Source organism: Elephas maximus, chromosome 4 (genome assembly GCF_024166365.1).
Source record: "Elephas maximus indicus isolate mEleMax1 chromosome 4, mEleMax1 primary haplotype, whole genome shotgun sequence".
Classification (NCBI taxonomy): Eukaryota; Metazoa; Chordata; class Mammalia; order Proboscidea; family Elephantidae; genus Elephas; species Elephas maximus.
The window spans coordinates 174,986,403-176,139,835 of record NC_064822.1 but is presented as its reverse complement, the minus strand read 5'-3'; the positions used below and the strand labels follow the sequence as shown (position 1 = coordinate 176,139,835).

Here is a 1,153,433-nt window from a genome sequence, read left to right as displayed (position 1 = left end):
AGAAATTAAAAGACACATTGCATTGGGCAAATTTGCCCCAAAAGACCTCTTTGAAGTGTTGAAAAGCAAAGATGTCACCTTGAGGGCTGAGGTGTTTCCGACCCAAGCCATGGTATTTCCAATTGCATCATATGCACGCAAGAGCTGGACAATGAATAAGAAAGACTGAAGAAGAATTGACACCTTCGAATTGTGGTGTTGGCTCTCACTTTTGGTGTGCATCAAAGTCGGCTACGGGGTTTTAAAAAAATACAAATGTGAGGTCCATATTCAAGACATCCTGAATCAGAATCTTCAGGTGTGGGGCCTGGGCATCTATATATTCTTTTAATTGATACACATGATTATTGCACACACCCTGGTTAAAATAATAATACTAGTACCACCGAGGTAGTAACAGGGTCAGTCGAAAAGAGGAAGACTCTCAACGAAATGGATTGACGCAGTGGCTACAACAATGCGCTCAAGCATAACAACTATTGTGAGGATGGCACAGGACTGGGAAGTATTTCGTTCTATGGTACATAGGGTCATTACAAGTCAGAACCGACTCGATGGCACCTAACAACAACAACAACGACGTTTTCAAGGTTCATCCAGGTTGTAGCAAGTATTATAACTTTATTTCTCTTTATGGCTGAATAAAATTCCCTTGTATGTAACTAGAGTTATTGTGTCTCAATGGTTAAGGGCTCGGTTGTTAACCAAAATGTTGGCAGTTTGAATCCACCAAGTGCTCCTTGGAAACCCTGTGGGGAAGATCTACTCTACCCTATAGGGTCGCTATGAGTCAGAATCAACTCGATGTATACTGGTAGAGTGTATGTAATTTCTGATAATGAAGAACTTCTGCTATTTTGATATTTGTTTCATCTGTGTCTTATGTATTTTTTGTCCCTCTTGTGGTTTCCTTTGTATTTACCCTGCTTGGGGTTCACAGAGCTTCTTTGATCTGTATAGTTGATTTTTTTAACCAAACTATGAGTTGATCAGTAAGTTGATGTCCTTTTACCAAAATCAGTAAGACACTATAGACATTTTCTTGCTTATTATGGTTGGTAGCAATTCAGGTCTGAGTTCACACTGCTTGGCTAGTATTTCTTCAAATACATTTCTGTCTCATCCTCTTTCTTACCTCTTTTTGCGAATCCAGTAGATGTATGTTAGACTTTTCTAATTTGCCTATAGGGTCCTATGCTCTGTTTCTTTTCTTTCGATCTTGTTCTCTCTCTTCCTCTGATTGGATGATTCCTGTAGATTTATTTTAAAGTCTACTGATTCTTGCTTTTATCGTGTCCATTTTGCTATTAATTCAATTGAAGGAAAAGTGTTGTCCACTGCCTTTGAGTTGGCCCCCAACTCATGGTGACTCCATGCACAATGGAATGAAACACAGTTCAGTCCATTCCATCCAACTGTTGTGATCCATAGGGTTTTCATCGGTTAATTTTAAGATCAGCAGAACCCTCTTTCTAGTCTATGTCAGTCTGGAAGTTCAACTAAAGCCTGTTCAGCATGACAGCAACATGCAAGCCTCCAATGACAGACAGGTGGTTGCTGTACATGAGATGCATTGGCTGGGTCTCCCGCATGGAAGGTGCAAATTCTACCATATTGAAAAGTACCAAAATTTCATTGTTTTTTATTGTTTTTATCTGTTGAAATTTCATCATTTTACCCATTATAATCATATTTCCTTTACCTAATTCAATATAAGCAGACTTGTTGGTGCAAGAGTTAAGCACTTGGCTGCTAAAGAAAAGTTGGCAGTTCGAACTCACCCAACAACTCTGTGGGAGAAAGACTTGTGATCTGCCCACATAAAGATTACATCCTTGAAAACCTCATGGGGCAGACTTACTCTGTCATGTGGGGTCACTATGAGTTGAAATACACTCAATGGCACCTAACAACAATAACAATGATTCGACACAATTATAACAGCAGTTTTGAAGTCATTGTCTGATATTTAGCTTCTGTAGGTTTTCTTTTCCCACAACAATAGGTCATATTTTCCTGTCACTTTGTATGTTGAGAAAGCCCTAGACATTGTGAATGGTACATCATGGAGACCGGATTCTGTTCTACCTATCTACAGAGTGTTTATAGATTGGTTTTAGCAGACATTTAACTTGCTTAGACTCACACTGAAGACATATTCTAGCTTGCAGTGGTTAGTAACTCAGATCTAAGTACACACTGCTTTCTGAAAACTCACTCATGTTGGTTGCTTCCCCAGTTATGACTTCAGTTCGAGTTTATCTGCTTTTGTTCACTATACAGAGCCATCAGGTAGTTGTGCTTATGTATTTTGTCCAGAGTACATAGGCATTCTGTTTAGGAGCTTCTGTTTATAGGAGGTTATTCCTCTATTATAGAAGTGATCAAATAAAACCATAATTAATCTGTAAGATGTTTCTGGTAACCTGAAGCAGGTACATATTGTACCACTCCCTGAAGGACACCTAAATAAAGAAAATAAAAGAGGAAGAGTTAATTAATTACCTTATTAACTCCTTAGCAAGTGTAGAAAACGTAGTTGATAAATTTGTCAGGCAGGGAAGTCAAAATTTCAAAGCAAGGAGTTGTCTGGAGATTTTAGGAGCAAGCAAGTGAAAAAGTCCCTGGTTCATGAATCAGAATATACACAATCTTTATAGACTTAGGCTTAGCAATAAATTGTCAGTCAAAATCATTTCGTCAATCTGGCCATGATTTCCTTTTCAGTACAATTACGCAGGTAGAATATAGAAGCGTGGGAGTATGACCCACACGGTTAGGCTCGAGAATAGGCCAGAGAAGAAGAAACAAATCAAAGTTCATCTGCTTCAGAGACCCAGCTTTGGCCATTAGCCGTACATAGTGAAAGCTGTGAGAATGAGTGGACAGAAGTTTCCAACATTGAATGCCAACTTTCCCTAATACCTTAGAGTTAAAATATAACCCAGCCATCAGCATCAGGAGAGACCAAAAATCCAAACATTTAGAACAATAGACTGAATAATCTCTTTGGCCCCAAACCTTGAAAATCAAGCGGGTAGGAGAGGACAAGGACAGCTGAAGAAACACTCAGAAAAAGACCTTCTATCCCTACTTCCTGATGCTTGAGGAAAGACTAAGAGTTCTCTCTGTGGGATTCTTGGGTAAGTTTATACATTAATGACTATCATAATGAAATAAACCAGGTATCTGAGTTCAGCAATCTTTTCAAACTATTTCCTTCTGCAATCCAGTTTATGTCTATACCAACCTCAGGAGACAATTTCACCATAATACTGGACAAAGAAATAGGTTTTGTTTCAGCTTTGTCAATGGATTTTGAAGCAGAAAGTGTAGTAACAGAAGCCAAATCAGGGCCAACATTCATATCCCCTTTATATAAACAACTCCATATTATAAAAATTCTCATAGAAGTTCTATGCCATGAATAAAGTAGAGGGCAGATAGTGCAAAAAGTCATTATATTTTCTTTTGGAGAATGTATTAAATTTTAATACTGTAATGCCTGTAGTTCATACCAACCTTCTGTGTCCTGCACTGCAGAACACATTAATATATCCTGATTTTCTTTGTGCTTTTCTATATCTGCCTCTGCTTCTCTCTTTCTCTCCTCAGTTGGGATCTGCTGTGACTTTCTCTGTGTTTGACGGCTTTTTCCTTTGATTCCCTTTTCTGTCTCTCATTTGTCTTCTACATTCTCTGTACTGTTTCCTGCCCAGTCTCTTCTTGAACTCCCTCATTTTTTAACTGAGAATTATATGAAAATAAAGAACTTTTTAAAATAGAATATGTTGTGCTCAATGATTTAATTTGGAATTTTCAGAAATTATTTGAAAAGCAAAGTTCTATTTTTTATCTCTTCATTAATCCTCCACTGTCTTCTCTCTTTTCTTTTCCTCATTGCAACCCACAGAGTATTTTGTGGTGATAAAGACACATACACACATACACATACACACACACACACCACAGAATAAAATCGTGAATCGAGAAATATAAAAAGAGATAATATGAAATCTAAGACAAAAGGGATAATCAGAACGCATTTTTTTTTCACCCACAGGCATTGCAGTGGTTTCTTAAAAAAAAAAAAACCAAACCAAACCCACTGCCGTCGAGTCGATTCCGACTCATAGAGACCCTATAGGACAGAGTAGAACTGCCCCATAGTTTCCAAGGAGCGCCTGGTGGATTCGAACTGCTGATCTTTCGGTTAGCAGCCATAGCACTTAACCACTACGCCACCCGGGTTTCCAGTGGTTTCTTACGGCTGCTATATCAAAGTATTACAAACTGGGGGGCTTATAAGAACCAGAAATTTTTTGTGTCATAGTAATCTTTAGTTATCTACTGTTGCCATAATAGAATTACCACAAGTGGGTGGCTTTAAGAAACAGCAATTTATTCTCTCACAGTCTAGGAAGAAAGAAGTCTGAATTCAGGGCACAAGCTGCAGAGGAAGTCTTTCTGTCTCTGTCAGCTCTGGAGGAAGGTCTTTTTCATCAGTCTTCCCCTGGTTTAGGAGGTTCTCAGTGCAGGAACCCCTGGTCAAAAGTACACATTCTACTCCTGGTGCTTCTTTCTTGGTGGTATAAGGTCCCCTTGTCTCTCTGCTGGCTTCTCTCTTTTATATCTCAAAAGAAATTGGCATAAGACATGACCTAATCTTGTAGATTCAGTCCCACCTCATGAAAATTACTGCCTCTAATCCCATCTCATTAACATCATAAACGTAGGATTTACAACACAGGAAAATCACATCAGCGACAAAATGCTGCAAAATCACACAATACTGGGAATCATGGCCTAACCAAGTTGACACATATTTTGGGGGCACATAATTTAATCCTTGACAATAGTCCTAGAACCTAAGAGCCCTAAATCAGGCTGTCAGTCATGTTGATTCCTCCTGAGGACTCTGGGGCAGAATCTCTTGCAGCCCTTTCTCCTGGCTTCTGGAGATGGCCAGTGATCCTGGACCTTCACTGGCTTGTAGATGCCTCGCTCCAGTTTCTGCCTCTCTCATCACACGTCTATCTCCTCTCTGATTCTGTTTCTTCTCCTCTTTTATAAGGACAGCATTCATATTGGCTTGGGACCCACCCTCCTCCAGTATGACCTCATGTTAACCTAACTGATGTCATCTTCAAAGACGCTATTTCCAAGCAATTTCACACTCACAGGTACAGGGGTTCAGACTTCAGCTTATCTTTTTGGGGGACACAATTCAATTCACAACAGGCATCTACACAATTTTCAAAGTTCAGTTGAAAAATCTGATTCATGATTTCTAGAGGAAAAAAACAAAGGTCAGGGTAAGGCATGGCCACTTATATACTTAAAAAAAAAAACTTCCCCTTAAAAGAAAATGTCAATTCCTTGAGGGACTTATACTTACGTAAAAGTAAATAAATAAAATGCACCCAGGAGTTTTGATCTTCCAAGTGAAGTAATTAACCACTTTCTCAGTAACGTTTCTATAGAAAATTCCGTGCTGGATTTCAAATAATAGGTAATTATCGTGAGCCCTCCACTCTCCATACATACTGAGAAGCCCTGGTAGAACAATGGTTAAGTGTTTGGCTGCTAACTGAAAGGTTAGAGTTTTGAACCCACCCAGCAGCTCTGTGGGAGAAAGACCTGGTGATCTGCTCCCAGAAAGACTATAACCAAACTCATTGCCGTGGAGCCTATTCCAACTCATAGTGACCCTACAGGACAGAGTAGAACTGCCCCATAGAGTTTTCAAGTTTAAATCTTTACAGAATCAGATTATCACATCTTTCTCCTACAGAACTGCTCATGCATTTGAATTACTGACCTTTCAGTTAGCAGCGGAACGCTTAAGCAGTGCACCGCCAGGGCTCTGCAATAAGAACAGCAAATAATTATTGGGACTATTCCTTGTACCTAGAAGGCGTTCTAGACACTTTACTCAATATTTCTCTAATCCTTCCAAAAAACTCTCTTAATTAGTAGCTACAATACCCTATTTAATAAATGGGGAAAGTTAAGCTCTGAGAGACTAAGCAACTTGTCTAAAGTTATATAAATAAGTGAGATTTTTCCAACTCCTTTCAGTAGGCCATGCACTGTATTTACCAGTTTATTAATAATGACCACACCATTTTGAAAAGAAATTTGGTTTATAAAAGTCTGTAATTATTAGCATTTTATTAAAAAAAAAAAAACCTTGAATTTTTACAGTGTTAAAAAATAAAATTTCGACCCTAATAATTGTCTTAGTAATGGAGATATTAGGGTGACCAAGGGACACTCTGCAAGAACAACGACTTCTTCATTGGTAATACTTTCCTTCAACAGCATAAATGGCGACTAAACACTGGGACCTTGCCAGATGAAATACACAGGAATCAAATCGACTACATCTGTGGAAAGAGACAATGGAAAAGCTCAATAACATCAGTCAGAACAAGGCCAGGGGCTGACTGCAGAGCAGACCATCAATTGCTCATATGAAAGTTCAAGTTGAAACTGAAGAAAAGTAGAACAAGTCCACGAGAGCCAAAGCACAATCTTGAGTATATCCCACCGGGATTTAAAGACCATCTCAAAAATAGATTTGACACAATGAACACTAATAACCAAAGACCAGAGGAGTTGTGGAATGTCCTCAAGGATATCATACATGAAGAAAGTAAAAGGTCATTAAAAAAACAGGAAGAGAAAGAAAAGACCTATATGCATGTCAGAAGAGACTCTGAAACTTACTCTTGCTGAATCAAATGGAAGAAATGATGAGGTAAAAGAGTTGAATAGAAGACTTCAAAGCGTGGCTCGAAAAGACAAAGTGAAGTATTATAATAACATGTGAAAGGCCCAGAGTTAGAAAACCAAAAGGGAAGAACACACTTGGCATTTCTCAAGCTGGAAGAACTGAAGAAAAAATTCAAGCCTTCAGTCGCAATACTGAAGGATTCTACGGGGAAAATATTAAATGACACAGGAAGCGTCAAAAGAAGATGGAAGGAATACACAGAGTTACTATACCAAAAAGAATTGTTTGACATTCAACCACTTCAGGAGGTAGTATATGATCAGGAACCAATGGTACTGAAGGAAAGGTCCAAGCTGCACTGAAGGCATTAGCAAAAAACTAGACTCCAGGAATTGACAGAATACCAGTTGAGATGTTTCAACAAACCGTTGCAGCACTGGAATCGCTCACTCATATACGCCAAGAAATTTGGAAGATGGATACCTGGCCAATTGACTGGAAGAGATCCATATTTATGCCTATTCTAAAGAAAGGCGATCCAACCTAAATTCAGAAATTATCAAACAATATCATTAATATCACACACAAGTAAAATTTTGCTGAATATCTTTCAAAAGCAGCTGCAGCAGTGCATCGACAGGGAACTGTCTGAAATTCAAGCCAGATTCAGAAGTGGACATGGCACCAGGAATATCATTGCTGATGTCAGACCAGTCCTGACTGGAAGCAGAGAATATCAGAAAGATGTTGTTTACCTGCATTTTATTGAGTATGCAAAGGCATTCGACTGTGTGAATTATAACAAATTATGTATAACATTGCAAAGAATGGGGATTCCAGAACACTTAATTGTACTCATGAGGAACCTGTGCATATCAAGAGGCAGTCGTTTCAACAGAAGAATGAGATACTGCATGGTTTAAAGTCAGGAAAGGTGTGCATCAGTGTTGTTTCCTTTCACCATACTTAATCTGTATGTTGAGCAAATAATCCAAGAAGCTGGACTATATGAAGAAGAATGGGGTGTCAGATTTGGTGGAATACTCATTAACAGTCTGCATTATGCAGATGACACAACCTTACTTGTTGAAGGTGAAAAAGACTTGAAGCACTTGCTGATGAAGAACAAAGACTACAGCCTTCAGTATGGATTACACTTCAACATAAAGAAAACAAAACTCCTGAGAACTGGACCAATAAGCAACATCATGACGAAGGGAGAAAAGATTTCATTTTACTTGGATCCACAATCAACACCCATGAAAGGGGCTGTTGAGAAACTAAATGACACATTGCATTGGGCAAATCTGCTGCAAAAGATCTCTTTAAAGTGTTGAAAAGCACCTTGAAGACTATGGTGGACCTGACCCAAGCCACGGTGTTTTCAATCACCTCATATGCATGTGAAAGCTGGACAACGAATAAGGAAGACCAAAGAGGAACCAATGCCTTTGAATTATGATGTTGGAGAAGAATATTGAATATACCCATGGACTGCCAAAAGAAGGAATAAATTGGTCTTTGAAGAAGTACAGCCAGAATGCTCACTGGAAGCAAGAATGGCAAGACTACATCTCAGGTACTTTGGACATGTTATCAGGAGGGATCAGCCCCTGGAGAAGAACATCATACTTGGTAAAGTAGAGGGTCACTGAAAAAGAGGAAGACACTTAAAGAGATGGATTGACACGGTGGCTGCAACAATGGGTTTAAGCATAATAACGATCATAAGGATGGGACAGGACCGGGCAGTGTTTCCTTCTGTTGTATGTAGGGTTTCTGTGAGTTGGAGCCGGCTGTACAGCACTTAACTACAAGAGACATTGATTCCAAATACAAATCCCTAAGAAAAGTAGAAAAAAAACTGTGTTCATTCATACATTCATCATGCGAGAAACTTTTATTTAGCATCTTTTATTTCTAAGGGCAATAGTAGATTAACGTAGAGTAAGATAAGGATATAATAACTGCACAATAAATGCTTGTTGCACCAAAAGTCTCTTCTGTCCTTAGGTAGCTAATGGTCTGTTCCACGAAGGGGACAGATGTATAATTTGATATGTCCAACTCTATAGATAATACTGAAGAATGTCTACATGACTGACTTTAAGGAGATTAAGGAAGATTTTCCAGAATGAGTGAAGTCAGAACTTGGTTTTGAAGAATAATTAGGAAAATGACTAGGTGTATAATAAATGAGTTTTTTTTAAGACTGTTATCCATGTTATCACTTAATTGAGCCCATGCTTTAATGTGTGGACTCCAAGTGCCTTATCATCATAAAGACAAGAAACTTAGACAACTTGTTTAAATATGGACACTGAGCAGTAGCAGGAGTCCCTGCATCCATCAGAGATAAACATTATGGGTGAGTAGCAACTTGGTTCTCATTATGTCTCATCTAGAGAGCAGCTGGGGCAGACTTTGATAACCTGGGATGATTATTCTCTTTCCTAATTCTTCTCTGGCCCGGTTAGAGCACTGATACTTGGGGTGTTTCATGGACCTGTTGACCAATAACTGTTTACTTCTTGGGATGCTTAGGGTTTGCTTCCCTTTGACAGAGTAAGAAATGTTTCCCTTGTGAGCCATGGTATTCACATCCAGTCTCTGTGAACCTGTATTCACAACTCTTTTACTTTAGGTTGCTGGAATTGGGCCCTGCCTGTGCTAGCAGCCCTAGATGGTTTGGGGTCTATAAGAAGTCCTCAGTCCTGTAAAGAAGGACCCCCAGGACCTCCAAGTCCTAGAGGTCTGCCTGGCATAAAAGGTAAGACTATTTCACGTGCTCTATTTACCTCATTTGTTTGATTCTCTTTTAAAGAAATTTTTACAGGCTCAGTGAAATATCCAGGTGGCCCTGATGGCCAACAACTGCTGGAACAAGTCATTCCATGGGAATAATGGTTAGAGAGTCTGATTTTCAAGTCTGATGGCACCTGAATTACCTGGGAGCTATTAAATCAGATGCCAAGACACATCCCATCCTTACTGAGGCAGAGCTTTAGGGATAGATTCGAGGTATCTATATGTTTAAACTGCCCTCCAGGTGATTTTGAATGAGTCATAATTCCAGCTTTGGTTGATTCATTACACATTTTACAAGGGTCAAGGAGACACACACATATGCACACACATGTCATGCAGCATAAATGTAAAAAAGTGTTTAGTGAGAGAATTCTTCAGACAAATGAGTCAGGAGAATGTATTGTCCCTCTGTGTTATTACCATTCTGTTGAGAAGGGTGTCAGCCTTGGCTATCCTTGAAGCATCAAGGAAAATATTCCAGTAGAGGGGCCTCACTCCCATAAATCTGTATAAAATTACAGGGAATTTTAGAAAGAGAGAAGAAATAGTTATCTGTGTAACAAAGAAGGCTACTTGGCTAGGGGAATAACAGTATTAAACTTGAGCTAAGCTAGAATTCCCATCCCAGTGTTGCATCTATCATTCAGAGAACCCATATTTTTCCAATGAGTAAACTCAGTTCTGCTCAGCCAAGTCATCAAAATAGGAAAGGTAAAGAGCCTCCAGGACTATCCACCAGGCTGTCCAAGAGAATGATGTCCTTTCCTAAATAGTTTACCTAGATTTCTCGTGTTCCTCTAAACCCTCTTTATCTCACATGGCTTAAGGACATAGTAACAGCACAACTCGACTAAGGCAAAGTCATAGAAGCTTCCTAGACATGCCCAAACACCTTGAGGGACTGAGTTACTGACGCTGAGGGCTGGAAACCATGGTCTCAGGGTACATCTAGGTCAATTGGCATAACATAGTTCATAGAGAAAATATTCCACATCTTAATTTGGAGAGTAGCATCTGGAGTCTTAAAAGCTCACAAGTGACCACCTGATATATATCTTTGGCCCCATCCCATCTGGAGCAAAGCAGAATGAAGAAAACCAAAGACACAGGGAAAATACTAGTCCAAAGGGCTAATGGACCACATGAATCACAGCCTCAACCATCCTGAGCCCAGAAGAACTGGATTGTGTTTAGCTAACACACAGGCCACTCTGACAAGGATCAAAAGAGAGAGTCCCAGACAGAGCAGGAGAAGAATGTAGAACAAAACTTGAATTCACCAAAAAAAAAAAGGCCAGACTTATTGGTCTGACAGAGACTGGAGGAACGCCTGATATTATGGCCCCCAGACACCCCACTAATTCCAAGCTGAAGCCACTCCTGAAGTCCATCTTTCAGCCAAAGATTAGACAGGCCTATAAAACAAACAGTAACACATCTGAGGAACGTGGTTCTTAGTTCAATCAAGTGTATGAGACCAAATGGGCAACACCTGCCCAAAAACAAAGACGAGAAGACAGGAAGGGACAAGAAAACTAGAGGAATGGACATGGGGAACCCAGGGTGTACAGGGAGTGCTGACACGTTATAGGGATTGCAACCAATGTTACAAAACAATTTGTGTATAAATTTCCAAATGAGAAACTAATTTTCACTGTAAACTTTCACCTAAAGCATGATTAAAAAAAAAAAAGAAAGGGAAAGAGAAAGACAAAGACAGTTGAGATCTAGCACATTTACACACAGTGGAAATATTGGTCAAAATACTTACCTGTCCCATGACTCAGTTCCCTCACTTCTAAAATGGTAGGTAATAATGCCTTTTACTCGTATTTCACTTACCAGTTACCAGTTGCTGCCAAGTTCATTCCAGTGCATGGCAAACCCACGTGTGTCAGAGTAGAACTGTGCTCGATAGGGTTTCCAATGGTTGATTTGGGTGGTGGTCAAGAACATTCTTGTTTAGTGGGCTTCATGTTGAATAAGGTCCATGGGTGAGCCTAAGGAACACATGGCCAGGTTCAAGAATCCCTGCCTTTGGGATCATGTTGTTGTGAAGTTTTCAAAGTGTTTCAGTTGTAGGTGGATAGTTATTTAGAGCCAAAGAGAGATATCCAGGTCCTTAATCCATGAGAATCCATCCATAATATCAGTGTGCCCCCAGAATACAGGTACTGTGCATGGGTTGGCATATGGTGCTGACAAAGTAAGCACAGACATGATCGTGCCACCTGTTGGGATGCACCTGCTTGGGTGCTAGAAAGTTCATCTGCAGGGTTTGTAGAAGCGTCAGGATTCCAAGTGGTGCCGTGGTTAAAGCACTAAGTTGCTAACTGAAATGTTGGCTGTTCATACCCAGCAGCCGCTCATTGGAGAAAGACATGGCAGTCTGCTTCTGTAAACACTACAGGCTTGGAAACCCTATGGCAAAGGGTTTGATTCATTTGGTAGAATGGCCAGGTAAGCCTGTGTTGCTGTGATGGTAGAAGCTATGCCACTGGTATTTCAAATACCCATGGTGAACAGGTTTCAGTGGAGCTTCCCAACAAAGACAGGGGGAAAGGCCTGGTGATTCACTTCTGAAAATTAGCCAATGAAAGCCTTATGGATCACAAGAGGACACTGTCCTACTTACTTCCTTTGGATGTATCATCAGTTGTTGAAGGAGAACATCATGCTTGGTGAAATAGAGGGCCAGTAAGGATTAGGGAGGGAGATCCTTGATGAGACTGATTGGCACAATAACCAAATGATGGAACTGAACCTGCTGGTGATCATGAGGACGATGCAGAACCGGGTAACATTTCATTCTGTTGCCATGAGTTGAAGTCGACTCAATGGCAGCCATCTACCTGTTTAAGTTCTTCTTTAGTTCTGACTGCATATACTTCCTTGATTAGTATATTCTTTCCCATCATCATATCCCAGTCTTCACCTTTAAATCTGTGTTTTAAGTAAGGGAAACCTGTGGGCATGTTGTGAAGTAAGTTTGAAAGAGCAATTCATGAATTTATTCAAGAATTCATTTAGCAAACTCTTACAAACTGCCAACTCTATGCCAGACACTGTGTGGGGTGCTTGAGAAACACTATGGATGAAACCGCAGGCTCACAGTCCATCAGGAAACAGACATTTAGAGAGGGATTATATTCACCATGGAAAGGACTGTGATACAATTAAGCACAATGTCCTGCTGCCACCACGGCACAAAGGAGAGAATATTACTGATACGGGAGAAGCAAGAAGCACTTCCCAGGAGAGATGCTGTTTCAGTTCAGCCTTGAATTGGAAGGAGAAGTACATTGAGCATAAATGTATGATTTCAAGGTCACCTCATTCTGCCTTCTGTTTGTTTTGGAGTCTAGGATACCGCGGTTCCCCTGGAATGCAAGGGCCAAGAGGAGAAGAAGGAGGTGTTGAGAAGTGTCCATTCCCATCAATTTCTTCCTTTGCAGTGAAGCTGCGTGAACCTCTCCCGGTGCCCTTCCAGCCCATTGTCTTTGCAGAAGCCCTTTATAACCCTCAGAATCATTTCAATCTGTCCACTGGAATATTCACCTGCACCATCCCTGGTGTCTACAACTTTGGCTTTGACATCGAGCTATTTCAGGGATCTGTGAATGTGGGTCTCATGAGGAATAGCATAGAGATCAGGGATAAGCAAGCAGAGGCCAAAGATGGCTATGAGCATGCTGCAGGAAATGCTGTCTTGCAGCTGAAGGAGGGAGACAGGGTCTGGCTGGAGTCTAAAGCAGAACCTAAAAAAGGAAGTACTCAAACTGTGTTCTTTGGGTATTTATAAAAACTGAGACGGGTGAAGAGTAACAGCACTCTTTTCGTTTTCAAGAAGTTCTGATTTTAAGAGCAAATCTTGCTTTCCCTTTTATCAACATAAATCCTCCAGCAGCATTGGGTAATGGGCATTGCATAAAATTAAGATGTACCTAGGTGACCAAAGTTAATATAATACTGACAGTATGGGTTGGAATCGACTTGATGGCAACAGGTTTGGTTTGGTTGGTTTGTACCAGACTTAGGGGAAGTAACCTTCTCTGGAAATCAAAGCTGGAGAGGAATATGCCCAACTAGTTTGATGGCTGAGGCAACAGGAAATCTCCACTCATTTTCTTGACTACATCTGAAATTTCTGCTTAAACATCAAAAACCCTATTTCAAACTCCTCTCTCCCCGCTTTGATAATTAAGGATACAGCTGGAAAAGCAAATGCTCCCCAGAAGAGGTAGCATGTTTACTTAAATCACACTAAAGTGTGACTGGCCACCACGGAATCCTAACCCTAGCATCCATTATGATCACCTGTAGGTTTCTGTTGCTTAACACTCTTTAGACCTTAATAATTACACATTACATTTTCTACTTCTTAATTCCTTCTACCAAATCACAACTTCTTAAAAAACTAGCACTTTCAATCTTAATATACTCAATCTTCTGTCCTCTCTTATAACTAGTGATAGTTAAGGGGCACTATTTTGCCTGATGAGATGTAAGAAAGGGAAAAGACTGAATTATATTAACTTTTTTTTCATGTTTAGGTCCTTTGGTCTCTGCCATTCTTCCTCTTTGCTCCCTTGTACTCAGGTGAAATGCCTGCAGCTGTAGCAGCCATCTTGTAACCATGAGGAGTCACATTCTAACGATGGTGGGAGGAGGGTAGAGGCAGGCCAGGTACTTGGAGGCTTCCTCAAAAAAGCTGCACACAGCTTAGACTATCTATCTCCAGGCTTCTTGTTACAAGAAAAAAAAAAAAAATCTGTCTTTGGTTAAACCACTGTGGTCAGGTTTCTTTTATCTGCAGCTAAACATACTATAGCTGCTACATACTGTTTTTAGTTTTTCCTCTGAACAGAGATGATGATGATGATTACACGATTTTGGTCAATGGAAAATACTAGCAATGGTAGGAGAAGAGGTTGGGATACTGAAATATCATAGTTTCTGTTAGTTCTTCTATGCAGCTTCCGAAAGAGAGTGATCTGTTATTTACACAGTGAATATTGTCCAGGCTACACATGTATTCTCACTGCTGAATTTTTTTAACCCAATTTTTTTTATTATTAGACTCAAAAATATGCAATAATTCTGCTAAATTTTTGTAAATTCTAAATGCTTGTTCTAATCTATGCACTTACATTGTCATGGATGAATTATAAGTGGATCTCAGCTAGCACCAACGCACAGACTACATACATTGCCTTAGAATGTCAGAGCAGCATGAACTACATAATGTAACTTTTTGTTAGTTTTCTTGGAATGTCTAAATCTTTATTGCAATGTCCAGGTTTGGTGAGTAGAGTTCTATTTTTTTTTATTTTTTAAGTCCTTTTTTATTGTTGTAAAAATATAGACAGCACATTTGCCAATTCAATGTTTTTCACATGTAAGATCCAATAAAACCAAATTACATTAATCGTGTTGTGCAGCCATTACCAATATCTATTATCAATTTTTAAAATTTAAAACAGTTATAAATGTTAATTATAAGAATATGAACATAGATAACCTCAGTAGGATAAACAGTAAGCTTGCACGGGCTGTTTCCTGGATTGTTATCTGAGGCACTTTTGTCCCTTTTGAAAAATGTCTTGAGGGCCCCGATGTCAAAACTTAAGATAAGCGCAAGTCTTTTTGTCCTGTGCTGTGACAATCTCCCAACCTCATCCATGCTCAACTACCCTAACTGTGGATCTGGGACATGGCTGGGATCAATATTCCTTTCCTCTGTGAACAGGTGGGAAACTGCTGGAATAGTTCTTGCCCCCTCTCTTCTTTTCTGACCATCTCACCACTGTGGTTGTTGTCGTTGTCGAATCAGTTCCAACTTGTAGCAACCCTATGTGCAACAGAGCGTAATGCTGCCTGGTCCTATGCCATCCTCACAATTGTTGCTATGCTTGAGGCCATTGTTGCAACCACTGTGTCAATCCATCTCATTGAGGGTCTTCCTCTTTTTCACTGACCCTCTACATTACCAAACATGATGTCCTTCTCCAGGGACTGGTCCCTCCTGATAACAGGTCCAAAGTATGTGAGAGGAAGCCTTGCCGTGCTTTTTTCTAAGGAGCACTCTGGCTGTACTTCCAAAACAGATTTGTTCATTCTTCTGGCAGTCCACGTTATATTCAACTCTCTTTGCCAACGCCATAATTTAAAGGCATCAGTTCTTCTTCGGTCTTCTTTATTCATTGTCCAGCTTTTGCATGCATATGAGGTGATTGAAAACACCATGGCTTGGGTCAAGTGCACCTTAGTCTTTAAAGTGACATCTTTGCTTTTTAACACTTTGAAGAGATGGGTTGACAGAGTGGCTGCAATGATGGGTTCAAGCATGACAACTATTGTGAGGATGGCACAGGACTGGGCAGTATTTCCTTCTGTTGTACATAGGGTTGCTATGAGTCAGGACTGACTGAACAGCACCTAATAGTAATAATAGTGAAACAGTGTCTCTCAGGAAGGTCTGCAGTGGGTTTTTGTTTAAATATTGAATGTGGTGTATATAATAGCTTTGTTTGCACATGGAGTCACTTTGGCAGTTCTCAAAAAACAGATAATGTCCCACTCATTAACATTGCCATTATTGTGTCTATCTCTACGCTTATATAGCTACATTTGTATTTATAATATATATATTAAAATATATATATATTTTATTTATCCTAAGGAAATGTTTAATGCATATGAAGTACTAGTACTATAACAATGCTTTATGTTTGTTATCCCTATTAATCTTTTCAATAAACCTATAAGTTCTATCATTATTTCCATTATATAGATGAGATAACTGAGACCCAGGAGTCCCTGGGTGGTACAAAATGGTTAATGTACTCAGTTGCTAACCAAAAGTCTACCCAGAGGTACCTCAGAAGAATGGCCTAGTGATCTACTTCCAAAAAATCAGCTACTAAAAGCCCTATGGAGCACAGTTGTACTTTTACATACATGGGGCCACCATGAGTTGGAATTGGCTAGACGACAACTGGTTTTACTGGTTTTAACTGAGGCTCAGTGGAGAACCAGGATTGAACCCAGTTCTAATCCAGAACATGATTTGACATGTTGCCTCTGCTTCATTGTGATACCCAATTTCTATTCAAACAAAATGACAGAGATCTATGATCACACAAAGTAGAGATTCCAGTGAGCAAAGAAACCCTTATGTTGATTTTGCCATGATGTGTATATCTCTGACTATAGTTATATATCTTAACTCAGTTACTGTATCAGTCAAAACTGAAACAGAGTTCATGTGCTAATGATTTATTTAGGCTTCAATCTCAGGGTAGCAGGAGGGAAGGGAAGAGTAAGGAAAAGAAAGAGTGGAAGAAAATAAATATAGCTCATCACCTGGCTGGTTATAACCTCATGAGAAAACACAACCCATTGTTCTGTCACTTGGGACATCTTCAGAGGGGCTACATGGAACCATTGTACTTCCTTACAGTTCACTGAGGAAATGTCTTTATTTTTTTGGCTCCATTGTATCTACTATCTCACATTGGCCTAAGAACACCCTAAGCATTAACTGCCCTGCACTCCTAGATGCAGTCTAATTTGTTCCATGACCTTGCTCAACTGTTCAAGTCATTTTTCACTGCCTAGGATTTCAGAGTCTAGCTGATCCTTGTACTCCTTGTCCATAACAAGTGGACTACCAATTGTGCAGCTCACAGCTCTGACCACTTCAAGGATTTTCTTTCATCACTGCCCTTCCAGGTCTCTCTGAATAGAGTTACAACCCTTTACCATTTCATTTCCAGTGGTGTCAACATAGAGCTCCAATCCATCTGTGAGATAGGACTGAGTCTTTTCCCTCACTGTCAGTTGTTTGAAGGAGTCCCCTGACCCACACGAGGCAATAGGTGTGAGTTGAAGGAGAGAAGACACAGAAATAGGTGACAGAAGTCTAAGTGTCTTATTTTTTTTTTATGCTAGTGATGCTAAATCTTGCATAAACAACTTCTGTTATCTAACAGATTGCAGCTGTGTTTTTGAGTACTCCTAATGTGGTAGATCAAATAACATCCAGGTCATAATGACCAAGTCAGGCTGATAACTGAAATGATGCCTCATTATCAAACACTCAGACTCTATAGTAAGACCCAGAATCACTAGGATCCAGTAACTGATTTTCAATGGTAAAATAGTTCACTAGCAGGGAAGATATGACTTTCCTTTATAACTGAAGGAACTTTCACCATGGCTCACTTACTGGGGCTTGCTAGGGAATATACAGCATCTTTATCCACCATAGATTCCTTAAGAACAGTTAGAGCTGTTTGATCATATGCCTCAATATATAGGTCAGCTTGCACAAATGCCTTTTTTTTTTTTTTTTTTTAGAGCTCCATTTTGCTCTTATAAGGAGTCCTTGCGTCCCAACAGTTAGGTTCTCAGCTGCTAACCAAAAAGTCAGCAGTTTGAATCCACCAGCCACTCCATGGGAGAAAGATGTGGCAGTCTGTTTCTGTAAATATTACAGCCTTGGAGAATGAAGAAAACCAAAGACACAAGGGAAAGATTAGTCCAGAGGACTAATGGACCACAACTGCCACAGCTTCCACCAGACTGAGTCCAGCACATCAAGATGGTCCCCCGCTACCACCACTGACTGCTTTGGTAGGGATCACAATACAGGGTCCTGGACAGAGCTGGAAAAAAAAAAAAACATAGAACAAAATTCTAACTTACAAAAAAAGACTGGACTTACTGGTCTGACAGAGACCGGAGAAACCAAGAGAATATGGCCCCTGGAGACTCTAATAGCTCAGTAATGAAGTCACTCCCCAGGTTCACCCTTCCGCCAAATATTAGACAGGCCCATAAAACAAAACAAGACTAAATGGGCACATTAGCCCAGGAGCAAGGACGAGAAATCACGAGGGGACAAGAAAGCTGGTAATGTGGAACCCAAGGTTGAGAAGGGGAGAGTGTTGAGAGATTGTGGGGTCGGCAACCAATGTCACAAAACAGTATGTGTATTAATTGCTTAATGAGAAACTAGTTTGCTCTGTAAACCTTCACCTAAAGTACAGAAAAAAAATTTTTTTAAAGAAAAAGAAGAAGACCCTCAGCAAGATGGATTGACATAGTGGCTGCAACAATGGGCTCAAGCATAGCAAGGATTGTGAGGATGGCATGGTAGTGGCCCATGTTTTGTTCTGTTGTACATATGGTTACTATAAATTGGAACCGTCTTGACACTACCTAACAAGAACAACAGCGTGGGTCTTTGGCTTGTGGTTGCATCACTCAATCTCCGCCTCCATCCTCATAAATAGCACTTTTGACCTGGGGGAAAACTTTATGACCATAAATTCTATCCAGCAAATGTGTCCTAGTCTGCTACAAGGTGTGAGACTAGGCAGGACAGTGTTTGGGGGGTGGCTTGTGTTATGGATTGAATTTTGCCCAACGAAAATATGTGTTGTAAATCCTAATCCCTTACCTGTGGATGTAATCCCATTTGGGAATAGAGTTTTCTTTCTTATGTTAATGAAATGTATCAGTGTAGAATGTGCCTTAAACCAATCGTTTTTTGAGATATAAAAGGAGCTCATTTGGCACAGAGAAGCAAACAGGGACAAATGGGGGAAGATTGATGCCATGTGCTGATGGCCAAAGAGCAAAGGAAAGAAGCTGAAAAGATATGATTTTCCCCCAGACCCAACAGAGAGACAGCCTTGTCCTAGAGCTGGTGCCCTGCATTCAAACTTCTAGTCTTCTGAACTGTGAGAAGCTAAATTTCTGTTACAGCACACTAGGCAACTAAGCTTGCCTGACTGCCCCTTTTCCAGAGAGACATGGAGCCATTTTAGGCACAACCTGTGATCGTTTCTATTTGCTGGAACATTCTGCCATGAATAGAGCAGGAGGGTGGGAGCAGGCAGGGAGGTGGGGCAGGCATTTTTCAATTCAGCTGGAAATAGGTGCCAATTACTTATTATTGGCAGTAAACCAATGACAAAAAAGAAAGCGCAGTTTATACCAGGGGTCTCCAAGCTTTCTCATTTTCACTCAATCAGTAATAAATAATTTGAACACAAACCTCATAATGTGCATGTTTGTTTATAAATTGCATTAATATATTTCTATCAATTACTGTATTAAATATTAGTAAGGTGTGAAAAAAAAAGATTACACCTTGGAAACCCTATGGGGCAGCTCTACTCTGTCCTATAAAAAAAAAATAGGATTGGTAAAAGTCAGAATTGACTTGAAGGCAATGGGTTTTGGGTTTGTTCTTGGCCCACTCAAAAACTGCTAGCTTTCTGTATCTTCTGATGAAATGAGCAGAGCAATATTCTGGAATACAATATGTACTTCCTCCAATATCAAAAGTGATCACCAAACCGTGTGTCTCTTTCTCCATAATAAGAAGTGTGAGGTGAAACTGCTTTAGAAGGAATGCTCAGCGTCTTCCAGATCATGAAAACCTAAAAATTTCAATGACGGCAGGCCCTTAAAACTTTATGAAAGCCAGGCTCCAAGATAACTCCCTATGAGTTCCGCCTTCTGATTTATTCATGCTCTTGTGTAATACACTCCTTTATTGTATCAAAGTTGGTCTGTGTACCCAATACAATAAAGCAGAGGTGATATGTCACTTCCATGTTAGGTCATAAAAAAAAGTTTGGCCTTTGCTTCTCTTTCTTTCTCATCACTTGTTCTGGGGAAGCCAGTTGCCATGTTGTAGGGTCACAAGGCAGCACTATGGAGAGGTCCACATAGCAAAGAACTGAGGTCTTTTGCTAAGAGCCAGTGAGGAACATATTGATGTCATCAAAGATTTCATTTTAATTGGCTCCACAATCAATGCCCATGGAAACAGCAGTCAAGAAATCAAACGGCATATTGCATCGGGCAAATCTGTTGCAAAAGATCCCTTTAAAGTGTTGAAAAGCCAAGATGTCACTTTGAGGATTAAGGTGTGTCTGACTCAAATTACAGTATTTTCAATCACCTCATATGCGTGTGAAAGCTGGACTACGAGTTAGGAGGACCAGAGAAGAACTGACGCCTTTGAATTATGGTGTTGGTGAGGAACATTTAATATACTGTAGACTGCATGAAGAATAAATATCTCTGTCTTGGAATAAGTACAACCAGAGTGCTCCTTGGAAACTAGGTTGGCAAGACTTTGTCTCAAGTACTTTGGATGTGTTATCAGGGTGGACCAGTCCCTGGAGAAGGACATCATGCTTGGTAAGGCAGAGGGTTATCGAAAAAGTGGAAGACCCTCAACAAGATGGATTGACACAGTGGCTGCAACAATGGGCTCAAGAATGGCAAAGATTGTGAGGATGGCACAGGACTGGTCAGTGTTTCATTCTGTTGCACATAGGGTCACTCCGAGTTGGAAATGCTTTAACAGCACCTAACAACAACAGCATGGTAATTCTATGTTTAACTTTTCAAGGAACCACCAAACTGTTTTCCACAGTGGCTGTACTATTTTACAGGACTACAAGCAATGGATCAGGTTTCCACTTATCCACATCCTCACCAACATCTGTTGCTTTCTGCTTTTTTAATCATAGCCATCCTAGTGGGTGTGAAGTGATATCTCATTGTGGTTTTGTTTCGCATTTCTCTAATGACTAATGACATTTCTAGTGCTTCAACATTATTATAATTGGACAACTATCCACCTCTGTATGTAAGGTTGGTTCTGATTTATAACAGTTCTTTTCTACCTGTTTTCACCACGTCCACATATATGGACACATACAAATTTTATCACAGTTCTAAAAACATAAGAGGATGCCAATAATTTGTAGCTGAACAATCAAATATAAATTGTATTAACATTTACTGTTTCAGCATTAGTGTTAAACTCACACTGGCCTGCTGGGAATTGTTCAACTACTTAATCTCCTAGTACAGTGCGTTTTGTTGTTGTTAGAGTCCGACTCGTGGTGATTCCATGTGTGCAGAGTAGAACTGCTCCATAAGGTTTTCAAGACCGTGACCTTTCAGAAGCAGATCTCCAGGCCTATCTTCTAAGGTGCCTCTAGGTAGGTTCGAACCACCAACCTTTCAGTTAGTAGTTAAGCACTTAACTATTAGCACCACCCAGGTCTCCTGGTACAGGGAGAGGAAGAAAACATTCTATTCTTCGAGTCAGACTCTCTTGAGGAAGGGACAAATGCTCCTTCTCCGCAGTTAACTTTCATAGAGCACAAATCCGAAGAAAGTAGTTTGAAGATTTCCTTTTTCATGTTCTCCTGAGTTCATTTTGGACTCCGTCCAGATCCTGTCCCCCCTCACCAGCTCTAAGAGAGCAGTCGCTGAAACATGTCCATAGCTAGTCTTGGCCTCAGCTTCTTCCTCTATGACTTGGGCACCATTCTTCATAAACTCCACCTTCACAACATGCTGGAACATTTTGGTTTCAAAGCCAAACTGGTAGATGTCAGGGAAGGCAGAGGTGAAGACCCCAGTGGCCAGATCAAAGTGGCCTTGAAGGTTGTGCAGGGCTTCTTTGAAAACAATGGGCTGGGAAGAGTTCACTCAACTTCATGGCAAAGGAGGATTTTTGTGGGGATGGACACTTTCCAATGTTTCCTGGTAACCCCTTTGGCCCTGGAAATCCCAGTAAACCAGGCTCTCCTAAATTGCAAAATATACACGAGGTGAAATGCAGTGATTCTGAGTTGATCCTTTTCACACTCAGTGGGTTCCTATACCATCCCACCTCCATCCCTCCCAACTCTACTCATCCGTCAAGACTCAGCTCAAATATCGTCTTTTTCTTATCTACTTCAGACTGAGAATTCTTCTTTCTCCTCTGAGTTATAACAACATATGTGCTAACATTTATCACAATCTGTGTCACAGGAATTTTGAAATCTCACTTTAATTCTGAATTTGCTCTCTTTGACTATGGGTTATTTGAGGCAAGAGGTATGAAGTTTACATCTAGAATTTAGAGGGCAAATTTTAACATTGAATTGACACTCCATATGTGTTTTTTGAATGAATAATTAAAAGAATAAATGAAGGAGTAAATAGCCTTTCAAATATATTTAGTACCCATGAATTTTTATTTATTAAAGCATTATAACTTCAGGGCAATTCTCATTAGAAGTTGACATATACTGGAAAGATTAAAGTTCTTAGCAAGAGAGCCAGGCAATTTTTATTACATATATGTGCTTGAGCCCTGGCGACACAGTCATTAAGAACTGTCTCTCTCTGTATATATATATATATATATATATACACACACAGAGCGTATGTGTGTGTATATATATACATATGTATATACACATGTGTATAAACATACCAAAAACCCATTGCCATTGAGTCAATTCCGACTCATAGTGACCCTATAGGACAGAGTAGAACTGCCCATAGGGTTTCTAGGAGCAGCTGGTGCATTTGAACCTCCGTTGTTTTGGTTAGCATCCAAGCTCTTAACCACTTTTCAGTGAAGGTTTACATAGCAATTCAGGCTCCCATTCAACAATTTCTACACAAATTACTTAGTGACATTGTTTGCATTCTTTACAATGAGTGAACTTTCTCATTATTTCCATTCTGGTTTTTCCTTTTCTATCAATCTTGTTTTCATGCCCCCTCACTTTCTCATCTTTTTTTTTTTTTTTTTTTTACAGTAGTTGTTGACTGCTTGGTCTCATATAGATGATTTTTTAAAGGAGCACTGTACTAAGGGGTGATATTCTTTATTTTGTAAGCCAGTCTCTAATTTAGCTAAAAGGGACTGATTTCCATTCAAGATTTAAAGAGTATCTCAGAGCAATTAGTCTCAGGGAGTACTCCAGTCTCAAACAGTCCAGTAAGTTTGTTTTTTAAGAATTTGAGGTTCTGTTGCACATTTTTCTACCGTTGTATCAGGGTCCATCTATTGTGGACCTCATAATTGGTAGTGGTAGCTTGGAACCATCTAATTCTTCCCGTCTCAGGATAAATGAGGGGAATTTTCATCTTAAACATCCAGAGGAAAAATTATATTCCAGGGAAAGTTTGGGAAAATGCTGTCTTAGCACTCTATTTGGTCATCATTTCAAAGGAATTTAGGTGACAGAGAATGTGGGATCCATTTTTAATGGCAGAATTCCTTAAACTACTGAATTTGGTCATTTCTTCATATGAACTAGGAATAATTTTATTTTTCAAACAATGATTATATTACCTGTGTATGTTATAAAGCTCCAAAAATGAGTACATATAACCCAAGATAAAACAAATTTTTGAACTAAGCATGATTTGCTATTTCTGACTGGACTCATTATAGTATTTGTTGGTTGAATGTTCCTTTTTTCATCTGTTCATGTTCATCAGCAGATAAGCATGAACAATACTCAAGGTATAAAGTCAAAGTTATTCAGTGAAACACTGGTGAAATGAGTTTCTTTGTTTAGCCTTTTGCCTTGGTTTTGTGAAAGAGAGAGAGGAGGAAAGCAGCTTGTGAGATTTTTTTCCCTGGTTCCTGAGGAGTCATTATAGTCGCCCTTGTTACAGTTATCCAAGAAGAAGCCAGTCCCTGCCGGTAATAGCTGTATTATGTAAACAGATGGAGCTACTTGCAAAGGTATTGGTCAGTTTAGTTCAGTGAGGGGATTTGTCAGTTATTATGTGAATAAAAAAAACATAAAATCTGCTCAGTTGGATTGAACCACTTGCCTATATAAGCAGCCATTTGACAGAGGTTAAGGGGCATCTCATTACCACCAAGAAGAGCCTGGGACAGACCAAGTCCTTTGGACCTGGAGTGCCTGTGCTGAGAACCTACCAGACCCAGGAGACAGAGAGATCTGTAACACTGGAGTGATGGAGTGGGGTGCCTCAGCACTTGTCAGTGGATGTAAAGGGGCTTGCTGACCTATGGAGCAAAAGAGTTTAGGGCCTTCAGGCAGGAGGGTTGCTGGCAGAGTGGGTGGCCTTCAGGCACTTGTTGGTGGAAATAAAATTCTGTAACACTTGCCAGAGCAGGGCAGAGGCCAAGCCCAAGTGGGAGCAGAGGTCAGGCAGGGCAGACGCTAGGCCCAAGTGGGAGCAGAAGCCAGGCCCAAACCAGGGTAGGGGCCAGGCTAAGAGCAAGGGCCTGGTCATCACAGCCGAAAAGAAGCTGTCCTGGTCAAAGAGTTAATCCTGATCCCATGTTAATTCCCTAATAAACCATGTAATTGTGAGTACGGTCTGTGAGTTCTGTGTGGCCACTGCAACAAATTATTGAACCCAGCAGAGAAGTAGGGAGTGCCATGGGGAGGACGGCTGGTGTCAGAAATGGTAAAAGGGTTGAGCAGTGGAAGCATGTCTGATCTCTACCTCGTAGGAATCAGCTTTGTGCTGGTGCTGATTCTCATTCTCCCTGAAGTTAGACAAGGTTCGACACTATTGCTACTGCATTAAAAAAAAAAAAAAAAAAATTACAAACTCTAAATTTGAAAAAAAAAAAAATTCAGAAAATTAACTTTTTCTAGAATTTGAGAAAAGGTCATTATTTGATTTAGCATTAATTGCCTATTTTTCATTGGCTCATCAATTGAAATCCTCTGAATGAGGCATCTTTATTCACTGTCCTCTTTAAAAAAATCAGCTCTGAGCTGGTGAAGTGACTCGCTCAAACTCAAACAGCCGGATAGTTATAGCTTTCAGTGTCCCTTTATTGCCAGCCCAATACCTTTTCAGTTATATCACTCTGTCTCTCATTTTTGTAGGCTCTAGATTATTATTCCTGTTTCTGTATACATAATGCCAGGGTAAGCCTGAAAGATGCTATGCTATTATTCAGAAAGAAACCGTACAATGCCTTGCTTGAGGTCAGTCATTTTTGTTTGTTCAACACTCAAGGACACATCAAAGGTGACTGAGATGGGATCCAAGGGTATTCGTTCCCCAAAATGTGAGTTTTAAAAGTCAAAGTATCAAAATGTTGAAATAAAGTAAAAATGCCCAGACACTTTATATGGCATTGATGTTCTCAAGCTCTACTTAACTCTCTAATTGTATCATCAGAGAATTTGTTCAAAAATATTTATTTTAGGAATGGATTCATCTCGAAGTAGAAAAATAGATAATGCTATTCCTCTGTGCCCTTGATTAAAAATAAAACATTCAAAAGCAATATGCACACATACGTAGTTTTAAGTATCAGGAAGTCAGTATTGTAACACCCAATGTAATAAAATACTTCTGTTTGGTCTACCTGAGGGCTCCACAGATATTTCAGTTACGAAGTTTTTTTTTAGCTTGCTAATTCCGAACTTCAGGATTTTTTCCTAATGCTGGTCCTGCAACCTATTAAGGAAGTCATTTTGGGAAAATCACTTTATGATTTTCAGGTTTCCTACCCAATAAACTCATTAACAACCTGCGTTATGCAGATGATATAACCTTCCTTGCTGAAAGTGAAGAGGACTTGAAGCACTTACTAATAAAGATCAAACATTACAGCCTTCAGTATGGATTACACCTCAACGTAAAGAAAACAAAACCCCTCACAACTGGACCAATAGAAACATTATGATAAACGGAGAAAAGATTGAAGTTGTCAAGGATTTCATTTACTTAGATCTCTCTTAAGTGTTAAATCTGCTGCAAAAGTTCTCTTTAAAGTGTTAAAAAAGCAAAGATGTCACCTTGAAGACTAAGGTGTCCCTGACCGAAGCCATATTTTCAATAGCCTCATATGCATGCAAAAGCTGGACAATGAATAAGGAAGGCTGAAGAAGAATTGATGTCTTCGAATTGTGTTGGCGAAGAATATTGAATATACCATGGACTGCCAAAAGAATGAACAAATGTATCTTGGAAAAAGTACAACCAGAATGCTCCTTAGAAGCAAAGATGGCGAGGCTACATCTCACATACTTCGGACTTGTAATCAGGAGGGATCAGTCCTTGGAGAAGGACTTCCTGCTTGGTAAAGTAGAGGGTCAGTGAAAAAGAGGAAGACCGTCAACGAGACGAACTGAAACAGTGGCTGCAACAATGGGCTCAAGCATAAAAACGATCATGAGGATGGTGCAGGACCTGGCAGTTTTTCATTCTGTTGTACATGGGGTGGCTATGAGTTGGAACTGACTCAACAACACCTAACAACAACAACATAATAAACAACCATAAGAAGTCAACAAATCATTTGAAAGAGTTCATAAACTGAAATGTACAACCTCTAATACTGGATAATAGTATTAGATTGGATAATAATAAATGGAAACCCTGGTTATATTAGATTGGACGACTCGATGGCACTGGGTTGGGTTTTTTAATACTAAATAATAGTATTTCCCATTCAATAGATCAAAAGACTGAGGTTTAGAAAAACTAAGTCATTTGGCTAATATCGCACTGATGTGGAATCTATAAACATTTATTATCATTACTTTCAGTACAAGAAATTCTCCACTGGAGGAGGAAAATAGTTCCAGATGTAATAAAACAATTCTTTTGGTTAGATCAGTCTGAGATGCACATAGGTATTTTCACCAAATTTATAGATGATGAACATAGGTTGCATTCTCTCCTCTTTATAACTCATCAGAAATGTGAAGTATTACATGAGGCAGCACATGTGGACTGCCTAGGGGAGTCTCTGGAGCACACTGTTATTGTTGTTGTTGGGTGCCGCCCAGTCATTTCCAATTCACAGTGACCCTATGCACAACAGAATGAAACACTCCCCAATCCTGCGTCATCCTTACAGTTGTTGCTATGCTTAAGGCCATTGTTGCAGCCACTGTGTCAATCTATCTCATTGAGGGTCTTCCTCTTTTTTGCTGGCCCCCCACTTTACCAAGCATGATGTCTTTCTCGAGGGATCAGGTCTCTGGGTGGTACAAACTGGTTTCTCTCTGCTGCAAAGTTGGCAGTTCGAGCAGACCGAATGGCACCATAGAAGAAGGACCTGGCAATCTGCTTCATAAAGATTACAGCAGCCAAGAAAACCCTATGGTACTCAGTTCTACTCTGTAACACATGGGGTTGTTATGAATCATGGCAATCAGTTTATTGGTATTATATATTCATACCTTTGCCATGGTTGCATGGTGTGTAGAGTTACTTCCAGCTCTTGGACTTTAGGATTTGACGTGAAGCTTGCTCTGTACAATAAGATGTTAGTAGACACGATACAAATAGAGGCTTGAAATATGTTTGTATTGTTGAGTTTGCCTTCTTGTGTTCTAGTGGTCTCTTTGAAGAGGCAATTCTCTCTAGGTAACTGCTGTTGCTTCCCTCAAAGTGAATCCTACATTGAGACACAGGGAACAGAACTGAGCCAAACCCACAGACTTAGGTAAGGTACCTAAACCTTACCTAAGCACAGCCTAGACCAGTAAAGATGCGGTTGACCTGCAAACCGGTGAACAGAACAAATGCTTGTTTTTTAGGCCACTAAGTTATTTTATTTTATTTTTTTTAAGTTATGGGGCGCTGGATTGTATCAATAGCTGACCAACACTTTAGATCCAAATACTAAGTTCAATTTTAAAGTCTATGTAAATGCCCACAGTCAAAACATTATAACTTTTTCTTTGGTCTTAATTTTCTAATTTATTTTCATTTTTTCTGTTTCAAGTTTTTATCCAGGTTTGTCCTTTTCTATTTCATTATTGTATTCATTTAGTCAACTCAAATCCCTATATTATGATTGGCATGCTTTTAATTTATAGAAAGAAAGAATATGTAAACCGGCCACACTTTTTAAGATATGTGAAATTTGGTAATTTGGTAATATGTATTCTCCAATTTTTGTTTTCTTTGTTTAAAATACCATTGCCTATCTGAGGTCCTTTTCATTTCCATAGAACTTTTAGAACTGGCTTGACTTATATATTGATAAGATTGCATTGAATTTACAGATCAATTTCTGATGAAATTGACATTTTATTAGTATAGAATCTTACAATTCTGAAACATGGTATAATTCTCTCAAGCCCCTAAAGTTATCCCATTACAGCCACTGTTTAACATCCAGAATTTTATCATCGAAATCAGGTCCAGGTGTCGATGAACCTCTTTATGTGCAATTCCTTAAGATCAGCTCCTTGAATACAGCTTCTCTTGACCTGTGAAACTAAAGAGACAAACTACTGGCCGCTCACCGAACACTCAACATACAATGACAGCGCAGGCATAGAATAACTGCTACAGACATTCCTATTTAAAATGAGACAAACCGAGACATAGCGGAAATACTAGAGCATGGCAATACCAAATCCAGCCAGATTTGGTCTTGATTAGTTCTTGATTAGGTCTCTATAGCTCTCTACTCCATTTCTAGGACCTCTGAGTCATCTTCCTTTCATGACAGATAGCCAGGTTTATAACTGAGTAACTCTCTTAATCTACTTTCCTCTACAGAATCTGGGAGTCTAAAAGCCTAATTCCCTATTTTCTAAAATAATTTGTTTAAAATTGGCATTATTTTCCCTTAAACAGTAGTTAAGTTTACCATTGAAGCCATCTGAATTTGGAGATTTTTTTTCATGAAAAAATTTTCAGTTATGGATATTAACTTCTTTAACAGAATATAACTTTTGGATTTTCTATTTCTTATTTTTCACTTTGGTAATTTTTTTTTTACTTCCAGAAATTGGTGCATTTTATATAAATTGTCACATCGTTAGAATGAAATTCTTTACTAGCCTCTTATAAATTAATTTTTTCCTCATTTTGGTAAACTGTATTTTTCTCTTCTTTCTTGGCCAGTTTCACTAGGTATTTATAAATTTCGTATTTGTTTTTCTTTTTCTCTGGTACCCATTTGTTTCCTATTTCATTTATTTCTTCTCTTAATTTTATTATTTCTTTCTCCTACTTTCCATGGATTTACTTTATTTTTTATTGCTTATTATCTGGAACCTTAGGTAACTGATTTTAATAACTTTATTATTTCTAATGTATGAATTTAAAACTATAAATTTTTATCTAAGTATTGTAGTTCTATTATCATTGAGTTCAAAATATTTCTAATTTCCATTTCCTTTCTTAAATACAGATTATTTAGAAGAGTGTTGTTTAATTTCCAAACATGTGTATATTTTCTAGTTATTATTTTATAATTACTTCAAGTTTGTTTCCATTGTAGTCAGAGAACATCCCGTATATAATGTTAATTCTTTGAAATTTATTGACAACTACTTTAAGACCCAGCATATGGTCTATTTTGATGAAAGTTCCACGTGTACTTGGAAGTATATTCTCTATTTGATGGATATAGTATTCTATAATTATCAACTAGCTTAAGTTAGTTTATAGTTTTGTTCATATATTCTTTCTTATTATTAATTTTTGTTCATTTGTTATTAGTTTTTGAGGGAGTAATTTTAAAGTTTCCAACCACAATTTTGGATTTGTCTATTCCCCTTTTATTTCTGCCAGTTTTTGCATTATGTATATTGAGTCTTTTATACTAGATACATGTATAGACTTTAGTGTCTTCCTGCTTAGCTGACCCTTTTAACACTATGATGTTGTTTGTTGCTGTCAGTTGACTGCAATACATAGTGGTGATCTTATGTACAACAGAACAAAGTGTTTCAAGTTCTGCACCATCTTCACAGTCATTGGTATGCCTGAGTCCATTGTTGAGGCCACTGTGTACTTTGAGTGCCTTCTAACATAGGGGGTTCATCTTCCAGCACTATACTGGAAAATATTCTGTTGTGAGCTATAAGATTTTCATTGACCAATTTTCTGAAGTAGATTGCCAGATATTTCTTGCTAGTTTGTCTTGTTTGGAAGCTCTGCTAAAACCTAGCCACCATAGGTGACCATGCTGAATCTGAAATATGAGTGGCATAGCTTTCAGCATTGTAGCAACACACAAGTCATCATAGTATGACAAGCTGACAGATGGGTAGTGGTGACATGATAGTCCTTCTATATATCTGGGAACAATCCTTTTCTTAAGCTCTAGGCTGTTTTCTATCAATATAGTCACACCAGCTTTCTTAAGGTTTATCTTTGCATAACATCTCTTTATTCATTTTTAGTGTCAATTTTCTGTCTGATTATTTAAGTGTGTCTACTTTACATAGTGCATGAATCTAGGAAAATTGAAAGTCATGAAAAATGAAATGCATAAGCATTGATATCCTAGGCATTCATTAGCTGAAATTCACTGGTATTGGCCATTTTTAATTGAACAATCATATGGTCCACTATGTTGGGAATGACAAATTGAAAAGGAATGACGTTGCATTTGTCATCAAAAAGAACATTTCAAGATCTATTCTCAAGTACAACTCTATCAGTGATAGGATACTATTCATACCCTTACAAGGAAAACCAATCAACAAGACTAATTCAAATTTACACACTAACCAAAGATGAAGAAATTGAAGATGTGTACAGATTTCTGTAGTTCAAAATTGATCCAAAATGCAATGAAGATGCATTGATAATTACTGGTAATTGGAATGCAAAAGTTGGAAACAAAGAAGAAGGATCAGTAGTTGGAAAATATGGCCTTGGTGATAAAAATGATGTTGGAGATCACATGGCAGAATTTTGCAAGACCAATGACTTATTCATTGCAAATACCTTTTTTCACAGCATAAAAGGTGACTATATATGTGGACCTCACTGGATGGAATACACAGGAATCAAATAGACTACATCTTTGGAAAGAGATGATGCAGAAGCTCAATATCATCAGTCAGAACAAGGCCAGGGACCGACTGTGGGACAGACCATCAATTGTTCATATGCAAGTTCAAGTTCAAGCTGAAGAAAATTAAAATAAGTCCACAAGGCCAAAGTAGAACCTTGAGTATATCCCACCTGAATTTACAGACCATCTCAGGAATAAATTTGATGCATCGAACACTAATAAACAAAGACCAGATAAATTGTGGTATGACATCAAGAACATTATACACGAAGAAAGCAAGAGCTCATCAAAAAGACAGGAAAGAAAGAAAAGGCCAAAATGTATGTCAGAAGAGACCCTGAAACTTGCTCTCCAACATAGAGTAGCTGAAGCAAAAGGAAGAAATGATGAAGTAAAAGAGCTGAACAGAAGATTTCAAAGGGTTGCTTGAGAAGACAAAATAAAGTATTATAATGAAATGTGCAAAGTTAGGAAACCAAAAGGGAAGAACATGCTTGGCATTTCTCAAGCTGAAAGAACTGAAGAAAAAAATCCAAGCCTCGAGTTGCAATACTGAAGGATTCTATGGACAAAATACTGAACAATGCAAGAAGTACCAAAAGTAGATAGAAAGAATACAGAGTCACTGCACCAAAAAGAATTGGTTGACTTTCAACCATTTCAGAACCGATAGTACTGAAGGAAGACGTCCAAGCTGCACTGAAGGCATTAGCAAAAAAGAAAAAAAAAGTCTTCAGGAATGAATGGAAAACCAGTTGAGATGTTTCAACAAATGCATGCAGCACTGGAGGTGCCCACAAGTCTATGCCAAGAAATTTGGAAGACAGCTTCCTGGACAACCAACTGGAAGAGATCCATATTTATGCCCATTCCAAAGAAACAAGATCCAACAGAATGCGGAAATCATAAAACAATACCATAAATACCACATGCAAGTAAAATTTTGCTGAAGATAATTAAAAAACAGTTGCAGCAGTACATTGACAGGGAACTACCAGAAATTCAAGCCAGATTCAGAAGAGGACATGGAATGAGGAATATAATTGCTGATGTCAGATAGATCTTGGCTAAAATCAGAGAATACAGAAGGATGTTTACCTGTGTTTTATTGACTATGTAAAGGCATTCAACTGTGTGGATCATAACAAGTTATGGATAACTTTGAGGAGAATGGGAATTCCAGAACACCTAATTGTGCTCATGAGGAACATGTACACAGACCTAGAGGAAGTCGTCCAAACAGAACAAGGGAATACTGTGTGGTTTAAAGTCAGGAAAAGTGTGCATCAGGATTGTATCCTTTCACCATACTTATTCAATCTGTATCCAGAGCAAATAATTCAAGACACTGGAGTATATGAAGAAGTATGGGGCATCAGGTGTGGAGGAAGACTCATTAACAACCTGCGTTACGTAGATGACACAACCTTGCTTGCTGAAAGTGAAAAGGGCTTAAAGCACTTACTGATGAAGATCAAAGACCACAGCCTTCAGTATAGCTTGCACCTCAACATAAAGAAAACAAAAATCCTCACAACTGGACCAATAATAAACAGAGAAAAGATTCAAGTTGTCAAAGATTTTATTTTACTTGGATCCACAATCAACGCCCATGGAAGCAACAGTGAAGAAATCAAAGGATGTGTTGCATTGGGCCAATATGCTGCAAAAGAGCTCTTTTTCAAGAGCAAAAATGTTACTTTGAGGACTAAAGTGTGCCTCACCCAAGCCATGATATTGCAATCAGCACGTATGCATGTGAAAGCTGGACAGTGGATAAGGAAGAACAAAGTAGAATTGCTGCCTTCGAATTATGGCATTAATGAAGAATATTGAATATACACTGTACTGCCAGAAAAACACACAAATTTGTCTTGGAAGAAGTACAGCCAGGATGTTCCATAGAAGCAAGGATGGCAAGACTTGGTTCCACGTATTTTGGACATGTTATCAGGAGGGACCAGTCCCTGGAGAAAGACATTATGCTTCGTAAAGTAGAGGGTCAGCAAAAGAGAGGAAGATCCTCAAAGAAATGGATTGATACAGTGGCTGCAATGATGGGCTTCAAGCATAGCAATGATTATGAGGATGGCGCAGGACTGAGCAACATTTTGTTCTGTTGTACATGGGGTCGCTATGAGTCAGAACAGGCTCAACTGCACCTAACAACTTTATATGGCATATAGTTATTTTTTAAATTAAATCTGATAATCTTCATTAATGTACTTATAGATATGTTCAGGCTCATGTCTACTCTTTTTATTTTTGTTTCTTATTTCTCTCTGTTCTCTATACCTCTTCTCGCTTTCCTCTGGGTTGTTATATTCTATTTTTCTCCTATATTAGTATTTTATGTTATATTTTTGTGATAACACTAATAATTACATTACCTATTCTTACATTATTGCAGTTTTCCTTTAAGCAATACTTTCAACACTTCCGGAAGAATAAAACAATCTTACAGTAGTTTAAGTGCATTTATCTACAAGGAAAAAAAAAAAAACTCACTGCGGTCAAGTCAATTCCAGCTCTTAGCGACCTGTATTATCTGCACTGCCATCCTTTTAAGGAGCCCTGGTGGTATAATGGATAAGCACCTTGCTGCTAACAGAAAGATTGGCAGTTTTTACCCACCCAGCAGCTCCACAGGAGAAAGGGTCTGGCGATATGCTCACATAAATATTAAAAAAAGAAACCCAGTGCCATCCTGTTGATTCCACTTGGAAATCCTATGTGACACTTCTACTGCCTGATAGGATCACTATGAGTCATAATGGACTCAACAGTACACAAAACAGCAACAATCCATCCTTTTGCCATTGTTATCATGTATTTTATTTGACATGGGCTATAAAACTTCAGAGGTATTGCTATTTTTACAATCAAAATTTCTTCTAAAATAGTCTTCTATATCTGACCTTTCTGATCCTTTTTAAATTTTTTTTCCTGAATATTATGCTCTCCTGCAGATCATTTCCCTTTAGTTTATCTTATTTTTTTTTAATTAATTTACATAATGCCAGGTAGCTGACAACAAATTCTCTTAGCTTTTGTTTGTCTGAGAATGTCTATTTTGCCTTTATTATTGGTAACATAGAATTGTAGGCTGTCAGAATTTTTTTTGTTGCTGTTATTTTTTTATTTTGGCACTTCAAATACATCTCTGCATTTTTTCCTTGTTTTCAAAGTTTCTGTTCAAATAATAGCTGTCATTGACTATTTCTTCTGCTGTGAGCAGTATGCTCTTAAGCCTCACAATAAGCTCTTAATTACATGTATTGTGTTCTTTATAGTTGTAGCATGCCCATACTTTTTTTGCTTAAAAAAGTTATACGTTAAAACTTTCATCTTTTCATCCATTTTGTCTATCTTTTACTCTAGTTTCTTTAACATACTAATAATAATTATTTTATATCCCTTATCCGGGGGCCCTGGTAGCACAGTGGTTAAGTGTTTGGCTGCTAACCAAAAGGTCGACAGTTCAAATCCACCAGGCTTTCCTTGGAAACCCTATGGGGCAGTTCTACTCTGTTCTGTAGGGTTACTATGACCCAGGATCGACTCAAGGGCAATGGGTTTTTTTATCCCTTATAGAAAAACACATATATGTATGTCATGTGTGGGTAGGTTTCAATAATCTGTAATTTTTTCTTGATTATCATTCACCTTTTCCTACTGCTTCATGTCTCATATATATATTTTTTATAGCATACCTATACTATAAAATAATTCTGCAGGCTCCAGATGCTATTTCCAGCAGAGAAGGTGTTCACTTTGTACCATTAGGCAGAAATGGTGAGATGCTAACTAAACCAAACCTGTTGCCATGGTGTCGATTCTGACTCATAGCCACCCTATAGGACAAAATAGAACTCCCCATAGGGTTTCCAGGGAGTGGCTGGTGGATTCAAACTGCTGACATTTTTGGTTAGCAGCTGAGCTCTTAACCACTGCACCACCAGGGCTCTGAGGTGCTAACTACTTCAGTCCAATCCGGGATTGAGTGGGATCATTCCAATTGTTTCTTCCCTCTTCCTTACACGTGGCTCTATGGGATTTTGATTTTAGCTTGTGGGGGTTCTCCTTCCTCAGCCCTAAAAGAGTTCAGCTCTGCCTGCTGAATATTTTAAGATTTACTTTATAAATTTGCTACCCTACGTGACCTCAAAATCTGACAAATGATTTAAAGGAAAAATGACTGTTTATTTTTTTCTTTTTTTTTTTTATTGAGTTGGTCTTTTCTAGTTAGCTAGCATTTGTCCCTTAAACTTCTCAAAGTTGCAGAGAATTTTACTCTGCCCTTTAGCTGTTCACACTTCCATTGCTTAGCCTACCACACACAGCCTTAGAAAGCAACAAATATCTATGGGGAAAACCAGCTTGGTACTCTTCAGTTATCCAATGCATCCCACATGTAACTGCAAAAAACCTTGGCTTCTCTTTTCCCCAGAGAATTTCTCTGCTCTGCCAACTAAATTATCGATCTACATTCAGATGTAAAAATCACCCTGGAGAAGAAAATGGTAGATTCAGAAGGGCCAGTCTCCTCTGGAATTTCAGTTTATTCAGTCATTTTTTTGTTTCTACGAAATATGATTTTTAAATAATTTAAGAAGTCTTTCCATTTATTGACGTGGGAGAGTTGGGCTTTAGTGACTTATGATATCATGCATTGGAGTAGAAGAATCTTCTTCATTTTTAAATAATATCATACATACTTTATAGATTTTTTTTAAGTGGGTAGTACATGAAGAAAAATCATTAGCACCTTACCTTATATATGCGAGAAATTCAATTGTTTATCTACATACAGAGTTTTATAGGGTAAGAGAGACATTTCCTATTTTCTAGAATTGCTAATTACGTATCTGGAGCCCATAGCTTAAAGACCTTGAATTCAAAAGAAATAACGATTCTATAAGGAGCCTGGAAGCCCTGGTGGCGTAGTGGTTAAGTGCTACGGCTGCTAACCAAAGGGTCAGCAGTTCGAATCTGCCAGGCACTCCTTGGAAACTCTATGGGGCAGTTTGACTCTGTCCTATAGCGTCGCCAGGAGTAGGAATCGACTCAACAGAACTGGGTTTGGTTTTTTGGTTATAAGGAACCCTGGTAGTGCAGTGATTAAGTTCTTAGCTGCTAACCAAACGGTCAGCAGTTAGGACCCACCAGCTGCTCCATGTGGGGAAAAGTCTGGCAGTCTCCTTCCATAAAGATTACAGCCTTGGAAACCTTATGGGGTAGTTCTACTCTGTCCTTTGAGTCACTTTGAGTGAGCTGTGGGTCACTTTGAGTTGGAATTGACCCCACAGAAATGGATTTTTATTTTGTTTTGTTTTTAGAGATTCTATAGCATGAGATTTACTTCTGTGAAGGCCAGTGTTCCTGGAGGGAGGGACAGGGCACTAGGCTTTTTCCTTATAACTAAGGTGAGGGGGAAACATGGAAAATTTTTGTGAAGTATGTCGATTTCTACAATAATGGAGACCATAATCTAATTGCCATCTGTACAATTCTGAACAGAATTGCTACAAAACTCACTCTGGGGCTACTAGTGTGTTGGGAAGAATACTAGGGAGAAATGATGGTATAACGTGTCAGACAGAGAAGGCAACCTTATATATATCATATATAATCACATCATTTTTGAAATCTCCCTGGGTGGTGCAAGTGGTTAAGTGCTCAACTACTAGCTGAAATGTTGGTGGTTTGAACCTATCCAAAGGTGTCTTCAAAGACAGACCTGGCAATGGGCTTCCAACAGGTCACAGCCTTGAGAACTCTATGGTGCAGTTCTACTCTGCACACATGGAGTCACCGTGAGCCAGAATCAATTGGATGGCAACTAACAACAACAACAAAATAATAGTGATAATAATAATAATAGCAATAACAATAATAATAATAATCACAAACCCTTATTGTGAGCTTACTATGTACCAGGCTTTGCATGACTATTTTCTTAATAATGCAGTGATGCTATGGTGTGGGTTACCATTTGTCATGGATTGAATTGTGTTCCCCAAAAATATGTGTATCAATTTGGCTAGGCCATGATTCCCAGTATTGTGTGATTGTCCACCATTTTGTCATCTGATTGTCCACCATTTTGTCATCTGATTGTCCTATGTGTTGTAAACCCTACATTTATGATGTTAATAAGGTGGGATAGGTGGCAGTTATGTTAAAGAGGTAGGACTCAATCTATAAGGTTAGTTGTGTCTTGAGCCAATCTCTTTTGAGATATAAAAGAGAAAGGCAAGCAGAGAGATAGGGGAACCTCATACCACCAAGAAAGCAGAGCCAGGAGCAGAGTACATCCTTCGGACCCGGGACTGCTGTGCAGAGAAGCTCCTAGTCCAGGGTAAGATTGGTGAAAAAGACCTTCCTCCAGAGTGGTCAGAGTGAGAAAGTCTTGCCCTGGAGCTGACGCCTTAAATTTAGACTTCTAGCCTACTAGACTGTGAGAAAATAAATTTCTCTTTGATAAAGCCATCCACTTGTGGTATTTCTCTGTTAGAGCAGCACTAGATGACTAAGACACTATTATTATCCACATTTTACATAAAATGAAACTCAAGAAAAAAGAGATCTGGTAACTTGTCCAGAATTCTTAAATTCTGCATTCTTAAGTTATATAACTTTCTAAAAACTTGGAAAAATGGAACCTGTCAATGCCCACAATACTGGATCAGGGGACTGTATTGTGAAGAGGATTGGAGAACGGCACGTGTGGTGTGGCCTGTCTCAGTGTCAGTCAGTTCATGGACAGTAGAGGAATGGGGTGTGAGTTAGTCACAATATGAAGTAGAACCTGGAACAAGAATATCTTTGAGTCAGATATTACACTGTCAATTTAGTTGGAGTTGTCAGTATTAAATTTTACTAATTTAATTCATGAGAAAATTATAGATTTAGATGAAAAATAGATTTCATTAAATGTACCACTCACTTCTCAAGGACTAGGTTAAACAGGACACAGTTAATGGCAGCTTTGGATAAACAAAAACAAGATAGTATAACATAGTGGCTTGAAAATGTGGACCCCAGAGTTAAAACCCAAGTTCCAAACCATAGAGGTAAATTCTGAATAAGTCACTAAACCTCCCTTTTCCCCAGTTTCATTTTATGTAAAATGAGGACCATCATAGTAACGCACACCATAGGGTCGTTGTGTTATTAAATAACATAATCATGCAAAGCCCAGTACATAGTAAGCTCACAATGAGGGTTAGCTATTATTATTGTTATTGCTATTATTATTATAACTATTATTTCTTTGTAAGTCAATAAATTGAGAGTTCTCAAATGATGTGGTTATATGTAAGAAATATTTGCATACTCCTTGCTTAAGCTTTTGTCTGAATAACTAGCTCTAAAATAAAGTATATCTATTTCTTTAGTGCTATGGTAAATTATTCTACATGTTATGGGAATGAAAAAATTAAAAACCAAAATAAAAATTAAACCCATTGCTGTCAAGTCAATTCGTACTTATAGCGACCCTATAGGACAGACTAGAACTGCCCCATAGGTTTTCCTAGGAGTACCTGGTGGATTTGAACTGCTGACCTTTTGGTTAGCAGCCAAAGCTCTTAACCACTATACCACCAGGGTTTCCAAAAGAATTAAAAGTGTATTCAAAACCTCTGGAAAGAATCAGGCTGTGTAACAAAGTGACAAAGTTTTATACTGCTGTCCTTGGTGGCATAGTGGTTAAGTGCTGCTAACCAAAGGGTCGGCAGTTCGAATCCGCCAGGTGCTCCTTGGAAACTCTATGGGGTGGTTCTACTCCGTCCTATAGGGTCACTATGAGTCAGAATCGACTCGAGGGCACTGGGTTTTTGGGTCCTTATAGGATCCTTACCTGTAACTCCCACGAAGAAAACTCTTCCTTTTTCCCCAGGCTTCCCGACTTGAGGAGAGAAACTTGGATAACTGTGGACCTTCTTAATGTCCCTGTTCCCATCTCATGAGCTTCATTTTCAAAAATTTAGGTGAGCTGATGTGATTAATTGATTTCACTAAATGTTTGATGTGTTACCTCTTCTTAGGTCAATGGCCTGATTAATTTTTAACCAGAGAGTATTTAGGGCAATGACATTCAAACTGGGGCACTTCTAACACACGCCTCTGGCAGAGAGTTCTGGGCTGAAGACCAGGATATGAATTGTTGAATCAGGCAGACTTTGTCTTGGTTTCTCCCTGTTTTATAGCCACATTTCAATCATCCAAGAAGACTGACTGCAATGCAGCACAAGGGAACTCTTTGTGGCTATGGACATGTTATGTATCATGCCATTGAGTTGATTCTGACTCATGATGACCCCATGTTTTACAAAGTGGAACTATTCCATAGGGTTTTCTTGGCTGTACTCTTCACAGAAACAGATCACCAGGCCTTTCTACCACGGCACTGCTGGGTGGATTTGAACCTTAAGCCTTTAGGTTAATAGTTGAGCGCAATCCATTTGCAGCACCCAGGGACCAGTAGTGATGGTTACTCAACTGTAAACAGTTGTCAAAATTCTTCAAAATATGCACTTAAAGTTGCTACATTTTATTTTATGTAAATTATTTACCAAAAATAAGGGAAAGGGTAGAAATTGTTTTTCCCTCTTTTTAAGTGTAAGGAAATGAGCTCCATGGGGCACAGAGTTTGGTCTGATTCTTATCCCCAGATACTGCTAGACACAGTAGTCTGATGCACGTTTTGTGCCTGAAGACTTTAACAAATCAGAGACTCTGGTTGACCAGCTGCTTCTATAGTAGAACAAAGAGATTTGCTGGGTAAGTTATAGTGTACCCTGCCAACATTTGACACAAGAAATAATGTGATTGTTTTCTGTGGACAATAAACACACCATGCAAGAGAGAACCAACCTAGGGTTTTCTACATAGTTGAAAATATCTCAGCAGAAAGAATTTTTCAGATGGTTAGTAAGACAGGCAACCAGGTATAGGGAATAGGTTCACTAACTCTGAAATAAATGGAAGTTATGGTGCCCATTAATGGAATTTTTCTGAAGAATCCAAGAAATGCACAAAAAGAAAAGAGTGAGCTTTAAATATCCCAGAGGGTGCCCAAGGAAAATCCAAAACCAAAAACCAAACCCACTGCCACCAAGTCAATTTCAGACACATAGCTACCCTATAGAACAGAGTATAACTGCTCCATAGGGTTTCCAATGCTGTAGTCTTTACAGAAGCAGATCATCACCTCTTTCTCCCTTGCAACAGCTGGTGTGTTCCAACCACCAATCTTTTGGTTAGCAGCAAAATGTTTAACCACTGCACCACCAAGGATCCTAAAGAAAGACCACCAGTGACAAATTCAGTGTAGTAAGACTTCTTTCCTCCTAACCCCATTCATTGTTGGTATAGCATAATACTATCTAGTGAGTGAGAGAGAAAGAAGAAAATTATTATTTGGTTAAACAGAGAAGAAACCAATGCACACCCCTTTCTATTTTCCTGTTTCCATCTGTACATGGTATTTACAAAGCTGGACAAATCTCGGGAAGAGTCAGATCTTAAATTTTAAATGATATTCAGGATTTTTTGTTAACTATGCGTTTTTTGGGGGGACCATATTGACTAGATGACTTTGAATTCCTGATGGGTCATAAGAAAAGACTTAATCTGAGAAAGAAAGGAATAAGTAGTCCACATAGAACATAGAGAGGAGCCCTGGTGGCAGTGGTTAAGAGCTCGGCTGGTAACCAAAAGGTCACAGTTCAAATCCACCAGCAGCTGTTTGGAAACCCTATGGGGCAGTTATACTCTTTCCTATAGGGTCGCTATGAATTGGAATCGACTTGACGGCACTGGGTTTGGTTTATTTTTTATAGGGTCACTATAAATCGGAATTGGGTATGGGTACAGAACATAGAACTGAGTCCTCAATCGAGAAAAAGGAAGTCAAAAACTAAAGTTGTTTGATTTACTAAAGTTTCAAAATGTTTCTTTATGACTCATCTTAAGCATTCAAATTTTCACAAGATTTTTAGATTCCACTTGCACATTTCCACTGTCCCCCAAAAAACCTACTGGAAATTTGATGGTACTAATTTTAAAGACTGATTTTCTGAAAATTGACATCTTTGTGAAATTAAATTGTCTAAACCATGACAGACATGATATTGTTCAATAATATCTGCCTTCGGTTGGATCACCTTTCTTGGGAATAGGCATAAATACGAATCTCTTCCAGTCAGTTGGCCAGGAAGCTGTTTTCCATATTTCTTGGCATAGACAAGTGAGTGCTTTCAGCACTTCATCCATTTGTTGAAACATCTCAATTGATATTCCATCAGTTCCTGGAGGCTTGTTTTTCGCCAAAGCCTTCAGTGCATCTTGGACTTCTTCCTTCAGTACCATTGGTTCCTGATCATATGCTACCTCTTGAAACGGCTGAACATCAACTAATCCTTTTTGGTATAATGACTCTGTGTATCCCTTCCATCTTGTTTTGATGCTTCCTATGTCTTTTAATATTTTCCCCATAGAATCCTTCACTATTGAAATTCGAGGCTTGAATTTTTTCTTCAGTTCTTTCAGCTTGAGAAACGCCAAGTATGTTCTTCCCTTTTGGTTTTCTATCTACAGCTCTTTGCACATGTCATTATAATATGTTCCTTTGTCTTCTCGAGCCACCCTTTGAAATCTTCGGTTCTTTTACTTCATCTTTTCTTCCTTTTGCTTTAGCTGCTCAAAGGGTCTTCCTGCTTGGCAGCCTCAGTCCATTGGCTATGGACCAGCTCTGGCAGACAGCATCCCAACTTTACCACCACACCCTCACCAAAGAGGCATTGGGGCAGGAGTCATCTTACTAGTTTTTGTTCAAGTTCAATTTTTGTCCAAGTTTTTTTCACATTCAATAACCCTCAGACCCCAGCAGGTCATAAAATCTTCAATTTCTTCATTTTTGGCATTTGTAGTTGATGCATACATTTGAATAATGGTCGTATTTCCTGTCCCCCCCCCCGCATCGGGCGTTCTCATTCAGCCCAGAGGTAATACAAGTGCTCCTTACATTTAATAATTTTATATTCATTATCATAATCTTTAATCTCTTTCATTTTCTACCCACTTTTTTAAAAAATAAACTTTTATTTTAGAATAGTTTTACATGTACAAAAAATGTAAAGGTAGTACAGGGAGTTCCCATACATCTGCACCCAGCTTCCCTTATTATTAACATCTTAAAGTGGTACATTTGTCACAACTAATGAACTAATATTAATACATTATTATTAACTAACATCTGTTTTATATGACTAGGGAAGAGCTGCCTCTTCACATTAGAGTCAAGACTCCATTTGCAGGTGTAGCATGATGCAAAATAGAAGTAACAGCTGCAAATATCCATTAGTAATAGAAACATGGAATGTACAAAGTATGAGTCAATGAAAATTGGAAGTTGTCAAAAATTAAATGGAACATTTGAAGATTGATGCTCTAAGTGTTAATCTGAAGTCAACTGGTATCGGCCACTTTGAATCCCACAATCATATGATTTACTATGCCAGGAACAGCAAATTTAAAAGGAACAGCATTGCATTCATCATCAAAAAGCACATCTTCAGGGCAGAGCCAACACGGTGCTATAGACTGAAGCACCATACCATCTCTCCACAGCAAAGACCTGAAAAACTAAGTAAAAGAGTGACAAACATCAATCCTGGAACCGTAAGAGTCAAACGGAGAGATAAAGAACTCAACCAGCCACATTAGGGTATAAGAAACACAGAGAACAGAGATCGAAGGAGAGATACGAGCGGAGGTCCATGGATTCGAAATCTTGGACTCCTGTCAGAGATCAGCAGACAGGGAGTATTGGAAAGTAGATTCACGGAGCTCCCAGCAGGAGACAGAGCACCCGGTAACCAGCGATACATGTTTTCCCAACCCCTCACCCTTCCTACTTCTACTCCACCTCTGCTGCTTCCCAGCAGGCTGATCTGCCACTTTCCAGAGGGCCAAGCGACCTTGGCCCGGGAGGTGCCAGCTCCAGGCTAACCAGATTTGCTCTACCAACATCAGCCAGCTCTTTCAGTGGCATTTCTTTGTTGCTGATATTGCTCTTTTCGGCTTCTTTTGGTTTCTTCCCTGTCTTTCACCTCCTGCCCCTCCTTTCTCTCCAACACCTGCCTCTGTGTGCCATCTTTGCTTCTTCTTGGCAGGCTGTGAAGCACTGCTTAGCTGGGGAACTGCATCCCAGTCCTCACCACCACATTGGTAGGATCATTGGGGACTTTGTTTTCTTTTTGTTTGTTTGTTTGCATTCTCTTTTTTTTTTTAATTAACTTTTATTAAGCTTCAAGTGAACATTTACAATTCCAATCAGTCTGTCACATGTAAGTTTACATGTATCTTACTCCCTTCTCCCACTTGCTCTCCCCCTATTGAGTCAGCCCTTTCAGTCTCTCGTTTCGTGCCAATTTTGCCGTCTTCCCTCTCTATCTTCCCATCCCCCCTCCAGTCAAGAGTTGCCAACACACTCTCCAGTGTCCACCTGATTTAATTAGCTCTCTCTTCATCAGCATCTCTCTCACCCTCGCTGACCAATCCCTTTCATGTCTGATGAGTTGTCTTCGGTGATCGTTCCTGTCCTGTGCCAACAGAAGGTCTGGGGAGCATTGCCACCGGGATTCCTCTAGTCGCAGTCAGACCATTAGGTATGGTCTTTTTATGAGAATTTGGGGTCTGTATCCCACTGATGTCCTGCTCCCTTAGGAGTTCTCTGTTGTGCTCCCTGACAGGGCAGTCATCGATTGTGGCCAGGCACCAACTAGTTCTTCTGGTCTCAGGATGATGTAGGTCTCTGGTTCATGTGGCCCTTTCTGTCTCTTGGGTTCTTAGTTGTTGTGTGACCTTGGTGTTCTTCCTTTTCCTTTGCTCCAGGTGGGTTGAGACCAACTGATGTATCTTAGATGGCCGCTTGTTAGCATTTAGGACCCCAGACGCCACATTTCAAAGTGGGATGCAGAATGTTTTCATAATAGAATTATTTTGCCAATTGACTTAGAAGTCCCCTCAAACCATGTTCCCCAGACCCCAGCCCCTGCTCCACTGACCTTTGAAGCATTCATTTTATCCCGGAAACCTCTTTGCTTTTAGTCCAGTCCAATTGGGCTGACCTTCTTGTATTGAGTGTTGTCTTTCCCCTCACCCAAAGCAGTTCTTATCTACTGATTAATCAGTAAAAAACCCTCTCCCTCCCTCCCTCCCTCCCCGCCTTGTAACCACAAAAGTATGTGTTCTCAGTTTTTTCTATTTCTCAAGATCTTATAATAGTGGTCTTATACAATATTTGTCCTTTTGCCTCTGACTCATTTCGCTCAGCATAATGCCTTCCAGGTTCCTCCATGTTATGAAATGTTTCAGAGATTCGTCACTGTTCTTTATCGATGCGTAGTATTCCATTGTGTGAATATACCACAATTTATTTACCCATTCATCCGTTGACGGACACCTTGGTTGCTTCCAACTTTTTGCTATTGTAAACAGAGCTGCAATAAACATGGGTGTGCATATATCTGTTTGTGTGAAGGCTCTTGTATCTCTAGGGTATATTCCGAGGAGTGGGATTTCTGGGTTGTATGGTAGTTCTATTTCTAACTGTTTAAGATAACGCCAGATGGATTTCCAAAGTGGTTGTACCATTTTACATTCCCACCAGCAGTGTATGAGAGTTCCAATCTCTCCACAGCCTCTCCAACATTTATTATTTTGTATTTTTTGGATTAATGCCAGTCTAGTTTTTTTTTTTTTAGTTGGTGTGAGATGGAATCTCATCGTAGTTTTAATTTGCATTTCTCTAATGGCTAATGATCGGGAGCATTTTCTCATGTATCTGTTGGCTGCCTGAATATCTTCTTTAGTGAAATGTGTGTTCATATCCTTTGCCCACTTCTTGATTGGGTTGTTTGTCTTTTTGTGGTTGAGTTTTGACAGAATCATGTAGGTTTTAGAGATCAGGCGCTGGTCTGAGATGTCATCGCTGAATATTCTTTCCCAGTCTGTAGGTGGTCTTTTTACTCTTTTGGTGAAGTCTTTAGATGAGCATAGGTGTTTGATTTTTAGGAGCTCCCAGTTATCTGGTTTCTCTTCATCATTTTTGGTAATGTTTTGTATTCTGTTTATGCCTTGTATTAGGGGCTCCTAGGGTTGTCCCTATTTTTTCTTCCATGATCTTTATCGTTTTAGTCTTTATGTTTAGGTCTTTGATCCACTTGGAGTTAGTTTTTGTGCATGGTGTGAGGTATGGGTCCTGTTTCATTCTTTTGCAAATGGATATCCAGTTATGCCAGCACCATTTGTTAAAAAGACTATCATTTCCCCAATTGACTGACACTGGTCCTTTGTCAAATATCAGCTGCTCATACATGGATGGATTTATATCTGGGTTCTCAATTCTGTTCCATTGGTCTATGTGCCTGTTGTTGTACCAGTACCAGGCTGTTTTGACTACTGTAGCTGTATAATAGGTTCTGAAATCAGGTAGACTGAGGCCTCCCACTTTCTTCTTCTTTTTCAGCAATGCTTTGCTTATCCAGGGGTTCTTTCCCTTCCATATGAAATTGGTGATTTGTTTCTCTATCCCCTTAAAATATGACACTGGAATTTGGATCGGGAGTGCGTTATATGTATAGATGGCTTTTGGTAGAATAGACATTTTTACTATGTTAAGTCTTCCTATCCATGAGCAGGGTATGTTTTTCCACTTAAGTATGTCCTTTTGAATTTCTTGTAGTAGAGCTTTGTAGTTTTCTTTGTATAGGTCTTTTACATCCTTGGTAAGATTTATTCCTAAGTATCTTATCTTCTTGGGGGCTACTGTGAATGGTATTGATTTGGTTATTTCCTCTTCGGTGTTCTTTTTGTTGATGTAGAGGAATCCAAGTGATTTTTGTATGTTTATTTTATAACCTGAGACTCTTCCAAACTCTTCTATTAGTTTCAGTAGTTTTCTGGAGGATTCCTTAGGGTTTTCCATGTATACGATCATGTCATCTGCAAATAGTGATAGCTTTACTTCCTCCTTGCCAATCTGGATACCCTTTATTTCTTTGTCTAGCCTAATTGCCCTGGCTAGGACTTCAAGTATGATGTTGAATAAGAGCGGTGATAAAGGGCATCCTTGTCTGGTTCCCGTTCTCAAGGGAAATGCTTTCAGGTTCTCTCCATTTAGAGTGATATTGGCTGTTGGCTTTGCATAGATGCCCTTTATTATGTTGAGGAATTTTCCTTCAATTCCTATTTTGGTAAGAGTTTTTATCATAAATGGGTGTTGAACTTTGTGAAATGCCTTTTCTGCATCTATTGATAAGATCATGTGGTTTTTATCTTTTGTTTTATTTACGTGATGGATTACATTAATGGTTTTTCTGATATTAAACCAGCCTAGCATACCTGGTATAAATCCCACTTGATCAGGGTGAATTATTTTTTTGATGTGTTGTTGGATTCAATTGGCTAGAATTTTGTTGAGGATTTTTGCATCTATGTTTATGAGGGATATAGGTCTAAAATTTTCTTTTTTTGTAATGTCTTTACCTGGTTTTGGTATCAGGGAGATAGTAGCTTCATAGAATGAGTTGGGTAGTCTTCCGTCTTTTTCTATGCTTTGAAATACCTTCAGTAGTAGTGGTGTTAAGTCTTCTCTGAAGGTTTGGTAGAACTCTGCAGTGAAGCCGTCTGGGCCAGGGCTTTTTTTTGTTGGAAGTTTTTTGATTACCGTTTCAATCTCTTCTTTTGTTATGGGTCTATTTAGTTGTTCTACTTCTGAATGTGTTAGTTTAGGTAGTGTTTTTCCAAGAATTTATCCATTTCTTCTAGGTTTTCAAATTTGTTAGAATACAATTTTTCGTAGTAATCTGAAATGATTCTTTTAATTTCATTTGGCTCTGTTGTGATGTGGTCCTTCTCTTTTCTTATTCGGGTTACTTGTTTCCTTTCCTGTTTTTCTTTAGTCAGTCTAGCTAATGGTTTATCAATTTTGTTAATTTTTTCAAAGAACCAGCTTTTGGCTTTGTTAATTCTTTCAATTGTTTTTCTGTTCTCTACTTCATTTAGTTCAGCTCTAATTTTTATTATTTGTTTTCTTCCGGTGCCTGATGGATTCTTTTGTTGCTCACTTTCTATTTGTTCAAGTTGTCGGGACAGTTCTCTGATTTTGGCTCTTTCTTCTTTTTGTATGTGTGCATTTATCGATCTAAATTGGCCTCTGAGCACTGCTTTTGCTGTGTCGCAGAGGTTTTGATAGGAAGTATTTTCATTCTTGTTGCTTTCTAAGAATTTCCTTATTCCCTCCTTGATGTCTTCTATAACCCAGTCTTTTTTCAGGAGGGTATTGTTCATTTTCCAAGTATTTGATTTCTTTTCCCTAGTTTTTCTGTTATTGATTTCTAGTTTCATTGCCTTGTAATATTTCGATGTTTTGGACTCTGTAAAGATGCTTTGTAATATTTCGATGTTTTGGACTCTGTAAAGATTTGTTTTATGACCTAATATGTGGTCTATTCTAGAGAATGTTCCATGTGCGCTAGAAAAAAAAGTATATTTTGCAGCAGTTGGGTGGAGAGTTCTGTATAAGTCAATGAGGTCAAGTTGGTTGATTGTTGTAATTAGATCTTCCGTGTCTCTATTGAGCTTCTTACTGGATGTCCTGTCCTTCTCCGAAAGTGGTGTGTTGAAGTCTCCTACTATAAATGTGGTGGTGTCTATCTCACTTTTCAATTCTGTTAAAATTTGATTTATGTATCTTGCAGCCCTGTCATTGGGTGCATAAATATTTAATATGGTTATGTCTTCCTGATCAATTGTCCCTTTTATCATTATATAGTGTCCTTCTTTATCCTTTGTGGTGGATTTAAGTCTAAAGTCTATTTTGTCAGAAATTAATATTGCTACTCCTTTTTTGCTTATTGTTTGCTTGATATATTTTTTTCCATCCTATGAGTTTTAGTTTGTTTGTGTCTCTAAGTCTAAGGTGTGTCTCTTGTAGGCAGCATATAGATGGATCGTGTTTCTTTATCCAGTCTGTGACTCTCTGTCTCTTTATTGGTGCATTTAGTCCATTTACATTCAGCGTAATTATAGATAAATAAGTTTTTAGTGCTGTCATTTTGATGCCTTTTCATGTGTGTTGTTGGCCATTTCATTTTTCCACATAGTTTTTTGTGCTGAGACGTTTTTCTTAGTAGATTGTGAAATCTTCATTTTCATAATGTTTAACTTTATGTTAGTTGAGTCGTTACGTTTTTCTTGGCTTTTTTCTTGAGTTATGGAGTTGATATTCCTTTTTGTGGTTACCTTATTATTTACCCCTATTTTTCTAAGTAAAAACCTAACTTGTATCGTTCTATATCGCCTCGTATCACTCTCCATCTGGCAGTTCAATGCCTCCTATATTTATTCCCTCTTTTTGATTATTGTGATCTTTTATCAATTGATTTCCATGATTCCCTGTTATGTGTATTATTTTGTTTATTTATTTATTTTTTAGAATTAATCTTAGTTTGTTTGTTTTTGTGCTTTCCCTATTTGAGTTGATATCAGGACGTTCTGTTTTGTGACCTTGTATTGTGCTGGTACCCGATATTATTGGTCATCTGACCAATCTCCTTTAGCATTTCTTGTAGCCGTGGTTTGGTTTTTGCAAATTCTCTAAACTTGTGTTTATCTGTAAATATCTTAATTTCTCCTTCATATTTCAGAGAGAGTTTTGCTGGATATATGATCCTTGGTTGGCAGTTTTTCTCCTTCAGTGCTCTGTATACGTCGTCCCATTGCCTTCTTGCCTGCATGGTTTCTGCTGAGTAGTCTGAACTTATTCTTATTGATTCTCCCTTGAAGGAAACCTTTCTTTTCTCCCTGGCTGCTTTTAAAATTTTCTGTTTATCTTTGGTTTTGGCAAGTTTGATGATAATATGTCTTGGTGTTTTTCTTTTTGGATCAATCTTAAATGGGGTTCAATGAGCATCTTGGATAGATATCCTTTCGTCTTTCATGATGTCAGGGAAGTTTTGTGTCAGGAGTTCTTCGACTATTTTCTCTGTGTTTTCTGTCCCCCCTCCCTGTTCTGGGACTCCAATCACTCGCAAGTTATCCTTCTTGATAGAGTCCCACATGATTCTTAGGGTTTCTTCATTTTTTTTAATTCTTTTATCTGATTTTTTTTCAGCTATGTTGGTGTTGATTCCCTGGTCCTCCAGAAGTCCCAGTCTACATTCTAATTGCTCGAGTCTGCTCCTCTGACTTCCTATTGCGTTGTCTAATTCTGTAATTTTATTGTTAATCTTTTGGATTTCTACATGCTGTCTCTCTATGGATTCTTGCAACTTATTAATTTTTCCCCTATGTTCTTGAATAATCTTTTTGAGTTCTTCGACAGTTTTATCAGTGTGTTCCTTGGCTTTTTCTGCAGTTAGCCTAATTTCATTTGTGATGTCTTGAAGCATTCTGTAAATTAGTTTTTTATATTCTGTATCTGATAATTCCAGGATTGTATCTTCATTTGGGAAAGATTTTGATTCTTTTGTTTGGGGGGTTGGAGAAGCTGTCATGGTCTGCTTCTTTATGTGGTTTGATATGGACTGCTGTCTCCGAGCCATCACTGGGAAACTCGTTTTTCCAGAAAATCCGCTAAAAAAAAATGCAGTCAGATCCCTATCAGAGTTCTCCCTCTGGCTCAGGCTTTTCGGATGTTAATGGAGCCGCCTGGGGAGGGTGGGGGAGGGATCAGAGAGCTAGGAGTGTAGCACCTCAGAATACAGCCAGAGTTGTTTGTCTTACTTGGAATGACTCTTATATCTGAGATTTCCATGGGGCGCATCGCCTATATGTACTGGGTGTGTGGAGATTGCCCCCCGGGGGGTCTGGTCCACTGGCGTCACGGTCAGATCCTCCGCTGTCAGCCCCACCCCCAAGGTTAAGGCTCCCCTACTGGGACGGTGCACTCCCATCTCCAAAATCCGTCGCTGCCTCCCGGGGGCTCCCCGTCCCTCCAGCCGCATGGCACGCAGCTCCCGTGAACCGGGTGTGACTGCACGTCCTGGCTGGGTCGCCGATCTCCCCGCTCCAAGACCTGCCACTGCCTCCTGGTGACTTCTCCCTCCGGCGCGCCACGCCGCTCCGCAAACTGGGTGGGCGCCTCCCGCTCGAACGACTGGACCCCTCCCCCGGGGTCAATTCAGGGAAATGTAGGTGGTCCCCGCGCTCACGCCCTGCCCGCGCCGCCAAACTCCCGGCGGGACGGCTCCCCGGCTGGGACGCTGCTCTCCCCTTGCCAAGACCAGTCACTGCCTCCCGGGGACTTCTCCCTCCAGCTGCGCTGCCACACCGCCTGTGCCAACCAGCTGGGCTCGCTCCCGGGATGAGTTCGGGGGTAGGGCTGGGCCCCTTGTCTGTGCCGTCTGCCCCCCTGGGCTCTGCCCCAACTCGAGCTCCAAAGTTCACCTGCCTGGTGCGCTGGCTCCTGGCTCTGAAAACAATCGCTGTCTCCCCGTATTTGTTCGTTCTCCGTCTCTAAATCTGTGTTTGTTGTTCAGAGTTCGTAGATTGTTATGTATGTGATCGATTCACTTGTTTTTCCGAGTCTTTGTTGCAAGAGGGATCCGCGGTAGCGTCCACCTAGTCCGCCATCTTGGCCCCGCCTCTCGCATTCTCTTTCTTTTTATCTTTTTATTTTTCTTCATTTCTCAGTTTCTCATCTCTTTCCACTTACCCACTTTACCTGTCTCCTGAATATCTGGTGCTGTGTATCATCTCCACCCCTTTTAGCTGGGTTGTGCTGCGTAGATTGGGAGCCACTTCCCCGGTCTTCACAGCTGCACCAGTGGGATCCTTGGGGGCATTTAAAATAATCAATCAATTAATTAATTTATCTTTATTTTTACTTTTTTCCTTTTTGTTTTTCTTCATTTCTCGGTTTCTCATTTTTCCACTCCAACAGCAGGCTCCCTCAGCACTTTTTTTTTTTTTTTGGTTCATGTTTCTTTTTCCTCTCTCTGTTCTTTCCCATACCCAACTTAGCTCCACACATCACAACCTCCTCCCTCCCCCTTCCTCCAGCACATCTGCACTGTGTGCCAAACATTGCACCCCTTTAGCTGCACAGGCATGGCCTACCGGAACCTGCCTTGCACTGACCCCTGACCCACCTTGTTGGCCCCAGTATGTGCCACAAACAACCCATTCTAGCCCCTCCCCTTCAGCTTGACCTGCCCTGCTGCACCATAGCTGAGCAACTGGCCCTGCTCATTGAACAAGGAGTGAAATATATTGTACCCACAGATAAGCAAACAACAAAAAATGCACAGCCTGCCTGCTCAGACATAACCAAATAAAACAAAAAACAGGAAGAAACAAACAAATCCATCAATAAATGAAGAAAATAACCACCAAAGACAGCAGACAATATCAAAACATACAAAAAAAGGACAAGATGGTTCCAGAAAGCATTCAAAATAAAATACCAGATGACTTTCCAGTAGAAGAAAAGGCACTAGAACTACCTGATAGGGAATTCAAATCTCTAATATTCAGAACTATCATAGAGTTGAAGCAAAAAACAGACAAAAAAAATGAGGAAACATAGACAAATTCATGGAAAAGGCAGAAAAATTCATGGAAAATACAGACCAGAAAAATGGAAGAATTCAGGAAAATAACATAGGAACAAAATGCCAAAATAAATTCACAACCAGAACTCATACAAAAACAACAATTAGAAATCCAAAAGATAAACAATAAGATTTCAGAAATCAACAGTGTCATAGAAAGGCTAAGGAGCAGGTATGAAACAGTAGAAGACAGGATCAGCAAAACTGAAGACAAACACTTGGATACAACTTTGAGGAAAAATCAGAAAAAAAGAACCAAGAAAAATGAAGAAACTCCAAGAATGATGTGGGATACAATCAAAAGCAAAAACTTGCGAGTGATCAGAGTTCCAGAACAGGGGGAGAAAACGGAAAACACAGAGAGGATATCTGAAGAAGTGCTGACAGAAAGTTCTCTAATATTATGAAAGATGAAAAGGTGACCATCCAAGAAGCTCAACGAACCCCATTTAGAGTAGACCCCAAAGGGAATCATGAAGGCATATCATAGTCACATAATCATAATCATTAAAAAGACAGGAAAGGAGGAAAAGACTAAAATGGATGACAGAAGAAACTTTGAAACTTGCACTTGAATGCAGAGTAGCTAAAGTGAACAGAAATGATGAAGAAAAGAGTTAAACAAGATTTCAAAGGGCAGCTCAAGAAGACAACACAAAGTATTACAATGAAATGTGCAAAGACCTGGAGTTACAAAACCAAAGGGAAAGTACATAATTGGCATTTCTCAAGTTGAAAGAACTAAAGAGAAAATTCAAACTTCAAGTCACAATATTTGATGGATTCTATGGGCAAAATATTGAACGACCCAAGAAGTATCTAAAGAAGGTGGAAGGAATACACAGTCACTGTACCAAAAAGAATTGTTTGATATTCAGCTATTTCTGGAAGTAGTATATGATCAAGAATCACTCGTGCTGAAGGAAGAAGTTAGCAAAAAACAAGGCATTCACAAAAAACAAGTCTCCAGGAATCAATGGAATACCAATTGAGATGCTTCAACAAACTGATGTAACACTAGACGTGCTCACTCAGCTACGTCAAGAAATTTGGAAGACGGCTACCTGATAGATTGACTACAAGAGATCATTCCAAAGAAAGGCAATCAAATGGAATGCAGATATTATCAAAATGTATCATTAATATCACCAAAAACCAAACCAAACCTATTGTTCTATAGTTGATTCCAACTCATAGCTACCCTATAGAACAGAATAGAACTGCCCTGTATGGCTTCCAAAGAGTGGCTGGTGGATTCGAACTGCTGACATTTTCATTAGTAGCCAAGCTCTTAACCACCGTGCAACCAGGGCTCCCATTAATATCACATGCTAGCAAAATTTTTTTCTGAAGAAAATTAAAAAATGGCTGTAGCTCTACATTAACAGCTGCCAGAGTTCAAGCCAGATTCAGAAAAGGACATGAATGGGGGATATCATTGCTATTGTTAGATGGATGTTGGCCAAAAACAGAGAATGCCAGAATATTTGACGGTGTGCATAACAAACCGTGTATAACATTATGAAGAATGGGAATCCTGAGTAATTAATTGTATTCATATAGAGCCTGCATATGGATCAAGAGGCAGTCTTTTGGTCAGAACAAGGGAGTATTACGTTGCTTAAAATTGGAAAAGGTGTGCAGCAGTATCCTTCACCATACTTATTCAATCTATACGTTAAACAAATAATCTGAGATGCTGGACTATATCAAGAATGTGGCATCAGAATTGGAGGAAGACTCATTAATACCTTCAATATGCAGATGACACAACCTTGCTTGCCAAAAGTAAAGATGACTTGAAGCACTTACTGATGAAGGTAAAAGACTGCAGCCTTCAGTATGGATTATACCTGAATATGAAGACAATGAAAACCCTCAGAAATGAATGAACAAACAACAGCATGATAAATGCAGAAAAAAATTGAAATTGTCAATGATTTTATTTTATCTGAATCAATAATCAATGTCCATGGGAGCAGCAGTCAAGAAATCAAAAATGTATTGTGCAAGTATGCTGGAAAAGACCTCTTTAAAATTTTAGAAAGCAAAGATGTCACTTTGATGACTAATGTGCACTTGACCAAGCCATGGTCTTTTTAATCACCTCATATGCAGTGAAAGCTGGACAATGAAAAAGAAAGACTGAAGAAGAGTTGATGCATTTGAATCATGATATTGGTGAAGAATATTGAATATACTGTGGACTACCAGAAAAACAGCAACAACAAAAATCAGTCATATAAGAAATACAGCCAGGATGCTCCTTAGAAGCGAGAATGGTGAGACTTCATCTTGCTTAGTTTGGACACATCATTAGGAAAGACCAATCACTAGAAAAGATCTTTATAATGTTTAATAAAATAGACAGTTACCAAAAACAAGGGAAACCTTCAATGAGATGGATTGACACAACAGCCACAACAATGGGCTCAAACATACCGATAATCACAATGATGGCACAGGGCCAGGCAATGTTTTGTTCTCTTATACATGAAGTTTCCATGAGTCTGAGCCAACTCAGTGGCAACTGACAACAACGTTATGTCCCACTGATGTATTGCATATCCCTCTGCCAATACCACACTGCCTTGATCCCTGTAGTAATATAGTAAGTCTTAAAAATACATAGAGCAAAAAATCATATGGTCATATCAATTGATGAAGAAAAAGCATTGGACAAAATCTAACACCCATTCATGATTAAAACTTTCAGCAAACTAGGAGTAAAACGGAACTTCCTCAACCACTTGATACAGAACACCTACAAAAAACCTACAGTAACATCATACTTAACATAAAACTATATGCTCCTGCCTAAGATGGGGAACAAGACAAGGATGTCCCCTCTCATTGAAGCTATTCAATATCGTACTGGAAGTCCTAGTGTCTTAATAACTTAGTGCTGCTGTAACAGAAATACCATGAGTGGCTTTAAAGAACAGAAATTTATTTTCTCACAGGTCTAGATGATGAAAGTCCCAATCAAAATCTCAGTTGTGTCTATTCCTTCCTTGTTGATAGCCCCGAGTGTTCTTTAGTTCTTTGTTTTTTGATTATGAACAATCTTCACATGACATCTGTGTTCCCCTGAGTGTGTCTCTCTGTCTATTCTGGTCTTTTTATAACTCGGGATATAAAATATTTGCCAGATATATGATTTGCAAATATTTTCTCCCATTCTGTAGACAGTCTTTTCACTCTCTTGATAATGTCCTTTGATGCACAAAAGTTTTTAATTTTGTTGAAGTCCAATTTATCTATTTTTTTCTTGTCGTTATTCATGCTTTTAGTGTCATTCCCTTGTCTAATTTTAATAGCATAACTCTCTTCTCTCTATTTTTTTTAGCCTTACTTGAAGAGTTCTAATAGGGCTTTATTTGGGATTATTTGTTTAGGTTAGGGGTCAGCAAAGTTTTTATGTAAGAGGCACAGATAAAAATATTTTTGGCTTACATAAACAAATAATAATACTTGTAGCTCAATCATGTATATGAGACTAAATGGGCACACCAGCCCAGGAGCAAGGACAAGAAGGAGGAGGGTACAGAAAAGTTGGACAAATGGGGAACCTAAGGTTGAGAAAGGGGTACTGACATGTCACAGGGTTGGCAAATAATGTCACAAAACAGTATGTGTATTAATTGTTTAATGAGAAACTGATTTACTCTGTAAACCTTCATCTAAAGCACTATTTTTAAAAAAAGCAAATAAAAAGAAAAAAATATTTTGGGCTTAACCAAAAGGTTGGCAGTTCAAATCCACCCAGCTGCACTGTAGAAGAAAGGCCTGGAGATCTACGTCTACAATATTACAGCCACTGAAAACTGTATGGAGTATAGTGCTACTCTGACACGCACAAGGTTGCCATTGGTTGGAATTGACTTGACAGCAACGGGTTTTGGGCCAAGAGGCAAAATTGTGGATATTATGTAGATACTTACATAAGAAGAGAGAAAACAAATTTCTATATTTTTAATTGATGAAATTAAATATGTAAATATATAATTTAGTATAGATTTTTGTAATACAGGTCTATGAATAAGAAGAGTGTTTTTTGGAGGGATAACTTATTGTTCAGTTGTGTTTCAAAGTTAGTGTTCCCTGTCATCAAAGTGATCGCGAATATTTATCTGTAGAAATCATTCTTAGCTTACGGGCTAGAAAATGGGTGGTGGACCAGAGCTGGCTCATAGTCTGTAATTTTCCAAACCCTGGTTTAGAGAACTTAGCATAATAATAAACAAACCAAATATCACTTTCTGAATATTTAGCTTCTTTTGTCATCTAAGACCATTATATATCATTCTTCGTATAAAATTTCATTTTTAGGGAAGAAAAAAGCGGGCTTTTAACCAGTTGTTAAAGATACGATAGACAAACACAGAGGATTGTCCTTCCGAGTGGAGAGTCAAGAGACAAATGCATTCTCAATCCTTAGGTCTCAAACACAAAGAGGTATCAGAATCTTTAAGAAACAGAAACCAACAAAAAACACTAACAACTAGATTTTCTGTTTTCTACTCTTCACCAAGATTCCTTTTACCTGCCCTCCAAAACATACCGTCATTGGATGGTGACACTGTAAAATAAAATAAAACAGATTCCTATGCTGCTACCAAGGAGCTTTGGTGGTGCAATGTTAAGTGTTCAGCTACTACCCGAAAGGTTGGCAGTTCGAACCCACCCAGCAGCTCCATGGGAGGAAGACCTGGCAATCTGCTTTTGTAAAGATTACAGCCAAAAAAACCTTATGGGGCAGTTCTACTCTGTCACATGGGGTTGCTGTGAGTTGGAATCAACTCAACGGCACCCAACAACATGCTACTACTAAAAAAGAGAAAAGCAATCAGCTGTAGGCAATTCAGAAACACCATCATTAAGGATTAGAGAGTTAGCATTCAAGTACCGAAGAGTTCAGTCACCACTCTCCAGATCTGTCATAGAGGCTAAGTGAAGGTGTGGCTGGGACCTGAGCTTCTGCATCTTAATGAGTTTCACATTCTGGCTGCACATTTTTGCTGACACCAATCATAGGACTTGAGTATGCATAACTCATTGGAACTCCCAGAAATAAAGTGTTGGAGAATAACTCAGAGTGCTTTGTCATTTACAGCACACCTGTCTGTCGGTTTGTCATATTGCTTGTGTGTTGCTATGATGCTAGAAGCTGTGCTACTGGTATTTCAGGTACCAGCAGGGTCACCCATGTTGGACAGATTTCAGCAGAGCTTCCAGATGAAGACAGACTAGGAAGAAAGGATTGACAATGCATTTCTGAAAATTAGCCAATGAAAGCCTACGGAGCACAATAGAATATCGTCCAATATAGTGCTGGAAGATGAGTTTCTTAGTTTGAAAGGCAATCAAAATACATGGGTGGCCACAAAAATGGACTCAAGCATACCTATGATTATGAAAATGGTACAGGACTGGGCAATATTTTGTTCTGTTGTACATGGGATTCCCATGAGTCGGAGACAACTTGACAGTGACTAACAACAATAACAGTTTACTCATATACAAGGGAGAGGAGTCATTAGACCTTGGTCATCAAATAAAAGTAAAAATTAGATTTATTATAGAGGAAGGTGGAGAAATGTCAGATATTATGGAACTAGCAGGCTTGCTTTCTTTTGGGGGAAGAGTTGATGGGCCAGACAGAGGTCCGATTGTGCATTTGACTTTGAAGCAAGTTGACTGGCTCATAGGGAAAATTATTGTGGTTGTTCATGGGCTCTATGGAAAGACTTGAGAGTTTATCAGTGGAGCTTATGTGTGAGACTCTTTTAGTGTAAATACCTGCCAGTGTCCATTCCTAGAATCTAACTTATTTAAACTAGCATTGTATCATTCCCCTCATCAGAATATCTTAGAAATAATCATGACAGCAGTAGGGGTCTTGCTACTCCACAAAATAACTAATCAAATTCCTAGAGTCATCAATTTATAATTCTTTTTCCCAAAGGAAGTTTCCTGCAGGTAGAAATGTGTTCCCTGCAAGTCTTTCTCCAAGTGTGGACCAGCGAGAAGATTGTGCTGTGTGTCCAGGAGGGAAGGGAGAGAGGTGTGCCTTTGGGAGATGTGTGGACAACCAGGCACTGAGTTGATTCTGATTCATGACGACCCCATGCGTGTCAGAGTAGAACTGTGCTCTGTAGCTTTCTCAATGGCCAATTTGTCAGAAGTACATCACCAGGCCTTTCTTCTGAGGTGCCTCTGGTTGGGCTCAAATGTCCAACCTTTTGGTTAGCAGATGACTAAGGGGATAGTAAGCCTCGAAAAAAGTGAAAAGTGGAGTGTTTAGGCCCTGCAGGCATGAACGTCAAGAGGGAAGACTACTTTGTACTTAGGCTCACCCCATGATATCTCACTCCAAATACATCTTGGAAAGGCAAAACAGGAGCCTCGAAGGAACCATGTACCTTGGAAAAATGATGGTTGCATTGGCAGTAACCTGGCTGATAGAAGGTTTTCCCTACTGTCTTGGTGCTGTGAAAAACTTCAGGACATTTTCACAACTCTGGGTTAGGGATTACCAAGATTGAATTATTTACCTTTCTAGACATTTTGGGACACAGAGGTGAAATTAATTGACTAAATAAAACAAGAAAATGTAACATTGTACCTAAAAAGTCATGTCTGGCGTGTGCCTGCTAATTTAGTTTTCCTCTCTGTTGCCTAGGATCTAGCTGTAACCTACATCAAGATACAAACTCTTAGCAGGGGTTTCCACTCAACCAGAAGCTCTCTCTCCAAGCAGAATTTTAGGGCCCACATGAGAAGATGATGAAATGTTTCCTCATTCCATTATATATAATGTTTTGCTTAACCCTTATTTGATTAAGGAAATTTCAGGCTATCGTCAATTATATATGTCCATGGTGCAAGGTAAATTACTGTTATTATTATTATCTCGATGGCATCTTATACCAGAGATGACAACTGTTCAACATCTCTGCTTGCAAAAATAACCTGGAAGTGTAACCAGAGACACAAGTCATTTACAGGTTCTGGGTTGCTTACTGAGCGTTTACAGCCCAAGGGAGGGTCAGCCGGTTTTACTCTTCTTTTTGATAACCATTGCTATGCCATTTGGCCTTGGGCTTTATACAATGGTGGTTTATAAGAAAGGACCTAGAGACTATTCACTTTTTAAAAATTTTTATTAATTCAGAGCACAGTTAATAAAAGCACACATTAATTCCCTCTCAGAATCCATTTTTAATTCGCTTCATTATACATGTCTATTAGGATGCTTCTTTTAAAAGTCTAATTTTCTTTTGCAGGGTAGGGGCATACTATATGGAAGAAATTTAAAAAGGAAACGATCCCGGTGAAGTGACTTGATCCAGTGAGCACTGAACAAGTGGTGTTTTGAAAGTTAGACTGGATTTACAAATTTGAGCAGCCTGCTTTAGGCTTTATTCATTGGGAAAAGAGAAGGAAAACGAAAGCTATCATTTATTGAATATCTGCTGTGTGCTAGAAGCTGTGCTAAACTATACTCACCTACATTAATCCACATCGCGCAGTCCTGTGAGGCATATGTGACTTTCTCTAATTTTCCAGATGTGGAAACTGGGCTTGAGAGTACAAAGATAATTTGCTCAGGGTCACATAGTAGAAAATAATGGAATGAGAATTTGAATCCAGTTGTATTTTCACTCTAAACCTTATAGTTTTCCCAGTATTTGGAGGAATTTGGGATAGTAAAAGAAAAAAAGAATTTGGGGAACTTTAGTAAATACATTTTACTAGAGGTCCTATAGGAGTATACCGGAATGATTCAGACCAGAATTCAGAAGGACCTTAAAGAGATTATTCACTTCAGAGTTGTAGTGACTATGTTCAATGTTCAGCCTCCCCTGCCCCAATTGTAGTGACTGTGTTCAATGTTGAGCCTCCCCTGCCCCCAATTGTAGTGACTGTGTTCAATGTTGAGCCTCCCCTGCCCCCAATTGTAGTGACTGTGTTCAATGTTGAGCCTCCCCTGCCCCCAATTGTAGTGACTATGTTCAATGTTGAGCCTCCCCTGTCCCCAATCCAGAAGGATCTTATAATTTTATATCCTTGTAAAAACATCTACTTCCTATAAATTTGTAGATATTTAAGGAGACATTTGAGTTAGACCTTAGGGGATGGATGAGTCCACCAAAAGTCAGCGACATAAGAATTCCCAACAGAAGGAACAAACTAAGGGTAACGGAAGAGTATATAGCATTCTATTATGTTGTTTGCTTTGAATAAAAAATTATATATAGTGTAGATATTTTTTATAAGATTATATAGGGATTAGAAGAGATGACAGGCATGCTAAAATAATAGCTAATGTTCATTAAACCCTGCATTTTTTACATTCATTAGCCCATTTAAGTGTGTGGCACATATTGGAATTTAAATTAATGTTGGTTTCCCCCTGCACGTTATTCCCGTTGGAAAGAGTCTTCAGTTCTAGGCTTCTGTTTTGCATTTGGCTTCCTGTCCAATAAATTGTTTGTGATGATCCTAATCTACGGATAGACGCAAAGAGAAAGGATTCAGGAAGACGTCAGAGGGAAACAAGATGGCTTCTTTACTTGGGCTTCGTGTATACCAATGCTGTTAGTTGCCATTGAGCCAACTGGGAAGTATCAATACCTCCTCCATTAATAAATACACCTACTGGAAGAGAAATATGAAAATGACCTAGAATCTGTGATCTGTAATACTACTCGCCCCGAGATCCAGGGCCAGCCATGACAGGTGCCCTAAATCCACCTTGTGGTTAAATATTAACCAGCTATTGTCTCAGAGTGAACAAGGGGTAAACATTGAAGAGGAAATTTTGTACCACTCAGCAAGGTCTTGCTAGGGTGAAGCAGCAACAAGGGTGGGAAGAAATCTGAGAGAAGCCCACCCGCCAAAGGATAGAGACTTTTGGCTTGAGGATGGCTGGTAGGAGACTGATGCAGGTTGTGGGTGGGGTTCAAGCAGTTCCAAGAGGGTGGATGGAGAGCATCACCTCCATTAATTGGGGTATGAAATATCCAAAAGGGATGTTTTTTCCACTATCCTCTGGGGCTACTGCTCTGGGGGAGAAAACAAACATATAGAGGAAATGCTATTCAGCTCAAGTCTGTTTCTTGTGGGTTGCTGAGCCACAAGGATTGATTGGGAACAGAAAAGGAAAAGCCAAGGGCAGGGAGCTTGGAAAAATGACAAGTCAGGGACATTGGAAAACAATTAATTACCTGATTAAAAACATCTATGGTTAAGAACACTCATTCTTAACTCAGAAAATTCTGGATTAAAATCCAGTCTCAGACTCTATTTAGCAGCCTAGTTGGGAATAAGTAAGCTCACCTCTTTGAATCTCAAACTACTAATCTGTAAAACAGAACAGGAACCTTACCTTGCACAAGTATAATGAGCATTTAATAAGATGGTGTCTCTAGTATAATTTCTTCTGCATAATGAACACTAAATATACCCAAACCCAGTGCTTAATAATCTATTATTTAGTAATTAACATTATCAAATGTTTTCTATATGTCGTCGACTCAAAGGTGGATGAAAAGTAAGGTTGGCAGTCAGGGTGCAGAAGCACTTTTAAATGAGTAATGACTGCTGTATCATAAGTGATAATGTAGTTAACACACTGCTAGCTAAAGTCCAGAGAGTTTAACTTGCTCAATTTTGTGAGTAAGGGCATGGTATTGGTATGATATTGGAATCCAGTGTGTCTGATTCTGGAGTTTGTACAATTTCCCCAGACCAGGCTGAAATTCTACCTAACCAGTCTTCACGTAAAAACAAAACAAACAACAACAACAAAAAACTGCTCTCTGTTTCCTTAACATAGGTGTTTGGACATTAGTCAATGTTATCCTAATAGCAACTGTCGTCTTTGAGGAGGGAGGATGTGTTGGACCTCCAGGATTTCCAGGAATTCCAGGACTTCCAGGTCTGAAAGGGGTGCCTGGGGGGTAGTAGGTAAGAAATAGATTTCTTCTGCCTCTTAAATAAGAGGCAAATGCACACCCCCGCCCCCTTGTTTGTTTGTTTGTTTGTTTTTTTTGCAGATGCCATAGACCTCATAGACTCAGCAGCGTGACGCATTAAGGATGGACAGAATCTGGGAAAAAATGACCAGCTACAGGATTAGGTCCCAAGGCAGAGAAACCAGTAGCCAAAATCACACCTTCACAGGGGTCAAGGGAGAGTGACCTAGTTTTAGTACCAGGGGCCTTCAGTCCGTGCAGGTGAGTCATCGTGGGAGCAGGTGTTACATAGAGTTAGTATTGCAAGTCTGGGTAGACTGTCTAATCAACAGCAAGGAAAGGGGGATTATAAACTTAGTAGGGCACTATGTGCCACATTAGAAGGATTGAATTTGACCTGGAAATCTGGACCCAAACCAGATATTATGAGAAGATGACATTAAGTGAGAATCTCAGTGTGGCAGCAAGGTTACCCAGGGCTTCCTCACATCTAAGTGAGACTGGATCAAGAGGGGGCTCTCAGGAGAGCTCACAATTCAATTCTGTGTGGTCTCTCGTGGGGCCATTTTTGTCAGTCAATAGCCATTATTTTGATAATCCAAAGATTTTCTGGCCCCCAGGATTAGACACTCAGGTCTTTTTATTTATTATCTCCAGGAAGACTAGAGTCATTAACAAAACTTGATATTCTTGTTGTTAGTTTCCATCGAGTCAGTTCTGACTCAAGGAGACCCCACATGTGCAGAGTAAAATTGCTCCATCGGATTTTCAAGGCTGTCTTTTGAAGACACTCAGGTCCTCCAGGTGGGTTTGAACCACCAATCTTTTGGCTAGTAGTCCAGTGCTTAACTGTTTCACCACATAGGGACTTTTAACAGAAATTAGCCTTACTCAAATCAGGGTGAAATAATATATAACATCAGTGCCATTACTATAGTATAAAGAAACATTTCTCTAAAGTATCTCAGGAAGTATAGAGTCTTATTGAGATGCTAGAAGTCAAGGGAAATTATAATAATTTATAATTATATGTTAAGAGCTTAACATTTGACAGACACTACTAAGTACTTATATGAACTGTCTCATTAAAACTTCAAATAATCATATGAGAAGTCACTATTATTATCCCCCATTTTTTGATGAGGAAACAGAGCCTTAGAAAGGTTCATTGGTTTAGCAAGATCACACAACTGGTCACTTCATAGATGTGACTTGTAACCAGTTACATCATACGCCAAAGACCAATCTTTTAAAAACAAAATAGGTACTTTCATAGATGATTAGAGTATCACCTTCTTATCGGCTGCTATGATCTTCTTACTGACTCTTCTCCATTCTTTCAAGGGATCTCAGGTTGACCAGGATCGCCAGAAATTCCAGGACCAACTGTAAAATGCCCATGCAACACAATGTCAGCCTTCACCGTGAAGCTCAGTGGCAAGCTGCCTTCACCTGCTAAGCCTGTCACCTACACAGAGGTGTTGTACAATGACCAGAGGCACCTGCAGGAAGATACAGGGGTCTTCACCTGCATGGTACCAGGCAATTATCATTTCCATTTTGATGCGGAGCTACAACACTGCATGGTGAAGGTTTGAATGATGAGGAACAAGACACAAGTCTTGGAAAAGCATCAGGTCTCTGCAAAGGGGTACAGGAATCTCTCTGGCACATTGACCCTAACACTGACCTTTAGGTGAGAAGGTGTGGCTAGAAGCAGAAGTAGAACCTGAGCAACCAGACCAAGCCACTGTGACCATCTATTTCTCAGGTTTCCTGACATAGTTGTGGCCCTATATTACAAAGACAAGCCCATTATGATTCCGTGGCCTTAAATATATGAATGAATGAAAAAGTATATAAATAACACTATCTTGACATCTTGGGCTTTATTTCCCTCAATATTTTGGAATTTTGGGAAATAGATTCTATGTTTACATGAAGGAACAGGTAGATTGGGCCACAGAGGAGCTTGGCCTTAGTATTTTATTCTAAAAATCAATAAATTATTTCACTAAAAAATCACCCTTCTTATAGCTACCAATCATGGTCATTCTTTTTGTGATTGTCCCCAGACCTGTATTACTGACTGGAAACCCTTGCAAACCCAAATGGCTGTATTCTTAGTGTAAGAACAAATAAGAACTAAATCTTTTTCCTTTCAAATGGAGTTGCCTAGGGCTACCAAAAGCTGCAGACACAGGGAAGGCTCCGCCCCTAAAGCCTTAGGAGACAGCATGGCTCTGCTAACAGCCTGAATTCAGACTCTCCAGAACTGTGAGAATAAATTTTTGTTGTTTTAAGGAGAAAAATGGCAGGAATTATTCCCTTGGTTTATAAACGGATCAGAAGAAAAGAATATTTTTAAAAATCCCAGAAATATTACAGATACTGGTTGCTGTTGTTAGCTGCTGTTAAGTCAGCCCCTGCTCATGGCAACCTCATGCACAATGGAATAAAATGCTGCCTGGTTCGGTTCTAAGAAGGCAGGAAGGGTCAGGAAAGTTGGACGAATGGAAATGGGGAGCCCAAGGTCAAAAGGGGAAAGTGTTGATACATTGTGGGGTTGGCAACCAATATCAGAAAACAATATGTGTATTCATTATCTAATGAGAAACTAATTTGTTCTGTAAATTTTCACCTAAAGTACAATAAAAACAAAAATCCTGTCTGGTCTTGCACCATCCCCAGGGTCAGTTTCAGATCAAACTGCTGCGATTCATAGGGTCTTCACTGGCTGATTTTCAGAAGTAGAGACCAGACCTTTCTTCCTAACCTGTCTTAGTCTAGAAGTTCCTTTGTAACCTGTTCAGCAACATGGCAATACACAAGCCTTCACTGACAGCAGAGGGGTGACTGCACATGAGGTGCATTGCCCTGGAGTCAAACCCAGGTCTCCCGCATGGAAGGTAAGAATTCTACCACTGAACCACCGATATCTTTTGCGTTACTGGTACACACACTGAATTGAAGTCTCAGACCATGAACTTAGATTAACATGGTTCCACATTGGTGCCTGGAAGAAATAAATTAGAAGTCTCTCTATAGGAACAGACTCAAATAGTAACTACGAGTAATTTCTATAAAATTTTTTCCGTGGCAGCAAATAGTATACAATCGAAGCTAAACAAATTGACAAGAAAAATAACCATGAGTGATCCACCTGAATAGATAGTATAACCAGATTCACACAGCATTCTATATTGGGCTTCTGTTTACCTTTAGGATGTGAAAGAATGACAAATATCTTTACCCCCATGCTTAACATTAGAAAATAAATAGCAGAAATACGCTGAACAAATAATTAAAGAAGCTGGGCTATATGAAGAAGAACACAGACTCAGGATTGGAAGAAGACGCATTAACAACCTGTGATATGTAGATGACACAACCTTGCTTGACGAAAGTGAAGAAAACTTGTAGCACTTGCTAATGTAGATCAAAGACTACAGCCTTTAGTACGGATTACACCTCAATTTGAAGAAAACAAAAGTCCTCACAACTAGACTAATAAGCAACATAATGATAAACAGAGAAAATATTGAAGTAGTCAACGACTTCATTTTACCTGGATCCACAATCAATGCTTGTGGAAGCAGCAGTCAGGAAATAAAACAACATATTGCATTGGCCAAATCTGCTACAAAAGACCTCTTTAAAGTGTTAAAAGCAAAGATGTCACTTTGAGGACTATGGTGCGCCTGACCCAAGCAATGGTATTTTCAATTGCCTTGTATGCATGTAAAAGCTGGACATGAATAAGGAAAACTGAAGAAGAATTGAAACTTTTGAAATATGGTGTTGGTGAAGAATATTGAATATATTGCCAGAAGAACCAACAAATGTGTCTTGGAAGAAGTACAGCCAGAATGCTCCTTAGAAGGGTAGATGGGGAGACTTTATCTCACATACTTTGGACATGTTATCAGGAGGGACCAGTTTCTGGAGAAGGACATCATGTTTGGTAAAGTAGAGGGTCACCAAAAAAGAGGAAGACCCACAACAAGATGAACTGACACAGTGGCTGCAACAATGGTCTCACACATAACAATGATTGTGAGGATGGCGCGGGACTGGGCACTGTTTAGTTGCATTGTCCATACAGTCACTATGAATTGAAACTGATTCGATGGCACCTAACAACAACAACAAGAGAGAAAATCACATGACCATTTAAAAGACTGAATAAAAGAATTTGATAAAAATAATTTAAACTTATTCATGACCAAAAAAAAAAAAAAAAACTCTTAGAAAATAAAGACTGGAAGAAACAGCTTGAACAATGGTAAATTCTAGAAAATAGAGAAAACCCAAAAACCAAATCCAGTGTCATCAACTCAATTCCGACTTATAGTGACCTTATAGGACAGAGTTGAACTGCCCCATAGGGTTTACAAGGAGCATCTCGTGGATTCGAACTGCGACCTTTTTGGTTAGCAGCCAAGCTTCACACCATTGTACCACCAGGGCTCCAGAAAATAGAACCATGGGGGTTAATGCCATATTAATTTAGACCAAAAAAAAAAAAAAAGAATGCAATCTTAATTTGTTTTAAAAAAGACAACAATGAAGTTTAAGGCATAAAGTTTACACAATTTCATCAGAAAAAAGCGCAGGGATTCTGATTAAGAGGTAGAGACCAGGTATCTGTAAATGCCATTGATGTGGAAGATATAGGAGAAGAAAAACTTGGGAGTCAGTAACTGGTTCCTAAAAAGAAGGCAATGTGTCATGGAGGAAATAAAAATGGACTGAGTCAGGAAATCTACTTTCATTGCCATCACTGACCTGCCTCTAACAAGTCCACTTAGGCGAGTCTCTTCCATTTTTGTGAGCTTGAGTTTCTGTTTCGTTGTTAGCTGCCATCAAGTAGACTCCCGGCTCATGGCGACCCTACGCACAACAGAACAAAATGCTGCTTAGTTCTGTGCCATCCCCATGATGGGTTGCAGATTAGACTTTTCTGATCCACAGGGTTTTCATTAGTTGATTTTTGGGAAGTAGATAGCCAGGCCTTTCTTCCTAGTCAGTCTTAGTCTAGAAGCTCCACTGAAATTTGTTCAGCATTATAGCAACATGCAAGACTCCAACATCCAGTGGGTGGTGGTTGCATGTGAAGTGCATTGGCCAAGGATTGAACCCAGGTCTCCCAAATGGAAGGCAAGAATTCTATCACTGAACCACCAATACCCTCTTCAAAACATCTAATTGCCAACTGTAGAAAGCAGATGCCCAGATGGTAGGTGACCAGAGATAAATGTCAGGAACTTCCATGGAGGAGGCCAAGGTGACCCACCTGGGATTGGAGTTTCCAAACTGGATATCTAAGAGGGAGCTCCTGTTCAGGAAATTCTCTTAGCCCTGCACTGACTCTTCAACCAGAAAATCTCTTCACTTCCCAGTTTTATATACTCTAGTGTCTTCATAAGAAGCCCTGGTGTTGCAAACAGTTAAGTACTGGGCTGCTAACCAAAAGGTTGGTGGTTTGAACCCACCCAGCGACCCTGTGGGAGAAAGACCTGGTGATCTTCTTCTGTAAAGAGTGCAGCCTAGAGAACAAGACAGGGCAGTTCTACTTTGTCACATGGAGTCACTATGAATTGAAGTAAACTCTATGACACCTAACAGCAACACCAGTGTCCTCATGAGACCATTGATCTAAATGGTAATGATCAGAAGTAGGTAAACAGGTGCACTGGTTTGTGTGTCAATAATCACTCCTGGATTTAAAAACTAACAGACTTTAAACTCAGATAATAATAACAAGCTCAGATAGACAACTATTTGGAGCACATTTTTGATCAAATCATCCCACTTTAGTCCTTGAAAGATCATGGGAATAAGAGAAATTATATCAGTTGTTGTTGTTAGGTGGCATCAAGTTGGTTCCAACTCATAGGTACCCTATGTACAATAGAACGAAATACTGCCCAGTCCTGTGCCATCCTCACAATCATTGTTATGCTCGAGCCCATTGTTGCAGTCACTGTGTTGATCTATCTCATCGAGGGTCTTCCTCTTTTTCCATGACCTCTACTCTACCAAGCATGATGTTGTTCTCCAGGGACTGGTCCCTCCTGATAACATGTCCGAAGGATGTGAAAGGAAGTCTCGCCATCCTCGCTTCTAATGAGCATTCTGGCTGTGCTTCTTCCAAGACAGATTTGTTGGTTCTTCTGGCAGTCCATGCTATATTCAATATTCTTTACCAACACCATAATTCAAAGGCATCAATTTTTCTTCAGTCTTCCTTATTCATTGTCCAGCTTTCACATGCATATGAGGTGATTGAAAAGACCATGGCTTGGGTCAGGTGCACCTTCGTCCTTAAAGTGACTTCTTTGCTTTTTAACAGTTTAAAGAGGTCTTTTGCAGCAGATTCGTCCAGTGCAATGCATCCTTAAATTTCTTGACTGCTGCTTCTGTGTGTGTTTATTGTGGATCCAATAAAATGAAATCCTTGACAACTTCAATCTTTTCTCTGTTTATCATGATGCGGCTTATTGGTCCTGTTGTGAGGATTTTTGTTTTCTTTATGCTGAGGTGTAATCCATACTGAAGGCTGTACTCTTTGATCTTCATCAGTAAATTCTTCAAGTAATCTTCACTTTCAGCAAGCAAAGTTGTGTCATCTGCATATCGCAGGTTGATAGTGAGTCTTCTTCCAATCCTGATGCCCTGTTCTTCTTCATATAGTCCAGCTTCTTGAGTTATTTGCTTAGCATACAGGTAGAATAAATATGGTGGAAGGATGCAATCCTTCCTTCTGATGCTTCCTGGATTTTTATGGATAAAATATCCATTGTCAGATTTTCCAACACCATAAACAGAAAACTCAATACTTCCTAAACAATGATCCCTCTACCTCCTCCCTCTCATCCCTGGTAGCCACAATTAAACTTTGATTTCTATACATTTCTTGCCTCTTCTAGACATTTCTTGTAAGTGGTATCATACAATATTTGTCCCTTTTTGTCTGAATTATTTCACTCAGCATAATGTTTTCAGAATTCTTCCATGTTGTAGCATGCGTCAGGATTTCATTTCTTTTTAGGGCTGAGTAGTATTCCATTGCATGTATGTACCACATTTTGTTTATCCATTCATTTGTTGATGTACATGTAGGCTGTTTCCACTTTCTGGCTATTGTGAATAGTGCTGCAATGAATATTGGTGTATAGGTATCTGTTTGCACTACTGCTTTCAAGTCTCTTCTTGGGGATGTAAGTAGGAGTGGAATTGCTGGGCCATATGGTAGTTTTATGTTTAGCTTCAGCTGGGATTTTACAAGAGAAGTTTTCTTCAAATGAAGGGACTACCTACAATGATTTGGGAACCAGCAATTGATGTTCAGGAAGCCTTCACTACTCCTAAGTCCTAAGGAGCAGGGGGGTGGGGAACGTTATGTTATTGTGCTTTGGAGCTGGAGTCATGAAAGGGTGGTCTCCTGGCAGCAGCTGTGGTCATAACAAGACTTGGATATGGCCAACTGCCTGTGCAGAAGGAAGTGGGAGTGGGAGGGGGAACACACACAAATCTTGATCTTCCCCTTCCCTCAAATCAATTACCGATTTATTGGCTGAACCCAACTAGAAGCTTGAGGCACAGGGTCCAGGATACTACAGTATGTAGAGCCAAGAATCCTAGAAAATGCATGGGGGAAAAGGAAAATAATTAGCATATGTTTTATTCTCTATTACAGTTTATTATTTGAAAGTCTCTCCACAACCCTCAAGGGTTGGGAGCATATAATCAGTTTTGTGGTTCCTTCTAAGCACCTAGCACTGAATCATATATAAAACCAAAAACAAAAAACCATTGCCATCGAGTCTATTCTGACTCATAGCAACCCTATAAAATGTAGTAGAACTGCCCCATACAGTTTCCAAAGAGTGGCCAGTGGATTCCAATTGCTGATCATTTGGTTAGCAGCCGAGCTCTTAACCACTGTACCACCACAGCTCCGAATCATGTATAGAGCATAGTTTTAGTGTATGTGTGGTGAATTGAAGTGACGAGAGGCTCTAAGAAAGACTGGACCAACAACTCAGAACACCAACAATGTCAGCATCTGGTCGTTCTTGCTGCTTCAACTTGTTTCTAATATCTAGGTTCAACGTTTATTGTATGGATGGTTAAATAAGTTAAGTTTTTAGAATTTGGGGGAATGGATTTTAAGCCATGTAAAAGAAACTTTTGTTTTTATTATACTAAATTGTATTGGGAATATTTCTGTTAAAAACTTGCTTTAAAAAGATTTTGTGCTAAGATCTGAAATGTGATTTGAGGCCAAGGGGTAGATTATTCTGTATGTTTCTATGATGCTTTCAAATCCCATAAGGTAGAAGTCACTATTATGTTTTCAAAAATACATACATATAATCATTCATAATATGAACTTAGAAATGTGTTTTCCTTTGTGAGGCTCTCCAACGTTAGCCATACATCATTAGAAACCAGTAAGTCATTAGAAAGTTATTTATAAAACTTCTGAATTTAGCCATAGAAGCATGTGAAGAATGTAGTAAACAACGCTTAAGTTGACTCTGACCCAGCATGCTGTGATAAAAGAAGACATAACATAGCTAAACAGTTCATCTTTGTAAACTATCCTTCAGACATAAGTCTAAACAACCTCCCTAATCTCTACAGGGTCGATATGGGTAGGAATCAAGACTCACCAACAATGGTTTGGAATTTCTAACCTTGAAGAAAAATGTGACATTCAGCTAATCTCTAACCTTGGAGAAAAGACAACATACTAGTCTTTGTTGTCACACTAGCCCTTATCATGTGAGGCCACCAGTGAGAATTTCACATATAAATCCTGAATTCCTGCTCACTCACAGAGATAAGGGAGAGGCAACAGGATCCTTATTTAGTCTCTTACTCTCTCTGAAGACAGTGGCCCTGCTGAGACTCTGCTCATCGCCGCCAACCTCAGACCCTATCTACATGGAACCTCTGAAGAGTTCAAGCCATGGTCTAGTCTTCCTCTTGAGACTTCTCATAAAAGGTAAAAGCCTTAAGTCTCAAGATTTGGACTCTAACCATTGAACTAACATTGTGATTGTAATTGTTAATTCCGATTCATCGGTTCTAAATGAATGTTGTGAGGTCTTACTTGCATGCCTTGTCGTGACTACCTTGCAATAAACTAAATGAGTTTATGCATGACAAACCTGAGTATCTCTCTAATGATTCTCTAAGATAAAATTCTACACACAATTAACAAACATGAATTTGGGCTTTTATAACTATTCCTACTCTGCTCTACCATCTCTTCAAGGAGGGACATTTTCTTCTTCCTTAGTCTTCCATGATGCTTGGAAGCTATTGGTTAGACAGGATGGTCCAATTAAATAACTAGGAAAAGAAAAAAAATTGCCATGCTGACTGGGAAAAAAAAACACAGATGTGTATGGCTTCCTTACAGGTCCACACTGGTGAAGTCCCACCATATTTGTCTTAAATGATGACCCAAGTCTGTACTAATAATTGATAACAGCATTATATGACTTTGTTATGTGTTATGAACTGAATTGTATCCCCCCAAAATATGTTGAAACCCTAATCCCTATGCCTGTGGATGTAATTCCATTTGGATATAGGGCTTTCCTTTCTTACATTAATGAGACCATATCAGATCTCCAGCACCTTGGGTCAAGACTGTGGGGCTGTCCAAAGCTGAGGGGGTAGGGTGCCATGCCCAAGGGCCAGGAGAATGGATCCACCCAGTGCAGAAGGTCTGGGGTCACTACTCAAGTGGACTGGAAAAATGAGGCTGCCCAAAGCCAAGGGAGCTGATTTGCCATCCCAGTGGACCTAGATGGTGGGGCTGACTCCTAGGGCTGAGGGGTCTCCACCCAGAATCCAGACAGCATGGCCAACAACAAGAATTGGGAGGGCAGAGACATTGCCCAGATGATCCCAGAGAACAGAGGATTATTTTCAAGGATTGAGAACTAATGAAATCTGCTCTGCTGGGTTGTGAACTTGCTTGGTGCCTGTGATTCTTCCCACTTGGAATGGAAATGTCCACCTTGTGCCTGTTCAACCATTATACTTTGGAAGCACATGACTTGTACTCTAGGTTTCACAGGTTCACAGACAGCAAGTTTGTCCCAAGATGGAACACACCCAGAGTCATGATCCAGAGCTGTATGATGATCCAGAAGATGAAGTTTTGAACTTAGAGTTGATTTAAGCCTTTTGGGATGATGTGACAGGATGAATGCATTTTTGCTTGGGGAAGGACATGCATTTTGATAGACCAAGAGGTCGAATGTATGGATTAAACTGTGTTCCCCCCAAATATGTGTTGTGAATCCTAACCCTTATATATGTGGATGTAATTCCATTTGGGAATAGGGTTTTCTTTGTTACTTTAGTGAGGTTATATCAGTATAGGGTGTGTCTTAAGTCAATCACTTTCGAGATGTAGAAGTTGGAGATTAGGCACAGAAGCAACCAAGCATGAATGGGGGAAAGAGATGTCACCTAGAGATCTCCAAGGAATAATGGGATGAAAGTTACAGAAGCTGAGACAAGGATTTTCCCCCAGAACAAACAGAGAGCTGGTGCCCTGAATTTGGACTTTTAGCTTCCTAAACTGTGAGAAAATGAATTTCTGTTTCTTAAAACCACCTACTTGTAGTATGTCCATTATAGCAGCTCTAAGAAACTAAGGTATACATCAAGTGAAAAATATTCACAACTTAGTGTGTTTTTAAGCTAATTTTTTACATCTCTCAAAAATATTTGCTTTTCTAGCTATATAATAAATTGTCAAATTGAGGTGATGTTAGGAGCTATTATTAAGACTTTTTCCCCCCCTCAGGAGAATTTTCAGACATAATCAAAAAAAGGAATGGGACACTTCCCCAGTATCAAATAGTGGGCTGCTTCCAATTGGCTCTGACATATCTACCCCTCCTTTCTATTCCTAGGATATGGTAAAATACTGGAAATGTATTTTGTGATGGTTAAGATTGTGTGTCAACTTGGCTGGGCCATGATTCCCACTGTTTATATGTGATCATCCCCATGACGGGATCTGCTGTGAGTAGCCAGTTAGTTGAAAGGGAGTTTTCTTGGGCTTGTGGCCTGCATCCGAATATAAGTGGACCTTCTGTCTTTTGCCCTCTCTGGATCCTGCAGCTGCCTCCTGTTCATCTGACCTCCAGTTCTTGGGACTTGAGCTAGCAGCTTATTAGCTGATCTTGGGATTCATTGATATTTACAGCCTGTGAACAAAAGCCCTACTCTCTGACCTGCCAATCTTGGGTTTGCCAGCCCCTGCAGTTATGTGAATCAGGAGAAGCCTCTATCCTGATCCACAGATTTGGGACATGCCAGCGTCTACAATCCCAAGAACCATTTCCTTGGTATAAATCTCTCTCTACATATATTTATGTACTTTTCTGGTTTTGTTTCTCTTAAGCACCCAGCTTCTCTTAAGAACCCAGCTTAAGACATATTTTAACAAGGAATTGTTTAACAATTCATAAATTCATAATCTTTATTGCTTTTAGAGTTAGATTCACATTGGTCAATCGGGCTATTCTTAATGTTACTCATTATGCAGGAGAGAGGAGGAAATGTTTTTGCTTTGATAGTTAGACTCACTTGAGAAATTTAAGTGCACTGTTACTCCCTAGCCAGTAAAATTTCCATAGAGTAAATACCCGAAGAATGTACTTTGAATCAATCCTTTCCCAGCCTGTGCTGTGTCTAGCTTGGATTCCAGCCAGACCTTGTCTCCTATCTTCAGTTGCAAGATGGCAGTTTCAGAAACATGCCTATAACTGTTGGTGGCCCTGGCTTCCTTCTCAAGAACTTAGATGCCATTCTTCATGAGCCCCACTCTCACAGGATGCTGGAACAGCTCAATGTCAAAGCCAAAGTGGTACACACCAGGGTTTATGCAGGAGAATATCCCTGTGGTTATATTGAAGTGATTCTGATGGTTATGTAGCATGCCATTGAAGACAATGGGCTGGGAGGGGCCTGGAAGGGGATCACTCAGCTTCACTGCAAAGGCAGATTTTGGTGGGAAAAACACTTATCAATGTCTCCAGGAACCCCTGGTATACCCATTTGTCCTGGAGGGCCTTGGGGTCCTAAACACCAAGGTAACAAAAGGAAGAAAAAGGTGATTTGAAGTTTTTGCATTTCACAGCCCATGAATATCTTTCCACTTTATATCTTTCTACCAACTTTCACTTGCCGTTCCATGATAATCTTAAGCATCGTTATTCCCAGGAAGTCTTTCTTGCCTTGTCCAGACTTAGTAAATTTCTTCCTCTCGCCATGGTAATAGCAGAATCCAGTGTTGACTCTGATCATAGCATTTTCCACACTGAATAGTAATCTCTCCTATAAGTACCTGTTTTGTTCACTAGACAATGAGCTGGGCTGGTGTCTTACTTGAATTGTTTTCTAAAGTGCCACCACACAGTGTCCGGCATAAAGTTGGTACTCGTCGTATATTTCCTAAAGCAATAACTGAATGAATAACTGCCTCAATTGCTCTTTCAAACTTATTTTATATGTATGATCGTATGTTTTTATTATCATAAACACAGCAAATAAGGACTACTCTTGGGAAACACTAAACATGAAAATTCAGGAATCGTATCATATTAGAGACAAAAGGTTTACAGCAATGTTTCTCCCACTGGACTGTGCATTAGAATTGTACATCGACTTGGTATATAATACAGTGACTTGGCTAATAATGCAATAATGAAGGAACCTTCTGAATTAGAATTTCTGGGGGATGAATTCAGAAATTTACATATTTAATAAAGGTCTATGGATGATTCTGATGAATAGCCAGATTTACTGTTCATTGATGAAGGATCAGATTGGTGAGTTGTTTTTAGTGTTTTGCAAAGAACATTTTGATCAAGCCAATTAGAGTTAACAGGACTTACTGAGAGAAAAACTGTTTCCAAACAACAACAAAAAAATGAAACCTGTTGTCATCAAGTTGATTTTGACTCATAGAGACCCTATAGAACAGGGTAGAACTACATCACAGGGTTTCCAAGGACCAGTTGGTAGATTCAAACTGTTGATCTTTCAGTTAGCAGTTGAGCTTTTAACCACTGTGCCACCAGGACCGCATTTATGAAGAGGGAGCACCCAAACTGAGGAAGCTTGAGTTTACACAATTACAATGCCTTTTTAAAGTTTAAATGAGTAAGTATTTTGTCCTTTGCTTTGACTGGCTCATCACTTCTAACTTTCTTTTTGTTTTGGGAAAGCTGGTCACTGAATGCTAAGCTGGTTTATCTTGATTGAATGAGGGTTGCTAACTCATGCTAATTCATGCTGATAAGTAACACTTGCTGAAGTTTTTTATTCTGTTTCTTATAAATGGCCTTGTGACTAATTTTTGCTTGGTTGTTGGCCAGAGACCCATTTTAACTCTTGCCTATATAAAAAAATTCTAACAGTGAGATATAGATGGCAGAGCAAATTCCCAGGACTAAGGGGAGATCTCCTAATGCCTTATTCTCAGTTGTTTTTCATGATACCACTCTGCCCCTGGATTTGCAGGAGACTCATCACTGCTTCGGTGTTAACTACCCAGTCAAAGTGACTCCAGTCACACTGGAATGTGATATTAATACGCTGGGTAAGCACAGACTAACTATGCCACTTTCAGAGTGTACCATTTTAAATGCTATTTGAACTATCATCTAGATTTTAAATTAGCCACATAAACACCAAGTGGTGGCTTCTTCAGGATCCATCCCTGACATTCTTCAAGGGTAAAACCTTCCTTTCCATCTATCTTAAGGTCCTAGGGACTTACCTGTGCTTGGGAATGAGAATCAGTAGTCAGTTTTCTCCAAAAATTTCTTGTCTTGGTTATTACTGACTCCTGGGTGTTTTCACTGGCTTTATGAGTATTTCAATAAAAGAGAAACAAGAAGTGACCCATGCAAGCTGAAGTAAAATATTTTCTTACCTCGAGGGCCAGGTACTCCTACTATACCTGGGAGTCCTTGGGGTCCTGGGAATCCTCGAGAATCACAGGGTGTTGAAGTTTCTGGAGAATTGACATTAGCCAGGACTGATACAACAGACAGAACTAAAATCCAGGCATCTAGAGCAAGGAGTCAAGGGACAATAATTGTTGTAAGCTACAAGATGGTGCTGTTCTTTTTGAGGGATTATGTTTCCAACATTGTCAAAGGGAGGAAAATTCTCACAATCCCAAGAAATAAGAGGTTGATCATATCAACACCTTCACCCCATTTTCCTTATTGATGGGGCACAATCAGGACCAATGTGATCTATAACCCATTGCCATCGAGTTGACTCCAACACAGCAGAACTGCCCCATAGGGTTTCCAAGCAGTGGCTGGTGGATTCAAACTGCTGACCTTTTGGTTAGCGGCCAAGCTCTTAACCACTGTACCACCAGGGCTCCATGTGGTCTATAGTTTCCTTCTATTTGATGTTAATATAGCTCACTGAAACCTGACCTTCTATTGGCTGAGAGCTTTTCTCTGGGGCACTCAGGCTTCCTGTCTCTTTGAGGAAATACTCTAAGTGGTCTTATCTTTATGATGCAAGCTTCAAACCCAACCCATTGCCACTGAGTTGATTCTAACTCATAGTGACCCTATAGGACAGAGTAGAATCTGCCCCACAGGATTTCCAAGGCTGTAATCTTTACAGAAGCAGGCTGCCAGGTTTGCTCAAAAACAAGCCAACTGGGAGTTTACTTACTACTCATCACTTGTTAGACTTTTCCTTCATATCTGCATGGTAAACCTGAACTTTCTCAAAGGCAGTGATGCACACTCTCTTCTGCATTGCTGCTCCATCTACTTCCCATGATGCATTAATTACATTCAATCAATTGCTGTTGAGTCCATTCCAACTCATGGCAACCCCATGTGGATCAGAGTGGAACTGTGCTTCATAGGGTTTTCAATGGCTGATTTTTTGGAAATAGATTGCCAGGCCTTTTTTCCAAGGTGACTGTGGGTGGACTCGAACCTAAAACCTTTCAGTTAGCAGCTGATTGCGAGTTACATTACCCATTGAAAAGCCTGTTGCTGTCAAGATGATTCCAACTCATAGCAACCCTATAGGACATAGTAGAACTGCCTCATAGGGTTTCCAAGGAGTGGCTGGTGGATTTGAACTGCTGACCTTTTGGCTAGCAGTCAAGCTCTTAACCTTTGCACCACCAGGGCTCTGAATTACATTAGAGTGTGATAAAATCATATAATATCTATCTAGAGTAGTGTAGTAGATGCTACCTTCTTCGTTGGGTGGCTGTGAGTCTTCAAGAAGATGATGTATGAAAAGGGCTTGGCACCATGTCTGGCACACAGGGTGCATTCCTTAAACATACATTACTGCACCTTTCATCTTCCTTATCTTACTATGCTGATTTCCAAACAGGGAAATATTTACTACCAAAAGTGTTCACGATTGCTGGCATGTTGACCCCCAGGCCTCTGTCAAAGTAATTTTCAGATGGACATGAAAAAATATCTGGAGTCTCTAGACTTGTCTTTCTGATATCTCTAATCTCATTTTTGTGACAACTCCATGAAATGGGGAAGAGCTTGGTATTCTATTCATCCTTGCAAAGAAGGGATAACAGAAACCCAGCAAGAGACAGTGGCTGGATTTCCCCAAGTGTGGTCAGTTTCTTGAGAAGCCAGCAAGCATACTTTAACGGACTTCCAGGTGACTTAGACTTTCATCCAACAGTATTGGGGGAATCTGAGTCAAAATGGATAACCCTCCTTTCTTCCAGCTATTCATAAAACTGTGCTTTCCATAGTGTTTCAATGGGTGATTTTTTCTCAGAAGTAGATCACCAGGCTTTTCTTCCAAGGAGCCTCTGGGTGAGCTCAAACCACCAACCTCTTGGTTAATAGCCAAGCATGTTAACCATTTGTATAACCCAGGGACTTCCTAGGAATCTCAGGTCCAAGTTTTCAGGTAAAATTTAAAATTGATATAGATACCAAAGGTAGCACAGCCACATTTTAACCTGACTATGTATCTCGGGCTTTTTTTGTTATTTGTCTTTTTATTTTCTTCATTTTTAGTTCTGCTGGCTAATATTGATCTAATGTATTATATAATTACACATAAAGTACATCAAATACTCCATGCAAAAGGTGAGAGGTAGGGAGTGAGAAACAGCAGGTAGTAAATAAATATGTGAATGAAAAATGAAAAAATCTTTTTCAAAGACTAGGAACTTCAAATTGAAATTAGTATGTACAACAAGCTTTATAGAAATTCAATTTTAATTCCATATTATAACTAGTTAAACAGTGAAGGAAGTAGACAATCTTCAAGAGACAACGAGAAGCCTGTGGGGAAAGACAGATATAGAACAGACTGAAAAGGAAATCAAAGAGGAGGAAGTGACACAGGGAGAATCACAGCAACACCCAGAGGGGTATAGAGAATGAGTGGCCGAGGCAGAGACAGATACAAAGAGAGGCCCAGAGGCTCTGCAGGTATTCGGATGTGGGCACTGATTACAGCGATCAGAGTATCAATGTTGGGTTGTGTATATCACAGCAATAACATAGAATAGACATTCCATAGTCAAATGTATGTAAATTTTGCAGTATCTGACCTTCTGCTTTATTTATGTCATAATGTGCCTTTCACTGATTTGCCTAATTTGGAGTTAATTGCATTTTGATGACAAACTTTTGCCTACATTTAACTTCCATTTCCACCCCTTTGTCTGCCATATTTGATTGGAAAGGCTATAATGGAATCTATCATTTTGTCCAGTATTATGGAGAAATTACCTGTCAGTATCATTCTGATAATAAAATGAATCGCAAGTGATAGCAAGAGGCAGCGTTTTTTAAAGTTCTCTGTATCAGTATATGGAATCCAGTCTTCATCAGCCACTACTGATCACACTTACCTACAATTCCCATGGATATGACTCTTGCCCCTTCCCCAGGCATCCTGACACTCAGATGGCAGTTTTTATAATGACTATGTCTTCAGTTGTTCAGTTCCTCCCTCTCCTGCTTCTCTTTCAGAGATTGGGTGAGGGTGGTATAATAAAATCAATTTTTCTTAATATTTAATTTTTTACTCTCATCCAAGGCAAATGGCCTGGTTGGTTTTTAGCCAGAGCAATGTTGTGCCAGCTGATGTTCAAACAGAGGCTCTGCCTGCTATTTGTTCATTCGTTTTAAACTTTTCCTGCCTTATTTTGGAATAACTAATTGTTTTTTTAATGATTGTATTTTATCTCCGCTATCAGTTCCTTATCTGTACCTCTTTGTTGCAGCATTTTTTTGTAATGTTAACTGTATACATCTTTAATTTATCACAGTGTAATTACAAATAACACTAAACCACATCACGGTGTATAAAACTTTAAAGCAACATGCTTTCAATTCTCTCCTCCCATTCTTTGAGATATTTTTGTCATATATTTTATAGCTTCGTGTTCTTTATATCTCATATCTTGTTATTTTTTCTGTTGGCAATAATTAACCTTTTAAAGTCATCAAATGAGAAACTTTTCCACAAATTTCCGATCTTAAAAGTGGATTCTTCCCAGAGCCTCCTGGTAAGAACTCCAAAGTTGACACCATGATTTCAGCTTTGTGAAACCCAAAGCAAAAGAACCAGTGAAGCCAACCAGGACTTTTGACCTAAGTTGTTATTGTTAGGTGTTGTTGAGTCAATTTCAGCTTATAGTGACCCCATGCAACAGAGCAGAACTGCCCCATAGGGTTTTCTTGGCTGTAATCTTTATGGAGCAGGTCTCCAGATCTTTCTCCTGCAGAACCACTGGGTGGGTTTGAACCACCAACTTTTCAGTTAGCAGCTGAGCACTTAACTGTTTACCCTGAACTATGAAATAACAGATTTGTGACCTTTTACGTTGCTAAGTTTGTGGTAATTTGTTAGAGCAGTAATAAAAATGAATAAAGATCTAAATGAATATTTTTAAACTACACAACTTTTAGAAGAAAGTTTAGGAGATACTCTTTGTGATCTAGGGTTAGGCAAAGAGTTTTTTGACATGATACCAAAAGCATGACTGATAAATATATATGTAATATATATATATATATACAGCTTTGTCAAAATTAAAAACCTTTGTCCTGTCAAAAACTTTTAAAAGGATGAAAAGACAGTCACAGAGTGGGAGAAAATATTTGCAAATTACATACCTGAGAATATATTTGTTTTAAAAGGCTCTGTAAATTTAACAGTAAGAAAATAAAAAACCCCATTTATAAAAACAGCATGAAAGTTGTGTCTGACCTTCTCCAACCCCACAAGGAGGAAGGAGAACCAATATCAACAGTATAAGGCTGACTCCCTTGAGGCAGAGGCCAGACAAGTCTCTTCTCTCCATCATCTTTACTAATTCTGACACCTACCGGCCTTCGGCACTCTTTTCTGCTGTGTTGGATAATTCATTGCAATGGCCACACAAAAATCACAGACGATACTCAGAGTTATGGGGTTTATTAGGGAGATACCAGTTTACAATTCAGGCTCAGGAAAAATCAGGACACAGCTTTTCCATCAGGATAGCCTCTTCATAGCCAGGTTCACAGACATGCTTCTCCCTGGCCCTAGGCCTCTGCCCAAAGGCTGCTGGATCTCTGCTGCCAAGTCCTGTCATCTTCAGGGTTACAGCTCACTCCCTGTTTCAGACTCCTGGTTCTAAGAGATTGTCTACATGCTTTCTGCTCCTGGCTGTTTTCCTTGGTAGTGGTGGTATCTTCCCCTTTCCCACCTCTGGGATGGCTCATTTCAAGCCCAACAGGATGGTAAAGCTGACCAATCCCTTTGGTGGACCACAATTACCCTATCACACAGCCCTGCCCAATCATTTGTGGGGGAGTTACAAGACCATGGCTAGAAAGGCCACACACAAAAGTAATCTATCACATCACACCATTAGAAAATGGGCAAAAGACCTGAATGAACTCTTCACCAAAGAGGAGGTACAGAGGGTAAATAAACACATGACAATATAATCAATACCATTAGCCAATAGAGAAATGAAAATTACAGTACTGTGACATTTACTAAAACAGTTAAAATAAAAATACTGACAATACCAAGTGATGGCAAGAATGTAAAGCAATTGGAAGAATCAAATATTGCTGGAGGGAAGATAAAATGGTACAGTCACTTTAGAAAATAGCTTGGAAAATTTTATAAAGTGAAACATATGCTTACCATATGACCCAGCAATCTCACTTCTGGGCATTTATCCTAAAGAAATGAAAACTTACCTTCCCGTAAAAACTTGTACATAAATGTTCACAGCAGTTTTATTCCCAAACTGGAAACAACCCAAATGGCCTTCAGTAGTGAATAAACAAACTGTGGTACATCATATAATGGAATACTACTGAGCAAAATAAGAAATAAATTATTGACACACACAGCAGCTTGGATGGATCTTAAATTTATTATATTGAATGAAAATCACATACTATATGATTCCATTTATATGACAGTCTCAGAGTGAGCATTCTGGCCGTACTTCTTCCAAGAAAGGGCTGTTCCTTCTGACAGTCCATGGTCTATTCACTATTCTTCGTGAACACCGTAGTTTGAAGGCATCAATTCTTCTTTATTCATTGTACAGCTTTCACATGCATATCAGGTAATTGAAAAATACCATGGTGTAAAAAGTCAGGTGCACCTCAGTCTGTAAAGTGACATCTTTGCTCTTTAACACTTTCAAGAGGTCTTTTGCAGATTTGTTCAGTGCAATATGTGATTTGATTTCTTGACTGCTGCTTCCATGGGCATTGATTGTAGATTCAAGCAAAATGAAATCCTTGACAGCTTCAGTATTTTCTTCACTGTCATGAATTTTTTAATTATTTATTTAAGGAGAGAGGTGCTCACAGCCCCCAGGGACTGAGCCACAGAAAGAAGGCCCAGTGTTAAATTTTCCAGGGCTGAGAACCTTGTCCTGAGTCTCCTCTGGCCCCTGCCCTGTCCCCAGGATCTGGCTCTGTTGGCTGCTCTCTCAGTCCACCTTCCTTTGCCCTCTGGTGCCTGTGGGCCTAAGATGGGGCAGGCCCAGGGCAGGGTAGAAGGCCTGGAGATGGGCAAGGCCCAGGCCCAGCCTCTGCGGGTACAGATACATGAGGCCCAGCTCCATGGGGCCACAGCAGATGGTGCCCAGCGTGCACAGATCTTACATGGAGGGGGGTGTGAAGAAGCCACTAGGAACACAGACGGCTCCTTGGGAGGTGCCAGGCCCCACAGCCGCACCACAGCTGCTCCATGGCCAGCTTTAGGGCCCCACCAGGATGACAGAAGTGAACTCAGGACATTCTCATTTTTATTATTGTCATGTTCTCCCCCACCCCTTTTTGCACTACAATCTAAGCTGACTGACCTATTGCCAGTGGGCACAGATTCTCCTGATCAAAGTGGCAAGAGAAGCATACTTTGTGTAAACCTCTTTAGCAGTAGATACACCAGGCAATTTATCTACCTACTTCTGTTGCAGAAAGAAAATAACTAGAAGGACAGCTTGGCTGGAAGGTTGGGTCGGGGTGGGAGGTGGCGATGATTATTAAACTACAGAAATTACCTCACCTCTATTTTGAGCCCTCTGGTCCTCAATAAACAGCGCTGGTGGTGTAGTGGTTAAGAGCTCAACTGCTAACCAAAAGGTTGGCAGTTCAAATCCACCAGCTGCTCCTTGGAAATCAACCCTATGGGGCAGTTCTACTTTGTTCTATAGGGTCGCTATGAGTCAGAATTCACTCTCTGGCAATGGGTTTAGGCTTGGTTTGGCCCTTGCTAAAGCAGCTGTGGTGGCAAAGTGGTTAAGCCCTCGGCCAGAAGGTCAGAAGTTGGAACCCACCAGCCAATCTGTGGAAGAAAAATGTGGCAGTCTGCTTCCATAAAGATTTACAGCCTTAGAAACCCTATGGGGCAGTTCTATTCTGTCCTGTAGGGTCACTGTGAGTCGGAATTGACTGGACAGCAAGGGGTTTGGTTTGGTTGGTTTGAGCCCTGCTACCATGACCTAACCAGTTATGCTTTGGGGAAATCATCTGATGCAGGCATTGGTCTGAATTTAAGCAAATTTATTACCTCTCCCGGAGATGTTTATTTCCATATTCATGTCCTTAATTTCCAAAGCAGGTTTGAGCGAAGTTTTTGTCTCTTGGAAAAAAAAAAAAACAAAACCTTAATAAAGTAACAGAATGGGGTTTTCCTCAGCACTCAACAGAAGATTGGTCGGGTAGCTTCTTACCTAACTTTGATTTTCTTTTTTTTTCCTACACGATTTTGCAACCCAAGATCTGGAAAACATACTTGAATTTGTTGAATTACAAATAAGAGATTGTTGACAAATTAATGAACCCTTAGTCTTTATTGGTTTTAGTGGTCAGTGTCAAATTCCTTTTGCTCAACTTTGTAAACTATTCATCATTTAGTGGTACTAGTGGAAATATTTGAGATAAGATGAGTAGAAAGTTTTATTTTTCACCTTAAATTCATAGCTCTTTGAGGAAGAAAAGCATGTTGTCATACCCAGCCTGAATTTCCACTGAGCAAAAATCCATAGAACACAGTTTGAGTGGTTCCTTTCTCAGATTCTGTTTTGTCCAGCTTAGATTCCAGCCAGACCTTATCCCCTTTCTGCAGCTGCAAGATGGAACTTCCTGAGACTTGCTCATAACTGTCCTTGGCCTCTGCTTGTTTGTCCCTCACCTGGATGCCATTCCTTATGAGCCCCACCTTGACAGCATTCTCAAACAGTGCAACGTCAAAGCCAAAGTTGTATATACCAGGTTTGACGCAGGTGAATACTCCAGTGGCCAGGTCAAAGTGGCCCTGATGGTTGTACAGAGCCTCCTGGAAGACAATGGGGTTGGAGGGCTCGGGAAAGGGCCCACTCAGCTTTACAGAAAAGGCAGATTGTGGTAGAGATGGACACTTCTCAATATCTCCAGGTAACCCAGGTTTTCCTTCTGGTCCTGGTGTACCTAGGGGTCCTAGGTTCCGAGATAAACAAAAGGAAGAATGATAGCATTTTAAGTTTTTGCTTTTCATGGTACACGGATTTCTCCTTCCTCCCTGCTCTTCTGCTCCTTCCAGTTACCTTCACCTCACTCTCCATAGCTCAGCTTAAGCATCACTACTTCCAAGAAGTCTCTTCTATCTACTCCAGACTTGGAAAAGCTCTATCTCTTTGCCATGGAATGCCACATCTGTTAATTTACTTTTACCATAACCAGAAACAATACCAGAAATAATTGTAACCCTTCCCTTAAATGACTGTCTCCTTGTCTAGATTGGGAGCCAAGGTTGAACTCAATTTTGTTTCTAAATGTCATGCTCAGTGTCAATGATAAAATTAGCATTCAGTGCATGTTTAATGAATGAATAATTAAATGAATAAATACACAAATTGCTCTTTAAATATGCATAGCAACATCTTTTCTTTCTCAAAAGGCTGAGAATTAAGGATCCCTGATGGCATAGCGGTTAACGAGGCAGTTCTACTCTGTCTTATACGGTCGCTATGTGTCGGAATCGACTTGATGGCAGTGGGTTTGGTTTTGGGTTTCTTACTGAGAGATAGTTATCCAGAAGAATCCAGGGGTCATGTTATGCCAGAACTTAATGGAAGCTTTGAGCAGTGGGGACCAACCCTGCCTGATTATTAGAATCACTTGTGGAGCTGCCCTCCCCTCCCCTCACTTCCCAATTGTTCAGGGCCAAACCATACTGTGGCCTTTTAGTGCCAGAATCTTTGTATGGACACTAGGAGCCTGCATGTTTACCATGTCCATGGGTTATTTTGATGCTTACCCAGGTTTGAAACCCACTACCTTAGAGGTTCAGCACAGATATTCTGAACTGATGGGATCTTCATCTGCACCTAGCCCAACATACCTCTCTGCAGGATAGCAAGAGAACAGGAGGCTAGTGTATCTGTTGACCCATATCCCTGAAGCATTACTAGGTACAGCAACCTTCCCACCTACACAGTGTGGGATTAACGTGAGTGCTTTACACAGCATGCATGTAAAGCAACCAGAGCTGTAGTTAGAAGTCTCAACTTGGACAGTACATCAAATGTGTCTAAAGAACTGTTTTTAATGTTCAGATTTCTTGGGAGTCAGAAGCTGTCACAGCAGGTGAATCTGATGACTCTTCAAAGTTGAGAAAAAGAGCCCATGGTCGTTTTCATTTGCCTCTGTGATTCTCATCAGGTCACTGGGAAGATTTCACTGAATCTGTGAACATTTTAATCAATGAGGAATTTTGGAAGGATATTAGAGAGAAAGAAAAAAAGAGGATTTTTCACCTCCTTGACCACGTAGCTCTTGAGGACCTATGGGCTCTGGAGGTCCTGGGGGTCCCCAAGGTTCACAAGGTGGAGGGTCTCCTGTAGACATGGCATCAGCTACAAGTAATGGGATAGATAGGACCAAAATTCAGAAACCTAAAATGGAAGAAAAATGGATAAATTTTCAAACAGGTTGGGAATGGATGAGCAGCTCTTAAAGGTATTGTACTACCAACTTTATCAAGGAGCAACAGATTTTCACAATTCTAAAAAATCAGTATTATTTTGGTCTTTAGTTCCAACAAATGCCACAGGTACCGATGCTGTGACTCATCCACAGATAGTTAGGAGGGACTTTGAGTTGATATGCCTTCACACTGGGTACAACAAAGTCCCAGGAAATTGACTCATCAATCCTATTTGAAACCAATGATTCTCTCAAACTCATGCAAACATTAGGTGGACCCAGGGTCTCCTTCCATCTGCTTAACAGCTATATTTATGTATTTAATATTTTTATTGTACTTTAGATGAAGGTTTACAGAACAAACTAGTTTCTCATTAAACAGTTAGTACACATATTGTTTTATGACATTGGTTAACAACCCCACAACATGTCAACACTCTCCCTTCTCAACCTTGGGTTCCCTCTTACCAGGTTTCCTGTCCCCTCCCACCCTCTAGTCCTTACCCCAGGGCTAGTGTGCCCCTTTAGTCTCATTTTGTTTTATGGGCCTGTCTACTCTTTGGCTGAAGGGCAAACCTCAGGAGTGACTTCTTTATTGAGCTGAAGGGGTGTCCAGGGGCCATACTCTCAGGGTTTCTCCAGACTCTGTCAGGCCAGCAAGTCTGGTTTTTCTTTTTGAGTTAGAATTTTGTTCCATATTTTTTTCCAGCTCTGTCTGGGACCCTCTATTGTGATTCCTGTCAGAGTAGTCAGTGGTGGTAGCCAGGTACCATCTAGTCGTACTGGACTCAGTCTGGTGGAGACCACTAACAGCTATATTTAAATATTTGGTTTGAATAGTCTTGTTCCTTCAATGATTAACTACCTACTTTGCCCATGTCTTATTCTATGTTGAGTCTTAATGCTATATCTCTATCTCTATGGCTTTGGAACACAGATGTATGATGGTGAATGAATCAAGACATATAAAACACTGAATTAGCCAGTGGGTGGGTTATCCCTATTTTTATACACTTACAATAATATATAAATTCATGTAAACCCCGTATAAAATAGTGCAGATTTAGGAGAAAACAGAGAGAAATAAAAGACAGTGGATAGGGAAAAAAGAAGCAAACAATTCTATTGATTTTTAAATATGGATTAGGAATTTCAACATTAACAATTAATAACAATAGATACAATCAAGAACCCATTGCCATCGAGTTGATTCTGACTCATAATGACCCTATATAATTTTTTATACTTTAGTTTCATATTATAATCTGCTCAGTAGTATGAGAGATAACAGCAATTGGAAGTAATAATGAGCAGGGATATCAAGAAGGAAATAGGACAAGAAAGGTAACCAAGGGACAGAAAATAGAATCAAAGGAAATAAACAGTAAACCCAGGGACAGTCACAGTGAAACACATCTGGAGATGAGATCAAACCATAGAAAAACAAGCAGAGATAGATATAAAGAAGAATAAAGAGGCTAAGAATATTTTAATAAGTATAGCAATGTAACTGGTTCACTTAGATTATGAGCATTATAGTTTTAAAATTTAATAGATAACTGAAAATCAAATATAATGAATTTTGTTATTGTCTCCTTTTTCTTTATGTCATAATGACCTTGATTAATTTGGATGATTTGGCATTAATTCTGTATGGAAGGCAAAGGTCTTGGCACCCTAGCTGGCTTCCACTTTTACTATTCCCTTCTATCTGCAATATCCAAGTGGAAAGTTTGAAAAAATGGCTTTCTTTTTGTTCTGGATTATGGAAAATTGCTTCTGGGGTTATTCTAATAAAAAAAAATTACATTCAGGGAGAAGACAGTTCTTTGGAAAGTCTTGTATACCAACTAATAAAATGGATTTATTTCATTATGATGTTGTTTTTGTTAGGTGCCGTTAAGTAGGTTCCGACTCACAGCTACACTATGTACAACAGAACGAAACACTCCCAGTCCAGCATCATCCTCACAATCCTTGTTATGCTTGAGCCCATTGTTGCAGCCACTGGGTCAATCCGTCTTGTTGAGGGTCTTCCTCTTTTTTGTTGACCTTCTACTTTCCCGAGTGTGATGTCTTTCCCTAGGTACGGTCCCTCCTGATAACATGTCCAAAGTACGTGAGATGAAGTCTCACCATCTTCTCTTCCAATGAACACTCTGGTTATATTTCTTCCAAGACAGACTTGTTTGATCTTCTGGCAGTCCACAGTGTATTCAATATTCTTTGCCAACACCATAATTCAAAGGCATCAATTCTCCTCCAGTCTTCCTTATTCATTGTCCAACTTCTACATACATATGAAGAAACTGAATATGCCATGGCTTAGGTAAAGAGTACGTTAGTCCCCAAAATGATATCTTTGCTTTTCAACACCTTAAAGATGTCTTTTGCCTCAGATTTGCCCAATGTAATGCATCATTTGATTTCTCGACTGCTACGACCATGGGCTTTAATAGTGGATCCAAGTAAAATGAAATACTTGACAACTTCAATCTTTTCTCCACTTATCATGATGTTGCTTATTGGTACAGTTGTGAGGAGTTTTTTTTTTTTTTTTTGAGGCGGAATCCATACTGAAGACTGTAGCCTTTGATTTTCATCAGTAAGTGCTTCAAGTCCTCTTCATTTTCAGCAAGCAAGGTTGTATCATTTGCATATCACAGGATGTTAATAAGTCTTCCACCAATCCTGATGCCCTGTTCTTCTTCATGTACTCCAGATTCTTGAATTATATGCTCAGCATACAGATTGAATAATTATGGTAAAAGGATAAGCCCCTGACCCACAACCTTTCCTGATTTTAAACCACTAAGTATCCCCTTGTGTTTGAACACTGCCTCTTGGTCTATGTTTAGGTTCCACATGAGCACAAATGAGTGTTCTGGAATTCCCATTCTTTGCAATGTTATCCATAATTTGTTATGATCCACATAGTTGAATGCCTTTGCATAGTCAATAAAACACAGGTAAACTTCTTTCTAGTATTTCCTGGTTTCAGCCAAGATCATTTATGATAGACATTACTTACCTGCAATGCCCATGGAGACAACTCTTCCTCTTTTCCCAGGAATTGAAGTTTTTTCAGTGTTCATCTTCCTACCTGCGTTATCCCTGTCTTATCAACTTGGTTTTTGAAGCATTGGGGTAGGTGTTTTAATAAATTTATTTTTCTCAATATTTACTTTTCTGGTGTCAGGGTTAGTTTTTAACCAGAGTAGTTAAACATTCAAATATGTCCAGGGAATTTCAAATTCAAGCTAAAATACTTATGTCCACCCACTCTGGCAGCAAACTCTTATGATAATGGCCAACCCTAGACTTCTTCAGGTGATGAACTTTGTTTTGTTGTTACCTTACCTGGTCCTTTCTTCAACATAACCCTGGAACACATATGTTGTCCCTTCCAGGACAACTGAAATATGAGAGCTGGAATATACCACATTTCATCTAGTCTAAATCCGTAATTTTATAGATTAGAAAACTGAGGCCCAGAGACAGGAAATGACTTAGTTTGTCAAATCAGAGATAAATAGAGGGCAATAAACATTTGTATTCTAATTCAGAGCCAAGGAAAGCAGAACTCTTCTGCTTCTCTCCTGTACTATCATTGTTTTCTGGAAACTTTTTACATTTCTGCAACAATCCCTGTACTGACATCTTTGCTTGTGCTAGCTAGAATATCTGCGCTTGCCAGGGTGAACTTAAGTTAACCAAAATTAAATTAATTAAGAATGAGACATTGGAAACGGCTAAGGGAAGAGTTGTCAAGTCCTCTCCTCAAAAAGCAGCAATAAAACCAGACAAAACAGCCAAAACAAATATTTAAATACTTTGGAAAATGACCAGATTGTACAACAATTTGAGAAGCATTTATTGAAGAAACTCTACGGAGTCTCGGTAATAACAGTGGGAATTTGGTATGTTCATCTGGGGCTGCTCCCATCCATTTTCCCAGCTCCACGTGTTGTTGTTGTTGTTGTTAGGTGCCGTCGAGTCAGTTCTGACTCGTAGTGACCCTATGCACAACAGAACGAAACGCTGCCTGGTCCTGAGCCATCCTTACAATCGTTATGCTTGAGCTCATTGTTGCAGCCACTGTGTCAACCCACCTCGTTGGGGGTCTTCCTCTTTTCCGCTGACCCTGTACTCTGCCAAGCATGATGTCCTTCTCCAGGGACTGATCCCTCCTGACAACATGTCCAAAGCATGTAAGATGCAGTCTCACCATCCTTGCCTCTAAGGAGCATTCTGGCTGTACTTCTTGTAAGGCAGATTTGTTCGTTCTTTTGGCAGTCCCTGATATACTCAATATTCTTCGCCAACACCACAATTCAAAGGTGTCAATTCTTCTTCGGTCCACGTACAGAAGGAATTCTTGGGTGGCACAAATGGTTAAGTGTTGGACTACTCACAGAAAGGCTGGCAGTATAAACCCTCTCAAAGGCACATAGGAAGAAAGTCCTCGTGATCTGCCTCATGGAATTTGGTTCCTTGGTTTTAATGATTAGGGTCTTGGTTTCATGGGACATCCCAGTTCATTGGCCTGATAGCATGTTTAGTGATTCTGTTCTGCCTCCTAGTTCATTGTGTAGGGCCTAGAGTTTTAAAAGCTTGCAAGCAGCCATCCCAGCCTCTACAATTGCTCTCTAAATAGAAAAGCGGTGTCAGGAATACGAGGAACAACTGGGATGTGTGGCTAATGGCCTCTATGAACAGCTGCCTCCTTTGTCATGAGACCAGAAGAAATGAATGGTGCCTGGCTACCATTACTGAACATTTTGGTCAAAGATTCTATAAAGAATCCTGATCAAGTAGGGAAAAATGCAGAATTTCAAATTTTCATGAAATCCAAACTTTCTGGAGACATGGAGGCTGGATATACCCCCAAAATTATTGCCCTGGCATAAGCTTTAAACATTAATCCAAAAATATACCCTCAATTCTTCTTAAAAACAAACAATAACTAGTTAACTAGTTTATATGTTATAGAATTCCATGTTAAGTTCCATTATACTGTAATGCAATTTTTGCTTGCCTCCTTTCACCCGACTCAGGAATTTGGGTAAGGGAGTATTTAACTTGCCTGTGTATCATGACCTAGCAAAATATCTGTTCTTTAGTAAAGAAAATATCTGTTCTTAGTCCATGATTGCTTGTTGGTGTTTTAATTATGTCCAGACCCTGAAACTTCCATATAAAAGGCTCAATTAAAATCAAAGAAGTAAAAATATGGAAACAACCTAAATGCCCATTAACAGATGAATGGATAAACAAACTATGGTACATACACACAATGGAATACTATGCAACATTGAAGAATAATGATGAATCTGTGAAACATCTCACAACCTGAATGTATCTGGAGGGCATTATGCTGAATGAAATAAGTCAATCACGAAAGGACAAATACTATGAAAAGTCATGAAAAGGTTTACACACAAAAAGAAACAATCTTTGATGGTTACCAGAGAGAGGAGGAATGGGGATAGAAAAACACTAAACAGACAATAGATAATTTATAAAGAAAATGTCCTACATTCTACTTTGGTGAGTAAAGTCTGGGGTCTTAAAAGCTTGTGAGCGGCCATCTAGGATACTCCACTGTTCCTACCCCCTCTGGAGCAAGTAAGAATGAAGAAAACCAAAGACACAAGGAAAAGATTAGTTGAAAGGACTAATGGACTGCAACTATCACAGCCTCCACCAGACTAAATCCAGTACAACTAGATGGTGCCCAGCTACTACCATCAACTGCTCTGACAGAGATCACAAAAGAGGGTCCCGAACAGAGCTGGGAAGTAAATGTTGAATAAAATTTTAACTCACAAAAAAAGACCAGGCTTACTGGTCTGACAGAGCCTGGAGAAAGCCCAAGGCTATGGCCCTGGACATCCTTTTAACTCAGTACTGAAGTCACTCTTGAGGTTCACACTTCAGCCAAAGATTAGACAGGCCCATAAAACAAAACAAGACTAAATGGGTACACCAGCTCAGGGGCAAGGACGAGAAGGCAAGAGGGGATAGGAAAGCTGGTAAGGGGGAACCCAAGGTCGAGAAAGGGTTGGCAATCAATGTCACAAAACAATATGTATATTAAATTGTTTAATGAGAAACTAATTTGCTTTGTAAACCTCCATCTAAAGTACAGTAAAAAAAGAAATGAAAAAGGCAAAAAAAATAATAATAATAAATAATAATAAAAAGACGCAAAGAACAAAGACAATACATAGGAAACAGTTACAAATATGGTAGATATTTATCCAACTACATCAATAAGCACTTTAAATGTAAATAGTCTAAATAAGCTAATTAAAAGATAGAGACTATCAGAGTGAATAAAAAATAAATCTCAACTTGTGGTGCAGTGGTTAAAGAGATTGACTGCTAACCAAAAGGTCAGCAGTTCAAAACCACAAGCAGCTGCATGGGAGAATGATGTGGCAATCTGCTTCCATGGATATTTACAGCCTTGGAAACCCTATGGTGTTGCTATAGGTCAGAATTGGCTAGACAGCAGTGGGTTTCTTTCTTTTTTTTTTTTAATACATTGTCTATAAGAAACTTACTTTAACTATAAAAACACAGATTAAAAGTGATGGGAAAAGATATACTATGTTAACTAATGAAAAGAAAACTGGAGTAGTTATATTAATTTCAGATCAAGGAAAACTATCAGGAATAGAGGGAGCATTACATAAAGAGGTCGATTCTCTGAGAAAACATAACAATCTTTTATTCACCTAACAACAGAGGGTCAAAATACATGAGACTCTCTGATAAAGGTCTCAGATAAACTTTATCTGAGTTTGAACTCAGAAACTGATAAAACAACAAGGAGAAATAATCAAATCCACTATTATAGTTGGATATTTCAACACCCTTTTATTAGTAATTGACACATAGAGTAGGCAGAAGATCAGTAAGAATATAGTGGAACTGAAAAGCACCATCAATCAACTGAATCTCATTGACAGTTATAGAATACTTCACCCAACAACAGTAGAATATACATCCTTCTCAAGCTCAAGGAATATTCACCAAGACAGGCCATATTCTGGGTTATAAAAGATACCTTAAAAAAAAAAAAAAACTTCGCTGTTGAACAATTCCAACTCATTGTGACCCTACAGGACAGAGTAGAACTGCCCCAAGGGTTTCCAAGGCTGTTACCTTTACAGAAGCAGACTTCCACATCTTTCTCCTGTGGAGTAGGCTAGTGGCTTTGAACCACTAATCTTTTGGTTAGCAGATGAGCACTTAACCACTGTGCCACCTGGGCATCTTCAAAAAGACACTTCAATAAATTTAAAAGAATAGAAATCATACAAAGTATGCTCTGAGATTACAATGGAATTAAACTAGAAATCAAAAAAAGAAAACAGCTAGAAAATCCCCAGATATTTGGAGCAACACATTTCTAAATAACACATGAATGAAAGAAGTCTTAAGAGAAATTAAAAAATATTTTGAACTGAATGAAAATGAAAATGCAACTTATCAAAATTTGTAAGATGCAGCAAAAGCAGTCCTTAGAGGGAAATGTATAACATTTAATGAATATATTAGTTTGGTATACTGAATTACTATAATATGGCTCTTTTAGCCACAGTCTTGTTACGCCCACAAAATGACAGGGTAGACCATGCAAATAAGGTGCTTGTGGCCCACCAAGGGGATTGGGCAGTCTTCCAATATGCGAATGAAGTGCACGGAACACTTGCAGGGGTGGGACCATCCAAATAAGGAATGCGGAATACTAACAAGGGGATTGGTCAGTTTTGCTATCCTGTGAGGCTTAAAATGAGCCAATCCTAGAGGCTGTCACCAGGCACTTGACAGAGCTAGGCTCACCGATCCATGGAGCAAGAAAGCTGAGCACCTTTGAGCCAAGGCTTACTGGTGGAGTGGGGTGCCTCTGGGCACTTATTGGCAGAGTTAAAGTGCTTTCTAACACTTGTCCAAGCAGGACAGAGGCCAGGCTGAGGGCCAAGGGGTTGAAGGGCTAAGGAGAGGAGAGATGAGAGGCCTGCCTGTGGGCGTGGCCAAGAAATGTTCTGACCAAAGAACTGTGTCCTGAGTTATTCCTAATCCTAAATGATAACCTGTTACTTCACTAATAAACTCCATAACTGTGAGTATAGTCTGTGAGCTCTGTGTGGTCATTGCAATGAATTACCATACCCAGCAGAAGAGTAGGAAGTACCACAGGAGGGACATGGAACCAGGGATATCATTGCTGATGTCAGATGGATCCAGGCTGAAAGCAGAGAATACCAGAAGGATGTTTACCTGTGTTTTATTGATCATGCAAAGGCATTCAACTGTGTGGATCATAACAAATTACGGATAACATTGGGAAGAATGGGAATTCCAGAACACTTAATTGTGCTCTTGAGGAACCTTTACATAGATCAAGGGGCAGTTGTTAGGACAGAACAAGGGGATACTGAGTGGTTTAAAGTCAGGAAAGGTGTGTGTCAGGGTTGTATCCTTTCACCATACTATTCAATCTGTATACTGAGCAAATAATCCGAGAAGCTGGACTATATGAAGAAGAACGACATCAGGATTGGCGGAAGACTTGTAACAACCTGCATTATGCAGATGACATAACCTTGCTTGCTGAAAGTGAAAAGAACTTGAAACACTTACTAATGAAGATCGAAGACCACAGCCTTCGGTATGAATTGAACATTTACATAAAGAAAACAAAACTTCTCACAACTGGACCAATAAGCAACATCATGATAAAAAGGGAAAAGATTGAAGTTGTCGAGGATTTCATTTTACTTGGATCTACAATCACCACTCATGGAAGCAGAAGTCAAGAAATCAAAAGACACATTGCATTGGGCAAATCTGCTACAAAGGACCTCTTTTAAAGTGTTGAAAAGTAAAGATGTCACCTTGAAGACTAAGGTGTGCCTGACCCAAGCTATGGTGTTTTAAATCGCCTCATATGCATGTAAAAGCTGGAATAAGGAAGACTGAAGAAGAATTGACACCTTTGAATTGTGGTATTGGCGAAGAATACTGTATACACCATGGACTGCCAAAAGAAAGAACAAGTCTGTCTTTGAAGAAGTACAACCAGAATGCTCCTTAGAAGCAAGGATGGCGAGACTGCGTCTTACATACCATGGACACATTGTCAGGAGGGATCTGTCCCTGGAGAAAGGCATCATGTTTGGCAAAGTACAGGGTCAGCAGAAAAGAGGAAGACCTTTAACGAGGTGGATTGACACAGTGGCTACAACAATGGGCTCAGGCATAACAATGATGTAAGAATGGCGCAGGACAAGGCAGTGTTTCGTTCTGTTGTGCATAGGGTCACTATGAGTCGGAACTGGCTCGACGGCACCTAACAACAAGAACAACAAGAACAGGACATTGAAACTACTCTGCATTATACTGTCATGGTGGATACAGGGCATTATGCATTTGTCAAAACCCATAGAACTGTAAAACACAAAGAATGAATGCTGTTCTTAAAGTTTGGACTTGAGTTAATAATAATGTATTAATAATGGTTGATCAGTTGTAACAAATGTACTGCTCCAATGCAAGATGTTAATAATAGGGGAAATTGTGTGCTGGGTGCAGAATAGGTACATAGGAAATCTCTGTACTTTCTCCACAATTTTTCTGTAAACCTCAAATTGCTTTAAAAAAATAAGGTCTATTAAAAAAAAGAAGTCAATTTGGTGAGTGGAGTATTTCTCAAATTGGATATTTGGGGAATTATCACCAAATAATCACAGGCCTTTTTACTTCCAGAATATTGCCCAAATGGGGAGGGAATGGATGTGCTATGTAACCTGAGCAGTCCCTTCTCTAGCCCTCTGCTCTTCCTGCTGGCACCTCTCACTGGAGTCAGGGCGTAAGGATGCTGCCATTTATAAAGGCCGGTTTCCCAAAGCACAAGGTAGGGCAGAAAATGGCAGAGAGTGGACCAGGGGGAAACAGAAATGAGTACATGTTTTGTCCACTCTCACAACAAACATATTTTTATGTGTATACTTGATATACATATAAATATATATGATTATAGATTGCATAAAATTTGCATTATACTATACACAATGTACAATATAAATTATATTTTAATTTATAATATACGTTATATAATAATAAAAATGTAGGTTATATGTTTATATGTTCACTGGACATTGAATCATACATGATTCCAACTATATAACATTAAAAAAAATTTTTTTTATTGTTGTTGAGAATATACACAGATGAACATACACCAGTTCAACAGTTTCTTCATGTACGTTTCAGTGACATCGATTACATTCTTCAAGTTGTGCAACCTTTCTCACCCTCCTTTTCTGAGTTGTTCTTTCCTCGTTAACATAATCCCACTGCCCCCCTAAGGTTCCTATCTAATTTTTCAAGTTGCTGTTGTCAATTTGATCCCATGTAGATAGTTCTTAAAACAGCATAATGCTCAAGGCAGACATTTTTTATTAAACTATTGTTTGGTTTTCAGAAGACTTCAGAGGATATTTGTGGTTTGGGGTTTAAAGATTATCTCAGGGCAATAATTGCAAGGGTTTGTCCAGCTTCCATGGCCCCAGAAAATCTGGATTCCATAAATTTTTGAAATTCTGTTCTACATTTTCCCCTTTTGATCCGGATTCTTTACAGAATCTTTGGTCAAAAATGTTCAGTAATGGTACCTGGCCCCCATCCAGTTCTTCTGGTCTCATAACAAAGGAGGCAGTTATTCACGGAGGCAATTTACCCACACATTGAATTCCCTCCTCTTATTCCTGACTCACCTTCTTCCTCTGTTGTTCCAGGCAGACAGAGACCAATTGTTGTGGCTTGGATGGCCACTTGCAAGGTTTTAAGGCCCCAGGCACAACACAACGAACTAAGAGGTAGAGCAGAAACACCAAACACATTAGTAGGCCAAGGAACTGTCCCATGAAACCATGACCCTAAACCTCCAAACCAAGGAACCAATCCCAAAAAAAGGAGGTGGTTTATTGTACATAGCCTCCACAGCTATTCTTTTTCCTTTTCTTTCTTTTTTGTTATATAGATTCTTTGTATAAATGATATAATTATAGTAATAGAAAACACATCAATTGTTGCCAGGAATTAGGGATGGAGGAAGGTGTGACTACAGGGGTAGGATGAGCAAGTTTCTTCTGGATGATGAAACAGTTCTTTATCTTAATTGTGGTGGTGGTCACACACATCTGTACAGCCAGCAAAGCCCTATGGGGCAGTTTTACTCTGTCTTATGGGGTTGCCACTAGTAGAAATCGACTGGATGGCACCAAACAACAACATACATGTGATGCATTTTCATAAAACTCTAAAACAAAACCAAAAGAGGAATAAAAATATGAGTGGACTTAAAAACTGTGAAATCTGAATAATGTCTGTAGGTTCTACTGATGTCAACTTCTTGGTCCCCCCGCCCCCCGCCCCCAGGGTTGTTAAGTTTTGGAATCAACTGCAATGTTTTTTTGTTTTTGTTTTTAATATTTTTATTATTATACTTTAGATGAAGGTTTACAGAACAAACTAGCTTCTCATTAAACGGTTAGTCTACATATTATTTTGTAACATTTGTTACAAACCCCATGACATGTCAACACTCTCCCTTCTCAGTACCTTATTACCAGATTTCCCGTCTCCTCCTGCCTTCTAGTCCTTGCCCCTGGGCTGGTGTGCCCCTTTAATCTCATTTTGTTTTATGGATCTGTCTCATCTCTGGCTGAAGGGTGAGCCTCAGGAGTGACTTCATTATTGAGCTAAAAGAGTCTCCGGGCGCCAAATTCTCGGGTTTTCTCCAGTCTCTGTCAGACCAGTAAGTCTGGTCTTTTTTTGTGAGTTAGAATTTTGTTCTACATTTTTTCTCCAGCTCTGTCCGGGATCCTCTATTGTGATCTTTGTCAGAGCAATTGGTGGTGGTAACCAGGCACCACCTAGTTCTAACTGGACTCACTATGGTGAAGACTGTGGTAGTTGTGGCCCATTAGTCCTTTGGACTAATCTTCCCTGTGTGTCTTTGTTTTTTTTTCATTCTCCCTTGATCCCAATGGGGTGAGACCAGTGGAGTGTCTTAGCTTAAAATCTCACAAGCTTTTAAGACCCCAAACGCTACTCACCAAAGTAGAATGTAGCACAGTTTCTTTATAAACTATAGCTAGATGTCCCCTGAGACCATGGTCCCCACAGGCCTCAGCTCACTAATTCGGTCCCTCAGGAAGATTAGGGTCGCTATGAGTTGGAATCGACTCGACAGCACTGCGTTTTGTAGGGAGTTTGGATGTGTCTATGGAGCTTAACATGGCCTTGCCTTGTACAAGATGTGCTGGTTTACCCAGTATTGTGTGCTGCCTTACCCTTCACCAAAGTTACCACTTACCTATTGTCTAGTTAGCGTTTTTCCATTCCTACCCCTCCCCTCCCTCGTTACCATCAAAGATTGTTTCTTTTTGTGTATAAGCTTTTTCATGAGTTTTTATAGTACTGGTCTCATACAATATTTGTCCTTTTGTGATTGACTTATTTCACTCAGCATAATGCCCTCCAGATTCATCCATGTCGTGAGATGCTTTGCAGATTCATCATTGTTCTTTATCATTGCGTAGTACTCCATTGTATGTATGTACCATAGTTTATCTATTTATCTGTTGATAGGCATCTAGGTTGTTTCCATCTTTTTGCTCTTGTGAACAATGCTGCAATGAACATGGGTGTGCATATATCTATTCGTGTGACGGCTCTTATTTCTCTAGGATATATTCCTAGGAATGAGATTGCTGGATCAAATAGTATTTCTATTTCTAATTTTCTAAGGAAGTACCATATCATTTTCCAAAATGGTTTTACCATTTTGCATTCCTACCAGCAGTGCATAAGAGTTCCAATCTCCCAGCGGCTTCTCCAACATTTGTTATTTTCTGTTTTTTTGATTTGTGTCCTTAACGCCAGGTGAGATGGTATTTCATTGTGGTTTTGATTTGCATTTCTCTAATACCTAGTGATCGTGAGCATTTCCTCATGTGTCTGTTAGCTGCCTGAATGTCTTCTTTGGTGAAGTGTCTTTCCATTTCCTTTGCCCATTTTTTAAGTGTATAATTTGTTTTTTTGTTGTAGAGGTGTTGGATTTTCCTGTAGGTTTTAGAGATTAGATCTTTGTTGGATTTGCCACAGCCACATTTTTTTCCCCGGTCTGTAGGTTCTCTTTTTACTCTTTTTGGTGAAGTCTTTTGATGAGCATAAGCATTTAATTTTTAGAAGAGCCCAGTTATCTAGCTTCTGTAGTTTGTGTATTGTTAGTTATCGTTTGTCTCGTGTTAATGCCATGTATTAGGACCTTTAGTGTCAATCCTATTTTTTTCTTCTATGATCTTTATAGTTTTTGGTTTTATATTTAGATCTTTGATCTATTTTGAGTTAATTTTTGTGTATGGTGTGGGGTATGGGTCCTGTTTCCTTTTTTTTTTTTTTGCAGATGGACATCCAGTTTTGTCAACACCATTTGTTAAAAGGACTAACTTTTCCCAATTTGATGGCCTTTGCATCCTTTTGAAGATCAGGTGACCATAGGAGAATGGATTTACATCTGGGCTCTCAATTCTGTTCCATTGGCCAATGTATCTGTCCTTGTACCAGTACCAGGCTGTTTTGACTACTGTCGCTGTATAGTAAGTTCTGAGGTCAGGCAGTGGGAGTCCTCCTACTTTATTCTTCTTCAGTAATGCTTTACTTATCTAGGGCCTCTTTCCTTTCCATATAAAGCTAATGTTGTTGGTATTTGAATCGGGATTGCATTGTCTTTGTAGATAGCTTTTGGTAAAATTCTCATAGCGACGCTATAGGGTTGCTATGAGTTGGAATCAACTCCACAGCAGTGGGTTTGGTTTTTTGGGTTTGGTAAAATTGTCATTTTCACAATGTTGAGTCTACCTATCCATGAGCATGGTAGGTTTTTCCATTCATATAGTTCTCTTTTGGTTTCTTACTGTACTGTTTTGTAGTTTTCTTTGTATAGGTCTTCTACACTCCTGGTTAGATTTATTCCTAAGTATCGTATTTTTTTTATAAAGGAAAAATGATTTCCTTTTCACCATTCCTTCTATTGGTGTATACAAATTCAACTGATATTTGTATGTTTATCTTGTATCCTGACACTCTGCTGAATCTTTCTATTAGTTCCAGTAGTTTTCTTGTGGGGTCTTTTGGGTTTTCTATGTACAGTACCATATCATCTGCAAATAGGGACAGTTTTACTTCTTCCTTATTAATTTGGATGCCCTTTATTTCTTTTTCTTGCCTTATTGCTCTAGCTAGGACTTCTAGCACAATGTTAAATGGGAGTGGTGATAAAGGGCATACTTGTCTTGTTCCTTTTCTCAAGGGGAATGTTTTCAGCCTCTTTCCATTAAGGATGATGTTGGCTGTTGTTTTTATATAAAAAAAAAAAAAAAAAAAAAGATGCCCTTTATTATGTTGAGGAATTTCCCTTCTATACCTATTTTTATTCAGAGTTTTTATCAGGAATAGGTGTTGGACTTTGTCGAATGCCTTTTCCATGTTGAATGAGATGATCATGTGATTCTTTTATTTATGTGGTGGATGACGTTGATTGATTTTCTAATTCCTTGCGTACCTGTTGTGAATTCCCCTTGGTTGTGGTGTATTATTTTTGTGATATGATGCTGAATTCTATTGGCTAGAATTTGGTTGACAATTTTTGCATCTATATTCATGAGAGATATTGGTCTGTAATTATCTTTTTTTGTGGTGTCTTTGCCTGGTGTTGGTTATCAGGGTTATGCTGGCTTCATAGAATGAATTTGGAAATATCCCTTCCTTTTCTATATTCTGAAATAGTTTGAGTAGTACTCGTGTAAGCTCTTCTCTTAATGTTTGGTATAATTCTCCAGTGAAGCCATCTGGGCCAGGGCTTTTTTGTTTTGTTTTTAAATTACCTTTTCAATCTCTTCTCTTGTTATGGGTCTGTTCAGATTTTCAGCATTATTTTGTGTTAGTTTCCATTTTCCTGTTTTTGATCACTGTACCATATGGTTAAGTACCCTATGGTAATATATAAGATGTTATCATTGCGGGAAGCTGAGTAAAAGCTACATGGGAACTCTACTATTTTTGCAACTTCAATGTTATTTTAAAACTATTTCAAAATAAAAAGTTAAAAAAAATCATAGTTCATTTGCTAAGAGGACAAATGATGGCTAAATGGATGAAAGGGTTTCAGGTTGAATTTCAACTAACACAGTTATCTTCTTGTTAAAATCTAACTAGGCCATTAGTCCCAGGTTAGGAGAGGCCAGAAAAGCAAATATTCAGTGAAATCAAATTGTCAAACCATTTACCTCAACACTTTGAAAATCAGCAAATGAGACAGGAACAGGAGCGATGAAGAAGCAGTTATCAGAAAACTTTTCATCCATAAGTCATGATGCTTCTGGAAATTGAAGAAGCTCTCCCTAGAAGATTTGCAAGTAAGTGTACTGTTTAAAAACTAACCCATTGCTGTTGAATCGATTCCAACTCATAGAGACCCTATAGGACAGAGTACAAATGCCCCATAGGGTTTCCAAGGCTATAATCTTTATGGGGGCAGTCTGCCACATCTTCTTCCCACAGAGCAATTGGTGGTTCAAACTACACAACAGCTAGCAGCCAAGTGCTTAAGCACTGCACCACCAGGGCTCTTTGCTTAAAGACTAAAAAAAAAAAAAAAAAGACTAGAAGAACTAAATACACTTCTTGTATTAGAAGGGAATCCCTAGGTGGTGCAAATGGTTAAGTGCTTGACTACTAGCTGAAAGGGCAGCAGTTCCAACCTGCCCAGAGGAGCCTGGGAAGACTGGGCTGGTGATCTGCTTCAGAAAGGTCACAGCCTGGAAAACTCCATGGAGCACAGTTGTACTCTGCACACATAGGATCTACATGAAGTTGGAATTGCGTCTACAGCATCTGACCACAACAGTAGTAGAAGAGCTGCTATCTCCTCTTTTCTCCTGCTAAGGCTCTGTTTTCTCTGTCTGTCACTGTTTATTTCTCCTCCCAGTGTATGCCACTGTGGCTGTCTCTGTGTTTGGCTATTTTTCTTTTCCAATGGCTTTTTTCTGATTTCCTTTATTCCTATTCCTCCATGTTCTCTTACTGTCTCCTGTCAATTCGTTCCCTAACATCCATAACTATTTAAACCCCCATAATATTGTATTAAGGTCCCTGGGTGGCACAAACGGTTTACATTCATCTACCAACAGAAAGGAACCCTGGTGGCACAGTGGTTAAGAGCTTGGCTGCAAACCAAAAGGTTGGCAGTTCAATTCCACCAGCTGCTCCTTGGAAACTCTATAGGGAAGTTCTACTCTGTCCTATAGGGTCGCTATGAGTCGGAATCGACTCGATTACAACAGGTATTCTTTTTTTTCTCTTCTTTCTTTTTTTCTTTTACTAATAGAAAGGTTGGCAGTTCGAACCCACCCAGCTGCACTGTAGAAGAAAGGCCTGGTGATCTGCTTCTATAAAGATTACAGCCAAGGCGGGGCCAAGATGGCAGACTAGGTGGACGCTACCGCGGATCCCTCTTGCAACAAAGACTCGGAAAAACAAGTGAATCGATCACATACATAACAATCTACGAACTCTGAACAACAAACACAGACTTAGAGACGGAAAACGAACAAATACGGGCAGACAGCGATCGTTTTCAGAACTAGGAGCCAGCGTACCAGGCAGGTGACCTTCAGAGCCCGATCTGGGGCAGAGCCCAGGGAGGCAGACCACACAGACAAGGGGCCCAGCCCTACCCCCCCGAACCCATCCCGGGAGGGAGTCTAGCTGGTTGGCGCGGGCGGCGTAGCGGCACAGCCGGAGGGAGAAGCACCCGGGAGGCAGTGACTGATCTTGGAGCAGGGAGAGCAGCGTCCCAGCTGGGAAGCCGTCCCGCTGGGAGTTTGGAGGGAAGCGGGCGTGGCGCGAGCATGGGGATCAGCTATATTTCCCTAAAGCGACCCCGGGGCGGGGCCCACACGTTCGTGCGGGGGACGCCCACCCAGTTCGCGCGTGCGGTGCGACACATCGGAGGGAGAAGTCCCCGGGAGGAAGTGACTCGTCTTGGAGTGGGGAGAGCAGCATCCCAGCCGGGGAGCCGTCCCGGTGGGATTTTGGCGAAAGTGGGTGGGGTGTGAGCGCGGGGATCAGTTATATTCCCCTGAATTGACCCAGGGGGTGGGCCCACCTGGTCGTGCAGGTGAGGCCCACCCAGTTCGCGTGTGCGGCGTGGCGCACTGGAGGGAGAAGTCCCTGGGAGGAAGTGACTGGTCTCAGAGCGGGGAAAGCAGCATCCCAGCCGGGGAGCCGTCCCGCTGGGATTTGGGCGCACAAGGGCGGGGCGTGAGCGCGGGGTCTAATTATATTCCCCTGAATAGACCCCGGGGGCGAGCCCAGCCGTTAGTGCGGGAGATGCCCACCCAGTTCGCGCGAGCGGTGCGGCGCACCGGAGGGAGAAGTCCCCGGGAGGAAGTGACTGGTCTCGGACTGGGGAGAGTAGCGTCCCAGCCGGGGAGCCGTCCTGCCGGGATTTTGGTGGACGGGGGCGGAGCGTGAACGCGGGGATCAGCTCTACATTCTGTGGTGCTACACTCCTAGCTCTCTGATCCCTCCCCCACCCTCCCCAGGCGGCTCCATTAACATCCAAATACCCTGAGACAGAGGGAGAATTCAGATAGGGATCTGAATGCATTTTTTTTTAGCTGATTACCTGGAAAATCTAGTTTCTCAGTGTTGGCTCAGAGACAGCAGTCCATATCAAACACATAAAGAAACAGACCATGACAGCTTCTCCAACCCCCCAAACAAAAGAATCAAAATCTTTCCCAAATGAAGATACAATCCTGGAATTATCAGATACAGAATATAAAAAACTAATTTACAGAATGCTTCAAGATATCACAAATGAAATTAGGATAACTGCAGAAAAAGCCAAGGAACACACTGATAAAACTGTTGAAGAACTCAAAAAGATTATTCAAGAACATAGTGGAAAAATTAATAAGTTGCAAGAATCCATAGAGAGACAGCATGTACAAATCCAAAAGATTAACAATAAAATTACAGAATTAGACAACGCAATAGGAAGTCAGAGGAGTAGACTCGAGCAATGAGAATGTAGACTGGGACTTCTGGAGGACCAGGGAATTAACACCAACATAGCTGAAAAAAAATCAGATAAAAGAATTTAAAAAAATGAAGAAACCCTAAGAATCATGTGGGACGCTATCAAGAAGGATAACTTGCGTGTGATTGGAGTCCCAGAACAGGGAGGGGGGACAGAAAACACAGAGAAAATAGTGGAAGAACTCCTGACACAAAACTTTCCTGACATCATGAAAGACGAAAGGATATCTATCCAAGATGCTCATCGAACCCCATTTAAGATTGATCCAAAAAGAAAAACACCAAGACATATTATCATCAAACTTGCCAAAACCAAAGATAAACAGAAAATTTTAAAAGCAGCCAGGGAGAAAAGAAAGGTTTCCTTCAAGGGAGAATCAATAAGTTCAGACTACTCAGCAGAAACCATGCAGGCAAGGAGGGAATGGGATGACGTATACAGAGCACTGAAGGAGAAAAACTGCCAACCAAGGATCATATATCCAGCAAAACTCTCTCTGAAATATGAAGGAGAAATTAAGATATTTACAGATAAACACAAGTTTAGAGAATTTGCAAAAACTAAACCAAGACTGCAAAAAATGCTAAAGGAGATTGTTTGGCCTGATAACCAATAATATCAGGTACCAGCACAATACAAGGTCACAAAACAGAACGTCCTGATATCAACGCAACTCAAATAGGGAAAGCACAAAAACAAACAAATTAAGATTAATTCTAAAAAATAAATAAATAAACAAAATAATACACATAACATGAAATCATGGAAATCAATAGATAAACGATCACAATAATCAAAAAGAGGGACTAAATATAGGAGGCATTGAACTGCCAGATGGAGAGTGATACAAGGTGATATAGAACAATACAAGTTAGGTTTTTACTTAGAAAAATAGGGGTAAATAATAAGGTAACCTCAAAAAGGAATATCAATTACATAACTCAAGAAAAAAGCCAAGAAAAACGTAACGACTCAACAAACATAAAGTTAAACATTATGAAAATGAGGATCTCACAATCTACTAAGAAAAACGTCTCAGCACAAAAAAGCATGAGGAAAAATGAAATGGCCAACAACACACATGAAAAGCCATCAAAATGACAGCACTAAAAACTTATTTATCTATAATTACGCTGAATGTAAATGGACTAAATGCACCAATAAAGAGACAGAGAGTCATGGACTGGATAAAGAAACACGATCCATCTATATGCTGCCTACAAGAGACACACCTTAGACTTAGAGACACAAACAAACTAAAACTCAAAGGATGGAAAAAAATATATCAAGCAAACAATAAGCAAAAAAGAAGAGGAGTAGCAATATTAATTTCTGACAAAATAGACTTTAGACTTAAATCCACCACAAAGGATAAAGAAGGACACTATATAATGATAAAAGGGACAATTGATCAGGAAGACATAACCATATTAAATATTTATGCACCCAATGACAGGGCTGCAAGATACATAAATCAAATTTTAACAGAATTGAAAAGTGAGATAGACACCTCCACATTTATAGTAGGAGACTTCAACACACCACTTTCGGACAAGGACAGAACATCCAGTAAGAAGCTCAATAGAGACACGGAAGACCTGCTTACAACAGTCAACCAACTTGACCTCATTGACTTATACAGAACTCTCCACCCAACTGCTGCAAAATACACTTTCTTTTCTAGCACACATGGAACATTCTCTAGAATAGACCACATATTAGGTCATAAAACAAATCTTTGCAGAGTCCAAAACATCGAAATATTACAAAGCATCTTCTCAGACCACAAGGCAATGAAGCTAGAAATCAATAACAGAAAAACTAGGGAAAAGAAATCAAATACTTGGAAAATGAACAATACCCTCCTGAAAAAAGACTGGGTTATAGACGACATCAAGGAGGGAATAAGGAAATTCTTAGAAAGCAATGAGAATGAAAATACTTCCTATCAAAACCTCTGGGACACAGCAAAAGCAGTGCTCAGAGGCCAAATTATATCGATAAATGCACACATACAAAAAGAAGAAAGAGCCAAAATCAGAGAACTGTCCCGACAACTTGAACAAATAGAACGTGAGCAACAAAAGAATCCATCAGGCACCAGAAGAAAACAAATAATAAAAATTAGAGCTGAACTAAATAGAGAACAGAAAAACAATTGAAAGAATTAACAAAGCCAAAAGCTGGTTCTTTGAAAAAATTAACAAAATTGATAAACCATTGGCTAGACTGACTAAAGAAAAACAGGAAAGGAAACAAATAACCTGAATAAGAAACGAGAAGGACCACATCACAACAGAGCCAAATAAAATTAAAAGAATCATTTCAGATTAGTATGAAAAATTGTACTCTAACAAATTTGAAAACCTAGAAGAAATGGATAAATTCTTGGAAAAATACTACCTACCTAAACTAACACATTCAGAAGTAGAACAACTAAATAGACCCATAACAAAAAAAGAGATTGAAACGGTAATCAAAAAACTTCCAACAAAAAAAAGTCCTGGCCCAGACGGCTTCACTGTAGAGTTCTACCAAACCTTCAGAGAAGACTTAACACCATTACTACTGAAGGAATTTCAAAGCATAGAAAAAGAAGGAATATTACCCAACTCATTCTATGAAGCTACCATCTCCCTGATACCAAAACCAGGTAAAGACATTACAAAAAAAGAAAATTTTAGACCTATATCCCTCATGAACATAGATGCAAAAATCCTCAACAAAATTCTAGCCAATAGAATCCAACAACACATCAAAAAAATAATTCACCCTAATCAAGTGGGATTTATACCAGGTATGCAAGGCTGGTTTAATATCAGAAAAACCATTAATGTAATCCATCACGTAAATAAAACAAAAGATAAAAACCACATGATCTTATCAATAGATGCAGAAAAGGCATTTCACAAAGTTCAACACCCATTTATGATAAAAACTCTTACCAAAATAGGAATTGAAGGAAAATTCCTCAACATAATAAAGGGCATCTATGCAAAGCCAACAGCCAATATCACTCTAAATGGAGAGAACCTGAAAGCATTTCCCTTGAGAACGGGAACCAGACAAGGATGCCCTTTATCACCGCTCTTATTCAACATCGTACTTGAAGTCCTAGCCAGGGCAATTAGGCTAGACAAAGAAATAAAGGGTATCCAGATTGGCAAGGAGGAAGTAAAGCTATCACTATTTGCAGATGACATGATCGTATACATGGAAAACCCTAAGGAATCCTCCAGAAAACTACTGAAACTAATAGAAGAGTTTGGCAGAGTCTCAGGTTATAAAATAAACATACAAAAATCACTTGGATTCCTCTACATCAACAAAAAGAACACCGAAGTGGAAATAACCAAATCAATACCATTCACAGTAGCCCCCAAGAAGATAAAATACTTAGGAATAAATCTTACCAAGGATGTAAAAGACCTATACAAAGAAAACTATAACACTCTGCTACAAGAAATTCTAAAGGACATACTTAAGTGGAAAAACATACCCTGCTCATGGATAGGAAGACTTAACATAGTAAAAATGTCTATTCTACCAAAAGCCATCTATACATATAACGCACTTCCGATCCAAATACCAATGTCATATTTTAAGGGGATAGAGAAACAAATCACTAATTTCATATGGAAGGGAAAGAACCCCCGGATAAGCAAAGCACTACTGAAAAAGAAGAAGAAAGTGGGAGGCCTCACTCTACCTGATTTCAGAACCTATTATACAGCCACAGTAGTCAAAACAGCCTGGTACTGGTACAACAACAGGCACATAGACCAATGGAACAGAATTGAGAACCCAGATGTAAATCCATCCACATATGAGCAGCTGATATTTGACAAAGGACCAGTGTCAGTCAATTGGGGAAATGATAGTCTTTTTAACAAATCGTGCTGGCATAACTGGATATCCATTTGCAAAAGAATGAAACAGGACCCATACCTCACACCATGCACAAAAACTAACTTCAAGTGGATCAAAGACATAAACATAAAGACTAAAACGATAAAGATCATGGAAGAAAAAATAGGGACAACCCTAGGAGCCCTAATTCAGGGCATAAACAGAATACAAAACATTACCAAAAATGATGAAGAGAAACCCGATAACTGGGAGCTCCTAAAAATCAAACACCTATGCTCATCTAAAGACTTCACCAAAAGAGTAAAAACACCACCTACAGATTGGGAAAGAATTTTCAGCTATGACATCTCCGACCAGCGCCTGATCTCTAAAATCTACATGATTCTGTCAAAACTCAACCACAAAAAGACAAACAACCCAATCAAGAAGTGGGCAAAGGATATGAACACACATTTCACTAAAGAAGATATTCAGGCAGCCAACAGATACATGAGAAAATGCTCCCGATCATTAGCCATTAGAGAAATGCAAATTAAAACTACGATGAGATTCCATCTCACACCAACTAAAAAAAAAAAAACTAGACTGGCATTAATCCAAAAAATACAAAATAATAAATGTTGGAGAGGCTGCGGAGAGATTGGAACTCTCATACACTGCTGGTGGGATTGTAAAATGGTACAACCACTTTGGAAATCCATCTGGCGTTATCTTAAACAGTTAGAAATAGAACTACCATACAACCCAGAAATCCCACTCCTCGGAATATACCCTAGAGATACAAGAGCCTTCACATAAACAGATATATGCACACCCATGTTTATTGCAGCTCTGTTTGCAATAGCAAAAAGCTGGAAGCAACCAAGATGTCCATCAACGGATGAATGGGTAAATAAATTGTGGTATATTAACACAATGGAATACTACGCATCGATAAAGAACAGTGACGAATCTCTGAAACATTTCATAACATGGAGGAACCTGGAAGGCATTATGCTGAGCGAAATGAGTCAGTTGCAAAAGGACAAATAGTGTATAAGACCACTATTATAAGATCTTGAGAAATAGAAAAAACGGAGAAGAACACATACTTTTGTGGTTACAAAGGGGGGAGGGAGGGAGGGAGGGAGAGGGTTTTTTATTGATCAATCAGTAGATAAGAACTGCTTTGGGTGAAGGGAAAGACAACACTCAATACAAGGAAGGTCAGCCTAATTGGACTGGACTAAAAGCAAAGAGGTTTCTGGGATAAAATGAAAGCTTCAAAGGTCAGCGGAGCAGGGGCTGGGGTCTGGGGAACTTGGTTGGAGGGAACTTCTAAGTCAATGGGCAAAATAATTCTATTATGAAAACATTCTGCATCCCACTTTGAATTGTGGCACCTGGGGTCCTAAATGCCAACAAGCGGCCATCTAAGATACATCAATTGGTCTCAACCCACGTGGAGCAAAGGCAAAGGAAGAACACCAAGGTCACACGACAACTAAGAACCCAAGAGACAGAAAGGGCCACACGAACCAGAGACCTACATTATCCTGAGACCAGAAGAACTAGTTGGTGCCCGGCCACAATCGATGTCTGCCCTGTCAGGGAGCACAACAGACAACTCCTGAGGGAGCAGGAGACCAGTGGGATACAGACCCCAATTTTTCATAAAAAAGACCATATCTAATGGTATGACTGCGACTAGAGGAATCCCAGAGACAATGCTCCCCAGAACTTCTGATGGCACAGGACAGGAACCATCCCCGAAGACAACTCATCAGGCATGAAAAGGACTGGTCAGTGGAGGGGGAGAGAGATGCTGATGAAGAGTGAGCTAATTAAATCAGGTGGACACTGGAGAGTGTGTTGGCAACTCTTGACTGGAGGGGGGATGGGAAGATAGAGAGAGAGAGGGAAGATGGCAAAATTGGCACGAAACGAGAGACTGTAAGGGCTGACTCAATAGGGGGAGAGCAAGTGGGAGAAGGGAGTAAGATGTATGTAAACCTACATGTGACAGACTGATTGGAATGGTAAATGTTCACTTGAAGCTTAATAAAAATTAATTAAAAAAAAAAAAAAAAAGAACACACACACACACAAAAAAAGATTACAGCCAAGAAAACACTATGGAGCTCTGTTCTACTCTGTAACTCATGGGTTTTCCATGAGTTAGAATTGACTCAATGGAAACAAGTTTTTAATATTGAATTAAAGGCTATTTATTTATTTTTAGTACTTTTGTACTTAATGATTTAATTTGGAAGTTGTTTTTATAAAGCAAAGGATTTTTTTTTTTTTTTTTGCATTTTTCTATCTAATAACCTTACTCTTCTATGGTTTAACACACAGCACACAAATTAAAATTCATTCCAGAGAGATTCTTTCTGGCCGTGGTGCAACCACAGGTTCTTCTTCTAGTCCTTCCATGATGTGGCCAATCTCCAAAGTAGTATACTCCATTGCTCCTTTAATCTAAACTCTGGTTCTTGCCACACCACTTCCATATTGCCCTGGGAAAACAAAATTGTTCCTCCCCTATAATATATATGGCAGGATACACTTTTAAGATAACAACTTATTGGTTTCTATAATATCTCTTTTATGCTCTGGCTTTTTAAGGGGAAGGTGGAAACCAAAAACTCTTCCAAGATACTTTCCCACTGGCTTTATTTCCAAAAGACAAATGCCACTGAAGAAATTACTATATATATGTATATATATATATATATATATTTTTTTTTCTGGAGAGAGAGGAAAGAGTTTGTCTTTGAGGAAACTGTTAACAAACAGGAACTGCTTATTCATATAAAAAAAAAATTGGGGGGGGAGTCTGTGGAGAGAGAAATTTTTAGATCTTGCAGGGAGAGGGAACAATTCCCTAAGCCTGGGAATGTATCAAGAGAATGTAGAGAAAGAGTATGCTGGGTTAAAGATACACAAATTCTCAGATGCCATTCATAGAAAGGTTGGGTGTCTTCCCTCATACTTGAATCTGGGAAGACTCTAGATTGGTAAACAGATAAATATAGAAATTATGCCATGCCAGTGTCCAGGCCCAGGCTTCGTGAGGCGCTAACTTTTACTTCCTGCCTCTTTGAATATTTTACGACTCAGAGCTGCTAATAATGTCACTACTCTGAGATTGCTATGTTGTAAGAAAGTCCAAGCTAACCATGTGGAAAAGCTGGGTCGGGGCAGAGAGAGGGAGAGAGAGGAATGTCCCCAAAATTGCCTATACCAAAAAAAAAAAAAAAAACCAAACCCACTGCCGTCAAGTTGATTCTGACTCATAGCCATCCTATAGGACAGAGTAGAACTGCTCGATAGAGTTTCCAAGGAGTGCCTGGTGGATTCGAACTACTGACCTCTTGTTTAGCAGCCGTAGCACTTAACCACTACGCCACCGAATAAGCCTTATGGCTAAATCTTAATCCTATCAGGAACACAGTTTAGACTGAAGGTTGTTGTTGATGTTGTTAGGTGCCATCAAGTTGGTTCCAACTCACAGTGACCCTATGTACAACAGAACGAAACACTGCCTTGTTCTGTGCCGTGCTCACAATCATTGTTACGTGTCAGCCCATTGTTGCAGCCACTGTGTCAATCCATCTTATTGAGGGTCTTCCTCTCATTTGCCAACCCTCTATTTTACCAAGCATGATGTTGTTCTCCAGGGACTGGTCCCTCCTGATAACATTCCGAAGTATGTGAGACATAGTCTCTCCATCTTACATTCTAAGGAGCATTCTTGTTGTAGTTTTTCCAATACAGATTTGTTTGTTCTTTTGGCAGTCCGTGGCATATTCAATAGCCTTCTCTAACACTGCAATTCAAAGGCGTCAATTCTTCGATCTTCCTTATCCATGGTCCAGCTTTCGCATGCATATGAAGCTACTGAAAACACCATAGATTGGATCAGACACACCTTAGTCTTCAAGGTGACATCTTTGTTTTCCAACACCTTAAACAGGTCTTTTTTTCTGCAGACTTGCCCAATGGAATGAGTCTTTTGATTTCTTAACTGCTGCTTCCATGGGTGTGGATTGTAGATCCAAATTAAATGAAATCCTTGACAACTTCAATCTTTTCTCTGTTTATCTTGACGCTGCTTATTGGTCCAGTTGTGAGGATTTTTGTTTTCTTTACGTTGAAATGTAATCCATGCTAAAGGCTGTGTAGTCTTCGATCGTTATCAATAAATGCTTCAAGTCCTCTTCGCTTTCAGCAAGCAAGGTTGTGTCATCTGCATAACGAAGGCTATTAATAAGTCTTCCTCCAGTTCTGATGCTCCATTTTTCTTCATATAGTCCAGTTTCTCGGATTATTTATTCAGTACACAGATGGAATAAATATGGTAAAAGGATACAACCCTGACGCACAATTTTCCTGACTTTAAAACACGCCGTATCCCCTTGTTCTGTTCAAATGACTGCCTCTTGATCTATGTACAGGTTCCACAGCAGCACAATTAAATGTTCTGGAATTCCAATTCTTTGTGATGTTATCCATGATTTGTTACAATCCACACAGCCAAATGCCTTTGCATAGTCAATAAAACCAGGTAAACATCTTTCTGGTACTCTCTACCTTCAGCCAGGATCTATTTGACCTCACCAATGACAACCCTGTTTTCACGTCCTCTTCTGAATCTGGCCTGAATTTCTAGCAGCTCTCTGTTGATATACAGCTGCAGCCTCTTTTGAATGGTCTTCAGCAAAATTTTACTTTTGTGTGATATTAATGATATTGTTTGATAATTTCTGCATTTGGTTAGACCACCCTTCCTGGGAATAAGAACAAATATGGACCGCTTCCAGTCAGTTAGCCAGTAGCTGTCTTCCAAATTTCTTGGCATAAACAAGTGAGCATTTCCAGTGCTGCATTCTTTTGGTGAAACATTTCAATTGGTATTCCATCAATTCCTGGAGCTTTGTTTTTGCCAATGTCTTAAGTGCAGTTTGGACTTCTTCCTTCAGCTCCATCGGTTCCCAATCATATGCTACCTCCTGAAATGGTTGAATGTTGACTAATTCTTTTTGGTACAATGACTGTATATTCCTTCCATTTTCTTTCAATACTTCCTGTGTCCTTTAATATTTTGCCCGTAGAATCCTTCACTATTGCAACTCAAGACTTGAATTTTTTCTTCAGTTCTTTCAGCTTGAGAAATGCTGAGTGTGTTCTTCCCTCTTGGTTTTCTATCTCTAGTTCTTGGCACATACCATTATAGTACTTTACTTCATCTTCCCGAGCTGCCCTTTGAAATCTTCTGTTCAGTTCTCTTACTTCATCATTTCTTCCTTTTGCTTTAGCTACTTGATGTTCAAGAGCAAGTTTTAGAGTCTCTTCTGACATCCATTTGAGTCTTTTCTTTCTTGCCTTTTTAATGACCTCTTGCTTTCTTCATGTATAATGCCCTTGATGTCATTCCACTACTGATCTGGTCTTCAGTCACTGGTTTTCCAAAATTATATCATGCAATCTCTGTCATCGTTTCTGTCACCAAGATCATATTTTCCAACTATTGATCCTCCTTTGTTTTCAACTTTCACATTCCAGTCACCAGTAATTATCAATGCATCCTGATTGCATGTTCGATCAATTTCAGACTGCATAAATTGGTAAAAATCTTCAATATCTTCATCTTTGGCCTTAGTGGTTGGTGAATAAAGTTAAATAATAATCACATTAACTGGTCTTTCCTGTAGGTGTACAGATATTATTCTATCACTGACAGCATTGTGCTTCAGGACGGATCTTGAAATGTTCTTTTTGCCATTCCTTTTCAAGTTGTCATCACCGGCATAGTAGACCATATGATTGTCTCATTCAATATGGTCCATACCAGTCTATTTCAGCTCACTAATGCCTAGGATATCAATGCATGAATCTAGGAAAGTTGGAAATCGCCAAAAATGAAATGGAACACATAAACATTGATATCCTAGGCATTAGTGAGCTGAAATGGGCTGGTATTGGCCATTTTGAATATGACAATTATATGGTCTAAGATGTCAGAAATGGTAAACTGAAGAGGAATGCCATCACATCCATCATCAAAAAGAACATTTCAGAGGAGGCAGGGCCAAGATGGCGGACTAGGTAGATGCTACCTCGGATCCCTCTTGCAACAAAGACTCGGAAAAACAAGTGAATCGATCATAGACATAACAATCTACGAACCCTGAACAACAAACACAGATTTAGAGACGGAGAACGAACAAACACGGGGAAGCAGCGACTGTTTTCGGAGCCTGGAGCCAGCGTCCCAGCCAGCGGACTTTCTGAAAAAACAAGTTTCCCAGCGATGGCTCGGAGACAGCAGTCCATATCAAACCACATAAAGAAGCATACCATGACAGCTTCTACAACCCCCCAAACAAAAGAGCCAAAATCTTTCCCAAATGAAGATACAATCCTGGAATTATCAGACACAGAATATAAAAAACTAATTTACAGAATGCTTCAAGACATCAGAAACGAAAAAAGGCAAACTGCAGAAAAAGCCAAGGAACACACTGATAAAACAGTTGAAGAACTCAAAATGATTATTCAAGAACATAGTGGAAAAATTAATAAGTTGCAAGAATCCATAGAGAGACAGCATATAGAAATCCAAAAGATTAACAATAAAATTACAGAATTAGACAACGCAATAGGAAGTCAGAGGAGCAGACTCGAGCAATGAGAATGCAGACTGGGACATCTGGAGGACCAGGGAATTAACACCAACATAGCTGAAAAAAAATCAGATAAAAGAATTGAAAAAAAATCAGATAAAAGAATTAAAAAAAATGAAGAAACCCTAAGAATCATGTGGGACTCTATCAAGAAGGATAACTTGCGTGTGATTGGAGTCCCAGAACAGGGAGGGAGGACAGAAAACACAGAGAAAATAGTTGAAGATCTCCTGACAGAAAACTTCCCTGACATCATGAAAGACGAAAGGATATCTATCCAAGAGGCTCATCGAACCCCATTTAAGATTGATCCAAAAAGAAAAACACCAAGACATATTATCATCAAACTTGCCAAAACCAAAGATAAACAGAAAATTTTAAAAGCAGCCAGGGAGAAAAGAAAGGTCTCCTTCAAGGGAGAATCAATAAGAATAAGTTCAGACTACTCAGCAGAAACCACGCAGGCAAGAAGGGAATGCGACGACATATACAGAGCACTGAAGGAGAAAAACTGCCAACCAAGGATCATATATCCAGGAAAACTCTCTCTGAAATATGAAGGTGAAAATAAGATATTTACAGATAAAGACAAGCTAAGAGAATTCGCAAAAACCAAACCAAAAAAAAAAAAAAAACCAAAGCTACAAGAAATACTAAAGGATATTGTTGGGTCAGAAAACCAATAATATCAGATACCAGCACAACACAAGCTTACAAAACAGGACATCCTGATATCAACTCAAATGGGGAAATCACAAAAACAAATTAAGATTAATAAAAAAAAATGCTCATAACAGGGAATCACTGAAGTCAATATGTAAAAGATCACAATAATCAAAAGAGGGACTAAATACAGGTGGCATAGAACTGCCATATGGAGAGTGATACAAGGTGATATAGAACAATACAAGTTAGGTTTTTACTTAGAAAAATAGGGGTAAATATTAAGGTAACCACAAAGAGGTATAACAATTCCATAACTCAAGATAAAAGCCAAGAAAAACGTAACGACTCAACAAACATAAAGTCAAACACTACGAAAATGAGGATCTCACAATTTACTAAGAAAAACGTCTCAGCACAAAAAAGTATGTGGAAAAATGAAATTGTCAACAACACACATAAAAAGGCATCAAAATGACAACACTAAACACTTTTTTATCTATAATTACGCTGAATGTAAGTGGACTAAATGCACCAATAAAGAGACAGAGAGTCTCGGACTGGATAAAGAAACACGATCCGTCTATATGCTGCCTACAAGAGACACACCTTAGACTTAGAGACACAAACAAACTAAAACTCAAAGGATGGAAAAAAATATATCAAGCAAACAATAAGCAAAAAAGAAGAGGAGTAGCAATATTAATTTCTGACAAAATAGACCTTAGACTTAAATCCACCACAAAGGATAAAGAAGGACACTACATAATGATAAAAGGGACAATTGATCAGGAAGACATAACCATATTAAATATTTACGCACCCAATGACAGGGCTGCAAGATACATAAATCAAATTTTAACAGAACTGAAAAGTGAGATAGACACCTCCACAATTATAGTAGGAGACTTCAACACACCACTTTCGGAGAAGGACAGGACATCCAGTAAGAAGCTCGATAGAGACACGGAAGACCTAATTACAACAATCAACCAAACTTGACCTCATTGCCTTATACAGAACTCTCCACCCAACTGCTGCAAATTATACTTTTTTTTCTAGCGCATATGGAACATCCTCTAGAATAGACCACATATTAGGTCATAAAACAAACCTTTGCAGAGTCCAAAACATCGAAATATTACAAAGCATCTTCTCAGACCACAAGGCAATAAAAGTAGAAATCAATAACAGAAAAACTAGGGAAAAGAAATCAAATACTTGGAAAATGAACAATACCCTCCTGAAAAAAGACTGGGTTATAGACGACATCAAGGAGGGAATAAGGAAATTCATAGAATGCAACGAGAATGAAAATACTTCCTATCAAAACCTCTGGGACACAGCAAAAGCAGTGCTCAGAGGCCAATTTAGATCGATAAATGCACACATACAAAAAGAAGAAAGAGCCAAAATCAGAGAACTGTCCCGACAACTTTAACAAATAGAAAGTGAGCAACAAAAGAATCCATCAGGCACCAGAAGAAAACAAATAATAAAAATTAGAGCTGAACTAAATGAATTAGAGAACAGAAAAACAATTGAAAGAATTAACAAAGCCAAAAGCTGGTTCTTTGAAAAAATTAACAAAATTGATAAACCTTTGGCTAGACTGACTAAAGAAATACAGGAAAGGAAACAAACAACCCGAATAAGAAACGAGAAGGGCCACATCACAACAGACCCAACTGAAGTTAAAAGAATCATATCAGATTATTACGAAAAATTGTACTCTTACAAATTTGCAAACCTAGAAGAAATGGATGAATTCCTGGAAAAATACTACCTACCTAAACTAACACATTCAGAAGTAGAACAACTAAATAGACCCATAACAAAAAAAGAGATTGAAATGGTAGTCAAAAAACTCCCAACAAAAAAAAGCCCTGGCCCGGACGGCTTCACCGCAGAATTCTACCAAACTTTCAGAGAAGAGTTAACACCACTACTACTAAAGGTATTTTAAAGCATAGAAAATGACGGAATACTACCCAACTCATTCTATGAAGCCACCACCTCCCTGATACCAAAACCAGGTAAAGACATTACAAAAAAAGAAAATTACAGACCTATATCCCTCATGAACATAGATGCAAAAATCCTCAACAAAATTCTAGCCAATAGAATCCAACAACATATCAAAAAAATAATTCACCCTGATCAAGTGGGATTTATACCAGGTATGCAAGGCTGGTTTAATATCAGAAAAACCATTAATGTAATCCACCACATAAATAAAACAAAAGACAAAAACCACATGATCTTATCAATCGATGCAGAAAGGGCATTTGACAAAGTCCAACACCCATTTATGATAAAAACTCTCACCAAAACAGGAATTGAAGGAAAATTCCTCAACATAATAAAGGGCATCTATGCAAAGCCAACAGCCAATATCACTCCAAATGGAGAGAACCTGAAAGCATTTCCCTTGAGAACGGGAAACAGACAAGGATGCCCTTTATCACCGCTCTTATTCAACATCGTACTTGAAGTCCTAGCCAGGGCAATTAGGCTAGACAAAGAAATAAAGGGTATCCAGATTGGCAAGGAGGAAGTAAAGCTATCACTATTTGCAGATGACATGATCGTATACACAGAAAACCCTAAGGAATCCTCCAGAAAACTACTGAAACTAATAGAAGAGTTTGGCAGAGTCTCAGGTTATAAGATAAACGTACAAAAATCACTTGGATTCCTCTACATCAACAAAAAGAACATCGAAGAGGAAATAACCAAATCAATACCATTCACAGTAGTCCCCAGGAAGATAAAATACTTAGGAATAAATCTTACCAAGGATGTAAAAGACCTATACAAAGAAAACTACAAAGCTCTACTACAAGAAATTCAAAAGGACATACTTAAGTGGAAAAACATACCTTGCTCATGGATAGGAAGATTTAACATAGTAAAAATGTCTATTCTAGCAAAAGCCATCTATACATACAATGCACTTCCGATCCAAACACCAATGTCATATTTTAAGGGGATAGAGAAACAAATTACCAACTTCATATGGAAGGGAAAGAAGCCTCGGATAAGCAAAGCATTACTGAAAAAGAAGAAAGTTGGAGGCCTCACTCTACCTGATTTCAGAACCTATTATACAGCCACAGTAGTCAAAACAGCCTGGTATTGGTAGAACAACAGGCACATAGACCAGTGGAACAGAATTGAGAACCCAGATATAAATCCATCCACATATGAGCGGCTGATATTTGACAAAGGCCCAGTGTCAGTTAATTGGGGAAAAGATAGTCTTCTTAATAAATGGTGCTGGCATAACTGGATATCCATTTGCAAAAAAATGAAACAGGACCCATACCTCACACCAAGCACAAAAACTAACTCCAAGTGGATCAAAGACCTAAACATAAAGACTAAAACGATAAAGATCATGGAAGAAAAAATAGGGACAACCCTAGGAGCCCTAATTCAGGGCATAAACAGAATACAAAACATTACCAAAAATGACGAAGAGAAACCAGATAACTGGGAGGTCCTAAAAATCAAACACTTATGCTCATCTAAAGACTTCACCAAAAGGGTAAAAAGACCACCTACAGACTGGGAAAGAATTTTCAGCTATGACATCTCCGACCAGCGCCTGATCTCTAAAACCTACATGATTCTGTCAAAACTCAACCACAAAAAGACAAACAACCCAATCAAGAAGTGGGCAAAGGATATGAACACACACTTCACTAAAGAAGATATTCAGGCAGCTAACAGATACATGAGAAAATGCTCTCGATCATTAGCCATTAGAGAAATGCAAATTAAAACTACGATGAGATTCCATCTCACTCCACCAAGGCTGGCATTAATCCAAAAAACACAAAATAATAAATGTTGGAGAGGCTGCGGAGAGATTGGAACTCTTATACACTGCTGGTGGGATTGTAAAATGGTACAACCACTTTGGAAATCCATCTGGCGTTATCTTAAACAGTTAGAAATAGAACTACCATAAAAAAAAAAAAACCCAGAAATCCCACTCCTCGGAATATACCCTAGAGATACAAGAGCCTTCACATAAACAGATATATGCACACCCATGTTTATTGCAGCTCTGTTTGCAATAGCAAAAAGCTGGAAGCAACCAAGGTGTCCATCAACAGATGAATGGTTAAATAACTTGTGGTATATTAACACAATGGAATACTACGCATCGATAAAGAACAGTGACGAATCTCTGAAACATTTCATAACATGGAGGAACCTGGAAGGCATTATGCTGAGCGAAATGAGTCAGTTGCAAAAGGACAAATATTTTATAAGACCACTATTATAAGATCTTGAGAAATAGTATAAACGGAGAAGAACACATACTTTTGTGGTTACGAAGAGGGGAGGGAGGGAGGGAGGGAGAGGGTTACTGATTAATTAGTAGATAAGAACTGCTTTAGGTGAAGGGAAGGACAACACTCAATACATAGAAGGTCTGCTCAATTGGACTGGACCAAAAGCAAAGAAGTTTCCGGGATAAAATGAATGCTTCAAAGGTCAGCGGAGCAAGGGCGGGGGTTTGGGAACCATGGTTTAAGGGGACTTCTAAGTCAATTGGCAAAATAATTCTATTATGAAAACATTCTGCGTCCCACTTTGAAATGTGGCGTCTGGGGTCTTAAATGCTAACAAGCTGCCATCTAAGATGCAACAATTGGTCTCAATCCACCTGGAGCAAAGCAGAATGAAGAACACCAAGGTCACACGACAACTAAGAGCCCAAGAGACAGAAAGGGCCACATGAACCAGAGACCTACATCATCCTGAGACCAGAAGAACTAGTTGGTGCCCAGCCACAACTGATGACTGCCCTGACAGGGAGCACAACAGAGAACCCCTGAGGGAGCAGGAGATCAGTGGGATGCAGACCCCAAATTCTCACAAAAAGAGCATACTTAATGGCCTGACTGTGACTAGAGGAATCCCGGCGGTCATGGTCCCCAAACCTTCTGTTGGCACAGGACAGGAACCATCCCCAAAGACAACTCATCAGACATGAAAGGGACTGGACAGAGGGTAGGAGAGAGATGCTGATGAAGAGTGAGCTAATTATATCAGGTGGACACTTGAGACAGTGTTGGACATCTCCTGTCTGGAGGGGGGATCGGAGGATAGAGAGAGTTGGAAGCTGGCAAAATTGTCACGAAAGGAGAGACTGGAAGGGTTGACTCATTAGGGGGAGAGCAAGTGGGAGTAAGGAGTAAGATGTATATAAACTTATATGTGACAGACTGACTTGATTTGTAAACGTTCACTTGAAGCTCAATAAAAGTTAATAAAAAAAAAGAACATTTCAAAATTTATCTTGAAGTACAACGCTGTCAGTGATAGGATAATGTCCGTATTTCTGCAAGAAAGACCAGTATCTTAGTCATCTAGTGTTGCTCCAACAGAAATACCACAAGTGGATGGCTTTAACAAAGAGAAGTTTATTCTCTCACAGTGCAGTAGCCTAGAAGTCCAAATTCAGAGCACTGGCTCCAGGGGAAGTCTTTCTCTCTGTCGGCTCTGGAGGAAAGTCCTTATCATCAGTTTTCCCTTGGTATGGGAGCATCTCACTGCAGGAACCTCAGGTCCAAAGGACGTGCTCTGCTCCTGGCACTGTTTTCTTGGTGGTATGAGTTCCCCAACTCTCTGCTTGCTTCCCTTTCCTTTTATCTCTTGTAAGATAAAAGGTGGTACAGGCCACACCCCAGGGCAACTCCCTTTACATTGGATCAGGGATGTGACCTTAGTAAAGATGTTACAATCCCACCCTAATCCTAAAATTATATGAAATTACAATCACAAAATGGAAGATAACTACACAATACTGAGAATCTTGCCCCAGCTAAATTGATACACACATTTTGGGGGGGACATAATTCAATCTACAACACCCAGTTAATAAGACTGCTATTCAAATATATGCTCCAACCACTAAAGCCAAAGATGAAGAAATTGAAGATTTTTACCAACTTATACAGTCTGAAATTGATTGAACATGCAATCAGGATGCATTGATAATAACTGGCGACTGGAATGTGAAAGTTGGAAACAAAGGAGGATCAGTAATTGGAAAATATGATCTTGGTTACAGAAATAATGACAGAGATTGCATGATATAATTTTGGAAGACCAATGACTTCTTCACTGAAAATACCTTTTTTCAACAACATAAACTATACACCTGGACCTCACCAGATGGAATACACAGGAATCAAATTGACTACATCTGTGGAAAGAGACAATGGAGAAGCTCAATATCATCAGTCAGAACAAGGCCAGTGGGTGACTGCAGAACAGACCATCAATTGCTCACATGGGAGTTCCAACTGAAGCTGAAGAAAATTAGAAAAAGTCCACGAGAGCCAACGTACAATCTTGAGTATATCCCACCTGAATTTAGAGACCATCTCGAGAATAGGTTTGACATGTTGAACAGTATTGACTGAAGACCAGATCAGTAGTGGAATGGCATCAAGGGCATCATACGTGAAGAAAGCAAGAGGTCGTTAAAAAGGTAAGAAAGAAAGAAAAGACTCAAATGGATGTCAGAAGAGACTCTAAAACTTGCTCTTGAACGTCAAGTAGCTAAAGCAAAAGGAAGAAATGATGAACTAAGAGAATTGAACAGAGATTTCAAAGGGCAGCTCTAGAAGACAAAGTAAGGTATTATAATGACATGTGCAAAGAACTAGAGATAGAAAACCAAAAGGGAAGAACACACTCAGCATTTCTCAAGCTGAAAGAGCTGAAGAAAAAATTCAAGCCTTGAGATGCAATAGTGAAGGATTCTATGGGCAAAATACTAAATGACACAGGAAGCATCGAAAGAAGATGGAAGGAATACACACAGTCGCTGTACCAAAAAGAATTAGTTTACATTCATTCATGTCAGGAGATAGCATATAATCAAGAACCAACAGTACTGAAGGAAGAACTCCAAGCTGCACTGAAGACATTGGAGAAAAACAAGGCTGCAGGAATTGATGGAATACCAATTGAGATGTTTCAACAAACGGATGCAAAACTGGAAGTGCTCACTCATTTATGCCAAGAAATTTGGAAGACAGCCACCTAAACAACCAACTAGAAGAGATCCTTATTTATGCCTATTCCAAAGAAAGGTGATGCAACGGAATGCGGAAGTTATCAAACAATATCGTTAATATCACACTCAAGTAAAATCTTGCTGAAAATCATTCAAAAGCAGTTGCAACAGTACATTGACACGAAACTGCCAGAAGTTCAAGCCAGATTCAGAAGAGAACATGGAACAAGGGGTATCACTGATGATGTCAAATGGAACATAGATGAAAGCAGAGAACACCAGAAAGATATTTACCTGTGTATTATTGACTATGCAAAGGCATCTGATGTTTGGATCATAATGAATTATAGATAACATTCCGAGGAATGGGAATTCCCGAACACTTATTTGTGCTCATAAGGAACCTGTACATAGATCAAGAGGCCATCATTCGAACAGAACAAGGGGATACTTCGTGGTTTAAAGTCAGGAAAGGCGTGCTTCAGGGTTGTATCCTTTCACCATACTTATTTAGTTTGTATGCTGAGCAAATAATTCGAGAAGCTAGACTGTATGCAGAAGAAGAGGTCATTAGGATTGGAGGAAGACTTATTAACAACCTGCATTATGCAGATGACACAACCTTGCTTGCTGAAAGTGAAGAGGACTCGAAGCACTTACTGATGAAGATCAAAGACCACAGCCTTCATATGGATTACACATCAACATAAAGAAAACAAAAACCCTCACAACTGGACCAATAAGCAACATCATGGTAAAAAAAAGAAAAGATTGAAATTGTCAAGTATTTCATTTTACTTGGATCCACAATCAACAGCCATGAAAGCAGCAGTCAAGAAATCAAAAGACACATTCCTGTGAGCAAATCTGCTGCAAAAGACCTTTTTAAAGTGTTGAAAACGAAAGATGTCACCTTGAAGACAAAGGTGTGCATGACCCAAACCATGGTGTTTTCAATTGCTTCATATGCATGTGAAAGCTGGACAGTATATAAGGAAGACCAAAAAAGAATTGACAGCTTTGACTTGTGGTATTGGCGAAGAATAATGAACATACCATGAACTGCCAAAAGAAGGAACAAATTTGTCTTGGAAGTGCAGCCAGAATGTTTCTTAGAAGCAAAGATGGCAAGATTTCATCTCACATACTTTGGATATGTTATCAGGAGCAATCAGTCCCTTGAGAAAGACATCACGCTTGTTATAGTAGAGGGTCAGAAAAAAGGAGGAAGACCCTCAACAAGACGGACTGACACAGTGGGCAAAACAATGAGCTCAAGCATAACGATTGTGAGGATGGTGCAGGACTGGGCAGTGTTTCATTCTATTATTCATAGGGTTGCTATGAGTTGGAACTGACTCTGCAGCACCTAACAACAACAACAACAACAACAGTATTACATTTTAAGAAGTTAATTCATACCATATAATAAATTCTTCCTTGGATGAGGCCACGTAGGGCCTTGTTATGAATTGAATTAAAATTGCATTCCCCAAAAAGCATGTTGAAGTCTTAACCCCTGTACCTGTGAATATAACATTGTTTGAAAATAGTCTTTCTTTGAAAATTATCCTTTAATGAGATCATACCAAACTGTGTGGGCCCTAATCCCTTCTGAGTGGTAATTTATAAAAGGGGAGAATAGATGTGAAGACAGAGTCTCACAGAGTGAAAATACCATGTGAAGATGCATCTACAAGCCAAGGAATGCCCAGAGACACCTGGAGCTTTCAGAGCCTGAAAGGGACAAGGAAGGATCTTCCCCAGAGCAGAAGGAAATCACATGGCCCTGTTAATGCCTTGAATCAGACTCCTAGACTCTAGAACTGTGAGAGGATAAACTTATGTTCTTTAAAGCCACCCACTTTTTGGTATTTTGTTATGGCAGCCCTAGGAAACCGAGACAAGCCTCAAGCTTCAGGTTCAAGTCTTAGATGATTCAAGCACTGCCACATCAAGATCATTGCACCCCCAAAAAGACGATGTTTTGCATGAGAATGACTGGTGGAGGCTTAACAGGATATGAGAAGGTATCGTCACTTGTCCGGACACTCGGGAACAGGTGGAGCAGGTGGAGGGTCCCTAATCAAGGACGGAAGACCCTAAAGGTTTCAACCCCTTGGGATTTATGCTGTTGTAGGAAAGGAGAAACACTGGAGTGAATGGCACTAGGCTCCTTGTCATAAGTTACCATACTACTGTTTGCTTCAGGAAGAAAAAGGAAATGCCAAGGGTGAGAGTTTGAGGAAGTAAGAAGGCAGGGACACAGGAGTGTTATTCATTCATTCGTTTGTTCATTCATTCACTCACTCATTCATTCAAAGATAGTACAGTACATGACAACCCATTAAAGGCTGTTTCGGTCTTGTTCTTAGAAAGCTTTTTCCTGCTTTCTTATACCTTTTTTTTATACCCAAAGATTCCGCTTTTGATTCTTTGCCCTTGATATGCCCAGTCAACTGAAGAAAGCTGTCCCTTCTCTCTTAGAGTTCCCTTCTTTGATTTATACACATTTCTTCCAGATTTCCCTGGCTCTTGCTACAGACAAAGGGTATGTCCACCTCTGCCTCTTACTAGAGATCTGGCTTTAGGTAAGTTAGATGACCTCTCTGCACCTCAAATTGTTCATCTGTAAACTGCTGATGAGGCCCTTGCCTTCATGTGGCTGTAATGAGTATTTTACGAGCTCATCTATCATAGCACCCTACTCATTTTAGACCTTTAATATATGATTTATCATAATGATTTAAAAAAATGATTATAAATCACTTAATTCAATAAACATGTACCCAGTAATAACCAGGTACAGAAGGATAACTAAATACAAATATCCACAGCACAGTGTACAGCAACTCTTTTGAATCAGTAGGTGAAGGAGCCCTGGTGGCAGTGGTTAAGCTCTTGGCTGCTAACCGACAGGTTGGCAGTTTGAATCCATCAGCTGCTCTACAGAAGAAAAGACCTGGCGATCTGCTCCCCAAAAAATTACAGCCTAGGAAACTCTTTGGAACAGCTCTACTCTTTCCTATAGGGCCACTATGAGTCAGAATCAACTTGAAAGCACACAACAACAACACAATATAATGAGTGCTATGGCAAATAAACAAAGATCGAAGAAGAATTGATGCCTTTGAATTACGGTTTTGATGAAGAATGTTGAATATATCATGGACTGCCTGAAGAAGGAACAAATCTGTTTTGGAGGAAGCACAACCAGAATGCTCCTTAGAAGCAAGAATGGTAAGACTGCATTTCAAGTACTTTGGACATATTATCTGGAGGTACCAGTCCCTGGAGGAGAACATCATGTTTGGTAAAGTGGAGGGTCAGTAAAAAAGAGGAAGACTTTCAACAAAATGGATTGACACAGTGGCTGCAACAATGGGTTCAAACATAGTAGATTGTGAGGATGGTGCAGGACCTGGCAGAGTTTCATTCTGTTGTACATAGAATGGCTATGAGTTGGAACCAACTCAATGGCACCTAACAACAAAGACAACAATGACAAAGGGACCAAAGGAATTACAGAAGTTCAGAAAGGTTGATTCACCAAATCAATCAGCAAACTGGCATTTGAACTTGACGCATTTGTTTTAAAGTCAATGAAGGATCTTTTCCCAGTACAGGCTGGCTCCAAAAACAACTCCTGTTGGTTTTCCTGTTCTAGGTGTCTGGATATTGGCCATATCTGTTTTAACAACTGTGGCCATTGAGCAGGCAGAATGTACTGGGCTTCGAGGGCCTCCAGGACCCCAGGGAGAGAGGGGGCCCCCTGGTGCACAAGGTAAGAAATCTTTTTCTTATGCCTTGAATGTACCCTCTCCTTTTCTTCATTGGTTGGAAATGCCATCATCATCATGGGCTTAGAATCTGCGGAAAATGATCATCTTCAGAGTAATTATCAGCCTATATCACAGATTCAGTGGCAAAAAGAAAATTCATCACTGGACCCAGAATTTTCCAAATAAGGAGTCTGATTCACAGACAAAGGAACTGGTAGGTGGGGCTCTGAAACACAGTTAATACTTGAATGACAGAATTCTAGGTCTGGGCCATCCATTAAGTTTGCAGCAAGGAAAAGAGTGTAGGACAGAGAATGCTCCTAGAGGAACAGAATCTAACCACATAAAAAGAGCCAGTACTAGATTATCAGTGGTCTGGCTCTCAGGGAGCACACTGGTATGGCAACAAGTTTCAACCTTGTCCCCTCCCACTGGTAATTAAGCCCTGCAGGTGTCCTGCTTCCCTTTTAAGGTTGGCTCAGATGTGAATGGGGCTTGATGTATCTGCCTGCAGTTGAGTAAGGCTGGGCCAGACAGCCTGCTCAGAGAAGCTCGCACATTTTGTGAAGGCTTCCTTGATCCTAATATGATAGTCACTGGATATCCAAGTGGTATCCTCACTTTGATTCAAAGGGCTACCAACAAACAAATAAAAAGACAGTTGCTATTGGGTCAATTCTGCCTCGTGGTGACTCCATGTATGTCAGAGTAGAACTGTGTTCCACAGAGTTTTCAATGGCTGTGACCTTTCAGAAGCAGATTGCTAGGCTTTTCATCTGAGGTGCCTCTGGGTGGACTTGAATGTCCAACCTTTCAGTTAGTAGCCAAGTGCTTAACCATTTATGCCTCCCAGGGACCCCTCAAAGGGATATAGGTTTACCAAACTCTAGTCTCACTTATGCTAGAGTAAAAGACCAAGTCTCGTGGATTCAAAATCTTTAAGAAATCTATTATCATTAAATACATTTTATATTCATCCAAGTCAGGGGAAAATGAATGAGGTTATATGACTTTGCTGTTATATTTTTCTTAACTTTTAAAAGGAACACAGAGCCTAATCTCAAAGTGAGAGGCCAATAGAAATAAAGTAATAAAAAAAAATTTTTTTTTTTTTTAGTATTTGCTTGTATATATTTAGGGTTGCTATTTTTTTATCTTTCAGTACACTATGGTAAGTACTTTTCCTGGATTATGTCTTTGAAACCTCACAATACTCCTGTGAGAAAATACTATACTTCTTCTTTTTTGTAATTAAGGAAACAGAAACCTAGAAAGCCTACAAAATGGACTAAGGTCACACAGCTAGAATGTGATGAGAGTTATACCCACTTGATTTATAAACCTAAAACTTATGTTCTTATAAATGATGGTGTATCAACAAAGCAATATTTCCTTACAATTAATCCACAACAGGGAGATGGTACTGGATTGATGCTCTGACTACTACTTGGTATGTTTGGAGCAAAACAGAATAATCTTTGGGTAGAAGTGGGAATTTATTAGGAAATCAGAGGAACTTGGGTAAACAATGCAAAGCCCCAGGATTCAGAGAAAGAAGTCAATAATTTATGACCATTTGGGTTCAGAAATAGTCATAGTTCAAACCAAGTATAAGAGTGGTCAGGATACGTGATCCAGGGCAAGGTAAGTATATGGATCAAAGTGTGGTGGGAATAAAAAATGGAGCAGGTATTGTCTTCCAAGCTAGGTTGTTTTGAGGACCCTGCTAAAGGAGGAGAAAACTGAAGCTGATGTTGTTGTTGTTAGTTGCCACGATGTAGTATCTGATTCATGTGTGTGTGTGTGTGTGTTAGGTGCCCTCAAGTCCGTTCTGACTCATAGCAACCCTACGTACAATGGAACAAAACCCTGCCTGGTTCTGTGCAATCTTCTCAATTATTGCTATGTTAGAGCCCATTTTTGCACTGTGTCAATATATCATCTTGAGGATCTTCCTCTTTTTCACTGACCCTCTAATTTACCACACATCAATGTCCTTCTCTAGGGACTGGTCCCTCCTGATAGCATGTCCAGATACGTGAGATGAAGTCTCACCATCCTTGCTTCTAAGGAACATTCTGGCTATACTTCTTCCAAAACAGATTTGTTCCTTCTTCTGGCAGTCTGTGGTATATTCAGTATTCAGTGTTCTATACTTCTTCCAAAACAGATTTGTTCCTTCTTCTGGCAGTCTGTGGTATATTCAGTATTCAGTGTTCTATACTTCTTCCAAAACAGATTTGTTCCTTCTTCTGGCAGTCTGTGGTATATTCAGTATTCTTCACCAACACCAAATTCAAAGGCACCAATTCTTCGTCTTCCTATTCATTGTCCAACTTTCGCATACATATGACGAGATTGAAAATACCATGGCTTAGGTCAGGGGCACCTTAGTCCTTAAAGTGACATGTTTGCTTTTTAAGACTTTCAAGAGATCTTTTGCAGCAGATTTGCCCAATGCAATACATCGTTTGATTTCTTGACTTCTGCTTCCATGGGCATTGATTGTGGATCCAAGTAAAATGAAATTTCTGACAACTTCAATCTTTTCTCCATTTCTCATGATGTTGCTTATTGGTCCAGTTGTGAGGATTTTTGTTTTCTTTATGCTGAGGTGTAATTCATACCGAAGGCTGTAGCCTTCGATCTTCATCAGCAAGCAAGATTGTGTCATCTACAAATCTCAGATTGTTAATGAGTCTTCCTCCAATCTTGATATCTCATTTCTTCACAATATAGTGCAGCTTCTCTGATTATTTGCTCAGCATAAAAAAAAAAAAATTTTTTTTCAGCATATAGTTGAATAAATATGGTAAAAAGATACAACACTGACACATACATTTCCTGACTTAAACCACGCAGTATCCTTTTGTTCTGTTCAAATGACAGCCTCTTTATCTGAGTACAGGTTCCTCATGAGCACAATTAAGTGTTGTGGAATTTTCATTCTTTGTACCACCATATATAATTTGTTATGGTCCACACAGTTGAATGCCTCTGCATAGTCAATATAACATAGGTAAACATCTTTCTGGTATTCTCTGCTTTCAGCCAAGACTCATCTGACATCAGCAAAGACATCTCTGGTTCTACATCCTCTTCTGAATCCAGCTTGAATTTCTGGCAGTTCCCTGTTGATGTACTGCTGCAGCCGCTTTTGAATGATCTTCAATAAAGTTTGACTTGTGTGTGACATTAATGACATTGTTCAATCATTTCTGCATTCTGTTGAATCACCTTTCTTTGGAATGAGTGCAAATATGGATCTCTTCCGGTTGGTTGGCCAGGTAGCTGTCTTCCAAATTCCTTGACATAGACGAGTGGGCACCTCCAGTGCTGCATCCATTCATTGAAACATTTCAATTGGTATTCCATCAATTCCTGGGGCCTTGTTTTTCATCAGTGTCTTCAGTGCAGACCGGACTTCTTCCTTCAGTACTATCAGTTCCTGATCATATGCTACCTCCTGAAACGATTGAACGCTGACTAATTATTTTTGGTAGAGGGACTCTTTGTATGCCTTCCACCTTCTTTTAATGCTTCCTGTGTTGTTCAGTATTTTGCCCATATAATCCTTCACTATCACAACTCCAGGCTTGAATTTTTTCTCCAGTTCTTTCAGCTTTAGAAATGCTGAACTTGTTCTTCCCTTCTTGTTTTCCAACTCTAGGTCTTTGCACATTTCATTATAATACTTTACTTTTTCTTTCCAGCTGCTTTTTGAAATCTTCTGTTCAGCTCCTTTACATCATTTCTTCCTTTTGCTTTGGCTATTCTACATTCAAGAGCAAGTTTCAGAGTCTCTTCTGACATCCACTTTGGTCTTTTTTTTCTTTATCTTTTTTTTTTTTTTTTACTCTTTTCTCTTTATTGTACTTTAGGTGAATGTTTACAGAACAAACTAGTTTCTCATTAAACAGTTAGTACACACCCATTGTTTTATGACATCGGTTAACAACCCCATGGCATGTCAACATTCTCCCTTCTTGACCTTGGGTTCCCTTTTACCAGCTTTCCTTTTCCCTCTTGCCTTCTAGTCCTTGCCCCTGGGCTGGTGTTTCCCCTTTTAGTCTTGTTTTGTTTTATGGATCTGTCTAATCTTTGGCTGGAGGATGAACCTAGGGGGTGACTTCATTACTGAGCTAAAAGGGTCTCTGGGGGCCATACTCTTGGGGCTTCTCCAGTTTCTGTCAGATCAGTAAGGTTAGAATTTTATTCTACACTTTCCTCCAGCTCTGTCTGGGACCCTCTCTTGTGATCCTTGTCAGAGCAGTCAGTGGTGGTAGCCAGGCACCATCTAGTTGTACTGGACTCAGTCTGGTGGAGGCCAAATGACCTTTTGCTTTCTTCATGTATGATGCCCTTGATTTCATTCCACAACTTGTCTGGTTTCAGTTATAAGTGTTCAATCCATTAAATCTATTCTTGGTACAGTCTCTAAGTTCAGGTGGAATGTACTTAAGGTCCTATTTTGCCTCTCATGGAATTGCTTTTATTTTCTTCAGCTTCAGCTTGAACTAGCATGTGAGCAGTTGATGGTCTGTTCTGCAGTTGGCCCCTGGCCTTGTTCTGACTGATGATATCGAGCTTCTCTATTGTCTCTTTCCACAGATGTAGTCAGTTTGATTCCTGTGTATTTCATCTGGTGAGGTCCACATGTATGACGCCATTCATGTTGTTAAAAAAAAGTATTTGCAATGAGGAGGTTGTTGTTCTTATAAAATTCTATCATGTGATCTCTGGTGTCGTTTCTATCACCAAGGCCATATTTTCCAACTACTGATCCTTCTTCTTTGTTTCCAATTTTCATATTCCAATCACCAGTAATTATCAATGCATGTTCAATCAATTTCAAACTGCATAAGCTGATAAACGTCTTCAGTTTCTTCATCTTTGGCTTCAGTGGTTGGTGCATAAATTTGAATAATAGCTGTACTAACTGGTCTTCCTTGTAGGTGTATGGGTATTATTCTGTCACTGATGGCGTTCTAGTTCTTGAAATGTTCTTTTTGATGATGGATGCAATGGTATTCCTCTTCAATTTGCCATTCCTAGCATCTTAGACCATATAATTGTCCAATTCAAAATGGCCAATACCAATCCATTTCAGCTCCCTAATGCCTAGGATATTGATCTTTATGCATTCCATTTCATTTTGACCACTGCCAAATTTCCTATATTCATACTTTGTACATTCCATGTTCCAATTATTAACGGATGTCTGCAGCTGTTTCTTCTCATTTTGAGTTGTTCCACATCAGCAGATGAAGGTCCTGAAAGCTCTACTCTATCTACGTCATTAAAGTCAACTTTATTTTGAGGAGGCAGCTCTTCCTACTCATAGTTTGAGTGTTTTCCATCCAGAAGGGGTCGTCTTCTTGTGCTATATCAGACAATGTGTCACTGCTATTCATAAGGTGTTTGGTGGCCAGTTTTTTCAGAAGTAGACTGTGAGGTCCTTCTTCCTAGTCTGTCTTAGTCTGGAAGCTCTGCTGAAACCTATCCACCATGGGTGACCCTGCTAGTATTTGAAATACCAGCGGCATAGATTCCAGCATCACAGCAACATGCAAACCACCACAGTATGACAAACTGACAGATGAGTGGTGGTGACTCACGTCAATAGCTAGAAAAGAACATCACATTTAGTAAAGTAGAAAATCAGCAAAAAAGGAGGGAAACCCTCAATGAGATGGATTGACACAATAGCCTCAATGATGGACTCAAACATAGCAACAATCACAAAGATGATGCAGGACTAGATAATGTTTCATTCTGTTATACATAAAGTCTACATGAGTTAGAGAGAGAGAGACTCATGTAGACAGAATGAAACACTGTCCAGTCTTGCATCATGATCGTTGCTATGTTTGAGTCCATTGTTGAGGCTATTGTGTCAATCCATCTCATTGCAGGATTCCTCATTATTGCTGATCCTCTTCTTTACCAAACATGATGTCCTATTTTAGCTATTGGTCTTTCCTGGTGATGTGTCCAAAGTAAGTGAGCCAAAGTCTCACCATCCTTGCTTCTAAGAAGCATTCTGGTTGTATTACTTCTAAGACTGATTTCTTTTTAAGACTGATTCTTCTGGCTTATTGTTGTCATTAGGTGCTGTCAAGTCAGTTCTAACTCATAGCAACACTGTGTACAACAGAATGAAACACTGCCCGGTCCTGTGCCATCCTCATGATCATTGTTACGTTTGAGCCCACGGTTGCAACCACTGTATCAATCCATCTTCTTAAGGGTCTTCCTCTCTTTCGTTGATCCGCTACTTTGTCAAGCATAATGTCCTTCCCCAGGGACAGTCCTTCCTGATTACGTGTCCAAAGTACACGAGGTGAAGTTTTGCCATCATCTCTTCCAAGGAGCACTCTGGTTGTACTTCTTCCAAGACAGACTTGTTCATTCTTCTGGCAGTCCATGGTATATTCAGTATTCTTTGCCAACACCATAATTCAAATGCATCATTTCTTCCTCTGTCATTTTTTTTCATTGTGCAATTTTCACATGCATATGAGGCAAGTGAAAACACCATGGCTTGGGTCAGGCTGATATTAGAACCCCAGATATTAGGATCCTGAAAGAACAAACTGGAGAGTTGTGTGTCTCAAAGCTAGCTTGTAAAGTTCCAAAGCCAAAAAATGAAATGAGTCTGAGTGGCTAAATGGACCCACTGAGATGCAGTTTCTCATTTGTTGTTCTCTATTCTTCCCAGGGTCTTATGGGGTCATGGGTTTACAAGGACCTACAGGAGAACCAGGCACAACAACCTACTGCCCCTAACCCCAAAAGAAAAAGCTCAGCCTTCACTGTGAAGTTCATTGGAAATCTTCCTCCTGCTTCCAAGCCCATCATTTTCACAGAGGTCCTCGTTCAATGCCCAAAGGGACTTAAAGGAAATCACAGGAATCTTCATCTGCAGGGTGCCTGGAAATTACTATTTCACCTTTGATGTTGTGCTTTATCACTGCAAGGTGGAGGTTTGGCTGATGAGAAACCACACACAAGTCTCACAGAAGCGTCAGGTCTTTCAGACCCTGTTACTGAGCTTGGGGGAAAAGGTATGGCTGGAAGCAGAAGTTGAAACTGAGGAGCCAAACCAAGCAGAAGTTACCATCTATTTCTCAGGTTTTTTGACAGACTTCTGAAATTCTGGGCCCATGCAGAATAAGGACAATCCATGTGTGGTTGTATAGCTTGGGAAGGAATGAAGATATATTATACCTCTTGATGTACTTGACTTGATTTCTCTCAAAATTCCGAGAGAGGAAAAAAATCCTCTATACAATATGTGTATAAAGGTATTCCTGGTCATGCTGGAAATGGCCTTAGAAGACCATATCAGAAGTCAAGAAACTGACACATGGGAAGATCACTCTCCTCATAGAATTCAAGGCTGTTTTTTCTTCTCGGACCCCAAATCCCAAAGTCTAGTTCCAGCTCATTCATCTCAGCAAATCATACAATGGTTTCTCTTTCCACCTGTACTTCATTGAGAGTTCGATTGTGTGCCTGGAAGCCATTTAAAACACATTCCTCCAAACAAGGAGTTATATCAATACATGGCCTATGGATGTCTAGTATATATATATGGCAAGGATCTCAATTGCTTAAACCTTTAAAAATGTATTTAAAAAATTGTGTGTAGATGCTTAAGTGCATTTTTCTGGGGAAGGATCTATAACTTTCATCAGATTATCAAGGATCTCTGGGACCAAAAAAATGATTAAAACAACTGTTCCATATATTTCCCCTTCTGCAATTCATACTACAGGCTGGGTCAAGATGCACATACCAACTGATGGGAGCTACAGTAAATACATTATCTTGCCTGATAAATATAAAGATTCTTCATAGCGCAAAAGGTTAAGTGCTTAGCTGCTAACAAAGTTACGTAGTTCAAACCCACCAATGACTCCATGGGAGAAAAGAGCTGGTGATCCGTTCCCATAAAGATTTCAGCCTAGAAAACCCTATGGGGCAGTTCTACTCTGTCCTATAGGGTCTCCTTGAATCAGAACCAATTTGACGGCACACAAGAACAACCTGATAAATGTAGACTAGTTTGGACCAATGCTCCTGCTGACAACAAGCAAAAAATACTGGATAATACATGGTATTAGTTAAAGTAACAATTGCTACCAAACAAAAAAACCAAACGAGTTACCATTGAATTGATTCTGACTCCTGGCAACCCCATGACCCTGGGTAATGCAAATGGTTAAGTGTTCAACTACTAACCAAAAGGTTGGTCGTTCAAGCCCACGCAGAAGCCTCATAAGAAAGCCTGGTGATCTGCTTCTGAAAGGTCACTGCCTAAAAAACCCTAAGGAGCACATTTCTACTCTGCAACACATGGTGTCACCATCAGTTGGAGCAATGGCTACTGTAACAATGGCTGTTGTTGTTGCGAGCCATCGAGTCTATTCCAACTCATAGCAACTCTATATGAAAGAGTAGAACTGTCCCATAGGGTAGTGGAAAAATGGTGTGTGGGTGGCATCTGACCTCCTCTAACTTCACGAGAGGAAAAGAGAATCAAGATCAATAGCCCAAGGCTGACTCCTAAGAGGCGGAGGTCAGACATGCCTCCTGTCTCCACCATCTTTACCAGTTCTGACACCAGTGGTTCCTCCCATGGCACTCTCTACTTCTCTGCTGGGTTTGATAATTCATTGCAATGGACACACAGAATTCACAGACAATAGTCATGATTATGGGGTTTATTAGGCAAGTTACAGGTTACAATTCAGGTTCAGGAACGCTCAGGATACAGTTCTTCCATCAGGACAGCCTCTGCCCCGCTGTGCTTGCAGACACAAGTTTCCCTGGCCCTCTGCCTCTTCCCAAAGACATTCAGCTTTCTTGCTCCACGGGTTAGGAAGCCCACTGAGTAGTTTCTCTTGCCGGTCTCTCCTGTCACTGCTTCTTGCCGTCTTCAGGGTTATAGATCACTCACTCTCTCTTTCCTGGGTCCAGAAACTTCTCAGTGCAGGGATCCTGGGTCCAAAGGATTCACTCTCCACTCCTGGCTGTTCTTCCTTGGTGGTGGTGGGGTTCTCTCTCTCCCTCCTCTGGGGTGGCTCATTTCAAGCCCAGCTGGATAGTAAAACAAACCAATCCCTTTGAAAAGCCACAACTACCCTATCTGCACAGTCCCACCCAATCACTTGGGTGGAAGTTAGAAGACCATGGCAAGAAAAGCCACACAAAATTGATCCATTGCACCAAAGGTAGGATTACTATGAGTCAAAATTGACTTGACAGCAATGAGTTTGGGTTTTTTGGGAATCTTTATGGAAGCAGACTGCCACATCTTTCTCCAGTGGAGTAGCTGGTGAGTTCGAACCGCCAACCTTTTGGTTAGTAGCCAAGCGCTTAAACATTGTGTCACCAGGGCTCCTTTATAACAATGGCTACTATAACAGATAAAGCCAATGGCCAGCATTTAAAACAAAGGAAATTTATTCATGGCTCATTTACAAGGGTAAGTCAGAAAGTATTGTCACTAGGATTTCAGATCATACATGCACAGGTTTATTCCAAACAAAACGTGTTTAAATACGTTTCTGTGATCAGTGGATGGCTGCAGACAAGTTCTTTCAGTAAACACTTGTCTTAGTCTCTTTAGGGTGCCTTCCAAAAAAAGGATATTTTTGTCCCATGGAAAAAAATGATTTTGAGGTCAGGGCTAACTAACAACAAATTTTTAACAAAACTCAAGTGGACATCTTCCCAAATCATTGAACCTTTGCAACAAGTTCATGGGAATGCTGCCCCACATAAAGCAACAGTTTTTTGTTTGGTTCAAACATTTTAAGGATGGTCAGAAAGACCTCAAAGATAAGCCAAGAGAGGGAAGATCACTCAGAAGATTATGTCTACTGTTTTGTGGATTCCAAAGGGTTAATCTTGATAGATTTTCTCAAAGAACACAGGACGATCATGGGGGCTAATTATGAAGAAGTTTTAAGAAAATTGAAAACTGCGTTAGTGAGAAGAAGGCCAGGAAGGTTGTACTGAAGAATTTTTTCCATCACAACTATGCACCCGCCCATCCTTCAAGAGTAGTAAAGGCTGTCCTATGAGAATTTCATTGAGAAACCTTACCCTATCCACGCTACAGCCCTGATCTTGCCCCTTCGGGCTTCAATTTTGTTCCCAAAACTCAAAGAATGTTTAAAAGGAACATGATGAGAGTCCCTCAAGGATGCCAAAACTGCCATTTTAATGTGATGTAAATTGAAGAATGCAGAATTCTTTAAGGGCCAGAGAGATGGAAACCCCACCTTCAGAAGTGTATAGACCTAGTTGGAGGATACGTCAAGAAACAGTAGCTTCACATTTTGATATTTTTGTTTAATAAAGTTTTCTGTAATTTTATAGCAACACTTTCTGACTTACCCTTGTATATTCAACATGGGTGTTCTTGGTTAGAGGGTGAATCTCTTCCTAGCAAGGATTTAAATGTCCATGCTGCTTCCATCTTTTGGCCCTTCCAAGTCCTCAACTTAAAGCTTTTAAGATTTCTGAACTTGGCAGAACTAAGTCAGCAGAAAGAGAAGGAACGTGGAAGTCCATATTGGGAAGTTTTGGTGCAATGCCTGGAAATGGAATATGTCACTCATTCTATCACTTGAATTCAGGCACATGACCATGTCGACCTGCAAGGAAGCCTGAGCAAGATAGTCTCGCCAGCTAGGGGTGGAAACCACTTTTGATAAACAGCAAGCCAGTCTCTATCACAATATATGTAAAAAGCAAAAACAAATAAACATGTTAAAGACTTTGAAACACTGACATGATTTTGAAGAACTGACAAGCCAAATTCTGAGGACAAGGCTAAATCCTGAATGTAAGCCGGGTATGAGGACACGGAAACTACTTTTATCCATTTGGCATTCTCTAATTTTATCAAGCTTGTGTTCCTATTCTCCTTTTTTAGGGAACAAGGACAGAAATCAAGTCCAGGGCCCACAAAATTGAGAAACTTTATGTCCTGTCTACATTTTGAGGGGCCCCCAAAATGTACCCTTAAGATAAGAATAAACTAAAAATAAATCCTCTCATTCAAATCCAGAAGGTTAATTTTCACATGAATGATGAAATAGATGAAGAAATTTATATATATATATATATATGAAATTATGGTCACAGTAAAACCTACACTGAGATGTTTTATTACAAATATGCAAATTGAGATGGGCTAGAGAATCACAGATGACAATTTATTTAAAATGATTACAATTATGAATTCAATTGTATTCCCAAAAAGATATGTGAAAGTCCTCGCCCCTGTACCTGTAAATATAACTCTGTTTGGAAATAGAAGTTTTCTTTTGTTATGTTAATGAGGTCATTATCAGAGTAGGGTAGGTCCTAAACTTAATCACTTTTGACTGACTTTTTATAAAAGCGCAGAATAAACATGGACACACACACACAGGAGTAAGACAGATGCCATATAAGGGCCCATCTACAAGTAAAGGATCACCAAGGATTTGCAGCAGACACCAGAAACTAGGGGAGAGGCCTAAAGAAGGAATCAGCAGAGTTGAGACCCTGATTTGGAGTTTTAGCCTCCAGAACTGTGAGAAAATAAATTTCTATTCTTAAAAGCCACCCACTTGTGGTGATTTTTGTTAGGGCAGCACTAGGAAACTAAGACAATCAGACTTTGGAACTATGAGCCTAGTGGAAGAAAATGACAAGACTCTCTGAAGGAATGCTCCTTCATTTGGGGTCTCAAAAATTGCCTACATGTAATTTTTTTTTTTTCTGGCACACAGTTTAACATTCACAGAAATATGTCACCAGCAGTGCAAACCAGTTACAAGGAACAGATAGCCACAAGCCCCTGCACAAACATCAGAAATTAGAGTTATTATACATACTATAAAACAATCATGCTTACTAAGAAATTAAAGACAATCTTGCAAATACCTGCTCAGAAGATTATAAGTGAGAGCCAATATGAAGAAGAGCCAAATAGAATGTCTAGTAACAAAAACAAATAGCCAGGAAAAAAAAAAGAAGAAGAAATTGAATGGATTTGTTTTGCAAAAAAGTATAAACAGCAGATGAGAAAATAACTAACTGGAAAACATATTAAAGCTAAATAAAAATAGCTCCCAGTCTAGAATTCTGTATTTTAAAAATATGTATTTCAAGAATAAAGATATCCACCAAAATAGGTTAAATATGAAAGACAGACAATACCAAGTACTGGTGGTTGTGTGGAGAAACTGGAATTCTTATACATTGTTGGTGACTCTCCAAATTTATACAACCAATTCTGAAAACTCTTTGGTAATATCTAATAAAATTGGACATATATATATCTTTTAATACAGCAATTCAACTTCAAGTTAAATACCTAAAAATGCACATATACCTTCACCAAGAGAAATGTACAAAAAGGCTTATTTCACCATTATTGCTAATAACCTAAAACTGTAATCAGCACCAAAGTCCATTAATAAAATGCTGGAGTTATAAATTCAGGTACATTTGCGCGATAGAACGCTATACAGCTTTGGGACTAAATTACCTAAAACTACATAAAAGAACATAATGTTGAGAGAAAAAACAGATACAAAAAGTATATACTGTATGAATACTTTTTATATAAATTATTTAGAAATTAAAAACACAATCTTTGGTGTCAGAAGTCAGGGTGGTTGTTCTCTTTGTAGGGAGTTTAGATGGGAAGGGAAAATATAGGTGGCCACTCATCTGGGTACTGGTTTCATAAACCAAAAAAACCTGTTGCTGTCAAGTTGATTCCAACTGATAGTGATCCTATAGGACAGAGTAGAACTGCCCCATAGGGCTTCCAAGGAGCAGCTGGTGGATTCAAACTGCCAACCTTTTGACCAGCTGCCAAGCTCTTAACCACTGTGCTACCAGGTCTCCACTGGTTACATGCAAAAAAAAAAAAAACAAAAACAAACCCATCGCCGTCAAGTCTATTCCAACTGATGGTAAACCTATAGGACAGAGTAGAACTGCCCCATAGAGTTTCCAAGGAGCATCTGGTGGATTCAAACTGCGACCTTTCGGTGAGCAGCCATAACCCTTAACCACTATGCTACCAGGGTTTCATAAAAAAAAAAAAAAAAATTAGGTGTGTATAATTCACTGTACTTTTCAATTTTAATTTAGGAGGTTTTTCCAATATATATTGAACTTCAATAAAAAATATTTTATTTAAAAATGAGTAAAATAATGATTAAAAATAGAAAACAATTAAAACAAAATAAAGACATTTTCAAACAAACTAAACAGAGTTTATACCCAGGAGATTTGCATAAACTGAAATCTGAAAGGAGATACTTGAGAAAAATATGAGGTTTAAGATAAAAGAGGCAATGAAAAGAAAAGAAATTGACTAATATGTGAAAATGTAAAACAGCATTAGTAAATGCAATAAAATAATATTTAGGGGGATTAAAAACAGAAGGTAACTAAAATTCAGGAAAATGATAGCATTTAAATAAGGAAGAGATTAATAGAATTTGTTTTAAATTGCTTTTAATATCTCAGAAAAAGTAAAGATGCTTTTTAATAAAGTAAGTGTGCATTATTAATTTTCATGTAACCACTAAAAGAATAAAGAATGTATAACTATAAAACATAAGCATAAGGAATAATTTTTTAAAACTCATTCAAGTAGTCAAGGGGCAAAATAGAAATAGAAAAAAAACTGGCCAAATAGAAAGCATGAATTTAAATGTTACATTGTGTTATGGATTGAATTGTGTCCCCCCAAATATAAAGTCAAAAGTATTTCTATTCACCAGGAACAATTGGAAAGGTTCACCATGTCCAGCCTGACTCCCTGCTTCAACTCTCTCCTGCACCTAGAATGGAATTGTTACCTGGAATCACCCAGTGGTGAGTTTAAGGATCTGTGTAGGGTGACTCTTCAAACCAGGTTTTTTTTTTTTTCCTTATTATTAAATTTTTTTTTTAATAATTTTTATTGTGCTTGAAGTGAAAGTTTACAAACAAGTCAGTTTCTCACATATAAACTTATATACACCTTACTACATACTCCCATTTACTCTCCCCCAATCTTTTTTCTAATGAGTCAGCCCACTCCTTCCTTCCAGCCTCTCCTTTCGTGACCATTTTGCCAGTTGCTAACCCCCTCTACCCTTCCATCTCCTCTCTAGACAGGAGATGCCAACGCATCTCAAGTGTCCACCTGATACAAGTAGCTCACTCCTCATCAGCATTTCTCTCCAACCCATTGTCCAGTCCAATCCATGTCTGATGAGTTGTCTTCTGGAATGGTTCCTGTCCTGGGCCAACAGAAGGTTTGGGGACCATGACCCCTGGGATTCTTCTAGTCTCAGTCAGGCCATTAAGTCTGGTCTTTTTATGAGAATTTGGGGTCTGCAACCCACTGTTCTCCTGCTCCCTCAGGGGTTCTCTGTTGTGCTCCCTGTCAGGGCAGTCATTGGTTGTGGCTGGGCACTCAAACCAGGTTTTAAATGCTACAGAATCCAGTCATTCCTCTGTGAGTCTTTCGTTGTACTGACCATTCCAACATTGGACTAGAGCTGGCATGTGAACTGGTCAAAATGAAAGGAATTCTGTGATTCATTTCTCAAGAACTCTAAAGGACAAATCTAAACAGACAGGAGGTTTCATAGCTGAAACCTTTTGAAGGGCAATGCTAAGTCCGAAGGGATGGTAGAAATTGAGTGGCAGTATTGAAATCATATTAGCAATGATAATGATAATATTAACACTGTTGTTGTTAGTTGCCATCAAGTTGATTCTGACTCATGGCGACCCCACATGTGTCAAAGTAGAACTGTGTTCCATAGGGTTTTCAAGGCTGTAACTTTTTGGAAGCAGACAGCCAGGCCTATCTATGTATACCCAAAAGGTCGGCTGTTGGAATCCACCAGGTGCTCCTTGGAAACTCTATGGGGCAGTCCTACTCTGTCCTACAGGGTTGCTCGGAGTTGGAATCGACTCGATGGCAATGGGTTCAGTTTGGTTAATACCAAGGCCCAAACAGAACTTTTGAATAGAAGGACACTGAACTTTCCAAACTGTAAATTATTTGTTCATAAATAACAGCACCAATGTGGCACCAGTAATCCAGTCTAGACTTGGTGACACCAGCCAAGTTCAGTTCCTCTTTATGTCCTTTCCTATAGCAAGAGGTGAAGAGAAGATTCGGACTACACATGTGCTCTCGATCCTCTATAAGCATATGTTTGGACCAGAAGACGCACATTTCACAAGACTAACAATGTCCTCTCACATACACATTGGCTCACCAAGCCCATCACCATGGGAAAAACAGGTCTCCTTCCCCTGCAGACCATATGTAGCAGTTCACTGCTGCATGTGGTGTGGACATTGAAGTGGACATTGAAAATTCCAAAATGCAGGCAGTCCTCAGGTTAGGAACTTCAGTCTTACGAACTATGACAACTTGCCCTTTCATGTTGTGTAAATTTGCCCTCACTTTGAAAAGACTGAACAGACCCCTACTCAACCCCTACTCACAACAAATTCTTCCTCACAATCACCTTCTCTTGCTGCATATACAGCTTTCAAATCATTGAAAAGTTTCCAGCCTTTTACACTAAACTGATTGCTGTTGATTCCGACTCCGAGTGACCCTATAGGACAGAGCTGAACTGCCCCAGTACAGTTTCCAAGGCGTGGCTGGTGGATTTGAACAGTCAACCTTTTGGTTAGCAGCCAAGTTCTTTAACCACTGTGCCACCAGGGCTCTCTTGCACTAAAGTAAGGCTAAATAATAACTGTATGCACCTATCCAGCTTACCTACAAATTCTTAAAAACACAGTTAGGAACGGTTCTCATTCGTAACCTGGGAACTGCCTGTCCAATACCTAAAATTACAAAGTCATGAATGTGTTCATCAGTACACTGGGCAGAGCAGAAGAACACAAACGGCGTTAAAAGGCTAAACAGAATTAAACTGTTGTGGGGTTCTGGCATTCCAGAAGTATTAAGTTAAAGTAGATTGACTAAAACTAACAAGCTAATAAGGAAAAACACAGACTAACGACAAATATTTGATTAATCGAGAGGGAAATATGAAAAAGGGATAACCGAGAACAGATGGGATAAATAAAAATCCAATAGTAAAATGATGAAAATTAATCATATTAGTAATTACATTAAATTGATCTTAAAGTACCAAACTTGCCATACTGCATTTTAAAAATACAGGTATATACTGCTTACAGGAAACATACTTTAAATATAAGGACATCCAGTAAACCCCAGTGCCGTCGAGTCGATTCCGACTCATAGCGACCCTCAGAGGAAAGTTAAATGCAAAAGAAGGGGATAAATTTTGTCATGCAAATATTCACCAAACTCCCTCTGTTGTCTCTAGAGGGTGCTCAGAATCCACTGATCCAAATACAAGCAGCTTCTGGGCATAAAGTGAAGGACATTGAAGAACCAGAGAAGGAATAAGGCAAAGAGGGTGCAGAGAGAGCTACAAAACGACAGAATACAGACAAAAATCCCCTTCCCTTCATCATACATGGAATGGACTGGGCAATGGGTTGGAGAGAAATGCTGATGAGGAGTGAGCTACTTGTATCAGGTGGACGCTTGAGACTGTGTAGGCATCTCCTGTCTGGAGGGGAGATGGGAGGGTAAAGAAGGTTAGCAACTGGCAAAAGGGTCACGAAAGGAGAGACTGGAAGGAGGGAGCGGGCTGACTCATTAGGGGGAGAGTAAATGGGAGTATGCAGTAAGGTGTATATAAGTTTATATGTTAGAGACTGACCTGATTTGTAAACTTTCACTTAAAGCACAGTAAAAATTATTAAAAAAAAAAAAAAAATCCCCTTCCCTTTAGGAAAAGAATTGTTGACTGTGGCTTCTCTGACTTGCTGATCACAGTATTTCAATCAACATTTGGTTTGCCCTTGACCCAACAAATATCTTTAGAGACAGAACTGATCTGGGCATTCCACAATGCCAAGCACCAAGGGGTAACAGTATACAAGAATGGAATAAATATAAACCAGTTGCCATTGAGTCTATCCCAACTCACGGCAACCCTATGTGTGTCAGTGTAGAACTGCACTCCTTAGGGTTTTCAATGGCTGATTTTTTGGAAGTAGACCATCAGGACTCTCTTCGGAGGTGCCTCTGTGTAGATTCAAACTTCCAACCTTTCGATTGGCAGCTGAGTGCGATAACCATTTGCACCACCCACAGACTCCAGGATAAATATAATTACCACCAAACGTACATCAATTTTGTGTGTTATTCTGTTCAAAATGTTTTACACGCACAGTATACTTCATCCTCGCAGCAACTCTACAGAATAAGGATTAATACACTCATTTTACACAGATGTGGAAATTGAGTCTCAGAGAAGGCGAATACCCATTGCCATTGAGTCAAGTCCCACTCATAACAACAGTATACCCAAACCCACTGCTGTCGAGTCGATTCCGACTCTATAGGACCTTGAAAAGGTGAATTGCCTGCTGCAAAGGAACACAGTTTTTGGTATTGAAACAGATTTCAAATGCCTAATTTTTCCACTATACCACCCTGGCCTCTTTTCAGGGCCTCAGGAAGTCCATAATTTAGTTCAGTAAGCAATAATTTATACACATAAACTAAAATTGCAATGTGTGACATAAATTTTAAAATGTAACATGTGGCATTTTATAAAATAGGGAAATTTCACAGCTAAACGTGACCCCAGAGGTCATCCAGTTCAAAACATAAATCAGTGGGTGATCCTTCACCGCGTGTTCAAAAGGGGCTCTCCAGTTTTTGCTTGCTTCATTTGCTTGAATGCCTCAAATGACAGGAAACCCCCTCCTTCATAAATATCCTTTCACCGATGAACTGCTCTGACTTCCATAAAGTTCTTCTGTGTATGACCCCAAGTCTGATGCCCTGAAACTTCCGTGCCCTAAAGCCATCCTTCGCAGCCACACAGCACGTGACTATTCTTCATTTTACACATCAGCTCTTCCTGCATTGCATGCCCATTAAGCTGGCCCTCCCTCTAGGATTTCTTATTTGCAGGCAAAAAAATAAAAATAAAAAAATTCCAAAGTCCTTCATTACTATCTAATATGAAATAGGTTTCAGGTTTACCTTCCTTACTCTGTTACACACTCCTAAAGATTAGTATCAAGAATGAGTAAATCGCCTCTTGGTCACACTATAAAAAGCTTATGTACCATCCACTTTCTCAGACACTCCTCTATAATGAGTTAATTGCATCTTTCTCTAAACCACTCTTCTTTCCAAAGCTATAATGGCATGCAAGATTCTTAGCTGCGATTATGTGTTCATATCTGGAATTCCAGAACACTTAATTATGCTCGTAAGGATCCTTTACATGGATCAAGAGGCAGTTGTTCAGACAGAACAAGGGGATACTGATTGGCTTAAAGTCAGGAAAGGTGTGTATCGGGGTTGTATCCTTTCCCCATACCTATTCAGTTTGCATGCTGAGCAAATAATCCGAGAAGCTGGACTATATGAAGAAGAACGGGGCATCAGGATTGGAGGAAGACTCATTAACAACCTGCTTTATGCAGATGACACAACTTTGCTTGCTGAAAGTGAAGAGGACTTGAAGCACTTACTAATGATGATCAAAGACCACAGCCTTCAGTATGGATTACACCTCAACATAAAGAAAACAAAAACCCTCACAACTGGACCAATGAGCAACATCATGATAAATGGAGAAAAGATTGAAGTTGTCAAGGATTTCATTTTACTTGGATCTACAATCAACAGCCACAGAAGCAGCAGTCAAGAAATCTAACGACGCATTGCACTGGGTTAATCTGCTGCAAAGGACCTCTTTAAAGTGTTGAAAAGCAAAGGTGTCACCTTGAGGACTAAGGTGCACCTGACCCAAGCCATGGTATTTTCAATCGCATCATATGCATGTGAAAGCTGGACAATGAATAAGGAAGACCGAAGAAGAATTGACTCCTTTGAATTGTGGTGTTGGCAAAGAATATTGAATATACCATGGACTGCCAAAAGAACGAACAGATCTGTCTTGGAGGAAGTACAACCAGAATGCTCCTTAGAAGCAAGGATGGTGAGACTGCGTCTTACATACTTTGGACATGTTATCAGGAGGGATCAGCTCCTGGAGAAGGACATCATGCTTGGCAAAGAACAGGATCAGTGGAAAAGAGGAAGACCCCCAAAGAGATGAATTGACACAGTGGCTGCAACAGTGAGCTCAAGCATAGCAACGATTGTAAGGATGGCTCAGGACCGGGCAGTGTTTTGTTCTGTAGTGCATAGGGTCGCTATGAGTCGGAACTGACTCAATGGCACCTAATGACAACAACAATATCTGTCTCTTTAACAAGAATTTGAAGGCAAGGGCTGTACTAATCTTTGCAGCCCTAACACAGTGCCTGGAATATATTGGATCCTCAATAAATGTTTCTGTTCCCTGGTGGTGTAGTGGTTAAGTGCTGCGGCTGCTAACCAAAGGGTTGGCAGTTCGAATTTGCCAGGTGCTCCTTGGAAACTCTGTGGGGCAGTTCTACCCTGTCGCTATGAGTCGGAATCAACCCAACGGCACTGGGTTTGTTTGTTTGTTTTGTTCCCATGGCAGAGATTTTGTCTATTTTGTTCACTGGCATGTATCTCTGTTGTTGCTGTTAGGTGTCAAGTCAATTTCGACTCATAGCAACCTCGTGTGACAGAGTAGAACTGCCCCCAGGGTTTTCATGGTTAAGCACCTGGCAGCTAACCAAAAGGTTCGAACCCACCAATGGCTCCATGGGAGAAAAGACCTGGCTATCTGCTCCTGTAAAGATTTCAGTCTAGGAAACCCTATGGGGCAGTTCTACTCTGTCACATGGGGTCACTATGAGTTGGAATTGACTTTACATCACACAACAACAACAGCAATCTTTACAGAAGCAGATTGTCAGGTCTTTCTACTTATGGCCAAACTGGGTGGGTTTGAACCACCAGCTTTCAGTTAGCAGTTGAGTGGTTAACCATTTGCACCACTAGGGCTCCTTAGAGTCTGGTTTAGTTTTCAAGAAATATTTGTTGAGTGAATGCATGAATGAATCAACCTAGTGTTTCAGGTAAAACATTAATCCACACATTCATTTAAGTAATATTTATTGAGCATATACTGTGTCTTGCAGTACTCTATTCAAAATAATTCTATAAATGTAGCTTAAAGTGTTGTTTCATTATTTTAATGGTTCAACATGCTCTAACAGTCTAGGCTGCTTACAATAAAGGCAAGACCTTAACCTTTTTACAAAGACTCTGCTATTAAGCTATCCTTCTCTTTTAACTATATACAGTTTTCAGAGATCTAGAGGCAATGTCAGATTTAATTCTATTACAATTCAAATCTGTTCCTTTCTGTCCTTCATGTCAGGCTATCAATAGTTCGGTGAATCCTGATTCTATTATCCATTCCATTTGTTCTTCCTCTCAGCTATGGTTGATCCTCAGATTTGATTAGAGGCCCATCAATGCTCTCATATGAAACACTGATAAAAATGTTGAGCCAGACAAGACCAAAGCCAGAACTCCTTAATCAAGACCATTCTTGCACGTTGACATCAATCTATTAGTCAGCATTCTCAGGATACAGCCAATCAGTTATGATTCCACTTAGCAGTAATAACGTCAATATTTTGTCATTTATTCACGAAGACATAATGAGATTCTGGTAAATGTCACACTAAAATTCATATGCCCTGTCTCTAGCAATCTCCTCAGTCACTTATTTATTATGAAAAAATAAATAAGGTAAGTTTGGTATGACATATTCTCAGTAAACCTCTGATGCTTTTTGTGATTACTGTTTTATTTTCCAAGTCTTCATGTACCATCTTTTTGGTATTCTCATCTAGAAACTCTCCCAGAATTTCCATCCAGCTTGTCAACCTATAATTCATGACTTTTATCTTCCTCCTCTATTTGAGAATGGAGATGTTTCCCTGTATTCTGACCTTACCTGGTATTCTCAATGCCTGAAAGATCCCCAAAGCTGTTCAAACAAATTAAGCTCCATTCAGACTCATACATGTCAAGAAACAAATAGGGATAGTTACAATATCTATGACCAAATAGGAAACCCTGTGGCGTAGTGGTTAAGAAAACTACAGCTGCCAACCAAAAGGTCAGCAGTTCAAATCCACCAGGTGCTCCTTGGAAACCTTATGGGGCAGTTCTACTCTGTCCTATAGGGTCGCTATGAGTTGGAATTGACTTGACCGCAACAAGTTTCTTTTTTTTTTCTAGTTTATGACCAAACACAGTGTATGTGTTGTTTTTCCAACCTCCCTTACTTTGAGGATATGTGCCAAATAATCTGTTAGCAACTCATTGCCACTCCTCCCTTCATGCTCTTCACTACACCATAGGGGCCAGAAGCCTGTGAATGTGAAATACATACCAAAGAATCCTTGACAACTAGAGTCTGCCAGTGACAGAAATTTGCACATGTTTTGGAAAACCAGAAATAAATAGAGAGATAAAGACAGAGGCAGAGGTAAAGAGAGAGAGAGAGAGATGGATGGAAAGATGGATTGAAGAATTAATGGATGAAATTTCAAATTTTCATGGAATCCAGATTTTCTGGAGTCATTGAGGCTAGATGAACCCCTGAAACTATTGGCCTGAGATAATCTTTAAACAATAAACCAAAAATATCCTCTGAAGTCTTCTTTAAAAAAAAAATACCAGAAAACCAAACCCATTGCTGTCAAGTCAATTTCCCAGCAGAACTGCCCCACAGGGTTTCCAAGGCTGTAATCTTTACAGAAGCAGACTGTCCCACCCTTCTCTGCAGAGCAGCTGGTGGGTTCAAACCTCCAATCTTTCAGTTACCAGCTGAGCACTTTAACCACTGTGCCACCACAGATCTTTAACCAAACAATAGTTTAGCTTAATTAGTAAAGAAAGTCTGCCTTGAACATTGTGCTCTTTTAAAGAACTATTTATATGAGATCTAATCATGTTAATGGAGAAGGAACAATCTGGAAAAGGAGGGTGAAAATCGTTGCACAACTTGAAGAATGTAATCAATGTCACTCAATTGTACATTAGAAATTGTTGAATTGGTGTGTTTTGCTGTGTATATTTTCAACAACAAAAATTTTTAAATTAATTATAAAAAAAGTCAACGGGGGGATGGTTGGATAGCTAGCTAGTTAACTACCTAAATAGATAGATAATCACTACTCCTTTGTAAAGAGAAAGAAAATATGTAGGATTTGGCAGATGTGAGATTTTGAATAGCCTCTAGGTATTTCCCTGGGAATCACCCACTCCGGTACTGAAGATTTCTGTAGTGACCGCCAGCGGTTTCCCGAAACCCTCCACTTTCCTGATTTCTTAAAAACTAGCAGAGTAACTGAAAACTAGCTGCACCCTTCCCCGATTTTTTCTCCTCTGGCCTTAGTGTAGTCTTATAAGGATCTAATTCCCTATATTAAATCTCTTGTTGTTGTTGTTAGCTGTTGTTGAGTTTCCTTCAACTCATGGTGACCCCGCGTATGTCAGAGTAGAATTGTGCTCTGTAGGGCTTTCGATGGCTGATTTTTCAGAAGTAGATTGCCAGGCCTTTCTTCTGAAGTGCCTCTGGGTGAACTTCGGCCTCCAAACTTTCTGTTAGCAGCCAGGCATGTTAACTAGTTGCACCACCCATACACTTATTATATGACTTGGCTTGGCTGGGTGATTTGGAGGAGGGTTTAAGGAAGCAGGGCTTTGCTCTGGATAGGAGGCTGCTAGGAAGCAGGGATTGTTCTATGCTTGGGTATCTTAATAAATCTTTTTTTTTTTTTTTTTTATGGGAGGAGCTATAATTGGAAAAGAAGTAGCAGTTGCTCATATTAGCCAGTATGCTGAGTCATCTTTGTGGTCTTGTTTTTATCTTGATCCATAATGGTACACAGTGGCTTTGTCTGACATTGGTATTCAACAAAACTGTTCATGTTCAACAGGAGAACACCAAGGTCTAGCTGTATTAAGCTGGTTCATAGCAATACCAAGACCTAGCTGCTAGATGTCATAGATTGCTTTTCTCTTTCTTAACGTGCACTCAACAAGTGTTTATTGAACACCTACTATATGTCACCTTGAAGACTAAGGTGCATCTGACCAAAGCCGTGGTGTTTTCAGTTGCCTCATATGCAAGAATTGGCGCCTTTGAATTATGGCGATGGTGAAGAATATTGGATATATCATGGACTGCCAAAAGAACAAACAAATCTGTCTTGGAGGAAGTACGGCCAGAATGTTCCTTAGGAGCAAGGATGGTGAGACTACATTTCACATACTTTGGACATGTTATCAGGAGGGATCAGTCCCTGGAGAAGAACATTATGCTTGGCAAAGTCGAGGGTCATTGAAAAAAAGGAAGCCCCTCAATGCGATGGATTGACACACATGGCCGCCACAATAGGCCCGAGCATAACAACAATTGTGAAGATGACCCTGAAGGGGGCAAAAGGCTCTGTCTAGAACGTCTCTCATTCTCATTCTTTAGGTCTTTGTCCATATGTTACCTCCTTAATGGATTCTTTGCCTAACCACCTTTCTTAAAGTGGCCTCTTTGGTTACTCTCTAACTGACAGACATGCTATTTAATTTCTTCATTCACAGAACTTAATCAAATCTGAAATTATCTTTTGAATTTTATTTGTGTACTATTCTCTGTCTTCGTCATAGAATACAAATCTCTTAAAGCACTTGGCATATAGTTGCTGTTGTTGTTAGGTGCTTCGAGTCAGTTCTGACTCATAGTGACCCTATGTGCAATAGAAGGAAACACTGCCCTGTCCTGAGCCATCTTCACAATCATTGTTATGCTTGAGCCCACTGTTGTTGCAGCCACTGTGTCAATTCATCTCATTGAGGGTCTTTCTGCTTTTAGATGGCCCTCTACTTTAAAACGAAACCCTGGTGGTGTAGTGGTTAAGTGCTACGGCTGCTAACCAAAAGGTCGGCAGTTCAAATCCACCAGGCGCTCCTTGGAAACTCTATGGGGGAGTCCTACTCTGCCCTATAGGATCACTATGAGTTGGGATCAACTCAACAACAATGGGTTGGTTGGTTGGTTGGTTGGTTGGTTGGTTGGTTGGTTGGTTGGTTGGTTGGTTGGTTGGTTGGTTGGTTGGTTGGTTGGTTGGTTGGTTGGTTGGTTGGTCTACTTTACAAAGCATGATGTCCTTCTCCAGGGACTGATCCCTCCTGATTACATGTCCAAAGTGTGTGAGACATAATCTCACCATCCTTGCTTCTAAGGAGCATTATGGCTGTATTTCTTCCAAGATGGATTTCTTTATTCTTTTGGCAGTCCACAGTATATTCAATATTCTTTCCCAACACCATAATTCAAAGGCATCAATTCTTTTCTGGTCTTCCTTATTCATTGTCCAGCTTTCGCATGCATATACGGTGACTGAAAACACCATGGCTTGTGTCAGGTGCACCTTAGTTGAAAGTGACATCTTTGCTTTTCAACACTTTAAAGAGGTCTTTTGCAGCAGATTTGCCCAATGCAATGTGCCTTTTGATTTCTTGACTGCTGCTTCAATGGATGTTGATTGATTCAAATTTCTGACCTTTTGGTTAGCAGCCGAACTCTTAACCACTACTCCAACCAGGTTTTTTGTCCCTCACCTGGGCCCCCTTAACTGGCTTTCTGAGACGCTAGGGATGAGATGGCTCAGAGAGTACAGCACCAGAGGAAGAAGTGGCTGAGGATAAATATTGGGGACATTCACATCAGTGAAGAAAGACATAATAGAAAAAGTAAATGAGAGAGGTCAGAGAGTTTGGAGGAGAACCAGGAGAAAGCTACTTCATTTATCCTCCTTCCAGAAAAATGCCAGAATTATCAGACATCCTATCTCTTGCTCTTCTGCCCTTTGGAGTCCCCTTCAGCAGACAGCTAATTTCTTTAGAATGTTAAATACTTCACCAATTGGTGTAAACAGCCCCAGCGTGCACATCCAACACCTATCATGCAGGCTAAACTATTAATACGGAGGAGAAGGGGAACAGCAAAGAGAAAATCAAGTCTAATTCAATTTTTTCCCCCAAGAAAAGTATGTCAGTATAGAGTGCTGTGTCTTATTAGCCTCTGGAGGCATCTCCATCCAAGAGAATTAGCTTCTTTTCTTGGAAACAGCACTAGCAGCCTAAACACCTCCTATAATGAGATCTTTGTTGCCTCAATTATTTCTAGCATGGCTATCGCTAATTCAAGTGTTAAGAGTTTAAGGCAAATAAGAGGAAGGTGGGTGCACTTATTCTGATTGTCAGTTTCTTGATCTAAAACAATGGGTATAATACTAGCTCTCAGGGTTGTTAAGAGAATTAAATGACAGAATGTCAAGTTCTTCCAGTGGTCCTGGCATATAACCCATTGCTGTCAAGAAGATTCCGACTCATACAGAAACCAAACCTGTTGCCATAGAGTTGATTCCAACTCTTAGTGAACCTACAGGGCAGAGTAAAACAGTCTCATTGGGTTTCCAAGGAGTGGCTGGTGGATTCAAAGTGCCGACCTTTTGGTTAGCAGCTGAGGTCTCAACCACTGTGCCATGAGGGTTCCTAGTTAATTAACAGGTAGCTATTTTTTTTATTACTAGAAAACTAGATACATGAACTCCTTGGAATATTTTTTATTTTTCTATCTTTAGCACTTAGTATTTGCCTTCATGAAACTTTTTTGGGTGCAAGATCATACACAAATAGCCAAGTGAAATATAAAATGTGACAAATGGAGGTAAATCCTATGGACAAAAACTAAGGTGGGGAAGGTGCATAACAGGAGGATTGTAATTTAAAATAGGAAGGCAGGCAAGGCTCGTTGCCAGTGAACATGTTTCCTGTTACTCACAGCTGAGGGCATCCTTTGGGCTATAGAAGTTGCCTCTTATGGCTTGGTGGTTGTCATGGAGGAGCTTGTAGTTGGTAGGGAATACAGTCAGGTAATGAGACGATGATATTTTGTACGTGTGTGCTACTGTAGGAGAATGCATAGGCTGCTAAAGAAGCAGAAAGGTGTGCCAGGCAGGCAATGAGGTTGACTAGATCCCTGAATGCCTTCTGTGCTATGATGCCTTGCCTCCTTTAATGCTGGCTCCAAGCCAGCCATTTAACATTCAACACTTTCTACATGTACAGTTCAGTGACACTGGTTACATTTTTTGCATTATGTCACTATTCTCGCTATCTCTACCCATATTTTATCACCAGCGTCAACTTAGACCCTCTGTCCCCTAAACTTCTCTACTGTGTTTTAGAGTTGCTGTTGTCAATTTGATCTTATGTAGATAATATAGATAATTCTTTAAAAGAGTATATGGCTCAAGGCGAACATTCTTTACTAGTTGAGCTCAACTGTTGTTTAAAGATGACTTCATGGGGTAGTTTCTGTTCAAGACTTAAAGATTATCTCAGGGCGATAGATTCAGGGGTACTCCCAGTCACAACTGGCCCAAAGACTGGACTCTTTTAATAAGACTTTACAAAGAGTTATTGAATCATAGGGAAATAAACACAAGGGAACAATAAATCTAGGATTTGTGTTATCCAATGTGGTAGCCACTAGCTGCTTTGCTGCAACCATTCCAAAATGCTTCCTGAATTTATCAGGCTCTTTCATACTTCCCAGCATTTGCATGTGCCCTCCCTCTGCCTGTAACTCCCTTTTCCCCTTCCCCACTTGTTCTTCAAGTCCCTCTGTGGCCCAAGCAGTTTGTGCTCAACTACTAACCCAAGTACTAATCTAAAGTTTGGTGTTTCAAACCCACCCAGCAACACTGTGAAAGAAAGGCCTGGTAATTTGCTTCCATAAAGATTACAACCAAGACAACTGTGTGGAGCAGTTCTACTCTGTCACACATGGAGTTGCTATGAGTTGGAATCAACTCCATGGCAACATATTTGAGTTTTTGCCCTGGTGGTGCAGTGGTTAAGTGCTTGGCTGCTAACTGAAAGGTTAGTGGTTTGAATCCACCAGCTGCTCTGCAAGAGAAAGTTGTGGGAGTCTGCTTCTGTAAAGATTACAGCCTTGGCTACCCTATGGGGCAGTTCTACTCTGTCCCATAGGATTGCTATGGGTCAGAATTGACTCGACAGCAATGGGTTTATTCTTCAAGACCCAGCCCAGGGCCAGTGGGGTCACTAGGGTTGGTGTCAGCCAGTGCAGTAACTCATGGTATCACCCCACCCCCTGGCCATGGATCTCCTCTAGTACCAGACCATACAGAATCCTTAGTAATGTTTTTTGTACTAATGTTACTTGTAAATTGATATTCTCATATATCACTCCTTCTTTTCCTTTAATGACTACTTCATTCTCTAAAAAGTAATTGATATGGGTTCACAAATACTAATTACCACAATATTGTAGCTAAAACACCAGGAAATTTGACAAAATCAGTGACTATAAAAACATTGGCAGGAACAAAAACAACAGTAAATTGGCATAGGGTCACTATGAGTCAGAATTGACTCGACAGCAACAGGTTTGGTTTTTTTAGCCTTGTATGTATGTTGATGCATGTAAACTGGGTTTATGAAAAATGTTTTTGTTGTTATAACTAACTACGTGGATATTTTTATACACAGTCATTTTGGTGTCACCCCCTCTGACAGTGTCACCTGATGCAGTCAGCACCCCCCGTACCCATCTAGTGATGCCACTGCCCAGAGCTCAGCCCCTGCACCACTTCCCCCCTTTCCCAATCTCAGGAAGATTTCATAGCTTGTAAATGGAAGCTGAGACTCCACCAGCCTTGCTTTCTATGATTACACTTCAACAAAGGAAAAACATTCTTTGCTAAGTCAACAATCAAGCTTGAATTCATTCCTTTGCTTAATTCTCATTTCCAAATGGCAGGTGTTCTTAAAATGAGTCATGGCACAACTTGGTCAGGTGGGCAGCCCCCATTCTGTAGGAATCCTTTGAATTGGATTTCTCAAGCAGCTGGGGCTGCAAGGGGCTGCTTGAGGTCCCCTAGGAGAACTAGGGCACCCTAGGCTCTTCCCACAGGACCCTTGATGGTGTTCTCTTTTCCTCCTCCAGAATTGTGGGGGCTAAAATAAGCTCAAAGGCTGAGAAAGGAGTGAGTCAGAACCTTCAGAATGGAGCAATCACTGCAAGGCTGCTGCTTGTAAGAAACACCCCCAGTGAGCCTGAGCTGTTTATGCCAAGAGCTGTAAATCTGAAAAATGCACTTTCCCAAGACAGGTTGGGAGCAGGCTCCCCTTCCTGCAGATGGGATGGTGCTTCATAGGGTGGAAACTTTCCATGCCAGTATAAGAGGAGGGGCACCTGTGCCTTTGAGCAGGAAGAGCTTGGTGACAATGGAGAAGGAGCCTGGGCTGAAAGCCAGGTGACTTGAGGCTTAGTCCCAGTTTTATTGCTTACCAAAACCAAAAAAACCCAACCCACTGCCTTAGAGTAGATTCCAACTCACAGCAACCCTATAGACCAGAGTAGAACTGCCAGCTATGTCAAATTAGGTATGTTTCTTAGCATCAATGGGATTCCCTTTTCCCAGTTACAAAATGAAAACAGGAGCCGAGATGATTTCCAAGTTTCTCTCTGGTTCTGGCATTCTTATGGCTTATCTGAGCAACCTTCCCCCCACCCCCCTGCCCCAGGTGCTAGGTCTCCAAGTTCACTCTCAGCCCCTCCCTGGAAAGGTGGAGAAAGGCATTCCAACATTGCCTATAGCAGCTGTTCCTCAATTTGGCAAGGCTCAATGAGCACCCACTGATAGGATGCCTATGCTATGCCAGGCATCTGTGAAATGTCTGGGGATACAGAGATGAAAGCTTCTGGTCCTTTCAAAAACTCATTCCCCAGCATAGTGAGGGTATGGATGGAAGATGTGGACAAGAAAAATGGCCAGCAACACAGATCCCTTTGCAACACCCTGGGTGAATGGTACAGACAAGAGCTCACCATGAGGACTAGACCACAGTAGCCTGATAGTTAGGAAAGGCCACCCCAGGGAGATGGGTTTCAGCTGGGAGTTTCATTTTGTTACTAGATATTCCCCCTCAGTGAAAAGTTTTATTGAGACAAAGGTCAGTATGAAAAGAACAATCAAACCAAACCCATTGCTGTTGAGTCAATTTCGACTCATTGTGTGACCCTGTGGGACAGAGTAGAACTTCCCCAATAGGGTTTCCAAGGAGTGGCTAGTGGATTCGAACTGCTAAGCTTTTGGTTGGCAGCTGTAGCTCTTAACCACTGTGCTACCAGGGCTCCATAAAATGACCAGAGAGGTCAAAATTTGTTTTCTTCAAATGGCTTAGCATTTCAATATCCACACAGTTTTCCCTAGACAGTGAGAATAATTTAGGACTGGTGATCATCCCCAGAGTCTCCCCATAATTCGGAGATGACTCATTCATACACAGTGATGGGGTGACTCAGCTGAGAACACTTCCAGTGCCAAGATTAAGGAATTGAAAAAATTCTAAAAATTATGATAATATTTATGCTTTTTATCTCATAGCTGTACAACTGTCAGCACTTCCAAAATGTTCTTCAATCTTTTGAAAATATGTATGGCATTTGCATTTTAAACTACATTTAGAAACAAATATTAATTTTTAATCACATACTTTAATACTTAAAATCTCATGAGGCTTCATTAAATTTTATGGTTTTTCACAATCCTGAATTTTTTTGGCTTCAACATTTTGAAGTTTTAAAAATAAAATAAGGAAAGTTTAAGATAATATCAGACATACGACCATTACCCATTGCCGTTGAGTTGATTCCAACTTGTAGCGACCCTATAGGACTGAGTAGAACTTCCCCATAGGGTTTACAAGGCTGTAATCCTTAAGGAAGCAGATTTCCACATCTTTCTCCCACAGGGCAGCTGGTGGGTTGGAACCACTGACCTTTCGTTTAGCAGCTGAGTGCTGAACCACATACAGAAGACTGACCTATACACACACACAGCCTGGGTAAGCTGGCTGTGAGCTGGTGCATGGTGGGGAGGGTAGGATGAGGGGTGGGAGGGAATCAGGGAAGAAGGTGGACTTTTCCTTAGGGGTCAGGGAAACTAACAGAGATATATGAGTGCGTCAATTTTGTATCAGAGAAAGCTCCCTCACACAGTAGGGTGGAAGCTTTGGGCTTATTTAGAAATCTTTCATCGTTACATGTGGCAAATAATAACAATAATCACTAATATTTGTAGAATCTGCTCAGAACTGTACATGCATTGTCCTTTAATTACCACAAAAATCCTCTAAGGTTTATATTATTATTACCGGAAGGCAGTAGAATATAATTATTATGAATGCATGTTCTGATGCTAAATAAACTATGTGTTAAGATTCCAGCTCCACACTTACCTGTTGTTGTTAAGTCAAGTTGGCCCCTGGCTCATGGCAACCCCATGAACAAAGGAATAAAGTGCTGCCTGATCCTGCTCCATCCCCACGATCAGTTGCAGGTTGGACCATTGTGGTTCTTCATTGACTGTATTTTGGAAGTAGATCACCAGGCCTTTCTTCCTAGTCCATCTTAGCCTGGAAGCGCCACTGAAACCTTTTCAGCATCATAGCAACACACAAGCCTCCGCTGACAGATGGATGGTGGCTACGCACAAGGTACATCTGCCAGAAATCCAGCCTGGATCTCCCTCACGGAAGGTGGGAATTCTACCACTGAACCACCAGTGCTCCCATATTTCTAAAAGTGTAAGTTTAGGCAAGTAACTCAGCTTTTCCATGCCTCAATTTTCTTACCTTTATAATGAGAGGAAACCCCGGTGGCATAGTGGTTAAGAGCTACGGCGGCTAACCAAAAGGTCGGCAGTTTGAATACACCAGGCGCTCCTTGGAAACTCTATGGGGCTGTTCTACTCTGTCCTATAGGGTCACTACGAGTCGGAATCTACTTGACAGCAGTGGGTTTGCTTTGGTTTTTTGGTTTTATAATGGATGATAAAAATGCCAAGGTCATGGGGTTGTGGCAAAAATAAAGGGCGATTCTTTCTATACGGTGTTTAGAATAACAACTCTTTTGACACAGGGTGTTTAATAAGTATTACCTTCTATTGGCCCATTTCTCAGGGAAGGAAGCTGAGGCTTGGAGAGGAAGAGTCACGTTTCCAATATTACACAGATAGTAAGCTGAAAATTCTGTATTCAAACCCAGGAATGCTACAAATTCTGGATTTAACCCCAGGAATTCTAATCACAAGTTCTTCACCACTGTCTTAGTTACTTAGTGCTGCCACAACACAAATACCAATCAGTGGATAGCTTTAAAGAACAAGATTTTATTGTCTCACAGTGTCGGAGGCTAGACATCCAAACCAGGGCATCAGCTCTGACGGAGGGTCTTTCCTTGTTGGTAGACCCAGGCGTTCTTTGGCTTGTAGAGGAATCTTCACAGAACATCTATCTTCCCCCTATGTGTGTGTGTGTCTGTTTTTCCTTTTATAAGAGACTACTCAGAAAGGATTAGTTTTAGGACCCACCCTAATCTGGCATGATGACATTAACTCAACAAAAGAAAAACCCTTTTCCCAGCAAGGTCACATTCACAAGTAAAATTCACAAGTACCAAAAATAAAATTTAAAAACCTGTTTCTGTAGATTCCAACTCATAGTGACCCTATAGCACAGAGTAGAACTGTCCCATATGGCTTCCAAGGAGCATCTGGTGGATTCAAACTGCTGACCTTTTTGGTTAGCAGAAAAGCTCTTAACCGCTGCATCACCAGGACTCTGTTCTTCACAAGTACAGGGGTTAGGAATTCAACATCTTTTGAGTGGGACACAATTCAATCCAAGCCAGGTTTGTTTGGTCAAGTGTGGGTCTTTCTCTTAAGCTCTTGTAAAGTTTTGGTCAGCTTCACTGTGTTCCAAGAATGTTCTTAAATCACCTTCCCCAAAAGTCCAGTCTGAGAAGTATGAGGTATTGTTAATCTGTTTGGTTGTTGCTACCTTCAGGAACCTGATTAATTAATGAATGGATTAATCAAATGTTTATTCCTTTATTGAGCCGTTACTAAGTGTCAAGCACAGTTTTTACTATTTCACGTAAATTATCTCAGGCACCCTCCACCGCCAAATGTGTGTTACTATTCCCATTTTATAAGTTAGAAAATTGATTCTCAGAAGAGTTGAGTAACTAGCCCAGACCACACAATTATTGTTGATTTCCCAACACCCACTCCACAGCATCTTCAGGGGCAGTGCCTGATCAGTCTGAGCTAATCATGGAGATCACACCCCAATTTTCTGTGAGAAAACCCAGGTCTAAGCCAATTTGTGCACAGCACTCTGTTGGCCACTGGGGTCAATTCATAAATGATCATAAAACCCAATTTGAACCAGCTGGCACTCCTGCAAAAATTTCCCTCACTCTCCAGAGGATGCTTCAACAGCAGACAGATTTACCCTCTGTTATGGATTGAACTGTGTCCCTCCTCCAAATATGGGTTGAAATCCTAATTATTGTACCAGTACATATGACCCTGTTTGAAAATAGGGGTTTCTTTTGTTATGTGAATTAAGTCATACCAGAACAGGGTGGATCCTAAACCTAATCACCTCTGAGTTAGAAAAAGAGCAGAATAGATACAGCGACACACACAGGGGGAAGACAGATGCCAAGGAACACCAAGGAATCCAAAGGATTGCCAGAAGACACCAGAAACCAGGAGAGAGGCTCACAGAAGGATTGACATGGCTGAGACCCTGATTTGGCCTCCAGAACTGTGAGAAAATAAATTTTGTTATGGCAGCACTAGGTAACTAATACACCTCTGACATTGTTGTGTGTGAATTTGAGGCCTGGTGGTGTCACACCCATCTTACTACTAGCCTGAGGGTAGCACTGATACACGGCAGAGGGTATGGCCAGGAAAGAATCACTGGAACCACTGATTAAGCCAATCCTGAAGCTTCCAGTTATATGGGCCAACACATGTCCTTCTTGTTCGAATCAGTCTGAGTAGGGATTTCTGCACTGCCACCAAGGTGGAGAGGTCACATCCAAACTGGGACAACATACCAATCCATGCCTTCTTTCAGTGCCCGACTGCAGACATGGGTTTTCCACTGATGTTGTTTACAATCTGGCAGGAAGCTTTTGGCATTCTGCTATAGTAACAGATTTGATCACCAATCACAATGCCAAAGGGATGGTGGTTTGAGTCATTGTTTATCTGTTGGCCTGATTCATCCATAATAAATGTGTATTGCTTAGATAATACGAACAGCAAAAGGGAAAATTCCACATGAAGCAGAGATAAACAAAATAGCTCTGCTAAAAAAGAAGGCTTACATAAAGATCAAGTTGTATGATACACATTTAACATGTTTAAAAAAAAAGTTAAACTGGACAGGGTCAAGGCACTGAGCCTTTTGTCACACCATGAGACATACCTATACTCTTTGAGGTCTACTATTTAATCAGGAGGAGCAGGTTGCAGCTATTATCAAACCTCTCTGATTTTCCCAATCAATAGAAGACCTAACATAAAAACACCCTAAGACAATTTCTGAGGGCAATGGGTCCAGCTAGTAAGAGAGGTCCTACAACTTCATGTGATTATCATGACAGTAAAAGCCACAGAGGAGACCTGTCACCCACTGGAAAGTTGCCATCATACTTCTGCTGCTTTCTTTTCTTATTTCAGAGCTGGTAAGTTTGTGTTGGAGCTCTCAAAATATTTTCCTAGACCCTTGGAAAACTTGGAGGCTCCAGAAACTGTTATCATAGAGTCAAATGACTAAAACAGCCCTGGTGAATAAGAGGAGACCTGGTGGTGCAGTGGTTAAGTGTTCAGCTGCTAACCAAAAGGTCAGCAGTTTAAATCCACCAGCCACTCGCTGGAAACCTTATGGAGCAGTTCTACTGTGTCTTTATAGGGTCGTCGCTATGAGTCAGAATTGACTCAACAGCAACAGATTTTTTTTTTTTTTTTTTTTTTTTAGTGAAAGAGAAGAACAGTTGAGAGCATCTGCTTGGCTAGTAGGCAAGGGGGCAGATAGAGTCATCTCTGTTTTCCCAGGTTTTGCTCAGTACCTGGCATGTGGTGGGCATCCAGTACTTGTGAGCAGATTCCTGTTACTGCTGAGATAGGAAGGGAGGCTGCAGTCACATGAGTGTTTGCCTTTTAGACAAATCAGGTGGAGAGATTTAGGCCAAAACCTGTGGACACAAGGGGGCCATGCTACACAATTTTTTTCTTGTATTTGTTTTTCTAGGTATAGGGCAGCTGGCAACATAACTAACTTAAAAATTTTTTTTCCTATGTGCCTGACACTGTGCTGATTAGTCCTGTTTACACATAATGATCTCAATAAAACCACAAAAACTCTAAGAGGTAAGTACAACCTTTGTTATATTTTACAGATAAGGATGGACCTACGTCATTGTTATTGTTGGGTGCCATTGAGTCAATTCCAACTCATAGCCACTCTACGCACAACGGAACGAAACACTGCCTGGTCCTGCATCATCCTCACAATCAGTGTTATGCTTGAGCTCATTGTTGTAGCCACTGTGTCAATCCATCTCCTTGAAGGTCTTCCTCTCCTTCGCTGACCCTCTACTTTACCAAGCATGATATCCTTCTCCAGGGACTGGTCCCTCCTGCTAACGTCTCCAAGTATATGAGATGAAGTCTCCCCATCCTCGCTTCTAAAAAGCATTCTGGCTGTACTTCTTCCAAGACAGATTTATTCGTTCTTTTGGCAGTCCATGATATATTCAATATTCTTTGCCAACATCATAATTCAAATGCATCAATTCGTCTTCGGTCTTCCTTATTCGTTGTCTGACTTCCGCATGCATATGAGGCAATTGAAAACACCATAGTTTGGGTCAGGCACGCCTTAGTCCTTAAAGTGGTATCTTCGCTTTTTAACACTTTAAAGAAGTCTTTTGCAGCAGACTTTCCCAATGCAATACACTGTCTGATTTTTTGACTACTGCTTTCATGGGTGTTGATGGTGGATCCAAGTAAAAAGAAATCCTTGACAACTTCAATCTTTTCTTCATTTATCATGATGTCGCTTATTAGTCCAGTTGTGAGGATTTTGTTTTCTTTAAGTTGATGTGTAATCTTTACTGAAGGCTGTAGTCCTTGATCTTCATCAGTAAGTGCTTCAAGTCCTCTTCACTTTCAGCAAGCAAGGTTGTGTCATCTAAATAATTCAGGTAGTTAATGAATCTTCCTCTAACTCTGATGCCCCCTTCTTCTTCATATAGCCCACCTTCTTGGACTATTTGCTCAGAATACAAATTGAATAAGTATGGTAAAAGCATACAACATTGACACACAACTTTCCTGCCTTTAAACCATGTAGTATCCCCTTGTTCTGTTTGAACGACTGCCTCTTGGTCTAAGTACAGGTTCCTCATGAGCACAATTATTTTGGAATATCATTCTTCAAAATGTTATTCATAATTTGTTATGACCCACACAGTTGAATGCTTTTGCATAGTAAATAAAACACAGGTAAGCATCTTTCTGGTATTCTCTGCTTTTAGTCAGGATCCATCTGACATCAGCAATGATATCCCTCATTCCAAGTCCTCTTCTGAATCTGGCTTGAATTTCTGGCAGTTCCCTGTCAATGTATTCCTACAACTGCCTTTAAATGATCTTCAGAAAAATTTTACTTGTGTGTGATATTAATGATATTGTTTGATAATTTCTAGATTCTGTTGGATCACCTTTCTTTGGAATGGGCATAAATATGGATCTCTTCCAGTCAGTTGGCCAGGTAGCTTCTTCCAAGTTTCTCGGCATAGATGAGTGAGCACCTCCAGTGCTGCAACCATTTGTTGAAATATCTCAGTTGGTATTGCATCAATTCCTAGAGCCTTGTTTCACGATCAGGATTTCTCAAGCTGAAAGAACTGAAGAAAAAATTCAAGCCTCAATTTGCTATAGTGAAAGATTCTATGGACAAAATACTGAGTGACACAGGAAGCATCAAAAGAAGGTGGAAGGAACACACCAAACCATTGTACCAAAAAAAAATTGTTTGACATTTCAGGAGGTAGCATATGATCAGGAACCAATGGTTCTGAAGAAAAAAGTCCAAGCTGCACTGAAGACATTGGCAAAAAAAGGACGGACCTATAAACAATATAATAATAAACGAAGAAGAATTTGAATTTGTCAATGATTTCATTTTGCTGGAATCAACAATCAACGTCAAGAAATTGAACCACGTATTACATTGGGCAAATCTGTTGCAAAAGACCTCTGTAAAGTTTTAAAAAGCAAAGATGTTGCTTTGATGACTAGCGTGGGCCTGACCAAAGCCATGGTCTTTTCAGTTTCCTCATGTACATGTGAAAGCTAGACAATGAAAAATGAAGACCAAAAAAGAATTGATGCATTCAAATTGTGCTGGCGAAGAATATTGAACATACCGTGGTCTGTCAGAAGAACAAACAAATTAGTCTTTGAAAAATACAATGAGGTTGTTCCTTAGAAGCGAGGGTGGTTAGGCTTCAGCTCACTTACTTTGGACATGTCATCAGGAAAGACCAATTGCTATAAAAGTACATGTTTGGTAGAGGGCTAGGGAAAACAAGAGAAATCCTAAATGAGATTGGCTGATACAATAGCTGTAACGATTGACTCAAACATACCAAGGATCATTTAGATGGTGCACCAAAACTTGTTGCTGTCAAGTAAATTCCAACTCATAATTACCCTATAGGACAGAGTAGAGCTGCCTCATAGGGTTTCCAAGGAGCAGCTGGTGGATTCGAACTACTGACCTTTCAACTGGTAGCCAAGTTCTTAACCACTGTGCCACCAGGGCTCAGAGCTGGGCAGTGTTTTGTTCTGATGTACATAAGGTTGCCAGGAGGAGCCAACTTGAGGGCAACAACAACAATACAGCAGATAAGGAAATTGAACCTGGATAAGTAAAGGGACATGAACAAAGTCACACTGCAGAGCAGGAACTCAAACAGCTTTGTCAGATGCCAAGGATCCAGCCTTCCCTAGAGTTTTCAAGTGAGGGGGTGAGTGCTACGTCTAGGGGGTAGAGAGGTAGAGAATCCTTTGAAGTTGATTTCTGGAACTTTGGCTTCTTGTGGTCGCTGCATCCTTTTTGCTCTCCTGCAAGAGTCCTTTCTGAGCCTCTGACTCCCCAGAGCTGATCCCAGGTGCCCCTTCATTGCTAAGGACCATCATCTGGCTGGGCTTTGCCAAGGGCACTAATAAAACAGCTTCTGTGATGACAACCATGCAAAAGTAGACAAGGAAAAGACTGATTCGGAAGGCAGAAACCCACTCTCCAGCTGGAGCCAAACTCCTGACCTTCCTATGCACAAAGGCATCAGCTTTCTTTTCTCCTATTGATTAGATCAATTTCAGCCTCATAAACAGTCCCTCCCTATAGCCACATTTACCTGCTGTTGTTTTTAATCTCAACAAAGTCATAGCAACAAAGCTCAGAGGAAACATCAGTGTCTGGAATCAGATAGGTGTGTGTTTACATCCCAATTCTGCCACTTGATAATAGAACGCTGCAATTCTCAGCTGTTCACTTGAGGTCAACTTCCTCTTCTGTAGTGGGCTGGGGATGAATTAAATGATGCACAGAAACCCTACAAATGCATTTAATTATGTAAGAATTTGTGTGCTTTTGGAGGAAGTATGAGGCAGAAACACAACAGAGATGCATTAATTTTCTCCCAGGGATGAGGATGGAAGGTAGGGAAGAGTGTTCCAGCTGAAGGAACAGACATGTAAGGTGTAGGTGAGACAGGGTTAACTGTGCTGGCAGAACAAAAGAACTGTTAAAAGATTACCATCCAGAAGTTGGGTAAACAGGAACCACATCCTGTCAACATCAGATAAGGTTGAAACAACCCGTAAATTAGTATCTTCTTCTTAGTGTTTTTCTAGTCCCTTGCCCCTTTACTGGCTCCCGCATGTGCAGAAGAATAAAGTATGACCGCTGTTTAACCTTCCTTAGATGGTTGGGTATATTTAACCTGGAGCCCTGGAAGCAGAGTCATTAAGAACTTGGCTGCTAACCAAAAGGTCAGCAGTTTGAATCCATCAGCAGCTCCTTGGAAATCATATGAGGCAGTTCTACTCTGAAGATGGTGATGTAGTGCCAAAGATCAGTGCGCTTGCGCTATAGCCCATACTAAGTGATGCCAAGGGCTGCCGAGAGGACTCCATCTTGAATATCTGCAGGTTCCATCTTGGATTCCAGATGCCGCGCAGCCTAATTAACATGCACCATCATTCTGAGAAATACCCGCCCCTTGAAAGAAGGCCATTAAATAGTCATTACTCTATTGTCTCCACCGAACCCATATAAGCCCTAGCCTTGCTCCCCTTTTCAAGTCAGCCTTTTGGAGTGGCTTACTCCCCCGTTGACTCCTTTTGCTTGACTCAAGCAAAATAAAGCTTGCTGAAGATAAAGTTTGTCTTTCCCGTGTATTCTTACTTGGGAAAGGACAAGGACTCTTTGTGTCAGATTGGCAATTGGTAACACAGGGACAAATGAAATCCAATAGAACTAGATCATAAAATATGGAAAAGGGATTATGGGGAGATAAAATGAGGCTGGAGAGCTCAGGGTAGCCCAGAAAGTTTATGACCATATAACAACTTAGCACATTATCATAAGAGAAATGAGGAGCTACTAAAGGGTTTTAATCAAGGGAGTAACATGACTTATTTGTATTATTTACATTTTACACTTAAAGACTACTGAGGCTAAGAAAGGAGAAGTGATTTGCCCAGAGTATTTGTTCTATTGCTCATAGAACATAGTTTTATGACTTGCTAGTCTACAACTTTGGGAAAGTTATTTAACTTCTCTAAGCCTCATTCCCCCTTCCCCTTGCCTGCCAATTCCCCGGTTGTTTATGGAGACTAATAACCTAGCCACCCTGGTGGAGCTGGGTTTCAAAGCCTGGCAGTTGACCGTAGTGCATTCAGATACAGAAGCCACACTCTGGTTCAAAACCTCATTCTGCAACTTACTAACTTTATGTCTTTGGGCAAGTCACATAATGGTGTGCCTCAGTTCTGTAAAATGGGAATATTAATAATATCTAGGGGTTGTTGTGAACTGTGGGGCAGTTCTACCCTGGCCTGTAGGGTGGCTATGAGTCAGAATTGACTCATCGGCAGTGGGTGGGTAGGTGTTGTTGTGAGGATTAAATTAGCTAATACACGTTAAGGGATTAGACCAGTATCTGGTATATAGTGAATGCTAGTTGATGTTAATATTATTGGTAGGAATAGTGTTACTATTTGATTTTGCTAAGATATTAGTACTTATGCCGGCAAAGTTCATTAAAGGGGAAAAAATGGGTTTTTAAGGGCAGGCAGATTTATTCTGAGGATCAAAGTAGCTAATACATGTAAAACACTCAGAAAGTGCCTGGAAAGTAAGAACTTATGTCCGTGTTTAGCTGTTATTATCTACAAATTTCAGAGCATAAGCTCTTACTGCTATTTTCTACTTTTTCACACTACATTATTGTGTCTAAAATCTCATCATCAGTTTCATGGGTATCCTTCTGTACTTTTCAAACAACCATACTCACCTGTTTCTGTTTTATTTTCATTCTTAAATGTAGGTAAAAAAACAAACTAAAAAAAGACCCAAAAAACCACTACCTTTGAGATGATTTTACCTCATAACAACCCTATAGGACAGAGTAGCCCTACCGCACAGGGTTTCCAAGGCTATAAAACTTTATGGAAGCAGACTGCCACATCTTTCTCCCATGGAGTGGCTGGTGGGTTCAAACCACCAACCTTTCAGTTAGCAGCTGAGTGCTTTAGCCACTGTGCTACCAGGGCTCCTAGGTTAAACATAAAACCAAAACCCCATTGTTGTTGAGTCAATTTCAACACATAGCAACTCTACAGGACAGAGTAGAACTGCCTCATATGATTTCCAAGGAGCTGCAAATGGATTCAAACTGCTGACCTTTTGGTTAGCAGCCAAGTTCTTAATGACTATGCTTCTAGGGCTCCAGGCTAAATATACCCAACCCAATGCCACTGAGTCAATTACTACTCATAGCGATCCTATAAGACAGAGTAGAACTAAACCAAAACCAAAACCAAACCAAACCCATTGTCATTGAGTCAATTCCTACTCATAGTGACCCTATAGGACAGAGTAGAACTGCCCCACACGGTATCCAAAGAGGGGCTGGTGGATTTGAACTGCTGACCTTTTGGTTAGCAGCCAAACACTTAACCACTGTACCACCAGGGCTCCAGAGCAGAGCTGTTGTTGTCATTGTCATTTGATGCTGTCAAGTCAGTTCTGACTCATAGTGACCCTATATACCACAGAGCAAAACACTGTCCAGGCCTTCAACATGCTCACGATCCTTGTTATGCTTAAGCCCATTGTTGCAGCCACTGGGTCAGTCCATCTTGTTGAGGGTCTTATTCTTTTTCACTGACCCTGTCCTTCTCCAGGGACTGATTCCTCCTGATAACATGTCCAAAGTATGTAAGATGCAGTCTTACCATCCTTGCTTCTAAGGAGCTTTCTGGTTGTACTTCTTCCAAGACAGATCTGTTCGTTCTTTTGACAGTCCATGGTATATTCAATATTCTTCACCAACACCACAATTCAAAGGTGTCAGACTGAGTTTTGGCTGCATGATGCATGGCCATAGACCATTTCACCTCTCCAAGCCTCTCCTTTCTCATTATAAAAAAAGTGAAGATGCAAATAAAAGTACCTGATCTGCTTATGTGGTAGCCATAGAACTGCACCTCTAGGATCTCCTTCAAGAGAGAATCTACCCCCAGGAGTACAGTGAGATGCAGGAGTGGGTTGCAGCACCTTTGAGATCCACAAGCTCTTTCCAGGCAGCTCTCAGCAATGGGAGGAGGTTCTAGGGCCTGCTCATTGCTGCCCAGGTCCTCTACAGGCAATGTTCATGCTGTAGGTCCCAGCTGAGGCTGGCAAAGACTTTTTTAGAGCTGCTGTGTGGTTGGGGGCTCTTCCTCCGTAGCTCTTCCTTCCTTCCTTCTCTGTTCTCACTCCCCTTTCACAGATGTCAGGCCTGCACTGAGACCTCAGGTCTCTCTCTGCTTACTCCTGGTCCCTCTCCCTCATGGTTCGCAAGTGTAATCAACACAAAATCACTTGCACTTCTAGCTCCATTTTGGCATCTGCCTCCCAGAAGACTCAAAGTGACACAGTTTACCTCTGAAGGTTGTTATGGCAAAAACAAAAAAGACATTGTTATGGATTGAATTGCGTCCTTAAAAACATCTGTTGTAAATCCTAAGCCCCTATACCTGTGGACATAATGCCATTTGGGAATAAGACTTTCTTTGTTATATTAATGAGACCATATCAGTGTAGGGTGTATATCAAGCCAATCACCTTTGAGATATAAAAAGAGCAGATTAAGAACAGAGAAGAAAGCACAAATGGAGGGGGAGATACATGCCACAAAGAGATCACAAAGGATTAGAGGAACAAAAGTTAAAAAGAGACAAGGGCCTTCTCCCTGAGCCCACAGAGAGGGAGAGAGAGAGGACCTCCCCTTTACTGCCCCCCACAGTCGGCTCCCTGAATTCAGACTTCTAGCCTCTTAAACTATAAGAAAATAAATTCCCATTAGTTAAAGTCACCCACTTGTGATAGATATTTCTGTTATCGCAACACTGAGAGACTAAGACAGACAAAATCTACTTGTAAAACTGAAATGCAATATACACAGAGGACAGAATCATAATTATAACTCATTGAGGAAAAAAAGACATTGATCAGCTGAGTATTTGGGATCATTATTACAATCCCTGCCAGAGCAGGAGGAGCACTGAATAATTCTCAGTTCCTGTCCCGGATTTGCCATTTGTTAAATGTACCAAGAAGCCCTGGTGGCACAGTGGTTAAGAGCCTGGCTGCTAACCAAAAGATCAGCAGTTTGAATCCACTGGCCACTCTGCGGGAGAAAGAGGTGGCAGCTTGCTTCTGTAAAGATTTACAGCCTTGGAAACCCTATGGGGCAGTTCTGTTCTGTCCTATTGAGTGGCGATGAGTCAGAATCAGCTCAACAGCATACAGCAACAACAAATATGATGCAAACAAAGACTGAAAAGCAACTGAACATTAGTACTTGCTCCTGTGGCTGTTGGGAACTCTGTAGCAATGGCTAAGTGAATAAGCCAGGTGAGTCTGCTGCAGACATATGGCCCAATCACTTTCATAACTCCAGCTAGCAGCCAGCACCAGCTGTCAGGCACGTGCGGCATTCTGACACAGCCAGTCCCCAGGTGACTCGCCAGCTGACTGGACTGCGTAAGTGATCCCAAGCAAGACGAGCAGAAGCCCTGCCCAGGGGTCTCACCTCAAACTGCCAGCCTACAGAAACATGAGCTAATAAGTTAATTGTTATTTTAAACCACTGAGTATTGAGATGGTTGTTACACAGCAAAAACTAACTTGCTGTGTTAGCTGGAGAAAGCCACGTAACCTCAAGGCACCGCTCGGTGGGTTCAGCCTGTCAACCTTGAAATTAGTAGTCTAGTGCAAACTGTTTGGACCACCCAGGGACCTCATCTCTAGTCCTCAGATTCTTTATAAATAAAATGGGGATAGAATCTGCATCTTGCCTCACAGGACCGTTGTGAGGGTCAGTTGAAATACGATTTTAAAATCCTGTCGTAAGTTGAACGCAATTTATAAGCCTGACACTTACTTCAACATATTTAATTAACGTACATATTCAGCACTGTTTCAGGATGGCTTCTCAGAGTATCTCTGCAAAATGTACCTGGTCTTAGACTAAATGTTCCCAGAAGTCATGGCCAGTTTTTGGTGATTTGCTCAGTAATGCACCTAGTCTAAACAAACAGACCCCTTATAAGTGAATATGGTACTAATGACAAGATTTAGGATGCGTGAGGTTCCTGGGCTCCAAGGCATAACTGAATCTTGGGGACTGTCAACAATAAAAGCGAGATCTAACATTTTTCAGAATCCCAAGGAATTTTTTAAAAAGAAAACCTACGGAAGTCAAATGTAGACAATGACTTTAAAACTACTGTTATACAGATATACGCACACCCATGTTTATTGCAGCTCTGTTTACAATAGCAAAAAGTTGGAAGCAACCAAGGTGTCCGTCAACGGATGAATGGGTAAATAAATTGTGGTATATTCACACAATGGAATACTACGCATCGATAAAGAACAGTGACGAATCTCTGAAACATTTCATAACATGGAGGAACCTGGAAGGCATTATGCTGAGCGAAATGAGTCAGAGGCAAAAGGACAAATACTGTATAAGACCACTATTATAAGATCTTGAGAAATAGTAAACCTGAGAAGAACACATACTTTTGTGGTTACGAGGGGGGGAGGGAGGGAGGGTGGGAGAGGGTTTTTTTATTGATTAATCAGTAGATAAGAACTGCTTTAGGTGAAGGGAAAGACAACACTCAATACATGGAAGGTCAGCTCAATTGGACTGGACCAAAAGCAAAGAAGTTTCCGGGATAAAATGAATGCTTCAAAGCTCAGCGGAGCAAGCGCGGGGGTCTGGGGAACATGGTTTGCGGGGACTTCTAAGTCAATTGGCAAAATAATTCTATTATGAAATCATTCTGCATCCCACTTTGAAATGTGGCGTCTGGGGTCTTAAATGCTAACAAGCAGCCATCTAAGATGCAGCAATTGGTCTCAACCCACCTGGAGCAAAGGAAAATGAAGAACACCAAGCCCACATGACAACTAAGAGCCCAAGAGACAGAAAGGGCCACATGAACCAGAGACCTACATCATCCTGAGACCAGAAGAACTAGTTGGTGCCCGGCCACAATCGATGACTGCCCTGACAGGGAGCTCAGCAGAGGACCCCTGAGGGAGCAGGAGAGCAGTGGGATGCAGACCCCAAATTCTCATAAGAAGACCAAACTTAATGGTCTGACTGAGACTGGAGGAATCCCGGCGGTCATGCTCTCCAGACCTTCTGTTGACACAGGACAGGAACCATCCCTGAAGACAACTCATCAGACATGAAAGGGACTGGTCAGCGGGTGGGAGAGAGACGCTGATGAAGAGTGAGCTAATTATATCAGGTGTACACTTGAGATTGTGTTGGCAACTCTTGTCTGGAGGGGGGATGGGAGGATAGAGAGAGAGGGAAGCCGGCAAAATTGTCAAGAAAGGAGAGACTGAAAGGGCTGACTCAAGACGGGGAGAGTAAGTGGGAGTAGGGAGTGAGATGTATGTAAACTTATATGTGACAGACTGATTGGATTTGTAAACGTTCACTTGAAGCTTAATAAAAGTTATTATAAAAAAAAAAAAAAAAAAAAAGCAAAACCATCAAAAAAAAGCACAAAAATTGCAAACACACAGCATTAAATAGACGACAAAAAGTATACTTGTTTACAATATAAGAGTTGAAACATGAAGATAGAGTGTCACCTTGTTCGACTTTAGCTGGGAATGTGTGGGTCCGGTCATTCAAAAATTTCTCTGTTCTGCTTAGGTCCATGAATGTGAAAGTGCTATGAGTACTGATTTGGGGGTTACAAATAAATTTTAGAAAAAAAAAAAAAAAAAAAAAAAAAAACTACCAAGAGCCACAAAGCAACTACCAATAGTCAAGTACTTTTCAACCTCTGCTTGCATCATATTTGCTACTGTCTAATTGGTCAATGGAAGCCCTGGTGGCACAGTAGTTAAAGCACTTGGCTGCTACCTGAAAGGTTGGCGGTTCAAACCCACCAGCTGCTCTGTGGGAAAAAATGTGGTAGCTTGCTTCTGTAAAGATTTACAGCCTTGGAAACCCCATAGGGCAGTTCTACTCCATCCTAAATGTCACTATGAGTCGGAACTGACTCGACGGAAGTAGGCTTGGTTTGGTTTTGGAAATGGTCAGTGCAAGCCACAAGGTCAAGGTTATAGTCAAGGAGTAAAGAAACAGCCTTCTTCTCTCAATGGGAGGAACTGTCAGGTCATCTTGCAAAGGGTAATAATACAGGGATAGGAAGAATGTATGTCAAAATAAATTTTGAATACTAAATAATAATTAGCCTAAAATTACTTCCACATTCCCTACCTCAGCATATTATTCCAATTTTTATGAGTGGAGAAATAGGACAGAACAAGGGTGGGGAGGTGGGGACTTGTTGCAAAAGAGCCTAGAGACTTACTCTGTGTTTAAATGCAGACAGTAAAATCCCTACAGCTGTTGAGTGGGAGCAGGATCTGGTGATCCTAGGGGAGTTGGGGTCCCAGCTGGACTCTCACACTCCTGAACTCACTGCCAGGAAGGTCCTGAATTAGTCATGAGCACTCCAGGATCAGGCACACTGTGAAGTCTATTTAAAGCAAAAGGACGCAAGCTGAGCTGAGGATGGCATAGGGTACACATGGGCTGGCACGTGAGACACATCATAAAGAGGAAATGATGGTCAAAGTGTCATAGGTGCTAGGTGTAACCTCCTAACATAGATGGAGGCTATCAGTGAATATACGTATGCTGGGATAACTTATCCTTCTTTTCACTTCTTTCATTTATTCCTTCATCATTTAATGAGCATTTTAACCCATTGCTATTGAGCCAATTCTGACTCACAGTGACCCTACTGGACAAAGCAGAACTGCCCCATAGGGTTTCCAAGTCTATAGTATTCATGGACGCAGACTGTCACATCTTTTTCCCACGGTGTGGCTAGTGGGTTTCAACTGCTGAACTTTCAGTTAGCAGCCAAGCACTTTAACTACTGTGCAGCCAGTGCTCATTTGAGCATTTTTTTAAAAAATAAATAAATTTTCAATTAGCACAGGCAGTGACAATACACAAACGTATAAAACCTAGTGTTGTGGGTTGAATTGTGCCCCCCCAAAAATACTCTGAAATCCTAACTCCCAGTACCTATGAATGTAAACATATTTGGAAATAGGGTCTTTGTGGATATAGTCAAGTAAAGATGAGGTCATATTGGATAAGGCTGAGCCCTAACCCAGTTACTTGTTTCTTTATAAGAGAAAGAAGAGGAAAATATGGACACAGGGAAGAATGTCAGGTGACTACAGAGGCAGAGATTGAGTGATGCAGATGCAAGCCAAGGAATGTCAAGGATTTCCAGCAACCACCGGAAGGTAGGGAGAGGCAAGGAAGGATCTTCCCAAAGGGCTTTCAGAGGAAGTATGTCCCTGCTGACACTATCACTTTTCACTTCTAATCCCTAGAACTGTGAGAGAATACATTTCTGTTGTTTTAAGTCACCCAGTTTGTGGTACAGCCACCCTAGGAAATGTATATGCCTAGTCTTTGCACTCACACTCTAGTGGAGGACATAGATGCATGAAGATGAACACATAACTAAAAAGAACATGACAATAATACTGCAACGGAGAGATGCTGAATGCACACAGGAGAGTGAGTAATAAACTCTTCCTGAAGGAACCAGTGCACCGCATATATGAGGTGATATTTGCGTAGGGTTTTGATGAATGGATGAGAGTTCATTAGGCAGAAAAACAGTGGGGAAGGCCATTTCAGACAGAGTTGACAACAAGTGAAGGACTGGACTCGAGTGGTGTCTTCAGGGGATGGCAAATCATTTTGAAAGACTGGAGCTAAGAGTGGGCTAGACGGGAGGTTGAGAAGTTCAGCTGAGGCTGCAGGGTGAATGTATAGGGCCCTGGCGGCAGCACTGAGGACCGTGGCATGATCAGATCACAAATAGAAAGAACTGGAGTTGACGCTAGGCCTCCCTGGGTGCTTCAAATAGTTAAGCACTCGCCTATGAACTAAAAAAGGTCCCTGGGTGGTGCAAATGGTTTGCACTTGGCTGCTAATCTAAATGTTGGTGATTTGAACCCACCCAGTGGCACCATGGAAGAAAGGACTGGCAATCTGCTTCTGTAAAGATTACAGCCAAGAAAACCCTATGGGGTAGTTCCACTTTGTAACACATGGGGTCGCCATGAGTTGGAATCAACTCCATGGCAACTTGTTTGGTTTTTTGTTGGTTTGTTTTGGTTTGGAGTTGCGATCGGAGGCAGGGCACTGGTTAGGAGATTGCTTAGCATAATAATCCATGCAAGAGATCAGAAGCACTAAAAATAAACCAGGACAGTGGTAAAGAGGGTTTCATTTGGCAAAATAAGCAATCTGATGGGTCTCCTCGATTATCCTTATAATGGCCCAGATGAGCCAAGCCAATTTCCCCAACACCTCATCTCCCATATCAGAATGTCTACAACCCTCAGGGACAGTGTTTTCTCTCATCCCAGTAAAAGTCATATTCATTGCACAGCTGTGTCTGTGATACTCTGAGATAGCTAGAAAGTCCTAGCTAACATATTTAGCCCATAGTACAGAGTCTTCTCTCTTGGATTTAGAATGAACCTGCAACCAGAGCTCAGTTAGGTTATTCCACTGGCAGCTCCCCACATTCCTTTCTCTGCTTCACCATTTGAATGACTTCCAGAACCATCATTATAGCCCCTGAGGAGCTAGACTTCATCCCAATAAAATTTTTCTCCTGTTTTTTATTAATTTGTTGAAGAAAACAGGGGGAAAAAAAAAAAAAAACTATGAGCTCTATAAAGGCCTGGCAATTTGCTCCCATAAAGACTACAGTCAAGAAAATTCTAGGGCAGTTCTACCATATCACATGGAGTTGCTATGAGTCAGAACTGACTTGACGGCACCCAGCAACAAGAAAGCTCTATATATCTCTTATTGAGGAATTAGAAGAAGAGTATAAAGAATATTTCTGTTAGAGGCTCAGGAGGCTGGATTTTGTGGGATTTGGCTCTGGAAATAAAAGGATACAGTGAATAGAGAGAGGTAAACAATGTCAAAGGCACAGAGGAGATAAGGAAATTCACTTTGACTGAGCCTTTGCTAGGCAAAAGTGTCAAGCCACTAAACCACAACTCTCCATGGTTTGCATTATTGACTTCACTTCACAGATATAGAAACAAAGATTCAAAGAGAGACTGCCTCTTCAGAGTTAGACAATATTTAACCGGATTTGACTCCATGCCTAGATGATTCCAAAGTCTTTCCCCTTCACTACACAATTGGCTGGAACCTGGCCCAGACCAAGGATGGGGATGGCTCTGATTTGGTCTTTCTGGCCAGACCATGTCTGGGTTCCCTTCAAAGTCAAATACACAGACCTGGAGCAGGTCCAGAGGGAAGGCGGCAGGATGCTGACTACATCTGTCATATAAGAAATGGTAGAAGGAACCGGAGTTGATCAGCTTGGGGAAGAGAACACTCTAGGGATATGTCAGCCGTCTCCAAATATTTGAAGGGCTTTCAGGAGGAAGGGAGATTAGACGAATTCTGAAAGGCCTCCAGGGGTAAAAGTAAAAATGATGGATGGCAGTGACAAGCAAACAGATTTCAGCTCTTCCACCAGGCAGAACTAGAAAGTTGGGTGACTTTGGGAAGAGAGGTTCCTGTCACCAGAGTGTCTAAATCAGGCAAGCTGACTATTTGGTAGGAATGCTTTGGAAGAAATTCAAGGATTGATGGGCAATACAGAACTTGATTCCCTTACAGAATGCTTATGGCAGCTCCAAAAAAAAAAAAAAAAACGAACACGTTGCCTTCAAGTCAATTCCGACTCATAGCGACCCTATAGGACAGAGAGAACACGGAAGCAGACTGCCACATCTGTCTTCTGCGGAGTGGCTGGTAAGTTCACACTGCCGGCCTTTCAGTTAGCAGCCAAGCACTTAAACACTACGCTACCAAGAGAATCTAATTGTGTGGTCTACTTGGACTGCCAGTACCCAACTGTGACTTGAAATAATAATGCCATTACTGGCTGTCTTAGTTTCTTAGTGCTGCCGTAATAGAAATACCACCAAGTGGGTGGCTTTAATGAAAATAAACTTATTTTATCACAGTTTAGAAGGCTAGAAGTCTGAATTGAGGGTGCTGGCTCTAGGAGACGTCTCTCTCTGTCTGCTCTGGGGAAAAATCCTTGTCTCAGCTTCTCTAACGTTCTTCTCAGTATTCTTGGAGAGTGTGGCATCTATCTTTCCCCCATTCATGCTAATCTCTGTGCCTAATCTGCTTTTTATATCTCAAAAGTAGTTAGAGTTAAGACATACCCTCCACTGATATGGCCTGATTAACATAACACGGAAAACCCTATTCCCAAATAGGATGACTTCAACAGGTATAAGGGTTAAGATTTACAGCACATATTTTGGGGGACACAATTCAGTCCCCAACAGTGATCTTAACATATGGCCCCATGAGTACATTCTGTGACCCTAAATAACTTTAAACCAGTTGCTGTCTAGTTGATTCCAACTCATATCAACCACATGTGTGTCTGAGTAGAACTGTGTTCCATAGGGTTTTCAATGACTGAATTTTTGGAAGTAGATCACAAGGCCTTTCTTCCAAGGCAGCGCTGGGTGGACTTGAACATCCAACTTTTTGGTTAGCAGCTGAGCATGTTAATCGTTTGCCCCACCCAACTTTACTCAAAGTAAAAGCCATAGTCTTTACAATGGCTTTAAGGCCCTACATGATACGGCACCACCTCTATCACTCCGCTCTAGACACACAGGTCTTTCCACTCCCACCTTAGGGTCCTTCCAGTGGCTGTTCCCTTTTCCAGACACTATCCACCCAAATAACTCCGTGGTTATTTCCCTGACTGCCTTAAAGTACAAATGACACATTTGCCTAAATGCCACATTCTCCATGTGACCTCTGAGAATTCTGTTTAAAATTGTTATCTACCTCTACACCCCACACCTCCAATCCCATTTTTTCTGCTCTATTACTTTCATAGTATTTATAATTTTATAACATACAGAACAATTTGCTTATTTATCAAGCTTATTTTTTACTGCCCATCTCCCTCAACTAGAATGTAAGCTCCATGAGGGCAGGAATTTTTGATCATTTTGTTCACATTTAAGTCCCAACTGCTTAAATGTCCCTGACACAAAGGAATATTTGTTGAATTAATGAATAAATAAATGAGATTTCCTTTTATCCACATTTCCCTTCTTAAGCGTTTCTTTGGCAAGCCTAAGTAAAGAAACAGAAACCACCTAGCATGACAAAAACCAAAAACACCAGTTGCCACCAAGTCGACTCTGATTCATGGAGACCCTGTGTATGTCAGAGTAGGACTGTGCTCCATACGGTTGTCAACGGCTGACTTTTGGAAGCAGATCACCAGACCTTTCTTCTAAGGCACCTCTGGGTGGATTTGAACCTTCAACCATTCAGTTAACAGCTGAGCACACTAGCCACTTGCACTACCCAGAGACTCCAACACATCTAATTCAGCTCTGATAGATGGTGAATGTCAGCAAAAATATTTGTTCAACAGTTACTCCATTCTGAAGAAAATGAAAGACTTATTGTTTCCTCAGAAGTACTGAGTGACACAAACAGTTAAGCACTGGACTACCAGCCAAAAGGTTGGTGGTTCGAACCCACTCAGAGGCACCTAGAAAGATAGTCCTGGTAGTCTGCTTCTGAAAGGTCACAGCCTTGAAAACCCTATGGAGTAGTTCTACTCTGACACACGTTGGAATCAACTCAACGGCAATTAACAACAAATTGTCTTCTCCAGTGATGACCTGGATCTTTATAAATCATGATTTCCTAGGTTGGAACCAGGCTGCTGTGAGGAAGACAAGAGAGGTTAAAAAAAAAAAAAAAAAAAGATGACCAAGGGACAAATGCGCAGAGAGATCATAAAAAGAGGGAAAATTCTAGAAGCTCATCCACAGTGGACTCAGCACAGATGAGGACAATAACTAATCATTTAACTTAATTATGAGAACCTAATATGGGCAATGGCTCGGGTCGGGCACACCTTACTCCTGAAAGTGACACCTTTGCTTTTCAACACTTGAAAGAGGTCTTTTGCAGCAGATTTGCCCAGTGCAATATGTCATTTGATTTCTTGACTGCTGCTTCCATGGACGTTGATTGTGGACCCATGTAAAATGAAATCCTTGACAACTTCAATCTTTTCTCTGTTTATCATGATGTTGCTTATTGGTTCATTGTAAAGATTTTTGTTTTCTTCATGATGACATGTAATCAATCCATTGTGAAAGCTGTAATCTTTGATCTTCATCAGTAAGTGCTTCAGGTCCTCTTCACTTTCAGCAAGCAAGGTTGTGCCATCTGCATACTGCAGGTCATTAATGGGTCTTCCTCCAATCCTGAAGCTGTGTTAGTTTTCATATAGTCCAGCTTCTCAGACCAAAGAGTTTATTATGCCTTTGAATTACAGTGTTGGCAAAGAGTATTTAATATCCCATGGACTACCAAAAGGATGAACAAATCTGTCTTGGAAGAAGTACAGCCAGAATGCTACTTAGAAGAGTGGATGGCGAGACTTCATCTCATATACTTTTCACATGTTATCATGAGGAACCAGTCCCTGGAGAATGACATCATGCTTAGTAAAGTAGGTCAATGAAAGAGAGGAAGACCCTTAATGAGATGGATTGACACAGTGGCTACAACGATGGGTTCAAGCATAGCAATGATTGTGAGGATGGCACAGGACCAGGCGGTGTTTCATTCCGTTGTACGTAGGGTCAGTATGAGTTGGAACCAACTTGACAGCACCTTACAACAACAACAAATATATGCCAGGCATTCTTTTAAACACTTTATAAGGATAAGAGTCCCTGGGTTGTGCGAATGGTTAACACGCTCAGCTGTTAATCTAAAGGTTGGAGGTTCAACCCCACCCAGAGGCAACCTGAAAGAAGGGTCTGGCGATCTACTTCCAAGAAAACAGTCAATGAAAACCCCATGGAACAAGTTCTACTCTGACACACATGGGGTCGCCATGAGTTGGAATTGGCTTGATGACCACTGGTACTGGTATGGATTATCTTTTTTTTTTTTTTTTTAATCAGCCTGATGACATAGATGTTTCATTTTGTTGTATATAGGGTCACCATGAGTCAGAATCGACTTGATGGCACCTAACAACAACACGAGATAGATGCGGCCCTGGTGGCACAGTACCATTATTATTCCCATTTTACAGATGAGAAAAGTAAGACATGATGAGTTCATCAATGAGCCTAAAGTCATAGAACTTCTACGTGGTAGAGTAGTGATTTAAAGCCAGGCAGTCTGGCTCCCCAGACTGTACTCTTAACAATTAAGCTCTGCTGCCTGGAAAACAATAAAGGAGAATCATGTACCAACCTCTGGACTCTGTGCATTTTTGTGATTGGTTAATAATAAGACATCCTCTCTAGTACTTACTGTGCCTGAACTTACTCTGCTAGTAACATGGGCTTCCTAGCTACAAAACAGCCATCTTGCTTCATATGACACTGGCAACTTCTGAATGGTATGGCATTCAGCCAGAGACAGATTTCCCACTGGCACGGACAAGATAAAAACACTAATGATTTGGACAGTGTTTTAAAACTTACACATAGAAATATTTCTACTGGATACTCACAACAAATTATGTGTGGTATTTTAAGCAGCTTCTTTTAAAGAGCTAATGAGCCATGGAGTTAAGACTCCAGCCCCAGACATTTGGTCCAAGGTCCAATGGTTTTCTCCATCACAGCATGCTGTCTTCGTCTACAGAAGGTTGTCTATAGCACCCCACCTGTAGATTCCCACCAGTCTAGTAAAAACTACATGTTGTCTTTGTGCCATTGATCTTAGAGTAGAGAGGAGTTGAAAATGGTGCAACTATGCTTATGTCTTCCAGGATTCAAATGCAAAGTTGGGGAATAATATATGACTGCATTTATTTGTTCAACAGGAGCAGTGGTGGCTCCATGGTAGAATTCTTGCCTTCACGAGGGAGACCCAGGTTCAATTCCCAGCAAATGCACCTCATGAGCAGCCAACACCTATCTGTCAGTGGAGGCTTGCATGTTGCTATGATGCTGAAGAGGTTTCCACAGAGCTTCCAGACTAAGGTGGACGAGGAAGAAAATCCTATGGATCACAATGGTCTGATCCATGAGCAATCATAGGGATGACGCAGGACTGGCAACATTTCATTCAGTTGTGCGTGGGCTTGCCATGACTCAGCGGCCAACCAGATGGTAGCTAACAACGTTTGTTCAAGAGGCATTTTTTTTTTGAGTGTATACTATGTATCTGGCCAGTGCTGTCCATTACAGTAGCCACTGGCCACGTGTGCCTATCGAGCATTTGAAATACGACTGGTACAACTGAGGAACTGAATTTTTATTTTATTTATTTTGTTGTTGTGAGGAATTAAATTTTTTATTTTATTTAATTTTTAGTAATTTAAATCTAAATTGAAGAATGGAAACAATGTAAGATGTTTTCCTACTAAACACAACTTTATTATTTTGTTCAAACTATATTTCACTTTGAAGGAGCCCTGGTTGCACAGTGGTTAAACACTCTATTACTAACCAAAAGGAGAATCATGTAGTAGGCTCTAGATTCTGTGGATTTTTGTGATTGGTTAATAATAAGATAACTCATCAGCTGTTTCCTAGGAGAAAGGTGTGGTAGTCTGCTTCTGTTAAGATTCACAGCCTTGGAAACCCTATGGGGCCGTTCTACTCTGTCCTATGAGGTTATTATGAGTTGGAACTGACTCGATGGTGATGGATTTTTAGAAAATATTTCACTTTAGCCTTTCCATTGTGTCTTACTGTGGTATAGTAATGCACTGGTTGGCTACATGTATTGTTTCCAGTATATACCAGTTGGTGTCAATGGATTGATTCAGTTTGAATGATTCTTTTTTATGTACCAATGTAACAATGTAATCTGTTGCTTTGAATATCTTTTACACACATTACCAGTTACTGTGATAATTATGAAAATCTTAATTGGGAATTAAATTGAAGTACTTGCTACCCTTTAAATTTTAGTACAATTAAATTATTTTTCTAGTGTAAACAATTAGTATGGGCAAATTTTTGGATTTAAAATGAAGGCAGGCTACTGATGCAGAACTGATGGAGATGCAGAAGCAAATACTATGAGCAGGATAATAAAGAAAACAAGAGATCGGAAGAAAGTATATTATAAATTTTACAATGAATGGCAGTTATAGTTTGCTGCAGCAGAACACAATAAAGAAGCTCTTCCATTGTTTTGTGGGAAAAAAATTAAGATAATAGGCATATTAAGAGACATTTTCAACAAACAGTGAATTTAATAAGAAGTTCCTTCTCAACAGTCAAAAAAAAAATTGACAAAATTCGTCACTGTCTTAGTCACCTAGTGCTGCTATAACAGAAATACCACAAGCGGATGGCTTTAACAAAGAGAAGTTTATTCTCTCACAGTCCAGTAGGCTAGAAGTCCAAATTCAGGGCGCCGGCTCCAGGGGAAGCCTTTCTCCGTCTGTTGGTTCTGGAGGAAGGTCCTTGCCATCAGTCTTCCCTTGGTCAAGAAGCTTCTCTGCACAGAAACCTCAGGTCCAAAGGACTCGCTCTGCTCCTGGCACTGCTTTCTTGGTGGTATGAGGTCCCCATATCTCTCTGCTCGCTTCTCTCTTTTATATCTCAAAAGAGATTGGCTTACAACACTATCTAATCTGATAGGTCTCATCAATGTAACTGCCACTAATCCATCTTATTACATCATAATGATAGGACTTACAACATATAGGGGAATCTCATCAAACAACAAAATAAATGGTGGACAATCACATAATACTGGGAATCATGGCCTAACCAAGTTGACACAAATTTTGGGGGAATACAATTTGATCCATGACAGTTACCTAAATCAGAATTGAATATCAATCAAAAAAATGTAATGATTTTTAACAGAACCTGAGCTTGTAATTTTGGCCAGCTATAACATGGCTTAAATTCTTGTGCACATACACACACACAGAAAGACAGCCATTCTTAGACAGTAAACTAGATCATTTCACTTATGGGAACTTTGTTAGAAAATGATGAGGAAAAATGATATTCTACAAAAAGTGGAAGATCTTTAACTAAGGCACCAAACAATTCCCCATAAAATATAAGACCTTTCTAACAATATAAAAAATCAATTAATTCAAAATTTGAAAATTGCAAGTACTTTTCTTTAGCTTTAAATGAGTTCGGAAATATAAGAGACACTGCCCAATTAATACTTTGGATACTTGTTGTCTCAAAAGATGGTGCTCCGGCTATGTTAGATAACAACCACCACCACCATCACAACAATAAATTTCTAGCACTTACAATAACCAAAACCCAAATCCACTGCTGTTCAGTCTATTCTGACTCATAGTGACCCAATAGGGCACAGCAGAATTGCTCCATAGGGTTTCCAAGACTGTAATCTTTATGAGGAAACCCTGGTGGCATAGTGGTTAAGAGCTATGGCTGCTAACCAAAAGGTTGGCAGTTCAAATCCACCAGACGTTCCTTGGAAACCCTATGGGGCAGTTCTACTCTGTCCTATGGGGTCACTATGAGTTGGAATTGACTTGACAGCAATGGGTTTAATCTTTATGGAAGCAGACTGCCGCATCTTTCTCTTGTGGAGCAGCTGGTGGGTTCGAAGCACCGACATTTTGGTTAGCAGCTAAGCATATTAACCACTGCACCACCAGGGCTCCTTCACTTCCCTGCTGGTGGAATTTTGCTTCCTTAGGGGTCTTCCTATCCAGGTATCTACAGAGATCTATAGAGCTTCATTGCAATACCACATGTTGCCATGAGGGGTCGCCATCTAACTAATGTGTTATTTATTCAAACCTTTTTTTTTTTTTTACCTATAAAGGAACCTACAATACAGCTTAGAGTCATTATCTCTAAATTATGCTGACTTAACCGGCTCAAAAAATTTCAGCAAGTGGAAAGCCAAGGGAGGCAAATCTATATCTTAAAAAATGATGAAGCCTAGTATAGCACATAAACAAAGACTTTGCAATCAGACCAATATGGGTTTTGATTTCCAACTCAGGCAATTACTTGCTGTGTGAAACTGGACAAAGTAACTCACCTCTCTGAACCTCAATCCTTAAAAAAGGGAGTAAAACAAACAGTGTTGAAGATTACAAGTGTTGTATTTCATGCTCTGTACTAAGGATAATAATACCAATGGTAAAATAAACAAAAAATGGTAGTTACCCTTAATGTTATCTTCTGCATAAAAGTATGCTATTATTGGTAGGTTTGTTGACGAGTTTTTGATTCATAGTGTCCCCATGTGACAGAGTAGAAATGCCCCATAGGGTTTTCTTGGCTGTAATCTTTACAGAAACAGATCACCGGGCCTTTCTCCTGTGCAGTCACTGGATGGATTCAATCTGCCAACCTTCCAGTTAGCTGCCATATGCTTAACCGTTTGTACCACCAGGACATAAGAGTATAAGGGGAAGGAAAATGGAGTGTGAGTGGTTTGTGAACTTGTCTCTTGCCAACTATTCCTCCTTTTTTGTTCAGGAAGAGCCTTCCAATCACTCTCATGCATGTGATTTTTTCAGACAAGGTAGTTTCTTTGCTCATTGCATTACAGGCCATTTCAAGGATGTGCATGGTGAGCGAAGAAGTAAATGTGTAATTGCTTAGGCTGCTGAGATCAGAAACCTCTCTCTGGAGGTCTTCCAGGCACTGGGAAATCAATATCAGCTGTCAAGCAGCCTCAAAGCTGATTACCTTGAAATGAATGGCCACACCTCTTTTCTGGGTCTCCATCCTCCTCTTGTTCAAAGGATGGGCTGCAGTACATCAGGTCACTAATTAAGAAAGACAATGATCCGCAAATGACTCCTTTGAGCAGAATACTAAACTGCTGGAAAAGTGTTGGAGCGCATCTGCTGGCATCCACACAGAGAGAGAACATGTGGATAGAGTTCATGCTGTCTTAATTGGCAGTGGTGTAGGGATTATATTTCACCACTCTGCTGGGAATAATAAAGGCTGATGTTATAATCAGTGTTGCAGTAGAGAAATGGAAACTTAGAATATGAGCTGCTCTGCTATTCAACTAGAACCACTGAAAGGGAAATAGATACTGCCACAGCTGGTTGGAAATACAGACCTTCACCTAGTAATAAAAATACCCCTGGCAGGGTGAAACTAGACCCTACACCTAATAACAATAACATCTCTAAATTGAAGCAGACCTCCATTCAACTTCCTGGTCTGTCATCTACTACCTGTTCGGCCTAAAGCATATTGCTTAGCCTGCCTGAATCTTGACTTCCTCACTTATAAAACGGGATTATGAAGAATACATTAAATACATAATTCATCATACCTGGCAAAGTTTCCAGAACAGAGAAAGCTTGCAAGCAATATCCATTTATTTCTCCTTTCCCTTTTCCTATGTATGGTTCAAGGTGTTTTTATATTTGTCAGAGCTTCCTAATCTGGTGTCTGGATGGGATAAGGGTTGAAGGCTATAAAACCACTGATACAGGCGGAGCCAAGATGGCGGACTAGGCAGACGCTACCTCGGATCCCTCTTACAACAAAGACACGGAAAAACAAGTGAATCGATCACATACATAACAATCTACGAACCCTGAACAACAAACACAGATTTAGAGACGGAGAACGAACTAATACGGGGAAGCAGCGATTGTTTCCAGAGCCTGGAGCCAGCATACCAGTCAGGTACGGCACAAGCACAGAGACCTGCTCCACCCCCCTGAACTAACCCCGGGAGGGGGACTAGCCGGTTCCACGGGCGGCGTGGGACGCAGCCGTTAGGAGAAGTCCCCGGGAGGCAGTGACTGATCTTGGAGCAGAAAGAGCAGCACCCGAGCCGGGGAACCGTCCCACAGGGATTTGGACTGCACGCAGGCGGCTTCATTAACATCTGAATAGCCTGAGCCAGAGGGAGAACTCTGATAGGGATCTGACTGCAGTTTTTTTTTAGCGGATTTTCTGGAAAAACTAGTTTCCCAGTGATGGCTCGGAGACAACAATCCATATCAAACCACTTAAAGAAGCAGACCGTGACAGCTTCTCCAACTCCCCAAACAAAAGAATCAAAATCTTTCCCAAATGAAGATACAATTTTGGAATTATCAGATACAGAATATAAAAAACTAATTTACAGAATGCTTAATGATATCACAAATGAAATTAGGATATCTGCAGAAAAAGCCAAGGAACACACTGATAAAACTGTTGAAGAACTCAAAAAGATTATTCAAGAACATACTGGAAAAATTAATAAGTTGCAAGAATCCATAGAGAGACAACATGTAGAAATCCAAAAGATTAACAATAAAATAACAGAATTAGACAACACACTAGGAAGTCAGAGGAGCAGACTCGAGCAATTAGAATGCAGACTGGGACATCTGGAGGACCAGGGAATCAACACCAACATAGCTGAAAAAAAATCAGATAAAAGAAATAAAAAAAATGAAGAAACCCTAAGAATTATGTGGGACTCTATCAAGAAGGATAACCTGCGGGTGATTGGAGTCCCAGAACAGGGAGGGGGGACAGAAAACACAGAGAAAATAGTTGAAGAACTTCTGACAGAAAACTTCCCTGACATCATGAAAAACGAAAGGATATCTATCCAAGATGCTCATCGAACCCCATTTAAGATTGATCCAAAAAGAAAAACACCAAGACATATTATCATCAAACTCACCAAAACCAAAGATAAACAGAAAATTTTAAAAGCAGCCAGGGAGAAAAGAAAGGTTTCCTTCAAGGGAGAATCAATAAGAATATGTTCTGACTACTCAGCAGAAACCATGCAGGCAAGAAGGGAATGGGACGACATATACAGAACACTGAAGGAGAAGAACTGCCAACCAAGGATCATATATCCAGCAAAACTCTCTCTGAAATATGAAGGCGAAATTAAGATATTTACAGACAAACACAAGTTTAGAGAATTTGCAAAAACCAAACCAAAGCTACAAGAAATACTAAAGGATATTGTTTGGTCAGAGAACCAATAATATCAGATATCAGCACAACACAAGGTCACAAAACAGAACGTCCTGATATCAACTCAAATAGGGAAATCACAAAAACAAACAAATTAAGATTAATTAAAAAAAAATACACATAACAGGGAATCATGGAAGTCAATAGGTAAAAGATCACAATAATCAAAAAGAGGGACTAAATACAGGAGGCATTGAACTGCCATATGGAGAGTGATACAAGGCGATATAGAACAATACAAGTTAGGTTTTTACTTAGAAAAATAGGGGTATATAATGAGGTAACCACAAAAAGGTATAACAACTCTATAACTCAAGACAAAAACCAAGAAAAACGTAACGACTCAACTAACATAAAGTCAAACACTATGAAAGTGAGGATCTCACAATTTACTAAGAAAAACGCCTCAGCACAAAAAAGTATGTGGAAAAATGAAATTGTCAACAACACACATAAAAAGGCATCAAAATGACAGCACTAAAAACTTATTTATCTATAATTACCCTGAATGTAAATGGACTAAATGCACCAATAAAGAGACAGAGAGTCACAGACTGGATAAAGAAACACGATCCATCTATATGCTGCCTACAAGAGACACACCTTAGACTTAGAGACACAAACAAACTAAAACTCAAAGGATGGAAAAAAGTATATCAAGCAAACAATAAGCAAAAAAGAAGAGGAGTAGCCATATTAATTTCTGACAAAATAGACTTTAGACTTAAATCCACCACAAAGGATAAAGAAGGACACTATATAATGATAAAAGGGACAATTGATCAGGAAGACATAACCATATTAAATATTTACGCACCCAATGACAGGGCTGCAAGATATATAAATCAAATTTTAACAGAACTGAAAAGCGAGATAGATACCTCCACAATTATAGTAGGAGACTTCAACACACCCCTTTCGGAGAAGGACAGGACATCCAGTAAGAAGCTCAACAGAGACACGGAAGATCTAATTACAACAATCAACCAACTTGACCTCATTGACTTATACAGAACTCTCCACCCAACTGCTGCAAAATATACTTTTTTTTCTAGCGCACATGGAACATTCTCTAGAATAGACCACATATTAGGTCATAAAACAAACCTTTGCAGAGTCCAAAACATCGAAATATTACAAAGCATCTTCTCAGACCACAAGGCAATAAAACTAGAGATCAATAACAGAAGAACGAGGGAAAAGAAATCAAATACTTGGAAAATGAACAATACCCTCCTGAAAAAAGACTGGGTTATAGAAGACATCAAGGAGGGAATAAGGAAATTCATAGACAGCAACGAGAATGAAAATACTTCCTATCAAAACCTCTGGGACACAGCAAAAGCAGTGCTCAGAGGTCAATTTATATCAATAAATGCACACATACAAAAAGAAGAAAGAGCCAAAATCAGAGAACTGTCCCTACAACTTGAACAAATAGAAAGTGAGCAACAAAAGAATCCATCAGGCACCAGAAGAAAACAAATAATAAAAATTAGAGCTGAACTAAATGAATTAGAGAACAGAAAAACAATTGAAAGAATTAACAAAGCCAAAAGCTGGTTCTTTGAAAAAATTAACAAAATTGATAAACCATTGGCTAGACTGACTAAAGAAATACAGGAAAGGAAACAAATAACCCGAATAAGAAATGAGAAGGACCACATCACAACAGAACCAAATGAAATTAAAAGAATCATTTCAGATTATTATGAAAAATTGTACTCTAACAAATTTGAAAACCTAGAAGAAATGGATGAATTCCTTGAAAAACACTACCTACCTAAACTAACACATTCAGAAGCAGAACAACTAAATAGACCCATAACAAAAAAAGAGATTGAAACGGTAATCAAAAAACTCCCAACAAAAAAAAGTCCTGGCCCGGACGGCTTCACTGCAGAGTTCTACCAAATTTTCAGAGAAGAGTTAACACCACTACTACTAAAGGTATTCCAAAGCATAGAAAATGACGGAATACTACCCAACTCATTCTATGAAGCCACCATCTCCCTGATACCAAAACCAGGTAAAGACATTACAAAAAAAGAAAATTATAGACCTATATCCCTCATGAACATTGATGCAAAAATCCTCAACAAAATTCTAGCCAATAGAATCCAACAACACATCAAAAAAATAATTCACCCTGATCAAGTGGGATTTATACCAGGTATGCAAGGCTGGTTTAATATCAGAAAAACCATTAATGTAATCCATCACATAAATAAAACAAAAGACAAAAACCACATGATCTTATCAATTGATGCAGAAAAGGCATTTGACAAAGTCCAACACCCATTTATGATAAAAACTCTTACCAAAATAGGAATTGAAGGAAAATTCCTCAACATAATAAAGGGCATCTATGCAAAGCCAACAGCCAATATCACTCTAAATGGAGAGAACCTGAAAGCATTTCCCTTGAGAACGGGAACCAGACAAGGATGCCCTTTATCACCGCTCTTATTCAACATCGTGTTGGAAGTCTTAGCCAGGGCAATCAGGCTAGACAAAGAAATAAAAGGTATCCGGATTGGCAAGGAAGAAGTAAAGTTATCACTATTTGCAGATGACATGATTATATACACAGAAAACCCTAAGGAATCCTCCAGAAAACTACTGAAACTAATAGAAGAGTTTGGCAGAGTCTCAGGTTATAAAATAAACATACAAAAATCACTTGGATTCCTCTACATCAACAAAAAGAACACCGAAGAGGAAATAACCAAATCAATACCATTCACGGTAGCCCCCAAGAAGATAAGATACTTAGGAATAAATCTTACCAAGGATGTAAAAGACCTATACAAAGAAAACTACAAAGCTCTACTACAAGAAATTCAAAAGGACATACTTAAGTGGAAAAACATACCTTGCTCATGGATAGGAAGACTTAACATAGTAAAAATGTCTATTCTACCAAAAGCCATCTATACATTTAACGCACTTCCGATCCAAATTCCAATGTCATATTTTAAGGGGATAGAGAAACAAATCACCAATTTCATATGGAAGGGAAAAAAGCCCCGGATAAGCAAAGCACTACTGAAAAAGAAGAAGAAAGTGGGAGGCCTCACCTTACCTGACTTCAGAACCTATTATACAGCCACAGTAGTCAAAACAGCCTGGTATTGGTACAACAACAGACACATAGACCAATGGAACAGAATTGAGAACCCAGACATAGATCCATCCACGTATGAGCAGCTGATATTTGACAAAGGACCAGTGTCAATTAACTGGGGAAAAGACAGCCTTTTTAACAAATGGTGCTGGCATAACTGGATATCCATTTGCAAAAAAATGAAACAGGACCCATACCTCACACCATGCACAAAAACTAACTCCAAGTGGATCAAAGACCTAAACATAAAGACTAAAACGATAAAGATCATGGAAGAAAAAATTGGGACAACCCTAGGAGCCCTAATACAAGGTATAAACAGAATACAAAACATTACCAAAAATGATGAAGAGAAACCAGATAACTGGGAGCTCCTAAAAATCAAACACCTATGCTCATCTAAAGACTTCACCAAAAGAGTAAAAAGACCACCTACAGATTGGGAAAGAATTTTCAGCTATGACATCTCCGACCAGCGCCTGATCTCTAAAATCTACATGATTCTGTCAAAACTCAACCACAAAAAGACAAACAACCCAATCAAGAAGTGGGCAAAGGATATGAACACACATTTCTCTAAAGAAGATATTCAGGCAGCCAACAGATACATGAGAAAATGCTCTCGATCATTAGCCATTAGAGAAATGCAAATTAAAACTACGATGAGATTCCATCTCACACCAGCAAGGCTGGCATTAATCCAAAAAACACAAAATAATAAATGTTGGAGAGGCTGCGGAGAGATTGGAACTCTCATACACTGCTGGTGGGAATGTAAAATGGTACAACCACTTTGGAAATCTATCTGGCGTTATCTTAAACAGTTAGAAATAGAACTACCATACAACCCAGAAATCCCACTCCTCGGAATATACCCTAGAGATACAAGAGCCTTCATACAAACAGATATATGCCCACCCATGTTTATTGCAGCTCTGTTTACAATAGCAAAAAGTTGGAAGCAACCAAGGTGTCCATCAACGGATGAATGGGTAAATAAATTGTGGTATATTCACACAATGGAATACTACGCATCGATAAAGAACAGTGACGAATCTCTGAAACATTTCATAACATGGAGGAACCTGGAAGGCATTATGCTGAGCGAAATGAGTCAGAGGCAAAAGGACAAATACTGTATAAGACCACTATTATAAGATCTTGAGAAATAGTAAACCTGAGAAGAACACATACTTTTGTGGTTACGAGGGGGGGAGGGAGGGAGGGTGGGAGAGGGTTTTTTTATTGATTAATCAGTAGATAAGAACTGCTTTAGGTGAAGGGAAAGACAACACTCAATACATGGAAGGTCAGCTCAATTGGACTGGACCAAAAGCAAAGAAGTTTCCGGGATAAAATGAATGCTTCAAAGCTCAGCGGAGCAAGCGCGGGGGTCTGGGGAACATGGTTTGCGGGGACTTCTAAGTCAATTGGCAAAATAATTCTATTATGAAATCATTCTGCATCCCACTTTGAAATGTGGCGTCTGGGGTCTTAAATGCTAACAAGCAGCCATCTAAGATGCAGCAATTGGTCTCAACCCACCTGGAGCAAAGGAAAATGAAGAACACCAAGCCCACATGACAACTAAGAGCCCAAGAGACAGAAAGGGCCACATGAACCAGAGACCTACATCATCCTGAGACCAGAAGAACTAGTTGGTGCCCGGCCACAATCGATGACTGCCCTGACAGGGAGCTCAGCAGAGGACCCCTGAGGGAGCAGGAGAGCAGTGGGATGCAGACCCCAAATTCTCATAAGAAGACCAAACTTAATGGTCTGACTGAGACTGGAGGAATCCCGGCGGTCATGCTCTCCAGACCTTCTGTTGACACAGGACAGGAACCATCCCTGAAGACAACTCATCAGACATGAAAGGGACTGGTCAGCGGGTGGGAGAGAGACGCTGATGAAGAGTGAGCTAATTATATCAGGTGTACACTTGAGATTGTGTTGGCAACTCTTGTCTGGAGGGGGGATGGGAGGATAGAGAGAGAGGGAAGCCGGCAAAATTGTCAAGAAAGGAGAGACTGAAAGGGCTGACTCAAGACGGGGAGAGTAAGTGGGAGTAGGGAGTGAGATGTATGTAAACTTATATGTGACAGACTGATTGGATTTGTAAACGTTCACTTGAAGCTTAATAAAAGTTATTATAAAAAAAAAAAAAAAAAAAAAAAAAAACCACTGATACCATATGCAAAATGTGTGAATGTGGTCTTTTCTGGTGACCACATCCATGGTTTTCACCAGATTCTCAAAGTGGTTTTTAATTCCAAAAATACTGACAAATCTTTATTTTATGATCTGGTCCCTGACTCTTTCTCCACCTTCATCACCTACCATTTTCCTCCTTGTTCACTGTGCTCCAGTCCCTCTAAAACCTCTCTATGCCTCAAAGATGCCAAGCTTATTTGTGCCACAGAGTTTTTTACTTAGATTCTCTCTGTCCCTAAATGTTCACGTGATAAACTCAGCTCAAATGTCACTTCCTGAGATAGTCTTCTCTGACCTCCCCATCTAAAGAGTTTCCCCTAGTCACTTTCTTTCATATTGCTGCATTTGATTGACCACAGAGCATTCATCCTTACCTTGTCACTGATTCCGTCACTTATTGTATTCTTTACCCAATTCCTTAGTTGAATGTACATCCCATAAGTGCATGGACTTAGTCTTACTCACGGCTGATTTCCAGCAATTAGTAGAGTCATCGGGACATAGCAGATATGCCAATTACTGCAAGAATAGATGAATGAATTGACGGATGGATGGATGAATGGATGGATGGATGGATGGCTAGCGACTTCGAAGAACATCTCTGTGAGGTGTGAAAGGATGTTCCTTCCCCCATTTTACACATGGGGAAACTGAAACTTGGACAGGTTCATGCCTTGGAAAAGGTATAAGTGCATAGTGGTTAAGAGCAGTCTCTGGAGCAGACCATCTGAGTTCAAATCCCAGCTCTGCCACTTAGAAAAAACTATATAACTTTGGGCAAGTTATTTAACCTCTCTATGTTTCAGTTTCTTCATCTGTAAAATATGGATAATATTAATATTTTATGAAAGTTACTGTATCTGTTCATCAATATCTGGTTCTTCCCCTTCCAGGCACATAAAATATCTCTTCCATCCCCACTTGAAGTTGGATGTGCCTAAGAAATGTGAGCCAAAATGACTATGCGTCATTTTCAGGTGGATGGGTTTAAGAGAAGGAGCCCTGGTGGTGCAGTGGTTAAGTGCTCAGCTGCGAACCAAAAGGTCAGCAGTTCAAACACATTAGCTGCTCTACAAGAGAAAGATGTGGCAATCTGCTTCCATAAAAATTTATACAGCCTTTGGAACCCTATGGGGCAGTTCTACTCTGTCCTACAGAGTCTCTACGAGTTGGCATTGACTCAACAGCAACGGAGGCTTTTAAAAGCCAATGTGTGATTTAACTTTTCCTTTTCCCTGACATGAAACCTGAAATGCTCTAGATGGAATTGGCTCCATTAGCCTTGGTTCTGGAGTGAAGACAGTGTAGAGAAGAGCCCTCACTGACCTACAATGGACACAGAGCAGAAGCAAGAAGCACAACGCTGAGATTAGGTGCTTGTAATCACAGCATAGCCTAGCTTATTCTAACACAAGTATCAACTCAGTGAGTTGATGAAAGTAATGTGTTTAGAACAGTGCCTAGCACATTTTTGTTATTGTTGCTGTAGGCTCTATGAAGTAAGCCTCCAACTCATGGCAACCCTATGCACAATGGAGCAAAATGCTACCCAGTCTTGCACCATCTCCATGACTGGTTGTGGATTGGGCTCTTGAGACCTACAGGGTTTTCACTGGCTAATTTTCAGAAGTAAATCACCAGCTTTCTTCCTAGTCTGTCTTAGTCTAGAGGCTCCACTGAAATCTGTTGAGCATCATAGCAACCTGCAAGCGACAAGTGACAGATGGGCAGTGGTTGTTCATGAGGTGCACTGGCCAGGAATAGAACCCAGGTCTCCCACATGGAATGATAGAATTCTACCACTGAACCACCGCAGCCTCAATTATGACCTTCAGAGTTCCTGGGTGGTGCAAACAACATACTCAGCTGCTAACTGAAAGGCTGGAAGTTCAAATCTACTCAGGATGCTCCTCAGAAGAAAGGTTTAGAGACCTACTTCTCAAAAACCAGCCACTGAAAACACCACGAAGCACAGTTCTACTCCGGCACAGACGACATCAATAGCCTGGCATACAGTAGGCACTGGTGATTACCCAACTAACTTCAGAGCTAGGACTGGAACCCAGGTTTCCTGGCTATGATTAGGGTGTGATTTTTCATTGCATTTTGTGGCTCCAAAACCTGCAAAAGTTCACTTAAGAGGAAGAGGAGAGGACCAGCAGAGGTCTTATCCCCACATGTCTGCTGCCTCTTGTTCTAAGAAGCCCAGACTTGGTGGGAAGAATACTCCGGAAGAGAAGTTCCTGAGCACACCATGAACAGGATCACACTGGCAGCTTTCGTGGGCCCTGCCAGACCAATGATGCCATTGTTGGGGGAGAAGGGCAGGGACCATTTTCATGGGTTTCTCCCTCAGCAAAGCATCCCTGTCCATCTGTTCTTCTCCTTCATGTTTTCCTGGGTCCAGAGCAAAACTGTAGTTTGGGAGGAAAGTTCTAGGCAACACTAATTGACTGGACTCTTCTCAGGGGAGTGGACAGCTCAAGGTGCTGCGGTTCCTTCACATTTGACAGGTAGATAAGGCCATTTTCTGCCAACCTGTGTAGCGGGGAAAGTGAAGTTTGGTATCTGTGTTGAACATTTAGAGAGGCTTGAAAGAAAATTATAGCATGTGGTCTAGCCTCATCTGTATTATCTCTAATCTAACAGGCAGTCATTCAACAGAACAAGGGGATACTGTGCGGTTTAAAATCAGGAAAGGTGTGTGTCAGGGGTGTATCATTTCACCATACTTATTTAATCTGTATGCTGAGCAAATAATCCGAGAAGCCAGACTATATGGAGAAGAACATGGCATCAGGATTGGAGGAAGACTCAGTAACAACCTACGCTTTCTTGCTGAAGTAAAAAGGACTTGAAGTACTTACTGATGAAGATCAAAGGCCACAGCCTTCAGTATGGATTACACATCAACATAAAGAAAACAAAAATCCTCACCACTGAACCAATAAGCAATATCATGATAAATGGAGAAAAGATTGAAGTTACCAAGGATTTCATTTTACTTGGATTTGTAATCGATGCTCATGGAAGCAGCAATCAAGAAATCAAACGACATATTGCATTGGACAAATCTGCTGCAAAAGACCTCTTTAAAGTGTGGAAAAGCGAGGGTGTCACTTTGAGGGCTAAGGTGTGCCTGACCCAGGCCATGGTATTTTTAGTTACCTCATATGCATGTGAAAGCTGGACAATAAATAAGGAAGACTGAAGAAAAATTGATGCCTTTGAATTACGGTGTTGGCAAAGAATATTGAGTATACCATGGACTGCCAGAAGAATGAATAAGTCTGTCTTGGAAGAGTGCTTCTTGAAAGGAAAGATGGCAAGACTTTGTCCCACATACTTTGAACATGTTATCAGGAGGGACCAGTCCCTGGAGAAGGACATCATGCTTGGTAAGGCAGAGGGCCAGGGAAAAAGAGAAAGACCCTTGACAAAATGGACTGACACAGTGGCTGCAACAATGGGCTCAAACCCAGCAACAATGGTACAGGATCAAGCAGCGTTTCGTTCTATTGTATGCACACAGGGTCGTTATGAGTTGGAACTGACTCAAAGGCACCTAAAAACAGCAACAACAGTGAAAATTAATATATAAAATAATAAGAATAAAAATGGGCAATAGCAGTGATAAATGTTTGTCTGTTAGTTTGCTATACTGTGATGGCTTGTGTGTTGCTGTGATGCTGAAGCTATGCCATTGGTATTTCAAATACCAGCAGGGTCACCCACATTGGACAGGTTTCAAGAGAGCTTCTATACTAAGGCAGACTAGGAAGAAAGGCCTGGTGATCTATATCTAAATATTAAAACCCAGCAAAATATTAGCCAATGAAAACTTTATGAATAGCAACTGTGAAGTGAAGGGTCAGAGAAAAACGAGGGAAGCCCTCAATGAGACAAATTGACAAGATAGCCACAACAATGGACTCAAACATATCAAAGATTATGAAGATGGTGTAGGGCCAGGCAACCTTTTGTTCTTTAATACATAAGGTTGCCATGAGTCAGAGTTGACACAATGACAACTAACAACAAACATTGAGAAATTAATAAGAACATAAAATAATAAGAATAAGAAGGGTAGTAACAGTGATAACTATTTTGAAGCATTTATAATATATTAAAAATATGATCAGGAACTGTTATGGATTGAACTATGTCCCCCCAGAAATGTGTGTATCAACTTGGTTAGGCCATAATTCCCAGTATTGTGTAGTTGTCCTCCACTTTGTGATTGTAATTTTATATTAGGAGGATGAGGGTGGGATTATAACACCACCCTTACTCAAGTCACCTCCCTGATCCAAGGTAAAGGGAAGTTCCCTGGGGTGTGGCCTGCACCACCCTTTATCTCTCAAGAGGTAAAAAGGAAAGGTAAGCAAGCAGAGAGTTGGGGACCTCATACCACCAAAAAAGCAGCACCAGGAGCAGAGCACGTCCTTTGGACCTGGGATCCCTGCACCTGAGGAGCTCCTTGACCATGGGAAGATTGAAGACAAGGACCTTCTTCCAGAGCCAACAGACAGAGAGCCTTCCCCTGGAGCCGATGCCCTGAATTTGGACTTGTAACCTACCAGACTGTGAGAAAATAAATTTCTCTTTGTTAAAGCCATCTGCTTGTGGTATTTCTGTTATGGCAGCATTAGATGACTAAGAGAATTTGGTACAGGGAATGGAGTGCTGCTCTAACAGATACCTAAAATGTGGAAGTGCTTTTGAAACGATGAATGGTTAGAGTTGCAGCAGCAGCAGACGACCAGCGCAGCCGAGAACCTGCAGCCGCAGAGAAGCAGCAGCAGAACCAGGAGACCAGAATGAGACGGCGCTGGAGTCAACCCACAGAGCGAGAAAGCTGAGTGCCTGTGCGCAGGAGGCTTCCTGGCAGAGTGGGGTGTCTCTGGGCACTTATGGGTGGAGCTAGGCTTGCCAACACATGGGGCCAGAGAGCTGAGTGCCTGTGTGCAGGAGGCTTCCTGGCAGAGTAGGCTACCTCTAGGCACTTATTGGTGGAGCTACTGAGCTTTGGAACACTTGCCTTAGCAGGGCTGATGCAGGCATGAGGCCTGAGGAGCTGAGAGGCCAAGAAACCAGGAAACAGGAGCTGAAGACACAATGAACACAAGAAGCTGGGCTGCCTCAGTCTCAAAAGGTATGGCCATGACCTCAGGGGTTTCAAAGGGTGGAGCCTTGGCCTCTGGTGTTTCTAAGGGTGGAGTTGCCACTCAGATGGACTAGGAGAATGGTGCTCCTAAAGCCGAGGGAGCAGCTTTGCTGTCCCAGTGGGCCTGGAAGGCAGAGCTGAAGCCCAGGGCCGAGGGGCCTCCAGTCAGAATCCGAGAATCCGGAGAGTGTGACCAATACCTAGAGGCTGGAGGCCAGGGTTATTGTGCAAATTGTCTCAGAGAACAGAGGATTATTTTCAAAGCTTTGAGAGCTAATGTAACATGTTCTGCTGACTTGCTTGGTGCCTGTTACGCCTTCTTTCCCTTCAGTTTTTCCCATTTGTAATGGAAAGGTCTAGCTTGTGCCTATTCTGCCATTGTACCCTTGGAAGCAGATAACTTAAATACTAGGTTTTACAGATGAAGAGAAACTTTGGATTTTGGACTTGGAATTAAGACTTTTGCTGTGATATGATGGGGTGAATATGTTTTGCTTGTTCCAAGGATGTGACTGGGGGGAGCAAATGGTGGAATGTCATGGATTGAATTATGTCCCCCCAAAAATGTGTGTATCAACTTGGTAAGGCCATGATTTCCAGTATTGTGTGGTTGTCCTCCATTTTGTGACTGCAATTTTGTTAAGAGGTTGAAGGTGCGATTATAACACCACCCTTACTCAAGTCACCTCCCTGATCCAAGGTAAAAGGGTGTGGCCTGCACCACCTTTTATCTCTTAAGAGGTAAAAAGGAAAGGGAAATAAGCAGACAGTTGGGGACCTCATACCACCAAGAAAGCAGCACCAGGAGCAGAGCGCTTCCTTTGTACCTGGGATCCCTGTGCCTGAGAGGCTCCTCGACAATGGGAAGATTGAAGACAAGGACCTTCTTCCAGAGCCAACAGAGAGAAAGCATTCCCCTGGAGCCAATGCCCTGAATTTGGACTTACAACCTCCTAGGCTGTAAGAAAATAAATTTCTCTTTGCTAAAGTCATCCTCTTGTGGTATTTCTGTTATGGCAGCACTAGATGACTAAGACAGGAACCAATGGTACTGAATGAAGAAGTCCAAGCTGCATTGAAGGCATTATCAAAAAACAAGGCTGCAGGAATTGATGGAATACCAATTGAGATGTTTCAACAAACAGATGCAGCACTGGAAGAGCTCACTCCTCTATGCCAAGACATTTGGAAGACAGATGCCTGGCCAACCAACTGGAAGACAAATCTATATTTATGCCTATTTCAAAAAAAGTGATCCAACAGAATGTGGAAATTATCGAACAAAATATCACATGCAAGTAAAATTTTGCTGAAGCTCATTCAAAAGTGGCTGCAGCAGTAGTATATTTACAGGAAACTGCCAGACATTCAAGGTGGATTCAGAAGAGGATGTGGAATGAGGGATACCATTGCTGATGTCAGATGGATCCTGGTTGAAAGCAGAGAATACCAGAAAGATGTTTACCTGTGTTTCATTGACTATGCAAAACCATTTGACTCTGTGAATCATAACAAATTACAGACAACATTGTGAAGAATGGAAATTCCCGAACACTTAATTGTGCTCAAGGGGAATCTATACATAGACCAAGAGGCAGTTGTTCAAACAGAACAAAGGGATACTGCATGGTTTAAAGTCAGGAAAGGCGTGTGTCAGGGTTGCATTCTTTCACCATACTTATTCAATCTGTATGCTGTGCAAATAATCTGAGAAGCTGGACTATATGAAGAAGAATGTGGCGCCAGGATTAGAGAAAGACTCATTAACAATCTTCAAAATGCAGATGACACAACCTCGCTTGAGAGTGAAGTGGACTTGAAGCACTTAATGATGAAGATCAAAGAGCATAGTCTTTGGTATGGATTACGCCTCAGCATAAAGAAAACAAAAATCCTCACAACTGGACCAATAAGCAACAAAACGATAAATGGAGAAAACATTGAAGTTGTCAAGGACTTCATTTTATTTGGATCCACAGTCAACACCCATGGAAGCAGCAGTCAAGAAATCAAAAGATGCATTCATTGCATTGGGCAAATCTGCTGCAAAAGACCTTTTGAAAGTGTTAAAAAACCAGGATGTCACCCTAAAGACCAAGGAGCACCTGACCCAAGTCATGGTGTTTTCATTCACCTCATATGCATGCAAAAGCTAGACAATGAATAAGGAAGACTGAAGAAGAATTGATGCCTTTGAATTGCGGTGTTGGTGAAGAATACTGAGTGCCAAAAGAATAAACAATCTGTCTTGGAAGGAGTACACCTAGAATGCTCCTTAGAAGCGAGGGTGATGAGACTTCGTCTCACATACTTTGGACATGTCATTAGGAGGGGCCAGTCCCTGGAAAAGGACATCAGCCTTGGTAAAATAAAAGGTCAGTGAAAAAGAGGAAGACCCTCAATGAGACGGATTGACACAGTGGCTGCAACAATGGGCTCTAGCATAAAGATGGAGAGGATGGCGCCGGACTGGGCAGTGTTTTGTTCTCTTGTACATAGGGTCGCTATGAGTGGGAATTGACTAGAGGGTACCTAACAACAACAACAACAGCAACAATAATGTATTAGGCTCTGGTGTATGTACTTTATGTACCTTAACCCTCACACAGCCTGTTTTGAGTTGAATTGTGTCCCCCCAAAATATGTGTTGTAAACCCTAACGTCTATACCTGAGGTTATAATCCCATCTAGGAATGGGGTTTCTTTGTTACGTTAATGAGATAGAATTAGCATGGAATGTGTCTTAAATCAACATCTCTTGAGATATAAAAAAGATTAAACAAGCAACTCAGCAAGCAGAAATGGGGGAAGAGAGATACCCAGCCATAAGATCACCCAAGAGCAAAAGAAAGAGACAAGGACCTTCCTCCAGAGCAGAAAGAGAAAGAAAACCTCTCCCTGGAGCCAGCACTCTCAATTCAGACTTCCAGCCCCCTAAACTGTGAGAAAACAAATTTGTTTGTTAAAGCCACCCACTTGTGATGTTGGTGTTATAACAATACTAGATACCTAAGAGATACCTAAGACTCAGCCCTATCTGAGAGTTACTAGTATTGCACATATGAGAAACTGAGGCACAAAGAAATGAAGAAACTTGCCATAGGTCACCAGCTAGAGCCAGGATTCAAATCCAGACAGACTGGCTCCAGTGTCTGACTACTAGTCACTTAATCACTAGGTTATGCTGTTTGTTACAGTGTTATAATTTGTTATATAGTTTCACACTCCCATGTCTTTGAACATGCTGCTTCTTTTTTAAAACTGAGATCAAGGGTTACCTCCTCTGTGGAGCTTGCCATGACCTCTCCTCTCACCCTCCCCATTGAGGCAGTCACTTCCACTTTTGTGACCCTTTCTGTTTTTACTACAACAATTTTCACAGTAAGGCATTTATTTGTTTAGCTACCCCTCACCCACACATGCCATGAGGACCTTAGGGGATTACGTCTTCATAATCTTAGCGTATAGTGTCAGCATTTGCTGTTGAGTCAATTCCGACTCATGGTGACCCCATGTGTGTCAGAGAATAACTGTGCTCCACAGGGTTTTCAGTGGCTAATTTTTTAAGAAGTGGATTGCTGGGTCTTTCTTCTGAGGCACCCCTAGGTGGACTCGAACCTCCAATCTTTTAGTTAGCATCTAAGCACATTAACCGTTTGTACCACCCAAGGACTCCTGGCCTATAGTAAGCACTCAATAAATTCAGCTGCTACCACCTGAGTCTCCTGGTACATTTCTCACTGAAGACACATTATAGCTATGCCTATCTGACTACTGAGAAAAGAACTCATACAAATGACAGCTTGGCAGACTGAGAGGTATAAAGCAATTTATCTGCAAGGCTGCTGTATTCTAGGTAATTTCATTCATAACCAGCAGCAATACGCACTGTGCTTAGCATTTTCCCCATTCAGATGGATGGAGGTAGAGCAGTTAACAGCAAAAAAAAAAAGAAAAGAAAAAAAGAAAACAACCCTGAGAAAATTGATTACTGCATTACCAGTTATTTTCTGGGACCATAATAATGAAGCTTTCATTACTTCTTTTTTTATGCCAGTCTCCCATTGCAAATTGAAAATTGTACACACAATTCAGACATCTCTAAAATGAAACCTAGTTTAGAAAAGAAACAGAAGGGGGAAAAAAAAAACAAAAAAAACAAACAATGGTGGGTAAACACATTCGCCCTGGTTGGACATGAACTACATATTATTACACTCAGTGTGAAAGTGGAATTTCAAGTATAGAATGTTAAGTATTCAACTTTAGACCACTGACCTAACTTAAAATGGATTATCAAAATTATTTTAATAACCAGATTAGAGGTGAACCAAAAATCATAACATGTTCTAATCTCTGCCAAGATTAACAAAGAAAACACACATATGATTAAGATCTGCATGCTATGGGGCTGGGTACCTGTGGCGCTTGGCGCCTCTGGGCACTTTTGCGGCGTGGGGCCCTCTCCTGTGGATTGAGACCCAGACCTACCTGGCCCCTGGCCCCGAGTGCAGCCTGCAAGGCGGGACCTAGCTGGAGAAGCTGGCAGAGGGTGTTGCTGAAGAGGGGCGCCCAGAGTCAAGCACAGCAGATCATACTGGTCCCAAGTCTGACATCGATATGCTGGTTTCACTTCTGAGGCAAAAAAAAAAAAAAAAATGCAAGAGATGTTTGTGTAATCAAGGTTCCTCCTGAGATGAAATACAAATTACTTTGTGATTGGGAGTGGAACGTCCACCCGACACTTACATCTCATGGCCTACATTGTGAAAATGTACAAATACCTGACGTATAAAAGTGACCCTCGTGTTAAGATAGGAGGGAAGGACACTGAAGACTGGCTCTGTGTGGATTTTGGCAACTTGGTGATTCATTTGATGCTTCCAGAAACCAGAGAAACCTGTGAATAAGAGAAATTATGGACCCTGTGTTCTTATGACGACCAGTTGGCGCAGAGAGTGCCTGAGACATTAAACCTGAAGACTTCATTCTTGGACTAGAAGACAACACTTCATCCCTGACTCCAGTGGAGTTCAAGTGTGAATAAAATCATAAGAACTGCTAAAAAAAAAAAAGATCTGTATGCTAATTGTTATATGTTTTATGGACTAATATTTAGGGAAGACTTTTAACATAAAAACTCCCTCTTTGAGGCTGCAAACTCTCTTTGAACCACTACCTTCTCTCCTACAGAAATGACCCCTTCCACATCCAGCCTTCTCCCCACAGTATAACTGGGGAATGTAAATATTGAGAAGCAGGAAAGTGTAGTATTTATAGGTCCAGATGTTGAATCTAGACTGCCTAGTTTTAAATCTTAGTTCTAAAATTACTATGTGACCCTGGGAAAGTTACTTAATCTGTCTGTGAGGTTCCTCACTTTTTAATGGAAATAATAACAATATCTAGATCATGGTAGTGTTATGAGGAATTAGTAAATTAACATGTCTGGCACATAATAGGAAACCCTGGTGGCGTAGTGGTTAAGAGCTATGGCTGCTAACCAAGAGGTCAGCAGTTCAAATCCACCACGTGCTCCTTGGAAATCCTATGGAGCAGTTCTACTCCATCCTATAGGGTCGCTATGAGTTGGAATTGACTCAACAGCAGTGGGTTTGGGTTGGCACGTAATAAACACTCAATAAATTTTAATAATAATCATCTACCTCGTGTCTATTATTGATAAATCTCTTTAACAAAAAGGAATGGAAAAGAGAAATAATATTAACAATAATTCATAGCACTTTCAACATTGCAGGTTCAGTTTTGAGAATTTTTGTACATTAACTCTTCCGATCCTCACAATAACCCTTTGAGGTAGTCCTGTTGGGTGGAAATAGAATGACATGTCTAGGGTGACACACATAGTGAGCAATTCAGCAAGGATATGAACGCTGGCAGTCTGATTCCAGAGACCTCACTCTCAGCCATTAAATCTATATTAATTTCTTTTGGGCATTATCACTAAATTTATTCACCATTTATTTTTTTTTTAATTCAATAGGCACCTATTCTGTGCCAAGTACAATTCCAGGCTCTTGAAATACAGTGTTAAAGAAGATACATGAAGCCTCCCTCTCAAATATCATATGTTGAAGCCCTGGTTAAGTGCTCGGCTGCTAAAGAGAAGGTGGGCAGTTTGAATCCACTAGCCACTCTGTTGTAGAGAAGACCTGGCAATCTGCTCTTGTAAAGATTACAGACTAGGACAGTTCTACTCTGTCCTATAGGGTCACTTTGAGTCAAAATTGACTCAGTGGCACACAACATTAGGTGTACTGGTGGAGCAATAGTTAAATGCTTGGCTGCTAATCGAAATGTGGTTGTTCAAAATCAACCCGTGGCTCCATGGCAGGAAGATATGGCAATCTGCTCCCATAAAGATAACAGCCTAAAAGCTCTATGGGTTGCTTCTACTCTGTCACCTGGGATCGCTATGAGTTGGAATCTACTCAATGGCATACAATAGGTGTCCTGTTTCTTTTAAACTTGTCCATGTTCATCTTGTTCATAGATATATGGCGAAATACTATTTACCAAGTCTATAAGTTCTTATGAAAACTAAATATTTGGTTGTGTTTCTTTTACCTTTCCTTCCCACCAAAATTGTCCCCATTTGGAATTCTAAGGGCTTCTACAATTCAGCATCAGGGACAGAGGACAGATTCCATTGGCACTGGGATCCCTGGAGATAATTTGGGGTGGGCAGTTGGAAATCACTGGGGGCTCTGCAGGAGAAAAGACCTGGTGATCTGCTCTGGTAAAGAGTATAGCCTAGGACACCCTGTGGAGGCAGTTCTATTCTGTCCAATAGAATCACTATGAGTCAGAATCAATTTGACGGCATGCAAAAATAGCAGCATATATCTGAAGTCTTCTTTTCACAGTTCTTGAAAATCTGATGCTTCATAGAAGACAGCATCCCTCCTGTTCAAATAGATCTTAGGAAGAATCTTAGATATTAGTGAACTCAATTCCCTGGAACAGAGTGGGAGATTTGTATGCACAAGGCCACACAGCTGAAACCTAGAACTAAGTTCCTAGAATGAATTTATTATTTGTCCCATCTCAAGTGTACTATACATACCATCAAGAAGAATTTTGTGTACTTTCAGGGACTGTGATAATCTCTTAAATAGGAATTGAGGAAGAAGTCAGATACTCTTTGATTTAAGCAAGCCAAGCTCCAGAAGAATCACTTATATAGCCAAGTATATTTCCTAATATATTTGAAAGGATGAGTTAAAAAGTAAATTTCAAGGTGAGTTAGAGTAGAAACAGACCCAAGTTACTAGCGCCCCTGCTTAGACACTGCATTTCTTTGACCTCATTGAGTACATTAGAATTTTTTCCGGCCAATCTATGCTTATTAGATTTGATACTGCCTAATTCTAACATCCCAAAGGAAGGTGACTCACTCGCAGTAAGCGTGTTATCAGTCTCTAAGGACATTTCTAATCTGGATAACATCATCTTGCCTGAAAGATACATTTTGGGCGGATAGTCCCCAGAGTTCATGAAAGGAAAACTTTCCATTTGCTGTGCTTTCCTAACCCCATTCAATTAAACCAGTTAGAACAGGCATCTTTAAAAAGGAAAGAATCTGATTCTATGACAGAATATAGAATTAGAAATTTAACCACTCAAGACCCCATTTATTATTACAGTCAGTACAAAGTTCTCCAAGAAAGTCTCTATTGATATAAATAAGGAAGACCATAAATCTTTCTCCTCAACATTAATTTAGATTCCACCACCTGCTCACTATGTAATTGTGGCAACTTATCAATATTCTCTGAGCTATGGCCACCTCATCCGTGTAAGGGAGAATGTTTGCTTATGGTTCTTCATTTGCTCATTGTGAGGAATACCTGGAGAATTTACCACCACGTGGTACGGAATAGTGGGAAGTAGAAGCAGAGGGAATGGGGTACAGGCGACTGACTCACCTAAAAAAAAAAAAAAAAAGGGAGCTGAAATACATTTTTTCTTTTTTTAGAAAAAGAATTAAGAAAATTTTCCTAAATAATGGCATAAGGATTTTCCTCGTTGTTGCCAATAAAATTGTTTAACTAAAAACCAAACCTATTGGCATTGAGTTGATTCCCACTCATATTGACTCTATAGGACAGAGTAGAACTACCCCATAGGGTTTTTAAGTTTGTAATCTTTATGAACAGAATACACAGGAATCTAATCTACTACATCTGTGGAAAGAGACAATGGAGAAGCTCATTATCATCAGTCAGAACAAGACCAGGAGCCAACTGCAGGACAGACCATCAATTGCTCATATGCAAGTTCAAGTTGAAACTGAAGAAAATTAGAACAAATTCACGAGAACCAAAGTACGACCTTGAGTGTATCCTTCCTGAATTTAGAGACCATCTCAAGAATAGATTTGATGCATTGAACATGAATGACCAGACACTAGACAATTTGTGGAATGACATCAAGGACATCATAGGTGAAGAAAGCAAGAGATCATAAAAAAAGACAGGAAAGAAAGAAAAGCCCTAAATGCATGTCAGAAGAGACTCTGAAACTTGCTCTTGAACATATAGTAGCTAAAGAAAAAGGAAGAAATGATGAACTAAAAGAGCTGAACAGAAGATTTCAAAGGGCGGCTTGAGACAACAAAGCAAAATATTATAATGATATGTGCAAAGACCTGGAGTGAGAAAATCAAAAGGGAAGAACACATGCGGCATTTCTAAAGCTGAAAGAATTGAAGAAAAAATTCAAGCATCGAGTTGCAATACTGAAGGATTCTACAGGGAAAATACTAAACGATGCAGGAAGCATTAAAAGAAGATGGAAGGAATTCACAGAATCACTGTACCAAAAAGAATTGGTCGATGTTCAACCACTTTAGGAGGCAGTATATGATCAGCAACCTATGGTACTGAAGGAAGAAGTCCAAGCTGCACTGAAGGCCTTGGCAACAAACAAGGCTCCAGGAATTAATAGAATACCAATTGAGATGTTTCGACAAACAGGTGCAGCGCTGGAAGTACTCACTCATCTATGTCAAGAAATTTGGACAACAGCTACCTGGCCAACTGACTGGAAGAGATCCATATTTCCAGCCGAATGCAGAAACTATCAAACAATATCATTAATACCACATGCAGATAAAATTTTGCTGAAGATCATCCAAAAGTGGTGGTAGTACATCAGTAGGGGGCTGCCAGAAATTCAAGGTGAGTGACTTTGGGCAAGTTACTTAATCTCTTAGTGTCTGAATTTCCTCATCAGTAAAATGGGAATAATAGCAATACCCATTGAATAAGAATGTTATTATAATTAAAAATATTAATAGGTAAATCACAACAGTGTCTGGCATATAATAAACAAGTTGCCATCAAGCTGACTCCAACTCATGGCGACCCCATGTGTGGCAGAGTAAAACTGTGCTCCAAAGGGTTTTCAGTGGTTGATTTTTCAGAATAGATTGCCAAACTTTTCTTCCGAGGTGCCTCTGGGTGGACTTCAACCTCCAACCTTTCAGTTAGCAGCCAAGGGTGTTAACTGTTCGCACCACCCAGGGACTCCTTATTGTGCTTATTGTGTAGCAATATCTCTTTTTTTATTGTTATTATTATTCACTTTTCTTAAGGCCATTCCTTGATCAGATGATGGCTCATATTGTAATCATAATTATTATGGATTGAATTGTGTCCCCCAAAAGATATGTTGAGGTCCTCACTCCTGGTATCTGTGAATGTGACCTTGTTTGGAAATAGGGTCTTTGAAGACATTATTAGCTACGGTAACATGAGGTCAAACTGGAGTAGCGTGGGTCCTAACCCAATCTAAGTGCCTACCTTATAAAACAGAATAGTCACAGGGGAAAGGGGGACATATGAAGATGCATCTATAAGCCAAGAAACACCTGCAGCTATTAGAAGCTGAAAAAGACAAGAAAGGATCTTCACATAAAGCAGACAGAGAGACCATGGCTCTGCCAACACCCTGAATTCAGACTGCAGCCTCCAGGATCATGAGAAAATAAATCTTGGTTGTGGTATTTTATTATGGCAGCCTTAGGAAGCTATTACATTGATTTGGGGGCGGGGGGAGGGTGGCTATCAAAGACATTTTACTCTAAGTTACAATGAAGTATGAGGATTGGAATTCTATGGAAGGGAAGGAAAGAATGAACAGTTCCCAGGGAAGGGGCAGGAGATCCTGGCTATAAAGGAGAAGAGGAATGGCAAAGGACACGTGAAATAAAGCCACGTGCTCTCCTCCTAACATTTAAAAATGCTAACCTAAACCGCAGCTGACTCAGCCAGCTCACCCTGTTTTCCTGTTGGCATCAGTCCAGAGAAGAGAAACACAGCATGAATCACCAGCGTGAGCAGATAATGGGCCTGGAAGAGCTTAGGGCAGGAAGGGAAGAGGGATCCAGGAAGGAAGCTTCTGGTTAGGAGAGATGAGAGGTCAGCATGCCCTCACACTGCTGTGGAGGGTTATAGGAATACAATTACAGTGGGTGTCTGCAGGATTGTGGTCTGGAATATGGAAGCTACCTCGCCAATATGCATGAAGGAGATGAGATTTATTAGCACATACATATTCCCAGCTTCCATTATTCTCTACCCACCCCACTGAAAAAATGTTTGTTTGTTTGTTTGTTTTTTTCACTTGTTCAGCCATTAGTGAAGTTTTAGCCTGGTATTTCACTTCTTGGAGTCCCTGGGTGGTGCAAACAGCAAAGCAGTCAGCTGCTAACCAAAAAGGTTGGTGGTTCGAGTCCACCCAGAGATGCCTCAGAAGAAAGGTCTGACGATCTACTTCTGAAAACTCAGCCATTGAAAATCCTACAGAGCACAGTTCTACTCTGACACACGTAGGGTCACCTTGAGTTGGAACTGACTGGGCGGAAACTGGTGGTAGTAATTCCAGTTCTTAGGATTTTGTGATGCAAATTCAGAAGTATATGAAGACGATAAATGGAGAGATTGGCCTAGAAATCCAAAGCAAAAGGAAAGGGGAAATAAAAATTAAAGCTGCAAGTGTCAGGTGTTGGTGAGAGTCTCAGGAGAGAGATTTCATGAGCGGAGGACTCTGGAGTTTTCACAGGGTGAGTGAGAATGGAAGGGAATATTAAGAAGGATTTTAGAAAGTTGTTCTGGATTATAAAATGGGTCCTCTTTAAAATTCTTCGAGAGATCTAGAAGTAGTTTTAAATACCATTACATTACTTTTGATTGCTAGATTGGACTTTTTAAAAATGACTTTATTCGGAGACTGGTTCAGTCAGGGTCTAGTAATCAGGGCTATAAAAGTGCAGACTGACCTTTAGAACACCAGCCCTACTCACAAAAGACACGGACTGGGTCATGCAAGCCACTTTATTTTACTAAAAAGTTGTTGGGAAAGACAGATGAGAAAACATCAGCAAAATTTAGGTTCATCACTAGGAATAAAACAAAACCCTCAGCCTTTTCCTGAGCACAAACAGGAGGCATTCCACCACCACCGCTGTCCCCTATGGGAAAAACAAGCCAGTCAATAGATGATCTGTTTAAATCAGATGACAGTTGAATGATGTTCTGATCATCATAGAAATTACCAACTCTAATGACAGGAAATGTATATCCCTTGAGATGGCTGCTGGAAAAATTGGTCTTCTCCATGACCCAGAAATGTCTGTACTAAGAACTGAGGGGAAGGAGTTGCATCTGGAATGGGGGCTAGCCCTGAGGCTCATAGACCAGTGTTTGCCAGCCAGGACTGGTCAACAGCCTTCGCAAACATAAGCTGGGTCAAAGAGTGGATAAGAAAGGATCTTGACACTATGAACTGTGGCTTGGAGTGGGGGAAGCTGGACTGCAACTTGCAGGCGAGACAGAGTGTCAAAGCCGGTGTCTTAGTTACCTAGTGCTTTTTTTTTTTTTTTTTTTTTTACTGTAACATAAATATCACAAGTGGGTGGCTTTAAAGAACAGAAATGTATTTCCTCAAAGTTCTGGAGGCTAAAAGTCCAAATCAGGGTCTCAGCCTTGTTAATTTCTTTCTTGTCTGTAGCCCCAGACATACTTTGGTTCCTTGGGTATTCCTTGTCATTCCTTTGTTCCTTGGTGATCCTCACCTGGCATTGGTCCTTCTTTGTGCATGTGCCTCTATGTTTAATCTGGTTTTTCATAACTCAGAAGTGATTAACTTTAGGACATACCCTACACTGAAACAAAGAAACCCTATTTCCAAACAGGGTCACATTCTCGGGTATAGGGGATTAGGATTCCAACACATATTTTAGGAGGACACAATTCAATTCATAACGCCTGGTTTAATGAGCAAAGGTCAGTATGCCCCTGCAAAGTCGTCAGTCACCTACTAGCCTCTGGGAAATATTTTTAGAAAGACACATTCCTGTACCTTATCTTTGGAGACCCTGATTCAGAAGATACCAGGTGTGGCTTGGGCATCACTATTTTGTCATGAGCTTCTCAGATTTTCTGGTGAAGTCTATCCACAAATGGAAATTTGAGAACTACCAGTTAGTCAACTACAACTATTCTCTCCCTGACCAACCAACCAAGAAAATGATTCCACTTGCTACAAACTAGCCAACCGGGGAATTGTTCTTTCCATGTCCCCAGTAAATTCTCCCCAGGGAAAATTGAAGAAAAGTCTCCCAGCGGCTCTTAAAAGACAATATTCGTTTGTTTTCAAATTTGCCTGTTTAAAGCAAAATACAGCTTTTAGGTATGCATAAACCCTTTGCCATGGAGTCAATTCCTACTCACAGCAATCCTACAGGACACAGTAGAACTGCCCCATAGAGTTTCCAAGGACAGCCTGGTGGATTCGAGCTGCTGACCTTTTGGTAACATAGTCTACATTAAAGGGGTTCCTGGGTGGTGCAGTCATTAAGAACTCAGGCTGCTAACGAAAGGTCGGCAGTTTGAATCCACCAGCCATTCCTTGGAAACCCTGTGGAGCAGTTCTGCTCTGTCCCATAGGGTCACTGTGAGCTGGAATTAACTTGACGCCAATGGTTAAGTGCTGGGCTACTAACTGAAAGGTCAGTGGTTCTAGTCTACCCAGAAGGTCTTCGGAAGAAGGGCCTGGCAATCTACTTCCAAAATGATCACAGCCATTGAAAATGCTATGGAGCACAGTGCTACTCTGAAATACACAGATTGTCATGAGTCTGAATCAACTCGGTGGCAACTGGTTGGAGTCTATCTTGAAAAGAAAATGTACTTTGCCCCTCATGTCTTCAAGTAAATCTTGAGAGGACTCAAGAGTGTTCCCCAGTAGGACCCCTGGACATCAGAAGATGCCAAGGTATTCATTTAAAATACAGATTCCCAGGCCCTGCCATATTTCTGATTCTTGCAAACTTCTGTCTTATTTAATGCTAGTCATTCAATAGTCCATAAACATGTATAAAGTACCTACTGAGTGCCCACTATTTTGCTAAGTGCATGAGAGCAGGGACTGCGTGTGTTTTGTTGAGCCTCAGTGTCTCGCACATGCCTGAAAACAATATCCATCCACTCAAAAAAAAAAGGGGGGGGCATTGAGTGCCTACTATGTGCCAGACTGAGCTAGGCACCAGAATACAAGGATTAATAAATGTGGTCACTACACAGAGGGGTTCAGAGACTAGTGAGAAAGACAGCCAAGGGGTCAATAAATTATAGCAACAAGACATGGGCTTTTACATTTAAAGACATTTCTTGCCTCCTGAATCCACCCTTCCCATAGGGATCTGAGAGATTATCCTAAAACACAAATTTAACAACTATATTGCTTAAAGTCCTTCAACAGTTCTCCAGAGCTTGTGACACCTTTTCCCAAAGACATAGATAGACATCTGGGGAGAAAGTTTTCCTAGTCAAATAACTTTGGAAGGCTTTGGGATAAATTCAGTAAAATGAATCAAGGTTCTTTAACGTGGGATATTTCGGAAATTGTATGATACCAATCATATTTTGGTATGCTCCATAAATCTCCAACAGGTGGGGTGAGGGTGGGGGTTAGTATTCAGCACTTTCTCATTGTGACTTAACTGTAGACTTTTTTTTGGCACATTTTGAAGGGTTAGTGTTTAGAGAACAGACTTTGGGAAATTCTGTCCAGCTGGATCATGACCAAGCTCCACATTATGCCTCAACAAACCACCACCTCCTCCATGGTCTCCTACCCAAGCCTCTGCTCCCCATTCTCTGCCTAGCACAACACTGAACTGCTTCTTATCTCCAATCCTTTGCTCATGCTGTTCCCTTCCTCTCTCATTGCATTCCTCCAACCCCTGCAACTTCTCCCAGTGTACACAGCATTTGCCTGGGGGACTCATATGTGTTCTTGAAGATTCAGTTCAGACATCACCTCTGATAGAAGCCTCATCTATACAGAAGCTTGTTCTCTATGTTCTCACGGTGCTCTCCCATGTCTCCTGCCCAGCACTTAGTGTGCTATCTTATCATGGTTCCACTAGTCCATAGGATCTTGGAGGAAAGGGGCCTTCACAAGGTATTGTTTATTTCTAACCTCCAACACCAGGGTTTCTCAACCTTGATACTATTGACAATTTGGACCAGATCATTCCTTGTTGGGGGAGGGATGGGAGGCTGTCCTGGACATTACAGGATGTTTAGCAGCATCCCTGGTGTTAGAAATCAAATTGTGTCTACCCAAACTTCATGCTGAAATCCTAACCCCTCTACCTGTAAATACGACCCTGTTTAGAAATAGGGTTTTCTTTTGTTATGTTTTTTTTTTTTTTTTTACCAGAGTGGGGTGGATCCTAAACCTAATCGCTTCTGAGTTATAAGAAGAGCAGATTAGACACAGAGACACACACAGGAGAAGAGAGACTCCAAGGAAAACCAAGGAACGCCAAGGAATGCCTGCAGACATCAGAAGCCAGGAGAGAGTTTTACAAAAGGAATTGGCACCACAGAGAACCTGATTTTGACTTTTAGCCTCTAGAATAATGAAAAAATAAGTTTCTGTTCTTTAAAACCACTCACCTGTGGTATTTCTGTTATGGCAGCACTAAGACACTTAGCCTCTACACACTAGATACCAGTAGCACTCCGTACTCCCCCCTCACGGGAAGAACCACAGATATCTAAAAACACTTCTCAGTGTCCCTGGAGGTACAGCTTTCACATGTATACCAGTCTACTGAAAATACCATGGCTTGGGTCGAGTGTACCTTAGTCCTTAAAGTGACCTCTTTCCTTTTTAACACTTGAAAAAGGTCTTTTGCAGCAGATCTGCCCAATGCAATATGTCGTTTGATTTCTTGACTGCTGCTTCCATGGGCGTTGATTGTGGATCCAAGTAAAATGAAATCCTTGACAATATCAATATTTTATGTTTTTCAATATGTTGCTTATTGGTTCAGTTGTGAGGATTTTTGTTTTCTTTATGTTGAGGTGTAATTCATATTGAAGGCTGTGGCCTTTGATCTTCATCAGTAAGTGCTTCAAGTCCTCTTCAATTTCAGCAAGCAAGGTTACGTCATCTGCATAACGCAGGTTGTTAATGAGTCTTCCTCCAATCCTGATGTCATGTTGTTTTTCCTACAGTGCAGCTTCTTAGATTATTTGCTCAGCATACAGATTAAATAAGTACAGTGAAAGGATAAAACCCTGTTGCACACCTTTCCTGATTTTAAACCATGCAGTATCCCTTTATTCTGTTAGAAGGACTGATTTCTTGGTCTAAGTACAGGTTCCTCATGAGCACAATTAAGTGTTCTGGAATTCCCATTCTTTGCAATGTTATCCATAATTTGTTATGACTCACAAAGTCGAATACCTTTGAACAGTCAATGAAACACAGATAAACATCTTTCTGGTATTCTCAACGAATAAGGAAGACTGAAGAAGAACTGATGCATCTGAATTATGGTGTTAGACTACCACAAGAATGAACAAACCTGTCTTGAAGCAGTACAGCCAAAATGCTCCTTAGAAGGGAGGATGGTGAGACTTCCTCTCACATACTTTGGACATGTTATCAGGAGGGACCAGTCCCTGGAGAAGGACATCGTGCTTGGTAAATTAAAGGGTCAGCAAAAAAGAGGACGGTCTTCAACAAGATGAATTGACATAGTGGCTGCAACATTGGGCTCAAACGTAGCAGTGATTGTGAGGATGGGATAGGGCTGGGCGCTGTTTTCTTCTGTTGTACATGGGGTCACTATGAATCAGAACCAACTCGAAATCACCTAATAACAACAACTAGAGGGACGAAATCTTCACTGGTTGAAAACTACTGTGCTATATTTAGCACAATGTCTAGTATTCATTGAACAAATCTTTATTGAACATGTATGATTTGCCAGGCACAGATAATACAACCGTGAGCAAAATACATACTGAAAAACCTTTTACTGTTATGTCTATTCTATCTCATGGTGACCTCATGTGTTACAGAGGAAAACTACTCCACAGGATTTTCTTGGCTATAATCTTTACAGAAGCAGGCCACCAGACCCTTCTTCCTTGGCATCACTGGGTGGGTTCAAACCACGCATCTTTAGATTAGCAGCCCAGGGCAAACCATTTACACCACGTGGAGCCTCTTCTTTTAAGATGCTGTTAATCTAGTTCCAGGGATTGAGAAGTAAAGAGATGCTATTAGGAATATAATAATAATCATAGTTGCATAAAGGCAGAGAGCCTAGCCTATTTTGTTCTTCTACAACAGTCCTGGTGCATATTAAATACTCAAATATTTATTGATGAATCATATTAGCAAAACATTATAGAGCACTTATTATGTGGCAGAAACTGTTCTACACAATTTACATATATTAATTTTTTTGGCTTTACAATGAGCCTGTAAGATTCCTTCATAATCTCCATTTCACAGATGAGCAAGATAATGCACAGAAATTTTAAGTAACTTGACAACGAGCGTGAAGCAAGTAGCCTGGTTCTAGAGCTCAAGCACTGGAGCCCCAAGAATTACCAAGAATGACCAATATTTATTGAACCTTCCTTTGTGAAAGGCATAACAACACAATAAGATATTCCTCTATTCTCATAACTGCCATCATCTTAAGAACTTGAAGCACACAAAGGCTAATAATCTGCATTCCTCTACTAGTATTAAGTGCAGGAGCTAAAATTTGTACTCCGTCTGATAGTAAGGCCTGTGCCCTTAACCAACCAGGCTATATTGCCTCAATTACAGGTGCCTACTAAATAAGGGGAAACCCTGGTGGCATAATGGTTAAGTGCTACAGCTGCTATCCATAAAGGTCAGCAGTTCAAATCCACCAGGCGCTCCTTGGAAACTTTATGGGGCAGTTTTTTTCTACTCTGTCCTATAGGGTCACTATGAGTCGGAATCAACTCAATGGCAATGGGTTATTTATGGGACTAAATAAGGGAGGCATGACTGAATGACGAATTGGCATCCAATTCTTTCTGCATCCTCACACTACCAAGCAGACAGCTGACACATAGACAGTGCCAGGGCATGGTTTTTGAAATAATGGCAATGAGGTTTAAGGGATGGGACTCTAGGTTAGGAATCAGGAGATATGAGTGGTCCTCCTGGCTCTGTCTCAGAGATCCCTTGTGAAATGAAGGCTTTACCCTCAATCAACAAGGCTTCCACTTAATCATCTATAAAATCAGGGGTTTCTGACATTCTGAGGTCTTTCTTCTAGTTCTAATGCTGATTCCCAGAAGCCACAGTCCCGATCTACCCAAAGAGCCCTCTTTGCATCTTGGAGGCCAATCAGGTAAAGCTCCTCCTCCAAGTGTCCTGATTGGTTTTTTCACCTCCTGATGCAGGTACTGTTTTGGTTGCCTGGCAACAAGGTGGTGGAGCCTGCCAGCTCCCAGAAGAGCAATGAATGAAGGAAAACTGGGAGCAGTGGCCACAGCTAGAGCAGCACACAGCAGAATTCAGAATCCACTTCTCCTGAATGTGCTCATACCATCCTGCTGACAGAGCAGCCTAATGGGGATATTTGGAGGAGAGAAGGGATTATCATTCTGGAGGTGGAAAAAAACCAATCTCGGGGGAAGAGGAGGAACTGAATCCCACCTGCCCATTCTGAGGTGACCCAATCACAGAAATCATAATAAGCACAGGTGTGTGTTCTAGTATCACCAAAAAGAGACATTCCTCTGCTCTCTTCCAGGTATGGAACAGCTGTTCCCTCTATTCAACCTACCTTTTTAAAATTTATTATTACTATGCTTTAGGTAAAAGTTTACAGAGCAGATTAGTTTCTCATTAAACAATTAATATCCACGTACCTTTAAATACACATCCCAGGCTCTGGATTACAGATCAGGTCATAAAAAGTGGCCCAACTGATGCCCATTATCAGCCTGAAAAACAGGGAGAACTCAAGTTCAGCAGGTAGGGAACCCTTTAGAAACATTAAGAGCGGTGTGTTTGAAATCACGTAGATCTGGGTTCAATTCCTGGCTCTGTCCTTTATAAAGTGTGTGAACTTGAGTAAGTTTCTTAGTTTCTCTAAGCCTCAGTTTAAGACCTATCTCAAAATGCCATTAAAAGGATTAAATAAGATAATGGAAGTTAAAAGTTCCAGAGATGATAATGCAGCAGAGATGAGAACCACTCCCTAGATGTTTTCATTGCCCGCCTCATTGGAGCTGGTCCTCTTTCTGCCTTGCCATGCTATTTCTTTCTGAGTTGTGGAGGCAGATGTGTTAGGACATTACCTTGAAAGTAACTCGATTAGCTAAAACCTTCTAGTGCCCTTGATCACAAAGGAACTCCCACTGATAGCTGCCTTCCTTTAAGGGGGACTCTAAGGACTTGTAGGCACATTCTTCTGGTTGCCATGATGATCCTTTGCAATGTCAGCAAAAATGCTCTGTGCTACCTAAAAGCATGTATGAAACTCCCTTAAGTCTTCAGCTCAGAATCTGCCTCAGCTCCAGACCTGGCCACATCACACCTGAGCCTTTACTTACAAATTCTAGAAAAGAGACTTGGATGTTAGGAAATTCTAAACACTCCCCTCATTTTACTAGGGCTCAGAGATGAAATAAATTGCCTCATGTTAAGGATACATTAGTATTTACAAATCTCCTTTTATTCTGTCCTTTATCACTTCCATCTTTCTGAAAGATTTGGTTTTTTTTTTTTTTTTAATTCAAATAAGAAACAGGTGAAATTGAAAAGGTCTCCTATCTGTACCTTTTTCATCAATGCTCTCTGGATAGAGTTCAAAGCCTTTTTATTCCTCCATTTGATAAAACTGAGCATTTTACTCCTCACAGACATGTCTGCATTTGTATACCCGGCCTATCAATCTTCAAACAAAGCACTTTGTTTTTAATTGTAGGGATTCTAGGCACCATTGATAAGGGTTGTTGTTAGTTTCCATTGAGTCAGCTCCAACTCACGGAGACCATGTGTATAACAGAACAAAACATTGCCCAATCCTGTGCCAACTTCATGTTCATTGGTATGATTGAATCCAGTTGATAAGTAAGTAGGGGGAAATATTTAAATGCCTTTCCTATGACCTTAAAATCTCACCATAGATGGGCAACTGAACAAACTCTACCCTTGGTAGAAAATATGGACAAGCCATAGCTGAGTGAAGGGGAAATTGAATTAGGACCTGGGTTCTAGTTAGAACTCCACTACTCACTAGCTATGTTATCTGACACCCAGCTGTGTGTGTTAAACAGGCATGGACTTTGTTATCACACAGACCTGGGTTTGAGTTCTTGCCTCCACCCTGTATTGTTATCCATGTGGCCTTGCACAAGCCTCATGTATAAAATGGTAATATCTCCTTAATAAGGTGGTCATACAGGTTGAATGGTTTCATATATACAAAGCACTTAGCACAGGGCCTGGTACATAAAAAGTGTTCAGTAAATGTTGTTGTTAGTTGCTATGGAGTCGATTCCAACGCCTGGTAGGCCCCATGTGTGCAGAGTAGAACTGCTCCACGGGGTTCTCAAGCTGTGACCTTTCAGAAATAAATTGTCAGGCCAGTCTTCTGAGAAGTCTCTGGGTAGGTTCTAAACATCGATTGAGGATTGAGTACTTAACCTTTTGTACCACCCAGGGACTCCTCCAGTTGGGTAAATAATAGCTATTATTGTTATAATCTATAAACCATAAATACTATCTATTCTGCTTACCTCACATGAATGTGTAGAGAAAATTTACTTTAGAATAAATTTATCTAAAAAGATTTTGCAGGCTACAAACTTTATGGACATGAGGGATCCTTTCTACTGCTGCTGTTGTTATTATATAGTAAAAAAGGAGATAATAAGGACTCATTGTCCTTTTTAGATGTGTTAAGATCTGGGTTCTCGTTTTCAAAAATAAATATTCTCTTTAGCCACCACCCCTAGCCCCTCTGGGGCAGGGTTTCTTACTGAGTGATGAGAAAACATGTATCCTATCTCAAGGTGTGAATCTAAATGTATGCAAATTCCCGCACTGAATTTTTCCCCTGGGAAAGAGTCCTATGTTGCAATGTGTTTCATTCCTTCCTGAATCCATCAAAATTCTTGGTTAAAAGCAACAGAAATAAATTGCACTGCTAACACAAGAAGGGAATTTAAAAGAGATGGGGGACTCACAAAATAAAATGGGGTGGCAGGCAGGGATGGTGTGAAGAACTAACCAGTTGTTGAGTTGATTTAGGCTCATGGTGGCCCCAAGTGTTGTAGAGTAGAACTGCACTCCATAGGGTTTTCATGGCTGCGACCTTTCAGAAGCAGGTGGCCTTTTCTCTGACGTGCCTCTGGATGGGTTTCAACCACCAACCTTTCGGTTAGTAACCCAGCAGTTAATGGTTTACTTCGCACAGGGACTCTGAATGAAGAACAGGGCTTGGGAAACTGGAGGAAATCAAGGAAGTTCTAGAGGTTGAACAACAAGATTGATGACCAAGCTCTAGCTGCTGCTCCAGCTTCTTCAGGACCTCATTCTATGGCTGCCACCATCTTATGTCCAATATCTCTCTCCCCACCTGGAAAGGCAAAGTCTCAGGACTGAGCATCTAATTTCCAACGTAGGTCACATCCCTTTCTCAAGGATTTTTGGAGATTTGGGGAGTGGGCAGTAATGAACCGTAGAAGTATCTGGCCCTGAGAATTACCAGCTTACCACACAATGAAAACTTCCCCCCAAAGAAATGTGGAGGTATGAATAGGAAGGAGAAAGAGTTAACGGACACCCAAAATACACAAATCTACTATGAAGCTACCTTTTCTCTGGCTCTCATTTTCCCGATAAAGAAACTAAAGTGTAGGGAGATTACTTAATGACAGTATTAGGTCTCCTGGCTTCCAACCCGGTGTTTGTTTTCCAACACCAAATCCAGTGATTTATAGAATCCTAAGCTGTTTTCCCAGCTTTACACAATATTTCAGGTGGGGGAGGGAGCGACAAGAGGGACTCTATGGAGAGCGATTATCAGTTTCCAAGCCCTTTCATTACACGAGCAAGGCTCATAGGAATAAATAAAGCTAGAATGTCCCTGACCTCCAATGCATGACTGGAGAATCTCATTACTGCAAAACCCTTGGTGATAGATATTGAGAACTGGCTTACAATACATTGAGTATAGAAACCATTATGCTCTTCTGCATCTAATTGACTTTTTTTTTCTTATTCATAAGGCAATGAAAAATAAATATTTTTTCCTACCATAATTTGCCTAGTTTCTCCTCTAAACCTGTATCCCACTCCTTGTTTCCTCTTTTCCTTGTTTAAATGAATATTATTAAGGCTTTTTGAATACACAGACCCAGACAAAAATACCCCTTCTTCTTTTTCCCCACAGAACTTTCCTGTGCATATCTGAAAACCAACAGCTTCCTTTTAAACTGTTATTATGATTAAACGGGTATCTATCTTCTACCCTTTCTCCCTTCTTATTTTTACCTCCACATTTCTTAGAGTTGGGAGGGATCTTAAGGGTCTCTGCTCTGACTCTCTCCTTTTACAAAGAGAAACTGAGGCTTATAAAGAATGTAGAAATAATAGAGGAAGGGGCTGCCAAATGACATCGGTGAGACTATGCCTGGTTTCTGAGTCGAAATTTCCTGGATTCTCTTATTTCCCACTATTGCCATCATCTGATTTAGACATAAACTGTGAGAAAGTTTCTTGAAGGGACCAAAGTAGTAGTTAAAAGGGCAAGTCTAGTCCATACATAGGTTTGATGTCATCCAACAGTCTTGGCTTACACAAGCTTTTAAAAAAAAATGAAACTTTTAAAATTAATTGCCAAGATTCAAATATCTGGAGATTTCCATAACAATCTGAATTTCTGCCCTTTAATAAAAATCACAACCTCTGTCAACTCTAGGTCCATATTCCCATTTGGCAACAATCAGTTGGAACTGAGTAACAACTTTCTCCTTAGGCAGGTGTGCACACCTGAGTTTGCCACAGTCCCCACCCCTCCCTGTCTATCACACTCTGCCAACTCCACTTGTAATAGTACTGCCTGGTCCCATCAGTATTATAATTTGTGATCTGTCTTAGTTACTAAGGTCAGAGATGCCAATTCACTTATTAAAGGTCATGCAGTAAGGGGAAGACATTGGTTGGAACAGAATCTTTCAATGACTCAGTCCTTGGTTCACCTCTCTTCCCATGCTACATACTTTCTTTAGGTGGGCTCATATAGTCTCAGGGCTGGGGAGCTCCAAAATGCATATTTCCAGCCCCAGATTCCCACCTGCACTCTAGACTTGTATACTCAATAACCAACTTTGGACAAGATGTTTAGTCATTCAGTCCTTCATTTTGAAATCTGTAATATTTTTCCACCATAAGGTTATTATGAGGATTAAACGAGTTAGTATGTATACAATGTGTTATATATGTAAAACAATATAAACAGAGCCTAGCACTATTGTTGTACCACCACTCATCTGTCAGTTTGTCCTACTGTGGTGGCTTGTGTAGTGCTGTGATGCTGGAAGCTATGCTACCAGTATTTCAAGCATCAGCAGGGCCATCCATGGCAGACAGGTTTCAGTGGAGTTCCCAGACTAAGACAGACTAGGAAGAAGGACCTAACAGTCTACTTCTGAAAAAATTGGCCAGTGAAAACCTTATGATAGCAGCAGAATATTGTCTGATATAGTGCCAGAAGATGGGCGTCTCAGGTTGGAAGGCACTCAAAATATGACAGGGGAAGAGCTGCCTCCTCAAAGTACAGTTGATATAGACAGAATCAAAGTTTCGGGGCCTTCATTTGCTGACATGGCATGACTCAAAATGAGAACAAACAGCTGCAAATATCCATTAATAATCAGAACATGGAATGTACAAACTATGAATCTAGGAAAATTGGAAGTCATCAAAAAATGAAATGAAACACATAAAGATTGGTATTCTAGGTATTAGTGAGCTGAAATGGACTGGTATTGGTCATATTAAATCAGATAATTATGTGGTCTACTATGCTAGGAATGACAAAATGAAGAGGAATGGCATCTCATTCATTGTCAAAAAGAACATTTTTAGATTTATCCTGAAGTACAACACTGTCAGTGATAGGATAGCATCCATATGTCTACAAAGAAGACCAATTAATATGACTATTATTCAAATTTATGCACCAACCACTAAGGCCAAAGATGAAGAAACTGAAGTTTTTACCAACTTCTTCTGCCCGAAATTGATCAAACATGCAACCAAGATCATTGATAATCACTGGTGATTGGAATGAGAAAGTTGGAAACAAAGAAGCATCAGTAGTTGGAAAATATGACCTTGGTGATAGAAATGATGCAAGACCAACAACTTCTTCAAAGCAAATATTTTTTTCAACAACATAACTAGCAACTATACACATGGATCTCACTGAATGGAATACACAGGAATTAAATGGACTATATCTGGAGAAAGATACAACGGAGACGCTTAATATCATCAGTCAGAACGAGGCCAGGGGCTGACAGCCGAACACACCATCAATTGCTCAGATGCAAGCTCAAGTTGGAACTGAAGAAAATTAAAACAAGTCTACCAGAGCCAAAGTACAATCTTGAGTATATCCCACCTGAATTTAGAGACCACCTCAAGGATAGATTTGATACATTGAACACTAATGACCAAAGACCAGACGAGTTGTAGGACAACATCAAGGACATCATACATAAAGAAAGTAAAACAGTCATCAAAAAGACAGGAAAGAAAGAAAAGAACAAAATGGATGTCAGAAGAGACTCTGAAACTTGCTCTTAGACACAAAATAACTAAAGCGAACGGAAGAAATGATGAAGTTAAGAGCTGAACAGAAGATTTCAAAGGGCAGCTCCAGAAGACAAAGTAAAATATAATGAAATGTGCAATGACCTGGAGTTAGAAAACCAAAGGGAAGAACATGTTCAGCACTTCTCAAGCTGAAAGAAATGAAGAAAAAAATTCAAGCCTCAAGTTGAAATACTGAAGGATTCTATGGACAAAACATTGAACGACGCAGAAAGCACCAAAAGAAGATGGAGGGAATACACGGAGTCATTGTACCAAAAAGATTTGGTCAATGTTCAACCATTTCAGGAGATAGCGTATGTTCAAGAACTGATGTTATTGAAGGAAAAAGTCCAAGCTGCACTGAATGCAGTGGCAAAAAACAAGGCTCCAGGAATTGACAGAATATCAATTGAGGTGTTTCAACAAATAGATGGAACACTGGAGGGGCTCGCTTGTCTACGCCAAGAAATTTGGAAGACAGCTACTTGGTCAACTGACTGGAAGAGATACACATTTGTGCTCATTCCAAAAAAGGTGATCCAACAGGATGCAGAAATTATCAAACAATACCATTAATATCACACACAAGTAAAATTTTGCTGATGATAATTAAAAAACAGTTGCAGCCGTACATTGATGGGGGAGTGTCAGAAATTCAACTGGATTCAGAAGAGGATGTGAAACGAGAGATACCACTGCTGATGTCAGGTGGATCTTGGTTGAAAGCAGAGAATACCAGAAAGATGTTTACCTAGGTTTTATTGACTATGCAAAGCACTTAACTGTGTGGATTTTAACAGATTATGGATAACATTGTGAAGAATGGGAATTCTAGAACACTTAATTGTGTTCATGAGGTACCTGTACATAGACCCAGAGGTAGTAGTTCAAACAGAACAAGGTGATACAGTATGGTTTAAAATCAGGAAAGATGTGCATCAATGTTGTGTCCTTTCACCATACTTATTCAATCTGTATGTGAGCAAATAATCTGAAAAGCTGGGCTATACCAAGAAGAACGTGGTATCAGGATTGGAGAAAGACTCATTCACAACATGCAATATTCAGACGACACAACCTTGCTTGGTGAAAGCAAAGAAGATTTAAAACACTTACTGATGAGGATCAAAGGCTAAAGCCTTCAGTATGGATTACACCTCAACATAAAGAAAACAAAAATCCTCACAACTGGACCAAGAAACATCATGATAAATGGTGAAAATATTGAAGTTGTAAAGGATTTTATTTTACTTGGACACACAATCAACGCCCATGGAATCAGCAGTCAAGAAATGAAAGGACATATCACATTGGGCAAATTTGTTGCAAAAGACCTCTTTCAAGTGTTAAAAAGCAAAGATGTCACTTTGAGGACTAAGGCATACCTGATCCAAGCCATGGTATTTTCAATTGCTTCATAAGCATATGAAAGCTGGACAAAGAATAAAGAAGACCTAAGAAGAATTGATGCCTTTGAATTATGGTGTTGGTGAAGAATATTGACTATACATACCATGGAAATTTTTTACCATGGACTGCCAGAAGAACAAACAAATCTGTCTTGGAAGAAGTACAGCCAGAGTGCTCCTTGGAAGTTAGGACAGTCAGGCTTTGTATTGCATACTCTGGACATGTTATCAGGAGGCATCAGTCTCTGGTGAAGGGCATCATGCTTGGTAAAGTAGAGGGTCAGTGAAAAAGAAGACCCTCAAGGTGATGAATTGACACAGTGGCTACAACAACAGACTCAAACATAGCAATGATTTTGAGGATTTCACAGGACTGGGCGCTGTTTCATTCTGTTGTACATGGGGTCACTATGAGTCAGAAACAACTCAACTGCACTTAACAACAACCAAACATTGTCTCTGATGTTGTTAGGTACCACAGAGCTGATTTTGACTCACAGCAACCCCATGTGGCAGAGTAGAACTGCCCCATAGGGTTTTATTGGTGGTAATCTTTAAGGAAGCAGATTGCCAGGTCTTTCTCCCAAAGAGTCACTGGATGGGTTTGACTCACCAACCTTTTGGTTACCAGCTGGTTAACCCTTTGTGCCACCAGGGCTCTTTGTTGTTGTAGTAGATTTTTTTTTTTTTTAGTAGTAATTGTTATCTCTATCAGGATGTCTAGCTAACGGGCATCTCAAATGTCTAACATGGAGTCCATGGTGCCCTCTGCCTCCAACCTCTTCCTCTCCAGTCTTCCCCACCTTGATAATGGCACCATTATCCCATTGGTGACTCAAACCAACTACCTAGGAGTCATTATTGATTCCTCTCATTTCCTCATCCTTTAAACCCAAACCATCATCAAGTTTTTTTCCATGCTACTTTCAAAATATATTTCAATCAGCCTACCTTTCCCTATCTCTGCTGCCCACACCCTGGCCTAAGCCACCATTACCTTTTGCCTGGATTTCTGTGATGGCCTCCTAACTGGCCTCCCAGCTTCCATTCTTTCACTTCTTAAATTCTCCACACAACAGTCAGAATGGTCTTTTAAAACTGTCATAGTGACCACTTAAAATGCTTCAGTGGCTTATTTTTGTCCTTATGACAAAACCGAAGCTTCTCACCTTGGCCTGTAAGGCTCTGGGTGGTTTAGTTCCATTTACATGTCTAATCTAGGTCATTTGCCTCTTGCTCCCTAAATTCCCGCCATCCCGGTTTCCAGTTTCAGCCTCAGAACCTGCGCATTTGCTGTTCCTCTGTCTGCAATGCTCTTCCTGCAGCCCCGGAAGCCCTTTTACCCTTAAAAGCCTTAAGTTAAATATCACCACGTCGTCATGAGACCTGAGAGCATCCTATTTCCAGTAGCCTTGCTCCCCCTTTCTTATTAATCAACGCCCCCCCGGCACTGTGCTTACAGCAATCTGACATTATCTTGCTCGTTTTTTACTTGCACATAACCTGCACACACACAACCATAGGAGAATTCCATAAGAGTGATAAGACTTGTCTCGTTCCCTGTCGCGTACCTGGTGCTGGTGCCTAGAACACCACCTGAGCCATCTGCGAACACAGCGACTGCCCAGTTTCTCCGAGGAGCCTCCTGAGGTCTAGGGAGGTCAGGTGACTTTCTCAGAGCTAGCTTCCAAGGACACTGCACTCTTGGCACTCCCGGAGGACCTTCTAGACACTCTTGGGGTGGAGAATTGTTACCTCACTTGGCTGCCTGAGCAGAGCGAGAGCTCGGAGTTATGAAGCAACTTTTCGCTGCAGGGGCCGAGGAGCCCAGGCGTGGGCGGGGCCTATCGGGAGGGCGGGGGGACGGGCCTTAGGGGCGGGGCCTCCGGGGCGGGGCCTCCGGGGCGGGGCCTCGCGGCCTCAGCCAATGGGGCGCCGCGGCGATGGCGTTGGCGCTCTGTGGGAGCCGAGCCGAGTTGCCTGCTTCTCCACAGAGCGGCGGACCGGCGGGCGCTCGGGCTGAGGCACCCAGGGGCGCCTGCTCCCTGGCGGCTCGCACGGTAAGCACCGCGCCGCAGCCGAGTAGACTTCGCGGGGTCTCTGGAAGCAGGAAGCCCCCACCGCAGCCGGCGGTGCTGGATGCGGACTCGCGGACCGGCCCGCTAGGAGCCGCCTCCCGGGCTTCTCCGCAGGCTTCCCCGCCCCGCTGCTGCTGCCGGTCCCCGGGCTGGCCCCACGACAGATAGCGCAGGGCTGGCGAGCCGGGGCTGCCCGCGGGGCCCGGGAGCCAGAGAGCCCGGCGCAGGGTGGTGTCGCCCAAGATCCTCTCTGCGGGGCGCGGGGCGCGGGGCGCGGGGCGCGGGGCGCGGGGCGCGGGGCGCGGGGCGCGGGGCGCGGGGCGCGGGGCGCGGGGCAGAGCCTGCGGGACCCGGGAGCCGCAGCGGCCGGACTTTGCGCTACCATCCCGCACCTGCCTTCGGGCTTCAGGCCGTCGTGACGCGTTGTCCTGGGGCTAGTGGTCTGATGTGTCATGCCATGTCCTATTCCGAGTCATCCTGGGGCGCGGGGGGAAATCTCAGGGAGGCTCCCCGGCCAGGCACTCGATAAGGCGCCTCGTGGATTCATGCAGCAATTATTGAGCTCCTGCTGTGTGTCGGGCGCTGTGTTAAACCCGAAGGACAGGAAGGAGATTAAGGGGTGTGTTGAAGTTCTTGGGGCTAAGAAGGACAGCTAGAGGAACAATTACAGAACATTGCAGGGGACAGCAGATGGAGAGGAGGGGATCACTGAGTGGAACTTGGAGGAGAAGGAGGATTTGCCAGGCTGAAAGCTGTGTGGTGGGAACGCATGGGGTTGAGGGGATAGCAGGAATTCCAGGTAGGTTTTCATGTGGGAAGCTAACCCGCTTCCTTCGAGATGATTCCGACTCATTGTGACCCTATAGGACTGAGTAGAACTACCCCATAGGGTTTCCAAGGGGCCGCTGATGAATTCCAACCGCCGACCTTTTGGTTAGCAGCGGAGAACTTACGCGCTGCACTAAAAAAGGGTGAAGGAACTGAAAAGTGCGGTGCCCCGACCTGGAACATGAGGTCATCCTGAAACTGATCTGCAGCTGATCTGTAGGACCGGGCATACTGTGGGCAGAAAACGAGCTGTGAACGTGGCAGGGGGGCTAGAGCATGCAGGAACCTTAAGTTGCAGCCTGAAGATACTTAGAATGTTGTCCCTAGTTGGCCCAGGGTTCTGGAAAAATTCTGCTCCGTGATCAGGTCACTCTGGTAGCTCTGTGGACCATAGAATGGAGGCCGGGGCATCAGGAGGCTGGTAAATTGGAGTTTTTATTATTATTATTTTAATCTGGGGCTTGGTGCAAACATTCTGGCCCCTTAAGGCAGCCCCCTGAGCCCAGGAGCCCTGTTTCCTGGCTTCTGGGCATGAATTAGGGTGGTGAGGGAGTGCTGTCCCTATGATGCTTGCTTCTGCAACCTTAAGTCATATTCATATTGTTTCTGGAGCCTGTAACCTCGATCTTGTCGTCAGAGGTGGTCCCTAGAGGATTGTGCAGTGGTGCCTCTGCCCCCCCCCCCACTCTGATCATCTGGCCCTCTCTGTGGCCGTCCCCACTCGTTGAGTTCCCCTTTCTGCCCACAGAGGCTGAGTCTTGGTACTTAGAGGCAGAGCTGTGTGTAAAGTGGTGTAATAGAGCAAAGGAAGTTCAGAGTGAAAGTCACACTAGCTATGTGCCTTGGGGACATTATCAACCTTTCTGAACTTTAGTTTTCTCATTTAAAAGGACATCATAATACTCATCTGCCCTAGGTCAGGTTCTCTGGAAAGAAACTGAGACTGAGCTTTGTGCACAGGAGGATTCTTGGGGAGCAGGATTAGGCAGAGGGAGAAGTTAACCTGTGATGCAGTTGCAAGAGAGGTCTCAACTGATCCCATGGGCTAAGGCGCCAGGTCTTTGGACCCCCACATTGACCAGCCAGTGGGTGCAGGGTGCCCCATGGAGGGGGTGTATGCTTGGGTGAGGCAGCTTCCTTCACCAGGGCAGTTCCTGAGCTGTGAGCAGCCAACACTTCTAGCAGCTGTGGGTGGGAAGTGAGGCGTGCCTAGGTCTTGGAGGGTGATCAAGAGGTGCTCTGTAGCATCCCTACACTGCCTCACAGGATGGGTGTGGGAAGTAAATGTGAGAACTGACACAAAGTGCTTCATACTGTGGCTAGTGCAGAGCAGGCACTTGAAAATGTTCATTCCTCTTGCCTTGATAGCCCTTGGCTGCATCTGAAAGTGGCTTTTGGAGTTTGAGTTAAGCAAATCAGCTTTTGTGAGGAAATAGGCGGTAATAATAATTGCCACAACTGCTACTGCTACACAGCATTGAGTACCTACTACATAGATATATTCTCTCCTAGTAGTCCAATAATGCTCCAAGTTAGGTAATTTTATTGTCGTTTTACAGTTAACCTAGTCTTTTCCAGAACCTGGAAACATAAAATAATAATAACAATCACAACTATGATTTTTACACTCTACAAGTGCTTTTATTGGTGGATTGATCAATTCATTTATTTATCCTGTTATTAATTCAGTCAATGTGTATTGAGTGTCTCCTGGATGGTAGACACTGTCCTAAGTCTGTTAGTCATAGGGGACACAGAGGCAGACATTGCATGTTTGATTCTTCACAAGCAAACATTGAAGGCTGGAACATAGCATCAGATAGCCATGATATGACAGATTAAGAGGCCCTTTGTCTATGACTCCTTCTCACCCTTCATTTTCAATACCACCCCTCAGAAAGGCCTTCTGGAACCACCTTGTGTAAAGTAGGTCCACCCCTCATAGCATTTGTTGATCCACTGTGTCTGCTTTTCTTTAGTTGGTCCTCCCACCAGACTGTAGGCTCCAGGGGATCATACATTGCTGCATCCCCAGAGCCCAGCACAGATTTTCTGAATGAAATAAATGAATGAAGTGGTGCTTAACAGGGTGGTCCAGGAAGGTTGATCTGAGGGGGTGAAATTTACAGCAAGGCTGAAGGGTGAGAAAGAACCAGCAATGCCAAGATCAGGCAAGAGCTTGTTCAAGGACCATGAGGTGGAGGACTGGAACCTATTGTGATTGGAGCACAATGGGCAAGTTGAGGAGAGTGGCCTTAGATGAGTTTGGAGAAGTAGATGGGGCCCTGGAGGCCATGCTGAGCTTGGACTTTATTCAAAGCGCAATGAGAAGTCATTGAAGGATTTTAAACATAGGAATAACTTGATATTATAGTATATATCTGTTCGTTTTCTGTCTTGCCTCTAGAAGAAGGATGCTCAATAAATATTGGTGAGGTGGTTTATATTTTTTTAAAAAGTTTCCACTAGCTGCCAGGTGAAAAATGAATTAGAGAGGAGAAAGAATGGAACCTGTCACTAGTTAGGAGTTAGGTATGTATATCTGAAGAAGATGCTGGTGCCTTGGGGTAGAGGATAGCAATAAAGTTAGGCAAAAGTAGGATGTGAGGTATATTTTGGAGGTAAAAGTAGGATCTGAAATATATTTTGGAGGTTTAAGACTGGGTGGATTGGAGTATCGTTCACACTGTAGAGGAGACTAGGTGAGGAGAAGGTTGTGGTTGTTTAGATGTCAGACAATGAAATGGATGAGATCTAGGGAGAATATAAGAGCAAAGCAGAGCCTGGATCATTCTTTAATTGATCCTCATAACAGCCCTAGGCAGATGCTCTTGTCCCCGTTTTCAAAAGAGGAAACTGAGACCCAAAGAAATGACTTGCCCAAGATCAGACAGTTTGTTCATGTGATCTCCTGGCTTGCAGTCCTTTGCGTTTCCCACTTCATTATGATGCCATTTAAAACTTCAGCAATGACCTTCCCACCCTCCTCCTGTTTCTGCTTCTCTATCTCCCTTCTTCCCTTCTCTTCCCTTCCCATCTTTTCTCTTCCCTTCTTCCCTCCCTTCCTTCTGAATTGTGATTGAGTACTCCCATGTGGTAGGCACTTTTCACTGGAGAAGGTGTGCATGACTTTAATCCTGTGGAATTTACCTAGTAAACAAACGACTGCAGGCAGCTAATACAGGGGACCTTAGGAACACAGAGCAGGCCCATCTATTCGAGGTTTGGGGGCAGAAGGAGGCTCCTAGAGGAAGTGACAGTTAAGCTGACACAGTAGAAGCAATGAGCCTGGAAAAGGGAATATTTGGGGCTCTAGGGGGTGATCCCTAAAATTTGTATTGGGAATTCACTATTCTTTTCATTTCTCAGATCTTCACAAGTTATTGGCATTTTCCAACTAATTAAGAGGTTCTGTGTTTTCTATAACCTTGGAGGCAGTAAGTAGACAAATGACTTGCTTTGATTTTAAGTGGGAACTTCAGGGGGATAGCAAGGTAGGGTAGAAACAACATTGCTTTCAAAGTCAGGCTTCATCTCTTGAGAAAGTGACCTACCCTTTCTGAGCCTCACTCTTTATACCTGTGAAATGGGGCCAATAATGCCCACTGCTCAGCATAGGAAATCAAAGAGATGATATAGTAAAACGCAAGAAGCCCAGATGGCACAATGATTAAACATGTGGCTGCTAACCGAAAGGTTGATTGTTCAAATCTACCCAGTGGCCTTGTGGGAGAAAGATCTGGTGATCTGCTCCTGTGAAGATTACAGCCTAGGAAACCCTGTGGGACAGTTCTACTCTATCACATGGGGTCACCATGAGTCGGAATCCACTCAACAGCACCCAGCAACAACATAGTAAAGAGCAGTGCACGTAATAAATACTCAGAAAAATGTTACCTCATTTCTTTTTGGAGAGGCAGAGTTTCTGAGTAGAGCAGTGACCCCCTACACTCTGTACACTAAATAAAAATAGTTATTCATGCTCCCCTCTGAAGGTCCTGCCTTAGATGGCTTGGAGTGGAACACAGCAATCTGTATGTTTAGAAAGCATCTCAGATGATTCTGACATAAGCAAGGTTCCAGCACCAGTGGTTTACCGAATACTTGAGTATTTGCTATGATGGACATGAAAGGGTTAAGCACCTAGAAGCAAGATTTTGCCTTCTAGGAATTATTAGCCAATGGCGGTCCTGATCGATGATGTAATGTCTCTGGCTGGGACTCCATTGGTTAAGTGTATTGTTTCTCTCTACAGCCGTGAGGAGCAGAGCTGAAGCCCAAGGGTTAATAATTCCGTGGTAGCAGACAGAGCTCTGTACATTTTTTTTTTTTTCTGTCCTCTTCTGCCAGGTGTGAGTGTGTAGCAGGGCCCAGCAGATTGTTGCCCTTCTCCTTCCAAAAAACAGCTGTACCATCCTACGCCACCCTCGCCTCCTTACTGCCTCCCAAGCAGAAGAGCACATGTCCCTGTAGTACTACAGAGGAGCAGGAGGAGGAGGGGGAGGAAGAGGAGGAGGAGGAAGAGAAGGACCCTTTAGGGAAGAGAGAGCCCTTTCAAAGTTCCACACTGCAGTCTGTCCTTGCCACAGGGACTGATACAGCCCTAGCTGCTCTGCCTACAGAGATCCCCTGGATGAACTGCTAAACTGCCACCTGCTTCCAAGCCTTGCTCAACCTGGAGGAATCCTCAGAACCAGGAGGTGAGGCCAAGGTTTTGAAGAGGGAGCGGGCACCATAGGGATGAGCCTTGTGCAGTAGGAGGAAACAGCTCTTAACTGACGGTCAGGCAAAGGCTCATTCCTACTGCTGTCCTGGCATGCTGTGTGGTCTTGGATAAGGGTGTCTCCCTCTCTGGGTCTGTTGTTCATGTGTATAATGTGAGGCTTGGGTTAGGGCCCTCTGAGTTCTGGGAGATAGTGGCTGAGGCGTGTGCTCACCAGGAGCTAAAAGCAAGCATGTCTTGGTATAGGTTTCCATCAGAAGCTTCCTGGAGATAAGAGCTTTTCTCTTGGAATCTGGAGTAGGAGGAGAGTGGGTCAGGTTAGTATTGTATCCCTGGAGACAACTACAACACTGGTCCCTCCTTGTATTGTCTGGGTCCCTTCTTCAGTACTCCAGCTCAGCCACATGGCACTTGGTAGACCCTGGGCTTCTCCAAAAACTCGTGAATGGTCTCAGGGGTTTTGATCATGTTTTCTGGGGGTGCTTTAGGTCCTTGACCCTTGAATTGTCAGTTTGCCTTGAGTTTGGCTGTCCCTTTCCTAGCTGTCCCAGGTTGGAGCTCTTAGGGGTGGGGAGGGGGAAACTTCTTTGTATTATGGGTAGCGCTGTTGTGATGTTTTCTTGTTTGTGTTTAATGAGGCATGGGTTATTGCCCCAGCTTCAGAGTTCTCACCTTGTCCAAAGAGGGTCCTAATGCAAGAATGGCTACCTTGAGGTATAAATTGAAAACAGTGGGAATGAGGGAGGAGGAGAGTAACTGGAAAGGCTGCTAGTGAGAAACTCTGGTTTAATAGTAATTCAAGGAAACCTGGCACTTCATAGACTTATTATGATGCAATGGAGTCCTGGTGGTACAATTGTTAAGTGCTTAGCTGCTAAACAAAAGGTCAGAGGTTCAGTTTGAACCCACCAGAGGCTCCTTGGGAGAAAAGACCTAGTGATCTACTCCCATAAAGATTACAGCCTAGGAAACTCTATGGGGCAGTTCAACTCTGTCATATAGGGTCACTGGGAGTGCTCACTTGTCTATGCCAAGAAATCTGGAAGACAGCTACCTGGCCAACCAACTGGAAGAGATCCATATTGTACCCATTCCAAAGAAAGGTGATCCAATCGAATGTGGAAATTATCAAACAATATCATTAATATCACACACAAGTAAAATTTTGCTGAGGATAATTCAAAAGCAGTTGCAAGGAACTGCCAGAAATTCAAGCTGGATTCAGAAGAAGATGCGAAACAAAAGATATCATTGCTGATGTCAGACAGATCTTGACTGAAAGCAGAGAATACCGGAAAGATGTTTACCTCTGTTTTATTGACTGTGCAGAGGCATTCAAGTGTGTGAATCATAACAAATTATGGATAACATTGGGAAGAATAGGTTTTCCAGAAAATTTAACTGTGCTCATGAGGAGACTGTACATAGACCACGAGGCAGTCATTTGAACAGAACAAGGAGACACTAACCCACAATCCACTGCCATCGAGTTGATTCTGACTCATAACGACCCTATAGGACAGAGTAGAACTGCCGCATAGAGTTTCTAAAGAGCATCTGGTCAATTTGAACTGCCGACTTTTTGGTTAGCAGCTCTAGCACTTAACCACTACGCCACCAATTTCCAAAGGGATACTGGTGTGGTTTAAAATCAGGAAAGGTGTGCATCAGGGTTGTACCCTTTCACCATACTTATTCTAGCTATATGCTGAGCAAGTAATTCGAGAAGCCAGATTGTATGAAGCAGAACATGGCATCAGAATTGGAGGAAGGCTCATTAACAACCTTCAATATGCAGATGACACAACCTTGCTTGCTGAAGGTGAAATGGACTTGAAGCACTCACTGATGAAGATCAAAGACTATAGCCTTCAGTGTGGATTACACCTCAACACAAATGAAACGAAAATCTTCACAACTGGACCAATAAGCAACATAATGATAAATGGAGAAAATATTGAAGTTTTTAAGGATTTCATTTTACTTGGCTCTACAATCAATGCTCATGGAAGCAGCAGTCAAGAAATCAAATGAATTATTACGTTAGGCAAATCTGCTGCAAAAGACCCCTTTAAAGTGTTAAAACCAAAGATGTCACCTTGAAGACTAAGGTGCACCTGACTCAAGCCATGTTATTTTCCATTTCTTCATATGCTGGGCAAGGAATAAAGAAGACTGTAGAAGAATTGGTGCATTTGAATTATGACGTTGTCAAAGAATATTTACTATACCATGGTTGGCTAGAAGAATGAACAAATATGTCTTGGAAGAAGTACAGCCAGAATGCTCCTTAGAAATGTAGATGGCAAAACTTCGTCTTATACACTTTGGACATGTTATCAGGAGAGACCAGTCTCTGGAGAAAGACATCATGCTTGATAAGGTAGAGGGTCAGCAAAAAGAGGAAGACCCACATCAAGATGGATTGACACAATGGCAGCAACAATGGGCTCAAACATAGCAACGATTGTGAGGATGGCACAGGACTGGGCAGCATTTTGTTCTGTTGTACCTAGGGTCACAATGAGTCAGAGCCAACTCAATGGCACCTAACAACAACAACAATCCAGTTTACTGTGTGTGAGTGTAGAGGATTAGCAGGTGCTTGGCCTGAAAGTGAACTTCCATTCATTCAGTTCAGGGCCCTTACTTTATAGATGAGAAATGCAGAGGTCCAGGGAAGGTAGGTGGCTTGTTCCATTTCACTATACCAGTTAGTGGATAGATGGCAGGAGGTGGAGACCAAGGCTCCTTGTCTTAGGCTTTTGAAATTATATTGCTATTAGTTAAAAACAGAACCTTCATTTGAGAACTTTGGGATGGTTTAACTTTAGTTATGCTCACCTCCAGGCCCTTTGCAGTGCCAACAGATTGGAGTAAGACTTACTGTGTACCTATGCTGCCCTTGGCATGTGTGGCTGTTGTCTGAGACATGAGAGGAGGGCGTTAGCAAACAGAGTCTGATACCTTGTCCACTTCCTTGAGGAGCTTCAGGATGGACATGTGTGTTTCATGAGGGGTCTAGTTCACAGGTCTGCAAGCTTTCCCAATTGATGGCAGACACCTTGGCTCTTTCACTCTGTGTGTGGTTGTTGTTGTTAGGTGCTGTCGAGGTGATTTCTACTCATAGTGTCTCTGTGTGACAGAGTAGAATTTCCCCATAGGTTTTTCTAGGCTGTAATCTTTACGGGAGGAGATCACCAGGTCTTTCTCCTGCAGAGCTGCTAGGTGGGTTCGAACTGGCAACCTTTGAGTTAGCAGCTGAGTGTTTAACTGTTACACCACCAGGGCTCCTTGTGTGTAGCTAGGGCCTGACTTGTAGTACTGTAAGAACACTTGCCACGTGACGTGTGGTCTCTGTTCTCTGTCTTCCCATCTATGCTTCATGTTTCCAGGGCGGACTCCTAAGGTGTTGAAGCAAATTAATTTATAGAGCTACCTAACTGGGAGGCGGGGAGAGGGGGGAGGTGTCAACATCTTGCATGTGGAGAGATATACATTCTGAAATTTTTTAAAAACACAAGTAATTATTTAAAAGTGCAGCACAGATATTTAACTTTTCTTGATCTTTCCTTAATGCTAACGAAGTATCATTCTGATGCCAGGCTTCAAATATTCAAATGACTATCATAGGAAGGAGGGATCATAATTACTCTGCAGGCCTGGAGGGCAAAGCTAGCAAGTGCTCTGGAAGTTGGAGGTGTCTGGACAGAGAGCAGATAGCAGATAGAGGAAAAGTGTGCTGATGGTGGGAGCTGTTCAGGGGCGTAGAGTCCACCTTCCATGGCACCTCTTGTTACTGGAAGTTCACGATAACCCCCAGGGATTTCTACCCTGGGAAGGAGTGACACTTGACAGCCTCTGACTTTCCTTCTCGATCTAAGACTTCTTGATTATTGATCAAGGAGAAAACGAGGAGAAGCCTTTAGCACAGCAGAGCTGCATCTTACCTATTCCTTCAGCCACAGTATGCAGTGAAAATCATTACCCTTGGAAATTACCATGGAAAATATTTTAATTCCCCAAAATATTGCATTACACGTGGTTTTTGTGTACGTAACCCTGAGCAGTAATTCCTATGCTAACCAGTGTGTGAAACACTGAGCTAGACCGAAAGAAATAGCAAAATGTAAGTGTATATGCAATCGTCTGGGTCTTCAAACCATTCTGTCTTTAAGGTAACTGTCAAATTTCTAGCTGAAATGGGGTATAATACAGGGTGCAGAATTCTCAGGTATTCTTGCTTGCTGGCAGGGTTTATGCCATTCCTCTTGGGTAAACAGCCTCTAATACTCTCATACATGTTAACAGTTTTTTTTTTTTTTTTTAATGATGATGAAAATTAAGTGAGATAATACGTATGGAACCCTCCAGCCCAGGAACTGTTACAGAGAAGGTTTTCCAGAAAGTAATCAGCATCATGCTTTAACAAAGTTGTCCATGCTGGTCTTTGAAAAGTTGTAGCAAAGAACTTGCCCACTGTGTCCAAGTTGGCATTTCCTCTTTGAGGCTGGCATTCCCTATTTAACTCCATTGGATGGTTGTCACTCTCATGTTCTTGAACATTGCTTCTGAAATCCAAAATGGGAAAAGAATGGGACTGGAAGCTAAATAAACCTGAATTCAAAGTGCCTACCACTGTGTGACATTGGGCATGTTACTTAACCTCTCTGTCTGGTTTTGTCGCTTGTGAAAGTGGACCAATAGAACCCACTTTGAGTGGTGAATGGGAGGACTAAATAATAACCTTTAAAGAGTGCCTGGAATATGTAGAGTAGGTGTTCTATGCATGCTAATTTATTCATTCTTCTTGGAAAGGCGTTAGAGAGGTGCTTTGGCTTTTTTAGTCTTACCTCAAATTTCTCTGCCCACATTATTAGCACTCTAGATAGTTTCCTACAAGCCCTCAGGAAACCTTATGTGGCATTGCTCTAAGAGTGCTGAGTGCGTGCAACCTTGCCCCCTCCTAGCTCACCCTAGTGCCAGTTATCTACACAAGCACCAGTATCTTAGTTATGTAGGGCTGGTGTAACAAAAGATACTGGAAGTGGATGGCTTTAAAGAACAGAAGGCTAGAAGTCCACACTTCAGTGTGCAGCTGTAAGGGGAAGTCCTTCTTTGTCTATTTCAGCCTCTACCGTAGTAGCTGCCAGCAATCCTTGGTATTCCTGGGCTTGTAGATATATCTGTCTCCATCATATGTCTTCCTCTTCCCCCTGTGCGTCTCTGTGTCTATTCTGGTGTTTTCATAACTCTGAAATGATTAGGTTTAGGACCCACACTATTCTGGAATGACCTCATTAACGTAACAGAAGAAATCCCTATTTTCAAATAGGGTCATATTTAGAGGTACAGGGGTTAAGATTTCAACACATATTTTGGGGGATACAGTTCAATCCGTAACAATTAGAAAGTTGTACTTAGAAGGGAGATGTTGAACTTAATCCATTTTTAAGGCACTAATAGCTGAATTAAATTTTCTGCTTTAAGGCGCTGTGGTAGTGCAGTGGTTAAGCACTCAGTTGCTAACCAAATGGTCAACAGTTTGAACCCACTAGCGACTCCTTGGAAGAAAGTTGTGGCAATCAGCTTTCTTAAAGATTATAGCCTTGGAAACCCTATGGAACAGTTCTGCTGTGTACTACAGGGTCACTAAGTCTGAATCAGCTTGCTGGGAACAGGTTTTTAAGGTTACTATGAGTCAGAATCCCTGGTAGCACAGTGGTTAAGAGCTATAGCTGCTAACCAAAAGGTCAGCAGTTCGAATCCACCAGGCGCTCCTTGGAAACCATATGGGGCAATTCTACTCTGTCCTATAGGGTCACTATGAGTTGGAATCGACTCGACGGCAGAGGGTTTGGTTTCTTTTTTTTGGTTTATGAGTCAGAATTGACTCAACAGCATTTTTTTTTTTTTAATTCAGGGCCAAATGATTTGAGGGGTTCTACAAAGGAATCTTTGAACCAAAATATGGGTTCAAGTTCAAAGTATTGGGAATTTTATCACCAGGAGTACCAGGGTGCCAGGGGTTAGGACTTTATATCTTTTTTTGGAAAAAAATTCAATCCATAACGCATGGTTTGACTTTTTTAATTGATTTTATTTTTTAAATTCACACAATAAAGTTGATTTTGTTTTGGTGTTCAGTTCTATGACTTTGAACACATGTATGGATTTATGAAACCATTACCACAATCAGGGTACCGAACAGTTCCATCACCCTGGAATGTTCATTTCAATGGTTTATTCATTCATCATTTTGACAAATATTTATGGGGTTCTTATCCCGTGATAGGCAGTGTTCTAGATGCTGGGGATATATCAATGAACAGTACCAAGATCCCTACCTTCATAGATCTTATATTCTAGTGGGGAATATAAAATAACCAAAAAACAAATATATAACATCAGTTAATGATGAATGTCATGAAGTGAAATGATGGTATAGGAAGATGCCATTATAAAAAAGTCAGTTAGAGGTCTCTCTGAGAAGTTATGCTTGAACAAGGGCATAAATGAAGTTTGGGAGTAGGTTTTGAAAATATCTTTGGAAAAGAGTTCTAGGTAGAAGCAACAGCAAGTGAACCTCAGGATAGATTGAGAGGCATGAGAAGGTAGAGTTAGAGATGATGTTACTAGAGAGGTACCTGAAGCCAGGTCCACTGGAGACTCATAGGCTGGGGAGAGAAGACTGCATTCTATTCTAAGTCAGAGGTTTCAAGCAAGGAGGCCATATGGTGTATTAGCTTCCTAGGGCTGCTGTAACAAAATAACATAAAAACAAATTTCCTGTCTCAAAGTTCTAGAAGCTAGTGGTCTAAATTCAGGGTGTCAGCAGGGCTATGTTCTCTCTGAATGCTCTAGAGAAAGATCCTTTCTTTTCTCTCCCAGCTTCTAGTAGCCCCAGGAGTTCCTTGGTTTGCAGCTGCCGCGTAACTCCATAGTCACATGGCCATCTTTCCTCTGTGTGTCTCTCTGTATCTCTTCTCTTTTATAAAGACATCGATCAGTTGGGATTAGAAAACAACCTACTCTGGTGTAATGTGGAACATTAGAGGGAGAAAGGAGTCCAGGATGACTCCAAAGCTGAGAAACCATATGGCAACACTGTGGGAATGCTAAGAGTTTAAATATCATTAGGACATGGTCTCTGCCCTCGAGTAGCTCACAGTCTGGTGAGGGGAGATTTACCATAAGCTGCAACATGACTTGGAGATCATACAGAAAGTATTAGGGGAGCACAAGTAAGAGAGAAAGTACAAAGTCTAAGGTTTGCAAGACTAGCTCTCCAGACAGCTGTTCTTAAACTTTAGTGTGTGTAAGAATTAATTGGGGAGGTTGTTAAAAATGCAGCTGTCTAGGAAAATGATACTGGTGAAGAACGAGCTTCTTGGATCAAGTAGACACATGAGACTATGTTGGCATCTCCTGTCTGGAGGGGAGATGAGAAGGCAGAGGGGGCCAGAAGCTACCCAAATGGACATGAGGAGAGAGAGTTGAGGGAAGGAGTGTGCTGTCTTATTAGGGGGAAAGCAGTTAGGAGTGTATAGCAAGGTGTATATAAATTTTTGTACGAGAGACTAACTTGATTTGTAAACTTTCACTTAAAGCACAATAAAAATTAATTAAAAAGAAATGCAGCTGTCTAGGCCCCTACCCCAGAAGTAGGAGGTCTGGGATTAGCAGGCACCACAAATAGTTCTATGTGGGTAGTTGATGGATCACATTATGAAAAATCCTTGGGGGAGCTGCAAAGACTTCACAGTAGAGGTGATGTTTTAGATGGGATTTCAGAATTGAGTAGTAATTCTGGTTTGGCGAAAGTTGGAAAAAGAAGAGCCAAGCAGAGGGAAAAGCAAGGAGGAAGGTTTGGAAGAATGATAGAGAATGGCTGGAGCCTAGAATATACGATGGTGGGTGAACATGATGATGATGACTGACCGAAGAGTACATGTGTGTTTTAGTGGTGGCATGGGAGTCACATGTCTTCATGTGCTCAGTGAGTCTACAGTGACTGAAGCAACTTCCCAGTCACTAAAGTGAGGGCCTGCCATGGTGAGACAGATGAGGCAATCTCAGAGCTAGGTGTACAGAGTTGCCATTGGGCTTTTAAAACCTCTTGTGGTGAAACACCTTTGAGGAAAGCTACCACTACACAGATTGAGGGGGGAGTTGTCACATGAGAGCTGGTAACTTCCAGAAATAGATGAGGCAGCTTCTGCACTGGGGTAGCCAGGGTTTGGGGTGTGGATCTGACTCCTGTACCAAAGTTGGACCTCAAAGCCAAGGATTTGGACTGGGCTTCCCACAGCACAGAGTACTACCTCTGGCCTGGACCAGCAGTGGGCTGATCTTCTGGGGATGGTGTGTGCAGAGGAATTCCCTGTGCCTAGAACCGCTTTGGGCCTTCCTTGAAGCTCTCAGACTCTGCATCTCCTTCTCCCATATCATCCTGCCTATTTTCCAAGGATGCCAGAGCCACCCTTCCTGTGGCATAACAACTAGTGTGCGAAGCATAGTCGAAAGCACTTTATGTGGATTAAATCATTTAATTCTCACCCTATGGATGAGCTAGAATTATGACCCCTACTTTATGATGAGCAAACTGACGCACAGAACGGTTAGTGACTGGCCTAAGGTCATACAGCTAGGAAATAAAAGAAATAAAAGCGCTGGAATCCTAGGTAGTTTTGACTTCAGAGCCCGTGCTCTTGGCTGCTCTGTGACACGAACCCTCCAGGAGTGTCTTCAGAGTACGGGAAGGAGGAGGAAGAGGAATAGCAGTAGTAGCAGCAGCTAACCAGCAACCAGTTGCTGCTGCGTCAATTCATGGCAGCCTCGTGTGTGTCAGAGTAGGACTGTGCTCCACGGGGTTTTCAGTGGCTGATTATTTGGAAGTAGATCACCTGGTCTTTCTTCTGAGGCACCTCTGAGTGGACTCAAACTTCTCACCTTTCAGTTAGCAGCTGAGTGTATTAACTGTTTGCATCACCCAGGACTCCAGCAGCAGTAGATAGCATACATATAAAACTTATTATCGACCAGTCACTATTTTATCTGTTATTTTTAGCATTATCCCATGTAGGAAATATTTCAATAATAAATTTTTATGTTATAAAGTTTTTTTTTTTCTTTTAGCCTTTGGAATTAAAACTTTATATTTTTACGCTTTTCTAGTTGGTAACAATATGATACGTATTTTGTGAGGTTTGAAAGGGCAACATGAAGTATTAAAATATCATGACGCCCTTAAGGTTGTGTTTGTATGTGGGACTGTTTGCCCTTACACCAAACAGCCCCAGCATTATGTTTTTAGAGTTCTTTACCCCGCATTCCCCTGCTTCTAGCAACTAGCATACTTGACTCCAGCAAAATTCCCTCTGATTTACCACGTCTGTTTGACTGAAATCAGGGAAGGCAAATGGCCAACTATGTATGCATTGTTTCCTGAGGAAGAATCAATAGTATCTGATTAAGGGGCTTTCCTTCTTTAAGGTTCAGAGGCAGGTCCTGTAGCCTGGTGGACCTAAAGGTCTTTAATTTTCTTTATTTCCAGGTTCTCAGTGGGTGGTTGAGATAGTGCAGGAGTGTGATGTGATCTGAGAGAGAATGTTTTGAACTTTCCTTTGGCACAAGGAGAGAGGGAGTTCTGGAGAGGCTTCCTGAGCAAGGTAATAGCTGAGCTGAGCTCTGAAAGATTAATGGGGTCCACTAGTCCAAAGGGGTAAGGCGAGGCTTAGAGAAGAATTAAAAAGGATGGCATTTCAGAAAGCAGAAGAGCATCAAAGGCATAAGACTGCATGGCAGGTTAGCGGATCAATGTCAGTATAATGTGCAAGGGCACCGTGAGGAGAGATGAAGTTGGAGACAAAGCCAGCATAGGCCAGGAAGGGGTTTCAGTGCTACAGGGAAGAGCTTGGACATCCACCAAGGAACAGCTGCCGTGTTTAACCAGCAGAATGACACGGTCAGTTCTGTGTTTTAGGAAACTGTCTCTGACAATCTATGACGTGGAAATGGATTTGAAGGTATTATTTATGCCTATTCTCAAGAAAGGTGATCCAACTGCATGCAGAAATTATAGAACAATATCATTAATATGACACAGAAGCAAAATTTTGCTGAAGATGATTCAAAAATGGCTGCAGCAGTGTATTGACAGAGAACTGCCAGAAATTCAGGCTGGTTTCAGAAGAGGACATGGAACCAGGGATATCATTGCTGATGTCAGATGGATCCTGGCTGAAAGCAGAGAATACCAGAAGGATGTTTACCTGTGTTTTATTGAGTATGCAAAGTCATTCGACTGTGTGGATCATAACAAATTATGGATAACATTGCGAAGAATGGGAATTCCAGAATACTTAATTGTGCTCATGAGGAACCTTTACATAGATCAAGAGATGTTTCTTCAGACAGAACAAGGGGATACTGATTGGTTTAAAGTCAGGAAAGGTGTGCATCAGGGTTGTATCCTTTCACCATACCTTTGTTCAATCTGTGTGCTGCGCAGATAATCCGAGAAGCTGGATTCTATGAAGAAGAATGCGGCATCAGGATTGCAGGAATACTCATTAACAACCTGCATTATGCAGATGACACAACCTTGCTTGCTGAAAGTGAAGAGGACTTGAAGCACTTACTAATGAAGATCAAAGACCACAGCCTTCAGTATGGCTTGCAACTCAATATAAAGAAAGCAAAAATCTTCGCAACTGAACCAATGAGCAACACCATGATAAATGGAGAAAAGATTGAAGTTGTCAAAGATTTCATTTTACTTGGATCCACAATCATGGGAGTAGCAGTCAAGAAATCAAAAGATGCATTTCATTGGGTAAATCTGCTGCAAAGGACCTCTTCAAGGTGTGGAAGTGCAAAGATGTCACCTTGAAGACTAAGGTGCGCCTGACCCAAGCCATGGTATTTTCAGTCTCATCATATGCATGTTAAAGCTGGACAATGAATAAGGAAGACCAAAGAAGAATTGATGCCTTTGAATTGTGGTATTGGCGAAGAATGTTGAATATACCATGGAGTGCCAGAAGAACGAACAAATCTGTCTTGGAAGAAGTACAACCAGAATGCCACTTAGAAGCAAGGATGGCAAGACTGCGTCTTACATACTTCGGACATGTTGTCAGGAGGGATCAGTCCCTGGAGAAGGACATCATGCTTGGCAAAGGAAGACCCTCAGCGAGGTGGATTGACACAGTGGCTGCAACAATGAGCTCAAGCATAACAACAATTGTAAGGATGGCTCAGGACCCGGCAGTGTTTTGTTCTGTTGTGCATGGGGTCGCTATGAGTCGGAACCGACTCGACGGCACCTAACAACAACAACAACAATTTTCTGAAGTAGGTCATAGGCTTTTTTTCTTCCTAGTCCATCTTAGTCTGGAAGTTCTGCTAAAATCTGTTCAGCATTGTAGCAGCATGCAAGCCTCCAATGGCAGAATGGTGATGCCCATGTGTGAGGTACATTGGTCAGGGATCAAACTTGTGTCTCCTACATGAAAGGTGAGAGTTCTACTACTGAACCACCACTACCTCTTAATGGGCTATAACCAAAAAATCCCCAAACCCGTTGTTGTCGAGTCTATTCCGACTCACAGCGACGCTATGGGACAGAGTAGAACTGTCCCCTAGCATTTCCAATGAGCGGCTGGTAGATTTGAACTACGGAACTTTTGGTTAGCAGAGGAGCTCTTAACCACTACGCTACCAGGGCTCCTGTGGGGCTATAAACAATCGTTGCTATCGAGTTGATTCCGAAATGTGGGGCTATAGAGAGGTGAATTTGATTTAATCCCTGTCCTCAAGAAGTTTACAATATGGGGACATCTAAGAAACCATCGATAACGCACAAGGTGGATTCACTCATTTCTTGGATTCACAGATATCTTTTGAGGGCCTACTATGAGCCAACCCCCTCTGGTCAGTGCTAGAGTTATGACAGTAAAAAAAAAAATGAACAAAAATTCTTGTCCTCATGGGGGTCACATTCAAGTTGGAGAGACACAGAAACAATAAACTATAAAAGTAAAACAGTGTGTTGGATGATGGTGGGTATCATAGAGGCAACTAAAGCAGGGAAGGGAGAAGAAATGTTGGTGGGAGGGCTGCAATGTTTTAAAAGGTGACACTTGAATAAAGAGCTAAAGGAGGTGAGGGAGTGGTATAATAAATACACAAATATAGCGGCTACAAATACAGAGCTGCGATGGAGGCATTGTAGCTTTGCACGTAGGCTTTAGAGTTAGGTAGACCTATGTTTGAATCCAAGGAGCCCTGGTGGTGTAATGGTTAAGCACTCGGCTGCTAAGTTTGGAGGTTTGAACCCAGCAGCCACTCCACAGGGGATAAGACATGGTGATCTGCTCCTGTAAAGATTACAGCCTTGGAAACACTATGAGGCAGTTCTACTCTGTCCTGTAGGGTAGCTACGAGTTGAAATTGGCTCAACGACCCGCAACAACAACAACAACATGCTTGAATCCTGGCTTTACTTCATAGCCGTTGCCATCAAGTTGATTCCAACTCATAGTGACGAAATAGGACAGAGTTGAACTGCCCCGCAGGGTTTCTAAGGCTATGAAGCTTCACAGAAGCAGACTGCCACATCTTTCTCCCACAGAGCAACTGGTGGATTTGAACCACTGACCTTTCAGTTAGCAGCCAAGTGTTTAACCACTGCACCACCACAGCTCCTTCTTTACCCCATACTGCCTGGTTAAACTTACGCCAGCATCTTGCTTTCTCAAACATCAGCTTCATTATCCATAAAATGAGTGGGTGACGCCTATCTCCCAGGATTGCTGAGAGGCTGGAAAGAGACCCTCCCTGCTTAGCACAGAGCCCGGCATATGGGGAGTGTTCACAAATGGGGCATATTGATGATGATGGTGATGGACCATCATGGGAGACTTTATGGAGAAGGTAGCCTGTGTCTTGAACCCTGGAGGTTTTGAAGCAGAATTTCCTGGCCAGGACTTTCTGTTCTGCAAATACAGGCTCCACAGAAGAGAGTCCGGGGGTCTTAGAGTGGAGAGGCAGAAGCCCCAGAACAGAGTACAGCTCTGGGGTGTCCTTCTGCAGCTCAGGGATCAGTTCATCAGCGGTTCATGGGGTACTACTTCAGCTGACAGAATATTGTCCAGTACAGTGCTGGAAAGTAGACCCCCAAGGTTGGAGGGCACCTGAAATACACAGTGGCCACAACAATGAACTGGAGCATACCAATGATCGTGAAGATGGTGCAGGACTGGGCAGCATTATAGTTCGTTGTACGTGGGGTCACCACGAGTCGGAGCCAACTAGAAGACAACTAACAATAGCAACCTCAGCTAAGCATGGCACAGCTTAGGGAGGGGAAAACTACTCACTCCTAGCCTGACTCCTTGTCAGATTCCTAACTTAATTTTCTATAAAGTGGGACAGCTGTCTGCCTGTGGCCAGGTCACAGCCCTACTGGATTCCTCAGCTCTGCCCACACAGTCTTGGCCACGTCATCAGTAAAGAAGGTGCAGCCGCATGCCGGAGGCTGGGTGAATCATGGGGCCCAGTGCCATGTTCTGTGACCCTCGGAGTTCTCAAAGGCCCTGACGTCTTGGTTTCCTCATATACTGAGATGGATTCTGCCCTGAGCAGGTCTAGACCCTCTGGGAAAGGATGTGAAAAGAGCTTTGTGTGATTGGTGTATGTTTTATTGTGTATATATTCACCACAAAAAAAAAAAAAGAGCTTTTTGTGATTAAAAAAATAACCAAAACCAAACCATTGGCCATCGAATAGATTCCAGCTCGTGGCAACCCCATGTAAGTCAGAGCAGAACAGTGCTCTACAGGGTTTTCAATGGCTGATTTTTTGGAAGTAGATCCCCAGGCCTTTCTGCTGAGGTGCTTCTAGGTGATCTCGAACCTCCAACCATTTGGTTAGCAGCTGAGTGCTTAAACATTTGCACCACCCAGGAATTCCCTTAAAAAATAAGCGAGATGAAAGAGAGCCCTCGGTGGGCTTGTAGGAGAGCAGTAAGTGCTGCAGAAACAACTGTTTTCTGCAGGGGCCGGAGGAGGCAGCGGCCTCAGTGGCTTCCACGCAGGGCTGTGAGGAAGCCCCTCCTTTCCTGCTGGCGGTGGGTTCCTTGGAGAGGGCAGCGCTCAGGAAAGAGCTGCTGGGGATCTGTGGAAATCTGACCTGGGATGTGGAAGCTCCGCCTCCCCCTGGCACTTCCCTCTGCCCGTCTGGGGCATGTCGTCAACCACTGGGTATCATAGCGCCTGGCCTGAGGGCCATCACTGCTGCTTGGCTAAAGCAGCTTTTGGTGGGGAGTCTGGGAGGCAGCCTGCCACTGCTGCGGGAGCCAGGAAGGGAATTGCTTGTGTATTCATTCAACCTGCTCCTTTTCCATTGTTTCATTTTCTCATTCTTTTGTTTTCCTTCTTTGTTCATTTCTTTATTCAGTTTCATGGTTTTATTCCTCCACTCCATTCTTTATCTTCTTTCCTTCCATCCTGATTTTCTTCTTTTTCTTTCTTTCCCTCCATCCTGATTTTCTTCTTTTTCTTTCTTTCCCTTTCTTTTTCTCTCTTCCTTCCTTTCACCTACTTGTTCATTATTTTCTCTTAAACGCATATTCCTGCTTAACTTAATCTGTTTTTAATCAGTTTTCTCAGTACCCTAGAGAGCTGAGTGTACCTGATGAGGAGGGCGCCTTCCTGCCCTCTGGGAGCTTAGTTACTGTGAGAAGAAGGGGGAGAAGAAGCAAGTAAGAAGTCCCTCTGAGGGCCAAGACTCTGGAGTCAGACCAACCTGGTCAGAATTCAGGGGCTTCCTCGCTGTGTTACCTTGGGCAGGTTACTTAGCCTTTCTGAGCTACTGGTGCTTCAGTCTCAAATAAGGATGATGGAGCCTTTTTCCTGGGATTGCTAGTGTAAGAGAGAGTGTGGGTAAAGTGCTTAGCCCAGTGCCTGGCATTGTGCAAGAATACAATAGTGTTGTTATTATGAATATAGTCTGACAGCTATTGTTAGAAATCAGAACAAAGGAAGGCCAAGAAATAGGCCACTTCTCTGGGTCTGATTCTTGCCCTTGAAAGTGAGGATCAAAGATATATATCTGAGTTCTTCTTGTCTGAACCCCTCATGTTACAAGTGAAGGATGAAGGCAGACAGGTGGTGGGGCAGGAAGTGCAAAGGCCCGGGGGCAGGGCAGTAGGGGAGGAGGAGGCAGGAATAACTTGCCTAGAGGGGTCAGCACCCAGAGTGTGGTGGGAGGAGCTCAGATTCTGAACCCAAACCATCTGGGCCAAATTCTGGCTCCACCACTGAATGACTGTGCTCTGGTTACTGGGCACATTACTCTGACTTTCTGTGCCTCATTTCCTCCCCATGTAAAGCAGGGACAATAACAGTATTACTGTTAGGACTAATCGATTTAGCATGTGAACAGGACTTAAAACAATGCCTAGGACATAGGAAGCAGTATGTAAACATTAGCTGCTGTTGTTATTGTTTAGCATCATCATCATCAAGGAGCCCTGGTGGCGCAATGTTTAAGCACTTGACTGCTAACAGAAGGGTTAGTGACATGAACCCACTAAGTCACTCTGTGAGAGAAAGACCTGGTGCTCTCCTTCCATAAAGACTACCGCTAGAAAACCCCATGGGGCAGTTCTACTCTGTCACGTAGGATCTCTGTTGTTAGATGACTCAACAATACCTAACAACAACAACAATCACCATCATCGTTATTGTTTGGGTCACAGAGCAAGCCAGTGGTGGTTGCCACCCAGCTGCCCAGTAGCATATAGGGTCACTATGAGTCGGAATCGACTCGACAGCAGTGGGTTTGGTTTTTCTGGTTTTTAGCCTTATGCACTCCTGCACCTTTGCATCAGTGGTGAGGCTGCCAGCTTCCCTAGCCTAGAAGAGGGCAATGCAGCTGAGCCTGTGCTTTTTCCGGAGTTTTCTGAGCCAGTGCCCAGACTCAGGCTCTCCAAGGTGAAAGGCACTGCGGAGGCTGCTACAGCATGCTGCCCAGAAGGTGCCAGGTTACCCAGGAGTGCCCTATTGCCGCATGGTGCCGCAGAAGAGAGAGGAGGGTGAGGCAGCGGGGGTGGCGTAACCTGGTACTGAGGCCCCAAGTACTGCGGTGTGGGAGGGCTGCATCTGGAGAAGGACTAGGCTGATCTGGAGGCAAACTTTGGCTCTGCTGCTTACCAGCACGATGTTCTGCAAGTTACTAAATGCCCGTGAGCCTCAGTTGCCTTGTCTGTAAAATGGGCTTAATTGTAGTCCCTACATCACAGGGTTGTGTGAGGATTAAGGAGATGGTGCATGTGCTTAGCTCAGGGCCTGAGTAAGCAGCCAGCACATGTGGCTATGATTATGTTGTCATTTAGGAGAAGAATGCTCCCTCCTGGACAGGGTAGAGTGAGTAACTGGCAAGTATGTAGTGATGTCCTGAGAACAGACATTTTGAATCTGGTAATTATTTTTTGTAGTTGTTGTTGAAAGTATCCACAGCAAAACAGACACCAGTTCAACCATCTCTACCTGTATAAATCAGTGACATTGATTACATTCGTCCAGTTGTGCAACCATTCTCCCCTTCCTTTTTTGAATTGTTCCTCCCCCACTGACGTGAACTCATTGCCCCCTAAGCTTCCTACCTGACCTTCCCAGTTGCTGTTGTCAGTTTGATCCCATATACATAGTTTTTCAACAGAGCACAATGTTCAAGGCAAACATTGTTTGTTTGTTTTTTAATTTTTATCGTGCTTTAAGTGAAAGTTTACAAATTGAGTCAGTCTGTCATACAAAAATTTATATACACCTTGCTATATTGCTCTCCCTGTAATGAGACAGCACATTCTTTCTCTCTACCCTCTACTTCCATGTCCATTCAGCCAGCTTCTATCCCCCTCTGCTTTTTCATCTCCATTCCAGACAGAAGCTGCTCACAAAGTCTCATGTGTCTACTCAATCCAAGAAGCTCACTCTTCACCAGCATCATTTTCTATCCTATAGTCCAGTCCAATCCCTGTCTGAAGAGTTGCTTTGGGGAATGGTTCCTGTCTTGGGCTAACAGAAGGTCTGGGACCATGACCTCCAGGGTCCTTCTAGTCTCAGTCAGACCATTAAGTCTGGTCTTCTAGAAGAATTTGAGGTCTGCATCCCACTGCTCTCCTGCTCCCTCAGGGGTTCTCTGTTGTGTTCCCTGTCAGGGCAGTTATCAGTTGTAGCCGGGCACCATCCAGTTCTTCTGCTCTCAGGCTAATGTAGTCTCTGATTTATGTGGCCCTTTCTGTCTCTTGGGCTCATAATTACCTTGTGTCTTTGGTATTCTTCATTCTCCTTTGCTCCAGGTGAGTTGAGACCAATAGATGCATCTTAGATGGCCGCTTGCTAGCGTTTAAGACCCCAGAAGCCACTCTCCAAAGTGGGATGCAGAATATTTTCTTAATAGATTTTATTATGCCATTTGACCTAGATGTCCCCTGAAACTATGGTCCCCAAACCCCCACCACTGCTACCCTGGCCTTCAAAGCATTCAGTTTATTCAGGAAACTTCTTTGCTTTTGGTTTAGTCCAGTTGTGCTGACCTCTCCTGTATTGTGTGTTGTCTTTCCCTTTACCTAAAATAGTTCTTGTCTACTATCTAATTCGTGAATACCCTTCTCCCTCCCTCCCTCCCCACCCCTCGTAACCATCAAAGAATATTTTCTTCTGTGTTTAAACTATTTCTTGAGATCTTATAATAGTGGTCTTATACAGTATTTTTCCTTTTGCTACTGACTAATTTCACTCAGCATAATGCCTTCCAGATTCCTCCATGTTATGGAAATGTTTCACAGATTCGTCATTGTTCTTTACTGATGCGTAGTATTCCATTGAATTGTGGTGTTGGCGAAGAATATTGAATATACCATGGACTGCCAAAAGAATGAACAAATCTGTCTTAGAAGAAGTACAACCCGAATGCTCCTTAGAAGCAAGGATGGCGAGACTGCGTCTTACATACTTTGGACATGTTGTCAGAAGGGATCGGTCCCTGGAGAGGGACATCATGCCTGGCAGAGTACAGGGTCAGCGGAAAAGAGAAAGACCCTCAACAAGGTTGGATTGACACAGTGGCTACAACAATGAGCTCAAGCATAACAACGATTGTAAGGATGGCTTAGGACCAGACAGTGCTTCGTTCTGTTGTGCATAGGGTCGCTATGAGTTGGAACCAACTCAATGGCACCTAAAAACAACAGTATTCCATTCTGTGAATATACCATAATTTATTTATCCATTCATCCGTCGATGGGCACCTTGGTTGCTTCCATGTTTTTGCTATTGTAAATAGTGCTGTAGTGAACATGAGTGTGCATATATCTGTTCATGTAAAGGCTCTTATTTCTCTAGGATATATGCCAAGGAGTGCAATTGCTGGATCATATGGTAGTTCTATTTCTAGCTTTTTAAGAAAGTGCCAAATCGATTTCCAAAGTGGTTGTGCCATTTTACATTCCCACTAGCAGTGTATAAGTGTTCCAGTCTCTCCAATATTTATTATTTTGTGTTTTTTGGATTAATGCCAGCCTTGTTGGAGTGAGATGGAATCTCGTAGTTTTGGTTTTCATTTCTCTAATGGCTAATGATCATGAGCATTTCCTCATGTATCAGTTGGCTACCTGAATGTCATCTTTAGTGAAGTGCTTGTTCATATCCTTTGCCCATTTTTTAATTGGGTTATTTGTCTTTTCGTAGTTGAGTTTTTGCAGTATCATGTAGATTTTAGAGATCAGGTGCTGATCAGAAATGTCATAGCTAAAAACTTTTTCCCAGTCTGTACGTAATCTTTTTACTCTTTTGGTGAAGTCTTTTGGACGAGCATAGGTGTTTGATTTTTAGGAGCTCCCAGTTACCTAGTTTCTCTTCTGCTGTTTGTGTATTGTTAGTAATGTTTTGTATACTGTTTATGCCATGTATTAGGGCTCCTAGCATTGTACCTATTTTTTCTCCCATGATCTTTATCATTTTAGATTTTATATTTAGGTCTTTGATCCATTTTGAGTTAGTTTTTGTGCATGGTGTGAGGTATGGGTCTTATTTCATTTTTTTTTTTGCAGATGGATATCCAGTTATGCCAGCACCATTTGTTAAAGAGACTGTCTTTTCCTCATTTAACTGACTTTGGGCCTTTGTCAAATATCAGCTGCTCATATGTGGATGGATTTATGTCTGGGTTCTCAATTCTGTTCCATTGGTCTATGTATCTATTGTTATACCAGTACCAGGCTCTTTTGACTACTGTGGCAGTATAATAAGTTCTAAAATTAGGTAGTGTGAGGCCTTCCACTTTTTTCTCCTTTTTCAGTAATGCTTTACTTATCCAGGTTCTCTTTCCCTTCCATATGAAGTTGGTGATTTTTTTCTCCATCTCATTAAAAAATGTCATTGGAATTTGGATCAGAATTAAATTGTATCTATTGATCGGGTTTTGTAGAATATACATTTTTACAACGTTAAGTCTTCCTATCCATGGGCAAGGTATTTTTTCTACTTGTGGAGGTCTATTTGGTTTCTTGCAGTAGTATCTTGTAGTTTTCTTTGTATAAGTCTTTTACATCTCGGGTAAGATTTATTCCTAAGTATTTTATCTTCTTGGGGGCTACTGTAAATGGTATTGATTTGGTAATTTCCTCTTTGATGTTCTTTTTGTTGGTGTAGAGGAATCCAACTGATTTTTGTATATTTATCTTGTATCCTGATACTCTGCTGCAAAGAAAATACTGCAGGATAATGGAAGGAGCATATGGTTTGCGGGCTGGTGGTTACATTCAATGGAGTGGTCAGGGAAGAACTCTGTGAGGAAGTGACATTTGAGGTGGAACCTGAATGACAAGGAAGCAGCAATGGGAAGAGTAAGGGAAGAGCATTTTGGGCAGAGGAAACAGCAGGTACAAAGACCCAGGGGTAGAGTGGTAGGGAATAAGGTTAACTAGTTTAAGGAATAGAAAGAAGGTTGGTTGAGATGTAGAATGGCAATGAAGGAGAAAGAGGGCTCAGATCACGAAGGCTCTGCAGGCCGAAAGTAGTTTGAATATTATCCAGAGAACAATGGGATCCCACGGAAGGGCTAGAACGGGGGTGGGAATGTGTGAAGCGTTCTCAGAGGGCAGTGAGTAGAGGCAAGGAGGCCAGAGAGGAGCTTCTGCCTTTCTCCAGCTGGGAGGCAATGTTGGCTTGGTAACCATGTTGTCGGAAAAAGTAAATGGATTCACAAGCTGTTTTGGAGATAAAACTTGTGAGAGCAAGATAAGGGGAGGAACCATTGAACATTCCTCCATTTTTAGCTTGGAAACAACGGAGTGGCTCTATTGACTGAGACTGGAAAGTGGGCAAAGGAGTTGTTTGAGGGTCAGGCAATCAGGAGTCCCATTTTGGACATAAGTTAAAAATGCCTGTTAGCTCTGCCTTCTCTGATTTCCAGGGTGAACTTGTTAAATTGCTCATTAGGCTGATGCAGCTGGCCACCTGAAGCAGGGCCAGGCTGGCCTGGCCATCTGCCCTGTCTGTCGCAGGTTAGGCAGGGGGTCATGGGCAGTTGAAGGTGATGAGATTGAACGCTGCCGCACTCGTGGCTTGGAACGCAGTAAGGATCTGCATGTGTGTCTCTGTGTCTGTCTGTCTCCTGCCTGCCAATAGCTTCACCCGGGTCTTCCAGGTGGCTGGTGCTTTCCTCTCATTTCAATCCCTTTCTTTGCTTCCTCTGGCACGTTGCAGGCCTGAGTGAGACTTCCCTAAGGGCCCCTTTGTCTCTAGGAAGGAGGTTACTTGTTTGGCTCCATGTGTTTTCTTATCTAACCCATGTCTGGTTCCCCTGTCTTGGCAATGCAAATGTCTCCCCTTGAGTCAGGATACCAGGCTCTGCCTGCTGACTTTTCCAAACCAACAAGTTCCAAGCAGGCTTTGTACCTTTCCCCCAACCCCACAGTGATGGTCATGTGTGCAGGGAGTACCAGGAACACAGAGCAGCTCACTTCATCGAAACTGGGTTGGTGAGGAGTAGTCAGGGAAGCCTCCCTGGAGGAGAAACTGACAAGCTGAGTGAGGATGAGTCAGAAGTAGCCAGCGGAAGAAAGGAGGAAGCATAGGGGAGGGCATGCCAGGCAGAGATAGCAGAGATGTGAAACAGTTGCATGGGTGGTCAGTTGCATGGGGAACAGAGAACTCTAAATATCTGTGTGTAACTTGAGCTAAATTTGAGGCACCCAAGAAGCCAGACTTCAAGCTCAGAGAGGCCCAAGGCATCATGACATGATGGAGAACCCACTGGTCCTGTCCTCAGACAGACCTGGGATTGATTCCTAATACTATGGAGGCACAATACAGCCTAGCGGTTAGGAGCATGCATGCTGGAGCCAGGTTGCCCGGGTTTGAATTGCAGCTCTCTGCCACTATTAGTAGTGTAACCTTGAGCCTCAGTGTCCACGTCTGTAAGTGGGAGTAATAATAGCATGCCTACTTCATCTGGCTGTTGGGAGGATGGGATGAGTTAATGTGTGTCAAATGCTTACAACAGTGCTTATAACTACAGCAGAGCTGTAACTACTATTAATTGGCTGAGTGGTCACGAGCAAATTACATATTGTTTCTGGGCCTCAGTTTCCTCATCTGTAAAATGGGGGTGATAGCCCTTCCTTGGTAGGCTTGTTGTGAGGGTTGGGGTTCATCTATGGCCAATCAGCAAATTACCTGACTCCTGACAGAGGCTTAGTAAATGGCATCTGACACCACCACCACTAAGACCATACCATCACCAAGACCACAACCATCACCATCACCATTGTCATCATTGTTATTATGCTTCCAAGGGGGCTGTTTCGGCACCTAGTCCCTGCTAGCTAGCTGCCTCCACCCCAGTAAGGATCAAGAATGTTGAGCCTGGAGCCCCTGGAGACCCTGGAGACTGGAAATTACCTACTGTAAATATGGACCATGGTTGCCCTGAAAAGACTACCTGCCTTTTCCTGAGCTGCAGTGATTCAAATGCTTTGTAGGCCTCACTGGCAGCCGAGCTCTCAGCCTTCCTGCATGCCATGTGAAAGGCCCTCTCTGAAGCTCTTGCAAATTAGCATTCCAAGCTGACTCCTGGGCCAGGCACTGAAAAGGAAGGAGCTATGGAAAGCACAGGAATATCCTGAGGCCATGCCACTATCGGCCCCCTCCACCATGTGGAATTTGACTGGACTTATTTTCTGTGCAGACTATGACCTGAGCCCATGTGCTGGGGAGGAAAGGCAGGCTCCTGGCATTACAGGTTGGGTGCCCTCTCTGCTTTTTCCCTGGCTGCTTCTGACCTGGCCTCCATTTTGGGAGGGCAACAGATAGATATTGTTGTTGTTGTTAGGTGCCCTTGAGTCAGTTCCGACTCTTAACAACTCTACGTGTAACAATGAAACACTGCCTGGTTGTGCACCATCCTCCACAATTGTTGTTATGCTGGAGCCCATTATTGCAGCCACTGTGTCAATCCATCTCATTCAGGGTCATCCTCTTTTTTGCTGACCCTCTACTTCACCAAGCATGATGTCCTTCTCCAGGGACTGATCCCTCCTGATAACATGTCCGAAGTATGTGAGACAAAGTCTTGCCATACTTGCTTCTAAGGAGCATTCTGGCTGTGCCTCTTCCAAGGCAGATTTGTTCATTCTTTCAGCAGTCCACATTATATTCAATATTCTTTGCCAACACCGTAATTCAAAGATGTCAATTCTTCCTTATTCATTGTCCAGCTTTCGCATGCATATGAGGAGATGGAAAACACCATGGCTTGGGTCAGATGCACCTTGTCTTCATGGCGACGTCTTTGCTTTTTTTTTTTTTTAACACTTTCAAGACGTCTTTTCAGCAAATTTGCCCAATGCAACATGTCCTTTGATTTCTTGACTGTAGCTTTCATGGGCTTTGATCATGGATCCAAGTAAAATGAAATTCTCGACAATTGAAATCTTTTCTCCATTTATCATGGTGTTGCTTATTGGTCCAGTTGTAAGGATTTTTATTTTCTTTATGTTGAGGTGTAGTCCATACTGAAGGCTGTGGTCTTTGATCTTCATCAGTGAGTACTTGAAGACCTCTTCACTTTCAGCAAGCAAGGCTGTATTTTCTGCATAACACAGTTGTTAATGAATCTTCCTCCAATCCTGATGCCGCATTCTCCTTCATGTAGTCCAGCTTCTCATTATTTTATCAGCATACAGATAGAATAAGTATGGTAAAAGGATACAATCCTGATGCACACTTTCACTGACCTTAAACCATGTAGTATCCCTTTGTTCTGTTTGAATGATTGCCTCTTGATCCGTGTACAGGCTCCTCATGAGCACAATTAAGTGTTCTGCATTTCCCATTCTTTGCAACATAATCCATAATTTTTTTAATGATCCACACAGTCGAATGCCCTTGCATAGTCAGTAAAACATAGGTAAGCATCTTTCTGGTATTCTTTGCTTTCAGCCAGAATCCATCTGACATCAGCAATGATATCCCTGGTTCCACGTCCTCTTCTAAATCCAGCTTGAATTTCTGGCAGTTCCATCTCAATATGCTGCTGCAGCCACTTTCGAATGATCTTCCGCAAAATTTTACTTATGTGTGATATTAATGATATTGTTTGATAATTTCTGCATTCGGTTGGATCACCTTTCTTGGAGATAGACATGAATATAGATCTCTTCCAGTCAGTTGGCTGGTAGCTGTCTTCCAGATTTCTTGGCGTAGACAAGTGAGTGCTTCCAGTGCTGCATCCGTTTATTGAAATATCTCAATTGGTATTCCACCAATTCCTGGATCCTTGTTTTTCGCCAACACCTTCATTGTAGCTTAGACATCTTTCTTCAGTACCATCGGTTCCCGATCAGATGCTACTTCCTGAAACTTTTGAACACCAACCAATTCTTTTTGGTATAGTGACTCTGTATATTCCTTCCATCTTCTCTTGATGCTTCCTATGTTGTTTAATATTTTCCTCGTAAAATCCTTCAATATTGCAACTCAAGACTTGAATTTTTTCTTCAGTTCTTTCAGCTTGAGAAATGCTGAGCGTTTTCTTCCCTTTTGGCTTTCTATCTCCAGGTCTTTGCACATGTCATCATAATACTTTGTCTTCTGGAGCAGCCCTTTGAAATCTTCTGTTGAGCTCTTTTACTTCCTCATTTCTTCCTTTTGCCTTAGCTTCTTGACGTTCAAGAGTAAGTTTCAGAGTCTCTTTTGGCATCCGTTTTGATCTTTTCTTTCTTTCCTGTCTTTTTAATGACCTCTTGCTTTCTTCATGAATGATATCCTTGATGTCATTCCACAACTGGCCTGGTCTTCTGTCATTAGTGTTCAACGGGTCAAACCTATTCATGAGATGGTCTCTAAATTCAGGTGGGATATGCTCAAGGTCATACTTTATCTCTCATGGACTTGTCCTAATTTTCTTCAGTTTCAACTTGAACTTGCATATAAGCAATTGGTGGTCTGTTCCACAGTCAGCCCTGGCCTTTTTCTGATTGATGATACTGAGCTTTTCCATTGTCTCTTTCCACAGATGTAGTCGATTTGATTCCTGTGTATTCCATCTGGCAAGGTTCATGTGTTTAGTCGCTGTTTATGTTGGTGAACAAAGGTATTTGCAATGAAGAAGTCCTTGGTCTTGCAAAATTCTGTCGTTAGATCTCTGGCATCGTTTCTACCACCAAGGCCATATTTTCCAACTACTGATGCTTCTTCGTTTCCAACTTTTCGCATTCCAATCACCAGTAATGATCAATGTACCCTGATTGCATGTTTGATCAGTTTCAGACTGCAGAAGCTGGTAAAAATCTTCAATTTCTTCATCTTTGGCCTTAGTGGTTGGTGTGTAAATTTGAATAATAGTCATATTAACTGGTTTTCCTTGTAGGTGTTATGGATATTTTCCTATCATTGACAGCATTTTACTTCGATAGATCTTGCAGTGTTCTTTTGCACAATAAATGTGACACCATTCCTCTTCAAGTTGTCATTCCCAGCATAGTAGACCATATGATTGCCTGATTCAAAATGGCCAATATCAATCCATTTCAGCTCACTAATGCCTAGGATATCGATCTTTATGTGTTCCATTTCATTTTTGACCATTTCCAAAAGTTTTTCTAGATTCGTACTTCCTATACTCTACGTTCCAATTATTAATGGGTATTTGCGGCTATTTCTTCTCATTTTGAATCATGCTACATCAGCAAACGAAGATCCTGAAAGCTTGACTCCATGCATGTCATTAAGGCTGACGCTACTTTGAGGAGGAAGCTCTTCCTCAGTCATCTTTTGAGTGCCTTCCAACCTGAGGGGCTCATCTTCCAGCAATGATATTTGAATACCGGTAGCGTAGCTTCCATAGCAACAGGCAAGCCCCCACAGTACGACAAACTTAGAGACACGTGGGGAAACAGATAGATAGATAAATATATAGGTGGATAGATACATAGATAGATAGATAGATAGCTGTTGTCAAGTCAACTCCAACTCATGGAGACTTTAGGAACAACAGAATGAAACATTACTTGGACCTGTGTTGTACTCACAGTCACCAACATGTCCATCGTGGCAACTGTGCTGATCTGTCTCACCAAGGGTTTCCCTCACCCTTGTTGGTGATTAATCCTTCCCAATGACAGGTCCAAAGCAAGCAAGTTGGACAATGTTCTGTTGTTATCCATAAAGGTTTCGTTGACTAATTTTTAGAAGTAGATCACGAGGCCTTTCTTCCTAGTCTGTCTTAGTTTGGAAGCTCCACTGAAACTTGTCTACTATGGGTGTCCGTGCTGGTATTTGAAATATCAGTGGCATAGCTTCCAGCATCATAGCAACACACAAGCTACCACGGCATGACAAACTGACAGAAGGGTGGTGGGTATGTATATATGTGTGTGTGTGTGTGTGCATATTCATATATGTATGGAGCACTTGTTGCACAGTGGTTAAGCAATATGGTGCTAGTCAAAAAGGTCAGCAGTTCAAATTCACCAGCCACTCCTTGGAAACCCTACAGGGTAGTTCTGTTCTGTCCTTTAGGGTTGCTATGGCTCAGAATTGACTCAGTACCAACAGGATACAAAAAAACCCAGTGCTGTCGAGTCAATTCCGACTCATAGCAGCCCTATAGGACAGAGTAGAACTGCCCCATAGAGTTTCCAAGGAGCGCCTGGAGAATTTGAATATATTTGTTAATGTTGTTAGGTGCCACAGAGTCAGTTCTGACTTATAACAACCCTGTGTACAAAAGAACAGAACATTGCCCAATCCTGCGCTATCCTCAGACGGTTGGTATGTCTGATCTCCTTGTTGCAACCACTGTGTTAATCTATCTTGTTGAGGGTCTTCCTTTTTTTCCCTCTCTCTCTACTTTTCCAAGCATGATGTCCTTCTCCAGGCACTGGTTGCTCCTAATAATATGTTCAAAGTATGTGAGATGAAGTCTCTCCATCCTCACTTTTAAGGAGCATTCTGACTGTACTTCTTCCAAGACAGATTTATTTGTTCTTCTGGCAGTCCGTGGTATATTCAATATTCTTCACCAACACCACGATTCAAAGGCGTCAACTCTTCTTCGGTCTTCCTTATTCATTGTCCGGAGAGGTTTTAGCAGCTGTTAATTACCCATACGCTGGCCCATAATGGAGAGGAAAAAAATCTTTCAGCATCATTGAGAGAAGAGGAGGATGGAAAGAGACAGAATTTATGAGTTTCTGTGTGTTTACATGGGAGAGGGGCTCACTAAAAAATGATATCAGATATTCTTCCTTGTATTTGTTTTCTGGGACTGCTGTCACAAATTATCACAAAACTGGGAGGCTTGAAATAATAGGGATTTATTTATTTCATGGTTCTGGAGGCTAGAAGTCTGAAATCAAAGTGTCAGGAGGGCCCTGGTCTCTCTGAAAGCTCTATGGAAGAATCCTATCCTTTCTTGCTTATTCTTAGCTTCTGGTGGTTGCCATCAGTCCTTGGTGTTCTTTGGCTTGTAGATGCACCACTCTAATGTCTGACTCCATATTCACATGGTTGTCTTCCCTCTGTGTATGTCTGTGTCTCTGTATCTTCTCCTTGTCTTGTAGGGCACCAGTCATATTGGACTTAGGGCTCATGCTAATCTAGTATAATCTAATCTTAACTAACCACAGCTGTAAAGATTCTATTTCCAAATAAAGTCACACGCATACCTGGGATTAGGACTATAGCGTATCTTTTGAGGGGGCACAATTCAACCCACAATGCTCCTCATTATTCCAATTTTGATTCAACTTAAGTTTATGTGTCAGGCACTGTGAAAGCTTTCCCTTATGTAGTCATATTTAGTCTTCACAAACATAAGGTGAAGGTAGTTTAATTTCATTCTTGCCATTTTTAAACAGGTTCACTCAACAAATATTTATTGAGCCTTTGTTATGTGCTAGCCCTCTCCTTGGTGCTTTGGATACATCAGTGAACAAATCAGAAAATTATTTCTGCTTTTGAGGGGCTTACTTTCTATCAGAGGAAGCAGAGAATCAACAATAAGGTAAATAAGTAATTTACATGGTTTAAAGAAGGTGAGGAACCCTGATGTATACTATGGAGAAAAATGGATTAGAGTGAATGGGATCGGAAGTACTAGATGGTGGCAATTTAACATAAGGTGACCTGGGGAGGCCTCATTGAGAAGGTGACGTTTGAGCAAAGACCTGAAGCAGGTGAGGAAGTGAGCCATGCAGGTACATGTAGAAAGGGCGCTCCAGGCAAAGGAGCAGTCAGTGCAATCCTGATGCTCAGGAAGTTCAATCATTGGAATTCATCTTCTTCCTTTATTCTCTAAGAATGTGCCAGGCTTTAAAAATTCTTTACCTAATGCACCATTGTGGGAGCATCCAGGTGTTAGCCTGTACATCACTCTGCCATCAACATTTGTAGAGCTCTTTAAAGATTAAGAAGCAATTTCATGCTGGGGTATTGGAACTGTTCTGTATCCTGGTTGTGGTGGTGGTTACATGAATGTGTTAAAACTCATAGAGCTATATACAAAAAAAAGTCTATTTTATTGTTTGTTAACTTAAAAATTAATAATTTGAAAATTTATTTAACACATTTTACTCTGATCCACTAAAAGACCTGTGGAGTAGGTAGGGTAGACATCGGAACTTCGTAGATGAGGATTCTGTGGTCTAGAACTTACTCAGCTACAATCCTGAGTAACTCCACAGCTTGTTAAATACAGTAATCTCTAAGTTGACACATTGCTTCCCAAACTAAAGCTAACCACAATGTTAGATTTTTTTTCTGGCAATGAAAAACACACACTGTCTAAAAATCAATCAGAATAATAAAAACAGCTAACAGGATTGTTCGCCATGTGCACGGCACTATTCCAGACACTTTACATGTATTACTCACTTAATTCTCATAAGAACTCTGTGAGATAGATAATATTATATCACCCCCCACTTTATATATAAGGAAAAAGGCACAGAGAAGCTAAGTAACTTTCCTATGGCCTTGTAGTTAATAAGTAGCAGAGCTGGGATTAGAACTCAGGAAGTCTTGTTCCAGGGTCCATGAGCTTAACCTGAGGCTTACTTCCTCTTTCTAGTTGTGTCCAGAAAGAGAGTGCTGAGGCTGTGGTGGTCCTTAGTCTGGGTTTGGGAGGGAGCTTGCACTTGAGGAGTCTCTTTTATGCAGGATCCGAGTTTGGTGTAGGTAACAAACCATAGAATGGAATTTGCAGGTCTTTTGCATGACCAAGTGCCCCCTTTGCTGTAATGTTGTTGTTAGGTGCCCTCCAGTTGATTCCCACTGATAGCGACCCTCTGTACTACAGAACGAAACACTGCCCGGTCCTGCACCATGCTCACAGTTGTTATGCTTGAGCCCATTGTTGCAGCCACTGTGTCAATCCACCTTGTTGAGGGTGTTTGCTGACCCTCACTTTACCAAGCATGATGTCCTTCTCCAGGGACTGATCCCTCCTGATAACATGCCCAAAGTATGTAAGATGTAGTCTTGCCATCCTTACTTCTAAGGAACATTCTGGTTGTACTTCTTCCAAGACAGATCTGTTTGTTCTTTTGGCAGTCTGTGGTATATACAATATTCTTTGCTAACATAATTCAAAGGTATCAATTCTTCTTTGGTCTTCCTTATTCGTGGTCCAGCTTTTTCAATTGCATATGATGTGATTGAAAATACCTCGGCTTGGGTCAGGTGCACCTTAGTCTTCAAGGTGACGTCTTTGCTTTTCAACACTTTAAAGAGGTCTTTCACAGCAAATTTGCCTAACACAATGCATCTTTTGATTTCTTGACTGCTGTTTCCATGTGTGTTGATTGTGGATCCAAGTAAAATGAAATCCTTGACAACTTCAGTCTTTTCTCCGTTTATCATGATGTTGCTTATTGGTCCAGTTGTGAGGATTTTTGTTTTCTTTAAATTGAGGTGTAATTCATACTGAAGGCTGTGGTCTTTGATCTTCATCAGTAAGTGCTTCAAGACCTCTTCACTTTCATCAAGCAAGGTTGTGTCATCTGCATAACGCAGGTTGTTCATGAGTCTTCCTCCAATCCTGATGCCCCATTCTTCTTCATACAGTCCAGCCTTTTGGATTATTTGCTCAGCATACAGATTGAATAGGTATGGTGAAGAGAGAGATACAACCTTGACACACACCTTTCCTGACTTTAAACCACACAGTATCCCCTCGTTCTGTTCTTGATCTATGTACAGGTTCCTCATGAACACAATGAAGAGTTCCGGAATTCCAGTCCTTTGCAATGTTATCCATAATTTGTTATGATCCACACAGTTGAATGCCTTAGCATAGTCAATGAAACACAGGTAAATATCTTTCTGGTATTCTCTGCTTTCAGTCAGGATCCATCTGACATCAGCAATGATACCCCTCATTCCACTTCCTCTTCTGAATCTGGCCTTGAATTTCTGGTAATTCCCTGTTAATGTACTGCTGCAGCCACTTTTGGATGATCTTCAGCAAAATATTACTTGGGTGTGATATTAATGATATTGTTTGATAATTTCTGCATTCAGTTGGATCATCTTTCTTGGGAATAGGCATAAGTATGGATCTTTTCTAGTCAGTTGGCCAGATAGCTGTCTGCCAAATTTTTTGACATAAACGAGTGAGCACTTCCAGTGCTGCATCTGTTTGTTGAAACACCTTAATTGATACTCCGTCAATTCCTGGAGCCTTGTTTTCCACCAGTGCCTTCAGGGCAGCTTGGACCTCTTCCTTCAGTACCTGATCACATGCTACCTCTTGAAATGGTTGAACGTCAACCAATTCTTTTTGGCATAGTGACTCTGTGTGTGTCTTCTATCTTCTTTTGATGCCTCCTGCATCATTAAATATTTTCCCCGTGGAATCCTTCACTATTGCAACTCAAGCCTTGAATTTTTTCTTCAGTTCTTTCAGCTTGAGAAATGCTAAGTGTGTTCTTCCCTTTTGGTTTTCTATCTCCACCTCTTTGCACATGTCATTATAATATGTTACTTTGTCTTCATATCAGCCCTTTGAAATCTTCTGTTCAGTTCTTTTACTTCATCATTTCTTCCTTTCGCTTTAGCTACACAACATTCAAGAGCAAGTTTCAGAGTCTCTTCTGACACCCATTTTAGTCTTTTCTTTCTTTCCTCTTTTTAGTGACCTCTTGTTTTCTTCATGGATGATGTCCTTGATGTCATTCCACAACTCATCTGGTCTTCAGTCATCAGTGTTCAGTGTGCCAAATCTATTCCTGAGAATTCTCTAAATTTAGATGGGATATACTCAAGGTCGTACTTTGGCTCTTGTGGACTTGTTCTAATTTTCTTCAATTTCAACTTGAAGTTTCATATGAGCAATTGATGTTCTGTTCTGCAGTCAGCCCTGGCCTTGTTCTGAATGATGATATTGAGCTTTTGCATTGTCTCTTTCCACAGATGTAGTCGATTTGATTCCTGTGTATTCCATCTGGCAAGGTCCACATGTATAGTCACTGTTTATGATGGTGAAAAACAGTATTTGCAGTGAAGGAGTAGTTGGTCTTGCAAATTTCTATCATGCAATCTCCAGCATCATTTCTATCACCAAGGCCATGTTTTCCAACTACCAATCCTCCTTCGTTTCCAACTTTTGCATTCCAATCACCAGTAATTATCAATGCATCCTGACTGCATGTTTGATCAATTTCAAACTGCAGAAGCTGGTAAAAATCTTCAGTTTCTTCATCTGTGGCCTTAGTGGTTGGTGGTCAGGGATGGCCTGGTGAATGGGGGAGGGGCCAATGGTAGTAGTCCACCCTGGTACAGGTAAGGAGGAATGTAATGGTGACCCAAATTCCATCATTAGAGTCACCTCACTGAGACTTGAAGACCAGGCAGGAGGATTGCTTTAAGGCCTTGTTCCTTATACTTACATCCTAGGATGTAAGTTTTAATAGGATGTGGTCATGTTGAGGTGGTAGGTGTTCTGGACTGGGCTTCCTACCTGGCCTACTTTTCAGACATTCTCTCTTGTACTTGAATTCCTCCTCTCCTGTGATTCTAGGCTTCTATAAGTTTGAGCCTCCAAGGACAAAGTCCTGCTAAAAGGTTTCACCTTGGTGGTGAGGTGCTGAGAAAGGCTGAAGTGAGGAGGATGGATATAGAAAGAGATTTAGGGTCCAGAGACAAACCTAATGACCTTCTCATTTTTCCTCGAATTGTATCTATGTGGACAGGCATGTTCCCATGGTGAACTGCTCTACTGAAACCATTGTAACATATTTTGCGGCTCTGGAGAAGGAAGTTAAATCTGAGAAATGTGGGGTTAAGGACTGTGGAGCCTGGGCTGAGGGCCTTTATGGACAAGGTGTCAGTTCCCCAGTCTCTGGGTATTAATAGCTCTAAATGGTGGTTGAGACCAGAGCTAGTAATTCTGCATCCTGGTGATATTGTAAATGGACCACTACTAACAATATTATATTATTATTATCTGTATGATCATTTACTGTTTCAAAGCACTTCCATGTATTCTTTCTTTCAATTTTCTCAATAGCCTAGTATGGATACATAAGAATAAGAGATGGTGATAAGTAGTAATATCAGCTGGCATATGTAGTGTATGACGTGCTAGGCATTACACTAGTGTGTTACATCTATCGTCTCATCCAGTCCTCATGTCAATTCTGTAAAGTCGCCACGATCTATTAGTCCCATTTTACAGATGAGGAAACCAAGACACAGAGTTTGAGTAAGCTGCCCCAAGTCTCACTATTAGGCAGAGCTGAGATTGGAACCATAGATCGCCTGTTTCTGAAGGCTATGTTCTCTTCTCCTGAAGGCTATATTCTCTTCTCCTAAGTTTCATTGCCTCCCTAGGTGTAAGCTGGGTAATGAAGGAAGGAGGGAATAAGATGCAATGAGCATTCCAGGCAGATATGGAGATCTGAAACAGTACGACTTACTGGAACTCCAAAACATTTTGCATGGCCACAGTAGCAAGGAAGGCATTGAAAAGAATAGCAATGACCAAATCATGAAGGTCTTTCTGTGATGGGATAAGTCCTTTATCCTGAAAGTTGTGGGAAGCCATGGTGAGACTTCAGTCTGGTTAGGAGTGTAGTTTAGAAAGCTTACACTGACTGCTGTATGGAGAATGGATTGAAGGTTGAGACTGGAGAAAGGGAGGCCATTGCAATAGGCCAGGGAAGCGATATCTAGTAGGCTGTGAACCAAGACTGTGGGAGGAATGATGGAGAGGATATTACAGGTGTTAGGGAGACAGAACTGACAGACCTGGTGACTGGGGGTCTGCAAACTTCAAGAGCAAAGCAAGAGACTCAGGTTTCTGGCTGAAGTGAGTGGATAAATAGTGGCACTGTTCCCAAAGGTGGGACACCCAGGTGCATAAACTCACCTGAGCACGGAAATGACTCTGGGGCATTTATGAAACACCTGAACGGAGGTGTCCAGTTTCCTCTCCAGGCTGGTCAGTTGCCCATCTTTTCACAAAGTACCTGGTTCCACTGTGGGGGCTGATCACATTCTTACAGAGCTCTTCCTGCTTTGATGCAAAGTCTGTGTCCCTATGATGTGCACCTTACTTCTGTCCTCTGGTTCCCACAAGTCTGACAACTCTCCAGTCTTTCTTTTCTTTCCTTCCCAATAAAGCCTTCCTTCATGCCGCACCCTCCAAGAAGTAAGCTTGCAAAGTTGCCTTATAAAATGCTTATTTGTTTGCTTTTTGTCCTCCCCCCTTCTGCCCCCTCCCCGCCCCTGTGTGGTCACTGGTAACTCCTGCCCTCTAGTGGCCGGTGGTGGAGCAGCACAGGACTGTGTATCCCACTGGCCCCTGGATTCTGTCCCAGAGCATCTTCTGCCCTTTATTCCTCATGACCTTTTTCATCAAACTCCCTGTCATCCCACCTTGTCCTGCCATTAAATTAAGTTTGTCTCTGAGGAAATATCCAATTTCCTAATAGCACAGGGAGGGAGTGACACATAGAACAGGAAGAGACCTTGGAAATCACATAATCCAGCTCTCTCCTTTCATACCTAGGACTGAAATGATTGCACTAGTCTCCTAGCTCATCTGCCTGCTCCCATGCACACCCCCGACAGTCTGTCTTCCACAGTGTGCATACAAAATAAATTATGTTTCTCTCTTGCTTGTGACCCTCCAATGACTTACCTACACTTTTAGATTAAAATCCAAATTATTTTCCGTATGACCCTTCATAATCTGGCCCCTTTTTACTTCTGAACCTTTTTTCTATAAAAAATCTCCTGCTTGCAAGGTGGGGCCAAGATGGCAGAATAGACAGATGCTTCTGGCGAGCCCTCTTACAACAAACACCCGAAAAAACAAGTGAAACGAGTATATTTATGACAAGCTAGGAGCACCGAACGTCAAAGGCAAATTTGAAAACGAACTGAGCTGCAGGGGGAGGAAGAGACGGTTCAGAAGTGGAGAGGAGTTACCTGACCTGAATGGCCGGGAGCCCTTGGGCACCATTCCCAGGATTGGCTGTGGTGGGCTGGTAATAGCATTTGGCTGGCCGCAGTTTCCTCAGGGAGAAGCAGCCAGCCAAATAGCCTACTCACCCCTCCAGAACCAGAGAAGAACGTTGCTCTTGGAAAAGCTAAGTACTTGTGTATATTTTACTGTGCCCCCCATCCCTAAGCCGGCTTCAGCGGCTGTTGATTTCCCTGGGCCTGAGATAGGTCCTGTTGAGCACCTAGAGCCATCCTCCTGGCCTGGGAGAAGGAATAAATTCACAATTAGGGGAAAAGATAATTTGCCAACTTCACTAACTGGGGGAGCTCAGGACAGAACTGGCTCCTGTCCAGGCATAAATGGCCAATGGACCTTGAGTACCTTTCCCCCCTGCATGGACTTGTGTGGGCCTATTCCAGGAGAATAGGCCCTTGTTGGCAGACTACAACTGTTTCAGCTGTGCGGTGGAGAGGTGGGTGTTAGACGTTTGACGCCGCTTTGCCTATCATACAGGGTCCTCACCCACATCAGGGGCCTAAGGACTCAGGTCCCCCAGCCACCCATGACAGGAGTCCAAGGAAAACTGGTACCTCCCAGTCCTTACAACCAAAAACATTGGGTGCCCATGGTCCATCTGCAAAACCCACCCACCTGTACGCTGTAGGGAAGAGGTGCATGCTTTCCTCAGAGACACATGGGGGATGATTCTCAGCCCCCTAACTTGTTCAGAGCGTGACCCCCTGCTGCAACTAGATACCGGTACCTACACCAATAACCCCTGCTCCTCTAAGACTATAGGACAGTCTAACCACACACTTGATGATCAGCTACTTGGATACCTGAGCTGAATTCATACAAGAAAAGTGAATGGACTCCTATACTGATATACCTGATAACAGCTCTAACCATCTGGGAATAGGACATCAGAGCTCCGAAGGTGAAAATAATCAAGCTAGCTCACTCAAGCAACCCATTTAGGCATATCAAAACAAAAGAAAGCAAGAAGCTACCATACAGTAAGCAAACATAAAATAAACTAATACAGTACCATACAGATGGCTCAGAGACAACCGTCAATATCAAGTCTCATAAAGAAACAGACCATGATCGCCTCAACAAGCTCTCAAAACAAAGAATTAAGGGATCTTCCAGATGAAACTGCCTTTGTGGAATTACTGGAGGCAGAATACAAAAGATTAATACACAGAACCCTTCAAGACATCAGGAAGGAAATCAGGCAATACGCAGAACAAGCCAAGGAACACACAGATAAAGCAGTTGAAGAAATTAAAAAGGTTATTCAGGAACATAATGAAAAATTTGATAAGCTGGAAAAATCCATAGACAGCAATCAGGAATTCAGAAGATTAACAATAAAATTACAGAATTAGACAACTCAATAGAAAGTCAGAGGAGCAGAATTGAGCAAGTGGAAGGCAGAAGTTATGAACTTGAAGATAAAGCACTTGGAACCAATATATTTGAAGAAAAAATGAAGAAACCTTAAGAATCATGTGGGGCTCTGTCAAGAGAAATAACCTATGAGTGATCAGAGTATCAGAACAGGGAGGGATAACAAAGTACAGAGAGAATTGTTGAAGGTTTTTTTGCAGAAAACTTCCCTGATATCATGAAAGATGAGAAGATATCTATCCAAGATGCTCATTGAACTCCACATAAGGTAGATTTTAAAAGAAAGTCACCAAGACATATTATAATCAAACTTGCCAAAACCAAAGATAAAGAGAGAATTTTAAGAACAGCTAGGGATAAACGAAAAGTCGCCTACAGAGGAAAGTCAATAAGAATAAGCTCGGACTACTTGGCAGAAACCATTCAGGCAAGAAGGCAAGGGGATGACTTATATAAAGCATTGATGGAAAAAAAATTGCCAGCAAAGAATCATATATCCAGCAAAACTGTCTCTCAAATATGAAGGTGGAATTAGGACATTTCCAGATAAACAGAAGTTTAGGGAATTCGTAAAAACCAAACCAAAACTACAAGAAATACTAAAGGGTGTTCTTTTGTTAGAAAATCAATAATATCAGATATCAACCCAAGACTAGAACACTGGGCAGAGCAATCAGATGTCAACCCAGACAGGGAATTCGCAAAAATATATCAAGATAAAAAAAAAAAAAAAACGCTCAAAACAGAGAAACAGCGATGTCATTATATAAAACAAGACAACATTAAAACAATAAAGAGGGACTAAGAAATGTAGTTATAGATCTTTCATATGGAGAGGAAGACAAGGTGATACAAAGAAATGAAAGTTAAATTTAAATTTAGAAAAATAGGGGTAGATATTAAGGTAACCACAAAGGAGACTAACTATCCTACACATCAAAATAAAATACAGGAAAAAAATAGAGAATTAGCAAAAACAAAATCAATAACAACAGATATGAGGAAAAGACACAATCAACCAACTTGACCTCATAGATATATACAGAACACTCCACCCAACAGCAGCCAAGTATACTTTCTTTTCTAGTGCACGTGGAACATCCTCTAGAATAGACCACATATTAGGTCATAAAGCAAGCCTTAGCAGAATCCAAAACATTGAAAAATTACAAAGCATCTTCTCTGACCGTAAGTCCATAAAAGTAGAAATCGATAACAGAAAAAGCAGGGAAAAGAAATCAAACACTTGGAAACTGAACAATACCCTGCTCAAAAAGACTGGATTATAGAAGACATTAAAGATGGAATAAAAAAGAATTCATAGGATTTTCTGCAAGAAACCAAAAGAGACCTACACAAGTGGAAAAACATACCTTGCTCATGGATTAAAAAAAAAAAAAAAAAACTTTGCTGAGTGCTATTACTATTATTTGAAATGTTTATTCATTTGCTGAAAATTAAACCTCATTGTTATATATATTTTTTGCATTTCCTTGATAGCCAGGAAGGTTGAATATGCATGTATTCTTTTGTTTGCTAGTGATATCATTTCCTGCCCAAATTACTGTTGGGGCTCCTTAGTTTCCCTGGACCTGCTGCTACACACAAGCTCTTTATATAGGGTGACCAACCCTCCTGGTTTGACCAGGATTGAGGGTGTTCCCAGGATGTGGAACTTTCAGGGCAGAAACTGGGGCAAGTTGGTCACCCTATCTTTATGGGATGAGTTCAGTATGTGTGCTCATGGATAGGAAGACTTAAATTGTAAAAATGTCTATTCTACCAAAAGTGATCTATAGATTTAATGCAATTCCGATCCAAATTCCAATGACGTTCTTTAATGAGATGGAGAAACAAATCACCAACTTCAATATGGAAGGGAAAGAGGCCCCGGATAAGCAAAGCATTACTGAAAAAGAAGAGCAAAGTGGGAGGCCTCACTCTACCTAATTTTAGAACCTATTATGCTGCCACAGTAGTCAAAACAGCCTGGTACTGGTACAACAATAGATACATAGACCAATGGAATAAAATTGAGAATCCAGACATGAATCCATCCACATACAAGCAGCTAATATTTGACAAAGGCCCAAAGTTAGTTAAATGGGGAAAAGACAGTCTTTTTAACAAATGGTGCTGGCATATCTGGATATCCATCTGCAAAAAAATGGAACAAGACCCATACCTCACACCATGCACAAAAACTAACTCAACATGGATCAAATACCTAAATATAAAATCTAAAATGATAAAGATCATGGAAGAAAAAATAGGGACGTTAAGAGCCCTAATACATGGCATAAGCAGTATACAAAACATTATAAATAATGTAGAAGAAAAACTAGGTAACTGGGAGCTCCTAAAAATCAAACACCTATGCTCATCCAAAGACTTCACCAAAAGAGTAAAAAGATTACCTACAGACTGGGAAAAAGTTTTTAGCTATGACATTTCTGATCAGTGCCTGATCTCTAAAACCTACGTGATACTGCACAAACTCAACTACAAAAAGACAAGTAACCCAATTAAAAAATGGGCAAAAGATATGAACAGACACTTCATTAAAGAGGACATTCAGGTAGCTAACAGATACATGGGAAATGCTCCCGATCATTAGCCAGTAGAGAAATGCAAATCAAAACAAAAAATCTCCTGCTTGCTCCCTGGTTGAGCTGACCTTCTATTCTTCAAGTGTGCCTAGCTCTTTCATACCTCAAGGGACAATATGGCCTTCAGGGGTGGGCTGCTGTCTCCCAGAACATAGTTTGCATCCTAACTCAGTGACCATTAAATGATGCTGTGTCCCCAGTAGGTAAAATTGTGAACTAATGGGTGGAATGGGAATGGCTTTGCTTGCCATTGCTCTCAGCAACCCACATCAGGAGCCTGTGCTTCCTGTCTCTTCAAATGGTTTGGAGGTTTTGTTTCCCAAAGAAGGAATGCTTCCACCAGAGGGCACCACAAGAATCCTAATGAACTTCAAGCTATACCTCATCACTTTGGACTCCTGGTGCAAAGAGATCAGCAGGCCAGGATACGAGCCACCATTCTGGCAGGGGTCATTGGCCCTAGTCATCAGGGAGAGATAGGGAGGCTGTTGCATATGGGCGTAGGGGGGGATGTCACAGGGAATCTGCACCTATGTGATGCAGTTGGCTATCTCTTGGTACTCTCTTTCAAAATTTTGATGGTAAATGAGCAAAATACAGAAGCTATGGCCTGATATTGCATGACACGCTCCTTAGGGATGAAGGTCTGAGTCACCCCACTCGGTAAGTCGTCTGGACCAGTAAAGATGTTAGCTAAAGGTGAGGGATCTAGCATGGGTGGTGGCTGAGAGGGATGATGATGAAAATATCTGCAGGAGTGAATGCTGGAGTTCATCCTACTATCATTCCTCTCACCTTTCCAGGAAGAGTCCCCAGGGAATACTGGAGGAGCTACTCCCAGAACTTTTTATGTGAAATCAGTGCAACCTAGCAGCCCATGGAATGGATTGTAGTAGACCTCATGCTGTGCTATCTGATATCCCCCTCCAGGACTTAAGCATGCATTTGCCTAGATGTCAGAATTGTTAGAGGTTGGCATTTCTCAGCCTGAGTCTCTCTGTGAGGTTTGCCCTCTGCCAAAGAAAGCCCCTTTCCTTAGGTCAGGCCTTCCCTGACAGCAAGCAGGCATCCAACAACTGGTTGATGTGAGAGAATAAAGAGCTGGCCTTCTTGCTGTGATTTGGTACAACTCTAATGATATGTCCCAGGCCCAAGCTCCCAATAAGATCAATTGAGGCCTCTGTTGAAATCGTAGTGCAGTTCAACTCCTCTCTCATCCCAGTTCTCCTTTTCATTCCAGTTGCTGTCGAGCCGACTCCAATCCATGGTGACTCCGTGTGTGTCAGTAGAATTGTACTCCATAGGTTTACCAAAGGCTGATTTTTCAGAAGTAGATCTCCAGGCCTTTCTTTGGAGGTGATTCTGGGTGGTTTGAACCTCCAACCTTTTGGTTAATGGCCGAGTGCATTAATCATTTACACCACCCAGGAACTTCTCTGCTGTTCATGTTGCCCAAAATTGTTAATCATTGGGAGCATTCTTCAATAAACTTTCTGCATAAAAATCACCATGGCAGAATCTGCTCACTGGGAAACCTGATTTACAACAATCTAATATTTATAAAACATTACAACCAACAACTGCAGAAGACATATTGTTTTCAAGTCCACATGGAACACTCATTCATAATAGACCATATTTTGAGCCATAAAATTAGTCTCAATGGATTTCAAACAATTAAAACTTAGGGACTATATTCAGTAATCACAAAGGAATTATATTAGGAGCAATAACAATAAAGTATCCAGAAGAACACTGAAATTTGGAAATTAAACACACTTTTAAATACACATGAGCCAAAAAAGAAATCACAAAGGAAATGAAAAATACTTTGAATTGAATGATAATGAAAATACAAGGTGTCAAAACTCTTGGGATGCAGCTAAAGCAGTGCTTAGAGAGAAAAGTATAGCTTTAAGTGCTTATATTAGAAAAAAAGAAAGGTTTAAAATTAATGATCTGTGATTCCATCTTAAGATTCTAGAAAAAGAAGAGCAAATTAATCCGTTAAACCCAAACCGAGAAGAAAGGAAATAATAAAGATAAAAGCAGAAATAAGCGAAATAGCAAACAAACAATAGAGGGAAAAAAAAATCCAAAACCTTGTTCTTTGAAAAGATTAATAAAATGTATCAATTCTTAGCAACATTGATCAACCAAAAAGAGAAAAATTATCAGTATTAGGGCTAGCAGGGGAAATCACTACAGATTCTACAGAAAATAAAAGGATAATAAAGAAATAGGATGACTAATTATATGTTAGTAAATTTTACGACTTAGATGAAATGGATAAATTGCTTGAAATCACATATTACCTAAACTGAAATAAGAAGAAACAGATAATGTAGATTCATAAAAGACATTGAATTCATTATTAAAGTCTTTCCCACAAAGAAAACATCAGCCCCAGATGAAATTCTACCAATAACTTAAGAAAAAAAAATTACACAAACTCTTTCAGAAAATAGATGAGGAAGAAACACTTCCTAACGTATTTTGTGAGGTCAACATTACCCTAATAACAAAACCTGGAAAGACATTACCAAACAAGAAAATTATAGACCAATATTCCTCATATACATGGACATAAAAATCTTCAACAAAATATTATCAGATTGAGTCCTGCAATATATATAAAACGGTAATTCACCATGACAAAGCAGGGTTCATCCCAGAAATGCAAGTTTGGATTAACGTTTGAAAATCAATCAATGTAACTTAGCACGTTAAGTGAATAAATTAGATAGATAAATACAGCTATGTAATCTTCTCAATATTGTTAGGTACTATTGTTTCTGACTCATAGCAACTCCATGCGCAACAAGACAAAATGCTGCCCAGTCCTGCACCATCCTCACAATTGTTTCTATGTTTGAGCCCATTGTTGCAGCCACTGTGTCAATCCATCTTGTTGAGGGTCTTGCTCTTTTTTGGTGAGCTTCTACTTTACCAAGCGTGATGTCTTCTTTCTCCAGGAATTGGTCCCTCCTGATAACATGCCCAAAGTAAGTGAGACAGAGTCTTACCATCCTTACTTCTCAATAGATTTAGAAAACCACTTGGAAAATTCAAAACCTATTCATGACAAAAATTCTCAGAGAACTAAGAATATAAGGGAATGGTGTCAATCTGATAAAGTGCATTTCCGAAAAATGTACAGCTAACACCTTACATCTTATTAGTGATTAAATATTGAACATTTTGTACCTAAGATTGGGAACAAGGTAAGGTGTCTGGTTTCATCAATTTCCATTCCATATTGGAGGGCCTAACTATTATAATTAGAGAAATAAAAAGCATTAGTATTGGAATTTCCAACTCATAGAGGTCCTATAGGACACAGTAGAACTTCCCCATAGGGTTTCCAAGTCTGTAAATCTTTACAGAAGCAGACTGCCATGTCTTTGTCCCACAGAGTGGGCTGGTGGGTTTGAACAACCAACCTTTCAGTTAGCAGCTAAGTGCTTCACCACTGAGCCACCAGGGCTCCTTATAAACAAGTACCGAAAAGAATAATTGAACTTAGCATGATTACAGGATAATTGGTCAATCAATACTAGCAGCAAGCAACTAGAAAATGAAATTTAGAAACCAGTATAATTTGGAATAATACCAAAAAGTTCAAAGAAATTGTTAGGAATAAATTTAAGAAAATATAAGACCTCTAGGTGTAGTGGTTAAGTGCTACAGCTGCTAACCAAAAGGTCAGCAATTCGAATCCACCAGGCACTCCTTGGAAACTCTATGGGGCAGTTCTACTCTGTCCTATAGAGTCGCTATGAGTCAGAATTGACTCGACAGCGGTGGGTTACGCTGAAAATCACAAACCATTTCTGAGAGAAACTGAAGAGGATTTAATAAATGAAGATCTCTATCATGTTCATGAAGTGGAAAACACAATATTGTTAAGATGTCAATTCTCAAACTGAGCTTTAGATTCTATAGTTACAATATCTCAACAGATTTTTTCATACAAATTGATTTTAAAGTACATATGAAAATACAACCTAGACTAAGCCAAAACAATCTTAGGAAAGAAAACCTAAGTTGGAAGACTCATTCTACCTGATTTTAAGACTTTTTATAAAGCCACAGTAATCAAGATGGTATTTGTTGTTGTTGTTAGTCTCACCATCCTCACTCCCAAGGAGCATTCAGGTTGTATTTCTTCCAAGACAGATTTGTTTGCTCTTCTAGCAGTCCACAGTATATTCCGTGTTCTTTGCCAACACCATAATTCAAAGGCATCAATTCTTCTTCAGTCTTCCTTATTCATTGTCCAGCTTTCGCACGGGTATGAGGAAATTGAAAATATCATGGCTTGGTTCAGGTGTACCTTAGTCCTCAAAGTGACATCTTTTCTTTCAATACTTTAAAGAGTTATTTTGCAGATTTGCTGGATGCAATACTTCGCTTCATTTCCTGACTGCTGGTTCCATGGGCGTTGGTTGTAAAGTAAAATGAAATTCTTGACAATATCAATCTTTTCTCCATTCATCATGATGTTGCTTATTGGTCCAGTTGTAAGGATTTTTCTTTATGTTGAGGTGTGATCCATACTGAAGGCTGTAGTCTCTGATCTTCATCAGTAAGTGCTCAAGTCTTCTTTGCTTTCAACAAGCAAGATTGTGTCATCTGCATATCACAGATTGTTCATGAGCCTTCCACCAATCCTGATGCTACTTTCTTCTTCGTATCATCCAGCTTCTTAGATTATTTGCTCAGCATACAGATTGAATAAGTATGGTGAAAGGGTGCAACCCTGACACACACTTTTCTTGATTTTAAAATATGTGGTATTCTCTTGTTCTATTTGAACTACTGCTTCTTGTTCTATGTACAGGTTCCACAAGAGCGCAAGTAAGTATTCTGGAATTCCCATTCTTTGCAATGTTATCCATAATTTTTAATGATCCACACAGTCGAATGCTTTGCATAGTCAATAAAACACAGGTAAACATCTTTCTGGTATTGTCTGCTTTCAGCCAAGATCCATTTGACATCAGCAATGATATATCTCTTTCTACATCTTCTTCTGAATCCAGCCTGAATTTCTGGCAGTTCCCTGTCAGTGATGTACTTGCTGGAACCACTTTTGAAGGACCTTCAGCAAAATTTTACTTGCGTGTGATATTAATGATATTGTTCAATAATTTCTGAATTCTGACGGATCACCTTTCTTTGGAATGGGCGCAAATATGAATCTCTTCCAGTTGGTTGGCCAGGTAGTTCTCTTCCAAATTTCTTGACATAGGTAAGTGAGCACCTCCAGCATTGCATCTGTTTGTTGAAACATGTCGACTGGTATTTCATCAATTCCTGGAGCCTTGTTTTTTACCAGTGCCGTCAGTGCAGTTTGGACTACTTCCTTCAGTGCCGTTGGTTCTTGATTACATGCTACCCCTGAAATGGTTAAATGTCGACCAGTTCTTTTTGATATAGTGACTACTCTGTGTATTCCTTCCATCTACTTTTTTTTTTTTAGTAATTTTTATTCCATCTACTTTTGATGCTTCCTATTTTGCCCATAGAATCTTTCAAAAATTGCAACTTGAGCCTTAAATTTTTTCTTTCAGCCTGAGAAGTGCCGAGTATGTTCTTCCCTTTTGGTTTTCTAACTCCAGGTGTTTACATTTCATTATGCTACTTTACTTTGTCTTTTTGAACTGCCCTTCTGTTCATCTCTTTTACTTCATCATTTCTTCCTTTTGCTTTAGCTACTCAATGTTCAAGAGCAAGTTTCACAGTCTTTTCTGATATCCATTTTGGCCTTTTCTTTCTTTCCTGTCTTTTTAATGACCTTTTGCTTTCTTTATGTATGATGTCCTTGATGTTTGCCAACACTTCGTCTGGTCTTTGGTCATTGGTGTTCAGTGAGTCAAATCTATTCTTGAGATGGCCTCCAAATTCAGGGGGGATATACTGAAGATCGTACTTTGGCTTCTATGGACTTGTTTTAATTTTCTTCAGCTTCAACTTGAACTTGCATCTGAGCAACTGATGGTCTGTTCTGCAGCTGGCACCTAGCCTTGTTCTGACTGATGATATTAAGCTTCTCCATTGTCTCTTTCCAAAGATGTAGTTGATCTTATTTCTGTATTTTCCATCTAGTAAGGTCCATGTGTATAGTTGCCTTTTTTGTTGTTGAAAAAAGGTATTTGCAATGAAGGATTCTTTGATCTTGTAAAATTCTGTCATGCAATCTCTGACATCATGTCTATCACCAACGCCATATTTTTCAACTACTGATCCTTCTTCTTTGTTTCCAACTTTCACATTCTAATCATCAGGAATTATTAGTGCATTTCGATTACATGTTTGATCAATTTCAACCCACAGAAGTTGGTAAAAATCTTCAATTTCCTCATCTTTGGCATTAGAGGTCGTTGTGTAAATTTGAGTAATAGTCATATTAACTGATCTTCCTTGTAGGCATATGGATATTATCCTATCACTGACAGCATTGTACTTTATGAGAGATTTTCAAATATTCTTCGTGATGATGAACATGACACCATTCCTCTTCAATTTGTCATTCCCCGGATAGTAGATCATATGATTGTTTGACCCAAAATGGCCAATACCAGTCCATTTCAGCTCATTAATGCCTAGGATATTGATCTTAATGCATTCCATTTCATTTTTGATGACTTCCAATTTTCCTAGATTCATACTTTGTACATTCCATGTTCTGATTATTAATGGATGTTTTCAATTGATTCTTCTCATTTTGAGTCATGCCACATCAGCAAATGAAGGTCCCAAAAGCTTGACTCTATCCATGTCATTAAGGTTGACTACTTTGAGGAGGCAGCTCTTCCCCAGTTGTATTTTGAGTGCCTTCCAATCTGAAGGGCTCATCTTCTGGCACTGTATCAGACAATATTCTGCTGCTATTCATACAGATTTCAGTGGCCAGTTTTCTCAGAAATAGACTGCCAGGTCCTTCTTCCTAGCCTGTCTTAGTCTAGAAGCTCCACTAAAACCTGTCCACCATGGGTGACTGCTGGTATTTTAAATACCGGTGGCAAAACTTCCATTATCACAACACACAAGCCACTATTGTATGACACACTGACAGACATGTGGTGGCAAGACAGCGTAAGGGTAGACAAATAGATCAATGGAGCATAACAGAGTCCAGAAATATGCCCATGCATATACAGCCCACTCTTGCCAACAAAGGTACCAAAGCAATTCAATGAGGAAAGAAAAATATTTTCATAAATGGTACTGGCAAATGGGATAAAACAGTGGGGAAAAAATGGACCTCATACTTTATCTCATACCTCACCTGAAAATCAGTTTTAGTTGGATCATAGACCTAAACACAAAAGCTAAAACCATTATGCTTCTATAAGAAAAAAAAAAAAAAACACCATAATGCTTCTGTAAGAAAGCTACCTCTATTTCAGGAAATAGCATCTGATCAAGAACTGATGGTATTGAAGGAAGTAGTCCAAGTTGCACTGAAGGCATTACTGAAAAACAAGGCTCCAGGAATTGACGGAATACCAACTGAAATGTTTCAACAAACAGGTGTAATGCTGGAATCCCTCACTTGTCTATGCCAAGAAATTTGGAAGACAACTACCTGGCCAACCTACTGGAAGAGATCCATAGATGTGCCTATTCCAAAGAAAGGTGATCTAACAGAATGTGGAAGTTATTGAACAATATGATTAATGTCACATGCAAGCAAAATTATGCTAAAGATCATTCAGAAACAGTTGCAGCAGTGCACTGACAGGGATCTGCTAGAAATTCAGGCCAAATTCAGAAGAGGACATGGAACAAGGAATATCATTGCTGGTGTCAGATGGATCTTGGCTGAAAGCAGAGAATGCCAGGAAGATATTTACCTGCATTTTCTAATGCAAAGACATTCAACTGTGTGGATCATAGTAAATTATGGATAACATTGCAAAGAGTGGAATCTCCAGAATGCTTAATTTTGCTCATGTGGAACCTGTGTATAGATCAAGTACACGACGGGGAATACTGCATGGTTTGGTATCAGGAAAGGTGTGCATCTAATTGTGTATTTTCACCATATTTATTCAATCTGTATGCTGCCCAAATAATCCAAGAAACTGGAGTATATGCAGAAGAATGTGGCATCAGGATTGGAGGAAGACTCATCAACAACCTGCAATATGCAAGTGACACAACCTTGCCTGCCGAAAGCAGAGGACTTGAAGCACTCACTGATGAACATCAAAGACTACAGCCTTCAGTATGGATTATACCTCAAAATAACCAAAACCCAAAACCAAACCCACTGCCTTCAAGTCGATTCTGACTCATAGCAACTCTACAGGACAGAGTAGAACTGCCCCGTAGGGTTTCCAAGGAGCACCTGGTGGATTCAAACTGCTGACCTTTTGGTAAGCAGCCATAGTTCTTAACCACTATGCCACAAGAGTTTCCATAAAGAAAACAAAAATCCTCACAAGCGGACCAATAAGCAACATCATGATAAACAGAAAAAATATTGATGTTTTCAAGGATTTCATTTTACTTGGATCTACAATAAACACTCATGAAAGCAACAGTCAGGAAATGAAACGACATATTGCATCAGGCAAATCTGCTGCAATAGACCTCATTAAAGCATTAAGAAGCAAAGATACCAGTTTAAGGACTAAGGTGCGCCTTACCCAAGCCATGGAATTTTCAGCTGCCTCATATACATGCAGAAACCCTGGTGGCGTAGTGGTTAAGTGCTACGGCTGCTAACCAAGAGTTTGGCAGTTAGAATCCGTCAGGTGCTCCTTGGAAACTCTGTGGGGCAGTTCTACTCCGTCCTATAGGGTCGCTATGAATTGCAATCGACTCGACGGCAGTGGGGTTTTTCATATACATGCGAAAGCTGGACAATGAATAAGGAAGCTGTCTTTTAGAAAAATTGATTCATTTGAATTTATGGTGTTGGTGAAAAATATTGAATATACCATGGAATGCCAGAAGAATGAACAAATTTGTCTTGGAACAAGTGCAGCCAGAATGCTCTTTAGAAGCAAAGATGGCTAGACTTCATCTCGTGTACTTTAGACATGTTATCAGTAGGGGCCAGTCCCTGGAGAAGGACATAGTGCTTGGTAGAGGGTCAGCGAAAAGGAGGAAATCCCTGGACAAGATGGATTGACACAGTGGCTGCAACAATGGGCTCAAAAGTAGGAAGGATTATGAGGATGGCACAAGACCAGGCAGCGTTTAGTTCTGTTGTACACAGAGTCGTTATGAGTCTGAATCGACTTGATGGCAGCTAACAACTACTAACAACAGCAACATAAGAAAATTAAATGTAACATCTTTGTGCTCTTGGTGTTGGCAAAGTTTTTTTAAGAACAGATCCAGAAAGCACTAACTATAAAAGAAAAATTTGGTAAATTGAACTTCATCCAAGTTAAAAACTCCTGTTTATCAAAGCATTTGGTTATGTATATATGTGATTTTATACATTTATATATAAATATGTATACATATGTGTATAACAAAAACTTACATATATATGTGTGTGTGTATATATATATATATATCTGAATATAAAATACACCCACTCCACTTATCAACATGGTTAGGTTTCAAAGACCAGGTCATTATGCAAAATCAGCGGTTATGTAAGAGTCAGGGGCTGGGCCCTGTGTTCAGTGCTGGTGGCCTCCCCCCCCCCCGCCCACTGCCCATCAGGCACCAGGGTGCATCTAGGGATGTGCATGTCATGGCAGGCCCCTCTTCCCCACCAAGCCTTCCCTATCTCTGCGGAACCCACAGGGGTTGGGGGTGGTGGTGTGGTGTGGTGTTGCACGCTGCCCACCACCTCTTCCTTCCCGCTATCTGCCCTGAGCAGGGACCCCACTAGGCCTTCGTCAGCCCTGGCCCTAGCCCCTTGTGGCCCTTCTCCCTCGGCCCTTCCCTCCTCCCCCCACTGACCTCCCTGACACCTTTAGGCCCTCCCAGCCTCCCCCGCCCACTTGCGTCTCGCATAGTCTGCTGTCACCCTGCACCTCTAGGGGGGAACCAAGACTTTGAGAAGGAATGAGAGAAGGCGTTCCCTGGCTGGTCAGGAACCCCTTTGGGGTGACCTGTGGAGGGTGCCCAGGCCCTGCCACAGTCTAGTGTGGGGCCCAGACCATTGGAGATGCCACCTAAGAATTTTTTCTCAAGTTGTTGAAATTCAAAACATTGTTATAATGAAATAGTTGATAAGTGAGTAGGTCTAATCCTAATAACAAAAATATGGAATTACGATCTTATCCTGTGTTATAAAAAATAATTTTTCTCATTGGGATATTTTGATCTCAAGTAAACAATTCACTTTTTGTAAGAGTTATTTTATTCTTCCAAGTGTCTGCTCACGAAGGAAATGAAAAGACATGTCACAGACTGGGAGAAAATATTCTCAATTCACATATCTGACAAAGGACTTGTTTCCAGAATGTACAAAGAACGCCTACAAATCAATCATAAAAGAATAAACAACCCACCTTTTAAAAATGATCAAAGAACTGAACAGACACTTCACAAAAGAAAATATATTAATAGCCGGGAAATCCAAGAAAGTTGTTCAGCATCATTTGTTATCAGACAAAAGTAAGTTAAAACTACAAGATACCATTTTACACCTACTAAATTGCTAAAGCAGCCCTGGTGGCACAGTGATTAAGTGCTCTGCTGCTAGCCAAAAGGTCAGTGGTTCAAACCCACCACCTGCTCTGGGGGAGAAAGATGTGCGAGTTGGCTTCCGTAAAGATTGTTGTTGTGTTTGTTGTCAGGTGCTGCCGAGTTGGTTCCAACTCTTAATGACCCTATGTACAACAGAACAAAACACGGCCTGGTCTGGCGCCATTTTCACAATTATTTTTATGCATGAGCCCATTGTTGCAACCACTGTATCAATCCATCTCATTGAGGATCTTCCTTTTGTTCACTGACCCTCTACTTTACCAGGCATGATGTCTTTCTCCAGGGACTCATCCCTCCTGATAACATGTCCAAAGTACATGAGACAAAGTCTTGCCATCCTTGCTTCCAAGGAGTACTCTGGCTATACTTCTTCCAAGACAGGCTTGTTTGTTTTTCTGGCAGTCCATGCTATATTCTATATTCTTCACCAACACCATAATTCAAAGACATCAATTCTTTGGACTTCCTTATTCATTATCCAGCTTTCACATGCATATGAGGCGGTTGAAGATACCATGGCTTGAGTCAGTCACACTTTAGTTCTCAAAGTGATATCTCTGGTTTTTAACACTTTAAAGAGGCCTTTTGCAGCAGATTTGCCCAATGCAATGAGATGTTTGAGTTCTTGACTGCTGCTTCCTTGGGTGCTGATTGTGGATCCAAGTAAAATGAAATCCTTGATAACATCAGTCTTTTCTCCATTTGTCATGATGTTGCTTATTGGTCCACTTGTGAGGATTTTTGTTTTATTTATGTTGAGGTACAAGTCACACTGAAAGCTGTAGTCTTTGATCTTCATCAGTAAGTGCTTCAAGTCCTCTTCACTTTCAGCATGCAAGATTGTCATCTGCATATCACAGGTTGTTAGTGAGTCTTCTTCCAATTCTGTTGCTGCATTCTTCATATAGTCCAGCTTCTCAGATTATTTGCTCAACATACGGGTTGAATAAATATGGTGAAAGGCTACAACCTTGATGCACAGGGTTGATTACAGCTTTGGAAACCCTGTGGGGTAGTCCTACTCTGTCCTATAGGATTGCTATGAGTTGGAGTAAACTCAATAGAAACAGGTTTTTTTTTTTTTTTTGTTGTTGTAGTTGTTGTTAGACTGGCTAAAATTAAAGAGATTGACAACACACAGTCACTTCAGAATAACTATTGATACATACAACATAGATGAGCCTCAAAACCATTGTATTGAGGAAAAGAAGCCATTCACAGAAGAGTACATGCTATGTGATTACATGTGTGTGAAGTCCAAGGACAGGTAAAATTAATATGTGATTAATATATGACCCAGAAGAGTTTTGCACAGAAAGGGGCACAAGAGAAACTTCTGGGGTGATAGAAATATAATAGATCTTATACCAGCATATACGCTTATCAAAAGTTGGAGAATTGTACACTTAAGATCTATCATTCCACTATTTAGGTCAATTAAAAAAAAAACAAAAAAACCATGGCCATCAAATCGATTCCAACTCATAGCAACCCTATAGGCTATAGGACAGAGTAGAACTGCCCCATAGGGTTTCCAAGAAGCAGCCAGTGAATTTGAATTGCAGACCTTTTCAGTTAGCAGCCAAGCTCTTAACCTGAGCCACCAGGGCTCAAATCCATGGTTTACATAATCATTTTTCTCAGTGAGGTATTTTGATCTCAAAAGAACAATTGGTTTTTTTTGTTTTTTTTTTTAACTTGTTTTATTCTGTTCAGAAAAGCAATAAACATGTATTCTAGAAAATCTGGCAAGCCTAGATAAGTAGAAAATAGAAGAAAAAACAAGGAATGCAATCACGTTACCCAAATATAATCACTGTTCACATTTTGATGTCTTTTCTTTCCAGAGTTACTTCAGTTCTACATGATTGTAGTCATTCTGTACATATAATTTTGTATCATGATTTTTCTTAAATTTAACATTATATTACTACAACCAAAAATTTTTAAAAACCCTTCTTAGGTACCCTTTTTAATAGCCACAAAATGATTTCATTTAGAGACTGTGCCTTGTTTGATTGAGATACTTTCCCGTGTTTTGCTAGTGTAAATAATGCTGTGATAAACATATTTGTTCATGAGGCTTTTTCTGTAACTCAGATTATTTCTTTGGGATAGAATTCCAGAAAATCAAAATTATAGGTTAAAAGGATGTGCATATTTTAAGCCAAACTGCTTTCCAACAGGATGTTACAATTTGCATGACCACCAGCAATAGGGCAGGAAAAGTGCCATAGCTGTTTGCCCTTGAAGGGGAGCAGGTCGTTTCCTCTAATGGATTCCTTGGCTTATTTCCAACAGGTACGAGAAAGCAGCTGAAGTGGACTTCTGGTGGTACAAGATTCCTCTGCCTCTTCAGGCCCCAAGTTCTATCAGCCCTTCTACCTGGCAGCCTGTGTTCAGGGCCTCACTAGACAGAGTGTGAGAAGGAACAAGCCATCTCCATCCACAGCCATGAATTTCCTCCGGCGGCGCCTGTCTGACAGCAGCTTCGTGGCCAACCTGCCTAATGGCTACATGACAGACCTGCAGCGCCCAGATAGCTCCACCAGCTCCCCTGCCTCCCCGGCCATGGAGAGAAGAGCCCAGCCCCTAGCCGCCTCTTTCTCTTCCCCAGGATCCAGCCTTTTTAGCTCCTTCTCCAGTGCTATGAAGCCGACCTCACAGGCTCCCTCAGGTTTGATGGAGCCTCCAGCTCCCTCCACACCTGTTGTTCAAAGGCCTAGGATCCTACTGGTGATTGATGATGCCCATACGGACTGGTAAGTATGAGTCTGCAGGTGCTTGTCCACTTTCTGGGATCAGAGATGAAGTAACTCACCTCTTGGGAAGAATAGAAGGGAAGAGCTATGAGAGGCTCAGGTGGTACCAGAGCCTGACTGGAGGGAGGGCAACGAATGTTTACTAAGTGTCTTCTGCGTGCCAGGTGCTGTAATGCCTACTTTGTGTTAGATCCCCTTCTTTTTTTTTTTTTAAATAATTTTTTATTGTGGTTAAAATACAAACAACACAACATTTGCCAATTCAACATTTTTCACACATACAATTTAATAAAAGCAATTGTATCAATCACGTTGGGTGTTGTTAGGTGTTTTCGAGTTGGCTCCAACTCATAGCAACTCTATGTACAGCAGAACAAAACACCGCCTGGTCCTGCACCATCCTCACAATCGTTGTTATGTTTGAGCCCATTGTTCTAACTACTGTGTCAACTCATTTCATCACGTGTCTTCCTCTTTTTCACTGACCCTCTACTTTACCAAGCATGATGTCCTTCTCCAGGGACTGGTCCCTCTTGATAACATGTTCAAAGTACATGAGATGAAGTCTTGCCATACTCACTTCCAAGGAGCACTCTGGTTGTATTTCTCCCAAGACAGATTTGTTCCTTCTTTGGGTATTCCATGGTATAGTCAATATTCTTCACCAACACCATAATTCAAAGGCAGCAGTTCTTCTTTGGTCATCCTTATTTGTTGCCCAGCTTTTGCATGCATATGAGACAATTGAAAATATCATGGCTTGGATCAGGCATATCTTAGTCTTCAAAGTGACATCTTTGCTTTTCAAAACTTTAGAGAGGTCTTTTGCAGCAGATTTGTCCAATACAATACATCGTTTGATTTCTTGACTGCTGCTTTCATGGGTGTTGATTGTGGATCCAAGTAAAATGAAATCTTTGACAATGTCATGTTAGGTAACCATCACCAATATCCATTGCCACATTTTTTATCCCCATAAACAAAAACTTAATGCTACCTAAACAATCATTTCCCCTTCCCTTATTCTTCCTGCCCTGGTAACCATTATTAAACTCTAATCTGTATACCTTTTCCTATTCTAGGCATTTCATACTAGTGAAATCCTACAGTATTTGTCCTTTGTGATTGACTAATTTCACTCAGCATAATGTTTTCAAGGTTCACCCATGTTGTGGCGTGTATCAGAACTTCATCTCTCTTTATAAAACCAAACCAAAACCTGTTGCTGTCGAGTCAATTCTGACTCATAGCGACCCTATAGGACAGAGTAGAACTGCCCTGTAGAGTTTCCAAGGAGTGCCTGGTGGATTCGAACTGCCGACCTTTTGGTTAGCAGACATAGCACTTAGCCACTACGCCACCAGGGTTTCCATTTCTCTTTATGGGAGAGTAATATTCCATTGTATGGATGTACCACATTCTGTTTAACCATTCATCTGTTGATGGGCATTTGGGTTGTTTCCACCTTTTGGATGTTGTGAATAGAGTCCCTTCTAAGAGCTTTACATTTACAGGTGTGCAATCCCTCACCTGCAACTCCAAAGTCCAGAAAGCTCTGAAAACTAGAAAATGTTTTGTTACCCGTTTGGTGGCAAAGTCTGATCGAAATTTAAGTGAGGCTGTGTTAGTCTTAATTAGACCATGGTGCTTATTCATAGATTTACTGCAAACATCGTAATGTGTTTGGTATGAGGTGTTGCCCAGACCCCACTGGAGGTAGAATGTAATACACCAGGTTACCTTTCTAAAAATGGAATAATTCTTAAATCCGAAACACATCTGGCAAGTGCTTAACCTTTTTCAGCCTCACCGCCCCCCCAAAATGGAGTTGCTACGAGGTTAAAAGAAACCAATTCAGGTCTATAGTCCTTACTTAAAACCTTTGGGATCAGAGTGCCCACGTTTGCATCCCAGCACTTCCATGCTGGGACCAGAGCCTGTCCTCCTAACCACAGAGGTGGGCGAAAATGGCTTGCCTTCCTGTACTCAGGCAAAGCCCACTAGATGGTAAGTTCTCCAGGGGCAGGGACCAGAAGTGTGTCAAGGTCATCACAGCAGGCGTTGTGTGGATAGTTACCGAGCACCTATTCAGTGCCAGGTACAGCCTAGATACTCAGGTATAGAACAAAATAAGTCCCTGCTCACATGGAGCTGTATAGTTGGGGAAGAGATCTCTGTAATGGGTTGAATTGTGTCCCTCCAAAATATGTGTTGGAATCCTAACCCCAATACTTGTGATTGTGATCTCATTTGGAAATAGGTTGTTCTTTGTTACATGGATGAGGCTAGATCAGTGTAGGGTGTGTCCTAAGCCTTATCACTTCTGAGTTATAAAAAGAGCAGAGTAGACACAGAGACAAGCACATACTGGAGAAGACTGACGCCTTGTGAGGATTGTCAAGAATCAAAGAAGGCTAGGGCTTCAGCAAGGAAGGAATTGACATGGCTGACAGTCTGATCTGGACTTTTAGCCTCCAGAACTGTGAGAAAATAGATTTCTGTTCTTTAAAAGCCATCCACTTGTGGTATTTCTGTTACAGCAGCACTAGGAAACCAAGGCAGTCTCTATCCTAAATTTTAGATAGAGAGATATGGTAAGTATTACCAGTCTAGCTGAAGACACAGAATTTGCACCCCTGGGAGGAAGCCCATATGTGGAGACAGGAAAGCCTGGGACAGGTGAGTGCCTTGATGGGAGCCAAAGCATTTCTGACAGTAGATCCATGGATAGCCACTGGGGTGGAGGAAAAGGTTGTGTGCATGTGTCTCCAAAGGCTGCCATATATAGTAACCCATTGCCAGTAGACTCATAGCAACCCTGTAGAACAGAGTAGGATTTCCAAGGAGCGGCTGGTGGATTCAAACTGCTGACCTTTTGGTTAGCAGCTGAGCTCTTATCCGCTGTGCTACCAGGGCTCCTGCCGTATAGTAGGCAACAGAATTTGTTAAATGAGTAAATGAATGCATCCAATTAACTGAGCATGCCAGATTGCCCTCTGTTATGCTAATATGCACCTGTACTCACATTCATTCTTTTAGAGGTTAAATTGAGGCTGTAGAAAGACAATAAATAATGGTTTGGGAATGGTTACACCTGTGCAATGCAGTGGGATCTATGAATAATTTATAATACATGTGCAATATAGAGTCAACATTAAAACATGTTTAGTAGGTTAAACCATCAGTCTCTTTCCTGATAAGAAATCACTTCAACTTAACCAAGATGGCCATGTGAATGGCCTCTGTTCTGATCCAGTGAGAATCATCTTCGGTGTTAAGGTGTCAGCTTCTGCTTGAATGCTTTTATTATGAAACCTTGCTTAGCTCTGTTCATACATTTATGTAAAGCGTGGTCTTTAGGTTCTGGGTTTAGGGATTAAGTTTTGCAGAGGTGTTGCTTCCAGCCATGCTTTTCTGTACAATGGTGTAGTTTTGTTCCACCTGGCTGCACCCTTGCTGTACTCTGTCTCCCTTTAACCCAGCCCTCAACCTTGACTGAGTTCTCTGCTGACTGTGTTATCACAGGCTCAACCAGGGTATGCTGGGGCTGTGGTGTCAGGAAGAGCATTTAAAAATCTATATGTCAAGAACGTTACTTCCTTCATGGAGATTGAGCAAGAAACAAATGGCAGTATGGTGTAATCATTAAGACTACAGACTGGAACTATGCTGTTTAGGCTCAAATGCCATTTCAAACTTACAGTCACTGTATGACCATTGGCAAGTTACCGCACCCAAATGGGAATAAAAATAGTACCAACCTCAAAGAGTTAATATGTGTAAATCAGGTTAACATCTGAGTGAATGTACGTAAAGTGCTTAGAAAATGTCCATTAGGCAGTAAGTGCTATTTAAGTGTGTATTATTATTGCAGACTATTGTGACCCTCCCTGTGTGATGTTAATTATCTTTTCACAGCAGCCCCTCCTGGGAATGCCTGTTTAGTCTCCTCATGCCCAATACTGGGCAGGCTGGGTTAGGATCTACCCTATTGTGCTAAGGTTTTCTATTGATTGCTCTCCCCTGTTAATTCCTGGGTGGTGAAGTTGGATCTCTTTCTCCCCAGTGCTCGTGTGGTATGTAATGTAGGGGCACACTGGACGAGGTTGCAATGCAATGAATGGCCTTGGCTAAGTATCATTGGAGTTTGAACTTTGGTCTTTAGTGTCTTGTAGAGTAACAGCTTTCACCAAAGCCCTTCTGCAACAAAGGTCTTTATAGTGACCTCAGAAAACAAAAAATGGGAAATTGGCTTCAAGCACTCAGGCTATAAACAGACCAAAATCCAAAGAAGTGCAATTTTCAAGTGCTTTTTGTACAAGTTTGACAAGTGCTGAATCATTGTGAGTAAGGGTCTTTCAACGTGCCCTTTCCGATCACTGGACCGTGTTTCTGTGAGTAAGTTACTGACAGGCTGTGATTGGGTAAAGTAAAGACAAAGAACTAAGATCATGATTGGGTGATCTGTTCTTGTTTTCTTTTACTAGACTTGATCTCTTGGCTCAGGGATCCTGGGTCTATCATATGATGTTTGTTTTTTGTTATGTGGGCTACTTATGGTATTGGGTAGATCTTTAACTCGCTTCCTTGTTAGTTTGTACATGTGTCCATAGTCCATTGAACTGATTAGAGTACTCTGTTCTGCCCTTTGATGTAAATTTTTATTGTTTGATGCTCTATAGATCCTGACAAACAAGTTGGTTTTTGTGCTTATGGCCTGCTGTGGTTAGGTTAACCCTTTATTAGTCTCTAATCCAAAAGAGGAAACCCTGGTGGCATAGTGGTTAAGTGCTACGGCTGCTTACCAAAGGGTCGTTAGTTCAAATCCTCGAGGCACTCATTAGAAACTCTATAGGGCAGTTCTACTCTGTCCTATAGGGTAGCTATGAGTCGGAATCGACTCAACGGCACTGGGTTTGGTTTTTGGTTTTGGTAATCCAAAAGAATGACCAATGTGAGAGTTTTAGGCAGTGCACACTGGTGGGAACGTCCTTGGCCAGAGGAGTTTCTCCCGGTATATTTCAAACACACCTCATTTAAATTAGGTCTTGAGTATGAAAATCTTTGGTTTACGGAGTTCTTCTTGCCCCTTGGTCATTAAAGTGGGGTGGAAGTGAGAATCTGAGTCTCATGATGGAAGTTGGCTTTCGTATTCATTGTTTGTGACAGAGGGGGGCTTCCTACCCACAGACACATCACCTTCTCATATAGACCCCATCCTAGGTTTCTCACAAATTTCCTAACTTCTCTGAACCTCAGTAAGTTTCCAACTTTCTCCAGGGTGATGCTGGCTGCCTTAAAAGCAAACCAGCTGCCCTTGAGTCAGTTCTGACTCATGGCAACCCTGTGTGTGTCAGAGTAGACCTGTGATCCATAGAGTTTTCAATGGCTGAGTTTTTGGAAGTAGATTGCCAGAGCTCTCTTCGAGGCATCTCTGAGTGGACCCACACCTCCAGTCTTTTGGTTATGAGCCTAACGTGTTAACCATTTTCACTACTCAAGAAAAAAAAAAAACAAAAACCCATTGTCCTTGGGTTGATTCCGACTCATAAGGACCCTACGTACACTACAGGACGGAGTGGAATTGCCTCACAGGATTTTCAAGGCTGTATAGAAGCAGATTGCCACATCTTTTCCCGGCAGAGCAGCTGGTGGGTTCAAACCACCCACCTTTCAGTTAGCAGCCAAGCGCTTAACCACTGTGCAACCAGGGCTCCTTTTGCATCACCCAAACAAAAAACCAAACCAAACCCCTCGCATGGGGTCGATTCCAACTCAGCAGCCCAGGGACTCCAAATATCCCTGCAGAATCCCTGAAGGGTGCCTATGCCCTGCTACCAGGAATAGCCAGCAGGTGGCGCTCCAGCCTCACAGTCCTAGGCAGCTTTGGCAGAGTCTGAGGCTGCCTCCAGGTCAGCCCTTTCCCCAGCCCCTCCTCCATTGTGCAACTGTCTCTGGAGAGGAAGAAGTTGTTAAAGGGGAGAAGCCAGCTCCCACAGTCCCATTCTTACCCCTTTGAGATGATAATGAGACGGGAGATGATCCACTGTCTGGACTGAGAGTGAACCCACCCTGGACAATGCTGCTTACTTTTCTATCCTCCTTAGCCCCAGACTCTTTGCTCTATCTTCCCATTCCTAGTCCAGGATCTTCCTGCAGAATCAGGTTTCCATATCGAGGAGGGATTGCAGGAAACTTCCCACACTTCCCCCCTTGCAGAGGCCAGCTTTCAGACTCAGAACCAGCGTGGGCCCTCAAAGGACAATCTGATACCTGAGGGGAAAGTCCCTTCATCTTCTGAGGAGAAATAAAAACCAATTGCCACAGAGTTGATTCCAATTTATGGCGACTCCATGTGTGTCAGAATAGAACTGTGCTGCACAGAATTTTCAGTGATTGATTTTTTGGAAGTACATTGCCAAGCCTGTCTCTGGAGGTATCTCTGGGTGGACTCGAACCGGTAACCTTTCAGTTAGTAGCTGAGTGTGTTCAACTTGGGACCACCCAGGTCCCTAAGCCACCTTTGCTGTGGAGAAGGACTCATGGCTGAGTATTTTAGGATATTACCACTTGTTGGCCCATGGGGGGTTGCTTTACCCCTAGAGGTGAACCTGGCTAGGGCAAGGATGGTTGGATAGCCTTGGGCCAGCCCCACCTAGAAGGTCTAAACTAAAGTTGATGCTGTCCTCCGGCATCAGGGGAGATCAGTCAGTCTTTTGAACAAGGGAAAGGAGAAATTAAAAAATGGATTTCAAGCTCAGCTTTCCCTAGCCCCACTGCCTTGCCACTAGTTCAAACACTCATCTCTTGATTAGAATTTTCTAGAAGCTTCACTGGTCTCTGGCCTCCAGTCTTGCACTCATATCTGGTCACCCTCCATGTTACCACCAGAGTATGATCTTTCCGAAGCACAAATATCATCAGTTTGCTACCCCCCACCCCCAGTCCCTTTTATGATCCTTTGGGTCACCTCATTGCCCTCAAATTAAAATTCAGAATCTTGAGCCTGTCTGTCTTCCTCTATTCTATCTCCACAGCCCCACTTCTTGCTTTGCTGTTTATTCCACAAGAATAGCTAACAACTTGTAGTTCTCAAATACACCTTTCTGCCTTAGCACTCTGTCCTTGCTACCAGAACACCCTCCCTATCTTGGTGCCTTGGCCAATTTCCATTCATTTGGAAAAACCTGCTTTTTACTTTCTCTGTGAAGCCTTCCCTGACACACCCCACCTTGCTAATAGTGCTACTTCCTTTGTGTAACTTGAAACATTTCGCTGTGCCATTGTGGCACGTAACACATTGTATAACCATTGTCGCCTAGATGCTTATCTCGTCCACAACAACATGGCAGGGTCTCTTTCTTCATAGCCCTGATGCTCAACACATGGTAAGTGTTCAGTTAACATATGCCATTACCCAGCCCCAGTCCCAGCAGGATGACCTTTCATGGGCATAAAGGAGTTCTGAAGGGTCCCTGGTGGTACAATGGTTAAGCGCTTGGTTGACCATTTGAACCCACCCAGCAGCTGCCATCAGCTTCCTTGAAGATTCCAACCTAGAAAATCCTATGGAGCAGTGCTACTCCGTCACATGGGGTCACCATGAGTCGAAAATCAATTCAACGGCACCCAACAACAACAACAAAGGAGTCCTGAATCTCTCCTTACCAAAGAGATCAGTAGTAGGAGAATACGGTTGAGGGATTCTGTTTTATTCACCTATGTATAAAATCTTATTTTCCAGGATGCTAGAGTAACTGTAAGGCTGCTATTTGAGATTGTTAAAAAAAAAAAAAGCAAAACAACTTTAATAATGTGCACAGAATATACCCGAGGCCCAGGTTTGATTTTCAAAATCAAAATATTTAACAACAACAAAAAAACACAGCCAGGTTAGGGTCTTTGTGCGCCTCAATCTCTCTTTCACCTACAAGTTCTCTGGAGCCTGGACAAGGTTGGGGAGGGGCTGGGAGGGTAGAAGCCTTAAGCATCGGCCTCACCAGTACCTCCAGTGGCCTACAGAGCCCTGGCTGTCCTATCCTCTTACCTCACTTGTGGCAGCGTTCCCAGAATGTCTGCAATTCCATTTCAACAATGATCTATTATTACCTTCCCTTTTATTCCTGGCACTTTCCTACGGTGTTTTTTTTTTTTTTTTTTTTTTTCTTCTTCTTTCTTTCTTTTATTTGTTGGGGAGGAACTGAAAGGGGTATCTTGATTTGAAACACCCCTCAGCTACCATCAGCCCAGCCTGGAGTATATCAGACTACACCTTACTGAATGATGGCTGGCTCAGAATACCCATTAATAAGCACCCTGTGCATTTCCAGATTCACAGAGTTATCACCCTGTATAGCAATTATCAGCATCCCCACCACTACCACCCCACCTACTCCTGGACCTTGTCTTTGTATCCCAGGGCCTAGAATAAAACAGACAGATAATAGGTGCTTAGGAGATGTTTGTTGACTGAATGAGTGATATGAGGGTGGTGGGATACTGGTAATGACAAGGTTTGGGGGGTATGACAGCAAAACCCAGGAATGACCTTGGAAGCATTCTTAAACCCTCTCATTCCCTCTAGCTTCATTCACAATCAAACAGGAAGTCACACTGACCACAGCAGGAGCATTTACACCACAGGAATTGGCAAACACTACAAATCAGAGCTTTTTAATTTACTTTTGTCTTTTTTGTTGTTGTTAATGAGAATATAGAACATACAGCAGAGCAAAGACCAGTTCAACAATTTCTACATGTACAATTAAGTGACGTTTATTATATTCTTCAAGTTGTGTAACCATTCTTACCCACCTTTTCCAAATTGTACTTCCCCTATTAACATAAACTCTCTGCTTCCAGTTTCCTGTCTAATCTCTTGAGTTGCTTTTGTCAGTTTGATCCCATATAGATAGTTCTTGAAAAAGCAAGATGTTCAACACAGACATTCTTCACTAATTAAACTAAACTATTATTGTTTGGTATAAAGAATACTTCAGGGGATAGAAGAATCCTGACTAAAAGAGGGGAAATGCAGAACAGAATTTCAGATTTTCATGGAACCCAGACTTTCTGCAGCCATTGAGGCTGGATGAACCCCCTGAAACTATTGCGCTGAGATAATCTTTAAACCTTAAACCAAATCAGAGCTATTATTTTCCCTAGAGAACCCGTTGCTAAGCATTTGCCAACATACCATTGCTCATTGGCAATTCCTGACTGGCCCTTGAGGGGGTCATTTCACAGGTGAGGAAGCAGAGTACCAAGAGACCATGGGCCAGCTCCAGGAAACAGAGCGTGAGAGAGGCCAGGCTGGGTCTTGAACTGGGCTGACTTCTTAGAAGGCATTTCTGACGGTCTCATGCCTTCTGCTGACCACTGCTAAAGGCTTCAGTGTTAGGGATGTGGTAAATACTGAAAAGTGTTGGTCAAATCAGTGAATGAAAAAACAAACTGTGGACTCATTGAGAATAAGGGTTGTGTCTTCATCACTGTCAAATGGTTAACATTTGTGCACTTTCCATGACATCCTTGTGCTAAATGGTTTTCATAAGGTCTTTAGCCCTCACACCAGCTGTGTGGGTACTATTACTATTTCTCACTTTATAATAAGGGAAATCGAGGCTCTGAGTCTAAATTCTAATAGTAAGTTAGAGTGGTCTCTGGCATCTGGCTCAGGCACCTGGCTGAAGGAGCCTGGGTGTCCTCACGCCTCGCTGCCATTCTTCCCACCCCGACCTGGGGTGCAGCCCCCTCCTGTGCTGTGTGTGTGAGGGTGGCTTGTGGAGCAGGGCCCTGGCGCCCCACACGTGTACACACACCCGACACACCCTCCGTCTGAGGGAACAGGGTGGCAGGACTCCATGTTACTGCATGGCCGCCAAGCACAGGATCCTGGTGACCTCACCCTCAGAGGAAAGCGCCCCACCTCGAGCCAGGCGGCCCCACCCTGCCAGAGCCCTCTGTGTGCCAGGGGGAAGGGGGGCTCTCTGTAGCCATCCAAACACTCGTGATCACAGGTTTGGAAATCAGACCCTTTATAGAAATTACCCTTGGACACGTGAAGAATGTTTTCCTCTTTTTAAAGCACAAAGGGAGCTCAATAAAGCAGGATCTTTTCTGTTCTCCTTCCCTATGTTTTGATATTAAATATGTGATTTCCTAACACATGTCAACATGCTTCCCCAGAGTGTGAGAATGGGAAAGAAGATCTAAAGTACAGAACTCGGGGCTGGCAGATTGGAGGACGGGCTGAAGTCCCAGTTCGGCCATGCACCAACTCGGAGGTCTCGGCCAAGCTGCTTTGCCTTCCTGAGTCCAATTTCCTCATCTGGAAAGTGGAGATCCTAACCCACTGCCTTCACCATTCCACTCACCTGGCTGGGATGCTAGGAGGCTCCGGTGAGAGCTCCTGGTTCCTCTCCCTCACGGGCATTTCTAAATGTGCAGTTGCATACTGGTTGCTTGCTTACCTGGTATTGGGTCCTGTCTACCTAGGTCTCCCTTATTTAACCACCGTATCCTCAGAGCTTCGCACAGCGCATGGCACAGAGTAAGGTAGAATCCATGAATGACTTAATTACCACATAGTGGATGTTATTGTTAAAAGCTGTTCTTATTAAGGGGAAGTTCAGGATTGAGGATGCCATTTGAAGGAGTCTTAGAAAACACTCAGCTGCCCTGGAAGTTGGGAACCCTTGGCAGGAGTACCTTGCCTCTCTAGGTTATTCCCCAGGACCCCGTCCTCCTTCTTGCCCAGATGATAACTCATAGGCTCCAGCCCCCACCCAGGGGTCGAACTGCTTCAGGCTGCTTTGACTGAAAGCAGGAGAACTGCAGGACACCTTGGCATGTCCCTTTACAGGGGGCCTGATTGGCCCCATAGTGACCAGGACACTCTGCTGCCCACTGTGCCATCTACAGGGGTGTACACTCCCACCTGTACAACAAAATGAAACATTGCTCGGTTCTGCATCATCCTCGTGATCACCGGCATGTTCAAGTCCATTGTTGTGGCTTTTGTGCCAACCTATCTCCCGAGAGTCTCCCTCGCCCTTGCTAGCCCTCTACTTCACCAAACATGTCTTCCTCCAGTGATTGATCCTTCCTGATGACATGTCCAAAGCAAGTGAGTCGGATGATATTCTGCTGTGATCTGTAAGTTTTTCATTGGCTAAATTTCAGAAGTAGATTGCCAGGTCTTTCTTAGTCTAGAAGTTCCGCTGAAACCTGTCCTCCATGGGTTACGCAGCTGGAACTTGAAGTAATGATGGCATAGCTTCTGGCATCACAGCAATGCACAAGCTACCACAATACTACAAACAGGCAAGTGATGGAACTTATGGGTAGGCTTGCCAGATTTAACAAATAGAAATACAGGGTGCCCCATTAATTTGCAAATGGTTGATTAGTACAAGCATACCCCATGCAATAGTTGGAACAGACTTATACTACAAAATTACTCATTGTTTCTCTGAAATTCAAATTCACTGGGCATCCTGTATTTTATCTGACAACCCTCCTTGTGGGGGCTGGCAGCGAGAGAAACTGCCTACCCCTGCTAATACCAGGCCAGTAAGACTCTGGTCTTGGAGCTTATTGACTTTCTGGTTAAGGAGCCAAACCAGGCCCCCCAGCTGGCCCCATTCTCTGCCTCTGATGAGGCCTGTCAATCACCAGAGGGAAGGGAGCAAAATGAAGTGGACAGTCCCAAGCCAGACTGACGGGTACTATGGGTGCTGGTCCCTGTTCTCCCTCGGAGTTATGTGACCTTGGGTAAGTCAGACCTCTAAATCTCACATTCCACAGCTGGAGGGCAGGGTAGTGGAATAGATTTCTTCAAGGTTGTAATGAAGATTAGAGATAATGGCATGGGTGGGGCTGGCACAGGCAGCCTGTTGTAATAGGCACTGAAATGGTAACCATTATGAAAAATTAATTGCAATTACTAATTGCTTGCGGGTATAATTGTGCTGGGAGCCAGGGGAAGGAAGCCACTTGGCATGCTTCTCAGTTCAGCTGGAGATCCTTGAGGGCTGCCTTCCAGAGGCCTTGCAAGGAAGGAGTGTCTAGATGCTGGAAGGCTGGCAAGACTCCGCACTAAGGATGAGACGGGGCACTGCGTCAGGCCCCCTCCTGGAGTTGGTTGAAGGACTTGAAGCTGGGACACACAGCTCTCTGTTTAGGACAATTGACTCAGAAGAACAAATCCTTATACCTCCCCCCACTGGGTCCCAGACTCCTAAGACTCCACTTGAACCAGGGCAGGCCCTGCCTGCTTCCTTTGGGGAATGTTGGGGTTGGGAGGATGGGGAAGGAAGGGCTTAATGAAAGGGGTTCTGTCACCTTCCCTCAAGCTTCATTCATCACTCACACACACCACCCAACACCATGGCTCTGGACTCATCCCTCTCCTCTGGCACCGGCCATGCCCCCTGGTCCTCCCCCTCCCTTCCCTTCCCCTGGCCCTGGGGACTGGGGGAGGGGAGGGCCTGGGCATTCCCTAGCAGCCTGCCTGGTCGCCTAGAGACAGCTCCGTTTTCCCAGGCCCGGCCCCTTTTATCAGGGAGACAATGTGGACACACAGTGAGGGCCTTGTGTGGCACCCAAGCCCCAAGCCCTTTGACTTGAGGAATTTTTCAAGTGCTGACCTCTCTCCGTGAGGTCTCCGTGCCATCCAATCCAGAAGCCTGATGCCCTTGCTGCTTCCTACCCTGCTCTTGGGGCGAGAGAAGGAGGGCGAGGAGAAAACAGCCAAAAGAAGAGCTGTTCCCTGACCAGTAGAGTCTTGGGGGAGAGCTTCTCCCTTGGAAACTGGAGCTAGAAAATCTGGGGGAAATGCCTTTGAGCAGAAGGGGGCGTGGGGAGGAATTTGATGGATGTGGTTTCTTCCTAATTTCTCTCTCTTCGCTCTTTCTAAGGAATGCCACCGATGCTTGTGGCATCCTGAGGGAGCCACTTCCCGCTCTGGGCCTCAGTTTCCCTGTGTGTAAAACACTGAAGGTAGACTAAGATCAAGGTCCCCAAAAGACTGGTCCCAAGACTGTTCCCATCAGAATGACATTTGGATTCCCACACCCGATCCAGTGCCTCCGTATTGGATAGAGTTCTTTGTTTGTAAGAAAAAGAAATAGACTTTGCCTGATGTTGGTAAAATAGAGATTTATTGAAAAATTGCAGGGAGGTTCACAGAATAAAAGGAAAATATGAATAACCAAGTCTCAGAAAGGTCAAGATCCAGGTTCCTCCAGGTGGTAAGAACTTGTGGGCAGTCTGATAAATCAGATTCTGTTTCCTTCCATCCTTGTGCCTCTCTGCTCAAAACTCAGATTCCCAAGGAAGAGTTCAGTTAGCCCAGCTTGGATTAACGTTCTGTTCCTTGTCCTGGAGAGACAGGACACTTTGTGACAGTCCCACCAAGACAGCATCCAAGGGAGAGATTTGGTGGCATCAATGTAAACACAGATGCAGGGGCAGATGAAAGAGAAATGGATGTGGGGCAGGCTAAACTGAGACATTCCCATGATGAGTTGGTTGAAGTCCTAACCCTGGTACCTATGAATGGGACCTTACTTTGAAACAGGGTCTTAGCAGATGTAATCAAGTTGAGGTGAGTTCATGCTGGTGTAGGGCAGGCCTTCATCCTATGTGGTTAGTGTCCTTATAAAAGAGGAGAAGAGACAGAGATTGCAAAGAGAGGGAAGACAGCCATGTAAAGGTGGAGGCAAAGATCAGAGTTAATGCTGTCACAAGCTCAGGAATGCCTGGGCCTACCAGAAGCTGTGAGACACAAGGAAGGATCTTTCCCTAGAGCCTTAGAGCTAGCATGGCCCTGCCAACACCCTGAATTTGGACTTGCAGTAATTAGAAATGTGCGAATCTGTTGTTGTAAGACACTTAGTTTGTGGTGCTTTGTCATGGCAGCCCTAGAAGTGCTGAATCAGAATATCTAAAGTGAAGCTCAGGGACCTGTATTTTTTTTTTTTTTTTTTTATAATAACTTTTATTAAGCTTCAAGTGAACGTTTACAAATCCAATCAGTCTGTCACATATAAGTTTACATACATCTCACTCCCTACTCCCACTTACTCTCCCCGTCTTGAGTCAGCCCTTTCAGTCTCTCCTTTCTTGACAATTTTGCCGGCTTCCCTCTCTCTCTATCCTCCCATCCCCCCTCCAGACAAGAGTTGCCAACACAATCTCAAGTGTACACCTGATATAATTAGCTCACTCTTCATCAGCGTCTCTCTCCCACCCGCTGACCAGTCCCTTTCATGTCTGATGAGTTGTCTTCAGGGATGGTTCCTGTCCTGTGTCAACAGAAGGTCTGGAGAGCATGACCGCCGGGATTCCTCCAGTCTCAGTCAGACCATTAAGTTTGGTCTTCTTATGAGAATTTGGGGTCTGCATCCCACTGCTCGCCTGCTCCCTCAGGGGTCCTCTGCTGAGCTCCCTGTCAGGGCAGTCATCGATTGTGGCCGGGCACCAACTAGTTCTTCTGGTCTCAGGATGATGTAGGTCTCTGGTTCATGTGGCCCTTTCTGTCTCTTGGGCTCTTAGTTGTCATGTGGGCTTGGTGTTCTTCATTTTCCTTTGCTCCAGGTGGGTTGAGACCAATTGATGCATCTTAGATGGCTGCTTGTTAGCATTTAAGACCCCAGACGCCACATTTCAAAGTGGGATGCAGAATGATTTCATAATAGAATTATTTTGCCAATTGACTTAGAAGTCCCCGCAAACCATGTTCCCCAGACCCCCGCACTTGCTCCGCTGAGCTTTGAAGCATTCATTTTATCCCGGAAACTTCTTTGCTTTTGGTCCAGTCCAATTGAGCTGACCTTCCATGTATTGAGTGTTGTCTTTCCCTTCACCTAAAGCAGTTCTTATCTACTGATTAATCAATAAAAAACCCTCTCCCACCCTCCCTCCCTCCCCCCCTCGTAACCACAAAAGTATGTGTTCTTCTCAGGTTTACTATTTCTCAAGATCTTATAATAGAGGTCTTATACAATATTTGTCCTTTTGCCTCTGACTCATTTCGCTCAGCATAATGCCTTCCAGGTTCCTCCATGTTATGAAATGTTTCAGAGATTCGTCACTGTTCTTTATCGATGCGTAGTATTCCATTGTGTGAATATACCACAATTTATTTACCCATTCATCCGTTGATGGACACCTTGGTTGCTTCCAACTTTTTGCTATTGTAAACAGAGCTGCAATAAACATGGGTGTGCATATATCTGTTTGTATGAAGGCTCTTGTATCTCTAGGGTATATTCCGAGGAGTGGGATTTCTGGGTTGTATGGTAGTTCTATTTCTAACTGTTTAAGATAACGCCAGATAGATTTCCAAAGTGGTTGTACCATTTTACATTCCCACCAGCAGTGTATGAGAGTTCCAATCTCTCCACAGCCTCTCCAACATTTATTCTTTTGTGTTTTTTGGATTAATGCCAGCCTTGCTGGTGTGAAATGGAATCTCATCGTAGTTTTAATTTGCATTTCTCTAATGGCTAATGATCGAGAGCATTTTCTCATGTATCTGTTGGCTGCCTGAATATCTTCTTTAGAGAAATGTGTGTTCATATCCTTTGCCCACTTCTTGATTGGGTTGTTTGTCTTTTTGTGGTTGAGTTTTGACAGAATCATGTAGATTTTAGAGATCAGGCGCTGGTCGGAGATGTCATAGCTGAAAATTCTTTCCCAATCTGTAGGTGGTCTTTTTACTCTTTTGGTGAAGTCTTTAGATGAGCATAGGTGTTTGATTTTTAGGAGCTCCCAGTTATCGGGTTTCTCTTCATCATTTTTGGTAATGTTTTGTATTCTGTTTATACCTTGTATTAGGGCTCCTAGGGTTGTCCCAATTTTTTCTTCCATGATCTTTATCGTTTTAGTCTTTATGTTTAGGTCTTTGATCCACTTGGAGTTAGTTTTTGTGCATGGTGTGAGGTATGGGTCCTGTTTCATTTTTTTGCAAATGGATATCCAGTTATGCCAGCACCATTTGTTAAAAAGGCTGTCTTTTCCCCAGTTAATTGACACTGGTCCTTTGTCAAATATCAGCTGCTCATACGTGGATGGATCTATGTCTGGGTTCTCAATTCTGTTCCATTGGTCTATGTGTCTGTTGTTGTACCAATACCAGGCTGTTTTGACTACTGTGGCTGTATAATAGGTTCTGAAGTCAGGTAAAGTGAGGCCTCCCACTTTCTTCTTCTTTTTCAGTAGTGCTTTGCTTATCCGAGGCTTCTTTCCCTTCCATATGAAATTGGTGATTTGTTTCTCTATCCCCTTAAAATATGACATTGGAATTTGGATCGGAAGTGCGTTAAATGTATAGATGGCTTTTGGTAGAATAGACATTTTTACTATGTTAAGTCTTCCTATCCATGAGCAAGGTATGTTTTTCCACTTAAGTATGTCCTTTTGAATTTCTTGTAGTAGAGCTTTGTAGTTTTCTTTGTATAGGTCTTTTACATCCTTGGTAAGATTTATTCCTAAGTATCTTATCTTCTTGGGGGCTACTGTGAATGGTATTGATTTGGTTATTTCCTCTTCGGTGTTCTTTTTGTTGATGTAGAGGAATCCAAGTGATTTTTGTATGTTTATTTTATAACCTGAGACTCTGCCAAACTCTTCTATTAGTTTCAGTAGTTTTCTGGAGGATTCCTTAGGGTTTTCTGTGTATATAATCATGTCATCTGCAAATAGTGATAACTTTACTTCTTCCTTGCCAATCCGGATACCTTTTATTTCTTTGTCTAGCCTGATTGCCCTGGCTAAGACTTCCAACACGATGTTGAATAAGAGCGGTGATAAAGGGCATCCTTGTCTGGTTCCCGTTCTCAAGGGAAATGCTTTCAGGTTCTCTCCATTTAGAGTGATATTGGCTGTTGGCTTTGCATAGATGCCCTTTATTATGTTGAGGAATTTTCCTTCAATTCCTATTTTGGTAAGAGTTTTTATCATGAATGGGTGTTGGACTTTGTCAAATGCCTTTTCTGCATCAATTGATAAGATCATGTGGTTTTTGTCTTTTGTTTTATTTATGTGATGGATTACATTAATGGTTTTTCTGATATTAAACCAGCCTTGCATACCTGGTATAAATCCCACTTGATCAGGGTGAATTATTTTTTTGATGTGTCGTTGGATTCTATTGGCTAGAATTTTGTTGAGGATTTTTGCATCAATGTTCATGAGGGATATAGGTCTATAATTTTCTTTTTTTGTAATGTCTTTACCTGGTTTTGGTATCAGGGAGATGGTGGCTTCATAGAATGAGTTGGGTAGTATTCCGTCATTTTCTATGCTTTGGAATACCTTTAGTAGTAGTGGTGTTAACTCTTCTCTGAAAATTTGGTAGAACTCTGCAGTGAAGCCGTCCGGGCCAGGACTTTTTTTTGTTGGGAGTTTTTTGATTACCGTTTCAATCTCTTTTTTTGTTATGGGTCTAATTAGTTGTTCTACTTCTGAATGTGTTAGTTTAGGTAGGTAGTGTTTTTCCAGGAATTCATCCATTTCTTCTAGGTTTTCAAATTTGTTAGAGTACAATTTTTCATAATAATCTGAAATGATTCTTTTAATTTCATTTGGTTCTGTTGTGATGTGGTCCTTCTCATTTCTTATTCGGGTTATTTGTTTCCTTTCCTGTATTTCTTTAGTCAGTCTAGCCAATGGTTTATCAATTTTGTTAATTTTTTCAAAGAACCAGCTTTTGGCTTTGTTAATTCTTTCGATTGTTTTTCTGTTCTCTAATTCATTTAGTTCAGCTCTAATTTTTATTATTTGTTTTCTTCTGGTGCCTGATGGATTCTTTTGTTGCTCACTTTCTATTTGTTCAAGTTGTAGGGACAGTTCTCTGATTTTGGCTCTTTCTTCTTTTTGTATGTGTGCATTTATTGATATAAATTGACCTCTGAGCACTGCTTTTGCTGTGTCCCAGAGGTTTTGATAGGAAGTATTTTCATTCTCGTTGCTTTCTATGAATTTCCTTATTCCCTCCTTGATGTCTTCTATAACCCAGTCTTTTTTCAGGAGGGTATTGTTCATTTCCCAAGTATTTGATTTCTTTTCCCTCGTTTTTCTGTTATTGATCTCTAGTTTTATTGCCTTGTGGTCTGAGAAGATGCTTTGTAATATTTCGATGTTTTGGACTCTGCAAAGGTTTGTTTTATGACCTAATATGTGGTCTATTCTAGAGAATGTTCCATGTGCGCTAGAAAAAAAAGTATATTTTGCAGCAGTTGGGTGGAGAGTTCTGTATAAGTCAATGAGGTCAAGTTGGTTGATTGTTGTAATTAGATCTTCCGTGTCTCTATTGAGCTTCTTACTGGATGTCCTGTCCTTCTCCGAAAGTGGTGTGTTGAAGTCTCCTACTATAATTGTGGAGGTATCTATCTTGCTTTTCAGTTCTGTTAAAATTTGATTTATATATCTTGCAGCCCTATCATTGGGTGCGTAAATATTTAATATGGTTATGTCTTCCTGATCAATTGTCCCTTTTATCATTATATAGTGTCCTTCTTTATCCTTTGTGGCGGATTTAAGTCTAAAGTCTATTTTGTCAGAAATTAATATTGCTACTCCTCTTCTTTTTTGCTTATTGTTTGCTTGATATACTTTTTTCCATCCTTTGAGTTTTAGTTTGTTTGTGTCTCTAAGTCTAAGGTGTGTCTCTTGTAGGCAGCATATAGATGGATCGTGTTTCTTTATCCAGTCTGTGACTCTCTGTCTCTTTATTGGTGCATTTAGTCCATTTACATTCAGGGTAATTATAGATAAATAAGTTTTTAGTGCTGTCATTTTGATGCCTTTTTATGTGTGTTGTTGACAATTTCATTTTTCCACATACTTTTTTGTGCTGAGGCGTTTTTCTTAGTAAATTGTGAGATCCTCACTTTCATAGTGTTTGACTTTATGTTAGTTGAGTCGTTACGTTTTTCTTGGTTTTTGTCTTGAGTTATAGAGTTGTTATACCTTTTTGTGGTTACCTCATTATATACCCCTATTTTTCTAAGTAAAAACCTAACTTGTATTGTTCTATATCGCCTTGTATCACTCTCCATATGGCAGTTCAATGCCTCCTGTATTTAGTCCCTCTTTTTGATTATTGTGATCTTTTACCTATTGACTTCCATGATTCCCTGTTATGTGTATTTTTTTTTTTAATTAATCTTAATTTGTTTGTTTTTGTGATTTCCCTATTTGAGTTGATATCAGGACGTTCTGTTTTGTGACCTTGTGTTGTGCTGATATCTGATATTATTGGTTCTCTGACCAAACAATATCCTTTAGTATTTCTTGTAGCTTTGGTTTGGTTTTTGCAAATTCTCTAAACTTGTGTTTGTCTGTAAATATCTTAATTTCGCCTTCATATTTCAGAGAGAGTTTTGCTGGATATATGATCCTTGGTTGGCAGTTTTTCTCCTTCAGTGTTCTGTATATGTGGTCCCATTCCCTTCTTGCCTGCATGGTTTCTGCTGAGTAGTCAGAACATATTCTTACTGATTCTCCCTTGAAGGAAACCTTTCTTTTCTCCCTGGCTGCTTTTAAAATTTTCTGTTTATCTTTGGTTTTGGTGAGTTTGATGATAATATGTCTTGGTGTTTTTCTTTTTGTATCAATCTTAAATGGGGTTCGATGAGCATCTTGGATAGATATCCTTTCGTCTTTCATGATGTCAGGGAAGTTTTCTGTCAGAAGTTCTTCAACTATTTTCTCTGTGTTTTCTGTCCCCCCTCCCTGTTCTGGGACTCCAATCACCCGCAGGTTATCCTTCTTGATAGAGTCCCACATAATTCTTAGGGTTTCTTCATTTTTTTAAATTCTTTTATCTGATTTTTTTTCAGCTATGTTGGTGTTGATTCCCTGGTCCTCCAGATGTCCCAGTCTGCATTCTAATTGCTCGAGTCTGCTCCTCTGACTTCCTAGTGTGTTGTCTAATTCTGTGATTTTATTGTTAATCTTTTGGATTTCTACATGTTGTCTCTCTATGGATTCTTGCAACTTATTAATTTTTCCAGTATGTTCTTGAATAATCTTTTTGAGTTCTTCAACAGTTTTATCAGTGTGTTCCTTGGCTTTTTCTGCAGATATCCTAATTTCATTTGTGATATCATTAAGCATTCTGTAAATTAGTTTTTTATATTCTGTATCTGATAATTCCAAAATTGTATCTTCATTTGGGAAAGATTTTGATTCTTTTGTTTGGGGGGTTGGAGAAGCTGTCATGGTCTGCTTCTTTAAGTGGTTTGATATGGATTGTTGTCTCCGAGCCATCACTGGGAAACTAGTTTTTCCAGAAAATCCGCTGCGTGCAGTCCAAATCCCTGCGGGACGGTTCCCTGGCTCGGATGGTGCTCTTTCTGCTCCAAGATCAGTCACTGCCTCCCAGGGACTTCTCCTAACGGCTGCGTCCCACGCCGCCCGTGGAACCGGCTAGTCCCCCTCCCGGGGTTAGTTCAGGGGGGTGGAGCAGGTCTCTGTGCTTGTGCCGTACCTGACTGGTACGCTGGCTCCAGGCTCTTGAAACAATCGCTGCTTCCCCGTATTAGTTCATTCTCCGTCTCTAAATCTGTGTTTGTTGTTCAGGGTTCGTAGATTGTTATGTATGTGATCGATTCACTTGTTTTTCCGTGTCTTTGTTGTAAGAGGGATCCGAGGTAGCGTCTGCCTAGTCCGCCATCTTGGCTCCGCCTCCTGTATTTTTTAAAATAATGTAGAACCAAGTTTGGAAACCACCAAGCTAGAGGACTTGTTACATGTGGCACCCAGTCAATAGAACGGGGACCAATGACAGGGAACGACTAGGAGACATATTTCAGTTCAATGTACAGAAAAAATTGTCTAAGTGGCAGAGCCATCCAAAGATCAAGTGGGCTACCTGGAGAGGGAGTGAGCTCCCCATCTCTTGCAGATGTTCAAGCCCAGCTTGGCCATTTGAGAGGAGTAACGCAGTAGGAGCTGAAACTGTAAAAGGATCAGGCTATAGACCCCCCAAAGGCATCTCAGAACCTGAAGCCTTGATTTCCTGTCTCTGACTTTTGTCTCAGATGCTTCTTACACCCTGCCTTGCTTTCCTCTGAGGAGCTGAGCTGTTTCATTTGTGAGTTTTGCCTCAGCCTCTGAAATGTAGCATTCATGCCCAGGACTCTGAGTGGCCTTCTTTTGAAGGAGTCCTTCAGATGCCACGGGCTTGCTTGAGCAATAGCTATGCCCAGGCTGGAGTCTACAGATGCCATCCCACCTGCGTTATAGCCCTGCCCTTGTGGAGGGTGGGCAGGTCTCTGGACAGATACCAGCCCTATTACAGAACGTATCTTCTCTGAGCCTCATCTGACAGCGAGGCTCCACTGCCTGTGGAAGCCTGCCTGGGACAGTTTCCCCACAGAAGGGAGACTGTGATGGCAGGAGGGGAGATGGTGTGTCCATTCTCCTCACCTCCCAAGCTTGCTCTTCAGGAGGGGCTGTTGTTGTGAGCTGCCATTGAGCCGGCCCCCTAGTCATGGTGACCCCATGCACAATGAAAATAAATGCTGCCCAGTCCTGTGCCATCTCCATGATCTGTTGCGGATCTGACCCTTGCAATCTATAGGGTTTTCATTGGCTGATTTTTGGAAGTAGATTACCAGGCCTTTTTTTCCTAGTCCATCTCAGCCTGGAAGCTCCACGGAAACTTGTTCAACATCTTAGCAACGTGCAAGCCTCCACTGACAGATGGCTGGGGGCTGCTCATACAGTGCATTAACTGGAATCAGAGTCAGGTCTCCAGCATGGAAGGTGAGAATTCTACTACTGGAACTACCACTGCAGGAGGGGTGAGAGGGTAGATTTCCTGAAGATTTGCACAGAGCTAATAGCCATCTTCAGAATGGGTTTAGCTAAATTAGGGGTTTCCTGTGCAGCTGTTCACAGCTGACAAGCCAGTCAGTGAGTAAAGGGGCAGACAGTAGGAAAAGGCACAGGCACTGACAATTATTTCTCTGCTATAAGGAAAAAACAGCACAAGCTCTATGACATGTGATATCTGTCGCTTGGTCTTGGTTTCAGAGAGACGACAGGGAGCAGTGGGGATTGTGGTGTGTGATTGAAAAGATACCCCTTTAAAGGCAGCAGCTGCAGGCCACTCAGCCAGTTTTTACCACACATGATGAAGGGCCTGGTGTTGCCAAGTGTCCTAGTTGTCTAGTGCTGCTGTAACAGAAATACCGCAAGTAGATGTCTTTAACAAACAGAAATTTATTCTCTCACAGTTTAGGAGACTAGAATTCCAAATTCAGGGTGCCAGTTTCAGGGGAAGGCTTTCTTTCTCTGTTGGCTCTGGAAGAAGGTCCTTTTTATCAGTCTTCCCCTGGTCTAGGAGCTTCTCTGCACAGGAACCCGAGGTCCAAAGGACAAGCTCTGCTCCTGGCTCTTCTTGCTTGCTAGTAATGAAGTCCCTCTCCTCTGCTGACTTCTCTCTTTTATATCTCAAAAGAGATTGACTCAAGACACAACTGAATCCTGTAGATTGAGTCCTACTCATTAACATAGCTGCCTCTAGTTCTGCCTCATTAACATCATAAAAAAACTTGTTGCTGTTGAGCCAATTTCAACTCATAGTGATAGTATAGAACAGAGTAGAACTGCCCCATAGCATTTCCAAGGGGTGGCTGGTGGATTTAAACTGCCAACCTTTTCGTTAGTAGCCAAACACTTAACCACTGCCCCACCAGGGCCCCGTTAATGTCATAGAGGTTAAGATTTACAACACATAAGATAATCACATCAGATCACAAGTTGGAGGACAGCCACACAATACTGGGAATCATAACTAGCCAAGTTGACACACATTTTGGGGGGACACAGTTCAATTTGTAACACCAAGGTTACTGATTTTCAAGGGAAGCTGGAAATTTGGATTTTTAAAATGAATCTTCTGATTCAAAATTTAAAGCATACAATTCAAGTCTAACGAAAGGGCTCCGAAGGAGAAAAATGTGGCAGTCTGCTTCTGTAAAGATTTACAGACTTGGAAACCCTGTGGGGTCACTATGAGTTGGAATTGACAAAACAGCAGTGGGAATTTTTTTTAGTTTTGTTTTTATGCCCTCCATGAGGTCTACCAGTTTGCAACCTCTGATAAAGAAGGAAGAAAGTAGGGTAAGTATATTGAGTCTAGTTCTGTTTCTGGGCCTGTCTCTCTGCTAGACTGTAAATGCCAGGATGACAAGGTGTCTGTTTTGTTCAGTGCAATTCCTAGGGTCTAGTGCAGTGCCTGCCATACAGCAGACCCTCGATGGATGGATGGATGGACGGACGGATGGATGGATGGGTGCATGGGTGCATGGATGGATGGATGGATGGATGGATGGATGGATGGATGGATGGATGGATGGATGGATGGATGGATGGATGGATGGATGGATGGATGGATGGATGGATGGATGGATGGATGGATGGATGGATGGATGGATGGATGGATGGATGGATGGATGGATGGATGGATGGATGGATGGATGGATGGATGGATGGATGGATGGATGGATGGATGGATGGATGGATGGATGGATGGATGGATGGATGGATGGATGGATGGATGGATGGATGGATGGATGGATGGATGGATGGATGGATACATGGATTGATGCATGGGTGGATAAATGAATGAATAGATAGTAAATGCACTCAACTTCTCCCTTCTATGACTTCTCACCTTGACAGACCCCACAACCCCTTTCTAACAACCAAAACAAACAAAAAACTCATTGCTATCTAGTCGATTCTGACTCATAGCAAACCTATAGGACTGAGGAGAACAGCCTCATAGGGTTTCCAAGAAGTAGCTGGTGGGTTTGAATTGCCGACCTTGTGGTTAGCAACTGAAGGCTTAACCACTGATAATAATAACAACAACAAGAAAATACTGCTGGTTGAATCGATTCTGACTCATACTATGCTGTAGGACAGAGTAGAACTGTCCCATAGGGTTTCTAAGGCTGTAAATCTTTACGGGAGCAGACCGCCACATCTTTCTCCAGCAGAGCAGCTGGTGAGTTTGAACTGTCAACCTTTCAGTTAGCAGCAAAGTGCTTTAACCACTACATCACCAGGGCTCCTGATCCCCTGTCTAAATCAGGCACTAAACATTCTTATGTACCCCCTTCACATCCCCCTTATACCATTGAAATCCCTTTTCAAGAATGATCAGATACTAGTCACTTGCACTTTGGTATGAATTACCTTTCAGTATATTGCCCTTCCCAGATAGGGCTCTTTGAGGATGCTCAGTAAATGTTTGCTGAGGGAATGCCTTTGCCTTCTAAACATTAACCCTCTTTGTGGAATGAAGGGTTGTGGACTTTCAAGTGCCCATGAAAATGAGGGTGACACTATTATATCTTAGGGGAAGAGAGGGACATGGGCTGGAAGATGACACTCTATCTAGCCCATCCTCTGCAGTCACAGTGAGTGGGTGGCTGATGACTTTGTTTACCCCAAAGGTCTTTTCTTGGGGAGGAAGGGGAGTTCCCAGGGAGCAGATGGGGCAGGCTTCCACAGTGCTCGGCATGAAACAGGCATTCCATTTAGAGCAAGGCAGATGCTGCTGCCTTCCTCCCTTGGGGAGAGGAAATGACCCTCACTTCCCCAGGGACACACCCAACTGACCTCGGCCCTCCACCCGTCCTGTTGGAGGACAGGCGAGAAAGAAACAAACATTAGCTAAGCACCTGCCAGATGTCAGGGGTATTATTTATGGAGTTTATACAGAAGATGCAGTAATGTCTTTATTTTTCCCTATGAGGAAACGGGATCATAAGGGTTGGCATTTGTTTGAGGCAGCATTAGGAGATCAATAACAGAGCCCAAACAGGACATTGGTGGTGCCTGCCCATTTCTGTTCCTAGGGAAGTAAAATTCTGCCCCAGTAGGTAGCCAGGAGACCTTCAAATCTGTGTCTTAGGACAACTTTGTGGATAGATCTTCTTATCCCCATTCCACAGATAAGGAAGCAGAGGCTGGTCTGAAACCAGGCAGCTAGACGGTACCAGAGATCCCAACCCAGGCCCCGGTATTCTGCTCCATGGCCATTGCTCGTTTTTCCTGCACATTTGGGGAAAAGCCCCAAGAAAATTCATCACTCTCTTGAGTCCCCCCAGTGTCTACCCAGCTCATTTGCTCTTGTCTGTGTCTTTCACACGCACACACACACACACACACATACGCACACATATCTAGACCCTGTCACCTTCATCTTTGTGGCCCTTGGTCCTGGCAAAGAATAGGTACCAAAAATCGGATGGATTAATGGATGAATTGGGCCACTTCATCAGGGAAGGTCCAGTACCCTTCGACTGGGTTGGGTACCCTCCTATGGGCTGACCTGGATCTTTGTGCTAATGCTCCCTGTGGCCATTGTCCATTTACCTGCCTCTTTCTCCCATTAGGTAATAAACCTGTGGAGGTCAAGAACTATGTTATCTTCAATATTTGTTTCCTTAGCATCTGCAAGCTCTGGCACATAGGAAGTGGCCAGTAAGTGTTAAATGTATGATCATGGCCCTGGCATAGTTTCATTCCATTGTGCATGGTATCGCCATGAGTTGGGGGCTGACTCAATGGCAGCTAACAACAACAACAACAAAGTGTCTTTCAAAGAAGCCTTCCCTGACCATGCTACCTAAGTAGAATTTCCCGTGTTCCCAGGCCCCTTATCCTCCGTCACTTTCGTATGTTTAATGTATTCATAGGTCTCACCATTTTTCAAAGCTGGTTCATTTTCTGTTTTTTTTTCACGGGCATGTAAGCCCCCAAAAGGCAGGGATTATGTCTGTTTTCCTCTACCCCCATGCCTGGTAAAGTGCCCAGTCCATACTAGGCTCAATAAATAGTGGTTAAATGAGGGAGTGAATAAATGATGTGAATTGTGGCCAGACCTACCCACAAAAATCTTCCCTATTACTGCTGGAGACCAAATGAGGGGACATTTGTCACATCTTGTGGTTTGGGGCCCTAGTAGGTTTTAGTTCCTTACCTGCCCAGATCCCTGTACAGGTACAAAAGGCCTGGTCACCCTCAAGGGGCCCCTACTCTTGCTAGCTAACTGAAGCAACCTAACTGCATGGAGGTACGGAGAGGCTGAGGTGCCCTGTTGGTGCAACAATTAAGTGCTTGGCTGCTAACTGAAAGGTTAGTGGTTTAAGCCAGCACAGCAGCTCCACAGGACAAAGACCTGATAATCTGCTTCCAGAAAGATTACAGCCTGGGAAACCCTGTGGGCTCTTAGTTCTATTCTGTCACATTGGGTTGCTATTAGTTGAAAATTGACTCAGTGATACCCAACAATACAGAGGGGCTGACCCATCAGTGGAGGAGCGCCACTGTCTGGCAGTGAGAAGGGGCCAGGAGGGTTAGCTATTCTTAGGCGTCAGTGATGGAGCTAGAATTGAACCTCATGACCCCATGCGTTCAAATCCTTTGCCTTTGCCACACCTCCATGCAACCTGCCAAGTAACTCTCCTTGTCTTTCTAAGGTGGAAAGCCCTGGGTGTATCTGCCCTCAGCAGTCTGATGTGTGGTCGTCTGGCTCCCCCAGCCCCATTCTGTCCAGGTCACAGATGAGAAACCACTGTGTTGCACAAGAAACATGTAAATTTCTTGCTGGAGCCAGATCCCTGTATTTCTCCTCACCCTTCCCAACAGCCACAGTCAGATTGTTGTATCGTGGTGGCTTGCACATTGCTGTGATGCTAGAAGCTATGCCACTAGTATTTTAAATAACAGGAGGGCCACCCACGTTGGACAGGCTTCAGTGGAGCTTCCAGACTAAGACAGACTAGGAAGAAAGGCCTGGTGATTTACTTCCAAAAATTAGCCCATCAAACGTTATGGATTACAACAAAACACTGTCCAACTTGTATGCTTTCAACATGTCATCAGGAGGATCAATCACTAGAGGAAGCCACCATGTTTGACGAAGTAGAGGGCCAGGGAGGGTGAGGGAGACCCTCGATGGGATGGATTGGCACAGTAGCTATGTTAATGGACCTGAATATGCTGGAGATTGTGAGGATGACACAGGACCAGGCAACATTTCATTCAGTTGTACATAAGGTCACCATGAGCTGGAGTCAATGGTACCTGCCAACAATAACCTCCCAACCTGTGGCAAGACAGCTGTGCCTGAGACAGATGTTCTGGATCCCACCTCCCTGGGAAGGGCATTGCCACAGCCTAAACACATTGACTGCGTGTCCCAGGTTGATTTGTTGAAAGTGCTCTGCTTGGACTCAGGTTGTTATGAATTGAATTATGTCCCCCAAAAAGTTATGTTGATGTCCTGATACCTGTACCTGTAATATGACCGTCTTTGGAAATAAGGATTTTCTTTTGTTATGTTAATGAGGTCATACTGGAATAGAGTGGGTCCTAAACCTAATCCTTTCAGTGTGGTGTCTTATAAAAAGAGCAGGATAGATACAGTGACACACACAGGGAGAAGACAGACGCCATGTGAGAAACCATCTACAAGCCAAGATATGCCAAGGAGTGCCTGGGGCTACTGACAAAAAAGGACCTTCTGCAACAGCCAATGCCCTGATTTGGGCTTCTAGCCTCCAAAACTGTGAGACAATAAACTTCTGTTCTGTAAAGCCAACCACTTTTTGGTCTTTTGTTAAGGCAGCCCTAGGTAACTAAGACACAGGGGGATCCTGTTTGTGCTCATTCTGCTCTCCTTTCTTCCCTGCTGAAGCCAAGAAAGAACTCAGTACCTGCTCCTCATACATGCCCCTCAAACACCACATCCTGCCTCCCCAAATTAGGGCTTTCCCGCCCCAGGCTGTGCCAGTTTTGTAATATTCTCCTTCCTGGTATCTCTGATGTGGCAATAAAATATGAGACCACCCACCGAGACAGAAGCTTCATGGAACTGGAAGCTCGCCCCCTCCCAAAGGCCAAGGACTTGCTTGATTGGCTGAGGTATTCAAAGCACCCACTATGAGAACAAACATATTAGGGCATTAGGGGAGGCAGTCGAATGGGAGACAAAGTCCCAGGGCACAGCGGGTTCATCTGTTTTGCCTGAGGTCAATCAGTCCGTCAGTTACAGGGGCAGCAACTCCAACCCCCAAGGTATCTAGAATTCCAGGCCATCCCTACCCTGCCCTCTGCCAGCCAGAACTGTTCAGAGGCAGCTCAGGCCTGAATGAGCCCCGGCAAGGAGGCAGCAGTCTGTGTGGCCCGTCAGGAGACAGACTTCTGACGCCCAGCCAGGCAGGGGGTGGACCGCCTGACCCTCAGCTTCAGCAGGAGTCTGTCTGCCAGGCCTTGAAGTGAACATTCCAGAGATGGGCAAAACAAGTCGTTCTTCCGATAAGGTGAGGCCTCGTCAAGACAGAGCCGCTTGGGTGGTACTGGTGTAGTGCAGAGTGCTCTGGGTTCTGGGTTAGACTCGAATCGAGGCTGCTGGTACTGCAGGTTGGACCGTGCACACACAATGACCCCACGTTGTAGTTGTAGAGGTTGAGGTATATATTTATTACAACAATGCACCAGTAGATGGCAGTAAAGCATCTTGAGGAAGGGATACCATATGGACTGTTCCAGTCAACAAATGTTTATTAAATGCAGCCCATGTGCCCTACGACCACTTTGTGCTGGATACTGAAGATACAGTGAGAATTGAGGTGCAATTTCTGGTTTCCAAGAGCTCACAAGCTAAATGTATGGGAGCAAGGAACGGACAAAGCAATGTGTAAATTACAACACAGTGTGCTAAGTGTTGTGATGGTTATAAGTCCAGCGCACTGTAAGAATCCCCAGGAGGGACAGCCAACCCAGCCTCTTTAGGAGGGTGCTGATAGAGTAGGGATCACCTGTGAAGATCTTGGAACATGAGAAAGAGATGGCCAGGCCAACTAGAGGTGGAAGGACTCTAGACAGAGAGAACAGCATGTGTTAAGGCTCAGAGGCAAAAGAATGTAGGATGTTGGATGTGTCCATGGGGCTGACAGCAAATTGGAGTAGGAATGGGACCACAGACCAGGAGATCATGAAGGGTCCTGGGGGTCTGGATTGAATCCCAAAGAACTCACCACTGCCACTTAGAGGTTGACATTGAAAAGAGATGCCTCCATTTGGAACATATGGGGAGTGTTCCCTTTTCTAATATGTCTCAGGGTTTACACAAAGGTCAATAGAAGGAGGGGAGATGTGTAAGGACTTGGAGGCCATGTATAACAATGTTGCCTATTTATTTTCATTGTCATCATCCATCACTTATTGCACCTAGGATCTAGGATATGATGGATCAAAGCAAGATGAATCATACTTCTGTTTTGTAATCCCCATGAGGATAAGATCATGTTTGGCTTCCCCACTACATGGCTCCTAGTAGGCACAGAGTAAGCATTCCCTAGATCTTTTTTGTGGCTTCTGTTTCAGGCCCCGTGCTACATACTTTGACAATTACTGTGTTCCAGGAATTGTTCTAAATGCTTTATGCAGCTTATCTCATTTAATCTTTGCAATGACCCTGTGAAGTAGCTGCTATTATTTTAATACCCATGTCATAGATTGAATTGTATTCCCCCAAAATATGTGTCAACTTGGCTAGGTCATGATTCCCAGTATTACGTGGTGGTCCTTCATTTTGTGATCCAATGTAATTTTCCTATGTTTTGTAAACCCTAACCTCTATGATGTTAATGAGGCAGAGTTAGAGGTAGTTATGTTAATGAGGCAGGACATAATACTACAGGATTAGATCGTATCTTGAGAGAATCTCTTCTGAGATATAAAAGAGAGAAGATAGCAGAGAGGGGAGGGACATCATTACCGCCAAGCAAGATTAGCCAGGAATGGAGCTCATCCTTTGGACCCAGGGTCCCTGTGCTGAGAAGCTCCTAGACCAGGGGAAGGTTAATGACAAGGACCTTCCCCCAGAGCCAACAGAGAGAGAAAGCCTTCCCCTGGAACTGGTGCCCTGAATTCAGATTTCTGGCCTTCTAAACTGTGAGAGAATAAATTTCTCTTTGTTAAAGCCATTCACATGTGGTATTTCTGTTACAGCAGCACTAGATAACTAAGAATTTGGTACTGGGAGTGGGGTGCTGCTCTAACAGTTACCTAAAATGTGGAAGCAGTTTTGGAATTGAGTAATGAGTAGAGGCTGGAAGAGTTTTTAAGTGCCTAATAGTAAAAGCCCAGATTGCATTGAAGAGACTGTTGGTAGAATTATGGTAGTCAAAGGCAATTCCGGTGAGGGCACAGAAGGAAGTAAGGAGAGCTATAACACTGGAGGTGGCACAGATGATGAGAAGCAGTGGCAAAGAAATGGTGGCAGCAGAGCCAAGAGACTGGCACAAGACAGCATGGGAACCAACCCGTGGAGTGAGAGCTGAGCACCTTTGGGCCAAAGCTTACTGGTGGAGTAGGGTGCCTCCAGGCACTTGTCGGTAGAGCTAGGCTTATGACCCATGGAGTGAGAAACCTGAGAGTCTTCGGGCTGAGAGGCCAAGGAACCAAGATGCAGAAGTTGAAGAGATAAGGAAGCAGAGCTTCCTCAGTCTCAAGGGGTGGAACCACGACCTCTGGAGTTTCAAAGGGTGGAACCACGGTTCTCAAAGGCTGAGGTCACAGCCTCCTAGGTTTCAAAGAGTCAGATCTTCATAAATTCAGTTCCGGAGTGTGGGGCTGCCATTCAGGAGTGCCTGGGTGACATGGTTGAATAGGTCACCCAAAGCTGAGGGGGCTGGGCTGCCATGACCAAATGGCAGAAGACCGGAGCCTGCTGGGGCAAAGGGGGTGGAATTCTTATTCAGTTGGACAAGGAGAGTGGGGCCACCTAAAGCCGAGGAAGCAGAGTGCCATCCCAGTGGGCCTGGAGGGTGAAGCTGAAGCCCAGGGCTGAGTGGTCTTCATCCAGAATTCAGACAGCATAACCAACACCCTGAGCCTGGAAGGCAGGGCCATTGCCTAGATGGTCTCAGAGAACAGAGGATTATTTTCAAGCCTTGAGAGCTAATGTAAATTGTTCTGCTGGGTTTCCGACATGTTTGGTGCCTGTTGTCCCTTTTTTCCTTCCAATTTTTCCCACTTGTAATGGAAATGTCTACCTTGTACCTGTTCCACCACTGTACTTTGGAAGCAGATAACTTGTATGAAGAGGAACTTTACCCTAGGATGGAATTTGGACTTGGGGTTAAGACTTTTGGGATGATATGGTGAAGTGAAAGTGTTTTGCATGTGGCAAAGACATGAATTTTGGGGGGCCAAAGGGTGGAATGTCATGAATTGTGTCCCCCCCCAAAATATGTGTCAACTTGGCTAGGCCATGATTCCCAGTATTGTGTGGTGGTCCTCCAATTTGTGATCTGATGTAATTTTCATATGTGTTGTAAATCCTAACCTCAAACCCTGACGGTGTAGTGGTTAAGAGCTACGGCTGCTAACCAAAAGATCAGCAGTTTGAATCCACCAGGTGCTCTTTGGAAACTGTATGGGGTAGTTCTGCTCTGTCCTATGAGTATGAGTTGGAAATGACTCTAGAGCAAAGGATTTTCAATGGGTATGATTTTAATGAGGCAGAATTACAGGTAGTTATGTTAATGAGGCAGGACATATCTACAGGATTAGGCTGTATCTTGAGAAAATCTCTTTTGAGATATAAAAGAGAAGAGAGCAGAAAGGGGAGAGACCTCATTACCACCAAGCAAGAAGAGCAAGGAGCACAGCTTATACTTTAGACTCAGGGTCCTGTGCTGATAAACTCCTAGACCAAGAGAAGATTGATGATAAGGACCTTCCCCCAGAGCCGACAGAGACAGAAAGCCTTTCCCTGGAGCTGGCACCCTAAATTCGAACTTCTAGCCTCCTAAACTGTGAGAGAATAAATTTCTGTTTATTAAAGCCATCCGCTTGCAGTATTTCTGTTATAACAGCACTGGATAACTAAGACATTTCACAGATGTGGAAACTGAGGCATATAGCAGTTGAGTGACTTACTCAAGGTTACAAAGGCAGTGCGTGGAGGAGCTGAGATTGTGTCCAAGCCATCTGGATCCTGAGAGCACCACACTCAGCTACCTCATTGCAAAGAGTATCACGTGAATTTCTTGCCACAATCTTGCCTTCTAGGTGTTATTATCACCACTTGGCAAGAAAGGAAGCTGAGACTTAGAGGAGTAAAGGACCTTGCCTTAGATGACATAATGAATAAAAAAAAAAAAATTTTTTTTAATGAGTAGAGAGCTAGAATTTTGACCTAAGTCTGTATGATTCTGAATTTGTCGGTTTTTTGTTTTTTTTTTTTCCAGTATACCAGTGATTTTGATTATTGGTTACCATCCTGACATCCCAGGCCCCAAACAAGACAGGCCCCTGCCTTGGGTCCTACCCTGGTCCTCACTACCTGTACCCCTCCTGACAGGTAGAGGGGTCACCAGGACCCTATAAATTGACCCCTTAGGCCATGCTCTGGTTACCCAGAGCCCTAGATTTTCCTGCTCAAATGGACCAGGGCCCAATTCCAGGGCCTGCATTGGCCAATTTCCTGGACCATCCTCCCAAGGGGTAGAAAATGGACAACTGTTTGTGGGGGTTGGTGAATCTTGGCCACGTGGGTTGACCTGTTCATGTACCTGCCCAAGAAGCCCCAGTGGTACAGAACAGAGAGGAGGAAGCGAGGAGAATAAGGGAAGATCGTAAGTTAGGGCTGGGGACCACAAATGGGCAATACCCATAATGCCCTGTTTTGGGGTGAAACTCTAAGAAATCTGAGAATTTTACATTCTGAGGCTTCCAGGTCATTATGAAGTTGTATTTGTCAAGGAAGGACAGACATGTTTTCTTTAAAACTTTATCACTTTTAAGTAGTTAGACACATGGTACACGGGCCTCTGTTTGTTCTTTTACCTCAGTCCTGACAAATATTAGGGGTGAGCCTGTGCTGGTGATTGGAGTTTGCCAACACCACCATTAAGGATTCATGATAAAATTCACAAAGTAAATGAAAAAGTTCCCTTTGTACAAGACTGGCTACACACATATTTTACAGAAGACCATCCTTAAGGGGATAAATAAGTAAATAAATAAAACCTTGCTTTTGAGTTACACTAACAGCTCCTGTCCCACTAAAGTCCTGCTTTGTTGACATCTAAACCTGTCAGCATTGTAGGAAAAAATGGCATTAATATGGAGCTCTCAGTCTGTAATTTGGGCAATCTTGGGAAGAGTGAATTTGGAAGCAGATAAGACTAAAGGTTGGTCAGAGAGTTTATGGAAAGAATTTTTTTCTTCACAAATGGAGGGTAGAAAAAAATAGTTGGCAACATCCATGTTGCATGGAGAATAGAAGGGGGAACTGAGAAGGAGGTTCCAGGAGCTTCCACCTAATGCAGTGCTTATGTGTAATTGGTAAGAACCCAGTCCCGTGGCCACACCTAGCTCCAAAAAAAAACCCAAAACCAAACCCGTTGCCACCAAGTCGATTCTGACTTAGCTGCAAGGGAGGATTAAACCAAAACAAAACCCACTGCCCTCAGGTCAAGCCTGACTCATAGAGACCCCGTAGGACAGAGTAGAACTGCCCTGTAGGGTTTCCAAGGTTGTAAAACTTTACGGAAGCAAACCGCCATATCTTCCTGCCGAAGAGCAGCTGGTGGCTTCGAACTGCTAAGCTTTTTGGTTAGCAGCTGAGTGCTTTAACCACTGCTCCACCACTGGTTAGGAAGGGTTAGGAAATCCCACTTCATGTGCCTATGTATAAACTGTCTTACTGTGGAAGAAGGAAAGGATGGATATTGGAGAACATAGAGCTGTCTCTGCCCCAGAGAAGGTTTATGGAAATTCCTACCACAATGCCCAGTGTACAAGTAACTAAGAACTATTCATTTCATTATACCAACAATCAAAAAAGCAAATGGAAACTTTGGTACTTTTGCTTTGTATATGGAAGGACATTTAAACTCAGGAGTATTCCAATTTTAGCTGCTATTTTTCAGGGTTGAGGAAAAGCACAGATTTGGAATTAGACAGCCTGGATTCCAGTCCCTTAAGCAAAGTATTTAATTTCTCTGGATTTCAGTTTCCTCATCTAGTGAGAGTTTAATAAGAAAGGCTATAGGTTAAAGCTTCTAGCACCATTTCTGGAATAGTACTCAATAGGTGTTTTTTCATTTGTCTCTTTATTCATTGATTCAACAGGTATTTATTGAGCTAAGCACTCTGCTCAGAGTTGGACATAGAATGATGAATGAGATAGATTATTCCTGACTTCAAGGAACTGTGTTATATAGTTTAGTGGGAGATAGGCATTAAACACAGTTACACAAATAACTAATTGTAGTTGTAGTCAGTACTATGAAAAAAAGTACAGTATGAAAAGAGGATCTCTATCAGAAGAGAGATGAAGGAGGCCAGGATTAGGATGATTATAGAGAAAAATTGACAAGTAGGTGGATTTGAGAAATAATTAGATTGTAGACTCAGCAGGGATAGGAAAGAAAGAACAGGTGCGTCTTAGTTTTCTGGTTCTGCCCTAACAGACATACCACAAGTGGATGACTTTAAAGAACAGAAGTTTATTTTCTCACAGTTCAAGAGGCTAGAAGTTCGAATTCAGGGCATATTTTTAGGGGTAAGTACTTCTTTGTCTATTTCAACTTCTAGTAGCTGCCAGTGATCCTTGGTGTCCGTGGGTTTGTAGATGCATCCATCCCCATCATCTGTTTTCCTCTTCCCTTTGTGTGTGTTTCTGTGTCTGTTCTGCTCTTTTTGTAACTCAGAAGTTTAGGAGCCACCCTACTCTGATATGACCTCATTAATATACCAAAAGAAAACTCCTCTTTCCAAACAGGGTTATATTTATAGGTACAGGGTTTAGAATTTGAATACATATTTTGGGAGGACACAGTTCAATCCATAACAAGGAGATGAGAATGATGCATAGGTTTCTGCTTTGAATGATGGGTCCCATTTACTGATATGGGGAAGACAGAGGCAGAGGTATAGGCAGTCAATGGAAGATGAATGGATGGACAAAGGGACAGATGAAGGACTGCTTCATTGGACAGATGAACAAATAGAGAAATGGGTGGATGGGTAGATCAATTTAACAAGTCCCTGATGGAGTATAACCAAAAAAAAAACCAAACCCGCTGCCGTCGAGTTGATTCCAACTCATAGCGACCCTACAGGACAGAGTAGTACTGCCCAATAGTTTCCAAGGAGGGCCTGGCGGATTTGAACTGGCGACCTCTTAGTTAGCAGCCATAGCACTTAACCACTACGCCACCAGGGTTTCCTGATGGAGTATATAGAGTATAAATCAATAAACTGGTTAATAATACTACACTACTTATTTATGTAACATTCTTTATCTCATCTAATCCTTAAAATAACCTTCAGAAATGTATAGCTCTAGTATTAATATCTTTATTTTACAAAGGGTAAAACTGAGACACAGGGAGGGTAGTCAAGTGACTTGGCAGAACCAGATCCAAATCTCTAAACTTCTCACCTGGTACCTTTTTCTCTCTACCACATACTACCTATAAATGAGAACATCAGCAGTCAAGGAGGGAGAGGGAAGATTGGGAATGTGTCTGGGTATGCACCTAGGGGTCAGACTTTGGGGAGAAGGAAAAAAAGAGTAATGATTCTGCATCCTTACTCAGTAGGTTTCTTCCTCTACTTCACAGGGCCAAATATTTCCATGGAAAGAAAGTGAATGGAGAGATTGAGATTCGAGTGGAACAGGTAGGTGGAAGCTGAGTCTTCATGCTATCACCCTGACCTTCTCTAGAGCCAGGACCATTTCCAGGAGCAACCATGGCTTCTGTCTTAAAGGGCCATCATAAGCTAAGATTACCAGAGAAATCCTGGCCCAGGGCTTCCTTGGCACATACCCAAGTGTCTGATCAAATTTCAGAATCATTTGGTCCAATGGTATTCAACCTTTTTGTTTTAGCAACAAAACCTTTCTTCAAAGGAAATCTCAAGTAGGAGCCCATTCTACAAAATAGAGATAAGTAGAGATGCTCTGATAGAAATAGGTATGAGGGGCTCCAAAGTCTGTCTGCTCTACCCTGTTCCACCTTCCCCTATGGCCCCTGAGGCGTCTTCTTGGGGCTAAGGATCATAGTTTGGGAGTCTAATAGGTTTGAATCCTAGCTCCCTCATTTCCTAGGTGTTGGGCAGTTGACTTTATCTCTCCATGCCTCGATTTTCTTGTATTGTTGTTGTTGGGATCAAGAGACTTAAAACCTCTAAAGAGATTAAAACCGTGAGTACTAGATCTTATTACTGCTGCTAGTATCAATATCTAGGACTGTCATTTTAAGGGGAAAGAAACAAGGACTTGCTCAAGACTACACAGCAAGTCAGTAGCAGAACTAGGACTAGAACTTATGGTCTTCTGACCCCAGGTCTCAGAATCCTCCTATTCATTCAGTGAACACTTATTGAGGACCTACTCTATGCCAAACTCTTGTCTAAGTCTTACTATAACATGTCAGAGCAAGGGCTCTGGAGTTAGACTCTATGTCAAATCCCAGTGTCACCCTTATTAACTGTGTGACCTTAGTTGAGCATACTTTAGCTCTCTGCAGCTCAATGTCCTCATTGGTACAATTATGATAATAATAGCATCAACTTCATAAGGTTACTTTGAGGAACAAATGAGTTAATCTATTAAAAAAAAAAGAACTTAGAACAGTGCCTAGCACATGGCAGGCACTTAGTAAATGTTACCTGTTTATCATCATCATTATCATCATCATCATCATCATCATCAAAGGCAGAGAGTTAATAACATAGACAGGGCCCTGCGATAAGATGAATTGAGAAGCTCTATTAAAAAAAATAAATAAAAATCGGTGGTTGTGAGTGCTTTTACACCAGCATTCTTTGAGCTTGATGTGTTGCAGGAACAGAAAGGCTTTCTGAGCATCAAACTGAGTTGGCTTAATATTAAAACGCCTACAGTGTGAATTTTAATTTGATCCTGTGGCTTTCAAGTCAACCCAGTGTCTCCTGGCTTTCCTTCCATGACAAAGAGAAGGTTATTTTTATTCATAACAAATATTTGCCAAGCATCTATGATGCCAGCTAGCTAATGTGTGGGGAATGAGGATGTAGAAGCAGAGGCTGTGTCCCAAAAACCTTGAAGGCTAGTAAGGAAGACAAGATAAGTCTTCACAGAACTCTAAAACAGGTGGGATCCAGGTAAGAAAGATCCAAGCTTAGCACTATGAAGGAATCATAAGTTGCTTCAAGGAGTGGGAAAGAATCTTATCAAGTGGAGATAATGGCATGAAGCGAATGCGAGATGGAAGTAGCATGAACAAAGGCAAGGAGACTGGGAAGTACAAGGTGTAGAATGGTGAGAAATACAGTTTGATTGAGTCCAAGACAGGACATGCCATCCTCCCTTGCCCCCAACCCACTCCACTCCCTCAGTTTCCCTTCTCAGTGAAGAGTACCACCATCTACCTTTCACTTTGGCCAGAAACCTGAGCAATCTCTTGGATGCTTCCTTCTACCCATGCCACTATACCCATTCAGCTACCAAATCCTGTTGATTCCATATCCCATATCTCCCTAGTCTGTGCACTTCTCTCCACCCCCACCATAAACTCTCACCCAATTTACAGCTGCCCAACTCCATTTTTCTCCACCTCCAATTTATCCTTCAGGTTGAAGCCAGAGGGATCTGTATAAAAAGCATATTGGATCCTTTAAAGCCTTAGCTTTAAAATCCCTTCCTCAGAGACTCCTTCTCTGAGCACCTCTACCCAGATCTAAATCTGGTAACAGGGTTATTCCCACTCATAGCACCCCAACTTTTCCTTCCTAACCCTGATTTGAGTTTTTAACCATATATTTAGAGATGGGACTATTTGGTCTTTTCTGCATGAGGGTAAGGGCCATGGCTCTTGGATCTCACCCTGTTAAGTAGCACAAGGCCTGGCACATAGTTGAACTAAAGCACATATTTGTGGAGTGAATAACTGATAGATTCCACAGATTCCAGGCTGCTTGTCAGTTTCCAAAGGTGATAAATCACTGCTCCTTCCTTTCTTCTGGGTTTTCCATAAACCATCGGGTAAATGCTCAGTTGCCAGCTGAGCTAGCCCTGCCTTATCCCATTTGTGGCAACCCCAAAGGCGTGTGTTATTTTTCCCCCTTTATCTCAGTGCTGCCCCTGGCCCAACTTGTGGGTACAAAATCTATGAGCAGGAACATCAGAGAGGATTGTCCTAAGAAAAAGTCACCCAGAAAATTTGGGGATAATCAGCCAATCCATGAAGGCTACAAACACCCTGGAGAATCTTGATTAGAGTTATCTTGACTTCCAGCCATCCCTCTCTAAAGAAGCTGAAGGTGAATTAGCTAGGAGACCAATTAGCAGGTCACTTGGCTATCTCTCCCCGGCTCCCACAAGACATGCCTTCCCAAGCCCATTTTGGAGTCTGAATCACTTGTCTTTGCCCATCCAGATCAATGGGTAGTTCACATAAGCAGCTCCCCAGGAATTTCCCGTGTCCTCTAGCACTTGGGAAAAATCTTAAGATGGAAGCCACCATTTATTCTGCACTAGACTCACATTTTGGGAACCTGTGTCCCAACTAAGTGCCAACTTAACCAGATAATTGCACTGTCTGGGTTTTGTTGTTCAGAGAGAAAGAGTTGGTTGTAGTTGGCCCAGATGAAGCCTCCGCCCCTTCTCCGTACCGCTTCCCCCCCTCCCTCGCCCCCCCCCCAGATGAAAAACTGCTTGCTTCAGCCCTTCTAGAGCCAGGAATTAAGAAACCCTGGAGAGGTCAGTGGGGAGAATTCCATCATTTTGCATTCCATTACCCAGAATGCCCTATTGGCTCTGCGGGGGCCTCACAGCAGAGTCATAGAAGGGTCTGGGAGGATCTGGCCAGGGTAGTTGGCATGTTAAGGTCTTCTATGTTTATCTTTGAGGCAAAAGGTCTTTTTCTCCACAGGCACAACTCACCCCTCTGTAGAACTAAGGAATGAGGTTGATGAATAGATTAATATTAAGTAGATTCACAGTTCTGAGAGACTTGTGGGCTAGGATTTAGTGGGACAGAGCTTCAGGCTTCTTTCTTCCTTAATAAAAAAAGTGGTGAAATTACTATGTCAATCTTTCCTTGGTGTTAATGGAGGTACCAAGGCATAAGGGACAATGCCTTGTTCCAGAAGATGGAGAGAAAGCAAGGTGTAGACTCTGAGTTTGAGGACTCCTAACCAGATGAAGGAAGCTAGATTAGCCTCAGATTTACATATGCCAATAAAAAAATGCCAATAACTCCCTTTAAAGGAGCCCTGATGGCACAATGGTTATGTGCTCGGCTACAAAACAAGAGGTTAGCAGTTTGAACCTATCCAGCAGCTCTGCAGGGGAAAGACCTGGTGATCTGCTTCCATAAAGATTACAGCCTAGAAAAATCTATGGGACAATTCTACTCTTATGGGGTTGCTATGAATTGAAAATAGACCAGCAGGCACTAAAAACAACAGATCTCGTTTAGTCCTTGTCATTGTGTGATAATGTAGTTCGGATAGGCTTAGGCAGTTGTATGTGGATCCCAGTGAAGGCTGTTGGTTAGAGGCCTGTTCACCTTCTTGCCCTTTATGTGTTTCCTCAACAAATGTCTTCTGGAAGCAATGGTGAGATTTTTCCCTTAAAATATTTTAAAGCCTGCATGTTTATATTTTCAAATACCTACTTCAGCTTTAATCCACAATTCTCCCTGAAGCATCCTTTCTTGGAATGGCCCTTAGCTGTAGATGCTGACCATAAAGATCCTGTGATATTTCAAGGTGCAATTTTCATCAAGATAGAGAAATAGAGATTGAATATTAATTCAATTCAGGTAACAGTTGAGCACCCTCAGTAGGAAATGACCGCCTGATAGAAATATACCTTAAGAGAAGCATCTGATGGCTCACCACAGGGCTCTGCTCTTGGCTTTGTTATACTCCAGTAGACCACCTTCTTAACAGTGATTTATGAAATTACATTTGTTGGTGACTTGAAGTTACAAAGGAGAGAGAATACATCTGATTAAATTTTATAAGATGAAGTTAAATGGGAATACAATATCAGGTCCTATTCAAAAACAGCTGCAGAGGAGCAGGATTGGGGATATCTAGCTTATGATCACATGAGAAAGTAAAAAAAAAAAAAAAGACAAGATTTGAGTTGAGCAAAGCTTAATATTTGTGGGAGGAAGTATGGTATGAAGGTTAAAACTGTGGGCTTTGGAATAAGATTGGAGATGGAATTCTTAACTCCACTGTTATCCTAGCTGTGTTGACCTTCTCAACATCTCTAAACATTAGATTCCTCGTCTGAAAAATAAAACCAAAAAAACCAAACCGGTTACCGTGGAGTCGATTCTGACTCATAGTGACCCTACAGGACAGAGTAGAACTGCCTCATAGGGTTTCCAAGGAGTGGCTGCTGGATTCAAACTGCTGACCTTTTAGTTAGTAGCCAAGCTCTCACCCACTGCACCACCAGGGCTCCCATCTGAAAAATAGGAATGATAATTTTCCCCCTCTAGAGTTATAATGTGGGTTAAATGAGTTAATAACGTGGGTTAAAATGAATTAATAATGTGGGTTAAATGAGTTAATGTAAATAAAATGTCCAGCACGGTTCCTGGCATGTAGTAGGAATTCAATAAATGGTAGTTATGGTTGTCATTCCCCCCAAACTTGGTACCACTTCAGGCTGAACTATCAAAGTGTAGCATCTAGACCCTAGAGAGGTGACGCTACCACACGCGCAAGCATGCACACTGCTAGTTAGAATCTAGTGAGAGATCCAATTGTAGCTTCACACTGTAAGGGGTAATACCAACCTGGAATGCCTTCTGAAAAGAATGATTGGAGTGAGAGGAGACTAGAAATCTATGACCCAAAAAGATCAGTTTAAGGAATTGGAGATGTTTCGCTTAGAGAAAAGAGAGGTCTTTGAAAGGATCCAGTTTATTCTTTGCCAATAACCACCATTTTAATGAGTAGTTGCCAAAGCCACTTGCTGTTGAGTGGAACCTGTTTCATAGGGATCCCTATGTGTCACAGTAGAACTGTGCTCCATAGGGTTTTCAAGGCTGTGAACTTCAGAAATGTATCACTAGGCCTTTCTTCCAAGGCACCTTTGGGTGGATTCAAGCCTTCAACCTTTTGGTTAGTAGCCAAATGCTTAACCATTTGCACCACCCAGTTGATAATAGTAATTAGTAATATTAGCTAATATATGTTGAGTTCTTACAGTATAGAACTAAATGCTTTTTAATCTTGAGATGAATGCTATTATTACCACCATCTTACGGGAGCTGAGGCTCAGAAAGAAAAAGTAGCTTGACCAAGGTCACCCAACTTAGGAGCCTATTTTTGAACCCTGACTTCAGAGCCCTCCTCTTACCCCACTGTATCTTTCTGCCAGTGTTGCAAAAATGTATTGGAGAAAGCACTTTACAAACATCTTAATTCAACCTCACAATAACCTATGAGATGGGTATTATGACTGTCCTCATTTGGCAGGTGAAGAAACTGAGGCTCAGAAAATTTCAACAACCACTGTAGGATGAGTGCTAGAGGAGAGATTTTAACCCAAGTTTCATCTGTGTGTGTGTTTACCCACCACCACGTATTGTTTCTCTGTGATTAGATTTCAGGCTAGTGGTCTAATTCTACGGAAAGATGAATTTCAACTTGGTATATCAAAAATTCTTAAGCAGTGCTGACTAAGAGATGAACGGACATGCCCCCTGGTAGGTAAGGAGCCACCTGCACAGGAAATGCCTCAGCAGAAACTGGATGGCTAATTTGGGAGTATTTCACAGGAAATTTATGTGCCCAGTAGATGATAAGCTTTATTATTTTTTCATATTTTCTTTTTTTTAGCAAAGGTAATATATTGAAAGAGTTAAAATTGAAAAGGCAAAAATATGATGAAAAGTCTCCAACCCTGCCCCCACCAACCTAGTTCTCTTCCATATAGTTAACCATTATCACTAGTTCCTTATGCAACTTTCCAGGGGGGTTTTAAGTGCGATAGGCAAGTACACATATATGTTTATTTTCCTTTGCTTTTAATAAATGTATTTAGTTAGAAAAACATAAACCACTCTTGATATTTCAAACAGAAGGGTATTTAATAAGGAGGACTGGTTGCAAAAGGGTTGAAAGGAGAAATCTTATTTCTCAGAACCACAACAATCCTCCATTCACTATTGTCACTACTACTGCTGCTACGTGAGCTGCCACTATTGCCACTGAACAGGAACCACAAGCCTACACTCCCAGTGAAGCTGCGGGAACGTCCATCAACCTGCTCCAACTGCTGTTGCCACTGGTGAAGTTTCTGTAGTTACCACCAAAAGCGGAATGGTTTCTACCTTCTTCCTGACTTCTACTCTTGCATGAATGCCTCCCACTGGTAGAAATTAACCAGAACCATGTTGGCAAAAGAATCTGGGAAATGTAGATTTTAGGCTGTCAGCCCCTGTAGTTCAGGACAGAATACAGAAGTGGGAGGTGCTGAGTGGCAATAGATAGTAACTGGCACAGTCCACCCCTTTAGCTGTCAACATGCACACATACCCTTCTGCTTATCTCTACTATCCTTCACCCTGATTTTTCACTTAACAATATGTCTTGGAGTTTATTCCATAAGAATACATGCAGAACTGCCTTGTTGTCAGTGGTTGCCTAGGGTGCTGTCATATGAATATACCATAATTTATTTTCCCTAATTTTACTGCTACAAAGCTAAGTCTGTGTCAGTTCAAAAATTTGTTAGTACATCTGTATGATTCATTTCTAGAAATAGAAGAGCTGATTCAAAGAGTATTGCATATAGTGGTTGCTATAACACACCTTGAGGAATGAAGGACTTTCTTCCAGCTGCTGGAAGTGCTGCAACATACAGCCCTGGGCTTTCAGCACTCCGTTGGAAGTGCCTCCAGTAAAGAGATCACCTTTTCCAAGGTCACATCTCTCCCTTGGTGCAGCTACATTCAATGACTGGACAACATGAGGTATAAAGATCTGGACCCTTCAGCCCAATTTGGCACATCTCTGAGGTCCATCCAGGGCCATCCCAGCTTCAGAGCTCTTTGTGGATTTGGTGGTGACCTCTACTGAGACTTCCCCTTCTACCCAATCCTGCGTCCTTCTCTCTCTGCTCTTCCACTGGTGGTGATTCCAAGAGCACTCCTTATGATGAACCTCCTGTGTGCTTAATCTCATCTCAGAGTCTGCTTCCCAGGAAACTTACCCTGTAAGAGTGCATTTATAATTTTGATATATATTGCCACATTATCCTTCTTAGAAGTTGTATGTTGTTGTTGTTAGGTGCCGTCAGGTCAATTAGTGACTCATTGTGACCCCATGAGACAGTGTAGAACTGCCTCATAGAGTTTTCTTGGCTGTAATCTTTACAGAAGCAGATCACCAAGTCTATCTCCTGCCAAGTGGCTGGGTGGGTTCAAACCATCAACCTTTTAGTTACCAGCTGAGTGCTTAACCATTGTGCCACCAGGGCTCCTTAGAGGTTGTATAGATGGTCTATAAAGACCCTTCTGGTCTGGGTTTCCAGGACTCTGAATAACCCAGGGGTTCTGGAGTCCTTCCTGCATGGAATGGTCCACTAGTTACAGTCCAAGCATTGACGCTGAACCCTGAAGTACTCCATAATTTGATCTTCCTATCTGACCTCCTTGTGTTTGAAAGTCACCAGAGCTTGGCGGTTCTCTGCAGAGCTGAGTCCGGCAGAGCCCTACCCACTCTGATCCACTAAGCCTTGCTTTGTTAACACAGTCCTACAAGATTTATTTGTTTGGCTTCGCTTACCCTGACCTCAGACGTTCTGTTTTGTATTATTTTTTAAAGCGTGCAGGTCTCCATGGAGGCATTTTTCTTTTCAAATCTAAGAACCAACTGGGGGAACAAAAAAAGCAGGTGGGATACTAGTGTGCATTAGCTGAAACATAACTCATTACCTCTGATATTTAGCCTCGAGAAAGAGAGGTCTTTGATAGAATCTGGTTTACTCTTTGCAAACGTCTTTTGGTTTTCTCTTTAACCATGGCATTGATTAATGTGGGCTCATATGCGTCCTCGGTCTACCTTTAGGTCAACAACTTAAGAAAACAATGGAGAAATGGAGAAACAATAACAATGGTGACAGTAGCAAAACTTTATTGAGCATTTACTCTACGCAAAGCACCATGTCAAGTGCTTTCTATGCATTAACTCATGTAATCCATACAATATGCCTGTTACTGAGGAAACTCAGGGTCAGATTGCTTAAACATACTGCCCAGGCAGGGTCACACAGCTAATAAAAGTGTAGCGAAGCTGGGATTTGATCCCACGTTTGGCTGACAGCAGGGTCCTAGTGCTCAAACCCAAAACCCACTGCCATCAAGTCAACTCGGACTCATAGCAACCTATAGGACAGAGTGGAACTGCCCAATAGAGTTTCCAAGGAGCACCTGGCAGATTCGAACTGCAGACCTCTTGGTTAGCAGCTGTAGCACTTAACCACTACACCACCAGGGTTTCCATTCTCAAGTAAAGTGGATCTATCAGAACATATGTTGGGTCTTGAATTTGTCTTCATAAAGCTCATTTGCCTTTCTTCTCTTAGCTCAAAAACCCATTTTCTTCCCATCAATTCTGACTTAAAGCAACCCTACAGGCAGAGTTGAACTGCCCCAATAGGGTTTCCAAGACTGTAGTCTTTACAGAAGCAGATTGCCAGGACTGCAGAGTGGCTGGGTAGATTCAAACCACCAGCCTCTCAGTTAGCAGTGAAGTACATAACTGTGCCACTAAAAAAAAAGGGCTCCTTTAAAGACTAGTGTTGTTGTTAGATGCCTTTGAGTTGATTTGACTCATAGCAACCCCATGTGACAGAGTAGAACTGCCCTATAGGGTTTCCTAGGCTGTAACCTTTAAAGAGAAGAGTCTTAGTAGCACAATGGTTAAGCCCTAGGCTACTAACTGAAAGGTCTGTGATTGGAACCCACCAGCCACTCTGCAGGAGAAAAATGTGGAAATATTTCAAATACCAGCAGGGCCACCCATGGTAGACAGGTTTCAGCAGAGCTTCCAGACTAAGACAGACTAGGGAGAAGGACCTGACAATCCTGACCCTGCTACATCCTAACTGGGTGAATTTGAACATGTAATTTAACCTCTCTGTGCCTATGTTTCCTCATCTATAAAATGAAGATAATAATGATAATACATACCTATCCGTATGTTATTTTCAGGTTGAAATAAATTATGGCATGTAGAAAGTGCTCAGTACGTATTAGCTACTCTTATGATCACCTTCACATCATTGAACACATATTACCTGAGTAGCTTTTAGATGCCAGTCTCTGAGATCATTCAGAGATGAACAGAATATAATCCATGCTCTAAAGAAGCTTGCAGTATAGTTGGGGGATAGCAAATATAGAAAGTTTATGTTTATGTATGTGTTTTTATTATTCACATATATGTCCAATAAATTCCCATTGGCATATGGCAATCAATTGGCACCTGGCATAAATTTCTAATGTTTCCTTGATAGCAGATAGCAGGTCCTGGCTCTGCATGAATGTTTGTTGAGTGAATGTGTGAGTGAGTGAATAACGTGGCATGGTCATACAAGGAAGGATAGACCAGAAAGAGAACTTGAAGATCATCTAATCCAGTTCCCTTGTTTAACAGCTAAGGAAACCAAGGACCAGAGAAGAGAAATGACTAGACCTAACACATGAAATTATTGTTGGATTCCAAACTGTGGAGAACCAAGGGCTCCCATCTCCTATGTCATTCCCGCTCCACTGCAGTACTGTGTCTGCCAATGCTGTCTTTTATCTTCCCCTTCTAAGAAGCAATTAATCTTTTCTAATGATTTTGTCGTTGTTGGATTTTGACTCATAGTTACCCATGTGAAAGATTAGAGCTTTCCTATAGGCTTTCCTAGTCTGTAATTTTTACAAGAGCAAATCACCAGGTCTTTTCTCCTGCAGAGGTGCTGGCTGGGTTCAAACCATCAACTTTTTTCTTAGTTGTCTAGTGCTGCTATAACAGAAATACCGCAAGGATGGCTTTAACAAACAGAAATTTATTCTCACACAGTTAGTTGCTGTTGTTGTTAGGTGTTGTCGAGTCAGTTCTGACTCATAGCAACCCTATGTACAACAGAATGAAACACTGCCTGGTCCTGCACCATCTTCACAGTTGTTAAATGTTTGAGCCCGTTGTTGCAGCCAGTGTGTCAGTCCATCTTGTCAAGAGTCCTCCTCTTTTTCGCTGACCCTCTACTTTACCAAGCATGATGTCCTTCTCCAGGGACTGGTACCTCCTGATAACACATTCAAGGTATGTTAGAAGTCTCGCCATCCGTGCTTCTAGTGAGCATTCTGGCTTCAAGTCCTTTTCACTTTCAGCAAGCAAGGTTGTGTCATCTGCATATTGCAGATTGTTAATGAGTCTTCCACCAATCCTGATGCCCCTATAGTCCAGCTTCTCAGATTATGTGCTCAGCATACAGATTGGGTAAGTATGGTGAAAGGATGCAACCCTGATGCACACCTTTCTTGATTTTAAACCATGTAGTATCCCCTTGCTCTCTAAACGGTTTCCTCTTAGTCTATGTACAGGTTCTGTATGAGCACAATTAAGTGCTGTGGAATTCCCATTCTTTCCAATATTATCCATAATTTGTTATGATCCACACAGTTGAATGCCTTTCCACAGTTAATAAAACACAGGTAAACATCTTTCTGGTATTCTCTGCTTTCAGCCAAAATTCATTTAACATCAGCAATGATGTCCCTTGTTCTATGTCCCCTTCTGTAACCGGCTTGAATTTCTGGTAGTTCCCTGTTGAAGTACTGTTGCAACCACTTTGGGGTGATCTTCAACAAAATTTTACATTCGTGTGATATCAATGATATTGTTCAATAATTTCTGCATTCTGTTTGATCACCTTTCTTTGGAATGGACACAGACATGGATCTTCCAGTTGGTTGGCCAGGGAGCTGTCTTCCAAATTTCTTAGCATAGACAAGTCAACACCTCTAGCACTGCATCCATTTACTGGGACATCTCAATTGGTATTCTCTCAATTCCTGGAGACTTGTTTTTCCCAAATGCCTTCAGTGCAGCTTGGGCTTCTTCCTTCAATACCATCAGTTCTTGATCATATGCTACCTCCTGAAATTGTTGAACATCGACCAATTCTTCTCACAGTTTAGGAAGTTAGAAGTCTGAATTCAGGGTGCCAGCTCCAGGGGAAGTCTTTCTCTCTCTGTCGGCTCTAGGGAAATATCCTTGTCATCAATCTTCCCCTGGTCTAGGAGCTTCTCAGTGCAGGGACCCTGGGTCCAAAGGAGGCACTCCGCTCCCAGTGCTTCTTTCTTGGTGACATGAATCCCTCTCCTCTCTGCTTGATTCACTCCTTTATATCTCAGAAGAGATTGACTCAAGATACAACCTAATCCTGTAGATCTTCCCCTGCCTCATTAGCATAAGTGCCTCTAATCCTGCCTCATTAACATCATAGAGGTTAGGATTTACAACACATAGGATAATCACATCAGGTTACCAAATGGTGGACAGCCACACAATACTGGGAATCATGGCCTAGCCATGTTGACATGCGTGCTTGGGGAACACAATTCAATCTGCAAAAACCTACCAGTGGTTTTAGTGACAACCAAATCAATATAATCATCTAGTCATGACATCAGTATTTGCCACATTTACCTGCAAGAGGCCTTCTTCTGGGCGGAGTCTAGGATGGAGTGTCAAACCATGCCAATGGTGAAAGGAGGGCTCCAGCCATTGAGGGCTGGGGGAATTGTAAGACCACGACTGGATGAGCCCCATTGATTCTAAACACAACAGGAACTGCTTTGCCAGTTGGCCGATCCTTTGACTCCAATTTGAGCCCTCCTCTAGAGTTTCCTTTGAAACTTTAATAGCCTGATTTGGCTCTATCACTCATTAGCACCTTTACAATGATAAGAAGGAAGGAGGGATTGGGATGAAAGCAAGTCCATCTTGTTGCACTCAGAGGCCCAGCTCATATTTCAAGAGCATTTAACTACCATGTTTGGGAATTTGCCCCTACTTGCTGCTAGTCCACTTCATCAACATGTGCCCCGTCTCTTGCTAGCATCACAGATAAATGGAACTCTGATGGAGATTCAGTAGAAGTTTTGAAAGAAAACAGATAATCCCTTTAGCTTCTTGAGGGTTGTGTAAGGAAAATAAATAGATCTCATCTTTTCTCTATTTTCTTCTTCATTCAAGAAACACTTACTGAGCACCTACTGTATATTCGGCCTTAATGTCAGAGCCTCCCACTCTCTAACTGTTCTCTGTCTAGTGGAAAGGTAGACATTTGGGGAGATGACTATAATACATCGTGATGAGTGTTGTCATAGAGATTTGTCCAAGGCATAATGGAGAGCAGAAACGGGTCACCGACCTTGCTTTGAAACATTCTTAGGAAAGGCTTTACAGAGAAGCTGATGTTCACCTGGAGTTTGGGGAAGAGAATTAGGTTAGCATCAGAGTAAGAACGGGTACATGTGCACATCAGGTCTTCTAGCTAAAGAGCATATTTCAAATCTCAGCTTGTCACATGTGGGAAAATGAGTAGAATGTAGAGCGCATCAGAAGGGGTGATAGGAGATGAAGTTGGGTGAATGATAGAGATTGGTCTTATTGAGTATGGGGTTTGCATGACAAGGTGTCTTAGTTACCATGTGCTGCCATAACAAAAATATCACAAGTGGGTGGTGTTAAAGAACAGAAATTTATTTTCTCACAGTTCTGGAGACTGAAAGTCCAAATAAGGGCGTCGGTGGTGTCTGTTCCTTCTGTGAGCCTCTCTCCTAGTTTTTTATAACTGCTGACAATCCTTCGTATACCTTTGCTTGTAGACGATCTTCACATGGTGTCCTGTCTTCCCTCTGTGTGTGTGTCCTGTGTGTATTCTGCTCTTTTTATAGGAAACAACTCAGAAAAGATTAGGTTTAAGACCCACCCTACTCTGGCATAACCTCATTCGCATAACAAAAGAAAAATCCCTATTTCCAAACAAGGTCACATTTACTGGTTCATGGGGTTGGGACTTCAACATAACTTTTGGGGGGACAAAATTCCATCCATAATATGATGTAAGCACTAGAAGTTTTGTCCTAAATGCAGTGGGAACATACTGGATGTTTTTAAGCCAAGGTACATATGCTGATAGGGGTTTTAGAAAATGGGCTGGGTAGGAATGGTGGCTGAGACTGGAGGCCAGGAAACAGCTCTGGACTTGGTGAAAAGACACCTTATGCTTAAATATCATGCTTGTGTATCATGTACATGGAAAGGGTTTCACAACTCTTAAGTGAATTCCCCAGTATACTTGTCACTGTTGTTCTTCTGCCATTTAAACCTCATTCTCATGCCTGTAACCTGGATTTGCAAATAGAAGAGATGACCTATTTACTTAAACCAGAAAAGATGGAACCAGACCCGCATGATGTGTTTGAGCTGGCACCACATAAAAGTAAGCCGCTGCCAGTCTCATCTTGCTCACCACCCTCATTCTGGTCGCTCACCCTGACCCATTTCACACACTACTTTTCCAGCTTGCTCTCAATCTCCCTGATCTCTAGCCTTGTGATTCCTTTATCTGCTTATGATCTCCACCTCTCCCTTACATCATTTCTCCTGCTTTGACCTTCACCTTTTTCTTGGTCACTGTTTGCACTTTCTGCCAGTTCTGCCATCTTCTTTACCACTTGAAATTTGGCCTGGTCCCTGGTGAGTAGAGCCCCCACTGGGCTCACCCAACCCTACCAGCAGCCCCTGCCTGATTATGCTAGCACACTGGATCCAAGATTTTACATTTCAGTAGGAATCAAGGGTTATTAATTAAGCCAGGGTGGAACCTATTATGAAACATCCAAGAAAGCTGGAAGGAGCCAAAGGGACTTCTGAACTCACAGCAGGGAAAAATGCCTTTTAATTGAATTGGATGACTTCACCACAAAAATCTGTCTGGCTGTTATGCTAAACTGGAAACTAATCTATTAGATTGTTTAAGGACTCTCCCAGCCCACCATGACCAGAGTCTCTTGAGAAGGGGAGTGGGGCTGACACATAAACAGGACTTAGGTATTATAATGGCTTCCTTTGGATCATACCCGGTCTGATTGCATTTTCTCATCCTTGGGAAAGAGGAGCTACTGACGTCTGAGAATGAGTTACAAGTTCTGCGTTGTCTATCTTTAATATCACATAGGAGCTTTTCTAAGGCACTCCTCACTTTAGAATAGAGTTCAACCTAAATTAGACCTGTCTTGTACCCTTTCTCTCAAGGGGTTTAGAGGGTGACAAGAGAGAGTTTACAATGACAGTGTTGTCATGTATATGACAGCTGTACAGGCTGTGCTCTGAAGGGATTAATGATAATAACCAGTGTCTAATCACATGATTATTACAAGTGCCAGGCACACGTTAAGCACTTTACATGGATTAGTTTATTTAATCCTCCTCACTACCCTATGAGGAGTAGGTACAATGATTTCCCCCGTTCTCCAGATAAAGAATCAAAGACTTCGAGAGACTGTGCAGCTTGCCCAAAGACACACAGCTTACAAGTGGAAGGGCTGGGATTCACCAAGAGTCTAACTCCAGAGTCTATGTTTACAGCTCTTAACCTTCATTTTATTTGAGACAGTGTATTCTAGAGAAGCGAAGATCTAAAGATTTAGTGATTTTCATCTCATGTGTAAAGGGCTGGCTTTTGAGTTAGAGTTGTTCCTTGAGGCTTAACCTCCTTCGCTTGGCACACTAAGTCCTCTGTGAGCTAGCCCCTGCCTACCTTTCAACCTCATCTCTTCCCATTGGCTTACTGGTTACTGACTGCCATTGAGTGGATGGTGACTAATGGCGACCCTGTGTCAGAGAAGAACTGAGCTCCATCAGATTTTCATGGCTGTGACCTTTCAGAGGTAGATCTCCAGGCCTTTCTTCTGAGGTGTCTCTGGGTGGACTTGAGCCTCCAACCTTTCGATTAGCTGCCTAGTGTTAACCATTTGTACCACTCAGGGACTCCTGCTGTTGCCTACCTTAGACTTTAGAGCTACCAATCACCCACCCAGTCCTAATGCCATCTTATATTCACACCTCCATCCCTTTGCTTATGTAAGTCTCTCATTCTGAGACACACTTTCCCTAATTTTGCTCTAAATTCTTCAAAATTTAGCTCAGGCATTATTTTTGTGCCGCTTCCCCTGCCCATCCCTTCAGACCAAGCTTGGTAAGGGGCCTCTCATCTATGCTCTCAGCACTCCACACATACTTCTACCGTTACACTTACGGTATTACTTTGAAACTACTAGTTCACTTGCCTGTCACTCTCTCCAGACTCTGGACTCGTTGAGAACACAGACAGAGTCTTCCTTCAGCCTACAGATAGCCACCGAGCGCCTATTATATGATAGGTACTGGGGCTACAAATGGTGGTCCCTACCTTGATGGAACGTAAATTCTAATGAGAGAGACAGATGTTAATCACATAACCTCTCACTCTCTCTTTCATGCTCCCTCATATACACACACACACAGATAATTACAATTGCTTTAAGAGCTGTGAAAGAAAGATATATGTTATGATAGCATGGGCGGGAGAGGGCTGGAGGCTAGCAGTGGGAACTTACTCAGGTATGTAATAGGTGCTCCAAGTACCCATACTTAAAAAAGAAACCAAACCAGTTGCCATGGACTCAGTTTGGACTCATGGCAACCCTGTGTGTGTCAGAGCAGAACTGTGCTCCATAGGATTTTTAATGCTGTTTTTTGGAAGTAGATTGCCAGATCTTTCTTCTGAGGTGCCTCTGGGTAGATTTGAACTGTCAAGCTTTTGGTTAGTTGCTGAGCACTTAACTGTTTGTGCTATCCAGGGCTTCTCTACAATGGACATACCTGCCCAAATGTCTGCATCATAAATGATATGGGGGAAAGCATTAGTTCAACATTAAATGATGCAGGTAAACAATGATAACATTGTAATACAGGTAAAATAATACTTAAGGTTAACACACAGTGAGCACAATGTGCTAGCCACCATCTAAGGAGTTTGCCTGTACTTATTTAATTCTCACCACAACCCCACAAAGTAAATACTGATAAAAGTGAAACTCATACAAAGTGTCCAACCCAAGGCCACACAGCTGAGCGGAGATGTGGAGCCAGACTTTTCCAGAGCTCATGCCACTGACCTCTGCATCTCACCATTACTTGAGCTCTTCTGTGGAACTGGGCTCATCAAGGGGCAGTTTCTTGCCCAAGGTCACTAGTTATAGTACAGCCAGACTCAGACTCCCACCCACCCTTGTCTCTTCACTTGCCAAGTCTAGCTTTGGCAGTTCCAAGAGGAAGAACTTGGCAATGATAAGAGGGCCACACCAGACATGAAACAGAACTGAGTGCCATCATGGGGCATTCAGGGCTGCATTTTGGGAGATCTGAGAATGCATTACCCGGAGGAAGACAGAAAATTAACTATTAAAAATTATTTATGTTCTTCTCATTGCTCCAATACTTTTCACATGTTACTATATTTAGTCCTTCACCAGCTCCTGAGGTATAAGTCTCATTATCAAGGAAATTGAGGCTTAGAGAGGTAAAATAGGTTTTTATGCAGCAGGTGGCCCTGGGTGGTTCAAATAGTTAGGCTCTCAGCTACTAACTGAAAGGTTGGCGGTTCAAATTCACCCAGAGGTGCCTTGGAAGAAAGGTTCAGCAATCTACTTGTGAAAAGATCACAGCCACTGAAAACACTATGGAGCACAGTTCCACTCTGACACTCACATGGGTTCACCATAAGTCAGAAACAACTGGTTTGGTTTTTTGGGGGTTTTTTTGCACTAAGTGGCAGAGTTGTGATTGGAGCCTATATCTGCCTGGCTCTCAGGTCCATGATTTTTCCCCTCACTCACCTGTTGCTTCCTCTGGCCTAAAACAACTTTTGAAATCTATTTTCTCAGAGACCACAGCCTCTTTGGTTTTTCTTACCTCCCATTATCTCTGTTGCCAGAACCTTCCTTTCCTCCCTAAGCAGCATCCCCGTGGTTCCCCTCTTGAGCGTGGGTGGGTTCTCAGTCTGTTTAAAATGGAACTGAACCAGGAGGCTCCCCATCCACCCACCTCAGGGCCTGCATTCTGTCCAGACAGGGAGGAGACAGGCAGGCCACCCCCTCCAGAGCTGCCAGGAAAAGCAAGGGGAAACAGAGGGGTTGAACCTTTCCCTTGCTGGGCCAGCCAAGTGCCAGGAACCCCAAACTTTGCATTCATTGGACAGAACCAAATTTTGATTACTCGCTTCAATTTGCTTATTCTTGTACAATTGCTCTGGTCTCTCTCTCTGGCTCCTTTTGCTCTCCATGGTTCAGGCTCCTCGATGTCTATGGGACCAAGGCCAAAGTCTGTAGGCAGCACCATGGCCCTTCCTAACCTGGCACCAGCCTAGCTTTCTCACCACCTCGCTTTTCATTTCCATGTTTAGTGGTCCCCATGAGAGTCTTCAGAGGAGCCAAATAATTAATTTAGATGGCTTCTTGTTTATGGTGGCTTTTCCCCAAGTTCTGCATCTCAATATCCAAAAATGTTATTCCTATTCAATGAGTATTTATTCATAGGTCTGTTTATCTGTCCATTAGTCTATCTCTCCATCCATACATCCATCTATCTCTCCATCTATTTATATATCTATCTGTTTATTCATTCACCCATTTCTCTAAAACCTCTCTCCATTCCCTTTATTATGGTTTCTTGTCAGTTCAGAACTAGGCTTTTTTCACCCTAAACACCTTCATGAAATCTAGTATTTACTAGTAACTCCTTTATATTAAGCACTTGCCATGTGTATGCCCCACCACGTGTCTGTCAGTGCTGTGGTGACTTGTGTGTTACTATGATGTTGAAAGCTATGCCACTGGAATTTCAAGTACCAGCAGGGTCATCCATGGTGGACAGGTTTCAGCAGAGCTTCCAGACGAGAAAGACTAAGAAGAAAGCCTTGGCAATGTACATCCAAAAATTAGCCAATGAAAACCCTACGGACCACAACAGAATATTGCCCAATACAGCTCTGGAAGATAAATCCCTAGGCTGGAAGGCACTCAAAGTACACAGCAGCTGCAACAATGGACTGGAGCATACCAACAACCATGAAGATGGCACAGGATCAGATGATGTTTCATTCTGTTGTACGTGGGGTTGCCATGAGTTGGACCCAACTGAATGGCAAATAACAGCAATAACATGTATATGCCAGACAGTCTGTCAAGATTTTATTATATATAACCCCATTTTATCCTGACAATGACCAAGTGAAGAAACCGAGGCTCAGAGAAGTCCAACAATGCAGCTAATAATTAGCCCAGCTTTGATTTGAATCCCTCTCTGTCTGGCTCCCAAATAGTCCGTGCTCTATAAAACTCTGTATCCTCCTAACTTCCACCATCAACTCATCACTCCTTCCTGAGAGACTCATCCCTACCACACTTACAGTCTGTGTGACCTCTGCTTTCTTTTTGTCCTATTTTAACTGCCTTTTGTATATCTTAGTGGGAAATTATATTAAGAACTTGAAAATAGAGACTTATTCTCACTGATTCTTGTATTACTCTAGAGTATTTTGCTTGTGTATAGAAAACTTTTGTTTTTCCTCTGAAGAAAGAGGACATATTTGCAGACAATTTGGTGTGATGGACAGAGCCTGTGCCTGGGATTTGATGGACAAAGGGTCAAATCCTGGCTCTGCCTCTTATTATCCAGGAGACTTTGAACACATGACTTAATATTCTGAACTTCATTTTCTTTAACTGCAAAATATAGATAGTAATATCGATACCACAATGTATCCATGGGTGATTTGGTGGTGTAGTGGTAGAATTCTCACCTTCCATGTAGAAGACCTTGGTTTAATTCTCAGCCAGTGCACCTCATGCGTAGCCACCACCCATCTGTCTGTGGAGGCTTGAGTGTTGCTATGATGCTGAACAGGTTTTAGTGGAACTTCCAGACTAAGGTGGACTAGAAAGAAAGGCCTGGTGATTCACATCTGAAAATCAGCCAGTGAAAGCTCTGTGGATCACAACAGTCCAATCCACGACTGATCAGGGGGATGGTGCAGGACTGGGCAATGCTTCGTTCCAGTGTGCATGAGGCCACCATCAGTTGGGGCCAACTCGAAGGCAACGAACAACACAATGGTTGGCACATTTTAAGGACTTGGTCCATTTTAATTAAATCTGAGGGAACTCTGGGTCTTGGTTGACTCATACGTAAAATGAGGAGCTGGCAGACACACGTGGATGTCCTACCTCCCAGCCCCCACCCTGGCAGACATCAACGCTCAATGAAAGCACACTTTCCAGCTGAGTTTCAGGGCAGCCTCATCTTTCTCCACAGAGCAACCACAAAACCCACTGGGTGACCCCAAAGGAACTTTTAGTTTTCACATTCTATGGGTTTGATCCGAACCTACTTAAAAAGGATGGTAAGTTATGGATAAGGTGGTTGGATCCTGGACAGATGAACTCAGTTGGCAAAAATATGATGGAAACAAAAGCAAAATTCACCAACAACAGAGTTCTGAATTCTTTTCTGGGCCTCTCTAACCTGGAGGTATCCACTAGAGCAACTATTTTCCAACTATACTATTTAAAGAGCCCTGGTATTCCACAAAGACGTCTTAGTTTGAAAACTATTACATATCTTTGGAAGAAGCTAGAAAGAGAGAGAGAGATACTAGAAGGAGATGCTAGAGGTTTCAATGGAGTTTCCAGACTAAGATGAACTATGAAGAAAGGCCTGGTGATCTACTTCCAAAAATCAGCCAATAAAAACCCGATGGATAACATGGTCCGATCTGCAGCTCATCATGGGGATGGCAGTGTTTTATTCCATTGTGCATGGAGTTGTTACAGGTTGTGGGCCAACTCAACAGCAGCTAACAACAGCAGTAAATTCATCCCTTTTTCTAGATCAGTGGTTCTCAATCAGGGGCGATTACATACCATAGGGACATTTGGCACAGACATTTTTGGTCATCACGACTGGAGGATTCTGCTGGCATCAAGCAGGCAGAGATCACAGGTGTTGCTAAACACCTTAACATGCACAGGACAGCCCCTGTAACAAAGAATTATCTGGTTCAAATGTCAACAGTGCCAAGGCCGAGAAACCGTATTCTAGATTAATCAAAGACCACGCCTTTTGTGCAGAAAGCCCTGTGGGGTCCTAAAGACAGGAGATAGTGATCCAGTTTATGACAGTGAAAGCTTTGCAGCCTGCTCCAGAATACTTTCACCTCCCCCTCCAAAGTTGCCAGTCATCACAGTAGCCTTGGGACAGAGGCAGGGCGGAGACCTTCTCCCCCATTTTTGAAGGCAAGGAAGCTTAAGCAGCAGTGTCTGTGAATTCCCCGAAGATCTCACAGCTAGGAAATGGCAGGAATGGAGCTGAAACCCAGATGGATCTGGCTCCATGCTCAGTGCTCTTTGGAACAGGACCCCACATCAGTAAATATGCCCCTGGCTTGGTACCCAGTATCCCAGCAGAGCCCAAGAGCTGGGCCCAGTCCTGAGAGGTGTTGGAGGAGTTGGGCCAAGCCTGTCTAACTCTAAAGCCTCACCACGCTGCTGGTTTTTAACAGTCTTTCAAGCAGAACTCTTTCGTTTTCATCTAAATCTTAGATAAAACCCAATATTTTAACCAATTTAAAAATACAAAGAACTTCTCTGATTGATGCATAGATGCAAGGCCCTGAACCCTTTGAGCCTGCAATAAAAGTGTCTGAGGCTGCTATTTAGACTGCCTGTGCAGAAGAAATAAGTCTCCCTCTGATTACCGGGACCTCCATTCCTGCTGCTCTGGTTGTCTCTGGCCCTGCCTTGTGTGGGGAGGAGCCTGTTGTTGTTGTTGTTAGTTGCCATTGTGTCAGCCCCAATTTATGGTGACCCCATGCACAACAGAACCAAACTCTGCCCAGTCACGCACCACTCCCATGATCAGTTGCAGATCAGACCTTTGGAATCATCAGACCTTTGGAATCCCCAGGGTTTTCATTGGCTGATTTTTGGAAGTAGATCACCAGGCCTTTCTTCCTAGGCCATCTCAGTCTGGAAGCTCTACTGAAAGCTGTTTAGCATTATGGCAACATGCAAGCCTCCACTGACAGATGAGTGGTGGTTGCTCATGAGTTGCATTAGCTGGGAATCAAACCCAGGTCTTCTGAATGGAAGGTGAAAATCCTACTATTGAATAACCACCGTCCCACTGGGAGGAGCCTTGTGCAGTGATAAGAGCAGAGGCCCTGGAGCTAGACCAATTGTGTTTACATACTCGATCTACCACCTCCCAGCTCTGTGACCATGAGAAATACATTTAATCTCATCATGCCTTGGTGCCCCATCTATATCTTTCCCTCTGCTGTCCAGTCGATTCTGACTCATAGTGACCCTATAGGACAGAGTAGAACTGCCCCATGGGGTTTCCAAAGAGCGACTGGTGGATTAGAACTGCCAACCTTTTTGTTAGCAGCTGTAGCTCACCACAGCTGTTAAACACTGCACCACCAGTAGGCATAACAATAATGGAACCAACCTTACAGAGTTTGTGCTCAACTATTAACCTAAAGGTTGGTGATTCAAATACACCTAGCAGCACTCTGGAAGAAAGGCTTGGCGATCTGCTTCTGTAAAGATTACAGCCAAGAAAATTCTATGGAGCAGTTCTACTTTGTAGCACATAGGGTCGCCATGAGTTGGAACCAAGTCAACGGCAACGAGTTTGGTTTACCTTTTGAGGTTATTGTCAGGGCTATTTGAGTTAATCCATGCAAACCCTGAGAACAATGCCTGGCACAAAATCTGCTCAAAAAATTATTGTAAATTACAATCCTAGTATAAATTTAATATATAATATTAAGTTATAAACACTCTGGAACAACTAATGCTACTTGTACTATTACCACATGTAGTACTATTACTACTGTTGCTGTTGTTAGGTGCCATGAGTCCATTTTTATAGGAGCAGATCTTTAGGTCTTTAGGTCTTTCTCTCATGGAGCCACTGGTTGGGTTCGAGCACCGCCGAACTCTTGGTTAGCAGTCGAGTATTTAACCACTGCACCACCAGAACCCATTGCCATCAAGTCAATTCCGATTCATATCGACCCTATAGGACAGAGTACAAATGTCCTATAAGTTTTCCAAGGCTGTAAATCTTTATGGAAGCAGACTGTTGGATCTTTCTCCGGTGGAGCGGCTGAGGGGTTCGAACTTCCGATCTTTTGGTTAGCAGCCAAGTGCTTAACCACTACACCACCAGGGCTCCCCCTTGCACCACCAGGGCTTCTATAATAGTAGTTCTACTTCTCCAGAGATGTCAACCACTGCTTCTCCTACTTTTGCTTCTGTTGCTGCTGCTTCTACTCCTCTTATTCCTACTGGGATAACCATTACCCCCCACCACTGGGTGTGGCTACCGTAAGTTAAAACAATGTATGCTGCATCCTTAGAGCCGAGCAGGCATGAAAGTGCAGAAGGTGACAGGAGTCCTCACTGCTAGGGCGCCCCTGCCACACTCATCCTGGTTCTCCCGTGTCCTGTTTGCGCTTCCCTTATCCCAGTTTAGGGACAGTTCTTTATGAAGTCCCCAGGCATGCGAGGCTGCTGTCAATAAGGTTGTGGATGTGATTCTACATTTAGGAGGTATCTTCTCTGAGCCTACAAGGTCGGATGTGACCCTCGACAGCTATTTGTTGACACTGCTTGTGGGAGTACCGTTGGAGTCAAGAATGCCTTTGATTCAGTAGCCCAGAGGGTCTGTGTTCTCCGTAGAATGTGAACAGGGAAGCCTCCCTGCTGTTTCTTCTTGGTATGAGGACACCCTGGCCCCAGGTGGGCCATTTTCCCCAACACTGCCCTTTGCCGTCCCCGTTTGGGGATTAACTTCAGGTTAGCACCGGGCCCTCTATAGGTCAGGCTGTCTTAGAACTGCTAAGGACGCTTGGGGCTTCTTATGTACAGTTTACTGACATTAGTTAAGTCACCATGTTGTTTAATTATCACCTTGTGAAGGGACAGTGAGGAAAACGAGCATCTGGGAAGAAGAGGAATTTAGCCTTTAGAACGTGCAACCCTGTTGAGGAAAAGGAATCGTGGAAACAACTCAGTTGCAAGGAGGGAAGTAGCCCTGGTCTCCCCATTTTTCTGAGCCCAGCCTTCGTTCTGAGAGATTTCACGGTGGACTTTTGGAGGGGTGATCAGTTCTTCCCAAGGTACCTGACAGGCTTGGAGCAAAACCCTGTGGGGACTTGCAAATCAACCTCAGGAAGAAAAATTAGCTGTGTCTTGTCTCAGAACTCCCAAAGCCTGCTCCAAAATAAACATATAAGCCATGCTGGTGAGGGAAGCATGGGCCGTTTCACTAATTCATTTTAGAAACTCCGTGTGTGCATTATTTTAAATAGGCGCCAGCACACGAGGCCCTTTTAACGAGATTGAAAACAGATGGGGCCTTGGGCTGTTCGGTAGCTCTCAGAAATGAACATGGGAAGTGCTAAGCCATCCTCAGTCCCCGCGACATTCATTCGCTTCTGGAAGCACAAGTCAGGCCCAGGTCTCTCATTCCCACAGAGCACATGTCTGCTTCCTGCTTCAGGTGTGTCAGCCAGGGGAAGGAAATACCTCCTTTCACTGCCTTTACCCGCGTTGGCATTTACTTAACCCTTTGGTAGCTTGGGAGAAAAGAGGGGCGTGCTCACCTTGGAGCCAGATGCTCCTGGAGTTGTTTGCGCCGGATTTAACTTTCTAATTGTAAGTATGATCACCCTCTAGTGCTCACATCTCTCCCAAGGCTCCCCATCTGATACAGATACAAGCCAACGTCCTTCCCGTGGACTCTGGGCCCTACCTGATGGGTCATCTCTGACCTTGGTCCTGCCCTGCCTTTCTTGCTCACTCTTATCCAGCCACAGTGGCATTCACGCTGCCTCTTACAATCGAGCACGCCCTGCCTCAAGGCCTTTGCTCTTGCTGTTGCCTTGTCTGGAACCTTTTCCCCCAGTTGTCCACACAGCTCACACTGTCACTTCACTCAGGCTCCTTACTCAAATGTCACTCCCCAGAGAGCTTTCCCTTGCCCCCACCACATCAGAAATGGCACCCCCACGCATCTTCTCACTCTCTGTCACCTTTCCTGCTTCATTTTTCTTTTTATTATGATAAACCCATACACGACAGAACATTTGACATTTCAACATACTTCACATGTACAGTTGAGTGACATTACTTGTGTCACCATGTTTTTTAATCGTCACCTTTATTCATTACCAGATTTTTTTCATCACCCTTAGCAGAAGCTCTGAGTCTCCTAAGCAATGAGTCCCACTTTTTCCCTCCCTCCTGCCCACCCCAGTAACCACTAATAAACTTTGGTCTGTATACACTTGCCTATTCTAGATATTTTGTATAAGTGGGATCATACACTATTCGTTTCTTTGTGACTGACTTATTTCACTCAGCATAATGTTTTCAAGGTCCGTCCACGTTGTAGCATGCATCATGACTTCATTACTAGCCCTTCCAAAACACTTGGTGCTGAGCCAGAGCAGCAATAGGAACAGCAAGGCCTCTGTGTCTAGGGTTCGAATTTGCCATGTTTCAGGAGGCCCCAGGGTGGAAGGGGCAGCTCCTCATCTCTGGGTGTGGGACTGTTCCCTGGACGTGCGTGTGGGATTAAACGAAGGGATGATGACACAGGTAGACAGCTGGAAGGCCATTCCAGAAAGAGAAGATGAGGATCCTCTTTGTGGGTAGCAGTGAGAACAGAAAAGGAAGGCAGACTGCCTTTATTCCTTCCTACAGCTCTGAACCATCACCTGACTGTCAGCTTGTCATACTGTGGTGGCTTGTGTGTTATTATGATGCTGGAAGCTATGCCACTAGTATTTCGAATACCAGCAGGGTCACGAGGGTGGACAGGTTTCAGCAGAGCTTTCAGACTAGGACAGACTAGGATGAAAGGCCTGGCAATCTACTTCTGAAAATGAGCCAGTGAAAACCCTATGGGACAAACAAATTGTTTGATACAGTGCTGGAAGATAAGCCTCCTAGATTGGAAGGCACTCAAAACACACAGTGGCCACAAAAATGGACTACAGCATACCAAGGATCACGAAGATGGCACAGGACTGGGCAACATTTCCTTCTGTTGTACATGGGGTCGCCATGAGTCAGAGCTGACTTAATAGCAACTAACAACTACAGTGATAACATAGCTCTGAAAATGGGTGGGCTTCCTTAAAATGAAAAAATAAAATTGTGTTGAAGTAGAATAGAACGTTTGAGTTCCTCAGGGTTGGGATGGATGAGATGTTTCTGTCATCACATCGTAATTTCCAATTTAAAAAAAAAAACTCTACAAAAATTAAATTATGTCAGCCCTGCTTAAACTCCTTCAATACCTTGCCTTGTTGTAGTCTGCAAGATCACGCTTGGTCCAGCCCCAACTCTCCATCTCCAAGCTCATCTCACCCCAAACAGTCTCCTCCCGGTCTTCGAGCCACAATGACCTTTTTTCAGTTCCTCAGCCACCTGGGATACAATTGAGCTTTACTGCCTAATAATGACTCGGCTTCCACATCCCAATTCCTGAGCACACAGAGCTCCAGAGAGCTATGGGGAGACTTCACACTTGGCTTGCTTAATCCTATAAGCACATTTTTCTGAACATTCAGTGGAATGGTGTTTAAACATGTGGAGCCTAGTTCTGCAATGATGAGAAATGCATTTCAGGGAGACATTAACCATCCCTCTTTTCTTGGTAGTTAAGCTGTGGTCTTGATATCTCCAAACATTTAAAATACCAGTGGCATCACAGCAATGTTCAAGCCACGACAGTAACAACAAATTGACAGATCATCAACCCTAGCCCTATGGATCACAACAGAGTACTTGTCCAATATAGTGCTGAAAGATGAGCCCCCTAGGCACTCGAAATATACAGTGCCTGCAACAATGGACTCAAGCACATCAATGATCGTGAAGATGGTGTGGGACCTGGCAACGTTTTGTTCTGTTGTACCTTACAGGTAGCAAAACGCTTTCCTAGATCTCTCAACTGATCCTGATAAAAACTCTGGAGATAGGGAGGGAAGAGGCCGTGGTTGTCTCACCACTCCATGTCCTTTGAGATCTGCCTATTCCTGCTCTTCTTCAATGAACATCCTTCCAGTATTCAGGAAATTACTAAAAACTCTCCCCACTCTTGCATCTTCACCTGGTGTAGAGGAAAGGACGATGATTCTTTGCTTTGATTCTCAAATGCTATTGATTCCTGTGGGAACAGATCTTTTGGGAACCCTGAGCAGGGAGGGATGATTGTCAGCAGAATTAGGGTGTGCCTGGGCCCTCTGGCTGCCAGCCACCAGAATCCCTCCTTAACAAATTAACAGATCTAGGCTTTTGGGGAACAAAACTTTGCCATTAATGCATTTCTTAAAAATCAAATGACCCATATACTGGTGATTTTTCTCAAATTTGACTCCTGAGTTCTTACGTCACTAAATGTGATGATGAGGAATCTTCATCACTATCTTCATTGATGATGGTGATCATGATGGTGGTGGTGATGAGGATGGTGGTGGTGCTAACATCTTACCATCTTAAACAGAATATATTCCCAAATCCTCACCATGATTTGGTCCATTGTCTCCTCACCAACCTAACCTCCTACTGCTCACCCCTCACTTACCCCGTTCCTACGACACTGGTCTCCTTGCTGTTCCTTGAATTCAGCAAGTGTGCTCCAGCCACAGGGCCTTTGCACTTGCTGTTCTCTCTGCCTGGGAAGCCATTATACCCCATAACAGTAGGGTTTGCTTTCTCACTTCGCTCATGTCATTGATCAAGTGCCACCTTCTCCTGACATCCTTATTTGACATAGCATTCACCTTCCCTTATTCTGTCCCTTCCCAAACCAAAACCCATTGCCATCAAGTTGATTCCAATTCATAATGACCCTATAGGACAGAATAGGACTGCCCCATAGGGTTTCCAGGGCTGTAAATCTTTACAGAAGCAGACTATCATATATTTCTCCCACGGAGTGGCTGCTGGGTTCAGTGAGATCTTTGACCTTTCAGTTAGCAGCCAAGTGCTTAACCACTGTGCCACTAGGGCTCCCTCTCTGTCCCCTTGCCAGGATTTATTTTTCCTCTCCTAACATGTATAGAATATAGGTTCCATGAGGACAGGGATTTTTGTCTATTGTTTTACTGCTGACTCATCAGCCTCTATCCTTGGTGTAGAAGCTGCTCAATAAGAATTTGTTACATGAAGGAATTAATAAATGAATCAGAGCCAGGCACACCTGAATTCACATCCTAGCTCTCTTGCTCACTAGCTTTGTAACCTTGGCCAGGTAATTTGCTCTCTCAGCCCCTCAGTTTTCTCATTGGTCCATGAGGATTCTAATAGCTGCCCACCTTATATTAAGCTGCCACCCGTCTGTCAGTTTGTCCTACTGTGGTGGTTTGAGTGTTGCTATGATGCCGGAAGCTATGCCACTGGTATTTCAAATACCAGCAAGATTACTCATGGTAGACAGGTTTTTGCAGAGCTTTCAGAATAAAACTAGGAAAGAAGGCCTAGTGATCTACTTCCAAAAATTAGCCAATGACCTTATGGACCATAATAAAACATTTCCCAACTCGCTGGCTTTGCACACGTCATCAGGAGGGATCAATCGCTGGAGGAGGACATCATTTTTGGCAAACAGAGGGCCAGCAAGGGCAAGTGAGATCCTTGGTGAGATGGATTGGTACAAAGGCAAAAACAACGGACTCAAACATGCTGGCAATAGTGAGAATGACACAGGACTGGGCAATGTTTCGTTTTGTTGTACATAAGGTCACCATGAGACAGAGCCTATGGCAGTTACCTGTGTTATATTAAGAGGTTATTGCGATGATCAAATTAAATAACATAACCTCAGTAGCTAACATTCATTACACACTTATTTTCACCCAGGCTGTGCTAAGGGCTTTGCAATTGATTAATTCATTTAATGCCCACAGGCACCCTATGAGGAAGGCACTGCTATACACTCATTTTACAGATGATGAGCCCAGGCACAGAGAAGCTAACTGACTTGCCTAAGTTGTACAGCAAATAAAAGGGTCGAGCTCAGATTCAGACTCATGTGGTCTGAGTCTAAAAACCATTATGCTGTGCTAAGCCCTGGGTAAACTGCAAATCACTGCTGTTGTTTTTTATAATGTGGTGAACGTCACCTAAGTTTGGATATTCCATTACTTGAATGTTTAGGAATGTAGGTTTTATCACTTTATTTTCCCTGTGTAGTTTTTATTTCGTTGTGGTGAAAATATACACAACAAAACATACAGTTATTCCACAATTTCTACACGTATAATTCAGTGACATTAATTATTTTCTTCAAGTTGTACAACCATTCTCACTATCCTTTTCCAAATTATTCTACCACCATCAATATACATTCAATTCACCCTAAGCAAAAGCTCCCTCTTTGCACCTCCTTCCCACCCCTGGTAACTATATTTCATTTCTATATTTTTATTATTTAAGGAGCCCTTGTGGCACAATCGTTAAGTACTTGCCTGCTAATCCAAATGTTGGTGGTTCAAATCCACCCAGCAGCTCTGCAGGAGAAGAGACCTGGCAATCTGTCCCATAGAGATTATAGCCTAAAAAACCCTATGGGGCAGTTTTACTGTCTCCTATATTGTTGCTTTGAGTCGGAATTGACTTGACAGAGCATAAAAACAACAACATATTTTTATTTATCCCGTGTAAGTGAGATCATGCAGTATTTGTCCTTTTGTGACTGACTTATTTCACTCAGTGTAATGTTTTCTAGGTTATTTTTCCTGTGTTTTTGTATTATTTTGAAATGTTTTTTATGTACTTGTCCCTGCCTGCTCTGGCACCAACACACATAACCTCAGTATTACACAGGCACATACAGGAATACTATGAATTTTTGATGGGCAGGCAGTGACTTTGCCTCTGCCCACAACAGCTGTATGCTCAACATGGCTAGCAAGCAGTTCTGCTGGGCAGCCCACCCTTACCCTGTGGCCCTGGCCTTCACTGAGATGCCAGGTGCTGCTCCTGAGCAAGACGTCCTCATCCTGGAAGGCTAAGGGAGTCGGCAGACTTTCAAAGCCTCCTTTGTCGTCAAGGTGAGTCTGAACCGGTGGAAAAGAGATGCCAGCCGAGGAAGTCACCAAGCCCACCAGGCCCTCAAAGCTAAAAACACTGCCCATGATGGGAAAGCAACAGGAAGCAATTCTTGCTGAAAGCAGGCCTCGGCCACCTGCTAGAAATCCTGCCCGCAGGGGCCAGTTGGCAGAGGCAGAGTGGTGCGTGAGGGGCAGGGGCCTTGCTGATGGATGTTGCAAACTGAAGTGGAGAATGCATGGAAGTTGGGAGGCCAGGGAGACCACATGCCTCACGGCAAAGCCCAAGACTGACCAAGGGGCCCTTTCATTGGCCCAGCTCTGCACATAAGTTACTAATAACTGAGAGTACGTGGTATGGTATGAAGGGTTTCAGCCTGGGGATCAGGCAGGCCTGGGTTTGGATCCCAGCTGATGTAATTACCAGGTATGCCTGTGGACAGAGTCACTCTGCCTCCCTAAGCCTCATCTTTGGCATCCACAAAATAGGCATTCATGCATTCAGTGTTATTTACTGAATACCTGCTGCGGTGCACCAGGCACCGTTTAGGTGCTAGGATAGAGTAGTAAACGAAACACAGAATCCCTGCCCCTGGAGCTTCTACTCTAGTGAGAGAGACGGACAATGAAATATTTAACTGAGATGGACATACATATGAGGATAAGGTCTATGAAAAAAGGTCTATGGAGTAAAGTAAAACAAGGAAATGGGGTGAAGAATAGAATAGATGTTTTGCAGGGAGGGTGCCTGTCTTAGGGTTCTCTACAGGAATAGAACGAGTGATAGATAGATCTAGATATATTTATAGAGAGAGAGATTCACTTCAGGAATTAGCTCACATGATTGTGGGGGCTGGCAAGTCCAAAACCCATAGGTCAGGCAGGAAAAAACGCAGAGTGGAGAGAGAGAGACAAACAGTTCTTCCAAAATATCTGTTTATAGTCTGGATGCAGAACACACCCTAAGAAAACTCCCTTTACAATGGTGGATTGATTACATTACGTGAAATTGCATTATGGAAAATAATTATATTGCATTACACTATGGAACAGCAACTAGACTAGTGTTCGGACAAACCACTGGGAACCTAACCTAGCCAGTTTATACATAAAACTAACCATCACTGAGCCTCCAGGGCAGCACTGAGCAGCGGTGTGAGCAGAGTGAGGGAGCCACCATGCTGCTGTCTCAGGAAAGTGCTTTGAAGGCTGAGGGCCTGGAGGCTGGAGCTTGTTCAGTATGTTTGAATGATGGAAGGAGGCCAGTGTGGCAATGACAGTGATCAGGAACTGGAGGGATCGGGGTGGTGCCGGTGATGTCAAGCAGTTAGAGCTAAATCATATAGTACTTTATAGGCTGTGTAAGGGCTTGGCTTTTGTACTATGACAATTACTATTGTTGATGTATTTTATCATTTCAATGGAACTCTTTGGCTGTGTGAGAACTTAAGAAGTGAGGAATATTACAATATATGCATAATGCTGATTTTTTAAAGGAATGTATCAATGACACAGTTTTATCCCCAATAGTAAACTTATCTATGTATTAGGGATTTAGATGGAATTTGGATAACCAGCTAGAGGACCCAGGAATGCTCAAATCCTACCTTGACAATCACCAACATCACCCCTACTCAAGGGTCTTATAATAGCTGAAAACACAAGAAGGAATTGTAAATAAGAGTCAAAGTACCATTATCAAAGTAGAAAATACCCACTATCCCCACTTCTGCCCCCTACTGCAAGGTTTTCTGCTAACAGTGGGTTTGAATCGCTAAGTTTAGGCTCCAGATCTCAGCAGTGCAGCCTCTTTCCTCCTCTAAATGAAAATCTCATTTGTGGATGTTATTGTTTACTCAATAGTTGCATGGTACGGCAAGGACACTTATGAAGAGAGCAGGGCATCTGGGCCTCCTGGGAATCTGAGGCTGTCTTGTGGGTTAGAAGAGAGGCTGCAGAGAGAAAGAAGAATGCCATGGTTGGCTTCTTTAAGGGCCATGGAATAGGAAAGAGCAAGTTAACTTGATGAGCACCCAGGCCAGCGGCATTCAGCCAGAGAGAAGCAGCATGTGGGAGCCAGAATCTCACATCACTGCATATCTTTGTAACCCAGTAATGACCCTTCCCACTAGTAAATGTAGTACTGTGATGTCCTGACCTACAGACTAACAGCTCCTCCATGTGAAGTTGAGTAAGAAATGTTAGAGAATGAGGCCACCCGGGGCCACCAGTCTAATCATGTTGTTGTTAATTGCTGTTGAGTTGATTCTCACTCATGGCGACCCCATGTGTGCATAGTAGAACTGCTCCATAAGGTTTTCAGGGCCATGACCTTTTAGAAGCAGATTGCCAGGCCTTTCTTCCAAGCACCTGGAGGGTGGTTGGGTTCAAACCACCAACCTTCTTGTTAGTTGTTCTAGCATTAGAAGAGGGACTGGAAGCTGCCCACCTTCTCCTATAAACTCAGTGTCTGTCTGTCTGTCTGCCTGTCTGTCTTTCTCTGTCGCTGTCTCTCTCTCTCTCTCCTCCAGTAAAATATATTGAGTGGCTAAGGCCATGGAGAGAGGCACACTCTAAGGGAATCCTGGTACAGTCTGGAACAGATAGGTCTTTGCTAACTGACAGGCATTTCCAGGATCTTATCAGCCGCACTTGCATTCCAGATGTCTTCCAGCAGTTCCTGAATAGGAACTCTGCACAACATCTCTTTATGTCAAAATCCTCCTTCTATAAGGTTTCACGGTCAAGGCTGATAGCTCCCACCTTCACATTCCTACACATTCTTGGTGTCTTGTATACATTCCAGTCAATCATCCAATCCGAAGTCCCAATTTCAGTTTCTTTCTCATTGATCTGTGAGCCTAATAGCATCCTTCAGCTTATTAACATAACGATGATTGCAATCACCATTTTCCGTTCTGTCATCAACATTATTATCATCGCAAATGCAATTATTATTAACTAAACATGCTTTCAGTAATATTATCTGCTTGGCTTCACATTCTTGCCAGGTTCCAGTGCCAGTAAGAATGCAGCCAGAGACCTTCAGGAATTTGAATATGCTCCATCTTTATTCCCTTGTGTGTGTGTGTATGTGTTCTTAGAGCTGGGCATGAGTTTAATTATAAACAGGTACTTACATCTCCTGATCTAGGGGACAGTGCAGGATATTTTGTTAGTGGTTATGACTCCAACACTATCCATCACCTATAATATAGCCTGGAACTTAGTAAGTGCTTCATAAATATTTGTTGTTAAATATATAATCACTCTTCCTCTGCAATCTTTAATGTTTTTCAATTGCCTATGTGTGGTAGTCGGAATGGCCCCCAAAGATGTCCATGCCGTAATCCCTGGAAACTGTGAATGTCACCTTACATGGCAAAAAGGACTTTACGTATGTAATTAAGATACAGGCCTTAAGACAGGAAGAGTATCCTGGATTCTTCAGGTGGGGCCCAGCTAATCATAAACCAAAAAAAAAAATTCATTGCCATTGAGTCAGTCTTGACTCATGGTGACCCCCATGTGTTGTAGAGTAGAACTGCACTCCATATGGTTTTTAAGGCTGTGACCTTTTGGAAGCAAATCACCAAGCCTTTCTTCCGAGGTACCTCTGAGTCAGTTTGAGCCCCAACAGTCCAGTTAGCAGTCAAGTGCTTAACTCTGTTTGCGGCATCCAGGGACTCCAGTCTGATCATGTTTTTGTTGTTGTTGTTAGTTGTCATCAGATTGATTCTGGCTCATGGGGACTCCATGTGTTGCACAATAGAACTGCTCCATAGGGTTTTCAGGGCCATGACCTTTTGGAAGCAGATCATCAGGCCTTTCTTCTGAACACCTCTGGGGGGCTTTGAACCACCAACCTTCTGGTTAGTAGTCAAGCACTTAAATGCCTGCACCACCAGGGACTCCAGTCTAATCACAGAAGCCCTTAAAGGCAGAGGACTTTCTCCAGTTTGGAGGCACAGGAGATATGGGAGAGGCGAAGTCAGAGAGTTTCTAAATGTGAGAAGGACTTGACGTGCTGTTGCTAGTTTGAAGATGAAGGGGGCGGTGTGAAAGGAATGCAGTTGTTACAGGTTGAATTTCATCCCCCCAAAAGATATGCTGAAGTCCATACCCCTATACCTGAATGTGACCTTGTTTGGTAATGGAGTTTTTCTTTTGTTATCAGTTAGGTTAACAAGGTCACACCAAAGTCGGGTGTGTCCAAATCTTCTGAGTTGTGTCTTATAAAAGGGGAGAACAGACACAGAAACAGTCACATATAGAGGTTAGACATCTTGTGAGAATTTTTCTACAAGCGAAGGAACATCAAGAAATGCCCAGGTTTACCAGAAGCAAAATGAGACAAGGAAGGATCTTCCCCTAGAGCCAACAGAGAAAGAGCATAGCCATGCCAATGCCCTGAATTCAGACTCCTAGCCTACAGAACTGTGAGATAATAAATTTCTGTTCTTTACAGCCAGCTACTTTGTGGTATTTTGTTATGGCAGCCTTAGGAAACTAAGACGGCAGGTAACCCTAAGGATATAAGAGGGCTCCCAGTTGACAGCCAGCAAGGAAGCAGGGATCTCAATACTTCAGCCACAAAGTACTGGATTCTACCAACAGCCCTAATAAACTTGGGAGTGGATTCTTCCCAGAGCATCTCTATTAGAGCACAGCTGGCTGACACCTTGATTTTGGCCTTGTGAAACCCAAAACATAGAAATCAGCTGAGCCAACCTGGACTTCTGCCCTACAGAATTATGAGATAATAAATTTGTACTATTTGAAGCCACTAAATTTGTGGTAATTTGTTATGGCAGCAGTGGAAGACTAATGCACTATAGAATGACATCCATGTTCCTTCACAGGTATTATAGGTTGAATTGTGTCCTCCCAAAAATGTGTAGTGAAATTCTTAACCCCATACCTGTAAATGTGATCCTGTTTGGAAATAGGGCTTTCTTTGTCATGTTGGAAACCCCGATGGCACAGTGGTTAAGAGCTAGGGCTGCTAACCAAAACGTCAGCAGTTCGAATCCACCAGGCCTTCCTTGGAAACCCTCTAGGGCAGTTCTACCCTGTACTGTAGGGTCACTATGAGTTGTAATTGACTCAACGGCAATGGGTTTGGTTTTTTGAGGAGGGAGGTTTGTCATGTTTGGAATCCCTAGGTAATGCACTCAACTACTAACTAACTGAAAGGTTGATGGTTCAAATCCACTCAGAGATGCCTTAGAAGAAAGGCCTGGTGATCTACTTCCAAAAGATCACAGCCATTGAAAACCTTATGGAACACAGGTATACTCTGACACACATGGAGTTACCATGAGTTGGAATCAGCTATAAGACAACTGGTTTTTGTTATGTTAATAAGGTCATATCAGAGTAGGGTGAGTCCCAAACCTAATCACTTCTGAGTTATATAAAGAGCAAAATAGAGACAGAGACATACACGGAGGGAAGAGGAAGACAGACAGTGGAGACAATCGTATGTACAAGCCCAGGAACAGCAAGGATTGCTGGCAGCTACGAGTAGCTGAACTAGACAAGGAAGGACCTCTCCCCATAGCCATACCCTGAATGTGGACTTTTGGCCTTCTGAACTGTGAGACAAAATAAATTTCTGTTCTTTAAAACCACCGCTTGTGATATTTCTGTTATGGCAGCAGTAAATAACTAAGACAACAGGAATTCAATACCCTCATGAATTGCTCTCCAACCCACCTTTCTAGTTCTGTCTTCTCTTATGTCCCTCCACTTTCTCCAGCTACAGATGAATCTCACCACCCATTGACCCCATAGCCCTGAGTTCTCATCTGTCATTTAGATTGGGCCTCCCCCTACTCTCTGCCTGGAAACACCTTCTTCATTGAGATGGTCCAGTGGGTCTGCCAATGGACAGTTTAAGAGGGCAAATTATTTAGCATGTGTGGTATCAGTGCATCTGTACATAACATAAAAACAATAGTTCACTGAACAAGTTTTTTTTTTTTTTCAAATATCTTCTGTGTACCAGGAGCTGGGTACAAAGCAGTTGAATGGTTTTCTAATAAAAAATATTATTGGTTGAAATTCCTTTTTCATAAGGTGTGCTGTGATAATAGATTTTCTTCCTTGGTGATAAATGGGGACTGCTGGCTGAGAAAGAGAGATATATAAAAATGAGAAGCACCATGCGGATAATAGATTCAATCTGTTACAACTGTTTTATTTTAAAGATGAGGAAAGTTAAAGTGGAAGAGAACGAGGGGGTTTCTTTAGGCCATGTACTGGGTTACTGTTAGATCCAAGATTTACATCTCTGGTCACCAGACTTCCAGGATAACCCCCTTTCCACTATTCCTTGATTCTTCTGTGTACATGTGTAAGAAATGTTTTACAAAAATAGGAAAACTCAGATAGTCTAGCACTCCCCAGTACCCACAGTTAGAAACCATTGCTGTCAAATGCGAAACCTCCCACAGCAGGTCTTAACAAGAGTGGCAAAATACAAAGAGCCCCAAATACACCCGATGTTATGAAAACACACTGTCTTTAACAGTCTCTAGAGGCAATATCTTCAAATTTATAATATGGATATTTTCCCTCTTAAAACAGAATCTTGACCATCAAAATTACATGAATCTTCCTTTATTTTCCAGATAAATACATTATGGCTTATTATTATTATTGTTTTATCAGTTAAAAATAACAGAAAGAAACTCTTTAAAATGTCCCTGCTGACAACTAAAAGGTAAAAATAATACAAATGAGATAGTGGACTCAAGCTTTCAACAAGGTTGAAAAGAAGTTAACATAATAGTGGATGTTTAGAATTGTGCTGAAACTCAAAATTTATTTATAGAGCAAAAAGAAATTTGTAGGGGTAGTGAGCATGGCAATAGAGGAATTGCAAAGGCACTATGCTTCCTATACCCGATGGCTCAGTATGGGTGATGAGCCAGAGCTGTGGAGAATTGCAGCTGAAGGGGCTGAGCTCAATTTTTTTTTCCTTTGTTACCTAAAAGAGAGATGGGGATTTCCTTCAAGGGTCCTTTGAGAGGCCTGGCTTCAAGGCCTGGTTGCATTCTGAAGCTGGGAAGAGTAGAATACAGCCTGTCCAGTCAATCATATCTCTAGGGAAATATCCAAGCAGTTTATTGAAGACAGAGCCTTGGAAGTTGTGTAGTTGTTCAATGTCTGTGTGTTTTGGAGTGGGTGAGTGGGAGGGTTTTTTATCTCATTGACAGGTTGAGGGGACAGAGGTGGTCATCCTACAGTGTCTTTGGACTTGTCCCTGCAGCCTGTTGTGGGTTGCTTCCCTCTTAAAATATTACACTAGCTAATGTCAAGACTCACTATAAAGCTACAGTAATTGAGACAACTTGAAACAGGCTCAAGGACAGATAAATAGATCAATAGAACAGAATAGGGAGTTTAGAAACAGACTAAAGAGCTCAGCTGCTAACAAAGAGGTCAACAGTTTGAATCCACCAGCTGCTCCTTGGAAACCCAAGGGGGCAGTTCTAGTCTGTCCTATAGGGTCGCTATGAGTTGGAATCAACTTGATGGCAGCAGGTTTCGTTTGGTTTTGACACATAAGTGAGAAAGAACGATCTTTTCAACACATGGAGCTAAAATAATGAATTAGCATATGAAAAAAAGGAATTTTAGCCCTACCTTATTTTTTTTTACATCATATGCAAAATTAATTCTAGATAGGTCACAGACCTAAATGTGAAATATAAAGCAATAAAGCTTCAAGGAGAAAACATATGCGTGTATCTACATACCTTGGGATAGGTAGGAATTTCTTCCACTAAACACAATTAAAAAAAAAAAAAAACACTAACTCTAAAAGAAACAAGTATTAAATTTTACTTTATCAAAATTAAAATAGACACATACACACACATATACATATACTTTTCATTCAAAAACACCATGGTACAAGCAAAATAACAAATAACAAGCCACGGAATGGGAGAAGATAAAAATGAATGTATCCAACAAAGAACTTATATCTAGAATATAACATACCTCTTACAAATTAATAAATATAAACAAAAATACAGATATACACAAAAGACTTGAACAGACGTTTCACCGAAGAGATTATCTAAATTGCTAAATAGCACATAAATGGTGCCCAAATTCATCAGAGAGATGCAAATTAAAGCCACCCCTACACATCCACGAAAACCAAACCCATTGCCATCAAGTGGATTCTGACTCATAGTGACTCTATAGGACAAAAAACTGCCCCATAGGGTCTCCAAGGCTATAAACCTTTAGGGAAGCAGACTAACACATCTTTCTCTCAAAGAGCAGCTTGTGAGTTTGAACTGCCAACCTTTGGGTCAGCAGCCGAGCGCTCCTTACACATCAGTGCTCCTTACGTACCCCCTACAATGGCTAAAATTTCAAAAAGGTCTGTCAATACCAAGTGTTAAAGAGGAGATAGAGCAACCACTTTGGCAAATTCTTTGGTGCAATCTTCCAAAGCCAAATATATGCTTACCCTATGGCCCAACAATTTCACTCCTAGGTATATACCCAAGAGAAATGAGTGTATATGTCCTCAAAAAGTGATATAAAAATCTGTATAGCAAAGGTTTTCATAATAGCCAAAGATTGGAAACAGCCTAAATGTCCATCATCAACTGAATGCATAAATTATTGTACATACAGAAAATGAAACATTAAACAGAACATATAAGAATGAGTTCGCAAACCACAGCAACACGGATGAGTCCCACAGACATAATGACCAGTGAAAGAAGGTAAATACCAAAGAATACATGTTGTGAGATTCTATTTATATGAAGTTCAGAAATAGGCATAATTAATCTATGGAAATAGAACACATCTGTCTTAGTTATCTAGTTCTGCCATAACAGAAATACCACAAGTGGATGGCTTTAACGAAGAGAAATTTATTTTCTCACAGTCTGGTAGGTTACAAATCCAAATTCAGGGCGTCGGCTCCTGGTGAAGGCTTTTTCTCTCTCTCTGTTGGCTCTGGAGGAAGGTCCTTATCCTCAACCTTCCGCTGGTCGAGGAGATTCTCAGGCGCAGGGACCTTGTGTCCAGAGGATGTGCTCTGCTCCTGGTGCTTTCTTGGTGGCATGAGGTTCCCAACTCTCTGCTTGCTTCTCTTTGACCTCTTGAGAGATAAAAGGTGGTACGGGCCACACGCCAGGGAAACTCCCTTCACCTTGGATCAGAGAGGCGACCTGAGTAAGGGTGGTGTTACAATCCCACCCTAATCCTCTCAACATAAAATTACAACCTAAAAATGAAGGACAACCACACGATACTGGAAATCATGGCCTAACCAAGTCGACACATATTTTTAGGAGAACACAATTCAATCCATGACAACATCAACCTGGTAACATCAGAGTGTGATGGTTGTTATCAGCTAGATAGAGGATGAGGAAGAGTTCAGGGATGCTGGAAATGTTCTGTATCTTAATCTGGGTGTTGATTATACAAGCATAAATGATAACTGTAAGTTTCAGATCTGTGCAGATCGTGGCATTTATTTTAGCTGTACCTGTCTTAGGTTGCGTTCCCTAGAGAAGCAAAACCCATATAGTCCATATACATATATAGAGAGAGACTTATCTCAAGGAAGTGGCTCATAGGGTTGTAGAGGCTGGTAAGTCCCAAGTACATTGGTTAGGCATGCCCTCTAGCCCAGGCCCTGTCTGTCCTCCTCTCCCCTGGGGAGAATTGCAAAAGTTAGCAGGAAGTCATGTCCATTGGTGAAAGGTGATGTGTGCAGGGGGTGGCTGGATCCCTGAGGCTCCTAACTCCCCAAGGAGCTGCCAGCATGGAGGGCGTAATGTGTTCTTGGCAGGCCGGCAGCAAGCCAGGACTCTGTAGGAAGACTGAGGAGGGGCTGGGACATGGCACCAAGCCTGGGATCCCGGAGACAGACTTGCGGCAGCGACCTCACTGCTGCTTGTAGGGCGACAGGCGGCGGATCTTGCTGCTGATACGGTTGGAGGAGAAGCTGGCGCGGCGCTTGGCCTTTGACTTGGGGCTCCGCTGGGCTGCCTCGGTGCCATTCATGCACAGGGCCTTGGGCAAGCCCTGGTTCTGACCGGCCTCCACCTCCAGGACCTGTCCAGGCATAGCGAAGTCCTGAGTATAGATGATGGCATCCTCAGTGTTGAAGAGGCCCTCCTTGTCAGCATCGCTGGCACAGCCATGCAGATCTTCCAGGTAGGGCACTACTGTCATGCTGCGCCACCTGTCCTCAGTGTCCGGGTGGGGAGGGATGGGCACCAGCCCCTCAGCCGGTGGGTGCCTCTTCCGAAACCAGACGTGCTGCCGGATCTGCTGGATGGAGAGCCTCCGGGCAGGATCGTACTCAAGCATCCTTCTCAGCAGGTGGGACAGCAGCGGGCCACAGTCGCCTGGAATCGTGTAGTCCCACTTCCTGATGTTCTGGAACAGCTGGTAGATGTTGTCCCCATCAAAAGGGTACAGGCCCGTGGTGATGATGTAAAGCGTGACCCCTGCCGACCAGATGTCCACCTTGAAGCCGGAGAAGGTGTCCAGGCCGTTCAAGATCTCCGGCGGCTGGAAGGCTGGCGAGCCCTGTCTGGTCTGGCACGTGTCATCCTCGGCAAACCGGTGCAGAGCCTCTGCCATGCCCAGGTCGGAGATCTTGAGCGTGCCGCCTGTGGTGAGCAGCAAGTTGCTGGGCTTGATGTCCTTGTGCACGATGCCCTGGCTGTGCAGGTACTCCAGCCCGTCGATGAGCTGGCAGAAGTACCCGTGAGCCTGGCACACAGGGAACCTCTTCTCTGGCACACTGTCCAGCATCTCCTGCAGGTCGCACGCGCAGTACTCCATCACCATATACGTCTTCTGCTTCTCCTTGTGCAGCACATCCACTAGCTGGATGACGTTCCTGTGCCGCAGCCGCCGCAAGAGCTGGATCTCCTTCTCCATGTTGGCGACCCCGTCGGGGATCCGCCGCAGCTTATTCTTCTTGACGATCTTGAGGGCGCGCCGGCACAGTGTGTCCAAGTCCAGCACCTCTTTCACCTTGCCGTAGGAGCCCTCCCCCAGCAGGTCCCCCAGCAGGTACTTGCCAAGGAGCTTGGCAGGCTTTTGAGGGCGCTGCTGGTCAATGACCTCAAAAGAGTCGTTGCGGTGGATGAAGGTGTCCATTCCCACAGACATCAGCTTGGCCTCAGTGACCATGCCCAGCTGCTGGGGGTGCACCACATGCATGCTGGACCTGTGGGGAGTCCTGCTGTCCTTCCTCTTGCCCCCAAAGTTAACACAAACCAACAACAGGGAGAGTGTGTCTTCAAAAAGAAGGGATTGTAGGCATTAGTCTGGAGGCTTCTGACTCATGTAACTGCAGGGGCCAACAAAGGCAAGATCGGCAGGCAATATGGCAGGCGGCTGGCTCAAAGTTGAAGAGAAGCCAAAGGTCAGACGGTGAGGAACCAAATGCAGGATCCACAGCAAGATTGAGCCTTGCTGGAACATCCCTTTATATACTGGAGGCAGGCCACACCCCTATGAAAATCCCCCTTTCAACTGATTGGCTCCTCATAGCAGATCTCATCATGGAGGTGATGGCGTTATATCAAATCTCCTCATGGGAGTGATTATATTATATTAGATCTCATTGTGGGGTGATTACATTATATTAGATCTCGTCATGGGGGTGATTACATTATTACATAATGGCCAAATTCACAACTGCCAAACCAGTGAGAATCATGGCTCAGCCAAGTTGACACACAACCTTAACCATCATAACCTCTTAATTTTTTTTTTTGTGCCATTGTTCTAGGGTCAGCAATATATATCTTTAATTTATCAGCATCTCACTTTTACTAATATTATGCCACTTCACATATAGTGTAAGAACCTTCCAAGAATATATCCCATTTCATTTCCATTCTTGGTGTTCCTGTTATTTTACATTTTGCATGCATAGATGTTATAAACTCCTATAATTTTGTGCTATTATTTTGTTTTAAACAGTTCTTTTTTCAGAAATTTTAAAACCGGGAAAAACATATTCTATATTTACCTGCGTATTTACCATACACAGAACTCTATTTCTTTGTGTAGCTACAAATTTCCATCTGGTATCATTTTCCTTCTGTCTGAAGAACTTCCTTTAATATTTCTTGGACTGACAGTGAATTCTCTCAACTTTTGTTTTCCTGAAAAACTCTTTATCGTATCTTCATTTTTAAAGAGAATTTTTGCTGTGTGTAAAATTCTAGATTGACAGGCATTCGTTTTTGTTTTTTCTTTCATACATTAAAGATCTTCCACTGTTTTCTGATCTGCTTCTGATTTTCTGAAAAAAGTCAGTTATCATTCATATCTTTGTTCCTCTTTATGTAATGGATAGTCTCCCTCCTGGCCCCTCGCCCCCACGGGCTGCTTTCACTGCTGTTTTTTTTAGTAAGCTGATTATTATATGTTGTGGTGTGGTTTCCCTTATGTTTCCTCTGCTTCGAATTCCTTTAATTCCTTGGGTCTGTGAGTTTACACTTTTCATCAAATGTGGAAAATTTTTGCTCATTTTTCTTTAAATATTTTTTATGCCCCTCCTCATTTTTCTTTAGGGACTTCAATTAAACATATATTTGACTATTGGGTATTATCCAACTTCATAAAATTCTGTTCTTTTTTTTTCAGTATTTTTGTCTTCTGTGCTTCATTTTGGATTGTTTCTATTGCTTTTTCTTGAAATTCACTGTATTTATTTTTACAGTATTTAATCTGTTGTTAATCCCATTTACCATAATTTTCGTTTCAGATATTTTACTTTTTATTTCTAGAAGTTCCCTTTGGGTGTTTTTTATATGTTTCATTTCTCTCCTTATCATGTTAATATTACCCTCTATATTCTTGAACATATGGAATACATATATAAGAGTTGTTCTATCTTCTATTTCTGATCTTCCCATCATCTTTCTCATTTATGGATCTGTTCCTATTGATTGATTTTTTTCCCTATCACAGATCATATTTTCCTAATTCTTTTCATACCTGGTAATTTATGATTCCATTGTCTCTTTCCACAGATATAGTCAATTTGATTTCTGTGTGTTCCATCTGGCGAGGTCCATATGTATAGTGACCGTTTATGTTGGTTAAAGAAGGTATTTGCAATGAAGAAGTCATTGGTCTTGCAAAATTCTATCATTCGATCTCTGGCATTGTTTCTGTCACCAAGGCCATATTTTCCAACTACTGATCCTTCTTCTTTGTTTCCAATTTTTGCATTCCAATCGCCAGTAATTATCAGTGCATCTTGATTGCATGTTCGATCAATTTCAGACTGTAGCAGCTAATAAAAATCTTCTATTTCTTCATCTTTGGCCCTAGAGGTTGGTGTGTAAATTTGAATAACAGTCATATTAACTGGTCTTCCTTGTAGGCGTATGGATATCATCCTATCACTGACAGCATTGTTCTTCAGGATAGATCTTGAAAAATGTTCTTTTTGACGATGAATGCAACACCATTCTTCTTCGAGTTGTCATTCCAAGCTAGTAGACTATATGATTGTCCGATTCAAAATGGCCAATACCAGTCCATTTCAGCTCCCTAATGCCTAGGATATCGATGTTTATGTGTTCCATTTCATTTTTGACAATTTCCAATTTTCCTAGATTCATACTTTGTACATTCCAGGTTCCGATTATTAACGGATGTTTGCAGCTATTCCTTCTCATTTTGAGTCATGCCACATCAGCAAATGAAGGTTCCGAAAGCTTTACTCCATCCACGTCATTAAGGTCGACTCTACTTTGAAGAGGCAGCTCTTTCCCAGTCATGTTTTGAGTGCCTTCCAACCTGGGGGGCTCATCTTCCAGCACTATATCAGACAATGTTCCACTGCTATTCATAAGGTTTCACTGGCTAATGCTTTTCAGAAGTAGACTGGTGGGTCCTTCTTCCTAGTCTGTCTTAGTCTGGAAGCTCAGCTGAAACCTGTCCTCTGTGGCTGACCCTGCTGGTATCTGAATACCGGTGGCATAGCTTCCAGCATCACAGCAACACTCAAGCCCCGACAGTATGACAAACTGACAGACACATCATCAGTCGGAACAAGGCCAGGGGCCAACTGTGGAACAAACCATCAATTGTTCACATGCAAGTTCAAGCTGAAACCGAGGAAAAACAGAGCAAGTCCACAAGAGCCAAAATATGACCTTGAGTATATCCCACCTCAAATTAGAGACCACCTGAAGAATAGATTTGACACATCGAACACTAGTGACCGCAGACAAGTTGTGGAATGACATCAAGGACATCATCCTTGAAGAAAGCAAGAGGTCACTGAAAAGACAGGAAAGAAAGAAAAGACCAAGATGGATGTCAGAGGAGACTCTGAAACTTACTCTTGAGCATCAAGCAGCTAAAGGGAAAGGAAGAATTGATGAAATAAAAGAACCGAACAGAAGATTTCAAAGGGCCTCTCAAGAAGACAAAGTATTATAATGACATGTGCAAAGAGCTGGAGATGGAAAACCAAAAGGGAAGAACACACTCGGCGTTTCTCAAGCTGAAAGAACTGAAGAAAAAATTCAAGCCTCGAGTTGCAATAGTGAAGGATTCCATGGGGAAAATATTAAATGACACAGGAAGCATCAAAAGAAGATGGAAGGAATACACAGAGTCATTATACCAAAAAGAACTAGTCGATGTTCAAACATTTCAAGAGGTGGCATACGATCAGGAACTGATGGTACTGAAGGAAGAAGTCCAAGCTGCTCTGAAGGCATTGGTGAAAAACAAGGCTCCAGGAATTGATGGAATATCAATTGAGATGTTTCAACAAACAGATGCAGCGCTGGAGGTGCTCACTTGTCTATGCCAAGAAATATGGAAGACAGCTTCCTGGCCAACTGACTGGAAGAGATCCATATTTATGCCTATTCCAAAGAAAGGTGATCCAACCAAATGTGGAAATTATAGAACAATATCCTTAATATCACACACAAGCAAAATTTTGCTGAAGATCATTCAAAAACGGCTGCAACAGTATATCCACAGGGAACTGCCAGAAATTCAGGCTGCTTTCAGAAGAGGATGTGGAACCAGGGATATCATTGCTGATGTCAGATGGATCCTAGATGAAAGCAGAGACTACCAGAAGGATGTTTACCTGTGTTTTATTGAGTATGCAAAGGCATTTGACTGTGTGGATCATAACAAATTATGGATAACATTGCGAAGAATGGGAATTCCAGAACACTTAATTGTGCTCATGAGGAACCTTTACATAGATCAAGAGGCAGCTGTTGGGACAGAACAAGGGGATACCAATTGGTTTAAAGTCAGGACAGGTGTGCGTCAGGGTTGTATTCTTTCACCATACCTATTTAATCTGTATGCTGAACAAATAACCCGAGAAGTTGGACTACATGAAGAAGAACGTGGCATCAGGATTGGAGGAAGACTCATTAACAACCTGCGTTATGCAAATGACACAGCCTTGCTTGCTGAAAGTGAAGAGGACTTGAAGCACTTGCTAACGAAGATCAAAGACCACAGCCTTCAGTATGGATTACACCTCAACATAAAGAAAACAAAAATCCTCACAACTGGACCAATAAGCCACATCATGATAAATGGAGAAAAGGTTGAAGTTGTCAAGGATTTCATTTCACTTGGATCCACAATCAACAGCCATGGAAGCAGCAGTCAAGAAATCAAAAGACACGCTGCAAAAGACCTCTTCAAAGTGTTGAAGAGCAAAGATGTTACCCTGAAGACTAAGATGTGCCTGACCCAAGCCATGGTATTTTCAATTGCATCATGTGCATGTGAAAGCTGGACAATGAATAAGGAAGACCGAAGAAGAGTTGATGCTTTTGAATTGTGGTGTTGGTGAAGAATATTGGATATACCATGGACTGCCAAAAGAAAGAACAAATCTGTCTTGGAAGAAGTCCGGCCAGAATGCTCCTTAGAGGCAAGGATGGTGAGACTGTGTCTTACATACTTTGGACATGTTGTCAGGAGGGATCAGTCCCTGGAGAAGGACATCATGCTTGGCAGAGTACAGGGTCAGCGGAAAAGAGGAAGTCCCTCAACAAGGTGGAATGACACAGTGGCTGCAACAATGAGCTCAAGCATAACAACAATTGTAAGGATGGCGCAGGACCGGGCAGTGTTGCGTTCTGTTGTGCATAGGGTTGGCACCTAACAACAACAATAACAACAATTTATGATTAAATGTTATAAGTTTTTCATTATGAATTTTACAGGTTGAGTGCTAGGTTTTGTTGTATTCTTTTAAATAGAGTTGTACTTTGTTCTGGCATGTGGTTAAGTTATCTGGAATAAGTATGATCCATTCAAGGTTTGAAGTTTTTTTCTTTGGGGTGGAGGAGGGGTAGTGGTAGTATATATCTAGATAGAGTGATCAATTGTCCTAGTTTGCCCAGGACTGAGGAAGTTCACGGGACTTAGAACTTTCAGTTTGAAACTGGGACTCAGGAGGTTTCTAGGAAGTGAGACTTACACCCACAGTCATTGGGCAGGTTTCTCTTATGCATGTACACATCAGTACTCAGCCAAAGACTTACAGATTTCCTTTAAGATCTTTTTCTGTGAATCTCCATCTTTTCCGGTACTCTGTACTGAAAATTCTAGACGATTTGCCTTCCCTGTACTGTAATCTCTGACTCCTCAGCTCAGTGAGGTCGCTGGGTTCTGTTTGCATTCTCCCATGTGCTCTACTGCCAGGAGACTGTCTCCAAGCAGTAAGCTGGGGTGATTGTAGAGAGGATTTTGTGTAGTCTTGCACTGCCTGTTGTCCAGTGCATGAAAATTTTATATAATTTGTCTGGTTTTCTATTAGTTTAAGATGGGGATGTAGATTTAGTTCCTGTTACTTTATTGTGGCCAAAAGCAAAAGTGCCTACTCTTTGTATTTTATACCAAAATATAATTTTTTCATATTTATGCAGGGGCAGATTATCCAATAGGCAAGGTAAGCACAGGGCTCACCTTGGTTACCAGATCATCTGTAGTGAACAATTTTACATTTTTTCAACACTTTAAAGATTCTGCTTTTAGGCATGGCTGGCATCTGTCTCTGTTCCCAACCCCACAGCAGGATCAGACCCTCTTTTCAAATTTACAATCCCTGACAGGGATGGATTACCCAGTAAGCAAGGTAAGCACAGGCTTACTTGTGCTTACTAACTAACTAATCTATAGTGAACAGTTTTAAAGATGTCATGAAACCCATGTATAATTGTTCCCTACAGATTAGTAAATGAGCACAGGTGGTGAAACCCATGTGAAATTGTTCAGTACAGATTATTAAGTAAGCACAAGTAAGCCCATGCTTATCTTGCTTACTGGGTAATCCATCCCTGTGTCTGTGTAATAATACTTGAATGAGTTGCTCTTTTTATGGTTACACCATTTTTGATTGTTTACTCTTACTGAGACAATGAAATATTTAAAAGTCACGGTATCTTAAACATGATGAGATTGAATATTAGACTTAATAACTATATCATTACCTTTATTTATTAACTTGAACTCATTAATAGGGCTCTTTTCTTTTCACCTTTCCTCCACATAATGAGGTCATTAATTAGTACAAGAGGCATGAGTACTTTGGATTACTTTAATGCCATCCGAGGACATGGCTAGGTGTTTGGTCATAATTCCTACTAAATGATTCCAAGGGAATAAATTTAAATCACCATGAAATGACATCTCCCTGTAATGTAAACTTGCTTTTATATTTAAATGGGTTATATTTGTTGTTGTTAATACTAGCTGCCCATAAGTCATCCCCCGACTTATGGTGAGCCCATGCACAATGGAACAAAACTCTGCCTGGTCCTGTGCCGTCCTCAGAATCCCTGTTATGCTTGAAGTTGCAGATTAGGTCATTGTGATTCATAGGGTTTTTATTGGCTAGTTTTCAGAAGTAGATCACCAGGCCTTTCTTCCTAGTCCAATTTAGTCTGGAAGCTCCGCTGAAACCTGTTCAGCATCATAAACCAAAACCAAACCTCCTGTTGCCATTGAGTCAATTCTGACTCATAATGACCCTATGTGACATAGTAAAAAAAACAAAAAACAAAACCTGTTGCCGTCGAGTTGATTCCGACTCATAGCGACCCTACAGGACAGAGTAGAACTGCCCCATAGTAAAACTGCTCCTAATATCATGGCACCATGCAATCCACCACTGACAGATGGATGTTGGCTGTGCGTGAGGTGTATCGGCCAGGAATCAAACCTGTGTCTCTTGCATGGAAGGTGAGAATTCTACCACTGTCTTAGGCTGGGTTCTCTAGAGAAGTAAAACCAGTAAAGCATTTAAATATATATATAGAGAGAGAAAGATTTATATCAAGGAAATGGCTCACATGATTGTAGAGGCTGGAACGTCCCAAGTTCTTGGGTCAGGATAGAGGCTTCTTCTGATTCACATAGCCAGAGGGGCTGGCAAACGCAAGATCAACAGGTCAGAGAGGAGGGCTCTTGCTCACAGGCTGTGAAGATCGATGAATCCCAAGATCTTTTGGTTAGTAGCCGTGTGCTTTAACCACTGTGCCACTAGGACTGCATGGGTTATTTTTAGGCCTCTAAAATTCCCAGATATAACCCACTGAATGCCTCATTCAGCTGTATGGTGGAGGCCATGGAGTGCAACACTTAAAAGCCCAGCCTGCAGAGCCAGACTACCTGGGTTTAAAGCCTGGCTCTTCTTCTGTGTTACACTGTGCAAGTTATTTAATCTCTGTCTGCCTCAGTTTTCTCATCTGAACAAGTGTGAGGATTAAATGGATGCATACATGTGCTTAGCCTACTATATGTAACTATATGTATGAATGCCTACTATATGAATATAGCGGTTAATTTTTATTCATTAAATCCAAAGAATTACCTTTTGATATCTAGTGTATATAAGGTGCATTTTGGAACTGTGCACTTTCTAGGGTGGTTATAATACAGAATCCCTATTCCCAGTGAGCATATACTGTGGCAAAAAAAAAAAAAAAAAAAAAAAAGCCCAAACCCATTGTTGCCAAGTCAATTGTAACTCATAGCAACCCTATAGGACAGAGTAGAACTTCCCCACAGGGTTTCCAAGGAGCAACTGGTGGATCCAACTTTTTGGTTAACAGCTGAGCTCTTAACCACTGCTCCACCAGGGCTCCGTATAATCTGGTAGGAGGCATATATTCCATACGACCCTGGACACAAGCAATAGGAACTCACTAAAACTTGCTTAAATAAAGAAATAAGAAGATGAACTTATTATAAGGATATAGAGGTATGTCACAGAATCCAGGGATTGTAGCTGGCTCATAAACATCAAGAGAACTCCCCATTTCTTGCCTCTGCTCCTCTTTGTATGACTGTGACTTTCTTCTCTCTTTCTCTCCCGTTGCACCGTGACTTTCTATGCTGCCCCAACCCCCAAGGCAGAAATAATGGTCCAGTAGCACCCAGGTTTGTGATTTGTCTTAGTTATCTAGTGCTGCTATAACAGAAATACCACAAGTAGGTGGCTTTAACAAATAGAAATTTATTTTCTCACTGTTTAGAAGGCTAGAAGTTCAAATTTAGGGTGCTAGTTCTAGGGGAAGATTTTCTGTCTGTTGGCTCTGAAGGAAAGTCCTTGTCTGCTCCTGGGCACTCCATTTATGGCTTGGCATGTATCTTCTCATCCCTGCTTCTTAGCTTGCTTATTTAATCTCTTTCATATCTCAGAAGAGATTGACTCAAGATACACCATACACTAATCCTGCCTTGTTAACATAACGAAGACAACCCATTCCTAAATGGGGTTGTAACCACAGGCATAGAGATTAGGGTTTACAACACATATTTTGGGGGGACACAATTCAATTCAATTCATAGTAGTATTACATATCCATCTGCCTAGAAAGAAACCAGGAGTCCTCAGGTAGTGCAAAAAGTTAATGCACTTGGCTGCTAACTGAAAGATTGGAGGTTTAAGTCAACTCAGAGGTACTTCAGAAGAAAGGTCTGACAATCTACTTCCAAAAAGTCAGCCATTGGACACCCTATGGAACACAGTTCTATTCTGACACAAATAGCGTTGCCATGAGTCAGAATCGACTTGATGGCAACTGGTTTTTTAAAAAGAAACTACATGTATCTCTCAGTTCCAATTTCAAATTCTCAGGGAAGGGCGTCTGATCCCTGCACCCTGAATCAGGTCTGTACTCCATCAACTGTGACAAGAAGGGACAGTATGTCAGTGCACAAACATGGTGCTACTGCTGCAACCTTATGGATGGAGAGAGGAGAGGAACCATTGGCACAAAAAGGGATACTGGGCAGATCACTTGAGGATGGGTCCATTACTAGACATAAGTAATCACATAGCTGTGATGCCATGCTCCTGCTTAGCATGAAGCTGAAGAACTCTAGAGAAAATATTGTATTAAACATCATTCACTATCTTACACTGGAGCTATAATTGCTTTTTCTTCCTTCGAGGAGGCAGAAATTTATAATGGTTAAAAGCATGAGCCCTTGAATCAGAGACATCTTTTATTAATTATGTAACCTTGGACATCTTCCCATACTTCTCTGAACCTCAGCTTACTCATTTTTCAGAAAGGGATATAACAATATTATCAACTTCCTAAGTTTGAGCTGCAGTTTAAATTTGTGTTTTGCACTTGTAAATACAAAATAAATGTTAGTGATTATTATCAGCATTATTAGCTAATGAATTATTTTTTGTTTTGCTTTCTCCTTCAGGCTGAATTCTCAGAGTTAAACCTAGCTGCCTATGTTACTGGGGGCTGTATGGTGGACATACAAGTCATGAGAAATGGAACCAAGGTTGTGAGGTAAGGAGGACTGAGACGCAGAAAACCTTCCTTTGAGTGGTATTGTATGGAGTGCCTCACATAGCAATCCTTCTATCTATCTACTGCCTGTGACCTAGCTGCTGCAGGACAAAGGCACCTTTCATAGACAGAATGGCTACTTTCAAAGAGTTCTGGGTGTGATTGTGATAGCAATGACTAAAAGCATAGATAATATGGGGAAGCAACAGTGATGTCCTGGAATGAACCCTGGTCTTGATAAGAAGAGACTTGGTTCCATTTCTGGCTTTGTGGCTCTGTTCTGGCATGTAATTTAGTCTCTCTTGCCCTCCATTTCTCAGCTGTAGCATGGTGATAGCAACACTGAAGTCAAGGGCTACTGAAGTTTTACGTAAACTTATATATGTGAAAGCACCCCACTAACTGTAAGTGCTGTGCAAATTCAAGGGTTTATCAGAATGAACTAAATTATATCTTCTTTTTCCAGCAATATGGCAAACTTAGCGTTTACAGAAATCTCTGTCAGTACATCCACCCTAAAAGTACTGAATGCGATAGCTGTAAAAAATCTGTTTATAATGTATGCTGAGCTAGAAAGGAAGTGAGGGAATTCCTCACCAGCCAGAAATGACAAAGAAGTATAAATCTGCAGTAGAGATAAATATGTGCACAAATACATTTCTACTTGGTTAAATACTGAGAGAGTGATATTGATTATGTTCTATAAAAGTTTACATGGAGAAGAGATAGGATTCAGATTTTGGAAAGTATGGAAAACAGGAAAAATATGGGGTGGAGACATTTTTTCTGAGCCTTGTCAAATGTTAGAATGTGGGCATCTGAAGTTGGGAATGGAAAATGATAACATATTGTAAGAGGATGAAAGAGCCTTTGAAAATGCAGATAGGCAAAAAAATAAAGAGTATATTTGGGAAATTATGGTAATTTAACTAATTCAGCCAGTTTCCAGTAATGGTGAGCTAGATTATTTGAACCAACTGTTCCACTGAAAACAACTTGAAAACTGGTCTTAAAAATAAATAATCTTAAAAGCCTTCAGAGAGCTGACACGGCAGTAAGGAATCACCAGGATAAAAATGATAGGAAAGTGGAAACCCAGAGAGATGAATGAGTACAAAAGCCACATTTTTTCTGTGATCATTTGCTAAGCCCAGCAAATTTTGAAAATTGGTTTTAATAGTCTAGCAGAAGCAAGAGATACAGAAGTAACTTCCAGGACCACTCAGCATGGGAATTAGTCAAGATTCTTCCTACAATAAGCTGACACCCCAAAGTTCTATACCTTAGGGTAAATATAATTTACTAGTGGACAAGCCATCACTAATAGTTGCATCTTGAATTGCAGTTTGAATAACCTAGAAATCTCAAGCTTTGATCTTAGTTAAAAATGACTTCCAACTGGTAGTGATGCCAGAGACCTACCATAAACAAAAGCAAATTCTATGTAGAGGAAGGCACTTTCATTCTATGATTCAAATCATTCTTCAAATAAGTTTTATGAACAAGGGCTAACACAGTCAGAGATAACTAGACACTGGCACTGTAAGAAGAGACGAGAGTAATAGATAACAGAAAACCCATTGCTGTTGAGTTGATTCCAATTCACAGAGACACTATAGGACAATGCAGAACTTCCCAATAGGGTTTCCAAGGCTGTAAGTCTTTACAGAAGCAGACTGCCACGTATTTCTCCAGCAGAGCACCTGGTGAGTTTGAACCAATGACCTTTTGGTTAGCAGTCAAGTGCTTTATCCACTGCACAACCAGGGCTCCTCAGTTAACAGAAAAAAATAAAGACATCAGATATTGGATTTATCAGACTCAAAGTCTTAAAAGAAAAGAAAAAATTATACTATATAAAGTTTGACAATATCTGCAGGGAATAGGAAGCTGTAAAAAGTGAAATAACTAATTAAAAAAAAAGAACTTCTAGAAATGAAAACTACAATAACCAAAATATTAGAAAGAAAGGAGCAGAGACAGTATTTGGAGAAATAATGACTGAGAATCTTCCAGAAGTGATAAAACACCAGAAGCTTGACAAATCTTAAGCAGGACAAATAAAAAGAATTCTACACCAAAGTGCAACAATGTAACTGCAGAAAACAAAAGAAAAACACCTTAAAACAAGCCAGAGGAGAAAAGGTAGATTACTTTTATTGGAGTAACAGACTGACAGTTGGCTTCCTGACAGTAACAGTGAAAAAAAAAAAAAATTTTTTTTTTGGATGCATTAAATGTAATGAAAGGAAATAATTACCAACCTAGAATTCTATTCTCGAAGAAACATATTTTATGAATAAGGCAAAATAAAAACATCTACAGACAAAGAGAAGACCCTCACTAAAGGAAATTATAAAGGATATGTTTTGGGCAAAAAGAAAATACCAGAAAAAGGTAGCTCTGGAAGAAGAAATGAAGCATAAAGGAAGAGGTAAATATCGATAAACATTACCTTCACAAAATAATAATAATAATGGTAATGTCTTACAGAATTTTTTTTTCTAATATGAAGGATTAAGATACATGACAATAAGTTTATAGGAGGTGAGGATAAATAGAATTAAGGTGTTCTGAGGCCTCTGGTGGCGTAGTGGTTAAGAGGTATGGCTGCTAACCAAAAGGCTGGCAGTTCAAATCCACCCAGGCGCTCCTTGGAAACCCTATGGGGCAGTTCTCCTCTGTCCTATAGGGTCACTATGAGTCAGAATTGACTCAATGGCAATGGGTTTTGGGAGGCCCCTGTATTGTCAGGCAGAAAAGTAAATGTATTAATAACAGGCTTTGAAAAGTTGAGGATGCATAAGGTAATTTCTAGGATAATTACTAAAAGAAAAAAATAGAATATAGTACTTTGAAACCAAAAGAAGGCAAAAAGTAGAGAAAAAGGAACATAAAGTGGCATAAATAACATAAAATAAGATGGTAAGTGTAAACCAAATGTATCAGCAGGGCTGAATCTCATTCTGAATTGCATGTGCAACAGTGCTGTTGTTGTTAGGTGCCATCGAGTTGGTTCCAACTCAGAGTGACCCTATGTACAACAGAATGAAACACGACCTGGTTCTCTACCATCCTCATCATTGTTATGCTTAAGCTCATTGTTGCAGCCACTTTGTCAATCCATCTCCTTGAGGGTCTTCCCCTTTTCCCCTAACCCCCTACTTTACCAAGCATGATATCCTTCTCCAGGGACTGATTCCTCCTGACAACATATGCAAAGTATGTGAAACATAGCCTCACCATACTTGCTTCTAAGGAGCATTCTGGTTGTATTCCTACCAAGACAGATTTGTTCGTTCTTTTGGCAGTCCATGGTATATTCCGTATTCTTCGCCAACACCACAACTCAAAAGCATCAATTCTTCTTCAGTCTTCCTTATTCATCATCCAGCTTTCACATGCATAGGAGGCAATTGACAATAGTATGGTTTGGGTGAGGTGCACCTTAGTCCTCAAGGTGACATCTTTGCTTTTGAACACTTTAAAGAAGTCTTTTGCAGCAGATTTGCCCAAAGCAATGCATCTTTTGATTTCTCGACTGCTGCTTCCATGACTGTTGATTGTGGATCCAAGTAAAATGAAATCCTCAACGACTTCAGTCTTTTCTCCTTTATCCTACTGTTGCTTATTGGCCCAGTTGTGAGGATTTTTGTTTTCTTTATGTTGGAGTATAATCCATACTGAAGGCTGTGGTCTTTGATCTTCATCAGCAAGAGTTTCAAGTCATCTTCACTTTCAGCAAGCAAGGTTGTGTTGTCTGCATAACACAGGTTGTTGATGAGTCTTCCTCCAATCCTGATGCCACATTCTTCTTCATATAGTCCAGTTCAAGATACAACTTAATTCTGTAGATTGTGTCCTGCCTCTTTAACATCTTAGAGGTTAGTGTTGACAACACATCAGATCACAAATTGGAGGACAACCACATAATACTAGGAATCATAGCCTAGCCAAGTTGAGACACATTTTTATGGGACACAATTTAATCCATAACACCATCTGTCCATTCAAAGCTGTGAATGCCTGAATTTCCCCTGAGTTGCCCCTCATGGTCACTTGTTGGAACTATAACCTCCCAAGAGTACCCTACTGCTACTACCAATTGCTGTGAAGTCAGTTCTGACTGATGGTGACCCCATGTGTGTCAGAGTAGAACTGTGATTCATAATGTTTTTAATGGTTAATTTTTTGGAATTAAATCACCAGACCTTTCTTCCGAGATACCTCTGGGAGGACTTGAACCACCAATTTTTGTTCAGCAACCTTTTGGTTTGTTAAGTATTTTTAGTATCACCAGGATATATCAATAATTCCATAAAATGTAAATGGACTAAATGCTCTAATTAAAAATCAAGATTGTCTGGCTAGATTTTAAAAACACAACTATATGTCATTCAAGGAAGCCATCTAAAAACATAAGAACATGGAAAGTTTGAATGTTCAAGGATGGAAAAACATTCCACTGTGACTACTAGGCAAAACAAATCTGATGTAGCTGTATTAATATTAAAAATAAAGTTCACCTTGAAAAGCGTTACTGGAGAAAAAAGAAAGTCACTTCATTATGATAAAGGCTTTATATTACAAAGAAGAGATAATGACTTTAAATTTATAAGCACCAAATAAAAATGCCTCAAAATATATACTTCAAAAATTGACAAAACTGCAAGTAGAAATAAACAATTCCGCCATCATAAATGGAGATTTTAGAATGACGCTAGGTATTCATTCATTTACTTCTTCAGCAACTTTATTTTGTACATGTTGTTGTTGTGTGCCATCGTGTCTATTCAAACTCAGAGCAACACTGTGTGACATATTAGAACTGCCCCATATGGTGCTGTCATCTTTACAGAAGCAGGTCACCAGGTCTTTGTCCCTTGGAGCCACTGGGTGGGTTCAAACTGCCAACCTTTTTGTTAGCAGCCAAGTGTTTAACCATTGCGCCATCAGAGCTTCTTCATAATTCATTTTGCACATGTTGTTGTTGTTGTTGTTATTGGGTGCCGTCAAGTCAGTTCCGACTCATAGCGACCCTATGCACAACAGAACATAACACTGCCCGGTCCAGCGTCATCCGTACAATGGTTGTTATGCTTGAGCTCATTGTTGCAGCCATTGTGTCAATCACTTCATTGAGGGTCTTCCTCTTTTCCACTGAATCTGTACTCTGTCAAACATGATGTCCTTCTCCAGGGACTGATCCCTCCTGACAACGTGTCCAAAGTATGTAAGACACAGTCTCGCCATCCTTGCTTCTAAGGAACATTCTGATTGTACTTCTTCCAAGACAAATTTGTTTATTTTTTTGGCAGTCCATGGTGTATTCAATATTCTTCACCGACACCACAATTCAAACGTGTCAATTCTTCTTCGGTCTTCGTTATTCATTCTCTAGCTTTCACATGCTTGTGATGTAATTGAAAATACCATGGCCTGGGTCAGGCGCACCTTAGTCTTCAAGGTGACATCTTTGCTTTTCAACACTTTAAAGAGGTCCTGTGCAGCAGATTTACCCAATGCAATGTCTTGTTTGATTTCTTGGCTGCTTGGCTGTTGATTGTGGATCCAGTTAAAATGAAATCCTTGACAACTTCAGTCTTATCTCCGTTTATCATGATGTTGCTCATTGGTCCAGTTGTGAGGATTTTTGTTTTCTTTATGTTGAGGTGCAATCCATACTGGAGGCTGTCATCTTTGATCTTCATTAGTAAGTGCTTCAAGTCCTCTTCACTTTCAGCAAGCAAGGTTGTGTCATCTGCATAATGCAGGTTGTTAACCAGTCTTCCTCCAATCCTGATGCCCCGTTCTTCATATAGTCCAGCTTCTCGGATTATTTGCCCAGCATACAGATTGAATAGGTCTGGTGAAAGGATACAACCCTGGCGAACACCCTTCCTGACTTTAAACCAATCGGTATCCCCTTGTCTGTCCGAACAACTGCCTCTTGGTCTATATAAAGGTTCCTCATGAGCACAATTAAGTGTTCTGGAATTCCCATTCTTTGCAGTGTTATCCATAGTTTGTTATGATCCACACAGTCAAATGCCTTTGCATACTCAATAAAACACAGGTAAACATCTTTCTGGTATGCTCTGCTTTCAACCAGGATCCATCTGACACCAGCAATGATATCCCTGGTTCTACGTCCTCTTCTGAAAGCAGCCTGAATTTCTGGCAGTTCCCTGTGGATATACTGCTGCAGCCGTTTTTGAATGATCTTCAACAAAATTTTACTTGCTTGTGATATTATTCCATAATTTCTGCATTTAGTTGGATCTCCTTTCTCGGGAATAGGCATAAATATGGATCTCTTCCAGTCAGTTGGCCAGGAAGCTGTCTTCCATATTTCTTGGCATAGACGAGTGTGCACCTCCAGTGCTACATCCGTTTGTTGAAACATCTCAATTGGTATTTCGTCCATTCCTGGAGCCTTGTTTTTCGCCAGTGCCTTCTTCCTTCAGTACCATCAGTTCCTGATCATATGCCATCTCTTGAAATGGTTGAACATCGACTAATTCTTTTTGGTACAATGACTCTGTGTATTCCTTCCACCTTCTTTTGATGCTTCCTGCATCATTTAATATTTTCTCCATAGAATCCTTCACTACTGCAACTCGAGACTTCAATTTTTTCTTTAGTTCTTTCAGCTTGAGAAATGCTGAATGTGTTCTTCACTTTTGGTTTTCCGTCTCCAGCTCTTTGCACATGTCATTATAATACATTACTTTGTCTTCTCCAGTGACCCTTCGAAATCATCAGCTCTTTTACTTCAACATTTCTTCCTTTTGCTTTAGCTGCTCGACGTTCATGAGCAAGTTTCGGAGTCTCCTCTGACATCTATCTTGGTCTTTTCTTTCTTTCCTGTCTTTTCAATGACCTCTTGCTTTCTTCATGTATGATGTCCTTGATGTCATCTCACAACTCATCTGGTCTTTGGTCACTAGTGTTCAATGAGTCAAATTTATTCTCGAGATGGTTTCTAAATTCAGGTGGGTTGTACTCAAGGTCATATTTTGGCTCTCGTGGACTTGTTCTGATTTTCTTCGGTTTCAGCTTGAACTTGCATATGAGCAGTTGATGGTCTATTCCACCGTCAGCCCCTGGTCTTTGTTCTGACTGATGATACTGAGCTTTGCCATCATCTCTTGCCACAGACATAGTCAATTTGATTCCTGTGTGTTCCCTTTGGCAAGGTCCATGTATATAGTCACCATTTATGTTGGTTAAAGAAGGTATTTGCAATGAAGAAGTCGTTGGCCTTGCAAAATTCTATCATTCAATCTCCGGCATTGTTTCTATCACCAAGGCCACGTTTTCCAACTACCAGTTCTTCTTCTTTGTTTCCAACTTTTGCATTCTAATCACCAGTGATTATCAATGCATCCTGATTGCATGTTTGATCAATTTCAGAATGCAGCGGCTAATAAAAATCTTCTATTTCTTCATCTTTGGCCTTAGTGGTTGGTGCGTAAATTTGAATAATAGTATTAACTGGTCTTCCCTTGTAGGTGTATGGATATTATGCTATCATTGACAGCATTGTACTTCAGGATATATCTTGAAATGCTCTTTTTGACGATGAATGCAACACCATTCCTCTTCAAGTTGTCATTCCCAGCATAGTAGACTATATGGTGATCTGATTCAAAATGGCCAATACCAGTCCATTTCAGCTCACTAATGCCTAGGATATCGATGTTTAAGCGTTCCATTTCATTTTTGACAATTTCAATTTTCCTAGATTCATACTTTGTACATTCCAAGTTCCGATTATTAATGGATGTTTGCAGCTCTTTCTTCTCATTTTGAGTTGTGCCACATCAGCAAATGAAGGTCCCAAAAGCTTTACTCCACCCACATCATTAAGGTCAACTCTACTTTTGAGGAGGTAGCTCTTCCCCAGTCGTCTTTTGAGTGCCTTTCAACCTGGGGGGCTCATCTTCCCTCACTATATCAGACAATGTTCTGCTGCTATTCATAAGGTTTTCACTGGCTAATGCTTTTCAGAAGTAGACTGGTGGGTCCTTCTTCCTAGTCTGTCTTAGTCTGGAAGCTCAGCTAAAACCTTCCTTCGTGGGTGACCCTCCTGGTGTCTGAATACCAGTGGCATAGCTTCCAGCATCACAGCAACATTCAAGCCCTAACAGTACGATGAACTGACAGACACCTGGGGGATTTTGCAAGAACTATAAAAAATCTAAAATGCTGTGATTGCAGAATTTATGCTCATATTTAGTATGTCTGTGCTTATGTCCTGCTTCCCTGTTTGGGGAAGGGATGGAATCTTCTTTTGTAATCTGCATAAACAAGAATATCTCCCCCAGTACTTTTCAACTTTAGCTGCAGACTAGAATCGCCTTGGGAGCTTTTTAAAAATCCTGATGCCCAGGCCATATCCTAGACCAATTACACTAGAACCCCTGCGGGTGGAGCCCAGGTATCAATACTTTTCAAAGCTGTCCAGGTGATTCCATGGGCAGCCAAGGAGGCAAACCTCCCCAGGCAGCTCTCACAGTGGTCTTGCACTGGGGGTGGGTCCACTGAAAGGCTGAGGACCCTACTGGAAACGGCTGAAAAAAAAAAAAAAAGAAAACCCAAGTCTTATTCTAGACCTGCCATCTTCTTCCTGAATTTACATATTTTTTGCAAAATAAATTTATAAAAATGTTGCAGCTATTTCTCAACCAGCTGATCTCCCAGCATTTAGAAATGGTAGGCTTTGAAAGCAGCGCTTCTCAACTTTTCATGTGCCTACACATCTTCTGGGAATCTTGTTGAAGTGCAAATTCTCATTCATTGGATCCCAATGGGGCCTGATAAAGGGAGCCCTGGACAGCTTAGCTGATAACCAAAAGGTCAGCAGTTCAAATCCACCAGCCGCTCTGTGAGAGAAAGATGTGGCATTCTGCTTACATAAAGATTTACAGCTTTGGAAACCCTGTGGGGCAGTTCTACTCTGCCCTATAGTGTTGCTATGAGTTGGAATTGAATCAATGGTGGTGGGTGGGTTTGGGGGCCTGAAAGTCTGAATTTCTAATGTGCTCCCAGGTAATCTTCATGCTTCCAGTCCTGCAGGCCTCAATTTGAGCAGCAGTGATGTTCACAAGCTCCCAGAGAATGCTGGTACAAGACCACAACTTGAGTAGCCATGGGTGCAAGGGCAGTGTCGATAAAGCCAAGCCCTGGGTTCAGGATTCCGTAGGGCTGTTGAGATTCATTCTATCCCCTGGTCCAGAATGGTGCTTACAGTCTCAGCTTGTTTTGTCAAGCCACAGGTTACAGGGACTTGTCGCACCCCACTGTACCAGCAGCAGGAGTGACTCCAAGGGGCACAGATCAGATTCCAAGAAAAGAGGCAGAAAAAGCCAAGTTGATCAGATCTAGCTTTTATCAGAGAACTTAGAGGACAGCTCCAAGATTCCTGTGATGGACAGCAACTGTGCTGACTCACCTAGTAGAGGTCCCCACACAGCAATGCGGGGTGGGGTTTTATAAACTTAGTGCTTAAACTCTAGGGAGCGTTCTACTGTGCCGTATAGTGTTCCTATGAGTCAGAATCAACTCGACGGCAATGGGTTTCGGGTTTTTTGTTTTGGTTTATGTGCAAGAATTTGTGCAGGGGATCCGGGAAAAAAAAGTGCCTGATCTATGATGGATGGGTTGTTTTTGTACTAGTTATGTGTTCCAATTGATGTTCCCATGCAGTCAGGTATTTTGGAGTGTTTTTTCTGGCTAGGTCACTGCTTAGGTACTCTGGTTCTCTCCTGGGATCCTTTGAGGGCAGGACCCATCTTGTACTGTTTATGGCCCTCACAGTCCACCTCTTCCTGTCCAGCTCGTACAATCTTGTGTGCCTCCCTCTTCTGTGATTTTCCCTGAGCCTGCATGGAAAGGGAGGTTAATGTCACTAGTGTCTTTAGTCCCAATTTGTGAAACATTATAAGCAATACCTACACCAACAGCAAAGGAAAGTATAACAAAACATCTCTCCAATAATTATACATAATAATCCAGAAATAATTATTTTCCCACGAGGTTCCCCACCAGGTTAACCGCCCCCCCCCCGATCTCAGCCCACCAAGTATCACCTCCTAGATGTTCAATTCTATCTGGTTGTGTTTGTAAACGTATAAGGAGTGATAATCATGCATGGCAAAGTAGAGGGTCATCGAAAAAGAGGAAGACCCTCGATGAGATGGACTGACACAATGGCTGTAACAATGGGCTCAAGCATTAACAACCATCATGAGGATGGTGTGGGATGGGGCATTGTTTTGTTCTGTTGTACATAGGGTCGCTATGAGCTGGAACCGACTCGATGGCACCTAACAACAACAACTAGGGAGTCTTTTAACTAAAGCTTCATTATCAGGAATATATACACAGCATTCAATTTTTAATAGGGCACGTGTGTCTCCTTGGGCCACGGGGATCATATGCAGGGCCATCCAATTTTGTTACACCTTCTGCATGGCTACAGTCTCTTTATTTAAGGCAGCCACTCTGTGTTCAGTGTTGTTCAAGGCCAAAGAGATAAATTTCTGTAAAGTCTCAGTCTTAGTCATAATATTAAAATTTCGGGAGTGCAGGGGAGAAGACGACTAGTTAAGCTTTTAGCAGAAAGAAATTTATTAGGTACATAAGTAGGACACTCATTATTTTCTATTAAAATATAACTGATACTATTTCCTCCTTTTGCTATTACTTCTGCAGCTTGTGGGGCTTTCCCTGGCTGTGTGTATTATATCTTGCACCCAAGGGGGTTACCATTTGGCAATGTTACTTACCAAAGTAGAGGGCAAGATCCATTGTATCACTGTATCCAGTGTCCCCTGTGGTATGGGTTGATGTTTGTCCCATTGCCACTTTTCTTCCAGTGTCATCCCAGTGAGAGACACGAGGATGGAGGTCAGGGAAGGGGAATCCTCCTACCTCATTGGTAGTAGGAATCCTACTCATTCCCTCAGGACCTACCATTGGATGCCTTCATTGATTGTCCCCTGTCCATGGGTGATGTTCACCGGTGGCTTCAGCTATAGTACCCAGCAGGTGGTGTCCAACTCTGGCATGAAGGGGCTGGCTCACTACCTAACTGCTCAAACAAGGATCACCCTCCCATACTGGAAGCTTTATTTAGTGCTCTTATAGCCTCAGGCAGAACCACCACCCAATAGCACAAGATAGGCAAGCCAGTCAGTGTTTTTATTTGCTCCTTAAGGAGATCATTTTTTCTTTCAGTTAAACCTGCCCCCTGAGTGTTATAATGTAGGTAAAGTGACAGTCTATCTTTGTTTCTCAGCCCATTGCTGCACAAGGGCCTCTAAAGTAAGACTCCTGATCACTGTTAATTTCTTTAAGAATACCATATATGGATATTAGTTTTTCCAGACCTGAAATGGTGGCAGTCTGATTGCCTCTTATAGTAGGGAAAACTTGGAGTAATCCCCTGTAGGTATCCACACATGTGAGGGAAAATTGATATCTCTTACTTAGGGAGGGGTCAATATAATCAATTTGCCAAATCTGTCAGGGACCCTCACCCCTTTTAATACACCTTGTCTTATCCGTCAGTGAAGCAGGTTGCTTGTGGCAACATACAGGACACTCCTCAATAGCCTATTCTACTTCTTTTCTGGTAATGGTGGGTCTTACTCCTTAAGCTAGTTTCCATGTATTTTGAAAACCTCCTTGTCCCCTCACATAACACAGCTATATCTAAATTATCAGTGGGAACAATATCCCTTACTGCTGTGAGGGTATCTACTTCTATATTACCCATTGGGGAATTCACTGTGTGTGATACACAGTCACTTTGTAAATTTCATATCCCACATATTCCTGTAACTCTTTGCAGAGGGGGCTAGGGGACAATTTACCACATTGGTACAAATAGGCATGCCATCTCACCAAGGTACTATTCTATGCCACAGCTGACCATGGCTTTGCTAAGTGGCCATCTATCCACCCCTTGATAAAGTATGCTGTTCTTAGTGAGAACTTCCGCTTGCCACAGTGCATTGCATACAGCCAAGAATTGTTTCCCATTAGAGTGTAGCATGTCTCACCCCTTTTACCAGAATCCTATAGGTCACCTCTGATTAATTTTTCTCTGCCACAAGGCCCAACGCATGCCACCTTCAGTAACTAACATCTAATTCAAAAGGTACTCCTTCGATGGCCTCTAATGCTTTGGTATGAACACAAGCATTTCTTATGAGGTTCCCCAATTGCAGATAGTCCCCCTTTTTATCAGCCTATACAGTGATCAAAGGCATTGTGCCAAGTGCAGGATAAAGGCTCTCCAATATCCTAATAACCTCACAAAAGCTTGTACATCTTTAACAATTGGGGACAGTGAAAGGCAGTGATTTTATCTATAACTATCGTGGGCAGACTCAGATTTTACCTGACCAGACGACTCCTGGAAATTTGATCATGTGCTCTGGGCCCTGAATTTTTTGTGAGTTTATAGCTCATCCTCACTCTTGGAGGTATTGTACTACTAGAATGATTGCTACCAGCAAAACACTCAAATCATTAGAGGTTAACATGATATCATTTACATAATGTTCCATATGTACACCCTCTGGTAAGGGGACAGCAGCTAAATCTTGAGCTACCATGACATGACAAATCGTAGAGCTATGCAAATATCCTTGGGCTAACACTTGGAAGGTCCATTGCCTTTCCACCCATGTGAAGACAAACATATCCTGAGCAGTCCAGCTAAGGGGAATATTGAAAAAGGCATTTGTTAAATGTAAAACTATATGATATTCCCCCAAGGATGTAGTCAGCCTCTCCAGAATAGTGGCTATGTTATGTACAACTGTGTGTATGGGAGGAGTAACTTTATTTAATTTTTGGTAATCTACTTTCATTTTCCATGTTTATAGACAGGCCATACTGGGCTACCGAAACCGCTTTGGGTCTGTCTAGTAATTAATATCTTTTCCAATTACATTATAGTTTGGGAGATTTCTGCCATTTAGCCCAACTCCAAAGAACTGGTTTTGTACTCCTAACCCACAAGCCAAGTGGAACTCCTCATTGTTTCCAGGGGTGCTCTGAGCAAGATGTCAATGCCCAGTATGTTTTCTGGAATAGGAGAAATGTAAACTCAAAAGGTGACCTGAAAATTGTGTGGATAACCTTTAATCAAAGTACATTCAGCTCTAGTGTTAACCAAAGACAGGACCTTTTGTTTGGCTGCTGGTCCCCCTAAATGGCCATATATTGAAAGGGACCTTGATCAGGACTTTACAGGAGAGGATGCAGGAGCTCCCCTCCTGGATGCTCCTCCAGCCCCTCCTCCTCTTCTAGGGGAGGAGCTGAGGGCTCTCCTGGTTCTCAGTTATCTTCCTCTTGTTCTGTTTTTCCAGTTAAGTCAGTAACCAACATGAAAGCCGTTGTTCTCATAGCCCTTTCCAGCTTTCCCTCTTCCTCAAGTTTTCTAACTGTTGTTTCTGTTTCTAACTGGGCCTTTGTCACTAAGCACACTACCCAGAGTAATGGCCATCCCACGCTGGCTACAGCGCACTGTTCATCCTTATTCAGGTTGTTGTGGTGGTAGTTAGGTGCCATCGAGTTGGTTCCAACTCATAACAACCCTATATACAACAGAATGAAACACTGCGTGGTCTTGCTCCATCCTCACAATCGTTGCTGTTTGAGCCCATTGCCGCAGCCACTGTGTCAATCCATCTCATTGATAGTCTTCTTCTTCTCTGACCTTCTACTTTACCAAGCATGATGTCCTTCTCCAGGGTCTTTTCCCTCCTGATAACATGTCCAAAGCATGTGAGACAAAGTCTCACCATCCTCACTTCTAAGGAACATTCTAGCTGTACTTCTTCCAAGACAGATTTGTTCATTCTTCTGGCAGTCCATGGTATGTTCAATATTCAGTTATTCAGGCTGGTTAGCTTTAATCTTTCTGTAACTTCCACCAGCTCTGTGGGGGCTTAGGAGTGTTCAACCCGTACTCCCTCGGTGGTCTACAAGCATCCAGCAGACTCACCACCAGTCCCCATATTGAAGCCTGGGACCATTCAGGGATTTCCCCCTGAAGATCCTCTAGTAACAGCCATCCCATGCAGGCTGCAGCATGGTGGCTATCCTTAATTATGCTGGTCGGTTTAAATCCTCCTATAACTTCTGCCAGCCCTGTGGAATTTTTGGAGCTTTCCTTACACTCGCTCAGCAGCCTGCAAGCATTGAGTAGACTCACCATCCATCCCCACATTGAAGCCTGTGGCCAACCAGGCATTTCTGCCTGAAGATCCTCTTTTCCTCTGCCCCCCCCTTTTTTTTTTTTTGAATTTTGCTCACAGAGCCATTTGTTGTATCCCACCACACCAGTGGTAGGAGTGGCTCCAAGGGGCACAGGTCAGATTCCCAAAAAAGAGACTGAAAAAGCCAGGTTGATCAGATCTAGCTTTTATTAGGGAACTTACAGACAGAGGTCGGTGCCAAGATTCCTACTACAGCAATGCACTGAGTCACCGTGGTAGAGGTCTACACATAGCAGTGCAGAGTGGGGGTTTATATACTTAGTGTTTATGTGTAAGGATACATACAGGGGACCCAGGAAAAAAACACATCTAATCAATGATGGATGGGGTTGTTTTTATACTAGTTAATAGGTTCCAACTGACGTTACCATGAAGTCAGGTGTTTGGTGTGTTTTTTCCTGGCCAAGTTGCTGCTCAGCCAGGTATTCTGGTTCATCCCCAGAGTCCTTTGCCGGCAGGATCCATCTTGTATTGTTCATGGCCCTCATGGTGCTGGACCTGCAAGCGAGTGCTCACAATCAGGCAGCCCCAGCCTGACTCACAGTGAGTCCTGCAGACTCTTCCTCAGGCATACAAGGTCTCAATAAGACCTAGCTGTGGCCTCCCAAAGCAGGAATGTTGAGCAGTGCTCTTGACTTGTACATCCTTCCAAAGACACAGAAGTGTTTCACTGAAAATACCCTTAAGCACTGCCAGGTGTACATTCTGAGGAAAGAGCCTTGCTCCTGTAGATTACCTGCAGGGAAGGTGAGCTGAAGCCCATTACTGGTTTTCTCCAGCATTCATTTCTTCTGCTTTGGGGAAGGGCATCTAGATATTCCGTTGTGGTGACCTCTCCCCAGCTTGCAGTCTGTATGGTATGTGGAGCTAAGGGCATGTGACCAGCCCTGGCCAATCAGAATACCACATGCTGACCCAAGCCAGGCCAAAGAGAAATCCATGGTGAGAATTGCTGGAATTCTTGGGTGAGAGGCACATGTTTTCCTCTAGGGTTGATGAGCTGATAGGATGGCCACCTGGAGCTGCTGGCAGCCACATCTCTTTCTCTTTGGAGGAAGGAGCTGCTGAGAAATGAGGCCAAGGCAAAGGAAAGCACAGCTGAGAGAGAGAGACAATGACCTGATGATGCTACTCAAGGCCCTGGATCCAGATTCAACCCCAAAATTGAGCCAGAAAATTCCCTTTTTGTTTCAGCCAGCTTTAATTGCACATACAAAATTCATGAATTTTTATTTATTTAACAAACCCTATAGCATTTCCTATGTGCTAGGCACTGCTCCAAGCACTTAACATGTATTAACTCATTTTATTCTTTCAGCAACTCTATGAGGGATGTACTATTATAACCCCCACTTCACAGATAAGGAGACTGAAGCAGCAAAGGGTTGGGTAATAGAATCTTGGCAAAGGTGGGAGTCAAGGCCAGGCAGTCTGGCTCCAGAGCCTGGGTGTGCCAGCACTGCACGGCCTTTTTAACAAGGGGGTGGGGGAATGTCTCACAGTCGGAGCTGCTTAAAGAGGCAGTGCCTTCTCCATCATGGGTGGTATGTAAGAGTATGTTTGGACAGCCATGTGGGGGAAAAATATTGACAGTATCCAAGCATCTGATTTTTAGATGGCAAGATAGGGTAAAATTATTGTTGCTGTTGTTAGTTGCTGTTGAGTTGCCTCCAATTCATGGTGACCTTGTGCATAACAAAACGAAACATTGCCCAGTCCTGCGTCATCTTCATGATTGTTGGTATGTGTGCGTCCACTGCTGTGGCTATTATGTCAGTCCATCTCATTGAGGGTTTCCCTTGTTTTTGCTGATTCTCTACTTTTAATAGTCTATTGTTATACATAGGCTTTCACTGGTTAATTTTCAGAAGTAGATTACCAGGCCTTTCTTTCTAGTCAGTCTTAGTCTGGACACTCCCCTGAAACCTGTCCGCCATGGGTGGCCCTGCTGGTATCTTAAACACTGGTGGCATAGCTTCCAGCATCACAGCAACACCCAAGCCACCACAGCATGACAAACTGACTAGTGGGTGAGGTAAAGTTGTTGTTAGTTGCCATTGAGTCAATTCTGACTCATGATGACCCCATATGTGCAGAGTAGAACTGCTCCATAGGGTTTCCAAGGCTGTGACCTTTCGGAAGCAGATTGTCAGACCTTACTTCTGAGTTCCTCTGGGTGAGTTTGAACTGCCAACCTTTTGCTTAAACATTTGCACCACCCAGGAACTCCTTCAGTTAGTAGTTGAGCACCTAACCATGTGCACCACCCAGGGACTCCTGGGGTAAAGTTAACCATCCCTTATTGATGGCTCTTTGTGCACTGGGCCTGTGCTAAGTGTTTTGCATGCATGATTTTACCTAATCCTTACAATCCCGTGACAGACTAACCAGTATGCAGAGGTAGGATAGCCTGATGGTTAAGATCCCAGTGTTGAAGCAGATTGCCTGAGTGGGCATCCCAGATCTGCCACAGTGACAGCAGCTGTGTGACCTTTGGCAGTAACTTCTCTGGAATAATAGTAATACACCTTCTACTCACCTGTTGACTATCTTATTATCCAATGTTTCACATTTATGACAATAGTAAAAAAATCTATTATCTGACTTTTTTGTGCCCTAACGACATATGTCTGGCAGTAGCACAGACTGAGATGCGAGGTGAGAGTAACGCTGACTTTGATGGTTAAAAATATGTGTCAACTTGGCTGGGCCATGATTCTCAGTGGTTTGGCAGTTATGTGATGATGTAACTTGGCAGTTATGTAATGATGTAGTTATCCTCCATTTTGTGATCTGATGTGGTCATCCTCCATTTTTGCATAACACCAATTTCATACAACAACATGGTCTTTGGAGCCTAATCATGCTGATAAGTGAGGAAAGGGTGAATATAGTAATTGTAATAATAATAATAACACCTACTCAGAGTTGTGGTGAGGATTAAATGAGTTAATATATGTGAAGTGCTTCAAACAGTGCCTGGACCAGGGTAATCACTAAACAAGTACTAGTTATTATTATCATAGCCCTGTGTGAAAAGGAAACCCTGGTGGCGTAGTGGTTAACAGCTATGGCTGTTAACCAAAAGGTCGGCAGTTTGCATCCACCAGGCACTCCTTGGAAACTGTATGGGGCAGTTCTACTCTCTCCTATAGGGTCGCAATGAGTTGGAATTGACTCAACAGCAACAGGTTTGGTGTGAAAAGGAGGAAACAGAGTCACAAGATTAAATCACTTGCACCAAGTCACAGTTTTGGAAAGTTGCAGCACTGAGATTTGAATTCAGGTCTCTGATTCTCTGCCAAGTGAATTTCAAAGTGTCTTCAAATCCTGAGACTCTATTATTCTCTTTCGTATATGTATTTTCCTCTGTCTCCTCTGCAGCATCTGGTCCTGTTAAGCCCACCCCATGCTGGCTTGAGTGGACTCTGAACCTCTGACCAGAAAGCAGCAGGGTGTAGCAGTTCTCCAGCATACTGAGTTTGGCTAACTATCCACCAGGGTACAGGATGGGTGCACTGCTCTCCCTTAGAAATTTATTGCTCGGGCCTGAGCATCTACCTTTCTAGGCTTTAGTTTCTTTCTTGGTTAAAAAAAAAAAAAAAAAAATTGCCACAGAGTCAATTCTGACTCATAGCAACCCTATACCACATAGTAGAACTGCCCCATATGGTTTCCAAGGAGCGGCTCATGGATTGGAACCGCCGACGTTTTGGTTAGCAGCTGAACTCTTAACCCTGCCAACAGGGCCCCTTTTTTATAAAAGGAGTGTGGTAATAAATGAGGTGTCATCTGTGAAAGGCATGCTCATTCACTTAACAAATATTTACTGAGGGCCTACTATGTATCAGGCACTTTTCCAAGTACTGGTAATTGTATTAGTTAGGGCCTAGTCAGAAAACAGAACCCTCCCCTAAATGGTTTAAATAAAGAGAGTATAATGAAGGAGCCACTAATAGAAGAGCATAAGGGGTTAAGTGAACATACCCGACATGATGAGGCACTTGGAATCTTAAACCAGGAGGGAGCCATCTGCTGTCTGTCAGACACCCAAACCACAGGTGGACTGCTGGCCAGCTCGAGGTGCTTGAGAACAACCCAGACTTCCAGGTTCTCAGTAGAGTTGCAAATTCTATTTAGAAAGCAGAAACAGGGCCATTCCAGGACATGTTAAAATTCATGCTTTGTGGATGACCGCTGCCACTCTGGGCCCCAGTTCAACCCTGGCTTCACAGCAGAGCAATAAAAAGGGCAGCCATGTCCATACAGACAGATGGGATTCGAAATGCAAGACAGTAGAAACCAAGAATGAAAAACACCCAAGAAGGCAGACGCTAATGAGGCCCCAACCTAATTACGCAAGCCCTGCTCTTAGTTTCCAACATTAGGCAACACTCAATTACAGGCACGCATTCAAACCACAGCGGCTGATAATGTGCAACCGCTCATTAGAAGGTCAAACCTCAGAGAGGGTGGAAGAAAGGGAGCCAGAGAGCATAAGCAGCACAACATCTTGAGTAAAAGCATCAAAGACTCAAACTTTTCCCCCAGTACCCATGCCACCACCATCCGTCAGTTTGTCATACTGTGGTGGCTTGTGTGTTCTGTGATGCTGAAACCTATACCACCGATATTTCAAATACCAGCGGGGTCACCCATGGTGGACAGGTTTCAGGGGAACTTCCAGATTAAGACAGACTAGGAAGAAAGGTCTGGCAATCTACTTCCAAAAATCAGCTAAGGAAAACCTATGGATCACAACAACATTGTCCGATATAGTGCTGGAAGATGAGCCCCCTAGGTTGGAAGGCATTACAATAGCAAAACAATAACTCATACGTACTGATGATCATGCAAATGGTGTGGGACTGGGTAACATTTTGTTCTGTTGTAAGTGGGGTCATTATGAGTTGGGGCTGACATCACAGCAACTAATAATACCCATCCTAGGCTTAAAACTGTTTCCAGGAGAATGTTTGGGGCAAGAAAGAGATGCATGGGTCTGTCCTAGATGAGAGGATATTTTATAAAATCTTGGAGTTGCAGAGTTATGAGGACCGCTTAGAGTTTTTTGTGTGTCCCCATTTTGCAGATGAGCAGACTGTGGCCAGGGAGGGGAGTTGCTTGCCCAAGTCTTCCCAGAACATCAGGTTCCGAGCCAGGATCGGACCTCAACCTTCCTGAGCCTCTATCCCAGAAACTTTCAAACATTCCACCAAAGAACATTAATCCTTTAAACCTTATTTCACACATAACTGCCCAGATCCTTCTGGGCTTTCTGAACTTTGAATTTCAAATTCCAGATATCCATTCATTCAACAAATACTTAATGAGCAAATCCAGTGTGCCAGGCACACCCAACAGATATCATCAAAGAGCACAGTCTGCTCACACAGCTAGGTATTTGTGCTTCTTTGGAAAGGTGTTCCCTTTAAGTCTCCTAAATGTCTACACACCCACTAAGCTTGTTCTCGCTTTCCTTTGTTTCATTCAGTGAATATGTGCCAGGCATTGAGGTTGCACCAGTAAGCAAAACACACAATAACCCCTGTGGAGCTCATCTTCAAGTTACAGAAAATAGTCAATAAGCAAGTAAATAAAAAGTGGATGTTACAATGGCAGGTGCTGAGGCTGGAACAAAAGAAGAAAGACTGGTATTCGATATCCAGTGAGCAGGGAAGGCCTCTCTGAGCAAGTGACTTGAATGGAGACTTAATAAAGTGAGCAGAGTGAGCTTTGTGGACATGAGTGGGGAGAGCTTCCCTCTCTGTCTCAGGGGAGGGGCAGCCTTTGGGACCCAAACAGGGAAAGAAGAAAGGCAGAGACCGCCCTTGGCTGGGGTCATTTCTACCCATCCATCAAGCCCATGTTTCCCTGTCCGCTTCTCTGCGTCCTTCCCTGAAATTGAATCTGACACCCCTCCTCTCTGCTCACAAAGCCTCTAGGGCTTGCCCAGGTAGGCGGTGTGGCCCACCCTACGGAGGCAGAGCAGACCACCTGGGTTCGGTTCTCAGTTTGGCCTTCTACAAACTGTGAGGCCTTGGATAAGTCACGCCATCTTTCTAGGTCTCGGTTTCTTCATTTTGGTTTCTTCATTCTTCATTTGTAAAATGGGAACAAATAGACTTTACTTCATGGATATGTCGTATATAAAACACTTAGAGCAGTGTTTAGCAAACAATCTTTGCCCTTGCTACCCCTTCTTCCTGCAGATAGTACCACGTCTTACTCCGTTACTGCCGTTCAAATTTTTGCTCAAATGTCACCTCCTGGGAGAGACTCTGCCAGATCATCTTATCCCTACATCTAGGGTCTAACGATGCAGTTTCTCTTCAAGCATTTATCATTGCCTGAAATCACATGTACATACACATATACAAAGAATAATGAATATACCGTGAACTGCCAAAAGAACCAACAAATCTGTCTCGGAAGAAGTACAGCCAGAATGCTCCTTAGAAGGAAGAATGGTGAGACGTTATCTTACTTGCCTTGGACGTGTTATCAGGAGGCACCAGTCCCTGGAGAAGGACATCATGCTTGGTAGAGGGTCAGCAAAAAAGAGGAAGACCCTTAACAAGAGGGATTGACATAGTGGTTGCAAAAACAGGTTCAAACATAGCAACAATTGTGAGGCTGGTGCAGGATCAGTCAGTGTTTTGTTCTGTTGTGCACAGGGTTACTATGAGTCAAAACCTACTCAAGGGCACCTAACACCACCACCAAATACATACAGATGGATGGACGGATGATAGATACATACATACATATGCATATACATATGTTCATGATACATATAGTATTATTATATATATATATATTTTTTTTATAGTATGTTATTGGTTTTTTTTATCTATAGTATGTTATTGGAGCCCTGGTGGTGCAGGGGTTAAGAGCTCAGGCTGCTAAACAAAAGACGAGAAGTTCAAATCTGCCAGCTGCTCGTTGGAAACCCTGTGGGACAGTTCATCTCTGTCTTATAGCGTCGCTATGAGTCAGAATTGACTCAACAGCAACAGGTATGTTATTGTGTGCAAGTCCCTGAGTGGTGCAAATGATTGAGTGCTCCACTACTAATCAAAAGGTTGGCAGCTGAACCCACCCAGAGGCACCTTGGAAGAAAGGCCAGACAATCTGCTCCTGAAAGGTCAAAGCCTTGAAAACCCTATGGAGTAGTTTTATTCTGCACAAATGGGGTCACTGTCTTAGTTATCTAGTGCTGCTGTAACAGAAATACCACAAGTAGATGGTTTTAACAAATAGAAATTTGTTCTTTCACACAGTTTAGGAGGCTAGAAGTTCGAATTCAGGGCACCAACTCAAGAGGAAGGCTTCATCTCTCTGTCATCTGTGGGGGAATGCCCTTGCTGTCAATCTTCCCCTGGATCTAGGAGTTTCTCAGCGCAGGGACCCTGGGCCCAAAGGACATGCTCCACCCCTGTCTATTCTTGCTTGGTGGTAATGAGCTCCCTCTCCTCTCTGCTCAATTCTCTCTTTTATATCTCAAAAAAGATTGACTTAAAATACAACCTAATCCTGTAGATTGAGTCCTGCCTCATTAACATTATAGAGGTAGGATTTACAACTCATAGGAAAATCACATCAGATGACAAAGTGGTGGACAATCACACAATACTGGGAATCATGGACTAGCCAAGTTGACACATATTTTGCGGGGCACGATTCAATCCATGAGCGTCACCATGCGTCAGAATCAATGTGACAGCAATTGGATTGGGTGTTTTGGTTTTATGTGATTATGTAATTTATTTTATTGCAGTATTTTCTAGAATGTAAGATCTGTGAAGGCCGGGACCTTTTTTTATTTTAACTGTATCTGCAGCTCCTAGAACAGTCTCTGCAACTTATCAGGTTCTCCATGAATATTCCTTGAAGAGTGAAGGAAGGAACCAGCCCTGAAACTTGAGCTATGAGTTCTTGTTCTTATTGCTCGTCCTGTATTATAAATGATCTGGGACAGTAATTTTTGTTTACTTCCCCTTGTCTCCCATGACTGTACTTTTCTTGAAGATCAAGTTAAGGACTGTTTTCCCCATTCATTCCCCCTGCATCTGGCACAGTGCCTACAACATGGTACACACTCATTAAATCTTTGCGGAAGGCATTCCTGCCTGGCCGGCTGTTTGAATAACTAAGAATCCCACAACTCTGCAAAATCAAAAGCTCTCCACTGGGAGGAACCAGGCATGGACTCACTGACTAGCACACCACACCCGCCTTCCCTCCCCAGGAGGGGAGGGTCAGAGGTTAGACACACCAAGTCGTCAAGTGTCCCAGTGGAGCGGCTGTGGAGGGAGAAGGCCCGATCCAAGCCCTCACCCAGGGCCTTTGCCCTCACTCTGTAGGAGAATGCAGGATCCCTGGGGCCTTACAGAGTTGGGGCGTGGGAACGGGTAGACAGCAGCCCAGAGAAAGAGACAGTGTGCGTCTGTAAAGAAATGCCAGGCTCAGCTGCCCATGCTGCTCCAGCCAGCAGCCCAGCCTACACATCTGCCAACTCCCCCAGGAGAGGGAGCTGCAGTGTCTGATGGAGAGAAACGCTGTGGCTCCTGATTCCCAGAGTCATAGAAACTGGGGATGGAACAGACCTGTGAGGCTGCTGTCCAGAGCAGCCTTCTGTGTGCTGTGACCGCTATCAGGACTGGCTCCAGCACTGGGTCCTCTTTCACCTTCCCCAACCTGAGGGGCTTTGTCCCCAACCTGAAATAGAGTTCACTGCGGGAGAAATTGCCTAGATGGTCGCCTCACCCTTTTGTCTTTTGCGTTCTGGTCTTTTCTAGTTCAGAAACAATCACTTTTTACTAAAAGGCTACTGGATGCCCAGAACTTCTCAGTGGAAGGTAATTTCATCCTCTTTTGGAAAAGATGAAAAGACACTCTCTGAGAGGGGTAGTATCTTGTCTGAGGTCACACAACTAATGACTGTGGGTAGAGTGAGCGTGTAAAGAACATCTACTATGGACACTGACAGGCTTCCTCATTTTGTCCTCAAATACCCCCCTAAAGTAGGCACTGTTTCCGTTTTAGAGTTGAGGAACCTAGGCATCAGAAAGGTGGAGTTACTTGTGCAGTGTCACCAAAATAGCAGCTGGGGAGTCAAAATTCGAACCTAGGACTGTGGACTCCAAAGCTAGTGTTTGTCCCACTATCAAGCTAGGCTCACTGAGTGAAATAATAGTATGATATGAGATTGTATCTGAGTTTGGGTTCAAATCTTGACTCCCTACTAAATCTCCATAGTAGATGCTCTCTAAATGTTCACTCTACCCCTTCCTCACACTCGCATGCCATGACTCCTCTTGTGCAGCCTTCCTGGCTGCCCAAATGGGCCTTATGGGGAGGGGTGATTGTCTAGAAACCCCTCCCACCCCCCGGCAGCATGGTGTAGTAGAAGACCCTCAAGAAGGAATTGAGTGGTCCACTTTCATTTCCTAAGCCTTGCAGATTCTTTATCTTCATTTAAATATGTTCATCTATGTCTTTGTTTCTTAATGCTGCTATAACAGAAATACCACAAGTGGGTTGCTTTGATGAACAGAAATTTATTTTCTCACAGTTCAGGAGGATAGAGGTTCAAGTTCAGGGCACCAGCTCTCTGTCCACTCTGGGGAGAAAATCCTTGTCTCAACTTCTTCTTAGTGTTCCTTGGAGATTCCAGGTGGCATCTCTCATTCCCCTGTTCATTCATGCTTGCTTCCTTCTGTGCCTTGATTAGCTCTTTTATATCTCAAAGGATGGTTGACTTAAGACACGCCCTACACTGACGTCCTCATTAGCATAACAAAGAAGTCCCTATTCCCAAATGGGATTACATCACAGGTATAAAAAAAAAAAAAGAATGAGGATTTACAACACATTGTTTTTGGGGGACACTACGGCACTGGGTTATTCAACCCATAACAATCTGCTGCCCAAGAGCTTGTTGATTCCTCAATTCAGTGGTTTTCAAGCTTTTCCTTGTAGGTGAGTAATTTAGGAACTTTCTGTCTCACTTCTTAAAATGCAGGTACTTAGGGCCCGTTACTAGGAAGTGTAATTCCTGCCTGGGGTCCAGGAATCTGCATGTTGTCAAGCTTCTCCTAAGTGTTCCCAATACCAGGGATCCAAGGATCCCACTTTAAAAAAACATGGGACAACTAGTCTATGAACATGAGCAGCAGGCAGACAACTAAAATGCAGAATGAATGTGTTATTTTATTTTGTCCTAAGTAATTTTAACAAAAATGTGGAAATTTTACCAACAGTAGTGTACCAAATTTAAAAAAAAAAAAAGGGAATTTGCCTGAAAATGTTACAGGCACAAAGTCCAATCCTACCATTTCCTGACTGTGGGCTTTAGGTATGTCATTTTTCTCCCTGAGCCTGTTTCCTCATCTGTGAAGTGGGGATGGCAATTCTAACTTCAGAGAACAAGTTCTAGAATCAAGAGATATAACATGTATGAGCATACCTGGAAAACTCTGAAGTAGTGTATAATGTTAGATGTTATACTAAAATTGACACATTTTCTAGAACATTTGTCAGTGGTGCTAGTAAATAATATTTCTGTACAATTGAGCCTATGTTCTGGCATTCTGGAATATAGCCCTCTACCTTCTATAACGTTTATCTGATAGTAGCGAATGTCTCACAACCAAGTTTGCCTTTGGAACATAAGCCTTGGATTTAAAGAGGTAGTCTCAGAGAAGAAACCAGTGTCACCATCGTTAAGGAGGTACAGGATCTCCAGCCCCACTGAGTTTCTTCTACCGATATGAGTGATGATGATGATAAGATGATAATGATGATGTATGTGTGTATAACTTGTCCTCTTACCAGCCGCCCTCTAGCATATTTCTGCTTCTTTACCACCACTACCTCTCTACTCTAAATTACTTTCACCTCTCACCCAGATTTCTGCAGCAGCCTCCTCACTGTTCTCCTTGCTTCTGCCATTGCCCCATATTTCAGTTTTTAACTGCAATGTAACAAACTACTCCAAATTTTAGTGGCTTAAAACTGCACCCATTTTATTTGCTTGCCATCTGTGGGTCAGGAATTTGGGCAGGGTTCAGCTGGACAGTTCTCCTGCCCCATATGGCATTGGCTAGGGTCATTCCCTTGGCATTCACCTTGTGGCTTGGTGGGGCTGGGAGTTCCAACGAGGCTTCACGCTTCACGCTCACATCTGGTGTTTTAGTGTTCCTCCACGTGGCCTCTCTCTCCATGTGGATATTGAGCTTCCTCACAGTAATGTGGTTTCAGGGTATTCAGGCTTCTTATATGGCCGCTGGTTTTCAAGAGAGCAAGTTTCAAGACGGGGAGAAGCTGAAGATATCAGAAGTTACACAGCATCACTTTCACCATATTCTAATGGTCAAAGCCAGGCATAGGATGAACCTAGACTTAAGAAGACCCACCTCTTTATGGAAGTAGCAGGAAATAATTTAAGGCCACGTTAATCTACCACGTCCTCCTTCAATCCGTTCTTCACAGAGCAACAAAGTGATCCTTTTGAAATAAAATCAGATGCTAAGCCCTAGTTTAAAACCCTCCAAGGGTATCCCACCCCTCTTAGAGTGAAATTCAGAGACCTCGACATACAGAGCCTATGAGGCATCGGTGTTTCGATGATAGAACTTGATTCCCAGCCAATGCACCTTCTGTGCAGCCACTGCCTGTCTGTGAGTGGAGGCTTGTGTGTTGCTATGGTGCTGAACAGGTTTCAGTGGAGCTTCTGGAGTCAGATGGACCAAGAAGAAAGGCCTGGCAATCTACTTCCAGAAATCAGCCAATAAAAACCCTGTGTATAACAACGGAACACTCTCTGATCTGCAACTAACCATGGGTTGGTGCAGGACCAGGCAGCATTTCATTCCATTATGCATGGGGTTGCCAGGAGTCAGAGCCAACTTGATAGCAGCTAACAATAACCACAGCCCACAAGGCCCCATATGGCCTAGGCTTCTGCTGCCCCCTCAGCCTCTGCCCTCTTATCCACGCTGGTACTCCAACTCCTTGCTGTTCTTTAACTAGATCAAGCACCTTCTCACCTCAGGGCCTTTGCATTTGTTATTCCCTCTACCTAGAAAACTTTTCTCCTAGATATTAGCATGGCTCACACCCTCACCCCGTTTTGGCCTTTGCTCATATGTTACTTCTCCTTTCTCTGACCATCCTTTCCAAAATAACTCCCCACGTGAATCTCTAGCCCCTTGCTCTGCTTTATCTTTTAACAGCATTCGCCACTACCTGATGTGTGTATTTGTGTGTGTGTTCTTTGTCTATCTCTGGCACTATGTAAGCTCTTTGAGGGGAGATCTTGTCTGCTGTATAACTCACTATATCCCACAGTGACTAGAAGGGTGGCTGACCCATAGTAGTTACTCCATAAATTTTGGTTGAATGAATGAAGAATGAATGAATGATTCTGCTTTTTTTTTTTTTCCATGCATGTAAACCTCCCGTTCCATCATCAGGCTGGGAGATCTTGACGTCAGGGCTCATGTCCTTTCATCTTTGCAGCCATGTTAGCATAGTAGAGCCTGGAGCTTATTCTTCCGGAAATTCTATTGCCATCCTTTGCTTACTGTTTGCCATATAATACGATAAACACTGAGTTACATGCATTTTCTTATTTAATCCTCAAAATAAGTCCTCATGATATGGCCTGTTACTATGCCCTTATAAATGGGGAAACACAGTAGTTAAATAACTTATCTGGAGACACATAGAAAATGGAGGAGCCAGGATTTAAACCCAGGCAGGCTTATTCTAAACCCATCCTCTTAACTGCTGTACCATACGTCTTCCCACATACTCTAGTCCTTGATCATGAATAGTTAATCTTGTGCCATTTCCTGACTGGTCTGTGCATGCTTTTCCTGTTTTCTCCGCTAGGGCAGGTTTGTATGTTTTGATGTTCTCCAAAGCCAACTCTGTCACTTACTAGGTCTGTCACTTACATGGGTCAGTTAACGAACCTTGCTCTGCCTCAGTTCCCCTAAAAACAAAATGAGGATAGTAATAGTACCTAACCCAAGGAATGGTTGGGGGATGAAATGAGTTAATTCATATAAAGCATTTACAATCACACCTGCCATATAGTTAAAAAAAAAAATTAATTAAATAAATAAATAAATGCCATTAAGTTGATTCTGACTCATGGTGACTCCAGGTGTTACAGAGTAGAACTGACCCATAGGGTTTTCTTGGCTGTAATTTTTACAGACGAGCCCTGGTGGTTCAGTGGTTAAGAGCTTGGCTGCTAATCAAAAGGTCAGCAGTTCGAATCCACCGGCTACTCTTTGGAAACGCTGTGGGGCAGTTCTACTGTGTTCTATAGGGTTGGAATGGGTTTGGTTTTTAGCTTTTTAATCTTTACAGAAGATTTCCAGGCCTTCCTTCTATGGTATTGCTGGGTGGGTTCAAATAGCCAACCTTTGGGTTAGTAGTTAAGTACAAACAATGTATGCCACCCAGGGACCTGTGCCATATAGTTAGCACTCAATAAGTCTTAGCTACTATTTCTATTTATCTTCCCCAAAGCACAGTGCATAGCTTTAGGCCCAGGCTATCCACTCTTTTTGGTAAGTACTCCAATTGCTTCAGCTAATACACAGTGAGAGTTTTTACCCTTTTACAACAATAGGATGTCTGTTGTCCCCATGCAAAGAGCGTTTGTATCCTGATACCTCCTGGGATTCTTCTTGTCACCATACTCATTTGTTCACATTCATCCAATGTGAGTTATCACCTGCCTATGCCAGGCTTTCTGCGAGACATTTCCTCATATGCTGGTTCACTTTACCCGTATTCCCATTTCATAGATGAAGAATTTATGTAACTTGCCCCAAGATGCCCACCAAGAAAGAAGATCCCCACATTCTTCCCTGCCCCTCTCTAATCTATTCTCTACCCAGCAGCTGGGGTGGGCTTTTTTTTTTTTTTTTTTTTAACTGTGGTAAGCATCTTTTTAAGCATCTATGTAATAAAACATTTGTAATTTCAACAATCTTCACGTGTATAGTTCAGTGACATTAATTTCGTTCATCATATTGCTCAGCCCCCACACTTAGTGATTCTCAAATTATGCCATCACCCTAAAGTGATGAGTCCTCCTGAGTCCTCCTTTCTGCCTTCCTCCCGCCCTACCTCCAGTTAGAAACTTAGGTCTCTGTAACTTGCCTAAGCTATGTACTTCATATAAGTGGGATCATCCAATATTTCTGAGTTTTTCTAAAATCTAATTAGATGACATCACTCTGTCAGTTAAAACCCTTCAATACCTTCCTACCTTCCTAGTACTCTCAAGATAAAGACCAAAATCTTAACCGTGGCTTCCCGGATCTGGCCCTGCTGACCTCACCAGCCTCCTTCTTGCCCTCTCTGTTTCAGCCACATCAACCTCATCTCAGTTCCTCAACCCTCACCTGTCCTTTCCCATTGCAGGTCTTCACACATTCTGTTCCCTAAGCCTGGAAAGTTCTTTCCTTCCCATTTTACCTAAAACCCCCCTGCTCATCCTTCAGATCTCAGCCCAAATGTCACTCCTCCAAGCAAACAACTTATGTCCTCTCATACTGATATTCACCAGGCCTGGGGCTCTGTGGGCAAATAATAAATCTTTGCTGAATAACTGAAAAAACGTATACATACAGTTACCACACTTTAAGCCCTTAATACATCTCAGGCACTGTGCTGGGCACTTTGCATTTATTTTTTAATTCTTACATCTCCATGCGTCATGGGTGTTATAAGCTACATCGAATAGATGGGGGTGGGGGCAGTGGTTGTTCAGTGGTGGAATTCTCATCTCCCATGCAGGAGACCTGGGTTTGATTTTGGGACAAAACAGCTCATGTATAGCTATCACCCTTCTGTCAGTGGAAACTTTTGTGTTGCTATGAAGCTGAACAGGTTTCAGCAGAGCTTCCAGACTAAGACAGACTAGAAGGAAAGGTCTGGCAATCTACTTCCAAAAATCAGCCAGTGAAAACCCTATGGATCACAATAGTCTGATCCACAACCCATTACGGGGATGACGCAGGACTGGCAGTATTTCATTCCATTGTGCGTGGAATTGCTACAAATCCGGGGCCAGCTTGATCGTACCTAATAACAGTAACATAGATGGAAAGTTGAGGATTGAGAGGTTCAGTATCTTGTTTCAAAATCTCACAGCTCTTGAGGGGTGGTGCTGGCATTTGAATCCAACTCTGTCTCAATTTAAAGCCAGTGTTCTCCGATTGATTACACCACACCGCCTGCTTTTTCCTGTTGCTGGTGTTTGTGGCAAGGCATTGAAGCTTTCTGGGTGGGTGGGCTGCTCGCTGCCCATCTCTCTGGGTCAGGGTTGGGGCGAGGTTGTTGCCGTTTTAATAACATGCAGCAGCAGCTCTGCAGTTGGGCGATGGCAGCATTTGTTCACCACATGATGGTTTGGCTCCCGTTCAGCTCCCCAGAGAGGGACGCACAGCCATCTTTTATTACCACCCTTGGTGTGGAGAGAAAGCAGCATAAAGAGACCCTGTGACTGTGTGACTTGCATTTGCTTTGGGCAATCACACCATGCTCCCTTCCTGCACAGCCCCCACACGCCTCCCCTCACTCAGGGCCCCTCATGCAGCAAGGCAAAGCCGGGACCATTCTTTGTCTCCCTTCAGCCAAATCTATTCTCTCCCTACCCTTCTCCCCATCAAATGTTGGGGCAGGAGAAGTGTCAGCGTTGTTGTGTAAGGCTGCACAGCTCAGGCACTGCTCAAAGGCATGTGGAGTCCTCTAAGTGGGGGTTGGAAGTCAGCCTGGTCTCTGCTCAGCTGTGTCCTAGCTCAGCACTGCCTCTACCCTTCTTCCAATGTGCACAAAGGTGTTTTACAGGCCAGCAGGAAAGGCTGGAGTATGTGGCTGAGAGAAAAGAACATCAGACACCCTTGGGCTCTGACAATCAAATACCTGCTCTCTGCTAGGGATCTGCATTCACTAAGATTCCCATATTCCAGACCCTGCTGACACCTAAACTCTGTTAAATCACCATAGTTGTCAACAGTTAGCATTCCATCTAGGCTTGGGACTCCTCGAGCAAATGTCTAAGATCAGAAGAACCCTGACATCTAGGGTCAAGGGCAAAGCAGTTTAGACTGGGTGTTAAGATCATGGGGTGTGCAGCTGAAAAGACCTGGATTCAAGTCCTCCCTCATCATTGATTAGCTGTATGACATAAGAGCACTCGCTTCACCTCTCTGAGCCTTACTTCACTCTCCTGGGAAACAAGGAGCTGGTTATAAAATTAGATACAATAACTTACGCGGTCATGATAAAAATGGCTGACATTGATTGTTTACCACGTGCCTGCCACTATTCTAAGAACTTCCATGTATACTCCTTTAAACCTCAGAACGATCTATTCTCCAGACTAAGAAATTGAGGAACAGTGAAGTTAAGTAACTTGCCCAAGGACACACAGCTGCTAAATAATGGAACCAGGATTTGAATCAGGGCTTTCTACTAACTATTGAAGAAAGAAAAGCAGATAGAACTCCAGCCCCAGCACAAAGAAAGTGCCAATAAATAATAGCCATTACCGTTGTCAATACAGCAGCTGTAGCTACCCAGGAGGAACAGAATCAAAGACTACCAGAGATGAGATCCCACAGATCATCCATCAGGCCATGTGGTTTTCAAACCCTGTACCACAGAGGTACCTCCTCGTCTCTTTCAGACTCTTGGGGAACCCTGAATGGGTAGGATTCCAGCTCCTCCTGCCACCTTCTTTAACCAGAAAATCAGTTCTACTTTGATCTGTTTATATATTAAAATTCCAAGCAAAAATGTGTTTGAAAAAGGCTTCTGCTGCCAAGCAAGTTTAAAAACACGTGGCCCAGCCTGACCCATTCATTTTTACATAAATGTGCCACAGAGAGGGCAAGTAGCTTGCTCAAAGACACACAGCGGGTCAGGCAGAGCCAGTGCCAGGGCACAGCTATTTCCTGATTCCCAGATCAGTGCCTTTTGCTAGGCCTCATTCAAGGTCTTGTTTTTTCCCCTCAAGTGGCAACTCAGAGAATGTATTTTTCTCACATTTCCCAGATCCCCTCATTCCAACGCACTTCCTCCCAGTCTCCGAGCACACGGCCTGTGTCTGTGTCTGACCTGGGGGCACCTCCTCAGGCAAATGCTGACAGAACCCCCAACCCCCAGCACCACAAGGCCTCACAAAGGCGAGTCTTAGAGGCTGGCCTCACGGTGCTGGCTCCGTCTCTTGCTGTGACCGTCAAACCTGAGCTCAGAGAGGAGGTGAGGACTGACAGGTTCATCATGTTAATGGGATACATTTGAGAAATGCTAAACCAACAGTGTTTGGAAATTCAGGCCAGCGGCCAGCTGAGGAGCCGGCCAAATTTTGGCTGGGGCGGGGGGGGGGGGGTGGGTAGGGAACGGTATTCTGAGGCGGAATTAGAGTTTCTTTTAAAAACTGGATGAAGACATTGTTTATTCAAGACCCTGGGAGCTCAAAGATGAAACATGCATAATGGATTTTGGATCCTTGAGCAGACAGCTCTCCTAAGCTGTCTCTGTCATCATAATAAGGAATTGCTTCCATACACTGAGGCCTACTGTGTGCTCCGAAGCTTTGCATAGATCCTCTCCTCTGATCTCACCTCACAACAGTGTGAGGTAAGCTGTAGTGCACGGATTGGGAAACTGAGGCTCAGAAAGGTGAACAGCCTTGCTGAAGCTCACACAGCAGATGGTGAGGAGGAGCCAGGATTTAACGTGGGTCTCTCTGACACCCAAGTCCTCACTATTTAGCACTTTTAATTAAGCCTTTATGCTGTGGATTTGAGTCCCTGGGTGGGACCATGGTTTGCGCTCATGTACTAAACGAAAGGTTAGCAGTTCAAGCCCACTCAGTGGTGCTACAGAAGGCCTGGGGATCTCCTTCTATAAAGATTACAGCCAAGAATACCCTACAGAGCTCAGTTCTACTGTCACACATGGGGTCCCCATGGGTGGGAATCGGCTCAACAGCAATGGGTTTGGTTTTGCTTTTGGCCGTGGATTTATTTTTTTTAATTAATATTTTATTTTGTTTTTGTTGAAAATGTACACAGCAAAATCCTGTCCTACCCAACAGTTTCTAGACATAATGATCAGTGACATTGGTTACATTCTTCACATTGTGTCAACATTCTTGTTATTTCTATTCTAGTTGTTTCACTCCCATTGACAAACTCCCTGCCCCCTGACCTTTTCATCTATGCCTTAAAACAGCTGTTGTCCATTTGGTCTTATATAGGTCATCTTTTTGAAAGAACGCAATACTCAAGGGTGACAGTCTTTATTTTTTGAGCTAAACTGTTACTTAGTTTAAAGGTGGCTTCAGGGGATGGTTCCAATTCAAGGCTTGAGGCCATGGATTTAGATAGGGATTACTGAGATACTCAGAGCCCTGGTGGTAGAGTGGTTAAGAGCTTGGCTGCTAACCAAAGGGTGGGCACTTCGAATCCACAAGCTGCTCCTTGGAAACCCTATGGGGCAGCACTAGTCTGGCCTACAGGGTTGCTACCAGTTGGAATTGACTCAACAGCAATGAGTTTTTTGGTTTTTATTAAGATGCTCTAACTTTGGATGAGCAGAATACTAGGCACAAAAATAATTGACATCTTAAAAAAATTCTAAGCCTCCCAAATAATTTAGGTTATTAGAGAATACTCATAGGGTCACTATGAGTTGGAATCGACTCGATGGCAATGTTTTTTTTTTTCAGGGGGTGCTACATACCATGGCAATGAGACCCCAAGAGCCTTGACTTGTAATAGGAACAACAGAAAGGATGGGCATCCCAGGTGGGATCTAACTACTTGCTTTTCTAGGCTTGACTGGCCTCACCACAGTATGATATGCTGAGGCTCATCACTCATCCAGAGAATATTTATGGGGCACCATGCTAAGCCCTGGGAGACAAGGGGCCATTGGCACCCTCCGGTGTGCCTCACCTTTGTAGCAAGGCAGGATTGAAACATGTTTAAACAAATCTGGGTTCACATCTCATTTCTGCTGTCTTCTAACTATGGGCAAACTTCATTCTCTGATCTTCGGTGTTAAACATGGGATATACCACACTGGTTAGGGACGGGGGCCAGCACACTTTGTCTGTAAAGGGCCAAACTGCAAATATTTTCAGTTTTGCGGGCCATAGAGTATCTGTCACTACTAGTCAACTCTGCTGTTGTAGCATGAATGCAGCCATAGACAAAACATAAATGAATGAGTATAGCTGTGTTCCAATAAAACTTTATTTACAAAAACAGGTCATATGCTGGATTTGGCCCATGGGGCATAGTTTCCCAACCTCAGGTTAAGGATGTGGTCTCTGGAATGTGGCTGCCTGAGTCAAATCCCAGCTACACCCCTTACTGGCTATGTTGACCTTGGACAAAGTATAAAACTCTGTGCTTTGGTTTCACCATTTGTGAAATGTGGATGATGCCTCTCTTATAGAGACATTGTGAGGAATAAAATAATACTTGTAAGGCACCTAAAAACAGTGCTTGGCACATTGGAAGTACAGCCAGAATGTGCCTTAAAGCGAGGGTGGTGCGACTTCATTTCGCTTACTTTGGACATTTCATCAGAAGGGACCAGTCCCTGGAGAAGAACATCACGCTTGGTAAAGCAGAGGGTCACCAATAAAAAGGAAGACTCTCAATGAGACGGATTGACACAGTGGCTGCATCAACAGGCTCAAACACAGCAACGATTGTGAGGGTGGCACGGGATGGGCAACATTTCGTTCTGTTGTACGTGGAATTGCTATGAGTTGAAGCTGACTCGATGGCACCTAACAACAACAACCCCATGTGAAATGGTGCACTACAGATTAGTAAGTAAACACAAGTAAGCCTGTGCATACCTTGCTTACTGGTTAATCTGCCCCAGTCCTGTTCCCCACACCCAGAGATGTGGATTCATTAGATCTGTGGTCCAGGAACCCTTTTTTCAAAATGCCAGGTGAGCATGATGCAGGGGGTCCCAGGCGCACACTTTGAGAAATGCCAGATCCTTGGTTTTCAGGGAACGGCGTCTCTCTCCCAGGCCTTATGACTTCCTGAGAACAACCAGACCAGCCACTTCCTGTCTCTTCTTCCCTCCCTATCCCTGGCTGGGACTTTGCTTCCAGGTGGAGTCTGTTAGTTTCAGCTGCTCCCAGGCCCCTCCCGAGGGCCTCCAGCTGTGTGAACCTCTGGCCTTGTCTCAGGGTCTTCCAATTTGAGTATCAAGGGCTCTATTGATGATATAACCCTGTTGGACCTGTCAGCTGAAGGTGGAACCCCTCTGTCAGGGGATGCCTTGTGAGCTGAGGTTTCCCCTAGGAGATTCAACTCCTGATTCTTGATTTTTCTCTCTTCTACAAGACCTTGGGAAGTGAGGGAGGCTGAGAGCTTGGAGGAGTGCTGTCCTTACAGGAGGGCTGAGGCAGGTGAAAGGGATGCAGGCTCTGCAGCCAGACAGCCCTGCGTTAAATCTCCATGACTCTGGGGCCTCGGATAAGTTTTACTTAATGTTGATAGGTCTCTGGGATTCCTCTTCTTTCTGAATGGGGAGAACCATGCCCTCCTGGCAGAGCTCCTATGAGAATTACATGCAGCATGAAGGTGAAGCACCCCACTAGTGTCTGCCACCCACTGGTCTGTCAGTGTAGGCTTGCATGTTGCTATGATGCTGAACACATCTGAGTAGAGCTTCTAGACTAAGACGGGCTAAGAAGAAAGGCCTGGCAATATACTTCTGAAAATCAGTCAGTGAAAACCCTCTGGATCACAATGGTCTGATCCACAACCAACTGAGCATCACTTGGTTCTGTTGTAAATGGGGTGGCTGTGAGTCAGATCCCAGCTCAGTGGCAGCTAACGACAATAATAAGTGTCTGCCATACAGCAAGTGTTCAGAGAATAATTGTGTTTCTAGAGAATCAGAAGGTTGGGGTAGGGGGAGTGGAGACAAGGTAGATTCCTTCCCCTTTGCTGACCAACCCTCACTCCTGAGCAGCTAGAATCCCTGACTTTATGCTCTACTCCCTAAGACATTTCTTGGTTTCATACATGTGGCTCTTGTCCTCTCAACTAGATGGTAGGCTCAATGAAGTCACAAGTAGAGTAATACTCAAAGTTACCAGTTCCTCACCTGAAGTTTATTGAATGCCAACTTTGTCAGAAACAACTAAAGGTGAAGATTCCAGTTTCTCTTGTGTTTGTCCCAAGAACTTCATTGGCATCCCTCTTAGTGGTTAAGTACTAGGCTGCTAACTGAAAGGCCAGTTGTTTGAAGGCACCAGCAGCTCTGCAGAAGAAAGATCTGGTTCCATAAAGATTAAAAAAAAAAATTTTTTTTATAATCCTATGAGGCAGTTCTACTCTGTCCTACAGGGTCACTATGAGTTGGAATTAACTAGACAGCAGTGGGTTTGATTTTAGCTTTTGGTTCATTTCATGACTAAAGGAAGTAATGTGGAGAAGTATCTGGCCTGCCCTAGACCCTTGATTAATGTGAATGTCACTTTCTTTTATGAGATAATAGCAAATGTGAGCTGAAAAAAAAAAAAAAAAACTCCAAGTTCACCTAATTCTACTGCAGCTTTAGAAATGAAACAACTGAGTTCAGAGAGGTTTTCAGCTGGCGTTCCTCATCTGAACCACAGATCACAGAAAATGACGTGGCTATATTCACAGTTCTCCCAAGGATGGTACAGAGCTTGTACTGTTGGAGATGAGCAGAAGAGAAGTTACTTCGTTACATACGAGAGATGCTGTCAAGTCAACTCACAGCAGCCCCACGTGTGTCAGAGCAGAACTGTGCCCTATAGAGTTTGCAGTGGCTAAGTTTTTGGAAGTAGATCATCAATTCTTTCTTCCAAGCACCTCTGAGTGGACTGAAACAGCCAACCTTTCAGTTGGCAGCTGAGCAAGTTAACTGTTTGCACCACCCAGGGACTCCTGCCTTAGGACCAAACCAAACCAAACAAAATCCATTGCTATCGAGTTGATTCTGAATCATAGTGACCCTATAAGGTAGCGTAAAACTGCCCCATAGGGTTTCCAAGGAGTGTCTGGTGGATTTGAACTGCTGACCTTTTGGTTAGCAGCCCAAGGCTTAACCACTACACCCCCAGGTTTCCCCTACCTTAGGACACTGGAGCTTAATTGTTTCCCCAAACTAGTTGAGAAGGGCTGAGCTAATGAGTACCAGAGCTATGACTAGAATCCAGGTACCTGACCCCATCAAACAACTTCCCATGGTGGGTGAGAGTCACAGCCCAGTGCTTAGTGGAGTTCAGGAAGAGACTATCCCATTACTTGTCCAAGTGCTTTGTAAAATCTACAGACCCTAAAAGCATAAGGGGCTTTATTTGCTTGTTTGGAAGAGCATAAAAACAAAAAACTGCCAGATCTAGAGGCAAAATGCCTTTAAAATCCAGTTTCTCCTTTTACTATATAAATATATGTTCCAAAACCAATTGCCATCATGTCAGTTCTGACTCATGGCGACCCCATGTGTGTCAGAGTAGAACTGTGCTCCATAGGGTTTCCAAGGCACCTCTGGATGGATTCGAACCTCCAATCTTTCAGTTAGCAGCCAAGTTCACCAACCATTTGCACCACACTGGGACTCCAGTATGTATGCTAAAACCCACTCTCTCGAGTGATTTTGACTTATAGCAACTCTGTAAGACAGAATAGAATGGTCCCATAGGGCTTCCAAGGATGTAAATCTTTATGGAAGCAGACTGCCACATCTTTCTCCTGCGGAGTAGCTGGTGGGTTCGAACAGCCAACCTTTTGGTTAGCAGCCGAGCACTCTAACCACTGCGCCACCAGGGCTCCTTGTATGTATGTTAAGGTAGACTAACTGCTATTTTAAAAAAAAAACCCACAACCTTGGTGTCCTAATACAATATAAGCCTATTTCTCACTCACGTAAGAGCTGAATGTGGCATTCAGTAGATGGCCTTCCACAGTGTTATGTACACAAGGGTCCAGCCAGTTTCCTCCCACCTTGTGGCTCCACCATCCCTTGGTCTTCAAAGTCCTCTGCAGGCTTGTCTGCATCTGTCAGTTGACAGAGGAAGGGAGGGTAGAGGGCTGCCTGAAAGGACTTTTATGGGCCAGGCCTGGCCTGGTGGGGGGGTCATAATTTTCTTCAACATTCATTGGCCAGAGGTCAGTCAGATGACTGTACCCTACCACAGGGGCTGCTGGGAAATGTAGTCCAGCTGAGTGCCCAGGCAGAAAAAGAAACAAGTTTAGTAAACAAGTAGCTGGTCTCTGCTACATTGTATAACTTTGGGCAAGTCTCTTTTATTTCTCATCTTTAAACCAAGGAAATGAGGCCTGTTTATTTCATAGGATTGTGGGGATCAAGAAAGATAATGGCTGTTACAGTGCTCTGCAGGTGTAAATACAGGTGGTGCTCTGAAGTTGTAAATACAGGTGAACTGCTACTATGATTATCTCCACCATCCCCTGAACACCTGGCCCAGGGCCAAGGACATAATAGATGAAAAACAAACCATTGTGCAGTTGGTGGTCTTCCCAGCGCCTCCTAAATGCATGCTTTGCCTCAGCTAGCCCGAGTTTGGTTCACACACACATCTTTTCGACAACTCACCCACTGCAATCACTCATTGCCGATTGCCCCTGCCAGCTATGAGCTGGGACACAGGAAGGGTTTTATCTGAAGCCTGAGACATCCTGAAAGGATGAGGCCTCCCTTCTTGGGTCCCTGGAAGGCTGCCCATTGCACCTCACATTCTTTTCAGCCTAGAGGCCGATGGTAACCATGAGCTCACTGATTTGCTGAAACAGCCAGCTATGGAGGCTGCTGCTGATATGTGAAGCTCTGGAGACCTTGGTTCTTCCCTCTAGTCCACTACAAATGCCAGTTTTGCTCGGCATCAGTAGGAAAAGGCCCAGAGTTGCTGTCAGAACCCGACACTTAGAGATGTACCCAGCTCCCTGTACCATATTTAAGTGGGCATTTTGAATATTTAAGGCAAAGGTTACTACCATTCAGCATAATAATAATAGTTTGTACTTACATAATGTTTACTATGTGCTGGACACATTAATTTAGTCTTCAGGACAACCCGATGAGATAGGTATGATTATTATGCCAATCTTATAGAAGAGAAAACTGGGGCACAAAACATTCACTGGTCTTACCCAATGTCAGCCACAGGAATGCTCCTTTAGTCATAGCATGGACCCCATAGTTCACCGTAGTCCCCACCACTCCCTAATGTCTCCCAGATGCAGGGGTTAAGTGCCTGTTGCTATTTCTCATTAAGTGGAAAGCATATAAAGTGTGGTTTTAAGACTCTGTACACTGACTCAAGGCCACCATAGTTCAAATTGCAGCTGCGCCACTTTTTATCTATGTAATCTTAGGCAAGTTGTTAAGCCCTCTAAACCTCAGTTTCCTTGTCTGTCTAAAATCTCTTGCTCTTTTTGCCTCTAAAGGCTCAACACACACTCACTTACTCACACACACACACAAACACATCCAACATACACACACTTACTCTCACACATACAATTTCACACACACTTTCACACACACGCATACTGTCACACACATGCTCATACACATACTCACCCACACAATTTCACACACACACGTACTCTTTCTCATATAAACACTCACACACACACACACACAGCAGAATTGCTGCTCTTTCTTCTAGACCGGGCTGCCTCTCTTTGATTCTCATTCATTCCTCACAACAGCACCATGAGGTCATCATTCCTTCATTCAGTAAATATTTACTGAGCACCTACTGTGTGCCAGAAACCCTACCAGACCTGGAGGACACTGCAGTAAACAGACATGGATGAGTAATTACAAATGGGGTGAGTATTCCCAAAGGCAGAAAAGAGAGTGAACTCTGGGAGGGTGTTGTTATCCCCATTGTATAGATGATAAAACCAAGGGTCAGGCACATTAAAAACTTGCTCAAAACCACAGGACAAATAATAAAAATATCTAAAATTCATTGCATGCGAACTATATACTAGGCATTTATCATTAATTCGTTTAAATCCTCTTAACAACACTATGATGTAAGAACTATCGGTACCTTCGTATTCTGGAAAAAATCCGAGTCACAGAGTATGAAAGCAACTTGCCTAAGATTGCAGGGCCAGGAAGTAGCTGAGTTGGGATTTGAACCCAGGCAGTCTGGCTGCAGAGCCTGTGTTCTTAACCCTTTGAGTCCGGGTCTGACTGACCTCACTGTTGACCTTTCCACAGGAGGGGTACCCCCATGTGGAAGCAGGGCCCAGCCCCTGCCACTCGGGGCATCCCAGGAACATATTCAGTGTGAAATTGTATAATTGTCATGAATGAGGGCTCTGCTTCTGGAAAGTGAGGATTTGGGTCCCAGGCAGGGATGGCCCCCAAACAGCATCCAGAGGAGCAGCCTGGCACGTAAAGCACCTGGCGCTCCCCAGGATGGGCCTCAGATCTCAGATCAGAGAGAGACTCATGCTTCAGGAATCTGAGCCCTCAGAGGAGAGGAAAGCAACACACCGCCTGCACGCTTTTATCTCACACCCACTGGGCGCCAGGTCCAAGCACTTGCATTCCAGAGGGGGTGCAGGGCCGCCCAGTGGAAGGGAGGGCAGCTTCAGGAGGCTCGGGGTGGGGCTGGGAGCAGGTCCTTCCCCACCTGGCTGGCCCCAAGGGAGGAGAGTGTAGAGACCCAAAGAGAGCTAGAACGAGTCCTCTGAGTAGCAGTTCCTGCAGCCAAAGTCCCAGGGAGAGAAGCGGGTTAAATGGGGACCTCAGGAGAATGTTGCTGTTGTTCACTGTTGTCAAGCCAGCCCCCGGCTCATGTCAACCACATGCACAATGGCACTGGACCATCGTGATCCACAGGGTGTTCGTTGGCTGATTTTTCGAAGTAGATCACCAGGCCTTTCTTCCTAGTCTTAGTCTGGATGCTCTGCTGAAATCTGTTTAGCATCGTAGCCACATGCAAGCCTCCACTGACAGATGGGTGGTGGCTATGCATGAGGTGCATTGGCCAGGAATCGAACCCAGATCTTCTGCATGGAAGGCGAAGATGCTATCACTGAACCAGCACTGCCCCCTCAGGAGGGGTAACCCAGTGCCATCGAGTCGATTCCTTTTTCCCAGGGACTGGGGTGTAGGTGAGGGTACAGGTTACCAAATGCCACTGGGGCAGCGCAATTGTTAAGTACTGGGCTGCTAACCAAAAGGTCAGCAGTTTGAACCTACCAGCCGCTCTGAGGGAGAAAGACGTGGCAGTCTGCTTCTGTAAAGATTATAGCCTTGGAAACCCTATGGGACAGTTCTACTGTATCCTATGGGGTCGCCATGAGTCGGAATCAGCTCAATGCAACAGGTTTAAATTGCCACTTGGTGATAACCTCTCGAAATTTTTAAAACTGTTTTAGAAAAGTGAGAGTATATTCACCTACATCATCTCTTGTGAACTTCACAATAAGCCCATGCTCTCTTAAGTGTAAAATGGGAGTTATGCTCATTATTAAATCAGGTGAGTATCAAAAGGAGATCAGATTCGGAAAGAATTTCACATAGTATTTGCTCTCTCCACACAAAGTTGTTCGACTTTATGAAAATGCTTTAAAAATCGTAAAAAAAAAAAATTGCTTTACAGGTTTATCTTCTGCTATTTTATATTATTATAATTAATCTCTCAAATCCTGGGCTTATCCCCCAAAACTTAGTATCTTTCAGTAACATATCATTTGGTTTTTTCATTCACTGACTTATCTAAATCTTCTTTGAAGGCAATTACATTTTTAACTTCTTATCTCTTATAATGAGCCACCTAAATGTACTTCACTCTAGAATTAAAGTAAAATGATTGTTCCTTTTTTCAGTCCTAAATGTACATCTTTAAAGTTTCAATGTCATATATGTGTGTTTCAAGATGGACTCTAAACTCCCAGAGGGCATGATTCAGATCTAATTCTTAGCTATATTTAGCATTTATTGACCCTTTTCTATGTGTCAGGCACTTTTCTAAGTGCCTCACAAGGATTAACTCATTTAATCTTCCCCACAACCCTAAGGATTCTACTATCATGATTCTTATTTTTCAAGCAAGTAAACACATATGCAGAGAGGTTAAGTAACATGTCTAAGTAAACAGTGGAGGCGGGCCTCCAAGCCAAGAGTTCTGGACCAGCGGCATCACTCAGAAGCACTAACTCTGCTGCCTCTCTTTGAGCCCCTAGCTCAGAACCTGCATGTAAGAAGCACTTGGAAATGCTTGTTGATTTCATTTAAGTCTTACCCTTATTTTGTAACTAGGGAAATGAAGCTGAGAGATGTAAGATCATTGCATGGGCCAGGAATGCTTTCAGCTGAAAGTAACAGAAATCCTAACATGTACGAGCTTACATGATAAAAACATTTCTCTTTCTCACACAACAAGAGTCTAGATGTAGGTGTTTCCGGGTGGGGGGTGGGGGGGGTAGAGTAGAAAATTTGCCATCAAGTATCCAGACTCCTCTTGTCTTTCTGCCTCAGTATCCTTAGCGTATTGGCTTTTCATATATTCATTTGACACATCACTCTCCAAACATAGCTGCCATGGTTGGAGGCATCATGTCAATATTTGAGTCAGGAAGGAGGGATAGTTTCAGGTAGTTCTTCTCCTGTCATGCCTCTTCCTTCTAAGAGAAACAAAGCTTTCCCAGAAGCCCCTAGAAGATTTCTGCTTTTGCCTCATTGGGCAGAATTGGATCACACACTAAAACTAGCTATGAGAGAGGTTGGAAAAATAAACTATCTGGCATTCCAACCTCTACAATTGAAAGAGACAAAAGAAAAAAAGTTTTAGCTGTTGGGTTAGCCAACCAATAACATTTATTACAATAACCTGGACAAGGTCACACAATCAGTAGTAGGAAAGTCATGACAAGGACCCTGGACTGTTTTCCCCTTTCTAAGGAGCCAGAATGGTCCTAGGAAGTGAGGATGGCGAGACGTCATCTCATGTACTTTGGACAGGTTATCAGGAGGGATTGGTCCCTGGAGAAGGACATCAGGCTTGGTAAAGTATAATGTCAGCAAAAAAAAAGGAAGACCCTCAATAAGATGGATTGAAACAGTGGCTGCAACAATGGGCTCAAACATAGCAACAATTGTGAGGTTGGTGCAAGACTGGGCAGTGTTTTGTTCTGTTGTATACAGGGTCGCTATGAGTTGGAATTGACATGACAGCACCTAAAAACATAATATATAAAAGAGGGTGATGTTTTTTATTCTCTAGGCTATATTTGGGCACTAAAGCCATCATTCCACAAATTCTTTCCATTTTTGTAGTGATTCACTTGTCCTTTGCTCTCAGTCTATTGTGTAGAAGGCATGAAAGTGTTTATTACAGGGTAAAGACTTTCAGAGAATAAACTATATGCAAGTAGGCCAGTAACAGAGGCCCAGAATAATCCCACTCTAGCACAAGGGTTTGTTCTATACTGTTGGACAAATGTTTATTGAGCACCTACTATCTGACAGTCGTAGTACTAGGCTGTGATGGTGTTGAGATAAAGAAGGTACTACCTGCGCTTTTTTCCTTTCTTTTGCTTTCTTGACTGCTGCTTCCATGGGTGTTGATTGTGGATCCAAGTAAAATGAAATCCTTGAAAACTTCAATCTTTTCTCCATTTATCGTGATGTGGCTTATTGGTCCAGTTTTAAGGATTTTTGTTTTCTTTATGTTGAGATGTAATACATATGGAAGGCTGTGGTCTTTGATCTTCATTAGTAAGTGCTTCAACTCCTCTTCACTTTCAGCAAGCAAGGTTGTGTCATCTGCATAATGCAGGTTGTTAATGAGTTTTTCTCTAATCCTGACGCCCCATTCTTCTTCATATACTCCGGCTCCTCAGGATTATTTGCTCAGCATACAGGTTGAATAGGTATGGGAAAAGGACACAAGACTCATTGCATTGGGCAAATCTGCTGCAAAGGACCTCTTTAAAGTATTGAAAAGCAAAGTTGTCACCTTGAAGACTAAGATGTGCCTGACCCAAGCCATGGTATTTTCAATCGCATCATATGTGTGTGAAAGCTGGACAATGAATAAGGAAGACCAAAGAAGAGTTGATGCCTTTGAATTGTGGTGTTCGTGAAGAATATCGAATGTACTATGGACTGCCAAAAGAATGAAAAAATCTATCTAGGAAGAAGTACAACCAGAATGCTCCTTAGAAGCAAGGATGGCAAGACTATGTTGCACACACTTTGGACATGTTGTCAGGAGGGATCAGTCCCTGAAGAAGGACATCATGCTTGTGCAAAGTGTGAAGATGTGAGCCAGCTGAGTTCACTCAGGGCTCATCTGACTCTGGGGTAAAGTTTCTCTTTCCCCACAGATGTGTAATTCCATAGCTATAAAGTTGCTCTTTCCCTGCAGATGTATAATTCTGTAGCTATAAAGTACTTACACAAGCATTCTCTCACAGAGTTCCTTAATTTCCAACCTCTTCCACATTTTTCACCAACCGTACCCATTTTTAAGACTCTACTGAAAGGGCAACTCCTTCAGAAAACTTTTCCTCGCTGGTATAGACCTCCCCTCCCTGGGTGCCTGTGATATGTCCACCATTTTCCTTACCATTTTGGCAATGTCTCTGTGTATGTGTGTCTCTTCCAGTGCTGTGTGAGGGCAAGTTCTGTGTCTCATTCATCTCCACTGCCTGGTGCCCAGTCATTACCCAGTAAGCAGATGAGATATTAAATGGAATGAATGAACGAATGAATGAACCCTGGGAAGTGTGCAAAACGGACATGATTATTCTCACATACAGACGAAGGGAGTGAGGTTCAAACTGTGATGCCCAAGGTCACAGTTGGTAAGGTCAAGGTCACAGGTGGTAAGTGACCCAGAACCTGGGTCAGCTGACCCCTGATTCAGTGCTCTTCTGTTCTGCCATGTTACCTCCAGAAGGAGCAGGGCCCATCTTCCTGGTTTTGTAGATTAAGATTATCAGAATCTCTGGCCATTTCCCAGTATCCTAAGCAGCTGACCTTCTCCGAGCTTCTCTCTAAATTCCCTTTTCACACGTTCTCTAATCTCTTCCTCTCTTTTTCCGTTAAACTCACCCCTTCTAAGTTCCTGCTACTCACTCATTCTTCAGCCCAAGCCCAGAAATTGGTAGCTTCTCCCATATAATCTCCAGTCTATAACAAACCAGCATTCCCGAAGCCTTCTGGACAACCCAGAGACAAAAAGCTCTTCATCATCTTCTCAGTGAAGAGATAATTCCTACTTTTTGAAACTTCCTAATTGGGAGGTTGGAGATGGGAGATGATTCTGAGGGCCCTGAGTAGCTGTGACATCTCAGCTTAAATGTCAGCTTCTCAGAAGTGCCCCCATAGGCCACCTCTTTAAAATAAGTCTCTCCCAGTCTGTACCAGTGTCCAGTTTTCATTTCTTACCAGTTGCCATTTGCCATCAAGTTGATTCCAACTCACGGTGGTCCCATGTGTGTCAGGGTAGAGCTGTACTCCATAGGGTTTTCAATGGTTGATTTTTCAGAAGTAGTTGCCAGGCCTTTCTTCCTAGGTATCTCTGGGTGGACTCAAACTTCCAGCCTTTCTGTCAGCAGCTGAGTGCATTAGCCATTTGCACCACCCAGGGACTTCCTTCAGTTCTCACAGTTTCCTGTTTCCTTGATAGCACTTACATAACAACTTAAAATTATATAAAGTGTTTACTTAGGTTTTGGCTGTCTACCTGCTACCCCATAAGAGCAGGCATTCCGTCTATCCTGTTAAACCTCTGTTTCCTTATTTCCCAGCACAGTGCCTGGCACATAATAGGTATACGGCAAGTATTTGTTGAATCAAGGAATGACTATGCATAGTATAGCTTTTGTTCCTAGCTAAAAAAAAACCTAGCTAAAAGGTGGTCTCAAAACAGTACTACTACGTCTTTGCTTTTTTATAGACCTAGGATTTTCTTCTGATTGCACTATCTTCTCTGATCTTCACAGTAATTCTGTGAGGTAAGCATTGAGACCCCTCATTTTCCAGTAAGGAAACTAAGGCTCAAGGAAGCTTAGGAACTTGCCCAGAGTACCAGTAATATAAGGAAAGGGAATGCATGAGTTATATGGAATTGTGGTGTTGGTGAAAAATATTGACTATATTACGGACTTCCAAAAGAACAACAAATCAGTCTTACAGGAAATTCACTCAGAATGTTCCTTAGAATCAAGAATGGCAAGACTTCAACTCATTTACGTTGGACACATTGTCAGGAAAGATCAATCACTGGAAAAAGACAGCATGGTTGATAAAGTAGAGGGCTAATGAAAATAAGGAAACCCTACATGAGATGGATTGACACGATAACCACAGCAATGGGCTAAGGATCTTGAACATGGTATAGGACCAGAGAACTCTTCATTCTGTTGTACATAGGCTCATCATGAGTTGAAGCTGACTCAATGGCAACTAACTACAACAACATGTATTGAGCACCTAATGGCTGCTTTAGCACATATGGTCCTGAGAACATGAACCTATATTAGCATTGTCATCCATATGGTATAAATTTTTACAGAAAAGCAAATGGAGGGTAACTTGCTCGAACAGAAATGGCTAGTGCCAGGATATGAATCTAGGCATGGACTGAACTCATCTGTATCATTTGCAAATAAATATGGATGCAGAGAAATATAAATCCTCAGAGGATGCTGAAGACTGTAGTAAGTACAGTACTCTGCAGTGAGGAGGGAGTTGCCCTGTAACTGGAAGGCAGTGACAGAAGACCAAAGGAAGTACAAATAAGTGACAGCCTTTAGAAGCCCTGAAAGGCAATAGAAAAAGCCTTCAAGGTTCAATGCAGGCAGCAGAGATTATTGTAGTGGTTTTAATCAGAATGGAACTTAATGTAAGGATTCAGGTATTTAGAAAGTCATTGAAAGGACTGGAGGAATGGGCTATTGAAAGGACTAGAGGAATGGGCTCTAGGCTGGACCTCCAAGAAAGCCCCTGCAACAATGCAGAACTGACCCTCCAGATGGCCAGTGTTTCGGTTCAAGAGCACCTCATTGCTGGGGTTCAGAAGCCAGAATCTGGGAACTGCTGCTGCCTCAACTTCCTTTCAGCACCCAAGAAGAGCCCTGAAGAATAGCGAATACAAACACATGATGTCTCTGGAATTGTGTCTGTCAACAGGAAACAGTCAAATAGGGCAGGAAAATGATCTCTTCTTTCCAAATCCCAGCAAGTGCTTCCAATTGATTGAACCTGCCTTCTATTCAGAATCCTAGCTGCAAGACAGCCTGGGAGATGGAGATTTTAGCATTTCATCCTCTGCAGTATAGACACACTAGGAGGAAGGTAGAATAGAAGTTGAGTGAGCATCCCCTAAGGAGGGACACAGGAAGCTTTTATGCATCTCACACTAGTGAAAGCCAGAAAAGCTAGACCATCTCTTGCCTGCTACCCTGAACTTCTCTGTACCCTCAGCCCCACAGCTCCCTCAGGAGGAAAAATGCTGTTTAGAGAAACAATAGATTCAGGGAAAATATTTACAAAGTATAGCAAAGGATTGCTGTTGTTGTTGTTAGGTGCCATCAAGTCGGTTCCGGCTCATAGCGACCCTATGCACAACAGGACAAAACGCTGCCCGGTCCTGCACCATCCTTGCAATTGTTGCTATGCTTGAGCCCATTTTTGCAGCCACTGTGTCAGTCCATCTCATTAAGGGCCTTCCTCTTTTTCGCTGTCCCTTTACTTTACCAAGCATAATGTCCTCCAGAGACTGATCCCTCCTGATAACATGTCCAAAGGATGTGAAACATCTTGCTTCTAAGGAGCATTCTGGTTGTACTTCATCCAAGACAGATTTGTTCATTCTTTTAGCAGTCCATGGTATATTCAATATTCTGCACCAACACCACAATTCAAAGGCGTCAGGTCTTCATTTTCCCTGTTCATTGTCCAGCTTTCACGTGCATATGAGGCAATTGAAAACACCATGGCTTGGATCAGGTGCATCTTAGTCTTCAAGGTGACACCTTTGCTTTTCAACACTTTAAAAAGATCTTTTGCAGCGGATTCGCCCAATGCAATGGAGTCTTTTGATTTCTTGACTGCTGCTTCCATGGCTGTTGATTGTGGATCCAAGTAAAATGAAATCCTTAACAACTTCAGTCTTTTTCTCTGTTAATCACGATGTTGCTTACTGATCCAGTTGTGAGGATTTTTGTTTTCTTTATGTTGAGGTGTAATCCATATGAAAGTCTATGGTCTTTGAGCTTCATCAGTAAGTGCTTCAAGTCCTCTTCACTTTCAGCAACCAAGGTCCTGTTATCTGCATAATGCAGGTTGTTAAAGAGTCTTCCACCAATCCGGATGCCCCGTTCTTCTTCATATAGTCGAGCTTCTCAGATTATTTGCTTAGCATACAGATTTAATAAGTATGATGAAAGGGAACAACCGTGACACACACCTTTCCTGACTTTAAACTATGTAGTAATCCTTTGTTTTGTTTGAACGACTGCCTCTTGATCCATGTACAGATTCCTCATGAGCATAATTAAGTGTTCTGGAATTCCCATTCTCCACAATGTTATCCATAACTTGTTATGATCCACGCAGTTGAATGCCTTTGCAGAGTCAATAAAACACAGGTAAACATCTTTCTGGTATTCTCTGCTTTCAGCCAGGATCCATCTGACATCAGCAATGATATATATATCCTTGCTTCCAACATCCTCTTTTAAATTCAGCTTGAATTTCTGGCATTTCCCTGTCAATATACTGCTGCAGCTGCTTTTGAGTGATCTTCAGGAAAACATTACTTGCATGTGATACTAATGATATTGTTCGATAATTTCTATATTTGGTTGGATCACCTTTCTTGGGAATAGGCATACATATAGATCTCTTCTAGTTGGTTGGCCAGGTAGCTGTCTTCCAAATTTCTTGGCATAGACAAGTGAGCACTTCCAGCACTGCCTTCATTTGTTGAAACATCTCAATTGGTATCCCATCAATTCCCAGAGGCTTTTTTTTTGACAATGCCTTCAGTGCAGCTTGGACTTCTTCCTTTGGTACCATTGGTTCCTGATCATATGTTACCTCCTGAAATGGTTGAATGTCAAGCAATTCTTTTTGGTATAGTGACTCTGTGTATTCCTTCCATCTTCTTTTGATGCTTCCTATGTCGTTTAATATTTTCCCAGTAGAATCCTTCAATATTGCAACTGAAGACTTGAATTTTTTCTTTAATCCTTTTAGCTTGAGAAATGCTGAGCGTGTTCTTCCCTTGCAGTTTTCTATCTACAGGGCTTTGTACATGTCATAATACTTTATGGTATTTGAATACCAGTGGCATAGCTTCCAGCATCACAGCAATACACAAGCCCCCACAATATGACAAACTGACAGACACCTGGGGGAAATATATAAATGGTTCTTATAAATCAATAAAGATAAGTGTGTCAATATTAAAATGAACAGTAGACTGATTAAGGGTAGGGTTGCAGAACCAATTACTGTAATTATGGTCAATAAGTTATACACCTGTAAAAAGTTCAATTGGCAAAAGTTGTATGATAGATATATTTACAACGACAACACAAAAGAGCAGCTGCTGAGGCTGCTTATGTACAACCAATCAAACAAATTATGGGATTTGTTTTCTTGGTTTGGAGGTCTAGGGTCATGTTTTCACGAGACATCACAGTTAATTGGCCTAATATCGTATTTAGTGCTTCTGTTCTACCTCCTAGTTTGTTGTGTAGTGCATGGGGTCTTAAAGATCTTGCGAGTGGCCATCCAAGGTACAATAATTGTTCCTATTCATCTGGAGCAACAGGGGAAGAAGAAGAGTCAGGAATAGGAGGAAGAAGTTGAACGTGTGGCTGATTGCCTCCATGAACAACTGCCTCATTTGCCATGAGACCAGAAGAACTAGATGGTGCCCAGCTACCATTGCTAAACATTTTGATCAAAGATTCTATAAAAGAATCCTGATCAAAAGGAGGAAGTAAAGAACAGAATTTCAAAATCTCATGGGATCTAGTCTTTCTGGAGCCATGGAGGCTGGATGAACCCTTGCAGTTATTGCCTGAGATAATCTTTAAACTAAAACAAAAATATCACCTGAAATCTTCTTAAAACCAAACAATAGTTTAGCTTAATAGCAAAAAATTATAGTAAAAAAGTCTTGAGCATTATGGTCTTTTAAGAACTTTCTATATGGGATCAAATTGACAATGGAACTTGAAAGATTAGATAAGAAATTTAGGGGGCAGTCAGTTTATGTTAATGGGGGAGAAACAATCCAGAAAAGGAGGGGTGAGAATGATTGCACAACTCAAAGAACATAATCAATATCACTGAATTGTACATGTAGAAATTGTTGAATTGCTATATGTTCTCCTGTGTATATTCTCAACAGCAAAAAATGAAATAAATTTTTAAAAAATGAACAGTAGCTATAGTTTATCAAAAAGGTGAAATGACACTAAACCTCAGTAATTATCAAAGAGCAAATGAAGGGAAACAGAAGACATTTTTTCAAAAATGGAAAAGGTTAGATAGATAGACATGATGCTGCTGAGAGCAGAGGAAACAGGCCTTCTAATAAATTCCTGATAAAATTGGAATAAACACAACTAACTTTTCTGGAGGACAGTATAAATTTAAGTGTTCATACCCTTTGACCTATTAAGGTCCCTACTGAAGACTTTTGGTAAGGAAAAAGTTAGGGAAGTCCAAAAAGATACGGTTACGGGGTATTCTCAGGAGTCTTTGTAGTAATTAAAAAAATCCAAATGCCCACCAACTATGACATACCAGTTCTGTTGTTAATTGCCATCAAGTTAATTGTATTTCCTGGTGATGTGTGTTACAGAGTAGAACTGCTCCAAAGGGTTTTCTTATACTCAACTGGTAACCTAAAAGTTGTTGGTTCGAACCCACCCAGGGGTAGTGTGGAAGAAAAGGCCTGGTAATGTTAGGTCTAAATGTATACATTTTGTATAGAACGATCCCTGTGAAATAGTAAGTGAAAAAAAAATTATAAAATGGCATGTACGTATTATGTCTTGTTATTTAGAAATATATGCATTAATACATATGTTTTTATATTGAAAATATGGGAGGAAATACACTAAAATGTAAGCATTATCTCTGGCACATGTCACATTTATTAACAGAAAAGTCCCTATAAGGCTTTTTTTTTTTCCTTTTGTGGAAAAAAAAACCCAGACCCTGAGAAGCTTATTGCTTGCAGTCACAGCCTTTATTTATCCCCTCTCCAGGGCCTTTAGAAAACCAGTCCTTCCCAGGCCCCTTGAAGTAAGTGTTTAAAACTGAGGAATGGAACTTGGGGCAAAGGTGCGTAATTAGAGTTGGAGAAAGGGGAGCAGTGAGCAGGGAGATGTGCTAATTTTAGCATCTGTGATGGAGTGTTGTTCCAAGATGCATATAACGTCTCCTTGTACATGCTTAGCTCTGTCCTGCAGCACCCACCCCGGTGACTACAGGCGCTAATAGACTTCAGATTGCAACAAACTGCTTGAATCTCTGAAGCTTTAAATAGAGGTGTTTGGCACCTGTTTAGATGCCAAGTCTGGCAGCATTGAGGGCCTCAGCACTCACCCTACTTAGGTCCAGCAATAAAGCCAGTCAGATGCCCAGCTTTCCCTTCAACCTCTCCATCTTGAAGGCAGAACTTCCCATCATTCCCTAAACTGGACAATGTCTCCTGCTCATTAAGTGTTCCAGGCTCAAATTCTGTGGGCTTCTGGCATTCCTATCCCATCTCCTCTACTTATTAACCTCTTTCTCTGTTTCTCCTGCTCTTCTTCTTCAGGATAAGAATTGATAGCAGATTATTAAAAGTATACTTTACAGGCCCTTTATAGAATCGCAGAACTTCATCTCTAAGTGACCTAAAGGATAGTAACATCAATAATTATGCCAAAAACCCATTGCCATCAAGTAGATTCTGACTCCTTGCAACTCAGTGTGTTACAGAGTAGAACTGCAATCACAGACCACTTGTGCCACCCAGGGACCCTTCGATAATAATAGCTCTCTTTTATTTAATGTTTATTAAGTACCAATCACATTAGGTAGGTGTTGCTTTTTTAAAACAGCCCTATGAAATGGGAATATCTTACGATTTAAACAGACACTTGACAAAAGAAGGTATACAGAAAAAATATCCAATAAGGACATGGAATGATGCTAAACATCATTAGTCACCAGGAAAACGCAAATGGAAACTGTGATGAGATATCAAAACATAGTATAAACTTAGGCGAGGATGTGGAGCAAGTCTAAGTCTCGTGCATTGCCGGTGGGAATGTAAAATGGTACAACCACTTTGGAAGCTTGGCAGTTTCTTATAAATATACACATACCATATGATATAGCCATTCTCCTACTAGGTATTTCTCCAAGAGAAATGAAGGCGTCTTCACTAAAATAGCAACTTTATCATAATAGCGCCAAACTGGAGACAACCCAAATATCCACCAGCTGATGAATAGATAAACAAAATGTGGTACATTCACACACATGGATGGCTTTGCAGTGATAAAAAAAGAACAAACTACTGATGCATATGTATTTATTTTCTGCACTAAGTAATAAAATACTACCAACATACTGGCTTAAAACAACACATATTTATTATCTCACGGTTTCTATGGGTCAGGATTCTCGGCATAGCTGAGCTGGGTCCTCTGTTGTTGTTGCTGGGTGCCTTTGACTCTGTATGTCTGCAATCATGGTGTTGTCCAGGGCTCATTTCTTATCTAGAGGCTTGACTAGCAATCGATCCACTTCCAAGCTCACTCATATTAATGGCAGAATTCATTTCCTTGCATCTGTAAGACTGAGGGCCCTGAGTTCTTGCTAGCTTGCATTACAACTAGAGGCCTCTCTCAGTATTAAGAGGTCACCCTCAGCTCCTAGAGGCTCCCATTGTTTCTTGACACATAGCTCTTTTGATAGGAATACTTACTACATGGCAGCTTGCTTCAAAGCCAGCAAGGGAGAGAGAGAGTGAGTCTGCTAGAAAGATGAGGTCATCAACTAGAGAGGGACACAGGGAACTTTTGGGGGTGATGGAAGTGTATATCTTGATTGGTGTGACAGTTATATGGCACATGCATTTGTCAAAACTCATCGAAGTGTACACTTAAAATGGGTGCATTTTATTGAATGCAAATTATACCTCTATAAAGTTTTTTTTTTTTTTTTTAATAGCTCTATGAATTGGATTTTTTTAAATCCCCATTTTACCTTTAAGGAAACCAAGGTTCAAAACTTGCCCACAGTCACACAGCTCGTGAAGCTGAGATTCTAAGCCAGGTCTGACTGCGAAGCCCATTCTTTTCTCCTCTGTGCATGGTATCTAATTTTCCTCTGAGCTGCCATTTCACAAAGGAGAAAAATAGAGGCCTAGAAAGTTAAAAAAGAAAAAAACAAACATATATATATTCTCAGGGCCTCACAGCTTATGCTTTCAAGTCAAGACTTCTTTGTACCACTAGGTGGGCCAGACCTAACTAAAGCCTTCTGGCAGATTTTAAGAGTTATTATTGAATTTTAACATTTATCCATATGTGTCATTGTAGATACATTTAACAACATTGTTCTCTTAAAACATGTAATCCTATGACCCAGTTCTTTAAGAGAAGAACATGTTGCTGGCTGTCCATGAAAATATTGGTTTCAGAAGGTACACTTTTTACTATTGGTTGCCTGCCTTCTTTTTTGCTTACCGAAACCTGATTTTGTTCAGGTGTTTGGTGGCCATATACTTCAAGGAAATATAGGTCCCCCCTTGGTACCAGGGCAAACCTTGGTTTAAGCCAGTTGTTGTTATTCTGTTCCCTTTGAGAGAGATCTGTTTAGAAGGGGTGAGGTGCTACAGTTCTGAGCAAAGTGCAGTTCTGAGTGAAGACTGAGAGGATGCCTACTGGGGCATTCTGGGAAAGTCTATCAAACTTTTTAAAAGGCAATGCAAGAAAGAGGTTCCTTCCTGCAGGCATGAGGTGTGACCCGGGGAGATGGGGGCCTCACTGATAACATAAAGGGACAAGCGTGAGCTCAGAAGTCCACCCTCGAGAATAGGAGAGACAGAAGTAAACAAAGCACTTAGGTCCTTGACAATGGAATTGAGCTGCTGATTTACTCAACCAGTGACGCCCTATCTCAGTGATGTGAGCTAACAATTGTTCTTTATTGATTTAGCCATCCCTGTTATTTGTAGCCAAAATCATATTCTATACAGGAGATATAGGCAGATGGTGTTAAAAACCTTTGTTCTTTTTGCACCTAGCTCAGTGGTGAATTATATTCTTATAAACACTTTTAGGTATTGTGGCAGGCAATTTATATTATATACCGTGTGAATAAGATTAGTTCTCAGAGTTGTGTGTTAATAGCTAATGTCTTAGGGCCCTCCAGAGAAATGGAACCAATAAGATATAGCTAGAAAGAGAATGAGAGATTTATTTTAAGGAATTGTCTCATGCAGTTGTGGGACCTGGCAAGTCCAAAATCTGTAGGTCAGGTGACAGACTAGAAACTCCAGCAGCCTTGTTTCTGAAATCAGTAACAAGGGGCTGAAAACTCCAGCAGAATGTTTATTTACAGTCTTAAGACACAATCCTCTTCCCTTGGGAGGCCTCAGTTTTTGCATTCGATGAGGCCCACCAACGTGATGAAGGGTGATCTGCTTTACTTAAGGTCAACTGGTTATAAACGTTAATTACATGTAAATTCCTTCATGGCAACATCTAGACTAGTATTTGGCCAAACAACTGGACACCATAGGCTAGCCAAGTTGACACATAAAATTAACTATCACAGCTTATTAGAAATGGCCTAACTATACATCTGCAGAAAAAAAATAAACAGTTGCTGTTGAATTGATTCTGACTCATGATGACCTCACGTGTGTCAAAATAGAACTGTATTCCACAGGGTTTTCAATGGCTGATCTTTTGGAAGTAGATTGCCAATCCTTTCTTCCAAGGTGCCTCTGGGTAGACACAAACCACTAACCTTTCGGTTAGCAGCCAAGCATATCTATAAAGGACTGGTTAAATAAGTTAGGGTAGAGTCATTAAATAAAATACAAGTAAAAAGAAATAAAGAACTATCACATTGGTGCTCATATGAAATGACCTCCAAGATAGTCTATTAAATAGAAAAGCCAGAGTAAGAAAATATACAGACTTATAAATCCAAGGTCAGGGAAAAACATCTGAAGTTCAGAACTGTGGTGGTACAAGAAAGGAATGTGACAGGTGCACACAACCCCTGAAACAGAATTCTCACCATGGATGGGCATATTGAGGGCATTAAGCAATGGTGGTACTGTAAGAAGCCCTGTCACTGGTGACGGCAGCGAAGCCGTGAAAACTGCCAGTGGATCTGTAGCATGGAAATGGCTCGCACTATCATCTTCTTGAGAAGGAAGTGTTGGTTAAGTCTATGGCAGGGCCGCTGAAATATATGCAGAAAAAAAAAAAAGTGGGTAATACGCTATGATTTGTATAAAAAAGGCAAAATATCATGCTTATAATTGATCTCACCAAATTGTACATGTGAAAATGTTGAAATGGCAAATGTTGGGTTATCTATATTTCTAAAACCACAAAGGAAAGAAGGAAGGAAAGGGAACGGAAGGAGGGAAAAAGGAAAAGAAGGAAGGAAGGAAGAGAGAGAGAGGGAGGAAGGCACGGAGGGAGGGGAGGAGGGAAGGAAGGAACATCATGTTTGTGTATGCAGCACAGAATATCATCCCTAGAAGGACACACAAGAAACAGGCAACAGAGGCCAACTCAGGCACCTGAGGGACCAGGATGGGAGAGATACTTCCTTTTCTCTGTATTTCCTTTTGTTCCTTTTAAAATTGGTACCATTGGTATATTGATTATCTATTTTTAAAGTATTAAAGAAGTTATTAAAAAATTATATGCACAGAATCTCTAGCAAGCCTTATAAATAAACATGACCTACTTGTTATCATCAATATTTAGCATAAACAGCTAACATCGATCAAAGGCTCACTGTGGGCTAGATAATGGCCTCAATCTTTTATCTAGTTTGACTCATTTGACCCTACAAGGTGGGCGTTATTCCATTTTTTACAGATGGGTAAACTGAGGCACAGAATGGTTAACTAGCTTTTCTGGGATCATGAAGGTGTTAAGAGGTAGAACCATGGTTTTAGCCCAGGCAGTCTGCCCAAAGTTTTTGTCTGAACCACTCCACTATGCAGTCTGTGGGGTTATTGGAAAGATTAACTGAGCTCATACGTGCTTAGCCAGTGCTCAGCTTAACCAGTGGCTCTTCAAGTGTGGTCCGTGCCCCAGCAGCATCAGCATCACCTGGGAACTTGATAGAAATGCAAATGTTAGGCCCAACCCTAGACCTGCTGAATCAGAGACTCTGGGGACTGGGCCAATAGGCTTGTATTTTAAAACTAGATTTTAAGGGCTACTGACCTACAATAGGAGCCCTGGTGGTGCAGTGGTTAAGGCAATGGATGCTAACCAAATGGTCAGCAGTTCGAATTCACCAGTCACTCCTTGGACACACTATGGGGCAGTTTTACTCTATCTTATTGGGTCACTATAAGACAGAATCGACTTGAAGGCTGTGGATTCAGTTGGCACTATGCTAAGGAGCCCTAGTGGTGCAGTGATTAAAGCACTAGTTCGCTTTATAGCACTAGCCACTCTGAAGGAGAAACCAGCCATTCCAGAGGAGAGAAATGTGCCAGTTGCTTCCTTGAAGATTTACAGCCTTGGAAACCCTATGGGGCAGTTCTACTCTCTCCTATCGGGTTGCTATGAATCGGAATTGACTCAATGGCAATGGATTTGGTTTTGGGTTTGGACCTACAACATGCACTCAGGAGGAGGCTGAATTTTAAAAATATGTAGGTATATATTTAAATGCTTAGAAACATTTCCCAGGTTTATCCAGACCTGGTTTCACATGATCATGGCATACTTACATGTTCCTTGGCTGACATGAGTATATAAAGCCCCCCAGCCAGGGAAAGAATAAATTTATGCCCAGCTAAACCTTGGGAAAATATACCTAAGTATTGTATATATCGTTACCACCTTGCTTTCTTATTCACTGTTGTTAGTTGCTGGTGAGTCAGCTCCAACTCATGGCAACCACAGGCCCAACAGGATGAAACATTGCCCAACCCTGTACCATCCCCATGATCACTGGCAAGTTTGAGTGCATCAGTGTCCAGTTGTGATCCATAAGGTTTTCATTGGCTAACTTTTGGAAGTGGGTCACCAGGCCTTTCTTCCTAAACTGTCTTAGTCTGGAAGCACTGCTGAAACCTGTCCACCATGCTGATATTTGAAATACCGGTACCACAGCTTCCAGCATCATAGCAACGTGCAACCAACCATGGTGAGACAAGCTGCAGATGGGTGGTGGGCTTTCTGGTTCCATAGCCATTTTTTCACCAACACTACCATGGACTTGGGTGGGAAATTATCCTATGATCAGTTAGTGATGCCTGACGTGGGCTCAGGAGGTAGCAAAACTCTAGCATTCCCAGGGTGGCTGTTTGATCTGTGCACACCAAACACAATTAAATGATTATCCTCCTCAACTTAGCTACCCCATGGGTCTTAGTTACCCAGTGCTGCTATAACACAAACACCACAAGTGGGTGGCTTTAAAGAACAGAAATTTATATTCTTACGGTTCAGGAGTGTCATAGAGTAAAAAGACCCTAGACTCAAATGTAATCAAAAGGGATTTTTATTAAGCCAAGACAATCATTGCAATGAGGGATCTATCAACATGCACTGGACATAAGAGATTAGCAGAATCCACTGAATCACCATCAGGGAGTCCATCACTGCAAAGATGGGAAACATAGCATATGGGAATATATGATTGGTTTAAAAAGTCTGTTGGCTAGATACCATTTAGTTACTATGGAGAAGTTTCCTCAGGAACAACCTGGCAACATTTGTTCTTGGCTTAGTGACTTGCAGGGGTTCCCAGGTCAGTCACGAGGAAATTGCGATACACTTCTTTGTGAGAGCATAACTTCCCTGTAGCATAGCCTCTTTGTCGGTTAAGAGAAAGTACCCTTCATGGAACATTCCTTCCCTAGGTAGGGGAAACAATCAGTTTCAGCGTGTACTCTCATTTTATCCTGAAATTTTTCATAATGATTAACTATAACTTTTAATGAACACCCAAAATGAATTCTAGCATTAACTATAACCTTAAACAAATTCTCACATAAAATGGGTTATAGGCCTGAACCCTGCTTTAGCCTCTTTTACTCTGGTCAAGACCTCATATAATTTTAGGGCCTCTATATCAGGGGGCTTTTTCGGAGCAGTTCTACCCTGTCGTATAGGGTCGCTACGAGTCGGAATCGACTCGACGGCACTGGGTTTTTATACCGGGGGCTAGAAGTCTAAACTCAGGTCATGATTCTGGGGAGATGTATTTCCTTCTCTATTTCAGCTTCTAGTGTTTGGTGCCATCAAGTCAGTCCAACTCATAACGACTCTACCTAAAACAGAAGGAAACACTGCCCGTTCCCGCACAATCATCACAGTCTGTTGTTTGAGCCCATCGTTGCAGCCACTGTCGGTCCATCTCGTGGAAGGTCTTCCTCTTTTTCACTGACCTTCTTTACCAAGCATGATGTCTTTCTCCAACGACTAGACTCTCCTATTAACATGTCCAAAGTACGTGAGACATGTCTCGCCATCCTTGCTTCTAAGGAGCATTCTGGATATACTTCTAAAACAGATTTGTTCGTTTTTCTGACAGTCCATGGTATAGTCGGTATTCTTCGCCAACACCATAATTCAAAGACATCAATTCCTCTTTGGCCTTCCTGATTCAACATTCAGCTTTTGCATATGAGGCAATTGAAAATACCAAGGCTTGAATCAGGCACACCTTAGTCCACAAAGTGATGTCTTTGCTTTTTAATACTTTAAAAAGCTCTTTTGCAGCATATATGCCCAATGCATTGCTTCTTTTGATTCTTTGGCTGCTGCTTCCATGGGTGTTAACTGTGGATCCAAGTAAAATGAAATCTTTGACATCAAACTTTTCTCCATTTGCCATGATGTTGCTTATTGGTCCAATTGTGAGAGTTTTTGTTTTCTTTATGTAGAGGTGTAATCCATACTGAAGGCTGTGGTCTTTGACTTTCATCAGTAAGTGCTTCAAGTCCTCTTCACTTTCAGCAAGCAAGGTTGTGTTATCTGCATAACACAGGTTGTTAATGAGTCTTCCTCCAATCCTGATGCCTCATTCTACGTCATATTGTCCGGCTTCTTGGATCATTTGCTAGGCATACAGATTGAATAAGTATGGTGAAAAGTTACAACCCTGACGCACACCTTTCCTGACTTTAAACTACACAGCATTCCCCTTGTTCTGTTTGAACAACTGCCTCTTGGTCTGTGTAAAGATTCCTCACGAGCACAATTAAGTGTTCTGGAATTCCCATTCTTCACAAAGTTATCCATAATTTGTTATGATCCACACAAATGACTTTGGGGAGCCAATAAAACACAGGTAAACATCTTTCTGGTATTTTCTGCCTTCAGCCAGGATCCATCTGACATCAGCAGTGATACCCCTGGTTCCACATTCCCTTCGGAATTCTGAATTTCTGGCGGTTCCCTGGCAAGGCACTGCTGCAGCTGCTTTGGAATGATCTTCAGCAACAATTTACTTGTGTGTGATATTAATGATAAAAAATATTGTTTGATAATTTCCATGTTCTGTTAGATTACCTTTCTTTAGAATGAGCACAGATATGGATCTCTTCCAGCCTGTTGGCCAGGAAGCTGTCTTCCAATTTCTTGATATAGATGAGTGAACAGCAGCAGCACTGCATCCATCAGTGGAAACATCTCAGTTGGTACTCCGTCAGTTCCTGGAGGCTTGTTTTTCACCGTTCCCTTCAGCACACCTTTTACTTCTTCCTTAAGTACCAATAGTTCTTGATCATGTGCTACCTTGTGAAATGACTGAATGTTGACCAATTTTTCTTTTTCTTTTTTTTTTTTTTTGGTATAGTGATTCTGTGTAATCCTTCCCTCTTTCTTTGATGGTTCCTGCATTGTTTAATGTTTTCCCCGCAGAATCCTTCAGTATTGCACCTCAAGGCTTAAATTTTTTCTTCAGTTCTTTTAGCTCAAGAAATGCCAAGTGTGTTCTTACCTTTTGGTTTTCTAACTCCAGGTCTTTGCACATTTCATTATAATACTTTACTTTGTCTTCTGGAGCCCCCTCTTTGAAATTTTCTGTTCAGCTCTTTTTCTTTATCATTTGTTCCACTCACTTTAGCTATTTGATGTCCAAGAGCAAGTTTCAGAGTATCTTCTGACATCCATTTTGCCTTTCTTCCTTTTCTATCTTTGTAATGACCTTTTGCTTTCTTCATGTGTGATGTCCTTGATGTTATTCCACAAATTGTCTGGTCTTCTGTCATTAGTGTTCAATGTGTCAAATGTGTTCTTAAGATGGTTTCTAAATTCAGGCGGGATATACTCAAGGTTGTATTTTGGCTCTCATGGGCTTGCCCTACTATTCTTCAGCTTCAACTTGAATTTGCTTTGGGCCAGTTGATGGTCTATTCGGCAGTCAGCCCCTGACTTTGTTCTGACAGATGATATTGGGTTTCTCCATCATCTCTTTCCAATTTGATTCCTATGTTTTCCATCCAGTGAGATCCACATGTATAGTCGTCATTTATGTTGTTGAAAAGGTGTTTGCAATGAAGAAGTTGTTGGTATTGCAAAATTCTATCACGCAATCGCTGGCATCATTTCTATCACCAAGGCCCTATTTCCTAACTACAAATCTTTTTTCTTTGTTTCCAAGTTTCTCATTCCAGTCACCAGTAATTATCAATGCATCTTGATTGCATGTTTGATCAATTTCAGACTGCGGGAGTTGGTTGTTGTTCTTTTTGTTGTTAGGTGCTGTCAAGTTGGTTCCAACTTGTAGCAACTCTATGTACAGCAGAATGAAAAACCGCCCAGTTTTGCGCCATCCTCACAATCATTACTATCATTGGGCCCACTGTTGCAGCCACTGTGTCAATCCATTTCATTGAGGGTCCTCTGCTTTTTCGTTGACCCTCTACTTTTACCAAGCATGATATCCTTCTCCAGGGACTGATCCCTCCTGACAACATGTCCAAAGTACGTGAGATGTAGTCTCGCCATCCTTGCTTCTAAGGAGCATTCTGGTTGTACTTCTTCCAAGACAGATTTGTTCGTCCTTTTTGCAGTCCATGGTATATTCAATATTCTTCACCAACACCATAATTCAAAGGCATCAGTTCTTCTTTGGTCTTCCTTATGCATTGTCCAGCTTTTGCATGCATATGAGGTGGTTGAAAGCACCATGGCTCAGGTCAGATGCACCTTAATCTTCAAGGTGACATCTTTGCTTTTTTAACACCTTAAAGACATCTTTTGTGGCAGATTTTCTCAGTGCAATATGTCTTTTGACTTCTTGACTGCTAGTTCCATGGGTGAAAACCCTGGTGGCATAGTGGTTAAGTGCTACGGCTGCTAACCAAAGGGTCAGCAGTTCAAATCCACCAGGTGCTCCTTGGAAACTCTACGGGGCACTTCTACTCTGTCCATAGGGTCACTATGAGTTGGTATTGACTCGACGGCACTGGGTTTGGTTTTTTGTTTTTTTTTTTTTTAGTTCCACAGGTGTTGATTGTGGATCCAAGTAAAATGAAATCCCTTGACAACATCCATCTTTTCTCCATTTATCATGGTGTTGCTTATTGGTCCATTTGTAAGGATATTTGTTTTCCTTATGCTGAGGTACAAAGCATAGTGAAAGCTGTAGTCACCAATCTTCATCAGTAAGTGCTTCAAGTCCTCTTCACTTTCAGCAAGCAAGGCATGTCATCTGCATACCACAGATTGTTGATGAGTCTTCCTCCAATCCTAATGCCACGTTCTTCTTCATATAGTCCAGCTTCTCGGATTATTTGCTCAACGTACAGATTGAATAAGTATAGTGAAATAATACAACCCTGACGCACACCTTTTCCAATTTTAAACCATGCAATATCCCCTTGTTCTTTTCAAATGACTGCCTCTTGATCTGTGTACAGGTACCTCATGAGCACAATTAAGTGTTCTGAGATTCCCATTCTTTGCGAAGTTATCCGTAATTTGTTATGATCCACACAGTCAAATGCCTTTGCACAGTCAGTAAGACACAGGTAAACATCCTTCTGGTATTTTCTACCTTCAGCCAGGATCCATCTGACACCAGTAATGATATCCCTTGTTCCGCACCATCTTCTGAATTCAGCTTGAATTTCTGGCAGTTCCCTGTCAATGTACTGCTGTAGCCACTTTCGAATGATAGTCAACAAAATTTTACTTGCATGTGATATTAATGATATTCTTTGATAATTTCCACATTCGGTTGGATTACCTTTCTTGGGACTAGGCACAAGTATGAATCTCTTCAGTCGGTTGGCCACGTAGCTGTCTTCCAAATTTCTGGCATCGGAGAGTGAGTACCTCCGGTGCTCCATCAGTTTGTTGAAACATCTCAACTGGTATTCCATCAATTCCTGGAGCCTTGTGTTTCTCCAGTGCCTTCAGTGCAGCTTGAACTTCTTCCTTCAGTACCATCGTATCCTGATCATATGCTGTGTCTTCCTGGTAGGCGTATAAATATTATCCTATTACTGATAGCATTGTAGTTCAGGATAGATCTTGAAATGTTCTTTTTTGATGATGAATGCGACGTCATTCCTCTTCAGTTTGTCATTCCCAGCATAGTAGATCGTATGATTATCTGATTTAAAATGACCAATACTAGTCCATTTCGGCTCACTAATAGCTAGGATATCAGTCTTTATGTGACTATTTCATTTTTGATGACTTCCAATTCTCCTAGACTCATGCCTCATACATTTCACATTCCAAATATTAGTGGATATTTGTAGCTGTTTCCTCTCCTTTCAAGTTGTGCCACATCAGCAAATGAAGGTCCCAAAAGCTTGACTGCAGCCATGCCATTAACACCAACTCCACTTTGAAGAGGCAAATTTTTCCCAGTTGTGTTTTGAGTGCCTTCTAATCTGAGGGGCTCATTTTCCAGCACCATATCAGACAATATTCACTTCTAGTCATAAGGTTTTCACTGGCCAATTCTTTCAGAACTAGACTGCCAGGTCTTTCTTCCTAGTCTGTCTTAATCTGGAAGCTCCACTGAAATCTGTCCATCATGGGTGATCCTGCTTGTATTTGAAATACCAGTGGCATAGCTTCCAGCATCACAGCAACACTCAAGCCGCCCCAGTATGATAAACTGACAGATGCATGGGGTCAGCTTCTAGTAGCTGCCAGCAATCCTTGGAGTTCCTGGCCTATACATGCATCTGCCTCTGTTGTCAGTAAGTTCTCCTTCTCCCTGTCTCTGTGTCTAATCTGCTCTTTTTATAACTCACGAGTGATTAGGTTGAGAACCCACCCTACGCTGCTACACCAATATGATCTCATTAACATAACAAGTAGAACTCTATTTCCAAACAGGATTACATCCACAGAAATGGGGGTTAGGATACCAACACACATTTTGGGGGAACACAGTTCAATCCATAACACTGTAGGACATTGATCTCAAAGTCCTTCCTTCCTTCCTCAAGGTCTTTCACATATTAGGTGCTCAGAAATTACATATCAAATGACGAAGTCCTCCCAGTTCACCTGATAGCAGTTGTCTTTTTTGCAAAGAGCACCTAACAGGAGTTCTCAGCCTTGGCTGCACATCAGAAACACCTGGAGAGCTTTTGGTACTCCCCATGCTCTGGTCCCTTCCTTAGGCCAATTACTTCAGAATATCTGGAGAAGTGAGCAGGGGGAGGAGAAGGGGGAGTACCAGGTGTGAATATTTTTGAGAGTTTCCCAGGTGATTCCAGTGTTCAGCCAAGGTTGAACGCCAGGAAACTAGAATGAAGAAACGAAATTGCACAGGATTGATCTGGCAGCTGCCAAACCGACAGAGTCCCAGTCGAAGACACAAACAATGGGGAAACCCAGATGGCTTCCTTGAAAGCTGCTCCCGCCCTCTGCTTTGATGGGCAGGCGAGTTGAGCTGCAAACAGCCAAGATTCTGTCCGAAGAGGTTCCAGTCCACCATGGAAGGTGCACCTGGAAGCATTTATGCTGGAAACCCTCCCGGATTGGGTGATGGTCCTAAAAATCACTGCCAGATGTCTACTGGCAGGAAGAGGGGGCCCACATTTGCTCCCTCACCCTCCACAGACTCTCTTCCCATCAGCTGCTCAATCCTTACCCACGAAGCCCTGAGAAGCTCCATTAGTTTAGCAATTTATTGAGCGTTTATGTTCTTTGCAATAGGCCAGGTCCTGGAATTACAGATATGAACCCAACATCACCCTGCCCTGGTGGCACTCACAGCTGACAGAAGGAAACCAAAACCCAAAAAACCAAACTCATTTCCCTCAAGTCGATTCCAACTCATAGCGACCCTACAGTACGTTGTAGAACTGCCCCATAGGGTTTCCAAGGCTGTAATCTTGATGGGAGCAGACTGCCACCTCTTTGTCCCATGGAGCAGCTGATGGGCTTGAACTGCTGACCTTTCGGTTAGCAGCCAAGCGCTTAGCCACTGCATCACCAAATTTCCTTTGAGAGAGGGAAACTGGGACTAACTCAGCAGCTAAAATGTGGTGTGAAAAGGGCTACATTTAGAGTAGGACAGAGAGGGGAGAGCTTAGAGGAGGAGGCTTGAGGAGCTCAAGAAGGCTTCCTAGAGGAAGTGGTAACTACACTGGGGCTACTTTGTTCTTTTAAAATATTAACAGTTATTAAATATTTAAATAAAAGATTACTTTTTCTATTTAGATATTCACTTTTTTCAGTTTGGAAATTTTTTAAACATAAAGTGAGTACGCCAATTTAACAAATATTAACATTTTGCCGTATTTACCTTAGATCTTTTTAAAAAAGTAATTCTGAATAATTTCAAGCATAGGAAAAGTATACACACATCTGTTGCCATAGAGTCAATTCCAAGTCATGGCGACCCTTTATGTGTCAGAATAGAACTCTTCTTCCTAAGGCTGATTTTTCAGAAGTAGATCACCAGGCTTTTCTTCGAAGGTGCTTCTGAGTGCACGCAAACCTGCAACTTTTCGGTTAACAGCCAAGCACAGTAACTGTTTGCACCACCCAAGGACTTCTCTATGGTTAGTTGCCTGGGAGCCATTTCCCAATCATGGCAACTCCGTGTATGCAGAGTAGAGCTAACTCCTGCTCCGTAGGGTTTTCAAGGTTGTGACCTTTTAGAAGCAGATCACCATGCCTATCTCTTGAAGAGTCTCTAGTTGAGTTCAGACCTCCAACCTTTCAGCTCATAGACCACTGCTTAACCATTTGCGTGACCCAGGGACTCCTATTAACCTGTTACTGTTGAATCATCTCCGACTCATAGCGACCCTATAGGACAGGATAGAACTGCCCCATAGGGCTTTCAAGGCTGTAATCTTTATGGAAGCAGACTGCCACATCTTCCTCCCGCAGAGCAGCTGGTAGGTTCAACCTGCCGACCTTTCAGTTAGCAGCTGATCATTTTAACCACTGTGCCACTAGGGCTCCTGCAAAAAAAAAAAAAAAAAAAAAAAACCCATTAGTGGCGTAGTGATTAAGAGTTTGGCTGCTAACTAAAAGGTCAGCAGTTGGAATCTACCAGGTGCTCCTTGGAAACCCTTATGGGGCAGTTCTACTCTGTCCTATAGGGTCCTTATGAGTCAGAATCCACTCGACAATGGTTTTTTTTAAATGGTTGTCATCAAGTCAATTCCAACTTATAGAGACCCTATAGAACATAGTGAGCTGCCCCATAGGGTTTCCAAGGCTGTAATCTTTATGGAAGCAGACTGCCACGTCTTACTCCCAAAGAGCAGCTGGTGGGATCAAACCAGTGATCTTTCAGTTAGCAGCCGAGTGCTTTCTCCACTGTGCCACCAGGGCTCCTTAGGCACTTCTATTAGCCCTCCTGAAATCATTGCTACCTAAATGCAGAGTTGATGGGAAATGAGTAGTTTAGGGCTACAGCCCAGCCAGGAAGTGTTAAGCATCTCTTGGCCCCAGAGATAGACAAGCTTGCCCTGAGGAATTAGCCTGGAGGCTTCTTTCTGGGAACCATCCGCCTTCCCCACCCAGGAATATATTTCTCACTGAGTGAGCTGATAAGTGAGCCCCTTGACTTGTTCAGTAGTTATCCTGAGGGAGCTCATATGTAGCTTGTGAGACACAGACATTTGCGGTGAAGGCCCTGGGTCTGGGTATATACTAGCACCCTTACTTGGTTTGCAATGTGCTCTCGCATCACCCCTCAGCAGCACCATCATTTTTTATCTTAAAATGTGCTTCCCCCCTTCCTCTCCTCCCCTCCCCTGCTCCAGCATCCGGTCTGTGGAACAGCTGCTCTGAGGCCCATCTCTCATCGGCTGCCTTATCTCCCCAATGAATAATGTTCCCCTTTCCCGAGAGTCAGCTTGGCAGGAGGCCCGCCCCAGGGCAGAGCAGACTGCTGACAGCACTTGGAGCTCAGGCAGCTGTTAGAGAACCGGCCTCCCCATGGGCCCCAGAGTGGGTGACAGCGAAGTCCTCTGCTTCACAGGGACATGCCACTCTGAGACCTCTACAGCCCAGGCAAGCAGCAGCTCACAGACTCATCCATTCCAAGCACATCTCAGCACCCCTGGGTGCAGCCACCATGCTGGGTGCTGGGGAAACAGAGGCACTTCAGATATGGTCCTGCACTTTAGAGGTGGGGACTTTTTGTGAGAGATATGACACATACCTAGTAGTATATACCCCTGTGCTCAGTAGTTCTATGACTTTGGCAGACTGCTTAAGCATTCTGGGTTTCAGTTTCCTTCATCTGCAAAATGAGCTACTAATAGTGTTATTTTTGATTAAAATAATTAAAAAACAGCTGCAGCCATACATGGACAGAGGACTGTCCGAAATTCAAGCCAGATTCAGAAGAAGATGTGGAACAAGGCATATCATTGCTGATGTTAGATGGATTTTGCCTGAAAGCAAAGAATACCAGAAAGATGTTTCTCTGTTTTTTACTGACTATGCAAAGCCTTCGGACTTGTGTGAATGATACACAATTACGGATAACATTGCAAAGAATGAGAATTCCAGAACACTTAATTGTGCTCATGCGGAACCTGTACATAGATCAAGAGGCAGTCATTCGAACAGAACGAGGGGATACTGCCTGGTTTAAAATTGGAAAAGGTGTGCACCAGTGTTGTATCATTTTACCATGCCTATTCAGTCTGTATGCTGAACAAATAATCCAGAAACTGGACTAAATAAAGAAGACTGCGGCGTCAGGATTGGAGGAAGACTGATTAACAACCTGCATTATGCAGATGATACAACCTTGTTTCCTGAAGAGGGCTTGAAGCACTCATCAATGAAAATAAACGACCAAAGCCTTCAGTATGGATTACACCTCAAAATAAAGAAAAAAGTCCTTACAGCTGGACCAATAAGCAACATCAAGACGACTGGAGGAAATATTAAAGTTGCCAAGGATTTCATTTTACTTGGATCTGCAATCAAGACCCATGGAAGCAGCAGTCAAAAAACAAAAAGACATTGGGCAAATCTACTGCAAAAGACCTCTTTAAAATCTTAAAAAGCAAAGATGTTTCTTTGATGATTACCGTGTGCCTGCCCCAAACCATGGTATGTTCAGTCACTCCATGTGCATGAGAAAGCTGGCCAATGAAAAGGAAGATCGAAGAAGAATTGATGCATTATAATTATGGTGTTGGCAAAGATTATTAAATATACATTCCATGGACTGCCAGTAGAATGAACAAATCTGTCTTGGAAGAAGTACAGCCAGAACACTCCTTGAAAGCAAGGATAGCAAGACTTCATCTCAGGTACTTTGGAATATTATCAGGAGGGGCCGATGCTTGGAGAAGGATATCATGCTTGGTAAAGCAGAGGGTCAGTAAAAAAGAGGAAGTCCCTCAAGGCGATGGATTGACACCACAGCTGCCACAATGGACTCAAATATACCAACTATTCTGAGGATGGCACAGGACCAAGCAATGGTTTATTCTTTCATACATGGGGTAACTATGAGTCGGAGCCGACTTGATGGCACCTAACAACAATAATGTTATGTAGATACTGTTGGTTCTCTGCTCAGATCCTCTTTGTTAGCCAGTGTACCCACCCCTCAGCAGCTTCTAGTGCTGTGGTAAGGGCCACGTCTGTGGCCTTCCCCAGAGAATTGCCTTTGGCTGATGGTAACTACATCCCTGAGAGAGCTGAGAGGCTGAACTCCCTCCACCACCACTCCTCCTCCTATCAGGCAGGTCAGTAACTGATATTAAGAACACAAAAGACAAGCCTCTTTCCTCAGGTGGGATATCTCTGTGGTACTGTTTATGCTCCAGAGCCCCCCAGTGGATCAGACCAAGACCAGACTTTATCTAAGACTACATCTTGTGGAAGTCCCTGGACGGTGCAAAGGTTAATGCATTCAGCAGCTAACCAAAACTTTGGAGGTTCAAGCCCACTCAGAGGTGCCTCAGAAATCTACTACTGAAATATCAGCCATTGAAAACCCTGTGGAGCATAATTCTATTCAGACACACATGGGGTCGCCATGAGTTGGAGTTGACTCCATGGCAACTGGACATCCTTGCTTAGCTTCCTTTCCTTCTTTATCCTGTTTCCCTCACCCTCTTATGGTTTTTCCTGAAGAGTTGCCCCTCCTTAAATCATATAAATCACATGCATCCAAATCCCTGTCTTGGGCTCCCATGTAAGTACCTATTACACAGGGATCGTGTGAAGATTCCATAAGATAATACTTTCAGAGCTCCTCATACAGTGCCTGGCACTCAGCAAATGCCAATAGTCAGTAATCATTATCCTCATAAAGTATCAGTAGACGACAAAGTATAACAAGGGAACTCAGATGGACGGATAGAACAGATGGGGTGGGAGTTCAAAGCCTTGGCTCCAAGTTCTAGAATTGGTGGGCCTTCATCCCAGGAAGGGCCTTTAGAGATCATTTAGCCCAACTGTCCTCTTATCAATGGGTAAACTGAGGCCCAGAGAGGTGAAGTGACCCTCTCAAAGACACACAGCAAGTCAAAGGCAGAGCTGGGACTAAACGATGTCTTGCTTTTCCCAGCACTCTTCATGCTATTTTGGCATCTTCTGATCCTTTTCCCCCTGTCATTTTCTAAAATCTTGTTGATTGTAGGTGGGCCAGGACCTTGAGAAGTGAAGCCAGAGCACGTTCCACTTCCATGGGGGTCATCTGAGCACCTACTATGTGCTTAACACCTGCTAGAAACTCACGGAAGCTGTTACAAAAATACACCATACCAATCTCTAAAAACTGCAGGGAGTACACACACATGCATGTGTGCGTGCATGTGTGTGTGGGTGCGTGTGTTGGTTGACATTCAATATCCCAAGCAGTTAATAATACCCACCCATTCTGCAGGGGAGGTTCTAATGAGAGTGAGCCTCGAAAGACAAGCAGAAGCAAGTAGGTGACAAGGATACTCCTGGACTCATTTTTTTCCATAAGAAACACATAGGAGTGTTCTTAACATCCACAATGCTCCCTCTGACCTTTTTTGGAGACATGCAGGCCACTTGTCTGTCTTATTTCCCCTCAGCATGTACAAAGTTACAAATGTGAGAAGGATTATGGCTCCTGGGGGACAGCTGTAGTCCCATGTGGTTGGAGTGTAGAGTGTTTAATGGGAGCTGACCAGAGTGGTGTTGGAGAAGTAGACCAAACCATACCATATACAGGTCTACATGTGCAGACCTGGGCTTGAATCTGCAAACAGTGAGGAACCTCCAAAACCTTAAGCACAAGAGAGTGACATGCTCAGATGCATTTCCTACAAAGATGGCTCTGGGCAATGCAGAGAGGAGTCCTAGGAGGCAAGACCCCTTCCCCCAAATCAAGACGTGCTCTGCAGGGTTCTCCAGAGAAATAGAACCAAAAGAATTGATATATATATATATACACACATACATATCTGTATCTATCTATAGATCTATACATATACATCCTGCTTCCCTCACCCCCTTATGGTTTTTCCTGAAGAGTTCTCCCTCCTTAAATCATATATATGTGTGTGTGTGTCTATATATATGTACAAAAAAAACCAAACTCATTGCCGTCAAGTCAATTCTGACTCATACCAATCCTGTAGGACAAAGAACTGCCCTATAGGGTTTCCAAGGCTGTAATCTTTACAGGAACAGGCTGCCACATCTTTCTCCCATGGAGTGGCTGGTGAGTTCAAACCACCAGCCTTTCGGTTTACAGCCAAACACTTAACCACCACGTCACCAGGGCTCCTACACACACACACACACACACACGCACGCACAAAGGATGTGATTTAGTGAATTGGTTCACATGACTGTGGACCTAGCAAGCCCAAAATCTATAGGCCAGGCAGTAGGCTAGAAACTCCAGCAGGAGATCTCTGTTACAGCCTTGAAGGCAAATTCCTTCCCCCTTGGAAAATCTTGGAGCCATGGTGGCACAGTGGTTAAGAGTTATGACTGCTAGCCAAAAGGTCAGTGGTTTGAATCCAGCAGCTGCTTCTTGGAAACCCCATGGGGCAGTCCTACTCTGTCCTATAGGGTCACTATGAGTTGGAATCGACTCGATGGCAATGTGTTTGGTTTTAGTTTTTGGAAGATCTCAGATTTTGCTCTTAAGGCCTTCAATTGATTGGAAAAGGCCTGCCCGCATTATGGAGGGTAATCAGCTTTATTTAAAGTCAACTGATTGCAAATGTTAATCACATGCAAATACTTTCATAGCAATACCTAGACTAGTGCATGACTAAACAACTGGGCTCCATAGCCTAGCCAAGCTGACAGATAAAACTAACCAGCATGAGCTCTAACAGATGAAGCCCTAAACAGCTAGGCGATCACAACTTAGGAGCTGCCAGGAGGCCAGGTGTGGATAATCACCACATGAGACACACACACGGAGGGTGAGGGCGATGAATAGGGGAAACTTTGAGTTGGAAGTGGGATTTGAGTTGGGGATATTTTTGAGGGACAGTTTTCTAAGCATGGGGCATGGCGAGGACAGAGTACAATGTGAATGGATGGAAGATATGACCTTGGAGAACAGTAGGGCCAGTGTGACTGGGCAAAAGGGATTTTTAGGAGCACAAATGAGATGGACCTAAAAAAGGAGGGCCAGGCCACTTTTTTAAGGGTTAACTATTGTTATTATTACTGTCATTTTTATTTATGGTAAATATACAGATAATAGGACATTTGCCATTTCAACAATCTTCACATATATAGTTCAGTGACATTAATTATGTTCATCATTTTGTTCAACCATCACCCTTGACCATTCCCAAAAATTTCTGTCACCCTTAATAAACTCTCAGTGTCCTCTGAGCATTGTGTCTTCCTTTCACCCTCCTTTCCACCCACCTTTGGTAACCACTAATAAACTCTGATCTCTATTAAAAAAAAAAAATACATTTGCCTATTTCAGGTATTTCATGTAAGTGGAATCTTATGTGTCCTTTTGTGACTCACTTGTTTTATTTAGCATGTTTTCAGGGTTCATCCATGGGGTAGCATGTATCAGGACTTCATTAATCTCGATGGTTGAGTAATATTCCATTGTATGTATTTAACACAGTTTATCCATTCATCTGTTGATGGACATTTAAGCTGTTTACACCTTTTGGTATTGTGAACAATACTGCAATGAACACTGCTATACAGATTTCTGTTTGTGTTCCTGTTTTCAATTCTTTTTGGTACATACCTAGGAGTGGGATTGCTGGATAGTATGGTCATTCTATGTTTAACTTTTTTAGGAACCACCAGGCCACTTTCTGGGGAACACTGAACACCAGGGGGAAAAGTATAAACTCCACCCTGCAGACAGTGGGGCTACTGAAGGGTTTTGAACAGTAGAGAGATATGAGGAAAACAAGATTTAAAGAAAGCTTGTCCCAGAATAAAATGCAGACTAGGCAAGTAAAGACAGTTGCCTGTCCAACAGAGACTTCACCTTGGCACCCCCAGACCCCATCTGCCATCCAGACAAATTTGGTTTGCCCACACAGTATCATCCACTTTTTTGAAAAAGAGGTAATTCGGAGGGCGGAGCCAAGATGGCGGACTAGGCAGACGCTACCTCGGATCCCTCTTACAACAAAGACACGGAAAAACAAGTGAATCAATCACATACATAACAGTCTACGAACCCTGAACAACAAACACAGATTTAGAGACGGAGAACGAACTAATACGGGGAAGCAGCGATTGTTTTCAGATCCTGGAGCCAGCGTACCAGTCAGGTACGGCACAAGCACAGAGAGCTGCTCCACCCCCCTGAACTAACCCCAGGAGGGGGACCAGCCGGTTCCGCAGGCGGCGTGGGATGCAGCCGGTAGGAGAAGTCCCCGGGAGGCAGTGACTGGTCTTGGAACCGGGAGAGCAGCGTCCCAGCCGGGGAACCATCCCGCCGGGATTTGGACTGGACGCAGAGGATTTTCTGGAAAAACTAGTTTCCCAGTGATGGCTCGGAGACAACAATCCATATCAAACCACTTAAAGAAGCAGACCATGACAGCTTCTGCAACCCCCCAAACAAAAGAATCAAAATCTTTCCCAAATGAAGATACAATCCTGGAATTATCAGATACAGAATATAAAAAACTAATTTACAGAATGCTTCAAGACATCACAAATGAAATAAGGCAAACTGCAGAAAAAACCAAGGAACACACTGATAAAACTGTTGAAGAACTCAAAAAGATTATTCAAGAACATAGTGGAAAAATTAGTAAGTTGCAAGAATCCATAGAGAGACAGCATGTAGAAATCCAAAAGATTAACAATAAAATTACAGAATTAGACAACGCAATAGGAAGTCAGAGGAGCAGACTCGAGCAATTAGAATGCAGACTGGGACATCTGGAGGACCAGGGAATCAACACCAACATAGCTGAAAAAAAATCAGATAAAAGAATTAAAAAAAATGAAGAAACCCTAAGAATCATGTGGGACTCTATCAAGAAGGATAACCTGCGGGTGATTGGAGTCCCAGAACAGGGAGGGGGGACAGAAAACACAGAGAAAATAGTTGAAGAACTCCTGACAGAAAACTTCCCTGACATCATGAAAGACGAAAGGATATCTACCCAAGATGCTCATCGAACCCCATTTAAGATTGATCCAAAAAGAAAAACACCAAGACATATTATCATCAAACTCGCCAAAACCAAAGATAAACAGAAAATTTTAAAAGCAGCCAGGGAGAAAAGAAAGGTTTCCTTCAAGGGAGAATCAATAAGAATAAGTTCAGACTACTCAGCAGAAACCATGCAGGCAAGAAGGAAATGGGACGACATATACAGACCACTGAAGGAGAAAAACTGCCAGCCAAGGATCATATATCCAGCAAAACTCTCTCTGAAATATGAAGGCGAAATTAAGATATTTACAGACAAACACAAGTTTAGAGAATTTGCAAAAACCAAACCAAGGCTACAAGAAATACTAAAGGATATTGTTTGGTCAGAGAACTAATAATATCAGATATCAGCACAACACAAGGTCACAAAACAGAACGTCCTGATATCAACTCAAATAGGGAAATCACAAAAACAAACAAATTAAGATTAATTAAAAAAAAAAATACACATAACAGGGAATCATGGAAGTCAATAGGTAAAAGATCACAATAATCAAAAAGAGGGACTAAATACAGGAGGCATTGAATTGCCATATGGAGAGTGATACAAGGCGATATAGAACGATACAAGTTAGGTTTTTACTTAGAAAAATAGGGGTAAATAATAAGGTAACCACAAAAAGATATAACAACTCTATAACTCAAGATAAAAGCCAAGAAAAACGTAACGACTCAACTAACATAAAGTCAAACACTATGAAAATGAGGATCTCACAATTTACTAAGAAAAACGCCTCAGCACAAAAAAGTATGTGGAAAAATGAAATTGTCAACAACACACATAAAAAGGCATCAAAATGACAACACTAAACACTTATTTATCTATAATTACACTGAATGTAAATGGACTAAATGCACCAATAAAGAGACAGAGAGTCATGGACTGGATAAAGAAACACGATCCATCTATATGCTGCCTACAAGAGACACACCTTAGACTTAGAGATACAAACAAACTAAAACTCAAAGGATGGAAAAAAATATATCAAGCAAACAATAAGCAAAAAAGAAGAGGAGTAGCAATATTAATTTCTGACAAAATAGACTTTAGACTTAAATCCACCACAAAGGATAAAGAAGGACATTCTATAATGATAAAAGGGACAATTGATCAGGAAGACATAACCATATTAAATATTTATGCACCCAATGACAGGGCTGCAAGATACATAAATCAAATTTTAACAGAATTGAAAAGTGAGATAGATACCTCCACAATTATAGTAGGAGACTTCAACACACCACTTTTGGAGAAGGACAGGACATCCAGTAAGAAGCTCAGTAGAGACACGGAAGATCTAATTACCACAATCAACCAACTTGACCTCATTGACTTATACAGAACTCTCCACCCAACTGCTGCAAATTATACTTTTTCTTCTAGCGCACATGGAACATTCTCTAGAATAGACCACATATTAGGTCATAAAACAAACCTTTGCAGAGTCCAAAACATCGGAATATTACAAAGCATCTTCTCAGACCACAAGGCAATAAAACTAGAGATCAATAACAGAAAAACTAGGGAAAAGAAATCAAATACTTGGAAAATGAACAATACCCTCCTGAAAAAAGACTGGGTTATAGAAGACATCAAGGAGGGAATAAGGAAATTCTTAGAAAGCAACGAGAATGAAAATACTTCCTATCAAAACCTCTGGGACACAGCAAAAGCAGTGCTCAGAGGCCAATTTATATCGATAAATGCACACATACAAAAAGAAGTAAGAGCCAAACTCAGAGAACTGTCCCTACAACTTGAACAAATAGAAACTGAGCACCAAAGAATCCATCAGGCACCAGAAGAAAACAAATAATAAAAATTAGAGCTGAACTAAATGAATTAGAGAACAGAAAAACAATTGAAAGAATTAACAAAGCCAAAAGCTGGTTCTTTGAAAAAATTAACAAAATTGATAAACCATTGGCTAGACTGACTAAAGAAATACAGGAAAGGAAACAAATAACCCGAATAAGAAACGAGAAGGACCACATCACAACAGAACCAAATGAAATTAAAAGAATCATTTCAGATTATTATGAAAAATTGTACTCTAACAAATTTGAAAACCTAGAAGAAATGGATGAATTCCTGGAAAAACACTACCTACCTAAACTAACACATTCAGAAGTAGAACAACTAATTAGACCCATAACAAAAAAAGAGATTGAAACGGTAATCAAAAAACTCCCAACAAAAAAAAGCCCTGGCCCGGATGGCTTCACTGCAGAGTTCTACCAAATTTTCAGAGAAAAGTTAACACCACTACTTCTGAAGGTATTCCAAAGCATAGAAAATGACGGAATACTACCCAACTCATTCTATGAAGCCACCATCTCCCTGATACCAAAGCCAGGTAAAGACATTACAAAAAAAGAAAATTATAGACCTATATCCCTCATGAACATAGATGCAAAAATCCTCAACAAAATTCTAGCCAATAGAATCCAACAACACATCAAAAAAATAATTCACCATGATCAAGTGGGATTTATACCAGGTATGCAAGGCTGGTTTAATATCAGAAAAACCATTAATGTAATCCATCACATAAATAAAACAAAAGACAAAAACCACATGATCTTATCAATTGATGCAGAAAAGGCATTTGACAAAGTCCAACACCCATTTATGATAAAAACTCTTACCAAAATAGGAATTGAAGGAAAATTCCTCAACATAATAAAGGGCATCTATGCAAAGCCAACAGCCAATATCACTCTAAATGGAGAGAACCTGAAAGCATTTCCCTTGAGAACGGGAACCAGACAAGGATGCCCTTTATCACCGCTCTTATTCAACATCGTGCTGGAAGTCCTAGCCAGGGCAATTAGGCTAGACAAAGAAATAAAACGTATCCGGATTGGCAAGGAAGAAGTAAAGTTATCACTCTTTGCAGATGACATGATTATATACACAGAAAACCCTAAGGAATCCTCCAGAAAACTACTGAAACTAATAGAATAGTTTGGCAGAGTCTCAGGTTATAAAATAAACATACAAAAGTCACTTGGATTCCTCTACATCAACAAAAAGAACACCGAAGAGGAAATAACCAAATCAATACCATTCACAGTAGCCCCCAAGAAGATAAGATACTTAGGAATAAATCTTACCAAGGATGTAAAAGACCTATACAAAGAAAACTACAAAGCTCTACTACAAGAAATTCAAAAGGACATACTTAAGTGGAAAAACATACCTTGCTCATGGATAGGAAGACTTAACATAGTAAAAATGTCTATTCTACCAAAAGCCATCTATACATTTAATGCACTTCCGATCCAAATTCCAATGTCATATTTTAAGGGGATAGAGAAACAAATCACCAATTTCATATGGAAGGGAAAGAAGCCCCGGATAAGCAAAGCACTACTGAAAAAGAAGAAGAAAGTGGGAGGCCTGACTTTACCTGATTTCAGAACCTATTATACAGCCACAGTAGTCAAAACAGCCTGGTACTGGTACAACAACAGGCACATAGACCAATGGAACAGAATTGAGAACCCAGACATAGATCCATCCACGTATGAGCAGCTGATATTTGACAAAGGACCAGTGTCAATTAATTGGGGAAAAGAAAGCCTTTTTAACAAATGGTGCTGGCATAACTGGATATTCATTTGCAAAAAAATGAAACAGGACCCATACCTTACACCATGCACAAAAACTAACTCCAAGTGGATCAAAGACCTAAACATAAAGACTAAAACGATAAAGATCATGGAAGAAAAAATTGGGACAACCCTAGGAGCCCTAATACAAGGCATAAACAGAATACAAAACATTACCAAAAATGATGAAGAGAAACCCGATAACTGGGAGCTCCTAAAAATCAAACACCTATGCTCATCTAAAGACTTCACCAAAAGAGTAAAAAGACCACCTACAGACTGGGAAAGAATATTCAGCTATGACATCTCCGACCAGCGCCTGATCTCTAAAATCTACATGATTCTCTCAAAACTCAACCACAAAAAGACAAACAACCCAATCAAAAAGTGGGCAAAGGATATGAACACACATTTCACTAAAGAAGATATTCAGGCAGCCAACAGATACATGAGAAAATGCTCTCGATCATTAGCCATTAGAGAAATGCAAATTAAAACTACGATGAGATTCCATCTCACACCAGCAAGGCTGGCATTAATCCAAAAAACACAAAATAATAAATCTTGGAGAGGCTACGGATAGATTGGAACTCTTATACACTGCTGGTGGGAATGTAAAATGGTACAACCACTTTGGAACTCTATCTGGCGTTATCTTAAACAGTTAGAAATAGAACTACCATACAACCCAGAAATCCCACTCCTCGGAATCTACCCTAGAGAAATAAGAGCCTTCACACGAACAGATATATGCACACCCATGTTTATTGCAGCTCTGTTTACAATAGCAAAAAGTTGGAAGCAACCAAGGTGTCCATCAACGGATGAATGGGTAAATAAATTGTGGTTTATTCACACAATGGAATACTACGCATCGATAAAGAACAGTGGCGAATCTGTGAAACATTTCATAACATGGAGGAACCTGGAAGGCATTATGCTGAGCGAAATTAGTCAGAGGCAAAAGGACAAATATTGTATAAGACCACTATTATAAGATCTTGAGTAGTAGTAAACCTGAGAAGAACATATACTTTTGTGGTTATGAGGGGGGAAGGGAGGGAGGGTGGGAGAGGGTTTTTTATTGATTAATCAGTAGATAAGAAATGCTTTAGGTGAAGGGAAAGACAACACTCAATACATGGAAGGTCAGCTCAGTTGGACTGGACCAAAAGCAAAGAAGTTTCCAGGATAAAATGAATGCTTCAAAGGTCAGCGGAGCAAGGGCGGGGGTCTGGGGAACATGGTTTGCGGGGACTTCTAAGTCAATTGGCAAAATAATTCTATTATGAAATCATTCTGCATCCCACTTTGAAATGTGGCATCTGGGGTCTTAAATGCTAACAAGCGGCCATCTAAGATGCATCAATTGGTCTCAACCCACCTGGAGCAAAGGAAAATGAAGAACACCAAGGCCACATGACAACTAAGAGCCCAAGAGACAGAAAGGGCCACATGAACCAGAGACCTACATCATCCTGAGACCAGAAGAACTAGTTGGTGCCCGGCCACAATCGATGACTGCCCTGACAGGGCGCACAGCAGAGGACCCCTGAGGGAGCAGGAGATCAGTGGGATACAGACCCCAAATTCTCATAAAAAGACCAAACTTAATGGTCTGACTGAGACTAGAGGAATCCTGGCGGCCATGGTCCCCAGACCTTCTGTTGGCACAGGACAGGAACCATCCCCGAAGACAACTCATCAGACATGAAAGGGACTGGTCAGCGGGTGGGAGAGAGATGCTGATGAAGAGTGAGCTAATTATATCAGGTGGACACTTGAGATTGTGTTGGCAACTCTTGTCTGGAGGGGGGATGGGAGGATAGAGAGAGAGAGAAGCCGGCAAAATTGTCACGAAAGGAGAGACTGAAAGGGCTGACTCAAGAAGGGGAGAGCAAGTGGGAGTAGGGAGTGAGATGTATGTAAACTTATATGTGACAGACTGATTGGATTTGTAAACGTTCACTTGAAGCTTAATAAAAGTTAATAAAAAAAAAAAAAAGAGGTAATTCCATGCAAACACTTCTCATGAAAGGTGCGTTTCTGGCTTCATTTGAAAAATCAGATTTGATAATATGGTCCTGTATTCTTGTGCGGCCATGATATGCTGGAGTTGGGCAGCACTGCTTCCTTTAGATGTAGCTTTGACTTTCATTGGTTAGCCCTGCTTTATTTAATATTGTTACCTGTCTGCAGAGTAGTATTTTAGAAGTTTTTTTTTTTTTTTTTTTCCAGTTGGGTCTGTTGTAATGTCCCCCATGTCATTTCTTATTTGGGTTATTTCTGTCCTCTCCTGTTTTTTCTTTTGTCAGTTTGGCCAGTGGTTCGTCAATTTTGTTGATCCTTCAAAGAATCAATTTTTGATTTTGTTGATTCTTTTATTGTTTTTCTACTCTCTATTTCATTTATTTCTGCTCTGATCTTTATTATTTTCTTTCTTCTAGTGGCTGTGGGCTTCTTTTGCTGTTCTCTATTTGTTCGAGTTGTATAACTAATGTTTTGACTTTGTCCCTTTCTTCTTTTTTGATATGTGCATCTAGTGCTGTAAATTGACCTCCAAGGACTGTTTTGCAGTGTCCTGAAGGTTTTGGTATGATGTGTTTTCATTCTTGTTTGATTCTAGGAATTTTTTGATTCCATCTTTGATTTCTTCTATTACCCAGGGGTTTTTAAGCAGGGTGTTATTCAGTTTTTTCCTTACTCTTCCTGCTGTTAATTTCTACTTTGATGGCACTGTGGTCAGAGAAGATACTTTGTATTATCTCAATGTTTGGGATTTTGTTGAGGGTTGCCCTGCGGTCTAAGAAGTGGTCTATTCTGGAGAACATTGCATGTACGTTGGAAAAGAACGTACAGTTTGTAGCTGTTGGGTGGAGCGTTCTATATATGTCTATGAGATCAAGTTGGCTGATTGTGCTCTTTAACTCTTCTGTGTCTTTGCTGAGTTTCTTTCTAGATGTTCTGTCCTTTACTGAGAGTTGTGTGTTGAAGCCTCCTCCTATTATTGTGGAACTGTCAATTTCTGTTTTCAGTGCTGTTAGAGTTTATGTATTTTGGAGCCCTGTCATTGGGTACGTAGATGTTTATTATGGTTAAGTCTTCATGACTGATTGTCACTTTAATCATTATATAGTGCCCTTCTTTATCTTTTATGGTGGATTTTATTTTAAAGTCTATTTTATCTGAGATTAGTATTGCCACTCCTGCTCTTTTTTGGTAGTTATTTGCTTGATATATTTTTTTCCATCCTTTGATTTTTAATAAATTTACACCTTTGTTTCTAGGGTATGTCTCTTGTAGACAGCATATTGATGGATCCCGTTTTTTTTATCCATTCTGTCACTCTGTGTCTCTTTATGGGAGCATTTAGGCCATTTACATTCAGTGTAATTATTGATAGGTGTGATTTTATTGCTGTCATTTTGTAGTTTTTTTTTTTTTTTTTGTGGTGCTAACATTTTCTTTGTTCCTCTTACTCACCTGTGCTGAGTTCCTTTTGTTTGTGGATTTCCTTTTCATTTCTTTGGTTTTTGTAGATTTTGTTTTTATTGAGACTGTGTTTTTCTTCTTTGATGAGTAGGTTTGTTAACTTTCTTTGTGGCTATCTTGAAATTTACCCTCATCTTCCTAGGTTTGAACCTGTCTATTATTACTTGATATCACCTTGCCTTCCTCTCCATTAGAAAGTTGTATACCTATAACATTTATTCCCTCTCTTATTGTTCTGACATTGTTGTCATTTACAGATTAACCTCTCTGGGTTCCCTATTACAATTGTTTTGGTTTTTTCTTTTAAGGTTTTATATATGTTATCCTGCACGGTTTCTGCCAAATAATCAGAGCTTAGTCTTATTGCTTCTCCTCTGTATGTGACTTTTTGTTTTTCTCGAGCTACTCGCAGGATTTTTTTTCTTCGTCTATGGCAAGTGTGATTGTGATGTGCCTTGGTGTTTTTCTTTTGGGGTCTATCCTATATGGGGTTCATGGAGCTTCTTGGATGGTCAGCTTTTCATCATTCATGATATTAGGGAAGTTTTCTGTCAGCAACTCTTCAATGATCCTCTCTGTGTTTTCCATTTTCTCTCCATGTTCTGGAACCCTGATCACTTGAAAATTTTTGCTTTTAGTTTTATCCCACATAATTCTCAGCGTTTCTTCATTTCTCTTCATTCTTTTTTCTGATTTTTCCTCAAACAGAGTTGTATCCAAGTATTTGTCTTCAATTCACTGATTCTGTCTTCTATCATTTCAAACCTGCTTCTCAGCCCTTCTATGACACTGTCCATTTCTGAAATCTTGTTGTTTATCTTTTGGGTTTCTAATTGTTATTTTTGTATTATTTCTAGTTGTGAATTTATGTTGGCATTTTGTTTCTGTATTACTTTACTGAATTGTTCCATTTTTTGTCTGTATTTTCCATTAATTTGTTTGCCTTTTCCGTAAATTTGTCTTTTTTCCTTATTTTTGTCTGCTTTTTGCTTCAACTCTTGGATTGCTCTGAATATTAGTGATTTGAATTCCCTGTCAGGTAGTTCTAGTGCCTTTTCTTCTACTGCAAAGTCATCTGATGTTTTATTTTGGATGCCTACTGGAGCCAGCCTGTCCTTTTTTTTTTTATGTCTTGATATTGTCTGCTGTCTTCAGGACATTCAGTAGTTATTTTCTTCATTTCTTGATTGTAGATTTGTTTGTTTCATCCTGCTTTTTTTTTTTAATTTGGTTATGTCTGGACAGGCGGGTTGTGTGTTCTTTGTTGTTTGCTTATCTGTAGTCACAATACTTTTCACCTCCTTGTCCAATGGGCAGGGCCAGTCATTCAGCTATGGTGCAGCAGGGCAGGTCCAGCTGAAGGGGAGGGGCTGGGATGAGTTGTTTGTGGCATGTATTAGGGATGTCAGTGTGGGCCAGGAATCAGTGCTGGGCAGGTTCCAGTAGGCCGTGCATGTGCTGCTCGGGGGTGTGATGTTCAATGCATGGTGCAGGTAGGCAGGAAAGGGGGGAGGTTGTGATGTGTGGAGCTAATAGGGGTGTGGGTGCGAGGAGAGAAAAACGGGAGCCAAAAACAAACAGGCAAACAAAGAAGGAAAGAAAGAAAAAAAAAAAGAGTGCTAAGGGAACTGCCATTGGAGTGGAGAGTTGAGAAACTGAGAAATACAGAAAAGCAAAAAGTCGGGGGGAGGGGGAGAAAGAAAGAAAAAGGGAAAAAGAGAGAAAAATAACTAGATAAAAATTTGGAAAAGAACAAAATAACCAGGAGTCCTGGAGTCCCACCAGTGGGGTGCTAAGACTGGAGAAGTGGCTCCTGAGCCTTGCAGTGCAGCCTGGCTAGAAGGGGCTCCCAAGCTGCAAAAAGAAAAACAAACAAAACAGAACAAAGCAAAACAAGCAAAAAAAAAAAAAAAAAAGCCCCAGGGATCTCACCATCCTGGTGGGGGGGTGGGGGAGTGGTTCCCCAGTCGAGCATGGCTTCACAGCCTTTCAAAAAGAAGCAAAGATGGCACATGGAGCCAGGTGTTTGAGAGAAGTGGGGGGAGGTGGTAGGAGGCACAGAAGAAACCAAAAGAAATGGAAAGACCCAGTACCTGCTCAGATGCCCGGCCAGTGTGGGCAGGGCGAATCCAAGCACCCTGAGGCCAAAGCAGTTGCCTCCCAGCCAAGAGACTACGGCTGGCGGGGGACGCAGAGGAGGCTGAAGTGGGGGGAAGAAGGGGGGTGGTGAGGAAAGCATATATCCTCATCACGGGTGCTGTGTCTCCTGCTGGGAGCTTCGTGAAGCTGCTTTCCCGTACTCTCTGTTCGCCAATGTCTGACCTGGGTGAGGCAAATCCAAGCTGCGTGGGCGCTGCACTTCCCGGCCCGCCGAGCCACCGCAGCCAGCCAGGAAGCTCAGAGGTAGAGCAGTGGGGAGAGGATGAGGGGTGGGAAAGCGTGTGTTGCTGGTTACCGGGTGCTCTGTCTCCTGCTGGGAGATCCGCTAAGCTGCTTTCTTGTGCTCCCTGTCTGCCGATCCCCGACAGGAGTCCAAGATGGTGGATCCGTGCTGCGTTAGTTGATGGGGCCCTCCACCTGTATCTCTGCTTGCTCTCTGTCCTCTGTCAGTTTCTTATTCCATTCGGTGCTTGGTTGAGTTCTTTATCTCCTCATTTGACACTTCAGGTTCCAGGAATGACGTTTGTCTCTGTTTTACTTAGTTTTTTTAGTCTTTGCTGTGGAGGGACGGTGTGGTGCTTTGTCTATGGTGCCATGTTGGCTGGACGTCCGTTAAAAGTTTTTAAATTAGGTGTCAGTATTTAAGTCTTTGAGAATTTTACGTGAATATCCATATTTTGGCTTCTCTTAAAAATTCACAAGTACCATTTGGGGCCATCATTCCTATGTGGCAGTTATAGCTAGGGAGTCCTAGGCAGATAATGCCCTCAGCTGCTAACTGAAAATTTGGAGGATTGAGTCCACCCAGAGGCACCTCAGAAGAAAGACCTGGAGATCTACTTCAAAAATCAGCCATTGAAAACCCTATGGAGCACAGTTCTAGTCTGACACACATGGGGTCAGCATGAGTTGCTGTCAAGTCAGTGATAAACGGTCTGCTGGTAGTAATGGCTAGAGCTTTAGACCAGGCTCACATTCTTCCATTCACTTGTCCCCACTTCTCTCTCTTTTTCCCCCATAGTGGCTAGTGTTAGCTGCCATTTATCATAGAGCGTGTGTTTCCTTAGAGAAAAACAAAATGTTTCTTGTACCCAAGTCAGTACCGAGAGTGAGAAGATGAAAGATAGACCTGAAGTACCTGCATGTTTCTAAAAAAAGTCAAAGAGAGTATTGTGGAGATTAAGAATATTCCTGTGTCTAATATGGGAACAAAGAAGGGGTATGTCAGAAGAGTATGACTGAAGATGCTGCTAGAAAACATCCAACAGGCAGAAGTGTAGACTCTGAGCCTGGCCTTGAGCTGCAGAGAGGAATAAGATGAGGGACTTGTGGCCTGGGGGTTAGAAGCTGTAGTTCTGCTGAGGTGTCTAAACTCTAAGCATAAGACAACGGGAGGGAAAACTAGAGTTGTAGCAGGGAGCAGGAAGCGTAGGCACACATTCTAGAAACTTCTGGAAGGAAGATTCGGCAGCTTCGGTGGTTCCTTGCATAGGGGGTGTCAAAGAAAAGAATCACAGCTGACTGCAGGAAGACAGATCCTGGGTTCCTGGGAGCATGGTGGTCCCTTGAACAGAAGCCAGGAGATCTGTTTGGGAAGAGGCTGATGATTTGGGGTGAGTTTGAGGTGATGATGAGTTGTTCAGGTTGGTGGATGTTGCCGGTTTTATGGTGATTACGCTCGGCTTTGAAGCCCAATGAACCTGAGCTCAAGTCTCAGTTGGCCTTGTTTATGCAGCACTTAACCTCTCTGTGCCTCAGTCTCTTGAAAAATAAGGCTCTTAATACTGTCCACCATGTAGGGTCAGTGTGAGCATTAAAGAGGGTACCATATTTAAAAGGCTGAAAGTGATGCCTTGTCAGAGGAAGTGCTCTATAAATAAGAGTTATTTTCATTATTTCCTGTGAGGACAAGGTAGGTGAAACCACTGAAAAAGAGATGATCCCTGGAGCAGAGAGGCAAACATTGAGCACTGGAGAAAGGTCACAGCAAGAGGATATAGTGAAGGAGCCAGAGGAAGCAGCTAGAAAACAAGGGGAGAGGGTGTCTCCAAGGCAGGGGAGTAGAGGGCAGGAGTGGGGTGAAAGTGGTGGTGATTATGCTACAGAGGCCGCTGAGGAGAGAAGTCTACAGCAGGGGTCCCAGCCAGCGAGCTTGCCCCCCAGGGGATACTTGTCAATGCCTGGAGACAGGTTTGATTATCACAACTGCAGAAACCAAATCGAATCCAACTGATAGTGACCCTAAACGACAGGGTAGAACTGCCCCACAGGGTTTCCAAGGCTGTAAATCTTTAAGGAAGCAGACCACATCTTTCTCCCTTGGAGCAGCTGGAGGGTTTGAACCGCCAACCTTCCTGGCAGCAGCCAAGTGCTTAACCACAGTACCAGCAGGGCTACTATCACAACTGCTGGAAGGTAGAGCTCAGGGATGCTGCTAAACATCCTATAGTGTGCAGGACAGCCCCTTACAAAAAAGAATTATCCAGCCCAAAATGTCAGTAGTGCTAAGGTTCATATTGCCCAGAGCCAGCAGACTGGGGAGGAGGGGGCTTGACTCCTGATTCTACCATTTACCAGCTGTGTGACCTAGTCAAGTTCCTTTACTGCTCTGTGCCTCAGCTTCCTCATCTGGAAAATGGGGATGATAATAAGAGCCATTTCACAGGATTGTCGTTGATCTTAAATGATTAAAGATAAGCAAAGTGCTTAGAAGATTGCCTCTTAGGACTTCAGCTATTGTTAGATAGCAGAGAAAGTGAGGACATACAGAGGCCGTTTGATCTGGGGTGTTGGTGTTTAGGAATGACCTCAGTGCTGTTTCCTTGGGGAGGGGAAGGAGGCCGGAAGCCAGTTGCAGAGGGTTACAGGGGTGGGTACATGGGAATTGGGGCTAGCAGACATAGACTGTCTTGTCCTTTGCATCTGCCGGTAGGAAAATGGCTTGTTAGGGCTGCAACGCCAAGTGGACAAGGCTTGTTTCACCTTTTCCTCTTTCTTTCCTTCCTTCCTTGCCTGCCTGTCTTCCTTCCTGTCTTTCTTTTCTTTCTCCTTTCCATCCTCCCTTCCTTCCTTTATTTCTTGCCAAACTATGTTTTTCTTAATGTTCAAACCACATTATAACAAAAATAGAAATTTTCAAAAGACCAAAAAGAAAAAATCACCTGCAACCACCCCCACCTTAATGCCCCAGCTGTTTTGTGTCTTCCTGCCCAGGCTCGTTGTTTTTACAGGGTTTTAAGTCATCACAATGATGCTTTTTCCTTTTGTCCTATCGCAGGTGAAGTTGTACCATAAGCATTTTCCATCTTATAACGTCATTGTTACATTTATCATTTTTTCCAAAATGAAGATCGCCTCATTGTTTTTTCCTGATTGTGAAAATGCTCTGTGCTCGTCTTTTTTTTTTTTTTTTTGGAAACCATGCAGACAGTACCAAAAAGAATGAAACAGAATGTAAAAATCCCTGTCTTCTGTCCTGCCCCTTAGAGACACCCAGGTTAGCATTTTACTGAGTATGGTTCCTACAAGTCTCACTGCGTTTATGGATTTGTTCATTTTTTCATGTCAATATGAACCTTATTTAACTGCCAGTTCATTTTTAACCTTGAAGTGAAAGTTTTCTTACTGTAGGGGCTGCTGTTTTGGAAAGTGGGGCATAGAGCTGTGACTGTTGATACCTAAGAACAAAGGGAGCCTGAAAGGCCTGGAAGCTTCTAGAAGGAAGACAAATCGGGGTGTGTGGGTGCCTGGGCAAGAGGAGAGATGGATGGAGCTGTGAGGGCTCTTTCTCTGAGATGAAAGGGAAGGAAGAGACCAGGATAAAGACAGATTCTGAGGCTGAGACAAGCGATGAGGAAGCCCACTTTCTCTAGCAGCTCGTGTCTGTGTTTTATTAACCTCCTAGTAGTTTACAGAGAGGTCCCTGGGATTCATCAGAGTGCCTGGCTGCCTGTGAGCCCACCAGCCCCTCTCTGCTGCCCTCCGGCCATCATGCAGCTGGCCCTGCAGGCCCCACTATAGCATCCTGTGATGCTCCCCTTGCCAGACTCTTGGTTGGCTGCCACCTAATTTCTCTTCAGCCTGGACTAATTTCTTGCAGTTCTTGGGCTGGTGGGAAGCACAGCTAATTCCCAAAGTCCTTCCATATGGCTGATTCAGATCCTTCCATCTGTAATGTGTGTGTGCTCCTCTGGCTCTGTCCTTGTGGCAGGATTTTGGTGCTGTCAACTTCGGAGCATGGAAACCCTTTAGATATTTAGATTTCTTTCCCACTGTTTCCTCGTGATAGGAATCCACTCACAGGTGCCTTGCAAGAAAGGCCTACTGATCCTCCTCGAAAAATCAGCCATTAAAAACCCTGTGGAGCGCGATTCTACTCTGACACAGATGGGGTTGCCATGAGGTGGAATTGACTTGACAGCAACTGGTTTGATTCCCTGGGGGGCACTAACAGCTAAGCACTTGGTTGCTAACCAAAAGGTTGGCAGTTCGAGTTCATCCAGAGGTGCCTCAGAAGAAAGGCCTGTCAGTCTGCTTCTGAAAAACTAGCCATTGAAAACCCTGGGAGCACAGCTCTATTCTGACACATGTATAGTTGCTGTGAGTCACAGTGGACTTGACACTAGTTTGGATTTTGGTTTTCCTCTTGATGCCTTTTTTGGCTTGTTTTGCTGGTTTGCACAGTTCCCTTGGTTCCCTCCATGAGCCCCCCAGATTCGGTGCCTGAGGCTGAATTTTCAGAGCTGAAGTGAGGTGGAAAAGGATTGTAGGGAGGGTAGAAACTGAAGCAAGAACTGAAGTCTATCTGCTGAATGTCAGAAAGTCCATAATCTTCACTGGCTTTGCTGGGATAGACCTGAGCGTGATAGTCCAGCCTGTGACCAATATCAGCATGCTTGTCACCCTTTGTCAACTTGGCTTTAATTGGGAAACAGGGAACAGTTATGAAATAGTGTCAAGCAGCCAAGAGCAATGAGGCTTCAGCTCATTAATTCAGGTCCCAGGGAAAGCTCAGCCAAGGTCTCTTCTTGACACCGCAGGCTTCTGCATATTTGAGGGAATTAGTACTTCTCAGATGGTGAAAATCACTCAGCCTTCAGCCTCCTGCCTCTTGATGCTGCCGGAAGCACCCTGTAATCCTCCAGCAAAACATCACCTGTCCCCCCTTCACCAGGTAATTATAGGTTGTCCTCCATTTCCTCTTGAGTGTCTACAGCCCCTTTAGAGAAAGACCCGGGATTAGCAGCCCAAATAATATAGCTCATGTTAAGTCTAAAGCGGAAATAACAAGAAAACCCAGGTACGGCCTCCAGCCCGGATATGCTGGCTTTTGTGGGACTGAAGATCTTTTCACCCATGCAGGAAATACACAGGGCTTTGACCCAGTGGGACTATGGAGACAGAAGGGAGGCAGGAAGGGGTCCATGAGGGTGACTGGAATTTCCTTCCCAATCTCATCTCTTTCTGCCACCTCATCATACCTTATACACCAGCCATGGAACCAGTTGCAAACTTTGCTAGTTCCTCCCAATATCAGTCAGAGCAATGTTGCTGGCAAGTGACACACTCCGTTCAAACTAGCTTAAGCAAAAAGGGAACTTAGTAGCTCATAGGAGGGAAGGCTTGGTGATTGACTTCCAAAAACTAGACAATGAAAACCTTAGGGATCACAACAGAACGTTGTCTGACTTGCTTACTTTGGACATGTCATCAGGAGAGATCAATCATTGGAGTAGGACATCATGTTTGGTGAAGCAGAGGGCCAGCAAGGGTGGGGGAGGTCCCCGTGAGATGAGTGGACTCGAACATGCTGGTGATCGTGAAGATGATGCAGGACTGGGCAGTATTTTGTTCTGCTGTATGTAAGGCCACTGTGAGTCAGAATGGACTCAGTGGGCAGTTATCTATCTATTTCACTATCTATCATATATCTATTTATCTATCATCTATCTAGTTACCTACTTACCTATCTATTAACCTGCCTACCTACCTACCTGCCCACCCACCCACCCACCCGTTCATATAATTTGGAAGATAAAGGTGGTTCTAGTTTCAAACTCAGTAGGATTCATGGCTCAAATAATGTTAACAGGGCTTTTGTATTCCTCCTGTCTCTTTCCCAGCTATCACTTCTACTGCAGATGAGATCCCCCGCCTAGTAAGAATTGGCCTCCAGGAGCCCCAGTTTGTGTCGCTTTGACTTAGCTAGCCACTTCTCTCTCCCAGTGCTCATATACAAAATCCAGGAGAAGGATTCTGATGGGGCCGTCTTATATCAGAGGCTCAATCCCTAAACCTATTACTGTCTAGAGAAATGTAGTTAGAGAGGATTTTCTCGTGGACTCCATTTCCCCAAAAAAGGAGGATGCTGAGCACAGTGATCCAGCCCAGTCTACTAATCCCCAGCTGAAAGGTCTGTCTATTCAGTAGCAGGTGCCATCCCCTCTACCTGGATACCTGGGCTGCCCTCAGAACCCTGCCCACATGACAACCCCCTGCCTTTCTTTCAAGACCCAAATTTTCTGGCATATAGTCTCCCCCGTCTACCCCCAAGCAAAGTTGAATACACTTTTCTTTTGGCCACTTTTGTACTTTGTACATGCTTCTGTTATTTCACTTGCTCATCTATTTGTTCATTAGCTGGTCTTTAGTGTACACCTAAAAAGCCCTGGTGGAGCAACAGTTAAGCTCTAGGCTGCTAACCAAAAGCTGACAGTTGAAACTCACCCAGTGGGTCCATGGGAGAAAGACCTGATGATCACTCCTGTAAAGATTACACCTAGAAAAGCCTGTGGGGCAGCTCTACTCTGTCACCTGGAGTCACTATGACATGACAGCATCCAGCAACTACAACAACAGTGCACACCTACTATGGTCTAAGACTTGAATTGCATTCAAGTCCCCCCGCGCTATGAGTTTGGTGAAAACATGGATCGTGTCCCAAGCATCTCTGGACCTCTACCCTCTACTGGATGGTTGGTCTACTGTCTGGGCTCAATAGCTGGTGGCAGCCACATCCTCGGATGTAAGGGGTAACATGCAGGATGTGGTGGTTCCCCAGCTGGAGAGAGCACTGGGGTGCTGGGTGAGAAGGGATAAACTACATGCCACAGGTCATCCAGCTCAAATCAGTCATTTCTCTGTACCTGTTGCGGATTGAATTGTGTTCCCCAAAAATGTGTGTCAACTTGGCTAGGCCATGATTTCCAGTACTGTGTAGTTGTCGTCCATTTTGTGATCTGATATATTTATCCTATGTGTTGTAAATCCTAATCTCTGTGATGTTAATGAGTCAGGATTAGAGGCAGTTATAATAATGAGGCAGGATGCAATCTACAGCATTAGGTTGTATCTTGAGTCAATCTCTTTTGAGATATAAAAGAGAGAAGCCAGCTGAGAGGAGTGGGACCTCATGCCACCAAGAAAGAAGCACCAGCAGTGAAGTGCACCCTTTGGACCCAGGGTGCCTGTGCTAAGAAGCTCCTAGACCAGGGGAAGATTGATGACAAGGACCTTCCCGCAGAGCCAACATAGAGAACAAGACTTCTCCTGGAGCTGGTGCACTGAATTTGGACTTCTAGCCTCCTAAGCTGTGAGAGAATAAACTTCTGTTTGTTAAAGCCATCCACAAGTGGTATTTCTATCATAGCAGCACTAGATAACTAAGCACCCTTTGCAAGCCCCTCGTCCCCAGCCTGTCAGGAAGGACCTGTGCATTCTCCGAAGCAGTGAGTGGCAGGTGTCTGCATTGGAACTGTAACACAGGCCTGGTTTGCCCTGACATGGAAAGTGTTTATCTTTCACATATTGGGTCTGAGAATCTTAAGTAATGGGGTCCAGCTTGAACCCATGGGGTTAAAAACTTCTTGGTGTGATGCTAACATATCTCCGGGAATATGGAACCTGTTACGTTTCAAGGTGGCCTCATAGTTATTGGCTACTTTGGCCTTCAGTCCTAGTTGTTTTCTGTAGGGCCCCGAGGAAAGAGGTCTCATCTCCTTTCCAGTAGCCTTTACACTTCATGTTCATTCATGTATTCATTCATTCATACCTGTATTCATTAACTCATTCATTTAAAAATATTGTTAAGGACTATTTTGTCCAAGACAGACAAGGTCTCTGTTCTTATGTAGCTGATATCTTAGAGGGACAGATAATAAGCAACTAAACAAAGAAACAGGAGAAATAAAATTGTGACGAGACCTATGAAGAAAATGAAATAGGGCACTATGAAGATTGGGGCAAATTTCAATACAGTGAGCAGGAAAGATGTCTTTGAGGATATGAGTTTTGAGCTGCTGATGAGTGATGTTGGTGTCTTTGGTGGTTCAGTGGTAGAATTCTCATCTTCCATGCAGGAAACCCAGGTTCCATTCTCAGCCAATGCACTTCAACCACAGCCGCTACCCGCCACCACCATAGAGGCTTGCATGTTGCTATGATGCTGAAGAGGTTTCAGTGAAGCTTCCAGATTAGGAAGGAAGGTCTGGTGATCTACTTCTGAAAATCAGCTAATGAAAATGCTATGAATCATGATTGTCCAATCAGTAACTAATTATCGGGATGGTGCAGAACCGGCAGCATTTTCTTTCGTTGTATATGGGGTCGTCAGTGAGTCGGGGGCCAACTTGATGGCTGCTAACAATAACTGATGAGTGAGTGGTGAGAATGTGTCACCCATGCACATTTTGGGAGAAGAACATCCAGGCAGAGGGATTAGAGGAACAGAAGGTGGTAAGTGTGGCTGGAGTGGAGGTGAGATGGGGCAGAAAGGTAGAAAATGAGGATGGAGAGGTAGACAGGGGTTAGCCTGTCTCTTTGGCCTTGAAGCTCTGGTAAGGAGCTTAGAATCCGTTGCCTGAGAAATGGAGGACTTTGGAGGATTTTAAGCGGAGGAACGATTTAAAATTTTGAAAAAGCACTTTGCATACAGAATCTTGAGGTAGATTTCCAAGTCCTTACAACAGAGAGGATTTCTTTTATATCAAAGAACCAGAAAGAGCCGGACTTAGAGGTGAGTTTTAGAGGCCCTAGGAGTCCCTGGCTGGTGCAAACAGTTAAGTGCTCAGCTACTAACCAAATGGTGGAGGTTCTAATACACCCAGCGGTGCCTCAGAAGAAAGGCCCAGCAATCTACTTCCAAAAAAATCCACCATTGAAAGCTCTATGGAGCACAGTTCTACTGTGACACACATGGGATCACTGTGAGTTGGAATCAACTCAAAGGAAACTGCTGAGTTTTTTTTTTTTTTTTACGGGCTCTGGAGAGAGAGTGCCGTAATATCTAGGACTGGAGTAGAACATCCCAAGACAGGCCATGGGATACCCCTCTTAGGAGGTGGTCTTGAAGGATACCTTCATTTTCTAGACAGCCAGATCCTTTTTTTTTTCCCTGTCTGAGTCCCTCTTAGGAGTTCTTTGCAAACAATGACAAACTAGGAGGCTAGCCAGCATGAGACCTCTTAAGTGTTTCCTCCTGGAGCACAGTGCAGTGATCCCTCTTGAGACCCGGAATTTGCTGTTCCCAGGGACGGAAGCCGCACTGCCTGGAGGAGCAGAGGTTTCCTTGTAAGAAGGGAGCCCGGAGAACCCTGAGCATCAGAGCAGGGAGAGAAATTGCAAGGGGAGGGACAGATAGATTTGACTCTGAATGAACTGAAACTATATTACCTTTTTTTTAAAAAACATACAACCAAAAATACTATATATTTTATCTTTCATACATGTTTGAAGCGTGAATCTGTGGAAATGCCACTTGTAGGGCCAAGCCGGCGTTCCCATCATAACGTCATATGCTTCGAGAGCCCTTCTGATGATGGAATTTTAGTTAAAGTGCACTGGAAGCAGTTTCAGTGTTTGTTCCTCCTCCCCTGCCCTCCCCATGCCTGGGCTGAATGTTGAGAGGGGTGGGACTTTGTATTCCTGGCAGAATGATGGCTCTTCTGGTTTGCCAGGGCCTGGCCACTGTAGGCATGTTTGGAGGCCTGTGTCTCTGGACCCAGCAGGGGTTGGGGATGCTTGATAGATGATGTGGGCCAGGCATGCACCTTTCTCTCCTCCACTCCAGACTCAGGCTGTGGACCCCAGCAGGCCCTGCCCAGGGCTTCCCATTCCCAGGGCTCCCCGAGGCCACCTCTGTCTTCCCAACTGCGGGATTGACCTTAGCTAGACCCTCTGTTCCCTTTCAGGGGCAGTACCTGTCCAACACCTACAATGTGTGTGTGTTCTTCCCTACAACATCGCACTTAACCCTTATAACAACCGCCTGAAAGAACTAATCCTAACCTACAGGAGAGTACACAATCATCAAGGAGCCCTGGTGGTACAAACAGTTACTCCCTCGGCTGCTAACAAAAGGGCTAGTGGTTTTGAATCTACCCTGCAGCTCTGAGGGAGAAAGATCTGGCAATCTACTTCCGTGAAGAGTACAGCCAAAAAAAACCCTATGGGGCAATTCTACTTTGTCACGTGAAGTTGCTATGAGTTGAAATTGGCTCAATAACACTTAACAAAAAAAAAAAAAAACCAAACCCACTGCCGCTGAGTCAATTCCAACTCGTAACAACCCTATAGGACAGAGTAGAACTGCCCCATAGAGTTTCCAAGGAGCTCCTGTTGGATTCAAACTGTCGACCTTTTGGTTAGCAGCTATAGCTCTTAACCACTATGCCACCAGGGTTTTCTAACAAAAACAACATAGCCATAAAAATAAAAGGCAAACAAGCAACTAATGAAAACAATTGCCACAAATAGGGCAGATAAAGGAACCTGTAACCCATTGCCATTGAGTTGATTCTGACCAATAGTGACCCTATAGGACAGAGTAGTACTGCCCCTTAGGGTTTCCTAGGCTGTAATCTTTATAGGAGCAGATTACCAGGTCTTTTCTCCCACGGAGTGGTTGGTCGGTTCGAACCTCAACCTGTCTTTCAGTTAGCAGTAGAGCGCTTTACCACTGTGCCACCAGGACTCTTTAGACAAAAGGACAGCCTCTTAATCTACAGAGCTCACATAAATAAGGAAGTAGCAAATTCCCCTTTTAAAAAATGGGGAAAGATGTGAGAAGAATTTTGCAGAAGAGAAGATACAAATGGTTAATAAAAAGTGTTCAATTTCAGTAGAATCAGTGAAGTGCAAACTAAAACAACAGTGAGGTGCAGGGTATCTTTTGGGGGAGTTGCTTATTAAATTAAAGAAATATATTTTTTAAAAATGCAAGGATACTGGCCATGACATGGATGAACCTTGAAAACATTCTGCTAAGTGAAATAAGACAGATGCAAAAGGATAAATATTGTATGACCCCAAGTACTTGAGCTATCTAGAATAGGCAAATGCCGAGAGACAGAAAGTAGAGGCTCCCAGGAGCTGGTGGAGGGGAGAACGGGAGTTACTGCTTAAGGGGTACAGAGTTTCTGCTTGGGGTGATGAAAAAGTTGTAGAAGTAGATCATGTTGAAGGTTGTACATTGTGAAAGTAATGCCATTGAATCCTACACTTAAAATAGTTAAAGTAGTAAATTTTATGTTATATATATTTTAATACAATTGAAAAAAAAAAAAAAAGACTGAGTTGTGATTAGTGTTAATGCTCCGGGTTGATTTTTTTTTTTTCCCCATTCTTTGAAAGTGATGGTCCAAAGTATATGGTATCTATAGTCCTTTTCTCTTAACCCAGAACACTGCATTCCTTGACTATGTGAGATGACAGCGGTTGCTGTCATTTGGAAGAAATTTCAAGGATAAGAATTCAGACCTGGCTAAACATTTTAGGAGCTGAACGGAACATTCTGTTCCATAAACACATCTTAGGCATCTGCACCAGGTCAAACTCTGATGACCAGAACACAGCTCTGGTTTTCAAAGAATCCAGTCTAGTGGAGGAGAGAAAAAAAAATAATAATAATGCAGTGCTGGTGAGGCTGTAGTGAAATGGACACTCAGATACTGTCTTAGGCTGGGTTCTCTAGAGACACAAAACCAGTAAAGAGTAAAAATATGTATATAGAGAGATTTATATCAAGGAAATGGCTCACATGGTTGTGAACCATTTGTGGCTGGAACTCCCCAAGTCTGTGAATCAAGATAGAGGTTTCTCTTGATTCACGTAGCCAAAGGGGCTTGCAAACCCAAGGTTGGCAGGTCAGAGAGCAGGGCTCTTGCTCACAGGCTGTGAAGATTGATGAATCCCAAGATCAGCAGGCAAGACCGCAGGTAAGCTGCTAGCTCAAATTCCAAGAACCGGAGGTCGGACGAACAGGAGGCAGCTGCAGGATCCAGAAAGAGCAAAAGCCCCAGAGCCTCGCCAGAATGCCCACTTATATTTGGATGCAGGCCACACGCCTGAGGAAACTCCCTTTCAACTGATTGGCAAGTCACTGCAGATTCCATCATGGAGGTGATCACATAGTAAATCTCAACAGGGAAGTGATCACAACGTTATACGACTGCCAAAACATTGAGAATCATGGCTCAGTCAAGTTGACACACAATCTTAACCATAGATACACAGCAGGGGAAGTGTAAAGGAGGATGGCCTTTCTGGACAGGGTTTGGTGTTATGTGTTAAGTAAGTTTGGCCGAATAATCCCACTTCTTGGAATCTAAAGAAAATAGTTTAAAAGTGAAGGCATCATTGTGCAAAGATATACCTGTGAGAAATATTGGAAATAACCTGATTAATAAGTAGTAGATGATTTTTTGAATTAATATACTATGTCCATTCAGTGGACTATTATGTAGCCATTAGAAATTGTATTTTTGAAGATATTTTAATGGTAAGGGAAATGCTTATATGGGAAACAACAAAAATTATAATTAATAGAGAGTATGAAATAAGTTACAAGTATGAATGTATATTAAAGACATTAAAATAGATAACTGGATCATAATGGGCATATAAAGAAATAAGTAGAAAGATTAACTGGGATTTTCTCTGAGTTGTAGAGTTACGGGTAATTTTCCTATGTGTTTTCCAAGTTTTTTTTTTTTTTTAACACATTGAACATACATTACTTTTAAAATCAGATAAAAGCATGAAAATGGCTAGATTTCAAGTTGTTGTTAGCTGCCAATGTTGTTGTTAGGTCCCCAACTCATGGCAACCCCACGCACAACAGAGTGAAGTGCTGCCTGGTCCTTTGCCATCCCCATGATTGGTTGCATATTGTGCCAGTGTGTTCCATAGGTTTTTCATTGGCCAATTTTCTCGGAAGTAGATCTCAAGGTCTTTTTTCTTTGCCTGTCTTAGTCTGGAAGCTCCCCTGAAACCTGTTCAGCATTATATTTTAAGCGCGTACTCCCTTACCGTTTATTAGACTCCTACCAGAAACACACGAGCCTGCCTCCCTCCCTCCTTCCCTCCCTCCCTCCCTTCCTCCTTTCCTTCCTTCCTTCCTTCCTGTCTTTTGACGTAATTGGCAGGCACAGTGCAGCACATAGAACACAGAACAGAAAGAGAGAGGAGAGGCCTGGGTACCACCTCCTGCTCAGCCACAGTTTTGCTGGGTGACTTTGGATATGTCACTGCCTTTCTATGGGCCTCAGCTTCCCCTCTGTAAAATACACTGGGAAACCCTGGTGGCGTAGTGATTAAGTGCTATGGCTGCTAACCAAAGGGCCGGCAGTTCGAATCCGCCAAGTGCTCCTTGGAAGCTCTATGGGGCAGCTCTACTCTGTCCTATAGGGTTGCTATGAGTCGGAATTGACTCCACGGCACTGGGTTTTTTAAAATACACCGGTGGCACAGTTTCATCTCTAAGAATGGAGTACAGACATAGGTATAATAGCTCCAAGATTCTAACATTAATGCTAACCACAGAGTGATATGATACTGTTCCCACAAGCACACTGTCAATCATACACATGAAAAGGATGTCAGTGTCTAAGTGGCCGCTTGGGACAAGTTACAGTTTAGCCAGGGAGACCCTTGCCGTTTCATGTGAGGATAAGGAGGTGTATGTTCATGAACATCATTCATTCCTTCGATGCATATTCGTTACGTCCCCGCGCAGTGATGAGCACTGGGGTGTGTAATGATGCTCAAGCTAATCATACCCTTTTTTTTTTTCTCTTCGCTGGGAGCAAATTCCTTCCCTTTGAGAGTTATTTTAACTTATATCTGAATTCTTTTAAAAGACACTATTTGTTTGAAGCTAAGATTCTGGCTTTGAATGAGCCAAATGGATCATGCCATTTCAGGTGAAGATTTCGTGTCTAGTGTGAGGCTGATTTTCTCATGTGATTTAGAAGTGAGGAATGCCGAAGTAGTTTCATCCTTAGCAGTGCACATGAAACAATGCATGTGATGGTCTGAGAAGCAGATGGACTTAGAGCCAGATGACCTGAGTTTGGATGTGGCTCTCTTGCCTCCTGGCTTTGTGATTCAGGGAAGTTCATGACTTCTCTGAGCTGCTGTGTTCTCATCCATAAAATGGGGGCAGAGTGTGACCTCTGTCCAGGGCTGTTTGTGAGCATTCATCAGAATCATAGCTCCAGAGGGGTCTTGCAAAGAGGCTGAAATGTTGTTGGCCACCCCATTGGTATTCTTGCTGCTTTCTAGAGGTTGCTACTTAAAAGGGACGGGACATGTTTGAAATACACAGGAGGGAAGCCATGTAGCATGGTGGTTGAGAGCTCAGGCCATGTGGCTAAACAGGCCTGGCCCTGCCACTTTCCTGCAGCATGACTTTGAATAAGCGACTTTATCTCTCTGAACCTTAGTCTCCTTACCTGTAAATTGGGTTAATAGTAGTAGTACCCACCTCTTGGGGTGCATTCATGGGTCCCTGGGCAATGCAAACAGTTAAGCGCTCAGTAGCTAACTGAAAGGTTGGTGGTTCGAATCTACCCAAAGGCACCTCTGAAGAAAGACCTGGCATTCTGCTTCTGAAAGGTCACAGCCATGAAAATCCTATGGAACTCAGTTTTACTCTGAAACACATGGGGTTGCCATGAGTCAGAGTCAACTCGATGACAACTGGTTTGATTTTTGTTTTTGTTTTGTTTTTGCTTAGGGTGCATTCAGGATAGTGGCCAGTACTTAGTAAAATCTCTGTAGATCCACTAGATATTTGATACATTTTTTTTCTGATTGCAAATGAGATATATGTTCAATACAGAGAAAACTCAAGCATAGAAGAAAGTGTAAGGTGTTTTCAGTCTTGTTATTTTATGGGTGAGTAGCTATAATCTTAAGGAGTCTTGGTGGTGCAGTCCTTAAGCGCTCAGCTGCTAACTGAAAGGTTGATGGTTTGAACCCACCCAGTGGCTCCATGGGAGAAAGACCTGACGATCTGCTCCTGTAAAGACTACAAAAAAAACCCAAAAAAACCCAAACCCATTGCCATCAAGTCAATTCCAACTCATAGTGACCCTGACCCTATAGGGCAGAGTAGAACTGCCCCATATGGTGTCCAAGAAGCAGCTGGTGAATTCGAACTCCCAACCTTTTGGTTAGCAGACTAAAGCTTAGCCAATGTGTCACTAGGGCTCCACCGTATAGAGTTTACAGCCTGGGAAGCCCTATGGGGCACTTCTACTCTGTCCTTTAGGGTCCCTATGAGTCGGAATCGACTCAATGAAACGGGTTCGGGTGGTGCAACGATTAAGTGCTCAGCTGCTAACTGAAAGCTTGGTGGTTTCAACCCACCCAGCACCTCTGTGGGAGAAAGACCTGACAATCTGCTCCCATAAAGATTACAGCCAAAAAAACCCTATGGGGCAATTCTACTCTGGCACTTGGGGAAACTGACTCAATGGCACCCAGCAGTAACAACAACAGCTGTAATTTGCATCTGGCCCTCCTCATCTACATACCCACCCTATTCTTACACCAAGGAGCCCCCTGCAGGCAGCAACCACACTATCCCCAGGCCCACAAGGGGGAGTAGGGGTGGTGCTCCATCCATGCACTGGTGTGGTAAGTAACACTACTGTCTACCCCTCTCTTGGCAGGTCCTTCAAGCCAGACTTCATCCTGGTGCGCCAGCACGCCTACAGCATGGCCCTGGGCGAAGATTACCGCAGCCTGGTCATCGGCCTCCAGTATGGAGGGCTGCCCGCTGTCAACTCCCTCTACTCCGTCTACAACTTCTGCAGCAAGCCCTGGGTGGTAGGTGACAGGCCAGCTGACCTGGAAGGGCCTGCAAGGGAGTGGGTGCTCTCCCAGCCCTACAACAGGCCCGTCCGTCAGCATAGAAGCCTCAGTAGTGAGAAGAGTCTTGTTTAAGCAACTGAGCAAGCAACTTGGATCTCAGGCCCCATCCTTGTCAGTGCTGACTAACAAAGATTATACAATAACAAAGATTATACAGTAAATGGTGATAACTATTATTGTCCCAGTGCCTGGAGCAAGGCCTGTGCACAGTTGGCACTCAATAGTCATTGAAGGAATACATGCATTAGATCAATAGATATGGCCTGCTTTTCACCATTATTACCACGGCTCTGGTCTTCTCATTCTTCCCTAACTGAGCTTTTTGGTCCATGCTATCTGAGGTTGAAGTGTCACTGGACGGGGTCTTAGATAGTATTAACTCATCCCTTTTGTTTTCCCACATAGTCATCCGTAATGGTAGCAACCAAAACAAACAAAAAAAAGCCCTTTGCCATCAAGTTGATTCTGACTCATAGTGACCATATAGGGCAGAGTCCAACTTCCTCACAGGGTTTCTAAGGCCGACATCTTTATGGAAGCAGACTTCCACATCTTTCTCCCACAGAGCAGCTGGTGGGGTCAAACTGCTGACATTTTGGTTAGCAGCTGAGTGTTTTAATCACTGTGCCACGAGGGCTCCTTGTGGTGGTAGCGGCTACCATTTATCAGCGCTGTATGCTGTGCTGAGTCCTTAACATGCATATTTTATTTAATCCTCAGAACTAGCCTGAGGAATAAGATTGTAAGCACCTCTACTGTAAGGATGAGGAAGCTGAGGCTGACCTTACTTGGCTAGTAGTAAGTAGGGGAGCTGGGCCTCTTCAAAACTCATGTTCTTAATTATGGAACTGCTCTCCTTCTCTGAGGCCAGTTTCCTTACCTGTAAAATGAGCAGATCTCTCCCTCCATCATTTCTCATATTTTTGAGTTGCCTCAAGCCCTCCAAGTTGAGTTCAGGTTGTAATACACCTGCAGGCTCTACTCAGAGTGTTTATAGGCCGGTGATGGAGTCCCCGAGTGGCACAAATGGTTAAGTGCTGGACTACTAACCAAAAGGTTGGTGATTCAGACCCATCCAAAGGCACTTGGAAAGTAAGGCCTGGTGAACTGCTTCTGAAAGGTCACAGCCTTAAAAATCGACTCCACAGCAACCAACAACACTGGCCTGATACAGAAAATTCCTAAGGTACCTCCACCCCTGTCTGGGGCCTTAGCATTGAGTTATACGCAAGTCAGCCTGGCACAAGACTTGGTGTCTGTTCTAACCATTGGGCATTTACATTAGGCCACAAATTGCAGCTTGCTCCTTCTTCATGATCAGAATCTAACTTGCTCTCCCCTGCTTATGTCCACCAGCAGCTCCCCTTCACCATCTGGGTGAATTCCAAGCTCATTGGTCTGACCTTTAAGGCTCCTAGTGGTCTGTGAGGAATTACCTCCAGCCTCATGTCTTATTACTCCCTGCACCTAAGGCCACAACCAAGGCAGTGCTGAGTGCCTGCAGCGCACCCAGTCTCTCCATACCCCTGGGGTGCCCTTCCTCCTCTTCTATGATATCTGCTCCAGGGGACCTCCTGACCCCCACATTGTCCCTTGTCCAGGTCCCATAACCCCCATTCTTCCCTCCAGCAAGGCTTTCGTATCTCCTTCATCTATTGTAGTCCATCTTTCCACAAGACCAGGCTGGCCATGTCCAGTTTGTTGTCCCAACATTAAAGCTCAGCGCCAGGCACAAAGTGAGCTCCTAAGGATGCTGAGTGGTGTGGGGCGGGGAGAGGTGAAGAAGAAATTGAGTCTGGGGCCTGCCTTTTAGGAGCTACCATCTAGCTCTGAGACAATACCTACCTCTGTGGCAAAACGAGGAGCCCCGGTGGCCCAACAGTTAAGCTCTTGGCTGCTAACTGAAAGGTTGGTGGTTCAAACCTACCCAGTGGCTCCATGGATAAAAGACCTGAAGATCTACTTCCATAAAGATTACAGCAAAGAAAACCCTGTGGGGCAGTTCTGCTCTGTCACATGGGATGGCTATAAGTTGGAATCGACTCAGTGGCACCCAACAATAAAAAACAACAATGGTAAAACTAAAACCAGTTACTGGTGAGTCAGTTCCAATTGATGGCAACCCTATAGGTGTCAGAGTAGAACTGTGCTCCATAGGGTTTTCAATAACTGGTTTTTTGGAAGTAGATTGCCAAACCTTTCTTCTTAGGGGCCATTGGGTGGACTCGACCTCCAACCTTTCAGTTAGCACCCCAGCTCATTAACCACTTGCACCCCATGGGGACCTAGAAAAAGGAAGTCATGCAAAAGGAACACCTGCAGCCAAGGCAAGCTTATTGAAGGGGATGCAACTTGAGCTGTGAGAAATGGATGGGGTTGTAAAAGTAGATAAAATATTTATTATTAATAATAATAATAGCTAACATTTGAGTGCTTCTACAAACAGCCACTGGTCATAACACATTGTATGTTGAATCTTTACAACAATCCTATGGGGTAGGACCTCTTAGTATGTCCAACTTACACATGAGGAAACTGAGACTCAGAAACCTAAAATGACTTCGCAGTGTTGCACAGTAAGTGGCAGAGCAGAAGTTTGAACCCAGGGAGGCTGGATCCAGAGCCCGAGCTGGGAGCCAAGACGTGAAACTGCCTCTCTAGAAAGAAGAGCATTGTAGGGCTAGGAGCAGAGCACAAAAGTCAGCAGTGGATGAAGAACTTGCATTAAATGCTGAGGACACAGTAAATGGTCCCTGAATGCAGTTGAGCTGAGCTCAGTGGGCTTGGCAGGAATGGAGGGGTTGGTGTAGCTAGATGATGGAGATAGTGAATGATCAGCCAAAGGTTCTGGCCTTTATTCTTTAGGCAGGGAGCAGCCACTGTAGGCAGTCAGAACAGTCAGATGCTCGAGGCCTGGGGACAGAGTGGGAGGTTTCACTATACTGGATAGCAATGCTGACCAATGCTCTCTCCTTTTCTCTCCTAGTTCTCTCAGCTTATTAAGATCTTCCATTTCCTGGGTCCTGAGAAGTTCCCGCTTGTGGAGCAGACATTTTTCCCCAACCATAAGCCAATGGTAAGTGCCCTTGTTTGATTCTGCTTATCCTTGCAATGAGGGAGCGAACACAGATGTTGATGTTCTTTGGGTGGAAGAGGTGGGGTCAAAGGCATGCCCCAACCACCTTGGACTTAAGGAAGAGTGGTGATATTCTGTGGGATGCCTGGGTTTTCTAGGGAAAGAGTTCTCCAGGTGAAATTTCTGGTAGTTGTGCCAATGCTAATGATGGACAGCATTCCTTGCAGCTGTGGGAATGGTTGGCAAATCAGAGGACAACTTGAGCTGGCAGAGGTAGACACTGGATATTGAAGCCAGAGGTTAATAATAAAGATAAAAGCTGTTTCAGATGTGGGATGTTATTTCACTTGAGCCCCATTCAGGACCTGGTTCAATGTGTCTTTTTCAATAAAATCAGGAATATTTTATTTGCACTGATTATCAAAGGGCAGTTTCCTTGTGTGTTCTTTATGCCTTCCAGCTTTGGAGTACACCTGAGGTCATCTCTACAAAGTGGTTTTGGCTTAACTCAGAGTATGTGGCATAGCTTCCCATTGGGAGAAGGCCTGGAGGGGAGAGGTTAACATTTTTTTGAATGGGGTCGAGAGCTATCTATCTTGCAGCCGGAACAAGCTGGGATGGAGGAGTCCTGGAAGCTGCTCATAGCATGCCTGTGTGTGTGGTTGGTGATCTTCTTAAACTAGTCAGAGAATGCAGGGCTGTGGCCCCATGCTTGGCCTTGTGGGAAATGTGAGTCTCAGGGAACAGGACAGTTAATAGGGTACGTTATAGTCCCCGCTCGGGACCATGGGCTGTTAGTGGAATCCGAGGCTCAGGCTGCTGAGTAGAATAGCCCTCTTGGGAGACACAAGACTTCAGGCTCTGGTGGGAGCAGCCTGACCAGCAGAGAGGTTTTCCCTTGGTTATCTTTCCTTCTACCCTATGCAGTGAGAGTCATGGGAACCAGGATGTGCTGGTTTGGATAAGAAGGGCAGGTAGAGCACAGCCTGTTCTGATAAAGTGTAAACACAACAGAGAAAATTCAGGTTCTATCATCAAACTGGCCTGGGTTTGAATCCCAGTTCTGCCTGTTTACTAGGTTCTACCTTGTGCAATTGGGCAATGGAGTCCCTGGGTGGTGCAAATGGTTAACGTGCTTAACTGCTATCTGAACGGTGGGAGGTTCAAGCCCCCCGAGAAGTGCCTCAGATCTACTTCCAAAAAATCAGCCATTGAAAACCGTAAAGAGCACAGTTCTAGTCTGACACATGGGGTTGCCCTGAGTCGGAGTCCACTCCATGGCAACTGGTGGTGGCGGTGGACCTTGGGTAACAAGAAACCTGTCCATGAGTCTCAGCTTTCTCAGTTGAAAGGCATGGATTGTAGTGGAACCACCTCATCAGGTTGTTGAGATTTAATGTGATAACGTGTTTAAAGCACTGTGCCCTGGCATATGATAGGTGCTCAAAGTGTGTTGTTGTTGTTGTTGGGTGCCGTTAATTTTCAACTCATAGTGACCCCATGTGACAGACTAGAAACTACCCCATAGGGTTTCCTAGGCTGTAATCTTTACAGAAGGAGCCCTGGTGGTGCAGTGGTTAAGCACTTGGGTGCTCACTGAAAGGTCGGTGGTTTAAACCCACCAGCTGCTCCACAGGAAGAAGATGTGGCAGTCTGCGCGCATGAAGATCACACCCTTGGAAACCCTATGGGGCAGTTCTACTCTGTACTATAGGGTCACTATGAGTCAGACTCAACTTGATGGCATTGAGTCTGGTTTTGGTTTTGATAATCTTTATAGAAACACACTGCCAGGTCTTTCGACCATGGAGCCGCTGGGTGAGTTCAAACCACCACCCCTTTGGTTAACAGCCAAGTGTTTAACCATTGTGCCACCACAGCCCCTTGCTCAAAGTGTAGTAGTTTTAAAATAGGGGTAAAAACTGTATCTTAAAATACAGCCAACAGTGTGATGAAAGTCGGACAACGGGTCTGCAGCCAACCCAGTCAATTGAGGGTGACAGGCCCAGCTGTGAACTCTGGGAAAGGGTCACCAGCTTTAATGGGGCCTCGTGAGTTCCTGGCCTTCCCAACCAGACCAAACTGAACTTGAAATGTCAGGCAGGCCACTGGCGTCAACATATGATGTTTGCAGGCCTCCCTTCCACCTCCGCAAGGTTGGTACTCTTTGGAAGAAAAACGAGCAAAGCTGTTAGGGCCCCATTTCAGGAGTACCTGTACCACCAATAAATGATTAACCAGCTACCTAGTTGCTGTTATCCATTCTTACTCATGGTGACCCCGTGTGTATCAGAGCAGAACTACGTTCCATAGGGTTTTCAATGGTTGATTTTTCAGAAGTAGATTGCCAGGCCTTTCTTCCAAGGTGCCTCTGGATGGACTCGAACCCCCAACCTTACAGTTAGTAGCCAAGAGCATGAACTGTTTGCATGACTCAGGGACTGTAGAGATCCAGATCCCATAGAACCAGGGAGAACCCTGGGCTCAGAATCAGGGAGCAAGGTCAGGGTCAGATTAGCAGCCAGGAGATCTAGGATACCTCTCCTGAAATTCTTCCTGCCCCAGGAAAGGACTAGGACAGGGTGGGAATTAGTTTGCACTACCTATGGAGTTTTTTATGGAGTAGATCAAGGAAGAGGTCTGGATCCAGGGCAGGCAGGCCGGGCTTACAGGTTCTCCTCTGTCTATAAATCCCCCAACAGCCATCAGGACACAACAAGGCAAAAGACAGGTGTGTGATAGAAATAAAACCACTTTACTGTTTAGAATAAAGGACACTATAAAAAGTGAACATTATGCAACATTATAAGACAATATACATTCACGGAATATAAAATTCATAAATAACATGGAGGAAAACTGTAAACAGTGCTACAAAATTTCGCAACAAATACATTCCTTCCAGACAGGATTTTCTCTGGTTGGTTTCTCTCCATCACTTCTAGGTTTCAGGACAGCAGACTGGCTAAAGGGAGAGGTGGGGGGCACAGGAGAATCAGAGAAACCCCTACCCCCAAAGCATGAACTGTTCTCTAAGTTCTCCCTCTTCTTTCACCTCCAAAGAGCAAATTTGGAAGCTGTTGATAACCACTTTCCCATACACACACATCATTTTGTTTTGCTTTTGCCATCAGAATTTTAAAGCGTTTCTCTCAGATAAAAATACTCTAGTCATAGCTTTACTTTTAGTAGCCAGAAGCCAAATACTTGCATGCCGTCTTGGGGTAATCCACATTGGTGATAGTCACGCATCAAATAAGGGGAAGGGCTGGAGCAGGAGAGAGTACTATCTCTCAGAGGCCTCAGTATCTCCAAGACAGAGATATTCCAATAAGCCATTTGTTTCTTCTCTTGCTCAAGCACCGATATGGAAAATGGTGTTCCTGGGCTACAGCTCAACAGCCAGGATGAAGTTCTAGGCCCCAGTAAGAATAGATAGGAGCCTCCCAGAGTTACCTACCCTGGCCAGATGGAAGCTCTGTACTGAGAGGTGAGAGCATAGGTGCAGGACTTCCATGATTGGGAGGCAGAAGAGATGGCCAAAGGAGGCAAAAAGATCTTGGAATCAGCTCTCATGGCCCTCCTTGGATTTTAGGAGAAATCATGGCTTCCCCATTGAGTGGGCAAAAGGTCCAGGAGAAAGGCAATGACAGTGACCAGCAGACTGCCCAGGGCCAGTTGCCACAGGGCAAGGACATGAATGTACTTCCTATTTTCTTCCTCTTCCTACTCTAGAAACCACTGGAAGTCCTACAGGGAGGTGGCTGGAGGAGTCTGGGGTGCCGGTTCCCTTCTAGTTCCCCCGACTTGCCAGTCTAGCTGCCTGCACAGTAGAAGTATTTTACCCTCCGTTCCACTGTAGAATTTGATTCAGGAAAATGGCGGCATGTGGGTTTAATTTTTTCTTTTAAACACAATGTATACATATTACAGCCTACACATGACACAAGATTTAGCAAAATAAAACATCCATGATATGATTGAAATACTGAAGTGTCTCAGCTACATAAATGATTTTAAATTATACAGTAAGTGAACAGGTGAAATAAACAAAGCTATAGCTTATAGAAAGCTCAAAAACCACCCTCCGACATCTCTCTGCAAAGGACCCTTCTTTGCCCGGGACTGCCCTTCTCACTAGGGCCTGGCAGATGGGACTGTGGTTCCACTGACTTTGCTGCTCTGCAGGGAAGCTTTTGGTGGCTCATGCTCAGGTCTCACCCCAAGTCCCTCCTTGTGTGACAGGCGATGACCCTACCAGGGACCAAAAATGGCCAAATGCCGCATAGAAGAGATGCCGCTGCCCGCTTATGGAGGGCACTTGTGCGGGTTGGGTCAGGGGCTCCACTTCATGAGATTTTTGAGGTTGAAATAAAGATAAACCCAAAACACCAAGTCTAGGCTCATGGCTTAAAAACCACTGGCCGGCCGGCTGACAGTTCTTTCCACTCAAGCTGCCCCACCAAGGGGGCCGCGTCTTCCATTTTCCCTCTGCCAAATGGCACAACCACAAGGTGAAAGCTACAAGGTAATGAAATCAATCCCAAGGAAACCCAAGCCTGCGCTGTCGTCCCCCTTTGGGGGTTCTGCCTAACACCATGCTTGGGCATCTCATGTATGTGTGTGTGTGTGTGTTCGTGTGTGTGTGTGTTAAGACACTACAATGTGTTGTCTACTTCTTTTTTCCTCCTGTTTCAACTGGCAGCTCTGTTTGCTAGGGTGGAATGAACTGAAGATACAAACACTAATAAAAATGGACAGGATAAATACCCATAATCTTAAAAGAGAAAGCTAGAGCAATCATGTTAAATGTCACCATCCTACCATGCCCACCTCTGTAAAATATACATTATCCCCTACTCTCAGCATTTCACTTTCGACACTAAAACTTAGAATAATTTTATTTAATAGGAGAATTTATATTATAGTTTTATTTTAAAAAACAACACAACAAAAACCCTTAGAGGATTGCAGCCGGGCTGCCCCAGTGACCACCAATCTTAACTCCATGAGGTGAGGCCCTCAGAAGTGACTTTCCTGCACAGTGAGCTGGGTGAAGGGCAGCAAGGTGTCCCCAGAGCCCAGAAGAGGTGGTCGTCTAGCCAGGGGGACTGCAGCTTTCCCCCTATGCCCAGGCCTCTGACTCACACCACACATCTCTCATCTGAGCCAACCCAGGAAGGCAGTTAAGTGAAGGCCCCCAAACATGAAGCAGGAGGAAAGGAGAAGGACAGAGGTCAGGTGACCCCAGCTGAGGGTATGCAGAATTTCAAATTTTAACTACAATGAAAAAAATGTCAACTTGGAATGTCACGATTCTCTTCAAAAAGCAACAATAAGAAAATAGAAGAGGAGACACAATTGGCGTGTTTAATAGCATTGAACAGAATTCTGTGTCCTGTAAGAAAATTAGTTCATGTCCCCATATGGGTATATGCAAATGTGTATACAAACAAATTCCCCTAGGTGAGCTAAAAATTACTTTGGAGATAGTATTCTCTATCCAAATCTACTTGGCTAATATCTGTGGATAGTGTCTGGTGTGTATATTTCTCCAATTTACATAAAGGCAAGCTTTCTGCCAAGTTGACCAAAAGGCTTCCCAGGAGCAGATCTTGTGGGAGGCAGGGAGAAGACAGACATTCATCTCAGTCTTTCACCTGAGCTTTTGTACAAAACCCAGTTACCATCAAGTCAATTCCAACTCATGGAGACCCCATGTGTATACAGTAGAACCGTACTCCATAGGGTTTTCAAGGCTGGGACCTTTTGAAAGCAAATTGCCAGGCCTTTCTTCCAGGGTTCCTCTGGATGGGTTTGAACCACCAATCTTTCGGTTAGTAGTTGAGTGTCCAACTGTCTGCGCCATCCAGGAACTCCAAAGGCTTTTTTACAAGGCAGGCAAATTGCCTCCTGACCTCTGGCTGATGTTTAAGTCTTCACCAACTAAGAAAATTCTGTTCTTCTGGCCTGGCCACTTACCTCAGACTCAGAAACATGGTGCTCCTGATCCCGCCATCTGGTCAACTCCAGCATCTCTGGGCTGGGGGAATTGTGTGTGTCCTGTGTCATCTCAGACCCTCTCTTGCAGTCTCTTCTTCCCCTTTCTCACTCCTATCTGCAGACACAGGCACAGCCTGGTTGGGACATGCAGTAGCATCTCCTCAGTGTATAAAACCCTCCATGTGCCTTCAGTCTATCTGCTTGCTGCCCTTGACTGATCCTGAAACAATTGGCCTTTTAGCAACTTCCTTGTCTGTGTCCTTTATGTACTGGGGCAGAGGAGAAGAGGAAAGGGAGGAGGGTCTGGGAGATGGGGAGCTGGGGAAGAAGAAAGAGGGGCAGGATTACAATGCCCAAATGGGGTAGTTTCTCAATTTTTGTTTTCCTAAAAAAATATAGATTATATTTTCACGAAGAAGAGAAGTATATGTTCCTCTTTCTTTCTGGCATGGCATCAAAAATTCCCAGGTAGAAATGGGTGATGTCCAAACCAAAAAGAAGGGGTAGAATGAGGCTGGGAGAATGATTCCAAAAAACTCCGTATGACAGCATAGAATTTTCTTTAAGTGTTCGAAGTGCTAAATTTGCAAGAAAACAGGCACTAATTTCATTGTCATCATCATTTGGGAAGAGTTAGTGTCCGAGGGAAGCTCAGCCAGGAAGGGAGGGAGGTGAGGTGGGGCAGGGCCTGGTGCTCAGGGGTCTGTGGCATTGGTAACACTTTTGTCCGGAGGGGCCCATCCTCGGTACCAGCTGCAGTAGCCACCCTTCTGCTGGATGCAGGCATAATGTTTGGACTGGTAGCCAGAGTGGCCGAAGCTGGATAGCATGTCGGTCCAGAGACACTCATTCTTGGCGGACACAAAGCAAGGCAGGTAGTAGCAGGACTTGATCTGTAATTAGAGAATAGCCAACAGTTGGTGGATTCTGCCATGGAGGAGGGACCCACGGAGGGGTGGGGCTGATGCTTGCTGTAGTCTGGATTCAGAACCTGGGATAATGGTAGGGGAATTCCCAGCCACAGCAATCCCTCAGTAGTGATAACAATCTAATTAATAATGTTGTTTTCCTGAGACCAGAAGAACTAGATAGTGCCCAGCTACCACCACTGACTGATCTGACTGGGGGCTCAATAGATTATCTTGGTTAGAATGAGAGAAAAATACAGAACAAAACTCAAATTCTTAAAAATGGCCAGGGTAACTGGACCGCCTGAGACCAGAGGACTCCCTGAGACTGTTGCCCTGAGGCGCTCTTTAAACCTTGAACCAAAACTATCCAGAGATCACCTTCTAACAGAAATGCAGAGTGACCCACAAAATAAAGGATATTGCCCATTAGATTGGTGCTCTACTAAAAAAAAAAAAAAAAAACCCTACATGACTCCAAAAGGTCAATATTTAATCCAAAGCAAAGATGAGAAGATAAAAGGGCAGGGAAACTAGAGTACTAAAAATGGAGCAACCAGAACATAATTCACGAGAATGCTGACACACTGTGAAAAACGTAACTCATGTCATTGATCAATTTGTATGGAAACTGTCAAAGGGGAACCTAACTTGCTGTGTCAACTTTCACCAAAATCACAACAAAATATTATTTAAAATATAACAGTGCTGTTAGTTGCTGCCAACTCGTGGGAGAATCTTATACATAACAGAAGGAAACGTTGCCTAGTCTTCATGATCTTTGATATGTTTGAGCTGATTGTTGAAGACTGTTGTGTCAGTCCATTTCATTGATGGTTTCCCTCATTTTTGCTGACCCTCTACTTTAACAGGATGTCCTTTTCTGGGGATTGGTTTTTCCTGATGACATGTCCAAAGTAAGCAAGACAAAGTGTCGCCGTCCTTGAGCACTTTTTAAGAATGTATCTGACATTCTACGAAGTGCTTTGCCATTATTTCCTTTGGTTCACACAACAGTTTTATCTCCCTTTTACAGATGAGGAAATAAGTAACTTGTTCTGGGTCACACAGTCAGTAAGTGGCTTTTCCCTCTCAAATGATAACAAGCAAGGATGGGAATTCTCAGCTGTTCCAGGGAATTGAGGAATTAGAAAGATGAAAGCATAAGCTTTGGAGCCCAGCTGCCCTGGGTTGAAAATCAGACTCCAGAACCTGTGTGACCTAAGGCAAGTTACTTAAGCTCTCTGAGCCTCCATTTCCTCATCTGCAAAATGGGGATAATAATAGTAACTAACACTGCATGGGGTTGCTGTGAGGGTTAAGTGGGAGAATGGCCCAACTCCTTCCCACAGCAGGAAGAAGCCTGTGCTGTGGTGGCCCTGTGTGTGGGTCAATAGGTTGGGCCTAGTTGGAAAGTGACATTCTCTAGTCTCCTGCATCAGCAGTCCTGTGCCTGCTTGCTGCTGGGGCAGGGGCCATCGATGAGTCAGCTGCCAGGGTGACCCCGTTTGCAACAGCTTGGCAGGGCCTGCCGGCTGTAAGGATCCTGTACCTGCTATAGCCTTGCACTGCTGGGAGGGACCAGGGATGCTAGAGAGCCCTGCACTATGCTAAGTGCGCAGCATGGAGGCAGCAGATGCCAGCAGAAAGGCATTCTTCCCTGGCCTGCTTCACCGCTCACCCCAGGCAACATTCCTAATGCTTACACATCCCAGCCCTGCAGAGGGCTAGCACCTGGTACAGCTAAAGCTGATGTTGCCAGGGGCTACAGCCAGCTTCTCCCCATCACCCCCTCCCCCAGGGCTCACCTTGCAGTTACAGCCCAGATGATACCGATAATTCAGCCCCTTGCGCTGGGAGAGGGTGAGCTGGTCCCATCTCTCCACAAAGTTGCACAGCCCTGTATATACCTTGCCATCATAGACACGACCTAGAAGAAGAAAGAGGACAAGGAAAGAGTTATTTTGTCCAGAGGACAGCCAGAAGGAAAAGAATTCACACCTATTGGGTACCCACCTTAGGCCAGGTACTGTGCTAAGTACTTTTCAGACCGATAATCCTATTTCATCCTCCCCAAAACCACTTAAGACAGACTGCAGCCCCATTTTCCAGGTGAGGGAAATAAAGGTCAGAGGGATTAAGCAGTTTACTGAAGGTCCCAAGTTCACTGAGTACTGGAGCTGGGACTACAGTTCAACTTTTCACTTCCCTCATCAAAGCTTGTTGGGAGTTTTTTGGGCTTTGGATTTGGGTTTGTTTTTTGCTTTGCTACTACCCTAAAGGTGGAAAACTTTAAAGGGTAGACCTAACAGGTTGGCTGGGAGGTAGAGAGGAACAGGTATTTATAATCCCTCTTTATTTATGGTAAAGCTGAAAAACTGCAAAATTAGGAGATTCCCCCTGCAGGGTCAGGGGCGGAGCTGAGGTTAAGCCTAGCCTAAGTGTTGGAGCCTCAAGCTCTTGCAAACTGTTAGGTGCTAGGTGCTCCTCACCACCCACTGACAGATGGCTAATGTCCTCAGGATGTTGTGAGTCTTCTACCCCTTCTCCATCCTTCCGAGGTGAAGGAACAATGGCCTTGGCCAGATGTTGGCTTAGACGCTAGAGTTGGATGTTACCTGTCAGCAGGTACTGGTACTTGTTGACCTCCAGCTTAAGGCCACAGAGACTTTCGGAAGCTTCCGTGTAGATGTATTGTACATGGGGCATCTTGCTGAAGCCTCGGTACATCTGTGGGCAGAAGGAATGACATGAGAACAGGACCAGGGCCAGCAAGCATGTCGTCATCTGTCTTAGGGAATGCGGTTCCCTTCATCGGCCAGTGTGTAGCCAGTCACCGACCTACGCACTCGAAGGTCCCCATCACTTCAGATAAGGTCACTTGCTCTCTTCTTTCCAGAGCCACACCTTCCCACAGAAACATTTCCATCCAGCTCGTCACATCTTCTATGCCAACTCCCCCACAACACTCTTCCAGGTACACACTGTTCTCAAATCCCAACACCTTTTCAGAAACCCAAAGAAGTTGCTGGGAAGGGGTCTTGCTGGCCTTGTTAACCCCAGGACCTGAGCTGCAAGAGGGCAGTCAGCCCGGCATTCTCATGACATTTCCCAGCAGTCTCACTCACACTCCCCCTCGTGGTATCCTCACAAGAACCCTGAGAGCTAGGTGTCATTGTCTCTACTTCACAGATGAGGAAACTGACAGCAATTCTGTGTGGCTGGCAGAAAGTGCGCTCAGGCCAGGGAGGCATCATGTTTTTATTCTTCTCGGCATTGGTGAAAGCACTTTATGCCAGATGAAGCAGAGAAAATGCATACAAAATTCATAGATTTTTAAACAAAGTGCTTCATGGTTATTAAGTCAAACCACATGAAACTGATGATCTGGGGCCATTTTGATCTACAAAATCAGCAATTTCATAATCTAATAGGGTGATTCTCCACCAGAGGCAATTTTGCCCCCCAGGAGACATTTGGCACTGTCTGGAGACATTTTTGGTTGTCACTGCTGGAGGAAGCTACTAGAATCTAGTGGGTAGAAGCCAGGAATGCTACTGAACATCCTACACAGCACAGGATAGCCCCCACAACACAGATTAAATGTCAATAGTACTGAGGTTGAAAAAGTGTGCTCTAATAATTAATGTAACCCATTGAATCCCCATAACAGCCCTATGAGGTAGGAACTATTATCCGCCTTTTACGGATGAGGAGCCTGAACCACGGGCAGATTAAGTAGCTTGTCTAAGGTCACGCAATCAGTAAATGGCAGAGCTAGGATTCAAGTGGGGGAATCTGGCTTCAGAGCCCATGCTCATAACCAATATCCTATGCTCTGTTCCACCAGAGCCTTGGAAGCTCATGACCAATGGCCTCGGATACAGACAAATGCCATTTCCATTTATGGCTCCTGTATGAGTGTGTACTCAGAGCTGCTGGAGTGATCATTATAGAAGCTGAGCCCACTTAGTGACTCCAGGTCAAGTGCATGAGTATTATGTGGGCAGGGATCTGTTGAGACAACTCTGTTGTGTGAGCCAGCAGGAGGGATGGGGGCACCGAGGTGTTGCCCAACCCAATTACCCTCCAGTTCTCAGTGTTCATAGGCCCCGGACTGTCGGTGGTCTCTGGGTTTGTTCCAAGGGTTTATAATAGGACAATGTCTCCACTTTAGTTCTTGGCATGCGTTATTAATTTACAGATGGTAATTAATAAAAAGCCAGACATCACTTCACTGGTGTCTCATCTAAATGCCTCCCTTTTGGCTGATGGGTTTTTTTTTCCCCCCCTCTTCATCATCTTTTAAATGGCGACTGGCTGATGGGGGTAGGTGGTCCGCTAGGCCCCTAACCGGCATAAAGCATTCCCTTGGCCCTGCAGAGTTTGGGAGCCTCTGCCTGGTGTAAGCGGAATGCTGTTCTAATGGACTCGCCTGCAGATGGTTCCAATTTACCTGGTCTCCCTTCTTAACAACCCCCCTGGCCCCCGCCCCTTGCCAGCTGAACAAGGAAAGGCAGCCAAACCCTGCAGGAAGTGCTCTCCACACTCAGCTTTAAATTATGTCTCAGGGGAGCGGGGGCGTGTCCAGTCATACCCCTCACTTCCACCATGTTGGATGGCACCTCGCGGGTTCTGACAGGAACCATGTTTCAAAGGGCTGCTGTGTGCACGTCATCAAGTGTGGCCTTCGAAGAACGTCCCCTACACTGACTCCTGTGCAGAGCAACTTCTCATCTTCGTGTTTTTAGCAAATGCCTCAACTGAGTACTCGCTCTGGGTCTTTTGGGCCTGCTCTATTGGAACAGAGTTTTCAGAACACATTCTACGTCATTCCTTCCCCTTTATCTCCTCTCTGCTTTATGGATGAGAACCAAACCCTGTTTAGAGTAGAGAAACTGGAACTGGTCAGTAAGAACTCGATTCATGGAAATCAATTGGCATCACTGCTGCTTTAGAGCTTGAAGGAACCTTCATTTTAATATTGCTTCTGACACTTTCGCACTGAATCAAAATGTTAAAACATGAGAGATGACTGAGTCTAACCAATACAGCGCTACATTTTAGGATCAATTCTGAAAATAGCAATAAGGTAAAGGTATGATAAAGGTTGAGGTCCCTGGGTGGCACAAACAGTTTAAGCTTGGCTACTAAACAGAAGGTTGGCAGTTTGTATCTACCCAGTGACACTGCATAAGAAAGGCCTGGCAAGCTACTTCCACAAGATTATACCCATTGAAAATCTTAAGGAGTAAATTTCTACTATAACATACTCCAAGACTTGGAAGTTGACTTGATTGCAACAGTTTTTTTTTTTTTTTTTTCTTAATTGTAAAGGTAGATTTTATTTTGTGGTCTTTTCTTTATAACAATTCTATCTTGAGCTAAATATTGATCCTAAAAGTATCATTAGATCTGCAGTCATAGAGTTCTCAAATTGGTGTGACAAATTTAGAAAGGTTATAAGGAGCCCTGGGTGGCACAATGGTTAAATCAATGGACTGCTGACCAAAAGGTCAGAAGTTCAAAACTATCAGCGGTTCTGTGGAAGAAAGATGTGGCAGTCTGCTTCCACAGAGATTTACAGCCTTAGAAACCTTATGGGGTCTCTATGAGTCAGAATCAACTCGACAGCAGTGGGTTATAACAGGTTTATAGTGTCCTGAAATCAGAGAATCACAGAATCTCAAAATTAGAAGGGAATTTAAAGGTAATTGAATTTAGGTTCTAGAGGCAGGCAGCCAGAGTTTGAATCTTGTCTCTGCCTCTTAGAAGCCACTTAGCAAATTATTTAACTTCTTTGGGTTGCAGTTTCCTTATCTGTAAAATGGGGCAAAGTACTTATTTCATCAGGTGTTTTTGAGAATTAAATGATTTAGAGTAGCACTCGGCACACAGTATCCAATAAATGTTAGCTTAAAACTGTTACAGTAAATTCATAGTGAGAGGAGGGAAGGATCTCGCAGCTTTCTTCTTAAGTGTCTTTGCCCAACCTCATCTCTTAGTGTGTACAGTTAAAGATGGTTTGAACTTCAGATGTAAGCAGGCTGTTTTTTCCAGCCGGAGGCTACCTGCATCCAGACACCGCTCCTGCCCTCTTGGAACACAAAGTTCTAAGAAGTCAGCAGTCTTGGAGTGAAGGGATAAATAATGTGAGAAAGAAGTTTCTGAGTCTGGGAGTGTTTGCATATTTCTTAGGAAAGTTCTGCCCTTTGCTCTACCCCGACAGCATGCAGCGTCAGCGTATGTCAGATATTTCTTGCATGCCCACCAAAGATCAGCACTGTGCCAGGTGCTGCTCTACATCATGAACTCATTGAAACCCACGTTTTATTCTCATTTACAGACCAAGCAACTGAGGTTGGGAGACATGTGGTATCTGACTGAGATATAAATTGCATGGTCTTTCTCTTACAGAACAGGCAAGGGGAGGCAGAGCACCTGAGAACACAATCCATCTCTGCAAAAGGCTAGATGAGAGTCAGGGACCATGAAGAGTCAGTCAGGGCGAGCTAGAGGAGGGGAAAGGGTCCCTGTGGGCTGGGGAGGTTAGTGAAGGCTTCCCGAAAATGCCAGGCTGCAGCTTCAAGGGCAAGATGCTACTATATTGCTCATTTGATTAGACAAACCGCTGAAGGAAGGAAAAGTCCCCAGGGCGGAGCACTCCGATTCCCAGTAGATCTGTCCTGCCCACTGTCATACATGCAAGACCAGTGAGTCTCCCCATAGGACCATCCCAGGACCGGCTGGGACATGGCATCCCCCATGTGCTGTTCCCTGCAGCCAGCAGAGATTATGTCTCCACAGCGCAAACAACAGCTCCCAGCAAAGTGGACTGCTTTCTCACAGTCCTGATGGGAGATAAGGTCCCCACAGATTGGAGCAGCCAGTTCTGGAAACTCTCACCTTTGCACTGCAGCCCAATACTTCAACCCCAGCTAATCTCCAAGTTTGGGTATGCAGTAAGCTCCCTCAAAATCCCAACACCCCATGCCCTTCAACCTACACCTGTGGGTCTCTGAATACCCAAAGTGCCTGAGATGGGGATCAGATGCTCAGGAGTTAGCAGATGGGAGAGGATCTGCCTGTCTTTCATCAGGGTGGTTGGTTTTGAGGTCAGGGTTAAGGGAAGTCCAAGAGAGAACAGAGAGTCAGACAGAGAGGCTCATAATTCTCACGTCCTCTGGGTCCCTTTAGTTCTGCTCTAGGGAGCCTTTGCTTACCCCGTCTGACTCTGGGGTAGACTCTAATCCGCTAGAACAAAGCCGCCCAGGGAACAGTGCCAAAACTCAGGCAGGCTTGCCTCTCCAGCCTCTCCCCCTTCCCTCCTACCAAGATTTCTCTGATACACCCTTTGCAGGATGTTGCAAGTCAAGAACTACGCTGCAGGATCATAAAGCCAAGCTGAGCTCTTTTTGTTCCCTGGGGAACTAGATACAAATGAGGGGGTGTAGCCCCCAAAGTGGCTGGAAATGATGAATCAGTTGCTACTCCCCTGCTCTGCTATCTCTTTGTAGACAAAAACTATCAGGTTTTGCTCTAGTTGGCTACTTTCTAGCTATGCTATATGATCCCGGCCAGTTTTATAACCTGTCCCAGCCTGTTGCCTCAGGTATAAAATAGAGGATAATGGTGTATCTGTTTCACAGGGTTGTTGTGAGGACTGATTCATGCAAAGGCTTAGCAGAATGTCTGGCACATAGCAGATGCTCAATAAATGTTGCTTGTATGGAGTCATATATTAATTCTAATAAGTAGCACAGTGCTAAGCATAAAGAAGGAGTTCAGAGAGGGAGGGAGGATGGAAGGAGGGACAGGAGGATGGATGGACAGTCTACTCCTTTCCCTACACCAGCACCATCTCTGATTTGTAGGCTGGTACATTTTTTTTTTTTTACCAGGAGTCACTGGGTGGAGCAATCGGTTAAGCACTCAGCTACTAACAAAATGGTTGGTGGTTCAAACCTGCCCACAGGTACCTCGGAAGAAAAGCCTGGTGATCTGCTTCCAAAAGGCCAGAGCCTTGAAAACTTTATGGAGCAGAGTTTTACATGAGGTCGCCATGAGTGGAATTGACCCAAGAGCAGCTGGTTTGGTTTTACCTGGAGACCAGCAGACTCCAGTGGCCCCTCCAAACAGAAAGGGACTGGGCAGTTCTATGAGTCATCTAAAGCTGGGATGGTTGGAGGAGTAGAGTGAACAAGAGGAATTTGATAGTGATGGGTGATCAAAGTAAGATGGTGGGAGATCTTGGGAGACACATTAAGAACACACAGGATAGGGAAGGAATCCCAGTGCCTCAGCTTAGGAATCAGATCTGCTGTTAATTGCTCACGCGACTGGGTAAGTCATTTCCCCTGTGAGCCTGTCAAAAGTCAAGTGAGTGGCACTAAAATCCCTTCTAATGCCTAAGACCTTGATTCCAAGAACCTAGATGAAGGATAGTGAACTGAAAGTATAAAACAACCAGCCTGGGAGTGGGTCTGTGCTTGGAAGCTGATGAAAGAGGCGATGTTATCTGTCCTCTATTAAACAACCCCCAGTCGTTGGTGTGACACCAGTGAGGGGCCAATGGGACACTCTGTCCATAGGAAGCGCCTCTGGTCCTCCTGGTCTCCAGGCCCTGAAGGCGGGAGGGAAGCTAGGCAAGCTTAGGAACCACTGCCTCCTAGTTAGTTCCCTCGCAGTTCTCAGCTGCCACTAAGCAACTCGTAACCTGCTGAACTGTTCCTGAGCAGGTGGGTGGGTGTGTTTCCTGAACCTCCGCTTTGTCTAGAATACTTAGGCATCCTCTCACCAGCTGCCAGAGGCTGCAAAGTGGGCTTTTTAGGTTGTTATTGCTCTTGTTGGCTCCCCACCTCCACCCACTCTTCTCTCCCCTCCGCCGTCTGAAGACATAAGCTGGTCCCATGACCAGGCTGTGGCAGCCAAGGGCAGCTGGCCAGGGCTGACTCTGGACATTACATAACCAGAAGGTTGTGGATGTTTCCAAAATACAATCCAAAGCAACAGGTTACACAAAATGAGTACATCTAACCTCAGGCTCAGGACACAGGAATAATGACACCTAGAGGTCTGCCCCTGGGATGCCTGGGTACCACTCATGGGCTGTGTTGCTCCCCCAACTCAGTTTCCCCTGGGCGTCAAAGCTTGTCTCCTCTGGGGAAATTCCAGGCCAGTTGGGTCTTACCCTCATTCCCCCACTGGATGAATAAGCTTTTATCGGTTACCTCTTGCAGAGTTCTTGGGTGGTATAAACAGGTAAGACATTCAGCTGTTAAGCTAAATGTTGGAGGTTCAAGTCCACACAATGGATCCTCAGAAGAAAGGCCTGGCAGTCTAATTCCAAAAAATTGGCCACTGAAAACCCTATGGAGCATGTTCTACTCTGACACACATGGGGGTCGTCATGACTCGCAGTCCACTTGATGGCAACTGGTTATTAACTCTTGCACACCAGCCCCCACCCTAACTGCTGTGGATGCAAATATGAGCAATTGGTAAAAGGGTTGGCTGAGCACTTGGACCTGAGCACACTCACCCTGAACTGCTCTTTAGTCACAGACATGTGTCTTCTTCTCCTACTCTGAAAGCAAGAACTGTGTCTTCCTCGTAGCCCCCATGGGTCCTGGCACAGAGTTCTGCACGTAGGGTGGTGCTTACAAAGGTGGGTTGATGGGCCAATTGCTGAGTTATCCCAAGTGGAGCCCTAGCCCTCTGTGTTGAGGAAAACAGCAAGTATACGCTTCTGGCACCCACCACCACCTCCTGCTTAAAAGTTAACATTGCCCATGTTCCAGCCACTTCGAATTCTGAAATGCCAGAGCTGGAAGAGCTCTTAGGAACACAAAGCCCAATCCTACACTAACAGATGGAGAAACTGAGGCCCAGGCAAAGGGACAATTCCAAGATAATAGAGATATTTGGGAATGGAGCTGAGACCTGGGAGCTGGTTCTCTGGATTTCTAATCTGATGTTCTTTTTCTTAAGGAATACTTCCTTAATGTGATTCATGACGGTACTATGTACAATACTGTGCTTGATAGTACAAATATGCTCAGCGAACCTTGCTAACTGGCTGGGATGCAGGAAGACAATTAAAGCTGGACAAATAGGGAAAGAGAGTGTAGTCCCTACCTCAGAAGGAGGTTCCTATAATCAGCACATGTTCAATATAAAGACCTGATGGGTACAAACCTAAGTTGTAACCTGGCAACTGCATGCAACCTGTAGGCATTGCCGAATGACAGAATGTTAGAGTTCAGTGGAGCCCTTACAGATAATCTAGTCCAACTCCCTCATTTTACAGATGGGAAGACTGAGGCCCAGAGAGGGGCTGCAACTTGACTAATGTCTCATAGTTACCAAGTAATAAAACTGCTAGTTCCAGAGCTCAGCCTCTTAATAACTACCTCTGAGCCACTCCACCTGTGCTGTCTCAGGGATGAAGTAGCCACCATCCCTCCCCTCCCCGCCCATCCCTTTCTGCTGCCTCAGCAGGGTGGAAAGGCTGGGGCTTAGACATTGAGCAAACACATACCCCACATCCAACTTAACTTGCCTTCCTTGGCCAGGACCCTTCTGGCATAAACCTAGAAACGCTCTGAGAACCAGGTTGACATCACTCACCTTCATCTGCTTGACGGTGTAGACCAGCGTGCCAAAGGGCCCATCCTTCACCAGCTTCTTCCCCACTACCTTGGCCCGGATCACTGTAGAAAGAGACAAGACAGAGACAGGCATGAGGTTATGGGGGGCTAAGCCACATAGGGATGGTATCTCAGGGCAGGCATGCTAGCCCCCAGGGTACCTGGAATTGCCTTCTTACCTGTGAGCCAACTGGGATTTATGTAGAGCAAGAATTCTGATGAGAGAGACTGGGGGGAGAAGGAGGGGTAGAGGAGGAAGAGTAAGCAGCCCAGCCATCCTCCAAGTTAATTACCCCAAATGTTCACAATTACCTGCCCTGGAAATTCCTAGCCTACACTCATCTCCTGGGGTTTCACCCTAATCCAAAATCAACTTCTGTTAGAGCTGTTTGTCCTCCCCCCATTGCCCACCTGACAATTCTACGGTCTCCCAGATCCACTCTCCGTCTACAAAGATTCCTTCCTAACCATCACTGAACGTGAGACCCCCTTCCTTTGCACACATAAATTCACTCCCTCTGACGTGTCCACAGGGTTGTGATGCACCCCAGCCTCCCTCAATGCCCTAGTCAGATTCTGGATCCGGCTCCGGCCCTCAGTATCCAGCACTTAGATGGCAAGGGATGCAGTTGAGTCTAGCTCAGTAAGGGTGTGGTGGAAGAGGGGGAGGCTGGGAGTGGGGGCTCAGAAGCCAGGACGTACAGCTCCAATCCCACTTCTGCTGTTTATGGCTGTTATGACTGTAGGCAAGTAATTTTGTTACTAGCCTCGAATTCCTCTTCTATAAAACAGGGATAATGATAGTACCGACCTCTGAATGGAAGGAGTTAGGCAAGATAATGCCTGTGAAACTCTTGACACAGTGTCTGAGACAGAAATTAATGTTATTAATATCATCTCCATTGCCAAAAGCTGAATGGGCTGACTATGCGAGTTATTACAATAAAAAGGGCTCCCGTTTATTATACACCTGCTGTTGTTGAGTGCCACTGAGTCGATTTTGACTCATAGTCACCCTTTGTGACAGAGCAGAACTGTCCCATAGGGTTTTCTAGGCTGTCATCTTTATGGAAGGAGATCATCAGACCTTTCTCCCACGAAGCCACTAGGTGGGTTTGAACCATCAACCTTTTAGTTAGCAGCCGAGCGCTTAACCACTGAGCCACCAGGGCTCCTGATTACAGACCTACTATGTGTCATTTCTCTTATTTACTCCTCACGACTGCCTTACAAGGGCAGTATTAGATTTACATTACACATATAAGGGCACTAACAGAGAAGTGAAGCAAGCCGCTTCCTCTTACTCAACCTCAATTTTCTCATCTCTAAAGAGGGTGTAACTATACCTACCTCAGGGGAATTGGAATGAGGATTAAACAAAAGACCATATACAATTTCTTACTACAATGTCTGGCAGAAAGGAGTTGCTCTGTAAATACTAGCTGACTGTGAATGCATACAACGGAGCCCTGGTAGCACAGTGGTTAAAGTGCTTGGCTGCTAACCGAAAGGTCAACAGTTCAAACCCACCAGCCATTCTGCAGGAGAAAGATGTGGCAGTATGCTTCCATAAAAATTTACAGCCTTGGAAACCCTGTGGGACAGTTCTACTTTGTCCTACAGGGTCGCTATGAGTCGGAATTCAACTGGAGGGCAATGGGTTTGGGTTTGGGTTTGGGTATGAATACAGAAATAACTAGACAGACCCAGTGTTACAAGAACTCGAAGAGAGGCATTTACCACATGAAGTGGGAACACGAAGAAAGGAATTGACTTTGAGATTACAGAGGCTCTCTTCAAATATTTGTAAAACTGCCACATGGAGGAGCAAACGGTCTTGAAGACAGAATTCAGAAATTACAGAGAAGTAACAGTCATTGGCTAAGTAAAGAAAAAGTCGTCTAATAACTAGAGTTAACAACAAAAGGGGTGCCTGTCTGAGAGGCAGATAGAGTTTCCATCAAGAAGGGCTGGATGTGCTCATACCAGGACACTGACCAGAATGGAATGGGCTTTGTATGTATGGCAGCCTTGCTTTGAATCACAAATGGATCTCTTCCAGTTCTTAGTTTCTGTCCTTTTCTACCTCAAATTGCACTTATCCCAAAAAGGAGTAGGCATTCACTTAATGTCTGCTAAAGACAACACCGTTTACATTGCCCCCCTCCCCCATTTATAGGAAATTCTGGTAGCTCCATTATCCTTCCCTACTGTGTATGCCCCACCGTGTTTCTTAATTTGATTTTAATTTCTTCAAGGAATGCTTGGGTGGTGCAATCAGCTGCTGATCAAAAGGTTGGAGGTTCAAGTCCACCCAGAGGTACTTTGGAAGAAAGGCCTGGCAACCTTCTTCAGAAAAATCAGCCATTGAAAACCCTTTTGAGCACAGTTCTACTCTGACATGCATGGGGTTGCCATGAGTCGGAGTTGCACATGGCTTGATGGCAACTGGTAATCTCTCAAAAAAAAAAAAAAAAAAAAATTTTTACTAGAAACCAATTCCGCATCTCTACGGGGTTCTGTCCTGTCCCTCCCCAGTTGAGCTTGGATTCTCCCCTCCCAATCAGACATGAAGTCAGGACACGGATGAATCAACGACCACTCCAGACCTTCCCTGCCTGTGATGGCAACACACCGAGCCCACTGGCAAATTAAGCTGGGGCAGCTCAAATGGGGAGGAGGTGAGTGGCCGTTTCCAAGTCTGCTGTAAAAATGAGAGGTTGCCATGATCCCAGGCCAAGCTCCCTCAAGATTCTGCATCCACCTCTGTGTTTAACCTCGCAACAGTATCCTCGGCAGGGAGCCATCCTCCCTGGGGCCTGGGGACTGTTTCCTCTCTATTAACTCCCACAGGCAGGTTGTAACAGCTTAACTGCTGGATGGAATGCATATCTGCCAGGACATTACAACTGATACTTCCTGAATTGATTTGGAGCTGTCTTCTTTCTCATCAACACAGAACACAGAAGGTAAACTAGGGCGTGAGTCTTGGCCTTGGGGAGGGGCGGGGGCGGGGAAGCAAAAGGCAATGTCTACCCTTTTCTGGCCCCAAAGTGGCTTGCCTTGATTTAGACTTAACAGGTCATAAGCAAACCTGTACACACAGCCAGCTAATTCATTCCTTACCCTGAAATGCCCTGAGCTTGGGACATTTTCCTATGAGGATAGTTCTGTGAAAAGAGTAAGTTTTTGTAGCCAGGAGGTCAGATTCAAATTCCAGTTCCGCCATTACTGTGTGGCCTCAGGCAACTTCCCTGGGCTCTTTCCTCCTAAATCTCTCTGGTTATTTTAGCCCAATGCCTCTTAGTTGCTTACAGATGAAGTACTTATTACTAGTAGAGCAGCAAGCAGGCAGAGCTTTGAAGAGCACGGGCTCTGGAGCCCCGCTGCGTGGGTTTGAATCAGCTCTGGCACTATGTAACCTTGGGAAAGTTACCAAAACTCTCTGTTCCTTAGTTTCCTAATCTGTTAAATGGGAATGAGAATAACAATACCTCATGAGGTTGTGGTGAAAGTTAAGTAGAAGCACTGAGAACAGTACCTGGCCCATCCAGAGCCCTCTATGTGCGCTATCACTCACTGTTATTAGAATTGCCGTCCCTACTGTGACTTCTATGTTATTTGACTGTCCATCTTGGCTTCTAACATGCACTGTAAACAGTACTAACAACCGGGGGTTCTCCCTCAGATGAGAAGAAATGGAAGCTCATCACACAATCCCAGCCTTGCCGAATTTTAAGGAGAGGCGGGGAATCACAGATGAAGTGGTCAGAACTAACATACAAAGTATTTTTAGGCCAGGCACCTCAATCCACTGCCATTACCTGCCCCATCTTCTCACCCACATGTAACCCCTGAGTGGCCTACCAGGACCATTCAAACAAGAGCCCATGGTCATGATCCAGAAAGACTAAGGCCCAAATGACCAAGCATCGAGACCACACCAGTGTTTTCCTTACAAAACAAAACTACACTAAACTGAGCTAAAATGAGAAACATTCTACCCTCCCAAATAGACTCCCAAAGTAAAACTGCCAGCCAGCCCCAAGCCCACCTATTTGGTTTTTGAATTAATGTTTCTTTATTTGCTCAGTTTCTTCTCTGCAGTTCAAATGTGTGCTATTTTATACTTTCCTATTTGGCAGCAACAAGCCCCGGGGCCACAGAGGACAAGGGAGGTGGTGGGGGGAGGTAGCCCTGGTTCTCCAACAACAGAAGACAGTTTCCAAACTGGGGGCTGGCAGCACATCCAGTGTTGCCTCCACCTTTATGTGGCAGCTAGAAGTTAGCTTTAAAGATGGACTGGGCTGCTCACAGGTTTTCTTTATTTCCTTCTTGTTGCAGAGTGGCCCCCACACTGTCTCCCCTGTGTCCTCTAGCCACTAAACTAATGGGGACATAAACTGGGTTGGTGTCCAAAAGATTCAGTTGGGTACTGGTAGGGGTGACAACAAAAAATAGAGGTCCCGTATCCTGCTTTCCCAGAGCAGTCTAGCCTGGGAGACAGGTTTAAAAGTTCATGGCTAGAGGGCTAATCTCCAAGGCACAGAAGCACTGCTGGGAGAAGGGAGGGCTGAGACACGGCCTGAATCTCAATCTCGAAGCCTCTCTCACCCTTTTATACTCCCCTGATGTGCCTGGGAAAAGACTCTGGCTTCTGGGAGTACAGAGGTCAAAAGAAACAAGATTAATTAAGGAATAAACAGTATTTTAGGAATCCCTGGGTGGTGCAAATGGTTAACATGCTCAGCTGCTACCTGAAAGGCGGGAGGTGTGAGTCCACCCAGAGGTGCCTCAGAAGAAAGGCCTGACAATCTATTTCCATAAAATCAGCCACTGAAAACCATGTGGAGCACAGTTCTACTCTGACACACGAATTGCCATGAGTCAGAATCGACTCCAGGACAACTGGTATAAAGAGTATTTTAATTTAAAAGTGTCTAAGAAGAAGCTGACCAAACCGTGTGTGTGTTTCTATAACTGGCCCACCAATCTGTATATATGTTGTGGGGCCCTTTAAATACATCGTACACCTCGGAATCCAGGTGCAAAGGCATATCACTATGGAATTTTCTTTACTTCCTTTAAATAGTTTTTGGGAAGACGGCTAATAAGAGCTTGCAAAAACAAAACAAACAAGGTACAACCCTCCCGGAAATATAATTTTGTACCTGTCCCCCCACTCCCAAACCCTAGCAATGTGAACCACAGGCAGCACACAGTTTGAGCAAACAATTCTGACAGCACACAGGATTCAGCTTCCAATGCAACTCACTGGTGTGTTTCCAGAAACTGCACATCTGCTGTTCATCAGTATATTCAGAAGGGGACAAGACACCCTTGAACTGGCCCCTGCCTCTCTCCCTCTCTTTCCACCCTCATGCAACCATCTTCAATCAAATCCAGACCTTTCTTCCCTGAACTGATGGCTGGACTATCCTAGTGGTAAGCTGAAAAGCCGAGCAACAATGCTACCAGTCTGGCTGATTTGGGGATCATTGGTCCCTTAATTAATGTATACCAACCTAAGACATGGAGTCCCTGGGGGCTGCAAATGGTTTATATGCTCAGCTCAACCTTCCAATGGTTGGGGGTTCTTTTCTACCCAAAGGTGCCTCGGAAGAAAGGCCTGGCAGTGTACTCCCCAAAAATCAGCCATTGAAAACCCTATGGAGCACAGCTTTACTCATACACACGTAGGGTTGCCATGAGTGGGAACTGACCTGACAGCAACTGGTTTAACCTGAGACTGGATTTTGCCCATCGTGGTATCCTGGCAAGAGCCATGGAATCCTCTCCACGCTCTAGGTATGGATTCAGCCATCTGGTGAGGTAGATACTACTCCTGCCCCCCCGCCACACACACTCCATTCCTGCCTCTCCGAGGACCCTGTAGAATGACTTTGCTGCCTTAAAGTAAGGTGTTTAGAAGGATGACAAGAGAAAGTAAGGCACACGTGGCCAGTGGGTAAGCTTGAATCTCTCCAAAAGGGGAAGTCACTGTGAGTGTCAACCTCGGGGGAAAAAGCCGGTCTTCTGACAGGACCCCAGCAGGCAGGTTCTAGGTAAGCAGAAAAGGCTGGGCCATGGGCTCACTGGTCTCTGGCCTGGACTTGGTGGAGAAGAGGGACCTGGGAGTGCTAAAGTGATCTCCACATGAAGGCGAATCAGAAACTAGGAGGGATACCAGCAAACTGGCTTATCTGACAGTCGATTAATGGATGACACAAGAATACTCCTTTTCTGGAGCCAGTGTGTTCATGGTAAACAAAAAAAGCAAGCAGAGCCACAGTGAGGCAGGCCCACAGCGTGTCTGGCTCAGCCACCGGCAAGTTCCCTTTCCTGTCCACCTTGGAGAGTCTGTACTTCAGGCGGGTCAAAAAGGGCACGGTGGGGCCCTCTTGCTAATTAACTACCACTGCATCTCATCACCTGGCATTGCATTGCAAGTTAAGAAGAGAGAAAAGGGAAATTGGTGCACTGATAACAGCTACCATTTACTGAGCACTTCAAAGAAAGAAGTTGCTGTTGAGTCGATTCCGACTCATAGCAACCCTATACGACAGAGTAGAACTGCCCCATATGGTTTCCAAGGCTATAGTCATTATGGAAGCAGACTGCCACATCTTTCTCTCGCAGAGCAGCTGGTGGGTTCAAACCACCGTCCTTTCAGTAGCAGCCGAGTGGTTAACCACGGTGCCACCAGGGCTCTTACTGAGCACCTACGATGTGCCAAGCACTGCTGTTCATATTATCTCATTCTATCCTCATGGTAACCCGAGGAGCTGGCTATTGTGGCTGCTGTCAAGTCAGTCCCTGACTCATGGTGACCCCATGCACAAAGGACCAAAGTATTGCCTGGTCCCACGCCATCCCCATGATCAGTTGCAGATCAGACCCTTGTGATCCACTGGATTTCCACTAGCTGATTGTCAGAAGTGGACCGCTAGGCCTTTCTTCCCAGTCTGTCTTAGTCTGGAAGCTCCACTGAACCCTGTTCAGCATCACAGCAACACACAAGCATCCACTGACAGATGGGTGGTGCCTGTGTGTGAGGTGCACTGGCTGGGAATCGAACCTGGGTCTCCCACATGGAGGGCGAGAAATCTACCACTAAACCACCACTGCCCCCAAGCGGTTATTACTGTCCCTGATTTCCAACTATGGAAATGAGGGTCAGGAACTCTGAGCAGTTTTTTACCCCAGTAGAAAAATATTTTAGGGGTCCCTCAGAAAAGCAGACCCCAGGAAAGCAGAATGCTAAAAACATTTAGATGGGATTCGTACTGATTTCAAAATAGCTCATAACTGTACTCTACCTCCCGTCTGCTCCCCTGTCAGCCCTACTGAGGATCAGAGAGGAGGACTGTACCTAGCAGGAAGGACCCTTGGTAACCCCCAACTCCTTGGCTACCGCCCCCACCACCCTTCACAATTATTCACACATACACATTTAACTGTTTTACATATAAAACTCCCCTAGTGAGGATTTCATGGGTGGAGGGGGAATACTTGGAAACCACAGAACCAGGTGATCCTGAAGGTTTCTCACAACACTGTGAGCCTGAGGTTAATTAGACTGATTAATTAAATGAGACAATGTATACATTACAAGGCACTCTGTAACCCTAAAGCTGAACGGATGATACGCTCTCACGTCACTGATGACGATTAGGTGAGGATTCTTAAATTCACTCATCAGAGGAAAACAGCAAAGGACCTGAAGAGGAAATGCGGTTTAGCATTTCCTCACTCTTTGGGGATCTTGAACATCCTTCTCCAGTAACCCTACCTTTTCAATGTCTTCCCCAAATATCTGCTGCCTCTTTGGAGACACTTGATGTCCAAGTTTCGGGAGAAAACAAAAAACCAAATCCGTTGTCGTCAAGTCGATCCTGACCCATTAACAACCCCGTATGTGACAGAGTAGAACTGCTCCCTAGGGTTTTGTCTGTAATCATTTTATGGAAGCAGGTCACTAGGACTTTCTTTCCTGGTGCCACTGGGTGGGTTCGAACCACCACCCTGTAGGTTAGTAGCCAAGCACAAACAGTTTGCACCACCCAGGGACTCCTAGTTTGAAGGAAGGGCCTTAGAAATTAAGCGTAGAGGCAGATGTTTGAGAGGCCTGTCCTAACTGGATCCTTCTGGCTCCTGATGATATGTTCAAAGTGAGCAAGCTGAAGTCTTATCATCCTCACTTCTAAGGAACATTCTGCTTGTATTTTTTCTAAAACTGATTTGTTCCTTCTTTTGACAGTCAATATGTATTCTTTATTCTTTGCCAACACCAGTCTAGTAAGACATGTCAAATTTAACCCATCCAAAATTAAGCTCTTGATAAGGGCCCTCAAGCACACCTGGGCCCCCCGTGGCCTTCTTCATCTCAGAAAATGGCAACTGCCCACCCTTCTCGAGCACCCTGGCCTCCTGGCTATTCCTATATCACCCCAAATACCCTGTGCCTAGAACATTCTTCCTTCAGTATCCACACGGCTCTCCCCTGACCTGTTTCAAACATCGCCTTGTCAGGAGACTTTCCCTGACTCCCAGCACATACTACCACCACCCTGCACTCCCCATGTCCCCTCACCAGCCTCTACTCTATAGCACTCAGCACCGTCGGAGGCAGTATAAATCCACTTGAATCTTCAGGTGGGCAGGTTCTGTGTTTTACTTTAACTGCTGTATCCCAAGCAACCAGAAGAGTGCCTAGCATACAGTAGGCACCTAATACTTATTTGCTAAATACATGAAGTTCAGTGTGATTTCATGTTTAAAATGCCATGCACATGGAGGGTGATTAAAAAAAAATAGGTAAATAACTCCTTTGTGTATGCTGGGCAAACGACCAAGCCTTTCTGAGCCTTATTCGTTCAAAAGCAATTCCCAGTTCATAGAGTTAGATAAACATCTGTTCTACAATCATTTAATGAGTACTATAATTTTTATAATTGGCTCAGAGTCCCGGGTGGTGCAAATGGTAGCGTGCTCAGCTCTAACCGAAAAATTGGAGGTTCTAATCCACCCAGAAGCACCTTGGAAGAAAGGCCTGGAAATCTACTTCCCAAAAATCAGCCATTGAAAACCCTAAGGTGCACAGTTGTCCTCTGACACACATGGGGTCACCATTAGTTGAGGTCGACTCATTGGCAACTAGTACTGGGCACATGGGGATATGAAGGTAAATGAGGCCTCTAGGAACACACAGGCCAGAGGTGAGAGAGACAGACAAGGATACAAGTAAATGTCTGTCATGGACTGAATTACGTACCCCCAAAAATGTGTGCATCAATTTGGCTGGGCCGTGATTCCCAGTATTGTGTGGTTGTCCTCCATTTTGTGATTGTAGTTTTATGTTAAAGAGGATTAGGGTGGGATTAGTAACACCCTTACTAAGGTCACATCCTTGATCCAATTTAAAGAGTTTACCTGGGGTATGGCCTGCACCACCTTTTATCTTACAAGAAATAAAAGGAAAGGGAAGCAAGCAGAGAATTGGGGACCTCACGCTACCAAGAAAGCAGTGTCAGTAGCAGACTGCATCCATTAGACCCGGGGTCTCTGCGAGGAAAAGCTCCTAGTCTGGGGGGAAGATTGATGAGAAGACTGATAGAGAAAGAAAGCCTTCCTTTGGAGCTGATGCCCTGAATTTGGACTTTTAGCCTATGTTACCGTGAGGAAATTTGTTAAAGCCGTGCACTTGAGGTATTTCTGTTATAGCATCACTAGATGACTAAGACAATATCTTTAAAGTGTGACAAGCTCAGTGATGTAAGAAAGAACAAACTGGTATGGCACAGAAGGGATGACCGCTGTCTCGGGGAGGTCACGGCTGATCTGGGCCTTAAGCAAGGCGCCTGTCCACGAGAGGAGACTCAGCTTGTTGCATCCGAATGCAGAGGAAGCAGAAGTCTGGACCAGATCTGGGTGGGGAGGGGGCCTGGGAATGAGGCAGTCATAGCCAGGCTCTGAGCAAAGACTTCCTGCCTCTTCAGGAAGATGGCCCGGAAGAATGCCAGGATGGGGGCACAGGGCAGCCCATGTGAGGAGGCGCTCTCCTCAGAGACATGCTTACAAGTAGGCTTTTCCTGCATCCTACCCATGTCCCCCAGGGCCCTCTCTCCTGTCATTTTCAAAGACTCTTTTTTGTTGTTGTACAAGCAGAGGCCAGACAGTTAAAATGTACTCCCAATCAAGATAAAGAGTCTCTAGTTCAAAGCTTGCCCTGACTAACTCTTTCCGTTAAGTAAAAATATTAATCTTGGTTTTATTTAAGCAGAGTTTTTGGCAAGAAATGAACCCCTGTGGCTAAAAATAAACCCAAACACACACACACTTTGAAAATCTGGAGAGCTGCAAATCATTTCAGACCAAGTTTCCATCTCAGGGAAAGCTATTAAAATGGGGAGCTGCCTGGTGACTCCTGTCTTCTCAGAGTCTGCCTTGTTTTCTGGGGTCCCCCAGGCCAGGCTGTCCAGGGGGTGCCCTTTCTGAGGGTGCCCTGGCCTGGGCCTCCCAGGAAGGGCGTGGAGGGGCCTGTGCTGGCTCCCAGCTCTCCTCACTTTGTAGGCACTATGGAGTACTACTTGAACAGTCTGGTAAACACTCAGGGGCGGCTGATGTCTGCTGTCTATGAAATGAAGGGGCCAGAGAGCAGATGGGAGGGAACCCTGTTGCAGAAGGTCACGTTGCTGGAACTTTGAGATCCTCCAAAGGAACACAAAACAGCATCGACATCCCAGCCCTCCCCTGCTTTCATGCTTTAACCAGTTACCTCAGTTTTAAACTATTAAAAGGCAACATTTAAGAGCCACCAACTGGGCATAAAGAGCCCTGGTGGCACAATGGTTAAGCACTCAGCTGCTAACTGAAAGGTTGGCGGTTTGAACCCACCAGCAACTCTACAAGAAAAAGCCCTGGAGGTGTGCCCCCGTGAAGATTACAGCCTAAAAACCATATGGGGCAGTTCTATTCTGTCACACGGGGTTGCCATGAGTCAGAATCAATTCGACGGTACCCAAGAACAACCAGTAGGCATATGCCAAGACTTTGGATCAATACACATAATCTCCAATCTCACAGTTTTGAAAGTCAGCCGTCCTCAATTTCTTCCTGTGGCAACAGCCAATTTGGGAGAAAGATAACGGTCATTTGGCCCAGGACAGGAGGAGAAAGCCCCAAGGCCAGGAGCTCCTGGACCATGGCTGACTTACCTTGGGAGTGAGACCCTCTCACTGTAGAAGGGAGATGGAGTTTCTGTGATCTGGGTTTCTTAGAGGCCAGTAAGGTAACCAACCCCAGAGAGTTTACGAAGCAGGATTAGAATCGCTGGGGCCTTTACTCTGCAAAGGGCAGTCATGTGGGGAATGTCAAAGCCCAAAAGACAAAAAGTGGAAAAGTAGTTCTTCTCCCACAAGCCCCCCTCATGCTCCTGGGAACAAATGAGATCAACAACCCCACCCACATCCCCACCCAAGCCTCCCTCGGCTCCCCAGCATCTATGGTCTCATTCTGAACAACTCCATGATGTATATGTAGCTCTCCAGAGCTGGGGTCCCCAGCTCAAGTCCTACCACTCCAGAGCCTCCAGCTCCATACCTCCCTACTGTCCCAAGGCTTAGCATCCTACAGGAAGTCCACTGACACCAAAGTCAGCCCTGGGGAGTCCCCACCTAAGGCTCTTCCTGTTAGCCCCTGGCCTTATGGAGAATGCCTTTCTCCCCAGATCTGCCCACTTGTTTGTCTTCCTGCAAGACCAACAACCCAGCTGAAAGGCCATCTCTTCTCAGAAGCCTTCTGCCCACCCTGGGCCAGGTCAGGCCATCCTTTCTTCTGCTTGGCTTCACCACCTTTCTCCCAGTACACATTCTACTTCAATGATGGGGTCCTCAGGCACCCAGTCTCACTAGCCTGAGTTACTAGAGAGGAGGGACTACATCTTAGGACATGAGCATTTAGCACAGTGCCTAGAACATGGCAGGAGTTCCCCAAAATGCTTGTTGAATGAGTGAATGAAGCTGTTGGGGGGAATCCAAGGCAATGAGATAAAAGAAGATGGGATGATTTCGAATTTAGCCTTTGGAGTAGGAATAAGGTGTCTTAGTTCCTAAGGATCACCTAGAAAAGAAGGGGAAGCAGGAAAAGTAAGGGGCCAAATTGGGACACTGATCCCCAAATACTAAAGATTCACACCCAAAGAGAGGTTAAGTCATGGGGTCCTGTTACAGGTGGCCCCAGTTAACATGTTGATATGCCTGTGGAGGGGCAGCACCCAAACTCCACCAAGAGATGAGAAACCGAAGGCTTGGCAGTGACACCAAAGTTAGCCCTGGGGAGTCCCTGCCTAAGAATCTGCTGACCCCTGTGCAGGCCCACCGGCCCCCTTCCCTTCCAGTTGTGGTTGTTAGGTGCCAGTGAGGCACCTTCAACTCCTAGCTACCTCATGTGACAGTGCAGCCCCACAGGGTTTTCTAGGCTGTAATCTTTATGGGAGCAGATTGCTAGGTCTTTCTCCTGTGGAGCTGCTGGGTGGGTCTGAACTGCCAACTTGTCAGTTAGCAGCCAAGCACTTAACCATTGGGCCACCAGGGCTCCCTTCCAGTAGCCCTCAGGAAATATGAAAAGCAGGTCAGGATTTCTTCAGGCCCTGACTCCCCGTCCTGTGTCCCTCTCTGCCATGGAGTTTTGTTGTGGTTTGCTGGTTTGTTTTATTTTTGTGTTATTGTTCTTCTTCTTCTTCTTCTTTGCTATTGTTTTCTTCTATCATAGGGTACATAGAATTCATTCATTCACTCATTCATTGTTCGTTCAGAAGTACTGAGGGACTGCATGTCTCAGAAACTGTGCTGTGTCTTAGAGATTCAGCAGTAAGCAGGTAGACAAAATTTCTGCCCTCAAGAAGCTTCTTTCTATCTTGTGAGCCAACAGGTGGGCCTTTACAGTATGGGCAGCCGTGGGAACGTGCAGCAGGCACACCAGCCATGCTGGAGGGCTGTGAACCCAGGCCTGAGAGAGACATCATGCCTGAGCTGGGATCTGAGAAATCACTGGAGTTGGCCAAGAGAAAGGGGTGGGGAAGGGCCTTCTGGTAGAGGAAGGAGCACAGAGGCCTAGAGGCTAGAGAGTCTAGCCCCTTAGTGTGAAAGATGAGTGTGTGGTGTCAGACAGGTGGAGGTGAAACCCAGGAAGGAGGCAGGAATGCCTGGCTTTCTAGGTCTTGCTCCAACATGGACAGTACCATTTCCCAGGTGCCCTCATTGAGGGCATTGATGAAGACTTATCACTTGGTCCCTGCCCACAGCCCTTAGGGTAATATGAGTCCACATGGATGCCTGAATAGTTGGCTGATAGGAGCCCCCCCCTCCAGCGTCAAGAAACCCCTAGAAACAAGTCTGGGCCTTGCCTGTCCCCTCTTGCCTCAAAACTACAAATGGTCCCCTTCTAATTCATATCCCAGAATGAGTCTCTGTCTTCAAAAGTTGAGGTTTAATGAGTCTCTGTCTTCCCCCACAGCTTCCCTCCTCTCAAAACCCTAAACCTCTTCGAGTAGTTTTTCTCTGGGTGTTTTGGCTGGCTCATTCATGCTATATTCCAGCATGTCCCAGAGTTTAGAGTGCATGCCAAGTCTAGGGTGCACAACAGGTCTAGGGTGCACAACAGGTCTAGGGTGCACACTGGGTTTAGGGCGTATGCCGGGTCCAGGGTACATGCTGGGTCTAGGGCACACATTGGATCTACTGCACATTGCGTCTAGGGTGCACACTGGATCTACTCCACACTGGGTCTAGGATGTGCACCAGGTCTAGGGTGCACACTGGATCTAGGTGGACTCTGGGTCTACAGTATACACCACACCTAGAGTGCACAGTGGTTCTACTGCATGCCAGGTCTAGGGTGCTCACTGGGTCTACTACCTGCTAGTTCCAGGGTGCATGGTGGGTCTCCTACACGCTGGTTCTAGGGTACATGCTGGGTCTAGGATGCACACCGAGTCTAGGGTGCATGCTGACTGCTTGAATGCTCAATCCACTCAGGGCTTGGAGGCACTGGCTTCTCCCTGCCATGAAAGCGCACCCGGAATGGGAGGCTCGGAACACTCCCCGAGGGCTTCAGCCCCTCCCCAGGGGCCCATGGGAAATTTTATCCCACACAAGTGGCCACCAGAATAGCAGCCTGGTCTTCAATCACAGCCCCTTTGAAGCAGTGCCCAGAAAAATACCGTGCTGACGAGTGGTTCTCAGAACTCCAGCTTTCAGGTCGCGTCGTTTTGTGAGACCAGAACAGCTGGCAACATCTCACGAGCTGTCTACAGCATTTTCTTGTTCTGCTAATGGGGATTTTGTTTGCAAGGATGACTGAGAGACCACCACTAAGCCAAGAGTCCTCCCTCCTTCACACACCAGACCTGCAGATGCAGCCTTTGCAGACAGACAGCGAATCTGTTTCCAAAATGCACAGGGGGTGAGCGGAAGGCTTTGTTGTGGTCCAAACAAGCATCAATGTCTGCTCTGTCTCTGGGGATTTACACAGTTCAGACGCCAAGGAGAGACTGCTCTGTCTACAGCTTACCCATTGGGTGGCTTTTAAAATAGTTAAGGCTTTTCTTCTCTCCTTTAACTTCCCTGGGAGTCCCTGGGACGTACAAATGGTTAAAGTGCTTGGCTGCTAACCGAAAGGTTAAAGGTTCGAGTTCACCCAGAGGTGCTTCGGAAGAAAGACCTGGCAACCTAACCGACTGCCATCAGTCGATTCCGACTCATAGCGACCTTACAGGACAGAGCAGATCCGCCCCATAGGGTTTCCAAGGAGCAGCTGGTGGATTTGAACTGCCAACGTTTTGGTTAGCAGCCAAGCTCTTAACCACTGTGCCACCAGGGCTCCTCCTGGAAACCTACTTCTGAAAAATCAGCCATTGAAAACCCTATGGAGCACAATTCTACTCTGACACACACAGGGTCACCAGGAGTTGGAACAGACTCAGTAGCGACTGGTCTGGGTTTTTGTTAGCTTTCCTGAGCTTAGGCCAGGAAGGTTGTGGATACCAGGTGGACATAGCTCAGAGGGTCACATTGAAAGCAGGTGATCAACTGCCTCGATTTACTTGGAACCTCCCCAGCAGCTCACAGCCAGGGCACCTAGCTAGTGGGCTCTCTCAGGCAGAAACAGGTACAAGAAAAACAGTCCCAGCCTACAGATCTTCAGGCCCCAAGATGATGATCAGGGGTAGTTTGTGCTGAGGGTGGAGAGGAGCGATTACAGATGAAACCCAAGTGCCTTTTAAGGAGCTAACCTCTGTTTAAAAATAAATAAAATAAGTAGGAAAAGAATGCTAACTGCTGCCCTCTTCAGTCAGAGTGGGTAATGGCAGAATTAAAAAAGCCAAGCCTGGTATTTTTTAAGACCCTGCCCTCACCTGATGCCATAGTGGTTAAGTGCTACAGCTGCTAACCAAGAGGTTGGCAGTTTCAATCCGCCAGGCGCTCCTTGGAAACTCTATGGGGCAGTTCTACTCTGTCCTGTAGGGTTGCTATGAGTCGAAATCGACTCAACGACAATGGGTTTTTTGGCCCTGACCCAGCAGTGTGATGGGAAGATGGTACCAGTGATAAAGGAAAAGACCACTTACTCCTCAACCACCTTCTATATGCAGTCCATATTGTCTGAGCCTCTTATTCATTCAGGAAATATTTCCTAAGTGCCTGCTATGTGCCAGGCACTGTGCTAGGGGCTAGAAACACACCAGTGAAGAAGACAGGCACATCTTACGAATAGATCTAATTCTTAAAGCTAACTTGCAAGTACAAAACATCATTTCTAACTGATAAATAGAGAAAACAAGATTCAGGGCAGTTAACAAACTTGCCAGGGGTCACACAATGAAGAATTAAATCCAAATATAAACCCATAACCTACTGCTGTCGAGTTGAAATCTGACTTACAGTGACCCTAGAGGACAGGGTAGAACTGCCCCACAGGGTTTCCAATGCTGTAAATCTTTACGGAAGCAGACTGCCACATCTTTCTCCTGTGGAGTGACTGGTGGGTTTGAATAGCCAGCCATCTGGTTAGCAGCCAGGCATTTAACCACTATGCATCAGGACTCCTTTAAAAAAAATCCAAATATGCCTGACAGCAAAGCTCATGGTCTTTTGACATTAACAAATCTGAAACAATCAGACTAGGAGTGAAATGCATCATAAATGCAGAGACCAGGAAAATCCCCAGGGCTAAAGTGTCAAAAAGGACTTAGTGATAGGTAGAGAACTTTGGAGGGGGAGGTTAGTTCCCCCAAAACCCTAGTCATATCTAAGAATCTCATCCAATAGTAAAATATTGATTCAAACCTCCACTTACAGCTGGCTGTGCCCAGGGCTCTCCAAGCCAGGTTGAGGGCAGGAACAGAGAAGGCCAGTAATCAGCCTGAAGTCCCATGGTTTGGAGGCAGGGAGCACAGTCTTTAGAACTAAGGAGAGTGGCAAGGTGGAAACGAGAGTGCTTTTCTGGACGCCTGATCTGCAGGTGGTGGCCTCAGGGCATTTGCCCATGCCATTCTCTCTACATAGGGCCCTCTTCTGCTCCCATTTACCCACATTTCAACTCAAAGGCCACTTCCTTAGAGGAAGCCTTTCCTGACCACCTCCCCCGACACCAGTCTAGAGTGGAACCCTGTTATATAGTCTCATGGTTCCCAGTTTGTAAGTATATGTTTGTGCATTCGTTTGAATAATACTGCCATTAATTATAATATGTGCCATCATCTGTTGAGTATGTTCGGTGCTAAATACCTTACACAGGTTATCCTACGTAATTACAGGATGTAGAAAGAAAGTATCATAGATCTGAGCCTCATAAAGACCCTATGAAGTAAGTGCTATCCTTGTTATTAGGTGCCTTGGAGCCGGTTTTCAACGCAGAATGACCCCATGTGACAGGGTAGAACTGGCCCTATAGGGCTTTCTAGGCGGTAATCTTTACAGTAGCAGATCATCAGGTCTTTCTCCCGTGAAGCTGCTGGGCAGGTTTCAACCACCAGCTTTTCAGTTCGCGACCAAACACTTAGCCATAGGGCCACCAGGGCTCTTTAAGTGCTATCATTTGCCCCATTCTATAGAAACTGAGGTTTGTAGTGAATAAGCAACTTGCCCAAGGTCATTTAACTAGGAAGTGGTGGAGCCAGAATGCCCATCCAGACTGCCTGACTTTGAACCCCCTGCCTTTGATCACTGGGTCTGACCTCCTTTCCAGAAGCTCGTGTTTAACCACGGCATAGCGGGACAGGCACATTTCACAGGCCACAGACTCTAGGTGACTGGGACCTTCACAGTCACTCAATGCACCTCCATGCAGCCTCCTTTGAATTTCCTCCACAGTCTCATCCGAGGGTCACTATGACCTAGGTCACCTCTTGAATGTTGAGCCCTATTTCGACTGTTAAGAAAATTCTTCTTTGTACTGCACCTCCTTGTGGCCTTCCTCCAACTAGTTTACATCTTGGGCTTAAACAGAGCAAGATCTTTGAACAGCATACCTATATTCCCTAAGTCATCTCCAGGATAAATATTTTAATAAAATACTTGGTGAAATGAACATGAAACTGGCATGTATTTGTAGATCTGGATGGCCCTTCCCCACCTATGATGTGGCTCCAAATCCCCTCACCATCCTGGTCTCCCTTAGGGCCATTAGCCCTCTCAGTGCGTTGGTGAGAGGTGAATGCAAATTTCCCTAGGGTGGAGGATCCGCGTATAAAGTTGGGAGAGATTTCCTCTCCCCCCTCTGAATTCTTTTACTTCGGGTAATGTAGTCTAAGACTTTATCACCATGAATTAAAAATCCCAAGTACTTTCAGATTCTGTCTCCCTACTTGGACATAATTTAATAAATGACTCTACCTAAAGGATCCCTGGTGGTGTAACAGTTAAGCACTCAGCTGCTGACTGAAGTTTTGGTGGTTCGAACCAATTCAGCGGCTCCACGGTAGAAAGGCCTGGCAATCTGCTCCAGTGAAGATTTACTGTTGTTGTTGGGTGCTGTCAAGTCAATTCCAACACAGAATAGAATTGCCCCAGTATCGTTTTCTATGCTGTAATCCTTACAGTTAAGCACTTAGTTGCTAACAGAAAGGTTGGTGGTTGGAGCCCACCCAGCAGCTCCGACAGGAGAAAAACCTGGCAATCTGCTTCCATAAAGATTAAACCAAAAAAACCAAAACCCACTGCCATCGATGCAATTCCAACTCATAGCAACCCTGTATAGGGATTGCAGCTAAGAAAACCCTAGACGGGGCAGTTCTGCTATGTCATATGGGGTCCTTATGAGTTGAAATCCACTCAACAGCACCCAATGACAACAAAGGATTAACATTCACTTGGGTGTGGACATACAGAAACTTTTTTGGAAAACAAACAAACAAACAAAAAAAGCCTTGTTACATACAAAGTACCGAGTAGTAGGAAAAGCCCTGGACCGGGAGCTGGGAGCCTGGTTATCTTTCCGTTCTTCCACTAATTTGCTATGTGACTTGGACAAACCACTTCCTTCTCAAGAGTCCTACTTTTTTATTCTGCAAAATGAAGGTCTTAAGGGTCTAAGGTTATTTTACTATCACCTTATATTTCTAACTCTTGCATTTCCCTGAGTTCTACTTTCTCTTCATCAGTTATGGTCCAAGGCATCATATCGTCCCTGTCTGCTGGGTCTAGAATCATGGTTCTAGAAAGTCAATCAAACTTGAGTAAGTAAGTAGGGTGCTTCAGGTACCTCCTCTGGCCTTGCCTTAAAGGTCTTTCTTGGCCTGTTCTCTGCATGATTTATAATTGCCAAAACTGGGGATAGATGAAAGGTCAGAGTTGGCTCCTAAGTCACCCCACCTGGCCCATCCATTGCAGCACTCAAACTCTCAGAGCCCCATGTACTAACTAGTTGGACCTTACTGATACGTGACAGTGCTCACCATGTTTGCTGTGCCTGCTGCTAGACGGCTCATTATTTCACTCCTTTCCTGAATCTGAGTGGCCCTCACTAATCTCTTCATTTTATGTATTAGCTAGTCTTTTTTATCTTATTTTTTGCCATTAACATTCTATTTTCCAGGTTGACAGTCCAGCAAATTGTTTATTTCCCCAAACATAGACCAATACAGGATACTTTTAATGGTTAAAGTGTATTATAGTAGCACTGGGTATGATAGCCAAGTAGGGTCAGGTAGATAGATGTCTACTGCTCTACCTACAGAAGAATTCTAAAGAATGCTGAGACAATAAGGGCTTCCACCTTGAATCTCTCAATGGTATGTTAATCACAGGTAATAAAAAAACTGTCGGAATGGTCAACAATTACTTTAAAACAAAGATGAGAATGTAAGGGGGCAGGGAAAATAGATTAATGGAAACAGAACAACGAGAACAGAAATAATGAGAATGTTCACACATTATGAAGAATATAACCAATGTTACCGAACAACTCGTGCAGAAATTGTTGAACGTGAACTTACACTGCTATGTAAACCGTCATCAAAAACACAATAAACTGTTATTTAAAAAAGAAATCCTGCCAGGAAGTCATACAGGAACTGTACTGTAATGACCTCTTCCCCGCAAAAAAGCCAAACCCATTGCTAGAGTCCGTTCTGGACTCATGGGTACAGAGTGGAACTGAGCTGCACAGGGTTTTCTCAGTTATAATCTTAACAGAAGATCACTAGGCCATTCTTCTGCAGCACTGCTAGGTGGGTTCAAACCGCCAGCCTTTCGGTTAGTGTTGTTGTTGGGTGCCGTTGAGTAGATTTCGACTCATGGCGACCCCATGTGACAGAGTAGAACAGTCCCATAGGGTTTTCTAGGGTATACTCTTTACAGGAGCATATTACCAGGTCTTTCTTTCACGGAACCACCTGCCTTTCAGTTAGTAGCCAAGTGCAAACTATTTGCACCACCCGGAAAAACTATAATGACCCCCACACACCCATAAAGGGAAAATTTGGCTGCAGCTTCCCTGATCATCTGGTTTAAAAGTAGCTCAGACAGTGATCTAATAAACATATAGGTTCTTCAGAGGATATTAACTTGCTCCAACTTTCTGAATACCTTTAATCACTCACTTCTCTTCCAGGTCAATCCACTTTTCCTGTAGAATAGGTTAGGGCACCACCTGCCCCTCGTCTCTCTCTTAGGGAAGAGAGCACACCCTGGATGGCTTCTTTCAAAGCTCCTTGCACTCCTCAGAAAAGGCTGCTCTTAAAACAGGAGGTGCTCTCTTCTACCCGCCTCGGGCTCCCACACCCTCCTGAAGGGCATAATTTGAGGCACAAGAGCCAAGCTGCCACCTTGATCTCAGCTCCAACCTCAGGCCACCCCAAACCCAGCCAACCTGCATCCCAGCCCTGGAGGTTCCTATTTTTGAAACAGAGGAATATTTAATGATTTTCCACTCTGTCAATATTTGTACCTTCATTTCCCTCCTCCAGCCCATGCCCCCAGTAGGAAAAAGATTTTTCTAAGGCCAAACAAAAACAAAATGTTGTGCAGGCTGAGGCCGGCAGATCACGATGTTCTGGGCGGATTTCAATACATGCCAGCCAAGATAGGTCAGCAGGATCTGCAGGAAACACCTTGCAGAATCCACTAGGAGTAGCCAGAGGCCACGGAGAAGTGTCGGGCCGGATGCACTCGCAGCCTGCGTGACTGACGCTCAAGGTCGGGGTACAGGAAATGGCGGCGGGATTCCAGGCCTCGGCAGGGCAGAGGCACAGCTGTGTGAGGGGTTGGAGGTCGAGCTGGTGTTTTCCACCAGGAATTCCTTTAAGGTGCATATCTGTTCCCAGCTGTCTGTGTAGGATCTGTGCTGAGGGCACTCAGTTTTTCTTTTCAGTTGTCATTAAGTCAATTCCAACTCAAGGCAACCCCATGTAAGGCACCTCTGAGTTTGGTTAGCAGCTGAGAGCATTAAGCATTTGTACCACCCAGGGACTCTGAGGGGACTCAGTAAGAAAGTCAAAGGTAGCTTCTCAAGGGTCTTCTGCTCTGGAGTTTAGCACAGCCACATTTTCTCTGTAAGAGGGGCATGTAGTGCAGTGGTTAAGAACGAGAGGACTTGAGCATCCAAGAACCTGGGGCTGCATCTCAGCTCCATCATCTACTAAGCTATAAACTCTTGGGCAAATCATTTAACCTGTCGTACCTTTAAAACCACCACCTTTCTGTCAGTTTTTCATTCTATGTTGGCTTCTGTGTTGCTGTGATGCTGGAAACTATGCCACCAGTATTTCAAATACCAGCAGGGTCACCCATGGTAGATAGATTTCAGCAGAAATTCCAGATGAAGTAAGACTAGGAAGAAAGTCCTGTTGATCTACTTCCAAAAATCAGGCCATGAAAACCTTACTGATTACAGTAGAATACTGTCCCATACAGTGCTGGGAGTTGAGAAAACGGGCCAGGATCAGGCAACATTTCATTCTGTCGTACGTAAGGTCACCATGAGCCTGAGCTGACTGGACAGTGACTAACCACAACAGCCTTTAAAATGGAGATGCGATTGTACCTGCCCCACGGGGTTGTTGTGAGATAGGAGTGAGACGCTGTACCTAAGGTACTCAGCACAGTGTCTGGCACTCGGTAACCACTCAATAAACAGTGGCGGTGGTTATTATTGAACCAGAGGCCCTCTGCTCAAGGCAGTGAAGAAGCTAGAGGGCAGTAGGAAAAAGAACTAAGCACTTCCAAGAAGAGAGAAGAGAAAATGCACCATACTAGCCGGGACCCATATGGAGCATTGCAAGCTCACAGCCTGGCTGCCAACCTTCCCCCCTCCTGAAATGTCGGCTGCCCCACTTACTCTTGTTTGGGGCATTTCAATTTCAGGTCAGGTTGAAGCAAGGGACAACATTCACTGTATCAGTCCAAGTGGAATGAACGCCCCAGAGCAGTGCAGAGAGGCTCAGCAAGAGGCAAGGAGAGGAAGGATTTCTCAGAAACCCTAATGAATAGTCTATGTCCTTCAGAGTCACATCTTGATCCCTTCCTGCCCAGGGCAGGGGGAGTTTGGATGGGTCCAAAGTGGTCTGTCAGAGGGTGTGGTGAAATCCACCAAAACTATCCTCGTGGAGAAGCAGGGGCGGGGGTGGGGGTAGCCAGCCCGGCTATGCAAAGTGAGGGCTGAGAAGCGATGGAGTTGGCAGGCCTGTGCTGGCCAGGGTCAGTGGCCAGAGGCCGGCATTGTTCAAGCCGGAGGAGGGAACAGTCAGTGGCCAGCATTCTGTGGGGAGGCCAGGGTAGAGAGAAGGCCAGGCCCAGTCCAATTAGGGTCTGATGGAAACCAGGGCCATTCTTCACAGAACTGGAGGCAGGCGGCCCCACTGTGGTGCGGCCACTAGCTGGATGGAGCATCTGGCAGTAATCACTTCCCAAGCCAAGAGGCCAGCCTACATGTGGGTGCAAATGACATGCCAGAGGCATGAGGGACGGGGTTCACCTCTCCCGCCCCCTCCATCTCAGTTGCAATGAAGTGCCAATTGGGAGCCAGCTGGGCAAAGAGGACAAGCTTCTTTGCTCCGTCCACTGTTTGGTAACAATTATGGGCATTCTTTTGGCACCACCAGGAACAGAGATTGGGCGGGGGGGGGGGGGGGAGGCAATTCTTTGAACCACCAGGCGTGATCATGAAAAGAGGGTTCAGATCAAAGAGGGCATCAGTTGGATATGCAACGCAGCTCACGCTTCTCTGGCTTGGGGCTGCAGTCGGCACTGGTGGGAGAAGGGGGGCCTGCTAAGAAGTGCCCGCTGAATTCAGCAGTTCCTTTTATATCCCTTTCCCCTCTTCTTCAGCAGTACACTCTGGTGGATAAAAACAGTGCCAATTTAAGCTCCTTCCTTGTGCCAAGTTCAAGTCTACTATAGGGGACGAGCGGGTAGTCTTCCACCCCCAAGACTACTCCTGGGGCAGCGGGAGATAAAACTAATTTGTCCCATGAAGTCCTTGTTTTTGCCCTCCCCTTCCCCATGATGGGGACCCCTAGTAAGACAGAAAGAATGTACATTTCCTTATGTGAAAATCTCCCTGCAGTTTCGCCAATGGGTTCTTCCACCCCAACACTCCCCTCCTCTGCTGGCCCCAGTGTTGAATCTGGGAGGGCTCAATCCTGTGTGCTGATGAGCCAAACACATGGAAGCAATGTGTGCGGGAGGATGATGAACTCTGTTTCCCAGGACCAGCCCAGTGAGTCTGCAGCGGGTAGACAAGAACTCCCAGTTGAGGGTCAGGAAACCTTGGTTCCATTTGACTGGACCACTAACTCACTGGGTAGTCTTGGCCAAGCCACCTTCCATCCCTAGGCCTGTTTTCCCAACTGGGAAGAGAAGGATTGAATAAAAGCTCTTAAAACTCAAGGATTCAAACCTTCATTCATTGCTATTGGGATTGTAAAATGATGCAGCCACTGTAGAAGACAGTTTGGCAGTTCCTCAAAAGTTAAACATAGAATTAACATGTAATCCAGCAATTCCACTTCTAGGTATATACCCAAAAGAACCGAAAGTAGGAACGCAAACAGATACGCGTACACCAATGTTCACTGCAGCACTGTTCACAATAGCCAAAGGGGGAACCACCCTAAATGTCTATGACAGATGAATGCAGCACATACGTACAACGTGCCATAAGGAACAATGACGTCCTGATAACATGCTACAACAGGGATGAACCTTGAAAACATCACGCTGCATGAAATAAGTCAGTCATAAAAGGACAGATATTGTATGATTCCACTTACATGAAATATCTAAAACAGGTAGATGTAGAGAGAATAAAGCTTATTAGTGGTTACTAGGGGCAGGCGGGAAGGAGGCGGAAAGGGAAACTCATTGCTTAGGGGACACCGAGCTTCTGTTAAAGGTGATGGAAAAATTTGGGAACAGATAATAGTGACGGTTGCACAACATGATGAACATAATTAATGTCACTGAACTGTACACGTGAAGAATGTTGAGATGGCAAACATTGTTACATATATATTTACCACAATAAAAAAATAGAGATGAATACACACATACAGAAGTCAATGATTCCATGTGGCCCCGCCTGTGGTCTAGAAAGCTCATCTAGGGGGGTTGTTGTTAGGTGCCATTAAGTACATTTTCAACTCATGGTGACCCTGTGTGTTACAGAGGAGAACTGTGCTCCATCAGGTTTTCTAGGCTGTATTCTTTACCAGAGGAGATCGCCAGGTCTTTTTCCCACAGCGCCGCTGGGTGAGTTTGAACCACCAACCTTTTGGTTAGCAGCCAAGCACTTAACCATTGCATCACCAAGCCTACTTTATCTAGAGGGGTATGAAAGGCTTTTCTCAGTCCTGGTCCTTCCTCCCCATGAAAGCTTTCTCTCCTGGGGCCACACAACTCCCCGAGTGGCTAGATGGCTGACCTTCTTCTGAGGCTCAGTCTAACACAGCAGCCACCAGGTGGCAAAATCATCTAGAGGCCTGTCTCTGAAAGATCTGCTTCACATCAACATTAAAGAATGTTGTTTTGAGAGGCCATCTGCTCCTAAGTGGCCCTGGAAGAACTTTCCTTCTTGAGTTTTGCCCATCACAGGCTGGAGCACAGGAACTAGGTTTGAGTGCAGCATTGCTGCTCACTGAAGAGTAACTGGGGCAAGACACTTCACCTGTCAGAGCCTCAGTTTCCTCATCTAGCAAAGGGACATTCTTTCGTACATTGAACAAACATTAGAGTTTCAAGTATGTTCTAGGCAGGGAGCAAGACAAACAGGGTCCCAACTCTCCTGGTGCTTAAATTCCGGTCGGAGAGGCAGACAAAACAATAAACAAATGCCCATATGATGTCAGGTGCCATGGAGAAAAATACAGGTAAAGGGATAGAGAATGGCAGGTGGTAGAGATGATATTAAGATAGGGTAGGCAGAGATGGCCTCTTTGGGAAGGTGACATTGAATTGAGAACTTCATGATGAGAAGGGGCCAACCAGTGGAAATTTGGGGACAAGGTGTTCCAGGGAGAGGTGACAACAAGTTCAGGGGCCATGAGACAGGGACAAACTTGGAGCCTGAAGCATTCATGGAATACTAGGAAGCCATTGTGGCCAGAACAAGGCAAGATGAGTGAGATACAGACCAAATCCTGTAGAATCTTCTAGAGCTTGTTAAGGAGTTAAAACGCCCCTGGAGGACTTTGAGCAGGGAACTTCCAAGATTTGATTGACATTTTAAAAAGATCACTCTGGCTGGTTTTTGGAGAATGGATTATAGAGGGGCTGAAGTGAAGGCAACAGGGTTAATAATGGTAATCACCACCCCCTCCCTGCCCACCTCCCAGGTCATTGTAAGGCTCATAATGAGATTCATGCTGACACCAAGAAAAGCCCAGAGCACGAGAGGCAGGATGAATCTGCACAGGTTTTAAAATCCATTTTTACAAGTAGGAGCTTGCAGAGCCTGGCACCAGGCTATTGGGAACTGTGCTCCTATATAGATTTCAAGGGAAGAGGGTAGGGTGGCAGGTTCGGTCCTGCCTAGGCTATGCAGCTGTCCAGGCCCAGATGAATTCACATATTTAAACTGGGAGCTTTGCTATAGGCCACACCTGGCTCTGTGTTTGCTGCTGGTGCCTGACAGGGGTAAGCTAATACCCAGCAATGCGGAGAAGCTGACATTCCACGCAGACTGGCTCGCTGAATTCCTGGCGAAAGCTCATCTACCCTGGCCTCACTTTCAGGGCTAGGAAGGCAAGAGCAGACAGCTCTGCACTTAAAAAAAAAAAAAAAAAAGTTGCTGTCAAGTAGATTCCAACTCATGGTGACCCCATGTGTGTTAGAGTACAATTCTGCTCCACTGGGTTTGCAATGGCTCATTTTTTGGACATAGACCACAAGGTCTTTCTTCTGAAGCCCCTCTGGGTGGATTCAAACTGCCAACCTTTCAGTTAATGGCTGAACACTAAATGTTTGCACCAGTCAAAGACTCATTTTGTTCATTTAGGGGTTCTTCGTTTCCGAGCGGCCCCCTCCGAGGGTGATGATCAGCAAAGCCCCAGCATCTCAAGAGCACGCATCCCAGGGCTCAGAGCTTCAAGATTTTAAAGTATCATGGGCTCGGGCTGGGGTTTGGAGCGCTGACTTGCGGACCAGAGACCCAGATTCAAATCCTGCCCGACTCTGGGTTTCCTCAAGAGTAAGAGACGGATGGGGCTGTCATGGAGGGGATCAAATGGACAACAGCAGTGAAAAAACCTAGCTCAGTACCTGCCTCCACTCATTCATTCATTCAGTCCTGGATACCTTCTAGATGACGGGATTTCGGTAGAAGAGTATACACCCTTGTTCTCAGTAAATGGTTCTGGAATCTGAAGATAAACAGTAAATTTACTTCAGCCAAATTTTAGTATTATCTAAAATACCAGGAAGTTCAGAGAAAAGACTAACAGGTAGTGAGCAACCAGTTTAAAAAAGTAGCAGTTATTAAGTCTTAACTTCTCAGAACCTCAACTGCTCGTCTTCCGTAAAATGGGGATAACTGAAATTTCTCCAGGCCTCACAGCTGGAATTTAACAAAGTGAGATCAAGGTATCTGTTTTTCCACTGCAGCTTCTGGTCCACAAACTACCTTTAAGTTTTCCAGGGCTGCCAGGATCTCTTCCACACTGTTATTTATTTTCTTGTATTATTTCTTTTTGACACAGCTAACACAACTTCACTGAAGAAAAGTTGAAAAAAAAGAGGTAAACAAAATAAAAACTGTAAAATAATTTTTTTAGATAACCTAAACACCCATCCACCCAGTAATATCTACTCTTCCTATTTATATGTTACCTTCAAGACTTTTTCCTATGCTATTAAAAACTTGCAGCTCTGGTGGTGCACTGGTAAAGAGCTTGGCTACTAACCAAAAAGTCAGTGGTTCGAATCCACCAGCCACCTCTTGGAAACCCTATGGGGCAGTTCTACCCTGTCCTATAGGATCACTTTGAGTTGGAATCAACTCGATGGCAACAGTTTTGGGTTTAGGTTATTATAAACTTGTGAATATGTTTTCTTCTGTAATGGAATCATGTAAAAGATACTTGTTGGTGATTTTTTTTTCCCAGTCCCCAAATGTCAGTTCATATGACTCAGCCTCACCCCTTGTTTCCATAGCTACATTGTTTTTTTCAGTTGCATAGATATAGCACAATTTGTTGCATACTTTTATAAACCACTCTGTGATAAACATCCTTGTGTTTATGTGTACATATGTATATATATACACACAATGTTTATATGCATATATACACACAACACACACAAACATATGCCCATACCAAAAACCAAGCCCACTTCCATCTAGTCCATTCTCACTCATGACAACCCCATGTGCTACAGAGCAGAACTGGACTCTAAAGGTCTTCTTGGCTGCGATCTTTATGGAAGCAGATTTTCAGGCCTCTTTTCCACGGCACCAGGTGGTTTCACACTACCAACTTTTAGACTAGCGGTCGGGCGCAAACTGTTTGCAGCACCTAGCATATATACACATACACACATCTTAGCACACTTACGTGATTATTTTCTCTCAATCTAGAAGTTATCTGCTTTTTTGAAATCTGTTATTTTAGGAGTAACTAAATCCAAATGAGCAAACCCTTGCCACCCATGAGCTGACTCCTCTGCAGACCCTTAAGTCTGGGACTGAGAATAACTAAGGAAGCATTAGATGTGGTTTCTCGGGTCCCAGAGCACACTTCTGCCTCCCCCCACCCCGGTCTTCCCCCTCTACCACCCCTGTCCCTACCCCACAGAGGACGGCTGATGATAGCAGGAACCAAATCCCATCTGCCTGAGCCCCATTTCTGCACCCTGGGACCCAGCCTGCAAGTTCAAAGTTACAGGGCTTGAGCAAACATCCCAGGCAGGCAGGGCGAAGAGGAACCCAATCATTTATGTCATAAAGTCACTGGTCCAGGGCACCTTCCGAAACAAGGTCCCTTTCTGCCTTCTGCGTGCCTTTTCTACTCCACTTGTCACGGGCAGCTTTAGTATGCTGAGCGAGTAGTAAGCATCCCTTCGGGACAAAGAGCCAATGCAAACTGCTGTCTCCTCTCTTTCCTCAGTATCAAAGGCATTTGCCTCAGACACTGGTCCTGAAGCAAAGGAATGACCGCAAAAGCAGAGGAGACGGATCAGAAGGTTTCTTGTGAAGGCAGCTATAATAACCCATTCAGCTAATAAAAGTGACTCCCTTTCTAAATGTATATGTAAACTCCCTTTATATATTTACATATATACACACACATACACACATATATATAAAAACAAAAACCCGTTGCCATTGAATTGATTCTGACTCATATACGTACACGTTCAATGTATATATATTGAAGAAAAAAAAAAAAACCGGTTGCCATCCAGTCGATTCCAACTCATAGCAACCCTATAGGACAGAGTAGAACTGCCTCACAGGGTTTCCAAGAAGCAGCTGGTGGATTTGAACTACCAACCTTTTGGTTAGCAGCCAAATGCTTAACCACTGCGCCACCAGAGCCCCAATGTATATATATACACATATATATTCAATTGAATATATGTATTCAATAAATATATACATTCTCTCTCTCTATATATATATATTCCATACACACACACAAATATTCAATTTTAAAAGCCCTGAACAATTCTTCCCACACCTGATTCCTGAGTGAGCTGGAGTCAGGGACCTGCTGCTCCCCAAGGAGGAGTGCCAGTCCTGTAGAACTCTACGGTTTAAATATACAGCACACGATTTGCTTAGACTGTGATCCTTCCAAACGATCCGGCTGATTTACCTGGGGCTGCTAAACAAAGGGAGTCCCTGGGTGGCGTAAATAGTTAATGCGCTTGGCTGCTAACCAAGAGGTTGAAGGTTCGAGTCCAACCAGGGCACCTTGGAAGAAAGGCCTGGCAATCTACTTCCAAAAGATCAGCCATCAAAAACCTATGGGGCACAGTTCTATTCTGGTATACATGGGTCGCCCTGAGTCACAGTCAACTCGACAGCAATTGGTGGTAGCGGCTCAACAGGGAAACAGTGCTCCATCCCAATACTGAAGGGAAAACTGGCTCAGAAGAACTTATTGAGAGACGGCACTGTATCGACGGGGCGATTAAGGGCTGTTTGACTCTCTGAACATGACTGTCTGCCTTTCTATGTGCCGACTTCATGATGCCATGTCCTTCACATGCCAAGTGTCAGAAATCTTCCTCTATAGTCACCTGTGGCAGAAACCATAGGGAAACCCCATTTACAGGTGTGAAAATAGTAGTCAGATACAGAATAACTTGCCTAAGATAACATGGATGATTAAGGATGCCATGCAATTTCAACCCAGACCTCTTCCCTCCAAGTCCTTCTTCCCTTCCCATCTCCCCATGCAGGGACAAGAGTCCACCAGGACGCTTCCTGCCTCATCCAGTCACCAGACTGGATGTCAAGAGCCCAGCTTCATGGCCCAAGTTTCTCATGGTGACTCTTCCCCCTCTCTCTCAACTGTTATTCCTGCTGGTGGGCACTCCCCTAAACCTTGACCACGCCCCTCCAAGCCTGGCCAGGTCCATGCCAGACCACAGGACCCTGGCTACTCCTGCGCTGGAACAGCTAGGCCAAATGATTCCTGGTTTCTCGGTGGCAACTCGCTTTGGCAATCCCCCAGTTGCAAGTCTGGCTCATGTATTTAGCAGACAAGCAACGGAAGCTCATCCCACCCACAGCCTCCAACATCCTGCATCCCCTGTGGCAAGTCTCAGCACGTCTGGGGCTCCCTCACCACTAAGCATATCTTGGAGACAGGGGAAATCCAGCATCAGGTCTCCAAATACAGCACTGTGAGCAACAAGGACTCCCAGGGAATCGACCACAGGATATAAGAGCTTCCTTAAGGTGCCAAAGGGAAGTGCCGCCCAGGGAAGGGGGGCCCAGGGAAGGGATGCCCAGGGAAGGGGCGCCCAGGGAAGGGGCGCCCAGGGAAGGGGCGCCCAGGGAAGGGGTACTGTGCTGCTGGTGGTTTCCCACAGGATGCTCTAGTCCTTGTTTCCTCACCATTGTTCTTTTATCTGATTATAAATGTGTCACCACTGTAAAATTTTATTTTTCAGAAAATACTAGTTAAAATAAAAATTACCCTAAACCCACAACCCAGACATAACTGGTGCTGATATTTTGGTGTACAGACATTCAGACTTCTCTCTCTCTCTCTCTCTCATCTATCTATCTATATATATATATATATTTTTTTTTTTTTTTACAAACTGGCTTCTCTCACTCCAAAGTACACCATAAGCATATTCCCACATCAATACAGAATTACATTAAGCAACTGTATAAATGTACTATAATTTAAGAAATCTACTCACCACCACAGACATTTTAGATTAAACCTCCCTTTAGTTATAAACAATGCTGCAATGGACCCCATTGCTAATTACTTCTCTGGACCGAATTTTTCTATGTGAGATTGCTGGTCAAAGGGGATGCACATTTTTGAGGCTCTTGATTATTAGGACCAAACCATCCTCCAGAGGGGTCACAATTGTTGCTTTTCTTATCAGCAGCCTGTGACAGTGAGAGACCCAGTGCCCTGAGGATGGGAAAATGGAAGGACCAGGGTCAGGATTCCCTGTACCTCTCTGCCAAGTCCACAGATGTCACCTGGAAATCCCCAAGTGTATCAGCAAATGAAATGCTGAAATAGCTGCTGGGAGTTTGGGAAAGGATAGGAGGGGCCCCAGCTTCTTTTGGAATAATCAGAAGCAGGCATGGAGGCAGTTAATGTTGGGGTGGAGCGAGGCTGGAGCTGGGCCAAGCTTTGTCTCCCCAGAATTGGCCCTCCACGGACTAGTGCATATGGTGACAAGGGGGATGACACAGAGCAGTGATACATACTTGGCCCAAGAATCCAATCACTGGAAGCTGCACTCCTCACCCTCACTGGTTGTGTGACTCTGGGAAAGGCTTCAGCTCTTTCAGCCTCCCTTTTTCCATCTGATCTGTTTGGTCCTTCAGTTGAAATATTCCCAATTCTCCAATCTCAGAACCAGCCTTAAGACCAGCGCAGAAGGTCTCCTTTGGATCCTCACCCTCCCTCTATCACCAATTCATTTGCTTTTCTTTGGTCTCACCATTATTTCCATACTTGGATCCACAATCAACACCCATGGAAGCAGCAATCAAGAAATCAAAGGATGTATTGCTTTAGGCAAATCTACTGCAAAAGACCTCTTTAAAGTGTGAAAAAGCAAAGGTGTCACCTTGAAGACTAAGGTGCACCTGACCCAAGCCACGGTATTTTCAATCGCCTCATATGCACGCGAAAGCTGGACGATGAATAAGGAAGACTGAAGAAGAATTGATGCCTTTGAATTTTGGTGTTGGCAAAGAATATTGAATATATCATGGACTGCCAGAAGAACAAAAACATCTGTCTTAGAAGAAGAACAGCTAGAATGCTCCTTAGAAGCGAGGATGGCAAAATTTTGTCTCATGTACTTTGGACACGTTATCAGGAGGGATCAGTCCCTGGAGAAAGATATCATGCTTGGTAAAGCAGAGGGTCAGTGAAAAAGATGAAGAAGCTCAACAAGATGCATTGACACAGTGGCTGCAACAAAGGGCTCAAATATAACAAAGATTGTGAGGATGGCGCAGGATCAGGCAGTGTTTCATTCACTGTGAGTCAGAACTGACTCGATGGCACCTAACAACAACAACCTCCGTGGAGGGTCATATGTCAACCTTTTTTGACTTGTTTATTAGCACCAATGATGCCTTAATGGCTAGCAGAAAAGAGAGGATCTTCACTGGAAAGTATAAAGCATGCTTTTTAAATTCAGCTCCAGTCCAACATGTACTGAGAGCCCCTGCCACGTGCTGACATAGCTCACCCATCTTCACATTGGCTCTGCAGTATAAATGAGATTATTCCCATTTTGCAGTTGAGAAAACTGAGGCTCAACATTCACAACATTCTAGCCAAGCTTATGCCATCAGTAAAGGGCAGATCTGGGATTGAACTATAAGTCTATTTGACTCCAAGCCCCATCTCTTTCTAACACCCTCTACTGTTTCTTCAAACAAGCCCTGTGGAAAAGTCTAGGACATCATGCCAGGGGAGTTCCTCCTGCTTAGAAATATGAGCTTCCCCAGCGCAGGACCGAGGGCTGGAAAAGCATGAAGCTACCTGTAGTTCTCAGATTGGCTGTGTTTGGCTCAGGGCCCTTGACATCAATTAACATGTCTCTCCCTAACTTTTATCATCCATGAAATGAGCAGTGAAAGACTCAAGTAACAAAGTCTGACAAAATCTGCTCAGCTGCTTTATCATCCATACAGTACTTTAATCCACTAAGTAAATAGTAAGCATCCTTTCTTCCTTCCAAGAGTCAACATATATAGACTCAGGTTTCAAATAGGTGTGAGTGAGCTTCTGAGATGCCCTACCCCATAACCAATACCAAAGCTAAACTTCTCCTTGGTCCCAATGCTCCCTGGCACCTGAGGTAATCAGATCCTGGTAATGCCAAGTCTTGTATTCTCTGCCCATCCCTAAGCAAGCATGTTGCAGAAGCAAGGTGTTCCAACTAAACGTGAATCAGAAAAAATCTCAGGCTAGCCTGAAGACTGCCCCCGTCCTAAAAGTAAATGGGGTTAAACAAAACACTAGCTCGCTGCCCTCTTCTGGTCTCTGGTTCCAAGTTCAGGTTTGCCAGGCCCCCAGGTGGCACAGGGTTCTGTCATAGAATGGGTGGATGGCCAGGCCAGGTCAGATTCACTGCTCTTGCTGAGCAGGAGACTGCCTGTCTGGCAACTGTGTGTGAATCAGAAAAATACCCCCTCTAGGTATGGCCTGTATCACACACCGAAAAATGTCCTATAGGCCTGATTCTTTAGCTCCAGAAAAAAAACAAGTTGATGGGTTTCCTAAGAAGCTGCATGGTAAGGTGGGCTTCAGAGAAAACAACTATGGTTACAGAACCACCCTCGGACCCATGGGCAGAAAGGAAAGTGGGCAGTGAGCGGGCTATTAGGGATTTAATACGCTGGCTGCTTCAAAATCCCCCTTTCTTGTTTTCTCAACCTTTAAAAACAAAAAAAAACATGGCAAAGACCATGGGGCCCTTGAAGGTACTTCCCACACAGCCTCAATTGTGCAAGCTGGAGCAGGGAGGGCAGACCTAAGCCACAGGGCAAAACACTGAGCCCCTGGAGGGTGGGGGCCATGGCTAATTGATCTTTATATCCTCAGCCCCTCACCCACTGCCTTTAAAAAAAAAAAAAAAAGCTGCTACTAGTCAGTTCCGACTTATGGCCACCCTGCGTGTATTAGTGCCTCTTATTGTCAGTTGCCATCGAGTCAGTTTTGACTCATGGCGACCCCATATGTGCAGAGCAGAACTGCTCCACAGGGTTTTCAAGGCTGTGACTTTTTGGAAGCAGATTACCAGGCCTTTCCTCCAAGGCCTCTGGGTGGCTTTGAACCACCAACCTTTTGGCTAGTAGAGTGCTTAACCGTTTGCACTACCCAGGGATTCTTAGAACATAGTAAAAAAATCAAACACATTGCTCTCAAGTTAACCCCAACTCATGACAACCCCATGTGTGTCAGAGTAGAACTGTGCTCCATGGGGTTTTCAGTGGCTGATTTTTCAGAACTAGATCACCAGACCTTTCTTCTAAGGTGCCTCTGGGGGACATTCCTCTGGCAGTGGATTCCAAATGCCAACCTTTCCATTAGTAGCCAAGTGCTTAACCATTGTAGTACTACCCAGGGCCTCCCAGAGCATAGTAGGTGCTCAATAAATCTGCTCAAAGAGTGAATGTGTCTGTAGTGTGTGCATTAATGGGACCTTTTCACAGTCACCATACATAGAACTCGGAAGCCACGTACCCAGCTGGGTGGGAGACAGCGGAAACCCAGGCCCACAGCTGGTGGCTGAAAAGGTTGAAACAGAGAAACTGCCTTCTGTGTGTTTGGCGTCCCACTTGGGACCAGGCTGAGGTTCAGGAAGGTGACCACAGGTCCTGCCAAACATGGCGCAGTGCCCTGTGAGTATCCTGAGATATCTCCTCTCTAAGCCTCTTTCCAGCCCCCCAGCCCTGGGAATCTGAGCAGAGAGGGAGCCCCTTGCAGGTATAACCCAGCACCAGCCCAAGGAAGGCCTAGCCTCCTCCAGCCAACACAGACTATGTCTTCTTTCACTACCTCACTCCCTGGTGGAAAAAACAAGAAAACAAAATTCCCCCCAAGCAACCTGAAACTCTGTGACACCCCCTTGGCCAAATGGCAGGATCCACCTTCATCCCCCCCCCCCACTTTCCTCTGGCTCACCTATACTTAGGCCCAGAGGCCAGCCTCGGGGTTATTTATAACTGTGTCAGAGGAGAAGGAGGCAGGAAATAGGAAATTATGAAGGAGGGGGCAAGGAGGAGCTGAAGGGGAGCGCCAGGGGCCAAGTGACCCCACTGCTTGGAATCCTCTGCCTGCCTGGCCCCTGGCGCTCCGTGACAGGGAGCTCTTCCCCAGGACAGGGAGTTCTTCCCCAGCCCAGATTCCTTGGCCTCAGAGCTGTACCTGCTACCCTCCCGCCAGCCCCAGGTGGAAGCCGTCTCACCCTCAGGCTCTTCCTCTGTCTGGCCACGGAGTCCAGTCTACATTTCCGACTGAAGTTAATGGTACAGGAGCTGGGGGGCAGGTAGGCGGCCCAGCCATGGGGTAGGGGGAGGTGGGGAGCATGCAAACACCCAGCCTTTCACCTCTGCTAGCCCCGCCGCCAGCCCCCACCCCACAGGATGAGGAGTTGGAAATGCAGCCAGCCTGGAAAAAGCATTTGTGGGTTTCTCTTCACTTCCTCCGCTCTTTCCTCTCCTCTCTTGTGTAAATATCCTGAAAGCCAGAGCCTGGATGTCAGCACTTACGGACCCAAGATTTCTCATTAACTATGTCACGAGGCCCCAGTGGGGAGGTGACTCACCCTGAACCACACAGTCAGAGGAGGCAGAGCCAGGCCCTCTTTTTGGGGGCACTGATCCCTTCTTCTATACCACCATACTGCCCCCACCACCCGTCTGTCAGTTTGTCATACTGTGGTGGCTTGCGTTGCTATGATGCTGGAAGCTATGGCAATAGTATTTCAAATACCAGCAGGGTCACCCATGGTGGACAGGTTTCAGTGGAGCTGCCAGACTAAGACAGACTAGGAAGAAAGTCCTGGCAATCTACTTCTGAAAATTAACTAATGAAAACTCTGTGGATCATAAGAGAATGTTGTTAAATATAGTGCTGGATGATAAGCCCCCTAGATTGGGAGGCACTCAAAATACACAGTGGCTACAACAATGAGCTCAAGTATACCAATAATGGTGAAGATGGCACAGGACCAGGCAACGTTTTCTTCTGTCGTACATGGGGTCGCCATGAGTCAGAGCCGACTCAACATCAACTAACAACAGCATATTGCCCCCAGGACCTTGGCCAACTAACACTCTTCTGATGTAAACATGAGTGTACCTGATGTCCTCCATAGGCTGGGAGTGTCCACCCTTGCTTTCCCCAGAGCCACATCCAAGGAGATGGAACCCCAGTTGGCCACCTCATATCACTTGTGGACTATCAAAATATCCACCAGTCAATCACTCACCCAAACATTCCAACCCATCGTTGAATTTGCAGTGCCCTTAACTTTCAGACAAGTTTGGATTAAATCAGGGTTTTTTTGTTTGTTTTGTTAATACATCATCACTGATTCAGATATTCTCTGAGATAAGTGGTCTGAATTGGATGGGTGGAGGTTAACTATGGATGGTCTTGAGGAGGCTCTCTGAACCCCTTGAAATTTGTATGCACAGCTCTAATCAGATTCTGAAGGGGCTCCTGTCCGTAAAATGATTAAGAAGCATGATCTAAGAGAAGAATAGATGAGAGAAGTGTGAGCTGAGGCTAAGATGACCAGGGGGCCAGTGGTGGGGACAGACACGTACGGGATACGTGCCTGGAAGCCCCCCTGCCACTCGTTACCTTCTCTCCACAGTACGCCTGTCTCCTGGACCAGAAAGTCATAAATAGCTCACCTTCACACCAGCCACATTTTCCTTCCATCAAGCCCTACCAGTATAAACAGATACTAGGATTTAAAAGTCTGATGTCCACCCAAAACTGAGCCACATAAGATTGTAAAACGAGTCATGGGTACAGGACTGGTTCTTAAATCTGGCTAACGTTTGGCCTTAAAGGTCATCCCCCCACCCCTTTTCTTCTGGCCACTACAAAGTGTTTACTCACAGGGATGCAGCCATTTCTGTCTGGCAGTACCAGGTGAGTGGCTTTCCTGTGCAATGTAGAGGCTATTTCTTGCTTTTTCCTTCCTACTCTCCAATCCCATGGCAGGCAAATGGTTTTCAGAATCCTTATCTGGGCCAAGTCTCACAAACTGAGTTTATGGGTGTTTCTTGGGAAAAAATTGGTCCTTTGGCCAGATATGTTTAGGAAACACTGGATTAAATGGAGCTAAAGAGGTTTCCTTGCAGCAGGACTTCTCAGAACCTTTACTATATTAATGTGTCTTCAAGAGCAAATGTAAGCAGCTTTCCCAAATTTGTTGGCCAAAAGAGCATTTCTTAAGACTGGTATTAGGAGGACTACACCATAGGAAACACTGCTTCGGGTCTTCCCACAGCACAAGGAAATCCTCTATGCTCTCAGCTCAGCGGAGGACGGAAAGAGGGAGCTGTGCTGAGTTTCTGCCAGGAAGGCGACCTCAATTCTTCTGAGCCAGACAATGATGAGATCGCCTTTAGTTAAGAACCCAGGAGCTTGGTACTAGAGGATGGATGTCTCTGGAGGCAAATTTGGAGGCGTCCATCTTCAGGCTGCAAGGGAGTGGAGTTTGCAAAGTGCTTTCAAACCAGTTGACGTCAAGTCAATTCTGATTCGTGGCAATCCCATGTGTGTCAAGAGGAGAACTATGCTCCATAGAATTTTCAACAGATGACTTTTCAGAAGTAGATCAAAAAGCCTTTTTTCTGAGATGCCTCTGGATGAACTTGAAGTTAGTAGCCAAGCATTTTAACTGTTTGCACCACCCAGGGACTCCATGACATACTTTAAGGAACACCTAAGTCTTAATAATAGGACAAACAGAAGTCATTCCCACCTTTCCAGCCTGGTGGGATAAGCCCATTGCTGTTGAGTCGATTCCGACTCACAGCAGCTCTATAGGACAGAGAACTGCCCCGTGGGGTTTTGAAGGAGCAGCCTGATGGATTAGAACTGCCGACCTTTGGGTTAGCAGCCCAACGCTTACCCACTGTGCCACCGGGGGCAGGATAGCAGGTAGCAGACCAGGAATAAGGGGAAAGCAAACTGAACATGTCTTTCCCTCACATTCTAACTGTTCTCCCAGCCCAAAATAAAAAAAGTTGGCCCCATGACAACAAAAGTAGGCAAGCAGAGGCCTCCAGCCTGCAGAGAGACTCAAACCACCTCGGCCCGAAGCTCCCTTTATACAGAACACAGAGTCTTACAGGCGAAGTACTCCCCCAATGGCCCATTTTCAGGGTTGGTTTATGCCTTTTTTTTACCCACATTTATTGAGCATCTACTAAGTGTGATGACCTGTGGTCAGGAAAACCCATCAATTTCCAGGCAGCAGGGCTATTCTTAGTTTTCTGATGTCTATTTAAAGAGTGTTAATCCTCTCAGCCTCCCCCCTGCAATTAGCTGCATACCACTTTCCAACTTGGTACACTGGCCTCACCCAACTGGGAAGGCAAAATGGACAAGTGTTCTTCTTCCCACCCTGCTTAGCTTGGCCAGGAATTTGGCCACTGCCACCCCACCTCATGACCTGGGGCAGCCTCAGAATCAGCTAAGCCCAAGGAAATACGCCAGCCTTGCCAGGACCCCTTCAATCGGTTGTGGAGGAGTTCAGAGCCTTCCCTGTTCTGGCCTTCATTGGCAGCACCGTGAGGCAGAAAGCGTTAGAAATCAAGAGAAGTATGATCCAGGCAAGAAAGTGGGAAGGTTTCAAACCTGGATCATGAAAGCAGATATACCAGCCCCAATACCAGCTCTGCCCATTGCACAGCTGTGCAACCTTGGGCACGATTTGTGATTAAGAGTTAAGACTCTGGAGTCAGATGGCCTGGGCTCAGTCCTGGCTCTCCCAGGTATAGCTGCATACTTAGTCTCTTTCTCTCAGTATCAGTTTTCTCATCTGTAAAATGGGATAATGAGAATGATAATTCCTAACTTGTAGGTTTATAATAAATAACAGATAGACAGGCAAATGTATGTGTGTGTGCGTATTCTTAGAATGTTGTTGTTGTTGTTGTTAGGTGTCATTGAGTCAATTCCAACTTATGGGAGCCCCAGTGACAGAGCAGAATTGCCTCATAGGGTTTTCTTGGCTGTAATCTTTACGGAAGCAGATCATCAGGTCTTTCCCCTGTGGAGTGGCTGGGTGAGATCCAATCACCTACTGTTCGGCTAGCAGGTGAGAGCTTAACAGTTACACCACCCAACCAAAAAAACAAACCCACTGCCATCGAGTCGATTCCAACTCATACTGACTCTACAGGACAGGTAAGTACTGCCCCATAGGGTTTCCAAGGAGTGGCTGGTGGATGTGAACTGTCGACCTTTTGGTTAGCAGCCAAACTCTTAACCACTGTACCAGGGCTCCTTTGTTCTTAGAATAGCTCTCATTAAATGTTAGCTGCTTTTATATTTAATTCTTCTAAGTCTCGGCTTCTTCCTCTGCAAGATGAGCACCTACCTCATTGGATGGTTTTGAGAGTTTAAAGAGTTAAAAGCCTTCGACATATAAAACCAACTCAGTAAATGTCAGATTTCATCAGATATTGTTATTTTTTTACTCTACTTCTAGCTCTGTCATAGACCAAACTTCTTTACTCTCTGGACCTCAGTTTCTCCATTTGTCAAGACAGAACATTCGGTCAGGTGGGGACCCACGTGGCCTGGAAGTCAGTTTGCAGCAACGCTGAGGCAGTAGACCTCGGAGCCTGAGTCAGCCCCAAAGCACCCTAGTTTTCCTTGTGTGCAGCTCATAAAACAGGTAGAAGGGGAAAAAAATGCCTCTGTTTGCAGGTATTGGCTAGACTGGCACTGTCCAATACAGCCAACCACATCAATGTCGCTAGTGCAAACTGGGAGATGCTGTGAGTGTAAAACATCAGATTTCAGAGCCTTAATAAGTAAAAAATCTCAATAATAATTTTTTAAACTGCTTACATTCTGGATATATTGGGTTATGTAAAATACAGTATTATATCACTGAGTCCCTGGGTGGTGCAAATGGTTAAGTTCTCAACTACTAGCCAGAAGGTTGGCAGTTTGAACCCACCCAGAGGCACCTCGGAAGACAAGCCTGGCGTTCTGCTTCCAAAAAGGTCACAGTCTTAAAAACCCTGTGGAGCAGCTCTACTCTGCACATGTGGGATCGCCATGAGTGAGAATCGACTCAGTGGCAACTAACAACAACAACAACAAGGAAATTTAAAAGTACACACTGACTTGCACTTGTGGCTCACAAAATATTTCTACTGGACAGTGCTGAGCTAACCTTTCCCTTTCTGTTCCCCTGTTGTGAGTCACCTGGTAAGAAACTTCTCTAAAGGATACCAGGAGGAATTTGAACTATTTGGGGTTAACTGTTTTAAACAAAATAGAACACAGATGTTAACTATCCAGATGGGGCATTAAATTTTAGAATCTCCTCTGGCTTAAAGGAGCCCTGAATAAATAAAATCCGTCAAGCTGCCAAAGCGCCCCATGATGTTAGCACACTCATCAGCACCTGTGGTCCTAAATCTTGACTCTGGTTTTCCAAGCCACCTCTTGTCTTCCCGCCTAGGAAAGGGTGAGCAATGGCTTTTATTTTATTTTCCAAGATACTTGTCACAGTTTAATACACTATCTTAGCAGTTTAGAACAGCTTTTTCTCAACAAGCTGGTCAGCTGGTCAACATGTAAAAACTGATCCAGTCTTACCTCCTTTCTTTCTCCAACACACACACACAGCTCAGTACACTATGGTACAGAAATCTTGGAATGCTGTCTTTCTCAAATGTCCTCATTCATTCCAGATTCAGTGGTAGAATTCTCCCCTTCCATGTAGGAGACCAAGTTCAATTCCCAGCCAATGTACCTCATGCTCGGCCATCACCCATTTGTCAGTGAAGGCCTGCGTGTTGCTATGATGGAGAACAGGTTTCAGCAGAGCTTCCAGACTAAGATGGACTAGGAAGAAAGGCCTGGCGATCTACTTCGGAACATCAGCCAGTGAAAATGCTGTGTATTACAACAGTTTGATCCTTTTGGGCATTGGGTTGCCATGAGTCAGGGGCTGACTCGAAAGCAGCTAATGACAACAACACTATGTGTCAGGCAATGTGCTGGTAAAAGTTAGCGACCTGTACCCCACCTGGTTCACTGTTTAGGGGGAGGCAGTAATGAGAAGTAGTAATAATATGATGGCGGACATTTATCAAGCCCTTACCACAAGCCAGGCAATGAGCCAAGCCTTTGACTCCCACTATTCTCGATGAAGTCTCCCACAGGCTAAACGTACTATTGCACATTCCATTTTGCAGACAAGAAAAATGAGGTTGAGAAAGACTGACTTGCCCAGGGTCATATAGCTAGCACTAATGGGGCCAAAGTTCAAACTAGGCAGTTTTACTCCAGACCCTGTGTGCTTAGCTACCTCAGGAAGTGAGGACAGTACAGTAAGAAGCATATGAGCAATGTTCTCAGGGGACAAGAAGGATGGGGTCCATCACTTTGCCCAAAAAAGCTGTTGGTTTTATTCACTCAGAGCTTCTAGAACCCAAAGAAAATTCAAGATATTAAATTTAGACTCAAGGTCACCAAACTGGTGACCCACAGGGCTGAATCTGGCCCAGAGACATGTTTTGTTTGGCCCACACATATGTGTGTGTTGTTTTTTAATTGCACTGATATTTAAAAATCAGAAGATTGCACATTAGAAAGTTAGGTTTGTAGCTTATCCTAAAAGGCTAGAAATCTGGCAACACTAGACCCACATTCTCATAGACTGGAGCTAGATATGAACTCCTTAGCTCACCACAGTCCCCACTACTCTCTATTGTCTCCCCAAGACAAAGATGAGTTGCCATTTATCATCACGTTTGCTCATTGTTTTGTTGTTTGTCTTATAGTAACAAAATAATACTTAGTATGTGTATTAGCTTCCTAGGCCTGACATAATAAATCATACAAATTGGTGGCTTATAAGAACAGAAATTTACTGTCTTAACAGTTCTAGAGGCTGGGAGTCCAAAACCAGGCTGTCAGCCATGTTGATTCCTTCTGGAGGCTCTGAGGGAAAATCTGCTTTATGACTACCCTCTAGCTTCTGCTGACACTGGTGATCCTTGGTGTTCCTTGGTGTGTAGATGTACCTGCTTGTGACATCCTTTCTCTGTGTATGTGTTTCTCTGTGTCTCTTCTCCTCTTTTTATGAGGATACCACTCATATCGGATTAAGACCCACCCTAGTCAAGAATAACCTCATGTTAACTAAACTGATAACATCTTCTGATACCCTACTTCCAAACAAGGTCACATTCACAGGTAACAGGGATTAGGGATTAGGACTTCAACATATCTTTTTGGGGAACACAATTCAGTCCCTAAGAGCACCCATGTTTCCTTCTAAAGTGGGAAAACAAGAAATGGAGGAACCATGTATTTCTTGGTAGAAGTCAGTAATCTTCTAACATGTTTAACATGTACACACCCAGATTCTCTGACCAGCCCCTGTAGGCATTTGGGTCTGAGACCTGAGGAAACCCAGGATAAGAGAGAATCAGTCCAAGAAGGAACTGGAACCCACACCTACCTGCTCACCTCAGGTGTAAGCTTTTCGCACTGTACCCATCTGCGCAGAGCTGCACCCCAAGAGCCACCTGTAACGTTGGGGTTCTCTTGCATCTCTCAGTCCTTCCAGTGACCTTTTATGTCAGAAAGCTCTAGTCACAGGATCATTGGGTGTCTGTGAGCTATCTTTGGAGAAGGGCGGGGATTGACATTGCCCAACAGGGCACATATGTTTAGTCTGGGTCTTCCAAACCCCATTCTCCTTCATGTGAACAAAGATTTCATCAGAACACTCACACCTTAATTGAAGGTCTTCATCCGAGCTGGTCTTCCCTGAGAGAAGTCTTCTTAGCTATAGACAAATGTTTCAGTTGAGTTATTATCCATGTATTCTGGAACAAGGGACTGTTCAGGGGTAGACAGATAAGGAAGGCTTTGTTTTCACAAGTATTGGGTCTCAATCCCATTCTCTTGCCTGTATTACTTTGGTTCAAAATAATTTTTGCCAGGCCCTCCAGTGATCAGTGGCAGACACTGAAGTGACCTTGATTCTTGATTCTAGCATTGACTAAGGCTGCTATCTGTTTGACATATCAGCTTTCCTCCAACAGGAAGTTTGGTGGTCAAATATGTCATCAGACAAAGTATCTCAGCTCATAAAAGGTTTTGTGCAAAACCTCATCCGCTTTTACAACCACAGAGACCCCAGCTCTTATCTTAATAGACCATATTTCTAAAGAAGTTACCTTCTAAAGGGTGTCACTGATGGATTTAGGCACTCAATCATTCAGCTAGAGCAAAGAGCCCCTTCCAAGGGAACTTAGAGCCACAAATACTTGACACATAGTAGACATTCAGTAAAATATAGATTACTATAAGTACATGTGAATAAAATATATGATGCATACCACCTATAGCCAATCCTGCTACTTTGCAGATAAGAGACTGAAAGCCAAAGAGGCCGAGATCACTAAGGTTATTCCAGGGTCAAGAGGTGACCTGGGACTAGAACCAAAGTTTTGTGACTCGAGGTCAGTACTCTCTTCTCCACACCACACTGCATCTCTCAGCCCTGGGGGAAGGAGAAACAGGGGGTACCAACTTGATGTCCAAGTTCAATGTCACCAATCCATTTCCCCAGCCCTCCCTTTGGCTACCATAGCATCTTCTACCTACACCTACAGAGCAAATGTGCTGAAGCAGTCTCAAGAAGGGAAGGGCAGCACCAGACCCTTGAAAGAGTACTGGCATTGGCCTCAGAAGACATGGGTTCAAATCCCAATTCCATGTGGCTTGGCTGTATGGCCAAGCCACTGAACCATCAATACCCATATCCACTAAATGAAAATGACTCCACCCTCTGACCCCTCCCCCTGCTTTCCTCACTGAGGTGGTGTGATCACCAAATGTGATCAAGTGGACATAAGACTGTAAAATAGAGTCATGAAAATATTGAATAGGGAGCTTGTTGGTTGGTTGTCTGTCCTGTGGGAGGTAGTGTGAGGAAGTGGGAAAGCATTAGACTTGGGTGTCAAGAAAACCATGATTTTGAAACTCAGTTTTCTCTATGTGACCCTGGAAAAGGTCATATCACCCTCAGGGACCCATTTTCCGTATTTAAAATAAAGGGATAATATTTTCCCCGCCATTTAACAATAAGCCAGTCACTGTTGAGTCAGTTCTGACTCATGGTAACCCCATGTGTGTCAGAGTAGAACTGTGCCCCATAGAGTTTCAGTGGCTGAATTTTTGAAAGGAGATAGCCAGGCCTTTCTTCTGGAGCCCTTCTGGGTGGACTCAAACCTCCAGCCTTTCAGTTAGCAGCCAAGCATCTGAACCATTTGCACCACGGAGGGTACTCTGTACACATGCAGTTGCCAAGAGTTGGAATCGACTAGACGGCAACTAACAACAATAAGAAGTAGTAAAAGCTAAAACATTTGTTGAGCTTTTACCATGTGAAAGATTCAGTGCTACACACTTTCTATGAATTATTTCATTTAATCTCCTTACCAGCCCAATGTGGTATGTACTATTATTCCCCTCCCATTTTACAGATGAGCAAATTGAGTCCGGAGAACCTGTCTAAGCTTGTAAGCAGCAGAGCTCACAAGAGCTACTGTTTTTCTAAACTAACACCTCCAAGTCTCTTCATGATGATGGTATGGTCTAGGTCAAAAAAGAATTCTTCCCAGCTCCTGAAGTACAGCATGTTAGCCAAGCCCCAGTGGTCCATCAAATCACGAAACCAAGTCTTCATGAAGTCTGACCCTGGTCGCGAGGCTCACTTTCCTTGCACCCTAATCTGGGAATTGCAGGAGCCCTGAGACTTCTGAATGAAACAGTCCCTCTCTGTAGGCAGCTGGGCTATCCAATGCCAGGCACCCTCATTCCAAGAGGGGATCAAAGCTGTGTGAATGGGGGAGGGGTAATTGCTGTGTAATATGTACGGTCTCTGGTTCTGGAATGGCTCTCAGTGGCTTGCTTTATTCAGGACTTCCCCTCATATCCCTCCCCGACTCCAGTCATCTGAGGGCTCTGTTTTTCCACTGGCTGAACTTTACCTTGGGCTCCCCGAGGCCAAATCTTACAGCTTTCCTTCCCTTCCCTACCCCCACAGAAAGCCAGGTGGCCGCAGGCCTGAGAGAACTTAAAGTCTCTAGTCCCTGAGCCATGAATGCCACCACTAGGTGATAAGGTTTAAGTGAACATAAATTGGAACTGGGTGTTGGGCAGTGTGGACCAGCCCTTCTGTGGTAGCCAAACCATCTCAGGCTCACAGATGGCCTGTAAATGAATCAAGAAAGGTTTTCAGGGGCCCCACTCCCTCTCCAGACACTATTTTTTAGCAACCAACCAAGAAGGCCGCTTAGTTCCACTACAGCTGGGGTAGACACCGCATGGCCTCCTGTCAAATGCTATTTAGTAAGTCCCTTTAGCTAGCATAAATACTTGTTCTCTCCAGCCCGTCAGAGATTAATATAGGAAAACAAATACCCGGGCTCGTGTCACCTCCTGTGACATGAGATGCAACTCAAGGGTGACATATTGGTAGCCTGCTACCTCCGCCAGCCCCGTTCTCAGCACTGTGGGTAATGTAGAAAGACGGCAAGGGCAGCAGGGGCATGGGACCTGCCCATGTAGAGGAGGTAACAAGCTGGCCTGAAACTGTAAGAACCTTTCTCAAGAGAGTAAAGTACAGTGACTTACAGAGGGGTCCACAAGCTATTTTCAGTATTTCAGAAAGCCAACCAAAATCACACAATCATCCAACAACCCGTGAGAAAGCTTCCTGGGCTTACGAAAATGCCAAGTTGCTTTGCTTTTTGGCTGCAAGTAGTTAGTGTATTACTAGCTGATTATGTCAGAATAATGATTGGCTAGAGTTGGCAGTTACAGATGTATTTTAGCTTGTTTCTTTTTTAATGGAAAAAAAAACTAACACTCAATACATGAAGTTTGATGGATATTTTTTCCAAATATGGGATCCACTGAGAGGAAAAAAGAAAAATACCCCTTGGTGTTGACAAGGTTGGGAGCTGCTGATACAGCGGAAAGAGTATTGGATTAGGAATCAGAAATGGGGAATCAGATCGGTTTTGCTGGGATCCAAGAATTGACTATGCAGTAATAAAATTGGGGCCAGCAAGGAAGTCAGGTGCCGGAGAGGCTGGCTCTGAAGAAAATCAAAGATAAGAATTCTGAGGGGAATCCTGACAATGGGGAGTCAAAAGATCAATGTGGGAAGGTTGCCAAAGAAGTAGAATCTTACCAAGGCTGAGGAGCCCTTAGTCCATACTAGAGGCTGGACAGGAATACAGTGTTTGGAGATAACCTAGGTGTGAGTTTCGGGTCATCCATTTCTTAGCAGTGTGATCTTAGGCAAGTGATTTTACCTCCCTGAGCCTCAGGTTGATAATCAGCCATCTGGGGCGGGGAATCTCCCCGTCATGGGAAGGCTGACTATGATGAAATAGAACAAGGAGTTTGGTCCGGTGCCTGGAGCGCATAAGTGCACCTCAGTGAATCTAAGCCAAAAAAGCAAACCCAATGCCATTGAGCCAATTCCGACTCATAGCGACCCTATAGGACAGAGTAGAACTGTCCCATAGGGTTTTCAAGGAGTGAATCATGAATTCGAACTGCTGACCTTCTGATTGACAGCCTAGCTCTTTACCACTGTGCCACCAGGGCTCCCAATGAACGGTAGTTGTTATTTTTGGTGATCCCTTGCGGGGGTGGCATTTAGAAATCTCCGTTTTTTTTTTCTCTGAGAGGGTGGAGGAGTGTCATGTTCACTCCTGATCCTATCTATGTGAAGATGGGACTAGACTTATCAAGTAATGAGGACAACATATCAGAGGCCTCCCCTCTCCAAGGCATTACATGCATCCATCTAGGGGGTACATCTATCTCCCTTAGGTCTTTCCTGGCCCAGGGATGACCCCCTCTGGGAATTTCCCATTTCTCAGGTAGCTTCAGAGAATTTGGCTTCTACTGGAGATTTAAAAAAAAAAAAAAAAAAAGATTTGGGCCATGCGTGACTGTTCTTTGGCACCAATGCCAGGGAGTATGCAGGGAAATGGGACCAAGTGAGACTTGGAAAATGAGATGCTAATAAGGGGTGTTCAAAACCAAGGGGAGAGCTGTACAAACACCCGGAGAGAGAATATGCATGGCTGGAGTGGGAAGGGCCAGTGATGAGAGCTAGATGAAGTGGGCAGATACGGCTCTTGTAAAGGCCACTTTATGATACTTTATCCCAAGAGCCCTGGGAAGCCACTGAAGGGTCTTATGTAGGACAGTGACATTCTCTCTTAAACCAGCCCTTTCAGCTCCCATAATGACGAGATCTCTGAGTCTTTCTTGGCTAGAGCCCACCCTGCTTCCCTCTCAGGAGTCCATCTCCATCCACATGGCCACCCCACCATGCCTCTCCAAGCACAGTTCGAATGCAGGAATAAGGGGGTGGAGGGACAAAGAGATGAGTCCCCTTGCTGCCACCAAGAGTCTGACCGGGGCCAGTCAGCTAGGGGACATCTTTGAGTAAGCAAACAAAACCCAGTGTGGGTCCACAAAATACAACTACGTGTGCTTTTGAACCTGGGTGCCTGCAAAAGCCCAAAGTCAAACAAATTCAGTGTAAGAAAAGCCGTTGCTTATTAGGAAAGCAAAAAAATAAAACCATCTTCAACTGAATTACTCCATAACCTTTAGCAAGTGAAGGGCCATCGTTTTCCTAGCACTTAAGGCCCTCTTTCCCTATAAAAACATCATGATTAGCTTGCTCCAAGTGGACCCAATTTTGTTCCCTACAAAGGGTCAAAGGGGTAGTAAGGAAAAAAGAAAAAGAAAACTTTAGAAAGGCATAGAAATTATAAATAGTTTTCCCATTTGAGAGATGCCTGGAAGTATCCCAGGGACAGGGATCTACTAGTTCCTCCATCCTTTCAAATTGTACATCCAAAAGGAACTACGTTAACACAGCCACTCTGGAGGGAAAACTGGCAGGACCTATTAAAACATATGTGGGAGAAAGATGTGGCAGTCTGCTTCCCTAAAGAATCACAGCCTTGGAAACCCTATAGGACAGTTCTACTCTGTCCTAGAGGGTCGCTGGGAGTGGGAATCGACTCAATGGCAGTGGGTTTTTTGGTTTTTATTAAAATGTGCATACCTATATCCAATAATTCCAAATGTATATTTGCATAGAGAAACATGTACATATGTGAACAAGAGGACTGTACAATGATTATTTGTTGCAGTGTCCTTTTTAAGGATAAAAAGCTGGGAAGAACCTAAATATCCACCAATAGGGGACTGGTTAGATAAATTATGGTATACTGAGAGGCAGGAGCCCTGGTGGCACAGACGGTTAAGTACTCAACTGCTAATCAGTTAGTGGCTCGAAGCCACCCAGTGTCTCCACAGGAGAAAGACCTAGCGATCTGCTTCCATTAAGATTAAAGCCAAGAAAACCCTATGAGGCAGCTCTGCTCTGTTACGTAAGGTCACTATGGTGTTCTACTATTCATATTTTTAAGAGGAAAAAGTACTATAAAATTTCTATGGTCACCTATGTTTGTAAATACACAAGGAAGAAAGAGTCTGGAAAAGGGACCAAAATTTGAGGCAGTGATAAAAATGGACTTTACAGTTATCTGATTTCAGATAAATAGATGATAGGTAGATAGAGACATGGATAGAGAGAGAGAGATACAGACAGATGCAGATGCACACAGACATACATACACGTACACAGAATGTATTCATATAATACTTATAACTTCAACAATTAAAGGACCGAGGTGGTATAAATCACCATTCCCCTTTGTGCAAACAGTTTACGCACTCAGTTGCTGACTGAAAAGCTGGAAGTTCAAGTCTACCCAGAGGTGCTCAGAAGAAAGGCCTTGCAATCTACTTCCAAAAAATCAGCCCCTGAAAACCCAGTGGAGCACAGTTCTACTCTGACATATGTGGGGAAACTGTGAGTTAGAATTGACTCGATGGCCACTGGTTTGGTTTTTGGTTTTTTGGCTTTTATATAAGGAAACTAAAGCTTAAAGATGTCCCGTAATGTGCCTAAGCACACACGGCCAGCAAACCCCAGAGGAAGGATCTGAGCCCAGATCTGCCTGCCCCAAAGCCTCCCCACAACCCCACATGGTCTCTTGAGGCCACCCAGGAGTTGACTATAATAAAGGCTAGAAGAAGGGGCCTCCTTTTCCATAATGGCTGCAACGGTAATAGCCCAATGCAATGGACAATTGTGTTTTTGTTTTTGTTTTTAATTAATGAACCTGTTGGAATGTACATTCAGCAGTTGATCTGAATGGTTCCTGCAAAACAAACAAAAATCCTTCCACACAAACCATTTCCACAGCCACTTTTCCAACCTTATCTATCCAGGGATTGCGAAAGGAACATACAACTGATTTGTCAGTGGGGTACCTTCTCCGGCCAGACCCTGTCTCCTGGCTCCCTCCCTGGCTTCCCCACCACCACCCAGGCCATCTGCGCAGACTGGTCACCTCCCCATGGGCTGTCTAATCATCCTCACCTAAAAGGAAAAGAACATTAACCCTTGAGATTTTCTGTCTCTGTTAGCTGTACTTCTCCCTGGGCCTCTGTAAGGCAAGGTGAGTCCTTTATTATTTATTTTTTACTTTGGTGTGATGGTTTTGAGGATCCCTTCAAGTTCTAATAGTCAAAGCCAATTGCTCTTGAGTCAGTTCTGACTCATGGTATCTCCGTGCGTGTCAGAGTTGAACTGTGCTCCACAGGGAATTTCAATGGCTCTGATCTTGCAGAAGTAGATCAACAGGCCTTTCTTCCACGGTGCCTCTGAGTGAACTCGAACCGCCAACCTTCTGGTTAGCAGCCAAGCACATTAACCATTTGTACCACCTAGGGATTCCTTCTAATAGTCAAAGAACGTTAGAAATATTCTTTACTTTTCTCTATTCATATCCTAAAATAAATAAACAAACCAAATTCTCTCTCCCTTAGGATGCTGCTTAACTGGCCATTTTTGACTGTCTTCATAATATAAGGAAAACTTCCCAAATCAAGAAGTAAAGCATTCTTAAAATGTTAACAATCACTCTGTCTCAATCCTAGGAGGAGCCACCTGCCTTAGATTATCATAGGTTTATGATGGGGTTATGATACGTTCAAAAGTATCTGAAGAATGACATACTAAAGGAAAAAGGTTAGCCCTACCCTTTAGTAGCTGAGTGGCCTTGGGCAAGAACTACCTTGTTCAGCCTTGGTGTTTACCATCTGGAAAATGGGAGAAATACCTACTCTGAAGGTTGCTGGGAAAACCCTGGTGATGTAGTGGTTAAGAGATACAGCCGCTAACCAAAAGGTCAGCAGTTTGAATCCACTAGGTGCTCTTTGGAAACTCTGTGGGGCAGTTCTACTCTGTCCTTTAGGGTCGCTATGTGTCAGCATCGACTCCACGGCAATGGGTTTTTAGTTTTAAGGTTGCTAGGGCGGATAAAAGAGACAGCAACTGTGAACTGCTTGCTCCCAGCTGAGGTCTTTTCCCTCTTCCACCCTCCTTTAAATAATAGCACCTCTCCTCTTTGCGTGGTCCCTGGATGTCCACAGCCTGGGTCCCTTCAAGTGGCTAGATCCTCCCTGAAGTCTGATCCTTTTTTAATTTTTTTTAAGTCACAGAGCCCATTGTCAGGGTGTGACTGTGTGTCAGAGAAATAGAGAATTGATCTGGTTTCTTTAAAAATGCCTTCTTTGCTAAAACCACAACCTCAGATCTGATAGTGAAGGAATCCGCTGGCACCAGCCCGTATCAAAACAATTTGGAGATATCCAGGGACCATCCTCTGGGGCTGGCAGCCAGCCCCAAGATGAGCCGCCCTCTCGAATTCCCAATAAGCTCTGGGGCCATCCCCCCAACACTCTACCCCATGGATGAAAATGGGACCAGAGAGAGGACTTGGCAATCTGAAACAGAATTCTTTCTCTTCTGTCCCCTCAACCCTGCAGAAACCACACAAACCCCTCAATCTTCAGAAAGCTCTTGGCACTGCCCACCCTTCCTGAGCTGGACAGAGCTGCTGAAAAAAAAGCAGGATCCATCCAGCCCAGGGGGGCCACCTTCTTCATTTCCAGCCCCCTCTCCTTCCTCCTCAGAGTCAAGGTTTTGTCAGGAGTTTCAGGGGCAATGACTGGTGAGGCAGGGGCCCACACACGTTCTGGCTGCTGCCAAGTCCTTTTCTTTTCCCCACAGGGTATTTTATAAGGCAACATGTAGTTTATTCTTCTCTTAAACACTTGCGCTGGGGTACAGGGCCCGGAGTTGCCATAGAAACACCTTTTAACTCCTCCTCATCTAGAAGGTTGTGCCAGTCCCCAGGGCTTTTGGAGAAAAAGGCAAAAAGAGACACCTGTGAATGGGGAGAGAGGAGTGGGGTAGGCCATGAGGGGAGCCCACAGAGAGGCCAGGCAACATGGCACCCAGCCATGAAAAGAAAACAACCAAGAAGGTTCTAGAAGGAGAAGCTGGTGAGCAGAGCATTAGTGGGGTGGTTGGGGTCAAGGGGAATGGGGTCAAGGGAGAGAACGAGGAGAGCTTCAACCCAGACTGGAAACCAAACCAGAAAGGCTCTGAGCAAGGAAAATCTGGAGCCACCTACTGGATGCCAGCAGGGTGCTCTCTGTAAGGCAGTGGGAGGTCAACACGCCAGGCAGCCTGCATCCACACCTCCCATTTTTAAAAGCATTAGCTCATCCCCGCCACTAGTGCAGTGCACCAAACTCAGGCAGGACCGTTTTGGATCAGTGCCAACGCATGTAAGATTTTTGGTTTCTTTTTTATTTTTGCTATACCACAACGTTTTGGCCGTTAGGTATTTTCTGGTACCTTAGCTTTTCTTGGGGCAGTTTATTAAGGTGGAGGGGGTGGAGCAGCTGTTTCTTGAATAAATCCCAGAGAAACTGCAAGTGACTTTCTGCCTCAGCCCATACCCACAACAAGAAGCATAAGCGGACAGAGAGCAGAGTCCAGGAGGTCTCGCGGAAGCAGGAATCACTTGCCCCTTTTTCCACTGTTCCATAGTGAATTTACAGGGTGGACACCTAAAAGCCAAGGGCAAGGGGGAAGGATGAGGTCCCGTTCCCCCACCACCACACATACACACAAAATCCAGTGAACACACCCAACCAGTTGTCAAGCAGAAGAGTCATTGGATCGCAGGTCCGCCCACCCTAATTCCACCTGTTAGCTTCTGGTCCCTCTGCATCTCACTCAGCAAGACCAGAACCCAGGAGCAGCAGCAAAGCCCAACACTAGTCAGGTGGGAATGTCACCCACTGGGGTGAGGAGGGAAAGGCCATTGGAATTTGGGTGGGGGCAGTCAGGGGAGGAAGAGAAAACCGTCCCAGGCTGCAGGCAACCAGGATCCTCCCAAGCAATGCAGAAACCCAGGGCAGCCCGTTCCCCAAGGGAGGGAAGGGTGCCCAGGGCAGGCCCCAAGAAACTTCTAGCAAGGGCGACCCCAGGTCGCACAAACACGCACAGCTGCCGACTGGAATGACCGTCTGGTCACCACAGCTCCCCCTGCCCAACTTCTCCTAGACTCAGCCTGGCCCACCAGCTGTGCCCCTCCCAACCCAGGCTGCCCTCCCCACCACCCCACCACCTCCCTGCCAGGCTCCTGCCGCCTCCCTTCACCCACAGCACACTGGTGGAGGCCCTTAACCAGGACCCAGTGGAAAATGTTCTTCCCCTTTATGACTGTACTTAAAACACACATGCTCCATTCTTCACCTCTGAATCGCCACCCACACCCAGCACACACACACACACACACACACACACAGCAGGGGTCACTGGACTGGTATGCTTTATGAGCTGGAAAGGAGAAGATGGTTCACAGCTGCTGCTCCACCTCTGGACATCCAAACACCAGTGTCCCAAACAAGTTTCCCAGGACACTCCCAAGGCCTTCCATAAAAACTGGTTTCACTTCTTGCCCTGGCCTCTCTAGTCGAGATGGGAAGCCCAGTTTCGAATTGGCACCATGGTGTGACCCTTGGCATTTTAATTCTTTTGGTGACAAATATATTTTCCACTGCTTATTCTCCCCCTCCTTGCACACATTCAAGGAATAAAAAAAAAGTAGCCTTCCTGTGAATTTTCACAGCTATGTGATAAGTGAGCCCTCACACACTCCACCTCCAGCTTGCCATCAACACTCTTAAATTCAGTTCCTCCAGGGAGAGGGTCAACCCCATGACTTTTCTTCTCATTCCCCCCGCCCCCCCCCCCCCCTTAAATCCACCCAAACTTGGCAGCCTGCAGCTCTCAGTGCAAGAAGCTCCGTTAGTACTTGTCTGAGAAATGCAGGGCTGGGCTGCGTCTTAATGAAAATGTTAAACTTCAGGGGTGCAGGAGATGATGCAAACTCTAGAATACTCCAAGTGTCTCCTGCAACTTTCCACGCACATGGCTGGCAACTTTTTTTTTTTTTTAAACTATCCAACATCGTAGCACTTTAGTTAGCATTGCAAGTTTTAGGAAACCTCTCCTCTAGCTTTCTCCAGCCCTTTCTCCCACGACAGTGGACGGGCTAATTTTCCAGATGTCAAAAGGACTAGTAGGTACTTCACGCCCCCAAAAGCAGAGCAAAGGCTGCAGGGGTTCATTCAGTTACTATGGGATTCCTCTGCAGGGTATCTACCCCTCGGCTGTGCCAGGGCCTCTCCTGAGGAAACAGAGGCTTCCCAGCCCGCCCCAAGCCCATTTGCACAGTAAAAGAACAGGGCTAGCCATGCCACCGGGAGCAGCGCCCCACCCGGCTGCAGCGCGCAAGCGGGCACCGCGGGGGCTCCAGCGGGGGCCCCCGGGGCTTACCTATGTCGGAGTTGCAGAAGGCGTCCTGGGGGTGGCTGGGCGAGCATGTGCACGCCTCGGCGCCCCAGTTCCCCAGGCTCCAGGTGCCCAAAAGCACAACAAGCCCGAACCAGGGAGTCATTGCTGCTGCCGCCGCTGCCGGGGTTGTTTTTCGCCTCTCCAAAGTTGCCGTGCGCGCCGCCGGCGAGGCTGCTGCAGCCGAGCTTGTCACCCGGCCAACCGGGGCAACTTTGGCCTCGGATGCGCTGCCCTCCGAGTGCCCAGGAGGGACGGGATAGGGCGCAGCGCGGCTGCCTCAGGGCCGGCGCACACTCAGCGAGCGGGCTCTCAGGGCTAAGGAGCGGGCGCAGGAGCAGGAGCGCAGGAGCAGTAGGAAGAGAGGACGTCCGAGCGCCGGTCTGCTGCCCACTGCCCGCTCTGCGCCGCTGCTGGGGCCGCCGAGTGTTATAGCGGCGGTCCCCTGGGCACCACCCCCCTCGGGCCCTCGCGGCCCGCCCCTCCGACCAATGGTAGAGCCGCATTACCTCATCGGCCCTCCGAAAAAGGGGCGGGGCCGGGGGCGCGGGACGCGGGGTGGGGCAGCCCCGGTCCGTTCAGCTCCTTATAGGGAATAACGCGGCTGTGGGCACGCGAGTGGGTGGGCTGGGGCGCGCCCCGGACCCGAGCTCGCCGCCTGACCCCCCCAGCGACGCCCCCTGGGGCCCTTCCCGCATGGCCCCTCGCTGCACGTCCACCCCATCCTCTAGGCGCCTCTGACCCAAACCGGAATTAACTTCCAGCCAGCCACCCCAGCATAGCCCCCTCCGCAGGTCAAAGGCGAACGGGCCCTAAAGATCTTGACTGCGCCAGGGGGAATACCTAGGAGAAAATGTTGGCCCTCCACCTCCTCTCCCAGGGACAGAGAGGAAAGACTCAGACAAATGACCTGCTCTCTGCCTTCCCTGGATTTGAGAAGTCATCTAACGTTTGGAGCTGGCCACAAAGATGGTTGTTTTCCCTCCTCCTCCCCAGCCCCTGAAAATGGGGCTGTGGATTCATTCATCAAACACTGTTCTGGATGCTGAGTTGAGCAAGACAAAGCCCTTGCTCGGTGGAACCTACAGACAATATATCAGTAAATCATAAACACATGCAGTACATTTCTGTAGTATATGTGCTATGAAGAAAACAACGCAGAATAATGGGTTAGAAATGGCTGGGGAGGATGCTACTTTCTATGGGCTAGTGAGAGAAAGTCTCTCTGAGAAGGGGGCATCCTAGCTGAGATGGAAACAAGGAGAAGGACCAGCCAGGTGGCAGGCTGGCAGGAGAGAGCTCCAGGCAGGAAGAGCAGCAAGTTCAAAGGCCCTGGACTCATTGGAAGAATAAAGTAGAAAGGGCAGAAGGAAGTGGTAACCTTGCCTATGGCAGGCAGGTTTCCATCCTTTGGCAAGGAATTTGAGGGTGAACTGTCCCAAAACTGGGGTAAATCCAGATCCTGGAGAACTACTAGCTATAATGAATGATTACCAATAACTAATACTGTTACTATCATTATTAAGTAACACCTTGACACTGTTTTTCATTTTTTAAAGCAGGGTTCCATACCACATCTCATTATATCTCACAGTAATCCTTCTAGGTAGGAAAAGTGCAAAGTGTCATTCACACTTTCCAGGTGAGGAAACTGGCACAGAAAGATGAGATGACTCAGTGACCAGGCAGGAACTCAGCTCCTTCACTTACACTGATTGTTCTATTCCAAGAAACCAAAAACCAAAATCATTGCCATAAAGTCGATTCTGACTCACAGTGACCCTATAGGACAGAGGAGAACCACCGCGTAGAGTTTCCAAGGAGCACCTGGTGGATTCAGATTGCCTCAAGCACTTAACCACTACACCACCAGGGTTTCCTCTATTCTAAGAGATACATTTCCCCTAGACTTTGTTGTTGTTACTTGATGTCAAGTCAGCGTCCACTCATGGTGACCCCATGTACAACAGAGCTAAAAGTTGCTGGGTTCTGCGCCGTCTTCACAATCGTTGCTATGCTCGAGTCCATTGTTGCGGCCATTGTGTGTTTAGAGTGACTTCCAGCCTAGGGGGCTCATCTTCCAGAGTTATATTGGACAATATTCTGCTGTGCTCCATAGGGTTTTCATTGGCTAATCGACTCGATGGCACTGGGTCTGGGTAATTTCCTTGGTGATCTGGGAAAAATCTTATAAAGCCTTCCACGTGACTGGGACTGGGCAGGGGTAAGCGAGCCTGGCAAATCCCAAGTGTGCCCTCCTTCAATCCGCATCCACGAGGTGCCCTCCTGAGCCCTCTCAGGACTCTGTGGGCTGCTGGCCACGCCCGTGTCCGAGTCTCCTGGGAGCCGATGTTCTGTTCTGAGGCCTTCACAATCACCGGGACTTTCTTCCTAATCTGTCTTAGTGTGAACTTTAACAGAGGTTAAATCTAAATCTAACTGTGCAAACACCCTTTTGCAAATATAATCTTCCATCTTTCTACCCTTGTGTCTCTCTTCCTGTCTCTCCCGCCTCATCCTGTTGGAAAGAGACTTGTATGTTCTAGCTATAGAAATGCTAAACATTTGGAACAAAACAAGGGCTGGGAATACTGGTCAAAAATGCAAGCTCACCCTCATTCTCAGAAACTCCTCCATTTACAGCTCAGCGAAGTGAGATTAGGATGACCTAAGTAGAAAATTTCATCAGAGATGGTATTTCCAAGAACAATTTTCAAATTCCGTTTTCCAAACCCTTAAACATTTTAGCCATAGGGAGAGGAAGCTAATTTCTACATTTTTTCGGCCTTGTTCACCTTCCAGCTTTAAGACCCGTCTCACCTTACCTTTAACTATAGCCTAACCCGTAGAGATCTTTTCCCTCTCAAAGTTTACTCCAACATTTTCATTGTTTCATGGAATATGATTGTATTATTTCCCCACCCAGAGTCCCTGGGTGGTACAAATGGTTCATGTATTCAGCTGCTAACTGAAAGGTTGGAGGTTCAAGTCCACCCAGAGGTACCTCGGAAGAAAGGCCTGACAGTCTACTTCCAAAAACTCAGCCATTGAAAACCCTATGGAGCACAGTTTTTCTCTGACACACGCGGGGTCACCATGAATCAGAATCAACTTGGTGGCAACCTTTTTGTTTGTTTATTTGTTTTGTTCTGTTTGTCATCCCCTCAGCCACACTAGAAACACTTTGAAGCCTGAGATCTTTAGCCACTCATCTCCCTCAGAACGGAAAATCGGTTCCCAGGAGACTTGGACATGGGCGTGGCCAGCAGCCCACAGAGTCCTGAGCAGGCATTCAGGCGGGCACCTCGTGGATGCAGATTGAAGGAGGGCACACTTGGGATTTGCCAGACTCGCTTACCCCTGCCCAGTCCCAGTCATGTGGAAGGCTTTATAAGATTTTGCCAGACCACATCCACTTTGGATAAGTATCTTACATGACAGAGGCCCTCTCTTCTTTTCTTTCTTTTTACTTTTATGGTTTTGTCCAAAGTGCCAGTATTTTCTCCAAGGAAAGGACTTGCCTAGAATATGAGTATCAGGCTTTTGCTGAAACTTTTGCTAAATTCAAACAGCAGGCTTCTCATCAAAAACATCCGAAGCATCTGATTATGGCAGCTACCTAATTACGTAAACCAAGAGTAATCTGATTATTTTTCCAGCTGAAAGGTAATGAAATTGCCTTTTGGTTTATTTCCTCTTGCTCCCTATCCTAAGCTGGTACACACAGAGTCTTTGGAGTTCAGTGAAGCTCTTTCCCTTGGAAAGTTCTCCCTAATACCTAACTTGAGGGGAATCCTCTCCACCCACCCATGTGAGGTCAGCTGAGTCTTCACCCTGAGGAACAGAAAAAGCAAGTTCCATGCATCCTCATTGAGGGGACCCAACCTGTCAGGTCACTCCCTCCAACAAGCCTACTTCAAGGCCATCCATCAGGTTGTCACCATGTCCACGGGCCTAATAATAGCTAAGAATTGCTTTTTCAAGGCCACTTTCTCAGCTAGATGGAATGAACCTGGAGCTAATGGTTAAGAATGAAGATACTGCCTCTTTGGCTTTCTCTTGACAGCTAAGAACAATGATAAATTTATAAACCTGGGAAGAACTTAAGCTTCAGCATCTATATGCCCTGTCCTCAAACCTACCAGGCTGACCTAGTAGTCCCTTTTCTGAAACTTTCCTGGAAAAGATGAGTCTATGTCCACCTCCTTCATATCAAAGTTTAGGGTGCTAGAATCTATAGCAAGAGTTCTTATAAACATTCAGAACTAAAAAGGACCTGAGAAACCCACTGTCCTCATTCTATAGGTGGCGAAAATAAAGTTCAGGCAGATGAAGGAATTTGCCCCAAGTTTCAAAGTCAGCTAGTGGCAGAGTCACGGATGTCCAGCAATTGCCTTTCATACCCGGGGCTGTCTTCAACACACCCATGGGCCTTGGTCCTTCCAGCTTCAGCATGTGACTCTGTGACTCACTCTGGCCGTGAAAATTCCAGGCCCTCACTGCTCCTGGAATCCAGCATTCCAGATCTGTCGATGACCCATTTCAAGTCTCTTTGTACAGTGTCCAGCACCTGGAGAGTCCTACCTGCACTGGAAAAGTAGTTCTCCTTCTGATAATAATCACCCTTCGAGCCAATCAGGACAAAGGGAGCCCTGTACTCACCAGAGGTTTATCTCTTGTGTGTTTACTTTTTCCCTTTCTAAATTATTACCTAGTACTTTTGGATAACATTCTGAACATATCTCTGTGAAGAAATACACGAAAAAAAAATTTTTCTGGAGGTGAAAAACGGGCTGGTAGAGAAAAAGCCAACAAACAAAAAACCTGAGATTTAGCCCAAAAGTTGCAGGAGATAGTTATGTGTCTGCCTTGGACAAGTCCTTTCACCTGTATAGGCTTCAATTTCTGTGTTTATAAGATGGAAAATATACCTCCATGGTCTTCAAGGGCACTCTTGGCTCGAAAATTCTAAGACTCTATGGGAAATTCTCACGGACAAGGTCAGTGTTTCTGAACGGAAGATAGATCTTGCCACTTAAACAGGTTTAAGACAAATCGAATGTGGCCAAGACTGAAAAGTATCCATCAATCTCTCAATCAACGCTTATCGAGTTCTTCTTCTGCTCTCTCTCCTCCAAGACTCCAGGCTGAAAACAAAGAATTTCAGAGAAGATTGTGATGGCAGGCTCATAGGAGAGAGTCAGAGTCTTGTCCCTGGTAGAGCTCAGCTTTAGGTGCTTGTTTATTTATTTGCCTCTTGAATTGTAAGCCCTCTAAGATCAGGAAACATGTCTTTTTGTTTCTATACGATTTCTGAAATTCATCGAACTCCTACACATCCTTCAGAACACAGCTTAGATGTCACCTCCTCCAGGATGTCTCCTCTAATTCCCCACCCCGAGCCTGGATCAAGCCCCCTCCCATGTATCCCCATAGCACCCTGTGCTTCCTATTTTCACAACACTTAGCCAGCTGTGGTTATCTGTTTACCTGCCTGTTTCCCTTCCTGGACTGTAAGCACCTTGAGGACCGGGGATCGAATGTGCTAACAAGGAGTTCAATAAGTACTGGTTGAATAGGTTGAACAGAATTCACAGATTCTTCCCAGTATTCACATGGGCAGGTGTTAGCTCCTCGTAGAGTTCAACCAAGCCCTATCCCTCTGGCCAGTGCTAGGGGGCGCTATAAGCCAGAGAACACCCTTTCCCTCAGCCTGCTGTCTCCACCAGTCTCCCTGAGAAGGCGTGAGAGGCGCAATTCCATACTAGTAAGTGTTGTTCGGGTGCCTTTGAGTGGGTGAAGCTAATCCTTCCCGTCTGCGATAGCCGCAAAGCTTTCAGTCAATATTCCGTCCGCGGCTGCCGAACTTCTCCACCTCTGAGTCGGCGGCAGTCAGCCCCAAGGAGAGCCGCTCTCTGGAAGCTACATACTTGTGAATCGTTGGTCTGGGGGCCTGGGCAGGTTTGGGAACACAAAGCAAAGGATGCCACAGCCCCACTCTTCGAGGGCAGAACTGGCCTCTGGAAATTAAACCTGAGAAGGTGCTGACAAGACATGTGTCATTTCTCGTGCCTCATAGGGAGACACCTCCTTTCTTCCCTTTCACTCCAGACCCTAGCCGCAATACCCTCCTTCAAACCCACAGTCCATCTGAAAGTCATTATATTCAAAATAGCCTTTTCCAAGCAGCAGCCCTGGTCCGCCCATCACCCTGTGTCCTGGCCAGACCCTCAGAAGGGTTGCCGCCCAGCAGTAGGTAATTATGAACCTAAGGTGCTAGGCACGTCAGGTTTTCTCTGTGTCTGGCACCAGCAGGGAGTAACCACCTTTACTGGCTTCCATCTGCAGTCAATTTCATGGCAGTAAAATTGCAGGGCGTCTCTGGCCCCAGCTCTCCCCCAGCCCCACCACCAGGGAATTGAAGACCCTTCAGTAAGAGTCACTGACTGCATTCACAGGAATCCTGGGGTTTTTGTGTTTCTTTCCATAGGGAGCAACTCCCAGGAATTTTAAGCCAGAAAACACATGTGTGAAGTAGAGACATCTCCTGCCCTGTGTTTTCTGGGGAGGTGGGAGGTGAGGAGCAGAGTTAATCTCTTAGCTCTTTCCCTTTTCTCAATGGCTTATATGTGCAGGGGGAAACCCTGGTGGCACAGTGGTTAAGTGCTAAGGCTGCTAACCAAAAGGTCTGCAGTTTGAATCCACTAGGTGCTCCTTGGAAACTCTATGGGGCAGTTCTACTCTGTCCTATAAGGTCGCTATGAGTCAGAATTGATTCGAAGGCAGTGGGTTTGGCTTTTTTTGGTTTGATATGCTCAGGGAGCCAAAGATTTCCTTGAAGGACAATAGGAAGTGGAGGGAGAAGGACTTCTGCTCAAGTTCGTCTTAATGTCTTCCTTATGTCCGTGGAGTTCTTGTGTTTTTCCTTTAGAAATGAGTAGCTTCTTTGTGGCTTCTTTGAAGGTTGCATGCTCAGCTTCACGCAGAGGATGCACACAAAGATCTCAGTGGGTGCTCTTGTGGGCTGGGCAGGAACCGGTGGATGGATGGATGGTTGGTCTCTAGTCATCTGGGCTGGAGATCTGGCATCTGCCAATGCACTTGAGCTCTCTTCAGCGGAACCTGCTGGAACTGAATCGGACTTGTCCTGTGATGTGGGGAAGGAGTATTTGACACTCTCGATCACGCCCTTCTTAGATTTGGCTGCTGAGACTTCACTTTCAGTGAAGGGTTTTTGATTTCTACCTCTCAGACTCTGCCTTCTCAGTCTTCTTGGCAGACTCTTCAAGCTCTTCCTGCCACTAAAATGTAGGTGTGGTCCAATTCTCTGTCCTTGACTCTCTCCCCTTCCTTTTTAGCGGCCACACTCTGCCTGGCTAAAACCACCCACTCCCATGGCTCCAAACCTCCCACTGTGCTGTTTGCATTGGGAAGGGCACTGCAGGCGCCGGGATCCCTCTGAGCTCCAGAACTCTCTATCCAGCTTCCTCCTGGACAATTTCACCTGCAGGTCCCATGGCCTGTTGAGACTCTAAGCATCCAAAACTCATCTTTTCTGCTCAGCCCCCTCGGTGTTTCCTGTCCCCTCGAATGGCACCATCATTCCCCATGTCCTACAGATTGCTCACTTTACAACATCTAGTCACCCCTGGATCTCCCCATTCCCACCATTTTTGCCTTGGATCAGGCCCCCATAGGCACTTGCTGGACAATCGCAATAGCCACCTAATTGATCACCGTACCCAGAGTCTTACAACTTTTGTGCTGCTGTTCATGTAAATGTTTTCAAAAGTGAATCTGAAATCATGCTTAAAATGATTCATTCTTGCTTAAAGTGATTCATTCATTCTTCATGGCTTTCTGGGCAAAGCTTTAAACTCCAAAGAGAGACACACAAGGCCTTCTGTGATCTGGCCCTTCTTAGTGCCCCCACAGTCCACAACTCTAGAGGGCACTGTTCACATAGAAGACAATGAGATCACTTCTCCTACAGTAAAGCAGGAGTCCCTGGGTGGTACAAATGGTTAATGGATTTAGCTGCTAACCAACGGGTTGGCGGTTAGCATCCACCCAGAGGCGCCTTGAAAGAAAGGCCTAGAAATCTACTTCCCCAAAAAATCAGCCGTTGAAAATCTTGTGGAGCACGGTTCTACTCGGAAACACGTGGAGTCGCCATGAGTTGGAATCAATTGACAGCAACTGGTTACCGTAATGCAACAGAAACCTCTGTGCTTGCTTTCCAAATGTATGCTGCTCTCATTCTCATCTTCCAACTGTTCTATTCCAGCTGTCAGTTTCCTGCCTCTGAGCTTTGTTCATACTGCACTCTTTGCCTGGAATCCACACTCCACCAATGTTTTCCCCACCTGCCAGGAAACATATATTCATCTTTCAGATTTCAGATGGAGTTACTACTGCATGAATGTTTCCTTGACCCTCCCTCTGTCCCTCTTTCTCCCTTATGCCATACATACCCTGTCCCTGCAACAGATCTCCCAGACTTCCATTTGGGCACTTCTCAAACTCCATTACCCCTAATGGTTGGTATATCTGACACTCTATAAGCTCCTCTGTTACCTAGCACAGTATCTGCACACAGTAGGCACTTACCAAATATTGAAAGAATAAACTAACCAATGAATGGCAGGAAAAAAAAAAGGGAGGAGTCAGAGTATCACTGTCACAAATTCATCTTGACAAAGTTTCTGAAATCCAGCTTCTTGGGTCCACAAACTCAACTGGATTAGGCTCCCAGAGCTGATGGGTCCCAGAGACACTACTCAACGATTCACAAGAGACCAGCAAACCAACCACAATTCCATCGTCTTTATTTCCCCTGAGGTATTTGTCACGTAGTCTAGAACACTCATGTCAACATGATCCTCATCTTTTCTCCTGATAACCATGGAGAATTCATGTGAAGCCAGTTTCTCATCAGAAGGTGTGTATGAAGTACGAGGTGATCATAAATGCCTTTCAGCTGAGATACTTTGAAATTCTCACAAAAACGAAGATTTTGCCATGGTAATGCTCATACCCACTCTTCTCTCTGAACAGTGCTGGCCACACACTGCCAACTCTGTCTGAGGTCTTTGGTCAGTTTCGTTGCTCCAGACTAGCCACTACCTCTTCCCCACTCTCCTCAGACTCTTTCTGCACTGGGATGATTATAATTCATTTGGTTTCTCCTTTTTAGATTACAGTAACCATCAAATGATTACCCCCAGGTCAACTAGTTTAGGTCCTGGGTGCCCTCAGATTTTCAACTCTATCTTTACTATGTCTTGATTTACTACCAACATGACTAAACACATGCATGGTGTGTGGGTTTATGGCTTTGGTGCTTAGAAGACAGCCTTATTTCTGAGTTGTGATTATATCCTTCATTCTCTGTTTTCCCCCGTGTGTGCCATGGTGTGACGATCAATTCTTGGGAGGAAAGGGACAGTGTTCCCTCCTTCCTTTCCTTCTTCCTTCAGATACTCACCAAATACTGATTGAGTGCCTACTACAGGATGGACCAAAAAAAAAAAAAAAAAAACCAAAGCCATTGCCGTCAAGTCAATTCTGACTCATAGCAACCCTATGGGACAGAGTAGAACTGCCCCATAGAGTTTCCAAGGAGCACCTGGTGGATTTGAACTGCCGAACTTTTCATTAGCAGCTGTAGCACTTAACCACTACACCACCAGGGTTACCACAGGATAAACACTGGGGCTAAAATAGTGAAGAAGGCATAGACCCACCTTCAAGGAATTCCCAGTGTAGTGAGAAAGCCAAGAAAAAATAGTTGGTGGTAAGAGCTACAACAGGAGGATCAACTGTTCCTAAGATTCCAGTGTTGGGTGGTCCAACCTGGGACGGGGCAGATGTTTGAGAAACCATATTATGGTAAGACAGAGGGTCAGAACTAGGAGAGAACTATAGTTATCAAATCCAACTCCTTCATCTTCCAGGCATGTAAAGAGGCCCAGAGGTGGACTTTTATGTGACCCCACAGGACTGTTGTCACAAATAAGACAAGGAATCCGGCCCCTTAGTACCTAGTCATCTTCCATCACTCCAGGTTAATTCAGGGCTGAGCCCATAATTCAGTAAATCGTTATTTCCCTGTCTTGTAACATTCGTGAATGTGGGGATGGCACTGAAAAAGATTTCAAGACAAGGCAAAGAAAGGAAACTAGCAGTTGAATACCTGCAATGTACAAGGCACTTTTGATACAGTACTTCCTCTGATCCTCACAACCCTAAATAATAGATGTTATTTTATGACCATTTTATGGTCAAGAAAACTAAGGCTCAAAGAAGTTAAATTGCATGTCTAAGTATTTACAAGTGAGGAAGTGGCAGAGGTGTGATTCAGGCTCAGAAGTCTCTTTCCAAAACTATTGCTCATTCTGGAGACTGCGAAGTCTCTATGTCCATGGGTTCATCAGAGCACTTGAAGTGTTGTCGTTTGGGTTCTTGTTGAGATCTCAGAGCTTTTGATCATTGTGTGATTCAACTACAGAGAGAGAGAGAGACAGTGCTCTCTCCCTAGAGATCAGGAGGGAGCTTTATCAGCAGGCAAGCGAGATGTGTCTTATGTTTTGCCTGGTTTGAAAAGGCAGGAGAAATCACATGGAGAGCAGTTTATGGGGGGGCGGTGCCCTTCCTTACCTAGAATTTGGGTGGATGCCGCAGCACAATTACATTTGTATTACAAAGAAAGGGCCCAGAACCCAGAGCAAGCTGATGGAATACTGATGAGTATATTTTAACAGCTGTTGAATATGGCTTCATTCTCTCTTGAAATTTCATGCATGAGATGGAGACAGTATACCATGTTTTTGTCCCAGTTTTGCCATATACAATAACTATGTGCCCTTGAGTAAATCGGTGAGACTCCCTCCACCCCTGCCTTCAAACGTAAGACCAGGATATTGGATTTAATGATCTTTCACAACTTCCAAATCAAATGTTCTAGAAGGCATCATTTAAAAAAAAAAAAAAAAAAAAGCTGCCATCGAGTCAATTCCGACTCATAATGGCCCTATAGGACAGAGTAGAACTGCCGCATAGGGTTTCCAAGGAGCAGCTGGTGGATTCTAGCTGCCGACCTTTTGGTTAGAAGCCAAGGTCTTCACCACTGTGCCACCAGGGCTCCTCCAAGCATCATAGCAACAGGTAAACCACCACAGTGACAAACTGGCATACCTTCTGCCTGAAGAATTGATATTTATTATGTGCCAGATCCTGTTTCAAGAACTTTGCAAGTATTAACTTATTTAATTCTCACAATTCTATGACGTAGGGGCTATTATTATTACGCCCATTTTGCAGAAAAGTTGCCTGAGTTACAGAGAGGTTCGTTAACTTGGCCAAGGTCACACAGTTAATAGGTGGTAGAGCCAGATTTCGAAGCTCATCATTCAATCCTGTGTTCTTCATCCTGTCTTCACTGCCTCTGATGATCAGTTGAAAATGTTTTGTAAACAATAAATATTATTGTCTTTTTTTTTTTTTTTTCCTCCTATTCATGTCTTAAGCATTTGTTCATGCTATTTCCTTGGCCTGGAGTGCTTTTCCTTATTTCACCTGGCTACCTCTTGCTTGTCTGGAGTGGAGAAGAATGTGGCTCTGAAGCCTGGAATTTTGAAAGTCAGTTATTAAGCACAGCCATTATTGCAAATTTAATTCTATAACCTTACCATTAAATATATTAAGCACAAGGGTAGTGAATATTTAAAACTCATTACTTCCTAATTATTTTATTACATTTTACTCTTATCTATGCTCTTGAAGTTATTTGTTGTGGTTGTCGTTAGTTGCTATTGAGTCAGCTCCAATCTACGGTGACCCCAAGTACAACAGAATGAAACAGTACCCGGTCCTGCTCCACCTTCAGGATCATTGGCATGCTGGAGTCCATTGTTGCAGCCAGTGTGTATCTGGAGTGTCTTCCAACTTAGGGGGCTCATCTCTCAGCACTATATTGGACAATATGCTGTAGTGATCCATAAGGTTTTCATTGGTTAATTTTCAGAATTAGATGACCAGGCCTTTCTTCCTAGTCCATCAGCCTGGAAGCTCCCCTGAAACCTATCTACCATGGGAGACCTTACTGGTATTTGAAATACCAGTGGCATAGCTTCCAGCATCACAGCACCATGCAAGCCACCACAGTATGACAAACCGACAGATAGCCAGTGTTATTTACATCTGTAATTTGTGTATGGTGGAGATAACTACACGTGGTGGCTACTGAACATTCTTCCCAACTCCGCAGTCAGTGATGTCATATTAAAAACCAAATCCGTTGCCATGGAGTTGATTCCAACTCATTGCAACCATATAGGACAGAGTAGAACTGCCCCATATGGTTCCCAAGGAGCACCTGGTGGATTTGAACTGCCAACCTTTTGGTTAGCAGCCATAGCTCTTAACCACTACAGCATCAGGGTTTCTGACATCATGTTAGTAGTTTAGAATTGGCTATGGTGGGAGGATTTACACTGCAGAAATTGGCAAATGCTACAAATCAGGACTTTTTGTCCAGGAGAGCTGGTTGTTAAGTAGTTACCCACACACCATGGAGCCAGACCATATTGGCTCTAATCCCAAGCTCTGCTATTCCCTAACTGTGTGACTTTGGGCAGGTAGCTTAACATCTCTGTGCCTAAATATCCTCTTCTGTAAAATAGGAACAACAATAGTGCCTACCTCATTGACCTGGGAGGAATAAATGAGATGATACTGGAAAGGATCTCACAGGCTACGTGGCACAGAGTCAGCAGTCAGTGAATGGCCACAGTCATTATTATTATTTATTACTAAAACAGTATTATTATTAGGCCTCATCTTCTTCAAATAGCCTTTCCTCCCATCCCTGCTCCCGGACAGGGTGCCCCCCATCAGGGGTTATCTCTGATTTGATGTTCATTACACTGTACTGGGATTGTCACTTTCCCTTGTTAGAAAAAGTGAGCTAATTAGCAAAGGCTAATTGAATTGTCTCTTCTCAGCACACCATAGATCCTCAACAAATTGTTAGCTCACATTCTTAGCTGAGAAAGAGTTCAGAGACTACTGAAAAATCAGAATTAGGAAACATGGAGGTTTCCCTAATCCCACTGCAAATTTTTAGTAATCCTTCTCCATGTCAAAGCATGCTAGGATATTGGGCTTGGGGTTCTCACCTTGGCAGTACCTTATAGTGAAGTCATTTTGGAATTTCAGGAACTAAAACCCCCCTAACTTGCTGCCCAGACAGACCCACCATGCACTGAACTCTGTTTCATGACAAAGTTCTCAGTGTATATATATAATGGAGTGCCTATATAGTCCTAGCGTGTCAAATAGGAATACGACCAGTAACTTTCCAAACTGCTTCAAGGTAGCTGGAACTGCTTCTGCCTCAAGTATTTAGAGAAAAAAGACCTTGATGTCACTTGCTCAAACTCTAAACGAGACTGCACGTATCTGGAGTGCTCTCTAAGGCCTCTGAAGCCAGTGACTGAAGGTTAGTTTCAGGGGGAAAGGAAGGGAGAGGCGAAGGCATGTTGAAAAATCATTTTTTTGTCTGTTGTTCCTTTGTATGAACTGGTTGCTGGCTTATGCAACGCCCGGTAATTAAAATGGCTGGAATGCTTTGCATTTTTACAGCAATGTGAAGGCGGCTTGGAAGCCTGGAGCTGGAGCCAGCTGGAGGTCAGCCCAGAGATGCTACCCTGACTGCCCCTTGGCCTGGCAGAGGTGGTTGGCATCTGGCTTGGGGGGACAGGGGGAGGGAGGAAATCAAAGGGTCAGAAGTTGTTTCTACTCCTCTCCCCTTCCCTAGTCAGGTGCATCCAGGTGAACCACTTCTAGAATAAACATATGCATGGCCACCCACCCTCTGTAAGTCTGTAATGATTAGTGGTGATACCTAGGAATGGTAAACAATAATAAAACTGTTCTTTATTAAATATCTACCATGTGCCAGGAACTGTATTAAGCACTTTACATATATCATCTGATTTCAAGCAAAAATCAGATTCTATTACACTTCTGCTCAAAAGTCTCTGGAGGATCCCCAGTGCACTTAGAGTAATTTCCAAACTCCTCACCCTTTGAGATCCAACATGTTTTAGACCCTGCTATTGCTACTCTAAATGGGTAAATGCTTGCCTACTAACTGGAAGGTTGGTAGCTAGAATCTACCCAGAGGTACCTTGGAAGAAAGGCCAGGTGATCCACTCCCCAAAGATCGCAGCCGTTAAAAATCTTATGAGGCCCAGTTCTACATGACATCACCATAAGTAAGAATTGACTTGATGGCAACTGGATTTTTTTTTTTTTTAATCACTACCCTAGGACTCCCTGGGTAGTGCAACAGTTAATGTGCTTAGCTGCTAGCTGAAAGCTTGTAGGTTTGAGTTCACCCGGAGGAGCCTCAGAAGAAAGGTCTGGCAATCTACGTCCAAAAAAATCAACCATTGAAAACCCTATGGAGCACAGTTCTACTCTGACACACATGGGGTCTCCATGAGTTGGAACTGACTTGATGCCAACTGGTTTGGAGGGTCAACAGTGATTCAGTGGTTAAATTCTCTCCATCCATGCAAGAGACCTGGTTTCAATTCCCAGCCAATGTGTCTCATGTACAGCTACCACCGGTCTGTCAGTGGAGACATATGTGTTGCTATGATGCTGAACAGGCTTCAAAAGAGCTTCCAGACTAAGATAGACTAGGAAGAAAGGCCAGGCAATCTACTTCTGAATATCAGCAAGCAAAAACGCTATGGATCACAATGATACAATCCACAACCAATCATGAGGATGGCACAGCATCAGGTAACATTTCACTCCATTGTGCCACAACATTACTGCCCTGATCTTTCACCACTTTCCCTCAAGCGCTCCATGTTCCTGCCTCACTGGCCTCCTTTCCATCTTTGGCCAAGCCAAGCTCATTCCCCACCCCAGGACTGCCCTCACTCTTCCCTCCGCCTTCTGCAGGGCTTCCATGGCCAGTTCCTTCTCATGATTCAGTTTTCAGTTTAGATGCCACCTTCTCAGCGCAGTCTTCCCTGGCTAAAATAGCACAAACCACCCCCAGGCACTAGTGTCTCCTATTGCTCCATTTTTCAGATTTCCTTTTTTTCACTATCTGGGGGGGGAAAATAAAAGCTCATTTATTTGTTTCTTTGTGTGTTTATTAATTGTGTTTTCCAGCGAGAATGAAAACTTTATAAGGGCAGGGTCCTTTTCTGTCTTGTTCACTGCTGTATTCCCAGCACCTAGATCAACGCTCAATAAACTTTTTGACATAATCAATTTTCATAACTACCCAAGGTAGACATTATGGTCCTCATTTTCCAAGTGAGAAAATTGAAGCTCAGGGAGGTTAAGTCACTTGTCCAAGGTCACCCCTAGGAGATGGTGTCACCAAGCCCATGTTTTGAGATGGATATTGTCTTAGCTATCTAGTGCTGCTATAACAGAAATACCACAAGTGGATGGCTTTAACAAAGAGAAATTTATTCTCTCACAGCATAGGAGGCTAGAAGCTTGAGTTCAGGGTCCCAGCTCCAGAGGAAGGCTTGCTTTCTCTGTCAGTGCTAGGTGAAGGTCTTTGTCATCAATCTTTCCCTGGTCTAGGAGCTTCTCAAGACAAGGACCCTGGGTCCAAAGAATGTGCTGTTCTCCTGGCTCTTGTTTCTTGGTGGTATAAAGTCCCCCTGTCTCTCTGCTCGCTTCTCTCTTTTATATCTCAAAAGAGATTAGCTTAAGACACAATCTGATCTTATAGACTTGAGTCCTGCCTCATTAACATAACTATCGCTAACCCCACCTCACTAACATCATAGAGGTAGGATTTACAACACATAGGAAAATCACATCAGATGACAAAATGATGGACAGTCTCACAATACTGGGAATCATGGACTAGCGAAGTTGACATACATTTTTGGGAACACAATTCAGTTCACAAAAGGTATGTAAAACCTTCAACATTGCAACTTGAGGCTTTAATTTATTCTTCAGTTCTTTCAGCTTGAGAAATGCCAAACACGTTCTTCCCTTTTGTTTTTCAAACTCCAGGTCTTTGCAAATTTTATTATAATACTTCACTTTGTCTTCTCAAGCCATCCTTTGAAATCTTCTGCTCAGCCCTTTTACTTCATCATTTCTGCCATTTGCTTTATCTATTGTATGTTCAAGAGCAAGTTTCAGAGTCTCTTTTGACATGAAGTTGCAATATTGAAGGATTCTATGGGTAAAATATTGAATGGCACAGGAAGCATCAAAAGAAGATGAAGGAATACAGAATCATTGTCCCAAAAAGAATTGGTCTACATTCAACAATTTCAGAAGGTATCATAGAATGGTGTTGAAGGAAGAAGTTCAAGCTGCACTGAAGGCATTGGCAAAAAAAAAAAAATCCAGGAATTGATGGAACACCATTGAGATGTTTCAACAAAAGGATGCAGTCCTTGAAATGCTTACTTGTCTACGTCAAGAAATTTGAAAGACAGCTACCTGGACAACTGACTGGAAGAGATCCATGTTTGTGACTACTCCAAAGAAAGGTGATCAACAGAATATGAAAATTATTGAACAATACCATTAATATCACAGGCAAGGAAAATGTTGCTGAATATCATTCAAACCGTTTATAGTGAACATTGCCAGAGAACTGCCAGAAATTCAAACCGAATTCAGAGGAAGACTTGGAATGAGGGATATCATTGCTGATGTCACATGTATCTTGGCTGAAAGCAGAAAATACAAGAAAGATGTTTACCTGTGTTTTGTTGACTATGCAAAGGCATTTGACTGTGTGGAATATAACAAATTATGGATAACACTGTGAGGAATGGGAATTCCAGAACATTAATCGTGCTCATCAGGAACCCGTACACAGACCAAGAGGTGGTTGTTAAACAGAAAAAGGGGATACCGCATGGTTTAAAATCAGGAAAGGTGTGCATCAGGTTTGTATCCTTTCACCATATTTATTCAATCTGTTTGCTGAGCAAATAATCCTATTAGACTATATGAAGAAGGATGAGTATCAGGATTGGAGGAAGACTCATTAACAACCTGTGTTATGCAGATGACACAACCTAGCTTGCTGAAAGTGACTAACTAGATAGTAAACAAGAATCATCTTAGGTGAAGGGAAGGACAGCACACAATACAGGAAAAGTCAGCATAAATGGACTAAAGCAAAAGCTAAGAATTTTCCTGAACACAACCAAACACTTTGAGGGGCAGTGTAGCTGGGGATGGGGTCTGGGGACCACAGTTTCAGGGGACTTCGAGGTCAATTGGCAAAACAAAGTTTATTAAGAAAGTGCTGTGCATCCCACTTTGGTGAGTGGCACCTGAGGTCTTAAAAGCTTGCAAACAGCCGTCTAAGATGCGTCAATTTGTCCCAACCCACTTGGAGCAAAGGAGAATGCAGAACACCAAAGACACAAGGAAAATATTAGCCCAAGAGACTAAAGGTCCACATAAACCAAAGATTCCATCAGCCTAAGACCAGGAGAACTAGATGGTGTCTCGCTACCATCAATGACCGCCCTGACAGGGAACACAACAGAGAGTCCCTGATGAAGCAGGAGATGAGAGTGGAGCAGAACTCAAATTCCCATAAAAAGAGCAGAATTAATGGTCTGACTGAGACTGGAGGAACCACCCAAGCCATGGCCTCTGGACAGTCTGTCAACCCAGAACTAAAACCATTTCCAAAGCCTACTCTTCAGACAAAGGCTAGACTAGATTATAAAACATAAAATAATACTCATGAAGAGTGTGCTTCTTAGTTCAAGCAGATATACCGGACCAAATGGGTGGCTTCTATCCAGAGGCAGGAAGGGACAGGAACTGGTTGAATAGACACAAGAAACCTGGGATGGAAAGAGAGAGTGTGCTGTCACATTATAGGGATTGCAACTAATGTCACATAACAATATGTGTATAAAGTTTTGTACAAGAAATTAACTTGAGCTGTAAACTTTCACCTAAAGCACAATTAAAAAAAAAAAAAAAAGAGGACTTAAAGCAATTACTAATGAAGACCAAAGACTACAGCCTTTATGTTAAATCTCAATATAAACAAAAATCCTCAGAACTCACCAATGAGCAACATCATGATAGCTGGAGAAAAGATTGAAGTTGTCAAGGATTTCATTTTATTTGGATCCATAATCAATGCCCATGGAAGCAGCAGCCAAGAAATCAAACAACATATTGCACGGGGCAAATCTGCTATGAAAGACCTCTTTAAAGTGTTAAAAAAAAAAAAAATCAAGATGTCACTTTGAGGACTAAGGCGTGCCTGACCCAAGCCATGGTATTTTCAATTGTCTCATGCTTATTCAAAAGCCGGACAATGAATAAGGGAGGCTGAAGAAGAATTGATGCCTTTGAATTATGGTTATGGCAAAGAATGTTAAATATACCATGGACTGCGAAAAGAAAGAATAAATCTGTCTTGGAAGAAGTACAGCCAGAATGCCCCTTAGAAGTGAGGATGGTGAGACTTCATCTCGAGTACTTTGGACATATTATCAGGAGAGACCCGTCCCTGGGGAAGGACATGATGCTTGGTAAAGTGGAGGGTCAGCGGAAAAGAGAAAGACTCTCAACAAGATGGATTGACACAGTGGCTGCAACGATGGGCTCAAACATAGCAAAGATTGTGAGGATGGTACAGGACTGGGCAGTGTTTTGTTCTGTTGGGGTCATTATGAGTCAAAACTGACTCAATGGCATCTAACGACAACAACAATGCATAACCTGCCCCAAAGGACAGCTACTGTGGATAACAATGGAAAGCTGGTGTCTGTATTTCAAGCGAAGAAACTAGTAAGTACTCAGGCTAACTCTCAGCTCTTTGGTAGAACGTGATAGTGGTACAAAGAAATGAGAATGCAAACACTTGATGGGAGCTAAGGACACTGCATCCTAGTCCAAGTGCTGCCACCTGTGTGAGCTTGCATAAGTTAATTACCCTCTCTGCGGGCTTTCTGGCATGTGCAGAGGGTGTTTACTGTCACTTCAGTAGAGGGCAATTACATGACAGTGCAGGAAGCCCCAGCACCCCAATGTCCATTCCTACCCTGGGATGGGGAGGGTGGCGCATTGCATGGAACACTAGAGTAGAAACCACACAGTGGGATAAAATGCTCTCCCTGACCAGGTGTGTATGCCTGCCTGTGGGTAACTACAAGAATAAGGCCACTGGATTTGGATGTTGGCCTTAAAACATGTTAAAACCCGTTGCTGTCTAGTCAATTCTGACTTATAAGCAACCCTATAGGACAGAGTAGAACTGCCCCATAGGGTTTCCAAGGAGCCGCTGGTGGATTTGAACTGCTGACCTTTTGGTTAGCAGCTCACTGCACCACCAGAGCTCCTAAAAGATGTTGGGTGGACTTAATTAATAAGGAGTGTCATCATTGCTCCCAACTGTGTTCACACTTTGCTTCGCTAGTAAAGCCTAACTGCTCAGCCTGGCCTTCTGCCTCCAGAGTCTGCCCCAGCCTCCCCTACCCATGCATTCTAACCAAGAAGGAGCTGTCCTTCCTCACCATGACATAAATTTTATCTTCTCCCCACCATCAGCTTTTTAAAAAATGTTTTGTTATAAAAATATTACAGAAAATTTGCAAGAATAGTTCAAAGAATTACTAGATACCTCAACCAGATTCCTCAGATGTTAACATTACTACATTTCCTCTCTCTTTCCCCCTTCTCTCCACTCCCCTCTAGTCTCTTCTACCCCTCCCCTCCCTCACTACCTTCCTCTCCTCTTCCTCATCTTCTTCCTTCTCCTCCTCCTCCTTCTTCCTCTCTCTGTCTCTCTTTCCTGTTTGAGAGTAAGTTATGGTTGTGATACCCCTGTCTCCCTAACTATTTCAGTGTGTATTTCCTCAACACCAGACCACCACAGGCTTTTGCGTATTGAATAGCTCAGCCTCTGGAGTCAGGTCTGCATTCCAAATACCAGCTGTACCCTTAGTAATTGTATGCTCTTGGGCAGGAGATTTCACTTCACTAGCGTTCAGCTTCCTCATTTATAAATCGGGACCACTAAGAGTGCCAAGCTTGTAAGGCTCCAATGAGAATTAAATAGGATGCTCCGTGTGAAGGGCTCAGCATTGTGCTTGGGACCTGAAAAGTGTGCGATAAGTAAATGGTATATTTTGTTAGAACACTGCCGTTTTTTAACCTCTTCAAAGTGGTTTGAATTGCTTGGGTTTCTCCTTCTCCTCCCCTACCCCTCTTCATCATCATCCTCTTCTCTTCCTCCTCCTCTTTCTTCTTCTGAGTAAGCCTCACAGGAAAAACATGACAAGTTCTGTCATTCATTCAGCCCTTGTTTGTTAAGCACTTGTGCCAGGCCTGATGCTGCTCTAGGTACTGACACAGCAGGCGACAAGACAGCTGCAGCCCCTGTCCTCAGAGAGCTTGTAGTCCCGTGGTGGAGACAGACAGTAGACAGGAACACAGATAGATGAACCATTTATTGGGTCACAAGTGCAATGAAGAAGATAATTTACAGCAAGGGAGCATGTGAGGGATCCTAGCTGGGGTAATCAGAGAAGACTTCTCAGAGGAGGTGAAATGTCTACTAGATGTTGGGAAATGTCAGCCACTTCTTAGTTGCTCAGTAAATGTTTTCTCAATGATTGAGTAAGGAGCCCTGATGGCACAACGGTTAAGTGCTTGGCTGTTAAAGGAAAGGTTGGTGGTTCAAACCCAATCAGCGGCTCCACTGGAGAAAGACCTGCCGATCTGCTCCTATAAAGATTTAAAAAAAAAAAATTACAGCCTAGAAAACCCTATGGGGCAGTTCTACTCTGTCACGTGGGGTCACTATTGGCAAAAATTGACTCGATGGCAACTAACATCAACGATTACATGTGTGGTGGGATGCACCAAAGTTCTAAATCCTCACAGAAGAACATAATAATGGGAGTGACCACTTCTCTACCACTTGCTTGGAGCCATGCGTTTTGCATATATTGCCCCTCAGCCTTCCTGGACTCCCTGTGCAGTTGGTATTATTAGCCTCATTTTATAGACAAAGAGGCTGAGGTTCAGAGAAGCGAGTTTATTTGCTGAAGAACAAACAGAAAGTGAAGAAGGGCCCTCTGACTCCACTTAGCACCAAAGCACCATCTGGAACTATAGTGTCAATCTCCTGATGCTCACAAGGAAGAAAATGGCAGGTTTTAATCTGAATAATTTAACTCTAGCAGGTATCGGAGGACACAGTTCTAACCCTGGCCCTGCCACTTATGAGCCATGGACTCTCAGTATAACCCTCCATAACACAGTGCCATACTGGATGGTCCCTTAAGATCCCCTCAGCTATAGCAAACCATATGGTTTCACCGTGTTTTTTTTTTTTTTTTCTTCCCTTTTCTCCTCTTTAATGAAGTAAATTTGCACAAAGAGAGAAGAGCATTAGGAGGAAAACTGTTGAGTTACAGGTGTCACCTATACCAAGTGATCACATCCCAAGCCAGGGAATGTATCAGCCTCAGAAGGAGGCATCAGGTGAGAGATGGACTCTTGTGTCTCACAGTATCCAGCCCAGTGCTTTCCACACAGTACGGGCTCTGGCCTGCTCTTGCACGAACAAGGGTATTTGTTTTCCTATGTCGATTAAAAAAGCAATGGCATTATTTCATGGCCAAACCTCAGGCAGCATGCAAATAATGCCAGCTGATACTCTGTTCTACTCCAGGGCTCCTGTCTTAAGCAGGTCATTGACATATTGGAGAGTTTCCAAACTAGGGTGGGAGGAGAAGAGTTATCATTGCAATTAGCTGTATTAATTATCTATTGCTGCGTGACAATGTTTACACCCCTACTGGCTTAGAACAACACACATTTATTATCTTATGGTTTCTGTGGGTCAGGAGTCTGGGCATGGCTTAGTTGGGTCCTCTGCAAGATTGTAATCATGACGTCAGCCAGAGCTGCAGTCTCATCTGGAACTCGACTGGGGAAGGATATGCTTCCTTGCTCACGTGATTGTTGGCAATATTCAGTTCTCACAGCCCTCAGTTTCTTGCTGGCTGTGGGGCTGGAGCCACCTTTAGCTCCCTGCTGCATGGTCCCCTCCATAGGCAGCTCACTATATGGCAACCTACTTCTTCAAAGCCAGCAGGAAATATAGACTCTACACAAGATGGGCATTACAGCCTTATGTAATGCGGTCATATGCACATTATCATGTACATTCTCTTACCTTTGCCCTATTCTACTGATTGAAAACAAGTCACAGGCCCCATCCCTACTCAAGGGAAGGCCCCACCCACACTCACTCCACAAAGCTGAGAGGGGGGTCATGGGTGCCACATTGAATCACTCTCCAGGGCAATCAGAATATTGAAAACACTAAAAATCAAGGAGCATGGAGAACAAATTGTTGAAAGCACTTGAAAAGTTTAACCTGGGAAATATGAAAATAATGATAACAACCACTTGTATTGCCTCAACTAAAGACTTTTCACATATTAACTCATTTAACCCTCATTCAAAGCTGTAAGGTAGGTACTATTATCACCCCCATTTTACAGGTGAAGAAACTAAGGCACAGATAGTTTAAGGTGGCACAGTAGTATTGGTGGGAGTTGAACCCAGAAAGGCTGGCTCCAGGGTTCATGTCTAGCAAGACATATCAATCATTAGAAGAAGAGGCTGACTTCTTCATTTACCCTAAAAAAGACACTAAAACCACTGGGTAAAAGCTATATGATGATAGATTTGAGATTTAGGTTGATAAAGAGCAAGAAAAGCTGTGAGTCCTGGTGAAGTCTGAGCTGCTTATCATGAGGAAATAAGGGATTGTTCAAGTGGTAGCTGCCAAAAGGACCTCAGAGGTGCTAGAGATGTGTGGTAAAGAATGGAGGACAGAACATCCTTTAAACTTCCTTTAAATCAGTGGGTTAAAAAAGAACTTTTAACACTGGCAACTTTAAGGCCAGATTTGGCCTACAGAAGTCTTTTGTTTAGTCTGTGCAGCATTTTTTGTTCTGTTTTCCTCTTTTTTTTAATCCCACTAACTTTCAGAAAACTTCAGATTTCCGATAAATTAGATTTCCAGCTTCTCCTGAAAACCCAGAAACTCTGTGCCCACATTCCCAGGGTATAATTAGCAGGTGCTGAGGAACAGCTGTCCAGGTTAGACTAGGCAAGTATGCTCCAGCTCACCACAGTCCCCACCACTCCATATTGTCTCTCTAACTGAAGCCATAGGTCTGTTTTCTTTTCCTTTCTCATACTTGGCTATTTCAAGGCCCCAAACTGCATTATTAACTCCTAGGCCAGGCATCCAGGCAATATAAACACATGGTTAAGGGAGGAAGCTAGAATCTAGGCCTTGGTGACTACTGTCTGAGACCCCATGGGACAGGGGGCTCAGGGGCCAGGGTGTTGGCCTCCATCATGAACTGAGACCAAGGACCTAGCCTCCCTGGGTCTTCAGTTTCCTTACCTGTATAATGGGAATGGAAGTTCCTGCTCCCACCTTTCCTTAGGAGGATCCAGTGCGATCCTTGAGAACTAACTACGGTGAAACCTATGAGAGCCAGAACTCGACGGAACTGCCTTGTTTTTCTGGGTCTTGCAAGTTTTCTGCCTTGGATAGGGTGCAGTCTTACCACTTTCCTATTATTTGTTTTGGTGGAAAATATTTGAGTTTTCCTTTTCTGACGGGTTACTGCCTTATACAGGTTCCAGCTTTTGTAGGTTTTACTATACCTACTTAGTTAACTAACTCATGATGATCCTTCACCACCCAGATCCATAGATGAAAGGAAGCCAGATTCCTTGTGTTAGAATTTTTGTTGTTGTTGTTGTTAGTTACCCTCGAATTTATTCTGATTCATGGCAACCCCATGTGTGTCAGAGTGTGTCCATAGGGTTTTCAAGGCTGTGACCTTTCAGAAGCATATCACCAGGCCTATCTTCCAAGACACCTCTGGGTGGGTTTGAACCACCAACATTTCAGCTAGCAGTCAAGCCCTTAACCATTCGCACCACCCAGAGATTCCTTGTGTTAGAATTACAAGTCCTGAAAGCCCATTTGTTTTCCTTGTTGTGGAATTTCACTTCAGAAATAGTTTGGAAGAGGGAAAAAAAATCAGCCCTTTGAGAAGATAGGAAGGCGAGGACTAGATAGAGAGAAGGCTTTATTGTGAGGCAAGGAGTCCTTTGCTGTTACTTGCTTGTTCTGCTTAAAAAGGAAACTGTTCTGTATGAGAATGAAAAGAAAAGGGAGGGGGAGAATGGTATTCTCTGTAGATCTCTGCAGAACTCTAATTTTTACTCTCTTCCCAAGAACCCCCAGGGAGGCAGCCCCAAGAGAAGGGAAACATGCATCAGAAAAAGAGCTGAGAGACCTTCAAACAGCAGTTGAGTCTTACTTAGCCTTGGGGTTGACAGAGAACATACCCCTCCTCAGCCAATCAACAACAATAATAATAACTAACCCTTAGTAGCACTGACTCTGTGCCAGGCTCTGATATAGAACTTTATTTTTAATCCCTTTAAGCCTCAGCCCAGCCCTGTTGAGTAAGCACATTATCATAACTCCGCTTTTTATGAAACTGAAGCCCAGAGAGGTTATGTAACTTGCCCAAGACCACACAGCCCATCAGTGGCTCAGGATTCAAACTCAAGTAGTCTTGCTCTAAGATTTGTGCCCTTAACTACTACTTAGTCAGGCCCTCAAGGGGGTGGGGAGGTCTTGTGTAAGGCAGCAAGCTAGTTACCATGGGAACGAGAGGGCAGATGAGGGAGGAGCTTGGAAAGAATAAAACCCTAGAGGTTAGGTCTTCCCAGCTATTCTACTTTCTGGCAGCAGGACTTTAGATAATAGTGAGCTTCCAGTTGGACCTCAGGGTAGCAACTCAGTTGTTTGTAGTTTCAGCACTTTGTATAATTTCAAAAAGTTTGTTGGAAGGAGGGAGGAAAGAAAGAAATGGAAGTAATAACTATAGTAATAATAGCAGCTTGCTCTTATCAAGTACTTGTTATGCCAGGTATAAGCTCTTTACCTACATTTAACCTGCATAATTACAATCCTATGACATGGTTAATGTTGTTGTTGTTGTTGCCACTCGCCATTGAGTCAGCGACCCCATGTACAACAGAACGAAACATTGACAGATCCTGAGTCATCTTCACAATCGCTGGTATGCTCAAGTCCATTGTTGTGATCACTGTGTATTTTGAGGACCTTCCAACCTAGGGGGCTTATCTTTTGACACTGTATCAGACAATGTTCTGTAGTGATCCATAGGGTTTTCATTGGCTAATTTTCAGATTTAGGTTGCCAGTTCCTTCTCCTTAGTCTGTTTTAGTCTGGAAGCTCTGCTGAAACCTGTACACCATTGATGACCCTGCTGGTATTTGAAATACCAGTGGCATAGCTTCCAGCATCATAGCAACATGCAAGCCACCACAGTACCACTATGTGGTGATTAACGTGAGTCTCTCCATTTTAAGGATACAGAAACTGAGGCACAGGAAGTTCAGTAGCTTGCAGCTGGCAAGTCAGAGAGCCAGGGTTCCAACCAGGCAGTGTAATAGTGCCCAGGCTCTTAGCCAGAAACCAAAACAGTGAATATTTGAGGTCAAGGTATAATCCTTCCTATTTGCAGAATACTTGATGTATTACAAAGCTCTTTGTGGTGAGGCATCCAAAGGTGGCAATGAGGACAGAAATTTCCGGGGTCCTCGGCCAGCAAGTCTCAGCTAACACTTAAGTGGAAAATAGCAGGACTGCACAGATGTGAAAGGAAAACCAGACAGCCGACAGTGCAGGGCTCTGAGGCCCTTCAGTTCTCTCTCCTCTCAGGAGCTCCTCTGTCTTGTGCACCAGCAGTCTGATCAGCTGAAATCTTACTCCCAGGAACAGACTCCGGAGATACCCATCTGATTTCCCTCCTGGTCCCCCCAGGACCGGCTGTAACCCGCCAAATTCCAGTACAGTTCAGCAAAGCACACACAAGGTGCTGTGACTGACGCCGGTGAGCTGGCAGCTGCTTAAATTGTAACTAGGCAGCTAGGCAAAGGAGAAACAAGAATCAAGGCAGAAGGCTTCAGATGGCTGGGCCAGGGCACAGGCTTCCTGTGTTGGATTCAGCATTGGCCTGGGGCTGAATCCAGAGTTCGTTTGCCTTTGCCCAACATACCATTAGAGGGAGCTCTTCTGGCTCCCTCTACCACATTTTCCTTTTCTGCCTTGGTTATTCCATTGCAGAATTGGAACATGTGTACTTGCCCAACTTGTATCATCAACAGTAGGAAGGGTTTAAATGAGTTCACGTAGATAACATTACAATTGTACTTGCAAAGTATGCTACAGCTGGTGGTCCTATTTTTCCTATTAATGCCTCTCCTAGGAGGCAGTATGTATCTTGGGGGAGAGTATGGGCTTCCGAGTCATGCAGACCTGGGTTTGACCCCCAGCTCTGCCACTAGCCAAGCCATTAGACTTCTTTCCACCAGAATCTCCTCTCCCATGAAGTGGAAATGGTAATGCCTGCTTCAGAGAGTGGTGGTGAAGATTCAATGAGATGTGGCTTGAAAAGATGGAGCACAGCCCCTGACATGAGTCAGGAAGGAACTTAATGAAGAATGACCAAGATGTTTCTATTACTGGGTTCACACCCACAATTCTCAGCTACTGTCATTCTCTCAGGGCAGTCTTCTCTGACCTTGGGGACTGGATCAGAATTTGCTGTTATAAGCCAGCACTATATATCAATCCTTGTAGCAACATCACTAAGGAGCCCTGGTGGTACAACGGTTGAATGCTTGGTTGCTGGCTCAAAGGCTGGCGGTTCGAACGTACCCAGAAGCTCTGTGGGAGGAAGACCTGGCAATCTGCTTTCATAAGATTACAGCCAAGAAAACCCTATGGGGCAGTTCTCTTCTGTCACATGGGGTCACTATGAGTCAGAATTAACTCAATGGCACCCAACAATAACAGCACACCTCACACTTTACATTTATTTTGAAGAGTTTGTGATTAATGTCAGCCTCCCTTACTAGCCTTCTGGAGGCTGGGACTGTGTCTGTCTTGGACCAAGCACAGAGCCTGGCACATAAGAAACCAAAAAACCAAACCAGTTGCAGTTGAGTTGATTCTGACTCACAGTGACCCCATGTGTGCAGAGTGGAACTGTGCTTCATAGAGTTTTATGGCTTTCTTCCAAGGCACCTCTGGTGGGTTTGGACCACCAATCTTTTGGTTAGTAATCAGGGGCTTAACAGTTTGCAGCACCCAGGGACTCCTCGGCCCGTAATAGGTGCTCAGTAAATATTTGTGGACACTCAGCTGCTAGCTGAAAGGTCTGCACTTTGAACCCACCAGCTGTTCTGTGGGAGAAAAGACGTGGCGATCTGTTCCTGTAAAGATTACAACCTGGGAAACCCTATGGAGAAGGGTCAGAATCCACTTGGCTGCACCCAACAACAATTTTTGTGTGTGTGTGCTTTAGATGAAGTTTTGTAGAGCAAATTAGTTTCTCATTAAACAATTAATGCACATATTGTTTTGTGACATTGGTTGCCAACCCTGTGACACAACACTCTCCACTTCTCTACCTTGGGTTACCCATTTCCATTTGTCCAGCTTTCCTGTCCCTTCCTGCCTCCTCGTCCTTGCTCCTGGGCTGGTGTGTCCATTTAGTCTCATATACTGTGGCTGAGCTACATGTATTATCATTTGTTTTATAACAAACAAACAAAAAAAACCCCATTGCAGTCGAATATGGGCCTGTCTAATCTCTGGCTGAAGGGCAAACCTCACAAGTGACTTCAGTACTGATTTAAAAGGGTGTCTGGTGACTCAATGGCACTGGGGTGCTGGGTGGGGACCATATTCCTGGGGTTTCTCCAGTCTCCGTCAGACTAGTAAGCCTGGTCTTTTTTTTTTTTTTTAATTAATGAAACAGGATCCCCCGCAGCACAGTGCTTAAGTGCATGGCTGCTAACCAAAAGTGGGAAACCACCAGCCACTCCACGAGAGAAAGATGTGGCAGTCTGCTCCTGTGAAGATTTACAGACTTGGAAACTCTACTGGGCAGTTCTACTCTGTCCTATGGGGTCATTATGAGTTAGTTTCAACTCAATGGTAATGGGTAGTAGTCATAGTAAATTAATCAAGGAAGTGAGTAGTACCCCAACACATTGATAACATCCTATTTATTTGGAGAGACTGTTAAAAATAAGCATTTGTAATTGACAGTGAATGTCCTGGAGTTTATGATTTCCTTTTTTTAAAATAAAGCATGTTCAAGATTATCTTTAAAACGGTGTCATCCTCTTTTGTTTACTTTTTGATATGCTTTTTCGGGCGGGCTGTAGTTAAGTGTGAGCCCTGGGGATTACACTCCACCCAGCATGAGCCCATGAGCATGTGTCTCCCACGGGAATGCCCTTCATTCTTGGGTCCGGGTGAAAACAGAAGGCTGGCAACTGCGGTCTTACATCATAGATCCCCTTTGCCTGTAGGCTCTGGTCTAGAAAACTGGAAAAAGAATGGCCTTGTCTCTCCCTCAGATGGCATGAAAATTGAGAAGTTAATGCTTCTAAGATCCTAGGGTGAAAGGCACAGAATTATCTGCTTCCTGCCATAAAACTTCCTGCCTTGAGACGCTACTTATCAAACGGTTAACCCTAATGTTTCTTGCCCAGTTAGGGCTTGATAGGATGAAAGCGTTTTCCTCTTGGTGTGGTGGCCTGCAGACCTCCATTCCGGCACGTATCGCCCTCATTGCAATAATTTAGTGTTTCCCACAGGGTGATTCACAGACCTCTGGGGGAACACAAGATGGTTTTAGGTGATCTCCCCCTGAATCTTTTCTTTTTAAACTTTTTTTAGAGCAGTTTTAGGTTTACAGAAAAATTATGCAGAAAGGGCAGAGAGTTCCCCTGTATCCCCTGTCCCCCCTGCATACAGTTTCTCCTCTCATTAACATCTTGTATTCATGTGGCATGTTTGTTACAACTGATGAACCAATACTTATACATTATCATGAACTAAAGCCCATAGTTTACACTGGGGTTCACTCTTTGTATTGTGCAGTCCCACGGTGTTTGACAAAAGCATGATGTCATGTGTCCACATTACAGTATCACACAGAATAATTTCACTGCCCTGAAAATGCCTTGTGCCACTATGGTACCTTAAAGTCAGTGGGTTATTTGAGTGTTGTCAAAGCAATACCACTACCATTTCCCACTCCCAGAGACTACCCATGTGGTTTGCACAGCCTGGAGGATGTGCTAAGCTAAAGTGGGTCTTTGCTCCCATGTGAAGGCCAAGAGCTCCCTTTGCCTCTCCCATCCACAGTCTCCTCCCCCACCATCCCTGGCCAACACTTCGTGGCTGTGGGAAGTGGGGATGGGAGGCCAGGTCACCACTCTCTTGACCACAGGTGTTTGGGGCTCAGACCGGTCAGATGAGGAAGATCATCAGCCACTTTGGGACAAGGGCTTGTCTTATTAATCCTGGCTCCCAGGAGGCCCGCAATGAGGGTTTGTTGAATGAGTTGAATGAGTGACTGGTCACAGGCCACAGTCCACTTTCTAAAAGCTCATTTGCAAAATTGGAGCAGAGGAGAGGGAGAGCCATAGTTCAGGCCCTCCAAAGTCTTGTCTGGGCTGTTACAACAGCCTCCTAACTGGCCTCTCTATCTCCAAATCATCCCCTTCCAGTACGCCCTTCACCTGCAACCAGAGGGGGCCCCAGCTCCAAGAGTTCAGGATGAGTCCAGGATCCATTCATGCCATCAAAATCCTCTCTCCCTTCCTTCCATACCCATCGCACACTCACCCTCTTCCTTCCCATCCTAGCAACCAGCACACTGGACTTCTTGTTCCTCAGACACATTCTCCTTCCTCAGGTCTACCCCTTCCTTTGTTCCTGCTATTCCTTCTTTTAGGAGTTCCATCCATACTTCATCCCCTTCTGAATCCGAGCTTATCTTGCAAGACTCACTTTGGGCATCAGTTCTCCCTACAACCCTTCTTCACTCTCCCTCTTCGTCCCCTTCAGGTAGAAGTGGTCACTCCTCCTCCCCTGTAATCTCTACCCAATTCCATTGCAGTCTGTAATACTTTACAGCACTTAATGTATCTGTCTCCCTCACTGGACTCTGAATTCCTTGAAGGCAGACACTGTGTCCTCAATGCCCAACCCAGGGCCTGACACACAATAGGCCAGAGGGTGCAAATTGGTACCACATGGGCTGACGTGGCCTGCCAGATGTATCTTTATTTGGCATGCGCAGTATTTAGTAAAATTCAAAACAGCTACCAACCAATTAAATCTAGATGATTTCTCATAAATATTTGAAATTCCAGCTTCTCTTAAGAAATGGAAAGTTATGGCCATTTCAGCTGAAGCTGAATATATGCTGCCCTCAGAAATATATTACTACTCTGTAGGCCAAAGTCCAAAATCAGTATCACTGGGCTGAATTCAATGTACTGACAGGACCTCCCTGGAGGCTCTAAAAGAGAATCCATTCCTTGCCTCTTCCAGCGTCTGGTGGCTGATGGTATTCCTTGATTTGTGGCTGCATCACCCACTTTCTGACTCTACGGCCATGTTGTCTTCTCTTCTGTCTGTAATCTCCCTTTGCCTCCCTCTTACAAGAATATATATGATTGCGTGTGGGGCCTGTCAGATTGAATTGTATCTCCAAAAATTGTGTGTCAACTTGCCTAGGCCATGATTCCCAGTATTGTGGGATTGTCCACCATTTTGTCCTCTGATGTGATTTTTCTGTGTGTTGTAAATCCTACCTCTATGATGTTAATGAGGTGCGATTAGCGGCAGTTATGTTAATGAGGCAGAACTCAATCTCCAAGATTAGATTTTTTCTTCAGCCAATCTCTTTTGAGATATAAGAAAGAGAAGCGAGCAGAGAAACGGGGGCGGGGAGGCTCATACCACCAAGAAACAAGAGCCAGGAGAATAACACATCCTTCAAACCTTGGGTTCCTGCACTGAAAAGCTCCTCAATCAGCAGAAGATTGATGATAAAGACCTTCCTCCAGAGCCAAAAGAGAGAGAAAGCCTTCCCCTGGAGCTGGCATCCTGAATTTGGCCTTCTAGCCTCCTAGACTGTGAGAGAATAAATTTCTCTTTGTTAAAGCCGACCACTTGTGGTATTTCTATTGTAGCAGCCCCAGATAATTAAGACAGGGCCCACTTGAATAATCCAGGATAATCTCTCCATCTCAAGATCCTTAACTTGATCACATTTGCAAAGACCCTCTTAGGATTTAGGGATTAGAACTTAGATATCTTTTGGGGGAGCATCTTTCAGCCTACCACATATCCCTTTGCTGAAAAAGTTGCTGACTCACGTTCTAGAAGGACAGAGAAGCCACTCACAGAATGATCAGCTCCCACCCTCTGCTTCTGCCCTTCTTGAGGTCCCTAGTCTCACTGTACGTCCACACCTGGCCCACACCAGGGTTCTCCATTTTGGTAACCACTTCCTAGGATTGCCTTTTGTCCCTCTCACCCTTGCTTCCCTCCCTGCACAAAAAGAAATAATAAAGTAACACCAACGTCTACAGCATTTCTTGACCTTCTGGTCCTGCTTTCATCTCCCCTGTGATCCAGCGCAGCCCTCAGGGACCAAAAGAATGAGAGAGGTTCCTAGCAGAGAAGTTCTGTTTTCCAGTGCAGGACTCTTTCTTCACCTTATCTGGCAGTCCTGATGGCTTTTCCAGATGTCCTAGGAGGGTTTTGCTCCATCCTCTCTGGGCTAAAGCTGCTCTCCAGACATCCAGTTCCAGCCTCAAGCAAATACTGTCCTTTCTGAGTAGAACTGCTCTGCTCTCCATGGCTCACACAGACCTGCCTCCGAGCAGCAACTCTCGGGGAAGTGTCTTCCCCCACTTTCTAGATTTGATCATGGAAATAGATATGCTAGTTTCTAGTTGCTGTATTATAGAGGGGGGAAGGAAAGTCTCTTTGATGAGGTAACATCTGAACAGAGCCCTGAATAAAGAGAAAGTGAGAGAACCATGTGGCTATCTAGGAGAAGAGTTTCCAGACCAAGGGAAAATCATGTGCAAAGGCTCTGAGGTAGAAGCATCATTGGCATGTTTAAAGAGCAGCAAGTGGAGCAGAGAGGGTGAGAGGGTGGGGTGGGAGATGAGATCAGAGTGGTTATGGGGATGGTAAAACTCTAGCATAAATGTAGTGATGAATGAACATTTTCTGTGGGAAGGAACGGATACCACGCAGGCTTATGGATAATCTGCACCCTGTGGAATGTGCATCTTATTATACAGTTCATGTGCTTAGAAATGGAACAAAGAACATTACTAATATTTAATGGGGTGTATTTGAAATGGTCAGTCATGTACACTGATTATGAGTCTTGTGGGATGAATTTTGTCCCCCCAAAGAGATATGTTCAAATCCTAACCCCTGGTACCTGTGAATGTGATCTTATTTAGAAATAAGGTCTTCGCAAATGTAATCAAGTTAAGATGAAGTCATCCTAGATTAAGGTGGGTCCATTTTTTTAAATCCAATATGTCTGGTGTTCTTATAAGATGAGGGAAATTTGGACACAGACATACAGGGAGAATGCTATGTAATTACTGAGGCAGAGATTGGAGTAATGTGTCTACAAGTCAAACATCACCAAGAATTGCCAGCAACTGCCAGAAGCTAGGGAGAAGCAAGGAAGGATCCTTCCCTAGATCCTCCAGAGAGAGCCTGGCACTGCCAACACCTTGGTTTTGAACTTCTAGCCTCCAGGATGGTGAAAAAATATATTCCTGTTGTTTTAAGCCACCCAGTTGGTGGCAATTTGTTACTACAGATTTGGACATTATATTTAGTCACATGAAGGTCATTGATGACCTTGACAAGAACTGTATCAGTAGAGAAGTGGGAAAAATACCTTAAAAGAGTGAGTTCAAAAGATAATAGAAGTGAGGAAGAAGAATCCAGTAGTATAAACTTTTTGCTATAAAGGTGAGCAGAAAATTTGGGTGGTGATTGGAGGAGAATATAGGATCAAGGAAAGATTTTTATTTCTAAGAGAGATATTACAATAACATGTTTGAATGCTGATGGGAAGATCCAATAGAAAAAGAAAAGCTGATGCAGGAAAGAGAAGAGAAATTGGTAGAGCAATGTTCTGGAACCAGGGAATGGGGGTGAGATCTAGGGCACAAATGAAGGGTTCCCCCTGGATGGGATAACAGAATTCATCCAAAGGAACAGGAGGGAAGGCAGAGAATACGGCATAGATACTGAAAGGTAGATAGATATGGTGATGGGAGCTTTGGCAGTTCTCTTCTGATTGCTTCTAATGTTTTCAATGAAATATGAATCAAGGTCATCATTACCAAGACTCTAGAGAAGAAGAACATAATAGAAGTCTGAGAAGAAAGGATATAATGTGCCATCATTGCCTAGAAGTAGGAGACTGAAAGTCTGGGGCAATGTAGTAAGATGGCAGGACTGTCCTTGAGGACTCAATTGACATTAATGCCACATTTTTCTTCAACCATGTTCAGATGTGTTGTATACTGGTCACCTTTCCAGCTGAAGGCCTAAGATAAAACAGAAAGAAGTTTTAGAAAGAGGGCAAAGTCAGTTTTAAACATGAAGTGCCTATGAGATGCCCATGTTAGATGGTCAGAAGACCATTATTTATACGGTCTGGAGCTCAGGAAAAGTTCTGAGATGAAGGCAGAGTCGTCATCATAGTGGTGGTAATTGAAACTGAGAAAGCAGATGAGGTCTCCAAAGAAGGAAGTATAAAGAGAAGAGGATTGGTTAGAAACTTGGGAAATGCCCTCATTTTAAAGCGTAAAAAGAGGAAAAGAATCCATCAAAGGAGACGGAGAAAGGAGCTGAAAACATGGATGAAGCATGTTTTTCTTGAAGCCCGGATATAATTCAAAGAAAAAGAGTGTAAAAGCATTCGATGAGGCCAGGAGAAGGAGGAAGACTACCAGATTTGCTCAGAAGGAAGCGAGTTTTGAGTTATTTCAGTGTAGGAAAGAGTTGGACAGAATATTTCAAACAGTGACTTGAGAAGACAAGGTAAAGTATTATTATGACATGTGAAAAGACCTGGAGATGTAAAACCAAAAAGGAAGAACAGGTTCTGCATTTCTCAAGCTGAAAGAATTGAAGAAAAAAATTCAAGCTTCAAGTTGCAATATTGAAGGATTCTATGGGGAAAATGGAAATCCTCGTGGCATAGTGGTTAAGCGGCATGACTGCTAAACCAAAATGTCAGCAGTTCGAATCCACCAGGTACTCCTTGGAAACCCTATCGGGCAGTTCTACTCTGTCCTGTAGGGCTGCTATGAGTCAGAATCAACTTGACAGCAACAGGTTTTTTTAATGGGGAAAATATTAAATGACTCAGGAAGCATCAAAAGAAGATGGAAGGAATACACAGAGTCACTATACCAAAGAGAATTGGTCCACGTTCAACCATTTCAGGAGGTACCATATGAGCAATGACCAATGGTACTGAAGGAAAAAGTCCAAGATGCACTGAAGGCATTGGCAAAAAAACAAGGCTCCAGGAATTCACAATACCAACTGAGATGTTTCAACAAATGGATGCAGCAGTGGAAGTACTCTCTCGTCTATGTCAAGAAATTTGGAAGACAGCTACCTGTCCAGCCGACTAGAAGAGCTCTATATTTATGCTTACTCCCAAGAAAGGTGATCCCACTGAATGTGGAAATTATCCTTTCACTTTAGCTACTCTACGTTCAAAAACAAGTTTCAGAGTCTCTTTTGACATCCACTTTGGTCTTTTCTTTCTTTCCTGTCTTTTTAATGATCTCTTGCTTTCTTCATGTATGATTTCTTTGATGTCATTCCACAACTCATCTGGTCTTTGGTCATTAGTGTTCAATGTGTCAAATCTATTCTTGAGATGGTCTCTAAATTCAGGTGGGATATATTAAAAATCATACTTTGGCTGCCATTGACTTTTTCTAATTTTCTTGTTTCACCTTGAACTTACATATCAGCAATTGATGGTCTGTTCCACTGTCGGCCCCTGGCCTTGTTCTGACTGATGATATTGAGCTTTTCCATCATCTCTTCCCACAAATGTAGTTGATTTGATTCCTGTGTATTCCATCTGGTGAGGTCCATGTGTATAGTCACCATTTACGTTGTTGAAAAAGGTATTGGCAATGAAGATGTTGTTGGTCTTGCAAAATTCTATCATGCAATCTCTGCCATCGTTTTTATCACCAAGGCCATATTTTCCAACTTCCGATCCTTCTTCTTTATTTCCAACTTTAGCATTTCAATCTCCAGTAATTATCCATGCATCCTGACTGTATGTACGATCAATTTCAGGCTGCGGAAGTTGGTAAAACTCTTCAATTTCTTCATCTGTGGCCTTAGTGGTTTGTGCATAAATTGGAATAACAATTGTATTAACTGGTCTTCTTTGTAGGCATATGGTTATTATCCTATCACTGACAGCAATGTACTTCAGGAGAGATCTTGAAGTGTTCTTTTTGACAGTGAATGCAACACTATTCCTCTTCAAGTTGTCATTCCCAGCATAGTAGCCCATAGGATTGTCCAATCCAAAATGGCCAGTACCAGTCCATTTCAGCTCACTGATGCCTAGGATATCAATGTTTATTCATTCCATTTCATTTTTGACGACTTCCAATTTTCCTAGATTCATACTTTGTACATTCCACGTTCCAATTATTAATGGATGTTTGCAGCTGTTTCTTCTCATTTTGAGCCATGCCACAAAGGCAAATGAAGTTCTGAAAAGCTTGACTCCATCCATGTCATTCAGGTCGACTCTACTTTGAGGAGGCAGCTCTTCCCCAGCCGTATTTTGAGTGTCTTCGAACCTGAGGGGCTCATCTTCCAGCACTATATCAGACAATGTTCTGCTGCTATTCATAAGGTTTTCACTGGCTAAATCTTTTCAGAAGCAGACTGCTGGGTCCTTCTTCTTAGTCTGTCTAAGTCTGGAAGCTCGGCTGAAACCTGTCCACCATGGGTGAACCTGCTGGTATTTGAATACCAGTGGCATAGCTTCCAGCATCACAGCAACACACAAGCCCCCACAGTGTGACAAACTGACAGACATGTGGGGGATTTTAGTGAAAGTATATTTAATTCTGTAATTTGGGAGTGTAGCCCTGTCAGCCCACCATTCAGCTGTCTATAGTTTCCTATTGCCACATAACCAGAGTAGAACTCTGGAGTAAGGGCACAAAAGACTGACAAGTTTTTTGAGAAAGGATGAATTAAATAATATTGAAGAGTCCTAGACTGGGTACCAGGAGAAAAGTGCCAAGACATTTGATTCTCAGCAGCATGACGGAGGCACGGAAGCCTCAAGGAAGCAGGGACAGGAACCCAAGACAAAATCAGAAAACTTTGTATAACAACCTTGAATAAGAATGGAACTGGCTGGAGATACAATGGGCATGGATTTCTGAGCAGTGAAGGTTCAAGTGTTGGCTCTCCTTTGCTGTGGGGCCTTGGGAAAACGATTCTACTTCTCTGAGCATCAGCTTTCCCCTCTATAAAAGAGGTCAATACCTAACTTGCAGAGATTTTCTGAGTATCCCATTCATCCAACAGGTTGTTGTTAAGGACCTACTATGTGCCAGGCATTGTTCCAAGTGCTAAGGATTCCCTGGTAAAGAAAACACTCCATGTTACTCCCTCCTGGAGCTTCCAGTCATCACATGATTTTAGCGAACATGGGAGGTAGAGCAAGAAAAGCTGTAGGCATAGAACTTTGGGCATGAAAACCAGAAAAGTTGCTCAGCAGATATCCACTTCCACCCTTTCACTTCCTTTGCTCCATCCCCAGTTTCACCCCCAGCCTTCCTCCTCCTGGTTGACATGGGTTGTATGGCTCTGACTACCTCACTCTAATCTCCATTGTGGAGTCCCTGGGTACTGCAAACAGATAACGTGCTTGGCTGCTAACAGACAGGTTGGTAGTTCCAGCACACCCAGAGGTACTTTGGAAGAAAGGCTTGGGAATCTACTTCTGAAAAATCAATCATTGATTTGGGTTTGGGATCACCATGAGTAGGAATCAACTCAACGACAACAGTTTTTTTTATTATTATTATTTCCATTCCACAAAGGTGCAGACTTCCTTGTTCTTTAGTAAAAATCGCTGAAAACCAAGCTCCACCATCTGGAAAAGGAGTTAGAAGAATCCTAGTGCTTGGGGTTCACAGGCTAGAATCCCAAGCCCAGCTTGTAAGGGCTCATTCTCAAGGGTTCCCTGTCTCAGGCTTGGCTTTTTGCCCCTCCCCAACATTCTTCCACCTGGTTTGTGTCTGGTGCATGAAACACAAGATCCCAAACTCAGTAGGATCAATTTCTTTTAAGCACTCAATCTTTGTATCTGTGCAAAGAGGTGCTCATTCCCCAGCCTTCCTCCTCCTGTCATCTTTCTCAAGCCCTTTCCCAGGCTGCTGCCTTCCGTCAGCTAGGCTTGATGTCTTACTCACGTGCCCAGCTCTCCCAGGGGACACTCCAGCGTGTGGCGCACCCTGTTCAGCATATGACCCTCTTCTACTGTCACCCTCTCGCCTGGATGGGCCTGTCATTTTCTCATTACTGTCACCACCCCAGACCCAAACTTGTCCTCTGCTTTCCTGTTTCCAATTAAATTCATCCTATCAGGAATCCTGGGCCACATTGTTCTGTGGTTAGCAGAGAGGAAAATGACAACATGCAGAGGGAAATTCCCACTGACCAGCCTTGTGGAGTTGGCCAGAGGTATTCTGGGGGTGGGTTAAACACTGGAGACCCCAGGGAAGATGGAGTGGGAGGGCAGAGGCTTCTGGTGGGTGTGGGGTGGGGTGTAGTTTCTTTCCTCTTCTGATCTTTCTTTTCACAGCTGCTGCTCCTCAGAGACCCCAACATTCCATTTCCAGAGCTAATTTTAGGTTTTTGTGACTGGCTCATTTTGAGTGACCCTCACCCCCGCCTTTCCCCTTCGCTCCCTGCATTCATTCTGGCTCTCTCCGCTCATACAACCCACATTCTAGCTCTTGCTCCCAAACAAGTGAAGTGTCATTGTAATTTAGGCCAACAAATGGCAAGGTCTCCCCACCAGCTCGAAGACCCTCAGGAAGCAGGAAACTGAGCGGAGGGGGCACAGAACAGGACGGGAAGCCTGGGAGGACAAAAGAGGGTGGGGGTGGGGAAGAGCTTCCTGGTTCCCAAATAAGGAGATGATGTTTATCACATCAGTCAAGAACTCAGCAACCTTCTTCAGTGAGAAAGAGACTATGAGGGAGGACGAGTGAGCAGTAAAGAGATGAAGGAAGCTTGTTATAACTTTACCCACCCCAGTAATTGCACAGCATGTGAACCAGGCAGTGACCAGCTCAGAGCCTCACTGGGCTCTCCAGTCACCGTGTAAAAATACATTGTTTTAAAGTGGCAGAAACAGATGTTATCTCCTTCATGCCTTTAATTGCACAGCAGGGGGAACCAAGGCCCAGAGATGTGACTTCCTCAAGGTCAGGGTCTGGATGGGAGATTATACAAAGCGAGAGGTGGGGCCAAGACTAGATCTCAACCTCTTGAGGGGCTGAGTTTTTCTCCGACCCCAGGCTGCCTTCAGCTTTGGCTCTGGTTTGTTACCCCCAGGACGGGGGCCTTGCCTGCCTTTCTCACAAGCTTTGTTCCTCAGCACTAGCTTTGCCTGCCTTTTTACAAAGGTGAAGTGAAAGCTCTGGGAGAAAATGGCATCATGGGGAAACGAGGGGGTGCCAGCCATAGGCCCCAGACTGGGAATGGTGAGCAGCTACAGAGAACAGGGGAAATTCCACTTCTGTGCTTGATCGTTGGCTCTGCCAGTTCATCAGCAAAGTGGGTTAAGAACTGAGACTTTTACCCCAAATTTTGGAGGCATCAATCATCATCCTTGACCCCTCCCTATTCCAGACACCAGCAGCCATTGTCTCCTTTTCCTCAAATTCCCTGTCTTCTATTTGAATCTGCTTTTCCATTCCCTGTTCTCTTTCTCTCTTTCTATTCAGCTGCATTCACTTTCTTGCCCTCAGCTTTGGACCCTGGGCTTCCTTTACCTGGCAGAGTAAGTAAAAGGCTCTTGCTAGATCTGAACCTTTCCTTGGCTTCCTGGAGATCTCTCAGCCTCCCAATCATTGATGACTCCAGAGACTCTCTTGATGTACTATATCCCTCAGGCAGTACAAAATGGCTGAGAGCATGGAGACAAAAACAGTCTGCCTCAGTCTCCACATATGTAAAATGAGAATCAACAGTACAGAGCTGTTAGGAAGATTAAATGAGTTCACGTGATATGTACAAGTGTGAAAACTCATCAAGCACTACTTTTAAGAATTTTATTAATTTACTGTATATCCAAAAACCCATTACTGTTGAGTTGATTCCAACTCATAGTGACCCTATAGGACAGAGCAGAACTGCCCCATAGAGTTTCCAAGGAGCACCTGGTGGATTCAAACAGCTGACACTTTGGTTGGCAGCTGTAGCTCTTAACCACTACACCACCAGGGTTATACGTATGTTATACTAAAAAAAGATTAAATAAATTTGTATATTTAAAGCACCGAAAACAGTGTCTAGCGCATAGTTAGCACTCAATAAATGATACTAAGGTAATGTAATTATTATTATTGTAGCTATTATTGCTTTACCTTGGTCCCTGTGAGGGTTATGCCTTACTTCTTAAGGTTTAAGGTAATGATAATACCTGATATTTGACTCATGCTTTCCAGTTTGCTAAGCACTTCCCCATACATTCTCATATTTTTGGTCATCACAACTCTTTGAGGTGGGTAATATTCTTTCTCACTTTACAGATGGGGAAGCCGAGGCTCAGAGAGATGGAATGACTCACCCAGTCAGTAAGTGGAAAACCAGGACATGACCCCAAGTCTGTGTGAATCTTGGGCGAAGACTTATGCCTCAGTTATCTAGTGCTGCTATAACAGAAATAATACAAGTGGGTGGCTTTAATGAACAGAAATTTACTTTCTCACAGCTTAGGAGGCTAGATGTCTGAATTCAGGGTGTTGATGCTAGAAGAAGTAAGTCTCTCTCTCTCTGTTGGCTCTGGAAGAAGGTTCTTATCTCTTTTCAGCTTCTGTTTCTTGGTTCCTTGAAAATCCCATGTGGAATGGCATCTATCTTCCCCTATCTGTACTTGCTTGTTTAGTGGCTTGCTCAGTCTACGCTTTTATTATCTCAAAAGAGATTGACTTAAGACACACCTTACACTAATACTGCCTCATTAAGATAACAAAGAAAACTCGTTTGCAAATGGGGTTATAACCACAGGTGTAGAGGTTGGATTTACAACATATATTTTAGGGGGGACACAATTTGATTTATAACACCTTCTACCCCAACATAACTAACGTTGCAATACCTATCAGCTCCTCTGTTCCCAGATTCTACTAACATCTTAATTACAGATACGTGTTTTCCTGGCCCTGAGACATCTGTATGCCCTTAGAAAAGTGACCTTGCCTAGGGTCCCATGTGACTTAATATTGTTAAAGCTGAAATAGAACACAGGTCTCTTGAATTCCCAGTGTGGCACTCTTATTTCTACCACCACCTTTCATCTTGTTGGTCTGTTTCCAGTTTCAATGCATTATAACAAAAGGAAAGACTTCTTTTGTTTGTGTGTTTGTTGTTTCCATTGATTTAAAGAAAGCAAAGCCATCGCGTTGGGTATTAAGATGTCTTACAATGGAGGTGAACAAAATATGGACAGAAGAAAAACTAGATAACTGGGAGCTCCTAAAAATCAAACACCTATGCTCATCCAAAGACTTCACCAAAAGAGTAAAAAGATTACCTATAGACCGGGAAAAAGTTACTAGCTATGACATTTCCGATCAGTGCCTGATCTCTAAAATCTGCATGATACTGCAAAAACTCAACTGCAAAAAGACAAATAACCCAATTAAAAAATAGGCAAAAGATATGAATAGACACTTCACTGAAGAAGACATTCAGGTAGCTAACAGATATATGAGGAAGTGCTCACTATCATCAGTCATTAGAGAAATGCAAATCAAAACTACAATGAGATTCCATCTCACTCCAACAAGACTGGCATTAATCCAAAAAACACAAAATAATAAATGTTGGAGAGGTTGTGGAGAGACTGGAACACTTCTACACTGCTGGTGGGAATGTCAAATGGTACAACCACTTTGGAAATCGATTTGGTGCTTCCTTAAAAAGCTAGAAATAGAGCTACCATACGATCTAGTAATCCCACTCCTTGGAATATATCCTAAAGAAATAAGAGCCTTTACACGAACAGATATATGCGCACCCATGTTCACTGCAGCACTGTTTACGATAGCAAAAAGATGGAGGCAACCAAGGTGCCCATCAACAGATGAATGGATAAATAAATCATGGTATATTTACACAATGGAATACTACACATCGATAAAGAACAGCGGTGAATCTGTGAAACATTTCATAACATGGAGGAATCTGGAAGGCATTATGCTGAATGAAATTAGTCAGTTGCAAAAGGACAAATATTGTATAAGACCACTATTATAAGAACTCGAGAAATAGTTTAAACAGAATATTCTTTGATAATTACGAGATGGGGGAGAGAGGGAGAAGGGTATTCACTAATTAGATAGTAGATAAGAACTACTTTAGGTAAAGGGAAAGACAACACACAATACAGGTGAGGTCAGCACAACTGGACTAAACCAAAAGCAAAGAAGTTTCATGAATAAACTGAATACTTCGAAGGCCAGCGTAGCAGGGGCGGGGGTTTGGGGACCATGGTTTCAGGGGACATTTAAGTCAATTGGCATAATAAAATCTATTAAGAAAACATTCTGCATCCCACTTCGGAGAGTGGCATCTGGAGTCTTAAACGCTACCAAGTGGCCATCTAAGATGCATCAATTGGTCTCAACCTACCTGGATCAAAGGAGAATGAAGAACACCAAGGACACAAGGTAATTATGAGCCCAAGAGACAGAAACGGCCACATAAACCAGAGACTACATCAGCCTGTCAATATACCTTGCTTGCTGAAAGTGAAGAGGAGTTGAAGCACTTACTAATGAAGATCAAAGACCACAGCCTTCAGTATGGATTGCGCCTCGACATAAAGAAAACAAAAATCCTCACAACTGGACCAATGAGCAACATCATGATAAACAGAGAAAAGATTGAAGTTGTCAAGGATTTCATTTTACTTGGATCCACAATCAACAGCCGTAGAAGCAGCAGTCAAGAAATCAAAAGAGGTATTATTGCATGGGGTAAATCTGCTGCAAAGACCTCTTTAAAGTGTTGACGAGCAAAGATGTCACCTTGAAGACTAAGGTGCGCCTGACCCAAGCCATGATTTTCAATCACCTCATACGCATGTGAAAGCTGGACAATGAATAAGGAAGACCGAAGAAGAATTGACGCCTTTGAATTGTGGTTTTGGTGAAGAATATTGAATATCCCATGGACTGCGAAAAGAACGAACAAATCTGTCTTAGAAGCAGTACAACCAGAATGCTCCTTAGAAGCAAGGATGGCAGGACTACATCTCACATACTTTGGACATATTATTAGGAGGGATCAGTCCCTGGAGAAGGACATCATGCTTGGCAGAGTACAGGGTCAGCGGAAAAGAGGAAGACCCTCGACGAGGTGGATTGACACAGTGGCTGCAACAATGAGCTCAAGCATAGCAGCGATTGTGAGAATGGCTCAGGACCGAACAGTGTTTCGTTCTGTTGTGCATAGGGTCGCTATGAGTCAGAACTGACTCGTCAGCACCTAACAACACCAAAAACAACAACAACACATCAGCCTGAGACCAGAAGAACTAGATGGTGCCCGGTTACAACCGATGACTGCCCTGACAGGCAACACAACAGAGAACCCCTGAGGGAGCAGGAGAGCAGTGGGATGCAGACCCCAAATTCTCGTAAAAAGACCAGACTTAATGGTCTGACTGAGACTAGAAGGACCCCAGTGGTCATGGCCACTAGACCTTCTGTTAGCCCAAGACAGGAACCATTCCCAAAGCCAACTCTTCAGACAGAGATTGGACTGGACAATGGGATAGAAAAAGATGCTGGTAAAGAGTGAGCTTTTTGGATCAAGTAGACACTTAAGACTATGTTGGCATCTCCTGTCTGGAGGGGAGATGTGAGGGTAGAGGGGGTTAGAAGCTGGTGAAATGGACACAAAGAGAGAGTGGAGGGAGGGAGCCGGCTGTCTGATTAAGGGGAGAGCAATTAGCAGTATATAGCAAGGCGTATATAAATTTTTATATGAGAGACTGACTTGATTTGTAAACTTTCACTTAAAACACAATAAAAATTAAAAAAAAAATATGGAGACAAAGCAAGAAGATTCCAATGCATATTTCAGTGCTGACCATTGTGCCTTGTACTCAAGTCACTTTTTTTCTCTGTAGAGTTCAAACCCTTGACTCATTGTTCCTTGAGAAGATGGCATTCTCTGCAAAGCAAGCCCTAGAATCTCTGAGATGGGGAAAGCTAATGCTAAGACACCCACCCAAGCCCCCACCATGAAGAAAAGATATTCAGGGTAGTCACTAACAGTTCCCACTCGTTACCTGAGTCCCTCATGAACCCCACGGTACTTTGTTTTCAGGTCCCTCTCTTCCCCCACCCCACCCTAACGATCTCCTGATGCAGTTATTTTAAGGAAAGTTCCACAAGGCCAAACCTCACAGGGACAGTGTTTGAGGGTTTGGTTCTTCCTGCCTTCCACTGGAACTGGTTTTGAGGTTGATTCGCTGAATCACTCAGCAAAAAGTAAATAAATAAATGGAGGAAGGAAATCTTGCTAAAAAAGAATTCTGTTTCCTCCCCCAAAAAACAAAGCAGCTGTCATCACCAAAGGAATCCACAGGACCTGATCTCTCCGGGGAATGCTTCATCCTGGGGTTCTGAAGCACCTCCACCAGAGAAAAACCCACACAGCCCTCCCAGAGGGTGTTAAAAACTAGGCTGCCAACCCTTAAGGTTAAGCTGGCTGTGTCCCAGGACCTCTGGATGGCCCGACCTTGCTTCTGTTCCCCGGGCAAGAGGACCAGTGACCTACCCCTGGGGACTGACGTCCTGTGTGTTTGCTTGGCTTCCTTTGCACAGGTCACCAGCCCCTTCTTGTGACTTGTGCACATGACTTCCATAGCCACCCCTTGCCTCTCACTCATCTCTTCTCTGGCTTCCTCCCCTTCATGAAAACAAAAGCAGAGAAGGCTCTTGGTAATCAACTACTCCAGTTCTGCCAGTCAATAGCAATCTAGTCAATAAATAATTTTTGTTGTTGTTAGTTACCGTCAAGTTGGCTCCAACTCACGGTGACCTCATGTATGACAGAATGAAACGTTACCCAATCCTGTGCCAATCCTGTCATGGTCATTGGTATGTTTGAGGCCATTGTTGTGGCCATTGTGTTAATCCACCTCACTGAAGGTTTTCCTCATTTTCACTGAGCCTCTGCTTTACCAAACATGATGTTTTCTTCTAGTGATCGGTCTTTCCTTTTTCTGATGATGTGTCCAAAGAAAGTGAGCAGAAGTCTATCTTATGGCTATGGAAACTGAGGCCATGGGTCACATGGCTCCTTTGTGGCAGAGTTAAGACTAGAACCGAAGACTTACTGCCATTCCATGGCTCTTGTTCAGCAGATGAGTCAATGGACCCAACCTTTCCGCTCCCTGGACTTCAGAGGTTGGCAGCTGCCACTACTCTCTGAGTTGAGGTGTTGGCTTAGATTCTATGCACCCTGTGACTTCCTCTGCTAGAGTGACAGGCAGGGAAATGGGACATTGAGAGAAGCATTAAGAGAGAACCTTTATATAATATCTGTGATGTCAGGCGTCCTTGACTTTGGACTAGCCTCCTGACCAGTTTTGAAGTCTCCTGGTCCGTCATTGTCAGTACACTCTTCTTAAAGCATCTCACTCAGCTCTCCTTTGTCCTGCTCAAAATTCTTCCAGTGCCTCAGTCCCAGTCAACTACTGGTATTGTGTCCTTTGAGGCTATTATAGATTGAACTGCATCCCCCCAAAATATGTGTTGAATTCCTGGCCCTTGTAACTATGGATGCAATCCTGTTTGGAAATAGGGTTTTTGATGTTGATGAGGCCGTACCAGAGTAGGGTGGATTCTAAACTTAATCACTTCTGAGTCTTAAAAAGGGCAGAATGGACACAGAGACACATGTGGGAAGACAGATGCAAGTGAGGCTCATCTACAAGTTACCTCAAGGAAAGCCCAGGACTACCAATAAGGAGGGAGTCGATATGGCTGAGACCCTGATTTGGGCTTTTAGCCACAGACTGGGAGAAAATACATTTTTGTTTAAAGCCATTTACTTGTGCTATTTTTGTTGTTGTTGTTACAGCAGCACTCGAAGACTAAGACAGAGGTCTTCTGACATTTGCTTCATCTTTTTTTATATATATAATTTTTATTGTGCTTTAAGTGAAAGTTTACAAATCAAGTCAGTCTCTCACACAAAAACTTATATACACCTTGCTACATACTTCCAATTGCTCTCCCCGTAATGAGACAGCCCACTCCCTCCCTCCACTCTCTGTTTTCATGTCCATTTCATCAGCTTCTAACCCCCTCTACCCTCTCATCTCCCCTCCAGGCAGGAGATGCCAACATTGTCTCAAGTGTCCACCTGATCCAAGAAGCTAACTCCTCACCACCACCAACATCCCTCTCCAAACCATTGTCCAGTTCAATCCCTGTCTGAAGAGTTGGCTTTAGGGATGGTTCCTGTCCTGGGCCAACAGAAAGTCTAGGGGCCATGGCCACCAGGGTCCTTCTGGCCTCAGTCAGACCATTAAGTCTGGTCTTTTTACGGGAATTTTAGGTCTGCATCGCACTGCCCCCCTGCTCCCTCAGGGGTTCTCTGTTGTGTTCCCTGTCAGAGCAGTCACTGGTTGTAGCCTGAGTTTTTCTGGTCTCAGGCTGATGTAGTCTCTGGTTTATGTGGCCTTTTCTGTCTCTTGGGCTTGTAATCACCTTGTGTCCTTGGTGTTCTTCATTCTCCTTTGATCCAGGTGGGTTGAGACCAATTGATGCATCTTAGATGGCCGCTTGCTAGTGTTTAAGACCCCAGATGCCACTCTCCAAAGTGCTCCATCTTTTTTCCCTCTCCTCCTTAACACTGACCCTCCAATCCAGGCACGAGGGGCAAAGGAAGCACATTGCCAGAGCCTGGTTACTTCTAGGGGCTGGGGTAGTGTGGACATCGGGTGGGGTGGAAGTGGGGGAGGCTTGCATGTGATATCTATGCCCACAGGGTGCCCTGCATGTGCCTTCTGTGTAGAAGGAGCACCCACTCTGCCAGTCTCTGCCTGACTCTCACTCTGAGACCCTGGGCAAGCTACTCAGCATCTCTGTGGGATATTGCTCCCTACCTCACCCGTTGTGAGGATGAGTAATGACACAGCTTAAAAACAACCAGACCAAACCTGCTGCTGTTGAGTCAGTTCCAAATCATTGTGACCCTATAGAACAGACTAGAATTACCCCATAGGGTTTCCAAGGAGCATCTGGTGAGTTCAAACTGCTGAGCTTTTGGTTAGCAGCCCTAGCTCTTAACCACTATGGCACCAGGATTTCCATGACACAGCTTAGGGAAAAGTAAATTTCCCAGCATGGAGGAGGCACTCTGTAAGCATAATCACTCTTCTCCACCACCTGAACTGCAGCTGGGAGAACTCAGAAGGATGGGGGGAGCTCTCTCCTGGAATTAGTTTAGGCTCGAGTGGCAGAAAGACCTCAGAGAAGCCTGGGTGCTAACGGTGGTGGGCGTGGGAGAAGCAGCCAAGTGAGGTGTGGGTGGAGACCATCTCTCCTCACCACCAGCTCTGTCTAGACAAAGGGCCTCAGAATTGCCAAATCTCAAAGTTAGAAGGAACCACCTTTCAGAAACGTCAAGTAGTCTAGTCAGAAGCTGATTTGAAAACACTCTGTTAGCTTTTTCATGATACAGAGCTTCATTCCAGCCATGTCATAGCAGGACCATGATTTTAACTGTACAGTAACAGAAAAAAAAAAAAAAAAGAGCTAATTCCACATGTCCAGGGCTTTCCCAGTCTCATTTAATCCTCTCAAGAACCCCATAGTGTGACTAGCATTTTACTATGAGAAATCGAGGTTCAGGAATTTGAATGATTTTCCCAAGGCCACATGGCTAGTAATTTCTCTTCACAAATATCTATTGAACACCTGTTATGCACCACCTAGGCCTTGGAATACAGCATTAAGCAAAGGAATAAGCTTGCTGGCTGCCTCTTCCATCTGGGCTCCACTACTAAACCCAGGGCTTGAGTAACTTAGAAAACTATTTACGGGTTAGGGTATAATCTTATGATTAAAGGTTAAAGTTGTGATCAGTAGTTCTCCACCGAGACGGTACCATCCCTTGGGGCGCAGCTTGGAAAATTGTGGGAATGTTTTTGGTTGCCATCAGAAGCAATGGACATTATGTACACTTAGTGGGAGGGGCCAGGAATGTGCATGGGACAGTGCCGCACAGCCAAGCACTGCCCTCCCTCTCCCAGAACCATTGACTATCTCACCTGATCCTCATGGGAGCCTAAACCCGAGCTCTATTTAAAATTCAAACACAAAGCATTTTTTTTTTTTGTATATGTGTGTGTGTGGTAAAAATATATATAACAAAGTATTTGCCATTCAACCTTAATCACATTCATCATGTTGCACAATTATTACCACTATCCTTTTCCAAATTACTCCACCACCATTAACAGAGAAACTCAGTGGTCCATAAGCAATGACTCCAGGGAGGGAGGATGTTTTAATATAGTCCATTTTATTCCCCAAAGGGGAAAAAAAATGGAAGTAAAGGGGAGATTGCGCTTTGTTTTTGTTTGCATCTTTACCAAGAGTTGTTAATCATTTCAAAAAGTCACATCACCGATAGCATTCCTGCTTCTGGCCTTTGAGTTGTTAATGAAACATCTGAATCAGCCCACATTTGTAACTGTTAAATTCGCGGTGATTCTATGTATAGGTGCAAACATCAGACTATCTCATTGTAACTTCCAGTATAGACGTGGGTGAGTATTTATAAATGGAGAATCATGTTATTTTATGATAAATTACTTTTATTTGATTTTTATCATAAATTGTTTCTATTTGACTTCTCCTTTGTAATTTTTTTGTAGTACAGTTAAAGTACCCTATTAATTTTTTGAAAAAAATTGTACATGTAGGTGTTGTTCGCTGCCATCAAGTCACCTCCCGACTCATGGTGACAACATGCACAACAAAATAAAATGCTGTTCAATCCCGTACCATCCCTGTGACCGGTTGCAGATCAGACCATTGTGATCCATAGTGTTTTAATCAGCTGATTTCTGAAAGTAGATTGGCAGGCCTTTCTTCCTAGTCTATCTTAGTCTGGAAGCTCCACCGAAACCTGTTTAGCATCACAGCAACACACAAGCCTCCACTCAGAGACAGGTAGTGGCTGCGCTTGAGATGCATTGGCCAGAAATCAAACCCAGGTCTCCTGCATGAAAGGTGAACCACCACTACCCCCAGTGCATGTAGGTAGATTATGTTAACTATGAATTTTATTATAACATGGCACAAGGGGCATTACGAGATATTTGTTATAGATGGGGGCATTAGGTATGAGTTGCTGGGCGACCCCGCCGTGGTAAATATGGAGTCACTGGCTGCAGAATGGCAACAAGCTCTTCGTCATCACTCCTCTGAGGACAAAAGAAAGCTATTTGCAAGTAGATAACTGAGTGGAAAGAGCACTGAAGTTGGAGTCAAAAGACTTGCATGTGGGTCTCTGTTCTACCACTTTTTGAACTTGAGACCAGGTAAAACCTCTTTGGCCTTTGTTTCTCCATCACAAAAGGAATGTCTTGGTCCAGAACTAGGTAACCTTTTGGTGTAACATTATCTGGCTCTAGGATTAGGCTTTAGAGGGCTCTCAAGATTCCTTGAGCTTCTGGAATAACGAGGCAGTGCTGTATAGTGGCAAGAGTATCAACTTGGTTTGAACCTGGGTGGGCCACCTTGGACAGATCATTTTATTTTTCTGAGCCTCAACTTCAGCCTCGGTAAAATGGGAATTATAATAGTACTACCGCGTTGGAGTTATGAGATTTAGCAAGGTGATATTTGTGAAAGTTTCCAGCACGGTGGTGGAACTCAGCAACTCTCCTTAAATGTTAAATGTAAATTCCCTTCCTTCCACTCCCCCTACCTTCCCCAAGCCCCCCAGACCAAATCCCAACCCCCACCCCTCTGCTCTGCTCTCCTTTCCCTTTGATCATGGGGCAGGGTCAGGGAAGGGAGGAAACGGAGCCGTGCTAACTGTCCACCTTGTCCTTTGCACAGAGAGCAGAGGTTAGCAGTCCCTTCGGACATGAGGGAGTTTCCATTTCCCTCTCTGGGCCAGCTGTGGAGTCCATGGGGATAAAAGTGACTAAGATAGGGAGAATTTCTGGAGGCCTCTCTGGCCCCAACCCAAGGCCCCACCACTGGGAAAAACAGAGGAAAGTGGTTTCTCAGCTTGAACAATGACTCCAGCCAGTGACAGATGGAGACTCACCTTCTCTTTCAGTGAGCGCCAGCAGCCTTCAACTCTGTTGGCTCCAGAGCAGGAACCTCGACATAACACCCTCCCACTGCTGGCTTGTCTCTGGTGGGAACCGATGGGCCAATTTTGCTGTGTTGGGCAGTGTCTTCTTTCTTTTGGAAAACGAGCAGCCCGTCCCTTCAGGTGTCAGTTGTGCAGGCTCAGGGCTGCATTTGATGCCTCTGGATTTGGCTGGAACCAGACCTCCTCCCAGCCACTGAGAACACAATTGAACAGCCTGGCTCACTCTGCTGGACTCACTGTCAGTGACCCTCCAACCAGGCCTGGGGGCTTTGTTTCTTTTCTCAGGGCCCCCGCTGTCTTTCCTGGGGATGGATGCAATCGTGCACAATGGCTGCAAACCTATTACTAAGTCTGGAGTCCCTGAGTGGTGTAAATGGTTAACACACCCAGCTGCTAACCAAAAAGGCTGAAGGTTCAAGTCTACCCAGATTCGCCTTGGAAGAAAGGCCTGGTGATCTATTCTGAAAAATCAGCCATTGAAAACCCTATCAGCAAGGACCAGGGGCCTCTGTAGGTCCCAAAGTGGTCACTGAGCCTCTCCTAAAACGATATTTTAGTGATAGGGCAGTGAGAGAGTATGCTTGGGGTGTACAAAGAAGAGCAAGGAGACCAGTGTGGTTGGAGTGGAGTGGGCAGGGAAAGTGATAGGAGATGAGGTCGGAAAGGAACTGGAGTATTGTAAGTCTCTGAACACTGGCCTCACTCAAGTAGGGCCTTGAAGGCCATTGTAAGGAATTGAGCACTAGAGATGGGAGGTAGGGTTTGGCCTTGACATCTAACTCATGCCTTCTGTGAGCTATGCCCTTCTTTATTCCCCTTCCCCAAGAGTTCATGATGCCCACAGTGTGAAAACAGTCAGTAAACCAGTGAACCCAGAGTCTAATAGAAACTCATTGCTGGATTTTATAAAGCCTGTTACTAAGTTGGAAACCCTGGTGGCTTAGTGGTTAAGTGCTACGGCTGCTAACCAAAGGGTCGGCAGTTCGAATCCACCAGGCGCTCCTTGGAAACTCTATGGGGCAGTTCTACTCTGTCCTATAGGGCCGCTATGAGTCGGAATCGACTTGACTGCACTGGGTTTTGGGTTTGTTACTAAGTTTGGAATCCCTAAACCAAAAAAAAAAAACCAAACCCTTTGCCATCGAGTTATTTACCGACTCAGTGAGTTGGAGTCCCTGCATGGGGCAAATGGTTAAATCGTTCAGCTGCTAACCAAAAGGTTGGTGGTTCTAGTCCACCCAGAGGCACCTTGGAAGAAAGCCCTGGTGATTTACTTACAAAAAATTAGCCATTGAAAATCCTGTGGAGCACAGTTCAGCTCTGATACACACAGGATCACCGTGAGTCGGAGTTGACTCAATGGCAACTGATGAATTACTAAGTTCACGTCTCCCAAATATAACTAGTTTACACGTTTGCCCAAATAATCCACTGTCTCTCCTGAACTCCTACTACATCCTCATACCTCAAAACATACTCTAAGTTTGTCCACCTCTCACTGTCTTTACCACCCACACTCTAGCTCAAGCCATCATCATCTCAGGCCTAGAATGCTACACCAGCCCCCTTCAGGGCAAGACCCTGTTGGCTGGCCCTGCTGTGTTCCCAGCAACTGGATCAGTGCTTGTTCAATAAATATTGGGTGTAGACAATTATATGTTCATTCATTTGTTATGAGTCTTATCCCATTAGAACATAAGCAGTAGCTATTGCTTGTTCAGTATTCTGTCTCCAGAGCCTAGAATGGTTCCTTGTACACAGTAGATGCTCGGTAAATACTGGGTGAATAAATGAATGAATAGGACACAAGGTAGCTCCAAAGCAAGAGTGGTAGACTCTTCTGGTGTCAACACTGAGGGCTTCATGGAAGAGGTGACATCTGAAATGGGTTTGCTACATGGCTCACAGGGAGAAAAGCGACTAAAGTAGGGAGAATTGCTGGAGGCCTTTCAGGCCCTGACTCAAAGCCTCACCCACCAGGAAAAAACAAAAGAAGGTAGTTTCTTAACCTGGAGACTTTGGACATTGGCCTAGGCCAATGGCAAATGAAGACTCTCGTCCTTTCTTTCAGCAAGCACTGAAGGTAGGAAGGTATCAAGGTGTAAAACAGTATGGGATGTTCAGAGAACATTTGGGAACTTGCTAGAATTCATGATGTAGATCAAATAAGGGAAGGAGAGGGGGCAGGTAGAGGAGCTAAGACAAGACTAGATACTGAAGAACATTTGCCTTGCTAAAGGGCACCCCCACGTACAGTAGAATGAAGCTCTGCTGTGTCCTGCACCATCCCCATGGTTGGTTGCAGAACGGACAATTGTGATCCGTAGGGTTTTCATTGACTGATTTTTGGAAGCAGATCACCATGCCTTTCTTCCTAGTCCATCTCTGCCTGGAAGTTCCTCTGTAAGTTCAGCATCATAACAACTTGAAAGCCTCCAGGGACAGACAACGCACATCAGGTACATTGGCAGAAAGTTGAACCCAGACACTGACTCAATGGCAGCTCCAAATAACAACAAAGGGCAGGATCTTGATGTGGCAGGAGGTCTGCAGCCACAGCCAAAGATGGTCAGATTCATGTTGGGAATGTTCGTTAGTTCAGGACTGAGAGAATAGTCAGAGTATAGGGCAGGGGGCAGAAACCAAGGCACCTGCCACCAGGCAGCCCCTCCCCCATGGCACTCCTGTGGAGCACCACTGGTGATCTCTGCCTCCTTAGAGCCAGCTCACAGAATCTTGTTCCCACCGAGGTGCACGTGATTCAGGATAGCTCCTCCAGAGGCTAGTTCATTTCAACAGGAATCAAAGCTGTCCTTCAGGGCAGTGAGTGCTTTCTCCACTATGTCTAGCTGAGCCCTGGGGAAGTGTCTTAGGACAAGCAGGGCGTTGAGCCGGCAGGGCCTGGGCCCCCCACCCTGCTTCACTCTGAGCAGCACCTTGGCTAGATGTTGGTGACTTGGACCTGAGGAGGCACAGTCCTGCCAACAGAGACCCACATTCTAGTGAGACCAACAGTCAAAGAAGGACATGAGCAACCCCATCCATGGAAGGGCACCTGGGGTGTCTGGGAGTGGGGAGCAGAGTAGGGCAGGGGACTCTGCTCCCAGCCCATAGGCAAGGGGTGAGTGGGAAAGGCTTCCTAAGGGCACTGAAAGCCAAAGCCCCAGGTGTGTGGAACACGGCCATGGTCATGGGGCTTCAAGTAGTTACAAGAGAGTTTGTGGCATTAAAGGACTTCTTTGGAGTCAGGCAGACCTGTGTTCAAATTATTGCTCTATAGCTTACAGCCTGTCACCCTCTCTGGGCCTCAGTTTCCTCATCTGTGAGATGGGGACAATAATTCCTCACTGGAACTTAAGTTCTGTGAGGACAGATCCCCTGTCTCTCTTGTTTGGACACATAAGCCCAGGGCCTCAAACCATGCCTGGCCAGGGTGAGCCCTCAAACAGTGGTTGCTGAATGAATGAATGATTGCATGAACGACACAATGCGTGTCAAATATCTGGCTAAAAGTAGATGCACACAAACAAAGATGTTTGTGAAGTATGGGGTTTTTAGAGGACACTATAGACAAGAACGAGAAAGTGGTGGGGACATTAGAAATTGAGACTTTGTCTCTAAGCAGTGGGCAGCCATCTAAGGCCTCTGAGGAGCTCAGAATGCCCCCACAGTAGTGGTAAAGCCCCTGGTGGAGAGTCTGACCATGCCTGGGCCCTCCCTATGATGCAGCCAACCCTTTGTGTGACCATTCCCCAAGAAGCTCTGGCATGTAGAAGTCACAGAGTGGGCAGATTCTTCTAGAAGCAGCTACAGGGACAGCCTGAGTCAAGAATTGGGAATTTCTGGAGGTGGCCATATGCCACTCCCTCTGAGTTAGTCCTCAGGGCTGGGAAGAGGCATCCGCCTGCCTGAACTTGGAGTCATGAGGTGAGCATCCGCAGGCCTGCAGGACCCTTGACCTTTGACCCTTCTCTTGCTCCCAGCCCTGCATGGCCTCTTGACCCTGCCTGGCTTTAGTGTTTAGTTTACTGAGAGAAGAGGAAAGCTCAGGCTGAGCTGGGAGGGGCAGTGCTGCTGAAGAAACTCTGTCACATGGCGTCTTACTCAGGGGCCCCGAGGCTCCTTTGACTTCAGCTGGAGGCGCTCAGGCTGTGCTGGCTGCCAAGAGGAAGTCCATGCTGTTCCAGGCAAGCCCCTGACCCCTCTCATGACTTAGTGGGCCTGGTTCTGGGAGAGGATGAACTGCCCCCAGAGTGCTCGGTTTCCCCTTTGATGGTTCCTGGGGCTTCCACTCCCCCTCCCTATGTCTCCACTTCCCACACCCCTTCTGCATGGAAGCCAGCTCATGTGCTCCCAGGGGTGAGACCTGGCACGTGCACCTCCCTGTGCTCGGCCTTGCCCCTGGCCATGTCGGCTTCAGGGTCTCCTCTGGACACGGGGGGAGACTGACAAACGAATCAGGTTCCCCAGAGAAAAGACGGAAAACAGCTGCCTTCAGTCGACTCCAACTCATGGCAGCCTCACAGGAGTCAGCGTAGAACTGTGCTCCATAGCATTTCCAATGGCTGGTTTTGGGGAAGTGGATCGCCAGGCCTTTCTTCTGAGGCACCTCTGTGTGGACTGGAACCTCCAACCTTTTGGTTCACAGCCAAGCATGTTAACTGCACCATCCAGGGACTCCAGGGCCCCCAGAAGAGTATAAATTATTGGGCAAGAGCTTGGGCTGCTCCCTTTTCTGTAAAATAGAAATGATGGGGTATACTTTGTAAGGCTGCTGTGAGGAGCAAAGGAGATGATTGGAAAGAGATAGCAGAGAACTGACACACAGCAAACAGTAAGAAGGCAGTTATTGTTATTATCACTAATTATTTGTAGTAATAGTAGTACTTTTTAAAATATAACAGGGGAGGGAGAGGAGAAGAGCCCTGGTGGCACAAGAGTTAAGGGCTCAGCTGCTAGCTGAAAGGTCAGCGGTTCAAACCTACCAGTGACTCTGCAGGAGAAAAGACCTGGCGATCTGCTCCCATAAAGATTACAGCCTAGGAAACCCTATGGGGAAGTTCTACTCTGTCCTATAGGGTTTCTATGAATCGGAATCAACTTGATGGTGCACAACAGCAGGGAGAGGAGACTCTAGAGAAAGAAAAATGTAGGAGCACAATGCAACCTAAGGAATGCAGAGAAAGGCATCTCAGACCCACACCCATGCACTGAGTGGACTAGACAGAGGCTAGGGTCCCAGACCGGCAAGCCCAAGCAGGACTGTCTACAAAGAGGGATGAGTTCATGAGGGTGCGAAGTTTTGGTAGCAGGGAGTTTGGCTCCTTGGTGAGGAGGAAAGAGAGGTGTACTCTAAACTGAGTCAGTGGCCAGGACGCAGCAGCCCCCAGGTGGCTACAGGATCTGGACCGGAGACATGTACTTAACAGAGTACAGACCTGTCACTTAGTACACAGTCAGTGCTTAATAAAGGTTTGCTGGTGCTCCTGGAGTTCCGCTCAGTAAGGATTCACAGTGAGAACTGATAAAGTCCAATACCTAGGGCATGTGCTTTCATGCACTCATTCAACAAGTATTTATTGAGCAACTACCACATTTCAAGCAGTTCCAGGAGTTGGGGATACAGCAGTGAGCAAACCCTGCCCTCGAGGATCTTACCATCCAGTAAGAGAGAGGCAGACAGGAAAAAAGGGACCTAGAGAATGTATGGTATGAATTATTTTTTCTTAGGGAAGGACTAGTTTATTATGTTTTATTAAAAATCCGAACATATGTGAAGTGCTTAAACAATGCCTTGCTGGTTTATAGTAAGCATTTAATAATGGCTTTCCCAGCTCAGGCCACACCAGTCTGGGAGCAAAGATAACCATGGCCACCATAGGATAAGATTTCCCTGGCTCCGTATTGTAGCCCCTGCAAACTCTTCCCAGATGGCTCTGGGAAGACTTGTCACACGGGCCCCCAGAATTTGTCCTCTTGGCAAACAGGTGGCATTATTCCTCCTCGTCTGCCCCTTCAACTCCAACTCACCAGGGTGATATCCCACTGCCGTCACCACCCTCTGTCGAGGTCACCACCAGAAACCGCTCACAGGCCAGTTCTGCTGGGCACTCACTGAGGCCTGTGTGGCAACTGACAATGGCTAGACAAAGGAGTGGACCTTGTCTGAAAGTGCTGTCTCCATACCTCCCACTACTTCCAACATCTACAACTCCCAAACCCAGAGAAACATTGGAGAACCACATCTTGGGTTTTTTCCCCTTCCCTTTTCCCCCCTACATCAGCTGCACCCTGGAACTCGGAGTTGAATTCTCAGGGTTAGAGCAGAAGGCATTCAGAGGGGCCATTGGGCTTGGGCAGCCCACCACTGCACTGCAACTGCCCCCATGAACCTCCTCGGCTCCATCTTACCTCACTCGGCTTACAGTTGGTCCATTGCCTCTCCTTGAAATGCTCCATTTACTCAGCTCCCAGGATGCCACGCTTATCAAGTTTTCTCCTGGCCTTCCTGCTGCTCCTTCTCAGTCTCCCCTGCTTGCTGTTGATCATCTCTGACATTGAGTTTTGTGTGATGGTTCAGTGCTTGGTCTTTCTTTACCAGCATCAACACATTTACTCCTTTGTGGATGGCATCCAATGTCATGATTTTGAAATCTATCTGTAAACTGATGACACCAAATTTGTATCTCCAGCTGGGACTCCAGATTCATGTAAACAATACTGCTAAGAAGGATCTCCTCTTGACCATGTAATAAAATAGAGATTACAAATCCACATGTCCAAAACTCAACTCCTGATCTTTCTTCAGTGATGGTTGGTTTCATGTGTTGTTAAGTGACAATTCTGGAATGGAGTTATAAAAATTTTAGCAAAGATTTTATTTGGTAGTAAACCTAATTGCTGAGGCAAGGAAGCATGGCATTTAAGAGCAGATAACAAAGACTTTGGTTTGAGATCGATACCGGTCTCCATTTATAAGAAACTTTGAGGAAATTTGTTGGAAAAAAAGGATTAGTTTCTGGAAAGTTGTCATTTAAACATTCGCAGGTTCTTTTGAAGCAGGGGCAAAATTGTAATTGAGCCATGTGTCTTTTCTTTGATTTGTAATAGATGTAAAGGTTCTTGGGTTCATTATGATGAAATCTCAAGAGAAGGTGGGTGTGTTAGTCATCTAGTGCTGCTATAACAGAAATACCACAAGTGGATGGCTTTAACAAAGAGAAATTTATTCTCTCACAGTCTAGTAAGTTACAAGTCCAAATTCAGGGCGCCAGCTCCAGCGGCAGGCTTTCTCTCTCTGTTGACTCTAGAGGAAGGTCCTTGTCTTCAGTCTTCCCCTGCTTGAGGAGCTTCTTAGGCGCAGGGGCCCCGGGTCCAAAGGATGTGCTCTGCTCCCAGTGCTGCTTTCTTGGTGGTATCAGGTCCCTAACTCTCTACTTGCTTCTCTTTCCTTTCATCTCTTAAGAGATAAGAGGTGGTGCAGGCCACACACCCCAGGGAAACTCCCTTTACATTGGATCAGGGAGGTGACCTGAGTAAGGGTGGTGTTACAATCCCACTCTAATCCTCCTGACATAAAATTACAATCACAAAATAGAGGACAACCACATAATACTCGGAATCATGGCCTAACCAAGTTGATACACACATTTTTTGTGGGGACATAATTCAATCCATGACAGTGGGTTTGGAAAATATCGGTTAAGTAAGGTTTATAGGTGGAAGCACCCAGGGCTGTTCTAAACTGGTTATGGTTGTTTCTGGTTAACAATGTCAGTTTGGCTAGGCTAGGTTTCCAGCTCTTGGCCAGACACTAGTCTAGTTGCTGTTATGGAATAGTTACATGCTATAGAGTATCAGTTGCTGTCAAGTTGACTCCTACTCATGATGACCCATGTGTGTCAGAGTAGAACTGGGCTCTATAGCGTTTTCGGTGACTGCTTTGTTGGAAGTAGATTGCCAAACCTTTCTTCTGAGGCACTTCTGGATGGACTCAAGCCTCCAACCTTTCAGTTAACAGCCAAGCATGTTAACAATTTGCACCACCCAGGGTCTCCATTATTAAGTAGTTACATCCAATTAAATCATTTGACCTAGGGTATTACCTTCCATAGTACAAAGTAATGTAATTACTTTACATCTGTTGTTGTTGTTAGTTGCTGGCAAGTTGTCTCCTACTCATGGCAACATTGGGTATAACAGACCAAAATGTTTCCCAGCCCTGTGCCATCTTTATGATCATTGGTATGTTTGAGTCCATTGCTATTGTGTCAATCCATCTCATTGAGGGCTTCCCTCATTTTTGCTGTCCCTGTACTTTACCAACCATGATGTCCTTTTCTAGCGACTTGTCTTTCTTGAGGACGTGTTTGAAGTAAGTGAGCTAAAGTCTTACTATCTTCACTTCCAAGGAACATTCTCTGGTTGTATTTCTTCTAAGACTGATCTGTTCATTCTGGCAGTCCACGGTATATTCAATATTCTTTGCCAACACTGCAGTTCATATGCATCAATTCTTCATCTAGTGTAATGTAATATAATCACTTCACTTCCCATAAAGTAATCCAGTGTAATATAATCAATCAATCAATTGAGGGCCTTGGGAGCAGAGAGTTAGTATCCCTAGGGTGCGTTCTGCCTTCAGACCGTAATAGATGTTCTGGTGAAACGCTCACGTACACTCTTCCCATTGCCTGACCTGTGGAGCTTGGGACGAAAGCCAGGAGAAGTATCCAGCCTGCCACCTGACATACGGATTTTGGAGTTGCCAGCCCCCGCAAAAATCACGTGAGTGAATTCTTCAGAGTAAATCAATCTCTCCTCTCCTCTCCTTTCCTCTTCTTTCTCTGTTTCTCTACCTCCCTTTCTCTCCACATACATATATTACATATATGTCACTGGTTCTGTTTCTCTAGAGAACCTCGACTAAGCTGTCCCCAAGCTTGCTCCTCCCTCAGCCTTCCCCATCTAAGTTAGGCAACTCTGTCTCTAATGACTCCAAACCTTGGAATCATCCTTGAGTGTTCCTTCTCTCCCCATCCTTCACTCCCAATCTAATCCATCAGCAAATCTTATAATCCTTCTAAAATCCAACTCTTTCTTACCTGGTTTATTTAAGCAGCCTTCTAACTGGTTCTTCTGCTTCTTGCCTACTTTCAGTATATTCTTCTCGGCAGAGCTGAATGATACTGAAAAGTTTAAGTTAGATCACAGCCTTCCACTGCTCCAAGCTGTCCATTGGCTTCCATCTCACTCTTAGTCAAAGTCAAACTCCTTACTGGGTCCTACAAGGTGCTACGTGACCTACATTCCGCCCCCCATCTGTGATTCTCTGACTTCATCCCCACTGCAGGAAAGGGATTTAGAGTAATAAGAGTCCAGATACTGGCTGTAGTTTGCACACATCAGGAAGACTGTAATTCCAGGTCCATTGCGCTTTTCCTCCCTTACCTGAAATGATCTTCTGCAATCATCCACATGGCTCTGTCCTTCCCCTACTTCAGGTGTCACTTTCTTCTGGAACATTTCTTTGGTTCTACTATTTAAACCTGAGCCCACCCCAACCTCTGGCATCCTCTATCCCCCTTGCCTGCTTTATTTTTCTCCATCCGACGTATCCCATCTAACACACTATATAATGACTTATTTACTGGTCTATCGTCTGTCCACCACCTCATTGCCTTGTTCACCACTCTGTCCCCAGCTCCTAGCACATGAGTCAAGGAACGAATTTGTAAAAGAAAGGACTCAGGATATTCACCCCACTACCTTCCAATCTTGTCCATTTTCTGGGACTCCATTTATGGGTACTGAACCTCACTGTATTTACAGGGAGTTTTCAGACTTTCATTCAAGTAGACCCCAATTTGGACCTGACTAGTTGCCCTCCTGCCCTAGTGGCACAATGGTTAAGAACTTGACTGCTAACCAAAAGGTCAGCAATTTGAATCCACCAGCCACTCCTTGGAAACCCTATGGGGCAGTTCTTATAGGGAATTGACTCGACAGTAAAGGGTGTGGTTTTTTTGTTTGTTTGTTTGTTTTTGGTTAGTTTCCCTCTAAATATTCTTGGCATCCTAAATTTGGTCTGGGACTCCTTATCTAGCTCTTTCCTCCACCCACAATTCAAACTCTGCCAAATCAATGCTTACATCTGCAAGGGGACTGGGGATGAGGCCTCCAGTGCTACCAGGCAGGATCCTTAGATAAAGCTAACTGTGCCATTGTCCAAGGGAGCTGAGCCAGGACAGCTATTTGGAGAGAGAAGGGGTCGGGGGTGGGGAGGGGGGAAGGGCAGAATGACTGAGAGGTTTCAGTGAACCACAGTGCAGGGAAAGGGAATCTGAGAGCATCACCAGAGTGGAGTTTTGATCAGTCACAAAGCCAGAGCTGAACAGCTTCCAGGGATGGCTCAGGAATGCCAAGTAAAACAGAGGCCACAGGCATTCCTGGGGAGGCATCCGAGGCAAAGACCAGGGGCCGCTGAAGCTCCATCTGAGTTGATGCCATAAGGCACACGAGCCACCTCCACGCTAGTGGAGGAAAAAGCATGAGTCTGCTTGCCTATAACTGCTCTGTTACTAGCTTGACAAGAGCACTTTGCACACAGGTCAATCTAAGCTCTTTCCAGACTGTGTCATGATTTATCTGCATGGCTGACAGTCTCCTCCCAAAAGATAATGAGACCTTGGAGCTCATTTTGGTACCCCCCAAGAATAAGTCTGGGGCCTGTAATATAGACAGCTTTTCTACATGTTGAATGAATGAATGAATGGATACTCCCATCCTCCACTACAGAGAAAGAGGGGAAATCAACTTTATCATTGTTGGTAGATATTCTCTTCTTTGAATCCTGATTACACCCCTACTAGGTCTTGTTTTTCCAGCAGTTCTCAAAAGTAGTTCTTGTCAGCTTTTTTTTTTTTTTTTGGTGAGAAAACGAAAGCTCGGAGAGGTTGTTGTCTGCCCAAGGTTATAGAGCTTACAGCTGGCAGAGTCAGCATTTAAGACCAGACCTGTCTAACCATACATCTCGTACTCTTTCTTGCCACCTTGCCTTAAATGAGGAATTATTGACTAACTACCGTGTGCTGGCTACCATGTTAGATGCCTCGGGTAGGTTATTCTATTTAATTTCCATGCTAAGAGACCCATATTATCCCTATTTTACAAATGAGGAAACCAAGTTTTGATGTGGTTGCCTACCTTGCCCAAGGTCATCCAATGGCTGGATTGGAACTTTGCTTGACCTCAAAGCCAAGCTCTTTCCATTGTACCACAGTGTCAGGATGCAAGGCAATCTCCATGTTGGTTGACTCTTGATTATGGGCACAAGCTGTTGAGAGCAAGAGCTCAGTTGGATCTATTGGCTTGGTACTGTCCCAGATCTGCAACTGTGGCTACAGTAGTCTCAACCTGGCCAGGCCCAGGGAGGAATCAAGGAGCCAGCATAGAGGGCAGGCCCAGGACAGGTCAGTCTCTGTGTCCGGAGAAACAGCCAACAACATGCTTCATTGACAATGGCTCACGGGTTCATCTTCATGTACTAGAGGCATGATCTCTGCTTTGGTGCAGAGAATTAAATCCTATCAGCATGGTGGATGGTTAAGAGCTCAGACTTTTGAATCCAAGTACTTGGGTTCAAATCTATACCACCCACTAGCTGCATGACCTTCAATTAGGTCCTCATTCACTGAGCCTCACTTTCCTAATCCATAAAATGAGGTTAATAATAGAACCTACCTCATAGGCTCATGGAGTTCCTGGGTGATTCAGAAGGTTAATGTGGTTGGCTGCTACCCGAAAGGTTGGAAGTTCAAGTCCACCCAGGGTCTTCTCTAGAGACAGGGCTGGTAATCTGCTTCCAAAAAATCAGCCATTGAAAATCCTTTGGGGCACAGTTCTACTCTGACCCACACGGGGTCACCTTGAGTCAGAAGCAACTCTATGGCAACTGTTTTTTTTTTTTTTCCAGTAGGGTCATACTTCAGTTTAAGTGAGATAATACTGATCAAGTTGTCGGAACAATACAATATCAGCCATTAGTCATAATCTCCCCAGTTTAATAATTTTGCTAATATAGATGTATTGAGATAGACTGAACAGTTCATTAAGCCACCTATGACTCAGGAAAGCAATCCAGATCCCACAGGTACCACCTCCCACCTTTCTCTTGGTCTTGGAGGAGGGACACTGGACCTGGATCCAAAGATCCAAGTTTAAGTCCAGCAGTATGACCTCTGCCAACTCACTTCATCTCTCTCAGTCTTGTCCTAGCCATTTTCTAAAAAGTGGTGATATTTGAACCTGCCCTACTTAGCTCCTAGGAATCTCATGAGTCTCAAACAAAATAGGGTATGTGGAAATATTACGTAAGCCATAAAATCCTGGAGAAATGCTAACTATTGTGTAAAGATTATTCCCCTTTCTTGTCCCCCACCCTGCCCAGGCTCTCCCTAGCCAGCGAGTCCACTTCCCACCCTTTCTGGCTCTCAGCTGCCCTGGAATCTCAGCTGGCTCCCAGAACAGATTCAGAGCACAGCACATATTGTCCAAAGGTTGCTTCCAAAGCCTCCGGCTGCTCAGTTTGGCCCCAACCCTTCTTTCTTGGAAATGTCTGGCCCAATGTGAAGGAATGTGGGCTGGCAGCTCAGTCCCAATCAGGCCCGCAAGCACCCATTGAGTGTCTGCAATGTGCCAGGCCCTGGGCACTGAGGATCCAGGGGTGGGCAGGATACTCTGCTCTCAGGAATTCACAATCTAGAGAACAGTCACATCACGGGCAACGACAATACAATGCAATATGATAGGTAGTACCATGACAGGAGCCCAGAGGAAGGCCCTGTGCCTGGCCTGGGAGAATCAGGGAAGGCTTTCTAGAGGCGGAGACATCTGAGGGAAGCCTGGCCTTCATCCAGTCATGGCTAAATTTCAGAGCCTTTATCATATGAGGAGGCCACTATCACTTCCTCATCCCTGTGATCATAGATTTGTTGACACCCCACGCTAGAGGAGGCTTTAAAATATAATTTAGTCCAGTTGTCATTTTGAAGCAGTTCCTGAATAGAGCAAATGGTTAAATGCTTGACTACTAACAAAAAGGTTGGAGCTTCAGACCCGCTCAGGCACCTCAGAAGGGCTGGCGATCTGCTTCCAAAAGTTCACCACCTTGAAAACACTATGGAGAACAGTCCAATGATGACACAAGTGGGGTCACCATGAGTTGGATTTAACTTGATGGCAGTTGGTTTGGTCTGAGGGTTTTTTGTTTTTGTTTTTTTAGTCATTTTGAAGAGGACTAGAAAGCTAAAATAACTTTCTCAATGTCACCCAGCTAGATCTGCTGGAAACATTGGTCAGCTTTATGTGAAGCTCAATCTATGTCTTCTTGGGCATCCATTTCCAATCAGACCGAGTCTTAAAAAATAAATCTGAAGGGTAATCCTTAGAGCTCCCTCTTCTGCTGCTTCTCAGGCTGCTACAGTGAACTGGGTCCTCGCGCAGCACTTGTGTTTATCCCACTTGGTCCTCACAGCAGCCCTGGGAAGTAACTCTCAGTTAACCCACCTTACAGACAAGGAAACTGAGCCCAGACAAAAGTCCTTACGAGGTGACTGTGAAACTGAGAATTTGATTTCAGGAGTCAACATCATGATTTGACTTCAAACTGGAAAATCAATTTTATTACTTAGGAGCGGATAGTTGTTCCCTTGCTCTCTGCTCTTTTCTTCTTTCTTTTTCTTTTATAAAATTGCCTTCTAAGAAGGAGTCACTGGTTGGCATATGGTTCGAGTGTGGTCCCTGGACTGGTTCTTTCTTTTCTGCCTTTTGGTCCTGCCTCTTTCCTCCTCATCTCTCTCTCTCTTTTTCTCTCTGTGTGTCTTTCCCAACCCTCTCCCTCCATCCCTGCTCTGCCTGACTCTCTGTCTCTCTCTTTCGGTATCTATCTTCTCCCCCCCAACCCACGCTATCCTTTCTCCCACTCTCTCAGCTTTTTCTCCCCCTCCATTTCTTCCTCACTCTCTCCCATCTCTTCTCTGTTTCTCCCCACTCTCCCACTCACACCATCCCCTCTGCCTCTCTCTCCCCCATTTTCTCCTCAATTCCTTCTCTGTATCTCTCCCTCTTCCACCCACCCCTTCTCTTCTCCGTTTCTCCTCTCTCTCCCCTCTGCCTTTTCCCTTCCCGGGCTGGTTTCACAGGTCCTGGGAGGTGCCCCTAGCTTTGCTCTCGCTAACCCAGGCCTGAGCAGTCACTGCCTCTCACTGGCTTCTCTGGGTCCCCAGCCTCCATCTAGCTCCTGAGGAAGCGGGAGAGGGGAAGGAGCAACCAAGGAAATCTGACAGGGCCCAAAGCTGCTCATTCCTTTGGCAAGAAAGGCAGGAGGATTTCCAGAAAATAGACAAACAGGAGGAGTTGGTCAGCGACAGTCCCCCTGCCAGCCCCTCTGCCCCCTAACATCTGGTTTGAGGAAGGGTGGTGTCCAGCCTCCCAGATGTGTAGCCTGAGCCTGGACCACTTGCAGCAGAGACAGGTAGTGACCTTAGAGCCCACTGAAGCAAGAGAGCAGAGGGTGTGGTCGGGAAACAGGAGTCAGTGTTAACAAAAAGCAAAAGCGTGGGCTCTTCATCTGCTCTGGATGGGAAGCTAGGTGCTGGAAGCTCAGAATTCAGAGGGAGAAGAATACAAGTCCAGAAGGCCCCTCATCCCTGCTTGCTGGGTTCAAGCCCAGCTCCTCCCTTTTGGTAGAGTGGTTTCCTTTCCCGGCCCTTAATTCCTCACCTGTCAGATGTTGTTGTTGTTGTTAGGTGCCATCCTGTCAGTTCCGAGTCATGGCAACCCCATGTACAACAGAATGAAACTCTCCACGGTCCTGAGCCATCCTCACAATCTTTGATATGCTTGGGCGCATTGTTGCAGCCACTGTGTCAATCCTTCTCCTTGAGGGTCTTCCTCTTGTTTACTGACCCTCTACTTTACCAAGCATAATGTCTTTCTTCAGGGATTGGTCCCTCCTGATAACATGTCCAAAGTATGTGAGACATAGTCTAGCCATCCTTGCTTCTAAGGAGCAATCTGGCTGTATTTCTTCCAAGACAGATTTGTTCATTCTTTTGGCAGTTTATGGTATATTCAATATTCTTCCCCAACACCTAATTCAAAGGCATCAGTTCTTCTTTGGTCTTCCTTATTCATTGCCCAGCTTTCACATGCATATGAGGTGATTGAAAACACCATGGCTTTGGTCAGGTGCTTTTTAACTTTTTTTTTTTTTCCTGCTTTTTAACACTTTAAGGAGGTTTTTTGCTGAAGAGTTGCCCAATGCAATGTGTTGTTTAATTTCTTGAGTGCTGCTTCCATGGGTGTTGATTGTGGGTCCAAGTAAAATGAAATCCTTGACAATGTCAATCTTTTATCTGTTTATCATAATGTAGTTTATTGGTCCAGTTGTGAGGATATTTGTTTTCCTTATGTTGAGGTGCAATCCATACTGAAGGCTGTGGTCTTCGATCTTCATCAGTAAGGGCTTCAAGTCCTCTTCACTTTCAGCAAGCAAGGTTGTGTCGTCTGCATAACACAGGTTGTTAGTGAGTCTTCCTCCAACCTTGATGCTCTATTCTTCTTCATATAGTCCAATTTCTCCAATTATTTGCTCAGCATACAGATTGAATAAGTGTGCTGAGAGGATACAACCCTGATGCACACCTTTCCTAACTTTAAACCACACAGTATCCCCTTGTTCTGTTCGAATGACTGCCTCTTGATCTATGTACAGATTCCTCATGAGCACAATTAGGTGTTCTGGAATTCCCATTCTTCGTGATGTCATCCATAATTTGTTAAGATCCGCACAGCTGAATGCCTTTGCAGAGTCAATAAAACACAGGTAAACATCTTTCTTGTATTCTGTTTTCAGCCAGGATCCATCTGACCTCAGTAATGATATCCCTAGTTCCACGTTCTCTTCTCAATCCGGCTTCAATTTCTAGCAGTTCCCTATCGATGTACTGCTGCCACCGCTTTTGAATGATCTTCAGCATAATTTTACTTGTAGCTTATATTAATGATACTGTTTGATGATTTCTGCATTCGGTGGATCGCCTTTCTCTGGAATAGGTGTAAAAATGAATCTCTGCCGGTCAGTTGACCAGGTAGCTGTCCTCCATATTTCTTGGCATAGATGAATGAGCACTTCCAGTGCTGCATCCATTTACTGAAACGTCTTAATTGATATTCTGTCAATTCCTGGAGCCTTGTTTTTCACCAGTGCCTTTAGTGCAGCTTGGACCTTTTCCTTCAGTACCATTGGTTCCTGATCATATGCTACCTCCTGAAATGGTTCAGTGTCGACCAATTCCATCTTCTTTTGATGCTTCCTGCATTGTTTATATTTTCCCCATAGAATCCTTTCAGATAGAAGTGATAATTCTTCTCTCATAGAGCAATTGTAATATTTTGTTAAATGAAATCACTTCTAAGAAGTGCCTGGTATAGAACTTGGCACATGGTGGGTACTCAAAGAACACTGGTGCCCTTCTTTACCTTCCAGAAACTCTTCCTGGACAAACTCAATTCCCACTGCTGTCCCCACATGCTCACTGTTTGTCTATAGCTCTTTGCAGGTCTTTACCCATCAGCAGATCTTCCCCTGGAGTCCCTGGGTGGAGCAAACATTTAGGGCCTTGACCACTAGCTGAAAGGTTGGCAGTTCAAATCCACTCAGAGGCACCTTGGAAAACAGGCCCAGTGATATGCTTCCGAAAGATCATAGCCTTGAAAACCCTATGGAACAATTCTACTCTGCACACGTGGGGTCACCACGAGTCAAAGTCTACTCAGTGGCAACTAATAACAGCAAACCTTCCTTCCTCTCAGGCTGCCTCACTTGTGGGCTATTATCACCTTTATTGTTACTGTTATTATCATCATTGTCATTTATATTGGCTTCTTGGGGCTGCTGTAACAAAATATCACAAACTGGATGGCTTATAAGAACAGAAGTGTATTGTCTCAAGGTTTTGGTATCTAGGAGTCCAAGATCAGGATGTCAGCAGTGTTGACTCCTACTGGTGCCCTGAGGGAGAGTCTGTTCCATGTCTCTCGCCTAACTTCTGGTAGCTCCAGGTGTTCCTTGGCTTGCAGCTGCAGTCTCACATGGGCTTCTCGTTGTGTCTCTCTGTCTCTGTGTACCTTTTCTCTTATAAGGACACCAGTTATATATAGGATTAAGGCCCACTCTACTCAGCATGACCACATATTAACCTAACTGGTAACAGGTCACATTCACAGCTACAGGACTTGGGACTTCAACATACATTTTGGGGGAACACAATTAAACCCATAACATCATTGTCGTTGTTAGTTCTTAGACTGTTTGCATGTTGATCTTGTCTCCTCACTGTGAGGAAAGGCTTTTGTAGATGTGTCTTTTACGTAAAGATAAAGGCCCTCACCACAGTATATTGGGTAAAAGCATGGACTTATGGATTGGCTAGACCTTGGCTTGGATCTGGCCTCCTCTATTTACAAGCCGTGTGCCTGGGCAAGTGACTTCATCTGTAAAATAGGGTAATGAGAAAGGATTGGGGTTCCAAAGATAAAATATGATGAATAGCTTAGCAGGGGGTATGGCATACAGCAGGTGCTCAGGGAATCATAGGCTTGACTTTTAGCTATTATTATGCAGCATTTTAACTCCTTCGATATCTAACATGGAAACCCTGGTGGCACAGTGGTTAAGAGCTAGGGCTGCTAACCAAAAGGTAGGCGGTTCGAATCCACCAGGTCCTCCTTGGAAACCCTATGGGTTAGTTCTACTCTGTCCTATAGTGTCAGTATGAGTCAGAATTGACTTTATGGCAGCGGGGTTTTTTTGGTTTGGTGTATAACATAGTGCCAGGTGTGAAGCAGGTGTTCAGTAAGTAGAGGTGGAAGAGACTGGAAGAGCCGTCGCAGAGAAATTGTTTCCTATTGGGTGACTTTCCTGCTAAGGCAAGCTTGGACAAGGGCTCCTGGAAGTGCTCAGCTTCTCAGATACAGGAAGATTTCAGGAATCATCTATTTCCCCCCACCTGTTTACACGTTTAGAAGGGAAAAATGAGGCCTTAAAGAGTGAAAGTTGTTTCTTTTCTATTAAAGTGCAGAGGAAATAGCATATAGGGCTTCAAGGTACATTGGTGGGTCAGTGGCAGAATTCTTGCCTTCCATGTTGGAGACCCAGGTTCTATTTCTGACTAGTGCACCTTATGAGCAGCCACCACCCAGGGCCAGATTAAAGCGTGTAAGGGCCCTAAACACTGATAATATGTGGTGCCGCTTCCTCTGCTTACTCATGCATTAGAACAGATTGAGTTATATATATACATGTATATGTATATGCATATGTATATGTGTGTATGTCTTAGCTATCCATGATGTAACTTTTTTTTAAATACATCTGTAATATTAGCAATTGAACACAAAAGTGACATATGACATTTTAACAGAATGAGATGAACTGGATTATAAAAATACTAGTGGGTGCAGAGTACTAAGATTTTTACTATGTAATACATTTTCTACAAAAGAATATTCCACATACTACTCCACAACAAAGAAAATGAGTTAGTGAACTTAGTTATTTCAACAATCAATGTAAAATTCTGTTGATCTCCCACAATGAAAAATTGTCTTTCACGAATTTTCCTTTAAATGCTTCATACTTCAATTTTGATGCTTGTTTCATAATAAATGCTATAATTATAAATGAACAAATGAAAAGATGTCATAAAAGAAAATTTAATTATCAGAAAACAAATATTACAACATATTACTATACAGTCTTTTATTTTTAGATAGATCTTTCATCTCTAGCATGTTATAATTAAAAACATTTCTTTCTATTCTTTGCTCTTACAAGTTCTTCACTGATTTCATCACAATTAAGCTGCCAAACAATATCTATTTCCATACATAATAAAGATAATGAATCAAATCTTTCTTAAATCATTGTTGTACACTGAGGTCTTTTGAGTACCTTTAGGGATGAAAACAAGCATTCTGTTGTGCAGTTTGTGATCATTAAAGTCAGGAATATGCAAAAAGCAATTTCAATGTTGGGAAATACACATTATATTTTATCTTCTATTATGAAATCATACATTCCTACATAAGTAAAATTTGTCTTTCCTGAATCTGTAAACCTAGTTCTCATGTAGGAAAATCTATTTGGAAGAACTCCATACACTTGCGCCCTTCCTTTCATGCAAGATTCAAGTATGTCAGTGATGGTATAGCGTGCGCTTATGTGAAATTGATCTCTGGCACTCAGTACTTCTGGAACACTTATGTCATTTACTTGTTTCCTTCTAATGCATCTGTGACAGTGAACTGCTTGCAAAACAAAACATATTTTGCACAATAAATGCTGAATTTTGTGTCCTCTTAATGTGTTTAATATCTCACTTATTAGCATATATAGAGTGACATCAAGCACTATGTCCCATGCAACAGACAATAAATGCCCTTGATACATAAATTAAAACTTTTTGTGTTAGATAAATTTTAATATTTCCAGCATTTTTTGACATTTACTATGTTAGTATTTTATTAAATTATTACCCATGTGCTCATCTGCTAACCAAATGGTCAGCAGTTCAAATCTACCAGCTGCTCGTTGAAAACCCTACGGTGCAGTTCTGCTCTGTCCTGTAAAGTTGCTATGAGACGGAACTGACTCGACAGCATCTAACAACATGCTAGATTGTGTCTGTGTGTATGCCAAACATATTTTAGAGTTAAAGTTATAATATTATTTATAAGACCTAAGACATAACTCTGTATGTAAATGCTATAGAGTTAAAAAGTAACTTGATTGAATTCATTGCGATGGTCGACTTACTCAAGTTCCCTTGCTTTCATGTGTCATCTGGGACTGGAGTCCCCATTGGTTGTTTACCAGGACATGTGCAAGAGCATACCGTTTCCATCTTGGGAAAGAACATTGCTGGCCCTCCTGGCTAGAGATACTGGATCAGCAGACAGGGATGTAAAAGATGGTTCTCTCAAAATGGATAAGAGACCTATTATCTATTAATATAATCCATCCTTCCCCAGTAACTGGTAATGTTAGATTCAATTGCATATGGGGTGAATGTAGCAAGAATTAGACTTGACAGACCACCCCCACTTCTTGTTTATTAGAAAGAAATAGCATACTCTCAAGAGACCCACTGAGATAAGGAGTTTCAATTACACGGAAAGGGATGGTAGGACACAGATGTCAATGAAGGTGTTGAAGTGGTAGGGGCCTCATAGCTTCAACAACTTTGCCTGTAGGCACCGTTGTGACCCTGAGTAAACTTTTTTTCTGGCCGGCACATTCTCACACACTGGAGCTGGTATGCATTTCACTTAGTGCCCTGCCGGTTCCCTTCATTGCAGCACTCACTTTTCCTTGTATCCCATCTGGTTGATGTCTGTAGGTCTTGGTTTTGAACAATTGGTGCCCCTGTTTAGTTGATGCCCTAAGCACATGCTTACCTTGCTTTTTGGGTAAATCTGTCCCTGCCACCACTTGTCTGTCAGTGGAGGCTTGCGTGTCACTATGACGATGAACAGGTTTCAGCAGTGTTTCTGGACTAAGATGGATTAGGAAAAAAGGCTTGGTGATGTACTCCTGAAAATCAACCAATGAAAACTCTATGGATCACAACGGTCTGATCCAAAATCAATCACGGGTTGGCACAGAATTGGGCAGCGTTTCATTCTGTCGTGCATTTGATGGCCATGAGTTGGGAGCCAACGTGACCACAGCTGCATCCATTTGTTAAACATCTCAGTTGGTATTCCATCAATTCCCAGTGCCTTGTTTTTTGGCAATGCCTTCAGTGCAGCTTGGACTTCTTCCTTCAGTAGCATAGGTTCCTGATCGTATGCTACCTCCTGAAATGGATGAACATCAACCAGTTCTTTCTGGTATAGTAACTCTGTATTCCTTCCATCTTCTTTTGATGCTTCCTGCATCGTTTAATATTTTCCCTGTAGAATTTTTCAACATTGCAGCTTGAGGCTTGAATTTTTTTCATCAGTTCTTTCAGCTTGAGAAATGCTGAGCGTGTCCTTCACTATTGGTTTTCTAAATCCGGCTCTTTGTACATATTATTATAATGCTCTACTTTTTCTTCTCAAGCTGCCCTTTGAAATCTGTTCAGCTCTTTTACTTCATCATTTCTTCCTTTCACTTTAGCTACTCGACATTCAAGAGCAAGTTTCAGAGTTTCTTCTGACATCCATTTTGGTCTTTTCTTTCTTTCCTGTCTTTTTAATGATCTCTTGCTTTCTTCATGTATGATGTCCTTGATGTCGTTCCACAACACCTTTGGCCTTCGGTCATTAATGTTCAATGCATTGAATCTATTCCTGAGATGGTTTCTAAATTCAGGTGGGACAATCTCAAAGTTGTACTTTGGCTCTTGTGGACTTGTTCTAATTTCCTTCAATTTCAACTTGAACTTACATATGAGCAATTGATGGTCTGTTCCTCAGTCAACCTTGGCCTTGTTCTGACTGATGATGTTGAGCTTTTCCATTGTTTCTTTCCACAGATGTAGTCGATTTTATTCCTGTGTATTCTACCTAGTGAGGCCCATGTGTGTAGTCGCCACTTATGTTGTTGAAAAAAGGTATTTGAAATGAATAAGTCATTGCTCTTGCAAAATTCTATCATGCCATCTCCAGCAGTGTTTCTATCACCAAGGCCATAATTTCCAACTACCCATCCTTCTTCTTTTTTTCCAATTTTCGCATTTCAATCACCAGTAATTAATGCATCCCGATTGCATGTTCGATCAATTTCAGACTGCAGAAGTTGGTTAACATCTTCAATTTATTCCCCTTTGGCCTTAGTGGTTCATGTGTAAATTTGAATAACGGACGTATTAACTGGTCTTCCTTGTAGGCATATTGATATTATCCTATTACTGACAGTGTTGAACTTCAGGATAGATCTTGAAATGTTCTTTTTGACAGTGAATGCAACTCCATTTCTCTTCAAGTTGACATTCTCAGTATGGTAGACCATATGATTGTCCAATTCGAAATGGCCAATACCAGTCCATTTCAGCTCCCTAATGCCTAGGATATCGGTGTTTATGTGTTCCACTTCATTTTTGACAATTTTCAATTTTTCTAGATTCACACTTCATACGTTCCATGTTCTTCTCGTTTTGAGTCGTACCAAATCAGCAAATGAAGGTTCCAAAAGCTTGACTCCATCCATGCCATTAAGGTCGACTTTACTTTGAGGAGGCAGCTCTCCCTCATTTGTCTTTTGAGTGCCTTCCAAGCTGAGGGACTTGTCTTCCAACACTATATCAATGTTTTGCTGCTATTCATAAGGTTTTCACTGGCTAATTATTTTCAGAAGCAGATCACCAGGGCCTCCTTCCTAGTCTGTCTTAGTCTGGAAGCTCAGCTGAAACCTGTCCACCAATGGTGACCCTGCTGATATTTGAATATCGGTGGCATAGCTTTCAGTATCACAGCAATATGCAAGCCCCCACAGATGATAAACTGAGAGACACATGGGGGATAGCTCACCCATAGTGAATTTAGCATCCACAAAAACTCTGAACTGTTGTTTGCAATTCTCCACTTTCTGTTTTTTTGGATCCAGTGATTTATTTTCAGAGAATTGTGTCTGCTTGCTTACTGGTGTAGCCAGGGCCTAGTACATTACCTGGCAGTGAGCTATTTCTCAGTAAATGTTTGGTAAATAAATAATGTGGTGGCGTTTGACTTTGACAATGAAGAATACACAGGCTTCAAGTAAGGAAGAAGCCAGTGGGGTGACCCCACTTCAGAGGGGGCCACATGATAGGCTGGGAATCCAAGCACTTGCATTGTCATGATATTCTGCTCCTGGCTTGCAGCCTAATACTGGTCACATTGCTTCCATCTCTGCTTCTGTATCTCCATCTGTAAAATGGGCAGGTGGTAGAGCATGATTCTTAAGGGCATAGATCCTAGAGTTATGACATCTTGGTTCATATACTGGTTCCAACTTTTACTCGTGTGTTTTAGGATAATACAGTATCCTCAATTTTTCCAACTCCTAAAAAAGGATACTAGTGGTACCTACCTCATAAGATTGTTATGGAGACTCAGGGAAGAAATTTATGTAAAGCATTAGCACTGCATTTGTCAGGCATGAATGCAATAATGTTGGGTAAAGAAAACCAGTTGCCATCGAGTTGATTCTGACTCATGGAGACCTCTTGTGTTTCAGAGTAGAACTCTACCCCATAGGGTTTTCATAGCTGTGACCTTTAGGAAGTGGATCACAGGTCTTTCTTTCAAGGTGCATCTGGTGGACTTGAACAGCCATCATTTCAGTTAGGAGCAAGTGCTTAACCATTTTGGCCCCATTAAAATGAGGGAATACTATGGAATACAAGAACCATGCTGGTGCAAGGGTTAAGAGCTCAGGTGCTAACTAAAAGGGTGGCAGTTTGAAGCTACTCAGTGGCTTCACGGGAGAAAGATGTGGCAATCTGCTTCCATAAAAAATTACAGCTTAGAAAACCCCATGGGGCAGTTCTACTGTCACATAGGGTCACTATGAGTCGAAATCAACTCTATGGCACCCAAAAACAACAACAATAGTTATGGAATCCTATTCAGCAATAAAGGAGAATGAAACATTGATATAAGCAACAATGTAGATGGATCTCAAAAACTTTATGCTGAGCAAAAGAAGCCAGATGAAAAAGAATACATGCTATGTAAGTCCATTTAGATGAAACTCTAGAAAAAACAAAACTAGTCCACAGGGACAGAACACAGATATGTGGTAATCTGGGGCCTGAAGTAAAGGGATCTGACTGCACAGGAGCATTTGTCTTGGATGACGGACATGTTCTATATCTTGATTGTGGTAATGGTCACATTTGTCAGCACTCTTGGAACTGAGCACTTAAAACCAATGCTTTTGTTGCATGTAAACTATACTTCAATAAAGTAGCTCTAAAAATTAAAGAAACAATGCTCCAAAATGAGAGAGTCAGACCAGATGAGTTATACCTTGGACTCCAGGAAATAAATTCTGCTAGGTGGGGCTCCTTGCTGTACCCACCAACTAGGGTTGCTGGCCGGGAGCCCCTTTTCTCCAGTCGGCCCTTTCTCCAAACCTCTGTCCCTTCTGTGCATGTCCTCATCCCTCTCTCCGTCCACAGGCCAGCCAGCTCCAGCTCTCAGCTGTGTCAGTAAACCAAGATAAGGGTGTGCGCTGACCAGTACGAGGCCTCAGACATGAGTGGGAGCCCCAGAGATTAGCTCATGGTGGGATGAAACTTTCAGCAGCCTCCCCACAGGGCTGGGGACCTGGTGACCCGACTGGCTGCTGGGGTCTGCTGACTATGATTCACGAGGCAGTGTAGGCAGCAGCAGGGAAGTCAGATGATGGTAATGTTTTGCTAACCATTAGCAAGCATGTCAGGAACAAGACAGGTTCGTTTCAGGAAAACAAGATCTCCCACAGCCACCAAATTCCACGACTGGAAATGAAGCGCGCTGAAAGGGGGACAGAATGGATTTTTCAGCCTGTGCTAGGTGTTTTATACAAATTCTGTTGTTTCCCACAGCAACATGGTGAGTTTGCGTTGCTAACGCTAGTAATGGTAATAGTAACAGTAGTAGTAATCATAATAGAAACCAAATTCGTTGCTGTCAAGTCAATTCCAACTCCTGGCAACCCCATATGTTACAGAGTAGAACAATGCTCCATGGGGCTTTCTTGGCTGTAATCTTTACAGAAGCAGATTGCCAGGACTTGCTTCCATGGTGCTGCTGAATGGGTTCAAACTACCAACCTTCGTTTAGTAGGCAAGAGCAAACCATTTGCACCACCCGGAGATCTTAGCTAACATTAACTGAGAATTTACTATGTACCAGGTTCTCTTTTAAGCTGTATACATTCATTATCTCAGCTAATCCTTAAAATAATACTATGACACAAATACCATCATTATCCTCACTTTGCTGATGAGAAAATTCAGGCACAGAGAGGTTAAGTAACTTTCCCAAGGTCTCATAGCCAGAAATGGCAGAGCTGGGACTTGACCCCAGTGCATCTGACTCCAGAGCCCACAAAAAGCAGATGCCTCGTGTCCTGCCCCTCAACACATCCAAAGCAAATGACCAGAAACCGGACCACTGTAAACACATCCACAGAAGAACCCAATGGCAGCAGCAGAAGCAGCATGAGGATGGCCTCCCCTTCCTTTCTGCCTCCCAAATCTTGTACAAGTGCTCCCTGATTGGGGAAACCTACATCACACCTGGAACCACAGCTCCAAGGAAATCTGGGGAAGGTAGTTTGAGCTTTTCCCGATTCCTACAGAAGAATTAGGCACATTAGAAGGAGAGTGGAATGGATGCTGAAGACCATACCTACCCCAAGAGTTAGCTTTGGGTTTGGGGTGGTGAATGGCTATGGAGGCAATGTGCAGGGTTTTAAACATGACTCTTAAAAAATAAGTAGCAGAAACCAATGTAAGCATCCTATAAGGGGATTTTGCCTAAGACATAAGAGGAGTGTCTCTAATGCACTCCAAAGACAATAATAAACCCAGGGCCCAGGGTTATCATGGAACCAGTAGACCATGGCAGAACTTTCCCTTCACCTCTGATCTCAGCCCCACAATTCATCTGCTTTATTCTTCTCCTTCTCTTCGGATGGGACTCCTCTGCTTCTCAGCCCCACACAGCTACAAAGCATGGCTGATTCTTATAGGGCCAGTCCCACAGAAAGACTTGCTCTCTGTCAACCTCTTTCCCTATCCCTCCACCAATTCCAAGGTCCCAGGGAAGACACTTGATTCAACTTCAATCAAGTGTCTACCCCTGGTCACATCTGCAAAGACTGAGGCAGCCAGGACATGTACAAAAGAGCAGCTGCCTGTCCACTTTTCCCCATCCATCCCTTGCCAATGGAGGGAGGATGGGCAGTTCAGATGATGGTGGAGGGAGTTGTTGGCATATGTAAGAACAGTCTCCAAAATATATCCACTACATACATTTAACTGACCTCATCAGGCTCAGGGGTTTTTCAGATTGCTCCCATGTGCAAAGATGTCGAACCCAGAAAGGTGGGCCCTTGTCCAGCATGCTCAGACTTGCCAATTATCTGGACACCAGTCTTTGGGAAAGAGAAAGTAACTTTATCACAATGTGCAGAGCAAGGAGCCAGGAGGAAGTTTCTCAGATCCGGCTCACCAAGCTACAGGGAAGCAGGGCTTATATGTGATTTAGGTAGCAAGATGGCGGCTGCGTAGGTGTTCTGGGAAGGGAAAACTCTAGAAGGTGGCCAGAAAACAGGAGGTGACATCATGGTTCCGGTTGGACCCCTCGCTTCAAAATAGTGTCTGGGTGATGATTTTCCTTCTGATCTGTTCTTCTTGTTGCTGTGTCTTCTGTTGAGGTCAATTAGCAGTCACAATTGGCCCTTCTGCACATGCGAGGCAGGCCAAATCTGATTTGGGCTAGTTTAAGGACTAATGGAAATTTACTGGCATTAGTAAGGTCAGGTTACATTGACACTCAGACCTTAGACACCAGATGAGGAATTGTGTCTGTTCACCCAGCCCAGACCCTTTAACGTAGCAGACAGCCACTCTATACACCCACAGACCATGGCAGCAATAGCCCTAGACGGTCTTCATTTATTTACAGACATTTTTTTCACTCAGATCACATCTTCTCTAAAGTCTTGGTTCTTTGCTCAGCTCAATCCAGGCTTCTGGCCCTTTGGACTATTTGTCCGTCCTTGATTCACACAGTATAAATTTCTTTTCCCTCAACCAGATTCTAACTATGCTTGGCCTATGAAACTAGAATGCCCCTCCTTTGCCACCACAGTGCCCTCATGCACGCCACTGCCCACAGCCTCAGAACTCAACCTCCAGCCCTCATTTGTCAGCATCCTGGCTGGGCCAGCATGAGGTGTCCACATCAGGGCTTCAAAAGCATTGCAAATGGCTTTGGCCATTTGTATCTGAAATTTTCGGGCTTTGGGTCTTCTTTTTGTGAACTTTCACTCTACACCAAGGCCTACTCCAGACGCTGGGATACGGAGGTAAACAATATAAGTAGTTGCTTTCAGCAAGGCCATAGATATGGCAAAGGTTGAGCTTCAGCAGGCACTGCCCATGTTAAACACTGGATAGCAACCAAGAGCTAGTTATAAGAAACCGCTCTTCTGGGCACAGACAGCCAAAGGAGAACTCACGATGGCCCAGAATGTCATGGATAATTCTGATCCTGGCATAGGAAGCTGGAAGATAAGAAGTCTTTGTTAGTTTCTCCTCCATGGGTACAATGAGGTATTCATGCAGTTCCTCTCAGGTGGGAAGCATTTTAGGCCCAAGAAAGGTCTGTGCGTCATCACGATTGTATAATATGGCTGCTCTCTTTCCGCCCCACCCATTGACATATCCTGGTCAGGCAAGATAAAGTTGTGTTGATGCTGCTGCTGCTGTTGCTGTTGCCACCATCAATCAAGCTTCCTTCAGTGGGCTTTGATTTAGACCTCCAAGGAGCTGGACATCTAAGGGCCACATCCCTCCATCGCCCTCATCCCCACCCTCAACCACTGTGTAAAGAGATTGGCCAATTAATCAAGCACTTTGAGTACATATTTAATTGAAAGGCATCATGGTGCGGTGAAAAGAACATGGCCTTTGATATTTAACCACCCTGAGTTTGAATGACTTACCAGCTGTGAAGTCTTCGACAATACACATAATCTCTCTGAATTCAGGTTTTTGTTTTGTTTTGGTTTTGTCCGATATGTATAAAAAGATTTGTGGGAACAGCTTCCTAGAGCTGATGACAGGAAGAAATGAGACAGTGTATGTAAAGCCCCTAACACTTTGCCTAGCACTTAGTAGACGCTCAATAAATAGGGTTTCTATCTCTAGGTTCTAAGCAAGTAGGGTGAAATAAATGGACATGGACCCCACCTTCAAGAAATGTATGATCTTTAGTAATTAGGCCCACTTCTAATGTACGTAGAGATGCAGAGAAGACAACAAGATCAACCCTGTAAGGTAATAAACCAGCTGTCATTGAGTAGACTCTTACTCCTGGCAACCCCAGGTGAGTTGGAGTAGAACTCTGTACCACGAGGTTTTCAGTGGCTGATTGTTCAGAAGTAGAGTGCCAAGGCTTTCTTCTTAGGTGTCTCTGGGTGAACTTGAACCCCTAACCTTTCAGTTAGCAGCCAAGGGTGTTACCTCTTTGCACCACCCTCGTGACTCCCATTTTACAGGTAAGATAAGGAGGCACCGAGAGATTAAGTGACTCATCCCTCTGGTCACAGAGCTGGGAAGTAGTAGAGGTCAGATTTCAACCTACTCTTCTGACCTCGTGGAAACCCTGGTGGCGTACTATTTAAATGCCACAGCTGCTAACCAAAAGGTTGGCAGTTTGAATCCACCAGGCACTCCTTGGAAACCCTATGGGGCAGTTCTACTCTGTCCTATAGTGTCACTATGAGTCAGAATCGACTCGGCGGCAATGGGTTTAGGTTTTTTTTTTTTCTTCTGATCTTAGAGTCCATGCGTTGCTACTTCACTGTGCTGCCTGCACCATCTTGCTGGGCTAGGGTGAGCATGTGGCATCACCAGAAAGCAGAACATAGTGGAAAATGGGTAGGATTTGGGGTCAGCAAGGTTAGAATTTGACTTAGCAATGAATGGTGACTATGGGCAAGCCACTCAGTTTCCTCATTTGCAAAATGGCACCAACAATAACTCTTGCCTCTGGAGTTCTTGTGAAGATCCAGTTAAATCCATTTGTTCAGAAAGTGTTGAAAGCCTGCTAGGTGCCAGGCACTGTCCTAGGTACTGGGGATGAAATCTTGAGCAAGACAGGCATGATCTGGTCCAGCAGCAGGTCCTTGCCTTACAGTCTAATGAGAGAATAAGGTCATGTATTTGGAAGTATCTCCCAAGCAGAGTTATTAGTATTAAGCAAGCGAAAGTGTTTGCCACTCTATTATTATTGTTGTTAGTTGCCATCAAGTTGGCTCCGACTCATGGCAACCTTATGTGTAACAGAACAAAACATTGCCTGGTCCTGTGCCATCTGCATGATCATTGGTATGTTTGAGTCCATTGTTGTGGCTCTTGTACCAACCCATCTCACTGAAGGTTTTCAAACAAGAACAGTAACAACAATAACCGCTAGTATGTATTATATATCTTCTCTGTCCTAGGCACTATGCTAAGCTCTTCACATGAATTTCTCAGTAATCCCTCAAAACGCTGTATGTAGGCATCATAATTAGTCCCCATTTTACACAGAGAGGTTAATTAACAGCCTCAAGCTCAGACAGTTCACTATGTAGTAGAGCTGGTTTCCAAATCTAGGCATTCTGCCTCCAGAGCCTACAGTCCTAAATATCATGCTGTACAACCTCTCTACTGCATCTTATTACTACCTCTGGATGCTTGTATCTCAGTAATATATTTATAAATGCCTAGAAACTTTGTAAAGGGCTTTATCATTTAATGGTGGGGAATTTAGCCCACAAGTTTCCATCATCCAGTCAAGCCTGGTCTTGATCCTGCACCTACTTCAAACATAAAGCTGGAACTCCTCCACAGGGCTGGGAGCAGAGCACATGGCATTCACTGGCAAGGACTCCCAGCCTTGGCAGTTATCTCACCACTGGCCTTGACATCACTGTTGGCCAAGCCAAGAGCCTGGGTTGTGTCCTGAATCTAAAAGCCTGACCGTAGGCTTTTATGAAGCTGTATCTTTCTGAGAACTTCCTGGGCATTACCTCACTTGTCCTCTATCAACTTCCCCAGGAATTGTGGCCAGGAGCCTCATCCCAGATTTATAGATTGCGGAGCTAGAAGCTCCAGAAAAAGGAAGTGACTTTTTCCAAGGTCATCCAGGAAAGGTGGGTGCAGAGATGGCCCCAACACCCAGTCTTCCTGAACCTGAGTCCCAAAATGTCATCTGAAACATTCATGGCCAGAGAGCTCAAATCACATGGCTGGAGCAGCAGAGGTCCGACAGGCCACTCGTGTTCCTGACTCTTAACCCAAAGCCTTTTCCCCGGCACAGCACTGCATTCATTCTTTCACTAAGCAGTTATTTATTGACCACCTACTATATGCCAGTAGCTGGGCTAGGCACTAGGTATAGCCAGTTGGACAAGACAGATGTGGTTCCTACCATCATGAACTCCCTGAAGACAGCGGGTTAGCAAGTAATTGCAACTGTGGTGAGTGTTATGAAAATAAAAGCACAGGGGATCTTTGAACATGTATCAGTAGACATAACCTCATCCAAACCCAAAACCAAATCCATTGCCGTGGAGTTAATTCTACCTCGTAGCAACCCTATAGGACAAAGTAGAACTGCCCCATAGTATTTCCAAGGCTATAATCTTTACAGAAGCAGGCTGATTCATCTTTCTCCTACAGAGCAGCTGGTGGGTTCAAATCACCAACCTTTCAGTTAACAGCCAAACACTTAACCATTGTGCTACCAGGGCTCCTTAAGCTTGTCCAGGAGGTCTGAAAATGCCATCTTAGAAAGTGACATTTATGGTGACACATAAAGGATGAGGGAGTTTTTTAGGCAAAAGGGAGTGAGGAATATTCCAGGCAGAGGTCCTGCATGAGAAAATAGAGAGGGGCTTATTCAAGGAAGAAAAAGATGGTGAAAGGGGGTGTCTTAGTTATCTAGCGCTACTATAACAGAAATACCACAGGTGGATGGCTTTAAGAAATGGAAGTTTATTCTCTCACAGTCCAGTAAGCTGCAAGTCCAAATTCAGGGTGCCAGCTGCAGGGGAAGGCTTTCTCTCTGTCAGCTCTGGAGGAAGGTCCTGTCATCAATCTTCTCTGGGCCTAGGAGCTTCTCCATGCAGGAACCTCAGGCCCAAAGGATGTGGTCTGCTCCCAGCACTGCTTTCTTGGTGGTATGAGATCCCCACCCCTCTGGATGTGACCTGAGCAAGGGTGTTACATTCCATCCTAATCCTCTTTAACATAATCTAGTCTTGGCTCAGAAACCCTAGTGGCGTAGTGGTTAAGTGCTATGGCTGCTAACCAAAGGGTCAGCAGTTCAAATCTGCCAGGCCCTCCTTGGAAACTCTATGGGGCAGTTCTACTCTGTCCTATAGGGTCGCTATGAGTCAGAATCAACTCAACAGCAACGGGTTTGGTTTTTTGGTTAGTCTTGCCTCACTAACCACAGACATACATTAGGATTTATAACACATAGGAAATTACAATCACAAAATGGAGGGCAACCATACAATACTGGTAATCATGGCCCAGCCACATATTTTTGGGAAACACAGTTCAATCCATGACAGGGGGTGTGGCAGGAGATGTGGCTCATGGATAGGTAGAGGAAAGAGAGGAAAGAAGAGGTCGGCCTTGGGACCTGTATTAGTTTTCTCTGCTTAGTAGAAATTACCACAAATGTAGCTGCTTAAAGCAGCACAATAACACACACTTATATCCAAATATCTGTGGCTCAGGAGTACAGCTTAGCTGGATCCTCTGCTTCTCAGTCCCACCAGGCTATAACCAAGGTGTCATCTGGGATTGGGTTCTTATCCAGAAATTCAACTTAAGGCACACTATTAAGCACTACTGACATTATCTCACTAAATCTTCATGGGTAGTTGTTCTAACCCTCAGTTTGCAGAGGTAGAAAGAAGAAACTGAGGCTCAAAGAGGGAGTGTAACTTGCCCAAGTTCTCTCAGCAGATGAAGGGAAGAGAAGGGATTCTAATTACATGCAACACACAGCTGCTCTGCAGCACAAAGAAAATGGATCATGGTTCATATGCCTACTGTAAATCCAGTCTCTCCTCTCGCACTCAAGAATGTAGATTGGATGGCAAGCCAGTGAGAGTGATGTCATTATAAGGGTAACCTTGAACCCACTCTCATTTATTAAAAGAGGAAGTGTTTGTACAAACATCGGTACTCTTGCTAATATGGTGACTGCTGGCTTGAAATTTCCCAAGCATATGGTAGTAGGACAACAGTCCCCATCAATGCAGTCCCTAACTGTTTTTGCAGGGTCACCTAAAGTTGCTTCATATCTCCCCACAAAATAGCTTATCAGCTGTAATCACATATGGGAATCAGTCACTCTTTGTCTCCCAGTGTCATTGCTTCCCACTGTTCAATAGTCCACGTGACTGCTTAGAGCTGAACAACAACAATAACAAAAAACAGCTGCCATCACGTTGATCCCAATTCATGGCAATCCCACGTGTGTCAGAGTAGAACTGTGCTTCGTAGGGTTGTCAATGGCTGAATTTTTGGACGTATGTCACCAGGTTTTCTTCCGAGTCACCTTTGGGTGGACTCAAACCTCCCAACTTTTAGGTTAGAAGCCAGACGTGTTAACTACTTGTACCACCCATGGACTCCACTTTCGGTTTCCTCTCTGCCAAATCTGTGCCATGATTTTACACCTGGACCATGAAGTAACACATTTATTCACTCATTCATTCCTTCATTCAATGAATATTTTTAGAGGGTCTACTTTTTTCCAGATACTATTCTAGGATCTGGGGACAGAATGATGAACAAGACTGATAGGTCTTGCTCTTGTGTAGCTGGTGTTTGCATTGAGGGTGTGGGGAATAGACAACAAACAATTGCTGAATAAATGAACAAGAAAATTTTAGGTAGAGATAAGAACTGTAAAAATAATAACTGAGGGCCTGGGTGGAGAAGCATTAGATGGAATGGTAGAGCAAACCTTGCTGATGCCCCACCCGTATCTCCCAGCCTACCCCTGGGTTCACTTGCACCTGCAATGATCTGTTCCTTCCTCAAACACCTGCATCTCTCTGCTTCATTGTCTGGGAGCTTTCTCTGGTGTCACAATAGTGTGCTCCAGCCACACACAGGGCTTAAGATCCCCAGGTTAAGCCTCAACCAAAGGGCAAGAGCCACTGGATAGAATACTCCAACTTCTGTATCCCTTGGTGGGACAATTCTGAGGCATGTTCTACATGATACCTGAGAGGTCCACATTAGGAATGAAGCCTCAGTTGCCCTCAATTGTAACCAACTGAGTAACCCACCCTGGTAACATGTTCATGCCAGTTCTACTTTCCCAACTCCTTCATTGGTGCTTCTTGGGATCACCTTACAAATAAACTACTTGTACCAACTCTTTCTCCATTTTTTTCTCCACTAATCATGATGTTATTTATCAGTCCAGAGGCCGATAAATAAATTGGAGGAAAAAATGAAGTTGTCAACAATTCCATTCTACTTGGATCAACTCTCAACATCTATGGAAGCAGCGGTCAACTATCGACATCTATTGAAGCAGCAAATCAAATGATGTGTTGCACTGGGCAAATCTGCAAAAGACTTCTTTGAAGTTTTAAAAAACAATGATGTCACTTTGATGACTCAGGTGCATCTGACCCAAGACATGATCTTTTCAATTGTCTTATATGCGTGGTGAAAGCTGGACAAAGAAAAAGAGAGACAGAAAAACTGATGCGTTTGAATTGTGGTGTTAGTGAATAATATTGAATAGACCATGGACTGCCAGAAGAACAAACAAATCAGTCTTAGAAGAAATACAACTAGAAAGCTCCTCAGATGTGAGGACAGTGAGACTTTGGCTTGCCTACTTTGGACACGTCATCAGAAAAGACCGATTGCTAGGAAAGGACATCATATATGATAAAGTAGAAGGTCAACGAAAAACAAGGGAAACTCTCAGTGAGATGGATGACACAATACCCTCAACAACCAACTCAAACATGCCAATGATCATGAAGATGACACAGGACTGGGCAGCATTTTGCTCTGTTGGGGCCACCATGAGTTAGGGCCAACTTAACAGCAACTAACAACAACAAGTCTTTGTTTTGGTGGAACCCAAACTGGGATATATGGTCAAGGACAGCCTCACCAAGAAAGTGATATTTGAGATGAGACCAAAATTATGTAAAATAATCAAGAAGAGGGGGTTTTCCAGGGAAAGGGAAGAGCAGGAGCTAAAGCCTAAAGCAGGGAGGAGCTGGTGCATTTGAGGAACAGAGTACTGGTGTGTCCGAAGCATAGGAAGCGAAGAGGAATATGATGGGAGATAAGGTTGGAAAGGCAGCAGGGCAAGCTGTGACAAGCAGCTTGGATCTCATTCCAAGTTTAATGGAAGCATGGAGGGTTTCAACAGGGGAGGGACCCAATCTGATTTACATTTTTAGAAGACCCCACTGGTACTTTGTTAAGAACAGGTTGTGGGGCAGCAAGAATTGGAAAATCACTTATGAGACTAGTTCTACTGTGAACAGAGTCTCAAAACCACCCTTAAATAGTTTTGATGGGTTTTGCCTCTCACCTTTCTCTCTTCTTTGAGGATGTAATCCAGACAAAGAGACCAAGCAAGCTAATATGCCATTCTATCCCTTTCAGTCTTCTGTTTTCCTCACCATGCCCTCACCCAGCACACTCATCTTGCAAAACATAAGCTTACCTACATGAAAATGGAGACCAATACAGGAGTATACAGTGAGGGAGGGTGGGAGGACTATGAGCTGTATCAACAACAGCCAGACCAAAACCTCTCACTGTATTGGTGACCCAGGTGTCAGCTACCTCCCCTCCAGGTGTGTCATACATACCCTCTGTCATTATTGCTGGCCATATGTGTCCATAATCTGAGAACCTGGACTATATGAAAAAGAATGTAGCATCAAGATTGGAGGACGACTCATTAGCAACCTGCATTATGCAGATGACACAACCTTGCTTGCTGAAAATGAAGACTTGAAGCACTTACTGATGAAGATCAAAGACCACAGCCTTCAGTAAGGATTACACCTCAACATAAAAAAAAAAAAAAAAAATCCTTACAACTGGACCAATAAGCAACAACATGATAAATGAAGAGAAGATTGAAATTGTCAAGGATTTCATTTTACTTGGATTCGCAATCAACACCCATGGAAGTAGCAGTCAAGAAATCAAAAGACGCACTGCATTGGGCAAATCTGCTGCAAAAGACCTCTTTAAGGTGTTAAAAAGCAAAGGTGTCACCTTGAAGACTAAGGTGCACCTGACCCAAGCCATGTTTTCAATTGCCTCCTATGCATGCGAAAGCTGGACAATGAATAAGGAAGACGGAAAAATAATTGATGCCTTTGAATTGTGGTATTGGTGAAGAATAGTAAATATACCACGGACTGCCAGAAGAATGACCAAATCTGTCTTGGAAGAAGTACAGCCAGAATGTTCCTTAAAAGCAAGGATGGCGATACTACATCTCATGTACTTTGGACATGTTATCAGGAGGGATCAGTCCCTGAAGAAGGACATCATGCTTGGTAAGGTAGAGGGTCAGCGAAAAAAAGGAAGACCCTCAACCAAATGGATTGATACAGTGGCTCCAACAATGGGCTCAAGCATAACGATGATTGTGAGGATGGTGCAGGAACAGGCAGTGTTTCGTTCTGTTGTACATCAGGTCACTATGAGTCAGAACCGACTCCACAGCACCTAACAACAACACAACATATGTGCCCATGCAGCAGCAAAGGCTCACCTCATGGACATGATACTTGAAGGTCAACGTGCATACAGAATCAGATCCCCGCTGAGTACCCGTAAAAGAATCTACTCAAGGCATTGGTTGAAAAATACAGACTTTGCTGAATAATTCATAGAAATTATGGATCAGGGAGCCTGCAGTGCATATTGTACATATTCCTGTTTTCCCCAAGACCATCTCCTAGGATGAGAGAGAAGTCAACAGGAGGCTGGAGTGCTGGGAAGGAGTCATATCAAGCAAGACCTCTAATGTCAGGCTCAGGATCGCTTTTTCCATATTCTGGGGATCATGCTAAAAAGAAGACTCAAACTACACATAACAAAGGTCGGGACTGAGATGGCAAAGGTCAGATGAAAGCAGACTCTGGCTAAATGTTGACTAAGTGTGTCAGCTTCCAACTGTGGCTGTAACAGATTGCCACAAACTTAGTGGCATAAAACAACACAGGTTAATTCTCCTACGATTCTGGAGGTCAGAAACTTAAAATGGGCCAGCAGGGCTGATTCCTCTGGAGGCTATAGAGGAAAATCCACTCCCTTGTCTTTGCCAGCTTCTAGAGACCGCCTGCATTTCTTGGCTCATAACCTCTTCCTTGCATCATTCCAAACTCTGCTTCCATCATCACATTTTCTGTACCACTGACTCTGATTCTTCTGCTTCTCTTTTCCATCTTTTAAGGACCTTTGTGATTACATTAGGAGCCCTAGTGGCACAGTGGTTAAGCACTTGGCTGCTAACCAAAGGTCAGTGGTTTGAACCCACTGGCCCCTCCTCAGGAGGAAGATGTGACTGACTGTTTTCATAAAGATTACAGACTTGGAAACCCCATGGGGCAGTTCTACTCTGTCCTATAGGGTTGCTGTGAGTTGGAATGGCAATGGATTTGTGTGTGTGTGTGTGTGCTTGGTGATTACAGTGGGTCCATGTGGATAATCTAGAATAATCTCTCCATCTCAAGATCCTTAACCAGTAAAGTCCCTTTTGCCATGTAAGGTCACACATTCACAGGTTTCAGGGATTAGGATGTGGATGTTTTGGAGAGAAAGGGGGGATGTTATTCAGCCTAGAACACTAAGTAAGTGGGTTTTTAAATATAGAGAGTAAAACTAAATGTTGTGCTGAGCTTCATAAGAAAAGTTAGCTTCTGTTCTATGGCCCCAGGTGGCATTCCCAGTACTATCCAGACAGTCTAGGGGAGTGGGAAAAGACTGGGATTGGCTCTGTGCAAAGGTGTCCCCACTTCTGGAAAGCCAAGACATATTCATTGGTATCATCCTCAAAAGCCACCCAAAACATGATATCCTGGAAGAACCACGTGGACCTGGATTCTGAGCTCTGACGAGCAATAGGTGTTTGACAAATGTTTGGCCCTCCGCTCCTGTCAGTGTCTGCCTCCTACTTTGGGGCAGTGGCTCTGACTGCATCTTTGCTTCCCTCTATCACAGCATTTTTGGAAAATATCAACATTTAATTTTTGCCTCCCCATTTAACTGAGCTCTCTGGAGACAAAATGGTCAGTACTTAGCGAGTATTCAGCACACCGAAAAGATATGGAGGGGATGGGGTACAGGAATACACCCATGAGCATACATAGATTTGGCAGAGGCTATTTCTACATGTGTATTTGTATGTTCTGCAAGCTATCCATGTATATAATAAAGCACACAGGGAACAAAGTTATAAAAACTCCTTAGTCATAATCAAACACCTTGAGGGACAGAGTCACTGGGCTTGAGGGCTTAGGATCATAGTCTTGGGGGACATCTAAGTCAATTGGTATGACGTAGTTCATAAAGACAATGTTCTGCATGTAACCTACTTTGGTGAATATCAACTGGAGTCTTAAAAGCTTGTGAGCAGCCATCTAAGGTACAACTATTGGTCTCTTCCTGTCCGAAGCAAAAAAGAGTGAAGAAAATCAAAGACTGAAGGAAACAATTAGTCCAGAGGACTAGTGGACCACACAAACAACAACCTCCACTAGCCTGAGACCAGAAGAACTAGATGGTGCCCAGCCTCCACTACCGACCACTCTGGTAGGGATCTCAGTGGAAGGTCCTGCACAGAGTGGGAAAAAAATGTAGAACAAAATTCATAAAAAAGACCAAACTTACTCATCTGATAGAGACTGGTGGAACCTCTGAGATTATGGCCCTTAGAAACCCTTCAGACTTGGAGCTGAACCCACTCCCGGAGATGGCCTTTCAGCCAAACAACAGACAGGCCTATAAAGTGAACGGTAACACCCATGAGGAACGTGCTCTTCAGAACAATCAACCCTATGAGACCAAAAGGGCAGTGTTTGCCCAAAAGCAAAGATCAGAAGGCAGGAAGGGGCAGGAAACATGGGCAAATGGAAACGAGGAACCCAGGGAGGAAGTGGGTAGAGTGCTCTCACATTGAGGGGATTGCAACTAACGTCACAAAACAAAATGTGTATAAATGGTTGAATGGGAATCTAATTTGGTCTGTAAACTTTCACCCAAACCACAACAAAATGTTCAAAAAGAAAATATAAGACATGGAGGAACCTTAAATCCACACTGCTAAGTGAAAGAAAAGGAGCCCTGGTAGTTCAATGGTTAAGCACTCAGGTGCTAACTGAAAGGTTGCCGGTTTGAACTCACCTGCTGGTCCATGGAAGAAAAGACCTGGCGATCTTGATCTGTTCCTCTAAAGATTACAGCCTAGGAGACCCTAGGGGGCAGTTCTACTCCATTATATAGGGCCATTAGGAGTCAGAATCGATTCAACAACACACAACCAACTAAAAGAAGCCAGTCCGAAAAATCTACACACTATATGATTCCAACTTACAACATTCTGGAAAAGGCAAAAAACTACAGAGACAGTGAAAAGATCAGTGCTTGCCAGGGTTTGTGGGGAAGGGGAGAGGGCTGACTAATAGGAGCACAGGGCATTTTTAGGGCAGTGAAACTAATCTACATGATGCTGTCATGATGGGCACATGACATTATGCATTTGTCAAAACCCATAGGACTGTACAACACAAAGAGTGAACCCTAATGTTAACCATGGACTTTAGCTCATAATAATGTACCAGTCTTGGTTCATTAACTGTAGCAAGTGTACCACATTAATGCAAGATGTTAATAATAGAAAAAACTGTGTACAGGGGAGAGAGGTAAATGGGAACTCCTTGTTCTTTCTGCACAATTTTTCTGTAAGTCTAAAAGAACTCTAAAAAACAAAGTCTATTTTAGAAAGTCTTGCCAGGTTAAAAAAAAAAAAAGGAACTTCACTGATCACCTATCTGTCAGATATTATGCTAAGACTTCAGGCCCATGGGTGACGCAAATGGTTTACACTCGACTACTAACCTAAAGGTTGGTAGTTCAGACCCACCAGCATCTCTGTAAAAGGAAGAAGCCCTGCTTCCATAAAAGAATACAGCCAGGAAAATCCTGTGGAGCAATTACACTCTGGGGTCACCATGACTCAGAATCAACGCAACGGCAACAGATGTATACTAAGAGTTTACGTAGATTATTTCGTTGAATCCTTCCAGCAATGCTATATTAGGTAAGAAGTCTTGTTATTCCCCATTTTACTTAAAAAAAAAAAAAAAAATTATATTGAGGTACAGAGAGGTTAAGCAACTTGCCTAAGATCACCCAGCTAGGAAAAGGCAGAGTCAATGTTGAACTCTGGTCTTCTGATCCCAGAGTTTATGCTCTTCAAACTATGCTGGGGCGGGTAAATGGACCGGTGGGCGAATGAAAGGGCAACAGGCAAGGAAGTATTGTTGAAAGAGTATTGGATTAGTGCTAGAAAGTGCAGGTTCTTTCCCTGCTTCACTGCTCCTTTCTGGGTGACTTGGGCAGGTTGCTTCCCTTCTCTGGGCCTCAGTTTCCACAGATACAACATGAGGGGCTTACACGAAAGAAGCAGGATTGCTCTGACGCCAGCCTTCAGTGTTTCTAATGCTGGTAGACTGCATGGCCACCCCACCTTGCTTTGACCTTAAAATGCCATGCCCGTGAGATGTGGCATAGCTGTCACATGGCCACATATGGCCAGTAACACCAGGGCCAGGTTCTGAGGCCCCTTCACGTGGCGCCACCAACAGCTCCCCATCCCCGGGGCCTCCGGCAAGAGTCCAGGCAGCAGTGGCTGCCGCGCGAGCATGTGCTGGTTCTGTGGTTTCTACTTAGAACGGTTTCCTGTTTCAACCTGCCAGTTCCTTAAAAGCATTAGGCTGAGGTTTTGCTGACTGACTCCACTCTGTTTTCATAAAGGGGTGGAGGGGCTCCTCCTGGGAGCCCAGCCCAGAGCAGAAATTCCACATGAATTATTAAGGGTATATAGAGAGTGGAAGTCTGTCTCCTGGAGGAAAAAAAACAGCCTGGCCAGGGGTGGCTTTCAGAGAGTCGGGAGAATTCCTCCACCAGCCAGATTCTTGGGCCCAACTTGCTTAGGAGGCTGGCTCTCATCTTCTCTGAGCCTCAGTTTCCCCATCTATTGCATGAAGGGGTTAGATCTTCCCTTTAGGCTGTGGGCACCCCCAGGTCTTGGGTTAGACTGTTCAGTGTGTATTCAAGTAATTATAACAGTAGGAGCCAACACACCTATAGCACTTACTATGGTGTTCTAAGCACTTGGCAAATATTGGTTCACTTAATAGTCATAATAACCCTCTGAAACTGGCCTTCTTACTATACCCACTTCGTAGATAGGAGACTGAAGCACGCAGGAGTTAACTAACTTGACCTTTGGTCACACTGCCTTTAAGTGGTTGTGTCGGGATGTGAACCCTAACAGCCTGGTTCCAAGCCCACCCCACCAGCCCTCTCAAAATAAGGACTTTCTGGGGGTAGACAGCTTGATACTGAGCAGAGTGCAATAGAATTGCTCTCGGAGGGCTCAGATTTGAGTCATGGAACCATCACCTGGGTGACCTTGGAGAAGTCACTGAATTCGTTGGAGCTATAGTTTCCCCATCTACAAAATGGGGCTAATTAGGCCCTGCGGCTAATCTCCGGGGGCATTGGTGGTTGAGTGGTAGAACTCTCATCTTCCATGCTAGAGACCTTAGTTCAATGTGCAGCCAGTGCAGCTCATGCTCAGCCACCGCTCATTTGTCAGTGGAAGCTTGCATGTTGCTGTGGTGCTAAAAAGGCTTCAGCAGAGCTTCTAGATTAAGACAGACTAGGAAGAAAGGCCTGGCAATCTACTTCCAAAATTCAAACAGTGAAAACCCTATGGATCACGACGCTTGATCTCCAGCCAATCATGCAGATGGTGCTTGATTGGCCAGTGTTTTGTTCCATTGTACACGGGATTGCCATGAGTTGGGGGCCCACTTGACAACAACCAACAACATCTAATTTCCCAGAGTCTGTAAGGAACCCAAAACCTGTTACCATTGGGTTGATTTTGACTCATGGCAGGCAAGCCCATGTATTACAGAGTAGAACTGACCTCCATAGGGTTTCCTTGGCTCTAATCTTTAGAGAAGCAGATTGCCGCCCCACTGGGTGGGTTCAAACTACCCCTTCAACTGGTAGTTGTGCACAAATATAAGGTGATGATTTTTTTTTCACTTTTGATATCTTATATTTTTGTTGTTAATTCTCTCTTTTTTTTTTCAAGAAAGTATCCAAAAGTTAGAAAGTCTTAACAATTTTAGACACAACAATAAATGAATACATTCCCTGCAAGGAGAAAATGTTCTGTCATCTAACAGTCCAAGAATGCAAATCAGTGTTTACTGAACACCATACCAATTGTATGAGTCACTGGGCGTGATGCTGGGGATGCCAAGATAAAGGAGACTCTTAGTATAAATTTTGAATCAGTTGGTTGAAATCTTTACTTTTATTGCTCAACAAGATCTGTAAGATGAAAACAAAAATACAGGATATTGAAAGTCTTCACTCATACCACATTTAGCAAAATCTCTACTTAAATTACATCGATGTGCATAATTTAAAACGTAATCACCTGAAGGTACAATGCTGGGTATTCAAATTACTCATTTTTATTCCCAGTGCTTTATAATTTCCAGTTCGAATTGTACTACAGTATACCTAAACTTTATAACTAAAGTTCTTTGCCACATATTTTTTCCCCTCGCACTGTTACTTTCAACAGTTTGGAGATAGCTCTGAGGTTAGATAAAAAATCTTAGCCCCTGCCATTGGTGTTTTTTTTTTCCTCCCCTTGGGGGCAAAATGCTGTTGGTTTGGCTCAGTCCTGACTAGGTAAAGAAAGTCACTCTAATTTTTATTTAAGAAAAAGCAGTTTTCATAAATGGCATACCACTAATGGATCATAATCCTCTCTAAATCCCACAGCAAATTATTCTTAATCCAGTTTGCTGTGTTGCCTTACCTGAGGGAAATAATACCCACCCTTCCTCTGGACAGGCATGCTGTTCACAGGGGCTTCGTCAATACACATTAATCCCATCATTTATCTTTGTCAACTGAGAACAAAAATAACTCGTAGAAGAGTAAACAGAAGCACGTAAAAGGGAGCTTGGCCTTATTAAACAGCGGAAAGCAGGTGTTCTCAAAGCCAAGCTTATTTTTATTGCCAAACTTGAGTTATTCTCCTTCTGCATCTGTGCGTAGTAAATAAGAATGAGGGGAAATCTAATATTTTAGAGGAACTTGAAATCACTTCCGCCAAGGAATGGGGCTTGCTTTTTTGAATCAATCTGAAAATAGGAGAATAATGGACTCCAAAGGGCAGAAAGGAGAATGGAAGAGGTGAGAGTCAAAGGGAACTTACCACTTGGTTTGAAAAACAGAAAATAACAAAACAAACTTCTGATATTTATTTTTCAGGCTCAATTCTGGGTTTTGACTGCATCTTCTGTCTTACCTACAAACTCACTTGCCTATTAGGACTGGCAGTACTCATACGCCTATTAATTTGGTTGCTGTCAAGTTGACTTCAACTGATGGTACCCGTCAAAAAAACCAAACCCACTGCCGTCAAGTCGATTCCGACTCATAGTAACCCTACAGGACAGAGTAGAACTGCCCCACAGAGTTTCCAAGGAGTGCCTGGTGGATTCAAACTACCGACCTGTATATCAGAGTACAGCTCTGCTCATAGGGTTTTCTTTTTTTTTTTTAATTTAAAAAATATATATTTTATTGTGTTTTGGCGAAAGTTTACATATCAAATTAGGTTCTGTAACACTTTGTGTACACATTATTCACTGACATTGGATACATTTTTTACAATATATCAGCTTTTTCATCATTTCCATTCCGGTTGTTCTGTTTCCCTTAATCTAGCTTCCCCATGCCCCCTTACATTCTCCTCTTTGGTCTAGGGAGAATGTTTACCACTTGTTTTATTTAGAGGAGGAGAATACTCATGGGTAATATTTATTTTATGAGTCAATCTGTCATTTGGCTACAAGGTGACCTCTGAGAGATTTGAGTTCCAAGTTTAAAGGGTATCCCAAGGCAATAATTTCAGGGGGTTATCTAGTCTATACAAGTCCAGTAAGCCTGCCCCTTTTATCTGGGAATTTGAGTTTTGTTCTACATTTCTCTCCCATTCTATCAGGGACAATCTGTTGAGTCCCTGGTGAGAATGGTGGTAGTGGTAGCCACGCACCATCTAGTTCTTCTGGTCTCAAGGTAGATAAGGCTGTTGTTTGTGTAGGCTATTAGTTCCATAGACTAGTTTGTTCTTTGTGTAGACTATTAGTTCTGTAGACTAGTTTGTTCTTTGCATCTTTGACTTCCTTCTTGCTCATTTGCCCCACACGAGTAGAGACAAATAGTTGTATCTTAGATGGCCGCTCACAAGTTTTAAGACCCAGACACTACTCACCAAACTAGAATGTAGAACATTGTCTTTAGGGACAATATTGTGCCAATTGACTGAATTACCCCATGAGACCCAAACCCAGTAAGCCAATCCCACGATGTATTTGGTTATGTCTAATAAGTACCCATAACTGTGCGCCCCATGTGCTTTATTTTATATTTGAAAATATACACGACAGGGATTGGACTGGACTATAAGATACAAAATGATGCTGGTGAGGAGTGAGCTTCTTGGCTCAAGTAGACTCATGAAACTATGTGAACAGCTCCTGTCTGGAGGAGAGATGGGAAGGCAGAGGCATCAGAAGCTGGCTGGATGGACTTGGAAGTAGAGGTTGGAGAGAAGGAGTATGCTGTCTCATTAGGGGGAGAGCAACTAGGAGTATATAGCAGGGTGTATGTAAATTTTTGTATGAGCGACTGACTTGATTTGTAAACTTTCACTTAAAGCACAATAAAAATTTAAAAAAAAGAAAATATATGCAGCACACATAAACATATATATACCTACACCGACAGTACTCCTATTCACACCCATGCGTATAATCATATATGCTTTCCTGTACATATATGTGCATACATATGGAACCATACACATATTTTTGGTTATAACTGTTACAAAATTGTATGATCCCTCCCCTTGGGCTCTAATGGATCACAACTACCACAGCCTCCATCAGACTGAGTCCAGTACAGCTAGATGGTACCTGGCTACCACCATCCACTGCTCTGACAGGGATCACAATAGAGGGTCCTGGACAGAGCTGGAGAAAAATGTACAACAAAATTCTAATTCACATAAAAAGACCAGGCTGACTGGCCTGACAGAGACTGAAGAAACCTCGAGACCGTGGCCGCGAGACCTTTTTTAGCTCAGTAATGAAGTGACTTCTGAGGTTCACCCTTCAGCCAAAGACTAGACAGGCTCGTAAAACAGAACACGACTAAAGGGGCACCAGCCCAGGGGCAAGGACTAGAAGGCAGGAGGGGACAGGAAAGCTGGTAAAAGGGAACCCCAAGGTTGAGAAGAAGAGAGTGTTAACATGTCATGGGGTTGGCAACCACTGTCACAAAACAATGTGTGTACTAACTGTTTAATGAGAAGCTAGTTTGTTCTGTAAATCTTCATCTAATGTATAATGATAATAATAATAAAGTTTGTGTGTCTCCCAAGGAATTTTTTAAATATTTTCCACACAAAGTGTTCAATAAGATTATTTAAATTTATCACAATTTGTCAGCATAGTTGTGTCTATACCCTTCTATTTGTGCTCAAACACTCATCTTTGCTATGGTCGTGCTGTGCTCCCTACTTCCACACTTGATACACTCAAGAAATCTTTGTTGAATGAATCAATGAACTTGCTATATGATCTGGAACAAGTTAACTCTCTGGGCTTCAGTTTCTCTGTCAGTGAAAAGAAGGAGAATGAAATAGGTTGTATCGAAGGTTCTCCTGGTTCTGACATTCTCTGACTCTCCAGGCTCACATAAGGATAGGTGGATGATGAACAGATGATTTCTGGGAGTTTTATTCAAGCTACCCAGGATGAAGGAGGTATCAGGAAGAATATGGGGGACAGGGGAGGGGTATCTAACTCTGCTCCTCCTTCCCCAGTTGAAAGAGAGGTACGACCCCCTTCTTCCTCTTCCACCCCACCCCACAGACCACTTTCGCCATGGCTGCCCAGTGGAGGTGGCAGCAGCCGCAGCCTGCAGAGAGCTCCGCCCAGAGGATAAAAGGAACCAGAGGAATGTGCTGGCAAAGCCGGCGTCCCTGTCCTCTCAGGGGTGTAAATGGCTTTTCTGCTCCCACAGGTTCAAAGAGCAGTTCATTTCACAGCAAAAGTACAGCTAACGAGAAACAGATTTGCTGGCTCCAGCCACAGTTCGGAGAACCCAGGAGGCAAAGGAAAGACCCCAAAAACCTGGATGTGAACATCTGCACTGAGGGGCCTTTTCCTCCCCCTCTCCTCTGGGGCCACAGAGCTGTTTTAATGGCAGAGGAAGGAGTTGCTGAGAGGTGGAGGTAGGGGTAAGAGTCCCCATAGGTGGTAATGAGGGGCCTTGGAGATGGGGACTTGGAAGCTGTGGGCTTCAAATCATGCTGAGGCAACACCTAATAATAAGAACAACAACTGCCTTGCACTGGGGGCCTAGAAGGGGCAGGCGGTGGAAGGGCACAGTTGAAAGGCCACCAGTTCTGAGGCCACAAGACCTTTTTGTGGACTCTGGGCCTCAGTTTTCTCAGCTGTCCAATGGGCACACTGGTGGTGATCAGTGAGAATCCCGACATTGCTGTCCATCATGTAGTGAAAATTATACTGGATTGAGGTTCCAGAAGACCTGGGTTCTAGCCTCGGCTCAGCCACTAACCGAGTGTGTGATTTTGGCAAGGCAGGTTGGGATGATGGTCCTTGAGTACTGAAAAAGACCTAAGTTCGAATTCTGATTCTTTGCATTTTGTGAGGAGTCCTTGGCCAAGTCCCTTGGTGTCTCTGAATCTTTCCTCATCTGATGTGGTCGTTGTTGTTAGTTGCTGTCAAGCGAATTACAAATCATGGTGACACCATGTGTGGGGTTTAAACCTTTAGGTTAGCAGTCGAGTGCAAAGCATTTGTACCACCTAGGGACCTTTCCTCATCTGTAGCCGGAATCAATAATATTAACCTCCTCAGCATGCAGTAAGGATTAAATGAGAAGAGCCACATGAACTACTGGTAGGTGCTTAAAGGCAGGGATGGGGCCTTGTTTGCCCAAAGGTCTTAGAAGGAACAGAGCAATCTGTGACCAAACCCAGGTTGGACAATCCCAGGCTGGACCTATGGCCAAACAATGCAATGAAAATAACCAAGAGTTGAGTAATTGCAGTGTCCCATGCTCTGTGCTAAGGATTTTATACTATCTTCACAAAAACCACTTTCCTTAAATAGCTAAAAACCAGGCCCTGAACCAAGGATGCTGGACTCTAGAAGGTGTGCTATGTCACTTAGCTATTCTTCAAGCTTGTCTCTGTAGCCTTCTCTCTCTCCTCTGAGAGCCTGCTTGCCTCCTGAAGTCCAATCAGTGCCCCATTTTCAGTGGAACCCAAGTGCCCAAGCACAGTGGATGGCCAGCTGATTCACTTTGCCTTGCTTCCCCTCCAGGGTGTTAGGAGTATTTCTCTCATTCAACAAACATTTCCTGAACACTTACTATAAGCCAGGTATTTGGGATACAACAGTGAAAAGAACCAAAAAAGAGAAGTCCCTGTTCTCATGGTCATGGACTTTGTATTTGAGGGAAAAGGTGAGAGTAGAGAGGAACGGGAAATAAAAGCCAGTTGCTGTCAAACTGGCCCTGAGTCATGGCGACCCTGTGTGTGTCAGAGAACTGTGCTCTGTAGGGTTTTCAACAGCTAATTTTTTGGAAGTAAGCCATCAGGGCTATCTTCTAAGGTACCCCTGTGTGCAAACTTTTGGTTAGCAACTGAACACATTAACTGCCTGTACCACCCAGGGATTTTGGACATATAAAATAATTTCAATACATTGTGCTAAGTACTGTTTTAGAGGAAGTTCCTCACAGTTTCTCAAAGATAGGGTGAAAGGAGAACCAGAAGCCTGGAAAAGGCTTCACAGGGGAGGTGACATCTGATCTTTGAAAAATGAGGACCATTTCACAATACAGAAGTGTAGGAAAAGACTTTCAGGAAGGAAGAGCACCATAGAAGGAAAAATATGCACAGCATGTTTGGGAACACGGAGTATTCCTATGCGGATGAACCACAGGGTGAATGTAGGAGAGAAGTAAGACTGTAGCGTATGATAGGAACTCTGGGTGCTATTGGGCAAGTAAGGTCATGGGAGATCCCCAAGTAAGGACATGACCCAATCAGACCTGTATTCTACTCACATATCTTCCTCTTCCTTAATCCTCTCTTCAGCTATATCTAAAAGCATGTTAAGCCTATCTTTAGGGTACTTAGAATCACTTATTTCATCTTTGAGTTCTAGGATTTCCAATAGATTTTTTTGTGAAATTCACTTCTCTGCGTAAAGTCTCCATCTTTTCTTCTATTTTCTTGAACATATTAATCACAGTTGTTTTACAGTCTGTGGCTGATAGCACCAATATAAATTGGCTGTGGATCTGTTTATATTGTCTGCTTTTTCTTTTGGTTTTCAGTCCTTTGGTCTTGTCTCATAGTATGCTTGGCTGCCTTTGGGTCAGGTGTCCACCTCTAGTCCAATCAGTGACTACCTGTTACTCAAAGAAATAGTCTAGAGCCTCTTCCTTGGCAGAACATTGAGGACAGGACAGTGTTCCTTTGAAGGGCATGGTGTGCGTAGCAAAAAAAAAATTTATTTGATAGGCCAGAATCTGGGGAGATTCTGATGGAGAGAGTGGAAGAGTAAGGGGCTCAGAAAGGAGAAGTGGAAGAATGTGAGGGACAAGGGTATAGACTCCCCAGCCTGGGCCCACACTGTAATAACTGCCTACTGGCCAGACAGGGAGCAATACAGCACCAATCACTTTCCACTCCACCCTGCTCCAGCTGGGAAAGACATCCTGGCTGTGTAAACTAACCTTATGAGTCGAATTCCAAGAAGGCCAAGGAATTTGACAGGAAACAACACAAGCTAGTTGCCTCAGATCTCTGTCTGGGCTTGACGTGATTGGATCTGAAATAACTACAGAGAGTTTCATTACTAAACGTTTTGAACTCACACAGATACACACACAGACTTACATGCACAAACAGGAAGGTTTAAGACAAGGCCACTAAAAGGGTGAGGCCATACAGGCCTCCATACAAGGCTTCAATTCTAAATTGAATCCTCAGTGGAGGGCGTTTGATACCTTGTCACTCAGCTTCCAAAAATCTGTATCCACAGCCAAGAATCCTTCCCTTCTGTCCCCACTCTTCAGAATGACTCTTCTTCTGAGTTGGAGACAGCTCAGAGATGGCTATTTTCAAATGCAGGGTGGGCCTTCTGTGCCAAGAGCTTGTCTTGCCAGTTGTTTCCTTGGCCCTAGCCCTCAACTCGCCCAACTCTGTCATTACCCATACCCCCCAGTCCCTAAATAAAGAGCCACCTCAAAGGCTGGGGCTGCCAGGCTGGTCCCACTCCTTCTGGGGTATGTCCAACTGACAATTCTCAGAGAGGCAGAATCCCTCTCAGCCTCACACACAGCTCTCAGAGTTCAAGTTGGACTGTCCACCCCAGATCTTCTCCGCTGGGGCCTGTTCATCTGATATAGGAGGGTGATGTCAGATACTGGGCTCCAAAGACCTGGTCTCATGGGGGGCATTTCTTCTGGTTGAGTTTGGGATGAGTTCAACCATGTCCTTGAAGCAGGCAAGAGGTATAGCATCATGGGCTCGGGGTCAGATCTGGCTGGGCTTTCGTTCTGGCTCTGCTATCTCTCAGCTATATGATCTTGGGAAAGTTGCTTCACTTCATTTTCTCTATGTGTAAAATGAGGATAGTTACCCCGTAGGGTTATACATGGATTAAATGATTTTATACATGTAAATTGCTTAGAACAGTGCCTAGGACCTAAGGAGTGCTCAATAAGTGATGTTGTTATTGTTGTTGTGTGGCATTGAGTCAATTCCGACTCATAGCGACCCTACAGGACAGAGCAGAACTGCCCCGTAGAGTTTCCTGAGCTGTAATGTTTATGGAAGCAGATTGCTGATCACTTAACCATTGCACCACCAGGGCTCCTTCGATAAGTGATAGCAATTATTACCACTTGACAGGGTCACCTTCAGCTCCTCATGGGGCTCTAGGGTAAACATGGCATCTTTGGCAGCTGGAATGAGGAATCACCACCTCCTTCAACGTGGAGTTTAGGTTCCATGGTGGACTCAAGCAACTCCTTCCACAGAAGAGAATTAAACTCTGAAGTCTTCAAGGGATTCTACACCAAGGAATTTGTTTACCCGGGGAACCCTCTTAACTACAGACAGACAGGCACAGATACACACAGACATATGCCTGCTTTCAGAGAGACGAAGACACACAGAAGTACAGACCTTTGCTCCTTGAAGCTGAGTGTTATGTTTCAGGTAGGATTTTGAAGGAAACTGGTTGGGGAAGGGAGGGATGTCCTCTTTTAGTGACCAATCTCATACTCATGAAAATACCCAGATCTTTGTTTAAGTTATATCCATTTGCAGTAGCCTCTCTCCCCTGATCCTCTCCAAAACCTCCAAAGCCCACCTGTGCTCTAAGGTGCAGCTGACAGCCACCTCCTGCGGAGAATTCTCTCTGGCTTCTCCAGCCCTCCCTGGGCCCATTCTCTGCACGGGGATCCAAAGCCTCAATTTATTACTTGGTTCTAGCTCAGCTGTTGTTCATCAATAACTTCACGTGTGGCAGTCATGGCTTCCCTCTTAAAGCTAGGAGCTGTTGCTTTTCTTTCCTGTATGCCCCTCCTTGCATGCTGCCCCTAATTGTCCAAGCCATGCTTTCGCATTTTTTAATGATGACATATTGATTGGTTTTTAGAAAAGAAAAAGATTACCTAATTCGAATCACTTCCCAAAGTATGTCCCAGGAAATACCGGTTTACTGGGTTTCAGGAGGTATTCTAAGGAAAGAGGTTTCCATAGTCTAAATACATTTGGCGAACACTGAGTTAAATAAAACTAAAGAGGTTTATCTATTATAGGAAATATCAGAGAACATGTGTCTTAGTCATCTAGTGCTGCTATAACAGAGATACCACAAGCAGATGGCTTTAACAAAGAGAAATTTATTTTCTCATAGTCTAGTAAGATACAAGTCCAAATTCAGGGCATCAGCTCCAGGGGAAGAGTTTCTCTCTCTGTCAGCTCTGGAGGAAGATTCCTTGTCCTCAATCTTCTGGTCAAGGACCTTTCTGGCACAGGGACCCCGGGTCCAAAAGACACACTCTGCTCCTGGTGCTGCCCTCTTGGTGGTATGAGGTCCCCAACTCTCTGCTTGCTTCCCTTTCCTTTTATCTCTTGAGAGATAGAAGATGGTACAGGCCACACCCCAGGGAAACTACCTCGGATCAGGGAGGTGACCTGAGTAAGGGTGGTTTTACAATCCCACCCTAAACCTCTCAAAGTAAAATTACAATCACAAAATGGAGGACAACCACACATGGCCTAACCAAGTTGATACACACATTTTGGGCGGGGGGACATAATTCAATCCATGACATGCTAATAATTGTTTTAGGACTATGCTGGGGCTAAAAAAAAAAAAAGCCCTTACTGGCTCAAAAAAGCAGAGTCTGCAAATCTCTTCCCAACTTCACTTTCAATGACATAACATGGCCCATCAGACATAATGGAAGTATTTACACCACAGAAATCAGTAAACACTACAAATCTGGGATTTTCTTCCCCCCAGAGGGCTGGCTTACCAGCACATCACTATCACTTCAAGAAGGGACTAAGGTATGCAGGTTTTCCTAATGGATTTGCCCATAAAGATTCCTTTATCATTCTTTGGGCAGCATCTTAGGGGAAGTAGTAGTGTTTCACAGAGCACACTTTAGGGAAAGTTGTCCTATGCAAAGATGTTGTTGTTGTGTGCCATTGAGTCAATTCCAACTCAAAGTAACTCTATAGGACAGAGGAGAATTGCCCCATAGGGTTTCCTAGGCTGCAATCTTTATTGCAGCCAATCACCAGACCTTTTCTCCCATGGAATGGCTAGTGGGATTGAACCACCAACCTTTTGGTTAGCATCCAAGCTCTTAACCATTGAGCCACCCCCAAAAAAACAAAAAACAAGCTCATTGCCATCAAGTCGATTCTGACTTAGGGACCCTATAGGACATAGTAGAACTGTCCCATGGGGTTTCCAAGGATGTAGTCTTTATGGAAGATGACTGGCACTTCTTTCCCCCAAGGAGTGACTGGTGGGCTTGAACCACAGACCTTTCAGTTAGCAGCCATGCTTTTAACCACTGCACCGCTAGGGCTCCTTTATGCAAAGATACTCTGACTAAACACTTAGAGTGATGAGTGAGAGGAGCTTACATTAATTGGGCTGCTGCCATGTACCAAGCATGAAATTCGGTGCTTTATGTACATTATCTCATTTAATTATGACAACAGTACGAGAACTATAAGTATTACACACATTTTCCAAATAAGGAAATGAAAGATCAAAGACTTTTCCCAGCTTCCCATAGCCAGAAGTGGCAGCACAAAGACTATCACAATCAGAGATTATAATGTACAGTGGGGTGGTATTTGCAAGAAGCTTTAGGTAATAGTTTTAGAGGAGTTTGTTAAATGAGTATGTAATAGACAGGTTGTAAGCTATATTTAGAAACCAGGCCTTTAGAATTACCAGAGACACTTCTAGAAAATAAAACTTATTAAAAATCTTGGCTAGCCCACAGTCCTCAGTCTTCTTCGTACTTCTCATCTGTCATGGGCTGACACTCCAGAATATACCAGTTTCAGAATCTCTTGGGCACTTTTAAATAATCCCAAAGTATGTTCCTGAGCTCCACCAAGGCAATTCTAAGGTGCAGCCAGGATTGAGAACCCCTGACACTCATATGGAAGGGCCCTTGTTGACCATCCAGACCAACTCTCACAGACTGAGGTTCCCAGAAGGGACATGACCTGTCCAGAGTCACACAACACCCAACTACAGAACATTAGCCTAAAACCTGTGTCTTTTGACTCTTATATGATGCCCCTTCCACTTAACATGAAGGGTTTTCAAACCTCAGTGCCTAAAAAGAGATGATTTCAGCTGAAATCCAGACCCACTTTGGATAACTGAGGGTTGGCTATTTTCCCCACGGAAAAGCTAACCTTATCAGCTAAGGGCATTCAGGAAAAGACGCACTTCCTTGCAAAGAGACCATTATCCTGAGCTGCACACAGAATCAGGCCACTTAATTCTTTTTATGCTCCCTGTGCTCACCCTGGACAGGCCTCCTTCCTACCCTCAAATAACTGGGTTACTGGAAAAGTCACCCAGAGGGGATTTTTTTCCAGCAACATTTTGTGTTCCGTGGTATAGTTTTCCTTGAGATTGATGTGGATTTTGATTGACATGATTGTGGATTTTGATTGATCTCTATTTGCTGGGACACCCTGCTAAGTCTGCTGTTGTTAGATGCCATCGAGTCAGCTCCGATTCATGGTGACCTTATGAACAACAGAACAAAATGCTGCCCACTCCTATTCCATATTCATGATCATTGGTATGTTTGAATCCATTATGGTGGCTATTGTCTCAATTCATCTCGTTGAGAACTCCCCTGGTTTTTGACTCAGACTTGACATTCATTTAGTCATACAACCAGAATGTCAGGTCTGAGTGGAGGCTTACCTCACCTGGGCAAGGAGGTAGGTTAAAATGTACCTGAAGACAGGGCCCATATGGTCTTCAAGAAGGAAGCTGGGGCCCATTAGGGGCCTGGAAAAAATGCCTCCCTGCAGAACATGGAGGCACTACCATAAGTGGAAAATTTCTAAATTTAGGTGAAGCTAAAAGCTCATAAAACTTTTTCTGTATAACATGTAATGTTTAACCTTAAGCATATAGCTTTCCATCATACCATCTAAGATTATTTAACAGAAGAAATGGTCTGATGACTAAGTGAGTTAATTTGATGGACAGAATTATTAACTATGAGTCAGTTCAATGTTTGAGATTCTCTACTGAAATGGCTGGCTTTGATCTTAGTATAGTTCATTTATTCATTCATTCACCCATTCAACAAATATTGATTGAGCATCTATTCTGGGTTTGTGGATATAGTGATGGACAAAAAGAAGAATGTGTGTGTTTGGTGGGCAGGGAGGGTCATGTCATATAAAAGCAAATGGCAAATGAATAAGAAAATATAAGTAGTGGACACATGCTGTGAGGGAAGTGGACAGGTGAAAGTGGTGGAAGCCAAACCCAGGACAAGATGCCATCACACGAGGGGCACAGAAAGCTCTTCTAGGCTAAGAATAAAAAGGCTGAACAAGAGGAAGCATATTTCAGACAGAGGGAACAGTGCATGTGAAGGCCCAGAGACAGGACAGGGCTTGGCTCAAGGAATTCAATGAAGGCCATGGGATGAAGCAGAGTGAGAAAGAGGAAAAGGGAAGAAGATGAGGTTGGGTAGATCAGCAAAGATCAAACGCTGCAGGCCTTGTTGGACAAAATAAGGGATCTGGATGTTATTCCAAGTGCAGTGGGAACCCATGGAGAGTTTCTAGAGGACAAACCACGCCAGTATTCCCGGGAATATGTCAGGACCCCAAGCCAGAAAGTCATAAGCGAGGAAGCTCACCAGCTATTCCTCTCAGGCCAACCATGGCAACAGGGGCCAAACCACCTTAATTAATTAAATCAGTCAGCCAATCAGCTCCTACTCACCTGTCAGGCATTGGCCTAGACACTGGGATACAGGAAGCAAGACATACTGGACAAGTCCCAAGGAGCTTACTTATATCTAATGGGGGTTTTGTTGTTAGCTGCCATCAAGGTGGCTCCATGACGACCTTATGTATGACACAGCAGAGCATTGCCTGGTCCTGCGCCATCTTTATGATCGTGGGTATGTTTGAGTCCATTGTTGTGGCTATTGCGTCAATCCATCTCGTTGAGGGTTTCCCTCATTTTTAGTGGCCCTCTACTTTGCCAACTTATTGTTGCTATTGTCAGGTGCTGTCAAGTCTGTTCCAACTCATAGCAACTCTATGTATAACAGAACAAAACACTGCCCATCCACTTTACCAACTATGATGCCCTTTCCTAGAGATTGGTCTTTCCTGATGTTGCATCCAAAGTAAACAAGCTGAAGCCTCACCATCGTCACTTCTAAGGAGCATTCTGGTTGTATGTCCTCTAAAACTGATTTGTTTGTTCTTTTGGAAGTCTACAGTATATTCAAAATTCTTTGCTAACATCACAATTCAAATGCATCAATTTTTCTGTGTCTTCTTTTTTCATTGTCCCATCTACTGGGGAAGAAAAGCAATAAAAAATTAATAATAATTTAAATCATGATAACAAACCCAGTACAAAACCCAGTGCCATCGAGTCGATTCCGACTCATAGCATAAGTTCTATGTAAAAAATAAAACAGAGTGTTGTTATAAAGAGTGCCTGGGGAGGCAGAGAGCGGGGATAAGTCTCAGTAGATAAGACAGCCAAGGAAGGCTTCTCTGAGGAGCTGATATTTGAGCTGAAACCTGAATGGCAAGAAGCCTCTGGTCTAGGGGAAACTAGAGAGAGAGCTCCTGGAAGAGTGAAGAGCAAGTGCAAAGGCAGCCTTGATTAGAGGATGAGAGTGAAGTCTTTCCTGCTTAGACACAGAGATGAGTTTAATCTGGGTGAGGTTCTCATAGTGGGGTTGTTAAGACTCCAGGAAGCCCAGGATTTAGGGTGGGAGTAGAGGTGATTATAGTCACACAACCAGGCCAGAGTCAATGCTGGAAACCCAGAGAGTCAGCTGCCAAGCTGTGGTCAGGAAAAGCAGACATCAGATGCCCAATCAGAGGGTCCAGCGAGTCTTGACCTGCATCTTGTTCTTCACTGGCCCACTGACCAAATCCCGGAGGCAAGCATTTCCAAGAAGATGTTCAAACTTGGTATTATTCAAGATATGCAAGTTTTAATAAAATTAGACGAGAAGTCCATTTTGGCCAATCAGGTTGGCTGGCAAAGATGAAAAAGATGGGTAATACCCAGGAGTGTTGAATAGACTTCTTTGCTTGCAAGGACCTTATATTCAAGTTATAGCAAGCTAGCGGACATTGGCGGTTCAGTGGTAGAATTCTCATCTTCCATGTAGGAGACCCGGGTTTGATTCCTGCCCAATAAACCTCAGACACTAGCCACCACCCACATGTCAGTGGTGGCTTACATGTAGCTATGATGCTGAACAAGTTTCCATGGAGCTTCCAGACTATGACAGACTCTGAAAAAAGGCCTGGTGATCTATTTCTAAAAATCAGTCAATGAAAATCTTATGGATCATAAAGGTTCGATTCCCAACCAATCATGGGATGGTACCAGACCAGGCAGTGTTTTGTTCTATAGTGCATAGGGTCACCATGAGTCAGGGGCCAACTTGATGGCAGCTAACGGCAACAACAACAAACCAAGTTAATGAGAGGGAAGGGATATAGGCAGTTATTCTGGGAATCCAGTCACATAGAAATACAGAAAAGAATAAGAAAAGCCTCGGGAAGAGCAGGGAAGTTGAAGAATCTTGCTTCTCCATTAACATCACTTAGTTCCTCCGTGTGGCTGAGCCTCTCTCTGCCTCTTACAATGAACTGGTCTTATTTACTCCTAGTCTTTCTTCCATGTTAACTTTGCCTGGTCCTTGCTCACGGAACCCCTTTAACGACCCTCTAGTTAATAAACTTTCAGGTCTATTTCCCACCAATAACTGGTCAGTTCTTTCCTTGTTCCCAAAGAAAATTCACAAGAGAAGAAATCTGACCGGCTCAGATCAGTTCTTTGTGCCAAGTCATTGGCCATCCTTGGTTCAGGTGTCTACTCCTGGCCCAATCAGCCGCAGCAAAATTCAGTGTTGGAGCATGTGGGGCTCTTATGATATATATCCTGGTCACCAGGCCAGGATGCAAAGATTCATGTGCAAAGCCATTAATTGAAGCTTTATTTGTGAAAGTAAATTAATGGAGGTAACTTAAATAACCACCAATAGAGGATTAGTGATAGAACCCAGGAGATATCCAATGGAATACTCTGCAGCCATTAAAAATAATGGTGTGGCTTCCTAGATATTGATATAGAACATTCCATGAGATATTCTTAACAACAACAGCAAGGAAAAAAAAAACGTGACTAATAGTCCATATAGTATGATCACATTTATATTTTAAAAAAGAAAAAGTTGTAGAAGTATCCCAGTGGTAGGATTGCAGGTAATATTCGGTTATATCTTTAAACTTCTTTGGTTTTTCTGAATGTTTTGCAATGGGTGATTATTACTTTCATATTTGGAATTTTTCCTATTTTTTTCAAGAGTGATAAAATCATGCTGGTCCAACAAACCTGATGAAACAGTGTTTTCATTCAAAAACTATTTTTATTTTTCAGTTTTGTTCTAGTTCATAAATGTTAGAACACAGAGAGTCTTGGTTTGGGTTCTAGTTGATCTGCTTGGGTTCTGTTTTGTTTAAAAACAAAAACAACTTTGATTCCATTTGAATTACATTTCCAGGAAATTAATATTGTGGTTTGGTTTAAGGTTCAGCCAGTTGAACAGTAGGTTCCTATTCTTGGTTGGTGGTTTATTGCAGTTCAGGTCTTCCTCAGAATTCCCACAATGACCCCAGATAATTGGAACAAAGGCAGAGAGGGATTTGGAGGCTGGATTATCCAGAAAATTCCTGTCTTGGCCTGGAATGGCCTGCAAGAGGCCATTTTCCCAAGGGTGCAGGATGAAGCCACAGCTGGGACATTTCCCAGGAGGCCTATTGGCCCCAACCACAGTTTGGCCGGAGCCGCACTGCCCTGGGACCTCAGCTCCCCTTGGGCTTTTAACCTCCAGTTGCTCCCACGTGACAGGAGTTAGTCCACTTCTCATGATTGTCCAGCAGAGCCCAGAGGCTTCCCTCTTCCATGCCAGGCCCACGGATGGTCACCCAAAGCCAGTTAATCTGGGCTGTATACCCTGCAGTGAAATTTCTTCAGCATGAAGCAATTGTTTGGTCAAAGCGGTCAGTCCATGCCAGGAAATGACTTGCTTGAGGACAGAGCGAGTACACCATCTTCTGCCTGGGCCTCCAAGTGTAACAAAAAAATGCACCTTGCTCCTTTTTATGTTTTTCTAAGGTGCACCCCTTGGCTGTGTGGAGGACATGGTACCCTTCTCTCATGACATGTAAAAGTGATGATAGGAAGGCAAGCATGATAAAGGTCCAAACTGACTCCAGAGTTCCTGCCCCAGACGCTGCTTTTTTTAATTAAAACACTATTTCTTCAAGTTCATTGGACCAGCATGTTTTTACGTCTCTTTTAAAAAATGGAAAAAATTCAAAATATGAAAATAAGAATTTCTTATTGCAAAACATTTAGAAAAACCAAAAGAGTTTAAACGTTAAACTGTTGCACAGTAGTTGCAAGTTTGGAAAATTGGTCCATTTCACAAAGCGCTTTCACAGACATCTTCCCTCCTAATCCTCTCTCTGAACCCATGAGGTAGGTACAGTTGTGCCCATTTTGCAGATGAGAAGACAGAGGTTTAGGCAGGTGAAGTGACCAGCCCGAGGGCATTCATAGAAAAAACTCTGTGCCTCCAAGCCCAGAACTTAGTAAGGACAGTACTATCACTCCAGGCCATTAGACAGGGCCCCCAAAGGGCCTTGGTAGGTCCCCAGAGACCATCTGAGCCTCAGCCAGGAAAGAGGATGGTCTTAGAGGCTGGGAGTGCTGTGTTCAGACCATGGAACCTCTAGATGGGTGACCTTGGGAAAGTGTCTTAAACTCAGTTTCCTTATTTGTAAAAAAGGAGAAGTGCACCTCCCTCAAAGCTTGGCATGAATATTAAATTAAATGCCCTTTTTGAAATTGCCTACTACAGTGCTTGCCACGAGTGGCATGACAAGGGAGGCGTGATGAGAATGGCCTGTCTTCGGTGCAAGCAAGAAGGGGCTGCATTGTCTGCAGATAATTTAAAAACAATTATAAAGCTGACTAAAATCTGGTCTGCTTTTTATTATCCCCATGCACCAGCATTTCTAAATAATGTCAGTGACAAATACTCTTCCTCATCCCTGCCAACTGCTCCAGCCACCACCACCCCCACCCCCGCATTCTGGGAATGCCACCATTTGCCATATATTGGATACTCCATAAATAGTAGATATTGCTCTTTTACTATTAGATGCTATTAACAATTATCTGTAATTGTCTATCACTCATATGGAATCCCTGGGTAGTACGAACAGTTAATATGCTTGGCTGCTAACCAAAAGGTTTGAAGTTTGAGTCCACTCAGAGGCACCTTGGAAAAAACTTCTAGTGACCTACTGAAGAAAAATCAGCCATTGAAAACCCTATGGAGCACAGTTCTACTCTGACACACATGGAGGTCATCAGGAGTTGGAATTGACTTCATGACAAATTTTTTTTTTAAATCATTCATACGTAATAAAGGAGCCCTGGTGGCACAGTGGTTAAGTGCTCACCTGCGAACCAAAGGGTTGACAGTTCAAATCCACCAGCTGCTCCTTGGAAACCTTATGAGGCAGCAGTTCTACTGTGTCCTATAGGGTTGATATGAGTCAGAGCTGACTCGATGGCAATGGGTATGTAATAATAATCCATTTGTGACTACTAAGCTGTAATATTGTAGATAGGGATATCCTGAGCAGATCATCTAATTGTTCTAAACTGGAGTTTCTCATCTGTGTTGAAGAGCAGTTATAAGTTTGGAATATCAGCCTATTTCACAAAGTACTGTCACACACATACCAAAAACTCATATCTAGGGTTCATCGGAGAGGATACCAAGTCTCAGAAAGGTAAAGTTACTTACCTGAAGGCACAAGGCCAAATAAGAGGCAGAGCTAAAAAGTAAACCCTGGTCAATTTGAGGCCAACGCCTGCACATCCCATGCTATAAAGGCAGCCCTGAACAAATGGAAGACTTGACAATATGGTTGACTGGAAAGGGGGTGAAGATTCCGAGCTTCTGAGCAAGGGGTGTTTGGGAAAAGGAATGCCTGGAGCCCACGCTTCTCAGAATCACCAGTGGTTCCAAGTTGAGGTCTCAGGGGAAGACGATGACTAAAGTTTACTCCATATGGCCTGGGTTTTTCCTGACTTACACTAACATGAGTCCCTGATCTGCTGCATGACCAGTGCCCACAACCCCTGGGAATACTGAGAACATCTCCACATCCACTCATGGGCTCGCTAAGCTTGCATTATTTGAGAAAATCTGGGCCTGGGAATCTTCAATCGCTCATTCATTCGTTGCCAACCATAGGTTTTTATCAATATCATTATTATTATTGTAGAAGTAACACTCACCAAAAAAAAAAAAAGAAAAAACCCATTGCCGTCAAGCTGATTCTGACTCAGGGCAACCCTATAGGACAGAGTAGAATTGCCCCATAGGGTTTCAGTGGAGCTTATAGACTCAGACTGACTAGGAAGAAATGGCCTGGCAATCTACTTCTGAAAGTCCGCCAATGAAAACCCTATGGATCTCAATGGTCTGACCTGCCTCTGATCATGGAGATGGTGCAGGACCAGGAAACGTTTTGTTCTATTGTGCATGGGGTCACCATGAGTCAGGGGCTGACTTGACGGCAGCTAACAACAACTATAAAATTCTAGTTTGATAGTTTTTGTTTCAGTACTTTACAGATATCGTTCCATTATCCTATGACCTACATAGCTTCTGACAAGAAGTCTGCCATAGTTCTTATTTTTGGTCCTCTGTGGCTTTTTTTTTTTGTGGCATAGTGGTTAAATGCTACGGCTGCTAACCAAAAGGTCTGCACCTTGAATTCACCAGGCACTCCTTGGAGACTATATGGGGTGGTTCTATTCTATTCTATAGGGACGCTATGAGTTGGAATTGACTCCTGATGGCAGTGGGTTCTTTGGGTACTTTAATTTTTTTTATGTGTCTTTTTTCTCTAGTTGCTTTTAAAATTTCCTCCTAATCAATGGTTTTCTGCAATTTCAAGTTCATTGGTGTGGTTTTCTTTATTTTAACTCTATTTTTTCTATTCAGGATTCATTGAGCTGCTTGGGTTTATAATTTCTAGCCAATTTGGAAAAACTTTATCCATTAATTTTTTTAATATTTTTAAATGTCCTCTCTCTCTCTTATTCTGAGACTCACATATGTTAGATTGCTTGATATAGCTCATGGCTCACTTAGGGGCTGTTCTTTTTTTTTTTTTTTTTTCAATTTCTTTCCCTCTCTCTGATTTATTTTTGCTACCCTAAATTCTATGTCCTCAAATTCACTGATGTTTTCTTGTACAGTATCCAGTCTGCTGTTAATTCCATCTAGTGTATTTCTTATTTCATATATTTGTATTTCATCTCTATAAGTTCCATGTGCACCCTTTTTGCATATTCAGTTGTTTTCCTCATTATTGCCTTCCTGAGCCAACTCTTTATATTCTTAAGCATATTTATAAGATTTATAATAACATTTTAAAAGTCATTATCTTCTAATTCCATCTCTGTCATTTCTGCTTCTGTTTCTATTATTTATTTTTCTCCTGGTTATGCTTCTTTGCATGCTTGATGATTTTTTATTGAAAGTTGAACATTGTGGATTTTTATGTCATTGGAAGCTGGATTTTGTTGTATGTATTTAAAGAGTGTTAGATTTTGTTCTGATGAGTAGCTAAATAGCTTGGGATACAATTTTGGCATATCAGAGAAGTCCTTATTGTGGGATTAAATTAGTTCCATTACTAAGATGTAACCCTTTCTAGGACTCAATGCCTCTGAATTACAAAGTTTCTTCACTCTGGCTAGAGAAACACAAATTAGTCCCATCTTTGTGTGAGCCCTGGGATTTGGACAGCCTACTGCTTCCCAGTGGATCTTTCCTCAGGGTCAAGGAGCTTCTTCTTATATACCCACAGATTAATTTTTAGCCAAAAACTCAAGGGGACCTCTCTGAAGATCTGAAGATCTTGGTATAGATCTCTGTCTCTCTACAATTCCCTTCTCTCCAGTGTCCTTTCCACAAATTCAAACTGTCTCAGTCTCCCCAAACTTCAATCTGTTTTCTAAACTCAGTAAGACGATCAGGTTCTGTTCAGTTCCTCCTCCCAGTGCTTACTGGCTCTCAGCAGTAAGCCAGGCAATCATAGCATTCACCTTGTTTGTTTCCTTTCTCTCAGGGATCACAGTCCTGTGCTGCCATTTGTCCAATATTTGAAAACCATTGTTTTATATGTTTTCCCAAGTTTTCTATTTGTCTGATGGTGGAATGGCAGTTCCAATAACAGTTAATCCTTCATGGATGGAATAAAAAGCTCTACCATCGAGACTTGTTCAGTAGAAGTGTGGCCAGATCAAATGCATGTTTAGGGAAAAAAAAAAAAATCAGTCTTACTGCTCTGTAAAGAATGGATTGTGGAAGGCCAATTCCAAAGCTGTTGAGGCAAGATATTATGATGATTTGCATTCAGGGAAGTAGCAGTCAAGATGTCACAAATTGAGACATATTTAAAACAACTTTGGAATTTACAGGACTTGATGATTGATTGAAAGTGAGGGGTTGATGTGGCAGGGATAGTTATCAAGGATGACCTCCCATTTCTAGAATAAGCAACTGGGTAGTGGTAGTGTCATTTACTTTAACAGACAACAATGAGAATTTAGAGTGAAAGACCATGAGTTCTGTTCACAAAGATGTTTTGTTGCTTGTGAGACATTCAGCCCAGTTCAGAAGAGATCTGGGCTAGAGCTGCTTAATATCATAGGGTATTTAAAGTTACAGGGAATAGACGAGACACTTTTCTCTACTTTCTGGAAACATTAACCATGTGAATATTTCTCTAGTCTCTTAAATTGTATGATCTTAGCAGTCAGGGTTTTGTTTTCCTCTTTATATCTCCCAACATTGCTTAGCATATGGTAGGTACTTAGTGTTTATGAAAATGGCAATGACTGTCAGGGATTCCTTCTCTCATTTTTCTGAGCTTCCCATTGCCTCCCAGTAGCCTAAAAATTTGCCTTAAATTTTATTGTTCTAGTTTGTTTTTCTGATTGTAGGCAGACTTTTCAAATTAGCAGGTTAGTCATTGTAGAGGGTCATGGCCCTCCCTTGTTCACAATAGGGCTTGTGTCATGGCAACTCAGAGGTTCTATCCTCAAGCTGAAGCTGGGACCAGCTATGCAGGAGGCCACATCCCTTACAGGGTGGCTGCTGTCCAAGACTGAGGTAGTTTTGGGGGAAATGTCCAGGTTCCCAAAGGGATACTGAGATCTTTGGAGCTTCACAGACTTCACATAAGCCTGAGACTCTCATGGTCTCCATGATCATCCCTAAAAGTTGCCCAAAAAAGGAAACAGCCAAACTTATTTTAGAAGAAAATGTATCCAAAAGCCTTGGAATTCAGAGGGCTTATATAAGATTTCAAGCAGAAAATTTCAATTTTTAGAAAGAACTTTGTCTGGGGGGTTGCAGGGGGTGATCAGAGAACCTTAGTTCTGGACCTGAGATTCATTGTACAAGTTGATAAAGTTAATTCCCCTCCCTGGTCCCCAGATTCTATGTCTAAAACTGAAGAGATTGGACTAGGTGACCTCAAAGTGCCCTTCCATTTCTGGCATCCAGAGGAACATTATGTGCTGGGTAGTGTGATTCACAGGCCTTGCCTCAAGGTGCTTAAAATCCTATAATTGAATTGAGGGATGGACTGTTCCCTCTGATATCCCACTAAGACAGCATCCTATTTTCTGCAGATGTGCTTGTATAGAAATATGTGCAGAGCACCAGGAGAGGCCCTGTAGATTAAGAACAAAAATTCCATCTTGGGCTTCACAACTGAAATAGCTCTTAGAATCTTAGAACTTTATCCTGAAAGGAACCTTGTAGTATATATATATATATCTCCTTATCTATTAAAGAAAGAAATGGTGGTCCCAAGGGAGAATGTGACCTATCCAAGATCATACAGTGAGCCTGTGGTTGAACCTAAACTAGAACCCAGGTCCACACAATCCACCCTAAGTCCCATCAAAGCTGTTTCTCCTTCACCCCCTCTCTTTTGGCACCACCTCTTGTCTCTGTAAGCTCTGCTGTCTCTACGGTGGAACATTCCTGCGCAGAGGGGATTAAGAGAACAAAGGTGGAATGTTAAATCTCCCTGCCCGTTGGCAATAGCCTCTCTTCTGAACTGAGCCCAGCAGGTTTTGGCTCAGGGGAGGCCAATGGCCCATGGGGAGCTCTCGGTTGTCAGAACCAATTTCAATCCACATGCCAGAGGCTGTCCACACACTTCTCTGCTCCAGTCAGGTAAAACCACCAAAACAAGTGCTCTTTAATGGGGCACTGCCAAGTTTGGGTGTTGTCCTGAAGTCTTTCTGGGCCAACTCTATCAGTGTGTTCCGCCAAGCTCAACGGAGCTATTGGAGACCCTGAGCCAAGCTTTGTGTGAAGCAAAGCCAAGTTTCAGAGTGTCTTGTGCCAAGGCTGAATGTCTGGTTCAGTGGAGAGAGTAAGAGGTCCAGATGTTTATCTCCAGGTGACCTCTTATTGTCTTTCCGGCCTTGGGCCTTGATGATCTTTTTGGACCTCTTTATGTTGTATAGATTAAATAGAGAAAATGTCACCCTAACATCTTAGAACACATTATCCATCTTCCCCTATCTCATGTCACTGAGTACTTACAGAAGTCTAATGCTACATATCTTCCTCAAGCACAGAAAGAATAAATAATACTGTCTATAGTCAGCTCTCAGTTGCCCACCAAAGAGGGGCATTAAGAGTGTGGATACTCTAAAATTCTTTCAGTAATAATGAATATCTCCAAACCCATTCTCTAAATGCCTTAAGCCAGGAACTTTGCTAGGTTCTAAAGATAACAGAACTAATAATGCACCATCATTGCCCTCAAGAAGCTTTCTAATGATGAATAAAACAAACATTATTGATATTTATATTTATGTTATTGTTATTTGTGCAAGAAATACAGCCAAAATGCTCCTTGAAAGTGAGGATGGCAAGATTTCATCTCACATACCTTGGACATGTTCTTAGGAGGAATCAGTCCCTGGAGAAGGACATCATCCTTGGTAGAGGGTAAGCAAAAAAGAGGAAGACCCTCAATGAGATGGATTGATACAGTGGCTACAACAATGGGCTGAAGCATAGCAACAATTGTAAGGATGGTGCAGGACCGGGCAGTGTTTCGTTCTGTTGTACATAGGGTGGCTATGAGTCAAACTAACTCAATGGCACATAACAACAACAACCTTGTTATTTATAAAGCACTGCCTTCTAAGGAAAGCAGGTCCCATAAACTGGAGGACTAAGCTGACTGCTTGAGTCTAGAATATTTGGGATAAAGCTGAATGGTTCTGTGGAAGAAAGAGTGAGAGATTTTAGGGAAAGGACAGAAGCTGGGGAATAACGAAGACAAGCTGGCAGAAGTGGGCTCTTTGTGAGGTAGGAGTGAAGGCGAAGCCCTCATTAGAATATCAGTCAAAGAAACAGGAGAGAGAAGCTGTGTTAAATGGAGTATAATGAAGTTATGCATTGACAAACCTTCAGATTTCCTTTTGAGTCTTCAGGAAGCTCTATTATGTGGATTTTTCTAAAGAATGTGAAGAAATACTGAGCTGTATGTACTGGAGGACTTGAGGCTAAAACAGAGTAAATCAGGTATTTATTGCCACAGCAAGGGTGTGTAACAAACAACCACAAAACCTTAACATACAACAAGAGTTTGCCACTCATGAATCTGAGATCAACTGTAGTTGACCAGAAGGCTTTTCTAATCTTGACTGCTCTTACTCATATATTAGAGGTTAACTAGGTGTCAGCCACCACTAGTCTGTCAGTTTGTTGTACTGTGGTGGCTTGCATGTTGTTGTGATGCTGCAAGCTATGTCACTGGTATTTCAAATGCCAGAAGGGTCACCCATGTTGGTCGGGTTTCAGTGGCAGTTCCAGACTTAGACACACTGGAAAGAAGGACCTAGCAATCTACTTGTGAAAAAACTGGCAGTGAAAACCTTATGAATAGCAGCGGAACATTGTCTGATATAGTGCCAGAAGATGAGCCCCTCAGGTTGGAAAGCACTCACAATATGACTGGGGAAGATCTTCCTCCTCAAAGTAGAGTCAGCCTTAATAATGTGGATGGAGTAAAGCTTTCATAACCTTCTTTTGCTAATGTGGCACAACTCTGAATGAAAAGAAACAGCTGCAAACATCCATTAGTAATTGGAATGTGGAATGTATGAAGTAAGAGTCTAGGAAAATTGGAAGTTGTCAAAAATGAAATGGAACACTTGAACATCAATATCCTAGATGTCATGGATTAAATTGTATCCCCCCAAAATGTCTATCGACTCGGCTAGGCCGTGATTTCCAGTATTGTGTGATTATCCACAATTTTGTCATCTGATGTGATTTTCCTACGTGTTGTAAACCCTGTCTCTATGATGTTGATGAGATGGGATGGGATAAGCGGGAGTTATACTGATGAGACGGGACTCAATCTACAGGATTTGGCTGTCTTAAGCCAATTTCTTTTGCGAGATAAAAGAGAGAAGCAAGCAGAGAGACATGGGGACCTCATGCCACCAAGAAAGCAGTGCTGGGAGCAGAGTGCATCTTTCAGACCTGTAGTCCCTGTGTCTGAGAAGTTCCTAGACCGGGGGAAGATTGAAGACAAAGAACCGACAGAGAGAGAAAGACTTCCCCTGGAGTTGGCACACTGAATTCGGACTTCTAACCTCCTAGACTGCAAGAAAATAAATGTCTCTTTGTATTTCTGTTATAGCAGCACTAGATAACAACCTGTGTTAACAACTAGATAACAACCTGTGTTATGCAGATGACACAACCTTGCTTGCTGGAAGTGAAAAGGACTTGAAGCACTTACTGATGAAGATTAAAGACCACAGCCTTCAGTATGGATTACGCCTCAACATAAAGAAAACAAAAATCCCCACAACTGGACCAATAAGCAACATCATGATAAACAGAGAAAATGTCGAAGTTTTCAAGGATTTCATTTAACTTCGATACACAATCAACACCCATGGAAGCAGTAGTCAAGAAATCAAAAGACACATTGCATTGGGCAAATCTGCTGCAAAAGACCTCTTAAAGTGTTGAAAAGAAAAGATGTCACCTTGAAGACTAAGGTGTGCTTGACCCAAGCCATGGTATTTTCAATCACCTCATATACACAGGAAAGGTGATGAGTTATGAAGAGCGAAGAAGAATTGACACCTTTCAATTGTGGTGTTGGTGAGGAATATTGAATATACCATGGATTGCCAAAAGAACAAACAAATCTGTCTTGGAAAAAGTACAACCAGAATGCTCCTCAGAAGCAAGGATGGTGAGACTTCGTCTCACTTACTTTGGACATTTTATCAAGAGGGATCAGTCCCTGGAGAAGGATATCATGCTTGGTAAAGTAGACAGTCAGTGAAAAAGAGGAAGACCCTCAATGAGATGTATTGACACAATGGCTACAACAATGAGCTCGAGCATAACAATGATTGCAAGGGTGGCGCAGGAGCAGATAGTGTTTTGTTTTGTTGTACATAAGGTCACTATGTGTCAGAACTAACTCAACGGCACCTAACAACAACGGAAAAGTGAGACACTAGGTATTAGTGAGCTGAAATGGACTGGCATTGGCCATTTTGGATTAAACATCATATGGTCTGCTGCAACGGGAATGACAAATTGAAGAGGTATGGTTTTGTATATGTCATCAAAAAGAACACTTCAAGATCTATCTTGAAGGTCAGCTCTGTCAGTGATAGAATAATATCCATATTCCTACAAGGAAGACCAGTTAATACAACTGTTATTTGAATTTACGCACAAACCACTAATGCCAAAGTTGAAGAAACTGAAGATTTCTTACTAGATTCTGTGGTATAAAATCAATATAATATGCAGTCAATATGCACTGTTAATTATTGGTGATGGGAATGTAAAAGTTGGAAACAAAGAAGAAAGATCCGTATTTGTAAAATACGGCCTTAGTGATAGAAACAATGCCAGAGATCACTTGATTAAAGTTTGCAAGAACAACGACCTCTTCATTGGAAATACCTTTTTTCAACTACATAAATGGCAACTGTACTTGCGGACCTAGCCAGATGGAATCAAATGGACTGCATCTGTGGAAAGAGATGATGGAAAAGCTCAATATCATCAGTCAGAACAAGGCCAGGAGCTGCTACAGAAAAGATTGTCAATTGCTCATGTGCAAGTTTAAGTTGAAGCTGAAGAAAATTAAAACAAGTTCACCAGGCCAAAGTACAACCTTGAGTATATTCCACCTACATTTAGAGATCATCTCAAGAATAGATATGACACATTGAACATTAATGACCGAAGAGCAGATGAGTTGTAGGATGACATCAAAGACATCATATGTGAAGAAAGCAAAAGGTCATTAAAAAGATAGGAAAGAAATAAAAAACCAAAATGGATGTCAGAAGAGGCTCTGAAACTTGCTCTTGAACATGGAGTAGCTGAAGTGAACAGAAAAAATGATGAAGTAAAAGAGCTGAACAGAAGATTTCAAAGGATGGCTTAAAAGACAAAGTATTATAATTAAATGTGCAAAGACCTGGAGTTAGAAAACCAAAAGGGAAGAACACATTCAGCATTTCTCAAGCTGAAAGAAATGAAGAAATAATTCAAGCCTTGAGTTGCAGTATTGAAGGATTCTATGGGCAAAATATTGAATGACACAGGAAGCATCAAAAGAAGATGGAAGGCATACACAGAGTCACTGTACCAAAAAGAATTGGTCAGTGTTCAACCATTTCAGGAGGTAGCATATGATCAAGAACCAATGGTATTGAAGGAAGAAGTCTGAGTTGCACTGAAGGCACTGGTGAAAACAAGGCTCCAGGAATTGAGGGACACCAACTGAGATGTTTCAACAAACAGATGCAAAACTGGAAGCACTCACTCATCTACACCAAGAAATTTAGACGATGGTCAACTGACTGGAAGAGGCCCTTACTGTGCTCGTTCCTAAGAAAGATAATCTAACAGAGTGTGGAAATTATCAAACAATATCATTAATAGCACGTGCAAGTAAAATTTGGTAATTCAAAAGATCATTTAAAAGCAGTTGTAGCAGTACATTCACAAGAAACTGCCAGAAATTCAAGCCAGATTCAGAAAAGGACTTGGAACCAGGGATGTCATTGCTGATGTCAGATGGATCCTGGCTGAAAGCAGAGAATACCAGAAAGATGTTTACCTTTGTTTTATTGACTATGCAAAGGCATTTGATTGTGTGGGTCATAACAAATTATGGATAACATTGAGGAGAATGGGAATTCCCGAACACTTAATCGTGCTCACGTGGAGCCTGTATATAGACCAAGAGGCAGTCGTTCAAACAGAACAAGAGGATGCTGTGTGGTTTAAAATCAGGTTGTATCCATTCACTGTACTTATTCAATCTGTATGTGGAGCAAATAATCTGAGAAGTTGGACTACATGAAGAAGAAAGTGGCATCAAGATTGGAGGAAGGCTCACTAACTACCTTCGATATGTGGATGATACAACCTTGCTTAAAGCACTTACTGATGAAGATTAAAAGAATATAGCCCTCAGTATTGATTATACCTCAACATAAACAAAACAAAAATCCTCACAACTGGACCAATAAGCAACATCATGATAAACGGGGAAGAGATTGAAGTTGTCAAGGATTTCATTTTACTTGTATCCATGATCAACACCCATGGAAGTAGCAGTCAAGAAATCAAACAACTTATTGCATCAAGCAAATGTACTGCAAAAGAACTCTTTAAAGTATTAAAACATCAAGATGTCACTTTGAAGGATAAAGTACACCTGACCCAAGCTTTGGTATTTTCAATCACCCCACGTGCATGCGAAAGGTGGACAGTGAGTACAGGAGACTGAAGAAGAATAAATGCATTTGAATTATGGTGTTGCCAAAGAATATTGAATATACCATGGACTGCCAGAAGAACGAACCAATCTGTCTTGGTAGAAGTACAGCCAAGATCCGCCTTAGAAACAGGGATGGTGAGACTTTATTTCATGTACTTTGGGCATGTTATCAGGAGGGACCAGTCCCTGGAGAAAGACATCATGCTTGGTAAAGCGAGAGTCAGTGAAAAAGAGGAAGCCCCTCAACGGGATGGACTGACACATTGGCTACAACAATGTGCTGAGGCATAGCAATGAGCATGAGGATGGTGCAGGACCATGCAATGTTTTGTTTTGTTTTACATAAGGTCACTATGAGTACGAACTGACTTGACGGTGCATAATGAGAACAGGTGCCCGCTGATTTAGGATGGTCTTGACTGGGCTACTGATGCATCTTGGCTTTATTCCACATGTCTCTCTTGCTCCAGCAGGCTAGCTTGGGCATGTTCTCATGGTGATGGCAGAATTGGAAAAGCTCCAGCAGAAACATGCAAATGCTTTTCCAAGTCTCTACTTGCTTTAAGTCTGCTAACATCCCATGGACCAGAGTAAGTCAGAAGGCCATACTCTAACTCTTAATCAAGGAGTGGAAAATTATACTTTGCTTATTAAAGGAGAGTGACTGGCAGCATTCCAGGTAGTGGCTGCCCCATCACCCCGAGGATAACTTTGATCAGAGCCTCCTGCTGACTCTCAGTAGACATGTGGCATGAGCAAGAAATAAAACTTCTTTGTTTTAAGACATAAGATTTGGGGATTTTGTTATTGCAGTAAACCTAGCCAACTTAGCCTATCCTTGCTGATACAACCATCTTATATTGAGTACTTATAATCTGCCAGGTACTAAAAAAAAAAATTTTTTTTTTCTATGGTACGGATTGTATATACATTGGATTTATTTATTCAACGAATACTTAATGTTTCTTATGGGCCTAGCACTAAACTCAATTCATACTCATAACAACCCAGTAGGATAGGTACTATTATCTCAATTTTATGTATGAGGAAATTGAAGCTCAAATTGCTTAATTTGTCCAATGTCATTCAGTCAGAAAGTAGCAGAGCATGATTCAAACACAGATGTGCAAATCTGTTGGGTTCCAATGACCATGCTCCTAGCTACAGTGTTCTATTTTTCTATTGGTGCTTTTTCCTGGGGATTGTCCACTTAAAAAAGTAACTCACATCGGTAAGTGGATTTGAATATATGGCCCACCCAGGTCAGGGGCATTTAGGGCAGGGGTGTGTCTTTTCCCTGTTTGGGCTTCCTAATGCATACTTGATCCACACCCCAGCCCCACTTAATGTCCATGACTCTCAACACCAGCTAGAATGGTAGGGTACCTGGCATCCTCACCAGTGAGTTGCTTTTCCCCAGACAGAGAGAAATTTTCTCCCCCTTATGTCAAGTCTTACAGCCAAGCTTCAAGAAGCATTGGTAAACGTTGGTTTGGCAGCAGGAAGCCCGCTGAGCCGCAGGCCAGACTCTAACCAGATCTCATTCAGGAGAGAGGTTGAATGAGTGCAGGAGACAAGGAGACACAAGCCTTGAGCCAAACTCTGGTGGGAAGGAAAAGTGGAGTAAAAGTTATGGGCCAGTCCCGACAATCCCTCTTGTTACCTTTCTCTTAAAGAGAAAATAGAGAGGGGTAGAAAAAATAAGTTAAGAAAGAGGAAGGTGAGAAGAGTAGTTTTCTCCTCTCAGGATGGGGATTCATTTATTCTTTCACCCAGCAAATATTTCTTGAGCGTTTACTCTGTGTACTGGGTGCTGGAAAGGAAAACACAGTTAAGCCGTGGTCCTCCTTTAGAAGCAATCACAGATTAGTAGGAATGCAGACTGGTAAACAAGTTAAAAGATGTTTATTGTATCCCCTCCTCTGAAACCCACTGGAAACAATAACAAAAAAATGAAAAGAGTAAGAAAATTCCATCTTCAATAAAACCAGGGGACAGCTATGGGGCTGAGATGAGTAACTGCTCATCAGAGTACATTCTTGTCTTTCCAGAATAGAGTAGTGAGTGGTGAGCAGCTGCCCTGGCAAGTACCACATTTCCCAGCTCCCTTCTGCACTAGTCCGGCCACATGATTCGTTCTTATAGCTAGACTATGAATGGAAGTGATCTGTGTCACTTCTGGTCCAACGTGGTTAAGAAATGGGTGTACCTTCTCCACTCTCTCTTCCCCCTGCCTCTGGATGGATGCAGAAGACTCTAAGACCCCACAGAATAGAAGGAGCCCAGGTCCCTGGATCACTATGTGGCAGGCTGCCTGATGACCAGAAACACCTACATTGGACTCTTACATGAGTGAGATATGAAAGTATATCATGTTAAACCACTAAAATTTGGGCAGTATTTGCTATAAAATCTAGTGTTTCTGTAAATAAAACAAGCTCAGCTCGTATCTGCCACATTCAGTGAAGCTTGGACTTCATCAAAGGAGGACAAAAAAGGAGATTTCCTTGAAAGTAAGAAAAGGATCCCTAAAAGACCATTTACTGGAAAAACAAGGAGTAGAGGTCTGAGTGGGCCATAGAAGAGCCAATCCCCTGTAGAGACCCAGTTCCACAAGGCAAAAGGGCAAGGGATATAGAGCTGAAGGAGGTACTGTGTGGGCATCCAGTATCTTTTCAGCCCTGACTTCCATTTCTTAAATGTCCTAGAGGTAGGGTGAGTTAGTAAGGAGAGGAAGGCAACAATCAACTTTGCAGCTAATCACCAGAAAAGATGCATAAACATTAAATAATCAATCAGAGGACCAATTAGCTATGGACAGTACTTGTGACTCACACTGACCTTGGATCTGGGAGAACACTTGAAATCCAGGGGAGATGTACACCCAGAAAAGAGCATATGTGGTTAAAAAAAAAATTCTGAGACAATATACTCAAGGGGAACTTGCTGGCAGCCCCAGTTCACTCTCCCATCCCACCCCACAGTATCCTTGAGAAAATAACAGACCAGAGTAAAACATTTCCGAAGTAAAATGATAACTAAGCAGCCAGCATCCAACATGGTATGAACAATAATTGTAAATAATAATAAAACCATTAGTAGGGAAAAATTAGCATCAGCGAGATATAGAATTTATTCTGTTGGGAGCAGAGTCAGTAATATATAGAGTAAGGATAAAAAATGAAAGAAAAGGCGAAGCACTAAAGACACTGAAATAAAACAGTGAGAAGAAAATATTTATAAAATGCAAAACTAAAACAAAACCCATGGCCATCAAGTCATTTCTGACTCAGAGCAACCCCACATGTTACCGAGTAGAACTGCTCCATAGGGTTTTCTTGACTGTAATCTTTACGGAAGCAGATCACCAGCCTTTTCTTCAGTGGAGTCACTGAGTGGGTTCGACTGCAAACCCTTTGTTCCACCCAGAGACCTCTATAAAATGAAAAGGAGATTCAAATACGCGCACAGGAGTTCCTGAAGAAAAGCACAGGACAATGAGACAAGAATACATGCAAGGTATCCTAAAAGAAAACTTTTCTGAACTAAAGAAATGCCTGAATCTACAGAATAAAAATGGGTTTAATATACCATGGAATTTTGTTGGAGAATATTCAGGAAATGAAAGCAAGAAACATTCAAAATGAAAAATCAGGATGGCCTCCAACTTCTCATTATCCTCTAAGTGACAAAAGACATGGTAGCAATAGGTACAAAACTTTAAAGATAATAAGTATGTCCTCAAATTTGATATTCAGTCTGGATGTCTTTCATGTATTAAAAAAATAATTTAAAAATATTCATGAACACCCAGACTCAGAGAAAATAGCACACAGCACTTGGTAGCTCATCTGGGGAGATGAGGAGCCAGGATAATGAAATCCAGTCTCCTACAGATATATAAAATTATGAATTTAGGAGTGGGGAAACTAGGGTTGGTAGTGGACATTATACTCATTTAAATATAGAGCTAGAGCTAAACAGCTGTGGGAATTATAGTTACAGAACAGAATGTAAATATTCTAAACCACAACAGTGTAAAAAGAAATAGCTTAACCAACAACAATGGCAGGGGGAGTGATGTGGGAGAAATATACATGCCCCAATTTCTACGTCTTTCATGGTGAATAATCCATGGCTGTGGAATAAAACTGATAAATCAAGAAACAGACGTTTAAGTATAGTGTTTAAAATTAGGAGGGTAACCACTTCAAAGACTGGAACCAAACTATAAATCTTCCAAATCATTAGAAGGAAGATGGGGGTGGGGGTGGGGCAGGAAGGAGAAGGCCTCATAAACAAAAAAAAGAAAACGGAAGAAAAGACCATATAGCAAAAAATAGAAAACAAAGTAAACATTGTATTTAAAAGAATAAATAAAATGACAGATTTAAGACCAAGCATATCCGATGGAGCATTTTTATAAACAGAATGTGCTTTTCTACAAAAATAAAGATGTCCAGTAAGTGAAAAATGCAACTTGTACTTGGGTCAATAACAATACACACATCTTTATATATGTTTGCTTTTATATAGAAATTTCTGGAAGCTCTCCATAGAAATTGCTCCTAGTGATTACTTTGGGCAATGGTGCTAGAAGGATTGAAGGGGAAGAGGGATTTTAGTCTTCAGTTTATACAGAAAACATGAATTACGTCTGTATTTTAAAATGTTTAAAAATCAGGTAAGTAGAAGACAATGTGGAAAATGCCATAATGGTAGAATGTACAAAAGCGCTTTGGGAGGTTAAGAGGGGAAGGACCTAATTATGCCTGAGGGAGTTAGATGACACATGAGCTGGGCCTTAAAGGATGACCATCATTCTTTGAGGTAAAGATCAGACCAGCAACAGTAGGAAAAGTGCACATTTTTCACAAATGATGAGTACTTCCGGGGGCTGGAGCAAGTGGAATGCTTGTTGGAAGCGTGTGTCTGCTGGTGACAGGGTATGAATGCATGCTAATTGACACACAGTACTGAAACCTGAAAAGAATCCAAAGGCTTGCAAATATCAAAAAGCAAAGAACGATTCTGTGGGGAAGCCAAAGGCTGGCCATCCTCTGAGCTTCAGCAGAAGGAAGGGACAGAGAGGTGGGTCTCGACCTCACTGAGCATCTCGCTCCTGCTCGACACAGCTTCTCCACCTCCTTGAGAAGCAGTTAGGGGCAGTGTTTCTGAGTCGAAGGCCCCCAGCAGCATTTGTGTTTGGTCAAGACTGTTGGGTTGTGTGTCTGCTTCATTCTTTCCTCTTTCTGCAGACCAGCATTTTCTTTTCCTTCTTCATCTTTGTCTTCTTATTCTCATTCTCCTCCTCTTTTTCCTTCTTCTTTTTTTGATTCTCTGTACCAATGGCAAAAAAAAAAAGCTTCTCCAGTTCTGGAATAACATCACCTCCCTGTTGCAGGGCTACCAATCATCCCACTGCTTTCCTATCCCATGCCAAAATCTCAAGAGAAACAATCTGATTGGGCAGCATGAGTTAAAGGTCCAACCCTGGTCTGACTGGCTATGGCCAGGGGTCTAGAGTTCAGGGAATAGAAACATGACCCCAGGAACCGACCTGTGGATAGAGGTGAGGGACATTTTTTTGAAGAACGTGGTACGGTCTGAGAAGAAAGCCTAAAGTTGTCTTCTAGACTTTGTCCTTCTTATTGATGAGTGTCTTAACAGGTGGCTAGTTTCCTTCTGTTTGTCCCTCTTCCCCTGACCCAGGACCCACTTACACTTGGCCCTCCCTCTCCTCTCTCAGACCTAAGCTTGACTCAGAGCAGTCCAGGGGCAGCTTAAGCCAAATTTCCTTCTCCCCACAACTACCTTCCTCTCTCCTTTCCTCTGGTCTAAAGTGCTCCTTGAAAGGTCTCCCTACCCATGTCTACCATCACTGGTTTCACTGAGCTACTCTGAGGTTCTGCCTGGGTGGCTGTAGAAATATCCACACTTCCTCAGAATACAAAAATCTATTTCTATTCTGTTAAGCATGACCTTACTTAACCTTGCCAGACACATGAGGACCTGGCCCCTTTCTAAAGTCTCCCAGAAAAGAAAAGACCTCAAGTGTCCATTGCCACTCATTCCCAGATTCACACCCAAGTGAAGTTCTTCCTTACAGCTAACCAGTAGCTCAACAGGGTTCCTAGCTGCCTCTAGCCTGGCCTTCCTACTCTTCACGGGCAGCATCCTCCTGTCAGTCTGTCAAGCACAGTGCTGTCCTGGCAATAGTTTTCCTCCTCTTTTTGAATCGTCATCTTGATTGTCCACACAGTTCCAGTGTCATACCAGGGTTCAAGGTCACCAAAAAAGACACACTCATGTTCTACTTGTGCATAGAATAATACTTTACTCACATAGAGAAGAGGCAAAACAAGATCAGCTTCACTAGTGGGCACCGATCTTCTATGGCCAGTGAGTCGTCCCTCACAGTGGTGCAGGGCAGATGTTCCATGCACACCTCTCTTGTGCCTCAGTCAAAGGAGACCCCATTCCCTTCCCACCAGAACAGATATAGAAGTGCCATATGGTGCCCACACATGAGCAAGAGACAGGGAACACTACTGTGTGCCCAGAACAGGGGGAAGGATTCTCTGATAAGGAAAAGGAACCCAGGGAGAGACAGCAATCCAATTCCCAGCCTCCTTATCAGAGAATGTTCTGGGCCCAAGGCCTCTGCTTACACCGTCCAGATGGGAGATGTAGACAGTCCTCCTAGCTCCTGGGTATGGGTGATGCACAGGGGCAGATTAACCAGTAAGCAAGGTAAGCACGGGCTTACAGTAAACAAGGTACTCACGGGCTTAATTGTGTTTACTTACTAATCTGAAGCGCACTATTTCACATGGTGAAATTTTGCGTTACAGATCAGTAAGTAAGCCGATGCATATCCTTGCTTATTGGGTAATCTATCCCTGGATGGGGCGGGAGCCCCAAGGGTGGGTGGGGAGGGGAACAGTGGGAGCTAAGCTCTGGAGGGAGGATAAGTGCATGGGCTGGAAAACCAAGCTTTAAGGATAGGTTTATTCCACCAGTGCATGGCCCCAAGCTCCCTCTTCTTCCCGTTTTGGCTTCCCTTGCAGTCTGAGCCCACATTTTCCCCATCTCACAGGGCTCAAGTGAGTGCCACCTTCTCTCTCCTGCTGATCAGCCTTCTGCCTCTGGAGTGTAGTACCTGTGGGCCTCCCTCTTCCTTTGGAGGCCAGCAGACACAAGAGCCCTCACCTTCTCACAGGAGGCAGAGGAAACAGCAGAAGTGGTCTCTTGCCTCAGAATTGAAACTCCCTGGTGCCCCTCCCTGATCATCTAGTAACTTCTCACTCCCTACCTTCCTGGGTGTGCCTGATCCACACCTACTGCCTGCCAGCGCCCTCAGCTGGTGGAGGGAGGCAGGGCTGGTTAAGGATTCCACAAGATACCTCCTTGACGTGCTGGATGCAGTGCAGAAAGTGAATCTAAGGAGTTGGGAGCTGGAGGAAACTTCTGTGTATAAGAAAATGGGGTGAAGCTGCTGATCCCTATGTGAGTGGCCTCTGAGCCTCAGGAATCCAGGAAGCCCCTGTAAGAAGGGAGTTAGAGAGGAGGCTGGTATGGGAGAAAGAGTCTGGTATGGGGAACCAGACAGTCCAGCTTTCTAATTGACCTGCTTGGTGACCTCGATCACCTATAAAACCAAAAAACCAAACCCACTGCCGTCAAGTTAATTCCGACTCATAGTGTGACCCTGTAGGACAGAGTAGAACTGTCCCATGGGGTTTCCAAGGAGTGGCTGGTAGATCTGAGCTGCCGAAACAGTTGGTCCTCAATTAAGGGTAGCTGCTCTAATTGTTTTCAGGAAACAGGGGAAAGCAGATATGAATTTCAATTCCTACTTGTGCCTTGCCATAAGATTCCCCAGAGCACAGCCCAGGAACTGGGGTAGGCCCCCAGTCCTTCAATGGTGGGAGAAGCTCCCAGAACAAAAGGTCCCTGGACAGAGTGAATGGTTTCCTGTATATTATCTCTAATCCTCATGATACCCTGTGAAGTGAAAATCATTGTTCCCATTTTACGGATGCAGAAGCTGAGACTCACAACAGTTGAGTTGAACTGCCACAGTCACCTGGCTGTTACGTAGCAGAACTGGGATTTGAACCAGGTCTGTCTGGCTCTAATGTCCAGAGGTCATTTACTCTCCACTCCTCACACCCAACAAGGATGTATACTGCCTTAGCCACTTCCTGAGACTGGACTTTCAGCCGCCAAATCTTAGCAGAGACCCTCCATTCCCTAACCCATCTCTATGATCTTATACCCCTATACCCATACTGCCACTACTACCAATCCTGTTGTTGTTGTTAGTTGCCAGCAAGCTGACTCCCATTCATGGCAACCGTATGTGAAACAGAAAGGTTGTACAACAGAATTCTATGTACAATTGCTCAGTCCTGCACCATCTTCACCATTGTTAGTATGCTCAAGTCTATTATTGCAACCACTATGTGTTTTGAAAGTTTTCCAATTCTATATTGTCCAGCACTAGGTGCAGTGGTTAAGAGATACGGCTGCTAATCAAAAAGTCAGCAGTTTGAATCTACCGGCCACTCCTTGGAAACCCTATGGGGCAGTTCTACTCTGTCCTATTCGGTGGCTATAAGTCGGAATCAGCGCTATGGCAATGGGTTGAATATAGGACAATATTCGATTGTGATCCATAAGGTGTTCGTTGGCTAATTTTTGGAAGCAGATCACCATGCCTTTCTTCCTAGTCTTAGTCTGGTAGTACCTATGAAATCTGTTCATCCAGGGTGACCTTGCTGATATTCGAAATACTGGTGACATAACTTCCAGCATCATAGCAACATGCAAGCCACCACAGTACAACAACCTTACGGATTCACCAATCCTATTGTTGCTGTGTGCCATGGAGTCAATTCCAACTCATAGCAACCCCATGAGATACAGTAGAACTTCCCCCATAGAGTTTTCTTGGCTGTAATCTTTATGGAACCAGATCACCAGCTCTTTCTCCCGAGGCGAAGCTGGGTGGGTTCAAACTGCCAACCTTTTGGATAGCAGCTGAGCACTTAACCATCATACCACATAGTTAAGCAAATTGAGGCCTGGGGGCTTAGGTCAGTTGCCCAAGGCTCAACACTAGCACTGCTTTCACCACCCCTAGCCCTACATGCAAAAAAAAAAAAAAAAAAAGATGAAGTAAAGAGCCAAATGGGAGATTTCAATGGGCGGCTCAAGAAGACAAAGTAAAGTTTTACAATGACCTGGAGTTAGAAAACCAAAAAGGAAGAATACACTCAGCATTTCTCAAACTGAAAGAATTGAAGAAAAAATTTCAGCCTTGAGTTGCAATATTAAAGGATTCTATGGGCAAAATATTGAACGATGCAGGAAACATCAAAAGAAGATGGAAGGAAAACACAGAGTCACTGTACCAAAAAGAATTGGTTGACATTCAGTCATTTCAGGAGGTAGCATATGATCAAGAACAGATGGTACGGAAGGAATATGTCCAAGCTGCACTGAAGACACTGATGAAAAACAAGGCTCCAGGAATTGACAGAATACCAACTGAGATGTTTCAAAAAGTGGATACAACACTCAAGCACTCTCTCGTCTATGCCAAGAAATTTGGAAGACAGCTACCTGGCCAACTGACTAGAAGAGATCTGTATTTGTGTCCATTCCAAAGAAAGGTGATCCAATGAAACATGGAAATTATCAAACAATATCATTACTGTCACACGCAAGTAAAATTTTGCTGAAGATAATTCAAAAATTGTTGCAACAGTGCATAAACAAGGAACTGCCAGAAATTCAAGCCAGATTCAGAAGAGGACATGGAATGAGGGATATCGTTGTTGATGCCAGATGGATCCTAGGTGAAAGCAGAGAATACCGGAAAGATATTTACCTGTGTTCTATGGACTAAGCAAAAACATTCGACTCTGTGGATCACAGCAAATTATGAATAACCTTGCAAAGAATGGGAATTCCAGAATATTTAATTGTGCTTATGAGGAATCTGTACATAGACCAAGAGGCAGTCATTCAAACAGAACAAGGGGATACTGTGTGGTTTAAAACCAGGAGAAATGTGTATCAGGGTTGTGTCTTTTCACCATACTTATTCAATCTGTAAGCTGAGCAAAAAATTCAAGAAACTGGACTATATGAAGAAGAACAGGGCATCAGGATTGGAGGAAGACTTATTGACAAACTGTGATAGGCAAATGACACAGCTTTGCTTGCTGAAAGTGAAGAGGACTTGAAGCACTTAGTGATGAAGATCAAGGACTACAGCCTTCAGTATGGATTATACCACAACATAAAGAAAACAAATCCTCACAACTGGATCAATAACCAGCATCACGATAAACGGAGAAAAGATTGAAGTTGTCGAAGATTTCATCTTACTTGGATCCACAATCAACACCCATGGAAGCAGCAGTCAAGAAATCAAACGATGGATTGCATTAGGCAAATCTGCTGCAAAAGAACTCTTTAAGGTGTTAAAGAGCACAAAACAAGAACAGGTGGTACAGAAGGAATATGTCCAAGCTGCACTGAAGACACTGATGAAAAACAAGGCTCCAGAAATTGACAGAATACCAATTGAGATGTTTCAACAAATGGATGCAACACTCAAGCACTCTCTCATCTATGCCAAGAAATTTGGAAGACAGCTACCTGGCTAACCGACTAGAAGAGATCTGTATTGTGTCCATTCCACCGGCCCAGGGGCAAGGACTACAAGGCAGAAGGGAACAGGAAAGCTGGCAAAAGGGAACCCAAGTTTCAAAAGGGAGAATGTTGACATGTCGTGGGGATGTTAAATAATGTCATAAAACAATATGTGTACTGTTTAATGAGAAACTAGTTTGTTCTGTAAACCATCTAAAGTACAATAAAAAAAAAGTAGTAATAAAAATAAAGTGTTAAAAAGCAAAGATGTCACTTTGAGGACTAAGGTGCACCTGACCCAAACCATGGTATTTCCAATCACCTCATATGCATATGAAAGCTGGGCAATGAATAAGGGAAGACCGAAGAAGAATTAATGACTTCAAATTATGGTTTTGGCAAAGAATATTGAATATACCATAGACTGCCAGGAGAATGAACAAATCTGTCTTGGAAGAAGTATAGCTAGAATGTTCCTTAAAAAGCCAGGATGGCTTCATCTAAGGTACTTTGGACATATTATCAGGAGGGATCAGTCCCTGGAGGAGGATACCATGCTTGGTAGAGAGTCAGTGAAAAAGAGGAATACCGTCTAATGAAATGTATAGACACAATGGCTGCACATAATGGGCTCAGTCATAGCAACGATTGTGAGAATGGTGCAGGACTGGGCAGTATTTTGGTATGTTGTACATAGGGTGGCTGTGCTTCTGAAATGACTGGATCACACCTAACAAAGCCCTACCAAAAGCCAGGGAAGAAAAGAAAGTAATTTTTTTGTACCTATTATTTGCTGGGTATCTCCGCCACAAACCCCCAAATGTAGATATCCTTATTACCTTTTACAGTTAAGCAAATTGAGGCCTGGGGGCTTACACTAACACATAGAGGAGCAAGGACTCACACCTGGATTTGCTCACTCCCAGGCCACTACTGGTGGCTGCCTCTCACTGGACACCAGCCCCACAGCAAAACTGCCTCAGAATAATCACCAGGGCTAAAAAAATACAGTACAGCAAGGCAGGCAGGGCTTTGAACCGGTTTGTTCTGGTTCGAACCCCTGCTAAGAATTTGCATTTCCACCTGAGATATACTGGTTCAGAATCTATAGTTTAACAAGATTGCCAGGTGATTCTTATGTATAATAAATCTTTAGAATCATTGCTCCACTAGTGTTTCTCAGAATTGGTCCCTAATCAGCAGCATTAACATTGCCTGGGAACTTCTTAGAAAAGCAAGGAGTTTCCAACAGGAATGAACTGGTTCGAAGCCCTGGTGAAAGGCAAAGAAAGACTGTAAGTAAATAAGGAAACCAGTGGGGCTAGACCCCAGGTGGGGAATTTGTGAAGCATGACAATGATAGAGAGCTGGGCTCTACGAAGGGGCAGGTAAAAAAAAAATTCTTTCTGAAAACCAGGGCACAGAGACGTGAAAATGAAACCTGGGCTATCCTCCAAGCCTCAGGATTTAGGAGTTGTTTTCCAAATTCCTACCAGAAATCCAATAATTGAAAGGAATTGGAAGCAGGTCATTACATCCCAAGCAGCAGACAGTGGGGATCAAGAGTTTTCAGGCTGCCCAGATCCAGCTAACTAAGGGGAAAATAATTCTGTCTCCCCAGACACTAACCGACCAGCATTCCCCCCAGGCAAGTATTCCTCCCACTGAGAAACATGTATCTATACCCATGCTGAATCCAGAAATTAAAAAAAAAAAAGTTGCCTTCCAGTCAACTCTGACTCATGGTGACTTCATGAGTGTCAGAGTAGGACTGTGTTCCATGGGGTTTTCAATGGCTGAGTTTTCAGAAGTAAATCTCCAGGCCATTCTTCTGAGTCACCTCTGGGTAGACTCAAACCTACAAACTTTTGGTTAATAGCTGAGTACTTAATGGTTTGTGCCGCCGGGGAATCAGGAACTCTAAAAAAAACCTATTGCCATTGAATTGATTCCAGCACATAGTGACCCTATAGGACAAAATAGAACTGCCCCATAGGATTTCCAAGGCTGTAAATCTTTACAGTAGCAAACTGCCACATCTTTTTCTTGTGCAGTGGCTAGTGGGTTTGAACCATGACCTTTGAATACCAGTCAAGTGCTTTAAACACTGTGCCACCAGGGTTTCTTAACTGAGGAAATAGCAGACATCCAATATTCCCCCCAGGCAGCAGTGCCAGGGCATGGGAAAGGGCACCACCCTAAGACTCCAAGACTGGAGTTGTACGTGTTAATTTGCCACAGATCTATGAAGTCACTTTTGGACCCACTGACCCTCATTTCCTCATCTTTAAAGTGGACAAATGGAAGCAGTGTGAAGGTTCCACTGGATGTCATGGTTGATATAAGGGTACAAATATAACCAAGCATTTACTCTACATCATTCAACAAATATTTATTGAGTGCTATGCTGTGTATGATAGGGTCACTATCAGTCAAAATCCACTCGACAGCAATGAGTTTGGCTTTTATATATATATATATATACATATACAATGTACACCCCCATGCATCTGTCAATTTGTCATACAGTGGGGGTTTGCATGTTGCTGTGATGCTGGCAACTATGCTACTGGTATTCAAATACCAGCAGCGTGACCCATGATGGACAGGTTTCAGCTGAGCTTCCAGGCTAAGACAGACTAGGAAGAAGGAACTGGCAATCTACTTCTGAAAAGAATTAGCCTGTGAAAACCTTATGAATAGCATCGGAGCATCGTCTAATATAGTTGCGGGAGATGAGCCCCTCAGGTTGGAAGACACTCAGAAGAGGACTGAGGAAGAGCTGCCTCCTTGAAGTAGAGTCAAACTTAGTGACGTGGATGGAGTCAAGCTTTAGGGACCTTCATTTGCAGATGTGGCACAACTCGAAATGAAAAGAAATGGCTGCAAACACCCATTGGTAATCAGGCCGTGGAATGTACAAAGTATAAATCTAGGAAAATTGGAAATCATTGAAAATGAAATGGAATGCATAAACATTGATATCTTAGGCATTAATGAGCTGAAATGGACTGGTATTGGACATTTTACATAAGACAATCGTATGGTCTACTATGCCGGGAAGGACAACTTGAAGAAGAATGACATTGCATTCATCTTCAAAAAGAACATTTCGACATCTATCCTGAAGTATAACACTGTCAGTATAGCATAATATCCATATGCCTACAAGGAAAACCAGTTAATATGACTACTATTCAAATCTACGCAGCAACCACTAAGGGCAAAGATGAAGAAATTAAAGATTTTTACTAACTTCTGCAGCCTGAACTTGATCTAACGTGCAGTCAGGATGCATTGATAATTACTGGTGATTGGAATGCAAAAGCTGGAAACAAAGAAGGATTGATAGAAAATATGACCTTGGTGATAGAAACAATGCCAGAGATCACATGATAGAATTTTGCAAGACCAACAACTTCTTCACTGCAAATACCTTTTTCAACAAATTAAACCTCAAGAATAGAGTTGACGCATTGAACACTAATGACTGAAGACCAGACCAGTTGTGGAATGATATCAAGGACATCATGTATGAAGAAAGAAAGAGGTCATTAAAAAGTCAGGAAAAAAAGAAAAGACCAAAACGGTCGTTGAAAACACTCTGAAGCTTCCTCCTGAATCTTGAGTAGCCAAAACAAAAGGAAGAAATGATGAAGTGAAAGAGCTGAACAGACAATTTCAAAGAGCAGCTCCAGAAGACAAAGGAAAGTGTTATAATGATATGTGCAAAGACCTGGAGACAGAAAAACAAAAGGGAAGCACACACTTGGCATTTCTCAAGCTGAAAGAACTGAAGAAAAATTTCAAGCCTTGAGTTGCAATAGTGAAGGATTCTATGGGGAAAATATTAAATGACTCAGAAAGCATCACAAGAAGATAGAAGGAGTATGCAGAGTCACTATACCGAAAAGAACTGGTCCATGTTCAACCACTTCAGGAGGTAGCATATGATCAGGAACCAATGGTACTGAAGGAAGAATTCCAAGCTGCACTGAAGGCATTGGTGAAAAACAAGCCTCCAGGAATTGACAGAATACCAAATGGGATGTTTCAAGAAATGGGCACCACACTGGAAGTGCTCACTTGCCTATGTCAAGAAATTTGAAAGACAGCTACCTGGCCAACCAACTGGAGGTGATCCATATTTATGCATATTCCCAAGAAAGGTGATCCAACCGAATGCAGAAATTATCGAACAATATCATTAATATCACACACAAGTAAAATTTTGCTGAAGATCATTCAAAAGTGGCTGCAGCAGTATATCAACAGGGAACTGCCAGAAATTCAAGCCAGATTCAGAAGAGGATGTGGAACCAGGGATATCATTGCTCATGTCAGACGGATCCTGGCTGAAAGCAGAGAATACAAGAAAGATGTTTACCTGTGTTTTGTTGACTATACAAAGACATTTGATTGTGTGGATCATAAATTATGGATAACACCGGGAAGAAGAACGGGAATTCCAGAACACTTAATTGTGCTTATGCGGAACCTGTACGTAGATAAAGAGGCAGTTGTTTGAGTAGAACAAGGGGATACTGTGTGATTTAAAATCAGGAAAGGTGTGCATCAGGGTTGTATCTTTTCATCATACTTTGTATGCTGAGCAAATAATCCACGAAGCTGGACAATATGAAGAACAGGGCATCAGGATTAGAGGAAGACTCATTAACAACGTGGGTTATAAAGATGACACAACCTTTCTTGCTGAAAGTGAAGAGGACTTGAAGCACTTACTGATGAAGATCAAGGACTACAGCCTTCAGTATGGATTCCACCTCAACATGAAGAAAACAAAAATCCCTAGGACCAGACTAGTAAGCATCATGATAAACAGAGAGAAAACTGAAGTTGTCAAGGATCTCATTTTACTTGGATATACAATCAATGTTCATGAAACCAGCAGTCAAGAAATCAAAAGATGCATTGCATTGCACAAATCTGCTGCAAAAGACATCTTCAAAGTGTTAAAAAGCAAAATGTCACTTTAAGGACTAAGATGCACCTGACCCAAGCCATGGTGTTTTCAATCGCCTCATGTGCATGCGAAAACTGGACAATGAATAAGGAAGATCAAAGAAGAATTGACGCCTTTGAATTGTGGTGTTGGTGAAGAATATTAAATATACCATGGACTGCCAAAAGAACAAACAAATCTGTCTTGAAACATGGTCTCAGGGAACATCTAGCTCAATTGGCGTAACATGGTTTATAAAGAAAATGTTCTACATTCTACTTTGGTGAGTAGTGTCTGGGGTCTTAAAAGCCTGTCAGCAGCCATCTAAGATACTCCACTGGTCTCACCCTTTTGGGAGCAAGGAAGAATGAATAAAACTAAAGACTCGAGGGAAAGGTTAGTCCAAAGAACTAATGGACCACAACTACCATGGCCTCCACCAGACTGAGTCCAGTACAACTAGATGGTGCCCAGCTAGATGGTGACTGCTCTGACAGGGATCACAATAGAGGGTCCCAAACAGAGCTGAAGAAAAATGTAGAACAAAATTCTAACTCACAAAAAAAGACCAGACTTACTGGCCTGACAGAAGCTGGAGAAACCTAAGTATGGCCCCTGGATACCCTTTTAGCTCAGTAATGAAGTCACTCCTGAGGCTCACTCTTCAGCCAAAGATTAGCAGGCCATAAAACAAATGGGACTAAAGGGGCACACCAGCCGAGGGGCAAGGACTAGAAGGCAGGAGGGGACAGGAAAGCTGGTAATGAGAACCCAGGTTCAAAAAGGGAAAGTATTGATGTGTCATGGGGTTGTTAACTAATGTCATAAAACAATATGTGTACAAACTGTTTAACGAGAAGCTAGTTCTATAAACCTTCATCTAAAGTACAATTAAAAAAAAAATTACAGCCTTGGAAACCCTATGGAGCAGTTTAACTCTGTCCTATAGTGTCGCTATGAGTCAGAATTGATTGGACAGAAATGGGTTTGCTTTGGTTTAGTTTTATATTATGCATTCTGGCAGTCACTGGAGATATACAAGTGTTGGATAAGGCAGATAGTCTTTGCCTTGGAGAGAGCCTGGAAGCTTCACGAAGGCAGTGGGTAATAACCAAATAAAAACAGCTAATTATTTAATTATGATTGTGCTAAGTGCTATGAGGACAAAATCAGAGTGACATTACCTGGGAAAGAGTCTTCCAGAAGGTGGCATTTGGGCTGACACTCAGATAGCACTTAACATGGGGCAGGCATGGTTCCAAGACATTCAGGATTTGTTGAGATTGGCAATAGAAAGAGATGTGGAAAGAGAATTCCAGGCACGAGGAATGGCATGGACAAAATCCTTGTAGAAGAGAGGAAAATGGTAGGTTGGAGAAGCTGAAAGGCCAGAATGAGGGGGAGAGAGACACTGAGATGAGGCCAAAGAGGGAGGTAGGGACAGGACCATGACGTATCGGAAAGGTTTAAAGCAGAGAAGTGACATGCTCAGAAAGTAGCTAGGAGGCTCCTGCTGTGGGCCAGGTGAGAGATAGCTGAAGTGGTAATAATGGAAAGGGAGAGAAACAGGGTGAATGCAAGATACAGTTAGAAGCTAGACTTAATGGGGTTTCATGCTTGATCAGCGCCAAGGACAACACCCAGACTCTGGCTGGGGCACCTGGAGGGAGGCTAGTGCCAGTTCCCCAGGATGGAGAACATAGGAGGAGAGCAGAGGTGATGGGGAAGGTCACCAGCTCAGTAATGGCATGGCCCAAAACGGTTCTGGTCTGAGAATCAGAACCAGGGCTTCGAAATGTTCTAAATGGTCAGTCATGGCCAACAGAAACGAGGCAGGCCTTTGAACCAGTTGGAAGTGGTTCAGTCATGATTGATGGAAACAAAGACAGCATACATTCCCATAGCAAATCTCTTGCATGTTGGCTTTTGACCCAAGTAGGAACCAGGCAGTGATGCCCTGTTCAAAGATGGTAGCCAACAGCACTGTTCTGAATGTGTGTTGCTCTCTACAGTCCTGCCAATAATCCAGTCTCCAATCAATGTGGGAGATTGATTCCTGATTCAGAACCCTGTGCTCTCGTTCTGACTCTGCTGATAGTTATGTGACCCTGGATAAGTCATGTCACAGCTTCGAAATCAAATGCAGCAACTGGACTAGATTATCTCCAAGTGTCCTTCAGCTCTAAGTCACATGGTTTGAGAGCAGGCATTTTGAAAGGGTGATGTGGGGGATGGATTTAGAGCACAGGAGCATCTTACTTGATCCACATAGAGTTTTGTCACTGTTGTCAGTTACTACTGAGTCAGCTCCCACTTGTGGTAACTTGGATACAACAGAATGAAACGTTGCCTGGTCCTGCATCATCTTCACAATCATTGGTATGCTCACATCCATCGTTGCAGCCGCTGTGTATATTGAGTGCCTTCCAACCTAAGGGGCTTATCTTCTGGCATCATATTGGACATTATTCTGTTGTGATCCATAGGGTTTGCATTGACTAATTTCTGGAAGTAGATTGCCAGACCTTTCTACCTAGTCTTAATCTGGATTCTCCACTGAAACCTGTCCACCATGGGTAACCCTGCTCATATTTGAAATACCAGAGGCACAACTCCCAGGATAATAGCAACACTCGAGACACCATAGTACAACAAACTGACACAAGGGAGGTATGTATAGATTTTAATAATTGGTAAATTATTCCCATGAAAATCCAGGTTTCTGTGTTTTCTTTTTTTATTATTTTACTTCATATGAAAGTTTACAGAACAACCTATCTTCTCATTAAACAATTAGTACACATTATTTTATGACATTGGTTAACAACCCCACGACATGTCAACATTCTCCCTTCTCAACCTTGGGTTCCCTATTACCAGCTTTCCTGTCCCCTCCTGCCTTCTAGTCTTTGCCCCTGGGCTGGTGTGCCCTTTTAGTCTCGTTTTGTTTTATGGGACTGTCTTAGTCATCTAGTGTTGCTATAACAGAAATACCACAAGTGAGTGGCTTTATCAAAGAGAAATTTATTCTCTCACAGTCCATAGGATATGAGTCCAAATTCAAGGTGTCAGCTCCAGGGGAAGGCTTTCTCTCTCTGTCAGCTCTGGAGGAAGGTCCTTGTGATGCATCAGTCTTCCCTTGGTCTGGGAGCAACTCAGCGCAGGAACCTCAGGTCCAAAGGACACGCTCTGCTCCCAGTGCTTCTTTCTTGGTGGTATGAGGTACACCCTCTCCACTAGCTGCCATTTCCTTTTTATCTCTTGAGAGATATAAGGCCATACACCAGGGAAACTTCCTTTACGTTGGATCAGGGAGGTGACCTGGGCAAGAGTGTTACATCCCACCCTAATGCTTTTAACCACAGGCAGAGATTGTGATTTATAACATGTAGGAAAACCACAAAATGAAGAAAAACCACACATGGCCTACCAAGTAGGAACATATTTGGGGGGGACACAATTCAATCCATTATGGGGCCTATCTAATCTTTGGATGGAGGGTGAACCTCCGGAGTGACTTCATTACTGAGCTAAAATGGTGTCCAGGGGCCATACTCTCGGGGTTTCTCCAGTCTTTGTCAGGCCAGTAAGTCTGGCCTTTTTTTTTTTGTGAGTTAGAATTTTGTTCTTTCTGTGTTTTCTTGAGAAAAAAAAAAACTGAACCTGACTCAGATCCCCACCTAGCAACAGTCAGTCGAAGTTGAATGGCCAGTGCCACTTTAGAGGGCGCAGGCTCTCCAGCTCACCCCCTGCCCACCTATCTCCTGCCATTCATGCACATTCCTACCTGGCCTCTGTTGCGTTCACCACCATTTCCTAGGTTGTGATAAGAGAGTGGCTCAGACCATCATCTGTCTCCCAAGCTTACCCAACAGATAATTATTTGTTAAATTATTAATTTTTTGATTAAAAAATAGACAAATGAAATTAATAATATAAAAGCCTCTTGTGATTCCACTACCCAGAAACTCTCAGCACTAAATTTGGGTGTGTTTCCTGCTAGTCTTGTTTTATAAAATTGGGATCATATTATATATAATGTTATTTTATCATTTTTTTTTTTCACTAACATGATATCAGGGCATTTTCCCATACTATTAAAGAGTTCTTTGAAAACAAGATTTTGAATGGCTGCATAATATTCTGGGTTACCATAATTTATATAATTAGTCCAGCATCATTTCTTAAATTTGTAGATGCATCTCAACTCAGAGATAATGTCTTAAAAGTGGCATAATAGCAAGGGTGGATTAACCAGTAAACAAGGTATGCACGGGCTTAATTGTGTTTACTTACTAATCTGTAGTGCACAATGTCTTTGACGTGGTGAAAACGGGTAAAATTGTGTACTACAGATTATTAAGTAAGCACAACTAAGCCTGTGCGTACATTTCTGGTTGGGTAATCTGCCCCTGGATGATAGGGTCAAAGGGAATGATGTGTTTTTAAGGCATTTGAAAAGCGTTGTCAAATGGCCCTCCAGAAAGTTTCTTCCCGTTTTCATCATTCAGCATCTACCATACTTTGTCAACATGGGATGTTACCACTTTAGAAAAACCCTCGACAGTGAGGGTCCTGAATGATTATTCGGGATGGTACCATGCTAAGTATCTTGGGGAGGGGAAGATACAAGTAAAAGATGGTATCCCTGCCCTCAAGGAGCTTTCCTGGAGGTGAAACAGGAGACACATGAAGAAACCCTGCTGTAAATAGAAACCATGCCTTGTTTTGTTGAGCCCCTTAGAGCAGGGGTTAGCAAATTTCTGTTGTAAAGGGCCAGAGAGTAAACATTTTCAGCTTTTCAAGCCATGTCATCTCTGTTGCAAACATTAACCTCTGCCATTGTAGTTAGAAAGCAGCCTTACGTGATATGTAAATAAAGGGGTGTGACTGTGTTCCAATAAAACTATACTTCACAAATACAGGCAGTGGGCCACATTTGGCCCGTGGGCCATGGCTTGCCAGCCCCTGCTTTCTACAGAGCACTTTTATGTAAATGATCTCATATTCCATCTTCCTAAGGATCTTGAGAAGTTGGTAGTATGGGAATGGGTTTTCTTGGTACACAGAGAAACTGAGGCTCAGAGAAACCAAGCACCTTGCTCATAGTTACACAGCTGATAATTGGAAGTATTGGAAGTTGAACCTAGATTCTCTGGCTTCTAATTTAGAGTTCTCTCTATTGCATAACGGACACTTTACGTAAATATGTAGCAATGTGAGTTGAATAACAAGAAATGCAAAAACTGCCTGAGGCATGTTGCCAAATGAGTAGTCTGCTTGAGGACTTGGAGTTCAGAGGAAGAAATCCTAAATCAGTGGTTTAAAGTGTAGGAAACTGCTTTGAAAAGTGCCATGTGCTGTGAAGAATTAGTCTTAGTGGTGATGTTTGATGATGGTGTGGTTGCTCTTTCTGAAAAGAGATTGGTAATTGTGGAAGATAGCTGAATTAATAAACTCTCTCAATTGAAAGTAACATAACACCCTACTCCAAGTAGTTATGAGTTTCCTTTTTCATGTATCTCAGAGGTTCGGGAGTACCTGACTTCAGGCATAGCTGGATCCAGGGCCTGACATGACACCATCAGAGCTTATAAGCCTTCCCCCCGTCTGCTCTACTTGTCCCTGCTCAGGCTTTAGACTAGCTTTATGTGATAAGCAAGAAGGCCTCTGCTAGGCCCAACCATGTTAAAAAAAAAAAAAAAAATGTATTTCAAAATTTCACAGAACAACTCTGTCCCTTGGGTCCTGTGCCCACCACTGGATCAATCATTGTGGCCAGAGGGATGCAGCGCTCTGACCATTGTTGTTGGCGGAATGTACACATCATGCTTGACGCTTCATTAGGCTCAAGAATTGGGGCAGGGGCAGTCCCCCTTAGGAATAAATAATAGACCAAAACACTTCTAAAGGAGTGAAACACAACAATTGTGAGACATCTGCCTCCATCCATTCAATGAGGGCCCTAACAATGAAAGAGCCTAAGAATGCCCCCAGAGTCTGGATTAATCTGGGGAGAGATATCTGCCTTATTTGCTTAATTCTAGAGCGTGAAGGAAAAATGGAGAAGGGAACTCTAGGCGGGCAAAAAAGAATGACAGAAGTAAATGTTGGGGGAAGAAAGCATGAGAATGTTCAGGAAATAGCAAGTCCCCCTGCTTGACTGAAACATATGGTAGGTTGAAGGGAAGTGGAAGATAACAGTATAAATACAAAATTTTGCTAGGTTTCTTTATTCAATAGGCAATGGCGAGCCATTGAAGACTGTTGAACAGCAATGGAGTGACATGTCTGAAACTGTGTTAGTAGAACTGTCTGCCAGCAATTTGTAGGATACAGTGTGATGCTAGAATTGGGAAGACCAGAGAGTCAACTGTTATAAGAGCCTGGACAAGAGGTCAAGTTGGCAGTGGGTATGGAACAGCAGTGGGTTAGAGGTAAACTTGAAGGTTGACTCCACATATTCAATGCCTGATTGGATGTTGGGCATAGAATCATAGAAAGGGAAGAGTCAAAGATAACCTCAAGGTTCCAGGCCATGTGCCTAGGAAAATAGTGGTGCTCATTCATCAAAATAGGATCCAGGAGTAGGAACTGGTTTTGAAAGAAAGTACATTAGTTTTCTGTGGCTATTATAACAGATTACCTAACGTGATTGTTTAAAACACACAAACTTATTCTCTTACAGTTCTGGGGGCCAGAAGTCAGAAATCAGTTTCAACGGGCTAGAGTGAAGAGGTTGACAGGGCCAGTTCCTTCTGGAGACTGTAGAGGAGAATCTGGCTTTTTTCCTTTTCTAGCTTCTAGAGGCCGCCTGCATTCCTTTGCTCATGACCTCTTCCTTGAATCATTCCAACCTGTTGTTTCTGTTATCATATTTCCTATATCCTCCTTTGACACACATGTCTTTCTCTTATAAAGATCCTTGTGATTACATTTAGGGTCCACCTGGATAATCCAGGATAATCTCCCCATTTTAATATCCTTAAATAAGGTACTAGGAATTAGAAGTCCTGATGGCACAATGGTTAAGAGCTGGGCTGCTAACATAAAGCTTGGCAGTTCAAGCCCTCCCAGAAACACTGCAGAAGAGAGACCTGGCAATCTGCTCCTGTAAAAATTATAGCCAAAAAACCCTATGGGGCAGTACTACTCTGTCACATGCAGACACTGTGAGTCAAAATCAACTCTACAGCACCTAACAACAACAACAGGGATTAGAACATAGATATCTTTAAGGGGAGGGCCATTATTCAATCTACCACGAAAGATGGTGAGCTCACTTTAGATGTATGGAATCTTAGCGTCCAGAGACCGAACAAGTGAACATACTTGGAATTGAAGCCAGGATATTGGAGGCTGCAGAGAGAAATGGTGATAAGACATCTAGATTTGGTTTAGATACAGGGGAGAGTTGAAACTGTGGGTGATGGGTGAGTTCACTATGGGAGAAAAGGTGTGGGGAAGACAAGGGGAGGGCTGAGGACAGAACCTTGAGGGACACACTGGGCAGGAGGGAGAAGAGCCAACAAAGAAGACAGAAGGAGCAGTCAGAGAAATAAGAAGAGGGGGACGAGGATAAAAATTGTGGCCATGGAAGCCTGTAGGATAAGGCTCCAAGAAGAAAGGGTTTAGTCAACCTGATCACCTACACCAGGACTGGGAAGGCAATAAGACAATACATCAATAAGATGGTGCACCAGTCCTCTCCTGACACAGGCAAGGCAGGGCAGGACCATTGACTTGACAGAAACAAGTTCACTTTTCACCTTTGCTTGCTATGAGACACTGTTCTGATTTCTTATCAGCTGAGATTCTTGCTCTACTGTAACACCCCTCACATCTACTTCTCCAGCTTTTTTATAGATGACCTTCCGGTCTTTGGAGGAAAGACCCAAATACAGTAATTTTCAAGAGCTTGGCTCTATTAGGAAGAATGGCAACAGCTTGGCTTCAGGTAGCAGGTACAAGTGTTTATCTTAATGGAATGTGTAAGAGACAGCCCTGCCAAAGCATCCCCGAGGGCACATTCACTGCGGGGTAACACAGGAGAAACACAGGAGAATTCAGGTGGAACATCTTGAAGACATTTCTTCATGTGTGTCTAGAAAGGCATGTGACTACCTGCAGCCCAGACATCTACACCATCAGTGGAGAAATAGCATCCAAAATAAACCCTAACTGGTCAGAAAATACGAAACAAAAACATTCTCTTCTTTCTACTCAAACCCTCGTTAACATTCAGGAATGTCAAGCTGCTTAAACAACTCCGATTACTTCACTTTTTATCAACTATTTACTGGTCACCTACTGTCTGAGTTACCTAGTGCTCCTGTAACAGAAATACTACAAGTGGATGGCTTTCACAAACAGAAATTTATTTTCTCACAGTTTAGGAGCCTAGAACTCAGAATTCAGAGCACAGGCTCTAGGGGAAGGCTTTTTCTCTCTGTCTACACTAGAGGAAGGGCTTATCTCTTCAGCTTCTTCCTGGTTCCTTGGAGATCTCCACGTGTCTTGGCATCTATCTTACCCTATCTCTGCTCTGTTGGCTCATTTAATCTCTTTTATATTTCAGAAGAAATTGACTCGTGGTACACCCTACACTAAATCTGCCTCATTAACATTTGTCTCATTAAAGACAAACCATTCCCAAATGGGATTTTAACCACAGGCAATGAGGTTAGGATGTACAACGCATATTTTGGGGGGACATAATTCAATCCATAACACCTACTATATAGAAAAAACCTCAAGAGAAAGGGAAAAATGAGCCTGGAAATTTTTTGATTCCCGATTTTAGATGTGTTGGTTTTTAATATATGCTCTGGACATAAGAGTGAGTATAATGAATGGAGATGTATTTGTAGCTTGGCCATTGATATTTACTCCTCTGAATAAATAGGAAAATCTGAACCCAAAGTATGAACCTCATCTGGCAAGTTGAGCAGGCAGGATTGCCTCCTGGAACAGGGAGTCAGCCTAGATCTAAGGAGGCTTCATTGGCCAAAGCAGGTAAACCAGTTGGCCAGTCTGTGCAGATGATGCTATGAGAGTACCATCAGCTAGATTCTATTTAATTCAACAATGTATGTTGAGTTGAGAGATACCCTGAGTTGGGAGGATACAGAGAAAAACTGCATGGCCTCTGTCCTCAAGGAGTTTACAGTATGGTAGGGATGCAAACAAGGAAGCAACAAACTCTGCTATCAAATAAAATTAAATAATTGAAAGAATTCAGGCAGAGGCAAAGTGCTGTGGGAACATAGAGAAGGGAGTTGATAATTCTGCCTTAAAGAATCAAGGACACTACAAGAGGGAGGTTACGTTTGAGCTGAAGCCACAGAACAGCAGACGGAATATCTGAGGACTTGGCTAGGGTAAGAGATTTTTCCAAGGAACAACAGGGAGCTGTGGCTTAGAAGTTAGTAATCCTAACACTCCCTGGGGAAGAAGGGCCCTTTAGAAGTAGGAATCAAGAATCATTTATTCAACTACAAAATATTTACTGAACCCCACTGTTTGAGCTGCTAAGGACATAGTTGTGACTAAGACAAGGTCCCTGCCCTCCTACAGCTTATAGTCTAGCAGGAGAGACAGAAAAGAAAGATGTAGGCAAATAATTAAACAAGATAATTTCAGAGAGTAATAAACACAAAGAAAACCACTGTGGAAGAGATAAACAGGATGATAGGAGAGAGAATAACTCGGGGATAGCCTTTAGAAAGAGTAGAGAATGAAAATCTCTCTGGGGAGGTGACATTTGAGCTGAAGGGTGAGGAAAGGTCTGTCACGTAAGAATTTGGGGACTGACATTTCCAGGCAGAGAGGCAAATGCTTGGGGGGTTCTAGGACAGGAAGAAGATAAGTATGGCTGGAGAGAAAAGAGCCAGAGGAAATCAGTGGTCTGAGACAAAATCAGCCAGGCCTTTGAAGGTCCTGGCACACAGCTTGCATTTTATTTAAGTTTAATGAGAAGCCCTGAGCAGACATTAAGCAGGAGACAATGTTATCTGATATGGGTGTTAAATTGGTCGTTCTGTATTTTGTGTAAAGAATGGTTTGGGAAGAGGCAAGAATGAAAGCGAGACCAGGTTTGGACTTCTATGATAGAATCCCAGGTAAGGGAGGTTGGATCCTCACACTACAGCAGTGGCAGTGAAAATGTAGAGGAAAAACCAAGAGTGGCCTTTCACACAAACCAAGAGAGAAAAGTGTTTCACAAAGAAGTGGCCCATGGGTCAACTGTTTCTTAGGGAAGGAGTAAGGAGAAGGAGTTCCTGGGTGGTGCAAATGATTAACACACTCCACTGCTAACCAAAAGTTTGAAGGCTCAAGTCCACCCAAAGTCACCTCAGAAAAAAGGCCTGGCAATCTACTTCCAAAAAAATCAGCCACTGAAAACCCTATGGAGCACAATTCTGACACTTAGGGGGCTTCCATGAGTCAGAGTTAACCCAATGACAATTAATCTGGTTAAGAACAAATAGAATGACCTTTGATGACATTAATGATCTTTTCAAGGGCATTTTCAGTGGCGTAGTAGGGACAGAAATATGGTTAGAACTCATTGTCTTATCTGAGATAATTGTTAAAGGATCTTGCCTAGGTGTGACTAGGGTGTCCTGTGGGATCTGACGCTTCACACTTTGAGAGAGTTGGAAGCAGATGGAAAAGGTCCAGAGAGGGGAAAGGACTTCTGAAATGACCCTGTCCAAAATTTCTCCCACTTCACTACCCTTGTCTCCCATTCTACACCCAATTCAATTTGGACCCTGTCTTAATTACCTAGGGCTGCTATAACAGAAATACTACAAGTGGGTGGCTTTAACAAACAGCAATTTGCTTTCTCATGGTTTAGGAAGCTAGAAGTCCAAATTCAGTACAGCAGCTCTGGGGGAAGGCTCTGTCACTGTCAGCTCTGGAGGAAGGTCCTTGTCTCTTTGAGTTTCTGTTCTTGGGCAGTCTTCATGTGGCTTGGCATCTCTCTTCTCCCATCTCTGCTTCTCTTGCTTTCTTGATAAATCTCTTATATCTCAAAGAGAGTGAATTAAGACACACCCTACACTAATCCTGTGTGATTAACATAACAAAGAAAACCCATTTCCAAATGGGATTATAACCATGGATATAGCAATTTACAACACATATTTTAGGCGAACACAATTCAATCCATAACATTCCAACTTTTGGCTCCCCGAAATGCATGTTCTTCTGACATGCAAAACACACGCATCCCATCATATCATTCCAAAAGTCTTAAATCAATTCCAAGTCCAAAATCTCATCTTCTGGGTCACCTAAAGCAAATAGGGGTGAGACATTAGGCGTATTCCATTCTGGGACAAAAATCCTCTTCATCTGTGAACCTGTGTAATTTAAATACAGGTTATCTGCTTCCAAAGTACAGGGGTGGAACAGATGCAAACTAGACATTTTCATTACAAATGGGGGAAATTGGAGGGAAAGAAGGGGTAATAGGCTGGTGCCAAAGCAAGTCCAAAACTTAGGAGAACAATTTTCATTACCTCTCAAGGCTTGAAAATAATTCTATGTTCACTGAGGCCGTCTAGACAATGACCCCACCCTCCAGACTCTGGATGTTGGCCATGCTCTCCGGATTCTAGATGGAAGCCCCTCAACCCTGGGCTTCAGCTCCACTTTCCTTCAGCTCCACCCCACTGGGACTGCAACTCTGCTCCCTCAACTTGTAGTGGCACTATCCTCCTAGTCCATCTGAGTGGCAGCCCACCCCCTTGGCCCTGGCAGGCCCCACTCTTCTGCCCCTTGGGCATGGTAGCCCCACAACCTCAGCTTTGGGCATCAGTTGCATCCCTTTGGCACATCTTAATGGCAGCTCCACACTCTGGAACCCAGTTGGTGAAGATCTGACTCTGAAACTTAGGAGGCTGTGGCCCCACCCTTTGATTCCAGGAGACCATGGACCCACCCTTTGAAACCAAGAAGGCCTTGCTTCCTGTGCTCCTTCCAACAGTTCTACTGATATCCAAGCTGCTCCAGGGATGATCTTTTTCTTTCATGGAGGACAACAGATGTAGTTCCTTTGGCCTGTTTCTAGCCTGTAGAATTCAAAGAGGCAGAAAGCATTCTTTCCTTTTGTTCTTTCTCTGCCCACTTCAGTCTAAGCTGATGAGTTTTCTGCTGCGGTAGTTTGTTGGAGCCATCAGTCACAGGCTTAATCTCTTTAACAAAAGATTTTGTATCCATGTCCTTGGTGAAAATTCTAGGACACATTTCCTTAGTTGTCCTTTCATTTTGCACAGTTCATTTTTAAGTCCATCTCTTTCCTCTCACATTTTACTATAAAATGGCAAGGAGAAATCACATGGTCCCTTTAAGATCTTGCTTAGAAATCACTTCAGCCAGATATCCTAGTTCATCACTTGCAAGTTCTACCTTCCACCAAACATTTGAACATAATTCAGACAAGTTCTTTGCTACTGCATAAAAAAACATTCTCCTTCTCTATTGTCCAATCACACGTTCATCCTTTCTTTTAAAACCTCACCAGAAGCACTTTTTTTTGAGATTTTTTGAATTGTGCTTTAAGTGAAAGTTTACAATTCAAGTCAGTTTCTCCTACGGAAACTTACACACGCATTGTTATGTGACCCTAGTTGCTCTCCCTGTAATGTGGCAGCACACTCCTCCTCTCCACCCTGTATTTCCCATGTCCGTTCAACCATCTCCTATCCTCCTCTGCCTTCTTATCTCACCTCTGGACAGGAGCTGCCCACTTAGTCTCATGTGTCTCCTTGAGCTAAGAAGCACACTCCTCACCAGTATCATTTTATGTCTTATGGTCCAGTCTAATCTTTGAAGAGTTGGTTTCAAGAATGGTTTTAGTTTTGGGATAACAGAGAGTCTGGCGGCCATGTCCTCTGGGGTCCCTCCAGTCTCAGTCAGACCATTAAATCAGGTCTTTTTACTAGAATTTGAGTTCTTCACCCCACTTCTCTCCTGCTCCACCAGGGACTCTGTTGTGTTCCCTGTCAGGGCAGTCATTGGTGGTAGCCGGTACCATCTAGTTCTCCTGGTCCCAGGCTAATGGAGTCTCTGGTTTATGTGGCCCTTTCTGTCTCTTGGGCTCATATTTTCCTTATATCTTTGGTGTTCTTCATTCTCCTTTGCTCCCCGTGGGTTGGGACCAATTAATACGTCTTAGATGGCTGCTTGCTAGCCCTTAAGACCCAGAGACCACTCACCAAAATGGGATGAAAAACATTTTCTTAATAAATTTTGTTATGCCAATTGACCTAGATGTCCCTTGAAACCATGGTCCCCACACCCCTGCTCCTGCTACTCTGTCCCTCGAAGTGGTTGATTGTATTCAGGAAAATTCTTAGCTTTTGGTTTAGTCCAGTTGTACTGACTTCCCTGTATTGTGTTTTGTCCTCACCTAAAATAATTCTTGTCTACTATCTAGTTAGTGAATACCCCTTCCTCTCTCCCCACCCTCATAATCATCAAAGACTGTATTCTTGTCTGTTTAAACCTCTTCTTGAGTCACCAGAAGCACATTTAACATTCATGTTTCTAGCAACATTATGTTGCTGGCATCATATGTATTCTCTGAGATGACAGAGACTTTCTCTGTAGCTCTCCTCACTTCCTTCTGGCCATCACCAGAATTGCCTTTGACATTCATAATTCTACAAACAATCTCTTAAAGGCAATCTAGACTTTTACTACTAAAACTACTAGGCACCTTAAAACTCTTCCAGCCTCCATCTATTACCCCACTCTCAGTACAAATTCTGTCTTAGTTATCTAGGGCTGCTATAACAGAAATGACACAAGTGGGTGGGTTTAACAAACAAATTTATTTTCTCACAGTTTAGGAGACTACAAGTCTGAATTCAGAAGGCTTTCTCTCTCTGTTGGCTCTGGAGGAAGGTCCTTGTCTCTTTTGAGTTTCTGCTCTTGGGTGATCTTCATGTGGCTTGGCATCTCTCTTCCCCCATTTCTGCTTACTTGCTTGTTTAATATCCTTTATATCTTAATAGAGATATTCTCAAGATACACCCTACACTAATCTTGCCTTATTAACACAACAAAGAAAACCATCCCCAAATGGGATTATATCCATGGACATAGAGGTTAGGATTTATAGCACATATTTTGCTGGGACATAATTCAACTTATAACAGAACCCTGCCCCATATACTGTGACCATTGCAACACTAAATCCCAGTCTCAACCTAGCCTTAAGTCACCCAACTTGGCCCACACCTGAAGATGCTTATCCAATTGCAATCAAACCCTTACTCCAACCACACCCATTCTTCGACTCCTGAGAACCTCCTGTCTCCCTCTGAGACCTCACCACCACCACTCCCTTTCTTGCACATAATGTTCTGGCAGTAAGGAACTCTTTGTACTTCCCCAAATATTGGTTTCCATTGCCTCGCCTTTTACTGTGCTATATCTTCCACAGGCTGTCTCATTCTCCAAATTCATATCAACGCGTGTGTGTGTGTGTGCGTGTACACGTTGTTGTTGTTGTTAGTTGCTGTTGAGTTGGCTCTGACTCATGGTGACCTTATGTATAATAGAATAAATTGTTACCTGGCCCTGTGCCATCTTCATGATTATTGGTATGTTTGAGTCCATTGTTGTGGCTATTGTGTCAATCCATCTCATTGAGAGTTTCCCTCATTTTCACTGACCTCTACTTTAACAAATACGTTGTTGTTAGGTGCCATCAAGTTGGTTCCAACTGAAAGCAAACTCATGTACAACAGAACGAAACCCTACCCAGTTCTGTGGTAGCCTCACAATCATTGATACGTTTGAGCCCATTGTTGCAACCACTGTGTCAATTCACCTCCCCGAGGGTTTTGCTCTTTTTTTGCTGATCCTCTGCTTTACCAAGCATGATGTCCTTCTCCAGGCACTAGTCCATCCTGATAACATGTCCAAAGAACATGAGGCTAAAGTCTCACCATCCTCACTTCTAAGGAGCATTCTGGCTGTATGTCTTCCAAGACAGATTTGTTCATTCTTCTGGCAGTCCTTGGTATATTCAATATTCTTTGCCAATGCTGCAATCCAAATGCATCAATCCTTCTTCAGCCTTCCTTATTCATTGTCCAGCTTTTGCATGCATAGGAAGCGATTGAAAATACCATGGCTTGGGTCAGCCACACCTTAGTCCTCAAGGTGACATCTTTGCTTTTTACACTTTAAAGAGGTCTTTTGCTGCAGATTCACCCAGTACAATATGTCATTTGATTTCTTGACTGCTGCTTCCATGCACGTCAATTGCAGATCCAAGTAAAATGAAATCCTTGACAACTTCAATCTTTTCTCCATCTATTATGATGTTGCTTATTGGTCCAGTTGTGAAGATTCTTGTTTTCTTTATGTTGAGGTGTAATCCATACTGAAGGCCATACATAGTCTTTGATCTTCATTAGTAAGTGTTTCAAGTCCTCTTCCCTTTCAGCAAGCAAAGTTGTATCATATGCTTCCTCCAGCCCTGATGCCGCATTCTTCTTCATATAGTCCAGCTTCTCAGGGTATTTGCTCAGCATACAGATTACACAAGTATGGTGAAAACATACACACACACAAATCACTTCTGCAGCTTGCTTTTCCCACTCAACAAGTCTTGGGGAAATTCTTTGTCCATGTCATTTTGATATTACTCTAACCCATCCCTATTAATGGATTCAAAATATCCCTTGGTATGATCGGACCACAATTTGCAAGCCATTCCCCTATGATAAGGATTGATGCCCTGCCCCTAATTCCTTGCCTAGGAATTGTGCTGCAGAAAACATTCTAGTAGGTATGCTTTACATACTAGTGAATCACTCCCTCCTCCCTGCCAACAAGTCCCATGTGCTTAAGTCTCTGCTATAGCATTTTTGGGATATGTTGAAATTACTGGTAAATATCTTAGACAGTAAGCTCCTTGAGGGTTGGGGCAGTGTTATTCATCTCTGAATCCCTGAGTCCAGCATAGTTCCTGCCACAAGAAACATGTCTGATAAGTATTTGTTGAATTACATTGCAAAGAACTTGGACTTTGGAACCAAGCTGCCTTGATTTCAAATTATCATGGCTCTGTCATTTATTAGCTATGTCATTTAGCCTCTCTGAGCTTAGTTTTCTCATCTGTATAAACCCATTGCTGTCAAGTTGATTCCAACTCACAGCGACATTATAGGACAGAGAAGAACTGTCCCATAGGATTTGCAAGGCTGTAATCTTTATAGAAGCAGACTGCCACAACTTTCTCCCACTGAGCGGCTAGTGGGTTTGACCCACTGATCACTCAACAGCCAATCGCTTAGCCACTGCACCACCAGGGCTTCTCGATCTGTATATGTGGGGAGAATAATCCCCAACTGCATATGGTTGTTGTAAGGATGAAATTAGATCATATAAATTCCCAGCACAGGGCTTGGCACATGGGTGGTGTTGGAAAATGGAAGCTATTGTGATTGATGTGTGACTGAAGAAGAAAGCCAGATTGAGACTTTGGGTTGGCACCAGGCCCTTTCCGTTCACCTCTAGGCTTCTGAAGATAGGGGAACTCCCTGGAACAAGCTGGCAGTTCCCTGACAAATACCCAGATAAATCTTGCAGGTGCCAAGCTGTCTGGGACCTATTGCCTTTGCCCAGCTCCTTCCAAATAACAAGCCCTTCCCTGGTGGAGATGACCGTAAACACCTTGATGGGCACGGATTGTGGACATCACCCAAAACTTTTCTCTAAGCCAACACACTGTGCTAAGAAGGTGTAAGTCTTGATGAAGCACCACCAATATTATTTGTGATACAGATGCAACAGGAGCAGGGCTGGAAAGCAATTCTCAGGGGAAATCTTACACTTGTACCTTCTGAGATTTGTGTTGTTAGTTGTTGTCGAGTTGGCTCTGACTCATGGAGATCCCATGTATAACAGAATAAAACGTAGCCTGGTCCGTGCCATCTTCATGGTTGTTGGTATGCTGAAGTCCATTGATGTAGCCACTGTTTTTTGAGTGTCCTCCAACCCAGGAGACTCATCTTTCAGCACTATATCAGATAATATTCTTGTGAGCCATAGGGTTTTCATTTGTTAATTTTGGGAAGTAGATCACCAGACCTTTCTTCCTAGCCTGTCTTAGTCTGGAAGCTCCGCTGAAACATGTCTACCATGAGTGACCTGCTGATATTTGAAATACTAGTGACATTGCTTCAAGCATCACAGCAACATGAAAGCCACTACAGTACAACAAACTGATGGACAGGTGGTAGCAGGCAAATAGACAGACTGGTATCATCTGAGATACGTGTCAAATATTGGTCCAGGTGGAGTTTCCCTTGTTTTTTCCCTTTTTTGCTCCACTACCACCTCCTCGAACATGCAATAAGGGTGCATTGATAATTATTGGTGATTGGAATGCAAAAGTTGAAAACAAAGAAGGATCGGTAATTGGAAAATATGGCCTTGGTGATAGAAACAAAGCCAGAGATTGCATGATACAATTTTGCAAGACCAACGACTTCTTCATTGCAAATACCTTTTTTCACCAACATAAACAGTGACTATACACGTGGACCTTGCCAGATGGAATACACAGGAATCCAATCGACTACATCTGTGGGAAGAGACAATGGAAAAGCTCAATATTATCAGTCAGAACAAGGCCAGGGACCGACCGACTACAGAACAGATCATTAATTGCTCATATGCAAGTTCAAGTTAAAACTGAAGAAAATTAGGACAAGTAGACAAGAGCCAAAGTATGGCCTTGAGTGTAGCCCACCTGAATTTAGAGACCAACTCAAGAATAGATTTGACACGTTAAACACTAGTGACCAAAGACCAAACGAGTTATGGTGACATCAAGGACATCATGCAGAAAGAAAGCAAGAGGTCATTAAAAAGACAGGAAAGAAAGAAAAGACCAAAATGGATGTCAAAAAAGACTCCAAAACTTGCTCTTGAACGTTGAGTAGCCAAAGCAAAAGGAAGAAATGATGAAGTAAGAGAACTGAACAGAAGATTTCAAAGGGCGGCTCGCAAAGGCAAAGTATTATAATGACATAAGCAAAGAGCTAGAGACAGAAAACCAAAAGGAAAGAGCACAGTCTGTATTTCTCAAACTGAAAAAAATGAAGAAAAATCAAACTTCAAGTTGCAATAGTGAAGGATTCTATGGGGAAAATATTAAACGACACAGGAAGCATCAAAAGAAGTTGGAAGGAATACACAGAGTCATTATACCAAAAGGAATTGGTTGACCTTGAGCCTTTTCAAGAGGTAGCATATGATCAGGAACCAGTGGTACTGAAGGAAGAAATCCAAGCTGCACTGAAGGCATGGGCAAAAAACAAGTTTCCAGGAATTGACAGAATACCAAATGAGATGTTTCAACAAATGAACACAGCGCTGGAAGTGCTCACTCATCTGTGGCAAGAAATATGGAAGACAGCTAGCTGGCCGACCGACTGGAAGAGATCCATATTTATGCCTATTCCCAAAAAAGGTGATCCGATGGAATGAGGAAATTATCAAACAATGTCATTAATTTCACATGCAAGTAAAATTTTGCTGAAGATCATTCAAAAGCGGCTGCAGCAGAATATAGACAGGGAACTGCCAGAAATTCAGGCCAAATTCAGAAGACGATGTGGAACCAGTGATATCATTGCTGATGTCAGATGGATCCTGGCTGAAAGCAGGGAATACCGGAAAGATGTTTACCTGTGTTTTATTGACTATGCAAAGGCATTCAACTGTGTGGATCATAACAAATTATGGAGAATATTGCGAGGAATGGGAATTCTAGAACACTTAACTTGTGCTGATGAGGAACCTGTATGTAGATCAAGAGGCAATTGTTCGAACAGAACAAGGGGTTACTGCATGGTTTAAAGTCAGGAAGGGTGTTTGTTAGGGTTGTGTCTTTTGACCATAGTTATTCAATCTGTATGCTGAGTAAATAATCTGAGAATCTGGACTATATGAAGAAGAATGGGGCATCAGGATTGGAGGAAGATTCATTAACAGCCCGTATTATGCAGGTGACACAACCTTGCTTGCTGAAAGTGAAGAGGACTTGAAGCACTTACTGATGAAGATCAAGGACTACAGCCTTCAGTATGGATTACACCTCAACATGAAGAAAACAAAAATCCTTAGGACCGGACTAGTAAGCATCATGATAAACAGAGAAAAGACTGAAGTTGTCAAGGATTTCGTTTTACTTGGATCCACAATCAACATCCATGGAAGCAGCAGTCGAGAAATCAAAAGACGCATTGCATTGGGCAAATCTGTTGCAAGTAACCTCTTAAAGTGTTGAAAAGCAAAGATGTCACCTTGAAGACTAAGGTGCGCCTGGCCCAAGCCATGGTATTTTCAATCAACTCTTGTGCATGTGAAAGCTGGACAATGAATAAGGAAGACCAAAGAAGAATTGATGCCTTTGAGTTGTGGTGTTGGTGAAGAATATTGAATATACCATGGACTGCCAAAAGAACAAACAAATCCACCTTGGAAGATGTACAGCCAGAATGCTCCTTAGAAGCCAGGATGGTGATGCTATGTCTTACATATGTTGGACATGTTATCAGGAAGGATCAGTCCCTGGAGGAGTACATCATTCTTGGTAAAGTAAAGGGTCATCAAAAAAGAGGAAGACCCTCAACCAGATGGATTGACACAATGGCTGCAATAATGAGCTCAAGCATAACAACGATTGTGAGCATGGCAGTGTTTTGTTCTACAGTACATAGGGTCACTATGAGTCAGAACTGACTGGAAGGCACCTAATAACAACAACAACAACACATCCTCAGAGTCCATTCTGGAGTCTTTGAGTGGCCTAGAACACTGGACAGGGATTGTGCACACAAAGATCATTTGGATGAGAGCTAAACAGCATCTTGGGGGCAAATATTTCCTGCTAGGTATTCTACCCGTGGTCCTCATGGCACAGCAACAAGGATGACACCTGGGCACTGACTCAGCTTCTGACCCCTGTTGGGGTTCCTGTAGCAAAGGTGCCATCTGCCCATCTCACTCATCCCTGTCTGTATGCTCTCACCTCCCCCTCTCACCACTAGCTCAGGGGGATTTTCATCAACCTGCAGAGAGAGGAAAGAACATAACAGAAAGGTGAATCTTTCAGCAGATTTTTAGCTTTAGTCACAAATGTGCCACCTTTGGTTTGGGGTTCCATAGTGACGTCCTTTCCCCTAAAAGCCATCTCTGTAGAGGATACCCTTGAGTGCAAGAGAAGAAATCCAGAGCTCTAGGGCCTAGATGAGATGCCCTGGTGGCGCAATGGTTAAGTGCTCAGCTGCTAACCAAAAGGTCTATGATTCAAACCCACCAAGCCTCTGCAGGTGATCCCATAAAGATTTGAGCCTTGGAAACCCTATGGAGCAGTGCTACTCTGCCCTATAGGGTTGCTGTGAATCAGAATCAACTCGACAGCACACAACAACAACGGGCCGGGATGAGAGTGCTGAGTTGCACAAAACACGGTGTTTGTAACATCTCCACCATCACCCCAACTCAGTCAGCATCCATCCTCCCTGTTGCCAGGCCGCAGAATCTGCCCCAGCCAGAGCAGCCCAGTCCAAGGCAATGGTGTGACAGAGGCCAGCTGGACTACAACCCTGAAGTCCCCTGATGGTAGCCCCTGCAGAGAACACCACAGGCAGCTGCTTCTGGCCCTCCCCAGTGAAGCACTCAGAGTTGGTGGTGGTTTTGGAAAGAGACTAAGTCGGAGACAATATTGAGCTTGGCTTCTTGGTGTTTTGTCAGTTCTGGAAAACACATGATAAGGCCTGCAGGCAGATGATAAGGAAACAAATCAACAAGATGGTACTTCCTGCTGACTGTCCAGCCAGGTCTGGGCCAAAGTAGCGTTCTCCAGCCCTTTTGAACTCTGACAAACCCAGAAGCCTCCTGGAATGTCACAGGTTTTTCTCTCTACCCACACTCTCTGTTTCAACCACATTTTTGTTTTCTCACCTGAAACAGGAGCTCAGAATAGAGAGACCTGTGTTCCATCACTGGCTCCACTCATCTGAGCTATGTGACCCAAGGCAGCTCTGTGACCTCTCTGAGTCTCATTTTCTGCATGATTCCAACCCTAATCATAATAGAATCTCTTCCGTAGGATCACTGCAATGATTAAATGGGATAATGTATGTAAAGCACCTATAAGTTTTGTTTCTGGTACCTTTATGGTCTCAGTCAGAGCTAGCGATAATGATGGTGGTGATGACCATGAAACAGTGTTCTTAAGTTACTGTGTGTATTTACTTATTTGTTATCTAGGGAGTGTACTTCACATATCCATATGCCACTCTTGTGCTTAACAATCTTCAGTGGCTCCCCTTTGCCCCCAGGATAAAGTTCAAAGCCCTTGGCGCAGCCCTGCATGGTCAGGCCCGAGCTCATGTCTCTGGCATCATCTCATCTCTCTTCAGCTTACCCAAAAACCAAACCCACTGCTCTCAAGTTGATTCTGACTCATAGTGACCTATAGGATGGAGTAGAACTGCCCCATAGGGTTTCTAAGGCTGTAAATCTTTACAAAAGGAGACTGCCACATCTTTCTCCTTCAAAGTGGCTGGTGGGTTCAAACCTCTGTCCTTCTGGTTAGCAGCCAAGCACTTAACAACTGTACCACCAGGGCTCCTTCTCCCCAGCTTACACCCAGTAAAAACTTCAGCCATAGTAAACTCTGGGAACTCACTGTCTTTCTCTCACCCCTAAGCTTTGCTTGAGCAATTCCTTCTCTCTAGAACACTCCTCCACTCCTTCTTCACCTAACTAATCCCCACTCATCCTTGAGCTCTTGGCTTAAATATCGCTTCCTCCCAAGTTCTGGTGAGATTTCCTGCTGGGAGCTCCCACATCACCTGTCCTGCCTCTATCTTGGTGCTGTGTTCCATTTGCCTGCTGATATGTCTGCCCTCCTACTAGATGGTGAGTTCCTTGAAGGCAGGGGAATCTCTTGTTGACTCTGCCTGAAACAGGGAAGATAGACTTGGTCATTTCATCCATCTGCAGTGACACTACAGTCCGTACTTTGCATCAAGCCCACAGCAGTGAGGACCCAGCTTGGCCACGGGTGTGGCACTCACCATACATGCTGCTGTGTCCCTCTAGAGGAGGGGACAGTAAGGAAGGAGAAGCCACATGGCTCCTCCCTCCCCATTTCCAACACAACGTCCTATTGTAGAGACCTGCTCTCCCTTTTCTCCCCCACAGGTTTCCCATACAGCACCCCTCTCCAAAACATGTCTCCCCCACCTTTAAGGCCAAAGAACATCCCCACCCTCGCTCAATCCCAAGAACTTCATTTGTTTTGCTGAATCTACTACCCTCCCTGGAGAAAAGAAGGAAGTGTTTTGTTTTGTTACATTAACCAGGAGGGGACCCTCGTCAAACTCTCCATGGATGTTCATTTTTACCTACTCACACACTATCTAATGAGCCCTGGTGGCACAGTGGTTAAGAGCTCAGCTGCTAACCAAAAGGTCCACTCCACAGGAGACAGATTTAACAGTCTGCTTCTGTGAAGATTTACAGCCTTGACAACCCTATAGGGTGGTTCTACTCTGTCCTGTAGGGTCTCCATGAGTCAGAATTGACTCGACAGCATTGGGTACACACTGTCTGGGGCCGTGGGAAGAGAATTGGGCCCCCATGCAGCCAAGTGCAAGCCCTGATAAAAAACAGCTGGCCACTTTCTCTGCCCACATCAATGTCAGTGGTCTGATGGGAGGGGACTCTCTCCACAAAGCTCCCTTTCTCTCGCCATTGCTGTATTATATAGACTTCCTAGGGAGGAGCCTAGGTCTGGCTCCTTGACCAAGGCCAAAGGGTTTCACAGACCCACCCAGCTTCTCAATGTGGGAACCTCCCAGCTGGCCGCCTACCCAGCTCACAGCCGCAGGGAGAAAGAAAGGGCTGTTGAGAGTGGCTTCAGATTCCCACGCAGGAAGGTGCCAGCTCAAGACAGCATAGCTTTGTGTTCAGGAGGATCTGTCTTCTCACTAGGCAGAGGGGATCAAAGGCACCTGCGAAGGATGGCAGGACTGTCCCTGCCCCGGGCAACAGACACACTGGATACACACATCTGCCCTAGGGGAGAAGACTATTGACCCAAAATTTAACTCCCAGAAAAGCATTCCTAGCCTTCCCCAGGACAATCAAAATTTCTCACCAGCCCACACATCAGAGTTTCTCTAATGTTGTTGAGTCAGCCCCAATTCATGGTGGCCCCATGCATAAAGAATGAAATGCTGTCCAGGCCTACATGATTGGACCATTGTAATCCATAGGGTTTCATTGGCTAATTTTCAGAAGTAGATCACCAGGCCTTTCTTTCTAGTCCGTCTTAGTGTGGAAGCTCTGCCCAAACCTGTCCAGTATCATAGCAACACACAGGCCTCCACTGATGCCTGGGTGGTGGCTGCATGTGAGATACACTGGCCAGGAATCAGATCTGGGGTTCCAGGATGAAAGGCAAGAATTCTACTACTGAATCACCAATGCTGCATTTTTTTACTTTAACCCATTGCCATCAAGTCGATTCCGACACATAACGACCCTATTGAAAAAAAAGACACTGTTAATTAAGAAAATAGCCCCAAACCAAAACATACTATGCATTTTAATTTTATCCCAAATCTACACATCTCTAAAGTGTAGTCTTACATAGATGGACAAGATAGTGTGTCTAAATAGGGCTTATGCGACCTTTTTCCTAAGTGCAGCTCCCCAGGAGTCTACAGACTGTAATTTGTCTTCTACACTTACCTACAGACAAATCCTCACCCCTGGCCATGTGGGAGGAGCCCTGGTGGCACAGTGGTTAAAAGCTCAGCTGCTAACCAAAAGGTCAACAGTTCAAATCCACTAGCCACTCCTTGGAAACCCTATGGGGCAGTCCTACTCTGTCCTATAGGGTTGCTATGAGTCAGAATTGACTCGACAGCAATGCGTTTTGGCCATGCAGGTGGGAGAGGAAGAGCAAGGGAGGGGAGAGAAGTCCTAGACAGTTGTTTGGACTTTCATAAGTATTACAGTACTTTTCTCTGTATCAACTTCCACTCTCTAGTACTTAGGGCTAAAAACCGCAGACAGTTCCCAATTTGTATAGACCCAGGGATATTAAGAGCATGGAATAGGTATTTGAGATTATCAATTACAGCAAATTCTGGAGAACAAAAGTGACTCAGCATTCACCAAACATGTGTGTTTGAGAGAGTGAGTGTATGACAAGCTTGGGGAAATTACTTAACCTACCTATGACTCGGTTTCCTTATCTGCAAAATACAGATTTATGTACCTGCCTCCTAGGACTTTTGAGAGGTTATATCAGTTAACCAAGGTCAGACATAATTGCAAAGAGCTCAGTAAATGCTAGCTATTTTTATTTTTATATTTATTTTTATTAAGCACCTACTATGTTCCAGGTTTTCACTGGCCAATTTTTTCAGAAGTAGACCGCCAGGGCCTTCTTCCTAGTGTTTCTTAGTCTGGTAGCTTTGCTGAAACCTGTCCACCATGGGTGACTGTGCTGGTATTTGAAATACTGATGGCATAGCTTCTAGCATCACAGCAACAAGCAAGCCACCACAGTATGACAAATTAACAGATGCATGGGACTGAAAAGTATTTAAAAGCAAGGATGTCACTTTGAGGACAAACATGTACCTGATCCAAGCCATGCTATTTTCAATCGCCTCATACACATGTGAAAGCTGGACAATGAATAAGTAAGACTGAAAAACTGATGCCTTTGAATTATGGTGTTGGCAAAGAATATTGAATATACCATGAATGCCAGAAGAATGAACAAAACTGTCTTGGAAGAAGTACAGCCAGAATGCACCTTAGAAACAAGGATGACGAGACTAGGCCTCACATACTTTGACTATGTTATCAGGAGGGACCAATCCCTGGAGAAGGACGTCAAGCTCGGTAGAGTAGAGGGTCAACAAAAAAGAGGAAGACACTCAAAGAGATGAATTGACACAGTAGCCACAACAATGGGCTCAAGCATAGAAAAGATTGTGAGGATGGTGCAGGACTTCCCAGTGTTTCATTCTGTTGTACATAAGGTTGCTGTGCGTCAGAGCCGACTCGGTGGCGCCTAACGACAACAACAACAACATGTTCCAGGACTGTGCTAAAAGTGTGTGAAATACAAGGGTAAGTCAGTGCAATCATAGGGTTCCTAGGAAGATGGAGTACCACAAGCTTGGGACCATTCTGGATCCAATGGGGGAATCGGCGCCAGCATCTGAGACTAGGACCTTCTTGGTCCAGACCTCAAGAACCTGGAGAGCAGAGGGACAGTGTGAAGTTTAAAACCATACTTCTCCTCCTTCTCACCCATCCTCGTCTCCAAATACTCACCTAAAACCTTTTTGTATACCATGTTTGCATAGTCTTAATTTCATACTCAGTCAGTCCCTTAACATCAGTACTGCAAGGCGCTTGCTCCCTCCTTGAAATACCTGAAGCTTCCTGAAGGAAGGAAGGAAAGAGGGAGGGAAGAAAGAAGGGAGGGGGGAGAAAGGGAAGGAGAGAAGGAAGGAAGGAAGGAAGGGAGGAGGGAAGGAAAGAGGAAGGGGGGAAAAGGAAGGGAAGGAGAGAAGCAAGGAAGGAAGGAAAGAAGGAAGGGAAGAAGGGATGGAGGGAGGGAAGGAGGGAGGGAAATAGGAAGGAAGAAAACCTATTTTCATTTTTATTAAAAAGACACTAGCAATTAAAGATTTGCAGTTTCTTTGACAGTTCTAAATAATTGTTTACTTTGTTGAAGACTAATTCAGAGTCCTGGTGTATACTTTATGCACCTATGAGGTTATTTTTCAAACATTTATCTCATCACTCATTACAAAATAATACATATTAGATGAAAATCTAGAAACTGATTTCTTTAAAACTTTCCTTGGAATAGTTGCACAACTTGAAGAATGTAATCAATGTCACTGAATTGTACATGGAGAAATTGTTGAACTGATGTATGTTCTGCTGTGTATATTCTCAACAAGAACAACAAAAATAAAATAAATTATATTTTTTAAAAAAGTAATACATATGTGAAAAGATGCTCAACATCATTAGTCATCAGGGAAATGTAAATCAAAACCACAATGAGATACCACTTCATACCCACTAGGATGGCTAGAATCAAAAAGTCAGATGAGAACAAGTGTTGACAAGTATATAGAGAAATTGGAACTCTCATACACTGCTGGGGGGAATGTGAAGTGGTCCAGCTGCTTTGAACAACAGTTCCTCAAAGGATTAATCACAGAGTTACCGTAAAAACCAAGCCCATAATCAGTTGCCATCTATTTGATTCCAACTCATAGCGACCCTGTAGGACAGAGTAGAACCCCAGTTTTCATAGGGTTTCCCAAGAGCAACTGGAGGATTCCACTGCCGACCTTTTGGTTAGCAGCTAAGCTCTTAACCACTGTACTACCAGGGCTCCAGAGTTACTGTATGACTTAGAAATTCCACTCTTAGGTATATGTTGTTGTTGTTGTTAGGTACCATCGAGTCAGTTCCTACTCATAGCAACACTATGTACAACAGAAACACTGGCCGGTCCTACACCATCCTCACAGTCATTGCTATACCTGAGGCTATCATTGCAGCCACTGTACCAATCCATCTCGTTGAGGCTCTTCCTCTTGTTTGCTGACCCTCTACTTTACCAAGCATGATGTCTTTCTCCAGGGACTGGTCCCTCCTGAACACATGTCCAAAGTATGTGAGACGAGGTCTCACCATCCTTGCTTCTAAGGAGCATTCTGGCTGTCCATTCTTCTGGCAGTCCATGGTATATTCAGTATTCTTCACCAACATCCTAATTCAAAGGCATCAATTCTTCTTCGGGCTTCCTTATTCATTGTCCAACTTTCGCATGTACATGAGGAGATTGAAAATACTATGACTTGAGTCAGGAGCACCTTAGTCCTCAAAGTGATATCTTTGCTTTTTAAAACTTTAAAGGGTTTTTTTTTTTTTTCCAGCAGATTTGCCCAAATACAACAAGTCATTTGATTTCTTGAGCATTGATTGTGGATCTAAGTAAAACGAAATCCTTGACAAATTCAATATTTTCTCCGTTTATCACGATGTTGCTTATTTGTCCATTTGTGAGGATTTTTGTTTTCTTTATATTGCGGTGTAATCCATACTGAAGGCTGTAGTCTTTCATCTTTATCAATAAGTGCTTCAAGCCCTCATCACTGTCCACAAGCAAGGTTGTGTAACCTGCATATCACAGGTTGTTAATGAGTCCTCCTCCAATCCTGATGCCACATTCTTCTTCTTACAGTCCAGCTTCGTGGATTATTTGCTCAGCATACAGATTGAATAAGTATGGTGAAAGGATACAACCCTGACACATACCTTTCCTGATCCCAAACCACGCAGTAGCCACTTGTTCTTTTCAAACGACTGCTTCTTGGTATATGTACAGATTCTGCATGAGCACAATTAATAAGTGTTCTGGAATTCCCATTCTTACCAATGTTATCCATAATTTGGTATGATCCACACAGTCAAATGTCTTTGCATAGTCAATAAAACACAGGTAAAAAACATCTTTCTCATATTCTCTGCTTTCAGCCAACATCCATCTGACATCAGCAATGATGTCCCTCGTTCCACATTGTCATCTGAATTCAGCTTGAATTTCTGGCAGTTACTTGTCAATGTACTGCTGTAATCACTTTTGAATGATCTTCAGTAAAATTTTACTTGTGTGTGATATCAATGATATTTTTTTGATAATTTCTGACTTCTGTTGGATCACCTTTCTTTGGAATACCAAAACCCATTGCTGTCGAGTCAATTATGACTCATAGCGACCCTATAGGACAGAGTAGAACTGCCCGCTAGGGTTTCCAAACAGCGCCTGTGGATTTGAACTGCCGATCTTTTGGTTATCAGCCAAACTATTAACAACTATGCCACCAGGAGTCTTTAAAATGGGCACAAATATAGATCTCTTCCAGTTGGTTGTCCAAGTTGTTGTCTTCCAAATTTCTTGACATAGACAAGTGAGTACTTCCAGGGTTGCATTTATTTGTTGAAACATCTCAACTGGTATTCATTCAATTCCTGGAGGCTTGTTTTTCACCAGTGCCTTCATTGCAGCTTAGACTTCTTCCTTCAGTATCATCGGTACTCGATCATATGCTACCTCCTGAAATAGCTGAACATCAATCAATTCTTCTTGGTACAATCACTCTGTGTATTACTTCCATCTTCTCTTGATGCTTCATGCATCATTCAATATTTTGCCCATAGAATCCTTCACTATTGCACTCGAGGCTTGAATTTTTTCTTCAGTTCTTTCAGCTTGAGAAATGCTGAGCCTGTTCTACACTTTTAGTTTTCTAACTTCAGGTCTTTCTACATTTCATCATAATACTTTGCTTTGTCATCTCGAGCTGACCTATGAAATCTTCTATTCAGTTTTTACATCGTCGTTTCTTCCATTTGCTTTAGCTACTCTATATTCAAGAGCTAATTTCACAGCCTCTTCTGGCATTCATTTTGGTCTTTGGTTCTTATGGACTTGTTTTAATTTTCTTCAGCTTCAACTTGAACTTGCATATGAGCAATTGATACTTTGTTCTGCAGCCAGCCCGGGGCCTTATTCTAACAGATGATATTGAGCTTCTCCATCATCTCTTTCCATAAATGTAGTTGATTTTTTTCCTGTGTATTCCATCCAGTGAGGTCCATGTGTATAGTCATCATTTATGTTATTGGAAGAAGGTATTTGTAATGAATACGTCTTTGGTCTTGCAAATTTCTATCATGCAATCTCTGGTGTCATTTTTATCACCAAGGCCATGTTTTCCAACTACTGTTCCTTCTTTGTTTCCAAGTTTCTCATTCCAATCATCAGTAATTATCAATGCATCTTGATTGCATGTTTGATCAATTTCAGACTGCAGAAGTTGGTAAAAATCTTCAATTTCTTCATATTTGGCATTAGTGGTTGGTGCGGAAACCCTGGTAGTATAGTGGTTAAGTGCTATGGCTGCTAACCAAAAGATCGGCAGTTGGAATCCGCCAGGCACTCCTTGGAAACTGTGGGGCAGTTCTACTTTGTCCTATAGGGTCGCTTTGACTCAGAATCCACTCGACGGCACTGGGTTTTACTGGGTAGTGGTTGGTGCGTAAATTTGAATAATAGTCATATTAACTGGTCTTCCTTTAGGCATATGGATATTATCCTATCACTGATAGTGTTGTACTTTAAGATAGATCTTGAAATCGTCTTCTTGACGGTAAATGCAATGCCTTTCCTCTTCAATTTGTCATTTCCGGTGTAGTAGACCATATGATTGTCTGATTCGAAATGGCCAACACCAGTCCATTTCAGCTCACCAATGCCTAGGATATCAATCTTTATGCGTTCCATTTCACTTCTGATGGCTTCCAATTTTCCTAGATTCATACTTTGTACATTCCACATTCTAATTAGTAATGGATATCTGCAGCTGTTTCTTCTCATTTTGAGTCATGCCACATCAGCAAATGAAGGTCGAGAAGCTTTACTCCATCCACATCATTAAGGCCAAAGCTACTTTGAGGAGGCAACTATTCCCCAGTCAGATTTTGAGTGCCTTCCAATCTGAGGGGCTCATTTTCCAGCACTATATCAGTCAGTGTTCTGCTGATATTCATAAGGTTTTCGCTGGACAATTTTTTCCAGAAGTAGACTGCCAGGTCCTTCTTCCTAGTCTGGCTTAGTCTGGAAGCTCTGCTAAAACCTGTCCACCATGGGTGACCCTGCTGATATCTGAAATACTGGTGGCATAGCTTTCAGCATCACAGGAGCATGCAAGCCACCACAGTACAACAAACTGACAGACAAGTGGTATATAACCAAGAAAAATAAAAAAACATATGTCCACGTGAAAACTTGTACATGAATTTTTATGGCAGCATTATTCATATAGCCGAAAGGTGGAAACGACCCAAATGTCTGGCAATAGATGAATGGATAAACAAAATGTGGCATATCCTTATAACAGAATATTATTCAGCCATATAAAACCAAAAACCAAAACCAAACCCAGTGCCGTCGAGTCGATTCCGACTCATAGTGACCCTGTAGGACAGAGTAGAACTGCCCCATAGAGTTTCCAAGGAGCACCTGGCGGATTTGAACTGCCAACCCTTTGGTTAGCAGCCGTAGCACTTAACCACTATGCCACCAGGGTTTCCTCAGCCATATAAAGGAATAAAAAATAACACATGCCACAACATAGATGGACCTTGAAATTGTTATGCTAAGTGAATGAAGCCAGTCACAAAACACCACATCTTATATGATTGCATTCATATAATAGCTAACAGGTACAATTTTCTTGTTGAGGTGATGAAAATGTTCTAGAATCGACTGTGGTGGTTGCACATATCTGTGAATATACTAAAAACCACTCAACTGTAATAATAACAATACGTATACATTGTACGGAGCCCTGGTAGTGCAGTAGTTAAGAGCTACGGCTGCTCACCAAAAGGTCAGCAGTTCAAAATCCACCAGCTGCTCCTTGGAAACCCTATGGGGCAGTTCTATCCTGTCCTATAAGGTTGCAATGAGTCAGAATTGACAGCAATGGGTTTGGGTTTTGAATAAAATTCAAACACTGAAACAGAGCATAAAGTCAAAACAATAAATGACCACTTCCTCTCCACCTAACCAGTAACCACTGACAGTAGTTTCTTGTGTGCTCATCTAGACATTTCTGTACATGTACATACACGTTCATATAGATAGCAGCATCCCATCAAACACATATCTAATATGCTCAGAGGAAAGACAGAAATGGAGAGAAACAGAGATAAACAATTTAAGTGGTGCAGGAAATTTGTTCCCCCTTTCCCCTCAATGAAAAAGAGGAAACCCAAGGAGGGAGCTGTGGGCCTGCTGTTCCCACAGAAGCTCATATCAAGGAGGGACATTCTAGTGCTTTAAGACACAGTGAGTATCTTTCATAGAGCCTGAGCCAAAACATAGGGTCGCTATGAGTCAGAATCAACTCGACGGCAATGGGCTTGGTTTTGGTTTGGGCCCAAACCCAATCTAGCATCTACTTTATCTGGTGCTCAGCAGGAAAACCAGAAATCTCTTCCAATATTTGAGAAACACATTGAGAGATGGCAGGGCTTTGTTCTCTCGTTTATAGATAATATTAGGGATTTTCAAGGGTCGTTTTCACCATGTGCATTTTTTTTGTCTTATTCTCACACTTTAGAACTAAACCCCAGCATAAAAAAATCCCTTCCTTTCTTTCTTACATTTCTTTCCTCCCTCCCTCCCTTCCTTCTTTTCTTCTCTCTTTCATTCATTCTTTCTTTCTTTAGCAAAATAAATAAACAGTTTTTATTCAGTCAATTCTGACTCACGGCGGCCCCATGTGTGTCAGAGTAGCACTGTGTTCCATAGGGTTTTCAATGGCTAATTTTTCAGAAGTAGGTTGCTAGGCCTTACTCCCGAAGCCCCTCTGGGTGGGCTGGAACCTCCTACCTTTCAGTTAGCAGAGGAGTTTGTTATCCACTTGTGCCACAATGGGACAATACTAAGCATACTAGTTGACAGCTGTCTCACCTGATGAAAATACCTTGACATCTTTTTTCTAACAGCGTGGAGTATTGAATAGCACTAAAATTTATGAAACTAGCCCCTGTTTATACTACAAAGGTACTGCAAAGCCTTGGCACATGTACCTTTGCACACTTGCTCAGGGTTTTTGTAGGAAACGTTCCTCAAAGTGAACTTGCTGGGTCAAATGGTATACACTTTTTTTCCCCCCAAATTGCCAGATTGCCATCCAGATATATACCAGTGTACCCGTTCAGTGACTCAGCAGGAAAAAAGACATGGCAATCAGTTTCCATAAAGATTACAGACTAGGAAACCCCATGGGCACTTCTACTCTGTCATATGTTGTTGTTAGGTGCCGTCAAGTCGGTTCCGACTCATAGCAACCCTATGCACAACAGAACGAAACACTGCCCTGTCCTGCGCCATCCTTACAATCGTTGTTGTGCTTGAGCTCATTGTTGCAGCCACTGTGTCAATCCACCTCGTTGAGGGTCTTCCTCTTTTCCACTGACCCTGTACTCTGCCAAGCATGATGTCCTTCTCCAGGGACTGATCCCTCCTGACAACATGTCCAAAGTATGTAAGACGCAGTCTCGCCATCCTTGCCTCTAAGGAGCATTCTGGCGGCACTTCTTCCAAGACAGATTTGTTCGTTCTTTTGGCGGTCCATGGTATATTCAATATTCTTCGCCAATGCCACAATTCAAAGGCTTCAACTCTTCTTTGGTCTTCTTTGTTCATTGTCCAGCTTTCACATGCATATGATGCGATTGAAAATACCATGGCTTGGGTCAGGTGCACCTTAGTGTTCGGGGTGACATCTTTGCTCTTCAACACTTCGAAGAGGTCCTTTGCAGCAGATTTACCCAATGCAATGTGTCTTTTGATTTCTTGGCTGCTGCTTCCATGGCTGTTGATTGTGGATCCAAGTAGAATGAAATCCTTGGCAACTTCAGTCTTTTCTCCATTTATCATGATGTTGCTCATTGGTGCAGTTGTGAGGATTTTTGTTTTCTTTATGTTGAGGTGCAATCCATACTGAAAGCTGTGGTCTTTGATCCCCATTAGTAAGTGCTTTAAGTCCTCGTCACTTTCAGCAAGCAAGGTTGTGTCATCTGCATATAGCAGGTTGTTAATGAGTCTTCCTCCAATCCCGATGCCCCGTTCTTCTTCATATAGTCCAGCTTCTTATATTATTTGCTCAGCATACAGATTAAATAGGTATGGTAAAAGAATACAACTCTGACGCACACCTTTCCTGACTTTAAACCAATCAGTATCCCCTTGTTCTGTCAGAACAGCTGCCTCTTGATCTATATAAAGGTTCCTCATGAGCACAATTAAGTGTTCTGAAATTCCCATTCTTCGCAATGTTATCCATAGTTTGTTATGATCCACACAGTTGGATGCCTTTGCATAGTCAATAAAACACAGGTAAACATCTTTCTGGTATTCTCTGCTTTCAGCCAGGATCCATCTGACATCAGCAATGATATCCTTGGTTCCACGTCCTCTTCTGAAATCGGCCTGAATTTCTGGCAGTTCCCTGTCGATATACTGCTGCAGCCATTTTTGAATGATCTTCAGCATACATTCTATGGGGCAGTTCTACTCTGGCCTATAGGGTTGCTATGAGTTGGAACCGACTCGACGGTAGTCGGTTTGGTTTTTAGTTTTCAGCATATATATAGGGTCACTGTAAGTTGGAACGGGCTTGACAGCCCAGAACATCCTTCGGCATATGTTCATTTTCATCCCATGAGCAGTCTTATAAAGCCGCTTCCCTGTCTTATATATATTTTCTTTAGTTTCCTGGTAGAGTGATGGTCAATTAGTCACTCAGGGAAGGTGGGGGTCACGGAAGTCTTCAGAGAGGACATCATTTTGAACCAGACCTTGAAGGATGGCATGCTTTTCAACTCAGAGAAATAGGCAAAGGAAATTCCAGTTGGAGGCTGGAGTATGAAATGAAAGACTTGTAGGGTGTGGTGGAGTAGAAAAGATGGTTGCTGCCTGCTGTGGGGCCTCATGGGACACCTCCGATTTCCTGGACAAATCCTTGGCTATAGGTGACGTAAGCCCTAGCCCTTAGCACGAAGGCTCAGACACTTGATTCTAGGAGCTCCCCAAAAGGCAAACTGCTTCATTCGTTGACACATGTTTCCCAAACATCTACTGTATGCCAGGCCTGTGGTGCTGGGTTATATATGGCAAGGAATAAATACACAAAAACAAGCAATTATATTCAAATAGGAGGTAGGAATAGACAATAAACAGAATAAAAAGTAAACTATATGATATGTTGGAGGGCCTGGGCGGTGCAAATAGTTAATGCACTCATCTGCTAACCCAAAGGTTGGAAGTTCGAGTCCACCCAGAGGTGCCTCGGAAGAAAGGCCTAGCAGTCTACTTCCAAAATATCAGCAGATGAAAACTCTATGGAGTGCAGTTCTACTCTGACCAACATGGGGTCTCCATGAGTAGGAATTGACTGCAACTGGTTTTTCTAATGATGTGTTAGATGGTGCTAAGTGCTCTGGGGAATAAAAATCAAAGAAGGTGGATGATAGTATGCATGGGGAGTGGAGCAGGTGGTCATTTTCCATACAGTGGTCTGGCAAGGAATCGCTGAGGAGATGACATTTAGTAAAGGCCTGGAGAGGATAAGGAAGCGAGCCATGCAGATTTCTGGGGAAAGAGCATTCCGGAGAGAAGCGGCAGTGAAGACAAAGGCTCTAAAGCAGGAGACTCTCTGGGTAGATGGAGGAAGAGCAAGGAGGCCACATACTGGAGTAGAATGAGGGAGGGAACGAGTAGGAGCTAAGGTCCCAAAGGCCCTGGGGGCTAGATGCTATAATTTTCCGTGGGTTTGCGTTGTAAGGTTGGAGCTATTTTTAAGAGTAAGGGTAAGGTTTGGGCTATTCAAACTTCCCATCTGAGCGTAATTGCTTGGGGGGGTTTTGAGCAGAAGGATACAGGGTCTGACCTATGGCTTATGAAGATCATTCTGGGAAAAGGAGAGATGAGGGCCAAGACGGAGAGACCAGTTCAGAGACTATTGCAATAATCCAGGTTGAAAGTGATGGGGTCTTGGACCAAGGTGGGGCAGTAACAGGGTGAGAAATGGTCACATCCTGGATATGTTCTGAGAGTAGAACCTTTAGGGTTTGCTGATGGATTGGATGTGAGGGGTGAAAAAAAAGGAGGAGTAAAGGACAACTCTAAGATTTTGACCTGAGCTACTGGAGGGAGGGATTGAGCTGCGGTGGATTAACTGAGGTGGGAAACAGTTTGGGGTTGGGAGTTAGGGGCATAGTGAGGGTAACAAGAGCCCTAAACTGTGTCCTACCCCCCAATTCCAGCACCCAGGGGCAATCTCTAAAATGCTCCCTCCCCTCCATTTCAAGATGAATGGATAGTGATGGCGGTGATGAGTCAGCAGAAACGCCTTCCCCCTTCTTGTCCAGCTGACTCAGCCAGGCACCCTTCATATTTGTGGGGCCTCAGAATGTTATTCCAAGTCTCATCTGGCCCCGCCTTGGGCTTGTGCCTGGGGGCAAGTTCCCCCCTCTGCTCCCCTATCCCATACACCTCGGGTGGGAGACAATTCAAGGGCTTTTTTTGAAGTGTGTGATTCCTATTAGACACCAGCATGGTGATGTTGAATAGACAGCCAGATATGTTAGGAGGAGTTCAAGGGCAGGGCTAGAAATGTAAACAAGTGAGTCAATAGTACATAAAAAACCCACTGCCGTCGAATCGATTCTGACTTATAGATGTCACTATATTAGACTAGAGGAGATTACTAAAGACAGAAAAAGAGAGGCCCAAGAACTGACCCCTGGACCACTTCCACACTATAAAGTCAGGAAAGTCAGGAGGAACCTGAAAAGGACATGAAGGCAGAACAGCCAGCCAGGTAGAATGTAGGTCCTAGAGGCCAAAGGAAGCAAGTGTTTGAAGGAAGAGCAAGCGATCAAATACTGCTAAGTCAAAAAAGATGAGGACTAAACCATAGATCATTTGATTTGCTGCCAAACATGGTTTATTACTTTTAATCAAGTGCTGGTCAAGTCTCCCTGACCTGGATAGAAAGCATTTCGCATCTTTAAGGTGTTTTGCTTATTATCCTCCATGTACTGATTGGATGGTTCAACTTGCAAAGGAATATCTTATTTCCAAGTCCAGAGGCGGAATGCTTAACAGAAGGAATAGCCCACATACGTGAAGAACACTGGATCAGGAAGAAATGGGGTCTGGAGGCCTGGGTTCTCGTCTTGGCTTATCCACTTGCTCCTTGTGTGACCTTGAGACCCCCTCTAGGTCTCAACTTCTTCACACGCAATGTAGCACCAGAAGCTTGACCACTGAGATACTTTTCATATCTGTTGTTGTTGTTGTTGTTGGTAGTTGCCATTGAGTTGATTCTGACTCATGGCAACCCCATGTGTACAGAGTAGAGCTGTACTCCACAGGGTTTTCAAGACTGTAACCTTTTGGAAGAAGATTGCCAGACCTTTCTTCCAGGGTACCTCTGTGAGTTCAAACCACCAACCCTTCACCTTGTAGTCAAGTGCTTAGCATTTTGTGCCATCCAGGGTTCCTTTTATATCCATTGCTGTTGTTGTGAGCCCTCAAGTTGATTCTAATTCATAGCTACCCTATAGAACAGAGTAGAACTGCCCCCATAAGGTTTGCTAGGCTGTAGTCTTTACAGCAGAAGATCTTCAGGTCTTTTCCCCCATAGAGCAGCTAGTGAGTTTGAACCTCTAAGCTTTCGGTTAGCAGTTGAGCACTTTAACCGTTGAGCTACCAGAGCCCCTTTCATATCCACCACTCAAGTCTAAAATTCAAAGACACATCTTTCTCTGTCAGTCAGGGCCGGCTACCTAATTTGCAGGACCCCTTGTTCAAAGGGGGGGAAATGCCCACAGGCTCTCTCTCTCCACTTTATTTTATTTTGTTTTCAATTTAAATGTTGTTCTAGGTTTATATAAAAAAGTAAAATTGGAAGTGATTACCATGAATCTGACCATTTACTTTTACGTTGTGCAATGCCAATTTTAAATGCAAATATAAGAGCATTTAACCATAGGCAGAATCACCAAAATGACACAATTCATATTTCAGAGCGTATGTATTTCCTTCTGGAAACCCTGGTGGCGCAGTGGTTAAGTGCTACGGCTGCTAACCAAAGGGTAGGCAGTTCTAATCCGCCAGGTCCTCCTTGGAAACTCTATAGGCAGTTCTACTCTGTCCTATAGGGTCACTATGAGTTGGAATCGACTCAACGGCAGCAGGTTTGGTTTTTGGTTTTTTTGGTATTTCCTTCTTAACAGAACAGTGGAAACACCGCACAAAACTAACTCAGCTATTTTTATTTCCCTTCTTGATAAGCGTACGCACTGCCAACACTCTCTACTCCTGGCTTACTGATAATGCCTAAGGAAGGGCTGGAAGAAAAAGGAACTATGAGTTGCCCTACTATGCCCTGTTCCTTTTACGTCATAATTTTCAGCATAAGTTGTTGGCTAATAAGAAAGAATATGATAGGGTTTCTTGGCTGTTTGTTTTTCTTAGAATGCCACTGCCTCCTTTCTGCATTTGAAGCAAGTCCTGGCTCAGACAGAGAGCATGATCTCTTGAGAATGTAAGGGCCCCCGCTTACTGAGACTAAGATATAACACGTTTACCTGGTATGCGCTCTGAGCTTCATTGAACTCCTATGCCCCACAAGTCCACTGGAATCCTGTGCTCGTGGGACACCATGCAGGCTGTATATATGCTAATGATGACAAGGAAGAGCAGTGGACGTGCAGATTACACGTATCCCCTCTGCTAATGTGGCTGCGCCGTTGTCCCATTAGATCTCACTTACAAAACACAAGGGCAAAGTAAAATTATTAAGAATTTCAAGACGACAACAGCAGAACATTAAACCAAGCACAAGGCCTGAGCATGGGGCCCTGGATAACTATTATGTGGCACCCCCAGGAAGCCAGTCCTGCTGTCACTCTCCCTCTACAAACACAATTGCGACACTTATCACACCATACCATAAGGCTTCCTTTTCCTTGTCTGTCCTCTCCATTAACTGTGAGGGGTCTTACTCAGTTATAGCACCAGTACCTTGCACAGCACGTGACACATAGTCGGTGCTCATTAAATGTTTGTGACATGGCTATTACTATAAGAACAAGTCATTCTCTAATGCCTAAACCACGACCATCGTTGTTGTTGTTAGTTGCCTTCCAGTAAATTCCATGACTACCTTTTCTATGACAGTTCTCATCTCCTCTCTTTTTACTGATTTATCCTGCATCTACAGTATTCCCTCAAGAAGCTCATAGACTGAAAGGAGACGAGACATTTCAACAAAAAAATCATTCATACATTTCATGCAATTCAGTGCCAAGTACAGCGCCTGGAACAAAGCACGTGTTCAATGGATCTGTGTTATAGGTAAGACCCAGTGAAGTCTAGTGGAGAAGACAGATAATTAGACTTGGAAAATGGAGTGGAGTGAGTTGTATTAAAGAAAGTAGTAGAAGGCACTATGGAGGCACAAAGAAGGGATACCTAACCCAGCCTCAGTCTACCAGGAAGTTTTCTCAGAGGAGGTAACACTGACTGAGTCTTCTTAAAGGATAATTTGCCCCAGCAAAAAAGGTCTTCCAAGAAGAGTAAGCAACATATGGAAAGGCATCAATTGCCTCCATGAACAACTACCTTCTCTGCCACGACACCAGAAGAACTAGATGCTGCCCAGCTACCATTATTGAACATTTTGATCAAAGATTCTATAGAAGAATCCTGATCAAAGGGGGGGGAATGTAGAACAGAATTTCACATTCTTGTGGAATCAATACTTTCTAGAATTACTGAGGTTTAATGAATCCCCAAAACTATTGCTCTGACATAATCTTTAAATCTTAAACCAAAAATATTCCCTGAAGTCTTCTTAAAACCAAACAATGGTTTAGCTTAACTAGTAAAGAACATCTGCCTTGAGAATTGTGCTCTTTTAAGAACTATCCATATGGGATCAAATTGACAATAGCAACTCAAAAGTTTAGCTAGGAAACTCAGGGGGGCAGTGAGTTTATGTTAATAGCAGAAGAACAATTTGGAAAAAGAGGGTGGGAATGGTTGCATGACTTGAATATAACCAACATCACTGAATTGTGCATATAGAAATTGTTGACCTGGTGTATGTTCTGCTGTGCATACTCTCAACAACAAAAAATAAAATAAAATTTCAAAAAAAAAGATATGCAAGAATGGGGCTATCTGGGCAGTTATGTGCAGTTGGAGCAGAGTATGGTGGGGGAAGCAATAAGAGATAAGGTTGGAGAGGTAGGTAATTAGAAGTCAATGTAATAAGTGCTATGTCAATAGTACTAACAGAGCGCTCCATAAGAACAAAGGAAGGAGCTGCTAACTCCCCTTCTTCTAAGGGAATGGCAGTTGAACTCAGTCTGAAGAACAAATAGGAAAGGGTCTCAGAGGAGCGTATGAAGAACATCCTAAACCAAGAGAACAGCCTGGAGTCATAAAGGGGCCTATGGTCTTTAAGCAATGGTAAGAACTTAGTGTAGCTCAAGTAGGGGGAGGTGCTGAGATGCATAATAAATGTAACAGCCAAATGTTTATTGAGCATTTAATATGTGCCAGGCATTATGTTGTTGTTGTTAGGTGCCATTGAGTCAGTTTCGACTCATAGTGACCCTATGTACAACAGAACAAAACACTGCACGGTCCTTCACCATTCTCATGATCATTGCTATGTTTGAGCCCATTTCTGTAGCCACCGAGTCAATCCATCTCATCGTGGGTCTTCCTCTTTTTCGTTAACCTTCTGCTTTACCAAGCATGATGTCCTTCTTCTTAATGACAACCTTCTAAGTAGGTATTTCTATTATCCTCATTTTAAAGATGACAAAATTGAAAGGTTAAGGAACTTGGTCAAGGGCTCATAGCTAGTTAAGTGGCATATCTGGGATTCAAGTCCAGCTCTGAGATTCCAAAGCAAGTGCTTCTAAACACTTGACTATACTGGTCCCATAGTTGCTTGGCAATAAAATTGAAGTGGTCAAAGAGGCTAGAGAGGAAAATGCAAGTTCATTTTGCGTCATCCAAGGAAGGTGCTGAGAAGGTAGCTGTGTATACACATCTGTAGCTCAGAAAAGATGAACAGCCTATAGATAAGATTTAGAAGTCTTCATCTAATTCATAGTCACTAAAACCATAACAAGGATATGAGTAAGAACAGAAGATGGCATAGGATAGAGCCCTATGGATCTTGGACATTTAAGAGCCAGGGGAGGAGCAAAGGAAGCTAAAAAGGAGAAGCTATTTTTTTAGAGAGGTAGGATGGGTACCCAAAGGGGGGATGCCTGGAAGCCAATGGGGACCAATGTCATGTGCTACAGAGACAGCCAGTCAGATGAGGGCTGCAAAAAACCCTTTAGCTATTGCAAATGACCTCATGGGTGACCTCATGCAGACCAGTCTACCTTGTTGTTGTTGTTAGGTACCATTGAGTTGGTTCTGACTCATGGTAGCCCTATGTACAACAGAATGAAACACTGCCTGATCTTGCACTATCCTCATATCGTTGCTATGTTTGAACCCATTGTCGCAGCCACTGTGTCAATCCATCTCATCAAGGGTCTTCCTCTTTTTCGCCAACCCTTTACATTACCAAACATGATGTCCTTCTCCAGGGACTGGTCCCTACAGATAACATGTCCATAGTATGTGAGGCAAAGTCTCGCCATCCTTACTTCCAAGGAGAGCACTCTGGCTGTACGTCTTCCAAGATGGATACGGGGAAAGGTGCAATTTTTTAACTAAACTGGAGTCCCTGGGTGGTGAACACAGTTAATGTCCTCTGCTACTAATCTTAAGATCGGAGTTTCAAGTCCACCTTAGAAGAAAGGCCTGGCAGTCTACTTCTGGAGAATCAGCCACTGAAAACCCTGTTGAGCACAGCTGTACTCTGGCACACAAGGGGTTGCCATGAGTTGGAACCAACTTCATGGCCACTGGTAAAACTAAACTTGGTATGACTTCTCATCTTTCACTCTTCAGGGGGGAAAAATCAAACTCCGTTTCCTGATTTAGGGGTTCAGAAAAATGCAGTTGCTGCAGCAAGATGTAACTTGGCTGTGGGACATTTGGCAGGCCATTTACATTCCCTCTTGGGGCCTCAGTTTCCTCATCTGTAGATGAAGGTATTGGAAGAGACACAGTCTAAGGCTCCTTCCTGAATCCAAAATTCTATTCTCCCCCTTCCAGATGCTCTTTGAGGACATTGGTGTTGACGGGGAAGGTGAAATAGGACTCGAGTGTAGTGAAAGAGAAGGCAGCGTCCCCTAACTGCCGCAGTTCCCTCTTGTGTCCTGTTTCTCCTCAGTCTTGTTTTCTCCCCAGTCCTGCAAGGCGGCTGCTGCAGCCAATGATGAGAAACACATGTTTCTGGGCAGCCCTGTTGTTGCGCAATGCCGCCAAAGGGGAGGGCAAAAAAGAAAGGAAGGAAAGAAAAGAGCTTTGGTATTCTCAGCCTCCACAGACAATTCCCCCATTGATGTGCTGTGAGTCACGGCGGGCCGCCAGGCCATCGTGGTTTCTGAATCACTTCCTCCAAGAGGGGCTCCCCACTTGTTTCTGGGCTGGCTTTGGCCAGGTCTGGAATGCAAGGAGGCCAGGCCCTTCAGAGCAGCTCAGACTCCTTTCCTCTTTGCTGGAGCTCCAGTAGGGAAGGTGGAGGTGCCAAGCAGCAGGCAAAGGGGCCTGAAGGAAGGTGGTAGAGAAGCAGGTTGAAGCTGCTTGTACCAACTGGTGAACCCCCCTCCGACACTAAAACTTAGGCCTCCCTCCCTGATTAGGGTTGGAAGGTAAGCAAAATCCCAGATGAAAAGGAAGCTTTCTTCAATAGACATCAGGCTCAACCAGACCTGGATCTTTCATCTTCTCCATTTTGATGCTCTGGCTGATGTAGACAAGGTTGACATCTTTTGGGCAGAGGTAGATGTAAAGTTCATCCTGGTCATTCCCCCAACTCACATCAGGGTGTCTTGAACTGCATCTCTCCATCTCCAATCTTACTATTCCCATCTTTGAGAACAAGGGTGTTAATGGGCCAAGACGTCCTTACCACAGTGATGATTTTCAAGTGAGAGTCTAGTTTAAGTCCTCACTTAGAATAAGCTTCATTCACTCAACAAAGAGCTTTGATCCTAGCTCTGGGCCAGAATCTGTGTAGGCACCAGGAATTCCCAGAGGAAATGGACATGGTCCCAGCTCTAAGGAAGAGAAATACACATCAATCAGTGATGTCAATTCAATATGGCAAATGCTCTGATAAGAGAGGCCCAGAGGAGATCATAGAATGCAGACTTGAGAACAGGGAGAGCTCAGGGAAGACATCCAGAAAGATTTGTTTGATTGAATAAGGTGACATTTTAGCCTCAGAATGCCATTTCTTTTGCTCAGCTCCTTTCCCCACCTCCTCCAGCCCCAGTACTTTCCAGAAGGTCAATGCATTGACTGGACTCACGAGATGGGACCTGCTCTCAGACCCTGCAAAAGATGAAGTGGTCTCTTCCCTCCTTGCCAACAGAGGGTGCTGTTTCCAGTGGCCCCAGCTGGTTGAAAATATGCTGGAATGCCGCCACCTTGTGGGCACACTGGACCAAGTCCATTTCACAGCTTAATTGCTCGTTGGGGCCTTATCAACCGACCAAGAAGCAATGCCCCCAAAGAAACAGGCTGCTTCTCTGATTGTAGTTTCAGGTGAAGAATAAAGGAGACCTTTTAAGAAGTCCCCTGTCCACACTCAGCTGTCTATAATCTTCCCTTAAGGTGGTGGATTTGGATAAAGCTTTGGTAGAGTAGGCATATCTTAATCTTCTCTATGTCTCTCATAGCCTCTACCAGAAGTTCAAGCATATAATAGGTGATCAGTGGAATAAATTACTGTGTACCACTAACCAGAACAATAACAGGTCCATTTCTGTCAAGTACCTGTATCCCTAGCACCTAGCACAGTGTCTGGCCCATCAAATATTTGTTGAACAAATGAATGAAATTAGATACTTAGAAGTAAGGATCTAGAAATAGCAAACATTGTTTGCTGGAGAAAAATTGAGATATTTTAGTGCAAAAAAAAAAAAAAAAAGCACATCTTTTTTTTTCTTTTTTTTTTTTTAACCCCAGAAGGGTACAGTGACTTGCCCAAGGTCACACAGCTAGTCTGAGAGCTGGGACTCGTGGGTGTGTCTACTGGCTTGCCACTGCGCTTGCCTTTCTGGGTCATCCAACCTTTATATAAGGACTAAAGCCAGGCAACGCAGGAAGTACGAAGCAGGCCTTTGTCTAGGGCTATACTTGGTGGAAAGAACCCTGGTGGCACGATGGTTAAGCACTCAGCTGTGAACCAAAAGGTTGGTGGTTCCAACTCATCCAGCGGCTCTACAAAAGAAAGACCTGGTGATCTATTTCCATAAAGATTACACCCAAGAAAACCCTATAGGGCAATTCTACTTTTTCACATAAGGTCGCTATGAGTCAGAATCAACTCAATGGCACCCAACAACAACAGCATACTTGATGGAAGTTCTTTTTACTGAGAATTTCTGAAATGCCTTTTCAGAGATTCTAATACTATTTTTTTTTTTTTTTTAATACTAGCATGTCTTCCTAGGGAAATGAGAAATCTCAGGTAGATAGTCTAGGAATATTGTACAGGGCCAAGACGGGCTCTTCTCATGCAGGAGAAGCTGGCGAAACAGTATGAACTATGTCCTGATAGGATATGAACTTGAGCTCCAGGACAGGTGGTGGTTATCAAGATGGAAAGAGCAGTATGGCCCACGTGTAACAACAAGGGGTCTGGCTGCCTCCCCAGCACACGCCTATGGACCTCATTCACTCCAATGCACCCTCTGCCCGCACTGACCTTCCTAACGAAGAATTCTGATCCTGTCACTCTCCTGATTAGACCGTCAATAGTTCCATTGCCTTCAGAACAGGATCTAATCATCTTCACCTTCCTTATCATATGGTCCCACTCTACTTTTCTAGCCACATGGTTCATCCCTTCCTACCTAGCTCATACTAATCATACTGTTTTCCTGTCCTGAGTGGGTTCAAGTCCTGGCTGCACCACTTGTTGTCATTATGACTCTAAGGAAATCACTTCGCTCTCTGTGCCTTCATTTCCTCATCTGTGAAATGGAGATCACAACAGCATCTACTGAATTGGGTTGGTGTGAGGACTGACTGAGCTGAGTATGTGAAGGCCTCTGAACAGTGCCTGGCACATAGTACGCTCTCAATATATGTTAGTGATTGTTACTATTACTAAATACACCATGCTCCCATCCCTTTACACATACCATTCCTTGTACTGAAGTGCCCTTCCCTACCTTCCTCCTCAGATGGACAACAGTTCATTCTTTAAGATTGAACCCAATGCTCCATTTTTAGTCATAGAAACTAATGGCACCTACCTTTGTACACACCGCTTCCACGTTTTTATCAGTAAGTCTCATTGGCACCCAATGGGCTTGTCCATCAAATAGGGGTATTGATACCTGCCTCTGTAACGGACCAGATGAAGATGCTCCTGGGTGCTAATGGATCAGATGGGTGCCTTCTGTAATCATACTGTTATTGTTGTTAGCTGCCCTCGAGTCAGTCGCTGACTCATGGCAATTGACCCCATGCACAATGGAAAGAAAGGCTGCTCCATCCTGCATCATCACATGATAGGTTGCTGATTAGAAATAGATCGCCAAGCCTTTCTTCTTAGTCCATCTTAGTCTGGAAGCTCCACTGAAACCTGTTCAGCATCATAGCAACACACAAGCCTCCAGTGGCAGACAGGTGGAATCAAACCCAGGCCTCCCACATGGAAAGCGAGAATTCTGCCACTGAACACCACTCCCTCACTTAGTTGTACTGTTGCTGTTGTTAGGTGCTGTCGAGTTGGTTCCAACGCGTAGTGATCCTATGTACCACAGAATGAACACTGCCCAGTTCTGCGCCATCCTCACAATTATTGCTGTGTCGATCCATTTCATTCAGGGTCTTCCTTTTTTTGTTGACCCTCTTCTTTACCAAGCATAATGTCCTTCTCCAGGGACTGGTGCCTCCTGATAACATGTCCAAAGTATGCAAGATGAAGTTTTGCCGTTCTCACTCCCAAGGAGCACTCTGGCTGTACCTCTTCCAAGACAGATTTGTTTGTTCTTCTGGCAGCCCATGGTATATTCAATATTCTTCACCAACACCGTAATTCAAAGGCGTCGATTCTTCTGTCTTTCTTATTCATTCTCCAGCTTTCACATGCATATGAGACAAATGAAAATATCGTGGCTTGGGTCAGGCACACCTTAGTCCTCAAAGTGACATCTTTGCTTTTTAACACTTGAAAGTAGCTGTACTGTAGGCTGTGTAAATTACAAAGCCTTTGACAAGCGTGAGAAATGTGTATTTTTGCAATTACCAAAGGGATATCAGCTGCCTCACTCCTGACCTGCCAAGGCACGGTCAGCCTGTCCCTCACTGCCACCACCGTGACCCGAGGCTCAGTCTCATGCAGGACCCTCTCCCTCTCACAAGCAAGCTGGCTCTGCGGCCTGCTCACCCACACTGGCTTACTGCCGCTCTGCTCCCTGCCCACCGCCTGGGGTTCAGGCTGTGATTGAGGGAGCCAATGCAGCCTATCTGGGGAGCCCCACTCGCTCCTTGCCCACCGCCCTTCCCTGTGTCTCCTGGGCTCATGTGGCCTTTTCCACTTCCCTGTCCCTCAGACTCTGCCTTTATTCTCCCTTTGCTTCGTTTACGCTGTTTATAGTAAAAAACTGAAAAGTCCCCTCTCAGTTCCCTGCCCACCCTCACCTTTTGCTCCCCCTACCCCGCAGCTTGCTTTAAGGTCCTCAGATCTATCTCAGGGGCTTTGATAAGCCTTCGTTCATCCATTCACCAAGCACTGTGTGAAGCACTTACTGTCTGCAAGGCATTATGGGAGATTCCACAATGAATAAGATGCAAATACTGCGGTAGGGGGAGAGAAAGGGAGGGACAAACATTTGCATCCAGCACATTACCATACTTCGGTTACTCCCCTGAAATCTCACCCCTTGGGGTAGGCTCTATTACATAAACCCATTTTACTGAGGACAAAGCTGAGATTTGGGAAGCTGCTGGAAGCTACACCGTTACTAAATGGCAGAGCTAAGACTGAAAACCGGCGTTGTTTCCCTGAACCATACACTCGGGCAGCGGCATATGGCACAGGAGAGGCATATAATACAGAGAGAAGTGTGCCCCAGGAGCCCACGAGAAGCATTGTGAAGGTGATGTCAAGGCAGACACAACGTTTGCCAACTGTCATACACTTGCCCAAGATTTCTGAATTTCTCCTGCATTCTCCAGCTAAAAACTTGCTGGGGTGAACTGCAGATCCATCTGTCATTTTAGTTACGTGATTTCTCCCTGTTCCCTAAACCAGGTGCTGGGGAACGGGGTGGGAGCTCAACAAAGCTGGCAAAACCTTATAAAGCATGCATTATATACGAGGGTCTCATCTAAACGCTTTATGTGTATTGACTCAGTCCTCAGGACAGCCCTATGAAGTTGGTAGTGTAATTATCACCATTTCGGTGACAAAGACACTGAGACACACAGAGGTGAAGTAACTTGCCCGAGATCACACAGCTAGATGTAGCTGAGCTGGGGTTCAAGCCCGAAAGGCTGGCTGTACAGACTGGGTTTTTAGTGACTTCACAGTATTGCCTCTTAATGGTTTCTAATGCAAGTATGCATGAGGTACGTACTGGTTGCTGGGCACTGCACTAGACACTGGGAATACAATGGCAAACAAGCATATATGGTCCCTGCCCTAATGTTGCCCAGAGTCTAAAGAGGGGAATCAGATATAAATTGGCAATTTAAAATATAGTGCAGTAAGTGCCCTGGAGCCTGTGGGTGCAGTGCTTAGGAATGGGGGCTGTGCATTCTGCCTGGGTTAGAATCCCAGTTCCTCCACTTCCCAGCTGTGTGATCTTGGGCAAGTTGACTAACCTCTCTGTGCCTCTGTGATACCAGTACCTATACCTCAGAGCATCACTGTAAAGATTTAATGAAATAATACAGAGAGATGATTACCCTAGTGAGACATACTGCTTTGGTTTGATTTCTGATTATGTGACTTCCTAGCTATATGACCTTAAGCAGGTTACTTCCTGGTGCCAAAGTTTACTCATCTGTAGAGTGGGGATAATAGTATCTGCCTCATGGGGCCATTGTCAAGATTGACCATGTTAATGCACACAAAGGGTGGGGTCTCTGAGCATTCATTATATCATAACTATCATTATTAGTTGAGTCTGTCCCCCTAGATAGCACTAAGTGTTACTCTCACTAAACACACTGTCATGAACTAAATTGTGTCCCCCAAAAATATGTGTTTCAGTTTGGCTAGGCCATGATTCCCAGTATTCTATGGTTGTCCTCAATTTTGTGATTGATATAACTTTTCTGTGTTGTAAATCCTAATCTCTGCCTGTGGTTAAAGAGGCAACGTAAAGTGAGTTTCCGTGGGGTGTGGCCTACACCACCTTTTGTCTTACAAGAGATGAATGGAAAGGGAAGTGAGCAGAGAGTTGGGGGCCTCATACCACCAAGAAAGCAGCACCAGGAGCAGAGCACATCCTTTGGACCCAGGGTTCCTGCATGAAGAAGCTCTTAGTCCAGGGTAAGGTTGATGAGAAGGATCCTCCTCTAGAGCCGACAAAGAGGGAGAGCATTCCCCTGGAGCTGACGCCTTGAATTTGGACTTGTAGCCTACTGGACTGTGAGAAAATAAATTTCTCTTCGTTAAAGGCATCCACTTGTGGTATTTCTGTTATATATAGCAATAGCACTAGATAGCTAAGACACACGCCATGCTTCCTCATGTGTCCAGTATTTGGCGTGTACTTTTCACTGTACCTGGAATGCCCTCCACCTCCTTCTCCCTCAAATGGACAACAGTTCATTCTTCAAGGTCCAGCTCAATGTTCCCTTTTGATCCTTCCATATCTCTGTAGGAGACATGAATTGCGCCCTCATCTTTGCACACACTCCTATTTTGCAAAAGCCCACCCTTGTTGGCTTGGCACAGACCTGAGGCTAAATTCTAAGACCTTGAGACCTTGTTTCTACTCCATTGAGCACTGTTGCTTAAGATCACAGAGAGCTCTCGGTGAACTCTGAAATTTAGTTATGAACTTAAAAATCAGATGTCACATAGAGGGAGTTATCAAAAATTATCTACAAATATAGTATCCATCTATTACAGTATATGCAGCTTAATCCATATTTAATATCACTATTAATCCACTGTTTTATATTTCGTGTTGGCTAATGTTCTAAAAAAAAAAATGTTCTAGTACAAATCATTTGTATTCTACTTGTGTGTATTTTGTTTGCTTCCTTCTGAGACCCTGAAGAAAGTATAATGGAGGTAGTCAACAGGAACCAAAAAATAGTCTTTCAGCCAATCCTACCCTCTCTCATGTATTAATGCTTGCGTCTGTTCATTCACAAAGATTTATTATGCATTTATTATTGGTGTCGGAGTGACAGATTTATACCTGCACTTAGATGTCAAAAAAAATGTCATTTTTTGATTTTCTGGAATTGCATAATCATCCTCACCCCACAGATGATGGAGAAACTCAGACTTGTCAATTAATGACATCTCTGTCTCTTCTGGTATGAATAGTTCCCTTTCAGTTTAGAAATTCCATCTATTCCAACTCTAGCTTCCCAGCACAGCTAGGTGAAATTGGCTGTCTGGGGCAACTTTGTCTCTTTAGATAAGTGCTCAGTCTTTCAAAGTTCTACCCCTCTTTTCTTCTCCTCCGCAAGATGGCGTCTGTGTGCTTAGGGGCTTACTGTGTCTTTGGACATTGGGGGTAACAAGGGAAAGGAAGGTGAGAGTCTCTGGACCTTATAATGGTCCTTTCCCAGCATCCACTGGGGGGCCGTGGGTCTGAACTTTGGCTGTGTCTGGCTGGCATCTGCTGAGGAGTGGTTGACCTGGTCCTGCCTGTGCATTTGGCTGATGAGTGACTGGGGTGCAACTCCTGGGCTGTCTGTCCTTTCCTTAGCGGCAAGGCTCCCAGGGACCATGGCCAGCCGCCCTTGCTGACCAAGCCCCACCTTGTTCTCACTGGTGCTGCCAACCCCCCTGGGGTCTGTCTGGGCTTTTATTTGTTTCCAGCCTGGGCAGTCTGGATGTGAGTGGACCCCAGTTGAAAGGTTACTTGGTCCTGGAGGCAGCAACCTTCCTTGGCAAGCACCCCAGCCTGAGTCCCAGCTAACTTCTGAGTCCTCCTCAGGGGCTTAAGTGTGGCCCAGGGGAGCAAACTCAGACTCTCTTGGGCTAAGACTGACACAGGGTATGGGGGAGGATACATGGGAGATGGTCTTTTCCCAGAATTCCAAGTGAGAATGGGGCAGAAGCTCCTACTCCATCTAATGAGCTTTTTCCTCAACTCACCAAGGTCCCTGAGCTGGAACTTCAGCTCAGAGGCGATGTCAGCACACTGGCTTCTCACTGGCCACTCCCTCTGTTTCTCTTTCTTTCTCTCGCTTTCTTCTTCCCACAATCTCCTGAGGTGGAGAAGGCTGACTACTATTCATCCTCTCTGCCATGGACTTCCTTTATCATGTCTCCCTCCCGTGGGCATTTGGCTTCATGGTTCAGCTTGCACAGCAGAAGAGATACCCATTCTACCCTATAAAAGAAACTTTGCTTCCCATTTTCCCGGCCTGGCTCCTCAGATGTCAATAAGAGTGAAAATGAATTGAAATTCTGTCTTTCCTTAAGACCATGGTCTTGTTAAAGATTCAAAAACTCCCACTCTGAAGGTTAAAAGTTAAATACTGATGCCCTGTCCCTGGAGAAGTTCATAATGCTTGGTAGAGGGTCAGCAAAAAAGAGGAAGACCCTCAATGAGATGGATTGACACAGTGGCTGCAACAATGGGCCTCAAACATAACAACAATTGTGAGGATGGCACAGGACTGGGGAATGTTTCATTCTGTTGTTTATAGGATTGCTATGAGTCAGAACCAATTCGACGGCCCCTAAAACAACATCTGTCCTTGCTTTGCTGTTGTCACCATCCTCATCCTCCCCAACACAAGCACATGCTGGACCAAATGGAAGGGAGGTTCCACTCCAGGAAATGCAAACCAGATAAGAACATTCCACATTATAGTGTTTCAAAAGGCCTGATCCTGGTTTTGTTATTATTGTTGTTGCATGCTGTCAAGTTGATTCCGACTCATAGCAACTCCACAGGACAAGGAACTTCCCCATAGGTTTTTGTAGGTTGTAATCTTTAAAGGAGCAGATCACCAGGTCTTTCTTCTGTGAAACAACAAAGTGGTTCAAAGTGCCAACCTTCCAGTTAGCAGCCAAGTGCTTAACCATTGCACCGCCAGAGCTCCTACCCTGCCTATAGCAGCTAATCTTTACTGAGCCTCTGCCATGTGCCAAGCACCTCATTTAATCTTTTCAACAACCTGTGAGGTGGATTCTCTGAGGACCGCGTAGCCCTGTGACTTGTCTGACTCATATCCACTGTGCTCTATGGCTCACACCTACAGCACCGTGTACACTTAGAGGGACAAAAAGAAGCAGAAGACCTGCCCTCCAGGAATTTGTAGGCTGACAAGCTATACTCATGAAACAGTACAAGGAGCATCAGAACCATTCAAAAACATTTGTTGAAGGAAGAAAACTAACCTTCCTTGTACATTTACCACAGGTCAGACATTTCCAGGTACCGTGTTCATCTTCACAACAACCCCTGTTTAGGTCAGGTTTTATTATCGCCATTTTACAGATGAAGTAGACCACAGAGTTTCGAGGAGGTTACCCAAATGGTCACAAAGGGGTGGAGTTGGGTTTGAACCCAGGGCCATGTGATTCCCAGGCCTAGTTTCCTTCCAGTGGTCTTTGCTTTCCCTATAGGTTAGATGGAGACGAATGAGGCTGTTTCTTACCCTAGAAAAGCTAGCAACATAGTAGAAGAAATACACTATATACACCAAACCAATCCAAACCCATTGCCATCGAGTTAATTCCGACTCTGAGCGATCCTACAGGACAGAGTAGAACGGCCCCATAGGGTTTCCAAGGCTGTAATCTTTACGGAAGCAGACTGCCACATCTTTCTCCTGCAGACCTGCTGGTGGGTTTGAACCACTGATCTTTGGTTAGCAGCCGTGTGTTTAACCACTGTGCCATCAGGGCTCCTTGTTGTATACCCAAATAACTACAATATGATGCAGAAAGTGAAAAATGTCGAGTGAGTAAGGGACAGACCCTGGGAAACTCCAATGGGTTGACCTGGGTCCACAGCAAAGAGCACCTGGGCAGTTGTTGAGTGAGTGGGGGAGGCAAGGCATTGACTGGATAGCAGGATTTAAAGTGTGGAGAGAAGAGTGAGGTCCTTCCAAGACCGACTCAGCTCGGGCAGACTCAGAGATGGGAATGTACAGGGCAGTTGTCCTGTTTGGATGGAGTGTAGGGGATATAAAGGGGACCAGGTGGGGATAACCTGGGGCCAGATCATGGGAGGTTTTGAATGTGGAGCCAAGGAACTTGATTTGGGGGTGGCTCGGTGGTTAAGCACTCACCTGCTAACCAAAAGATCAGAGGTTCGAACCTACCAACTGCTTCACGGGAGAAAGATGTGACAGTTTGCTTCTGTAAAGATTACAACCTTGGAAATCCTATGGGGCAGTTCTACTGTGTTCTGTGAGTGGGAATTTGACTTGATGGCAATGAATGTGTTTCAGAAATCTCCAGGAGTCCCTGGGTGGGGCAAGCAATTAAGTGCTTGACTGCTAACCAAAAGGTTGGCAGCTGGAACCCACCCAGAGGCACCAATGAAGAAAGGCCATGCAATCTGCTTCCAAAAGGTCATACCCTTGAAAATTCTATGGAGCACAGTTCTGCTCTGCACTCATAGGGTCGTCAGGAGTTGGAATTGACATGATAGCAGCTGAAAACAGGTCACCACTAACAGATTTTCTTTTTAATCAGGTTTGTCTGGAGAAGACTTTCAGAAGCTGAATGTGGCAGGGAGAGCAGGATGGAGCCGAGACTAATAGCATAGTCTGGACACAAAGTCAGGACAAAGGAGCTAAAAGAAGAAGGGAGGGGAGTTATGGTTAGCAGGGAATATGAGATAGACGTGCTTTAGTCAACCTGGAAGGACCAAGTGGCACCTGGCTGACTTACCTAGCTGTTGTGACCAGTCTTGATCTCTCAGGCGTGGGCCTGGCAAGAAACACCCTGAGTGCTACAGGCACCCAGTGAAGGTCCAACAAGCTGGCAATAAAACCAGGGTAGTAAGATCTCCTGCCAGGTAAGCAGTCCCTGGAAAATGTCCGGGTCAAAGCCAAGCAGATGCTGATGGTGGAATGGCAATTTTCACTAAGTATACCTACCTCTTATGTTACATGGGCCAGAGATCAAGGGGTCAAAAGGAAGCAGAGAGGGAGGAGACACCTTTATGGAGCCCTCATTCTAATCATCAATAACCCAATGAGCAAAACTATTTACTGATTAAAATTTGAGGCTTAGAGAAGTTGAACAATTTTTTTTCTAGATCACAAAGCTACTAGATAGCAGAGTCAGCATTTGAACCCAAGTCTTTCTGTCCCAAGTTTTTCTGACCAGTTCCACTCAACAACATGCCTTTCTCTAAAGCCCATTTCCCACCACCTGACCCCCAACCTTCACCTCCTAAGTCTTCTGATTGGAAGCTGTCTGTCATGTGTGAGCAAAGGACCATGCTCTTCTTTTGAAACCAAAAAACCCATTGCCGTTGAGTTGATTCTGACCATAGCAACCCTATAGGACAGAGTAGAGCTGCCCTGGAGGGTTTCCAAGGAATGGCTGTTGGATTCGAATTGCTGACCTTTTCATTAGCAGGTGATCACTTAATAACTGGGCCTCCAGGGCTCTCTTCTATTGAACTGAAAACCAAAAAGCCAAACCCGTTGCCATCAAGTCAATTGTGACTCATAGAGACAGAGTAGAACTGCCCCGCAGGGTTTCCAAGGAGCGCCTAGTGGATTCAAACTGCCGACCTTTTGGTTAGAGGCCAACTTTTAACCACTAAGCCACCAAGGTTTCCCTTCTATAAAAAAAAAAGCCTCCCTGAAAATACAATACCAGCCTGGTCCCTGTAGTCTGCCCCCAGGGAAGCTAACTCTGGGTTTGGCTCAAAGTAGGGTCCCAGCATTTTTTCCTACCTGTTTTCTTACTACTAACCTAAAGGTTGGCAGTTCATACCCACTCAGTGGCACCACTAAAGAAAGGCCTGGCTATCTGCTTCCGTAGAAGATTACGGCCAAGAAAGCCTTCTGCAGCATTCCACTCTGTAACACATGGAGGTCGCCATGAGTCAGAATCGACTCCATGGCATCAGGTTTGGGCTGGTTTTTTTACTAAAGGAAAAGAGAAAAAAAGTGTGCTGGGATTGGAAAAAGGCAGTGGTGGGAAGGCAACTTGATAACTGATGATTTTCTGAGAGCTTCAGCCGGAAGGAAGCCAACAGCTGCAACATATTGGTTACATGGAAATCATTAAGTCATTCTGGGGAGGAATGACAAATGTGTGTGCCTGTGTGTCCATGGTAGACATGTGTTTATATATGGAGAGAGGCACCCACAGAGGGAATTTCTTCAATATTGCCTCCAGGCCAAGAGAAGAAAAAAGGAGTGTAATTAAAGACCTATGGCAGGAAATGATTCTGGAAATCAAATTCTTCTTTAATGTGAAGCTTGAGCTTAAAACATAAAACATAGGGGGAAACCATCTTTGCCTTGACAACTAACCTCATAGACCCATTGCCGTCGAGTCAATTCCAGCTCATAGTGACCCTATAGGACAGAGTAGAATTGCCCCATAGAGTTTCCAAGGAGCGCCTGGTGGATTCAAACTGCCAACCTTTTGGTTAGCAGCCATAGCTCTTAACCACTGCGCCACCAGAGTTTCCGCTAACCTGATAGGCACTCCCTTTAGTGAGAGGCAGCGTGGTGGGGGGGAACCAGCCTAGACAAGGTGTTAGGAGCCCTCGGTTTGATTTCTTCTCTGCCAGTTACTAGGATGTGACCCTTAGGAAATCTCTCCTCACTTCTGAGCCTGTTTCTCAGATGTCAAATGAGGGGGCTAGACAAGACGGTCTCTGATGTCACTTCCCTTGCTGACATTCTGTCAATATGCAGTAAATTTTTATAGTATAAATTCCGTGAGCCTGAGCTTAGAATAGAGCTGCCCATTTTTCTCCCCCTAAAAATGTTTCCTTTAGTAAAACCAGATTTTTATATAAATCTCATTTGCCTAGTTGCATAGAACCATTTTCACTCCCAATCACATTATGCCCCAAAAGTAACTCCGCAGAGTATAAGACAATTAAAGCAAAGCAATTAGTCACTTCCAGCAAAGGGACTCATAGCCCAGACTCAGGTGCACCGAAGGCTGTTAAGGAAGTCATCGCCCATAGGGCAGAGTACTAGCTTCTTCAGGCTTGGCCCCAGAGTAGGTACACATGGATCTGGAGGCACCTGAACCCATACAAGGTCTGTCTGTGGGCCATGGAAAAACCCGGTTGTCTGTCCCACATTGATTGTGTGATTTGAGGTGGGATTGGGTGAAGAGATGTCAGAAGCCGGTTTGGGGGCAAATCAAGCATTCACAAATAATCTTCTTGATGACCCTAAAGGTATTTACAATTAACATCTCTGTCTTAGAGTAAGTGACGAAGTCTGGACTCTACGCAAACCAAACCAAGCCATTGCTGTCAAGTCAATTCCGACTCATAGCGACCCTAAAGGACAGAGTAGAACTGCCCCATAGAGTTCCCAAGGAGCGCCTGATGGATTCGAACTGCTGACCTTTTGGTTAGCAGCCGTAGCACTTAACCACTACGCCACCAGGGTTTCCAGACTCTACCCAGTTCTCTTAAATTCCAACAAGCATGTTCTTAATCACTACACCCTAATGCAGGGTTTCTCAACCTCAGCACTGTTGATGTTTTGGGTTGGATCATTCTTTGTTGTGGGGGGCTATCCCATGCAATGTAAGATGTTTAGCAATATTTCTGGCCTCCACTGACTTGATGACAGTAACACGTTCCCATAGTTGTGACAACCAAAAATGTCTCCAGCCATTGCCAAATGTCCTCTGAGGGGCAAAGTTGCTTTAACATCAGCCCAAGTCAGGAGGACAATATGGCAGCCACAGGCCCATACCTCACCACGCCCCTAACTCAAGTCCAAGGAATGAGTCTAGAGATGGTGTTGGATGGGGCAGCATGAAGCAGATCAGGAACATGGCAAGCAAGTCCATGCTTTTGCATGTTCACAACTGAGATGTCTGAAACACCCTCTTACAATGAAAAAAAATGGCTGGGATGGCATATATCTGTACAGTCATGGGAATCCTCGGTTCAAAGCCTTTTCATTCATTCATTCAAGAACCATGTGTGAGGCCCTGCTGTCTTCCAAGTACTGAGCTGACCCTGAGGAAGCTGAGATGAATGAGCCAGCCCCAGCTGTGCCTCTCAGGAGTAGGAATTCTATGGAGGGAGACATGAATGTTAATAATGACATAGGCAATAACAACCTTACCTAGATGCCAGATGGCGACCTCCCAATTAGAATCTGAAGGAAATCCCTTGGCCCCCCTCTGATTTTTGCTAATCCCTGGCAGGCTCACCTTCTCGTGAATCCATGGTCTTTGGAGCACTGGCTTCCTCATAGGCATCGCCCCAGAACACATCAGCCCTGGCATCAAGTCCGGCCACTTCTGCTCCCACACAAACAAAAATCTCTTTCACCAAGGGTAGTGTGTTAGTAGACTCACTGACCACCTCAGTAAGGCCCCAGGAAGGAGTCACGACATGGAGCCTTCCTCCATTCTGTTGACTTCCCCTGCTTTTCCATCTCTGTTCCTCCCTCTCTTCTCAAGTCGCCAAGATCTACCATTTCTTCTCCCTGTCCTACACAGAGTGGTCCCTGTTGCCCATGAGCCTTGGTTCCCACTGACCCCCAAGCCCTCAGGAGGCTCGCCTTCTATCCCAACCACAGAGGGAATTGTACTTTCCCCATAAAGACTTGCCTCCCTAAGAAGAAATCTGGAAGCAGCTATTATAAAGTAATAAAATAAAATTCTTGTTATTACAATAATATTTGTTATTATAATGGAGTCCATAGGTGGTACAAATGGTTCACACACTTGGCTGCTAACTGACAGGTTAGAGATTTGAGTTCACCAAGATGCACCTTGGGAGAAAGGCCTGGTGATCTATTTCTGAAAAATCAGAAGTAGAAAACCCTATGGAGCACAATTCTACTTTGACACACATGAGGTCACCATGAGTTGGAACCGACTCAACAGCAGTTGGTGGTGTTAATACAGTAATTTTTTTGGCCTCTCTCTAATACTAAGTAATGAGCTAAGTGCTTGATATGCATTATCTCATTTAATAACAGACCATTACAAAGGTGTATAATAAGCACATGACATGATGATTACATTCTAGAGCCAGAGTTTGCACCCCAGCTCTCTCTCACTAGCTGTGTGACCTTGGGATTTTCACTTCATTGTGCCTCCATTTTCTCCTTCATTCGTAAAATGGGGATAACAAGGGTATCTTTCATTTATGGTTATTGCAAGGATTCAGCAGGTAAATAAAAGTGTAAAGTAGTTAGAACAGTGCCTGGTACTCAGTAAGTGCTCAATAAATGCTGGCTGTTATAATTGAAGAATGAGTAGAGAGATTTGAGACTGAGTCTGTCTTGAGAAGACAGGGGAGTCAGTGGAAGAGTTCTAAAGGATGAGTAAGAGTTTTCCCCAAGAACATCTGAGGTCTTGAATTTTATGAGGTTCTGCTGATCACAATCGCCTTCTCAAGCTTGTCAGCCTTCTCTGTTGGCTGTCTCCACTAATTTCTCATTCCCACAAGTCTCAGTGAAACACTTGGGAAAATATTTTCCAAAATAAATTTCAAGTGATTATTTGACCCAAACCACCCAATTCTGTGACCCAACCCTGTCTACTAATGTTACCACCCTGTCCCTATTTAGACTGAGGTTTTATAGCTGGGCAGCCCCACACCAGGGCTTCCCCATCCTGCCACCTCCTGCCTGAGTCATCCTGTGATGTCACAGTCCTAGATTTATGGTCTTGGGCAGTGTGGCCTCAAGGATGACTATCAATAGGGCTGGCCTGAGCCCAAGCTGTGAAACCTATCACATGGCCTTCTGTTCCTCCCACCACCCCTTTCTTTCATAATGTAGTGGGAAGAGCACTATGTTCTGGGAGTCAGACAGAGCGGGGTTGCCTCCAAGCTCTGCTATTTCCTTTCACATGACCTTGGACCAGTAGGGCTTTCTCAAAGTCTCAGTTTCCTCATTAATAAGTAGAGATTTTGAGGATTAAATTAAACAGCCTATATGAAAATATAGGAGCCCTGGTGGGGCAAGTTAAGCATTCAGCTGCTAAATGAAAGACTGATGGTTCAAACCTACTCAACTGCTCCGTGGAAGAAAGACCTGGTGATCTGCTTCCATAAAAATTGCAGCCAAGAAAACCCTATGGAGCAGTTCTGCTCTGTTACATGGGGTCGCTCTGAGTTGGAATCGACACCACAGCACCTAACAATAATATGAATGTACCTGTTCCTGGTTCTTATTAGGGGTCATCAACATCTATTGGCACAATAAGAACATAACAGACCACCCCAAATCTCAGTGGCTCAAAAAATAAACATTTTTCTTGCTTTCATGGGTTGGATGGAAGTTGACTGATCTAACCTGGATCTAGACGGATTTGGCTCAAAGTAGAACAGCAAATTAGCTGGGGCATGTTCTCAGCATGGCAATTGCACGTACAAGAGGACAACTGTGCGAGCACAGTTTACGCCATCGTTTGCATCACGTCTACTAGTATCCTGTTGCCCAAAGCAAGTCACACGGCCAAGCCGGAAGTCAAGGAACAGGAGACGTAAGTAAACCCCTCCTTTAGTGGGAGAAACTACGAAGTCTATTGGCAAAGTGTGTTGATACAGAGAGAGGTGAAAATATAGGAACAGTGATGCAATCTACCATAATAGATGGTCAGGAAATATTTGTTTTCTTATTGCCAACTCTACTCAGTACCCAGGGGCCCCCTGGTTTCACTTCATTCCCATCAAAACTCACTGTGAGGCAAGAATGGAAAATTCACGCTTATGGGTAGCAGTGACGAGTGCCGTTGTGTAGTGCCTCGAGTTCAAAGGGTGCTTTTCTAACAACAGTCATAATTTCTCACATTTAGTTTTCACTGTGCACCAGGCTCTGAGCTCAGCCTGCATCTTATGTTGTATCATTTAACCCCTGCAGCAACCATATGAGGTAGGGACCAATACATTCCCGTTCTGCAGATAAGAAAACCGAGGCTTTGAGAGGGTAATCAACCTGCTCAAAGTCATGTAGCTAATATGTGCCAAAGATGACTTTTACAAAGCCAAATCTTAAAAACGGGTATTTTGCACCAGTACTGCATTAATGGAAACCCTGGTGGCGTAGTGGGTAAGAGCTACAGCTGCTAACCAAAAGGTCGGCAGTTCAAATCCACCAGGCGCTCCTTGGAAACTCCGTGGGACAGTTCTACTCTGTCCTATAGGGTCAATATGAGTTAGAATCGACCTGACGGCAATGGTTTTTTGGGTTTTTTTTTTTTTTACCACATTCATTCCATTAAACCCCCAAGGGCAGGATTTTTACTGCGACTAAAACTTTAAGTCTAAAAAAAAAAAAAAAAATTTAAGTCTGACTTTTTCAAATTTCTATCATCAGTCACAAACTTTATAATTTCTACCATATTTATGTACCATCTATACTATGTCATATAATTATTGACTTTCCTTTGTTTGCTCTGTTATAACTACCTGTATTTTAAAAGAGACTCTATATGACTACCATAAATGGAAACTCATTATCACTTGCCATAAACAAAAGAAGGTATCCATAAAAAGCTTTATGAAAACAAAGCAACATTATTAAATTCTTGCTAGATGTTCTTGCCTTCTATGAGCTCCAAGAGAAAGACAGAGACTTGCATATTCTGGGGAGGCGTTAAAGATGCACTACCACCAAACGGAGACTTTCCTAGATAGATTCCTATGAAAAGGGAAAAAATTTCTCACCAAAAATCATCACAGGGACCACCAGGAATCCCAGCCCTGCCTTATATGCCATGGAGGTGGACCATTGAGGAGTAGGTTCTATGTAAAAAACACCAAGGGACCTTCTTGGAGATAGGACTGCCGTAACAAAGTACCACGAACCAGATGGCTTTAAACAACAGAAATTTAGTCTCACCATTGCTTCAATCTAGAAGTCTGAAATCAAGGTGTCAGCAGAGCCATGTTCTTCTGAAGGCTCTAGGGGAAAATACTCCCTTGCCTCTCCCAGCTTCTGGTGGTTCCTGGCAATCCTTGCCATGTAAAATGTATCATTCCAATCCCTACCTCTGTCTTCACGTGGCTGTCTTCCCTGTGTCTGTTTCTGTGTCTCCTCTTTCATAAGGGCACCACTCATATTGGATTCAGACCCACCCTAATCCAATACGAACTCATGCTAACTGGCAACATCTTCAAAGACCTTTTTTCCAAACAAGGCCACATTCACAGTTACCGTGGGTTAGGACATCAGTATATCTTTTGCCGGGACATGATTCAACCCATAATACCTCTTCTGCTGATCCCATTGTATATGGTGTTCATAGCACCTTGGAAGGGGGTTTCTTGATATTGATGATATCTTCCAACAGTGAAGGCCAGTTTTCTCACAACATAGAGGATAATGGAAGAGACAAAACCCAGACACACAAAGCAGATGACCAGACTTAACCCCCAAACCTTTGGCAGTTGCAGGGATGTACAGAACCAGGCCAATTCAAGTCCAGGAAAGGATCACTCAGACCCCAGCAGCCAAGCAAGGCAGGGAGGCTTCAGGGGAGTCAGCCCTTGTCTTTGCTCCTAATGACTTCTTAATGTCTGTGCAGAGCTGATCACCAAAAATCTCTCCTACAAGCCTAACAGGTCTCCACTCACACCAACTGCTCAGCCTGAATTATCCACCATTAGCATGTCTCCTCCAAAAAGAACCACAAAGGGGAGGGGCATTGTTATTTGCTGTTCCTGTATTCCTGCAATATCCCCTTCCGCTCTTCCCACTGTTCCTAATTTCTCAGTTTCTACTGACAAAGATAGTACATCACAAGTGCCTCCCTCCTTCACTTGAAACTGTCAAAACTTCGCCCATAGTTTATAGGGCCTGGGAAGATCTCAAGGTCTTCCTGCTTCTGCAACACTGTATTTGTAACCTTCTTGGACCACCCATTATATTGCATTCTGCTACATCTTTATGCATTATCCCCAAAACATGTAGCACAAAGAAATGCTCAAGAAATGTTTAAAAGTCAGAGGTAAATCTTTATTAAAACAGCCAAACATGGAAGAGTCTCAGCTCACCATCCCACAGGGACTCAGATGCAAGAAATGTGACTTGATTTTTCTATGATTCAGTTTATTTTCTACTTCAAGCATCAGGGTGGCTAAAACTCAGTCAATTTGAGGTTCCCTCCATTTTACACTGAGCGTTGTGCCTAAATTTTAGGAAGCTTTAGTTCCAAGTTATTGGGAGGGAAAAGTCAATGTCATTGGTCCAAGTGGCATGCATTGAGATGTCCATCATCCTGTGTTCCTCAGTTGATGGTCCACATAGGTTGTTGCTGAGTCAACCATCGATTCCAGCCCTAGGGCCTCTTTCAGATATCTGTGCTACTTCTGTGCCCTCCTAGACACACAGGAATCTTTCTGCTATTCTCATACCACATTGTTGTTCTTGTTAGTTGCCATTGAGGTGGCCCTTGACACATGGTGACCACATGTACAAGGGAATAAAATGCTTCCCAGTCCTGCACCATCTCCATGATCGAATGTAGGACAGACCATTGTGATTCATAGGGTTTTCGTTACCTGAGTTTTGGAAGTAAATTGTCAAGCGGGAAGTAAATTTATTTCCTAGTCAATTTAAGTCTAGAAGCTCTATTGAAAGCTGTTCATCATCATAGCCACACGCAGGCCTCCGCTGACAGACAGGTGAGTGGCTGCACATGAAGTGCTTTGACCGGGAATTGAAACGGGGTCTCCCTCATGGCAAGCGAGAATTCTACCACTTCACCACCACAACCCCATATCATACCACATTGTGGTGGTTGTTAGGTGCTGTCGACTCAGCTCAGATTCACAGCAACCTTTTGTACAACAGAACAAAAGCCTGCCTCATCCCGCATTATCCTCACAATCCTTGCTATGCTTGAGCCCATTGTTGCAGTCACTTTGCCAGTCTGTCTTATTGAAAGCCTTCTTTTCTTTCACTGACCCTCTACTTTACCAAGCATGAGGTCCTTCTCCAGGGACTGGTCCCTCCTGATAACATGTCCAAAGTACATGAGACGAGACTTACCCTCTTTGCTTCTAAGGAGCATCCTGGCTGTAAATCTTCCAAGACAGATGTCATAGATCGAGTTATGTCTCCCCAAAAATGTGTGTACCAATTGGGCTGGGCCATGATTCCTGGTATTGTGTGATTTTTCTGTATGTTGCAAATCCTGCCTCTATGATGTTAATGAGGGAGGATGGGCAGCAGTTGTGTTATCTAGGCAGGACTCAACCGACAGGATTAGATTGTGTCTTGAGGCAATCTTTTTTTTTTTTAATTTTTATCATGCTTTAAGTGATTTTTTAAGTGAAAGTTTACAAACCAAGTCAGTCTGTTATACAAAAACTTATATATACCTTGCTATATATTCCTAGTTGCTCTCCGTCTAATGAGACAGCACACTGCTTCCCTCCACTCTCTATTTTCGTGTCCATTCAGCCAGCTTCTGACCCCCTCTGCCCTCTCATCTCCTCTCCAGACAGGAGCTTCCCACATAGTCTCATGTGTCTACTTGATCCAAGAAGCTCACTCTTCACCAGTATCATTTTCTATCCCATAGTCCAGTCCAATCCCTGTCTGAAGACTTGGGCTTGGGAATGGTTCCCGTCTTGGGCTAACAGAAGGTCTGGGGACCATGACCTCTGGGGTCCTTATAGTCTCAGTCAGACCATTAAGTCTGGTCTTTTTACCAGAATTTGAGATCTGCATCCCACTGCTCTTCTGCTCCCTCCAGAGTTCTCTGTTGTGTTCTCTGTCAGGGCAGTCATCGGTTGTAGCCAGGCACCATCTAGTTCTGGTCTCGAGGCAATCTCTTGAGATATAAAAGTCAGAACCAAGCAGAGAGACAGGGGGACCTCATACCACCAAGAAAGAAGCACCAGGAGCGGAGCGCGTCCTTTGGACACAGGGTCCCTGTGCCTGAGAAGCTCCTCCACCATGGGAAAATTGAGGACAAGGGCCTTCCTCCAGAGCCGATAGAGAGAGAAAGCCTTCCCCTGGAGCCAGTGCCCTGAGTTTGGACTTGTAGCCTACTAGACTGTGAGAAAATGAATTTCTCTTTGTTCAAGCCATCCACTTGTGGTATTTCTGTTATGGCAGCACTAGATGACTAAGACTACAAATTTGTTCATTTTTCTGGCATTCCATGGTATATTCAGTATTCTTCACCAATACCATAATTCAAAGGCATTAATTCTTCTTCAGTCTTCCTCATTCGTTGTCCAGCTTTCACATGCATATGAAGCAATTGAAAACTCCATGGCTTGGGTCAGGCGCACCTTAGTCCTCAAGGTGGTATCTTTATTTTTTTTAACACTTTAAGAGGTCTTTTGCAACAGATTTGCCCAACGTAACACATCTTTTGATGTCTTGATTGCTGCTGCCATGGGTGTTGATTGTGGATCCAAGTAAAATGAAATCCCTGACAACTTCAATCTTTTCTCCATTTATCATGATGTTGCTCATTGGTCCAATTTTGAGGATTTTTGTCTTCCTTATGTTGAGGTGTAAGCCATACTGAAGGCTGTAGTCTGATTTTCGTCACTAGGTGCTTCACTTTCAGCAAGCAAGGTTGTGTTATCTGCATATCTCATGTTGTTAATGAGTCTTCCTCCAGTCCTAATGCCACATTCTTCTGCATATAGTCCAGCCTCTCAGATTATTTGCTCGGCATATAGACTGAATACGTATGGTGAAAGTGTACAATCCTGACGCACACCTTTCCTGACTTTAAACCGCACAGTAGCCCCTTGTTCTGTTCAAAAGACTGCCTCTTGGTCATGAGCACAATTAAGTTTTCTGAAATTCCCATTCTTCAGAATACTATCCGTAAGTTGTTATGATCCACACAGTTGAATGCCTTTGCATCATCAATAAAACATAGGTAAACATCTTTCTGGTGTTCTCTGCTTTCAGCCAAGATCCACCTGACATCAGCAATGATATCCCTTGTTCCATGTTCAATTCTGAATCCACTTGAATTTCTGGTAGTTCCCTGTCAACGTACTGCTGCAGCCACTTTTGAATAAACTTCAGCAAAATTTTACTTGCGTGTCTGTCAGTTTGCCACCTATCCCAGGATTAGCCACTTTTATGGATTTACCTTCACATCTCCCCTTTTCCCCAGAGAGGGGAATCCTTTTCTCATCTCAGAGGTGAGAAGCTTTGCTCTTAAAGCTAACAACTAATAGGTTCTTGCTCAGCAGACCAGCAAATTGAAGTCAGCCAGACTCCAGGTTGGAAGAACAAAAAGGTTTATTCACAGTTTGCAAACTGGGAGGCAGGCAGGGTCTCCTGACGTAAGGCTGCCAGCTCCCTGAACTAAGGCAGATTTGCTCCTTATATTGGGAGTGACATACATATTCATGAACAGTGAGGGGAGGATCTTCAGTCCTGCTATGCATGTGCAGTACATATAATTTATGTGAATGAGTTTTTGCGCAGGGCTCTAAAAATACTGCACACAAAAAAAAAAAAAAAATACTGCACACAGCCCCCAAAAAATGGCAACAGCTCACTACTGCCACCCCAGGAAGATCGTATAGTGGGTAAATTTGGAGTTGGTATGCCTGCTGCTTGGCCTCCTGCCTGGAGAAGAGAGGAAACCTGGTAAATCAACCAATCGTGGTGAGGTGTTGTGAAAGTTGCAAGAAAAATGTAACAAGAGTAGACTTTTCTGAAAAACAGCTACTATGGGATGGTCAATAACCCTCTGCCCACTTCACTCTCACTCCCAAATTTCTCCCAAATCTATAGTCTACTATTCCATGAGTCCCCCTGGTTTTCCTAAGAACTTATGCTTTTGAAACTCAAAACCCAGGAAGGGCTTCTTTTTCCCTCTGCTTTCTGCTGTCACATCCTGTCATGGATTGAATTATGTCCCCCCCACACCCCCCCCCCCCGCCAAAATTTGTGTATTAACTTGGTTAGGCCATGATTCCCAGTATTGTGTAGTTGTCCTCCATTTTGTGATTGTAATTTTATGTTGAGAGGATTAGGATGGGTTGTAACACCACCCTTATTCGGGTCACCTCCTTGATCCAATGTAAAGGGAGTTTCCCTGGGGTGTGGCCTGAACCACCTTTTATTTGTCAAGAGATAAAAGGAAAGGGAAGCAAGCAGAAAGTTGGAGACCTCATACCACCAAGGAAGCAGCACTGGAAGGAGAGCTGACGTTCCTGAGCTGAGATGCTCTCAGACCAAGGGGAGACTAATGACAAGGAGCTTTCTCCAGAGCTGATAGAGAAAGAAAGCTTTCCCCTGGAGCCAGCACCTTGAATTCGGACTTCTAGCCTACTGGACTGTGAGAGAATAAACTTCTTTGTTAAAGCCAGAAACCCTGGTGGCATAGTGGATAAGTGCTACAGTTGCCAACCAAAGGGTTGGCAGTTCAAATCTGCCAGGTGCTCCTTGGAAACTCTATGGGGCAATTCCACTCCTTCCTATAGGGTCGCTATGAGTGGGAATCGACTTGACAGCACTGGGTTTGGTTTGTTTTGGTTTTGTTAAAGCCATCCACTTGTGGTATTTCTGTTATAGCAGCACTAGGTGACTAAGACAGGTCCCTTCCCTGGGGCGGTGACCACAGAACAGCCCAGTGGCCTGTCTTAGTGTCCTAGTGCTGCTATAACCAAAATACCACAAGTGGGTGGCTTTAAAAAACAGACAGGTATTGTCTCACAGTTCTGGAGGCTAGCAGTCCAAATCAGGGTGTCGATCGTGTTGATTCCTTCTGAAAGCTCTGAGAACGAAGCTGTTCCATGCCTCTCTCCTAGTTTCTGATGGCTCCCAGCAATCATCCAATTGCTGCTGCAGAGTCACATGGCATCCTTCCTCTTCCTCCTCCTCCTTGAGAAAGACACTGTCATATAGTAACAGGACCCACGTTACTCCAGTATGTCCTCATATTAACCTAACTGATAACATCTTCAGAGAGCCTATTTCCAAACAGGGTCACATTCACAGGTACAGGGCTTAGGACATCAACTTATCTTTTCGGGGGGCACAATTCATTCCATGTTGTTGTTGTTGTTGCTAGTTGCCATTAAGTTGGCTCCAACGTGCGGCAACTTTTTGTGTAACAGAATGAAACATTGCCTGGTCCTGCACCATCTTTATGATCATCAGTATGTTTGAGTCCCCTGTTGCAGCCGTTGTGTCGATCTATCTCATTGAGAATTCCCCCCATTTTTGCTGACCCTCTACTCTACCAAACATGATGTCCTTTTCTAGCGATTGGTCTTTCCTGATGAAGTGTCCAAAGTAAGCAAGTTAAAATTTCACCATCCTCACATCTAAGGGACTTTTTGGTTGTGTTTCTTCTAAGACTGGTTTGTTTATTCTCTGGTAGTCCACTGTATATTTAGTATATAATTTAATATCTAATTAATAATGAGAAGGAAACTCTGGTAGCGTAGTGGTTAAGTGCTATGGCTGCTAACCAAAGGGCTGACAGTTCGAATCCGCCAGAAGCTCCTTGGAAACTCTATGGGGCAGTCCTACTCTGGCCTATAGGGTCGTTATGAGCCAGAATCGACTCGACGGCACTGGGTTTGGCTTTGGTTTTAATAATGAGAAGGGAAGATAGAAGAAGAATTGATGCTTTCGAACTCTTTTGTTGGTGAAGAATTCAATCTACAATTGGGCCCAAATTAGAGAATGTCTCAAGAGAGAAAGGACATAACAGGGTGGAAAAAAATATCAATTCATATTTCAGAAATATCGTTTGGCCTCACAAACATTAAACAAATACAAAAGCACATATTACTCCTATAACAGATAGTTAAAGCAGCCCAGCTCAAGAGACAAGGAGGTATTTTTCTGGCCCTCGTAGGCCCTGAGTTCTTTGGGTTAGGAAGGATACTGAGCCCCTGTACCTGCCTTCTTCATTTTCAGAGCAAAATCTACTAAGGGAAGGACTGTAACTATCCAAATGCCCGTTTGTACTTCTGAGCCCCCTCCCAGTGCTAACCCCCTCTGTGCTTCCTCCCAGCGGGAAGCCTCTGCTGTCTGCCCACATCATATTTCTCACCCGGCCTCCTGTCCCTTAGCTGCTTCATGCCATGACATTTGAAATCATTCTCAAAAACTGAACTGGGGTTGGGGCTGAGCAAGACGTCGGAGTTATGTACAGAGTCTCAATGATTCCAAAGAGAAGCCTGAACCAAATTCCTCCCCCCACCCCCACCCCCACCCCCACCCCACTTTCCGGGAACAGCCAGAAAAAAAGGAGAAAATCCTCCAGCTTCAGCACTGGGAGGCCCCGTGCAACCTCCACAGGAATGGAAGGAGGCAGGAGGCAGGCGGCAGAGAGGCCCCTGTGCCCTTCCAAAGGGGATTTCTTCACCTCCTGGCAGGCTCCGGTACACAAACGTGCTTGTTTAGGAGGGAAAGGGATATCGTTGATTGCTCCAGTGGTGGTCAGGGGAAAACAGAAATAACCTGCCCAGCAGTTTGCCCTGTTTCCTGAGACCATGTCTGTGTGTGTGTCTGCCTGTCTGTCCACTAGCCCAGCAAGCTCCCTGCTTGTTAGGGCTGGAAGGGTTTCACTAGGGAGGGTTCAGTGGAGCCAGGGCCCGCAGAAAAGGAGCCCCTAGAGGAGCGGACACTCACCTGGCAAAACAGCTGCCACCTGGTATCTAGAGGACCAGCCAGGTGCAGTCAAGTTGATCCCAACTCATGGTGACCCCACGTGTGTCAGAGTAGAACTGCACTTTATAGAGTTCTCAGTGGCTGATTTGTCAGCAGTAGGCTGCCAGACCTTTCTTCCAAGGAGCCTCTGAGTGAAATCAAACCTTCAACCTTTTGGTTAGCAGCCTAGTGAGTTAACCATTTGCACCACCCAGAGGGAGGATCCTTATTCTCAGTTGTAGCTTCTGGGACTGATGGGGAGCACCTCTCTCCTCACCTCCTCCGCCTCCATTCTCTCTGCCCCCTCCCACCCTGTCAGTTTCTAGCATTGTATGTACCCCCTTTACTGGGACTCTCTGCTTCTGTGTATTATCTTCCCACTAAACTGTGGGCTCCCTAAAGTGTAGGGGCTCAGTCTAATTCTCTTCCTATCCTTTGCCTGGAGCAGTTTCTAGCTCACAGTAGGTCCTCAGTATATGTTTGTGGAACTGAACTCTGTCTCCTCTCTTCCCCGCTCCTTTCTATTTCTTCCTCCCACCATCTGTCTTACCTCTTTCTTTAAGCACATTATCTCCATTAATGCTCTGAATAATCCTATATCTTTGTTGTTGAATGCCATCAAGTCGATTCTGACTCAGAGCTGCCCCATGTGATAGAGTAAAAACTGCTCTATAGGGTTTTCTTGGCTGTAATCTTTACAGAAGCAGGTCACCAGCTCTTTCTCCTCAGGAGCCGCTCGCTGCATGGGTTGAAACACCAACCTTTTGGTTAGCAGCTGGGTGCTTAACCATTACACCATCAAGGCTCACTGAACAATCCTATATTATTCCCCATTTTGTAAATGAAAAGACAGAGCTCAAGGTCAAGATCACACAGTTAATAAAAGAGTAGATCTGGGATTTGAACATGAACGTGGGTCCTTCTGATTCTTTCCACTACACACCTTGCTCCCCACAGTCTCACCTCTGATCCTCTCTCACTTATGACTGCTCCACCTACCCATATATAAAAATACATCCCTAATTTCCCCTCTGATTATTCTTAGAGACCTCGTTCAATGACTTCAAGGACTCACTTGACCTCAACAGGGGACTTCAGCAGACCCCTGTTGGGCAGATTAGGTGACAGCAAGAAAGCAGGAAATAAACTTCGTGCAGATATCTGCTCACATCTTACCCCTCAACGAGGGTTTCCCTCTTCCTTTATTTTTCTTATGCTCACCTTTTTAAATGTAAATCGTGTGCATGTTCTAATATGTGCATATTGGATTAGCCCAGTAATAGAAGTGTAATTTTCAAACAGATAAGAAAACAATTAACTAGTAGTATATTGAGAGACATTCTCAATCTTTTTTTTTAATTAGAAACCTGGTGAAAATAGTTTGGGGACCACCAGCCTACTGGATAGGACACTGACCAGGGTCCAAGTCCCTTTATAGCTTTGTGCCTCATATTACCTATCTGGAAAATGTAAAGACCCCTAACCAGAAGCATAGTGTGAGAATTTCTAGAAGAAATGCTCTGGAAAAGGGGTTCCCATCTTTGGAGGCCAGGGAGGAGCAGTCTGCACCCCTGTGAACCTTTCACAGCTTAAATTGGTAAACCAGAGACGGGTTTCTTGAACAGTGGGGTCTCCCATCTCCCTCAAAGGCTGTTTTGTTTTTAGTAACACCTTTATTGAGATATCATTCATATACAATTTACCCATTTAAAGTGTACAGTTCAATGGTTTTCACTATATTCACAGATACGTGCAACCATCATCATGGTCAGCATGAGAGCATTTTCCTCACCTCAGGAAGAAGCCACGACCCTTTAGCTCTTGCCTCTCCATTCCCCCATCCTCACCAGTCCTAAAATCAAAAGTCAAACCCATTGCTGCTGAGTCGCTTCTGACTTACAGTGACCCTATAGGGCAGAGGAGAACTGCCCCATAGGGCTTCTGAGGCTGTCATCTTTACGGAAGCAGCCGCATCTTTCTCCATGGAGCGGCTGGTGGGTTTGAACTACAGACTTTTGGTTAGCAGCCGAGAGCTTAACCACTTCGCTACCAGGCCTCCTTTCACCAGTCCTATGCAACCCCTCATCTGCTTTCTGTCTCTATAGATTTACCTATTCTGGATATTTCATATAAATAGAATCATGTAATATATGGTCTTTTGTGACTGGCTTCTTTCACTTAGCATAATGTTTTCAAGGTTCATTCATGTTGTAGCATGTATCAGAACTTCATTCCTTTTTATAGCTCAACAATATTATATTGTATGGACACACCACATTTTCTTTACCCATTTATTCATTAATGGACATTTGGGTTGTTTCCCTCTTTGGCTATTGTGAATAATGCTGCTATGAACATGTATGTACAAGTTCTTGTGTGGACTTATGTTTTCATTCCTCTCGGGTCTATACCTACGGGTGGAATTGTAGGTCAAGGCCACTTGTTTAAAATGCAGATCCCTGGACCTCCAGACCCTCTGAACCAGACTCTCAGGAAAGAGGCCCAGAATTTGCATTTCAGCACGCTCCCGAGGAGTCTGAAGTGCACTAGAGTTTCAGAACCACTGGACCCAAGTGAGTGATGCTCATTCTACACAAGTGAGCTCCCTGGTTCAGAATCAAAAATCAGAAGGAGGCCAGCCCCACCTGACTGCCTAGAATTTAGTTACCATTCTCTCTACTGGTGTACAATTTATTTAGGCTTTGTCTCATATATGATGAGGGAGCCATCATATAGGATGATTTACCCTAGCAGCTAGTCTGTGAGCTGCTATGGTTGTCCCCTACTCCTGCAGAGACTGAGAGGCAAGCCAAGGCCCAGTGCACCCAGCTGTAAGCTGCAGGTTAGCCCTGGGGCTCCCAGCAGGAAGCCCAGTGCTCATCCATGACGGTCAGTGTTACTATTTTCTGAGTCAAAGATGAATCCATGTTCTGTGGTAAGTACAGGTTTGTTTATGGAGACTGCGAGGGGCTGGGGGCTAGAGTCCCACCTGCTTGCCCCTCCTCCTCCCCAACAGTGCCCCCTCTGAGGCTCCTTAGTGGAACCCCTAGTGCTCTGAGGAACACAGTTTGAAAATCACTCCTCTGAGAGCTCTGAGTTATGATAGAGTTGTATTATGACAGGAGTTTGTTTTCATAATGGAGAGTATGGGCAGAGGAGGCTGCTAACGTGACCTGGGGGTGTGAGGAGGGCTTTCTGGAGGAGGTAAGGCCTCAACTCAAACTTGAAACATGTATCATCCTTCAGCAAGCAAAGGCAGGGAGGGCATTTCAGGTGGAGGGTCAGCAGATGCAAATGTGAAGAGACAAGAGGGAGCTTGCATGTTCGTTGAGGGCACATAGCGTTGTGATTTTAGAACTTATGCTTTTCAAACAGAACAAAGGGGATACTGCGTGGTTTAAAGTCAGGAAAGGTGTGCATCAGGGTTGTTTCCTTCCACCATACTTATTCAATCTGTATGCTGAGAAAATAATCCACAAAGCTGGACTGTATGAAGAAGAACGGGGCACCAGGATTGGTGGAAGACTCATTAACAACCTGCATTATGCAGATGACACAACCTTGCTTGCTGAAAGTGAAGAGGACTTGAAGCACTTACTGATGAAGATCAAAGAACACAGCCTTTGGTATGGATTACACTTCAACATAAAAAAAAAGCTAAAATCCTCCCAACTGGACAAAGAAGCAAGTGTTAAAAAACAAAGATGTCACCTTGAGGACTAAGGTGCCTGTTACCCAAGCCATGGTGTTTTCAGCTGCCTCATATGCATGTGGAAGCTGGACAATGAGTAAGGAAGACCAAAGAAGAATTGACACCTTTGAATTGTGGTGTTGGTAAATAATATTGAATATACCAAAGAACGAACAAATCCGTGTTGGAAGAAGTACAGCCAGAATGCTGCTTAGAAGCCAGGATGATATCTCACATACTTTGGACATGTTGTCAGGAAGGATCGTGCTTGTAAAAATAGAGGGTCAGCGAAAAAGAGAAAGACGCTCAACGAGATGGATTGACACAGTGGCTATAACAATGGGCTCAAGCATGAATGTAAGGATGGTGCAGGACTCGGCATTTTTTTGCTCTGTTGTACATAGGGTCTCTATGATTTGGAACTGACTTGACGACACCTAACAACAACAACAACATGCTTTTTAGAGAGAAGGGGCAGAAAGAACGTGAGACTGAAGAGGCAAATTAGGATCAAATGAAGGAGATGGGTCTTCATAACTCCCAAGAGCCACAAAAACAGCATGCAGTCATGGCGCTAAACCATGGGTCCTGACAGCAGCCCTCCTCTGAGAAAAAAAGTTGGTCGATTTGGACATTAAAGAAGCAAAAGAAACCCTGGAGGGAAGGTGGAGATTAATAATGATACCTGACATGCCCACAGATGAGAAACCTGAGCACAGAGAGGTTAGGAGAGTTTCCCAGGGTCACACAGCTAGCAAGCAGGAGCATCAAGATTTAAACCAAGCAGTCTGACTCTGTAGTTTTGGGTGCCATGGAGTTGATTCTGATTCATAGAGACTCCACGTGACAAAGTAGAACTTCTCAATAGGGTTTTCTAGGCTGTAATCTTTACAGGGAGCCCTGGTGGTGCAGCAGTTAAGAGCTACGGCTACAAACCAAAAGGTCGGCTGCTCGAATCCACCAGCTACTCCTTAGAAACCCTGTGGGGCAGTTCTACTCTGACTACAGGGTCACTATGAGTTGGAATTGACTCAACAGCAACAGTAATCTCTACAGGAGCAGATTTTTAGGTCTTTCTCCCATGGAGCTGCTGGATGGGTGTCTTAGTCATCTAGTGCTGCCATAACAGAAATACAACAAGTGGATAGCTTTCACAAAGAGAAATGTATTCTCTCACAGTCTAGTAGGTTACAAGTCCAAATTCAGGGTATCAGCTCCAGGGGAAGGCTTTCTCTCTCTGTCGGCTCTGGAGGAAGGTCCTTGTCTTCAATCTTCCGTGGTCAAGGAGCATCTGAGGCTCAGGGACCCCTTGTCCAAAGGACGCACTCTGCTCCTGGTGCTGCTTTCTTGGTGGTATGAGGTCCACCTTTCTCTGCTTGCTTCTTTCTATCTTTTATATCTCAAGAGATTGCCTCAGGACAGAATTTAATCCTTTAGGTTGAGTCCTGCCTCACTAACACAACTGCTGCCCACCCTCCCTTATTAACATCACAGAGGCAGGATTTACAACATATTGGAAAATCACACAATACCGGGAATCATGGCCCAGCCCAATTGATAGACACGTTTTTTTTTGTTTTTGCGGGGACCTAATTTTTAATCTATGACAATGGGTTTGAACTGCCAACCCTCAGTTAGCAACCAAGCACTTAACCTTTGCACCACCAGGGCTCCTTAGTCTGGCTCTGGAGGTTGTGATTTTAACCCCAACACTGCACTCTACCTTTGCTATGATTTAAAACCACAATCCCCCCCTCCCAACCCAGTCCTCGGTATAGAACAGGACAGTGCTCAGTAAATATTAATTATTGTTGTTATTTGTCTCATCTGCTGCAGGATCATGGTGGGGGCTGGGCAGGGAGGTGCAGTCCCACTTTTACGTTTTATATACTGGGAAACTGGGTATAATTTGATTTCTTTTTTAAAAGGATCCATTACTTTAAAAAAAAAAAAAAAAAAAAAGTAGAAAGCCACCTCTCTGATCCAACCAACCGTCTCATTTTATAAAGAAGCTGAGGCCCAGACAGGTTGAGTAACTATTCCAGCATCACATAGCACATCAGCCTGGGGCCCAGAGTTCCCAATAACCACTGAAAGAAAGAGCTCGTTTCTCTTTCTGTGGCTTCAATATATCCAAGGCAAAGAAATTAGAATGTCAGTATCCTAAGTCAAGGAGCCCTGGTGGTTCAGTGGTTAAAGAACTTGGCTGCTAACCAAACGGTTGGTGGTTTGAACCCACCAGCCACTCCGTAGCTGAGAGAAGGATGTGACAGTCTGCCTCTGTAAAGATTACAGCCTTGGAAACCCTATGGGGCAGTTCTACTCTGTCCTGTAAGGTGGCAATGATTTGGAATCCATTTGACCCTAATAGGTTATATCCTAAGTCAAGTTCTCTGTCCAGTTCCAACTACACTTGAGTATTCAGCCTTTCCCTGCTCTCTCCCACACCAAGATCAAGTTCAGCATTACAGAACTGCACTGCAGAGGAAGGAAGGTCAAGCTCATTCAGCAATAAGCCTGTGGCCTGTCACCGGGGCAGCTTCTTTTAAAATGGACCCTCTCACTCTTCTCATGGCTGGGAAAAGTTTTAACAGCAATTCCAGCAAAATAATTTTGACTTTCTAACAGTCCTTGTCAGGGCTCTCAGCAGGCTGCCTCAGAATGAAATGTTGGTTCATTTCAATTGGGAAAACCATCAAAAATTCCAGATTTCTTCTGTATCAGTAGTTTTAGGGAGAAAATTTATCCATGCAGAGTTTCAAGTTCACCAACACTTGTATTGCTGGAGATGTTGAGGAGCCGCCTAAGGATTTTAAGAATTTTTTCCTTTAATTAAAATATATATATATATAAAAGCATTAATTCAGTGTTTTGTTTTAAGTAACATTTGGGTTGAGTTCAAGAAATTCAGAAAATTTGTTCAGCTTACTTGAGGATCTCCTTAACATCTATCTGATTTAGAGAGCAAACTTCCAGAGGGCAATCCTCAAGCTGTGAGTTTTCTGGGTAGGGCAACTTGTTCTTTCAGCCAGCACATACCTATTGACTACTTGCTCTGCAGCAGGCACTGAACCAGATCCCAGGAAATTCACCATCATCTGAAACTCGTGATTGTACCGAAGTAGAAAAGAAAGCTTGCCATGGAGTCAATTCCAACTCATGGTGACCCTATGCATTACAGAGTAGAACTACTCCATTAGGGTTTTTTTTGGCTGCAATCTTTATGGAAGCGGATGGGACCATAGAGGAAAGGCCTGGCGATCTGCTTCTATACAGATTACAGCCAAGAAAACCCTCTGGTGCAGTTCTACTCTAACACATGAGTCGGAATCAACTCAACTGCAACAGGTTTGGTTTTTGGTTTTAGTTATCATAGTCACTGGGGATTCTGATCCACTTATTTCAACTGACCTCTACTGAGTCTCAAATAGATGTTGAATACAGTGCCAGATTCTGAAGACAGGGAGCTAATAAAGAACACAGAAAAATAAAGAAGATGGATGGATGGATGGACAGATGGACGGATCGATGGATGGACAGATCGATGGATGGATCGATGGGGAGAGAGTGAGAGAGAACACTTAGTTTAGAACAGTGTGTGAGTGCTCTCAGCAGACATCATTTCTGCCCAGGGTAGTGAGAAATGGGTGGAAGTGGGTGGAGGGGTCAGTGGGAACACAGAGTAGCCCATAGAATCCAGCCTGGGCATCCATGGAGGGCTTCCTGTAGTGGAGGCAATGCCTGGGCATGGTCCTGAAGGATGAGTAGGAGTTAGTCAAGTGAGGAAGAGGTCAAAAGGGGAAGAGCATGAGCAAAAGCCAGGCAATCTATGAACCCCAGCATTGAGGGAACCACAAACACTTGTATTGCTAGAGGTGATAGGAAACCACCTAAAGATTTAAGCAGGGAGGTAAAGTGATTAGATTTGCGTTTTAGATCTTAGCTCAAAGTTGTCAAGGTTGTCTTACACTCCCCTGTTCCAATATGCACCCTATCTGTGTCACCTCTGTGAACACAGAAATCAATATTTTTATTTGGTTCAGGAGCAGGAGATGTTGAGAATCATGGATTTATTCAGATACACATAGTCCTACTGAGTTGGGCCGTATAGCACAGTGGTTAAGAACACAGACTCTGGTGCCAGACTACCACAGTATGAATCTTGGCTCTGCTACATCTCTGCTTTGTGACCTCATCTGTGTTACTTTACTTCTCTGTGCTTCAGTTTCCTTATCTGTAAAACAGGGATAATATTGGTGCCTGCTCTGTAAAGGTTGTTGTGAGAATTTAATAAGTTATTACCTATGGAGAGTGTAGAACAGTAACTTGCAAGCATTCAGTAAGTGTTAGCAAGTGTTACTTCCATTTTTATCTCCCACAACTTCCCTCCAAGAATCCTCTGCCCTGGGCAATTCCTTCACTGTTCCCTAAACAGGCTAAATTCATTCCTTAAGTCTTTGCCAGTGCTAGTTCCCTGCCTGGGGTGACTTTTCCTCTCCCCTGCTCTTTCCACCAAGGAGCCCTGGTGGCACAGTGATTAAAGTGCTCAGCTGCTAACCGAAAGGTCAGTGGTTCAAACCTACCAGCCGCACTGTGGGAGAAAGATGTGACAGTCTGCTTCTGTAAAGATTACAGCCTTAGAAACCCTATGGGGCAGTTCTACTCTGTCCTAAAGGGTCGCTATGAGTCAGAATCAACTTGACAGCAGTGGGTAGGGGTTCTTTCCAGTGTGTATGTCCAAACTTACTGTTCTCCAAGATTCCCCCAGGATTCTCCCTTTTTTCTTCATTCCTAAGCACTTAGGACCAACATTTCTTTTGGGGACACTTCAACAAGTACTGCCTTATTATGCCAGGAACCCATTAGAAACCAGGGCTCCACCACTTACTTTGTGACCTCAGACAGTTCACTGCCCCTCTGAACCTCAGCTTCCTCAGCTAAAAATAGAGGTAATAAAATCATACCAGTCTGATGGAGTCATTGGGTGTATCAAATCATAAATTGAATATGAAATGCTTTGTAGAAATAATAGTTGATGCTTCTTTAGTTATTACTGTGAGCCTGGCACTAGGTGCTTTCTGTAATATCAAATCAATTAATCCTTGCAACAGCCCTAAGGGGCAAGGTACGATTATTTCTCCCATTTGATAGAGGAGGAAACCTCGGTCCAGAGTGGACCTAAAGTCCTACACCTTAATGTGGATGAGCTAGGTTACAGCCTGAGGGTGTGGCTTCAGAGCCAACACTCTTGACTACTGTAGAAACTGCCAAGTGCCATCTAAATGAGAGGCTTCATGTTATTGTCAGAGTCCCCGGATAGTACAAATGGTTAACAAGCTCGACTACTAACCAAAAGATTAGAGGTTTGGGTCCCACCAGCGGCACCTTGGAAAAAAAGCCTGGTGATCTATTTCTGAAAAATCAGCCACTGAAAACTATGGAACACAGTTCTGCCGTCACACACATGGGGTCACCGTGAGTCAGAGGCAACTCTACAGCAAGAGGTTAGTTGGTTAGTTGTATTATTATCAATGACTACCCAATGAACGAATGGAAGTGCGTGCCAAAGGTATCCACGGCATTCCCTGGGTCTTGCAAACCCTATGCATTATGTAAATAGAAAATGAGATTAAGAAAACACAGTGAAGCAGCGATTGTCCTGGCTTTTTGGTTTATTTCTCTACCAGAAATACAATCAACCCCTGAGCCAAGCTAAGAAAGAAGGAGGAAGGGAAAGGTTAAGGAGGGTGTTTGCCAAACAGCTGTTGAATGCCTAGAGGGCTTCTGCCCTAGCACTGAACTTCCTGCCCCAAACCCTTCAGCACAGAGCTCCAGAGTCACAGTCATAAAAGCATAGGGCAGAAAGGAATTTAGGCCCATCCCCATTAGTTCACAGATGAAAAGCTAAGGCCTGAAGGGAAGGTGTCTTACCCAAGATTACACTGTTACTTCCCATCGATTTGTTGTTGTTGTTGTTGTTAGGTGCTATTGAGTAGATTCCAACTCATAGGGACCCCATGTGTCAAAGTAGATATGCCCCATGAGGTTTCTTAACTATGATCTTAACAGAAGCAGATTGCAGGGCCTTTGTCCTGCAGAGCCGCTGGGTGGGTTCACGTGGCCAACCTTTTGGTTAACAGCCGAGAGCTTAACCATTGTGCCACCAGGGCTCCTTCCCATTACTTTAAGGCTTACCAAGTACCTTGCACTTACGCAGGGTCTCATTTTGTCCTTACCACATCTCTCTTTATGGATGAGACCCTGAGACCTTGAAAGAGGAAGTGATTTCCCAAGGTCGTAGAGCTAGAAAATGTCAAGAGGTGGGATTGCAAATGCCTAACCAAGTGCTCTAACTACTACACACACTGCCCAGCAGGACCAGAACCCCATGTCTGGGTTGTCAGCTTAAGTCCCTTTTCCTAACTCCAAGCCACTGCCTGCTGAGTCCAGGGGAGATGTTCCACCCCTACTCCCGCCACGTCCTGGCAGCCAGTGCCGGAACACCCAGGGCTCAGCGCTTTGCAGAGTGATATGGAAACACGCCCATACACATGCCCCCAACACCCCTGCATTGTGCAACGCAGCCACCGGTCCAAGAATTGCCACAACACCTTTATCTGTCCAGGGCAGCCCTATCTGCCGGTCTGCAGCGTCTCTCTGGCGCCTGGTGAACCAACAGAGGGGTGACAGGATCCTGACCCTTCACTATCTGACTTGTTTTTGTAGGAAGTAAATCTAGGAGCCAAAAGCAAATTCCTCAACTCATATAGTCATCCCCTGCTGGCATAAAAGGGGCTCTGGCTTGGGCGAGGCAGGCTTCAGAGCAAAGGTGCTAGAGTCTGATTAGCCTAGGTTCAAATCCCACATCTGCCACTTGTTCGCTGTGTGACCTTGTCACTCATCCTCTTTGGGCGTCGATGTCTTCATCTATAAAATGGAAATCTTAACAGTACCAACCTACTAGGATTGGTGGGGGATTAAATGAGAGAATGGATGCAAAGCACTTCAGTGCCAGGCATATAGTAAGCTATTCAGTAAAAAGTATTATTATTACTGAGACCCACCAGTACTGAGACCTTAAGAAAAACACAGCACCTCTAGGGTTGCTCATCTTTGAAAGCCCAAGGTTGCAACAGATGGTTTCTAACGGCCCTTCCTGCTCTATGAATTTGGGAATTCCTTGAATTCAAGTAAGCTTGGATTCTCCTCCCTTTGCCCCTGAAGGAACTTAAGCTTTCTACAAATGCGTAGAAAAATGTGCTCAGGTGGCTTCGAGATCGGTGCAAAAGATGAGACCTCAAATATCATCTGGCCTCCAAAGGCAATTATATAAGATGCCCCCTGGCTTGTATTAACATTAGGGCTAGCATCAGCGTTGCTGTTAAATTCAGGGCTGGGTCAGCATCAAGAAGCAATGTGGGGTGCTAGACAGAGCAGAGTTGTCAGGGCAAACACACCTGTATTCTGCTTCCAGTAGAATACGAAACACACCTGTAGCCCCTGGCGGGAGCAGGACAAAAGGGTGTGCTCTTTATCCTGACAGCAGTAAAAACCCAGTTAAGCATTTCAAGCAAGAAAGAGTATCCTCATGAAAAATATTAAAATGGCAAATGTTGTGTTATCTCTAATTTTCCAACAACAACAAAAAAGAAAGTGTGAGAAAAAAAAAAAGAATGTCCTAAGAGGGAACTTCGTGAAGTGTTAGAAATGTCCTATGATTAACTGGTGGTCGCACAGCTGTGCACATAAGTAAACATTTATCGAGCTGTACTCTTTAGATAAGGAGCCCCGGAGGTGCAATGTTTAAGCGCTTGGCTGCTAACCAGAAAGTCGGAGATTCGAACCCACAAGCTGCTCTGCAGGAGAAAAAGACCTGGTGATCTGTTCCCATGAAGATTACAGCCTAGGAATCCCTATGCGGCAGTTCTCTTCTGTCATATAGGGTCACTATGAGTTGGACTCGACAGCACACAACAACAACTATAACAACTCTTTTGTTGTTGTTGTTAGGTGCCATCAAGTCGGTTCCAGCTTGTAGCAACCCTATGTACCACAGTGTCTGGTCCTGTGCCATCCTCACAATCTTTGTTCTGCTCGAGCCCATTGTTGCAGCTACTGTGTCAGTCCATCTCATAGACCAGCTTCCAGCATCACAGCAACACGCAAGCCCCCACAGTACAACAAACTGACAGACACATGGGGAAACAACTCTTTCGATGTATTCATTTTACCGCGTGTAAATTATACAGCAATTTTAACAAAACAGAAGAGTATGCTCCACCTAATACGTGTCAAATCCAGACAGGGCCAAGGATTAGGGTGAGGCAAGTGAGGTGTAATGATGCAAGTGCAGGGCCCAACCCTGTCTTTACTCAGAATGTTGATATTTTGTTCATCATGGATTTACTTGCAATATCTTTTTAAAATATTGCATTAAATATTATTTATTTTAGTTACTGAGTTTGGGGGCTCCCTCTTAAGTTTTGAACTTGAGGCAAAACTTACCCTCACCTTACCCTAGTCCCAGTTCAGATTCTCCAGCTCAGGCCCTCTCTGGGGCACATGCTTTTAACCGCCCCAGAACTTTGCCTCCCTTTTCTGGACAGCTGCACCGCCCTGATGCAGGGAGCTTTGAAGAAGAACTTGCAAAGAGATGCTTTAGACTGGGAAGCTGGACAAGCACAGGAGTGGCTCTGGCAAAACATAAAGAAAAAGGTTTATAGGATGTTTAAATAAACCTGTGAATGACAGAAAAGATATTGAGAAAAGTGAGCACTGTTTTGTTCCTGGCCTTGATGGGGAGGTTAGCTGTTAGTGGAAGAAGCGTCCTACCGCCCACCAACCTCTCACCAACTTGTACCCCTGCCCAAGGAAGCCAGAGCTGGCTGTCCCAGGGATCTGCCCAGCCAGTCAGCCCTTTGGAGACTCTTTTGTAGTTATGTTCATGATTATCAGCAACTGGACACAGGCATTTGGATGATGGTTTCATACATAGCATGACAGGGATAACAAATGAGTCTTTGTATCGCATAGCGCTGCAAAATCTGCAAATGCTTCCACATCTGTTACCCAAATGTCAACCGGACCTCTCCCCTGGCCTCCCTGAGATCTAGATAGCATTTTCTTGGCCATCCATTCATCTCCCCATCTCCCCATGGGTTTATGCAAGTTCACGGAGGATTGGAGAAGTCTCCTTCTCTCCCACCGGGGATGCTATCTGCTCTCACGGACCCAGATCCCATACTCCAACCCTAAGCAATTCCTGACTGTGCTGATTGTCCCCAAAGATTTAGGAGTGCTCTGGAAAGGATCACGCCCAGGGTACTCACCCTACATCTGGGCTCTGAGCTCCTAATGGCTCCCGGAACTTAATTGCCATCAGCTGGGCATTCAGCATTCCCAGCCACAGGGTTCCTGCTGGCTCTAATTCCACCCCCCTCCCCAGAAGGCCCCATGGCTCACCTGGGCCTCTCGGGGAGAAGCCAGCTCCCCCCCTCCATAGAAAAGCTCCTCACATTTCTGTTTCAGTTAGGAGAATTGAAAACACACCAAAGGAGGCACACCTAGCACCCACCACAGGTTACAGGAGAGAGAGCCCTGGATCTCCCAGTTCCTAATCAAAGATTTGAATGATTTTTATTCTTCCTTTCCCAAGTTGTTGTCAGTGGAATTGTGGATGGTCCCTGAGGTCTTTTCTTCAAGCCTCTATTTTCCAGCCCCTTTTGGGGTATGCTTTCTCTGCCCTCCACCACCATTTGCTGTCAACTCCAACTCATGGCAACCCTGTGTGTGTCAGAGTAGAACTGTGCTCCGCAAGGTTTCCTCCAGTGGCTGATTTTTCAGAAATAGGTCGCCAGGCCATTCTTCTAAGGGCCCTCTGGGCAGACTAGACCCTCCAATCATTTGCACCTCCCAGGGCCTCTACTTTTACAGCACCAGCTTAGAAACTCCCAGGCCAGGGCTGATGAAACGGCCTCTACAACAGCCCCGGCCGCCTTCTCTTGGGGCCTCTCGCTCCCTTTCTCCCCTCACTTCTCCTTAATCATAATCTGTTTACTTTGCAAGAGAAGAGTTCAAATTTGTAAATTAAAGAAGGACAGGGAGAAAGAACGGGAAAAGCAGAAAGAACTAGTTGCCATCTCCACCCATAGGACCTTCTTGAAACTTTATCTTCCGGCCTCTCTCTCCAGAGGGCTGGGAGCAGCAGGCTGAGGGACATGCAAGGGGAGAGTTGGGTGTCTCTTTTGCAGATACAGAGGTTCCTTAGGGACCAGCTTGCTCCCTGGGCCCATTCGAAAAATTCTCCTTAGCGTTTGTACAGGTGAAACTGGGAGAAGAAAGTGTGTGCATGTGTGTTCAGTCAGATGTCTCAGAATGTGTGTGTCTGGATGTCCACATGGTGATATGTGTCTGGACATCAGGGTGTGTGTCTATGGGTATCTATTTTTTAGATGCATTTATGTTTGCGTTTGTCCCTCTGTAGGTGGGGCTGTCCCTCTGTTGTCAGGTTTAGGTGGTGTCTGTGTGCAGAAGTCTCTACTTCCAAGAGTGTCTCCATCTGAATATATGTGTCTGTGTCTCTGGCTGCCTGAGGAGGGTGTAAGTAAAGGATCGTGTGTGTATCCTACCTATGAGAGTGTGAGTATGTGTGTGTGTGTGTGTGTGTGTGTATCCTACCTATGAGAGTGTGAGTATGTGTGTGTGTAGGTTTGCATAAGTGCACAGGGTCAGAGAAGCACTTGGACTCACAGAAGCCACAGTAAAAAAAAAAAAAAAAAAAAAAAAGCCACTGTCTTTGCAAGGCAAGTCATCTGTTTTCCTGGTTTTGTTTTCCCCCTCCCCGTGGGCTCCGAACCCTCCTTGAATACAAAGGGAGCTTAAAAAGTGCAGCCCTTCCTGTGTTCCCAAATGTTCAGAATCCTGCCGTAAACTTGAACGGGGCCAGCTCGGGTGCCCAGCCCTGCCAGTACTGCAGGAAGCCACCAGCCAACCAGGCTGCCACACCCACTTTCATAACAAGCCTGGGAAGAGGGCAGTCAGGCAAGGAGGAGCCTCAGGGTTCACTGGCACCCCAATTCCTAAGCCAGCAGCATGACCAGCATAGAAACAGGGAGCCCATGTGGGGCCATGAATGTACCATTTGGGGGCTTCCTCCAAAGAGGAAAGCCCCTTGGGGATGGGAGGAGAGACCACACCTTAATATGGAGATTATTACCAACCAACAAGGCATCCGGGGACATTACTTTCCATTCTACTAGGCCAGTTCTAAGCAGAAATCAACACTTCAACCATTTCAACAGACTTACTGAATACCTTCTATGTGTTAGGCAAAGTGAAAGATAAAGCTGCCCAGCTTTGCCACCCTCAGGATTTATGAGCCCACTTGGGACCTCTCAGATTCCTCCTCTGCATCATGAAGGAGTTGGACTGGATGTCTTCAAAGCTTTTTCCAGCTTGAAAAGTCCAGGAGTCTTAGTATGGAAAGTTTATGACTCCATGTTCCCAGACTTCTGCTCACTGCTCCACCATTCCCCAGTTGGAGCAGGTCAACACTGTCCCTTTCATCTCCCACCTCGACCCAAGTGCTCCTCTGCTTCCCCCCTTCCTTCCCTCTTCAAAACCTGCTGTCAGGCCTCCTTCACTCAAAGGTATAAATTACTGGCCACTCTTCTCCCATTCTATACTTTAATAGTGTTCTTAGCCTTAATCTAATCCCAGGGCAATCAAAGCCCTCCAAGATATGGCTCCAGGTGTCTTTGCAACTCCAGGTGCCACATCATCCCCCTCTGTATACACCCGCCTGTCTATCCCCAGGTTCTTCCCAAGCCATTCCCTCTACCTCTCCACCTGCCTGGAACATATAAATATAAACAGAGAGAGAGATTTATATCAAGGAAATGGCTCAGGCAATTGTAGAGACTAGGATGTCCCAAGCCGGTGGGTCAGGCTGGAGGCTTCTCCTGACTCACATAGCCTCAGGGGCTGGTGAACCCAAACTTGGCAGGTCAGAGAGCAGAGCTGTTGCGCATAGGCTGTGAAGATCGAGGAATCCTGAGATCCATAGGCAAGACCACAGGTAAGCTGCTAGCACAAGTCTCAAGAACTGGAGATCAGACGAAAAGGAGCCAGCTGCAGGATCCAGAACAAGCAAAAGCCCATGAGCCTTGCCAGAATGTCCACTTATGTTCGATGCAGGCCACAAACCCAAGGAAATTTCCTTTCTACTGATTGGCTATTCATGGCAGATCCAATCATGGAGGTGATCACATTATATCAAATCTCATCGTGGAAGTCATCACAACATCATACAACTGCAAAACCACTGAGAATCATGGCCCAGCCAGGTTGACACATGATGTTAACCATCACAGTGACCATGCTTAGAAATAGATTCCTTCTTCAAAGGTGGTATCAGTTATGTTATCACGAGGTCATACTGGAGTAGGGTGGGTCCTAATCCCTTCTAAGTGGTGTCCCCTAAAAGGAGAGAACAGACATGGAAACAGTCACACAGGGGAAGACAGGTGTCATGTAAAGATGCATCTATAAGCCAAGGAATGCCAAGAAATGTCTGCCGCTACCAGAAGCTGCAACTGGCAAGGAAGGATCTTCCCCTAGAGTGGACAGAGAGAGCATGGCTCTTCTGATGCCCTGAATTCGGACTCCTAGCCTCCAGAACAGTGAGCAAATACATTTGTATTTTTTAAAGCCACCCAGTTTTTAACATTTAGCTACAGCAGTTCTAGGAAATTAAGACATCTCCCTTACCCTAAAGGGCCTGAACTTGGGGAGAAAAATATCAGCTGCTGTGGAGTCGACCCCAACTCATGCCAACCCCCTGTGTGTCACAGCAGAACCAACCTCATAAGTCTTTTCAATGGCTGATTTTTTGGAAGTATATTGCCGGGCCATTTTTCCAAGGTACCTCTGCAGGACCTCAAACCTCCAACTTACCGTTGGCAGTTGAGCATGTTAACTATTTGCACCATCCAGGGATTCCTGAGTAGAAAGATAATGGATGCTAAAGTGGTGTACTTCTTCTGTCTAGATCACAATTTTTCCAAGAAACAAAAAGTAAGGCAGTGCCATGCAGTGAGAAAATCTCTGGGCAGGGATGGCAAACTTTAATGTCTCTAGCACATGAGTGAATCCAGCTGAGGAAGAGGGGGCGGGCAGCAACAAACTGGGGCCCATGTCCCATGTAAAAGGAGCTGGCCTGCCGCACAGATTCACGGGCACACAGTGCTCAGATCTAACAGTTATTCAAGAAAAGCCCCCATACAAGCACTCAAGTTTTTATATAAAATCTCCCACTTTATAATTGTTGCCAACCTATTCAATTAAAATAAACAACAACCCTGAGTGGGCCCAATGAAACAGGTCTATAAGCCACATTCAATCCATGGGTTGCCAGTTTGAGACCACTACTTGGGTGTGTGCCAGGTCACTCAGCAAGGCGGAACTGTAGTGAATGACTCCCTTGCAGTAGAGCAAATGTCAGCTATCCCCCCAAACTGACTGTGGGTGCAGAAAGATAGCTGACAAGGGGGTAGGAGAATGTCTGGAAGGTTATCATGGCCTTCGGAGCCAAGGTCTTTCCTCACCTTGGGTATCATGACCTACAGAACAGTCAGAAGGCTTGGATCAGTTAGTAGCTTCTTGTGTGACCTTAAGCAAGCCACTTCCTCTTTCTGAGACATAGACTCCCCCCTATACAATAAGTGGGCTGGACTAGCACACCTTTGAGGTGCCTTTTCGCTTGGGCACAGAAACAGCATTAACCCTTAATTACACAGGGACTGGGTCTCGCAGTGGCAGGAGCGAATTCCTGCTAGCCTGGGAGCCTAAGAAGCAGGCCTTGCCCTATTTCACATGGCAGTGGGTACCTTCCTGCTGGTGCCCACTGTCAAATAGCCAACCAAGGTCCTCACAGCCCACCCGGAGTACTAGCCAAACAATTTATCTACAGGTATAGCACAATCAGGTCCCTGGGCGGTGCCAATTATCCCCTCGACTGCTATCCTAGAGGTTGGTGGTTCTAATCCACTCAAAGGCACCATGAAAGAAAGACCTGGGGATCTGCTTCCATAAAGATTACAGCCAAGGAACCCCTATGGAGCAGTTCTTTCTACTCTGTAACACATGGTGTTGCCCCGAGTCAGGATCAACTTGATGGCAATGGGTTTGGTTTTATAACACAGGCACCAATAATCAGAGGGCTGCTGGACAGGATCCTAGAGGTGCTGGATGGTAGAAATTATTGGGAGAAGGCCTAAGGGAGAGGCCAGGGCAGCTAGGGTGGCAAAAGGATACCCCAGCAAATAATTACCAATGGAATTAAAAGTACTTCAATATTTTCACAGCTGGTATAGGCAGACAGGTGCATATTCGTGAACATCAGCTCAGCCCTATCAGAATGCTGCCCTTCCTGTGTGCAGCAAGGCACACCCACATGCTGGCAACAGACTTGGAAGAGAGCCCCCTCCCAGCCACTGGGGACTTCCCAGAGCCCACCCGCCCTGTAAGCTTGCTTCACTCCAGGGCCCCCACCCCAGGCCTCCCTGGGCATTGGCAAAGAGCGGGCACTGTTCCAAACCCTGACTTCATGCTGACCATCAAATCCCCAAGCCAGGGAGGGAGTGGTGATGTCATTGTCCCTGGGTTTCAAAAAAGCAATCATCGGATTCGGAAGAGGATCAACTTGCAAGGGAGAAGGCCAAACAGTTTTTCTTGGCAAGGAGCTCTGAAAATTGCCTCATAGAAGGAAGGGGCTGGCATGCTCACGAGCATCATTTGTTAGGAGCTAGGGAGCCGCAGTGTCCTTGAGTCAGAAAAACCTTGGGGACCCTGTTGAGATGCAGAGTGTCAGATCTGAAACAAATGAGCATGAACGTCATCTTTTCTCATCAGAACCCTCTCTTGGGGAGAGAGGGGGCACCTCATAGCTCAAGGAGAAGCCTCCTTGTAACAGAGTTGGGTACCACACCCTGGATGCAAGTCCCCTCTTATTACTATAAAGATGTCACCAGTTTTTTCTACTAGAATACATTTCATGAAGGTAGGGGCCTTATTCACCACTGTATCCTCAACATTTGGTATGGAGTTAACAGATCAGTAAGTACTGACCAAGTGAGTGGTGAGAAAGAAAGAGCAATGAATTGGGTAGTAGCACACCTGGACTCCAGGGGCCCGGGCCACCACATCCAAGTGTGCCAGCTGGGCTTGGTGGCAGGCCTGGTTAGGCAGGTTGGGTCTGTGGGAAGACTGCTGTTGATTCATGGTGGTTACTATTGTTAGGTGTCATCGAGTTGGTTCTGACTCATAGCAACGCTATGTACAACAGAACAAAACACTGCCCAATCCTGCACCATCCTCACAATTGTTGCTATATGTGAGCCCACTGTTACAGCCACTGTGTCAATCCATCTGGTTGAGGGTCTTCCTCTATTTTGCTGACCATCTACTTTACCAAGCATGATGTCCTTCTCCCAGGATTGATCCCTCCTGATAACATGTCCAAAGTATGTGCGATGTAGTCTCGCCATCCTTGCTTCTAAGGAGCATTCTGGTTGTGCTTCTTGATTCGTGGAGGAATGTGTTATATATGTAGAAGATTCTATCCTTTAACAAATGGAGCCCTACTTTGGTGAGTGGCATCTGGGGTCCTAAACGCTAGCAAGTGGCCATCTAAGATGCATCTATTGGTCTCAACTCACTTGGAGCAAAGGAGAATGAAGAACACCAAAGACACAAGGTAATTATGAGCTCAAGAGACAGAAAAGGCCACATAAATCAGAGACTATGTCAGCCTGAGACCAGAAGAACTAGATGGTGCCTGGCTATAACTGATGACTGCCCTGACAGGAAACACAACAGAGAACCCCTGATGGAGGAGAGCAGTGGGATGCAGACCTCAAATTCTCATAAAAAGACCAGACTTAATGGTCTGACTGAGACTAGACGGACCCCAGAGGTCATGGCCCCCAGACCTTCTGTTAGCCCAAGGCAGGAACCATTCCCAAAGCCAGCTCTTCAGACAGCGATTGGACAGGACTGTGGGATAGAAAATGATACCGGTGAGGAGTGAGCTTCTTGGCTCAAGTAGACACATGTGACTATGTGGGCAGCTTCTGTCTGGAGGGGAGATGGGAAGGCAGAGGAGGACAGAAGCTGGCTGAAGGGCCATGGTAATACATGGTGGAGAGAGGGAGTGTGCAGTCTCATTAGGGGGAGAGCAACTAGGAGTACATAGAAAGGTATGTATGAGATTTTGTATGAGAGACTGACTTGATTTGTAAACTTTCACTTAAAGCACAATAAAAAAAATTTTTTAAATACATAACAGATGGAGTCTTGGTGGCACAGTGGTTAAGCACTTGGCTGTTAAAAAGTTCAGCAATTCAAACCCACCAGCCACTCAGAGGGAGAAAGATGTGGCTTTCTGCTTCCATAAAGACTATAGCCTTGGAAACCCTATGGGGCAGTTCTACTGTGTCCCATAGGGTTGCTATGAGTCACAACCCACTCAGATCCAGCAAGTGTGGTTTTTTATCCTTTAACAAAGAAGCCCTGGTCGTGAAATGGCTAGATGTTCAACCAAAAGGTCAGAGGTTCGAACCCAGAGCTCTGGGGTGGAAAAGACCTGACGATTTGCTCCTGTAAAGATTACAGCCTAGATAGCCCTCTGGGGCAGTTCCAATCTGTCACATGGGGCCACTATAAGTCGAAATCAACTAGATGGTACATAACAAAAAGAACAACAACAATCACTTAACAGGAGTCCCAGGGTGGTGCAAACGGTTAATGTATTTGGCTGCTAATAGAAAGATTGGAGGTTCAAGTCCACCCAGAGGTGACTGGAAAGAAAGGTCCAAAAAATCAGCCATTGAAAACCCTTTGGAGCCGAATTCTACTCTGACACACATGAGGTCACTGTAAGTGGGAGCTGACTCCACAACAACTTGTTGGTAACCTAATCAACAACTTTTGACTGTCTTCTCCCAATGGTTCACAATCTTGCCTTCATGCTTCTTTAACTAAAGTCTTTAATCCTACTCTTAACAACTGTCTGGTCAACCTATTATGTTGACCTCTGTGGAAAAGGCCCACTTGGGGAAAATGTGTTCAAGAAGATATGTTTCCTCTATCCTTAAAGTATACTTCCGCTGGACTCTAATCTGAGCTCAGTCACTTCTATTTCCTTCAGCATGTCGCTTCCCCTCCCTGGGCCTATTTTCCCCTTTTGCAAAAAAAAAGGAAAGAAAAGAATAAAGAGATAAACTAGAAAAATCCAGTATCCTTTACTTTTAGAGGGACTATCTCCATCTCCAGGAGCACCTGGGTGGCCCAGTTGAGCATTTGATTACTTGCCAAAAAGTTGGCAGTTCAAACCCAACCAGAGGCACCTCAGAAGACAGGCCTGGCGATCTGCTTCTGAAAGACCACAGCCTTGAAGACCCTATGGGGCACAGTTCTACTCTGCACACATGGGATTGCCATGAGTCAGAATCAACTCAACGGCAGCTAACGACAACAACATCTCAGTCCCTAGAAGTCCCTGGGTGGTGCAAACAGTTGACACACCTAACTGCTGACTCAAAGGTTGGAGGTTTGAGTCCATCCAGAGATTCTTCAGAAGAAAGCCCCGGTAATCAAGTTCTGGAAAATCAGCCATTGAAAATCCTATGGAGCACAGTTCTACTCTGACACATACGAGGTCGCCATGAGTTGTTGTCAACTCGCAACTGGTTTTTGAAACAGAAGCCCATGCTGCCCCTCCCTGCAAACAAATGCAACTCCTCACAAGTACAGAGGACATTATTGCGTCCAGTTTCCGGAGGTCCACAGCTCTTCGCAGCCCTGAGGCGGAGCCAGCCCAGCATCAGAGCCTTCTGGACTCACTGCCCTGTAAGTCTCTCTCAGCTTTGACTTTCTGGAAGGTTAACCAAAGCGTGGCTGTAAGAAAACACATTCCAGCTACCTTCCTCTGAGGCCACCACTGGGTCCCCTTCTCAGCTGGCCCTCGAGAATGAAGGGGGCCCTGGGCTCCACTAACCCACTGGCGTTGAGTCGATTCCTATAGGACAGAGTAGAACTGCCCCATAGAGTTTCCAAGGAGTACCTGGTGGATTTGACTGCCGACTTTTTGTTAGCAGCAATAGCACTTAACCACTACGCCACCTGGGTTTCCTGGGCTCCACTAATTGCCCCAAATGCAATTAGTTTCCTGGTTTCCTCAAGGCCCAGGCCTGGAATCAGTAAAGGTGGACCTCACGGGAATGAGGCCAGAAACAAAAGAAAATCCAGGGAGCCGAGCCTAAAAGGAATGTCCTCTTCTCTACCTCTGCAAGAATTTGATAGAAGTGGGCCTGGGGGTTGGAAGAAAGATGCTAAGAGGTGGCCCAGAGGAAGAGGTGGAGATGGGCCATGAAAAAGAGAGATCAGTGACGGGAAGACAGGGCAGGGGACCCCAGGGTATGGACGGGGCCTCTTTGCATTTTCCAGGACAAATGGGACTTTTCCAGATGGATGGTTTGGGAAAGCTGTTTGCAAAGCTGGGCTAATCCACCGCAGCTGTGTGAATGGACTGTAAGCAGACAGGGCCTCTTGTGAGGGCACAGACAGCCGCTGCCACCACCAGCCTAAACTTAGAGTTCACCCCACCCTTTCTGTAGGAAAGGCAGTGAGGTGCTGAAGTCAGGCGGGAGAAGCTGAATCTGAATTCAGGTCTCAGGCCTCCCTGTCACCACCCTGAGCCCCACCTGTGGGGAATCTCACCTGAGCACGAGGATGGCCACACAGATTTGAGGCACAACACCTGCTGTCACTTCTTCGCTAGGTAAACTTGGGGTCGGTTTCAAATTTCTCTGAGCCTCAGTTTTCCTGTCTGCAAAATGGCCGTAATAACACCAGACTTGCAGGGTTGTCACACGGAATAACGAGGCAATAAATGTGAAAGTCCTGCGGCAGTGCTTCACACAGTCCCCAACTGATGCCGTGAGTCTGCTTCACCACCCATAGCTCCTTCCTCCCTCTCTCTGAGGTAGAGATTAGCACGTACAGAGACTGTGAGTGAGTTAGGGAGAAGGCACCCCCTACAAGATGGATGATTTGGAAAAGGCAGCATTCCCTTCTAGGTGAAAAGCAGTCCCTCTCCCCAGGTACATGGCTTGGCCAATGAACTGGAGTTGAGTCCCTCTTCTCTCCCTCTCAGCCAGGCGCCCTTGTGCAGACTACCACCTGGACAGCCACAGGCAAACAGCCACAAACCCCAGGCTGTCCTGCCTACCTGGGCTTTTAGAGAAGTCATTGATGCTAAGAGATGGTAGGTTCTGAGAACAAGCAGAGCATGCAAAGTCTCTTGAGGCCTAGGCTCCAACTGACGCAACATCACGTCTGCTGCATTGTCCTAGCCAAAGAAAGTTCCAAGGTGAGACCAGATTCAACGGATGGGGAAACTGATACCTCTTCATGGAGCAGAATGAGCCAAGTCACACTGTAAAGGGCGTGAACTCAGGGAAGGCATTAATTGGGACGATCATTCTACTACGGGACTGTGTCTAATGCTGCTGGACGCTATGTTTTCCAAACAAAATCTGGAAGTTAAGACCTGATGCAATGGTGATTCAGTGGTAGAATTCTTGCCTTCCATGCAGGAGACCCGGGTTTGATTCCTGGCCCATGCAATTCAAACACAGCCGCCACTAATCAGTGGAGGCTTGCATGTTGCAATGATGCTAGACAGGTTTCAGTGGAGCTTCCAGACTAAAACAGCCTAGGAAGAAAGGCCTGGCTATTTAGTTACAAAATTCAGCCAGTGAAAACCTTATGGATCACAACGATCTGATCCCATTGCATATGTGGTCACTGGATCAGTTGGGGGCCGACTCAATGGCGCTTAACAACAACAAGTGGGATGCGACATTTTCAGTCGGGCCTGTTTTGGAAACGCCAGGGTGCACAGTTACATTTACACCTCCAGATCCCCCCAACAGAGCCCAGCCCACTGACCTCCACTGAAGATAAGTTTGTTGATTGTCTGGCCAGTTCAAAATCTGGTATTTCAGAGCAGGGATGGAACTCCTGTGTACATTTTGGAATTGAAGGTTGGTATTTATTGACAGACCTTGAGTTTTACGGGATTTCAGAACTAGAAGCCATTTAAAGTAGTCCTTTTCAGTTTATAAATGAAGTCCAGAGGCAAAGTGACTTAGCCACACCTGATGAGGTAGACCAGTGCTTCTCAATCTTTAACACACACATGAATCACCTGGGCATCTTGTTAAAATGCAGAATCTGATCATCAGGCCAGGGATGGAGCTTGAGATTCTGCGTTTCTAACAGGCACCCAGAAGATACCAATGCTGCCAGCTCAGGAACCACACTTTTCGTGTTAAATCTTGCAGATTTTATTGAGAGAGGACCTGGCAGAGTGGAGATGGTAGTTAGAGACCCGCAGTTTATTCTTCTGCAGTCCTTCAGCTTAGACCCATTTAACCAATAGGTAAACTGAAGTTCAGAAAGGAACTACTGGTGTTGGGTGCACTCCCTGAAATTTTACAGAGACCCACTGCCGTCGAGCCGATTCTGACTCCTATAGGGGGACCCAATTTTCCTCCATCACTAGGCAACTCTTGGAGGGGGTGACCTTGAAGAGTTGTGGCCCACTTTGAACTTCCAGCTCCTCAAGGTAGGGGCTTCCTTTCCTGCCAAGACCTTGGGCTATAGGCCATCTTTTCACTTGTTGAGGACTTAGCTTATGGTGCTGGCCAGGGGTCTCTAAGTCCTAGGAGCTGAGATTGTCCTGTCTGGTTAGTGATTTAGGAGCTTGGCAGCCTCTGTTGTTCTATTATGCAGCCTCTGAACATTCTGTCCAAAGGCCTTTTGGCATGCCACACATTTTCAAAATGAAAGGGGGGCAAAATGAGCATTGCCCTTGCTCATTTGCCTAATTTAAAAGCATCTAGAAGCTTTTTTTAGAAGGAAAAAAAAAAAAACCATCCATCTGAAATGGAGGAAGTACCTCATCAAGGAGTCAAGAGAGAAATGGAGACATAAGTTTCGAGGGCTGACACGTTAATGGGAAACCTTGCGCCTGGTTTGTTTTCTCCCATCCCCTTTCAGCTTGGAAACCACCACCTTTTTTGGAAGCTCTCATGCTAAAAGGAAATTGCCTTTTCCTAAGGGGAGACGTGAACGCCCCCTCCCCATGTGGGCACCAGTGTCCTGCAATTTCACATCAGTTCAGTTCAACCCACAGACACTTATGGGGAGGGTACTATGTGTCCCTGGGTGGTACAAACGGTTAAGCTCTTGTCTACTAGCCAAAAGATCAGCAGTTCAAACCCACCCAGAGTGGCCTCAGAAACAGGCCTGGTGATCTGCTTCCAAGAGGTCACAGCCATGAAAATCCTATGGAGCAGTTCTCCTCTGCACATATGGAGTCACCCTGAGTCAGAATCAGCTTGACAGCAGCTAATAACATCAACAACTATGCATCAAAGGTCCCTAAAAAGAAAAAAAATCTGTTGCCATCGAGTCCATTCTGACCCACAGTGACCCTATGGGACAGAGTAGAAGTGCCCTATGGGGTTTCCAAGGAGCAACTGGTGGATTTGAACTGCTGACCTTTTGTTTAGCAGGTGAACGCTTAACCACTGCACCACCAGGGTTCTGTCAAAGGTCCCTAGGTGGTGCAAACAGTTTGCACTCAACTACTAACTTAAAGGCTGGCAGTTGAAACGCACCCAGAGGTACCATGAAATAAAGGCCTGGCAGTTTGCCTCCATTAAGATTACAGCCAAGAAAACCCTATGGGCAGTACTACTCTGTAACACATAGGGTATCCGTGAATTGGAGTCAACTCAACAGCAACAGGTTACTGTGTCAGGCTCTGCACTGGATTGATCCATTCCTTTGTCAAAGATTTCCTGATCAGGGATAGCCCTGTGCTAGCCATTCATTCATTCACTCAACAGTTGACTATTGCTAGGCACTGTGCCAGACTCTGGTGATAAGGCAGAGAGTAGGGTAGGCATAGTCTGTCTACACCATCATGCAGCTAACAGTCTATCTGGAGAGAGAGTTAATAAGTAATCTTTATTGACTTACCCATAGGGTTCCTTAAAGTTTTAAAAAGCAAAGATGTTTCACTGAGGGTATCTTTGCATCTGACCCAAGCCATGGTCTTCTTAATTACCTTATATGCATGCAAAAGCTGGACAATGAAAAAGGAAGACAGAAGAACTGATGCATTGGAACGTGGTGTTGGCGAAGAATATCGAACATACCATGGACTGCCAAAAGAAAAGTCAGTCTTGGAAGAAATACAACCAGAAGTTTCTTAGAAGCTAGGATGGCAAGACTTGGGCTTTCTTACTTTTGGACACGTCATCAGGAAAGACCATTGTTAGAAAAGGACATCACGGTTGGTAAAGTAGAGGGCCATTAAAAATCAGGGAAACCCCTAATGGGATGGATTGACACAATGGCCACAACAGTGGACTTAGACATATCAACGATCATGAAGATGGTGCAGGACTGGGCAAGGTTTCATTCTGTTCTACGAAAGGTCGCCATGAATTGGAGCTGACTCATGGCCACCAGGGACAACAACATTGACTTACTGTACTAAGTGATCACAGTAGAGTGTGGTGCTGGGAATATAGAGATAAAAGAGGCCTTACTCAGGCTGATCCCTCCTTTCTTTCCCGTGGCCACTGCCTTAGCTCAGATCCTTCCTCATGACATAGGAGCCACAACAGCCTAGGGAGTCTGGAGGAGAAGGCAGGTCAACCACTTACATTCACAGTTGACCTCCTTCCAGGTCTTGGGCTAGGCCCTGTGCCTGACACCACCCCAAACACACACACACACCTTCCACCTTCCAGACATCAGCTAGAAGTGTTCTTTCTCAGATGAGGCTCTAATGGTGTCACTCCTCTACTACAAACCCTTTCCTGGGCTTCCCATCAATTGTGGGATCAAGTCCAAACCTCACAGAATCATTTACAAGCCTTTTTACAATTTGGCTCCAATCTGCCCCGCGTCCCTGCTTCCACATCATTCATCCTTTCCTCCCTCGATGGTGAACATCCTGAGACTCCCCGGAACCACTCAGAGTGACGGCATCCCTCTTAATTTGTTTTTTTTAAATATTATTATGGGAATGCTCAAACATGCCCGAAAGCAAAGGGGATAATATGATTGACCCCCACGCACCCACCACTCAGCTTCAATGCACACCCTATCTCGTTACCTCTGCAGCCTGACTCCTTCTTCTCCCACCCCATACTGGGTGACTTTCAGACAAATCAAGAGCACGCTATTCTGTCATCTGAAAATACTTCGGTATGTATTTCTGAAAGTCGAGAAGAGTCCTTCATTGCTTTAAGGTTCCAAGTTTTTTTTTTTTTTTTTTAATGTCAAAAGAAGATACCCAAATTTGTGGTACAGTTTTAATGCGTACATTTAACAAACCGATGTTAACACGCGTATATGCATACACACGTACGCATACATACACACAGTATAATAACTGGGTATACCCTCATTTGGAGAGAGCATTAAAGAGTCCAAATTTGAGGTCCTTCTTGGGTATGAGGAGCCCCTGGGTAGAGCAAACAGTTAATGTGCTCAGCTGCTAACTGAAAGGTTAGAAGTTCAAGTCTACCCAGAGGTACCTTGGAAGAAAGGCCTGGCAAACTACTTCCAAAAAATCAGCCATTGAAAACCCAATGGAGCCCAGTTCTACTCTAACACACATGGGTCTCCGTGAGTCAGAGTCAACTCGACAGCATCTGGTTTTGGTGGTTCTTGAATGTGAAACCCTGGCCAGTCCTGCCTTCCCAGGACCATCTTCCACCCTGCCTCCCACCCCCACAGCTGGCCCTGGTGCTTCCTGAATCATACAGAAACTTTCACACCTCTGTGCCCTTTCCCTTGTGGGAACGTCTGCCTAGAATGCCTTTTCCTCTACCTGGCAAACTCCTGCTGACCGGGAAAGCCCAATGCAAATGTCACTGGTCCATGACCCTCTTCCAACCTCCTATACCCAACCCCAGCTCCCATCTCCGGTGGATAATCACTCAGTCTTCTTTGTGTCTGTGGCGTTTTCTTCATACTTCTTTTGAATGTTTACACTGTTGGGTAGAAGTCATTTGTTTATGGATCCGCTGCCTTGACTACCCCGTGAGTGCCTAGAAAAAAAGGGCCTTGGTCCCTCAGGGTCTCCCCTACTTCTGGTCCAGTGTCCCAAAGCATGGGCTCTGGCCTTAGACTGACCTGAATTATGTGACCTCAGGAAAGTAATTTAACTCAGTCTCAGCTCTCTCGGTTGTAAATTAGGGGTACTACTAGCACTACAGCAGGACTGTTGTGAGAATTAAATGTCCCTAGGTGATGCAACAGTGCCATCGAGTCAATTCTGACTCACAGGGTCAGAAGAAAGGGCTGGCTGTCTGCTTCCATAAAGATTACAGCCTAGAAAGCCCTATGGAGCAGTTCTATCCTGTATGGGGTCACTGTGAGACAGAATTGACTCCACAGCAACAAGTTTGGTTTTTTGGTTTTTCGTTTGGTCTCTTCAGCTGCTGTGCAGAGTCAGCCACATGTAAACACCCCATAAATGTTGACTTTGATCATCAGATGTCCGCAATGATTCCTCCCTGAAAGGGGCTCCTGCAGCCAGAGCTGGTCTTGCCCTTTGGCACAAAGCCCCAGTCTCCATCCAGGTCCTGGTAGTTTTCCCCTCTGTGAGAGTGTGGAAATTTCCCTGCTTGTCCTGAGCAGCAGACCCTGCAGTGGAGGGCTGCAGACCAGCTCGCTGCAATACTGCCCAGGGCTCCTGCTCACCCCTCACCACCCACCTCCCTGTACGGGAGAGTGAGCCCTGGGAATCCTGCACCCATCCCTCGGGTTCCCTTTGCAGACATGGTGCCATCAGACCAGCCTTCATCACTTTTATCTTCATGTGAATACAGCTGCCACCATGTCACTTCCTGTCCACTTCTTGCCTGGGTGCAAGGGAGGCCCTCTCTTCCTCCTAACTTATGCAGAACACTTTTTCTCATCCAGTATTCCCAGAAACCTCAATTACTAATCTAACCCACCCAGCAGCACCACAGAGGAAAGACCTGGCAATCTGCTTCCATAAAGATTACAGCCAAGAAAGCCCTGTGGAACAACTCACGGAAAGTCTTGTCTTCCAAGCTGGTCATGACCCCAGGTGGGTCTTCCTTTCAGCCGCATGCATGTCCACCTCTTCACCTTAAGAAGTTACAGAGACTCCAGGCCCCGTTCCCCTCCCCACGCTTTATTGTTGAGATATCTGGCACCCCTTTTCCCAGGGGAGCTTCCTTGGACCACCCTGTGGCCAGAGTGAGTAAGCATGAACGGAGGATTAGAACAAGCCCTCAGACTGGCCTGCATCTTCCCACCTCTGCACTCCCTGCAGGCAAGTAGGAAGCAGAAGACTGTTCTTATGTATTCTCTGAGCATTGTGGTTTGGGATGGTGATGTTGTTGTTGTTAGCTCCCATCAAGTGGGCCCCAACTGATGGTGACCTCATACACACAAGAATGAAATGTTGCCCACTCCTGTGCCATCCCCATAATCAGATGTGGATAGAACCATTGTAATCCACAGGGTTTTCAATGACAGATTTTCAGAAGTAAATCAACAGGCCTTTCTACCCAGCCCATCCTAGTCTGGAAGCTTGGCTGAAACCTGTTCAGCATCACAAACCAGTTGCCATGAAGTTGATTTCGACTCAAGGCAACCCCATGAGTTTTGTTTTCAATGGCTGTGACCTGCTGAAGTAGATTGCCGGGTCTTTCTTCTGAGATACTTCTGGGTGGATTTGAGCTACCAACCTTTTCGTTGATAGCCGAGCACTTGACCATTTGTGACATGCAGGGACTCTACACTGACAAAGGGTGGTGGCTGTGCACGGGGTACATTGGCTGGGAATTGAACCGGGGTCTCCTGCATGATAGGTGAGAATTCAACCACGGAATGTCCCAGAGTGACATTGTTGTTTGGTGCCATTGAGTCTATTTTGATTCCTAGCGACTCATGCCATTAGCTGGTTTTATAACTGCTTGACGACCAGATTTTTAAAACAGTGATTATTATTCCTTTATAATAACACAATCTACAGCCTTAGTCTCCTGTAGACTAAGAGAGCAGTGATCCCACCTGGTACTTGCTTTCACTTGCTCTAGAATGAGGCAGAGCTGTGATGGGAGCTTGGCCCTGCCACCTTTTAACTCTGTGACTATGTGCTGTCCCCTCTGAGCCAACCGTAAATCTCTCAGGGTCACTGTGAGGCTCAAAGGAGAGACATGCACACCAGCACTTGACATAGTGTCCATTGTGCAGTCAACTCCCAACAAATAATGAATGTATTTTTGAAGCTTCCAACCATTCTTCCTCATGGAGCAGTGGCCTTTCAACATTTATCTGGAATTTGCAGAATAAAAGGTTCCTTGGAGTCAGGGGCTACCTTCTGGGGGCAGGTACAGTGTGTATTCCCTAAAATAAAGTGTTTAAAAAGAGGGGAAGACAGGGTGGAACAGAAACAATTCCAGTTTGGGAGGGGAGCCTCAGCCCTGAGATTAAGACTTGGTTTCACAGCTTCATTTTATAACTTCACGCAAGTGCCTTCTCTCTGTATTCAGCTTCCTTGATTTATGAAGTAACCTCCACGTTTTGCAATTTCTTTAATAATAACTATGAAGGCAGAGTGAGGTAGGGATGGTTGTTGTTGTTAGGTGCCATCAAGTCAATTTCAACTCATAATGACCCCCTGTGACAGAGTGCAAATGTCATAGAGTTTTCTTGACTGTAATCTTTATTGGGAGCCCTGGTGGCACAGTAGCTAAGAGCTCGGCTGCTAGCCAAAAAGTCAGCAGTTCAAATTCACTAGCTGCTCCTTGGAAACCCTATGGGGGCAGTTCTACTCTGTCCTATAGGGTCGGTATGAGTCAGAATCGACTCAACGGCAACGGGTTTTTTTTTGTTTTGTTTTGTTTTTTGTTTTTTTAATATTTATGGAAGCAGATCACCAGGTCTTTCTCCCTCAGAGCAGCTGGTGGGTTTGAACCTATGACCTCTCAGTTAGCAGCCACATGCTTAACCACTGCTCCCTCCGGGCTCCTTGAAGTGAGGATTAAAGGATGCTAATCACTGACCTCTCTTCCTCTCTGGCCCCCGTTTCTGCCTCTATACAGTAAAGAGTTTCTAGCACACAGATGCATCACTGGGTAGTGCAGCAGTTAATGTGCTCGGCTGCTAACAGAAAGGTTGGAAGTTCAAGTCCATCAAGAGGTGCCTCAGAAGAAAGGCCTGGAGATCTACTTCCAAAAACTCAACCATTGAAAACCCTATGGAGCACAGTTCTACTCTGATGCACATGGGGTCACCATAAGTCAGAGCTGACTCGACTGCAACTGGTTTTTAAAAAATGATCACACTGATTACCTGTGAGTCCCTTCCCACGTCTGACAACCTCGGGGAGGACAGAGTTCACCTATCTGTCAGGTCAGGCAGGGGCCCCTGGAATAGTGTCATGAGAAAGAGTGGGGAGTCTTGGTGGCTGGAATAACCCTCAAGGGATCATCAAATCCCTCCACTATTTCCAAGCTGAGCTTCCCAGCCCCGGACCCAGGGAATAGCTAGAATGACCCTTTCGTCCATCTTTCCCTTCCTGGGCTCACAGTCATCATCTGAGAATGTCCTTCCTGATGTATACACATCCATCGGCTGCAGATTTCTAGCTACAGGGGAAACCCATTAAGCCACTGCCAGCCTCTGATATGGAAGCCCAGGTGCCTCTTGGCAGGTGTCACCCTGGAAAGCAAAGAGCAGTGAGGGAGTGAGACTGGGCAGCAGTCACAGAAATTGTGTTGGGTTAACAATAATAATACCACTAGCTAGCATGAAGGAGCCTGTGTGGCACCCGTGGTTTTCAATCAGCTGCTAACCCGATGATTGGTGGTTTGAACTCACCCGGCAGTTCCATGGAAGAAAGCCCTGGTAAACTGCAAATAGAAATATTTCTTGATACTTCTTTATTGGCCCCTAACTATTCTTCCCTCTTATCCCTTTTCTTTATCTACTTGTTCATGAAATGACAAAGTAAGAATGAACCGGAAGCCAAGATCTTGCTCAGCTCCAGTAATTGTATTCCAGGTCTGGCTCAGGCCCTCTGCTTGCATTACCTGTGGGTAATGAGGCAGACAAGGTTTTACACACACAGGGAGCAAGTACCTGCAAGAGAGTGTTGACTCGTTTGTAAAAATCTTCCTCTTTCCCAAGTATAATAAATTCATGAGATGCCCAACTGGGTATTGTAATCATTTCTGATCCATGGCATTGCCAAAGTAATTTCCTTGTTTATTAAGTCTTGATAGTTTATTGCCTTTGTGGTTTGTGGTCACTGGAAATACACATTCAGGCCATTCCAAGATGTATTTAAATGTCAGGCACCATCCATACAATGGAATACCATTCAGCAATAAAAAAGAATGAAGTCATTATCATTAGGAAAATGCCAACCAAAACCACAATGAGAAATACCACGTCACACCTACTAGGATGGCTATTATCAGAAAAATGAAAATAACAAATGTTGGCCAGGATGTAAAGAAATTAGAACCCTTATCCATTGCTGGTTGAAATGTAAAATGGTGCAGCCACTGTGGAAAATAGTTTAGAGGTTCCTCAAAAAGTTAAACATAGAATTACCATATGAGCCAGCAATTCCAGTCCTATGTATGTAACCAAAATAATTGAAAGCAGAAACTCAGACACTACTTGGACACCAGTGCTCTTTGCAGCATCACGCACAATAGCTGAAAGGTGGAAACAATTCAAGTGTCCATCAACGATGAACAGTTAAACAAAATGTGGTACTGCATATACATACAGTGGAATATTATCCCATCATAAAAGGAAATGAAGTCCTGATACAAGCTAAAACATGCATGAACCTTGAAAAGTTTAACCCCTAAGCCATTGCCATAGAGTCGATTTTGACTCATAGCAACTGTATAGGACAGAGTAGAACTGCCCCATATGATTTCCAAGGGGCGATCGGTCAATTCGAGCTGCCAGCCTTTTGGTTACCAGCTGTGGCCTTTACCCACTGCACCACGAGGGCTCCTTGAAAAGATTATGCTGAGTGAAACAAGTCAGACACAAAAGAATAAACATTGTATAATCCCGCTTACAGGAATTATCTAGAATATGCAAATGCACAGAGACCGTGAAATAGCTAGACTATGCAAATGCGTAGAGACAAAATTTCCTAGTGGTTAACAAGGGCCGAGGGAGGGGGAATGGGGAGTTACCGCTTATGGGGTCCTGATTTTCTGTTGGGGTGATGAAAAGCTTTTGGAAATAGATAGCGGTGACGGTTACACAGCATGGTGAATGTAACCAGTATCAATGAATTGTACCCTCAAAAATGGCTAAAATGGCAAAAACTTTGCCACAATGAATTTTTTTAAAAGGAATAAAGTACTCACACATCCGACAACGTGGATAAACCTTGAAAACATTATGCTAAATGAAAGAAACCCATCACGAAAGGTCACATGTTGTCTGATTCTATTGATATGAAATGTCCAGAACAGGCAAATCCATAGAGACAGAAAGTAGATTAGTGGTTGCTGAGGGCTGCAGGGAGGGAGGAACAGGCAGTGAATGTAGTGAGTATGGAGTTTATTTTGGCGCGATAAAAATGTTCTGAAAATTATATTCAACGGTAGAGATGGAGCCAAAAGTTGCACGTTGCACAACTCTGTGAATATATTAAAACCACCAAACTATACGCTTCAAATGGGTGAATTGTATGGTATGTAAATTATAACTCAAGGAAACTGTGATTTAAAATAAAACAAAATCAGGCAGTCTCACCGCAGCTATGGTAAGTTAGATTTCACTGTGTTAAATAAAAGGTTATTTATAGGATAAAAACCAGGTGGAGTATGATCCCTACCACCCATCTATCAGTTTGTCACAGTGTGTTGGCTCACATGTTGCCATGATACTAGAGGCTATGCTACCAGTATTTCAAATACCAGCAGCTTCTCCTGTGATGGACAGGTTTTGGTGGAGCCTCCAGGATAAGACAGACTAAGAAGAAAGGCCTAGCGATCTACTTTCTGAAATTAGCCAGTGAAAATCTTATGGATCACAACAGGGTGTGGTCTGATGCAGTGCTGGAAAATGAACCCCCTAGATTTTTGTTGTTGCTGTTAGGTGCTGTCAAGTCAGTTTTGACTCATAGTGACCCTGTGTACAACAGAACGAAACACTGACCAGCCAGTCCTGCACCATCCTCACAATCCTTGTTATGTTTGAGTTTATCCTTGTAGCCACGGTGTCAACACATCTCATTGAGGGTCTTCCTCTTTTTCGCTGACCCTCTACTTTACCGAGCATAATGTCCTCCTCCAGGGACTGAGCCCTCCTAATAACGTGCCCAAAGTGAATGAGGCAAAGTCTCATTCCAGCTATACTTCTTTCAAGACAGATTTATTCCTTCTTCTGGCAGCCCGTGGTATATTTAATATTCTTCACCAACACCATAATTCAAGGACATCAATTCTTCCATCTTCTTTAGTCATTGCCCAGCTTTCCCATGCATATGAGGTGATTGAAAAGACCATTGCTTGGATCAGGAGCACCTTAGTTTTCAAGGTGGCATCTTTGCTTTTTAACACTTTAAGAGGTCTTTTGCAGCAGATTTGCCCAGTGCAATGTGTCTTTTGATTTCTTGACTGCTGCTTCCATGGCTGTTGATTGTGGATCCAAGTAAAATGAATTCCTTGACAACTTCAGTATGTTCCCCATTTATCATGATTTTGCTTATTGGTCCAGTTGTGAGGATTTTTGTTTTCTCTAATCTGTATTCTGAGCAAATAGTCCAAGAAGCTGGACTATATATGAAGAAGATCAAGGCATCAGGATTGGAGGAAAACTCATTAAAACCTGCAATATACAGATGACACAACCTTGCTTGCTGAAAGTCAAGAGAACTTGAAGTACTTATGGATGAAGACCAAAGACAACAGCCTCCGGTATGGATTACACCTCAGCATAAAGGAAAATAAACACATAGAGTCATTTTGCATAGAAGGAATATCAGATCAATCTATTACATCAGTTTAATGATAATTTTTAAAATCATTTCAGAACAAATTTTTATAATAGTACCAAAAGGAAAACTTTTTTAAAATGTTCATAACTGCATCAGGTGTTTAGTTTTTTTCTGGATTGATTTTAAATAAATGCTAATTCAAACTATCCAAAAAAAAATTCTGACTAGGACCCAGGTATATACGGAATGTGTTTTACATACAAATTCAAGTCTTCACTCTAACCTTCATTGTCAAGGTACTTAGCCCCATTTATGGATAAAATAACTGAAATCTAAGGGCCTGAGAGTACTCCAGTAGAAAGTGACATCAGCAGTGTTTAAACCCGGTTTTGTCTGCCTTCAAAAGCCTGTTTTCTCTGCTGCCTCATTTTATGAGACTCCATGAATAGTCTTCCTGAACCAGAGGAAATGACATTTGCCTTTGTTTTTAGCCACTAGCAAACAGTATTTGTTCTATGCAATACCAACAAGAGTACATTTAGACAAAAATTTACCATGCATCTGTACTTTAATTTTAATACACTGTATGTGTGACCATGTCCCTGGGTGCACAAACGGTTCAGCACTTGACTACTAACCAAAAGGTTGGCAGTTCAAACCTACCCAGAAGCACCTCAGAGGAAAGGCCTGGCCATCTGCTTCCAAAAGGTCACAGCCTAGAAAGTCCTATGGAGGGCAGTTGTACTCTGCAACACATGCAGTCACCATGAGTTGGAACCAACTTGACAGCAACTGGTATGTATGATGACAAACTGAGGGAAAGACACAGGGATATTGAAGTGGAACAATTATTAACTATTTTCCAAAGTAACTAAAAAGAGGAAGAGAAATTCCTCATTTTAGGGATCATCTGACTTGGAAAAGGGGCTTTTTTCCACCTCTGGATTGAGATGGAGGTAACAATATGGCCAAAAAAGTAAATTAGGATGGAGAACATAGGGGTTTTGAGGTTTCATGGCTGCATGTAGTGATGGGATTTAAGGTGGTCGTTGGCACTTAGAATCATGCAGACGCTCCCCAGAGCCACAGTTATGCTGGGGGTTTTGTCTGAATTCTGAGCATCACCCAGGAGCATCCTTGTGGGGTTGGACTGGCACCCCGAGCCGGTTCTATGCAATAAGTATCACATGGACCAGAACAAAAAAGCGTATTTGCAGACAAATATTGCCATCCTATCGGTGTGTTTATTTTTGACTATTCCGTTTCTCAGGGAAACAGGAAATGTAAGGGAAAGGAATGTGTTGTTTTTGGTTGGGCAGGTTCAATTTAATTTTTCTAAACATGCTCCCAGTATTTTTCCAAGACACGAAAAAAATAGGAGACGGCGATGCAGAGGGTTCTAAGGTGGAATTATAAGGGCAGAGAGCGTTAAACTTGGCAGTGAGACCACAAAGCTCGTTCAGCAAACATTGACTAGGCTCCTCCCGTGTGCTGGATCTGGGTCTAGGGCAGGTACAAGAATGAAGAAGGTGGAAGGGATCTCTATCTTCAGCACCTGGGTGGGTGGTGGGACCATTGACTGAGGTCAGGACGTAGGAAAAGGAGAGAGTGTTTTCAATGGCAGAGTTCATAATTGGAAATGTTCAGTTGGAGGTGCCTATGGAATCACCTGGAGGTCAGGATTAGGGAGACAGATCTGTAACTCAGGAAAGGACTGAAAGTTCAGTGAGGAGCAACAGCAGACAGACCCACAGCTTCTCACAGAGCTCACAGTCTAGTGAGGGAGAGAGACATTCAGGGAGCAATCACACAGACAATTCTAAAATGGCAGAAGTGAGCAGCCATGACCTAGGCAGGGAGGTCAGGGCCTGCTTCTTGGGCAATGACGTTGGAGCTGTGATCTCAGGCATGGATAGTAGTTGACTGGGTGAAGAAGAGCAAAGAGAACAGCAAGTGCAAAGGCCCTGTGGCTGGAGGGAGCAAAGCTAGTACCAGGGTTGGAAAGAAAACCAGTGAGGCTGGGACAGAGTGGTTGAAGGGGGAGAGTGAATCAAATGGGGTCAAGGAAAAAGGGCCATATCACACGAAACCCTGGCAGCCCTGGGCAGGAGTTTAGTTTTTCCATGCTTCAGTTATCTAAACCAAAAAAAATCCATTGCCATGGAGTTGATTCTGACTCATATTGACCCTATAGGACAGAGTAGGACTTCCCTACAGAGTTTTCAAGGAGCGAGCGCCTGGTGGATTCCAACTGCTGACCTTTTGGTTTAGCAGCCATAGCACTTAACCGCTACACCACCAGGGTTTCCTTCAGTCATCTAGGTAATATTTTAAAGGTTTGTCAAAACATTAAAGGATTGGAAAGGACTTTCAAAGGTCACCTTGTCCATTTATCCCCCTCCATACAGGACTAAATATAAACCAGGGCATGAGTGCCTTTATATGCAGTGCTTACGATTCCAAGAAGAGTTTGTCAGGTACTGCAGACCAAGGGGAAGGTTTATTAAGCAGCTGTTGGGATGTACCTGTTCTCTCTTTTAAGGTAACCTTTTTAAATGCCTGTAACAAACCCCATCCCTGGGCTGCCCCGTTTCTGTCAAAGGCCTCATCATGCTCCCTGCCCATGACCAACCTGTGCATTGGGTTTCCTTCCCCTCTTCCCTCTCCTTCCTGCTTGCAAGGAGTGACTTAGTTCTGCTGGTCAGCCTTTGATGCCCTCTACCCACCCTCGTTATCACATCCCTGAGGTCATGGATGTAAAGGGAAGGGAACTAGTGTACAGTGGCGTCCTACCATGTGCCAGGCCTGAAAAGGCACTAACACTTTCCCCAGAAAAGGATGCAACATCCTTGGGTGAAGTTCACTCTTCTTGATATCCTGTAACTTCAATACTGTGATATAAAGTTAATATCTTATGTTGCATGATATGTTAGTAGATAAGAGAAGGAAGAAAACAAAGATATATATAGATAAATATACCAGGTCCCTGGGAGGCACTCTTGGCTACTAACCTAAAGGTTGGCGGTTCTAAACCACCCAGCAGCACCACAGAAAAAGGCCTGGCAGGCAATCTGCTTCCGTAAAGATTACAGCCAAGAAAGCCTATGGAACAGGTCTACCCTGTAACACACGGAGTCACCACGTGTCGGAATCAACAACAATAGTTTATAGATGGATGTAGATACAGATATATTCAGAACAAAATAGGGAAGGAATACTCAGAACAATTACAGTGCTCATTTCTGCAACTCCATTTGAGCCCCTTGTCTTAGTTCGCTAATGCCACTAGAACAAAAATACCACAAGTGGGTAGCTTTAAAGAACAGAAATTTGTTTTCTCATAGTTCTGGGGGCTAGAAGTCCAAATCAGGGTCTCAGCTGTGTCAATTCCTTCCTTGATCATAGCCCTGAGCTTTTCTTTGTTCCTTGGCAACCCTCTCATGGCATGTCTTCCCTAGTATGTGCTCCATTCTATGTCTAATCTGCTCTTTTTAAAACTCAGAAGTGATTAAGTTTAGGACACACCCTATACTGATATGGCCTCATTAACATAACGAAGATGGGATTACACTCACAGGTATAGGAGTTAGAATTCTAACACATATTTTGGGGGGACCCAATTCAATTCATAACACCTCTCCACTGGCAGTGACCATTTAGTGACCAGCTCCTCTGAGATCAGCATCTATGATTTTGATTCCTCCCATCAATCTGGTGAGTGATCCTCCTATTTGGGGAAAGAGGAAACTGAAGCACAGAGTGCCCAGTGACTTGCCTGAGGCCTAACAGCTGTGTGTGCTGAGCTGAGCTATGAACACTGGTCCTTCCAGCTCCAAAGCTCATGCTGTCCCACCATGCACCAGTCTTGTCCTAGCTGGTCTGCTGACCTCCATCCCATCCCATTCCAGTTAAATGAAATGAGTGGGATTCAAGATGGCAGTCTAGTCAGAAACACCACACCATCCCTCTACAGCAAAGACCCAAGAAACAAAATGAAACAGACACAGATGACAATCCCAGAACCCTGAGCATCAAATGAAAGGATATAGAATTAGATCAAACACAGATTGGAAAAAGAAACTGAATGACAGCAGCAAACAGGGAACGATATGGAATAGAGGTGCCCTGCCAGACAGCCCAGCACAGCGGGGGCATTTTGAGACAAAGCCAGCAGTGACCCTAGGGGAGGAGCACAGGAAGACAACACCATGGAACCCCAATAGGAGGCAGAGAAGCTGTCGACATACCTAGAGTGAAGCAAGGTAAGCAGGACATAAACTGGAGTTAAGGAGGGGAAGTACAGGAAGGAGGATGAGAGCTTTAGTGTTCCTGGTGTGCACAGAATAGGGAGGGAGCCAGGATCCAGAGATAGGGCGACTCTCCAGCAGCAGTACCCCACCAGTAGGGCAGGTGGCAAGAACAAAGCAATAGATGTACCCTTCCCTTTTTTTTCTCTCTCTCTCTCCTTTCCTCCCAGGCTGCCTGCTCTGCCCCCTCCCCACTGGAGAAAGCACCTGTATGATCCACATCCATCCACCAGCCTCTCCCCAACTGGAGGGAGTGCAGCATGCACAACCCCAGCCTCCCACCTCACCCCTCCCCCACACAAGAGAGGGCCTGCGCAATCCCTGGCTGCCCATTCAACCCCTCCCCCACCCTGAAGCACACCTACGTAACCTCTGGCCACCTGTCTCACCTCTCCCCCACCCAGAAGAGCACCTGTGTGACCCCAGTCACCTTCCCTCCCCCTCCCACACCTGGGAGAGCATCTGCACTCAACCAGATCACTCGCCCCACACTCCCCTGCCAGGGAGAGCACCTGCACCTACCCCTGGCCACTTGGCCCATCCTTCCCCTGCCAGAGAGAGTTCCTGCACACCCCCCAGCCAACTGCCCCACCCCCTGATGGAGGGAACTCTTCAGTGTCCCCCAAATGCCACACTTGCTCATTGCTGTCACCCGCCCACATGGTGAGCAACTGTGAACATTCCCATACCATCAGATAAAGCCCACCCAGTACACCCTCAGCTGTCGCACATGTAGAGTGTACAGCAACAAGAGCTCGCCCTGCCTGCCATTGCCCCATCCAACAGCAGGCAGGAAGTGAACACCCCTGTGCTGCCAGACTAGCGATCACCAAAGCACACCCAATCCACCCGCACTGATAAATCAAAACAAAACAACACACAAAAATCATAAATAAAGAAAACAACATCTTGATGCCTCGGAGACAGCAGATAATATCAAATCATAAAAGGAAACAAGACAGGATGGCTCAAGCAAATGACCAAAATAAAGGGGCAGAAAAGCTTCCTGAGGAAGAGATGGTAATGGAATTGCCTGATAAGGAAGTCAAAAGGCTGATACATAGGGTCCTCGAAGAGATCAAGGAAAACACAGACAAAACCCTAGAATAATTCAGTAAAACAGTACAAGAAACAAATGACAAATTAAATAGACAATTAGAAATCATATAAAAATGGCAACTAGAAATCCAGAAGATTAACAACAAAATATCAGAAATAGATAACTCAGTGGAAGGACATAGAAATAGAATTGAAACAATGGAAGAAAGAATTAGTGAAATAGAGGATGAATCCCTTGATTAAAAATTTGTTTGAGGAACAATCAGAAAAAAAATGAAAAAAAAAATGAAGAAAGCCTAAGCATTATGTGACTCACAATGACGGCGAAAAATGTATGAGTGTTGGAAATATGGAACAGGAGGAAAAAAAAAAAGCACAGAGAGAATTTTTGAAGATTTGCTGGAAGAAAACTTCCACAATATCATGAAAGACAAGATTTCCATTCGAAAAGCTCAATGAAGCCCATACAGGATAGACCCCAAAAGAAAATTACCAAGACATATCATAATTAAATCTTCCAGGTCCAAAGATAAAGAATTCTGAGAGCAGCACAGGAAAAACGAAATATCACCTACAAGGGGACCCCAATAAAACTAAGCTCTGATTTCTCAGCAGAGACCATACAGGCAAGAAGGCAATGGGAAGATATATATAAAACCCTGAATGAAAAAAAATTGCCAACAAGAATCATATACCCAGCCAAATTGTCCCTCAAGTACAATGGCAAAATTAGGACATTCCCAGGTAAACATAAATTAAGGGAATTTGTAAAAACCAGATCATCTTCACAAGAAATATTAAAGGAAGTCCTTCAGATAGAGAACCAGAGACAGCAGACGACAAGCTGGGAGCAAGCCACACGACAGCATCACCAAGCTGCCAACTAAAACAGAGAAATCTCAAAAGCAAAACAAGGCTGCAGAGCTGGAAAGAGGGAACCAGAGATGTCAATCTGAAATTGACGACAATTCAAAACAAAAATGAGGAAAGAATGGTGTGGTTACAGAGCTTCCATATGGAGAGGAAGTCAAGGTGATATCTAAAAACACAGACTGTCTTAAACATAGGGTGATAAAGGTAAACCTCGCAGTAGCCACAAAGAGAATTAACAAACCTACCCACCAAAATAAAGAAAAAGAAAATAGGAAAGACTCAAAAATCAACAAAAATGAAGGACATGAAAAGACAATTCATGAACAAAAAGAACTCAGGACAGAAAATTAAGTAGAACAAAGAAACTGCCAATACCACATACACACAAAAAGCGTAACAAAATGACAGCAGTAACTTCATATATCTATGAAAAATCACACTGAATGTAAATGGATTAAATGCACCAGTTAAGAGACAGAGAGTGGCACAATGGATAAAAATAAAAAAAGAAAACATGACCCATCGATGTGTTTCCTATAAGAGACACACCTTAGACACAAAGACATAAAGGAGTTAAAAATCAAAGACAGGAAAAAAATATGTCAGGCAAACAATAACCAAAAAAGAGCAAGAGTAGCAAAATTAATCTGATAAAATAGATTTTAAATGGAACTCCATCATAATAAGAAGGACATTATATAATGATTAAGGGATTAATCCACCAAAAGGACATAACCATATTAAATATGTATGCAGCCAATGACAGCGCTCCAAAATACATAAAACAAACCTTAACATAAATGAAAAGAGACATAGACAGTTCTACAATAATAGTGGAGACGTTAACACACCACCTTCCACGATGGGCAGAACTAGAAAGAAACTCAACAAAGATACCAAACTAAAAAAAAAACCAAACCAATTGCCGTCAAGTCAATTCCAACGCATAGCAACCCTACACAGAAGATCTAAATAACACAATCAACCCACTTGACCTCATAGACATACACAAAGCGCTCCACCCAACAGCGGTGCGGTACATGTTCTTCTCCAGCACACATGAATCACTCTCTCGAATAGACGGTATCCTAGGCCACCAAGCAAGCCTCAGTAAATTCAAAAATATTAAAAATAATACAAAGTATCTTCTCAGATCACAACACTATAAAATCAGAAATCAATAGCAGGAAGAACAATGAAAAAAAATCAAATACTTGGAAACTGAACCGCACCATGCTTCAAAACCACTGGGTAATAGAAGAAATTAAAAATAAAACTTAAAAAATTCCCAGAATCAAATGGGAATGAAAATATAGTATATCAAAGCCTTTGGAACTTAGCAAAAGCAGTGCTCAGAGGCCAATTTACAGCAATAAACACACACATTAAAAAAGAAGAAAAGGCCAAAATCAATACAACTCGAACAAATAGAAAAAAGATGCAAAGGAACTCACAGCTGCCAGAAGAAAGGAAATAATAAAGATTAGAGCAGAAATAAATGAAACCAAAACCAGAAAAATAATAAAAACAATCAAGACTAGAAGCTGGTTCTTTGAAAGGATCGATAAAATCAACAACCCACTGGCCAAATTGACAAAAGCAAAAAAGGAGAAGGCGCAAATAACCCAAATAAGAAATTAGTTGGGCAAGAGAACCAACTGAAATAAAAAGGATCATAACAGAGTACTATGAGAAATCATACTCCAACAAACTTAAAAACCTAGAGGAAATGGACAAATTCCTAGAATCAATCACATTGCCTACCTAAACTAACAGAAACTAAGGTAGAAAATCTGAAAAGATCCATAACAAAAGAAGAAATTGAAGAAGTCATTTAAAAAAAAACTACTGTTTTGGGCTGGGTTTTCTAAAGAAGCACAACCAGTAAAGTGTATAAATACATAGAGAGATTTACATCAATGAAATAGCTCACGCAATTGTAGAGGTCGGAATGTCCCAAGTCCGTGGATCAAGATAGAGATCTTTCCCAAGTCACAGAGCCACAGAAGCTGGGGAACCCAAGATCAGCAGGTCGGAGAGCAAGGCCTCTGCTCACAAGCTGTGAAGGTCAAGGAATTCCAAGGTCAGTAGGCAAGACCGCAAGGTTACTCCTGATTCACGTAGCAGCAGGGGCTGGCGAACTGAGGATCGGCAGGTTGGGAAGCAGGACTCTTCTCACAGGCTGTGAAGATTGACAAATGCTAAGATGGACAGGTAAGCTGCCAGCTCAAGTTCCAAGAACCGGAGGTCAGACAAGAGGCAGCTGCTAGATCCAGAACAAGCCAACAACATTGGCAAGGCAAGAAGGAAGGAAGTAGTCGGGAAAAGCGGAGAGATGAAGGTTGAGGGGGCAGGGAGCCACCATAGGCCCTGCCCCCACCAGTACCACTCAGCAGATGCCATCATGGGGGTGATCACATATCAAATTCCAACGGGCAAGTGATCACAACATTATACAACTGCCAAAACACTGAGAATCATGGTGCAGCCAAGTTGACACACAACCTTAACCATCACAACTACCAACAGCAAAAAAAAAAAAAGCCCTGGCCCCAACGGTTTCACTGGAGAATTCTACCAAATAGTCAGAGAAAAGCTAACACCAAAACTACTCAAACTATTCTAGAACATAGAAAAAGGAAGGAATTCTCCTGAATTCATCCTATGAAGCCAGCATAACTCTGGTACCAAAGCCAGGCAAAGACACTACTATTAAAGAATATTATAGACCGATATCCCTCATGAACACTGACACAAAAATTCTCAACAAAATTCTAGCCAATAGAATCCAATGGCATATGAAATCAAATGAGTGGACACAGTTCTGGGCATGTGGGAAGCATACCAGTCAATGACTGCTAGCATGATTATCCAGAGGGGCTACCTTACCATGTGGTAGTAAGGGAGGTGGGCTCTGGGCCAAATCCTAGCTCCACCTTCTGGCTGAGTGATCTTAGGCAAGAAACTTCACCTCTGTTAGCCTTCATTTCCTCATATATTAAATGGGATAAAAATAGGAGCTACCTTAGAGGCGTGATTTAAAAAAAAACATTGCCATCAAGTTGATTCTGACTCATAGCAAACCTACAGGACAGGATAGAACTGCCCCATAGAGTTTCCAAGGAGCGCCTGGTGGGTTCAAACTGCTGACCTTTTGGTTAGCAGCTGTAGCACGTAACCAGTATGCCACCAGAGTTTCCAAGAGAAGTAATAGGAGAATTAAATGAGGCAATATATGTAAAGTACTTAGCACAGTTCCTACAAACAGTAAGTGCTCAAAAAATGGGGGCTTTCATTACTAAAGTCTCCAGAAAATTCTTCCTAAAACCGGCTTTCTTCGTGTCCACCCCTCTGCCCCCAAACCCTCAATGGCTGCCCAATGTCCATGGAATACAGTCCAAACTCCTATCTTTGGTGTTCGGGCCCTCCACAAGCTTGTCACTACCCATGTTGTCTACGCTAATGCCCACTGCTTCCCAAGAAACCTTCCACTCAAACCAACCTGATCAACTTCTTATCCCCCAAATTCTTTCTGACTCTATTTGCACATGATATCTCCCACCTGTTGTGGGAGGGTTGGTCTAACACCCATTCAACAAATATGCCACATACAGAGCTTCTACTGTGTACCAGGCCCTGTTTGGGGCCCAGGAGATACAATATTAAACAAAACCAGCAAAAGTCTCTACCCTCAGAGCACCAACAGTGGAGTGGGAAGATGGACAATAAAAAAGCAAATGTATAAATACAGATGGTGGCTAGCACTATGAAGGGAAAGTTCAAGGTGTGATGAGAGAAGGTAACAGAAAGTGCCTACTTTTCAGCATGGTGGCCAGGGAAGGGCTCTGTGGGGATGGAGCATTTCAACTGAGACCTGTAGTATGAGAGGGGTTGGCCTAGGAAAGAGTGTTAGGAAGAGCCTTCCAGAGAAGGGAAAAAGCATATGCAAAGGCCTTCTAGCTGGAGGGACCTTCGCCCATGTACAGAACTGCAAGACCAGTGAGCTGGAACACAATTGGTAGGCAGCAGCTAGATCAAGCAGGGTCTTGTAGGCATGGAACGGAGACCCAGCTCCTCCTTAAAGTCTTCCCAGACTTGTTTGGCCCTTGACTTCCTCCTCCAGACTCTTCCAGGCCTTGCTTTCTCATCACTTAGTCAGGAATAGACATTGTACTTATTTAAATCTCCACGGAGTCAAGAATGTAGAATCACCTCCTCCCGTGGAAATCTTCACGGGACCACTCTGGGCTTGTACAGCTCTGACTCCAACCTCCCCAAGAGAAGCTTATTCCCAGCAGGAGCTCTGAGCCGCCCCCATTTATTTTGGTTTCTTGGGAGACTTTTGAATAGGGCCCTTATCAGGGTGGGGATCTCTGGTTTCAAAAATTGATCTGCCCCTTCTAACCGGATGTCAGGCCTCTCACGCCATTGGGCAGCGCTGAACTCTGGAGCACCCGGGGGCATGTGAGCAGGAACAGGGAGCCTGTGAGAGACTGGGGCAGGCCTCGTGTCCCCAGGGGAACTAAATAAAGCTATTGTAGAGAAGCGAAGGGAGAAAATAGCCCACAAGATGTTTTTTGTCCTCTGTGACCTGTCTGTGTTCGGGGAAGGGCTGGCATGTTGGCAAATGAGTGGAAATGGGAATGGCCTTTGAAACCTTTTTGCACAGCTTGGGAAGGGAAAGGGCAGAAATGGGAAGAAGATAGGAGTTGCCCTGGAGTGACTCCACCTTCGCTTAACTGTCTGGCCTTGGGCGAACTACCTGCCTCTGTTTTCTTATTTATAATATGGAGGAGGAAACAAATGCAAACATATATACAGTGCCTGGTACAACTCCTAGGAGTCCCTGGGCGGGGCAAACCTTAAGCTTGATTACTAGCCGAAAGGTTGGTGGCTCAAACCCACCCAGATGAGTCTCAGAAGACGGGCCTGGCCTTCTGTTTCCAAAAGGTCACAGCCTTGAAAACTCTATGGAGCAGTTCTACTCTGCACACATGTGGTCACCATGAATCAGAATCGAATAGATGGCAACCAACAACAGTTCAACTCCTGGCCCTGCAAGACACCCATTAAATGTAGTTGGTCTGAGCCTGGGAGGCAATAGTTTTGACTCACCCAGTGTGGTGATACTGTGTACCCACTTTTAATTCTTAAGCTCTAACAATTGGCCTCATTAATCTATCAGGCTGTCTCCAAACTCTGCTGATTCTCCCCTTGAAAAGCTGTTGGGCTAGCCTCAATGAATTAAAACATTAGTTCAATGAGGATAGGTATGTGTATAAGATGTTCAGTGAAGTCTTGTTTTTAGCAAAGAGAGAGAAAAAGAGAATAACACAATGGCCATTAACAGAAAAACAGCTAGAGAATCGCAGCCCACGTGTGGTATGGAATATCATGCCACTGATAAAACTATTGGCTTAGGTCTGGATCTATTGTGGGGAGGCTGTGCATGGTGTGATATTAAGTGAAAAGTGCCATTTCTGAAAGAAAAAAAAAAAGCTACCATCAACCTAAACCATAGATGTATATGTGTTGTTGTTGTTGCGGTCAAGTTGATTCCAACTCATGTTCAGAGCAGAACTGCTCCACAGGGTTTTCAAGACTGTGACCTGTCAGAAGTATATTCCCAGGCCTGTCTTTTAAGGCACCTCTGGGTGGGTTTGAACCACCAACCTTTCAGCTAGTAGTCGGGCACTTAACTGTTTGTGCCACCCAGGGACTCTATGATGTATAAACATGTTTGCAAAGATTGAGCATGGGCAGCGATGGGGGGAGGAATACACAACAGACACACTAGGCAGGCGAAATTAGTGATTGGGGTCAGGCAAGGGAGAGAGGAGTAAGAACGTAAGGGGGGAAAAGTGGCAAAACAGAAAAACATGCATGATATATGTTAAGTGAGAAGATAGAATGAGAAATAATTCCATCTCTAATGTTATTGCAAAATACCCAGTTTTTTTTTTTTTATTTAACATATGTTGTGGTTGTTAGGTGTTGTTGGGTCAATTTTGATTCCTAGTGACCCCATGTGACAGAGTAGAGCTGCCCCATAGGGTTTTCTTGGCTGTAATCTTTGCGGGAGCAGATCTCCAGGTCAGGTCTTTCTCCCACAGAGCTGCTGGGTGGGTTCAAATTGCCAACTTTTCCGGTAGCAGACAAGCATTTAACCACTGTGCCACCAGGGCTATAAAGTAATATGGATCAATACAGACACTGATTTTGGATGGCTATATAATTTGTATATACATTTTATATATATAATTTTGTATACGTGGAGAAAGAGAATGATGAAACAAAGCAAATGTGGTAAAATGTTAATATTTGGAGACTCTGGGTAAAGGGTACACGGGAATTGTCTATACAATTCTTTGTACAACTTTGCAACTCTTCTGTAAGTCTGAAATATTTCAAAATAAAATGTTCAACAATAAAAAAAAATACAGACACTGATTTGATTTGATGATGAGATTGTAGACATTTCTCATCTTAAATTTCTATCATTACTTTAATTCCCCTCTGTCCATAAAGAAGTGTCTCTTTAGAAAAAGAAAAAAGAAGGAAAAACTCTCGGTGGTACCCCTACTCTCTCCACTTTCTCATCCACTCCAGGCCCAATCAGAGGAAACTATTATTTGTTGTAATCCCAAATTGACCTCCATCCCGTCTGTCTCTCCGGGTACGATTCCCAGTACGATCCAGCCTGTCCACAGCTGACAGGTTGCTCTTTTGTTCCAGAACTGTCCTGCTTTGCCACAACCCATCCAAGCAACTTAAACTCCTCTCTTTGATTTGAAAGCCCCCCATAATCTGGCCCTAAATTGCCTCTTCCTTCTCCCCAACACCAAACCAGAGTCTTGCCAGCCCAAATATGATTCTAGAAAGAATGCTGATTTCAACAAGTAAAATTGGCAAAGGAGAATTTCGCCTAGTACCAGGAAAATCCATTGCTTTCAAAAAAATTCAAAATATTTTCTTTGAAATATCTTGCTTAAAACTTCTCAGATTTTTCTGGATTGACTCTCTGTGTCCTGTATATCCACATACGGTGCCCACTGTCATTATTTCTGGCAATTAATTTATTCCTCCAATATCATCTAAGATGCTGGAAAAGGCCATTTGGTTCAAATACATAATTCTATTTAGCAATGGTGTCCAAAACAGCTTTAAAAACCAGGTGCCAGGGAGTCGACTCTGGCTAATGGCGATCCCATGTGATGTCAGAGTAGAACTGAACTCCACAGGGTTTTCAATGGATAAGGAAGACCAAAGAATTGACGCCTTTGAATTGTGGCGTTGGTGAAAAATATTGACTATATCACGGACTGCCAAAAGAACAAACAAATCTGTCTTGGAAGAAGTACAACCAGAATGCTTCTTAGAAGCAAGGAGGGCAAGACTTCATCTCACATACTTTGGACACGTTATCAGAAGGGATCAGTCCCTGGAGAAGGACATCATGCTTAGTAGAGGGCCATCAAAAAATAGGAAGACCCTCAGCAACATGGACTGACACAGTGGCTGCAACAACGGCTCAAGCACAGCAACAATTGTGAGGATGGTGCAGGACTGGGCAGTGTTTTGTTCTGTTGTACGTAGGGTCGCTATGAGTCAGAACCAACTCAACGGCATCTAACAATAACAATTTTTCAGAATTAGATCACCAAGCCTTTCTTCTGAGACACCTCTGGCCATTTGCACCACCTAGAGACTCTAAAACAGTGTTACTGCAAATAAAAGCATATTAAAAACCAAAAACCAAACCCACTACCGTCTAGTCAATTCTGACCCAGCGACCCTATAGGACAGAGTAGAACTGCCCCCATAGGGTTTCCAAGGAGCGACTGGCTAGCAGCCGAATGCTTAACCACTGTGCCACCAGGGCTCTGGAAATCATATTAAGTGTCGTAAAATAAATCTTCCTCCCTACGGGTCTTTGTTCATTGGAGCACATGAAGAATCTGAATATGCACCATGGGAAGATCACAGTACTCACCACTGCTCACCCCTTGAGGAATGCTGTGTCTTCCCTCCACCACTCACAACCTACTCAGCCTTCAGTCCTCTTCTCCCTCTCAGAGCCTTCCTTTCCTATGACTTCCCGTGGCTCCAAACCACATCAGTCTTGCTGCCATGCTGCCTTTTTCTGCTCTTTTGTTGTACAGCCCTTCTCTCCAGCCACAAGATAAGCCCACCGAAGGCAGAAATATGGTCTCAGTCTTCTGTATGTCTTAGTCTTCTCTGTGAAAATCACAGAGCTAGCCACATAGTTCTCCAACTGTTTGGACAATGTTTTATGTCTTAAGCTAAGCGATGTCCACAATATTGTTCTTCAAGTTTTGTTTTTTTTTTCCCATATGTGAAATATTTAATAATTATTAAACTAGCAAATAACAACTACTGGGAGCATTCCTTTCACATAACATTACATGGAGAGGACCAAGAAACAAAACTAGATATGCACTATATTCCCAATTTTGTAAAAAGAGAACAAATCAAAACTAGACAGATTAAGAATTTTTTTAAAAGACCAGCAGATAATACACCAAAACTGTTAGAAGTCTGGGGGTGATTTTTATGGTCTTCTTTATGGGAATAGTAATCAAATATTGCTTTTGTTTTTTAGGATGTACTTGTTCACCCTAGATACCAGGGAATGGTAAAATTTAGCCTGAAAGCAGGAGGAAAAAAAAATTATTCAGCCTCTACTTCAGGCAGCCCTTGTACTAGACCTTGGGAGAAACTGTTCAAGTAAATATGCCAATTCAAAGTTGGAGTCTGACAAGTCCAAGTCCCAACTTCACCCTTTCCTAAGTGTTGACTTGAGTCTCAATTTTCTTATTCGTAAGTGGTAGTAAAATGTACTTTCTCTGCTTGCCACATGGGGCCATTACGAAGGTAAAATGAAATGAGGCCCATAGAATGGCTTTAAAATCCACAGCAAGACACTTGTGCAGAAGACGCTGCATGTCACAGGAGACGCTAGGCACCAAGAGCGGAGAGCTGCACTTCCTGCTGTCAAGGAGCTAAAGTGCGAAAGGACAGACAGCACAGTCAGAGGACAATCCAGGACAGACCGACAGACACAAGAACAGTCTGTGCAGTATAGGAAGTGGGGCACGATTAACCTGGATGGGGGAGGGGGGTCATCCAAGTGGAAGGGACTCATATTACCATTAAATAACTAGAAGGGATAACCTTTGTCCTTCAGCAACACAAAATGTACTTCTAGCAACAGAGCAAACACGTCTTAAGCAACGTATGAACGACATGAAAAAGGAAATGTATTGCAGAAAGAAAGATGCTGGGCTTGGGAGCAGCTGACTTAGGTTTGAATCCTGATGCCCTCGCTTCCTAGCCTGTCCGTGAGCCTGGACAAACTTTTCTCGTTTGTATCATAGGGAGAAGCATGTGGGCCTTGTAGGCCCTGCTGGGAGGATCAACTGAACTACGGGTTCAGTATTGAGCACCTGCCCTGGGCCGGGCAGTGTTCTAGGAACTGGGGATACAAGAGGGAACCAAACAGACAAGGCTGTTGCCTTCATGAATTTTTTTTTAAAGGAGGCAATACTGGTCAGCAACTCAGCATGGTGCCCAACATGGTGCAGCCATTAAATGACTGAGCTGGGGTGGCCTGGAGAGGGCTTGGGGGAGGGAATGAGAGTTTTCAGACAGTTGAAGAGTTGATGGAGGAATAACATAAGGCAGAACAGCAATGGCAACAGTGAAACTGACATTCACTGAGTGTAAGGCCTTCACGTGTAATAACTCACTTAATCCTCATGGCAATCCTATGGAGTGAATACTACTATCATTCCCATTTTACAGATGAGAAAACTGAAGCACAGATCAGTGTGGCCACTTGTTCAAGGTTGCATGAGCAGCAAAGCCAGGATTGGAAAGCAGTTGGTTTGTTCCCCTCTACTGTTTGTTCAAGGAGGCCTGATGGTGCAATGGTTAAGCGCGGGGCAGCTAACCAAAAGGTCTCCGGTTTGAGCCCACCAGCTGCCCCACAGGAGAAAAGATCTGGCAATCTGCTCCCATGAAGATTACAGCATAGGAAACCCTATGCGGAAGTTCTACTCTGTCCTGTAGGGTTGCTATGAGTCGGAATGGACTCAACAGCACACAACAACAACATTGCCTGTCCAGATTGGTGGCTGCCCCAAGGCAAGCTGGTTTTAAGAGCTTGGAGCTTCCTTTGAAAGTCAAAAGCTGTGACATTTAGGGTGCTCGAGCTGTAGCAGTATGACCGTCTGTCATAGCATCTATGTGAGGATTCCTGGAAATGTCAGATGAGTGAATCTTTCTACAGAACAGGCAGTGCCCGGAGCCCTGGTAGTGATGCTGTTGGAGGCTAATGAGTGGTTTCCTCTTGTCTCTTTCAGCTCACAGCCCCACACTTCCCTGTGGTGGTCAAGTTGGGACATGCCCACGCTGGAATGGGAAAGGTAAGAGAAACAATTCTTATGCTCCAATGTGACACACAGCTTCCCCAGACTACCTGTTCCCTTCTTCCTTCATCTCCTTGCCATCCCCACCCTTAGCCCAGCCACCCAGAACAGAGTGTTACCCAAAAGGAGAAAAGACCTGGTGATCTGCTCCCATGACCCATGACCCAGTCCCGGATGTACCTCCCTCTCCTCCCCAGAGTACCTTTCTCTGAGCTTCCAAAGCTTGGAATATCTCTCTAGCTGACCCTGTATTTGCCTAACCCTACCTGGAATTGCTGGTCAATTGTTTCCTATGATTGTAGCTTAAAAGAAATGGATTTAAAGCATTTTATAGATGGTGATGCTTTTGTCAGGGGTTGTTGTCATCACCTCCACAGTGACATTGTAAGCTCATGTCTTACTCATCTTTGTACCACCTGGAAGGCTAGCCACATGCATATGGCTCCATGGAGGAAGCCTCTGGGGCCAGTTAGCTTCTGCAAGAGTAAATAATGTATTTTACACAGTCACAGTGACATCTCTGACAAACCATATTGGTCAGACTCTCAGTTGCAAGTAGATAACCAACTCAAATTAATCTAAGATGGAAAGAAGATAATTCACTGGTTCAAGCAATTAGGAACTTTGTAATAGTTCTAGGTAGATTGGGTAGAGCTGGATCCAGGAGCTCAGATGATATTATCAGAGCTTGGTCTCTCTATGTATCTCTTGGCAGTGTTCATCTCTACTTGACATTTTCCTCTGATAGTCAAAATGACTGTGGGCAGTCCACACTGGTCTAAGCTCACCGACCCAGAGGAAGAAAGACCATCTCTCTTCCCAGTGTCTCTATAGCTAATTTCATGGAAGGACCTTCATCTGCCTTGCTTTGGTTAATGCCCACTCTCGTAACCAAGGGAGATAGATTCAGCCCCACTCAACCCATACGGATCAGGGTCCACACAGGAAAAAGACCTGATCCTAGATAAGGAGAGAGGGGCAAAGAGGCAAGGGGGAGTGTGGTGGGCTACCACAGTCCACTTCCCAAACCTCTGACTCAAATAGAACCAAGCGAGAACATATGGCACTCAGTGCCTGCCATCCCCATTGGAGGGACCTGAGCCCAAGACGGGGGGCCTAAGATAAAGGAAACCCTTGCTTTGAATAAGCCCAGTCCAGCCATAAATAATAATTCTGCCCCTGGCACCTCTATTCTTCCCCACCCTGTAGTGTGTTTTATATCCTCTCTTCCTGCCCAAACTCAGGTAGCACAGAATGGAAAGGGTCAGGAGAAAAGTCAGGACATGACCCACAGTTCAGACATTTGTGCCAACTTGGAAAGTTACTGTCTAACCTCTTTGAGTTGTGGACTCCTCGTCTGTCAGATACTGATGATTTTAGTAATTGTCTATATAATGAATCTTCACCCAATACTGCATCTCCCTAGAAGGTGCACATTATGAGGACAGGGATTTTTGCCTGTCTTTCCACTGTTGTATCCCAGGGCCTAGAATGGCACCTGAAACACAGTAGCCTCTCAATTTTTTGGTTGAATGAATGAATGAAAGGATCTATCTTTAGATAACACAAATATCTGATGATAATGTGGCTGCTATAACAACTTACCACAAACTTGGTGGCTTAAAACAACAGAAATTTATTTTCTCACAGCTCTGGAGACCAGAATCATAAATACTATCTGCAAGGCCACACTCCCTCTGAGGCTCCAGGAGAGAATCTATTCCTTGCATCTTCCAGCTTTTGCTAGCTACTAGCATTCCTTGGCTTGTGGCCACACTACTCTGACCTCTACTTCTGTCTCTCTGTGTGTAATCTCTCTCTTCCTCTCTCTTATAACAATACTCGTGGTGCCGTTTATGGCCCACCTGGATAATCCAGGATAGCCTTCCCATCTCAAAATCCTTAACTTAATCACATCTGCAAAGCATTTACAGGTTACTGGGATTAGGATCTGATTGGTTGAGTGGCCATTATGCACCCTACTAGATTACCCCATGCTCCCTCCTTCCTCCCCTCACACTCATTCCTCCATCTCCTGTTATCTCGTTCCATTCTCCTTCACTTCCCTGATGCTATCTGCACCATGGTACCAATGATCTCTCTGTGGCTAATTCAGTGGAGACTTTTCTGTCCATATCTGAATTGACCTCTCCCTGTCATTTAAGAGCTCAGCTGCTAACCAAAAAGTCAGCAGTTCAAATCCACCAGCCACTCCCTGGAAGCCCTATGGGGCAGTTCTACTCTGTCCTATAAGGTCACTACGAGTCAGAATCAAATGGACGGCAATGGGGCTGGGATCATCCTTCTATAGTGAAACTCTTCCTCAGCAGTCTCCAATTGGTGCTCCTTTCCTGGCTCTCCTCTCTGGCCTCTCCTTCACCATCTCCTTCAAAGACTTTTCTTCCTGCACTCATCCCTATTCCATCAGCACTCACTACCTGAGCACTCTCTCAGCTTCATCTGCCATCTACACACAAAAGGTCACCAAAATCATATTTCCTACCCAGAGGGTCAAGTTCGTATATCCAACTATCTCCTCTACAGCTCCACTTCTGTCTCCCATGAGAATTTTTGACTCTAAATGTTCAAGACCACACCTGTTATCTTCCACAACAAGCCACCGTAGAGCCTCCTCCTCCCGTGTCCACCGTCTCTTTGAAAGGAACCACCAGTAGCTCAGGTACCTTAAAAAAGAAACCTGGGAGTCATCTCTCCCTCCCATATCTCCAAATAGTCAGCAAGTCTTGTCAACTGCCCCCTTGCTGATGTTTCTCGGGAGTCTCTAAACCAAAAAACCCAATCCATTGCCACCGAGTCAATTCCGACTCATAGTGACCCCACAGGACAGAGTAGAACTGCCTCATAGAATTTCCAAGGAGTACCTGGAGGATTAGAACTGCTGACCCTTTGGTTAGCAGCCATAGCACTTAACCACTCCTCCACCAGGAGTCTCTGGATGGTACAAAGAGTTAATGCACTCAGCTGCTAACCCAAAAGTTGGAGCTCCAGTCCACCCAGAGGTGCCTTGGAAGAAAAACTAAAACGAAACCCTCTGCCGTTAAACCAGTTCCGACTCGTAGCAACTCTAGAGGACAAAGTAGAATTGCCCCACAGAGTTCCCCAGGCTGTAATCTTTATGGAAGAACACTGTCATATCTTTCTCCTGCAGAGTCACTGGGTAGGTTTTGAACTTCCAACCTTTCCAGTAGCAGCTGAGCGCTTAATCACTGCTGCTAAACCAAAAGTTCAGTGGTTTGAATCCACCAGCCGCTCCACAGGAGAAAGATAAGGAAGTCTGCTTCCATGAGGATTACAGCCTTGGAAACCCTGTAGGGAGGTCCACTTTGTCCTATAGGGTCCCGTTCGGTCAGAATCAACTCAACAGCAACAGGCCTTGGAAGAAAGACCTGGTGATCTGCTTCTGAAAAATCAGCCATTAAAAGCCCTGTGCCGAAAAGCTAAAACAATGTTAAAAGAGAAGAACAAAGTAGGAGGACTCACGCTTCCTGATTTTAAAACATATGTACAGCTACAGTAATCAAAATAGCCTAGAACTGGTCTAACAATAAACACATAAACCAATGGAATAGAATTGACAGTTCAGAAATAAACCCTCACATCTATGGTCAGCTGATTTTTGGCAAGGGTGCTAAGTCCATTCCGTGGGGAAAGAAGAGTCTCTTCAATAAATAGTGCTGGGAAAATTGGATTTCCACGTGCAGAAATATGAAACAGGATCCATACCTCACACCATACACAAAAACAAATTCAAAATGGATTAAAAATCTAAAAGTGCAAACTAAAACAGTAAAATTCTTATAAGAACAAGCAGGGGCAATGCTGTCAGGTCTAGCTTTCACCAATGGATTATCTAATACAATAACAAAAGCACAAACAGGGAAAGACAAAATAAATAAATGAGATCTCATAAAAATTAAAAACCCCTGTTCATCAAAAGACTTTACCAAAAAAGCAAAAACAGAAGCTACCAACTGAGAGACTATCTTTGGAAATCATATATCGAACAAGAATTCTAATAACCAAAATATATATAAAACTTCTACAACTTAACAACAAAAAGACAACGCAGTCATAAAATGGGCAAAGGACTTGAATAGACATTTCACCAAAGAGGACAGTCAAATGGCCACCAAACACACGAAAAGCATCGTAAGCCATCAGAGAGATGCAAATCAAAATGACAATGAGATACCATTTCACTCCCACTGGGATGGCTAACATTAAAAAAACAGAAAACAAAAAAATTTGGTGAGAATGTGGGGAAATTGGAACCCTTATCCATTGCTGGTGGAATGCAAAATGGTACAGCCATTGTGGAAAACAGTGTGGCAGTTCCTCAAAAAAACTAAAAATAGAACTGCCCTATGACCCAGGAATTCCACTCCTAGGTATATACCCAAAAGACTTGAAAGCAGAAACTCAAAAAGAGCCTTGTACACCAATGTTTACTGCAGCACTATTCACATTAGCCAAAAGGTGGAAACAACCTAAATGACCATCAACAGATGAATGGATAAACAAAATGTGGTACATACATACAATGGAATACTACTCAGCCAGTAGGAGAAATGAAGTCTTGATACATGCTATGGTATGGATGCAACTTGAAGGCATTTTGCTGAGTGAATTAAGCCAATCACAGAAGGACAAATATTGTATGACCTCACTTATACAAAAAGACAAGAAAAGGCAAATGTATAGAGAGCAAAGTTTATTAGTGGTTACCAGGGGCAGAAGGGTGGGGGAATGTGGGGGTTAATGGTGATGGAAAAATATTGCATTGATTAAGGGTAGAGTTGCACAGCCAATTATTGTAATTGTTGTCAATAAGTTTTACAGCTGTAAAAAGCTTAATTGGCAAAAGTGTGATAGATACATTTATAACCACCAAAAAATCGAAGAGTAGTTACACCTCAAAGGATTTGGTTTCTTGGTTTGAAGGCTTAAGGTTGTGCTTTCATGGCACATCCCAGTTAATTGGCCTAATAACTAGAACAGTGCCTCTGTTCTACCTCCTCATTCATTGTGTAGTGCCTGGGGTCTTAAAAGCTTACAAGCAGCCATCCAAGCACAACAATTGGTTTCTATTCCGCTGGAGCAACAGAGGAAGAAGGAGAGTTAGGAATAGGAGGAGGATATGGAATGTTTGGCTAACTGCCTCCTTGAACAACTGCCTCCTTTGCCATGAAACCGGAAGAACTAGATGGTGCCTGGCTACCATTACTGAACATTCTGATCAAAGACTCCATAGAATAATCTGGATCAAAAGAGGGAAAATGCAGAACAGAATTTCAAATCCTCATGAACTTTAGACTTTTTGGAGCCTTGGAAGGTGGGGGAACCCCTGAAACTATTACCCTGAGATAATCTTTAAACCTTAAACCAAAAATATCCCCTGAAGTAACCTTAAAACTGAAAAATAGTTTAGCTTAACTAGTAAAAAAGATGTGCTTGGAGCATTATGCTCTTTTAATAATTATCTATATGGGATCAAATTAACTCTAGATTAGATAGGAACCTCAGGGGGCAGAGAGTTTATGTTAATGGGGGAGGAACAACTCAGGAAAGGAGGGTGAGTATGGTTGTACAACTTAGAGAATGTAATCAATGTCACTAAATCGTACACATAGAAACTGTTGAAATTGTGTATGTATTCTCAACAACAACAAAATAAATAAAATTTAGAAAAAAAAGAAAACCCTGTGGAGCACAGTTGTACTCCCATACACGTGGGCTCCCCGGGAGTCAGGATCGGCTCCACAGCAGCTGGCACTGGTGATGTTTCTCAAACCCAGCCCTTTCTCCCCACCCACTGCCACTACCTGAGATGGCTCTAGGAAAGTTAGCAGATTCTCCAGAATTACATTCTGTCTCCAAATCTGATAATCATCCCAAAAGGAGAATTTACGAAAAGGAAGTAGTTAAAGAAACTGATGCTTGGGGAGGGGGTGCTTCTGAGAAACTCAGGGGCAAAAGGGACTCCCAAAAAGGAGGGCACATCTCCAAGTATAAAAATAAATGGCACAAACCAGAAAAAACCAAGGCTTGCAAAAATGATGAGTTCAAGGGAAAGAGGCTTTCCTCCTTATGTTTTTTGGAGTGAAAATCAAGTAGGAAAGGCTTGGACATGCCAACCGAGCGGATGATGTCATGTTCGCGGTTGAGAGGGGGGAAAAACAAAACCTGTCCCTCCTAGGGTGCTTCTGCCCTCTCCAAAGAAGAAGACTGTCTGCCTGGAAATAAGCAGGGTGAGTGTTCTTGGGAGGGAATTGAAGCCCCAGACAGACCCCGGGGGCTGCCAGTGAGCTCAGCATTTCTCAAAACACACCTTGAATCTGCAAGCTGACCCATCCTCAATTATATTTTACTCTTTTGTTCATATACATTGATTGGGGCCTACTGTATGCTGAGACTCAAAGGATTCAGACCCTGCCCTCAGGGAGTTAGGGGGACAGTCACATGACTAAATAGGTACAGTGTGTTGTCTAGGGTCTAGGAGGAGGCTGTGCAGGGAGTGGGGCACAAAGAAGAGAACTTACTTCTGCCTGGGATTGCGTGGTGTCTTAGATTCTTAGTGCTGCTATAACAGAAATCCAGCCAGTGGGTGACTTAAAGAACAGAAATTTATTTTCTCACAGTTTCTCACAGGCTAGAAGTCTGAATTCAGGGCAAGTCTCTCTCTCTGTCGGCTCTGGGGGAAGATCCTTGTCCCAGCATCTGTAGCCCTGGCCTTCCTTGGTTCCTTTGCAAACTCCATGTGGCACCTATGCATCTGTCTTCCCCCTTTTTGTGCTCTCATCTCTCTGTGTCTCTGCTGCTCCTTATAATTCAAATGTGATTAGGTTTAGGACACAGCCTACCCTGATAGGGCCTCATTAACATAACAAAGAAAACCCTGTTCCCAAACCAGATTACATCCACAGGCATAGGGGTTAGGATTCCAACACATATTTTGGGGGACACAATTCAGTCAGGCTACAATAGTCATTCTTACCTGGGGGATTATGCCCCACACCCCCCAACTCCCCACCTATCTATCCCTCTACCTCACCTCCCCCCCAACTCACAGAGCATTTGATCATGTCTGGAGGCAATTTTGGTTGTCACAACTGTGTGCTTTAGTCTTCTAGTAAATGGAAGCCAGGATGCTACTACACATCCTACAATGCGCAGGACAGTCCCCCAAAACAAAGCCTTATCCAGCTCAAAATGTCCATAGTGTCAAGGTTGAGCAACTCCAGACTAAACTTTGTTTCCTTTGTTGAAAGTTTTACCAGGCAAGAAACCAGAGGGAGCTGTGGTTATAGTAGAGCTCAACATTTTTCAAAGTATGTTCCAAAGAATTATAATTAATCAGGATGTAAAGGCTTTTGTGTGTGTCAAATAGGTTTGGAGATGTTTACGCTAAAGTAAGTTTTTATTACAAAACTTCTCAAAGTCATAAATTTGCTTAAATGCATTGTGGCAGTACAAGAACAGGAACAGATAGGCAGAATTTCCCAGGTTTATCTGACCTCAGAAATCTTTGATCATTTTCTATTGAGATGACTGTCTCTATATTGATTTGTAAAAACTCTTCGCATATTAAGAACATTAACCCTTTGCTACTTTGCAACTATTTTTCTCCATCTGACACTTACATCTCCATTTTATGATTCAATTTTTAACCATTTTTCATTTTTTTTTTAAGGTAGTCAAATATTTCCATCTTTGGGAGGCACATGCTAGAGCATTTGTGCGTATTGATTTGAATCCAGGTTATGTCACTTGTTAGTTGTGAGACCTTGGGTAAGTTCCTTAGCCTGTCCTGCCTTAGTTTCTTCTTATGTAAAATGGAGATAGTAATTGTAATTACAAATCTCGTAAGTCTGTTGTGAGGGCTAAGAGACATTATGCATGAAAAGCACATAGCACCATGCCTGCAATACAGCAGGCACTTAATAAACATCAGCTGTCATTATTATTAGGAATGTTCAGACCTGCTGTGGGGATCCAAATCCAACTGAAGTCAGTAGGGGAGGTATGACTAAACAGGATCAGATGTCAAGAAATTTATTTCACTTGGCTACAAATTCGGTATGAGTCAGATGAGTAACGGAGTTGCCAGAGTGCCAATCCACAAATGGCTAATAAATAGATGAGAAGGAACTCAACCTCATTAGTCACTAGGGAAATACAAATTTAAACCACAATGAGCACCACCAAATAACTACCAGAATTGCTACAATTAAAAACATTGGTAATACTAAGTGTTGACAAAGATATGGAGTAACTGGAATGGATACACAGCTTGTATATTGGCACAACCACTTTGAAATACAGTTTTATATTGTCTACTAAACTGAAGTTACACAGATCTCCTTCTAGGTGTATCCACCCTAAATACATGCATGTGTGCACCAAGACACATGTTTATAACATCATTGTTTATAATAGCCCAAACCTAGAACAACCTATCTATTCGTCAGCAGTACAATAGCTAAATAAATTGGGTATATTCATACAATCGAAATATTTTCAGTAATGAAAATGCACGAACTACAGCTACAGACAACAACATGGTGGATCTCAAAAACACACCATTAAGTAAAATCAGTCAGGTACCAAAAAATGTCTGTTGTATGATTTCATTTATATTAAATTCAAAAACCAAGGAAACTAAACTATAATGTTTAATGGGATGCATACTTAGGTGACAAAACTTTTAAGAAAATTATTTCCATAACAGTCAGAATATAAGTTACCTTTGGGGAAGGAGGGAAGGTGGTCATTAGGATGAGATAGGAACAGGGTTTGTCAGGTGTGAGTAATGTTTTATTTCTTGACTTGGATGGTGGTTTTATGGGTATTTGCTTTGTAATAGTTCATTGAACTGTTGCTTTTGTGCCGTTCTCTGTATACATTTCAAAATAAGAGAAAGTTAAAAACTATAACCCACCTTTAGATAGGTAGACAGACTGACAGACAGATAGATAGATGATAGATAGGTAGATGGATGGATGAATGGACGGATGGATGGATGGATGGATGGATGGGTGGGTGGGTGGGTAGGTAGACAGACAGACAGACAGATTGACAGATAGAAGCCATTGAGTCAACTCCAACTCATGGCCTCCTTATGTACAACAGAATGAAACATTGCCTGGTCCTGTGTCATACAGTCACTGGCATGTTCGAGGCCATCATTGCAGTTACTGTGCCAATCCATCTCACGGAGGATCTTCCATGCCCTTGTTGGCCCTCTACTTACCAAATATGATGTCGTGCTCCATCCATTAATCCCTCCCGATGATGTGTCCACAGCAAACGAGTCAGACAATGTTCTATTGTAATCTGTGAAGTTTTCATTGGCTGATTTTCAGAAGTAAAGTAGATCATCAGGCTTTTCTTCCAAGTCTGTATTAGCCTGGATACTCCACTGAAACCTGTCCGGCATGGGCGACAGGTATTTGAAGTATTGGTGGCATAGCGCCCAACATCACAGTAACAACCAAGTCACTATGGTATGACAAACTAACAGATGGGGGGTGGAATCCATTCTCAGGATACATTATTAGAGTTGCGATATCCAAAACTAAGAAAGTGATAGCCTGCCCTGTGCTGGTCAATCCAGAAGTTTGTGTTAGATTCTAGATCATACCCAGTTCCGGGTGTTTGAGAGAGCCACTGACAAATTAATGTGGGAGAAGATGGTTGGAGAGAGCCACTGACAAATTAATGTCCACGGAAGAATGGACGGAACAGGTAAGGGCAGAACCATCTAGCCTGGAAGGGCTAGAGAGAGTGTGACCAGGATCTTCAGAAACATGGAGGACTGTTATGGGGAAATAGATAGGACTGCTTCTACATAACATCTAATGGGCAGAACTGGGATCAAAGTTATGGTGAAACAGATCTCAGTTGTTTTTAAAGGGCAGCTTTCTAACAACCAGAAGTCAACATTAATACAAGGGGGTGCACCTTTAGGTAGAAGGTTCTTATCACTGGAGAGTTGGTGCAAACATGAACACTTACTCAGGAGTTTCAAGAGAATTTAGTCATTGTGTAGCGTTTTTATGAACCTGTTGGAAAGGTCCATAGCTTCTTTCAACTTCTATGCCTATGACACTTACAAAAGCTAAAACACCCTAATCATCTTCCAATGATAATATTCTGTCATTTCATTCAATAATACGAGTAGTCCATTGAAAGGAATGGCATATTATGTGATAATCACAGGATTAGAAGTCAAGTTCAAGACTAGCTGCAGATATGGTGTCAGGGTAAGACTTGGGGACTCTTGAGTCAGAGTTTCTGGTTTGAGTCTGGATTTACCATTTACTAATTGTGTGTCCATAGGCAAGTTATTTGATTTCTCTGTGCCTTAGTTTCCTCAGCTCTAAAATGGGAACAATAATTTCCCTCTTGCGGTTGTTGTGATGCTCGAATGAGTCAATCCGGGCTTAGGACAGTGCTTGGTAAATGTTCGATGCATGTGATCTCTAAAAGCCACTACCACTGTAAGCTGCTACTGTGATTATTTAAGGGATTACTTAGCTAAGATAAGCAGTAGCTCATAACAGACAAAAGGGGTAGGGGAATTAAATTCTGAGGACATTCCTAAAGTAAGGAAAACGGGCTTCCAGCATCCCCAAGAGAGGATGAGAAAATGGCTAGCCTCACCCTGGGAGCCACCTTACCTTTACTTCATAAATTTACAGGCCGTCAGCACTGGCAAGGGCTAGAGCCCCAGCACCTTACCTAGAAGAACATGAGGCTCCAGCGTGGGAAATGTTATGGGCCAAGGCTGCAGAGCAAGGGAGCATCACAGAATAACAGAGTGGGAATGGAAAGAAAAACCTTTGCGATTATTCAGCCCAATCCCTCACCTTACAGATAAGAATAGTAATAATAATACTAACAATAATAATAAAAGCTAATACTTCTATAGAATTTACTCTGTGCTAGGTATTGTTCTAACTGCCTTACATATATTCATTCATTTAATGCAATCCTCATAACAACCCTATGAGAAAGGTACTGTTATTGTTGTTGTTAACTGCCATCTAGTCAGCCTCAGACTCATGGCAACCCTGTGCACAAGGGAACAAAATGCTGCCTGGTCCTGCACCATCCCCATAATGGATTGCAAGTTGAACTGTTGTGATCCATAGAGTTTTCACTGACTAATTTTTGGAAGTGGACACCAAGCCTTTCTTCCTAGTCCATCCCAGTCTGGAAGCTCTGCTGAAACCTGTTCAGCATCATAGCAGGACGCAAGCCTCCACTTACAGGTGGTGGCTGTGCATAAGGTACATTGGCTGGGAATCCAACCTGGGTCTTCCCCATGCAAGGTAAGAATTCTACCACAGAACCACCAATGGTTCACCCCAGGTATTATTGGTATCCCCATTTTACAGATGAGGAAACTGAGGCACAAATAGTAAGTGGTAGAGCTGGGGTACAATCCCAGGGAGTCTGGCTCCAGCACCTGAGCTCAGAGAGGCGAAGGGCATTGCCATGGTCACGATTTAATAAGTTCAGTCCCAGGTTTCCTAACACGCACACACACACACACACACACTCACACACACATGCACTCACACATCCCATCCATGCACAGGGCTTCTTAACTTCTAAGAGGAGCCTGGTGATGAGTGACAGGGTTGAGGTGTCCCTCAGACAGCCCTGTCTGTGCTGGGGGGACAAGGTGACATCTTCTAAAAACGTTGTTTCCAGCATCCTCAACATCTCAAGCGCTCCTGCTTGGTCAGCTGCTGTCACTGCTGTCACTAGCAACACACAGCCTGAACCCTGATCCCCCCTCTCAGGCTGACTCACTTAATGAGCTTTCCCGGCACTGCTGGCTTGTTAAGTGAGAGTAGGTGGCCCAAAAGTGAGGTGATGGAGAGGGAGGTTTAGAAAATGAACAACTGGAGGAATGAGCCCAGGGGAAAGGTTAAGAAATCAAAAGGTCCCCTGGCCGCTGGGAGATCCACCAGAGAGGAGGATCACTTTGTGTTTTATGTTCAGCAGAAGGAAGTAAAGATGGAAACAGGGAAGGTGCACCAGCGGCAAGGTGTTCCGCAGAAGGAGGCTTCAAGGGGCTTGGTCCCTACCGGCCTGGGGAGGGGGGAGAAGGAGAGAGACCACACCCACTTCTTTACCTCCTCCCCTCCCAGCTCCATCCCGCTCCCTGTGTCCTCTCCTCACCTACCTGCCACCAAAACCAAAAACACCAAACGGTAGCTGTCAAGTCTATTCCAACTCATGGCGATCCCATGTGTTGCAGAGTAGAACTGATCCATAGGGTTTTCAAGGTTTTTGGAAGGAGATTGTCAGGCCTTTCTTTTGAGGCACCTCTGGATGGGTTCAAACCATCAACCTTTAAGTAAGTGGTCAAGCACAAACCATGTGCACCACCCAGGAACCTAAGGGTGGCCACAGGCCTCATTTGTTCTCTGTTTCTCCTAAGCAAATTGGCTTTTTGCAGAGGGTCCATAAATTCTTTAGACCTTAATAAAGTATTTAGATGTTATATTCCCTTTTCAGAGCCTTTGGCGTTGGTTTGCTTTCTCGGCAAGTATTTTATATATATATATATATATATATACATATAATTTTATATTATACTATTATATATTATATTAAGGAGCCCTGGTGGTGCAATGGTTAAGGGCTCAGCTGCCAAACATAAGTTTGGCGGTTCAAACCCACCAGCCACTCTGAGGGAGAAAAAACATGGTGATCTGCTCCCATAAAGATTACAGCCTGGACAGGCGGGGCCAAGATGGCGGACTAGGTGGATGCTACCGCAGATCCCTCTTGCAACAAAGACTCGGAAAAACAAGTGAATCGATCACATACATAACAATCTACGAACTCTGAACAACAAACACAGATTTAGAGACGGAGAACGAACAAATACGGGGAGACAGCGATTATTTTCAGAGCCAGGAGCCAGCATACCAGGCAGCGGATTTTCGGGAAAAACTAGTTTCCCAGTGATGGCTCGGAGACAACAATCCATATCAAACCACATAAAGAAGCAGACCATGACAGCTTCTCCAACCCCCTAAACAAAAGAATCAAAATCTTTCCCAAATGAAGATACAATCCTGGAATTATCAGATACAGAATATAAAAAACTAATTTACAGAATGCTTAAAGACATCACAAATGAAATTAGGCTAACTGCATAAAAAGCCAAGGAACACACCAATAAAACTGCTGAAGAACTCAAAAAGATTATTCAAGAACATAGTGGAAAAATTAATAAGTTGCAAGAATCCATAGAGAGACAGCATGTAGAAATCCAAAACATTAACAATAAAATTACAGAAATAGACAACGCAATAGGAAGTCAGAGGAGCAGACTCGAGCAATTAGAATGTAGACTGGGACATCTGGAGGACCAGGGAATCAACACCAACATAGCTGAAAAAAAATCAGATAAAAGAATTAAAAAAAATGAAGAAACCCTAAGAATCATGTGGGATTCTATCAAGAAAGATAACTTGCGAGTGATTGGAGTCCCAGAACAGGGAGGGGGGACAGAAAACACAGAGAAAATAGTGGAAGAACTCCTGACAGAAAACTTCCCTGACATCATGAAAGACGAAAGGATATCTATCCAAGATGCTCATCGAACCCCATTTAAGACTGATCCAAAAAGAAAAACACCAAGACATATTATCATCAAACTCGCCAAAACCAAAGATAAACAGAAAACTTTAAAAGCAGCCAGGGAGAAAAGAAAGGTTTCCTTCAAGGGAGAATCAATAAGAATAAGTTCAGACTACTCAGCAGAAACCATGCAGGCAAGAAGGGAATGGGATGACGTATACAGAGCACTGAAGGAGAAAAACTGCCAACCAAGGTTCATATATCCAGCAAAACTCTCTCTGAAATATGAAGGAGAAATTAAGATATTTACAGATAAACACAAGTTTAGAGAATTTGCAAAAACCAAACCAAGGCTACAAGAAATGCTAAAGGAGATTGTTTGGTCAGATGACCAATAATATCAGGTACCAGCACAATACAAGGTCACAAAACAGAACGTCCTGATATCAACTCAAATAGGGAAAGCACAAAAACAAACAAATTAAGATTAATTCTAAAAAATAAATAAATAAACAAAATAATACACATAACAGGGAATCATGGAAATCAATAGATAAAAGATCACAATAATTAAAAAGAGGGAATAAATATAGGAGGCATTGAACTGCCAGATGGAGAGTGATACAAGGCGATATAGAACGATACAAGTTAGGTTTTTACTTAGAAAAATAGGGGTAAATAATAAGGTAACCACAAAAAGGAATATCAACTCCATAACTCAAGAAAAAAACCAAGAAAAACGTAACGACTCAACTAACATAAAGTTAAACATTATGAAAATGAGGATCTCACAATCTACTAAGAAAAATGTCTCAGCGCAAAAAAGTATGTGGAAAAATGAAATGGCCAACAACATACATGAAAAGGCATCAAAATGACAGCACTAAAAACTTATTTATCTATAATTACGCTGAATGTAAATGGACTAAATGCACCAATAAAGAGACAGAGAGTCACGGACTGGATAAAGAAACACGATCCATCTATATGCTGCCTACAAGAGACACACCTTAGACTTAGAGACACAAACAAACTAAAACTCAAAGGATGGAAAAAAATATATCAAGCAAACAAGAAGCAAAAAAGAAGAGGAGTAGCAATATTAATTTCTGACAAAATAGACTTTAGACTTAAATCCACCACAAAGGATAAAGAAGGACACTCTATAAGATAAAAGGGACAATTGATCAGGAAGACATAACCATATTAAATATTTATGCACCCAATGACAGGGCTGCAAGATACATAAATCAAATTTTAACAGAATTGAAAAGTGAGCTAGACACCTCCACATTTATAGTAGGAGACTTCAACACACCACTTTTGGAGAAGGACAGGACATCCAGTAAGAAGCTCAACAGAGACACGGAAGACCTACTTACAGCAATCAACCAACCTGACCTCATTGACTTATACAGAACTCTCCACCCAACTGCTACAAAATATACTTTTTTTTCTAGTGCACATGGAACATTCTCTAGAATAGACCACATATTAGGTCATAAAACAAATCTTTGCAGAGTCCAAAACATCGAAATATTACAAAGCATCTTCTCAGACCACAAGGCAATGGAACTAGAAATCAATAACAGAAAAACTAGGGAAAAGAAATCAAATACTTGGAAAATGAACAATACCCTCCTGAAAAAAGACTGGGTTATAGAAGACATCAAGGAGGGAATAAGGAAATTCTTAGAAAGCAACGAGAATGAAAATACTTCCTATCAAAACCTCTGGGACACAGCAAAAGCAGTGCTCAGAGGCCAATTTATATCGATAAATGCACACATACAAAAAAGAAGAAAGAGCCAAAATCAGAGAACTGTCCCGACAACTTGAACAAATAGAAAGTGAGCAACAAAAGAACCCATCAGGCACCAGAAGAAAACAAATAATAAAAATTAGAGCTGAACTAAATGAATTAGAGAACAGAAAAACAATTGAAAGAATTAACAAAGCCAAAAGCTGGTTCTTTGAAAAAATTAACAAAATTGATAAACCATTGGCTAGACTGACTAAAGAAAAACAGGAAAGCAAACAAATAACCCGAATAAGAAACGAGAAGGACCGCATCACAACAGAGCCGAATGAAATTAAAAGAATCATTTCAGATTACTACAAAAAATTGTACTCTAACAAATTTGAAAACCTAGAAGAAATGGATAAATTCTTGGAAAAACACTACCTACCTAAACTAACACATTCAGAAGCAGAACAACTAAATAGACCCATAACAAAAAAAGAGATTGAAACGGTAATCAAAAAACTCCCAACAAAAAAAAGCCCTGGCCCGGACAGCTTCACTGCAGAGTTCCACCAAACCTTCAGAGAAGACTTAACACCACTACTACTGAAGGTATTTCAAAGCACAGAAAAAGACGGAATACTACCCAACTCATTCTATGAAGCTACCATCTCCCTGATACCAAAACCAGGTAAAGACATTACAAAAAAAGAAAATTATAGACCTATATCCCTCATGAACATAGATGCAAAAATCCTCAACAAAATTCTAGCCAATAGAATCCAACAACACATCAAAAAAATAATTCACCCTGATCAAGTGGGATTTATACCAGGTATGCAAGGCTGGTTTAATACCAGAAAAACCATTAATGTAATCCATCACATAAATAAAACAAAAGATAAAAACCACATGATCTTATCAATAGATGCAGAAAAGGCATTTGACAAAGTTCAACACCCATTCATGATAAAAACTCTTACCAAAATAGGAATTGAAGGAAAATTCCTCAGCATAATAAAGGGCATCTATGCAAAGCCAACAGCCAATATCACTCTAAATGGAGAGAACCTGAAAGCATTTCCCTTGAGAACGGGAACCAGACAAGGATGCCCTTTATCACCGCTCTTATTCAACATCGTACTTGAAGTCCTAGCCGGGGCAATTAGGCTAGACAAAGAAATAAAGGGTATCCGGATTGGCAAGGAGGAAGTAAAGCTATCACTATTTGCAGATGACATGATCGTATACACGGAAAACCCTAAGGAATCCTCCAGAAAACTACTGAAACTAATAGAATAGTTTGGCAGAGTCTCAGGTTATAAAATAAACATACAAAAATCACTTGGATTCCTCTACATCAACAAAAAGAACACCGAAGAGGAAATAACCAAATCAATACCATTCACAGTAGCCCCCAAGAAGATAAAATACTTAGGAATAAATCTTACCAAGGATGTAAAAGACCTATACAAAGAAAACTACAAAGCTCTACTACAAGAAATTCAAAAGGACATACTTAAGTGGAAAAACATACCCTGCTCATGGATAGGAAGACTTAACATAGTAAAAATGTCTATTCTACCAAAAGCCATCTACACATATAACGCACTTCTGATCCAAATTCCAATGTCATATTTTAAGGGGATAGAGAAACAAATCACCAATTTCATATGGAAGGGAAAGAACCCCCGGATAAGCAAAGCATTACTGAAAAAGAAGAAGAAAGTGGGAGGCCTCACTCTACCTGATTTCAGAACCTATTATACAGCTACAGTAGTCAAAACAGCCTGGTACTGGTACAACAACAGGCACATAGACCAATGGAACAGAATTGAGAATCCAGATATAGATCCATCCATGTATGAGCAGCTGATATTTGACAAAGGACCAGTGTCAGTTAATTGGGGAAAAGATAGTCTTTTTAACAAATGGTGCTGGCATAACTGGATATCCATTTGCAAAAAAATGAAACAGGACCCATACCTCACACCATGCACAAAAACTAACTCCAAGTGGATCAAAGACCTAAACATAAAGACTAAAACGATAAAGATCATGGAAGAAAAAATAGGGACAACCCTAGGAGCCCTAATACAAGGCATAAACAGAATACAAAACATTACCAAAAATGATGAAGAGAAACCCGATAACTGGGAGCTCCTAAAAATCAAACACCTATGCTCATCTAAAGACTTCACCAAAAGAGTAAAAAGACCACCTACAGACTGGGAAAGAATTTTCAGCTATGACATCTCAGACCAGCGCCTGATCTCTAAAATCTACATGATTCTGTCAAAACTCAACCACAAAAAGACAAACAACCCAATCAAGAAGTGGGCAAAGGATATGAACACACGTTTCACTAAAGAAGATATTCAGGCAGCCAACAGATACATGAGAAAATGCTCCCGATCATTAGCCATTAGAGAAATGCAAATTAAAACTACGATGAGATTCCATCTCACACCAACTAGACTGGCATTAATCCAAAAAACACAAAATAATAAATGTTGGAGAGGCTGTGGAGAGATTGGAACTCTCATACACTGCTGGTGGGAATGTAAAATGGTACAACCACTTTGGAAATCCATCTGGCGTTATCTTAAACAGTTAGAAATAGAACTACCATACAACCCAGAAATCCCACTCCTCGGAATATATCCTAGAGATACAAGAGCCTTCATACAAACAGATATATGCACACCCATGTTTATTGCAGCTCTGTTTACAATAGCAAAAAGCTGGAAGCAACCAAGGTGTCCGTCAACGGATGAATGGGTAAATAAATTGTGGTATATTCACACAATGGAATACTACGCATCGATAAAGAACAGTGACGAATCTCTGAAACATTTCATAACATGGAGGAATCTGGAAGGCATTATGCTGAGCGAAATGAGTCAGAGACAAAAGGACAAATATTGTATAAGACCACTATTATAAGATCTTGAGAAATAGAAAAAAATTGAGAAGAACACATACTTTTGTGGTTACGAAGCGGGGAGGGAGGGAGGGAGGGAGGGAGAGGGTTTTTTATTGATTAATCAGTAGATAAGAACTGCTTTGGGTGAAGGGAAAGACAACACTCAATACAAGGAAGGTCAGCCCAATTGGACTGGACTAAAAGCAAAGAGGTTTCTGGGATAAAATGAATGCTTCAAAGGTCAGCGGAGCAGGGGCGGGGGTCTGGGGAACATGTCTTGAGGGGACTTCTAAGTCAATTGGCAAAATAATTCTATTATGAAAACATTCTGCATCCCACTTTGAAATGTGGCGTCTGGGGTCCTAAATGCTAACAAGCAGCCATCTAAGATGCATCAATTGGTCTCAACCCACCTGGAGCAAAGGAAAATGAAGAACACCAAGGTCACACGACAACTAAGAACCCAAGAGACAAAAAGGGCCACATGAACCAGAGACCTACATCATCCTGAGACCAGAAGAACTAGTTGGTGCCCGGCCACAATCGATGACTGCCCTGTCAGGGAGCACAACAGGGAACTCCTGAGGGAGCAGGAGATCAGTGGGATGCAGACCCCAAATTCTCATAAAGAGACCATACTTAATGGTCTAACTGCGACTAGAGGAATCCCAGCGGCAATGCTCCCCAGACCTTCTGTTGGCACAGGACAGGAACCATCCCCGAAGACAACTCATCAGACATGAAAGGGACTGGTCAGCGGGGGGGAGAGAGATGCTGATGAAGAGTGAGCTAATTAAATCAGGTGGACACTGGAGAGTGTGTTGGCAACTCTTGACTGGAGGGGGGATGGGAAGGTAGAGAGAGAGGGAAGATGGCAAAATTGGCACGAAACGAGAGACTGAAAGGGCTGACTCAATAGGGGGAGAGCAAGTGGGAGAAGGGAGTAAGATGTATGTAAGCTTACATGTGACAGACTGATTGGAATTGTAAATGTTCACTTGAAGCTTAATAAAAGTTAATTTAAATAAATAAATAAAAAGATTACAGCTATGGGACAGTTCTACTCTGCCATATAGGGGTCACTATGAGTCGGATATATCAAGATCTATCCTGAAATACAATGCTGTCAGTGACAGGATAATATCCAGTACACTTGCAAGGAAGACTTTCTGATATCACCAATGATATCCCTCGTTCCACATCCTCTTCTAAATCTGGCTTGAGTTTCTGGCAGTTACCTGTCGATGTACTGCTACAGCCACTTTTGAATGATCTTCAGCAAAATTTTACTAGCATGTGATATTAATGATATTATTCGATAATTTCTGCTTTCAGTTGGGTCACCTTTCTTGGGAATAAGCATAGATATGGATCTCTTCCAGTAGTTTGGCCAGGTAGCTGTCTTCCAAATTTCTTGGCATAGACAAGAGAGCACTTCCAGTGTTGCATCCATTTGTTGAAACATCTCGGTTGGTATTCTGTCAATTTCTGGAGCCTTGTTTTTTTCCAATGCCTCTAGTGCAGCTTGGACCTCTTGCTTCAGCACCATCAGTTCCTGATGATATGCTACCTCCTGAAGTGATTGAACATCAACCAATTCTTCTTGGTATGTTGCTATTGTTGGGTGCTGTTGAGTCAGTTTCAACTCATAGTGACGCTGTGCACAACAGAACAAAACACTCCCCTTTTCTGCTCCATCCTCACAATTGTTGCTATGCTTGAGCCCATTGTTGCAGCCACTGGGTCAATCCACCTGGTTGAGGGTCTTTCTCTTTTTCACTGACCCTCTGTTTTACCAAGCATGATGTCCTTCTCCAGGGACTGATCCCTCCTGATAATATGTCCAAAGAATGTGAGACATAGTCTCACCATCCTTGCTTCTAAGGAACATTCTGGTTGTACTTCTTCTAGGACAGACTTGTTCATTCTTTCGGCAGTCCATGGTATACTCAATATTCATCACCAACACCACGATTCAAAGGCATCAATTCTTCTTCAGTCTTCCTTATTCATTGTCCAGCTTTTGCATGCATATGAGGCGATTGAAAACGCCATGGCTTGAGTCAGGTGCAACTTAGTTCTCAAGGTGATATCTTTGCTTTTCAATGCTTTAAAGAGGTCTTTTGCAACAAATTTGCCCAATGCAATGCGTCTTTTGATTTCTTGACTACTGCTTCTATGAGTGTTGGTATAGTAACTCTGTATTCCTTGCATCTTCTTTTGATGCTTCCTGTGTCATTCAATATTTTCCCCATTAAATCCTTCAATATTGTAACTCGAGGCTTGAAGTTTTTCTTCCATCCTTTCAGCTTGAAAAATGCTGTGCGTGTTCTTCCCTTTTGGTTTTCTATCTCCAGGTCTTTGCACGTGTCATCATAATACTTTACTTTGTCTTCTCAGGCCACCCTTTGAAATCTTCTGTTCAGCTTTTTACTTCATCCTTTCTTCCTTTTGCGTTAGCTACTCAATATTCAAAAGCAAGTTTCAGAGTCTCTTCTGACATCTATTTTGGTCTTTTCTTTCTTTTCTGTCTTTTTAATGACTTTTTGCTTTCTTCATGTATGTCTTTGATGTCATTCCAACAATGGCATCATCTGGCCTCAGTCATTAGTGTTCAATGCATCCAATCTATTCTTACGATGGTCTCTTAATTCAGGTGGGATATACTGAAGGTCATACTTTGGCTCTTGTGGACTTGTTCTAATTTTCATCTGTTTCAACTTGAACTTGCATATGAGCAATTGACAGTCTATTCCACAGTCCACCCCTGGCCTTGTTTTGACTGATGATACTGAGTTTTTCCACAGTCTTTTTCTACAGGAATCGATTTGATTCCTGTGTATTCCACCTGGTGAGGTTCACATGTATAGTCACCGTTTATGCTGGTGAAAAAAAGGTATTTTCAAGGAAGTAGTCATTGGTCTTGCAAAGTTCTGTCATGTGATCTCCAGCATCGTTGTTATCACCAAGGCCATATTTTCCACCTACCAATTCTTCATTGTGTCCAGCTTTCACATTCCAATCACTGGTAATTATCAATGCATCCTGATTGCATATTCAATCAATTTCAGACTGCAGAAGTTGGTAAAAGTATTCCAATTTCTTCACTTTGGCCTTAGTGGTTAGTGCATAAATTTGAATAATAGTCTTATTAACATTACTTGGATTCAGAATCAATGTCCATGGAAGCAACAGTCAAGAAATCAAACAATGTATTGCATTGGGCAAGTCTGCTACAAAAGACTTAATGGGCAAAATATTGAACAGCGCAGGAAGCATCAAAAGAAGATGGAAGGAATACACAGAGTTGCTGTACCAAAGAGAATTGGTTGACATTCAACCATTTCAGGAGGCAGCATATGATCAAGAACTGATGGTACTGAGGGAAGAAGTCCAACCTGCACTAAAGGCATTGGTGACAAACAAGCCTCCAAGAATTGATGGAATACCAATTGAGATGTTTCAACAAACAGATGCAGTACTGGAGGTGCTCACTCATCTATGCCAAGAAATTTCGAAGACAGCTACCTAGCCAACCAGCAGGAGGAGATTCATATATGTGCCCCTTCCAAAGAGAGGTGATCCAACCTAATTCAGAAATTATTGAACAACATCATTAATATCACACAGTAGTAAAATTTTGCTGAAGATCTTTCAAAAACAGTTACCTAGTACATCGACAGGGAACTGCTAGAAATTCAAGCCAGATTCAGGAGAGGACATGGAACAAGGGATTTCATTCTTGACATCAGATGGGTCTTGGCTGAAGGCAGAGACTACCAGAAAGATGTTTCCCTGTGTTTTATTGACTATGCAAAGGCATTCGACTGTATGGATCACAACAAATTATGGATAACATTACAAAGAATGGGAATTCCAGAATACTTAATTGTACTCGTGTGGAACCTGTACATAGTCCAAGAGGCAGTCATTTGAACAGAACAAGGGGATACTGTGTGGTTTAAAATCAGGAAGGATGTGTGTCAGGGGTGTTTCCTTTCACCATACTTATTCAATCTATATGCTAAGCAAATAATCTGAGAAGCTGGACTATATGAAGAAGAACAGGGTGTCAGTATTGGAGGAAGACTCATTAACAACCTGTGATATGAAGATCACACAACCTTGCTTCCCGAATGTGAAGAGGACTTGAAGCACTTATTGATGAAGATCAAAGACTATATAGCCTTCAGTATGGATTACACCTCAACATAATGCAAACGAAAATCCTCACAACTGGACAATAAGCAGGCTCGTGATAAACGGAGAAAAGACTGAGGTTGTCAAGGATTTCATATTACTTGGATCCAAGATCAATTCCCATGGAAGCAACAGTCAAGAAATCAAACGACGTATTGCATTGGGCAATTCTGCCACAAAAGACCACTTTAAAGTGTTGAAAAGACAAGATGTCACTTTGAGAACTAAGGTGCGCATGACCCATGCCGTGGTATTTTCAATGCCTCATACGCATGGGAAACCTGTACAATGAATAAGGAAGACCGAAGAAGAGTTGATGCCTTTGAATTACAGTATTTACAAAGAATATTGAATATACCAGGGACTGCCAGAAGACCGAATGAATCTGTCTTGGAAGAAGTACAGCCAGAGTGTTCCTTGGAAGTGAGGATGGCGAGACTTCATTTCAAGTACTTTGGACACGTTATAACGAGAGATCAGTCCCTGTAGGAGGACATCATACTTGGTAAGGTAGAGAGGGTCAGTGAAAAAGAGGAAGATTCTCGACATGATGGATTGACGAAGTGGCTGCAACAATGGGCTAAAACATGGCAACACTTGTGAGAATGGTGCAGGACTATGCAGTGTTTCATTCTGTTTTACACAGGGTTGCTATGAGTTGGAACTGACTCAATGGCACCTAACAACAACATGAGTCAGAATGTACTTAATGGCAAACAACAGCATATTATATTACGGTACATTACAGTACATTTTATTATATTGCATTACATTGTATTGCATTATATTACATTAAATTACACCTACTCTTCATTTATCAACTATCTCATTATTCAACATTTTGCATTTACAACAATAGTAAAAAACCTAATATTTGACTATGTTACACATTAAGGATGTATATCTGGCTGTAATGAACACTACAGTACATGAGGAGAGTAACACTGGCTGTGATGGTTAAGGTTATGTGTCAACTTGGCTGGGGCATGATTCTCAGTGGTTTGGCAGTTATGTAATGATGCAATTTGGCAGTTGTGTAATGATGTAGTCATCCCCTATTTTGCGGTCTGATGTGGTTATCCTCCATTTTTGCATAACATCAAGTTTCACAAAACGACCTGGTCTTTGGAACCTACCATGTTGATAAATGAGGAGTGGGTATATATATAATAAACACACACACACACACACACACACACACACACGTATCCTAAGAAGAGTTCTAAAGGTTTCTTTCTTCTTTTTGGTCACCAAAGTGCCATGATTCTAAGTGCAAACAGAAGCAAACTAAAGCCATAACTCCATTACTCTCTCTAGCCTGATGTCTGTCATGTTGAAGGCAGAATCATCTAGGTCATCTATTCATTTCTCATGTGAACACTTAAACCGAAGAGCCCAGGTGATGCCACTTCTTTCTGCCACCTCCCCTGCACCTTCCTCAGTTCACTGGAGAGAGCCTTGCTCTGGGGTCAGGAAATCTGGGTCCTTCTCCCTGCCCTGCACTGTCTGGGGCCAGCAGTATACTTACGGCCAACACATTTAAACATGTAAAATGCAGTTTCCCCATATGTCAAATAGACTTGGAAGAGCTAGTGAATAAATGTTCATTTTTTTTTTTAAAAGGTATGGAAAAAAAACAAACCCATTGCTATTGAGTCGATTCTGACCCATAGCAACCCTATAGCAGAGTACAACTGCCCCACAGGATTTCCAAGGAGTGGCTTTGGATTTGAACTGCCAGCCCTTTGGTTAGCAGCCAAGTTCTTAAACCACTGCACTACAATAACTCCAAAAGGTATGAAGCCCCATGTAAATACGAGATGTAGAGAGAAGTGAAGGAGATGGAACGGACTTTGGACTAAGACCTACCCAGGTTCTGATGTTGGCTCTGCCATTACCAGCACTGTGACCTTGAGCAAATTTCTTAACTTCTCTGGGTCTCAGCTTCTCTGATATAACTCAAAACAGACTAACTGGGATGAACAAAGGAATGCCCTGTTGCTGCTGCATCAATTCTAACTCATATCAGCCATATAGGACAGAGTGGAACTCCCCATAGGGTTTCCAAGACTGTGTACCTTTTTTTTAATTATTTTTTTTATTGTGCTTTAGGTGGAAGTTTACAGCTCAAGTTAATTTCTCATTCAAAAACGTATACACATACCGTTCTGTGACATTGGCTGCAATCCCCACAATATGACAGCACCCCGGGTTCCCTGTGTCCATTCGACCAGTTCCTGTCCTTTCCTGCCTTCTCATCGAGCTTTTGGGCAGAAGCTGCCCATTTGGTCTCAAATATTTGATTGAACTAAGAAGCACATTCCTCATGTGTATTATTTTTTGTTTTATAATCCTGTCTACTCTTTGTCTGAACAGTGGACTTCAGGAATGGTTTCATTTCCGGGTTAATAGAGCATCTGGGGACCATAGTTTCAGGGGTCCCTCCAGTCTCTGTCAGACCATTAAATCTGGTCTTTTTATGTGAATTTGAATTCTGTTCTACATTTTCTTCCTACTATGTTGGGAACTCTCTGTTGCGTTCCCTGTCAGGGTGGTCATTGGTGGTAGTCAGGCACCATCTAGTTCTGTTCTCAGGCTGTTGAAGTCTCTGGTTCGTTTGGTCCTTTAGTCCTTTGGGCTAGTATTTTCCTTTTGTCTTTGGTTTTCTTCATTCTCCTTTGCTCTGAGTAGGATGGTACCAATGTATATATATGTTTTTTTAAAAACCCATATGTCTTAGATGGCCACTCACAAGCTTTTAAGACCCCAGGTGCTACTCACCAAAGTGGGATATAGAACATTTTCTTTATAAACTATGTTATCCCAAGGTTGAAAATCTTTTCGGAAGCAGGCTGCGACATCTTTCCCCCACAGAGAGGCTTGTGGGCTCGAACCACTGACCTTTCACTTAGCAACCAAGTGCTTAACCACTGCACTGCCAGGGCTCCTTGAACAAAAGAATAGAGGGAGGTATTTGTGCCAGTACATATATACCTTCGACACCCTTTAATCCTCAGAGACATCCTTGTTTCTTAAACCTGTTTTGCAGAGGCCCCCAGAGCAGCAGCATCACTAGTGTTGGTGTCACCCAGTGTGGTAATTCCTGGTGTCACCCCCCCATGGACTTCCTCCTGTTCGAGACCTTACAGAATCCTTAGTAATGTTTTTTGAACAATGTTATCATAAACCATAATTTCTGTATATCTCTCCTTCTTTTCCTCTAATTACTACTTCATTCTCAAAAAAGTTATCGATATAGGTTCACAAATACTAATTACCACAATATTAGAGCTAAAATATCAGAAAATTTGACAAAATCAATGACTATAAAAACACTGGCAGCAATGAAAACAACAGCGTGGACTTGTAACGAACCACATGATTTGAAGCGTCATTGTAATTGGGTAATAATGACAGCTCTAACCAGAGCACATTAGAAGGTTCAAAAAGTAAATTAGCATAGAGCTTTACCCTTGCAGGTTTATTGATACAAGTAAGCTGGGCTTACGAAAAATGTTTTTGTTGTTTAACTAACTACAGGGATAGTTTTATTAAAAAAAAATAATAAATTTCTGCCGAAACACTGCACAAAAATTTTATAGACAGTCATTTTCATGTCTCCCCCCCTGACAGCGTCACTGGGTGCAGTCCGCACCCCTGCACCCCCCTAGTGACCCACTGCCCCAGAGTTCTTTGGCCCAAGGTAACCGTTAAGTGGTGGAAGCAGGATTCAAACCAAGGTTTCCTGTCCTTCAGCCCTTTTCTTCCTGCTGCCTGGAACTCTTGGGAACACCCTGGTGGAATCATTTCTTACCATCATAAGGCCCAGAGCCAACTTAATTGGAAAGTTGATTTATAAAGAATTTCATGGAGCTCCACCCAAGAAACATGTCAGTACCTTTGAGACAAGCACCGACCTTTTGCATGTGAACCGCTCTTGTTTGTGGTGTCCACTGATGTCACATCAGGCCTGAGGCCAAGTCCAAGAACACTCATACCTAGAGAATGATAATAATAGAAGAATACCACCCCGTGGCACTGTGTTTTAAAGACAACATGTACCCACATCATCTACAAACACCATATTATCTACAGGAACAGAGTCACAGAATCATATCCATTTGGAAGGAATAAACTACCTGCTCTTATGTGCACTGAAGGAACCCTGGGCAGTGCAAACAGCTAAGCACTGGGCTACCAATGCCTAGGTTGGCAGTTCAAACCCACTGAGAGATGCCTCAGAAGAAAGGCCTGTCAATCTACTTCCAAAAGGTCCCAGCCATGAAAACCACACAGAGCACAGTTGTACTCTGCAACACATGGGGTTGCCATGAGTTGAAATCGACTTGACAGCAACTAGTTTGGTTTTTCGATTTTTATGTGCATTGACCCACATAACCCCTCCATGAAGAATGTGTTGTTGTTGGTGTGTGCCATCGAGTGGATTCCAACTCATAGCAATCCGATCTGACAGAGTAGAACTGCCCCTTAGGGTTTCCTAGACTGTAATCTGTACAGAAGCAGATTGCCCAGTCTTTTCTCCTGCAGACGGCTGGTGGATTCAAACCACCGACCTTTTGGTTAGCAGCCGAGTGCTTAACTACTGTGCTCCTTATAAAGAATATCCTTATATTTTTGAACTGACAAACATCAAGAAGAAGCCAGCGTTCCTTGTTCTTTTTCTCTGTTTTTCTGGAGATGTCTGTTGACCCACCCTGGCATTCTGTGTGACAAAGCCCAGAGATGGCTTTCCCTTAGGAGCCCCTCAGAAGAAGGTGAGGCTCACATTGCCTGGTGGGGCGGGGAATGCTATCATTTACCACAATTTCATTACTAGCTCCTTATTTTTTCCATAAATACAGTAATCCCCAGTGTTAGACAGTCATATACCATTTACAAAATGCATCCACATTTCTTACCCCATTGAGGCTGCCAGCAGTCCTTCGAGGTGGGTATTGCTACCTTGATACTGATTTCACAGATGAGAGAAGTGGAGATCAAGCAGGCTAAGTGATTAGCACAAGTGCCGTGAGAGCCACGTGTTCTTTCCACTGATTCTGGTGCCCAGGCCAGAGGAGGGAAGCTTTGGGAGCATTCCGCCAGTCTGTGGGAGCACAGCCTGTGAGTCCATGGAGGCATTCCTTCGCCAAGTGTGCAGGCACCGCCCTTTCTTACTATCAGCAGGCAAGAAAAGGGATGTCCTGAAAGCACAGGGGAGGCCAGCTGCCTTACTGAGGCTGGTAGCAAGGGCATCCTCCCAGGAAGTTTCCTGGGAGTGAAAACAGCCACACCTCAGGCCTGCTGGCGATGACTCCTCTTAGGGGTGGCATCCCTGCTGACAGGCCCCAGTGGCAGGGCTGTTTGTGAGGGAGGCCAAAGAAGGTTGAAAATGGTGGGCTTACTTTTTGGAGGGGGCGGTGTCTGTGTGTGTCTGTGTTTCTCTGTGTGTGTCTGCGTGTCTAAGTTTGTGACCACGGGTGTGTTCCTGTGTGTCTGTGTATGTGTATGTGTGTGTGTCTATGTGTGTGTCCGTGTATCTATATTTATGTATGTGCATGTGTCTATGTGTGTGTGCATGGGTGTCTGCGTGTCTGTGGTTTGTGCCCATGTGTGTATATATGTCTTTGTCTATGTGTGTGTCTGTATGTGCACGTGTGTGTGTGTATGTGTATGTGTGTTCATGTGTCTCTGTATGTGTCTGTGTGTTGCTATGGCTCGTGTGTTGTCTCTGTGTCTCTATGTCTGCGTGTCTTTGTCCATGTATTTGGGGCAACATGAGCAACTAACCCTCTTAAACGCAGTTATCAGCAACCTCTATTCAGCCTCCAGACAAATGGGGCACTTTAGGCAGACCCTGGGATTCCTGGCCTTTGGTGCCAAGAAACCTCCACACCAACACCCCATCTGCCAGGGTCAGGCCAGAGATGCAAGAGAGGCAGTGTGGTGGGCAAGGGAGGCTGTTCAACCTTTTTTACTTCACGGCTCTTTTAGACAACGTTAGTACTTATCTGATTCAGCAGGGTGGGTGGAGGAGGCTGCTAGCAGCCACAGAGACTGCCCTGGGGGCTCCCCGCCACCCCAAAGTACAGAGATTGGCCTGGGGGCTCCCCATCACCCCAAAGGATATGAGATCACCAGTAGGATGCTCTGGGTGATGGGTCAACTGAGTGTGATCCCTGAAGTCAGACAGACCTGAGTTCCTCCACAACCTTGCATTTAAAGTGTGACCTGGGGAAGGGCCAGCTGCATCAGCATCACCTTCGAAATGCGGAGTGCAGACCTGCCCAGGGATAGATTACCCAATAAGCGAGGTAAGCACATGCTTAGGGCATCAACAAAACACAAGCACGAGTTGTCCAAAGCAAAAACCCATAGATGCCAAGCAAACAGGACAATCACTAATATTATAAACCAAACCAAATTCATTGCCATCAAGTCGATTTTGACTATAGCGACCCTATAGTTACATTAAAAAAGAAGTTATATCATGTATAGCTAAGATACACATATACATATATACATGTCACATACCCCATTCGACTGCGTGAATAAGCGGGGGGGGGGGGGGCCACCACAGATTATCAATACTTAGGGCCCTCGCATGCCTAAATCTACCCCTGGATCTACCCCAGACCTCTGGAATCAGAATCTGCATTTTAACAAGGTGCCCAGGGGACTCACATGCTGCACCGCACAGCAAAGTGTTTTGACCAGAGGATGCAAACTCAGGTGCGCACAGGGACCAGGTAGGTACCAGAATGAGTGAAGAGCCCAGGTGGGGACTGGGATGACCCAGAAAGGCCGTGTCTAGTGTACAAGCGCAGCCACGACTCAGCCCCCGTTGCACAAAGCCATGAGAGACCGTGCTACCTAGGGAGCCTGATCTTGATTCTTTAATAAGAAACTAATTCTCAGGGTCTCCAAAATGACTGCTTCTGGTTTTAACACATTGGCAACTAAATTAAAAATCTTTTGAAACACCACATAAACTACACACACACACACACAAATCTACTGCCCTCTGAACACCCTGAGTGCCATTTTGATACCTCCAGCTTCAAGCTGAAGATTGTCATTTTAGTCTTTCTCCCATTATAGGGGGTCGTAAAGCCTCGTGGTTAAGACCACAGGTTGTACAGTGGACCCAGGAATTCAAATCGCAGCTCAGCCACTTCCTTGAGTGAGCGCTTAACTTGGAGTCTTTGTTTCCTCGTCTATAAAATGGCCCTAATAAATTCCCCTTGTGCGTGTGGGGTTGCCCTTGCAGTCTGGTTGAGATAAAACACTAAACCAAACTCATTGCTGATAAATCGATTCCAACTTAAAGTCGACCCTGAAGGCCAGAGTAGAACTGCCCCCATAGGGTTTCCAAGACTGTAATCTTTATAGAAGCAGATTGCCACATCTTTCTCCCGCAGAGCAGCTGCTGGGTTGGAGCCACCAATGTTTCTTGTAGCCAAGCATTTAACCAATGTTCTGCCAGAGATGGTGATTTTCTTCCTCTAGGACTTCAGTGTGGCCTAAATTTTCATGGGCATTCAGATCGCCTGGGGACCTTGTTAAAATGCAGATTCTGATTCCCTAGGTCTGGAATAGGGCCTGAAGTTCTGCATTTCCAACAAGCAACAAGCTCCCAGCAATGCCGGCACTGCTAGTCCATGATCTAGTTTAGGGGTCAGCAAACTTTGTATAAAGAAACCAAACCCATTACCATGGAGTCAATTCTGACTCATGGCGACCTCATGTGTTACAGGGTAGAACTGCCCCGTGGGGTTTTCTTGGCTGTAATCTTTTTGGAACCCAATCACCAGGCCTTTCTTCCAAGGTGCCACTGGGTAAGTTTAATCCACCAACCTTTAGGTTAGTACTCGAGGGCAAACAATTTCCACCACCCAGGAACTTTTCTATAAAGAGCCAGGCCGTGTGGTCTCTGTCACAACTACTGAACTCTGCCCTTATAGTGCAAAAGCAGCCAGAGGCCATACATAAATGAATGAGCATAGCTGTGTTCCAATAAAACTTTATTTGTTGTCGTTAGGTGCTGTCGAGTCAGTTCTAATTCATAGCGACCCCGTGTACAACAGTCCTGCACCATCCTCACAATGGTTGCTATATTTGAGCCCATTGTTACAGCTACTGTGTCAGTCCATCTCATTGAGGGTCTTCCTCTTTTCTTGCTGACTCTCTGCTTTACCAAGCATGATGTTCTTCTCTAGGGACTGGTCCCTCCTGATAACATGTCCAAAGTAAGACCCTGAAATTTGAATTTCATATAATTTTCATGTGTCACAAAATATGGTTCTTTTTTAAAATTTTCCTTTCAACCATTTAAAAATGTAGAAATCGTTCTTAAATCACAGACCAAGGCAACACAGGAGGTGGGCTGGATTTGGCCCATGGGCAGTAGTCTGACAACCCCTGCTCTAAGTCATCTCAACTCTGAGATGGACATCTCAACATCTGAGCCTGGCCTGCCTCCCCCACATGCTGACTTCACCCTCCCCCCGCAGCCTGGGCTAGTGCCCCGATGGGCAGAAACCACCATCATTGGCCCTGTACAATCAGCAGAAACCTGGGAAGCTGAGGTGCTGCCTTCCACGGCTGACACTTCTCTGGAGCCTCCCTTCCCTCCATTCAATCTCACAGTCACATTGTAACTCTATAAACACGCAGTCAAAGAACCAGTGACCCATGAGTTCAATAACAACAGAAGGAGTTTTGATTTATTGAGGGGAAGAGCAAAGGAAAGGAACCAGCAAACCGATAAGCAGGATAATTAGACCGTTCCCTAAACAGTCCATCAAAACTCTGTTGTTCCTGTCACTGCCCCTCCACCCATTCTGGGCCCTGGCAGCACGTAGACCAGGCAGCCTGGCGAGGATCTCCTTTGGCCTGTAGATCTTGGCTGTCAGAGAATTGGGAGGGCAGGGGCTTTTGAGAATTCGAAGCCAAGGGCCCTGGTATTCATTCGACAAATATTTATGGATTTGATACCCAGCCATTCCCAGGCAGGGACTCAATAAATGTCCATTGAAGATATTGGAAGACAGCTACCTGGCCAACCGACTGGAAGAGATCCATACTTATGCTTATTCCCGAGAAAGGTGATCCAACCGAATTTGGAAATTATCAAATAATATCATTAATATCACATGCAAGCAAAATTTTGTTGAAGATAATTCAAAAGTGGCTGCAGCACTTATCAACAGGGAACTACCAGAAATTCAAACCTGATTTAGAAAAGGACATGGAACCAGGGATATCATTGCTGATGTCAGATGGATCCTGGCTGAAAGCAGAGAATACCAAGATGTTTCCCTATGTTTCATTGACTATGATAAGGCATTCAACAGTGTGGATCATAACAAAGTATAGATAACATTTCGGAGAATGGGAATTCCTGAACACTTAATTGTGCTCATGAGGAATCCGTACGTGGATCAAGAGACAGTTGTTCGAAGAGAACAAAGGGATATCGTATGGTATAAAGTCAGGAAAGGTGTGTGTCAGGGTTATATTCTTTAACCATACCTATTCAATCTGTATGCTGAGCAAATAATCCAAGAATCTGGACTATATGAAGAAAAACAGGACATCAGGATTGGAGGAAGCTCATTAACAACCTGCTTTATGCAGATGGCACAACATTGCTTGCTGAAAGCAAAGAGGAATTGAAGCACTTACTGATGAAGATCAAAGACCACAGCCTTCAGTATGGATTACACCTCAACATAAAGAAAACAAAAATCCTCACAACCAGACCAATAAGCAACGCCATGATAAATGGAAACAAGATTGAGGCTGTCAAGGATTTCATTTCACTTGAATCCACAATCAACACCCATGGAAGCAGCAGTCAAGAAATCAAAAGACACATTGTGTTGGGCAAATCAGCTGCAAGAGATCTCTTTAAAGTGTTAAGAAGAAAAGATGTCACCTTGTGGACTAAGGTGCGCCTGACTCAAGCCAGGGTGTTTTCAGTCACCTCATATGCTTGCAAAAGCTGGACTATAAATAAGGAAGACCGAAGAATTGATGCCTCTGAATAGTGGAGTTGGCGAAGAATATTGAATATACCATGGACTGCCAAAAGATCAGGCAGTGTTTCTTTCTGTTGTGCATGGGGTCACCATGACTTGGAAGCAACTCGATGGCACCCAACAACAACAACAACAGGGTTTCCAAGGCTGTAATCTTTACGGAAGCAGACTGCCACATTTTTCTCCCTTGGAGCGGCAGGTGGGTTTGAACCACTGACCTTTCTGTTAGCAGCCGAGCACCTAACCACTTTACCACCAGGGCTCCTCTTATGTACATACCCACACAAAAACATGTATGCATATATATGCATTTTGGAATATGTATGTGTATATATATATATGTATGTAAAGGAGAGAGAGAGATAAGTTTCACAGAATAATTCTTACTTACCTTTACTATGTGCAAGGCATACTGGCATTTGCTCTTCTATTTTTTTTTTTTTTAATGCTGGTTGTAACCCATTTGATGACCTATTTCAAGCCCACTATTTGAAAAATACTGGCTTACTGGAAAGAAAATATGTTCACTCGTTCGTTTATTCAAGAAATATTTATTGAGTGTTTTCTATGTACTGGGGCACTAGACTAGGCACTAAAGATGCATTAATGAACACAGCAAAGTCCCTGCCCTCATGGAGCTTACATTCCCTGGGGGAGGGAGATGATGAAAGAATAAACAAATTTGGAAGATCAGGTGATTAGAAGGGCTCTGAAGAAGAAACAGGACAGGAGTAGAGTGTGATGGGTTGTGATCAGGGATGCCTTTCTACAAGGTGACATGAAAAAAGAAGGGAGAGAGCCACATGCATGTAAGGTAACAGCAAGGTAATAGCACATACAAAAGCCCTGAGGCAGGAACCTCCTCCATGTGATCAAGGAACAGGGAGGAAACCAACAGCCTGGGACACATGCTTGGGATGAAATGGGGTAGAATATAAGCTCGGAGAGTTGAGGAGAGGTGATGAAGGAAGACCAGGCAAACAATTTACTATAATCAAAGCAAAATGAAGCAAATCCTATAGTAGAAATACAAGCCAAATGCTGAGAAGGAAGTCCGGGAAAAGCTGAACTATGCCAGAGGGGTATTCTCCATTGATTTCTTTATTTGTCCAAAAACCCATCTTGTAAGTATATGTAGGCATTGCACTGAGGAAGCAAAAATCCAAATACAATTAAACAATTGATTGTTCCAAGTAACATGAAATCCTTGACAACTTCAATCTTTTCTCCTTTGCTTATTGGTCCAGTTGTGAAATTTTTTGTTTTCTTCTGTTGAGGTGTAATCCATACTGAAGGCTGTAATCTTTGATCTTCATCAGTAAGTGCTTCAAGTCTTCTTCTCTTTCAGCAAGCAAAGTTGTGTCATCTGCATATTGCAGGTTGTTAATGAGTTTCCCTCCAATCCTGATGCCATGTTGTTCTTCAGCTTCTCAGATTATTTGCTCAGAATACAGATTTAATAAGTACAGTGAAAGGATACAACCCTGACACATGCCTTTCCTGATTTTAAAACACACAGTATCCACTTATTCTGTTCAAATGACTGCCTCTTGGACTATGTACAGGTTCTGCATGAGCACAATTAATTGTTCTGGAATTCCCATTCTTTGCAATGTTATCCATAATTTGTTATGATCCACATAGTTGAATGTCTTTGCATAGTCAATAAAACACAGGTAAACATCTTTCTGGTATTCTCTGCTTTCAGCCAGGGTCCATCTGACATCAGCAGTGATATCCCTGGTTCCACGTCTTCTTCTGAATCTGGCTTGAGTTTCTGGCAGTTCCCTGTCGATGTACTGCTGCAACTGTTTTTTATCTTCAGCAAAATTTTATTTCCCTGTGATATTAATGATAATTTCCACATCTTTTTTTTTTTTTTTAAATGGATTACCTTTCTTTGGAATGGGTACAAATATGTACCTCTTCCATTTGTTTGGCCAGGTAGGTGTCATCCAAATTTCTTGGCATAGACAAGTGAGCATTTTCAGTGCTGCATGCATTTGTTGAAACATCTCAGTTGGTAGTCCATCAATTCCTGGAGTCTTGTTTTTTGCCAATGTTTGCAGTACAGCTTGGACTTCTTCCTTCAGTAACATTGATTCTTGATCATATGCTACTTTCTGAAATCATTGATGTCATGAAATGAATTGTGTCCCCCCGCAAAATATGTGTCAACTTGGTTAGGCCATGATTCCCAGTATAGAGTGGTTGTCCTCCATTTTGTGATTATAATTTTATGTTAAGAGGATTAGGGTGGGATTGTAACACCACCCTTACTCGGGTCACCTCCCTGATACAAGGTAAAGGAAATATCCCTCAAGAGATAAAAGGAAAGAGAAGCAAGCAGAGAGTTGGGGACCTCATACCACCAAGAATGCAGCACCAGGAACAGAGCGCATCCTTTGGACATGGGGTCCCTGTGCCTGAGAAGCTTCTCAACCACGGGAAGATTGAGGACAAGGACCTTCCTCCAGAGCCAACAGAGAGAGAAAGCCTTGTCCTGGAGCCGATGCCCTGAATTTAGACTTGTAACCTACCAGACTGTGAGAAAATAAATTTCTCTTTGTTAAAGCCACCCACTTGTGGTATTTCTGTTATGGCAGAACTAGATAACTAAGACAGCTGAACATCAATTCATTTGTTTTGGTGCAGCGACTCTGTGTATTCCTCCCATCTTCTTTTGATGCTTCCTGCATTGTTCAATATTTTGTCCTATGAATCCTTTGGTGTCACAACTGGAGGCTTGAATTTTTTCTTCCATTCTTTCAGCTTGAGAAATGCCAAGCATGTTCTTCCCTTTTGTTTTTCTAACTCCAGGTCTTTGCACATTTCATTATAATACTTTACTTTGTCTTCTTTAGGTGCCCTTTGAAATCTTCTGTTCAGCTCTTTACTTCATCATTTCTTCCATTAGCTTTAGCTACTCGATGTTCAAGATCAAGTTTCAAAGAGAAAGAAAGGTTATCCTTCTGGGACCTCCTTTTTTTTTTTTTTAATTTTTATTAGTTGTACTTTAGATGAAGGTTTACAGAACAAACTAATTTCTCGTTAAACAGTTAGTACACATATTGTTTTATAACATTGATTAACAACCCCACGACATGTCAACACTCTCCCTTCTCGACCTTGGGTTCCCTATTACCAGCTTTCCTGTCCTCTCCTGTATTCTAGTCCTTGCCCCTGGGCTGATGTGCCTTTTAGTTTCATTTTGCTTTATGGGCCTGTCCAATCTTTATCTGATGGGTGAACCTCAGGAGTGACTTCATTACTGAGCTGAAAGAGTGTCCGGGGGCCATACTGTCAGGGTTCCTCCAGTCTCTGTCAGGCCAGCAAGTCTGGTCTTTCTTTTTTGAGTTAGAATTTTGTTCTACATTTTTCTCCAGCTCTGTCCAGGACCCTCTATTGTGATCCCTGTCAGAGCAGTCAGTGGTGGTAGTTGAGCACCAACTAGTTGTACTGGACTCCGTCTGGTGGAGGCCATGGTAGATGTGGTCCATTATGGGACCTCCTCTTCTAATGAGGAGAGTGGCTGTGTGTTTTAATTTCCTAATGCCACCATAACAAAAAATACCACAAGTGAGTGCCTTTAAAGAATAGAAATCTATTTTCTCACAGTCCAAATCAGGGTATTGGCACTAGGGGAAGGTCCTTCTTTGTCTCTTTCAGTTTCTAGTAGTTGCTGGCAATCCTTGGCGTTCCTGGGCTTGTAAATGTGTCTTCCTTATCACATGGCATTTGTCTTCCCTCTGCGTGTGTCTGTATCTGTTCTGTTCTTTTTATAAGACACCACTCAAAAGAAACTAGGTTTAGGACCCACCCTCCCTACTCTGGTATGGCCTCATTAACATAACAAAAGAAAACCCCCTATTTCTAAACAGGGTCATATTTATAGGTTAGGAGTTCAATATAACTTTTTGGGAGACACAATTCAATCTGTAACACCATGTTGTTTCTGTGTGTCATCAAGTCAGAACTGCCCCCAGAGAGTTTCCTAGGCTGTAATCTTTATGGAAGCAGATCACCAGGTCTTTTCTCCCATGGAGGCCCTGGTGGTTTCAAACCACTGACCTTACAGTTAGCAGCCAAGCACTTAACCATTGAGCTACCCGGGCTCCTAGAAACACCATATAAGCAAACAATTAAAATGTTAAAGAAGGAAATGTTAAAGGGAGTGGGAGCATTTTCTAGGGTACTAGGATGACTTCTATAAGGCGCGGAACTTCAACAGAGTCTCAATAGAGGAGACATATGGCAGGCAAATAGAGCAGAAAAAGGCATTCCAGCCAGCAGAACCCACCCATGCAAAGGCTTAAAGGCCAAGAGAAGGCTACAGCAGGGGCAGATTAACTAGTAAGTAAGGTGTGCACGGGCTTACAGTAAGCAAGTTACGCAGAGGCTTACTTGTGTTTACATATTAATCTGTATGAACAATTTCACATGGTTTTCACCACATCTTTGAAATCGTACACTACAGATTAATAAGTAAGCACAAGTAAGCCCTTTGAGTACCCTGCTTATTGCATAATCCATCCCGGCTGTGTGGTACAGTGGGAACAGTGAGTCTCAACCTCAGCAGCCCATCATAGAAGGGCCAAGGAAGCTTTTCTTATGCACCCACCTGGAACCTACCTCCAAGGCTCTGCTTTGACTGCCTGGAGTAGGCCCAGGACTGGCATTTTTCAAAGCTTCCCCAGGTGATGCTAACATGAAGCTCTGGCTGGAGTGAGACCATTGAGAGCAGGTGAGACCAGTGAAGGTGACGGGGCCAGGTTATCAGGTGCATTTTATGCTGGCTCTAGAACTTGGACTTTATCTTCTAATAGAGGGACTCCCTCCCCCACCCCCCCCAAGAGTTTTAAGCAAGGAAATGGGTGAGGTTGGCTTCACACTGTAGCAGGCACACTGTGGGGAACTGGGAAGAAGAGAGGAGAGGAGTGAGGTGGTGGAGGGGCAATCAGAGGCCAGGGGATCATCAGGCAGAAACCATAGAGGTTGAGAGAAGAGATGACAAGAGTTTAAACCCAGGCAGAACGAGGCAGTGAGGAATGAGATAAGGACACAGTCAAGAGATATAGAATAGGCAGAAAAGAAGTGAAAGAACTTGGGGACTCATTGGATGCTGGCAGAGAGAAGAAAATTGAGGATATGATTCCGTTCACTGAAATACGAAATCTAGGAGGATAGGCTTGAGGGGAAAGATAATGAGTTCTGTTTCCAACGTTTTGAGTTTGAGGTACCTGTGGAAAATAGTAATAATAACCACAGCTACAACAGGTCATTTATTGAGCACTTACTACATGCCAGGTCCTGTGGTCCATGTTCCCTGTGGATGACTAATTTAATTGTCGCAACAGCTCAATGTGGTAGGTAATCTTATTGTTCCCATTTTACAGAAGGAAAAGTGAGGCTTGGAGAAGCTGAGTAAATGGGAAGAATGAGGAAATCTACTATTGTGTACACACACCCCTTTGCACAGAGCTTGCACTTGGCGTGCACTCAGAAAATGGTAGTATTGTTAATTATTTCCTTCTGCTATGGTGGGAAGGAAACACCAGTCAGGCCTGCAGAGAAGAGGAGCCCTATGTAAATATAGACGCCTTAGTGTATATATAGGAGTGCCTGGGCGGCAAAAATGGTACCTTGCAATTGGTTGGGGGTGACCCCATGTATATCAGAGCAGAACTGTGCTCCACGGGGTTTTCACTGGCAGTTGCCTTTCAGAAGTAGATCGCCAGCCAGGCTTTTCTTCTGAGGTGCCTCTGGGTGGATTCAAACCACCAAACTTTCAGTTAGTAGCCAAGCACTTAACCATCTGTGTCACATTGGTTGGGGTTTTTTTTTTTATATATAGGGTTGCCATGAGTCAGAATCGACTCAACGGCAGTGGGTCTTTTGTTTTGATATATATATGGAAAACCAGGTGGTGTAGTGGTTAAGTGCTACGGCTGCTAACCAAAAGGTTCAAATCCACCAGGTGCTCTTTGGAAACCCTATGGAGGCAGTACTACTCTGTCCTATAGGGTCACTATGAGTTGGAAATGATTCAATGGCAGTGAGTTTAGTTTTGGTTTATGTATATATATGTCACTATGGGTCAGAATCAACTCTACGGCAATGGGTTTATATATATATATATATATATATATATATATATAGGCCCACACTCAAGCTCTTGCTGGTTTTTATTTTTGACTTTCTAATTAGGCATCTCAAATGCCTCTGGATCTTACCCTTTCTCCAGCCCTATCCCACACTCACCCCATAATTATTTCTTTTTTCTTAATTTCTTCTTACAAAGTTAATCTCAGTCTGCTTGCATGTGTTCTGTTCTGAGAGGGAAACTGTGTTGTAGCTCATGCAGCCAGAGGAGAGAAGGGGAACTTTATTTATTTTTTTGTCATACAGCTCCTCTTGCCAGATCCGATGCCAAATAAACAAAGCTGCTATTCATATCAGAATCTCCCGTCTCGATCTTGCCCAGGGTCATTTTATCAGCAGAGCCTCTTGGACTGTCTCTCCCAGAGCCTGGAACAGCAAAGAAGAATGTTCCAAAACTGAGTGCTGCGAAAATAGCACCCCATTTAATGAGGCCACAAAGAGCAGGGCTGTTGCTCTCTTGGTGAGTGCAGGAGCAAACATTATGTTTAAAGTCGTGGTAGGAAAATGCCGACTTCTCAAATGTGGCCTCAGCAAAAAGCATCAGCCAGCCCATCACTAGTTTGTGACTCAGGAGCAAGCAGCTGAGGCAGTTACGGGGAAGATTTAGAACTAGGCTGCTACTCTCCCGAAGATCCCGGTCCTCATGCCCGGGACCCTCGCCCACTTGCCCCAGGGTTGATATGTCTGCCATGGTCCTGCTCTTCTAGCTGTAGTTGTTGTCAGCTGCCATCAAGTCCAGCCTGTGACCCAAGGTGACCGCATGTACAACAGAACTAAATGCTGCCTGGTCCTGCTCCATCCCGACAATCAGTTGTTGTTCAGACTCTTATGATCCATAGGGTTTTTATTGACTTATTTTCAGAAGTAGATTCCCAGACTTCTCTTCCTAGTCCATCTGACTCTGGAATCTCTGCTGAAACCTGTTCAGTTCATAGCAACATGCAAGCCTCCGCTGACAGACGGATGGTGGCTACATTGAGGTGCATTTGAAGGGAATCAAATCCAGGTCTCCCACATGGAAGGTAAAGATTCTACCACTGAACACCACTGCCCTGCGCTCTTCTGGCTACTGCCCCTCAAGATCAAAACTTATTCTTCTTGTGCGCCATTCACAGACGCATAAGTACCAGTAAAGACAACTTCCAAAGGAATGGAGTCCAAACTTCCATACAATGTTTCCTCAACGGTGACCTGGCCTTGCTCTTTCAAGAGTCCTCCCTTCAAAGCTCGATGCAAACACTTAATGTATAAAAACAGATCCAAAATGGAGCTGCTCTGGGTGATCTAGAGTCCCACCCAACTGGTCTCCCTGGACAGGCCCATCCCCCCAAAAAAGAGGCCCCAAGGGTTGCTCCAAGGTACTGCAAGTCTATGGAGTCCAGTTTGGAAACCACTGTCTTAGGTCAAAAACGAGTCCTCAGGTGGTGCAGATGGTTAATGTGCTCAGCTGCTAAGCAAAAGTTTGGAGGTTCAAACCCACCCAGGAGTGACTTGGAAGAAAGGCCTGGAAATCTACTTCCAAAAAATTCAGCCATTGAAAAGTCTATGGAGCACAGTTCTGCTCTGACATATGTGGGGCCACCATGAGTTGGAGTCGACTTCACGGCAACTGGTTTGGGGTTTTTTTTTAGATCAAAAAAGTACTCAGGTACCATACTCAGCATCCATTTATTTATTTATCCAGCCAGTAGTTACTAAATACCTACTATGTACAAAGAGCAAGGAGACAGTAGTGAATTTAACAGACAAGTTCCTGCTGTCATGGGACTCATATTTTTGTGGAGGATATAGGCAACCACAGGGTAACTGTGGACAGTGGTAAGTACAAGAAAGAGCGTAAGACAGGATAATGTAATGGAATATGACTGTGTGAAAAACTACTTAGATTGGATGGTCAGGAGAGGCCTCCCTGAAGAAATAACCACAGAGAAGAGATCATGAGAAGGCACAGGCTTTATAACTCTCTGTAGAAGGAGCTTTGCTGCAGAGAGAATCACAAGGGCAAAGACCCTGAGAGAGGCTCCAGCTTGGCCCACTCTAGGAACTGAAAGAGTGAGGGGTGGGTGGTAGATGAGGTCAGAGGTAGGCAGGGCCAGAGCATGTTGGTCTCTGTAGGTGCATGTTTATAAAGCACTGGAGAGAGCATGGGTTTAGTTCAGATATTTTTGGCACCCACCATGATGCTGATTTCATTCCCCACTGAAATAATGAAATTCGGACGCAATCCTCCCTCGTAAAGGAAAGAACACTGACGGGGAGCAAAGAGTCTGAACTTTTAGAAATTCCATTCCGTCCCTTCCAGATTTTTCTCCTTCCTTTTTCTTTCCAGCTGGTCTACCGAAAGCAGAGTGACCTTCTCCCTCTGGGGGATTTCTATTTCCTCCCCAGTAACATGAGTGGACTGGGTGAGATCAAAACTCTTTTCAAATGAAATCCCACATGGGACATGAAATTATAAGAGAAATTAATGGAGTATTGTATTAGTTCTAATTTTATTCTATGACTTTTAATTTACAACATTTATTGTAAAGTCTGTCTCCATCAAGAGTACAAGAAGGCTAGTCTTATATCAGCCTTAACACCCCAACTGACTTTTATATCTTGTGTCCTCGCCTAGCATGGTTTTTGAGGAAATTGCCTGTGTTTTAACAGCTTGTTCTGCAACCTCGGCTTGTTGTTATTGTTAACTGCTGTCCAGTCTGCCCCCAACTCATGGCAAGTCCACGCACAATGGAAAAAAATATGGCCATCCGCCATGATAGGATGGGGTTAGATCATTTTGGCCCATAGATTTGTTTTGTTTTGTTTTTAATAATTTATTTTATTTTTGTTATCGAAAATATACACAGCAGAACATACACCAATTCAACAATTTCTACATGTCCAATTCAGTGACATTGACTACATTCTTCAAGTTGTGCAACCATTCTCACCCTCCTTTTCGAACTGTTCCTTCCCCATTAACATAAACTCACTGCCCCCTAAGCTTCGCATCTAACCTTTCGAGTTAATGCTGTTAATTTGATCTCTTTCAGAAAATTCTTTAAAAGAGCACAATGCTCAACTGACTAAATAAAAGATACACTGTTGTTTGGTTTAAAGAAGACTTCAAGAGATATTTTTGGTTTAAGCATAGGGTTTTCATTGGCTGATTCTTGGAAGTAGATCCCCAGGCCTTTCTTCCTAGCCCATCTTAGTCTGGCAGCTCTACTGAAACTGTTCAGTATCATAGCAACACACAAGTTTCCACCGACAGATGGATGGTAGCTATGCTTGAGGTGCACCGGCCAGGAATTGAGCCCAGGTCTCCCACATGACAGGCAAGAACTCTACCACTGAACCACCAGTGCCCCTCCCATAAAGCAAGATGGAAGAAGAAACCTTACTCTGAGGACAACATAAAAAAGAGTTACCCAGGCAGCCCAAGTTCATGGATATCAAACATTTGAATGTGCTTTTATGCATCTCATTTTAACAAAATGACTACCAGACGTTTGTGCAACACTTCAAGTTCTTCTGTGAAACACTGAAATCCGGTCAGCATAAGCTGTCTTCTAGGCAGTGGTTTGCTGGTAAACCAGCTCTCTGGTGGGAAGAAAAAAAACAAAAAGCCCTAATTTATAGAGTTTGCCAATTTCTGCGGTGTAAATGGAGCTCTGGTGATGCAGTGGTTAAGAGCTTGGCTGCTAACCAAAAGCTCAGCAGTTCGAATCCACCAGCTGCTCCTTGGAATCACTGTGGGCTGGTTCTCATCTGTCCTATAGGGTCACTATGAGTCAGAATCAACTCGATGGCAACAGGTTTAGTTTTGTTTTTGGTATGATATAAATACTTCCAATGTGGACAATTTCAAACTAGCAATAGTTTAACAACTGGCTCTCAAAATATCTAATAATTGGCTCTCGTAAGCCAGCATACTGATTTTCTAGGGTTGCCATAACAAATTACCACAACTATGTGGCTTAAGGAGTCTGTTTGGTGCAGTGGTTAAGCACTCAACTGCTAACAAAAAGGCGGGTCTGCTTCTGTTAAGATTACAGCTTTAGAAACCCAGTGAGGCAGTTCAACTCTGTCCTACAGAGTCACTATGAGTCAGAATTGACTCAATGGCAACGGATTTTGTTCTGTTTTGTTTGTTTGTTTGTTTGTGGCTTAAAACAACAGAAATGTATTGTCTCACAGTTTGGGAGGCTAGAAGTCTGATTTCAGGATGTCAGCAGGGCCATCCTCTCCTCCAAAGGCTCTAGGCGAATATCCTTTCTTATATTTCCCACCTTCAGGTGGCCCCAGATGTTCCTTGGTTTGTGGCAGCATAACATGGCTGAATTCCCTCTGTGTATGTCTGGTCTTTTCTCCACTTTTTATAAGGACACCAGTCATATTGGATTAGGGCCCACTCTACTCAAGTTTGACTTCATGTTAACTAATTATATTTGCAAAGACCTTACTTGCAAATAAGGTCACATTCAGAGATACCAGGGGTTAGGACATGAACATATCTTTTTGGGGTCACAATTCAACCTATAACAGCCAATATGAAACAACTCCAGAACACCATTATTCTAGAGCTCGTACATAGTTAACAATTCTGGATACATCTCACTTGAATGCCATCACCCAAAAACCAAGACACCCACAGTGGTACCACACAGGCCCTGGGGCCTTTAGTTGGAGCCAAGAAGGAACAGATGGAGGTGGGGTGGGGAGTGGAGAGCAGAGGAACAGAAGCAGAGAAGCTGGAGTCATGGAAGTCCGAGGGCAGTGTGTTGGCTGAAATGGCCAGATTATGACCCCAGGGACTGGGATGATGGCACCTCCTTAAACCAAGTCCTCCCAAACCCACCTGTACTCTACAGACTTCAGATCACACCCCAGGGTGTCTTCTTCTTGGGGTTTGTCTTAGTTATCCAGTGCTGCTATAACAGAAATACCACAAGTAGATGGCTTTCACAAGCAGAAATTTATTCTCTCACAGTTTATGAGGCTGAAAGTCTGAATTCAGGGTGCCAGCTCCAGGGGAAGGCTTTCTCTCTCTGTTGGTTCTGGAGGAAAGTCCTCATCATTGATCTTCCCCTGGTCAAGGATTTTCTCAGCACAGGGACCCCGAATCCAAAGGACGTGTTCTACTTCCTGGTTCCTCTTGCTTGGTGGTAATGAGGTCCCTCTCCTCTCTGCTGGCTCCTCTCTTTTATATCTCAAAACAGATTGACTCAAGATCAACCTAAGCCTGTAGATTGAGTCCAGCCTCATTAACATAACTGCCTCTAATCCTGCCTCATTAACATCATAAAAACATCATAGAGGTTGGGATTTATAACACACAGGATAATTACATCAGATCACAAAATGGTAGACAACCACACAACACTAAGAATCATGGCCTAGCCAAGTCAATACACATTTTTGGGAGACACAATTCAATCCATAGCAGGGTTCATCCCTCCAGATGCAGCTGAAGCACCTTCTCTGACTTTTCCAAGCCTGTTGACTCATGCTGTCCTTTGAGCCAACTCTGGACCTAGCATAGCCCTGTCTTATCGCACCTTCTCACTGTCCTCCAGTTCTGTTTTTGCTCATCAGCCTTCCAGGCTAGACTCTGAGGGCAGGAACCATGACTGGAGCCCTATCACAGGGCCTGATATATTCATTAATTTGCTCAGCAAATCATAACTGAGTCCCTACTACACCCCAGGCAGTGTTCTGGGCACTAAGAATCCAATGATGAACGAAACAAAGTCTGTGCCTTCGTGACGGTTATGATTCTAGAAGACAACAAATGTTACGTTATTGTCTCATAGTCAGTAATGTTCTTGGGAAGTATAGTCTCATGGTCACTGCTCTTGGAAAGGTAGGGATGGAAGAGAGCTTTCGTTTATTTTATTTTAACCTTAGACAGAATTTGCACATAAGCAGGGTCATCCTTCATGCTCTTCTGATTTTATTTTTTAATTATGGCTTTGGGGTAGGGATTTGAAAGCCTATTAAAGTACCATTGTCATAGGTCAGGGGTTGTGAGGAGAGGCTGCTGGTTACATGTTTATCTACTGTAACCCACTGATATCTTAGGTTGAGTTGTCTCACAGGTTAGGTAGCTCTGAGAGGAAGGAGAATAGATGGGGTGAGCTTGAAATTTCCTAGAGAGAGGATGAGGAAAGGGCTCAGGGATCTCCCCACTCTATCTCTTGCCCCAATAGCCAGGGTCCTGTATTAATCCCAGCTCCTGGGATGGATGGGGCAGGAATAGATTCTGCCCTTGCTGATTAGTCCAGGACCAGACCCACTGCCTGCTGGTTATTCTGAACATTGAAGATCATGAGGAAGAAGACAAAGATAAAGGAGGAGAGAAATAGAAAAAGAGAGGGTGAGGCAAAGGAGATGGAGAGAGGGATACACTGAGGAAGTTTCCTCCTACTATGACTTGCTGTTGCTGTTAGGTGCCATCGAGTCAGTTCCGACTCATAGTGACCCTATGTACAACAGAAGCAAACACTTCCCAGTCCTGCGCCACCCTCGCAATCATTGCTATGTTTGAGCCTGTCGGGGCAGCCACTGTGTCAATCCATCTCATTGAGGAATCTTCTTCTGTTTTGCTGACCCTCTACTTTACCAAGCATGATGTCCTTCTCCAGGGACTGGTCCCTCTTGATAACATGTCCAAAGAACGTGGGATGAAGTCTCACCATCTTCCCTTCTAAAGAGCATTCTGGCTATACCTCTTCCAGAAGTACTACTCTGACTTAAAAATACCAAATTCTATAAGAACCTGGAGGGCCTCCCCAGTCCACCCCTGCAACACCATAAGCCTTAAAAAATGGGGTGGACTATACTCATGATTTGTAACATTCCTATAAACAAGTGGCCATCAAGTCGTCCCCAACTCAAGGTGACCCCATGTGTGTCAGGGTAGAACTGTGCTCCGTGGGATTTTCAGTGGCTGATTTTGGGGAAGTAGATTGCCAAGTTTTTTCTTCCAAAGTACCTCTGGGTAGATTCAAACCTCCAACCTTTGGTTAGCAACTGAGCACATTAGCCATTTGCACTACCCAGGGATTTCAAACATCCCTATAGGTCACCTATTCTGTTACTTATCAATATTTTTTAAAACTTTCTCTCTCTCTTTCTCTGTCTTTGTCCCTTTGCTTAAATACATTCTTTTAATGATATTTTATATCACTGCCATAAATTATGAGTTTTATGGACCAGATCATTTTTCCTAGTACACATTGAAATAAATATTTAATCGCTCAAATTACAATGTTCGTGTACATGCCCTGCGACCTGCCAGTGTCAGGCATGCCACATTGTGGACCACTAGTAGAGAGGGCTCTACACCCCTGGTGCTCAACAGACTCAGAGCCAGTCTTGGACCTTGGCTTATGATTAATCCTGGGCCAAGTCCTCCCTTTCTCCCTGTCTGTCACTTGTCTCATCTGCAAAATGAGAGGGTTGACCAGAGGCCCTCTCAGGTGCCTTCACACTTTGTGCTTCTGAGTCATTCATTCTATAAATGTAGAGTCACTGGAGACAGCACCCTCAGGACTGAGTTCTCAGCACTCTGCCCTTTCCCCTTCCTCTAAAACCCCCTCTACCACCCAGTTATACCGTTTTTACCATTACAAGACAGATCTACCTATAAGGAAAGCCTGCACAGCTCCAACCCCAAAGCTAAAATTGGTTTTTTTAATTAGAAAATCATCCAATTTTCCCATGTCTCAGCACAATGCTCTCACCCCTTTAACTTTTGTGACGTGACCCTGTTGTTTCTGATAAAGTAGGGTTTTGTTTGCAGGGGAGTCACATTCCAACCCACAAAGAAAAGTTTTTTGAAAAACTATTTAAGTGGTTTTGAACATCACAATATTTCACAAAAGCCAAACAGACAGGGAGTGTAATCATCCCCTGGCGGGACCCCCACATTCAGTGTCCCTTCCCACAGTCTGTCTTTTGGCTCTAGACAAACACCTCCCAAGTCTTTCAGGATAGTCAGCAGGTTTTCAAACCCTCCCAAAAGGGTGGTGTGTGGAGGGAGGGTGGCAAAACATTACGCTTAATTAACCTCAGGTCCCTGGGTGGTGTAAACCGTTAAGTGCTTGTTATGGATTGAATTGTGTCCCCCTAAAATGTGTATCAACTTGGCTAGGCCATGATTCCCAGTATTGGGTGATTGTCCACCATTTTGTCATCTGATGTGATTTTCTTATATGTTGTAAATCCTACTGCTATGGTGTTAATGAGGTGAGATTAGCAGCAGTTATGTTAATGAGGCAGGACTCAATCTACAATATTAGGTTGTGTTTTAAGTCAATCTCTTTAGAGATATAAAAGAGAGAACTGAGCAGGGGGGTGGGATCTCATACCACCAAGAAACAAGAACAAGAGCATAGCATGTCCTTTGGACCAGGGGTCCCTGCACTGATAACCTCCTTGACCAGGGAAAATTGATGACAAGGACCTTCCCCTAGAACCGAAAGAGAAAGAAAACCTTCCCTTGGAGCCGGCATCCTGAATTCAGACTGCTAGCCTCCTAAACTCTGAGGGAATAAATTTCTGCTTGTGAAAGCCATCCACTTGTGGTATTTCTGTTACAGCAGCACTAGATAACTAAGACGGCACTCCACTACTTGCCAAAAGGTTGGCAATTCGAACCCACCCACAGGCGCCTTGGAAGACAAGCCTGGGAATCTTCTTCCAAAAGGTCACAGCCTTGAAAATCTGATGGAACAGTTCTACTCTGCACATATGGGGTCTCCATGAGTTGGAACTGACTTGACCACAGCTAACAACAACACAACAACAATTGGACTCAGAAGCTGCACAAGAACAAGATTAGGTGGCCATTGCTGGACCTAACACATTCTCAGCATACCTGAACCCTTGTTAAAAACACTTTGTAGATGACTGGGGAGAGAGATCGCCAAGCCCAGAAAATAGAAGCCACCGGGCCCAGACAAATAAAAGTAGCTTTAATTCTGTTTTGGATGATTTAAGATGTTAGTGTACATTGGGCTTTACAAAATCTCTGGGTATCTTCTCCATAAAGGTGCTCATCATTAATGACAAGCAGCTATATTTAAGGAGCATTTGCTTTGTGCCAGATACTGTTCAAATCACTGGACATTTTCCTCACTCAGTCTTCACAGTAACTCTATGAGGCACATACTATTATGAACCCCATTTTAAGGATGAAAAAATGGAGGTTAAGAGAGGGTAAGAAATTTCCCAGGATCACCCAGGTAGTAAGTGGTGGACTCCCAAACCCATGCTCAAAGCAATATTTCCCATTTGTGTGGCATCTTGTACTTTGTAAAACTCTTATGCATGTAATAATAATGACTACTTGGGAGACAGAGACAGATGATAGCCAGCTCGCTCATCTATAATCCTCCCAGCCCTGTGAGGATAGGTATGAATACTATCATCTCCATTTTACACGTAAGTAAACCAAGCCTCAGAGACGTTAAATAACTTGTCACAGTGTTTACAAGTGACTAAGGGAAGATTTGGAGCCCTGGTGGTGTAGTGGTTAAGCACTTGGCTGCTAACCAAAAGGCTGACAGTTTGAGCCCCCAGTCACTCTGGGGAAGAACGATGTGGCAGTCTGCTTCTGTAGAGATGACAGCCTTGGAAACCTTACGGAGCAGTTCTACTCTGTTCTACAGGATCTCTATGAGTCAGAATTGACTTGATGTTTTCTGTTTGTTTGTTTGTTTGTTTTTGATAAGGGAGAACATGAGCCTAGATCAGCCTGACCCTGACCCCATAGTCTGTGCTTTCACTGCCTGACCTGCAAAATTTCATCTTCTTTCTCTAACAACTTTGTGACTTACGTGGAGAAAAACTTGTGATGATGTAAAGCTCAGACACCCATTAAATGGAATTCTACAAACCTGGCCTGATTGATCCACTTCAGGAGGCCCCTACAAATGTGAGCTGTAGTCCATCCTCTATCCAACTCTGCCACTGTGCCTTTCACTCTGGCAGGCTAGCTGTTTACTCCCTCCCTCCCTCTATCTGTCTATCTATTTATCTACTTATTTATTCTCCACCTATCCCCACTGAGATATACCTCTGTGAGAAAGGGACCTTGTATCTGTCTTGTTTCCATCACCAGCTGTCATACTGTGGTGGCTTGTGTGTTGCTGTGATGCTGGAAGTTATGCCACTGGTATTTCAAATACCGGCAGGGTCACACATGCTGGACAGGTTTAGCGGAGCTTCCAGAATAAGACAGACTAGGAAGAAAGGACTGGTAATCTACTTCCAAAAATTAGCCAATCAAAACCCTCTGGATCATAGAATATTGTCCAAGACTTCCACTCACTTACTTTGAAAGTATCATCAGGATTAACTGATCGCTTGAGAAGGACATCATGTTTGGTAAGCTGGAGCGCCAGCAAAGACGAGGGAAACCCTCAATGCAATAGATTGACACAATGACCACAACAATGGACTCAAATCTACCGAAGATGGTGAAGACGGTGCAGAACCAGGCAACATCTTGTTCTGTTACACATTAGTCGCTGTGGGTCAGCATTGACTCAACAGCAGCTAACACATCTGTCTTGTTTACTACCATATCCCAGTTCCTAGCACAGTGCCCTCAGTAAAAATTTGTGGTATAAATGACCACATGCTCAGAGCCAAATGAATAACAAGCACCCCAAGTGGCACAGAGCCCTGTGGGAGTTCAGAGGAGGAAGAAGAGATTCTTGTGAACTAGAGTGGACTGGGAAGGCTTCCTAGAGTAGGTGGTGGGTTCCAAGAGGGCTTTGATGACTGAGTAGGTATTAGGCAGAAGGAGTGAGGAGAGCATTTCAGGAAGGAGAGCTGGAGATGAAGCCCAGGCTGGAGTCATCCAGGACCCCAGAGGCAGAGCTTCCCCAGAGCAACTTGGAGCAGGATGGGACTGTGGTTTTGTCTGCAAGGCCCAGGAAGACTCTAACTGCCTTGCCCTTTCCACCGGGACTTTCATCATCCAGAGGATTTTATTCAGCTTTAATTCTCTGTGCCACCCTGGAACAGAGGATTATCCTCTTTAGCAAGTTTCCCTGACCCCACTGCCATCTGTGGACAAAATGGCCATAGCTGTGGCCTAAACCAGGGTCTGTTAAGAGAAGAAGGAGAAGGTCAGAGGATCTATGTCCACATGGATTTGACAAAGCTCCTTTTCCTGATGTTTCAGCAGTTTGGGAGTATGGAGAAGTAGAAGTAGCAGGGCTCTGGGCTCAGACAACCTTTCCACTTCCAGTCACATGCCCTCTCTGAGCCCCATCTGCTTCTTCTGTGATAAGAGGGTGATAATCCCTACCTCCATGATTTCAAGATCACTACCCACTGTCCAATTAGCCATTCTTTCCTCTGGCCACACAGTAGACCAGCCAGCTCCACAGGTGAAATGTTAAACTTCTGTATGGCCCAATCTTTTTTTAACATGTTAAGGTCCAACATGTAACATTTCTCCTTCCCTCCTATATTAAGAACCAATTGGGTCATAGACACAGAAGTGAGACTTAGGAGAAAATCAGTCATGTATGCTCCATGGGGGTAGGAATCTTGTCTCGTTTTTCTCTGCATTCTCTCTCCAGCACCTAGCACACTTGTATATAAACCAAAAGCCAAACTTGTTGCCATTAAGTCAATTCCACCTCATGGCAATTCCATGTGTTACAGAGTAGAACTGTGCTCCATAGGGTTTTCTTGGCTGTAACTTTTACGGAAGGAGATCACCAGGCCTTCTTCCACAGCATCTTTGGGTGGGTTCGAACCACCAACCTTTAAATTAGTAGCCAAGTGCAAACTATTTGTGCCACCCAGAGCTTATTGGTGCATATCGTAGTCACTTCATACATTTTTGGCAAATGAATGAGTAATCTGTCTTGTATTTTCTGTCACACCTGCCCTAGAAGTCCCATCCTTGGATCAACTGGCTATAGGCCTTTCGTCTCCTTAAAGTGAGACTCTGAGCACTAGGAGAGATCACTGAGCTGATGCTACCACAAATGTACCATGTCCATCCTCAGGGCCCTAGTGGGTCTTGGTAAAGATTTTATATCTCCCTGGTCAGCTGCCTTCCCATTCCCACTCTGGTATTTCCAGAACTTTGGTGCTCAATTCAATCCCCACACTCTCCCCCAAAAAACAGGACCTGCTCTCCTGTCACGGAGCTCACCAAAGCTGCAGACACAAACTGTCACCTTCTGCCGTGAAACATACGTTTTCCTCCACCTTTGCCCACCCCCACTACCTCCTTTTCTGTCTCAGTTGAGTCTGTCCTCCTGCCCAGGGTTCATTTTATCCCTGAACTCTGACTCTCAATTCCACCTGTATCCTCTGGAACTTTGCTACTTGTCCTTTCCTTCTCATACCTGGTTCTCAAGGCTACTGGCATCTTTTTAACATTGAACCATGTTCAAGTCTCAACACGTTCGAGTCAAGGTGTTTAAACATGCATGTTTCAAGCATATTTTTTTAAATAAAGAAATCTTCACTAAGCCTGTACCCCTCCTACCTTACCTTTTCAGCCAAGTTTCTTGAAAGAAGAGCCTGCACTCACTGTCTCCACTTCTTCATCTCCCACTCACTCACCCTCCACTCCCTAAATCAGCTCTATCTGGCACAGATCATTCGTGGCCTTCAGTCCCTTGTTTTGCTTGCTTCCTTGGGCATTTGTCACTGTTGCCCTGTTTCCTGAAATGTTGTCTTACCTTGTCTTCTAGGACACCACTCTTGTCTGCCTTTCCTCTTTGCTTTCTAACCAGACTTCCTTTCTTCTGCTTACTTTGGACATGACATCAGTAGGGGCCAATTGCTGCAGAGGACATCATGTTTGGGAAAGTAGAGTGCCAGCAAAAGCAAGGGAGACCCTCAATGAGATAGACTGGCACAATAGCCACAAAAATGGACTCAAACTTACCATGATGAAGACAGCTGTTATGGACTGAATTGTGTCACCTAAAAATGTATATCGACTTGGCTAGGCCATGATTCCCAGTATTGTGTGGTTGTTCACCATTTTGTGATCTGATGTGATTATCCTATGTGTTGTAAATCCTAACCTCTATGATGTTAATGTGGACCCCTGATGGTGCAGTGGTTAAGCATTCAGCTGCTAACCAAAGGTCAGCATTTCAAAACCACCAGCCTCCTTGGAAACCCTATGGGGCAGTTCTACTCTGTCCTACAGGGTTGCTGTGAGTTTGAACTGATTTGATGGCAATGGGTTTGGTTTTTTGTTGTTGTCGTTAACACGTTAACAAAGCGGAACTCAATCTACAGGATTAGCTTGTATCTTGAGTCAACCTCTTTTGAGATATACAAAGAGAGAAGTGAGCATAGAGGAAATGGGACCTCATGCTATCAAGAAAGCAGCGCCAGGAACAGAGCATGTCCTTTGAACCCAGGGTCCTTGCACTGAGAAGCTCCTAGACCAGGGGAAAATTGAGGACAAAGACCTTCCTCCAGAACCAACAGAGAGAGAAAATCTTTCCCCTGGAGCTGATGCCCTGAATTCAGACTTCTAGCCCCCTAGACTGTGAGAGAATAAATTTCTGTTTGTGAAAGCCATCCATTTGTGGTATTTCTTTTATAGCAACGCTAGATAACTAAGACAATGGCACAGGACCAGGCAACATTTCAATCTGTCATACACCATGGGTCAGAATCGACTCAATGGTAACTAACAATATCAATAACCATTTTACAGATGAGGGAGCTCATGTATGAGGAAGCTGATTAACTCAATCTGGCATTTGGTGAGCCAGAATCAAAGCCAGGCAGTCTAGCTTTAGCGATCATGCTCTTAACCTCAATTTGCTTGTATATAATGTTGCATGGTTGGTTTTGAATCTGAGTTCTGAGGGGGCAAGTGACTTGTCCAAGGTCACCAAATGAAAGACCTTCCCAGCGGGACCTGAAGTTCTGGCCTGCTGGCTTTAAGTTTTCTTTTTCTTGTTTTGATCAGTCATATGTCCCTCCTGCCAGGCTTTTGCCCTGGACAAAGGAAAGGAGGAACCATGGGCAGCTCTCCTGCAGACATGGCTTGGAGCAATGAAATGTCCACACTAGGACTGAGATAATAAGCTTAGGCAACCATCTGCTTTGTTTGCTTGGATTGGTCTGTTTTCATTACAAACAATCTGGAATCCCACTTGGGAGGCCCTGATACTTCTTTTATTCTCCTGTTGGGCAGAAAAGGGAGTAGGGTGGAGCAGCTTTGCTAAGAAGTGCTGACAGAGATAGGGAGGCAGAGCGGTCAAGTTCAGTGTCAGGGCCATGAAGGACCAGACAGAGGGGGAGTGACAGGCAGAGGCCTGTCAGGGATGAGCTCTCTGTCAGGGTCTGTCTCTCAGGGGCACAATCCTGAGTAATGCCTCTCAAAGCCAGCCAAAATGGTTCCTTGCCTGAAGGTCAAGTTCTCAGACCCCAAAGGAGAGACCGACCAAGGATCACTTGGGGGAAGAAAAAAGCAAAACTTACTGAGTTCTAGGAGGAATCTGCTGTCCTGTCTCAGCCAGATAAAGCCAGGGGTTCATCCAAGAAAGGTGGGAGAGAACAAGGGAGAGGTTCCGTCAAGCCACAAGACTTTTCAGCAACTTCTATAAAACCACTAGTAGCAACACCATTTGTTACTCTTATGAATATCCACTGAACAAATGCTTTCCAGAATTAAGTGTTGGGGTGAGGGGAGTTGTCTTCTCTGTAGAATTAGACCTCTTCCCTTTGTCAGATAATAGAATCATTGGCTCTCAGACTGGAAGAAACATAAAGGTCATCTACCCACTTTATCCACCACCCGTCTTTCAGTTTGTCATACAGATGATGTATTGCATTGGGCAAGTCTGCTACAGGAGACCCCGTTAAAGTGTTAAAAGCAAAGATGTCACCTTGAGGACTAAGGTGCACCTGACCCAAGCTCTGGTATTTTTAATCGCCTCATATGCATGCAAAACCTGGACAATGAAAAAGGAAGAACAAAGAATGGATGTATTCAAATTGTGGTGTTGGTGAAGAAATTGAATAGATCACAAACTTCAAAAAAAATTAACAAATTTGTCTTGGAGGAAGTACAGCCAGAATGCTTCTTAGAAGCAAGGATGGTGAGACTTAGGTTAACTTACTTTGGACATGCCATCAGAAGGGACCACTCACTGGAGACAGACATCATGCTTGGTAAGTAGTGGGTCAGTGAAAAAGAGGGAGATCCTCAACAAGATGAACTGACACAGTGGCTACAACAGTGGGCTTGAACATAGCAACGACTGTGAGGATGGCTCAGTATCAGGCAGTGTTTTGTTCCATTTTACATAGGGTCACTATGAGTCAAAACTAACTCAACAGCACCTAACAACAGCAACAACACCCATGTCATGCTTCATTTCACTACTACAATATGCTTCTCCAACCACTTATCCGTGAAGCAGGCTCTGTGCTAGGTGTTGGGATGTTATTATTGTTAGTTGCCATTAAGTTGGCTCTGACTCATGATGACCTTATGTATAACAGAACGAAATGTTACCCGGTCCTGTGCCAGCTTCATGACCGTGGGTATGTTTGAATCCATTGTTGCTGCTCTTGTGTCAATCCATCTCATTGAAGATTTCCCTCATTTTCTCTTACCCATCAAACATGATGTCTTTTCCTAGCCTTTGGTCTTCCCAGATGATGTGTCCAAAGTAAGCGAGAGATAGGCAAAACTTATATCTCGTACTCTAATTGGGAGGTTGAAACATTAAGTAAACATTAAAACCAAAACCAAACCCATTGCCATCAGTTCAATTCTGACTCATAGCGACCTGATAGGAAAGAGTAGAACTGCTCCATAGAGTTTTCCAAGGAACGGCTAGTGGATCTGAACTGCCACCTTTTGGTTAGCAGCTAAACGCTAAATCACTGAGCCTCAAGGGCTCCACGTAAACATTAAGTGAGCAATATTATTTCAGAGCGTGGAAAGTATTAGTGAATCAGTTGATAATGAAAGAGAGTGATGGGGGTGCGTTCAGACTGAGTGGAAAGGGCAGGCCCTTCCATGGAGGTGGCATTTGAGCTGAGACTTGCATGATGAGAAGCTACCAGCAATGGGCAATCTGGGCCATGCCTTCCAAGCAGAGGGAGCTGTAAGTACAAAGGCCCCACGGTAGAAAACAGCTTCATGGTTTGGAGGAGTGGAGAGAGAGCCAAATGGGGTAGAGCATGGTGAGCAGGGTCAAAGAGAGAAGAGGTTAAACAGGTGGTACCAGATCACGGAGGGCTCAAAGACCACCTCTAGGACCATGGGTTTTATTTTAAGTGTCTCATGAAGAACCCCGGTCCTGCATGATGTATTTCTCCAGTGATTGGTCCCTCCTGATGACATGGTTACTATGATTAAGTTTGTGTTTAAAAAAAAAAAAAAAAAAACTCTGGCTGCCGTATGGATAATGGGCTAGAGAAGATCACACATGGAATTGTGGTGACTAGTTATGATGCTATTTCAATAACCTAGGCAAAAATGACAAGGTGTGGACTTGGATGATAGCCAAAGCTATTACTATAAGAGATGAAAATCAGGATGCCTTTTGGATAAATCCTTCAGGGCTTGCTGAGGTATTTAACATCTGCCAGGCTACTCTGTTCTCCTTGTTGCCTCCTTCTTCAGAATTTCAGAAGCATATTTTATACCCTTTGAACTTCATGGAAGCAATTTCTCTCAGCCTAGAATTGTGTTACAATTATCAACCCTTCCCTGTTCCCTCTTCCAGTGCCTTGCCCTTGTTTGTTTATTGCTATTTCGTGACCCCTAATATTTATGTCTCCCATCTGGGAGAAAGTGGGATAAAGCTTGAGTTGCAGTCCTCCACTTACCCTTAACACCTTTCCCCATACGTGACCAAGATGTTGATGACAAGGAGGTCTGGGTCCAAGCAAGAGACCTAGAATGTTCTGAGGAGATATAAATAGGGGAGAATATTTGAACCACTTCCCTGCCCCCCTATGTTGAGTATTTGAGGGGAGATCAATAATTAACACTCCTCTTCCTCACCCAAGTTCAAAATTTATTATAAAGTAAAAGAGTAAGGAATTTGAACATTCAAATACATCACCTGAGTACAAATAAAGATGTTATCGAAGAATGTGGTTTAGATGTGCAGGTCAATGTACCTCTTAGTACTGAACTTCAGAATTAGATAGATTTACCCATCAAAACAGGCAGCATTGGGTCACCACAGGCCTCTACATTGGGGCCTGACCTAAAAATTTACAATCTGAGGAGCAGAACAGATTACTTGGTCTTTGTGGGAAAGACAGCTCCCAACAAGAAAAGAGAAAAGAATGGACTGGCCCCTGAGACTACTGCCCTAAGACAACCTTCCAACTTAAAACTGAAGACACTCCTGGAGGCTACCTTTCAGCCAAGTAACACATGGGACTACAGAATAAATGGCGCCCTGGTGGCACAGTGGTTAAGAGCTTGGCTGCTAACCAAAAGGTCAGCAGTTCAAATCCACTAGCCATTCCCTGGAAACCCTATGGGGCAGTTCTACTCTGTCCTTTAGGGTTGCTATGAGTCAGAATCGGCTTGAAAGCAACAGGTTTGATTTTGGTATTCTATGCACCTGTAGGTCCTGGCCAGTTTGCATTCGACTACTAACCTAACGGGTTGGTTTATAGAATAAACAATAACACCTGTGAAGAATGTGCTGCTTAGAACGATCAACTACACAAGGCCAAAGGGCAACATTTGCACAAAACCAAAGATGAGAAGCAGGGAGGGACAGGGATGGACAGATAGAAGTGGGGAACCCAGGGACAAAATAGGGTGCATTCTGACACATTGAGGGGGTTTGTAGCCAATGTCACGGAACAGTTCATGTATGAATTATTGATTGGAAAACTAATTTGCTATGTAAACTTTCAACTAAAGCACAATAAAAATTCTTCATCAAAAAAAAAAGAAAAGAGTAGACTTGACCCATTTCTCCTTCAAACCCTCTAAATAACATTTCTAGGGCTGCCATAGCAAAGTACCACAAATTGGGTGGCCTAAAACAACATAAATATATCTTCTCACAGTTCTGGAGGCTAGAAGTCTGCAATCAAGATGCTGGCAAGGTTGGTTCCTTCCAGAGGGCTCTGAGGGAAAGTCTGTTCCATGCCTCTCTCCTAGCTTCCTGTGGCTGCTGGCAATCCTTGGCGTTCCTTGGCTTATAAATGTGTCCCTCCAATCTCTGCCTCTATCTTCACATGGCCATCTTCCCTGTACGTCTCTCTGGTTCTGTGTCTCTTCTCTTATAAGAACGCAAGTCATGTTGGATTAGGGCCCACTTTAATCTACTATGACCTCATTCTAACTTAACTTATTATATCTGCAAAGACTCTATTTCCAAATAAGGTCACAGTCACAGGTACCAGGGATTAGAACTTGAACGTATATTTTGGGGAACACAAATCAACCCATAACACCCTCTAACCAGAGTGTCTCTTCACCTCTGGGGATGAGTGAGTAAGGAGACACTGAGAGACCAGGAATATTTCTCTGATGGAATGCCCTCCACATAGAAGGAAAATGCAGGAGTTTGGAAATAAGAGATTTCCCCTAATGTCTTTCTCACAGTCCAAAGGGTCTCCACTACTGAGGAAAAAAGCTATTGATCTCAGGATCCCCAAGTCCCTCCAAAGTGAAAAATTCTGCCACACAATTTATTCATGTGCCTATCCCTGGGCCATTAAGAGAGGAGTGTTGTGCTCTAATTAACTCGAAATAATCAGGAGTTGGGAATAGAATCAGTTCTCCTGAAGCCCATGGCTGAGTGGAGGGAGGGAGGTACCTAAGCAAAATCAGGGTTCTGTTAGGATGGCAAAAGGGGGAATGGATTTTAGGTGGACTCCAAGATGGGGATTTGATGCAGGACATTTATTGGAGACTGCATTTGGGAACACCGCCTCTAAGGAAGTGAATGCTACCTTATTAGGGAGGACTTCAACAAACCCTGTATGAAGTAACACCCCCATCTTCACCGCTAATGATTCCTAGCCCCTGTTAGCCTGATTTGTCTTTCCCATAACAATCATCACCACCAAATATATATTTATTTGTCTATTATCTTTCCATCTGTCTTCGTTTCCTTATGCTGCTATAACAGAAATACCACAAGTGGGTGGCTTTAAAGAAATTTATTTTCTCACAGTTCTGGAAGCGTAAAATCCAAATCTCAGTCTTGGCTGTGTCGATTCCTTCCTTGTAGGTAGTCCCAGGCATCCCTGGGTTCCTTGGCTCATAGACGACCCTCACATGGTGCCTGTCTTTCCGGTATATGCTTGCACTTCTGTGTCTAATCTGCTCTTTTTATAAATCAGAAGTGATTAGATTTAGAGCCCACCCTGCTTAGGTATGATCTAATTAACATAACAAAGAAGACTATTTCCAAACAGGATTACATCCACAGGTATAGCGGTTAGGATCCCAAAACATAACTTGGGGAACACAATTTAATCCATTACACTGCCCAACCTTGCTATTATATCCCAGTACATACAGCAACGACTGAATTGTGTTAGGTGCTCAATAAGTATTTGCTGAATGAATGGTTGGACTTTGGAGTCAGATAAACCTAGGTCGGAACCTCAGCTCTTCCATATGCTCTGAGTCCTGCACCCAATTACATAGCTACATAACCTTGTTGAGCTGTAGTTTTTTCATGTGTAAAATGAGGAAATAATAGTGCTTGCTGGAAGGATTGTTATGAAGACTGAATGAATTAATATATAGCTCTTAGAATAGTACCTGGCATATAAGAAGCACTCATTAAAAGGTAGCTGTCATCATTTACCATTGCTGTTTTTGTTATTACAATCATCATCATTATTTATTCACAGGATGAGTCACAGGGTCCCAGTGCAGTGCCCCACCCAAGTCTCCCCGCCTCTCTTCTCTAGCCAGAGGTGGAGCGGGTGATTCGGGTGGTGGCAGCCTGCCCTATGAATCAGCCCTGAGCCCCAGCCACACCAGGGTCCCCTGGCGCAGGCTGTCTTGGCCAAGGGGTCCTTGGGTTGAATCATCTGGGCCACAATCCTGCTGGGGTATACCTTGGCTGTGTAGTTTGGCTGGAAGAGCTTGCCCTCCCTGGGTACTTCCAGGAAGAGACTGGGCATCGGCGCCATCACGAGCCCAGGGAGCCACACTTTGCCAGCTCAAGTCTATCTGTCAGGAGAGCTTGCAACAGAGCCAGATGAAGATAAAAGAATGAGGGCAAGGGGAAAGGAAGAAGACAGGGAAAGAGAAAAGCTGCCTCAGTTCTCTGCTTTCAGACCAGGCAATGTGATGTGCAGGTCATGAGGTTCTGGATTGGCTATGCCTGAACTCCAGTCCCCATGTCCCCACTTACCATCCGGGTGACTTTGTGCAAGTTCTTCTCTTAGAGCCTCAGAGGGACAGCATCTCCCTCTCAAGGTCACCGTGAGGACTTACTGAGTGGACATGTGCTGTCTTCAAGTCCCAGATTCTTCGAGAAGCCTTCTCAGATCAGCCCCAATGAGGTCTCTGGGTCACTGTAACCTTTATAGAACCAAATTAAACCAAAACCGTTGCCATCGTGTCAATCCTGACTCATGGCAACCCCATGTGTTACAGAGAACTAGGCCCCATAGGATTTTCTTGGCTGTAATCTTTTACAAAAGCAGATCACCAGGCCTTTCTTCTACAGCACCAAAGGGTGAGTTCAAACTACCGAACTCTAGGTTACTAGTCGAGCACAGTTTGTGCCACCCGGGGACCTCATTTGTAGACGGGGAGGTGGAATTCCTTCTCTCCCCACTTCCCTCCTGTCTCAGTTTCTTAACAAGTGGTTGGCTTTAGTGAACAGAAATTTATTTTCTCACAGTTTAGGAGGCTAGACATCTGAATTCAGGGCACCTGCTCTAGGGGAAAACTATCAGCCCTGGGAGAAGATCCTTGTCTCAGCTTCTCCAGCCAGGCATTCCTCCATTCCTTGGCGATCTCCATGTGGCATCTGTCTTTCCCCTATTTGTACTTGCTGGTCTCTGTGTCTATGCTCTTGTTTATACCACTCAGATGTGATGAGGCTTAGGATACCCCTTACACTGATATCGTCTCAATAACATAACAAAGAAAACCCTGTTCCAAAACAGGTTATATCCATGGCTATGGGGTTAGGATTCCAGCATATATTTGAGGGGACACAATGTAATCCATAACACCTCCTAATTCCCTGTATTAGTTTCCTATGGCTGCTGTAACAAAGCACCACAAACTCAGAGGCTTAAAAGAACAGAAATGTGTTCCCTCATGGTTCTGGAGACTAGAAGTCCAAAATCAAGGCGCTGGCAGGGCCATGCTCCTTTTGAAGCTCTAGGGAAGAACCTTTCCTTTCCCTTTACAGGAGTTCTTGGCTTTTGGCAGAACAGCTCCAATTTCTGCCTTTGTATTCATATGGCCATCTTCTCAATGTGTGTCTCCATCTTCACATGGCATTCTCCCCTCTATGTATCTAACCCAAAATTCCCCTTGTTTTATAAGAACACCAGCCATTGGCTTAGGGTCCACCCTAATCCAGCATGACCTGCCTTAACTTGATTACATCCCCCATAGACCCTATCTCCAAATGTCACTTCATAGATAATAGGACTTAAAGCTTCAACATGTGAATTTGGGGGAACATAATTCAATCCACAACATGCCCATCCCCCCACCATCCCTGGGAAGAAATGGGGCTAATCTAATTAGCCCTTCCATCATTCATCCGACAGTTATTTATCAAAGACCTACTATGTGCCGGTTCTGTGCTAGGCACTGGGTATAGAACTCTTAGACTAGCAAGACAGGCAGACAATATAGAAGTGAGCAAATAAATTCATAATTACAAATCTACTAAACACTGGAGCCCCGGTGGCACAGTGGTTAAGAGCTCGGCTGCTAACCAAAAGGTCTGCCGTTTGAATCCACCAATTGCTCCTTGGAAAAGCTATTGGGCAGTTCTCTGTCCTATAGAGTTGCTATGAGTCAGAATCGACTCGGCCCCAACAGATTTTACTAAGCACTAGGCAGAAGAACAGGAAGTTAACAGAGAGAAGAACATGGTGGAGGTATCAGAGAAAGCTTCTGAGGTTGTGGCATTTAAGCGAAGGGGTGAAGAATGAAATGAGCCATCCATGCAAGGAACAAGAGGGAAGAAACTTCCAGGCAGAGAGAAGAGACTATGCAAAAGACCAAAGATAGGAAAGAGCTTGAACTGTTCAGGAAATGCCAGGACATCAGTATGCCAGAGTGTCACAGCTAGGGCAGAGTGGCATCAGAGGAGGGCGAGGAAGGGCAGGGCCCTGTAGGCCACAGTCCTCCAGGAGAACACGGGACGACCTCCTGAATTTCCCTTCTTTCAGGGACTGCAGTCTTGCCCTGCCTATATCCACTGCCTAAAAACAGTCACCTCATAAACTTTATCCAGTTTTACAGTTGTTTACAGAGACAGGATTTGTCAGGTTACCTCATGGCCAGAAGTTCGTAAGATTTTTTTTTTTAATTAAATGAAATAATAGATGCAAAGTGTGCAGTACATTTCCTGGCACATAGTTAGAAACTAGTTGCTGTCAAGTAGATTCTGACTCATGGTGACCCCATGTGTGTCAGAGCTGAACTGTGCTCCATACGGTTTCTGGGAATTCCAGAACACTTAATTGTGCTCATGAGGAATCTTTACATAGATCAAGAGGCAGTCATTCCAACAGAACAAGGGGATACTTCATGGTTTAAAGTCAGGGTTGTATCCATTCACCACACTTATTCAATCCGTATGTTGAGCAAATAATCCGAGAAGCTGGACTATATGAAGAAGAATGGGGCATCAGGATTGGAGGAAGACTCATTAACAACTTTCAATATGCACATAACACAACCTTGCTTGCTGAAAGTGACGAAGACTTGAAGCACTTGCTGATGAAGATCAAAGACTACAGCCTTCAGTATGGATTATACCACGACATAAAAAAAAATCCTTACAACTGGACCAATAAACAACACCGTGATAAATGGAGAAAATATTGAAGTTCTCAAGGATTTCATTTTACTTAGATCCACAATCAATACCCATGAAAGCAGCAGTCAAGAAATCAAAAGACCCATTGCATTGGGCAAGTCTGCTGCAAAAGACCTCTTTAAATTGTCAAAAAGCAAAGGTGTCATTTTAAGGACTAAGGTGCATCTGACCCAAGCCATGATGTATTCAAAACCTCAAATGCATGAGAAAGCTCGGCAATGAATAAGGAAGACTGAAGAAGAAATGATGCCTTTGAATTATGGTGGTGGTGAAGAATACTGAATAGACCATGGACTGCCAAAAGAACAAACAAGTCTGTCTTGGAAGAAGTACAACCAGAATGCTCCTTAGAAGCAAGGATGGTGAGACTTCATCTCACATACTTTGGACATGTTATCAGGAGGGATCAGTTCCTGGAGAAGGACATCATGCTTGGAAAGTAGAGGGTCAGTGAAAAAGGGGAAGATCCTCAACGAGATAGACTGACACAGTGGCTGCAACAATGGGCTCAAGCATAACAATGATCATGGGAATGGCGCAAGACTGGGCGGTGTTTTGTTCTGTTGTGCATACCAACTCAACAGCACCTAACAACAACAACCATAGGGTTTTCAATGGCTGATTTCTCAGAAGTAGGTCAACAGGCCTTTCTTCTGAGGCACCTCTGGGTGGAATTGAACCTTCCATCTTTTGGTTAGCACCTGAATGTATTAACCATTTGTACTACCCAGGCACATAGTTTCAAAAAAACCAAACCCATTGCCATCTAGTCCATTCCAGCTCGTAGCAACTCCAGGTGTTACAGAGTAGAACTGTGCTCCATAGGGTTTTCTTGGCTGTGATCTTTATGGAAACAGATTGCCAGGTCTTTCTTCTGCAGTGCTACTGGATGGATTTGAACCACCAACCATTTGCACCTCCCAGGGACCTGTTGACACATAGTTAGGGCTCAGTGAAATATCAGCTAAGACATAAATATATTTTAAAGCTAAAATCTCTTGAAAAAGTGGGTATAAAAATACTGAGATATATAAATCCCCCTGCCAACGCCCACTGTGAATTGTCATTTTGCAATTAAAAAGAGGAGTTTGGGATTGGAATTCATTTTCCTTTCCTTAATTGTTACAAAGAATGCTGGGGTGGAATCCATGACCTGACTGACTTGACAGCACCTAACAACAACAGTTCATAAAGAAAATACTCTACATTCTACTCTGGGGAGTAGTGTCTGGAATCTTAAAAGCGTGCAAATGACTATTTATGATAAATCTATTGGTCCCATCCCATCCAGAGTGAAGGAGAATGAAGAAAACAAAAGACACAAAATACTAGTTCAAAGGACTACTGGGCCACATGAACCACAGCCTCCACAAGCCTGAGCCCAGAACTAGATGGTACCCAGCTACCACCACCAAACACTCTTACAGGAATCACAGTAGAGGGTCCTGGACAGTTTTCACTGCTGTTGTTAGGCACCGTCTAGTTGGTTCCAACTCATTGCGATGCTACGTACAGCAGAACAAAACACTGCTCAGCCCAGCACCATCCTTATGATCGTTATTATGCTTGAGCCCACTGTTACAGCCACTGTGTCAATCCATCTCATTGAGGGTCTTCCTCTTTTTCACTGACCCTCTACTTTACCAAGCATGATGTCCCTCTCAGGAACTGATCCCTCCTGATAACGTGCTCAAAGTATGTGAGAAGAATCTCACCATCCTTGCTTCTAAGGAGCATTCTGGTTGTACTTCTTCCAAGACAGACTTGTTTGTTCTTTTGGCAGTCCATGGTCTATTCAGTATTCTTCACCAACACCATAATTCAAAGGCATCAGTTCTTCTTCAGTCTTCCTCATTCATACATGTGAGGCTTTTGAATACATCATGGCTTGGGTCAGATGAACCTTAGTCCTTAAAGTGACATCTTTGCTTTTTGATACTTTAAAGAGATGTTTTGCAGCAGATTTGCCCAATGCAATGTGTCATTTGATTTCTCAACTACTGCTTCCATGGGCATTGATTGTGGATCCAAGTAAAATGAAATCCTTGATGACTTCAATCTTTTCTCTGTAAATCATGATGTTGCTTATTGGTCCCAGTTGTGAGGAATCTTGTTTTCTTTATGTTATGGTGTAATCCATACTGAGTTGTGATCTTTCATCTTCATCAGTAAGAACAAAATTCAAATTCACAAAAAAAAGACCAGAATTCTGGTATGACAGAGATTGGAGGAACCCAGAGACTATGGCCCCTGGACATCCTGCTAACTCAGAACTGAAGCCACTCCCAAAGTCCACTTTTCAGCCAAAGATTAGGCAGGCCTATAAAACAAACCCCCCATGTGTCTGTCAGTTTGTCATACTGTGGGGGCTTGTGTGTTGCTGTGATGCTGGAAGCTATGCCACCAGTATTGAGATACCAGCAGGGTCACCCATGTAGGACAGGTTTCAGCTGAGCTTCCAGACTAAGACAGACTAGGAAGAAGGACCTGGCAGTCTACTTCTGAAAAGCATTAGCCAGTGAAAACCTTATGAATAACAGCGGAACATTGTCTGATATAGTGCTGGAAGATGAGCCCCCCAGGTTAGAAGGCACTCAAAACATGACTGGGGAAGAGCTGCCTCCTCAAAGTAGATTCGACCTTAATGACGTGGATGGAGTCAAGCTTTCAGGACCTTCATTTGCTAATGTGGCATGACTCAAAATGAGAAGAAACAGCTGTAAACATCCATTAATAATCGGAACCTGGAATGTACAAAGTATGAATCTAGGAAAATTGGAAATCATCAAAAATGAAATGGAACGCATCAACATCGATATCCCAGGCATTAGTGACCTGAAATGGACTGGTATTGGCCATTTTGAATCAGACAGTCATATAGCCTACTATGCTGGGAATAACAACTCAAAGAGGAGTGGTGTTGCATTCATCATCAAAAAGAACGTTTCAAGATCTATCCTGAAATACAACTCTGTCAGTGATAGGATAGTATCAATACGCCTACAAGAAAGACCAGTTAATATGACTATTATTCAAATTTACGCACCAACCACTAGGGCCAAAGATGAAGAAATAGAAGATTTTTATCAGCTGCTGCAGTCTGAAATTGATCCAACATGCAATCAAGATGCATTGATAATTATTGGCGATGTGAATGAGGAAGTTGGAAACAAAGAAGTACGATCAGTAGTTGGAAAATATGGCGTTGGTGATAGAACCAATGCCAGAGATCGAATGATAGAATTTTGCAAGACCAACGATTTCTTCATTGCAAATACCTCCTTTCACCAACATAAACAGCGACTATACACATGGACCTCACCAGATGGAACACACAGAAATCAAATTGACTACATCTGTGGAAAAAGACAATGGAAAAGCTCAATATCATCAGTCAGAATAGGGCCAGGGCCAACTGTGGAACAGACCATCAATTGCTCATATGCAAGTTCAAGCTGAAACTGAAGAAAATCAGAGCAAGTCCACAAGAGCCAAAATATGACCTTGAGTCTATCCCACCTGAATTTAGAGACCATCTCAAGAATAGATTTGACTCATTGAACACTAGTGACCGCAGACCAGATGAGCTGTGGAATGACATCAAGGACATCATCCATGAAGAAAGCAAGAGGTCATTGAAAAGACAGGAAAGAAAGAAAAGACCAAGATGGATGTCAGAGGAGGCTCTGAAACTTGCTCTTGAGCATCGAGCAGCTAAAATAAAAGGAAGAATTGACGAAGTAAAAGAACCGAACGAAAGAGTTCAAAGGGCCTCTCGAGAAGACAAGGTAAAGTATTATAATGACATGTGCAAAGAGCTGGAGATGGAAAACCAAAAGGGAAGAACACTCTCAGCGTTTCTCAAGCTGAAAGAACTGAAGAAAAAATTCAAGCCTCGAGTTGCAATAGTGAAGGATTCCATGGGGAAAATATTAAATGACGCAGGAAGCATCAGAAGAAGATGGAAGGAATACACAGAGTCATTATACCAAAAAGAATTAGTAGCTATTCAACCATTTCAAGAGGTGGCATATGATCAGGAACCGATGGTACTGAAGGAAGAAGTCCAAGGTGCTCTGAAGGCATTGGCGAAAAACAAGGCTCCAGGAATTGATGGAATATCAATTGAGATGTTTCAACAAACAGATGCAGCACTGGAGGTGCTCACTCGTCTATGCCAAGAAATATGGAAGACAGCTTTCTGGCCAACTGACTGGAAGAGATCCATATTTATGCCTGTTCCCAAGAAAGGTGATCCAACCGAATGTGGAAATTATAGAACAATATCATTGATATCACATGCAAGCAAAATTTTGCTGAAGATCATTCAAAAATGGCTGCAGCATTATATCCACAGGGAACTGCCAGAAATTCAGGCCGATTTCAGAGGAGGACGAGGAACCAGGGATATCATTGCTGATGTCAGATGGATTCTGGCTGAAAGCAGAGAATACCAGAAGGATGTTTATCTGTGTTTTATTAACTATGCAAAGGCATTCGACTGTGTGGATCATAACAAACTATGGATAACACTGTGAAGAATGGGAATTCCAGAACACTTAATTGTGCACTTGAGGAACTTTTACATAGATCAAGAGATACTGATTGGTTTAAAGTCAGGAAAGGTGTGCGTCAGGGTTGCATTCTTTCACCAGACCTATTTAATCTGTATGCTGAGCAAATAATCCAAGAAGCTGGACTATATGAAGAAGAACGAGCATCAGGATTGAAGGAAGACTCATTAACAACCTGTGTTATGCAGATGACACAACCTTGCTTGCTGAAAGTGAAGAGGACTTGAAGCACTTACTAATGAAGATCAAAGACCACAGCCTTCAGTATGAATTACACCTCAACATAAAGAAAACAAAAATCCTCACAACTGGACCAATGAGCAACATCATGATAAATGGAGAAAAGATTGAAGTTGTCAAGGATTTCATTTTACTTGGATCCACAATCAACAGCCATGGAAGCAGCAGTCAAGAAATCAAAAGACACATTGCATTGGGCAAATCTGCTGCAAAGGACCTCTTCAAAGTGTTGAAGAGCAAAGATGTCACCCTGAAGGCTAAGGTGCTCCTGACCCAAACCATGGTATTTTCATATCACATCATATGCATGTGAAAGCTGGACAATGAATAAGGAAGACCGAAGAAGAGTTGACGCCTTTGAATTGTGGGGTTCGCGAAGAATATTGAATATACCATGGACTGCCAAAAGAATGAACAAATCTGTTGTGGAGGAAGTGCGGCCAGAATGCTCCTTAGAGGCAAGGATGGCGAGACTGCGTCTTACATACTTTGAACATGTTGTCGGGAGGGATCAGTCCCTGGAGAAGGACATCATGCTTGGCAGAGTACAGGGTCAGCGGAAAAGAAGAAGACCCTCAACAAGGTGGATTGACACAGTGGCTGCAACAACGAGCTCAAGCATAACAAGGATTGTAAGGATGGCGCAGGACCGGGCAGTGTTTTGTTCTGTTGTGCATAGGGTCGCTATGAGTCGGAACCGACTCGACGGCACCTAACAACAACATAAAACAAACAATAACACATGTGAGGAACATGCTTCTTAGTTCAATCAAGTATAGGGAACCAAATGGGCAACACCTGTCCAAAAGCAAAGACAAGAAGGCAGGAAGGGACAGGAAAACTTGATGAATGGACACAGGGAACCTGGGGTGGAAAGGGGGAGAGTGCTGACACTTTGCGGAGATTGTAACCAAAGTCACAAAACAATTTGTGTATAACTTTTTGAATGAGAAACTAATTGGTGCCATAAACGTTCACCTAAAGCACAATAAAAATTTTTTTTTTAATTTACTGGGAGGTAAAACAGAGATTTAGCCTGTCCCTCTCCACACCCATCTAACTAGTTTCTTAATGAGCTGATACCACTTTGGAATGAGCTGGATGCACGCTTTCCTGTTACAAAAACAGAAAAACAGGGCTCCATTCGTAGGCCAGGGTTATGATTTTATTATCTCGAACTAGAGTGGCCCAAACACCCAGCTTACCCTGCCAGCTAAATATTGCCAGAAAGAAAGACCACAGAGCAACTTTTCTGAAAGCACGGTTATTATTTTTGGTTGATGTCCCCCCAACTTTTAGCTGATTTGTAAATAACCAGGTTCTATAAATTACCTCATGTAGTTATCTTTGTTTTAAAAACACAACTTTGTCTTGGCCATCACACCAGAAAGGAGCTTTGCTCCAAACTAGGCCTTCTACGGAAACTTGATGGAGATGAGTTTGGCCAAGGTGAGCGGCTGGACACACTTGCATTAAATGTTTTTCAGGCTATTCTCCAACTCACAGTGACACTATAGGATAAAGTAGAACTGCCCCATAGGGTTTCCAAGGAGCACTCGGTGGATTTGAACTGCTGACCTTTTGGTTAGCAGCTGTAGCTGTTAACCTCTATGCCACCAGGGTTTCCTGGAATGGGCAGTGAACTTCGATTGCTCACGTGTCTCTGCATTAGGATTGATTCAAAACTGTTTTCTTCTGGGGAGGATCTTGGTTCCATTCCCTGTGTTTGAGTCTAAGGGGAGATGGGATTGCCTGCTCTTCAGGCATGAATCCCTATTAGCACCTCAGCTTCCATAAGAAAATACTAACACTCAGTTTTCTGTTAAAGCTTATATGCTTGTGTGTCTCTTTACGACAGGCAACATCGGCCTCAGGACCTTTGCACCTCCTTTTCCCTCTGCCTAGATTCTCTTTCCCCAGCTTTTCCCATGACTGGTCCCTTCACTCGTTCTTCCAGCAAATATTTATTGAGTACCCACTTCATGCCAAGCACTACACTGGGTATTAGGAATATATAAGGGATTAATAATAATAGTTAACATGTACTGAGTGCTTGGAATGAGCCAAGACCTCCTCTAAGCCATTTATACACAGTATCTAACCTAATGCTCAACAGCCAGGTATCTACATTTTGCTGATGAGGGAAGTGAGACACAGAGAGGCTAAGTAACTTGCTCAAGGTCACACAGCTAAGAAGTGATGAGGCCGGGATGTGAGCTTGCATTCTTAAACACTCTGTTATACTGCAGTCATTACTCTTTGTATTACTCACATCATCTCATCTTTGGCCATGGGAGTTCTTTCAAGTTGGTCACGTGTCCTCTTGACACTACCCAATAGTCTCTGATAGCGTCCCTCTTTCTAGCATGACAAGATGTTATAAGCTGATCTTGCACACTTCCTGACTCAAACTGAATCAGCCATTCTGCCGAGGAGCCCTGGTCTCTTTCAGTTAAAAAAAAAAAAGGTTTTTGGAGACTCCAATCAGAGCACTAGATGTGTTCATTGCTACTTGGTTGGTCATTCCTTCTAGGCCTTTTTAGTGGCCACAGGCAGACCGCCTGTGGTTTGTTTAGGGGTTTTTGTTGTTGTTGTTTTGTTTGTTTTTGCAAAGAGAAAAATACATCATAAATTCATGCTGACATTTTTAATTCAAATTTTAGATTATAGGGCTCTTGGTTTCTTTGATTTTAAAATTGCATCTCTTTTCTCTTATGCTGAAAAATCTTGGCTCCTGGCAACATTAACATCCTTACTCTTAAAAGGAGCCCTGGCGGCTCAAACAGCTAAGCCCTCAGCTGCTAACTGAAAGGTTGGTGGTTTGAACCACGGTGACCTGGCGATCTGTTTCCGTAAAGATTATAATCCAGAAAACCCTTTGGGGCAGCTGTACTGTGTCACCTGGGGTCCCTATGAGTTGGAATCGACTCGAGGGCAAATAACTATTACAATAGTTTTAAAAAAAAAAAAATACCAATATTATTGGTAACAATATGATTGCTGAGTAAAGTTTTCTTTTTCTTAGCAGTTTTTAAAAATCATTTGGATCTTTTCCAACAGGGATGTACAGTTAAATTATTATATTGGGTTTTTTTTTCTGGTTGAACAAATATTTATAGAACACCTACAATTACAATGTGTCAACTGTAGACCAGGCTACTAAGAATATAAAGTCTAGTGGGAAGGACAGTCAAGTAGTTAATTATGATATGGTGGGTTATAGCCCATAGGAGAAATTCATTCAAGAAACTCAGGTAGTACAGAAGTTCATCTGCTCAGCTTTCTGGAGAAGTATTGTGTTTTAAAGCCACTCGAAGTCATTCTTCTCTGTATGCTTAAGCTACCTACTTGATATGTTGCTAGGTTCATTCATCTCATTTTGTTTTTCATTTTCAGGAAATTTTTTCTCCAATTATTTGTTATTTTTTTAATTGTGCTTTAGGTGAAAGTTTACAGCTCAAGTTAATTTCTCATACAAAAATTTATACAAGTATTGTTATGTAACCCTAGTTGCTATCCGTATAATGTGACAGCACACTTCCTTTTTCCACCCTGGGTTTCCCATGTCCATTCAGTCAGCTCCTATCTCTTTCTACCTTCTAATCCTGCCTCTGGACAGCAGCTGCGCATTTAGGCTCGTGTATCTACTTGAACTAAGAAGTACACTCTCCACAAGTATTATTTTATGTTTTATAGTTCAGCCTAATCTTTGTCTGAAAAGTTGGCTTCAAGAATGGTTTTAGTTCTGAGTTAACAGAGAGCCCGGGTGCCATATCTTTTGGGGTTACTCTAGTCTCAGTTTTTTTGTTTTTGTTTTTTTTCCTAGTCTCAGTTAGACCATTAAGCCTGGTCTTTTTATGTGAATTTGAGTTCTGCACCCCACTTTTCTCCAGCTCTGTCAGGGACTCTCTGTTGTATTCCCTGTCAGGGCGGTCATTGGTGGTAGCCGGGCACCATCTAGTTCTTCTGGTCTCAGGCTGATGGAGTCTCTCGTTTATGTGACCCTTTTGTCTCTTGGGCTAATATTTTCCTTGTGTCTTTGGTATTCTTCTTTCTCCTTTGCTCCAGGTGGGTTGGGACAAATTGATGCATCTTAGATGGCCGTTCACAAAATTTTAAGACCCGCCCCCCCAGACACTACTCACTAATGTGGGATGCAGAACATTTTCTTAATAAAATTTGTTATGCCAGATGTCTGCCGAAAGCATGCTCCCCAAACCCCTGCCCCTGCTACTTAGTCCCTTGAAGTGTTTGGTTGTGTTCAGGACTTCTTAGCTTTTGGTTTAGTCCAGTTGTGCTGACTTCCCCCTGTATTGTGTGTTGTCCTTCCCTTCACCTAAGATAACTCTTGTCTACTATCTAATTCGTGAATACCCCTCTCCCTCCCTCCCCACCGCCATAAACATCAAAGAATGTTTTCCTCTGTGTTTAAACCTTTTCTTGAAATCTGATAATAGTGGTCTCATACAATATTTGTCCTTTTGCAACTGACTAATTTCACTCAGTATAATGCCTTCCAGATTCATCCATGTTGTGAGATGTTTTGTGGATTCGTCGTTGTTCTTAATCATTACATAGTATTCCATTGTGTGAATGTACCACAATTTGTTTATCCATTCGTCTGTTGATGGGCACCTAGGCTGTTTCCATTTTATTGCTATTGTAAACAGTGCTGCAACGAACATGGGTGTGCAAACATCTATTCATGTGAGGGCTCTTATTTCTCTAGGATATATTCCAAGTAGTGGGATTGCTGGGCTTTATGGTACTTCTATTTCTAGCTTTTTAAGGAAGCACCAAATCAATTTCCAAGTGGTTGTACCATTTTACATTCCCACCAACAGTGTATAAGTGTTCCAGTCTCTCCATAACCTCTCCAGTATTTATTATTTTGTTGTTTTTTGGACTAATGCCAGTCTTGTTGGGGTGAGGTGGTATTTCATTGTAGTTTTGATTTGCATTTCTCTAATGACTAATGATCGTGAATGTTTCCTCATGTATCTGTTAGCCACCTGAATGTCTTCTTTGCTGATGTGCCTGTTCATATCCTTTGTTTTTAATTGAGTTGTCTTTTTGTTGTTGAGGTTTTGCAGTACCTTATAGATTTTTTTTTTATATAGATTTTAGAGATTTGATGCCGATCAGATTTGTCATAGCCAAAAATTTTTTCCTAGTCTGTAGGTTGTCTTTTCACTCTTTCAGTGAAGTCTTTTGATGAGCCTAAGTGTTTGATTTTTAGAAGCTCCCAGTTACCTAGTTTCTCAACTGGCATTTGTACATTGTTAGTTGTGTTTTGTATTCTGTTTATGCCGTGTATTAGGACTCCTAAGGTTGTCCCTATTTTTCCTTCCATGATCTTCATTGTTTCAGATGTTATATTTATGTCTTTGATCTATTTTGTGTTAGTTTTTCTACATGGTGTGAGGTATGGGTCTTGTTTCATTTTATTGCAGATGGATATCCAGTTACGCCAGCACTATTTGTTAAAGAGACTGTCTTTTCCCCCATTTAATGGACTTCGGCCTTTGTCAAATATCATCCACTCAGAGAGGTGGATGAATTTATGTCTGTGTTCCCAATTCTGTTCCATTGGTCTATGTATTTGTTGTTATACAAGTACCAGGCTGTTTTAACTACTGCGGCAGTATAATAGGTTCTAAAATCAGGTAGTGCGAGGCCTCCCACTTTGTTCTTCTTTTTCAGTAATGCTTTACTTATCTGGAGCCTCTTCCCTTTCCATAAGAAGTTGATGATTTGTTTCTCCACCTCATTAAAAAATGTTGGAATTTGGATCAGGATTGCGTTGTATCTATAGATCACTTTGGGTAGAATAGACATTTTCAGTGTTGAGTCTTCCTATCCATGAGCAAGGTATGTTTTTCCACTTAAGTAGGTCTCTTTTGGTTTCTTGCAGTAGTGCCTTGTTTTTTTCTTTGTGTAGATCTTTTTACGTCTCTAGTTAGATTTACTCCTAAGTATTTTATCCTCTTGGGGGCTACTGTAAATGGTATTGATTTGGTGATTTCTTCTTCGATGTTCTCTTTGTTGGTGTAGAGGAATCCAGCTGATTTTGGTATGTTTATCTTGTATCCTGAGACTTTGCTGAACTCTTCTATTAGATCCAGTAGTTTTCTTGTGGATTCTTAAGGGTTTTCTGTGTATAAGATCATATCATCTGCAAATAGAGATACTTTTACTTCTTCCACACGAATTTGGATGCCCTTTATTTCTTTTTCTAGCCTAATCGCTCTGGCTAGGACCTCCAGCACAATGTTGAATAAGAGTAATGATAAAGAGTATCCTTGTCTGGTTCCCATTCTCCATCTATTTTGCTTTTTAATTATATTACCACATTTAATAACTGCTGCCACTGAGTTGACTCCAACTCACAGCAACTCCATGTGTTACAGGGTAGAACTGCTCCGGGAGGTTTTCTTGGCTATAATCTCTATGGAAGCAGATCACCAGGTCTTTCTCCTGCGGTGCTGATGAGTGGACTCGAACCACCAAACTTTCGATCAACAGCCAATCCCAAACCATTTGCACCACCCAGGGACCTCTCACCACATCCACTTAGTTCTAAAGTCAAAATTATAAACCAAGGTACATACGGATACGTCAGGCTTCCATCCACTCTATGTCAGAATCGACTCAGCAGCAATGGGTTTGGTTTTTTGGTTTAGTCCTTCTCTTGCTCTATAAGTAACCATTCTCATTTGGTTTTGGTTTATCCCTTCACTGTGTGTGTGTGTGAATTTTTAAGCAAATTTGTACACACACATGAACTCTTAGATAAAAGATAACTGCTCTGCATCCTGCTTTTTTCACTCCGTAACAGTATATAGATCACACTATAGTAGGATTCAAGAGAAAGATGTGGCAATCTGCTCTCATAAAGATTACAGCCTAGGAAACCCTATGGGTCAGTTCCACTTTGTCCTACAGGGTGACTATGAGTAGGAATCAACTCATTGGCAATGGATTTCGTAGTAGGATACAGAGATCCTCCTCATTCCTTTTCACAGCTGCAAAGTACTCCATTGTGTGCGTGTACCACCATTTATTCAACCAGTCCCCTGTTGGTAGACAGGTGGGCCAGCTATGGCTGTGGCAGCCCCCCCGAATGCCTTCTTATCCCACCTGCCCTTTCTGACCTGAGGACCATCTCAACATCCCCTTCAGCACCCACCCACCCACAGCTCCAGGCCACCTTTCTCTTTCTCCTGAGTCCCTGACTCCATCAAATTTTCAAGGGCCCATGAGGAAAGCTGGTGAACCTCTGAGAATGTAGAACACAGCCCAAGCAGTATCAGAAAATTTGCTATTACAAATAGTGCTGCAATGAATACCCTTGTGCATATGCCATTCCGTGTTTTTGCCACTGTAGTTGTAGGATGGGTTCTAGAAGTGGAATTCCTGTTGTACAGCTTTTAATTAATGTATATTTTTATATGTTACGTGCCTTTGAAATTTACTACAAGTCCATTCTAGAACAAGTAGCATAAAAATATAAATACTTTAACAACTTTTCTTAGGTCTCCAGCTTTGGCTCCTGAGGGGACCTCAATACTTACAGAATGGATGGATGAATGAATGAACGAATGAATACTCTCTGACCGTCAGATGACTAGCCACCTAACCAAATTGTTTGCTTAGTTCATAAATATTTAAGGAGCATCTATTATGTTCCTGAAACTTTGCTAAGAGCTTGCTAAGTTTTATGATATCACACAGGTCACGGGAGAGAAGGAATTTGGATGGTTAAGCAAGAGGTAAACTTGAGCTGGGTGAATAATTGTGTAAAAGGGTGCTGATTGATGGTTCATTGTCAGCAGAGAGTTCTAGTAATTATCCAACTGAATAGACCCAACTTATATTGAGCACCTAGTAGATCCCAGACCCTATGCTAAGTAGACCCTTTAAGCTTTTAATTTCATCTAATTATCATAATAATCCTGCAAGGTAGTTGTTATTATCAGATTTAACAGAGGAGGAAACTGAGGCTCAGAGAAAGTAAATAACTTATGCATGGTCAAAAGGCTGGAATTAGGCATGGGAAGAGTGTGCCAAAATTATGAAGGACATAGAGCTGAGAGGGATAGCTAACAGTTTGGAAGGCAGAATCAATATTGGAAGATGGATGGGCAGACAAAAACATAAGAACTGAACATTGTTGTTGTTAGGTGCTGTCAAGGCAGCTCCAACTCATAGTGACCCTATGTACAACAGAACTAAACATTGCCCATTCCTGCACCATCCTCACAATCATTGTTATGCTATGAGCTGAACTTTTGCAGGGGTAAATGTAATGTTCTGCTCTGGAATTAAAAAACATCAACCACACAAGTTCAAGCTTGGGGAGATGTGGATTTTCAGAACCTTATGTAAAAAATTTAAAAAACCTCATGGTAGTAGCTTAGGACAAGCTCCACATGGATCCAAAAAGGCTAACATTCTATTAAGCTGTATTAATAGAAGCAAGATAATGAACAGGCTCAAAGCTCCACTTGGATAAGAAATCATAAATCTCTTACTCCCTGGTGTATCTCCAGCCTCCAGCACTCCTCAAGAAACACTCAGTATTATCAGGATATAAAAGGCAGGCAATGCATAGCTGTAAATAGGTAGATTTATTCAATCATTAAACAAATATTGAGCACCTATAGTTTCCCAATGTTGTTATAGGTACTGAAAATATAGCCGTGTCTTTGCAGAGCTTACATCCTAGTGGGATTATAGGGAAGAAAGACAATAAATAAATAGAAAATTTTTTTTTTTTTTATACAGGTAGTAAAAATGCTATAAAAAAAACAAAGCAGGGTAAAGTGGATGGGGAGGGCTGGGGGGAGGAGTAGCCTCTGAGAATGTGATGCCAGAGCAGAAACGTGAAAGAAGTGAGGGTGTAAACCACGCAGGCAAAGTGCAGCAAGTGCAAAGGCCCTGAGGCAGGAGTATACCAGAATATATGTATCCAGGTAGAGGGAAGTGAGTCTTACCCACTGTCTGCTGGTGAAAGCAAATCTAGGAAATGGTGTCTAATTCTGGCACCACATAGTCTAAGAGAGCATTTCAAGGTAGTAAAAAGTTTAGAACTGGCTCATATTGGGAGGGGGTTAAAGAAGAGAGTGACTTAGGCATACCTGGGTGGTTCTCTTCGAATGGTTGAAGAGCAGACACAAGCCAGAGAGCTGAGACTTACCCCATCTCATCACTAATCAGACCCACTCCAGCATTATTCATTTGTTCTTGTGTAACACACAGTAGAACAAGTTGAGTTTCCCTAAAGAGGATGAAGCAGCTTTGCCCAAGTTGTGAGCTCCCAATTATTGGAGATGTTGAAGAAAACAGTGGACAATCCAAGTACATAGAAGACAACTTTTTCATCCCAAGTGGAATTTGGAATGGGAGACTTTTTTTCTTATTTCATGAAGTATAATTCTTTTTTTTTTTTTTTATTGTACTTTAGATGAATGTTTACAGAACAAACTAGTTTCTCATTAAACAGTGCACATATTGTTTTATGACATTGGTTAACCACCCCATGACATGTCAACACTCTCCTTTCTTGACCTTGGGTTCCCTTTTACCAGCTTTCCTGTTCTCTCCTGTCTTCTAGTCCTTGCCCCTGGGCTGGTGTGCCCTGTTAGTCTTGTTTTGCTTTATGGGCCTGTCCAATCTTTGGCTGAAGGGTGGACTTCATTACTGAGATTAACGGGTGTCTGGGGGCCATACTCTTGGGGTTTCTCCAATCTCTGTCAGACCACTAAGTCTGGTCTTTTTTTGTGAGTTAGAATTTTGTTCTACATTTTCCACCAGCTCTGTCTGGAACCCTCTATTGTGATGCCTGGCAAAGCAGTCGGTGGTGGTAGCTGGGCACCATCTAGTTGTGCTGGACACCTTTGGGCTAATCTTTCCCTTGTGTCTTTAGTTTTCTTCATGGAGTAGGAGACTTCTGAGTGAATCCCATTTGGAAGACTCTGAATTGTATCCTAACCCTCCTCCCTCCGGTTTCTGTCCTTCTCCCTGTTTCCACCTTCCCTCCTAGCTCACACTCAGGACACAGCACACATGTACAGGTACATACATGTGCACACACACATGCACATGCACACACGTGCACACACAAGGGAGGTAAGGCAATTCAGAAAGGAGAAATTGAATGTAGATTCTGTGAGAGGAAGGAAGCAGGAGAAACAGAGAGGGAGGGATGGGGAAGGAATAGAAAGCAAGGGGAGGGGAGAATGGAGGGAGAGGGAGAGGGAGAGAAGGAGGTGGAAGGGAGAGACTGGAGAAGGACAACAGAAGAAAGAAGCTACAAAGGAAAAAGTGAAGGAAAGAGAAAAAGGAGGGAGAGGGACAATATTCAAAGTAAGAGGAAAGAGTGTGGGAGAGAAGAAAGACAGAGGAGAAGGAGAGAAAGGAAGGAAAGAAGAGAGACGGGAGATGAGAGAAGGGAGAAGAAGTGAGTCCACGTGAGCCTGTGGAGTCAGAGTTTACTGGCCCCTCAGAGCTCCCCAGGGCAGCACATGGCTAATTTTGAATCACAGCTCATTTGGGACTTCCTGTTTTCAGTCTCTTTGCAAACCCTTGGAGGAGTTTCCAGCCAGTAAATAAACCAGAGCGCCAAGTCTCCGTCCGAGGGCCACCAGCCATTTCACCATCCGTGCTGGCTGCCCCTCCCGAATGTCCCCTCATCCCACCTGCCCTTTCTGACGTGAGGACCCACCAGCATCCCCTCCAGCTTCCACCCACCCATCCACAGCTCCAGGGTACCTTGTCCCTTCTCCAGGGTCCCGACATCATCAGGTTCTCAAAGGCCCGTGATGTAAGCTGTAAGCCATTGCACCTGTAGAACACAGTTCTAAGCCTTTGTCAAAAAAATCACCTTATAGAAGCAGGCTCCCTGAAACACATTTGCTTTCCTTTTTCCAAGTTCCCTTATTTTTCCTTCCATCCCCCTGCCCCTTCCAAATTACCAGCAGGTCTTTTATCCAGCCTCTTATATTCAATCCAGCAAACACACGCCTACATCTACAATGTGCCAGGCACAGGTGTGACACCTGTGAAGGAGGCTCATTTTCTGTCTTGAAGAGGCTCACAGTCTAATGGGGAGACAAACATGAGTGGATCCAAGGGTGGATCCAGTTTTGTGAGAACAGACTGTGTACACTTTGGGGGCCTTTAACATGTGGCTTCCATCTTGAGGCCCGAGATGGCTGCTCCAGCTCACACCATCACGTCCACATCCCAGTCAGTGGAAAGAAGGGAAAGGGAAGATTCTTTTTCATCTTAAGGGCATCACCCGGAAGTTGCTCACATCACATCCACTCATGTTTTCATCAGCCAGAACGTGGACACTTGGTCACATCTAGCTGTAAGAGAGTCTAGAACAAAAAAATCTTTAGCTTAAAGACCAGGTACCCAGCTAAAACTTAGGAGTCCTATTACTAAAGGAAGAAAGGAGAATGGAATCTAGGGGACAGCCAGCAGTCATAGCCCTGGAAGATCTAGGTCAAGAGTAGGTTCGACCTTGGGCAAGAGGAGGCATGTTGCTGCCACTGGGGCTGGGGAACAAGTGGGAAAGTTGATGAGTTTGGAAAATAGAAAACTCTCGCCTGACAACTTTTATTTTCTCTGCAAAGTGGGACTCAGAGTCACCACTGGGAGAGAGGCTGGGCTGTCAGAGAGTGGAGAAGAAAGGTTTGCCAACCCGAGTCTTGTCCCAGGGAGGGACAGCTGGCAGGCACCAATACATACTGAGAGATTGCTACGAATAACAGCTAACCCTTTGCAGCCCTGGGTTTCACTCCTCACTCTGTGCTTGGCTGCTCTATGGCCTTGGGCAAGTCAAGGAATCTGTTTCTGAATCTATGAAATGGCCATGATAATGCCCACCTTGCCTGGGTCACAGCCAGTTTGGGGCCCCCAGGAGAGCTGAGGAAACGCTTTGTAAGCTGTGCGGTTGGTGCAGACTTGGGTGGGTATTATCATGGCGTTGTCAGGGCAGTGCTGAGCTTCAAACGGCAGGCAAGAAGGGGCTAGGAGGAGAGGTTGTAAAGATGTGAGGACCAAGCCCACCCTTCTCACCCTGGCAGACCCTCCCACCCAGGCTGCCCAGCACCCAGCCCCTCAGAGTGGATCTGGGCTCTGCCCACCCTGCCCAGCATCAGAACTCCCCTGCTGCCCAGGTGAGCGTGACAGGGGAGGAAGTGGACAAGCAGGGCCCCACGGGCAGCAGGAGGGGCAGACTGCCCTGCTGTCCACAGCCACGGAGTCAGTCTCTGTTGTGTCTGAGATGGCTATCACAGAACTCTGGCCTTCATCCCTGCATCTGGCCTCAGGCTGTCCTGGGACCTCGCCCTAACCCCAGGACACAGCCCCATGTTCTTGGCCTCAGCCCAGTGAACAGTGCAAGTTTCACCCCAAGGCCTTTGGCCCAGCACGGCTAGCCTTGTCCAGAGTATGATCATGCACACACATGGATATACACACCATGCACACACAAAAAACAACACACACATATACACCACATACTACATACCACACATACACACTGCAAGCACACACAAAAAACACCACCCACACATACATCACACTCTATACACATCGCACACACCATATGAACACCCAAAAAACATACCACAAAAACAATACACAACACACATGCAAACACATCACGTACACGTACATCACAGACTACACACATCATACACACACACACTGCACACACCATACACACGCATACCACACAGACACATCTCCTACAAACTCCCTGCACACATACACACACTGCACACACCACCCACACGATACACACATCCTTCTTTCTAACGTCTCCCTGTCGCCCATCTTAACACCCCTCCATTCAATCCTCTACACAGCTGCTTGAGTGATTTTTCTAAAAGACAAGTCAGGCCACTTTCTGGTTTAAAGTCTCCTTCCTCCCTTCAGTGGCTTTCCAAACTTCAGGCAAAAATTTGAGCTTCTTACCAAAGCATTTGAGACCCCCTGCCACCATGATCCTGCTGAAGGAGCCATGGTGAAGCAGTGCTTAAAGCACTCAACTGTTAACCAAAAGGTGGGCAGTTCGAACCCACCAGCTGTTCCACAGGAGAAAGATTTGGCAGTCTGCTTCCGTAAAGATTACAGCCTTGGAAATCCTATAGGGTCACCATGAGTCAGAATCACCTCTACAGTAGTGGGGTTTGTTTGTTGGTTTTTATGACCCTGCTGACACAACTTCCTGCCCACTCAGCCAGTCTGAACCAATCGGCCTTCCCACAGCACCATGTGGTTGTTCACACCGATGGCTTTGCACATCCTTATTCCTCTCCAAAGGATGCCCCCTACATACTCCATCTGAAACCTGGATTCATTCTCCCAAACCCCATTCAGACCCCATCTTCTATAAAATTTCCTTGATGACCCCAAATGGAATTGCTCACTTCCCCTTCTATACCTTGTACAGGTATGTATTGAGATGATTTGTTTCCTATGTCTGCCTCCCCTGCTAGAAGGGTGGCCTTCTCCAGGCTAGGGGCCATGTTCCATTGGTCTCTGTCTATGGAGCACTAGGTCCGGCACTGGGCGGGTACTCAGCGAATTGCTAGTGGGTGGCACTCACCCCCCTCATCATCCCACACAGATCAAAGTGGAAAACCAGCATGACTACCAGGACATCACCAGCGTGGTAGCCATGGCCAAAACCTATGCCACCACTGAGGCCTTCATCGACTCCAAGTATGATATCCGCATCCAGAAAATCGGATCCAACTACAAGGCATACATGTGAGTCCCTGGTGCAGGGCTGGGGGAGTTGGGAGCAAGAATGGGGGGAGAGTGTGGGAAGAGGGAGATTAGAAATGTGTGTTTAGCTTGCTGCTCTCCTCCCTCTGCGCCAAGACAGTGATCTCCATCATTACTCTCCCTTTCTGTCTCCTTCACTCCCCTTCTGTGGTCAGTGCTGCTAAGGGCTGAGGTTCTGTTACAACTTATGCAAGGATAGAACTCTTTCTACCCCAACAAAGGCTGTTTTCCCAGAGGAAGAGATGCTTGGCATGTTGGGGAAACTGCAAGTATATAGAGGGTGTATGTTACAGAAGACAAGACTGAAGGAGAAACTAGGAGACAAATCAAGGAGGGCCTTGAATGCCCTGCCAAGAGGGATTGGATTTTCTTCACTTTTCTCCTCTTCTCTCCTCCCTTCCCCTCCCCTCCCATCTACTCTTCTCTAAGCAGAGAAGTGACATGTTCTGGCCTGTATTTATAAAAAGACCCCTCTAGGGCTATTGGCTACAAAGGGTTTACCTGGAACCAATGAGACCAGGTAGGAGGTTACATCAGATTTCTCAGGCTGCAAGCAACAGAAAGCAACTATGACTAATTCAAGGGGTGTTTGTTTTTAATGGAATGTATTAGAAGACTGTGGGTGATCAGAAACTTAAATAAGCTAAACTAGCAATCTCAGAAAGATTAGGGTCCAGGGCAGCCCCAGGAATTTGAGCAGTTAGATATAGTAGACATCCTTTGAAACCTACACTGGGAAATGAATCAGCCCTCATTTTCAGTGCTTGACTCAAGGTTCTGATCCATGGAAGCAGCACTGATTAGTCCAATGTTGGTCACATGCTTATTGGTTGGAGAAAGGCAGAAAACCAATATGGACAATCCCACCAAGATGGCATGCAATGCATTGAATCATTCTGCAATGGAAATAGAAGAGCTCTGAGTAAAGTAAAAGAGAAAAGAGAGGATGCCAGGCAGAAAAAAAAACAACATATATTCACTGCTGCAGAGGTGGTTCAGGCAAAGGGTGGTTACAAGGATAGGGGAGGGTTCTTGAAGAGGTGGGAAGTCTCATTCTTTGGATGAGATCCTATCCGCTCCAGGGCTTCCCTGTCTCTGAATTCAGAATGTGGTTGTTGGTTCCATGAGAAATGAGAAGACCTTAAAGAGACCAGAATTATTGCCTGGTTCCCTAGCATTTATGAAGCACCAACTGTGTGCATGGCCCCATATTTAAGGACTGCAATGACTGGTTGGACACTTGAAGTCTCTGTCCATGTGCCTCTGTGCAGTGTAGCTTGTGCTCCAGGGTCAGCAAGCAGCCAGTAGGTCAAGTCCAGCTGCAACTTGTTTCTGTAAATGAAGTTTTATTGAGCATAGCCATGCTTGTTTGTTTATGTGTTGTCTATATGGTTGCTTTCATATTACCTGGACTGCTTAGACCAGAGATTGGTAAACTTTTTCTATAAAAGGGCAAGATAGTAAATATTTTAGACTTTGCAAGCCATAAGGTCTCTGTCTCAACTACTCAACTCTTCCATTGGCTGGGCAACCGGAGGAGATGCAGGAAGTTGACCTACAAGAAAGTATTAGGAGATAAAAAATGGAGCCAGTTCTCAAGGAATTCTTCTGCCCTGCTGTAGTAGAGTTTTGGCAGTCATCCTTTTCCACTCATGAGCTTGGCCAGAACTGTCACTATTCTCAGTTATCCTTGGGGTGATACTATCTCCTCCTCCCTTCCCTCTCTGAATTGTGGCACATCCCACTGCGGCAGTCTTAATGCATTCTTGAAGCCCCTCCATCCGTCCGTCATGATATCATTTCCCTCCTCTCCTCATTGTTAGAGTTTCCACTTGACATTGACAATACCTTGCCCCAGTTTCTCTTCTTGAGGATTACCTCATTGCTGCGTTCTCTATGCTGAGCCTCTCTATGCTGAGCTCCAATCTGTCATTAGTTATGGCATTTCCTGTACCCTGGGTTGGCCCACATCTGAGGGAGGGGGTTCGTGTCATTCCTCAACGTAGACCATTCTTCCTGCCCCCAACCATCTGACCTCCTCTTTGACCCACTTCCTGCCCTGCCTGTGTGAGCTTGTTGCTGCTGAGGTGTCAACGTTTCTAGATATTCTCAGCAGACAGAGCTTGGGAAAAATTGTATGTATCCTAAGCCCGTGTACGCATACATATCTACACACACAGTTATTTCAATATATATTCGTCCATATCAATATATATTCAGCCCTGTGTGGCGTGGTGGTTAAGAGCTCAGCTGCTAACCAAAAGTTTGGCAGTTCGAATCCACTAGCTGTTCCTTGGAAACCCTATGGGACAGTTCTACTCTGTCCTATAGGGTCGTTATGAATTGGAATCGACTAAATGGCAATGAGTTTGGTTTTTTTTGTTTGTTTGTCTTAATATCTATATTAAGGAAACCTGGAGGTACAATGGTTAAGCTACTAACCAAAAGCTGGCCATTCCAATCCACCCAGTGGCTCCACAGGAGAAAGATCTGGCAATCTGCTTCCATAAAGGAAACCCTATGGAGCAGTTCTACTCTGTCACATGGGGTTGCTGAGTCAAAAATCGGCCCGGGGACACACAACAAAAACAACATATCTATATTGGGGTTTAGTGGTAGAACTCTCATGTTCCACGTGGGAAACCTGGGCTTGATTCCCTACCAATGCACCTTATGCAAAGCCACCACCCATCTGTTAGTGGAAGCTTGCATGTTGCTATAATGCTGAACTGGCTTCAGTGAAGCTTCCAGACTAAAATTGACTAGAAGAAAGAACTAGTGCTCTACTTCCAAAAAACCAGCCAAGGAAAACCCTATAGATCACAGCAGTCTGATCCTCGTACGCATGGGGTTGCCATGAGTCAGGGGTCAGCTAACAACAACATGTCTATATTAAGCTAAATACAAGTTCATACTGATATCTCCAACTTTCATCCAGTACCACATGGCTCATTTTAGCCTTCCACCATTGTTTATCTGTAACCTCCCACTTCAGCAAGAAAAAACCTGGCTCCAATTATCTACCATCCATTTAGTTATTTGTCCAATTAAACTATACAAAAATCTTCACAACTGTATCAGTAAGCAACATCATGATAAATGGAGAAAATATGGAAGTTGTCAAGGATTTCGTTTTACTTGGATCCACAATCAACACCCATAGAAGCAGCAGTCAAGAAATCAAACAATGTGGGGACCTCATACCACCAAGAAACAAGAACCAGGAGAATAGCGTGTCCTTTGGACCTGGGGTCCCTGTGCTAAGAAGCTCCTAGACCAGGGGAAGATTGATGACAAGGACCCTCCCCTAGAGCCAATATAGTCAGAAAGCCTTCCCCTAGAACTGGCACCCTAAATTTGGACTTCTAGCCTCCTAGACTGTGAGAGAATAAATTTCTCTTTGTTAAAGTAATCCACTTACAGTATTTCTGTTATAACAGCTCTAGATGACTAAGACAGAATTTGGTACTGAGAGTAGGGTGCTGCTCTAACAGACACCTAAAATGTGGAAGTGGTTTTGAAACTGAATGGATAGAGGTTGGAAGAATTTTAAAGTGCCTAAAAGTAAAAGCCTAGATTGCCTTGAAGAGACTGTTGGTGGAATTGTGGGCATCAAAAGTAATGCTGGTGAGGACTCAGAAGGAAGTGAGGACAGCTGTTACACTGGAGATGGTGCAGATGGCAAGCAGCAGCAGCAGAGAACCAGCAGCGGCAAAACCAGGGGACTAGTGTAAGACAGCACCAGAGCTGACGCACAGAGGGAGAGCTAAGTGCCTTTGAGCAGGCTTCCTGATGAAGTGGGGTGCCTCTGAGCACTTACCCATCGAGCTGAAGAGTGTTGGAACACTTGCCACAGCAGGGCAGATGTGGGCGGCAAGGCCTGGGGGGCTGAAAGGCCAAGTAACCCAGAAGCAGCAGCCAAGAGACAAGGAACACAGGAAGCAGAGCTGCCTCGGTCTAAAAGCTGCCTCACCACTCAGATAGACTAGGAGAATGGGCCACCCAAAGCCGAGGGAGCAGAGTTGCTGTTCCAGTGGGCCTGGAAGATGGAGCTGAAGCCCAGGGCCAAGGGGCCTCCACTCAGAATCCAGGAAGTGTGGCCAATACCTAGAGTCTAGAGGGCAGGGCCATTGTGTAAATGGTCTCAGAGAACAGAGGGTTATTTTCAAGCCTTGAAGGCTAATGTAATGTGTTCTGCTGACTTGCTTCATTCCCTTCTTTCCCTCCAATTTCTCCTATTTGTAATGAAAATGTCTACCTTGTGCCTTTTTCACCATTGTACTTTGGAACCAGGTAAAACCTGTATTCTAGATTTCACGGATGAAGAGGAATTTTCGGATTTTGGTCTTGGAGTTGATTTAAGACTTTTGCTATGATATGGGATGAATGTGTTTTACATGTGGGAAGAACATGAATTTGGGGGGGCAAAGGATGGATTGAGTTGTGTCCCCCGAAAATACATGTGCCAATTTGGCTAGTCCATAATTCCTAGTATTGCGTGATTGTCCACCATTTTGTCACCTGATGTGACTTTCCGATGTGCTGTAAATCCTACCTCTATCATGTTAATGAGGTAGGATTAGTGGCAGTTATTTTAATGAGGCAGGACTCAATCTACAAGATTAGTCAATCTCTTTTGAGATACAAAAGAGAGAAGCAAGCAGAAAGACATGGGGACCCCATACCACCAAGAAACAAGAGCCAGGAGAATAGCACATCCTTAGGACCTGGGGTCCCTGCACTGAGAAACTTCTAGGCCAGGGAAGACTGATGACAAGGACCTTCACCCAGAGCTGATACAGAAAAAAAGCCTTCCCCTGGAGCTGGCACCCTGAATTCAGACATCTAGCTTACTAGACTGTGAGAGAATAAATTTCTCTTTGTTAAAGCAAAAAAAAAAAAAAAAAAAACTCAAACATTATATCTCATTGGGCAAATCTGCTGCAAAAGATCTCTCTGATGTGTTAAATAGCAAAGATGTCACTTTAAGGACTAAGGTGCACCTGAAGCCATGGTATTCTCAATTGCTTCATATGCATGTGAAAACTCGACAATGAATAAGGAAGACCGAAGAAGAATTGATGCCTTTGAATTATGGTTTTGGCAAAGAATATTGAATATACCATAGACTGCCAGAAGAACAAAACATAGCTCTGTCTTGGATGAAGTACAGCCAGAATGCTCCTTAAAAGCGAGGATGGCGAGACTTTGTGTCACGTACTTTGGACATGTTATCTGGAGGGACCGATTCCTGAGAAGAACATCATGCTTGGTAAAGTAGAGGGTCAGCGAAAAAGAGGAAGACCCTCAACAAAATGGGTTGACACAGCGGCTGCAACAATGGGCTCAAGCACAGCAATGATTGTGGGGATGGAGCAAGACCAGGCAATGTTTCGTTCTGTTGTGCATAGCATCGCTATGAGTCAGAACGTACTAGGCAGCACCTAACGACAACAGACACGTGCAGTTCTAGAATGTTAACTGATAGCCTCAGGGGAAGCAACATTATCAACTAGAGTGGAGTGCTTACGTACAGTTTCTTTTGTCTTTAGTCTTATAGTCTCCACTCATTACCAAAGTTATTTAGGTCAGCACCTCTTACCCTACCCTCCTTCAGTGAGGTTATGTCATATGTCTGTAAAATAGGTAGATTTGTTTGTCACAGTCTACACTCTATCTGCATTCCAATGCTGAATCACAGTTGGACTGGCTCATCCATTTCTCCAGGCCTGCCAAGGACTCTACCATAGAGAGCTGTAGTTGAGAGCACGGAATTTGTCAGACATGGTTTGGGTCCTGCTTCTGCTACTAACTAATTGTGGCCTTTTTGCAAGTAATTTAAACTTTTGAACCTTAGTTTTCTTATCTATCAAAAGGGGATGATAATAATAATGCCTGACTCATTAGGTTTTGTGAGGTTGAAATGAACCAATGCTTATAAAGGCCTTAGATTCATGTCTCAGACATAGAAAGCACTCATTAAATATCAGAGCTCACCAAGGAAAACAATCTGGCTTGTGTTCCTGCTGCCTCTGCCCCTTGGAATGCTTTCTTTTCTTGTCCCCACTTACTGAGAAATAATAGTAGCACCCATTGTGCTAAGAGATTATGAGAATATTTCCTTCAATCCACACAACATCCCATGTGGAGAGTACTATATAGGGTTGCTATGAGTTAGAATCAACTCAATAGCATACAACAACAACATAATTATTCCCATTTTGCCATTGACAAAATTAAGACTCAAAGGTGAGGATACTTGCCCATGGTTATATGGTTAGTAAATGCTGGAACCAAGATTCAAATTCTTATCTGACTGACTCAAGTCCATCTTTTACCACCATACAGACCCCACCATGCCAAATTCTACCTATCCTCCAAGGCACAGTTCAATGGCCACCTTCCTGGGTCTCATTAAGTGACTTTGGTTTCTCCTTTGTGTCCCAAGAGCTTTTCACTCATCTTGTGCATTGCTAACCCTACCATGCCTCTACTCTAGCTTTTGGCTAGTCCACCCTTCTAGGGAGTGAGCATCCTGTGAGGAGGGCATCATCTCTGCACACTTACGCTAGTCCAGTACCCAGGACATAGGGTGGCCCAGTGAATGTTTCCTGAATTGAGTTGAGCTGATCAGAACTGGACTGAAGTGACACAGAATGTATCAATGTCACTCCACCCCTTAATAATCATGGCTTCTGTTGGCCACCATCTCTTCCCAGCATCTGTGCTCACATATACTTTATTTTCTCTTTCAGGGCAGATTTTTGTGGCAGTTCCTCTCCCCTGGTTTAATCTTAGCCACTTGCTTACCCGTAGCCACAAAACAAATAGCATTACCTGTGCCACTTTAGTTAAACTTGTTCAGGCTTTGCCGAGTCCACCTGTACCACAGGGCCATGGAGAGTCTGTGTGGGTCCTACCCCACATACACAGTCCCTTACCCAGTCAGTAGCTACTGAGCATCTACCACCTGCCAGGCCCCTATAGGGCACTGGAGATACAAGGGGTAAGCCAAACAGGTTCCCTGCCCTCAGGGGCTTCCACTCCATCAGGGAAGACAATATAAAACAGTAGCCATTACAAATAAGATGAGCATTGCTAAACATTAGTGTAGAGAGTGTAGGGCAGCCTATTCTTGTTGGGGAAGGCAGACAGTAAGGAAATCGAATGGATGAGTAGGACTTGGGGGGCCAAGGCGGAGATGAAGACCGTGTCTAGCAAAGGGAAGAATACCTGTGGAGGCCTTGACATAGGAAAGAGTCATGGGTATTGGAGAACCAGAAAGGAGGTCAGTTGTTGCTGGAACAGAAAGAACAAGGGAACAGGGAAGGGCAGTGGGGCAGGCAGAGGTCAGAAAGCCTTCCAGCTCTTCCCTGTGGACAGGTGATTGCTTCTCTCCGTGTATCATTTTTCCTATATTTTGATGCCCTCAAAAAATTCCAGAATACCTTGTACTACATTGCCCTGGTTCTCTTTCTCAAAAACAGGAGGCCGAGGTTTGGATAATTTCATTTGATGATGCAGGCATTTTTTTAATTTAATTTTTAAATTTCAAAGATGACTTAGAAAAGGATATGTAAGATAGAAAATGAGTTAATAAGGCAGTCACTATGAAGAAAAATAAAGCTGAGGGCAGAGTATGTACCTAAGAATACACACCATAATGTGAGCTAGACACTTGAATCTGAGCCTCCTAATAGCCAAAGCAAAAAAGGAAAGCAAGTCCATGGCAGGTGTCCCTAATGCCCTCAGTTGTATTATTTGCCAAAGCAAAAAAGGAAAGCAAGTCCATGGCAGGTGTCCCTAATGTCCTCAGTTGTATTATTTGTTCTGATACAGGAGAACCTCAATCTCTGGGAACTGGAAGGCCAACACAGGCTCTGCCATGCTGGAGCAGGTGGCCATGACGGAAAGGTAAGAGACAAAGGACGTGTGGGGACAGCCACCATTCATGGCAGGAACTGGAGGAGGGATAAAACAAGTAGCCTCCTCACCCTCTATCTAGGGCCTCATGACCTGCAGGGCACTTTCCTAGGCATGATCTCCTTTATTCCTGACAGTAACCCTGTAAGGTAGGTATTATAAACTCCATTTTACACGTGGAAGAAGAAAGTGCAGACAGGGGAAGTGACTTCCCCAGGGTCATGAAACTGATCAATGGCAGAGCTGAGAGTAGAACCGTGATGTCCTGATAAGTCCAAGGGTCTTCCCAGCCTCATCCAGCTGCTTCTAGGAGACAGCAGAGAGCTGTCGCCAGCCCTCCTGTGCTCTGACAGATGCATGGAGCCTCCTTATTAGGGCATCAGTGGTACTGCAGAGTCCACTCCTCTCTCGGCTTATTTCCATCTCAGCATGAATAGAGGGAGGCTGATTTCCCACGAATGTCTCTGGGGTGTGCTCTGGCTGAAGGCTCCAGAACAGAGGCCCTCTCTTACCCAAGTACTTTAAATACTATTGTGTGCCACACTCACCTGGAGAAGGGCCCAGTCACCTGCCCGTCATCAACAGGTACACGTTCTTTGCTGCATGCCCAGTGACCTCTGCTTGCAAGCATGGAATGGCAGTGGAGAGGGCCTGGGCTTTGAGGTCAGAAAGTTCTGCTCAGTAAATATTACTTAAGTACCTACTACATGCCACATTGTACTGAGCAATAAAGAAGCCAAGGTGAAAAGAGCTTACATCAGTTATGAAGGAGTACCTGGGTGATGCAAATGGTTAGCATATTGGCTCAGCTGCTAATGGAAATGTTGGAGGTTCAAGACCCCCAGGGGCACCTCAGGAGAAAGGCCTGGCCATCTAATTCTGAAAAATCAGCCACTGAAAACCCTATGGGGCACAGTTCTAATCTGACACACATAGGGTCACCAGGAGTCAGAACTGATGAAAACTGGTGTGGTTGTTTGTTTGTTTCCAATCAGTTACAAGTGTCAGAAACACAAATGAAATTGGCTTGAGCAAAAAAGGGGAGTTATATCTTATGTCACTGAAAATTCCAGAGACACAGCTTACTCTCTACTCCACCTCTTGGTTCAGCTATCATTGTGTTGGCTTCATTCCGTAAGCCTCTCTTCACATGGCGGCCCACAGTGGCTCCAAGCTTACATCCTCGGTGTCAAGTAACAGAAAGAAATCTTCTCTTTCCCAACCATTTCAACAAAAGCCTGGAATTGAGTCACATTCCTTCTGATTGGCCTGGCTTAGGTCACATGACCATCACTGAACCAATCACTATGGCCCAGAAAGATACAATGCTATGATAGGACAAGTCTATGTCATATCCCTGCCCCTAGGGGTTGGAGCGGAACCACCTGCTATAGCAAAAATGACTAAGTGAGGCTCAGAGAGGGATATAACATCAAGGAATATCAAGAAGTCTTTAGTAGAAGGGAAAATAAATGCTGTTCCAATTAAAACAACAGAGTCCACTCCAGGCTTCCCAGATAATGAAGGAGATAAAGAGATAATTGCAATGCAGTACAGTAATGTAAAGTATGATATTGGCAAAGAATATCGAATATACAATGAACTGCCAGAAGAGCGAACAAATCTGTCTTGGAAGAAGTACAGCCAGAATGCTCCTTAGAAGCAAGGATGACGAGACTTCGTCTCACATACTTTGGACATATTATCAGGAGGGACAAGTCTGTGGTGAAGGACATCGTGCTTGGTAAAGTAGAGGGTCGGAGAAAAAGAGGAAGAGCCTCAACGAGATGGATTGACACAGTGGCTGCAACAATGGTCTCAAGCATAACAATGAGTGTGAGGATGGCACAGGACCAGACAGTGTTTCATTCTATTATACATGGGATCGCTATGAGTCAGAACCGACTTGACAGCACCTAACAACAAAGCAAGAACAACAACAGTAATGTTAGGATAAAGTGAGCCGGGGGTGCTGCAGTGGGAGTAGAGAGAAGGGGCACTGACCCCACACTAGAGAGGGGTGAGGTCAGGGAAGGCTTCCTGAAGGAGGCGGTAGAAAATCCAGTCTTAAAAAATGAGTAGGAGTCGGCAGTCATTCACTTTTTTGTCAATTTTTTCTTGAGCACTCTCTGGGAGTCAATTACTAAGTTACCCACAGGCCACTACCCCCTGTCAGTTTGTCATACTGTGGTGGCACGTGTATTGCTATGATGCTAGAAGCTTTACCACTGGTATTTCAAATACCAGCAGGGTCACCCATGGTGGACAGTTTTCGGCAGAGCCTCCAGACTAAGACAGGCTAGGAAGAAAGGCCCAGCCATCTCCTTCCGAAAATTAGCTATTGAAAACCTTATGAATACAGCAGAATATTGTCTGATACGGTGCTGGAAGATAAGCCTTCTAGGTTGGAAGGCACTCAGAAACACAGTAACTGTAACAATGGACTGGAGCACCAATGATCATGAAGACGGCACAGGACTGGACAACACTTTGTTCTGTTGTACATGGGGTCACCATGAGTCGGAGCCAACTCGATGGCCACTGGCAACAACAACAGGGGATACAGTGGCAAACAGGATGGAAGTAGTCCCTGCCCTCATGGGACTTCCAGGGCAGGAGCTCTAGCTGAGGAAACAGCATGAACAAAAGTAACTGGCCCTGCCACTTCCTAGCTGTGTGACCTTCGATAAGTTAACTAACCTCTCTAAGCCTCTTCTGCTATAAAAGGGGGATAATAATACCCACATCAGAGTGCTATTTGAGGACCATAAGGGAGGGGAATGTGCAGGGGCACCGTAAGGATTAGCCTCCATGCCTTCCCATCAACCCCAGGTAACAGGCACTACCTTCAATCTTGGGACTCACCTATGCTAACTGGTGCTTATTACCAGGCACACTGAATCATCTGGTCTGGGCAGTCACAACTGTTCCTCAGTGGACATTTGTGGGGGACATATGTGGCCCTTTTCATGACAGCCTTTCCCAAATATGAGCCCTAGCCTTCCCAGCACCCACCAGCTGCTCATGGATGTCCCCAGCAGGCTACCATCTCCCTGGCCCTACTGGGCCCCAGGTCACATGGAACATTCCTGCAGGATTTTGGCATGGGAGAGGGGCTGCTCCAGCCTGGAATTCACTTTCCCCTCTGCAAAGTCATGGGCAGCACTCCAGGGCCAGGACTCAGCTCCCCAGTTGCATCCCCACAAGGATGCAGTACCTGGGGTCCATAAACAGGCCCCGAGCCTGACCCCTCACCCTCCTTGGCTCCCCTGTTGGCCAAGTAGCCTGCCTCCTGGGCCAAACCAGTAACGTGGTTTGGCCGGTGCCAGTCCCACCTGGCTGGAGGGAGTGGGGACCCTATGTTCTCCAGCCTCCCCACACTGCTTCACGCTTGAAGTCCCTTCCTTGGCCAGTAGGGGGCCTGGCACCCAATGGGATGCAGCCAGCAGGGGACCTGGAAGTTCATGGTTTGTAAACAGCCCCTGGAAACCAGTTGCCTGTGGACCTAGCTCCAGGCTTCCAGTTTCTATTAAGAAGAAATCTGATTTACGAGTACCTTGGGAGGCAGATTTCCCTAAGCTGGGATGCCCCACAAGTTTGCCATTGGTGCTGAGTAGAGAGACCTTGATCAGAGAGTGCATGATCCCCTTAGAGTTCTGAGGACCACAGGTGCCCCCCAAACCTGGCTGTACATCAGAATCACATGAGAGATTGTTACAACATAGAACAAAGCCCCACATCTCGGTGCGTGTGTGCACGTGTGTACGTGGGTTTGGCTCTGCTGGTGATTCTAGTGCACAAGCAGAACCAGACCTAGGCCTCCCCATTTTACAGATAAGGAGACTGAGGAACCGTGGCTGAAAGATTGGAGATCCCAGCCCACCCAGAGGCACTTTGGAAGAAAGGCCTGGTGACCTACTTCTGAAAAAGCAGCCACTGAAAGCCTCATGGAGCACAGTTCCGCTCTGCTACACATGGGGTCACCATAAGTCAGAGATGACTCAACGACAACGAGTTTTCTTTTAGCGGACGTGCATGGACTCCAGAATCAGAATCAGGGTTTGAAAGTTGGCAGTCTCTGAGCCTCGGTTTCTTCATTGGTAAAATAAGCAAAAACCTTCCTGATGGTGTTGTTGTGGGATTAGAGAGAAAAAGGAGAGAAACTCCCCAAGCCTGGCACATCATCGGAGCTCAACAGCCGTGAGTTTCCTTCCTTCCTTTCACTTCTATCATGTCACACGCTCCTCACTACGGCTGAATGAGAGAACTGGACTAGGAGCCAGGAGATCTGGGTAATCCTGCCTTGCCGTGTGACCTGGGCAAGCCGCTCTCCCTCTCTAGCACTCATTGATGGATGAGAGGGTTTGTTCTAAGACCACTTCAGGCCTTGACCTGTCCTGAAGCGGGAACATTGACACAAAGTCCGCTGTGATTCCCAAATCCAGCCACCACGAGGGGAGCCAAGTGCAAGCCAGGAAGATTTCTCTGGATACAACCACCCCCTTGTTGCAGGTCAAAGTTCAGCGTTGAGACTTCCCCCCTGCAAAGCAAACTGGCTTTGTAGCCATCAAGTGGCTGGAAAGGGAACAAAAGCCGCGGGGTCTGGAGGGCCAGGCCCCCGGGCCAGGCCGGAGCAGCCTGCCCGGCTCCCTTGCCTGCCCAGCTCAGGCTCCACCGAGAATGTGCCCTTTGTCTCCCTCCAGCTCTTGACTGGCCTGGGCCCTGGGGGCTGGGAGGGTGGCCTGGAGCAGCTTTCCCAAGGGAAAAGGGTACAGGAGCAGCCTGGTGTCCAGATGGCTCCAGATGGGACCACAGCAGGCTGCCCACTACTGGGGAGCCAGCAAGGTCCTGGGGGTGGAGGGGGTCTCTGATCTCTCCCAGCGCTCACTCCATGTCTCCCTCATCTTCCTCTCTCCTGTCCTTCCTGGCTCCCTCGTGTCCCCTTCTTTCTCTCTCTCAACCACTGTTTCTACCTCTGTGTATCTGTCTCTCTTGCTGCTTCTCTGCCCCTTTCTGTCTCTCTGTGTCTCTCTCACTGCCTGTTATTCCCTGCATGCCTCTCACTCTGTGTCTCTCCATGCCTGACCCCCTCCTTGCCCCTCCCTGGCATGTACTGTCTGTCTCTCCATCCCTGTCTGTCTCTCTATCCCTGCAGGTACAGGCTGTGGGTGGACAGCTGCTCGGAAATGTTCGGTGGCCTGGACATCTGCGCTGTCAAAGCTGTCCACAGCAAGGACGGCAGAGATTACATCATCGAGGTGAGGGGTGAAGCAGTGGGTCATCTCCGCTGGCCCAGCCCTCAGGCAGGCATGCTGAGGGAGGGGACCCCAGCTATGGTCTCCAGCAGTGCTCAACTGTGTCCTGGCTCGGGGCCTGGGCACACCAAGCCCAAGCCTCAGTGAGCGGCTTCTGAAGGCTTCTCACCGACTGCCCTCATGCACCTCTCCCTCCTACCCTCAGCTACATCACCATGGCAACTGCCCAGGGGTTCTGAACTGGGCCTCCAGAGCCCAGGGCATGAGGTTTAACAATCTTTCCCCAACGTGTGGCTTAAGGGTAGGGGAAGAGCATCAGGCCAATAGTCATCAAGATTCTGTCCCACTGGGCCTCTGAAATTTTCTCAATGTCCAAGTGTGTAAAATGGGCACAGTTCTCCAGTCACCATTCAGAGAGTCCATCATTTGTTCATTCACTAAACATGTGCTTAGGGGGCTCTCATGGGCTAGGTATGGGGTATGGCTCTGGGGATAACAGCGGTGAACAAGACAGACATGGAGTTTGCAGGCTGGAAGGGAAGAAGGATGACAAAAGGGTGATGGCAGGGTGTTGGAGGTTAGAAGGCTGTAGTCATGGGAGAGTGGGAATGGAGGGCAAGGTGTGGGATATACAGCTTTAAGGGACAGGCTCCCAGAGGAGCTGTGGGTCCTAGAATCTCTCCCACAGCCCTCCTGAACACCGTACCTCTCACGGGCCCACAGCCTGCTGTGTCCTCCAGCTGTCTCCCCCATGTCTCTGTGGTCCCACAATCCTCCTCTCTCCTCCACAACTTTCCCCCCATGTTTCTCCCAATCCTACAATCCCCCTCTCTCCTCCAGGGCTGTCTCCCCCATGTCTCTCATGGTCCCGCAATCCCCCTCTTTCCTCCAGGACTCTCTCCACGTCTCTCATTATCCCACAATCCTCCTCTGCCCTCCATAACTCCCCGTGAGTGGTCTCCCAATCCCCCATTCCCCCCACAACACCACGACACCTCCCATATTGCATATGATCCTACAATCCTCCTTTTCTCCCAACTCCCACTCAGTGCTTCTCACGATCCCACAGTCCCCATCTCTCTTCCATGACTCCCAATGTCTTTTGTGGTCCCACATTCTTCCTCTGCCCCCAGCTTCTACTCCAAGCTTCTCCCTATCCCACAACCCCCTTCCCTCCTCTAGGACTCTTTCTCGCGCCTCTTCAACTTTCCTTTCCTGCCCCCCATCACCACACTTATGGCTCTCCCACTGCTTTCCTCCAAAAATACCACTCTGGCCTCAGAGTTCTCCCTTCTCTTCCTGACTTCCCATCTCCACACACACCCCGCGCCCCTTTCAGCTCCTTCTGTGGCCTCTCCTCAAACCACAGCAGAGGGCGGTGCTGACACAAGGCCAAGACACGTGAGGGAGAGCCCGGCGGCTGCCCCCTCCCCAGGCTGTGGGTGGCAAATGGAAAGCATGTGGCTGGCGTGACCACGCGAGCCAGCCAGTCCTCCAGTCCCTCGTGCCTGCCTCACTCCCCAGGGACCCACAGCACGGCAGGACTGGGGCACTCCATGGCAATAGCCCGCTGTTCTCTACCAGCCATGCCAGGAGCCAGAAGGGATTCGCACCCATGCTCAGGAGTAGCTGCCCTTCCAGGGCAGCTGGAGGGAGAGCTCACAATGGACACTGTCTCTGTACTCCCTCCAGAAAGGCCTAGAAACTCCCTCACGATGAGCAGCATCTATATTTGCAGATCTGTCCTCAAGCCCAGGAACTGATGTCCCTCTGGCCGCCACCGTACCTGAAATTCCCCCATTAGCTACTTCTCGGGGGAGATATCGAAGGGGCCAGGAATGGAATGACTGACCCCTGCACACTTGCTTCTGAGCCCAAGTCAGACTGCTCTCTGGAGAAGCCTGTTCCCCATCCTCCTGAGGGGGACCTTGTGGCCCCTGAGACCCCACCTGGCCCTCTTGCCTCTGCACCTTATCAAGGGGACCACCAGACATGAGCCCAGCTCTGGCACACATGCAGGCACGCACTCATTCACTATTGAGCACCCACTCTGGGTCCCAATCTGGAGCTAGGTGACGAGGATACAGTAGTGAACACAACAGCTTGGACCCTGCCTCCTGGAGCTCCCATTCCAGAGAGATGACAGGCAGTCAACAGATCAAGGGAGGGAGCCTCTCCCACTGGGCTCTCCTCCCCTGCCCTGTGAGGACCCCCCCCTTCTCCCTTGCGTTAGTGTCTTCTCTGCCCCCTCTGTCTCTGAGGGCTGGGCCAGGGCCCAGTGAGTGCTCAGGATTGTTGATGAAGGAGACACAAAAGGAAGTCAGTGAGTTCCTCAGAAGAGCCAAATGTGAGCACCAGGGCATTTCAGACAGACACACATTCACTAAAGGAATCTTTTTTTTTTTTTTTTTTTTCCCCAGCATGAAAGCATTACCAAACATCATGTCCACCTAAGATGCTTCGGAAGGCCCTTAGGGGCCAAGCAGGGCCTCTGAGATCTAATTATGAAAATGAGTTTAGGTTTATACCCTGAAGTGCCAGAGAGCAAATTAAAGAGCCGCCCCGACAACAAGGTTCAAGATAACAGAGACTTCATTCAGGACGCCAGTGTACCAGTTGCCATCGAGTTGATTCCAACTCGTGTTATCAGAGTGGAACTGTGCTCCGTAGGGTTTTTAATGGCTGCTTTTTCACTAGGCTTTTCTTCTAAGGCATCTCCAGGTAGACTCGAACCTCCTACCTTTTGGTTAGTAACCAGATGCGTTACTATTTGTACTACCCAGGGGTTCCTCATTTGGGGAGCAGTGTTTTAACAGCATGGACTCCAGAGTCAGAAAAAAGTTGGTTTTGAGTCCCAGTTCTGACCTCAGTTTGTTCATCTGTAAAATGGGACTCGAAGCACACATACTTCATAGGACCAAATGAGATACTGCATCCAGAAGGCCTGGTTGATAGGAAGCATTATTGGCCACTGTTTACTTAGTGAGTGTTTACTATGTGTCAACCAAAGTACTTGTCCCAACAGAGTGAAATGACTTCTCCAGGTCACACAACTAGTAATAACAGTTACAGTCAGTCCCACAAATTAAGATTTGAATCCAGTCCTGTCAGACTCCAAATCCCCTGGTTGTTGGCTATACTGCAGGGGCCTCTCTGGGTGTAGCTCCCTCAGATGGCCCCCTCTGTCCAGTGCTTGCTCCATTAAAGGACTTTGCTTCCCTGAGTTTCCTCGACTTTCACTCTCAGGAAGAAAAAAATCTGTCCCCGTGGGCCCAGGCTCCTTGCCTCCAGGCATTCAGGGGGTCAGGAATGAAAGAACTTTCACATTAAAAAAAGTAAAATTAGTGGGTTTGAACTTTGAAAAACCAGAAAACACTTCCCAGAAATGTTCCAGGAGGAAAGAAAAAAAAAAAAAAAAAGATGGCTTTTCAGAATTTTTTTTTCCCTACGAAACATTACGAAGTTGTTTTCCTTGCTTTGGGGTTTAGGCCGGAATAGGGGGAGATGGCGAGCTTGTTACCAGGAATATAAAAGGTATTTATCCCTAGTAAGAAAAAAAAAAGGCAGAGAGATCCAAAAATACTGATTTCTTCAGCCACCTCTGTGGTGAGAACAGAAAACTTGTGTGAGATGTTTTGTGAAGATCCTCATGGTGAAATACTCAGAGGAAAGACCCTTGAACTTGTCCCATCTGACCTGTCCGGGGAATGACATTGCTCACTGGAAAAAAACGTTTCCCTGAGGAGACCAGAGTGTCCACTTCCTTTGGTTGTGTCCACTATGGGACTTCCAAAATTCTCTGACCTCAGGTTCCTCATGGTGGCTGTGTCCCACCACAGGGAATGTAAGGAACAGAGACGGGAACAGAGACCAGAACAGAAAGGGGTGGGCAGGGGCAGGGAAGAGAGGGCAGGCGGGCGTAGAAACCTGTGTCCATTTGGGACAGGCTCCATAATTATAACTCAGTTCGGCCACTGTTGACCAAGAGGCTATTCACGTAGCAGGCCCTGTGCTCATCACCGGGATCCTGGGATATCTCAGACCTAGGCCCAGCCCATGAGGAGCCAGTTTGAAGATAGTTTTCAGGGTCTTTCTAGAATCAGTATTCACAACCTTGAGTTGACTTTTCAGCTTCCCAACCACAGTGGATGCTTTGGATTCATAGACCTCTAAAAGTCCCAGCTGGAAGGGCTATAGCAGCTGCCCAAATCCTTCAGGATACTGTTGAGGGGGGGAAAAAATGGACCCATAGAGGAAAAGTGACTTGCCCAAGACCACCACCATAGCAGAACCTAGGCCTGGAACTCTGGGTTCCTGGTCCCAGTTCTTACCACCTAGAGCTGTTCCACTCATGGTGAGATTTAGTCTGATGACAGCTCTGTGGGGCAAGCTCTCCAGTATGACACAGGGAGGACTGAGAGGGTAGAAATGAGAAGAAGGTCATCAGAGAGGGCTTCCCAAAGGAAGTATCTAGGTGTTCCTGGATAGATGAGAAGGGGTTAGCCAGGTAAAAGGCGGGCAGAGGAACAAAAGGTGGAAAACTGAATACCCATCAACAGATGAACGGGTAAACAAAATGTGGTTGTTGTCGTTGTTGTTAGGTGTTGTCAAGTCAGTTCTGATTCATAGCGCCCCTGTATATAATCGTATGAAACACTGCCTGGTCCTGTGCCATCTTCACAATCATTGTCATGCTTGAGCCCATTATTGAAGCCACTGTGTCAATCCATCTCATTGAGGGTCTTCCTCTTTTTCGCCAACTCTCTACTTTACCAACCATGATGTCCTTCTCCAGGGACTAGTCCCTCCCGATAACATGTCCAAAGCATGTGAGACAAAGTCTCGCCATCCTTGCCTCTAAGGAGCATTCTGTTCTAAGGAGCATTGTTCATTCTTCTGGCAGTTCGTGGCATATTCAATATTCTTCACCCACACCATAATTCAAAGGCATCAATTCTTCCTCAGTCTTCATTATTCATTATCCAGTTTTCACATGTGTATGAGGCAATTGAAAATACCATGGTGTGTGTAAGGTGAACTTTAGTACTCAAAATGATATCTTTGCTTTTCAACACTTTAAAGAGGTTTTTTGCAGCAAATTTGCCCAATGCAACGCATCATTTGATTTCTTGGCTGCTGCTTCCATGGGCTCTTGATTGTGGAGCCAAGTAAAATGAAAACCTTGACAACTTCAATATTTTCTCCGTTTATCACGATGTTGCTTATTGGTCCAATTGTGAGGATTTTTGGTGTCTTTATGTTGAGGTGTAATCCACAGTGAAGGCTGTAGCCTTCGATCTTCATTAGTAAGTGCTTCAAGTCCTCTTCACTTTCAACAAGCAAGGTTGTGTCATCTGCATATTACAGGTTGTTAGTGAATCTCCCTCCAATCCTGATGCCGCATTTTTCTTCACATGGTCCTGCTTCTCTATTTGCTCAGCGTACAGGTTGAATAAGTCACACCTTTCCTTTTTAAACCACACAGAATCCTCTTGTTCTGTTTGAACGACTGCCTCTTGGTCTGTGTATAGGTTCCTCATGTTCTGGAATTCCCGTTCTTCACAAAGTTATCCATAATTTGTCATGATCCACACAGTCGAATGCCTTTGCGTAGTCAATAAAACACAGGTAAACATCTTTCTGGTATTCTCTGCTTTCAGCTGAGATCCATCAGACATCAGCAAATGATATCCCTGGTTCCGTGCCCTTTTCTGAATCCAGCTTGAATTTCTGGGAGTTCCATGTCCATGTACTGCTGCAACCATTTTTGAATGATCTTCAGCAAAATTTTACTTGCATGGGGTATTAACAATATTGTTTGAAAATTTCCACACTTTTGGATCACCTTTCTTTGGAATGGGCACAAACAGGAATCTCTTCCAGTCAGCTGGTATATACAATTGCATATTACTTGACCATAAAGTGAAAGGAAGTCCTGATGCATGCAACAACATGAATGAAACTTGAAAACATGCTGAGTGAAATCAGTCAGTCACAAAAGGACAAATATCGCATTATCGCACTTACATGAAACGTCTAGAATTGGCAAATGTATAGAAAGCAAAGTTTGTCAGCACTTACCAGGGGCAGCGGGACGGAGGCAGGAAGAGGAGTCACTGCCTGGGGGGCTCTGAGTTCCCGTGAAGGATGACGGGAAAATTTGGAAAAGGATAGTAGTAATGGTTGCACAACATGATGAATGTAGTCAATGTCACCAAATTATACTTGTAAAAGTTGTTGAGTTGGCAAATGTTTTGTTTCATATATATTTACACACACACGTATATAAATATATATTTGCTTGCGTAGTGGTTAAGTGCTACAGCTGCTAACCAAAAGGTCGGCAGTTTGAATCCACCAGCTGCTCCTTGGAAACTCCGTGGGGCAGTTCTTCTCTGACTCGACGGCAACAGGTTTTTTGGTTTTATGTATATGTACACAAACCAAAACCAAACCCACTGCCATCAAGTCAATTCCAACTCATAGCGACCCCATAGGATTTCTAAGGCTGAAAATCTCTATGGAAGCAGACTGCCACATTTTTCTCCAGTGGAGCTGCTGGTGGTTTTGAACCACCAACATTTCGGTTAGCAGTCCATCGATATTAAAAAGAGAGAGAGAGAGAGTGGGCAGAGGAAACAACAGGCATAAAGGCCTAGAGGAGAGAGAGAACCTATCAAGTCCAAGGCTTTGGAAAAGAGAAGACAAGAGTGTGGGCTTGGTGGGCATTGGATGGGTGGAGCAGACAGAGAGGGTGGGAGCAAAGACCTGACTCCCCTTCAAGACTTTCTACAGCCCCCTATACCTGGGGAATTATCTGAATCGTTGGCCTGTGTGATTTGGCCAAATCCCTTCCCAGCTCTGGGCCTCGGCTTCCCCATCTGTAAAAAGATCAGGATGGGCTCCTATGTCCTCTCAGACCCCTCTTCCTCTTCAGCGCTGTGCTTCCTCTGAGAAACAGCGGCTCCCTGTGGAGCGGGTTTCGCTCTGGGCCTGTGTTCTGCCAGGGCCCCAGAGAACAGGCCTTTCCTCCTCCCTCTTCTCTCTGAACCTTGGGTCAACTCTAGGCCATGTCATTTTTTGTTCATAGAGGAGCCCCCACCTTCATTGCTTCCGGCTTTGTGGAAAGCCTTGACCTTGGGCCAAGGGAGAAGAGGCCAGCCCCGACACTGGGTGGGAAAAGAGGGGGTGGAAACCAGCTCCCCAAAGAAAAGTGCAGAAAAGGCCAGCAAAGGCTCCGGACCTTGGGTGCATTGCTACAGCCTGGTGAATTCGGGCTGAACCGAACTTAATCCAAGGGAGTTGATTCAAAATAGACATGAGGAGAGCTGGTTGTTTCTGTAACTGAGGTGCTGGGCTGAGGGGTTTTTGTGGAGAACATCGCCATCTAGTGGTCATTTCAGTCCTGAGCCTTGAGCCAGGCCTGGGACGCGCTGCCCAGCGCCAGGGCACCTACCCTGCATCAGGATCTCTCAGCCCTTCTTTCTCTCCCCACAGGTGATGGACAGCTCAATGCCCCTGATTGGAGAACATGTGGAAGAGGATAGACAGCTGATGGCTGACCTGGTGGTCTCCAAAATGAGCCAACTCCTGATGCCAGGGGCCACAGTGCCCTCTCCCCTGAGATCTTGGGTAAGGTCTCCAGGAGCAAAGGAGACTTTGTAGCCATGAGAAATGCTGGGCTCAAGGGAGGTACCCTTCCAAAGGAACCACCTGGGGAGAAAGGAACAGGTGTGGGCAGAGGCCTGGCATCGGGGAGAGCTTCTGCATCCCACTCCTGACACGTGAATTTGGGAGCCTCTGCAGGGGCCCCTCCTCCCTCCAGCACCCTAAGGAGAAAATCTTGTCTCTCCTGGGCTTCGGGTGTCTGTGGGCAGAGAGTGTTAACACAAGACGTCAGGTGACGACTCTGCTGTGCCCTCCGTCCTGAGCCTGAATTGGTGTGTGTGTGTGAGAGAGTGAGAGGGTGGGGGTGGGGGGAAGTATATGAGTGTGTCTACACACATGCCCGTTATGTGTTCCCAGGGCACCAGTCAATAGAGACTATTGTGTCTTACATTTCCCCATCCCCCAGGCTCAACAAGCTCCCACATAGCTCCTCCCCTCCACAATCCCCACCATGGATTACCACACAATTCCCCAAATAATTTACTAGCCTCCCAGCTTTCTGCAAAAGTTAATGTCAAAACCTACCCTCCCTTTCCCCCAAAAAACTAATCTATGATACCGAGGTCAGAATAACAATTATCCTTGACCGGAGTGCTAGCTGGGATGGGGCACAGCACAGCCTTCTGGAAAATGTCTGTGTCTTAATCTGGGTTGTGGGTTCAGAGGTGTAAACATATGTCAAAATTTTTCACAGTGAACACTTAAGATATGCCCACTTTATGTGAGTTTTACCTCAGTAATAACAAAATCATTTTAAAAACCTGCTCCCTACACACACACCCAGAGAGTTAGTGGCTGTGGTGATGACAACAAGTTTCTTTTCTCCTGCTTTAGGCTCCACAAATGAAGCCAGCAAAATCTCCAGGACAAGCTCAGCTGGGACCTCAGCTAGGACAGCCCCAACCCCGCCCACCCACACAAGGTATGCCCTATGGCCAGCCAACAAGAGAACCCACCTTAGTGAGGGTGTCAAGTGCATCATGGGAGCCATGTCTGGTTTCCGGACGCACTCTGGGAAATCTATCTTAAGACTTTATCCACAGAATATGTGCACTAATTCCATATGCAGTGTTATGGATTGAATTGTGTCCCCCAAAGTTGTGTGTCAACTTGGCTAGGCCATGATTCCCAGTATTGTGTGGTTGTCCACCATTGTGTGATCTGATATGATTTTCCTGTGTGTTGTAAATCCTAACCTCTATGATGTTAATGGAGCCCTGGTGGCGCAGTGGCTAAGCGCTAGGCTGCTCACCAAAAGGTCAGCAGTTCAAATCCACCAGTCATTCCTTGGAAATCCTGTGAGGCAATTCTACTCTGTCCTATAGGTTCGCTGTGAGTCGTAATCAATTCAATGGTAAAGCATTTGATTTGGGGTTTATGATGTTAATGAGGCAGGATTAGAGGCAGTTATGTTAATGAGGCAGGACACAATCTACAGGATTAGGTTGTACTTTAAGTCAATCTCTTTTGAGATATAAAAGAGAGTATCTAGTAGAGAGGAGAAGAACCTCATGCCACCAAGCAAGAAGTGCTAGGAGCAGAGTGAATCCTTTGGACCTGGGGTCCCTATGCTAAGAAGCTCCTAGACTGAGGAAAGATTGATGACAAGGAACTTCCTCTAGAACCGACAGAGAGAGAAAGCTTTTCTAGCGAGTTGGTGCCCTGAATTCAGACTTCCAGCCTCCTAGACTGTGAGAGAATAAATTTCTGTTTGTTAAAGCCATCCACTTGTGTCATTTCTGTTATAACAGCACTATAACTAAGACACGCAGAATGAAAGAGACAGTGAGGTTTCGCATCCCGTTAAGTTCAGGAAAGGAGAAAGGGAAGACAGAAAGTAAATGTATTAAGTATATAACATATGCCAGATACTGTGCTAGGTACTTCCCCATCTGTTTTCCTATTTTACCCTCCAACCACTCTACAGTGAAAACACTAGTATTTCTTTTTCACAGAGGTGGAAGTTGAGGTTTTGTCCAAGGAGGCACAACAAGAAAATGGCAGGTTTACAAGGCTGGCCTTTCAGATCTTCTAGAAAGTGTTTAAGCTTCCTAGCCACTAGTTGTGCCTGATTATAGATATGTAAGCCAACCAGCTAGAATGAGAAAGAAAAATGAAACATTAAATATAACCTTCTCAACTGAAATTCTTCCTCAAAAAAATACTCAGTCATTCCTATGTTGTTGTTGTTAGTTGCGTCAAGTCGGTTCTGACTCACGATGACCTTGTGTATGACAGAACGAAACGCTGCCCAGCCCTGCCGCCATCTTCCAGCATTTTATTGGACCATGTTCTGCTGTGATCCATAAGGTTTTCATTGGCTAATTTTTAGAGGTAGATTGTCAGGCCTTTCTTCCTAGTCTGTCTTAGTCTAGAAGCTCCACTAAAAAACTTCACCATGAGTAGCCCTGCTGGTATTTGAGATACCGGTGGCATAGTTTCCAGCATCATCGCAACACACAAGCCACCACAGTATGACAAACTGAAAGGCAGGTGTGACCATTTATTAGAGAATGGATAAACTATTGGTAACTAGAGAAAAAGAAGTAGTGGCAATCACTGAGTAACTTTGTTGCTGAAAGCCAGCTGCTTCCTCACAGCCTCAGGAGACAACTCACTCAGCCTCCCCTCTCAGAACCCAACGCCTTCTGGATCCATGCACTGCTCCAGTGCCTGCCCCAGGGCTTCAGAGCAACTTTGCACAAAGAAGCCTTAACAGGCAGCCTCCTTAGAGTCTTTTAAACCAAATCCGTTGCCATCAAGTCAATTCCCACTCATAGCAACCCTATAGGACAGGGTAGAACTGCCCCATAGAGTTTCCAAGTAGCACCTGGTAGATTCGAACTGCTGACCTTTAGGTTAGCAGCTGTAGCACATAACGACTACGCCAGCAGGGTCTGCTTAAACCCTGTCAGAAAGAAGGGGCTCCTGTCATGCTGTGGTAGTCCCAGGCACTTTATTAAAGGAGCAAGTTCATTGCTTCTTGGGAAAACCAGCCTTGGCACTTAATGGCTTTCTCTTCCCTGGGCCTTAGAAAAAATGGTCCATCCATCTCTTTTGCTTATGCTTCTCTCCCTAGAAAAGCAGAATGCATTCAAGGAAAGGAAAAATGGCATAATTGTTTAAATGAACCCATGTATAAATGAACATTTTTTTTTTTTTTTTTATAAATGAACATTACTATTCTTCCTTAGGCAGATATGTGTGTGTTTGCATCCAGGTCCATGTCTCACTACCTTAGCATTCGTAAGCAAGTTACATCACTTCTCCAATATATCAGCTTCTTCAGTTAGAAAGTTACTGAGAGGTGCCCGTGAGATCATGTGCGTGAAGCAACTGGCAAGGTACCTGGCACAGAGGTAGTGCTACTGTAACAGAAATACCACAAATGGGTGACTTTAAAGAAATTAAATTTATTTTCTCACAGTTCAGGAGGCTAGAGGTCGGAATTCGGGGCACCAGATCTAGGGGAGGGCTCTCTGTCAGCTCTGGGGGAAGATCCTTGTCTCAGCTTCTGTAGCCCCCACATACCTTGGTTCCTTGGAGATCTCCACAAACCATCTATCTTCCCTCTGTCCTTCCTCCTGAGTCTAATCTGTTTTTTCAGAACTCAGAAGTGATTAGGTTTAGGACATGAACTAAGCTGATATGCTTCATTAACAAAACAATGAAAACCCTAGTGCCAAAGGGGATTACATTCACAGGTACAGGCAGTAGGATTCCAACACGTATTTTGGAGGGACACCATTCAATCCATAATAGTAGGTGTTAGCTCTTACTGTGCATAATTTCCTATTAATGGTTATTCTATTAACTCTTACTGTTAATAACTTGTGTGTTACTAACAATTATACACGTTCTTAATGGTTGTTACTATTAATAATGATTATAACCAACATAAGTCCACTGCTCTCCTGCTTAGCAAGACTTCTTTAGTATAAATGCTCATTAAAAAAAAAAAAACCCAGTGCCGTCGAGTTGATTCCGACTCATACTGACCCTATAGGACAGAGTAGAACTGCCCCATAGGGTTTCCAAGGAGCGCCTGGCAGATTTGAACATTATTTATACTTATTCATTACCCCTACCACACTGCTGGCTATACCCCTGCTCTGCCTCCATCCTTCCCACTCAGCCCCATGGAAAAACATCTGAACAGAGAGCACTTTGAAAACAGGGATCTTCTATATCTGACTTCCTCTCTGGGCCCAGAGTAGAGACATGCTTGATAAAGAGATATTATTTTAAGGGACATGAGGCTAAACACACTTTTAGCGAGTTGAAAAACAAACCACTTAAAACCAATTAAGATAATTAAAGAAAATGCCCACTGAATTAACATCTAGATTAAAAATAACAAGGCTAATTAAAAAATAATGCTTTTATTGAGTTCCCAAAAAACAAGACCACATTATTAACTTGTTCATTTTCGACCCAGTAAAAGTGAAGCTTTCTTTCAATGAACTTCATAATTTTTTAGCATTAATCCTGGGCTTAGGCAAATATTCTCTGTACATAATAGTTTTTGTACGTGCTCAAATAAAAAAATACTGTAATGCTTGCTTTGCAAGTAGCTTGGTGAAGCACACGTGTATAATAGGAACTCAACAAATAGTAAATAAATGAGTATTCAGATTTCATAAGATACTGTGGGCTGGGGCAGGGGAATACTTTAGGTGTTAAGTAGAACACGGATGTTTTCTTTGATTTGCACTGGGTTTAAAAACTATAAAGTAAATCAATATTTAAAAATCAGGAGCTTTTCCATAAACATCTCAATTATCTCAATTCCCAGCTTCTTTTGATAAAGCAGAAGCTCTAGAAACAATGGGCCTGCATTCTTTCATAGCAGTGGTCCACTGGTGTTCAATGCCACCTGCCCCCTTGAATACAGCAAAGACTCCCCTCTTTGCCCCAGGCTCCACTCCTCCTTATTGTCACACCAACAATAATGTGAGTGTCAACTGCTATTTTCTTCATGCTTGTACCTCTATAGAGAAATAATTCTCTGAACCCATGTTTTTATTTTAAGTAGGAGAAATTTTACAGGCCACATGATATTTTTTATACTCACCTACTTGATTTATTTATGTACCCACCTGGCCCCATAGGTGTTTGAGTTTGAGTTCAATGGGCCTTCAAATGTACTAGGACATACTGTTACGAAAAAGGTAAAAAATGAAGCAAAGCCCTGTTGAATCAGGTGCCCTATGGTTAGGCATTTATATTGCTTTTAGTTTTTTACTGTCATAAAAAACACTGTAATAAATATCCTTGGACCTATATTATTTGTGTAAAGCCATTATTTATCCTTTTGAACTTAAAAGTTTTTCTTCCTGTAGGAGGCCCTCGCCAAGCTCAGTCTTCTCAGCCTCCGAGATCTGCAAGCCCCTCCCAACAGAGGCTCTCCCCTCAAGGCCAGCAGCCTCTGAGCCCCCAGTCTGGATCTCCACAGCAGCAGAGGTCTCCAGGTTCTCCACAGCTGTCCCGGGCATCCAGTGGCAGCTCACCAAACCAGGTCTCCAAACCAGGCCTCACCTCTCAGCCCCGGCCCCCCATTCAGGGCCGCAGCAGCTCCCAACAGGGCGAAGAGTTCAAGAAATCAGCACCATCCCACCCCCAACTCAAGTAAGTACTTTGGGAATTGGGAAGGGCACAGGATGGAGCTGGAGTGTGGGCAGAACTGGGCCAATTCAGGGTCAGGGACTCAAAGACAAAGGAAGACCCAACAAGGCCTCACCTAGACTTTAAATGGGTAGAAACAGGTCTGGAGGGTGGAACCTGGACTGCAGCACCCAGCAAGGTGAGAGTATAGATTAGGCCCCACCATGACCTTACATATATGAATGCATCAGTTAACTCTTGCTGCAGAACAAACCACACCAACACTTAGTGACTTAAGAAAACAACCATTGTATTTCTTCACAATTTTGTGGTTTGTCAATTTGGTTTAAGCTTGGCTCAGCTAGGAGGTTCTTATTCTGGTCTCTCCTACAGAGTTACCAGATAAAATACAGAATGCCCAGTTAAATTTGAATTGCAGATAAACAATGAATATTTTTGAGTATAAGTATGCCCCAAATATTGCATGGGATATACTTACACTAAATAAATTTTTCTTTTTTTTAATCTGAAATTCAAATTTAGCTAGGTGTCCTGTATATTTATTTGCTAAATCTGGCAACCCAACTCTCCAGGGATCATTCATATGACTGGTCATCTGGCAGCTCAAGTGGGGCCAGATGCTCCAAGAGGACCTTACTCATATCAGTCATACATCTGGCTGTTGGTGCTGGCATCTCTCTTTCGATGGATCTCATCCTCCAGCAGGCTAGGCTGAGCTTCCTCACCTAGTAGAACTGTGTCCAAAATGGCAAAAGTAAAAGCATCAAGGCCTGTTGAGGCCCAGCTTTGGAAGTCACATAGCATCATTCTATCTAACATTGATAATCATAGTTTCACAACTAACATCTATTATTCACTTTCTATGTGCCAAGCACTTTTTACACAGTTAGTTTTGTGTTTGTTTTGTTTTTCAGTTTTCCAAAGCTTAGGAGTTAATAACTATTATTATCCTCATTTTTACAAATTAATTACACAGAGAAAGGGATTAAGTAACTTGCCCAAGATTCCACTGCTACTAAGTAGAAGAGCTGGGATTAAACTCAGGACATCCTGTCCAGTGATCATGGTAACCACAATTTTTTTTTAATAGGTAATACATTCACATGGTTCAAAAGTTAAAAGATACCAAAGATATGAAAAGGTATACATTAAAAAACCTTGCTCCCACTCCACTCCCATCCAATACTTTGCTCCTTCCTGCTCCCTAGCAGTAGCCACTTTGGTTAGCTCCTTGGTGGGTCCTTCCAGTGGTTCCTGATGCAAATACAAAATATATGTTCAGATCCCCTCCTTACTTCCTTCTGCAAATGGTAGTATTCACTATATACTCCATTCTGCCCCTTGCTTTTTTCATTTAACAATACATCCTGGAGATCTTCTATCCAGTTTATTGAACGTTCTCTTCTTTTTTTATAGCTGCATAGAATTACTCTGTACAGTAGTACTATAATTTATGTAACAAATCCATCATAGATAGAAAATGGTTTGTGTTTACAAACAAAGCTGCCATGAATAATCTTTCATATATATATATATACTTTTTTTTTTTTTTTAAATGTGTGCAGGTTTAGCTGTAAATACCTGAAATGGTATTCTTGGATCAAAGGTATAAATGCATTTTTAGTTTGGGAGATATTGGCAAATGACCCTCCAGGCAATATGGTATGCTGTTTGACAGCAGGCTACCTGGGTTCAAATCCCAGCTCTAACACTTAACCTCTCCATGCTTAAATATCCTCACATGCCAAGTGGAGACAATACTCACATCACATTTTATTATATGGATTAAAATGAGTTAATGCATAGTTAGTGCTTAGAATGCTGCCTGGCATCTAGAATGCATATCTGTGTACAGCCTCTCACTATGTAAAAAGATGACGGCCAGCTAATCACAAGACAGACAAGGCTTTGGAGCTTAAGCCAGGTTGGACACTGACCTTATAATAATCTAGCTAGGAACACCTAAATTTCCTAATTTGTTGCTTTCAAAAATATTTCATTTTGTTTTATGATCTTACATATAGAAAATCCTAAAGAATCCATCCAAAAAAACTATTAGAGCTAATAAACAAATGCCACAAAGTTGCAGGATACAAGATCAAAAATTAGACAATCAGAAATGGAAATTAAGAAAACAATTTCATTTACAATAGCATCAAAAAAAAATACTTAGGAATAGATCAAACCAAGGAGGTAAAAGACTTATGCACTGAGAACTACAAAACATTGCTAAAATTAAAGAAGACCTAATCAAATGGAAAGACATCTCAAGTTCATGGATTGGAATACTTAATATTGTTAAGATGGCAATACTCCCCATAGCAGATCAGTGCAATCCCCATCAAAATCCCAATGACCAGCAAGGCCAAGATGACAGAGTAGTCAGACGTTTCCTGTGGTCCCTCATACAACAAAGACCTGAAAAAACAAGCGAATTGATTATATATGACAATCTAAGGGCAAAGTCGAGGAATCGGACTGAATGGCAGGGAGAGAGATACAGTTCAGAAACAGTGAGGAAGTGCCAGACCTGACCCGGCAGGAAGCAGCACCCCTCAGGCTGGACCCACTGGTGCAAGCGCGGTGTATCAAGCAATGGCATTCAGGATGCGTTTCCACATCAGGAGAGACTGAGAGCGGTGGGGACTCTACTCATGCTTCCAGAATCAGTGAAAAGCAGTGCTCAACGGGCAAAAGATAAGTACATGAGTTTAACCTACTACGCAGATCAAAAAAAAAAAAAAAAAGCGCCCCTTTGGGAAAAGCCTCTCACCCTCTGACCTGCCCTCTCCCCACTCTGCACTGGGTCCATGCCAGCTTCAGAGACTGCCGCGTCCCCTAGGCCAGAAGTTGGACCTATCACACACTCTGAGCCATTCTCCTGGCACTGGAGAAGGAACAATTTAACAAACAAGGAAAAATAATCTGCCAGTTCTCCTAAGCCAGGAACTCAGGGCAGAAACAGCTCCTTTGCCTAGGCACAGACATAAGGGGTCCACAGACTTTGAATGCCTTTCACCCCTGCATAGATCTGTGTGGGGCCATTACAACACCATAGGCCCTCGTTAGCACAGTACAACAGGGTATATACCTGACGTCTAACCTCAGCTGTATCAGGTATATGATGGAGACACAGGTTTGTGACATTTGGCACTGCTCTGCTTATTAAGCAGGGTCCTCACCTACCCACATCAGGGGCCTGAGGACTGAAGTCTCCACACGTGACACCTAGCCACCTGTGAGAGGGTACAGTAATAAGTAGTACCTCCCAGTCCTTACAGCCAACAGCATTGGGTGCCCATAGTCCAGCTGCAAAACCCACACACCTATGAGCTCTAAGGAACAGGGACATGCTTTCCTCACAGACACTCAGGGGTAGCTGTCAGCCCCCTGCCTTGCTTAGCGTATGACCCCCTACTGCACCCAGATACCTGTGCCTACACCAATCACCCCTGCCCATCTAGGACTATAGGTGAGAACCTGCACTACACACTTGGTGACCAACTACCTGGAAACCTGAGCTGAATCCATATAAGGAAAGTAAATGGACTCCGGGGCTCACATACTTAGTAACACCTCTAACCACCTGGGGACAGGACGTTAGAGCTTCAAAGGCACCGATAATAAAACTAGCTCACAAAAGCAGCCTATTTGGGCATATCAAAACAAAACAAGAAGCTAGGGCACAGTAAGCAAACATAAAATAAATACAATAACTTATTGATAACTACAAGACGATATCAAATCACATAAAGAGGCAGACCACAATGGCTTCAGCAAGCCCTCAAAACAAAGAATCAAGAAATCTTCCAGATGAAGAGACCATCCTGGAATTACCAGAGGTAGAATAAATACAAAAGATTAATATAAAGAACTCTTAAAGAGATCAAGAAGGAGATCAGGCAAATCACAGAACAAGCCAAGCAGCACACAGACAAATCAATGGTAGAACTTAAGAAGATTAGAGATGAGCATAATGACAAATTTAACAGGCTGCAAGAATCCATAGGGAGACAGCAACCAGAAATCCCAGAAGATTAACTATAAAATTTCAGAATTAGACAACTCAATAGAAAGTCATAGAGCAAAACTGAAGCAATAAAAGTCAGAATTAGTGAGACTGAAGATACAGCACTTGACACCAACATATTTGAGGAAAAATCAGATAAAAGAATTTAAAAAAATGAAGAAACCAAAAGAATTATGTAATTATGTGGGACTCTATCAAGAGGAAGAACCTACGAGTGATTGGAGTGCCAGAACAGCGGGGGATAACAAAAAATAGAGAGAATTGTTGAAGATTTGTTGACAGAAAACTTCCATGGTATCATGAAAGATGAGAAGATATCGATCCAAGATGCTCATTGAACCCCACACAAGGTAGATCCCAAAAGAAATTCACCAAGACATATTATAGTCAAACTTGCCAAAACCAAGATAGAGAATTTTAAGAGCAGCTAGGGAGAAACAAAAATCACCTACAAAGGAGAGTCAATAAGACTAAGCTTAGACTACTCAGCAGAAACCATGCAGGCAAGAAGGCAATGCGATGACATATATAAAAAAATTACCAGCCAAGAATTATATATCCAGCAAAACAGTATCTCAAATACAATGGTGAAATTAGGACATTTCCAGAGAAACAGAAGTTTAGGGAATTTGCAAAAACCAAACTAAAATTAGAAGAAACACTAAAGGGAGTCCTCTGGTTAGAAAATCAATAACATCAGATAACAACCCCAGACGAGAACACAGGACAGAGCAACCAGATATAAACCCAGATAGGGAAATCACAAAAATAAATCAAAGCTAAAACACTGAAAATAGGGAAACAGAGACATCATTATGTGAAAGATGACATTAAAACAAAAAAGGGGGACTAAAAAAATGTAGTCATAGGTCTTCCATATGGAGAGGAAGTCAAGGCTATATAAATAAATAAAAGATTGGTTTAAACTTAGAAAAATAGGGGTGAATATTAAGGTAGCCACAAAGAAAATGAACAACCCTACACATCAAAATAAAAAACAAGAAAAACATAAAAATTCAGCAAATACAAAAGCAACAACGATGAAAAGAAAATAAAGAAAAATGACTCAGCACAGAACATTGAAACAAAGAAACGGTCAATGACACACACACAAAAAAGACATCAAAATGACAGCGCTAAACTCATAAAAAAAAAAAATTTTTTTGTTTATAGCTATCAATAATTACACTGAATGTAAAGGGACTAAATGCACCAATAAAGAGACAGAAAGTGGCAGAATGGAAAAAAAAATATGATCCATCTATATGCTGCCTACGAGAGACACACTTTAGACTTAAAGAAACAAACAACCTAAAACTCAAAGGATGGAAAAATATATATTTAGCAAGCAACAATCAAAAAATAGCAGGAGTGGCAATATTAGTTTGTGACAAAATAGACTTTAAAGTAAAATCTACCACAAAAGATAAGGAAGGACACTATATAATGATTAAAGGGTCAATACACCAGGAGGACATAACCATATTAAATATTTATGCACCCCAAAATACATAAAACAAACTCTAACAGCATTGAAAAGAGACTTTCAGACAGCTCCACAATAATAGTAAGAGACTTCAACATACTACTTTTGGTGAAGGAGAGAACATCCAGAAAAAAAAAAAAAAAAATCCAGGAAGGAGCTCAATAAAGACACAGAAGATCTAAATGCCACAATCAACCAACCTGACCTCATAGACATATACAGAACACAGTGCACATGGAACATTCTCTAGAATAGACCACAGATTAGGCCATAAAGCAAGCCTTAACAGAATCCAAAGCATTGAAATATTACAAAGCAACTTTTCTGACCCTACAGCCATAAAAGTAGAAATCAATAACAGAAAAACCAAGGGAAAAAATCAAACAAATGAAAACTGAACAACACCTTGCTCAAAAACTATTGCATTGTAGAAGAGATTAAGGATGGAATAAAGAAATTCAGAGAATCAAATGAGAATGAAAACACATCCTACAAGAACCTTTGGGACACAGCAAAAGCAGTGCTCAGAGGTCAATTATAGCAGTAACTGCACACATCCAAAAAAAGGAAGGGCCAAAATCAAAGCATTAACCTTACAACTTGAACAAATTGGAAGTGAGCAGCAAAAGAAGCCCTCCAGCACAAGAAGAAAGCAAATAATAAAAATTAGAGCAGAATTAAATGAAATAGAGAATAGAAAAACAATTGAAAGAGTTAACAAGACCAAAGGCTGGTTCTTTGAAAAGACCAACAAAATCAGTAAAATATTAGCCAAACTGACGAAAGAAAAACAGGAGAGGAAGCAAATAACCCGAATAAGAAATGAGATGGGCAATATCACAATAGACCCAACTGAAATTAAAAGAATCATAACAGAATACCAGGAAAAATTGTACTCTAACAAATTTGAAAACCTAGAGGAAATGGACAAATTTCTAGCAACACCTTACCTACCTAAACTAACACAAACAGAGGTTGAACAACTAAATAAACCTATAACAAAAGATGAGATTGAAAAGGTCATTTTAAAAAAACTCCCCCAAATAAAAAAGCTCTGGCCCTGACAGCTTCACTGGAGAATTCTACCAAACCTTCAGAGGAAAGTTAACACCATTACTAAAGGTATTTCAGAGTACAGAAAAGGACTGAATATATCCCAAATGCCCAGCATAACCCTGATACCAAAACCAGGTAAAGACACAACAAAAAAAAAGAAAATTACAGACCTATATCCCTCATGAACTTAGATGCAAAAATCTTCAACAAAATTCTGGCCAATAGAATTCAATAACATATCAAAAAAATAATTCACCATGACCAAGTGGGATTCATACCAGCTATGCAGGGATGGTTCAACATTAGAAAAACAATCAATGTAATCAATCACATAAATAAAACAAAAGACAAGAACCACATGATCTTATCAATTGATGCAGAAAAGGCATTTAACAAAGTCCAACATCCATTCATGATAAAAACTCTCAGCAAAATAGGAATAGAAGGGAAATTCTTCAGCATAATAAAGGGCATTTATATAAAGCCAACAGCCAACATCATGCTAAATGGAGAGTCTGAAAGCATTCCCCTTGAGAAAGGGGAACCAGACAAGGATGCCCTTTATCACCACTCTTATTCAACATTGTGCTGGAGGTCCTAGCCAGAGCAATAACGCTAGAAAAAGGAATAAAGGGCATCCAAATTGGTAAGAAAGAAGTAAAAGTATCTCTATTTTCAGATGATATGATCTTATACACAGAAAACCCTAAAGAATACACAAGAAAACTACTGACACTAATAGAAGAGTTCAGGAAAGTATCAGCATAAAACAAAAAACCAAACCCAGTGTCATCGAGTCAATTCCGACTCATAGCGACCCTATAGGACAGAGTAGAACTGCCCCATAGAGTTTCCAAGGAGAGCCTGGTGGATTTGAACTGCCGACCTCTTGGTTAGCAGCCGTAGCTCTTAACCACTAGGCAACCAGGGTTTCCAGTATCAGCATACAAGATAAAATTACAAAAAATCAGTTGGATTCCTCTACACCAAAAAAGAGAATGACAAAGAGGAAATCACCAAATCAATGCCATTTACAATAGCCCCCAAGAAGATAAAATACTTAGGAATAAATCTAACCAGAGACATAAAAGACCTATACAAAGAAAACTACAAGACACTACTGCAAGAAACCAAAAGAGACCTACATAAGTAGAAAACATACCTTGTTCATGGATAGGAAGACTCAATATTGTGAAAATGCCTGTTCTACCTAAAGCGATCTATAGAAGCAATGCAATCCCGATCCAGATTCCAATGCCATTTTTTAATGAGATGGAAAAACAAATCACCAACTTCATATGGAAAGGGAAGAAGCCCTGGATAAGTAAAGCATTACTGAAGAAGAAAAAGTGGGAGGCCTCACTCTACCTGATCTTAAAACTTCTTATATCGCCACGGTAGTTAAAACAGCCTGGTACTGGTACAACAACAGATACATAGAACAATGGAACAGAATTGAGAATCCAGATGTAAAGTCATCCACCTATGAGCAGCTGAAATTTGACAAAGACCCAAAGTCCATTAACTGGGGAAAAGACAGTCTCTTTAACAAATGGTGCTGGCATAACTGGATATCCATCTGGAAAAAAATGAAACAAGACCCATACCTCACACCATGCACAAAAACTAACTCAAAATGGATCAAAGACCTAAATATAAAAATCTAAAACGATGAAGATCATGGAAGAAAAAATAGGGACAACACTGGGAGCCCTGATACATGGCATAAACAGTATACAAAACAATACTAACAATGCATAAACACCAGAAGAGAAACTAGATAACTGGGAACTCCTAAAAATCAAACACTTATGCTCATCCAAAGACTTCACCAAAAGAGTAAAAAGACCACCTTCAGACTGGGAAAAAAATTTTGGCTACGATAAATCAGATCAGCGTCTAATCTCTAAAATCTACAAGGTACTGCAAAACCTCAACTACAAAAAGACAAATAGCCCAATTAAAAAATGGGCAATGGATATGAACACCAAAGCAGACATTCAGGTGGCTAACAGATACATGAGGAAATGCTCATAATCATTAGCCATTACAGAAATGCAAATCAAAACTACGATGAGATACCATCTCACCCCAACAAGGCTAGCATTAATCAAAAAAACACAAAATAATAAATGTGGGAGGAGTTGTGGAGAGACTGGAACACTTATACACTGCTGGTGGAAATGTAAAATGGTACAACCACTTTGGAAATCAATTTGGCGATCCCTTAAAAAGCTAGAACTAGAACTACCATACAATCCGGCAATCCCACTCCTTGGAATATGTTCTAGAGAAATAAGAGCCCTCACACGAATAGATATATGCACACCCATGTTCACTGCAGCCCTGTTCACAATAGCAAAAAGAGGAAAACAACCTAGGTGCCCATCAATGGATAAATGGATAAACAAATTATACTATATTCACACAATGGAATACTATGCAAATGATAAAGAGCAATGATGAATCAGCGAAACATTTCATAACATGGATGAATCTGGAAGGCATTATGCTGAGTGAAATTAGTCAGTCATAAAAGGACAAATATAGTATGAGACCACTATTATAAGAACTCCAGAAAAGGTTTAAACACAGAAGAAAACATTCTTTTATGGTTACGACAGTGGGGAGGGAGCCAGAGGACAGTAGACAAGAATTATCTTAGGTGAAGCGAAGGACAACACACAATACAGGGGCAGTCAGCACAACTGGACTAAACCAAAAGCTAAGAAGTTTCCTGAACATAACCAAACACTTCAAGGGACAGAGTAGCAGGGGCGGGGGTCTGGAGACCATAGTTTCAGGGGACATCTAGGTCAATTGGCACAGGAAAGTTTATTAAGAAAATGTTCTGCATCCCACTTCAGTGAGTGGTGTCTAGGGTCTTAAAAGCTAGGAAGCTGCCATCTAAGATGCATCAACTGATCCCAACCGACCTTGAGCAAGGGAGAATGAAGAACACCAAAGACATAGGGAAAATATGAGCCCAAGAGACAGAAAGGGCCACATAAACCAGAGACTTCATCATCCTGAGACCAGAAAAACTAGATGGTACCCGGCTACCACCAATGACCACCCTGACAGAGAACACAACAGAGAGTCCCTGATGGAGTGGGAGAAAAGTGGGGTGCAGAACTCAAATTCTAACAAAAAGACCAGACTTGATGGTCTGACTGAGACTGGAGGGACCCCAGAAGACATAGCCCCTTTCTGTTAGCCCAAAACTAAAACCATTCCTGAAGCCAACTCTTCAGACAAAGATTAAACTGGACTATAAGACATTTTTTTTTTTTATAAGACATAAAATAATACTGGTAAAGAGTGTGCTTCTTGGCTCACGTAGATACCTGAGACTAAATGGGCAGCTCCTGTCCAGAGGCGAGCTGAGAAAGCAGAAGGGGACAGACGCTGGTTGAATGGACACAGGAAGTATAGGGTGGAGAAGAGGAGTGTGCTCTCACATTGTAGGGAGAGCAACTAGGGACACATAACAATGTGTGTATAAGTGTTTGTATGAGAAACTGATTTGAATTGTGAACTTCACTTAAAACACAATAAAAAAAATCTCAATGACGTATTTTGCAGAAAACAGAAAAGCTGATTTTAAAATTCACATGCAATTGCAAGGGATACTAAATAGCCAAAATATTATTCGATTCAAGTCAGCAGATGCTTACTAAATACCTACTCTATGCCTAGTCTTAGATAAAGCTCTGTGAAGAATAACCAAGGGACAAAAGACAGTTCCTTCTTTGAAGAGGATTTCAATTTTTTGTTGATCAAGAGATCAAGACCATACGCAGATCTCTTAAACTTGTGACATATTTATATCATCTCTTCCTCCATCTGTCACCTCCACTAGAGTGTGGGTCTCTAGAGGGCAGGGACTGAATCCTATTCATGTCTACACCCCTAGCACTTGGTACTAGGCCTGGCACAAAGGAGAAACCAAAACCAAACCCGCTGCCATCAAGGTGATTCCAGCTCACAGCCACCTTATACAACAGAGTAGAGCTGCCCCATGGGGTTTCCAAGGAGTGGATGGTGGGTTCACACTGCCAACCTTTTGGTTAGCAGCTGAGCTCTTAACCACTGGGAAGTGCTCAGCAAATAGTTGCTGCAGGCTGACATTTGTAAAGCATTCAGAGAATAGGACACTGTGGTTCAAACAGCAAGCACTGTGAAAATTCAAAAACAGACTGGAATTGGCAATGAAGGCTTCAGGAAAGAGGTAGGAATTAAAGCCCAGAATATCAGAGCTACAAGAGGCCTGAGGGTCACCTAGGCCCACCCTATGAGGTAGTGGAGGCCCTGAGAAGTAACTTGCCCAAGACCATATGGAACAAATGGCAGGGCAGGATCTAGAATGCAGGCCCCTAATTCCCAACCAAGTGCTGGAAATTACAGTAGGAGCAACCATAAGCTGATGTTGATACAGCACTCTACAGTTTACCAAGCAGGTTTGTACATACAGGCAGGACGGTGGGCCAGCTACTGTCTGGTAACATCTGCTGCCTGAGCAGTTGATGTTGTGGTGAGAGCCTGAGCCTGGATGCTCCCCCATGATTTGCTGTGGAGACCTGAGTGAGTTATTTGACTCTGGGATTCAGCTTCTGTACCTAAAAAGTGAGAATAATAACCACCTTGCACAGTTATTGTGAGAATTAAATAATGTGTGTAAGGTGCCTAGCATCAAACACGTGTTGGAATGCCTGGTTTCTGGCCTTAATGTCGTTATGATCATGGACTCACCCATCTGGCTTTCAGACAAGCCCCTAAGACTTCCTATGGAGTCTAGGCATGTCTTCCCCAAACCCCTTGCCTTTCTGTTTCAGCAAATCCCAGTCCCTGACTAACAGCCTCAGCACAACCGACACATCCCAGCGCGGGACCCCAAGCGAAGACGAGGCCAAGGCTGAAACCATCCGCAACCTGAGGAAGTCCTTCGCCAGCCTGTTCTCTGACTAACCTTGTCCCGACTGGGAGGGGAAGGTGTGCATTGTTACACTCTCCCCTCTCCTGCCTCACCTTCCTTCTCAGCCTTGGTTCCGGTGGGAACAGAATGGAGGGCCTGAGAATATATTTTCTAAATGCCTTTGACCCAGAAACTGATCAGCTCTATGTGTTCTCATTTTCCTGTACTGTGACATCCCAGCATTGTCAGACTGAGGGGTGTGCCTTTGAGAGCCTCCAGGTTCCTCAAACCAGGGCTTAAAGACGGGCCTCACATCCCTCTGCCCACCCAGATGCTTGCTTCCCTACCTCCAACAACCAAGTGAGTCGTCTACTTGTGGCTAGTTTTCACATTTCTTGTTTGCGTTTTGCTCGCCTTTAGGCAAAGGCTCCTTCTAGGCCTTCCCCCACCTCCAACAAATGCAGACTCTGCAGTTGGACCTCGGCAATCTATGAGGCAATAATCTTTGGACAGTGTTTTGCAAACAAAAGAAGAAAAGCTCATCCAGGGGAACCTACCGCCTACCCATGCTAGTTCCATCCACATACTGGAGACCTCCCCTGGGACCACGCAGGCAAAGGCTCCCACATACCTGGCCACCAGTGGGATCTGGAGACAACTGAAGGAAACCAGACCCTCAGTGAGGAGTGGGGCCTTTAGGAACACAACAGAACCGAAACAGACGGGAAACCCTGTAATGCAGCTCTCGTCCAGTGTCATCCTCACTTGGACAGTTGAGAACTGACCACAGAGTCTTTGAGAAATCGTCACTAGTTCCCAGAGGAGAAAGATACCCTGAAATTTCCAAGGAAGAAGTTAGTTAGGGGTCCTCCACCCATTCTGTGTGACAGCACTGTTTGGTCTCCTCAACTTGCCAGCAGAAATGTTTCTTCGTCAAGGACATATGAGGAACCCAAGAAAATCAGCAGATCAATGGCACAGGATCAGAAAGCACAATGACAACAACTTCTACTTTGGCATTTTGCAAACTGTATAGCAAGGCATTAGTAGGGTACTACTTTACAAAAGGCCCCGTGGTCATACGTTTAGGAAATACTGTTTATATTTCATTTTTGGAGATTCATGCTATACATTACATGTCAAAAGCTCTTGGAATTTGAGCAGTAAAGAGACCAGGTTTAACTTAGTTTAATCCAAACTTATTTAACTAAACAAGTTAACTGCAGAGATAGAAAAAGTAGTCTTGACTCCCTTTCCAATGCTCTTTCCCCTCTACTGGATGGCCTCCATCAGAAGATGAGGTTTAGGGGTGTCTCAAGTCACCAAGCACCTGGTGCTAAAAACATTGTAGAAGCCAGAACCAGCCTCCTGGGCCCCAGGAGGGCCCAGGAGATTAGAACAGAGCCATGTTACCCTCCTACAGCCCATGTTGAGACTTGAGATATATCTTTCCTCACTGTTCACAGGAAAGGAAGGGAAGGAGGCATAAACAGAAATGTCCTAGGCCTGCAGCAGCTTCTAGCCATGCCCGAGAGATGCAGATTGCTTGATAATTAGCTGAGACCTATCCAGGTCCCCAGGAGCATAAGAGTAGTCAGTACGTTGTTGGTCCTCCAAAGTCAGACTGGTGTAGTAAGGACAAGGCCAGAGACCCTCTCCTTCTGTGTGCATTGGGTCATTCAGAACCCTTGACTTCAGCAGAGCCAGTCTTAAAGCTGGCATTCTGACGTGAGTGGCTCAGTCCCAAAGGTGTTGGCTCTGCATCTGGCACTCAGATATCTGCTTGGCCTTTAGAGTTGTCCTCTTCTACCTTGCCCTCTTCTACCTTGCCCTCTTCCCTCTTTCATGGTCAGCTCAATCTTAAAAGCAAGAGAAACTAGTTTACTTCAGAAGTCCTCTTTCTCATCTTGTTCAGGACCCCGGTCTTGGATTCTGTAATAAGGAGCAGCCCTGGCATAAGGAAACTCAGGAGAGTCCAGTTACCAATGTCCATGTGGTGCCATAATTTGGCAGCTGGAGACCTTGGTGGGCTTGGTCCTGACTTACACTGGCTGGTATCAGCAGCCAAATAAAATGCCTGTTGTGTAACCTAAAGGGTGAACCAATAAGGGCCTGGTACTTGTTCTTGTAACCACCCTCCCCCCCCAAAAAAAAAAAATCACCCTTATTCTATCTCTATGCTCTATTGTGTTCAGTGTTTAGGGGGCAGTCCCTGTTGGCACGACCGGACTCAGTCTGCCCCCTAACACACTTCCCTGCTTTTCGCTCAACCTATGCAATGCAACGGAGCCCTGGTGGCACAGTGGTTAAGCATTTGGCTGCTAACCAAAAGGTCAGCAATGCAACAGAACTGGCTGGCCAGGAGCTACCAGAAATGCTTCCCAAGGGGAGCAGGAATGGCCCAGTGGGCAGTCAGACCCATGCTGGAGCTGCTGCAAGCAGGCCTCATTCAACACATTCTACTTAGACCCCTAAAGTGGAGGCCTTGGAGTCAACACCCCCATGACCATGCTTTGGGGAGGTGAGCTGAGGGTGGGAGTATTATCAGCCAGTTTACAATTCTGTAGAACTCTGCCTCCCTCTTTCTCCTCCTGCTGCCTGACTTGATTCTTTGAGTGCTCCCTAGCAACTTCTGGAGAAAGCTAGGTGAGGCAGAAGGGAAGGAGACAAGATGAAATTCAAAAGTCAAATGCAGGTACCTTTTAAAGCTATTGTGTTACTAGAAATGTAACAAAGGAGAGTATCGTCCTGGGGATCCCATTACACTCATGGGTGCACAAACACACGTGGATAATCACTGGGAATGGACACATGTACATCCCATAATTGTATCACCTGACTTTCAGTTTATGTCCTCTTCCTAGGGACCTCTGAAGAGCTGCTACATTTTCCCCACTTAGCCCTAAGAAGGTAGTTGTCACTGGTACAGGTCACATGGTGAGGGAAACAAACTACCAGCCTGGAAGGTTCCTGGGCCCCTGCCTTCTCTCCTCACAAAGGCAGGTGAGGTTGCCCCGTAGAGAGACCTTAGAGCTCTAACCCCACAATTTCATTATAAGATTCTAGCACAATTTCATTATAAGGTACCACATTACTCAGGGGTAGATCTTTCAAAGAAATAATTCCGTGCTACCTTCTGAATAAAAGGGTGAGCAAGAACTACGAGGGCATGGTGTAATGCCGTGAAACCCACAGGTTTGAGACAGATGGAGAATGTAGGAAATCCCTAAGGCAGTTGCCATTTTGCTAGTGAAGATTAAGAGCAGTAGTAGAAGTCAAACAACCTCACCTGATTCTCACATAGTAATAAAGTACAGCTCCCAACACACAACAAAGTGTCATTAGACTGACAAAGTTTCGCAAAGGGTGGGCCATGGGCCACGAGCAGAGCTACTTGCAGAGACAGAGACGGCCTCATTTCAGACCAAGGGTATCAGAATGTCTGGGCTGTGGACCCAGAAACAGCATCTCTGTCAATCTCCCCAGGTGCTTTGGATACCTGTTGAAGTCAGCCCAGGGCTGAGCTGTGCAGGAAAGCCAGAAGTGAGACACAGTGTTGGTCTGTTTGTGTGACAGTAACCGACACAGCTGGGGACCCATGCCTTTGGTAACCAAACTAAACCTGTAAAGCCAGTGATCCCATGTGTGTCAGAGCCGAACTCTGCCCTGTGGGATTTTTGATGGCTGATTTTTCTGTAGATTGCCAGGCCTTTCTTCCAAGGTACTTCTGGGTGGATTTGAACCTACAATGTTTGGTTAGCAGTGGAGCGAGTTAACCATTTGCACTCCCCAGAGACTCCAAGCAAAACTGGTGGCTCCATAAACAGCATCCACATGGCCTAAATCTTCCCCGTTTCCTATCAGGGCTTCCAGCCTGCCGGTTCTGGTTAGAAATCCTGCTGAGAATTTGCATTTTTAACAAGTTCCCAGGAAGTTATACATAAGAATCGCCTGGGGATCTTGTCAAACTGTAGATTCCAATTCAGTATATCAGGGGCGGAAATGCCCTCCCAGGGTTAGGGAGCAAACTAAATAACAAAACCAAAAACTAGCTTGTGCTTTATTCAACTTCATAAAACTTCGTTCTGCTTTATGTGTTTAGAATCAGTGAAAGGATGCAGCTCAGAATCACAGAGTAAAACCAAAAAAACCAAACCCGTTGCCATCCAGTCGATTCCGACTCATAGCGACCCTATAGGTCGGAGTAGAACTGCCCCATAGAGTTTCCAAGGAGCGCCTGGTGGATTTGAACCGCCGACCTTTCGGTTAGCAGCTGTAGCACTTAACCACTACGCCACCAGGGTTTCCAGTCATGGAGTAGGTGAGTGAAATCAGCCTCACAGACCCCGGTGGTACCTTTCGGAGGGACAGCTCATTGCCTAACAGAGCTTTTGCCCGTATCTCACAGCCTTTTCTTTAGCCTACAGGGCAAGCTGTCTGGTCCCTAACTACTATACTGACAAGTGTCAGAGGCTGTCCTAGACCCCTAGGTGGTCACTGATGGAATTAAGGGGTTCAGTCTAATATTTAGACTCTAATTTAATAGAACACAGCACTTTCGGTTTGGTCAGAGACAAACTGGAAGGTTGGGCAAGTCAAATCAGTCCATTTACCAAACAATGCATGAAAGACCCAGAAGCTCCCTTGTGCTTCCCTAGACTAACTATGCAGAAAAGATGAGAAGTGGACACTCAGGCCTTGTATTCAAATCTCTCTCAGACGGCAGGCCACAGGGAAAAGGCGAAAATGGCTAGGAAATGCTCCTTGGAATCAGTAAAGCATTCCTTTAAGGGGGGAAAAAATCTAGAACATTCCTTCTACAGTTTTTTTTTTTTAATCCTTTAAAATCCTGAATACTTTTCATTGCTTTTATATTGACTTTTTTATTTCAACTTCCGAAGTCTCATATTTTAAGTATCCGCTCTCTCTGCCATTTCATTCAGCGACCAGAGCAGAAGCAAGGGAACATTGCCTCGCCAAGTAAATTAACATTTTACCTTTTCTGATGCAGAACAGCAGAAACTTAAGTGCTATAGCTTCTCCGGGAAGGAATCCCAGGATAGTTATTTAAGTCAGTTAAGGTTGAGCATTTATTTAATGTGACTTACCTCGTATTTCCCAATAACCTCATCCACTCCACATCTTCAACAGTCCACTGGAGACTACCCAAAGGAATATTAACCATGGCTATGGCAGACCAGAGAACCAGGACTTCTCTGACTCCTCTCTGATGCTTTCTAATTAGGCAGCTACTGCCCAGGCTAGGACAGAAGTCAATCCTTGTCGCTGGGCCCCAAGTATAGGGAGGGGCAAAGGGAGGTATATCCAGCTCTGTTAAAGAATGAGAGATAATTAAGCTAAGCAGGAACTGGGAAAAGCTAAGCAAGACTGAGAGAGGACAGAGTGCAACACTGGTTTTACATTTAAAAAAAGCCAAACCCAATGCCAACGAGTTGATTCCAACCCATAGTTTGGTTTTGGTTTTTCTTCCAAGGCACCTCTGGGTGGACTGGAACTCCAACTTTTGGGTTAGCAGCTGAGCGCGTTAGCCATTTGTACCACCCAGAGACTCCTAAGAAACATCAGCGGAGGGCAGTTGACAAGACTTGCTGACCACTTGGAGATAAAGGAGGACGAGATGACTCTCAGGTTGTTTTTTTTGAGGTACCTGAGCTACTGGCGGTTCCTTTCAAAGAGATGGTAGTCACAGGAGGAAGAGGAGGCGCTAAGGTGGCTTGTTGGGGAAGATAACAGGCGTGGTCTTGAACATTTACTCTGAGATTCCCATGGGACACAGAGGTGAAGATGTCGAGGAGGTAGTTGGCTGTATAAGCCTGCCACTGGGTAAGAAATGCGATTTGGGCAACCTTGTACGTGTAGATGGCAGATGAAGCTGAGGGAGTGCTCAGGTAGTGAGTGCTGACTGAATAGGGATGAGTGCAGAAAGAAAAGTCTTTGGAGGAGATGGTGAAGGAGTGGCCAGAGAGGAGAGCCAGGAAAGGAGCACCAACTGGAGACTGCTGAGGAAGAGTTTCACTATGGAAGGATGGTCCCAGCCCCATTGCTGTCCAGTTGATTCCAACTCATAGGGACCCTAAAGGACAGAGTAGAACTGCCCCAAAGAGTTTCCAGGCAGCAGCTGGTGGGTTTGAACCGCCAGCCTTTTGGTTAACAGGCAAGTTCCTTAATCACTACGCCACCAGGGCTCGTTTTACATGATGAATCATAAAATAGTAAATTGGAAAGGGAGGATCCCTCCCACGATTTGGTTATCAATCACGCCAAACCAGTAACTTTTGCTTATCAACAGGGAAAATGAGGAGGGAAGAGAGCAAGTTCCTGTTAATAAAAATAAAGGGGAAAATAAGGGGCCACAGAAAGTCCTTAAGGCTACAAGCCAGTGATGTGGAGCGTCTGTCATGGCGCTCTACAACTATCTTGTTTCCACAACAATTTATCAAGGTGATGTCAGAAAACCATGCAGTGCACGGGCTACTGCCAAATCATGATTTCGTTCTCGTTACACACCAGCAATACACAGAACTCAGCAGTCTCAGTCTAACGAAAAGAATCTAGGATTTCATGAGCTTCTAACCATAAATTTAGCTCTTTGAAAGGAAAAGCTCCGAGGGGCTACGTTTTGCTAAGAATTTATTATAAACTATTTTGAGAAGACTGCAGATTTATGTTTAGGGCACACTGTCAGTATTCCAAAATAAGAGATTTGTAACGTCTGCCAGTAAGTCCAAGGGAAGGTTAGAAAAGTAGCACCTATATCCAGGGACACCAGCATCATTCAAGGAACATTTGAAAATGCCTACACTTTGAAAATTCATTGTTTTATAGTATTTGGTGCTTCTAGTCATCACTACATCCTTCCATTCCCACCACAAACACACACACACATGCGTGTACACACACATTGCAATTTCACATGACAAGGCCACAAAGAAATGTAGTAGAGAAATTATATGTATTTGGATCCATCAAAGCTTCAAGGTGGCCCTTTTAAAACTAGGCCCAATTAAAGCCATATGGCATCACGTGGACACTTGTTTGAAGACTGTCTGGTAGCTCCTATATTATTAAAAAAAACACAGAAAGGTCAACGGCTTAACCTTCTACCTATCCATTAAGCTACTCCGAGTGACATAGCCTCCAGAAAAATGTTGAGTTTTCTTCACTGTGATGGAAAAAGACTCAATACGTATGTGTAGAATCAAACGATATTTTCACTTATATATAGAATTCACAGTGTTCTTACAGCACATAGCATCCCAAGCCATTTCCTTATATGCACAACAGGAAGATACTGGCAATATTCCTACATGTTTTCTGCAGATCCTGATAGTTTTATCCCTGTGTTGTGGTTCAGATTTTAATTCCTATCACTCCAGCATGTTTCCATGCAGTGTTTGTATGATAAATCACTTGTGTTTTGCCTTTTTCTTGTTGTAGGAAAAATAAATCTTGAATTTTGTCTATTTCAATTAAAAGCAAAATGTTCTTCAGGTAATAGGAGAGCTTTAAAGAACAAGCACCCTAAGCAGTAAAACTGTTGTTAAAAGATGTCATCTATTTACATTACAAATTAGGAACCGAGTATTCAAAATGCAGAGAAAAAAAAAATTCATTCGGAGCAAGCTACCCCAGGAGCCAGAAACGTGCGTCCCTGTAACCTAACAGTCTTCCAACGGTGCCGGTGCACAGAGCCCAGGAAGCTCCACCACGGAGCCTCAGAAAGAGCTGCAGAGAGAGCAGGTCGACTGAGCTGGGGGATGTCCAGAGCACCCACCCCAAGGCAGTTCAACCAGGCTAGCTCTTCTTTTATTCGTTTTATAAAGTGGGCTTCTGCCAGTGACTACATTTGAAGAATGGGTGCCATTAAAAAAATTAAAAGGAAGCCCCCTACAGTAACCAGTAATCTGGATGACACTGAATAGGTTCTCTGATGACTTTTAAATGTCCAAGTCACATTGCGAAGCCATTTGGAGTTTTGATTATGTATCTTTCTGCAATAAAAGTCAAGACTGCCATGTTGTTTACATGTTAACTTTTTTAATCTGATGCAGAACATTATCAATAAACAACCTTCATTCTAAAGGGGGACCCAGAGGCAGGAAATCAGAAGTCATCTATTCCCCAGACCAAGGGTCTGACAGCAGTAGCCCTGGGGCCTGGGGGATCACCCCTGGAGCTGTAACATATCTACTGAAAGGCTTCTGTGAATGCACATCTCACCACCACAGTCAGGATCAGAAAATAAACTAGGGATCAACACCCCAAGAGATGACATCTGAGTTTGAAAAAACAAAACAAGCTCATGAACAAGAGTACAAATCAATCAAATGAATGGTAGCCGGCTGTCAGTTGGCCACCCCCTGCCGGGTCTGAAGGGAAATCTGTCATTTGGACCTCCTCGCCCTGGCAAGATGGGGTTAGGTCCTGGAAATGGGCCAATTGGATCAAAACGTGGTCTGAGTGGAGGAAACTGGCCAGGAGTCTCCCCAGGCCCAGGGATGAGTGAATTGATTGGGTCCCCAACAAAGGGAAGTACTGGTCTTACATCATATTCACCACCAATAATTCCTGGAGGATAGAGAGGGCTGGAAGGAAAGGGCATGGGATAGAATGGAATGGGGTGGGTTGGTGGCAGGAACACCAAATGGCGTGCTCTCTGAGCGTCTTTTCTCTGCTTGTACCTCTTCTTGTACAGCTGTAGGAAAAGACCATGATATGGTAAGTGATTTGGATGTCTCCCCAAAGTCTGAATTTGCTTTCATTGTATAAATCTATCTATACTTTCCCCACACCATCTAGGCAGACAATAGTACAGAAGAGAACTTTTACCAGTTTCTATCTTCATGAATAAGGTAGCAGCTCCGAATACCACGCCAAGTGAACTCTATCCTTTAACCATATTCCAACTGAGCGGCTGTGCTAATTTGAAATATCAATCCAGAGAAGGGATAACTGGATGACATGTACTTCAAGACTGCAATCTAGAGCTCTGGCGCTGATATGCATTTTAACTCAGCCTTTTCTGGAAGTGGGAAGCTCTGATGTTTGTTGAAAAGGTCACGCCACAAGATACAGAGTTAAGGTGTGGTGGCGAGGGGGGACACAGCACTTGAATTCATTTTTTCACCTCAATTATGTCCTAATGGGTCTCAATTTAAACAACAAAAAACAGATGCCTACTTCAGAGAATGGAACATATTCCTAGAGAAATGTATTGTGTATTTTGTACATATCTGAGGACTTTAAGTTTTATTCTCCTCTATTCCTTTATCCCCAAGAGTTTTTCTCAATATTCTCAATGTCTTCTATAGCAGTTATCTGCAAATAAAACAATGTAATTTATTCTTTCCATAATGTCCTATTCTAACTTGATGTAAAACAGAAAACTACTCCAGCACAAAGACGATAAATTTTTTGCCACAAAAGGATAAGTGAGAATGTTCTATATTGAGTGAGGTGAAAAGCAATTATTAAGATTTTTTTTCCTATGTAACTACAGGAAATTATGCACTAAGTCTTAGGAGCCCTGGTGGCACAACAGTAAGCACTTGGCTGCTAACCAAGAGGTCAGTGGTTCAAACCTACCAGTCACTCCGTGGGAGAAAAGACCTAGCAATCTGCTCCTATAAAAAATCCTGTAAAAGTTATAACCTAGGAAACCTTACAGGGCAGTTCTCCTCTCTCCTGTAGGGTCAATATAAACTGGAACTGACTCGTCAGCACACAACAAAGTCTAAGGTAAAACTTGAAAACATTTTCATTAACTGAGACGCAGCTATAAATTTAATGAAACAGATTTCATTAAACCATAATAAAAGTGAAAATATATCCCTAATGTTATAAATATTATAAATGTTATAAATATTAGCCTTAATATTTAAGGATACCTACTTCTTTCCAATCTGTATCTCGAGCTCTGGCAGTACTATCTACAAAGGAAAAACAAAACAGGAATTAAAAAAAATCTTCATTCGGCATCAGTCAGTTTGCTTTTTTCCTAAGGAAACTGAAATGTACTCATTAAGCAGAAAAATGAACAGGATTGATTTACATAACACACGATACCACTGTACTTTCCTGAACCGAATTCAACCCCTCTCTTGATGGCTGCGGGCAACCATCACTGTTCTGTGCTATGTGGCAAATGAACGCAGTGACTCCCTCAGGGACCACGGAGGGACACATGGCGGCTCTCTCTCTGCACTCACTGGTCTGCATGACATCTCCCCTACCTCATCCAGGAGTGCCAGTTGCTTCTAACCCCGTGCCCCATGCTACACCAAACTGGGTGACAACCTCTGAGCGTCTCTATCACAGCTCCAGTTCATGAGTGGAGGAAAAGCTGACTTCAACCTTTCTTCAATATTTGAGTTGTATTATTTTCTCCCAACCATCCACTATCACACGTATGACCATGACTAAGTATTTTTTATCATATGTACTTATTTGAAACATGTGAAATAGGAAAAGAGAAACCCCACAACTTTGTTAAGTCTAATGAAGAGTTTGGATAAAAAAATAGTGATTTCTTCTCCATAAGTTATGTTAACACGGAAAAAAGACTTATAGAAACTCTCCCCCAATAACGTACCTACAAGAAAATTCATTCTAAAATCTGAACACTCAGCTTACAAATGGCCTTGTGGACCACAATCTGGAAATGCAATAGCAACTGATGATAACTTAAACCTGGACTTGAATACACAAGGAAGAGGGTACTTGTTCCTCTTAGGGGGTATTCACATGACAGACCTCTTCATTAGGTCTCTCATACATGCTGGTTGTTTTGTCTTTTATTTTGACTATAATTAGAATTTTTTTGAGATGACCCTCTTACTTGCTGTCTTCTGTGACAAAATGACATTTAAACTTTTGGATTCAGGGACACAGTTAAATGGAATGAGAACCTTTGCAATCAGGAAGGAGGAAAAGGAACACACCGGGCCACGCAAACTTCTTACGTTTTGAAGTTAAAAAAAAAAAAAAACAAGGAGGACACCTACCCCCAGACTTCTAACAGCTGTGTGTTACCATCACAGATAGCACTATCGCGCAGACTTTTTAGGTGTGAACTGCATACCAATATTTTACTTTTTAACCCAGTACACAACTACATATGCACACCTAAACAGAAGCTTACTCCTATTTTACAAAATGCCTGCTGATTTTTCTAACCTTTCCTTTTTTCGTAAAATGACCCAATAAAAATTGATTCCGCAGCCCACCCCAAGTCACACAGCAGTGTGAAAACCACGGATGCAGTCACGTGGCAGCAGGAGCACCACAGTCAGGCTCTCAGCCTTGCATCTGGAAATCCTGGAGCATGTGACATGGGTCTCTGACATACTGGATACACTCTCCCCATCCCCACTCCCAAGTACCACAGTCGTCAGTGCTGCAGTAGTCACCACATCACCATAATACAACCATACAGAAATAAAGCGTCCCTAGCAACATGCCACAGGGAAGCAGGACTCTCTCAGCTTGTACACTGGTCAGAACCTATTAAATCCACTCTCCTCCATGGGGGCTGAAAAGGCCTACCCTCTGCTCCTTCAAGAGCTGAGAGTGTGGACTGCCTGCTTAGCCCCAAGGTATCATCACCACTGTCTGCCTGCAGTATGCTGGTACCGCCTCTCCTGTATTCTCCACAATCTCCTCCCATAATTCCTGTGGGAAAAAGCAACCTCAAGTCTGTTTCTAAACTCACATGAGGGGCAATGGAGGTCGAGGAAAGAGAGTGTCTTCATCACATTCCAATTGGAATTCAAATACCTCAAATCCCATCATCTGTATGAACACCCCAGACCCTTAATCAACTTTTGTTCTTCAGAAACCTTCCTAAGAATATTTTTAAAGGGGATAGTTTCTATAACAAATAATGATACAGCGATACACTGTAAATTCAAACGTTACCATCGATCTACCTTCAGTCACTTAGTTCTCCCACACACTCTAGCTACGAAGGCATCTGTGATAGCTTAGAAGACATGGTATCATTCTTTTCAGCATGAACTTCAAACTAACTTCTCATTCTGACCACACTGAACACAATGTCCACTGTACACAGGTCCTTATATGGGGCATTTGGGATAGTTTACTCATTAATGAACACGCAATGCCAATCCACAGGGGGACTTTATTGGGACTAAAGAACTATCTTTTTTTAGGTTTTGGCAGAAAGAAAAATTTTCTCAGTAGACTTAAGTCCTGACCACAGTCCTAACAGAAAAATAAATTACCAACACATGTAAATTATGGGAGAAAATAAGATATGATATAAACATATTCAAACAGAACAAGTACCCTTTGATTTACATATTCACATCTAAGTGTGAATTACAGTGAGTCCCTCATTTATTTGCAGATGTAGACTTTAAGATGACTGATGAATGATACAGATGCTGAGGGTGGTCTATACAGGGAGACTAAACCTGTCTTCCATTTTTCTATCCTTAAGTAATCTACTCAGTCTAATGAGCCATCTGTGTTGTGGAGAACATACACACACAAAAAAATGAATGAGAAGAGAGTTTTCAGGACACAGACAAAGGTATATGAAGCTTAGGATCTCTCTAGTCTACAGCTATTACTTATGATCACTTGCAACTCTTAAAAAAATAATAACAACAAGCCTACTACTAAAAACATTTGGCCAGCTGAGTAATGAAGACCTTGGTAGGAAAGGGCCCTTTTCTTGTCAACACGTCATTACGGAAATCACCTCGAAAATCCCGCAGATACAAACACCTCCACAGGAGTGGGTCATTTGAAGCAATGAAGAGGTCGTGGCAAACTGCAGACAATGACAGGACGGAGCGAACATCTAAAAGTCGGAGGATCCGTAGTTTCAGTTCCAGTGGGAGGACCAACAACCCAAATACATCTGGTAGGTTTAGAGCTAAAAGAAAAAAAAGAGAGAAGTAACAGGTATTATTAATTAAACGACATTCAGTTTTCTCCACATATTCAAGAAAAGTTGCCAACTTATTGCTTCCTAAAGCAGTAACAAATTAGATGGTGGTCTCAATTATCCAATAGTACATAATCTAACTAATTTTTAACCCCAAGTTGACTGTATTACTCCCTACACATACAACTCTAGGCACTTTATCCCCTCTATCATTTCACGGGAATGCAAATACTGGTTAATACAGGTCTAGTTTCATTACAGGTGACTGACCATTTCTGAATACTAGCCAATGGCCTCTTTTATTCCAAACAATATTCAGTGCAATGAAATTTCTCTATTCAACTACAAAAAAACAGCTTTTATAACTGGTTCTTAACCCTGCCACTTATCAGCTGTGTGATTTTGGATAAGTTATTCAAACTCTGTCTAACTCAGTATCCTCATCCGTAAAATGGGTTAATAATATTACCTACCTCACTAACTCATTACAAGAACTAAATGTCTTAGTATAAAAAAAGCACTTAGAACAATGCTTGGCACATAGCAAGCACTCAAGTGTTAGCAATTACTATTATTTCATGTCTACAAGGCTAACAACAACAAAAAGCAAGGTAGATAAATCCAGAAGCAAAGCCAAGAAAGGAAATGAAAACAAGGAATATATTCCAAAGTAAAATGTTAAGTTCTTTTTGAGTATTAATTCTTTCAGAATATCTGTAACAGAGTTCTTCACTAGCAAAGTGTAAAAATGGCATGGGGGGCAGTGTATGACCTCCTCCAACCTCACAAGGGGGAAGGAGACTCAAGATCAACAGTGCAAGGCTGACTCCCATAAGCAAAGGCCAGACAAGGGTCCTCTCTCCACCATCTTTGCTAATTTGGGCACCAGCTGTCCCTCACACAGCACTCTCTACTTCTCTACTGAGTTTGATAACTCACTGCAATGGGCGTACGGAGCTCTCAGACTATACTCACAATTATGGGGTGTATTAGGGAAGTAACAGTTACAATTCAGGCTCAGGAACACTCAGGACACAGTTCTTCCATCTTCTCAACCACGCTTGCAGGCACGCCTCTCCCTAGCCCTAGGCCTCTCCCCAAAGGCACTCAGCTTTCTCCCTCCGTGGGCTGGAAGCCCACTGCACCACCTCCTGCTGCCAGGTTTCCCCTGCCACCTCTTCTCACTCAGCGTTACAGCTTGTTTTCTCTCTCTCTCTCCGCCCCCCCCCCCCCCACATTCTCCACTCATGGCTGTTCTTCCCTGGAGGTGGTAGGATCCTCCTCTCTGCTCTGGAATTGACTCTCTTTTAAGGCAAAACTGACCAATCCCTTTGGTAGGTCACAATTACTCTATTACACAGTCCCAATCACCCAATCACCCAGGTGGGAGTTATAAGACCATGGCTAGAAAGGCCACTCAAGTGTCATCAATCGCACCACACAAAAATAATCAAAATCCAACAAAGACGTAGCTAAGGGTTTTAAAATTCACATTAGTCCCCTTCCCCTGGGGCACCATGAAACCTGAGACCTAAATTATCATTCATTTCTCTGCAAACAGTCTGCAAATAAAAGCACATTATCTACCTGTATACAGTCGTCCCTTGATATCTGCGGGGGACTGGGTCTAAGACCCCCAAAATCAAAAACCAAACCCACTACCGTCAAGCCGATTCTGACTCATAGTGACCCTACAGGACACAGGAGAACTGCCCCATAGAATTTCCAAGGAGTGCCTGGTGGATTCGATCTGCCAACATTTTCGTTAGCAGCCTAGCTCTTAACCACTACGCCACCGGGGTTTCCTGTAATACCCAATACAATGTAAATGCTCTGTAAACAGCTGTTTCATCACAATTGAAGACTTGCTCTGGAAGGTAGCCTCTCTCTTCTCTGAGTTTCTGGAGCTCTTCTGGGAACACTGATGCTGCCTGGGTGTCAGCAGATGCTGAGTCTTCCAGGATCTTGACGTTCTGGAGCCTGTAGCTCTTTACAGAGCTAGCCAGCCACCCCTTTACACAGCTAGCCAGCCACCCCTTTACACAGCTAGCCAGCCATCCCTTTACACAGCTAGCCAGCCACCCCTTTACACAGCTAGCCAGCCACCCCTTTACACAGCTAGCCAGCCACCCCTTTACACAGCTAGCCAGCCATCCCTTTACACAGCTAGCCAGCCACCCCTTTACACAGCTAGCCAGCCATCCCTTTACACAGCTAGCCAGCCATCCCTTTACACAGCTAGCCAGCCATCCCTTTACACAGCTAGCCAGCCATCCCTTTACACAGCTAGCCAGCCACCCCTTTACACAGCTAGCCAGCCATCCCTTTACACAGCTAGCCAGCCATCCCTTTACACAGCTAGCCAGCCATCCCTTTACACAGCTAGCCAGCCATCCCTTTACACAGCTAGCCAGCCATCCCTTTACACAGCTAGCCTGAGGCTCCTTCCTCTAGCTCTCCTCAACCCCCTTACCCTTAGCCTTTGAGGGATTGCTTTAACCACTTCAGTGCTTTTTAGAAAGAGCCATTTTTCACAGAAACAAAGGGTACACACAACACAAGTAGCGAACAGACAGATACGAGGCGAGCAATGCTCAAACAGCGAGTGCTGGAGAGAGACTGAGATCTGTGAGATGGCAGGAGGCGATAGCAGGAGATGCCTACACTTCATTCACGCAGATTTACTGTAATTCTCAGCATGCGGCAAATTCAAGTTTTGGTTTTTGGAACTTTCTTCCCCTCCCCGCCCCCGACTATTTTTGAATCACGTTGGCTGAATCCGTGCATGTGGAACCTGTGGATATGGAGGATCAACTCTGTAAGTCTGGAACTACTTACTAGCTAAAGGACTGAAAATATTGTATTATGGTTCTCAGCTAATCCTTTCCTACCCTATAGTTACAGTTCCTCACCCCACTGTCATCAGGCTTGGCCATTTTTTACTTGTTTTGTCCAATGAAATGTGAGTGGAGGTGACATGTACCATTTCTGAGCAAAGCGGGCCCTGCCCTGTCTTCCCTCTGCCCCAAGAAGAGAATGTCCTAGCCAAAGCTAACTCACACACAACATGTATATGAGCAAGAAATAAATATTCCCTTAAGTTACTGAGATTTTTTAATGTTGTTACTACAGTACAAATTACAGAAAGCTGACTAATGTAGGGGTCTTCAGTAAATTATAAACCTCTCTCAATTACAGCTTCATCATCTATAAAATACGTATGATAAAATCTACTTCAACGTCGTTGTTAGCATTACATGAGAATGCATGTGAAACATCCAACAAAGTACATGGCAGAGAGTCCCAATAAATGCTGGTTTAAAAAAAAAAACCTAGACCCAATTTACAGGCTACCCATTATTTATGTATTTACTGAACACCTATCATGGTCCAGTCTCTAGGCCAGAGCATGAGAATACAAAAGTGTGTAAGACACATTCTCTGCTTTCAAGGTAGTCACAACCTTTAAAAAAAAAAAAAAAAAAAAACTCCACTGCCATTGAGTCAACTCCAATTCACAGAGACCCTATAAGACAGAGTAGAACTGCTCCACAGAGTTTCCAAGGAGTGGCTGGTGGATTCAAACTGCTGAGCTTTTGGTTAGCAGCTGATCTCTTCTTAACCACCACACCACCAGGGCTCCTTAGGTGGAAAGAAATCATAACTATAATACACTGGGGAAAAAGCCATCCTACCAAAAACACCAAACTCACTGCCATGGAGTCCATTCCAACTCATAGCAATCCTACAAGACAGGGCAGAACTGCCCCACAGGGTTTCCAAAGTTGTAATTTTTACAGAAGCAGACCACCACATCTTTCTCCCGAGAAGTGGCTGGTGGGTTCGAACTGTCAACCTTTCCAATGGCAGCTGAATGCTTAACCACTGCGCAACGAGGGCTCCTCAGGGCCATCGTAAAGATGTACAAAACGCTGCAGAAATACAAAGGAGGAGTGAATAGCATTTAAGGAACTAACATTTAAGCTTGGTCTTAAAAGAGCAGAACTTCACTAGGAGAAAAGAGGGAGGTCAGACGTCACGGAGCCACCAGCGTACCACGTAAACTCACTATTCCCCCCAGCCATTCAACCTGTGATAATTTATCATCTCTCACCTTGTCGGGTAAAAGCCAGAAGAGGATACACGAGCTGGTCTTTGAAGAGGCGGGAGAGCTTCTGAAGATCTTTGTATATCTTGGCTACATCTTCCTCTAGATTTTTTTTTTTTTTTTTTGATGAAAAATTGGAACACAAAACAAAGTGGAAAAACTTGAAATGGCATCCTCTATTTCTGCCAACCATATCAAAGGGGAAAATAAATATTCACAAATAACTCCTACACGATAAACATGAACCAGAGTCCCCAGTAGAAGAGGAGGTATAGTATACAACTGATAAAACTGAATTGTAGATGTAAAGCTAAAGATCCCAAGGTATCAAATTAACAGAGCTGCGTCCAACCTGCAGAGCTCAAGGACTGCTAGTATAGTAAAAAAAAAAAAAAAAAGTCTAAAGAGGATCCTTAAAATGTAATTGAATCAACTGCTGTCAAGTCAGTTCTGACTCATGGCGGCCCCACGTGTGTCCGAGTAGGACTGTCCTCCGAAGGGTTTTCAATGGCAGAGATTTCAGAAGTTGACTGCCAGGCCTTTCCTCTGAGGCACTTCTGGTCAAACACATTAACCACTGTACCACCAAGGGACTCAAAAAGGATCCTCAGGGAAACAGTAATGAAAAAAAGGTTGAGAAGCACTGGTCTAGTCTGATGTTAAATGTTCGATTCATGTAATGCCCAAGTTCTGATTCTATGTCTAACCAGAAGCCATTATAAATATGTGTTCTGATGTCTCCTTTTCCTACTAGTTTTAGTGTAAGTCAGTCTCTCAAGGCTAGACACTAACAAGAATATGTCTCTAGGCCTTCAAAGCAAAGGTCTAGGTCCAGCCAGCCTTCACTTAAAATACTGTAAATGCCGTCTCCCGGCTGTACCACGCCACTCCCCATCTGGATTTTAAATCCTCCTTATACAGTTACTACGAGGACTAAATGAAAGAACGTATGCAAAGGTACATGTCAGCATGTAACAGGCAATTAAACGATGTTAGTTCCTCTCCACCCACCTCTCTTCTTTGACCACCTACCTGCCTCTGGTAACTCAGGTTTAATTGCAAAATAATAATAAGGATAATCTGTCTTCTTTGCATCTATTAATGTTTTGATAAAACATAAGTAAAACCATGCCTATAATGCAATCTTTGGGGAAAATCCCAATCTGCACCAAATGGCAACTAAATTTCTACTGATTTAAACAAACATTCTGAGTGCAGCTTTTCCTCCAATAAGCTTCAGTAACGAAGTTGCACTGTAATACTTCCACAAAATGTCACAGAACTTCTCCATATTAAAAAAAATACATAGTAAATACAAAATATCCCAAAAGGTTAACACAGAAACTATGAAGCATCATCAGAGTGTGATAAATTATACACTGTTATTTTATAATAGCAGCTAAACATAAAATAATTCAGCACTTTAAGGCGATCCTAAGAAAAACAGGAAACAGAAAGTCCCCAATGTACATTCAAAATCTTTGCGCTCTTCACAACACGACTGACGTACTTGGTCTCACTGAACTGTCCATGCGAAAAATGTTACCTGTGTTTTCAGCAATTAAAAACTATCTTTGACTCTTAAAGAAGACACAACATTATCTGGAATTTGCTTTAATCTCCTTCAGAAGTTTTCCTTCCTTTGAATATTATCTTTCAGTGTTTCTTCAACTGAACCTCCCAAAGCTTCATCCCAAGAATTAAATCACAGGTTATATTACCTGGTTCCTCTTTGCAAATAAAAGATTCCGGTAGCAGCTGCAATCGTTTTACACTTCTAATCTCACTGTTGATTTTTAGTGTAGCTGTAAAAAAGCAGGAGAAAAATGATGAAAAGATTTTGTCACTTCATCAGTTGCCTTGCCATTTCTTTGCCCCCAATATACCAAGGACACATTATAGTAAACCAACTGCTCTGTGACTGTTTCCTTCCCTCAAAGTGAGGTCAAAAAAGTGTAACCCTGCAGTCACATGAAGTAAAATCCTTCCAAAACATCATCTTTAAAAACTACAGTAAGTGAAAAAGAAGAACAAAGTGGGAGGTCTCACTCTACCTGATTTTAGAACCTATTATACCGCCACAGTAGTCAAAACAGCCTGGAACCGGTACAACAACAGACACATAGACCAATGGAACAGAATTGAGAATCCAGATATAAATCCATCCACATATAAGCAGCTGATATTTGACAAAGGCCCAGCTGTCAATTAATTGGGGAAAAGATAGTCTTTTTTACAAATGGTGCTGGCATAACTGGATATCCACCTGCAAAAAAATGAAAACAAGACCCATACCTCACACCATGCACAAAAACTAACTCCAAATGGATCAAAGACCTAAACATAAAGTCTAAAACGATAAAGATCATGGAAAGAAAAAATAGGGACAACGTTAGGAGCCCTAATACAAGGCATACAAAACATTACTAAAAATGCTAAAGAGAAACCAAATAAATGGGAGCTCCTAAAAATCAAACACTTATGCTCATCTAAAGACTTCACCAAAAGAGTAAAAAGACTACCTACAGACTGGGAAAAATTTTCACCTACGACATCTCCAACCAGCGCCTGATCTCTTAAATCTACATGATACTGCAAAAAGACAAATAACCCAATTAAAAAATGGGCAAAAGATATGAATAAACACTTCACTAAAGAAGACATTCAGAGAGCTGGCAGATATATGAGGAAATCTTCACGATCATGAGCCATTAGAGAAATGCAGATCAAAACTACAATGAGATTTCATCTCACTCCAACAAGGCTGGCATTAATCCAAAAAAAACAAAGGAATAAATGTTGGAGAGACTGTGGAGAGGTTGGAACACTTCTACACTGCTGGTGGGAATGTCAAATGGTACAACCATTTTGGAAATCAATTTGGCGCTTCCTTAAAAAGTTAGAAATAGAACTACCATACGATCCAGCAATCCCACTCCTTGGAATATATCCTAGAGAAATAATAGCCTTTACACAAACAGATATATGCACACCCATGTTTACTGCAGCACTGTTTACAATAGCAAAAACATGGAAGCAACCAAGGTGCCCATCAACGGATGAATGGATAAATAAATTATGGTATATTCACACAATGGAATACTACGCATCAATAAAGAACAGTGAGGAACCTGTGAAACATTTCATAACATGGAGGAACCTGGAAGGCATTATGCTGAGTTGAAATTAATCAGCTGCAAAAGGACAAATATTGTATAAGGCCACTATTATAAGAACTTGAGAAATAGTTTAAACTGAGAAGAAAACATTCTTTTGTGGTTACGAGACGGGGAAGGGAGGGAGGGTGGGAGGGGGTGTTCACTAATTAGATAGGAGATAAGAACTACTTTTAGGTAAAGGGAAAGACAGCACACAATACAGGGGAGGTCAGCACAACTGGACTAAACCAAAAGCAAAACAGTTTCCTGAATAAGCTGAATGCTTCAAAGGCCAGCGTAGCAGGGGCAGGGGTCTGGGGACCATGGTTTCAGGGGACATCTAAGTCAATTGGCATAATAAAATCTATTAACAAAACATTCTGCATCCCATTTTGAAGAGTGGCTTCTGGGGTCTTAAACGCTAGCAAGCAGCCATCTAAGATGCATCAATTGGTCTCAACCCACCTGGATCAAAGGAGAATGAAGAACACCAAGGACACAAGGTGATTATGAGCCCAAGGGACAGAAAGGGCCACATGAACCAGTTAACTACATCATCCTGAGACCAGAAGAACTAGATGGTGCCCGGCTACAACCAATGACTGCCCTGACAGGGAACACAACAGAGAACCCCTGAGGGAGCAGGAGTGCAGTGGGATGCAGACCCCAAATTCTCATAAGACCAGACCTAATGGTCTGACTGAGACTAGGAGGACCCTGGTGGTCATGGCCCCTAGACCTTCTGTTGGCCCAGGACAGGAACCATTTCCGAAGCCAACTCTTCAGACATGGATTGGACTGGACAATGGGTTGGAGAGGGATGCTGGTGAGGAGTGAGCTTCTTGGATCAAGTGGACACTTGAGACTATGTTGGCATCTCCTGCCTGGAGGGGAGATGAAAGGGTGAAGGGGATTAGAAGCTGGCAAAAAGGACATGAAAAGAGAGAGTGGAGGGAGAGAGCAGGCTGTCTCATTAGGGGGAGAGTAATTGGGAGTGTGTAGCAAGGTGTATATGGGTTTTTGTGTGAGAGACTGACTTGATTTGTAAACTTTCACTTAAAGCACAATAAAAATTATTAAAAAAACTACTGTAAGCATCTTTATATAAAATCCATTAAGTATTACCAACGGCAGCTTATTAATAACTCAAAGATGCTCAACAAGGTTAATAGGAGGCAGTGAAATACAATGAACTCATTATCGCTAACGGGTCACTAAAACCTCCATTTATTTTTTATTTAACCCTTGGCAATGAGTCCTGCCTTGTTCATTAAATGAATCCTGCCAGTTTTCACAGCACCATCCCTCCCCAGACCCAAATGACCAGTATTTTTGACATCACCAGAGGGTTCAATGTCAATCCTACATACAAAGGCACACTTCATCTCACCCCATGAAAGAGCCAGTGATTTGTCTGTGCACATGCGCACTGAGCAGGATGCCTTGTGTAAAGAGAAAAGGTTAAGGGCACGTTGCTCCTTTCCAAAGAATCAAGCCGGGGATAGCTGTCTGCCACGCCAGTTTGCGAGTGGCTGATTTACCATGAACAGTAAAGGAGCAAAATGCCAAAAGCTAAGAAATCATCGAGACATTTAGCAGCTACTCTCTCGACATTATGTATCCTGAAACTAATGAATGGAAGTTACTATAACAAATTTTGTTAGCATGCTTTTTTATAAGAAATTACAAGCTCACATTCACTCTTTGGTAATTTCGAGCTTGCAAGTTATGACACGATACAACAGAACGATGAGATGAAAGCAGAAATTGCTGGCACTCTGTGTACAAGAACGCCCAACTAAAAGCAGTATTTGCTAATTGTCACAAATTGTTGAAATGACACTGTCAGATATGGAGTTCCACCAAAGCTGTTAAAGCTGAAATTTTGAGACTTTTATTAAAATTTCAAAGAATCTGGTGATTAAAAGGAAACAGTAAGAATTACCTAACTGGGGAACGAGAACTCATTTCAAAGGTCAAATCAGTAGCTTTCAAAATTAACTTTAGCAGAAAAAATTACTTTTTCAAACAAAATCTTACACGAGACCTCAGTAAATGAAACATGCAAAACTTTTACTACTCAAAGTTTACGTAAGAGGGTACAGGGTTCACCTAAGCTTCTCCCTTACTTCCGTCTCAGCAGAAACTAGGTACCGGCAGAACATGCTGAAGACCACAGACCTGAGGCCCATCAGAGAGAGACTGCCTTTGCCATACAAAGACACTACGCTAAACAAAAACCCAGCCAGTCCAATCCTGCCACACTATCCCGTCCACCTAAAAGGATGAACCTCACAAATCAAACAAACAACATGAAAGAACCTAGTCCCTCAAATGCTCTCCAGACCGACTATCAGACTAGTCCACAGACCACTGTAGTTGGTACAGGCCTCCAAGTAGCCTCTGAGCTAAAACAAAATCCAAAGATGGAATTTACTACTATCCCAGTGAAATTTCTTAATAAGCAAAAAGAAAAGAAAAAAAAGGCTTTCTGAGTGACTTTCTTGGAGGAGGAGGAACAAAACATAAACATACTAAGGCCTCAGAACCCTCAGAGGTGTTTCTGCATGTCAACAGCTCACAGAGATGCCCAAGTGGATAAAACGTGACCCCAGCTCAATCTCACCGCTCTCAGCTCAAGATCTTGGTTAAAAACAAAAAAACTCACATAAAAAGAGAAGGAAAAAGTCACAGGCATTAAGAAAGAAAAAGTACTCTTCAAAGAGTTCATGTGTAATAGACTTATGTCACTTCTATTATCACAACTTTATTCCCAATTCTATTGTTTGTATCCAAATAATTTTCACTACCAAAAAGCAAAAAAATTACAAGGTTAAGATATCCAGAAAGTATGCTGCTGGCCCACACATCAAGTCCCTACTCTATAATCTTTCAAACACTGTGTGATCAGTGGTCTACCGATTAAAGCTGAGAAAAACTCCTAACTGCACCATGATAGCCAGGCACTGAAGTGACCACTAAACGTTTGGAGAGAAACCCATAGCTATTCCCGCACTAACAACCATGGCTCTGCTATCCAATCACCGTTGACGACGATAAGCTTTCCCAAAGGCACACAGGTGAGCGCAGCAGAGCCGCCATTGCAGAGGGGGTGGGTATACTGCAACTTATACACACCACCCGACTTCCACTTCTCTGGCATCGACACTGCTTTGGCTTCTGTCCCCTGTTGGGTAAAATGAAAGGGCAACAATGAAGAGAGGTCTTACTCTCAACAAGATTAAAAATCCAAGAGGCCCCAACTGATCTAAAAATATGCATTCCATACAGTCCCCTTTATAATACAGGTGAAATCATTAATGGTGCTAATGGAGGATATATATTCTAACATTTTCCTATCAAAATTTTTGCTCAAATAGATAAACTGACATCATAAAATTGGGATTAATTTCTCTTTAAAGACTCAGTTCTCTGACTAGCAAAGTCATACTCATTATTCAAGATCCCCACTCAAATATCACTTCCTTTGTGAAGACTTTTAAAAAAAAAAACTTCAGTTTGTCATTCCCTCTTTCATTCCCTGACATTCTGCTCATGTTTCTACTGTTATATACTTCCATTATGTTACTGATCATAATTATCTTTTTATTTGTCTCTCCCCTCCCCCACTTGTGGACTCCTTGGGGACAAGGACGGTCCTCACATGTTTAGATGCTAATCAGTGGCTCAGTGTATGCATGCTGCAGGTGTCCAGTGATCACAGGGTGAATTACTCGGCATCTTTGTCACTCATAGCACAGCCCGCACACCAGTGGCATCAGTACCCTGAGGGAATGCGCATCTCAGGCTCTGTCCCAGATTTATGAAAACCAGAATCTGCATTTTTAAGATGATCCCAGATGAATGAATGAACAGAAGCAATGACAGCTAACAAACGATGACCCTCTTCCTAACGGACTGGTATTTCACAGAGCCATTAACACACACACAAAAGTAGTGAGCCGGCTATCTAGCCATGCCCAATCCACACCCACTAACCACATTTTATCTACATGTTACCATACATATTCTTTTTCTTACCGTACTTGCCATCACCTCTATAATACTAACTAAAAATTGGCAAAGAAGGAAAAAAGGGAAAGCAGTATTTACTGGGTGCCTACATATGCCTGTGTTTGGCACTTGGCATTCCATACCCAACCACATTTAATAAAAAAACCTAGAGTACCACAACACCCTGATATTTACCGATACCTCCCCTTTCACAATGGGAAACTTATTCTAACAGATTCGCTTTTTGCTTGTCATACTTACCTGAGGTATGTAGCCCGATTCCAGCATGAGAAGGTGGATCAACACGATCAAGGCGTCACTGGCATCAGAACAGCCGGCTGCATGATACAGGGTCTCCAGTGAGTGGGGCACCTGCCCTTCCACTGCCTCGCTGCAGAGCATGGGCTCTGAGGGATAGAAACCCGTGCCCTCTTCCACATCCAGAGTATCCTGAACTGACTCCACTTCAACGTCTTGACTAGGCCCTGGCTGAAAAGGATAAGGAAAACGATGGATTCCTTAAGCAGACTTTTTACACGGTGTACCTTATATCCTAAAGTGAACTGTGATGAGTTCTCAAAGTCAAAGCACATCACTGAGCTCAGCAATGGGGCAGACTGTAAGTGAGCCCTCGTAAATAAACGAGTCAGCCACTCACTCCTCCCTCCATCCTGAATTGCATAATTCCTGAATTCTACTTAGCTGATTATGCCGAAAGCCTGGAAATCATCCTAGACTGCTCACTCTACTCAACTCCACCCCTAACCTGATCACTGAATCTAGAGTTGGAATCTATCTCCTAAGTATCTCTAAAAGCTGCCCCTTCCCCTCTGTTGGCATGTCCTTGCTTCAGACTTTGGTCATTTATCTCCTGACTTCCAATGGTAGCCTCCCTGCAAGTACCCCGGCCTCCACTTTCTTGTCTTCAAATACATTCCACCCAGTGCTGCTGGGGTTTTGACACTTCTGAGTCCAATCCTGTCCTCTGCCCCTGCTTAAGACGCCCAAGCATTTCCCCAATATAGACAGTGCTGTTGTTAGGTGCCATCAAGTCGATTCCAACTCACAGTGACCCCATGTACAACAGAAGGAAACACTGCCCGGTCCTGTGCCATCCTCACAATTGTTTGTTATGCCTAAGCCCATTGTTGCAGACACTGTGTCAATTCATATCATCGAAGACTTCCTCTTTTTCACTGACCCCCTACTTTACCAAGCATGATGTTCTTCTCCAGGGACTGGTTCCTCCTGATAATGTCCAAACTATGTGACAGAAGTATTGCCATCATTGCTTCTAAGGAGCATTCTGACTGTACTTCTTCCAAGACAGATTTGTTCATTCTTCTGGCAGTCCAGGGTATGTTCAATATTCTTCAACACCATAATTCAAAGGCATCAATTCTTCTTTGGTCTTTATTATTCATGGTCCAGCTTTCACAAGCATATGAGGCTACTGAAAACACCACAGCTTGGGTCAAGTGCACCTTAGTCCTTAAAGTGACATTTTTGCTTTTTAACACTTTAGAGGTCTTTTGCAGCAAGTATGCCCAATAAAATGTGTCATTTGATTTCTTGACTGCTGCTTCCATGGGTGTTGATTGTGGATCCAAGTAAAATGAAATCCTTGACAACTTCAATATTTTCTGTTAATTATGATGTTGCTTATCAGTCCAGTTGTGAGGATTTTTGCTTTATGTTGAGGTATAATCCATACTGAAGGCTGTAGTCTTTGACCTTCCTTAATAAGTACCTGAAGTCCTCTTTGCTTTCAGCAAGTAAGATTATGTCTTCTGCATATAGCAGGTTGTTAATGAGTCTCTCTCTAATCTTGATGCTGCATTCTTCTTCATAGAGTTCAGCTTCTTGGATTATTTGCTCAGCATACAACCGAATAAGTATGGTGAAAGGACACAATCCTGACACACACATGTCCTGAATTTAAACCATGCACTATAAAATTTTTTTTTTCTTATTCCTTGTTCTGTTCAAACAACTACGTCCTGGTCTATGTACAGGTTCCTCAAAAGCACAATTAAGTGATCCGGAATTCCCATTTTTCACAATGTTATCCATAATTTGTTACAACCCACGTAGTTGAATGTCTTTGCATAGTCAGTAAAACACAGGTAAATATCTTTCTGGTATTCTCTGCTTTCAACCAAGATCCACCTGACATCAGCGATGATAACCCTCATTCCACATCCTCTTCTGAATCCAGCTTGAATTTCTGGCAGTTCCCTGTCAATGTACTGCTGCAACCAGTTTTGAAGGATTTTCAGCAAAATTTTACTTGTGTGTGATATCAATGATACTGCTCGATAATTTCTACATTCTGTTGGATCACCTTTCTTTGGAATGGGCATGAATATGGATCTCTCCCAGTCTGGTGGTCAGGCAGCTGTCTTCCAAATTTCCTGGCACAGAAAAGTGAGCACCTCCAGTGCCGCATCCATTTGCTGAAACATCTCGATTGGTAGTCCATCAATTCCAGGAGCCTTACTTATTGCCAAAGCCTTGAGTGCAGCTTGGACCTCTTCCTTCAGTTACCATTGTTTCCTGATCATATGTTACCTCCCGAAATGGCTGAACATCAACCAATTCTTTTTGATACAGTGACTCTGCGTATTCCTTCCATCTTTTTTTGATGCCTCCTGCATAATTTAATACTTTCCCGGTAGAATCCTTCAATATGGCAACTGAAGGCTTGAATCGTCTCTTCAGTTCTTTTAGCTTGAGAAATACCGAGCGCGTTCGTCCCTTTTGGTTTTCTAACTCCAGGTCTCTGACACTTTACTCTTGTCTTCTCGAGCAGCCCCTTGAAATTTTCTGGTCAGTTCTTTTACTTCACCATTTCTTTCTCTAGCTTTAGCTACTCTACGTTCAAGAGCAAGTTTCAGAGTCCCTTCTGACATTCACTTTGTCTTTTCTTTCTTTCCTGTCTTCTTAACGACCCTTACTTTCTTCATGTATGACGTCCTGATATCATTCTATGGCGCATCTGGTCTTTGGTCATCAGTGTTCGATGCATCAAGTCTACTCCTGAGATGGCCTCCAAATTCAGGTGGGACACACTCAAGGTCATACTCCGGCTCTGCGGGTTTGCTCCAGTTTTCTTCAGCTTCCACCGGAACTTCCATATGAGCAACTGGTGGTCAACTCTACACCCGGCCCCTGGCCTTCTTCTGACTGATGATACTGAACTTTTCCATCATCTCTCTCCATAGATGCAATCAATTTGGTTCCTGTGTCTTCTATATGGTGAGGTCCACATGTACAGTCATCATTTATGTTGTTGAAAAAAGCTATGTGCAACATATAAGTCACTGGTCTTACAAAATTCTATCACGTGACCTCCGGCGTTGTTTCCATCACCAAGACTGTATTTTCCAACTGTTGATCCTTCTTAGTTTCCAACTTTTGCATTCTAAATCACCAGTAATTATCAATGCACCTTGATTGCCTGTTTGATCGATTTCAGACTGCAGAAGTTAGTTTAAAAAAAAAAAATTATTTTCTTTACTTTGGCCTTAGTGGTAGGTATGCAAATTTGAATAACAGTCGTATTAACTGGACTTCCTTGTAGGCATATGGATATTATTCTATCACTGACAGCATCGTACTTCAGGATAGACCTTATAATGTTCTTTTTGACGATGAATGCAACGCCATTCCTCTTCAAGATGTCATTTCCGACGTAGCAGACTACATAATTGTTGGATTCAAAACGGCCAGTACCAGACCATTTCAGCTCGCTAATGCCTAGGGTGTCAATGTTTATGTGTCCCACTTAATATTTGACGACTTCCAATCTTCCTAGATTTATACTTCTTTCATTCCACGTTCCTAGAATTAATGGATGTTTGCAACTATCTCTTCTCACTTTTGGTTGTGCCACATCTGCAAATGAAGGTCCTGAAAGCTTGCCTTCAATCACATCATTAAGGTCGACTCTTCTTTGAAACAGCAGCTATTCCCCAGTCGTATTTTGAGTGTCTTCCAACCTGAGGGGCTCACCTTCCCACACTACATCAGACAATATTCCACTGCTATTCGTAAGATTTTCACTGGTTAATTTTTTCAGAAGTATACCACCAGGTCATTCTTCCTAGTCTGTCTCGGTACGGAAGATCAGCTGAAACCTGTCTACCATGCTGACATTTGGAATACCAATGGTGTAGCTTCCAGCATCCCAGGAACACGCAAGCCCCCACAGTACAACAAACTAACATACGTGACGTTACCCTAAATTGATAGTAGACAGTAGTGTTTCTCTAAATTGTGCCTTGTAATTTGGCCCTAGATATTCTCTAAAAAAAAAAAGGGTCTACATCCAAATAGTTTGGAAAATGCTACATGCTATAGCTACCTAACCTCATCCTCCATATTCACAAAATACATTATCACCATTACAAAAGGTTGAGAAGTCCAATAATTTTTTTTAAAAAGGTGTCCGTAACGTTTAACCAAGAAACACTAAACACTATCCTCATTCCCTCAATGCTCAGCATCCCTGTAACCCTTATTTACAATCTCATGAAACAAGCTTTTCATAGTGAACACTCTAAGAAACGCAGGCCAACAAAATAATGTCCGAACTCCTAAACTCCTTAGCACACAGGCCCTTCATCATCCAATCTCTGGGTCAAGTTCACCTTCTGCCAGTCCCTCCTCCCCACTCTGGTATTCCTCATCTCCTCAGCAGAGGTAATTCATACTACCACTCGGCCGTGCAAAGGCCTATATCATTGCACTTTTGTCACACTGCACTCCAATTTTCAAGGTGCCCTGGTGGCACAGTGGTTAAGAGCTCAGCTGCTAACCAAAAAGGTCAACAGTATGGATCCACTAGCTGCTCCTCAGGAGAAAGATGCAGCAGTAGGCTTTGGTAACCATTACAGCTTTGGAAACCCTATGGGGCACACTACAAGTCAGGAATCAACTTGATGGCAATGGGTACAGGGTACTGCAATTTTCTGATCACACATCTGCATCCCACTCTGACCTCCAGTTTAGGAAGGATAAGATCCCCTGCCACCCATGTTTGTAACCCCAATACAGTAGCTGGCACATAACAGGTACTCAATAAATGCTTGCTGAAGAAATGCTGAAAGGTAGTATCTTACAATTTCATAATGTTTTTGTTTTCAAAGTGCTTTCTCATTTGTTCCTTACAATAATCCTATAAAACAGGCAAGGCAGGTGATGTCGCCTTTTTATAATATATAAGATGGTACACCTGTGGCTCTGAAAAGATGAAATAACTCAATCAAGGGAAGCAGCTAATAAAAATTTGAAATGAACCCAGATCTTCAGACTCATGGCTCTTTTAGGTATAATACTTCGATAAAACTGTTACCTACATTGATTTTGCTCAAAGTTTGTTTCTTAGGCATGTGCAGAACTCAAGACAAAGCAGATGTCTCTTCTTTTTACGTTCACATTTCCCACTGAAGAGGAGGCAGAGGAAATGAAAATTCATATAAAATTGTACAAGGTTGGAGAAACAAAAGGGAGCCACAGGTGATAGCTCTTCTTCCAAAATCCTTGAAGACCTAAGCTCTGATGGCTTATGGAAAAGATTCAAATTCACTTCTTAAAACCTAGAGGACCATGACAGTTCACACTGCCTAGAATGGAGGTATGGCACAAAACGATTTCCACCACACTTTCTGAGCAAATAGAAAGCACTGAATTAAAAAATTAAAAAAACTTAAGGCCTAGCTAAATTATCAAGTGTACAGGCTCTTCACCTATTATGTCTAACTTTGGGCCACTTAATGACAGCTGTGTGGAAGAGAATATTTGTTGAAAAATTAAAAAAATGGTGAGCACCACCTCTGAAGAGATCATTTTACATAAGATTTAAACAAGTGACTAAAATGCAGGTTAGAGCTAATATTGGGGTCTGAGACCATGTTATCCGTGTTTCTCATTAACAACTCAACAGGTACTGGATGAACTCCCAGACACAATGTAATAAGAAAACTAATTTACACTTAACTACAAGAGAAAAATTTTCCCCTTATTGTTTCAAGTTTTACCCGTCCAGTGTTTTCCTTTTCTAATGTTCCATTCTACATTTAATTAGCCGATCCTCCTGTTTCAGGTACATAAAGCATTATTTATGAGATGTCAAGCTCAGTTTCCACACTAAGGTTTTACAGCACCCTATACAAGCCTTAGAATACAAACCACGCTTCTAAGAAATGAAATTAGTAACCTGAGGCACCATTAATTTCTCAAGTGTCCAAAAGGAAACTAGTAAAGTAACTATCACATATACTACGAAAAATGTTTCATTTTATTGGATGATTTTAACAGTACCCAGGAATGAAGGGAATGGGTCCCTCTACCTGAAGGCATCTCTGAGTGAGTCTATCGGTAAAACAGATTCAGAAATGCAATTTAAATACATGGCAAAAGATTCTTACTTACCCCCCAAATTACCTCTATGAGACAAACACACACACACATACAATAATTTCTTCCAAAAATAAGTAAATACAGAAATACTTTGAGCTTTGTAAATGTTTTCTAATTTGCTTAAACCTCTCTGCATACTATTACTAAAAATAAAATTCATATATCTGGATATCAACAATTTTCACAATTTACCAATCAGTCCAAAAGTATTTTTAATACCTCTCTATAGTTAATGCCACAATACCAAAAACCAAACCAAACTCATCTATACTTAATGCCATAATACCAAAAACCAAACCAAACTCATTGCCAGCAAGTCGATTCTGACTCATAGCAACCCTATATGACAGAGTACAACTGCCCCATAGGGTTTCCAAGGAGCAGCTGGTGGATTCAAACTGCCAACTGGCACCATAAGTACTTATAAACGTTTAAGGCCCACAAAAAAAATTTTGCTGAGGTGATAAGTATAGACACACAAAACAATTAACAAGACAGCATGTCTTAGTATTACAAAATTAAGTAATGAAAGTGATAATTTATATCATATAAGAAATTAAAAGCCAGGAAAATAAATACCAACGAGGTGTTTATAAGGCAATAAAGATAATCAATACAAAGAAATTAAAAGAAAACTATTGGGCTATGGTTAGCAAGGGCCTTGGAAGATAGGTAGAACTACAAATAGGAGAGAAGCGAAAGGTTGTGAATCCCAGGCTGGGGGGACAGCAAGAGCAAAGGCATAACAGCAGTCACTAGGTGTTGGTGAAGAGTACTGAACATACCATGGACTGCCACAAGAACGAACAACTCTGTCTTACTCTATCTTGGGGGAAGTACAGCCAGAATGTGGCTATAATGTGTAATCTACAGATAACGATCATCCTGACTAAACAGAATTCAACTGAGATGATCAACGTGATTTATCAACCACCCTATTTCATGTCTTGATCTTGAATACCCACCATACTGTCATCATCCCCGGCGTCAGACTGGGCTGCCTGTCCTTGGAACGAATCACTCGGTTGTTCATCTTGTATGCTGGACTGGTTAGAGCTGGCGGCCAAAGAGGGTTGGTCGTTATTCTGGAGTGAGGAATGCTCTGAATCTGTGGATGAAGGTAAGTTAGGTGCTGGAATGGCATCTTCAAGAATCAAACATATCAAGTCCCCAGAAACAATCCCATATGAAGCCAAGGTCTCTTCATCTTCAGTGAGGGCATCCTTGTTGTTCAATGTAATTGCAAACCGGGTATCAGAACTGCCAAGAAAGACGGATAAGGATAGTAAGGGTTACCTGTTACCATTACCCTCAATAATACATTTAAGGAACATTACATGGCCCAAGAACAAAGAAATGAAAAAAAAAAAAAAAAAAAGGCCAAAGTTTTGAGAAAAGTATCAGAATTATTTGTTCTTTATCATCAAATACCTAGGTTATAGATTTCTAACGACTAAAACTCTAGCCCAGGGGATAGAAGACAGTATTTCTATCATTAATCTATGTTTTAATCAATTCCAAGATACACAGTTTCTTACATTTGAACATCTTGGAAATTAGGAAATTCTTAAAATCCATGACATGGTAGTTGAATAGGCAGCATTTTTCTCTCAAGTGTTATGTAAGACAATGTGCGTCTTATAATTGATGACAACTTAAATCCAAGGAAGTAAAGTCTTTTTAAAATGTTAACTGGTATCATATACTTTCTCTACTTAAAACTCTCCAATGGCCTCTAAATGAACTTGGAATAATATCCTTAACGTGGCCTCCAAAGCCCTTTGTGATCTGAACCTTACTCACTCCTACCTTATCTTATGCCATCCACCCTCCTGCTCACCGCTCCCTATTCACAGGAGCTTTCTATCTGGTCCTCAAAGCAGATCAACATCCTTGCAGCCTCTGGGCCTTGGCACTTGTGCTTCCAGATCTTGAAATGACTGGCTCCTTCTCACCATTCAGGTCATTCAGGCTCAAGTGGCCCCTCTTCAGGGATGCTTTCCACCCTGCCTCTATCGTATTCTATTCCATCCTGTTTTATTTTTATTGTAACACCACTATTGGAAAGCATCATATTTATCTACTTCTCTCTGTCTTCCCTACCCCAGCACTAGAATTTAAGTTTCATAAGATCAGAATCTTGTCTGCCCAGTTCAACACAGTATCGCCAGCACCTGGCAAATAGTAGGTACTCTTAAGTATTTGTGGAATAAAAATACGACCACCAAAAAGTTAATTGGGAATACTATGGTAAGACTGGAACCAGGGTTGCCTGTCCGACGTCCATGCAGGACAGCTAGCATACTTTGGTTCCAAAACCTAGACCCATGTCCTTCATGCATATTCATAACCATAAAAGTTAGACGAGCGTATGTAGTTGACAGAGTACAAATGTATCCCCTCGACCAGATGATGACAAGTTGCAACCCTCCTACTGAGAACGTGTTGTCTTTTATACAGAAGACAGCAGAAAACCAAAAACTCACTGCTAAACCAATTAAGAGCTCAAATAAACCTTAGGCAACGCATTTGCATTGTTTCTGCATCACAGATTATCTGACTTTGTAAGGATAACCATCTTTTCATCACAGGGTGGTGAGGAATTAACAAAACCATTGTAAAAGGTTTTGTAAGACCATTTACACTCAGGAATGCTGATTTCATTAACTTTTTGAGACATTAACAAAGGATAAAGTCCTTTGACAATCACATTGTATTTTCTTATTTACAATGCTGCACTTTCCAAAGTGCTCAAAACAATTCATTTGTTTTCCTTTTGACTGTAAGTACATTTTTTTCTCACCAATTAAAAAGTCTTTGGTAGAGAAATTACTGAAATAGAAACGACCCCTGCTTCTCAAAAAAAAAGTAGCTCTGCTTCTGTTTTCAAAGTGTTTTTGATAAAATGTTGAAACTCTGCCAGCTGCCCAAAAAACACCATCCCAGCTTTGGCAGAAAAAGGAAAAACATCTCAAGTGAACTATATTTGTTTCTGGATCATTTGTCACAGCAAAAGGTTTTTTTTTTTTTTAACAGTATCAAGTACAAATATCTATTTGTAGAAAAGGCAAAGAACTGTCTGCTTAATAAAGAACATCGGCCTCTTCACCCTTTAAAAAAGGGAAGAGCTATTTCTAAAACAAAAAATGCAGTTTTCTAGGAAGAGGGTTTAAAAGGGTTGTTTTCTGAAACTGTTCTGTTTTCTGAACTTAAATTTTAAGTTCATCAAAAAATGAAATCCTAGAAACTCCCAAGCTTTTTCAAAATACTTTTATGACAATCCCAAATCCACTCGCTCAGTAAAGACACTTTAAAATAACAATGTGCTATGTACACCTTTTAAAACTACCCATTTACTAGAAAATGAACAGACTTTCAGAAGGATGAATTCACTTTTGTAAGGTGCAACTTAAATTCCTTTCTGTAAATCAGCCTCCACTGTAAAAAACAAACCTGAAAGAGAAATGAACTTCAGCTCTTGGCAAATAAGAGTCATATTGGGGCAAACAAGTCATATTGGGTTTCACATTCTTTTAAGATTATCCTGCCTAATTAAAAACTAATAATAAAAATATATATACATATGAAAATGCCTTGAAAAGAAGTTAATTTTGAAATGAGGGCAGTAAGCAAAACACTTAGGTTTAAGGCAAAGAAAATAATGATGGGCACATAACTGAAGAGAAATTATGTTCATACCTCTTTTTAAAAAAAAAAAATTGGGAGGAAAACATGCTTACTTTTAATGTAATAATGTCTTAACCTTAAAAAGGGAAGAGTGAGAAGATCATAATATGGCCCCACTTTACGGAACTCCCTAAAAACAAATTGGAAGCTTACAACAGTCTTATGAAAGGAACCATTTCAATTAACAAGGTTGTCTCTTGAAAAATTCACCTAAAACGTCCCCCAGGGAACGACTTTATTTTGTCTTAGCTCAAATTTCAAGTTCATTACCTCAATATTTGAAAAGAATCACCTTTATTTTGTCCTCTATTCCCAGATTATTGTCCCAGAAAACACCTTCTATGGAAACAAAACAGCCTCATCAGTAGCCCCATAAATTAACAGAATTTAACGCTTTACCTCTCAACTTCACTGTCCTAACACTGCCAAGTTCCCCAGGGTCATTATAAGGCCCTAAGTTTTAACACTTTATTGCCCAGGACAATACAATGATGTCAAGCACCTCTACAGAGTGTACTTTGTGAAAATTTGCAGCGAGGTAAGTGCAAGTGCTCACCAAGGGGCCTGGCACAGAAACTCAAGGTAGTCTTAAAATGACTGCAGCCTGACAGCAGCCGCACCAGTTAAGGGTGGCTTCGGGTGGAGAGCAGGTTTGTAACTTCTAGTATTCCCAAACCTTTCACTGAAATATTGAACAGGTGCAGAAAGTGAACTTAAACCCCTAGAGTCTGGAAATGTTTAAGCCATGCCAAGCTCATCAGTTCCAACTTTAAATTTAAAAATCCTGTGAGTTCTGCGTGCTATCCTATCCGTGGTTTCGTTTGCCATAAAATCGGAGTCGGTTACTTACCCTGCGGGGGATCGGAGCCCCCGGGACGCTGCGCCATGGGTCCTCGCAGCTGGGACAACCGCAAAAGCAGCCGCAGCTCCCCACTCCCAACCCGACGCGCCACCCGGACACTGGCCCCGAGCCCGCCCTAGTTCCAGCCCCAGAAGCGCTCCCGAACGGCGACGCCCCCAGAACGCAGAGCCCTCACGTGACGCCCGGGGCGTCTCTGCACCCTGGCGGAGCGCTCAGTGACGCCGGTGCCAACAGGCGACCCCAACCTCACGGCGCCCCACATGGGGACCCACGCTCCCGAGAGCGCACAGTCGCACGCAAACACCCGACTTACACCCTCACTTCTCCTACCGTACACCCCCAACGCCCGCGGCCGGGCTGCACCCCCAGCCGCCCCCGCGTACCTGTACCCCCAAGTGGGCAACAAGGCCTGGCCCAGATGCGCGCGCAGCTGCCCCAGCGTCGGCTCCGCTTCCGACATCTCCAGCGGCCAGGTCCGCTTCTGAAGCCGGACCCGAAGCTTCATGGCCGCGGCGGGGGTACCCAGGGGCTCGGACCCGGGGGCGGCGACAGTGGCGACGGCGGGGCCCAGCAGCTCCCGCCTCAAGCGGAGACCCAGGAGCGACAACTACCGGTGTTGTTAAAGTGCTGATGTGTAACGGGTAAAAGTCGCCGCCACGGCGGCCTAGGCCTAGCTCGCTAGTCCCTAAAACAAGGGCGCTCTGTCCCTCCTATAAGGGCGCCCCCTAGAGCCGACCCGCAGAGCGAGCAGCTGGCGACCAGCGCCGAGCCCAGCTGCAAAGGACCTTCCGATCGATGACTCGGCGCGCTACGCCGCTACCTGGGAGCGCGCGGCTTCCGGGCCGCCCGGGCGCCGCGGTCCAAGCTGACGGCGCGGAAGGAGGAGCGCGCTGCGCAGGCGCCCAGACGTCGGGGTGCGCTGGTACCCCGGCTCTTCCGCAGAGGCTGCTTTCTGACGTCTGAAAGGTGTGCTGGGAAGAACGTTATTGCTGAAAGGGATGCTGCGGACCGTACAACTCACCACGCCCCATGGCTTATGGGTACCTAGTTCTTACCCATTTCCTGCGTGGCGAACGACTGTTCCTTCATCAACGCCCAGTTCTAGTGGCACCTGCTCTGAGAAGCCCTTAGATTGAACCCCGGCTCCGGTAACTTCCTCCTTTTGTGCTTCCGCAGGGCTGTGTTCAAAAAGAATTAAGGGGAATAATGTATGGCAAACCACTGAGTATTGTCATAATTGGTCTCCCCAGTTACTGTGTTACATCACGCAGTTTCCTTCTTAGAGTTCATCAAAATCTGAATTTTTCTTTTTAATTGAAAATTAACTAATTGTTATTGTAACAGTTACTAATTGTTCGCCTACCACAGGCGAAGCTCCTGCCTGTAAGATCAAGGATCAAGTCTATCTTGTTCACCACGCGTACGTTGTTGTTGTTGTTTGTAGGTGCCCTGGAGTCGATTCCGACTCATAGCGACCCCTGTGCACAACAGAACGAAACACTGCCCAGTCCTGCACCATCCTTACAATCCTTGTTATCCTTGAGCCCATTGTTGCAGCCACTGTGTCAGTCCACCTCGTTGAGAGTCTCCTCTTTTCCGCTGACCCTGTACTTTGCCAAGCATGATGTCCTTCTCCAGGGACTGATCCCTCCTGACAACATGTCCAAAGTATGTAAGACGCAGTCTCGCCATCCTTGCCTCTAAGGAGCATTCTGGCCGCACTTCTTCCAGGACAGCTTTGTTCGTTCTCCTGACAGTCCATGGTATATTCAATATTCTTCGCCAACACCACAATTCAAAGGCATCAGTTCTTGGTCTTCCTTATTCATTGTCCAGCTTTCACATGCATATGATGCGATATGAAAATACCATGGCTTGGGTCAGGCCCACCTTAGTCTTCAAGGTGACATTTTTGCTCGTCAACACTTTAAAGAGGTCCTTTGCAGCAGATTTACCCAATGCAATGTGTCTTTTGATTTCTTGACTTCTGCTTCCATGGCTGTTGATTGTGGATCCAAGTAAAATGAAATCCTTGACAACTTCAACCTTTTCTCCGTTTATCATGATGTTGTTCATTGGTGCAGTTGTGAGGGTTTTTGTTTTCTTTATGTTGAGGTGTAATTCATACTGAAGGCTGTGGTCTTTGATCTTCATCAGTAAGTGCTTCAAGTCCTCTTCACTTTCAGCAAGCAAGGTTGTGTCATCTGCATAACTCAGGTTGTTAGTGAGTCTTCCTCCAATCCTGATGCCCTGTTCTTCATATAGTCCAGCTTCTCGGATTATTTGCTCAGCATACAGATTAAATAGGTCTGGTGAAAGAATACAACCCTGACGCACACCCTTCCTGACTTTAAACCAATCAGTATCCCCTTTTTCTGTCCCAACAACTGCCTCTTGATCTAAGTAAAGGTTCCTCATGAGCACAATTAAGTGTTCTGGAATTCCCATTTGTCGCAATGTTATCCATAATTTGTTATGATCCACACAATCGAATGCCTTTGCATAGTCAATAAAACACAAGTAAGCATCCTTCTGGTATTCTCTGCTTTCAGCCAGGATCCATCTGACATCAGCAATGACATCCCTGGTTCCACGTCCTCTTCTGAAACTGGCCTCAATTTCTGGCAGTTCCCTGTCGATATACTGCTACAGCTGCTTTTGAATGATCTTCAGCAAAAAATTTTGCTTGCCTGGGATATTAATGATATTGTTCTATAATTTCCACATTCAGTTGGATCACCTTTCTTGGGAATAGGCATAAATATGGATCTGTTCCAGTCAGTTGGCCAGGAAGCTGTCTTCCATATTTCTTGGTATAGACGAGTGGCCACCTCCAGCGCTGCATCTGTTTGTTGAAACATCTCAACTGATATTCCATCAATTCCTGGAGCCTTGTTTTTCACCAATGCCTTCAGAGCAGCTTGGACTTCTTCCTTCAGTACCATCAGTTCCTGATCATGTGCTACCTCTTGAAATGGTTGAACATCGACTAATTCTTTTTGGTATAATGACTCTGTGTATTCCTTCCATCTTCTTTTGATGCTTCCCATGTCGTTTAATATTTTCCCCATGGAATCCTTCACTATTGCAACTCAAGGCTTGAATTTCTTCTTCAGTTCTTTCAGCTTGAGAAACACCGAGCGTGTTCTTCCCTTTCGGTTTTCCATTTCCAGCTCTTTGCACACGTTATTATAATACTTTACTTTGTCTTCTCAAGCCACCCTTTGAAATCTTCTGTTCAGTTCTTTTACTTCATCACTTCTTCCTTTTGCTTTAGCTGCTCAACATTCAAGAGCAAGTTTCAGAGTCTCCTCTGACATCCGCCTTGGTCTTTTCTTTCTTTCCTATCTTCTCAATGACCTGTAGCTTTCTTCATGTATAATTTCCTTGATGTCATTCCACAACTTGTCTGGTCCTCAGTCACAGTTGTTCAGTGCATCAAATCAATTCTTCAGATGGTCTCTAAATTCAGGTGGGATATACTCAAAGTCGTATTTTGCCTATCGTGGACTTGCTCTGATTTTCTTTAGTTTCAGCTTGAACTTGCATATGAGCAATTGATGGTCTGTTCCACAGTCGGCCCCAGCCTTGTTCTGACTGACGATATTGAGCTTTTTCATCGTCTCTTTCCACAGATGTAGTCATTTTGATTTCTGTGTGTTCCATCTGGCAAGGTCCATGTGTACAGTCGCCGTTTATGTTGGTGAAAGAAGGTATTTGCAATGAAGAAGTTGTTGGTCTTGCAAAATTCTGTCATTCAATCTCCAGCATCATTTCTGTCCTCAAGGCCATATTTTCCAACTACTGATCCTCCTTCTTTGTTTCCAACTTTCGCATTAAAATCACCAGTAATTATCAATGCATCTTGATTGCATGTTCGATCAATTTCAGACTGCAGCAGCTGATAAAAATCTTCTATTTCTTCATCTTTGTCTCTAGTGGTTGGTGCGTATATTTGAATAACAGTCCTGTGAACGGGTCTTCCTTGTAGGTGTATGGATATTATCCTATCACTGACAGCATTGTACTTCAGGATAGATCTTGAAATGTTCTTTTTGACGATGAATGAAATGGAACGCATAAACATCGATATTCTAGGCATTAGTGAACTGGGATGGACTGGTATTGGCCATTTTGAATCGGACACCTGTACATATTATGCCATAAATAAATATAAATAAATAAACATTTGTGGTGCATGTGATAAGTGCTAACAGCAGGAGTATGTACATGATATGGAGTTGATTAACTGGGAGTGACACTTAAACTGCATTTTAAAGTATAACTAGGAATTTCCCAAGCTTAACAAAAGCAGGATTGAGCAATAGAGAGAGAAGAGTATACAAAGGTGGGGAAAGGTTAAATGGCATGCATATTCAGGGTAGCAGTAAGTTACAGAGCTGAAGACTTATGGGCTATTGAGAACGCTGTGTTGTAATTGTTGGGATTACTTGCTACTCAATACATTGTAGGTGCCTGAGATTGGAGACTGAATCTCAGCCCTGAGACAGCATCTGGGCTTGGAAGATGCTCAATAAATGCGTTCTAAATGAAGGAAAGAATTAATGAATGAACCCAATGGTTCTTAGGACTTTGTGCGAAGGAAATTAATCATCTAGAGCTTATGTGAAAGGACAACATACACAACAGATAAACTCTATAAGGGGTGATGGGCTGAGATTCACTCCTTAACTTCCCAAGCAGTGAGACTCAGCAGTATGAAATTTGGACATCTGACTTACTCATTTTCTAGACTCAAGGCCCACCGTGAGAAGTTCACAAAGTGATGGACAAAACAGTAACCCATAACACAGTAGATTGTGATAAAATGTTTAAATTATTTTCAATTTAGAAACCCCATCAGTTCGGTCAAAACCTGTGCTTAATCACCTGTTCCTGTTGTCAGCTGCTACTTCAAACAGCAATAGCAGCTGTTAACAGACTGAGCCCCAGTTTTTCTAGGACCACTTATAAAAGGTTTCGTGAAAGCTTCCTTGCCAAGCACTATGTGGGATGCTTTTCACATAATTTCATTTAGACTTTATAGCTCTGGAAAATGGCCGTTCTTTTTTTAATATATATATATGTACTTCAGATGAAGGTTTATAGAGCAAAAACCAAACCCATTGCCACTGAGTCGATTCTGACTCATAGCGACCCTATAGGACAGAGTAGAACTGCCCCAGAGAGTTTCCAAGGAGCACATGGCAGATTTGAACTGCCAACCTTTTGGTTAGCAGTCGTAGCACTTAACCACTACACCACCAGGGTTTCCATATAGAGCAAACTGCTTTCTAAATAAACAGTACACATACTGTTTTGTGACATTGGTTGCCAACCCCACAACATGTCAACATTCTCCCCTTCTCAACCTTGTGTTCCCCATTACCAGCCTTCCTATCCCCTCTTGTTTTCTCATCCTCACACCTGGGCTGGTATGTCCATTTAGTCTTGCTTTGTTTTATGGGCCTTTTTAATCTTTGGCTGAAGGTTGAACCTCAGGAGTGACTTCATTACTGAGCTATAAGGGTATCCGGGGGCCATACTTTCAGGGTTTCTCCAGTCTCTGTTAGACCAGTAATCTGGTTTTTTGTTGTTAGAATTTTGTTCTACATTTTTTCCGCCTCTGTCCGGGACCCTACATTGTGATCCCTGTCTGAGCAGTTGGTGGTGGTAGCAAGGCACCATCTAGTTGTGCTGGACTCAGTCTGGTGGAGGCTCTGGTACTTGTAGTCCATTAGTCCTCTGGACTAATCTTTCCCTTATGTCTTTGGTTTTGAAAATGGCTGTTCTTGACTTAGGTTTTCAGTTGGAGAAACTGAGGCTTGGAAAGCTCAGAAATGCTTGTTGTTGTTAGGTACTGACTCATGGCTACCCTGTGTACAACGGAACAAAACACTGCCCAGGCCTGCGCCATCCTCACAATCATTGCTACATTTGAGCCTGTTGTTGCAGCCACTGTGTCAGTCCATCTCACTGAGGGTCTTCCTCGTTTTCGCTGACCCCCTACTCTACCAAGCATGATGTCCTTCTCCATGGACTGGTCCCTCCTGATAACATGTTCAAAATATGTACAACAAAGTCTTCACCATCCTTGGGTAGTAGTATTTCCAGTATCTGACTCAAGATAGAATTAAAGTCCTAACCAATATGTTGAATTGCTTCCATGATACATAGTATAGCTTATTCATGTCCAAAAAAAATACTGTTAATCAATAAAAACTTGGTTAAATTATGGGACATCTATGCATTGGGCAAATCTACAAAAGACCCATTTAAAGTGTTAAAAAAACAAAGATGTCACTTTAAGGGCTAAAGTGCACCTGACCCAAGCTGTGATGTTTTCAGTCACCTCATATGCATGTGAAAGCTGGACAGTGAATAAGGAAGACCCAAGAAGAACTGATGCCTTTGAATTATGGTGTTGATGAAGAATATTGAATATACCATGGACTGCCAGAAGAACGAACAAATCTGTCTTGGAAGAAGTACAGAATGCTTCTTGGAAGCGAGGATGGCAAGACTTTGTCTCACATACTTTAAACATGTTATCAGGAGGGACCAGTCCCTGGAGAAGGGCATCCTGCTTGTTAAAGTAGAGGGTCAGCGAAAAAGAAGAAGACCCTCAATGAGATGGATTGACACAGTGGCGGCAACAATGGGCTCAAGCATAGCAATGATTGTGAGGATGACACAGGACCAGGCTGTGTTTTATTCTGTTGTACAGAGGGTTGCGATGAGTCAGAACTAACAACAGCAACAACCATGCAATGGAAATGTATGAAGCAAAACAATAAAGTAGATTTATGTTTACTGATATGATCTATCACATTTGTTAAGATACAAGATACAATGGTTCTGCATTTTTATAGAGAGAATTCAGAACCATTGTTCTGCATTTACATCTGTTTTTTTTTAAGAGCAGGTGCAAACATATTTACATATGCGTATAAAATTTCTAGAAAAAAAAAATTTTAACCTTGACATCTGTCTTAGTTATCTAGTGCTGCCATAACAAAAATACCACAAGTGAATGGCTTTAACAAAGAGAAATTTATTTTCTCAGTCTAGTAGGTTACAAGTCCAAATTCAGGCCACTGGCTCCAAGGGAAGGCCTTCTTTCTCTGTCGGCTCTGGCAGAAGGTCCTTGTCCTCAGTCTTCTCCTGCTCGAGATGCTTCTCAGGCACAGGGACACTGTGTCCAAAGGACACACTCTGCCTCTGGTGCTGCTTTCTTGGTGGTATGAGTTCCCCAACCCTGCTTGCTTCCCTTTCCTTTTATCTCTCAAGATAAAAGTGCAGTCCACACCCCAGGGAAACTGCCTTTACCTTGGATCAGGGAGGTGACTTGGGTAAGGGTGGTGTTACAATCCCACCCTAATCCTCTTTACATAAAATTACAATCACAAAATGGAGGACAACCACACAATATTGGGAATCATGGCCCGACCAAGTTGATACACACATTTTGGGGGGGACTTAATTCAATCCATGATAACATCTGAGAGGGGAAATACGACTTTCTGGAAATTGGGTTCCTTGGCTCCCAGTGCAGTGGACTTTCTGTTAAATTCAAATTTCCGAGGACTTGGAAAGTTTGTTAGCAAAGAGGTAGTGATAATAAGTAGGAGCTTGAACTGTCCTAGCAAATGGCTGCTTTTCTCCCTCACGGGGGTGTAACTGGAAACCGACAATTCCCTACAAATAGACCTGACAATCTTGTGATATAAATTTTTATTAGAGCTCGCCTATTTCATATAGACTTTTACAGTTTCCAGAGCAAATTTGCATTCAGTTTCTCTTTTGATCATCATAATATTCTTGTAAATTGGGTAAAATACATTGTTCTCACTTTATAGAGGTGAAAAAACTTGGGCTCAAAGAAGTTAAGAGAGTGGGCATACAAAGGACATACATCTAATCTGGGGCAGAAAGAAGATTCCAACCTAAGGTGTTTACCTGTCAGTCAAACTCAACTAGGGAAAACATGTATAAATAGCTCAGGAAGAAGGCCTAAAACTTTGTGTAAACCCGATCAAGCAGTAAAGAATGAATGACCTTCCTAAGACTGGTGATAACAGCAAGATGTAAAAGTTTGTAGTCAGTGATCTATGTCACAGGGTATAATAGTCATCTATTACTATATAACAACCACCCCAAAGCTTCACAGCTTAAAACCACTATTCTCTCACAGTTTCTATGCACCAGGAATTTGGGGTGGCTCAGCTAGGTGGTTCTGGCTTAGGGTCTCTCATGAAATTGCAGTCAAGATATCGGCCAGGGCTGCAGTCATCTGAAGTCTTGACTCAGGCTACAGGATCTTCTCCCAAGATGATAACCTCACATGGCTGTTGGCAGGAGGCCTCAGTTTCTCACCACATGGACTTCTCCATAGGGCTACTGGAGTATACTTTTGACATGGCAGCTGGTGTCCCTGACAGCAAGTGATCCAAGAGAGAAATCAAGGAGGAAGTCACAATGTCTTTTATGATCTAGCTCAGAAGTCACATACCATCAATTGTGTCATGTTCTATTGATCCCACAGACCAGTCCTTCAGTGTGGGAGGGACAACCCACAGGTATGAATACCTATAAACAGGGATCATTGGGGGCCATCTTGGAGGCTGTCTACCACAGAGGGTCTGATGGTGATGATGGTGATGATAATGATGATAATTTATCATACAATAGCCATTGTCCAGATCATTATAAAATAGTGAATAAAGTCTCTCCCAATAGATGGCAGCATTTGTCCACGTTCTGCCAACTCTATCAATCAACACATAGTGGTTACAACTTCATACCAAATATCATCATAGATGCTGGGGACTCAAAGACCAAAATTACGTGTTCCTGCCCACACAGAGCTTACAGTTGATTGAATTAACTCTTGCAGTGGAGTGTAAAAAGTGTGTTGTTTATGGTGGAGACACGTATAGTCGAGGGTGTTGGGGTACGTAGAGGACAGATGCTGTGCCAGTTGGATTCTTTGATGGAAAGTAATGGAGGTGGCTAACATGAACCAAAAGGAATTCTCTGGAAGGAAGTGAGGGAGCTCACAGGACTGAAGGGAGACTAGAGGAATACGCTTAGAGCAGACTGAAAACAGGTAGCTCGAAGGCATCTCAGGAATAAGAACTGCCCTCCTGTCCTGCTCAGAAGCTACCACTAGCACCAATGAATCCAGTCTTCTGTGAATAAAGCTAAGCAGGCATTACCTGTACAGAGAAGGGGGTTGGGGCTGCTCTAGATGAATTGTTTTACGTGAAGAAATATAGGTTGAGGAAGATGGCAGGATCGGGGTGACTGTGTGGTTAGAATGAAGGACAGAAGTGGGGTAATCCAGATACAGAAGAGCCTTGGGCTGAGCGTAGGATTTGGGACACATCCCAGAATATATGGGTAACCACTGGAGGATTTTAAGCAGGGAAGTTTTTATCCGTCACGGTTTTTAGTTTAGAGCAATAGAAGCTGACTCAGGCTGATTTAGAAAAAAAAAAAAAAAAATGTATTAAAAGGGTATTGGCTAGCTCAGGGCATTCTAGGGAGGGCTGGAGAAGAAACCCATGGCTAAGCTTCCAGGAATGAGCTCAGAACCATGTTGAAAAACTGGCCTGATGAGGAAACTGCCAGGACTAGTGGTGCTCCACTGCCCCACGAGGCACTGGAGGAAACTGCTGTCACTGCTTCCTGGAACCACTGGGGGAGGGCTGCCACAGCCACTGCTGCGGCCACACGCCCGTGCAGCCTCCTGCACCAACGAACGCCAGCCTCCCAGCCAGCCTGTTTCCCTACCTTGCTCATTTCCAGATCAGAAGTTCACACAGGTGCATCTAATTGAGGGAGTCCAGTCCCATCGCTGAGTCCTAGCTGCATAAGAGACTGGGAATAAGGATCCTAACTCCTTCACTAGGGAGGTGAGACTCATAATATCGAAATTTCCCCCAAATATGGGAAAGCTCCTCAAAAAATAATAGGAAGCCATGAATCTAGCTGGTGTCTCCCACAACGGGCGTGGTCAGATCTGAGATTTGGATCTATCACTGGTAGACTGTGAAGGAGAGATTGTTGTTGTTAGCTTCCTGAAGTCAGTCTCCGATTCATGGCAACTGAATACACAATGAAACAAAACACTGCCTGGCCCTGCGCCATCCCCGTGATCACTTGCGGATCAGACAGTTGTGATTCACAGGGCTGTCACTGGCTGATTTTTCAGAAGCAGATCACCAGACCTTTCTTCCTAGTCAGATTACATAAAGGCTTCTCAACCTTGGCACTTTTGACATTTAAGGTCACATAAGTCTTGGTTGCGGGGGGAGCGCTGTCCTGTACATTGTAGGTATTTAGCAGCATCCCTGGCCTCTCTCTACTAGGTGTCAGTAGCATGCCCCCTCCCCCCATTGTGACAACCAAAAAGGCCTCCAGACATTGCCAAATATCCCCTGGGAGGCAAAATCTCCTTGAAAACCACTAAATTAGAGAGCAGCTCAGTTAGTACACTCTTGGTGATTGAGAGAAGAAATGGATTAGTGGAATCACCATGGGAATGGAGTCAAAGGGATGGGTGTGGGAGATGTTTCAAAGATAGAATCGATAGAATTTAGAGAATGACTATTCTGTAGACTACATTAGTTAGGATGGAGTCCCTTTGTGGTGCAAATGGCTAACACACTCGGCTGTTAACTGAAAGACTGGAAGCTTGAAGCCACCCTGAGGTGCCTTGGAATAAAGGCCTGGTGATCTACTTCCCAAAAACCAGCCACTGAAAAACCTATGGAGCACAGTTCTACTCTGACACACATGGGGTTGCCGTGAGTTGGAATCAATTCTACTTGGTAACTGGTATTAGTTAAGATATAGCTTCAGCTGCTCTAACATATTCAAAATAGTAGTGACTTAAACAAGATGAAATTTCCTTTTTCTCCAAAACAGCACACTTGGAGAAAGCAGTGCAAGTCTAAAATGGTGGCTCCTTCTGTCCTGTTGCTGCATTATCCCTCGCATGTTGTCCTCATTTCATAATTCAAGATGGATCACCATCACTAATGCATTTCAACCAGCAGGAAGAGGAAAAGGGAAGAAACCGTCACAGCCCTGCCTCTTACAGGGACAACTCAAAAGTTACAAATACTTATTTCTCACAACCCATTGGCCAGAACTTAGTCACATTGCTATAACTAGCTGTTAGGGAAGCTGGGAAATCCAGTCTTGGTAGATGCCCCAATTTTTAAACAATCTACAGTTCTATTACCACAAGAGGGGAGAGAACAGATACTGGGAAACAACTAGAAGTCTTTGCTACAGCAGATAAGTGAAGAAGAGACCCACCGCACACACACCTATTGCCATAGAATCAATTCTGACTCATAGAGACCCTATAGGACAGAGTAGAACTACCCCCATAGGGTTCCCAAGTATATAAATTTTTACAGGGTTGATTGCCACATCTTTCTCCCTAAAGAAGAGGAGCCGAGGATAATCCCCGGCTTTGGGCCTTGGTCCCATGGGTCAACAGAGGCGTCATTCCCTTAGACAAGGAGAACAATGGAAGGGGCACACATTCTTAATGGCATGATTATCCATTGCACATTGCTACACAGTCCTATGAGGTAAAGGTCAAAATAAATTGGTAGACAAAGGAAGAGGAAGGATAAAAAATCATCCGTATGAGACCAAACAGTCAAAAATTACTCTAAAGCAAAGATGAGAAGGTAAGGGAGGGAGCAGGGAAACTAAAGCATTAGAAATGGTACAACCAGAATGAAATGAATGAGAATGCTGACACATTGTGAAAAATGTAACCAATAGCACTGAGTAATTTCTCTAGAAATTGTTCAGTGGGAACCTAATTTGCTCTTTAAACTTTCACCTTAAACACAATAAAATATTATTTTTAAAAAGAGAGAGAAAGGAACTAAATTCAAACATGCCACCTTCGACCAAATTTAGAATATTTACAAATTTAAACAAAACTTGAACTGTAATTTCATAAAACAATACAAAGCAGAAAAGTGGTTAAACATACAGGATTTGAAGTTGGACAATCATAAGTTCAAAGCTTTTCCCCACCTTCTGTAGCTGTGTGATCTTGGGGAAATGGCTTAACGTCTCTGAACATCTGTTTTCTCATCTGTAAGGTGGAGATAATCATCTTAAGACCTACCTCATAGGGTTGTAAGAATTGAATGATCATATATGTAAATTACAGTTCCCAAAACATTGTACATGTTCAATAAAAAATGGTAGCTACTATTATATATATATACTATTAATAAAATTTCTTGCAGGGTAGTTGCACTCATTTTTTATGCTACTTGGGCCAGTACCTCATTTCTCATCCTTCCAGAGATGGCTAAAATCCTAACCACAGACTACATGAAGATGTTTGGAACCTATTGAGAGAAATAAGTAAAAGTATTTTTCTTCCAACATGAACTGAAAGGAGGCATGTAAGAGACAGGGATGAAGACATGGGGGGTGGGGAAGAGGGGCTTAAGGATTTCCAGTTGAATCAGTAAACTTCTCTATTGTTTGAATCTTTTACCAAGAGAATGTATTCTCATATTTATTGTGTAATTAATAAAAACATGAGGAATATCAGAAGTTGGCCCTCAAGAGGAATGCCTTCTTCTACAGCATGGCTGGAGCATTTTAATAAGCTTTATTTTAGTGACTGTCAACTGTGCCAATTTTGGCTGCCACGGACAAGTGGTATATCTGGAAATGTTTTTTTCACAATTGGGGAAGTGGTTCTGCTGGCATCTAGTAGGTAGGGGCCAGGGATGCTACTAAGCCCCCTATGGTGCATGGGACAGCCCCCAACAAAGAATTCTGTGGTCCAAAATGGCAACAGCGCCAAGGGGAAATATCCTAGTCTATTTGATTTGGGCTCACACCAATGATGCCCAGACATTTCAGAGCTGTATCACACTATATTGTTGCTTGCCCAATATCCCGCATATCTCATAAAAGTTATATGTATGTGCATTTTAAACTTAACATGAATTTAAATTCATTTCTAACCATAAGTGGTAAAATATGACTCCCTTGTATCAAAAAACCAAACTCATTACCATCAATTATAACTCATGACGACTCCATATGTTACAGAATAAAACTGTTCCATAGGGTTTTCTTGGCTGTAAACTTTATGGAAATAGATCGCCAAACCTTTCTTCCGTGGTGACACTGGGTGGGTTCAAACCACCAACCTTTAGTAGTTGAGCGCAAACAATTTGCATTATCCAAGGACCTTATGACTCCCTTTTAGATAACTGATATTAAATGGAAGGGGGGGAGTGGGTTTGTTTCTTTTTTGAAACCAAGAGGGAATCGGTTGCCATAAACCATTTCAGAGCATGACTGGCAGAAGAGGCCACAGCCTGAGTTGAAACTGGTGACCACCCTGGAGCTCCAGCACACAGTCATCAGGGGAGTGTGGTCTGAGACAGAGAAGGGCAGAGACGGGGAGCTGCTGCCCCAACAGGAGGATTCTGCCCGGCTTCTCTCCTGTCCCCCAAGAATGAACTCTAGGTTCCCTCTTCTCTCTCAAGAGGCAGACGAATTCCAGGCAGCTTCCTTTGATTAGAATAAACTAGTTATTTCAAGGAAACCCTGGTGGCATAGTGGTTAAGTGCTATGGAAACAAATCTGTGTTACTCACACAAATTCAATTGTTTTTAATCATTGTTAGTTTTTGTCAAGTCTCCTCCAACCCATGGTGACCCGATGCACAACAAAATGAAACATCGCCTGGTCTTGGGTCATCTTCAAAATTATTGGCACTGGAGTCCACTGTTGCAGCCACTGTGTATTCTGAGCACCTTCCAGCCTAGGAGTCTCATCTTCCAGCACTATATCACACAATATTCTATATTGGATGATAGTCTGTTGTGATCCACAGGGTTTTCATTGGCTAATTTTTAGAAGTAGATCACTAGGCCTCTCTTCCTAGTCTGTCTTAGTCTGGAAGCTCTGCTGAAACCTGTCCACCATGGATGACCCCACTGGTGTTTGAAATACCACTGGCATAGCTTCCAGCATCACAGCAGCACAGAAGCCACCACGGTGCGATAAACTGTTAGACAGGAGGCGGCAAATTCAATTAACAGCTAGAAAAACAGAATGGATTGCCTAGCAATAGCATCTTCCTCCCTCCCCACCTTCCACATACCCTAGACTGTGGATTGCCCTTTAGTGACCTTTCTGAGATGGTGGCACAGCATAGGGGTTAAGACGGTAGTTTTTCTGGCTCTGAATCCTGGCTCCACGACTTACTGGTAGTGATTTCTAAGCTCAGGCAAGTCACTTAACCTCTCAGTTTCTTCATCTATAAAATAGAGAGATTAGTACCTTGTTTGGTCTAGGGATTTGGTGAGTTAATATATGGATGGTACAAGGAGCATGACAAGCACTCAATAAATGTTAGCTCTTGTTTTTCCTTCCCTCGTATATACCTCTTCAAGGTTACCTCTTTTTTTTTTTTACCCTGCTGAAAATACACATAACAACACACATGTCATCTCAATAATTTCTACATGTACAATTTAGCAACATTGATTACGTTCTTCAAGTCGTACAGTCGTACAACTATTCTCGCTACCTAATCATTCTACTTCGATTGGTATAACCTCAATGCCCCCTATGCAAAAGTGTCCCCATTCCACCCTCCCTCCCATACCTGGTAACCACTAATAATCTTTGGTTTCCCAAGGTTTCCTTTTAACCAATTTCACCAACACAAAATGCTGGTGGGTGGGGAGGAATCAGGCTTCGCATCAACCCATCCCTCTACCACACACAACCCCTGCCCTCCCTTTGCCTGCCAGAAAGGAGAATATTATCAGTCTCTCGAGCTCAGAAGAAAAAGTCCAATATTCAGATAGCTTCTTTCTGTATGAGAAAAGCCTGGACATTCCAGAAACCAAGACCTAGTACATTCAATTCCTTATCTGTATCCTGACATCCTTCCTTAACGAATAATTCTCCTACCTAGTTAATTAGGATATTTCTTTCGAAGTTTTAATTAAAGGTGTCCCTTCATCTGCAAAGACTCAAACACTGTCAGCCATTAGTAAGTGAAATAATGAATCTCGCATTCTAGATTGCCATCGTGGTAAGGCTGAATCAGCAGGAGTTCCCAGCAAATCTTCAGTGAAATATGGAAAACTAAAATAAACAATGAAACCGGATACATGCTGCTGCTGCCGCCGCCTTCTCGTTGTTGTTTTTAATGATGAATTTGAAAAATATGCTGTTGTAAGATATTTCCTTGAACAGAAAGGAAGACTGGTCAGCTGATTGCTAAGGCCCCTTGCAAATAAAATAAAAGAATCTAGCTCTCTCTCCTTAGATCTTTGTTCCCTAAACTCCTAAACATCTTCAGAAGTTTCCCATGTCCCATGTGAGCTGTACTATTATCTGTACTTTTTTCCCGTAGGTCACCCCACTTCCTAAAATATATATAAATGTGTTTTTAAGAGGACATTGTATAAAGGAAAAACTTTTATTGCTTTCCAAACAGAGGATAACTACGAGACTAAATACTGGGGAAATTTAACATTGCATGCTTCTTTCTAAAAATAAAAATTGTTTCAACTGTCTTTTAAATTATTTTTATTTAAAATAAAAACCAAGAAAACACAAGTCATAAGGCATCTGATTCATTGACACTGTATGAAGAACTTGTAGTGCAAACAGCTAACATGCTTGACTGCTAACTGAAAGGCTGAAGGTTCGAGTCTACTCAGAGCTGCTGTGGAAGAAAGACCTGGCAATCTGCTTCTGAAAAACCAGCAACTGAAAACCCTGTGGAGTAAGAACTACCTATGTGAGATCAAATCGACAACAGTGACTTGAAAGATTAGATAGGAACCTTAGGGGGCAGTGAGTTAATGTTAATGGGGGAGGAACAACTCAGAAAAGGAGGGTGAGAATGGCTACGCAACTCGAAGAATGTAATCGATGTCTCTAAATGGTACGTGCAGCAGCTGTTGAATTGGTATACGTTTTGCTGTGTATATTCTGAACAACAACAAAATAAAAGAAATTATATTTAAAAAAAAAAAAAAACCCTGTGGAGCACAGATCTACTCTGAAACACATACGGTCACCATGAGTCGAAATCAACTCAACGGCAACTGGTACTGATATAAAGAACTTAGTATGTGCTATCTCATTTAATTTAATTCTCATAAAATGACCCTTGAAAGTAATATAATCCTTACTGGCTCTAAGACCCAGAGGAGAGAAGTAAATTCCCCCGGGTGGCATAGCTGGTGGGCAGGGCGGGAGGGGGTTCTCCTCTTTTCTCACTCTCTCTTCACTCTTCATCCAGCTCATCCTCCCAGAGAACGGTCCCAATTATACACAACAAGGACTCTGGGATTTTCACCAAGGTAACAGACTTTCAGGCCTTTTGTGACAGGAAAAAGATTGTAATTATTTGCGTCAGAGAAAGAAAGATACTCTTTTATTTACAGTTTTCAGCTAACAGCTGGTTGATGGGCGTGAGATGCAATTCAGAGACCAAACAAGATCTAAATCTCTCTGACAGAGAAAAGAAATGCGGGTGAAGGTCGGAAGCAGGAGAGGAAGCTGGAGCCAAGAAGTTGCTCTGGGGAGGAAAGAAAGAGGAAACTTAGGACAATGGAGAAAGAGAGAGAGAAGACAGAGAGACAAGCTGGTGCTGCCGCCCAAGGAAGATTCTAGAAAAATGACAGAACTATTTAGAGGTACTTTATGAATTTTTTCCGTGAGACGTGTGGTATCATTTGTATTTTGTCCATGTCTGGTTCTACGTTTTTTTTCTAATACACTAAAAATAAGCACAGGAGAATTTTAAACATTTATCTGTGTAAAAAAAAAAAAAATTTATCTGTGTAGCACCTGAAATTATAAATTATCTTGCATACCTCTAGTAGTACATGCACCCTGGGAAACTACCCCTACCCCAGGTGATCTCACTCACTTCTGTGACTATAATTCCACCCCTAGGATAATAACTTGGAAATTTACATTTCTAGATGACCTATCCTCTGAACTCTGACTGCCCACTTGACATTGCCAGTTAGGAATCTAATGCCATTATTTCCGCCTTCACTATATTCTGGACACACTGACCCACCTTTGCTGTTTCCTCCATCTCTCTCTTCAGTGCTTTACCTGCCTGGCTTCTAACGCTCAGATCTCAGCTTAAAACATCACCTCCTCAGAGAAGACTTCCTGGACCATCCTAACACAGTAAACATCCCTCCTCTAATTACATCACCTTACCAATTGCAGTAGGAGCCCTGGTTGTGCAGTGGTTAAGTGCTCGGCTGCTAACTGAAAAGTCAGGGGTTCAAACCCACCAGCTACTCCAGAGGAGAAAGATGTGGCAGTCTGCTTCCGTAAAGATTACAGCCTTGGAAACACTACTACCCTGTCCTATAGGGTCACTGTGGGTTGTAATCAACTCAACTGTACACATCACCACCAACAACTGCAAGACTACCACCTAATCACACCCTTTTATTTTCTTCATAGCACATGTCCCAATCTGTTACATTAGTTTATTTTGTTCTTTATTATCTGCCTCCACTGTCCATCCGTGTGACAGGGACTCTGCCTTTTTTGCTGGAGGACGTGGCACATAGTAGGAGCTCAATCAGTATTTGTTAATTGAATGAATGAATTTGTCTCTGATGCCTGGCTGAATAAATGATTTAGTGAGAGGAGTGTCTGTAAGCTCATATCTCCATTGATATGGCCACATGCTAATGAACAAATTTTACAACACTTTATAGTTCTAAGAGCACATTCTCATACATTATCAACTTCTTCAGAACCTAGGGTAATAGATGCTATTTTTATCTCCATTTTACGCCTAAGGAAACTCAGATTAAACAGGTAAATATAACCCAAGATTCATTAGACGTGAGGCATGAAAACCTGTCAGAAGTACAAAGAATGCCAAATGAACGTGCCTGTTGTTCTTAGCCAGGGTGAGCAACTTTCCTAGTTTGCCAGCAACTGTCCTGGTTTTAGTAGTGAAAGCCTTATATCCTGAGAAACCCCAGTCCCAGGCAGACCAGGACAGTTGATCCCCTATCTTATCCAGAAAACTGTAAATAAATCAGAAGACACTTCAAGAAATCAGATCCCCAGCCATCGACAGTGCAGTGACTAAAACACGGGGCGTGGGGTGAGGATGAGGTTTAGAATCTAGAGATACAGAGTTACATAATAGTCCATGAAGCCATCCAACTTCAAAGAATTCCGGGACAGGAAGTCATTAACAACATTTGAGAAGGAGCCGACACTTAGGGCCGCCATCCGTGGTCCTACCCTGAAACGTAAAGACGATAACTAGGTCAGCCTGTTATCGAGCCTCATGCTTTCAGACTGGATCTGATGATTCACTGGAAGTCCAAAAGGTATTCTGTGCGTACTGATACCATCTGCTCTAGGCTGTCTGCCCAGAAGACACGGCTTATCATCCCAGGACAGAAAATTCTTCCTTTTCCAATCAATATAATTTAACAATACCCTTTTTAATACATTGGAAACCTTGATTTCACAAGTTTGGTAAAGTAGTCACACCAAATTCACAAGTGTGTGATGTGTGTGTGTGTGTGTGTGTGATGTGCGTGTGTGTTTTGCAGGGAGGTAATTATTGCATAGGCGGCATTGTCTGCCCATCTAGGTAGAGGCTGAGACTAAAGTGTTCATTCATGCCATTGGGTAATTGTGGTGAAGCAATTGTGTATCACATTTTGAAAGAGGCATTTAAAAAAAAAGCCACCACTGAGATGATTCAGAAGTAATTACCCTGGCTTTGCAGCAACTGAGTTCAAGGCACAAGGTGGAGAACGCTCTGGCTTCAAAGGCAGAGGGGATCGAAGGTGCGCACCAGCTGTGGACACGTCCTCAGCTTAAGGTAAGAATCATGAACAAACTGCAGCTCTCTGCCAGACCATGATCTCCAGAGAGGGATTACCCTCTTGCTGAACGAGTTCCAGGTCTGGTAGGACACCTTGAACAGTCAGTATCCTGAATTACTATAACGATCTGCCTGGAGTTTTCTGTGTTTTGTTTATGTGTTTGCTTGTTATATCATGTCTGCCCAGCTGGATGCTTCTTAGGCAAAAGGTTTGGTGAAGATTGTGAACCCTGTAAGGAGAAAAAAAGCTCATTTGGACTTCATATTTAGTTTTGCATCATTGAAGCAATGTTAAGACCGTAGCTCAGTGATCTGGACTTATTTTTGTCTACATTTCAGCAGGAACCCAACACAATGATGGGAAATTCTGTCTTGTCCCTCAGTTGGCGTGGTTGGGATAAAGGGGAGGTGCAGTGATGTCTGTGCTTTGAGGACAGATTTTAAGCCACGCTGTGACCTAGATCCTGCCAGAGCAAAACTACCCTCCCACTTGCCTGAATTGCTTAGCTTGTCGATGTTAAACATGTCATTTTGGGAAGAAAGGCTTGGCATGAATTTTAGGACTCTTTCTATAAAAATCAAATGTGTGGGCTGAATTCCTTGAAATATTCTCCAATTCTGTCCATCCTCCATACCTGTTGATTTAGACTTCTTACGTACAGGCATTTTCTTAGACCAGGTAAGTTGGAATGTTCTTGTAGTCCGTTGTTGTTAGGTGCCATTGAGTCGATTTTCAACACATACCAACGTCATGTGACAGAGTAGAACTGCCCCATAGGGTTTTCTAGTCTTTATGGGAGCAGATCACATGGTCTTTCTCCCGCAGAGCCACTGCGTGGGTTTGAACCACCAACTTTATGGTTACCAGGCAAGTGCTTAACCGTTGTGTTACCAGGGCTCCTTTCTAATAGTCTTCTTTAAACCTGTTGAACTTTTTAACCTGAGACTCTATTTGGACGGCTACATTTCACTCACTATTACTCCTTTAACTAATTTGTTTTACCAGAATTTGTCAAAACTTTCCCCCAAGATCCATGAGTCTCAGGAATTTTCTAAGTTGTACTGGAGTTTTTTTTAATCCCTAGTCATTGGGATGGATCAGGCAAGAGTCATTTAATTTAGGAGTTTTATTTTGTCCATGAAGGATATCGTGCTTGGCAAAGTAGAGGGTCAGCAAAAAAGAGGAAGACCCTCAACAAGATGAATTGACACAGTGGCTGCAACAATGGGCTAAAGCATAACAATTGTGAGGATAGTGCAGGACTAGGCAGTGTTTCATTTTGTTGTACTTGGGGTCACTATGAGTTGGTACCGACTCAACGGCACCTAACAACAAGAATTTCGTCCATAAAATCCCTGGGAGGTACAAATGGTTTCCTCTTGACTACTAAACTAAAGGTTGGCGGTTCAAACCCACCTAGCAAAGCCATAAAAGAAAGGCCTGGCAATCTGCTTCTGTAAAGATTACAGCCATAAAAACCCTATAGAGCAGCTCTATTCTGTAATACACGGGGCATGAAGTAGCCATGAGTCTGAATCAAACCAACAGCAACAGGTTTGGGTTTTTTTCGATTTTGTTTTTTGGCTTATTCTGTCCATATATGGTTATGGAAATGTAATGACTTCTGAGTCCTTGAATCTTGGAAAGAAGCAATTCCTGAGAAGCAACAAAATAGGTAACTTGTTGGCAGCGTTTTGAATCATCTTGGATCCTTTCTTTTAACAGGGAACTCATCCTGCCCTTACTTGTCAGCCAAATTACTTAACCTTTTAGGAGTCATCTCCCTGCTTGACAAGGTTCCTTTCTTCTCCTGCCCATCAATTTTTACGCTAACCAAACAATTCACCTGAAAGTAATGGACAACCAATCCCCTTATACCCCAGTAATTTCATTCACTCATAAATTTCTAAAGGAAACATATTCTTTCTACCTGCATTTTGGGGTTCTTTTCAGAAACTTCCTTTAACTAAAATGGAAAATAGATTTTTCTGCTAGAAGGAAATTTAAACTTCATTTGTGCCCAAGAAAATACAAAAGGATCTGCACTTTGTTACTTAAATTTCCAGATGTTTAATGAGTTTTTCCACATAGAAGATGGCATTATGGAACTCCTACTTAAAATTTCCAGATGAAAATGAAAAATGTAGAGCTTAGCGAGTTTTTAAATTAAAAAAATCCATATACACTAGAATTAGGAACCAGTAGAATGAGATTTGACTCCCTGGTGCCTGATGTGATCTTGCACAAGTCATTCAGACTCTCTAAGCCTCAGTATTCACCTGTTTAAAATGGAAGTAAGATGTTGCAAGTTTTTTAAATGGTTGTTGTTGTTCGGTAGCCATGAAGTCAGCTCCAACTCACGGTGACCCTATGTACAACAGAACAAAACACTGCGCAGTCCTGCACCATCCTCACAATTGTTGCTTTGTTTGAGCCCAGTGTTGTAGCCACTGTGTCAATCCATCTCATTGAGGGTCTTCTTCTTTTTTGATGACCCTCTGCTTTACTAAGCCTGATGTCCTTCTCCAGGGACTGGTCCCTCCTGATAACATGTCCTAAGTACATGAGATGAAGTCTCCCCATCCTCACTTCTAAGGAGCATTCTGTGTGTACTTCTTCCAAGATCGATTTGTTTATTCTTCTGGCAGTTCATGGTATATTCAATATTCTTCACCAACACCCCAATGCAAAGAGATCAATTCTTCAGTTTTCTTTATTCATTGTCCAGCTTTGGCATGCATTTTGTAAATGGTAAGGCAATGCACATTTGTTATTTTCGTGGTTATTCTGTTAGTAAGTAATATTTCTGGTTTGGTTTATTGGTCTTTGCATTGTGGAAATGGAGAGCTGTATATATGTTTCGGTTTTTCACTTTTTTTCCAACCTCTTCTAGTACCTTTCTTAGTTAACCAAAATCTTGTAAGCTGGTCAGTTCATTGGTCAACACACATTTACTGAGGTCCTCCTATGTGCCAGGCAGAGATAAAGACAATTTCTGCCTTCAATTTGCATACAATCTAATGGGTATAGACTTTTTGTCTAATACTGTTTCCCAATGTTGCCCATTGCTATGAAAATGGTTTCTTCTTTTTAAAAGGTTCCTTTGATGCCTGCTTTAGAGTGACACATCCATTCATAATTCTTTGCCTACAATGATGTTAGCATAATTATACATCAGTATGACCTCACCGTGTGTTAAAATATGGAAATACTGCTATACCAACTGGCAAACAGCAGATAAGCCAAGCCCTGGGAATATCCTTCACTCCCATAGTCCCATCCACCTCTGCCTATCCCCTGCTCCAGGACCCCCTGGCCATTCCCCCAGGACAACCAAAGGATCGAGGAAAGCGTAGCATAGCCGGGGGTCAGCTGGACCTATCTCCTGCAGAAGAGACCTGCATCCATTCTAATTATTAGATGTTGAAATTAACCAAACCAGTTGCCATTGAGTTGACTGGATACATAAAGCCATGTTGCTGTTGTCAGTTGCTATCGAGTAGATTTTCGGCTCATAATGACCCCATGTGACAGAATGGAGCTGCCGCATAGGGTTTCCTAGGCTGTAATCTTTATGGAAGCAGACCACCAACTCTTTTCTCCTGCCAGGCTGCCAGGTGGGTTTGAACCATCAACCGTTCGGTTAGCAGCTGAGTGCTTAATCACTGTGCCACCAGGGCTCCTTCATAAGGCCACACCAATGTTAAAATGTTGAACTAATTCAGCAACTAATGGTAAACAGCCACTGTTCTGAGCCTTCACTCCTTGTCTGTAGTGCCCTGATCACCCTGGCCACTTCAACACGACTTTCCCTGTTCTCCCCATAATTTAGTAACTAACCTCCCAGTCCTACCCTAGGACTGTGGCCAACATTTGCTCTGATGGGTGCCTGTGCTGTAAAAACAAGCCCTTTGCCATCAAGATGATTCTAATTCATGACAACCCCCCGTGTTACAGAGTAGAACTGAGCTCCATAGGGATTTCTTGTCTATAATCTTTATGGAAGCAGATTGCCAGGCCTTTCTCCTGTGGTGCCACTAGGTGGGTTGAAGCTGACAACCTCTAGGTTAGTAGTTGAGCACAAACCATTTGCGTCTCTCAGGGACCTTGCCTGTACCCTATTCGAGTATAAATACTTCGTTAATCACCTCTGCAAATAACTATAATACATGTAGAGTAAGATAAGGGCCATTCCTTTGTTTATTAATTCATTGATTCATTCCACCAACACTTACCAATCACCCACTGTGTCCCAGGCAGTAAGCCAGGCTCTCGAACCTCCAAACCAGGTGAGTCTCTGCCTTTATGGTGCTTGTATTCTGATAGGGGTGACAGACAATAAACAAGAAAATACTCACACACATGAATAAATGTATATTTTGATCAGCACAGGAGAGGGTTCAGAAAGAAACAAGATTAGCTTTGCTTAGGGAAGTCAGGAATAGCTTCAGAAAGAAGTTTGTGCTTGAAATGGACATGAAGGATACACAGGATTTTTGCAGGTCTGGGTAAAATGGGACCAGCATAAGCAAAGGCATTAGGCAGGAAACGTGGTGTGTGTTTAGGAGTTCCACTTGGCTGTATGATACAACACACAGAGGGGGTTCCAAGGAGATCAGCTGAGAGGTGTAAGCGGATTGACCAAGTTGACTTCTCCTCAGAACTGAAAGTAGACCTGTGCGTTACGGAACAGACGAGCCAAAACCCTAATTCTCAACCTCATGACCCTTCAGTAAAGTGCCCGTGTGAGCGCTCACTAACCTGAGCACAGGCCCACTGTGTAAGCTGGGCAGTTTATTCACTACTCAAAAGGCCAGCCCAACGGGGCAAGTGCATCAGCTCTTGCTCTCCCCACCAAGCTGGATACACTGGAGTGGGGCTTCCCTAAAATGCTTTCCACTGGACCCATTTTCTGCCAGCAGGGTTGATTGGAGGGGCACCTTTTCCCATCTCACACAAAAGCCCAAGATAGGCTGGCAACAGCCCTGCCTGGACATTCCCTTCCCTGATCAGACGGCTCTGTGCCTTTCCAGCAAGTTTTCTGGACCCCTCTTGGGCTACATCATCCCATTCCCACCCCCACAGCCTCACCCATAAGCCCACACAACAGCCTGTATCAAACCCCTCACTTCCTTTGGCCAAGCATCCACCCACCTCTTACAATGACCTCTTGCCCATCATTCAGACAGCCCCTGAATCCCAGCCCCACTCCAAATCCTTACTCCCCAACCTGACCTGGCCCCTCCCTTTGTCTAAACACATGGCTCCCACAACTTCCTCTTCCCTGATTTGTTTCGTGTTTGTGTATTAACTCAATGGGTTCTTGTTGCCCACCGGTCTTTGGCACGTGTCAGTGCAGCAGGGACAGGTCACCCAGACTATAAACTCCCAGAACATAGACACAGGCCTCTGAACGTGTTGCTTACTTGGCTATCATTAAAAGAGACCCATATCACTGTTGCTGTTGATACCTGTGCTTCCTCCTTCAAGAAAATGGGGCAACTTTTATCCATTTAGTCCATTAATTGAACAGGCATACATTGGTCACTTACTATTTGCCAAGCACTGGCAATATAATAGTGAATAAAGTATGGTCCCTCCTCTTGGAGAGAATGTTTAAATAATTGAAAAAAATTTGTGTCTACCATGTGCCAAGCATTGCACTAGACCCTGGAGTTATAGAACTAAGACACAATCCCTGTGACGAAAGGAGAGGCAAGTGAAAGACCACTGCAATGCACAGTGGGACACCCTAAGATGAGGTCTGCCTACAGTGTATGGGACCCAGAAGGCACACCTGGCCCCTTCACAGCCTCGTGGAAGACATAAATTCAGCCATTCAATCAATCATTCAAAATGTAGTCATTGCCTACTATGTGTCGGTCATGGCTCTGCGTGCTGAAGAAATCAAGTCCTCTCCCTTCCCCAGGAAGCCTAAAACTTCCAATGGGGGAAGATGCACAATAAACAAATAAGTAACTTTATACTATGTTATCTGGGCAGAGGTAGTTCAGTGGTAGAACTTTCACCTTCGATGCAGGAGATCTGGAGCCCTGGTGGTGCAGTGGTTAAGCGTTCGGTGCTAACCAAACGTTGGTAGTTCCAATCTACCACCCACCTCTTAGAAATCCTATGGGGGGCAGTTCTACTCTATCCTATAGGGTCCCTATGAGTCAGAATCAACTCAATAGCAACAGGTTTCTTGGTTTGGTTATGGAGGAGACCTGGGTTGAATTCCCAGTCAATGCACCTCATGTGCAGCCACCACCCGTCTATTAGTGGAGGCTTGCATGTTGCTCTGATGCTGAACAGGTTTCAGTGGAGTTTGCAGAAGATGGACTAGGAAGAAAGGCCTGGAGATATGCTCCCGAAAATCAGCCAGTGAAAACCCTATGGATCACAACAGTTCAATCTGAAACTATTCATGGGTATGGTATAGGACTAGGCAGCATTTCATTGGTGATCCATAAGATTTTCATGCATGGGGTCACCATGAGTTGGGTGTTAACTCAATAGCAGCTAACAACAACAACATACTATGCAAGATGACGATAAGTCCTTGGAGAGAAATAAAGAAAGGGGAGAGGCACAGGGATTACCAGGGTTATGGGGGACAGCGCTTGTTTTGTAGATTGTGGTTAGAAAGAGGCTTCACTGAGAAGATGACACTTGAGAAGCTACCTGAAGGAGATAGGAAATGCATGTGTGTTTATATCAACAGGGTTGGATTAAAAAAAACATGGATGAGAGAAATGGCAAATTAAGAAATACCAAACAGCTCTTCATGGCCAGCCCAGAGTACTGCCACTTGGACAGTAAAGGAGGGAGAGAGAGGTAGGAAGAAGTTTGGAGCCAGTCATTGAAAGGCCTTGATTGCCATGCTGAGCTTAAACCCCATTTTTTGTGGGCAAAGGGTAGTCATAAAGGGTCTTTATGCAGATGGGTGATTACCTTATGGGCACTAAAGCCATCTTTCTAAACTATTAACTGGTTTGTTATAAAATTGTCCAGAATTTCCCCAGTATGCTTCTGGGGGAATATTCTCATCATTGCATTTGCTGCAATGATTTTGTATTATATCGTATCTTATTACATTACTATCCTCTGTGTGTATGACTGACCCGCTCACTAGTCTGTGGGAAGCAGAGGTCAAGAGCCATAAGTATCACATTTTTACAAAAATAACGTGTGCCTTCTATGTTTGTTTGCCAACTGCACCTTCCCCCCAGAGGTATTTTCATAAGTACGCTATGCTAAGTTTTTTTACAACAACATGTAGAAAAAAATTGGCATAGCAGTGGTTATGAAAATAATGTGGGGGGAGGGCGAGGTTGGAAACAAACATAGAAAGCATGAGCTATTTGTGTAAAAACACAGTAGGTCATCTCTGTATCCTCAGCACCTAGAACATGTTTGGGCATGGTCAATAGGTGATTACTGGATGGATGGATGGATGGATGGATGGATGGATGGATGGATGGATGGATGGATGGATGGATGGATGGATGGATGGATGGATGGATGGATGGATGGATGGATGGAGTTCTAAAAGTGAGTAATGAAAATGTGGAAGCCTAGAATTGTGGGATGGAGATAACTAATGAGAAAGTTAAGAATAATAAAGGAACCATAAATGTTGGTTAATTGCAGATGCATACAGAGATGGTCCAAGTCCTCTGGGGCTGCTTCCTTCTGTGGAATCTCAACATCGCACCTTCTCAGACCATTTACCCTGGAATCAAGGCAAGAATTACTCAGCGGGCACTGGACTATGGTGAGTTGGATGCTCTCAGAAGCCAGAATACAGCCCACCAAGGTGGGATCTACAACACAAATTCAGCAGCTCATAACTTGAGGTGTCTCATGACTCGGACAAACTATACTTTGGGGTGATTCAGTCTCTACTGTGGGGTAAAGGACTCTGAGTGGCACAGATGGTTTGCACTTGACTACAAACCTAAATAAAGGCAGTTTGAACCCACCCGGCAGCATCATGGAAAAAAGTCCTGGTGATCTGCTTCTATAAACACTGCAGCCCAGAAAACTCTATGGAACTGTTCTACTCTCTAACACTTGGGGTCACCATGAGTTCGAATTGACTCAACAGCAACAGGTTTTGTTGCTTTTTATTGTGGGGTGTCCCAGTCACTACTGTGGGGTGATCTAGTCCCTACTGTGGAAAACAACCCAACTGACATTTAGGCAACTCCATGTCTTTTCCCCATCTCCTCATCTGCCACCAAACCAAAACCAAACCCATTGCCATCAAGGAGATGTACTCATAGCAACCCTATATAACAGAGTAGAACCACTGTATTTGGAGCCCTGGTGGTGCAGTGGTTAAGAGCTTGGCTACTAATCAAAAGGTCGGCAGTTCAAATGCACCAGTCACTCCTTGGAAACCCTATGGGACAATTCTACTCTGTCCTATAGGGTCACTATGAGTAGGGATTGACTCAATGGCAATGGATTTGTTTGTTTTCATCTGGCACAAGACTTCTAAAATTAAATCATCTTGCACAATTGTTATGTGTTATGTGTGTAGACACACATGTCAGGAATATGTATGTATGATATATATCACAAACATGGTTGAAACTGAAGAAAAGTAGAACAAGTCCACTAGAGCCAAAGTATGACTTTGGTGCAGTGCTTAAAGCACTTAGCTATTAAACGAAATGTCGATGGTTTGAACCCACCAGCCACTCCGAGGGAGAAAGATGTGGCAATTTGCTTCCGTAAGGATTTACAGTCTTGGAAACCCTATGGGGCAGTTTTACTCTGTCCTTACAGGGTCGCTATGAGTCAGATCAACTCAAAGGCAGTGGGTTTGGGTTTTTTGGTTAATTTGGTGTCACATTTGTTGCATTTTTTATGTTTTTTGTTGGTGATTTCGCTATTTAAAAACGCACCCCAAGTGTAGTGCTGAAGTGCTATCTACTACTATTGCTAAGTACAAGAAGTCAGTATTGTGGCTTAGGGAGAAAATACAGGTGTTAGATAAGCTTGAGTATATCCCACCTGAATTTAGAGACCATCTCAAGAATAGATTTGATGTATTGAACACTAATGACTGAAGGCCAGACGAGTTGTGGAATGACATCAAGGACATCACACATGAAGAAAGCAAGAGGTCATTAAAAAGAAAAGAGAGAAAAAAAAGACCTAAATGGATGTCAGAAGAGACCCTGAAACTTGCTCTTGAATGTAAAGTAGCTAAAGCAAAAGGAAGAAATGATGAATAAAAGAGCTGAACAGAAGATTTCAAAAGGCAGCTCATGAAGACAAAGTATTATGATTACATGTGCAAAGAGCTGGAGATAGAAAACCAAAAGGGAAGAACATACTCAGCATTTTTCAAGCTGAAAGAACTGAAGGAAAAATTCAAGCCTCAATTTGCAATATTTAGGAATTCTATGGGCAAAATACTAAAAAAAGCGGAAGGCATCAAAAGAAGATGGAAGAAATACACAGTCACTGTACCAAAAAGAATTGATTGACCTTCAACCATTTCAAGAGGTACCATATGATCAAGAACCAACGGTACTGAAGGAAGAGGTCCAAGCTGCAGTGAAGGCATTGGTGAAAAACAAGGCTCAAGGAATTGACAGAATACCAACTGAGATGTTTCAAAAAATGGATATGACTTTGGAAGCACTCACTTGTCAATGCCAAGAAATTTGGAAGACAGCCACCTGGCAAGCCGCCTGGAAGAGATCCATATTTGTGCGCATTCCAAGAAATGTGATCCAACAGAACGTGGAAATTATTGAACAATATCATTAATATCACACGCAAGTAAAATTTTGCTGCAGATCATTCGAAAGTGGCTACAGTGGTTTATCGACATGGAAATGCCAGAAATTCAGGCTGAATTCAGGAGAGGGCGCGGAAACAGAGATATCATTGCTGATGTCAGATGGATACTGGCTGGAAGCAGAGAATATCAGAAAGATGTTTACATGTGTTTTATTGACTATGCAAAGGCATTCAACTGTGTGGATCATAACAAACTATGGAAAATATTGCAAAGAAGAGGAATTCCAGAACACTTCATTGTGCTCACGAGGAACCCGTACATAGACCAAGAAGCAGTCATTTGAACAGAACAAGGGGATACTGTGTGGTTTAAATCAGGAAAGGTGTGTGTCAGGGTTGTATCCTTTCACCATACCTATTCAATCTGTATACTGAGCAAATAATCTGAGAAGCTGGGCTATATGTAGAAGAACAGGGCATCAAGAATGAAGGAACAGAGGAATCCCAGAGACAATGCTCCCCAGAACTTCTGATGGCACAGGACAGGAACCATCCCCGAAGACAACTCATCAGGCATGAAAAGGACTGGTCAGCGGGGGGGAGAGAGATGCTGATGAAGAGTGAGCCAATTAAATTAGGTGGACACTGGAGAGTGTGTTGGCAACTCTTGACTGGAGGGGGGATGGGAAGATAGAGAGAGAAGATGGCAAAATTGGCACGAAACGAGACACTGAAAGGGCTCACTCAATAGGGGGAGAGCAAGTGGGAGAAGGGAGTAAGATGTATGTAAACCTACATGTGACAGACTGATTGCAATGGTAAATGTTCACTTGAAGCTTAATAAAAATTAATTAAAAAAAAAAAAAGAATGAAGACTCATTAACAACCTGCAATATGCAGATGACACAACCTTGCTTGCTGAAAGTGAAGAGGACTTGAAGCACTTACTGATGAAGGTCAAGGACCACAGCCTTCAGGATGGATTACACCTCAACATAAAGAAAACAAAAATCTTCACAACTGGACTAATAAGTAAAATCATGATATACAGAGAAAATATTGAAGTTGTAAAAGATTTGATTTTACCTGGATCCACAATCAATGCCCGTGTAAATGGCCGTCCAGAAACCAAAGACATATTGCATTTGGCAAGTCTGCTGCAAAAGGCCTCTTTAAAGAGTTAAAAAGCCAGGATGTCACTTTGAGGACTAAGGTGTGCCTCACCTAAGCCATGGTATTTTCAATCGCCTCAGAGTCATGCAAAATGTGGACAATGAATAAGGAAGGCTGAAGAAGAATTGATGCCTTTGAATTATGGTGTTGGTGAAGAATATTGAATATACCATGAACTGCCAGAAGAACAAACTAATCGATCCTGGAAGAAGTACACACAGAATGCTCCTTAGAAGTGAGGATGGGGAGACTTCATCTCATGTACTTTGGACATGTTATCAGGAGGGACCAGTCCCTGAAGAAGAACATCATACTTGGTAAAGCAGAGGGTCATCAAAAAAAGGGAGACTCACAATGAGATGGACTGACACAGTGGCTACAACACTGGGCTTAAACATAGTAACAATTTTGAGGATGGCGCAAGGCTGGGGCAGTGTTTTGTTGTATTGTACATAGGTTCACTATGAGTCGGGGCTGACTTGACGGCAGCCTAACAACAACAACCATTTACAAAATTCACAACATCTTATTTCCATTTTAGACAGGTGGATACTGAGGCTTAGAGAGTCTGAATGACTTGTGCAAGATCACATCAGGCACCAGGGAGTCCAAATCTCATTCTTCTGGTTCATTAATGAGTTATAATGCTCTTGGCCATGAGTTCAATGTTAATGAATCAACAATACATATTAAGTAAGGTGTCTTTAAACAGAAATACACATAAAGCAAAGTTATAAAATGATCAGTGGAATATATATATATATAGGTACTCTATTGATGATTACTGCATTGATATGCTGATGTGCATAGAAATATATATCAAAAATAGAAATCTTGTGAAGACATTAAAGTTGTTGAAACATTTTATTCCATTATCTATAGCAGAACAGTTAAAAGAGCAGATCTGAATTCAGTTCGCATGGGTGCGAATCTTAGTTCTGCCCTTTCCTAGTACATGACCTTGGGCCAGCCTGTTCCCTCATCTGGAAAAGGGGGGTCATGATAATAAGGGTGCCTACCTCTAGTGTTAACGTGAGGATTAAATGAGATAAGCTGTGTGAATATAGCATGGGATGGAGAAGGACAGGCTTTGAAGTCAGAACCATTTCTTGACAGTCTGCTACAGCCAGGCACTGTGATGTGCGCTTTATGGACCTGTGTTGATTTATTTCCAATTTTCCCCCTATGAAGAAGGTGTTGTCGCTTCACAGGGGCAGGATCTGAGTCTCAGAGAGGCTGAACTGAATTTCCCAAGTCACTCCCCAGTGAAAGATATGAACTCAGGTCTCCTCTGCCTGATCCCAACACCTCTGCTCTGTCTTCTGCTCCCCAGTCCTCCAAGCCCTAGGTAATGATGCCCACTAGCTGTGGGCTCTCAGGCAAGTTAGTGAACCTCTCTGAACCTCAGCTGCCTCCTGCGTGAACTTGGAATAATACCTATATCATTCGGTTTCTGTGACAATCAAAAGAGAGAATATATGGAGAGTGTAGACAGTCCCAGCACATACAGGCACTCAATACAAAATGTCTATTATTATTTTTATTTCACCAATTACTTATGACCCCATATTTTTCCAGAAAAAGATTTGACATGGCTATTCTTGTTGTTGTTGTTAGCTGCTATCAAGTTGGCGAGTCACCCTCCATCTTATCGCACTGGTGTGATGCATAGAGTTTTCACTGGCTGATTTTGGACATAGATTGCCAGGCCTTTCTTCCTCGTTTGTCTTATTCTTGACGCTCCACTGAAGCCTGCTCAGCATCATAGCAACACCCAAGTCTCTACTGATAGACAGTTGGTGGCTGCACTTGAGGTGCGTTTGCTGGGAATCGAACCCAGATCTCCTGCTTAGAAGGCAAGAATTCTGCCTCTGAACCACCACTGCCCCCTTTCTATTATCATTAGAAGTACCTGCAAGATATTTATTCAAATGCAGCTGATAATAATAGTACTTACCCAGGTTGTTGTGGGAAATAAATGAATGAACACATATAAAGCACTTAGAATGGAAATCCTGGTGGTGTAGTGGTTAAGTGCTACAGCTGTTACCCAAAAATGTCGGTGGTTCAAATCCAACAGGCACTCTTTAGAAACTCTATGGGGCAGTTCTACTCTGTCCTATAGGGTCTAGAATAGGGTCTGGCAATAGCAAGTACCCAACAAATCTTGGCTACTGTTATTTTCACATGTGTGAACAGACCCATGCAGTTACTATTGGTCCCGTGTTACAAACGAGGATAGTAAAGGACAGAGAGATTATGTAAATTGCACAGTCACATAAGCTAGTAGACACTGTTGGGATTGAAACCCATGCTGTCTGATAGTACCTTTGGTTCTATCTTTATACCTTTTATATTCTATTTTTACATCCTTGAGTTATTCATGGGATTATAGAGGATAAAATCTGCCCCTCCTCGTCTCCAACAAAGATAGAATAAATGGAAATGAGCTTAAGTTGCAAAGAAAGGACTGAAAGCAGGATTTCAGTACAATTCTGTCTTAGTCATCTAGTGCTGCCATAACAGAAATACCACAAGCGGATGGCTTTAACAAAGAGAAATTTACCTCTTCACAGTAAAGTAGGCTAAAAGTCCAGATTCAGGGTGTCAGCTCCAGGGCAAGGCTTTCTCCATATGTCAGCCTTCTCATCAATCTTCCCCAAGACGAAGAGTTTCTTTGCACAGGAACCTTGGGCCCAAAGGATGCGTTCTCCTCCTGGCACTGCTTTCTTGGTGGTATGAGGTACCCCCACCTCTCTGCTTGTTTCTTTCTTTTATATCTCAAGAGATTGTCTCAAGACACAATCCAGACTTGTAGGTTGAGTCCTGCCTCACTAACACAACTGCCACCCATCCTCCCTCTTTAACTTTATAGAGGCAGGATTTAGAACTTAGGAAAATCACACAATACTGGAAATTGTGGCCCAACCCAATTGATACACGCATTTTTGGGGAGACAGAATTCAATCCATGACAAATACCACTAAGGGACCACGGTTAAAATTAAAATACCACTTATTATTATTGTGTCAGTTACTTTTCTCAAGCTCTTTAATGTGGAAAAATAAATAAATTAACCCAGTGCCATCAAGTTGATTCCGACTCACAGTGACTATATATGACAGAGTAGAACTGCCCCATAGAGTTTCAAAGGAGCACCTGGCAGACTCGAACTGCTGACCTCTTGGTTAGCAGCTGTAGCACTTAACCACTACACCACCAGGGTTTCCTTAAAGTGAAAGAGGGCTCTTTATCCCCTTGAGTTCAGAGGAAGGTAGTCAGTGGCACTATAATATAAAGCCTGATGAGTTGTTCCAGAATTAAACAAAAGCATCGTCCTTAACTTTTTGGAGTCCTAGGATGCTCTGAAAATGTGATGAAATGTACATGTTCTCCCCTGAAAAATGAGGCACACACACGCACCCACATACACGTATAACCCACTCACAGTAGTTCATTAGAATTTCAGGGAGTTCAGAAGTCTTCTGGAGCCCCTGGACCTCAGGCTAAAAATTCCTGAGCTTAAAGAATCTGGGAGAAATAGAGAATGTGGGATAACTTTCTGGAACTGGCCAAAGCACATAGATTCTGGAGCCAAATTGCCCGGATTTGACTACTGGCTCGCCCAGTTCTTAGACATGTGGCTTGGGGTAGAATTAATCTCTCCGAGGCTCAGTTTCCTCATCTGTAAAATGTTGATGATGATAATAATTTTATCCACTGAAGAATATTTTATACTTTTCCTATTACACCGTGCTGTGATCAAGTCCTTTAGCGCTAGCCACACAATGAAAATTTCTCGTATTGGCTCTGTGGTCTTGGGTAAGTGACTTATATTCACTGAGGATCCATTTTTTTCATCTGTAAAACAAAGACAATAATACCTTCTTTGCAAAGTTGCTGTTTTCTAAGTATCTGAGAGAATACCTCACCAGTAAATTACACGTTCGTGGCTAACGCTATTACATCATTACCACCTTTGTTATTATCCATGGACACTTCCTTTGTTTCCTTCACAGGCATTCAAGCTGGGATGGAGACAATTGAGCAAATGATAATGGAAAAGAGCATCCCAGATTTAAAAGGTTCTGAATCTCTTGAATTTCTGAAGGTTGATTATGTGGGCTACAATTTTTCAACGTAAGTAAAAGAAGAGAGCATTTTTAGCAGTGAGATTAATCTTTAAAATCTCAGGGTCGTGGATATACTACCATATGGTCTGGTAGCACGTCTAGGCCTGCAGAGTACCAGTTAACCTTTGGGAAAGGCTTCTCAGCTAGTTGGCTGACATGATAAAGAACCCAAGAAAAAAGTGTCATGCGACTGACAGAGTATGGCATTTGGGTCAGAACACCAGAGTCCAAGTTGCCTCTTGGCTGCACACTCCTTGTGTGTACCTGGCATATCAGCTCTGAAACTCAAAGTCCTCATTTCTAAGATGAACATTCTAATTCAACACAGATATCAGCTGAGGCCACCTTGCCTCTTGAGTTCTAAATGAAAGTCTTATTCATTTCTTCCCCACTGCCTTAGTTATCTAGTGCTGCTATAACAGAAATATCACAAGTAGATGGCTTTAACTAACAGAAATTTATTGTCTCACAGTAAGGGAGGCTAGAAGTCTGAATTCAGGTCACCAACTCCAGGAAGGGCTTTCTCTCTGTGTCAGCTCTAGAGGAAGGTCCTTGTCAGCAATCTTTCCCTGGGTCTAGGAGTTTCTCAGCACAGGGACCCCAGATTCAAAGGACACGTTCTGCTCCTGGCTCTTCTTTCTTGGTGATAGTAGGTGTCTCTCCTCTTGGCTTGCTTCTCTCTTTTGTATCTGTAAAGACACTGGCTCAAGATACAACCTAGTCTTCCAGATTGCGTCCTGCCTCATTAGCATAACTGCCTCTAATCCTGCCTCGTTAACATCTTAGAGGTAAGGATTTACAATGCATAGGATAATTACATCAGATCACGAAATGGAGGACAACCACAAAACACTGGGAATTATGGCCTAGCCAAGTTGACACACATTTTGGGGGGACACAATTCAATCCATCACACCCACCTCCTACCCCCGTAAACCTGGATGTAGAATTCAACCACAGTCTCAAAAAGAAATTACTCTCATCAAGCCTTTCCTAATCTTCGTAATTTAGTCTACATTTCAGAGGTCATATGAATGGACCACAGGGCACATGGTCTTCTAGACAACCCCCTCGCTTTTTATCTTTCATTTTCCTTCTCCCTCTCTACAGTCACAAAAATTTCTTTTCCTAGTATCATGCAAAGTAATTCCGTCCACATCTGAGCATCAAACTATTTCTCTTTCTACCCTACCTGATTTTCAACATAGTTTTCCGACCAGTAAAGTTCTCTTCCTAAAAATAATCCTGTTTAAGGTTAGAATCTTTTCTACCATGTTATAGTAATAAAATCAAATGTAAATATTTAGCAGTAAAAAACAAAGTAATAAATATTAAGGTACTTCATAAAATTTCAATTACTGGACAAGTGTTAGTTGATATCCATAGTGACAACATAAGGACATCATTGTAAGAACAATGGAATTATCACATTGCTTCATCCAGCCCAGCTCTGAAGTTTTATCAATTAGGAATAAAGTGCACTTAAATATAACAGAAAATACAAATTACAGTGACTTAGAAATAACAGGGATTCATTTTATTCTCACATATAAGAGACTCAAATGAAACAGTCCAGGGGTCCTATGGAAGCCTCATAATTTCATCAGAGTACAGTTTCCTTACCTTTTTCTCCTCCAACATCCTTCTATCCTCCTGGTTACCTCATGGTCCAATATGGCTACTGCAGTGCCAGCCATCAAATTCATGTTTCAGGTAGCTGGAAGGAGGAAAAGACAAGAGTAAAGGCTCTTATAAAGTGAATCAACCTCCTCTTTAATAAGTTTTTTTTTTCCCCCTGAAGCTTCACCATAATAATATTCTGCTAATGTATTAATAGGCCTGTGTGTCAATGGAGTCCTCTTGTCATAGCGGTTAAGAGCTCGGCTGCTAACCAAAAGGTTGGTAGTTCAAATCCACCAGTCATTCCTCGGAAACCCTATGGGGCAGTTCTACTCTGTCCTATAAGGGTCGCTATGAGTTGGAATGGCAACAGGTATATGTTTGTTGTTGTTGTTTGGATTTTGTTTGTTTATATATCAAACAGAGCTTAGTCATATGGAGTCATCTTATTTGCAAGGGAGACTGGGAAATTAGTTTTCCAACCAGACAACTTTTTCATCCCCAACAAATTCAGGGATATTTTAGGAAAGAAGAAGGGAAATGGATGTTCATACAGCAACTGGCAGGCTGTGCCATAGTTGCCAACAAGGTTCCCAAAGACAGTGCAGGGAGGAAATGCCTCTGCCCATCCTGAGCTCAGCCTTAAAGGTTAGGGGAGAGTCAGGCCTGTGTAAGGAGTCCTCTGTGACTGTGACTCACCATCTGCCCCAACGCTTTATCCACCCAGTGATAATTCCGTGCCACTCCAACCCTTTGGAGTCATTATTTCCCTGCTGTCAGGGATGACATTCTATAAAACCAAGCATTTTTGTTTTGTTTCTTGGGAGAGTGACCTAGGGGAAGCTCCTAGTGAATATCCTAATTTGTATAAAGTCAGCCTTTCAACAAGTATTTATTGAGCACCTACTTATCTAGGTGTAAGGGATAGCATAGTGAACAACACAGGTGTGTCTTGTGCCCTGGGTGTCCAGTGGAGAGATGGACGTTAAACGATCTAATTAAAATGATGATAACGCCACAGCAGTAAAATATAGGATGAATTATATAATACCAAGTGCACACACTCTCGTTCATTGCAGGTGAGAGTAGATAAATTGGTACAATAATTCTGGGTGTGTGCTGTCCAAACCGTAGCCACTAGCCACATGTGGCTATTGCGTGTTTGAAGTGTGATTAGTGCAGCTGAGGAACTAACTTTCTCATTTATTTCATTTTGATTTTAATTTAAAACTGACGCTCAATTCGGTTAGTGGAAAACATGTAAGTATGTTTAGAACAATTTTGGTATGTGAATAGGCTTTTTCAACTGTAAATTTTATAAAATCTTAATACAGGTCAAGTGTTTCCAATGAAAATCCATTGAATTGAGGTGTATCATAAGTGTAAAATGGTAAAAAAAAAAACATGGCAGATTTTGAAGATTTATTTTGGAAAAGATTTTTGAAACTATCTCATTAATAATTTCAGGTGATTATATGTTGAAATGATAATATTTTGGATATATTGGGTTAAATGAAAAATATTAATACAATTAATTTTGCCTCTTGGCCTTTTTATGTGGTTCCTAGAAATTTTTAAATTATGGATGTGGCTCGCATTGTATTTCTATTGGACAATACCGTTTTAGGACTTGATTTACTAGTTTTTTTTTTTTTTAATTTGCATGACCTTTGACCATTCCTCAGCACCTCTTTAGATAAATACATGCACACAAGTAGCATGTATGAGGATGTTCATTGCTACATTGTTTATAGTACAGAAATATCACAAACAACCTAGATGTCCATCAACAAGGGAATAATTTTTTTTTAATGATACAGCCACAGCTTGGAATGTTTTGTAGCAGTTACAAAGAATAGATTAGATCTACATTTTCAAAATGAAAATATTTCTGAAAAATATTAAGTGAATATCAGCCATGCTATTCTGACACTGGGACTCAGAACGTGTGTTATGGATTTAATTGTGTTCCCGGCTAGTCCATGATTCCCAGTGTTGTGTGATTGTCCACCATTTTGTTATCTGAGGCGGTTTTTCCTATGTGTTGTAAATTCTACCTGTATGATGTTAATGAGATGGGATTAGTGGCAGTTAGAAAAATTTTTTTATGTTAATGAGGCAGGACTCAATCTACAAGATTAGGCTGTGTTTTAAATCAGTCTCTTTTGAGACATAAAAGACAGAAGCAAGCCAGGACATGGGGACCTCATACCAAGAAAGCAGTGCCGGGAGCAGAGCGCATCCTTTGGACTCAAGGTTCCTGCACAGAGAAGCTCTGTGAGAGAATCAATTTCTGTTTGTTAAAGCCATCCATTTGTGGTATTTCTGTTACAGCAGCGCTAGATGACTAAAACGACGTGTGACAGGGAATATGTAGGAAGGGATGCATAAAAGTGGAAATAGCAAATAATCGTTTCTTACCAGCTATCATATTTATGTTAAAAAATTTCCTAATCTTGGTTCATAACAATGCTTTTCTCCTATATAGTATTTACACACACATGATCTCATTTTATCTTCCCAACCTACCCGTGAGTAATACTTTCTCTGAGTGATTGACTGAAAGAGTTTAAGTACCTTGTCCAAGGTTGCACACCTAGTACCAAACGTGGCTCCATGTCAAGTGCCCAACGCATGAAGTAGCACAGCCTGGTGGTTAAGAGCTCAGTCTAGAGATTGATTGAGGAGGGTTGCAAGTCTGTTTCTACTGCTTATATGTAACCTCAGCCAAGTTCCTTATCTTCTCATCTCTGAACTGGAGATTACAAAAAACAGCAACTACCTTAGAGGGTTGTTGTGCAGGTTAAAGTAAAGTAAGGCATGTAAAGTGCTTACCACAGTGCCTGGCAGGAAGTAATCATTCAACAGATGTCCATAATAATAAGTTATCATAAAGCATGTGGCTATCTATCTATGGAGATTACATGCAACCTATGGCCTCCTAGTTACCTGTTCAACAATCTAGAGAATCCTAGGAGAAGTTAAGTCTCTAAAATAAGTTTCTCAACTAAGGGAGATGCTGCCCACATAGAGGCCATTTGGAAAGAGGAAGGGGGTCACATTTTTGGTTGTCCCAATGACTGGGAGGTGGCACTGCTGGCATTTAGTTGGCATATATGTCAAAAAACCTGCAAGGTGCATGATGGTCCTCTACAAAAACAGTCGTCCCATCCAAAATACTAACATCATCTCCACTAAGAAGCTCTGAAACAGCTGAAGGAAAAAAATAATGGTGCCAGTGTTGTACATTTTTGTTTTTAAAGAGACTATAAAGAATTAGATTATTTTATTATTCGTGAATTTATTTCAACATATGTTCATTTCTTCCCTTAATTTGGCACAAGGGGCTTCTTGCCAAAGGCTTAAGGGGAATTATAAGGTGGTGCATAGAACTGGCACTTCAGATGAGATAGATTGGGTGGATGCATGGATGGACGGACGGACGGACGGACAGACGGATGGATGGATAGCTGCCATCCTGTCAGCTCTGACTCATGGCGACCTTATGTACAACAGAATGAAACGCTGCCTGGTCCTGCAACATCGTCATGATCACTGGCGTGTTGAAGTCCATCATTGTGGTTATTATGCCAATCCATCTCCCTCAACCTCACAGACCCTCTACTTCACCAAACAGGACGTCTTCCTCCAATGATTGATCCCCCCAGTGACATGCCCAAGGCAAGCAAATCAAACAATGTTCTGTTGTGATCCATAAAGTTTTCTGGAATAGATAGCCAGGCCTTTCTTCCTAGTCTGTCTTAGTCTGGAAGCTCCACTGAAACCTGTCCACCACAAGTGAGCCTGCTGGTATTGAAATACCAGTGGTGTAGCTTCCAGCATGATAGCAACAGGCAAGCCACCAAAGTGCAACCAATTGACAGATGGGTAGTGGTCCTTCCTCTATAGGAATTCACAGTTGACCATCAGGAGTTCTACAACCATGTTTCCAATTTTGCTTTACTTAGAAAGCAAAAGAAGTACTAGAAGAGTTGCACTAACTCCTCTGTTTTGTTTCTTGTTTTACAGCATAAAAATCAAGGCCTTTTCATTTCCAAATACTTCATTAGCTTTTGTGCCTGGAGTGGGAATCAAAGTGCTCACCAATCATGGCACAGCCAACATCAGCACACACTGGGAAGTCAAGTCTCCACTTTTGTGAGTATTTCTTTGAAGTCTGCTAAAGTCCTGGGAAGACATAGAGCAAAAATGGAAAATCTAAAAACTTGCCAATGTTTTTGACTTTAGGGTTCTTCCCCTCAGTCATTAACAATCCTTCTCAAGAGCTTTTTTTTTTTTTTTTTCCGGGAGAGATTTAAACCAGAGTATCCTCACTCTGGTGGTTCTGAAAAGCATCTTTTCCCTACAGGCAGAACAATCGATCAAAATGTCATTTAAGATTCTCAAAGAGTTAGACATCCCCGACTGTCAGAGCAACGAACGTGTGCCTCAGCATTTTAGATGCAGCAGTGAATCGCTGAATGGTCTTGAGCACATCGTTCAATACACTTCCCGTCTGTGTGGTGGTTGTTGGCTACTGTAGAGTCGATTCTGACTCATGGTGACCCCACGTGTGCAGTGTAGAAGTGCTTCATAGGGCTTTCAAGGCCGTGACCTTTCTGAAGCAGATCACCAGGCCTGTTTTCTAAGGCACCTCTGAGTAGGTTTGAACTGCCAACCATTCAGCTTGTAGTTGAACACCTAAGTGTTTGTGCCACACAGGGGCTCCTTCCCCCAGCCCATAAACAACATATGAAAATGAATGCATTCATTCATTATTCACTGAGCCATCAACCACATATCAAGTGCTTATTCTGTGTCAGGCCATGAGGATGAACAACACACAGTCCATTCCCTTAAGGAGTTCACAGATCATATCTAAGTGTCACTTTCCCCATCCAGGGACTATGCCCCTCCTGAATAAGGAAGGTGCTGCCAACCTTACTTCTGACCTTCTCTCTCCAAGCAAACATTGTATATGTATGCAGCTCAATATGTGCTCAACCACCACGAGGGCAAGAGCACTCAGAATGGAGTAACCACAGGGTCCCTAGAGCTGTCCTCATTCATATATTCATTACTTTACTTATCCAGTAAATACTCTTTCAGCACTTACTCTAAGCCACACCCTGTGGTAGGTGCCAGGAATCCAGAGGTGGCCGTGTCAAAGTCCCTGCCCTCAAGAAGCATAGATCCTGTGGGTAATCGAAGAACCAAGATCCAGCTCTACCCCCTGCCCAGGCTGGGATAACCTTGCACTTTATCTCTGAACAGCCAAGATGCAGGAGGAGCCGATCTGTTTCTCTCTGGGGCCTTCTTCACTGGTATCCTCATCCTGTCCCAAAATGACTTTGGTCACCCAACCCTGAAGCTCCAAGACTGCCATGCTCAAGTGAGCCACGCCCATGTCTCGTTCTCTGGAGAACTCAGGTAAGGAAGAGAATCATGACAGGCAGTGGCTGGCCTGGGGCTGGATTCTCAGGCAGTCCCTTGCGGGAGGTTTATAACCTGCAGATTTTGGTCTCTGAGTAAGTGCCTTTAATTATTTATTTATTTGTTTGTTTGTTTATTTTTCCTAGTGTCCTGTATAACCCCTTTGCTGAGCCCATGGAGAAACCCATTTTAAAGAACTTAAATGAAATGGTAAGTCTTTAGAGGTTAGACAACCACGATAAAATGCCATTCGTAAAATGCCATCAGCAGCTGTCCTGTCATCCTTTAATCAATTCTTGGTCAATAAATCTTTATTGAGTGCCTACTGCATTCCAGGCACCATACTAGGCTCTTTCACACACAGTATCCTTTGCAACTTAGTTTCTCAAGTGCCCACTATGTGCAAACATTGTGGTAGGACAAGGGAAGCAGAGATGAACAAAACAACATTCCTTCCCTTTAGTTGCTCACTGTAGGGTGGTGCACAATCAACAAGACCTTATCTATTATTTGCCTAAGCATGCCCAGCATTGGGATAGGGTCTTATGGGGATATAAAAGAATAAACTTAACATCTATGTTGGAGAAACAAACTCAGGTTAGTGAAACAATGACTGAACAAGCACTTCAATTTGGTACTTGGTGACATGATCACTAGATTGAACACAGAAATGGAAAAAATTACAGAAATAGGGCCTGAGTTTAACAGTGGTTACCAGGGGCTAGAGGGAGGGTAACAGAAGAAATTATTGTTTAGAAAGGGTCAAGTTTTTGTTTATAAAGATAAAAAGTTTGGCAAAGGATATTGGTGATGGTTGCCTAACATGGCTGATGTCATTAATCTCACTAAATTGTGTATGTGAAAAATGTTGACTTGGCAAACATGGTGCTATATTTGTTATGGTTTCAATAACAAACGAACAAAAAAGAAATAGGGCCTGGAGGTTTCATGGAGAGATACTTTTTAGAGAATTCAGGACTTGAGCTGAGCCTTGAAACATAAGTAGGGTTTGCATACATAAGGAGTGGGGAAGAAGGAAGAATATTTCCAGCAAACAGAAACAATGTAAATTCAGATGCCTTCCAAAGCTATAAGTATCTAATTCTAGAAGTCAGGGAAGAAGACATAATTGTCTGTGTGCCCTCTTCCCAATGCTGCCCATACCTTCCCTGAACCCTTTCCCTGCATTCTGGGGGAGAAAAGGACAGGGATGAAGAGGACTGGAAAAGGAGGGAGATTCGGTGTTCCTGGATGGCAAGGATGGTGTCTGGCTGTTCCCAATTCCCAAGCGCTCAGCTTAGTCCTTGGCAGGGAGTAGACGCTCCGTGAAACCCAGCAAGAAAATCAATACGCAGAAATACTAAGCACCTGTCCAAGGAAGTTACACAGCTGGTAAGGGGACTCTAGAGCTTGCTCTTTTCCCCACAGTCTTTCTCCTTCCTTACCTGGCAGGTGCTGAGGGCTGTAAATGTGCGTATTATAGAGTGCCATATTAAACAGTGTGCTGTCACCTTCAAGGACCCCACACTAAATCATTCCTCTGTTTGAAAGGAGGCATGGTTCTATGGCCTCAGACAGTTGCTCTGAAAAGTTAGCAGGTCAAACCCACCCAGTGGCTCCACAGGAGAAAGACCTGGCAATCTATGGGGCAGTTCTACTCTGTCACATGGGGTCGCTATGAGTCAGAGTCAACTCAGTGGCATCCAACACACACAGATAGCCAGTAAAGTTTGCGTGGAGTCTAAATATACTGCTTAGAGAGAATAGATGCTTTGCTTCTATAATTTTCTGTGTCATTAAAAAAAAAAAAAAACAATTACTGTCAAGTCAATTCCAACTCATAGTGACCCTGTAGGACAGAGTAGAGCTGCCCGATAGGGTCACCAAGGAGCAGCTAGTGAATTCGAACTGCCGACCTTTTTGGTTAGCAGCCCAACACTTAACCACTGTGCCACCAGGGCTCCAAGAAGTTGACCTCAGGCTCCCCATCAGGGAATCGAACTCTGGTCTCCCACGTGACAGGCTGGGATATTCACCACTGTACTGATGAGAATGGCCTCTAGAAGGTAGAAAAGAAGGCTCAGCCCACAGCTGTCTAGCTGCGCTAGATCAAATTTCAATTTCTAGTTATACAGCTGCGTACTACTGCTTTATCTAAGTTTCCCATTTTCCCATCTGTAAGTAGCAGACAGCAGTACCTGCCTTTCAAGGTTGTAATGAGGATGAAATGAGGCTAAAACAACAATAGGTAATATTTGCTGATTGCTTCCTATAAGCTGGGCAATTTCACGTGAATTACCTCTATTTCCACTCTTAACAATCTAATTAGGTAGTTAGAATTATTATCCCCATGTCACAGATGGGAAAACTGAGGACAGAGAATACAAGTAACTTGCCAAGGGATTCAGCCCTAGGCAGCCAGACTCTGCTCCTAATCGTTACACTGAATGCTTAGCACCACACCTGGCACACAGCAGGTACATCAGTGTTGGTGGTCTTCACCCCTCTACACCGGTTGCCGGTCAAGTCAGCTCTGACTCATGGACAGCCATCAGAGTAGACTGGGCATCAGAGTAGAACTGAGCTCTATAGGGCTTTCAGTGGCTGGTTTCCTGGAAGTAGATTGCCAGGCCTTTCTTCCAAGTTCCCTCTGGGTGGAACTCGAAACTCCAACCTTTCTGTTAGCAGCTGAGTACATTATTTGTTTAGCACCCTTCTGTTGTTAGCTGCCATCAAGTCAGCCTCAACTCATGGCGACCCATGTGTTACCAAATAGAACTGTTCAATGGGGTTTTCTTGGCTGTAATCTTTACAGAAGCAGATTGCCAGGCCTTGTCTTTCGTGGAGCTGCTAGTGGATTCAAACCACCAACTTTTAGGTTAAAAATTGACTGCAAACTGCTTGCACCGCCCAAGCTCTTTATTCACCCTTGTACAGATATAGTTTAATCTGTTAAAAGCTAATTTTCTGATTCTGAAGGGGGGGAAGATGCACAATGGCTCTCAAACCAGCCCAGGGGAAAAGGAAAGGCACCTGATCTAAATACTCCAGGCTGGGTGTGGGGCCACTGCCCGAAGAGGCAGGAGACGGGCTGCACCCCTGGCAGAGGAGAAAGGCACATTTGTTGGGCAGCAGGTTCCTCAGGTGTGACAGCAGTAGAATGGACTGGGACACGTGCCCTGTCATGCCACAGAGAGAAAAACAAAGGGCTCGCACATTTATCGGGCTAGCAGGGTGTAGTCCGGGTTGCTATGAAGATTCAGTGACGTGCGGCTTAAGTAATTTAAGGCCCACAGGCATCAACTAATTTAAGGGAAAGTCTTGATGACCAAAGGGAGATTGTCTCCTAAACAGATGGCCTTTGTTTGCAGAGTCTAGGGCCGTAAATAGGGGTTTCTAGTTTCTAGTACAATATGATAACCTGGTTTTTGTTTTTGTTTTTTTTCATTTGTGGCCAGCTCTGTCCCATGATCACCAATGAGGTCGAAGCACTAAGTGCTAATCTCAGCATGCTGGAGGGTGAGTCTTAGAAGTGTCTCTTCTGCATGGTTCTCTTCCCACCTTCAGATATTTGTGGTCTCTAGGTTTGCTTTTCAATGCAGTACAGCTCCAGCTCTTCATCACGCTTTATTTACCTTCTGCCAAGTGGTGCCTCAGGAGGGTGCCTGGGGAGGACACGCTCTGTGTATGGGGCATGCTCTCTTCTGCTACTGACCAACTGCAAGTCCAACTTCACATCCGCTGCAGGAGAGGGTGGCTCCTGGGGACTAGATACCAGTCAGGGAATTAAATGCTCATGAGCTTTAATCCCAGCTCTGACGCGAAATCCATCCTCTTCAGAATGATTAATGCCAAGCTGACCAGGTTATTCCCCTGCTCTATCCCCTTCAGTGGTTCCTTGCTGTCTTCATGATCAAGTCCAAAGGCTTTAGCATGGACTACAGACTCACCATGCTCTGGCTCCTCTCTGGGCTACATCTCACACTTTTCCAGCAATCAAGCTGCTTCTCCTGCCCCCCACATCTCCTGCCTTTTCTCTCTGCCTGGCAGAGCTTTCTCTCCCCTCCACTCATTTATTGATTTCACAGATGTTAAATGAGTGCCTATTTCTGTGCCAGTACTGTGGTAAGCCCTGTCCTTCCACTCTCTACCCTTCACCTTTCTCTTGTTCTGTCCACTCCTCTTTATCTTTTAAGATTCAGCTCAGCCATAATTTCTTCCAAGAAATCTTACCTGACAGCCTGCACCCCAAAAAGTCACACCTCCTCTACGTTCGCATGATAAAAGCCGTTGCTGTCGAACGGATTCTGACCCATAGTGACACTCTAGGACAGAGTAGAACTGCCCCATTGGGTTTCCAAGGCAGTAATCTTTACAGGAGCAGACAGCCACCTCTTTCTCCTGATGTTCCCATGATACTTTGGAAGCATCTCTCTCTTTGCACTTCTTCCTCTATGCATTCACCAATGATGTATTGCATACCTATAATAGGCAGGCTCTGTTCTGGGTCTGGAGTCCTGGTGGAACAGTGTGGTTAAGAGCTGGCAGTTGGAGTCCACCAGCCCTTCCTTGGAAACCCTATGGGGCAGCTCTACTCTGTCCTATAAGGTCCTATGAGTCAAAATCGACTTGATGGCAACGGGTTTGGTTTTTTTAGTTTGTTCTAGGTCTGGGGATTCAGCAATAAACCTAGGAGACAAAGATCCCTGCCCTCAAAGCACTAATGGGAGGAGACAGTCAACAAGAAAGATAAATGAGTAATATCCAAGAAGAAAAATAATTGTAAGGAAGGAACTGGGGAGAGGTTTTCTTTTTAGATAGCATGACCAGAAAAGGCACCAGTGAGCAGGTGATGTTAGAGTAAGGACCTGAAGAAAGTAGGGAGTGAGCCTCTCCTAGATCTGCATGGAGAATGTTCCTTCCAGGTAGAGGAACCCACAGTGTATAGACCCAGAAGCAGGGGCATGGTAAGTGCGTTGGGAAGTGGGAGGAGGCCAGTATTGGGAGCAGAGGGAGTGAGGAGGAAGTAGTCAGAGGTGAGATCAGAGAGGGGATGCGGAAAGAGCGTGGTTAGATCTTCGGAGCTCTGAAAAAAACCTATTCCATTGCTGTTGAGTCAATTCTGACTCACAGCGACCCTGTAGGACAGAGTAGAACTGCCCCATAGAGTTTCCAAGGAGCACCTAGTGGATTTGAACTGCTGACCTTTTGGTTAGCAACCGTAGTACTTAACCACTATGCCATCAGGGTTTCCTCAGAGGTCTGTACTTACTGCAAATACTGGCTATTACTCAGTTTGAGTCAGATGGGAAGCCTTTGGAGAGTTCTGAGCAAGGGCTGGCATGATCTGACTTATATTTCAACAAGATCACTATAGCTTCTGTGTTATTAATAGAAGAAGGAGGCAAGGGTAGAGCCACTTAGGAGACTACTGCAGCAATGCAAATGATCAATGATAGCAGCTGGCCTAGGTGGAGTGATGAAGGTGATAAGAAACATTCAGATTCTGGATATACTATAAAGGTAGAGATAGTGGTATTTTCTGACAGATTGAATGTAGCTCATAAGAGGAGTCAGGGATGATGCCAGGTTTTTACCCTGAGCAACTGTAAAATTGGAAGAGTGGAATTAGCATTTACTGAGATGGTGAAGACTAAGAAAAATGGATTTGTTGTAGAACTATCAGGAAATCAGTTTTAGATCTGCACTTACCACACTGTATTATAATGTCCAACTTATATGTTCTGTCTCTTCCATCAGACTACGAGTTCCTTGAGGGCAGGAACTTGGTCCAACTCATCCATGTTTTCAGGCCCAGGCATAGTGCCTAGCCCATACTCTTGTTCTTGACAGTTGTCATGGAGTCAGTTCTGACTCAGGATGACCCCATGCATTGTGGAGCAGAACTTCCCCCATAGCATTTTTTTGGCTATATTCTTAACAGAAACAGAGCAGATCGCCAGGCCTTTTCTTCCACTATGCTATTGGGTGTGTTGCAACGAGGGCTTAGAATTGGTTCCTTCTGGTTCGAACCCCTGCTGAGGATTTGCATTTCTAACAAGTTCCCAGGAGGTTATACATAAGAATCTCCTGGAGATCTTGTTAAAATGTAGATTCTGACTCAGTATATCTGGGGTGGAAATGCGAATTCTCACAAGGAGCTTGTTAGAAATGCAAGTTTTTAACAGGGGTTCGAAGAGGATCCAACCAGTTCAAAGCCCTGGTTCAAACTGCCAACCTTTAAATTAGCAGTCGAGCACAAACTATTTGTGCCATCTAGGGACCTACCAGTTCAATAAATATTGGACTGATGGATGGAGGGAAACACTGATGAGTGAATGCAGATGGATGAAAGAAAATGAATGGATTGCGAAGGGAGGGAAACAGAAAGAAGATATAGTGCGGAAAGAACTAGACAGGGATTCCCATGTCCTAGTTTGCCTTGGAGGAGCCCTAGTTGCGCAAATAGTTAAGCACTCGGCCACTAACCAAAAGATTGGCAGATCAAACCACCCAGCAGCTCCACAGGAGAAAGACTTGACTATCTGCTTCTGTAAAGATTACAACCTAGAAAACCCTATGGGGCAGGTCTACCCTGTCATATGGGGTCACTATGAGTCAGAATTGACTCAACAGCACCTAACAACAATGGTTCATATTGGGCAAATTTCTTTACCTCTGGGTATGTCAGTCTCCTTGCCTGTGAAAGGGCTGCTGTCCTGCTTCCCCCATAGAGTGACAATGGGGGTCCATTGAGGTTGAGATTTGAAAGCAGTTTTAAAACTATAGTGACATAAATCAAACTAAAAAAGAACCAAACCCGCAGCCATGAGTTGATTCTGATTCATAGCAACCCCGTAGGATTTCCGAGGCTGTAAGTCTCTACAGAAGCCAACTGCCACGTCTTTCTCCCGTGGAGCTGCTGGTGGTTTCAAACCGCCGACCTTTAGGTTAGCACTTGATCACTTTAACCACTGTGCCACCAGTTACTCCCGTACCTTAGCAAATCTCTTCACTTCTTCTTGCTTCTCCTCTCGATCAAATAGCAAAAACCAAACATGACATACAAGAAAAGAAAATGCGATACTCAGGTACCTTTCTTTAGAACAGGGAAGAAGTCTTCTTATCGCAGAAGACGTGGTGGTGATCAGGAAAGCAACTCTCCCCCGGCCAAGTTGGAAACCCAAGCACTGCACCACCCCACATACAACCTGTTTCAGACCCTGAGATTCATGCTTCCTGAGAACTCTAAAATCCCTTGCCGGGGAGTCGATTCCAACTCCTGGTGACGCCACATGTGTCAGAGTAGAACTGTACTCCATAGGGCTTTCGATGGCTGATTTTTCAGAAGCAAATTGCCAGGCCTTTCTTCCAATGGGCCTCTAGATGGACTTGAACCTCCAACCTTTTGATTAGCAGCCAAGTGCATTAACCATTTGCACTATTCAGGGACACACATGGGGTCACCATAAGTTGGAATCAACTCAATGGCAACCTTTCGTTTTGTTGTTTTGTTTTGGAGAACTCTACCACTATTCCCTGGTCCCCTTCTGCTCTGCACTAAAAATGATACTAAAAAATTCTCAAATTAGTAGCACTATATGCATGGGAATTTTCTTGGCCTCTCCAATTTAGTGGATTATACTCTGTCTCACACACACACACGTACAATATCTCCTTTTTAAAAGTATTTCTAATTAAAACAGTAAGGCATACTCATTGTAAAAAAAAAAAAAAGTTCTAGCTACATCTATAACATAGAGCTTGAAAGGTTGAAAGTTTCTTATTACACCAGCTCAATATATATGGCTTGGTATTGATAAGGGACTTTGTGCTGATTTTTTTTTTTTAAGAACAGTATATGTTGAGTGTGTGCACACACCTGCACACATGTCTAGGAGAATACTCCAAAGTTTTACTGATGCTTCTCAGAGTAACGTGATTATGAAGGATTTTCACTCTCTTTTGACTTACCTGCTTTTCCTGGGTTTTCCAAAAGTACTTATGGAGGGGAGAATTGTTATTTTAAATACAGGATTAAAAATTACATTACCATGGATAGACCTTATTTATATATTAATACTATACTATGCTTTTACTGAATTTAGACTACCTTTTTCCCTTGGTTGTTTAGTTCTAACCAAGATCAACAACCATACTCTGCTGGATTATTCCCTGATCAATTCTCCAGAAATTACTGAGAATTACATGGACCTGAATTTGAAGGTAACTTTATCATCTCATCCTGATTGTCAATAGTCAGTATTTGGGGACCAATATGTACAAAAGGAAATAAGGAAATAAACACACATGCTCTTCAAATAATTTTGTTTCCTTTCAAGTAATTCCTTCATGTTTATGCTCTTTCTGAAGACTCTGGAACATTCTCTTGATCAGCAAAGCATTATTTGGAAGGCACAACATATGTCTGCCTACTTCACAAGAAGGATCAGGATATCTTTGCATATAGGAATAAGTTCAAGGCTAGAAAACAGCGAGAAGCGTAGTCTGAATGTATTAGAACTTGATACATAAAGAGATTACACACACTAATACTTTTATTCTTAACTCTCAGAGCCATTAGCACATGAAAATGTGTTTGCTGATTCTGACAAAGTGATTAATTGTGTTTATGTTTAGTCTTAGTCCCAAGGCTAATGTTGCTTTTAAAAATGCACGTTGGATTATGTTTCACTCATTCAGAGTCATTCAAATCAGCTAAATATTACACAAGACAACATTTTGCAATAACACCCAAGACTAATGAAAACAGAGTTAGGAACACCACAAAAAAGCTTTAAACCATTTGGAGTCCTGGGTCCTTCTGAGTTTCTGACTCCTCAAGTGCTCAGCAGTCACAGGTTTTGAAGGTCAAGAGTTTGACATCTCTACATGGCACCGTAGGAGCTTTTCAGAACTGGTCCTTTCCAGATAAATGCCCCTACTTTCCTTTCTCAGAGAAATGTACCGACAAAGATTTTCCCACTGGGCTATACCCCAGGGTAGACAGACATGCTCAAATATGCTCAAGAAGTCATCAAAGCTTTTAAACATAGTAACTGGTGAAGAAGACAGAAAACCTGATCATTTTCTCATTCCTATTGAGTATCTGGAATCCCTGGGCCATTCCTGCAAACAGTTAACACGCTCAGCTGCTAATCAAAAGTTTGGAGGTTCGAGTCCACCCAGAAGTACCTCAGAAGATAGACCTAGTGATCTACTTCCAAACGGTCACAGGCATTGAAAACCCTATGGAGCACAGTTCTACTCTGAAACACACAGGGTCATCATGAGTCAGAACTGACTCCACGGGGAACTGGTTTATTTTTGTTGTTGTTGTTTTTACCAAGTTTCTGGAATTTCCGTTGTTCTGACTTGAGAGACTCCACCTTCTTTAATCCTGCACATTTGAGGTTTTACCTGATACATCGCTCTTTCTGTGTTTTCCCACAGGGCACATTCTACCCACTGGAAAACCTTACTGACCCTCCCTTCTCACCAGTTCCATTTACACTTCCTGAACGCAGTGACTCTATGCTGTACGTTGGGATCTCCGACTATTTCTTTAAATCTGCATCCTTTGCTCACTTTACAGCTGGGGCTTTCAATGTCACACTCTCCACAAAGGAGGTGAGTAGAGTGAACAGATGATGGCAATTGGCACTGTTATTTATCCTTTTTATAAGTATCCCATCATAAGACTTCCAGGTCATGGTTTCTGTTTGTGAACTGACATTCCTAGCCGGACAGTGAATTGAGGAATTATGAAGTGAATATTGTTATTAGTTGAGGAGTTGTTTCCAGGTCTGCTAATGTCAGGTTTTTTCGTGATACCTGGAGACTTTTCTAGATTGACCTTAAAGAATGTCAAGATTCCCCCTCTGCCACTTACTACCTGTGACCATGAGCAATTTCAATTAAATTTTCCTTCTCTGTGCCAGTTTCCTCATCTGGCAAAAGGAGATAATAATAGTTCCACACTCATAGAGCTAATACGGGCATTAAAGAGGTTTAAATACATGTAAAGCATGAAGACTAATTTGCTAAATAAGTGTCGCTTATCATTACATTATGCCAACATAAAGATTTCTCCTGATGACTGGATAAACAAAATGTGGTATATACATACAATAAGACATTACTCAGCCATAAAGAGAACTGAAGTCCTGATGCATGCCACATGGATGAACCTTGAAAACATTATGCTGAGTGAAATAAGTCAGATATAAAAGGACAAATACTATATAATCCCACCTATATGAAAAGGGCAAATGTATAGAGACCAAAGCTTATTGGTAGTTGCCAGGGCTGGGAGGAGAAGGAAAGGGGTGTCATTGCGTAAGGGGCACTGAGCTTCTGTTAATGGTGGTGGAATAATTTGGAAACAGATGGTGGTGATGGTTGTACAACATGATGAACATAATCAATGTCCCTGAATTATACATGGAAAAATTGTTGAATTGGCAAATATTCTGTTTTGTATGTATATATATATATATATATATATACATTTTCACACCACATTAAAAAAAAAAACTCTTCTGTTGGCAATTGCGACTGATTTATCCACAGTGACCAGTACTAGTTCAGACACTCACTGATTTCTCTTTGCCATGTGCCTCCTTCTTATAAAGAGAACGCTTTCTCCCACCAGTCAACCAACAACATTTATTGACATCCCTTATAATTCTTCTCACTCTTGTAAAAAAGTCTTGGGGGTGGCATCTGATCTCCTCTAACTTCATGAGGGGGAAGGAGAATCAAGATCAATAGCCCAAGACTGATTCCCATGCGGTGGAAGTCAGACATACCTTCTCTCTCTGCCATCTTTACTAGCTCTGACACCCACTGTTCCTCCTACAGCACTCTCTACTTATCTGCTGAGTTTGATAATTCGTTGCAACAGCCACACAGAACTCACAGACCATACAGGCTCAGGAACACTCAAGGATACAGTTCTTCCATCAGGACAGCCTCTTCCCAGTTGAGCAGACATGTCTCTCCCTGGCCCTAGGGCTCTGCCCAAAAGCGCTCAGCTTTCTCTCTCCTTGGGCCGGGCTGGGAGTTCCACTGCCCCTTGTCCTGCTGCCAGGCCTCTGCTGCCGGGTCTCTCCTGCCACGTCTCTCCTGCCACCACTTCTCAGCATCTTCAGGGTTACAGCTCATTCGCTCTCTCAGTCTCCTGGTTCCAGTAGCTTCTCAGTACAGGGATCCCAGGCCCAAAGAATGCTCTGGCTCCCGGCTATTCTTCCCTAGTGGTGGTAGGGTTCTCCTCCTTTCCTGCCTCTGGTATGGCTAATTTCAAGCGCAGAGGGATGGCAAAACTGACCGACCCCTTTGGTGGGCTACAATTGCCCTATCAGACAGTCCCGCCCCGTCACTTGGATGGAAGTCACAAGACCGTGGCTAGAAAGGTCTCACACGAAAGTGATCTATCACACCTCAGCTCTATTGGTTTCACTTATACGAGTAGTTATAAACCATATGTTCAACGTTCTAAGTGTGGTAGCACCAGCTACCTTGCAGTGGTGATGATTAGACACTTCTAACTTCCCAGTTGAAACCCATTCATCTGTGAAGGTAAATTACTTAAGCATCGTGTACCTCAATAATATCTAAAAATGAGGACAGTAATACAAGGCTTATTGTTAATAACTGTAAAATGTTTATATACATGGATGATACGTATATGAGATACACAGTGTTCCCAAGGTTAACAGACACTTACTGAAAAGGAAGTAACTTCCTATGTGACCTTGAAGAAGTCACTTTACTTCTCTGGGTCTCAGATGTCCTATAGTTGTGCTATAGGATGATAGGTTGCCTTCAAATACTAAACATTTTGTGGTACAACAGCTTCATAATTTATAAAATTATAGGGAACACTTCATTTTCACTATAAAACAAAGTCAGGTAAAAAAATCTTACACTAATATGATGATCCTTTTTTTCCAGATTTCCAATCATTTAGTTCAAAACTCCCAAGGTTTTGGCAACATGCTGTCCCGGGTGAGTGCTAAGGGTTTGACTCCTTGGTACTAAATTTGGTTTCATTACAGGTATTTCCAAAAGACTTGTAGGTTCTTTATATCCCTTTTTGGTCCAAGCATGAGTCCATCTTTATATTCTTAAGAGTTTTTTTTCTTTTTTCTTTTAATCAAATATCTATAACTATTCACTGAGCAGTACAAGTTACTCACCAGGGCATTGAAAGTTCACAAAATAAATCATCTGTTTTACCTGCATGGTTCTACCACTTTTGAAATAATTAGTTTAAACAGAAAGTGAAGGACTAGTTTCCATCTTTCGTGACTTTGGTAAAACCAAAAAGCAGCTATTAATATTCTGCCTTCATTGCATATTATGCCTTAGCATAGCTAAGTTTTGGACATAATGTACCGAGAGGCACAGGCTTTGCCTTCGAGGACAACAGATATTTGTGCTGCATCTTGATTTGAGAGTCAGACAGACCTGACTGAATTCCAGTTCTACAACTTTCGTGCCTGGAACCTTGAGAAAATTACTTAACCTCTCCAAGACTCACTTTCTTCTGTTGCAAAACAGAGATACTGAGAGCACCTGCCTCACAGGGAGTTTGTGCAGATTAAGTGAGCTAAGGCATAAAGGCCTGGTGTGGTGCCTGGCATGCAGTATATGTTCAGTAAATGTCAGCTGTTATTATTGGGGGGTTTGTGTGTATTATTGTTATTATTATTATTATTAAAGAGCTTTTTTGTCTATTCTAACTCCAAGTAATAGTTCTTATTCTCCATGATGTAAAATTTAGTTACCAAGTGTCACCCCAAATTTATGTCTTCCTCCATCAACTCACAGCTCCTGATTCTTGTTTTCTTTCCCGGGATGGGCAGATTGCAGAGATCTACATCTTGTCCCAGCCCTTCATGGTCCAGATCATGGCAACAGAGCCTCCTGTGATCAATTTACAACCGGGTAATTTCACCTTGGATATCCCTGCCTCCATCATGGTGCTCACCCAACCCAAGAACTCAACTGTTGAAACCATCGTTTCCATGGACTTTGTAAGTAGGTGGAGCTAAGAGGGCAATCTGTTCCTGCCCTGGACCATTGACTGACCAGCAGCTTCCAACTGCTTGGAGGGGTGGGGGATGATACATGAGTTAAAAGTGAGAAGGGCAGTTTGAGGATGGAGGATAGGAAGCCAATACCCCTACCCCCATGTTGTTGTTGTTGTTAGGTGTCATTGAGTTGATTTTGACTCGTAGCGACTCCGTGTGACAGAGTAGAACTACCCAATAGGGTTTTTCCAGTCTGTAACCCTATGGGGTGGGGCAGTTCTACTCTCTCCTGTACGGTCACTGTGAGTTAGAATTTGACTCAACGGCAGTGGGTTTTTAAGCTTTACAGGAGTAGATCGCCAGGTCTTTCTCCGTCAAAGCTGCTGGGTGGGTTCGAACCACAAACCTTTTGATTAGCAGCTGAGTATTTAACTATTGTGCCACCAGGGCTCCCTCACACCCCCATATGTTGTAAAATATCTCTCTCACCCTTCTCCCCTTCCTATATGCCCTTCCCACTGCTCTCATTACATTGATAGCTTGAAATGAGTCAACCAAGGTGGAACTCAAGTTTATTTGAGCCAATGAAGGCCAAGTGCAATTTGATAGAAGGATATTAATATGATGAATCTAAGCAAAATGTCTTTCTCTCTCTCATACACACACACAGAGTACATGGAAAAAAGAGATTAGGAATAAAGAAAAAATCATTTAAAGGAAATTCTCAAACAAAAATCTTCAGTTAGTTTTCTTGCCTGCAAGACAGCATTTTTTTTTCTTTTTTTTTAAATTGTGCCTTAAGTGAAAGTTTACAAATCAAGTCAGTCTCTCATATAAAAATTTACATATACCTTGCTATGTACTCCTAGTTGCTCTCCTCCTAATGAGACAGCACACTCCTTCTCTCCACATCCTATTCTGCGTGTCCATTCAGCCACCTCCTGTACCCCTCTGCCTTCTCATTACCCCTCCAGACAGGAGCTGCCCACATAGTCTCATGTGTCTTACTTGAGCCAAGTATCATTTTCTATCTTATAGTCCAGTCCAATCCCTGTCAGAAGGTCTGGGGACCATGACCTCCAAGGTCCTTCTAGTCTCAGTCAGACCATTAAGTCTGGTCTTTTTACCAGAACTTGAGGTCTGCATCCTACTGCTCTCCTGCTCCATCAGGGATTCTCTGTTGTGTTCCCTGTCAGGGCAGTCATCGGTTATAGCCAGGCACCACCTAGCTCTTCTGATCTCAGGCTGATGTAGTCTCTGATTTATGTGGCCCTTTCTGTCTCTTGGGCTCATAATTACCTTGTGTCTTTGGTGTTGTTCATTCTCTTTTGCTCCAGGTGGATTGAGACCAATTGATGCATCTTAGATGGCCGCTTGGTAGCGTTTAAGACTCCAGACACCACTCACCAAAGTGGGATGCAGAATGTTTTCTTAATAGATTGTATTATGCCAATTGACCTAGATGTGCAAGACAGCATTTTTAGAGCTATTTCTTTCCAGTATTTCTCAGAATGGGAAGGAAAGTGGGGCATATGATGTTTCCACTATAAAACCAAGCCAAACCCATTGCCATCAAGTCAATTCCAATTTCCAAGGAGCAGCTGGTGGATTTGAACTGCCAACCTTTTGGTTAGCTGACGAGGTCTTAACCACTGCACCACCAAGGCTCCAATTTGTGGCCAAAAATGGACAGATTCATTCCTCTTAGTAGTGAACGCTTTTGTTGTCTGCAGGTTGCTAGTACCAGTGTCGGCCTGGTGATTTTGGGACAAAGACTGGTCTGCTCCTTATCCCTGAACAGGTAAGATTAATTGACTTTGACTGTTAGAAACCTTAGTAATAAGTAAGTCAACAAGCCCCCGGAGACAAAGCCAACTTTAAGAAAATAAGTGATAGTAGTATTGTCTAGGACGTGAATCACTGAAGTACTCCCGTAGTAGACCAGATAATTTCAAAGTGTGAACTTAGCTAAGGATTGTGTTGTGGAGTATTTATTTTCTTCTCCCATTAACGTACTTTTAAATAAAATGGGGAACAAAATAATTATAAATATAACTGTATAAGATAAATGTGCATTCTAATGGTGCAACAATATAAACTAAAGTTCTTCTTTAACAAATTCAGAAAGCATGCTGTTGAGGAAAGAGTATAAAGCTTTAGAATCAAAGGACCCAAATTTCAAGTCCCTGCTCACTGGCTGTAACCATGATCAAGTCTGTTAACCACCTCGAGCCTCAGTTTCTTACCTGTAAAATAATGCAGTTGGAATGGATCATCTCTAAGGAGGCTTCAGTCTCTGATACCCTGGTCCCATTACTAGAACACAGAGTTTAACAAGACCCTGCCCCATGGCCTCAATGGCTCCCAAATGTAAGCCCTTCGGTGGGAAAGGATTCGAGCAGGTCAAATACAACAAATTCCTGAACATTAATTGCCATTCAGAAGAACCATCTTCAAGGCCCATTTTCCACAGCCCTATAAAGCTGACAGTTGAAGCCATGACTCTGGGGAGAGAATATACAGAAAGATCAGATGGACCAGACTCAATCTAGCAAAAGAAAAAGAGACATCACTAACATATATCCACACACATAACAAACCACATAGAGGGACAGTTACAGAGGCTTCCTAGACATATCCAAATAACTTGTGTGTTTGGTTTATTGGGTTTAAGGGCTTGAGACCAGAGTCTTGGGAGACAGCTTATTCAACTGTCAAAACATAGCTCACAAGATAATGTTCTACATCCTAATTTGCTAAGTAGAGTCTAGGGTCTTAAAAGCTGGAAAGCAACCATCTAAAATACGACTATTGGTCTCTACTCTCAAGGATCAAAAGAGAATGAGGGGAGGGCCAAGATGGCGGAGTCAGTCAGATGCTTCCAGTGGTCTTTCTTACAAAAGAAAACGAAGGAAATCAAAGGCTCAAAGAAGAAACTAATCCACAGGATTAATAGCCCACACAAACCACAGCCTCTTCTAACCTGAGAGAGGCACTAGATGATGCCCTGCTACAACTACCAACTGTTCTGACCAGGGACACAATAGAAAGCTCCAAATAGAATGGGAAAAAAAAATGTAGAACAGTAGCGACTAGAGGAATCCCTGAGACTATCTTCCTAAGATAACCTTTGAACGTGAAATTGAAGCTATTTCTATAAGCATTTTTCAGCCAAATAATAGATACTATTATAAAATAATATCTATTATAGCATCTGGTAATAGATGCTATTATAAAATAAGTAGAGGTCAGTGAAAAAGAAGACACTTGGTGAGATGAATTGACACAGTGGCTGCAACAATGGGCTCAAGCATAGCAACAATTGTAAGGATGGCGCGGGACTGGGCAGTGTTTCATTCTGTTGTGCATAGGGCTGCTATGAGTCTGAACCGACTTGATGGCACCTAACAACAACATAATAAAATAAACACGCTATCACCCATGAGTCATGTGCTCCCTTAAACAATGAACTATATGAGACCAAACGGCCAACATTTACCCAAAAGCAAAGGTGAGAACGCAGGGTGGGGAAGGGAGGCTGGATCAATGGAAACAGAACAGAATGGGAATAATGAAAATGCTGACACATTATAAAAACTGTAACCAACGGCTCAGAACAGTTTGTATAAAAATTGTTAAAGGGGAACCTAATTTGCTGTGTAAGCTTTCACCTAAAATACAATAAAATATTATTTAAAAAAGAAGAAGAGGAAGCAATAAAACAAAGAAAGCAGAGTCTGAACAGGAAACTGACAGGAGGAAAAAGTTATTCTAACGCTACAAGTCAGTGTGATGGTTATGAAGACTTTTACAGAAACTTAGGAATGTTTCCAATGAAACTATGTTAAATGGAAAAAGCAGAATACAAAACTGCATGAACATGACAGTGGTCAGCTGTGGAAAATAGTTGCAGCTGGACAAGGAATTGAATCGCACAAACAAAAAGAGTTGTGTTAGTATACAGTGGGTTTTTTTTTTAATTCTTTAAAATGTTCTTTGTAAATATATTCTTTTACCAGTAAGAGGAACAAAATCAAAAAAAGGTTTTCCAGAGAGAAAAAGCTTCAAGAAAGCATTACTCAACTTTACCCAGCCCTTCAAAGCAGGGCCAACTTCTCCATTAGGCTCAGTGGGCTCAGAGCCTAGGGCCCACGATACTTTAAGAACCCATGAAAAAGTTTTAATATCTTTTAAAATAAGGGAAAAAAAAATCAATACAATCCAGACTCTTTATACCAGTAACGAGTTGCCATCAATTCAAGCCTGACTCATAGTGACGTCATGTATGTCAGAGTAAAACTGTGCTCCGTAAGATTTTCAATGGCCAATTTTTCCAAAGTAGATGGCCAGGCCTTTTTTCAGAGGTGCCTGTGGGTGGACTCAAACCTCCAACCTTTCAGTTAGCAGCTGCACATGTTAACCATTTGCACAACCCAGAGACTCCTTTATAATCATAAAATACCATTCTCAGTATTTTTTATAGGGGAAGGGCCTCCAAAGGCAAAAGTGTCTCAAGCCATCAAAGTCATAATGTGGCCCTAAATTGTGTATGGCCCCAGGAGATCAAAGCTCACAAAAGTGTGGACCATTGACGGATGATCTTTGAGATCACAGTTCTAATGGAGTTGAGAGGATGGACGCCAGAGAGCAGGAGCATGAGGGGCAAGGAACTGGCGCCATTGGAGGTAGCACAGGAGAGGAAGGAGAGAATTTAGATTGCAGTTTGCCTGAGCACCAGGACTGTGAGTACAGGGAGACCTCAGCCTGTTTGGATGCTGGGGAGAAAGGGTCAGTCGGCAAGGAAAGGCCGGAAATCTAGAGTGATGGGGACAGAGTGGGGACGGGCTGACAACTGAGGCAGCAAGCTTCTAGAGGAGCTACGTCTGGATTTGAACAGATATCTGATTAACTGGCAAGATCCAAGGAAAGGGTTTCATAATGACAGGATTTCAGGACTGTATCAGACAGGTCTTTGATGTTGGCTGCTGTCAACTCGGTCCTGACTCATGGAGACCCCACGCACAACAAAACGACATGCTCCCAGGTCCTGCACCACTATCCCCATGATCAGTTGTGATCGGACGGCTGTGACCCATGGGTTTTCCACTGGCTGATGTTCAGAAGTAAACCGCCAGGCCTTCCTTCCCAGCCCATCATAGCCTAGAAGCTCCACCGGAAGCTGTTCAGCATCATAGCAAGACACAAGCCTCCACTGACAGACAAGTGGCAGCGGAGCATGAAGTGTATTGATCGAAATGGAACCCGGGTCTCCCGCGTGGAGGGCAAGAACACTACCAGCAAAGCACCAGTGACCTCAGGCAGGGAGCAGAGAGACCAGGCTCACCTTGACCCTCATCGCTAATGTTCCTGCTAGTAAGAAACGGCACATTCAGTGGGTATTATGTGAGAGTAACTGAAAAAAACTGATTTTAATCTGCTAAATTCACACCATCCTAAGGAATGTGTGAATCCGTTCTCCAGTTTCCTGCTGTCCACAAGCATGCTGAGCACTAACCTGGCGAGCACTAACCCTGAACTAGGACGCCTGCCCTTCTGCTGGCTCCCCGCTCCCATTGGTCTCCTTTAGATCTGTGTGCTGGGGAGGCTCCCTGTGCCCCCAGTGCCTGAGTGGAGCCTGAGCACAACCAGCTACGTAATTAGCAAAGTCAAAAGGCAGGCCCCTTGCTCAGATATTAAGAATTTCAAGATGGCAACAGCAGAGCATTTAATGGGGCACGGGGCCCTTCTGAGCACAGGTCCCTGAGTCTGAGGGTGTCTCCTGCACTAGGTACTATACTACAAAACTCAGGCAGTGATCCGACTGGGAGCAAGGCAGTGGTCCGTGTGTCACCCAGGCCTAAAGCGGCCAAATCAAGAGTCAAGAGTGTGCGAAGGAGCCACAGAGGCTGTGCCAAGCAGAGGCCTCAGGCCTTGGCAGCAAGAGCAGCAGCCCTCTCGCCCACACAGGCTGTCCTAGCCAGCTGCCCCAGCCAGCTCTTCAAGTGCTCGGCTCCCCAGGAGCTGCATTTCAGGATGAGCTGGTCTTGTCTCAGGTGATGTCACAGAGACACAGGAGGAAAGGGTATAAAGTGGGTGGGGAGCAATGGAACGTCCCTGAAAGGAAGTGGAGACATAGGGGCTCTGGGTCTCTGAAATGGACTCTTAGAACCCACGGCCTTTTCATTCTACCTGAATACATCTCTTCCTGGGGCTGCTCAGGGCTGCCTCCATAGAAATGAGAGGCCAGACTCAGAGGCAGTTCAGTGCAGTGGGGTGAGAGGGGTGATAGAGTCAGACTAGCTGGGTTCAGATCCCAGGTCTGCCATTTGTTCCCCATGGGGTCTTAACTTAGGCAAGTTACTTAACTTCTCTGGGCCTCCATTTCCTCACCTATAAGATAAAGATTTAACAAAACCTACTTCAGGGGGTCGTTGTGAAGAATATGTGAATTAGTATATGTAAAGTTTATGTTAAGTGTTCAATGAATGGTTTGCTATTACTATTATTTGAAAGTCAGGAATGGCCTCAGCCCGAAAAAGGAGGGGGTCATTTCAAGAGTCCCCACATTCAGAAGACACCTCATTCCTCTGTCACCTACCCAGCGATGCCTATGAGAGCAATAGCCTTTTGTTCTACAATTATTACTACTCTTTATTATTAGCTTTGGAGTCCCTGAGTGGTGCAAACAGTTAAAACATGCTCAGCTATTATCCAAAGGCCAGAAGTTTGAATTCACCCAGAGGCACTTCAGAAGGAAGGCCTGGTGATCTACTTCTTAAAAACCAGCTGTTTCCAAGAGACAGAAAAGACCACCTAAGCCAGAGTCTTCATCAGCCTGAGAGAAGAACAACTAGATGGTGCCCAGCTACCACCAATGACTGCCCTGACAGGGAACACAACAGAGAATCCCTGATGGAGCAGGAGAGCAGTGGGGTGCAGAATTCAAACTGCAGTAAAAAGACCAGACTTAATTGTCTGACTGAGACTGGAGGGACCTCAGAAGACATGGCCCCCAGGCTCTCTGTTAGCCCAGAACTGAAATCATTCCCAAAACCAACTCTTCAGACAAAGATTGGACTGGACTATAAGGCATAAAATGATACTCCTGAAGAGAGTGCTTCTTAGCTCAAATAGATACGTGAGACGAAATGGGCAGCTCCTGTCCAGAGATGAGATGAAAAGCAAAAAGGGACAGGAGCTGGTTGAATGGACCCAGGAAATCCAGGGTAGAAAGGAGGAGTGTGCTGTCACATTATAGGGAGAGCAACTAGGGTCACATAACAATGTGTGTATAAATTTTTATATGAGAAACTAACTTAACTGTAAACTTTCACTTAAAGCACAATTAAAAAAAAAAACACAGCCATTGAAAACCCTATGGAGCACAGTCTACTCTGACACACATGGGGTTGCCATGAGTTGGAATCAACTTGACTGTAACTGGAAACTGGTTATTATTGAGCCTGTACTCTCTACCAGGTCTTGTGCCAAGCACTTTCCATATATTACTTTCTTTTAAATATTATAATGCCATATCCCCAGGATTTGGCTCAGTACTTAACAATCCTGGAGGTAGGTACCATTATCCCTGTGGTTTATAGATGTAAAATAACTTACTCAAAGCCACAGAGCTATTGAACGATGGCACCAGAATTCGAACCTTGGTGAGTCTGTTTCCAAAGCCATGAGTGTCTCCTCATTTCGTTATGCCACCTTTTGATATAGTGAAGGGTTAAGACCTAGAAAATAAGACTTAGACCTGAGACATAGACATCAAGTAGCCTGGCCTCGAAGAAGAAACTGACGAGCATGGAGCCGTGCTAAATTCAAGCTGACTGGCAGCACGTCCTTTCTCAAGATTGAATCTTCCATGACTCAAACAGACACTTGTTCTCCAATATTCATTGCAGCACTTTTCACAATAGCCAAAAGGTGGAAACAATCTAAATGTCCAACAACAGATGAATGGATAAATAAAATGTGGTACATACATACAATGGATTATTACTCAGCCATAAAGAGAAATGAAGTCCTGACACATCCTATGACATGGATGACCCTTGAAAACATCACACTGAGAGAAGAAAGTCACTCACAAAAGGACAAATACTGTATGACCCCACTTATATGAAATACCTAGGATAGGCAAATGTATAGAGGCCAGGGTTTGGGAGCAGGGAAAGGGGGGAGTCATTGTTTAGGAAGTGGTGAGTATCTGTTAATGGTGACAGGAAATTTGGCAATGGATATGGGTGATGATCGTGTAGCATGATTAATGTAACCAATGTCACTGAATTGTACATGTAAAAAATGTTGAATTGGCAAACGTTGTCCCATATATATTTTGACTACAATAAGTGTGTGTGTGTGTGTATTAAGTCTTGATACCAAAACCCATTGCTGTCCAGTCAATTCTGACTCACAGCGACCCTTTTTAGTTAGCAGCTGTAGCTCTTAACCACTATGCCACCAGTGTTTCCGAAGTCTTGATAGAAAAGAGAAAAGACACCAGCAATGGGTGTCTTGAAATAGAAAAAGCACACAGCCCTTTTCTCATTGTCTTAAGGAACAGAGTGGAGGAAAAGATAAAGAAAGCAAAACTAGAAGTCTTAATAATAAACTTGGCCTCTTTGGGTAAATCTAAAAAGGACAGGCTCTGAAGTCTGGCACATCTAGGTTTGAATTCTCCCTCAGCCATTTGCTACCCGTGTGTCCTTGAGCAACTTACTTAACCCCTCTAAGTTTCAATTTCCTCATCAGCAAAACAGAGTACTTCTCCATAGGGTTGATGTTTGGGTAGATGAGATTAGGTACGTAAAGCACGTAGCGCAATGCCCAGCATGTAGTTGGTGCTCAAAAAATATTTGTTACTACTCTTAGTAGTATTTCATTCTCTTTTTCCATCTGAGGATCAAAGTTTGACCAAAATAAAAGGAAAAAAATTGATCCCAAGAGACCTGACAAGTCAGAGTGATCTCAAAAGCTGTAGAGTTGGCCCTCGAGATGATAAACTAGATTCTTATTGTGCCATTTAAAGTTGAGACTTTTGTTCCAAGCACAGGTAATCCCACTATGAGTTGGTCCACACAGTAGAAATTTTTTTTGAGATTAATTCAGAGGCCAAGTTAGACAACACTTTTCCTTTCTTGGTTCTCATCCAGCTGACTTAATTCTAACCTTCTGTTTTTTAATTGTGTGCAAAGCTCCAGGCAATAAAATGCACACCATTGCTGAACCATTTAGAAGTTTGGAACATCATTTAACATTGCCATAATTGAGGTTTTGGACGCTCCCAAACTGCACTCCACCCCACTGTCATAAACATGCATGCTCACAAGCCCTGCAACACAGAGAATGCAAATACATCTGACCTCACGCAGATGGAATCACTACCTAACTCTACTCCTCATAGCAGAGGCAGATAAACATTTCCCAAAGTGAGCCATCCGGAGAGAAACTTGGAAAGGAGAACAGGTTTGGGCAGAACGAAATCACGGTTTCTACTGGAGCCATGCTTTGGCAGCCAAGTCAGCAGAGCTGGAGCTTGGCACCTGGACTGGCCTCCCCTCCACCCTTTCTTTGAGCTACTGTGGAAGCCAGGCCACAGGAATTCTCCAAGTGGGGTGATCACCATTGGAAGAGGAAACCCCTAATGGATCCTTCTCCCAAACTCATCGGGGGAATTTATATACTGCATGAGGCATTGAGGTTAAAACGATGGGGGACTCTTTCTCATAAAGAGGGTCCTTTAATACTGGGATGGTTCATCACTTTCCTCCCCTCCAAACCTTTCATCATTAGATTAAGCTGTTCATTTCTAGGTCCTACCTTTTAAGCGAGCCAACCTTATCTCCCACAGCTTCCTAAAATGGACATTCTGCTTGAGAGTGGCTCATCCCCAAAGTGACCCCAATTCCAAGCAACTCTCTCCCACCCATCTCTTTTATCCATCCATTTATTCCTGTATCCAGTCAATGAGAATTTATTGAGCACCTTTTACGTGCCACGCACTGTTCTTGATACAGAGAGTAGAGAGAATAGTTCCTACCTTCCAGGTCAACAGCCTAGGGGGGGAAACACTCAGATTACTGGGCAATTATAATACTAGATGCTAAGGGATATAGTGGTTGAAATGTGTACCTAGTGCTTCTTTCAAGGGGCAATTTATTTTTCCCCAAGATATCCTCCGTATCATTCACACACACACATCCCCACACACACACTCTCACATGCGCCTACTCACACTCACACACAAACACACATTCATGCATACACATTCACACACTAAACACACACTCCCATACTCACATGCCCACACTCACACACACACACGCACAGTCACTCACACACTCACATACTACTCCAGCCCACCCTAGTTTCTTCACCTTTTCAGAATTCCAGGAGCAAGCCTATGTGGTGTGTAACAAGTGTGTAGCACCTGAACACACACTGTTGGTATTGTTCTCTGATTATTTCCTGTATGTATAACTCTTGTCCATCGCTCATAAATATAAACTAAATTCTTCACATTGCCTGGCACATTACGGAGCATAGAGTGCACACCTGGAAAACTTCCCGGCCTGCCCGTCTGTTCTCTGCACTGCAGCCAGAGTGAGCTTTACAAAAGACAGCCATCATCTCCCTTCCTGAAAACCCTCAATAGAGTCCTTGCTCTTAGGATAAAGATCAAAATCCTAATGTGGTATGAGAGACCCTGCCTGGTCAACCCCAGTCTGCCTTTCTAGCAACAGCGTACGCCTTCTCCCCCTAGGTCTTTGCTCCCTCCATGGGACCTTTGCAACCTCTGTCTGGACCCCTCCTCTCTTCCTTCCCCTTTTTTCCTTTTAATCCCTACTCATTCTTCATATGTCAGCTCGAGGATCCCTTCTTTGGGAAACCTTCCTGTGCCCTCCAAATTAGGTCAGGTTCCTTTGTCATTAGCCTCAATGAACTTACTTCTTTCTTTCAGAGCATTTATCTCAAGTTGTAGTTATACTTTCATTAGCAGGACTCTGTTATCAATCTCTGCCTCCCCACTAGGCTGTAAGCAACAAGAGAGCAGTGAGTGTGTCTGGTTTTGCTCACAATCGTATCTCCAGCACCTGTCACAACACTGACACAGGTGTTCAATAGATTATTTGCTGGATGGGATCAACGAATGAATGAACAAACACCAAGTGTCTAGAATGTGCCTTGCACTGTTCTCAGTCCTGGGAATACAAAGATGATTAATACTGCACCCCTACCCTTGAGGAGTTCACAGTCAGGGGGCAGAGAGATAAACAATTATCATGGTGGGATTTATTTGCAGTGTCCGCCATGGTCACTAGGTTGGAGGAGTGGCAACGTTAGCGTCTGTGTTCTGATCGGCTTTACCTTCATGATGGTGTATTTGCTATCTTGACCCAGATCGCGAAGGGCTTTTTCCCATGCTTAAGAGTTTGTACCTTAGTTCTGCTTTTCAACCAGGCCAATAAACCTTCTCTAAACTTCTTAAATAGGCTGTACTTTCATGTCTACAAGGTAGGGCTGTTTGAGCTTCCTCCCCCAAACCCACCCCACCCCATCCCCAACTACTCGGTGGTTCTGTAGTAAGAACCACTAAAAACTGAAAGTTCCTAGTAGCAGGGCTCTAAGTAACAGGTTAGGGACCTGGTAGAAATGAAAGGAGTCCCTGGGTGGTAGAAATGGTTAACATACTCAGCTGCTAATTTGAAGGCTGGTCGTTGGAGCCCACCCAGAGGCGCCTGGAAAGAAAGTCCTGGCAATCCACTTCCGAAAAATCTGCCATTGAACACCCTGTGGAGCCCAGTTGTGCTCTGACACTCATGAGGTCGTCATGAGTCTTAACAGACGCAGTGGCAGCTGGTGGAGGTTGGAACTGTCAAAGGACCGAAGTTGGACGCCACCTAGTGGTCTGAGTTGAGTTTGTGTGCTTTTCAGAACCAAAAAACAAAAAACTGAACCCACTATGTTGAGTCGATTCAGAACCAAGGCAGGGAGTTTGTTCTTTGCTCCATTTGTCCCTTCTCTTAGTGGGACGTGTACATTAGCAAATTAACCTGGCAGGTATGCCTAGGGACCAAGGGAAGAGACAGAAGATGGCCTTTGGAGGAAAGGATACTCTGGTTCATGGGAGACCCCAGACAAGCTCATTCATAGCAGGTGCCCAGCAGGTGGTTTAAGGTGCAGCAGTCCTGGTTTGGGGTTGAGCTAAAAGAAGAGAAAGGAAACTCACAGGTGTGTTCCACCTTTATAGAAGCTGAATTCCTAAACTGGACTAGATTTGCCCATCACAAGGAGTGGTGTGGCCAGGGACAGGCGTCCTTTTCACATTTCCTCAGCATTGCCTTCAGCTGTTCGTTCAGCTGCTCAGCTTACTTCCTTTAAAGAAGCTCTAAGGGTTCTGGTCCTCACTTTTTGCCAGTGATCTTTTGATCAGTTTCAACCAGTGTTATTGATATCATCTCCAATCCTTGTCAGACTTAATTGCCCTTCAGGTCTTTACTTTTAGTTCTCAATTCGAAACTATCTCAAAACCTAATTTATACTAAAGTGGTATTGGCTGATAATATCCAAACTTACCTCTTCTGTGAATATCTGCTCTTTAAATGTGAAGACAGAGAATTTAGAAGAGGTAGCCACTGTGTTTAAGGTTAAGTTACTAAAAGGAGTTAACTAATCAAAGAGGAAGGGGAAGGGCAATTCTAGTGGGAACGGCATGAGCAAAAGTATGGACACCAGAAGCATCAGGGTATTTGCAAGGAAATACTTTACACATACCTTGTTTCTGGATCTTTAAGATCTTTAGATCATAAGATCTTTATAGCCCTAGTCATTCTAGTTTTTGGAGGCTCCAGCCCAAAATATATTGCATGTGTTAAAATGTATGCCATATTAAATACAGTTTATATTAAATTATGAGTAAGATGGTTGCAGCAACTAGTGAGCACAATGTTACTTTACATATACATTTATTTAGGTATTTGTTCATTTCAATCGTCAGGATTTTTTGGTATGTGCTTTGAAGCCAATGTTGTTGTTGTTAGGTGCCGTCAAGTCGGTTTTGACTCATACCGACCCTATAGGACAGAGTAGAACTGCCCATAGAGTTTCCAAGGAGTGGCTGGTGGATTTGAACTGCCAGTCTTTTTGGTTAGCAGCCGAGCTCTTAACCACTACGCCATCAGGGCTTCTTGAAACCAATAGACTTTTTTTTTTTCTCTCTCTCTCTCTCTCAGGTGCCTGATAAATAAAACAGTGCAACATTAAGCAGTTCAGGGTTCCTAAGTATAAAATCCAAAGTAGAGAACAAAATGAGATGAGGATGAAGGGGCAGCTGGGAGCCAGGGTATGGAAAGTCTCACATGCCATATAAAGTGACCTTGCCTTCATCATGAGTCATTAAAGAATTTGGACATGAGAGTGATGGTGAGACATGCCTGTAATAGCTCACTCTAGGGATGGTGTGGAAGGTGGATTAGAGGGGTCAAAACCAGAGTAGGGTAATTCATTAGAAGGCTGATGCAAAAGCAAGGCTCTGGATCGGGGCCAAAGTGAGCCGTAGAAGGATAAGGGGGGAAAGCATCCCATAACAGAAGGGAGTTCTGGATTCGACATCAAGGAATCTGAGTTTCATTCCCAACTTCCCTTTAGTGTTTTCTGTCTTTGGACCTCAGTTTCCCCATCTGTAAAATGAAGGAGTCTACCTGCAGGTTACTATTGCCTCATTGATAAGGAGCATAGAAAAATCTGGTGTGTGTATTAGGAGGACTGCGAATGGATCAGCCCTTGGCAAAACTGGGAAAGAGACAATGCTGATCTTTAGCTTTCTTACAGAAAACCCCGTAAAATATGCACCAGGACACGCTGTCACCCAGCCTTGCTGAGCCACGTAGAACGGCTTCCTACTACTTGGACCTATGGTTTCGTTGGTGTTCCACAAAGAATATCATGAATATTATGTCCTGCCTAGCTGTTAGCATTTTATATGCCAGGCACAGCTCTAAGCATTTAATGTGCATTATCTCATTCAATCTTCACTACAATCCTATAAGACAGGTACTACTCGTTTTCTTATTTTATAGATAAGAAAACTAAGATTCAGAGAAATTAAGTAACTCTGTCTAGTTAGTAAGAGGTAGACATGGAATTCAAACCCAGGCCTTCTGCCAAGAGTCCCTAAAAACCAAAAAACCATACCCGTTGCCGTCAAGTCAATTCCGGCTCATGTTGTTTTTGTTAGGTGCTGTCAAGTTGGTTGCAACTCATAGTGACCCTAGGTACAGCAGAATGAAAACACTGCCTGGTCCTGAGCCATTCTCACAATTGTTATGCTTGAGCTCATTGTTGCAGCCACTGTGTCAATCCATCTTATTGAGGGTCTTCCTCTTTTTTGCTGGCCCTCTATTTTATCAAGCATGATGTCCTTTGCCAGGGACTGATTCCTCCTGATAACCTGTCCAAAGTATGTGAGACATAGTCTTGCCATCCTTGCTTCTAAGGAACATTCTGGTTGTACTTTTTCCAAGACAGATCTGTTAGTTCTTTTGGCAGTCCATGGTGTAGTCAATATTCTTCAAGACCACAATTTGAAGGCGTCAATTCTTCAATCTTCTTTATTCATCGTCCAGCTTTCGTGTGCATATGAGGCGATTGAAAATACCATGTCTTGGGTTAGGCGCACCTTAGTCTTCAAGGTAACATCTTTGCTTTTCAACACTTTAAAGAGGTTTTTTGCAACAGATTTGCCCAATGCAATGTGTCTTGATTTCTTGACTGCTGCTTCCATGGGTATTGATTGTGGATCCAGGTAAAAACGAAGTCCTCGACAACCTCAATCTTTTCTCCGTTTATCATGATGTTGCTTATTGGTCCAGTTGTGAGGATTTTTGTTCTCTTTATGTTGAATGATGTATGTTCAGTAATCCATACTGAAGGCTGTGGTCTTTGATCTTCATTAGTAAGTGCTTCAAGTCCTCTTTACTTTCAGCAAGCAAGGTTGTTAATAACGCAGGTTGTTAATGAGTCTTCCTCCAAGTCTGATGCCCCGTTCTTCTTCATATAGTCCAGCTTCTTGGATTATTTGCTCAGCATACAGACTGAATAAGTATGGTGGAAGGATACAACCCTGACGCACACCTTTCCTGACTTTAAACCAGATCGTATCCCCTTGTTCTGTTCAAAGGACTACCTCTGGGCTATGTGCAGTTTCCTCATGAGCACAATTAAGTGTACTGGAATTCCTATTCTTTGCAATGTTATCCATAATTTGTTTTGATCCACACAGTTAAATGCCTTTGCATAGTCAATAAAACACAGGTAAACATTCCAACTCATAGTGACCCTATAGCAATTATTCTGCCCTGCCTCTCACGTCAGATAGCTATCATAACTAGCATTGCATTTATGTGTTATAACTAAGCAGCTAAAATATATAGCGTGGGTAATATGGCCCCCTGAGGAAGGGAGTGTAGCCTACACTAAGCATGGGATTTAGAACCAAGTAAACTAGGACTTCACCACCATCTATATATTCGTCGTACTGTGGTGACTTGTATGTTGATATGATGCTGGAAACTATGCCACCGGTATTTTGAATACCAGCCAAGTCACCCATGGTGGACAGGTTTCAGCAGAACTTCCAGACTAAAATAGACTAGGAAGAAAGGCCTGGGGATCAACTTCTGAAAATTAGCCAATGAAAACCCTATGGATTACAGAACATTCTCTGAGATTCACCTCATAAGGAGGAATTGATCACTGGAGAAAGGCATCATGTTTGGTAGAGTAGAGGGCCCATGAAAACCAAAACCAAATCCGTTGCCGTCGAGTCGATTCCAACTCGTAGCGACCCTATAAGACAGAGTAGAACTGCCGCATAGAGTTTCCAAGGAGCGCCTGGTGGATTCAAACTCCCAACCTTTTGGTTAGCAGCTGTAGCACTTAACCACTACGCCATCAGGATTTTCGAGGGCCTGTGAAAGTGAGGGAAACCCTCAGTGAAGTGGATTGGCACAATGGCCACAACAATGGGCTCAAACATAGCAACGATCATGAAGGTGGCATAGGACTGGGCAACATTTTGCTCTGTTATACATAACGTCACTGAGTGAGAGTTGACTCCATGGCAACTAATAACAACCAACTGGGATTTCTCATCTGGATCCAGTAGTTGCTGGTTCTGTGATCTTGGGTCAATTACTTGTCCTCTCTAAATATCGGTTTCCTCACCTTGAAAAAAAGAGTCAATAATAGCACCCTGTTCCTGAAGAAGGACATCATGCTTGGTAAAGTAGAGGGCCAGTGAAAAAGAGGAAGACGCTCAATGAGATGGACTGACACAGAGGCTGCAGTAATGGGCAGTGTTTCGTTCTATTGTACAAAGGGTCGCTGTGAGTTGGAACCAACTCAACGGCGCCTAACAACAACGACAACATCACAAAGGGTATTGTGAAGACTAAATTTTAAAAATGTCTATAAAGTTCCTAGACAAGTACATGTCACAAAGTATCATCACCATCACCATTAACCCCACCACCATCATCCTCATTGTCTTCGTTATTGTCGTATTTATTCACAAGGGACTAGCTTGCTTCATTGAAGTTTATAAGGTTGAATTCAGAGCATGAAGACCCGAAAACTGGTTCTTAATATTGTTCAGCATTCATTCCAAGTTGCCAACAATAAGTAGTGCATAACTAATGCTCTTGGTGAACCCACCCGGATTACGAACCCAAGCCTTCTTCTACTCCTGCTCCACTCCTTAAGCAGCAAAATATAGTGGAAGGTGTAGTAGAATACTGTGTCCTTGCAAGTTTGTTTGTGTGTTTTTTTGGTAGTGACTTATTGACCTAAAGAAATCGTTTTCTATTTTGCCTATTTCTATTAAGGTCGTTGTTTTTCCATCTACCCTCCTTTAACCTCTTCCTGTTTCCTTTCAGATTCCGCCTGTCTTTGCCAGAATCCAATCGCAGCAGTATTGAGGTAGGAATCAGAGCTCTCAGAGTTCCCTGGAAAGGGAAGAATCTCATTTTCCTTTATGCTGGATGGTTGTTTTCTATGTCTCTGAGCACTTAATTTCTCCATGGGTATAGGTTTTAACTTTAAAGCTTCTAATGTGGTTTCTATCTGCAAAGCCCATTTAATGTTAAGCAAGAAAGGAACTCTCCCATTCACTTTTACGTAGGTAGAATGACTTAAGAAAGAATTTGAAGAGCTTTTAAGATACGTGTAATGCCAGAAGAACAGAAATGCTCAGAAAGATTTCATTTTTTAGCTAAAACAATCCCCCGTTGTTAAATTTAAGGTCCAGAATCCCAAAGGAAGAGGCTGAATGTAAATTATCAGGCCACGATTAGGTTTGGCCTTGAAGGCCCTCCACCCATCTTCTAAAATTGGATCAAGGCTGGTAATGTAGATATCATCCCAACCTAGTGACCTCCTGTTAGAAAAGGACCCCCTCTCCTAACATGTAACTTGGAAATTCCCACCCTCTAGTTTTCGGAAAGATCAGTCAAAACACTAAGTGGTATTTTGATCCAGGTATAGGTCTACTTAATTTATTCATGGATGACACTACCATAAAGAAGTTAAGTACATGGATTTTAGTATCAGAATTCCAGGATAGAGCAGTGCCTAGTTCATGGTCAGTCTTATACAAATGTTACTTATTAATTGCATCAATATTTATTCATTTTACAAATCTTATTGAGCCAGGCACCATTCTATATAATGAATAAAACAGATTAAGCCCTTACTCTTACAGTGCTTACAGTCTACAGCAGGGGTTCTCAACTAGAGAAGATTTTACCCCTCACCCCCCCTCCAGGAGACATTTTTTATGTCACAACTTGGGAGGTGGTGTGCTACTGGTATCTAGTGGGTAAAAGCCAGGGTTGCTACTAAACATCCTGCAATGCGTGGGACAATCTTCGCCCCAGGAAAGAATTATCTGGGCCAACATGTCAATACTGCCACTGTTGGGAAACTCTGTTCTAGAACGTGTATGCATGTGTGACATGCAATAAACAACCAAATATGTATTGTAGGTGCTGAAAATAAAATAAAGAGAAAAATAAAGCAGGGCAAGAGAATAGACAGCCAGGTAGATATGGAACAAGGGATTATAACATTGGGGTTGTTGAGAGAATTAGCTAAGATTATATATGAAATGGACTTAGCACATTTTCTACGTGGTAAATATTAAATAAATGATGGCCATTGTTTTTATATTTATAATAATTCTTTCAATTATTGTCATCTGTATGTCTGGGGGATGGTATAGCATAATGGCTGCATATCCAAACTCTGAAGCCAAACTGTGTGAGTTCAAATCCCACTGACTGGCTGTATGGCGTTGTACACATCAGGGCTTATTACATGGCAAATACTAAATTTAATTATTACCCTGTTCCACCAGAACAGCTATAAGATGAGGCTAGATCTGGGGAAAACAGGCAAGAAGTCAGAGAATTTAGCCAGAATCCCCAGCAAAATATTTGTTTATTTTTTAATTTTACAGAAACATCCTGAGTTTCAGGTTGGGAAAATTAGGATTCAATAGCAATAGTGTCAACAGGTGGGAAATAGGCCATACCTTTCATGCCAACATTGAGGTCTAAAATACCAGTATTGTTGCATGCACTGTCCCCTGGCATAACCATTTGGTAGATGATAGATGATAGTCAATGAGAATGCATAGGTGATTTTCTCATAAATGGTATTTCCTGAGCCCAGAGAGGGGCTTCCCAGTCAAAGTCTTCCAAGAAGACCCAAGTAAACTGCTTAGGATCGACAACAAGTTGTGCTAACCATGACATTCCTGAAGAAATAACCAAACCCAAAACCAAACCCGTTGGCATCAATTCCAACTCATAGCGACCCTATAGGACAGAGTAGAACTGCCCCAAAGGGTTTCCAATGAGCAGCTGGTAGATTCAAACTGCTGACCTTTTGGTTGGCAGTGGAGCTTTTAACCACTGTGTCACCAGGGTGAAAAAATAACAGAAATAATATATACCAACCACTGGCCTAAGCATTTTGCTAGTATTAACTTGTTTAATCCTATGAAATTAGTACTATTATCTTCATTTTACAATGGAGAAAATTGAGGCACAGAGAGGTTAAGTTACTTTCCCAACAGCACACAGTAAGTGATAGAACCAAGAGGTAAACCTAGGAAGTCTAGCTTCGGAGCCAGCATTACTAAACTACAAAGAGGCTTTTCTTATTGTTAAGCATATAGGATGTTCAAAAAATACTCGTTGAATGAAATGCTGTTTATCATAGTCCATTTATTTTTAATACATGACTCTTCCTGGGAACCAATGCTCTGCTTAGATTACACAGCTCCCACAGTTTATTAAAGATAGATTGAGTGTTACCCTTAATTTCAAAGCATAATAAAATGCAAAGGAACTCCTGTGGCAGGAGTTCCCAATAAATAAAGAGCACTAATTGGGGAATTTATTAGGTGCTCTTGATTGTGTTATTTGGTAGATATCTAAGCTGTTTGCTGCCACCATGTCATCCCTCTGTATTTGCCTTCACCATGATCCAGTACAGAGGGGAACAAGAGGGAAAAGAGGTCTGCAAAGTTAGTGTACCCACGAGGGGAGATTCTAGTTATTGCTCTCTATCCTGACAAGGTCTGGACAAGTGCATGTTAAAACCACGCAAGATAGTTTTGTAGTGCCCTGCTTTCATAAATGACTCAGTTTCCCCTACTCATCTTAGGTCTTGAGGTTTGAGAATATTCTGTCTTCCATTCTTCACTTTGGAGTGCTTCCACTGGTCAACGGTAAGGCATTCTTGGAAAACAACATATCTCAGGGATATTGGCTAAACAGAGGAGATTGTTTTTGGCTTTCCACACCTTGTACTTCTAGAGTGTTTTCGTGAGCCCAGGCAAAAGCCAGAAATTATGAAGTTTGTATCATCAACGATATGGTTGCGAAATTAGTTATTCCAGGTCCAAGCTCTGTTAGCAACACTATCCGCAGGCTCAGCAAGAAGGACTGACTCTGGTTGAGTGAAGGAAATTGAAATCATTCTCCTCAGGCAGTAAAAAGCCTCCTTCAGATCACCTGGGAAATGAGATTATTCTCCCTAGGGGGTATTTTTGTGATTCTTATGCAGGGACCACACTCTGGGCAGAAACAGTTTAAACGAATGGCAGTCCTGGGCCTTACCCTGCACAGCCATTGTTGACAAACTGTAGCTTATTGAATATGGCTCACTTAAAATATTATTTATGTTGGAAATCAAATTGCCACCAGGGGCCCATTAGAAGTGTCAACAATAAATCGGCAAATTGCCAAGATTTTTCACATAATTACAGTGCATTCTTCTGAAGCATGATTAACTAACAGTTCTTCCAGGAAAATGCTAGGGACATATCACTCAGAGAAGGAAAACACAGAGCGAGGAAGAGTACAAAGAAAAATTACTAAAAACCTGCTGATTAGTCTCTTACTAAAAATTTGCCAAAACTTCTATGCCCCGACATGGTTATTTTAAGTCTTTTTTCTGTTTTAGCAAAATTGCAGCGAGGGTTTCCTCTGCCCAACCCATACAAAATCTCATTCGTCAATTCAGATATCGAGGTTCTTGAGGTAAGAACGCAGATCTCCTCTGAACTTACCAATTTCCTTTCGTAGTATAAGTCTCTTCCTGTTTTATTTACGTTCATTTTTTTCCAGCTCAGGGAGTTTCATAAACAAAGCATTTAGCTCTTAAAACTTGCAATTAACATTGGATAGCATTTAAACTTGAGTTTAAAAATCAGACCAAGTCCAATTTCACTTAGCAGCCAAATTTATTCACTCCACAGTACAAGAAGATGTACTTTTGGGTGCTTTATTTCATTTATTCCACAAGAAAGCTTGTAAGGCTGTGGTTATTAGTCCTGTTTTATATATGAGGAGGGGGCAGTGGTCATTCAGTGGTAGAATTCTCACCTTCCATGCCGGAGACCCGGATTTAATTCCCAGCCAGTGTACCTCATGTACGCCACCACCTGCATGTCAGTGCAGGCTTGCATGTTGCTATGATGCTGAGCAGGTTTCAGTGCAACTTCCAGACTAAGACAGGCTAGGAAGAAAGGCCTGGCAATCTACTTCCAAAAGTCAGTCACTAAAAACCCTATGGACCACAACAGTCCTATCCATAACCGATCATGGGGATGGCCCAGAACCAGGTGGTTGGGGGTTGGCTCGATGGCAGTTAACAATAACAATATAAACGATGAAACTAAGACTCAGAAAAGCGAAGAGTGTCATGCAGCTGGAAAGGGTGCAGCAGTGACCAGACTGGCTCGTCTTCATCTTTTTTTTCCCTATCGTGCTTTAGGTGAAAGTTTAGAGCTCAAGTTAATTTCTCATTCAAAAATTTATACACATATTGCTTTGTGACATTGGTTGCAATTCCCACAACATAACAGCACACTCCCCCTTTCCACCCCAAGTTCCCTGTGTCCATTCATCCCGTTCCTGTCTCTTCCTGCCTTCTCATCTTGCTTGCTTTTGGACAGGAGTTGCCCATTTGGTTTCGTATATTGATTAAACTAAGAAGCACATTCCTCATGTGTGTTATTTTTTGTTTTGTAGGACTGTCTTTGTCTGGAAAGTGGGCTTCAGGAATGGTTTCAGTTCTGGGTTAGCAGACTGTCCAGGGGCCATAGTTTCAGAGGTTCCTCCAGTCTCTGTCAGACCAGTAAGTCTGGTCTTTTTTTGTGAATTTGAATTCTGTTCTACATTTGTCTCCTGCTCTGCCCAGGATTCCCTGTTGTGATCCCTGTCAGAACAGCCAGGCACCATCTAGTTCTGGTCTCAGACTGGTGGAGTCTTTGGTTCAGATGGTCCCTTAGTCCTTTGGACTAATACTTTCCTTGTGTCTCTGGTTTTCTTCATTTTCCTTTGCTCCAGATGGGATTATATATATATATACCAGATGGGATGGGACCAATAGATGTATCTTAGATGGCTTCTTGCAAGCTTTTAAGGCCCCAGACACTACTCACCAAAGTCAGATGTAGAACATTTTCTTTATGAGCTATGTTATGGCAGCTGACCTGGATGTTCCCTGAGGCTATGGTTCCCAGGCCCCAGCCCCAGCTGCTTGGTCCCTCAAAGTGTTTGGATGTGTCTAGAAAAGTTCTATGCTTTTGCTTTGGTCCAGTTGTGCTGACTTCCCCTATGTTGTGTGTTGACCTGCCCTTCACGGCAGCTGACACTTTTCTACTATCTAGTTAATGATTTCCTCTCCCTCCTCCCCCCTGTTACCATCAAAGAATGCTTGTTTCTGTGTGTAAACCTTTTCTTGAGTTCTTATAATAGTGGTCTTATACAATATTTGTCCTTTTGTGACTGACTTATTTCACTCAGCATAATGCCCTCCAGATTCATTCATGTTGTGAGATGTTTCACGGATTCATCATTGTTCTTTATCGTTGCACAGTATTCCATTGTGTGTATGTACCATGATTTGTTTATCCATTCATCTGTTGAAGGGCATTTAGGTTGTTTCTATCTTCAGATTGGCTCTCCTGATACCCCAGTTCGTGAACTTTCCCTCCTCTGGGTTCAGAGATCTGTCAAAGGCTATTTCCAGGTTTATCATTATTAATTAATTTCAGACCACCTTTTTTTTTCTTCCTTTTTGGCACTTTTTTGTTTGGGGAGGTAGAAATAAGTTTCTGATGGAATTTTCCAATCCTATACGTTTCTCCCACATGCCTGTCGGTTTGTCGTACTGTGGGGGCTTGTGTGTTGCTGTGATGCTGGAAGCTATGCCACCGGTATTCAGATACCAGCAGGGCCATCCATGGAGGACACGTTTCAGCTGAGCTTCCAGACTAAGACAGACTAGGAAGAAGGACCCGGCAGTCTACTTCTGAAAAGCATTAGCCAGTGAAAACCTTATGAATAGCAGTGGAACATTGTCTGATATAGTGCTGGAAGATGAGCCCCCCAGGTTGGAAGGCACTCAAAAGATGACTGGGGAAGAGCTGCCTCCTCAAAGTAGAGCTGACCTTAATGACGTGGATGGAGTCAAGCTTTCTGGACCTTCATTTGCTGATGTGGCACGACTCGAAATGAGAAGAAACAGCTGCAAACATCCATTAATAATCAGAACCTGGAATGTATGAAGTATGAATCTAGGAAAATTGGAAATCATCAAAAATGAAATGGAATGCATAAACATTGATATCCTAGGCATTAGTGAGCTAAAATGGACTGGTATTGGCCATTTTGAATTGGACAATTATATAGTCTACTCTGCTGGGAATGACAACGCGAAGAGGAATGGTGTTGCATTCATTGTCAAAAAGAATGCTTCAAGATCTATCCTGAAGTACAACGCTGTCAGTGATAGGATAATATCCATACACCTACAAGGAAGACGAGTTAATACGAATATTATTCAAATTTACGCACCAACCACGAGGGCCAAAAATGAAGAAATAGAAGATTTTTATCAACTGCTGCAGTCTGAAATTGATCGAACTTGCAATCAAGATGCATTGATAATGACCGGTGATTGGAATGCGAAAGTTGGAAACAAAGAAGAAGGATCAGTAGTTGGAAAATATGGCCTTAGTGATAGAAACAATGCCGGAGATCGAATGATAGAATTTTGCAAGACCAACGACTTCTTCATTGCAAATACCTTCTTTCACCAACATAAACGGCAACTGTACACGTGGACCTCGCCAGATGGAACACACAGAAATCAAATTGACTACATCTGTGGAAAAAGACGGTGGAAAAGCTCAATATCATCAGTCAGAACAAGGCCGGGGGCTGACTGTGGAACAGACCATCAATTGCTCATATGCAAGTTCAAGCTGAAACTGAAGAATATCAGAGCAAGTCCACGAGAGCCAAAATATAACCTTGAGTATTTAGAGACCATCTGAAGAACAGATTTGACACATTGAACACTAGTGACTGAAGAGCAGACGAGTTGTGGAATTACATCAAGGACATCATCCATGAAGAAAGCAAGAGGTCACTGAAAAGACAGGAAAGAAAGAAAAGACCAAGATGGATGTCAGAGGAGGCTCTGAAACTTGCTCTTGAGCATCGAGCAGCTAAAGCAAAAGGAAAAATTGATGAAGTAAAAGAACTGAACAGAAGATTTCAAAGGGCGTCTCAAGAAGACCAAGTAAAGTATTATAATGACATATGCAAAGAGCTGGAGATGGAAAACCAAAAGGGAAGAACACGCTCGGTGTTTCTCAAGCTGAAAGAACTGAAGAAAAAATTCAAGCCTCGAGTTGCAATAGTGAAGGATTCCATGGGGAAAATATTAAACGACGCAGGAAGCGTCAGAAGAAGATGGAAGGAATACACAGAGTCATTATACCAAAAAGAATTAGTCGATATTCAACCATTTCAAGAGGTGGCATATGATCAGGAACTGATGGTACTGAAGGAAGAAGTCCAAGGTGCTCTGAAGGCATTGGCGAAAAACAAGGCTCCAGGAATTGATGGAATATCAATTGAAATGTTTCAACAAACATATGCAGCACTGGAGGTGCTCACTCGTCTATGCCAAGAAATATGGAAGACAGCTTCCTGGCCAACTGACTGGAAGAGATCCATATTTATGCCTGTTCCTAAGAAAGGTGATCCAACCAAATGTGGAAATTATAGAACAATATCATAGGTATCACACGCAAGCAAAATTTTGCTAAAGATCATTCAAAAACAGCTGCAGCAGTACGTCAACAGGGAACTGCTAGAAATTGAGTCGGTTTCAGAAGAGGATGTGGAACCAGGGATATCATTGCTGATGTCAAATGGATCCTGGCTGAAAGCAGGGTATACCAGAAGGATATTTACCTGTGTTTTATTGATTAGGCAAAGGCATCCGACTGTGTGGATCATAACAAACTATGGATAATATTGTGAAGAATGGGAATTCCAGAACACTTAATTGTGCTCATGAAGAACCTTTGCATAGGTCAAGAGGCAGTTGTTGGGACAGAAAAAGGGGATACTGATTGGTTTAAAGTCAGGAAAGCTGTGCGTCAGGGTTGTGTTCTTTCACCAGACCTATTTAATCTGTATGCTGAACAAATAATCCGAGAAGCTGGACTATATGAAGAAGAACGGGGCATCAGGATTGGAGGAAGACTCATTAACAACCTGCGTTTGCAGATGACACAGGCTTGCTTGCTGAAAGTGAAGAGGACCTGAAGCACTTACTAATGAAGATCAAAGACCACAGCCTTCAGTATGGACTGTACCTCAACATAAAGAAAACAAAAATCCTCACAACTGGACCAATGAGCAACACCATGATAAACAGAGAAAAGATTGAAGTTGTAAAGGATTTCATTTTACTTGGATCCACAATCAACAGCCATGGAAGCAGCAGTCAAGAAATCAAAAGACACATTGCATTGGGCAAATCTGCTGCAAAAGACCTCTTCAAAGTGTTGAAGAGCAAAGACGTCACCCTGAAGACTAAGGTGCGCCTGACCCAAGCCATGGTATTTTCAATCACATCGTATACATGTGAAAGCTGGACAATGAAAAAGGAAAACCGAAGAAGAGTTGATGCTTTTGAATTGTGGTGTTGGCGAAGAATATTGAATATACCATGGAGTGCCAAAAGACAGAACAAATCTGTTTTGGAAGAAGTGCAACCAGAATGCTCCTTAGAGGCAAGGATGGCGAAACTGCGTCTTACATACTTTGGACATGTTGTCAGGAGGGATCAGTCCCTGGAGAAGGACATTATGTTTGGCAGAGTACAGGGTCAACGGAAAAGAGGAAGACCCTCAACGAGGTAGATTGACACAGTGGCTGCAACAATGATCTCAAGCATAGCAATGATTGTAAGGATGGCGCGGGACTGGGCAGTGTTTCGTTCTGTTGTGCATAGGGTCACTATGAGTCGGAACTGACTCAACGGCACCTAACAACAACAACAACATACATTTCTTACATTCTTTTCCCCTCTGACTCCCTTCTTCTCTCCCATACTCTAATGCCCACACATACACACTTAAAGCTTAAGTCAAATCAGGTGATACTAATCCAAAATGGCCTGTTCAGAGTGGGAGGGTGTAAGGCAGCACACCCACCTGTAGATATAGGTTTAGTTGTGGATGCTTCTACATACATAATTGTAGGTGCTGCACATATATTAAGATAGACAATAGAGCACATATAGGGCAATCATGGAAACTTCTTAGACATAACCAAACACCACACAGTATGAAGTTCCTAGGCTCAACGGTGAAGGACCATAGACTTAGGGGATATCTACATCAATTGGGACAACATAGTTCATAAAGACAGTGTTCTGCATCCCACTTTGGTGAGTAGTATCTAGGGTCTTAAAAGATTGGGAACAGCCATCTAAGATACAACTGTTGGTCTCTTCCCATCTGGAGCAAAGAAGAGTGAAGAAAATCAAAGACTCAAGGGAGCAACTAGACTAATGGGCCACAGCTTACATGACCCCGAGACCAGAAGAACTAGATGGTGCCCAGCTACCACTACTGACTGCTTTGACTGGGATCACAACTTAGGGTCCCGGACAGAGTGGGAAAAAAAAGGTAGAACAAAAAATCAAATTCACAAAAACACACCAGACTTACTGGTCTGATAGAGACTGTAGGACCCCCAAGACTATGGCCCTAAGTCATCCTCCTGACCTGAAACTAAAGCCATTCCTGGAGACCACTTTTCAGCCAAACAATAGACAAGCCCATAAAATAAACCATAACACCCAAGAGGAATGGGTTTTTAGAACAACCAATTATAGGAGATCAAAAAGACCACATTTGCCCAAAAGCAAAGATGAGAAGGCAAGAAGGGGTAGAAAATCCAGATAAAAGGAATTGGGGCCGGGGGAACGAGGGCAGAAATAGGGAGAGTACTGACACATTGAGGGGAATCCAACCAATGTCATGGAACGCTTCATGTACAAACTGCCGAATGGGAACTAATTTGCTATGTAAACTCTCACCTAAAGCACAACAAAATTTTTTGTTGCCCTATTAGGGTCCATGCCCTGGAGCAGTCAAGCCAACGAAACCTACTCCAAGTCAGAAAGAGTAAGAAGGTTTACTTAGGAAGGGACACTACCACAGATCCAAGAGTAACGCAGACTGTCTCTATTGAGTCCCAAAAAGCAATTTTTCATTAGAGCTTACACAGAATTTTTACAAGGGTTAGAAGTGTCTTTGTAGCCCACAGATGGCAAGCACGGAGGAGTTATTCATTACAAGATAGTGACATGAGACTATCAGACTAAAGAGATACATGCCCGGAAGTCTCCTTATCAGGCTAAAGATATTCATGTCAGACACCCGGGCTCTAATCTCCATGTTGGAGGGTCTAAATCACAGGTGGCGGAGAGAACAAAACCAGTCATCAGCATAAGAACAAAATCATTAGCATTAGATCAAAACAAAGTCATTAACAAAGTTAAGCCAAGGAGGAAGCAGGCAGGGGAAGAAGAAAAATTTATAGGCTCATCACGGCGTTATTTATGTCAAGCTCTCAGGCACCCATTTTGAGAAGGAAAAAACATGGTGGGGAGTATCAGGGTCACATTTAAAAAAAAATAAAATTAGTCAAGAAAAAAAAAAAAAGGCCTGCTCTATGTCTAAGGCACTCTCAAGGGAGGTTGGCAGAGGCGTGGTGCAGTGGAGGTTTCAGGCAAACCCAGACATCCTGAGGCTGCAAGTGCCCAAAGGTTGACATTGTCTTCATTGTTGCATCCTTTCCAGGGTTTCCTTTTGATTTCCTCCGACCTGAAGTATGAACCAAACTTAAAGCAGGAGCCAAGAATCCATAGCTGGGAAGCTCTGAACCTGATAAATGGACACTGGAGTGGGAAGCCAGCCCCTTGATTTCCTGTTTGTAAACCACCACAAGAAGTAAATGGCCCTTTACCCCACAGCTGCTATAAACCCGGAAGGGGAAGACAGTGTGCCCTGGGATTTTAAAGCCCTTATGAATGGCTTAGGCAAAAAGGTTTCTTTCTCAAGGCTTCCGGGATCTAGAATGAGACAAACTGGATTAAAGAGCTGAATGGGGGAGGGAGGCACCTCTGTGTGTGTGTGGGGAGGTGGGTGTTTGAATGTCTGCGTGTGCATGCTGTAGCCATCTGTGTTTTTAAGATTCTGGGGTCAAGGGCTAGGCATGTCCACCTAACGAGGTGGATAAGAAACTCTTTTAGTACACGTTTGAATTGGTTGTTATCAGTGGAGACCTCTTCAGCTCTCTACGGGTTTCCGCTTTCCTGCATACTGGATTTTATGTTTTGTATTTACTGTTACTATGCCCTTTATTTAATAAAAATTGTTTTCTATCAATGTCTACCTTGTCTTTTTATTTGAGAATTTCCTGATCCAATTTTTTTAATAAGACAGGGAAAAAGAGAAGGAAATTTAGTGTCTTTAACACCGACAAAGGAGTCCCTGGGCACCATAAATGGCTAAGTGCTTGATTACATAACCCAAGGCTGGCAGTAGAACCCCACCCAGAGACACTGCAGAAGTAAGGCCTGGTGATCTGTTTCCAAAAGCTCACAGCCATGAAAACTTGACGGAGCACAGTTCTACTCTGGCACCCATGGGGTCACCATAAGGTCACCATGACTTGGTATCAAGCCCAGCAATTGGTTCGGTTTTGGTTTAACACTGACCAAAACTGAGGTTGTACAGATTTCAAGGCTTGGTTTAAAAGAATTGAATGAATTAAGAATGCCTCTTAATTTTTTTCACTAAGAAACAGGGTGATCATAGGAAACTCTAGAAATCGTATCACTTCCGGAATGCTCTTTTTTAAGGTTTTAGATGTGTTTCTGTAAAGGGGAGGGGAAGAGCTTGCACTCGGCAAGAGGAAGAGGCAGGGGGAGGTGACGTTCCTCAATAAGACAATCCCTACAAAGGAAGAGATGGGGTAGTGGCATTCCTCAATAAGATGGTCCCTACATAGTTAAACTTTAAGCCAAGGAGATTATCTTTACAGGGGTCTTTGATTTGATAAAGTCCTTAACTTGATAAAGTTCCTAACTTGATAAGATCTCTAACTTAGTAATTAAACCTTAAGCCAAGGAAATAGTCTTCATAGGGGGGTCTTGTCCTGGCTTTTAAATGTTAATAGAGACAGATAAAAAGACAAAAAGGGTATAAAACCCTAAGAAAACAACTATGGGGCTCTCAGATTCTCTCCGTATCTGAGTAGCCTGCTTGACACTCCCTAGTCAAGTGTACTTTTACTACTAACCCTGTGTTTGCTAATAAACCTTTGCTCATGTGGCACTGTTTGTCTCAGTGTTCGAATTCTTTCTTACACAGCAGACAAGAACCGAGGCCATTCTCCAGTAACATTTCCACCCAGAGACTAACGAAATGGCAGTTCAGAGTACTAAACCTAGATAATTCATAGTTGATAGTGGTATTTGTGTTGTTAGTGCACCTTAGCAATAGGGTGAAACTAGGTCAGGGGAAGAGAAAGGGGGAACAATTATGGATAATGTAAAAGCTGAATAGAAAACACAAACTTTCCTTTTGTAGAGCTTAAAATCTAGCGGGGGGATGGAAGGCACACACCAAGCCCTATTCTGGTTACCCCAAGAGGTTAAACCTCACAACCACTCTATGATCCTATTTTATAGATGACGATTCAGAGGGATTAATGAGAAAAAGCTAGTAAAAGAGTTAGAAATTGAATCCAAGTCTTCCAAAGTTGTTGCTTTTTGTGTGAGGTAAAACTAGAAGCTGAAATCACTTAAAGTTCATTTACCAACTATGAACAAGAGATACTGAGTATGAAACCGTGATCACGGAGGATTCAGTCATCAAAGAAGGCTGGACTGGGAAGCTCTGACGATCCATAGAGACAGTGATTTGCTATTTTTGCAGCATGTGCCTGGCCATAATAGATGTCTCTGTGAGTGTTTGTTGGAACGGATAATAAACTGTCATGCTACATTCTCTGGGATGCTCTCTTCGGACAGAAAAGTTACTTCAGGCATCTCCACAAATTCCTCCTGAAACATTACAATTTTTCAGTTGTGATATTTATTTAAACGTTTCTCTTTCACAGCTGGCAGGCGTATATTTTTCCTTCCGCTGCTATAAAGAGCCGGCTACGATGTAAACTCCAAACACGTATATTGACTAGAGCAGTTGGACCTGACCCAAATTTAATATATTTTCATGATTCGGAAAAGCACTTCCAAAACAAAGGGTAACTAGCGAATACTACCAACTACGATTTAGCTTAAGAAAACAACCAGAAGAGGTTCAAAAAGATAAACACTAGAGGGCAGTCTAACCTAACGAGAGAAAGTGATGCAAAGAGTTTCGAGCCTCGGCGCTTGCCGTTGCCCACCCGGCCGGCCGAGCCGCCCGCGCTTGCGCTCTGAGGGCCAGAAGGCTGTTCCTGAGGCAGCGGTATAGCGCGGCATCTCTTCAGAGCGGACGCGGGAGTCGCCGCCATGAGTCGCAACTATAATGATGAGCTGCAATTCTTGGATAAAATCAACAAAAATTGCTGGAGGATCAAGAAGGGCTTCGTGCCTAACATGCAGGTGAAGTGGGGGAGGGGACCCGGCAGCGGGAACTTCCGGGTTCGGGCCCCCCCCCCCCGCGCCTCCTTCCCGGGCCCGGCCCGGCTTCCTGCCTCCTCCGCGCCCCCCTGAGCTGGGCCGGCCACTGCCCCCACCCCGGCTCCTCCCGACCCCGGGGTAGCGCACCCTGCGGCGACCCCACTTCTCCACAGGAGCGGTCCCCAAGCCACGAGGGACAAGCGGAGCAGCATATGTCAGGGGAATCCGAGTACATACGGAATTGGCGCTTGCAAACCGTTTTCACACAGGAGTTAATTCTTATAAAAGCACCAGAGGGTGTGTTAATGTCTCTGAGCTTCAGAGTCGTCATCAGTCTTGTCCTGAGTGGCACAGCCGATCGGGGTACAGCTGCTGCGTCTGGAACTTAGCCTTCTGAGTCATGCTGCTCGTTTACGTGACGCTTACAGTCTGTTGGCTGAACCAAGTTACTGGCGTTCGCTGCTCCAAGTTGGGTTTTGTTAAAAAGTATTTTGTTTCTTACAGCAGCGTAGAGGATTAACAGGGTAGAGGTGGGTTTTTTAAAACATTTACAGAAGAAGGACTCTGAGGGTCAGATGAGTAACAGCGACCTCAATCCTCTCCCCGCTTAGTAAGAAGCTCAGCCAGGACCTGATGCCCAGTTCAGCTCGTGTTCCTCCGACTGATGATGCCTCCCATATGGAGACCTGGGAACCCAAGCCCAGAACGTGTGAAAGCCTGGCCTCACCGTGTCACTTGGGCTTCATCACCACTTGTGCTCAGTATTCTCTGTTAAAGAAAGCAGGTGTGAGGTTTTGGTGCACGTGTTATTAAATGGCCTGTGAAATCCTTTAAGATGCCCAGGCAAGTGCACTGAAAGTTTGCAGTTCTGTGTCTGCGTGAAAAAAATCCTGACTTTTATTCAATTTTAACGCTTATCGAATGTCCCTTATGAGTGAAAAACACTGAGCTAAATACTGAGAGGAGAGAGAAGCCCACAGTGATAAGACTTCTTTCTGCTGTTTTCTATTTGGCCAGATCTTTGTATGGAATCAGGGTCCCTGAAGGAAGAAAAAGAGAATTAGTACCACCATGTTAAGAGTGTGATAACACACTGTCATTGTCCAGCAGCAATTCTTTAATATAAAAACCGAAGTTTTTTATATAAAACAAAAAAGCCAAACCCATTAGCATCAAGTCGATTTCAACTATAGCAGCCCTATAGGACAGATAGGACAAGGTAGAACCACCCCAGAGGGTTTCCAAGGAGGGGCTGGTGGATTCAAACTGCCGACCTTTTGGTTAGCAGCCGAGCTCTTAACCACTGAGCACACAGCTACCTGTTAGAATTTTTACTCATTATTTATGTAAATATAAAACCAAAAAAACCAAACCCACTGTCGTTGAGTCGATTCCAACTCATAGTGACCCTATAGGACAGAGTAGAACTGCCGCCATACAGTTGCCAAGGAGCACCTGGTGGATTCCAACTGCTGACCTTTTGGTTAGCAGCTGTAACTCTTAACCACTGTGACACCAGGGTTTCCTATGTAAGTATAGATTTGTAAATCAGCGTGGGACACAATAAATATAATTTGCTGTTGATTTAAAGACAGAAAAAAGTACACTAAGGTCAGATGACTTTGTTTTTATTTTAGAATTTGAGTTGTAATTCTTCTGTGTCTTCAAAACCCATTGATAGTTTAGAAGCACAAGAATACTGAGACCTTTTGCCTTGATGAGGGTATAGTTGGAAGACTTCTTTATCACAAAGGGAAGAAAAGTTTTATCTATACACAAAACAATTTGTGAACTTTGCAGAATACATTTTAAAGGTATATTTAAAGATGGGAGCATCGTGTAGTTTTTGATAAGAAGTTTTGTGCTTGTTGAAGGTAACATGGAAGTGTTTTATTAAAGAGTAAAGCAAAAAAATTAATAAGCACTACATGCAGTGTTTGTATTCTAACCAGTGCCTGTCTGTTGTGTGCACTTGCTTGAACATAGCCTTTCTTTTTGTTTGGTGCCAGGTGGAAGGAGTTTTCTATGTGAATGATGCCTTGGAAAAATTAATGTTTGAGGAGTTGCGGAATGCCTGCCGAGGTGGTGGTGAGTACCTTACAGTTTCACGTGCGGTGGTACAAGCAGTGTCTTCCCTGTGGCCTGAGAAAACAGTAATTCAAATGCAATTTTAAAATACGGAAATATTGTCAAGCAATGATCAAGACTTGAAATGAGGTGAAAAAGCTTTACCTATTTACAATCACAATCAGTTAGCCACTTGGCCTTGTGCTTACTGGTTTATTTCTCAGTAGTAGCAAGAACTACCGTTTACTGAGAGCTTACTGTGTGGTGAGCACTCTACTAGGTGTTTTACAAGCATTATCTCATATGATACTTGGAGTAACTTTAAGAGAAAGATGTTATTTTGCAGATCCATGATCCATGGCTCGGTAAGGTTAAATCATTTTAATTTGCCCAAAGTCACATAACTTCTTGGTGATAGAATCAGAATTCATATCTAGGAGTGTCTGACTTCAGTATTTTTAACCAGTATACCGTTGTTTTCAGTTGCCATTGAGTTCGTGCATGAGTTGGAAACTGCCCCATAGGTTTTCAAATCTGTGACCTTTGGAAACAGATCTTTAGGCCTGTCTTCCACGGGACCTCTGGGTGGGTTTGAACCATTACTACTTCCCTGTAGTAATCAAGCGCTTTACCATGTGCACCACCCAGAGATTCCCAGCAGTACACTAGCCTCACTGAACTCTGTAAAGTAGGGCTGATTACACCAGCCTCACTGAACTTCAGTTATGTCATCCGTGAAGTAGGGCTTATTACACCAGCCTTACAGAGCTGCAGCGAGGGTTAGAGATAAGTGTATAAAGCTCTGATATGCTCTAGCAATGGTGTGTGTGTGGTGTGTGCCATTAAGTCAGTTCTGACTCAGCAACCCTGTAGGAAAGTAGGAAACCTATGGGGTTTCCAAGGCTGTAATCTTCGCAGAAGCAGACTGCCACATCTTTCCCCTGAGGAGGGTTCGAACTGCCAACCTTTTTGTCAGCATTCAAGCGCTTAAACACTTCGCCACAGGGTTCCTTCTAACGGTGGTGGAGGAGTAAAAATCATCTAGTTTTAACCCTTTTCTATTTTAGGTCAACAAACTAATTTTAGGTCGGCACCCCTCTCCCCAGGTCTAGGGTGACACAGCTACCAAGTGAAACCCAAATCCCCGGCTGTCTCCCCAGCAATTCCCCTCCTCTGCCACATTGTCCTTCTTCGTCACTTCAGATAAAACCACCGTTGTTTTTGTTTTTTAATAACTTGAATTTTTGAATGACTACATTTTTTTACATTGACAACTAAAGTTTAACAGTTATGTTTCACATCTCCCAGGACAGCATTTGCAGACTTCCTTGTGGCTTACACAGAACCCTGGCAGCATGTGTGATTAGTCGGTTGCGCTCACCACCTTTCCTGGGTATACGACTCCTCCTTCGAGAAGCTCCCTCCCACTTCTGTCAGACATCTTTTTATGCTTTGTTGCCTTAGTGGCCCTATCCACTTCCCCTTCATTTAATGCAATCTAGAAATGCATGAGTATACCTAATGCTGAAAATCAAACATGTCTTCTTTCCTAATGTTGAATCTTTATCTCCAGGTGTTGGTGGCTTCCTGCCAGCCATGAAACAGATTGGCAATGTGGCAGCCCTGCCTGGGATTGTTCATGTGAGTCAGTCCAGAGTCTTAATCATTTTTATTTCTTACTCTGAAAGTTTGTTAACTGGGTGAATATGAGGTCATGCTTGACTGATAGTGGTGTCACCTAGGCAGTGACCTTCGAATATCTTGAAATAACTGTGGACTTAAAGAAGTCATCTAGTGTGGATAACAGCTCAGTTTCTGGTTCCTGTGGCTAGAACCTATGCACTCTCAAGAACTTAGAAGTGGTTCTTAGGTTTTCTTGTTTCTTCGTAATACACCATTACTCCTAGATCAGTGTATCGCTATCGTAAGTTTCACTGTAGCCCTGTTCAAGAGGAGGGTTGGAGAATAAGTAGAAAAGGGTTTAAGGGTTAAGTCTGAGTGGAGGGAGAGAGGGCAGCATAGCTCTTCTGGACATGATTGGAAAAGGAGCGTGGTGGCAATAACGTGGACAGCTGGATGGTGCAACCCCACATTCACATTCTGCCATTAGAGGTAGATGTTGGAAAAGAATCTGTCTATTCAGCAAACAGTTTTTTGAGGTCTTTAGGCCAATTGCAGTGCTGGCCACTTGTGGGGGAAATAGAATGACCTGGCTTGTGCATTTAAGGAAATCATAAGTGTTAAGATGTCTCCATATCTTTCTGTATTTGACCCACGTTCTTCCTGGGTTGGAATCCTTCTCCAGGCTCCAGATTTTGAAAGTATATTCATAAGATCAAATGGGTTACATTTGTCTGTGATGGTTTAAATGCTCCAGACCTACACAGATTGTTCCCCTTCTGTTAACTGACATGAGCACAATTTATCAGTGCTTTAAGATCACCTGTAAAATGTGATAATACATTAAAGTCGGTATACGGTCTTCTTACATCATGTTACTCTGAAGCTTTTCTGTTTTGGGGTTTCTTAGTTAGTGGTCAGACTTTATGGAAAGGATTTTCTCATATATTTTGCTTTGTGCTTAGGAGTTTTCACACCTAATTTCCTCCAATAGAGATTTCATGGAAATGGAATCTGGTTTTTGGGAAAGCTTCAGCCTGCAGCCTTTTTGGGAACCACTATTGGGTCCATCAGTGCCAGAGTGAGAAAGTTCTGTTTCATCTTCTGGTTCTCTTTCAGCGTTCCATTGGTCTTCCAGACGTCCACTCAGGCTATGGGTTTGCTATTGGAAATATGGCAGCCTTTGACATGAATGACCCTGACGCAGTGGTTTCACCAGGTAAGTTCACTGTGTACACATGTCTGCTGTCAGGTTTGTGGCCTCTCTCCATGAGCCTTATCTTTCTGAAACAAGGCACAGCTTCTCTTTTTGTATACCTCTCAGTGTCATCATATTGTCATTTCTTTTCCTCTCATTTGCTGAGAGAGTTGGTTATGATCACTCAGAGGTTATTAAGTATCAAACAAAGCATATATATTTATTGAAAATTTATTGGGCTCCTACTATATGCCAGGCATTGTTCAGACACGGATTGACACAATGACTGCAAAAATGGGCTCAAACACAGGAACAATTAGAGAATGACACAGTACTGGGCAGTGTTTCTTTCTCTTGTACATAGGGTCACTATCAGTCGGAACCAGTTCAGTGGCACCTAACAACAACAGCAACATTCAGGTACAGGCTACAAAACAAACTGAAGCACTTTTCTGGCAAATTATTTGCCTTCATGTCTCAGTTACCTCATGGGCAAATCAGGGCTAATAACGTTACCACATAGCATTATTGCGAGGATTGAATGAGTAAAAACACGTAAAATATGTTGAACAGGGCTAGGTACGTAGGAATTGTTCAGTAAGTGTTTATTCTCATCGTTACTCATCTCCTGTGCATCTTTTCTGCTGTGGGGTTCTCTCACTGACAGCATTCCATGCCAGAACTGAGATCTTTGCTTTCTGAAGGTCTGAGTTAAAAATGAAAGTTTAAATTGCATCTTGAGAGTACTGCCTTTGGCAGTGGTAGACTAAGTTCCTTCAGACCAATCCCCAACTGAAGATAACTAGAAAGGCTGGGTGAATATAAATGTTTGCCATACTAGAAATAAAAACAAGAATACACAAGTACATGTTTCGTTATCCATCAGCACAAAGATGTCATCACGTATTGTGTAGCCTTTGGGAAACTTTACACTCGTAAGAGAATGAGAATTTACAATGCAAATAATGTCTCAGCAGTATTATAAAAGTTAAGTCTTACAGAGCTGAAAGGGTCTTTCCCTCCCACGTCCCAGGCATTTCTGGACCACACTCTAAGAACCACTGATACAGAGGGTGTTATCTCTGGAGTTAAGTTGGAAATTGTCAAAAAAAAAAAAACTATAAGTCATATATTTGGAAATCAAACAGTATGCTTTTAAATAACCAGTAGTGCAAGAAAAATAACAAATTAGAAAACGTTTTTCTAATGTTTAATAAAACCAAACCAGTTACTGTCGAGTTGGTTCAGACTCATGGTGACCCTAAATGTTGCAGAGCAGAACTGCCCTCCATATGGTTTTTAATGGCTGTGATCTTTTGGAAGTAGATCACCAGGCCTTTCTTCTGAGGTACTTCTGGGTGGATTCAAACTGCCAGCTTTTTGGTTAGTAGCCAAACACTTAACCATTTACACCACCCAGAGATTCCATTAATAAAAAATGTTGTCAGGTGCTGTCGAGTCGGTTTCAGCTCATAGCGACTTCATGTTACATGGTAGAACTGTCACATAGGGTTTTCTTGGCTGCAATATTTACGGGAGCAGATCACCCAGAGCCACTGGGTGGGTTAGAACCACTAACCTTTGGGTTAGTGGCCAAGCGCTTAACTGTTGCACCACCAGGGCTCCTTTAGTAAAAAATACTTTTGTATAAAATTTGTGGGTTACTATTAATGCCCTGCTTAGGTGGCAAGTTATAGCCTTACATGCACAAATGGAGAAAAGAAAAGCGGAAATATCAGTACCTGAGCATTCATCTGAAAAAGTTAGAGAAAAAAACAACAAATTAGACACAAAGTGAAAGGGTGAAATAACAGCAAATGTTACTAAATGAATAGATACACGATAGAAAGATCAACAAAGTCAAAAGTTGGTTGTTTGGAAAGATTAATAGAATTTATAATTCTGTCAAGAGTGGTCAAGAAGAAAGGCACCTAAATCACATTCTGATCTCATCTCTCCTAGGTGTTCCTTAATGGTTGTTCATTACTGCCTTCCTGGCCCATAAATTACCCTTAATATGTTTGTTACTTTTGATTGTCTTGGTGTCATCAAACTTTCCCCGACAAAACCATTTTGATGGGCACTGTAAAACATAGTTATCTTCACTAAAATGACTGTCTTTTTTAACCCTATATTAATAGAAGCTGTAGGTAGCAATTCCCAACCGCTTGGTTTTGTTAATTGACTGACTTTTCTCTGTTCTGTAGGTGGCGTCGGATTTGATATCAACTGTGGTGTCCGTTTGCTGAGAACCAATTTAGATGAAAGTGATGTTCAGCCTGTGAAGGAGCAACTTGCCCAAGCTATGTTTGACCACATTCCTGTTGGGGTGGGATCAAAAGGTGTCATCCCAATGAATGCCAAGTAAGAGCACAAGCTTCCAGTAAATGGAATGAGAGCGGTCATAACTGAATGGCCATCGCATTCACAGCCAGTGTGGGACACCTGGGAGGTGGTGGAGTGTTCAGGCACTTTTTAGGAAGTGGTAACAAATTGTTTAAGTGCTAGGTCCACCTTGTTTATTAGAGACTTTAGTTAACTGATACTCATTGTAATGGAACAATAGCCACTGATGCTTACTGAGCACTTGCTATATGTAAGGCCCTGTGCCATAGTGTACCTGCATCATATTTCATGTAGAAGATAATCCTAATGTTATCCCTAATTTATAAGGAAACGGGTTTAGAGAAATAATTAATTAGTTCAAACCAAGGATCCTTTGACTTGAGACACTGTATTCTGAACTCCACTGCCTTTTGTCAGTCAACCTGATAAATTCATCCAGAACCTTCCATCTTAGACGATAGAATGTGTTTTTCAGCTTGTTGTTGTTTGCTGTCGAGTCAGTTCCAACGTACGGTAATGCTATATGACAGTAGAACTGCTCCGTGGGGTTTCCTAGCCTGAAATCTTCACAGGAGCAGATCACCAGGTCTTTTCTGCAACAGAACCACTGGGTGGGTTCAAACCACCAACTTTTTGGTTGCCAGCCAGGTGCTTAACCATGGCGCCACCAGGACTTCTTGTTCTTCAGCTAGGGTGTTACATATTTCTAAAGTAGAGAATTAATCACAAAGCTACAGTATACCGTTCAGGTGGCCGTTGACAGTTGTGCTGTGTCGTAGCTTATGTAAAGCAGCGCACCTGAAACTTCGTAGGGTACTTCAATAGCAAAGAGTGTGCCCAACAAGTATGTTCCTTTGCAGTCTTCTGTTTTATCTCTAAAATTCATGTGAATTTTACTTTTTTTTTCAAATAGGCATATGCTAACATTAGAATGTTTTCAACTACCACCACCAGTTGTCATCGAGTCAGCTGCTACTCATGGCAACCCCATTTGTGTCAGAGTAGCACAGTGCTCCATGGGATTTTCAGTAGCTGAATCTGTGGCAATAAATTGGCAGGCCTTTCTATCAAGGTGCTATTACCTCGTACTACAGCTGCACCCCGCAAAGTAAAGAAGTAAAATTTGCACTCCTGGAAAATTTGGAAGATGCTTGTTCTGTGGCTTCATGTGACCCTGATGTGCAGCCCCACTTTGAAAAGCATACATGGAACATAAATTCCATGCATCTTTACAGATATTTTAGATAGGAATTTTAGTAACGGTTGAAACACGCCATCTCCACAAGCCCAAACTGACTCAATAGCAACCAGCAACAGCAGCGTTTGAAACAGTCTGTCATATGGGGGAGTGGGGGTCATGGGGAAAGAACATTGAAAATACAGTCTTTGTAGTGTTTTGGAATAGGCCTTGACTGAAATGAAGGTCAAAGCTTTTCCTCTCTAACGGTTTAATGTATGCTTACCTCAGCTTCAAAATGCGGGTGCAATAAAGCCACGTGGTGCTTCTATCAGAGTGGGGGTGGGTCTTAAAACCTGGGTCATTCCAACTCATAGCAACCCTATAGGACAGAGTAGAACTGCGCCGAAGGGTTTCCAAGGCCTCAGTCTGTAAGAAAGCAGGCTGCCACATCTTTCTCCAGTGGAGTGGCTGGTGAGTTTGAGCCACCCACCCTTTGGTTAGCAGCCAAGCTCTTAACCAGTACACCACCAGGGCTCCTTGAGGAAATTTAGATACCTTTAATTTATCATTGACTGTAATGTTTCATAAATTATTAATGAAAGCAGGTAATTGATAAAGTTCATGGTAGATACTGCTACATGATTATGTTTATAAATTTTCTTTGGCTGCTTGAGAACCACCTCACAGAATTCAGGATCAGAGAGGCAAATCTAATGTAAAAATGCTTTAAGAAGTACAAGGGGTTTATAAATGTCAGGTAGAATTATAAACTCATTGCCACTGAGTCAATTCCTACTCATAGCGACCTTAAAGCACAGAGTAGAACTGCCCCAAAGGGTTTCCAAGGGTGCCTGGTGGATATGAACTGCTGACCTTTTAGTTAGCAGCCGTAGCTCTTAACTACAGCACCACCAGGGTTTCCCAGGTAGAATTCTAGTCCTTCCTAATATGGCATTTACCATTTTATATTACAGTTACTTATGTGTTTAACTCCCACATGTACACCAGAGTTCCTTAAGGGCATAAATGATTTTGCAATTATTCATCAAACTGCTTCCCTCCATAAACTTGAGTTACTGAGTACGTAAGCTCTATCTAGCCCCTAGCAATACTTGCTTTATTGGAACTAGTCAATAAATTTAGTGTTCTGCTCTGCCTTTTGGAGATGTGATTGCCCTTTGGGGATGTGATCACCCTTAGTTTTTTTTTTTTCCTTTTGTACTTTAGATGAAGATTTATAGAATAAACTAGCTTTTTATTAAACAATTAGTACACATTTTGTAACATTGGTTACCAACTCCACGACATGTCACCACCCTCCCCTTTTCAACCTTGGGTTCCCTATTACCAACTTTCCTGTCCCCTCTTGCCTTCTCATCCTTGCCACTAGGCTAGTGTGCCCATTTACTGTCATTTTGTTTTATGGGCCTGCCTGATATTTTTTGGCTGAAGGGTGAACCTCAATATTAACTTCATTACTGAGTTAAAAGGATGTCTGTGGGCCATACTCTCAGGGTTTCTCTAGTCTCTGTCAGGCCAGTAAGTCTGGTCTTTTTGTGTGTAGGTGTGAGTTAGAATTGCGTTCTACATTTTTCTCCAGCTGTGTCCGGGATCCTCTATTGTGATCCCTGTCAGAGCAGTCGGTGCTGCCGGGCACCATCTAGTTGTGCTGGACTCAGTCTGGTGGAGGCTGTGGCAGTTGCGGTCCACTGGTCCCTTGGACCAGTCTTTCCACTGTGTCTTTGGTTTTCTTCACTTTCCCTTGCTTCATATGGCATGAGACCAGCAGAGTATCTTAGACGGCCACTCAGAAGCTTTTAAGACCCCACACACTACTCACCAAAGTAGAATGTAGAACATTTTCTTTATCAACTGTTATGCCAATTGAGCTAGATGTTTTCCAAGACCATGGTCCCCACAGCCCTAAGCCCAGTAATTCAGTCCCTCAGGGAGTTTGGATGTGTCTATGGAGCTTCCATGACCTTGCCCTGGGCAAGTACTGGTAACCATCAAAGACTGTTTCTTTTTGCGTAAACCTTTTCGTGAGTTTTTACAGTGGTGGTCTCATACAATATCTGTCCTTTTGTGGTTGGCTTATTTCACTCAGCATAATATCTTCCAGATTCATCCATGTTGTGAGATGCTTCACAGATTCATCATTGTTCTTTATCGTTGTGTAGTATTCCATTGTGTGTATGTACCACAGTTTATCCATTCATCTGTTGATGGGCATCTAGGTCGTTTCCATCTTTTTGCTGTTGTGAAAATGCTGCAGTGAACATGGGTGTACATATGTCTATTCATGTGACAGCTCTTATTTCTGTAAGATATATTCCTAGGAGAGGGATTGCTGGATCATATGATGTTCCCGTTTCCAGCTTTCTAAGGAAGAGCCATACCATTTTCCATAGTGGTTGTACATTTTGTATTCCCACCAGCAGCACGTAAGAGTTCCAGTCTCCCCACAGCCTCTCCAGCATTTGTTATTTTCTGTTTTTTTGATTCGTGCCAGTAATGCCAGGGTGAGATGGTATCTCATTGTATTTTTGGTTTCCATTTCTCTGATGGCTAGTGATTGCAAGCATTTGCTCATATGTCTGTTAACCGCTTGAATGTCTTCTTGGGTGAAGTGTCTGTTCATTTCCTTTGCCCGTTTTTTTAATTCGATTTGTCCTTTTGTTGTAGAGGTGTTCGATTTTCCTGTAGATTTTAGAGATCAGACTTTTGTTAGATTTGTCATAGCCAAAAATTTTTTCCTAGTCTGTAGGTTCTCTTTTTTACTCTTCTGGTGAAGTCTTTTGATGAGCATAAGTGTTTAAGTTTTAGGAGATCCCGCTTATCTAGCTTATCTTCTGGAGCAGTCTTAGGTTTTGACCTTCCTTTGCTGTGAAATGACTAGCACCTTATTACTTACTTCAGAGACTTGGAGGAGGCCTTGGAGATGGGTGTGGACTGGTCCTTGAGAGAAGGCTATGCCTGGGCCGAAGACAAGGAGCACTGTGAGGAGTATGGAAGGATGCTGCAGGCTGACCCCAACAAGGTTTCTGCAAGGGCCAAAAAAAGGGGCCTCCCTCAGGTAAGTCTCTTCGAGGGCAACACACTGTTTGTTTATACTTTGTTTTTGTTTGAAAAAAATTCTATTTTCCATATATCCCCAGGTCGCTATGAGTCGGAATTGACTCAACGGCAGTGGGTTTGGTTTTCTTGGTTATATTAAAAAGAGTACAAATTGGTGGAATCATTTGGAAAAGGATAGTGATAATGGTTGCAGACCATGATGAACATAACGTCATTGAACTGTACCTGTGAAAAATATATTGGTAAATGTTTTGGTGTGTGTATATATATATATATATATGTATTTTACCACAATAAATAAACAAATGGATGAGGGTTTCTGGGTCGAAGGAAGAAACCTATTTTGTTTATGCCTCATTCTTATTCTAAAAAGATGACAGGGGGTTGGAAATGTTTGTAAAATAAAACAAAATGTCATGAGTTAGAAGTGAATGGGGAAAAAATGGGATATAAGGCTTATAACTTATGCCAACATTACGTATTTACAGTATAGACTTTGACGATGTATAAATTGGGCCCAGTGCTTGCTGCGATTTGAGATGGAAAGTGGGACACCGTGTCAGTGAGTGGTATTCATGAGATAAGAACACTCCAAAAAAACCAAACCCATTGCCATCGAGTCGATTCCGACTCATAGCAACCCTGTAGAACAGAGTAGAACTGCCCGCCAGGGTTTCCAAGGAGTGCCTGGTGGATTCCAGCTGCTGACCTTTTGGTTAGCAGCCGAGCTCTTAACCACTTTGCCACCAGGGCTCCAACTAATTGTGATGGCTTTGCCACTAGTTCACTGTGATCTTGGCATGTCTCTTTGTCTCTGGATCTAACTCCCTCATCTGAAACTGGGATAGTTAAAAGTAGTTGGCTTCTAAAGTCTCTCCCAGCAGGGCACTCTGATTCTCCAAATCGTCCGTTAGCCTCAATTTTAAACCAAAACCAAACCAGATCAGTTGCCATTGAGTCAGTTCCAACTCATGGTGACCCCATGTATGTCAGAGTATAACTGTGCTGCCCCATAGGATTCTCAATGGCTGGTTTTTCAAAAGTAGATCACCACACCTTTCTTCCAAGTTACCTGTGAGTGAGCTCAAATTGCCAACCTTTCGGTTAGCAGCCAAGCGCTTAACTACTTGTGCCAACCAGGGGTGCCCAGCCTCAGGTATAGGATATAGTTTTTCAGTGACGGGTAATGGTGAGCATCATTAAACTCAGATGTTTCAAAAATCCTATTTGAACTTGGACCTTTTCTAAGATGCCATTTACCAGAGTCGATCACAAAATTTAACCCTTCTCATCGTGTCATTTAAAATGTCCTATGAGCCACATAATGATCTTCGCTGTTGTCTTGGTTTGTGACGTATTTCATGTATGTGTACCCTAACTAGATTTATAATAACTTCAGGAGCTTGCCTACATTCGTTCCATTGTGTGGAATATTGCTTTAAATGAGTGAGGCGTTTCTGAAGCTTAGAAATGTGTTTGTTCTGTAAAACACGATTTGGGAATTGTTACGTCTTGCTTTTACAACTCTTTGTTTTTAAAATGATTTTTTTTTGACTGAACTAGAAGCCATTTTATCAGACCTTCTTAACATTTGCAGTTGGGGACCCTGGGAGCTGGCAACCATTATGCAGAAATCCAGGTTGTGGATGAGATTTTCAACGAGTATGCTGCTAAGAAAATGGGCATCGACCACAAGGGACAGGTGTGTGTGATGATCCACAGCGGAAGCAGAGGCTTGGGCCACCAAGTAGCCACAGGTATATTCAGTACCTAATTATTTCATACAGTGGTGTTGTGGGAAGTTAAATGAAGTAATATGTGTAAAACACTTAAGTCAATGCCTGATGCTTAGTAAACACTGGATAAATTGTTGGCTCCAGTTGTCATGTTTACCATTACTGGTTACTTTTTAGTGAGAAAATACTGATATCATGGAGTTTGTGAAGTAGACCTTCTTTCAGCAAATATATATTGGGTACCTACTCTGCAAGGTACTGTGTTATGATGGAATCAGTGATTCAGACAGCACTCTGCCCTCAAACTGTCTCGTGAGTCATACTTATTTAAAAAAAAAAAAAAAAGTAGGAATTAGTACTACTGGAGAGAGAAAATAAATATAACATACTTTAGAAAAAGATTTCAGGGATGGCTTCATGCACAGAACATTTGAGCCTGGCCTTGCAGTTTGGACAGTCAAACAAAGGGCAGTTGTGACAAAAAGACAGCATGAACAAAAGCAGGAGACAGGACAAGAGTGGGCAGGTTACTTTGGATGGCTCATAGGGTGTATGAGAGGGTTTGGAAATACATGAAATTATATACTTACATGGAAATTACTGTAAGCTTAAATAAATCTAATGTTATCATTTAGTCTTGTTTGTGCATTTCATCCTTGTAGAATTCAATAATTTATGCTAGGCTGGGCCTGGAGAGTATTTAATCTAGCAAATACAGGGAGCACTGACTAGTGTTTTTTAACATTCTCCCAAATACAGTGCTCTACACCTTATCATGGATTTGAATCTCCTACAGAAGAGCTAAGATCTAGCAACTGGTCTCTAGCTCCTTTATATTAAGGCACTAAAAAAATTTTTCTTTTTTTAAAACCCTGATGGTAATGAAATGTATTTTACTTCTTCTATTCTCATTCATTCTCATCCAGAAGGAAATACAGTAACTAAGACCAGGTCATTGCTATTTATGTACACATCTCATTCTTCCCCTTAGAAGGCCAAGAGGTCCTGGAGGGCAGATGTTATCTTTGTAACCCACATGGCGTGTGTCATAGGACTCTAACTGAGAACGTTGTTAATAACCAAGTCTTGACTGAGCAAACAGATGGGCTCAGAAATACTTTACAGGGAAAGTTGTATTTTTCTTGTTGTAGTATGGGTTTAACTGTAGCCTACTTTTGTGTAGTAAATCTGAATTGTAAAGGGACACCTGGCTGATGTGGGTCTGTTCTCTCTGGTTCCAGATGCACTGGTAGCCATGGAAAAAGCCATGAAGAGAGACAAGATTATAGTCAATGACCGTCAGCTGGCATGTGCTCGAATCGCTTCCACGGAGGGTCAGGACTACCTGAAGGGAATGGCTGCAGCTGGGAACTATGCCTGGGTTAACCGCTCCTCCATGACCTTCTTAACCCGTCAGGTGCTGCTGAAGTTGCTCTTTTAGTCCTAGTTGGTTATGGTGAAGTTAAGTGCTTGAAAACATAGAATAGTCAAATCAAAGCCTGTGGGATTTTGCTCTGGAAATATACATAACAAAATAGAATATTGGGAAGGTGTCCAAGCTTTTGGTGTCTTCATAAACTAAATCAGCAGGATATTGGTATTGGGTGTGGAGTGTAACGGAGGAGAGAAATCAAGAATTACTCCCAGAATTTGCCTTGAACAACAGAGTAGACAGAGGTGCCATTCACTGAGATTGAGAAGGTGCTGGGATCAAGAATAGCCAGGCAGCTTTTCAACCAAAGTTGAAATTTATGGACCCAAGAATGGACTATATGGTCTCAGAGGCAGTTTTTGTCCTTTATGCAGTTAACAGTACGACACATTTGAACTCTTAAACCCCTCACTGCCTTCAAGAATAGACTGGCTAAAATCAATAAGATAGAGTCTGAAGAGTTCTGGCTGCTTTTAAGTGAAGCTTTTTGTCTTAGGCCTTTGCCAAGGTCTTCAACACAACCCCTGATGACTTGGACCTACATGTGATCTATGATGTTTCTCACAATATTGCCAAGATAGAGCAGCACGTTGTGGACGGAAAGGAGAGGACGCTGTTGGTGCACAGGAAGGGATCTACCCGGGCTTTCCCGCCTCACCACCCCCTCATTGCCGTGGATTACCAGGTACAGAGCCCTGCACTTGTGGTTTTAAGATTGGAGGCGTGGTTTAGATAATTCTACATATGGATGAATTTACAAACACAGCAGTTAATGAAAAGAAAACAGTCTCTCTTCCCTTGAGAACCGTGATTCCCATTCTCTGAAGCAGTGACTGTCCCCCTTCCCCCCGCCGCATCGTTTGTGCTTGCATTGTGCTCTTTTAAAACTGCCGTTGAGGTATATTTTACTGTGTTAAAATGAATTAGGAGGAGCCCTGGCGGTGTAGCAGTTAAAGCAATCCACTGCTAACCGAAAGGTCGGCAGTTTGAAACCACCAGTGGCTCCGAGGAAGAAAGATGTGGCAGTTTGCTTCCGTAGAGATTTACAGCCTTAGAAACCCTCAGGGGTTGCTGTGAGTCAGAACTGACTCTACGGCAGTGGGTTGAAATGAATTCAGATAATCTTCTTAAGGCCTTTGAATTACTGGATGACTTTCTAGAATATTACAAAGGCAGGGTTAAACTTGAATTGTCTGTTGAATTCCTCTTACCTTTCAGGTGTCTGGCTGTAGCAGAGTTGAAAGGCCTTTAGCCTGCCCTCACATTTTATAGATGAGAAAGCTGAGGCCCAGGATGGTCTTTATAGTAACTCTTCACTACACATTGGTATTTTGCTTTGCTTTTACATTCAGTCCGTCTTCTGCATCTTTGCTGGTCCTCACATTATTGCTTCCCCTCCCTCTTGCCAGTTATCAAAGAATGAACATAACTTCTTAATACCAGTGTACGAGGCACTGGGTTTAGAGGCCCAGGGTTCTCCTACAGTCCCACAGTGCAAGGAGAAATTCATATCTCAGGCATTAAAACTTAGGCTTTTCTGAAATCTAACATGTCTGACGTGTGTGCATCCTCAGCTCACTGGACAGCCGGTGCTCATCGGTGGCACCATGGGAACCTGCAGTTATGTACTTACTGGCACTGAACAGGGCATGACTGAAACCTTTGGAACCACCTGTCACGGAGCGGTAAGGAAAATGGAAGCTACTTAGAAATGGGTCTCTTCAGTTTAGTAATGATTTTGTGTTTGAACAGGCAAATGTACCTGACTGATCATTAACACAGTGGAGTTTTGGGTCTGTCGAGTCTCCTACTTTAAGAGTGAAGGTCTGTTCTTCATCTGTGCAAGTCCAGAAAATCCAGCCTGGAAAATTGTCGTACTAGCTGAGCTTACCATTGATAACTGATACAGCTGCAGCGGGTGCAGATTGACATCACTGCAGATCTTAGTGATTCCCTGGAGCTGGTCGTCTGCCAAATTGGCTCCTTCCTACCAGATGATCCACTCAAGATCTGGGAGGTGTCCCCTGCTTGCAAACCAGAGCCCACTGGGCCTGGTCTGCACACCCATTTCATCATGTTGCCTCTTACCTTTTAAGCCAGGAATCAGCAGACTTTCTGTAAAGGATAAGTAGTAAATATTTTAAGCTTTGTAGATTATATAGTCTCTGTCACAGCTACTGAGCGTTGCTATTCTAGTAAGGAAACAGTCATAGACAAAATCCATAAAGAGAATGGACATGGCTATATTCCAGTTAGACTTCCTTTACAAAAACAGATTGCAGGTCAGTTTGGCCCTCGAGCCTGTAGTTTGCCAGCCCCTGTCCTAAGCCATCAGAGTGCCTAGCTGGTACTGGAGTGGGAAATAGAAACCGTCCAGAATAGTCTTCTCATAGAACAGACCCTCAAAGATACGTTTTAACCATTTTTTTTTTCTCTGATCCTTCTGATTTCCAGCTGCTTCCCAACTACAATTTTTCCTAGTGGTTCTCAATTGGATTTTGTGCCACCGCCACTCGATGACATTTGACAACATCTGAGTTTTGCCCCACTCCTCGGAGATAATTTTGATTGTCACAAAGGGGGCTGGTACTGACATCTAGTGGTAGGGGTCAGGGATGCACAGAACAGCCCCCACAAAGAATTACCTGGTCCAAACCGTCAGTAATGCTGAGGTTGAGAAACCTTTTTAAACCCCGCAAAGAGCACAAAGTTTTTTAATAACAGGCATATTCTTGATAATTAGTAATTATATTTATATTGAATTCATCATTAATTCAACAATAGTTACAAATACACAGAACTTCATTTTAAATACAAAATGCTTTTGTATAAGTAGAAATTTATTTTCCAAAAGGATATGAAGTTATTTACAACAAAAGACACATAATAAGTTTGGTACAGTAGAACAAATTTGTTTTTTATTAACTGTTTTTAGCTTGAACGGATCAGGGACTCCTAAGGATTCCCATAGTTGCTGGGATCGAGCATAACATGCAGCTGTCGTGTACAAAGTGAAGTTCATCCTTTTCCATTCTAGGGCCGTGCATTGTCTCGAGCGAAATCTCGGCGTAATTTAGACTTCCAGGATGTCTTAGATAAATTGGCAGATATGGGAATTGCAATCCGTGTGGCCTCACCCAAACTAGTAATGGAAGAGGTAAGTGAAATTTTTATAATTTTTCAGCAGAAAACTACTCACAGTTTGTGCCAACATACTGAAACAACAGTTTTTGGTATTATTAGAAACGGTTTGTTTCTTAAAATGGCCTCATTTAGGATTTATCATTGTCTGCTCTTTGGTTTGGAGATTATTATAAGCCAAGTCCATAAAAATGTTTACCGCCTATGTACAGTCTTTGTGTACATGTTAAACTTTAAAGGTAGTTTGAACTAACACATTATAAACCTCCTTTTGCATAACTGTTTACTTACTGTTTACGCTTGGAAGCAATCTTCTGAAAAGGAGAGGAAATGTTTGGGAAAATGTAGTTTTGTTTGATTCACAGGGCAGTAAAGATTTAAATTATCTGTATGTATATGTACACATACAGATAATTAAATTAGAAGCAACATAACTCCTTCCTAAAATGTTTAAGAGAAAAGATGGTCATCAAGAAGCTCAGTGCCCTAACACAGCTGTTGTTGTTGTGCACAGTCAAGTCAACTCCAACTGATAGCGACCCTATATGACAGAGTAGAACTGCCCTATAGGGCTTCCTAGTCCGTAATCCTGACGGGAGCAGATCATGTCTTTTCTCCCATGGATCCCCTGAATGGATGTGAACCTCATACCTTCTGGTTAGCAGCCAAGTGCTTAACCATTGTGTCACCAGGGCTCCCCTAATGCAACTACCACTTCCGTTTGGAGATACTCACTGCTATTTTTTCCTGTAAGATCTTTTTAAGTTAGTTGTAATGGTAGTTTACAAACATTTTGGAGTACATTTTTAATGTATATTAGTTTATATTGACTTCATAAGTGTTGTTTTCTAATGATTGCTGAATATTCCACCCAGCAGAGTGCTATACGTTTCTGTTCATGTTAGTGAACAGTTAAATATTTCAACTCATAGCAACCCTATATGACAGAGTAGAACTGCCCCATAGGGCTTCCTAGTCTGTAATCCTGACAGAAGAAGGATTTTTGCTGTTTTATAAATTTTTGCTGTTTTATAAATATAAACTGCTCTGAGTATCTTCATGCATGAAGCTTTTTTCCAAATGTTCAATAATTACAGTATGATCCCAAAAGTAGAATTACTGCATCAAATGGTATGACAGTGCTTTCTTGTTAAAAGAAGAGAAGGCACAAATGCAGATAGGCAGGGAAGATATGGAGAGAAAGTTTATGGAAATTGTATTCTGGTTGCTTCTATTCTTTTCAGTGTAATAGCAAACATGTTAGTACCTAAGGGGATGTGCAAGCAGGTCTGAAACAGTCAACTGAGAGAGAGTAATTGGCCCAGTGGAACTTCAAATGATTGTCAGGCAGCACCCAGAGCCCACTTGAATTCAGTGATTGGATGCAGGCATAAATTAGGTGGTTCAGTTAGCTTTAACCAGATGTGTGGTTTGGCCAGGCAGGTATGGCACAGTGAAAGGAGCAAGCTTTTGAGGGCAATACAAAGGGATTGTTGGATATGGGCTACAAGGGGGAGTGCACTGGAAAGCTAGGCTATGGTCACCAGCCTGGGGTGCCTGGAATTGAGATGACAGAGAAGTTGTGATCCTTGGTAATGACAGGCTCTGGTATGACCCTGAGAGTGGATGGTTGGGGGAGCAGAAATCAATGTACCGGAAGGATCCGCTCCCTGGGTATTGAAATCATTCAGAATTAGAGCAGGAGAGGGTGGCAGAGAGCCAGAGTTGACCATCTTCAAATAGTAATGGAGAGTGATTCACAGTCTAGTATATAATTACAACAAGAAGAAGTGGTAGGTGGTTTAATATGATGACTACAAGATTCAAAACTGGGAGGTCTTAGGGAGGAGGGAGGGAGAATGGCCTGGAAACCACCATGGAGAGCAAGGACACTTATCCCACTTCTGAGTCCAACGGCATGACCCCGTTTGGGAAGGAAAACAGCCACCACTTCAGAAAAGCTGGAGGGGGATGCAATACTCTCAGGGGAGCCATGTTTCAGTGGAACAGGGGGGTGAAGGGAATGTTCAGAGCAGAGGGGGAGGATGGAAGGGAGTTTGCACTTGACTCACTGGAAGGAGTTCCCAAGGCCACAGTAGAAGTTTCAGAAACTGAAAGGAAATGGAATAGTACAAGAAGAGTGTATACAGAGCCCTGTTGGGATGGTCTCAGAGGCCTGAGCTGCTTGTGTTGACATGAGGGGTAAAGAGTTTGTGTGATGAGATGAATTCTAAAGTTGGCAAGACAGTGAGTGTGGGTGGGAGGGAGGGGGGTTGGGGGTCTTGTTAGGAACCCAGAGAAATCTATCTGTACACACAAACACACACAAGTAATAGTTTATATTTTAATTTCTCTTATTATAGAGGTAGTATAAAGCGACTCAACAGCACTGGGTTTTGGGTATATGTTCATTGTGGTAATTTTGGCAACTGTAGAAATTTATAAAGAGAGAACGTTAAAATTACCAGTAACTCCACCATCCAGAGATAATTGCCACTAACATAATGGTTTGGCGCATTTCTTTTCAGTCAGGTATTGGTGTGTATGTTTTATGTTTTATTCAGTAATATTTACTGTTTTTCCTAGTTATGCAAGTAATACATGTTCTTCGGAGAAAATTTGGGAAATAATAGAAAAGATATACCAACATTAAGTGTAATCATTATTTTAATCTTTGTTAATTTGATAGGCCCCCCCCAAAAAAAAGTCAGTATTTTTAATTTATATTTCTTTAATTACCAGCGAAGTTTAATGCTTCTAAAGATTCCGTTTTGAGTGGACTGTTAAAGTGTTTAATTCCTCCCTTGTAGGCTCCTGAATCCTATAAGAATGTAACAGATGTGGTGAACACCTGCCATGATGCTGGAATCAGTAAGAAGACCATCAAACTGAGGCCAATTGCTGTTATCAAAGGCTAGAACCTTGACCAGGGCCCCCCGACACCCTAACCCTCACCAGCCCTGAAGTGGAAGTGGACTGAAACGCTCTTCAGACCTCAGACTTGAGAGACCTGGCCGTTTCCAAAGCGTGCAGCCCTAATTTCCTGACCCAAATGGCTGACAGGAGGCTGCTGCTCTCTGGGGCCAGTGTTGGAAGTTACCTTGGAGGAGTCACGTCGCCCCCATTTGGAAAGGGGCAGATAAACTTCTTCTTTGGTTGGCCATAGATTTTTAGGAAAATCTCTTAGGAGTTGGGGATGGGTTAAGAAATTGCCTTTACTCAGTCATAAAATTTTTAGTCAGAATTAATTTCCTTACACCAGGTTCTGTTTACATCTCAAGAAGTGTCATGAAAGATATCCTAGTAAACAAGAAAATTTTGGAATGTTTACTTTCTTCTTGTCCCTTCTTCAGTTTGTCCACTCATCCACCCATTTACCTACCCACGCCATCCCCCCATGCTGAGCAGAACTCTAGATACCACTCTCACTTGCAAAGTAAGATGATAATTGGGGTATTAGATGAATGGATAATTGGACAAATTGAGGGAGTGGTTGTGGAAGCATAGGAATAGGAGCCCAAGGGGGGGAATTTTTCAGAGGCTTATTACCTTCTCATTCTAAATACAAGGCAGAGTTTTGGCTTACCTGCAAAACGGCACCTAATCAAAATCTGCCATTGATTAGACCTGGCCTGGCAAACTCCTCTTGAATAATGCCATGCACAGCAGTAGCAGAGAACCCACACATTATACCAAGTATCTTTACATTTCCTGATTGAATTATTATAAAAGCACTAAGTGACCAGAGTTGTGGCATTAATGGCTGGTCTACGTTAGGTCGACTAGTCTTGGGCCACCTAATCATTTCATGTTACGTACTGTGACACCTTGAAGAGTTAAAGGACCATAGCTACAGGTTACTGAAGCTTTGGTTGAGTCTGAACAGCCAGTAAAATAGAAAAATCTAATAAAGTTACAATATATTTATATGTTGTGCTTAGTATTTTATAGCTTAAGAAAATTAGTATTTGTACTTGATTCACTTTGGGCAGTGTTGGCTTTTCGCTGATTTTCTCCCAGGCTGCCTTTGGAGACTCGGCCTAAAAATATTCTTTCCTAAGACTTACCCCTCAACGTAAAACCCCCATTGAGGTATCTTCTAGGTACTGCCATTTAGAAGGCTGGGGAAGAGTAGACTTACCCAGAAAATTGTATGAGACATGAAATACCATTTCTTTACTCGGAGCACTCAGTAACTTCAATGTTTTTTCGATGGTAGAGTTTGAAAGGTATAAGTAAGTTAGAAATTTTAATGCAATCTTTATGGATTACTCATGTCCTCATACTGCATCAGCCACTTGTACACAGATGACTTAGGATGCAAACCTACGACCAAACACCAGGAGGCACTTGCAGGCCCTAGCAGGCGCTAGATTTTCTACAGATGAGGCAAGATTGGAGTGTCTGCATATAGGTTCAGCATAGCTGGGCTTACCTAATGACACACCAGGCAAACCTAACTCAAAGCAAGGGGCCCGCCCAAAGCTAACTGATGTCAGTGCGGGAAATGCTTAGATCGTCTTAAATACGTACAACTGAGTTTTATTAGGTGCTCTGAAAGTTACTGTTTGGGGACTGGAGACGGGAGCAGGTAGGAAGGCAGAAATAAGGAAAAGGATGGTTTATGCCATGGAGTTTCCTGCTTCAATAAACTTTTCTTGTATGTAGCTTCTCCAGTGAACTTGGCCCTACACATAACCATAGAAAGCAATGTCTAATACTTCAAGTTCAAAAAAAAGAAATTGTTCTAAAGATGTTATTTTCCCATGGGGGTGGGGAGGAGCCACTTAAAAATAAATGTTCAACTGAAGCTGAAGTAAAATTGTTTTTATTACCCCATGTAAACAAACTCCATGGCTGGACACATGTGTGTGACCTAGGAATGCCTCTCAAAAGGGCATTGTCACGGTCTTTCAAGCATGAAGCGTGTCTTAACTGCACATCTTGGGCCACTTTAAAGGCCTCTGAAGTTTGGTTTATAATTCACATTCTCAAAAACCCTGACATTACCACTCATGTCATCAGCATATCGTTGGGAAAACCAGTTCATGAGACATAAACAAAAATAGAGATACTCATTCGTTCTCTCTAATTGTGCATGAATATTTCCTGGAGCAGCAAGGGAGTAACACTGAACAGTGTCTTGCAGATCTTAAGATGCTCCCATTTCAGTCTTTATACTTCATGTAACCTTTGAAATCTTAAATCCAGGTAACTAAGCATGCTTTTTCAGCTTTTCCTATTCTGCTTAAGATTATATTTTTCCTCATGTTCATTTTATACCTTTTCTGTCATTTCTGAAAATTCTCTGCAAGCAGTATCACCTTTTGCTGAAACATTTACCACTCTGTCCCTGATACTCCAGTGCACCACTCAGCTCATTCTGTCTTATTTCTTAAGTCCTTTTGGCATGTGCTGCAGTGCTTGACCACGTGGCATTCGCATGGTGTCCAGAGAGCCTGAAGCCTTTGCGTCTGTCTGGATCTGTTGAGTCTGAAGATGCTGTTAAATATCGGTCAGGGAATATAGAGGATGCCAGGTGGTTTTGATAGATTTTTTTTTTTTTGATAGATTTTTGATCATTAAAAATTCTTGCTCTAAAACTGATACCTGAAACCCCAGTGATCCAAAAAGATGATGTTATAAGGGGGCATGTGAAAGGAAAGCATGAGTGACGATTTCAGTTGAGCCTTGCAGGTAGGTAGTAGATCAATGCCAGGCACATTGCAGGTATTTAACACGTTCAAGATTACCATCATTTGTGCTTTGCAGTTTATCAAACATTTTCACAAACATTTTTGGTCCTTAATGAAGTAGGGAGGGAGGATTGTGTGAGCCATTCACTGGGATTTAATGAGGTTGTGAAGGTAGGTATTATCACCTCATTACAGATTAAAGCACAGCCTCAGAAAGGCCTAGCAGCTTGTCTGAGGGCACCCAACTAGTGACAAAGCTGGGCAAGGGGGACAGGCTTTTTGACTGTCAAGTTTAATGCTGCTTTCCTGATGTTGCACAGCTTCATTTAACCATGTGGGCTGTTTTTCCTATTCAATACAAGTACCAGAAAAAAACTAATGCAGAGCCTTTAGAAGGGCGGGCATTCCCAGGCTGTGTAAGTGCATACAGCTTTTTTTTTTTTTTTCCCTTTTCAAACAGTCCTGTTGGAGCATTGTCTGGGTTTTCAAGCATGAAGCATGTCTTACTGTACCCATCTTGGACCCTTTTTAAAGGCCTCTAAAGTTGTTTGTAATATTCTCAAAAGCACTGACATTAACACAGTGTTGATAGACTTTATGTCCTGTTGCTTGGTCGTGTTGAGGCAGATCAGAGATGCTGACAGCCACTAGGATTCTGTGATGCAAGCTGAAGGGTTTTTTTCTGCTTTATTCTGTTCCGTAGGCCTCTCCTTTTGCCTTGTTTTATACTCCACAAATCAGTAAATTCCAGGTAGCCCTCTAAACAGGAGGACCCCAGGACCCTGGAACCATTTGCCCCTCCTGTAGAGTTCAAGCACATTGAGCTTGACAAGGTTTTTGTGGGGTTTGCTTCACCTCAGTTGCCAGACGTTTCTTTCCCAGAGTGGAAGAAAAACTGTACAGTCAGTCACCAAGACACTGGTCCAAGTTACTGAAGGGAAACCCTTTGCTCCAGCCTCCAAATCAGTGTTTTATCAACCAACAAATACTTGGTTCTTACTGTGGACAAAGCACTGTGCTAGGACCTTAACGGGGTTCACAGAGACTAAGTTACTCCTTGCCTTTAAGAACTTAACAGTCATTGGGGATGTGGAACAGATGTGCATGCTTTTAAAACAAAAGCAATTTACCCACACATCTATGGTCAATGGATTTTTGACAAGGGTGCCAAGTCCATTCAATGGTGAAAGAAGAGTCTTCAATAAACGGTGCTGGGAAAATTGGGTTTCCACATGCAGAAAAATGAAACAGGATCCATGCTTCACACCATACACAAAAACAAATTCAAAATGAATTAAGGACCTAAATAAGAAAATTAAACCCATAAAATTTTTAGAAAAATAAGCAGGGGCAACACTGTCAGGCCTAGTTTTCAACAATGAATTATCTAGTAACAAAAGCACAAACAGCAAAAGACAACAAATAAATGGGACCTCATAAAAATTAAATCTTTTGTTCATCTAAAGAGTTTACCAAAAAAGTGGGAAGACTGGGACAGTATCTTTGGAAACCATAGATCCAACAAGAATCTAATAACCAAAATACACGTAAAACTCAATAACTTAACAAAAAGACAGTTCAATCAAAAAATGGGCAAGGACTTGAACAGACATTTAACAGAAGAAGACATTCAAATGGCCACCAAACTCATGAAAACATGCTCAGTGTCATCATCCATCAATCAAAACCACAATGAGATACCATTTCACCCGGTGGCACAGTGGTTAAAGCTATCAGCTGCTAACGGAAAGGTTGGCGGTTCAAAACCACCAGCAGCTCCATGGGAGAAAGATGTGGTGGTCTGCTTCCATAGAGATTTACAGCCTCAGAAACCCTACGGGGTCACTATGAGTCAGAATCAACTAAACAGCAGTGGGTTTGCATTTTTGTTTGGTTTGGTTTTAGGGTGACTAAACAAACAAAAAACAGAAAATAACAAATGTTGGTGAGAATGTGGGGAAAATGAAACCCTCATCCATTGCTGGTGGGAATGCAAAATGGTACAGCCGTTGGGGAAAAACAGGGTGGCAGTTCCTAAAAAAAAAAAAACTACCAATTCCACTCTTAGGTGTATACCCAAAAGACTTGAAAGCAGAGACTAAAAAAGAGACTCATACACCAGTGTTCACTGCAGCACTATTCGCAATAGCCAAAAGGTGGAAACAACCTAAATGCCCATCGACAGAGGAATGATAAACAAAATGTGGCACATAAATACGGTGCAACACTAAGCCAGTAGGAGAAACGAAGTCTTGATACGTGCTACAGTATGGACGGAGCTTTAAGACACTACGCTGAATGAAACAAGCTAATCACAAAGAACAAATATTGTATGACCTCACTTATATAAAAAGATGAGAAAAGACAAATGTATTAGAGACAAAAGTTTATTAGTGGTTACCAGGGGCAGGAGGAAGGGGGAAAAGGGAGTTAAGAGTGATGGAAAAATCACATTGATTAGTAGGGTGTAGGGTTCCACAGCTGATGATGTAATTGCTGTCAATAAGTTGTATACCTGTAAAAAGTTGAATTGGCAAAAGTTGTTGATAGGTATATTTACAAAAATGACAAAAAAGAAAAAAAGTAGGTGCTGTGGCTGCTTACGTACAACCAAACATTTCATGGTATTTGGTTCCTTGGATTAGAGGTTTAAGGGTCATGGTTTCACAGGATGTCCCAGTTATTTGGCCTAATATTGTCTTTAGTGCTTCTGTCCTACCTTCTAGTTCGTTGTGTAGTGTCTGGGGGTCTTAAAAGCTTGCAAGCAGCCATCCAAGGCACAACAATTGGTGTCTATGCACCTGGAGCAAGAGAGGAAGACAGGCAGTCAGGAATAGGAGGAGGATATGCAATGTGTGGCTAACTGCCTCCTTTGCTGTGAGACCAGAAGAATGGGATGGTGCCTAGCGAACATGATCAAAGATTCCACAGAAGAATCGTTATGTGGGGGGGGACAGAATTCCAAATTCTCATGGACTCTAGACTTTGTGGAGCCACGGAGGGTAGATAAGCCCCTGAAACAACTGCCCTAAGATAATCTTTAAACCTTAAATGAAAAATATCCCCTAAAGTCATCTTAAAACCAAACAATAGTTTAGCTTAACTAGTAAAGTCTGCCGTGAGCATTATGCTCTTCTAAGAACTATCTATATGGGATCAAATTGACAAGAGCCACTCGAAAGCTTAGATAAGAACCTTAGGGGTCAGTAAAAAATGTTAATGAGGGAGGAACAACTCAAAAGGAGGGTGAGAATGGTTGCACAACTTGAATATAAACAATGTCACTAAATTGTGCTGTTAAAAAAAAACAGAAGCAATTTAGATACTGATTAATAGGCAGAAAGAATAAGTCTGTAGACAAAAGGCACTGTGAGAAAAGGCCCATCTTCCCTACACAGCCATCCTGCTTCAGAGGCGTGTCCTCAAAGCGTCTCTTCCTCAGCTCCCATCCCATTCTTGGTTCTCCTTAATCCTGGCTCATGCCCTTACCACTCCAGTGAAGCTGTCCTCACCTAAGTTGCCAGTTACCTTACAGTTGTTACATCGTTGTTATTGTTGTTAGGTGCCACCAAGTTGGTTCCAACTGATAGTGACCCAATGTACGATAGAACGAAACACTGCCTAGTCCTGCGCTAACCTCACATCGTTGTAATTCTTGAGTCCATTTCGTTCACGGTCTTCCTCTTTTTTCCTGACCCTTTACTTTACCAAGCATGATGTCTTTCTCCAGGGGCTGGTCCCTCCTGATAACACATTCAAAGTATGTGAGACGAAGTCTCGCCGTCCTTGCTTCTAAGGAACTTTCTGGCTCTACTTCTTCCAAGACAGATTCGTTTGTTCTTTGGGCAGTCTGTGGTATATTCAACATTCTTCGCCAACACCTTAATTTGAAGGCATCAGTTCTTCTTCAGTCTTCCTTATTCATTGTCCAGCTGTCATGTGCAGATGAGGTGATTGAAAACACCATGGCTTGGGTCAGGCGTACCTTTGCTACATTAGATGGACCCAATTTAGTTTTTATTTGCCTTCTGCAGCATTTGATACTATTAGCTACTCTCTTGGAACACTCCCTTAAAACATGGTGTCCACTGGGCTGAGTTCTTGGCCCTCTTTTTCTCTTTATGTACATTCTTTATGGCTCATTTTCACTCTCATGAACCTATGACTTCAACTATCACCTATCGCTGGTGACCCTACATTCATTACTCCAGCTCACATCTGCCAGACATCTCCACTTAAAGAGCCCATAACATCTCAAAATCAACACATAAACTCAACTCATTGTCTTCATCCCTTTAAAATCTCTGAGACTCCCATCCACCTATCACCTAAACCAGAAATTAGTGTCATCTTTGATGCCTGCCTCTCCCTTACCCTACTTCAGATCTTGCTATTACTAACTCCTACATATTTCTAAAGCCTTCCCCTCTCCATTTTCAGTGATACTGCCCTAGTTTTCACCTAAGCCTGTGTGGCACAGTGGTTAAGCACTCAGTTGCTAACCAAAAGGTCAGCAGTTCAAACCAACCAGCTGCTCTGTGGGAGAAAGATGTGGCAGTCAGCTTCTGTAAAGATTATAGCCTTGGAAACCCTATGGGCCAATTCTACTCTCCTACAAGGTATCTATGAGTCGGAATCAACTCAGTGGCAATGGGTTTGTGTTTTGGGGGTTTGCCCTAGTTTAGATCCTACCTCTCTTCTCCCAGTTGGACTATGGCAGTGTCTCTTTAGCTGGTATCCTGCCCAGCATAAACCTTTTCCTCTGGCAGTCAAACCTATGTGTTTCCTAAGGAACCACCCCACACCCATTCTTGGTTCATGTGATTTGAGTGGGCTGACTCCACCCCTAGATTCAGGCTTACTCAGAACATCATCTCCCCCACCCCATGCCCCCAGCCCTAAGAATTGGTTGAGGGAATGGGACACGATTCACTTAGAGTGAAAGCTAACCTAGGGTTTTTATGTTGCCCAGGAGCAAGGTGCTCTTTCCTCTGGTGTTGCCAAGAGGCTATGATGTAGGCCTAGAGCTGTTGACCATCATCATAGCCCATTACACCTGTGAATGGAGCCCACACAAAGGAAAGCAGAGCTGAGGGGTGGAAAAAGCAGGTGTCCCTATGACATAATTGGAGCTCCTGGACTCATCTGTGCCTGAAATCAGGATAGCCTTTCTTATGGATTGAATTATGTCCCCCCAAAATATGTGTTGTAAATCCTAACCTCTATACTTGTGATCACTATGAGTTGGAATTGACTTGATGGCAATGGGTTTTTGGTTTATGCCTGTGGTTATAATCCCATTTGGGAATTGGTTTTTTGTTATGTTAATGAGGCAGGATTGGTGTAGGGTGTATCTTGAGTCAATCTCTTTCAAGAGAAATGGGGTAAGATAGATGCCAAGACACATGGAGATCTCCAAGGAATCAGGAAGCAGAAGTTAAAGAGACAAGGACCTTCCTCCAGAGCCAAAAGAGACAGAAAGACTTCTTCTCAAGCTGGTGCTCTGAATTCAGACTTCTAGCCTCCTAAACTGTGAAAAAATAAATTTCTGTTTGTTAAAGCCATCCACTTGTGGTATTTCTGTTATAGCAGCACTAGATAACGAAGACACCCTTGGACTTCCCAATTACATGAGAAAAGAAAATTCTCTTTCTGCTTAAGTCAGTTTGAGTTGGGTTTTCTTACAACCAAAAGATACAGTGATACAGTGACAAGGGAAGTATGGAAGTGATAAGACGAGGAAAGTATGGAAGAAGAGGCCATCAATAGTAATCTACAGATTCTGAGCCTGGTTTACTGAAAAGAAGATAGTTTCCCCATCATAAATGTGGAAATGCTAAGAAAAAGTGATTCCGAAGGGATCATGAGTTTGGCGTTGTTGTTGTTAGGTGCCATCGAGTCAGACTTGACTCATAGCAATCCTGTTTTTAGGCTGTAATCTTTACAGGAGCAGATTACTAGGTCTTTTCTCCCACGTAGCAGCTGGTAAGTTTGAACCACCAACTTTTCGGTTAGCACCCAAGCTCTTAACCATTGTGCCACCAGGGCTCCTTAGGCATGTTGAATTTAAGATACTACAAGACACCCGGGGGTAATGGAAGGTGCGTTACAGGAAGACAGGCTCTAAATGGAGCGCTGGATATCACAGCAAACAAGACTTGCAAGAGAACCAGTATAAAGTGAAGGACAGAAGGAACCTTAGTACAGCTCTCTTTGTGGGGAGGGAGGAGAAGGAGAAGCCAAGATAAGGACACAATGGCAAACAGAACCATTTTTGCTTCAATCACTTGTTCATTCAGCAATTCCTGAGCACCACCGAGCCAGGCCCTGTCCTATATGCTGGGGCTGGTGACATGCTAGCCCCCAAGGACTCACAGCTGGTGGTCTAGGAGGGAACAGATGCATAGACTATTAAAAAACAATGTGGTTTCATATCCTTGTAACATACAATGTACTTTGAAAACCAAAAATACTCTTTGACTTCATGTACTTGAATGGGAGAAACAGTACCTTGTTTTCTCATTCCAAGAGCGTGCTGGGAATTTTCCTATCCTTGTTATACACAATGTACTTTAAAAACCAAAAACACTCTTTTGACTTCATGTACTTGAATGTGAGAAAGTGTGTATTGTTTTCTAATTCAAACCATGTAATGGAAACATTTATGTCCTTAGTCCACATGATACACTTTGTAAAGCTGGAAAATCCTTTTGAAGATTTAACAACAACAACAAAAAAACAATGTGGTAAGTGTATGAGCTCATAAAAATGGGAGTTTCATTTGTAAACGTTCACTTGAAGCTCAATAAAAGTTAATAAAAAAAAATGGGAGTTTCTCAATATACCTTGTTCAATGCTATAGAGAAAAGAAGACCTAAGAAAGGGCCATTGAATTTAGTGATTAGCCTACGTGGGCAAGTGGCTATTTTAATAATAATAACAACAGCTAACATTACCTAGCATTTACAATGTACCATGCACCGTCTAAGCCTTTTACATACATTAACTCACTTTATCCTCAGACCAGTTCTTCAAAGTAGATGCTATTATTTTACACAGCATTATTTTCATTTTACAACTGCTTGCCCTAACACCATAAACGTTATTCTACCAAGTTTTTCTAAGAGCAGGAGTTGGGAAGATTCTCAAAGTGATAGGCATGTAATTTCCAAATGACTTATGCCCTTAACAAAGATTCTACACCAGTACAAACCCAATAAAAAATCCCCAGGAAGCTGAACTTGCTAAGTGCAGGTTCAGCTAAAGACCAGCCTTTGAATATTTCTACTTCTTTATTAATTCCTTAAATGATAATATCTAGCAACTGAACAAGAAATCACCTTACACAGGACTGGGCGACATTATGTTCTGTTATACATAAGGCTGTCATGAGTTGGAGCCAACATGATGGCAACTAACGACAGTATCAGCCACCTCGTAATGGTACCCTTGATGTTGGGGAGTAGTGCCATCGGGTGTGCAGGCCTCTCTGGAGTCTATTCATTCTGAGAGAATTTTGCTCAGGCACATTATGCCAATAGCTCTTGAGAGCCTGCCTCAGCCAATCTGAGTAAAATAGACCACTTCTACCTCCAAGTCCATCACCTTGCCTTCTCAGCAATCCTGCCCACATGAAACAGGATCACTGTGAGTCTTTCAGTTTACTAGGCACATATATCATAAGCAGACCTGGGTAATTTTCTGTTGGACTGACCCAGCCCTCCAGGAACTTGGTTCATGAGGGAGTTTTATGCAATTATGGCAGTGGCTCATCTGATGGTTCCCTGTTTTATAGGTTGTGAACAGCCTCCTTAAAGGCAAAAAATTAATCAGGGGAGCCACCAGGTTTACAATAGTTGATGCCACCCTTCACTTTACCTTTCCAGAATCTTCTATTTTCATAATCTCTTTAATTAACAGTAACAACAACACCACCACCTAATGCTTCTTGAGGACCTATTAAATGCTGGCACTTTACCAAAGTCCTATGAAACCATCACAGCCAACTTGTGGGGTACACAGTATTTCTAGTCCATACGTGAGGGAGCTCACTCAGAGAGGATAAGTAACTTGCTCAAGGTCACACACAAGTAAGTGGCAGAGTCATGATTTGAACACAATATGTTTGGCTACAAAGTTCATGTTTTATCCTGTATGCTATCCTACTTCTTCCACATGACTGCACTTGACGTTCTTCAGTTCAGCTTTCCCCTTTCAACTCAGTCCCATTTACTTAACCAACAATACACCCCATCGTAACAGAGAGTCGAGACAAACATACAAGGAAACAGAAAGATTAAGTCATCTTTCCAAAGTGATTTGGACCTAGCGGCAAAGTTTTTGAGAAAGCAAAAGAAATTTGGATCTTTATAATATCTGTTATATTTCAAAGCCTTTACCTCGGCCAAGCTCTTTTGAGCTTTCTCTGGAAGAGATAATATTTTTCTCTTGGGAATATCTCAGAATCACACTCAGATCAGCTCTGAAAACTATGTGAAGGAGAAAGCTGAACCTTTATCCAGAACATTTGAACTAAGAATAATCCAGATAACTGCAGCTAAACTCCAAAACACCTCTGAAATTGATCATTATTCCACTCAAACAACAAGCATGGTAGGCTCTATTATTACTCACAAATATTCACTGTCTCTCCATATTGAGACCCTATTCCCGTCCTGTTATACTCAAGCATGGCCACATGGTTGGCTTTGGCCCATGAAGTGTCAGGGTAAGTGCCAAGTTTCCAAGCAGAAGCTTTAAGAGCAGGCAAATGTTCTATTTCCCTGTCTCTGATCTGTGGAAGCCCGTGTTGAGGTGGACCCTCCACCAACCAGGGACCTTGAGTGACCATGATAAGCAAAGCCACCGCCCCACCATGAGTGTGTAGCATAAATGAGAAGAAAAAAGCCTTTTTGTTTTAAGCCACTGAGATTTGGGGGTTGCATGTTACTTCAGCATTACTTAGCCTATTCTGAAAACATAACTCTGCCTCTTACAAGGACTTGGCTCCAAAAATGGCTGCCCTGAGGAGAGGTAGTTACAAGGGGTATGTTTTTAAACTATATGTTTAAAATTTGTTACTAGGTGGTGTGTACCAAGAGTGAGCATAAGCAGAGGGATTTAGAAGGTTCTACTCGATGGCACTGGGTTTTTTTTTTTTTTTATTCTAAGGAAACCAGGTGGTTTATTCTAAGGAGCCCATTGACGCAGTGGTTAAGTGAAGCTGCTAACCGAAAAGATCGGTGGTTCGAACCGAGCAGCTGCTCTGCAGGAGAAAGATGGGGCAGTCCGCTTCAATGAAGGTTTACTGCCTTGGAAACCCTAAGGAGGAAGTTGTACTCTGTCCTATAGGGCCACTATGAGTCAGAATCGACTCAACAGCAACAGGTTTTGGGTTTATTCTATTTTTACTGGAGTCCTCCACAGAAAAGACCAAGTGTACCGTGATGCTTCCATTGTGGTTGCAGTAATCACTCTATGTGAGCTCAATACTTTATTCACTTCTCAGTGTCAATCCTCTCCCCACTCCACCCCCCTCCCCCCGCACTAGGCTGTCTATCCCACTCCACCAAAGTAAAATGAGATTGAATCATAAAGGGCTTTCATTTATTCATTCATTCATTCTGGGTGTCCAGAAAACCCTTTGCCATCAAGTAGATTCCAACTCATAACAACGCTGGAGTACAGAGTAGGACCGCCCCATACGGTTTCCAAGGCTGTAAATCTTTACAGCAGACTGCCACAACTTTCTCCCTCGGAACAGCCGGTAGGTTCAAACCGAGCACTTAACCGCTATGCTACCAGGGCTCCTTCTTCAGGTCTACAGTGGTAGGTAAAAGAGTCTTTGCACACATGGTGCTTTTAGTCTATTGGAGGCAGCACATAAAGCAAATAACCACAGAAATGGCTATGTTGTTGGGTGCCATGACAGAGAACCAGGGAGGACCACAGCCTGGCCTAGGGGTAATGGAGGGCTCCCTTAGGAAATACATTTAAACAGAGACCTGAGAGATGAATAAGAGTGTAGGACAGGTGGACAGTGGGGTGGAAAAATTTCCAGGCAGAGGAAATAGCATGTGCAAAGGCCATGAGACAAGAAAGAGTTCAGAGCATTAGAGTAACTGACAGAAGGCCAGCAGAGCGAGAGCTCTGGTTAGGAGGCAGGTCACAGCCAGAAAGATTAAAAAAAAAAAAAACCCAAACCCACTGCCGTCGAGTCGATTCCAACTCATAGCGACCCTGTGGGACAAAGTAGAACTGCCCATAGAGTTTCCAAGGAGCACCTGGTGGATCTGAACTGCCAGCCTCTTGGTTAACAGCTGTAGCACTTAACCACTTCACCACCAGGGTTTCTGCCAGAAAAGATAGGAGGTGCCCAAATAGGCAGGTATGGAGTCACTATGGAGCTCTGGTGGTACAGTGGTAAGAGCTCAGCTGCTAAGTAAGAAGTCGCTGTTCAAATCCACGAGCCACTCCCTGGAAATCCTACAGGGCAGTTCTACTCTGTAGAATCAACTCAGTGGCAACAGGTTTGGTTTGTTTTTTTTTGTTTTAGTGTCGCTATGAGTTAGAATCGACTTGATGGCAACGGGTTTGGTTTTTAGTTTAGCAGGCCAGGTTAAGATATTCATTTTTATCCTGGAGCAGAGCAATTGAAAGGAGCCCTGGTGGTGAAAAGATTAAGTGCTTGGCTGCTAACTGAAAGGTTGGCGATTTGAACCCACACAGCAGCACCATGAAAGAACAAACTGGTGATCTGTTCCCGTAAAGATTACAGCCTAGAAAACCCCATGAGGCAGTTCTACTCTCTCACGTGGGACGGCTATGAGTTGAAAATCAGTTCGATGGCCCCTAGCAACAACAGAGCCACTGAAGAATTTTAATGGGACTAGGGGCAAGAGGGGACATAATCAGTTTTACTTTGAAAATACAGGTGCAATAAAAACAGCAAAACAGTACTGCAAATCTCTTTGATGAGGCTGAGTCTCCAGTACATAGCAGACACTCAATAAGTATATGTTGAAGGGGTGAATGGATGGATGGACAGATGGGTGAATGAAGAAGTGCTCACGCAAAGGCTCCTGACTAGCTTCTTTAGGGGGACTTAGCCTAGTCCCCATATACTGCATCTCATTTCTCAGCAATAACAGATCTCTGTTGGGTATAGTTTATGCCGTATAAATCACCAGGGTCCTAGGATTACTTCTCTTCCAGCCTGGACCTTAATATCTTTGTCTGCTACTTCCTTCTTCTGTCCTTCCCTTTACCTGGCTCCCTTTCCCCAGACACACTGGGGAGTTTCAGAGCTGCTGGGAATTCTGCATAAGATATAGGCACTCGTGCTTAGGTCAAGCTCCCACCCTCATGTTACCCACCCTTCCTGTCTCCCCTTCTACCCTCTGCAACCCATGACTCATCCACTACTAGGCCAAAACAAACCAACCAAACCCATTGCCGACGAGTGGAGTCCAGTTGATAGTGACTCTATAGGACAGAGTAGGGCTGCCCCATAGGGTTTCCAAGGAGCATGCAGTGGATTAGAACTGCCGACCTTTTGGTTAGCAGCCATAACTCTTAATCACTATGCCACCAGGATTCCCCAAACCTGGCTGATCATCAGAGTCACCTGGGGAACTTGTCAAACTAAAAATCCTGGGCCCCACCCCAGTCTTACTGAGCTAGAATAAATTCTGTAGAGGTGAGGTCCTATGGCTACATTAACCAGTTGCCTTCGAGTTGACTCCAACTCACAGAGACCTCATGTGTGTCAGAGTAGAACTGTACTCCATAGGGTTTTCAATGACTGATTGAAATCTTTCATAAGTGGGTCACTAGGCCTTTCTTCATCTTCCTTTTTTGGAATATTTTATTATTGTTTAGGTGAAAGTTTGCAGAGCAAATTAGCTTCCCATTCAACAATTTATACACACCTTGTTTCAGGACATTGGTTGCAAACTCCTGAAGGTGTCAGCACTCTCCCCGCTTCCTCCCTGTGTTCTCTGTGTCCATTCACCCAGTTTTCCTACCCCTACCGTCCTTCTAAACTTTGTTTTTGGCCAAATGCTACCTCTTAGGTCTCTTACAGTTGATTGTTCTAAGGTGTACATTCCTTACTGGTGTTATGGTTCATTTTATAGGCCTGTCTATTGTATGGCTATAATGTGATCTCCAGGAGTTTGAAGGGTATCTGTTGTGGATTGAATTGTGTCCCCCCAAAAAATGTGTGATTGTCCACCATTTTGTCATCTGATGTGATTTACCTATGTTTTCTAAATCCTACCTATATGATGTTAATGAGATGGGATTAGTGACAGTTACGTTAATGACGCAAGACTCAATCTACAAGATTGGGTTGTGTCTTAAGTGAATCTCTTTTGAGATATAGAAGACAGAAGCAAGCAGACAGACGGGGGACCTCACACCATCAAGAAAAAAAAGCCAGGAGAATAGCACGTCCTTTGGACCCAGGGTCCGTAAGCTGAGAGGCTCCTTGACCAGGGAAGATTGATGACAAGGACTTTCTCCCAGAGCCGGCAGAGAGAGAAAGCCTTCTCCTGGAGCTGGCACCCTGAATTTAGGTTCTAGCCTCCTAGACTGTGAGAGACTAAATTCCTCTTTGTTAAAGTCAACCACTAGTGGTATTTCTGTTATAGCACCACTAGATAGCTAAGACAGTGTCTAAGGGCCATAGTCTTGGGGGTTCCACCAGTCTCTATCAGACCAGTAAGTCTACTCTTATTTATGAGTTTGAATTTTGTTCTACATTTCTCTCCTACTCTGTCCATGACCTACTATTGTGGTCCTGATCAGAGTGGTCAGTACTGGTAGCTGGGCACCATCTAGTTCTGGTCTTAGGCTAGTGGAGGCCGTGGTTCATATGGACAATTAGACCTTTGGACTACTTGTTTCCTTGAGTCTTTAGGTTTCTTCACTCTTCTTTGCCCCAGATGGGAAGAGACCAATTGTATCTCACAAGCTTTTAAGACCCTAGTTGCTACTCACCAAGGTAGGATGTAGAACATTGTCTGTATGGATTATGATATGCCAATTGACCTAAATGTCCCCCAAGACTATGGCCCCAGCCCTCAACCCCAGTATCTCAGTCCCTGTAGGTGTAAGGTCATGGCTAAGAAGTTTTCATGGCTGTGTCCCCGTGTGCACTATTGCATACATAGGTATATTTGTAGCATGTACACATATATATGTGGATGTACTTCCATATGCTCTCCCATCCCTGTTTAGCTAACACATCTGTGTGTCCACTTGTACATTACTGTTATTACTGTTGTTGCAGGACTGTATTAGTATTTACTGTTGTTGCCTTTTACTCTTGCATACCTCTCAGTGTCTTCCTTTACCCTGATTATGTTGTGCTGACTTCCCCCTTATTGTGCATTATCTCTCCCTTCACCAAAGTTAGTACATGTCTACTATCTAGTTAGTAGTCCCCACCTCATCCCTGGTAACCATCAAAGAATGATTCTGTGTGAAAACCTTCTCTTGTCTTTTTATAATAGTGGTCTCATACAATATTTATCTTTTTGTGATTGATTTATTTCACTCAGCATAATGTCCTCCAGGTTCATCCATGTTGTCAGATGTTTCACGGATTCGTTGTTATTCTTTAACGTTGTGTAGTATTCCATTGTGTGTATCCATTCATTCATTGATGGGCACTTGGGCCCACTTGCTAGTGTAAATAATGCTGCAATGAACATGGATGTGCATATGTCTCTTTGTGTCACTTGTGTTATTTCTCTAGGATATATACTTAGGAGTGGGATTGCTGGATCATATGGTATTTCTATTTCTAGCTTTTTGAAGCAGCGCCATATCATTTTCCATCATGGTTGTACCATTTTACATTCCCACTAGCAGTGAATGAGAATGCCAATTTCCCCATAGCCTCTCCAGCATTTGTTGTTTTCTGTTTTTTTTTATCAATGCCATTACTACTGGTACGAGATGGTATCTCATTGTAGTTTTGATTTGCATCTCTCTAATAGCTAATGAGCACGAGCGTATCTTCATTTGTTGGCTGTCTGGATGTCTTTGGAGAAGTATATGTTTATGTCCTTTGCCCATTTTTTAATTGGGTTGTTTTTATTGTTGAGTTGTTGGGGTTTTCTATAAATGTTAGAGATTAGAACCTTGTCAAATATATCGTAGCCAAAAATTTTTTCCCAGTCCATAGGTTCCCTTTTTACTCTTTTGGAAAAGACTTTAGATGAGCATAAGTATTTGATTTTCAGGAGGTTCTAATTATCTAGTTTATCTTCTGCTGTTTGTGCTTTTTAAGTTACATTTGATAATCTACTTATGCCATAAATTAGGGCTCCTTAGGTTTGCCCCTATTTTTTCTTCTATGATCTTTACGGTTTTAGGTTTTACATTTAGGTCTTTGATACACCTTCAGTAAGTTTTTGTGTATGGTTTGAGGTATGGATCCTGTTTCATGTTTCTGCAAATGGATATCCCAGGCCTTTCTTCTGAGGTACCAGTGGATGGACTTGAATCACCAACCTTTCAGTTAGCAGCCAAGTGAGTTAACTGTTTGCACCACAAGCTAAACAAAGTTGGGTAGCATTAGGGGGGAATGGTTAAGAATGATTCAGAATATCGGTGGCTGCTGATTGCCGCTTCTTGATGCTTTTAGCCAAGTCCTATGAGACAGAGATGAACTCATGCAAGGGCTAGTGAGTTTGCAAGCAGAGATGGGAAGTCATATGGTTCACTGGAAAGAGGAGCTCTCTGCCTGAAGCCTGCAATCTACAGTGACCAATAGTCCTGTAATTCGCAGCTATGCAGGATTCAAAAAGTCATTGTTTCTGTACCCCAAACTAAGCAGTAGTAAGAGGTGGCTGCTAAGTTTTAGCCTTGGGAAGAGATAATATCAATGCTCTGTCATACAAAAGCAGAAATTTATGGCAGAGACAACATTAAGGGTCAGGGCCTTCACCCAAACCTACTATTTCAGATGTCCTCATGGAAGGCACCATTGATTTGAGGACAGGAAGATGGACAGAGCACAAAGGCCAACAGATAAAACACCAGAGTTTTTAGGCTTAAAAAATTTATCAGGACAAGCTATTTGCTTTGGTTATTTGTACATGGAAGTAACTGGAAGCAAACGGATCAGAAGCCTACTGAATTTCTGAAGGACGTGCATTGCTTAACCATTTTTGTATGGCTTTACAAAAGTCTGAGATTGATCTGTCCCTAAAACAACCCAAGACTTCCAATCTATACCAGCAGAAAGCAAGCTATGATTGGTCATCTAGCCCCCAGTCAGGGCACAATCTCCAAAATTCATTTGTGTTATGGCCATGGAAGATAATGGATGAGGAAGAATCTTTCAGAGGACAGAGCCAGGGGCTCTGAGGACAAAGGATGAGTGACATCATTCTGGAGAAGCAAACCAAGGGCTGTGAGAGGCCTCAGCTACTCTTGCCCAGTGGGATTCCATCACTGCTATGGATCAATGAGTGTCCCCAGTTTCTCATTCTGCCCTTTACTTCTGAATGGGAGTGTTTTGTGGCTATTCTGGTCCTACAGCATCATTATAAACTATGTGTGTTGTGGGTGAGGATAGCTTGTCTTTTGGTTTACAAGTCACTGGACCATGAGCAGTCAGGTTTGGATCTGATAGAAAAAACTGCACACGCTCCATAGGACCTGGACTTTCAGTTGCACCCAGTGCTTCTACAAGGTTTCAGGTTTGTCTGCCTTGGAGGTCAGATAAGTTCTATGATTGGGAAGAATGTATTACCGTTATTGGCTGCCATCAAGTTGATTCCAACTCCTAGTGACCCCAGGTGACCAAGGAGAACTGTCCCATAAGGTTTTCTAGGTTGTAATCTTTATGGGAGCAGACCACCAGGTCTTTCTACCACGGTGGGTGGGTTCAAACTGTCTGTCGACCAGTTAGCAGCTAAGCACTTAATCACTGCACCACCAAGGGTCCTTGCTACGGTCATTAGTTTACCTTTGTGTAAACTACCTAGCACGTTTTATCTACGGCTGCTTTTGCACTACAAGGGGAGAGTTGAGTAGCTGTGACAGAGACTGTGTGACCCCAAAAGCCCAACATATATACTCTGTGGCCCATTCAGAAAGTTTACTGACCCCTGGTTTAGCCTAAACAAGAACACTTATAGGGAGACTTTATTTCAGTCTTCAAATATGCTTCTCTAGACAACCACTCTGACCGGGATCACGACAGACAGCCCCGGACAGAGCAGAAAAAAAACGTAACGCAATAAATCAAACTCATAAAAAAAGATCAGACTTACTGGCCTGATAGAGGACTGGAGGAACCCCTGAGACCATGGCCCTAAGACACCCCTCTGACTTGGAATTACAGCATGCCCAGAAACCACCTTCCAGCCATGCGATAGACAGGCCTATAAAATAAACAATAATACCTGTAAGGAATATGATCTGTAGAACAAAAAATTACACGAAATCAAAAGGGCAACATTTGCCCAAAAGTAAAGATGGGAAGGCAGAAAGGGGTAGGAACACCAGAGGAAAGGAAACAGGGAACCCAGGGTGGAAATGAGGAGAGTGCCTGGCAGTGTGGGGATTGCAATCCATGTCATGGAACACTTTGCGTACAAATTGTTGAATGGGAAGCTAATTTGCTCTGTGAACTACCACCTAAAACACAGTATTTTTTAAAAAAAAATACATGCTTCTAGTATTAAAAGTTATCTAGTTATTTGAATTTTCAGAGAGCTGTATAAAACAGGGAAAGGAGTGATTCTGGTTGAAAATAAGGCCGTTGCTTTATTTTTCTTCACAGCAGTTATCACCACCTGAACTATTATATATTTATACTTGTTTATTGCCTCTCTTCCCCTTATTAAAATTAATATCCTTGTACTCAATCAGTAAGGAGCTCTAGTGGTGAAATGGTTAAAAGCACTCCGCTGCTAACCAAAAAGTCAGTGGTTCAAATCCACCAACCACTCCGTGGGAGAAAGACGTGGCAGTCTGCTTCCATAAAGATTTACAACCTTGGAAACCCTTTGGGGCATTTCTACTCTGTCCTATAGTGTTGCTGTGAGTCGGAATTGACTTGATGGTGGTGGCCTTTAGTCAATCAGTAAATATCTGCTGGACGGATGGGTGGGGGGGCGGATGGGTGGATGGGTGGATGGATGGACAGATGACGACCAAATGAATGACACAGCAGTGCCTCAGAGAATATATTTTTACATTTTACAACTAGACAGGGTTTATATCCTGATGCTACTATTACTTATCTGTATAAGGTACTTAACCTCTCTAAGCCTCGGTCTCCTCAGCTGTAAAAGTGGAAGTGATGTATAATGCCCACTTTGCAGGATGGATGTGAAGATCTGATGAGAATAATACTATAAGGGCTAGCCTGGCTCACAGTAGGCCCTTAGGAAATGTTAGCTGGTAGGAAAATTTCTGTTGTTAGAGGTCTTTTAGGGTCCCTAGGTGGCGCAAATGATTTGTGCTTGACTGCTAACCTAAAGGTTGGTGATTGGAACCCACCCAACAGTACCATGGAAGAAAGGCCTGGTGATTTGCTTCCACTAAGATTACACCCGAGAAAAATCTTAAGAATCAGATTCTACTCTGTAACGCACATGGTCACCATGAGTCTGAATCAACTCAACAGCAACCAACAATGGTAATTAAAAAAAAAAAAAACAATGGTAATAAAAATCATTTCACTGAAATCCCCAGGTCAGATCAGGTCATTTGCCAAGACCCTCTCTAGCTCTATGACTGTGAGGTAGGGTTCCTTCTTTAGAGATTTTTCCACTGTCAGGGAAATAAGAACCATCTCCAGGAGTGGCCACCCTGAGATCTGCTCTACGGGCAAAAACCAGTTTGGAGAGTTTTCCCGTCTGGATGCACCTCCTTCTACAGTACCTGCAGTTTCACTCTGGCCATGGTTAATGACAATGAGTAACCCAAAATGAAAAGGCCACTAACAGCTCTTCACCAAAGGATGCTGCTAAATGGCGAGGATGGATTAAAAACCAATCTTACCTGCGAGTAAAACACACACATACAACACAGTGATAATAATCAAAGAGCTGGAAACAGTTCTATGGTTTCATGGCCCAATAAAGAAAATAAAAAAACAACTTCAGGCCCTCTGCCCTCTCCCAGCGGCCCGTCTACCTGAGGTGGAGATGAAAGGGCTGGCAATGGCTGACGGAGAAGCGCTGAGAGGGCCTGCCTAGGGGTAAAGCCTGCTTTTTTAGTGCTCACTCTACAGAGGATTCTGCGGGTCCACATTCCTATCGAAAGTTTCATTCCTTTCGTGACAAGTAGGATTGCTATCCATTTTTGGAGATGACAGTGATCCACTTTGGGAGCTTTGAAGAAAACCTGTGTCCTGACAGAACCAGCTCAGAAAGGTTTTGAAATGCACCATCCATTAGAAACCTTTGCTGACTTGGTTGTAGCTGGGTAACGCTGACTCATCCTATGAAATGCTTTCCCTGGCCTGATGGGACTTTGCTCTCAAATTCAATTTAAGGCTTACAGCACCTAGAGTTAGGAGGATGAAAATTCAGCTCAAGAGTCCAGGACTGAAGTTATGTTGCCCACGGATTGAAAACTTTCGCGAAAGGAGCAGACTCATCTCTCTAGATCTAGATGACTAAGGGTGCTCTCAGTTCTACTCTCCTCCAAGCCCTGTTCTTTCTTCCTTAGGTTATTTTATTACCCTGTCTCCAGAAATTCAGCAAAGGAAAGAAAATAAGGAAATGTTTTTCCTTTCTATTGCTTCGTCCACTGCATTTACTCTGTACTTGTTGCTTTTTTTGAAGTTTTTCTATACAAGAAGACTACTTTTCTTTGACCCCTGAAGCTACAAACAAAACAAAATTAGTAACTTCTTGAGCACCTATTATTTGCTGCCAGACTCTTACGCAAGGTGTGCTATATATATAATCTCATTTGGTAAACAGCACAGAACTTTCCAAACTTACTTATAGGCACTAAATGGTTAATAAATAAATAAATATCATTGAAAATTTTGGGTCAGCACAGAGATTTATGCAACTTTTTAAACCCAGTCAATAAAAACTGTTAACTCAGTGCTTCTGAAACCAGTCAACCTATGGGATAATCCGAAGCCCATACGGCCATATTCTTCTTAAAACTTACCTCTTCTCATCTTCCTCACCATCATCTGCACATGGCAGACCCTGCTCCCTCCTCTCCAATGACTTAAGCAACTACCTCAGATTTCACCTGTTGGCCTTCCAACCACCTGTCCTCCCAGCTGGTGAATCTCTCCCATTCTAGGACCTTCGTTGTGCTCCATAGGTTTTCAATGGCTGATTTTTCAGAAGTAAGTTACCAGGTTTTCTTCCAAGGTGGCTTTGGGTGCTAACCCATGCTAACATGATTGGCTGTTAACTGAAAGGTAGGAGGTTTGAGTCTACCAGAGGCACCTCAGAAGAAAAGCCTGGCAATCTACCAACAAGTCAGCAGCTAAAAACCCTGTGGAGCATAATTCTCCTCTGTCATTCATGGGGTCTCCATGAGTCAGAATCAACTCTACGACAACTGGTGAGACCTTAGGCTGGGAACTCCACCCAGCTTCCCTATTACATCACCCCAGCTCTCTTTCTCCTTTCACTGTACAGCGCTTGTAAGGGTAGTCTTCCACCTTACCTCTACTTTCTCATCTCCCATTTATTCTTTAGTCCACTGCCTCTTTTATGCTTTTACATATGTCTCTAGTGATCTTTTAATGGCCCAATCCAATGGCTTCCTTTCATACCTAAACTACCTGACACCTCTGATTCACATAATGCTATCAAACACTCCCTCCTTCTTATAAAACTGTATCCCCATTTAATTACCAGGACCTCGTACTAGCCTGGTTCTCCTAATTTCTCAGGCTCCTGATTCTCAGTCCTCTTAAAGACATTTCTTCTCCTGCCACTTCTTCAGTGTAGGCCTACCCCAGATTTCTTCCCTGTTTTTAATAATGTTCTTCCTTGGAGATCTGGTCAACTCTTATTATTACCTATGGGTGTATGACTCTCAAATCATTATTTATCCTTGACTTCCCTCCTGACCTCAGCATTGGCAATAGCTTGTGGACAGAACAGCCTATCAGTATTTTAAACTCAGCATCTCCAAAACAAGACTTGTACCTATTAAATATGCTTCTCTTCAATTTTGGAAACCCTGGTGGCATAGTGATTAAGTGCTATGGCTGCTAACCAAAAGGTAGGCAGTTCAAATCCACCAGGTGCTCCTTAGGAACTCTATGGGGCAGTTCTACTCTGCCATATAGGGTCACTATGAGTTGGAATCGACTTGACGGCAAGGGGTACTCTTGAATTTCAGTTGATAGGAATTCACCAGAGCCCAAAACACTGAAGTTGTCTTTAACTTCTCCCTCTTCTTCATCCCCCATTCCCATCTGCTGAGTTGCCAATTCTACTTCCATGATGTCTCCCGATCCATCCCTTCCTTTCGATTCCCAGTGCCACTGCCTTATTTAAAGCCCTCACTTCCTCTCTTAATGACTGCAAAATCCCATTGGTCTGCTGCATCCTGCCACCCAAGTGATCCTCAACCACAGCACTGTACATTTCAGCCTCTCCCCAAATTAAAAACAAATTATTTTTTTCAGCAATTCTCCATTGCCTACAATAAAGTTCAAACTTTTTAGCCAGGCTTTTAATGCCTTCTAGGACCTGGTCCTACCCATCATTTCTAGTTGGCCTCTATTCTCCAAGCCAGGAAGCAAGGATGGCAAGACTTCATCTCACTTATTTGGGCTCGCTATCATGAGGGACCAGTCCCTGGAGAAGGACATCATGCTCAGTAAAATAGAGAGTCACCAAAAAAGAAGAAGACCATCGACGAGATGGACAGACACAGTGGCTGCCAACAATGGGCTCAAAGCTAGCAACGATCGTGAGGACGGTGCAGGATCAGGCCATGTTTCATTCCGTCGTAGAGAAGGTCTCTATGAGTTGGAATCAACTCAACAGCACCCAACAACAACATTCTCCAAATGGAATCTTTTGTTGCTGCGAATGCTTAATACGCTCAGCTGCTAACAGAGATGTCTGAAGCCTGAGGCCACCCAAAGGCACCCCCAAAGAAAGGCCTGACAATCTACTGATGAAAAATCACCATTGAAAACCCTACTCTGACACACATGGGGTCATCGTGAGTTGATTTTGACTTGATAGCAACTGGTTTTGCAGTCAGGAGGACTCAGGATTGAATCTCAACTCAAATAATCCCAGCAATGCTAACCTGGACAAGGTATACAATGTCCGTGAACCTCATTTTTGTTTACTATAAAATATGGTAAAGAATGGTAACCATAACATATGTGTAATACTCTCACAGATTTATGAGAATTAAATAGGACAAAATGTTTTTTAGAAAGCACACAACAAAATTCTTGGCATATAAAAGATGTTCACTGAACATCAGCTTCCCTTGGTTGTCACATCTGTAAAAAAAGGGGACAATAAATCTACCTCGTGAGAATTAAGTGTGAGAGTTAAGTGAAATAATATCTGGAAAGCATTCACCAATGTTAGTTCCCTCTCCTTGTCCGTTTTCTTCTTTCCCCAGATATCAAAGTTGCCTTCATGGAAAGGGCAATTCATATCAGAAAACAATTTTAGAGAGGAAATTTATCTTCACATGTCATCAAGCAGTTGACTTATCTACTGAATTCATAATTGTTTCTCAGAAAAATAATAATCAGAATCAAACTTTTTTTTTTTAAATACCAGAAACAAAGCCTAAGTCCAATGTAATTTCAATATACCTGGAAGCCCTTAAGGTGAAAAAAATTGTGAAAATGTACCAACCCCAATTCACCTCCCTTACCTTACATCCTTCCCCGCCCGGTTCAATCATCAAAGGCACTTCTAAGTAGTTACAATTTTTTTAAGTCACAGTGTCACTTTAATTTAACCAAAGGTGGTTAGAGTGAGAATTACAAAGAAGAATGTCAAGAAAAGGAAAATTAAAAAAAAAAAAGTGGTAAAAAGTAACTGAAGAGAAAAATAAGTTTTCATACAAATCTGGGTTCTCTTCCAAAGAGAACATTAACACTAAGATTTTTTATAATCTGCTAAATGGTATAAAGTCTCCAAGTGTCCACTTCTTGATAAAATAGTATCTATCAAATATAGAGGGGTCTTCTGTTTACCACCACCATTCACCTATTCAGTCAACAGCGTGCACTGAAGTGTGGCACCAGGCGCTGGCAAATTGGTTCTCCAGTGCAAGCTTAGAGTCAAAGCACGCCAAAGCATGGTGTCAATTAAATTCCTAATACAATTCCCAAAGAAAGGAATGCAGGGAAATGTTCCTCTCATCTTAAGGGCCGTCATTTTTAAGTTCTTCATTGATTAAGATTGGATGTATTTAAATATGTATGTGTATAATTTAGTCACAACCACCGACTGTGGGAAACTGCAGTTGTGACTGCCCTTTGAGTTTTCAGAAAAATTATTTTTAGAATGAGGGTCTGCGAATCTATTCTTTCCCTTCCCTCCTCCACACACACAAACTTTCACATTAAAGTGAACAAAAATCTGACTTGGAACAGTTCGCATTTTAGAAGTACTGGAGGAGAGTTTCCTTAATAAGCACCTTGAAGTTGCAGGCATGGAATCCATTTAAAAAAAAAAAAAAAACCAAACCTGTTGCCGTCGAGTTGATTCCGACTCATAGCGACCCTGTAGGACAGAGCATAACTGCCCCATAGAGTTTCCAAGGAGCGCCTGGTGGATTTGAACTGCCAACCCTTTGGTTAGCAGCCGTAGCACATAAGCACTATGCCACTAGGGTTTCCATGTAAACCCATACATAAGAGGGGGGAAAAACAACCAAAATGTCAAAATACCTTTTCCCCTGTGGCACTCATTTCTTTTTCCTAAAACGTAGGCCTGGAGAAGAAACTAGATTAAAAACGGAAAGCACCTTCGGGAAGACCCTTAGGCCCCAGCCGCAAACGCGTGCTGCGTAGTGCGCCTGGGGGCCGGCCCCGCGCGGGCGCCCCTAACTGGCCTCCTCCTCCCGCTCGCTGCAGGGCGAGGGCGCCGAGGACGCCTTGGACTCGCCGTCGCTATTGCAGTCGGCTCTGCCCTCGGGACCAGCGGTGGCCGGGCCCTCCTGCCCCCGGGTGTGGCGCTCCAGCAGCTCCTGGAGGTGCTTGATGTAGCCAATGGCGGCGCGCAGCGTTTCCAACTTACTCAGGCGCTTGTCCGCCAGATCCCGTGGCAGGTGGTCTCGGAGGCGCGCGTACCCCTCGTTCACACAGCGCACCCGCTGCCGCTCCCGCTCGTTGCGCTTGCGAAGGAAGGTGGGCTCGAGGGCGCCATCCAGCGGCAGGGGCAGGTATGGCCGTCTTGGTGGGCAGCCCCCGTGCGCCCGGTTCCAGCTCTCGGTGTCCAGACGGAAGGAGACCCTGAAGGGGTCCCTTAGGGGGAGTCGCGGCGGGGTCCCTGGTATGCCCACAGGCGCAGTGCGGAGGTGGTAGGGCAAGGCGGTCAGCAGTCCAGCCGGTCTACGTTTCTCCATTATTCGCCGAAAAGCAAACAAGTCACCCAAGAAAATAATTTCTCATAAGATGGGCCTCAATATGTTAAGACCAGAGATTGATGCCGGCCGATCCAGACTCTGCCACGCTAGGCCCGTCTTTGGAGAAGATTCTGGATTCAAAAGCTAGGTTCCAGAACAGGCTTCAAGGAAACTGCATGATTTCCGAAGCTCATTGCAGTCCTCGATCTTTTTATAAAGATTCAGGCTGAGGTGGTAGGCAAAGACTTAGGACTCCCTAAACCACACTTCAAACTCCGTCTTCCCCTACCTTTCAAAAGGTAACAAAGGAGCTCCTCTGTTCGGTCCCCTAGCCTGGAAATGAGTTCACTCCAAACACCAAGTAATCTTCCAAAACCACCAAAGATTTTCAATTACTGTAATCCACCGCTCTGGGTCTTCGAGAGATGAGTGGTTTGCAGAGCTCCTCCCAGGAACCTAAGGATCTCCTGGTAGCTGAGCGAACTTTTACCAGAGGCTTTCTCCTTGAAAATCAAAACTTGACTGGAGCCTTTGTGGTTTCTGGCGTCCAGGTCCAGAGGAAAGAGCTTTTAGACTGTTTGCAAAATTACACTTGCTGCTTGCTGTTGCATTTCTGGGGAGGTGGAGGGAAGACGTCATCAAAGGAAAGCCTGCTCCCTTGTGGCTATGTATGTCAAGCCAAGGAGGACCCCAGCAAAGATTTGAGGTTTTCTTCATCACCAAATCCTTAAAAAAAAACCCAATTAGTCACTTTTTAAGAGAACCAGAAAAATTTTACTTCAAGCAACGCGTAGAAGGGTTCTCATTCTTATTCACCAACTTACGATGAATGCTGGGCGCTCCAGGTATATGTACTGCTTTTTAAGAGCACATCAAAAGACCGAACGGTAACACTTTTAGCCAGAGTGATTTCTCACTGTGCTTACTGTACACACAGCTTAAACCCTGCTTCCAGACCTCCTCTAATCCCACCCAGGATATAGGGACATCATCTCTCCATAGCGCAAAGAGTACATGCCTATTGTATTCTTTGTCTTAAAAAATGCATTGCTCATTTATTTTCTCCCTTGAGGGCAGGAAAGCAACATTTGAAGGTTGGAGAGCCCTGATTCCAAGGAGAAGGATGATGGCTTTGAAGATTTGTCTTTTACCACACAACCAAAAATGAATAATTAATCCATTAGTGTTGGTAAAGGGCTTTGAAGATGAAGGTGTCATTAAAAATCCAACTGTACCGGTTAAGGTCAGAGAATGTGTTATCGCCCTGAAAATCAGATTTCCTGTTCTGCAAACCAGCACATTAAGGGCATCTTCTGCTTTCAAAGTCTGGCTTGAAAACAAGAGAAGCAAAAACCCCCTACGTTTATGATCAGAACTTCTGCTTTTTCCTCGTGAGCCAAGGTGTCGCCCTAACATGCTCTTTTGACAAGTCCTGCGCTTCCCTGTTTACTCTAAATGATCTGCCTGGAGCAACTGGAAAAACACTTACATCAAGGCAAATAAAAATAGAAATAATTATTCCTTTCAGGTATAAGTCACCTTTTAAAAGGTGTAACTCCCTATGGGGCTTGTACTGGCAAACACCCTAATATGTCATCTTGATTGCTCAGAAGAGTTGGGAACAATTAGGAGAAAGCCCTTCCTACTGGGAAAAAGGAATCCTTGGGTGGCAAAAACAGTTAACACATTCTGCTGCTAACCCAAAAGTTGGAGGTTCGAGTTTACCTGAAGGTGCCTCGGAGGGAAGGTCTGGTGATCTGGTCCCCCAAATCAGCCATTGAAAACCCTGTGGAGAACCGTTCTATTCTGACACATACGGGCTCGCCATGAGTCCGAATTGACTTGATGGCAGTTAGTAACTGGTTATTGGGAGAAAAGCCCAACTGGAGAGGCAGGTGCTTTCCGTCCATGTCAGAGATTTCAGCTATTATTCTAAGAGTGACCGGGAGATAATAAAGTTTTTAAATAGAGAAGTGATAGTGAGACATGTTTCAAAAAGATTGGTCTGATGGTGTCCTGTTACCATTACTGAACATTTCGATCAAAGATTCTATAGAAAATCCTGATCAAAAGGGGGAAAATGTAGAACAGGATGTCAAATTCTCATGAATTCCAGACTTTCTGGAGCCATGGAGGTTCGATAAGCCTCTGAAACTATTGCCTTGAGATAATCTTTAAACCTTAAACCAAAAATAACCCCTGAAGTCTTCCTAAAACCAAATAGTTTAGCTTAACCAATAAATGTCTGCCTCGGGCATATCCCTTTTAAGAACTGTCTATCAATAGGGTTGCTATGAGTTGGAATCGACTCAATGCCAGTGGGTTTGGTTTTTTTGGTTTTATCTGGGATCAAATTGACCACAGTGACTTGAAAGATTTGATAGGAACCTTAATGGGCAGTGAATTTATGTTAATGGAGGAAGAACAACTCAGAAAAGGAGGGTGAAAATGGCTGCACAACTCAAAGAATATAGTCAATGTCACTGAATTGTATGAGTAGAAAGTGTTGAGCTGATATATATTTTGCTGTGTATAGTCTCAACAAAATAAAATAAAATTAAAAAAAAAAGATTGGTTTATCTGCTGAGTGGAAAGTAGATTGGAGCGCAATAAAAGGGAATGCTAGGAGAACAGTTAGGAGATACTATTTTCCATCCTTAAATTGGCAAAAATGAAAAAGATTGCTAACATCCAGAATAGGCATGTATTTTGGAAAAGTGGTGAAAGCACAAATTGCTAGAAGGTTTTGGAAGAGTAACTATTTAAATTATAGTGCTCGTTACATATCCTTTGACTCAGAGATCCCACGTTGGGGAATCTATCCTACAAAAATAAAAGCACCAGTATGAATTTGTATGTACAAAAATAGTTATTGCAGCATTGTGTGTAGTAAAAACAAAAAAGGACACAGCCTAAATGTTCATTAATAGGGAGAAGGTTAGTACTTTTAGATACTTAAAATGAGTTAGATGTGTCCGTAACGTGTTAAGTGACAAAAAAAAAGCCAAGTAATGTATGTAACATGAACTTACAATGAACAGTTCTATATGATGTGTATGTCTTCATATGTGTTTGAGTGAGCACAGAGAAAAATGTGGAAAGACACACACCAAGCTTTTGTCACTGGTTGCTAAAAAGGGTGGCATTTAGGATTGGGAGGTTGTTTACTTCTTCTTTATAGATCTCTCTACTGTTTAACTTATTACAAAAAATTCGTATTACTTTTGTATTTTTTTAATCTAACAATGTTTAAAATAGTAAGAGAAAATGTATAGAAACTCAACTGACACCCTGATCTGACCCAAACCAACAAATGTGTTATGAGGAACGAAGTTTTTAGTTCTCATGGTATTGAAATTTCTGGATTCCATGGAGTTTGAAATGATCTACCCAAACTATCACCTTGACATAATGTTTGAACCTTAAACCTTGAGGAAACTGGTTTCCTGAAATCATCTTTGTCTAGCTTAATTAGTAAAGGATGTTTTGCCTTGGGCGCTGTGTTCTTACAGAATTACCTAGGTGCAGTCAGTTTCAACAAGCAGCAATTCCAAAGGTCAGGCAAGAAGCTATGTTTTAGAGTAATTCAGTAATTATCTGAATTGCTCTTCAAAAAAATGTTGCATGTCCAGTAGTTATTATGTAAGCACTAATGTGGCCCTGTTTCCATGGCAATGTATAATCACTAGTGATAAACTGGAGTATAAAAATCTGTGAAAAATTGTTCTTCTTTGGATCATTTCCAACTCTGTAGTCAGAAATGTTGCCCCAATTTGCAAATCAAGTATTAAATGAAATTCAATCAATTTCCATTATTTGTTTAATGTTATTTTTGTTTTAACAATCATTATAATTTAAAGCCCTTTGACCAGTTTTTCTAGCTCCTTATACATTATTAAACTGTCTTTAAGGAATAAATATCTGCAGGGTTTTTTACAAAATGTATGAATAGTACAATCAAAAATGATCAGTTTACACAAAAGGACACCTATTGTATGATTATACGAAATACCCAGAATAGGCAAACTCACAGGGACAGAAACTAGATTAGTGGTTGCCAGAGGCTAGGGTCAGGGATAAAGGGCACTGACTGGTTAATGGGCATGAGATTTCCTTTTGGAGTGATGAAAATAGTGGTGATGGTTACACAACATTGTGAATGTATTAAATGCCACTGAATTGTACATTTTTAAATGGAGATTTTATGTTATGTATTTTTCCACAATTAAAAAAAGGTCATATCCTATAGAGGATCCGAAAAATGTTATGATGTCACTGCATGGCCACAAAGAATGCTGACGGAACCTTTCCTATGCTTTTTCAAGGTATAAATGCATTAGAAATAAGTGGTTTTCCCAGTCAGAAATGTTTTGCTCCCATGACATGAAGGGGTGGGAGGCCTACCTTCTTTATGTAAGACATCAGAAGAGGCTATTCTACACTCAATCACCCTTAAGTCAGTTTTAACGCAGATAAATATTCTCTCCAAATTTAAAGATGTATCCCACACCACTGGCTAAATCAAGCCAGTGCGAAGTAAAAGAGCTGAACAGAACATTTCAAAGGGCAGCTCAAGAAGACAAAGTAAAGTACTGTACTGAAATGTATTATAGTACTTTGTCAAGTAGTGTTTTCAACTGCCTCATATGCATGTGAAAGCTGGACGATGAACAAAGAAGACTAAAGAAGAACTGACGCCTTTGAGTTGTGGTGTTGGTGAAGAATATTGAATATACCACGGACTGCCAAAAGAACGAACAAATCTGTCTTGGAAGAAGTACGACCAGAATGCTCCTTAGAAGCAAGGACAGCGAGACTACATCTCACATACTTTGGACATGTTATCAGGAGGGATCAGTCCCTGGAGAAAGACATCATGCTTAGTAAAGTAGAGGGTCAGCGAAAAACAGTAAGACCCTCAAAAAGATGGATTGACACAGTGGCTGCAACAATGGGCTTCAGCATAACAACGATTGTGAGGATGGCGCAGGACTAGGCCATGTTTCCTTCTGTTGTACATAGGGTCGCTATGAGTCGGAACCGATTCCACGACACCTGACAACCACAACATAATGAAATGTGCAAAGACCTGGAGTTAGAAAACCAAAAGGAAAGAACCCATTCAGCATTTCTCAAGCTGAAAGAACTGAAGAAAAAATTCAAGCTTCAGGTTGCAATTTTGAAGGCTTCTATGAGCAAGATATTGAACGATGCAGGAAGAATCAAAAGAAAATGGAAAGATTACACAGAATCACTATACCAAAAAAAAAAAAAACTGCTTGACATTCACCCATTTCAGGAGGAAGCTTATGTCAAGAACTAATGGTATTGAAGGAGGAAGTACAAGGTGCACTGAAGGTAATGGCGAAAAGCAAGGCTTCAGGAATTGATGGAATACTAAATGAGGTGTTTCAACAAACAGATGCGGCAGTGAAGGTAGTCACTTGTCTTTGGCAAGAAAGCTGGCCAACCAACTGGAAGAGATCTATGTTTGTGCTCATTCCCAAGAGGTAATCCAACAGAATGTGGCAATTATCGAATGCTATCATTAATACCACACACAAGTAAAACTTTGCTGAAGATCATTCAAAAGTGGTTGCAGCAGTACATCAACAGGGAACTGCCAGAAATTCAAGCTGGATTCAGAAGAGGACGTGGTATCGGGGATATCATTGCTGATATCAGATGAATCTTGGCTGAAAGCAGAGAATACCAGAAAGACGTTTACCTGTGTTTTATTGACTATGCAAAGGCATTACAGTGTATGGATCATAACATTATGGATAAAGTTGTGAAGAATGGAAATTCCAGAAAACTTAATTGTGCTCATGTGGAACCTGTACACAGACCAAGAGTTAGAACAGAACAAGGCGATACTGCATGGCTTAAAATCAGGAAATGTGTGCATCAGGGTTGTATCCTTTCACCATACTTATTCAATCTATCTGCTGAGCAAATAATCTGAGAATCTGGGCTATATGAAGAAGAACATGGCATAAGGATTGGTGGAAGACTCATTAATAACCTGCAATATGCAGATGACACAACCCTGCTTGCTGAAATCGAAGAGAACTTGAAGATGTCACTGTGAGGACTAAGGTGCACCTGACCCAAGCCATGACATTTTCAATCACCCCATATGCATGCAAAAGCTGGACTATTTATAAGGAAGATGGACGAAGAATTGATGCCTTTGAATTATGGCATTGGTGAAGAATATTGAATATATATCATAAAATGCCAGAAGAACAAACAAGTCTGTCTTGGAAGAAGTATAGCCAGAGTGCTCCTCAGAAGCGAGGATGGCAAGACTTCATCTCATGTACGTTGAACCTGTTATCAGGAGGGCCCAGTTCCTGGAGAAGGACATCATGCTTGGTAAAATAGAGGGTCAGCGAAAAAGAGGAAGACCCTCAATGAGATGGATTGACACAGTGGCTGCAGTGATGGGCTGCAAGTCTGAATTCAGGGGAAGGAAGGCTCTCTCTCCGTTGGCTCTGGGTGAACGTCCTTATCTCTTTTCAGCTTCTGTTCCTTGGCTCCTTCATGATCTTCATTTGGTGTGACATCTGTCTTCCCCCATCTGTGGTTCCTTGCTTCCATGCCTAATCTGCTGTTTTTATATCTCAGATGTGATTGGCTTCAGACATAAAAAAAACATACCCCACACTAATATGGACGCATTGACATAATAATGTCCTATTCCCAAATGAGATTACATCCACAGGTATAGCTGTTGAATTTACAACACATATTTTGAGGGGATGCAATTCAATTCATAACAAATATAACTTTTTATACTATTTTTGCTACCCCAATGATTATCAGTTTTAATTATTTGTTTATTTTCTGTCTTCCTCTATTATTATGTAACCTTCATAAGGACTGCAATTTTTTTTTAAGCCTCTTTTGTACACTGTTGTAACCTCAGTGTCTAACACAATGCCTGGCACATTAAAAAAAAAAAAAAAGCCGGGGAAAAACGTAGAACAAAATTCTGACTCACAAAAAAAGACCAGATTTACTGGTCCGACAGAGACTGCAGAAACTCTGAGAATATGGCCCCCAGACACCCTTTTAACTCAGTACTGAAGTCACTCCTGAGGTTCACCCTTCTGACAAAGATTAGGCAGGCCCATAAAACAAAACAAGTCCAAATGGGCACACCAAACTAGGGGCAAAGATGGGAAGGCAGGAGAGGACAGGAAAGCTGATGATAGGGAACCCGATGTGGAGAAGAGGAGAGTGTTGACATGTCCTGGGGGTGGCAATCAATGTCACAAAACAATACGCATATTAATTGTTTAATGAAAAACTGATTTGCTCTGTAAATCTTCATCTAAAATACAATAAGAGAAAAAAATTTGTTGAATTAACCCTAGCCTTCCCATGCCTTTCCGCAAAAATAAAAAAAAAAAAGGGTCATTTTGAATCTGATACAATGAATTGTAATTCTATCAGGCTTATGGGGGAGAATTCCAAGAATGCCAAAGAACAGGTTTACCCACATGAAAGGTCATGATTCCAGGCCCTCATGAAAAGGTCATATTTCCAGACCCGCATTAACACCAGAGATTAGAAGAAGCAGGATTTGGAATCTTAATTAGAGTCAATTGAAAGAAAAAGATTCTAAGAAGCCTGGCCTTGGTCTTAATTTACCAATTACTATCCCTGTCTTCCGAAACCCTGGTGGCATAGTGGCTAAGAGTTCAGTTGCTAACCAAAAGGTTGGCGGTTTGAATCCACCAGGCGCTCCTTGGAAACTCTATGGGGCAGTTCTACTCTGTCCTATAGGGTCGCTATGAGTCAGAATCGACTCGCCGGCAGTGGGTTTTGTGCTAAAAAAAAAAAACCCAGCTGCTAGAAGGTAATATTTAGAGGTCATTTGCTTTTGCAGCTATCCTTGCTATCCAGCAAGAATGTTAATGACTGTCAACCGATTTGTGGTGGTTACAATTATCTCAGGTCTATCCTTGATTGCAGCTCTACATTTTTGTTTCAGTCTTTCTAGTACTTGGGCTCTAAAAGTACTTCTCCATTCTTAATTGTTACATGTTTGATCACTCAATAATTTACCCATTGCTTTTATTGCCTTCTTGGCAATGTAGGGTATCCTTAAAGTGTCAAATCAGCTCCTTGAGTGACCTTTGATCATCTATTTACTGTACTTCTCCAAATAGATAATGTTTGTCACTATGCATAGTTTAAATTATGCCAGTTTGACTTTCACTTATTTATCAGATATACATGGTTGTTCTTTGGCACCATCAAGTCAGTTCTGACCCATAGCAATCCCATACACACTGGAATAAAGCCCTGCCCAGTCCTGTACCATGTCGAAAATCGTTGCTATGTTTGAGCCTATTGTTGCAGTCACTGTGTCAATCCATCTCCTTGAGGGTCTTCCTCTTTATCGCTAGCCTTCTACCCTGCAAAGCTTAATGTCCTTCTCCAGGGACTGATCTCTCCTGATAACATGTCCAAAGTACATGAGACAAAGCCTCCCCATCCTTGCTTCCAAGGAGCACTCTGTCTGTACTTCTTCCAAGACACACTTGTTTGTTCTTCTGGCAGTCCGTGGTATATTCAGTATTCTTCACCAACACCACAATTCAAAGGTATCAATAATTCTTCAGTTTTCCTGATTCATTCTCCAGCTTTCCCATGAATATGAAGCAATTGAAAATAGCACACCTTAGTCCTGAAAATGACATCTTTGCTTTTTAACACTTTAAAGAGAACTCTAGCAACAGATTTGCCCAATGCAATATGTCGTTTGATTTCTGGACTGCTGCTTACATGGGCATTGATTGTGGAACCAAGTAAAATGAAATCCTTGATAACTTTAATCTTTTCTCTGTTTATCATGATGTTGCTTATTGGTCCAGTTGTGAGGATTTTTGTTTTCTTTATGTTGAAGTGTAATCCTCAGCATAAAGGCTATAGTCTTTGTTCTTCATCAGTAAGTGCTTCAAGTCCTTTTCACATTCAGCAAGCAAGGTTGTGTCATCTGCATATTGCAGGTCGTTAATGAGTCTTCTATCAATCCTGATGCCACGTTTTTCTTTATATAATCCAGCTTCTCAGATTATTTGCTCAGGATACAGATTGAAAAAGTACGGTGAAAGGATACAACCCTGACACACACCTTTCCTGGCTTTAAACCACACGGTATCCCCTTGTTCTGTTCCAATGACTACCTCTTAAACTATGTACAGGTTCCACATGAGCACAATTAAGCGTTCTGGAATTCCCATTCTTGTCAATATTATCTATAATTTGTTATGATCCACACAGTGGAATGCCTTTGCATAGTCAATAAAACACAGGTAAACATCTTTCTGGTATTCTCTGCTTTCAGCCAAGATCCATCTGACATTAGCAATGATATCCCTCATTCCTTATCCTTTGCTGAATCCAACTTGAACTGGCAGTTCTCTCTTGATGTACTGCTGCAACCATTTTGAATGATCTTCAGGAAAATTTTACTTGCATGTGATATTATTCAATCATTTCCCCATTCTGTTGGATCACCTTTCTTTGGCATGAGCACGAATATGGATCTCTTCCAGTTGGTTGGCCAAGTAGCTGTCTTCCAGCTTTCTTGCCATAGACAAATGACTACCTCCAGCACTGCATCTGTTTGTTGAATCATCTCACTTGGTATTCCATCAATTCCTGTGGCCTGGTTTTTCACCAATGCCTTCAGTGCAGTTTGGATTTGTTCCTTCAGTACCATCAGTCCTTGCTCATACCTTCAGAAATGGCTGAATGTCCACCAATTCCTTGTGCATTCCTTCTACCTTCTTTTGATACTTCCTGCATCGTTTAATGTTTTTCTTGTAGAATTCTTAAAAATTGCAACCCAAGGTTTGATTTTTTTCTTCAGTTCTTTTAGCTTGAGAAAAGCTGAATGTGTTCTTCCCTTTTGGTTTTCTAACTCCAGATCTTTGCATATTTCATTATAATATTTTACTTTGTCTTCTCAAACTGCCTTTTCAAATCTTCTATTCAGCTCTTTTACTTCACCATTTCTTCCATGAGCTTTAGCTACTCCATGTTCAAGAGCAATTTTCAGAGTCTCTTCTGACATCCATTTAGGTCTTTTCTTTCTCTCCTGTCTTTTTAATGATCTTTTGCTTTCTTCATGTATGATGTCTTTGACGTCATCCCACAACTCATCTGGTCCTTGGTCATTAGTGTTCAATGTGTCAAACCTGTTTTTGAAATGGTCTCCAAATTCAGGTCGAATATAATCAAGGCCATGTTTTGGTTCTCGTGGACTTGTTTTAATTTACCTCAGCTTCAACTTAAACTTGCATGTGAGGAATTGATGGTTTGTTCCACAATCATCCCGGCCTTGTTTTGACTGTTGATATGGAGCTTTTCCATTGTCTCTTTCCACGGATACAGTCAAAATAATATTCCATTCAGTGAGGTCCACGTATATAGTCACCGTTTACATTGTTGAGAAAAGTATTTGCAGTGAATAAATGGTTGGTGTTGCAAAATTCTACCATGCAATTTCCCACACATTTCTATCACCAAAGCCATATTTTCCAACTACAGATTCTTCTTGTTTCCAACTTTCAAATTCCAATCACCAGTAATTATCAATGCATCTTGATTTCATGTTTGATCAATATCAGACTGCAGAAGTTGGTAAAATTTTTCAATTTTCTCATCTTTGGCATTAGTGGTTGGTGTGTAAATTTGAATAATAGTCATATTAACTGGTCATTGTAGGTGTCTGGATATTATCCTATCACTGATAGTGTTGTACTTCAGGATAGATGTTCTTTTAATGATGAATGCAACCCCATTTCTCTTCAGTTTGTCATTCACAGCATAGTAGAACATATGATTGTCTGATTAAAAATGGTCAATAGCAGTCCATTTCAGCTCACTAATGCCTCAGAAATTGGTCTCTATGGGTTCCATTTCATTTTTGATGACTTCCCATTTTCTAGATTCATACTTCATACATTCCACATTCCTATTTTTAATGTTTGCAGCTGTTTCTTCTATTTTTGAGTCATGCCACATTAGCAAATGAAGGTCCCAAAAGCTTTATTCCAACCACGTTACTAAGGTCAACTCTGGTTTCAGGAGGCAGCTCTTCCCTAGTTGTCTTTTGAGTGCCTTCCAGCCTGCAGGGCTCATCTGCTGGCACTGTATCAGACAATGTTCTGCTGCTATTCATGAGATTTTCACTAGCCAATTTTTTCAGTAGACTTGCTAGTCTCTCTTAGTCTGGAAGCTCTGCTGATACCTGTCCATCATGGATGACCCTGAGGGTATTTGAAATACCAGTGGCATAGCTTCCATCATCACAGCAACATGCAAGCCACCATAGTATGACAAACTGACAGATGCCTTATGCCACAATTGGGAATGCCAGAACCCTTAATTGTGCTCATGAGGAAACTTTATATAGACCAAAAGGCAGTTGTTTGAACAGAACAAGGGGATACTGCATGGTTTAAAATCAGGAAGGGTGTGCATCAGGGTTGTATCCTTTCACTATTCTTATTCAATCTGCATGTTGAACAAATAATTTGAGAAGCTGGGCTACATGAAGAAGAACATGGCATCAGGATTGGAGGAAGGCTCATTAACAAACATTAACAAACGATTTACATATGACACAACCTTGCTTGCTGAAAGTGAAGAGGACTTGAAGCACTTACTGATGAAGAGCAAAGACTATAGCCTTTATGCTGAGGATTACACCTCAACATAAAGAAAACAAAAATCCTCACAATTGAACCAATAAGCAACTTCATGATAAATGGAGAAAAGACTAAAGTTGTGAAGAATTTCATTTTACTTGGCTCCACAATCAATGCCCATGTAAGTAGCAGTCAAGCAATCAAATGACATATTCCATTGGGCAAATCCACTGCAAGAGGCATTTTTAAAGTGTTAAAAAGCAAAAAAGTCACTTTCAGGACTAAGGTGTGCCTGTCCAAGGCGTGGTATTTTCAATTGCCTCGTATGCATGCAAATGCTGGAAAATGAATAAAGAAGACTAAAGAAGAATTGATGCCTTTTAATTACGGTTTGTCTAAGGATATTGGATATACCATTGGTTTCCAGAAGAACAAACAAATCTGTCTTGGAAGCAGTACAGCCAGAGTGCTCCTTAGAAGCAAGGATGGGGAGACTTTGTCTCGTGTACTTTGGACGTGTTATCAGAAGGGACTAGTCCCTGGAGAAGGACATTATGCTTGCTAAGTTAGAGGGTCAGCAAAAAAGAGGAAGACACTCAAGGAGATGGATTGACACAGTGACTACAAGAATGGGCCCAAACATGGCAATAATTGTGAGGATGGCGCGGGACCAGAAAGTGTTTCATTTTGTTGTACACAGGGTCGCTATCAGTTGGAACCAACAGCAGCATTTGTGCCAGGTGGCGCAATGGGGAAGTGCTCAGCTGCTAACTGAAACGTCGGCAGTTAGAACCCACTAGCCACTCCACAGGCGAAAGATGTGACAGTCTGCTTCCATAAAGATTACAGCCTTGGAAACCCTATGGGGCAGTTCTACTCTGTTCTGTATGGTTGCTATGAGTCAGAATGGACTCAGTGGCAATGGGTATTGTTCTAGGTCATATAGCATTAAATAAGATAGGCCCTTGGCCCGAGCATTAAAGTCCATTTGCAAGATAGAAAATTAAACAATTACTATCCAGATATGATGAGAGAGCATACAGGAAACCTCATCTAGTCTGGGGAGTGGGGTTAGGAGCCTTGAGTTTTTTGGTGACCTGGACCTGATTTTTTTTTTTTTAATCAAGTTTTGAGATATTTTTATTTATAACGAGTTCTTTCTTGAATTTCTACAAAAGGACTTGTACAACATGTAGTCTTTTGTGTTTAGCTTCTTTCACTTAGCGTATGTTTTTGAGATTCACATTTCACTAGCTTGTTCTTTTTACATTGCTAAGTAGTACTCCATTGTATAGATATATCATTATTGTTTATCCATTCACCAGTTGATGGACATTTGGGTTGTTTTCCAGGTTTGGGGTATTATAAATAAAGCTGCTATGAATATTTGCGTACAAGTCTGTGTATATACATTTATTTCATGTATGTGTATGACCCTGGTGGCGTAGTGGTTAAGTGCTGCGGCTGCTAACCAAAGGGTCGGAAGTTCGAATCTGGCAGGCGCTCCTTGGAAACTTTATGGGGGCAGTTCTACTCTGTCCTATAGGGTCGCTATGAGTCGGAATCGACTCGATGGCACTGGGTTTTGGGTATGTTATTTCTCTTAGGTACATATCAAGACTAGGATTGATGAACAGTATAGTATAAGAAATCGCCACATTGTTTTCTAAAACAGCTGTAGCATTTTGCATTCTCATCAGCAATGTGAGAGACGGCCCAGTTGTTCCCTATCTGCATCAACACTTGCTATAGTTGGTCTTTTTAATTTCAACCACTCTAGTAAGTATGCAATGTTATCTCACTGTTTTGGTTTGCATTTCCCCAAAGACTTATTAGGAGCCATGGGGCGCAGTGGTTCAGAGCTTAATTGTTAACCAAAAGGTCGGCAGTTTGACTCCACCAGCTGCTCCTTGGAAACCCTATGGGCCAGTTCTACTCTGACCTGTAGGGTCTTTATGAGTTGGAATCAATTAGGTGGCCATCAGTTTTTTTGGTTTAACGACTAATGGGAGCCCTGTTGGCACAACACTTAAGTGCTTGTTTGGCTGTGAACTAAAAGGTTGGCGGTTCAAACCCACTAGTAGCTCAATGGGAGAAAAGACCTAGCTATCTGCCCCCATAAAGGGTACAGCCTAGGAAACCCCACGGGGCAGTTCTACTCTGTCTTATAGGGTCGCTATGCGTCAGAATTGACTTGAAGGCACACAACAATGGCTAATGATGTGCATCTTTTTCATGTGCTTAATTGCCATCTGTATACTTTGTTTTGTTAAGTGTCTATTCAAATATGTTGCCCAATTTTTAAGATTGGGTTATATGCCTCCTTATTACTGAGTTGAAAGTTTTCTTATATATTCTGGATGTTGCTGTTGTGTGCCATCGAGTTGATTCAGACTTACAGTGACCCTATAGCACTGAGTAGATCTGATGTGATCAGCCAATCAGTTGTAAGGGGAGTTTCCTCAGAGGTGTGGCTTGCATCCAATACGTATATGGACATTCTGGCAAAGCTCACTTGCTTGCTCTGAATCCTGCATCGAGCTCATAATCTACTTGAACTCTGGTTCTTGGGACTTGAGCCTGCTACCTGCCGTATTGCCTGCCAATCTTGGGCTCCTTAGCTCCTGCAGCTATGTGAGTCAGGGGAAGCCTCCACCCTGATGCCTGACCCATGCACTTGGGACTTGCCAGCCTCTACAAACCTGTGAGCCATTTCCTTGATATTAAATCTCTCTCTCTATCTATATACACACACATATAATGTATATAGTTCACTGGTTTTGCTTCTCTAGAGAATTCAGCCTAAGACACCATCTTTTTAATGGTTCATGATTTTTGTGTCCTATCAAGGTCACGAAACACTAGTGGTGCAGTGGTTAAGTGCTACGGCTGCTATCCAAAAGGTCAACAGTTTGAATCCACCAGGCACTCCTTGGAAACTCTATGGAGCAGTTCTACTCTGTCCTACAGGGTCGCTATGAGTCAGAATCAACTTGATGGCAGTGGGTTTGGTTTTGGTTTTTTATCAAGGTCATGACGGTTGTCTCCTCATCTAGCCATCATTTCAGCTCCTACATTTATTTGGCCTCATTTTTACAAACACCTCTGAAATTAACTGAGTTGTTCAAAAAGAATAGGCACTGAAAACCAGAGGGAAACCCATTCAGCCTTTTATAAAATATTTGATCATTTTCTAGTCCTAGGTTTGAAGTGGCATTTCTCACTTACTTAGGATGTGATTTAATTTAGATTTCTATTCGTTGTCAACAAGAGAGCAAACCCAAGATGACCTGCTAAGGTTCAGTGATAAATTCCCTCATCTGGAATGTACTTTCTCCTTATGAAGAGCAAAGGGGAAAGTTATGGACATTGATACCACACCCTACTCTCATCCAAAATGTGTGCCTGCCTCTGCCCGTTCCCATTAGACTGAATTTTCAAAACTCACCAGTCTCTACTAGGTTGCAAGTTGTTCAAGGGCTGGACCTGTGTATTATTCCGTATTTATGTTTGGGATGTAATTCAATAAACGTTTTCTGAATGAAAGTAGGAATTCTTGTGTCTCTGCTGTTCCGTTGGTATATGGAAACAATAAAAGTGACTCTATGGGGCAGTTCTGCTCTGTCCTATAGGGTCGCTATGAGTCAGAATCGACTCGATGGCACTGGGTTGGTTGTTTTTTTTAATGTCAAGTTCTCAAGAGCTTGGGACCATTTTCTTTTAAAAGCATCTCACATTCCTAGTGCTTAGCACAGTGCCAGGTATGCAGTAGGGGAGGCAGGGCAAAGAAAGGGGAAGGGAATTTATACAAAATTCGAGAAAATGGGTGACTGTCACATTTAACGTACGATGAAAAAATATTTGGTTTAGACTCCCAATTCCTCCTGGGCAACACTGTCAACATTTCTGTGCTAAGTTAAGCCCCTTATTTCGAATTTTGTGGACATGCGTGAATCCACGCTTCCCCAGTGGCGGAATACCATGAAGACTAAAGCGGGGAGCCGGAGGGGTTTCAGAGGAAAAGGAACTCAGCAAAGATTTCTCTTTGAGACTAAGATGCCCTTGACCCAAGCCACGATATTTTCAATTGCCTCATATGCATGCAAAAGCTGGACTATGAATAAGGAAGACCAAGGAATTGATGCCTTTTAATTACTGTGTTGGCTAAGAATATTGAATAAACCATGTACTGCCAGAAGAACAAACAAGTCTTGGAACAAACACAGCCAGAATGCTTTGACTCACATACTATGCACATATTATCAGGAGGGACCAATCCCTGTAAAAGGGTATCATGCTTGCTAAAGTAGAGGGTCAGCGAAAAAGAGGATGATCCTTGGAGATGGACTGACACACTGGCTGCAACGATGGGCTCAAACATAGCAATGATTGTGAGGATGGCGCAGGACCGGGCAGTGTTTAGTTCTCTCGAACACTGGGTTGCTATTAGCTGAAATTGACTCCTTGGCACCTAACAATAACAGAAACCAGGCACTAGGTAAAGACTACGAGTCCAGCTCCCCCGTGCACATCCATCCTCGTCGCCTAGCAACCGTGAATCGATCACTCGGCGCTCGACTCCCGCGTCCACTGGATCGGCCGGATTGAGACGCTGTATTTCCGACGAAGCCCTCTGGCACCTAGCCCCGCTCCGGCCTGCGCTCCTGTCCTGCGCACGCGCGTGAGGTTGCTGGGCTGGGGGAGGGGAGAGCCGTGCGCGGCTGCCGCTTGCGGACCGCGGGGCAGTGGAGGGGGAAAGGAGGCGTACGCACGAGGGGCGGAGCGGCGGGCGCCGAGAGTGGCTGAGGAGCCGGAAACGCGCCTCGGAGGGTGCGGCCCTGAGGGGGCGGTGGACCCGGCCGGGCGGAAAACGTTAGGCGAGCGGCCCCCAGGGCGCGGGGGGCGGGCGGGCGGTAGGGGAGGGCCCCGCGGTGAGCTCTGCCCGGATGAGGAACAAAGCGGAAGGGCAGGCGCGCGGCTCCCCCCCGGCCGGCAGGTGGGCTGCGCGCGGGCCCGGCGGGGGCGGGGCGAGGGCGGGGCGGCCGGCGGCCCCACGCAGGAGGGCGGGCGGGCGGGGACTTGGCCGCCCGCGGGAGGCGGTGCCGCGGCGCCTGCGGCTCTGCAGCAGCGAGGGGACCGGGCTGCGTCCTCTCCGTGGTTTTGGTGACCGTGCCTGTCTCCCCTAGGTTGGGCAGCGCCTTTCCCGGAGCTTCGGGAGGAGAGGCCCCAGGTGGCCCCCGACATGCCCCATCCAAGACGGGGTGCACGGCCGCCGGCCCTCGGGAGAAGTTGGGCGGCCCCGGGGGTAGTGGGCGCGTTTGTGCAGCGGTTGTGAGCAAGATGCGGCGGCACGTGACCCTGGAACGCAAACCCTGATGCCGCGTGGTCATTTCTCTGACACTTGGCCCCAAGCAGATGCATCACAGGTGAGTAGGGAGGTGGGCCCAGCGCTGCTGACACCTTTGGAAAACATCTCGCAAATGAGAGTTCAGAGTTGTTACCTTTGTTTTTGGTGCCATTGCGAAAGTTACAGGTGTGGTTTGCAAATAGGTTTGTGTCCCAAACCGGACAAAACCAAACCCGTTGCCGTCGAGTCAATTCCTACTTACAGCGACCCTGTAAGGGAATAAGAAATCCAGAAACCAGTGTTGCGTTGCGTGATTTACTCCAAATGGGAATAGTCGTTCCAAATAGCCCATTTTTACTGTTGGCTCTTGGACACATTTTTCCTGTGCTTTTGAGTTGTGCTTTTGAGTTATTGGAACGTTTAATAATAATTTCATCTTGACTCCAAAGTGTATTTTTAGTCCATCACCATGTTGCCTGTAAGTTTTGCTGGTTATGGTGTGCCATCAGACCACGGATGGTAGAGTGAGGGATGAAGTTCTTAATTCTGTAGGCCTCATGTTAATGTTTAAAGTACTTTACGGTATCACACCAGTACATTAGAGAAGCACACCAAAGAAAGTTATATTTGGTTGTTTTTTCATGACTCTTTCATAGGCTGTACGTTTAGAATGACAATGATAAAACACAAATTCATAGAAATTATTGAAACTGTCATTGCACTTTGCAAACTGGCTACATTTCATTTACCTACTTTTATGTCATCCTATGAAAAAGGTGTGAGATCAGCACCTGGCAAATGTTCATACAAAAGTCAGTTAGAAACACACCCATAAGCTGTAGAAGTATGAAGGAAATGTTTTTATGACACGTGAGTGGGGAAGAGAGAGTTTAGTATCTTGATCCCTGGCCCTTCGCAAGATTGCTTCCTGCATTCCCGTATGAGAAAGGTAGTTAGGATAGAGTTGGACTTCAAAATGAGAAAGTCTTTCTTGTTGTTGTGTGATGTTGAATCCTTTCTGACTCATAGCAGCCCTGTGTGACAGTAAAACGGCGCCATAGGGTTTTCTAGGCTGTAATCTTTAAGAGAGCAGATCACCAGGTCTTTTTTCCCACAGAGCTGCTGGTGGATTTGGACTATGGACCTTTTAATTAACAGCTGAGTGCTTAACCACTGTACCACCAGGGCTCTTTAAGAAAGTCTTAGGAAGATTATATTGTACAATGCCTTCATCTGCTTTCTCTTTGTAGAATGCTAGTTACCTTTGCTTTATGGCTGCTGAAGTCATCAAATTTTAGTGACTCACAACAAAGCAGAAATCTGGTTTGAACTGGTTTGAGAAGGCCTAGCAGTCATCCTGCAAACACCATTTTGATTTTTATCTCCAGATTGGGTACATAGATTAATAGGAATTTTCAGGATGACAGTTGAAGCTACAGACTTAATCGTACTTTAAAAAATTATTGTAATCAATTTATTAAGTCATTACTACCCCAGTGATTGTACTAGGGCTTTAGTTATGTTTGTAGCTATAAAAAGTTACAGGAAAAGTCTGTATTAAGTCAACCTAAACCCAGGAACTTTGAAAATTAGAGTAGCTATGGTTTCTTTAAGGCTACAAGGAGCTTTTGCGTTCTTTTATAGCATAATAAAATACTGTCATCAATGTGCTGTTCTTGTTAAGGTCTGTCTCATTTGCCGTGTGCTTCCAGTTGTTTTTCTGGTGAGGACGATGAGTTTGTATTGCTCTGTTCAAATCAAATAAGTATTTCACAGTGCCTACTCAGTTCAAGAGGAGTCCCTGGTAAAGATTTATATGGGATCAAATTGACAACAGCAACTGGGAATGTTAAATAGGAAGCTTAGGGGGCAGTGAGTTTCTGTTAATGGAGGAGGAACAATTCAGAAAAGGAGGGTGAGAATGATAGCACAACTTGAAGCATGTTAACAGTGTCACTGAGTTGTATGTGTAGAAACTGTTGAATTGGAGTTTGTTGTATATATTTAAGGGAAGTCTCTGGCTCACCTGCTAGGCGAAAGGTTGGAGGTTCAGGTTCACCCAGAAGTACCTCAGAAGAAAGGTCCTTCAATACTTTCCCAAAAATCAGCCATTGAAAACCCTATGGAGCACAGTTCTACTGTGACACACATGGGATCACCATGAGTCTAAATCCTATTTATTCAAGGTTCTGTACTAGGCTGGACTTGGGCACTTCATTACTGCCTGGGCGCTCAGTTTTATGAGATACCTGACCAGAGATAAGGATGAAGCCTGTGGATATAGAATAATGCAGGAAGCAGGCCTATATGGGGCTTTAAGTATACCCCACAATATTAATATGTATTGGAACTGTAAAAGGCAAAACAGCTCTTGTAATTGTCTTTCTTACAGTAGTTAAGATCTTGGGTTTTTTAAATTAGACAGATCTGTATTTAAATCCCAACTCTGCCACTTAACTGGTTGCGTGATCTTGGGTTAAGTTTCTTAGTCTCTTGAGTCAGTTTCCTTGTCTCTAATATTGTGTAAAGAATAATACCTACTTTTTAGTACTTATAAGGACTAAATGAAATTATTACGTATAAATCATTTAGCTCAGTGTCTAGCACATAATTAGGGAGAAATACAGGAAAAAAAACTAAACCCGTTGCTGTCAAGTTGATAAATGTTAGCTATTATTATTTTCATGGCTGGTATTTTTTTCAGAATTAAAAGCCTGTTTAGATTTGCTTTCAATGCTAAGGATGGACTATATAAACCCATTTGATCCCCACTCCTACCTCTTACATACATATGAAAAAGCAAACCAAACCCAGTGCCCTTGAGTCGGTTCCGACTCATAGCTACTCTACAGGACAGAGTGGAACTGCTTCATAGGGTTTCCAAGGAGCAGCTGGTGGAGTCGAACTGCTGACCTTTTGATTAGCCATAGACTCTTAACCACTGCACCACCAGAGCTCCTCACATGTATATAGGCACCAAACAAAAAACAAATACCGAATCCACTGCAGTCAAATGGATTTTGATTCATACAAGAAAAATGTGCATTACTGTGATACTCAGTGTGAAGATTGGAGGGTATGAGAGACTTCTTCGAATAGCCTTTTAGCCAGCCTCTTAGAATGATAATGTACATACTGTGGCAGTCTCTAAATTCTGATACAGAAACTAATAGCTGTTGATAATGACCTTCAATAATGTGTTGTTTAAATCATTGTCATTCATTCTAATAAGGTTTTTTTTTTAATAATTTTTATCGAGCTTTAAGTGAACGTTTACAAATCAAGTCAATCTGTCACATATAAGGTTATATACACCTTACTCCATACTCCCACTTACTCTCCCCCTAATGAGTCAGCCCTTCCAGTCTCTCCTTTCATGACAATTTTGCCAGTTTCTAACCCTCTCTACCCTCCTATCTCCCCTCCAGACAGGAGATGCCAACACAGTCTCAAGTGTCCCCCGGGTACAAGTAGCTCACTCTTTCATCAGCATCTCTCTCCAACCCGTTGTCCAGTCCCTTCTAATAAGGTTTTTAATGGCAAAATAAATTGCATAGGAAAGGTGGTTCTCAGATTCTTCAACCTGCCACAAATTGTAGATGAAAAGGTTCAGTGTATTGAAAAGCTTTTTGGCAGTATTTTTAGCATAGTTTCTGCTCTTCCATTTAATTGCTGTGTGATTTTGGGCATGTGATACAGAGTAGAACTGTTCCATAGAGTTTCCAAGGAGCGCCTGGAGGATTTGAACTGCCGACCTCTTGGTTACCAGCAGTAGCACTTAACCACTGCGCCACCAGCGTTTCCATAAAGTATCTAGCAAAGCTTATATAATGAACCTCAATATGTGGAGGATATTATGAAGATTACTGATAGAGAATTTTGATAAAATATTGATCCATGGGGAAAATATGGTGCTTCTTTACAAAGTTGATACTTTTATTTACACCCAGTATCGCTCAATTGACACCCACGCAAACAGCAGTCATCAAAAGACGCATTGCATTGGGCAAATCTGCAGCAAAAACCTCTTTAAAGTTTTAAAAAGCAAAAATGTCACCTTGAAGACTAAGGTGTGCCTGACACAAGCCATGGTGTTTTCAGTCACCTCATATGCATACGAAAGCTAGACAGTGAATGAGGAGGACTGAAGAAGTGACATCTTTGAGTAATGGAGTTGGCGAAGAGTGTTGAACATGCTCTGAACTGCCAAAAGAACGAACAAATCTGTCTTGGAAGAAGTACAACCAGAATTCACCTTAGAAGCAAGGATGGTCAGACGGTGTCTCACATACTTTGGGCGTGTTATCAGGAGGGACCAGTCCCTGAAGAAGGACATCACGCTTGGTAAAGTAGAGGGTCAGTGAAAAAGAGGAAGACCCTCAACGAGATGGATTGACACAGTGGCTGCAACAGTGGGCCCAAGCATTACAACAATTATGAGGATGGTGCAGGATTGGGCAGCGTTTCATACTGTTGTACGTAGAGTCGCTATGAGTTGGAAGAGACTCGATGGCACCTAACAACAACAACAACATCACTTTTACTCCTAGTGAAAAGAATTAGTGAAAATTCTTTAAATAGATTAAAATAAATAAATAAACTGCCTGTAAAACTACTGATTTGAAATAACAAGCCATTTAGAGAAATATTTTGTGAAAGAAAAACTTGGGTGATTAAAAAAAAAAAAATTCATTGCCAATGTGCTCTGAAGATTGCAAACTTTGCTTTTGATGGTATGCATAGGGTTTGGATCCAGGCAGACCTGAGTTCAGATTCCGTTTCTACCTCTTTACTAATTATATGTCATTAACTTATTGTCTCTAAATCCCAGTTGTGTTATCAGTAGAAAGAGGATGATAGTAGCTATCTCACAGAATTGTGAGCATAAAAATGAAGTAATGTTGGTCAAGTCTTCATTTTTCACCCCATTTGTTTCGGGTTCTGTAGTATCTTAAAACAGAGTCATTGAGGTAATTTTTTTTGTGTAACTGCTGATGTGTGCTCTTTCCTAGGATGAATGAGATGAACCTGAGCCCAGTGGGGATGGAGCAGCTGACTTCATCCTCTGTGAGCAACGCCTTGCCAGTCTCAGGAAGTCACCTGGGCCTGGCTGCCTCACCCACTCACAATGCCATCCCTGCCCCAGGTCAGTGGTGAAGGAGAACAACTGTATTTCAACACTTAATGCATTCTCAGTTCTAAATGGAGCCCAGAGGGTCCTCATAGCCCCTTTAAGGATGGGAGGGAGAAACCAAGCAGGCCTGAATGGTAGCTCCACATCTGGTAGCATAGTGGAAGAAAACATTTTTGTAGAAAACTGGAGTTAGTGGATAGGAATAGCAGTTTTTCTGACAGTCCTTTTCTTGAGCTGTAATTTACTTGGCATTTTTTCTAGGCTTACCCATTTATCTGGTTCTAACCTTGCCCCCTGTTCCTGGGTTAATGGAAGAGAATCATTTAAAGTTGTTCTAATACCTGTTCCTAGAAAGCATGGGAAATTGGGCTTTATTTTCTGCTAGGTCTGGAACTGAATGACTATAATTGCAAATGCACTGGGCCTAGAATTATGGGGAAAGAGGCGGTACCAGAGATGGAGGTCTCATGTGGTACTCCCCAGAGCCTCAGTACTGAGAAGATTAGCATAGGGAAACCTCATTCTTCCCCATCACTGTACTTTTACAAACATTTTTCTGCCTGGTTTCATTTTCTTTTTCTGTTGAAGTAGAAAAGAAATGGATAAGCTGTTGATTCCTATAATAGCAAGCTATCGATTCAGGGTCTGTGACATTGTAATGTATTGGAATTTCTTTATCAAGATATAGAAGTTAATGCATAAGAATATTTTAAAGAAACCGATTAAGTTGTTTGGAAACCCGGGTGGCCTAGTGGTTAAAGAGTTTGGCTGCTAACCGAAAGGTGGGCAGTTCGAATTCACCAGGCACTCCTTGGAAACCCTGTGAGGCAGTTCTGCTCTCTCCTATAGGGTTGCGAGTTGCTGTGCATTGGTATGGACTCGATGGCAATGGGTTTGGTTGTTTGTTTGTTTTTTTGGGTTATTGTTTAACAAGTTCTTTATAGAGAATTGCCTTTCTAATTAGCGAAATATAGCAATTAAATAAGATACATCCAAACTAGGGTCTCTTCTCATTCCTTTAAGTGACCCCAAAAGAAATTTTGATTTCTTGTGAGCTGTTACCCCATTTTGACTTGTGTCTTAGGCATTCCTTTTAGTGGATACTCTTGTTATGGAGGAAAATCCTATTTAAAAAATACCGCCATTAGCACAGATCTGGCAATCAGCACTGCTCAAGGTGGTGAGCGTTCGTTACGTTACTTAGGCCCAGTAAGGGTCGCTTCAGCACTGCAGGTAGACGTAATCCAAGGAGGCTATAATCTAGGGTTTAAATTTTTTTACATTGTAAAGTACAGTATGTATATAAAAGATTACGAAAACATAGATGTACACTTTGTGTCTAAAGTTGGATCATTTTTCCAAGTTGAAGTTTACATTCTTGTGTAAAGTAGAAAATGCAGCAAAGTAAAAAGAAATATAAAAAATATGTATCCATAATATCACCACTTGGAGACCACTCCTGTGAACATTTTGCTATGTGCTCTCCCAGTCTTTTTTTCTCTTCAAAATTAGTTTTCTTAAGCTATATTTAAACTAGATTTTTAATTGTAAAATAAATGTTTTGGTACTCAAGTACAATACATGAGTCGGAATCGACTTGACAGCAACAGATTTGGTTTTGGGTTGAAGGATCAACTTAGCATTTTAAAATGAACTCTAGAATGAGTTTGGTTTTGGGTCAGAGGATGAACTTGGCATTTTAAAATTAACTCTAGAACTTACTAGGATTAAGGCTGCTTCGTTTAGTCCTGTTTATGTATGTCTGCAGAAAACTACCTGGGGATGAAAAGGGTTTTTTTTTTAATGTAGAATACTAGCTGAGATTTTTCTCATATGCAAAATCCTTTCTAAGGGTTTAGCTGGGGATTATAGAGAGAATTTTTAAAAAATACTGATTTTCTTTTAATTAAGAAGAAAACTTTTTTTTTTTTGGTAGGCCTGCCAGTGGCAATTCCAAACCTAGGTCCCTCCCTGAGTTCTCTGCCCTCTGCTTTGTCTCTGATGCTCCCAATGGGTATTGGCGATCGAGGGGTGATGTGTGGGTTACCAGAAAGAAACTATACCTTACCTCCATCACCTTATCCTCACCTGGAGAGCAGTTACTTCAGAACCATTCTACCTGGTAAGTATTACAGTTATTTTGGCATTAAAAAAGAGAGAGCCACCTTTTAGCCTTAATTCTTGCAGACTTAATTTAACATTTTTTTTCTGCTTATCACTATTAGATACTAATTTCCAGGTGAGTAGAAATTATTTTTGCTTATATTTGTAGTTTTCTTAGAATGTACAGATAGCACGTTACTAATACAGCTGTTTGACTAAGCTTAATTTCTTAATGTCACATAAACGATTTCGCTCTCCTTTTTCCTCCTGCATCTCCTTAGTTCAATTTTTATAATTTTGCTATTTCTACTAACCACGTCTTGCTACAGTGTCACTGTAATTGTAAAATAAAGTTTATTGAATTTTTATTCTGTTATGAAAGTACTGTATACACATTTCAGGCAATTCAGGAAATAAAAAGAAATAAGGAGGGAGGAGAACCACTCATAGTCTCACCATCCATCTTTTTGGTGTACTTTCTTCCTGTCTTTTTTTCATCGTATAGGTTTTTACCTGTTGTTTATAATTAAAATCGTATATTCTATGCAATTACGTGTCCTTACATTTTTTCACTTAATAATTTTCTCTGCTTTTATAGTTATTCTTCCCTGTCCTTACATGGTTTTTATAAGTATCCTTTTCAGTGCTGTATTACATTCAACTGAATGGTTGTTGCATTATTAAATCAGTCTTTATTGTTGGACAGTTTGGTTTTATTAATTTTGTTATTGTTTTAACTATGCTGTTATGGATATGGAAACCCTGGTGGCATAGTGGTTAAGTGCTACAGCTGCTAACCAAAAGGTTGGCAGTTCAGATCCACCAGGCGCTCCTTGGAAGCTCTATGGGGCAGTTCTACTCTGTCCTGTAGGGTCGCTATGAGTCGGAATCGACTCGATGGCACTGCGTTTGGTTTTTTGGGTTTTGGGTTATGAATATATCTTTGTATACAGTATTTACAAAATATATTTAGGGATTTTTTCATAAGTGAAATTCTTTTGCAAGAAAGGCACATTTTTGAGATTCTTAGTATATATTGCCAGATTATGCTCCAGTGAGGTTTTAGTAGTTTACGCTCCCACTTGCAGTACAGTGAGTACTATTTTACCACATCCTCACAAGCATAAGTGTTAACATTTTTTTTCTGTTTTGATAAAGCAGATACAAGAGTGACTTATTTTGAATAGAATAAATTAGTTATTTTGAATAACTTAATTACGTTTAGTTAAATTTTGTACTTCACAGTGGAAGATCTGCCTTTAAATCATTTACCTTTTATTTCTAGTACAGCAAATCTTTAGCATCTTAGAACTCAGGAATTGCAATCATGTATATATTAAAGCCAACATTTAAATTATTAATTTTTAGTCGACATCAAAGGAATACAGTTAGTTTTTTAGACTTTCAGAGTTTCACAGGAAGAACTCAATTATGAACTCAATTATGAACTCAATTAACGAACTCAATTAATTTATTAAAGTGTATACATTGATTAAACCGGAGAAGTAGGTAAAGCATTGTGTATTTAACAATGTACCAAAAAGTCCCTGATATCTCATCTTTTCCTTTTCTCAGGCATTTTATCTTATTTAGCTGACAGACCTCCTCCTCAGTATATCCACCCTAACTCTATAAACGTTGACGGTAATACAGCATTATCTATCGCCAATAACCCTTCAGCACTAGATCCATATCAGTCTAATGGAAATGTTGGATTAGAACCAGGCATTGTTTCAATAGACTCTCGCTCTGTGAACACACATGGTGCCCAAAGTCTTCATCCCAGTGATGGCCATGAGGTGGCATTGGACACAACAATCACTATGGAGAATGTTTCTAGGGTTACCAGCCCAATATCTACAGATGGAATGGCAGAAGAGCTTACAATGGATGGCGTTGCAGGCGAACATTCCCAAATCCCAAATGACTCCAGAAGTCATGAACCTCTCTCTGTGGATTCTGTGAGCAACAACCTTGCAGCAGACACTGTAGGACACGGTGGTGTGATACCCATTCATGGGAATGGCCTGGAGCTCCCTGTGGTCATGGAGACAGATCACATTGCAAGTCGTGTCAACGGGATGTCCGATAATGCCCTCAGTGACTCCATCCACACCGTGGCTATGAGCACCAACTCTGTAAGCGTGGCACTCTCTACCTCACACAACCTCGCCTCCCTAGAATCTGTTTCCCTCCATGAAGTTGGCCTCAGCCTAGAACCTGTGGCAGTCTCCTCCATCACCCAGGAGGTTGCTATGGGGACAGGTCATGTAGACGTGTCTTCAGACAGTCTTTCTTTTGTACCACCTTCACTGCAAATGGAAGACTCCAATTCAAACAAGGAAAATATGGCAACCTTGTTTACAATTTGTGAGTTTGCTTAGCCTTTTTCTTTTCAAAATATCGGTGGTAAGAGCCATCAAAGGCCTAACAAGTTTAGTCACAAAGTTAGACATTAAGAAGTGTAGACAGTAACTAGACTTTGGAATTTTTCTTTACCTTTGCATTGCCCTTTATGTCAATGTGGTGACTTTTCCTCAAGTAAGCCAGATGATAATACAAACAGTTGGTTCTTATAGCATCTTCCAAAAGTAAGGAAATACAAAATAATCATTTCTGTATTTTACAGATAAGCTTAGTTGGTAATATTTAAGGTATTTTCCAAGATTTCACAAATGGGTAGTTAATTATAAGAGTAAACTTCAGTAAGATATTCTCTGTGACAGGCTTTGTGTTTAAGGCAAAAAGAAGCCTGTTAGATTATTTGTACTTATGTCCCCATGGAACAGTATAGGTGGATATAAATGGCAATTTTTTTTCTCAGAATCTATATAAATTAGCATAGGTAGACTTCTAAAAGTTCTTTTTATTAGACAAAAAAATGAAAGCAATATAAAATGGTCAGTTTGTTGGTATCACTGCGTGCTTCATTCATGCGGAAACATGTTGGATACTTACTATATGCAAGCCTCTCTGCTAGATGCTGGGGAGAAAATGGCCTACAAGAGACAGTACGTGCCTTTAAGGAGCTTAGTTTGTTGGGAACAGGCTATTGCAATACAGGATAAGTGCAGGGTGCTAAAGGAATATGAGGGGGACCATCTAACCAGGCTGTGGACTGGCCAGGGAAGACTTAAGAGGGGAGGTAGCATACATGTTAGCACAGACCCGAAGGACAAGGAAGAAGTAAGCAGTTGAGACTCAGGAAGAGCAGCATCCCAGACAGGAGTTGACACCTGTAAGTGCCTAGAACTAAAAGAATTGTGGGTGGGTCAGGATGGCTGAAGCATAAATGGGGCAAGGAGAGGAGTGTGTGGTGAGAGAAGTAGGAGCCAGAACAAAAAGGGTCTTTTAAGACCAGTGAAGGGTTTTAAGCAATGAGGGTTGAGGAGAGGCAGTGTTTTCTACAATGTGGGGATGATAACTAGGTTTGTTGGAGGCAAGTGGACAGACTGGGAATATGATGGGATAATTTAAGTCGCTGATTTTCCAACCCTAGGGTAGAGATAATAAGGATAAGTGGATGAGTTTAAGAGCTATTTATAAAAAGTAAGACTTGGGATTGGATGACGTTGGGGGAAGGGAAGAGTTAAGGAGAACACCTGGTTTGTGGCACGGAGAACCAGGTAGATAGTGGTACCATTCATTTAGATAGTGAATATTGGAGGAAGAGTGGATTTTTTTTTTTTTTTGCAGGATGGTGATAAGTCCAGTTTTTAAACATGTTGATTTTGGTGTCTGTAAGAGAGGTGTCAGTAGAGAGGTCTAATGAGAAGTTGGGTCTGGAGTTCAGAGAGAGAGATCTATCTGCCTGGGAATATTTAGGGATCATCAACACTTAGATGTTAATCATGGCCATGGAAGTAGGGTGAAATCAGAAGAGAGGAGGGCCATGAGATACACCCACAGAGAAAGAAAAGCTTACAGAAGAGACTGAAGAGGAGAAAGAAAAGCTTACAGAAGAGACTGAAGAGGAGAGTCAGAAAAGTAGGGGGAAGCCCGGGATGATATGGTGCCACAGAAGCCAAGCAGTGGCGAGACCTTCTGTATTAACCTTTTAATGTCTCAAAATTATAATTTTTAAGTATTTTAATTGGAAATTAATTAAGTCATATTAATTTGGAAGATAAAATGAAACCCATTGCCATAAAGTTGATTCTGACTCATAGCGACCCTATAAGGACAGGGTAGAACTGCCCCATAGGGTTTCCAGGGACGGCTGGTGAATTCAAATGCCAGCCTTTTGGTTAGCAGCTGAGCTCTTTACCACTGCACCAAGGCTCCGTATTTGGAAGATAAGAGGTGGCCAATATAAACCGACTGCTCTTATGTTGGCGAACAGAACTTTTTGTTTTTAAGTGTTTTTTGACATGAGATATAATTCATATACATTTCTTAAAGGGTGTAATTCAGTAGTTTTTAGTATAGTCACAAGATCGCGCCACCATCACCACTCTGTTTAATTCTAGAACATTTTATCACCCCAAAAAGAAACCTCATATCCATTAGCACTTGCTCCCCATTCTCTCCTCCATTTCCTGGCAACTACTAATCTGCTTTCTGACTTTATAGATTTGCCTGTTCTGAACATTTCATGTTAATGGAATCATACAGTGTGTGGCCTTTTGTGTCTGGCGTCTTTCACTTCAGCATAATATCTTCAAGGTTCATCCATGTTGCAGCAGGTGTCAGTACTGCATTCCTTTTTATGGCTGAATAATATTCCGTTGCATGCATGTACCACGTTTTGTTTATCCATCTGTCAGTTGATGGACATTTAAGTTGTTTGCACTTTTTGGCTATTATGAATAATCTGCTATGAACATCTGTGTACGAGTTTTTATATGAATATATGTTTTAAGCTTGCTTACATGTATATATGCCTAGGGATGGAATTACTCTGTTTAACTTTTTGAGGAACTGCCAGGCTGTTTTCCAAAGTGTCTGCACCATGTTACATTTCCACCAGCAGTGTATGAGGGTGCCAGTTTCCAGTATCCTTAACAACTCTTATTATTTTCTAGTTTTTGTTTTTTATAGTCATCCTAGTGGTTGTGAAATGGTATCTCATTGTGGTTTTGATTTGCATTTCCCTAATTACTAATGATGATGAGCATCTTTTCATGTGTTTTTTGGCTATTTGAATATCTTTTTTGGATATTCAGATCATTTCTAAATGTTTATGCAGTATTATTTTGTTCCCTGGACCAGTGGCTGGGGCAATTTTAAAGGCAGGACCTGGAGTTGCAGGCAGTGTAATGGCTCCAAACCACCCTCACAACAGTTTGGTGTGGATCCCGCAAAAAGAGGCACTAAAATCCAGGCTGATCAGTCCAAAGCTTTTAATCAGGAGATACTTAATGCTCAGAGAACAGCACCGTGAAGCTTGTGACAAACAGCAAAGCACCAAGAATCACCTGGGTTATGTCTCTGGGGTCTTTGTGCTCGTAGTTTATATATACCCTAAAAGTGAGTGCTGACAAAAAAAGAAAGTACTGTGACTACGTGCAGGGGGACTTAAAACTAGTTGGGTCCTTAGAAACAGAGTGTTTTCTCTTGATTAATGCATGTGGATGTACCTCCCTTTAAAGGTAGTTAACCTACAGCTGCCAGCTTCCAGGTAGAGGAGCATCTGTTCAGTGTAACTGAATAAGTATGTGGCAGGGTTACTGCTGTGTCAGCTACTCTGGTGTACTCCCAGAGTCCTTTGCGGGCAGGATCCATGTTGGCTGTGTCTAAGCCCTTTGCAGTCCACCTCTTTCTGTCAGTTTTTATAATCTCACATGCCCACTGCTTTCACTAGAGTCTCTAAGGAAAGCCTGGAGTGCACCTACCCAGACAAATTGGGGCGGGGGGTGGGGGGGCAGCCAGGGCCAGAGGTTAGTGCCACGTAGCCATTACGTCCTGACTTATCCAGGATATTTCTGGTCAGCAGCTCCAATTGATAGCAAATTATTTGGTGGTTTGCAAGTGAGTGGTGCGTTTACACCAATGTCATGATATTTTTCCCATATAAGGTGTATTGCCAAGCTCTCTGTCTTTCATACAGTTATTTGGTTCCCAGCACTCCTCAGTGTTATATAACATACCAGCTACTAGTATGTTAACCACATGAATCTACCCCATAGTTGCCAATAATCACCCATTGTCAGGTTACGTTGTTGGGCTTTTTTTTCAAATTTGCCTCCCTAACTTGTTGTAAGGCCAGACTAGAGGAGATTATCCTGTCCCTGGGAAGGGCACATCTACTCCCTCTGCACTTGCAGTATATATAGTGATATTGTGGTACTTAATGTGCTGTTTGTAATTTTGTGTTCAGCTGTCTAAGAGCATCCTGCAGTCCAGCCTTGGCCCTTTGACGGGGAGGTCCACCAGGAGGAGCCTCCTTGGCTGCTAAGAAGGACTAATAAAGGCAGTCCAACAATCAGACTGATGTGCTATCTTGGCAGTGTGGCGTGCCCAGGACAACATGTTTGCCGGTGCCTTAAACAGAATTAGTGGGGGCATAGAGGGGCACAGAGGAGAAAAAGGTTGATCAAGCTTTCAGGGGAAAAAATGCTTACTAGGCATATGTATAGGACAGTCATTATTTTCTTTTAACATATAACTTGTATTAACTCCTCCTGCCAAAACTTTGGCAGCTTGTGGGGTCTTTCTCGGCTGGGTATACCACACCTTGTGCCCAAGGGGGTTTCTTTTTGTAGTAATTAACAGGTGAGGTAGGCTGTGCACTCGTCTCAAACTCAGTGCCACTGAGGAACATAGGTTGAAGGCCAGAGAGGGAAATGCTGCCTTACGGGCAGTAAGAGTCCCACTCTCATTTGGTACTTGCCACTGGATACCCTAATCTACCTTCATCTGTCTGGGATTTATGTTGGTATCCTGAGTGATAGGATTCATTTTGTGGAGTCCAGTTTTGGAATGAATGTGGGTGGCAGGGTCTTCCATAGCCTAATACAGGTAGTCCCTGACTTATGAGTTGTGATGAACCATACTTACGACTGCCTGTCTGTTTTGGTACGTCTTATTGTTAGTAATACATACTATATACAACATTGCGGTGCGTAATTTGCTGATGTTATCTCTCTCAGATGTTCACTTGATGATGTTCAGTGCTATGCTTTATAAAGATACTGATAATAAAAGGCAATAATAATGAAAACTGAAAAAAATGAGGTATTCAGCTTATGTCAGAACTGACTTACGACTGAGTCGGCAGAACAGAACCGTGTCACAAGTCGGGGGCTACCTGTAGACTGGCCTGGGTGTGGCTCTACACTTAGTTGCTCATTCAGAGATCATCCTCCCATGGTGGGAACTTGATTTAGAGCTTTCAGGGTTTCCAGGGCCACTACTGGCCAGGGGCTCCAGGAGTGTAGACCCTTTAGGGCTTTAATTTGTTTCTTGAGGAGGCCATTTTTCCTTTTGATTAACCTTGCCCCTTGGCTATAGGGCAGGTGAAAAGGCCATTATTGGCTAAGAGCTCCAGTAAAATGAGACCCTTGGTCACTATTAATCTCTTTAGTCTTGTCATACATTGCAGTTAAATTTTTTAGGGCCTGAAATGGTAGTGGCTTGATTTGTCCTTGTTCTCGTAAAAGCTTGTAGAAGTCCCCTACATAAGTATCTGTACAGGTAAGGGCAAATTGATATCCTTTGCTCTTGGTAGCGGTTTTGTGTAATCTATTTGCCACATTTGCAGAGGGCCGTCTACTTTAATACGGCCCTATGGTCCTTAAATTGAGAAGGGCATTCAGGGCAGCAGATGGGACCTAACTCAATAGTGAGTGCGATGTCCCCTTTGGTAACAAGTCCTGCCTGTTGTGCAATCTTCAGGTGGTTGGGACGGCTCAGTGCCCTCCGTTTTCATGTATTCATATGGCTATCAGTAGGGGAGAGGGCTCTTAAACCTGCTAGGGTATCTGCTTCTATATCGCCTATGGGGGAGTTGGTGGTATGTGCCAGGACATGGTACCCAGTTACTTCTAGACCCAGGTGGTTATAACTTGTTCCAGATATCTCACTGCAACTCTTGCTCCCATCAAGGCCTTTTATTAACTTCGAAATTATCCTTTTTCCATTGTGATATCCACAATGTGAGGCCCTTTATTCTGCCCAGGGGTCTGTACAAATAGTCAACAGGTGCAGTTTCTGAGTGATCATTCCCCAGACTGTGCATAATTCTGCCCATTGACTGTGCCCGGTACTCATTTCAGTCCATATGATGCCTGTTTCTTTGGCTGGATGGCTGTTGCACAGCATGTGGGCAGCTGGCCGGCACTAGAACTGTCTTGTCTACCATGCATCTTCTGGCAGAGGTGGGTTTTCCTCACTGAAACCCATTTAGGGCATTCAAGGGGTATTAGCAGTTGTCCTGCTAAACTGGCCTAAGTATTCATGTAGTTCCTTGGATAGGACACTAGGGGGCAACTTAAACCTGTTGCCATCGAGTCAATTCCGACCCAGTGACCCTATAGGACAGAGTAGAACTGCCCCATAGGTTTTCCAGGGAGCGTCTGGTGGGTTTGAACTCCCAACCTTTTGGTTAGCAGCCTGGCTCTTAATCACTGTGCCACCAGGGCTCCATGCCATCTTACTAAGGTGTTATTCTATGCCACAGCCAACCTAGGCGTTGTGAAGAGGCCATCTACCCACCCAGTGATAGGGTAGGCTGTTTTTTATTGTGGCTTTTTTTAGAAAGGACCTGTGTTTGTAATAAGTATTACACACAGCTAGGAATTTTTTTTTTTTTTATTAATGCTTAGCATGTTTCAGCATCCTTGAAGAGCTGGGACCAACAGCCAATTGGCTACCTCTGTTTTTGTGTTGCCATAGGACCTATCTCATGCCGTCCTCTGTAACTGACAGCTAGTTCAACGGGCACGTCAGCCTCTGTGGTTTCTAACACTTGAGCCTGCTGCACTAATGCTTTAGCCTGGGTGAAAGCACTCTCCCGTGAAGTTCCCCAGTCCCAGGTGGCTCCACTTTTTATTAACCTATTTTTTTTTTTTATAGAGGTCAGAGACACTGTTCTAGGCGAGGAATGGAAGCTCTCCAGTTACCTAGCAGCCCGTGAAAGCTTGCACTTCTTTAACTGCTTATGGGCACAGAAAGGCAGTGATTTTGACCACTGACAGCAACACTAGAGTCTTACCTAACTACTAGATGACTTCCAGAAATCCAGCTGTTCAACCAGGCCCCTACATCTTTTGGGGATTTATAGCCCATTCTAGCTGATGAATACATTCCACCACTTCGTTGTTTGTGGTCTGTAAAAGACTAAGGTTAGTAGAGGTTTATATAACATTTACGTAGTGCGCAAGGTATACGTCTCCTGGCAAGGGAATTGTGGCCAGGTCTTGAGCCACCAACCCATGGCAGATAGTAGGGCTGTGTAAATAATGCTGGGGAAGCACCTGAAAGGTCCATTGTTGCCCTTTGCAGGTGAAGGCAAATATATCTTGAGCATCTGGGCTTAAAGGAACACTAAAGAAAGCTTTGGCCAAATCTAGTACAGTGTGGTATTCTCCAGAGTACATGGTTAACTGTTCCAGTATCATGGCGGTATTGGGAACTGCTGCATGTATGGGGGGGTGGGAATCACCTTATTCTTGGTAATCCACAGTCATGTGCCATGTGCCATTGGGCTTGTGGACAGGCCATAGTGGACTATTGGATGGCCTTTGTGCCCACCTGAGTATTTGTACTTTTTAAAAATTCAGCAGCAGCTTGAGAAATTCCTTCATTCCACCCCCCCCCCCCCCCCGCCGCCCGCCCCGCAGCAGTCAATATTGTTGGCTATTTACTATTCTCTGGGATTTAGATAACAAAAGCAATTCCCATTTAGCCCAACCTTGTAGAATCAGCTTTATAGTTCTCACTAGTAGGTTAAATTCTCCTACTGAGTTTTTAAAGAAGTCCCCAGCATTGTGTCAGTTTTTAAAATATTTTCAGGAATAGGGGACATATAAACCCCAAAATTCGAATAATGTGTCTTACCAATTTGCATAATGATCTTAGTCTTTTTTACTGGGATAGCTGCTCCTCCACATCCATGTATATATGGTATAAAAAAAAAAGACAAAAACAAAACCCATTGCCATCAAGTCGATGCCAACTCGTAATGACCCGTTTTCTGGTTTCCACAAGACTGCATTGTAGTTTGGATTGTTATTGTTGTTAGGTACCGTCAAGTTGGTGCTGACTCATAGCAGCCCTATGGACAACAGAGTGAAACACTACCCAGTCTTGCACCATCCTCAGAATCGTTATTATGCTTGAGCCCATCGTTGCAGCCACTGTGTCAATCCATATCATTGAGGGTCTTCCTCTTTTTCTCTGACCCTCTGCTTTACCAAGCATAATGTCCTTCTCCAGGGTCTGATCCCTCCTGACAATGTGTCCAAAGTATATGAGACATAGTCTTGCCATCCTTGCTTCTAAGGAGCATTCTGGTTGTACTTTTTCCAAAACAGATTAGTTCGTTCTGTTGGCAGTCCTCGGTATATTCAGTATTCTTCTCCAACACCACGACTGAAAGGTGTGAATTCTTCGGTCTTTATTTATCATCCAGCTTTCACGTGCATAGGAGGTGATTGAAAACACCTTGGCTTGGATCAGGTATACCTTAGTCTTCAAGGTGACATCTTTGCTTTTCAACAGTTTAAAGAGGTCTTCTGCAGCCAATTTGTGCAATGCAATGTGTCTTTTAATTTCTTGACTTCCGTTTCCGTGGGTGTTGATTGTGGATCCAAGTAAGATGAAATCCTTGAAAACTTCAGTCTTTTCTCCATTTATCGTGCTTATCGGTCCAGTTGTGAGGATTTTTGTTTTTTGTGTAAGTGTAATTCATACTGAAAGCTGTGGTCTTTGATCTTCATTACTAAGTGCTTCAAGTCCTCTTCACTTTCAGCAAGCAAGACTGTGTCATCTGCCTAGTGCAGGTTGTTCATGAGTCTTCCTTCAATGCTGATGCCCTGTTCTTCTTAATATAGTCCAGCTTTGTGGATTATTTGCTCATCATACAGATTGAATAGGTTTCATGAAAGGATACAGCCCTGATGCATACCTTTCCTGACTTTAAACCACTCAGTATTCCCTTGTTCTGTTCAAATGACTGCCTCTTGATCTGTGTACAGGTGCCTCATGAGCACAATTAAGTGTTCTGGAATTCCCATTCTTCTCAATGTTTTCCATAATTTGTTATGATCCACACAGTTGAATGCCTTTGCATAATTAATAAAACACAGGTAAACATCTTTCTGGTATTCTCTGCTTTCAGCCAGAATCCATCTGACATCAGCAATGACATCTGTGGTTCCGTGTCCTCTTCTGAATCCAGCTTAAATTTCTGGCAGTTCCCTGTTGATACACTGCTGCAGCTGCTTTTGAATTATCTTCAGCAAAGTTTTACTTGTGTGTGATATTAATGATATTCAGTAATTTCTGCATTCGGTGGGAACACCTTTCTTGGGAATAGGGATAAATACGGATCTCTTCCAGTCAGCCAGGTAGCTGTCTTCCAGATTTCTTGGCATGGATGTGGGAGTACTTCTAGCGCTGCATCCATTTCTTGAAACATGTCAATTGGTATTTGGTCAGTTCCTGGAGCCTTGTTTTTCACCAGTGTCTTCCCTGCAGCTTGGACTTCTTCCTCAGCACCACTGGCTCCTGATCATGTGGTGTACCCCCTGAAATGGTTGAACGTTGACCAGTTCTTCTTGGTGTAGTGACTCTGTGTATTCCTTCTATCTTCTTTTGATGCTTCCTGAGTCATTTAGTATTTCCCCTGTAGAAACCTTCAGTATTGCAACTCGAGGCTTGAATTTTTTCTTCAGTTCTTTCTGCTTGAGAAATGGAGAGCGTGTTTTTCCCTCTTGGTTTTCCATCCCAAGACAAAAGGTCCTAAAAGCCAGTGTGATCAGTCTAAAATTTTATTTATTTTACATTATCTTTTAAAAAAAAAAAAAAATCTTATTGTGCTTCAGGTGAAGGTTTTACCTAGCAGATTAGTTTTACCATGAATATTTCATATATACATTGTTCCATGACATTGATTGCAATCTCTACAACGTGCCAGTGCTCTGCCCATTTCCTCCCCAGGTTTCCTGTTTCCATTTACCTGATTTCCTTGTCCCTCCCTGCTTTCTCATCTTTGCTTTTGAGCAAATGCTGCCCTTTTGGTGCTGTATACTTGCTCATTCTAAAGAGCACATTCCTTATGGATGTTATTGTTTAGTTTATAGGCCAGACTATTAACTGATTGAGAGGTGGCCTCTGGGAGTGTCTTCAGTTTCTAATTAGAAGATTGTCTTAGGGCAGTAGTCTTGGGGGTTCCTTCAGTGTCCATCAGACCAGCAAGTCTGGTCTTTTTTTTTATGAATTTGAGTTTTGTTCTACATTTTTCACCCATGCTAACCGGGACCTTCTATTGCGATCCAGGTCAGAGTGTTGGTAGTGGTAGCTGGTCCCCATCTAGTTCTTCTGGTCCCATGTTAGAGGAGGCCGTGGTTCATGTGGGCCATTAGTTCCTTAGTCCAAAGCTTTTAATCAGGAGAAACTTACACACAGAGAGTAACGCTAGTGACAGACAATGAAGCACCAAGAGTCACCTAGGTTATGTCTGTGTGGGGTTTTTGTGCTCATAGCTTTATATACTCTAAGAGTGAGTGGAGACCAAAAGGGAAAGAAATGTGACTACCTGCAGGGGGTACTTAAAACTATTTGGGTCCTTAGAAACAGTTCTAAGGAATATCCTTTCTACTGATTAGTGGATGTGGATTTGCCTTCTTTTAAGGTAGTTAATCTATAGCTGCTATAGCTTCCGGGTGGGCGAGCATCTGTTTAGCATAACTGTATAACTATGTGATGGAGTAATTGCCTGGTCAACTAATGTGGTTTACTCCCAGAGTCTTTGCGGGCAGGATCCATGTTGGCTGTGTCTAAGCTGTTAGTTAACAGGTTATGAAATCAGAATCTCGCATATTTGGAGGTGAGCCCCTTTTTAAAAGCATTGGAGAGCCAATTTTCATCAAGCGTAGGGGAGCTCTAATCTGATATTTCAAATAATTTTTAATCAAGTGGTAGTTAAAGAAGTAATACATTATTATTGCTGGTTTGCTTAAATATGAGAGCTTAACGATATTTAATGCCATTTAAGTGTAGAGATTTCTAATGGATTGCTTATGGAAAAAAACACTTAGATGTCTATGGTTCTAAGGTTTCTATAGTACAACTATGTTGTGAATGGATTTGTAAAATTTGAATACAGTCAGTGACTAATAGGGTTATGACTACTTAAAAGAAAGGGAAAATATAAAAGCACAAGAGAAGATCGATGGGGAAGGGCACTTGAGCTTGTGGAAGTGAAGTTACAGTAAGCAGAGAGAGCACTCTCTAAAGGCAGCATCCTCCCTGACCATGCAAAAGAAAGACCATATGAGCAGTAAGAAGAAATTAAGTGTTTTAAACAAGTATGTCTGCAAGCGAAACCCTGGTGGCTTAGTGGTTAAGAGCTATGGCTGCTAACCAAAGGGTCAGCAGTTCGAATCCACCAGGCACTCCTTGGAAACTCTGTGGGGCAGTTCTACTCTGTCCGATAGGGTCTCTCTGAATCAGAATTGACTCGACGGCAACGGGATTGGGTTTTTTGGTTTGTATGTCTGCAAGAATGTAATTCCACCTGCCCTCCAAAAGAGCACGTTGCAGATTTTTTTTGTCTTAAGAACCTGTCATTAAAACCTGGTGAACCGGTTGTTTAAAGTGGAGCAGAAGGTGACAGCGGTGCAGCTGGCTCTGACTCTGTTATCCTGTAATGTCCTCTGTGTTTTGACTCTGCGTGACTAACAGCATTTCAACTCAGCTTCCTGTTAAAAAAAAAAAAAAAAATTTTTTTTTTTTTTCCCGTTACAGCTCATTAGAATTTCAGCCTTTTGGACTTTAAGGCATCATATCTAAAGGTATTACTTGTCTAGTTATTGTAAGAAAAAATGTACTTAACTGAAGATGTACCATTGTTTTTTGATCAGTCTCCCTTTTTGCACTGAACAAGAAACTTACTCTGTTGAAGCAAAAAAAAAAAAAAAAAAAAAAAAATCAGATTTTGTTGAAGTCAGAGAGGGATGATTGGATATATATATTTTTAGCGTAAGAAAGTGGTTCTTTGGTCGGAGTATTTCTATCAGAGCTTTGCTTTTTACTGATTAGTGATGAGCATTTAAATTTAAAAAACAGGTGGTAATTTACCCAGCTTGCTATAAACCCATTTGTGTCTCTCACATTTCCTTTCCACAGGGTGTACTCTCTGTGACAGAGCCTATCCCTCAGACTGCCCCGATCATGGACCAGTGACTTTTGTTCCTGACACTCCAATAGAGAGCAGAGCAAGGCTTTCTCTGCCAAAGCAGCTTGTTCTCCGCCAGTCAATTGTGGGAGCTGAAGTTGGTAAGAACCTTAGAATTGTAAAACCCCACCAAATTTCTTCTTCCTTTGTAGGGTAGAGTTTTAAAAGTGGATGTGTGTAATTTTGTGCTTATGTAGTTGATGAAAAAAAATTATCGTTTAAGATTTATCCTTTTAGGGAATATTTGTATTATCCGGTGATGATGGCAATAAATCAAGTTGAAAACTTTATTGGGAAGCCTCCCCTTTCTTAGAATCAGAAGTGAATAGAGGAGAGAATACTGGCCTGAATCTTTGAAGCAGAACCGTGCTCTAACCATTATCATGGTAAAACACTCCTTGAAGCTTAAGTTTCTTTTATTGAAACATGGAAAATGCACCACTGATGATTTTTAATCACAAGAGATAGTGAGATTGAATGTTTGTAAATTGCCTAACACCTTTTAGGAAAAAGGAGTAAGGAATTTAGACTGCCGAAGTACACTTACCCCTATTTAAATTCAGTATGGCTTCTGAATTACTGTTTCAATTCTTTGGAAATATGAAACTAGGTTCATTTTTCTTTCAGCTGTTGCTTAGGCATGAGTCATTTGAAAGCACTAAACAGCTTAGATAATACAGAGTAGTGGTTTAAGCACAAAAGGTTTTAGAAGTTTGATTTATTTTGTAGTAATTGCTTTATATTTTTATAACAAAATAATGTTCTCTCCAGTGTAGGGATATTGATATTGCTTCTTACTCTGCATTTCTTCTGAACCCCACTTAATCTGTTCATCACATTTTACATATTTACAGCATAGGACACCTAAGACTTAATCAGCTCTTGGAGTGCTGGAATATCACTTGTTCTTAGGTTCACTGAAAATAGAATTCTTTGCATGAGTTAAGCACCTCTTTCTTCTATATCCTGTTGGTTGAGTAAACCATTGACTGTGTGTTTAATGTCCTTCCACTGATAGGTGTATGGACAGGAGAAACCATTCCTGTGCGGACTTGCTTCGGGCCTTTAATTGGTCAGCAGAGTCACTCCATGGAAGTAGCAGATTGGACAGACAAGGCAGTTAACCATATCTGGAAGGTCAGTGTTTATGAAACTTTACTGTGACTTTGGCTGTTTTTATTATGATGATGTAGTTAAAAGTAAAGTATAAGTCAGAATTATTTAGGACTCATATAGTACCATTCAGCCATCAGCCATTTATATCATACTGCATCCTTACTATTATTCTTGGTGGGCAAGTTATAATACACAGTGAAACACTGGTTATTGGATGTAGAGGACAAACCGTTTTCATCTCCATTTTGTGAGATAACCCAGTGATTCTGCATTTTAATTACTTGTGGAAGCCAAGGCTGTGAACTTTGTTTATATGAGAGCCTTTTTTTGTAATGAATTGAACCATTCCTCAAATATTTAGCTTGGGAAACAGTTTTAGGATTCTCTCTCTGGTTTTCTAATGGTTGTTGTTGTTAGGTACCATTGAGTCAGTTCTGGCTCATGGTGACCATATATATACAACAGAAAGAAATACTGCCTGTTCCTGCACCATCCTTACAATCATTGCTATGTTTGAACCCATTGTTGCAGTCACTGTGTCAATCCATCTCTTTGAGGGTCTTCCTTTTTTTCACTGACCCTCTACCTTACCAAGGATGATGTCCCTCTCCAGAGACTGGTTCCTCCTGATAACATGTCCAAAGCATGTGAGATGAAGCCTCCCCATCCTCGCTTCTAAGGAGTGTTCTGGCTATACTTCTTCCAAGACGAATTGTTCATTCTTCTGGCCGTCCACGGTATATTTGATATTCTTGTCTGACACCACAATTCAAAGGCGTCAGTTCTTCTTCAGCCTGCCTTATTCATTGTACAGCATTTGCATGCATGTGAGGCAGTTGAAAATACCATGCCTTGAGCAGACACACCTTCGTCCTCAAAGTGACATCTTTGCTTTTCAACACTTTAAAGAGGCCTTTTGCAGCAGATTTGCCCAATGCAATATGTCGTTTGATTTCTTGTCTGCAGCTTCCATAGGCATTGATTGTGGAGCCAAGTAAAATGAAATCCATGACGACTTCAGTCTTTTCTCCATTTATCATAATGTTGTGATTGGTTCAGTCGTGAGGATTTTTGGTTTCTTTATGTTGATGTGTAATCCATACCGAAGGCTGTAGTCTTTGATTTTCATCAGTAGTGCTTCAAGATCTCTTCACTTTGAGCAAGCAAGGTTGTGTCATCTGCATATTGCAAGTTGTTAATGAGTCTTCCTCCAGTCCTGATGCCCCATTCTTCATGTAGTCCAGCTTCTCAGATTATTTGCTCAGCATGCAGGTTGAATAAGTATGGTGAAACTGTACAACTCTGATGCACACCTTTTCTGATTTTAAACCACGCAGTAGTCCCCTGTTCAGTTCGAACAACTGTCTTTTGGTCTGTGTACAGGTTCCTCACGAGCATGATTAAGTGTTCTGGAATTCCCATTCTTCTTAATGGTATCCACAATTTGTTATGATCCACACAGTCCAATGCCTTAGCATAGTCAATAAAACACGGGTAAACATCTCTCTGGTATTCTCTGCTTTCAGCTGAGACCCATCTGACATCAGCAATGATATCCCTCATTCCACATCTTCTTCTGAATAGCTTGAATTTCTGACAGTTTCCTATCTATGTACTGTTGCAACCATCTTTGAATTATCTTCAGCAAAATTTTACTTGTGTGTGCTATCAGTGACATTGTTTGATAATTTCCACATTCTGTTGGATCACCCTTCCTTGGAATGAGCACAAATATGGATCTTTTCCAGTTGGTTGGCCAGGTAGCTGTCTTCCAAATTTCTTGTCACAGATGAGCGAGCATCTCCAATGCTGCATCTGTTTGTTGAAGCATCTCAATGGGTATTCCTTCAATTCCTGGAGACTTATTTTTCACCAATGCCTTTAGTGCATCTTGGACATCTTCCTTCAATACCATCGGTTCTTGATCATATGCTACCTCCTGAAATGGTTGAACATTGACCAATTCTTTTTGGTATAGTGACTTCATGTATTTCTTCCATCTTCTTTTGGTACTTCCTGTGTTGTTAAATATTGTGCCTGTAAAACAAACAACCCATTGCTGTCAAGTTGATTCTGACTCACAGGGATCCTATAGGACAGAGTAGAACTGCCCCATAAGGGTTTCCAAGGAGCACCTGGTGGATTTGAACTGCTGACCTTTTGGTTAGCAGCTGTAGCTCTTAACCACTACGCCACCAAGGTAGAACCTTTCAAAATTTCAACTTGAGGCTTGAATTTTTTCTTTACTTCTTTTAGCTTGAGAAATGTCAAGTGTGATTTTTTTTCTCCCTTTTGGTTTTCTAACTCCAGATCTTTGCACATTTCATTATAATACTTTGTTTTGTCTTCTCAAGCTGCCCTTTGAGATCTTCTGCTCACCTCTTTAACTTCATCATTTCTTCCTTTCCCTTGAGCTTTTCTACGTTCAAGAGCAAGTTTCAGAGTCTCTTCTGACATCCACTCTGGTCTTTTCTTTGTTTACTGTTTTTTTCAACGGCCTTTTGCTTTCTTGATGTGTAATGTCTTTGATATCATCCCACAACTTGACTAGTCTTCAGTCATTAGTGTTCAGTGCATCCAATCTATTCTGGAGATGGTCTCTAAATTCAGGTGGGATATACTTGAGGCCATATTTTGGCTGTCGTGGACTTGTTTTAATCTTCGTCCCCTTCAACTTGAATTTTCTAATGGAAGGGTCTAGAAATGTAAGGATTTGACATAAACCGCTATTCCTATAATTTCTTTACATAGAATCTAGTCAGTGGATTGAGAATGATACATGCATACTTGAATCAAAGAGAAAGTAGGTCTTGGGACGATAAGGTGCCAGTGGTATTAGGGAGTTAATTTTGGTATCCAGAATAGAACACAGAAGAATGTTAGGTCCAGTTGGAAAAATAAATAGAAGGGATGATCCTCTGTTCTTAATATTCAATCGGCCTTTCATTGCCTACCATGTGATAGGTGATGAAGAGAAGTAGAATGCTCCTTTCTCTTTTCCAGTCTAGCCAAAATGTGAAAAGTCACTACACTAACTGTAGGACTCTACTGGTCTGTGTTGTTTTGCTGGAAATAGGGGTACAGGTGAAATGACAACCATGTTGAGAAGGCAACCATATATTTATTTACACATTGATAAGCCAGTGTGATACATACTGCCAAATAAATGAGGTGATTGCTAGATTAAATTTAGTAGCAGTGTTTATCACTTGTCGGTTTGTTTGACATCTGTGTTTGCCTTCTCTGGCAGATATACCACAATGGTGTTCTAGAGTTCTGCATCATTACAACTGACGAAAATGAATGTAACTGGATGATGTTTGTACGCAAAGCCAGGTAAGAGTAGTCTTGATCTAAGGAAAGTAGTTATCATTTAGATGTTTTTCAACAGGAAGCTTTGTATAAAATAGGGAAAAAGAGTAGAAGACCACAATCATGCTGATGCCTGGAAATACTTAAGGCCTAAGGCTTTTTGCCTTGCAGGAGAAAAGACCTGGTGATCTGCTTCAGTAACTATTTCAACCCCAAAACCCATTGCTGGCGAGTCAATTCCAACTCATAGCGACCCTATAGGACAGTGTAGAACTGCGCCATAACATTCCCTAGGCTGTAATCTTTACGGAAGTAGACTGCCACATCTTTCCCCGAGGAGTAGCTGGTGTGTTTGAATCACTGACCTTTCAGTTAGCATTCAGCAGCCAAATGCTTAACCACTGCACCACCAGGGCACTTTCTGTAAAGATTACAGCCTAGGAAACCTTCCAGGTCAGTTGTACTGCATCCTATAAGGCTGTTGTGAGTTGAAATCGAACTTGATGGCACACACAACAACAAGGCTTTTTCAATTTCGTCACTTCAATAGGGGTTGACTAATGTTGATTGCAAATGAAAACACAAAAAACTGCCTTTCTTTAAGAACAATTTATTCAACTTTACAGTAAGGAATGATACCGTCATCACTGAACTTATAAATGGATGCCTTCTGTTTATATTGGCTATTAGTCAATCTCTCAGGCTGTTGTTAGAGCTAAGTCTCGTTCAGCTGTCTGTCTCTATGTCTTTGTCATAGTGAACGTTTTTAATTGTTTTTTTTTTTAAAGATAATTTACTTAATATTGCTTCTGGTAACAGACTATTGTTTCTGACTATTAAGGGCAACCAACTGATGTGCTGAAGTCAGACTTCTGTTTCTGTACAAGTCCCTCCGCATATATAGGGTAACAGAAGTGATCCTGAGAAAATAGTTATATCTAAGGTTTCAGATAGGATGTTACTCTTTTAGGAGATATGATGTGTTTAGGATGCATTTCAAAATTAATATGCTTGATCTATTAAATGTGATAACTTAGGAACCGGGAGGAGCAGAATTTGGTGGCTTATCCCCATGATGGAAAAATCTACTTTTGCACCTCCCAAGATATCCCTCCTGAAAACGAACTGCTTTTTTATTATAGCCGGGATTACGCTCAGCAGATTGGTAAGCTAATAAGAGTTGTTTGTCATGAATCTAGCGTAGTAAAAGCACCAGAAATAAATTTCAGGTAATGATTTGCATGTCGTATGAAGCAAAATCACAGCCTTCTCTGCATATATAAAAGCAGGAGATCGCTCCTGTGTTGCAGGTGTGACGGTCTGCGACGTTCTGCATGACCTAAATGTTAGTCACCAAGCAGTGCTCTTATGAAATGAACTTCCATGTTAGGACTTTGATATGGGTAATTTGAAGTTCCTGAGGCTATTTTTTGAGTCCTTACCACTGAGTTTTAAGTTCCTGAAGGAAAGGAAAAGCCCCTTGAATTTATTTAACCTACGTAGGTTTCCACTTTTCACTATATCATGATGACAAGTGATGTTTAAGAGTTTGTGGGCTACGGAATCTAAAGGGTTTTGCCTAGGAAAAATGCCTTATAATTCAGTATTTACAGAGTCCTTCCTGTGCTCCTGGCACTATTCTCGATTCTGGTGATAGAGAATTGAAGACATTTCAATTTTACAGGTAGTGGGCAAGCTGGAAATTTTGATAAAAATGAGAATTGCAAACAACAATTACTAATATTAAGAAAAAGTTTTCAAATGTAAGTATCTGGAGACACTGAGTCATCTTTTTCTTCTTAAGGTGTTCCTGAACACCCAGATGTGCATCTCTGTAATTGTGGCAAGGAGTGCAATTCCTATACAGAGTTCAAAGCCCATCTGACCAGCCATATTCATAACCATCTTCCTAGCCAGGGCCACAGTAGCAGCCATGGGCCAAGCCACAGCAAAGAAAGGAAATGGAAGTGCTCGATGTGCCCCCAAGCTTTTATCTCTCCTTCCAAACTTCATGTCCACTTTATGGGTCACATGGGCATGAAGCCCCACAAGTGTGATTTCTGTAGTAAGGCTTTTAGTGATCCCAGCAACCTGCGGACCCACCTCAAGATACATACAGGTAAGCTATATTGGACCTGGAATTTTTGCAACAAACAGAAATTGTGGTAGTAAAAGGCTTTTGAGAGATAAAGTACTGCAGGTAGAAATGAGACGAGGATGCCACAGAATGAGTCCAGCTGGTTGTCAGGTGGGGACCTCGGTGGGTGGTAGAACCTTGGAATAACTGGTTCTTCAGAAGGTGTAATTAAGATGCCCGCCTTCTGAGATACCCTCACTATAGTCTGAAGGTCCTTGGGAAAATGCAGTTACTGATCAGGAAGTCGAACAGTGTGTTGGAGCTTGGAGCAAAGGGAATTCTGTAGAAGCAGCCTGAGCCTCCCAGTAGCGCCTACCCTTGGTCACCAGCCATAATCAGCTTCTTCCCTTGGAATATCATTCCAGTAAATGCTGCCAGATTTTGGGTTTTGAGCTTCCATTTTCTAAACTCCGTGCAAACCATCTCCTTTCTTTTAGCACTTTTTTCATACAAATGACAAAGTAATTGATGACATTTTAGCATTCTTGTTGGGTTATTTGTTCTCCAGATTTTCAAAAGAAGGGTTCAAATGTTAATTAAGCTCAAATGTCAACTTCTCAGAAAGACCTTCTCTAGTCTCCCTTTCTAAAGATCTCCCCTGTTCTAGTCATTCCTTCTCTTATTCCTCTATTTTATTTATTTTCATTACAGCACTTACCACATTCTGAAGTTAACATATTTATCTGTTTGCATGTTTATTGCCTGTCCACCTTCACTAGAATATAGAGCAAGGACTTTGTCTTATTCATCACTCCATCCTCCAGCATCTGGAATGGTGCTTGTCACATACTAGGCCCTCAGTAAACATAGGTTGAATGAATGAATGTTTGCAAATGTGAATGGTTTTATCTTCCATTCAAGCCTCCTTAAAAAAAACACCCTACATACTTGAATCAGTTCAATTTGTTGAGTGTTTACTGTGTAGCAGGCTTCATGCTGGACATTGGGGATATAAAGAAGAATAAGGTGTAGTCTCTGCCCCTGAGGAGCTTGGGGGCAACTAAGATACTCCCAGATCATCTCTTGTCATCCATTCAGGTGGACTACTTTACTGGTGGTTGATTGCCAGTATGTGTTGACTTTTACTAGGTTCACTTAGATTTACAGGGCTGAGCAAACTATTACCTGTTTTTATAAATAGAGTTTTATTGGAACACAGCCACACCCATTTGTTTACATATTGTTTATGGCTGCCTTTGCATTAAAACTGAGTAGTTGCAACAGAGGCAGTTTGGCCCACAAAGCCTAAGATACTATCTGGCCTGTAAGAAAAGGTTTGTTGACCCTTGACTTAGAATGATCTTATCTTTGAGTTGTTAGAAGTTGATTTCATCCCTGGCTTATGAGATCATGTTACTTGTTAGAGAGAAACTATAAAATACAGCTTGCCACCGCCACATACCCACATGTGTGCTTTATAGTCTTGAAAATGCTAGTGATTGCTTTATTCATGGTGTGATAACTTGGGTTAATGTGCAGGTCAGAAGAACTATAGATGTACTTTGTGTGACAAGTCTTTCACCCAGAAGGCTCACTTGGAGTCCCACATGGTTATCCACACGGGTGAGAAGAATCTCAAGTGTGATTACTGTGACAAGCTGTTTATGCGGAGGCAGGACCTCAAGCAGCACGTGCTCATCCATACACAGTAAGTTACCCTGCAGTTGAGATGGCCCTCAGGTGGTAAGCCATGAGGTGACTGCGGCCAAGCTGGCCACCTCGAGGGCTTGACAGTGCTCGGTCATCGTCTGCATCCTGCCCTGGTACCATGTGGGTGCTTCCTGTGCTCCTTGTAGCCAATCAAAGGCCACAAAACGTAGTTTTATCTCCGAAGGTTTAGCTTGTTTGCTCTTTTTCTTATTTTGCACTTCTGTTCTCTGGATCTGCTTTTATTCCTATTTTCAGAGCAGCCTCATTCATTTATTAATTTAACAGATATCTTTTAAGGACCTCCTCAGTGTCCAGGATTGCATGAGGTAGTGGAAATACAGAGGTGAAAGACACAATCCCTGTGTTTAAAGAGCTCAAAGTCCAAATGTTTATTATACTGTGTTGCAGCTGTTAGAGTAAGCATTGGATGCTGAAAGACCACAGAAGAGGGCACCTAACCCAGCCTGAGGTGATGCTGGAAAGATTTTCTGGTTGTTTGAGCTGAGCCTTAGAGAGGTCGATTAGGATTATTCAGAGAGGCTAAGGAGGGTAAGGAATGGGGATGCTCTTCCACACAGAAGGAATGGCATGTGTAGAAATACAGATGCAAAGAGGAGTATGGAATGCAAGTGTTTCTTTATAGTTAGAACGCAGTGTGCTTGTGAGAGAGTGATGAAGGGGCAGCAGCCACATCGTGAAGAGCCTTACATCCTGCTAAGAAAATTGAAATTCATTCTGAAAATGCTGGGGAGCCACTGAAGGATTCTAAGGAAAGGAAGGTCATAGTGAGGTGTCCGTTTTATAGGGATTGCTCTTGCAGAAGGACGGGATGACTGGAGGAGGAGAAGGCAGGTATTGAGAGACTGATGAGGAATTTCTTGGATCTTTCCATGTGTAATTCCAAGTGTAGGCAAGCTAGAGAGAAGAGAGCAGATTTTGTGGGCCTCAGCTTTTAGCAAGTGTTAGAAAAGGGTGGATACATTGTTACTGGCTTATATTGTGGAGATTCTCTTTAGAAATCCATATTGGAAACTTTCTAGTCTTACAGAGCTTGGATAAACACTTGGCTTTGATAGTCGGTCTCTTGGCTGATTCCTAATGACAATTCCTGAAACGCTAAAATAGCCAAAGAATCTGGAGTCACATTCCTAACTCTCCAAATTGGCCTTTTAAACAAAGTCCTCATTAGTTTTATTATTACAGTGAAATTTTAGAAGACTAGACAACCAATTATCAAATGGTTACATAGAATTGTACAGTATTACAGCTGAAAGAAATCTCTAGGATCATCTATTCTAGCTGTTTGTTATAATCACCTGAGGAACATGAAAAACAAAAATGGTGATAGGGCCCGATCCCCAGGGATTCTGATTTATTTGGTCAGGGTTAGAGCTGCAGCCTTAATACTTTTAAAAAGCTCCCCAAGTTACTCTGGTTGCCAGCCAGGCGTGAGAACTACTGATTTAGTCCAAATGAAAGACTGGTTTCTACAATATCTCTGGCAAATGGTTCCATTGTTTCTTCTGGAATTGGTGTAGAGGAAAATTTTGCTTGAATCAAGCTGAATTCAGCCTCTCTCCATTAATTCCATATCTGCCCTCTGGAATGATATAGTTAATATTTCTTTAAATTGACAATCTTTCATTTATGATCACTCTCACATTCCTACCAAATCCCCTTTTCATCAGGCCAAATGTTCACAGTTTCTGTAACTTTTCCTCATATCACATGGTTTCAAATTTGGTACTCAGAAGTAGTATTCCAGATATGATCTGTTCAGTATATGTTGTTGTGTGCTGTTGAGTCAATTCCAACTCCTAGCAACCCTATGGAACAGAGTAGAACTGCCCCGTAGGGTTTCTTAGGCTGTAATCTTTACAGGAGCACATTACTAGGTCTTATCTCCCCAGGTGGTGCTGGTGGGTTCCAACCACTGACACTTTGGTTAGCAGCTGAGCGCTTAACCATTGTGCTGTCACTGACTCTTGTTCAATATATGGTGAAGTAGAGTTATTATTTTCCTTGACCTTGATTGTTTATTCCTTCAAGAGATGCCTGAGTTTGCACTTGCTTTTTTGTAACCACTTCACAGCATAACGTGAGGTAAATTATTTTGAGATTAGTTATGTAACTGTTTCTTTACATTTGGGTTTAGAGTTGGCTCTATCAGGTATTGACCACTAATATTTAGTTCTCTCCAGAAATCTGCATCTAGACTTTTTGTCGGAATAAGAAAGTAAAATAAGTGTCTTTGCCAAACTCCCATGAGAGAGAAAGAAATTTTTGGACTGTTAAAACTTAAAGCTGGTGTAAGTCATTCATATAAGAAACACTGTTTACTCAATATATTTTTGAATGAGACTTTAGGCTCCCTATGGAGATTATTAGCAAAATTTTCATATGTTTATATTTTTACTTTTGGGCATTTCAAAGTGGTTATAGTAGTATTGGGATTCTGTTTATGATCTTAGAAAAGAAAACAGCTGCAGCCCCAGAGCCAAATCTACAAGGAGTTTCTTTCCCACAGTGTTCCCTTGAGATTATAAGAGTTGTGGCAGAAACTGCCTTTGCCCTTGCTCTAGGAAAGAGAAACCTGAGAGGAGGAGCAGTGACGCTTACTCCTATACCTGTATGTTGTTCTACACATGTATGAGCTTCTGTAGGGTAGGTACCTAGCAGTAGTATATACTCCACAGTTGCCTGGCTTTACATTCGTCTTTATGATTTATATCTCCAGCCTCAGTTGTCTAACTGCTCTGATGCTTTGGATGTCCACCAGGTGTCTTAGTTACCTAGTGCTGCTATAACAGAAATAGCACAAGTGGATGGCTTTAACAAAGAGTTTATTTTCTCACAGTAGAGTGGGCCAAAAGTCCAAATACAGGGTGTCAGCTCCAGGGGAAAGCTTTCTGTCTCTGTCAGCCTTCTCATCAGTGTTCCCCTGGACTAGGAGCTTCTTCACATAGGGACCTTGGGCCCAAAGGACGCGCTCTACTCCAGCTCTGCTCTCTTGGTACTATGAGGTCCCCTGTCTATCTGCTTGCTTCTGTCTTTATATCTCAAGAGATTGCCTCAAGTCACAATCTAATCCTGTTGGTTGAGTTCTGCCTCACTAAAGAGCTGCCACCTATCCTCCCTCATTAACATCATAGAGGCAGGATTTACAACATACAGGAAAATCACGCAATACCAGGAATCATGGCCCAGCGCAACCAATAACACACATTTTTTAGGGGACATAATTCAATCTATGGAAACCCTGGTGGCATTGCAGCTGAGCGCTACGGCTGCTGACGAAAGGGTCAGCAGTTCGAATCTGCCAGGCGCTCCTTGGAAACTCTATGGGGCAGTTCTACTCTGTCCCATAGGGTTGCTATGAGTCAGAATTGACTTGACGGCAATGGGTTTGGTTTTTTTGTTTTGTTTAGTTTGTTTAATTCAATCGATGACACCAGGCAACTCAGACCTAACATGTCCAAACCTCAGCTTTTAGTATCACACCCACAAGCATGACTTTACCCCAGGGTTCACCAGCTCATTAAATGGCACCATCATTAACCGCAGGTGGCTTAGGCCAAAAACCTTGGTGTTATCCTTAACTCAGCCTTTCGTTCTTTCTTCTAACACTTAGTCTAAGTCACCAGCATCTCTTGTATGGACTGCGTCAGTAGTCTCTCAGCTGACTTTCCTGCTACTGCTCTCATTTCTCCTCACCCGTTTCTCAGCACAGATACACAAACCCAGGTGCTCCATACAAACACACTGTATCCTATCCATAGTGGCCAGAGTGATCCGTTTAAAATATAAGTGGGAGTCTGCCTGTCTCCACTCTCAATTCTTCAGTGGCTTTCCACCAAACTTGGATTAAAAGCCTAAAACCTTATCATGGCCTAGAAATTCCTTTATGATGTGGTGGTGATACTTGGCTACCTCTCCCACTAGTCTTGATACCACTTTTTCTTCAGATTCTGCTTTAGCCACACCGGCCCACCCCTTGTTACTTCTTGAACTTATTAAAAATACTCCCAGTCTCAAGGCCTTTTCACTGTATTGCCTCCGCCTAGAAACATACAGTGAAACCCACAAAAGCCAGAACCTGTGCAAGGAGGAAGCCTGTCAAAGAAGGGAATACTCAGATATTTTCCACTAAAACGAGCAATAGAAGAGTGGTAAGACAGCGCCCTGTCAAAGGCAGAAAACTTGCTAGACCCAGAAAGTAAGGCAGTTCTGGCAGATTTCCAGAACTGCCTTATTTTCTGGGTCTTGCAGATTTCACTAAATTAGGCACACAGTAAACGTGTGTTGAATGGGCATGTAAAACCACTGGACTAGAAGAGAAGAGGTAAGACTTCTCATATGGGCTTTGTTTTGGCCTTGGGCAGCTTACTTAGTTTTCATGCACGTAACATTTCCCATCTGCAAAATTCAAAGGTTGTTTAGGTGGATGGTCTTTAAACTGCTCCAGAGAACTCCAAGAGTTCCACAGAATTCACCAGGGCCATCTCCCACTAGGAGAGGGTGACTGGAATGGCAACTACAGAGGCCAGGCTTCAGCACTGCCCACCCCAACCCTACCACTCCTTTGAGCATTTCAAGGCCACATATTGGGCTTCAGTTAAGACAGGGTTCAGCTGCTCAAAAAGACAAGTTAAAAAATTCCTGGCCTCCAAGGTTCTTTTCAGCTCTAAAACGTCTAGGCCAGCATTACTCAAACCTTAACACTGTTGACATTTTGAGCCAGATAATTCTGTGTTGTGAGGGCTGCCCTGTGCATTATAGTCTGCTTAGTAGGATCTCTGGGCTCTACCTGGTAGATGCCATAATCCCTCCCCTGACCCCAGTTCTGACAATCAAAAATGCTCCAGACATTGCCGAATGTCCCCAGGAGGACGAAATCATCCCTGGTTGAGAAAGGGGAAAGAAACGTGGCAATTTTATAAAAGTAGCAATCAGGGAGATAACAAATTAAAACTATGGTGAGATACCATTTTGTACGGGCCAGTTGGCAAAAATTTTCAAACTTTTATCTTCTAATTGTTGGCGAAAATGTAGGGCGATAGAAACTCTCGAATGGCTGCTGATAGACATGTACATTGGTACACCTACCTTGGAAAATAGTTTGCCTTATCTGGTAAAGTTGAAGGTGTGCCTATCCTTGACCCAAATACGCTGCTCCTGCGAATATACCCTAGAGGAGCTCATACAGGTGCAGACCAACGTACAAGTCTAGAAATGTTCAATAGCAGCCTTGCCTGTGGTAGCAAAACATTGGAAACCACCCCAAAATCCATGAGCAATAGACAAGTCCAGTGCCACAGGTAAATTGTGGTATATTTATAAATAGTGTACAGCAATGAAAGGAAACAAACTACTAATAACTCCAGCAACTTGAATGAATTTTACAGACATCATATGGAATGAAGGCAGGTAGAAAAGAAATACATAACAATATGATCCCATTTACATAGGATTCCAGAACAGGCAAAGTAATGCCCTAAAGGTATGCATCCATAGTGAAACTACCAAGAAAATCAAGAAAACTGTTACAATAGAAGTCAAGTTAGTGGATGCTTTTGGCAAAGAGGAAGGGATTTCTGGGGTGCAGGAAATGCTCTGTTCCTTGACCTAGGTGGTGATACCCCAAGTTATACCCCCAAATCAAATGTTCTTTCTTATGTTTCCTTTAGAGAACGCCAGATCAAGTGTCCCAAGTGCGGTAAGCTATTCTTGAGGACGAATCACTTAAAGAAGCATCTCAATTCTCACGAAGGAAAACGGGATTATGTCTGTGAAAAATGTACAAAGGCTTATCTAACCAAATACCATCTCACCCGCCACCTGAAAACCTGCAAAGGGCCCACCTCCAGCTCATCAGCACAGGAAGAGGAAGAGGAGGATGACTCAGAGGAGGAAGAATTAGTTGACTCTGTGGGGGCAGAAGACTGTAGGCTTAGCAATGCTGTGTAGTCAACAGATAAGCCTCTCTCTGTACATAAATAGAAGAAAAAGCAGCAAACTATTTTGGATGCAAATTGAAAAACATAGATAACCAGTTCTCCACTACAACGGTTTTTATATAAAATGGTTTCTGATTTCCTTTCAGCCAACATCAAAATAGACTGATGAATGGGAATGAATAAAGCACTTATAGAAGAGTGTTCTAATGAAAGCATCCCAGAGCAGTTAAAACATGCAGTGTAAGCTTCTTACTTCGACTGCAGACAACAAGTGCAGCACCTGCCTTAACCTCGCCTGGCCCACTGAGCTTGGCTTACGGTTCATGCCAATCACCAAAACTCACTCTTGGGTGTTTTGGGGTACATTTTGTTTTCCAGATCTTCAGTAGGCACCTAGAAGGCAAATAAAAAAGGAGCTTCCAGGCAGTAGGCAATGATGGAGAGAAGAAAAGGAGAGACACCTGGGCCACTGTCCAGGAAACTAGCTTTGCCAGGAAGCTAAGGTGAATCACCTGGTTATTGTTACTGAAAAATCTTTCTAGGTTTAGACATGTCTCTCACTGTCTCCAGTAAATTCCCAGCCACTCAAATGAAGGAGACTGGAGCTGTAGAGAGCCAAAGTAATGCATGCTGGATTATCTCCTGATGACAAATATGTGTGAACTCACCTGACAAGTGGTACCTCAGCCCGTGGAAGGGAAGGAAGGGAATGTTCTAATGTTCATATTTGGCTCAGTCTGTGAAATGTATCAAGACGCCATTCACCGTTGAAATGACACTCACGTTCAAAGCAACAAATGACTCTAAATGCATTGGTGCATTTGCAAATTTATGTCCCCCAGGTATCCCTGGGGTGGGGGACCTCGCTGGTTAAGCATGATGGATGCCAGATGACCTGGAAGGTAAAGAAGGCTTAATGGTCACCACGTTGGCCTGTTTTCAGGGTTGCAATCTAGTTAATTTATCCATTTACCTGGTCTCTGTCTCACGTGCATACCTGGCTTTCAGCAAGAAGCTGACACATCCTTACGTTGACAGGGTTGCTAGAATGTGCTCTCTCGCTCTAAGGCACAACCTTTGGGTTGTAGTAGAGAGGACTTTGCCGGAAGGTTTTGCTGCTAATGTATTTATGGAATGAATGTATTTCATTCAAATCTGTATTCCTTTAGGAAGGATTAAAATAAAAACTTTTTTAAAACATAGAATTCCTCTTGTAATCTTGTTTTGTGAAAGAAGCTGAATGAGTCTTTAGTAGAAAATCAGGTACAATTTGAATTTTTGTAAGGTTAGAAGGGAAAAAGCATTCCCTAAGTATTACAGCTTTCAGATTATATTCTATTGTGTCTGTGCATCTAACAGAGCTCAGACAAACATGCCTCCTGTGTTTTCAGCTGTCCTTTCCTGCCCTCTTCCTCCCTGAGCTAGTGCCTTTTCTCTGCCGCCTCCGTGAAGAACTGTGGCACGTCTACAGTTGAGCAGGAGTGAGGCATTGGGGGTGGTTAGGGTGGCAGCTGAAGCTGAGTCATGAAGCCTCAGTCAGGACAGCTCTGAGAGACCTGGGACAGCTCCAGGTCAGACTTTTGCCAAAGGCCAGCTCTGTTCCCAGGAACCCACTGCTCTTGGAACCTTCTTCCCTTTACTTCAGCAGCACGTGCTGGATTAAATTCCTTCATCTCCCTGCACTGGTTGAAATGCAGCCCAAGATAGTTAAGCCTAATGTCAAAAAAAAAAAAGGAAACTGGGAAATAGTTTCAGTGAGAATGTAGCTGTTATTATTTACAAGTGTTTCTCATTTTTTTCATCTCAGACTACAATGACATGTTTTTAAGTCATTCTCACAAGACGAGTAAATTAAGAACTGCCCTTTCAACAAGGTTTTATGCTGAGCCTTCCCTGCCTGTTGCAGGCAACCTTATCTATTGCTCTCTTGGTATCAGTCTGTTGGGTAAATAACCACAATGAGAGGCAGGCTATGAGTGTGGGCTCTGGAGCCCTGAGAATTTTCTCTCGTCTCAGCTACGTGATGGTTTTGTAACCTTGATCAAGTTACACAGCTTCTCTATGCCTCTATTTACTTAGCTGTAAATAGAGGGCACCTATTAGAGTTCCCACTTCATAATGGTCTTTGGTTATTAAGTGATTTAATCCATGTGCATGGTTTTTACGCGATGCTTGACACATAGTAATACTGTTAGCTAACATTGTTCAGTTTCATGTTAGCCCAGGGTACACCTCTGTCCCCCGCCCCCCCCAAAAAAAATGGGTATAAGTGATTGAAGAGCAAGTTCCAGAGTCTCTTCTGATGTCCATTTTGGTCTTTTCTTTCTTTCCTGTCTTTTCAATGACCTCTTGCTTTCTTCATATATGATGTCCTTGATGCCATTCCGCAACTCGTCTGGTCTTCGGTCATTAGTGTTCAACGCATCAAATCTATTTTTGAGATGGTCTCCAAGTTCAGGTGCAGTATACTCAAGGTCGTATTTTGGTGTCATGGACTTGTTTGAATTTTCTTCAGCTTGAACTTAAACTTGCATGTGAGCAATTGATGATCCATTCCGCAGTTGGCCCCTGGTCTTGTTCTGACTGATACTGAGCTTTTCTATCGTCTCTTTCCATAGATGTAGTTGATTTGATTCCAGTGTTTTCCATCCGGTGAGGTCCATGTGTATAGTCACTGTTTATATTTATTAAAAAGATATTTGCAATAAATAAGTTGTTAGTCTTGCAAAAATTATATCATGCGATTTCTGGCATCATTTCTGTCACCAAGGGCATATTTTCTAACTACAGATCCTTCTTTGTTTCCAACTTTTGCATCCCAATCACTAATAATTATCAATGCATCTTGATTGCATATTTAATCGATTTTAGACTGCAAAACTTAGTGAAAATCTCCCGTTTCCTCATCTTTGGCATTAGTGGTTGGTGTGTAAATTTGAATAATAGTAATATTAACTGGCCTTCCTTGTAGGCATATGGATATTATCCTATCACTGGCAGCTTTGTACTTTAGGATAGACCTTGAAATATTCTTTGACCATGAATGCAATGCCATTCCTTTTTGATTTGTCGTTCCCAGCATAGTAGACCATATGATTGTCCAATTCCAAATGGCCAATGCCAGTCCATTTCAGCTCACTAATGCCTAGAATATTGTTCTTTATGTGTTCCATTTCATTTTTGACAACTTCCAATTTTTTTTGGATTCGTACATCATACATTCCACGTTCTGATTATTAATGAATGTTTGCAGTTATTCTCATTTTCAGCCATGGCACATCAGCAAATGAGGGTCCCAAAAGCTTGACTCTATCCATATCATTGAGGTTGACTCTACTTTGAGGGGGCAGCTCTTCCCGGTCATCTTTTGAGTGTCTTCCAACCTGAGGGGTTCATCTCCTGGCACTATATCAGACAATGTTCTGCTATTTATAAGGTTTTCAGTGGCCAATTTTTTGAGAAGTAGACTGCCAGGTCCTTCTTCCTGGCCTGTCTTAGTCTGGAAAAACTGCTGAGGCCTGTCTACCATGGGTGACCCTGCTGGTATTCAGAATTACTGGTGGCATAGCTTCCAGTATCACAGCAAAATGCAAGCCACCACAGTACAACAAATGGACTGATGCGTGGTAATGACAGGTGCCTGGAAAGAAAAGACCAAAATAGTTGTTTGAACACCGGATGAGTTGTGTGTTGGCATCATACATGAAGAAAATAAGAGATTATTAAAAAGACAGGAAAGAAAAGACCAAAATGAATGTCAGAAGAGACTCTGAAACTTGCTGAACATTGAGTAGCTGAAGCGAATGGAAGAAATGAAGTGAAAGAGCTGAACAGAAGATTTCAAAGGGTAGCTCATGAAGACAAAGTATTATGATGAAATGTGGAAAGACTTGGAGTTAGAAATCCAAAAGGGAAGAACACACTCGGCATTTCCCAAGCTCAAAGAGCTGAAGAAAAAAATTCAAGCATCAAGTTGCAATTTTGAAGGGTTCTGCAGGCACAATATTTAGCAACACAGGAGGTATCAAAAGAAGATGGAAGGAATACGCAAAGTCACTACCAAAAAGAATTGGTTGATTTTCAACTATTTCAGGAGGTAGCATAGGATCAGGTACCGATGGTATTGAAGGAAGATGTCCAAGCTGCACTGAAGCCATTGGCAAAAAAGTCCCCAGGAGTTGAAGGAGTACCAGTTGAAATGTTTCAGCAACCAGATACAGCTCTGAGGTGCTTACTAGTCTGTGCCAGGAAATTTGGAAGACAGCTACCTGACTCCATGTTTGTGCCCCTTCCAAAGAAGGGTGATCCAACAGAATGTGAAAATTACTGAACATACGAGTAAAATTTGCTGAAGATCATTCAAAAGCAGTTGCAGCAGCACATAGACAGGGAACTGCCAGAAGTTCAAGCTGGATTCAGAAGAGGACGTGGAACAAGGAAAGTCATTGCTGATTTCAGATGGATCCTGGCTGAAAGCAGAGTACACCAGAAAGATGTTTACCTGTGTTTTATTGACTATGCAAAGGCATTCGACTGTGTGGATCATAAAAAATTAGCAATAACATTGCAAAGAATGGGAATTTCAGAACGCTTAAATTGTGCTCTTGAGGAACCTGTACATAGACCGAGAGGCAGTCATTCAAACAGAACAAGGGGATACTGTGTGATTTAAAATCAGGAAAGGTGTGCATTGTGATTGTATCCTTTCACCCTACTTACTGAAGCTGCATGCTGAGCAAATAATCCGAGAAGCTGGACTATATGAAGAAGAATGTGGCATCAGAATTGGTAGAAGACCCGTTAACAACCTGTGATATGTACCTGACATACCCTTGCTTGCTTAAAGTGAAGAGGACTTGAAGCACTTAACGATGAAGATCAAAGACTACAGCCTGCAGTATGGATTGCACCTCACCATAAAACAGAAACCTCACAACAGGACCGGTAAGCAACATCATGGTAAATGGAGAAAATACTGAAGTTGTCAAGGATTTTATTTTACTTGGATCCACAGTCAACATCCATGGAAGCAGTCAAGAAATCAAACGATGTATTACAGTGGGCACATGTGCTACAAAAGACCTCTTAAAAGTGTTGAAAGGGTAAGACGTCACTTTGAGGACTAAGGTGCACCTGACCCAAGCTATGATATTTTTATTGCCTCATATGCATGCAAAAGCTGGACTATGAATAAGGAGGACCGAAGAAGAATTTGATGCCTTTAAATTATGGTATTGGCAAAGAATATTGAATATACCATGGACTGCTAGAAGAACAAACAAACCTGTCTTGGAAGAAGTACAGGCAGAGTGTTCTTGGAAGCAAGGATGGTGAGACTTCATCTCAGCCTACTTTGGACATGTTATCAGGAGGGACCAGTCCCTGGAAAAGGACATCATGTATGGTAAGGTAGAGGGTCAGCGAAAGAAAGGTAGACCCTCAGTGAGATGGATTGACACAGTGGCTGCAATAATGGGCTCAAACATAGCAATGATTGCGAGGATGGCACAGGACCGGGCAGCTTTTCATTCTGTTTTACACAGGGTCGCTATGAGCTGGCACTGAGTGGAACAGCACCTAACAAGAACAATAGCACAAGTGATTCAGGAAGCCCTAGATTTTAGTAAACCTTACATGGTTTTTCAAGACCAAAGCCTAGGAACTAGTTGCTAGTGTTGTTATTGCTTAGTATATGCTTGGTGTTTCCTTCCTAAAAGGGTGAGTTGCTCATAATCCTTGTATGTGTGCCAAGCTGAGGTCCCTAGCCACGTGGGGAGGGAAAAGAGTTGGCAGACACTAGAATCCGTCAGGTTGGTGACATACACTGCCTTGTAAGTATGCCTTTGCCTGTGTCCTGAGAAGTATAAACATGCCAGAAGCTGGTAGCCCCTCGTCAAATATGTAAAGCTTACATTATCTTGTCACCAAACTGCATGTTAGAGGCAAACTCTGAAGGATGATGTATCCTTGTGTACACAAGTGATTCTTGTCTAACCAAGTACGCGCTCTTAGGTTGCTGAAAAAGGAGCAGCTTTAAAAATAGTGATTACAATTTAATCTCAGTTTTACAAATCATCACGAGCAACATAAAAGGCAGTAAGTAACAAGTTGTAGTGGTATGTGTGGCCATTGGCAGGTTTCTGTACTACTCAAAGGGTTGGAATCCCTTGTTAGTTTTTTTGCTCCTTAGTTTCTTTTGCGTATGCACGCTTGAGTGGTCATCAGGCCCTCAGGCCTGTGTAGTCCTCAGACAAGGAAAACTTTCTTTTCAAAATCTGTTAAGTGCCTGCACAGTTTCAGGTGTAGGGGGAACAGAAAAATGAGAAAGACTTAGCCCCTGCCTGGTGGATACTCAACGTCTTGCTGTGGTTCCAAGACCTGGCTGCGCAGCTGACTTAGCTAAGGAGCTTAAATATTCAGATGTCCAGGTTCAACTGCAGGCCTCCTGATGATCATCATTTTTATTTATTTCATCTTTTTGAATTCTGCACAGTTTATTGAGTTTTGCAATAACTTGTAGTCACCAAAAATTAATAAACTATAATGTTACACAGGAAGCCATGGTGGTGAGTGGTTAAGAGCTATGGCTGCTAACCAAAGGTCGGCACTTCGAATCCACCAGGCCCTCCTTGGGAACTGTATGGGGCAGTTCTGTGTTCTATAGGGCCGGTATGAGTCGGAATTGACTCAATGGCAACGGGTTTTTTTTTTTTTTAATGTTACACAGTGTAACTGTAAGACAGATACTGTGGTCGTAAGTAGTTATCTCTTGCATGACATTCTTTTTTTTTTTTTAAATAATATTGTGTTTTAGTTGAGAGTTTACATGGCAAATTCGGTCCCCATGTACCACTTTTTATACAGATTGTTCTGTGACATTGATGACAAGTTTCACAATGTTTCAGTATTCTCATTACTTCCATTCTGTTGGTTCTGCTTTCATTGATCTAGCTTTCCTTCCCCTCCTTGACTTCCCATCTTTGCTTTTGGGTAAATGTTGACTGTTTGGTCTCATATAGTTGATTGGTTAAGAGTAGGCCTTTTTAAAAGGCTCCCCAGGTGATTCTGGAGCAGGCCACAGGAATCCTGTGTTGGGGACCATGGAAGATACAGACCAAGACTTGTGTACCTACGGATAGTGAGACTGTGGCAAATGTTAAAGATACAAAGTGTTATTAAACTCCAGGGACAGGAGAGAAAAAGTCATACTATGGAGAATTAGTAAAGAAAAGTGAGTAATGGACAAGCCTGGGTCTGTGGTGTAGTAAAAGAAGGCAGGGGCTTTGAGAAGAGAATGAAGGGCCTGAGTCTGGAAACCAACAATGTGGGATACATGACCGAAAATTTTAGAGTGACTCGTTTAGCAAATAGTTGTTCGTTTCTGTTTTTAGTTACAATGATAGTGCTTACTTGTGGCAGACATTATTCTACAGGTTTAAAAGTGTTAGCACGTTTAATCTGCACAGTAGACCTGTGATTTTTTGTGGTTTACATAAGAAGAGAGTGAAGTGCAGAAAGGTTAAGTAATTGGTTCACTGTCAGCTAGTAAGTGGCAGAGCCAAGGTTTAAGTAGTCTGCCTAGAGACCTGGTTAAAATTGAGATCTCACCATGGGGTGTATCTTGTCTAAAAGCTTTTAAAGGAAATCACACAGGAGATCTATTCAGTTCAGACAAAGCGTACGTACATGTGATACACAGTCGTTCTCAGAGAGCAGCACGTGGAAAGCACACTTGGTCTTCTTTCTGCTCCGCTGCACCCGCCCCCCGGCACACCTCCTCTCGTGGCTGCTCTGTAGTTGCCGAGGAACAGCTTGCAGATGGGCTTTGGAGTAGGATGAACATCGAGATCAGCTCATGGCCAGAGTGGGGAGAGAGGAATCACTTAAGGAGAAAAGTACTTTGGGAAAGTTTATTTCTTGAATTGTCTCTCTTTGGTCAGTAGACATGACTGCCAGCCCTTCTTCACTAGCATGGTGTAGGGCACCTCTGACATGTTTACTCACAAATACAGTCAGTAATAGTAGTGTATTTTAATTTAATATTTGTTTAGTCCTCATAGGGCATTATAAAAGTAGATATTATCCCATGTTACAGGTACTGAAAATGGAGTTCAGAAAAATTAAGATTTTCTGCATTTCAAATTCAGTGATGTGCTGCCAGGGAGCATTTTTTTTTAAATGTATTTCTCCTCCAGAGGTTTTTTCCATGTTAATCTCCATGACTAGATTATCTTGGCTTTGCTCTTGTTCTGACCCCTCATTTCAGGGTGCCTTGCACTGCTATCTGTAGTAGTTGCCTATTTGCACTGCGGCTGTAAAATGCATCTGTATAAGCAGAGAACACCTTGTGGCCCATTGCTCTTTATTGGTTAGAGATAACTGACACTTCGCTGTGAAAAATGAATTATTCAGAAACATGGGAGATAATATAATATTCTGTTACGGAGGTGGTTGACCCAGATATGCTGTAGCAAATGAAAGCAAGCTAGGCTATTGTGCATCTGAACTTTTCAACATGCAAATAGGGTGTTTCATGACAAGAGAAAAGCAGATGGTTCGTTCATATAGCATATTTGTGTCTTCTTTGGAAAAGGTGTATGTAGCACTTTAAAGGGTATGGTGGGGCTGGGGTAGTGTATATAAAGGAAAACTGGCTTTTGACCAGGAAATTCAGTTTCAGTCCAGAAGCAATCACAAGGCAGAAGGGAGGAGAACTCAAGTGTATTAACCCCTTCTATGTGTTAAGTTTTTTTTTTTTTAATGTGTTAAGTGGAAACCCAGGTGGAGTAGTGGCTAAGTGCTATGGCTGCTAACCAAAAGGTCAGCAGTTCAAATCCGCCAGGCGCTCCTTGGAAACTCTACGGGGCAGTTCTACTCTGTTCTACAGGGTTGCTATGAGTCAGAATTGGTTTTGGGTTTGGATGTGTTAAGTAGAAGGAGCCCTGGTGACACAGTGGTTAAATGCTTGGCTGCTAACTGAGAGGTCAGGGGTTTGAACCCATCAACTGCTCCACAGGAGAAAGATGTGGTAGTCTGCTTCCATAAAGATTACAGCCTTAGAAACCCTATGGGGTAGTCCCACACTGTCTTACAGGGTTGCTATGAGTTGGAATTGGTTTTTTGTTTTTTTTTTTAATTGTGCTTTAAGTGAAAGTTTACAAATCAAGTCAGTCTCTCATACAAAAATTTATATACACCTTGCTATATACTCCTAGTTGCTCTCCCCCTAATGAGACAGCAGTCTCTGTTTTCATGTCCATTCGGCCAGCTTCTGAGCCCCTCTGAATAGTGGGTTTTTTGGCTTTATATGTTAAAAGATCTGGCAATCTGCTCCCATAAAGATTACCAGTGAAAACCAACCCATTGCAGTCAAGTCGATTCCGACTCATTGTGAGTCTACTGGACAGAGTAGAACTACCCCATGATGTTTCCAAGGAGCAGTTGGTGGACTTGAACAGCTAAGCTTTTGGTTAGCAGCCGAATACTTAACTCCAGTGCCACCAGGGCTCCCCATAAAGATTATAGCCCAGGAAGTCCTATGGGGCAGTTCTACTCTGTCCTGTAGGTTCACTATGAGTCAGAATCAACTTTATGGCACTCAACAACATGTTAAGTAGGTCCCAAGTAGTGCGAACAGTTTGCACTCAGCTACTAGCCTAAAGGTTGGCAGGTCGAACCCACCCAGTGGCACCAAGAAAGAAGGGCCTGGTGATCTGCTTCTGTAAAGATTATAGTCAAGAAAACCTTATGGAACATAGTTCTGTGTAATACATGGGGTCACCATGAGTCAGAATTGACTCAGTGGCAGTGGGTTGGCTTTTTGGTTTATGGGTTAAGTATTTTATCTATACACGATAACAGTCTTGTAAAATAGGATATCCTTTTTAACTGGAGCCAGAGGGTCAGAGAATTTAATACAGTTTTGAAGTTGTAGGATTAGAATTCAAAGTCAGCTCAAAAGTTTCACTGTGAAATAATTGGTGTTGACACAGGAAATAGTATACAAAGACATAAGTGGAATAGAATACAAAGTCCAGAATAATATACAGAAATATAGGTAAGTTATAAAGCTGGCATCCACCAAGAAAATCAGCTGAAAAACTGTAAGAACTAATAAGATTTTAATAAGGTGCTTAGTAAAAAGAGAGCATAACATTTTAGTAACTCTTATATGTTAGTAATAACCACTTAAAAAATATGAGAAAAGTGTCCTAGTCACATTAGTACCAAAATTATAAAAACCTAGAAATAAATCCAAGCAACTGGCAAAGTCTGTGTGAAAAAAGAATAACACTTCATTGAAAAATGTAAAAGAGAGCAAATAAATAGAAAGCTATCCCATAAACCTAAATGGGAAGCTTCAATAGTGGAAAATTGTTCAAATGTCTCTAAAACTATTAAGTCAGTAAAGCACTATTCAATACCCCAAAGAGATTTTTATGGGACTTGACAAACTCAAGTTCATCTAAAAAAGAAAGCATAAAAGAATAACCAGCAATTTTTTTTTGGAGAAGAACTCTGACATGACCTTGTCCAGTTGGGACTATACACAGAAATAAATTCCAGATGAATTAAAAAACTAAATGTAAACAAACAAAATCCACCAACTATTTTTAAAAAAAGTATTGTGGTGAGGAAGGCTTTCCCAAACAAGACTGTGAACTGAGAAGATAGAAAGGAAGAGGACAGATAAAACTACAAAAAAACAAAAAACTAAACTCATAATCAAAACTAAGACAGAAGTGACATACCAATGGAAAATATGACTAATATAATATGAAAAAGCACCCACAAATCAATTTGTAAAATTTTTGCCCTTTGTTATGTTTTTTTTAGCTTTAAAAAATTTTTATTGTGCTTCAGGTGAAAGTTTATAGCGCAAATTAGCTTCTCATTCAAAAATTTATAGACATGTTTTGTGATGTTGGTTGCAGTCCCCACAATGTGTCAGCACAGCACTCTCTCCCTTTCCAGCCTGAGTTCTCCGTGTCCATTTGTCCAGTTTTTCTGTCCTTTCCTGCCTTCTCATCGTTGCTTTTGGGCAGGTGTGGCCCATTTGGTCTCTTATACTTGATTGAACTAAGAAGCATGTTCCTCACATGTGTTTACAAATCACTTTTTAAAAGGACAAAACAATTAACAAACGACAAACAGGCAAGCCATAAAGAAGAAATACAAATGCACAATAGAATATGAAAATATGCTCAGCTTCACCAGTAATTACAAAAGTACAATTATGTTGTTTTTGCCCGTAAGGGGGCAAAGATTTAAAAGACTAGTATTATCAGTTGTTAACCTCGGTCTGGGGAAAAGGAGTCTCTTTGGTTGGAAGTATTAACTGGTGAAAACCCTTGGGAAGGTAATTTGAGAATATACAATAAATTTTGAAAATATGTACCCTTTGTCCCAGCAATTTCACTTCTAGAAAGCTTACAGAAATGCTCACACATATGCAAAAAGAGGCATATACAGGATCATATTTCTGTCTTATGAATGTGTGGTAAAGATGAAAGAATACATATATATACACACAGACACATACACGTATTTGTGCTTTAGGTGAAAGTTTACAGCTCAAGCTAATTTGTCGTACAAAAATTTATACACATTTTTATGTGACCCTAGTTGCAATCCCTGTAATGCGACAACACACTCCCGCTTTCTACCCCAGGTTTTCCATGTCCAATTCAGCCAGCTCCCATCCCTTTCTGCCTTCTCATTGCGCCTCTGGACAGGAGCTGCGCATTTAGCCTCATGTATTTTTATATACTTGAACCAAGAAAAGCACGCTCTTCATAAGTACTGTTTTATGGTCCAGTCTAATCTTTGTCTGAAGAGTTGGCTTTGGGAATGGTTTTAGTTCTGGGTTAACAGAGTCCAGGAGCCCTATCCTCTGGGGTTCCTCTAGTCTCAGTCAGATAATTAAGTCTGGTCTTTTTACTAGAATCTGAGTTCTACACCACACTTTTCTCCTGCTCTGTCAGGGAATCTGTCAAGTTCCCTGTCAGGACGGTCATTGGTTGCTGGGCACCATGTACTACTTCTGGTCTCAGGCTGATAGAATTTCCTGGTTTATGTGGCCCTTTTGCCTCTTGGGCTTATATTTTCCTTGTATCTTCAGTGTTCTTCATTCTCCTTTGCTCCAGGTGTGTTGGGATCAATTGATGCATCTTAGATGGCCCCTCGCACAAGCTTGTAAGACAGCAGATGCCACTCACCAAATGTAGAACATTTTCTTAACTTTATTATGCCAATTGATCTAAATGTCCCCTGAAGCCACGGTCCCCAATCTTCCCCCTCCCCCCGCCCCGCTACTCTGTCCCTCGAAGTGTTTGGTTGTGTTCAAGAAACTTCTTAGCTTTTGGTTAATCCAGTCGTGCTGACTTCACCTGTAATGTGTGTTGTCCTTTCCTTTACCTAAGATAATTCTTGTCTACTATGTAGTTAGTGAATTCTGTCTCCCTCCCTCCCCACCCTTATAACCATCAAAGAGTGTTTTCTTCTATGTTTAAACCTTTTCTTGAGTTCTTATAATAATGGTCTCATACAATATTTGTCCTTTTGCAACAAATTTCACTCAGCATGATGCCTTCCAGCTTTATCCATGTTCTGAGATGTTTCGTGGATTCATCATTGCTCTTTATTGTTGGATAGTATTCCGTTGTGTCCTAAATGTCCACCAGAAAGGGAATGTTGACTAAATTACGGTACATCAAACTAAGCAATACCATGCTGCCGTTAAAAAGTATGTGGCAAACCATACGTACTAATATAGAATTATGTCTACCTGGAGTTAGCCAAACTGCAAAGTTCGAGGAAACAGTCTCCAAGACTTCCATCATTTTTGCCACCAACTGCAAGTTCAGGGTTCCCGAAACCACTTTCAGATTTGATAAATTGCTAGAAGGACTCACAGAACTCTCTGAAAGACATTATACTCATGGTTAAGGATTCTTTACAGGAAAAGGATACAGATTAAAATCAACTCAAGGAAGAGACACATACGATAGAATCCAGGAGGGTTCCAACCGGGAAGCTTCTGTTGTTTATCTTGTGGAGTCAGGATGTCTTACCCTCCTGCTACCAATATATGACGGTATGCATGGAGTATTGCCAACCAAGGAAGCTCACCTGAGCTTCAGTGTCCAGAGTTTTTATTGGGGCTTCATTATGTAGGCATGATTGATTGTCCATATGGTTGACCTCAGTCTTCAGGTTAACTGATAAAAGGTAACCCCAAGCCTCCACCCTAAATCACATCATTGGTCTTTCTGGCGAGGCCAGCCCTACTCAAAGATCTGGTGTGGCTAGCCCCTGCCTTAAACAAAGACACTCCTATCAGGTATAATGTAGATTACCTCTGAGAAGCAGCAGTCAAAGGCCAGACCTCTTTTTGAACAAGGCCAAATTCTTTACAATCTCCAAAGACATATTGTTAAGTGAAAGAGAATGTACTTTGATTATCTCTTATCTACATCTATATATTTACATGAACTGCACAAAGCAATTACTATAGATTGTCAGTCCCCCCTCCCTGCCCCTTTTTTAAATCATGCTTTGCGGTAGGCTCTGGAAAGCCAAAAATGATGTCCCAGACTCCTGTAAAGATTCCAAATAAAATAGGTTCCTCTAATCAGATGCACTGACATGAGACTTTGATTCATAATTAAGTTGTGTGGGAGAAAAGCAGGGTCTGAGGCATCCATTGTGCAGAGTTAGATCTTAGCAGGTGGTGTGGTTTTGGAGTTAATGGCTATCTATGGTGGATGAAGGCATACATTAAATGTATGCGCTGAACGTAACTCCGAATAATTTCAATTCTTTAAAATTTGTTGATTTTATGCCCCTCGGTTTATGCCCTTGTTTGTGGTCAGTTTTGGAAAATGTTTCATGTGTGCTAAGAAAGAATGTATGTTCTGTTATTGTTGGGTGTAGCATTCTATGAAAAATAATTAGGCCAACTTGATAATCATGTTGTTCAGGCCTCTTCTATCCTATACTGAGTTTTTGGTGTGCTTGTTCTATCAGTTACTGAAAAAGGGATGTTAAAGTCTCCTATTTTGATTATGGATTTGTCTATTTCTCCCTTTAGTTCTGTCATTTTTGTTATTTTTATTCTGAAGGTCTGTTACTGGATTTCTTGACTGCTGCTTCCATGGGCGTTGATTGTGAATCCAAATAAAATGAAATCTTTGACAACTTCAGTCTTTTCCCTGTTTATCATGATGTTGCTTATTGGTCCGGTCATGAGGATTTTTGTTTTCTCTATGTTAAGTTGTAATCCATACTTAAGGCTGTAGTCTTTGATCTTCATCAGTCAGTGCTTCAAGTCCTCTTCACTTTCAGCAAGCAGTCATGTCATCTGCATATCAAAGGTTGTTAATGAGTCTTCCTCCAATCCTGATGCCTCATTCTTCTTTATACAGTCCAGCTTCTTGGATTATTTGCTCAGCATACAGACTGAATAAGCATGGTGAAAGGATACAACCCTGACACCAACCTTTCCTGATTTTAAACCACGCAGTATCCCCTTGTTCTGTTCGAATGACTGCCTCTTGGTCTATGCACAGGTTCCACATGAGCACAATTCAGTGTTCTGGAATTCCCATTCTCAATATTATCCATAATTTGTTATGATCCACACAGTGCAATGCCTTTGTGTAGTCGATAAAACACAGTTAAACATATTTCTAGTATTCTCTGCTTTCAGCAAAGATCCATCTGACATCTGCAGTGATATCCCTCATTCTACATCCTCTTCTGAATCCGGCTTGAATTTCTTGTAGCTCCCTGTTTACGTACTGCTGCAGGCACTTTTGAACAATCTTCAGCAAAATTTGACTTGTGTTTGATATTAATGATATTGTTCAATAATTTCTGCATTCTGTTCGATCTACTTTCTTTGGAATGGGCACAGATATGGATCTCTTCCAGTCAGTTGGCCAGGAAGCTGTCTTCCAATTTTTTTGGCATAGAGAAGTGAGCGCTTTCAGCACTGCATCCATTTGTTGAAATATCTCAATTGGTATTCCATCAAGTGCTGAAGGCTTGTTTCTCACCAGTGACTTCAGTGCAGCTTGGAGTTCTTCCTTCTGTACGATTGGTTTTTGATCATATGCTTCCTCCTGAAATGGTTAAACGTTGATCAATTCTTTTTGGTGCAGTGACTCTGTGTATTCCTTCTTCTTTTGATACTTCCTGCATTGTTTAATATTTTCTCCGTAGAACCCTTCAAAATTACAAATCACAGCTTGAATTTTCTCTTTATTTCCTTCAGCTTGAGAAATGCCAAATGTGTTCTTCCCTTTTGGTTCTCTAATTCCAGGTCTTTTTTACTTTGTCTTCTCCAGCTGCCCTTTGAAATCTTCTGTTCAGTTCTTTTACATCATCGTTTCTTCCATTTGCTTTAGCTACTGGACGTTTAAGAGCAAGTTTCAGAGTCTCTTCTACCATTCATTTTGGTCTTTTCTTTCTTTTTAATGACCTTTTCCTTTCTTCATGTACAATGTCGTTCTACAACTCATCTGGTCTTCAGTCATTAGTGTTTAATGAGTCAAATCTATCCTTGAGGTGGTCTCAAAATTAGGCGGAATGTACTCAAGGTCATACTTTGGCTCTCATGCACTTGTTCTAATTTTCTTCAGTTTCAGCTTGAATTTGTATATGAGCAGTTGATGGTCTGTTCCACAGTCAGCCCCTGGCCTTGTTCTGATTGACGATACTGAGCTTTTCCATTGTCTCTTTCCACAGATCAGTTTGATTCCTGTGTATTCCAGCCAGTGAGGTCCATGTCTGTAGTTGGCATATATGTTGTTGAAAAATGTATTTGCAATGAAGAAGTTATTGGTCTTGCAAAATTCTATCATGTGATCTTTGGCATCGTTCTTGGCACTAAGGCCATATTTCTCAACTACTATTCCTTCTTTGTGTCTAACTTTCACATTCCAATCACCAGTAATTATCAATGCATCTTGATAACATGTTTGATCAATTTCCAACTGTAGAAGTTGGTAAAAATCTTCAATTTCTTCATCTTTGGCCGTAGAGGTTGGTGTGTAAATTTGAATGATAGTCATATTAACTGGCCTTCCTTGTAGGCATATGGATATTATCCTATCACTGAGAGGGTTATACTGCAGGATAGATCTTGAAATGTTCTTTTTGATGTTGAATGCAACACCATTCCTCTTCAAATTTGTCATTCCCGGCATAGTAGACCATATGATTGTCTGATTCAAAATGGCCAATACCAGTCCATTTCAGCTCTCTGATGCCCAGGATATTGATGTTTATATGTTCTCTTTCATTTTGGACAACTTCCAGTTTCCCTTCATTCATACTTCACACATTCCATGTTCCTATTATTAATGATGTTTGTAGCTGTTTCTTCTTGTTTTGAGTCGTTCCACATTAGCAAGTGAAGGTCCCAAAAGCTTGACTCCATATCATTAAGGTTGACTCCGCTTTGAGGAGGCAGCTCTTCCCCAGTTGTATTTTGAGTGCCTTCCAATCTGAGGGGCTCATCCTTCACCACTATATCAGACAATGTTCCACTGCTATTCATAAGGTTTTCACTGGCTATTTTTTTCAGAAGTAGATTGCTGGGTCCTTCTTAGTCTTAGTCTGGAAACTTAGCTGAAACCTGGCCACTATGGGTGACCCTGCTGGTATTTGAAATACCGGTGACAGAGCTTTCAGCATCGTAGCAACACACAAGCCACAACAGTATGACAAACTGACAGAAGTGTGGGGTTAATCCTTTTACCATTAGAAAAGGACACTCTTCATAATGCAGCTTCCCTTAAAGTCTGTTTTGAATTAGAATAGTTGTACCGGCTTAATTTTGGTATTCGTGTAGTATGTTCGTTTCCACTCTTTTACCTTCAGCCTTTCTGTGTCCTTATATTTAAGTTGTGACTCTTGTAAACAGCATAATGTTTTGTTTATTTTTTATACTTTCAAATAATCTGTCAATTGCTTAGACCATTTACATGTAATGTAATTATGGATGTATTTGGGCTTAAATCTTCCACCTTATTATTTGTTTTATACTTATCCACCCATTCTATATTTCATCTTCTCCCCTCTTCTTGGATTGGTCAAGTATTTATTATTCAGTCTTCCTCTTTTGGCTTGTTGTATATTCTTTGACTATTCTTTTAGTAGTTAGTCTGGAGTTTATAACATGTATTCTTGACTTTTCTGAGTATAATATCAGTTATTTTGTCCTTTCCAAAAAAAGTTAAGATCTCAGAATACCTTGACTCTTTGTTGTTGTTAGTTGTTGTCGATTGAGTTCCGAGTCATAGTGACCCTATGTACAACAGAATGAAACTTAACTCTGCTTATCTCCCTCTAGTATTTTGTTATCTTCAGCCATTTTTGAAATAACTTGTTACTGAGAATATACACAGAAGAACATATACAAATCCAACAATTTCTACACATAAAATTCAGTAACATTGGTTACCATCTTCAAGTTGTGCAACCATGGTCACCCTCCTTTTTTGAATTGTTCCTCCCCCATTAACATAAAGGCACTGTCCCCTAAGTTTCCTGTCTGATCTTTTGAGTTGCTGTTGTCAGTTTGATCCCATATGGATAGATCTTAAAAGAGTTCAATGTTCAAGGCAGACATTCTTTACTAGTTAAGCTATTGTTTGGTTTTGAGAAGACTTCAGGAGATATTTTTGGTTTAAGGTTTTAAAAATTATCTCAGGGCAATACTTTCAGGAGTTCATCCAATCTCCATGGCTCCAGAAAGTCTAGAGTCCATGAGAATTGGCATTTCCCCCCTTTTGATCAGGATTCTTCTATAGACTTTTGATCAAAATATTCAGTAATGGGTAGTTGGGCAACATGCAATTCTTCTGGTCTCATGGCAATAGAGGCAGTTGTTCATGGAGGTGATTAGCTTCACATTTCATTTCCTCCTCCTATTCTTGACTCACGTCCTTCTTCTGTTTTTCCAGGCAAATCAAGACCAATTATTGTACCTTGGATGGTTGCTTGTAAACTTTTAAGACCCCAGGTACTACGTAATTGCTGCCAACAAGTTGTACACCTGTAAAGAGTTGAATTGGCAAAAGTTGTGTGATATCTGTGTATTTATAACAACAAAAAAGAGTAGTTGCTGAGGCTGCTTATGTACAGCCAGACACCTCATGGAATTTGGTTCCTTGGTTTGGAGGTTTAGGGTCATGGATTTATGGGACATCCCAGTTAACTGGCCTAATATGTTTAGTGTTCTACCTCCTAGTTCATTGTCAGGCATTTTAATTTTACAGATATTTTAAGCCCTGTTGTTGTTAGGTGCTGTTGAGTTGGTTCCAACTAATAGGGACCCTATATACAGCAGAACAAAACACTGCCTAGTCCTGTGCCATCCTCACAATTGTTGCAGCCACTGTGTCAATCCATCTTGTTGAGGGTCATCTTCTTTTTCACTGACCCTCTACTTTACCATGCATATCCTTCCCCAGGGGCTGGTCCTTCCTGATAACATGTCCAAAGTATGTGAGATGAAGTCTTACCATCCTGGATTCTGGCCTACAAGATACTATTATTGTTTTACATAGAAATAATATTTAAATTTACCTAAATTGATCATTATTACTTCTTGCATTTTTATGTCCATCCGGGATCGTTACCCTTCTGCCTGAAGTCTAATCTAGGTTTAGTGGCAATGAATTCTCTCAGTTTCTGTCTGTCTTAAAATGTCTTTATTTAATCTTTTTTTAGAAAACAGCTTTATGAAGGTATAACTTACCCATAAAATTTTTAGTAAATTTACAGAGTTGTACAACCATTACCGCAATCGTATTTTAAAACATTTCTGTCACCCTAAAAAGATCCCTTGTACCAGTTTGCAGTCACTTGCCATTCTTACCCCTAGTCCCAGGCAACCACAAATGTACTGTTTCTATAGACTTGCCTTTTCTGAATATTGCACATAAAATGAAATCATACAATATGTTTCTGGCTTCTTCTGTTCAGCATGTATCAGAGGTCCATCCATGTGGCAGCGTGTATTAGTAATTTGTTCCTTTTTAACACAGAATAGAATTTTTAGACTCCCATAGCTGTCATAAAAAAAAAAAAATAACACAAAGTAAGTGGCTTTAATGTTGAGAAATTTATTGTCTCACAGTTCTGGAGTCTAGGAGTTTGAATTCAGGGCATCAGCAGGGTCATGCTTGGTCTATCCACTCTAGGGAAAGATCCTACCTTGTCTCTTCCAGGTTCTGGTAGCTCCAGGAGTTTCTTGGCATTCCTTGGTGGTTAGATTCATCTTTATCTGGCATATGTGTTCCCTTATGTGACTCTGTCTCCATGTTTGTTCTCTTCTTTTGTAAGACATCACTCAAAAGAGATCAGGGCCCACCCTACTCTGGCATGACCTTGTTAACTGATAACACTGATTCTTTCTTTGAAGAAAGAATCTATTTCCATACAATGTCACCTTCACAGGTAAGGGATTAGGGCTTCAACATAGCTTTTTGGGGGTGCACAGTTCGAGCCATAACAAATTCCATTGTATAGATATACCACATTTTGTTTATCCGTCTACCAGTTAATGGACATTTGGATTTATGTAGTGAAGAATTAACTTTACCCAAAGAAAGGACCCCCCATGCGCCTGTCAGTTTGTTGTACTGTGGGGCTTGCACGTTGCTGTGATGCTGGAAGCCACGCCACCAGTATTTCAGATACCAGCAGAGTCACCCATGACAGGTTTCAACTTAGCTTCCAGGCTAAGACAGACTAGGAAGAAGGACTTGGTAGTCTACTTCTAAAAAAAGTAGCCAGTGAAAACCTTATGAATAGCAGCAGAACATTGTCTGATATAGTACTGGAAGATGAGCCCCTCAGGTTGGAAGGCACTCAAAATACAATTGGGAAGAGCTGCCTCCTCAAAGTAGAGGTAACCTTAATGACATGGATGGAGTCAAGTTTTCAGGACCTTCATTTGCTCATGTAGCATGACTCAAAATGAGAAGAAACTGCTAGAAACAGTCATTAATAATTGGAACTTAGAATGTACAAAGTATGAATCTAGGAAAATTGGAAACTGTCAAAAACAAGTGGAATGCATAAACATCGAAAATCCTAGGCATTAGTGAGCTAAAATGGATTGGTACTGGCCATTTTGAATAGGATGATCATATGGTCTACTATGCCAGGAATGACAAATTGAAGAGGAATGGCATTGCATTCACCGTCCAAAAGAATATTTCAAGATCTATCCTCAAGTACAAGCCTCTCAGTGATAGGATAATATCCATATGCCTAACAAGGAAGACCCGTTAATATGACTATCATTCAAATTTATGCCCTAACCACTAAGGCCAAAGATGAAGAAATTGAAGATTTTTACCAACTTCTGCAGTCTGAAATTGAACATACAGTTAGGATGCACTGATAATTACTGGTGATTGGAATGCGAAAGTTGGAAACAAAGAAGAAGGATCGGTAGTTAGAAATACGGCCTTGGTGATAGAAATGATGCCAGAGATTGTATGACAGAATTTCGCAAGACCAATTCCTTCCTCACTGCAAATACCTTTTTTCAACAACATAAGCGTTGACTATACAGATGGACCTCACCCGATGGAATACACAGTAATCAAATTGTCTACATCTGTGGAAAGAGGTGATGGAAAAGCTCAGTATCATCAGAACAAGGCCAGGGGCTGAATGCAGAACAGACCATCAATTGCTCATAGGCAAGTTCAAGTTGAAACTGAAGAAAATGAAAACAAGTTGGCCAGAGACAAAGTATCTCACTTGAATTTAGTGACCATTTCAAGAATAAATTTGACACATTGAACACTAATGACTGAAGACCACAAGAGTTGTGGGATGACATCAAGGACATCATACATGAAGAAAGCAAACGGTCATTAAAAAGACAAGAAAGAAAAGACCAAAAAGGATGTCAGTAGAGACTCTGCAACTTGCTCTTGAATGTAGAGTAGCTAAAGTGAAAGGAAGAAATGATAAAGAGCTGAAAAGAAGATTTCAAAGGGCGGCTCAAGAAGCCAAAGTAAAGTGTTACAATGAAATGTGCAAAGACTTGGAGTTAAAAAACCAAAATGGAAGAACATGCCAGGCATATCTCAAGCTGAAAGAACTGAAGAAAGAATTCAAGTCTTGAGTTGCAATATTGAAGAATTCTATGGACAAAATATTGAACGAAGCAGGAAGCATCAAAAGACAGAAGGAATACACAAAGTCACTGTACCGAAAAGAATTGGTCAACATTCAACCATTTCATGAGGTAGCATATGATCAGGAACCCTGGTACTGAAGGAAGAGGTCCAAGCTCCAGGAATTGAGTAACAATTGAGATGTTTCAACAAACGGATGATGCAGTGCTGGAAGTGCTCACTCGTCTATGCCAAGAAATTTGGAAGACAGCACCTGGCTAACTGCCTAGAAGAGATCCATATTTATGCCTATTCCAAAGAAAGGTGATCCAACCAAATGTGGAAATTATTGAATAATATTGTTAATTATCAACTCAAGTAAAATTTTGCTGAAAATAATTTAAAAGCGGCTGTAGTAGTACATTGACAGGGAACTGCCAGAAATCCAAGCCAGATTCAGAATAGGACATGGAACCAGGGATACCATTGCTATGTCAGATGGATCCTGTTTGAAAGCAGAGAATATCAGAAAGATGCTTACCTGTTTTATTGACTATGCAAAGGCATTTGACTGTGTGGATCATAACAAATCATGGATAATATTGCTAAGAATGGGAATTCCAGAACACTCAGTTGTGCTCATGAGGAACCTGTACATAGATCAAAAGGCAATCACTCAAATGGAATAAGGGGTTATTGCATGGTTTAAAGTCAGGAAAGGTGTGCATCAGGGTTGTATACTTTCACCATACTTATTCAATCTGTATGCTGAGCAAATAATCTGAGAAGCTGGACTATATGAAGAAGAATGGGGCATCAGGATTAGAGGAAGACTCATTAACAACCTACGATATGCAGATGACACAACCTTGCTTGCTGAAAGTGAAGAGGACTTGAAGCACTGACTGATGAAGATCAAAGACTACAGCTTTCAGTATGGGTTACACCTCAACATAAAGAAAACAAATTCTCACAACTGGACCAATAAGCAACATCATGATAAACAGAGAAAAGGTTGAAGTTGTCAAGGATTTCATTTTACTTGGATCCACAATCAACACCCATGGAAGCAGCAGTCAAGAAATTGAATGATGCATTGCATTGGGCAAATCTGCTATAAAAGACCTCTTTAAAGTGTTGAAAACAAAGATGCCACCTTGAAGACTAAGGTGCACTTGACCCAAGTCATGGTGTTTTCAATTGCCTCATATGCAAGCTGAATTATTAGTAAGGAAGAGTGAAGAACTGATACCTTGGAATTGTGGTGTTGTGGAAGAGTAAATATACCATGGACTGCCAAAAGAACTAATAAATCTGTCTTGGAAGTACAACGAAAATGTTCCTAAGAAGTAAGGATGGCGAGACTGTCTCACATACTTTGTACCTGTTATCAGGAGGGATCAGTCCATGGAGAAGGACATCATGGTTGGCAGAGGGTCAATGAAAAGAGGAAGACCCTCAATGAGATGGATTGAAACAGTGGCTGCAACAATGGGCTCAAGCACAAGAGTTGTGAGGATGGCACAGGACCCAGCAATGTTGTGTTCTGTTGTACATAGGGTCACTATGGATTGGAACTAACTTGAGGGCACCTAACAACAACAACAAAGAGAGTTCTGGCCTTTGTCCCAGCTTCTGAGAGATTAACCCTTGGAATTTCTGGAGTGATAAGTGTCATTCTTATTCCTGGTAGACCCCTTGGACCATACTAGTACCAGTTGCCCTCAAGATGATTCCAACTCACGAAAGCCCCAGGTGTGTCAGAGTAGAATTATGCTCCGTGGGGTTTTGAAGGCTGTGACCTTTTGGAAGTGGACTGCCAGGTCTTTTTTCCAAGGCATCTCTGGGTGGGTTCAAACCACCAACCTTTTGGTTAGTAGTCAAGCCCTTAACCATTTGTGCCACCCAGGGACTTCTGAGTCGGAATCGACTCAACAGCAATGGGTTTGGTTTACGGGTTTTGGGACCCTTGCTTGGACCATACATGATAGTTTATATTAAGGAGATGACTCGGGGTGGGGCCTGGCCACACCAACTGTCTTAGCAAAAAGACCAACAGTGTGTTTACAGGGTTCAGGCTTTGAGCCATGTGGTATCAGCTAAACCTCCAGGGACGGAGGAAGGCAAAAGATTGAGTTCAGCCATATAGGTGGTGATTCAAGTAATCGTGCTTATGTAATGAAGCCCCAGTAAAAACTTGATACCAAAGGTTAGGTGAGCTTCCCTGATTGGCAAAATTCTGCACATTCTCACACATCAGTGGGCCAAGAGGATGACATGTCCTGGCTCTATGGGGAGAGGAAAACAGAAGTTGAGTGTTTTGAACTCTCCCAGACTTTAACCTCCCTTTGGCTGGTTCTGATTTGTATCCTTTTACTATAATAAAACTGTGAGTTAGAGTATAGTGCTTTCCTGAATTTTGAAGTGTTGTAGCTATTTAACCGGAGGGGCTAGTTGGAACTCCTGAATTTGTAGCCAGCTGATCAGAAGAGAGGGTAGCCTAAGGATCCTTGAGTTTGCAGCTGGTGTCTGAAGTAAGGGCGGTCTTGTAAAGGACTGTGCCTTTAACCGGGGACGCTTGACCTAATTCTACGTAGTTGGTGGTAGATGTCTTTGCAGGATTGTTTCCACTTTTTGGATCTATGAATAATGTTGCTTATGAATATTTGTGTACAAGCCTTTGTGTGGACGATTTCATTTCTCTTGGGCATATAGCCAGAAGTGGAACTGCTGGTTGACATGGTAAATTTACATTTAACTTTTTAAGACACTGCTGAACTTTTCCAAGTGGCTGCACCATTTTACACTCTTTCCAGCATGAGAGTGCCAGCCAGCCTCTCCAACACTTGTTTATGTGGTTATTTTGATGAGAGCCATTTTCTAGAGGAGGCATCTCCTTGTAGTTTTGTGTTTCCCTAAATGCCAGGCAGGAAACCCTGGTAGCATAGTGGTTAAGTGCTATGGCTGCTAACCAAGAGGTCAGCAGTTCGGATCCACCAGGCACTCCTTGGAAACTCTGGGGCAGTTCTACTCTGTCCTGTAGGGTCACTACAATTCAGAATGGACTCGACAGCAGTGGATTTTTGTTTGTTTTAATATCGGGCCTATTTTCATGTGCTTATTGGTTTGATGTCTTTTCAATTTTGGGAAAATTCTGAGACATGATCACTTTCGATATCACTCTCTCATTCCATTCTGGGATCCAATTACACGTACGAATTTTGCATCATGTTTAATATGTATCTTATACTTTTTAAAACATTTTTTTTCTCCTTTTGTACTTCAGCTTGGACGTTTTCTGTTCACCTGCCCTTAAGTTCACTAATCCTTCAGCTTTGACAGATTTATCATTAATCTTATAAAATTCAGCTATTTAATATTTCAGTTTTAAAATTCCCGTTTGATACTTCATAGATTCTAGTTCTTTTCCAATTTTTGCTTTCCTTGGATAAACAGTATTAATCCTGGCTGTTTTAAAGTCCATGTCCAATGTAAGTCCAGTACGTGATTTCCTCGTGGGTCTGCTTTTCTTGGTCCTGTCTCTTAGTGTGCATGGTAATTTTTGGTGAAATGGTAGCGATTGTGTATGAAAAAACTGTAGCGGCTGTGGATGAAATTATCCTCTCCCAGAGAGGATTCACCTTATCCTCGGGCAGACAGCTGGGTCAGGGACACCTTGATCTAGTCAAGAACTGGGCTGATGCAATGCTTGGTGTAGAGGTGGTACTAGCTCTGGATCACCACTTCCAGGTTACAGACTTTGAGGGGTTCCAACTGA

The 1,153,433-nt window shown here is 42.8% G+C and overlaps 10 protein-coding genes, 1 long non-coding RNA gene and 1 pseudogene across 13 annotated transcripts; 6 read left to right on the top strand and 6 right to left on the bottom strand.

Annotated features, from left to right (window-relative positions):
- The first annotated feature begins 12,932 nt into the window (after positions 1–12,932).
- Positions 12,933–13,349, top strand: LOC126076481 (protein HP-25 homolog 2-like). Its single transcript, XM_049884976.1, has one exon. It carries the CDS (start codon positions 12,933–12,935, stop codon positions 13,347–13,349), a length of 417 nt encoding a protein of 138 aa, XP_049740933.1.
- A 69,967-nt stretch (positions 13,350–83,316) lies between these two features.
- LOC126076480 (protein HP-25 homolog 1-like) lies at positions 83,317–88,369 on the bottom strand. Its single transcript, XM_049884975.1, has 3 exons — positions 88,306–88,369; positions 85,106–85,204; positions 83,317–83,786 (listed from the first exon to the last, which is right to left on the bottom strand). The coding sequence occupies exons 1-3, from the start codon at positions 88,367–88,369 to the stop codon at positions 83,317–83,319; spliced, it is 633 nt and encodes a 210-aa protein (XP_049740932.1).
- A 61,846-nt stretch (positions 88,370–150,215) lies between these two features.
- Positions 150,216–199,962, top strand: LOC126076479 (mitochondrial assembly of ribosomal large subunit protein 1-like; annotated as a pseudogene).
- A 28,092-nt stretch (positions 199,963–228,054) lies between these two features.
- Positions 228,055–915,991, top strand: SYN3 (synapsin III). Its single transcript, XM_049884283.1, has 14 exons — positions 228,055–228,143; positions 279,202–279,662; positions 315,344–315,401; positions 365,725–365,816; positions 463,744–463,900; positions 466,932–467,021; positions 790,461–790,523; positions 870,708–870,850; positions 878,708–878,782; positions 883,947–884,049; positions 891,544–891,678; positions 892,549–892,636; positions 897,057–897,342; positions 908,747–915,991. The coding sequence occupies exons 2-14, from the start codon at positions 279,355–279,357 to the stop codon at positions 908,877–908,879; spliced, it is 1,731 nt and encodes a 576-aa protein (XP_049740240.1). The 5' UTR covers positions 228,055–228,143; positions 279,202–279,354; the 3' UTR covers positions 908,880–915,991.
- On the bottom strand, positions 354,907–356,199 carry LOC126075983 (serine/threonine-protein kinase STK11-like). Its single transcript, XM_049884279.1, has one exon. It carries the CDS (start codon positions 356,197–356,199, stop codon positions 354,907–354,909), a length of 1,293 nt encoding a protein of 430 aa, XP_049740236.1.
- TIMP3 (TIMP metallopeptidase inhibitor 3) lies at positions 469,747–538,361 on the bottom strand. 2 transcript variants are annotated; one of them, XM_049884281.1, is made up of 5 exons: positions 537,840–538,058; positions 484,562–484,644; positions 476,551–476,662; positions 475,741–475,862; positions 469,747–473,917 (listed from the first exon to the last, which is right to left on the bottom strand). In XM_049884281.1, the coding sequence occupies exons 1-5, from the start codon at positions 537,958–537,960 to the stop codon at positions 473,720–473,722; spliced, it is 636 nt and encodes a 211-aa protein (XP_049740238.1). In that variant the 5' UTR covers positions 537,961–538,058; the 3' UTR covers positions 469,747–473,719. The 2 variants fall into 2 exon arrangements, with proteins under 2 accessions (XP_049740238.1, XP_049740237.1); XM_049884280.1 differs by lacking the exon at positions 469,747–473,917 and having other exon boundaries at positions 475,774–475,862; positions 537,840–538,361.
- On the bottom strand, positions 738,624–818,232 carry LOC126075989 (uncharacterized). Its single transcript, XR_007517385.1, has 3 exons — positions 817,942–818,232; positions 816,940–817,020; positions 738,624–755,208 (listed from the first exon to the last, which is right to left on the bottom strand). It is a non-coding gene; the product is annotated as an uncharacterized LOC126075989 (long non-coding RNA).
- An 873-nt stretch (positions 915,992–916,864) lies between the features above and the next one.
- On the bottom strand, positions 916,865–944,760 carry FBXO7 (F-box protein 7). 2 transcript variants are annotated; one of them, XM_049884274.1, is made up of 9 exons: positions 944,396–944,760; positions 940,429–940,723; positions 933,302–933,529; positions 932,072–932,213; positions 927,590–927,673; positions 925,875–925,970; positions 921,572–921,748; positions 918,739–918,776; positions 916,865–917,542 (listed from the first exon to the last, which is right to left on the bottom strand). In XM_049884274.1, the coding sequence occupies exons 1-9, from the start codon at positions 944,515–944,517 to the stop codon at positions 917,171–917,173; spliced, it is 1,554 nt and encodes a 517-aa protein (XP_049740231.1). In that variant the 5' UTR covers positions 944,518–944,760; the 3' UTR covers positions 916,865–917,170. The 2 variants fall into 2 exon arrangements, with proteins under 2 accessions (XP_049740231.1, XP_049740232.1); XM_049884275.1 differs by lacking the exon at positions 944,396–944,760 and adding an exon at positions 944,001–944,115 and having other exon boundaries at positions 940,429–940,571.
- A 15,873-nt stretch (positions 944,761–960,633) lies between these two features.
- Positions 960,634–1,026,120, top strand: BPIFC (BPI fold containing family C). Its single transcript, XM_049884278.1, has 17 exons — positions 960,634–960,745; positions 962,836–962,931; positions 970,586–970,709; positions 977,887–978,007; positions 983,650–983,778; positions 984,895–985,050; positions 985,200–985,263; positions 988,512–988,572; positions 993,188–993,279; positions 994,507–994,683; positions 997,009–997,062; positions 997,923–998,093; positions 999,824–999,891; positions 1,015,034–1,015,076; positions 1,017,828–1,017,891; positions 1,018,629–1,018,705; positions 1,025,845–1,026,120. The coding sequence occupies exons 3-17, from the start codon at positions 970,586–970,588 to the stop codon at positions 1,025,965–1,025,967; spliced, it is 1,524 nt and encodes a 507-aa protein (XP_049740235.1). The 5' UTR covers positions 960,634–960,745; positions 962,836–962,931; the 3' UTR covers positions 1,025,968–1,026,120.
- A 2,363-nt stretch (positions 1,026,121–1,028,483) lies between these two features.
- RTCB (RNA 2',3'-cyclic phosphate and 5'-OH ligase) lies at positions 1,028,484–1,051,281 on the top strand. Its single transcript, XM_049884276.1, has 12 exons — positions 1,028,484–1,028,657; positions 1,030,685–1,030,763; positions 1,032,316–1,032,383; positions 1,033,482–1,033,581; positions 1,035,768–1,035,924; positions 1,040,006–1,040,162; positions 1,041,762–1,041,921; positions 1,043,142–1,043,317; positions 1,043,829–1,044,017; positions 1,044,907–1,045,017; positions 1,046,370–1,046,489; positions 1,049,284–1,051,281. Exons 1-12 carry the CDS (start codon positions 1,028,565–1,028,567, stop codon positions 1,049,389–1,049,391), a joined length of 1,518 nt encoding a protein of 505 aa, XP_049740233.1. The 5' UTR covers positions 1,028,484–1,028,564; the 3' UTR covers positions 1,049,392–1,051,281.
- A 23,798-nt stretch (positions 1,051,282–1,075,079) lies between these two features.
- On the bottom strand, positions 1,075,080–1,075,737 carry ASCL4 (achaete-scute family bHLH transcription factor 4). The gene has a single exon (XM_049884282.1). The coding sequence runs from the start codon at positions 1,075,735–1,075,737 to the stop codon at positions 1,075,216–1,075,218; it is 522 nt and encodes a 173-aa protein (XP_049740239.1). The 3' UTR covers positions 1,075,080–1,075,215.
- A 16,583-nt stretch (positions 1,075,738–1,092,320) lies between these two features.
- PRDM4 (PR/SET domain 4) lies at positions 1,092,321–1,129,721 on the top strand. The gene is made up of 12 exons (XM_049884273.1): positions 1,092,321–1,092,405; positions 1,092,596–1,092,835; positions 1,097,769–1,097,902; positions 1,099,827–1,100,012; positions 1,101,569–1,102,363; positions 1,114,286–1,114,435; positions 1,115,353–1,115,471; positions 1,118,701–1,118,786; positions 1,119,800–1,119,927; positions 1,120,567–1,120,881; positions 1,122,379–1,122,547; positions 1,128,237–1,129,721. Exons 2-12 carry the CDS (start codon positions 1,092,825–1,092,827, stop codon positions 1,128,514–1,128,516), a joined length of 2,373 nt encoding a protein of 790 aa, XP_049740230.1. The 5' UTR covers positions 1,092,321–1,092,405; positions 1,092,596–1,092,824; the 3' UTR covers positions 1,128,517–1,129,721.
- Positions 1,129,722–1,153,433: the final 23,712 nt, after the last annotated feature.

Bases quoted from the DNA above. Each gene is read 5' to 3' on its own strand.
- LOC126076481 (XM_049884976.1), top strand. From the start codon at position 12,933: ATGCAAGGGCCAAGAGGAGAAGAAGGAGGTGTTGAGAAGTGTCCATTC.
- LOC126076480 (XM_049884975.1), bottom strand. From the start codon at position 88,369: ATGAACACTGAAAAAACTTCAATTCCTGGGAAAAGAGGAAGAGTTGTC. The intron at 85,205-88,305 runs GTAAGTAATGTC...CATTACTTGTAG, and splicing joins TGTCTCCATGGGCATTGCAG to CTGATGCCATGTCTACAGGA. The intron at 83,787-85,105 runs GTGAAAAATCCT...CTCGGAACCTAG, and splicing joins AGAGCTACGTGGTCAAGGAG to GACCCCTAGGTACACCAGGA.
- SYN3 (XM_049884283.1), top strand. From the start codon at position 279,355: ATGAATTTCCTCCGGCGGCGCCTGTCTGACAGCAGCTTCGTGGCCAAC. The intron at 463,901-466,931 runs GTAGGTGACAGG...TTTCTCTCCTAG, and splicing joins TCTGCAGCAAGCCCTGGGTG to TTCTCTCAGCTTATTAAGAT. The intron at 891,679-892,548 runs GTAAGGTCTCCA...CTCCTGCTTTAG, and splicing joins CCTCTCCCCTGAGATCTTGG to GCTCCACAAATGAAGCCAGC.
- LOC126075983 (XM_049884279.1), bottom strand. From the start codon at position 356,199: ATGCATGTGGTGCACCCCCAGCAGCTGGGCATGGTCACTGAGGCCAAG.
- TIMP3 (XM_049884280.1), bottom strand. From the start codon at position 538,360: ATGCGGCTCTACCATTGGTCGGAGGGGCGGGCCGCGAGGGCCCGAGGG. The intron at 484,645-537,839 runs GTAAGCCCCGGG...CTCTTTCTACAG, and splicing joins CTTCTGCAACTCCGACATAG to TGATCCGGGCCAAGGTAGTG. The intron at 476,663-484,561 runs GTGAGTGATGTC...TTCTGCCCACAG, and splicing joins ACACCGTCAAGCAGATGAAG to ATGTACCGAGGCTTCAGCAA.
- FBXO7 (XM_049884274.1), bottom strand. From the start codon at position 944,517: ATGAAGCTTCGGGTCCGGCTTCAGAAGCGGACCTGGCCGCTGGAGATG. The intron at 927,674-932,071 runs GTGATTGGATAG...GCTTTTTTACAG, and splicing joins AAAGCTTATCGTCGTCAACG to CTACACTAAAAATCAACAGT. The intron at 917,543-918,738 runs GTAGGTATCCTT...CTTTTCCTACAG, and splicing joins GAGATACAGATTGGAAAGAA to CTGTACAAGAAGAGGTACAA.
- BPIFC (XM_049884278.1), top strand. From the start codon at position 970,586: ATGCATACAGAGATGGTCCAAGTCCTCTGGGGCTGCTTCCTTCTGTGG. The intron at 988,573-993,187 runs GTGAGTCTTAGA...TTGGTTGTTTAG, and splicing joins TAATCTCAGCATGCTGGAGG to TTCTAACCAAGATCAACAAC. The intron at 1,017,892-1,018,628 runs GTAAGGCATTCT...TTTCTGTTTTAG, and splicing joins AGTGCTTCCACTGGTCAACG to CAAAATTGCAGCGAGGGTTT.
- RTCB (XM_049884276.1), top strand. From the start codon at position 1,028,565: ATGAGTCGCAACTATAATGATGAGCTGCAATTCTTGGATAAAATCAAC. The intron at 1,043,318-1,043,828 runs GTGCTGCTGAAG...TTTTTGTCTTAG, and splicing joins TGACCTTCTTAACCCGTCAG to GCCTTTGCCAAGGTCTTCAA. The intron at 1,044,018-1,044,906 runs GTACAGAGCCCT...GTGCATCCTCAG, and splicing joins TCATTGCCGTGGATTACCAG to CTCACTGGACAGCCGGTGCT.
- ASCL4 (XM_049884282.1), bottom strand. From the start codon at position 1,075,737: ATGGAGAAACGTAGACCGGCTGGACTGCTGACCGCCTTGCCCTACCAC.
- PRDM4 (XM_049884273.1), top strand. The intron at 1,114,436-1,115,352 runs GTAAGAACCTTA...TTCCACTGATAG, and splicing joins AATTGTGGGAGCTGAAGTTG to GTGTATGGACAGGAGAAACC. The intron at 1,115,472-1,118,700 runs GTCAGTGTTTAT...CTTCTCTGGCAG, and splicing joins CAGTTAACCATATCTGGAAG to ATATACCACAATGGTGTTCT.